The sequence below is a fragment of the Mastigoproctus giganteus genome, chromosome 12 (assembly GCF_048544385.1).
Source record: "Mastigoproctus giganteus isolate SK-2022 chromosome 12, ASM4854438v1, whole genome shotgun sequence".
Lineage (NCBI taxonomy): Eukaryota > Metazoa > Arthropoda > Arachnida > Uropygi > Thelyphonidae > Mastigoproctus > Mastigoproctus giganteus.
The window spans coordinates 93,258,621-94,212,345 of NC_143586.1; the positions used below are offsets into that span (position 1 = coordinate 93,258,621).

The 953,725-nt window shown below is 38.1% G+C and overlaps 2 protein-coding genes across 3 annotated transcripts; both read right to left on the reverse strand.

Moving 5' to 3' along the window:
- Nucleotides 1-286,780: 286,780 nt before the first annotated feature.
- On the reverse strand, nt 286,781-399,860 carry EMC10 (ER membrane protein complex subunit 10). Its single transcript, XM_090386097.1, has 7 exons — nt 399,760-399,860; nt 384,047-384,101; nt 346,951-347,066; nt 341,549-341,641; nt 328,775-328,956; nt 301,199-301,295; nt 286,781-287,015 (listed from the first exon to the last, which is right to left on the reverse strand). The coding sequence occupies exons 1-7, from the start codon at nt 399,847-399,849 to the stop codon at nt 286,935-286,937; spliced, it is 714 nt and encodes a 237-aa protein (XP_090242223.1). The 5' UTR covers nt 399,850-399,860; the 3' UTR covers nt 286,781-286,934.
- A 20,594-nt stretch (nt 399,861-420,454) lies between these two features.
- LOC150077282 (ecdysone-induced protein 78C-like) lies at nt 420,455-916,749 on the reverse strand. 2 transcript variants are annotated; one of them, XM_090386083.1, is made up of 8 exons: nt 915,600-916,749; nt 601,931-602,055; nt 504,053-504,194; nt 475,921-476,132; nt 465,859-466,170; nt 453,748-453,853; nt 432,904-433,179; nt 420,455-420,790 (listed from the first exon to the last, which is right to left on the reverse strand). In XM_090386083.1, exons 1-7 carry the CDS (start codon nt 915,760-915,762, stop codon nt 432,911-432,913), a joined length of 1,329 nt encoding a protein of 442 aa, XP_090242209.1. In that variant the 5' UTR covers nt 915,763-916,749; the 3' UTR covers nt 420,455-420,790; nt 432,904-432,910. The 2 variants fall into 2 exon arrangements, with proteins under 2 accessions (XP_090242209.1, XP_090242208.1); XM_090386082.1 differs by having other exon boundaries at nt 432,877-433,179.
- Between the last annotated feature and the right edge of the window lie 36,976 nt (nt 916,750-953,725).

The following is a 953,725-nucleotide window of genomic DNA, read 5'->3' on the forward strand; positions in this document are numbered from 1 at the left end:
GTGACCACTGTTCCATAAAATGGATAGTAACCAAAGTGATTCCTATGGTTAAGGAAACAAGAGAGAGCTTTAATTTCAAGAAGAGGGGGGGGGGGTTATAGTGGATTGAGCTATTTATTAGGCTCTATTGAACGGGGAGACAACTATAAGCTACTCGATATATCGTCGATCCTACGCCAAACCACGAATCTGCCAAAAGATAGTTTTCTTTGACTTTGGAAAAATCAAGTTTTTATGTTATTTAACTAAATGTTGTTTTATAAGTACCTTCCAAAGATGCTGTTTTTAATCCATATTAGTAATTTAAGATTGCCATTAAGTAGGGGTTTAAAAAGCACTTTCGCGGTTTTGGCGTTATGAAGTTTTGAAAGTTTGTCAGATTCATAAACAATTGAAAAGGTGAAAAAAAAAATTTTTTAACACATTTTGTTTGTCAGAAATGAATAAGTTACTAATAAAACGAGGTCAGAAAAACATATACATATAAATAAATGAAAAATATATTAATAGTACAGGCTTAATTACAATAACATACAAGTTGGTATAAATTAATTTTCAATATCATCTTCATATTCAGATTCTTCACTTAACTCCGGTGCTGGTAATATCCCTTATTTATACTGATGCTTTTAATTTTAAACAGAATTTGTGATACTCCTTTGGTATTGTCAAATCTTGGCACATTTTCATTAAATTTTTAGGCTTTGTTTGAGATATACAAAGTTCCTGATGATAGATTTTTGATAAGGTTATGTTGCATTGCTGGATCTTCCTTTAGGTCTTTTTAAGGTTTACTGTTATAAACTCATCTTTGTAGTTTGTTTTGTAAAACACTGTGACATACCAGTCCTGTCCTTTTTGGAATTCAAGGAATAGTGCCTTTAAGTTGTTTGGAGAGAAAAGTAAAATCGCAAAAGTCATCGCATTGCGTTGCATGATATTTATACAGAATGGTGCAGTTTTTAATCTTGTGCCTCTAATTATTTGAGCCCATCCCTCAGAGACATACACGGATACATACTTGGCTTTTCTCTCAACTTTAGAGTGCATTTGAGTCACACTCCATTTCTGAATGGCCTGGCTCAAAAAAATGTGTCTAACAGTTTTTAAACTGGGGATAATTTTTAAAAAGTACATGCACATTGAAGCCATAAGTGATGAGTCACTATCGTCATCGGAGGATACACAATTTTTATCGTGGTCTGAAACTTCAATCATTCAATAATAATAATAATAATTTATTTATCTCTATTTTATGTTACACTTTTTTTGCGAGATAACAGCAAAAAGGGAGGGAGAACACATAAGCCAATGGCTTTTTAGGGGGCGTTTCCTTAAAAAATGATGAATATATAAATATACAATTGAAAAATGTACAGTTCTGAAATTGTACAGGTAATATTCAACAGGAAAGACATAAATAAATTGGAGTGTTTTGTACATTTCTTTACAGAAGACTTCGAAAAGCATCACTACTTATAATATCATTGTGAACACTTTTACAATTAAATGAGGAGAGAAAAAAAAATGATGAGATACATGCATAGAAATTTACAAAATATTTGCCAACTGCTTCCTTTAACATTTGTCCAGGAGTTGAGTGGAAGGTAATTTGAATCAGACATCCCTGGTGATGTGTTTGATTAGTAGTTTCTTGAATTGATTTAGTGAGGTGACATTTTTGATTTTTGCAGGAAGTTCTGACCTATGGCTTTTCTGAAAAGTGGAATCGTCAAGTTGGCTTCATTTCTTAGATTGTATGATATTTCTTCTTCGTCTGTGGTTATGAAAAAGGATCTGAAGAGGGGGAAGGTCTGCTGTCTTCATAGCATTGTAAACAAGGATCGCCTCGGCTTTCTGCAATAGCTGGTAGATGCTTAGGAGTCTCACTTCCTTGTATCTCGAACTAACCGATGCGTTCCAGGGAGTGGCGCCTCTTTAGCCAGGTGGGAAGGAGCAGCAGTGCGTAGCACACGCTTCTTGATTAGACCGGGGTTCGAGCCTGTCACCACCAAATACGGAGGATGCGGAAAGGTCAGGTGAATGACCACCGCATTTCCCGGAGCAATATGGCCTTAGTTGCTAATGCTCCTAAAAAACCAAACAAACAGCGTTCCAGGGAAGGCCTAAAATTGAACGAACGCATCGATTGAGAATGGAGTTCGCAATATTCATCTTCTAAACCAGATTCCATTTTAAGTGAGGAATACGTTGCAAGAATTTTTCGCGTTCTTGTACTCATTATTCCAAATTTTACTTTTGACCGCAAAAATGAGATGTTACAGAGGACAACTAAACAGTAATACTGATTGGCAAACTGAGAAAAACAAAACCACACATGTAACAGCATTCACGAGCTGGCCAAACCCCCACCCTACTGTATATGCCAAAAATAAGAAAGTGGTACTTTCGCGAATTGCTCTGTCAGTATTTACCATGCCAAACTAACGAAAGTGCCACATTCGTGAATCTGTATGGTGAGAAGTGTTTTTTATTTATTATTATTTTTTTTTTTTCACAGATAAGTGAAAATGCATGCAACATTTTCGACCACTTGGCCTTGAAATACGCATACGCGTCTTTGGCAGGGCGTAGTTGACTTGACCAAGAAACAACCTCAAGAATGCGGTTAGGTAAAAAGTGCCAAATTTGCACATTCGTGGTTTTGGCATGGTGTCGACGATATTTTCGTTATAGGAAGCATTCAATAGATTTATCTAGACGATACCAATGCGGTGTAGACGTTTTTCAAAAGAAAGAGGTGCATGAGATAGTTACAAACTCTTGCGAGCTACTCATTTATATGAGTATTATAAACGTAGTAGTAATAAAATCACTGATGAGGTGAGACGGGAGAAAGCAGAGTACAAAGTTCATCAGCAAAGAGAGCTAAAATGGTAACAATGAGTTCTTTTTGTACGTGAATACAAAAGAGAAAGTGAATCAGATAGGTCCCTAATTTGATTGAACTGGAAAGTCATAAAAAGCCGAGCATAAACTCAGCAGTTGAAAGACTACTCGAATAACGAGGGATCAATGATAAGAAGTTAGCCTGCTGTAAATTAAGTGATATGTCAATCTGGGGAAAGAATATATGAAAAAAAAAAAAAACTACTGAAGCTGAGCGAACGTAAGGCTCAAGAAGTAATGGTATACATCCTGTTATACTAAAAACAGGCTGCATTGGAGTTCATCCGTTTGAGAATGTTGCGGAGATCATAATTACACTCCGCGGGGATCTCCCAGGGACTGGAGAAGCGATACTAATTCCCCACAGTTCACAAAGGGGTTCACAAGACGAGATTCGTTGTAGACCAGTGAAGTTTTACTTCGGTGGTAAATAAAATCATAGAGCATATGAATAAGGATACAACAAAGGACCGTATAAATAGGAATGTGAGTTTTATACGTGAGTCTGTGAAGGGAAAATTTTGACTGACCAATCTAGTTAATTACTATGACGAAGGTAAAACAGTTGGATTCAAGAAACGACTCAGATTATTTACCTTGACTTCAGTAAAGGATTTGATACGGTTCCCCATGAAAGGCTAATATATACGAGGAAAAAATAATTTTGTTTATACTCCGGCACGACCACTAAGTTAGAAGAATTTACATTAATTATTTTGACAATGAATACAAGCGTATTTAGAAATCACGCGGGCTTGAATCATGATCCAATCAAAATGAGTGTGCTGCTGCACCCTCGCGCCTGATCACTGGGCTACGTCGGGCTTCCTCCCATACTGAAGAAAACTGGAATAATGGCAAGATCCTTCGTTGGATATATAGTGGCCAGTGTAACAAGTGGAATCCCTCAGAGATCGGTACTGAGGCCACTCCTGTTTCTTATCTTCCATGACATTGATGAAGGAGTGCAAAGGAAGTTGTCAAAGTTTGCCGATGATTTAAAGGTAGAATGGGCGGTTAACGAAAATAACCAGGCCATTTTACTTCAAAATGACTTAAGATGGTTTTGCACCAAGGGAACAGAAATCCAAGAGTTACATACAAGCTAGGGGAAGTAGCCAAGTGGGCAGGAGCGGGAGTGCAGTAGCACACGCTCTTTGAGTAGACCGGGGTTCAAGCACCTGCCTGCTGAATACGGTCGATCTGCCAATCCGCACTGGACCAGCGTGGTAGATTATGGTCCATTTCCCTCAACATGAATTGTTGAGGAGGCTTCCATCCTGCAGTGGGTTGATAATGGCTGCACTTTACTTTTTTTTTTTCTTTTTTTTAGGGGAAGTGGAGTTAAAATTGGTCCAAGAGGAAAATGATTTACGGGTTACGATTTAGTCAGACATGAAGTTTTCCATGCAGTGTAAACAGACGGTTAGGAAAACACATGTATCCTGTATGATATATGATACCTTCCAAATATCATATGGAAGGTTCGCAAATAGGGAAAAAGGATATTATCATCTCTTTGTATAAAACGATGCGGGAACGACATTTAGAATATTATGTTTATTATTATTATTTTTTTTTTTTTTTTGGCTCACCCGCTTAAAAAAAGGGAAAGAACTCCTAGAAACATAGAAAGGCAACCAAATTGGTAAATTGTGCTCGATGTCCATATGAAGGAAGGTTAAAAAGTGCGGACTGAAAGGGCAGTGCAAAACTAGACATCTTAGGGGAAAGCTGATAGAGGTTTACAAGGTACTAAATGAACAAGGGAGGTATATTTCCACTGGTAGAAAAGAGAACCAGAGAGCACAAATAAAAATTTGGAAAATAATAGGTTGAATCTCCTGAAGTATAACTCAAAACATGCATATCTCTGAATTGAATTTTGAAGATATTAAAAGATTTGATTTTTTTCCTCTCACATTATGAGTTATTTGCAGATAATCCTGACCCATCTTTTCTTTTCTTTTCTTTTTCTTACAGCTAATTCTCAAAAAAAAAACCAGTGGATTTTGTGTCCCTAGGTAGCTGAGATCATAATTTTGTGTTGGTGTTCTCTCTTATGGAATTCCATTCTCATAGCTATTCCCAGTCTTGTATCGTCCGGAATTAAAACAATACCTCTTATGTTAATACAGCAGGCTCCTGATTATCCGGAATGGTTGGAAAAGAAAATTTTCCGGGATAATAATCGAAACCACGGATAATCAGAAAAATGAGAGAAAAACTCGTAGATGTGTCATATTTCTAAATTTATGTGATAAAATTTGACAAAATTTAATATGTAGGTGCATATAATTTTTTAAAGAAAAAAAAACAACGAAGTTCGCTTTTGTTTTACTTCCTGTGGTATTACGTGATACACCATATCACAGGAAGGAAACAGTATATTGGTATTACATATATTTCGAAACATCATCTTGCCAGCGAGATCGGCGTGTCTTTGTTGTTCCATACAGTAGTGTACAAACTCAGATGACAGTTTATCACCTCTTTGTGTTTACCGATGAGCTGAAGTTCATGTTCAACAGAAGGAACAATCATGATGGACGCACACAGACTTAAATTAAAAAAGAAAAAAAAATAGGAGAAGAATGATAATATTAACTATACAGTAGTAAAACCGAAGGATTACTTAAAATATGACCAAAGTAAACTAAGGCAGAAAGACCAAACGTGAAGAATCATTTTCTGAGAAATCCCAGAGTTTTGTCTACAAAACGTAAACAAACTGTTAACGCATTCCATGCATTTCTTTTTGTTATCTAACTTAGACTGACTCATTTTCGCAGCTGTAGAGATTCCGATTAATATCCACGTTATAATTGTGAGGCTATTGCATATGTAATTTCTATTCGCTTTTACTTTAAACTACTAATTTAATCTCTTGATTCTAACATTTGCACCAATTACATCATCGAAACAATTTTCGTTGCAGCGAAACCATCATCCCATTCCATTCTAAGTTTTTCAAACAAATACGCCAACTTAGAAGTAAGAATAAAGTATGCAATAAGAATAAGGTATGGGTAAGAACAAAGAAAGCAATGCTGTGCCTTAGTAGAATAAAATGAGCATTTGGTGTTCCTTAGCTTTAATCGAAATTTATAAATACGATAGTCCATTAATCAACTATTTATCACTGTGTATATTCATATCAGATTCTACTTAATTTTATTAATTCTCAGGAAAGAATAAGCTATGCATAACCAGCAGAATCTTTGCTGGTTCTATTGAACAAAACAGTGAAACTACAACTATTTACTAAATTACGAGGAGGGATCATTAAGTATTTGGAGTTTACTCATATTATATTCTATTTAAACTTGGCGTTGTAATAAAACTACCTAGTACTTGTACAAAGTGATATGTTACAAGTCATTACTTTCCCGTTAGTCACTGATATTGTTCAGATAATTCTCCAAGTACAATGGATGATTATATATACCTTTATAATAGAAGTCTGTGTACGCGTTTAAATAAGTCTTTTTTTTACGCAAGCAAAAAGGTTATATATATAACCATATCAGTTTAGTATATAAATAAAAACAAAATGTCTATCACGGTAGTCCTTCAACTGTCCTAATTGCAAACTATTGGTTTCCAACGAAAGCATGTTTTGTTATTAGTCACCATGGGAACGTTATTGATACTGTAGAGGGGAGGAGCCGGCAGACCAGTGTCGTTTACGTAAGCGGGCCAAACTTGGCATTCACATGAGGAAATCAGGGGAAAAAAATTCTTAGCATCATACAAAGAAGTATTTGTTAAATCTTAAAGTTGCTCAGGCAATATTCCAAATGGTCTCTGGAAAAAAAAAACGGGGTAGAGCAATTTTATCAAAGCACATGGCATTATCAGCGTCAATTTCTCAATGACCACTCTGCTTACTACTACAGTACTACTACTATGGGCACAGTGCCAAGTTCTTTTTCTCCATCCTTTTACTACAACCACGTGTCAAACGTGACCAGTAAGTAGGACATAGATACGATAGTGAGCTGACACGGTTATAACTTTATTACAGTCGTTTTAAAGTCAAATTTACTAACACATCAACAGGATAACAAAAGCATATTTTTGCTTATATTCCTGAATATCATCGTTAACTGAAATTAACAAATTAGTAAATGTAGGCAGTGCTTGCATTTCAGGTGCCTTTACAAATAATAATTCTATATTTATTTATGGCAAAAAAAAAAAAAAAAAAAAAGGAAAAAAAGCAGACGTTTATGCCCAAACCTAGAGCATTATTTTCTGCACACACACGCCATATTGCCCATCCATTCCACCGAACAGAACATGGCAACAAAGACACAATGCTTAAGCTAAATTTATACGGTGTATTGAACGAAATGCGATTCACCTGTTTCGTCTGTTTCACCAAATCTTTATTTATTAGCATCTAATTTAAAATTGTTAAAAGAGGTTAGTCCTATTAAAAGAGGTTAGAAGAGATTGAAGTTGAAGTCTTCTACAATGATTAAAAGAATTATTTTTAAAAAAAAGCAAATATGTATACAAGGCGTGTCTTAAAAGTTTTAGGACTGCATTTATAAGAAAATCGAAATCTCAAGGAAAAAATTTACTACCATTTAATCTTCAATGTACATCCTTTATAACTCGTTGCACCTCTTTGCATGGTCATACAGCTTATGGACTGCTCTATGGAACTGATTTCGCGGCCTCCGTAGCTGTGTGGTCAGGAGCGGGAGTGCAATAGCACATGCTCTTTGGATAGACTGGGGTTTAAGCCCCTGACTACTAAATACTGTAGTCCATTTTCTCTCAACATAATCGTTGTGGAGGTTTGCATCCTGCAGTGGATTGATAATGGCTGCAATTTACTTTTTTTTTAGTAATTTTGCAGAACTTTGGGAAAGAATATAATCAACAGGTGCTAAATCCGAAATATACCGGGGATGTGAAGCACTGTAGCGCCCTTTCGTGCGAAAAACTGCTTGACGATGGTCGCGTTGAGTGAAGATGCACTGTCGTGAAGCAAGAACCACCACCACCACCACCTGACTCGGCCGCGTCTGGCCTAATAGTCAAATTGTTTTCAATAGTTTGTCGATAACTCCTTTTCAAATTCAGATTCATACGCAAAGCACCAGGACAGAATTCATCACCAGTTATGATTTTTTAAAAAAAAAGTTTGGATCATTGGTCTGCCATATCAATCAAATATCGACACGAAGTAACTCGTTCCTCCTTCTGTTTGGCCGTCAACGCCATGTATTGACCAAACAAAAGGAGGAACTTTTCTTTAAATCTTCGACAACAATAGAACGCTCGGTATACTTGCTGATGTGAAGCTGGTCTGCTCTCATTTGGAGGGACAGGGGACGATCTTCCATAACAGATGCCAAACTTTTTCGATGGTCGAGTCAGTACGAGAGATGGGCGACCACACCGCGCATTGTCCTGATTATCTTCTCACCCTTCAAGGAACCTCCCATACCAGCGAAAAATGTTGGATCTTGATAATGATTCATGTCCATAAGCTACACTCAGCATTGCAACTGTTTCAGTTGCACTTTTTCCGGCTTTAAAAAACAAAATTTTATCGCCACTTGTCCTTGAATCCACGACGAGTTACCAGTAGGATGCCATTGTGCGCTCTGATAAAACGTGGCACAGAGCCAGTTCAGACTTGATAGTTATTAATTTCAACAATGGTCAATGTATAGCGCTAGAAGTATCTTTAAAAAAAATCGGTCCTAAAACTTTTCAGACACACCTTGTATATAATCCTATTAATTTTGTCCCTTGGTATGGCTATAGATATGTTTGCGAGTTTTTCTCTAGTCCACGGGTGAGAAAAAATAAGGCTTATGGGCTTGGTAAAGCCTGTGAAGCAACTAAATTCGACCCAAGGCAACGGTCAGCCGGTTTTAATTGAATCACATCAAGGAGAAAATGAAGAGGTATACAGTTCTGCTGGCAAGGATGACCAGGACTGATTGGGGCCTGAAGGGAAGAGCTCTTAAACTCATATAAATAAGGCGGTCTTCCTCCTATAGCATCTTATATGCCATCTCTGTGGTTTCAGCGCTAACAAAATTATCCTCTTTCAGACGCTTTAACAGATCCAGAGGCTATATTTTCTCCGCAGGCCTAGATCCTGCCGAACCACATCTACCTTGAAAGTGCTTACAGGACAACTCCCACTCGACTTAACATAGCTTTCAGTGGTCTACTATATTGAAAAAAACAAAACGACGAAACAGAATTTTTGGGAATCACCACCACCCTCAAACCAAGGCATCCAGGTTGAAAAGAAGCGCCTATGGCCGGAAGTTCCTCAAATTTGGCAAGATAGATGGACCCAAAGTTTAAAAGGCGAAACTACAAGAAAATTCTTCCCTGAAGTTGTAATCTTTTTTGTAATATTTGGGCTGAAATTTTAATCAAATGTTTAAACTGAGTACAGTACACGTATTACCGTTAATAATTTATGATTACTAAATTTAAAATTTGCCTAGTCAACTGTTTTTTTCTCAAAGGGAAAGTTGTTCCCAGTCATTGGTTTAGTCTAAAAACATCATCGGTATGCTTCTGAAACGAATGTAATAAACCATTTTATATAAAAGAAAAAATATATATAATAATAATAAGCAACAGTTGTATGTAATGGTCGCTTTTCGATGGGCGCGTTTAGCTGTGTCCAATAGCCAGCTCTACAAGGGCTGTTATGTGTCACAAATAATATGACACATAACTGCCCTTATGTTATAAAACAAATTACTGTACATTCAAAAAAAAATATTTAAAAAAATTAATTCTACAGTGAAACGTAATAGTTTTATGAAATAGAAGTTAAGAGGAAAAACAAATGCGCAATAAGAATTCAATATCAGGTATTCAAAAAAAGGGATAAATGAAACGGGAATGGATACTTTGCTGCTTAACTTAGTGATTTTGGCCGTTGCATCAGTTTCAGTAACTTCAACAACATCGTATGGCTGCTGCTACTATAATTTCCACAAAAAAAGGCAACAATGTAATTAAAACAACAACGGCAGTTTGAAATACAGTGTAATTTTAATCTTATAACAAAACAGCAATACAGAACTACACATAATTTACAACATTCTGCATTGTTTATACGAGAGACTGTAGACAGCGTACTTTCGAAAGAGAGTCACAGCATGTCCTTTAAATATCGTTCATAAACTCGATGTGGCCCTCCATCACCACAATACAAGCTTGTAATCTGCATGTTAAATTAGAGCGAACACTTTAAAATAACGCTCTTAATTTCAGCGCATGCTTTATATATATTCTCCTTTTTAGATAGTCTGAATTGTAAATGAATGTTTCGTACACTTTTGCTTTAACGAAACCCCAAAAGAAAAAGTATAAAAATCGGAAGAACATGGTGGCCAAGACACATCACCCTCATATGCTATACACAGGCCTTTAAATATGCGCCGTACTGACTGTTGTACTACTATAATTTTGTGTGATGTGACGGCATTGTGCTGGAACCAAAGATGTCGGGTTTCGATGTTTACTGAATTCAAATCCATACTATTTCACCGCAGTCAGCACACCGTCAAGAAATCCGGGCGGACAACTTCATCTCCCCTATGTTACACAATACACTGACAGATGATCTCACGTGATGGCGAGTATTTCTGTAACAGTATGGATTTTGACGGATAGAATCCCAGTAGAGGGAATTGTGCCTGTTGGTGAAGCCATCATAAGTGAAGGTGGCCCTGTCACTGCACAGGATATTGCTGAGGAAACTGGGATTTTCTTCTACCTTAACAAAAAATTACAAAACTCCAAGCGTTTTGTGTCATTACCTTCGCACAAACCTTTCTGTAAAAACAAATGACAGGAACGAAGTTTGTTCCTTAGAAGGATCATCCAAATCTGCGTGCACTTGATCCTATGAGGAAGAAGCTTCCCAAACATTGTTAGTTGGATGTGACAGGAAGAAAGCCATAACAACTTCTTCGTGAACATTTTCAAAATTCTGTACACATTTGTATCCTCTTTTTTTATGAATCATGCTTCCAGTTAGCATAAAGCGGTTCACGGTATGCATAATTGTGGTATGTGATATTTGCATCCTCTGGGGATGCCTCTCAGAAAATAATCTTCCTGTTGCTGTATCATTTCGGCCGCATTCTCAATACAGTAATACCATCTCTCATAAATACTTTTTTGGAAAACAGTGAAAAGAAAACATGCTTTCACACGATTTTAAAAATTGCATGCGAACAAACAACACAAAGTTGTACTTCTAATGAATTTCATTACGATCTTCATTCAGTTTATGTGGCGCAGCCAACACTGAGATGTAAATTTCATGCTTCCGCCGCGCTCCAGTGCATGTTCAGGATTTTGATTACCAACTGAAAGGTCAATTCCATATTTCCAAAAAAAATTCCGTGCTGCAGGGTATTATTTGTCATTCCCACTGGACCGGCGAGAATGTGGCAATTCATGGGACGTTGAAACCGACAACCCCACATTTAAATTAGAAGAAACTAGATTGCCTGTATCATTTAAATTATTACTTGATGTGACATTCTTTCCTAAAAACAATGCAGAATGTTGTAAATTGTTTGTGTGCTGTTTTGTCATAAGATTAAAATTATTTTAATCTACCGCTTCTATTTTAGTTACGTTTCATTTGTGGAAATAATAGCAGCAGCTATACAGTGTTGTTGAACGCTATTTATAACCGATCTATGATAACAGTACTAAAAAATAACAGGAGCGGATATTTCCGTTAAGCACCCAAATATCCATGTATCGTTTTTTTTTTCAAAACAAAGAATTTATTATTGCGCATTTGTGTTTCGCCTCCTCCCTTAAACTTCTGCTCTCTATCCCAGAATTTATTTTTTAAATATTTTTTGAATGATATTTTCTTTTGCCATTATTTGCTAGAGGAGATGCGACATAACTGCAAACATACAACCGTTGTGTTCCTTTGCTTCAAATAAAATCAGTTTACATTCGTTTCAGAAGTACACCCATGACGTTTTTAGACTAATCGAGGACGGAGAACAACTTTCCCATTGAGAAAAAAAGTTTATTAGACAAAATTTAAATTTAAAAATCGTAAAATCTAAACGGCAATACTCAGTCCAATTTAAACATCATATTCAAAAAGTTCAGCCAAAATATCACAAAATAGGTCCAGAAAACAAATAGTCTTAACTTAAAAATAAGCGAGATACACTCCAGTGCGTTTTAATTGAAACAACCTATATATATATATATATATATATATATATATATATATTCAAAAGGGCATGGAAATATTGCAAGTATGGTCTGAAAAACGTTCAATACAAAAGCTAAACATAGCTTTGCAAAACAGTTTCTCAGTTCAAGGAGAAATTAGACAAGCAGTTTTTGACGATGGAAATAATATGAAAGTGTTCTTTCCCCTTCCCAGGTGCACAATGAGTACGCTTCTTTGCATTACTATAACATTTCGATTTCAATACTTAGAGACGAAGAAAAGCCTACAGTTTTCCTATTAATATAATGCAGTTATCAGAGAAAAACTAGTTAATATGTTGTAATAACTATCCCTTATTATCCGTCGAATACGTAAAAAAGAGCAAAAGGGGATAATTCTAATGAAATGGAGCTTCTGTTAACTTTCTATACCTAAATACCTACAAATATTTACAACTAGTAATAAAAACAAAACCCTATTAAAAAGGTTGAACAAAAGTTTATCATGCCCCTTTGGTCAACAAAAATAGTTGTTACCGCTTAATAAAACAGAGAGCCACAGTGTACATGTAGGAAAGTCCAATCCCAGAGGAAAAGTTTATAAGAGGATGAAGGGAGGAAGCATGGTAACATCGGAGTAAGATATCTTTAATGAAAGTCTCTCCCTACTCCTTATTACGGCCAGTTCAGAACCCTAAGCTTGATGGTGCGATACGTTTGTTTTTGTTAGACAGATGAGAGCGAATCCGTCACATATTATGCGCCAGTCAAGCATTTTACTTACTGTCTTCTTCTCGTTATGAAAGAAAACATTTTTTATTCTATATATCCTCTCTAATTAAGTTCCCAACAATAGCATCAACAACCAATTTCTAAAATATTTTTATTTCATTTGATTTACAGTATACTCGACATATTGACGGCAGTTATATTTATTGTTGTTGCAGTATTAAAATACAATACTGTACAATAGTGTATTGTACTGCATTATTATTATTAGTCATGCGTTGTCCTTCCTCTATTTGTTATTTTGTTGTTTCTTTTTATGTTGTTTGTGATGATGAGCAATTAATTGAATAATTTTAAACCTGTTTTATGTACCAAATATTGTTAATAAAGAATGTAAAATCATTTAATAGGTTTATGGCGTAATCAAATTGTTATCTAATAAAGATTGTTATTAACCAATAAAGGCACTTTCTTTTTACTAACTATAAAGAATAACAATTTATTTTGCACTTATACTCTCCGTACTAACTTATGTTCTAAATATACAAACTAAGGCCATATAATAGTTAAAATGGATTAAATCTTTATTAGAAACAAAATTAAACAGGCACTTGATTTGGAAGTATGAAACAATATAAACAGAAAATTTATTTATTGAAACAAGATTTTGCTACCTGATCAAAATTAAGAATGAATCTATTTGTAAAAAAAAAAAAAAAAAAAAAAAAATAGTTCAAGTATGCAGTGCGTTACATTTCAAGCACGTTAGAAAACAGTAATAATGATTTATCACAAAAAAAGGGGGGGGGGGCAAAACGCAACGACTTTTATGCTTCAACGAGAACGTTTCATTTCTGCGCACTTGCCATATTGCCCATTCATTCATTCCTCCAATCAGCGCCCGCACGGCAAAAAAAATTTAATATCCAGTGCTTCAGCTGACAATACACGGTATATGGATAGCCTATGTGATATGTATGAAAACAATAATTGCTGATTTTATCCAATCGGACAGATTTTAATGAAAGTTAAAAATTCGACAAATCGTTTTGAAAGAGCTAAGTACAAAATTTCAAGAAAATCCATCGACTGAGAATCGGGTTATTGCGTACGGATGGGCAGACAAAAAAATAATATTGCAGATCTCTGTTGGCTTGATTTCAATTAAATTCGGAATGGCTCGACAAATCCTTCTAAAAGAGACATGTAAAATTTCATGAAAATCAAAGACCAGGGAGTTGAGTTATTAATGAGGACGGATAAACAAAATAATTTCTGAATTTTTGTTGGTCCGATTTTAATGAAATTTGGAATAGCTCAACAAATCTTTCTAAAAGAGCCAAATATAAAATTTTACAAAAAATCGTCTAATAAGAGTCGAGTTGTTACATGCAGAGAGACATGGTGAAGATGACAGGACTTTACACATATATAAAAAACACGTTACTGATTAAAGAGATTAATACAGTGTCCACAGACCATCTTTAAAAACCTAAAACGTTATTGTATGATTAGGGTATATATGACTGATATATACAAATACAGGAAGAATATCCTGGAAGATTTGCATCGAAGTACCGATCTCCATTGAATCTCGACAAACACGATCAAATCACTTCATCTACCAATCCATCACATGCCATCGCCAGACGCATAAAATTCTCTGAAGTTCAAGACTTTGGATGTCTTTTAATAGACTGTAAACTGAATTTATATTGTAAATTTAATTAATTCTCTGTGTATATGTTTAAATCTAAGTTTTCTTCCTCTTGTAAATATGTATACATATGCTATACCAACTCCAGTTTGTCAAACATTATCTATTGTCCTTTTAATGTATGTATTTTTCACTTATAATTCTATGTACACTCTTCTAGCCAACAAGCTGTACAGAGGGTGAAATCAAGCTTAATAAACTGAATAATAATAAGTATATGATACAAACCTAAAACCACGTCCATGTGATAGAAGGTATCTTCAAGTTTTATCAGCAACCGGAAAACTTGTGCGCTGTAACAGATGGCAGCATTATCTCAAAAACTGTAATCATGGGGTAATTTTTCCTTTGCGCGATGAGATGTTGCAAAGCGTACGAGCCTTTCGTCTTTGAAGGAGCTATAGCCAGGTATCGTGTATCTGGATGTGTTACAGAATTTCCTTATGCCCAACTGTAAGATGACAATGATGGCGACTTGACTTTCCAACAAGATGGAGCTCCGCTATATTACCACAAAGAAGCTTGTGCATACCCGAACACAGTATTATCTGGGAAGTGGACCGACATCGTGGACCCCACAATACTTTGATATGACTCCTTTAAATTTTACTCTCTGGAGATTCATGAAGCACCAAACATAAGTTCCCCCTATGCCAGGAACCATTATGGAACTGAACGCATTTGTGACGTAAACGGCCGTTTTGACATGGGTATATTGTACTAAATATAGGAGGAACTGGATTCTAGAAGGGACATCCGCAGAGTAACTAAAGGTGTCCACATCGAACACCTTTATTGAAACTTGAAGATATCCTATATCACCTTGATGTGGTTTCAACAATACAAAATACAATTTGGGCAAGGTTTATATTAGATATTATGTGGTCCAATCAGAAGTTTGACATCCTGTTTTAAACTTGTCGAGATCTAGTAACTCCATAAAGTGTGCTCAGGACAAAACCTGTTTAAACTGCACAACAATTTACTGTTGAAGGATCTTCATAGCGTAAAAGTGCAAATTTATATGTCAATCGTTATAGAATTATCAAAGTTCTCATTACTTAGATATATGAAACACAAGAACTCCAGAGGAGTTTATAACATGTCTATGAGTGAAATTAAAAGAATAAAAAGCATATTTATAGCCTCTGTAGTGAGTGAGATAATTTCTAGAAGCTCAGAGATGGGAAATACCCTGTTTTTTTTATAACCTACAAAGTCGTAAATTGCTAAAAAATAGAGAGTATATGGTTAATATAAATGTGCATGAAAAATACATATGGTGTATGCAAAAAAAGAAGTTCCGAAGAGGACACACTCAGAACCTATTCTTTTAACATCGTCAATTAATAATATCTTTTATCTATTTCACAAAGCACAATTTAAGATTTATGCAGATGACATGATTCTTTATATTACTGGGAGATATTTACGACATCACAGCAGTTTTAAAGCATAAATTTATCAAATTATAATACTGAATGCATGATAATAATCTGATAATTGGTCAGGAAAAAACAAATTACTTTTTATCACGCCACATCATCGGTCAGCTCACTACACTCCCTAAAACAAATTTCATTCTGAAAATTGTTGCCTTGTTTTTTTTAAAGGGTTTTATCCAGATCAGTGACAGATGATATTACGCCGTATAAACTGCAAATGATGCGTGTTCTGTAGTTGATTTGTCTGTTTGCTAGACGAAACAGTCGAGTTTCCAGACTTAAAAGAAACCATACAACCGTCGCTTGAGACCGACTAACTCAGCCAGGCTCAGAAAAAAGCACATAAAAATTCCTGGCGTTAGTGTGCATAGTGTTGGGGGAAAGGCGCCTCCGGTGGTTTCCAACATCTGCGCCATATGAACTCAGTGGAGACAAACAGTATCACTGTGAAAGCCAGAAAAATTTTTTGTGTTGTAAATGAAGTATTGTGCTGGTTCTGTTGGGTGTCCTGGTTTTTGGCCGCAGGGCCCCTGGTGGGCCTGCAGCAAAAGTGGTGTTTGCCGGCACACACCACTAGGAGGTAGCCAGGCTGCCCATAAGTCTCTGGTTAGTCTCCTCCAGGTCGCTTGAGCTTCCTGGAAAGAGACCAAGTAAAAAAAAATAATAATAAATAAATAAAATAAAATAAAAAGGTATAGGGTACAGGGAGTACGGAGCAATATGGCCTTAGTTGCTAATGCTCCTAAAAACCAAAACAACAACAACAACAACAGGGAGTACAGGAGAGGGTAAAGGAAAGGAGGTATAGACAGAGCGACGGAGGATGTAAGGGAAGGCATTCTCAGCAGGTTGGGTGGGAATTCTACCACCTAAGCGGAAGTGGATAGTAACGGGATTCAAACATGGGCCTTTTCCACCAGGTGTATACTTATATGCACTGTACTACCGCAAGGACCATAACCGCCTTCATACTTCTAAATTTAAGAACTGTATCTGCGAGAACACAGATTTCGTTACACATCAGTGTTACACTGGACTGCATGAACCGCATTGGCCTATTAGACATGAATGGCTTAACTGCTAATGATACTGTTCAGGTTGATGGGAAATAAATATTTTGCATCTACGCTGACCTGCGGAGAATTTTTATGGACGGGAATAAAACAGTACACCAAGATATAACTGGCAGCTAAATGATTTTGTGATAACTGAAAAGAAAGTAGAAGACTCCTATTATCTCAAAACCGTCCATCTGATTAATGATCGCCAATATGGATTCCGTCAGTGACGACATTCTTGATATTTGGCTTATGTTACCCATCTATGGACAAAGTCAATGCAGTTGCTCTTGACATTTCTAAGGCTGTTGATCGTGTTTGGCATAAAGGCCTTTAAACAAACTTCCATCTTATGAACAGCCGACTGTTTTTTGAAATTGAGTGTCCAGTTTTTGTCTGAACGTTCCCTACGAATGATGGTCTTCTAACGTCTCCACTAACGCTGGTGTTAGTGGACACGTTAGAAGACACAGAGATAGTTCTTTATTTCTCCCACTCCTCTCCTCTTGTATATTAATGACCTTTTTCACTGACTGGAAATCCTATCCACAGCTTTGCTAATCATAGCACAGTGCATTCCACCTTCCAGCTTTATAAACCTTGTCCTGTACAAACAGCTTCAATTCCACGAATGTCCATCATCAATTCTGACCTTCAGAATTGGCAATGGATGTTGATGCTGTTGTTGTTTGGTTTTTAGGAGTATTAGCAACTAAGGCCATATTGCTCCGGGGATATGCGGTGGTCATTCCCTGACCTTTCCGCACCCTCCGTATTTGGTGGTCACGGGCTTGAACCCCGGTCTAATCAAGAAGCGTGTGCTACGCACTGCTGCTCCTGCCCACCTGGCTATGGAGGCGCCTTATAGTGATGCTGATCTTCAGGTAATTCTCTAATGGGAAAAAGATAAAACAGTTAATTTCAATCATTATAAAAGTCAATCCTGTCTTATATTTCGCCTGCGCAGGTAGCACAGTGGTATCGTCACCGTCCTCCACACACCGGGTGGAAAATGCCCGGGTTCGAATTCCGTCGATGACGCGAGGAACTTTAATGGGCTTTTTTCACTCCGTGGCTGAGGCGTAGATAGCAAGGTTTTCCCCCAAGAAAGTGGGGTTTTTCGTCCAGCAAACAGACAAATCGACCATAGAACACACGCAATTAACAGACATAAGACATAGCGCGGCAGATGAATTTAATTATTCGGGTGGCCTAAATATAATAGTTTTTTTTTTTTTTTTTTTGTCTTATATTTCGCAAAAATGGAGTCTACTGTTCTGCTTATCTTCCATGACTCTCATATTTCTAGACCAGTTCACATATTTCTATTAGGTATTACTCTGACCTCTAATCTTTCTCTCTATTGACATAAGCTCATCAAAAATATTGCTTCCTCTGCATATAAAAAACTGAGTTTTATCTTTCGCTCTCGACTTTATTTTTCTTTTAAACAACTACTCACTCTACAAATCTGAAATCCGCCTCCACCACGCTGGCTTTCACATCTTGGGTAGTGCCTTCAAAGCTTGTCCGCTCTCTATCTCACAGATATTCTGTTTCTGCAGCATGCATTTTCTATGCCGCCGTAGCCTAGTGGTCAGGCGCGCGGGTGCATAAGTACACGTGTCTTGAGTGACCGGGGTTCAAGCCCGTGACTACTGAATACGGTGCTGTTTCTTGTAATCTGTCTATCTTGTGAACTCCTCTGACCGTTTGGTCGTCCCGGAGTATAAACAGAAAATTTATTTATTTTAAATGCTTCCATCAACACCGTTCTTCTGAATTAGCATCAGCAATTCCTCCTTTCTCTTACAAGCCAGTACAAACACGTGCCGCCGCAATGTCAATATCCATTTACTGTCCAACTGCAAACTCACGGAACCAACTTTTCTACTTCTTCATTTATCCCTTCAACTTCAGCTTTCTGGAACAATCTTCCCCACAAGTATTTTCTAAATATTACAACCTACATAGATTCAAGTATAATCACAACAAGTATCTTCTTTTGTCTTGCCATTCAACCCACGCACAGCACTAAGTACTATAGGTTCTAATACCTTTTGTGTGTTCGGTGTTATTAGAAAAAGAGAAAAAGAGAATTATTCACGCTAAGGGTAAATAAGGCACGGGGCTGATGGGATCTATCCAATTACAAAATAAATAAATAAATAAGCAGGAAAAAAGAGGTAAGAAAACCTTTAGCCATAATAATGAGAGCATCCTTGGTTTCGAGGGAGGTTCCCATGGATTGGGTATGCGCAATTGTCTCCCAAATTCCAAAAAAGGGAGAAGTAACTAATTACGGATCTGTAAGCTCGACTTCTGTTTCAGAGAAAACAATGTAGTTACAGCTTAAAGAAGTAATCCAGGTCCATCTAGACAGAAATGCAGTTAAACGTCAATCATAGCATGGATCTGTGAAAAAGCAATCTTATCTGACCAACTAAATGGATATTATGATGCAGTAAAGAAAGGAAATGGATGTAAAAAATAATTTTGACATCATCCATTTAGATTTCAGAAAAGCTTTTGATACTGCTCCATATCAAAGACTCCTATGAAAATCGGAGCAATGTGGCATTAGGAATAAGCTACTGCTCTGGACTGAGTGGGAGAAGACAGAGGGCGGATATCACTGGCCACTGCTTTTCGTGGACCAATGTTAGTAACGGAGTCTCTTAGGGCTTGGTGCTAGTCTCATTATTGTTTTAAATGTTTATTAAAGATAGCGACGAATGCATATCAGGCTTCATGTCTAAATCTGCGGATGATACACAGGTTGGCAGGGTGGTTAATGACAGTAATCATTAACGATTTCTGTCATTAATTACGGTATGCTGCTGACGAGAACTTAAAAAAAAAATTAGGGAGATGGGCTCAGAAGTAGCAATTGAATTTTAACATTGACAAATGCAAGGTACTGCATATGTGTACCAGTAATCCCAGAATGGCATACCAACAATGTGGTACCACACTTAAGGTAGTGGAGAACGAAAAAGACCTGGAGGTAACTATGTAATCAGACAGTAATTTTACCAGTAGCGATAAGGATGTGATTATTCCGCTACATAAGAGAACGTTTAGGCTACATCGTACAGGTCTGGAAGCTTAATTTCAAGAAGAATATGGATGTGTTGTAAAAGGCGCAGAGAAAAGCAACGAGATTAGTGAGAGGAGCAAAACGCTACTCCTACTAAAAAAAAGACTTCAGTTCTGGAAATTGAGGCGTCTGGAAACTAAGCACCTGCGAGGAGATATGACTGAGGTGTTTAAGGCTGTGAATGGTTTCAATAAGCTAAATGATGATGATGGCAATCTTACCCTTGCTCAAACAACTCACATAAGGGGACATATATTTAAAATGAGGAAGGATGGTTGCAGAAGGTGGAAATTTGCTTTCAGCCAGAGGGTAGGTGGAACCTGGAACCTGGTTTTATGTAAGTGGGTAGTTTGAATAAATTTACGGAGGAATTAGAAAAATTATTAGAAAGTGTTTTTGTTTGTTTATTTATTTTGTGAACTTTACTTTTTCGGCTGATGCGGTACGCTTGCTACCTTGTATCATTTGCCGATACTAATGCTAAATACCTGAGCTTATGGGAAACCACTCTTTTGATTAGGCTAAATATATTAATCACGTAGAAAGCAAACAGATCTTTTCTATACTTACTTTACGACATTCAAAATCAACTGAATATGATCACTAAGAATCTCAAACTATTTTGCTTTTATACACTCTGTTCTAAACTGTGCTGTCAACGTACGGACCCGAATTAAAACAATCCCATAAGTAACTTAAACATTCTGAACAGAATATTTAAGTTACTTATGGGAAAGCAAATCGGAATGACTAATTTGATAAGCCAGGTAATTCAAACTTATGTATCCCTCTCAAAAATTGACATTAAACTTAATCGTTAATAATAATAAAGGTTATTATTATTAAAAGTTAATTAATACGCCCATTCCCATATATACTTTCTTAGATAACAAAGAAGGCCTGTGTTAAACGGTCTAACAAATATGGTATTAGACACATTTTCTACATTTTTAATACTATACTGAGCAAACTGAATTAAAAAAATTAAGAATGCTTATTCTTCTGGCCAGCTCAATTTTTTATTAGGAAAGCATATTATCCAAAATGAATTAAGGAGCTAATTTTAACAAGTTTACTGATCGTTAATAATTTGTTACTCACTTCATATTGTATTATTGTTCTGTTTGGTGTTGTTTTTATCATAATTAAAACTGTACTGCACCGTATTTATTATTATATGATATATTAATATTATTATCGTCTTCATTTTCTTCTTGTCATATTTTCGTATTCTTTATACAAAATTCGGTATTTTTATCCAGCAAAACAGGTAAACCGACCACAAAATTGTGACACCTAATAATTTTAATTCCTTCTGCGAAAAATCAAAACACAAACTGTCGCAAAATCCATTTCTCTTTTATTTCAGTAGACAGATGTGTAATCAATGGAGTGATTCCTTTTTAGCCTACTTTCTTACTTACACACACACTATCTCTCTCTCTCTCTCTCTCTCTCTCTCTCGTTTACTTCGACGAAGAATATTTGCACGAACAGCAACAACTGTAATAAGGAAATCACGAGTTCCTAAAACTTCACTTGCGTGTAGAGGGTCAACGTAATGACTGACGAGGGTCCCGAACCCCTGTCTTTGGTTTAATTTGTCATAGCTGGGTGGTGTACGAAATTAGGGATTTCCGATTGAGTCAGAAACTACCTGGAGGACAAGAGAGTTCGTGAAGTAAGAGGTGGGAAATGTGTTAGGTAGGTAGCGGAGCATTCATTTTGTAACAAAACAACAATGAAATTTGAGAACAAAAAAAAAAAAAAAAAAAAAAGCACTGCCCTCCATTACACTGACATCAGTGACTTTTAATGTTTATCCATTCATTACGTTTTGCTTTTGATTTATTTTCATCAGTTAAGGTGTTTTTGTTATCAATTTATCTTAATTAAACGCCATCATCTCTCTCTCTCGTCACTAGCGACACCACCCGCATATTATTGCTCCAGCACTCTTTTCCCACATGCTTAAAAAGCATAGGGGAGAGTATCGGGAGTAATAATATGGTCAAGTTTAGAGAATGTTGAACTATAGAGTTTTATTAAGTGTTTTACAAAGTTATAATCTCAGTAATTAACTGATAAGACAATAATTATATTTATTTACTTTTCGCTTCTGTTAAGCACAGAAAAAAAATCAATTAATTTAAGGAAAAAATCGAACGCATCTAAAATGTAAAGCACTGCTTACATTACCTAATTTGTTTAGATTTAACTGTTTGTTATGTTATTTGGTTTTTAGGAGCATTAGCAACTAAGGCCATATTGTTCTGCGATGGTCATTCCCTGACCTTTCCGCATTCTCCGTGTTTGGTGGTGACGGGCTCGAACCCCGGTCTAATCAAGAAGCATGTGCTATGCACTGCTGCTCCTTCCCACCTGGCTACGGAGGCGCCTAGATTTAACTCTCATCGAATATCGGTCATAGCTTCTTTACCCAAAGTATTCCGCTCCTTTCTAGCCATCATAGCTTCAAACATCTTGGTACAGTCACACCAAGTCGGTCACCTTTCAGCTTCCCATGAAGTAAGCTACCCTATACCCTATGCGATTCTGTTGCTTCCCGGAAGAGAACTGCACGAAAAATTCTCACACCCAGTTTAAGTAACACGTGACCACGGGTTGTTTATTCCAAATTTCTTTTCTTCTTTTTTCTTCCTCCTTTTTTGGTACGCGGGGCTTTCTTTTCTTACCCCCCTTCTTTTTAGGTGCGTTCGCACATATATATATTAAATAAGTAGTATGGAGGATAATCATTAATACACTGGCATTAATGAACTAAATTTACGGGGTTATGCACTTGCGATGGCAATGGATGCACTACGTCCATAATGTGTTATATATCGTATTCTTGTATACCGTATACTATTTTGTGAAGTGCTTATGCCAAGAGAGATTAAAAGACAGGGTAATCACTAACAGATATTTGACCTTGTCTAGAAATCTGAGTGTCGTCGAAGCAGTCAGATATGAAGTTCTCTGAGCAATGCAGACGGGTTGCCAGAGCAGGTCATGGAGTTTTGTCAATGATATATAGAAATTTTGCTAGCAGAGACAAGGAGGTGATTAGCCCTTTGTATAAGGTTACTGGGCCAGTGAAAATCCTCACCTCACCTTGCACAAAGGTGTTAGCCTGCAAGGGATAAATGTGTGGGTGGGAATCTCTTGCAGGTTATCGGATCGCACTGGAGCAGCAGACTCCTTCTTGCGAGATATAAGACAGGACTGAGTTTTAGAAGGATTGAAATTAACTAAGTTATCTTCGCCCCATCCGATTAGCTAACGTATAATATTGTATTATAAATATTAATACCGTAACTTGCAATCAACTAAATAAATAAATATCCATACGATAATGTGCAGAACTATTTTCTCATACCGGACAATCGTGTTAATAAGTAGTGTGAATTTGTAATGTGAAATGATTAACAAGAGGCAGTAATATTATTGAGTTATAACGCCACACTATATAATAGATGCATACTGAGTTGCCACCAACATGCATTGGTGACGAAAGTATTTTCAGTTTTTAAAGTTACAATATGCTTAAAGTTCTGATTGGTACACGCCCACATAGCTTCTCGAAGAAGCATTCTATGATTGGGGGTCCGTTGATAACGAAACTGTGTGAAAACTGAAAGCTTTTAAATTTATAATATGCTTAAAGTTCTGATTGTTACATACAGTATGCACCCCCCATACTTGTAAGTATGGAAGTATATAAGTCAACTACTCAGTGATAGGATCAGAGTACTGTATAACGACTGAAGCACCCACCTCGAATACAAGACTGGAAGGGGGTGCAAGTCTTAAGTGATTTAATAGTGCAAGTTGGCTTAACTTCATATGACACAATTAACTGAGAAGGAAGGAAACGTATATCTGAATGGGTGCCGAATTCAAAAATACCTCGTCCCAGCCTTGAAAGGAATTCAACAATCAATTATAAATCATGTTAAATATTAATTCCGCTAAGTAGGTGGTTAATGTAAATGCGCACTAAACTGGTGACTGGTAGTCTAAATGCTTTAGACACCACCAAAAGAGTTGTCCAATGAATTGTACGATGATGACACTGCAGAAGTGTCGGATTTTAGGTATTCCAGATTACTGGACGTTTATTTAAAAATAGTTATGAAGTCTAAGTATCCGTAAGTTCTGCTACATCTGTATGCTATTTATTTTTTTAATTCATCTAGTATTATTTTAGGTAAAAAAAAAAAAAAAAAAAATATATATATATATATATATATATATATAGAAAATTATTTTAATGTTATGTGCAAATCTTTAATTTAACTTATGCTAATAATGAAAATACCGTGTACCCTGGGAGCGATGTATGTTGAATAAAGGGGGGAAGAACGGAAAAGAGTAACGTTATAAACAAAGTGCGAATTTTGAAAAATGTAAAATTTGAAAAGAACGAAAATAGAAATAGCAGATTATTGAAAAGAACGACCAAAGTAGAAATAGCATTGCAGTATCTTTCATAATTTCTGTGTCTTCTTCAGAGGTCATCCACCTAAATTATGAAAAAGAACAGCAATACTCTTACTTCTGTTTCTGACATGTTCTGTATGTCAAAAAAAAACACGTGTACGCGGACACGTTGTAAAAAATAATTTAGAATATAAATTTTGAAAAAATAAAATACAAGTTAAGCAAAAATATTATTCCAAAGTATAACATACAGAACATGGATGACCTTACAGAAGTAAGTAACCCGCCAAAAAGAGAAGACAAAGGAAGCGAGTGTCCGATTGACAAGAATGACAAGAATGTCAATAACTTACCGCTACGTGACCGGTCGACAAAAAAGAAAGAGCCGGAGGCTAAACAGTGTATATATGTGAAGAAACGCTAGCGGCACCTAGCGTTAGACGAATTTTGGTGTATGTATATTTTGTAATTTACGTAAGCGGTGGAGCTACGCTAGGTTCAAGTTAAGTACATGATACTCAAACTTTCGGGATAGCAAAGAAATATAATTGCTTACAAAGTAGAGTAGCTAAACTTTGTTAAGGCGAAAAATTATGATTTGGTATAGTAAGAAAAATAGTACTCTGATATTGCTTTCGTTACACTAATCGCTCACAGAGCATAAAATGTAGAATTTAGTAAAGCAAAAAGATGATGAAATTAGGGATATAAAGTTGGGCTAGGGTAGTTCGGGGTTGCAAACCCGTTCCTATAGTTAGGACCCTGAACGACTGTCCGAGAGTAGGTGCACCATGTACTTAAGTCAGTTGTGTTAAAGTGTAAGATATATATAAGTTACAATTAACAAATAAATAGATAAATAAATCAAGATATAATCAAAATTAATTACAAGATAATTACAAGGTAATACACTATGTTAGACCAATCGGTGGGTACAAGTTTTCCAGACCGTAAGACACCAAAGAGGCCTAGTGTATTGTATTTACACTATTTACAAACTTGATGCGTATGGGAGTAATTATTAGTTATAAAGTAATAATGCTGTTTATATTGATATCTATTAAGTTTTTGTGCCTTAATATGTTAAGGGCTTTATTGATATGATGACGCAGGTATTTAATAGGAAAAAGATTTCTGGTCAGTTTACTGTACAATGATCTGATGTTATCAATAACTGTTGTTTTGTCGCTGCATATCGTTGCAATTCTGATGCATTGTGCTAAGATAACGTTAGCATGTACCTGTTTGGAAATATTGGAATTCCATTGTGTATAGTTTACTATGCTAAAGTTGAAAGCTTCACGTTTGTTGTACAAATTGATGGAGGCTATACCATTTTTTATATTGATGTCTAGATCCAAAAATTGGGCTGCTGTGTCAGAATTGTTAGTTCTTTCTAGTACAAGTTCGCTAGGGTATAGATGTGCATAATCCTGGATGAAATTCGGGCAGTTAATTACTATGAGGTCATCTATATATCTAAATAGTATTAGTTCCTGTGGAAATGAGGTTTCTGACCAGTATAGATATAGGTTGGCTATTATGCATGAGGCTGGGCTGCCCATAGGTGTTCCATTGGTTTGGTGATATACTGTATCGCCATCATATATGAAATTATTGGAAATACATAAATTAAGTATGTTGTTCCAGTAATAGGTGTTGCAGGAAATAAAATTCTTATGTTTATCATAGATATCTTTGAGTACCAATTTGAGATTGGTTTGATTGATACTGGTAAATAGGCTATGGAAATCAAAGGTTTGAATATTATTGACTGTATTACTTTGCAAAAATTTTAATACAGGTTGGTTGTTGCCTATGATTTTGCTGTTATGTATCTTATTCATCAGTGGTTGCAGTAGTCGTTCAAGTGTTTTTCCTGATTTGTGTACATAACTATTTTTGCATGAGGTTATGAATCTGAAGCCTATTGGTTTTTTATGAAATTTAGGAATGAAGTAGATGTAAGGTAAGCTGTAATTATTTAAGTTGAGCTTTAGTTTTTTGTTGAAGGCCATTAGTTTTTTTGTAATGATATTACATGTACTGGAAATAGGTTTGTAGGTATTGCTTGAGTTAAGTTCATTAGTTAAAGTATATGTATAAAAATATTTGCAAATGAATGCAAAATTATTGGCTGCTTTATCTACCGGTGTGATTACGAAGTTTTTGTGAAAATCTAGCAGTTTTTGTTTTAATGCAGTCAAGTTATAGTATGTGCCCTGATAATATAAATTTGAACTCTGTAATGCATATTTATGTTTGAATAGGGCGAATGTATGGCTAATCCACATATGGTATGCTTCTATAGGCGTGTTATTTTTGTAGGCTAGATGGAAGCAGTTTCCATCTAGCCTAGATGGAAGCAGTTTCCATCTAGCCTTCCAGATGGAAGCTGCTTCCATCTAGCCTACAAAAATAACACGCCTATAGAAGCATACCATATGTGGATTAGCCATACATTCGCCCTATTCAAACATAAATATGCATTACAGAGTTCAAATTTATATTATCAGGGCACATACTATAACTTGACTGCATTAAAACAAAAACTGCTAGATTTTCACAAAAACTTCGTAATCACACCGGTAGATAAAGCAGCCAATAATTTTGCATTCATTTGCAAATATTTTTATACATATACTTTAACTAATGAACTTAACTCAAGCAATACCTACAAACCTATTTCCAGTACATGTAATATCATTACAAAAAAACTAATGGCCTTCAACAAAAAACTAAAGCTCAACTTAAATAATTACAGCTTACCTTACATCTACTTCATTCCTAAATTTCATAAAAAACCAATAGGCTTCAGATTCATAACCTCATGCAAAAATAGTTATGTACACAAATCAGGAAAAACACTTGAACGACTACTGCAACCACTGATGAATAAGATACATAACAGCAAAATCATAGGCAACAACCAACCTGTATTAAAATTTTTGCAAAGTAATACAGTCAATAATATTCAAACCTTTGATTTCCATAGCCTATTTACCAGTATCAATCAAACCAATCTCAAATTGGTACTCAAAGATATCTATGATAAACATAAGAATTTTATTTCCTGCAACACCTATTACTGGAACAACATACTTAATTTATGTATTTCCAATAATTTCATATATGATGGCGATACAGTATATCACCAAACCAATGGAACACCTATGGGCAGCCCAGCCTCATGCATAATAGCCAACCTATATCTATACTGGTCAGAAACCTCATTTCCACAGGAACTAATACTATTTAGATATATAGATGACCTCATAGTAATTAACTGCCCGAATTTCATCCAGGATTATGCACATCTATACCCTAGCGAACTTGTACTAGAAAGAACTAACAATTCTGACACAGCAGCCCAATTTTTGGATCTAGACATCAATATAAAAAATGGTATAGCCTCCATCAATTTGTACAACAAACGTGAAGCTTTCAACTTTAGCATAGTAAACTATACACAATGGAATTCCAATATTTCCAAACAGGTACATGCTAACGTTATCTTAGCACAATGCATCAGAATTGCAACGATATGCAGCGACAAAACAACAGTTATTGATAACATCAGATCATTGTACAGTAAACTGACCAGAAATCTTTTTCCTATTAAATACCTGCGTCATCATATCAATAAAGCCCTTAACATATTAAGGCACAAAAACTTAATAGATATCAATATAAACAGCATTATTACTTTATAACTAATAATTACTCCCATACGCATCAAGTTTGTAAATAGTGTAAATACAATACACTAGGCCTCTTTGGTGTCTTACGGTCTGGAAAACTTGTACCCACCGATTGGTCTAACATAGTGTATTACCTTGTAATTATCTTGTAATTAATTTTGATTATATCTTGATTTATTTATCTATTTATTTGTTAATTGTAACTTATATATATCTTACACTTTAACACAACTGACTTAAGTACATGGTGCACCTACTCTCGGACAGTCGTTCAGGGTCCTAACTATAGGAACGGGTTTGCAACCCCGAACTACCCTAGCCCAACTTTATATCCCTAATTTCATCATCTTTTTGCTTTACTAAATTCTACATTTTATGCTCTGTGAGCGATTAGTGTAACGAAAGCAATATCAGAGTACTATTTTTCTTACTATACCAAATCATAATTTTTCGCCTTAACAAAGTTTAGCTACTCTACTTTGTAAGCAATTATATTTCTTTGCTATCCCGAAAGTTTGAGTATCATGTACTTAACTTGAACCTAGCGTAGCTCCACCGCTTACGTAAATTACAAAATATACATACACCAAAATTCGTCTAACGCTAGGTGCCGCTAGCGTTTCTTCACATATATACACTGTTTAGCCTCCGGCTCTTTCTTTTTTGTCGACCGGTCACGTAGCGGTAAGTTATTGACATTCTTGTCATTCTTGTCAATCGGACACTCGCTTCCTTTGTCTTCTCTTTTTGGCGGGTTACTTACTTCTGTAAGGTCATCCATGTTCTGTATGTTATACTTTGGAATAATATTTTTGCTTAACTTGTATTTTATTTTTTCAAAATTTATATTCTAAATTATTTTTTACAACGTGTCCGCGTACACGTGTTTTTTTTTGACATACAGAACATGTCAGAAACAGAAGTAAGAGTATTGCTGTTCTTTTTCATAATTTAGGTGGATGACCTCTGAAGAAGACACAGAAATTATGAAAGATACTGCAATGCTATTTCTACTTTGGTCGTTCTTTTCAATAATCTGCTATTTCTATTTTCGTTCTTTTCAAATTTTACATTTTTCAAAATTCGCACTTTGTTTATAACGTTACTCTTTTCCGTTCTTCCCCCCTTTATTCAACATACATCGCTCCCAGGGTACACGGTATTTTCATTATTAGCATAAGTTAAATTAAAGATTTGCACATAACATTAAAATAATTTTCTATATATACATTATGGTTGTAGGGTACCTTTGCTCTTGCAGTGTCCCTGATCCATAATTCATATTATTGATATTCCATTTTATCTCTATTCAAATTCAAATCCATTTTCTTTCTTTACTTAATTTTAATTTTTATTCATAATTATATATATATATATATATAGGGTGTTTCAAAAATGATGATCAATAATTTAAAGGTGAAAAGTATAAACTAAAATAAGCAAAAAAGTCCCAGTGAACATCGGATCGCAAATGAATCGTTCTCGAGATAATGCACATTTTCTGTTAAAATCCGTCACTGACTATGGGAGCACTCTGGGAGGGTAGTTGGTTGGGTTTTTTTTTTTTTTTTGTTTTTTTTAAGGAGCATTAGCAACTAAGGCCATATTGCTCCGCGATATGGGGTTGTCATTCCCTGACCTTTCCGCATCTTCCGTATTTGGTGGTGACGGTCTCGAACCCCGGACTAATTCAAGAAGCGTGTGCTACGCACTGCTGCTCCTTCCCACCTGGCTACGGAGGCGCCTGGGAGGGTAGTCTGTATTGGTGCGACCTTGTACACACTGGATATGGTAGGAGCACAGTAATTGGCGATGTAAAATTCGCCACAATAAAAGTCTAATGGCTCAGTACACGCTCTTGCAGGGCAACCCTCCTTGTCGAAATTCCTGGATTTTGTTCTATTCTTTCTAACAACCCTTTCCTCAACATCAGATGTTATGCTTCTGAACCTACCTGCTCGTATTCCATGTTTGAAGCACCCATGTTCTCGTTGATGTACCCTGATGAATGTGCACCAGTTGGGCTGCCTTCGGCGGAGAAATGCTTCTTGGTACAAACGTGCAGTCTCGGGTGCACTGTCGTTGGCTTTACCATACATGAAGTGCATGTCCGCATACTCTTCGTTGCTGTAACCTCTTTCCATGTTGCCTATACTTTGACAAGTACTAGTATGCCTGCTACGTCTCAGAGCATTGAGAAAGGGGAAATCGAGAGAATGAGCATAACCTAACCAAAACAAACAAGTCAGCGGTGGATCCCAACTAGAATGTTCAATATCTCGAAAACGATTCACTTAAAGACCCAGGCTTTTTTTGCATATTGTAGTCGTGCAGTTCACCTTTAAATTATTGACCATCACTTTTGAAACACCCTGTATATACAGCTGGAAAACCTTGTTATAGCGGCGGTCCATTGATAACGAAACTGTGTGAAAACTGAAAGCTTTTAAACTTATTTAGGTGATTAATATTTATCACAGAAGTTAACTTATTATAAATGATAAATTACCTGATAACTTAGAAGTTATAATAAATTACATAGCCACTTAACAAAAATAGAACACGTCAATCGAACTGCATTATGTCAGCATAATGTGTCATATAGGAACAGCAAGACTGAAAATTCTTTCCAGTTTTCCATCGCTGTTTATTATTAGTGTTAGTAATGGCCGCATGGTGCAAGAAAGCCTTATGGCTTACGCTGCATCAGCCAAAAAAAAAAAAAAAAAAAAAGAAAAAAAACCCGAATAAAACAATGATAAAAAAAACTAATAATTAATAAAAGAAAAGGAAATTAAAATATCATCCTATGCGTTTTCCTTACCCGAAGGAACTATCCAGATGACCTTTGAATTTCCCCAGACTGTCAGCCTCTACCACCCATGTAGCCAACATGGGTGGTAGAGGCTAAAATAAAACTTCCTGCAGTGCAATCTAAACATCTCCACCCGTAACTTGAATTTATGTCCCCTAGTTCTGGCATCATATTTTCAAGAATACCTTGAAAATTTCGTTCTCATTCATTTTACTGATGCCTCTCAGAGCTTTAAACACCCCAATCAAACAAATCTCCTCTAAGGTGTCTAGTTTCCAAACTCTGCAACCCACATATTCGAAGTCTTTCTTCATAAGGACGCCCTTTTGCCGATCTCACCAGCCGAGTTACCCGTCTTTTCACCCTTCCAAGAAGCTCGATGTCTTTCTTTAGGTGCGGTCTCCATACTTGAACACAGTATTCCAAGTGTGGTCTAACAAAAGCCTTATATAATAGGATTATTACGTCCCTATCTCTACTTGCAAAAGTTCGATAGATCATCAATAAGATACCATGGGCCTTCCTTGCAACCTGTTTACCATGCTCAGAGAATTTCATGTCTGACCGTATCGTAACACCCAAGTCCCTTTCCTCCAGTACTGGATTTAGTTGAACTCCACCAAGTGAATAAGTTATTTTGGGATTACTGTTTCCCAGGTGTAACACTTTACACTTTGTTCGATTAAAGCACAGCTGCCATTTTTCTGACCATTCCTGAAGTCTATCTAGGTCTCTCTGAAGAAGCTCAGCTTGACAGTGATCATTAACTACTCTACCAATTTTAACATCATCTGCAAATTTAGACATCACGCCCACTATCCATCCATCAATGTCGTTTATGAAAATTAAAAACAACAGTGATCCTAATACTGATCCTTGGGGAACCCCACTTCTTACATCAATCCAATCTGAGGAATAGCCATTTATCAAAACCCTCTGCCTCCTGCCCTGAAGCCATCTTGATATCCATCTAAGGATTTTTCCAGTGATTCCAACCTGTTCCAGCTTATAAAGCAACAGCGCATGTGGGACTGAGTCAAAAGCTTTGCTGAAATCTAAATAAACAATGTCGAAATTATTCCCTAAATCCAGCTCATGAGTGACCCTTTCAAAATAGCGAACCAGATTTGTTAAACATGATTTTCCCTTTACAAAACCATGCTGAGTATCCTTGAGAATTTCAATTCTATCCAAATGATCCTAAAATCCACCCCTGATCATTGCCTCCATGATTTTCCCTACCACTGAAGTCAGACTGACAGGTCGATAATTTCCCACTTCACTCTTAAAACCACCCTTATGTATGAGGTGATGCTGGCATAATTAGCCTCAATGGTTCAATGCACTCACTTGCCGCCTCCCTTAAGATTATAGGGTATATTCCATCAACTCCAGGAGCCTTACTCGCCTGTAGGCTCGAAAGTTTTTTCATTAAATAATCTTGAGAAATTTCAACATCATGAATTACATATTTTTCAACTTCGCTCCCACAATTTCCCATTGCCACAAAAGGTTTTTCTTCTGTAAATATCGATGGAAAATAACTGTTGAGTTCATCTGCAACGGCAGCTGGTGTATTTAATACTATTCCCTTTCCCTTACTTAAAGGTCTGATCTGGTTTGTCCTCCTCTTCTTAGCATTTATATATGTGAAGAATTCCTTATCCCCCCCTCTTCGCTCTGTTTGCTAGCGATTTCTCATAAATTGCCTTTGCCTGTCGAACCTTTTTCTGTGGCTCTATTAAAGATCATCTTGTAATATTATCAATAAGTTTATTATCAATTATTATCAATAACTCACTAATTTTGCTCATGAATAGCAGCAGACATTCCTATGACCTTATAAGAAACTCCTCCCTCAACAAAAAAAAAAAAATAATAATAATAATTAATTAGAAAAATAAAAATAATAAATAAATAAATAAAGTCTATGTAACATGCTGGCTGACCCGCTCGGATTCCGAATTAGTATCAGATTTTTTTTTTTTTATTAGATCAGCATTAGACTTTTATTGTATTTGCAATTTATCGCAACACAGCGGCAATGTAAAACATGAGATAAGCAACAGATTTCTCTGAATTTTCCTCCGACCCACATCTCAATCAGAACTTAGTTCCAAAAGACAACAACGTTCTGATTGAGATGTGGGTCGGAGGAAAATTCATAGAAATTTCTAATTCATCTAGATATTATTTTAGGTGAAAATAAATAAATAAAATATATTAAAAGTTAAAGTACAGAGACAACAATAACAGTGAAACAACTTCAGTCGTTTCAAATGTATTCTCTCTCTCTCCCTCTCTCTCTCTCTCTCACACACACACACACACACACACACACCTTCCCAAAGCAGCATGCTATGATTGGGCGGTCTGTTGATAACGAAACTGTGTGAAAACTGAAAGCTTTTAAATTTATTTACGTGAATAACATTTATCACAGAAGTTAGTTCTAAAGTGTTTATCAAAGTGTTCTTCCACCAACAATCCACCTCTCAATCAGAACTTCGTTCCAAAAGAGAACGACGTTTTAATTGAGATGTGGGTTGTTGGTGGAGGAACACTTTTCTGCATGACAAATGCAGTTAGATGTTACGTCACTCTAAGTACACGAATAGCATTATTTGCGATAAGAACAGCACGTCAGATAAATTGCCGAGCGAAACAGATCAACGGGACCTCTTCCATAAGGGGAAAAAAAAAAAAGTGAGAAAGTAACAGAACACAATAGCCGAAGCTCCAAATGCGCGCTTTCCGACACTTACGAAACGTAATCCCACACCCTTACTTTTTTCTTTCTTCCACGGACAGCGGAAAACCTGGAGTAACCTGCTGAAGGTCAAGCTCAAGGGCTCGCTTAAACCAATACAGCCCGTTTTACGCGGCAACCACGCCGTCTTAGCTTGACGGCGTAGCCTTGACAGTGAAAGTCCTTGTTCTGCTTCCATCGGCATTGCGTTTTTTCTTACTTGTTTTTTTTTTTCTTCTTTTTTTCTTTCAGGAAGTAGGAAGTGGGAAAGAAAGAGCACGTACACTTTTTTTTAAAGTCTTTGTAGAGTAAATGCCGAGAACGCACAAAAGAACCAATTCTTCCAGTGCCCTTTCCCTTCATTCTCCTTCCTCTGTATCTCCTCAAATTTTTTCCGTCATTTACTGATAAATTCTTTCCACTGAGAATTTCCCCGCATATTTTACAAACTGCACAAATCTCTCTCTCTCACGCACACCTTTTTTTTTTTTAAGCGCATATTATTCACTGATTAAAACTATTGCAATCTGAGGAACACATTTTCGTTAGAAAAACAGCCCTAGAAAATATATCATAGCATTCGCAAGTGTAGGAAAGATAAAAAAATTAATTAATGCTTTCTAAAAAAAATTATTCTTTTCTTTATAATCGGGGACAACCGCATAGCGTCAGAGGAGTTTATACGAGCCTAAAAGAACATTACTTACTTCATGGCATCACATGAAATTTTTTTTTTTTTTTTAACTTGCCTATTTGTATATGACAGACTTTTTGTCTTCATGCAATCATATATTTTGTATATTACTGTATATTTTGTACATCATTGTATATTTAATCCTGTAAAAGTCTCGGGTCGAGCACGCATGTAGTCTTGTTTATTGTACATTGTGTTCCTCGCACCTTAGTCTGTAAATATTCGCACCCTTCTGGCACAGAAGGGTGCGAATAATAGAGCCGTCCCGGGGTGAACCAAGGTTTCTTGGGAAATAAACTGATTTTAATAATAATTGGCACAAACAGCGTCAGTAACTCATACTTTTACATATGTACACGATTTATTTTGGCAAGCATTTGTAAAATAAATCTGTTTCTTCACTTGCTGTACAGCACTTTTAAGAAGTAGCAATAGCCTTTCTCGTTCCTTCCCTATACCAGAAAACTTTGCAGTAAAAGTTTGTTCATAGCAAAAATCCAATTATTTGCATTTTAAGACCGAAACGGTTTAGCTATCATTATTATTATTATGAAAATCTGCTTATTTCCTGTAGGGTAGTGTACTATTCTACCCTACAGGCAGTGGCGGATTTAGCACTTGAGAGGCCCCAGGCGCAATCCAATTTTGAGGCCCCCCCCTCTAAATATTTTCTGTACCACTACAGTGTGCATTCTACGCGCACGTAGAATTTTTTACTGTAGCACGCACTCTAGATTTGGTGTTGCGGTTTTAATCATTTTGGTTGCGCAATTCTTTATACATATTTTATTAATTGGGAATTAAAAAATTAATTCCCAATTATCACTTGCTATAAATGTCACGCCTCGTCAAACAATTCAGTTTTGATAAATACATAAACAATACATAAGATATTACAGATACTTACTTGATAACAAAACAAAAATACTCCTACACTAAAACACCAACCACACCAAACTCGAGTAATTTGTAACAGATTCGTGAGTGAAATGTTAGTTCCGAAAGCTATTAAAAAAGACGATGCTCCGTTACATGTGAGCCAGAGCAGTAGTGATTTCAGAGGCTTTAAAAGACTACTGCGCTTGCTTATTGGTTCCCAATTAGTTGCGAATAGTTTTTAACTGCCTCCGCGAACAAATCTAATATCGTTTCTTGAGCAATATCGTCACAGGGTTCTTCACTCGTGGAATTACCTCCACTAGGAAAAAAGCTGAAAGTATTTAATTTAAGCATTAACGATAATATGTATTCTACTTAAGATTCACTTAGTTCACATAGATATTTCATATAATATGTAGGGATATCGCATAAGAGTTTACTAACTTCTCATCTTAAATTATAGTTTTATTCAGCAACGGTAATAAAGATGAGTGTAAAAATTTAAAATGAAACAATTTTTTTTTGAGACCTGAAATTTGAGGCCCCTCTCGATTTAAGAGGCCCCAGGCGCGCGCCTCATGCGCCTGTGCGGAAACCCGCCACTATTATTACCACTACAGGTAATAAGCTTCCAAAATAGCCATCTAGATAAGAGAGCTTTGGAATGCCGCCATAGCTGAGTGGTCAAACAGGAGGGTATGTTTCAGTTTACCGTGGTTCAAGCTGGCGTGTATTGCTAAATACGGTAACGGTCTTGTATTCTATCTATCTTGTGAAATCCCCTGACCTTATGTGATCATTCCTGAGCATTTGCAATTGTTAGTCCGCTTTAACAATAGCTCTATGATAGGCCTGACGTAGCCCAGTGGTCAGGAGCGAGAGTGCATAGCACGCGTTCCTTGAGTGGACCGGGGTTCAAGTCCGTGACTACTAAATACGATAAATATTTGTATTGACGATTTATTGTAAACTGTACTGACTTGGTTGTCGTGCCGGAGTATAAACAGAAAATTTTAAATGCTTTTCCTGACGATGCAAAAGTTCAGAATGAAGTAAGTTACTAGCTACGGCATCAACCGACATCTTTTTAAGCGGTTTCCAGAAAATTGTTTATTTCTGTTTTTCTCTCTTTCTTCTTATCTACTGAACTGAAAAACCTTTTCTGGTATTTGAATAAGGTTTTCGTTACTCTGCGCCCGAGATCGGCTAACTACAGCCGTGACTGAACAGACCTTTAAGAATGAGTATTAGTATTATAATGAATAAATGATGCAAGGAGGAACTTTTCTGCATCTGCCACAAGGGAAAAAAAAAAAAAAAAAAAAAGGAAAAAAAAAAAATCTCTATCACTCGTACCTTCCCCATCACGGAAAAGTGGATATTTAATTCCACTTTGAACTTAAACTCTCCGCTTCGATCACTGTAGCAGGCAATTCATTCCAATGATCCGTAACACGCTGTCCGAAGGTAAACTTTCATACTATCCGAAATTTGTATTTGTGCCCCTTATTTTTCTTCTATTCTACCACTGAAAATATACGACGCTTTGTCCCACCTAAGACATCTAGTTGTCTTTTAAGTCTACATCTTCTAAGCCGTTCTTCGTATGGATATCGATTAGTATCTCCAACTAATCTGGTGGCCTTTCTTTGAACCCTTTCTAAAAACTCTTAAGTCTTTCTCCAAGTGTAGTTTCCAAATCTGAACACAATATTCTAGATGATGCAATCACACTATCGTGTTATAAACATCCTTTAAGACAGCATTTCGCAACTTTTCTTCAGATATGGACATCTTTTATATTTGAGGTAGAAACCGCAGACCACAAAATATATGCATGTATTTTTTGTGGACCATGATTGGGACTCACGAAATCATATCTCATTACCTGTATAAACAGGCAATTCGTGAAATACGATTATGAACACGACGTCCACGAAATCCCCACGACTGATTCGTGCTGTATCAAACCTTGTTATACATTTTCAGTCGTGAAGCGTCTCGCTAGGTGAGTACACTCAATTTCAATTAGTGCCCAATCCGGTTCCTAAGTTTGTATACGCCTGCGTATAAATGTTAAAATTTGCCCTTTTAAAATTAATGAAAAACAAAACTTACATTCATTTATAATTTCAAAATTACTTGAAACATAGTCAGAAGCGAGAGTACAATAGCACTCTCTTTGAGTGGACGGGGGGGGGGTTCAAGCCCATGATTGCTGAATACGATAGATGTTTGTACTGATGATTTATTGTAAGCTCCACTGACCTCGTGGTCGTGCTGGAGTATAAACAAGATGGAAATAAAAATAAACAAAATATAGCATACAAAAATCATGTACGTAATATCTATTCGAGCCAGTGGGAGAAGAGGGCGGGACAATTACGTCACTATAAATGTGCAAGTAAATAATTAAATTGTTGTCTCTATAACGTTCACCAACCTCGTGCACGTGCTTCACTGTCTAATACATCACCACGTTCGGCATTATTTGACGTTCCATTGTAATGTCAGCTGATGAAGGGACCCGATATAGTTTGTATATTTGTAAATAGTTTAGTATTTTGGAAATATTTTGAATATTGGTATAGATTGTAAATGTTTTAGCCCTGCTCTTTCGGATGTAGCAATATTCCTCATACATTATGGAACTCGAAGCAAAAGGCCTTTTCCTAAGTGACCTATATAAACACAGGTAAATAATTATATAGTGATATTTATTCTACCTTGAGAATGCTTCGTGGTGAGGGTGAGGCAGCCAATGGGAGAAGAGGGATATAGGTCACATGGTACAAGTGGGCGGGGAAATTGCATCACTACAAATGCACAGGCATATAATTAAATAGGTCATTTCCTGATTAGATATCGATCAGTGCGTTTCGACAGGTGTGTCTTTTACGTAGAAAAGATCGGACTTACTCCGTCATACCTCTACATTTTACGTAGGAAAGCGTGCGCGGGGGTTGGCGAGCAAAGCGAGTAGGGGACGAAGTCCCCTAGTAAACATTAAAAATACAAAATATAATGATTACTTGTAAGTATAATTTTTATGTTATTTTTTCGAGTTTTAAGTTATTGAAAATTCTTTAATTATGTTGTCCATATTAATGCTTTCCGAAATATTTCTTTCTGTTGCTAATATTGGAAGATTAGTAAGTCTTCTTGAAGCACTCTATACTTTAAATAATGCTTAATGAATTCTGTAAAAAGCAGCAGAAGAAACTCGTCCACCTTTCTCCGGTAGCAGCAGAAACAGGACGAGTCAAAAACACAATATCTGGTACTGCCTATTATTAATTTATGTTCGCATATTAGTCTTAACAACCTTTTTGTATGATACAGAATGGGTAATCTCTAATGATTTTAATGAATCAACTCTTCAAATAGTTCGTCGCTGTTTATGCAAGTATCGCGTTGCTAAAAGACGAATCTATTAATTTTGTATGCAGATTGCTGAAATGCGTTTAGTCTTCATCATAATAAAATTGCCAAAACGTGATTTAAGCTCTTCATCATTCATACAGTGTGTGAAGAATTTAGCTATAAATGATATAAAATATTTATTTTTGTTAGTCATAAAAGGAAAATATTTTTACTAATTACTGTTGTAACGCGTTTTGCAAATTAAACAATAGAAATTGCTATAAGTTTATTATTAAATTTTTCAGGCTTAAGGGCTGCATGTTACTCTTGCAATTCCCGCTTATTGGGATGTCCCTATAAACATACCTGCTGCTCCCTGGTGGAAAGGTTGCCTGACACACCACACAACACACACTCCAACTTCCAAGTTTTTCTTTACTATACTTTTTCAAGCCCGCTATGTAGAGTTTCTACATCACAGACTTTCAAGGTGGAGATGGGCGATTGCCTAGGGGCCATGCTATTACATGAACTTCCCCCCGGCCGTCATACTGCCGAACGGCTCTCCCGTGATCTTTAAACAACCATACAAAACCAGCTGACATCCCCCGTCTCCTTGGACCTCACCCCTGCACTGGTAAACCTGGAGGTATGGTAGTTTCGCCACTGTCCTAATGCAAACAGTTGTAATTTAAAAAAAGGAACGGTAATAACTGCAAAACGTTAAATGTTAAAGGTTTTGGGCCAGAACAGGTTATAATGAAATTTAAACATTCAAGAAGTTCATACTGCCAAGACAGAAATCATTGATACTGCTGTGGTCAATATATTGCAACACATTTGATAATTTTATTCACAATAAATGCAAAACTTTTAATATTCATTTCTTCATATGAATTTTATCTCATTAAAATAAATGCAAATTTTGTACGAACTGTATTATCTAGCATACCGACATAACCTCATTTCCCTTCTCTCATATTTCGCTGTGGCGAGATAACAGACACACTGCCCATGTATATACGATTAATTTTAGGAAATTCTGTTTCATGAATACGCGAACTACAGCATTAACTCGTGAAACACGATTGTGGTTCACGCCTCGTGTAAACTCGCTTAAATTAGTAACTATTTCAGAACTATTTAAAATACCAACAGGGACAACCAATATATATCATTCTTAGCAAATATGCTGTACTAGTTTATGAAATTAGGTCATATTTGTACAGAAATTTCACTTAATTAATGTTGTTTTTATTAATGAAGTCAATTTACCATAGCCGCCTAAATGAAAGGGGGGAAAATCATTGTGCCTGCTAGCTATCTCTCACAAGCTCGACTGAATTTAAATCAGTCCAAGTTCGTAATGATGATGTTTACCCTGAAACCAATGCCTGCCCAAATCCAGTCTGTGTTCTGCGGGGGCAGAACTTGGGTTCACTTTTGGCCCCAAACTAAGATTTAACTTCCATACTGAGCAGTTGTTAACCAGGATTTCACGGATAGTCTGATTGGCAAAGTAGCATCTGCTTCACGTTCATGGCATTACAACAATTAAAAAATATATCACGACCATCACTATTTCACAATGCTCTGTGCTGCTAAAATTTTGGCATCCGCAACGCCCAACACAATTAAGAGACTTTATTCAGCTGAGATTTGGTTGCTGCTTTTAACACCATTTCCCTTCTCAGCTGCATACCACTGATGAGGCTCAGTCATTTCATACACCACATCTCTCAGAACTCACTGACACCAGATGCTTAATTACTAAAATCAAAAGAAGTGCACCCAGTTGATATAGATGAACAGTGCACTGTTGAGTCAGTTTGGTGTGACATAAGCACTGCGAAAGCAAAAATAAGAGTAGGAGTGTGTTATAGGACTAATGACTCGAATGAGTACAATGAACAATTGTACACAGAAATAGAGTGTGCTAGTAAATCAGAATGTCTTATAATAGGGGATTTTAACTTCACAGATATTGACTGGAACTTGTGGGTTGGTCACTCACACACTAGTAAGACTTTTGTGGATTTATTGGATGATTGTTTTCTACAACAGCATGTTCGAGAGGCAACCAGAGAGAGGGAAATACTCTTGATCTGGTTATCAGCACTGATCGTTCGTGTATTAAGAATTTGCAGATAAAGGAACCACTAGGTGGCAGTGATCACAGTGCACTGATGTGAGATTTACTTAAAGATATAATTACCATCAGGGGTAAAGGAAAGGATTTTTGCTTCCGTAAAGGTGAGTACAGTGGTCTCAGACAGTTTTTAAATTCTGTACAGTGGGATCAACCGACGATGTTACCAACAGTAAATTCTAAGTGGGAAGCATTCAAGGAATTAATAGTGGAAGCTACTAAAAGTTTCATACCTATTAAGAAATACTGTTCAAGTCTTAGGCCTAAATGGTTATCAAATGAACTAATGAGACTCGTGACAGAGAAGAAAAATGCATGGTATGCATATAAATTATCAAGCGACCCAGAAGCCTATGGCAGATATAAGCTAGTCTGTAATCAGGTCACAAAGGAAGTTAAGCAGGCGAAGGCAGATTACGAGAAATCTTTGGCAAAGGATGCTAAGAAAAACAGCAAGGATTTCTTTACTTATATAAAGTCTAAAAGGAAGGGGGTGAATCTGATTGGTCCACTTGATATCGATGGTTCGACTGTTGATGATCCTGCTCAGATAGCAAACAAACTAAATGAGTATTTTGCATCTACATTCACATATGAGGAGTTAAGGTTTGAAAATGGCAGAAGGTTATCAAATTGTAGCAGGGTGCTTAATGATTTTGTAATAACTGAGAGCAAAGTGGAGGAAAAATTGTTGAAGTTAAACATAAGAAAAGCACCTGGGATGGATGGGATCTATCCAGTTATATTAAAGGAGGCGGCAAAGCAACTAAGCAAACCCTTAGCCATAATTATGAGAGCATCCTTGGACTCAGGGGAGGTCCCAACGGACTGGAGATGTGCAAATGTATCCCCAATTCACAAAGGGGGATCTAAGGATGACACGAGTAATTACAGACCAGTTAGTTTAACTTCTGTTCCGAGTAAAATAATGGAGTAACTGGTTAAAGATGCATTGCAGGATCATCTAGACAAGACTGCAGCAATAATTCAGACACAGCATAGGTTTCTTAAGGGAAAGTCTTGTCTGACAAATTTGATAGGATATTATGATGTGGTTACAAAGGAACTGGATGCAAAAAATAATTTTGATATCATATATTTGGATTTCAGGAAAGCTTTTGACACTGTTGCGCATGGAAGACTATTGTACAAAAATGTAGCAGAATGGTATTAATGGTAAGTTGCTACAATGGATAAAAGGATGGTTAAGTAGGAGAAGACAGAGGGTGGTAATCAATGGGTGCTGCTCTTCGTGGACTAATGTTATTAGTGGAGTCCCACAGGGTTCGGTGTTAGGTCCACTGTTGTTTTGTATATTTATCAATGATATTGATGAAGGTATATCAGGCTTAGTGTCGAAGTTTGCAGATGATACAAAGGTTGGCAGGGTTGTTAATGACAGTAATGGCAGTGCGCTACTGCAACAGGATCTAGAAAATTTGGGCAGATGGGCTAAGAAGTGGCAACTGAAGTTTAACCTTGACAAATGCAAAGTACTGCATATGGGTAGAAGTAACCCCAGAGAAACGTGCCAACTGTGTGGTACTACACTTGAGATGGTAGAAAATGAAAAAGAGTTGGGAGTAATTGTGCAGTCAGATATTAAGTTTTCTGGGCAGGTCATGGGGTTTTGTCAATGATATATAGGAATTTTGCTAGCAGGGAAAAGGAGGTGATTGTCCCTCTGTATAAGGCAATGGTCAGGCCACACCTTGAGTACTGCATACAGGTCTGGAGGCCTCATTTTAGGAAGGATGTAGATTTTCTTGAGCGTGCACAGAAAAGGGCAACAAGATTGGTGAGGGGAATGAAGGGATCCTCTTACCAAGAGAGGCGTAAGTTCTGCAAATTGCAGTGGCTGAAGACTAGGCACCTGCGCGGTAATCTGATTGAGGTGTATAAGGCCTTGAATGGGATCCTTCCATTTGTTCAGATTAAGAACCTAAGCAGGCATAAATTCAAATTAAGAAAAGACAGATGTAGAATAGATGTGCGGAAATTTGCCTTTAGCCCGCGGGTGGTTAATTGCTGGAACAAACTTCCATCTGTCGTTGTGGAAGTTGACAGGTTAAATAAATTTAAGGAGGAACTGGACAGGCATTTGGAGGGAATGGTGTAATTTTTTTTTTTTTTTTTTTGGCTGATGCTGCATAAGCTCGTACATTTGCTTTCTTGCATCACATACCACTACTATTACTGCTACTAAAATCATTACTAGCTTGATCTCGTCACCAAATTTCTGGTATATGTGTAACTGGCACATTTCACAGCCATCGTCGATGTTATCCGCAAAACTCCATTCAAATCTCAAATCTGCAACTGACTGAGGTTTCTACCATTGCAAATTCTCCCACTGATGCACTACTTTTTTTTTTTTTATGTCAACACCAAACACGATAGGTATCAAAACCTATAATACTTAGCATTGTGCATGGGTTTTTGAAGGAGGTGGGGGTATGCCGGAAACTTTGCTGCTCTGAAGACAAAACATGGGTTTCACAACTTCAAGCCTTGGATGCTGACTTCTACAAATTTGCTACTGACAAAGTGTACAGGTGCAGGATTCTCCAAAAGGTCTTCCTTGTCTAAACCTCATTGTGGTGAAATGGAATTTCTGAGCCCTGCCAAGCATTTCGGGGTTAATACAGATGGTTTGTGCAACTGCTTGTGTGTGAGTGTTTTTGCAATAATTTTGGATGAACTTCATAAAATTCTAATTAATATTACTTATTAATATTGCAAATACCCTTTTAATTTCAAGGATCTTGATGTAAGGCTCTCACACGACTACGTTTTTTTTTTTTTTTTAAGTTTATTTATTTATAGTGTATTTGCTTTACTAAGTATATAACTAAATAACTTTCTTTTATTATTATTTTTCTTCTAGTAGTCTCATATGCTGTGATGGGTATTAATACTATGCAGTGTAGTTCAAGTCTAATAAAGACTAATTTATATAACTAATTGAATAGATTTCAGAACGCTGGTTGATAAATCCGTTTTGGAGAAACTCTCACTAGGTGGAGCTCCTATCATTACAAAATGTGAAACATACAACATATATTCCAGTTCAACATATGGCTTTTAGATGGATTCGAGTTGTGTGTGTGGGGGAGGGGGTGGAGTTATTTTTGGACTCTTTTTGCGTTTCCTGTAAAATATAGAACTTATGGGGTAGACCCTTCCGGAAGTTAATGTTTGACCTAAATACCCTGTTCATGTCTTCCGGGTACAAGGAAGTTGAGAAAGGACGCGAGGGGTTGGAGGGAGTAGAAGATAAGGAAATTTACCACAGGGTTAGAATTCTGGCAAATAATTCTTCGTGCGGGATAATCTGTGGGAGAAAATATCAGAAGGCTGCTGGAAGAAACGTGTCTGAAGTAATCTTTCAATAACCTTATAAATAATGGCACACTTCCAGACATACACAACACGAAAAACCTTGGAACATGACAAAAAATTAATCGGAAATTTTACTTACAGATCTACATAAAAAGTTCCTTATAGACATCTAATATTAAAAGTAAGCAAGCTTCACACCAAAAAAAAAATGGTGTGAAGTGAACCATTAACGGAAAAATTTTTGGACTCCAAGGATAATGAACGGAAGAGCTCGCGTCATTGAAATAACTTATTTTTATTTACCAAAACAATACATTTCTTTTTTAATATAGTAGAACTTTAAAAATCCGGCGTCCTCGGATACATAACATGTTCTAGATTTTTATTAGATAACTCAATAGTTCTGATTCCTATTACCTCAACAGAACGATTGTCATCAGCATTAAGCCAAAAAGTTAACCCGTAGGATTGGCCCAGTGGGTAACTTACTCACCTAAAGAAATAAAGCCGCGCCTTTGAATAGTGCCTCCGGTATGGATGTTGAAATTGCCCAATATTTTTCGATATGGGTCATAAATAGTACCACACGATTTCAGCAATCAAATCGCCTTAAAAACTAAATACAGGCTATACTATTAAGTAACTTAATATGCTATACTAAACTAAATTTTGCATCTACATTCACACATGAGGAATTCTGTAAGGAAGTGGAGGACAGTTTATTGTTAAACTCTAATAGGGAGCTTACTGATTTTGTAATAACTGAGAGCAAAGTGGAGCATAAATTGATGAAGTTAAACATAAGAAAGGCACCTGAGGTGGATGGGATCTATCCAGTTATACTGAAGGAGGTGGCAAAGGAAGTAAGCAAACATTTAGCCATAATTATGGGAGCAATCTTGGACTCAAGGGAGGTTCCCACGGACTGGAGATGTGCAAATGTATCTCCAATTCACAAAGGGGGATCAAAAGGTGACACGAGTAATTACAGACCTGTTAGTTTAACTTCTGTTCCAGGGAAAATAATGGAGCCATTGGTTAAAGAAGCACTACAGGATCATCTAGATAAGACTGCAGTAATAATTCAGGCACGGCAAGGGTTTGTTAGGGGCAGGTTTGTCTGACCAATTTGATTGGATGCAAAAAATAATTCTGATATCATATACTTGGGTTTCAGGAAACTTTTTGATACTGTTTTAAGACTACTGTACAAACCGGAGCAGTATGGTATTAAGGACAAGTTGCTACAATGGATAAAAGGATGGTTGACTGGGAGAAGACAGAGAGTAGTAATCAATGGGCACTGTTCTTCATGGACTAATGTTATTAGTGGGGTCCTCCAGATCCGGCGTTGGGCCCATTGTTGTTTTGTATATTTATCAATGATATTGATGAAGGTATATCAGGCTTAATATCGAAGTTTGCGGATGATACAAAGGTTGGCAGGGTTATTAATGACAGTATGCTACTGCAACAGGATCTAAAAAAGTTTGACACATGGGCCGAGAAGTGGCAACTGAGGTTTAACATTGACAAATGCAAAGTACTGCATAGGTAGAAGTAACCCCAGAGAAACGTACCGACTGTGTGGTACTACACTCGGGGTGACAGAAAATGAAAAAGACTGAGGTAATTGTGCAATCAGATATGAAGTTTTCTGACAGTGTAGACAGGCTGCCAGAGTAGGTCATGGGGTATTGTCAATGATATACAGGAATTTTGCTAGTAGGGAAAAGGAGGTGATTATCCCTTTCTATAAGGTAATGATCAGGCCACGCCGTCAGTACTGCGTAGCTTAAGTTCAGCGTCTGGAGTTCAGCGTAGGTACCTGCAAGGTGATCTGATTGAGGTGTATAAGGCATTGAATAGGTTGAGCCTTCTCAATGCTTCTGGGATTCTTCCTCTTGCGTAGATTAGGAACCCGAGGGGCATAAATTCAAATTGAGGAAAGACAACTGTAGAATAGATGTGCGGAAATCTGCCTTTAGCTAGCGGCTAGTTGATTGCTGGAGCAAACTTCTATCAGTTGTTGTGGAAGTTGATAGCTTAAATAAATTCACGTAAAACTAGACAAACGTTTAGAGCGAACGGATGTGTGAAATGGGATTTTTTTTTTTTAATGATGCTGTATAAGTTTGCTTTCTTGCATCATATGCTAAATACAGGCTATACTATTAAGTATTATACTTTAAACTGTTCAGTACTGAATGTCTCGCAAAATGAATGATTCTATGTTTGCAAATATATATTACTAATGACAGTGTAAGGAAGTATGTAAAGCAGAATGAAATTGGTGTTTGGAAATTATTAATGATGACACTTTTGGAGAAATATTCAAAGGTTCCGAATTTTTGAAATGGTAGATTATTTCTCTTTTAACCGTTCCGATAAATACATGACATCTGTACATGGTTTAAAGAAAAACACTATTAATAATGTCTTTTTTTTATTAATATAATCTGCTATGTATCCCTACGCATCATCCCCATTTCAGATAATAGAAATTTTGTATTGATTACGCTGATTATATACAGAATAAAAAACATTTGAAATTTTAAATAACACGTATTCTGTCTTCTACATTTTTTTTTTTCTTACATTAATAGCCACAAAATCTTTCTTTTCATATTCACAAGTTTCAGGTGCTATTTTCCCTATTTCGTGAATACCCATGTCAAGTGCAGCTTTAACTTTTTCTGAGACTTAGCGTGCAGGTTATGAGTAAATTCTTGGGGGCTAATATAGTGTATTCATTTATTTTATTTATTTATTTACTTTCTCCAAAGTTTGTAAATCAGTAGTGAAAAACTCTGGCTACTTTATGGGACCATCAGCTAACCCGTCGTTAACCCGAATCTCCGCTGCGACGTGACGTTCCATTGAGTCCATAAGGTGTTAAAGTGACACGAAGAATATTGAGCCATTCATGTGATATAATGGTCCTCAATAACCAGAAGGATGAGACGAGAGGATTTTGCTGACGAATATGTCGTTCCAGTTCATCCCACAGATGCCCAATGGAGTTGAAAACTTGGGATTAAGCTGCTCAGGACTAGCCAAAAGTATCCCTCCATAGTAGGGATAAAAATGCAACATTGTCAGCTGTTAATTATCCGCAACGATGTCCAGATATGCTTTGGAGTTCATGGTGCTATCCAGTGCAAATGCAAAGGATAGACGCTGCACCGTCCATCCTTTGCATTCCTGGCCAGTGGCGGATCCAGGAAGATACGATCAGGACGACTGTCTCAACCATTGCCTGAGTAAATTGGAACAAATACTGAGTTTTATAATATTAAGTTTTAGTTGACGATTCGTGTTCTACGTATGCTATATTATAACTGATTAAAAATTTGAGATAAATTCAAGCTAAATTCGAGCTTAATTTTCAATTACTGTCAATCACATATATCAATTTTGTTATACGGCCTCTGGGCCCCTAAAAACCTGTCTAGATTCACCAGTGTTCCTGGCACCAACACAGATTTATTTGTCAACTGGTGTCTGAGATTACTGTTAGCCACAGTTGCGTCTCTTCACTCATATTTCGATTCGTTTTTCCATTCATTAAAGGCTCGAATGACACTAGTCTTTGACCATTCAACAAATACAGCCGTCCATTCCACTGAGAAGGGTGCACAGACAACCATACCTCTTTAGAAGTCCTTGAGATCCTGTCCTATCCATTCCCCACTGCTGGCGAACTGATTTGATTTGAGTGCTGGTTGGTTAACATGGCTCTGTAGTGCCTTTCTGCACACGTCACACACCATGTCACCTCTTCGATTTACCCATTTTTGCATGGATTGCTGCGTATAGCTCAAAACTCCATGGTTGTAATAAATTGGCCAGATGTATAAGAAAGACTTATTGATACAGGCTTTCCATCTATGCTCAACTAATAAAGAAAAAAAAAAAAAAAGGTTAGCCCATACCTAATGGTTCGTTTGCTGCATTACAATTTTAATTGTTTCCATGAAAACGGCCTATTTCAATTTAATCCTATTACTGAAAGTTAGAAGGATAACTTTAACGTGAGCAGAAGGCGTTCTAAACGTTTAGATAAATGTCTCCACTCGAGTTTTAGCCAGTTATGTAATCTAGGAAGAATCAACTTAAACGGGAGGGGAGGGCAGAGGTACACATGAGGCGTTCACACCACACAAAATGGCCAAATTGTGATACACAAGGCAATAACGTAGAAGATAACTCTCAACGCCCAGTGCTTTACGACCACTTTGCTTAATGGTGGCCTTACAAGAACTACAGCCTTTCCCTCATCTCTTCTATCATGTAATAAGAATCATGCCTTTTGAGGTTATGATGGGCATTATTCCGTACATTACGAGGGTACAGCTTTAAAATGGTTTTGTTGGATGGCGCAATATAGTAAACTTAACCGAACTATTGATAATACTCTGGGAGTCAACCGCTCAGCCAGTGGTACGAGGTGTAATCAAAATTTTTTATTTATTTAAATCAGATTGTACACCTTACCCAGGAAACCGCATACGAAGCCAGGGGGTTTCTTGTTATGTTAAATGTTACAAGGAGAGTAAAATTTAAAAGATTGTCTCAGTTCAATGTTATATGAATGAATTATTAAGAGTACATAAATGTTTCATGAGTGAATATAAATAGATAAATAGTCAAAGAATATATAGTCACATGACTAATACACAAGTCAAAGAATATATAGTCACATGACTAATACACAAGGAGAGTGACATTTGAGGAATAATCTCAGTTATTCCTGAGATTATTCCTAAATATTAATCCCATGTCAGTTAAACGACATAGCATATGACAATGTTACTTAAATGCATACTATGAATATAGAAACAGGGAAATAGTCACACGATTAATTGGTTAGGACTTTCTTTTACCAATGTCGATCTGGTAGTTGTTTGGCAGGATGGTGTACACGCGATGCACAATCTCGGTCTGGTAGTTATTTTCTTTGTAAAATCGGTCACAGTTTATATCCAGAGTGAGGAACATACCTATAATATTGGAAGAGAACATCCGGTCTACAGATTTTATCCTGTTCCTGCGTGGGTGCATTATAGTTTGGCTATGTCGACAGGGTCTGCTAGAAGTTGGGTGGTGAAAGACTATCTCAGCTATGCAGGGATTTCTATCTTTTTGATGATGAGTTTTGAGAGGTTAGATATGTTCATTTTGATCAGTATCAGTTGCCAGGGTACTCAATCTAGGTTTGCTCGAAGGGTACTTCTAGAGGTAGTAAAGTGTTTCCTAGGGAGCTGTTTAGTCACCTCACGATCCAGTATTCCACAGTCGGAAACCTCCTGAGATTGTCAACTGGCGCGGACGTCCATACAGGGGAGGGGGGGGGGAATCAAATTATTATATTACGGTTACCGGTGATTTGTGTCTGTAAATTGCATGTGTTCTCTGGTCGATTTTCCTGTTGTGCTGTACGAAAAACCCGAGTTGCCGTGGGGGGGGGGGGATATCTACGCCTGAGACCGACTAACTTGGCCGCGGAGTGAAAAAAAGCCACTGAAGTTCCTCGCGTCATCGACGGAATTCGAACCCGGTCTTTTCAATCCGGTGTGGGGGAGGACGGTGACGATACCACTGTGCTACTCGCACAGACTCCTATACAGGGGAGGCATATAGGGCGATGGGAGAAATACATCTCACCACATAGCGTGTTACGAGATTAGAACTTCGTATCCCTGTCAGTTCCTGTTTAACACGCCACAGAGCCCTAAGGGTTTTTCTTTCTTGCCTCTGCGAAGTGAGAGGCAAAGGTGAGCTTATCACCCCATATCATACCTAGGTCTTTGTATTGTTGCACTCTCTGAACAGGATGCCCATTGAGGACAACACTGATATCATTCTTCAACCTTTTCATAGTGAATGACATTTGGGCGATCTTGTTCAGGTTCAGGGGAAGTCCAATGTCGTTTAGGTACAAGGCAAAGTCTTCAAGTTGTCTGGAAGCATCCTTTGCAATTAATTGTGGATTTCGATCATCACGGAAGGAATGAATGAACATCTTTAGGTAATCTGCATATAAAAGGAAATTGTCATGTAGCACCAGAAAGGGGGTCAATGGCGGCAGCAAAAAGAAAAGCAGATAGGACTCCAACCTGAGGGAGTCCTCTGTTCAGGGTGCATGTTAAGACTGTTTTGTCTTGCGAAACTTGTGTTTACCTGTTGGTTAGTAGAGCTGCAATTGTATCAAGAAGGGGACTCCTGATTATATGGTAGTCATGCAATATTTTTACGAGAATCATGATCATATGGTAGTCATGCAGTATTTTTACGAGCTCTAAACAGTGGAGATCAAATAGATATCTAATTGACGGAAAGGTCAGGGAATGACCACCGCATATCCCCGGAGCAATATGGCCTTAGTTGCTAAAGCTCCTAAAAACCAAATAACACCAACATCTAATTGATCATCTGCATATAAAAGGAAAACGAGCTCTAAACAGTGGAGATCAATTAGATTAATTGATCTGAGCTGTTTAGAGCTCGTTGTATTCGACCAAAAGTCTCAAGAAGGTTGGTTGTGGTTGATCTCCCCTTAAGTGTTGAATGGAGGTATGCTGGGCGATGCCTAAAGCAGTGGGCGCCAAAGTACTTTAAGAACGCTTTTTCATAATTTTCTAGGGTGTGGCAACTAATTGAGATGGGCCTGTATTCCTTTGCAGTCTTGGGATGTGCCTTTTTAGGTATAGGTTTTGTACAGTACAGCTTCCACATCAGTGGGACATTGGCGGTTTGCAAGATGTTAATAATATGCTTGAAGAAGATAGATTATGTAAAGGCTACAGATCTTGATAATAAAGAGGGGGGGGGAAGCCATCGGGCCCGACATGGTAGTCGATAACCTTGTTTGGAAGACTGTTGATGGCCTGAGTGAGGTCAGCCCTGTTAAGGGTAATGGAAGACAGTTGTACTGTCTTTGTTCCTGGGACATAGCTAGCATTTACATCTGCGCTATCTTTTCCCAGATCTTTGAAGGTGTTGAGAGCCCATTCCGATAGAGTATGTTTACTTATTATTGTCTCCTTATTTGTTCCGAATCTTCTGTTTGAACAGGGCGGTTGTACAGGTTTTGCCTGCGAGCTTGAATCTTAGCTCTCACAAAAGCCGCTCTTGCCTGGTGGTATATCGTCTTATTTTCATCCGAAGGATATTTTCTAAAGACCCTATAGGTCTTCTGCTTTTTTGTGAAGAGGGCTTTTAGTTCAGTTGAGAACCACGGCTTTCTCCAGTGGCAGATGCGGACTTCTGTAGCTGCTCCTATTTCAGCAATTTTTTTAAGGTGCAATGCAATGGAGTTAATAATCTCTGTTGATGGAAAATGTGTGATTGCGTCCCAGTCAACTGATTTCAAATATTGAAGGATATTGGCTTCTTTGATGAACTTGGTGGCAAAAATAATCTTGCGTGTAGATTTAGTAGGGTGCCTTCCCACAGAAGACGAGTATATGTTGGTTGGAAGCTCTATAACAATAGGGGAATAGTCCGAAGAGAATTTTGTTTGGGAGGGAGCGCTCTAACTCCGATTATGTTGTGAAATAACAGGCATGTTCGGAGACTGACTTTGTTTCTTGAAATTAAAGCGTCGTAATGAGTTGTGACTCGTCTAGACACAGTAATGAAAAAATCATCCATTTATCTCCAGTCTGTTTGAATAAAGCGCGGGTTGAATAAAAGGTGTTTTAAATGCTTCGTCGAATTTTAAAATGTGTAAATTTACTGAGCAGCGAATTCGCACCAAATTTTGTTTCAAATTAGGGAAGAGTGAAATAGAAACAGATGACATGTTAAAAACAGCTTTCGGAGAAGATACTATCTGTCGCTCGAAGATTTTTCAGTGGTCTGTCGATGATGATCTCTGGCCATCACTCAACTTCATAAACCAATGATTCAATCGCTCGTGTTCGTTATTTGATTAGAAGTGATCTACAAGATCCAATAAGTTGCTAGTGAAAGTGGCATTTCTTATGGGATTCTCAATAAATTTTAATACAAGGTTAGGAAATTCGACGTGCTTCAGCCAGGTTCGTGCCTCGCATACTGATAATCAAATTAGAGAGCGGCGAGTTCTAGACTGTCAGGATTTCGTCAACATGTTTCTGCTAACTCAAACTTTGTTTCTTCCATCATTGCTGACGACGAATCGTGAGTCTATTGTGCCAATAACTCGGAAAATAAGTCCAGTTCTCTCAATGAAAAGAGTCCTCTCCAAAGATTCTCTCCAATGAAAGAGTCCTTCCTAAAAAAAGCAAGACAGATATTTATTTAAAGTATACCCAGTAAAATAAAATAAAATAAAATATTTCCAGAAGCTTTCGGAACTCGTGTCCCTTTCTCAACTGACAGAATTTTTAAATACATTACAAGCAAACTGTGGCACGTTACTCATTCGTCATTGTTGTAGCACGGACGTGTGCTGCCTTGCGCCAGTGATCATCCATCAATAAAACGGTTGTCTCCAGGATTGGATGTATACGCATGCCTTTCTGGCGATTTAATGCCTTAGGGTTGTTCATTATGTTTAGTGACTCTAGCCATAGGCGGTGGCGAAAGTGTCGCGCGTGGTCCACTATCTCAAAGTCGCGCTTGGGGTCAAGATCGTGGTTGGTAGCCCAAAAATGTTCTGCAAGCGCGGACTGGTCAGTTTCGGCAAGCCGGATTGCTCTGTCGTGTTCCGTGAGGCGATCCTGGAGACGTCTCGATGTCTCACCTACGTAGCAACTGTTACAGGCCCTACAGGTGATACGGTACACTACATTGCTGCGTAAGACAGGTGTGACAGGGGTCTTCACACTGGAGACAAGTGAACGTAGGTTCCTACCTGGTAATTGTACACATTTTATGTTGTAACTTCTCAGGATCTTCGAGATACGTCCTGACACTCCTGGATAATACGGAATGTAGGCGGATGATATGCCGACTTGCTTCGGAGGTCTTGGGTTGGAAGTAAGTTCTTGTGCCTGTAACAAGCATCTGTTTAGTACATGGGATGGATAACCGCATCTGGTTAAGTCCGCCTTCACACGGGAGATCTCGTTACGTCTAATTGTGTCGGTGCTGGAATGGCTCCAGGCCCTGGAGAACAGGGTGCGGGCAGTGCTACTGAGATGGCTTGGAGCGTGGCCGGACCCGTAGTTGGTGAATTGACCGCACCACATGGGTTTGCGGTATACTGAGGTCTCTAGATGTGGGCCTACGCGATGCACTAGCACGTCCAGAAACGGGAGCGAACCGTCCACCTCTGATTCTACGGTAAACTTGATGAAATTGGATAGAGAGTTGAGGTATTCTAGTAGTACCGTTTCAGAACCACGTGGTATTATGGTAAAAATATCGTCGACATATCTACACCACGTTGTAATAGGTGTAGGTGGGTTCTGGTGTATCTGCTTCTCCAGATCTTCCATGGCGATGTTAGCTACTACGGAACTGACAGGGGCACCCATAGCAGTGCCATGTACTTGTTTGTAGAGTGAGTCTTCAAAGGTGAAGATGCTGCTAGAGAGGCATAGGTTGAGGGCGGTACAGATGTCATCAGTGGATAGTGACGTCCTGGATTGGAGGCTTAAGTCGCTCTCAAGGAGCCTTCTGGCGCAGTGCACGGCCTGTTGGACGGGAATCGAGGTGAATAAAGAAACCACGTCAAATGATGCCATGACAGAGTTATCAGGGATTGAAATGTCCTTAATGGTGTTAATGAATTCACTGCTGTTTTTAACGGTGTGAGATGTATTACCTATAAGAGGCGAGAGGAGGCTCGCGATGTGTTTGGACAGTTCATACGTTGGGGCACTGCAGCAAGACACTATAGGTCTGAGAGGAATACCCGGTTTATGGATCTTTGGTAATCCGTAGAATTGTGGTGTGGCCAACTACCACAATTCTACGGATTACCAAAGATCCATAAACCGGGTATTCCTCTCAGACCTATAGTGTCTTGCTGCAGTGCCCCAACGTATGAACTGTCCAAACACATCGCGAGCCTCCTCTCGCCTCTTATAGGTAATACATCTCACACCGTTAAAAACAGCAGTGAATTCATTAACACCATTAAGGACATTTCAATCCCTGATAACTCTGTCATGGCATCATTTGACGTGGTTTCTTTATTCACCTCGATTCCCGTCCAACAGGCCGTGCACTGCGCCAGAAGGCTCCTTGAGAGCGACTTAAGCCTCCAATCCAGGACGTCACTATCCACTGATGACATCTGTACCGCCCTCAACCTATGCCTCTCTAGCAGCATCTTCACCTTTGAAGACTCACTCTACAAACAAGTACATGGCACTGCTATGGGTGCCCCTGTCAGTTCCGTAGTAGCTAACATCGCCATGGAAGATCTGGAGAAGCAGATACACCAGAACCCACCTACACCTATTACAACGTGGTGTAGATATGTCGACGATATTTTTACCATAATACCACGTGGTTCTGAAACGGTACTACTAGAATACCTCAACTCTCTATCCAATTTCATCAAGTTTACCGTAGAATCAGAGGTGGACGGTTCGCTCCCGTTTCTGGACGTGCTAGTGCATCGCGTAGGCCCACATCTAGAGACCTCAGTATACCGCAAACCCATGTGGTGCGGTCAATTCACCAACTACGGGTCCGGCCACGCTCCAAGCCATCTCAGTAGCACTGCCCGCACCCTGTTCTCCAGGGCCTGGAGCCATTCCAGCACCGACACAATTAGACGTAACGAGATCTCCCGTGTGAAGGCGGACTTAACCAGATGCGGTTATCCATCCCATGTACTAAACAGATGCTTGTTACAGGCACAAGAACTTACTTCCAACCCAAGACCTCCGAAGCAAGTCGGCATATCATCCGCCTACATTCCGTATTATCCAGGAGTGTCAGGACGTATCTCGAAGATCCTGAGAAGTTACAACATAAAATGTGTACAATTACCAGGTAGGAACCTACGTTCACTTGTCTCCAGTGTGAAGACCCCTGTCACACCTGTCTTACGCAGCAATGTAGTGTACCGTATCACCTGTAGGGCCTGTAACAGTTGCTACGTAGGTGAGACATCGAGACGTCTCCAGGATCGCCTCACGGAACACGACAGAGCAATCCGGCTTGCCGAAACTGACCAGTCCGCGCTTGCAGAACATTTTTGGGCTACCAACCACGATCTTGACCCCAAGCGCGACTTTGAGATAGTGGACCACGCGCGACACTTTCGCCACCGCCTATGGCTAGAGTCACTAAACATAATGAACAACCCTAAGGCATTAAATCGCCAGAAAGGCATGCGTATACATCCAATCCTGGAGACAACCGTTTTATTGATGGATGATCACTGGCGCAAGGCAGCACACGTCCGTGCTACAACAATGACGAATGAGTAACGTGCCACAGTTTGCTTGTAATGTATTTAAAAATTCTGTCAGTTGAGAAAGGGACACGAGTTCCGAAAGCTTCTGGAAATATTTTATTTTATTTTATTTTACTGGGTATACTTTAAATAAATATCTGTTAAACTATGGACCCCAGTACTCCAGGCCCATTTGTCACTAAAAGCAAGACAATCTCGATGAAATGTGAAGACCACGCTAATATATATATTTTTTTATTTATAAAGCATTGTTTATTATGAATTTGTTCTGTATGATGGTGAAACACTGAATCAAACAGTATAAAACAGGTCAACGACTGCGCGATGTTGTTCACAGAAAACGGCCGGAAAAGTGGGTTTCGGGGAATTCGCTTTTTCATAATATACAACGACCCTGCACTATCAGGAAAAGAGAACATAGCAAAATAAGGCGTTACATGGCCTCTTTCAACTGGGAGGTGCTAACAGAGCGCGAATACTTACAATTATGTTATACCATTAAAGCTATAGTCACAGAAGCCTTGGATTGGTAGCATTAAAATAATACAGGATTCCGAGATGGATGAATAATGAACTAGTCAATTTAATAGAACAAAAAAAAAAAAAAAAAAAAAATGGCATGGAAAAGTTACACAGCGATTAAAAGTATTGAAGCCTACAACTACAAACTGATCTGTAATAGTATTATAGATAGAGTTAGACTGGTAAATGCAGATTATGAGAAATCGCTGGATAAGAGATCATATGTGAATACAAAGAAGAGAAAAACGAACCAGATCGTACTGTTCTGGAACAGCTATGGGGAAAGTCTTAGATAGTCCAGGCGAAGTTGCAAATGAATTGAACAGGTACTTTCTACTGATATTTCCAGAAAGCCCTTCCTAGTGAAGCAAAACTGTGGGAGTGAAGCAGGGAAGTGAAATTAACGATATTGAAATTTCATATAATTTATTAAAAGCACTTTTGAGCCTAAAGATGAGTAGGTCGAATTTCTACGCCTCGTCGAGTTGATGGCATATACCATATATTGAAGGAGGCGACCAAAGAGTGCATTGAACCACTAAGGTTAATTATAAGCGCGTCACTGGACTCAGGAGTGATTCCCTCGATTCGGGAAATGCCAATATATCGCCAATAGAACGAAACCTGACAAACCTCCCTCTGCTGCCAAGTCTTATCGCCTAAGTGCTGCTGTAAGATCCCAATCTTACAACTCCAGAAAAATAATAAGTTTTTCTATTTTGACAACAGACAACATTAGGCAAATTGCTGATGTTTCCACTGTTGTTTGTTTGAGATAGAGCGCGGATCAGCGTTGTCAATGGGAGGCAGTCCGGTCTACGAACGGGACAACTGTAGTGTCAGTTAGAGACCATTTTGTTTACGGTAAATAGAGCGGGAGCTGCACTTGAAGAAAGTGAACAAAGGGACAGTTCTCCCCCCCCCCCAAGAAAGGGTTAGAACTCCAAAGAAGAAAGGCTCGGAATTCTAGAGCAAGCCAAGATTTGATATTATAGCGCTGAATAAACAGACCGACCCCGAAGTGCGCTCTTATAAATTTCAAGCGCGGTCACTTCAAAAAGGCGTAACGAAAAGGGTAAGTGAACAAGACTGTCGGAAGAAGTGTTCCAGAAATTTCTAAGCATCCAAATGTCCCCGCTACGACTAAAGGAGCCCAACCAACCAGAACGGGGGCCGAGACAACGGAAAAAGAATTCGACGAATAAGAAAAAAGATGAAGAAAGAGAAAGTAATGGTGATTGGTCAAGGAAATGGGGAAGAGATATGAACAAAAAGGAAAAAAACAAGAGTGTGGGAGTGAGACTGGTTTTGGAAGGTGTGTGTGTGTGTGGGGAGATTTTGGAGGACGGAGATTTTTGAAAATGGGAGTGAGAATAGGGCCGGCACAGTTCAGTGGGTATTAATAAAAGTAGAGTGAGGGAAAAGATTCAGAAGAAAATTGGCTCGAGTAGCAGGAAAGTCTAAGGAATGGCCAAAAACAGCATCCCAGAAGCAGAGCCTCTGTACTATGGGGAGGACCAACAAACAACACAGTCCAGAGATGTGCGCCTAGTGAACCAGTAAAGGCCAGGCCCAGGTAGACGACCGCTGGAAGGAGACCAGAAGTCAGAAACCCTATCGAGGCAGAAGGAAGAAAGGCAGTGAATTAAGTCTTGGGAAAAAAAAAAAAAATTGATTATGTTAACTAAAAAACGGGGAAATTGATTAGGACTGTTAGACAATGGATAGATTGAACTGAATACTTTATTTTAAAGGAATCGTAGAGGGGGGAAGACAGTAGTAGATAGAGAGTGAGAGAGTGAGTTATCCATCTGTTGTAGAAGCATATGTAAAAGAATGTATTAGATGTTATTGTTATTAACAAATAGTCAGTGCTCAGAGGGAACAACCAGTTTGTTCAAAACCCACTGAAGGCTCCGATGGGGCAGGGAAGGTTGTATGCCAAATTTAATGTTCTCATGTAACAGGAGAGAGAGAGAGAGAGAGAGAGAGAGAGAGAGAGAGAGAGAGAGAGAGAGAGAGAGAGATGGAATATAATGTAATTATATATGTATATGTGTAAATATATGTTAAGTTGTAAGACACTTCAGAAAGGCGAGTCAAAGATAAGTAAAAGGAGAGAGAGAGAGAGAGAGAGATGGAATATAATGTAATTATATATGTATATGTGTAAATATATGTTAAGTTGTAAGACACTTCAGAAAGGCGAGTCAAAGATAAGTAAAAGGAGAGAGAGGGATAAGTTCCCATTATTGTTTGTTGTGAAGCACTTTATTATTAAAAAAAGGGGGTTGATTAAGAAAGGGGATAACAAAATTAATTTTTGTCTTATGTATGTGGAAGAAGGGATAAAAGAACGAGTAATATAACGAGTAGATAAAAGAACGAAAAAAAATCACATACACATATGATGAACATATGTGTATGTGAGGGTAGGGATTGTACGAGAGGTTATCCATAGGTATTGCTGTGAAGAAGTATGAATCGAGTGAAGGTATGTGCTGATTAACTTAGTAGTTTTATTATTTTGCTCATGTGCTTAACAAGATTATAAAGGCATAGAAAAGAAAGAGGTATATGTAAGTTTAGTAAGTAATTTTGTAAAGTAGAAGAAGGCTATGGGTAATTGTATATTTATGATTTATTCAGTCTGTATTTTCTTTATGATTCTAACGGTGAAATAAACTTTGTTATGTTGGTAATATAAATGTCTCATCATTCAGAGAAATACACTCAGCTGTACAGTAAATAACCGGACTTATCCTGGTTGGGGGAAACAGAAAAGAAAATCCCCATTACACCGAATCTTCTGATACTAGGAAAGGAAAATAAAATAAAAAAATTGAGTAGCAGATAGCTTGTGGACCTTGGAAGGAAGTGAGGACCCCTGTTCTGGAATTTAAACACACAGCAACAGCCCATTGAGGTTCCAGAGTAAGCTGGGGGTATTATAAAGCAACATAGAATTAAATAAGATAAAAGTAAGAAAGACCCAGTTCCCACACTGCTAGTGATGGCAAAAATATCAGTACGCCTTATTCTTGGCAGATTTACCATCTACTATCGAGGATGTAGCAGTAGTAGTAGGGTCTTAGAAGCATCAGCGACTAAGGCCATATAGCTCCATGTGTACTGTCTGTAAACTGCGTGTGTTCTGTGGCCGATTTTGTTTGCTGGACGAAAAAACCGATTTTCCGGGAGAAAAACCATACTGAGACCGACTAACTCAGCCACGTTGTGAAAAATGTCCATAAAAATTCCTCCCGTCATCGATGGGACTAGACCTCAGGTCTTTTCCACCCGGTGTGGGGAGAACGGCGAACCTACCAACTGTGTTACCCACGAGGGAACTATCGAGAAGCAGGACTAGAGTCAGAATATAAGATTAATACATGCACAGAGGATGCAATTACGATTACTAACACAACTGAGAGTACCACTAAATACATGATTGCTATCACTGTTACTTTGAGGGTGCTTTCAACAACTTATGGTAGGAAAGCATCCCGAGAAAATTCAGACATATGAATCTCCCTGCAGATTTATACAGGCTGAACAGAAATTACTTCCAGGACAGAATGGTGTCTGTTAGAAACAGGAAGTGTTGTATGAAATACGGTAAGTAGCCTCTCAGGTCAAGGGAATGAAGATCTTTCAGGATGTCAAAACTCCAAGTGGTGTCAAAGGCCTTCACTGTGTCAAGGCATACCATAACGAGATGCTCGTTTCGGATAAATGCATTCCTGATGTTTGTTTCAGCTTTGACCATGAGACCCAGTGATGATGGATTTTTTCTGAAACCAAATTGGTTATCAGAGATTAAATATTTGGAATCAAGATACCAGGTCAGTCGGCGGTGTATCATTTTTTCCAGGGTGTTACTCAAGCAGCTGGTAAGAGAAATAGGTCTGTAGTTGTGAAGGATAGAGTGATCTTTCCCTAGTTTGGGAATTGCCAGTACATAGCAGTGGCATGTGGGGAATGAATGTTCAATGAAAATACGATTGTAGAAAGTCAATCGTAAAGCAACCAGCAAGGATAATGATTTGTTATCTAAGTGTTTAAGCATTACATAATATATTCCGTCAGGACCAATAGCACTGTTCTTTGAGATATATGTGGCTTCTTGAAGTTCAAGCATAGTAAGTGGCCGGTTGTGGCCAGTTGAATGGTAAAGAAGATGTGATTTTGAAGTTCAATCGAGTTTTTTCAGCTGAAGCTTTAATCTTCTGAAATGATGGGTTGTATGCGGTCAAGGCAGACAACTATGAATACAGACCCTACGGCATTTGCAATTTTTGCAGGAGTACACAGCTCCTGTCCATTCCAGTTAAAAATAAATTGGAGAGGATAACCAAAGGAGGAAATTTGCCATTTAGTTGTTTTATTTTTTTTTCCATATTATTCTAGAATCTGTATTTTTATTAATTGAATTTGCAAATCGGACCCAGGAGTCTCTTTTTGCTTTCTTCCTGATGCGGCGAGCCTTTGTCCTGAGTTTCTTATAATTTATAAGATTACTGGTAGCAGGATGTTTCCGGAATATATTTCACATTCGGTTTTTTTTTCTCTCTCTCTCTCTCTCTCTCTCTCTCTCTCTCTCTCTCTCTCTCTCTCTCTCTCTCTCTCTCTCTCTCTCTCTCTTTTGGCCCTCTTACAATCCTCGTGGCTAGAATTGAAATATAGGACACTACATAGCAGATATGTGCGTAGTATATCCAATTCTAAAATACAGATGTGCAGGAAGCTGGTCACAGTAGTGCTGGAAATGAGAACCCGTGGGAATAATATTTCAGTTTTGTACAGGCTGGACAAAAATCTCAAATGGCGAGACCACTTATGCGATTGGAAACAAACCGTGAGGGCGAGAATAAAACTTGGTTAGTGGGAGAAGGACGTTACATGATGGTATTCAGAACACTAATGTAGAACTTGGGTTTCCAGGACTGCCTGAGAAAAGAATTTCAATATAGACAAATAGCAGCTTATGCTACGATTTATTGCTGCTCGTTGAACGTAATTCGGGGGTGCAACTGAAAGAAAGGTAGGGTTATATTTCTGGAGAATTAAGCGACTGGTGCAGGTTGCATAAACTATCTGATTCAAGAGCAAAAACGAAACTATAGTATTCAAAGTTCGTCTGTAAGTTTGTAGGTGGCGAGATACATTGGGATAAGTCAACAACATGAAGACAATTAAGATACTTAGGCAATTTTCATGCAGAACAGACCTTTGTTCTGCATGAAAAAATGCGAACATTTTGGCAAAGACAAAGCACTCAATGTACTCTACGAATGCGTATTTATCCCAATGGTTATATGTGGTGCTTCAATCTGGTTTGGGCGGAGCAAATCTCAAATGTTTCCAAAGAAAGCTGGAGTCAATTCAAAAAGCAATGTTGCTGAGAATGAGTATGGCATATAGAACTGTAGCAACTGTTGCTTTGTAGGTGCTGAACGTCAAAATTCCAACAGACTGCATTTGGTGCGCCAAGGTCTGCTTCATTCGTCCTGGTATACAGAGCTGTGTTTTGAATATACAAGTGGATAACTTTTCTGATCTAATGATGGAAAAAGTTAAGAATCTGCAATGCTCTCTTCAATTTGTGACCTGAACGTTTGGAGGATATGTAATAAAGAATCGGTTAATACATAAGTTATTTCTGGATGTCGGGATATTTCTTTCTCGAAATACTGCTTCACAGAGACACCAAACCTGTAGAATACATTGGCTCACTGGATATGGGTCAATTAACGAAAAGCTGCATACTTTGGGACTAAGTGCATATGGTACAAGTTTCTAGTGACGACCGACTAACTGGTTAAAATAAATTTATTAAAATAAATAAATGATATATACATAAATACTAAAACAGAGATAAAATATAAATAAAATAAAAGCGTTAAAATCCAAAAAAAATTCTAAGTGCAATAAAGTACATACTATGACTAGATTAGAACGTTCGTGGTGATCTTATGGTAATTGAATTACTCACTGGTATACAGAGAAGTTTCAAAAAATGTTATTCTTTTCTGTGTTTGTGGAGCAGTCATGAAACAGAAAAGCATTGTATTGTACTGCAGTGGGAAAAGAGGGAAAATTTTTACCAAGCAGAAGTAACATAAAATACATTCCACTGGCTGAAACAAAAAAGGTTCTTCTTCCATGTATTCATATAGAGCTAGGATTAATGAAGAAATTTGTTAAGGCTCTAGGTAAAGAAGGAACTGGATCTTGTTACTTTATTAAAGTATTTCTCAATTTAACAGATGCAAACAACTGAAAGAAGGAATTTTCACTGGGTCTCAAATAAAGCAATTTCTCAAAGATTATGTATTTGAAAGAAAGTTACAGGATACTGAACTAGCAGCTTGGCGATCGTTCAAAGCAGTTGTGAATGGATTTCTTGGAAGAAAGAAAAAAAGGTAATCGTGAAATTGTGGTGTTAACTTTACTGCAATGTTATAAAGATATTTTTTCACTCCGTGTCTGAGTTAGTCGGTCTCAGGCGTAGATTGAAAGGTTACCCTCCCCCAGAAACTGGGGTTTTTCGTCCAGCAAAACAGACAAATCGACCATAGAACACACGCAATTAATAGACATAAGACACACAGCGTGGCTGATGAATTTCATTATTCGGATAGCCTAAAAATAGTTTTATAAAGATATGGGCTGTTGAAGTCTTTGAAAATTCATTTTCTTCATTCCATCTGAGACTCCCCCACCCTTGAAATTTGGGAAATGTAAGTGAGGAGTAAGGAGAACGCTTATATCAGAAAACATCCAGGATAAAAAAAAGCGGTGCCAAGCTCACCGAGATATTGCCATGATTGATGAGAGTTGACTGCAGGTCTCTTAAGAAAGAAAGCAAAATTAAATAATAAAAAACTAAAACTAAATGGCAAATATTGCCATTTAGTTTTAGTTTTTGTAAATATTGTAAATGGCAAATAAATATTGTAAATGGCAAATATTTCTAGGGAAGCAGAATGTATGTAGTACATTTTATGTTTGATTAAACTCTTTTAAAATGAATAGAACTCATTTTTAAGCTTACATACGTAATACTGTATGATATTTGAAATTGCTCGTTAATATGTTACTAAAATTTCAGTATATATTTCATTGGTCTGGTTTTCGGTTAGCTGATTGTTGTAGAGAGAGAGAGAGAGAGAGAGAGAGAGAGAGAGAGAGAGAAAATCTTTATATAGGGCGCATCAGCAACTTAAGCCATATTGCGCCGTTTATAATATGTCTGTAAATTGCGTGTGTTCTGTGGGAGAATTGCTATTTGCTGGGCGAAAATTCCGAGTTTCCGAGAGAAAAAACAATGCTACCTTTGCCCTGATACTGACTAACTCAGCCACGTTGTTGAAAAGAACCATAAAAATTCCTCGCGTCATTGACGCGATTCGAACTTAAGTCTTTTTTACCCAGTGTGGATTTTTCAATGGAGACGCGAAAAAGACATAATTTTGGTATTTCTGGACTGAGCAGATCAATTACCTTTTGAATCCGCAACGTTTGCTCCGGAAGTACAAAAATTATTTTTTTTGTTGGCCAGTAATATTTATTATTTATTTATTTATTAATACTTTTAATTAATTAATTAATTGATTAATTACCTTATTATTTACTATGCAAATTTATTACTTTTATATACACGTGTAAATTATGCCACTATATTTAAATTACTTATTTAATATTTTATTTATGCATAGCTCACATAAGCCATCTCAAACTAAACAATATTCACAGAGGAACCTTACAGTCTGTACATACTTTGAATAGGCCAATCATCAGATGGTGGACCTCCACAGTTCTGCAAGTATGTTGGACAAACGAAAGTTTAAGCATTTGCTTTTTCAAATATTTTTATTATATGCCAGTTCTAACCTTGTGCAAGCAGTATTAGAACTTTTACAAATATTAAAATAATTTCTGATTATGAATATTAGGTAGACAGTGCTGGAAAACGTGGACTATGCAAAAGGATATGCTTTTATTAATATGTTTTTCACTAAAACCTCGAAAAAGACTATCTGGAGCAAGATCAAAAGAGTTAAAGTAATATTTTTAATATTACGGTTACACTATAAAAGTAGAAGTTTTACTTCTACGTATACTTGAAAAACAGTTTATTTATATAAATGCTATAACGAATACAATAAAAATCAATTCGTCGTTAGAGCTGACCTTCGCAGAAATTTCTACGGAAATTATTTCGCTTACTAAGCAGCCTCTATTTAACTTATCCTAATTACAGTGGTGTGCTATCTGTTAACATTTAAAAAGCGTTCGTTAATTTCTCCGGTTTTCCCAATTAATTTTATATCAAGAAATGCACTTTAAGAACATATAAGCTTCTTGACAAGTACGCATGCAGAGTACTGCATGTGTACTCTTCAGTGCTTAAATGAAGTTTGAACTTATATGAACTATGAATATTTGTTGAAAAAAGGCTAGGTATAAGTCTCTCTCTCGATAATTTTTATCATTCCAACTTAGAGTAATCTGTTCCAAATAACTACCGAGTAAAGTATACTATGGAAACTATGTGAGTAAAGCCTCCATACCACAATTTTATGAACAACTAGCAACACATTCACAAATCAATCATTAAAATTTAATCAAATACATAAGAGACCTACCTCTTGACATGCAAGTCATTTGAAAGCTGCTCCAAAGAAATTTGCAAAATAACAACCGGTTGCAGTTTTAAAATCAGATCCTACTTACAAACAACAAAATGAAAACTTATTTTTTATTCGAAACTCGAGGTCGGGAATTACACGAAAAGAAAAGCCGATTCAAATCCACCCCCCCCCCACCACACACACACACACCAGACAGAAAAACGGCTTTAAATCTGGAACAGCAGCTCCAGTCCTTTTAATTAAACAGCATCACCATAACGATGATCATGGGTGTACTCAATTAGTTTTGAATTAGAACAGATATAATACTAAAATCTAGGAAATCGGTAATTTTTGACCTGCTGCAAATTAAATCGGTAATTTTTGACCTGCACACGCTACAAATTAAATATAAAGAAGCTCTTCTAATACATTTCTCGACACGTGATACAACAAATGTTTATTATTATTTTTTATAAACTTCCGAGACTAATATATCAAAATATCACATGCAGCCCCACTGATGGCAACTGACATTTATACCATGTTCTTTGTTTATTTGTGCACATTCTGATAATTATGTATTCAGCCTCGAGGAAAGGGTTAAAAGTTCGCATCCGGAAGAATGAAAATTATACGTTTACATGGAAAGCGAGAAAGGGATAGCCAACATCTGCTTACTGATTGCGTTACAGTTTTCGTATCTCTCTCTCTCTCTCTCTCTCTCTCTCTCTCTCTCTCTCTAATAACCTCGATTCGGGGGAATCTGCGGTTTTCCTTCTTGCATTCTTTCCACCATCTGCCTCCCCGGTTCCAGAAACCCAATTGTTTACTTCTCAGTTAATTCTGAGAAAACAGGTGACCATCTCCACCTCCCGTTCTTTCTCTACCCTCAAGTTGTGTGCGTGTGTGTTATGGAAAAGCTCTTTATTTTAAAGGTCACATATAATCATCATTCCATGTACGGACAGGATGTGCAACCGGATAGAGGTCAGCTGTTTGTTTTATTTCGTTAGTAGGCAGGAAGAAAGGTTATGAGATGAGATAAACATGAGGAGACCTAAATTCATCAACATTCAACAAAGTTTCTTATTTATGTATATTAAAACACTTTTCTTTTTTCTTTTATCATCAGAATCTCCATAAGGTTTCTTTTTATTTTTTGAAAGTAAAAAAGAAATATATCCTTCCCTTCCCCGCAGTGAGCGATTAGTGAAATTTTCACTTAATCAAAACGCGTTTTTGGTCCACACCTTTATGAAGACAGTCCAATGTCTACTTTGTGACGTACAGTTCATGAATTAGCTCATGAGTTGATGGGCTCCTCGTGACATTAGTTGCATCGAGACAGCTAATGTCATGAGACATCAGTATATCGTGTCTGTAAATTGCGTGTATTCGATAGTTGGCTTGTTTATTCTGCAGAATGAAATACCAGAATTTCTGGGAGAATGCGACGACACAATTTCTTATATTTATTTACAAAGTAATAAATAGCAAGGTAGTAAAGGCACATGATTCAGATATGCTCGTACATAGGATTTCAGGGCAACCAATTGATTTAACGTATTTGGTAGAAGTTTTTAGCATGCCAGCGAAGAGTACTGAAACGCTTGAAGAGGTCCTCTATGTCGGAGTTAAATCTTAGTTTTTGACATAGATGATTCCCATTATTTGCAGGTGGTGACGCACGCTGTCTTTCTGCCTCTTAGGATGGTTTGGACGGCGGAGGGGAACTGGCTCAGAAAGAAGGGCATGGAAGCAGGTTTAGCTGATTCAAATTTAGCTCAGAGAACTATAAGTAGTCAGCTAATGCATGAAGCTTTTCCTTTATGGCAGTAACGATGGCACGTAAGAGTGTTAATGGATTGATGTGGGTTACAAGCTTAAAGCCATCTGCATACACTAGTATGTGCTCCTTTGAGAGGAAAAAATGTATGAAGAAAGAAAATAGCATTTTTTCGGCAGTGGTACTTGAGTTAAAAGTCCTTGCGTCCCGCACAATGTGGATGAAGAACTCGGATCTGTGGAAGGAAATCTGGGTTCTTCATCCCAATACTGTAACCCGACTAATACGATTTACAGGCACGATATACTGATTCCTCCTAGCCATTGTTATCTTGGCGCAAATTCAAACAACTCAAACCCAACCTAAGTTAAATTTGGAAACTCTCAAACTAAACAAGATGTGATCAATATAAATGACCGAGTACGGCTGCAACCTTCCCCCACTTCGTTGGAAAACATGTATTTGAAAGGTACGTCTCTGTTCAAATATTTACCATGCTCATAAAGGGTAATTTATTGTATTTCTACATACAGTAACCTTACAATTTACTAACACCATGCGATACTGGAAAGTAGTTCGTAAAGCAAAAGTTCCTAATCGGGTGCGATTTTCCCTATAGATATAATGGAATAACGAGAGGATATGTTCTAAAAATTAAAACGTTCATTCCCAAAAATGCATGACAAAATTAGAAAAACCATAAGATTTAGGGAAAATATATGTTCTAACAACTTTTTTTAAAAAAATTATAAAATAATACCTTTATTGAAAGAAACAGTACAGGTGCACTGCATTTGAAGAACCATATAGTACTTAATGAGTTAAGGAATAATAGAAGTACAGGGGAAAAATCCCTATAACACAGCAAATAGAATAACAGCCTTTGGAGTTGAGTATAGAGAACAGTTATTTCTGTATAATTTAGACAGGAATAAATAATCGTAGAAGTAATACTTTTCTAGCTCATGTTTACAATGGGCAACTCACAGCCGCTTCTCGGCTCTCGGAATGGACGAGAATGTCGTAAGATTCGTTATACGCAACGGTAAAGTTATTTGTACACTTAACTATTAAAAATAAGATACTGTATTTTATTTTGTATTTTTTTAGATTCGAAAAAAAAAATACAGATACTGTATTTTTTTTTTTCGAACCTTGCGGCTCGAAATCAAATTAAACTTCAAATATGACTAAGCTAGTAAGAAACTTTCGCACCTTATACAGCTGAAATAAAATTATCAAAAACTGCTTATCACTAGATGTACGAAATGGCTTCGGAAACAATAGCAAACCGTTTTCCCGAGCAATACTTTATTAAATTATTCTAAACAGAAATTACTTTTATCTAACAAGTAATATATGGTCAGTAATCTATAATTTCATCAGGTGTGCATGATAGTACATAACACCAAAACTATACTTTTAAAGTGTGTTATATTTAACTTCATGTTCAATATGTGTTAAATAACGTATATAAAAGCTGAAATATTTTATTAGCCATTTTACTTTTAAAATAGGACGTTATATGAAGTCGCGAAAAAGTTAGTAAAATCGAAATATTAGTTCATAAATCCAATGTCTGATGTCAAAAATTTTTGTTCGTAAACCAGACGCTCAGGGTAATGACTTCAACAAACAAAATGTCTCCAATATCTTTTTTTCGTATAAGTATTTGGCTACTTCAAATAATACAATTTAAACAACATTGCCCTTCGGATTTGGGCCAGTGGCACAGATAGATAGATTCTTAAACCCAGACATAGCAACGTGTGGTGTTCTGCCAGGGGCAAAAGTAGATGGCATTGTAGAACAGATATCATCGTTTAAAGGGATGAAAGGTAATATTTTCATTTAATTCTGCCAGAGGAAAAAGTAGATGACGTAGAACAGATATGTTCCGGGCACGAAAAGTAAAATTGTTGTATATGTTAGCACTAATGACATGACGAGTAGGAGATCTGAGGACTTGCTTAACAATACAGAACAATGTTGAGAAAAAGTCGCGAGTTAGGAATGAATTTAAAAATGTCTGCAATTCTACCTAGACACGATAGGAGGTAGTACATGTTGGGAGCCTTTTCGATCAATTCAATGAAGAAACTGCCCAAAGCTCATGGGGTAGAAATTTTCACAGAGTGGTCTGCGCTTGTTAACAGGTGAGCCTGTTTTCATAAGGATGAGATACACTTAAATAGAAGGGGGTGCAAGCGTGTTTGCTAATGCCATCGAGGCAGAGTTAGGTGGGTCAGAAAACTGCTAGCTTGGGGAGATACACAGACTAATAGGTTAACCAGAACCACATACTATTATAACTATCACAGAAAAAAAAAAAAACTGAAGAAAACAGGCATCCATATTGGCACAGGATATATAACTAACCTAAATTAGCAAAAATTTCATTGATTATACTTAACTCACCTCAGCAGACTTACTTTACAAGAGATGAATTTAGACTAATTTAATGAAGATTTCGATAATTTTATGTTATATGATAACGATCATCATTATGCACAAATAAAATTAAATGATAAAATAAATAGTAAAGAGTAAGAAATATACATAAACAGTAAAAAAAAACTGTTCAAAAATTTAAAAAAATAAACAATCAGCAATCTGATTTCCCAGGCTACAAGACCAAGTCACCTTTAAATGTTTTCTCCACACAGAAGTCAGTCGGCGCGGAAAAAGATGGAGTAATAATAATAGTATTCGCCATATAGTGCAAGGAATTCAGAGGCTTTTCTGCACTGGAAAAAAAAAAATAAAAAAATGGATAATAAAATACAAATTATATGCTTCCCTACTCATACAAGTATCTATCCAGTTGACCTTTGAATTAGATCAAACTCTCAGCCTCAACTATCTGTGAGGGAAAACTTGTCCCGGCAATCAACTCGTTGGCTAAAAGAAAACTTCCTACAATCTAATATAAATCTCGACCGCTGTAATTTGAATTCATCGCCTCTAGTTCTAAAAATCTTTATATCAGTGAAAATTCCACCTTCGTTGATTTTACTAATCCCTCTCAGTGTCTTTAAAACCTCAATCAGGTGACCTCTGAAGTGCCTCGTTGCTAAGCTCTGTAGCTCACATAATCGTAGCCTTTCCTCGTACGGTCATCCTTTTGCCGATCTCACCATTCAAGTTACCCGTCTTTGGAACCCTTCAAGAAGCTCAATGTCTCTTTTCAGATAAGGTCTCTATACTTGAACACAGTGTTCTAAATGTAATCTTACAATTGCCTTATATAGTGAGATTATGACCTCCCTATCTCTACAGGATAAAGTTCGATAAATCATCGACAAAACACCATGGGCTTTCCTCGCTGCCTGTTTACACTGTTCAGAAAAATTCATATCATCCCGTCATCGTAACTCCCAGATCCCGTTCTTTCTCTACTGTTCTTAATTCAACTCCACCTAGCGTTTATTTTATTTTGGGGATTCCGCTTCCCCAAATGAAAGACCTTTCATTTTGCTGTATTAAAACTTAGCTGCCACTTTTCTGACCATTCCTGAAGCCTGTTCAGGTCATCTTGCCTGAAGGAGCATTGTTTGGCACCGATCATTAACGACTCTACCAATCTTTGTGCCGTCTACAAACTTTGACTTCACTCCTTTCTCTTCATCGATGTCATTTATGAAAATGAGAAACAACAGTCAGTGGTCAAAGAACCGATCCTTGAGGGACCCCACTCCTGACGTTACACAAAGCTGGAGAATATCCATTAATCACAACCTTCTGCTTTCTGCCTTGCAGCCACTTAGCAGTCCATCTTAGAATGTTACCACTAATCTCAACTTGCACTCTTAGTCATTGCTTCTAAGATAGATTTTTCCTACCACTGAAGTCAGACTAACCAGTCTGTAATTACCAACTTCACTCTTAGAATCGCCTTTATATATTGGCGATCGGCACTTCTCCAACCGCCCCTTCCCCCGAGTCTAAAGCTGCCCTCATAATTAATCTCAATGATTCAATCACTCTCTTGCCGTCTCCCTCAAAACTACCGGGTATATGCCATTAACTCGGGGAGCCTTACTGGCTTTTATGCTCAAAAGTTTTCTTAAAAATAATCATCTGTAACTGCGAAATTACTAATTTCATATGGCTCAGTCTCACTCGCACAGCCTCTTCGAAGCATGAAGGGTCTTTCGTCAGTATGGACCGATGCTAAGTACCTATTCAGTTATAAGCAACCTTAGCTGAGTTATCTTAAGTATTTCCCACACCCAATGCACAACCGTCCGATCTGATTAGCTTTCTTCTTTGTTGTATTCACATACATGGAAAATTCCTTGTCTCCAATCTTTGCCCCCTTGGCCAATGCTTTCCTCATAGTAATCGTAATAGAGGCATGTGATGCAAGAAAACAAGCGTACGAACTTATGTAGCATCATCCAAAATAAATAAATAAATAAATAAATAAAAATAAAAAATTCACAAAATCATTCCCTCTAAAAGTTTGTCCAGTTTCTCCCTGAATTTATTTAAGCTATCAACTTCCACAACGACAGATGGCAGTTAGTTCAAGCAATTAACCACTCGCTGGCTAAAGGCAAATTTTCCCACATCTATTCTACAACTGTCTTTCCTCAATTTGAAATTATGCCCCCTTAGGTTCGTAATCTGAGCAAGTGGGAGAATCCCATCAGAATTCAGCGTACTCAACCCATTCAAGGCCTTATGCACCTCAATCAGATCACCTCGCAGGTGCATAGTCTCCAGCCGCTAAAATTTTCAGAACTTAAGCCTCTCTTGGTAAGAGGATCCCTTCATTCCTCTCACCAATCTTGTTGTCCTTCTCTGTACACATTCAGGCAAATCTACATCATTCCTAAAATGAGGCCTCCAGACCTGTACGCAGTACTCAAGGCGTGACCTGACCATTGCCTTATACAAAGGGAAAATCACCTCCTTTTCCCTGCTAGCAAAAGTCTTGTATATTCCTCTGGTGTTACTTCTACCCATATGCAGTACTTTGCATTTGTCAATTTTAAACTTCAGTTGCCACTTCTTAGCCCATCTGCCCAAATTTTCTAGATCCTGTGGCAGTAGCGCACTGCCATTACTGTCATTAACAACCCTGCCAACCTTTGTACATCTGCAAACTTCGACACTAAGCCTGATATACCTTCATCAATATCATTGATAAATATACAAAACAACAGTGGACCCAACACCGAACCCTGTGGCACTCCACTAATAACATTAGTCCACGAAGAGCAGCACCCATTGATTATCACCCTCTGTCTTCTCCTACTTAACCATCCTTTTATCCATTGTAGCAACTTACCCTTAATACCATTCTGCTCCATTTTTGTACAATAGTCTTCCATGCGCAACAGTGTCAAAAGTTTTCCTGAAATCCAAATATATGATATCAAAATTATTTTTTGCATCCAGTTCCTTTGTAACCACATCATAATATCCTATCAAATTTGTCAGACAAGACTTTCCCTTAAGAAACCCATGCTGTGTCTGAATTATTGCTGCAGTCTTGTCTAGATGATCCTGCAATGCATCTTTAAACAGTGATCCCTTTATTTTAGACAAGGATGCGTAATACGCAGCCTTAGCCTACCTAACCTTATTTGTGGTACTATTACAGATCAACTTGTATCTGTTGTAGGCGTCGGTACTTTTCATCGTTCTGTAACTGTCCAATCTAACTTATTCTGCTCTATTTGACCGGCCAGCTCCGCAGTCATCCACTTCGGTATCCGGTATAAAGTGTACCTGGATTCAAAACGTAAAGGATGTGCCCAAATGTCACTACTTTACACATCTATTCTACAACTGTCTCCATAACTAACCCATTCTTTAGGTAATCCTTTTGAACTGCCTAGAGATAGGCTAGTTATACTAGTGATTTTCCTTGTTATTATCGGTGACATTGGCGGATGAAGCGTTCCCTCTCCCTAGAGCCCAAGGAAATTTGTAATAAATACTAAGTGTTTTATGATATTAAGGGTGTTTTTTTTGTTTTTTTTTTAACAATTTTTGGCAAGAGTCTTCGGCTCTTGGTGTCCCTCTCTTCTGCTGCTGCTGCTGGTTGGTAGCCCTGATCTACCTTACCGTGGTGGTGGTGGTGGACGTGTTTCGTGCTTGCTGATTCCGGGTAGTCAAACAGCCAGTTCATATCTGGCCATTTCTACAGAGTACTGTACCTTAACAGCGAAACGAGGCGGAGATAAACTAACGTTTGAGGTGCCGCCCTACACAGATATAGTGGTGGACAAAAAAACTGCATCACATTAAAAAAAAGTAACATTTGTAATGAAACGGATAAGATATTGTTTGATTACTGTCATTTTGTTTGTCGCAAAGCAAAGGTATTGCGTCAGATAACGCTTCTATTGCATCAGTCATTTCTATAAATACAGCGTTGGAAGGGTATACACGCTCATTACTACCCTGTTTTGCAGAGCTCCATATGTTCAGTAGACACCAAGAACAAAACATGTAGCTGTTGTTCTGTCCCAGGAAGGGCTTTCTTTCTACGCGTGCTATCGCTGATAAAATAGGCTGCCACCAAGTCAACAGAATCCTGGGTGATGAAATTAAAGCGTGAAACAGGTGATGTGAAGAGAAGACCTGGATCAGCCCTTCAGAGAGTGACTACGCCTTCCCAAGATCGATATTTGAAACGGTCTAAATCTGGATCTAATCCTGATCAAAAACTGGACTTTGAGATGGCCTCTGGTGTTCAAAACAAATGCATGAACTATCCAAAGACGGTTTTCGGAATGTGGTCTGCATGCCTATCGGCCGAAGAAGAAACCTTTGTTAACCCAACAAATGAGGAAGAAGCGACTTGCTTGGGCTAAACGCATGTTTCATGGACAAAAGAGCAATGGGACACCGTCATCTTTTCTGACGAATCGAAATTCAACCTACATGGCTCGGATGGGAAGCGATATGTCAGAAGAAAATAGGAGGCATACCATCCTGACTGCATAACACCAACTGTAAAGTTCCCAGATGGTCTGGGGATGCATAACAAGCAAAGGGTTGGGGCGAATTAAGTTTATTAACGGAACGGTGAATGCAGAAACCTACACTGCTATCTTGGAGGAGTGCCTGAAACCCGTTATTAGAGATCACCACACATACGTCCAAAACTGCATTTTTCAACAGGACTCAGTCAGCACCTTGCCGCACAGCAAAATTGGTAAGTTTTATGCTATTTAGATTTAATGATGAGTTTGTTTTCTTGTCTTACAAGGCTTAAAACATACACCAATGTTTTCCCTCGTTTTCCTCTTTTAACGTGCGTGCAGTCATACCTCAGAAATGCTGGCATTAGTGTTGGACTTGGACTAGTCCGGAAACAGTCAGATTTCAACTCTATTGGAAATTTCAACTCTATTGGAAATTCTTCTGAGCAATTTTAGACGACATAATGTCGTCTAAAATTGCTCAGAAGAAGCCAACAAGTAAGATTCAGCTGCATTGTAAGGGTGTGGCACCACGAAATTGGACAACCATATATCCAGAAGTTGATTAACTCTATGCCAGATCGTTACAAGGCTGTAATTGCAGATCGAGGAACAAAAAAACATTGAGGACTTATTTTGCTGATTTACAGTACATATTACTATTACGTTAACTTGTCATTTCAGTTTGCACACGTAAATGCAATAAAATGTATGTTTGGTTGTCATTATGCCATTTGCATGATTTCTCATATTTCCATTAATTAACGCATTTTACCCTTTGGGAAGCTATTTATGGTAATTAGGTATATCAGTATATCAAAATAAATAAACAGCATATTCTAAATACGATAGAGAGTTACGCCACTGAACCAGCTCCAAATCGGGCACGACAGACGTCCAGTTATTAGAGCGTAATGCAGTAACGGGGATAGAAGTAGACCTATTTTCACAGATCAATTAACAACAGCCTAGTTAAACAGCAGTGTAATATTAAGAGAAGATCGAAACTTCGCACATCATTGGTTTATTTTATGTGGAACCATTTATATTGGACCATTATTCATATGAGGAAAGAAAAATTGGAATTAAAAAAAAAAAAAACGAAGTATTTTTTTATTATTTATTTATTTTTTTTCCATCTCAGTCGGTCACAGACAATTAAGCATCCTCTGTTGTAGTTGAATGAGATCATTTAAAATATGGGTCTATATTGATTTCTGATTTTTCTTCGTAGGATAGTCGGTAACATTTCTGAAGATTTTCTATGTTTTAATTAATTCTGCTGCTCCTGTGCATATCTTCATCTTTCCCAGTAAAGACAGTCATCGGCTAAATAAGCTTATGACATGTCCTTGTTTGCTATTAGAAATTTATTAATAACAAGTTGTTAATATAAATTTAGACACGTCCTAGCCTATTAGTCAGGCGCGCGGGTGTATAAGTGCACACGTGCCTTGAGTGACCGGGGTTCAAACCGTGACTGCTAAATACGGTGCAGTTTCTTGTTTCTGTCTGTCTTGTGAACTCGTTTGGTCGTCCAGGAGTATAAACAGACAAGTTATTTATTTATTTAATAGAAAGGGTGAAAAAATACTCACTGCAAGAATGCTAATACTACAGCGGAAGGCTACAACATTAGCATTTCTCCACACTTGCAGTCAAATTTTCACCATGTGATTTGAGTAAATCAACGATATCACCCCCCTCAACATTATGCAAGCCAGACTTTTTAACAAACATTCGCTGGCTATCCCATTCCAAGATAATTTTGAATACAATAAGACCACAGGGTTTTTCCCCCCCAAGTTTGATGTATTAATTTCCTTCATTAGCGTTTTTGGATCTATTTTTAATGGGTATGCCAAGGTTCATGTCTCTCTTTCTCATCTCTAATAAAAAAAAAAATTGTAATTTTTTTATGGCTCCAGACTTTAGAAACGTGTTTATTTAAAAATGATTTTTCTTTTTTTTTATGCAATGAATCCATACCTCTGAGATATACCCTATATACTTACGTACATTACCAAGAAAACAGTTCTGGAAATTATTTTTAATGAGTAAGTCTACCTCTAGTTGATGAGCCGTTCTACCTTTCATGAAACTATTGAAAGGTAGAATAAAAGTTACTTTAAGTGGCAGGGCTTTATTACATACATGATTTTGTCATCACATTTCTGTGACTTCTTGCAAACATGTGTTGCATTGTTATATTTTAGCTACTTAATAAGTCCAGCGATTTTGATACATGAATTAAAAATACCAGAAAGTTAAACGTATACCATGTTTAAATGTAATAATTGCCTCACCACCAAACAATGGCAGTCAAAGAAGAGATGGAAGAATGCACACTTTTATTCCTCATAGGAATAAAAGCATCTTTCAAGATGTATTCAAAACATGCATTGGTAATGAGAACAGTATTTTACCAATTTCACTGTGAGCACCATCCTAAACGTAAACGACTAGAGTGTATGTAAGATCTGTTGTTAGACTATATCTCCTGTACTGGCATGCCTGAAAAGAGGAGAGTGTTTATTTCATATTTTATGTTTATTTCATATTTTCTAGGTTGCTTCCATTTCTACCCCTCCTCTCCAAGCCCCTATGTATCATTTAACTTACATATAACAAATCGCGGAACAACAGACAGTAGTAAAAACAAGGAAAGACGTACCCGACACATCACACAAATGACATATTGCTGTGGGATCTATTTTGTAACCAAACTTTCCAGCACCACCAAACGTTATTTCGAAATAGTAGAGATTGGAAGGAGGGATAAAATTGCAATTTTTGCGTTTTGAACTGCGCATGCCCAGTTTCCATCTGTCTACATTGCTCTCTATTCATAAATTATTCCTGCAAGTGCGCAGTTGTCAGAATGAAAAACGTTCTCTCGTACATTAAGTAGGGAACTATGGCAATCTTTCTTGTGTTTAATTTTATTACACTCAAGTCGGGAGACGGGTGGATGCTGGAGAGGTAGACCAAATGAATGCCAGCCATTAGAGCGATAGTTGAACGCATTTACGAAAGAAGACGGCCAAGAGAAAACTTGGGGTGCCAAAACTCTAAGCGTGCGTACACACACACACGTAGAGCCTCCAGCGTTCTAGCGGCGGCGCTTCGTCGATTTTAACTGGGGTTCCAAAAAGCACGTGGCAGAGTATACCATAGCAACGAAAAGACCTCCCTGAGGGGTAGTGATCTCCGTCAGCGAATGTCGGGGAGGGTGAATTTTCTGCCGATCAATACAACGTGACTTAAAAATAAATTGGCGGACTAATAACGAACAGGCACCGTTGCACGAGCTTGCAGCCCAAGCCAGGAAGGGCAATACCCACTCCGCCAAGAAAACAAGGCCGGCACGCGCGTGGCTCGTGGAGGGGGATGGCAAGGACGAAGGGATTAACGCGCACGTGAGGGTGGTGCCAGCAGGAGGGAGAATGCAGGCCAAAAAAAAACGGGAAAAGAAAAAAAAAAGGCACTTACCATTTACAAAAAATAGGGGGGTTTTCGGAAAAGGGATACCATTAGCGTAACAGGGATGTGTCGCCGCGTCATGTTACGTAGCAGCGCAGCAAAAGCACACAGTGAAAGAGTAGGCAGTACGGTAGTCGGCAACTGTTTGTGTGTGTGATGGAATGCCACCACGCAGCCAAGTTTGTCTTCTTCGAAGCTATGTTCTGATCTGTTTCTTTTTTATTTTTTTTATATTACCGTGATTGTTATTCTGGAAAAAAAAAAACACCAGGTACGACCTTCAGTAATTAACCGCGTATTAAACTACTTCACATAAAAAAAAAAATGCTTCCTTAACCAATTAATTTTATATTAATGTATTATGCTTTCCAAAATAAAGAAAATAAAAAAAATTAAGAGTATGGGAAGACAAACAGAAATAAGAGAGGAGAAATCCTTCTGTTCTCAAGCTAAAATATGGCTTCTACTCTTCAGAAAGAGGCTCTGTGCATTTATCTTTTCACTCACTTTCAGACTTTACAAGTTTACAATATTGTTATTTGCCATATTACAAAAATCTCTAATTGTTGTACCTTTACTTCTACTAAACAATCTGTATTTCATCTTCAACTACACAACACAGTTGACATGGAATAATGATGTGTGATTACAAAGGAGAAGAGAGATCACAATAAATTATTAAGGGAAAGTCATGCAAAATATTTATACTCAGGAGCGTATAATGCTATCCGGAGCCCTCTTTCTTTTGTTACAGCTATGTTATACCATTTAAGAAACTCTTTGGGGCATTGTGTGTCCAGGCCCGAGTGTATCGCATCCAACGCATTCGGGCCTGGATGCAGAATGCCCAAGTGCACAGCCATATTCATAATGTATTGAAAAACGAATATTTTGCAAGTATATCCGATACGCAAAAAAAAAAAAAAAAAAAATTCTGCCGATATAAATTTAGTAAGTAAGTTGAATGCTAACTTCAAAAGCTCAAATTAAAGGCTATTACGAATAGAAAAGGAATGAATCCATTTCTCCATATGGATTCCAACAGAAGAAAAGGGCAGATCCGGCCTTCATATTTTGTGGAGGTAATAAAACAAAGAAAAACAAAAGAGAGAGAGAGACTCGATCTTTGTGATGAGGGGACACAGCAGCACTGTCAAATTGTCTGCTCCACAGGAATCCCACAGGTGGGGGAGGTTCTCTCTGCCACTCTCTTTGTACCTCCTTAGAGCCCTTCATTTCTAATCATGATAACTTTACTACATACGTTCTAAAGGTACCCAGTCTCTTCCGTCAACTACGCAGATGTGTTACAAGAATTCGAAAATTATCTACGTGCTAAGGACTCCCGATAAACAATAAGAAAAATACTTAGCTTACTTTCACCAAGAAGAGAAACATCAAAGAAGTGATCATCGAAGTGGGGAACTCTTCAATTAAAAAAAAGTAATGATTTGGGTCACCTGGACTAAAGATCCGAAGTTCTTTTCCCATTTTAAAGCCACTCCTAACAAAAACGTATGCAACTATATGGGCTATCAAACAACATATCACCAACTTTCATAATCCACATATTTCATCACCTGTACTCTACGTTGCGCAGTCCCAATTCTCTTATATGCTTCAATAATATAGTCTTCTGTACCCTCAACTTATCAATCCAGATTCTTATCACTTGAATACTGGCTCCTAAAATGACTGAACAGGATCCTCGGTCTGCCAATTACGATCTCATAATCTCCCTGCTTACCAGTCTAAATATGCTACCATGAAGCGTGTCATCCTTGTTCAACTACTGTCTGGAAGTAACGATTCACCAGATATCTGGGATATCATTTCCAGACCTCCACCATGTAATAGAAGCTATAGCAACTTATTCCCCATCAGATCGAAATTGCGAAGCATGACTTCATTGGATCACAGGTTTTTCTATTTTATTCAATAGATTATCCTTGACTCTCGGAAGATCAGCAATGTCAAAACCAAAATTTGCCACTGCTACGGCAGTGGCAGATTTTGGATACTTACGCCCCACATCAAGCTATAAGAAATATTCATCAGAAGAAGCCAAACAACGACCTTACTTCAGTTCCACCTAAGTTATCGTTTCAGAAGCAGATTTACATCAGGCGAGAGTTCGTGGGCGCAGGAGTTTCTTATCCCACGCTGGATAAGAGGACCCAGCGCCCATGAGGGGTAGGTTATACCGCAAGCGTTACATATACCAACTATAAACTGCATATTGACGAAGTTTATAGTTTGTAGATTTAACGCTCATGGTAAGAACACAAATGTTAAGGGTTTGACAACCACGTATTGTGAAGATATTGCTCGGGTTTTTTTTTTTTTCCCATGCACTGTACAGTTTGTAGATTTAATGCTTACGGCAAGAGCAAAAATGTTAAAAAGTTTTACAACCACTTACTGTAAAGATATTGCTTTTTTTTAAGGGCGTCAGTATATATATGCATAATCGCCTTTTGTTGTCATGCCCATCTTTCCGTCTGTCTGTTCGTACGTGAGTACGCATGTAACAACTCAATTCCCAGCGGACAGATTTTCATGAAGTTTTATATTTGCTTCATATAGAAAGATTTGTCGAGCCATTCCAACTTTCATTTAAATGAAATGGAAAAAATAAGTCATAAATTAAACGTAGTGTTCATAGAGTACTGTTAGCTTTAGACAGTCCGAGCAGGCTTCGCGTGTACTGTTATGTAAGGTTTTTGAACGTGTGGCGAGTATTAACATATACAGGGTGATTCACTACCAGTGCGACAAACTTGCAGGAGGTGTAGGGGGCACAAAGACGAATCGGAATCACATAGCATTGCAGGGTCCGAAATGCCTTCGTTATGCGGTAGAGGACGTTGAACAGGAGGTCGCGTGAACAGCGATCCCACTGGAAGTCAGCATTTGCGAACCGTTTCTGTTGAAGAAACCAAGTAGCAAAAGTCCTCCGGAGTGGATAATCCGCAGGCTCCAATGATTGGACGCGTTGCAGATGGTATGAACTCATTTGGTTTGTTGACAGTATCCTTCATACAGTGGATTGGGAAATACCCAATCGTTGGTCTATCGCTCGATTGCCTTCTGCAAGACGTAGGACATTCTCCTCATTGTCTGGCGTCCTCATCGTTCGTGAAACAACCAGTCTCACGTAACCTTCTGTGCACACGTGCGAAAATCGTATGATGAGGAGCACGCCTGTGCGGGAAACGTTCCTGGTACAAGCGCAGAGCGGCGCGCCCGTTACAGTCCGCAGCTCCATACGCGAGGTGCATGTCGGCCAGTTCAACGTTTGAATACTCGTCCATCCTACTGCCTCGGGAACCGGTTCGTAAATGCTGACTTCCAGCGGGATCGCTGTTCACGTGACCTCCCGTTCAACGTCCTCTACCGCATGACGAAGGCATTTCGGACCCTGCAATGCTATGTGATTCCGATTCGTCTTTGTGCCCCCTACACCTCCTGCAAGTTCGTCGCACTGGTAGTGAATCACCCTGTATATATACAGTATATAGAGCAAAGACGCGTAAAAAAAGGGGGATATACGGGAGAGAGTAATAAATATTATACAGTTATAATTAAACTAAACGGCTAAATTTAGAGAAAGTAAAACTATAGAGTTTTATTAAGTGTTCTATAAAGCTATAACTTTAGAATTAATTGATATGAGGGATAACAATACACTGCAACCTCGATATAAAGCGGATGTCAGGCGGCAACTAACACCCGCGTTATAAGCTAAACGCATTATAGCCAAAAAAATTATTATTTTTCCCAGTTTATTAAACATAAATACATTTTACTTAGTAAGTAATACTTTATTTGGTGATCTTATTATTGTTAACAGCTACAAAACGGCAATCAAACGTGCCTGAGGGTGCAGCTACAAAGCATTATTACACAGCTTCAAAGCAGAAGCTTGGAGTATACATTTCCAAAGTAAAGAGAAAAGTAAATGTACATAAAGAGAACACAAAACAGTAAATTGAAATCTACAGATAAAAATAAAACTAACTAAATAAAAAAGGGTGGATCAGTGAGATTTAAGAGAACAAGCAGGAGTAAGGTAGAGCACTTCACGCACATTACACAATCAATCATTAGAACTTGCAAGAAGAGTCAATTTTAAGGTTCAGATAACGGATGAGGTTAGCAATTTCAGTTGCCTCTTGAATTGTTCAGGGGTGTCAAATATCTCCAGATTTGCTTTGTTGATTGATCTTGCAATCCTGTTATAGAAGTTGTAGTATCCATAATTTGTTCTGGCATAGGATGGTTTCTTAAAGCTCTTGTCGGTGCGTTGAAATTTATTTGTGAAACGAGATGAGGGAAATTCTGGGTACCATTTAACAGACTGTTAAAAAGGAGTTAAGTTGGCTTTATTTCTTCTTTCTTCCGGCGTTTCAAGTCCAAAGAATACACACCACTCTTGGTAGGATTTCTCATTGTATTCAAGGCCACTTTTAAAGCAAACGTACTGTATTGCTCTTTTTTGAATAATTTCAATTTCTAATTTTTGGTTGTTATTGTTTGTTTGTTATTTAGTTTTTAGGAGCATTAGCAACTAAGACCATATTGCTCCGGGGATATGCGGTGGTCATTCCCTAACCTTTCCGCATCCTCCGTATTTGGTGGTCACGGGCTCGAACCCCGGACCCCAAGAAGCGTGTGCTACGCACTGCTGCTCCTGCCCACCTGGCTACGGAGGCGCCCTAATTTTTGGTAAGCTGCATGTGGGGACCAGACCTGTGAGACATATTCTAGGACTGGCCTAACTAGATTTTGTGGAGAAAGATGAAAAGTGCCAATTGACTGAAGTCTCGATTAATTCTTTTCAGGAAACCTAGTTTTTTGCTAGCTGCCTTCGCAATGTTTGAGACATGGACATCAAAGGAAAATGATTTTTTAATAAAGATACCTAAATTTTTGGCTGTACTAACTTTTTTGATTGCTTTGTTGTTGATACAATAAGAAAAATTAAGTTTGTTTTTCTTGTGTGAATTAGCAAAGCTCATCAGCTCGCACTTATTTTCATTGACTACCATTTGTTCTCCTTCAGCCACTGAATAACTCGTTGAAGAGCTTCGTTTAGGATGATGCAGTCACTGGTATTGCGAATTGCTTATAAATTTTTATCTCGTCTGCAAATATGTTGATTTAGATTTGGTAGTCTCCAAGGGTACTTGGCAGGTCGTTGATGTAGATAAGAAATAAAAGCGGGCCTAAGGATGAACCCTGTGGGACACCAATTTCAGGCTTGAACGGATATGAGATTTTAGCTTTAAATGTTACCGACATTTCTCTACCTTCCAAGTAGTTTGCAATCCAGTTCAGTGCCCGTCCTCTGAGATCATAGCGATGCAGTTTATTGATTAGTCTCTGATGGACTACCTTGTAGAAGGCTTTGCTTAAATCAAGGAAGATGGAGTCGACTTGTTTTCCTTCGTCAAGCGCCTGGGATATATTCGAGATAAACGAAATCATATCTGTGCAGGTGGAACGACCCTTGATAAATTGGTGAGAGTAATCTGACAAATTAAGTTTCATAAAGTTAAATAGCTGCTTCATTACAATGATTCAAATGGATTCAATTCCCTCCAATGGCTAAAACGGCCTGACAGCGATCAACCATGCTTGACGTATGGGTGTCTATAAAATTCTGTGGCAATAAATCCCATTCTTCTATGAATTCCATCTTTTATGAGTATACAGAGTAAACAACATAAAAGTACACTGCTCGACAAAATTAACAGAACACGAAGAAAACGTGGTGCAACTCGTGCAGCTTGCGATGAAGCGGACAAAATTTGGTATGGCGATTTACCATAGAATAACGATGATATTAGGAGACAACGAGAAACTTCCGACAGGTATGAAGAACATTTATAGGGGTTGTATAAGAATTACCATAAAGGTCACATTACAGAAGTCGATACAAGATACTCGAAAATATGGTAACATGATATCAGTACAGCGTATAATCTCTCCAACGGCTAAACCGGCCTGACAGCGATCAATCATGCGTGAGATATGTCTATAAGATTCTGTGGCAATAAATCCCATTCTTCCACCAGTGCAGACCTTAGTCTGCACTGGTGAAAGAATGGGATTTATTGAATGGGACTGGTGGCTCACCAAATGACCAAGGAGTTGGTTGTCGGCATGCAATGAGCCCAAGGGCGTCCCATACATGTTCGATCGGATTTAAGACTGTGATTGTGCTGGTCAAGGCAGTCGTTGGATACCTTCAGTTTCAAGATATTCTTCCACCACTTGAGCTCTATGTGCAGTGACGAACGGTAACTGTTTGTAATTAGCTTTCCATGGATATACTCTTTTATTGCATTTATAGCTGAGGATAATAACTGCTTGTCTATAATTTGCCTCTGACGAGTCCTGTTGTTTACAAACATTACTCTGCAACTGAATATATCGAAGAATATACATTGAAGATTATACAGCCAATTTTTAGCTAATTTCCTCCTCTTGAAAATATAGTACTAGGACGCAGAGGACTGCTAGGGCCGAAATTTTAGAATTTGACCCGGCCCGAACGGAAGGCAGTACTGCCCGATCCATACCCGAACCACAAGGCTACCGTTCCAATCCGATCCTCGGCTGAGTCCAGCCGAAATATGCAGAGCAAGCGCTGTTTCCAAGAACTCTTAACTTGGCTATCGAATGGTGTACCTCTCCATACAAACCGCCAATTTCATTTACATTTTTTTCCCTACATCACAGCTGTATCATGTAATTAATCAAGTTATTTATAACTCCTCCTGATATTTGTTCTTGGAAGTAATAACAGTTCCTACTCTCCCTTTTTTTTTAGGTGCTTTAACAGCCTAACGTACAAAGGAAACAAATATTGACTTATTTCACTTTTGTGCTAAAGGTCTAGCAGACACTAACTACATGACAGCGCTGTTTCAATTTACGGAATTTTGTAGAATTATTTTGCATACCACGAAGGCTCTGCATCAGCTTGTCTGGTGTTTCCGCACTTATAAGGTGTTGTAAGTTGTGTATTAATAACATGTGGCGGTATATCTTCGACCTTATTGTGGAATTAAAAACATTAGATAACATTCTGAACATTGTGCTGCGCCTGTAAATAAATGCAGAAGTGAATGCTGATGATTACGAAAGGATACACTAACCTATATTTCATTTCATTATAGTCCTTAAAAAATAAAGACACCTTAACATTGATTTATGAAACGCCAGCTCGTATGTGAAATGTAAATAAACAAATATTCATCCAATACGAACTGAAGGAAAGCATCTCATCTGGGTAACAACGCAAACACAAATCAATCGAAAGCTACAGTACATACGGGTTAAGGATTAACTTACTAAATTGCATGTGACTGAAGTAGAGTGATGAAAAATCCGGTTCAGTGATGTGAAAACTGTAAGTGTTCACATTCCAACTGGAATATCTGTAATAATTAACCAGTGGTGTTTTTGTCCGGTGTAAGTGGACAAAAACACCACTGGATCGGTACTCTCTAACTGAAAACAATCTTCATGGACATGACACCCACGGTCTTGACACAACTCAACCATGCATGACTCCGTGCTAACCCTCCTGTAGGGTAAGATTTGCTAACCCAGAATTTTTTATATAATTTATTTTTTACTTATTTTATTTTTATCTATTTTTATTTATTTATTATTTATTTATTATTATTTATTTTTTTTTTATTTTATTTATTTATTTATTATTATTTATTTATTTTTTTTTTTACTTGATCTCCGTGCAGGAAGCTCAGGCGGAGACTAGCCAGAGAATTATGGGCAGCCTGGTTACCTCCTAGTAGTGTGTGCAGGAAACGTAGGGTCCCACCAGGGGCCGTGCGGCCAAATGCCAGGACACACAACAGAACCAGCCGACCTGGCTAGCCAGGTGGGTAAAGTGCCTGCCTGGCAACCCAAAGGTCGCGGGTTCGATTCTCGCCTCGGGCTTGGATCAAAGTACTGCAAAAACCTTGGGAGGTGCACTATGGCCACAAAAGCCGATGCGCCAACAACTACCAAACCAAAAAAAAAAAAAAAAAAACAACAGAACCCAACAATTTACTACACAAGCAACACAACACTTTCCTGGCATTTACTGTGTTCTGTATTTCTTCAACAGCGTACACACAACACAGATGTGGGAAACCACAGGTGGCACCTGACCCTAACACTATGCACTCTTGATGAACGGTGGTTTTCAGGTGATGTAAGACTAGACTGATTTACGTCACATCCTTAACCCCGAGTGTTAATAAGTTAACACGAGCTAAGTGTTTCCAGGAATTCCCTTTCGAAAGTGTTTCTTAAAATGGTACTGGCACACAACTGAAGAGTGCATACAATGTTAGCTCCTTGATCTGTTTCAAAAATTAACACAAGCCTGCAACTGAACTCCTTTCTGATATTAGCAGCAGTTTTACGATCTTCTGGAAATTCACAAGTGAACAGTACTTTATTCTACAGCTTCCAGTTATTATCAGTATAGTGTAATGTTAGCGTGATGTAGGATACGTGCTTATAGTCATTTGTCCACATGTTGGTATACGCACTACATTGACATACTTCAATTAATGACTGAATACTGCGGATGAGTGTTTTTCGCAACTTTTAAGCTTCCTTTTATGCACTGCGGGAAATTATAATCTGATCTGGTAACACATCTCTACCAAAAAGATTTCCTACGTTTATTAAAAACTAGGAGTACTCTACAAAGCCGAACCACAATGTCAAAGGGCCTAATTATCTTTGTAACATAGTAAGACAAGTTTTTGTCACTTCGGCCTTTGCTTTCTGTGGTTCTTGTAAAGGTGGGTGTAATTGTTTCTCTGTGCTACTATGCCCAACACAGATTTTACAAGAATGACGACTTAAATGCGAAGCTAAAGTTGTTATTGGTTTTTTTTTTTTGGCATAGTAACTTAAAAAAAAGACGGCATTTTATGTACTGCATGGCACCAATTATCTCTTCAGCAGCTGCATCTTGTATTTCAAAAAAATGATTTCCATTTCGTCAAAATATATCACCACTTTTTAATTTCCCCCTGATTTTATCAAAATTCATTTTGAGGGATGTCCGTTCTTTCACGTATTTGAAAAAAAAAAACTAAAAACTCAAAACCTATTCGCAAATATTGTTGTCGCGCTCAATTGCGCCTACTTGAATGCAAGATGAGAGACAAGTTCTAGAAATCAACGTTGCCAACTCTCGTTACTAATAAGTTGCCAAATGAAATTAAAAGTCTTATGCTTTTCCATAAAAAGTCGCCAAATCGAATTTTATAGCATTAAAAATATACAAAAGTTACCTATACAAAAAGAAATATTTCTTCTTCATCCATATTTCCCTCTGCTTCAACATGAGTCAGAGAACAATCACATTGAACTGCTGCGGATGTAACAGTAGCGGTTATGAACACGTCGCTATTGGTCGAATTCTGTGCAAATCAGCTCCTGGTATTTCATACGAACATTAGTTTGTTCTCAAACTTCTTAAAAGTATTTCTAACCGTTTGTTTTTAACTCACTTTACAAATCCTTTATAATTTGTGACTTGCTGCCATAGTTGGAAATACTGCCAACTATGGCAGTTCATCCCAGTAGTACATATGTGGGCGCTTACTTTTTCAATGAAATGAAGAAGAAAGACTATTACCACGCTAATTTGTTTCTGCTATGATACTCGCATTTCATGGTTAAGGCAGTTCACTGACCTTTTTCATTCTGGGGAAAAAAAAAAAAAAAAAAAAAAGTTCCCATTTCAAGGCTTGTTTTATTTAGCACGCTTGAATAGTCTGCTTATACTAATAGGGAACTTCCCCTTTCTCTGGTACCAATCGGGTATTCCTAGTCTTCTCGGTTTGTCCTCGATTGCAACACAAACAGTGCCAGATAACTTTATGTTCTAAGTTTTCTCTCTCACGAGCTAATACAAATAACGTTTTCTTTGTAATATAAGATGGCTCCAGGAAGCCTGAAATACTTTTAGCATTTCCTAAAATTTTAACCGAAATATTACTCAACCGTGCTCGAACCTTACGTTATCTGCGCGACTCAGTCTGACCCGACCCCGATTATGACTTGTATTACCAGATCTGAACCTTTCCCTCGGCCGAATTTGGACTTAAGCCCGTGTAGACCTCTAGTAGAATGAACAGTATATAAGAGTATATACAGTATTCACTTTTTCCAGTTTCCAATATAAAATTGCTAGTTCACTACGTTTTTTTCATAATTCGTTTTGGGGGGGGGAGACAATGTTACCGCGGTATATCCGAAATTGCGGTATGAAGAACCAGATATATCGAGGTTGCACTGTATTTACGTTTCTCTGATTAACTCTGCAGTTAATCAGAGAAAAAGAACAAAAAATCAATTAATATTAAGAAATAAAATAAAAAGCGCCTGAAATGTATCGCACTGCGTGCATTACCTAACTTGTAACGGAAGTATGTTATCGGATATGCCGACATTACTTAATAAGAAAAAGTTCAATCGATATCACATTTTAAGAGTATAGTTCGTTTGTCCCTGGGAAGCTTTCATCGTCTCTCCTGCTCTGCCCTGCCCCCCACCCGACCATAGAAATCTATTCATATAAATGAAAGTATATTTTACTTATTACTGTAGAACGAAAAGTTCGATCGAGGCCAAAATTTCAAGCCGTGTTCTGTTGGTCTTTGGGAAAATTCCCAGTTACGATTTCGCAGCCCTCATTCCCATCCCCCCTAAAAAAATCGGTATAAATGAAAATATGTTTTCGCATTAATCGACAAGAAAGACGGGACTGCTATCAAATTTTCAACATACTGTATATTCTGTTGGCCCCCGGGATGGTTCTGAGTTCAATTCCGATTTCATAGCATTCCCTTCCTAGTTTTCCCTACAGAAATATTACTATAAATCTGGAACAGGAGCTCTGATCCAATTCAAAATTTCAATGCTTTACTGAGAATACTTTAGGAATCTTTGTAACAAATTTTCATGTCGATGAGTTGACTTATCTTGTTATAAATCATGAATTATTACTATTGCTAACGTGCATGAAATGAAATGCACTGCGTACATTAACTAATTTGTTTAATGATTATCCTTGTCCATAATTGCATTTATTCATATTGTGATGTAACCTACCTCTCCATAGATGGATAGCTGTAAAGGGGTTATTCCTTCGGAAATAAATTACTACTACTACTACTACTACTATTATTATTATTATTATTATTATTATTTAAATTTATTGCAGTATGCTTCACCTCCTTTAACAGCCTACTACTAATAATAATAATAACAAGGCAGTATGCTTCTACCAAAATTTTAGGAGTCCCCTGGTATGCCGACTTTCATTTCACGGAACACTGTTAGATATACTACGTACGATAATAGTCCGTGCTATATGGAATTTAAAAGTGTGGCAATAATCTTAAACAAGAGTGTAATTCTTCAATATCTTATGCTCCGAAGACTGCTTTCTAGTTGGAATAGCACTGAAGGTCTCATACTTCAATGGTTGTTGTTATTTACATTGCGCCTCTAAGGCCATGTTGCACTGTGTTTATTATGTTTGTAGAAGTGCGAGTTCAAGGGCCGGTTTATATTTTGTGCGAGCTGAGAAACCCTGAATAGTTCATGATAAAAATATTCTACTCCCTACGCATCTGAAGAAGGTAACTACCGATTAGGACTTTAGAAATTCATCGGTCCTCAGAAAGCGAATCGAACCCAGCCAACCCAATGGCGTATCATGTTGACTACGCTGCCAAAGAGGATACGCCGACAGAAGGGCAAACGCTTCTTTATACAGTAGGTGAGGATATATTTTTGTTCCGTTTTCGTTTTAAGTTTACACACTTATTTAAGCTGCAGCACTGAATTTGTAAGACATCTGGAAATACCCCGAGCAATGCTGAGGAAGGGGAGGGGAGTGAGAGACACGGAGAAGGAAATATCGTTATGAAAATTTGGCACTATTACAAAGGTCTGACGAATATAACAATTAAAGTGAAAAATATGCTAACATTACTACTGCTGGTTAAGCACTGCACACTCTTTTTAAATGATCTATGGACCAGTACGAGCACAATTATGAAATAAGGACAATAATGAATAAAAAATAATATATAGTAAATATAATCTCATTCTTGTAAATAAAAAAACATTTTTAATCCTCATTAAAAATCTCGCAGCACACCTGGAACCTCATAGACGCACATTCGATTCGCGTTCAGCAGCACACTGGGTGCAGAACTCCGCTTTACAGTAAGTGGCCACTTTGTTAGATATACTACCTAAGATAGTAAGCTTGGATTCTTCGTGATATGCACTCAACCAGATACAGAAAGCATGCCGCAGGGATGCCACCTCGGCTCCACTGCTTCCCGGTGTTGTTGAAAATTGGGTGGTTACGGATCTCTACTCCGAAGGGCTAGTTCCACCTTATCGCACAGTGCGCAACTGGATTGAGATCTGTTACTTGGAAGGCCATTCGAAAAATGGAAGAACCCATTCGCAGATGGGTATACAGCAGCCATGAAGGGATGTGCCTGGTTGGAAAAAATTTCTAGATACCCTGAGGTATATCCAAAGTTTGCTCTACTGACATCAAGGGGCCATATAAGCGCTACAAAAATACACTATTACCACCAACACCACCGGCATGCACTGTTAAACCTGATAGAATGGGTCCATAGACTCATGCAATTTTCGCGCTATTCTGGACCTCTCATCAGCATGAAACAGCAGGAACCGGGATTCGTCGGACCAGACAACGTTTTTCCAGTCCTCCACTGTCTGTTGTTAGTGTTTCTGATCTCACTGTAACCTCACCTTTTTGTTTTTGGCTGACAGAAGAGGAAGATGGTTCGGTCAATGGCTGCAACACCACATCAGTGACAAGGTATGACAAGTTGTGTTCTGAAATGCCTCTTTGTTTGGTTACCACTGTTGTACTGGATTGTTATTTGACTGACTACAGCGTTTATGCACAGGCCTTGTCAGCATCCGTTGGCTTCTTTCAACGAGCTGTTTTCAACCATAGGATGGTTTTTGGTTATTAAACCAATTGAACTAGATGTTATGGTTATTGAACCAATCTCGATACACAGTCGTATGAAAATCCCACCCCAAGCAGGGGTGCCGTTGCATCATCTTCATCTTGCCCATTCTCTCAGTAAATTGGACACATACAGCTTACTTGCATATCTGCCCACCCGCTTTATATCGCTTGGTCCGAACATGTAATCCGGTTACTGAAGGAGCGCTCCATCCCATAAAAAGGGTAGGTGTACTTAATAAAGTGGCCACTTAACGTATTTCGAATATGGAAATGCAACTGCATCCATGATAAAAACATTTAGAATATTTTTATCATGGATACTCAAGTGAAAACATGAAAGGAATCAGATATTAAAAGAATATAAGATCGGAACTACAATAAAAAGAATTATCTGCACACTTTAAAACAATGAAATATCAAAGAATAAATTAGGGAAACAATCAGTTTATTTATTCAACACATTCATTCACATTTATTGTTTGCGCAAATGTCCAAAATAACAAAGTGTAAAGCAGAGTGGAAAATGAACACTTCAGCTTGCGTAGAATAAAATCTTGTCTTTAATTTTTAGAGGCATCACAGATAATTCTCAGATGTTTTGCTTTAGTGGCTGTATTGCTGTCCTTATAACAACGTATACTTTACAACGGTGAGGCCGACCGGGCTAGCCGAGTGGGTAAAGTACCTGCCCGGCAACCCAAAGGTCGCGGGTTCGATTCCCGCCTCGGGCTTGGATCAAAGTACTGCAAAAACCTTGGGAGGTGCAATATGGCCACAGAAGCCGATGCGCCAACAACTACCAAATCAAAAAAAAAAAAAAAAAAAAAAAACAACGGTGAGTGTGTGACGCAGAAGGTGTCATAAGGACAGCAAGTTTCTAATATAAGGGTAGGAACACTTGTACAGTATTTAGAAACTTGAATTCACGGGTGCACCCTTCCGCATTTCTAAACGAATGTGTGCAAGGAATTAAAACAGATACCAACCTTCCAACAATAAAACTTATAACTACTTTAAACTAACCTTTCCACACATCATGACAGTTAGCTCCTGTATACTCCACAACTTCTGGACAGCATATGAGCTATCGTCATTCTTCATTTTCACAGCCATTTGACACACAGAATTTATAACTCCAGCCTTATAAAAGAAATGGTTAAAACAAATTATAAAATTGAAAACATATCACATAATCAATGTACAGAGCACTAACATTCAAATATTTGATAAATTTAAAAAAATCTAAAAAAAAAAAAGGCATTTATCCCGATAACAAAAGACTTGATGTCGTCAACATTTTTTCCACACTTAAACTTTGAAAGGAATCTGCGATGTCAGCTCGTAATGCTCATTCCACAATAAATAAACATTAAAGAAGAGGAAATTCTTTTTAAATAATAAAAGAATTCTCTTAAAAGAAAGTACAGCAATATACAGTACTGTTCCACTAGAAAAAGTACGTTAAGGAAATTTCAATATAAAAGACCACCGTGACATTCAAAGATTCATTATCACAGCCATCTGACACTCAGAATTTACAGGTCCATCTCTAGCCTTGTAAAAAAAGATATGGTAAAGACGAATTAAAAAGCTTACACAGGACGGTCGTGATTTCGAGTGGGTTCATTACTAACACTACAAAAGATGAACACAGACTTAAAACTCAACGGTATAGGGTCCAGAAGGTCTCGTATTACACTGATCTAGGGCTTACGTGGGATGAAGGCATAACTTTCCAACGACACTTCGCCAACGCTAAGGCAAAAACTCTGTCAGCAATGTGAGCGATAAGACAGGAAATTACTGGTGTAAACAATCACAAACTTGCCACTCACTATATACAAATGTCTTGTTCCGATTCCCATGTATGCCTCAAGATGTGGTCCTCTGCTTCTCTCACTAACAAAAAAATTAATGGGTATTGAGTACTGGATTTAAAGTGGTTGAACCGTCTTAATAGCCACCCTTTCCCCACCTCTATAATGTATGCGAACCTTGGTTGCACCCCTTGGAATCAGTTGCTCATGGCAGGGAAGCTACGCAATCTCTGTCAGCTCCTCACCAATCGCATTGAGGCCCCAAATGTCCACAATCTTGTTCTAGGCTGTCCCGCATTCTTTTCAATGACGCGTGGATTCCCCTAAGAAGCTCACTGCAGAATTTAACCATGCTTCGAAGATATTTCTGGCTGACATCCACCAAACATATAACACCCTGAAGACTGACCACAACAAATTCTGTGATGATAAAGCCTACAGGTCTCAGAAGATACATAGCATACACCCTCACATACAGCTGTAGCAGTTTCCTGATTATCCCCTTTAGGATGGATTCTGTTTAATTAACCCTACTTTGCTCCTCTGCTGAGGAGAATTAATTTGTTTTAAATTATTTGTATGTATTATTATGTGTATGTATGATAGTTGTATATATTGCACCCTCCTAGCTGAAGGTTGTTCAGGGGTGAAGCATAAGCAATAAATTGAGTAAATAATACTAATAAACAAGTTTCCATTATCCACAGATTCTTCCCCAGGAAAATACTGTACCTGACGCAGACTTACATTATTACTATTAGCATTAGCTATTTGGTGCAAGGAAGTGCGAGGTTTTTGCTGAACCAGACAAAAATAAACAAATACATATTATAAAATAAAAACAAAGTAAAATGAACTACTCGTTTGATTCCCTTCTCATGTATATACCTATTCAGCTGACCTTTTTAATCTCCCAAAGCTGTCAGCCTCAACTACCCATAAAGGCAACTTATTCCAATAATCAACAACGCGCACGCTAAAACCTCTCATCTCCCATTTTAATTTATGGCCCTAGTTATAAGAGTGAAAATTTCACCCTTTTATTTTGCTTTCATCTCTCAGACTCTTATACATCTCAATCAAATTTCCTCTAAACTATCTAGTTTCTAAGCTCTATAGCAAGCATATTCGAAGTCTTTCGTCGTTTGGCACTCTCACCAGGCGAGTTGCTAGTTTTTGAACCCATTCAAGAAGTTCGATGTCTTTTTTAGGTGCAGTCTCCATACTTGAACACAGTAATCCAAGTGTCTTACGAACTAAAATCTTCAGTGGCGCACCTCTGTTCTAGAGGGGATGTCCCCAGGAAGGAACCATCTCGGCCCTCTCGGTGACTTCTACCTAATTTCCTTATACAGTAGACCTGGCCAGGACATCACTACAACAATTGCCTATATCCAAGAAGTTCTAGAAGCACTCCTAAACAGTAAAATTATATTGGGTGCAGTACGATCAGCAGACACTGCTGATCGTACAGGTATCCAAAATGGAAGACTCTTGGAAGATTTCCTGGCCACAACGCCATTCGTTATACTAAATCGATCTAATAAACTTCCTACCTCCAGTACCCTGTGAGAATCCACCATGGATATAACAATTGCAAAACTTTCTATTTCTAGCAAGCTCTCAGAGTGGCATGTAAATGAAGCATGGACCAAATCGGACCACAGGGTAATCACTTTATAATCTCCACAGATCCATCGACCAAACTCCATCACAGCATCATATCATCAACCGATATGCACTTACCATGACCAATTGGGATTTATTTGATAGTTCACTGCAGTCATCTTCAAAGGAGCTAAACCCAGTTGTCCTCTCTGATATGAGCGTCAACAAACATCAGAAGTTAGTAACAAAAATAATTACTCGTGCCTGTAACCAGTCGATCTGGAGGAAGAATCCTAAGCCAACTTCCGTGCCGTCCCGTGGTGGACCATGAGCTTGAGCGCCTCCTTCGCTCTGTCCACACCAAGAGGAAAGCATTTCAACGCGTTCGCTCGTCGTGGCCTCTCAGTGAAGTCAATGCTCTCCGTGAAGAATACCGTCGTGCTAGGAATGACTATAACTCACTAATAAGACAGCAGAAAAGAGCTTCCTAGGAGTGACTGGTATTCACTACTGGAAACTCCGATCCTTGGGGAGTTGTATAGCGCATCACCATTAACAGGCTCCCCAAGGGCGAGATAACTAATTCTACTATCACTCCCCAAAGTGTTATGACTACGTCCTGGGAAGAATCAATAGATAACATCCTCAATAGCTTATTTATCAGCGATGTGGAGCCCCAAACAGCTCAACAAGGAAATCTACCACTCTAACAGCACTTATTACAATGAAGCAACTGAAGCTCCATTCACGATCGAGGAATTGCAGCAGGTCTTTGCTCACATGAAGAACAAAAAATGCCCTGGACCAGATCTCATTGAACCTGAAATCCTTAAGAAGGCAGCACAAATCAACCCACAGTTCCTCTTGGATCTTTTCAACAAATACTTAAATTCTGGTTACTTCCCAGAAGAATGGAGAACTGCAAATGTTTAACTTATACTTAAGAACCCATCCAAACCACCCGAACAACCAAACTCTTACTGGCCTATTGCTCTTTTATCCACGATAAGCAAGCTTTTCGAAAGATTCCTCCAACCGCGACTCCAAGCACATTATATCAACGCTGGCCTTCAATCTGACTCTCAAATTCGGTTTTCACCCGGGACACTGCACAGAGGACGCTCTCCGCCAATTAGTCACTGCAGCCACAACAACAACAACACATAAATATTACCTGGTAATTGCAATAGATTTCACTGGAGCATTTGATATGCTCTGGCGGCCGAGCATCCTGCAAAGACTGCGGCAAGCACATACTCCACTCAACTTGTAAAAGTGTACTCAAACATACCTGGATAACTAGATCACAATTTCCACTCCATACAGAAGCCTCACATGCTCTGTCAACAGGGGGGGGTGTCCTCGGTTCTGGGTCCATTCCTCTGGAACATTGTTCTAGATAAGCTCCTTGCTCTTGATCTGGGCGCTGTTACCACCCAGGCATTCGCCGACGACCTCACCATATCGGTCGCTAAAGACTCAGGAGCATCCCTTGAAGCCATCGCAAATCATGCCATTCAGATATTGCAGAACTGGGCCGAACTCCATAAGCTACAATATCTCCCCCACAGAAAACACAGTCCACCCTCCTTAAAGGATCCGTTCAGACAAGACCTCCACAGATTAAAATCCAAGGAACTACCATTAAACTGGTCACAAAACTTAAACACTTGGGCATCGTCTTGGACTCCAAGCTCACCTTTCTCATCTCCATACCAAGGTCAGGAAATATACAGCCCTCATTGTTCGGATCAGCCGGTCAGACTGGGGGTTAAACTGCCGCACGCTTAAGTTGCTCTACAAATCCACCTTTCTACCAATCATTACATACGGCTCTGGAGTCTGGTTTCACCGAGCTACACTGATCCGCAACCAGCACAAGCTAGAAATTATCTAGCGACATTTCCTACTATCACCAGGGCCTGCTGCACGGTCAGTTCTTCCGCCCTCCAGGTCCTTGTGGGTGTCCATCCCGCTCGATCTAGAGGTCATCCGTTGAGGACTCTATTACTGGCTGTCCAGGGGTTTACCAACTTCCATTCTTGGGTATACCATCAACACCCTCAATGAGAGCAAGACAGAAAAGAAGCTAATTGCAGCCAAGCTTCTACAGACCTGGCAGGCCAGATGGACAGACACTGACAAGGGTCTACAAAAATATTTATTCCAGACATTTCACTTGTTTACCCCAAAGCTCCACCGTGGTCCTATCCAGGTCTTTACGCAACTTATCTAATAACTGGACAAGGTTCGATCAATCAAAAATTATCTTCCATGGGCATAATAGATAATCTCTATTGATCTTGTGGAGAAATCGAGGACTGGAACCATTTACTGTACCTCTGCCCACTCTATGAGGACCTTCGTAGCATCTTTTACACTAGGATCCAAGACATACCACAGGGACATGAACACTTGCTCATTACAGAAAAACAGTACTATCATGCGTTCACCAAATTTGCCAAAGATCTGTTCTCAAGACGGAAGACCCTGTCGCCTACTCATACTGAGGACCATGATGATGCCAGACCTGAGCCAGCTGAATACCATATGGTTCAAAGGCTGTACACTGCCAAATATATCTGCTAACCCCGATCTTATCGGAGTAGGATTGAGCACCCGGCTCCCTTGCTGTGTGACTTTCTTCCCTTTCCTGGGACTTGTTCCCTTCCCCTTTCTTTTGCCTGGTAGACCTTGCTGCCTTCTCTACAGCCACTACACTTTCTCCCAGTTTTATTCCCTTCTTGCACTATACCCCCGTGCTCTACTATAATTATTATTTTTTAAATTTTATTTTATTTTTTATTTCGTTTATTATTTTATTTTATTTTTTATTTCGTTTATTATTTTTTATTTGTTTTTTTTATTTATCTATTTTTTTATTATTTTATTTTATTTTATTTTTTACATGGTCTGCGCTCAGGAAGCTCAGGCAACCTTGACGGAGACTAGCCAGAGGAAAATGGGCAGCCTGGCTACCTCCTAGTGGTGTGTGCGGGCAACGTGGGGTCCACTAGGGGCCCAGCGGCCAAACGCCAGGACACACAACAGAACCCAACACAAAACTACACAATACCTATCTGGCATTTACAGGAGTACTGTATCTCTTCACAGCGTACATATGGCGCAGATGTGGCAAACCACAGGTGGCACCTGACCCTAACACTATGCATGTCTTACAATTATTTCACACAGCGGGGTTATAAATTCGCTACGAATAAAAAGTATCGCAGGAAAACTAGACATCAGCTCTATTCCTATGCTACAATAAAATCCACAAAACATTCCCATAATTATATCTCTTCTCATAGTAACTTGCCTAGGTTCTACTAAGTTATAAGTTCAACGGTATCCAACTGAGCTATCGCAGCTCAGCTCGGTATCGTTTTCTGTTTTCTCGCGGATTACTCTCGTAAACCGTCTTTATTGTTCTTAAGCAGCCTTGATGTTTCTATCTTTTACTGTAGATATTCTTCTATTATCACTTTTAATCATAACACAAACTGGATATAGTGTTAATAAGAATTTCTCCAAACAACGATAAAACAGCATACTCTGTACAGTTCTGGTTACAGAACCAATATAGTAACCTTAAAATTTCTGATTTCTGTTTTTATAGGCTGTATAAATTATTGTAATCGAGACGAAATCGATAGAAATAAGCATTAACTTTGCGTTTGACAAAGACCAAATTATGGAATTTATACATCAGAATTAACAGATATTGTAGTACCCCACGATAACCACGTCGAGATATTTCTTATTTCAATAGGCTAACCCTAATAATTCCTGATGGTGGGAAGCATCCTCAATATATCCCGATGTTTTAGCCTTCCCCACCAGTAAATCTCAATCATGCGTTTGTTAATTCCCTAGTTATACGCTGCAGTGGAAGGACCTTTGCCTATTGCATATACACTGAGTGGACAGAAATCATGGGATACATACACCGATGAGCCAAAACATTATGACCACCTACCTAATATGATCTTGGTCCTCCACGTGCAGCCAAAACAGCTCGTACCCGGCGAGGCATGGACGCTACAAGATTTCTAAATGTGTCTTGTGGTATCTGGTACCAACACGTAACCAGCAGATTCTTTAACTCCTGTAAGGTCCGTAGTTGAGACGCCGCACATCGAAATCACTGTTCCAACACAAACCACAGATGCTCGATCGATGGGATTGATGTCTGGGGAATTTGGAGGCCAGGGCAATATCTGGAAGTCTTCCTCATGTTCCGCCAACCACTCTCGAACAATCCGGGCGGTGGGGCATGGCGCATTATAATGCTGAAAGACGGCACCGTCAGAGGGGAAGACAGTTGCCATGAAAGGGCGTACCTGGTCAGCAATGATGTTTAGGTGTAAAGTGTATTTAGGGTCAGACGGCACCAGGGGCTTCCCCCATCTCCGCGTACTTTACATTGTGGTGATACAGATCACTATAAAAGCCAAAGATTTAAAAGTGTATGGATCTTGAAGTGTGTGGTGTCGAGAACTGTTGTTTTTCAGGCCTCTGCTGAGGCCCGACGTTGCCCCACTTTCGCCCCGTGGAGGCAGATCAGGTACCTAGTAGTTTAGGATTTACTCTGGCAGGTCCTGCCACCTAATTTCCTGATTTCAGTGGCTAGAACCTAAATAAAAAAAAAAAAAAAAGAAAAAAGTGATCGCGTAACGTAGCGGGGAAGCGCTAGAAGAAAGCCAAAAATGGTGGGCGAAATTGATTTTAGATTGTTGAATTTAGTTTGTGTGGGGCATTCACTTGAGTGCAGGTAGAGTAGGGGAGAGGGACTGGAGGGAGATAGACAGAAATATGGAGCCGATATGGAAGACAACTCCAGTTAGAGTAGGAAAGAGTGCCCAGCCACACCAGAGGGAAAGTGGGGGCGGCGAAGGGGGAAGGCACATCGAAGCCGTCTACTCTCCCCGCCCAGGGAAGGAGAGGAATAGTGGCCGACAAGGGAGCCGGCTCAAATCGCCTGTACAGCACATTGGCAATAGCAGTCGGTTGACAGCCAATAGAAAAATCGTGGTAGGACAGCATCCCAGTCTTGGTTTCCACGATGTTAGGATCATTTTGTGAGAGGAATCCTGTCCAAGATTCATCGTCATGATGATTAGATAGTGTAGAGTCTATTTAGTGTAAAGCGGCACCAGGGGTTTCCTCCATCTCCGCGTTGCTTTCATTGTAGGTGTGCGAATTCACTGGAAAGGCCAGAGATTTAAAAGAGTATGGATATTGTATACATGTACGTATAGTGTTAAATACAGTTGTTCTTCTGGCCATTTAGCCACTGGAGCCCTGCTGAGGCCCAACGCTGCCCGCACTCAGCTGCGTGGAGGCAGACCAGGTATACCAGCATTTTAATTATTTACTCTGGCAGGTCCTGCCACCTAATTTCCTGAGATTTCAGTGGCTAGGACCTAAAAAAAGAAAGAAAAAATTGATCTTTCGTGTGGGGGGGGGGGGTAGAAGAGCTAGGATTTGAAAGGCCGAAATTATTGGCAAACAGTAATTTGGACTTGTAGGGTAATCGCTTGTCTACACATAGAGTAGGGGAGGGAGACTAAAGACTGGGGGAGAAAAGACAGAAATATGGGGTCAGTACGGAAGGTAACCCCAATAAGTGTCAGTGGGGCATGCCCGTACCCCACTACAGGGAAAAAATTGGGGTGGTGATGAAGCAAGGGGACAGTCACCTTCCCCCTGCCTGGGAAAAGTGGAGTGGAAAGCAAGCCAGGAAAGAGTGCCCAGCTCGGGTCGCCAATTGGCCCACTGGCAGCAAATCTGCTGTTCAAGGTGGGGAAAAGATACGGGTCCAACGAGGCAGTCGGAACCAGTGCCCCCATATCAATCATGGGCCATGTGTCCATCCCGATAGGTTGAGGTCAATCACGTTTATGGGTTACGTACCAGACCAGGGTAGAGTGTCTCGTAAATTGTCTTTTGCATCCCGGAGGGGTCTGGTCTGTTGATCCTGTGTCCGTCATCAGGGAGCGTGGTCCAGTACCTTTTCTTCCATCCAGTGAGCCCATCATTTCTGTGGTGTGGGTCCTATTCAAGTAGGTTGGTTGGGTCAGACAATTTGGGTTTCAGTGCTGGTGTATTTGCTCTTAGTCCGGTTGTTGTCGAAGTTTCACGTCTGTTTCAAGGCATACTTCGTTCCTGGTCGCAGAACGGGTTCTTCTTCTGGAAAAGAGTTCCTGTGCGAATCTGGTGAGGTTCTTATATTCTTCGCTTGTGTCCAAGAGATGATGCTCCTGGCCTCGCGGCAGGTAGGTCAATCTTGTTATTAGGTTTCCACGTAGGTCCTTGTAGTTTGTACATTCATGCATAAGGTGGGTCCAGCTTTCCAGTTCGCCACATGAACAGTTGGGATCTTGGAGGAGACCCAGAGATGTCAGTTTCTCGTTGAAGGGGCTGAGACCTGTCAATAAGTAGGTGGCATATACGCCTGGGTGGAACCATACAGGTAGTTTCGGGAAAACCCTGTCTACATCAGGTATGAAGCATCGTTGATGTTTAGGTAGATAAGGTGTATTTAGTGTCAGACGGCACCAGGGGTTCCCACATCTCCGAGTAGTTTTCATTGTGGGTGTACCAGTTTGCTGGAAATGCCAGAGGTTTAAACGTGTATGGAAATTTTGTATGTATAGTGTCATGTACCGTTGTTCATTTGGTCGTTTAGCCACTGGACCCCTGCTGAGGCCCAACTTTGCCCCATCTTCGCCCCTTGGAGGAACCCAGTAGTTTTAGTTTCACTCTGGCAGGTCCTGCCACCTAATTTCTTGAGATTTCAGTGGCCAGGACCTAAAAAAAAAAAAAAAAAAAAACGCGCGTGCTCTTTTATATGCACGTACGTACAGACAGATCCATATACACGCGAAACATATATCCATCATCGTCGGTTTTGATGATCGTTAGGTGAGAAGGATAACACTTGTATAATAAAGGCCAAAAAAATGGGCGAACGGTAATTTTGACATAGTTAAGTTTTTGTGTGGGTGGGGCATTCGCTGGCATAAAGACAGAGTGGGTGGGAGACCCATTCTATCTTTATTAAGGTAGCAATATGGGGATGATAGTGTAGGCAACCCCAGAAGTCAGTGAGGCAGGCCCATGCCTCACCAGGAGAAAGTAGGGGGTGCCGGGGGGACCGTCCCACCGGCTCAGGAGGAGGGGGTGGAAAGACACCAGGCAAGAGAGCCCGGTGCAATCACCAACAAGCGTCTACAGGAAAACTACACAATGACCTTGTTGGTGGTGTCCAATCTGGTGTCATATCCGAGTTGTCAACCTTGGGATTTGGGTTCCATCCATGTTAGTCCTTTACCTTAGTGTGGTTTCTTTCCTAAGCCTTCCAGTTCTCAGGAATGTGTCTTATTCACATAGACCCAGCTGGTGGGGTGTCAAAGTTTGGTAATCATCTCCATTTGTCCTTCATGGGACATGGGTCCCGTCCATGTTAGTCTATTTTGGTATAGTTTGTTTCCTGAGTTTTCTAATTCTTGGGGGTGGGTCATTTCTGGTGTCCCAGTCCAAGCGAGCTGAAGAACAGATGTTCTTTGGTTATAATGGTAGTGGGTTGTGGGCTGCGGCCATTTGGTTTCTCCTCCTCGCAAACAGTGCCTGTGCGTAATCCGAGAAGGCTTGATACTCCTCCTTCGTGTCTAGGAGGTGATGTTCTTGTCCCTGTGGTAAGCAGTGGATTCTGGTGAGTAAAACACCACGTAAGTCTTCATACAGCCTGCAGTTATACATGAGATGCTGCCAGCTTTCCAGCCCCCCACAAGTGCAAGTTGGATCATCCTGGATCCCAAGTAGAGGGTTTGGCATTAATCACTCCGTGTCCAGTTAAGAGGTAAGTTACTTGTAGACCTGGGGAGAATCAGTTGGATGAGGTTGGGTAGTTTTGTTCAATATTGGCTAGCAACTTCTTTGTGATCTCTCCCTTTTGAGAGTTGCTCCACCTTTCCTGCCATGCCTGCTGCAGGTGAGTTTGTATCCTCTTCTTTTCCACATTTCTGTTGCTGGTTAGGTCAATAGCGAACGCCAGAAACGTCTGTGGGGTACCTTTGTCTAGGTAGTACAGTAGAGTGTGTTTAGTGTCAAACGGCACCAGGGGTTCCACCCATCTCCGCGTGCTATATATTGAGGGTGTGAAACAGAACACTGTCAATGCCAGAGGTTTAAAAGTATATGGATTTTGTATTTGTGTAGTGTCGTGTACCGTTGTTCATCTGGTCATTTAGCCGCTGGGCCCCCTAATGGGACCCAACGTTGCCCCACTCCGCCCCGTGGAGGCAGACCAGGTACACTACTTAGTTATTTACTCTGGCAGGTCCTGCCACCTAATTTCCTGAGATTTCAGTGGCAAGGACCTAAAAAAAAAAAAAAAAAAAACGCTATAGATAGGGGTCAGCCAAAACAAAGGGAGTACTAGTTGGGCGATTTGATGTTGTTAAGTTTTGGATGTAAGGCTCAAACAATTTGGAGTTGATTCAGACACTAGTTGTAAGTTAGAGAAGGGGAGGGAGACTGAAGACTAGGGGAAAAAGACAGAGATACGGGGTCCATAGGGAAGATGACCCCAAGTCAGTGGAGCAGGCCCATGCCCCACCAGAGTGAAAAAGAGGAGTGGCGAGGACACCAGGGATGAACTCCTCCTCCCGCCAGGGAGTGGAGGCAAAGGACCACGCAAGGGAGCGTGGCTAGGGAGGCCTAAAGGCAGCAGCTGAGCTGTGCTGGTTGTAGGTTCTGTCACTCCTGGGACGAAGGAAGGAAGGAGTGTTTTTTTTTTTTTTTTTTCCTTCTCCTGAGAGGACTGTCATATCCAGGAAGTTTCTTACTTTGATCTTCAGTGGGTGGTGTTTGGGTGCCTAACCCGTCTAGCAGTGAAGACAGACTGCGCAAACTCTATAAAGGCGGCATAGCGCTGCTCGTCCATTATAATCAGGTGCTCACAATGCCGGGGATTTTCTTGCATTTTAGTGGCAAACCTTAGCCGGAACTCGTCACATTCATGGCAATCATACACCACGTGATCTCACGTTTCTTCAGTCCCACAGTGACACAGCGGATCTTCTTCTATGCCTAGGGATGTTAGCTTCGCTTTAAAGGGCCCGTGCCTGTAAATAGAAATGTAGTAGGGAGGCCTGGTGAGTACCAGGGAGGAAGCTTTGGACTGATGAGGTTCACAGAGGGAATGAACTTTTTGATTATCAATCCTTTGTTGGTGGTGTCCCATGTCTCTTGCCAGGTCCTGTACATAATTTCAGAGATTCTCTTCCTTTCCTGTTTGGGGTTGTTATCAAGGTTAAGAGTGATGCCTGCTGTTTTGGTGGGAATACTCTTCTTCAATCATTGATATAATCCTCTTCTTATTACCTCTAGGTGTAGGGGTATACATCCAGCTAACACCTGTAGAGCTGGGGTGCTTACTGTACGGCACGCCCTTGTTACGGCATAGAACGCTGTATGGAGTCTAGTTTACGGCGATTTCGGTCGAGGGAGGCCCTAGTACACCATACTGAGGTTCCATAGCAAGCTATTGGCACAAATATGGCATTATAGATGAGGGCCAGAGCCCGGCGCTTAAGGCCCCAGTCTGCACGGCTTATACGGATGATCATGGCCGAGTATTTTTTTATTTTCTGTGACATATATTTCAAGTGAGGATGGAAATTTAGCTTCATATCTAAGACGATTCCTAAATACTGTACTTGATTTCTGGGTATAATTTTATGGAGGTGTTGTCAATTTTGATAACCGGTGGTCTTCGTAGTTTGAGCGTTCCCTTGAGCAATATAGATTTGGTTTTCTCTCCCGAGATCTTTAGTCGGTGAATGGCTGTCCAATCCTGGAGCTTAGTTAGTGCACAATTTGCTCTCTCCTCTAAATCAGCTCTTGTGTCACCATGCACCACCAAGTACAGTAGGCCACGTTGTATGATTTCTAAGTCCAGCGGGAGAGTGCCGGATGTGAAAGTACAGTAGGCCACGTTGCATGATTTCTAAGTCCAGCGGGAGAGTGCCGGCGAGCACCTGCAGAGCATGGATGCTCACCGTGCAGCAAGCGCGAGTGATGGTTAGGAGGATGGATCAGCGGATTTGGTCTGTGATACGTGTGTTTACTGCTGTTGTAGTTTTTTGGAATCATGCGCCGGATGCGTTGTGACGATCGGAGTGAAGATAGTTTTGTAGAACGGTTGGAGGACTCGCTTTTTCAAGCCCCATTCTTTACGCATGACCCTGGCAACCATGGCTGCGTAGCGTCTTATTTTTTCACGGAGATATTTCAGATGGCAGGTTTTGATCCAATATCACGCCTAGGTATTTCAGTTGGTTTGAGATTTTTTGATTGTTTCCTGCCCAATTTTTATTTGTGGAGGCCGCCTAAGATCAAGGCGTCTCTTTAGTAGGAGGAGTTTGTTTTTGTGGGGGATATTTTGAGTTGATTTCGGTTTGCCCATTCTAGGAGAGTGGTCAGGGCCCGATTTGCGAGGACCTCTAACATGGCTCTTGAGTTTGCCTGTATTATCAGAATGAGATCGCAAATGCCTGAGATTGTACTTTATGGAGATCGATGTTAAGAAAGGTGTCCAAGACAATATTCCACAGTAGTGGGCCAAGGACCGAACCTTGAGGGCAGCCCCGATGGATATGCCTGGAGAGTGTGCCATAGGGGGCGGTGACTTTGATGGTTCTGTTGCTTAGGTAACTTTGGAGTTATAGAGGTTTACTGGCATGTTGGCTTCGCGCAGCCTCGCCAGAATGCTCGGCCACCAAAGTGAATCAAACGCCCCAGCGAAGATGTTTACATAGGTGGTAGACATCCGAGTGCCAGGCACATGGATGACACTGGACCCAGGATATTCCAGCAGAACATCGCCTAAAACATGACACCGCCACCACCCGCTTGTTTTCGTCCCACGGTGCATCCAGGTGCCATCATTTCCCCAGGTAAACGATGCACACATACCCGACCGTCCACATGGTGCAACAGGAAACGTGATTATTCGGATCAGATGACCTTCTTCTAATCACTCTAGGTCCAGTTTCGATGCTCGTGTGCCCATTGTAGGCGCTGTCGCCGGTGAACTGTCGTTAGCATGCACACTCGGAGCGGCCTGTGGCTACGCAGCCCTATTTTCAGCATGGTTCAATGTACTGTGTGTTATGACATATTACTCCCGTCACCAGCATTCCAATTACCGGCGAATTGCGCCACAGTCACCCTTCTGTTGCCACGTACCATCTGGGAGAGCATTCGCTCACCTCGAGCATCGAAGAGTCATGGTCGTCCTACACCTCACCGGCGGTTGGTGGGTTTTCCCTCCTCGGACCACTTTCGGTAAGTATTAACCATGTCTGATCATGAGCATCCCACCAGCTGTGCTGTTTCGGATATGCTCTGAGTAGAAAGGTCTCAGGCGTAGATAGCAAGGTCCTCCCCCCACCAGAAATGGGTTCTTCGTCCAGTAAACAGGCAAATCAACCAGAGAACACACGCAATTTACAGACAAAATAAACACCTCAAACTGAGCTCCGTTAATCAGTGTTTCTCATCTGAAGAACAAGAGTAACACTAATTAACGGAGCTCAGTATCAGCAGACTTAAGCGAGTTTGACAAAGTTCCAAATTGTAATGGACAGATGACTGGGTCAGAGCATATCCAAAAAAAACAACAAAAAAACCAAATTATGATATATGGGTCCCCTGTAAATGAGCTCCGTTAATTAGTGTTACTCTTGTTCTTCAGATGAGAAACACTGATTAACGGAGCTCAGTATCAGGCGTTTTTTATACAGTGTCCCGACCCGCGCACGAACCGTAGTTCACTTGCAGTTGCTTCGATTTGCATAACGACTCGCTGGTCATAATGTTTTTCGCTCATCAGTGTACCTAGTAATGGGCAGGCCCAACTCTCGCCTGGATAAGGGCAGTCACACGGCGAGGCATTGAGTCCACTAGTTCAAGAAAGCACTCCACAGGTTTTTCCATCCATGCTTGCTGCACCGTTGTCCATAATTCCGTCGCATTCCTGGGTGGTGGATCCAAAGCTCGAACGGACCTTCCACAGGGTTCATGTCCAGTGAACGGGGAGGCCATTCGATGGTGGTAAAATCTGCGAAATGCTCTTCGAACCATGTTCTAGTCACCAGAGCTCTGTGGGGTGGCACATTCTCCTGCTGGAAAAGTCCATGGCCCTGTGGTTGCATGATGACTATGAAGGGAAGCAGATGGTCTGCAAAGATGGAAACGTAACCTGGACCGTTCAGAGATGCGTCTAGACATACCAGAGGTCTCAACGTGTGCTAGATGAACATGCCCCAGACCATCCGAACGTCCACCTGCTTGAACAGTTCCTTGTTGACATGACTGGTGCATAGCTTCGTGCGGTTCCCGCCAGATACGCACCCTCCCGTTCGCTCGAAATACAATAACTGGAAAAGGAACTCATCAGACCAGGAGACCCGTCTCCAATTATCCATGGTGCAGTGCCAATGTTCTTTCGCCCAATTGAGGCGTAGAGTTCTGTGTCGTGGAGTCAGCAATGGAATTCTCCAGTAGGTCGACGGTTCCCATAATCTACTGCAGTTAATGATCGCCTGATGGTCTTGATGGAGACGTTTCTGGCCTCCCTCGTTGAAGTCATCCACTACCTTTCTTCGCCCACAGCACTGTCCACAATGAGATGTTATTCCGGAAATGGCGCATTCCCGATATACTCTTGATACTGTCGAACCGGGATTGTGCAATTTCTGTTCCACCTCCGCGATAGAGTGACCCATGCGTCGGGCACCGACTATCATCCCTCTTTCAAAGTCGGTTAACTCACACGACGTTTATCCATACTGAAATCGAATTACCATCAACATAAATGCAGTATATGTATATACCTGCCAAGCGGTGGGTTCATACACTCGCGAGAGTTGTGGTAGCATCCCGTAGTCCAGGAACCAGGTATCCTATGAATTCTGTCCTTTCAGTGTACTTCGTTGTACGTATAATTTCCGTAATAAAGAGATTTTTTTAAAAAATTTATCTTACTTTTAATGCTCGTCTTCGCTTTTTTTTTTTTTTTTGTTAAGTACCGAATACCACAATGCTCTAGTGACCTAGAGAATAATGCAACTAGTGTGCAAAAAAAAATAGGTTAGCAGAGACGGTGATGCTATAGCTCACCTTATACAGCTGTTTTTCAATGGCGATTTTTTTTTTTTTTTTTTTTTGCTGTTATTTTTAAATGCTTTGGATCTTTATCTCTACCGCAAGGTGCTCGTTTATAGCAAGCGCGTGTACCACCAATCGTCAATATGTGCTGCACCTGCTAGGAACTCACAGAGTCGCGCAGAAGCGGACATACACACATAGAAGTACTGTATATACAAAATCTGCAGGAGACACTGGTGGCGTTCGCAGGAAACGAATAAACACGAAGTCGCCGTCACTCTAATTGTGGCAATAGAGTAATGGTAATTTGTTGTCTGCTGGGGCTATGGAACAGAAAATGTGACTGCTGGAGTGGCGAAAGAATTGACAGGGGGAAAGAGGGGAGAAGAATTATATTAATAAGCCTGCTGAAGCTTTAAATTTCAATCAAGAAAGTTTAGGTTCCCGGAAGGAGAACTAGGCTACACGTTACAGAGAGAGAGAGAGAGAGAGAGAGAGAGAGAGAGAGAGAGAGAGAGAGAAAATTCAACAATAAATGCTAAAAACAACTGCAAAAAAAAAATAAATAAATAATAAAAAATAATAATAATAAATAAACAAAAAATAAATAAGCTCTGGAAACAATGAACTGATATACATAATGTTCTGTGATCATAAAGTTTTTAGTAACAAACATTTAAAGATATAATTGCTTCTTCTGAGTGTTATTATTTTATTTATTTATTTATTATTTTTTGTGTCTATATTTGATAAACAGTGTTATTACTATTTATCAAATATAACCAGACACAAAAATTTCTCAGAACTTTTGAGATTGATCCCAGATGTCAATTTTTAGCAAGTGCATAATACAGATTCAACTCTGTTCCACAAGGTTTTCATTAGTGAGATAATGTCTGGCAAACTAAACAACCTAATAATTTAGCCCTTTGTTGTAGAATTCATTCCGGGATTTTTTTTTTTTTTTAAATATCGAAATGGAACAAAATTCAGGTCAGTATATTTATTTCTAAAACAAACATTTTGCTTTTGCTTTTGCTTTTGCTTTTTAAAGTCTTACTACCGTATTCATGTTACCTGATTCTCGAAATTTAATCGTGATAAAGAAGAAAATGAAGCTAAGAAAATCACTTTTATCCGTTACACTATAAAAATGAATTACTTAAAGGAAATGAAAGCTTGGGAGCAATGAGGAAAGAAGAAAAAAATGTCATTATCTTCCACTCAACTTTAAATTTTCTAATGACTAATATTCTGGTCATACTGACTTTTTTGTTTCCTGCGTTATAAAAAATAAATAAAAAAATAAATGCAAAGTTAAAAAAAAAAAAAACATATGCACGCATTGTTAATAATAAATTTATTTTTGGAAGAAATACAGATGAAGTAAGGAAATGTGAGGAGAGTATTTCTGCGTCCACTGAAGGGAGCAAATCTCCCCAACTTCCTGCTTCGTGTTTCAGATTCTTCTCGACATCAATACACTCGTCTGTTCTTAGGACAGAGTGAGATTGATGAACCCAGCTAATTATCAAAACTCGCTCACTGATAATTAAAAAAGTGCAATTATTTAACTGCAAGTCTTTTTATTATTACCAGGGTGAGCGGGGCATTAAATTTTTGCAATATTACGTCATAAAGCAATTTTGATAATAGTAAATACACACGAAACTCAGTATTCAAATCATAAAGAAAATGTGGTTGTCGATAGTCCTAGTTATGTTTTGTGCGTTTGTTTAGATAAGTCCGCTTAATATTATACACTAGGGTTACCAGACGTCCTCGTTTCCGAGGACATGTCCTAGTTTTTAGGGCGTCCTCGGATGTCCTTGCGGATTTTACACTTGCGTTCTAATTTTTTTGTAATTTAAAAAATCATCTCATCATTTAATCAAATGAATTTTCATCAAATATTCTGTACGTTGCAACTTCTGTCAGTACAACAGAATAAATAAAAACAATGCGCTGGTTGCATTAAATGGACTGTATCATTTGTTTAATTGAAAATCGATGATAGTAGATCATTTGACCAATTTATGAATTTTATGAAAGTGGTCTGAATATTTTAATGAAAGCAAGAGTTCCGAGCTTTTAAAAATTGCTCAGTATGCATTTTCTATTTTTGCCCACGATGGGAATGTAGAGTGTGCATTTTTATTAATTAGAAATCAATGGAGCAACATTAAAAATAAAACTGAAACAAATATAATACTATGAATAGTATTTTGTTGGTTACTTATAATTTGAAAATGGATTGTAAAGCATTTTATAATTACTTACTTTTAATCCAAACTTACTGAAAATGATTATCAGTAACATCAAATATATACAGTATTGTAATTTTTTAGAAATAAATATAATTTTTAAAATGTCCTCGTTTCTCCTTCGTTTTTAAAACTAAAAATGTCCTAGTTTTTGAATTCTAGATCTGGTAACCCTATTTATATACAACGATCCATTTCCTTTTTAAGAACATCCAAGGTATCTGTCAGTTTTATTTTATGCTTTACATTTGAATCGATATTCAATTGTTAAGTAACTATCATGGACCAACTAATATAGGTTTTCTTTTGAATAATGGTCAGATTTTCATAGAGGTGTAGCAAAACTAAATACTTTTAATTCAGAGGGCGAATTTATTCAAACTGTATTTAAAAAACTGAACACTGCTAAATGTCAGCTTTCTTGAGACGTAAGAAAGAAGCCAAAAAACGACAGCGTCATATAATACTTTCCCTCAATAATTAAAAGAATGTTCTGACTTTAAATTCAAGACCTACGAAAATAAATTATTTGTAAGGAAACGATTTAAATTTCTCAGTAATTTATCAGTACCCTATAATCAGAGTATTCACTGTATGCTGACATTTCGGGGAATATTGTTAGAGCACACATAAATCATCTCTGGTAGTGATAGCAGCTGTGCGCACAAAACCCGTTTTTTTTTTTTTTTTATTTATTTATTATTATTATTATCGGTTGTATTATCCTTGTAGAGCTATTGCACGCATTTTTTCACGTGCTATTAAGAATAGAAATTTTATGTAATCTTAATTCATCTACCAGGTTTAATGACAATAATAAAAAAACATTCACAAGGAATGTAGAAGTGTCAAACTTTGTAACCAAGAAAAGTGTTATTACAAATTAAGAAAAAATTAATCGTCTGTGGTTATATTCACATTTAACTTTATAATGATTCGCATCCTTAGCTATGAAAGAGCATTATTACGCCGATGACAATGATAATATACAGAAATGAGAACATAATCTAAATGAAAACCGAAAGTAAATTATTTCTGGAACACTTATAAATAATCCTTTTAATATCATACTGGGGAAGTTTAATGAAAAAGAGATTCAAAGTTTGAAGACACAATTTTGTAGTCTTAAACCCTCACACATACTTTATGCTTTTTTTGTCTCCGTCAGGAAGGGGCCCCGCGGCAGAAAGTAGATGATTTGTTTGTTATTTGGTTTTTAGGAGCATTAGCAACTAAGGCCATATTGTTCCGGGAATATGCGGTGGTCATTCCCGTGACCTTTCCGCATCCTCCGTATTTGGTGGTGACGGGATCGAACCCCGGTCTAATCAAGAAGCGTGTGCTACGCACTGCTGCTCCTTCCCACCTGGCTACGGAAGCGCCTAAAAGTAGATGAACAACACAATCCAACACTACACTTACATAAAGTGACATAATGGTCAGCAACATAAATTATAGCAATATGTCAATAGAATCACCCTTCACCATGGAAGAACTTCAAGCTACACTCTTAAAAACCAAAAACAATAAGTGTCCTGGACCTGACTTAATTGAAAGAGAAACCATTAAAAAGTTAGCAGAAATTTCTCTTGATATTCTACTGAAATTATTTAATCACTGCTTGGCTGACGGTTTATTCCCACAAGTATGGAAACTGGCTATAATTAGATTAATCTTAAAGAATCCGGGAAAAAATCCTACTGAACCTACCTAAATCATACAGACCTATAACTTTATTGCCTGTTCTAGGAAAAATAATGGAACGCCTACTCCTCTATAGACTTCATTTATATTATACTGAAGCCAACCTAAATTCTGAACAGCAATTTGGATATTCAACTGAGGATGCCATGCGCTATATCCTAACAACAGTAAATAATAGTGATCAAAAGTACATGCTGGAAATATCTATTGACTTCGCTGGTGCATTTGACACCCTCTGGTGGCCAAGTATTCTCAGAAGATTCCGCCAGACAAATGTACCACAAAATCTCTATCAAGGTATAAACGTCTGTTACCTATCTTGACGTGTAGCAGTAAGCACACAGTTCCAAGAAATAAAACGCCCAGTTACAAAAGGTTGCCCACAGGGTTCAGTACTAGGTGCATTCTTTTGGACCTCTGTGCTTGATGAATTCCTGACAAAAGATTTAGGCCCTACAGACAGGGTCGCCTTTGCTGACGACCTTGTCTTATTGGTAGGTAACACCAGATGGGTGGTGGAAGAAAAAAATGCAAACGTGGCACTCAAACAGCTGCAGGAATGGGCGCTAACCCACATGCTCAAAATTTCGGCAGAAAAAACTAAATGTATCCAACTAAAAGGAAATCTAAATATAAGACGACCACCAGTGATAAAAATAGGCAATACCTTAATTCACATGGTCCAAGAATTGAAATACTTACTGACTCCAAATTGGCGTTCTATCCACACCTGCCATACTTGGCCAAAAAAGTCCAAAACTATGCAGGAATGATCAGCAAAGCCTATTGGGGTCTCAAGCGCAGAACCCTGGCACTCATTTACAGAGCAGTGTTTTTTACTGTCATCTCCTATGGTGCTGGCGTATGGTTCCATCGCACAGTTAGAAACAGAGCAAAATTAAATATCAATCAAAAAATAATCTTATTAACAATAACTAGAGCATGCTGTACAGTTATTATCCCGACCCTGCAAGTTTTGGCTGGTACCCTACCACTGCACTTTGAAATTGCAAAAAAAAAAAAAAAAAAAAAAAGGGGGCTATATTATAGACTTAACCCCAAACCTTGACAATGACATCAAGGCAGAGAAACGACAAACTGCCACACGACTACATCAGATATTGCAAACTGAATGGGAGCAAGAGACCAAAGGTGCTGCTACCAAAACGTTTTTTCCACAGGTGGCTAATGGTTAGCCCAAAACCACCAAAGTGGTATGCTCCAGGATTTAAACACATTTCTATTGACAGGTCATGGATCCCTTAAAGTTAAATTCCATTGTTTGGACTGGCCGATGATTCCCCCCCCCAACTGTACCTGTGAGGATTGGGTACACGTTCTATATGACTGTGTAATCCATGAAAATCAACGTAGAGAATTAATCACAGAAATTGGACCCCTTCCTAGGGGCGAAGAATACTAATTCATCATGGAGGAGGCCTTTTACAAGGTCTTCACCAAGAATATATATAATATCTTTATTGCAATCAGCGAAAATAAGTAAATTTTACATGTATGCCTGATGCAATGCCCATAACAACAACAATGCTAGGGGTTAAACATAGAAACGAACTAAAACTCTTAACAAAAAAAAAAAGTTGTAAAGACATGAAAACAGATTTTTTTTTTTTTTTACAATATCAACAAACCAATCAAGATAAAATAGTGACAGTCACTCGGTTGAAAATGAGAGCTGCTTTCTGATGATGTGTCTTCTGTAGGCTTTGTCCTCAATGAATTTCTTGTAGTCAGCATCCATATCTTGGACGTTTTGGAGCATCTCCATTGGCAGGAATCTGTCGCCCTTCCTGAGCCTCCACGCCACGGACTGTAAAGAGGGGAAGGTCATTAAGGGTTTCGGGAGGATTCTCTAATTACAAATCTGCCAAAAACTTGGCGTGTTGATTTCACCCGCTATCATTTTAATGGTGACGAGTAAGCAGAGGGTGAAGATCCGTTCTGAGACTTTTCTGTAGTTTAGAAGTTTGGTCATTTCTGAAGAATGTGGGAGGGGTGGAAGCTTCTGCTTGAAGAGCACCCACCGAAGAAGCCAGTACTCATCAGATGAGATGGTTTTTAGCATGGTTTTTGCTGCCGACGCCCAGATTTCAGATCTGTAGGGAATGACTGGCTGAAGAAACCGGTAAATATATTGAATGGTGTACTGAGACTCTGTGACATGAAGGTGTTGTTTGGCAAGCCATCTGGATCGGCAGACCTTGTTGTGAATATCAGCCACATGGTGTTTAAAGCTGAGCTTAGGGTCAAAGATGACCCCGAGATCTCTGTGCTTGGTTACTGGAGGGATGGTTGTGTGTGATTTGAGTGAGAACACCATTTGTGCAGATTTATTTGGGTTAATCTGGAGAGAGAACTGTGCTAAGTACGTAACTAGAGCTTTTAGGCTGTTGTTGATGGTGTCGGAAGCAGTCCCAGGTTCGTCGGTCCCATGTATCCGATAGAGGAGCTTCAAAACATTTTTGAAATTGGCCGAAACTTGCAAAGACAGGCTTTTCAACCAGTCCCTGTACCAAATCAATAGACCAAATATATAACCAGCCCATTTCGCTCCCCATGCTCAGAATATATAACCAGCCCATTTCTCTCCCCATGCTCAGAATATATAACAAGCCCGTTTCCCTCCCCATGCTCCCCATGTTCAGTGATCTATAGACAAAATCTATACATCACTGAACATACACCTGAATTGATTCAGAAATTACTGGACTTTACCAGATTTGAGACTCTACCTCTGGGAACTCTTTGGCTCATTGCCAGATGACTGATGGGAATAGAGGCAGGCTTGTACTGCCCTCATCCTAGCATACGTTCAACCTAAACTGACTGAGTTCCCAAACATGACAACATTCAGGGAAAGGATTTCAAAGAGACTGATATAGACATGCAGCCAGGGTTACCTGTCAGCTAGAAAAGACTACTAAGCTGCAGGTTTCTGAAGTATGCTAGAACGAATGAGGATTGAATGAATGCGAACTGGAAGGAATGTAAAAGTGAGAGTATGAAAGGAAATGCTAGAAAGGGTGAGTGAATGATAATTTATGCCTCTGAGGATGAATGTGTGACAAAGGGCGAGTGCTGAAAGAGTAAAATTAGCGATAACTGTGGAGCCTGAGTGAAATGGGCTGTGTGAATGTAAGGATGAAAAAGCGTGTGCCTGAATGAATGAATGAATGAATGAATGAATGAATGCGAGAAATAGTGTTGAATGTATAAATGTCGACGGCAGAATGTAAAAGTATGACAGGAAATTTGTTTTAAAAAAATTAGTATTAATATAATTGTTATACAGGGTGTCTCAAAAATACACGGCCTAACTTCAAGAATGAGTTCCTCATAGGTAGACAATAAAAATATTTTATATCAACATAGTTCCGGAAATACTTGGTTTCCCAGTTTTGAAGGTCTATCTATGACACTTAACTGTTCACATCACCTTACAGTAATTGTTCAAAATGTCCACCTTCTGCCTGAATACATGCCTCACATCGACGTCTCATGGACTCGCGAAGACAATGCCAAATTCCTGACATGTTTCGTATTGTCTCACAACCTGCCACAATTCGATTACGGAGAGTTTCCACATCAGCTACCGGAGTCGAATACTCACACCGGACTCACACCAATGCTTTAAATGGCCCCACAATAAGAAATCTAGTGGGTTTAAATCAATAGAGCGTGGAGGCCAGGCAGTTGGTCCACCTCTACCTATCCACCGACCATGAAATCTTCGATTCAGGTAATTGCGGGCTGGGTGGCTGAAATGTGCGGGAGCACCATCGCGTATGAAGTGTGTTTGTTGACAAACGATCAGTGGCGTGTCGTCCAAGAAATCAGGCATGTTGTTTTCCAGAAAGTTTCTGTACGCCTGCCCTGTGAGTTTGTTTGGAAGTACATGGTGCCCAAATACCTTATCACCAAAGACACCCGCCCAGATGTTGAGGCTGAACCGCTGTTGGTGATGTGATAGAAGAATTGCATGTGGGTTTTCCTCAGCCCGTACACGCTGATTGTGAAAGTTTTGGATTCCGACTCGTGTGAAATGTGCTTCATCTGTGAATATCACTAAGGCAGGAGGAAAGTGAGGAGTTGTACCACACTACTGCAAGAACCACTCGCAAAACATTACTCGCGCAGGGTAATCTGCTGGTGACAAGGCCTGTACCCGTTGCAGATGGTAAGGATACAGTTGGTGTTTTCGCAACGCTCTCCAAATAGTCGAACAGGCAGTTGCATTGCTATTCTGCGTGTGCTGATTCCAGGAGTGCCATGCACAACATCCAAAATCTCCTCCTCTACTTCAGGAGCCGTAGATCTTGGTCGTTCTCTGTCGGCAGCACATGGTGTAAAGGTCCCATGTTCACAAAGGCGGCGATGGATACCTTCAAACGTTTTCCTGTCTGGACATCTTCGTTCTGGGAATAAGTCACTCCCCCTGTGAATGAGAATGATGGATGAATGGGGGAGAAAAAGTATAAAAAAGTTGTAAAATGTAAAAAATATAAAATGTTGCCTTGAAATGTAGGGGGGAAAAGCTACAAAATATAAAATGTAAAACAAAAAAAAAAAAAAAAAAAAAAAATGGTGTGTAAGTGAATGGTATAAATTGAATGTTCTATTCCAGCCTCTCCATCAGATGGACGGATGGCCATGGGAACATTATGGACCCCAAGGTCATCCATGTTGTTGGCTGTTCCTAGTCGGAATGCTGTCCCAGGTGGGACACAGCCACCAGCACAGCTCAGCTGCTGCCATTAAGCCTTCCTAGCCACGCTACCTTGCGTTGTCCTTTGCCTACACTCCCCGGGCGGGAGAGGCAGGTCACCCCTGGTCCCCTCCCCCTCGCCGCCCCTCTTTCCCCTCTGGTGGGGCATGGGCCTCCTCCACTGATTTGGTGGTCATCTTCTCTATGACCCCTTATCTCAGTCCCCCTCCCCCCTCTGACTTACAACTACTAGCGTTCGAATCATTGTTAAATTGCTTGAGCCCTACACCCAAAACTTAACATTAAATCACATAACTAATACTCCTATTGGCTGACCCCTATCTATAGTGTATTTTCTTTTTTTTTAAGGTCCTAGCCACTGAAATTTCAGGAAATTAATGGCAGGACCTGCCAGAGCAAATAACTATAATACTCGTGTACCTGGTCTGCCTCCACGGGGCGGAGTGTGGACAAAGTTGGGTCTCATTAGGGGCCCAGCGGCCATTAATGGGACCAGAGGAACAACGGTACACGACACTCCACATATACAAAATCCATACACCTTTAAACCTCTGGCATTGACAGCGTTCTGTTTCACACCTACAATGCATACTACGCGGAGATGAGGGGAGGAACCCCTGGTGCCGTTTGATACTAAACACACTCTACACTCACATAAAACAACATATAACTCACACTTCTGGGTTTTACAGAGTTCTACTTTACACAAGAAAAAACGGCGCAGTTGTGGGAAACCACGGGAGGCGCCTCCCACCCAAAACACTATGCGCTACAAAAGAAAGCTGTGGACAGGAAATTGATTTGGACCGGGTTTTTCTTTTTTTTTTTTTTTTTTGACGTGAATACGTCTAAATTTGGTCCGGTATAGTGGGGGAGGGGATCTCTACGAAAGCTCTAGCGACACCAAAAATGGCAAGATTTGTCGCGCTTATATCTCGTAAACTATAAATGATAATCTAATGATTTAAATTTTGTTGGATAGAGGGTTTATGTCCGTATCTAAAATGGTGGGTAGTGGAGGTATGCAGCGGTGGGGGGGGGGGGGTAGCGCTTGCGCGTGAACACTAAAAATTGCGACGCCGTGCGGCGTTTGGATAGGGTGTGTGTTATGGGGGTTTAGGGGCGCATAAGCTGCCAGAGCTATAGTGCGCCTATTCATAGGAAAAAGCTAAAAACAAAGTTCAGATGTAACTCATTTTTATTACCAAGATCTTTTAGAATTTGTGGTACAGTCCAATTTTTTTTCGGAAAGAGAAAAATTCATTTATGTTTGCATCCTCGCCAATAATATGTCGTAGTGTCATTGGTTCTCGTAGATTTTTCAAAGAAAACAGGATAGCTGTTCTGTCATGTAGATAGTGCGGCCATTCAATCAGGATATGTTTCACTGTCAAAAGTTCTGAACAGTGTGGACACTGAGGAGGATCCTCTCCTGTCAGGAGATGGAGGTGAGTCAGATATGTGTGTCCTATTCGTGCCCATGCAAGTACCACTTCTTCTCTTCGCACTGTTTTTTGCGCTAGAGCGCCAAAGTCTTGTTTTAATTGGTATAGTTTATTATTAGTTTGGGTGTGCCATTGCTCTTTCCACTATACGAGACATGCTGTTTGTATGATGTGATTATAGTCAGAGGATGGGACTGGGGCGAAGGTTAAATCAAAGGTTGTTGGATTTTTGGCAGTTTTGTCAGCTAGTTCATTCTCCTTTATCCCCGAATGTGCAGGGATCCAGCACAAGGTCACTGATTGGTGACTTTCTTCAATTTTCAGAAGGAGACTTCTGATTTGATTTAAGACAGAGTGGATCTTGTAAGAAGAGTTTTGCACTGCTGCAATTGAGCTCAGTGAGTCCGTGTATAATACGTATTTTACCGAAGAGTAGTGATTCAGGTTTTCTAAGGATAATTTTATTGCGTAGAGTTCTGCTGAGAAGCTGCTATATTCAAGTTGAAGAGCAGCCAAAATGATTGTAGAAGGAAATACTGCCGCTGCTCCAACGGCTGAATGTGATTTGGAGCCATCAGTAAATATTGGAAAAAAATCAGCATATTTTTGAATATGGCTTGCATGGAGTTGTTTCATATTGATTATGGGCAGGTGATTCTTTCCGCACTTGTGACGATAGGTATCGCAGGTTAGTGCAGAGGGGGAGTCCATGGTGTTTGAAAGTAATTCATTACTTGTTGCCTATTGACAATAGGAACATTCCAACTCTGTGTTAATTCAATAAGACGTAAGCCTGCTGGTTTTACTTTAGTGGGTTTGTTTTTATAGAGATTTTGCAATGGTGGATTAAAGAGGTTAAAAAAACAGCGTTTTTCTGCGGAGGTAAAGAGGGGGCTCATTAACTTCAATGTACAAACTATGAGTAGATGTCCTGAAAGCACCAAGTGCAATCCGTAATGCGCTATGCTGTATAGCAGTGGTCTCAAACTCAAATTGCATGCGGGCCGAATGCACGATCTGAAAGCAGCTGACGGGCCGGAATTTTTTTTAACAAAATGAGAGTGAATATAAGCACCGTATTTACAACAAATACATAACTGAAATGTATTTGCGGGTCGTGTAAAATTGCTTCGGGGGGACGGATGCGGCCCGCGGGTCGCAGTTTGAGACCACTGCTGTATTGGATCCAGCCATCGCAATGTACTCTTACGAGCAGAATCATAAAGTGGAGCACCATAATCCAATCGAGATCTGATCAATGCTCTATATAAGAGCAACGAAGATGTACGGTCTGCTCCCCAAGACAAGGCAGATAAAGCTCTTAATATGTTTAGTTTTTTGAGGCAGGAAGTACGTATAAATTTAATGTGCTCAAGGAAATTCAATTTCCTGTCAAGGATTAATCCCTAGAATCTGATGTTGTTAGTCACTGGAATGGTAAAGTTTGACATCTGAAGTTCAGGATCTGTATGCATTTTCCGTTGATTACAAAAGTGGATTGCAACAGTTTTCTGCTGTGATATACGATAGCCATTTAACTCTGCCCACCTTTGGACTTTATTCAAAGGTATCTGCAGTTGCCGTTCAATGGATCTCATGTTCTGAGAACGGCAAGAAATAGAGAGATCATCGGCGTAAAAGTAGGTCTGAACAGTATTTGGAAGTTCTTTTGTGATGGAATCGATTCTAAGGGCAAAAAGGGTTGCACTCAGTACAGACCCTTGTGGCATTCCTTCCTGTAAAAATGTCATAGAAAGCGAGTTGTGGTATCAACTTGGAACGAACGAGTCTGGAGAAAGTTCCAGATGAATATAGGAAGGCTGCCTCGTAGACCTAGAGCCTGGAGGTCACTGAGAATGCCACGACGCCAGGTAGTATCAAATGCCTTCTCTATGTCTATGGAAACTATAACAAGATGTTCATTTTTTACAAAGGCATTACGGATTGAAGACTCAGCTTTGTTCATGAGATCTAAGGAGGACCTGTCTTTCGAAAGCCATGCTGATTATTACTAATTAGTTGTTGCGTTTCGATGATCCAAACAAGACGATTGTGGATCATTTTTTCAAGTACTTTACCGAGGCAACTGGATAGGGAAATAGGTCTATAACTGTTAGGACTGGTAGGATCTTTACCGGGTTTCAAAAAGGCGAGAACAGTGGCATGATGCCAAGAGCTGGGATATATGTTTTCCATAAATATCCGGTTATAGTAGATCAGCAGAATTTGTAAATTTTTGTCACCAAGGTTTTGTAACATAATGTAAGAAATTCCATCTGGCCCAGCGGCACTATTGCGTGTTGTTTTAATGACATGTAAAAGTTCATGATATTGAAGAGGCTGGTTATACGAAAGGAAAACTGAAGTTCGAAAATTGATGGCTCGTTGTTCACTCTTGGTCTTTATTTTCTGAAAATCAGGAGAATAAGTTGATGCCACAGAAACTTGTGCAAAGGTTTTGCTCAAGGCATTTGCTATGTCCTCAGGAGCAGAGAGTTCTTGCCCATTCCACGAAAGAATTAGTGAAGGGATGATTGGAAATTTCCCAGAAATCTGCCTAATTTTCTTCCATATTAATCTGAAGTTAGTGTTTCTATTTATGGTAGATGCAAACCGAATCCAAGAATTCTTCTTGGATTGCCTCTTAATGAGACGTGCTTTTGCCCTTAATTTCTTGTAGTTGATATGATTAGCTGTGGTTGGGGATTCACGAAATAAATTCCATGCTTTGTTTTTTAACTTCTTTGCTTTTGTGCATTCTTCATTCCACCAATAGTTAAGGTGCCGTCGGGACTGGGGATTCAACAATGGAATTGAACAGTTAGCTGCAGACAGTAGGACTGAAGTGATATAATCTGTGGCTTCATCTATCCACTGTGTTCTTATAAATTTCTCATCCAAAGTGACAGTTGACTGAATTTGATCCAGTTGGCTCGAGAGAACTTCCATTTCTTGCAGGGTTTGGCTAATGGTGGTTGTGCAGTGAGCAAATCACAAATAATTGGAAAATGATCACTTCCCATGGGATCGTCCATAACAGCCCATTCCATGATTGGAAACAGAATTGGGGAGCATATCGAGAGATCGATTGCAGCAGAAGTTTGTCCAGTTAGTAATTGTATGTGAGTAGATGCAGCGGTATTAAGAATGGTAAGGTTTTGTTTATCTATGAAGGTTTCAATAAGTCGGCCATGCCTATCCAATTTAGTGGATCCCCATAAGGGGTGGTGGCCATTGAAATCCCCCAAAAGATAGACAGGGGAAGGTAGCTGTATTAGCAGGTTTTCAAGACCTTGGTAAGAAAAGGTATAACTTGGTGGGAGATAAATTGATACTAATGTTAACTCAATTTGGGTTATCAAACGTACAGCAACAACTTCAATTTCAGTTTTCAAAACAATTTTCTTGGATGGGATCTTTGAGCTGACCAAGATGGCTACACCCCAACGGGGCGGAATTTGAAGTGTTGCGATCATGTCGATAGATAGAATAGTTTTTTATGCTATCAGACATTTGGGAAGTTAGATAGGTTTCCTGTATACAGAAACCAACTGGAGAGTAACGGTTAATTAAGTCTTGAATACCATTAAAGTTGCTACGAAATCCTCTATAATTATTGAAGAATATAAGGCATTATTGGTGTTTAGTAAATGAAGCTGTATCTGACTGTTTTTTTGATGCGACTAGTTTATGGCGTTCAGATTTCGGTTTGTGTTTTTTAAAGAAGAATGGCCGACCGGTGTCCATATCTTCTTCCACATGTATTTCTAAGACTGGGTCTTCCCGTCTGGATGAGTCAATTGTATCCATGAATGTGTCCTGAATATTCATTTTTAAGTTTGAAACTCGATTATTTGGTGCAGCAGTATTCATTGGAGGAGGAGGAGGAGAAGGAGATTTCGCTGGTACTGTAAGAGCAGTGTTGCTTAATCATGATTCTTTTTACTGCAATTACATTTTGCTCCTGAAGTTCTTGACTTATCTCCTCCTCCGAGACATTCAGTAGGTCCCAGCTCCATATAACACCCTTAGATGTATTTAGGATACCATGGGGCGAAACTTTTACTGAAATTCCAGCAAAATTTGTAACTTTCAGTAGATGTTCCGAATGTTTCCGGCTGCTTGTTTCTACTAGTAAGTCTCCTGATTGCAGTCGCTTGACTGTTTTAGGAGATCCTGCAAGACTTTCAAGGTGTTTCTGAATAAGAAACGGAGACAATTTGGTGAGAGGCTGATCTGTAAGAGAGTACATTATGAGAAATGCAGAAAAATCTGTCTGAGGAGTTGGTCTTAAACCTCTTTGGTTGAGACATGTCATATTCATTTTCTGTCTGGCCGAGAGCTTGTCGGCTCTAATGGAGGAAACTTATTGTGTTGCATAATTGCTCCTTTTGGCCCTTGGCAAATTAAGTGTTCTGGCAAGATTTCCGGCCCCGCCACGGGGAGGCAGGAGCAGTGCCTGGTGTGACCAAGCGAAAAGTAGTAGTAGGTGTTAGTAAAAAAATATATAAGAAATAAAGAAAGTTGGCTTTTCTTTCTTGCTCTGTAAAGTAATTTTTTAACAAGAGCTGTTATTAAATAAATAATTTTTTTAGGGACAGGAACGTGAAAGTACTATGAATCACTTTTGGAAAATCGCACTTTAAGCACAGAGAATTCGCTCAGTCACAATCGCTTGGCACCCGGGGCCCGTTTGGGCAGTGTAACTTTGGATTGCGAAGCGATAGGACGTTGAAATTGGTGTCGATTTGTAGAGAATAACAGGATCTACAATATTATTTAGCAATAATAACCGATAAAATAAAATTTGTAAAGTTATAAGCCGATAAGTGTGCTGAGTTGAAGAAAATTTTCATAATGTCCAAAAATTTTCAAAGGAAATATGAACAGAAATGTAAGAAACGTATATCATTGGAAAGAAATTCAAAAGTTCAACGTGAGTTCAACTTGAAGTACATTTCTAGATCGCCCACTACTCTGTGAAACACTTGTATAGCTTTAACCTTTGTAAGAAACATCGAGGTATATACTATGCCATATGTATCTTACTTCTCCTATCAACGGCCTTTAATAAATAAAATTATACTTCACTTATAACCACCAAGACTTTATTCATTTACATCTTACCCTTCCTCTAATAACACAAAGACGGATTCGCGCCTTAAACGATTGCGGTTGTGTCCCCGTACACCCCAATTTTTTTTTTTTTTTTTTTTTTTGTTGATACTATAAGCTTGTTTCCTATATTCATTTTGCTACTACTTATACTGTAGTGGCAAATAAGTCAAATAATATATACCGCATAGTACATAGTGTGAATAGCACTATATAGCATAAGCAAAGGGATCATTTACTGGATGTGGTATTCGTATGCGACACATATGTACTCTATTTTTAAGAAATAGCGTAGTAAATAATTATTTTTTAGGTTACAGAAGAGGTCATCGATGACACATTATGACTTGTCAATTCGAATTAAAACTGTAGAGTTGTATATTAAACCGAGCCCTACTTTTGAAAATTGACAGACATTCAAGAGAAATTTCAACACAGCAATGCTGATGTTTCATGGCAACGCTGATCTCTACATCTTCCTCCAACAGATTTTTTTTTTCTATGACAATATTTAAAAAACAAAGTTCCAAATGAGGATCGTTGAAGCTTTCACTGCCACTTAATAGCACATTAACGATGGAGAAATATGTCCAAAGTAGTCAGTGCAGCGCTAAACGCTCAAACAACTAACGATTGTAACGTAGTGGCCCAGGATAGGGAATGCATCAATTGTAATCGGCGACATTTGAGTATGTCGCCGATTACAGTTTGTGTACAGTTTATTATACTAAAGGTGATGTACATGCCTGTACATCACCTTTAGTATAATAAAATATGCTTTATTTTGTTCAGTCTTTTCTCCTTACAGAATGTTTGGAGATATTTGAAATATCACAACAGCGTTAACAGAATGCTTTCTTCTTGTGTTGAGTAGCAAAAAACAGAAAATAAAATCTACTCAATGAACAATAAATCTTAATTTGTTCTTACTTGCAATACAAATAGTATACAGTCTCTCCTTTAGGAACTGTCAACTCTATGTTAACGCCCGCTAAGTAAATGAACTAGACTTAGATAAGAATTGACAGTATCACATTAGTGTTCTGGCGCCAACCCACTCAAACGGAGAGTATGTGAAATTCCCCAATGTCTTTCTCTCATTGGTTAAAAGCTCATTTTTGCGACCCAAAGGGTGGAAAGACAAGAGATAAGCCCTTCACGGTGATAGTTTCCAAGTGTTATAATGGAATGTCCAACTCGTCAGGGGAAAAAGTTGAGGGGTACAATTTATTCTTTACCCTTTCTATGTACAACAGAATTTTTTAAGTTTTTAAAAGATTCGAATTATAACGAAAGAGCACTGAATATATCGATGTACTGCAGTAGAAATTTTGAGCATATGAACAAATAAATTTTTACTGTACCAAAGGACCTTTTACAGCAGATGACAGGGCCTTTAAAAGATTATAATACAATATACATATCAATTAGTACACATAAAAGACAAGAATTATACACGATAGATAACACCTAAAGTTAATCAGTAATAATAAACTGACAAGACTGATTGGTTATACAAGAAGAAGGATAATGAGACAAAAGCTTACTTGATCAAAAGGAATAGCACAAAAAAAAATGAAAGAAGAGCTGTGAAGAATAATGATGGAATGCTTACAATTGTACGCCGCTCCTCACTGAAATTGCTCCACCTAGAAAGAATGGATAGATTTACCTGAAAATTAGCATGCATAACTCCAACATACATGAACGTAAACGATTACCATGTCAAGTTGATTGGTGCAGTAGAATATTCAATAATGTGTCTGTTACCGCGTTGACTAAGGAATCTGAATACGCTATAAAAACGAGTGTAAAAGAAAGCAGACAAACAAAACGATGATCGAATGACGGTCTAAGAGCATGTAATGATTTAAAACGCGTAAGGCAACATTATGTGTAACCGGAAGACTTTGAAAGGGATCGAATCATTAGGTTGTCTGAAGCTGGATACTCAAGTGGCAAATCGTAATTCCTAAACGGCTGACGCTATTGCCAACAATGAGTACAGAGAGGTACTTGAATAGTCACCACGGCCTTGATGGTGTCCAAAAAACGTCAGAACGAGAGAATCCCTCATTTTCAACGTTGTAACGCCATCCTCCCCTGCTCCTCTGTCGGGGAGCAATCTTCGCGAATAACACAGTGATTATAATCACCGTTCTCCCCACACTGGGCAGAAAGGGCTCTGGTTCTAATTCAGTCAATGATTCAAGGAACTTTTATGGACTCTTTTTTCACTCCATGGCCGATTTAGTCGGTCTCAGATGATAGTTTGGATTTTGGTTTTTTTTATGGCACAAAAACAACTATGGATTATAATGTGCCACGTCACAGGTCTCAGATGGGGACAGCAGGGCAGGTTTCAGGTTTATCGTCCAGCAAAACAGGCAAACCAACCAGAGAGCACAAGAAATTTACAGACATAACCACTTCCAGCTGGTTGGGCTGGATCGTCTTGGCCTCCAGTTGTAGTAGCCATACGTAAGAAGGGCCACTCGTTCCACTGTCGTCCGCGGTCGACTGTCTCCAACTTTTCGAACCGATCCCTGTGCCTAAGTCCTGAATGTGAATGACTTTATCCTGCATCAACTCGATGCAGTATGGTCAATTTTTTTACAACTCATCTTCATCCAGCTATGGAGATGGACCTGTTTAGCTTTGCCATCCAGTGGTGAGTGGTAGTTATGGGAGCGACACCAGATGGCGCCACTCTGTTCCCAAGCTGTCACTTCTACCTTGGGGAGGTAGGTCCAATGAAGTGACTTTCGCGATTTTTTCCAGCGGTAAGTTCGAACCCGGGTCCGTGATATTGATGATCCAGCGTCGTAACCACTGGACTAATTGCGGCCGTTTTATTATTAATAATAATACTGTAATAATAATAATAAGAAACAAATGTTTACAACAGCATATTTTTGTAAATAAAACTCTGCTAGCATTACAGCAATTTTTATCACAAAAGGATGATGGGAAGATAACAATAATAAAACTCAGCAAATAATGTATTCCTCTGGTTTTCTTACCGTATTAAGACAAAGTTTCGGTTGTTTACATAGTTCCGCAATGGTTCATTTATTCTCTAATCTCACAATAGCCTAATTATCTCAAATTTTAAGTCAACCATGATAAATGACCAGGTGATCACCAAGTCTCCCGGGTCTCCTTTCATAATAATAACAACAGGCAAACGCAGAGCACTGCTTAGTAATTTCCTCATAGATATATTGATTAATCTGGCTTCCCATCTGTTGTTTAACCTGATTAGATATCGGCTTGTTTACGCAGTCCAGAATAGAATATTTCTTTCTTTCAATAATATAAACCTCTAAGCGTTATAAAATATGCAAGAAATTTATTTATTGAGGGATTGATAAAAGGATCTGTACATTTATTTATCTATGTGTACAGCCTGACAATAAATAAATCAGACTAACTCCGGAAAAAAAACATTAAAAAAAACTTTGGAAATGGTAACCTACAAAGTATTTTCCTTCTGACTTTATACATATATTGAAACGAAGAGCAGTGCCCATTGATAACCATTCTCTGTCTTCTCCAACTCAACCATCCCTTATCCATAGCAGAAAATTGCCCTTAATGCCATGTTGATCCAGTTGTATGTATGTGTTTGTGTATGTTCCCTGTTTATGGCAGCCCCTAGGCATATGCGTATCTCCACCTAATGTCTCTGTGAGGAAATAATCCCTGTTCAATGGGCCTGACATAGTATTAACACACACTACAATACTGCAGTATGTGTTGTCCACGTCAGACCATTTTGCCACCAGGGAGCAGCTGTCCCTGGACCTCCTGGACAGCCAATTCCCGGCGCACGTTCGACGTCATGTAAAGCCGGGTCTGTTCCAATAGTCTGTGCTATGGCACAAAGTCCCGCATCCACCGGCGGGTGTGCCATACCAGTGGATGCCAGCAAATCCCGCACTCAGGGTGCCCAATTCTTAGTACCAGCAAAAAAAAAAAAAATAATAATAATAATTTTTATATATATATTTATAAATAAAATAATTATTTAAAAATATCTATATAAAAAAAATGGTAATATCAAAAATAACTAAAAAAAAAAAAAAAACCCAAACTATGGGTACGAGAACGAAAAAGAAAAAAAAAAAAAAAAAAAGACTGATATTACTGAATGGCTTGCAGCAATTGTCGTCTTTTTCTAAAGACACTAAGACAAAAATGTTGAAAAACATTAAATCTATCTCTATCTGAGACAAACAAGTGTAATTCATTAACATTACTTATTAAAACTGTTTGAAACAACAAAGATCTTTTTTCAGTATACGGATTACAATCCAATAATACATGTTTCCAATCTTCTTCAATCCCACAAATACAAAAACTATCTTTCGCTATACCCAACTGAAACAGTTTTGCCTTTAATGATCCATGCCCTGTCAGCATAAAAGAAGCCGTCATAGCTAGGAAAAACCAATCAAATTTTTTGTTTAATGACAAATAGCGAACATCTGGCAAAAAGTATTTGGTGACTAGACCAGTCGTACTATCGTTCCACCTACATTGCCATATATTATATAATTCATTTAATATTCTTTTTATCTCAATTTTCATATTAACAGATGTATTAGAAGTTATTCCCATAAAGCTAACTTCCCTACCCTTCTTTAAATGATACACCATCCCTCTATATATCACATGCAAATCGAGGGGTAACACCCCAGCTATCACCTGAAGGGCATTCGTTGAAACCATCCTACATACTTGATTAATTGCTAATAACATCACCCTCTGTATGGAATTTAATTTATTTTTTATTCTAACAATATTTGCCCTCCTATACCAAATACCAGCAGCATATGAAACAATTGGCAGGAAAGCAGCCTTATAATACAATCTAAGAGTTTTTTTATTTAACCCCCATTCTGTTTTGGTTATCCTTATTATAGCAGCACTAAAAATTCTTACTTTATTCGCTAAATTTTCCACATGTTCTGTAAAACTTAACTTATCATTTATATTTATTCCTAAATACTTATGGTTTTAACATCCGCTATTTGTTTATTGTATATACGTGCAGTAGGTGGACGATCATATGGACCCCTTTAAAAACCATCAGCTTAGTTTTTGTTATAGAGATATTCAACTTATGTGATGTAACCCATTGGGTCAGATCCTACAATATTTCTTTAATCCTTGTCTCCAAGACCAGTCTTGAAGACCCCGGAACACAAATTACCAAATCATCTGCGTATGCTATGCAATGACAGTGTTCAAGATTCCGAGAGAGCCACTGATCTAATACAAGATTCCAACACACAGGCCCCAGTACGGAGCCTTGGGGACATCCGCGGTATACCAGTGTGTCGTAGACTAAATGACGTGGCCTTACTGATATTTTCCTATTTGTAAAATAATTTCTTATTACTTTGTATAATTGATATGAACAACTCATCTTTATTAACACATTTAATACACTCTCCCACCACAGTGAGTCAAACGCCCCCTCGAAGTCTATGAACACTGCCATAACATATTTATCAGTAGCAGTATCACAATAATGAACTAAGTCATATATAGCGTATTCAGCAGATTTTCCCTGTTTAAATCCATACTGATTTGTTTAAACTGTACAATTAACTTTTAATAATTCATTTAATCTTATGGCTAAAAGTCTCTCATATATCTTCCCTAGGTTAGCCAATAAAGATATCGGCCGGTATGCTCTTGGCTCAGAAGGATTCTTCCCTGGTTTCAGGGTCATCTTTAAAATTGCGAACTTCCATATTTCTGGAAAAACTGATTCTAAAAAGCATTTGTTAAACATATTTAACAATATTTCAGGATAAATTTCAAACATCTTAACTATTATTGTATTTTCTACTAAATCCCAACCAGGACATTTATTTAACCTAACTTGTTTCATAACTAATTGTAACTCAATCATATTAAATAGCTCAGTTTCAATAGACGCATTATATAAACTGTTTTCCATTCTTACTCTAAGCTGATCAGCAGTGTCTTGCCCGATATCATTACACTTATAAAGGCTGTTCACTATTGCAGCAACTGAAGAAACCCAATCTAATGTAGGTTCATGTAACATATCTTCTACACTGTAAAATATATCTCCTAAGGGAACTTTATTGCGAGACATTTTGTACAATAAACCCCACGGCTCTCCATTTCCTGTTTCTTTTACAAAATTCTGCCATGATTGGGTCTTATGCTGCCTAATTGCTTTACAGTATAATTTCTTTTTATTTTTGTAATTGGTTTTAAACCATTCAACCTCCTGAGCTGGCAACGATCGTCTTCTTTGATAATCTCTTCTTGCAGAATTGACTTATCTACGAAGAGACGCTAATTCCTCAGACCACCAAGGAACTATTTTTTCCCATTTTTTCCCCTCTTACATGAATAAGATGTTACTCTATACAAAGCATTCTGAATATATGAGGAGTATTCCAAAGCATTTAAAACATTCAATTGTGTTCCAGTGTCTCCCTCAAATTCTATACGTAAGGCTTGCCTAAACTTTTCCCAATTTAACGTGGCATTAAGGGCAAATTGCCCTTAATGCCACGTTGATCCAGTTGTATAGCAGTCTTTTATGTGCAACAATCAAAGAATATGATATCAATGATAACAATGATTCATTATCAATAATGAATATGATAACGGCCGCCGACAGTCAGGCCGAAAGAGTACAAAAGTACACGTGTTTTGAGTGCCCATGGTTCAAGCCAGAGTGACTACTAAATACGGTGATGTTTCTTTTATTTTCTCTATATTGTGAACTCAGGCGCATTATGGCCTTGCTCCCCTTGCGCCGTAAAGCCCATAAACCAACATTGTGAACCCCTCTGACCGTGCGATCATTCTGGAGTATAAGCAAATAATTTTTTTTTTTTTTTTATCTCTACCATGCTTAAAAATATGAATGGAACTTTTTCCTAGCAGTCCTTTCGGTGGTGCTCTGAATGTTTGCAACTGATTAAAAACGAAATCTCTTGAAGAAGTTTTTATTTTTGCTAACATTGAAAAGTTCGAATATAGCCAGATCAGTAGAATCCGGTGGGCAGTGTTCCAACGCTTTTGGGGGAGAGGAGAGATAGGCATGTAAGGTTGTGCAGTGTCAGTATACCGAGTCTATAACCGCATGTATACTTCGGTCGTTTGCTCTTTGCTGAACGAAAAACCTGAGTTTCCGGCGATAAAAAGCCATGCAACCCTCGCCTTACACTGCCTAAGCTTTCCAAGTTATGAAAAAAGGCATTAAAATTCCTTGCGTCATTGCGGGACTGAACTCAGGCCCCTTCCACCCGATGTGGGTTGTTGTTATTTGGTTTTTAGGAGTATTAGCAACTAAGGCCATATTGCTCCGGGGATATCCGGTGGTCATTCCCTGACCTTTCCGTATTTGGTGGTCACGGGCTCGAACCCCGGTCTAATCAAAAGGCGTGTGCTATGCACTGCTGCTCCTGCCCACCTGGCTACGGAGGCACCACCCGATGTGGGAGGACGGTGATTATAACCACTATGCTACCCGCGAGTACATGGGGAGGGGAGAATTGCTTTATTCAAAGAGCTGAGTGGGAAAGTGCATAATCATGCTGCAAAGCACCCCAGAATTGTGTGAAGCACAATGGTTATAATTACATCAGCTGGAAAAAAAAAAGGAAGCCTCCAGAACTGTATGCAGTTCTCAAGATGCTGCCTAATATTGCCTTATAATCACTTTCTTATACCTCCTAGCAAAATTCCTGGGTATCACTCACAAAACCCCATGAGGTGTATTGGCGGCCTGTCTGCACTGCTCAGAGAACTATGTCTGATTGCAAAATTATCCAGGTCTTTTTCAATTTCCACTTCGCTGAGTTACCACAGATTTCATATGTTAATATGCGATTACTGCAACTCATATGCAGTACCTTACATTTGTCAATGTGACAATTCAACTGCAATTTCTCAGCCAACCAGCCTAATTCTTTTAGATCTTGTTGCAGTAGCATACCTTCATTACTGTCACTAACCACCATGCCAACTTTTGTATCATCTGCAAACGTAGACTTTAAGTCTGATAAGCCTCCATCAATAATTACCATTAATAAATATAGAAAACAACAATGTGCACAGGACTTAACGCTGGAGGATTCCGTTAATAACATTAGTCCACGAAGAGCAGTGCCCATTGATAACCATTCTCTGTCTTCTCCAACTCAACCATCCCTTATCCATATCAGCAAATTGCCCTTAATGCCACGTTGATCCAGTTGTATAGCAGTCTTTTATGTGCAACAATCAAAGAATATGATATCAAAATTATTTTTTTGTGTCCAGTTCCTTTATTACTGGATCACAGTATCCAATCAGATCTGTAAGACAAGACTGCCTCTTAAAAAATCCATGCTATGCTTGCAGTATAAAAGCATTCCTGTATAGATGGAACTGTGTTTAGTTATCCAGGGTATTTATCTAGGATCTGTAATTATTCATGCCACCTTTAAGAATTGAAGATACATTTGCACATCTCTCGTCCATTTGGACCATTTGGATCACCTCTGAAGGTGAAGGATGCTCTCATAATTATGGCTAAGGGTTTGCTTTCCTCCTTTGCTGCCTCCCTTAATATAATTGGATAGACCACACACCATCCACCCCAGGAGCCTTTTTTTATGTTTAGCTTCAATAATTTAGTATTAGTATTAGTAATGGCCGCGTGCACGAAAGCTTATGGCTTATGCTGCACCAGCGAAAAAGAAAGAAAGAAAAAAAAAAAAAAACAGAATAAAACAATGATAGAAAAAAAAACTAATTATTAATAAAAGAAAAGGAAATTAAACATATCATCCAATGCGTTTTCCTCACCTGAAGGTACTATCCAGATATCCTTTGAATTTCCCCAAACCACCCATGCAGCCAACTTATTCCAGTAATTTATAACTCGCTGGCTAAAATAACATTTCCTGCAGTCCAATCTAAACATCTGTCCCCGTAACTTGAATTTATGTCCTCTAGTTCTAGCATCATTTATAATCTTGAAAATTTCGTCCTCATTCATTTTACTGATGCCTCTCAGAGCCTTAAACACCTCAATCAAATCACCTCTAAGGTGTCTAGTTTCCAAACTCTGCAACCCACATATTCGAAGTCTTTCTTCATAAGGACGCCCTTTTGCCGATCTCACCAGCCGAGTTACCTCTCTTTGCAACCTTTCAAGAAGCTCGATGTCTTTCTTTAGGTGCGGTCTCCATACCTGAACACAGTATTCCAAGTGTGGCCTAACAAAAGCCTTATATAATGGGATTATCACGTCCCTATCTCTACTTGCAAAAGTTCGATAGATCATCGATAGGACACCATGGGCCTTCCTTGCAACCTGTTTACAATGCTCAGAGAATTTCATGTCTGACCGTAACGTAATACCAAAGTCCCTTTCCTCCAGTACTGGCTAAAGATGAACTCCACCAAGTGAATAAGTTATTTTGGGATTACTGTTTCCCAGGTGTAACACTTTACACTTTGTTGGATTAAAACACAGCTGCCATTTTTCTGACCATTCCTGAAGTCTATCTAGGTCTCTCTGAAGAAGCTCAGCTTGACAGTGATCATAGTGACTCTCATTACAAGCTTGTTGAGATGATGATCAAATCATTCCATAAATTCCTGCTTGTTAGGGCGCACCGGAACAACAGCAACTAAGGTCTTTAGACGAACAGATGTTGACCATCTTAAAAAGACAAGACCTTCCGGCCGATTCCAAAGTAATAATGTACCTGCAAACTCTTCAACTTATTTAGGCCTAAAGACGAATGCTGGTATGTATCGTTACCCAGCATTCCCACTGAGGAGTAGATGCAGAAAAACAATCGCCATCAGAAATAGAACTGAAGGAGAGGATCTAAATGGAAATATGCAGCGTTCATTTTGCCTCGCCGCCTGAGCAGTAAATTCAGCTGGATTGGTTTGGGAGTATAAATTTTCAATAAATAGACCTTTTTTTTTTCAAAGAATTTTATTTTGGTAGTAAATGCTGAATTACATCTAAAGTGGCGATTACATCGTTTGCCCACAAATCTTTACAATAATATTGGTTTATAATCTTTGGCATAGAAATGCCCCTACATCTATGAGATGAGTTAAGAAAAATATACAATGAAGGCAAGAGATTCTGGGTGTTGAATTAACACTTTGTTATAAGTCCATTTCTTCTTCTGTTTGCTTAGAAAGACAGCAATACCCGCTGGCAGTGGTCTTGCGAAGCTATCAAAATACTAGCTTTCATTTTTTCCTGGGAATATACATACCCAGTGTGTTCCTGGCTGGTGAGAAAAATTCCTTTTCTAAAACATCATGCGAGCAAGCTGAATCTGTGGGTTCAAATTAACTTTGCAGACAAAAAGACGTTTCTCGTTTGTGTATTTTTGCAGTGGCATCTAGAGATAACAGGCAAAATTCCGGGGAACTGCGAACCATTTTCAGGTGAAGTGACAGGTTGTTAACGATGTATTTAGCTTGGTGGCACAAATCTAGTCTCAGACAACCGAACTGTTCAACAGTTTTTGACTTCGAAAAGAACTTCATCCGTTGATGCATGCCACTATCAGCTCGGGAAAACATCTGTCCCACATCGCAAACATTGTCGTTAACAAACAGTTCTGTACTAAGTTGAGAATTTTTAGCACGGCTGTCAAAATTCAGACGCGTTTCTAAATAGGCTCTACAAGCATACGTATCTGAAGCAAGGTTGACGAGCTTATCTTGAACAAAAAGATCAACGTGGCTAAACAGAGTGGAAGAAATTATTAACAATGTCTACATTCTCTTGCACATATTTACCATTGTAAGCTGTACAGGTGTAAGTTGTACTTTGAGGCGTAAAGAACTTTTTCCTAGGTCTAGATATTCTTCCGACGTTCCCGGAGTGAAAAATTCAATTGGCCTTGTCGTGTCCACAGAAGCAATCGGTAGGATTGTCACATAGGAAGAACGTTCAACACAGATTAGTTGCAGGTTGGGCGATCAGATCCAGTTCAGAAATCACTTCCATTACTGAAAAATATCTTCATAATTCTACCGTTTACCTTCTTTCTGCTTGTACACTTTTGAAAGTTCTGTGCTACAGTGAAATGCCCTACCTGCCAAATGATATGGGGGGGGTGCATTTCGTATCACCGAGTGGGTCACCTGCAGTTTATAAAAGGTTCCGTAAATGCCAATGGATACCTGACTATACTGGAAGGCTAATTGCCGCCAACCATTAGAGACCATTTCAACCTGCCAAGTAACTGCATTTTTCAGGACAACTCTGCTCCTTGTCATCGGGAAAAAAGTGTAAGTAGGCATTTCTATAGTTACTTTAGCTTCATTTCTGCATTAAGGGTTCGACAATAATGTGGTTATATTTGTTACAAGTGAAAAATGGTTGAAAGAACAGTCCATTACAACTCTTAGCTGGCTAGGAAACAGCCCGGCCAGACCTGAATCCTATAGAAAACTGTTGGCATCATGTAGAATCTGCAGTTTCCAGAAAGAAACAAAAGACTCTTCGTAATCTTCAGGAAGCCATAATTGGCGTTTGGAACCACGAACTATCAGTTGATTATCTTCCGAAATTGATCTCGTCAATACCTCGACGGTGTGCTGCTGTCATCAAGGCCAGTTGTTTCGATTTGCATAATGACTCGCTGGTCCTAATGTTTTGGCTCATCGGTGTACACAGAGCAACATGACCTTAGTCGCCGATGCTCCTTAAACCCAACAGCAATCAACTAATCCTTGTTGATACGACATTGAGCGAAAATACCCTGTTTCGAAATCTGCTATGTACGACGTAGAGGAGAGTAAATGAGAATAATGTACGACGTAAAGGAGAGTAAATGTACGACGTAAAGGAGAGTGAATCCCAACAGCCGTGCCGTGTCGGATACGCTCTGACCCAGTCGTCTGGTCATTACAATTTGGCCTTTGTCAAACTCGCTTAAGTTCGCTACCTTTGCGATCTCAAGAACAAGAGTAATACTGGTTAACGGAGCTCAGTATCAGGTATTTTTTATACAGTGTCCCGACTCGCGCACGCGCAGTAGTTCGCCAGCAGTTGCTTCGATATATATGACGACTCGCTGGTCATAATGTTTTGGCTCATCAGTGTATATCTTTTAAGTAAATTCTACATCAGTACAGTGTGATCACTGCCACCCAGTGGAATAGTCAGTAAACGAATTGTCCAGTTGATTCCTTTCCAATGCAAGCTTTGTTATGAGACTTTTTTTTGTGAAGTTCAATACAATATGTGTAGTTTTAAAAATATTTATGCAGTTCAAAATTGTACAGGAGAGTTTTAGTTCTAAAAATTCATTAAGGTGAGTATAATAATAATATTATTATTGGTAGTAGTAGTAATGGCAAATGATGCAAGATAGCAAGCGTGTATATTATAAAAAAAAAAAAAAAAAACAGTTCACCCGCTTGTACAATCAAAGAATTTGTCTAGTTCTCCCTTGAATGTATTCAATCCATCCACTTCCACAACAGATGGAAGCCTGTTCCAACAATCAACCATCTGCCAGTTGAAGGCAAACTTCCGCACATCTATGTTGCAACCATCCTTCCTCATCTTGAATATTTGCCCCCTGATGCATTTAGTCTCAGCAAGTGGAAGAACACCACTAACATTCAGCTTACTCAATACAGTCAAGGCTTTTAATAACTCAAGCAGTTTCTTTTGATAGCAGGGATAAGGAGGTGATTAACGTCCTTATCCCTGCTGTGATTGCAGTATAATTGCATGCCTGGCCAAATGGCCCTCTATTACTGCTTTAACCAGCGATTCCATTTTTACCTGAAACAGGCGTTAAGTTAATAGGTCTTTAATTACTCATGTAGCCTTTGGACGCCCTTTATGAATTGGCGGTATATTCTCACTTCTCCAGTCCATAGAGAGTCTTTGTATAAGACCACGATTAGGCCGCACCTTACCTTGAGTCCAAGTACAGGTCTGGAGGCCCCACTTTTGGAAATATGTAGATCTGCAGAACTGAAGCTTTTCTAGGTAAGAGCACCCTTTTTTTTCCCTTCACCAATCCGGTTGCCCTTCTCTACACCCGTTCCAGCAGATGTACATCCAAAAGTGAGGCCTCCAGATCTGTATTTGGGCTCAAGGTACGGCCTAATCGTGGCCTTGCACAAAGCGATAATCATCTCTTTATCCCTGCTACCAAAGTTTTTGTACATCATTGACCAAACACCGTGAGCTGTCCTGGCAGCATTTCTGCACTCCTTCTTATTGTTATTTTTTGGTTTTTAGGAGCATTAGCAACTAAGGTCATATTGCTCCGGGATATGCGGTGGTCATTCCCTGACTTTTTCCGCATCCTCCGTATTTGGTGGTGACGGGCTCGAACCCTGCTCTCCTTAGAGAATTTAACGTCTGACTGCACAATTACCCCCTGGTATTTTTTCATTCTTCACTATCTGAGTGTAGTACCACACAGTTGATAACTTACTCTGAGGTTACTGCTACCAATGTGCAGTACCTTGCACTTTTCAAAGTTAAACTTCAACTGACATTTCTCGGCACATGAACCCTATTTTCCTAGATCTTTTTGCAGTAGCTCACCCTGATCACTGCCATTAACCACCCTACCAACCTTTGTATCATCTGCAAACTTAGACATTAAGCATGCTATATCGCCATCAATATCATTGATAAATACTGAAATCAACAAAGGACGGAGCACTGAACCGTGGGGAACTTTCCTAATAACATTAGTCCAGAAGAGCAGTGCCCACTGATAACCGCGCTCTGTCTTCTTCCACTTAACCATCCCTTTATCCATAACAGTAACTTGTCCTTAATGCACATTACTCCAGTTTGTACAGCAGTCTTTTATTTGCAACAGTATCAAAATCCCTCCTGAAATCTAAGTATATCATGCCAAAATCATTTTTTGCATTCAGTTCTTTGGTCACAGCATCACAGTAACCTATCAGACTGGTTAAACAAGACCGCCCCTTGTCAAGTCCATGCTGTGATTGCAGTATAATTGCATGCCTGGCTAAATGGCTCTCTATTACTGCTTTAACCAGCGATTCCATTATTTACCTGAAACAGGCGTTAAGTTAATAGGTCTTTAATTACTCATGTAGCCTTTGTACCCCCCCCCCCCTTTATGAATTGGTGGTATATTCTCACTTCTCCAGTCCATAGAGACCGTACCTGAATCCAAGGATGGTTTCATAATTATGGCTAAGGGTTTACTTACTTTTTTTGCTGCCTCCCTTAATATAATTGGATAGATTCCATCCGCCCCAGGTGACTTTTTTTATGTCCATCCTAAACAATTTCTCCTCCACTTCCCTTTCAGTTATCATAGTCATTTAACTCCTTGTTAGAGTTTAATAAACTCCTGCCATCCCCTACCCTAAAGAATTCCTCGTGTGTGAATCTAGATGTAAAATGCCTATTCAATTTGTCCGCGACCTGAGCAGGGTGATCAACAGATAACCCATAAAGATCAAGTGGCTCAATTTTTTTTTTTTTTTTTTGGTCTGGCAGCACCGGGAGTTTCCCCAAACTCATCAAGTGGCCCAATGTAATTCAACTCCTTCCCTCTATTGTTAATATAAGCACAAAAGTCTAAGCTGTTTATCTTGTGACATGATTACAGACTAATTTATAACTACCATATGCTTCTGTATCACCTGATAATTTATATGCATCTCATGCACTTTTCTTCCCTGCCACGTGTCTCGATATTTCATCTGACATCCATTTAGATCTAAGCTTTGAACAATACTGTATTTCTTAGTGTATATGAAACGCCTAGTGGCTTCTTTGATTACTTCATTGAATACTTCCCATTTAGAATTTGCTATTGGTAACATCATCATTTGGTCCAACTGCACAATTTATAAACTGTGTAAGACCTCTGTAGTCACCCTTATGAAAGCGAAAGCCTTTCTCTTTACCCTTGACAGTAGTTAAGTCTTAATTAAATTCCACATTGGTACACTGTGATCACTATCACCCAGCGGGCCTTTTACCTGCAGATTCTTAATGCATGAAGACTCTCTGCTGATAACCAGATCAAGAGTATTGCTCCCTCTTTTTGCCTCTCTAACATGATGCTGTAGAAAAGATTTCCAAGAAATCCACAAAACTCTTGCTAGTGAGTGAGTGACCAACTACACATTCCAGTCAACAGCTGGAAAGTTAAAATCCCCATTATGAGACATTCTGATTTGCTGGCCCACTGTATTTCGCCGCATAGCTGTTTGGTAAACTGATCACCCCCACTTTTAATTATTTAATGCATTTTTATGTTCTTCTTTTACTTCTGAATTCATCTCCTTTATATTATGTAGAATTTAAAACAATATGAATATTGTAGCGCTAATTAAATACATATTAATCCACACACGAAATGTCTAAGGGATAACAGATCGAGTGGAATCCCTGTACTATTTAACACGTATTCAAGGTCACCTTGATGGAATTTTAATATAAACCAATAAGTATCCACTTAACTCTTTAACAACAGAGGGAATTACAATTCAGCAAATGGGGTAATAACAGGATTACAATATAGCAGATCTCGCCGACCCACTAGCAGGCTCAACAACATCCTGGATGTTCAGACCCAGTGAGGGTAGCGGGCACGTGGCTATCATATCTCGTCAACTTCCGACAGGTCGAGTCAGTGACCGATTGCTTCTGGTAACGTTGTAGGGAGTGTTGTGTCACTTCTGTCCGCTTCTACCGATTTCCTGTATTAACCCTCCCCGACAAGCTTTCGTCAGGGGGCACTCTGTTAAGAAGAGGGAGCAATGGGGTGGGGGAGCGTAAGTTTGCACTGACCTGCCGCCTGGAGGAACTTGTTATTGTGTAAGGGTAAAGCAGGTTGTCCATTGAGCGGCCAGCAATTTACGTTATTTCAGGGAAAAAAGGGCTCCTTAAAGAATTGGGTTCGCCACTAGCAATAATGCAGTGAACGATAGCCATTAACAGCTTACAGCAGATTGTTCTATTGTATGGAAAGACGAAAGATACACAACCGAACAACAGAAGCGGTCACATAAGGCAGTAGTACGCGTGTGACGCGCCAGATCCTTTCAGAGGGTATGTTGGCATAATTAATACAGTAAATTTATTTGTGTTATCGATGCGCTTGGGTCAATTCCTCAATCGCAACGGGTTTTATAAACAGATATTACTGAAAAATGTATTTAGGGGAATGAATAAATTTCGTAGAAAATACATTTAACAGGAATTACAATATTTTTCCTGAAAACTCTAATGGGGTATAGCGACAAAAAAAAAAGGTGGAATGCCAATAATATAAGGTAACATGACACTTATTATTTGGCGATCTAATTATCACAAAATAACGATAACAATCCCAAAAATTGAAATTGTTCATTTAACAGATCAGTCATTTCAATATTAATTTTAATATTTATTGCATACAAATAAAAAGTAGTTCCAAACTACACAAGTAGTACACAGTATTTTTATTTAATCGTATTGACAGCACTGTTCGAACGGTCGTTTATTTCTTTTTTACTTAGACATGTACATACACCTAGTGTATGACCCTATCTCCTCAGCATTTCACTACCTCGAAAGGCGAATGACATATGTATTATTAAAAAGCTTGTAACCGGGAACGAGTTTATGACATTAAGCAATATTAACCATTACAACAAAATGTCATAAAAAACAAATATAATAAAGTTTAAATATATATAATCAAGCGTAATTTTATAGGAAGATAGGCATAAAGATACTTATCAGGTGAGACAGCCCAGGAGATAAACAGGGATAGTATGCGTTGCTGCAGAATGGTGCTAAAAGGATGAAATGTGGAGGATCATAGGAAAGATCTTTAGTCCTCTTGAAAACTTAATAGTTAAGGAGGTGGAAAGAATAAGAAATAGAGAGTGGAAAGACATCGAAATCGAAGGGGAAGAAAGAAAGAAAGAACATGTGTAAACTCAGTGGCGGATCCAGTAAAGAGTGACTCCCCCAGAGCCTAAATAAACTAGAACAAATGCTGTGTTGTTTTATTTTTTTATTTATTTATTTTTTTTTTATGTAAACCCCAAACACGAGAGGTATTAGAACCTATAGTACTTAGTACTGTGCTTGGGTTGGAGATTGAGAAGAGGAAAGAAGATATTTGTTGACACTGGACCTGAACTTCTGTAGACTGTAATTTTCAGGAAACACGTATGAAGGAAGGTTGTTCCAGAAAACGGCAGTTGAATGAATAAACGAGGAAGATGAAAAGTTGGTTCTGTGAGTTTGAAGTTGGACAGTAAATGGATATTGGGTGGTGGCTGCACGTGTTCGGACTGTTTTGAAAGAGAGAGCGGGAATTATAGAAGCCAATTCAGAAGAACAGTGCCCATGGAAGTATCTGTAGAAGAGGCATGCAGCAGAAACAGTGCGTCTATGAGACAGCGAGTGGAGAGACTCTGTTAGAGATGAATCATTAATTAACCTAACTGCCCTCTTCTGAATGGAATCAAGAAGCCTGAGAGAGGTTTTGGGGGCACCACCCCAGATGTGGGAACAATATTCCATGGCAGGGCGGATTTGCGATTTATACAGAGTGAGCAGCTGTTTGGGAGAAAAGTAACGCCGAGAGCGAAAGAGAAAACCAAGTTTTTTAGATGCAGAGGAAGCAATATTTGTAATGTGCTTGTGCCAAGAGAGATTAGAAGTCAGGGTAATCCCCAAAAGAGATATATCATTTTGCCTAGAAATCGGAGTGTCACTAAAGATAAGCATAGGAGCAGAAGAATCCTTTTTGCGAGATATAAGACAAGATTGAGTTTTAGAAGGGTTGAAATCAACTAAGTTGTCTTTGCCCCACTGGAGAATTACCTGAAGATCGGCATTTAAGGAATTGGCAGCAGATTTTCGAGAACTTGAAGCTGATTTAGCTGGACAAGGTTTCTCAAAATGGAAAGTGGAATGCAATGTGCTATCATCAGCAAAACTATGGATAGGATTTCTAGTCAATGGAAGAAGGTCATTAATATACAAGAGGAAAAGAGTGGGGAAAGAACTGAACCTTGGGAGACACCGGCATTAGTGGAGAAGTTAGAAGACAGAGAGCCATCTATCATTATCCCTCAGTGAGCGATCAGAGAGCAAACTGGATAACCAATTATTAAAAACAGTTGGCAAACCATAAGATGGAAGCTTGTTTAGAAGACCTTTAGGCCAAACACGATTGAAAGCCTTTGAGATGTCAAGAGCAACTACTTGTATTTCACCGAACCTTTCCATTGAATTTGTCCATAAATGGGTAACATAAGCCTGAATGTCACCAGTGGATCGACACTGACGGAATCCATACTGGCGATCGTTGATCAGACGGAAGGTTTCTAGGTAGTTTAAAAGTTGGCGGTTAATTGATTTCTCCATTATTTTAGAAAAAGTAGAAGTAATTGCAATGGGACGATAATTGGATGGGAGAGATTTGTCACCCTTTTTAGGAACTGGCTGGATATGAGCAAATTTCCAAGCAGAAAGAAAAACACCTTTGGAATAAGAAAGTGAAAAAAGGCGGCAAAGAATAGGAGTAAGTTCAGGAGCACAGGTTTTGAGAACAAGTGGAGAAATACCATCGGGACCTGGAGCTTTCTTAGCATCAAGATTCATCACAATCCTTCTGACATCCTTTTGACGGAAGACCACAGGAGGCATTGAATGTAGCGTGTTGGGAATGGTGTGAGGTGTTTTTTCAGGATCATTAATAAATGAGTTGGAAGAAAAATGGGATGCTAGCAGGTCAGCTTTATCCTTGGCTGAAGTGACAACTGAACCATCTGATTTGGACAGAGGTGGGAGCAGAGATGGGCAAAAGTTGCGGCCAATTGGCAAGAGACCAGAATGCTCGGCTACCATTAGGGCAAGAAGCAAGTTTTATACTCTTAGCCTGTTCGAACTCTAGTTTGGACTGATTAATAACTGCTTTACAATTGTTGCGAGCTCTGGTGTAGGCAGAAAATGAAACTGAAGAATTAGAAACAAGCCAATTACGATATGCAACATTCTTCTCTTGAACCGCCTTAGCACATTTATTGGAAAAACAAGGTTTACATAAAGGACGAGATTTTAAAGTGGAGTGTGGGATAAAGGATTCCATTCCTGCAAGAATAATTTCACTAACACGATCTGAGCAGACGTTGAAATCAGAAGTTTTGAAATAGTAATCCGACCAAGGAAAAGAAGAAAAGAAATCTCACAGGTCATCCCATTTTGCATTCTTGTAATGCCAAACAACGCGAGGTTGGGAATAGCCATGAGGTAAAGGCTCCATTGGAGAAGAGACAATCACCAAGTTGTGATCTGAAGTGCCTAAAGGACCTCTCACTTCGACCGTGTAATTAGAAGGGTTGTTTGTGACAAAAAGATCAAGCGTGTTGGCTGTATGGTTAGAATTGTCCGGTATTCTTGTAGGTAAATGAACTATCTGTGCAAGGTCATTAGTAATTGCAAAAGTCTCAGCATCTCGACCAGCTGGGTCGGTGTGACTAGAAAATGGAAGCCAGCTGGAGTTGTGAACATTAAAATCACCAAGGAAAATTACCTCACTGTTAGGAAAGTTGGACTGGAGAAAGTCAAGTTGCAAAGAGAGGAAGTCAAAGAACTCCAAGTGATTAGTGAAATTGGGAGAATGGTAGAGACAACAGATGAATTTAACGCAATGAGGTAGAGAGATTTTAAGCCAGAGGAGATCAAAGAGAGAAGATTCCAAATTGCCAAGTCTCTAACTGGGAATATCAGAACGGACATATGCACAAGTACCACCTTCGAGGCGAAAGGAATCATACAGCGAATAATTTGGGCATCTGAGATGAGCAGTAGTTGAATCAACCGATAACTGATATTCCGTCAGAAAAAGTACATGGGGTTTGGCAAACTGCAAGTGGAAATGGACATTGTTGAGATTAGAATTGAGACCACGTATATTTGTGAAATGAATTTGGAAGTGTTTGGGAGGTTTAGATCTTTTCGCAGATAAGCTTGCTCTATTAGTTTGACAATTCATAGTGTATTCAATAGTAAGAAAAAGTGGGTGGGACATGCTGTATGAAGTAATGAAATTGTTGGATATGGCGTACACAAGGTAATAATATACCCAGATCCTTGACATAACGTGGCCTCGGCAATGCTCCCCGCATACACACTACTCGGACTCCCTCCAGTCACTATCTGGCAGAGTAGAGGTAGCAAGATTATACACTAGCTGATCCGGAAGCCTCCTAGAGAGTTACCAATAGGTTCGGTCCGGTATTCTAAATAGCGGCCGGCCTGCATACACCGTTTTAGAGCTGTACCCTCGAAATGTAAGGAATATTGGATCTCGCCACGATGTTCATCATAACCTCGAAAGTCGTATCATACTGCATGATGGAGGGATGAGGAAGGGTTGACCGGAACTCAGCTCTAAAGACTAAACATGGGTTCCACCACTTCAAGCCTCCAATAAGCAAAGTGGTGGTATTGCACCGGTTGATGAGAGTTATCTACCACCTAGTACTGCCTGGTAACATAGAGGGGCGGCATTCCTCCATGTGGTGCGGGCCACACCTCGACCCCCGCTTACGTTGGTTCACACCTGGGTGGTCACCCACCATGTACTTGTGCATGGAGGTTATACCCAGGATTACTAACAGTCCCACCATTGTGAAGGTGCAAGCAGAGGATTTGGCTGTCACAGACCGTCCGGACTTCTCAGAAATTGGGTCCAATTGACTTGAGTATCACCCAAATATCAGTTCCATCAGCGTTTTAGACTCCCAGGTAGCAAGTACAGCTTGTCTGGCATATCTGACAGAATGTCTGTGACAGCCTCAAGGACCAAATGATGTTAGTTTAAATTACTGTGAATCACATATATCTTCGTTGTATGGTTTTCCCCCACCAAAAGAGGCGCCTCCGTAGCCAGGTGGGAAGGCGCAGCAGTGCGCAGCACGCGCTTCTTGATTAGACCGGGGTTCGAGCCCGTCACCACCAAATACGGAGGATGCGGAAAGGTCAAGGAATGACCACCGCATATCCCGGAGCAATAGTTGCTAATGCTCCTAAAAAACCAACAAAACAAACAAACCCACCAAAAGAAACCATCTAAACCCCACCCTGGTATATATAACTCGGGTTATCCAGATTTCTTAGTTGTGTCAAAACAGCTGAGCCCTAGTTAGTGTATTTTATATATACACTACCGATCTTATATTGCTAGATCGGTAGTGTATCTATATACATTGCACTTGAATAAATAACGTAACAAAGAAAAGGATGAAGGAAGAACGTACAAAAATATAGTAGTTCTGTAGGGAAAATTAAAATAAGTAAATGAATTAAGAATACGCTGCATGACAGCAGAGCCGAGAAGCAAACACAAAGAAAACCAGTTCCTTTAAAACCGCAACACTTTAAAAACGCTTTAAAACTAAAATTGTCGTTCCAGGAATTGAGGGCAGTTTTTTACATGACTGGCCCAGTAACTTTGGTCAAATTTTAAAACTTTGTTGACTCCGTGCGACGTGTGTCGGGGCAGTAACATATGACAACATTATCAGTTCATGGTACTAATAAAGTGGACAGGCAGTCCAGTATAATTCATGTAATGTGTTATAATGGACAATTTATGAAATTATGTAAAAAATCAGAAAGGATATTAAAAATATTTTTGCATAACCGTATTTCACCCAAGACGGACGAGGAGATGACATATATATAAAAAAACTTCTAGATCAAAACACCTTAAAGCCAGCGGAGCACACAACTTCACTAGAAATGTTCAAGGAACAAGGCAACATACATAATATTTAATTTCAAGATGTCAATACTGTTAAAAATTAATTGCAGCAAAACAAAGTATTCTTAAACAACAACAAAAGTTACTTCTTTCAAATCCCAATTTGACACCGAATTTAATCAATATGAAGGTACACAGTACATATGTCGTCTAAGCTATCGCCTTACTGTATTGAAATATTTATTCGTTAACACTGATCTATCTTGATTTAATAATCTTCATACTATAAAAGCCTTCATACTATAATTACGTTGAACTGAAACAGGTATTCCCTCTAAGTGGAAGATCAGATTTGCTGTGATGACGGTGATTTAAATCCATATTCTCAGTTCAATAATTTCCAGTTTCCCGATTGGATCAAAGTACTAGTATCGCGGTTTAAACAATCAAAATCGCAATAACGAAGGATTCGAAATGAATACAGCAATATGTTTCATACTACTAAAGTCAGTTCTTCTTTCCAAAATCGTTAGGTAATTTATTGAGGCATTCAACACACAAAATCTCTTAAAATAATGGCATGTAAACTCCATTTTGAAAAGGGCTGACAATACATTATTCGGAAATATACTTCTGCGGAGTAGGAAATTATATTTCTACAGAGATGACTCATTCAAAGATTACATTATTTCATAAAGCGAGTTGATTCCATCATTTTTAATGAAAATTTTATTTTCCCTTTGAAGTTCAATGTGGGAGGGAGTGCTTGTGAAAAAGAGTAATTTATCAGAAGACTGTTATGTTATGTGGTACGTTATTAACCTAAAACCACAGCAAATATGGTATCCATATCGTATGTCTTCATTTATATTTAAAACACAACTTGAATTATTCAGCGGCTAATGAACATTCAACATTTTAATTAACAGTTTCGTATAATGTAGTAGTAGAATAATATCTTTTCGTGGGCTTTGGAAGATGTACTGTAAGGACCCATCCTTACAATAATTTAATAAAGTTTTGTTAAATATTGGAAGAATTAATTGTAGTGTAAATAGTTTTCAGCTCAAATATCATGGGTTAGGAAACACTGGAATTTGAAGGTTATTCCAGACACTCCCAGTTAGTTATATCTCGGTTGTAAAGGATTCCTTAAGCGAGTCAGTAAAAGTAATAGACCGAAACAAATCCCACTTAAGACAGGAGCATATACTCTATAGAAAGGGCACTGAGTGCGGGAGTGGCCCTCTTAAAAATTTCACGGTGCGACTCTAGCAGGTATGGGCGACGTAGTAATGGATGTGATTGTGAGGTCACAAAGAAGGCCTGAAACTTTCTTAGTTGACCGGAACTTACGTTATACCTTCTAGAATGATCTCGTAATTTCTAGTCCAATGGAAGTTCGGACATAAAGGATGAAAAAAACACGCCCACGGAAATGAAAGGAGACGAATAAGAATCACGAAGGAAAGGATGTGGAAGTCAACGATTGGCCAGGAAGAAAGCAGAGGGATTTTTGAGAGAACGGAGAGAAGGGTCTGAAAAAAAGATTGATACTGGGCAGATTCGAGGAGTTGAGTTTTGGGGTGATTCGGAAAGAGTAGTGATCTAGTTTGGGTGGTGGATGCAGTCCTGGGGCAGATGGAAGTATTAGCGGGAGAATTGTGATAAGAACTCTAGGTAAGACTAGAGTAGGAAGGAATGTTCACTTGTAGATATTGAAGCAGTATGGAGGGAGAAAGGAGGAACACACTCTGAGAATTCTAGAGGTAAAGTTTAATCAAATGAGCTGTCGAGCGACTGGCCTACTCGGAAAGCACCTCAGTCCACGGAAAAAAAAATGCAGGCTAGGAAAGAATATAGGATCCTGAATTAAATCCAGCTGCGTAGTACCCAGTAGGGAAACATCAGAAAGATTACCGTGATCCCCGGATGGACGACCTTCTGCATTCCAGTCCACGCCTAAGACAGACAGGAACGTAAACCGAGCAAGGAGAAAAGCCCAGAAAATCACGTAAGTGTTAGGAAGTTTTCTGAGAATAAATGAACCTAAATTAGTAAGGGCAGGACTATAGGAGAATGCTATATAGTTATAAGGATGTCTAAGTGATAAATATATATAAGTGTACTGTACTAATGTAATACATAAAGAAAGATAATCAGACTAGAGGGTGGCATAAGAGTAATGTAATTAAGGTGTAAGTAGTATATAATTGGAAGTGAAGTTCTGTATTAATGTTTGATAGAAAGAAATGACCTATTAAGTAATTAAGAATTGTTAGCGATTGGGTAAAGGTTTCCTAACTAGTGTAAAGTTAAAAGTTGAATTTGGAATTATTGTTAATGTTGAGTTAAGGTGAATATATCTGATTGGAGTATGATTTGATTAAACAGGTAGGCTATTAAGGAGTTGTGAAATTAATTGATTGGAAGGGTACGATTTAATTTGGTTGATTAATGTTGACTGTTAACCTGGTTATAAGGAAATGTTTGATTGAATAAATGTACTTTCCTTACAATTTTGGAAAACGAACTCTTAATGAATTTGTTAGCCAGCTCATTGGCTGATAGTAGGTCGTTCATTTATATGGATTGTTTAGGAGTAGAGAGAGAGGAATTGTGTGAGGTGAATACCATGACCTATCGAAGCCTATGTAGAACATGAAGAGACACAATGTTATAATATATAAGATTATGTATTAGAAATGGATAATTGTTGGTGAAATGACTGATTTGATATCACGATTATATACACATTTAAACGTTAGTATGATAACAAGTCTCCAACTAAATATTGTATTCAGTTAAATGTTATTGCAAGTCTTCTTATATATGATATGTCAATAAACAATGTTATATTCTACATTCATGTGTGTGTGTCTATCATTCCGAAACTCAGCCAGTCCAGTGGAAGAATACGTAATATAATATTGTGACCCCCTTTGAGCCTAGGATTTTCAGAGAAGAAAACAAATAACCTCCTTTTACTACCCCCCACAGTACTACGGACAAAATAGATGCCCCTCGGACAGCTCTGCAGTATCTCGTGAGCAACACCTTACCCACAAACAATAGTAGCTAGGGCATGCCTGGTCAACCTAACTTAAAAAAAAAAATTTCCCACTGCTAGATGACACCTGTTCCGTCTAAATCCTTCTCGACGGATAAATGTTATTTCCATTTGTTTCTTTCGTACTCACGATCCTCAATTAAAAATTAACACACTCCCGAAAGAAGAAAATCTTCTGCACAGGCTGCACATCTGACAGTTTCTGCAGCGAGTAATCAAGATATCAATATGCAATCTTGGCTACCTAATGACAGCGATTAAGACAAAGGTAAATATCATTACTTTAAAAAAAAAGTGCCTGTCATGAGCTATCATATACGAAGGAAGACGGTAATTTCTTGCAGAAGCCCGGAAATTAGCTGTATTAGCAATGAAGTTAAAATAAAATTTTCTGGGGGAGGGGCAGGGCCGGTGCTATCATTAGGGCAACTTAGCTGACGCCTAGGGCGAAGACCTCAGAGGGTCGCCCTAGGAGGATATATATACAGTGAAAATGCACTTAATTTTTAATCTTACAGTCACATCTTAATCTTATTTATAAAATGTATTCATTTTTCTAGTGAGCTATGGCTGATAAAAAAACGACCATCTGGAGCTTAGTACTGCAAACGAAAGGCAGAAAAAGCTAAGGAGCAAGCAAAGCAAGAGGGGTTCTTCCTGAAATACCTTTGTACACAGAAAGCAATTGAAGGATAAGAATATGACTATATTCTTATTGAAACTAGCTCCCTCACTGCACTGAGGGAGTTGAATGTGGTGCTCCTACCACAAATCATATAAACTCTAAGACAGAAGTTTCACAAATTGAAGATATTTCTGAAAAACATACAGAGGAAAAAGAGGATGTCAAGAAAAGTGAGAGTATTGCAAAGTCTGCAAAAGAAGATGGTATTGTGCCTGACTTGAATTACAGTGACCCTGCTAATTGGCCTACTACTGCAGTGATAATTTGCGACAGCTTATAATACAACATGGACCACAGCAGGTTGTATCGCATGATTTTCCCAAACACTCAAAAAAAAAAAAAAAAAAAAAAATCCTATACACTACAAGCGACTAGCAAATGGTGAAGAAGTGTGCCGCCAATGGTTGCGACTAGTTCCTTCAGTTTACTTCAGCAGATCTATAAGTATTTCTCTGCATCGACTCATAGCTGGCATATTCTAACTAGCCATGTATCAGACTTAGTCATAATAAGCCATTCAGTGAAACATGATGGGAGAGTCGGATCGGTGCTTTGAAATCAGAGATCTTTGATGACACAAACCTAAAAGATCCTTGATGACACAAACCTAAAAGATCCTTGATGACACAAACCTAAAAGATCTTTGATGACACAAGCCTGGAAATACTTCCCGAATTGAAGCTAAGGCCTTTGCTGAAGCAATTTGTAAGTTCAAGTTTGTGGTAATCCTTGTTACATGGTACAACATTCTTTTTGAAGCTAATCTTACAAGCAAGCTACTATAAAATAAGGAAGCCAATTTAAATTCAGCTACAAGCCAATTGCAAGCGACCAAGAATTACTTTGTGAGCTGCAGGTGTGATGAGGGTTTTCAGCATGCTACTGAGATTTCCAAGGAGTTAGAGATACTACCAAACTTTGAGACAAAACAAGTTAGAAAAAGGAAAAATAAATGTCAGTTTGAGTATGAGGCCCAAGAAGAGGCACCGCAAGATCCAAAGCAGTTATTAAAAGTAGGTTTCTACTATGCTGTCTTAGATATGGCCATACAATCTGTTGAAGAAAGATTCCAACAGCTACAACAGTATAATTTCATATTTGGCTTCCTGTATGATATATACAGTATCAACAAAAAATCTACTGAAGACGTACTTAAGGCTTGCAAGAATTTGTAAAAATCATTGATGCACTATGGAAACAAAGATATTGATGCTGAAGATCTGTGCTGTGAACTTATAGCAATAGCTCGAAGACTTTCAAAGTCTATGCCGCCACAAGGAGTACTGTACTTCTCTTCATACTACAACAAAAACTCCTGGATAATGTGCCTAATGTTTCTGTTGCTCTAAGGATCCTTCTCACACTTCCTGTGTCAGTGGTAAGTGATGAACACAGTTTCTCAAATTTCAAATTATAAAAACTTACATAAGCTCACAGGAGTGTATTTAGGGTTGGACAGAGGGGACATATGAGCCCCCTTAACCAAAAATTTGAAATTAAAGAAAAAGACCGCAGGAGGCTTTCTAAAAAGAAACTCAAAAGCCTGGTCGCCATGCCCCTCCCTTACGATTACACCTGGATACGCCACTGTAAACTCAACAACGTTGCAAAAGAGAGAAGGTGGCTTTGCACCTATATCAATTGAACATTCCCAAGTTTCAGCACTTGACCTGAAGGAGCTGGTGACAAAATTTCAAAGGAAAAGGCACGCAAAGTGAGATTTTGATGTGCCTGAAATTGCAACTTTTAAGAGACAAATTTTAACATCACAAATCAGAAGCTTATTCAAAATGATTTGTATGCTAAAGCATTTTCTTTTGTATTTGAGAAAGATAAACAAAGATTGCTGTATTACTTATTCTTGCAATTGTATATAAAATATTTAAGGGCAAAGGCCTCATGCTACGGGGTAGAATGACTAACGTATAGGTTAGTGAAAAAGCATCATTTTAACGTAGCCATCCACCAAAATAGTTAAATTAATTAATTAAATTGGCATCGTTTTGGTTATATCTTATATTGTGAATGCCTTCATAACGAGTTACCATGGGATTGTACTACCTCGAATAAGTAACACTTCACCAGTGGAAAAGACTACTATTCTACTCTACTAATTCTACACGACATCTGTTTTTGAAAATTGAGGTTGGCAATTTTTTGAGGGGAACAAATAGTTAGCCTTGCCTAGGGCGAAAAATAGCCTGGCACCGGCACTGGGGGGGGGGGGGGGAAGCAACTGTAAAATATTTGGCAATTAGCTGAAACACGTGGTTATGCACACTTCTTTTCGTTTATTTAAACAAAACTGAAATACAGTTGATTCACATCTAACAGGAAAAATAATATAGAATTTTACAAACCACAGAACGACATTTAGAAATAGTGGTACACTTTGTTTTGCTTAAAGTAAATTCAGATGAATTTACAATTCAGAAAGCGTCCAATGTTAGTCCACATATTTAGAAAATATGTGGACTGACATCGAATTTAGAAAATCAATTAATTTTTAGTTTAACTTATTCTTCATAAAACTACACAATTTACTTCTTTCGCACAAAATTTTCACTCGAATGGATAATGATGTACGTGAGCAGTAAACCTTTTTAATGTGAACCAACAGTATTCAGTTGGTTTACATCCTACCACCACCCGAATATAATGATCTTTTGCTCTTCTTCTCCCCTAAGGCCCACAGAACACATGCAAGTTCGCAGCTCACTGTCGCAATATCTCCTATCTTTAAAGAACAAAGTCCCTACATTCACAGTCAAGGTTGGTCAAGGTATGTAACCCCCTTTCCTCGTCTTGTTCGCAGTCCCAAAATTTACGCGCAACAGTGCGCAACCTGGATGTTGCGATTCCTGAAGAAGCATAAAAATATTTTCAAGTGATCATGAGAGATATTTTAGTTTATTTGTATTTATAATTGATTTCTTTAAATATTTAGAAATGTGTATTTTCATGTTAGTGTTAATTTTATTACTTCAGATGTTTCTTATCCTCACCCAGAGACGAAAATAACTAATCTTCAATGTCTTTTTTCTAACGTCAGTTGACAAGCCATTGTAAAACCCCTGACCAATTTCTATAATTTCTACTAGTTGTGAACTGTTTACACCAAAACTCAAGAAAAATAAAATCTACAGGATTACTAAACGTGTATTCTTTTTTACTTTGGTTTCAATATTGGTAATCAGAACAAAACTTGGGCTCCACGTATGTGCTGTATTAACTGCACAACAAATTTGAGGATGTGACTAACTGGGAAAAGTATGCCTTTTGCTGTTCCCAGGATTTGGCGAGAACCTCGAAACCACATTGCTATTTCTGTATGACAAAAATATCAAGGACATCCAGAAAAAAAAAATATATATATATATGCTCTGCTTGCATATAAGCATACGCAGCATTGAATATCTTGACATATCTGCAACAAGACGTGAACTACATAATGAAGGCATGACACCAGATTCCCCAAAATCGGGAATAAATGAAGCAGTGATGAATATAGTGAGGATACTTGATTTTGGTGGACCATCCACTTCGACTGATTTTGTCTACAAACCAGAAAACTATAATGCGTTGCGCTTAATTAAGCAAGAAGAGCCGACCGGGCTAGCCGAGTGGGTAAAGTACCTGCCCGGCAACCCAAAGGTCGCGGGTTCGATTCTCGCCTCGGGCATGGATCAAAGTACTGCAAAAACCTTGGGAGGTGCAATATGGCCACAGAAGCCGATGCGCCAACAACTACCAAATCAAAAAAAAAAAAAAAAAGCAAGAAGAATTGAATGACTTAGTTTGTAATTTAAACTTATCTAAAGAGCAAGAAGAACTCTTTGGTTCTACGTTACAACAGTGAAAGTTACTTGAAGAAGAAACTAAAATCACAGTATATCGAAAAAATCACAAAGTGTTTTCAAAATATTTCGTTGTGGAAGACTGTAGTATGTGTTTCTGTAGGGACGTTAGGGAACTTCTGAAAGAACTGGGCATTGAACACAATCCTAATGAATGGTGTATATTTTTTATGCCTCAAAATTAAGTTTAAAAACAGTTTAACTGCACAAAGGAAATGCATTCTCTTCAGTTCCTCTACTTCATGCTGTTGTCGTGAAAGCGTGTCCAAGATCCTGAGTGCAATAAAGTACCATGACCTTGCTTGGAACGTCTGTGGTGATCTTAAAGTAACTGGATGATTCACTGGCCTTCAGGAAGTTCTCAAAAATATTGTTGTTTTCTATGTTTGTGGACAGTCTAGCTACAGGGAAATATTATATTGGGCAACACTGGGAAAAGATGAAGGATATTTTTTTTATCAGGCAGAAGTAATTATAAAATACGTTCCACTGATTGAACTACAAAAACTTCTTCTTTTACCTTTTCATAGAAAGCTTGGATTAAATAATTTTGTTAAGGTTCTGGATAAAGAAGAAACTGGATTCTGCTACCTAAGGGAAGCGTTCCCGATTTAACAGAAGAAAAACTGAAAAAAAGAATTTTCACTGGAACTCGAATAACAAAACTCTTCAAATATGACTTATTTGAAATAAAGCTATAGGATACTGAATAGCGGTTGCAAATCATGAGCTGCATGAATTTCTTTGAAGAAAGAAAGAAGATAATTACAATCTCTTGTGTCAACTTTACTGCAATATTATTAAGATATAAGGAACCAAATGCCTTTGAAAATTCATTTCCATCACAGTTTTTTATCTCCAATTTTTGGAGATTTAAGTGATGAGCAAGAGGAACACTTTCATCTGGACATGTCCACGTTGGAAAAGCGGTACCAAGGTTGCTGATATAGTATCATCATGGAAAAAGTTTTTAAAAAAAATTAAAATTTTCACATTACTCTTAATCGCAAACAGCCTCATCCATCCATGTACACTGAAAGGACAGAATTCATGGGATACCTGGTTCCTGGGCAACGCGACGCTGTCACCCATCTCGCTAGTGGATGAATCCACCGCTTGTCAGGTATATAGGTAGACTGCATTCACGTAGACGCTAATTTGATGTCAGTATGGATAAACGTCGTGAGTTAATCGACTTTGAAAGAGGGATGGTAGTGGGTCACTCTATCGCGGAGGTGGTACAGAAATTGCACTATCCCCGTTCGACAGTATCAAGTGTATCGGGAATACGATAATTCCGGAATAACATCTCATCGTGGACAGTGCTGTGGGTGGAGAAAGGTGGTGGATGAACGTGGCCGTCGACATCTGTTTCGCATTGTTTTATCCAACCGGAGAGCGACAGTGGCACATATCACCGCCGACTTCAACGAGGTGTCACAAACATCTCTGCCAAGGCCCTCAGGTAATCATTAACTGCAATAGGTTATGGGAGCAGCCGACCCACCAGAGTCCCATTGCTAACGCTACGACACAGGAGTCTACGCCTCAAATGGGTGAAAGAACATCAGCACTGGACCTTGGATGATTGGAGACGGGCCTCCTGGTCCGATGCGTCCCGTTTTCAGTTATTTCGAGCGGACGGGTGGGTGCGTATCTGGCGGAAACCGCACGAAGCTATGCACCTGTCATGTCAACAAGGAACTGTTCAGGCAGGTGGACGGTCGGTAATTGTCTGGGGCGTGTTCAACCAGCACACGTTGAGACCTCTGGTACGTCTAGACGCATCTCTGAACGGTCCAGGTTACGTGTCCATCCTTGCAGATCATCAGCATTCCTTCATGGTCATCGTGCACCCACAGAGCTATGGACTCTTCCAGCAGGACAGTGCGCCTCCTCACAAAGCCGTGGTGACTAGAACGTGGTTCGAACAGCATTCCACAGATTTTACTACCATGTAATGGCCTCCCCGTTCACCAGACATGAACCCTGTAGAATATATTGGGATGCTGTGGAAAGGTCCGTTCGAGCTTTGGATCATCCACCCAGGAATGTGACGGAATTATGGATAGTGATGCAGCAAGTATGGATGGAAAAACCTATGGAACACTTTCCTGAACTAGTGGACTCAATGCCTCGCCGTGTGACTGCCCTTATCCAAGCGAAAGGTGGGCCTACCCGTTACTAGGTAGGTATTCCTATGATTTCTGTCCACTCCGTGTATATTGTTTTTTAAGAGAGAAAATATATAGACAAGAAAAGCTTTTTGAGTGGAACATTTCTAACGAAATAGAACGGACGTAGTACATTATTGATTAAAGTATTTTAAAATGAAGAAGACTCATTTTTAATTAAACCATAAGTATTACTGTATGATATTTGAAACTGGCCGTTCATTAAGTTCGAAGGTACCATACGTAAATATTATCTGATATTTGAAAATGGTCGTTCATTAAGTTACTAAAATTTCAGTATATATTTCAATGAAGACATGATAGAGATATAATTTTGGTATTTTGTAGAATTAGCATATCAATTTCCTTTAGAAAATACGACTTTTACTCCGGAGGTATGATTTATTTATTTTTTTTTTCTTTGGCCACTGCTGCTGCATATTATTGACCACGGTTTATCACTAATCTGTTCTAACATTATAATTCTCTCACACACAGTAGTACTGGAGATATGCGAGGTTGCTATGGAAGTGTCGTCAGTTAAAACATAAACGATTTTCTGTGCAACTGAAATAAATGCTCACAGTCTGCAGGGGCACATAGATAATTGCTGCTGCATGTTATTGATCACGGTTTATCACTAATCTGTTCTTCGTGAGAAGTTTGTAAATAAATAAATAAATAAATAAATGTAATATATATACTTTTGTAGTCACAGTAAGATAAAAAAAATTATCTGAACAATTTCACAGATGCAACCCGTGCGATTTATCTGCAAAACTTTCAATTTAAAAATAAATAAATAAATAAACGACCATACCAAATAGTTAACTAAGCACAAGCCACGGAGATATCAAACCGATACTGTAGTTATCTACAGTTATGGATAACTTGTAAAATAATGAATAGTGGCAACATAAAAACTAGAATATAACTAAACATATATTTCTCATATAACTATTCTTCATAATCATACGTTAAAACCCAAGCATTACTGCGGTAATGGATATTGCATTAGTTAGTCATCAATGTAGCTACATATTACTACTGATTGCAATGAAGATGTATACTCCTTGACGCAAGAAGAAAAATTTACACCAACAGCAATGGTCTTCAACACAGAATGGAGAAACAAAAAATGCACTATTTAAAAGCTATAATACAAAAGCAAAAACGCAAATATCAAAAGTCTTCTATTAAATTATTACCAAATGTTACTGACAGATTCATTTTATTGTGTCTTACTAATGCACAAAACTGGACAAACTTCGACAAGAAATTAGTTATGCAAATGAGTTCATGAGTGGTTAAAAATGTCGTGTCGATAATCCATGAAAAAGTATCATAATAAGGTGTCCGATCTCTGAATAGCAATGCATGCATGACCTCGCCTCCTCATGCTGAGAACGAGTTAATTAGTGCTGGAGATACCAATTCCGTGAATGACTTTCCATTCACTGAATTTTCTGGGAAGAGTCTGGGGATCTGGCTGGCCATTAAATAAGGAAAATACTCTCTCTCTCTCTTTGCAGTTATTGGTTCACCAGGAGAGCCCTGCTCTACTGGTTTGTAGTCTGGGGGATCTGGCTTAAAGGACAATACTCTCTCTTTGCAGTTATTGGTTCATCAGGAGAGCCATGTGTGGACAAGCATTATAGACCATTAAAAGAAAGTCTGGAACAGTTTCTCCTGAAAAATGGCAAACTTCATGATCAATGATGGTGTTTTGATATTTAAAAGCAGTGAGCGCTCCTCGCAGAATCATATGGAAATCTATACAGCTATTGACGGCGACTCCAGCCCACACCATTAAACCACCATCTTAAAAAGTGCCACTTTTCGCGACGACTACGGTTGGAATCTGGATGAAAGTGCGTTGAGAATGCGATTGTACATTGTTTTTACTGATCAGTGAAGAAATTACAGCCCACTACAACTGAGTCTGGTCCTGTCAGCAAGACTTTAAACGGGTCATTTTGTGTATAGGGATCAAGAGAGCACAGAGTGATCGTCACGCATTATCACCCTCTCGCGTAGTCTTCTATAAACGGTATGCATGGGTACCAATCTTCCTGCAGATCCTGAAAGCTCTGAAGCAAGCTGCCATGCTGTAAGGTCAAATAACGATCATCTTGCGAAGACGGTCTCAAACAGGTCTTCAAGACAGTTTTTGGAATAGGTTCCAAAGTCAGCTTGCAAGGCTATGAGTCACATTTAAATAACCACATGGCCATTCAAGCTAGAACGACTACCTGGTTGAAATGCTTTGTCTTGCCTACATTCTTCCTATCGCTCGTCTCTCGAAAGAATCAAAGGTTTGATATCTTTACAGCGATGGCTATCGTGAGATCGACAGTGACACCACGAAATACGGGTATTACAAAAACTGGCTGCTTTTACCTAGTTACCCGATTGTGATAACAGGTTGTGCGCAACTTGTTTTATGGTGTCAGGCAGAGATTATTTTGTTTCATAAATGATCAATATTTCGTTATATTTTAAATTGTATTTAAAAATGTATTCATATTTTTCTGATTTAACCCTACGGTTTCACCTTCTACTTTACATAACACCATTACCTCCACTGATATGAAATTTCATGAACACCTGTTCTTAATAACTTTGTGCAAGCGTTTCAGTTTTTCTCAGAAGTCCAGAACAAGACGTCTCCAGTAATCAAAGAATATGAGCATCACCTTTCCAGCAGATGTTTGGACGATAGTTAAATATAATACACTATGACACGAGTCAGCAACCTTTCAGTGGTAGTGGTGTATTGGGTTCATTCTGGTGCAGGAAACTTGGCTATCAGGTTCATTTTAGTCTAAGGAGTATCTTGGGTCAGTAGTGAATTTTTGAAATCGGGGGTTTAGGTATAAAGAAATAAAGAAACTACCTGTTGTAAATTTTCAAAAGTGGGTACGCACAAGGTGAGCGATGGTTCTTCAATATATTTAGGGAAATTCATTTTAAATGTGCACGTATACTTGCATGTTCACTAATGCTAGGAGAACCGTAAATAATTTTCATGAATTTGAAGTACTGATTAAGTCATCAAATGCAGACAGTGTAGTAAGAGCGGAAACAGTGTCCTCAGACATAAGTGATGATGAATTTGAATATGGGGAGTACAATGTAAACATGAGAGGTACAGAGGTTATGCTCTTAGTTAAGAAGCATATTAAATCTAAGGCGGTGCATGTTGACAATGGTGACGAGTGCAATGCTGAGTCAGTTTGGTGTGATATAAGCACTTGGAAAACAAAATTGAGAGTAGGCGTGTGTTATGAGTAGGCGCATGTGGTCTGATGAATATACCAAACAGGTATGCAGAGAAACACAGAGGGCCAGCAAATCAGAATGTCTCATAATGGGGGATTCTAACTTTCCAGATGTTGACTGAAATTTGTGGGTTGGTTACTCACACACGAGCAAGACTTTTATGGGTTTCTTGGACGATTGTTTTCTACAGAAGCATGTTAGAAACGCAACAATAGGAAGAAATACTCTTGATCTGGCTATCAGAAGTGATTCTTCATACATTAAAAATTTGCAGGTAAAAGATCCACTAGGCGGCAGAAATCACAGCGTACTAATGTAGAATTTAGTTAAAGACGTTAACTACTGTCAAGGATAAACGGAAAGGTTTTTGCTTTGTTAAGACTGACTACAGGCGTCTCACACCATTTTAAATACTGTGCAATGGGACCAACTGATGATGTTACCAACAGCAAATTCTAAATGAGAAGTATTCAGGGAAGTAATCAAAGAAGCTACCAGGTTTTTCATACCAACGAAAAAATACTGTTGAAGGCTTAGACCTAAATGGATGCCACATGAACTATTGCTTTATGGTAGATATAAATTAGTCTGTAGTCAAGTTACAAAGGAGGTTAGACAAGCTAAAGCAGATTATGAACAGTCTCTGCCAAAGGATGCAAAGAAAACAGCAAAGATTTCTATGCTTATATTAAAAGTAGAAGGAAGAGGTTGAATCACATCGTGCCACTTGATATCTGTGGGTTAACCGTTGATAATCCTCCTCAGGTTGCGGGCAACTGAATTGCGGGCAACATTAACAAGGAGCTAAATGACTTTGTAATAACTGAAAGGAAAGTGGAGGAGAAATTGTTGAGGATGGACATAAAAAGGTACCTGGGGTGGATGGAATCTATCCAATTATATTAAAGGAGGCTTTTAAAGCAGTTAAAGAAACCCTTAGCCATAATTATGAGACCATCTTTGGATTCAGGGGAGGTCCCTACGAACTGGAGAAGTGCAAATATATCAACAATTCACAAACAGGAGGGATCAAAATGTGACATGAGTAATTACAGACCTGTTAGTTTAACGTCTGCTGCAAGGAAAATAATGGAATTACTAGTTAAAGAAGTAATGCAGGACCGTTTGGACAGGTCTGCACTCATAGTGTGGACTTCTCAAGGGACGGTTTTGTCTAATCAATCTGATGGGTTACTATGATGCAGTGACCAAGGAACTGGATGCAAAAAATAATTATGACATCATATATTTGGATTTCAGGAGGTCTTCTAATACTGTTGCAAATAGAAGACCGCTCTACAAACTGGGGAAATGTAACATTAAGGACAGGATACTGTTATGGATAAAGGGATAGTGCAGTGGAAGAAGACAGAGAATGGTTATCAATGGGCACTGCTCTTCGTGGGCTAATATATTAGTGGAGTTCCCCAGAGTCCACTGCTGGGGGCCCATTATTGTTTCCAATATTTATAAATGATGTTAATGAAGATATATCAGGATTAATGTCTAAGTTTGCAGATGATACAAAGGTTGGCAGGGCGGTTAACGACAGTCATCAGAATGAGCTACTGGAACAAGATCTAGGAAAACTAGATTGATGGCCAGAGAAATGAGAGATGGCAGTTGAAGTTTAGCATGAATTGCAACGTGCTGCATATGAGTAGCAGTACCCTCAGAGTAACTTATCAACTGTGTGGTACAACACTCAGGGTGGTGGAGAATGAAAAAGAGCTGGCGGTAATCATTCAGTCAGACATGAAACTCTCTGAGCAGTGCAAACATGCTGCCAGGACAGCGCATGGGTGGTTGTCAATAATACACAGAAACTTTGCTAGCAGTGATAAGGAGGTGATTATCCCTTAGTATAATGCCAAGATTAGGCCGCACCGTGAATACTGTATACAGATCTGGAGGCCTCACCTTTGGAAGGATATAGATCTGCTGGAAAGGATGCAGAGAAGGGCAACCGGATGGGTAAAGGGGACAAAAGGGTGCTCTTACCTAGACAGGCTTCAATTCTGCATATTGCAATGTGTTTCGAGACCAGATTCCTTCGGGGAAATCTGATTGAGGTGTTAAACGCCTTGACTGGATTGAATAAGCTGAATGTTAATGGTATTATTCCAATTTCTGAGACTACACATATGAGGGGACACAAATTACGTTGAGGAAGGATGGTTGCAGGATAGATATAAGGAAGTTTGCCTTCAGCCAGCAGGTGGTTGATTGTTTAAATATATTTCCGGCTGTTGTTGTGGAAGTGTTGAATAATTTCAAAGAAGAACTACACAAATTCTTAGAAGGTACGGATGGGTGAATTGTGTAATTTTTTTTTTTTTTTTTTTGGCTGATGCTATATAAGCTTCCTTTCTAGCATCATTTACCATTACTACTACTACAATTAAAATGGGACAAGGCGCGCCTCTTGCTGCCTTTTCCAGCTTTCTTGGCAATGCTTTTTGGAATGACTGAATGAAACTCGAAGACAACTACTCCCTCGTTATAATGAGGAAGGTGGCGATCACCTAATCTCAAACAACACGAGTCATGAAAGTCCTGCTATGATATATCATTTCATTATTTTATTACATGGTATGACAGTGAGCCTACAGGAAAAGTCATCACTCATAAGAACTTCGGCCTAACGTGGAATGAGAGGCTCACATTTCATCAGCATCTCAACGTCAGCAGAGCGGAGACCTATGCAAGCAATGTGGATGCGGCACCAAGAGCTTGCAGAAAGACACGATCCTCAGCTTATTAACCGATATATGCAATGCTGCTTTCATCCCATACCATTATATGCTTCTTTCATCTGGTCCTCAGTTCCCAAAATCCACTTAATCGAATTTCTTCGTTTAGAGTATTGGCTCCTTAAATGGCTAACAGAATGACTAAGAAACAGAACACATTTCTAGATCAGTGCTATACTCGAATCTACGTAGAAGGAATGCCTTCGAAACAACCCACTGAAGCTCAAAATATCCAAATATTAAGCAAAACTTATAACCGGACGTATATGCCCCAGAATCGACGATATTGTCAGCAGGAGAGCAGGAAGTAACCAGGCTGACTTGCGGGTATCTGTTCAAGCTGGGACAGATAACCTAGCTCGTCTAAGCAGTATATTTCCGGGAAATATAATAGAGGTTGTCAACGAACTTTCAACTGACTTAGAAAATTCTGGGAATCAAATCATATACAGGGTGTCTCAGAAATATTGGTACAAACGTTTAGGGGAGATATGTAACATCAAAAGGAATGTGAATCGCATAGAAACCCATAACCGGAAACGTCACCGTAAGTCGGTACACGGCGCTGTTCATCAGTTCGCGAGAGGGAAAATTTCTGGTTTACTCATTCAAGCAGTAGTCGCCACACGAAGAGCATGCATCGATATACGAACTGTGAGCTGGCAGACATGCACCTAGTGTATGGATTAGCAGAGGGCCCGCACGGTGTGCGCCCCCATGCGGCACAACATCGCTTCGCAATAAATGTGTGGGCCGGTATGGTCGGTGACTGCTTAGTCGGCCCACACCTGTTACCATCCCGCATGAACTCCACTAAATATCGGATCTTTCTTTAACAAGTTCTACCATGTTCCAGTAAATGTGAGACGCAACATTTGGTTTCAACATGACGGGGCGCCTGCCCATTATGGAAGGTGTGTTCGTGACCATTTGAACAGGCGTTTTCGGCGTCGATGGATTGGCCGTGGTGGAGCCGTTGCCTGGCCCCCACGCTTACCTGATTTATCGAGCCTTGATTTCTTTCTGTGGGGGGGGGCTCAATCTATCGTATATGAATCGCCTGTGGAGATGGAAATGGATCTCGTGGCGAGACTCGTCTGCACTGCTGCTACTGTCAAAGAAACTCCAGGTGTGTTCGACCGTGTCCGCCAAACCATGCTGCATCGGCGTCACGCAAGCATCGCGTCTCATGGTGGAACCTTCGAGCATCTGTTGTAACATCATGAAATGAATCCATCTCGTACTCCATTGTTAATATTATGTCAAATAAATGTTTGCCACTAATTACTGGTTGTGTCATTTCTGCTTCTTGTGCCTCTGCTACTACTTTCCCGTGACGTTTCCGGTTATGGGTTCCTATGCGATTCACATTCCTTTAGATGTTACCTACCTCCCCTAAACGTTTGTACCAATATTTTTGGGATACCCTGTATATACCATAGTGTTGAGTTGCTTGGTTGTAAATGAATTTTGGCTTCTATAAACTGAGAATGGTAAAGTATATCCTGGGCCTTTCTCTGGGCACAAAAAGAACTCACTATAGCACTACTTGGTGCCAAACCTTTTCTAGAGACTAACATATAGATTTTGATATCTTGCGCTTCTTAAAATGCTACTTTCTTTACCTTAACCAAATAATTTGACAACGACTAATTAGGAAAAAAAAGGCAAAACACTTCAGTTTCTGATACTTGGTAGCTGATTTTTATAGTGTAATATCAAAGCAACTCCTGCAACCAGTTTTTAAACAAATGATTATTTTCTGCAAAAGTCAAATAATGACTCGGAGTCAACCATAAAACAAATAGGATTAAAGAAACTTTAAAATATACCTTTTAAATAAAACAACTAAATAATAAAAATATTATGTTGATAGCAAATTTTGCGCTAGTACTACAAATGCAAGCAATTTTTTTCCGTTTTTCTATTTCCAACATTTCAAGGAATACGTATAAGTTACTAGAGAATTTTATTTTCTAGACAATGTCATTGACTAACTGATATTTTCCAAAATAAACCAAAATGGATAAGAAAATGACAGTTATAGGTATTTAGCATTTAATCTTTTAAAACCACAATAGCTACATCTAACAGCACTGAAATCCCAGGGGCTCACATCTGGTGAGTATGGGCTTGGTACACCCAGGGTCCCGAGCTGGATATCATCATTCTTCTCTTTCTTGGTGATTTCCTTCTACTTCTCTCTCTCTCTCTCTCTCTCTCTCTCTCTCTCTCTCTCTCTCTCTCTCTCTCTCTCTCTCTCTCTCTGGGTCCTAGGATAAATCTTTTTTTTTTTTTTCTTTTTTTTTTTTTTTGGCTGGTGCAGCATAAGCCTCAGGCTTCCTTGCACCATATGGCTAATAATAATAATAATAATAATGAAATTTACAGAAAGGTGTTTTTTTTTTTTAATATAAAGTATTCCGTTAAAAATCTTTGGACTGTCATACTTCTTTTGACAGAGAACAGTAAATTAATTTTTATCTTAATAAAACTAATGCTATGATGACTTTTACTTTCATCGGGGGTGGGAGGGGGATTCCAAAACTGCAAAGCTACAGGGGATTTTTATTCTATAAAAATATACTAATTATATACTAACTATATACCAATGAAATCCATGTTAATATAATTAGATAATTCACTAAAATTTAATGCTTAGGCGGAATTGAGCTGGCGTTCAAGAGCCGCCCTATCTAAAACATAATACACGCCCGTGTCCAAATAATATTTAATGCTTTACTTATATCCAATTTAAGTACTCTTTTTATTTTGTCTTAATTTTGTTTTATTTTGTTTTATTTTGTTCGTTACTGAATGAAGTCCATAAAGATGACTAAAAAAGACTCCACCTGCAAACAGATCACAGTAGCTGACCGTCCTATATAGTCTCCATTCCATAATCCCCCCATCCTTCTTCCATCCTTAACACCATCGTTACCCTCCAACTACCACCCTTCCTACGGTCCTGTTGTTATCTCACACCCGCAGATGAGCGGACTGCTTCTACCTGCCGGGGTGAATGACCGCCTCGGGGCAGGGGAGGAAGCGAACCATGAAAAACACCACGAGTCCATCCGGGGTGGTGGCAGAGAGACTGAAGCAAGTGTTCAGTATATGCTATGGTTGGGTTCTAGTAAGCTTAATAGCTTGCCTTTTCCCCCACCATGTGGTCACTTGACGTCTTGGGAAGTTGCTGCTTTCCATGGGTCATCTTAAAGGAATCAGACACGCTTCTTACGGCAAGTTCACAGGAGTCTATGGTTTCACATAAAAAAATAAAAAAACAAAATAATAAAAGATTGCGGAATTCCTATAAATACGTTTAAAAACGATTAGCCAATGTCATATATATTAAACTAACTTTATTAAACTTATAGTGATCACTGTTATGTGAAACTGCATTTTTTTTTTCAATTATTTATTGCTTGCACTATGTAACAAAATTTCAAAAAGGTTCTGTTGATCGGAATTACATGGAGTTTCTTTATGAATTTCGATACGCTGGTTCCGAATATGGCCTTAGTTTTTGCATAGCATCAATGGTTTTCCCAGAAATGAAAGAAGAGTAAATATGCAATAATACTGTATCGAATTTATTAACAATGTTTAGCTTCTGTACAGAATATAGTATTAATCTTTGCTACAAGTAAACAAACAAAAAAATAATAATAAATAAATAAAATCCCAAATTAAAATTTGGAAACCGACCTAAGGTAAATAAAAAAATATATATAATAATAATAGAATAAAATAAATAAATAAGTAAATAAATAAAAATGTACATTTGAATGACTGTCTTTTGAGATTATCCCGAGCTAAGAACCAGATATCAACACCCATCAAGGCTTCATCTCATCCACCTTCCCCGATAGACTATGTCCTGATGAAATCGCCCAACGTGCTTTTCAATAAAATCGCCCAGATAATCTGAAAAAATCGAGCTGAGAGTACAAATACTGGAGCTTGATTGGCATTATGCATCCCATTTTTCCGCAATTTTCAATTAACTTGTCAACTAGTTTTAATTTTTCCCTCTGTTGTTACCAAGAAAGCCATCACTACAACAAGAATCTACTGACAGGCATTTCGTTCAGCACCAGTCATTTTATCTACCAGTTCTTATGAAGCCTACATCGGCTTAACTTGCGGACCAATAAATAAGACACCTTTCATTTTTGTTTCGGATAATTATGTCAACATAGGATGTATATGCCTGAAGGGTTGTCACCTTAACGATATGTTTTTAAAAAAATGTTTGACCAGTCGAAGGTTGATATGGAGTGGTCGAAGCAAGGCTTTGTTACTTGGAACCGAGGAATTGTTTAATACATTGTGTGCTCCAGGCTGCAACTCAATTCTGGCAGGCCGTTCTCTATTCCTGTAGTGATGATCTACTGCCCTGATGTCCCAGAAGCAGAGAAAATAAAGGAACTTAATGAAACGACCTTGAAAACCCTGAAGAAACGTATTGAATCCTTCACAGACAACTTATTTATACTAGTTATATTATGACATATTTGTACCGGTTATCCTATTTACACTTCATCTGCTCTGAAAAATGCTTAATATTTTTGTGTCTTTAATATGAGCAGACTGCGCATCGATCCTTGTTGCGCAGACTGCGCAACAAGGATCGATGGGTGTACAGTATGTTCCATTTGCGAAGCAACACAGCTTTGAAACTTTTCCTTGAAGTATCTATAAATAAACGCCACTCTTTTGGATTGTGACTAATACCAATTTCTTCATAACGACCAATCAAAACAATAGCACAGGGTTTTCAACAGTGTTAAAATGCATAAGTGCACTTTTTTTTTCTTTTTTTTTTTGTATGTAGAAGTCCTACAGCTGCGGTCCAATAGATTCCAATCTTAACTCTGCACTGGACTTGGTTAGATACAAGTCCCTCATTAAGTAATCAAAGCCTTGCTGATTGGGAAAATGTGGCGCTTTACTTGAACTACGAAACTTAACTACGAAATTATCCTAATTATCCTGTTCCACCAGATTCATCATCCAGTTCTGAAACTCTTCGCTGGACTGAGAAAAGTTTTCGGAACTGGATTGGAAACTAGCAGGGATTCATTGTGTGGCACCGGAGCAATAGAGGACGTATGTTGGTATTCATTACAGGTTTTCGATCTGAGACTTTTGAAACTTCGATATTATCCACCATACAAAAGCAGCAGTCGTTGTGATCATTTGGTGGCTCTCTCCATATTCAAGGTGTAAAAAAAAAAAAAAAACATACACTTGTCACTACTACGAAATCATGCCTCTAATGTTTTGAATGCCGATGGTGATCACGACACTTGTCTTGATCACTATCGGCATTCAAAAATAGGCTTCATATGCACTGTAAAACTTGGTGCCACCAAAGTTATGCTTCACCTGATTGGGGCTTATATAATATCAATAAACATAGCAAAACGAGTTTGGAAATAACTTACACTATCACCTACATCATCGGTAGCCAGAGCAAACTGCTAAAAAAAAAAAAAAACTTATTATATGAATAATGGCTTTTATATTTTACAGTATTGTAGGCACTTATGAATTTCGCAAAAACATTAGAACTTTCAATTTTCGTCAAAATGTTGACAAAAACACACCGTAGGTTTCAGCACAGAAAATACATATTAGAAAGAGTTAAATATAAGCATAGACATATTTCTTACATAGTATTATTAGTAATTTACACTAAGAACAAAAATGTGTTTGTATGTTTATAATATTTAAAAAAAACTGCATATCTAAATAAGAATGGAAGAGGGCCTTCACTCCGCTTATCCTTCAAATGCAAATGTTTTGTTTTGTTTTTTTAATCCAAAGATGTGGGATCTGGGAAAAAAAAGAGAGAGAGAGAGAGAGAGAGAGTTTTCAGAATTATATCTATCAAAATGACAGTTTGGACAGTTGTGGCCTACATAATTAATATCGTAAGCCGAATGCAGTAAGAAGGGAGGCATCTAACCCTACGGCTCCTCAGTTGACCTAACAGTAAGATCAGAAGCGATGGCGCACAAACGGCAGTAACAGCAATTTTCAGTCACTTGTCTTGATCACTATCGGCATTCAAAAATAGGCTTCATATGCACTGTAAAACTTGGTGCTACCAAAGTTATCCTTCGCCTGATTGGGGTGAAGCATAACTTTGGCAGTAACAGCAATTTTCAGACGAATAGAGGATATTGGTTATAATCTAAAAGAAGAGAGCAGCCCTACTTAAATGATAATAATAAAAGCAAAATACAATTAGATGAAACTAAACTACGTTCCGGAACAAACCATACAACGGTTCACTCAGAATTAAGTTTCGGACCGGTGACACTTCAATGTGGAGAATGTATTTATGTATTAATATCTAAATAAATTTTATGTTCATACTCCAGCACCAAAAAGAAGCCACACAGAAGCAGAGAAGTTTACAAAACTGAGAATACAAGAACATTACCCTATTTAGCAGTCACGTAGGCTCTAATTCGGTTAACTAAAACGCATGTACCCCAGCAATGGGTAAGGGGCATCGTAACCACACTCGGTTACGTTACCCATTCTCCAAAACTTAATGTAAACTATTGATAATTGTAACTTCATATCTTAACTAAAAAAAAAATTAAATTTACTTAACTTTACTACAAAAAAAAAAAAACATCAATACATGGTTATTGTTCTTGAGTTAGAAGCATCAGCGACTTAGACCATATTGCTCCATTTAACACGTGGAACGATTAGCAAACTAATATTAACAGTATAAGTATGTCAGTTCATCAGTTGTGCTCTTAAAATACCCAAATAAGATTTTCCAGTTGTTATTCTACATATATAATTAACAGTAAACCTGTTAGCTTGTCCTTCTTTTCAAAATAAATGTAATCTTAACTGCGCCTAGCTACAAGCCCATTCATTAATAACTTTACTATTACTTTTATGATGGAAATATTAACCACATAATATGCTATAAGGAGGGGAATGAATTAACTAAATTTTACGGTATTTGCCTTTGCTAATTATCCCCATGTTGTACATGATTTTATGGCTTGACAAGGAAGATCTAATATATCACGGGGCAAACTGTGTGCATCATCATGGATCACGAACAATGCATGACATAAACAAAGCTGGCAAATACAGATTTAAATATACCAATTTATTAAATAGCAAACCAACCATCATTTTTCCTTTTCACTGAGTTTGAACAAAATTCAATGCTGTTCTTTCATATTCTGAAAATGTAAGGCTTTTAACAAAACTTAAAATTAACAAGTTACTATAATGATTACTAAAAACTGATATAAAACAATGCTTTTGTTTATAGTAATACATATTATTACAAGCAAAGATTTGTAGTAATATCTCTTATTAAATGAATTTTATTTTATTTTGGAATATCGTTCTTCTGTGACTTTACAGAAATGCTGGCATCCATATCCCCAGAAATATAGAGGACTAAGAGGATTCCACAATTTACTTTTTGTTCCGGTATGTACTTAACGCGTAAAATAATATCTATTATCATGCGGGCTAGAGAATTTCATTTTGCAAACGTTATAAGAATACATTTTATTTGTCTATAACATATACCACAAATACTTAAAATACTCAGATTAACACATCTGAAAAGTAAATTCTGTATATAAATCTTTCTAAATATTGTATTTTGCATTTAAGTTATTTGAAGTACATGTATTGTTAACAAAAAGTAATTGCCAAATATTAATATTTATTATTTCTAGGACCTGAGATGGGAATTCACATTTCGATCTCCTTCAGAATTTTGGCCCTAGCTAGGTCCGAAAGATAAAATAGTTTTAGTACTTTTGAGTTAGGAATATTGCCTGATCGGTTTTTAGAACAAATCAAGCAGCTAATAAGTTGAATGTATGCAGGGCTGTAGTTGAAGATATACTCAGGGTATATGCCGTATACTCTCGGGATTTTTTTTAGGTGAATAGCGTATACCTTCTGGTTTTTGAAAAACTTGAAAAAACATATCTCTCTATACATTAAAAATAGTTTTCCTCCTAGTGATATTTATTCGAGCCAATGGGAGAAGAAGCGAGGCAATTACGTCACTACAATGCAATTAATTATTGACAACTGCCTCCATAACACTCACCAACCTCGTGCACGTGCTTCCCTGTCTAACATTTGATGTTCCATTGTAACGTTTTTTTGTATATTAATGAATATTGTATATTTGTAAATAGGTTAGTATTTTGTAAATATTTTAAATATTTGTATAGTTTGTAAATATTTCAGTTAAATATTTTAGTCCTGCTCTTTCGGATGCAATAATATTCCTCATGTATTATGGAACCCGAAGCAAAAGGCCTTTTCCTAAGTGACCTATGTAAACTCAAGTAAATAATTACATAGTGATATTTATTCCACCCTGAGAATGCCGAGCACTACAAATGCACAGGTAAATAATTACATAAGTCATTCCCTGATTAGATATCGATCAGTGCGTATCAACAGGTGTGTCTTTTACGTAGAAAGATTTGTCGTACTCCGTATACCTCTACATTTTATGTAGAAAAACGGGACGGGGTTCGGCGAGCAAAGCAAGCAGGGGGTGAAGCCCCCTAGTACAGTATTATTAAAACATTTAACAATCATTAATAACATTCATAGAGTATACACTTCTGCTAATTTTGCGACAACAGCACTGAACGTATGTTGTAAAATATATACAGATGTCAAAAGTAATAGGAGAACAAAAAAAAAATTAGTACAAACTCAAAGTTGCAGTAGAAGTAACAGTTGCACCATTCTGATAGACTTCCAGCAAGAGCGAACTAGCAAATTGCTTTCAGGGATTTGCGGACTAGCAAATTGCATCTTCATAGGCCGGATCAGCGATAAAGGCGGTAATTAGCTAGGATTCTCTTTTATAGACGGCCGCCGTAGAAGAATGGTCGAACGAGAGAGTACATTAGTACACTCGTTTAAGTTGACCGTGGCTCAAGCAGAGGACCGCTAAATACGGTGATCAGTGGCAAAATCACCATATCGCAGGTCTCCACTGCGGGGGGCCCGAACGGTCAAGAGTGTCAGGACGATTGGTTTGCATGACTGTTAATAAGAACGGGAGGAGCGTTCGTGAATTTCGCGGGGGTGCGATGCGCTGAGAGCAATATTTGTAAAGGGCCAGTTGAATTTACCATCTGAGCGGGGACGACTCGAAGACAAAGTCCATAAAGCAAGATCGCCAGAATAACTCTGAGAAGGAAATATCTACTTATTCTTTGCTACCCTCCATTTGTACAGTGGGCCACACGCGCAAGCCAAGGCTACAGTTCGGGCTTCATGCCTCCTTTCTCTTTGAACTGTCCAAGTTGAGTCAGCTGGGGTTAGTGAACACAGAGAGCCAGTAGTGGAGGGCCAAATATACTATGTGGATTTAAGGATGCAACTAGGAAGAGAGGGAGAACCTACTTCTGTACAAAGAATCTAGGAACATTTAAGATACCAGCTTACTACACCCCCCCCCCCAACAGAAAGAGTAGAGATAATCAATTATTGATCAAAGTATATTCTCCCTAGCACAAAATCCCTTCTAAATTAGGGCACTGCTTTCACTTAAACTATAGCATAAGTCTATTATTTACTGAACCTTTTGGCTGACAGCTTCCTACCCGGCCCCCATACCCCCAGAACACCAAGTTACAATTTCAAAGTGACACTATTTTCAATTGTTTGTAACTGTATGCAATAAACTATTAATCTGAAGTAGCAAATTATTTAAATTTAAATAATTCTAAATCATTTTAAATACAAAAAAAATTTTGTAGCAACATAATTCGTAAAGTGTCTAAAGACCCCTGCTGATCTAAACGTACCAATAAATAAATTTTTCGTTTATACTCCGGCACGAAAACCAAGTCAGTACAGTTTACAATAAACCGTCAATACAAATATTTATCGTATTTAGTAGTCACCGGCTTGAACCCCGGTCCATACAAGGAACGCGTACTATGCACTCTCGCTCCTAACCACTGGGCTACGTCAAGGAATGATCAGAAACATCTAAATATATTTTTAGGACAGTTAGCATATATGCGTAAAGTGCACCATGTCTGTCTGTCCGTCCGGGTTAATAACTCGACTCCTAATGAAGGATTTTCATAAAACTTTGTATTTAAATCTTTTAGAAAGATTTGGTGAACCATCCCACATTTCATTAAAAAATGGACCAATAGAAATCTAACGTTATTTGTTTGTTTGTCTGTCTGTCTGTCTGTCCGTCACCCATTCGCAGTAATAATTCGACTCCCAGTAAATGAATTTTCATGAACTTTTATAGTATTAGTATTAGTAATGGCCGCATGGTGCAAGAAAGCCTATGGCTTATGCTGCACCAGCCAAAAAAAAAAAAAAAACCGAACAAAACAATGATAAAAAAATAATAATAAATAATAATAATTAATAAAAAAAAAGAAATTAAACCTATCATTCTATGCGCTTCCCTTACCAGAAAGTACTATCCAGATGACCTTTGAATTTCCCCAAACTGTCGGCCTCTACCACCCATGAAGGCAACTTATTCCAGTAATTTATAACTCGCTGGCTAAAATAAAACTTCCTGCAGTCCAATCTAAACATTTCCAACCGTAACTTGAATTTATGTCCCCTAGTTCTAGCATCATTTATAATCTTGAAAATTTCGTCCTCATTCATTTTACTGATGCCTCTCAGAGCCTTAAACACCTCAATCAAATCTCCTCTAAGGTGTCCAGTTTCCAAACTCTGCAACCCACATATTAGAAGTCTTTCTTCATAAGGACGCCCTTTTACCGATCTCACCAGGCGAGTTACCCGTCTTTGCACCCTTTCAAGAAGCTCGATGTCTTTCTTTAGGTGCCTAAAGACCACAGTATTCCAAGTGTGGTCTAACATAAGCCTTATATAATGGGATTATCACGTCCCTATCTCTACTTGCAAAAGTTCGATAGATCATCGATAGGACACCATGGGCCTTCCTTGCTACCTGTTTACACTGCTCAGAGAATTTCATGTCTGACCGTATCGTAACACCCAAGTCCCTTTCCTCCAGTACTGGGTTTAGTTGAACTCCACCAAGTGAATAAGTTTTTTTGGGATTACTGTTTCCCAGGTGTAATACCTTACACTTTGTTGGATTAAAGCATAGCTGCCATTTTTCTGACCATTCCTGAAGTCTATCTAGGTCTCTCTGAAGAAGCTCAGCTTGACAGTGATCATTAACTACTCTACCAATTTTAACATCATCTGCAAATTTAGACATCACGCCCTCTATCCCTTCATCAATGTCGTTTATGAAAATTAAAAACAACAGTGGTCCTAATACTGATCCTTGGGGAACCCCACTTCTTACATCAACCCAATCTGAGGAACAGCCATTTATCACAACCCTCTGCCTCCTGCCCTGAAGCCATTCTTCTATCCATCTAAGGATTTTCCCAGTGATTCCAACCTGTTCCAGCTTATAAAGCAACCGCTCATGTGGGACTGAGTCAAAAGTTTTGCTGAAATCTAAATAAACAATGTCGAAATTATTCCCTAAATCCAGCTCGTGAGTGACCCTTCGAAATAGCGAACCAGATTTGTTAAACATGATTTTCCATTTACAAACCGTGCTGAGTATCCTTGAGAATTTCAATTCGATCCAAATGATCCTGAATTCCACCCTTGATCACTGCCTCCATGATTTTCCCTACTACTGAAGTCAGACTGACAGGTCGATAATTTCCAACTTCACTTTTAGAGCCACCCTTATGTATGGGAGATACATTTGCACTTTTCCAATCCAAGGGAATCTTTGGCTCTTTTAGCACAATTTGTCCAGCCAGCCCAAATTTCATTCAAATCAGGCCAATATAAATTCGAAAATTATTATTCCTTTTCAACCTTTTTTTAAAACGGCACCTCTAAGTAATTTATTTTATTTGCCGCACCCCTACTCAATTTTCTGCCTATTAGATCCGATTCTCTCTCTCTCTCTCTTCTATATATATATATATATATATATATATATATATATATATATATATATATATATATATCCGATAATTTAAAATAAATGTGGAGGATGTGCATTTTGCTGCCTCTAATGATAGCTTAATATTTATTTATTTATTTTCTTATTTTATGTTAAACTTTTAAGCCATAAGTTAAATATATATATATATATATTAAAAAATATATATGTTATATGATATTTATTAAAATAATATAATTATAAAAATTACATTTCATAATACAAATTACTGTATATATATATATATATATACAGTATATAATTTTATTCTTTATATAGAGGTACTAAGTAAACATCAATTATAGATCACCACAAAATTAAAAAGATACTGTATACCTTTTTATAATGAAATAAGCGTATAAATTAAAAAATAATAATAAGTTTAAGTAACTTAAACCCAAATTATGGCACCTCTGGAATGTTGTTGAGGCACCCCGGTTGAAAACCACTGGTATAGCTGAAACACTAGATATTATATTATCTGCTGGGCTCTACTTGGAGGAATGAATGCGCAATGCAGCGAATGCGCAGAAATCGGTTCGCGCATAAAATATGTTCTCGTTTATTTATTATATTTTTTCTTTTTTTGTTATAATTCATGAAATTATTACCATTTGCTGATGCGCCGGAAATGTAGCTCATTAACTAACTTGTTGAAATACTTTTTTAAAAATTCTTTTTGTGAATTAATAAACGACATCACACTTTTATTCTTTAAATTTTTTATGTACGCAGTTTTAATCTTATTTTAATATAAAAAAATAAAAATTTTACTTATACTGGAATTACATTTATAACTGTTATGCTGTAGTTTGGTGAGATATAATAATAAGCTGTGGTCGGACAGCCGGAAGTAGTAAAAAGGATGACAGTTTACTAGTGACGTAAGTGCGCACTGATGAAGTCAAACTGCAGCAAGTCGAGAACAGTCCGTATCTAAAGAGGTTTAAAACCACTATAAAAATCGAATTTAATCCTCTCTTTTAGAGGAGGATTGCAACAAAAAATTTAAATTGCGGGAGTGCAAAGTTTTTGTTGTTTAGTTAATGAATAAATCAATACGTCCATCAACTGTGTTGATCTAGTTATCACTGGGCATACATTTATTGTTTAAAAAAAAAAAAAAAAAAAAGCTACTCTTTTAACCAATAAAGATGTCTAGACTCCTTTTAATTTTATTTTGATAGTATCTTGAAGCGAATAGTAATAAAACTAAATAGTACGACGCTAGTAACAATTTCAAATGATAGAATAAATAATTTTTTTCATTTTGTATCTATTATTTTTTTTATTTACATGTATACAAACACTTTTCTTATACAATCATCCGGTTCTGCTGAAAAACTCCTGATTATAAACCATCTCATTATTTTCATACATTGATACAAATCCGTAAATAGTAATAAAACATTCAATGACTATAGAAAAACGTGTAAGCATGTAACTGTTCAGTGTAACGGCGGCACCTGGAACAGAGTTAAACTGCGCCAGTAACCATCGTATTTTTTACAGAATGCTGTAGTTTGGCAAATGTAAATTGGCAGCCAACAGATTTCTCTAGTTACCCAAAGGGGGGTGGGGGGGGAAGGAATAAGTCACTGAAGGCTTCGTGAATTTCACTACCACCAAAGTTAATCCTGAAAGGCAAGTAGGATGCTAGAAGAAAGCATCCATTCATAATGATGCGTCGTTGGAACTCGTCGTGGAAGTTGGCAGTAACTGCCTTCTTCTGTTGAAAACGTCAACAGAAAACTGTTGAAATTGGAGACAACTTTTATCCATCAAAACTTTTACATTGTCAGGTGAAAACTGCGGAACTTTTTCCAGTAGGGAATTTCTAAAGTCAAAATAATAAGGGCAGTGGAAGACAACGTGCGCCCAGTCTTCTGGGTGCTGACAAAGGCAAGTGTCATTATTTTCTAAACCCAACTGAAGAAGTTTCGATTGGATGGAACCGTACCAAGTGATGAGAACAGACGTGTAGATATTAGGAGAGAACCAAGATGAAATTTGCCGATCCGAAGCAACAGTACATTATCGATAAACTTGTATGTGATTATACCCTTGACTGATGTGGTCCAACGATCTTGCCAGAATGTTGATTAAGTTCCGACCAGATTCGACGTCTTCAATAATACCAGAAAATTCCATCGGTATGCGTGCTTGAGAGGATAACAGAACGATCTAAATATAAGACGAAGATCCAACGGCAATGTCCCACCTATTACTTGTAGGGCATCCGTAGAAACTGTCCTGCAGCATACAAACCAGCATTGAGCACTTAAGAGAGTACAGTTTAAGTCGAAACTTTAGTTTTAACACTCGAACCACATAGGAGAACACCATACGCGGCAACTGGAAAAAACACAGCTTTGTAGCAGAGCAAGAGCGTCTTCCTTCAAAGACCCCAGTCAGATTTCGAGATTCTTACTATAGCCATACTAAATTTCTTGACCTTCTCCAGAAGACTGTTGATGTGTAGGGTGAAGTCTAGTCGGTCGTCTAGCACGACACTAAGATATTTCCAAGTTACGGACGTAGGGTATTTGTTTGCCATCAATTTTAATACTAAGAGGGTGGTCCATATAAAACTGATGGTTAAATAACATCATCTTGGTTTTCGCCTGAGATATAGTAGCTTGTTTTGCTGAGTCCAAGTAATCAGGTCCACAGAAGGACTGTAGACGTCCTGGTTTCAAGCTGAGCTCTTGAACATCCAGAAACAATAAGAACCAAATCGTCTGCGTAGGCAATTGGGACAGTAAACTCAAATTGTCTGATAAGCCGTGTATTTAAAACAATGTTCCAAAACAAAGGTTCCAGGACAGATCCTTGAAGGCATCCATGCGAGAAAGATCTACTAAACCGTCTGATTTTTGGATGATACTTGGATAAAATTGTCTCTGAAGTAATTCCGGATGACCTCAAAGCTGCATCGAACACTTAACAGAACGCAGAGCTTCGAATACACTTTCCCACCACAGGGAATCGAACGCACCTTCAAAATCAATGAAGATAGCTATGGTATTTCGAGTCCAAGTTCTTAACATGTTTCTTTAGTTTTAATAAAGCGTCCTCGCAACATTTTCTCTTTATAAATTCGAATTGGTGAGTTGAGAATGATCCCGGATCATGACATAAATCTGTAATTTTACGATAATGCATATGCTCAAATAGCTTGCCGAAGTTTGGAAGAAGGCAAATAAGATGGAAATATTTTGGATGTGCCCAGCTTTTTGACGAGCTTCACCAGACCTGTTTACCACAAACGCGGAAAGACACCATTTAGACATCTGTCAAACAAATTTAACAGAATATTAGGGAACAGTTCACCAAACTTCTTTATTACAACATTTTCGATCAAATCCACTCAAGGACAATTAGATAATCTGAATTTTTTCAGAACTGATTGCAACTCAGATAATGTAAAAAAATCTGTTTCCAGGTTGGTTGAATATTCAGAGTTAATGTTTCGAACAGATGTTGAAAGTGGGTATCAGACGAAGGGTCGTCGACAGGAAACAACCCATCAAGAATACCATTAACAGTGTCAGACCAAGACAAAGTTTCCGAGTTATCACATATCACAGAGGTGTAGACCTCATTTGTAAGGGCGCCTCCGTAGCCAGGTGGGAAGGAGCAGCAGTGCGTAGCATACGCTTCTTGATTAGACCGGGGTTCGAGCCAGTGACCACCAAATACGGAGGATGCGGAAAGGTCAGGGAATGACCACCGCATATCCCGGAGCAATATGGTCTTAGTTGCTAATTCTCCTAAAAACCAAATAACAAACAAACAAACAGCCTCATTTGTAACCAATTTATCTCTAAAGATTTTATATAGAAGAGCCCACGGGTCAGAATTTCCCGTTGTACCAACAAAAGCTTGCCACATTAGAACCTTTTGCTTATTGATTTCTTATTATATTCCGTTTCAGTTCACGATAATCCCTGTTTAGTCTGGTAACAACAGTATCCCGACAGGAGCGATGGCGTTGAAACAGCCTCCTGACACGATGTACTCTTTTTCTCAGGTCAGATAGGTGAGAGTTCCACCAAGGTACAGAAAATGCCCGAATTTTCTTCCTTTTAGTTGATGTAGCAATAGAACGGAGAAGGGCTGACTGTACATAAAAAGGGTACTCGTTGGGATTCATTTGATTCAGAGAGGCAAAGTTGTCCTCGTTGAAGGCTAATCGTAAAGAAGCATGGAAGAATGGCCATTTTATAAATTGATAGAGTATCTACGAAGATCCTGTGGTAGTAGATGAACATTTTGGTTTTTATAGATGATAAAGGAGATCGCTCTATGGTCGCTACACTTGTGATCTTCATGGATCGTCGAATCATGTATTTATTTAACAATTCCTGATATCGATAAAGACAAGTCGATATTCGATTCACCCAAAACAGAAGAAAGTGCTGAGCTGATGTGGTTTGTTTAAGATACATAGGTTATGAGAGAGGATAAAATCCTCCAAGAGCCGTCCACATGGGTTCGTCGTACTGCTTTTCCAAAGAGGGAATCTGGTCTTGGCATCTGCTGTTACGATAATTAGTGCAGAGGATAATTTGTCGAGGGCTGCATCCAGATAATTCAGAGCCAGTTGGATGTCGTCAGAACGAGGACAATACAAGGAAATGATATAAAAAGTATGACTGACAGAGGAGACACATAAACAAGTAGCATTCTGTGAGTAGAGGGAGTTTATAACTATGATATCAAGGTTCGGATTGAAAATGATGATGGCTGTTTTCGAACGGTCCAAATTTTAGAATGCTGCCACTTTTGATGCCGTACAACATAAGGTTCCTGTAAATACATATGGTAAGAATTTTCAGAAACAACTAATCTTATCTCATCCGCTACTGATCGAGATTTCTGAACGTTCAATTGTAGAATGGAGACAGCACTATATGAAATGGCATCACCAGAAATAATTGACCGTATGGAGTCAGAAGGACTACCCACCAAGCGTCAATGATCTTGCTATGTCTAGAGCTGTTTGGTACTCGGGACAGGAGACGTCCGTACAGAGTGGTTTGAGTCTCTATTCCTTCTTTTACAGTTGATGCATTGCGGAGCAATGGTTTTACTCGGACATTCCACAAATATGTGACCACCAAAGGAACAGTGACCGCACGCTACTGTTTTGTGAGAACAGTACTGTGATGCGAGCCTATACCCTAAGCAACGAAAGCACATATTTACGATTGTGAACCTTCTGAACCTATGCGAAGAATATCTTAAATAAATTCTATCACTATCAAATAAGGTTTTCATCATCTTAACCGGGAACCAATTGACCCAGTTAGTATCGTTGCTTCTTGATTTAGTGCTAAACCGAACGTTGGTAGCATTCTTGATCTCATCAACAGTGTTGCCAACTCTTAATAATATTTCCCGCTAGCCGCATACTCAAAATCCGCTATTTTTAGCACTTGACCCGCCAAAATTTTAAAATTTTCATTTGTTTGTACTTTGTAGTGAATAAAAACAAACAAATAAATAGTATATATAAATAGTTATTTATTTTTCTGTTTTTAATATAAAATCAATATCTAAAAATCTAAATTAATTTCGAAATTCAATACCTCCTCATCATATGCTTCTTGTGTACCTATTTTGCGAAGCACTTCTTCAGGTAAAACATAATTTTTACAACACTTTTCAACTCTTTTGAGCCCGTATCGTACTGATAAGATTGCATTAACCGTGCCAACACTCATTCTGTTGCGTGTTTTGTTTTTTACTAGATTTAAGTTGCTGAATATTCTTTCCACATCTGCATTGGATAATGGCAAAATTAAAATACCCAATGCAAATTCGATAATTTCTTTAAATGGATTTTTACTGCTTGCATCTCGATATTTCGAAACTTCTGACCAAAACTTCATTGTATTGTTGATGTTTTCCCATTTAACGAGAGTAATGTTTATATACTGTTGCCTGTTGTTGTTGTGATAAGTTTATTCATTATTAATTCATTTATTTTTCTTTCAAATTGGTAACCTAAATATGGCTTAGGGTCTAAATAATTATTAACGTCCTCTTCTATCCTTTCAATATGTGTATTTGGTAAAAACATTTTATTGGCAATCATCGACAATAGCATGTTTAAATCATGTAGTAATAATGTAGGATCGGCAGTATTTGATTCAAAAGATTTGTTTACTCTTTGTACTTCAGATAAGATAGGTTTTAAAATAAAAGATATGCTAAATTACTTTCATCTTTGAACATTGAATAAAGAAGTTCTGCAGTATAACATTTGTCAGTCAAACGAGTTATTTCAAAATGGGCTTTTAATTCAATATACTGTTCTAAAATTCTTGTTATAGCAACTTCAATGGATAACCACCTTGTTTGACACGAATGAACTATCTTTTTCGGATCTGCACCATCGTTTATGGCACTGTACACTGTATAAATATTTGAATTGATTTTGTCGGCTAGTGTATTTACTAAACGCACGATTTTGCATTGCACGAGGGTTTCTAGGAATACGACTATCGTGCTATACGAGGACTGACTATACTAAGATATTATTAGAAATGTAGTTATTAGAAATAATTATTACTTATTACTCTTATTACTTATTGCTCTGTGGTTATTAGAAACGTTGAAAGAGATGTCGGTAATTCGGATCGCATTTCTTGGAAGCCAAACAAATACGACGAAGAAAAATTATCCAATGCCATTCCTTCGCTGTTTCAAAAAAAGGCGTCATTAGAATTTTTTCCACATTTTTAGATTTGATTCAACAATTTAAAGCTATGACCCAATGATCAGGTCGTTTGACCGCGAGCGTAACTACGTAAAATTGTTGGGGTTCTTCTCAGGGAAATCCAGAATAATATAAAACCGATTCTTCGCTTTATAAAAAAAAAACTATGAAATATGATATCCCTACTATTTCAATTATGAATTATTTTTATTGTTAATTAAATAATTAATTGAACAATTAATTTAATATTTCTTAATATAAATGTTACATTGCCAAAATACATAAAATGCTAAACATTTATACTCTTCCTGCTAAAAAATCCGCTATCCGCTATTTCATACTTTTATCCGCTAAACCTGAAGCAATTCCGCTAAATCTAGCGGGAAAACCGCTAAAATGGCAACACTGCTCATCAAACGTATACCCATAGTCTTGGAAATTCTTGTAAAATAAATCGTTAACAATATCACCTTTAGTGAGTTCTTTGGGGACTTCATAAATTAGTATTGTTCCGAACAGTTCACCTTCGCTGTTCTACTGAAATCCCCTATTTAGTCAATACTTCAGAGCAGGGGTGGGCAACCTTTTTAAATGGCGGGCCAAATAAAACGTCAGTGAGGTACACGCGGGCCAATTTTATTTTAGCTTTCAACGAATTTTAGGATTATTAAAATGGTGTATAATGAAAAAATTGGTTTATTATTTCCCTTTATCAAAATACAGTAGTCATTTGTCTACTTTTCTTGAAAGGCTCGATGTTCCAAATCTACCTTTCTCTGTTTATATGGTGTAGCAATCCTAATAAAAATATATAATCATTAATAGACAAAAAAATTAAATCAAATTATTATAATTTCAAAGATTTTATAAAACCTTAATAATCTTAGATTTTCAATTATACATTGCGATAGATTTCAATAAATACCTTCATAAAAATAAATTGGTAAATCCTCTCCAAATTATTTACTTTTATCCGTCGATTATTCACTGACATTTGCCGTTGAAATGCGCACGATACACATACATTGCAATGCTGCTGCTTACTCGATTCGTGACATATGACACAAATTCAAATGATCCATAGACGTCGCGCAATGAAAATGATAAAAACAATTTAATAACAGCAAATATAATAAAAAATACAATAAACATAATTTCATGATATACCGTATACTCTTCGGCGAGCGTTTATTATATATACAGTATTTTGAAAACGACTGCGGCCGGATTACGAACGTTCGCGGGCCGAAGTTGACCCGCAGGACGGAGGTTGCCCACCGCTGCTTCAGAGAATAGCAACTTATCAAAGTCTTTTTTAGAGGTTGTTTCCACCACAACAACCTCGTTTCAAGGTCTGCGATACAATAAAAACAGTACAGTAAAATCCCATTAATTAATTTTTCGGGTATACCTGAATAATTTGGTTGTATCGAAATTTCATTCTAATGAACATCACTAAATTAATAAATTTTCCGCAATATTCATTAGATAAATTTATTAATAAATAAATTCTTCTACACTTTTCTATTCTATACTTCTACAACTTTCTGCTTTATTTCATTTAAACATAGACTTTAAAATCAGTAATAAATAACGTGATAAAACACGTACTATAAAAGTAGAAATACATGTGCAGGGAGAATCGTTTTGAAAATCCATTTAGAAATATGGCAGTGACGATATAATTTCTTACTTTTATATAATACGCGTCACTTTTTGTTTAATGTTTAACTCTTTTTTTTTTTTTTTTCACGTTAATATGAAAATTCTACTTTGTAAATAATAAGTTTTGTTTATACTCTGGGAAGACCACCCGATGAGATGAGTTCACATGATAGACAAAATACAACAAAAAAAAACTATTCAGCAGTCACACAGTCTTGAATCACGGTCACTCAAAGCAGGTGTAAAGAGAGAGAGAGAGAGATAATCTTTTATTACCCTTCACGGCCATAAAGCCAGGGGCTTTATGGCCGTGACTTATACACCTCGCGTCTGACCACTCAGATACGGCGGCCACATATATCCTGGTTCAATTGTAATAAAGTTGAATTAGATTACTAATTCTAACATTTTATTTTATTATTACTTTTTTTATTTTTATTTATTTTATTAATGCACATTTTCTATTAACAAATCTAACTTGTGATTGCCACATAACTGCATTCCTGTCTAGATGGTTTTGCATTAATTTCTAGACCAATGACTCCATTATTTTCTCGTAAACTACAAAATCATTTTGTGATAAACGTTTTTGTAATTAACCAAAAAAAAAGTCATTTGACATTTTCTTGATTTACTGGAAATGTGCTTATAGCCCAACTAACTTGTAAAGTACTAGAGAGAATTAGGCTTATACATATATTTCGAAAACCTCTTGCATACTTATTTTAATCCTCTTCCCCTCTCACTCACTACCTTTACGATAAATCTGCATCGTTTCCAGCACATGTCTTTGAGTTGTTCCATTAGAGTTCGGAACCATTGCTTATTAAGTAGAATCTGGGTCCGTTAAATCTAGAGATGAATGGATGGCGACTATAGCAAGCGATCACTGTTTACCCGTAACGTGCTCTGAGCAATTCGTTGCTTTTGGCCCCCCCCCCCCGGGGGCAAAACTCCCAGTTCCCAGTGGCTCTTGCTACATCTTCTGTCTCCGGCAGCTGTTACGCTGACTTTTGCGAAACAGTCGCTTTAGGGATGGGGTGGGTTAGGCGGAAAAAATTTCACTGACGCTTAAATTTAAGAATTAAAGTAAATGGCGTGGGATATTTCACAGAAATTTAGTGTCAGGGATTGCTTACAACGCTCTCAGTTTCACCATAAAGCGACTTTTCTTGATCTTGGATTCTTATGCGTTTAAATTTTTGTTTGCCCTTCAGCTCTATAGATAAAAACATTTTTGAGAATCGAAACAAAAAATATACGTAATGTGTATATAAGAATTTCCATACGTTGGTAGCTGTATTTAATCTATAGAATTTATGGATAATAAATTAAAAATTATCATACATTAATAAATATCTGTAAAGAAAATTTGGCGATCGTAGAGGTTTCAACCTTCTGCATATTGCAGGAAGTTTGTAATTTCATAATATTCCTTGTACATTTGTTATAAATAACAGTCATCATGGTATAAACAGAACCGACACGTGCTTTGAGTGACTGGTTCACGCCTGCGTGGCTACTAAATATGGTGCTGTTTCTTGTATTCTATTTACCTTGTGAACTCCTCTGACCGTGTAGTCGTCCCAGACTATAAACAGAAAATTTATTTTATTTTTTATTTATTTAACGATTTGCTTTTCCTAATGGAAATATAATTTTAGAAATCGAAAAAGAATCATAACGGGTCAGTTAAAGATTTCGGTATGGAGAAAATATAAATGATAGAATGCGGAAGGATCAAAGAGAGCAACTTTAGTATTTTCCTCTCTACACTCGCTAAGCATTAAAATTAAAGGCCTTTCTATGTGTGCAAGGCGAAAAATGTAAATAATGTTCATACTTTGTCTTTTTTTATGTATAACTTCCATTGACCCCAGTGATATGATGATGATGTGCAATGTATACATTTTTCTTAGCCTCCAGCAGGTGCAATTGCCTTGATCAACTATAACAATCAACCCATCGACCCTTTACGTGACTCCACCTGAAGCCGAGCCTGTCCGTTTGTTCTGCTTTCTAAGTACGTCATCACACTGATAACAGCGTCCTGTCTCTGCCGGGGGCCTCTCAAGTTCTACTACAACAATTACAGGGCGTCAGCTCTCGTGCCTACCCTATTGAAGGTTACTTGTATTTTCCCCCCGCCCTCCCCCTACGGTTTGGGGTGCAGTCTGACTTGCTTCCTCTTTTTTCCCTATCTTCCCTGATTACTACGTGTAGGGAGGGTTGGTGTCAAGGCTGTCTTCTCTAACGCCTTGTCTCATTTGACTCCTTTGTAATTTTGAGTTCTGATAAAACTGTCTTCAATCGCACGTAAAGTGTGTGTGTGTGTGTGTGTGTGTGTGTGTGTGTGTGTGTGTGTGTGTGTGTGTGTGTGTGTGTGTCAAAATTGCGTTGTGCTTCAATACAATATCATTTTGGAGTCAGAAATAACAAAATCATTTTCAGAGGGGAAATGCTTAACCCATCTAGGAGGAATACCTGCCATGTTCTATTCTGTGTTCACATAGTCTGTCTGACTCTAAATTCATTTCATGAAATCCGCTGGAGTTACTTCACGCACACAGATATCACTTTCTACTTTGCCCACCCACCAGAATTTCTTCGGACAATATTAAAATTATTTAAAGATACGCTTTAGGTATCTAAAACATATAAACTAATGCCATTTTTCAGATTCATTCACTCGTTATTGGTGCTCGTTTGGAGAGGCGTTGGTTCGAATCACGTCAGAGACTAGAGGAACTACAAATAACTAATAATTTCCTGTGAGTTATTCGGTGTTTTTCAGCCCGCAGATGCAAATTGGCCGGGGAACACACTTGCCTTAATAATGACGATAATTGTTATTGGGGAAAATTTGTAGCAGGAGAGTGATTATTGAAAAATGTTTCATGTCAAAAAAGAGTGAAAGAAATCTACGAGTACTACAATATAACAGCTTCACAAACCAATCATTTTAGAGGGGAATTATTTATTAAACTTTTAAAAGAGATAACAAAAATTGTAGTAGTAGGGTCTTAGGCGCATCAGCTACTTAAACCATATTGCGTCGTATGTTTTATGTCTGTAAATTGCACCTGTTCTGTGGTCGATTTGTCTGTTTGTTGGACGAAAAACTAGTTTTCGGGAGGAGATAAAATCCGTGCTACCGTCATCTGATGGGTAAATGCTTGCCTGGCAACCCAAAGGTCGCGGATTCGAATCCCGCCTCGGGCTTGGATCAAAGTAAAAATGCAAAAAGTTTGGGAAGTGCATTATGGCCACAGAAGCCGATGCGCCAACAACTAACAAAAAAAAAAAAAAAAAAGAAAACCATCATCTGAGACCAACTGATTCAGCGACGTTGTGAAAAAGGCCCATAAAAATTCCTCGCGTAATTGACGAGATTCGAACTTAGGTCTTTTCCACTCGGTTTGGGAAGAATTAGGTTTATATCAACTGAGATCACAAAAGGAAAGATATGAACAGATAAACGTACTACTATATTAGATTATCAAAATTGAAACTGTATTAAAAAAACTTCCAATCAGTAAACTGAATATTAATTTCGTGGGCTTTCGACCAACCACTACCAAATAGCATTCGGATACAGTGAATCTACTTTAAGTAGTTTGTATTGATCCATTCGGCGACTCGTTATAAGCCTCATATAGTGTGATTCATCGACACACCGGATCTTTGACCTGTGAGTTTCGCTTAACTATTTGAAAGACGTGTTACTTTCATAATAGGTGTTAAAGTGATTATGCGGTAGATTTTGTAAGGAAAATGTTCTTGATTGCCTTCAGTCATCGAGAATGTGCTGTAAAAAGGTATATGAACCAAATTGCATATTTGGAAAATTGTTGTTTTTATTTACATATTAAAATATCTATCGAAGACGCTTTGATATGTAAATATGAAATTTTTATTATGATATCAACTTTGTTCATCTTAACACAACTGAATTCTGTGGAATGAATTAAAAAAAAGCTTTGCTTTCAATGTACCAAGCATCTGATGAATATCCGTCATGAAAAACGGCTGAAAGAGCTGCATTCTTTATTTTTTTATTATAATGTTTCTTTTATATAGCATTATACCTCACTGATTTGGAGAAAATCATCACTATGGAGCTTGTGATTATCGTTCCTTTAAATATTTTGGCGCATTCTTCTACTTACACCTTAGTTTCCAGTGCAGAAAAAGAAGAAGAAAAAAAATTAATTAGTAACCCAACCAGGTTGGTGCAAGGGCTTACTCTCTCCCCTCTCCCCAAGAAATTCATATACAGTAAAATCCTATTACATCGAATAATGTTTTAACGAAAATATTTCTAGGTCCTGTCTGACTTCCCTTTATTATTAGTGATTTATACATCTCGTTTGAACGAAATATTTAGTTTTGACGAAAAATTCAGTACAACGAATTTTTTCAACGCCCATCTATGCGCGAAATGTACTGTCTTATAACGAAAGAAAAATGTCATCGCGAAATTATGAATGACACTGTGTAGCCTATATTGTAAAACTATTTTATAAAATAATGCAGGTAAATTCAGTATTACATCCTCCGCAGGGCATTTTTAAAATCTGTATCTTCCGGGGCGATATATAATGGTGCAAGTATCGACACTGTTTCGCAAAAAAAAAAAAAAAAAAAAAAAAAATATATATATATATATATATATATATAAAAAGAATTGATAAGTCTGATAGAGTTTGCACAGATGGTATATGGTTATATAGAGGTGAGGGAACTGCAAAATAAAATGATTAATACCAACTGATTAAAAATAAATAAAATGTGGAATAGCTATCATCAGATACGTGTGGGAAAATTTAGTTAAGTCGAAATCAGGGATAGCAAAAATCTGATGTCAGCTAAAGTAAATATAGATACATGGTCAGGTGTATACATACATTACTTATTTATCTTTATCCATCAACTGAAGCTACATGTTTAATACTCATTATTCTATATATATATATATACACACACAGGGTGTTTCAAAAGTGATGGTCAATAATTTAAAGGTGAACTGTATACAGTCTACAATATGCAAAAAAGCCTAGTAAACACGGGTCCTTAAGTGAATCGTTTTCGAGATATTGCACATTTCTAGTTGGGATCCACCACTGACAAGGTGAACTGTACAGAGTTGGGATCATCCACTGACTTGTTTGTTTAGGTTAGGTTATGTTCATTCTTTCCCTTTCCCCTCTCTCGATGCTCTGAGATGTAGCAGGCATACTAGTACTTGTCAAAGGATAATCAACATGGAAAGAGATTACAGCAACGAAGGGTATGCGGACATGCACTTCATGAATGGTAAAGCCAACGGCAGAGCACTCGAGGCTGCACGTTTGTACCAAGAAGCATTTCCCCGCCGAAGACAGCCCAACAGGTGCACATTCATCAGGGTACATCAACACCTGAAACATACCTAAGAACCCCGAATAGCTCAACTAAAGAAAAGGAAGCCATACTCAAAAGGGAAGTGGGTAATCAAACATCAGATCCTCTCTCTTCCGTGCCTAGTGAGACTGTACCGCAGCAACCTAAGGTGCCGATTAATAATAATAATAAACCTGCTCTTGAGGTCTCTAGTCCTCTTGAAGAAATGCTAAGGAATTCATCAAAAAAATCAAACAAAGAAAAACTCCAGATTCCTTATTAAGAAGTGACAGATCCTCTCAGCTCAACAGACCGAACCAGACTACACACCCATTACCAGCTACACAAGGAGAAATAATGCATCAGAACACCAGAAGAACAACTAAAGCGGCCGTCAGAGGTTCAGAACTGAACTACAAAAAAATCCAAACAGCCAAAATCGAGCTATCTGCAGCAAAACACAGCTGCAGTGAACATACAACAGCATTAATTCCGACCAACAACGAACAGTAATGCAACAAATACATCTGATGGTCACAACATGCCGTTTGAAAGTAGCTCCAAGAAGACAGTTGAACCAAGAGAATGGAGGATGAAATCAGCACCTATCAGCAGTAAAGTTACTTCCAAGCAAGACAAGGAGACCTTCTTCACCCAAGCAGCTCAGAATCGTGATGGAGTTATTGGCTCTAACCCTAACACACTGGGTATTAAAACGGTGCAGCGTAGAGGAAGGAGGGCCAGGCCCTCCAGCATTTTTATAAGTCGACTATGCCCGGAAACAAAAGAAGAACAAATTGAAACCCTTGTGAAGCAGCTCAATATACCCGGTACCCCAATAAAGGTCCACACCAGGCATCCATCCTATTCCTCTTTCCGGATTAAGATCAAAAGTCCCAATATAGAAAGATATCTAAACACAGATATCTTGGCCCGCAGGTCTCTTGATAATGCCATCGTTTGGCAATCATAATGAACAACGAGCGGTACAAGCGATCTCGAGACCAGAGACGGGCAGAGTGCCTCTCTCTGTATGGCTAGGCAGCGAACCAGACTATCCCTTCCAACTTACAATCATGCAAATCAATGCACAACACTCTAGATGCGTTGCTGATGAGATCAGGCTCATTGCAACGGAAAATTTATTTGATATTATATGCATTCAGGAACCTTATGTCTCTAAGCACATTTATGGGCAATCTTCCAAAGTTATAGGATATCCCATGACTACAAGAATCATCCAGTCCTCTGCAACAGATTCTAAATCTGCCATCATCATATTCAACAATATGATGATGGCAGGATATCACTGTTATCTCTGGCTTGTGTAATCAAAATTCCACCTGTATTTTAGTCTCTATATCAACTTTCTCGTTCTATTTACTGTCACTATATTGTCCACCATCAGCAGATATTAATTTATCACAAAGATATATAGAACAGGTGTTTGCTATTTTAAATCCCACATATTTAATAATTACAACTGATTCAAACTCAAAACCTTTCTTATGGTTCAGCAGTGTCTTGGACAACAGAGGTAGGATTTTCGAGGAATTTTTATTCACCTACAATTTAAATCTGCACAACTTACCCAACCAACCGCACACCTTCTAAAACGTCCACGGAGAATCAAACATTGATTTAACCATTTCAACGTCCGCCATGTCCTCGAGGATCTCTGATTGGACCATACATACTGACTACACAAACAGTGACCACCGAGCAATCACTTTTAAGGTATCTCTGCTTCCAAATACTACAGGTCCTCCTCCTTCTCCAAAAGACCTTAGAAGATTTTCTATCAAAACCATCAAATAGCCTTTATTTATGTCTTCAATTCACAAGGATTTTAACGTTGACACTCGCCGGTCTTTGAACCAGTTCAATGCCTCAGAATATGCATTCTATGTACAGGCTGCCTTACTTCGTGCTACCGAACGCTCCGCTAAGAAGAAAATTAGCAAGCATACTACAGTTCCATGGGAGACAGCCGAACTTTCCACTCTGCGCAAAAAAGTACACAAAGCACGCAGACTTTCAACGGAAAAGGTCCTGGCCTGAACCAGAAGTCACCAGACTAAAAAATATCTATAAAAGGCCAGCGAAACGAATACGTAAATACAATTGCAAAACAAAAACTTGCCTCCTGGCAACACTTAGTTCACTCCACAGGAAATTCTGATCCCTGTAGTGAACAACGACACAGAAACCACTAACTGGAATGACTCAGTTAACGCCATCCTGGATCGCTTGGCGCCTCCGTAGCCAGGTGGGAAGTAGCAGCAGTTCGTAGCACACGCTTCTTGATTAGACCGGGGTTCGAGCTCGTCACCACCAAATACGGAGGATGCGGAAAGGTCAGGGAATGACCACCGCATATTCCCGGAGCAATATGGCCTTAGTTGCTAATGCTCCTTAAAACCAAACAATAAACAAACAAAACTGGATCGCTTGCTTCCCCTGGACGATCTCACCACAGAAACTCCAGAACAAATATCTATCAGGAATAGGAACTCAACCTACCACTCCTCATGTGAAACGGATCTCTTCACTCTTCCCGAACTAAAGCTGGCCCTAAGCAAAATAAATATCCATAAATGTCCAGGTTTAGATCTTGTAGAAAATGCTGTAATTATCAAATTTGCCGAAATCTTTCCAGAAATACTTCTATGTACAACAAATGTTTTACTGAGGGGATATTTCCTAATCTCTGGAAGGTAGCTTTGATCAAAATTATTCACAAGCCGGACAAAAATAAATCTGATCCCAAAGCATACAGACCCATCTCTCTTTTGGCAAACCTTGGCAAACTATTTGAAAGATTGTTAGCACCCAGAGTAGCAGATTTAATAGAAGGTCAAAACTTAATGTCTCCATCCCAATTTGGCTTCAAGAAGGGAAAATCCTGTGAAGACGCCTTGGTCTCTTTAGTTAACCACATATCAGCTTCGAGGGCTAAATATGAAATGGCCATATTCGTTGACTTCGAGGGAGCTTTCGATTCCCTCTGGTGGGAGAACGCTCTCAATCGTCTTACCAAAGCCAAATGCTCTCAGCAACTGTTTCAAGTTATTAGAAGCTACTTCCAAAATAGACTCATCCAAGTAATCTCGAAACAGCAGTCTCTCTCAAGGACCATCCCCAGGGATCAGCTCTGGGACCCCTCTTCTGGAACATAGTTTTGGACAGCTGGCTCACGCAAAAACCTGACAATATCTCTGCCTTCGCCTACGCCGATGATTTGGTTCTTCTAATTCCAAGTCGATCGCGTCTTCAACTAGAACAATCAGCCAATATAACTCTTTCTGAGCTAAACAAGTGGTCAAGTATACATAAACTGCGAATATCTGCCACAAAAATAAAACTGATGGTTTATAAGGGCAAGTTAGATTACAGAAGACCTCCAAATATAAAGATAGACGGAAAGCAAATCCCTTTTGTTCCTGAATTAAAACATCTTGGCGTAATTTTAGATGACAGGTTAACCTTCTCCTCTCATATTAATCACCTCGCCTCGAAGATTAAGAAGTTCACTGCAGCAATTATCCGAATTTCCAAATTGGACTGGGGACTAAATAGGAAGACTCTCTTACTATATTATACAGCAGTATTCGTACTATAACATATGCTTCGGGAGTCTGGTTTCATAGAGCCGTTAATGTTAAACTCCGTTCCAAGCTCATCTCCAATCAACGGATTATGCTGCTTGCCATGCTCCGGGCCTGCAGGACAGTGTCCTCTGCTCTGCAGGTCCTTGCTGGAGTCTTACCACTAGACCTGCATGTCATCTTCAAAGGACTGTGCTATCGTCTAAAGCACGGAGTTCCCGGGGAGATTCTCGGCATCTCATGCAACTTAACTGCTAACATCAAAGACGAGAAACGGAGAATCTGGAATGAACTTATCAGTGTGTGGCAATCACGATGGGATTCCAGTACTACTGGTCAAGTCACCCGCTCTTTTGTTCCTGCGGTTACCTTCCCTCTCAACAAGAACGTCTGCCAATGGTTTTATCTCCCAGCCTAACAACATCGTATATACTTACTAGGCACGGCTCCATCAACTCCAAACTATTTCAATTTGGCTTGCCTGACACCAATCTCTGCTTGTGTGGTGCTGAGGAAACCATTCTGTATCGCTGCAGCCTGTACAACGATGACAGATCTACACTACAAGCTGCTGTCAGCAACTTCTCTGAAGTAAATGAAGTGGCGCTGACTGAAAATCCTCAATCGTTCTCAGCTCTACAACAATTCTGCTCTGCTGTTTTCACCAAAAGAAAGCAACTCTTCTCAAGTTTATCAACATATCAACAACAAGGAACCAACCCAACACCTGCAATGTCTATCGATATTTCTTAAAACTGATATCGCCTGCCATCTACTTTTTTTTTTTTTTTTTTTTTTTTTTTTAAGCTGGTACCCCAGTTTGGGCAGCTGTGGATACAGGATTAGCTAACACCCATTGGTATAGCACTACTTCCAGTGGGTGCGGTTTTCATTCTTCCTAGGACAGAAAAAGACTGTTGTCTTGTGGTTCCTGTGCCACAATTTATACTTCTGATTAGATGCGTGATGTGATTTGCTGTGTGAACATGTTACATGTTCATTACACTTATAACATTGTAATTAATACGATTATATGTATATATCATTGTATGTATCATTATATATATCATATATATATCATTTTATATATATCTATGTATGTACATAGCGGATTTGCCAGTTTCTGGCTAGGGGCCGCTTGTTGTTTTTGTTAATAAAGAATAAAAAACACACCTTAGAGAACATGGGCTCTTCGCACATGGAGTACGAGCAGGTAGGCCCAGAAGCATAACACCTGATGTTGAGGAAAGGGTGCTAGAAAGAATAGAACAAAATCCAGGAATTTCGACAAGGAGGGTTGCTCTGCAAGAGCGTGTACTGAGTCATAGAAGTGTGTGGCGAATTTTACTTCGCCAATTACTACCATATCCAGCGTGTACAAGGTCTCAACAATACAGACTACCCTCCCAGAGTGAACCCCCAATTTTTAAACATTTTGTTCACTGACGAAGCTGGGTTTACTCGTGATGGTATTTTTAATTTTCATAACTGTCACGTTTGGTCTGACGAAAATCCTAATGCAATTCACAAGTCACGACATCAGCACCGTTTCTCATTGAATGTCTGGGCAGAACTGACAGGAGACCGTCTAATTGGACCACGCTTTCTGCCAAACAGGCTAACAGGAGAGCTGTACCTTCAGTTCCTGCAGAATGTTCTTCCAGACCTTGATGATGATAATGTGCCACTTCAGCAATGCCAGAACATGTGGTTTATGCATCATGGTGCATTGGCACATTTTTCTCGAGTTGTGACTCGGTATCCAACTAGAAGGTATGGTCAACGGTGGACAGGTAGAGGTGGGCCTGTAATGTGGCCTCCAGATCACCAGACTTAAATTCTATGGATTTTTGTATCTGCGGTCACGTACAAAGCTTGGTGTACACTTCTCACATTAACACAGTTGAGGAATTGCAGCGTCGGGTTGAAGGAGCCTTTCAGCAAATCAGAAATGACCCAGGAATGCCTGAGAGGATTCGCAACTTAATGCAGAGAAGACTATAAAGCTGAGTACGGATGCAAGGACAGCATTTTGAACGCCTTTTGTAACATCCTGTAACATTAACATCAGTATATCCTATGGTGTTGAAACCAAAAATTAAAAATGTATTATCTTATGTTTAATAAAACCACCCTTAGCAAAGGATTCATAACTTTTTGCTCAACTAGTGCTCCCATAGTCGGTGACGGATCTTATTAACACGAACTAATAACGTATCTATACAGTCCGTTAGTTATATTAGTTCTTTTGAATTGGGCATATATATATATATATATATATATATATAATGATAGCTTTATATTTATTTATAATTATTTTTTATTTCATTTAATTCTATTCTAACTTTTAAAGCCATTATTCAAATATATAAGCTAAATTAAAATAGGATATTTGCCAGTAGCATGGCAAACCAGTAGAGTGAAAATGAACTTAACAAAAATAAAATAACATAGCAATAACAGAAAAATATATATGGGGGGGGATAAAGAAGAAGAGGGTAGTGTTGAAGCAACGTTCCTAAAATAATTTAGAAAATTAAGCCAATTAAAAGAAATTTAGCGGCGCCCCCCTGAAGGCACCCGCTTCCGAATTTTGTGAAATCTCACTTCCCGGGGGACTGCACTAACAACATTAGTCCAAGAAAAGCAGCCCCATTGATAACTTTTTGTCTTTTCCCACTCAACCATCCTTTTATCCATAATAGTAACTTGCCCATAACGACACACTTCTTCGATTTGTACAGCAGTCTTTCAAGAGGAACAGTGTTAAAAGCTTTTCTGAAATCTAAATATATGATGTCAAAATTATTTTTTCCATCCAATTTCCTTTGTTACTTCATATGAGCATTCAGTTAGATTGTTCAGACAAGATCACCCACTAAACCGACGGTACTCTTAATGCATTATTGTCTGTTTAATAACGCTTAATATAGGGAAATCTACAAGCATAAGGAGTGCTTTAGTGGCAGCCAATAATGCAATTTCTTTCTCGTACATGTTTTTGAAAATATGTGTTTCTTGTTTAACTGTTACTAATGCTACTTTGCACGTGCTATACGTTTTTGTTTTTTTTTTTGTTTTTTTTTTTGTAATGTTTAAAATCTCGGAATGTATCGATAAAACGTAATTTAATTTGCCTCCCTACGTCCAGTAGTTTTAATTGTGAACAAGTTTGTTGTGGAGCGACATTCAGAAAGCAGCGTTAAGTACTTGATAAAATTCTTCCCAAGTTATTACTTTCCATGGAAAACATGTAAGATATATTTTAAGATAAAAAAAAATAAACCACTGCGATAGGAAATAAACATAAAGGTATGAACTTACTCTGTGTAACAATCGTATTGCAAGGTACAATATCAACTATATTTATTTTATTATCCTATTGTTTGATTACAACAAACATTATTTAACATATGATTTAAGGGATCTCACGTAGAAAACTAGTTATGAGAAAGAAGGTACACTGCAGGTACTTGTAGAAGGGGTGGGGCAGTTGGATAAATCTAGAAGAATGAAACTGTTTCCTCCATACATAGCTTCAGGTTGGTTATTATTATAATGGAAGAAGACTGGAAATCAGTACCCATCCACTATGAACACCGATTTCCATAGTGGGCGGATACTGATTGCCAGTATCCAAACACCTACGGATAATACTAACTTCCAGTCATATACAAGGCAAGATTTACTAGTGGCGCGGTTTAACGAGTATTTTCTAATTTTTCTCAGCTCCCGTTATACCTGACTTTAACTATATACAAAAATACTTATTTCAAAAGGTGTTTCAAAAGTATGTATTATATTTGGCTCATCGTGGCCTAGGTTGCTCAGAAGCCACAGAACATCAAATCATTATCAAAAATATGTGCAAAAAAATCTGGAACGTACTCTAAGATCCAAAATAGGAAAAGCGCAATATATACAGGTGACCTACTATGAATGGTGTGGTGATATGGCCTTTTGAATTTTAAAAATGGCTATGGAGTTTTAAATGGTAAAAAAATAATATAATAAAATAATATAAATAAGAATTGGCAGCTGGGTTGTCAGATCGTATACTGATTTTGCTCAGTTACTAGCGATGAAGAAACAATCTTTAAAATAACACCAAGGGTTTCAAAGACTATTAGCAACAGCAATGCACTTCGCCTTGGGAGCAGTGATGTTTATTTGAAGTGTAAGACCGAGGCAACTCGTGGCGACTTTCTTCACAATATGAGATTGAGTGTTTTGTAGAAAACTTTGTTTGCTTTTGGCTACTTGCACAGGTGAGTAACAAACTTGTGTACAATAATGTTTTACAAGTCCTCGTATAAATAAAGCCTTCGCTCTAAATTTACACGAGTTTTGGATTTATCTAATATCGGTTAAATATTTAAATAATATGGACTTTTCACTGAATAAAAGTGGGTTGCACCACTTTAAACTCTACCGAACACGATACCGAACTCTTGGAAAAATCCACGAAAAGCTCATTAGAGATATAATAAACGTAACTGAACAACTAAAAATATTGCTACTACTGTTCATTTTTTCAGTAGGTGATAGGCTAACGAATGCGAGGAACGCATTTCCTTTCATATACTGTCACAGACAGAAATATCCAATTTAGGTCAGAATGACCTCACTCTATCAAATGATTATTTCCTGAAAACTGATTTTTAAATTATTTTTATTTATTTATTTATTTATTATTATAATAATATATATATATATATATATATATATATATTTTTTTTTTTTTTTTGTTTGTTACGTTCATATCATTGGCTCTCACTTTCATGTACAAGTCCTGGCAATAATAACTTCAGGCAAAAGTGGATTCCTCCCAAATTTCAAACCACCAGAAAATGAATAACACTTTTCGTATATCAACGTATTTAGGCCTCAACTTTACACGGGAAAAGGGGTTCCTAAAAAGAGGAGTATATGATGTATTTTTTGTGTTTTGTAAATTAATATTCGTGTTTTATGTCCTGTTGATTTATTATCAAGAACCTGATAGTTAACATTTTCAAAAAATAGAACACGTGAAAAGAAAAATGTCCACCTTTACTAAGAAATATTTTATATATTTGTGTAAAAAATAAAGGAATTATACTCTCCAATAATATAGTAAATTTACAACGCGCTTTCTTAAATATTAAACTAGTATTGGCAGGCAGGAAGTATTCGTCAATAAGGAATTCGTCATGTAATGGAAAGTTTGGAACGACTGCTGTTTGAAGGTTTGAAAAACAATGATCTGGTGGGCTGCCTTTCGTTTCTCTACCTATGTAACTAAAGTTGATCTTAATGATTTTAGAGCAAATACCCTTAGTATATTTTGTAGCTAATGAATCTTCTTGCCACATGACTACCTTATTTCTCTCTCTCTCTCTCTCTCTCTCTCTCTCTCTCTCTCTCTCTCTCTCTCTAAAAGAAACAATCTATTCAGGAGGTGGTCGTGCTGAAGGAAGTTGCAGTAGTTTCCAGGAAACTTGTTGACTTTATTCGCTTAGGCTGCAGGAAGTAGAGGAGTCTGGTAAAAAGGGAAGAAATTTTCTTAACTATAACAAATGCTTACTAACACGTATTTAAATTCACCGACCTACTGAAATTCCCAGTGAATTTCCTATATTTTGAAGGGAAAAATAAAATTAGAGTATCCAAAGCTGAATTTCTAGAGATGTAGTTGCTATATCTGGATTTCTATTTTAACTGAAATTCTTCACCAATCTCTAGGCTTATGTTCACTGGTAAAAGAAGCAAAGGTGGAAATAACTGTAATAGCTGTAGATTAAGCCGCAAGATAGCTTAAACTGTAAGTTCCCAAAACACCGAAAGGAAAGCCGGCATTATGAAGAGATATTACTAATATTAGTTTTCATAATTTTAATGTTTAATTACTGACAAAGAAGAACATGTCTTACATGAATAAAGTCTCTCTCTCTTTTTTCCATCCCTCCCCTCCAGATTTCTAAAGTTTCTACTACGTCAAGGGTGTGCTGCCAATTTATTAACAAGGAGCTTGCTCGAGAAGAATTTCAGCTAGGTGTCATCCTCGGTTAAAATAATCTGTTACATTTTACCGAACTTTTTTTTTTTAACATAGGGTCCGCGCGATTCTCTCCCCCGCTGAATTCCCTCCCTCCAGCAAACCCCTGAATTAAGTGAAAATGAGAAACACCATTTGCCTAACTACCAGCATTTCCTGAAATGAAATGTCGGCTGCTTAGAAATAGTCTGTATTCTTACATTAAGATGAGAGTTTCTTGTATAAAATTTGTTATAAACACGGTTATTATTATTATTATTTATAAATTTATTTAAAATTTTATTTTGTGTAACAATGGCATTAGCGCAAGAACTTCCATATCAAAATAAAATTAAACCTTGTGTTTTATATTACAAGATCAGAAATTGGAATCAAAGTTTCATTATAATTCAATCTGGGGTTTTTTTTTACAAAAGTTGACGTAAAGCATTATAATAATCGCATTATTGCAAGCTATTTGAATAAAAAATTGTAATTGAGAGTTGTAGCTGTTTCACTTTATGAGATTAAAAGTGTAGAAAAAACGAGTCTATAGATAATCAACACGAGTGATCATCTATAACCACTAATTTCAAGAATTGTAAACAAGTAAACTTTAGAAAATTACAAATGGATAAATCAAAATGATAAATAGTTATAAAACACATATTTATAAAAATTGCGAAAATTGGCCTTAGATTCTATATTGGTAGTAAAATTATGCAAATATATATTTTTTAAATTATTTTAAAGGATTGGTATTAGTATTATAAAGGCTAAATGATGTAAGAATGCAGTCTTTTTCTCCATCTGCCAACAAAAAAGAAATATATATATGTATATCATTCATACCTTCCTCAGTCTTCAAAATGTGACTATCCAATTCAGTTTTAAACTACCAAACTAACCTCCTCGACTGCTCTGTCAGGCAATTTATTACGATGAAGTACAAAATACTTCTCAAATTAAACTTCACGAGATCCAGCCCTGCTACTACCCAAAATTATATATTTGTGCCCTTTGGTTCTTGTTTCTCCAACCAGTGTAAACATATCACGCTCGCGTCCCTCCTAAGATGTCTAGTTGCGAAGCTTTGCAGTTCATTTCTTCTAACCAGCTCTTCTTCATGTGTATCTCGATTAGCACTCCTCGCCAATTTGACTGTCCTTTGAACCCTTTCTAGAAGCGCTATGCCTTTCTTTTAGTGTGGCCTACAGCCCTGGCAATAACATCCTCTTCCTGCTCGTGAAGGTCCTAAATATCATAGACAGGACATCATATGCCTTCCTAGCCAACCTGTTTACACTGCATGGAAAATTTCATGTTTGACTGAATAGTAAACCCTAGGCATAATTTGTCCTGAACTACCTTTAACTCCTTTCCTCCAGCATGTAAATAACTACTCCTGGATTTCTGTTCCCTATGTGCAAAACCATACATTTAAAAGCATTCAAGTTCAGCATTAAAGTTTACTTGCATTAACCGCTAGTCAGGTCATTTTGTTTCAAAATGACCTGGCTCTAGCCGTTAATCACTCTTCTACATTTAATTCATTGGCAAATTTTGACAACTTCCCCATCATTCCCTCATCAATGGCCCTCGTGGGTAGCACATTTAGTAGAATCGCCGTCTTCTCCAAACCTGCTGAAAAGCCCTGAGTTCGAGTCCCGTCGATGACGTGAGGAATTTTTATATAGGCCTTTTTTTCCTGGCTGAGTTAGTCGGTCTCAGGAGAGGGTAGCATGGTTCTGTTCTGCCAGAAACTCGGATTTTTCGTCCAATAAACAGAAAATCGACCACAGAACATACGCAATTTACAGACAGTATATTCGGAGCAATACGCCTTAGTTGCCGATGCTCCTAAAACCCTACTACAACAACCCTCATCAATGTCATTATGGAAGATAAGAAACAGAAGTCGGCCCCAACACTGATTTCTGAAGAACCCACTTGTTACAATGGTCCGCCCTGCGGTATGTCCACTGATGACTACTCTGTCTCCTGTGTTTTTGCCAGTCCTTGATCCAACGAAGGAGCTTGCCATTAATCCCATTTTGCACAGTTTGTGAAAGATCACATCTTTCGTATCTCCTCTGTCGTTTCGGAAGATGTTAGCGCTTCTCCAGTCCAGGAGTATAATGATGATCTCATTAAAATCTCCAACGGGATATTAATAACGTCATGACGAGTCACATGTAGCCTTTATCAGTACAATAGGATGTATAACTCCATTTCTCAGGCCTTACCTTCGCTCAGTTTCAGTAGATTTCCCATATCCATGATTTATATATCACTTAATTTAAAGCAATATGATCCTGTCAGACTGCTTTAAATCATGGTTCGAATGGTTTTTCAACAGTAAAGATCCTTGTAAAGTATATATTCAACCAGTCTGCCACTTCTGTGAGTGTGCGTGGATAAACATCAACGAACCAGGCCACGAAGCCTAGACCTCCGGTGTTTTATCAACAATACCACAATATACATCAGTATATTGCGTCTGCCTTAAAATAGTTCATATATTTCACGTCCCACACAAATAAACAGATTTTTGACATAAAAGTTAGCTAATACGTACTTTTATAAATAAATATACTGTATATTTCAATACATTTAATCTCAAAGATCGAAATAAAACTGCCGAAATGAATGGAATAAAATTATGAAATAAAACTGATGGTATGATGAAAAAAAATAAAATAAACATGAAAAAAAAAATTACACGCACCCCATCTTCCAAAAAAATACCAAGTTCGGTAACAGACCTCCGAAATACATAAAAGCTGAACGAGAAATTTGTATAAATGTGTACCGAAATTCATACCACATCGAAACAGTGTGGAAGTCTTATTAACGATTTTCTGTATTTATTTATTTAGCGTATGGCACAATAAACATATCACAATCAGTCAAAAAGGATCACAACTGTACCCGTATGTCTAAATTATCAATATATTCAATTAAGTCTGGTGCAAGTAGAAAAAAAATTTCTTCAGCTCCCTCTGTAGGCCTCCCGAGACACATTCTTGAGTAATATGTTTGATAGTTTGTCTTTCAGCACCGCAATCACACTGGGGAGAAGATATTTTATTCCACTTGTAAAGGAAATCTGCACAATTCCATGATTAGTTCGTATTCGGTTTAGTTTATTCAAGTTTTAAGAGGCAAGTCGAATCAAGCTGGTTTTTCTGTTATACATAGTATATCACTATACTGTGAAGGCAGGAACAAGTTTCATTCATGTGATTATTGGTTAGTCAGATTAAAGTTTTCAGCTGTTCTAACTGGGGGATGCCTGGAGCAAAGCTTGTTTATACTTAAATCAGCAATATCTTCGTGAATAGCCAGTTGCGAATTTTTCAAATATCTTATGGTATTCCCTAACCAGTTCATTGGATATACAAAGTTTTGGTGGAGGAATGTGAGTTAGAACGGGAAGCCATTGCGTTGGCGTGGACTTGATTGTTCCTGAGATTAAGCGCATGGTATTATTCAGTTGTACATCAATTACTTTAACACGTGGGCTATTTAACCAGACAGGGGCACAATATTCAGCTGTCGACTACACAAGTCCAAGAGCGGCGACGAATCGTTGCTATGGAACCCCATGTTGTACCACAGTCTCTGGAGGATGTTATTTCGGTTTTCAATTTTGCGGCGGTTTTTAACAGATACCCTAGTACCTGGGTACTAGGGTATCTGTTATGTTGTAAGAGAAGAGTATCAAAGTACATCCTGAGATCTGAGGTAGCCATTTTATTGTTAAGATGGAAACAAGCAACCTCTGTTTTATTCATGCGAGGTTGGAGTCTCCATTTACGAGAGTAATTTCCCAGAGTAGTTAAATCGTTTTTATTTCTTCTGTTTTTTTTATGTGTATATGTCTTGTAGCTAATACCCAGTAATCAGAAAATCCAAATTTTCTCGACCCTGTCTCAGGCATGTCAGTAGAATACAGACTGAATAAAAGTGGAGTCAGTACAGAACCTTGAGATAGTCAGTTATTAAGTCTCTTTTGCCTAGTTATTGCGCTACCCATAATGACTTTAAATAGTCTATTGCTCAACATGTTATCTATAAGTTGAGCTGTGATCTTGCAGAGTATGACATGGAGTAATTTGTAGATCACTCCCTCTCTCCAAATAGTATCATATGCATCCATGAGGTCGACGAATGCAACAGACGTTTTAAGCATCGTTGGAAACCTGCCTCTATGAAGGCGGTTAGAGAAAGGACCTGATCGGTACAGCTTCGTTGAGGTCTGAAGGCTACTTGCTTAATCATCGTTGGAAACCTGCCTCTATGAAGGCGGTTAGAGAAAGGACCTGATCGGTACAGCTTCGTTGAGGCCTGAAGGCTACTTGCTTAATAGGTACTTACTCTAATATTTTTGGGCCAATTATGCTCAGATGGAGTCGTTCCAGCAGTTTGTAGGCCACACTTAACGGTGCAATTGGTTGGCAGCTTTCCAGCCTATCATTAAGCTTGCCAAGCTTTAAAATAGCAATATTTTTGTTTGTTTGAATAGGCGGGGTAGTTTACCAGTCTGAAGGACGTTAGTAGTAAACTTAGGCAGCCACAGTCGTGCGTTTCTCCCACAGTTAATCAGGAATTCAGGATGTATTCCACCAAACCCTGGAGCTTTACCAGTTTTGACGTCCTTTAGTTCAGTGGTCGTCAGTGGTGAAGAGATGAGAATATTCTGAATCTGATCGGGATGACTTGTGGCTTCAGAATTTTTAATTCTCTCTTAATATGTGTGGTATGTTTCCTGTCTCTCGGGGCTCTGGACATTGAGACTAGTTTCGGGAAACTGAATCAGTTGCACATGCACCGAGGTCTGGCAGGATATCAGTTTTAACAGATGAAAAAGTACTAGACATTTCCAGTGGCATCATGAAATGTCCAAAATAGTCAACTCTTTTGAAGATGGTATTATTTGAAAAGCGTTCGTCTTGCTTCGGATTAGGATTAGTCAGCCTGCTTTTTTACCTCTATGATTAGGATGGCATCTTAGGCTACGGATGTGTGTTCATCTTAAGCACCGGTGCAACTAAAGCGACAGTATATCGTGTCTGTAAACTGCATGCATTTTGTGGTTGATCTGCCTGTTTACTGGACGAAAACCCCGATTTTAAGGGAGAAAAAAATGCACCGCTCCCGCTCACCTCAGACCGACAAACAGCAACATTATGAAAAATAGCCCATAAAAATTCCTCTCGTCATTGACGAGAGGAATTTTTTGCCCAGGTTCAAATCTAAAGATTTGAACCTGGGCAAAAAACTTTAGATTTGAACCCGGGAATTTTCCACTTGGTGTGGGTAGGACGGCGATTATATAAACTATGGTACACACAAGGGTTATGAGTAAACAGGTTTAAAAATATTAGGCATATAGTCAAGGAGTTCGCACGTTTAGGGTTTTAGTCCATATAGATGGAAAGAGTTTATGGGACCTTTAGTTTGGATTTCACTTATATGGATATGGTTTCAGGTATGTTCATGTTTTTTTTTTTTTCATGTATTTTTCATGTTCATATTTTTTTTCATGTATTTTTCATGTTCATGTTTTATTTATTTTCTTTCATTGTTTCTGATATATGTTATTAAAGTTCTCATTAGTTTCATCTTTTTCTGTTGTTTTCTTTATGGTTGTACTTATTTAAATACATCATGGCTTGGTTTACAAATGAATATGGTTCTTTGGTTAATGAGATTATAACAGAAAAGCATTTACTCTCCTTTATGTCGTATGTAGTAGGTCTCGAAACAGGGCATTTTCGCTCAATGTTGTATCAGCAAGGATTGGTTGGTTGTTGTTGGGTTTAAGAAGCATCGGCGACTAAGGCCGTGTTGCTTCGTGTACACCGATGAGCCAAAACATTATGACCAGCGAGTCATTATGCAAATCGAAACAATTGCAGGTGAATTAAGGCGCATGCGCGGGTCGAGACACGGTATAAAAAACACCTGATACTGAGCTCCGTTAATCAGTGTTACTCTTGTTCTTCAGATGCAGCGGACTTAAGAGAGTTTAGAAGAACTCTTTATTATATACAGAAGGCATATTGCTGTATACAAGTCCCTTCACGGCTACAAGTCAGGGGTTTCCATAAAAGAAATTACACAAGATAATAAACAAAAACGGCGAGAAAAAAAGAAAAAAAAAAACAGCATTACGACTCCAGAAAGGTATGAACACTGGAGTGATGGATCCATGGCAGTGATGGATGGGTCCTCGGGAGCAGGTTCTAGTGTCTTCTGACGTGGTCCTGGGAAGGAAGTCGACCGAGTACTTTCTGCCTATATTTCTTATCGACTGCGAATTTGTATAGGTCGCCGTCCAAGGAGTGTATGTCTCGCAGCATTTGCACGGGTGGAAACCGATCAGATAACTTTAACCGGTTTGGAGTGGACTGAAGGATTGGATTAGCCCTAAGGCTTGGGACCGGGATCCTCCATCCGCAGTTAGCCCAGAAATCTGGTACTGAAATAATGCCGACCATCATTTTGATGGCGAAGACGAGTGTTCTCTCGTGAATGATGGCATCAGACGTGTTCCTGCCATCTTTCTCTCGTGAATGATGGCAGGAACACGTCTGATGTTGAGAGCTGCAGCCATCTGGGTGGTCCTTGGTGCAGGGGGAAGCCGAAATTTCACTTCAGTAGCCAGAATTCCCTCGCGAAAATCTGCCTAAGATGATGGGTCGTAGCAGTTGAAATCCAGACTTCGGCGCCATAGAGTATGACCGGATAAACACGTCTTAATATATCTGCACCCAACAGCCTGGACATGGATGTGCATAAGTTGTTGTTTAATCAGCTAAGTGTGGGCAACGTTGGGCCTCAGTAGGGGTCCATCGGCTAAATAGCCAGATGAACAACGGTACACGACACTACATCCAACAATATCCATACACTTTTAAATCTCTGGCCTTTACAGTGTTCTGTAACACGCGACAATGTAGACTACACGGAGATGGGGGTAACCCCTGGTGCCGTTAGACCCTAAACACACTTTACACTTTTCATCCATCGGAGTCGACAGAACTTTATTTGCAAGTGGTCTATGTGCGGTACAAAGCAGAGCTTTTGATCAAAAAGCTTGTAATCGGCAGACGACTGGGTCAGAATATCCGAAACTGCTCGGCTGGTGGGATGCTTGCGGCCAGCCGTGGTTAGTGCCTACCGAAAGTGGTCCGAGGAGGGAAAACCCACGAACCGCAGGCGAGGTGTTGGATGACCACGGCTTATCGATGCTCGAGGTGAGCGAAGGCTCTCCCGTATGGTACGTGACAACAAAAGGGCGACTGTGGCGCAACTCGCCGGTAATTGAAATGCTAGTGACGGGAGTTATGTGTCACAACACACAGTACATAGAACCCTGCTGAAAATGGGGCTGTGTGGCCACAGGCCGCTCCGAGTGTCCATGATAACCACGGTTCACCGGCGACAGCGCCTACAATGGGCACGCGAGCATCGAAACTGGATCTTGAGTGACTGGAAGAAGGTCGTCTGGTCCGATGAATCACGTTTCCTGTTGCACCATGTGGACGGCCGGGTACTTGTGCGTCGTTTACCTGGGGAAGTGATGGTGCCTGGATGCACGGTGGGACGAAAACAAGCCAGTGGCAGCCGTGTCATGCTTTGGACGATGTTCTGCTGGGATACCCTGGGTTCAGTCATCCATGTACCGGGCACTCTGACGTCTACCACCTACCTAAACATCACTGCTGACCAGGTACACCCTTTCATGGCAACTGTCTTCCCCTCTGGCGGTGCCGTCTTTCAGCAGGATAATGCGCCATGCCACGCCGCCCAGATTGTTCGAGACTGGTTCGCGGAACATGAGGAAGACTTCCAGGTATTTCCCTGGCCTCAAAATTCCCAGACATCAATCCCATCAAGCATCTGTGGTTTGTGTTGGAACAGAAACTCCGTTCTGCGGCGTCTCAACCACGGACCTTACAGGAATTAAAGGATCTGCTGGTTATGTGTTCGTTCCAAATACCACAAGACACATTTAGAAATCTTGTACCGTCCATGCCTCGCCGGGTACGAGCTGTTTTGGCTGCTCGTGGTGGACCAAGATTATATTAGGTGGGTGGTCATAATGTTTTGGCTCATCGGTGTATATTGTCTTAAATGGCGTGTGTTCTGAGGTCGATTATCTGATTGCTGGACAAAAAACCCGAGTTTCCGGGTGAAAAAGTCATGTTACCCTCTTCTGAAACCGACTAACTTAGCCAGGTTGTGAAAAAGACCCATAAAAATTCCTCCCGTCATTGACGGGAATCGAACTAAAGTCTTTTTCACCCTGTATGGGTAGGATGATGATCCTACTTACTGTGCTAGCCACGAGGAGCGTACCAGCAAGGAGACTGGGTTGAAGTGTTAAAGGCTTTAAATGGATTGAGTAAACTAAATGCTGAGGGCATCCTTACTCTTTCTCAGACAACGCACTGAAGGAGACAAACTTAAATTGAAAGACGGCTGCAAGATAGATGTGCGAAATTTTGCTTGCAGCAAGAGAGCAATCGATTAATGGAACAAACATCCATATAGCATTGTGGAAGTGGATAGTTTGAATAAATTGAAAGAAGGATTCGAAAAATTGTTATACAATATATATTCGATATATTGTTATACAAATATACAGCTGAGGGCTTTTTTTTTTTGTATTCTTTGAGCGTATTCTTTTGTATATTTCCTTGCATCATTTGCCACAATTAATATTTTACTAACTACTTAGTAGTACTAACTGAGCGAAACCCCTATAATGAAGTAGGGAAGCGGGGAGCACTGAGAAATATCCAATCATTTCGTTTTCGTTCAAGCAATTTGATATGAGATTTATAGGAAAGGGTATCAAGGAAATTCCTAAGACAATGTAAAACATCGATTCTAATACTGAATGAAAGAAGAACAGACACTACGTTCATCTAAAACTTATAAAAAACATTAAATATAAGTATATACGCGGGACCATACTACGGTGGAAGCCTGGATCTGACAGTATCCAGGCTTCCATCTAAAATGGGACAGCAAAATGGATAATGTTAATGAGATGATAATGTTCATGCAGGGGCAAACTGAATACGTCTTAGGGAGCACATTTTATTTTTAACACTGGGTGCTTAAAGGTCACATGATCATTATAACACAAGAATATAACTATTAAAACATCGTGCGCATTGTTACTAACGTTTCGTTAGCAAAAGTGTACACGTGCTTTCATTCGGTATTTTGATTCAATAGTTGTTTGAAAATACATATATATATATAAATTTTATGTTCATATTCTCACCATCTCCAATTCCCAGTGGAAAAGGTCCCTGTTCGAATCCCGTCGATGACAATTTTTATATGCTTTATTCATAACATGGATGAGATATTCAACAGGAAATTTCAGGTTTTTCGTCCAAAAAAACAGACCGAAGATTGTATACAACTTAGACACAATATGCTGACGCCTGTCCGCCTTAGTTGCTTTGGCACTTAACACACACCTAATGTAATCAGTCACAATCAGCGAAGTTTACAAGACAGAGAGTACAATAATATTACTATTTTTTACCCTGACTACTCCGGCTGCTGGTAGTCTCGCAACCGCTGCATTAAACTTCTTGCATTTTATACTGATTTAACTCCAAGCCAAAGTAAGCTGATGAGTTTCTACAATGCTCTTTCTCCTGATGATTTTCTTTGAATTAGAAAACATGAAATGAAAATAAATATCCGTTCGTGTCTACTTCACAAATGACGATCAACAAATCACAGCTTAGATTTGTTCTTGAATAACAGATACTCACCTACATGAATGGGTGTCACAAATTTAGGTTGTATTTAAAAGAAATAACTAAAACTATCTGTAAATAAGCAACTTCAAGCTTCACAGTTAATGTGACCTCTTAAGAATAATCAAAAGACCTGTTAAAAAGTAATCAAAATTATCTATATTGAGAATATCAATATTATCTATAAAGTTTCCCTAAACAATAATATCAATTACTACATCGTCATAAAATTTAACTGAAATCTGTTCAACAGATACAGCAGATCTCCTCACTCTCATTTAAACTCCTTTACACTCTTTGTGCAAAGCTAAATGTGTTTACAACAAATAGTTTAAGTACAAAAAAATCGAAGAATCCTCTAGATGTACAACGAGTAGTGGTAAACCTAACTTATTCTAACGTTTAGCATCATGTCAAAGACTGATTTAGCGTAATGTACAATACGAATTAATTCTAAAAGTAATGTAAGAAGTAATAAAAATTCAACTCATTTCTTTAATCACAGGTGGAACGTGTTGTTAAAATGGCTTCACGGGAAAAAGCATTTCGTGCCATCCAGTATGCAAGGATAAATTTATTAACTAGTGTAAAACGTGTCTTTCGCACATGACAGAAAAGGGATTCACCACAACATCAGTCAATTTATATCTGGTGCACGTTTTTTGGAAGTAAAAACGGTGTCCATGGGCGACACTAAAGATTCCGGGCATAACGCACAAAGGAAATCTTTCGGCGAACTCCGCAAATATCCACTTATTGATACAGCTGTGAGTTGATATGCCTCAAACAGTAGTCTACAATATTTCCAGAAGCCTTTACCTTTAAAAGCTTACAAGTCGCAATTAGTGTAGGCGTTAAAGCCAAATGAAAAACAGAAGCGACACGAGTTTTGCTGCAACGTTCAACAGAAAGTGTTAGAGCAGTGGTTTTTAACCGGGGTGCCGCAAAAACATTCCAAGGGTGCCACGTAATTTGGGTTTTTTTTTTTTTTTTTTTAATTTATATGTTTATTTCATTATAAAACGGTGTAAAGTATATTTTTAATTTTGTGATGATCTATAATTGATGTTTACTTGGTACCTCTATATAAAGAATAAAATTATTATATACTGTATATATATATATAATTTGTATTATGAAATGTAATTTTTATAATTATATTATTGTAATAACTATAATATAACATATATTTTTAATATTTTATATATATATATATATATATATATAAAATCGGATCTAACGGGCAGAAAATTGAGTAGTTGAGTAGGGGTGCCGCAAAATAAAATAAATTACTTAGGGGTGCCGTTATTAAAAAAAGGATGAAAACCACAGTGTTAGAGGATGGCATGGGAATAGGGCTTATTTTCAGTGAAGAAGCCACTTTCAACTGAGCGGAAAGTAAACCACCACAACACTTGGGTGTGAGGCACTTAAATTCTCACCGAGTCATCGAGCATTAACAGGATTCCCCAGAAATAAATGTGTTTAGTGTCCTTTCAATCAGAACATTTTCTGGCCCTTTCCTTTTTATGGAAGACGATCAATGGCTACATTTACTTGGACAAGTTAAATAATTGGCTTATGCAACTTCATGAATACTCGGCTGATTCCAGCTTCTAGCTAAACGTGCCAGAATATCTCAATAAAATGCTAGTTCAGCAATGGACAGAACGTGAAGAAGATGAGAGGTGGTCTCCTGACTACCCCCCGGTATACAGATCTAACTCCATGTGACTTCTTAATGTGAATCTATGAAAAAGATGCCATGTTTGTGGTAGCACTGCCAAAAGACATTCCTGAACTGAAACGTAAGTTCACTACAGCATCAGTTACCACAGACAAACTGACAAATGTCTGGGGAGAAATAATTATCGAATCGATAACTTGAGGGCCTGTTGGGTCCATAGCAACTTTCTGATTCTCAGTCCATCTGTTTATGTACCAACAATAATATATGCCGACTTTCATCAGACCGGGGTTCAAAACCCTGACTTCTAAATGCTGTCGATCTGCCAATCCGCACTGGCACAGTGTGGCAGATTATGGCCAATTTCCCTCAACATGAATTGTTGAGGAGGCTTCCACCCTGCAGTGGACTGTTTGTTTGTTTGTTTGTTATTTGGTTTTTAGGAGCATTAGCAACTAAGGCCATATTGCTCCGGGGATATGCGGTGGTCATTCCCTGACCTTTCCGCATCCTCCGTATTTGGTGGTGACGGGCTCGAACCCCGGTCTAATCAAGAAGCATGTGCTATGCACTGCTGCTCCTTCCCACCTGGCTACGGAGGCGCCTCACAGTGGACTGATAACGGCTGCTACTTACCTCAACTCCATATCTACGGTTTTCGAAACAGTTTATTCCTTTTTAATCACCCTGTACATGAAGTCCTCAGGATAGCACAGTCGCCACGATTGCTGTTTTTCCAAGCCATGGGATCAAATTCTGTTTCGACGGAAAGAACTTTTGTGATTTTTTCATACTGGCCGAGTTATTCAGTTCCTAGCAAAGGTTACATGATGTACTCCCCTATTCCATCCTAAATACTCTGTTTTTTCACATTGCAAATATTAACTTTTAGCCCACATGAAGCACAATTTGAAATGGAATTAGAGGATTTAAAAATCAAGGACATGTGGAGTGCAAGACTAAAGTGCCTTAAAACTGAAATTGAGGATTTGGAGAGGCATAACGTTACACACATACATGATTTGGAGAGGCAAAAGGTTGCCCTTGCAATTCTACACAAATGGACGGCGATAGATGAGTTGAAAAAGCAAGACCAAATTGTGTTCGATGCGTGGAGTAGCTTACCGGACACGTATACAAATTTGAAAATACTTGCGTTTGGACTTCGCTCAGTTTTTGGTTAGACGAATTTCTGTGGGCAAATATTTTCGAACCATGAACTATATTAAAAATAAATCAAGAAACCGTCTATACAATGCGAGTCTCAGCATGTTTAAAGATGAAAATTATGGCATACTCGCCTGATATTGAGAGACTTGCTCAAGAAGTTCAGCAGCAAAAGTTACATTAATTCGTACCTAACTGGATGTTTATTCCGTTTTTTCAGTATTAATAAATATTTCAAAAAATACATATTTTTTAATAAAACACCTTTCCACTCTATTCCATTTCTTAAAAAACTCCCCCCCTCCTCCGAGCTGAGCTGAGGCTCTTGGGATTCTCTCCTTTTTTTTTAATTAGATCAAAAATGGCTCTTCACTCAAAAAAGGTTGCCGACCCCTGACCTAAGTTGTCATGCGCCTAAATCCTACGACAAAAACACTCAAGTATCATTACATGTGTGGCTATAGGCTCTGTGTGGCCTGCGCCCTCATTTACATAAAGTTTGACAGATTTTACTATTACTAAAGATAATATGCAAAAAAAGCTAAAATATGAAGTAATCGAATAAATACGATAATTTATTAGTATATTGGCCGTTCTACTAAGAAGTAATCGAATTCGCAGTACCACACATTTTCCACTAAAATTAGGGAAAGGCACGTTCAATTCCAACTTACAGCTGAATAACTTCTCAAACCTGTAGCTAACATTTGGATGGGCAACTGAGCAATAAAACACAGCACTTAGCATCGCTAGCAGAATGCAGACAGGACAGAAATCAACTGTCAAAAAAGAATTATGATAGTACATCATATACATAAAATTGGTTTCCTTTATACTTTGTGGCACATTTATTCCTTAAGTGAGAATAGTTTTTTTTTTTTTTTTTTGAGAAATTCTTTATTACAAACTGTTTTATAAAAGCATGCAGAAACCTTAATCTTGGCGTATATCTGCTGTTCAGCTCAACAGAGAGAAACGTTCTTTTTCTAAAAATATGTCACTATGATTTGATATCGAATTTCATGGCATTCATTGCAGTGTTCAGAATTAAAATGATTACAAAGCGCCCATCGATTAAACATTAATAACGAAATCGTATCTGTAAGGAAAAGTGTATCCTCACTTTGCAGTGTTTGCAAATATAAATTAGAATATAATATTGTCGTACTATAAAGTTGTAAAATTTCTGTTCGTATAATAACAATTGTAATAAAAGGGCGTTCAAATTCGCTCATTACATTTCGTTACACACGTACATGAATTACACACATTTAAATGGATCATAGCGTACCGTTAGAGGTGGCCCTGGATAGGGGCTAATGTCCCCTTTTTAGGATCAAAATAATGGAGGATTTGTTTACTTCTACATAAGTACACTTAACGATTCCCCGGGAAATCTACTTTCGCACCCCCCCCTCAGAAAATCCTGAAATGCCCCTGCCTTACCGTATAGAGTACTGTTACGATGTTCACCTACCACAATATGTAACAACGATCATTTCGATTAGTTGCAGTTTCAGCAAAAAGAAAACAAAACAGGATGGTTTTGTTCCCGTTCACCGATGCTCATTAAATTTTATCATTGCTTTTAAAAATGCTTTCAAGCACCGTCTTCATCCATCCATCTATCCCTACCCAGCTATAAACAGATTACTTAACTGTCAAGTACCTTTATTCACTACAAAGGGTGGGGGATAAAGAGGGGTGAAGAATACGGGACCAACGACGTGAAAACTGCACGTTAAGGGGGGCCATACCGTTTGTAACCATCAGACGTATCTATTACAGGGCTTGTAATGTTACGAGCGAATGCACTGAGAAACACGGCCTTGGCTGCAATCATTCTGGCAAAGAAGGACGTACCTCAACTTTTTATTATTATTATTATTATTATGATTGAAAGCACAGCCACACAGAAAAGGAAGAGAAAATATTTTTCTGTTTCGACACAGAGCTTCAACAGCGATTGCGAAGGAAGGTGTTGTGTCGTTAGTTATCATTATACTGAAAATTGAAAGAGATAAAAATTTGTTTTTTTTTCTTAATATATACTATATATAAATAATTCGAACTATTAAAAGGACGTTTGAGTTGCTAAATACAAAAATAGTCCTGCTAACAGACAAGGACTCAATTTCTTTTCGCTAAAGATGACACACCTCCACATTACAACAGTGCCTACATGACTGGCATTTCCCAAGCAACTGTCAGTATATATATATAAAAAATAACAAAAAAAAGCAGGATTTAGCCGTACCGGAAATTTGAGGTATGCACGTGCTAGCCAAACAGACTTACCTGGACTTCCGTTGGCGCTCGTGTTCCTCCCAACTGTGGTAGAGGGCAGGCTGAAGCAGTGGTAAGCACTGCTCGATCGCTCCTCGCTCTCCCAGCGACGGAGATGGCGCCAAACGCAGAGTGCATAGACTCAGATGACGTTCTGTACATCGTGTCCCCTTCAATTCGTCAGTCCAACCGCCCATGTTGTCGCAGTGCCCTCTAGAGGAAAACTTGATAAAAGTTTATTCAGTTAATGTATAAAAAACATGAAGACATTCAATAAAAATAAAAATTAGAAGCAGGCAAACAAATGTTATTATAAGTGACATTTATGGTTTTGTTTCTATTAAGGGTTCTATTAGTTATAACAATCCACGTCTCTAATTAAGGTAAAAACACTGTAGTTGTAAAACCAGTACAACATCATAACCCATTTCAGTAATACTGACAGTCCATGAATAAAAAGGATAAATGCAATACATAAATGATTTTGAAAATGCTGCCAAATTACAAAATTCATGGAAATTATGAGTACTACTTACGAATGCCAAGAAATCAAGAGTGCTGCTGATTTCTTGGTTCGGACTACCACTGATTCTTCCTCCCCCTGTTCTCACTCCCCATGGCGTACAAAAACTCAAAAGCTACCGGCATTTGTTATCATTTGTGAACTAAGTTATATTTTGACTGTGTATGTGTGTGTGTGTGTGTGTGTGTTTTTCGGAATGGTCATATAGCAAAGGGGTTTACAGCTTTTCTTCATTTTCGGTTTTTTTTTATTTTTTATTTATTTATTTTACTTTATACTTGAATTTCTGGAAGTCATATGTCGGGAAATAAATACTCAGGCCGACAGTTCTAGAGAACATAAAATGAAAATGTTAGTTTAATGAGTTTGAAGTTTAACGGTGAATGCATATCAATTAGCCAAAATGTTCACACTATTTTTGAGGAAAGGGGTGGAATTTGAGTCCAATTCAGCACAGTGGCTGTGGAAGGATCTACAAAAGGGGAAATCAACAAAAACAGAATGTTGCTGTGATAGGAAGGCGAAGCGAGAGTTGTTGAAATTAATTAACCTGACTGCTTCTTTTTAAAGAGTAGAGTTTTAAAATGGTTTGGTACAAGTATATGCTTCCCCCATGAGAAACAATATTTTATGATTGGGCGAATTTCAGTTTTAATGGTTACCGTAAATACGAAAAATTATTGGAACCTACAGCGCTGTGGCACCATGAATGAGTTGCAGATTGAGAAATCAGAAGAAAGAAATTTAATTCCAATGTTAACATTGGAATTAAATTTCTTTACGTTGTAAATTGAAGAAAGTACATAATGAGGAAAGTTCATGCCAAAGAACAGAACAGAGAGCTAGCTGATGGATGTTTTTAGACTGGTATAGAAGAAAATGTAAAAATGCAGATACAAATTCAGAAGAAAATGTAAAAATGCAGATACAAATTCAGAAGAAAATGTAAAAATGCAGATACAATTCAGAAGAAAAATAAACGTGAAAATATCTGTAAAATAAGTATGCAGCAAAAAACTGAACATCTGTGCGATAAGAAAAGGAGTGCATCTGAGAGAGAGAGAGAGAGAGAGAGAGAGAGAGAGAGAGAGTTTATGATTTTTAGTCAGGAGCTGTTTAGAAGTCATGTTGGCAGTTAATGAATTTCTTTATTACTTTGAAAAGAGCGGAGATAAGCCCATCATGATGACAATCGGATGGTTCCAATTTGACTCCCCTCCCCAATTCTTAAGATTTAACCGGATATAGGAAAATATTCACACAGAAGGAAAAATGCTAGTGTAAAAATGCTACACAAATCAGGAAATAACCTGAGGTTTTTAAGGACAAGTTGAGAAATGTCATCAGGGCCTGAACACTCATTGGCATCACAGCTATTTCAGAATTATCTAATATCTTTCTGTCAAAAAACAAACATAGAAGTTGAATCGCTTGTTCAGTATGGAAGGAAGAGATTTCCTAAGATCATCAAGGGAGACGTTATATGCTAGGAGTTTAGCATATAACTTCTCCATTAGTTTGGCATATAACAAATAAATAAAGAACTATCAGGTTGAAAAAGAGGTGAAGTAAGGATGCGCAGCTGTGCCCAAAGGGTTAGGTAGCAAAAAAATACTACTGTTATTTGAACCAAAATCAGGTTTCCTACCCATAAAACCTAGGAAAAGAGGAATAGAGATCACAAAGTTCTCGTTTCTCACTCTTGTAAAGCCAAAGGAAACAAGCAGACCGACAATAGTCATAGCAGAAAGTTCCTTTAGAAAAGAGACTATCGCCAAGTAGTGATCTTAGATATCTAGAAGTCCAATAATTTTATACTTTGAAGGTTTGTTGGTGCGAAATAGAGCAGGAGTGTTGATTAGGACTGTTTGGTACTGTAGTAGGTAAATGAGCAAGTTATATACGTAATAAAACAGGCCTACGTGCTCTGGATTCATAATGCGAAAATTTATTTCTATTTTGTTACACAGAGCATTAAAAACTACGATGAATGAATTAGCTTTCGGCTGGGTGGCAGCCTTCATCAGATTAAAACACTTTGAATGGCAGTTGGAATAGAGATGCACTGCCAGGATGGTGCGTGAGGCACGTGGTTAATTGTTTGTTGATGTTTGTGGCTGTGACGTATGGTGGTGACGTGGCCAGCGTTTGTCTATGGACAGAATTACTGCTTCTGTGATGGGGTTAAGTTGACAACCACTGTTCCTGTTCAACGAGGTATCCGAGCATTTTATACTTAACGATTCCAACCAGGTGCGCCTTAGGTAATGGTGGGACTTGTCCACAACCACGACATCGCGGTGTGGGTCGATGTCGTGGTGGGTTGTCCAGACATGCTCGGCAATAGCTGAGTGTTCTACATCCGCCAAACGGATCGCCCGTTTATGTTCTGAGAGGCGTTTCTCGAGTCGACGTCCAGTCTCTCCAAAGTAGCAGCTCGTGCAGTCACGGCAAGAGATGCGATAGACCAAACCACTCTGTAGAAGGGTGGGGACAGGTGTTTTTATGTTGGAAAGGAGAGAACGCAGTTTCTTGCCTGGGAGTTGGATGCACTTTATCCCATGCGATCTTAGGATTCTACCGATCTGCTGTGACAGGTTGGGGTAGTATGGGATGAATGCCCTCGTGGATGACTCGTCACTGTTGGCGTTGCTGTTGGTCGTCACGTTGTCGCGTGCTTGTAGATCACACCTGTTAAGGACGTCGATGGGGTAGCCACACCTCGTAAGGTCTACTTTGACTCTGGTGATCTCTTTGCGCCTTTCATCTGCAGAGCTGGAGTGTGTCCAGGCGCGAGTTAGCAAGGTTCGGGCGGTTGAGAGGAGGTGGCCCCGTGCGTGTGCTGACTGGAAGTTGGTAAATTGGCCAGCACACATAGGCTTACGATAAACTGTCGTCTTCAAGCATGTGTCTTCGCGCCGGACAAGTGTATCTAGGTATGGTATAGAGTTGTTCGACTCCAGCTCAATCGTGAATTTTATGAAGGGCGACAGTGAGTTGAGGTGGGTTAGGAGTCGCTGATCTGAGTCTCTAGGGATCACTACGAACACATCGTCTACATAGCGACACCAAAAGGCGATGTGATCCGGTGCGTGTGTAAACGCACGTCCCTCTAACTCCTCCATCACGATGTTTGCTGTGACCGAGCTGACAGGGGAACCCATGGCTGTGCCATGTATCTGCTGGTAGATTGAGCCATTAAACATGATTGCACCCCCTGTTAAGCACAGTCTGAGGGCGGCGGAAATGTCATCAGGCGTCAGCTTAGTTCTGTCGCTAAGGGTTCCATCATTATCCAAGAGTTGTTTTGCGCAAGAGATGGCAAGTTCCACTGGGATGGAGGTAAAGAGTGATACGACATCGAACGATGCCATGACTTGATCTTGCGAGATGGATATAGTGCGGATCCTTTCTATGAACTCAACACTGTTGGAGACGGTGTAGGTGGTCTTGCCAACTAGAGGAGAAAGAAGTCTCGAGACAAATTTAGACAGCTCGTAAGTCGGTGATCCACAGCAGGATACAATAGGTCTTAGTGGTGTGCCTTCTTTGTGCACTTTAGGCAGGCCGTAAAACCGTGGGATCTGACACCCGGAGGCACGGAGGTGATTACGGGTTGACTGTGTGATTTTTCCCTTGCTTCAGCCAAGTGCTGATGAGGATATTCACCTCTGACTCCCATCGTTCCAAAGCCTTGTTGGGGTTGATGGTTAGGGGTTTGTAGACGGTAGTGTCTCGTAAGAGCAGTAAGGCTTTCGCCATGTAATCAGTGTGGTTCATTACAACTGTACGACGGCCTTCGTCCGCCGGTAGAATGACGATTGACGAATCTCGTTTCAGTGCTTTGAGGGTAGAAATCTGTATACGGCTGAGGTTTGAAATTACTGAGGTTGTAATGAACCACACTGATTACATGGCGAAAGCCTTACTGCTCTTACGAGACACTACCGTCTACAAACCCCTAACCATCAACCCCAACAAGGCTTTGGAACGATGGGAGTCAGAGGTGAATATCCTCATCAACACTTGGCTGAAGCAAGGGAAAAATCACACAGTCAACCCGTAATCACCTCCGTGCCTCCGGGTGTCAGATCCCACGGTTTTACGGCCTGCCGAAAGTGCACAAAGAAGGCACACCACTAAGACCTATTGTATCCTGCTGTGGATCACCGACTTACGAGCTGTCTAAATTTGTCTCGAGACTTCTTTCTCCTCTAGTTGGCAAGACCACCTACACCGTCTCCAACAGTGTTGAGTTCATAGAAAGGATCCGCACTATATCCATCTCGCAAGATCAAGTCATGGCATCGTTCGATGTCGTATCACTCTTTACCTCCATCCCAGTGGAACTTGCCATCTCTTGCGCAAAACAACTCTTGGATAATGATGGAACCCTTAGCGACAGAACTAAGCTGACGCCTGATGACATTTCCGCCGCCCTCAGACTGTGCTTAACAGGGGGTGCAATCATGTTTAATGGCTCAATCTACCAGCAGATACATGGCACAGCCATGGGTTCCCCTGTCAGCTTGGTCACAGCAAACATCGTGATGGAGGAGTTAGAGGGACGTGCGTTTACACACGCACCGGATCACATCGCCTTTTGGTGTCGCTATGTAGACGATGTGTTCGTAGTGATCCCTAGAGACTCAGATCAGCGACTCCTAACCCACCTCAACTCACTGTCGCCCTTCATAAAATTCACGATTGAGCTGGAGTCGAACAACTCTATACCATACCTAGATACACTTGTCCGGCGCGAAGACACATGCTTGAAGACGACAGTTTATCGTAAGCCTATGTGTGCTGGCCAATTTACCAACTTCCAGTCAGCACACGCACGGGGCCACCTCCTCTCAACCGCCCGAACCTTGCTAACTCGCGCCTGGACACACTCCAGCTCTGCAGATGAAAGGCGCAAAGAGATCACCAGAGTCAAAGTAGACCTTACGAGGTGTGGCTACCCCATCGACGTCCTTAACAGGTGTGATCTACAAGCACGCGACAACGTGACGACCAACAGCAACGCCAACAGTGACGAGTCATCCACGAGGGCATTCATCCCATACTACCCCAACCTGTCACAGCAGATCGGTAGAATCCTAAGATCGCATGGGATAAAGTGCATCCAACTCCCAGGCAAGAAACTGCGTTCTCTCCTTTCCAACATAAAAACACCTGTCCCCACCCTTCTACAGAGTGGTTTGGTCTATCGCATCTCTTGCCGTGACTGCACGAGCTGCTACTTTGGAGAGACTGGACGTCGACTCGAGAAACGCCTCTCAGAACATAAACGGGCGATCCGTTTGGCGGATGTAGAACACTCAGCTATTGCCGAGCATGTCTGGACAACCCACCACGACATCGACCCACACCGCGATGTCGTGGTTGTGGACAAGTCCCACCATTACCTAAGGCGCACCTGGTTGGAATCGTTAAGTATAAAATGCTCGGATACCTCGTTGAACAGGAACAGTGGTTGTCAACTTAACCCCATCACAGAAGCAGTAATTCTGTCCATAGACAAACGCTGGCCACGTCACCACCATACGTCACAGCCACAAACATCAACAAACAATTAACCACGTGCCTCACGCACCATCCTGGCAGTGCATCTCTATTCCAACTGCCATTCAAAGTGTTTTAATCTGATGAAGGCTGCCACCCAGCCGAAAGCTAATTCATTCATCGTAGTTTTTAATGCTCTGTGTAACAAAATAGAAATAAATTTTCGCAAGTTATGTACGGTCATTAGTAATAACAAGAGCCTCAGAATTTCTAGCAAGCGGGTATGTGAAACTAGAAAAGTGAAGCCAACTGGAGTTCAGAACTTTAAAATTGCCAAGAAAATTTACTTCGCTGTTAGGCAGGTTAGACTAGAGAAAGTCGAGTTTCATAAATTGTTAAAAAAGTTAAAAAGTTAAGTGATTTGTAGAGTTGGGAAAACAACAGAGGCAAAAGATGAATTTTACAGAAACGAGTAAAGAGATTTTAAGCCAGAGGTGATTCAAGATTAGAAAATCTATGACAAGGAACATCCAGCAACAACCTTTAAAGCGAAGGGAATCATAAGGCCAATAATTAAGACAAATTAGATGAACAGTGGTTGAGGCAACCGATAATTGAGATTCTGTCAGAAAAAGTAAGAGGGGTTGGCAGATTGTGGGTGCAAATGGACATCGCTGAGATTGGAACTGACACCAGGTATATTTGTGAAACGAATTAAGGTTTCGGGAGCTTTAGTTATATTCGCAGATGTTTGTTCTATTAGTTTGACTATTCGTGATGCAATGACGTATATGAGGCAAAAGATAGCGGAGGACATGTATTAACTAAACTAAAATTTTTATATATGGCACAAAAAAAAAAAATAAATAAATAATTATTTTACCAGAACCCAGACTTATTTTATTGGGCGAATCTGTACGTTTTGAGGTCTGGAAGAAAAACCCTGTTTCCTCCACCTGAGACCGGCTAACTACATCCTCGATAGTAGCGGACTTAAATATTCATCCCATCACTTACGGGAATTTTATTCTCGCTTCGCCAAATGCGGGACAGACGGCGATGTATCATGCCAAGTGAGACCCCCACGGAGATGGTGCACCCAGCAAAGATATATCCAGCTCCTCTGCCAGCTGTGGACATGTGTATATGTATAGGGCGGCACCTAGAACGTCCGTTCAACTCTGCCTCGTGTCTCTGTGAAGAACAGTATCACTACAAATGGGCCAGATATGTGTGTGACGGAGGTTTGTGTGTATTCTGTGTGTGTTCTGTTGTTATATTCTGGCCACTTGGCTACCCAGAAGCATCAGTCACCTGGAAAGATGATTCTGGGTACTTGTCCACACCACGGGAAGGTGGGCCAGTTCCGGTAGAGCACGTAATGTCTCAAAAGATACTCTGATCCACGTGATGTTGCCAAAAGGTGGGCCAGATTCCTCCGGGAGCCCATTCCAGAGGAAAAGAAAGGGGCGAGAGAGAGGGAAAAAAAATAAATAAAATAAAAAACACAACCCCAAAAAAAAAAAAAAACACACAACCCGGAAAAGAAAAAAAAAAAAAACTCAAGCTGTGTATATCCTCGATATTCATACACACTACTGAGATATCCTCCTGTAACTGGAGGGTCTCAGTAGTGTGTATGCAGGGGGGGGAAGCTGTTGTTTTTGTTTTTTTTGGTTTTTAGGAGCATTAGCAACTAAGGCCATATTGCTCCGGGATATGCAGTGGTCATTCCCTGACCTTTCCGCATCTTCCGTATTTGGTGGTGACGGGCTCGAACCCCGGTCTAATCAAGAAGCATGTGATACGCACTACTGCTCCTTCCCACCTGGCTACAGAGGCACCGGGGGGGGGGAGCACCGCCGAGGCCACGTTGAGGAAACAAGATTATTCGGATGCCTCCTAGTGAACTACCAATAGATTCGGTAAGACGGACTATCTAGCGACCGTTATGCGAAAACCATCTAAAAGTTTCACCCTCAAACTGCAAGGAATACTGGATTTCGCCACGATTCCGTCTTAAATTCAAAAGACATGACCTACACTGCAGGATACAGGAAATGGGGGGTGGTCAAACATAGTTTCCAATAAGCAATCAAGTCTCTAATGGTGGTATTGCACCGGGTGATGTGTCATCCACCACCTAGTACTGCCAAGTGACACATTCACCAATTACGTAGCTATCTTCTAGGGTCGGCTATTCCTTTATGTAATGTGAACGCTATCATCCATCCTGTTGTTTGTTTGTTATTTGGTTTTTAGGAGCATTAGCAACTAAGGCCATATTGCTCCGGGGATATGCGGTGGTCATTCCCTGACCTTTCCGCATCCTCCGTATTTGGTGGTCACGGGCTCGAACCCCGGTCTAATCAAGAAGCGTGTGCTATGCACTGTTGCTCCTGCCCACCTGGGTACGGAGGCGCCACCATCCATCCTTGCATTGGTTTAGACCTGGATAGGCAACTCCAGCATACTATGAGTAAATTTTTTAAACTTTATATATGGAGGAGGGGTGTTAAACGCTAGAGCAACCTACGGCTATGAGGCGTCAAATATTGTCTGTAAACTGTGCGTATTCTGTGTTCAATTTGCCTGTTTGCTGGATGAAAAATCGAGCTTCTCGCAAATGTATGGATTTTAATTGCAACCCTCACCTAAGACCAACTAATTCAACCACTTTGTAAAAAAAATCCCATAAAATTCCTTGCATCATTGACTGGATTCTAACCCAGGACGTTCCAGCCCGTGTGAGGGAGGACAGTCCTGGGTATATCCTCCCCTGCGAGGATCACATGGGGGAATATACCCTAAAATTCTTTGCATCATTGACTGGATTCTAACCCAGGACGTTCCAGCCCGTGTGAGGGAGGACAGTCCTGGGTATATCCTCCCCTGCGAGGATCACATGGGGGAAATATACCCAGACCCTTAAGAGTCCCACTAAAGTAAAGGTGCAAACAGAGAATTTAGTTGTCACAGAACTACTGGACTTTGCACCTTGAAAGAATTTCTACCGTCCTCTCCAATCGAGCATGTAGTTAGCCGATCTCAGGAGAAGACACTACGATTTCCCCATGAGTTATTCCAGGTTTTTCAGCCTCCACCACATGCAAATCGGCCTGTGAACACACAGCTCTACAGACATAGTACACACTTAGGGATTTGGATAACGCCTGGGGACATTATAATAATAATTATTATATTACTAGACTTTGCACAAATTCGATCCACTTGACTTACAAATGCAACATGCTTTATTCTTTTTTCATAAACAGCTTTGGCGCGTTTGTTCGTAAACGACTTTTTGGACAAAGAAGGAGCGAGAGCAGTATAGCCTTCATAGTTGGGGGAGGGGAGGAATAGGGCCGATTCTGTTTTCGTGCTTGGGAAGGGTGGCAGCATTTGACAGGTTTTGACACCAGGGTCTCCTGAATAGGGAAACTTATTTTATAACCATCCTGTATGTGTATATATGTGTGTGTGTTTTGTGATGCTCACTTCGACTGAGGTGGGATCTTTGCAGGCAGCACCAAGCTAGGCACCTTCTTCGTTCTTTGTGGTGTTGAAGGATTATTTTATTATTTCATTTTATTTGTTTTTATTTTATTTTTATTGTCCTTATTTCTGAGGTGGAAGTATGTCGGTAACATTGAGGCTCGCCTCCTCGTGGCATGCACGGGTACTGGCGTTCCACGTGATCACCTTCCTGGTGGCAAAGTGGCCAGAAAAAGGTAAATAACACACACACACACACATGTAGATAGCACTACACACATTTCTAACCTCTTTACAGAGCTATGTTTCATCGCAGTGTAACAAGACGGAAGTTCCTAAACGTTAGTTCAACTACAATTTAATTATTTATTTACTGTTTTAATTATTAACTACTATAACTATTTTAATTATTTTATTACTATTTATGAGCGCATAAATAAATATAAAAGCCATTAACTTCTGGTAACCAAAGCACTTGTGACCGATTGTAAACCAAATATAATAGTAGTAAGCCTTACACAACTTAGTTAATGTGTACAGTGCGTTACATTTTAATCTAAGAGTTATAAGAAAAAAAAACGAGTAAAAAGTTACCATTCAATTAGCGAATGGCAACAAAGATAATTCCAGTGCTTTAGCTACCATGCACGGTACATGGACAGCCAAGCAATATGTATTTAAAAAATAATAATAATAATTTCCAAATTTCTATTCGTCCGATTTTACTTACATTTGGAAAAACTAAACAATTCGTTCTAAAAGAGTCAAATATAAAATTTAATGAAAACTCACCCACTGAGAGGCGAGTGATTATATGCAGGATGACATGCAAAATATAATAATTACTGAATTTATATTGGTCCGATTTAAACGAAATTTGGGATGGCTTGATAAATCATTCTAAAAGAGCCAAATAAAAAAAAAATTCTGTTTATACTCCGGCACGGCAACCAAGTCATTAGAGTTTACAATAAATCGTCAATACAAATATTTACCGTATTTAGTAGTCACGGGCTTGAACCCCGGTCCACTCAAGGAACGCGTGCTATGCACCCTCGCTCCTGACCACTGGGCTACGTCAGGCCTAAATACACACTTTTATGAAAATTCATCCATTAGCAGTCGGACGGATGGACATGACGAAGACAACAAGCGCTGAGCATATAGGCTGAGAGTTTAAAAACTCAGACTCCGTTTTTTAAACGGAATTTAAAATCATCAAAATTTCGATGTGTTGCGAAATTGAAAATTCTGTCACCATATGATTCCGGACTCTCAAAACCACTAAGTCTGATGTGAAAATTACTAAATTGGAAAAGCTGTTCTTTTCTAAGCAGTAGTAAGATAAGAGGAAGATTTTTAGATTAAAGTGAATGCTGACACATAAATAAATAAGAGAGAAATTTTTCGTTAATTTTAGCATAATGGTTTTTTATGTCCCTTTTCTGGAGTATATTTTCTTACAGGAAAAAATCATTTAATTCTTTAAATTTACGGGAATAAAATTATTTTTTATTGCTACATGATGCTAAAAGCATCATGCAGCAGTAAAAAAATGCTAAAAGCATCATGTAGCAGTAAAAAAAATTGCTTTTACACCCTATGTGGGATTAATGCAAAAAAAAAAAATTCGAGAGTAGCTTCATCGGATCTACCTCTCCAAAGTCTAAGTGAAGGCTGAGACAGAGATTGGCGCCCTCTGGTGTCGCTGCTATAACTATTACTCACCACTGGATGTCAAAGCTAAACAGGTGTCCACCTCAATAACTAGTTGAACATGAGAGATAGAAATATTGAACATACTGCATCAAGTGTGGCCCAGGATAAAGTAACTAGAGTTCAAGCCTTAGGTAGAGAAGTCGGTTCGAAAACTCAGAGACAATCTCCCACGGACGAAAGTGGAACAAATGGCGCTGTCTCTCTCTCTAAGGCTACCACAACTGAAGACCGAGACCATCCGGCTCAACAAACAAAGTGCTTCCTGCGCAACTGCGCTAATGACTACCCAAGATGGAAGAAGCCAAAGCATGAAGTGCAGCATCGAAATGAATACGTTCATCATGAGAGTATACTACGAAAAAAAGAATCTAGAAACAGACACGACAATGTACAGGACGAAACTACACACCGAGTGGTTCGAACAGTTACCAAATGTTCTTGTCGCCGAATAGCAGACCAGACACGGACCATCGTCAAGAAGACCCTGATAGAGCCCGCAATCTTGGAAAAAATCAAGCAGGATGTGAACAAAACAACTACAACGAATACGGACACAACGAAACCGTATTTGGAGGAGGAACAGCAAGTACAAGAACTACAATCTGGAGCAGCTGAAGTGGAAACAGACGAGATCGCAATAGGCAGAATAGAAGAAGAGTGAAAGAAAGCACCAGCACAATTAGGAGGAATAGACCACACAAAGACAAACACCATACCAAAGCAGAGAACCAACAGAATCCTGTGCAAATCACAGACCACTGCAATCAGCGAATAATACCAGATAATCTGAACATCAGCGAAGTAACACTAGACACAACCCGCACAACTATTTCGCCGACCGGGCTAGCCGGGTGGGTAAAGTCCCTGCCTGACAACCTATAGGTCGCGGGTTTGAATCCCGCCTCGGGCTTGGATAAAAGTACTGCAAAAACCTTGGGAGGTTCATTATGGCCACAGAAGCTAATGCGCCAACAACTACCACAAAAAAAAAAAAAAAAAAAACTATTTCCTGTGCCGCAGTAGCAGCCACCAAGATGAACAGAAAAGGAAACTAGAGATAAACATAAAACAAACCGAAAAGACAGGGAACCACCATCCAGGGAAAGAAGGCTGCAACAGAAGATAGAAGAGATAAGAGTGAAGATAGGCCAACCAACCCAGTACCAACGGGGTAAAAGAACTAAAAAGATCAGAAAAAAGTGAAGGCCATCGGTCAAGAGAGACAACATCTACAAAAGCCAAACCAAACTAAACTAAACTGAGTGGACAGAAATCATGAGATACCTACCTAGTAACGGGTAGGCCCACCTTTCGCTCGGATAAGGGCAGTCGAACGGGAGGAATTTAATCCACTAGTTCACGAAAAGTTCAATGGTATTTCCATCCATGCTTGCTTGCACCGCTGTCCATAATTCCGTCATATTCCTGGGTGGAGGATCCAAAGCTCGAACGAACCTTTTAACTGTATCCCAAAGATGCTCCATTAGGTCGATGTCCGGTGAACGGGGAGGCCATTCCATGGTGGTAAAATCTGTGGTGTGCTCTTCGAGCCATTTTCTAGTCACCACGGCTCTGTGGGGAGGTGCACTGTGCTGCTGGAAGAGTCCATTGCCCTGTGGGTGCACGATGACCATGAAGGGATGCAGATGGTCTGCAAGGATAGATACGTAACTTGGTCCGTTCAGAGATGCGTCTAGACGTACCAGAGGTCCCAACGTGTGCCAGTTAAACACGCCCCAGGCCGTTACCGACCGTCCACCTGCCTGAACAGTTCCGTGTTGACATGACGGGTGCATAACTTCGTGCAGTTTCCGGCACATACGCATCCTCCCGTCCGCTCGAAATAACTGGAAACGGGACTCATCTGACCAGCAGACCCATCTCCAATCATCTAAGGTACAGTGCCGATGTTTTTTCGCTCAGTTGAAGCGTTGAGTCCAGTGTCGTGGTGTTAGTAATGGGACTCTGGTGAGTCGGCGGCTCCCATAACCTATTGCGGATAATAATCGCCTGACGGTCTTGGTGGAAACATTTCGGGCACCTCCCTCGTTGAAGTCAGCGGTGATTTCTGTCACTATCGCTCTCCGGTTGGCTGAAACAATGCGAGACAGATGTCAACGGTCACATTCATGTACCACTTTGCTCCACCCACAGCGCTGTTCACGATGAGATGTTATTCCAGAAATGGCGTATTCCCGATACACTCCTGATATTCTCGAACCAGGACAGTGCAATTTCTGTACCACCTCCGCGATAGAGTGATCCATGCGTCGGCCAACCACTATCATCCCTCTTTCAAAGTCGGTTAAATCTCGACGTTTATCCATATTGACATCGAATTACCGTCTACGTGAATGCACTGTACCTATACACCCCAAGCGGTGGATTCGTCCAATAGAGAGAGGGATAACAGCGTCGCATTGCCCAGGAACCAGGTATCCCACGAATTCTGTCCTTTCAGTGCATTATACAAATATACCCATGTGTGCATTGTGTCTGTAAAAATTGCATGTGTTCTCTGGTCGATTTGCCTGTTTTGCTGGTGAAAGTACCTTGCTATCTAAGCCTGAGACCGACTAACTCAGTTGGGAGTGAAAAAAGACCATTAAAGTTCCTCGCATCATCGACGCGATTCGAACCCGTGCCTTTTCCATCCGGTGTGAGGGAGGATGGTGACGATACTACTGTGTTACCCGCGCAGAGAGACAACATCTACAGCAAACACGAGACCTATAATCAGAGGGTCGAAGAATACCTGAACACTTTCAAGCAGAAACTCTGGCACTCAGCAGGAGACCACCATTACAGGGCGCGTACCTAGAGGAAAACAGGCGACAGGAGATGTCATGAAAACTAGAGTTTTCTACATGAAAATCGGAAAAGAGGAGAAGGAAGGCAACGGTTCCCCCAACCAAAAGGTACCCGAGTTCTTGGGAAACCTGTGGAGCAGCGAAGTTAGCCATAACGGCCGTATCCCTGGATAGATCTAGAAAGGAAGCAAATCAAGAACATACAAGAGATGACAGAAGGGGAGATTGGGGAGGAAGATGTACAACAGTCGATCAGGAAACCACACAACTGGCTATCCTCAGGAAGGTACAAGAAGTACTACTGGTACAAGAAGTTCAGCTACACACACACACACACACACTACCTGACCTTCAGAAAATCTACCCAAAACAACCGACCTGGTACTTCCCAGGGTACCATTTGACATCTCTAATAACAGGACACGGACCCTACAATGAGAAGCTGCACGGATTCGGACTCACTGAGGACACAAACTGTACGTGCGGGGAGACAGAAAGCTGGAATCACATAGTGCCCACAATATGAAGACCTCAGAGGGGTACTTATAACAAAAATAAGATACCTACCAAAAGGATTGGAATCCCATTTCATAGATACTGAGGATGAATATAGAGCATTATCCCAGTTCGCACAAGACCTCTTCATCAGGAGAAGGACATTAATCACCATCTACAATGACTGACATCAAGTACTACTATTGAGACACCAGCCAGCACAATGTAAAGGCTGCAACTAAAGATGAGTGACACAAGCACAAGGACGGAGCTTGCCCCATGAGTAAAGAAACTTGAAACAATAGCTGCCAATAGCCATATGGCGATCTGAAGAGGGCACTCTAGCCCCCTTCACCTTTAAACCTACTTCCTTGGGGGGAGGGGGGACATTTTCGTCCTTCTCTCCTCTCCACCCTATATCTTCTACTCTGGTGAGACATGGGCATGTCCCACTGAAAACTGGGGCTACCTACTCTATTGGCCCCATATTTCTGTCTTTCTCCCCCCAGCCTTCTGCCTCCCCCCTCTCTATCTATACGCTAGCGAAAGCCCTACCCAAAAACTTAACATATCTAAATTACCTTACGCCCATAACTTGGCCTAGCAAAACTAAGCGATTCTACCCCTACGTCGACGCGTTTCTGTCTTTCTTTTTTTATTTTTTTATTTTTTTATTTATTTATTTTTTTTTTTTTTAAGGTCCTAGCCGCCGAAATCTCAGGAAATTAAGTGGCAGGACCTGCCAGAGTGAAACAGACTACTGGGTTCCTGGTCTGCCTCCACGGGGCGTAATTAGGGCAACGTTGGGCCTCAATAGGGGCCCAGCGGCTAAATGACCAGATGAACAACGGTACAAGGCATCACACATATACAAAGTCCATACACTTTTAAATCTCTGGCTTTTCCAGTCAACTGGTTCACCCACAATGTAAACTACGCGGAGATGGGGGGAACCCCTTGTGCCGTTTGACCCTAAACACACTTACACACACAATCACATAGCAGGACAGTTAACTCAGATAATAATAATAATAATAATTATTATTATCATCAGTTTATTTAACAAGCACTTCTGTACAGAAATTATCTAGGCGGGTGGCTCATATATACATCCAACTAAACTTTTTAGTGTGTAACAAAGGTTAAAATATCAGAAAATACATAAAATAAATAAATATAGAGGAAAAATTACATAATTTCAAATCGTACATTTATAGAAAAATTACAAAATATTATACATACATAGAAAAAGACATTCATTTACACTATGAACTAATTCTGATTGTCATAATTGTAATAATGCATTCTGACACAATTCCACAGTCTCTGACTCAAGGAATCGCCTACCTGAAGGCCAAAGTTAAAGACACTACAAACCCGGCAAAGTACCGACCAATCATCTGTCTCCCAACGATGTACAAGAATCTGACCAACTACATAACTAAGGTATCAGACCACTTGGAGAGCCAGAACATCATGGCTGAACAGCAAAAGGGATATAAGCAGGTGAGCAGAGGATGCTAGGAGCAATTCACCATTGACGATGCAGTTATGGAGCAAGCCTAAAAGAAGAACTGCAACCTGTATACGGCCTGCATCGAATGCCGCAAGGCCTGCATCGAATGCCGCAAGGCCTTCGACTCCATACACCATAGCTGGTTGATAGAAACACTTAAGATCTACAAAGCCAACCCTACACTGACACATTTCCTAGAAACAACCATAGCAAAATGGAGGATCACCATCAAAGACGAGAACATCACGGCCAGACCGATACACATCAGAAGAAGAATCTTCCAGGGAGCCCACTATGTTTCCGTCTAGCACTCGACCCACTGTCCACCATTCTCAATAACAGCAAGTACAGATATATCCTAAAAGAACGGAGGAAGAACCTGTACCCGACACCCTCTCTCATCTGATGTACATGGATGACACCAAATTATCTTCTGGAACCGAGAATCAACTCCAACTAGTAACTGACCGGAGTAATTGAGACATGTCGGCGATGCCACCTGGCCCCAGAAACAATCCATCACATCGCAGCAGGTTGTTGTTATTTGGTTTTTAGGAGCATTAGCAACTAAGGCCATATTGCTCCGGGGATATGCGGTGGTCATTCCCTGACCTTTCCGCATCCTCCATATTTGGTGGCTCACGGGCTCGAACTCCGGTCTAATCAAGAAGCGTGTGCTACCCACTGCTGCTCCTGCCCACCTGGCTACGGAGGCGCTACATCGCAGCAGGATGCAAGTTGATCACCCAGACGGACTATACTCACAGACACAACTTGGTGGTCATGATAACACATCAGAAGCTAGTGTAAAAATACCAGTTGATCAAAGAAAGTTTACAGTATTACAAATATGAGCCTCAGGCCGTACGAGAGACCTCTACTCACTGGGACTATACCGGGACGGTGCCATCATAATGGACAAGTTGATTCTGCATAACAGACCAGACATAACCCTCATCTACAAGAAGGAAATGGCTACCTACCTGATGGACACAGCAGTGCCCAACACCAGCGACCTTCAGAAAACATTCGAAGAAAAAAATCAGGAAGTACTCAGACCTAAGACAGGAAGTCAAAGATATGTGGCATATGGAACAAGTAATGACCATCCCAATCACCGTGTCAACCAGTAACATGGTGCCAAAGAGCCTACATAAGAACCTAGCGCAACTATAGGCCTCCACAAGAGAACACTATCATGGAACTCCAAAAAGCCGCGAACCTGAAAACCTGTAGGATAATAAGAGAGTTCCTCGATCAACAGTAACAATAATAGTAACCAGACACAACCAACCACCCCATGCAGTTAGTACCAGTGCGCATCGCGGGGCGAAAAAAAATCCCGTAAAGTGATAAAAAGTTTGATAATAAATAAACAGAATATTCATACTATTTCTAATCCCACGTAACCATTGAATTCCGCTTTGAAATTAGGCAGGTTTGTCTATAAGCGAACTTGATGAGATCCAATTTTCTGCTATTCCGATATTTTACATTTGTGTATTCTGGTTCTTGTTTCAACTACAAGGTAGAAGACACCTTCCTAATTGATATTAGTCACTTCTTTCAGCCTCTTACGCATCACTCAGATCGCCCTTTAGATGTGTAATTGATAAACTTTGTAGTCCACGTGTTCTAAGCCGTTCTTAATGTGTACATGGTTTTGCACTCATTAAGAACGGCTTAGAAGGTGTGGACTACAAAGTTTGACTGAAAGACTTCCATTTCCCATATTCATAGCAATACATTTAGACTCATTAAGCATTAGTTGCCATTTTTGCGGATCATATAGGCAACAGATCCAAATCTTTGTGAAACAATATGGCATTGCTCGATTGTTGTTAACCACCTTTTCCCACCTACAACAAAGGAGGCTAGGCAAGTTAAGGCATATTACGAAGTTTTTAGCAAAGGATGCAAAGAAAAGCAGCGAAGACTTCGTCACTTATATAAGCATTAGAAGGAAGGGATTGAATGACATTGGTCCACCACATATGAATGGTTTAACTGTTGATGATCCTGCTCAGTTTTCTGACAACCTGAATTTTGGATCTACATTCACACATGAGGAATTTTTTAGGCACGGGGATGCCAGAAGTGATAACTAAGAAGTGGAAGAAAATGGTACTTGGGGTGGATGGGACCTATCCAAATATATATTAAGGAGCCAGCAACAAAGTTATGCCATAATTATGACAGAATCTTTGGATTCGGGAGGGAGGGTCCCTATTGACTGGATATATAAGGTGAACTCCCAATTCACAACGGAAATGAGAGGATCAAAGGGAGAAATGAGTAATTACGGACCTGTTAGCTTGACTTCTGTTCCAGGGAAAATACTGAAATCATTGGCTAAAAAGATAACAGAAATGCAAACAGAAATTCAGCTACACTGCAATTACAGCATGGAAGCATGGAATTGTTAGGGGATGATCTTGTCTGACCAATCTGATGGGCTAATATGCCGCGCAGTAACAAAGGAACGGTATGCAAAAATAATTTCAACATCATATACTTAGATTTCATAAAGGTTTTTGATATTGTTGCATATAAAAGACTGCTAGGGAGAAGATAAAGAGTGGTTATCAAGTGGTGCTGCTGCTGCTGCTGCTCAGTTCTGGGCCCACTGTTATTTTTTATATTTATTAATGATATTGATGAAGGAACATCACATCTTAATGTCTAAGTTCGCAAATGATACGAAAGTTAGCCAAGTGGTCAGGGTAACCATATTTTGAAAATTGGTAAGCGGGACAACTTGAAACGAAATGTGTAGTATAGCATTTTTTCCTTCAAAAATTAAAAGAAAAATATAAAATTACAATTAAAGTACATATTTTTATCAACTATCGTATTTATTTGTTATATGATTGTTGTTAATACATATTTAGTATTAGTAATGGCCACATGGTGCAAGAAGCCTATGGCTTATGCAGCACCAGCCAAAAAAAAAAAAAAATAAATAAATAATAATAACAATAATAAATAATAAAATAAAATAACAAAACATACATAAAATAAAATAATAAGAATAAAAACAAATTAATAATAAGAAGAAAATTTTTAAAAAATAATAATAATAAAAATAAGAGAAAAGGAAATGGATAACCTATGCATTTCCCTCCTCCCTTAGATAATTATCCAGCTGACATTTGAATTTTCCCAAACTCTCAGCCTCTACCACCCATATAGGTAACTTATTCCAGTAATTTATAACTCGCTGGCTAAAAAAAAACTTCCTGCAATCCAGTCTGAACAACTTCCCCGTAACTTGAAATTATGGCCCGTGTTTCTAAAATCATTTCTAACAGTGAAAATTTCGTCCTTATTCATTTTGCTTATGCTTTTCATAGAGCCTTCAATCAAGTCGCTTCTAAGGTGTCTAGTTTCAAGCTCTGCAATCCACATATTCGAAGACTTTCCTCGTATGGACGCCCTTTTGCCGATCTCATCAGGCGAGTTACCCGTCTTTGGACCTTTCAAGAAGAACAATGTCTTTATGTGCGGTCTCCATACTTGAACACAGTATTCCAAGTGTGATCTAACAATAGCTTTATATAATGGGATTATGACGTCTTTATCTCTACTAGCGATTGTTCGATAAATCATCGATAGGACACCATGGGGCCCCTTTCCTCCACTACCGGCTTTAGTTCTACTCCGTCAAGTGTATAAGTTATTTTGGGGTTGCTGTTCCCCAGGTGCAATACCTTACACTTTGCTGGATTAAAGCATAGAAAAATGGCAGCTATACTTTAATCCAACAAAGTGTAAGGTATTACACCTGGGAAACTAATCCCAAAATAACTTATTCACTTGGTGGAGTTTAACTAAACCCAGTACTGGAGGAAAGGGACTTGGGTGTTACGATACGGTCAGACACGAAATTCTCTGAGCATTGTAAACAGGTTGCAAGGAAGGCCCATGGTGTCATATGGATGATCTATCGAACTTTTGCAAGTAGACATAGGGACGTGATAATCCCATTATATAAGGCTTTTGTTAGACACACTTGGAATACTGTGTTCAAGTATGGAGACCGCACCTAAAGAAAGACATCGAGCTTCTTGAAAGGGTGCAAAGCCGGGTAACCCGCCTGGTGAGATCGGCAAAAGGGCGTTCTTACGAAGAAAGACTTCGAATATGTGGGTTGCAGAGTTTGGAAACTAGAAACCTTAGAGATTTGATTGAGATGTTTAAGGCTCTGAGAGGCATCAGTAAAATGAATGAGGATGAAATTTTCAAGATTATAAATGATGCTAGAACTAGGAGACATAAATTCAAGTTACGGGGGAAGATGGTTAGATTGGACTGCAGGAAGTTTTATTTTAGCCAGCAAGTTATAAATTACTGGAATAAGTTGCCTACATAGGTGATAGAGGCTGACAGTTTGGGGAAATTCAAAGGTCATCTGGACAGTACCTTCGGATGAGGGAAACGCATAGGATGATAGGTTTAATTTCCTTTTATTTTATTAATTATTAGTTGTTCTTTTATCATTGTTTTATTCGGTTTTTTTTTTTTTTTTTTTGGCTGGTGCAGCATAAGCCATAGGCTTTCTTGCACCATGCGGCCATTACTAATACTAATATTACTGCAACAAGACCTAAAAAAATTATGCAGATGAGCTGAGAAGTGGCAACTGAAGTTTAATATTGCAAATACAAGATATTGCATATGGGTAGCAGTAATTCAAGATTACATTACTATCTGTGTGGTACCATTCTGAGGGTTGTGGAGAACGAAAAGACCTGGGAGTAATTGTGGAGTCAAATAAGAAATTTTCTTAAAAGTGCTCACAGGCTGCCAGGATAGCTTATGGGGTTTTGCTAATGTTATACAGAAATAAGGAGGTGATTATCATCCTGTATAAGGCAATATTTAGGCCATATCTTCAGTATTGGAAGTACTCAAGATGTGGCCTAAGGAGTACTGTGTGTGTGTGTGTGATTTGGTTTTTAGGAGCATTAGCAACTAAGGCCATATTGCTCCGGGAAATGCGGTGGTCATTCCCTGACCTTTCCGTATCCTCCGTATTTGGTGGTGACGGGCTCGAACCCCGGTCTAATCAAGAAGCGTGTGCTACGCACTGCTGCTCCTTCCCACCTGGCTACGGAGGCGCCCCTAAGGAGTACTGCATACAAGTCTTGAAGCCACGTTTTTGTATGTGAATCTATGAACGGATGCAGAGAAGAGTAATGAGATTGAGGAGGACGAAAGGATTCAGTCCTGCAAATTGAAGCATCTGGATCCTAGGCACTTGTGTGGAGATCTGGTTGAGGTGTTTAAGGCTGTGAATGAATTGAATAAGGTAAATTATGATGGCATACTTCCTCTTCAGGCTACAAATATGAGGGGGGGGGGCATAAATTCAAAATGTGGAAGAACGGGTTACAGGATTTATGTATGGAAATTTACATTCAGCCAGCAAGTAGTTGATTGCTGCAATAAAATTTACATCTGTTTTTGTAGACTATACAAACTATTAGGGGGTTGATAGGCAATATGGGAGCTGTTGTTAATTTTTTTTTTTTTTTTATCTAATGCTGTATAACCTTGCCTTCTTGCATTATTTGCTACTACTAATACTAAATCATGGGCAAACTTTGACAACTTCACTTGTATACCCTCGTCATTATCATTTATGAAAATTAGAAACAGGAGGGGGGCCCAAGTACGAGCCCTGAGGGACTCCACTAACCCCCATTTGTTACATTAGTCCATTCTGAAATGGGCCATTTATGACAAGACACGTTACGATTATGCAAATAACTTACGTTATTTGCATAATCGTAACTAAGATAGTTACGCGCCATACAGTGACAAATTTTGTAACTAATTTTTTTTTTCCAATAAATGGTGCGCACATTCTTTATTGTAACTGTTGTCCAAATTTACCTCTTCAGTACGAGCCTTAGAACTCGTTCCAGAGCCCTCTATATAGGGATACTTTAATTTTACCAACCCTGTACACTGTACTTTAATACAGGGGTGGGAAACCTTTATAAATGGCAGGCCAAATAAAATATCTGTGAGGTACAGAAGAGTTGTTTTTTTTTTTTTTACTTTTCCCCGATTTTTAGGATTATTAAAATGGTGTATAATGAAAAATTGTCATAAAGAGTTTATGTTATACACGTACATATAATTAATTTTATTAATAAGAAAAACGAAATACAAGATAAAATTACAGAAATAAAATTATATAAAATACAAATATAATTCCAGTATCAAAAATTGCAATATTTAATTTTATAATATTTAATGAGAGATTTGATAATGTTCATTTGGCTGAGCTCCAGTGTAGTGTACACCGGCAGGTACTTCGATGAAAGCGAGGAAGATGGCGATGATTTACAGGTGAAGGCACCTCCCTTTTCTGATAATTTTCTGTCGTCGAGGAGGAGGAAGAGAGGGGTGCTTAGCTTAGATAGGGTGGGTATCCCCTCCATCCTGCTGTTTTAAAATCGGAAAATGAGTTCCCATTTTGAAACAGCGGCAAGTGGGGGAAAAAACACCCTAGACATATCAACCTAGGAGAGCAGTGGGCGGAGAAAGCAGTGGCATCTGCCAATCACTGATTTGTTCCTGTCCGTTTGTCGAAATATGGGAGTCACAACTGTCATTCACTGTTTAGCTTCCCTCCATGTTGGAGGGTGTACACGGTTCTGGAATTTTACCTAAGTCAGAAATTCTATTAATTCAAACATATATATAATAATAAACATATTTTAAAAACGACCGCAGGCTGGGGTTGGCCCACCACTGCTTTAATATACACTTGTGTGCAAAAGTTAAGGATAAACACTATTCCTAAAGGTTACAACCACAAAATCAAACGAAACAGCCTGTGGCGATTTGCATAACTGTGACCTTCAGTAGAAAGCTGGTGCACATGCAAAAATTTGAATCGTGATGAGAGGACTCACATAAACAGATAAAAGCAGCAGTTCAGCAGTTATGTGCAAATTACCGAATGGTGAGCACCACTGTTACAGACGTCCGACTGGTTTCATACAGTGTTACAGAAAACGAAATGGCCAGTAGACAACATCTGGATGACTTTACCTGGGGTCGAATAATTGGGAAGCTGGAGGAACGTCGAAGTCAACCTTCAGACGACAGGTACAGCTGTTCGAAGGACCAGTGGTGGTCGTCCACGAAAAACAACGCCCAATGATGACCGCTATATACTCCTACAGGCCAAGAGGGACCGACACCAGACAGCGGGATCCTTTGCAAACCGGATACACAGGACGCAGGATATCGCGGTTTACTGTGGCCAGACAAAGGTGTCGTCGCCTGGTTTGCACGATGACCAGTACGCTGTGTCCCTTTAACACCTGCCCATCGGAGACACCGTTTACAGCGGAGCATCGAACACAAGGACTGGACAGCAGCACAATGGGGCGAGGTACGCTTTACTGATGAGGGCAGATTCAGTCTCAGCAGCGATTCTGGACGTCAGCTAATCTGGCGAGAGGTTGGCACACGGAATCACCCCGAAAACATTACTGAAAGGGATCGATATGGAGGTCGAGGTGTTCTTGTCTGGGGAGGTGTTATTTTGGATGGAGGTACACAACTCCAGATACTGGAAGGCGGTACTATAACCGGTGCACGCTACTGTACTGAGGTAATCCTTCCCCATGTGCGTCTGTTCCGAGGTGCCACTGGCCCCGAGTTCATGTTTATGGATGATAACGCCACACCCCATCGCACTGCAGATATGCTTTTGGAAAGTGAGGACACTGTTCGTATGGATTGGCCTGCCCGTTCCACCCTCTGATCTTAATCCCATGGAACACATATGGGACGCTCTGGGGAAACGACTAGCGGCACATCCACACCCACCAGAAAATGTTCGCCAGCTGAAGATGGCGCTGACAGAGGAATGGACGATGTTACCACAAGAACTTAACAACAACATTGTTCTAAGTATGGACAGGCGGTGCAAAGCCTGCATCGAAATTGGGGGTGGCCATATTTCCTACTGAGGACTACCTTTTCCCTTTATTCCATCTTTGGCAGTGATGCATCTGTATCATGGCAGCCAGTGCTATATTGCCATTTTTGAATAAAGTCTCTCTGTACCGTTTTTTTTTCGTTGTTGTGTCGGTGTTGTTTCGTTCAACATTTCTGTACCTCACGAGGTACCTTTTGTATGCTTTTCCCAATATCCAGGCCACTCCTATGAGAAGCTACAGGTGAAAACCTGACTGGTCCTTAAGTTTTGCACACCAGTGTATTAAAGTTCCTTAAGATTCGTTCCTCTACCTTCACAGTACATTTTTATTGTTATATCTCAATATACTACATTCACATAATTCCTCAATACTTTGGTGTACTTCCACTAAGCTTACAATCCTATTACATACTTATGTCTATTATATGTATACGTATGCATTTATACAGGGTGTTTCAAAAGTGATGGTCAATAATTTAAAGGTGAACTGTACAGACTACAATACGCAAAAAAAGCCTAGTAAATATGGGTCTTTAGGTGAATAGTTTTCGAGATATTGCACATTTCTAGTTGGGATTCACCACTGACAAGGTGAACTGTACAGAGTTGGGATCCACAACTGACTTGTTTGTTTGGGTTAGGTTATGCTCATTCTCTCCCTTACCCCTCTCTCAATGCTCTGAGACATAGCAGGCATACTAGTACTTGTCAAAGGACAGTCAACATGGAAAGAAGTTAGAGCAATGAAAAGTACGCGGACCTGCACTTCATGTATGGTAAAGCCAACCGCAGTGCACTCGAGGCTGCACTTCGTACCAAAAAGCATTTCCCCGCCGAAGGCAGCCCAACAGGTGCACATTCATCAGGCCTTGGAGAACATGGACGCTTCGCACATGAAGTACGAGCAGGTAAGCCCAGAAGCATAACACCTGATGTTGAGGAACGGGTTTTAGAAAGAATAGAACAAAATCCAGGAATTTCGACAAGGAGGGATGCTCTGCAAGAGCGTGTACTGAGTCATAGCAGTGTGGCGAATTTTTACATTGCCAGCGTGTACAAGGTCTCAGCAATACAGACTACCCTCTCAGAGTGAACTTCTGCCAGTGGATGCAACAACAGTGTGTCCTGAACCCCCAACTTTTAAACAACATTTTGTCCACTGACGAAGCTGGGTTTACTCGTGATGGTATTTTTAATTTTCATAACTGTCACCTTTGGTCCGACGAAAATTCTAATGCGAGTCACGACATTGGCAACGTTTCTCGTTGAATGTCGGGACTACTAGGGGACCGTCTAATTGGACCATACTTTATGCCAAACAGACTCACAGGAGAGCTGTACCTTCAGTCAGAGCCGGCCTAAGGCATGAGCGACCTGGGAAATCGCTCAGGGCCCTGCGTTCGCAGAATACACAATAAAAAAAATGGTTAATGAAGTAATTATTATAAATTATACGGTTTTGCACAAAATCAACAAGAAAAGAATTGTTCTTGTTTGATGTGGCAGTCTCTAATTGGTCGATGTTCCGGCCACGTGTAATTGCTAATTGGTGCTCACTGACACGTGACCAATGTCCTGATTGGTCTATATACTTGTCATGCGTCAGCTCAGCTGTGGTGTCTTTTGAATAATATTTTGTCTTAAGCGACTCCTCCAAAGTGGCTTAAGTTTTTGGGCTTGGTTTACTAAATACATGTCTTTCGTTATTCAGAGTGCTTATTTAAATTTCCTCTTGTACCAGTGTGGCTCCTCTTATGAAGGTTGCCTCGTTCCACCTATATTCCATATATAGATGTCATAATTTGGTAAGTTAAAGTGTTATTTTATGTTTATGTTTAATAAATTATTTAATCTGCGAACGACTATACCACGAGTGTGACGATCAAAAACGCATTTGCACGAGATTTAATAATATTATCACATATGTAATATGAAGAAAAGTGTTTTGCATTTACAGTAAAATGGGCAAGCGAGATAATACTATTGCCTATGTTATATGAAAATTGAAAAAATGTTTTTTTACATTTACAGTAAAATGGGAAAGCGAGGTAGAGACCAGAATCGTAAATATCCTAGTGGATCTGAAAAGAGAAAAAAATTGGCAAAGAAACAAGAAGAAGCATCTAAATTGCAAAATGCAATATTGAATTTGTTACTGTATGAAATTTGGAAACTCCGAGCGATGACGAAAAGCTCAGTGTCAAGATGCCAGCGACGCCAATGGTAGCAGTGAATTGTTGAGGAGGCTTCCATCCTGCAGCGGGTTGATAATGGCTACAATTTACCTTTTTTTTTTTTTTTACTAGTGAAGAAGAAATAGGAGATCAAGAAATAAAATAATACACGAGAGAAAAAGAAATAGGAGGTCAAGAAATAAAAGAACACACAGAAGAAGAAACAGGAGATCAAGAAATAAAAGAACACAAGGCAAAAATGAAGCCCATTCCGGTGTTGGTGTCGATGAAAATTTAGCTATTGAAGATCCAGCAACTTGGCCAAAATATACAGGGTGTCTCAAAAATATTGGTACAAACGTTTAGGGGAAGTAGGTAACATCTAAAGGAATGCGAATCGCATAGGAACTCATAACCGGAAACGTCACGGGAAAGTAGTAGCAGAGGCACAAGAAGCAGAAATGACACAAGACAGTAATTAGAGGCAAATATTTATTTGACATAATATTAACAATGGAGTACGAGATTTGATTTTGATTTGATTTGGGTTTTATTGGCGCATCAGCAACTGAGGCTATAATGCGCCAAATACACGTGGAGTACGAGATGGATGCATTTCATGATGTTACAACAGATGCTCGAAGGTTCCACCATGAGACGCGATGCATGCGTGGCACCGACGCAGCATGGATTAGCGGACACGGTCGAACACACCTGGAGTTTCTTTGACAGTAGCAGCAGCGTAGATGAGTCTCGCCACGAGATCCATTTCTGTCTTCACAGGCGATAGATTTGAAAGTCCCCCACAGAAAGAAATTAAGGCTCGATAAATCAGGTAAGCGTGGGGGCCAGGCAACGGGTCCACCACGGCCAATCCATCGACGCCGAAAACGCTTGTTCAAATGGTCACGAACACACCTTCCATAATGGGCAGGCGCCCCGTCATGTTGAAACCAAATGTTGCGTCTCACATTTGCTGGAACATCGTCAAGTAATCCTGGTAGAACTTGTTCAAGAAAGATCCGATATTTAGCGGAGTTCATGTGGGATGGTAACCGGTATGGGCCGACTAAGCAGTCACCGACCATACCTGCCCACACATTTATTGCGAGGCGATGTTGTGCCGGATGGGGGCACACACCGTGCGGGCCCTCTGCTAATCCATACACTAGGTGCATGTCTGCCAGCTCACAGTTCGTATATCGATGCATGCTCTTCGTGCGGCGACTACTGCTTGAATAAGTAAACCAGAAATTTTCCCTCTCGCGAACTGATGAACAGCGCCGTGTACCGACTTACGGTGACGTTTCTGATTATGGGTTCCTATGCGATTCACATCCCTTTAGATGTTACCTATCTCCCCTAAACGTTTGTACCAATATTTTTGAGACACTCTGTATAAGATCCGACCAAATGAGAACATTAATTAAAAAAGGACCAGTTCCAATAAAATCTGATAATTTTCCACAAAATAGCAATGGAAGATGCTTTTCCAAGTACTATTATGCAAAGCAGTTAACAAATTGTAAAATTCAACAACGACGGTGGCTAATATACTCAAGTTCGGACAGCACGTGGTGTTTTGCCTGTAAACTCTTTTCCTATTCATAAATCGCTTTTTGTAGCAAATGATTTAATGAATAAGTTTAATCGAAAGGGAATTAAATTTAATTATGGGAACATTACTAGATGCGAGAAGTGAACTTATAAAAGAAAAGACGGAAGAATTACGTAAAGTATTTGCCAAGATTATTGGAGGAATTATCTACTTGGCAAAGCTCAATTTAGCATTAAGAAGAACAAGTGACAAACTTTTCAACCACAGTAATGGGCATTTCCTTGGCCTTATGGAACTGATTACCAAATTTGAACCAGTTTTAAAAAAAATCACATAATTACTTAGAAAGAAACTGGTTGCAAAAAAAAAATTGCATATTTTTTCCATATAATACAAGATGAATTAATTGAGCCTGGTTCATAAATAAAGCAAATTATTGTAGACATAATAAACTCATTTAATACTATTCTGTTTTACTTGACTGTACTCCAGACGTAAGTCAACAAGAACAGTTATCGGTTGTATTCAGGTTTGCGTATATCAAAAATGCTAAAGTTGAAATTCGTGAAAATTTTGTCACATTTTTAACTGTTAACGATACAACTGGAATGGGTTTATTCGATAGATTGAAGGCATTATTAAAAGAATTATGTATACCAATTGAAAATTTTACCCATTATCGTATCCGAGGACAAGGATACGATAATGGGTCAAACATGAAAGGTATCAATAAAGGAGTTCAGGCGCGGTTTTTGAAGGAAAACCCTAAAGCGATATATACTTTCTGTGCATGTCACAATACATAAACCTTATTTTGGGTGATATTGCCAAATCTTCCGAACTTGGAGTAAAATTTTCAAGACAATACAACGAATATACAGGGTGTTTCAGTTAAACGTTTCAGAACTTCTAAGAGGGGTAGGGTACATCCTGACAACTCGAAATCATATAGCAAGGTGGGGTCGGAAATGCTTTCCTGAAGCGGTGTTGTACACAGAAGCACCATAAAGAAAAGAGACCGTAAGTGAGAAATCGTTTTAATAATACATGAAAAGAAGCAAAAGGTACATGGATTAAAGTAAGTGTTCGAAGTTTCTTCCACGGGCTACAATGCACGCCTCACATCTCCGACGCATGGACATCCGAACATTCTGGAATACTCCAGGCGAATTTCGAATTTCTTCGGCAGCTACTGCGATTCTTGCAACCAGCTCCTCAGCATTGTCAACAGGGGTGTCATAAACTAGCGATTTCATATGACCCCAGAAATAAAAATCAAGACATGATACGTCGGGTGACCGAGCAGGCCAACGCATGAGACCACCACGTCCGATCCACTGTTGACCAAATGTGAAATCCAGGTAGTTACGACATCGCTATAATGGGCAGGGGCTCCATCGTGTTGGAACCACATTGTCTGTTGCGTCGATGCAGAAATCTGTTCATCTCTCAAAAGTTGTGGCAATACTTGCTGCAGAAAGATCAAGTAGATAGGTCCGGTTACACGGTAACAGGTAAGGTCCGATGAGGTGATCTCCCATAATACCGGCCCATACATTGACCGAAAATCGAATCTGTGCTGCACGACTACTTCTGTGTACAATACCGCTTCAGGAAAACATTTCCGACCCCACATTGCTATATAATTTCGAGTTGTCAGGATGTACCCTACCCCTCTTAGAAGTTCTGAAACGTTTAACTGAAACACCCTGTATACTTTATTTTCATCATCGACATCTCGTTGGGATCTACGAGCACCTTGCACAGGGTCCAGCAAATTTTGCGGCCGGCTCTGCCTTCAGTTCCTGCAAACTGTTCTTCCAGACCTCCTTGATGATGATAACGTTCCAATTCAGCAACGCCATAATATGTGGTTTATGCATCATGGTGCCCTGGCACATTTTTCTCGAGTTGTGACTCGGTATCTAACTAGAAGGTAGGGTCAACGGTGGATTGGTAGAGGTGGGCCTGTAATGTGGCCTCCAGATCACCAGACTTAAATCCTATGGATTTTTGTATCTGCGGTCACGTACAAAGCTTGGTGAACCCTTCTGACATTAACACAGTTGAGGAATGGCAGCGTCTGGTTGAAGGAGCCTTTCAGCAAATCAGAAATGACACAGGAATGCGTGAGAGGATTCGCAACTCAATGCAGGGAAGACTACAAAGTTGCGTACGGTTGCAATGATTTTAAAAACCTTTTGTAAAATCCTGTAACATGTAACATCTGTAAAATCCTGTGGTGTTGAAACCGAAAATTAAAAATGTATTATCTTATGTTTAATAAAACCATCCTTAGCAAAGGATTCACAGCTTTTTGCTCAACTAGTGTTCCCATAGTCAATGGCAGATCTTAACAGTAAATATGCATTATCTCGAAAACGGTTCATTTGCAGCCCGATGTTCACTGGGACTTTTTTGCTTATTTTAGTTTGTACTTTTCACCTTTAAATTATTGATCATTTTTGAAACACCCTGTATTTTAATTGTCTCTTTTGGCTGTACCGTATCGTTCTTTTAAATTTAATATTTTGTCTGTTAGCCCCTATAGCCGTTCATTGGCTGTATCAGGGCTTACTCCGTTCGTCATGGATGTGCATTTGACTTTCGAGCGAAAATGGATATTATTACATTCTCTCAGTTTTCCTCTAAACTAGATTTAATATACATACTGAAAGGGCTTTCTTCTTGCATTTGCGCAGGTTTGCTTATACCTAATACCTTTAATTGCCATTACTACATTCCATTCTCACTATCACATTTGGAAATATTCTTATGTTACACTTAGTTTACGTTATATTACACATAAACTAAGTAAAACCGAAGTACAAGAAAAATTAGAAGCTTACAAGATATAGTAATGCGTTTATTTATAAATGGCACGACATTTTTTTTTCCGTCTTTTTACATATACCATGATTTCATTCGTTCCTTTATTCTTTTCCATATATTTCTTTACTCTTTCTATATCTCTTCACCCTTTTACTTATATTCATACAGGAACACATATGTTATGGAGGGATTGATGTAAAATACAGTTTTGAATGGTTTACTAAAATAACTACTCACCCAGGAACCATGGAAGGACTGGCTTGAAATACAGTTGTTAACCGTTTGGTTGAAAACCAAATTTCCAGTGTCGTAGCAAAAGTTTATACTAATCCTATCGTTATTTTATTAACATTCCGACTCGTATCAAAGCGAGCACTTCAGTTAAGCTTACATCAGTCCCATTGCACTCTGCATATTTGAAAATGCGCACGGGCATCACTATCACAAAAATATATATACAGTATACGATAAAATCTGAACACGTATCCTCTTCACAACAAACTCAATACTGACAGACGATAATGAGAATGCAGATTCATAAGACATCGTGTAAAAATGCTCACTGTGTGGAGCTTGTACTTCGATGAAATAAAGAATGTATTTTTTTTTAGTTTATTTAAATAAATTACCCAATATGAATTAAGTTCTATGAATTCAAGAATTTAACTATTTGTAATGAGACAATTTCATGCAATGATACTTAAAATTTAATAATATTATTTTTAAAACTAGCTATTACGATGAATATAAAATGAAAAAAAAAAAAAAAAAGTCTGAGAGTTTCAGTTTATACTGAAATAACCCCAGGGGCTCATATCTGGTGAGTATGGTCTTGGCACACCCAGGGTCCTGAGCTGGATATCATCATTCTTCTCTTTCTTGGTGATTCCCTTCCCTTCCCCCCCCTCTTAGGGTAACTGGCGCCTCCGTAGCCAGGTGGGAAGGAGCAGAAGTGCGTAGCACACGCTTCTTGATTAGACCGGGGTTCGAGCCCGTCACCACCAAATACGGAGGATGCGGAAAGCTCAGGGAATGACCACCGCATATCCCGGAGCAATATGGCCTTAGTTGCTAATGCTTCTAAAAAAACCGAATAACTAACAAACATAACAAACTTAGGGTAACTTGAGAATTTTTTTTTTGGCTGGTGCTGCATAAGCTTCAGGCTTCCTTGCACCATATAGCTAATAATAGTCATTTGAACAGTGTTGGCTTTCTTTTTTTTCATCATACAATTTCCGAAAGGAAAGCATCTTCAAGCTCTGGCGAAATAACATGCTTCTTTCGATGTTATATCAACATCCATTACCTTTTGTTTGATGTTCTCTTTTACCATTATCTCTTCTGTGGTAACATTTTCATCTGGCTCACCCTCTTTTTCTTCAGCTTCTTCACATGCATGCTGTTCCTCTATTTGAAGGAGATCATTGTCACTTAGTTGTTCTGAATGCGAATTCAGTGATTCTCGAACGGTAGCCTTTGAAACCAAGGTCATTACCAATATTTGTTATGTCTTCAATAACTTTTTGAACTGCATCATTGAAGCGAGTAAAATTGTTTGCACAATGGGGTAAAAGATGCTTCCAAACCGCTTTCATATTGCTGGCTGTCACTTCTTCCCATGCTGCATGAATGTTTTCAATGGCCACTCGTATGTTATATTTTTTCCAAAATTCTGGTACAGAAATTGCATTGTCTTCTGTTGTAGCTTAAAGTGCTTGTGCAAATGTTCTATGGAGATAGTAAGCCTGGAAAGTTGCAATCATCCCATTGGTCCATGGGTTGCAATAACGAAGCCGTATTCATCGGTAAAAAAACAACTTTCACATTTTCATTTAAGTCACCAAGTGCAGAAGGATGTCCAGGTGCATTATCTAAAAGCAACAGGGATTTAAAAGTAAGAATATTTTTCTTGCAATATGCTTCAACTGTTGAACAGAAATAAGACATAAACCAGCCCTCAAATACGGCTTTGGTCATCCATGCTTTTTTATTTGAATGCAAAATGACTGGAAGAGTTTGATGGCTGTATCCTTTTAAGGCCCTAGGATTTTGTGTACGGTACACAAGCATAGGCTTCAATTTAAAATCATCTTCAGCATTAGCTCCTACTAAAAAAGATTGACTAAAAGCATTAGTCAATCTTTTAAGACTTTATACCCACGTTGTGCTGCTTCATTTGCAGCCAAATAAGTTTTAGTTGGATATCCATTCCCAAAATAGGCCCGTTTCATCTACATTAAATATTTGCCAATCGTCGTATTCACCATCCTGAATGATTTTTTTGCAATTCTGTAGGAAATTTGGCTGCAGCATCTTCATCAGCACTAGCAGCTTCCCATTATTTTAACATTATGCAGTCCTGCTTGATTTTTGAAATGTTCAAACCACCCTGAACTAGCAACAAACATTTGTCTCCCCTTAATATTTTGTTTCTTTGAGCTTAGTAAAAATGTTAATAGCTTTCTCTGAATATTGTCCTTAGATAATCAAATTCTTTTTTGATTACAATTTTCTATTCAAATTGATAAAAGACTTTCCATTTCAATCATTATTGAAGTTCTGTTTCTGGTATTTTGTAAAACAAAAGAAATTGACGAAACTTTACCTTTCTTTTTATATTCGTCCTTACAGCTCAAAATAGTCTGTACTGTAGACTTGCTGAATCCTTGATCTCTTAAGATTTTTGCATGGTTTGCACCACTTTCATGTTTTTTTTTTAACTTCAAGTTTTTCAGCTAAAGTAATAATTTTTCATTTTTTTTTATTGCAGTCACGTTGTTTTTACGTTTTCACTCTTTCTTTTATCCACAATTAACAGGAGTAGAAAATTAGAATTAACAGTAGATAGACAAAACAGGGAAATCGATTTTACACACTTTGGTGCAAGAAGTCTTCCACTAATTGATTAGTATAATTCAAACTTTAATAAATGTGTCCCCAATTCACAAAGGGTGCCACAGGTAATTACAGACCTGTTAGTCTAATTTCTGTTCCAGGGAAAACAATGGGGTCACTGGTTAAGGAAGCAATGCAGGATCGATCATCTAGACAAGACTGCAGTTATAGTTCAGACACAGCCATGGGTTTGTTAAGGGGAAGTCTTGTCTGACAAATTTGATTGGCTACTATGATGTGGTCACAAAGGAACTGGATGCAAAGAATAATTTTGATATCATATACTTGGATTTTTGAAAAGCTTTTGATACTGTGGCACATGGAAGACTACTGTACAAATTGGAGCAGTATGGCATTAGGGCATATGAATTAGGGAAAGTGGGGGTAACACCATAGGTGCTACCAAATATGCTTGCCAAAAGCCTGAAACTGCCCCTGCATATCAGACCAAAATGGCTAACACATAGGGGCAATACCAAGATTTTCTGAAGGAGACGCTAGCAGTAAATAAACCCACATTATTTTAATCGTACAAGGGGACTATACCTCCTTTAACTCCTACTTGGAACTAGCCCTGCTGACATGTAATTCAGAGAACTGTAATTCTGGTAAAGAAGCATAAAGTGTAAGTGAAGCCTCCTGTTCAAAACTGCCATGCAAAACTGACTCAGATTGCAGTTCAATAAATTCAAGTTGCAATTTTTCTGACATCAATGGTTTTCAAAGATAGTATATCTGTAGTATGGCAACAAGTCAGTAAATCTTATTTTAAAATTCTTGGCCACAGAATAAATTCATTTCTGCAGCATGGCCATGACAGTTTAAAATTTGCTTCTTTTGAGGCAAATCAAGAGGGAAAAAATGACAGGTTAACATTTCCCAACTGTTTTTCCAAAATAGTTTCAGCTTCATTTCAAAAGCTATGAAAGCCCCAAACATACTAAAATCCTGTGCTCATCCTTCTGCCCATCCACTAATGAAAGGCCAACAAGCCTTGAAACAGTGCTGTCTGAGTGGTGGTGCCCACCGAGAATAAGTAACAATAGTCTTCTCTATTAGTGAAGAGTTACTTATTCGAAGTAGTGAAATACACGGTAACGCATTGTGAAGGATGAGCATAATATGAGATACAGATGAAATGATGTCCTTTACACTACTATCGTAGATTTTTTTTAAGGGTTATCTATGGTGAATCTAAACCAATATTATATAGATAAACAAACTCTTAAAATATTATGCCTAGTTGCATTTAGTTTTATCTTAGTATTAAGTTCCATATAAAATTCTGGATTTTGTTTGTCTATTTCTAATTCTATCCATCAAACTTTTTTTCTTCCAGTCTTACTTGGAGTCCTGTCTGTTGTCACATCACCAGTTTTGTCTATGCCAGCTCAAGTTCCTTGACAGTTTCACACAAACTCAAAAAATAATAATAAATACATAAATAAATCTGCCCCTATTGTTGTGCTCTAATCAAATCTGAAGACTAGCTAATTCTTCTATCACTCCAAAAGATTCTGTTATGCCTCGAATGCCAATTAATAACTGAGCAGTATTGCTTGTGTTATCATTCTCATCCAGTGATAAACAAAAGTGATTATTACCTTTCTTACAGCATTCTAACCCCACCTCAGGCTCAACAGGTTCTCTTGTAATAATATACATAGTACAGGGTTATTGGGTTTCCATGACCAATCAGAAGTCAACTTTCCCATTATGATATCATCTCCCTTTCCTGGACATTCTGATTATCAAGAGAAGTACTGATTATGCCCAGGGACTGATAGAAGTTCCAGAACATGATACTGTTAACAAAGGCAATAATCACAGTATAACCTGTTTCAACTGGTTGTTATCTCATAAGGGAAATAACCCACAAATGAAACAACTCTTTTTAAAGTCAGGATTAGGTAAACAAAAGCTTTCATATTCTACTTCTTTTCTTCCGAATTAATAAGTGAGTCATTCATCTTCAACTCATCGTATCATTGTTGCATGTAACAAATGTGCAGTATTAAAAAAAAAATTTTTTTTTCATGACAAGTCTCTTGCACTGTTTTGCAAACATTTTCTTAAGAATTTCCTAATGTAAAAAAATGGTCTGCATTCTTTATCAAACAGGCAACACAATAACTTTCTCAAAATGCAAAGAAATTATTGCTGGATTGTTTTCTGAAAACATTCTATTGTGACTCAAGTCCCTTTTTAACCTGTAACAGGGAACAGAAAAAATTTAAATTCCTTTGTGTGTATGGGAATTGGAAAAATCAGCAAAAATAATTAAAAGTTATTCACTCTTTTTATGCAACCTTTGTTTTCAATATTTTGTGACCACAGCTGTGAAAAATCTATGTTTTATATTAAAAACATATTTTTAATTAATTTTTGAAACTAAAACTCCCTTTAGATCTGTCAGTGAGCGAAGTGCAAACTGTAAAACTGCGCACTTTGACGAACAGGAGGGGATATATAATGAGAGCCTTGTCAATAAATTTGGTCTTAGAGAGATTGTGCAAGGCTAGTGGGGTGGAATTTTTCTCAGTGTGGTCCGTGCTTGTTAACAGGAAAGACTGCTTCTACAGGGATGGGATACCCTTAAATAGAAAGGGTGCGAGAATGTTTGCTGATGCTATGAAGATAGTGAGTGTTAGGTGGGTTAGAAAACTGCTAACTTGGGGTAGGATACACAGACTAATATATACACAATAGCCACAGGCAGAGGTGAAAGTGATTCTTACACTGCTTCTAATGGAACATGCAGCAGCCTGGAAAGCAAGGTGCTGGGGGTTTAAAGGCCTGCTGTGAGTCATCATAAAACAAGTCCTATGTTAGGTTAACTTGTAAGAACAGGTGCATGTATACTTGCATGTACGCCAATGCTAGGAGCCTAGCAAATCAATTTGATGAATATGAAGTGCTGGCATCATCAAATGCAGACATTGTGGGGATATCAGACATGGTGTCAATCAGATATAAGGGATGAAGAATTTCATTTTGGGGAGGAAAACATGTACAGACAGGATAGGAGGGGAAGGGGTTATGCTCTTAGTTAAGAAGCACATAAATCTAAGGCAGTGCAGTGCATCCAGGCAATGTGCATGGCCAGAGAAATTTCGAGTCAGTTTAGTGTGACATAAGCACTGGGAAAGAAATAATGAGATTCCGAGTGTGTTATAGGCCTAATGACCGATGAGTACTGTACAGAGATATAGAATGAGTCAGTAATTCAGAATGTTTTATTATGGGCAATATTAACTTTCCAGATATTGACTGGAACTAGTGGGCTGGTCACTCACAGATTAACAAGACTTTTGTGGATTTATTGGATGACTCTTTTCTACAGCAGCATGTTAGAGAGGCAACAAGGGAGAATAATATTCTTGATATGATTATCAGCATTGATAATTTATGCATTAAAAATCTGCAGATAAAAGAACAGTGTACTGATGTGGAATTTACTACAAGGATGTGATATGATCAATGGCAAAGGGAAGGAGTTTTGCTTTGGTAAAGGTAACTACAGTGGTCTCAGACAGTTTTTAAATTCTATACAGTGGGATAAACTAATGATGTTACCATCAGCAGTCTAAATGGGAAACATTCCAGGAAATAATCGTAGAAGTTACTAGACTTTTCATACCAACTAAGACACACTGTTGAAAGTTTAGGCCTAAATGGATGACAGATGAACTAATGAGACTTGTGGCAGAGAAGAAAAACGCATTAAATGCATATAAATTATCATGCAACACACAAGCATAAGCTTCTGTGTTGCTTGATAATTTTTTATTCAAATCACAAAGGAGGTTCAGCAAGTTAAGGCAGATTATGAGAAATCTTTGGCAAAGGATGCAAAAACAGTAAAGATTCTTTACTTATGTAAACACTAGAAGGAAGTTGATAAATCATGTTAGTCCACTTGATAACAATGGTTCAAATATTGATGATCCTGAACAGGCTGCTGAAAAACTGAATAAGTATTTTGCAGCTACATTCACACATGAGGAATTCTTTAGGGAAGGAGATGCCAGAAGTTCATCAAATTCTAAAAGGGAGTTAAATGATTTTGTAATAACTGAGAGGAAAGTGGAAGAGAAATTGTTGAAATTAAACATAAAAAAGGCAACTGGGATGAATGGGATTAATCCAGTTATATTAAGGGAGGCAGCTAAAGAAATATGCAAAACATTAGCAATAATTTTGAGGGCATCTTTTGATTCAGGGGAGGTCCCACAATCTGGATATGTGCAAATGTATCCTCAATTCATATGGGAGATCAAAGGGTGACACGAGTAATTACAGACCTGTTAGCTACTTCTGTTCCGGGGAAAATAATGGAGTCACTGGTTAAAGAAGTAATGCAGGATCATCTAGACAGGAATGCAGTTATACTTCTGACACAACATGGGTTTTAGAAGGGGGATTTCTTGTCTGACCAATTTGATTAGATACTATGATGCAGTCAGAAAGGAAACAGATGCAAAAAAAATAATTTTGATATCATATACTTTGATTTCAGGAAAGCCTTTGATACTGTTGCACATTAACCCCAGGGGCTCATGTCTGGTGAGTATGGGTTTGGCATACCCAGGATCCTGAGCTGGATATTATCATTCTTCTCTTTCTTGGTGATTCCCTTCTACTTCTGACTCTTGTTCTCTCTCTCTATCAGAATAACAGAAATTTTTTTTTGGCTGGTGCAGCATAAGCCTTAGGCTTTCTTGCACTATATGGTTAATAATAATAAAGCAGAGGAGCAAAGGATGCAAGGAACAATTAACCATAGATGCCGCAGTTATGGAGCAAGCCTACAAGAAGCAACGCAACCTATACACAGCCCACGTCGATTACCGCAAGGCCTTTGACTCCGTACCTCATAGCTGGCTAATAGAGACCCTGAAGATCTACAAGGTCAATCCGATAGTGACAAACTTCCTAGGAGCAACAATGGCAAAATGGAGTACCACCATTAAGGTTGAGAACATCACAACCAGGCCAATCCCCATTAGAAGAGGAATCTTTCAGGGAGATGCTCTGAGCCCACTGTGGTTCTGTCTAGCACTAAACCTGCTATCTACTATGCTTAACAGCAGCAAGTATGGATATAACCTCAAAGAAGGAAGAAAGAACCTGTACACCATCACCCACCTGATGTACATGGATGACATCAAGCTCTATGCGGCAACTGAGAAGCAACTCCAGCAACTACTCCGGATCACCGAAGAATTCAGCAAGGACATCAGGACGGAATTTTTCCCTGGTGCACACTGCACAAGGGAAAAATTTGGCCAAAACTACCAGCTGCTGACTGGTAAAGAGATCAAAGCTATGACAGAAGGAGAGACCTACAAATACCTAGGGATGATGCAGGCTCAGCAGTTAGAGCACAAGGAAATCAAGAAGTGCATGACCGAAAAATATCATCAGAGACTCAGAAGCCTGCTGAAAGCAAAACTGAATGGAGGGAACACAGTTAAAGCCATAAACACATATGCAGCTCCAGTACTAACATACACCTTCGGGATCATAGATTGGACTAACACTGAGCTAGAAGATATCATGCGAAAGACAAGGACAATGATGACCAAGGGCCGCCAACACCACCAGAAGTCAGCAGTGGAGAGACTAATAATAGCTTGGAAAGAGGGAGGAAGGGGCCTGATAGAGCAACAAAAAACAGCGATAGTTAACCTGAAGGATTACTTCAAGAACAACACAGCACCACTCCATCAGGACATAAGGAAGATAGATAAGTGATATACCCCCACTCAACCTAAGCGAGGAACCCCTTCCTGCCCAGATGGTACAAGAAATGAAGTTAGAAAAACGGGCAAAGAAGACACTCCACGGCAGACACTACAATGACCACCATCAAGATCACATCGATAAAACTGCTTCCAATGCATGGCTCACAAGCGGGAAGCTCTTCGCCAAGACTGAAGGATGCTGGCCATCCAAGACCAGATAATCAACACCAGAAACTATAGAAAATACATCGCAAAGGAGCGTAGTATGTCAGATGACACATGTCGATGATGCCACCTGGCCTCAGAAACTATCCAACACATCACTGCGGGGTGCAAAGTGATCACCCAGACTGAGTACACTCATAGACACGACCAGGTAGCGCCAGGATAATACATCAGGGGGGAGATAATACATGCATGGGGGGAGACAAAGACCAATAGATTGACAGTAGCCACTGGCAGAGGTGAAAGAGATTCTTGCACTGCTTCTATTAGAATGAGCAGAAGCCTGGAAAACAAGATGCATGGTATTTCAGAGACTGCTGGGAGCCATTGCGGTACAAGTAAACACATGGGTTGTGTTAGGGTAGCTAAGAATAGAAACAGGTGCAGGTATACTTGCGTGTACACCAATGCTAGGAGTTTAGTAAATAAATTTGATGAATTTGAGGTATTGCTCAAAACATCAAAGGCAGATATTGTTGGGATATCAGAGACGTGGTGTCACACAGATATAAGGGATGCAGAACTGCAATTTGGGGAGTACAACGTCTACAGAAAGGATAGACAGGATAGGAAGGGGGGAGGGGTTATGCTATTAGTTAAGAAACACATAAAAACCAAGGAAGTGAAGCCAGTCGACATCGCCGGACAGTGCAGTGTTGAGTCAGTTTGGTGTGACATAAGCATTGGGAGATCAAAATTGAGAGTAGGAGTGTGCTATAGGCCTAATGACTCTGATGAGTATAATAAGGAACTGTACAGGGAAATAGAGTGGGCCAGTAAATCAGAGAGTCTTATAATGGGAGATTTTAATTTCCCAGATATTGACTGGAATTTGGGGGCTGGTTACTCACACACTAGCAGGGCTTTTGTGGATTTATTGGATGATTGTTTTCTACATCAGCATGTTCGGGAGACAACTAGAGGGAGTAATACTCTTGATTTGATTATCAGCAGTGATTCTTCATGCATTAAGAATCTGCAGATAAACGAACCACTAGGTGGCAGTGATCACAGTGTGCTGAAGTGGGATTTACTCAGAGAGGTAACTACCATTAGGGGTAAAGGGAAGGGTTATTGCTTCCGTAAAGGCGACTACGATGGACTGAGACAGTATTTAAATTCTATACAGTGGGACCAACTGATGATGTTACCAACAGCAAATGCAAAATGGGAAGCATTCAAAGAACTTATCTTGGAAGCTACTAGGCTTTACATACCAACTAAGAAATATTGTTCAAGGTTTAGGCCAAAATGGATGTCAGATGAACTAATGAGGCATATGGCAGAGAAGAAAAATGCATGGGATACTTACAAATTAACACATGACACAGAAGCCTATGATAGATACAAGTTGATATGCAACCAAGTTACAAAGGAGGTTAGGCAGGCAAAGGCAGATTACGAGAAATCCTTGGCAAGGGATGCAAAGAAAAACAGCAAAGAGTTCTTTACTTATGTTAACTCTAGAAGGAAGGGGATGAATCAGATTGGTCCACTTGATATTGATGGGTCAACTGTTGATGATCCTGCTCAGGTAGCTAACAAACTAAATGAATATTTTGCATCGACATTCACACATGAGGAGTTATTCAGCAAGGGGAATGCCAGAGGTGTATTCAACTCTAGCAGTAAGCTACAGAATCTTGAAATAACTGGGAGTAAAGTGGAGGAGAAACTGTTGAAGATAAACACAAGAAAGGCACCCGGGGTGGATAGGATCTATCCGGTTATATTAAAGGAGGCAGCAAAGGAAGTAAGCAAACCCTTAGCCATAATTATGAGAGCTTCCTTGGACTCAGGGGAGGTACCCATAGACTGGAAATGTGCAAATGTGACCCCAATTCACAAAGGAGGATCAAAGGCTGACACAAGTAATTATAGACCTGTGAGCTTAACTTCTGTTCCAGGAAAATTAATGGAGGCACTGGTTAAAGAAGCACTGCAGGATCATTTAGACAAGACTTCAGTTATAGCTCAGACACAGCATGGTTTTGTTAAGGGGAAGTCTTGCCTGACCAACTTGATTGGATATTATGATGCAGTCACAAAAGAACTGGATGCAGGGAATAATTTTGATATTATATACTTGGATCTTAGAAAGGCTTTTGATACTGTTGCACATGGAAGACTGCTACACAAATTGGAGCAGTGTGACATTGGAGGCAAATTGCTGCTATGGATAAAGGGGTGGTTGAGGGGGAGAAGACAGAGAGTGGTAATCAATGGACACTGCTCATCGTGGACTAATGTTATTAGTGGAGTCCCTCAGGGCTCAGTGTTGGGTCCATTATTGTTTTCTGTATTTATAAATGATATTGATGATGGTATATCGGAATTAATGTCCAAGTTTGCAGACGATACAAAGGTTGGCAGGGTTGTCAAGGACACTACTGACACTATGCTGCTGCAACAGGATCTGGAAAGGTTGAGCAGATGGGCTGAGAGGTGGCAAATGAAGTTTAACATTGACAAATGTAAAGTACTACACATGGGAAACAGCAACCCCAGAGCAACGTATCAACTCTGTGGTACTACACTGACAGTGGTAGAGAATGAAAGGGACTTGGGGGTGGTTGTGCAGGCAGATATGAAGTTCTCTGAGCAGTGCAGACGGGCTGCAAGAGTAGCTCATGGAGTATTGTCAATGATATACAGGAATTTTTCCAGCAGGGATAAGGAGGTGATTATTCCATTGTATAAGGCAATGGTCAGGCCACACCTAGAGTACTGTATACAGGTCTGGAGGCCTCATTTCAAGAAGGATGTAGAGCTGCTGGAACGAGTACAGAGAAGGGCAACAAGATTAGTGAATGGAACAAAGGGGTGCTCTTATGAAGAAAGGCTTAAGTTTTGCAAATTACAGTGTCTGGAGACTAGGCACCAGCGAGGTGATCTGATAGAGGTGTATAAAGCCTTGAATGGTTTAAGCATGCTCAATGCTGATGGGATTCTTCTTCTAGCTCAGAAAAATCACCTGAGAGGGCATAAATTCAAATTGAGGAAAGACAGATGTAGGATAGACGTGAGGAAATTTGCCTTTAGCCAGCGGGTGGTTGGTTGGTGGAACAGACTTCCATCCCTTGTGGTGGAGGTTGATAGCCTAAATAAGTTTAAGGCTCAGTTGGACGGGTATTTGGAACGAACAGAGGGGTGAAGTGGAAGTGGGTTTTTTTTTTTTTTTTTTTGGCTGATGCTGCATAAGCTTGCTTTCTTGCATCAAATGCCTCTGCTAATGCTAATCAGAAGCTAGTGAGGAAATATCAGTTGACCAAAGAAAGTGTACCATACTACAAGCATGTACCCCAGGCAGTACTGGGACTACACCATAATAACGGATAAGACCAGACCGTTCATAACCCTTGTGGACAAGATGGAAAAGACTACCTACCAGATTGACATTGCGGTGCCCAATGCTAGCAATGTCCAGAAAACCCATGAGCAAAAAATTAGGAAGTACATGAACCTGAGACATGAGGTCAAGGAGATGTGGCATATGCAAGAAGTCCCGATCATCATGTCAACTACCGGTATGGTACCAAAGACTATACATAGCAGCCTAGCAGCAACAGGTCTCCCAGAGAACATCTACAAGGAACTCCAGAGAGTTGCAATCCCGAACACCTGTAGGATAGTCAGAGATTTCCTCGACCAACAGTAATACCAGACATTACAACCACTCTGTGTACTTGGTAGCAGTACCTATCATGGAGTGGAATCCCCCAATCAGGGAGAAATAATACAAGACCAACAATAATAATAATAAAAAAAGACTGCTGTACAAATCGGAGCAGTGTGGCATCAAGGGCAAGTTACTGTTATGAATAAAGGGATGGCTGAGCAGTAGAAGACAGAATGGTTATCAATGGACACTGCTGTTCATGGACTAATGTTATTAGCAGGGACCTTCAGGGTTAGGTGCTGGGCACATTGTTGTTTTCTATATTTATTAATGATATTGATGAAGGCATATCAGGCTTAATGTCCAAGTTTATAGATGATACAAAGGTTGGCAGGGTGGTTAATGATGGTATGCTACTGGAACAGGCAACTGAGGTTTAACATTGATAAATACAAAGTACTGTAAATATGTAGCAGTAACCCCAGAGTAATGTACCAACTGTGTACATTACACTCAGGGTAGTGGAAAATGAAACTACACTTAGGATAGTAGAAAACAAAAAAGACCTGTGGTAACTATGCATATGAAGTTTTCTGGGAAATGCAGACAGACTGCCAGGACAGCTCATGGGGTTTTGTCAATGCTATACAGGAATATTGCTAAAAGGAATAAGGAGAGGTAGTAGTAGTAGTGGCATGTGATGCAGCATCAGCCAAAAAAAAAAAACAAAAATCACACCATTCCCTCCAAATGCCTGTCCAGTTCCTCCTTAAATTTATTCAACCTATCAACTTCCACAACGACAGATGGAAGTTTGTTCCAGCAATTAACCACCCGCTGGCTAAAGGCAAATTTCCGCACATCTATTCTACATCTGTCTTTTCTTAATTTGAATTTATGCCTCCTTAGGTTTGTAATCTGAACAAGTAGAAGGATCCCATCAGAATTCAGCGTGCTCAACCCATTCAAGGCCTTATATACCTCAATCAGATCACCGCGCAGGTGCTTAGTCTTCAGCCACTGCAATTTGCAGAACTTAAGCCTCTCTTGGTAAGAGGATCCCTTCATTCCCCTCACCAATCATGTTGCTCTTCTCTGTACACGCTCAAGCAAATTGACATCCTTCCTAAAATGAGGCCTCCAGAGCTGTACGCAGTACTCCAGGCGTGGCCTGACCATTGCCTTATACAGAGGGACAATCACCTTCTTTTCACTGCTAGCAAAATTCCTATATATCATTGACAAAACCCCATGACCTGCCCTGGCAGCCTGTCTGCATTGCTCAGAAAACTTCATATCTGACTTCACAATTACTCCCAGGTCTTTTTCATTTTCTACCACCTTAAGTGTAGTACCACACAGTTGGTACTTTTCTCTCGGGTTACTTCTACCCATATGGAGTACTTTGCATTTGTCAAGGTTAAACTTCAGTTGCCACTTCTTAGCCCATCTGCCCAAATTATCTAGATCCTGTTGCAGTAGCACACTGCCATTACTGTCATTAACAACCCTGCCAACCTTTGTATCATCTGTAAACTTCGACACTAAGCCTGATATACCTTCATTTTTTTTTTTTTTTTTTTTTAAGGGGCATTAGCAACTACGGCCATATTGCTCCGGGGATATGCGGTGGTCATTCCCTGACCTTTCCGCATCCTCCGTATTTGGTGGCGACGGGCTTGAACCCTGGTCTAAATCAAGAAGTGTGTGCCACGCACTGCTGCTCCTTCCCACCTGGCTACGGAGGCGCCAGATATACCTTCATCAATATCATTGATAAATATACAAAACAACAGTGGATCCAACACCGAACCCTGTGGGACTCCACTAATAACATTAGTCCACGAAGAGCAGCACCCATTGATTGCCACCCCTCTGTCTTCTCCTACTTAACCATCCTTTTATCCATTGTAGCAACTTACCCTTAATACCATTTTGCTCCAATTTGCATCCAGTTCCTTTGTAACCACATCATAATAACCAATCAAATTTGTCAGACAAGACTTTTTCCTTAACAAACCCATGCTGTGTTTGAATTATTGCTGCAGTCTTGTCTAGATGATCCGACAATGCATCTTTAACCAGTGACTCCATTATTTTACCCGGAACAGAAGTTAAATTAACTGGTCTGTAATCACTCGTGTCACCATTTGATCCCCCTTTGTGAACTGGGGATACATTTGCACATCTCCAGCCCATGGGAACCTCCCTGAGTCCAAGGATGCTCTCACAATTATGGCTAAGGGTTTACATAGTTGCTTTGCCGCCGCCGCCTCTAATATAACTGGATAGATCCCATCCACCCCAGGTGCTTTTCTTATGTTTAACTTCAACAATTTCTCCTCCACTTTGCTCTCAGTTATTACAAATTCATTAAGTACCCTGCTACAATTTGATAACCTTCTGTCATTTTAAAACCTTAATAATTCCTCATGTGTGAATGTAGATGTAAAATACTCATTCAGTTTGTTTGCTATCTGAGCAGGATCATCAACAGTCGAACCATCAATGTCAAGGTGACCAATCAGATTCATCCCCTTCTTTTTAGTTTATATAAGTAAAGAAATCCTGGCTGTTTTTCTCAGCATCTTTTGTCAAGGATTTCTCGTAATCTGCCTTCGCCTTCCCAACCTCCTTTGGGACCTGATTACAGACTAGCTTATATCTACGATAGGCTTCTGAGTCGCTTGATAATTTATATGCATCCCATGCATTTTTCTTCTGTTACGAGTCTCATTAGTTCATTTGATAACCATTTAGGCCTAAACTTTGAACAATATTTTTTAATAGATATGAAACTTTTAATAGCATCCACGATTAATTCCTTGAATGCTTCCCACTTAGAATTTACTGTTGGTAACATCATCAGTTGATCCCACTATACAGAATTTAAAAACTGTCTGAGACCACTGTACTCACCTTTACGAAAGCAAAAACCCTTTCCTTTACCCCTGATGGTAATTAAATCTTGAAGTAAATCCCACATCAGTACACTGTGATCACTGCCACCTAGTGGTTCCTTTATCTCCAAATTCTTAATACACGAATTCTCTCTGGTTGCCTCTCGAACATGCTGCTGCGGAAAACAATCATCCAATAAATCCACAAAAGTCTGACTAGTGTGTGAGTGACCAACCCACAAGTTCCAGTCAATATCTGGGAAGTTAAAAATCCCCCATTATAAGACATTCTGATTTACTAGCCCACTCTATTTTTCTGTACAATTGTTCACTGTACTCATTCGAGTCATTAGGCCTATAACACACTCCTACTCTTATTTTTGCTTTCGCGGTGCTTATGTCACACCAAACTGACTCAACAGTGCACTGTTCATCTACATCAACTGGGTGCACTTCTTTTGATTTTATGTTTTTCTTAATTAACAGCATAACACCTCCTCCCTTCCTATTCTGTCTATCCTTTCTTTACACATTGTACTCTCCAAATTCCAGTTCTGCATTCCTTATATCTGGGTGACACCATGTCTCTGCTATCCCAACAATATCCACCTTTGATGTCTTGACCAACACTTCAAATTCATTTACTATACTTCTAGCATTGGTATACATGCAAGCATACATGCAACTATTCCCCCTAATACACCCCATATACCCACCTATTTCACAATGACTGCCATCCGTCCCTGAAACCCCCAACACCCCTCGCTCCAAGTAGCTACTTATTCTAATAGAAGTTGTGCAAGAATCACCTTCACCTCTGCCTGCGGCTACTGTTAAACTATTAGTCCTTGTATCCCCCCCAAGCTAGCAGTTTTCCAACCCACCTAACACTGCCTCGATAGCATCAGCAAATATTCTTGCACCCTTTCTATTTAAGTGTATCCCATCCCTGTAGAAGCAGTCTCTCCTGTTAACAAGTACAGACCAGGCTGAAAAAATTCTACCCCTTGAGCTTTGCACAATCTTTTCAGGGCCAAATTGATCGACAAGGCTCTCATCATATACTCCCTCCTATCGTGTCTGGGCAGAATTGCAGACACTTTCAAATTCAACCCTAATTCACGGCTTTTGTTCAACAGTGACCTGTACTTGTTAAGTAATTCTGCCGGTCTCCTACTCTTAATATCATTAGTGCCAACGTGTACAACCATATCACCTTTTGTGCCCTTAAAAGATGATATCCGCTCTACAACGTCAACAACCTTTGCCCCTGGTGGACATACCCTGGTCCTATTCCACCTATCCTTTTTACAAAACATGTTCCCCGTTTCCCTGACAATAGAGTCACCAACAACTAGAAGTCACCAATAATGGCAATTATTCCATTGTATAAGGCAATGGTCAGGCCACACCTTGAATACTGCATACAGGTCTGAAGGCCTCGTTTTAGAGGATGTAGAGCTGCTGGAATGAGTACAGAGAAGGGCAACTAGATTGGTGAGGGGAACAAAGGGGTGCTCTTACCACAAAAAACTTCAGTCCTGCAAATTGCAGTCCCTGGAGACTAGGGCATCTGTGAGGTGATCAGACTGACGTGTTTAAGGCTTTGAATGGATTGAGCAAACTCGATGCTGATGAGATTTTTCCTCTTGCTCAGACTATTCACATGAGGGGTATAAATTCAAAATGACGAATTGATGTGCAGAAGTTTGCCTTTAGCAAGTGGGTAGTTGATTGCTGAAATAAACTTTCATCTGTTGTTGTGGAAGTGAACAGCTTAAATAAATTCAAGGAAGAGCTAAACAAATGGGATTTTTTTTTTTTTTTTTTTTTTTGCTGATGCTGTGGAAGCGTGCTTTCTTGTATCATTTGCTACTACTAATACTGATAAGTGTCTAATACTGATGTCTGTCAATAATAGGAGTGCCTTCTGTACAAAATGTGAAGTGTGCATCAACAGTTTCGATTCCAGATGATGTTTTAATGTCATGAAGCCAGAGAGCATTTTCAACTAGAGGAAAGTGCATGGCAGTAGAGCCAGCTTGCTAACAATAACTGTACATGACAGATGCCATTCAACATGAACATATAATTTTCTCTAATTGTGAAATAACTAACTGAGATTTCTGGAATTTCAGTGGAGAAATCAAAGAAAATATTCTGAAAAACAGCTATTAGGAGTATCAGCTCTGAGGATAGAGTACATGAAGCACGATTTCTTGAAATATTGTTTCGGGCCTCATTGATCCTACATATGTGACTCAGAGCACTGAAAGCGTTACTAATTTTCTTTGTGCTTCAAATTAATGCCTAGCAATGTTATATTCTTTAAAGAAAGCAATACTATCACCAAAAATTAAACATAAAAGTGTTCCCATTCCAGAAACAAAAATATTCATTTGTCGAATTCTCTTGAAAATTCTACATTCAGAGTCTGCTCTTTATGCTTTTTTTGATAAAGATGTTATAGATGCAGTGTTTGTTTAATTTAGATCCAGTTTTCTTTAATTACAGGCAACCCAATGTAACCAATATTTGAAAAAAGTATAGTAGAGCTTCAGTTATCTGGAACAATTAATGTCAGAACTCTTCTGGATAGAAAATTTTCCGGATAATCAAAAATTAACCGGAAAATAATGTATTAAGGTAAAAGAAAAAGACTAAATAGCGTGAAAAAAAAATGAATTTATTTAATTTAAAATAATAATAACTTATACATAAAAATTCGTACATTTACATATGTATGTATATTCAGATAGGTATTTTGCTGCAAATTTTGTGTAAGTAACTTTTTAAAATAATGTTCGATCGTTTTTCGTTTCATTTGTTGTGATCTTTTTTTTTCTGCTGCGAAATCTCTCAAGTTCCTTAATAATATCAATTTGATTATATCACATTCTTCCTGGTTTACTGCCCATTTCAGTGCTGTTTCTTTTTGTTGACATTTTACCATAAAAAAACTGAGAAAAATAATAAATCACAAAGTTTCGGGTCGATATTATTCTTATCGAATCTGGAGCTAAACTAGACATAATATGAAATGAAGAGAACAAAATATGTCATGGAAAATTGGGTTCATGGAAGCGAATGACTAAACACTATCACTCATGGTTTCTTTGAAAAACTATTAGTCCTAATCCAACATTTCACCAGATATATGAAATAAAAAAACAGACAGAAATACTCTCATAGCATAATAAACACTTGTCTTAAATACTACCATTAATAAAAAAAAAAAAAGAAGAAAAATCAGCCTTTAAAATTATTCCAGATAACCAACATTCTACTGTACTTGCAACTTACACTTAGAGCACCATATGTCAGAGAGCAGAAATGTAAATTTTCAAAGAATATTTCTCTCACAAGAAGCTGTCTTGTCAGAAAGAAATTCTATCCAAATGAAAACTAAATTCAAACATGTAAACAATGCACATTGGAAAAACCTTGATATCTACATCAGAATGAAACTTTATCACACTTCATGTCATAAAGCTAACATAAACATTTCATTGATGTGGGCTGATTGATTAGCATTAGCATTAGTAGAGGCATATGATGCAAGAAAGCAAGCTTATTCAGCATCAGACAAAAAAAAAAAAAAAAAAAAAACACACCACTCCCATTTCACCCCTCCGTTCGCTCGAAATACCTGTCCAGTTGAGCCTTAAATTTGTTTAGGCTATCAACTTCAACAACAAGTGATGGAAGTCGGTTCCACCAACCAACCACCCGCTGGCCAAAGGCAAATTTCCGCAAATCTATCCGACATCCGTCCTTCCTCAATTTGAATTTATGCCCTCTGAGCTGATTATTCTGAGCAAGATGAAGAATCCCATTGGCATTGAGCATGCTCAAACCATTCAAAGCCTTATACACCTCTATCAGATCACCTCGCCGGTGCCTAGTCTCCAGACTCTGTAATTTGCAAAACGTAAGCATTTCTTCGTAAGAGCAACCCTTTGTTCCATTCACTAATCTTGTTGCCCTTCTCTGTACCCGTTCCAGCAGCTCTACATCCTTCTTGAAATGAGGCCTCCAGACCTGTATACAGTACTCAAGATGTGGCCTAACATTGCCTTATACAAGGGAATAATCACCTCCTTATCCCTGCTAGAAAAATTCCTGTATATCATTGACAAGACAACACGAGCTACTCTTGCAGCTCGTCTGCACTGCTCAGAGAACTTCATATCTGCCTGCACAATTATCCCCAGGTCCTTTTCATTCTCCACCACTGTCAGTGTAGTACCGCAGAGTTGATACGTTGCTCTGGGGTTACTGTTTCCCATATGTAGTACTTTACATTTGTCAATGTTAAACTTCATTTGCCACCTCTCAGCCCATCTGTTCAACCTTTCCAGATCCTGTTGCAGCAGCATAGTGTCAGTGGTGTCGTTAAAAACCCTGCCAACCTTTGTATCATCTGCAAACTTGGACATTAAACTTGATATCCCCTCATCAATATCATTCATAAACACCGAAAACAACAATGGACCCAACACTGAACCCTGAGGAACTCCACTAATAACATTAGTCCACGTTGAGCAGTGTCCATTGATTACCACTCTCTGTCTTCTGCCACTCAACCATTCCCTTATCCATAGCAGCAATTTGCCACACTGCTCCAATTTGTGCAGCAGTCTTCCATGTGCAACAGTATCAAAAGCCTTTCTAAGATCCAAATATATAATATCAAAGTTATTTCCTGCATCCAGTTCTTTTGTGACTACATCATAGTATCCAATCAAATTGGTCAGGCAAGACTTGCCCTTAACAAAACCATGCTGCGTCTGAGCTATAACTGAATTCTTGTCTAGATGATCCTGCAGTGCTTCTTTAACCAGTGCCTCCATTAATTTACCTGGAACAGAAGTTAAACTAACAGGTCTATAATTACTTGTGTCAGCCTTTGATCCTCCTTTGTGAATTGGGGTTACATTTGCACATCTCCAGTCTATGGGTACCTCCCCTGAGTCCAAAGAAGCTCTCATAATTATGGCTAGGGGTTTGCTTACTTCCTTTGCTGAGTCCTTTAATATAACTGGATAGATCCCATCCACCCCAGGTGCCTTTTTTATGTTTATCCTCAACAATCTCTCCTCCACTTTCCTCTCAGTTATTACAAAATCATCCAGCTCACTGCCAATGTTTACTTTACCTACATCATTCTCCTTCCTGAATAACTCCTCATGCATGAATGTAGATGCAAAATACTCGTTTAGATTGTTAGCCACCTGAGCAGGATCCTCAACTGTTGAACCATCAATATCCAGTGGACCAATCTGATTCATCCCTTTCCTTCTTGAGTTTAAATAGGTAAAGAACTCTTTCCTGTTTTTCTTTGCATCCTTTGCCAAGGATTTTTCGTAGTCTGCCTTTGCCTGCCTAATCTCCTTTGTGACTTGGTTACAGACCAACCTATATCTATCATAGGCTTCCATGTCACCCATTAATTTGTATGTATCCCATGCATTTTTCTTCTCTGCCACATGTCTCATTAGTTCATCTGACAACCATTTAGGCCATTTAGGCATTGATACTCGGAAAGCAATTAAAACTTTGAATGAGAGACATCTGAAAAGCAATTACAACTTAAATAGTACCAAAGCTAATTACTGCAATTCTGCTGGAGAAATGACAGGCAAGTTCTCCCCCTCCAAACACTAGGTGGCATGTGTAGAATAATTAACACTGTGTTGATTGTTATGAGCAATCACACTCCTTTAAGGTAACTCAAAAGCTGAGTTACTTCAAAGGAGTGCAACTGCTACCATTATTTTAATAAAACCAAACTGAGGAATCTTTGTCACCTGTTTCATAATGATCTTACCCACCAGCAAAATAAAATTGTTTCATTTGTAGCCCTGGTGTATTTTCCATGACTTGCTGTACCCTTGGAACTGTTTGTGTAGGGTACTTATTTACTGATTTGTTAAAGGGTGAATCATGCAAGGAGGTGCTGAGAGCCATATTGCAGTCTGTATGACAAAAGGTTAAACCCCTCTGGTGCAAGTCCAGACTTGTTTTGCTATGTTTGTGTATATTATATAGGCCCAAAGCAGAAAAAGCATAACATCAAAAAAAAGCAATCACTGGTGATACCAAGTTTAGAAGCACATATGAAGTCTATTTTGGAATGCCTGTGGATGTCGAGACAAGTTGTGGGCACCTTATTTCTACTGTAATTGCAAGTGAACATTACAGGAATGGTTTTGTAGTAGTTGTACATGTATGCCTTTTGCTATTCCTCAAATATGGGGAGAGCCCACAAATTATCTTTATGTATAACTTTATGTTTAACCACTTTTGTAGTGGATATATCAAAGATTAAAAGTTCTGCAGATCAAAAAGCTACAGTGTATCCCAATATACTAGCCTCTGCTGCTCCTCCATATGCCCCAAAATGAAGGGTTGGCAATTCCCAACCCAGCTCCCAGAGACAAGTCTTCAGAATTGAATGATGGATTTGGTGAACAGGATAATTAGGATTAAATCTCAGAAGCCTGTTCAAGTAAAGCAGGCCCGGAAAAACTATGGCCCACGGGCCACATGCAGCCCGTGAGCTTTAATTGTATATTTGAAAAAAGTTTACTTATTTTACGCCTTTTGCGATGCCTTTTTGAAAAATAAATTTGTATATGTAACACATTATAGAATTTGTCGACTTGTAACTCCGGAAGCGAGAAAGAAAACTGCTGATGGATTGATTCAAAATTTATCTAGACAACAAAATGTGTTTACGCGGCTAACTAAGGAAAAAGAAGCCACTACAGAGACAAGTTTTGTTATTTCTCATATTATTATTATTATCCATATGATGCAAGGAAGCCTGAGGCTTATGCTGCACCAGGAAAAAAAAAAAAGTTCCCGAGTAACCCTGTGTGAGAGAGAGAGAGAGAGAGAGAGAGAGAGAGAGTCAAAAGTAGAAGGGAATCACCAAGAAAGAGAAGAATGATGATATCCAGCTCAGGACCCTGGGTGTGCCAAGCCCATACTCACCAGATGTGAGCCCCAATTGAAACAAGCCTTTTTCTGATGGAGACTATATTAAAGAATGTATATCTCGCCGAACCGTAGAAAGTTTATCTCGGCAAACCGTAGTAAGAAGAATTTAATGTATCGATACAAATTTGAATGAGCAATTATTATCAGTATTAGAATCCATAATGGTACTCGATAGCTCTCAACGAAAGTAACGACCAAAAGAATACTGCACAGTTATTAATTTTCATACGTGGATTTTGAAATTATTGAAGAGCTTCTTTCAATGGAATCTCTTAAAGACCAAACAACGGGAGCTGATAAATTTGAAAAATGCTTAACAAGATATAATTTACAATGGAACAAAATGGTAAGCGTAACAACTGACGGAGCACCAAGTTTGACAGATAAAAATGTTGGAGCGTTAAAGAAAATTCAGTATAAAATTTATGAAAATTATCCTGATTATAATTTAATTACAATTCATTGTATTATACATCAACAAGTATTATGTAAAAATGTGTTAAAAGTTGAACATGTCACATCTTGTATTATTAAACTAGTAAATTTAATACGATCGAGGGGCCTGAAACACAGACAATTCGTTCCTTTTTTTTTCAAGATATTGAATCCGAGTACACAGATATTCCTTATCATAGCCAAATTCTATGGCTTAGCTTAGGAAAAGTTCTTCGGCGAGTATGGGATCTTAAAGATGACATCATTCTATTTTTAAAACTGAAAAATATTATGGACTTTCCCGAATTAACTGATAACTGGATTTGTGATTTTGAATTTACCCTGGACACCGTGTTACAAGGGAAAAATTTATACGCCCATGACATGGTAAAAAGTTTGAATGGATTTCAATTAAAACTCCAGTTGTTCCTTCGACATTTATTGATTAACAAGGTAGACCACTTTCCAACCATGAAGTTGCTGAAGATACCAGAAAATAATTTTAAAAATATTGTGAAATTATCAAAGCTTTGAATGATGACTTTTCACGAAGATTTGGCGACTTTTGAAAAATTGAGACAAGTTTGGCAATTTTCAATAGAAAAATTATAGATCTGCAGTATGATACCGATTTAAGGGAATTGGTATCACACTGGAAATCCATCATGAGGAAATCTGTAAATTTTACAATACTCTTAATTTGGACAAATTCGACGAACATAAAGATTTTGCCCGAAAAATGTTGGTTATTTTTGGATCAACCTACATATGTGAACAAACATTTTCCATCATGAATCTAAATAAAAATTCTTTACGATCAAGCATCACCAATGAACATTTACAAGCAGTTTTAAGAATCTCAACTACAAAATTAACACCCAAAATTAAAAAAAATGTTAAAAGATGTAAAACAGTTCCATTCATCTCATTAAATTCTTGGTTGTTAGAGAATAATTTTTTTTATGTTATATTTCTTCTTCATGATAACAAATAATATATATCTAAAAATAGTATTTTACGTGCGGCCCGCCTTCTTTTTGAATTCCTAATGTGGCCCTTCAGCCAAAACGTTTGCCCAGGCCTGAAGTAAAGTGTCACATCTCCTAATCAGCAACTGGATGACTTAGTGAGGGCCTTGGGCTAATCAAATTCAATTCAAAGTCCCCCTAACATCTCATTGAAAAGAGTGGAATATGCTGGATCCCAGCTACAAGACTTTCAGATACAGTAAAAAACTAAACTGCTGCTTATGTACGTTTTTACATTGCTGGAGATCCTTGTGCAATTGTTTTGATTTGATTAATCTTTATGAATAACCTGGTATCAGTCATAATCCAGAAGAGTGGCATAATTTCACAGATAATTCAAGTAGAAGTTTGAAAGTTGTGTTGCGTCTCAATGGGAATATATACCCATTGATTCCTGTTGCACAATCTGTTCATATTAAAGAAGACACAGAAATGTGAAACATGTTAGAGAAAATGACTATGACCAAATTAAATGTTTGTAGGGACTTCAGGATGAAAGGGTTCTTTCTGGTTTACAAGGTTATTTTCACTAAGTTCCCTTTCTTCTTCTGCCTCAGGAATAACAGGGTAGCACAGAACTGAGTGCAGCCCAGTGTATATAATATCATAAACAATCCCTTGGTCCCAAGAAACAATGTATTGCTTCCCTCACTCCATATCAATATTGGTCTAGCAATTTGTTAAAGCACTGGATCCTCCTCAAGGTAATACCTTCAAGAATATACAACCTATATTCCCAATATTTGATGCAAAAGTGAAAGGTGGCACATTTATTGGTCTACAAGTTAAGCAGATGTTAGTTTCACAAGAATTGGAAGTAAAAAACAAGTGATGCTGCACAAAATGCATCATTCATTTCATCTTTAAGTGAATGGCCTCCTTGGTAACATGAGTACAAATTATGAAGAAAAAGTTGACAAGTTGATTGAAAATTACAGAAAAATGGGATGCAGAATAGCAACCTGGCTCCAGTATGTACATTCTCACCTGGATATTTTCTGAACAAATCTGAGTGATGTCAGTGCAGAGCATTGGGAGAGATCCCATTAGAACACTGACCACAAAAGACACAGATGTTCAAATGTAAATTTTTAAGGAAAAAATTTTTTGATTACACCAAGGAGTTACTACTTTTTAATTTGTGAATTTTTTGGCTTGTTGTTCACTTGTAATAAAGATTAATATCTACTCTGTACAGAAATTAAACATTGTTAATATATCTTTTATAGCATTATATCAGAGGCATGTGCTACAAGAAAGCAAGCTTATGAAGCATCAGCCAAAAAAAAAAAAAACCTTTCCATTCATTTGCTCCAAAAATTAGTAGAGCAACTACTCGCTGACTGAAGGCAAATTTCCACACGTCTACTCTACAACTGTCTTTCTTCAATTTGAATTTATGTCCCCTCAGGCAACTAATCTGCACATAGAAAGAATCCCATCATCATTGAGCTTGCTCAATGCTGATGGAATTCATCATAAAAAGAGTTATACAGCTCAATCAGATCACCTCGCAGGTGCCTAGTCTCCAGACACTGCAATTTGCAGACCTTAAGTCTTTCTCTGTAAGAGCAACCCTTTGTTCCATTCACCAATCTCGTTGCCCTTCTTTACTCGTTCCAGCAGTTCTACATCCTTCCTAAAACGAGGCCTCCGCACAGGCCTCGTTTTAGGAAGGATGTAGAAGTTTTACGAGGCCTCTATGCAGTACTCAAGGTGTGGCCTGACCACTGCCTTATACAAAGGGATAATCAACTCCTTATTGCTACCAGAAAAATTCCTGTATATCATTGACAGATTGCATAAGTTGCTCTGGCAGCCTGTCTTCACTGCTCAGAAAACTTCATATCTGACTGCACAATTACCCTCAGGACTTTTTCGTTCTCCATTACCTTGTGTGTACTAATGCACAGTTGGTACGTTACTCTGAGGTTACTGCTACTCACATGCATTACTTTGCATTTGTCAATGTTAAACTTCAGTTGCAACCTCTGAGCCCATCTGTCCAACTTTTCTAGATCCTCTTGCAGTAGCATACTATCATTAACAATCCTGTCAACCTTCATATCATCTGCAAACTTGGACATTATACGTGATATATCCTCATCAATATCATTGAAAAATACAGAAAACAACAATGGGCCCAACACCAAACTCTGGGGGACTCCACTAATAACATTAGCCTTGGATGCTTATATACCATTAAAAAAATACCCCAAGAGGAGGATTCCAAGATGGATGAATAATTAAGTTGCCAGATTACTTGAGCAGAAAAAGATGGCATGGTAAAGTTAGAGAAATAAAAAGTTCTGAAACCTATAACAGCTACAAATTGATCTGTAAGTGCCACAGAAAAGGTTAGGCTGGCAAAGGCAGATTATGAGAAATTGCTGGCAAAAGAAGGGGGGATAATTCTTCACATATATTAATGCAAAAAAGAAAAGGACAAACCAGAATGGACCCTTAGGTAATAGACGTAGGATAGTATTTGGTACCCCAGCTGAAGTTGCAGATGAACTCAACAGTTACTTTGCATTGATATTTACAGAAGGAAAACACTTTGTGTCAATGAGATATATTATACAATGGGAGTGAAGTTGAAAAAAATGTAATTAATGATGATGAAATTTCACGTTTATTTAATGAAAAAACTTTTGAGCTTACAGGCCAGTAAGGCTGCTGGGGTTGATGGCATATATCCTATACTCTAAAGGGAGGAGTAAGTGAGTGCACTGAGCCACTGAGGCTAATTTTGAGAACATCACTGGATTTTGGAGTGATTCTGTTGGATTGGAAAAGTGCCAACGTATCTTTAATACCTAAGGGCGGTTCTAACAGTGAAGTGGGAAATTACTGGCCGGTTAGTCTTGATCAAGGGTGGAATTCAGGTTCATTTAGATAGAAATGGAATTCTGAAGGATACTCAGCATGGTTTTGTAAAGGGAAAATCATGTTTAACTAATCTGGTTAGCTATTTTGGCAGAGTGGCTCAAGTGCCAGACTTAGGGAATAAGTTGGACATTGTTTACTTGGCAATTGTTTATTTCAGCAAAGAATTTGACTCAGTCTCACGCGAGCAGCTACTTTATAAGTTAGAACAGGTTGGAATCACAGGGAAAATCCTTAGATGGATAGCTGGATGACTTCAGGTTGTGATAAATGGTTACTCCACAGATTGGGTTGATGTAAGAAGTGGGGTTTCCCAAGGATCGTTATTAGGACCACTTGTTTTGATTTTCATAAATTACATCAATGAAGGGATAGAGGGCATGATGTCTAAATTTGCAGGTGATGTAAAGATTGGTAGAGTAGCTGATTGCCGCCAAGCAGAGTTTCTTCAGGATGACCTAGATAGACTTCAGAGATGGTCAGAAAAATGGCAGCTATGCTTTAATCCAGAAAAGTGCAAGGTATTGCATTTGGGTAACAGTAACCCAAAATAACTTATACACTTGACGGAGTTGAACTAAAGCCAGTAGGGGAGGAAAGGGACTTGGGTATTACGATGCGGTCAGATGTGAAGTTCTCCAAGCATTATAGACAGGTTGCAAGGAAGGCCCACTGTGTCCTATCGATAATTTATTGAACAATTGCTAGTAGAGATAAGGATGTCATAATCCCATTATATAAAGCTATTGTTAGACCACACTTGGAATACTGTGTTCAAGTATGGAGAATGCACCTAAAGAAAGACATTGTACTTCTTGAAAAGGTCCAAAGACGGGTAACTCACCTGTTGGGATCGGCAAAAGGGTGTCCATATGAGGAAAGACTTTGAATATGGGGGTTGCAGAGCTTGGAAACTAGACACCTTAGAGGAGACTTCATTGAGGTGTTTAAGGCTCTGAGAGGCATAAGTAAAATGAACGAGGACGAAATTTTCACAGTTAAAAATGATTCTAGAACTAGGGGCCATAATTTCAAGTTACGGGGGGGAGATGTTTAGAATGGATTGTAGGAAGTTTTATTTTAGCCAATGAGTTATAAATTACTGGAATAAGTTACATACATGGGATGGTAGAGACTGACAGTTTGCGGAAATTCAAAGGTCTGTTGGATAATTACCTACGGGAGGAGAGAAATGCATAGGTTTTCTATTTCCTTTTCTCTTATAATTTTTTTTAATTTTCTTTTTCTTATTATTATTTTATTTTATTATTTTTTGGCTGGTTCAGCATAAGCCATAGACTTCCTTGCATCATGTGGCTAATAGTAATACTAATAAGTTCATGAAGAGCAGTGTCCATTGATTTACCACTCTCTGTGTTTTCCCACTCAACCATCCTTTTATTCATAGCAACAACTTGCCCTTAATGTCATACTGCTCCAAACTGCACAGCAGTCTTCCGTGTGCAACAGTATCAAAAGTTTTCCTGAAATCCAAATATATGATATCAAAATTATTTTTTGCATCGAGTTCCTTTGTGACCACATCATAGTATCCAATCAAAATGGTCAGACAAGATTTCCCCTTAACAAACCCATGCTGTGTCTGAACTATAACTGCAGTCTTGTCTAGATGATCCTGCAATACTTCTTTAACCAGCGACTCCATTATTTTCCCCGGAACAGAAGTTAAACTAACATGTCTGTAATTGCTCATTTCACCCTTTGATCCCCTTTGTGAATTAGTGATACATTTGCATATCTCCAGTCTGTGGGGACCTCTCCTGAATCCAAGGATGCCCCCATAATTATAGCTAAGGATTTGCTTACTTCCTTCACTGTCTACTTTAATATAACTGGATGGATCCCATCCACCCCAGGTACTTTTCGTATGTTTACCTTCAACAATTGCTCCTCCACTTTGCTCTCAGTTATTACAAAATCATTAGCTCCCTGTTAGAGTTTGATAAACTTCTGGCCTCCACTTCCCTACAGACTTCCTCATGTGTGAATGTAGATGCAAAATACTCATTCAGTTTGTTGCTACCTGAGCAGGATCATCAACAGTCAAACCATTGATATATTATTGCATATAAAATAAAATACATTTGTATTTATACTCCAAGACAACTACATAATATCGAAGTAATTCACAAGTTACAGAGAACAGAAGATTACTGTATTTAGCAATCATATGGGCTTGAATCATGATCGGGTCAAAAGTGCATACAAACATACATTCACATTTGACCACTCTGCTACAGTGGCCAACTGCTCAGTGCATTTATTTTGATTTCAAAATAAATTGAAAACCATTGAAACCTGGGAAAACCATTGACTTATCTGGGTAAGCTGATTCAGAAATGAAAAACACCAATATATAAGCTTGGTCCCTTACATCATTACTACCAATACTAATATCAAGAAACGAAGATAGACCCCTTTTTGGAAATTTGTTAGATAGTGCAATAATAAATAAATAAAAATTAAATAAAATATCTCCCTAGTTTCATAATTTATCTATTTTTTTCCAAATATTTATATAATTTCTATTTAAATATAGATAAAAATTCTCTAACCCTAGAGACTAATGAGGTATAACCTTGGTTGATTCCTCTTTGACACTTATTTGACTAAAGGAAATTTCCTTTAGTCAAATATATAGATAATAACTGGGGACTTTTTCTTTCCGTCTTTCTCCTAAAAAGAGAAAATATATCCTAATTATTAAGAGCTTGTTCAACCCTTTTAAGAACCAAATGTTCAGATGTTTCAAGATGTTCCTCAACAGATGTTTAGGTTAAACATATCCTTTTGAAGTGGCACTACAAATTAGTAATAATTGGGATTATTACTAATCCTTTTTTTCTAGGTATTTAGTGTCCAGAAAAACTTCAACTGCAATAAGAATGCATTTCTTAATACTCAATGAAGAACAAACTTCCCTTAACCACAAGTTGCCTAGAGCAGTGGTCTATAAACCTTTTTGGTTGTGCACGCTTATTTTACTTAAAAGGACCAGCGCACACCCCGGAATAAAAAATTTAATTATAAGTTTAATTTTTTTATTTATAAATCATTTACATGGAAGGCATTATATCTAAAATCACATATATTTTAAAAGATTACAAATAAAAAAATACAAAACAAAATTAAATTGAAGTCCAAGTACAAAATGCATGTACTTGAATATGCATGATCGACGGCATGATCAAATAAAGCCACATAATGAAGTATTAAAAAAAACATTTATAATTTTTATTTTCAATTACGTTTTGAAAAACTAGTTTTCATAATTAATAAATATTGATTTATTGCGGATTATTTCGCGCACCCAACTTTAGAGACCACTTGCCTAGAGAAGCATTATGGTTAAACAAATAACACCAGCAAAATTGTTTATACAAGAATGCAAAATGGGATGACCTGCGAGACTTCTTTTCCTTGGTCTGATTACGGTTTCAAAACTTCTGATGTCAACGTTTGCTCAGATCGTGTCAGTGAAATTATTCTTGCAGGAATGGAATCCTTTATCCCACACTCCACTTTAAAATCTCGTCCTTTATCTAAACCTTGGTTTTCCAATAAATGTGCTAAGGCTGTCCAAGAAAAGAACGTTGCATATCGTAATTGGCTTGTTTCTAATTCTTCAGTTTCATTTTCTGCCTACACCAAAGCATGCAACAATTGTAAAGCAGTTATTAATCAGTCCAAACTAGAGTTTGAACAGGCTAAGAGTAGAAAACTTGCTTCTTGCCCTAATGGTAGCCGAGCATTCTGGTCTCTTGCCAAAGCTATTGGCCGCAACTTTTGCCCATCTCTGCTCCCACCTCTGTCCAAACCAGATGGTTCTGTTGTCACTTCAGCCAAGGATAAAGCTGACCTGCTAGCATCCCATTTTTCTTTGAGCTCGTATTAATGATCTTGGTAAAACACCTCCCACCATTCCTAACATGCTCCATTCAATGCCTCCTGTGGTCTTCCGTCAAAAGGATATCAGAAGGATTTTGATGAATCTTGATGCTAAGAAAGCTCCAGGTCCTGATGGTATTTCTCCATTTGTTCTCAAAACCTGTGCTCCTGAACTTACTCCTATTCTTTGCCGCCTTTTTTCACTTTCTTATTCCAAAGGTGTTTTTCCTTCTGCTTGGAAATTTGCTCATATCCAGCCAGTTCCTAAAAAGGGCGACAAATCCCTCCCATCCAATTATCGTCCCATTGCAATTACTTCTACTCTTTCTAAAGTAATGGAGAAATCAATTAACCGCCAACTCTTAAACTACCTAGAAACCTTCCGTCTGATCAACGATCGCCAGTATGGATTCCGTCAGTGTCGATCCACTGGTGATATTCTGGCTTATGTTACCCATTTATGGACTAATTCAATGGAAAGGTTCGGTGAAACACAAGTAGTTGCTCTTGACATCTCAAAGGCTTTTGATCGTGTTTGGCATAGAGGTCTTCTAAACAAGCTTCCATCTTATGGTTTGCCAACTGTTTTTAGTAATTGGTTATCCAGTTTTCTCTCTGATCGCTCACTGAGGGTGATGGTAGATGGCTCTCTGTCTTCTAACTTCTCCACTAATGCCGGTGTCCCCCAAGGTTCAGTTCTTTCCCCCACTCTTTTCCTCTTGTATATCAATGACCTTCTTCTATTGACTGGAAATCCTATCCATAGTTTTGCCGATGATAGCACATTGCATTCAACTTTCCATTTTGAGAAATCTTGTCCAGCTAAATCATCTTCAAGTTCTCGAAAATCTGCTGCCAATTCCTTAAATGCCGATCTTCAGGTAATTCTCCAGTTGGGCAAAGACAACTTAGTTGATTTCAACCCTTCTAATACTCAATCTTGTCTTATATCTCGCAAAAAGGATTCTTCTGCTCCTATGCTTATCTTTAGTGACACTCCGATTTCTAGGCAAAATGATATATCTCTTTTGGGGATTACCCTGACTTCTAATCTCTCTTGGCACAAGCACATTACAAATATTGCTTCCTCTGCATCTAAAAAACTTGGTTTTCTCTTTCGCTCTCGGCGTTACTTTTCTCCCAAACAGCTGCTCACTCTGTATAAATCGCAAATCCGCCCTGCCATGGAATATTGTTCCCACATCTGGGGTGGTGCCCCCAAAACCTCTCTCAGGCTTCTTGATTCCATTCAGAAGAGGGCAGTTAAGTTAATTAATGATTCATCTCTAACAGAGTCTCTCCACTCGCTGTCTCATAGACGCACTGTTTCTGCTGCATGCCTCTTCTACAGATACTTCCATGGGCACTGTTCTTCTGAATTGGCTTCTATAATTCCTGCTCTCTCTTTCAAAACAGTCCGAACACGTGCCGCCACCAGCCAACATCCATTTACTGTCCAACTTCAAACCCACAGAACCAACTTTTCATCTTCCTCATTTATTCATTCAACTGCCGTTTTCTGGAACAACCTTCCTTCATACATATTTCCTGAAAATTACAATCTACAGAAGTTCAAGTCCAATGTCAACAAATATCTTCTTTCGTCTTCTCAATCTCCAACCCAAGCACGGTACTAAGTACTATAGGTTATAATACCTCTCGTGTTTGGGGTTCTCATAAAAAAAAAAAAAAAAAAACAAATAACACCAGCAAAATTGTTTATAAGGAATCGCTATGAATTCCTGTTTATGGTCATATAGCTTTTGTTAGCTTAAATACTGTATTCAAATTTTATTTCCTTTTTACCATATACAGCAACTCACAGACTGCTTCATCATTAATTACACATTGTCAGAAAATCAAGACCATCCACTATATGATGAAAGAGAGTTTAGAAAGATGTTGTCATGGAAGTTTTAGTAATTTTATCAGACTAGGGTTTCAGTGATGTTATTGGTTTAACAGTAGTGCTTCACTATAGAATTCATGGTTAAGGGAAAATTTTTTTTATCATGAGTACTGAGACTAGCATTACTTATGGAAGTTAAAATTCTGCTATCCACCAAATACTTAGGTCAAAATAAGTCCTCAGTATGCCTTATCCTTATTTAGATTTCATACCGATATTTGGGGGGGGGGAGGTGAAAAGTTTGTGGCCTGAATATGAAAGGGTATTTTTTTTCATTCATTTATTGAGTAAAGCGGTCCCTAGCCAAAAAAATCTGGCAAATCTGCCATGCGTATAAACATAGTATAGTACAGCATACAATTATTTACAATACAAATTTCACATTACAAATCAACTGTACTGTGCAATGATCATCCCCTCAGCTACAGCACAACAACCAGGCAAGCAGGCTACAGCAGAAACCGATGAAGAGACACTTTCACAGTGAGCACAAGCATCACATCCTAGAGATTGATCATTGCCGGTATTCTCCAAAAGGCAAAGAGTTCAACGATCAGCCATCTACCAGCAGCCAGAGAGCTCCACAGAAGTTACACATATTAACCAGCAAAACCAAGCTGGAAGAAGGCTTTATTGCAGGATCAAATCCAAGAAAAACAACTAAGGCTTCTTGCCAACTGCATTGGCAGGAGCAGAAGTGGACACCCACCCATTAAGGAAACAGAGTACCAACATCCTGTCCACCTCTGCAAAGAATTTTCTCTGTTCATCTATAAAAAATAACATACTATTCCATGTAAATAGAAGAGGGTACAGTCCATCAATTCATCCATTATTCAACCTTAACTCTTCCAATTGCAAAAGTATATTCCTTCTAACAAAAACTGAATTTGCAAAATTTTGAAAGGCAATAAAATTCTCCTTTTTTTTTTAATAAGTAATGGATCAATCCCATCCACCAGACGAGTTACATTATCAACAATATTCAGTAAATCCAAATACAAATCAGTATATTCCAAACAATTAAACACATGTTCCCAGATCACCACATGTACAGTTGAATCTTGCTACGATTCCAAGGCTATTCAGTTCAGCAAAAAATGATCCATGACCTGTTAGTATGAAAGGGTACCACTATTACTATTATTTTTAGGCCACTCGAATAATTAAATTCATCTGCCGTACTGTGTCTTATGTCTGTTAATTGCGTGCATTCTATGGTTGATTTGTCTGTTTTGCTGGACGAAAAACCCCAAATTCTGGGGAATAAACCTTGCTATCTACGCCTGAGACCAACTAACTCAGCCAATGAGTGAAAAAAAGCCCATTAAAGTTCCTTGCATCATCAGCAAGATTTGAACCCATGCCTTTTCCACTCGGTGTGGGGAGGATAGTGATGATACCACTGTGCTACCGGCACAGACTAATATGAAAGGATAAAGTGTATTTGGTGGTGTCAAGCGGCACCAGGGATTTCCCCCATCTCCGCATTGCTTGCATTGTGATGGGTGTGCCAGTTTACTGGAAATGCCAGAGATTCAAAAGTGTATGGATATTGTACATGTGTAGTGTCGTGTACCGTTGTTCATCTGGTCATTTAGCCGCTGGACCCCTACTGAGGCCCAACGTTGCCCCACTTTAGCCCCGTGGAGGCAGACCAGGAAACACCAGTTGACTAAGATTTACTCTGGCAGGTCCTGTCACCTAATTTCCTGAGATTTCAGTGGCTAGGACCTTAAAAAAAAAAAAAAAAAAAAAATATATATATATATATATATACATACACAAATATATACATAATACACACAAATATATATATATACATGCCACACACAAATACATATACATATATACACACCGTCTATGCGCTTGCGTGGCAAGGAGGCCGAAAGCAGTGGGCAAAGGTGATTTTAGATTGTGTGGGGCATTGCGTGCGGGTAGAGTGGGGGAGTAGATTGAAGACTGGGGGGGGGAAGGCAGAGACATGGAGCCGATAGAGAAGACAGCTCCAGTTTACAGTGGGGCAAGCCCATGCCCCAAAATGAAAGGATAGTGGTACAATGTTAAAAACTCCCATATTTAATGTAAGGTAAAAAAGGTAGGCTGCAGCCATTATCAATCCACTGCAGGATGGAAGCCACCTGAATGGTTCATGTTGAGGGAAATGGACCATAATCTGCCCTGCTGGTCCAGTGCGGGTTGGCAGATCAACCATATTTAGCAGTCAGGGGCTTGAACCCCAGTCTATTCAAAGAGCATGTGCTGCTGCTGCACTCCTGCTCTGACCACTCGGTTATAGACGCCCTTTATATATACAGATAACCCTCGTATCACACAGTAGCTAGGTTCCTATAAAATCTCATGTATTGCAAAACCATGTTATACGGGACTAAGAACCAGTACAAAAAAGAGGGTTACAGTCCAAAAGCTAATAGAAGTACACCATTTTTAATAACTATCGGAAACTTAATTTTTATTAAAAATAGTAATAACTGAACAAACGCCTTATAAACTGCGATATATATATATGTCAGATAATGTACGTTCATTTAATTTTCTTTCTCTTCATTACTGCTAAGCACAACCAAACGAGAACGTTTTCTCTGTTGTCGAATATCTTTACCTTCTGAACTTTCTTCTTCAGCATCTAGATTTCACATATCTTCTGCTCTCTAAAAAATCAGTAATCTGGTTTGTTTGCTAACTTAGCTAAGCATTTTTGAAGCTCTCTTTTGAATTTTGTGCTCCTTTCAGTAGAAGGATCTGCATCCAAAAAATAAGATTCTAATTGCTTGGCTAAGTTTATGCCTTCCTGTATGCTTTTTAGTGTAAAATTTGGAACTTCAGAATTTTCATCTGCACTATCATCTGAATTGATTTGTTTTACTTCCAATGCCATTTCCACCAAATCCGCTTTGCCAGCCTGTTTTTCTACCAGTAATTCTTGAGCGTCTTCAGTAATCATATCATCAAAACCTTCCCTCCTACCAACTTAGCAAGTTGTACTATCTCACTGATTCCATTTTCTGCCGGTTCGACCATATTTCCTGAATGAACTGACTCTGGCTATACATTTTTCCAAATTTTTCCATTTTTCTCAGTTAATGTTGACAGTTGGTTTTACTTTGAGTGATAAAGCTATGATTCTGATAGTTCACAACTGAAAAATGTTTCTGTGCCTCCATTACTTCAATAGAATTGGAATCATTTTTTTCCAAAATCCATTGTAATGATTTTCAGATGTAATGAGTTTAAAAAGGTAAATTAAAGAAGTTGTATTAGGTGATAGGAATATTACTTCAACGTTTGGATGACTTAAATATTTTGGATGGCCTGGTGCGTTATCCAATAGTAATAAAACTTTGAAATCTAGATTTTTTTTCTTTCCACGAGTTCAGTAGCACAGAACCTAACACGGGGATTTTCCAACAAAATTAAAATACTTTTTTTGCATAACAACTAGCGAGCCAAAAGCGGGGATTCACCATATAGAATGGAAACGTTGAAAAATTATATCCAACTTAATAGCAGGGTTTTCCCTGCATAAAACTCAAAAAATGTTAATTATGTACAGTGTTGTGCAAGGATTTCTGCAATTTATCAATCGTGTTAGAGCGAAACAATGTTGTAGACCATGTTATATGGGGGTTGCCTGTAATGTGTTATACTTAATGTATACACTTCAAATAGTAACTCACCAAGTTTCATGCAGTTTTAATAATGTCTTTTTTAATTACAAATCTTAAAGTCAAGGTTCTGTGAATGTGGAAAGATGGACAAAATCAGTCACTGTACAGTCATCCAATATTAAAAAAAAAAAAGGGTCTAATAGCAAAGGCTATGCGAGAGGATGTGGTTACAATACTGGGGAAGGATGCCCCTTCTTATTTCATGGTTAAGAAGTGTGCAGCAAAATTTAAACGAGAGAATAAGAGAGCTTGGAAGATGATTCATGCTCTGGAATACCTGCAATGTCCATTACTCTAGAACAGCAGTGGGCAACCCATTGGCCAATGGACACAAGTGGCCATTTCATCAAAATGTGTGGTCAACTCTATTTAAGCAAATCGAATTATTATGTTATAAATATTTTCGGAAATTTTTGAACTACTGTGTGAGAACACATCATTGTAATTTAAGCTATTTATATTTAAGCAAATCGAATTTAAGCTATTGCTATTTAAGCAAATCAAATTATTATGTTATAAATATTTTCGGAAATTTTTGAACTACTGTATAAGAACACATCATTGTAGGGATTGTTTATCAGACTTCTTATTCAGTTTTCAAAAAACTTTTATTTTTCATTGGGAGTAGTTTATGTTCAATAGTACTGCCACCCGATGGATTAGAACAAAGCTAAATGTTAACACAGCAGACAATGAACTCCAGCCAAGAGATTTTCAGTAAGTTGTTTATTATAACTTTGATGTTTTCGCTTTTTATTAGGTATTTCATATATTCCATAGCATTACAAGATGATGTCTAAAAATGTACATTTGTAAAGCAAAATTACAGCTTTTCATGAGACAAAATACTTTTGAAAGTTAAGTATTACTAATATCGATGCTATAATTAGCAGCCAATAACACAAAATTGTAAGACAGTGGAGCTTGGATAATTCTAAGTCACTATTTTATTAAGCATGTCAATTTACTTAGCCTAAATCCTGTTCAATAAGAATTTCATCTATGTGATCTCTATTGGAATTAGCAATGCAGTGCTTACATTTTGTTGAAAGCCATTATCTGTTACATTTTTAGAAATGCATTTTTTTTTACTTTCAGGAAAACATAAAAAACGTATCCCCCCCACCCCCATCCCCACACACAAACGAACATTTGACACATCTACATTTTCCCACTCCCTCAAGCACTGAATGGTAATTAACCTAAAAATAACTGTTTATGTCGTAAAGCAGCTTACAAACTATTGTTTACAGTAAAATTAAAAACTAAACGGTTCCCTGAAAATAGGAATTGCACGATTCCTATTTTCTTATCTTTGCTTTTCAGATAAGTGGACAGCATTTGGCAGAATTCCATATTCTTTAGTGATGTCAGACTTCCTCTTGATTACTTTTTATACTTTGTTAATCACAACTTTTTTGGCAAGTGTTAGGTTTGTATACATAGCACAATCAGACATGTTTACCAGTAGTGCATTCAACTGCTGAGAATATCATTATAATGATTACTGAAGCACTGAAGGTGTTAGCGATCATATTTTGATGAATAAACAAAATTCATTTGCTAATTCGTATTTAATGTAAAGAAAAATTCCTAATTAGGCAAATAAGAAGTATGGAGAAGCAAATGCCTCAAGTAAAAACTGCACGACGACTTCAAATTTTGAATTATTCAAGCTCCACTGCATATTATCTTTGTCATCCCTTTTTTCAGACATGGATAAATTTGTGATAAGAACTGCAAAATGGGAGAAGTCTGATAAAAGTGATCCAAAAACTGTCACTGACCAAGCAGGTTCAACAGTGAACAGTTCTTCAAAGAAATAAAAGAGACTGGAAACCTGTTCCATGAAGTTTTCAGGAAGCTTGGAAGTTTGATTATGTGGTAATGGAGATGAAAGAAAAATCGGTATGCTTGCTTTCTTTGCAAGAAAGTGTTTCCAGAGAAATTGTTCTGGGGGAAATTGCTCGAGTGAAATCATCTTTTCTCAAGCAGCAGCATAAGCTCAAATGCTTCTTTTCATCATCTTTACTAGTAACATTTCTAGCTATAATGCTGCATTTATTCTGGCTAAAAAAAAAAAAAATCTTTTGCAGATGCAAAATTGGTGAAAGAAATCATCATCTCATTTATGGAAATTCTGCTACAGGATTATGAACTAAAAATGAAAGCTAGTATCATGCACAAGGTGCAAAACCTTCAAATAAGTCGGAGAACGATTGTTTGTAGGATTTCAGGATTTGGCCATAAATTTGAAAAATCAGTTGCATTGTAGAAAGTGCATATTTGTATTCATTAGCGGTGAAAAAATCAACCGATATCAGTGACATTGTGCAGCTTGTTTTCTAGATTCAATATAAATAAATAAATAAATATTCATTTATTGCAAATACAGCAAGCCCATCACAGCACATGGCTAGGGGCAGATAATAATGCAAAGGAAATGCCAAAAAATAATTGAATATATGTACATAGCAGATTTCATATAGACATTAACAATGACTAGGAATTATAGTTATGAATTAAAAAAGAATTTGCAGAACAGGACATTTGGCTTTCAGTTGCAATTACTAGGTTGGATTATTTTTCATTTTATCAGAGATCTGACTCCTGTAGGACTCAGAGTTAATTAATCTGTTGCAATCAATGTTGTGATGATTTATGAGGTGAAGGGATGCATTCAGGAACATTGTGTCCATTTGTTTGAGCCTGAAGAGGTTGGATTTGAATTGCTGGTTTCTTGAATTTTCCCTGTTGTATGGGCAGCTATTATATTGGCTAAGTTTGGTGAATCACATGCAGAAGTGATTAACTTTGCAAGAAGCATGACTCCAGACTCGTTGATCATCTGTTGCAGAGGCTTTGTTTTTAGGTTTTCATAAAGCTGTTGCCCAGATATTGTATGGGGGAAAACAAAGCTTACTATCGAGCCATCTAAGAACCCAATATTCTAGGGCAAGGAATTTCTTGACGGTTACTTGAGAAGCACCAGATCAGATTTCGGAAGCATAGGACAGAATGGGAAAGATGCATCTTTGAACATGCTTAATGACTGTTTTTCTGTCTTGAATCGCTGCTGTTTCTTGTTTGATTAACCATTTTGCTTTTTGAATTTTTTGAGCAACATATAAAGTGGGCATTAAAGGAGAGATTTTTATCAAAAATAACTCCAAGGTCTTTGTGAACATAAACATTTGGGATTGGGACATCTGCAATTTTTATTTCTATGTGGTTGGGTTGTTTCTGAAGGGAATAAGTAATTTGAGCAGATTTGCTTGCATTTATAGTCAGATTGAGATCTTTCAGATACTTGATGATTTCACAAATCTGTGAATTCGCATCATTGATAACTTTGCGAATACATCACTGGCTTTGGAGATTATAAATAACTTTAAATCATCGGCATATGCCAATAGATTTGGATTTTCTTGTAAAAGTGGTTGTAGAGATGCTGAAAATATAGTACTGGAGAGAACGGCTCCTTGAGGAATGCCTGTTGAGGTTGTGATGAGAATATTGTCAGTACTAGTGGGGAAGAGAAGTCTGCGATTTAGGCTGTATTGAAGATAGGAAATAATCATTGTGTCAACAAGAAAATGATTTTTTAGTATTTCAAAAGTTTTTTTTGAGATCTATGTTGTCGAAAGCACCTTTGATGTCAAAATAAAATACATCGCACTGTGCCTTACGCAATTTGGATGCGTACAATGGTGTCAGCCAGGCTTGTTGGGGAGCGCCCTCTAGGACCAAAATGCATGTTGACAGGTGCATTAGCGAAGATTGCATGTTGAAGATATGGGAGCATGATTTTTTCAATAACTTTAGTAATTATTGACGAAACAGCAACTAGTCGATGGCCGGGATGGTTATTTCTGCAAGCTTTTTTTACGAATCAGTGCAATCCTGAAAGTTTTCCATTGTCTTGGAAGGAATGGCTAGGAAATGCACCTGGAAATGATATGCACTAACAAATCAATGATGTATACGCTGGACAATATAATAATAAAACCAGGGATGCCATCAGGACCTTCACTACTATCAGGGCATAATTGGTTAACTGCACGCTGAACTGTTCACAAGTTGGTTAATTAGCAGAGCTTGACCTGGAGACATATCATGTTGCATGTTGTCTGGTTGTTCATAAGAATTAAATGCTATAAATCTGTTTTGTATACCTTCAGTGAAAATGTCAGAATTGCTTGTTTCCATATTGCATCTTATCCATTCAAAAACTAGATCGTGCTGTAAGGTAGCTGTTGTTTTTGTAGAAAGTGCTCTTTTATTGTGCTTAAGCGTGGACATAATTTTTGTGACTAAATTTTTTTGAGTTGAAACAATGCTCTGCTCTTTTTATATTTTGTGTGTGTTGATGGAGTGCCGTATTTCTTCCACTGTCTGTGGTATTTTTGCTTACTTTTAAAGTATGGTTTCAGGTGGGTATAGGAATATTTTTAAGAGAATCCCATGGGTAGTATTTTAAGAGCTGCAAAAACTTTTCTTTCTGAAGGAATTTAATTGATGATATTCTTTTAGTGATTTCCAGAGGGGAGCGTGGATTCCCACAGCAAATTGTTGCTTGCAGTTCTATACTTTTGTGGTCAGCTTTAAATGTAATGTTGCTGCTAAGTTTTTCCTGCAGTGGAAAATTAGAATATACAAGATTTTTTTTTTTTTTTTTTTTTTTTTGTTAGTTGTTGGCACATCAGCTTCTGTGACCATAATGCACGTCCCAAGGTTTTTTGCATTTTGCTGTGATCCAAGCCTGAGGCGGGATTCGAACCCGCAACCTTTGGGTTGCCAGGCAGGCACATTACCCACCTGGCTAGCCCGGTTGGCAGTATACAAGATCAAGCACTTGATTACCTCTTGTAACAGGGACGTTGATTTTTTTTAGCTCCTAGAACTAAAAATGAGTCAGACAGCAACTTCATTTGTAAATTATATATTTGGGCAGGGGAAGGTTCAAGTCGCCCATTATGATGATGTTAGTTTGAGGCTTAAGAACAGTAGTGATCCAGGTTATTACTTCATTAATGATGTCATCAGTAGGTCCAGGCAGAATATAAATATTATAAATTTGAAGCAGACAATCCCTAACTTGGATTAGTAGGGAAATTTCCTCAAAGTTGAAGGTATTAGGAGTTGTATGTGTTCAAAACTTTAATATTGGATTTTAAAATTATTGCTGTCCCACCACCTCTACGATAAATTCTTGATGTCATGTATGGCGTGTAGCTGAGATTCTTCAGCAGTAGGAAAACATCCTGTAGAGATTCCTGCATCCAAGTTTCAACTGAAGGTACAATGTCATGAGATTCTTCAACCATTAATGAAATAAGCGTACACAGTTTATTTTTTATGCTTCTTACATTTTTAAGAAAAATGCTGAGATGGACATATGTGTTGGAAGGATGTTTGCAAACAGATGTATTAGGTGGCAGGTTAAATGATGGATTAGGATGAGAATCAGGAATATTACTCTCTAGCTATGCAGGGAGTTCAGCAAATTGAGAATTAGTTGATAACTTTTCACTAGAGCTGTTGACCGATCCTCAAATAATTCCATAAAATGGCATGACGAGTACACCATTTGGCTAGATATCAGGATTTAGATATTGTTGTAGGTCACAATTCTTTAGTTCGATTGTAAATGATGAATATGTGGGATGTTTGGTTTTTATTTTGAAAGCTCTACCTGGAATTTCTAGCTCTAATAGTAGCTTGTCCATCTGCTACAAGGTAGTATTTGGGTCTAGTCTGCTAACAAAAATGTTACTACTTCTAAGCTTCGAACTGGTTCTGTTTCTAATTTTAATACAAGACTGCGTATTTCTTGTTCCTATTATGCTTGCATATCTGTTGTTTCTGCAGGGAAACTTAAAACTTGGGGAGTTTGTAGGCAAGCTATTATGGGAAGGCACTTCAGGATAATACTCAGAGCAATCATTTTGACAGTGCACGTACAAACTGTTCGGTTTCTGTTGATTGCTAATAGTGGTGGATATCGGTTGTCTGCCTGTCTCAACACATTGCGAGGAAGCACGATTGTGTTCTCGGAAAGAAAGAGAGCTAGAGCTAGATTTTTGGGATTGCGCAGCTGTTTTTTCTGGAAAAAATTCTTCAGCATCTGGACTGAGGACTGGAACTGCAGAAGCCTCATGAACAGAAGGGTGAGGCATCGGAGGGCTTTCGACCACAACCTTTAGTTCGAGAAGCAAGTGGTAGAATTTACATTGCTGATTTTCTATTCGGAAAAGATGCTGTTTAATATCTTCATTTTCTCTAAATTGCTTCCACAGCATTTGTTCCAGGGAAGCAAATGAGCAATCATTGTTTGGGGCTGTTGAAGGCAGGGGGGATGGATAGGAAGAGTCATCTGTTTGGGCAGAGGCATCTTTAGTTGACTTCCTTGTATGGTCTGAGGGCTTAGCAGACCATAGTATATTGATGGAGGGAGATGAAGGATGGTCAGCATTGCGAAGGAGATCAGCATCTGTTAGGGTATCCTGGCAATTCAGCTGATGCTGACTAGGAGACTGTAAATTTGCCTTCCTTGTTAGCACTTGCATGAAGGGCATCTGAAATTGTTTTTTAAATTACTTGATTTAGAAAAGTTCTTTATTAATGAACACGCATCACAAAAAACCATACTGCAAATTCCCTTGCAGGTAACCCAATTCTGTACTGTTTTTTTTGACATACATTGCATGAAACTGCTTCCTTAGGTGGCATGCTGAAGAGTTGAGAATGGCTTTAAATATCAGCAAACAGAATGTAAGAGATAAGCAGGTGGGCTGTTATTGACACAGCAGGGAATCGAAGAGAAGAGTAGTAAGGCTGAAGAAATAAGACGACAGTTCGGACACGGGAGTGGCTAACTGCAAAATTGCTAGAGAGCTGCAGGACTTTACCAAAGCAGGAACACTGCCAAGGTCACAAACAGCTTTATGTCAAAGTAAGCACTTCAGGTCAAAAGTCAATAACGTTCCTGTTTGTAGCTATGCTAAACAAAGGCTCAGAGCGTAAGCACCCTAATGTTTCAAGAGACCCCACAATACATGAAGAGCTGCTGGCAATTTTTGGTCTGTGAGGCCGTACATCTGGGATCGATTTTCTCAACACTTTTTTTGACAGTAGCAAAAAAATTTATCCTGGATTTGAGCAAGTTGGTTTCAGTTAAAACAGATGGAGCTTCATAAATGACTGGTAAAAAATCAGGATTTGTTTGCATTTCTGTACAAGTACTTTAAAGATCTTAGCAGCAATGTTTCTAGTACCATGCATCTTTCCGCTGCATACTTCACCAAGAAAATCACTGCACATGAATGGTTGGGAATGACACACTGCTTGACTTGATGAAAACAGTAATCGAAATTGTGAATTACTTGCACAGCAACATCGCTCTTGTTCATCGGCAGTTTATGGAAATGCTCAAGGAATTGGATGAATGAAATTTTGATGCCATTGTTTACTATGCAAATGTTCAATGGCTGAGTTGTGGAAAAGTTTTGGAGAGGTTTACTGTCAATGCATCTGCAAATTCACAAGTTTCTTGTGGAAAGAGGGACAGCTAAAAAGTTTTCAGGCATTGAAAGTGAAGGACAGCAATGCAATTTATGCTTTTTGACTGATCTAATGAGTCATCTGAATGGGCTGAACACTAAATTGCAGGGAAAAGGAAAACTCAGTTGCGACAAGCTCAAATCATTCAGGAGTTCAAATCAAAAAACCAATCTGATGCTGATTCAAACACAAAAACAGGATTTTACCCACTTTTCACACCAGTCCAAAATCCATATCTTTGGTCTTTTCCAGATAGCTTTCCACTGGAAAGGTATCTGGAAAAGGCCAAAGATATCAATTTTGAACTGGAAAAGTTTAGCAATATGCAGACTGGCTCAGGAATTTAACCAGTGCTTCACTGATTTCGACAACTTAAACCCAGCATTTCAGTTCTTGAGAGATCCGTTTAGTTTCAGTATTGAAAAGTCATCTGAAGAACTTATGAATTTGATTAGCATGAACAAGCAAGAGTTCAAGAATGACATGCTGTTTTTACACAGCCAAGAGTTGAAACTACAAATTCGCAATGAATCTCTGACTGAAATGTGGCAAAACCTAAAAGACGAGCAATATCCTTCACTGAAAAACATTGTCGACAAATGGTTTTTGATGTTCAGGTCTACATGGCTGTGTGAGTCAATGTTTTCTTTCGTGGCTCAGCTGAAGTCCAAGTACCAATCTCACCTCATTGATATGAATCTAGAAGCAGAACTAAGAATTGTGTTATGTTCAAATTTCGAGCTGCAATTTCTTGACATGGTGAGAAAAAATGAACGCAAAATCTCTCATTAAAATAATTTTATTTGGCAAAAATTTTCTGTTTTCTGTCAAGATAAGGCATTCTGCATATATTTGACTTTAAATGTCATTAGTTCTGAAATAAATTTATTTAGGGAAAATTTTATTAATAGTGTGACCATTCCTATGGTTGACTGACCACGGAAATGGCCAGGAAAAAAAACTGGTTGCCTTTGAAGTACAGCGTGCATGGCATGATCTGGTGAGGGGTGATCGATGAGTACATTGCCAGTGTCTTGAGCATCACATCTGAAACTGTGTGCCACATAATAACAGACATTCTCACTACGAAAAAGGTGTATGCATGACAGGTCCAACTGCAGATCAAAAATGCCCAAGGGTTGTTAAATCAAGAGAAACATTTACATCATTTTCAAGCAGATCCAGCAAATTTCCTTATAAGGTTTGTAACCATGGATGCAACATGAGTTCATCACTTTCAGGCAGACAAAGGAGTAGTTCAAATGGTTACAACACATCACTCCTCCCCTTCCAAAAAAAGCTAAGTTGATTCCTTTACTGGCAAGGTGATGGCATCAGTTTATTTTGGGATGCTTATGGAATGATGCCTTCAGAAAGGCTGTTCAGTCATGGGGGCATATTATGCAGATCTTGTGAGGCATCAGCATGAAAATATCAAAGACAAATGCGGAGGAAACCTCTGCAAAAATCTTGTTCCGCCAGGACAATGAGCATGCTCCCAAATCTTTACTGCTGTGGCTGCACTGTACAAATGCAGCTTTGAAATCTTAGACTGTCCCCACTATTCACTAAATCTAGCATCAACTTTCACTTATTTTCTAATTTGAAAAAATAGCTTGCTGGCATCCATTTTCCAACCGACAGTGATTTCGTTGCTGCATCAGATGCATTCCTGAAATCCCAAGAGAAAATGTTCTTCACAGCTGGAATCAATACATTGCAGCATTGGTGACAAAAGTGTTTGGTGACAAAAGTGTACAGACTGCAAAGCAGACTAAGTTAAAAAGTAACATGTTACTTGACTCAGATAAATCTTTCATAATCAGACCATAAACTTTTAAAATTCCTCTCATAGAGTTGGCTATATTAAATATCTGAAAGTAGAATTTTTTATTGCACAAATTGTACACATGAAAGCACCTGGATCTACTTTCTTTCTATTAAACAATTATAAATTTGCTTCAAATTTTGTTTTAGCATTTTTGGTTTATGAAATAAATCTCATAAAAATAATAAAAAAATTTTAAAAACAACATTGTGAAAAGTAGGGAAGAAGTAATAAGTAAACAGAAATCTATCTATCTCAGTATTATGTAAATGTGTTGTTTTCTTTCAATAATTTTCAAACAGAGATACATTAATCACTTTGTTTTACAAAGAAAAAATCAACAGGTGTGAACTGTTTGAATTATTTAAATATATGAAGACAATATGTGTACTTTTTTGGTTTTACAATAGCTATAAAACTATTGGGGAATTAAAAGTTTAACTTATTTGTATTCTGATAATCACAGTGTATTGCAGAATTAGCATAGAAAACCTTGACTGGGCAAGTCAGTAGCTATTTTCAAACACAGATTGATACTTCGAATAAATACAAAATTTGCTGAATGTGTAGCATAAATATTTCAAAGAAAAAATCTAAATTGAATAATTTGAAAATTTATTTTTAAATTTTAATTAATACTATGAACTACAGAATATAAACTGAATAATGAAATACAAAATTTTTATAAAGGTGAAGAATCTATTTTTTTTCCCATAAATATTAGAAAGATAACTGAAAAGACTTGTATTCTCTCATCGGCCACCTCCTTGGCCTTCTGGTCCTGATGCTCCAGATACTAGAACAAAGATAACCAAAGGCACAAAGTACATCCACTAAAAACGAAAAGAAAAAAAAAACCATTACTATATATAATGTTGTGTTACTATATCAAACTAATTTTAATATTACAATGACATTTTTATTTTTTTAATAACAGGAATGGTATCATTGATATGATTTATAAGCATATATATCAGCTACAGGGGATGCTTTACATTGTGATCACTTCAGAACACAGCCTAACTGATAACAATAATCACTGAAACAAGAATGCAACTGTAGCAATTTTTCTCGATGCAAAAATGTGTACATAAAAAGGTGGACATGGACCGAAAGAAAATATTAAAATCAAGCAAATATGAAATACTTTAATTTGACTGTCCACTATTTCTTGAAGAAAGTCATCAATAAAAATGAAACTGTCGTAGGGTTTCTGGAAATCGACACAATCCATTAAAAACCAATAAAGAATATATTAAAATCAAGAATTAGAACACAGTTAATGTCCTAATGTAAAACAGTCAGGCTGGTAGGAGTACAGATACAGAGTAATGATGTCAATAACCATTTGAACTGTACAAAGGAACAGCTGCAAGACAGATGATGCGTTGGAGTTTGAGAATAAACTGGGATTTTATGTAATCACTTCCATTTCATGTGTAAACTGTAATAAGGCAAAAATGTGATAACAATAAACAATTTTTTCTATGTATTAGTATAAAATTATTCCATTTCACCAATCTGAAGATTTGTGAAATGGAATAATTTTAAAATTTATTTTTAAATCTTAATTAATACTATGAACTATAGTTTTTATTCCACAGTAATGACTAAAGAAATGAATATACACAGAAAATAAATCAATCCTCAGATAAGCTGCCTATTCCCAATATATTTTTAAAGAGCAAATAATTAGGATTGACCTAAAACGTTTTATAAAAACTAGATAACTACACAAGGAGTATTGGATACTAGTAACAGAAATGTCACTAGTGCTCAATACTAAGCCAAAACCCAAACTACACAGCACTTATCTGCTCTGCATATGCTGCATGCAGAGTTAGTTAAAGATGATCATAGTCACTGAATGGTAGCTATGAAGCCTCTGATGATATATTCAGTTGGCTCACATCTGAAAACCATCACACATAAACATATATCACAAACGATTAAAATCTGAAAGAATAGTAAACTTCCTATACAATAAGAAACCCTATTTCTGAATAATAACACTAGAAAAGCTGGCAGTTATGCATGAGAGAGGTAGATATAAATAACTCTTGTATTCCTTAAAAGTGAAAATTAAGGCACGAATAGGATAATACTTAGGCACAAATAGTAGATTTTTGCTTTATTGTAATAGTAAATGATTATCAGGTATTTGTATGTGCCGTTTACTAAAATCATATATTCTACGTTGAACAGGTGACACTGTTCATATGCGAACAATATCATCTGTTTCAAATGGGAAGGCAGCATTGCATAGAACCTTATTAGGTCTCATTTGCGATTTTCAGCTGTCCTGCCCACCATTAGTAGCCCTTCAGGTTATCACACTGTGATATTTTGTGCTGTAACTTCCAACACCGCACACTCATGTTTGATATCATATATTAAACTTTGAGAATGTATTCAAATAAAATTTGTATGCTTTACTGAAGTCAATTTCAATCACAAAAATCTTCCTGCTCTTCTACTGAAGACTGACAAAATAATTTTATTTTTAATGAAAACTCCAAACACAAAAGGTATTAGAACCTATAGTACTTAGTATCGTATGTGTGTCTAGGGTTGAGAAGATGAAAGAAGATACTTGTTGACATTAGATTTGAATTTCTGTAGATTGTAATTTTCAAGAAATAAAAGAACAGTGGTTGTTCCAGAAAACAGAAGTTGAACAGATTCAGATGTCTAGTATCATTATTGCAGGCTCCAGGGTTCCCCCCATTTGCCACTGATTCCTCTGTACTGGGCATAGCCCAAGCCATTACTTCTGGCCAACAACAGAACATGTTCTGCCATTGATTAGGCCCAACAGGCATACAGCAGCCAGGGTGTGCCAGATGACTGGTCTAGTGCCCCCGACCCCCAGCCCTAGCTGCATGGAGGCATGTCAAGTTCTACTATCTATGGCTCTTTACTGGGGTATGGGGGAAGGAGGAGCAAGTAGTAGATTTGGGTGGTTTAGGTGGGGTGGATAAGAGGATAGCAAGTTGGGAATGGGAAAAGAAGGCATTCCCCAGAAAACTAAATGATGAGAGTAGCAACAGATTACAGTGGACAGTGAGTCAATCCCACCCCAGAAAAGGGTCAGCAAGTCCACCTAGTGGCGGGTCCCCGGAGGTGTTCATATCCTATCCTCTAAGGGTTAGCGAGTGGCTCTCTGGTAGGGAGCCTACTAGGCCAAGGCCTGTTTCCCACTCAGCATGACTGAGTCAGATTTGTCCAGGCGTGTAGTTGCCAAGAGGGGGTTGTGCAGGTGGGAGGGTGGCTGGGAATGTGCAGATCATTCAAAATGATGGCTTCTTCAAGGTCAGTGAAGGGGCTGTTCCATAGTTGGGATTTAGTGTTTGCATCTACCGCAGGTTGTTGATTACATTGTCCAGGTAGTGCATGAATGGGTCCATTGGCTGTGTGTGCGGTGGGAACACTGCATGTAGATAGAGACAACGTGGAGCCCTCCAAAGGGACCCTCCATTGAGGCAGCAACGGCGTGAAGGGTGCATAGCCCCATCAATTTGGCGACTGTGATGTCTGGGTCAAAGACTGCAATTGCGGCCCAGCAGCGTGCCACTGCATTGCCTTCCTAGCCAGTGATTGTCACAGCTGACGTCAGAATCCTGCCCTTGGTGGGCAGTCCCTTGACAGCTCTTTTATATGTGTATGGTTCTTGTAGGGGAGTAGAATTTGTATTTTCTTTTCTTACACAATCCTGGAGACCTGAGAACTGTGAGCAATCGTTGGCAGTTTAGTTGCATAACTCAGATTATTACTGCTGTACCAGTTGCTTCTGTTGTCATCGTTTTCCATAAGTGGTTCTGGATTTAAATGACTCTTTGGCTCTCGGGAACTCTGGACAATTGGGGTCTTTAAATAAGCGATTGCAATCCCTCTTACGCAGCTTGCAGCTGGGGCTAGCTCTGTTCGGACAATCCGAGTATACATGTCCCGTGGTAGCACAGCATCCACAGGTGTTGGCTTCTTGTTGGCAGGTTTCTGCTGAGTGACTATACCTAAGAGATTTAAAGCATCTAGATGCCACAGTAAAATCTTTGGTTTTATGTGCCGACTGCTGGAGAAAGATTCTGTGGTTTTGGTTTATGATTCTCTTTCTTATGGGCCCAGTCACTTCAATCACCCAGTTCAGCAGGCCTTTGTTCCTTGACTTGGTCGGAAATGTGAATTTTATGGCATTCTGTGCCTCCTGCAGGGTCATATCAAGATTCCTCAGGTTTTTGTTATGTATCTCATCTATGATGTTGTCCTTGGTCTGGTCTTTAGAGATGTCATAAATTATCATGGTGGGTACCAGTCTTTTGGAGACCCATTCCGCATATGTTTTGACTGGTTTTGGGGAGGGGGAAAGAATTGGGGAGGCAATACACATTGCATCCTAGTCATATGTTCTTTGATGTGTGCAATGAACTCGGTCCTGGAGTTTGTCAAACCTTATACATTCATCAAAGCAGGAAATGGCAGTCCTCACAGAAAGCTGTAAATCTATGAAACATCACTTGAACTATTCAGAGCCTATTGTTATTCTTTTTTTTTTTTTTTGGTGCAAGGGCTACTTAGGCATATTGCACCTATCAATGGTATGAATGATACACACTCGTCAATGATCATATAATTTTATCTGTTTAATAAAGTAGAAAAACTCCAGCAGATTAGCATCATTACCTACAATATAGCTGAGCATCAGGGATTCTCTAAGGTTTGGCAAGGAGTAGTTCCTTATCAGACAGTGATTTACAAAGCACATTCAACAAGAATATGTTTCATTGTAAGGGGACAGTTGCATTGTGTGCATTGCGGAGGATCATTATCTGTGAGGAGATAAAGGCAGGTAAGTTGACTGTGGCTAATTCATACTCTGGCTAAGATTACTTCCCCCCCCTCTGTTTACACAGAAGCTGGAGGTCCATAACTGCGGTAGAGGTTAAATCTGATGGAATTTATTTTGCGTTTGAGCTTGCCATTGAACTGACCATTGTTCCCTACATATTTTTCATATATTATGTTTGTTGTCAGAATATGGAACATAATGTGATAATTCTGTGTTGGATAGATGCTTGGCAGCATAGCCTGCAGATTCATTTCCTGGTATCCCCAGGATAAGCTGGGATCCAGCAGAAGATGACCACTCGCTGGAGTTCCTGAATATGGATCAATTTGGATTTTATGAACTTTATTAAAGGATGTGTATGAGAGGATATATTCTGTAAAGCTATAAGCACACTCTGGGAGAATGTATCTATCATGCTTTTTGGGATGGACAGATGGAGAATACGTTCTAGTACAAGCCTGATAGTGCATACTTCAGCTGTATAACTGCTGCATTCAGGGGGAAGTGATACAGAAAAGGTTTTATGAGGGAAGACGGCTGCAGCACTCACTCCATTATCAGACTTTGACCCATCAGTATATATTTTTGTAAAATGCAGATCATTTTGGGTGTTGGCAATATGGAATTGTATGTTGACATTTGCAAGAGAGTGCTTTCCTCAGTTTAGGAAATAAATTTGACAGGATGGTTTAATCCAGGATTTTGGAGAACTTTGTCAAGATGAATATTCAAAGTTTCTGACAATGCCTGCAATCTGATAGCAGTTGGCTGAACTGCCCTGGGTTTATTTTTATAGTACAATGTGAACTGAGGATCATTAAGTATCGGCCTAATGGGGTGGGTAGGTAGACTGAATTTTAGTTGTATAGTTGAGAAGTAACATCTTTCTCCTGAGGCTTAGAGGAAGTTCAGGGGCATCAATGTAAAGACTTTGAACTGGGAGAGTTCAATAAGAGCCTACAGCAATCCTCAGGGCAGAATTTGAATAGGGGTAAGCCGTGCTAGCACACTCTCCCTAGCAGAATCATACACTGGGGCACCATAATCAAGGCAAGATCTGATTAAGGCTCTATACAAATGAAGTAATGTGTACTGATCTGCACCCCATGATGTTGATGAAATAACTCTGAGTATGTTAATTTTTTTTTTTCTGACAAGACATCCATAGATGATTAACGTATTCCACCAATTTACTATCGGAAATTAGACCAAGGAGATGAATGCTGTTCACAGCGGAAATAGGATGATTTGTTAAGTGTATCTCTGGATGCATCTTCCATTTGTTACAAAAGTGAGCTACTTTAGATTTCTGACAAGACAGTCAATACCCATTCTGTGCCATCCATAGCTGAATATTATTAATTGAAATTTGGAGCTGCCACTCAATGAAGGTGATGTTCTGTGAACTGCAAGAAACAGTCAGATCATCGGTATAGAGGTATGAATTCACAGTGTTGGGAATATTTTTAGCCACATGATTTATTCTTTTTGCGAATAAGGTGGCACTTCGAACAGAGCCCTGTGGAACTCCTTGTATATCGACAAGTCCTCTCCGTTTTGGGAGAGGACTTGTCGATATTTAACTTTTAAAAAGATCCATGCTGAAGGAAGTTCTGTATGAAATATGGTAAGTAGCCATCTCAGGTCAAGGGAATGGAGATCTCTCAGGATACCAAAACACCATGTTGTGTCAAAAGCTTTTTCTATGTTAAGGCATACCATGACAAGATGCTCATTTCTGATGAAAGAATTCCTGACATTTTTTGCTTTGACCATGAGATCCAGGGCTGATCTATTTTTTCTGAAACCAAATTGATTATAAGAAATTAGATTTTTAGAGTCAAGATACCATGTGATTCGACGGTGAAGTATTTTTTCCAGGGTTTTACTTAAGCAATTGGTGAGAGAAATGGGTCTATAGTTTTCAGGAATAGAATGATCATTTCCTGGTTTAGGAATTGCCAGTATATAGGAGTGATGCCAGGAAGTGGGGAAAGAATGTTTAAGGAAGATGCGACTGAAAAAAGGTCAGCAATGAATAGACTGATTTATTATCTAAGTGTTGGAGCATTATGTAATATATTCCGTCAGGGCCAGCAGCACTGTTTTTCGAGGTAGGTATAGCTTCTTTAAGTTCAAGCATCGTAAGTGTTTGATTGTAGGGTAAAGAAGATGTAGATCTGAAGTTCAGATGGGATTTTTCTGTTAATACTTTGATCTTCTGGAATGATGGATCATATGCTGTCGAGGCAGACAACTGTGAAAATACAGTCCCTAGGGCATTCACAATCTCTACACTGGTGTTCAAAGAAAGTGCATCACCCCTTAAAATTTTAATTGTCATCCAAATAACGTAAGTATATGGCAATATTTCTTATGGATTGCATCAGATAAGATCGACACGCATAGGTGATGATGTAATATTGCATCGGCTGTTACTTTCAGCTATATAAGCATGCTCTGCAAGAGTTGCAGTCATTCCTTGCTTGTGTCAGAATGGCAAGTTACGTGCAGTTGACGCCACGAAGAAAGAGTGCTATTGTTGTTGTACGTGAGGAAGGATGTTCTTCATGTCATATTGCTTATAGAGTGTCTTGTAATCAGTCGACAGTGAGTAGATTTCTTTCCAAACTCAAGAATACTGGTTCTTCTTATAGGAAAAAAGGTACCGGACTCAAACGAGTCTCAACACCAAAACGGCCACGTTTTGAAGGACTTATGCCTTAAAAACTGTAAAGCTTCTTCATCTGAGCTGAAAAGAGAATGGGAAGAACATCCAGGTGTGGTAGCAAGTGTAGTAACAGTCAGAATATGCCTCTTCAAAAATGGACTTGTAGCCCATAATCCTAATAAGATGCCCCTCCTCACACAAAAAAGTGAAAAAGGCCTGATTAATTTAGTGTAAGGAGCATGTCAAATGAACCCCCGAACAGTGGAAGTCAGTTATTTTCTTGGATGAGAAGAAATTTAACCTGCATGGCTCTGATGGAAGACAAATGATTTGCCGTAGACATGGTGAAGAATACCATCCAGGCTGTATGGTGTCTACAGTGAAATTCCCTACCGGCCAAATGATATGGAGTGCATTTCATATTGCAGAGTAGGTCACCCGCAGTTTATAAAAGGTTCCGTAAATGCCAATGGATACCTAGCTATACTGGAAGGAAAATTGCTGCCAACCATTAGAGACCATGTTAACCTGCCAAGTAATTGCATCTTTCAGGATGACTCTGCTCCTTGTCATCAGATAAAAAGCATAAGTAGGCACTTCTGTAGTTACTTTATCTTCATTTCTACATTAGAGGTTCAACAGTAATGTGTTTATATTTGTTACAAGTGAAAAAATGCTTGAAGAACTTTCCATTACAACTCTTAGCTGGCCAGGAAACAGCCCGGACCTGAATCCTATAGAAAACTGTTGGCATCATGTGGAATCTGCAGTTGCCAGAACGAAACCAAAGACCTTTTGTGAACTTCAGGAAGCCATAATTCGTGTTTGGAACCATGAATTATCAGTTCAGAAATTGTTTTGCCAATGCCTCGACGGTGTGCTGCTGTCATCAAAGCCAGAGGCAGTTCAACTAAATATTAGTTTGCACCTGGTGAACTTTTCATTTTGTTTTCCATTTAAAATGATAAACTGAAGCAAATTGAGGGCTTCTGATAACGTTTCAGCCAAAATTGTTGTGTGTTTACCAAAACTGTTGTATAAAGGTTGCAAATGCTGATTTCAGAATATTTTGAGAGCACCTGTCAAATATTACTTAGCTTTATCTTAACTATTAATAAATATATTTTATTTATATTCATAGTTGTGATGCTAGTCATTAATGTAACATACCATCGCAAAAAAGGGTTTAGGTTTAGGTTTGGTTTTTAATGGCGCATTGGCAGCTAAGGCCATAATGCGCCAAGTCAAATTTAAAATGCTATTAAACATTTTGGTAGCCAAGGCTACCACGTCAAACAATTAATTATTGTGTTAAAAAGGTATAAAAGTAAAAGCATAAAACTTAGATCTTTGTATAAAAATTAATAAATTGTAAAAAGTTAAAAACGTCAGACATATTGTGTCTGTCACCTATAATCTGACTGAGTGTAAATGGCTCAGTCAAATTATTAAAAGCAGTAAAATACAAGCGTCGTGCTTCTATAAAAACAGGACATTCTATTAAAATATGACGGACGGTTAAAATAACATTACACATCTCGCATATAGGTGGGTCATCCGCCCTCAGCAAGTAGGAATGGGTTAGATGACTATGACCTATGCGGAGCCGAGCAAGAACAACTTCCTCTCTTCGGACCCTGCGTAGACTGGACTGCCATTGCATAATTACAGGCTTGATGTGATGTAATTTATTTGTGGCCTGTCCATGCCAAGAATCTTGCCATTGGGAAAGCAGTTTAGAACGTATTATTTGCCTGTAGTCTGTATAGGGGACTGACAGGCAATGATTATCCAGGGAAATGGCTGATTTGGCAGCGGCATCAGCCGATTCATTTCCCCAGATCCCAATGTGGCTTGGGATCCAGCAAAAGCGAATATTGAATTCTAATTTCTTGAGAGAAAAAAGAATCTGCCGGATCCTGGACAGGATCGGATGAGGGTTAAAACCCACCGATACCAGAGCCTGTAACACGCTCGATGAATCGCAATAAATCATATACCTCTGGTAGTCGCAATTTTTAATGTGATCTAGGGCTGTTTGTATTGCATGCAACTCTGCAGTATAAATGCTAGTTTCTTGTGGGATCTTATAGGATAATGTTTTGTGAGGGAACACAACAGCAGATCCCACATGACATTCTAACTTTGGCCATCTGTATAGATTGGCAGAAAGTCAGAATACTGCTGTCTATGTGATGCAAAGAGTTGCTGGTAGACAGATGGCGGTGTAGTAGCCTTCTCCCAGATCTTAAGGGAGAAGTTGCAAGTTGGAAAATGAGCATACCAGGGTGGAAAGAATTGCCTTGGTGACTGGGCAACGTTGTCTACCGTCAAGTTCAGCTCATTCAGCAGCCCTTGAATGCGAATACCAAAAGGTTTGTTGGCAGTCCGACGGGTGTTGTAGAGATTTTCCCAGCGCGGCTCAAAAACGGATGGCCACTTGGGATGATCGGGCAGGGATTTTAATTTGAAGGCGTACTGTAAGGACAACTGCTTACGTCGAAGAGACAGAGATGGTTCATTTGCTTCAACGTCAAGGCTTTGGACAGGAGATGTGCAAAATGCTCCAGTGGCTGTCCGAATGGCTTGATGGTGGATTGGATCTAACCACCGAAATGCACTATCTCTAGCAGAACCATAAACCTGAGACCCATAGTCGAGTTTGGAACAGACAAGTGCTCGGTAAATACGAAGAAGGGTAGAACGATCTGCGCCCCATGAAGTTGACGAAAGGGCACGAAGGATGTTAAGCCCTTTGACACATCTTGTCCTCAGGTGACGAATATGTTGTAAAAATGTCAGCTTTTTGTCGAAAATAAGTCCAAGGAATTTGTATTCTGCTACAACTGGGATGTTATTTTGCCCAAGCCTTAATTCTGGGTCAGGATGAAGATTACGTTTGCGACAGAAGTGTACACAAACAGTCTTCTGTGATGAAAATCTGAACCCATTAGCCAAAGACCACCATTGTCAGATGGTCAATGGTTTTCTGCAGTTGCCTTTCAATGACCCTCATATTGCATGAATGACAAAATATAGCAAAGTCATCAACATAGAGGGCATTGTTTACAGTGGGTGGGAGTTGTTCTGCGATAGAGTTTATTCTGATTGCGAAAAGCGTGACACTTAGAACGGATCCTTGTGGGACTCCCTCTTCCTGAGAGAAAACTCGAGAGAGGGTGGATCATAAACGGACTTGAAATTGGCGATTCGAAAGAAAGTTTTTAATAAAAAGAGGAAGGTTACCTCTAAGACCAAAGTTATACAGGTCTTTTAAAATCCCAAATCGCCAGGCTGTGTCGTACGCTTTTTCAATATCAAAGAAAACTGCTACCAAATGCTCGGATTTAATAAAAGCATCACGAATGAACGTTTCCAATCGGATTAAATGATCCAGAGTGGATCGATTTCTTCGGAAGCCGCACTGTGTCCTGGAAAGCAGACCATTTGTTTCTAAATACCATACAAGGCGTGCATTAACCATTCTTTCCAGGACTTTGCACAAACAGCTTGTCAGAGCAATAGGACGATAGTTACTTAGATTACTAGGGTCTTTTCCTGGTTTTGGGAAAGCAAGGACGATAGCCCTTTGCCAGGAATCCGGAAATTGTTTGTGAATAAAAATTCTGTTAAACAGAATTAAAAGGTGATCCTTAGATTGTGGTGAGAGGTGTTTTAGCATTTCGTAGTGGATGTCATCGGGCCCCACAGCACTTGCATGCGAGTGCTGCATTTAACTCTTCCTGTAAAAAGGGCTTGTTATACGATTCAAGCCCTTTTGAAGAGACGTTCAGTGGGTTTTTCTCAATTTTCTTTTTCAGGGCCAAAAACTCTGCGGGAAAAGATGTTATTGCAGAGATTTTTGCAAATGTTTCACCTAGACTATTTGCAACTGCAGTTCAATCTGCAATTGGACATCCGTTGTGCTCGAGGATCACTGAAGGGCATGGTGGATATTTTCCCTTCATTTTCCGGATCTTATCCCACACTACTTTTGAGCTAGCAGCCTGAGTTATGGAAGATGTAAAACGAATCCAAGATTTCCTTTGGCTCTGAAGTCATACATAATGTGCTTTTGCACATGCACGTTTGAATGATATTAAATTTTCAGTGGTGGGATATCGGCGGAATATCCCCCAGGCTTTGTTTTGTGCTTTTTTTGCTGCCGTGCATTCTGAATTCCACCAAGGTTTCGGGAATAGTGGGAACCGGCTGGATGATTTTGGGATTGCAATTGCAGCTGCTTGGACAATCGTTTCTGTGACATGAATGACTGCTTCATTAATTGGCTCCTGACTGACTGTACGGATATCAAGGTTTGCCAGATGTTGAAAGGCATTCCAGTCAGCCTGATCAATCTTCCATCGCGGTAAACTAAATGGCAGACACGGTCTTCCACTAGTTAGGGTGGTTATCACGGGGAAGTGATCGCTTCCATATGGATTTTCTTCTACCTCCCAAGTAAGTGAAGGAAGGAGAGAAGGGGAGCAGATAGAAAGATCAATGGCAGAGAATGTACAGGTAGGCATGTGGAAGAAGGTGTTTGTTCCCACATTTAAGAGGGAGAGGTCATTGTCAGTGAGCATATGCTCTATGACTCGTCCCCTTCCATTGATGTGAGCACTACCCCACAGAGTATTATGTCCATTGAAATCCCCAAGAATTAAACAAGGGGTAGGCAACTGCATGATAAGATCATCAAGGTCTTTCTGGGGGATGTCAATCCCAGGTGGCAAATAGACAGAGCAAACAGTTAATAAGAACCCCACTGTAAGGCGAATTGCTAAAGCCTCAATGCTAGTTGTAAGCTGCAAAGGCTGAAATGGGATCTGGTTGCCGATGAGGATTGTGACTCCTCTGTGAGCAGGACCATCCATAATTCTATCCTTACGAATGATGGTAATGTTATGCATGGTGGGGTCATCATTTGCCTTTAAGTAAGTCTCCTGTATTCAAAAGCAAGCTGGTTTGTGCTTTTGCAGGAGAGCCTTGATGTCATCAGTATTTTGCCGGAATCCAAGACAGTTCCACTGTAGGAGTTTAGCCATTATTTTGGCTTGGTGGGTCCATCAGGCGGCTTCCGAGGTGCTGAGGGCTTACCTTTTTCAGTTTTGGCTTTATCCTTCCTGGGGAAGTATGGACGCTGTCCAGTGTCCATTTCCTCCTCAGCAAAGAGCTCCAAAACTGAGTCTTCTTGTACCTCCTTCTGCTCGCCATCCATGTTTTCTAGGTGGTATTTCACCTTTCTTATTCTTTTCTCTTGTTATTTGTGGAGCATTAGGAGGTACCGATATAGTAGTGGCAGCTGATTGGTCCTTCTGTGCAGGTTTTTGGGAGCTTAAAAGATAACGTGCGATGGGAGTAAATGATTCTTTTGGAGGGACGGACATGTCCGTCTGAGTCCCAATCGAACACCTCCCTGCTACCTTCTGGGCGTAGGTAGGTTTTTTGATGTTGAGAGGTTTCACTGCTTTCCTTGCCTCCTGGTACAATATGTTTAGCTCTGCCTTCAGCCGTTGAATTTCTTTTTCTTGTTTCCACCTCTGACACGCTCGTGAATAGGCTGGATGTTCTCCCTCACAGTTAATGCAGGTGGGTTTCGTGGCTGAACATGCTGTTGTTTCATGGTCCTTTGCACCACATTGAGCGCATGCAAGGACTCCACGGCAGGCCATTTGAGAATGTCCATATTTCTGGCATTTAAAACACCGTAAAGGGTTTGGAACATATGGACGCACTGGACAGTTGATGTAGCCAGCTTTAATCTCATCAGGAGGTTTGGGAGAGTTAAAAGTCAGGATAACACTCCTGGTTTTAACAAGTTTCCCATCCCTACACGCACTAATTCTCTTGATGGCTATAACTCCCTGAGGTTTCAGCTCCAAGCAGATTTCCTCCTCGGTTACGTCGAGAAGGTCCCATTCTGAAATGACACCTCTCGATGAATTTAGTGTTCTATGTGGTGTCACTGTTATGGGTACTCCTCCGATTGATGTTGCTCGGAGTAGCTGCTCAGATTGCTGTTATTGTTGTTATTTTGGTTTTAGGAGCATTAGCAACTAAGGCCATATTGCTCCGGGATATGCGGTGGTCATTCCCTGACCTTTCCGCATCCTCCGTATTTGGTGGTGACGGGCTCGAACCCCGGTCTAATCAAGGAGCATGTACTACGCACTGCTGCTCCTTCCCACCTGGCTATGGAGGCGCGCTCAGATTGCCTGTCAGTTTTAGTTTCAATTAGAAGGTCTCCAGAATGGAGCCTCTTAACTGATTTGGGTGACCCTGCTAACCCATCTCAACCTTTCTGTATAAAAAAGGGTGACATTTTACCAATCGGTGTTTCATTGGTAGAATGTAGAATTAGAAATCTTGGAACAGGCCCTGATGATATTTCTGTTCGCTGCCTCTTTGTAGCAATAATGCTATCTGAATCTTTCTCTATGCTTTCAGATAGGGACCGGGTTGGGGCCCCTGAGGAAGTAAGTTTATCAGGATTCATGTAAATTTTAAGTGGTTCAGTGCCCCGGGCTCCCCACCCACCACGGAGCCCAAAGGGACGCCCACTACCCGGTATGCAATAAATGCGCTCGGGAGTGGAATGCCAGGGCTACCCAGACACCATACCCACACCGCTGCCAGCCTGAATCCTGTCCCTCGGACCATGAGGGTAGGGCCGTGACATTGACACGGTTGACCCTCACAGGCGAACCTACTAGCTGATTGATCCTAGCCGGGCCTTCCAGGACCTCCCGTCTTGTCGAAGCAGGGGCCAAAGTGGTGTATTGAAGCTGGGCCCCCTCAACCACCAGGATCCCCCTTTCCGAATTTCCACGGGTCGCAGCGCACGGCAAACACGCCGGATTCCATTGATGTAAGCCTGGAACCTGGGCTGTGGGCGTTGGATCCCAGTGATGCTAGTCTGGAAGTCCAGCAGCGTCACTGGGAGGTCCCCTCACCACGTACAGGTGCCCACGTCGAGGGGCAAAAAAGGGTTAGAAATGTGAAATTCCTAGGCGATGCACTTTCTTTGAACACCAGTGTATATCTTTAGATAATGAAAAACTGCTGTTTCATTATCTAAAAACAAGTTTCTAACTACCTCACTTTCAACAGTTTTGCACAGAGAGAAATCAAAGCTGAAACTAAAACCCCATGAAAAAATTATACATGTGAGTGTGTGCCCATTTTGTACACCAACAATCTTTTCATGGCTATGCATTTCCCAAATAAAAACTATTAAACAATAATGCAAGCCAAAACCGAAGAAAATATCAGGTACTTAACTGAAATTCACACTGATATGATTTTAATAGTAATATTAATACTTAAATATAAAGATGGAGGAAGGAGCGTGCTCACAGTGCACTAGCACACTCACTGATCAATTAAACAGTGAGTGACCCACCACATTGCAGTTCTGGTATAATACTTGTATTTTTAAGCTGACTGGAATTATCTTAATTCTTTCAGTCTAAAGAATATCTATGTGAATAACTTACATATTTTGCAAAAAAGGATCTATTATCTCCTTGCTCTCCTCTGGCCTTTTCAGCCTTTTCTTGTTCCAATCTCTGAATATAGGTCTGAGTATCAGGTCTGTAAATAACCACATTTACCAATTAAAACAAATAACAATATTTGCTTCTATAGAGTGTCTCTGAAATAAATGGACAGCTTAAGGGAGAAAGTTCAGGAGATAAAATGGAATAAAAAAGGTCCTATCAATGTAAGTTAAAAAAGATCCTATCAATGTAGGTTAAAAAAGGCTTACTTTCATGAATTAAAGAAATTGTCAAGAATATCAATATCTACCATTAGTAAAATGTTTGAATAAGTGAATGAATTTGTCACTGACAGAAGATTCAGTGTTTAAAAAGTAAATGCATAAAAAGAGATGTTTTACTTTTGCATCATTCTTGAGTAAGTAAGGTTTAAGATTGATATGATTGGAATGATCTACTCTAAGTGATACACTCATTTCCTCAGTTTTTCTTCTTGTGCAGAAGCAAAACTGAGTGAGCAAAAGTCAGCAATGGCTTTTATATTTAATGAGTATGCAATATGCACCCCGATTATTACCTTCACACTCAGTGAATGTGAAGGTAACCCTCAGATGTTACATAGGAATTACTCAGAAAAATTTCCCAATCACGTTGTTCCTAATTTCAAAACTTTTGGACCAACAACAATGTGAAAGTGGATGATTGGCACCAAGAGGCACTCCATATCATGCATGCACTCTTAAAATGGAAGAAAAGATAATGAGCAGCATAGAAGGAGCAGTCTGAAATAAGCACATAAGGCATCTGTCAGCAAGATTACGGACACCAAGGAATGCTGCACATAGGATAATACACAAAGTTCAGATGCATCCATTCCATTTCTAACCCATTCACAAATTAATTGCTCATGATCCAGCCTCCCGAAATAAGTTCTGTACTTAGCCCTCTACAAAAATGTAACAATGATCACGTGTTTTTGAGCAAAGTTTTACTCACAAATGAGTGTACATTCACTCAAAGTGGCATCTTTAATTACAACAAACAGCCATCACGGTGGGCCACTGAAAATCCTTACATGGTACATCAGCATAGGCAGAGGCATTTTTTTGTGAATGTCTGGGCTGGCATCACTGGTGACAATGTAACTGGTTCATTTTGTTTGCCAGATCACCTCTCAGCTTCAACCTATATAAATTTCTTGGTGAATGCACTGCCAGCACTATTGGAAGATATCACACTGGCAACAAAGAGGACAATGTGCTCTAAACATGATGGCACTCCTGCACATTTCACTGTTGAAGTTTGATAATAATTATAAAGCTTGAAGTTTGATAATAATTAATTATATAATAATTAAAATGGATATGACATGAGAATGACTCTCTGGTTAAATGGCCTGTCTAATCACCAGATATCACACCATTTGACTTTTAAAATGGGATGCAATAAAGCAATTAGTGCACATTAACAACGTTCAACAGTCCAAAGGAATTCTGAAATTACATGGAAGCTGCAGATAACTCTGTCATGCCAAATGTGCTACAACAGGTACCTCAATCACTTCTGGGTGAAGTGAGCTTTGCATAAGAGAAAATGCTGGCCACTTCAAGCATTTTCTGTAAAACTGTTCATTTTAAAAAATAAATTTTTTTCTGATAATTACTGATTGATAACTTATTCATAAAATAATAAAATTTATTAATATTCTTGGTAATTTCTTTAATTGCATTCAACTCATGAAAAAAAAAAAGCCCTTCCACCCTATGGTGATAGGCCCCTTTTCACTCCATTTCATCTCCTGAAACTTCAACCTTGAGATGCCCATCTATTTCAGGAACACCCAATATTATGGAAGGTTTAAAAATATTCAGCTGAACACAGCAATTAGCTACATTAGCATCCAAAAAAATAAATGATTAAATAGAGATAACAAAATACACTCATGTTTTAATAAAAATCAGTTAATAAATCATGATAATTTTCTTTCCCTGAAATGAAAAGGCATGAGGTTTCGTGTTGCTCTTTACAAGTAATTCTCCACTGATAACACATTTTATAATGCTCTTTCTTCCCAGAAAATGAAAAACCAAACTTAATTGAATAATTGTTATATTTATTTCTCTTGATAATTTCTGTGCAAGTTCAAGTACTTTCTTGATCACAGCCATTGAATGTAAGTTTAGAATGTACGACTTTGATTCACAGGTTTTCTTGGGATTAACTTGCATTAAATTTATAATCCTATCACAAAGTCTATGTCTCAGATTTTCATTTCATATTTCAACATCGGTCTTCATAACAATTCTAGCTTTCAACCAAAGATTCGTGACAAACACAAAAACAATTTGTGCACAAAACAGGAGGTCTTATACACCAACAGTAACAAAATTAATGAGTAATAATATAGCTGTAGACTGTGTGGTCACAAAATACGGCAGATTACGAGAAATCTTTGGCAAAGGATGCAAAGAAAAACAGCAAAAATTCCTTTACTTATGCAAATGCTAGAAGGAAGGGGGATGAATCACATTGCTCCACTTCATATCGATGGTTTAATTGTTAATATTCCTGCTCAGCTTGCTGAAAAACTGAATAGGTAATTTGTATCTACATTCACACATGAGGAATTCTTTAGGAAAGGGGATGCCAGAAGTTTATCAAACTATAACAGGGGGCTAAATAATTTTGTGATAACTGAGAGGAGAGTGGAAGAGAAATTGTTGAATCTAAAAGGCACCTGGGGTGGATGGAATCGATCCAGTTATTTAAATGTGGCAGCAAAGAAAGTAAGCAAACCCTTAGCCATAATTAAGAGAGCATCTTTGGATTCAGGGGAGGACCCTCTGGACTGGAGTTGTGCAAATGTATCCCCAATTCACAAAGGAGATCAAAGAGTGACATAAGCTAACAGGGCCTTGTTATTCCTTACCACAGTGATCTTGCTAGACAGTTCCATTGATTATTTACCGGTACAGACATCACTCTCATATTTTCAACATATAATAAACTAGGATCAATTTTAATTCATATAAAGACACACATAAATATCAAATCAGCGACATGAACAATATCGTTTATCTAATTAAATGTCAACAAAATTGTAATGCATGCTACATTCGTAGTACAACCTCTAAATATGGCTCCACAAAAACATCAAACACACGCGCATATTACCACTACAATAGCTTTAGAACAGGACAATCAAATACAGAACTCACGTTACATGTACAAGCCCACAACCACACCCCCTTAGTTGATTCAGCCATCCCTATCATTAAATTAAAATCTAGTTTTAAAATTTTTCAGTACAAAGCCCTTATCATAGAGTGGTTTCGTCATCATTCTAAATTTAATGTATTAAATGCCAAACTACCCTATAACCTCTCACCAGCTTGGAATCATATGCACCTGAGATTACCACATGTATCAAAGAGCATCGTGGGAAAATAAGTCTTTTAAATACAGTCAGTCCTCGTATAACACATGTTTACACTACACGAATTCGATCACACACGATTTATAAATAGGGGAACGATATCGTATATAACACGAACCAAATTCGCCTTTGTGTTTACATGAAATAGCAGTCGGATGCGGAATCACCCCAACTGAACGCAACACAATAGGAATGAAGAGAAGATTCTAAAAATGTATTTATGTTTTTTATATCAGTGAAGGGGAAACACATTTCACCATAATAACGTAAAATTCCAGCTATCGGTATTATCACAAATGCAATTAGATCGAGTTTACTACCAGTTTATAACAGATTCCACTAGCAGGAACGCAACTGGAAATTGTTTTTATTGTTTTATGGTAGTAACCCCCAGAAATGTGCTTTAGTAAAATGTGAGCTAGTGCGGTGTTAATAGAGTTGTCTCTGCCTTTACGGTGTTATTTATTCAGCTGCTACATGCGCACAGCTTTGTTTATATGAATCAAGCGTGCCTCCTCATTTTGTAATTCTGCTTTATTCCCTAAAAATGAGTAAAATACTTAAAAGGTGTGAAAAAGAAGCATCGTGGTGAAGACATTACAGATTCAGAGAGAAAAAGAAAAGCAATATCGATAAACAGAGGCGGACTGGATCAAAAATTCTTACCCGGGAAAATCTGTAGTGGCCTCACACTAGCGTTTATGGCCAAAATCACTGGCCCCCTGCCCACCAGGGTTTCCCTGATAAGGCTTATGGCCAGTCCGCCTCTGTCGATAGAGAAAAAAATATGAAATTCTGAAACACTTTGAGCGAAATGAAAGACCATGTGATATTGCACGTGCTACAGGCCTAAATGAGGCAACGCCGAGAATTACAAAAAATGCAGAGAAAATAACAACTTTCATAGCAGGAACAACTCAAAGTGTAATTAAAATCCATTAGATTAAAACACAAAGAATTGGAAGAGATGGAACGGCTGTCATCTGTTTGGATAGAAAATCAAACGAAAAACAAGTTTGCTTATGATAGAAGCAAAAGCATTAGCAATATTTTATTACGTAATAGTCATAATAAAATACGTACATATTTTATTACTATAATTTATTGTTTTTGGTAATGTTTTGGTTACAAATGTGTGTTCAATCTTGGGTGGTCGGCACCTAACCCTATTTTTCCCATATGGCTGTTGTTTGTATTGCACGAGAGTTTCTAGGAACACAACTATCGTGCTATACGAGGACTGACTGTACACGCATTCACTCCCTTCCACTATCGCCAATAACAATGAAAGCCAATTCGTTATGGCTCTTGGCCTCCTCAGTTTAACTTTCCTAGCTATATCATTTCAACTTTTAATTCATGACAACCAAGGATGAAGACGTGCACGTCTATTTCCTTGAGCATATTTTAAAGTCCGTTTCCAAAATTTAAACGTATCCATATTAATTTTTATCCTATCTCAACACGTCAATTGCAGATTATATAAAAAGGTGAGTACCGCAAATTAAGCTATGCTATTAATTTGAGCTAACAGGGCTGTAATTACTCATGCAGTTATACTTCAGTTAGGTTCGTTTAAGGGTAGATCTTGTCTGATCAATCTGACTGGATACTATGATGCAATAACAATAACAAAGGAACTGGATGCAAAAAATAATTTTATTATCATATACAGTCCATTCTGGTTATTTGGGACACATCGGGACTAGTGCATTTTGCCCCGATTAAGCGGCTGCCCCAATTATCCGAAGTTTCACGTAAATAGTTAAAAATACAATGTAACCCCCTCCTTTACAATTAGGTCACTGTACAATCAAATCACGTTACGACGAACTCATCATAGTAAAGTACCATTCAGTATACGATGTGTAGTAAGCACCGGTCATTGTGATTACTTTTATGAATTGAATTTTAATTCTATTAAACAGCGATTCTAATTAGAGAAAATAGGGGGAATATTATCCACAGGCTATAAAAGTAAAGATATTAGGCAGAAATTTACCCTTTATTACCTTACCAATTAAAAAATTAAATGATACGTGATAATCGGAATAATTAATATGTACTATTATTATTAGCCAAATGGTGGAAGGAAGCCTGAGGCTTATGCTGCACCAGCCAAAAAAAACATTCCGAGTTACCCTGAAAGAGAGAGAGAGAGAGAGAGAGAGAGAGAAGGAAATTACCAAGAAAGAGAAGAATGATGATATCCGGCTAAGGACCCTGGGTGTGCCGAGCCTATACTCACCAGAGTGAGCCCCTGGGGTTCACTGTAATATGTACTAGTAAATTAATAAGAGGAGTTACTAATAATTAATTAATAATTAATAAGAGAGAACTGTAATATGTACATACGAACTAGTTGACATTTCTGTTCACTGACATTTGTGGGTGGGGGTTAAAATTTAAAACATAAAAAGATAAGCAATCAATAACAAAGAACACGGCACACACAAATTGCAAGTAACACGATATGCGCAAGTGAGAACAGTAATAAGTTACAAAGCTTTAAAAATAGGAATGAAGAGATCTGAAAATTAATTTTTTTATATGATTGAAGATTCCATGGAAGTGTAAACACATTTCACCATAATAACCCACAGAATTCCAGCTGTCAGTGTTATCGCAAATTCAGTAAGATCAAGTTTACTGTCCGTTTATGATAGATTTCACTAACATAAAAGCCCAATAAACAGGTGACTGCTAATTGTTTTTATTGTTTCATGGTTGTGACCTCCAGAATTGACTGAACCATGTGGTACCGTCGGAGACAATCGTAAGGTAATCTCCAGTGCTGCGGTCTCTTGCCCTGATTAAATGGCATGCTGTCCCAATTAAGCGAAGTAAACCCTGGAAGGAAGCCTGAGGCTTATGCTGCACCAGCCAAAAAAAACATTCCGAGCTATTTTCTCGAATGGTTTCTGTTTTTTAAGATTTGCTCCAAATAAATGGCTGCCCCGATTAACCATTGGCCCAAATAACCGGAATCCACTGTACTTGGATTTCAGTAAAGCTTTGAATACTGTTGCACATAAAAGACGTCTGTACAAATTGGAGCACTGTGACATTAAGGGCAAGTCACTGGTATGGATAAAGGGATGGTTAAGTGAGGAAAGACAAAAAGTGGTTATCAATGAACACTGCTCCTTGTGGACCAATATTAGTGGAGTCACAGAGGATTCAGTGCTGGGCCCATTGTTGTTTTCTGTATTTATTAATGACATAGATATTAGGACGGTTAATAGAAGTAATGAAGGAATGCCGCTGCAAAAAGATTTAGAAAAATTAAGCAGACATGCTGAGAAATGGCAATTGAAGTCTATCACTGACAAATGCAAGTTACTGCATATGGATAGCAGTAATCCCATGTGGTACTAACAGTCATTTGGTGAAAAAATGAAAAGGGCCTGGGTGGCAACTGTGCAGTCAAATATGACATTCTCCGGACAGTGCAAACATGCCGCCAGGACAGCTCATGGGGTGTTGTCAATGATACACAGGAATTTTCCTAGCAAGGATAAGGAGGTGACTATCCCATTGCATAAGGCAACGATCAGACACATCTTGAGTCCCAAATACAGATCTGGAGGCCTCATTTTAGGATGTAGAGCTGCTTGATTGGGTACAGAGAAGGGTAACAAGACTTGTCAGAGGAACACAGTGGTTCTTACCAAGAAAGCCTTCAGTTTTGCAAATTGCACTGTGCATACTAGACACATACGAAGCAATCTGACTAAGGCGTTTCAAGCTTTGAACGGCTTGAGCAAACTCAATGCTGATTGGATTTTTGCTCTTGCTCAGACTATGCACATGAGAGACATAAATTCAAATTGAGGAAGAATGGTTGCAGAACAGAATTTGTGCAGAAGTTTGCCTTCAGCTAATGGGTAGTTGATTGCTGGAACAAGCTTCCATCCACTGTTGTGGAAGTGGATAGTTTGAATAAAGTCAGGAAGAACTATTGAGTGGACAGAAATCATGGGATACCCACCTGGTAATCTATAGGCACACCTTTCACCTGGATAAGGGCAGTCACACAGCGATGCATCGAGTCCACTAGTTCACAAAAGCATTCCAAACGTATTTCCATCCATGCTTGCTGCATCACTTTCCATAATTCCATCACATTCCTGGGTGGAGGATCCAAAGTTTGAACGGACCTTTCCACATATGGCCTCCATGTCCGTCCATTCCATGGTGGTAAAATCTGCAGAATGTTCTTTGAACCATGTTCTAGTCACCATGCATTGAGGAGGCACATTATCCCGCTGGAGGAGTCCATTGCCCTGTGGGTACACGATGACCATGAAGGGATGCAGATGGTCTGCAAGGATGGAGACATAACCTAGACCGTTCAGAGATGCATCTAATTGTACCAGTGGTCTCAACACGTGCCAGTTGAACATGCCCCAGATCATTACCAACTCTCCACCTGCCCGAACAGTTCCTTGTTGACATGAAGGGTGCATAGCTTCATGCGGTTTCTGCCAGATATGCAACTGGCAGAACAACCCTCCCAACTGCTGAAAATAACTCAGGAGACCCGTCTCCAATCATCAAAGGTCTAGTGCCGATGTTTTTTCGCCCAGTTGAGGTGTAGAGTCCTGTGTTGTGCTGTTAGCAATGGGACTCTGGTGGGTCAGGGGCTCGCATAACCTATTGCAGCTAATGATTGCCTGATGGTCTTGGTGAAGATGCTTCTGGCACTTCCCTCGTTGAAGTCGGCAGTGATTTGTGCCACTGTTACTCTCCAGTTGACTGAAACAATGCGAGACAGACATCAATGGCCATGTTCATCCACCACCTTTCTCCACCCGCAGCGCTGTCCACAATGAGATGTTATTCTTGAAATGGCGTATTCCCGATACACCCTTGATATTGACTGTCAAATGGGGATAGTGCAATTTCTGTACCACTTCCATGATAGAGTGACCCATGCGTCAGGCACCCACTTTCATTCCTCTTTCAAAGTCAGTTAACTCACAACATTTATCCATACTGAGATCGAATTACCGTCTACGTGAATGCAATGATGTAGTGTACTCATATACCTGCCAACCATGGGTTCGTCCACTAGCAAGAGGGGTTACAGCATCCCAAGATTTCTGTTTTAGTGTAGACAATGGTCTACACTATTGTTGGGACTGTTAGTAATCCTGGGTATAATCTCCATGCACAAGTACATGGTGAGTGACCACCCAGGTGTGAACCAACGTAAGCAGGCGTCGAGGTGTGGCGCCCACACCACATGAAGGAACGGCACCCCTCTATGTTACCAGGCAGTACTAGGTGGTAAATGACTCTCATCAACCGGTGCAATACCACCACTTTGCTTATTGACGGCTTCAAGTGATGGAACCCATGTTTAGTCTCTAGAGCTAAGTTCCGGTCAACCATTCCCTATCTCTTCCATCATGCAGTATGTTTTGTTTTTGTTTTTTTCGGTAGTTGTTGCCGCATAGGCTTCTGTGGCCATAATGCACCTCCCAAGGTTTTTGCTGTACTTTGATCCAAGCCCGAGGCGGGATTCGAACCCGCGACCTTTGGGTTGCCAGGCAGGGACTTGACTCACCCGGCTAGCCCGGTCGGCCATGCAGTATGATTAATGACTTTTGAGGTTATGACGAACATCGTGGCGAGATCCAATATTCCTTACATTTCGAGGGTACAGCTCTAAAACGGTGTTCGCAGGCTGGCCACTAGTTAGTACACCGGACCGAACCTATTAGTAACTTTCTAGGAGGCTTCCGGTTCAGCTATTGTATAATCTTGTTACCTCTACTCTGATAGATAGTGACTGGAGGGAGTCCGAGTAGTGTGTATGAGGGGAGCATTGTCGAGGCCATGTTATGTCAGAGATCTGGGTGTATTCTTACCCTATGTAAGCCATATCCAAAAATTTCATTACTTCATACAGCATGTCCCACCCACTTTTTCTTACTATTAAAAAAACCATGAATGTCAAACTAATAGAGCAAGCTTATCTGCGAAAAGATCTAAACTTCCCAAGCATTTCCTAATTCATTTCACAAATTTATGTGGTCTCAATTCTAATCTCAACGATGTCCATTGCCAAACCCCATGTACTTTTTCTGACAGAATCTCAGTTATCGGTTGATTCAACTACTGCTCATCTCAGATGCCCAAATTATTCACTGTATGATTCCTTTCACCTCAAAGGTGGTACACTTGTGCATATGTCCGTTCTGATATTCCCTGTCAGAGACTTGCCAATTTGGAATCTCCTCTCTTTGATCTTCTCTGGCTTAAAATCTCTCAACCTTATTGCGTTAAATTCATCTGTTGTCTCTACCATTCTCCGAATTTCACTAATCACTTGGAGTTCTTTGACTTCCTCTCTTTGCAACTTGACTTTCTCCAGTCCAACTTTCCTAACAGTGAGGTAATTTTAATGTTCACAACTCCAGCTGGCCGAGATGCTGAGGCTTTTGCAATTACTAATAACCTTGCACAGATTGTTCATTTACCTACAAGAATACCGGATAATCCTAATCATACAGCCAATACGCTTGATCTTTTTCTCACAAACAACCCTTCTAAGTACACAGCCGAAGTGAGAGGTCCTTTAGGCACTTCAGATCACAACTTGGTGATTGTCTCTTCTCCAATGGAATCTTTATCTCATGGCTATTCCCAACCTCGCATTGTTTGGCATTATAAGAATGCAAATGGGATGACCTGCGAGAGTTCTTTTCTTCTTTTCCTTGGTCAGATTACTGTTTCAAAATTTCTGATGTCAACGTTTGCTCAGATCGTGTCAGTGAAATTATTCTTTGGGAAATGGAATCCTTTATCCCACACTCCACTTTAAAATCGCGTCCTTTAACTAAACCTTGGTTTTCCAATAAATGTGCTAAGGCTGTTCAAGGGAAGAATGTTGCATATCGTAATTGTCTTGTTTCCAATTCTTCAGTTTCATTTTCTGCCTACACCAAAGCACGCAACAATTGTAAAGCAGTTATTAATCAGTCCAAACTAGAGTTTGAACAGGCTAAGAGTAGAAAACTTGCTTCTTCCCCTAATGGTAGCCGAGCATTCTGGTCTCTTGCCAAAGCTATTGGCCGCAATTTTTGCCCATCTCTGCTCCCACCTCTGTCCAAACCAGATGGTTCTGTTGTCACTTCAGCCAAGGATAAAGCTGACCTGCTAGCATCCCATTTTTCTTCCAACTCATGTATTAATGATCTTGGTAAAACACCTCCCACCATTCCCAACACACTCCATTCAATGCCTCCGTGGCCTTCTGTCAAAAGGATGTCAGAAGGATTTTGACGAATCTTGATGCTAAGAAAGCTCCAGGTCCCGATGGTATTTCTCCACTTGTTCTCAAAACCTGTGCTCCTGAACTTACTCCTATTCTTTCCCGCCTTTTTTCACTTTCTTATTCCAAAGGTGTTTTTTCCTTCTGCTTGGAAATTTGCTCATATCCAGCCAAAAGGGTGACAAATCCCTCCCATCCAATTATCGTCCCATTGCAATTACTTCTACTCTCTCTAAAGTAATGGAGAAATCAATTAACCGCCAACTCTTAAACTACCTAGAAACCTTCCGTCTGATCAACGATCGCCAGTATGGATTCCGTCAGTGTCAATGCACTGGTGATATTCTTGCTAATGTTACCCATTTATGGACTAATTCAATGGAAAGGTTCGGTGAAACACAAGTAGTTGCTCTTGACATCTCAAAGGCTTTCAATCGTTTTTGGCATAAAGGTCTTCTAAACAAGCTTCCATCTTATGATTTGCCAACTGTTTTTAGTAATTGGTTATCCAGTTTTCTCTGTGATCACTCACTGAGGGTGATGGTAGATGGCTCTCTGTCTTCTAATTTCTCCACTAATGCCGGTGTCCCCCAAGGTTCAGTTCTTTCCCTAACTCTTTTCCTCTTGTATATTAATGACCTTCTTCCATTGAATGGAAATCCTATCCATAGTTTTGCCAATGATAGCACATTACATTCCACTTTCCATTTTGAGAAACCTTGTCCTGCTCAATCAGCTTCAATTTCACGAAAATCTGCTACCAATTCCTTAAATGCTGATCTCCAGCGGGGCAAAGACAACTTAGTTGATTTCAACCCTTCTAAAACTCAGTCTTCTCTTATATCTCGTAAAAAGGATTCTTCTGCTCCTATGCTTATCTTTAGTGACATTCCGATTTCTAGGAAAAATGATCTCTCTCTTTTGGGGATTACCCTGACTTCTAATCTCTCTTGGCACAAGCACATTACAAATATTGCTTCTTCCGCATCTAAAAAACTTGGTTTTCTCTTTTGCTCTCGGCATTACTTTTCTTCCAAACAGCTGCTCACTCTGTATAAATCACAAATCCGCCCTGCCATGGAATATTGTTCCCACATCTGGGGTGGTGCCCCCAAAAACCTCTCTCAGGCTTCTTGGTTCCATTCATAAGAGGGCAGTTAGGTTAATTAATGATTCATCTCTAACAGAGTCTCTCCACTCACTCTCTCATAGATGTACTGTTTCTGCTGCATGTCTCTTCTACAGATACATGGGCACTGTTCTTCTGAATTGGCTTCTATAATTCCTGCTCTCTCTTTCAAAACAGTCCAAACACGTGCCACCACCAGCCAATATCCATTTACTGTCCATCTTCAAAGTCATAGAAACAACTTTTCATCTTCCTCGTTTATTCATTCAACTGCCGTTTTCTGGAACAACCTTCCTTCTTACATATTTCCTGAAAATTACAGTCTACAGAAGTTCAAGTCCAATGTCCACAAATATCTTCTTTCGTTTTCTCAACCTCCAACCCAAGCATGGTACTAAGTACTATAGGTTCTAATACCTCTCGTGTTTGGAGTTTACATAAAAAAAAAAAAAAAAGACAAACTATTGGTGAGAATGAATAGTTGAAATGTTTTTTTTTTTTTTTTTTTTTATTAAATGAATTTAGAAAAGTTCATCTGACATTTTTTTTTTTTGGTTGATGCTGTATAAGCTTGCTTTCTTGCATCATTTTCCACTACTGATACTAATAAAAATTACCTTTTTTTTATTTTTTTTTTTTATTTATATAACACAGATAGTGAAACACCAAGTTTCAGTACTGCATCTCTCTGGTTACACCTAGGAAAAGCATCAACCATTTAATCTTTCAGTTTATCTTGAAAACTCAAATCTTTGCATTTCTGTAAAGCTTTAATTGGAAAAAAAAAAAAAAAAAATGTTAAAAACTGAGCATGTCGCCTACACACAACTATCATTGAAAACCAGACATCTGGAAATCAAGTGAAACTCATGAAAATATTTTGCTAAGGAATGCTAATTTTTTCAAAAGTTATTAGCATTAGCAAAGGCACATGATGCAAGAAAGCAAGCTTATATACGATCAGCCAAAAAAAAAAAAAAAAAACCTCCTTATTTCATCCATCCACCCACTCCAAATGTTTGTCAAGTTCTGCCTTGAATCTATTTAAGCTATCAACTTCTGCGAAGACAAATGGAAGTTTGTTCCAGCAATCAACCACCCGCTGGCTAAAGACAAACTTCCGCACATCTATCCTACAACCGTCTTTCCTCAATTTGAATTTATGCCCTCTCAGGCGATTATTCTGAGCAAGAGGAAGAATCTCATCGGCATTGAGCATGCTCAAACCATTCAAGGCTTTATACACCTCAATCAGATCACCTCGCAGATGCCTAGTCTCCAGACACTGTAATTTGCAAAACTTAAGCCTTTCTTCATAAGAGCAACCCTTTGTTCCATTCACTAATCTTGTTGCCCTTCTCTGTACTCGTTCCAAAAGCTCTACATCCTTCTTAAAATGAATCCTCCAGACCTGTAATACAGTACTCAAGGTGTGGTCTGACCATTGCCTTATACAAGGGGATAATCACCTCCTTATCCCTGCTAGAAAAAGTCCTGTATATCATTGACAAGACACCATGAGCTACTCTTGCAGCCCGTCTGCACTGTTCAGAAAACTTCATATCTGCCTGCACAATTACCTCCAGGTCCTTTTCTTTCTCTACCACTGTCAGTGTAGTACCACAGAGTTGATACGTTACTCTGGAATTACTGCTTCCCATATGTAGTACTTTACATTTGTCAATGTTAAACTTCATTTGCCACCTCTCAGCCCATCTGCTCAACTTTTCTTGATCCTGTTGCAGCAGTTTACTGTCATTAGTGTCATTAACAACCCTGCCAACCTTTCTATCGTATACAAACTTGGACATTAAGCCTGATATACGGCCTCCGTAGCCGAGTGGGCAGGAGCGGTAGTGCAGTAGCACACGCTCTTTGAGTAGACCGGGGTTCAAGCCCCTGACTGCTGAATACGGTCGATCTGCCAACCCGCACTGGACCAGCGTGGCAGATTATGGTCCATTTCCCTCAGCACGAATTGTTGAGGAGGCTTTCATCCTGCAGTGGGTTGATAATGGCTGCACTTTACTTTTACTTTTACCATCATCAATATCATTTATAAATACAGAAAACAACAATGAACCAACACTGAACCCTGAGGGACTCCACTAATAACATTAGTCCACGAAGAGCAGTGTCCGCTAATTACCACTCTGTCTTCTCCCACTCAACCATCCCTTTATCCATAGTAGCAATTTGCCTCCAATGCCACACTGCTCCAATTTGTACAGCAGTTTTCCATGTGCAACAGTATCAAAGGCTTCTCTAAGATCCAAATATATGACTACATCATAGTATCCAATCAAATTAGTCAGACAAGACTTCCCCTTAACAAACCCATGCTGTGTCCGAGCTATAACTGAAGTCTTGTCTAGATGATCCTGCAATGCTTCTTTAACCAGTGCCTCCATTAATTATCCTGAAACAGAATTTAACCTAACAGGTCTATTATTACCTGTGTCTCCCTTTGATCCTCCTTTGTGGATTGGGGTCACATTTCCACATCCCCAGTCCATGGGTACCTCCCCTGAGTCCAGGGAAGCTCCCATAATTATGGCTAAGGGTTTGCTTACTTCCTTTGCCGCCTCCATTAATAAAACTGGATAGATTCCATCCAACCCAGGTGCCTTTCTTGTGTATATCTTCAACAATTTCTCCTCCACTTTACTCTCAGTTATTACAAGATTATCTAGCTTACTGCCAGAGTTGAATACACCTCTGGCATTCCCCTTGCTGAATAACTCCTCATGTGTGAATGTCGATGCAAAATATTCATTTAGTTTGTTACTGTTGATGATCCTGCTCAGCCACCTGAGCAGGATCATCAACAGTTGAATCATCGATATCAAGTGGACCAATCTGATTCATCCCCTTCCTTCTAGAATTTACATAAGTAAAGAACTCTTTGCTGTTTTCCTTTGCATCCTTTGCCAAAGACTTCTCGTAATTTGCCTTCGCCTGCCTAGCCTCTTTTGTAACTTGATTACAGACCAGCTTATATCTATCATAGGCTTCTATGTCACATGTTAATTTATATGTATCCCATGCATTTTTCTTCTCTGTCACATGTCTAATTAGTTCATCTGACATCCATTTAGGCCTAAATCTTGAACAATATTTTTTGTTGGTATGAAACACCTAGTAGCTTCCAAGATTAATTCTTTGAATTCTTCCCATTTTGAATTTGCTGTTGGTAGCATCATCAGTTGATTCCACCATACAGAATTTAAATACTGTCTCAGACCACTGAAGTCACCTTTACGAAAGCAAAAACCCTTCCCTTTACCCTTGATGGTAGTCACCTCTTTGAGTAAATCTCACTTCAGCACACTGTGATCACTGCCACCTAGTGGTTCCTTTATCTGCAGATCCTTGATGCATGAAGAATCATTACTGATAATCAGATCAAGGGTATTACACCCTCTAGTTCCTCCCGAACGTGCTGCTATAGAAAACAATCATCCAATAAATCCACAAAAGCCTTGCTAGTGTGTCAGTGACCAACCCACAAATTCCAGTCAATATCGGGAAATTAAAATCCTCCATTATAAGAGACACTAATTTACTGGCCCACTCTATTTCTCTGCACAATTGCTCATTATACTCATCAGATTCATGAGGCCTATAACACACACCTACTCTCATTTTTCCTTTCCCAGTGCTTATGTCACACCAAACAGACTCAACATTGCATTGTCCACCAACATTAATTGGATGCACTTCCTTATATTTTGTATTTCTTAACTAACAGCATAACCCCCTCCTCCCTTCCTGTCCTGTCTATCCTTTCTGTACACATTGCACTCCCAAAATTGCAGTTCTGCACTGCTTATGTCTGTGTGACACCATGTCTCTGATATCCCAACAATATCTGCCTTTGATGTCTTGTCTAGCACTTCAAGCTCATTGAATTTATTAACTATACTCCAAGAATTGGTGTACATGCAAGTATACATGTACCTGTTTCTACTCTTAGTTACCCTAACACAGCCCATGTATTTACTTGTTCCACTATGACACCCAGCAGTCCTGGAATTTCCCATTACCTTGCTTTCCAGGCTCCTGCTCGATTGCATTTCAATAGAAGTAGTGCAAGAATCACTTTTACTTCTGACAGCAGCTACTGTTAATCTATTAGTCCGTGTATCCCCCCCCCAAGCTAGCAGTTTTCCGACCCACTAACTCTGCCTCGATAGCATCAGAAAATATTCTTGCACCCTTTCTATTTAAGTGTATCCCATCCCTGTAGAAGCAGTCTCTCCTGTTAACAAGCACAGGCCAGGCTGAGAAAAATCCTACCCCTTGAGCCTTGCACAATCTCTCCAGGGCCGAATTGATTGATAAGGCTCTCATCATATACTCCCTCCTATCGTGTCTGGGCAGAATTGCAGACACTTTCAAATTCAACCCTAACTCACGGCTTTTTTTCGCATTATCTTGTACTTGTTAAGTAATTCTGCTGGTCTACTCTTAATATCATTAGTGCCAATGTGTACAACAATATCACCCTTTGTGCCCTTAAAGGATGATATCTGCCCTACAACGTCATCAACCTTTGCCCCTGGCAGACATACCCTGGTCCTGTTCCATCTGTCCTTTTTGCACAAATTTAATATGTTCCCCGTTTCCCTGACAATAGAATCACCTACAACAACTAGTTCCTTTGTGACCAGTGCATTCTGCCTTGGAGGTTGCCTTTGTGTTGCGTGATGTTCAAGTGCAAGCTCTGGCATTGATGTGGGCAGCTGAGAGCTTGATGGGCCCCTCAATTTAAATCCTTTCAGGGCATCCACCCTGTCCTTCAAGCTCTCATATAAGCCCATAACAATGCCGAGTTGGCATCTGATTACCTTGCACTCCTTACATCGCGCGCACACACACAAAGACATTCCCTTTGGCAATATCATGTCCCGGTCCTGACTGCTCCACAAACATCAAACAAGCAGTGCATTTCAATAGACTGTGATTCAGAGGACAACCGCCCCCCCCCCTCAGTTCTCCCCTGAGCCACAGCACTTCCACTAGTTTGAGCCTTTTGCTTTGCTGCTCTGGTCTGAGTCATGATTTCTATTTCAAGTTCAATAAAATTTCAATACAAAATATAACCCTAAACCTATATCCCAATGCAGTTATAACACTATATATATGTATTTCGGTATCGAATATTATCTCCGAGTTACCTTGTTTGTTGTTTGGTTTTTAGGAGCATTAGCAACTAAGGCCATATTGCTCCATGATATGAGGTGGTCATTCCCTGACCTTTCCGCATCCTCCGTATTTGGTGGTGACGGGCTCGAACCCCGGTCTAATCAAGAAGCGTGTGCTACGCACTGCTGCTCCTTCCCACCTGGCTACGGAGGCGCCTCCGAGTTACCTTATATGACTTTTTTATCCCCTGTCAACTTAAATGTATTAATTTATGATGTTATGTTTGTAATAACTAGGTCGCTATATTTATTTAGTTAAAAAAGTACAATTCAATTGACAATGAAATTTAATAAGATTAATAAATTTCACTGATTAATTGATACTACTGTACTCGCTATCTAGTTTTCCGTTAAACCTTACGCTAGCACACATGGTATCGTATAACAATGTTGGCAAGTTACGAATGGTTAATTACTTTCCAAATTGTGCTATCTAAATTCAAAATAAACCACAGAGCTTGACTAGGTCTATAAGCTACTTATAGAAAATAATTTAATCTAACAATTAAGTCAATAAAGTGGCTAAGTATAATTAAAAACTTTTGTTTGCGGGAGCTGCAAAATCTGTCCACACGTGGATTTGACACCCTTTTACCGATACTAAGTAATAACCTACAAAATCTCTATCTAAATTCAATTTAAACTAAAGTATTGTTACTAGGTATATGAAGCAACTCTAAAAAATTAATTAATATGCCAATTTAAGTCAATAAAAAAGCAAAAACTTCTCTATTTGCTGGAGCCGTAAAAACTTCGCCTGTTCACATGTACTCTCGCACCCACTCTTCCAAGTTTTTCAAATTACAATGTCTTTGAAGTTTTCACTCAAGGTGCTAAATTATAGCATCAAACCAAGCAAATTATATACAGAGTTGGCTAATTAACAGTTCACTGTAATCTAAATATTGTACATTTGCTTGTGAATTGCTGCAGTTCAAATGACATTTTTAAAACAAATTAATGAAACAATACTTTTGGAATGCTATGAAATGATAGTGGAATAATTTAAATATCTTGCACAGAATAAACCTGAGGATCAAAGAATTATAAATTTGTTTTTCAGGAAGTTCACATTTGTATTGTGTAGGACACTTCTTTCGAGACATTCAATTTTTAAAAAGCTATCAAATACACTTGAGTGAATGTTTCTTTCAATTATGAATCATTAAATCAGTGTGGACCATCTGTAGGAGTGCAGGTAAAGAGTGTCCACATAAATTAAATCAGAATGATTTTAGTCAAATAATATTTTTCTGAAATTATTTTTAAATTCTTCTCTTAAAAGAATAAACCATAGAAATGTATTTTTTGACCAATTACTGTGCATTCCAAAAGAAGTGATTTTATTTGAAATGCATATCAATTTTAGATCCCAGTTGTAAAATGGCATCAATACCCCAATATAGGGAAACATCTGATATGTAATCTGAATGACACCTTGTAGAAGTAATGTAGTGGGGAAGTGTAGGCTGCCTACCTCACCCAAGATTTCAAATTATCCCAAAGAAGATTTTAAGAATAGAAAAAGTGCTTTCTCCTCTAAATGCACAAAGAATATCCAAGTAGCTTTTGTTGGATATTCTTGGTGGATTTGAAGGAGAAAGCACTTCTCCCCCATGCTATGGGGGAGAAGTGCCACACACAACACTACAAACCAAACCAGTGAAGACTTGCAAGAGGTCCAGCCATCCAACTTGACCTACAGATGCCATCAAGAAAGACAGTTCCAACAGCACAGTGAAGTCTGAGCTCTGCCTCAGATCCTGACAGATCCAGGGATGTTGCAAACACTTCCCTACAACCATATTCCCAAGAGTCATCAATCTCAGTGACCACCCATTCTTTCCCCTTGAGCTAGAGGTTTACAGTCTAGGCCTGAGGTTTGCACCTATACCCAAGAAGCGATCATACCTGGAGTTGTTAGCCCACATGCACACAACTTTTAACAAGATTCAGGACAGGAGCTCTGCAAGAGCTCTCAACCTGGAAGTTTTTTAAGCTGTGCAACGAATTCTGTGCAGCAATTGGGGACAAGGTCACCAGACCGGTGCTGTTGCCCACCATCCCAACTGATGTCATGGAATTCATCAATGCCTCAGCTGGTCAGGCATACTTCAGGTTCAAAGACAGCTCCTACCATTCTGACCTCAGCATAGGCAACACAATGTCTTCAATTCTTGAAGAGTGTTCACGGAGCATCTCGATACCAAAGTGATTAACAGGTAACTTATAAATCCTGGTTACCGGTCCACTATGTGGATGATGTTCTTGTAGCTTGGCTGAAAGATTGAACACCTTGATACTTTTAATGAGCATCTCAACCAACAACATCCAAAACTTTCTTTTAAAATCAAAACCAAGAGAGAGGTAACATCCAATTTAGTAAGTGCAACTAGTCGACTTAACTTTACTAGACATCAGTCATACCTTTAAACATCTTTTTTCATTTAATAATGTGTAAAGCTTTCTATAACAATGTTCTATATTTTTAACCATTTTTGACAATTAACTTTATCACATGTAAATGATCTATGTCTTTATTCTTTATGCAATTATGACAATTCTTCTCCTTTCTACCTACAGGGCTAGTAGGTGTGCGTGGTGTGTGCACTGCACACGGGAACCGAGCATGGTAGGGGTGCGCTAGACGTGGCACACATGAAGTATTACATGAAATTGATGCAGAAAAAATAGTAAGAATGTAGGCTTCTGCAAAAACCAGAAAAGTGCAATTTTTGTAAAATTTTGTATTTTGTTAATTTTATCGTACTGTGTTTTTCTTATTGTTAATAATGTATATATATATATATAGAGAGAGAGAGAGAATATTATTAGAAAAAGTAAATCAATCCAATAATAATACCATCAGGGACCTAAGAAAATGCAAAAAAAAAAAAAAAAAAAAAATTTTATTATCGCCTTTTACCGACAATCTAGATGACTTCAACTGGGGCCAACCACCCAGAATGAAGACAAAAAACGACAAGAAGTTCTCTGTTTATGTGATGATCAATATATGCTAAGTAATTTAAATCTAAACCAAATATAAACCAGTATTGGTCAAATATAAATCGAATGATGATAAAAGTTAAGTAAAATTTTTGAAATATTAGAATCAAAGGTAAGAAATATAAGTAAAATATAAATGTAAGCATATATTAATCATCATTGAGATGCTCATTATTATATTATATTATATATATATATATATATATATATATATATTATAAGTTATATGATATTCATTTTCAAGTAACTTAATAAACAAGTTAAGTATATGCATTTGTAGTAAAAATATAATTTGCATGCTCTTCCTTACACACAAATTAAGAGTAGGAGACCAGCGGAATTACTTAACAAGTACAGGTCACTGTTGAAAAAAAGCCGTGAAGTAGGGTTGAATTTGAAAGTGTCTGCAATTCTGCCCAGACACGATAGGAGGGAGTATATGATGAGAGCCTTGTCGATCAATTTGGCCCTGGAAAGATTGTGAAAGGCTCAAGGGGTAGAATTTTTTTCAGCCTGGAATGTACTTGTTAACAGGAGAGATTGCTTCTACAGGGATGGGATACACTTAAATAGAAAGGGTGCAAGAATATTTGCTGATGCTATCGAGGCAGTGTTAGGTGGGTCGGAAAACTGCTAGCTTGGGGGGAGACAAAGACTAATGGATTAACAGTAGCCACTGGCAGAGGTGAAAGAGATTCTTGCACTGCTTCTATTGGAATGAGCAGAAGCCTGAAAAACAAGATGCAGGATATTTCAGAGACTGCTGGAAGTCATTGCGGTACAAGTAAACACATGGGTTGTGTTAGGGTAGCTAAGAATAGAAACAGGTGCATGTATACTTGCGTGTACACCAATGCTAGGAGTTTAGTAAATAAATTTGATGAATTTGAGGTATTGCTCAAAACATCAAAGGCAGATATCGTTGGGATATCAGAGACGTGGTGTCACACAGATACAAGGAATGCAGAACTGGAATTTGGGGAGCACAACGTCTACAGAAAGGATAGACAGGATAGGAAGGGAGGAGGGGTTATGCTATTACTTAAGAAACACATAAAATCCAAGGAAGTGAAGCCAGGTCGACAACGCTGGACAGTGCAGTGTCGAGTCAGTTTGGTGTGACATAAGCATTGGGAGATCAAAAGTGAGAGGAGTGTGCTATAGGCCTAATGACTCTGATGAGTATAATAAGAAAATGTACAGGGAAATAGAATGGGCTTAGAGAGTCTTATAATGGGGGATTTTAATTTCCCAGATATTGACTGGAATTTGTGGGTTGGTCACTCTCACACTAGCAAGGCTTTTGTGGATTTATTGGATGATTGTTTTCTACACCAGCATGTTCGGGAGGCAACTAGAGGAAGTAATACTCTTGATCTGATTATCAGTAGTGATTCTTCATGCATTAGGAATCTGCAGATAAAGGAACCACTGGGTGGCAGTGATCACAGTGTGCTGAAGTGGGATTTACTCAAGGAGGTAACTACCATCAGAGGTAAAGGGAAGGGTTTTTGCTTTCGTAAAGGAGACTATGATGGTCTGAGACAGTATTTAAATTCTATACAGTGGGACCAACTGATGATGTTACCAACAGCAAATTCAAAATGGGAAGCATTCAAGGAACTAATCTTGGAAGCTACCAGGCTTTACATACCAACCAAGAAATATTGTTCAAGGTTCAGGCCTAAATGGTTGTCAGATGAACTAATGAGACATATGGCAGAGAAGAAAAATGCATGGGATACATACAAATTAATGGGTGACATGGAAGCCTATGATAGATATAAGTTGGTCTGTAACCAAGTCACAGTCACAAAGGAGATTAGGCAGGCAAAGGCAGATTATGAGAAATCCTTGGCAAAGGATGCAAAGAAAAACAGAAAAGAGTTCTTTACCTATTTAAACTCAAGAAGGAAAGGGATGAATCAGATTGGTCCACTGGATGTTGATGGTTCAACAGTTGAGGATCCAGCTCAGGTGGCTAACAATCTAAACGAGTATTTTGCATCTACATTCACACATGAGGAGTTATTCAGGAAGGGGAATGTCGTAGGTGAAGTAAACATTGGCAGTGAGCTAGATGATTTTCTAATAACTGAGAGGAAAGTGGAGGAGAAATTGTTGAGGATAAACATAAAAAAGGCACCCGGGGTGGATGGGATCTATCCAGTTATATTAAAGGAGGCAGCAAAGGAAGTAAGCAAACCCCTAGCCATAATTATGAGAGCTTCTTTGGACTCAGGGGAGGTACCCATGGACTGGAGATGTGCAAATGTAACCCCAATTCACAAAGGAGGATCAAAGGCTGACACAAGTAATTATAGACCTGTTAGTTTAACTTCGGTTCCAGGAAAATTAATGGAGGCACTGGTTAAAGAAGCACTGCAGGATCATCTGGACAAGAATTCAGTTATAGCTCAGACACAGCATGGTTTTGTTAAGGGCAGGTCTTGTCTGACCAATTTGATTGGATACTATGATGTAGTCACAAAAGAACTGGATGCAGGGAATAACTTTGATATTATATATTTGGATCTTAGAAAGGCTTTTGATACTGTTGCGCATGGAAGACTGCTGCACAAATTGGAGAAGTGTGGCATTGGAGGCAAATTGCTGCTATGGATAAAGGGATGGTTGAGTGGCAGAAGACAGAGAGTGGTAATCAATGGACACTGCTCAACGTGGACTAATGTTATTAGTGGAGTTCCTCAGGGTTCAGTGTTGTTTTCTGTATTTATAAATGATATTGATGATGGTGTATCAGGCTTAATGTCCAAGTTTGCAGACGATATCAAGGTTGGCAGGGTTGTTAAGGACACTACTGATACTATGCTGCTGCAACAGGATCTGGAAAGGTTGAGCAGATGGGCTGAGAGGTGGCAAATGAAGTTTAACATTGACAAATGTAAAGTACTACATATGGGAAACAGTAACCCCAGATCAACGTATCAACTCTGTGGTACTACGCTGACAGTGGTAGAGAATGAAAAGGACCTGGGGGTAATTGTGCAGGCAGATATGAAGTTCTCTGAGCAGTGCAGACGAGCTGCAAGAGTAGCTCATGGTGTCTTGTCAATGATATACAGGAATTTTTCTAGCAGGGACAGGGATGTGATTATTCCCTTGTATAAGGCATTGGTGAGGCCACACCTTGAGTACTGTATACAGGTCTGGAGGCCTCATTTCAAGAAGGATGTAGAGCTGCTGGAACGAGTACAGAGAAGGGCAACAAGATTAGTGAATGGAACAAAGGGTTGCTCTTACGAAGAAAGGCTTAAGTTTTGCAAATTACAGAGCCTGGAGACTAGGCATCGGCGAGGTGATCTGATAGAGGTGTATAAGGCTTTGAATGGCTTGAGCATGCTCAATGCCGATGGGATTCTTCCTCTTGCTCAGAATAATCACCTGAGAGGGCATAAATTCAAATTGAGGATGGACGGATGTCGGATAGATGTGCGGAAATTTGCCTTTAGCCAGCGGGCAGTTGGTTTGTGGAATAGACTCCCATCGCTTGTTGTTGAAGTTGATAGCCTAAACAAATTTAAGGCTCAGCTGGACAGGTATTTCGAACGAACGGAGGGGTGAAATGGGAGTAGTGGTTGTTTTTTTTTTTTTTTTGGCTGATGCTGAATAAGCTTGCTTTCTTGCATCATATGCCTCTACTAATGCTAATGCTAAAAATATGAAGTGTTAGTATCCAAAATTTTTGTTGGAGAATTGGAGGTTGGGGGGGCACTGATTTTTTTGCACACAGGCACAAAATATCATGGGTTGGTCCTGTCTACCTACGTGGTGGCACTGACATGACATCCAGTCAGCTACCTAAGTATTAAGAATTTGCAGATAAAGGAACCACTAGGTGGCAGTGAACACAGTGTACTGATGTGGGATTTACTTAAAGATTTAATTGCCATCACGGGTAAAGGAAAGGGTTTTTGCTTCCATAAAGGTGAGTACAGTGGGATCAACTGATGATGTTACCAACAGCAAATTCAAAATGGGAAGCATTCAAGGAATTAATCGTGGATGCTACTAAAAGTTTCATACCTATTAAGAAATATTGTTCAAGGTTTAGGCCTAAATGGTTATCAAATGAACTAATGAGACTCGTAACAGAGAAGAAAGATGCATGGGATGCATATAAATTATCAAGTGACTCAGAAGCCTATGGCAGATATAAGCTAGTCTTTAATCAGGTCACAAAGGAGGTTAGGCAGGTGAAGGCAGATTACAAGAAATCCTTGGCAAAAGATGCTAAGAAAAACAGCAAGGATTTCTTTACTTATATAAACTCTAAAAAGAAGGAGATGAATCTGATTGGTCCACTTGACATCAATGGTTCGACTGTTGACAATCCTGCTCAGATAGCAAACAAACTGAATGAGTATTTTGCATCTATATTCACACATGAGGAATTATTAAGGTTTGAAAATGGCAGAAGGTTATCAAATTGTAGCAGGGTGCTTAATGATTTTGTAATAACTGAGAGCAAAGTGGAGGAAAAATTGTTGAAGTTAAACATAAGAAAAGCACCTGGGATGGATGGGATCTATCCAGTTATATTAAAGGAGGCGGCAAAGCAACTAAGCAAACCCTTAGCCATAATTATGAGAGCATCCTTGGACTCAGGGGAGGTCCCCACGGACTGGAGATGTGCAAATGTATCCCCAATTCACAAAGGGGGATCTAAGGATGACACGAGTAATTACAGACCAGTTAGTTTAACTTCTGTTCCGAGTAAAATAATGGAGTAACTGGTTAAAGATGCATTGCAGGATCATCTAGACAAGACTGCAGCAATAATTCAGACACAGCATAGGTTTCTTAAGGGAAAGTCTTGTCTGACAAATTTGATAGGATATTATGATGTGGTTACAAAGGAACTGGATGCAAAAAATAATTTTGATATCATATATTTGGATTTCAGGAAAGCTTTTCACACTGTTGCGCATGGAAGACTATTGTACAAAAATGGAGCAGAATGGTATTAAGGGTAAGTTGCTACAATGGATAAAAGGATGGTTAAGTAGGAGAAGACAGAGGGTGGTAATCAATGGGTGCTGCTCTTCGTGGACTAATGTTATTAGTGGAGTCCCACAGGGTTCGGTGTTAGGTCCACTGTTGTTTTGTATATTTATCAATGATATTGATGAAGGTATATCAGGCTTAGTGTCGAAGTTTGCAGATGATACAAAGGTTGGCAGGGTTGTTAATGACAGTAATGGCAGTGCGCTACTGCAACAGGATCTAGAAAATTTGGGCAGATGGGCTAAGAAGTGGCAACTGAAGTTTAACCTTGACAAATGCAAAGTACTGCATATGGGTAGAAGTAACCCCAGAGAAACGTGCCAACTGTGTGGTACTACACTTGAGATGGTAGAAAATGAAAAAGAGTTGGGAGTAATTGTGCAGTCAGATATTAAAGTTTTCTGGGCAGGTCATGGGGTTTTGTCAATGATATATAGGAATTTTGCTAGCAGGGAAAAGGAGGTGATTGTCCCTCTGTATAAGGCAATGGTCAGGCCACACCTTGAGTACTGCATACAGGTCTGGAGGCCTCATTTTAGGAAGGATGTAGATTTTCTTGAGCGTGTACAGAAAAGGGCAACAAGATTGGTGAGGGGAATGAAGGGATCCTCTTACCAAGAGAGGCTTAAGTTCTGCAAATTGCAGTGGCTGAAGACTAGGCACCTGCGCGGTAATCTGATTGAGGTGTATAAGGCCTTGAATGGGATCCTTCCATTTGTTCAGATTAAGAACCTAAGCAGGCATAAATTCAAATTAAGAAAAGACAGAAAAGACAAAGGTCCACTGTTGTTTTGTATATTTATCAATGATATTGATGAAGGTATATCAGGCTTAGTGTCGAAGTTTGCAGATGATACAAAGGTTGGTAAGGTTCTTAATGACAGCAATGGCAGTGTACTACTGCAACATGATCTAGATAATTTGGGCAGATGGGCTAAGAAGTGGCAACTGAAGTTTAACCTTGACAAATGCAAAGTACTGTATATGGGTAGAAGTAACCCCAGAGAAACGTACCGACTGTGTGGTACTACACTTGAGGTGGTAGAAAATGAAAAAGTCCTGGGAGTAATTGTGCAGGCAGATATGAAGTTTTCTGAGCAATGCAGACAGGCTGCCAGGGCAGGTCATGGGGTTTTGTCGATGATATATAGGAATTTTGCTAGCAGGGAAAAGGAGGTGATTGTCCCTCTGTATAAGGCAATCTTCAGGCCACGCCTTGAGTACTGCGTACAGGTCTGGAGGCCTCATTTTAGGAAAGATGTAGATTTGCTTGAGAGTGTACAGAGAAGGGCAACAAGATTGGTGAGGGGAATGAAGGGATCCTCTTACCAAAAGAGGCTTAAGTTCTGCAAATTGCAGTGGCTGGAAACTAGGCACCTGCGCAGTGATCTGACTGAGGTGTATAAGGCCTGGAATGGGTTGAGCACACTGAATTCTGATGGGATCCTTCCACTTGTTCAGATTACGAACCTAAGGGAACATAAATTCAAATTAAGAAAGGACAGGTGTAGAATAGATGTGCGGAAATTTACCTTTAGCCAGCGGGTGGTTAATTGCTGGAACAAACTTCCATCTGTCGTTGTGGAAGTTGATAGGTTGAATAAATTTAAGGAGGAACTGGACAGGCATTTGGAGGGAATGGTGTGATTTTTTTTTTTTTGGCTGATGCTGCATAAGTTCATACACTTGCTTTCTTGCATCACGTGCCACTACTACTACTACTACTTCCGTTTAACTGTTGCAATCTCGACTGTTATTTAACAAGCAATTTCTATTTTGGAGTGAGGGATAAAAAAAAATACACATGCTGCAGATTTATTCACAACAGTACAATGAATGCTTATCAGTAATATTGCAAGTATAATTGCAATTTCATTTTCTGTTTTCCTCTCACAAATATTCTGTATAATATTTGTAACAAACACTATGCAGAATCACATTACAAAACCAAATAGAAGGTGGTAATTAATAGGCATTCTTCCAAGTGGACTAATGTAGCAAGCAGCAATCTTTATGCTAAGACCTCTGTTGCTTCTGATTTTCCTTAATGATATTGATGAGGGAAACATATACATGGAAAGTTTTCAAAGCTTGTTGATGATTTATAAGTAGGTAGGATGGTTAATGATCAGGACCAGGATATGCCACTATGTGTAACTGATCAAATCCATTCTTTAGAATGACTTAGGTCAGTTACACATAGAATTGAAAGAGAGGACCATCTGCTCCATTTAGAAGCCAAGATAAAAATTAAATACTCAAGATATATAAAATATATTATGTAAACATTACCAAGATTGTATTTATTTCTAAATAATAAATTCACAGAGAACAAAATAGGCATATCAAAAAACTGTATCTTCCATTTTTTTCCCCTTTAAATAATACACTATATTGCAAAACTTCTGGAAGTGAGAGAATTGCATCACAAATCAGAGTACATCACAAATAAAAAAATGAATTAATTAATAAATACACCTACCCAGGACCTGTGGTAACAGGTATGACTATGACAGTTGTGTTAAATGAAGACAACTTAGAATCGGGCACTTGAATTCCATTACACTGGGCTGGATTTGAAGTAATGCCTACTCCAATTAATATCCCATTTTGGTCCATTGACAGAAAAATTGTGTCACTCAGAGCAGATTCATACAAAGAGCACTAAAAAATCAATGATATTATGATTTAACTGTGAACATATAATAATGTCATTTGCAAATACAATGGATTCCGGTTATTTGGGCCACCGGTTAATCGGGGCAGCCATTTATTTGGGGCAAATCTTAAAAAACAGAAACCAATCGAGAAAATAGCCAGGGTTTACTTCGCTTAATTGGGACAGCATGCTGTTTAATCGGGGCAGGAGACTGCAGCACTGGAGATTACCCTACGATTGTCTCCGACGGTACAGTGTGGTTCGGTCGAAATTCTGGAGGTCACAACCATAAAACAATTAGCAGTCAACTGTTTATTGGGCTTTTCTGTTAGTGAAATCTATCATAAACAGACAGTAAACTCGATCTTACTGAATTTGCAATAATACCGACAGCTGAAAATCTGTGAGTTATTATGGTGAAATGTGTTTACACTTCCATGGAATCTTCAATCATATAAAAAAATTAATTTTCAGATATCTTCATTCCTATTTTTAAAGCTTTGTAACTCTTTACTCCGTTCTTCACTTGCACGTACTTCTGGAGGTCACAACCATAAAACAATAAAAACAATTAGCAGTCATCTGTTTATTGGGCTTTTCTATTAGTGAAATTATCATAAACAGACAGTAAACTCGATCTTACTGAATTTGCAATAATACCGACAGCTGGAATTCTGTGAGTTATTATGATGAAATGTGTTTACACTTCCATGGAATCTTCAATCATATAAAAAAATTAATTTTCAGATCTTCTCTTCATTCCTATTTTTAAAGCTTTGTAACTCGTTACTCTGTTCTCACTTGCACGTATCGTGTTACTTGCAATTTGTGTGTGCCATGTTCTTTGTTATTGATTGCTTATCTTGTTACTGTTTTAAATTTTAACCCCCCCCCCAAATGTCAGTGAACAGAAATGTCAACTAGTTCGTATGTACATATTACAGTATGTATTAATTATTCCAATTATCACGTATATTCTTCTGATTTTCGCATATCATTTAATTTTTTAATTGGTAAGGTAATAAAGGGTAAATTTGTGCTTAATATCTTTACTTTTACAGCCCGTGGATAATATTCCTCTAATTTTCTCTAATTAGAATCGTTGTTTAATAGAATTAAAATTCAATTCGTAAAAGTGATCACAATGACCGGCACTTACTACACATTGTATAGTGAACGGTACTTTACTATGATGAGTTCATCATAACGTGATTTGATCGTAGAGTTACCTAATTGTAAAAAGGAGGTACATTGTATTTTTAACTATTTATGTGAAACTTCGGATAATTTGGGCAGCCACTTAATCGAGCCAAAATGCACTAGTCCTGATGTGTTCCAAATAACCGGAATGGACTGTATAATTACTAACATAAAAAAATATATATAAAGAATTATGCAACTCAAGGCAGCTGGAGCAAGAAGAGTTCAGAAGGATAGTATAATACAGTATATGTGTATGATGAATGTTGGCACCTGGAACGTCAGATCAACTCTGCCATGTTTCACTGTGGTGATAGAAGTGAAAACATACCTGTAGGTAAAAAAACAAAAGTAAACATGAAAGAAACCATTTTTTGTTTAGAGTTAGATTTTCTTTAAAAATAGGAGAACCATTTAGAGATAAATAACCTGAAATAGTTAAGCAAGGGAGCCACTCAACTGTTTGCAAAAAAAAAAGAATTATACAGAAAATTATACAACCTTAAACAAAGTTATACAAACTGTTTGCAACAAAAGAAATACAGAAAATTTACAAAATTATACAAATACAAAATATACAGAATTATACAGATACAAAATAATGATACAAATGAAATTATTACATATTCAAAAAAATAAGAAAAGGGAATTAACCAAAGGGAATTTATTAAAGTTAATAAATGTCCAGCAGTCCAATAATTAATGTCCAATCAGTCCAAAGCATGTTCAACACAATAAATTCTACAAAATAATGACATAAATTATGTTATTATCTGTGAGATTTCATAACGTTCAAGTTCTGATTAGAAGGAAATAAACACTGAAGGTAGTAAAGAGCATACTTTACCACAAAATCTAAAGAAAACAAAAGTGTTATTTAAATATAAACTTAGTCATTATTTACAAAATATGAACATATTTAAAATTTATGAACATATTTACAATTTATGAACATATAAATGTGACATTTCATGGTAAAAGAATATGGAGCAAACAGTCGAGATGAACGTTATAGTTTGCACAATTTGTGTTACCAGGCTGATAGCAACAAGTAAGTTGCTATCAGCAACCAGCAACTTACTTGTTACTCCTGACCAGGAGTAACATTTCTTAAAATTAAGAATTTAAGGGAGAAGCTTGGTGAAGTACTGAAAGAATTTAAGAAAGTGAAGTATAGGTATTGGTCGATAAACAGCCTCCATAGCCGAGTGGTCAGAGTGTGAGTGCAGTAGTACCCACTATTTGAGTAGACCGGGGTTCAAGCCCCTGACTGCTGAATACAGTTTTGATCTGCCAATCCGCATTGGACCAACATGGCAGATTATGGTCCATTTCTCTCAACATGAATTGTTGAGGAGACTTCCATCCTGTTGTGGGTTGATAATGGCTGCAGTTTATTTTATTTTTATTTATGGGTCGATAAATATAAGATAGGTTTATAATTTAGACAATAACTGTTGTCTTTTAAGAAAGACAGAGCATGAGAAATTCTAAATGAAAGTAGGAGAGGGAATGAAGACAGATTCCTGACCAGGAGTAACAGGACCAGTGATAGCGGTAACTGTGAATGAAATTCATTGTAAATAGGGCAAAAGAAAAGAACGTGGGTAGAAAGAATCCTCAACAGAACTGCAAAGCCAAAGTGTGGAGTTGGAAAGATGGAAATAGGCAAGTTTAAAATTTATGGAACTGTGTTCTGTTAAAAGAAAGCTAAAAAACATGCTGGGAGATATTCAGAAGGATGAAAAATTTCAGTTATTAATTATGATATATGGTACATTGCAATTTTTAAATTTATATTCTAAAATGTTTATCTTAAGTACAGAAAAGTAAGCTGAGACATTAACAAAAATATCCACATTACCATTACCGTGGGGGAAAAAATCTAATTTTTTCAATCTCTTTTTTTTACCTGAATTTTCTGCTTATCCATCTGACTATTCAGTACAGGTGCAAAGTCTAAAAATCTAAGGACATTGGCACCTGGTGATTTACAGTTTTGGATTTTTCTGATTTTTGGACAATAAATCTAACCAATCATGAAATGTCAACATTCAAGTACAGATAAATACAGATACATATATGTGTTCACCATTGAATATACAAATTCAATAGTGAACACATCAGTAGTGTGGTTCTATACTTTTTAATAATTTGTCAACATTATTAATCTATTTTTATTAATTATATTATTCTTATATTTTTTACTGATTGGAAGGTTGGTCAAAACTGAAAATGAGAAATTTAGCACTATAAAGTTACTGAAGTAATCATCTACAAAATCACTTTAGCAATATTCCATTAAAAAATAAATTAATGAAGGGAGGAATAAACAGAAACAAAGAACCACATGACATAATATCATTACACCATAATATCATAATATTATATCATGACATCATATTGTCTACTTGTGTTCCACAAATGTTTCTTATTTTATATATTTAAAAATGCAGTATTAAGTTCCTTTTAGTCTCGCCACATCAAGTTCAACACCTTTGAAATGCTAGATGCAACTAGGCTACAGTGAAGGCAGCTGTTGTTGTTATGGGGGTTTGATGGCACATGAGTTGCTTTGGCCATAATGTGTGTATTCATTTATTATATACAGAAAGGGGAAATTTTTGTAGTCAGAAAAATCTGACATCAGAAAATATTAAAACTCCAGTTTCTTCAAGAAGTTGAAAAATTCAGAAATATTTGCCTTGTTACCAATGAGATTCTCTTGAGTTATTGGTTTACTAAGATTAACCAATGATAGCAGGGTGGAAGTTCTGTCTTGTAGGGGCAGTCAGTGAGAATGTGTTTAACAGTCAGATTTATGGAACAATTTGGACAGTGTGGTGGATAATCTCCCGTTAACAAATGAAGGTGGGTCAGATGAGTATGGCCTATTCTTACCCCTGAGAGGGTTACTTCTTCTCCTCTTGATGTATGCGGACACTGCAGCTACAAAATTTCAGATCCTGTTTAATCGGAAAGAGTTTATTATTAATCTGGGAGTGCCATAGTGCTGCCCATTGTGACAGGCATGCAGCATTAATGATTAATGCATAGTCTTATGCCTGAACAGGGATATTGGTTAAATCTAAGGTGTTTGGATTTTTTGCAGCTTTATTGGCCAATGAATTGGCCGATAAAGCTGCAAAATACCAGAATGTGCTGGAATCCAACAGGTGTTGGTGTTCTTCAATTGGCAGTAGTAAGTAAGGAGTCTGCTGACGAGGCTACTAGTGACGGTCGTGTTCCAAGCCGCTAAGTGGATTTTTCTTATTTATTGATTTGAAATTATTGTTTTTCTAAAACTTTTGATTTAATTTAGTAGTATAACATTATTTTGTGATTTTTTGATTAATTTGGTGTATTTATTCTTTACTCGGCCTTGTAAAAGTATCGGTAAGGGTTTCCACGTGTTCGTAACTACCGCTACCGTTATTAACTTTCCCGCCATTGTGATACCGTACTAGATATACCATAGGTTATATACCGTACTAGATAGCGTTAGTTGAACTTCGTTAGCAGTTAAATTGTACGTTTAAATAAATACATATAACGACTTAGATTACAAACGTAATATAATTAATAACATAACATAATTAATTAATAAATTAATAGAATCATGACTCAGACCAGAGCAGCAAAGCAAAAGGCTCAAGCTAATGGAAGTGCTGTGGCTCAGAGCAGAACTGAGGGGGGCAGTTGTCCTCTGACTCACAGCCTTATAAAATGCACTGTTTGCTTGATGTTTGCAGAGCAATCGGGTACGGGACATGATGCTGACAAGGGGGATGTCTTTGTGTGTGCGCGATGCAAGGAGTGTATCGATATCAGGCAACAACTCGGCGTTCTTTTGGGCCTATATGAGAGCTTGAAGGACAGGGTGGATGCCCTCGAAGAAACTAAATTGAGGGGCCCATCAAGCTCTCAGCTGCCCACATCAACGCCAGAGCTTGCACTTGGGCATCGCGTGACACAGAGACAACCCCCAAGGCAGAATGCGCTGGTCCCGAAGGAACTAGTAGTTGTTGGTGACTCTATTGTCAGGGAAACGGGGAACATGCTTTGTAAAAAAGATAGGTGGAACAGGACCAGGGTATGTCTGCCAGGGGCAAAGGTTGATGACGTTGTAGAGCGAATATCATCTTTTAAGGGCACAAAAGGTGATATAGTTGTACACGTTGGCACTAATAATATTAAGAGTAGGAGACCGGCAGAATTACTTAACAAGTACAGGTCACTGTTGAACAAAAGCCGAGAATTAGGGTTGAATTTGAAAGTGTCTGCAATTCTGCCCAGACACGATAGGAGGGAGTATATGATGAGAGCCTTGTCGATCAATTCGGCCCTGGAAAGATTGTGCAAGGCTCAAGGGGTAGAATTTTTTTCAGCCTGGACTGTACTTGTTAACAGGAGAGATTGCTTCTACAGGGATGGGATACACTTAAATAGAAAGGGTGCAAGAATATTTGCTGATGCTATCGAGGCAGTGTTAGGTGGGTCGGAAAACTGCTAGCTTGGGGGGAGACAAAGACCAATAGATTGACAGTAGCCACTGGCAGAGGTGAAAGAGATTCTTGCACTGCTTCTATTAGAATGAGCAGAAGCCTGAAAAACAAGATGCATGGTATTTCAGAGACTGCTGGGAGCCATTGTGGTACAAGTAAACACATGGGTTGTGTTAGGGTAGCTAAGAATAGAAACAGGTGCAGGTATACTTGCGTGTACACCAATGCTAGGAGTTTAGTAAATAAATTTGATGAATTTGAGGTATTGCTCAAAACATCGAAGGCAGATATTGTTGGGATATCAGAGACGTGGTGTCACACAGATATAAGGGATGCGGAACTGCAATTTGGGGAGTACGTCTACAGAAAGGATAGACAGGATAGGAAGGGGGGAGGTGTTATGCTATTAGTTAAGAAACACATAAAAACCAAGGAAGTGAAGCCAGTCGACATCGCTGGACAGTGCAGTGTGGAGTCAGTTTGGTGTGACATAAACATTGGGAGATCAAAATTGAGAGTAGGAGTGTGCTATAGGCCTAATGACTCTGATGAGTATAATAAGGAACTGTACAGGGAAATAGAGTGGGCCAGTAAATCAGAGTGTCTTATAATGGGAGATTTTAATTTCCCAGATATTGACTGGAATTTGGGGGCTGGATACTCACACACTAGCAGGGCTTTTGTGGATTTATTGGATGATTGTTTTCTACATCAGCATGTTCGGGAGGCAACTAGAGGGAGTAATACTCTTGATTTGATTATCAGCAGTGATTCTTCATGCATTAAGAATCTGCAGATAAATGAACCACTAGGTGGCAGTGATCACAGTGTGCTGAAGTGGGATTTACTCAAAGAGGTAACTACCATTAGGGGTAAAGGGAAGGGTTATTGCTTCCGTAAAGGCGACTACGATGGACTGAGACAGTATTTAAATTCTATACAGTGGGACCACCTGATGATGTTACCAACAGCAAATTCAAAATGGGAAGCATTCAAAGAACTTATCTTGGAAGCTACTAGGCTTTACATACCAACTAAGAAATATTGTTCTAGGTTTAGGCCAAAATGGATATCAGATGAACTAATGAGGCATATGGCAGAGAAGAAAAATGCATGGGATACTTACAAATTAACACATGACACAGAAGCCTATGATAGATACAAGTTGATATGCAACCAAGTTACAAAGGAGGTTAGGCAGGCGAAGGCAGATTACGAGAAATCCTTGGCAAGGGATGCAAAGAAAAACAGCAAAGAGTTCTTTACTTATGTAAACTCTAGAAGGAAAGGGATGAATCAGATTGGTCCACTTGATATTGATGGGTCAAGTGTTGATGATCCTGCTCGGGTAGCTAACAAACTAAATGAATATTTTGCATCGACATTCACACATGAGGAGTTATTCAGCGAGGGGAATGCCAGAGGTGTATTCAACTCTAGCAGTAAGTTACAGAATCTTGAAATAACTGGGAGTAAAGTGGAGGAGAAACTGTTGAAGATAAACACAAGAAAGGCACCCGGGGTGGATGGGATCTATCCAGTTATATTAAAGGAGGCAGCAAAGGAAGTAAGCAAACCCTTAGCCATAATTATGAGAGCTTCCTTGGACTCAGGGGAGGTACCCATAGACTGGAAATGTGCAAATGTGACCCCAATTCACAAAGGAGGATCAAAGGCTGACACAAGTAATTATAGACCTGTGAGCTTAACTTCTGTTCCAGGAAAATTAATGGAGGCACTGGTTAAAGAAGCACTGCAGGATCATTTAGACAAGACTTCAGTTATAGCTCAGACACAGCATGGTTTTGTTAAGGGGAAGTCTTGCCTGACCAACTTGATTGGATACTATGATGCAGTCACAAAAGAACTGGATGCAGGGAATAACTTTGATATTATATACTTGGATCTTAGAAAGGCTTTTGATACTGTTGCACATGGAAGACTGCTACACAAATTGGAGCAGTGTGACATTGGAGGCAAATTGCTGCTATGGATAAAGGGGTGGTTGAGGGGGAGAAGACAGAGAGTGGTAATCAATGGACACTGCTCATCGTGGACTGATGTTATTAGTGGAGTCCCTCAGGGCTCAGTGTTGGGTCCATTATTGTTTTCTGTATTTATAAATGATATTGATGATGGTATATCGGAATTAATGTCCAAGTTTGCAGACGATACAAAGGTTGGCAGGGTTGTCAAGGACACTACTGACACTATGCTGCTGCAACAAAATCTGGAAAGGTTGAGCAGATGGGCTGAGAGGTGGCAAATGAAGTTTAACATTGACAAATGTAAAGTACTACACATGGGAAACAGCAACCCCAGAGCAACGTATCAACTCTGTGGTACAACACTGACAGTGGTAGAGAATGAAAGGGACTTGGGGGTGATTGTGCAGGCAGATATGAAGTTCTCTGAGCAGTGCAGACGGGCTGCAAGAGTAGCTCATGGAGTATTGTCAATGATACACAGGAATTTTTCCAGCAGGGATAAGGAGGTGATTATTCCATTGTATAATGCGATGGTCAGGCCACACCTAGAGTACTGTATACAGGTCTGGAGGCCTCATTTCAAGAAGGATGTAAAGCTGCTGGAACGAGTACAGAGAAGGGCAACAAGATTAGTGAATGGAACAAAGGGGTGCTCTTACGAAGAAAGGCTTAAGTTTTGCAAATTACAGAGTCTGGAGACTAGGCACCAGCGAGGTGATCTGATAGAGGTGTATAAAGCCTTGAATGGTTTAAGCATGCTCAATGCTGATGGGATTCTTCCTCTAGTTCAGAATAATCACCTGAGAGGGCATAAATTCAAATTGAGGAAAGACAGATGTAGGATAGACGTGCGGAAATTTGCCTTTAGCCAGCGGGTGGTTGGTTGGTGGAACAAACTTCCATCCCTTGTGGTGGAGGTTGATAGCCTAAATAAGTTTAAGGCTCAGCTGGACAGGTATTTTGAACGAACAGCGGGGTGAAGTGGAAGTGGTTTTTTTTTTTTTTTTTTTTTTTGCTGATGCTGCATAAGCTTGCTTTCTTGCATCAAATGCCTCTACTAATGCTAATGCTAATGCTAATGCTAATGCTAATTAATGATTAATGCATAGTCTTATGCCTGAACAGGGATATTGGTTAAATCTAAGGTGTTTGGATTTTTTGCAGCTTTATTGGCCAATGAATTGGCCGATAAAGCTGCAAAATACCAGAATGTGCTGGAATCCAACAGGTGTTGGTGTTCTTCAATTGGCAGTAGTAAGCTTCTAATTTCATCTAGAACAGGGTGAACTTTATCTGAGGAATTGCACAATGCCTTGAACTTTCAACTGTTGAAAAAAGGAGGCGGATGCCTTTGAAAGCTACGGTATATTTTTAGCGCTTTTATCATCTAGTATTTTAATTTCATTGTTTTATTGTAAATAGTATCCTGCAGTTTAATATTATATTTTATACATTGTAATTATTTATTCGATTAAACTTCATTTGTTCTATCTAGTCATTTTAATATTTTAAACAGTACAAAACTATAAATCTTAATACAGTTGGTGTATGATGGCATAATATGAATATTCCCAACCCCAGAGGCCTTTGAAGATTCATTTTTATATATTGGAAATGTATATTTTTCATTGATTTTCTTAAATAAAACTCCCCACCTGATATGCTTTACACACTTTTTATAACATGTTCTTAATTCCTGCATCTGGGTGTTATCTTCACTGTTCAGAGAAATGAAATTAGAGCCACCCTTGTGTCTCCGTAGGGACCTATTCGAAATTAGAAACACCCTTCTGAATTTCAGAGAGAAACTTAATGAAGATGTACACAATATCTGATGCTAGAGTTTCCATTTGCTTGCTTCAAATCAAAGACTGCTCTAGTTTGTGTCTTATCTGACACTACATATGCCTTTAATTTTAAATTCTCACTTTTTTGACACTTAAGGTGCAAGAATAGGCTTGAAGAAGTCAACTAAAATTTTCCTTTTATTTTTTTCATGGAAATCTTCTTTAACAAAAGAATTAATAATACAGATCATAAGTCAAACTAAATTAAAGGAATACTATATTTCAGTGACATCACTATAACAGATATTTTTATTTTCAAATTTAAGTCACTCTGATGGAACTAAAAATACAACCCTTTACACAACAGATAAGGACCTGTCATGTGTTCATTCTGAAAGGCTAAAAGCTCCTATAAAGTAGTCTGGGCTACTTAAGCATTTGGGCAAATACAAATGGACAAAAGTTGCTAATTCAATCTGCTTACAAACAACAATCTAACAGTATGATACTTATAGTGCATACTTATATAAGTATATATATATACAGGGTGATTCACTACCAGTGCGACAAACATGCAGGAGGTATAGGGGACACAAAGACGAATCGGAATCACATAGCATTGCAGGGTCCAAAATGCCTTCATCATGCAGGAGGTCGCGTGAACAAAGAAAAAGAACAGAAACAGCAACTTGTTAGTGTAACAGAAATCATTTTAATGACAAGTTTACATTGGCAAAAAGCCATGCTACAGAAGGTGTTCGAAAGTTCGACCAGAGGCAGTACACAGGCTTCACAGAGCCGCCGCATGGAATCCCTAACGTTCTGGAAGATTCCTGGCGTGTCTCGAATCTCCCCGGCAGCTACAGAGATGCGAGTGACGAGGTCTTCAACTGAATCAATGGGGGTCTCGTACACCAATGTCTTCATTTGACCCCAGCAGAAGAAGTCCAGGCATGATAGGTCCAGCGATCTAGCAGGCCAATGAACCTGAACACCACGACCTATCCAATGCTGTTCAAATGTAACGTTTAGGTGTTGGCGGATGTCATTGGTGTAATGTGGGGGAGCCCCATCATGCTGGAACCACATTGAGCGGTGCAACGACTGAGGAACATGTGCTTCTTCAATAAGTTCGGGCAGGACTTGCTGTAGAAAGATCAAGTAGTATGCCCTACCGTCCAGACGAGGGGGCAGAAGGTACCAATGAGGTGGTCTCCAACAATGCCGGCCCAAACACTGACAGAGAAACAGCGTTGAGTTGCACGTGTTTGCGTACCATGGGGGTTCTCCAAACCCACATATGGGCGTTATGTTGATTGAAGGTTCCCTCTCTTGTGAAACTTGCCTCATCCGTGAACAATACAGACGCAGCAAATGCACTGTCTGCCGCACTCTGTTGAAGAAACCAAGTAGCAAAAGTCCTCCGGAGTGGATAATCCGCAGGCTCAAATGATTGGATGCATTGCAGATGGTATGAACTCATTTGGTTTGTTGACAGTATCCTCCATACAGTGGATTGGGAAATACCCAATCGTTGGCCTATCGCTCGAGTACTCTTACTCAGATTACCTTCTGCAAGACGTAGGACATTCTCCTCATTGTCTGGCGTCCTCGTCGTTCGCTCTCGATTCATGGTACCTCTCGTGAAACAACCAGTCTCACGTAACCTTCTGTGCACACGTGCGAAAATCGTATGACGAGGAGCACACCTGTGCGGGAAACGTTCCTGGTACAAGCGCAGAGCGGTGCGCCCATTACAGTCCGCAACTCCATATGTGAGGTGCGTGTCGGCCAGTTCGACGTTTGAATACTCATCCATCCTACTGCCTCGGGAACTGGTTCACAAATGCTGACTTCCAGCGGGATCGCTGTTCATGCGACCTCTCGTTCAACATCCTCTACCGCATGACGAAGGCATTTCGGACCCTGCAATGCTATGTGATTTCGATTCATCTTTGTGGCCCCTACACCTCCTGCAAGTTTGTCGCACTGGTAGTGAATCATCCTGTATATATATACACTTATACTGCAGTAAATAGCCATTCGGTCTCATTCAATGTAAGATTTAAACTAGGATCTTTGAAAACATAAATTTATATTCCACAAAAAAAAAAGTTATAATAGTATAAAATTTTAACCCAAACAACAGCAACACAAAAAAAAAAAAAAACTTAACTTAGCCTACCCCAAACCCAGAGTTATTGTATACAGGGTGATTCACTACCAGTGCGACAAACTTGCAGGAGGTGCAGGGGGCACAAAGACGAATCGGAATCACATAGCATTGCAGCATCCGAAATGCCTTCGTCATGCTGTAGAGGACGTTGAACGGGAGGTCGTGTGAACAGCAATCCCGCTGGAAGTCGGCATTTGCGAAATGGTTCCCGAGGCAGTAGGATGGACGAGTATTCAAACGTTGAACTGGCCGACATGCACCTCATGTATGGAGCTGCGGACTGTAACAGGCGCGCCGCTCTGAGCTTGTACCAGGAATGTTTCCCGCACAGGCGTGCTCCTCATCATACGATTTTCGCACGTGTGCACAGAAGGTTACGTGAGATTGGTTGTTTCATGAGAGGTACCATGAATCGAGAGCGAACAACGAGGACGCCAGACAATGAGGAGAATGTCCTACGTCTTGCAGAAGGCAATCCGAGTACGAGTACTCGAGCGATAGGCCAACGATTGGGTATTTCACAATCCACTGTATGGAGGATACTGTCAACAAACCAAATGAGTTCATACCATCTGCAACGCGTCCAATCATTGGAGCCTGCAGATTATCCACTCCGGAGGGCTTTTGCTACTTGGTTTCTTCAACAGAAACGGTTCACAAATGCTGACTTCCAGCGGGATCGCTGTTCACGCGACCTCCCGTTCAACGTCCTCTACCGCATGACGAAGGCATTTCGGACCCTGCAATGCTGTGTGATTCCGATTCGTCTTTGTGCCCCCTACACCTCCTTCAAGTTTGTCGCACTGGTAGTGAATCACCCTGTATGTATGCTTCCTTGCTAATGACCATACTGGTTTCAATTTAAAAAAAAAAAAAAAAAAAAACTAATGAAAAACAAATCACATGAATCATATTATGACTTAATGAGATCACATACTCACTGCTCTCATAAATGTAAAAACAGAATTTGTGCCGTTGTCATCTAGTTTTGTGGAGACCTTTATCCTATAGATACCATCTTCTGCAGAAAGTTTCTGAAACAATAAACAGAGATAAATTTAAAATACAGTACAACTTTGATATAATGCAGGTGTCAGGCAACAACTTTAATAGTGCATTATAAGAAAAGTTTGTTAGCCAAAAAAAAATTTTAGAATTTTTTTTTTTTTTTAATACAAATACACTTCACTTAGTAAATAAATGCTTCATTTATTAATGTTTTATGAATATACAGACTAAAACAGACCTATTATATCACCTCATTAATATTATATTATAGTAATATTATATCACCTCATTTAATGTTTTCAAGCACTTCGTTGAATTCTGGTGCTTTTTCCTTACAAAAGTCATTCACATAATCTTTTTGAGTCAGTCATTATGCCGACGGCCTTCTGTTTGTCAACTCTCTTCCTACTGTTCAGAGGCTATGATTTCTTACTTGCTCAGGTAATGTGCAACTGGAGCTTCTGCATCCACCTCAATCTAAGCAGCCAGGTCATTTGCTCCTAGACTGCCACCAAGTGTCTTGTTACAAGCAGCCTTATAGTTAAGGGTTAAAGTTCCATTGTTGACAAGAAGAGCATTTTCATGTATTTTTCACCTGGGACCAAGTTACTAAGTCACAGAAAGAGGCAGTATGATTTTTCTGCTGGGGACAGTCCAGGCTTTTACTGTGCAGAGCTTTTGCTGCTAATTCAAGGTTATTACTAGTGATCTCATCTTTTCCAATACATTTTTTCCAGCAGTTTTCAATTGCTGTTGAACTCTTTCTCCCATGCTAATCCAATATTGTATGCAACATCTTTCAGTGTTAGTTTTCAGAAATTCTGGAACTTGAATTTCCGAGTTCACAAAAGCATCAAGAAGCTCACCATGATGGTAGGCTTTGAAGGCTCGAACAATGCCCTAATCCAGTAGTTTTCAACCGGGGTGCCGTGTAATTTGGATTTAAGTTACTTAAAGTTATTATTAATTTTTTTTTTTTTAAATTTATACATTTATTTCATTATAAAAAGGTGTACGGTATCCATTGTATTGTATCTTTTTAATTTTGTGGTGATCTATAATTAATCTTTATCTAGTACCTCTATATAAAGAATAAAATTATTATATAGGTATATATTAAAAAGTCAAAAACCACTGTGTTAGGTATTTATTTTGGCCTAGGGGTGCTGTGAAAAAATTACTGGGACACTAAGGGTGCTGTGAACTGAGAAAGTTTGGGAACCTCTGCCCTAATCCATGTACTGAATTAGTGCGGTTGAGTTTCTTGGCAGAAGCAAGACACTGATCTTGCCATCTTTTGATTTCAGGATATCAGCCAAAGGATGAGCTGGGCAGTAATCCAACAGTAACAGAGTCTTTTCTTCAAGTTTTTTGGAAAGCAAGTGGCATCTTACTGATGGTACAAACTCACTTTCAAACCATGAAACAAAAATATCACTCATCATCATCCAAGCAATGAAGCCATTTTTATAATGACTTAACGATGTGCTTAAAACACCAAGGTCTTCAACTTTTACTGATGTACAATGGCTTTAGCTTGTAATTTCCAGTCTTGTTTGTGAACAGTAACACAGTAATTTTCCCTTTATTAGTTTTCATGCCTGCTTTTTTGGGTATCTTTTTAATATCCAGTGACATGTTGGGGAGAAATTTATAGTATAGTGCTGTTTTGTCACAGTTGTACAACTATTCATCTGTGAATTCACCATCTTGAATCATATTATGCAGAAATTCAGGAAACACTTCTGCTACTGTAATGTCGCCAAATGCAGATTCGCCTACAAGATTAATCTGGGATATCCTGTGATGAGCCTTCCATCTCCAAAGCTACCCTTCAGAAGTTCAACTGTGTCAACTCCACCAAGTAGCTTATGAAATTTAAGTGCCTGTGCTTTCAAAATTACTCCACTTATTGGTATTCCTTTATTACGCTTCTGTAGCAACCACTTGTATAAGCATAAGTCTACATCACTGTTTACACGGTCTAGTTTCTTCCTTTGGAAGCCTACTTCATCTTCTATGGAGTCTACAAATGAACACAATTTTTCCTTCCTCTTTCATCCAACTGTGGATTGCTCCTTCTGAAATTCCATACTAGTGAAATATACTGAATTTTGTTTCACCATCCTTAATTCTTTTGATAATCTTTAACTTTTCTTCAACTGCATAATTTTTTATTTTGGTGGCCATTACTTCAGTTCTATTTACTGATTTACTAATTTTGCCATGTATTTATTTCTGATGCCCTAGAATTTACTGTGTTTTGAGAAAACGAAATCAAAACCAAACTGTTCTGAGATCCAGCCTATTTATAGTGCCCAAGTGACGTCACATGATCTCTCCATAAATCACTTGTCAATTCATGTATATTTCTGTCTAGTTTAGCCCTTAGCAATTTTTGCTATTCTAAGAATACCTTCTAGTTGAAGAAAGAATGTCACGTGCTGTTGTTTACAAAAATTTACTTTGTAACTAATGTAATGCTCTTGACAAACGGTAGCTGTATTCCCCTCCAGAGGTAGCTGTTTGTAATTAGTGTTCCACTGATATACTCTTTCATTACATCTCTAGCTGAGGGGAGAAACTGAGTGTCTACAGTAATTAGTCTCTGACGAGTCCTGTTGTTTACAAAAATTATTTTGCAACTAAATACATCAAAGCAAATATACTATCAACTTTTGGCTAATTCCTCCTCTTGGAAATGCAGTAGTAGGATGTACAGCAGGTATGAGTGTACAGACTTTTTCCAGTTTCCAATATGAAATTGCTAGTTCTTTGAACATTACTTTTTTTCATAATATGTTTTGGAGGACATGATCATACCCGTGGGATATCAGAAACTGTGGTATGAAGAGGTGCATTATATTGAGGTTGCACGGCACATACAACAGAATAAATTAAAAGCAGTTTTATTTAATAACTCTACCAAAATTAACTGTTAAAGAATACACAAACCCTTTTAAAACACAAGGAGTGATTTATGATAATATGTACAGAATTATAGTTATATTTGTGAAATGTAAAATATGTCAGACATAACAGCTGTTCATTCTATTAGAAGGCGTCCATGACTCTCATAATTTTAACCATTATATTATGAAAAACTTTTGTGATTGCAGCTTTCTCAGGTGGACATTCCAAACAATCAGATCACATATCAAATCGATGGGCAAGAAGTGTCAGTTGCTTTGAATTTTATCAGCATACTATACAACTTTCAGAATTTTGCTGAGATTAAGGTAAACAGATTATATATCTTTTCATTTTCATTTTGAGATTATATATCATACTGGAAATGGTATAAAGTAAATTTTAAGATAAAACTTAATTAGATAGATTTTTCCATTTTGTACATCTTTCCATTTCTTAAAAGAAATGAAAAGATGTAGACTTTGTGTGCAAGATACCAAGGAAACTATTTATTTTATTATTTAGTCCATAGCTAAAAATCTATATGGAAATATCTAGTTTTCCATCATAGCTATGGAAATAAATGATGCTTTTGTATTACATATTCTATTGTTCATTTGGAATAATGCTTATTATTATTATTATTATTATTATGGATGGAAATCATAAGTATACAAAAATATTTCTCAATTTTTTTTCTTTCTTCAATATTTATGCACCTCAACTTGTAATTTCATTATAATGGGAATCCATAACAACAAGTACTTTTTGCTGAATTTTTCACCCCCTCAACATCCACCCTCTCTCCCCTCCCTCCTTCCAGCAAACTTTCACTGTATTTCATAAGTGAAAAGTGTTATAAAAGTTTGCATGATTTCTACGACTGAAGACCTTTTCATGAAATCCTACAGTTCCATGTAATGCAGTCTGAGAAATGCTGGGATAGAGAAGACCAAAATGCTTTACATAGTGAGTGTTTGATTAAATACAGTGTGGCCACTGAAAGACTTGAAGGGTTTTAAAAAGTCATAACTTTTCATTTTCAATCTTTTTTATTTTTTTTTTTTACAGGTTATAGAGGATCCCTTGAAGATTAAAATGGCTACGTATGATGTCCAGCAACGAGTAAAACTCATTGGGTTTTTCTATTCCAGTGAAAGATCAATTATTGAAACTCAGAGAAAATACAGGCAACATTTTAAAGCAAGAGTATCTCCTAGTGATAACATGATTCGGAACCTAATCGCCTAGTTTGAAAGAACTGGATCAGTCGGCGATCTTCCGAGAAGAGGTCCTAAGCACACTGTGCGCACTGACACAGCGGTGGAAGCTGTACGGCAGAGTGTCCTTGAGGATCCATCTGCCTCTACCCATTGTCGCTCTGCTCAAATAGGCATCACCAGGACATCGCTTCAGAAGATTCTGAAACTGTATTTAAAAATGTTCCCATACAAGATCCAAATGGTCCAAGCTTTACTACCCCAAGATACTCAGCAGCACCTGCAGTACGCCATTCGATTTCAACACCTAGCCAGATATAACAACTTTTTGAACAACTTGATATGAGACCCATTTTCATTTAAATGGGTACATCAACAAACAAAACTGCAGATTTTGGGGTACTGAGAATCCCGGGGAATTACATCAGCATCAATTGCATCCCCAAAAATGCACTGTTTGGTGCGGTGTTATGGCTGAAAGAGTTATCGGCCCCTATTTCTTTGAAAATGAGGAAGGTCAGCCAGAAAGAATCAACGGGGCCCTGTACAGGACAATGCTTGAAATTTTTTTACGCCCAGCAGTCGAAGATAATCAGGAGGTATGGTTCCAACAGGATGGAGCTACTGCGCACACTGCCAGGGTGATGATGGACCTCCTGCGAGAAATTTTTGGTGAACGAATAATTTCAAAAAATGCTGAATTTGTTTGGCCTCAGCATTCACCTGATTTGACGGTTCCAGACTTCTTTTTGTGGGGCTACTTGAAAGAACGGTTTTACGTAAATAAACCTCGAACAATTCTAGAACTTAAGGAGAACATTCGAGCCAAAATCCAACGTTTACGACCTGAAACCTTACGTACGGTCATGGAAAATGCTGTGGAAAGAGCCTGTATTTGTGAGCAGGAAAATGGTGGTCATTTGAGGGATGTTGTTTTTCACACATAATACTAAAAAAAAATCCATTAATTATATTTCCAAATAAAATAATAAAAAATTAAAAAAACAGTGTTTGTAAAAGTTATTTTTGTTTTATATCATTCATTCTTTCAGTGGCCACCATGTATAATCGAATCAGAAATATAATGAATATAAGAAAAATTACTAGCTTAGGTATCAATTTTGTAATGGTCCAAACTATCTAAAGTAACTCTTAGCTCATTATGAAATAATTATTAAAAAGTATCCTCAATAAAGTATTTTTACCTTCAGTTTTGATATATCACTTGAACTCATAGGTTTAGTTTGATAAAATGTAGCATCGCCATGCCTAAGTGAATAAACAGAGATCATTCCTCGCTGAACATAATGTGGCACTGACTCTAAAAAAATAAAAGCACCTATTGTCAAAAATAACAAAATGTCTGAAGAGTTTATGAAGACACTTATTAAAAACTTTTGAAACAAAATTTCAAGAACCATGATTTTAAATTCAAAAAAATATTCTTATAATACTTCTATAAATATACAGTTTGTGAATATTTATAGAAGATTATGAAATTTCATAATTGCTTTTCTATTAAGTGTATATTTCTAGTACTTGAAAACAATGTTTTACCAGTAACAGAAAAAGAGAATACAACTGATAATAAATTATGGTACTATATGGCAATTTGAAGTTATAATAAGCTACACATGCAGTTGAACATCTTGTGTTTGAAATTTCAATAATTAAAACTGACCAAAATCCACCCACTGATAAAAGGCCAACAAGCCTTGAAATGGTCATCAGGGGGAGCCTGATATTCACAGTTTCCGAGAATAGGTAACAACAGTCTTCTCTATTGGGGAAGCGTTGCCTATTCGAGGAATTCATGAGTTTTTGAGCGGTGTGAGTCGAAGGAGTTACTGTCCCTTTCATTCTTCTACACCGTTTCTTTTCTTCTTCCACTCCTACTATAACTTTCCCTCTACTTTTTTGCTTTTCTAAGTCTAATAGGGACAAGTGGATAGTAGAGTTATTATCCCACACATATACAAACAAGCCCTGAAATAGCGCCATCTGGGTGGTGCCCACTGAGAATAAGTAACAATAGTCTTCTCTTTTAGTGAAGCGTTGCTTACTCGAGGTAGTGCAATATATGGCAACTCGTGAAGGAAGAGCACAATATGAGATACAGATAAAATGATGCCTTTCAAACTACTAACGTAGTTTTTTGTTTAAGAGTTGTCTATGGTGTGCTTACACCAATATTATATAGATTATTATATAATATTGGTGTATGTGCATGCAATCTGTGGAATAAATCCATTTATTCCTTCTAGGTAAGGGATTGGCATCTTAAAGTGAATCACTGATCAATCTGTTTATCAGTTGCCTTGAAGTAACCTGTAAGTAAATCAGCATTCTGTTGTTATTTTTTATCTTAACCACAAATAACCATTATTCTAATGCTGAAACAAGGAATTCACTTCATTTATGGACAAGCAAACAGAAACAATGACAAAGCTCAATGTCACTAACTGGAAACATTTCTACAATAACAATGATACTTTCAGCCATTAACTGCCATTTTCCCATGATAGGATCCTTTTTCCTGTCACTGTCGACTGGGGAAGTACCAGAATGTCCAAACACCTGTTTTAGAAGAACAGGAGGACTTAAGGAGGATCCTGAAACAAGAATGAGAAATTCAACAGGTCACTGTTGAAAAAAAGCCGTGAATTATGGTTGAATTTGAAAGTGTCTGCAATTCTGCCCTGGAGAGATTGTGCAAGACTCAAGGAGTAGAATTTTTCTCAGTCTGGTCTGTGCTTTTTAACAGGACAGACTGCTTCTACAGGGATGGGATACACTTAAATAGAAAGGGTGCAAGAATATTTGCTGATGCTATCAACGCAATGTTAGGTGGGTTGGAAAACAGAGTTGTCTAAAAAAAGTGGGTTTCAACAACTGCTGATGAGATGAGAAAGTTTTTTGGGCTTCTTATGTGGATGGGACTAGTAAGTTTGGGCAGTATTGCATCTTACTGGTCAACCAAACCTATCTATAAAAATAATTTAGTAACAAAAATTGTCTCGCAACAGATTTGAATTGTTGTTGCACCTCATTCACTTTACAGACAACCGCTATTCCAGGGGACAGGCTCAGTAAGATACAACACCTGATAGATGTTTTGCAGCCGAAATATCAGAAAATATTTTTCCCTGGCAATGATTTTGTCACTGACAAAACTCTTATTCCTTGGAGGGGCAGGCTGATATATTCCGACAGTATATTCTAAATAAAGTGCACAGGTATGGAATCAAGCTGTTCAAGTTATGTTCCACTGAAGGATATACCTGGTCGAGCAAGATCTATTCAGGTAAATCTGAAAATTATATAAAATCTGTAGGTTTAGCTGCAAAGGTCTGCGAAGAGTTATCGCAAGGACTTCTAAATGATGGTCGCACCTTGTACGTAGACAACTTTTATACCAGCTACCATCTGGCGTTATCATTTCTTCATAAAAAAACTCACGTTGTTGGTACATTATGTGGAAATAAAAAATTTATGCCCAAAGAAGTCATGTACTCAAAGCTAAATAAAGGGGAGATGATCGCCAAGAAAGAAAAAAATGGAATTATTGTTCTAAAGTGGCGAAGTGCTCGAGATGTGAGACTACTAACAACAAAGCATGCCACAGAAATGGTTGATGGACCCTCCACCAGCAAAGGAAGACAGACAGAAAGAAGCAAAAAAAAACTCCACTTCCTATTCTAGCTTATAATAAGGGAAAGGCAGGCATTGATCTGTTGGATCAAATGGGTTCACATGCCACAATGCTAAGAAATGGAGTAAAGTGGTATTGGAAATTAGCGATAGAATATATACTCAAAATATCAGTTGTCAATGCGCACATGGTATACAAGATTGCTACGCAAAAACAAATAAAAATAAGAAGCTTTCGGGAAGAGGTAGTTACGGATTTGTTAAAAATTTAGAATGGAAAGAGAAATGTGAAAAGCCAAAATGTGTTAACACTCGTATACTAATGACAAAAATCGATGCAAACAACAATAAAGTTAGAAGGATCTGCATTTTTTGTTACGCAAAATTGAAAAATTCGGAAGGAAGATCAGTTGCTAGCAGAAAGAGGAAAAGAGTTTCGACAATTTTGCCCAGACTGTATTCATCAACCTTTCATGTGTTTGGAGTGTTTTGGACAACACCATAAATCTTCATAATTTTGTAATTAAAAAATTTATAATAATAAAGAATTTTTAAATAATGACCAGTTACTTGCTTATTTTTTCTCATAGTGTCATGTAAATTTTGTCACATGTAACACCGGAGGCCACGCTGTTCAAAAATCATCAGCGCTATACAGCCGACGCAGCTTCCACTGAAACAGTGGGTGTCGACAATATATGCCTGACGCGGCACCTGAAAAATGTAATGGTGTTGGACATATACCACCGACACGGCAGTCAACGTGTTAAAATAGTATTCACTGTTGAAGCAACTATACCTAATTCCGTGCAACAAATGACAAAATTTGTGTTGCTTCATACTTCTTAATTAATCATCTTCATTTCTAAATCAATTTTGTTTCGTTTCCTGGCACTGTCAGCACTTGCAATTTCCGTTAGTCCCTTCTCTTCATCATTGTAATACATAAATAGGAAAGAAGAGAAGTTTCTGAAAATTTGTTTTTTATTAGCATTAGTAGAGGTATATGATGCAAGAAAGCAAGATAATGCAGCATCAGCAAAAAAAACCACTCCCATTTCACACCTCCGTTCGGTTCCAAATACCTATCCAGCTCAGTCTTAAATTTTACACCTCTATCAGATCACCTCGCAGGTGCCTAGGTCCTTCTCTGTACTCATTCCAAGAGCTCTACATCCTTCTTAAAGTGAGGCCTCCAGACTTGTATACAGTACTCAAGGTGTGGCCTGACCATTGCCTTATACAAGGAGATAATCACCTCCTTATTCCTGGTAGAAAAATTCCAGTATATCATTAACAAGACACCATGAGCTACTCTTGCAGACCTTCTGCACTACTCAGAAAACTTCATGTCTGCCTGCACAATTACACCAATGTCCTTTTCATTCTCTACCACTATCAGTGTAGTACCACAGAGTTGATACGTTACTCTGGGGTTACTGCTTCCCTTATGTAGTACTTTACATTTGTCAATGTTAAACTTCATTTGCCACCTCTCAGCCCATCTGCTCAACTTTTCTAGATCCTGTTCCAGCAGCGTACTGTCATTAGTGTCCTTGACAACCCTGCCAACCTTCGTATCGTCTGCAAACTTGGACATTAAGCTTGATATACCATCATCAATATCATTTATAAATACAGAAAACAACAATGGACCCAACAATGAACCCTGAGGGACTCCACTAATAACATTAGTCCATGAAGAGCAGTGTCCATTGCTTACCACTCTCTGTCTTCTCCCACTCAACCATCCCTTTATCCATAGCAGCAATTTGTCTTCAATGCCACACTGCTCCAATTTGTGCAGCAGTCTTCCATATGCAACAGTATCAAAAGCCTTTCATCCAGATCCTTTGTGACCACATCATAGTATCCAATCAAATTGGTAAGGCAAGACTTTCCCTTAACAAAACCATGCTGTGGCCGAGCTATAACTGAAGTCTTGTCTAGATGATCCTGCAGTGCTTCTTTAACCAGTGCCTCAATTAATTTTCCTAGAACAGAAGTTAAACTAACAAGTCTATAATTACTTGTTGCCCTTTGATCCTCCTTTGTGAATTGGGGTCATATTTGCTCATCTCCAGTCCATGGGTACCTCCCCTGAGTCCAAGGAAGCTCTCATAATTATGTCTAAGGGTTTGCTTAATTCCTTTGCTGCCGCCTTTAATATAACTGGATAGATCCCATCTACCCTGTGTGCCTCTTTTGTTTATCTTCAACAATTTCTCCTCCACTTTCCTCAGTTATTACAAAATCATCTAGCTCACTGCCAGAGTCACCTCTGGCATTTCCTTCCCTGAATAACTTTGCATCTATATTCACACTCATGTGTGAATATAGATGCAAAATACTCATTTAGTTTGTTAGCCACCTGAGCAGGATCACTAACAGTTGAACCATCAATATCCAGTGGCCCAATCTGATTCATCCCTTTCCTTCTAGAGTTTACATAGGTAAAGAATTTGTTACTGTTTTTCTTTGCATCCTTTGCCAAAGATTTTTCATAATCTGCCTTTGCCGGCCTAATCTCCTTTGTAACTTAGTTACAGATCAACTTGTATCTATCATAGGCTTCTGTGTCACGTGTTAATTTATATGTATCCCATTATTTTTCTTCTCTGTCATATGTCTCATTAGTTCATCTGACATCCATTTAGGCCTAATCCTTGAACAATATTTTTTAGTTGGTATGTAAAGCCTAGTAGCTTCCAAGATAAGTTCTTTAAATGCTTCCCATTTTGAATTTGCTGTTGGTAACATCATCAGTTGGCACCACTATATAGAATTTAAATACTGTCTCAGACCATCGTAGTCGCCTTTACGAAAGCAATAACCTTTCCCCTTACCCTTGATGGTAGTTACCTCTTTGAGTAAATCCCACTTCAGCATACTGTGATCACTGCCACCTAGTGGTTCCTTTATCTGCAGATTCTTAATGCATGAAGAATCACTACTGATAATCAAATCAAAAATATTACTCCCTCTAGTTGCCTCCAGAACATACTGATGTAGAAAACAATCATCCAATAAATCCACAAAAGCCTTGCTAGTGTGTGTGAGTGACCAACCCACAGATTCCAGTCAATATCTGGGAAATTAAAATCCCCCATTATAAGACTCTCTAAGCCCATTCTATTTCCCTGTACATTTTCTTATTATACTCATCAGAGTCATTAGGCCTATAGCACACTCCTCTCACTTTTGATCTCCCAATGCTTATGTCACACCAAACTGACTCGACACTGCACTGTCCAGCGTTGTCGACCTGGCTTCACTTCCTTGGATTTTATGTGTTTCTTAAGTAATAGCATAACCCCTCCTCCCTTCCTATCCTGTCTATCCTTTCTGTAGACGTTGTACTCCCCAAATTCCAGTTCTGCATTCCTTGTATCTGTGTGGTGCCACGTCTCTGATATCCCAAAAATATCTGCCTTTGATATTTTGAGCAACACCTCAAATTCATCAAATGTATTTACCAAACTTCTAGCATTGGTGTATTCACAAGTATACATGCACCTGTTCCTATTTTTAGCTACCCTAACAATTTTTAGGGTAGTTCCTATTTTTAGCTACCCTAGCAATCACATGGGTTGCCTAACAGCAATCTCTGAAATACCCTGTATCTCGTTTTACAGGTTGCTGCTCATTCCAATAGAAGCAGTGCAAGAATCACATTCACCTCTGCCAGTGGCTGTTGTTGTTGTTTTTGGTTTTTAGGAGCATTAGCAACTAAGGCCATACTGCTCCGGGAATATGCGGTGGTCATTCCCTGACCTTTCCGCATCGTCCGTATTTGGTGGTGACGGGCTCGAAACCCGGTCTAATCAAGAAACGTATGCTACACACTGCTGCTCCTTCCCACCTGGCTACGGAGGTGCCTCTGCCAGTGGCTACTGTTAATCAATTAGTCCTTGTATTCCCCTCAAGCTAGCAGTTTTCCGACCCACCTAACACTGCCTCGATAGCAACAGCAAATATTCTTGCACCCTTTCTATTTAAGTGTATCCCATCCCTGTAGAAGCAGTCTCGCCTGTTAACAAGTACAGATTAGTCTGAAAAAAAAATTCCCCCTTGAGCCTTGCACAATCTTTCCAGGGGCATATTGATCGACAAGGCTCTCATCATATACTCCTTCCTATCGTGTCTGGGCAGAATTGCAGACGCTTTCAAATCAACCCTAATGCAAGGCTTTTTTTCAACAGTGACCTGCACTTGTTAAGTAATTCCACCGGCGTCCTACTCTTAATATCATTAGTGCCAACGTGTACAACAATATCACCTTGTGTGCCCTTAAAAGATGATATCCGCTCTACAACGTCATCACCCTTTGCCCCTTGAAGACAAACCCTGGTCCTGTTCCACCTATCCTTTCTACATACCACGTTCCCCATTTCCCTGACAATAGTCACCTACAACTACTAGTTCCTGTGGGACCAGCGCATTCTGCCTTGGAGGGTTGCCACTGTGTTGCGTGATGATCAAATGCATGGTCTGGCGTTGATGTGGGCAGCTGAGAGCTTGATGGGCCTCCTCAATTTAGATCCTTCGAGGGCATCCACCCTGTCCTTCAAGCTCTCATATAGGCCCATAACAACACTGAGTTGTCATCTGATTTCCTCACACTCCTTACATCGCGCACACACAAAGACATTCTTCTTGGCAATATCATGTCCCGTACCTGAATGCTCCACAAACATCAAGCGAGCAGTGCATTTTAAAAGGAAGATTTATATGGAAGATTTCAGTGAAGGGGAACACATTTCACCATAATACCATAACATAAAAACCCACATAAAATACCATTATCGGTATTATCACAAATGAAATAAGATCGAGTTTACTACCTGTTTATAACAGTTTGCACTAACAGAAAAGCCCAATAAACCAGAAAGTGCAAATTGTTTTTTGGTTGTGACCTCCAGAAATGCGCTTTAGAAAAATATCACAAAGGCATTCAAAATTGATTGTTATAACGGGAACATATGATAACGATGAAAGTGGAGTGCAATTTCCATTATAAATATGACCTTTCAGATTGATAAATAGCTTAGTAATATTTATTACTAAGCTAATTAAAAAAAAAAAAAAAAAAAAAATATATATATATATATATATATATATATATATATATATATATGTTATTGGGTTCACATTGCAATATTTTCATAATACCTCCATTTATCTCTACAGATGCAAAATACGTTTGCATATTTTTTTCAGTTTGCACCAGCCAAAAGTTGAATTTGCGTAAGTAGAGTATTACGTATGTCAGGGAGTTCCTGTATATGTTATCCATATACAGTAGACTGTCGAAATAATGGCAGCGCAAATAACGAAACATTCGAGCTAACGGCACATTGAGACTGGATGTTTACATACAGTGCAAATGTTTTGCAGTGCTGAAAAAAAAGGAAATCGCTAAATCACATGATTACTGTATTTGTTTATGTTTGCTACTTTGAAAGTGAATTCTCTACTGATATCATGGATTATACTGCTGTTTTGCATATGTTTTAAATTAAAAACCCCTCACTACGGCTCCTAAAGTTAATAAAAAGCTCATACAGATAAGAAAAGAAGATCAATATTGAAGCTTAGTGACAAACTTGATATAATCCAAACTTAATCCTCTAAACTATTACATTAGGGTCACCCAGAAAATTAATTCATATACCCATGTGCATCGTGTCTGTAAATTGCATGTGTTCTCTGATCAAGTTGCCCACTTTAGTGCACAAAAAACCCATTTCTGGGGGAAAACCTTGCTATCTACACCTGAGACTGACCAACTCAGCCATGGAGTGAAAAAAAGCCCAAAGAAGTTCTTCGCGTCATCGACGGGATTTGAGCTTGAGCCTTTTCCACCCCGGTGTAGGCAGGACGGTGACGACACTACTGTGCTACACATGCAGACTAAACTTGATGTAATAAAGAAAATAGAACGGGGCATAAGCAGGAGTGTTTAGAATGTTTGCAGGAGTGTTTGATGAGTAAACACAAAGAGTTGTGCTTTCAATTGAACAAAACCATCAAATTCGACAGTTTGAAAACAGCCTGGTAAGTTTTTTCATTTTTTATCTATTGCCATCTTTTTTTTTTTTAGGTACGTTGCTGAACATTTTTTGATATTTTTGGATTAACAAGGAAATCGATTATCTGGGATTTTATTTTTACTGCCTACCCCAGAAAATCGAGAGTCTACTGTATATTAAAAATAAAACTTTCTAGATAACAGAAAAATCAAAATAACGGCACCCTGAATCCCTGAAGATGCCATTATTCTGAAAATCCACTATACTGCATATTGCAGCTGAAGCACTGGATATTATGTTTGTTGCTGTGGTTTGTTCATTGGAGATTTGAATGGACAATGTGGTAGATGCAGAGAAACAAGTTTTTTTCTGTGTTTGTGCATATGAGTCATTGCAAAACAGAATTGTATGCAGAAAGTAATATATCACAAATTATTATTATTATTATTTGATAATGCACCTGAAATGTAATGCACTGTATACATTAACTAATTTGTGATTGATTATCATCAATAGGTCTGCTCAAAGGTGGAAATACATTGTTTCTGACAAAGTTTTTCCTTTTTTGCAACTATGGCTATAATATTATATCTGTTTGTTATATTTGATTCAACTGTACGTGGTAAAAAAAGTTAGTATTCGTAGCAGCAAATGATGCAGGGAAGCTTATATAGCAGGGAAAAAAAACCATCTCATCTGTCCATCCCCTCTAATAATTTGATTAATTTTTGATTAATTCTTCCTGAAATTTGTTCAGGACTACCCATTCCTTTAATGTTAGGTGGAAGTTTGTTCCTGTAATTAATTACTCTAGGAGCGTTGATACAGTGTATCAACGCTCCTAGAGTAAATTGGAAATATTTGCCATTTGTAAGTTGAAAAATTCTTTCTATTGTTGTTTATTTAGTGCAAGTGCATTATCTGAAACGTCTTGTGTTGGCTACTCCTAAGGTTTGCAAACATGAGTCAAAATATATGCAAAAAGTGCAACCTACCGCTGCACGCGCAAGAAGTGGTATGTCATGGCTGCAACAATGGATATCATTATAGATGCTCATTGAAAGAGGCAACCTATAAAGGAATGGCAAAGCATAAGAAACAACAGTGGAGGTGTATCTTGTGCAGGAAAGAAGAGAGGGAAGAAAGAAGTGAAAATTCCTACTCAGTAGAAGAATTTCACGATTCGCTGCATCCACCAAACGAAGAAAACGAAGACTTAAGGGTTAGCACAAAAGCAGGCGAACACCCTTAACATAGAAGACATACTAAGAAAGCTAGCCAGCAAAATTCATTTGCTCGATTTACTAATAGAAATTGTTCCAATAAAGAAGCAAATGGAGGACCTGAAGACAGAAGTGGAAGATATCAAGAAATCGATTTCGTTTGTCTCACAATCATTTGACAAAATACAACAAAGCATAAGCAAACTGCAGGACTCCAACGCTGCAATCACCAAAAGAATTGTGGATTTGGAAGATTCATTCAAGCAAAATGAGGAAGATTCCAACTTACTTACTTAACTTAAGGATTGACTCGATGGAACAGCAGATGTTATCAAATAATGTAGAAATAGTAGGATTAACCGGATTAGCAGGCCAAGATCTAAAGCTTGTTAGCTAGGACTTGCATTGAAGCTACAGCACAATGAAGAAGTTGACACTATTACATACCCAACAATAAGAAATCAAACGACAAGCCTACACTAATTGTGAAATTTTCAAATCATGTGATAAAGGGAAAATGGATGAGAAAGACAAAGGAGATCCGACTGACAGCAAATGATGTATATCAGAACAATAGCAATATTCCAATCTACATAAATTACCACCTAACAACTTATCTCAAGCAATTGTTTTGGGAAACAAAGCAATTAGTATAAACTCACAGTTACAAATTTTTATGGTTGAAACATGGAAGGATCTATGTGAAGAAGAATGAATCTTCAAGAGCCATTAGAATTCTGAGTTCAAAGGATCTGCAGTATAAAAAATAGACTGTTTAATTGTGAATAATTGTAATTTTCTGAAATCTAGACCTAAGGTAATATTAAGACAATCAGGTATGCTTTTTGAGGAATCACAGACTTTCAATTCAAATTTACATTTTTTAAATAATCCTAGTATTCAAGCACTTATAATTGATAAAAATCAGTTCTTTATGGTAGCTCTGAATCTCAGATCATTAAGAAAAAATTAGTTTACCTTCTTACAATATATTAATGCAATGAAAGAATATATTTCATGTATAGTCTTTAACAGAGGTTAACATAAAAAGTGATGAAATTTCAAATTAAAACATACAAGGTTATGACAAGGTCTATATTTTGAGAAATTTGAGAAGGGGTGGAGGAATAATAATATACTATAGAACCTGCTTTAAGGCAATACAGGTCAACCACTTAACTCAGTCTTGTGAAAACTGCTGTGTCAAATTATCGGGAGATAATCCAGAAAACACATTCATGATTTGTGCGTTTTATAGGCCACCATCAGATTCAATAAACAGCTTCCTAATAGAATTAGATAACATAATTTTGCAATGGGATGACACACAGACTGAAAAGACCATACTAGTAGGAGATTTCAATATCAATTTACTAACAGATGAAATGGATAATGTGCTTCTCAGATACTCTGCTATCTTAAACAACTATGGATTTGAACATACCTTATTTGGAATAACTAGGCAACAAAGGATGGAGGGAGATAGAACAGTAAGCTCCTGTTTAGATCACTTTATAACAAACTTCAAGTTAAAGTATGTAATTCATACATACTATTAAATCAACTTTCAGATCACAGAACATGTATACTAATAGTAGATATGTATTCAAAACAACACCCATGTGAAGAAAAAAAATTAACAAATGCTACGAAAAAAAATTATTTATCAACAGGTAAACTGAAACAGAACATAGAAAACTTGTTAATACAAGAGCAAGCATCATACACAACAAATGTAAATGTCTTTTCAAATAAGATAATACAAATGATAAACAATTCGAGATTTAATATTGAGAGAAAAGTAAACCACTCAGCCTGCAACAAACACTAGGAGTAGCAGGATCAAGCCTAAGAAACCTTGGATGACTAATGAAATAGAAGAATTAATGGTACAAAGGGATAAATATTTCAGGCAGTATAGAAATTGTCCATCAAAGACAGAACACTATCACAATTATAAAACACTCAGAAATAAATTGACAGGTATGATAAGAAAACAAAAAAACACTTATTACAATCAACTTTTTATGGATAAGCAGATAACACAAAAGGAAAAATGGAAGATTATAAATAACCTGTTAAGTACAAGGAAGGAAAAAACAAACAATATGAGGCTGCAAATAGGTTTGCCAAAACTGTATTAGATCTCAACAGATATAATTTACATTATTGCCAAGCTTCCTTTACTAAACAAGATAGTTTTCCTCAGATAGTAAACTCATGTGTAGTCTTAACTCCACAATATACTGAGATCCTTAAGATTATAGAACAGTTAAAGAACAAGAAATCTTATGGACCGGACAGTATTACAGTAACCGAAGTAAAGAGAAACAAAGAGCAGTTCTCTGTTCTCCTCTTGGTGGAGCTTATAGCATGGATGTTAGAGTCGGGAAGCTATCCTACAAATTTACTTTCGTTTAAGATAATTCCTATGTATAAAAAAGGACCACCAGATGACTTTTGCAATTACAGACCAATAACAATACAGTTAGTTATTAATAAGATAATAGAAAATTATATATTTTCCCATATAAGAAATACTTACATCAATATGGGCTGTTAAACAACTCTATTTTCATATCAGAAGGGCAAGAGCACACATACATTATTAGAGAACTTAGTAGACTCTTTTAACTTACATTTAAACAACAATAACTTCATAATGATTTTATTTATAGATTTGACCAAAGCATATGACTTAATAGATATCCCAATATTGCAACAGAAATTACAGAAATATGGTATTAGGGGAAGAATCAATCAACTCTTAGCAAGTTATTTAACCAATAGAAAAATAACAGTTGAAGTAGAAAATACAAAGGGAAAATCATACAATGTAAAGAGAGGAGTACTGCAGGGCACTCATGCTGGGCCAATCATGTTCAACATCTTTATAAATGACATATTCGAAGTAATAAAGAACTCCTTTATAAAAATTTATGCAGATGATAGAATCCTATATACAATTGGAAAGAACCTGACAAAAATGGCAAAATATTTACAGCAGAATGTAATACATTTACAAACTTGGTTGCATGATAATAAATTAGCACTCAGCTTTGAAAAGACAAAATTTTTGGTAATTAGACCTCCTCATCAAACCTTGGACATTCATCCCTCTATTAAATTACATAAACATGAATGCCTACATGATCAAAATTTCCAGAATTGCAAATGTCTAACTGTGGAAGAAGTTTCAAATCATTGTTACCTTGGGTTATGGATTGACTACAATCTAAGTTGGGCAATGCATATAACAAATTTGTACAAAAAAATGAGATTTTATGTGTACTTTTTTTTTACTACATTAAGAATAAGTTAAATCTAAAAACAAAAGTTACCTTATATTATGCATTAGTGGACTCTCAACTCAATTATTTAGTAAATGTATGGGCACGAGCAAATATAACAGAAATAAGGGTAATAAACAACTTAATTAACAGGATTTTGAAACTTTTAATGGGGGCAAACTCTTGGAATGACCCGAATAAGAGAAGGCAATTTTTGTTAAAATACAAAATACTGTATCCAATTCAAAAACTGAAGTTAAATTTATTCTTGAAAAATCTTAACACTATTTATGAAGAATCAAATCTGCAATCGAATGGCACACATAATTTAAGGAACCCAAAAGCAATTACTTTGCCTCACCCTAGGGTACTAAATAGATTTGGAGATAGGCACACAATGAATATAATAAACAACTTGATGGCTAGTGTTGATTTCAGGCTCAGGAGAAGTTATCCCATCTCCAAATTAAAATTTCTAATAAGAAAATTCTTGATACTCAATGATACAGTGGATTAAAATTGCTATACAGACAAATTACTATCTCTGTTTACAGTATGGAATGTACTATGAGTAGTGACTTCATTGTCTTTTGGTAGTAAAAGAATTTGTATACAAAACTGTTGTAAATGAAGAATTTCGACTTGTTGTCAAGAAATTCACTTTTCTTAACAAGTTCATTTATTGTAAACATATTCTCCTGATAAATAAATTGTATTGTATTGTATTATTATTATTAGCCATATGGTGCAAGGAAGCCTGAGGCTTATGCTGCACCAGCCAAAAATAAAAACAATTCTGCATTACCCTGAGAGAGAGAGAGAGAGAGAGAGAGAGAGAGAGAGAGAGAGAGAGAGAGAGAGAGAGAGAGAGAGAGAGAGAGAGAGATGTAGAAGGGAATCACCAAGAAAGCAAGAAAGAGAAGAATGATGATATACAGCTCAGGACCCTGGGTTTGACAAGCCCATACTTACCAGATGTGAGCCCCTGGGGTTAATGCTAAGATACCTTCCAGATTTAATTTACTCAATCCATTTAAGATCTAAACATGTCAATTAAGTCTCCTCACAGGTGCATAGTTTCCAAATGCTGCAGTTTGCAGAACTGTAGTCTCTCGTGGTAAGAGGAAAATTGTGTCCTTCAATAATCTTGTTCCTCTTCTCTGCATCCAAACCAGCAGATCTATGTTTTTCCTAAAATGAGGCTTTCAGACCTGTACGCAGTACTTGAGATGTGGCATAACGATTGCCCTAAACAATTGTGTAATCACCTCTATTCCTGCTAGCAAAATTGACAGAGCCTAGTGAGCTGTCCTTTTCTTTCTTCACTAGCTCAAATAAGGTACAACCCAACTAGTATGTTGAGTTGTACCTTATTTGAACATTAAATGCTTCCCACGTGCACTTGCATTTTTCAATGTTAAACCTCAATAGCACTTCTCAGCCCATTTGAAAAATTTTTCTATGACTTTGCTACAGCATCATACCCTGATTTCTACCATTAACCACCTTGCCAACCTTCATACATCACCAAGCTTGGACATTAAACTTGATATGACTTCATCAATATTGTTATTAAATATTGAAAACAATAAAGGGCCCAATACTGAACCCTTACGGATTCTGCTAGTGTTAACCCATGACGAAGTGTCCATTAATAACTACTCTCTGCACTTCTGCCACTCAACCATCCCTCTATACACAACAATAATTTGTCCTTAATGCCACATGCTTCAATTTTTATAGCAGTTTTTCGCAAGGAATAGTATCAAAAGCTTTGCTGAAATCTAAAGATATATAAAAATTACTTTTGGCATCTAGCCCTTTGTTACTATGGCATAGTAGCCAATCAGATTGGTCAGACGAGATATATTCCTTAATGTATCCATGCTGTGATTGCCACAACTATATTCCTATTAAGATGATCCTGCATTACTTCTTTAATCAATGACTCCATTATTTTCCCTGGAACAAAAGTCAAGCTTACAGGCTTATAGTTAGTTACTTCTCTATTTGATCCCTTTTATGAATAAGAAGTCATTTTCACATCTCTAATCCACAGGAAGCTCCTCTGAATAATGGATGTTCTCATAATATGGCAAAGAGGTAAAGGCTTTATCTCTTATCCAACTTCTTTCAGTACAACTTGATGTGTTAGGGTAGCTAAGAATAGAAACAGGTGCAGGTATACTTGCGTGTACACCAATGCTAGGAGTTTAGTAAATAAATTTGATGAATTTGAGGTATTGCTCAAAACATCAAAGGCAGATATTGTTGGGATATCAGAGACGTGGTGTCACACAGATATAAGGGATGCAGAACTGCAATTTGGGGAGTACAACGTCTACAGAAAGGATAGACAGGATAGGAAGGGAGGAGGCATTATGCTATTAGTTAAGAAACACATAAAATCCAAGGAAGTGAAGCCAGTCGACATCGCTGGACAGTGCAGTGTCGAGTCAGTTTGGTGTGATATAAGCATTGGGAGATCAAAATTGAGAGTAGGAGTGTGCTATAGGCCTAATGACTCTGATGAGTATAATAAGAAACTGTACAGGGAAATAGAGTGGGCCAGTAAATCAGAGTCTTATAATGGGGGATTTTAATTTCCCAGATATTGACTGGAATTTGGGGGCTGGTCACTCACACAGTAGCAAGGCTTTTGTGGATTTATTGGATGATTGTTTTCTACATCAGCATTTTCGGGAGGCAACTAGAGGGAGTAATACTCTTGATTTGATTAACAGTAGTGATTCTTCATGCATTAAGAATCGGCAGATAAATGTATTTAAATTCTATACAGTGGAACCAACTGATGATGTTACCAAAAGCAAATTCAAAATGGGAAGCATTCAAAGAACTTATCTTGGAAACTACTAGGCTTTACATACCAACTAAGAAATACTGTTCAAGGTTTAGGTCTAAATGGATGTCAGATGACCTAATGAGACATATGGCAGAGAAGAAAAATGCATGGGATACACACAAATTAACACGTGACACAGAAGCCTATGATAGATACAAGTTGATCTGTAACCAAGTTACAAAGGAGGTTATGCAGGCAAAGGCAGATTATGAGAGACCTTTGGCAAGGGATGCAAAGAAAAACAGCAAAGAGTTCTTTATTTATGTAAATTCTAGAAGGAAGGAAGGGGAATCAGATTGGTCCACTTGATATCAATGGGTGAACTGTTGATGGTCCTGCTCAGGTAGCTAACAAACTAAATGAATATTTTGCATCGACATTCACATATGAGGAGTTATTCAGCGAGGGGAATGACAGAGGTGTATTCAACTCTGGCAGTAAGCTAGAGAATCTTGTAATAACTGAGAGTAAAGTGGAGAAGAAACTGTTGAAGATAAACACAAGAAAGGCACCTGGGGTGGATGGGATCTATCCAGTTATTTTAAAGGAGGCAGCAATGGAAGTAAGCAAACCCTTAGCCATAATTATGAGAGTTTCCTTGGACTCAGGGGAGGTACCCACAGACTGGAGATGTGCAAATGTGACCCCAATTCACAAAGGAGGATCAAAGGCTGACACAAGTAATTATAGACCTGTGAGTTTAACTTCTGTTCCAGGAAAATTAATGGAGGCACTGGTTAAAGAAGCACTGCAGGATCATCTAGGCAAGACTTCAGTTATAGTTCGGACACAGCATGGTTTTGTTAAGGGGAAGTCTTGCCTGACCAATTTGATTGGATACTATGATGCAGTCACAAAAGAACAGGATGCAGGGAATAACTTTGATATTATATACTTGGATCTTAGAAAGGCTTTTGATTCTCTTCCACATGGAAGACTGCTGCACAAATTGGAGCAGTGTGGCATTGGAGGCAAATTGCTGCTATGGATAAAGGGATGGTTAATTGGGAGAAGACAGAGAGTGGTAATCAATGGACACTGCTCATCGTGGACTAATGTTATTAGTGGAGTCTCTCAGGGTCCAGTGTTGGGTCCATTATTGTTTTCAGTATTTATAAATGATATTGATGATGGTATATCAAGCTTAATGTCCAAGTTTGCAGACGATACAAAGGTTGGCAGGGTTGTCAAGGACACTACTGACACTATGCTGCTGCAACAGGATTTGGAAAGGTTGAGCAGATGGGCTGAGAGGTGGCAAATGAAGTTTAACATTGACAAATGTAAAGTACTACATGTGGGAAAGAGCAACGTATCAACTCTGTGGTACTACACTGACAGTGGTAGAGAATGAAAGGGACCGGGGGGTGGTTGTGCAGGCAGATATGAAGTTCTCTGAGCAGTCCAAACGGGCTGCAAGAGTAGCTCATGGTGTATTGTCAATGATATATATGAATTTTTCTAGCAGGGATAAGGTGATTATTCCCTTGTATAAGGCAATGGTCAGGCCACACCTAGGGTACTATATACAGGTCTGGAGCCCTCATTTCAAGAAGGATGTAGAGCTGCTGGAACGAGTACAGAGAAAGGCAACAAGATTAGTGAATGGAACAAAGGGGTGCTCTTATGAAGAAAGGCTTAAGTTTTGCAAATTACAGTGTCTGGAGACTAGGCACCAGCGAGGTGATCTGATAGGTGTATAAAGCCTTGAATGGTTTGAGCATGCTCAATGCTGATAGGATTCTTCCCCTTGCTCAGAATAATCACCTGAGAGGGCATAAATTCAAATTGAGGAAAGACAGATGTAGGATAGGTGTGCGGAAATTTGCCTTTAGCCAGCGGGTGGTTGGTAGGTGGAACAGACTTCCATCCCTTGTGGTGGAAGTTGATAGCCTAAATAAGTTTAAGGCTCAGCTGGACAGGTATTTCGAATGAACAGAGGGGTGAAGTGGTAGTGGTTTTCTTTTTCCTTTTTTTTGGCTGATGCTGCATAAGCTTGCTTTCTTGCATCAAATGCCTCTACTAATGCTAATGCTAAGTCCCATCAAATCCAGGTACCTTTTTTTCATTTAGCCTCGACAATTTCTTTTACACTTATCTCTCAGTTATCACAAAATCATTTAGTTCTGTGTTAGAAATTGATAAATGTCTGGCATTCCCATCCATTAAATATCATCATTAACAGTTATGCCATATGTATCAGTTACATTTTCCACCATATGTTAATGGTGGAAAATGTAATTGATTCATCCCTTTCTTTTTGGTTAACATAAATAAACAAGTCATTGGTACTTTTCTCTGCATTCTTTGCCAGAGACTTCTCATAATCTGCCTCATCGTCACAGGGTATCGGACTCACACGGAAATAGCCAATGGCGATTTATGGGTGAGTCATGATTTAATCCGTTGCGGAACCTGTGGAATGTTTTCCAAGGTCGACCTGGTGACTAATCATAGCTCACCTGGGGATTCTTTTCTTTGCAATCGATGTAAGGAGTGCACCGATCTTAAATTACAATTTGGTGCTTTGATGGAACAATTTGAGTCCCTGAAAAAACGGGTGCTTGCCCTCGAGAATAATGTATCTGGGAGCTCGTCAGGGACTCAAGGACTCAATGTGATGCACACCCGATTCAGGCCTCAAAACAGAAAAACCAAGTGCAAACTACTCTGGTTAAAAAAGGACATTGTTTTATTAGGAGACTCCATTGTCAGGGAAACGGGAAATATTTTTTGTAATAAGGATAGGTGGAGTAGAACCAGTGTATGTCTACCGGGAGCAACTATTAATGATGTCACCAATAGATTGTCAGATTTTAAGGGGAGGTAAAGAGAATATTATTATTCATGTGGGGACTAATGGCATTAAACGTACACGATCTGACGATTTGTTGGAAAAATACAGGACCATGTTGAGGAAATGCTGCGAACTAGGCCACAATGTCTATGTGTCGCAATTCTGCCCAGACACGATAGGAGGGATTATATGTTAAAAGCCTTGTGAATTAACTCAAGACTTGAAGGATTCTGCAAGACTTTAGGGAGAAAATTTCTATCAGCATGGCCCACACTTGTAGGTAGAAGGAATTTGTTTTGTAGAGACGGGATACACTTAAACAAAGGTGGTGCAAAAGTTATTGCCAGTATTATTGAGGATACCTTAAAGGTTCAGGGAAACTGCTAGTTAGGTGGATGTGGGTAATACTGACACGCGTTTATCTGATAATATTGGTCAAAGTAACTCTTGCACATACCTCAAAAGTTCTTATCTGTTACCCCAACTGGACACATTATCTACATGTTCTGAGGGCAGAAATGTTTCAAGTGAGCAGGTAGCTAATGCCAGGGAAGAGAGCCTAAAAAACTTCAAGGGTTGTGTTAGGGTTGTTAAATATACAAGAACAGTAAGTCTTAATTGTTTATATAGTAATGTTATAAGTGTCATCAATAAAATGAGCGAATTCGAACTGCTGGTTAAAACAAGTAACGCGGACATAATAGGGGTTACAGAGATGTGGTGCCACCCAGAATTTGGGGAGGATGAGTTTCAGTATGGCTTGTATAATGTATTTAGGAAGGATAGGGTAGATAGAAGGGGTGGTGGGGTAATGCTTCTTATCAGAAACAGTCTGAGTGCGTTGATAGCTTTCCTGGATTCAGACGTTTCACACTAGGATAGAATCTGTATGGTGTGAGATAGTTGGAAACAAAGGTATAATGCGAGTAGGAGTAATCTACAGACCAGGTGATTGTGAAGATTATGACGAAAGCCTGTACATGCAAATGGAATGTGCAAGTAAGCGTTAATGTCTTATTATGGGCGATTTCAATTTGCCTCTAATTGACTGTAGTAAACGGGAAGGAAACTCGACATGGGGAACAAAATTTTTAAATCAATTAGATGACTGTTATTTGTATCAACATGTCAGGGAAAGTACTAGAGAAAACAATATCCTACACCTCATCATCACCCATGAATCAGATGACATAACAGGGCTGACAGTAGAGGAACCAGTAGCAGAAAGTGATCACGGAGTTCTACGGTGGATGATGATGAGAGGTAGCAGTAGTAAAAGGCAAAGGAATGGGTTTTAATTTCAGAAAAGGAAATTACGATGCCTTAAGGTACTACATGGCCTCTATTAACTGGGTAGATATCGCACAGAGAATGAATACAATTGAACTGTGGTATGCTTTTAAAACATTAATCACAGATGCCTTGAATGCATTACCATTAAAAAAATACTCCACGAGGAGGGTTCCAAGTTGGATGAATAGTGAAGTTGCCACATCACTTGGGGAGAAAAAGGTGGCATGGAAAGGTTACAGAGCAATAAAAAGTACTGAAGCCTATAACAGCTACAAAATTATCTGTAATAGAGCCACAGAAAAGGTTCAACAGGCAAAGGCAGTTTATGAGAAATCACTAGCAAACAGAGCAAAGGGGGGGGGGATACGGAATTCTTCACATATATAAATGCCAAGAAGAGCGGGACAAACCAGATCGGACCTTTACGTAAGGGAAAAGGGATAGTATTAAATACACCAGCTGCCGTTGCAGATGAACTCAACAGTTATTTTGCATTGATATTTACAAATGAAAAACCTTTTGTGGCAATGGGAAATTGTGGGAGCGAAGTTGAAAAATATGTAATTAATGATATTGAAATTTCTCAAGATTATTTAATGAAAAAACTTTCGAGCCTACAGGCCAGTAAGGCTCCTGGAGTTGATGGAATATACTCTATAATCTTAAGGAAGGCGACAAGTGAGTGCATTGAACCATTGAGGCTAAATATGCAAGCATCACTAGCCTCTGGGGAGATTCCCTTGGATTGGAAAAGTGCCAATGTATCTCCCATTCATAAGGGTGGCTCTAAGAGTGAAGTGGGAAATTATTGACCTGTCAGTCTGACTTTAGTGGTAGGGAAAATCATGGAGGCAATGATCAAGGGTGGATTTCAGGATCATTTGGATCGAATTGAAATTCTCAAGGATACTCAGCATGGTTTTGTAAAGGGAAAATCATGTTTAACAAATCTGGTTTTCTATTTTGAAAGGGTCACTCATGAGCTGGATTTAGGGAATAATTTCGACATTGTTTATTTAGATTTCAGCAAAACTTTTGAGTCAGTCCCACATGAGCGGTTGCTTTATAAGCTGGAACAGGTTGGAATCACTGAGAAAATCCTTAGATGGATAGCAGGATGGCTTCAGGGCAGGAGGCAGAAGGTTGTGATAAATGGTATATTCCTCAGATTGGGTTGATGTAAGTGAGGTTCCCCAATGATCAGTATTAGGACCACTGTTGTTTTTAATTTTCATAAACGACATCGATGAAGGGATAGAGGGCGTGATGTCTAAATTTGCAGATGATGTTAAAATTGGTAGATTAGCTAATGATCACTGTCAAGCTAAGCTTCTTCAGAGAGACCTAGATAGACTTCAGGAATGGTCAGAAAAATGGCAGCTATGCTTTAATCCAACAAAGTGTAAGGTATTACACCTGGGAAACAGTAATCCCAAAATAACTTATTCACTTGGTGGAATTCAACTAAACTCAGTACTGGAGAAAAGAGACTTGGGGGTTACAATACAGTCAGACATGAAATTCTCTGAGCATTGTAAACAGGTTGCAAGGAAGGCCCATGGTGTCCTATCGATGATCTATCGAACTTTTGCAAGTAGAGATAGGGACATGATAATCCCATTATATAAGGCTTTTGTTAGACCACACTTGGTTGTTGTTATTTGGTTTTTAGGAGCATTAGCAACTAAGGCCATATTGCTCCGGGAATATGCGGTGGTCATTTCCTGACCTTTCCGCACCCTCCGTATTTAGTGGAGATAGGCTCGAACTACCACACTTGGAATACTGCGTTCAAGTATAGAGACCGCACCTAAAGAAAGACATCGAGCTTCTTGAAAGGGTACAAAGAAGGGTAACTCGCCTGGTGAGATCTGCAAAAGGGCGTCCTTATGAAGAAAGACTTTGAATATGTGGGTTGCAGAATTTGGAAACTAGACACCTTAGAGGAGATTTGATTGAGGTGTTTAAGGCTCTGAGAGGCATCAATAAAATGAATGAAGACGAAATTTTCAAGATTATAAATGATGCTAGAACTAGGGGACATAAATTCAAGTTACAGGGGGAAATGTTTAGATTGGACTGCAGGAAGTTTTATTTTAGCCAGCGAGTTATAAATTACTGGAATAAGTTCCCTACACAGGTGGTAGAGGCTGACAGTTTGGGGAAATTCAAAGGTCAGCTGGATAGTACCTTCAGGTCAGGGAAGTGCATAGGATGATAGGTTTAATTTCCTTTTCTTTTATTAAATTTTTTTTTTCATTGTTTTATTCGTTTTTTTTTTTTTTTTTTGGCTTGTGCAGCATAAGCCATAGGCTTTCTTGCACCATGCGGCCATTACTAATACTAAATACTAATAATCTTGCCTAACCCCCCTTCACGACCTGATTGAAAGCTAGCTTATAATTGTTGTAGGGTTCTGTATCCCTTGATAATTTATACATATTCCATGTATATTTCTTCTCTGTCACAGGTTTCATCAGTTCATCTGACATCCATCTAGGTATAAGCTTTGAACAATCTCTCTTAGTATAAAAAGTCTAGTAGCTTCTACAATTAATTTCTTAACTGCTTTCCACTTAGAATACGCAGTTGGTAACATTATCAGTTTGTCCTGCTGAAAAGAATTTAAAAACTACCTAAGACTATTGTAATCACCTTTAGGAAAGCAAAATCCCACCCCATTTACCCTCACAGTAGTTGTATCTTTAAATCCCACATCAATAAACTGCAGTCACTGCCAACTAGTAGTTCTTTTAATCTGCAAATTCTTAACACAAAGTCACTGCTGATAATCAGATCAAGAGTGCTGCTGTACTTTGTTGCCTCTCTAACATACTAACGAAAGCAGTCTTCTGAAAAATTCAAAGAGGTTCTGCTATTGTGTGAGTGACCAGCCAACAAGTTCTAATCGATAGCTGGAAAGTAAAAATCCCCTATTATAAGGCATTCTAATTTACTCCCACTCTGTTTGTCTGTATAGCTCTTCATATTACCCATCACATTCATCTATGACATACCTCTACCCTCATTTTTCTCTTTCCAATCTCACTCAACATTACACTATTCACCCTGGGTGCACTACCTTACATTCCAGATGCTTCTTAACTAAGAGCATAGCTTTCTTGCCCTCGTGTCCTTCCTGAAAATGTATTCTCCATACCTTATATATTAGTAGCACAATCCTGATATTCTTATTATGTACATATTTCGTGACTTAACCAATACTTCAAATTTCTCAATTTATTTAATATGCTTCTAGCATTAGTGTACAACCAAGTATACGTGTACCTGTTTTTTCTCCTAGTAACCCAACACATCCCATGTGATTGCTTGTTCCATGAGGGGTCATCAGCTGGCCTTGAATTCCCCACACCATGTTTTCCTGGCTGCAGCATATCCCAGTAGTAGCAGTGTATTCCAAGGAAGCAGCACAAGAATTAATTTCAGATCTGTCTATGGCTGCTGCAAAATTATTAGTGTATCTTTAAGATAGCAGTTTTGCAAGCCATCTAACACTGCATTAACAGCATTAGCAAATATTCTTGCACTCCTCCTATTTAAGTGTATACATCCATGCAAAAACAGTCTCTCCCATTAAAAAGCACAGACAAAGCTGAAAAAAAAATTCTACCCCATGACCTTTGCATAGTCTCTCAATGGCCAAACTGATTGACAAGGCTCTCACTGTATACTCCCTCCTGTTGTATCTGTGCAATATTGCAAACACTTTCAAATTTAATCCTAACTTGTGAATTTTTCACAACATTGCTTTATACCTATTAAGTAAACCCTCAGATCTTCTATTCTTAATATCATTAGTGCCAATGTATGCATCAATATCATGTTTTGTGCCCACTAATGCCTTCTCTATAACATCATTATTTCCCCTTGCAGACATATCCTGATCCTATTCCACCTATTTTTTTTTGTACAGTATGTTTTCCTGAGAATAGATTCACCAACAAGAGCTACCATCTGTGGGACCAGTGTTTATGCGTTTGGGATTGCTGGTATGTTGTTTGATGCACGAGTATAAGCTCTGGTGTTGAGGTGGGCAGCTAAGAGCTGATGAGTCCCCTATTTTAATTCCTTCAAGCTCTCATAAACATCAACCAAAAGGCTGAGTTTGTGCTTAATTTCCTCACACACTTGGCAGAAAATGTACAGAAAGACATCCCCTTTGAAGAAACAGCAGATTTTATAGCACTCAAGATGTGGCCTAATCCATGCCTCATACAACAGTATGATCACAAATTGCCCCTGTTGGAATAATTCCTGATATACAGGAATTTTTCTGCTGTACATAGAAGGCTATCTGCACTGCTAAGAGGAATTTATGTCATACTGTATAATTGCTCCTAGGTCTTTTTCCTTCTCCAGTACCATACCAATTGTGGCACCACACAATTAGTATGGTACTCTAGGGACACTCTTTCCATAACTAGTATACCTTGAATTTTTCAATGTTAAACCATCCTTTTTGGGCCACCCTTTGCTTTTAAAGCAGAATGTATTCTACATGGAATAGATTCAAATAAATCTTGACCTGTCTTAAGAATATTGGACCATTCTTGGACCTATTCAAACCATTGTTGATCCTACCCCATATATCACACATCATATGGAAAAGTGACACAACCCAAAAATTGTCAAATTCAAATTAATATAATAGGCGGATGCACAAGCTTGATCTCTACATCCCAGAAAAACAACACATTTATAACTCCAATTTTGAGCCAGTAGAGTGCAGCTGTGTTGCTTTTCTACTAAGCAGGTATCGTCACTGGTAACAGTAGAAGGGTGACACATCAGAGTTGTAACAGACAAGACTGTATTTGTTACGCTGGTAAAATGACACTTTTTTAATTGTGACTGTCTTCTCAGGCAAGGTAAGTTTTTGTATTTTTAATAGTCATAACTCAAGAAGTGCCACTTTTCTCTTTCTAGGGAAAGTAAAAACTCCTCTCATTGATATTTCTTAACCTTACTTTTATGAGTTGTGTCACTTTTCTTGAATGAAGTCAGTCCTCAAGTAAATTTCCCAAAGATTTTATTTTTAATTGTGCCACTTTTCTTGAACAAAGTCAGCCAATGTTTTTTTCACTGTTTTTTTTTTTAGTTCTGTCACTTTTCTTGAATGAAGTCAGCCCGTAAGTAAATTCTCAACAGTTTTATTTTGAATCATACCACTTTTCTTAAACAAAGTCAGCCTATAAAGTAAATCCCCAGTGGTTTATTCTGAGTTAAATATAAACCTTTCTATTATTTTGCTATTTCAGATTTATGATGATTTCAAGAGGAATGCTTATGCTGAAAGTGGCACTGAAGGGAAATGACTGTAAACGTGAGAATCAATCTAGGGAAAAGGAAAAGAAAAGAAAACTTGAGCGAGATAAAAAAGGGAAAAAAAAAAAATGTCAAGGCGAGATGACTAAGAGAAGGAACTGGAACAAATGATCATCAAGATTTGATAACTGAAAAACTGAAGTAAAAGAGTTAGTTGAAGAAAGGTGAATACAGTCAAAGGAAAAAAAAAAGGTGAAGAAGATGAAGGAACCAGAATGTTTGATCAACAAGATTTAATGGCTGGGAAAGAAACTGAAGAAAAAGAGGTGGATAAGGAAAGGTGCATTCAGTCAAATGGAAAAGGAGATAAAAAAAAGAAGGAATCGGAATGAAGAATCAACAAGATTTAATAACAGAAGAAGAAAGTGGGGAAACATTAAGCGGAAGGGAAAAGGAATATTTTAAATAAAATAAATTTTCTGTTTATACTCTGGGACAACCAAGAAAACAACAACAAAAAAAAAAAAGGGGGTAAAATAAAGCATAGTCACTTGTTATGACCTTCAAGCAGTCTTGCCTTATTCTATTACAAATCCAAATTAAACAGCTACAATTTTACGGTTTCAGAACTTAAAAGTGATAAAGTGCAGTGTTTCTTCTGGCACGAGGGTGAAAGTAGCCAGGGGCCACAGAAATAGACACTTGCGTTTACAAATAATTAGAAGATACTGCCAGATCCGTGAACAGTACTGACCTTGAGTTTACCTTCAACTCAGATAACTGAAGTGGACAACAGAAGAATAAAATCACTATTGCCATGTACATGCACGATGTATCCACATTGAGTATTAAGCCCTGTAATTAGGAACTCACAAGTTCCTAATTACAGGACGTAAACAAAATGAAGAGGATAATATTCATTCCGTGATAGAAAAATCCATAAAGAAAGCATTAGGAACTAGTTATTGTCGGAGACTCTATTATCAAGGAAACGAGGAATATATTGGGCAAAAAGGATAAGTGGAACAGGACCAAAATATGTCTGCTAGGGATTGATGATGTTGTAGAGCAGATATCTTTTAAGGGCACAAAAGTTGATATTGTTGTATACGTCAGCACTAATGATATTAAGAGTAGGAGACCAGGGGAATTACTTAACAAGTACAGGTTAATGTTGAAAAAAAAAAAACCCCGTGAGTTGGGGTTGAATTTGAAATGTCTGCAATTCTGCCCAGTCACGATAGGAGGGAGTATATGAAGAAAGCCATGTCGATCAATTCGGCCCTGGAAAGATTGTGCAAAGCTCAAGGGGTAGAATTTTTTTCCAGCCTGGTCTGTGCTTGTTAACAGGAGAGACTGCTTCTACAGGTGGAATACACTTAAATAGAAAGGGTGCAAGAATATTTGCTGATGCTATCGAGGCAGAGTTAGATGGGTCGGAAAACTGCTAGCTTGGGGAGATACATGGATTAATAGATTAACAGTAGTCGCTGGCAGAGGTGAAAGTGATTCTTGCACAACTTCTACTGGAATGAGCAGCAGCCTGAAAAACAAGGTGCGGGGTACTTCAGAGATTGCTGTGTGTCATCGCAGAACAAGTAAATACATTGGCTGTGTTAGATTAGCTAAAAATAGGACCATGTGCATGTATACTTGCATGTACACCAATGCTAGGAGTTTGGTAAATAAATTTGATGAATTTGAGGTGTTTGTCAAAACATCAAAGGCAGATATTGTTGGAATAACAGAGATGGTGTCACACAGATATAAGAAATGCAGAATTGGAATTTGGGGAGTGCAATGTGTACAGGTTTATTAGTTTGTTATTTGGTTTTTAGGAGCATTAGCAACTAAGGTCATATTGCCCCGGGATATGCTGTGGTCATTCCCTGACCTTTCCGCATCCTCCGTATTTGGTGGTGACAGGCTCGAACCCAGTTCTAATCAAGAAGCGTGTGCTACGCACTGCTGCTCCTTCCCACCTGGCTACGGAGGCATCCACAATGTGTACAGGATGGATAGACAGGACAGGGAGGGAGGAGAGGTTATGCTATTAGTTAAGAAACACAAAATCCAAGGAAGTAGTCAGTCAACATGGCTGGACAGTGCCGTGTCGAGTCAGTTTAGTGTGATATAAGCACTGGGAAATCAAAATTGAGAGTAGGAGTGTGTTATAGGCCTAATGACTATGATGAGTATAATAAACTGTACAGGGAAATAGAGTAGGCCAGTAAATCAGATTGTCTTATAATGGGAGAATTTAATATCTCAGATACTGACTGGAACTTGTAGGTTGATCACACACACACCAGCAAGGCTTTTGTGGATTTATTGGATGATTGTTTTATATAGCAGCATGTTCGGGAGGCAACTAAAGGGAGAAATATTCTTGATCTGGTTATCAGTGGTGATTCTTCATGCATTGAAAATCTGCAGATAAAGGAACCACTAGGTGGCAGTAATCACAGTGTGCTGATGTGGGATTTATTCAAAGAGGTAACTACCATCAGGGGTAAAGGGAAGGGTTTTTGCTTTCGTAAAGGTGACTATGGTCATCTGAGGCAGTTTTTAAATTCTATACAGCGGGACCAACTGATGATGTTACAAACAGCAAATTCTAAATGGAAAGCATTCAAAGAATTAATCTTGGAAGCTACTAGACTTTTCATACCAACTAAGAAATATTGTTCAAGGTTTGGGCCTAAATGGATGTCAGATGAACTAATGAGACATGTGGCAGAGAAGAAAAATGAATGGGATATATATAAATTAACAGTTGATAGTGAAGGCTATGCTAGATATAAGCTGGTCTGTAATCAAGTCACAAAGGAAGTTAGGTAGACAGAGGCTGATTACAAGAAATATTTGGCAAAGGATGTAAAGAAAAACAGCAAATAGTTCTTTATTTATGTAAACTGAAGAAGGAAGGGGATGAATCAAATTTGTCCAGTGGATATCGATGGTTCAACTGTGGATGATCCTGCTCAGGTAGCTAAACAAACTGAATGAGTATTTTGCATCTATATTTACACATGAGGAGTAATTGAGGGAGGGAAATGCCAGAGGTGTATCAAACTCTGGCAGTGAGCTAAATGATTTTGTAATAACTCAGAGCAAAGTGGAGGAGAAATTGTTGAAGATAAATATAAGGAAGATACCTGGGATGGATGGGATCTATCCAGTTATATTAAAGGAGGCAGCAAAGGAAGTAAGCAAACCCTTAGCCATAATTATGAGAGCTTCCTTGCTGCAGATGTGTAAATGTAACCCCAATTCATAAAGGAGGATCACCAGGTGACACAAGCAATTACAGACCTGTTAGTTTAACTTCTGTTCTGGGGAAAATAATGGAGACACTAGTTAAAGAAACACTGAAGGATCATCTAGACAAGACTTCAGTTATAGTTCAGATACAGCATGGGTTTGTTAAGGGGAAGTCTTGTCTGACCAATTTTATTAGATACTATGATGTGATCACAAAGGAACTGGATGCAAAAAATAATTTTGATATCATATACTTGGATTTATCCAGTTTTTGTTCCTTGCGTCACTGCATCATCTTTTTAGCATTGCCACTAGTAACAAGTGTCTTGTCAATAGCAGCTATGCCATAAATTTCAACTTTATGAAGTTCTCACTGAACTGTTTGGTTAGAAACTGGATTGCTGAGACTCGAAGCAGTAGTAATGTCAGCTTCGATTTTGTTTTTTCATACTTGTTGAATACAGACATCACTTTCAACACAGTTGCTCTGGATACATTAAACAAATAGGCAGTTTTAAATCACTGATGCCCTTGCTAAATATAGGCCAACAATTTGACCTCTTTGGAATTCAGACAGGTTAGTCATTTTCTTCACATACCTTTTTATATCACCTCTAAATAAAGCTTATATCACATCAGCTTTTATCGTCTTTCCTTTACGCTACTACCTGCAAGAAACAAAAAAAAAAAAAAAAAAAAAAATCATCACTGCATGTTCATAAATACATCTTCAGCCATTATAAAAACTATTTCCATATCAGGTGCTTCCATTATTTTGTCCACCCCTATATCCCTACCCCAAATTTTTTTTTCCAGTGCTTATCTCATGTCAAACTGACTCTGAATTACACTATCCTCCTATGTCTGCCAGGCACACTACCTCATATTCTATGTGCTTCTTTAACCAAGAGCATGAACTCCTCCTTACCTCCTGTCCTCCCTGTAAATGTTGTACTTTCCATATTCAAATTGCACATCCTGTGTGTGTGTGAATGGCACCATGTTTTGATATCCCTATAATGTCCATCTTTTTTTTTGATGACCTAATACTTCAAATTTCTCAAATTTACCTACTATGTTCCCAGCAATAGTGTACAAGCATGTGTATGTGCAGCTATTTTTCAATGCCTCATTTTAGAAAAGATGTGGTTTTGTAAGGCTCATTTTAGGAAGGAAGTAGACTTGATGGAATAGGCAGAGAGAAGAGTGGCAATATTAGACACACAAAAGGCTACCCTTACCAAGAAAGACTTTAGTTCTGCAAATTCTATCATCTAGGCACCTGCAAAGAGAACAGACTGAAGTGTTTAAGGACCTTAAATGGATTAGCTAAATTAAATGTGGATGGCATTTTAAATAAATAAATAAATTTTCTGTTTATACTCCGGCACGACAACCAAGTCAGTAGAGTTTACAATAAATCGTCAATACAAATATTTATCGTATTTAGTAGTCACGGGCTTGAACCCCGGTCCACTCAAAGAACGTGTGCTATGCACTCTCGCTCCTAACCACTGGGCTACGTCAGGCTTAAAATAAATTTTCTGTTTATACTCCGGCACAACAACCAAGTCAGTAGAGTTCACGATAAATCGTCAATACAAATATTTATCATATTTAGTAGTCACAGGCTTGAACTCCCAGTCCACTCAAGAAACACATACTATGCACTCTTGCTCCTGACCCCTGGGCTACGTCTGGCCTAAAAATTTTCTATTTATACTCCGGCACGACAACCAAGTCAGAAGAGTTTACAATAAATCATCAATATAAATACTGCATTTATCGTATTTAGTAGCCACGGGCTTGAACCCCGGTCCACTCCTGACCTCGCTCCTGATCACTTGGCTACTCAGACAAAACATATACAGGGACATAAATTTAAATTACAAAAGGCTGGTTGCAGGATAGATGATGAAAATTACTGATTTTATATAAATGGATGTACATGTATATGTTTTAAGTGAAAATAAAACTCTGAGGTTATGTATGTATGCTTTTTTTATGATTTTTTGCTTTAACAATTTGTTTTCCAATTAACTGACCAACTACTACTCCTGATCACATCAGATAAGAAGGCTTCTACTGTAAAAAGAACGGTTGATTGTTATTGAACTATAATTTGATGGACATGTATGCACAGAAACAAAAACAACTGTCGAATAAATATATAACAGGAAATAAAGTTTCTGAAGCATGTTTTTGCCACATTTTTCTATTTTACCAAGAAATTTGGTATTTTTTTTGTTTTTTTTTTAAGAGCATTAGCAACTAAGGCCATATTGCTCCGGAAATATGGGGTGGTCATTCCCTGACCTTTCTGCATCCTCCGTATTTGGTGGTCATGGGCTCGAACCTCGGTCTAATCAAGAAGCATGTGCTACGCACTGCTGCTCCTACCCACCTGGCTACGGATGCACCACTAAGAAATAAAAGCTCAGGTTCAGTTTATATACAATATACTGTTTTGCAAGTCTTCAATAAATTCTTTAAGTAATGAAAATTAAAATAAAAACAAATTTTAAACAAAAACATGCATGGATAATTTCCAACCAGATAATCTATACCATGATCACAGGGGTAATTGTAATTACAGGAAATATAGCATATAAGGCCTCCACAGCCGAGTGGTTATGAGCGGGAGTGCAGTAGCACACACACACTCTTTGAAGACCGGGATTCAAGCGCTGACTGCTAAATACAGTCGATCTGCCAAACCACACTGGACCAGTGTGGCAGATTATGGTCCACTTCCCTCAACATGGATCGTTGAGGAGGCTTTCATCCTGCTGTGGATTGTAATTGCTGCAGTTTACCTTTTAATTTAAGTAAAATCATGGTTCCTGTGTATTTGCATTTGAAAAGCACAATGCAATTAAAATTAATAAATTAAAAAAAGTAAGTTTTCAAGTAAAACCATAAACGACAAACATTTTCTGTATAATTAATGGGTAAATTTTAAAAGTTAGGATATATAAATTTTGTTGGATTGTTTTGCACACCCTGTACACACTCAAGTTAGAAAATGGAGTCCTCCATGACAGTATAGCAAATTTGTCACTCATTTGAACATGTCTGGGTTCAAACCTTGCCAGTGACTGAAGAAATTCTTAAAAGGTTTCTTTATTTGAAGCTGTAGTTACTTGATCCCAATTAGAAGTATTAGAGGTTTTCTCTGCAAATTAATCTGGGTTTTTCGGCCAAACACAACAAGAAAAACAGCCTGTGAACACACAAAATATGTAATCTGTCTACTTCTACTACTATAAGAACTGGTACATCACTGCAGTCAGTGAACCATAAAAGCTTATAAAACAATCAATATAGAAAGTTGAAAGAGCAGCCTGCTCTTTCACACTGTTGTAACTAGGAAAAAATACAGTGGACCCCTGCTTTACAATATTAATCCACTCCAGAGAATGAAAATGTTGTAATGTGAACCCAATAACATTGTTTTTTGGTAATTCATTCCAAGACCTCAGAAGTTGAAATTTTTGCTATATAACTAAGCAATTTATCTCTTTTCTTTTATACAATGTTGTACGTACATGAATTCAATACAGTAAATTTATGTCAAATAAGCACAACACACAAAAAAAACTTCATCTAAAAGGATGCAAAAACAAAAGATGCAGCCAACATGTTTACAAACACTGCTACTGGCTGAGAGGAAGGACCAAGTGATCTGGTCAAAGACAATCGTAAGCCCACCATAAAGTGAAATAAGTAGGTGCCAGTTAGCATGATCAATGGATATTACAATCAGCCACTTTATAGAATCAAATTAAAAAAAAAAAAAAAAAAAAGAAAAAAAAAAACAATTCAAATGCACTTCACTTTCATCATTATCACATGTTCGGTTATAAGAATCAATTTTGAACTTCTTTGTGATATTTTTCTAAAGCACATTTCTGGAGGTCACTACCATAAAACAATTTGCAGTTTCCAGTTTATTGGGCTTTTCTGTTAGTGCATTCTATTATAAACAATAGATAGTAAACTCAATCTCTTTATTGCATTTGCGATAATACCAATAGCTGGAATTCTGTGGGTTTTTACATCATTATGGTGAAATGTGTTTCCCCTTCCATGAAATCTTCAATCATATAAAAAACATAAATAAATTTTCAGAATCATCTCTTCATTCCTATTTTTTAAGGTTTGTAATCTTGTCACTCCATATTTCACTTGCTGTTTTGTTTGTTATTTGGTTTTTAGGAGCATTAGCAACTAAGGCCATATTGCTCCGGGGATATGCGGTGGTTATTCCCTGACCTTTCCGCATCTTCCATACTTGGTAGTCACAGGCTCGAACCCCAGTCTAATCAAGAAGTGTGTGCTACGCACTGCTGCTCTTGCCCACTTGGCTACGGAGGTGCCGTATTTCACTTGCATGTATCGTGTTGGTTGCAATTTGTGCATGCAGGTTCTTTGTTATTGATTGCTTATCTTTTTTACTGTTTTAAATTTTACAACCAAAAAAAAAAAAAAAAAAGAGTCAGTGACCAAAAATATCAATAAGTTAGTATGTATATACAGGTGACCCCCGCTTAACGCTGATCATTCGTTCCGGAAAAACAGAGCGCTAAGTGAATCTGCGCTAAGCGAGCGCCGCTTTCCCATAAGGTAACATATGTATTTGTGAGCTGCGGTCGGTGCCACAGGATATTTCCTAATCAATAATAAACGTTAATGAAAAGATGCACAAATGTCGGTCAAAATATTTAATATTCAAATATTTGCCCATATAAAATATTCTGCATTACATACGTATAATTATGTGGTAACTACTTGCGTCTCAAAAGTAAACAAAATTCCAATTAAAATAATGAATTTAATTGATTTAATTTAATGGATGAATTTAATCATGAAAAATGTGTGGATTTTGAGTTGAACTTTGGCCCTCTTCCAAATAACCTAAAAGGGGTATTAATTTTAAATGGCCCGCAGCGTTACCACCCAACAATAAAGTCAACCGATCCTTCGCCGCTTTGAAACTTGGCATGTTTTTTGTTCTTTCAATATGAAACTTCTTTTAGGCATTCGTTTCCACAAAAGTCCTGCTTCATCTATGTTAAAAACTTGTTGAGAAGTATAACACATAATACCCCTCTTCAATAATTTTAACAAGTTCTTTTTTGAAAGTTTCGGCTCCTTAATCTGCACTAGCGGCTTCTCCCGGGATTTTAAATCTATTCTACCAGTTTTAAATGGTTCCACATTTTTTTTTAGGCGAGTTTTCTTCAGATCATCGTATTGGCTAATCTCTTTCTCTCTCTCTCTCTCTCTCTCTTTTTTAATATTTAATTTAACTGAATTCTGCATTGGAATATTATCTTCAAAAAAATTAGTCTTTCCATTTCAATCCTAATAGCCGGTCTAGTCCTAGTTGCTTGCAGTGGAACAGCTATCTTTCCCGCTGCTAAAATTAATTCTTTATTTTTTCATAACTGTTCTTACAGTTAAATTTGCGAGTCCTAAATTATGGCACACATCCGCTTGTCGTTGACCGGAATCGATTCGCTTCAAAACGTCTAATTTAATTTTCAAATTCAGTCTTTTTCTTACATTTATAGTCTTCGTACTGCGCCCAAACGTTGTTGCATTTTCATTCCTGTCGGTCATTATTAGCTCTTCGAAAATATAACTGCGTTGGTTGAATTAATTATGATACAATGTTCAAGTAAACTGTCCGTTACGCACGATGTCTAATACTGTACTGAGTGATGACTAGACTTCGGATAAATGCATATAACGCAAATATTACAAGCAATATATTTGATCATTTTTTAAAATGTTGATCTCGGAACTACGTAACAAGTGACTGTACTTAAATTAGCGTGAGAGAAAATTTCACTGAGCGTGGGAAAATTGCTCAAGTCGGCGTGGGAAACGTTTTAATGCTGTTTTGCTATTCATTTTCAAGCTATCGACTCCATCAAATGAAACGATTTCGTTAAATATGTCAAAAATGTAATCTGTAAAAGAGCGTTATAGTGATCTGTGACAGCGTTATAGTCAGATACGGGTTATAATATAAGAACAGCGTTATAGCGAATCAGCGTAAAGCGAACCGCGTTATAACGGGGGCCTGCTGTATTACAGTATTAATTAAGCTATGTCATCATCATCAGCCATTTTCAATCCACTGCAGGATGAAGGCCTCTCCAGCAACTTTCTGCGACCAGTCTAATCTTCTGAAAGCTTCCTCAAGGGTAGCAGTAATAGCTTCGGAGATATTGTGTCTCCTTGTCGAACTCCTTTCTCGATTTTAAATTTCCTACTGTCTTTGCCTAGTCTAATAAAGGAGGTAGCATTCTCATATATTTTCTTCAAAATCATAATATGTGGGGTATCTATGCCTTGTCTTTCCAGTGCCCAAAACATTGCCTTATGCTGTATGGAGTCAAATGCCTTTTCATAATCCACAAATGCCAGGCATAATGGTGTTTTATATTCATTTGCTTTCTCCATTAGCTGTGATATTACGTGAAGGTGATCCATAGTTGAGAATCCTGTCCTAAAGCCAGCTTGCTCTTTCGGTTGATTCTCATCAAGTATTCTTTCTAATCTGTTAGTAATGACCCTTGTGAACAACTTGTAGATGTGGAATAACAAGCCAATTGATCTATAATTTCCAATTTATCTCCTTTCTTATGCAGCAAAACTATGATTGCATTATTCCACTGCTTAGGCGTCACACCTTTTCTAACGCATTTTGTGAAGAGCCTTGCCAGTTTTTGTGTTATGTCTCTTCCTCCCAATTTTAACAACTCTACAGTAACTTCATCTTCTCCCGGGGCTTTCCGATTCTTCATTTTCTTCAATGCATGTTCTACCTCATCAGGAAGAATATCAGGTATGTCGCATGTGTTACTAATTTGAATCCATCTTCCCCACTGCTGGCATCGTTCCCTTGCTCCTTGTATAATTCTCTATAGTAGTCTTCTGCTATTTGAATTATGCCTTCTCTGTTGTTTATAAGTACACCATTGCTGTTCTTCAGTTTCAGTATCATTTGTATTTCTGTATTACTGCTCATGGCTGCTGATTTAAATCCTTTGTTTTCCCTTAATGCTTGTTCTACTTTTCTTGTGTTAAATCTCATGTCCTCTGAGTCTTTCTAATGGCTTTGCATAACTCAGTATACTCAATTTTCTCCTTGTCAGTGTTTATCTTGCTCTCATTTGTAGTCTTCGGTTCATCACGTCAAGTGTTTGACTAATTTTTATTTTTTCTTCTTTGGATTTCTTTTTATCCATAGGTTTCTTGGGCTTTATCACTTTCAGAAAGTTGTAATATTCCTCATCAATATCTTGGTCCTAAGCAGTCTGCAGAAGCTCAAACTTGTTCTTAAGTTCCAGTACATACTGCTTTTTCTCCTCTTCTGTTATCACAAAGACCTTTGTATCATTTACTCGAGTCAGTTTTTTCCTTTTCTTTCCTACATCTATATCAAGTGTACATCTTACCATTCCGTGATCACTTCCAATATTTACCTTATTCAGGATGATAACACCCTTCACAATATATCTTCTGTGAGGATGAAGTCCATTTCATTAGTTGTTAATCCATTTGGACTCTTCCAGGTCCACTTTTTGTTCACCCTTTTCTTGAAAAAAGTGTTCATTACCGACATTCCTCGAGATTCTGCAAATTCCACAAGTCTTTCGCCTCTTTCATTTCTTTCGCCAATTCCAAAATTTCCTATAGTTCCCCTTTCTGCGCTGTTTTGTCTTTTTCCAACCTTAGCATTGAAGTCCCCCATAATAATAGTGTAGTGGGTTTTCTGCTCATCTAGAAGACTCAATTTCGGTGTACATTTCTTCAACCTCTTCATCATCATGGCTCGATGTTGGTGCATAAATCATTATAACCATTAGCTTGTACCTCTTAGAAATCTTGAGTAGTATGAAAGCATAAATTATTTTTATTTTGCTAATCTGTAGAAAATATTCTTCCAATTTTCGCATATCATTTAATTTTGTTAATTAGTAAGCTAATAAATTGTAAATTTGTACTTTATACATTTACTTTTATAGCCTGTTGATAATATTCCTCCTATTTTTGCTTATTAGAATCGCCATTTAATAGATTTAAAATTCAAGTTGCAAACATGATCACAATGACCAGCGCTTACTACATATCGTATAGTGAACGGTATTTTATCCTGGAGAGTCAATCGTAAAGTGATTTGATCATACAGTGAACCAATCATAAAGCGGAGGTCCACGGTAATGTTTTTTATGTGGAATTTGGATTTTTGGAATACACCTGCAGTGTATAAGTTGTGTTATCTCAAGGCAAGTATAATTTTACTATTGTACAAAACTGTATACTACCCATTCTATTCAGAGAAACAGTCTCTTGTGATTGGGAGATGTATCACTTCCATCTTTGCTCCTTTTTTACAACAGCTCAGATCTACTGAATTACTGAAACTTTTAAGAGAACTAATCATTTTCTAGTTTCGCTGACAATATGATGCTAGACACATATTACTGCAGATTCCAATTAAACAGAAACAAAACGGATTATTAATTCTACATAAAATTCATATTCAATCTTTAATACAAAATAAAATAGCTAAATCAATAATTACCAGATTCAACTGAATTGAATACATAAAATGTAAGCTGCCCATCAATATCTTCATTCTAAATGAAATAGAAAAAATATATGTTTCATTCTAAATAAATAAGTCTGGGAAAAAGAGAGGGGAAGTGTCAGACAACACATATCAGTGGGGTCTACAATAAGAGGTAAACCCCACTGATATGTGTTGTTTAACACTTGTTTAGCTGAAAAAGATATCAGTTTACAATTATCAAAATTTTTGAACTATCATATTACATTTTAGTATTAGTACTAGCAAAATAATGCAAGAAAGAAAACTTACTCAACCTAGCATAGAAAAACATTTAACCACTTGCTCATCTCTCAGGAAGTGTAATATTATTAGCATTTAGTTTACTCTACCCTTTTGAAGGCTTAAACACTTCAATTACAGTAAGGAATAAGAACAATAGGTAGTCTAACGTCATTCATTAGGCCAGTGTTCCGCAACCAGTGTGCCACAAAATTTGCTGAAGCTGTATACCTATAAATAATACTATACGTATCATGATTATAAATTGACAACTGAGAACTTTTACCTATTGTAAAAATTAACTGTGCATTATTTACTCCCAATTATAGTTTTTATACATGTTTGTAATGCTACTCATTGTTATATTTCACAATACAGTGTTTTTACCGAAATACAAGGTTGTACATGTGGGACAGTAAATAATTTTTTGTGTGAGTATACAACAGTTGATTTCTAAAGTTATTTGTGTGTTTGCCCTTCCAATATTTCTAGTCTTGTCGCTGTGCTGACTGAAATAAGATGCCACTTGTTAAAGTTAGATCCATACGTGCTGTTACTTAAAAGTGTAAGGATTAGCAAAACATCCCCCATCTTTTATTATTTTATTTGCTTGTTTTAATATTTGTCCCTGTTTGTCTGTGCAACTTCAACTTTATTACATTGTTCATGTGCTGATGCACCCACCCTTTGTTATAAGACTATATTTTAAAGCGATAGATGTGCCCCGTCCTCTGTTCGGAGAGTACTGGTCCCATATCTATTACTTTCAGTTTCCTCACAGCTGTGCTCTGAAATAGTCAGAAAACTGTGATCGCGAGCCATAACATTGTTGATTTTACTATTTTCTTTTTTTAATGATGGACAAGTTCCTCGTAAGGAGTATTCCATCCACAAGTGCAAGTGTTGAAAGTGACGAGCCCCCCAAAAAAGAATCAAATTAGTGTGCAGACAGTATAGTGATAATTATTTCTTTTGGTTTTTTTCTGGTGTGGTGAAAAAAGATGCCCAATTCATCTTGTGTGCGGAGAAAAACTCAGCAATGCTGAGTTTTTCAGAATGGTTCCTGGTAAACTGAAGCAGCATTTCTCAACAAAACATTCTTCTCTGGCATGCAAAGATATCAATTATTTTTGACGGTTGTTGTAACAAAACAAAAAACAGGCAACAATCATGACTTCGTTGGTACATTTTTTGGAAAAAGTACACAAAGCTAGCAATAAAGTAGGCAAACTTATCATAAAGGCTACATACACACAACAGCCAAAACTTTGTTAATGCCAGCTTGTAAAAAGATTATGAAAATAGTCCTGGGCCCAGAATCTGGTAATGAAATTTCAAAAATTCCACTCTCAGCTGACACAATCAGTCAGTGATATGTCCAGTGATATTGAAGACATTATGAAGGAGAAAATCAGTTCACTGATGGAGATGTAATTGCAACAAATTTCTTTTTTTGCAAAGTACTACCTGAGCGAGCCACTGGTGAAGAAATATTTCACGTTACTAATGAATATATGCTGCAAAATAAATTAAATTGGAAGGATTGTGTTAGTGTTTGCACAAACAGAGCCACTTCAGTGACAGGTCGAATGAAAGGCTTTGTAGCCAAAGTGCGCGAAGTGAATCCTCACATACGATGTGACCACTGTCTTATTCACCATGAAGCCATTCGCCATTGTTGCCAAGTCTTTGCCATCTGCTCTGAAAGTTGTGCTGGACAAAGTAGTAAAAGTCATTAACTTCATCAAATCACAGCCCCTCAATTCACAGCTTTTTCCATTTTGTGTCAGGAAGTGGGATCTGAACAAACCACATTCTTGCTGCATACAGAAGTATGGTGGTTGTTACGTGGTAAAGTGTTAATGGGCCTTTTTGAGCTTAAGGAGGTACAGACATTTTTAACAGTTGACGTGCACGAGCATGCAGAGTTATTTGCAGATGATAAATGGGTGACTAAGTTGGCATATTTTTCCGATATTTTCGTTCACTTGAATGAGCTGAACTGAAAAATGCAAGGCAAGAACAAAAATCTTTTTATGAGTATGGATAAGATTCAAGGCTTTCAGAACAAGCTGGATTTGTGGATACAACACATTGCAAATGGATCATTTGAAATGTTCCCAACCATGGCCACTTACTGCTAGCAATAAAGTGGTGATGGACTCCATTAAAGAATATTTAGATAACTTGCAGCAGAAGTTCAAGGGTTATTTTGGAGAGAGCATTGAAGATTTTGACTAGGTTCGTGATCCATTAGTTGTGGATGCAAAATATCTTCAATGAAGATATTTTGCATCCACAACAAATGCACCTGATCACTCAGTTATGGCTAGTTGTTGTCAGTGACTCTACTGTCAGGGAAATGGGGAATATATTGTGCAAAAAGGATAGGTGGAACAGGAGCAGGATATGTCTGCCTGGGGCAAATCAAGAAAACTAACAAAACAAGAGTAACTAACAGATCTGAAGGTAGAACATTGTGATTAAAACAGCATGAAGTGCAGTTGGTCACATTTTGGTTGTCAAAAAGGAAATAATACCCGGCTAGCTCCGAGATGACAATTAATGTGTTATTACTATTTTCAACTATATATGTGTGAACTGGGCTTTTCGACCTCGCCTAAAATTAAAACATCACACAGGGAGAGAATAAGATCCACTGATGAAGAAATTAAGCTTGCATTGTCAACAATTCTGCCACGCGTCATCCGTCAGTGTTCAGCAAAGCAGGCATTGAAGGTATGAGTAGTTTAATACTAATAGAATAATTTGGTTTAATACTAATAGAATTTTTTTTTTTTTGGCTTTGCTTTGCTTTTGTACAGTGATTTAGGGTTCATAAAATGTTAATATATGCATGAGCCAATTTCTGTTGGATTGTTTGAACAATAATAACTAATTCTATTATTCTATAACACTGTCCCCACCACCTTGAGCAGTAGTCGTCAGACATCACAGGTCCATGGATTCATGTTGTTTTCACCAAATGCTGAGCCTACCATCATCATGATGCACCAGGAACTTCAACTCGTCAGACCAAGCAACTGTTTTCCAATCCTCAATAGTCCATTGCTGGTGTTGCTGTGCCCACAGGAGGCATGCTCTCTTGTTCTTCATTGATAACAAAGGTACGTGATGTGGCCGTCGGCTGTTGTAGCCCATTCACGATAAAGTGCGACTAGTGGTCTGTTGCGATATTTTGTTATGTGCACCAAGCTTGTATTCTGACGTAAACAGACGTATTCTGTAAACAAACACTGCCCATCTGTTTGCTTGCAGAATTCTAGCCATCCTCCTCTGACCTCTCTCATCAACGAGCAATTTTCTTCCAGCAGTGCCGCTGAGAGGATGTGTACTGTTCGTTGCACCATTCTCGATACACCCTTGAAACTGTGGTGCATGAAACTGTCGTTTCAGAGATGCTTTGTCCAGCACATCTTGCACCTACTACCATGCCACGTTCAAACTCTGTTATATCACTCTTTTTCCCCCCATTCTTGCTACAGTTTGTACACTTAACTGATACTAGAAAGGTTGTTCCGCTGCATTTATATCCACAACTATGGTCATGCGACCTGCAACCTTGTGGGACAAATCATTTGTGTGCACAGCAGGGGTGTACCTAATAAAGTGGCAACACAGTGTAAGTGTTATTTTTTATATTTTTAATTGTATTGAAATTAGCATTAGCACTAGTAGAGGCATATGATGCAAGAAAGCAAGCTTATGCAGCATCAGCCAAAAAAAAAACCCACTTCCACTTCACCCCTCCGTTAGTTCGAAATACCTGTCCAGCTGAGCCTTAAATTTATTTAGGCTATCAACTTCCACGACAAGGGATGGAAGTCTGTTCCACCAACCAACCACCCGCTGGCTAAAGGCAAATTTCCGCACGTCTATCCTACATCTGTTTTTCCTCAATTTGAATTTATGCCCTCTCAGGTGATTATTCTGAGCAAGAGGAAGAATTCCATCAGCATTGAGCATGCTCAAACCATTCAAGGCTTTATACACCTCTATCAGATCACCTCGCTGGTGCCTAGTCTCCAGACACTGTAATTTGCAAAACTTAAGTCTTTCTTTGAAAGAGTACCCCTTTGTTCCATTCACTAATCTTGTTGCCCTTCTCTGTACTCGTTCCAGCAGCTCTACATCCTTCTTGAAATGAGGCCTCCAGACCTGTATACAGTACTCAAGGTGTTGCCTGACCATTGCCTAATACAAGGGAATAATCACCACCTTATCCCTGCTAGAAAAATTCCTGTATATCAATGACAAGACACCATGAGCTACTCTTGCAGCCCATCTGCACTGCTCAGAAAACTTTATATCTGCCTGCACAATTACCCCCAGGTCCTTTTCATTCTCTACCACTGCCAGTGTAGTACCACAGAGTTGATACGTTGCTCTGGGGTTGTAGTTTCACATATGTAGTACAGTACTTTACATTTGTCAATGTTAAACTTCATTTGCCACCTCTCAGCCCATCTGCTTAACCTTTCCAGATCCTGTTGCAACAGCATAGTGTCGGGCGCCTCTGTAGCCAGGTGGGAAGGAGCAGCAGTGCGTAGCACATGCTTCTTGATTAGACCGGGGTTCGAGCCTGTCACCACCAAATATGGAGGATGCGGAAAGGTCAGGGAATGACCACTGCACATCCCGGAGCAATATGGCCTTAGTTGCTAATGCTCCTAAAAAAAAAAAAAAAAAAACCAAAAAGCATAGTGTCAGTGGTCTCCTTGACAAGCCTGCTAACCTTCGTACGTCTGCAAACTTGGACATTAAGCTTGATATACCATCATCAATATCATTTATAAATACTGAAAACAATAATGGACCCAACACTGAACCCTGAGGGACTCCACTAATAACATTAGTCCACGATGTGCAGTGTCCATTGATTACCACTCTCTGTCTTCTCCCCCTCAACCACCCCTTTATCCATAGCAGCAATTTGCCTCCAATGCCACACTGCTCCAATTTGTGCAGTAGTCTTCCATGTGCAACTGTATCAAAAGCCTTTCTAAGATCCAAGTATATAATATCAAAGTTATTCCCTGCATCCAGTTCTTTTGTGACTGCATCATAGTATCCAATCAAATTGGTCAGGCAAGACTTCCCCTTAACAAAACCATGCTGTGTCCGAGCTATAACTGAAGTCTTGTTTAGATGATCCTGCAGTGCTTCTTTGACCAGTGCCTCCATTAATTTTCCTGGAAGAGAAGCTAAACTCACAGGTCTATAATTACTTGTGTCGGCCTTTGATCCTCCTTTGTGAATTGGGGTCACATTTGCACATCTCCAGTCTGTGGGTACCTCCCCTGAGTCCAAGGAATCTCTCATAATTATGGCTAAGGGTTTGCTTACTTCCTTTGCTGCCTCCTTTTATATAACTGGATAGATCCCATCCACCCCTGGTGCCTTTCTTGTGTTTATCTTCAACAATTTCTCCTCCACTTTACTTTCAGTTACTACAAGATTCTCTAGCTTACTGCGAGAGTTGAATACACCTCTGGCATTCCCCTTGCTGAATAACTCCTCATATGTGAATGTCGATGCAAAATATTCATTTAGTTTGTTAGCTACCTGAGCAGAATCATCAACAGTTGACCCATCGATATCAAGTGGACCAATCTGATTCATCCCCTTCCTTCTAGAGTTTACGTAAGTAAAGAACTCTTTGCTGTTTTTCTTTGCATCCCTTGCCAAAGATTTCTCGTAATCTGCCTTTGCCTGCCTAACCTCCTTTGTAACTTGGTTACAGATCAACTTGTATCTATCATAGGCTTCTGTGTCACGTGTTAATTTATATGTATCCCATGCATTTTTCTTCTCTGTCATATGTCTCATTAGTTCATCTGACATCCATTTAGGCCTAATCCTTGAACAATATTTTTTAATTGGTATGAAAACCTAGTAGTTTCCAAGATAAGTTCTTTAAATGCTTCCCATTTTGAATTTGCTGTTGGTAACATCATCAGTTGGCACCACTGTATAGAATTTAAATACTGTCTCAGACCATCGTAGTCGCCTTTACGAAAGCAATAACCTTTCCCCTTACCCTTGATGGTAGTTACCTCTTTGAGTAAATCCCACTTCAGCATACTGTGATCACTGCCACCTAGTGGTTTCTTTATCTGCAGATTCTTAATGCATGAAGAATCACTACTGATAAAATCAAATCAAAAATATTACTCCCTCTAGTTGCCTCCAGAACATACTGATGTAGAAAGCAATCATCCAATAAATCCACAAAAGCCTTGCTAGTGTGTGTGAGTGACCAACCCACAAATTCCAGTCCATATCTGGGAAATTAAAATCCCCCATTATAAGACTCTCTAATTTACTGACCCATTCTATTTCCCTGTACATTTTCTTATTATACTCATCAGAGTCAATAGGCCTATAGCACACTCCTCTCACTTTTGATCTCCCAATGCTTATGTCACACCAAACTGACTCGACACTGCACTGTCCAGCGTTGTCGACCTGGCTTCACTTCCTTGGATTTTATGTGTTTCTTAAGTAATAGCATAACCCCCTCCTCCCTTCCTATTCTGTCTATCCTTTCTGTAGACGTACTCCCCAAATTCCAGTTCTGCATTCCTTATATCTGTGTGACACCATGGCTCTGATATCCCAACATTATCCGCCTTTGATGCTTTGAGCAATACCTTAAATTCATCAAATTTATTTATCAAACTCCTAGCATTGGCGTACAAGAAAGTATACATGCACCTGTTCCTATTCTTAGCTACCCTAACACAACCCATGTGTTTACTTGTACTGCAATGACTCCCAGCAGTCTCTGAAACATCCTGCATCTTGTTTTCCAGGCTTTTGCTCATTCCAATAGAAACAGTGCAAGAATCACTTTCACCTCTGCCAGTGGCTACTGTTAATCTATTAGTCCTTTAGACTACTTTAGACATCACATTAGACTAATGTGATGAGTCCTCCAGGGTTCAATGCTGAGCCAAGCCAATTGTCTTCAATATGTATTAACAATACTGATGAAGGCATATCAGGCTTAATATCTAAGTTTGCAGGTGATACTAAGGGTGGCAGGATTGTTAATATAGTTAATGACAGTAATCAGGGTATTCTATTGCAACAAAGCTGAGAAAATTATGCAGACTTTCACATATCATATCAGATTATGCTTGATATAATGCAAAAAGTGGAAACTAAAATTTAACACTGACAAAAGTAAGGTACTGAATATGGATAGCAGTAATTCCAGAATAAACATGCCGGCTGTGTGGTACCACACGTAGGGTAGTGGAAAATGATAAAGGCATGTTGGGGGGGGGGATGATTGTGTAATCAATTACCCCCATATTAAAAAACTGATCATGAGGTTTTGTCAATGATATAGAGGAATTTTTTCCAGGAGAGATAAGAAGGTGATTATCCTGTTGTATAAGGTAATGTTTAAGCTAAATCTTGAATATTGTATACAGGACTGGAATCCTCATTTTAGGAAGCATGTGGATTTGTTTGAACAAGTGCTGAGAAAAGCAACAAAATTAGTGAGAACAAAAGGGTGCACTTACCAAGAAAGATCTCAGTTCTACAATACACAAGAGGAGGAGGAAGGGGACATAAATTTAAATTATAAAAGAGTGTTTCCAGGACAGATGTGCAAAAATTTGCTTTCAGCAGGGGAGAAATTGATTGTTTAAACAAACTTCCATCTGGCATTATGGAAATGAGTAGTTTGAATAAATTTATTAAGGAAGGATTAGAGAAATTATTAGATTTTGTAAACATGTGAACAATTTTCTTTTTACCTGATGCTGTATGAATTTGTTTCCTTGCCATCATAATATCACTAGTAATATTAATAATCCATAAAAACTTAATTATAAAAAAAAATATGAAGGCTCCAAATTTGCCATTACATAAATTGCTGCAAATAACATAAAATTTTATGTATAACCAATTTATAGACTTTTTTTTTTTTTTTTTTGGAAAATTTTTTTATGCCTCGTATATTCTTACCACATGTATGCCATATCCAAAAATTTCATTACTTCATACTGCATGTCCCACCCACTTTTTCTTACTATTGAATACACCACGAATTGTCAAACTAATAAAGCAAGCTTATCTGTGAAAAGATCTAAACCTCCCAAGCACTTCCTAATTCATTTCACAAATATACGTGGTCTCAATTCTAATCTCAACGATGTCCATTTCCACTTGCAGTCTGCCAAAACCCATGTACTTTTTCTGACAGAATCTCAGTTATCGGTTGATTCAAGTACTACTCATCTCAGATGCCCAAATTTTTCGCTGTATGATTCCTTTCGCCTTAAAGGTGGTTCTTGTGCATATGTCTGTTCTGATATTCCCTGTCAGAGACTTGGCAATTTGGAATCTCCTCTCTTTGATCTCCTCTGGCTTAAAATCTCTCTACCTCATTGTGTCTAATTCATCTGTTGTCTCTACCGTTCTCCCAACTCCACTAATCACTTGGAGCTCTTTGACTTCCTCTCTTTGCAACTTGACTTTCTCCAGTCCAACTTTCCTAACAGTGAGGTAATTTTCCTTGGTGATTTTAATGTTCACAACTCCAGCTGGCTTCTGTTTTCTAGTCACACCGACCCAGCAGGTCGAGATGCTGAGGCTTTTGCAATTACTAATGATCTAGCACAGATTGTTCATTTACCTACAAGAATACCAGACAATCCTAATCATACAGCCAATACGCTTGATCTTTTTCTCACAAACAACCCTTCTAAGTACACGGTCGAAGTGAGAGGTCCTTTAGGCACTTCAGATCACAACTTGGTGATTGTCTCTTCTCCAATGGAACCTTTATCTCATGGCTATTCCCAACCTCGTGTTGTTTGGCATTACAAGAATGCAAAATGGGATGACCTGCGAGACTTCTTTTCTTCTTTTCCTTGGTCGGATTACTGTTTCAAAACTTCTGAATGTCAACGTTTGCTCAGATCGTGTCAGTGAAGTTATTCTTGCAGGAATGGAATCCTTTATCCCACACTCCACTTTAAAATCTCATCCTTTATCTAAACCTTGGTTTTCCAATAAATGTGCTAAGGCTGTTCAAGAGAAGAATGTTGCATATCGTAATTGTCTTGTTTCTAATTCTTCGGTTTCATTTTCTGCCTACACCAAAGCTCGCAACAATTGTAAAGCAGTTATTAATCAGTCCAAACTAGATTTTGAACAGGCTAAGAGTAGAAAACTTGCTTCTTGCCCTAATGGTAGCCGAGCATTCTGGTCTCTTGCCAAAGCTATTGGCTGCAACTTTTGCCCATCTCTGCTCCTACCTCTGTCCAAATCAGATGGTTCTGTTCTCACTTCAGCCAAGGATAAAGCTGACCTGCTAGCATCCCATTTTTCTTTGAGCTCATGTATTAATGATCTTGGTAAAACACCTCCCACCATTCCCAACACGCTCCATTCAATGCCTACTGTGGTCTTCCGTCAAAAGGATATCAGAAGGATTGTGATGAATCTTGATGCTAAGAAAGCTCCAGGTCCTGATGGTATTTCTCCACTTGTTCTCAAAACCTGTGCTCCTGAACTTACTCCTATTCTTTGCCGCCTTTTTTCACTTTCTTATTCCAAAGGTGTTTTTCCTTCTGCTTGGAAATTTGCTCATATCCAGCCAGTTCCTAAAAAGGGTGACAAATCCCTCCCATCCAATTATCGTCCCATTGCAATTCTACTCTTTCTAAAGTAATGGAGAAATCAATTAACCGCCAACTCTTAAACTACCTTGAAACCTTCCGTCTGATCAACGATCGCCAGTATGGATTCCGTCAGTGTCGATCCACTGGTGATATTCTGGCTTATATTACCCATTTATGGACTAATTCAATGGAAAGGTTTGGTGAAACACAAGTAGTTGCTCTTGACATCTCAAAGGCTTTTTATCGTGTTTGGCATAAAGGTCTTCTAAACAAGCTTCCATCTTATGGTTTGCCAACTGTTTTTAGTAATTGGTTATCCAGTTTTCTCTCTGATCGCTCATTGAGGGTGATGGTAGATGGCTCTCTGTCTTCTAACTTCTCCACTAATGCCGGTGTCCCCCAAGGTTCAGTTCTTTCCCCCACTCTTTTCCTCTTGTATATTAATAACCTTCTTCCATTGACTGGAAATCCTATCCATAGTTTGCCGATGATAGCACATTGCATTCCACTTTCCATTTTGAGAAACCTTGTCCTGCTCAATCAGCTTCAATTTTTCGAAAATTTGCTACCAATTCCTTAAATGCCAATCTTCAGGTAATTCTCAATTGGGGCAAAGACAACTTAGTTGATTTCAACCCTTCTAAAACTCAGTCTTCTCTTATATCTCACAAAAAAGGATTCTTCTGCTCCTATGCTTATCTTTAGTGGCACTCCAATTTCTAGACAAAATGATATATCTCTTTTGGGGATTACCCTGACTTCTAATCTCTCTTGGCACCAGCACATTACAAATACAGGCATACCCCGATTAACGTTACCTCTGATAACGAAGCTTCGATATAACGAAGTCCGCAATTTCAAGCCCCATTTATCTTAAAAAATATATTCCAATTTAAGGCCAATGCCCGACAATCATCCGATTGGTGACTGATGGCGACTCGTTACGTACTCCCGAGTGCTCCTGAGCAGCGGGTGTGTCTGTTATAAAGATTTGCACTTCATTCGCCTAATTTAGTTGTTGTTTACACTTCATAGGGTGTGTTTCAGTGTGGTGCATTGCAATGATCCGTATCTGTCAGTTTTCTTGGTATGCCAGATCGTGATTTTTAACTGTCCTCCATTTCCTTTACATGACTGACGTTGTTTCAGTGTGGCGCATTGCAATAATCGACGTAGGTTCTTTGATAGCATTACATAACATAGATTTTGTAAATTTTAATAGAAATATTTTTGTTTTAGTTAATTAAAATGTCAGAATCAAAGAAAAGAAAAGCAATTTCTTTGGAAACTAAACTAAATATCGTACGAAGTGTTGAAAGCGGCGGAAGAAAATCCGACGTGGCACATTCTTTAGGATTAGCGCAATCAACTTTAACAACCTTTAACATACTAAGTCAATCAGAAAAAATAAAACAGTCTGCTCAGAATTGTACAGATGTTACAGCGGCAAAATAACTCGCTTAAGGAATCCAATTTTAAAAAAAATGGAGAAAATGTTAAGTTTGTGGATAGATGATATGTCACAACGTCATATGCCTTTAAGTCAAATGGTGATTCAAGAAAAAGCATTATTTTTGTTTAATCACCTGAAATCTAAACAAACTGAAGAAATTACGTAAACCTTTGGGGCTTCTCGTGGTTGGTTCAAGAAATTTAAAAAACGGGCCAGGATTCATAGTGTAAAATTAACAGGAGAAGCTGCAAGTGCAGATGTTGAAGCTGCAAATAAGTGTCCAGAAAAACTAAAGGAAATAATTGAACGTGAAAATTTTCCACCAAATTTGGTTTTCAATGTTGACGAAAGCGGTTCGTTCTGGAAACGGCTACCAACAAAAAACTTCATTTCTATTGAAGAAAAATCAGCTGCTTGGTTCAAAGCAGCCAAAGACCGTTTAACGTTACTCTTTGGATCAAATGCCTCTGGCGATTATAAATTAAAATTGTTATTAGTTTACCATTCAGAAAATCCGAGGATTTTAAAAGGTAACATAAAAATGAATTTACCTGTAATATGGAAAGCAAATAGAAAAGCGTGGGTTACCAAGGAGTTATTTACTGATTGGTTTGTTAACCACTTTTGTCCTGAAGTAAAACGGTATTGTCAAAAAAACAACTTTGAAGAAAAAGCTCTTTTGTTGTTAGACAATGCTCTGGGACATCCTACTGATCTTAACACGTTGGACACATGCATTCCTGTCAAAGATGTGTTTCTTCCAGCAAACACAACTTCCCTGATTCAACCACTGGATCAGGGAGTAATAGCATCATTTAAAGCTTATTATCTGCGTCGAACATTAAGCAATATAACTGAACTAGAGGATAAAGAGGAAATGACAGTTAAAACTTTTTGGAAAAACTACACCATTAAAAACGCAATTGAAAACATTGATAGTTCTTGGAAAGAAGTCACTAAGAAATGCTTAAATGGAGTTTGGCGCAAAATATGGCCAGAAGTTGTACTAAAAGAAGAAAATAACATCCAAGAAATTAGAAATGAAGTTATCCAGATGGCTCAATCAATAGGTTTCGAAAATGTCGATGAAGAGGATGTTAGAAATTTATTGAATGCAGAAGATGATGGTTTTTCAGTGGAAGATTTAGAAAACCTTGTTAGGAACGAAGACAAAGATAATGAAGACGAAGTTAAAGAAGTTTCTGCCGAAAAAGTGTTAACAACCAAAGATTTAAAAAGGTGCTTAAATGACATTGAAAACGTTTTAAATTTTTTTAGTGAAAATGATCCTGATTTAGGAAGAAGTGTTATTGTTAAGCGATCAGTGTTAAATGCAATAACTCCATATAGGCAATTGTTAAATGAAAGAGAAAAAAAGCATAAACAATCAACTTGAGACTCATATTTTAAAATGTGATTTCACTTTGTATGTAAGTTGACTGTTTATTTAATAAAACTTTTCTTTGTTCGAAAAAAAAGCTTTTCATTTTCTTTACGTAGGAACGTATTCCTATTCTGGCCATAGTATTTTTACCTCTGAAAACGAAGTTTCGCTTAACGAAGTAATTTCGTGGAACGCATCCTATTCGTTATTCGAGGTATGCCTGTATTGCTTCCTCTGCATCTAAAAAACTTGGTTTTCTCTTTCGCTCTCGGCGTTACTTTTCTTCCAAACAGCTGCTCACTCTGTATAAATCGCAAATCTGCCCTGCCATGGAATACTGTTTCCACATCTGGGGTGGTGCCCCCAAAACCTCTCTCAGGCTTCTTGATTCCATTCAGAAGAGGGCAGTTAGGTTAATTAATGATTCATCTCTAACAGAGTCTCTCCACTCGCTTTCTCACAGACGTACTGTTTCTGCTGCATGCCTCTTCTACAGATACTTCCATGGGCACTGTTCTTCTGAACTGGCGTCTATAATTCCCGCTCTCTCTCTTTCAAAACAGTCCGAACACGTGCCGCCACCAGCCATCATCCATTTACTGTCCAATTTCAAACCCACAGAACCAACTTTTCATCTTCCTCATTTATTCATTCAACTGCCATTTTCTGGAACAACCTTCCTTCATACGTATTTCCTGAAAATTACAATCTACAGAAATTCAAGTCCAATGTCAACAAATATCTTCTTTCGTCTTCTCAACCTCCAACCCAAGCACGGTACTAAGTACTATAGGTTCTAATACCTCTCATGTTTGGGGTTCACATAAAAAAAAAAAAAAAAATCTTTATGATTCGGGTTTTAACAGAAGAAGTCTCATCGATAATTAACCTAACCCCTTGTGCTTATTTCACACACATATCAAACTTAGATTTTTATGTGCATCTTGTTTTTTTAAACTTTTATCTACATTGTCCCTTGATTTTGCATTCCATAAAAGGATTTGCTTAGTGCAGTTCAAACTCACTCTGTAATAATTATTTGGACATTTTAAGAGCAAACGCACAAAACTGAGACAAAGCATCAGATGCATGTTAACTGCTGGCTGTTCATAATGATCCAAGTTATTACTTTTTTTGATAGCTGAAGGAAACAGTTTTTCTATTAAATATTAATCAAAAGCAAGAATTGAAAATAAAGATGTGACATTATAATGAATGTTTACCACGAAAAACAAAAAAAAAAAAAAATCAGTGAAGCATTTAACTCCTTTCAGACCACTTGAAGGGCAGAATCACAAGGATTGAATGAGAACCAATTTGTATGTTTGAAAATACAAAATTTTACAAAAAAAAACCTGTTCTGCTGTTTTCAAGCATGAACATTAGTAATTATTTTAAAGCTGTATATGCATCTATAATATATAATGTACATATAACTAACATAATTACTGTAACTTAAATCTTTTTTATTGTTTCACTTTTATATATAGATAAAATGTATTTGATATTCGTAGTGACAAACAATGCAAGAAAGCAAGATTATACATTATCAGCCAAAAAAAAAAAAAAAAACTTCCCATAGCACCCTCTAAATGTTTGTCTATTTCTTCCTTGAGTTTACTCAAACTACCATATTTATATTGCTGTATATCTATTATACTGTTTCCATGCTAGTTTACCATCCAAATCTACTTTTGATGATAAAAACATTTCAAGGTTTTGAATGAGAACAAATTTGTGTGTTTGAAAATACAAAACCTTGTGGCAAAAAAAAAAAAAATTCAACACATTATCAGCAATTATTTTAAAGCTGTATAAGTATGTACAATATATAATGCATAAATAATAAACACAATTACTGTAATTTAATCAATTTTTTTTTGTTTCTCTTTTACGTGTATACACAAAGTATTTGGTATTACTAGTGGCAAATGATGAAAGAAAGTAGGGTCGTACAGCATATCAGTCAAAAAAATAATAAATAAAATCCCATATCACCTATCCTTCCCCTTGAAAAGTTTGTCTACTTCTTCCTTGAATTTACTCAAACTACCATATTTATATGCATTAGTGAAAGAGAAAGGGTAGTTGCAAAAACACTTAGGCTGAGTGAAACAATGATACTCCACTGGTATAAATATCATTGAAAGTATTAACAAATGATGCAGGAAAGGAAGCTTATACAGCATCATCCAAAAATCAAAAACTTCCCACATCTTCTCGCCATCCCCTCTAATAGTTTGTTTAATTCTTTCCTTGAATTTATTCAAACTATCCACATCTACAACATCAGACGGAAATTTGTTCCAATAATCAACTAACAACTGACTGAGGACAAATTCCCACACATCTATACTGCAATCATCCTTCCTCGATTGAATTTAATGGCCCTTCGTGTGCAATAGTCTCAGCAAGAGAAAAATTCATTTAGCATTGAGCTGTCAGATCTACTGACAGGTGTTTAGTCTCCAGATGCTGAAATTTGCAGGATTAAAGCCTTTCTTGGTATAGGTACTTTTCTTTCCTGTCACTAAACGTGTTGCTCTTCTATGCACCTACTCCAACAGATTCACATCTTTCTGCAAATGAAGCTTTCAGACCTGCATACAGTACTCAAGATATGACCCAACCGCTGCTTAATACAACAGGATAATTAACTCCTTAACCCTAGTGACAAAATTCTGAAATATCATTGAAAAAACTTCCACGGGCTGCCCGGGCAGCCTGTCTGAACTGCTCAGAGAACTTCACATCTGACTGCACAATTACCCATGAATCGTTTTCATTCTCCACTACTCCAAATGTGGTATGACACACTTAGCACCATACTCACAAGGCAGTTGTATTTATAAATGCTTGTTTCTTGTTGTATATATATAAACGAAAGATTTATATATAAACCTGTTTTAAAGTATTCATAATATTGCTTATTCTAGTGACTTACAGATAATGATCCATGAATCACAAGTAAAGAAAACACAGCAACCTTATAATAAACGTAAACGAAAGAACTAACCCGACCCCTAATACCCATATTGAAACGGCAAGAGAAAGCGCCCTCTGCGAAAACTCCATTTACAAAAGATTCTGAAAAATAGCCAATTTTTGTACATTAAAAAAAAAAAAAAAAAATTGCAAAAAGAGATGAATTTTACCTTACGTATACTGTAATATCAAGAAGCATTGGTAGCAGGGCCGGATTTACACATAAGCTAAACAAGCTACAGCTTAGGGCCTCGTATTACAAGGGACCTCGGTCCACCTTAAAAATTCTTTTTTAATATTGTCACAGTGAACCGGTAAGAGCCTCATACATGTTATAGCATGTTGAAATTCGGCTCAGATTGGCAGTACATATGTTCCAGTCTTGTGGGGGGGGGGGGGTAATACAGTACAGTACTAGAAAATAAATTTTATTTACAATACTAACACAAAAGGCGTGGCGATAGAGTTCCAGTACATATGCTGTTGCGGCCATGTTCGATGAGTTTGAAAATAAACGGAAGTGGTATTTTGTAGTTAAAAATAACATACCACTTCCTCAAACAGATGATACTATAGAGATTTCCCAGGAGGCCAACAAGTTGCAAGTAACAACCAGTTTCGTTAATAAGATTAACGTTCGGTGTCACAATTTTCCAATACAGCAACGAACGAACGAGCAAATTTTGCTTTAAACTCGAAAAATCTGCAACAAAAACGTACGAAATGTCAAAAACTGTTTATTGTGGTGAAATATTAAGTTGTATCAGTGTGTCTGAATGGTATAAACAGTTCAAAGACAGACATGAGGATGTTAGTGATGATGATGACCAAAGAAGTGGGAGTTGGTTAACCGCTCAAAATAAGGACAGAGGAGCAAAAGTTCGGGAAATTATGGCAAGAGGTCGTTATTTGACCTACAGAGTGATAGCCGAAGAATTGGATATGAATAACGAAACGATTCATCAAGTTCTGTATGAAGATTTGGGGAAAAGGAAGGTCTGTGCAAAATTTTTGCAGCACAGCCTTACATAAGCAACGAAGAATGTCATCATGTCCTGACTTTTCAAGACAATCCCAATTTATTTGAGTGTATTGTCACTGGAAATAAGTGTTGGGTGTTTCAGTACGAGTCAGAGAGGAAACATTAGAGCATGCAGTAGACTTCAAAATCATCACCAAGGCCCAAAACATTTTATTTACAGAAGTTCAGGTTGGTTGGTTGCTGGATGGTTGGTTGTTTGGAATTTTTTTTGGCTCAAAAGCAACTGTGGACATATTGCGCCTATCCATTAGTATTATGAAAAAATGATGTTGTTTAATTATGACTTACATCTGACTAAAATGTCCTATTAGTTTTAAATAAGTAAATATGCTTTCAATGTTAGAGTTATTGCCTATTATTTGCGATAAAGTCGGGGAATCGAATATTTAATGGCAGATGGAAGGCTGTTTGTCACACATGTGGTACCGTGGACATTCTATAAGGAAATGTTGCACAGTGAGTTGACAAAAGCAGCGGAGACAGTCTGGAGGATTTGCTTTCGTAATTACTGTGTGTGTGTGTGTGTGTGTGTGTGTGTGTGTGTGTGTGTGTGTGTGTGTGTGTGTGTGTGTGACATGAGTATATACAAATTTGTACAATGCGCAACCTTGTTAAAATTATTTCTTGATGCCGAGACTCGAATTCCAGGGCCGCAGTCTGTGTTTAATTTGTAGAAGTTTATTATTTACTTGATTTTGCCAGATTTTTGATCACTGAGTGTTCAGAGTCTGTTTGATGATAAGTCTGTAATCGGAATGTGGAACTTTATACAGCAGTACATTTGTATTTGTGGGATTCTTTGCTGCTTGATCAGCACTTTCATTATCGTCAAGGCCTGCATGACGGGTAATCCAACAGAAATTTACATGCCTGCTATTCTTTTTGAGCTTCATTTGATAAGTTTGCATCTGATGAACGGTAGAATGAGATGGTTTGTGCTTTCGTTGGAACCCATATATTGCACTTATTGAATCTGTGTATATGAGATGTGTCAGAAGAGGAGAGGCTGAGGTTTCAATGTATTTCAAGAGTAATAGTATGGCATATAGCTCAGCGGAATAGTTACGGCATTCGTTTGGGAGTGACTGCGAGATGACAGCGCGTGGAAGAACCACTACAGCACACCCTTGGCTACCTGTTTTAAAGTCGTCTGTATATATTTTAAAACATTCGGAGAAGATTCTGATGAGTAGGCTACATGTATCTGTTTTATGTTGACATTAATCAGAGCGCTGTTTCCTCACTTTTGAATATGAATGTCACAGTTAGGAGTAAAAGCGTGCCACGGTGGATTTATTATGCTATTATCCTCATATATGTTAACAAAGCGTAGGAACCATTTTGAAACTAGTTCTTGAAGTCGTATTCCAATTGGTTTATTTACTGTGGGCTTGTTTCTGTAGAGGTTTTCCCACCATAGATTAAAAAGATATATTGATAAGTAGGTTGATGAGAAAGACTTCGCATTACAATAGCATAGTTTAATAACATTTGTCTCCAAAGGTAGTGTCAAGGCTCATGAGCCCGCATTGTAAGTTCTGTACAGGCGATGTTCTGTATACACCTAGAACAATTATTAAGGGACAGTGGAGTAAATCGAGTAAAGCCATTTGACAACATTTGGCCTAGATCAGCTGTATACAGGAGTCTGCGCGGTAGCACAGTGGTATCGTCCCCGTCCTCCCCACACACCGGGTGGAAAAGGCCTGAGTTCGAATCCCGTCGATGACGCAAGGAACTTTGATGGGCTTTTTTCACTCCGTGGCTGAGTTAGTTGGTCTCAGGCGTAGATAGCAAGGTTTTTCTCCCCAGTCACTGGGGTTTTTTCGTCCAGCAAAATAGGCAAATCAACCATAGAACATACGCAATTTACAGACACAAATACGGGTTAATGTATTTAATTACGGGCAACCCTAAAATAATATTTTTTTTTTGTACACAGGAGTGTCTGCTCGGTAGCACAGTGAAGGCCGCCGTAGCCTAGTGGTCAGGCGCGCGGGTGCATAAGTACACGTGCCTTGAGTGACCGGGGTTCAAGCCCGTGACTGCTGCACCGTCCTCCCCACACCGGTTGGAAAAGGCCCGGGTTCTAATACCGTCGATGACGCGAGGAACTTTAATGGGCTTTTCTCATTTCGTGGCTGAGTTAGTCGGTCTCAGGCGTAGATAGTAAGGTTTTTTCTCCAGAAAACTCTCCAGGTTTCTCCAGGTTTTCGTCCAGCAAACAGACAAATCGACCATAGAACACACGCAATTAACAAACATAAGACGCAGCACAGCAGATGAATTATTCGGGTGGCCTAAATATAATAGTTTGTTTTTTTTAGTACCTAAACTTTAATTATTTTTTAATTTTTTTTGTTATTATTATTTTATTTTATTTTTTCTAAGGTCCTATCCACTGAAATCTCAGGAAACTAGGTGGTACGACCTGCCAGAGTAAATAATATCTAAACTACTGGGTATCTGGTTTGACTCCACGGGACAGAGTGTGGACAATGTTGGATCCCATTAGGGGCTCAGTGGCTAAATGACCAGAGGAACAAGGGTACATGACACTACACATATACAAAATCCATACACTTTTATACCTCTGGCATGGACAGTGTTCTGTTTCACACCCACAATGTATACTATGCGGAGCTGGGGGAAACCCCTGGTGTCTTTTGACACTAAACACTCTCTACCTAAACATCATTGAGCCAAAAAGCACATACTTAAAATATCTACTAAGAAAACAGCCGAGTTAGTCGGTCTCAGGTGTGTGTGTGTGTGTGTGGAAGTAAAGCACTTAAGGAATAACGAAAAAATCATTATGGAAATATTGATTTTTAATGCTGTTCAAAGGTAAATTAGATATAGAGAGGTCTCCAGTAGTTTTTCTAGATGATTTACCAATGGGTGCTCTCATACAAACAATTTGGATATAGTAATTGACAATAACTTGTCATTTAAGCTACATCTAGAACATTTAAGTAAAAAAATTAAATTTTTCCTCAGCTATTATCCGGATAGCTAGAACTGATTGGGGGTTGCGGAATAGGGCTTTGGTATTATATTACAAGGCTGTCTTTCTACCGATTGTAACATATGGTTATAATGTTTGGTATGTTCTAGTTTTAAAGAAAGAACAGGTGACCTTTTACCTCAAGATCACCTGTTCACAATACCTTTGAACTGCTCCATACCGACACCCTTTCCCAAAATGCACTAGGTGTCGCATCCTCAAGTAGCGATGTAACAGAGAGATTAAACTATTGTTCAGAAGCAAGCTTATGTGCATATCCCTCTGTGGTTTGCACATAAGCTTGCATATATAAAAGTAATTTAAACCTGACCCAATCACGGTGTTATTCTTTAAACTCACTCCTCTTCCTTTGATAGGAAAACAGAATATTTCCTACACAACGAAACGCTTTCACCTTTTACCTCAACATCACCTGTTCACAATACCTTTGAACTGCTCAATACCGACACCCTTTCCCAAAATGCACTAGGTCTCGCATCCTCAAATAGCGATGTAATAGAGGGATTAAACTATTGTTCAGAAGTTTTTAATTTTAACCCTTCTGCACCTGCCATATCACTATTCTGCACCTGCCATATCACCATATTCCCTAATTGCGAGGCGCCTCTGTAGCCAGGTGGGAAGGAGCAGCAATGCATAGCACACACTTCTTGATTAGACCGGGTTCGAGCCCGTCACCACCAAATACGGAGGATGCGGAAAGGTCAGGGAATGACCACCGCATATTCACGAAGCAATATGGCCTTAGTTGCTAATGCTCCTATAAAACCAAACAACAAACCAACCCTAATTGCGCTACGAGGCCTACTACCACTAATGGAAATATTTCCATAATAATTTTTTTCGTTATTCCTTTACTTCCACACACACCTGAGACCGACTAACTCGGCTGTTTTCTTAGTAGATATTTTAAGTATGTGCTTTTTGGCTCAATGATGTTTAAGTAGAGAGTGTTTAGTGTCAAAAGACACCAGGGGTTTCCCCCAGCTCCGCATAGTATACATTGTGGGTGTGAAACAGAACACTGTCCATGCCAGAGGTTTAAAAGTGTATGGATTTTGTACATGTGTAGTGTCATGTACCGTTGTTCCTCTGGTCATTTAGCCACTGAGCCCCTAATGGGATCCAACATTGTCCACACTCTGCCCCGTGGAGGCAAACCAGATACCACACACACACTATACTTACTAAGAGAAATACACTGTGCTGCCACTTTATTAGGTACCCCTAACTAGTAGCGTGTTGAACTTCCTTTAGCCTTCAAAACAGCCTGAATTCGTCTAGACATGGATTGAAAAAGATGCTGAATACGTTGTGCAGGACTGGATACCATGCAGACATGAGTGAGTCACGCAGTTCCTTGAGATTCCACGGAGGTGTAGGCTTGCAACGAACAGCTCTTTCCAGCTCATCCCAAAAATGTTCAACAGGATTTAGATACCACTGCAGCAAACAAAAATCATTGTCATGTTCCTCTAACCATTCCATGGTGATTCGGAATTTGTGCACTGGCGCATTGTCCTGCTGGAAGTAACCATCTGACTGAGGATAAATTGTCAACATGAATGGATACACTTGGTCAGCAACAATGTTTAGGTATGATGTGGCATTCAGACGTGAATCTATGGTATCAATGGACCCAACATGTGCCAAGAAAACTTTGCCCACACCATAACACTGCCCCCACCACCTTGCACAGTAGTCGTCAGACACGACGAGTACATGGATTCATGTTTTCGCCAAATTCTGAGCCTTCCATCAGCATGATGCAACAGGAACTTCGGCTCGTCAGACCGAGCAGCTGTTTTCCAATCCTCGTTAGTCCAGTGCTGGTGTTGCTGTGCCCACAGAAAGCGTGCTCTCTTCTTCTTCATTGATAACAAAGGCACGCGTTGTGGCCGTCGGCTGTTGTAGCCATTCGCGACAAAGTGTGCGACTAGTGGTCCGTTGCGATATTTTGTTTTGCGCACCAAGGTTGTATTAGCATTAGCAGAGGCACGTGATGCAACAAAACAAGCTTATGCAGCGTCAGCCAAAAAAAAAAAAAAAAAACCACTTCCATTTCACCTCTCCGTTCGTTCGAAATAGCTGTCCAGCTGAGCCTTAAATTTATTTAGGCATTCAACTTCCATAACAAGGGATAAAAGTCTGTTCCACCAACCAACTACCCGCTGGCTAATGGAAAATTTCCGCACATCTATCTTTCCTCAATTTGAATTTATGCCCTCTTCGTGATTATTCTGAGCAAGAGGAAGAATCCCATCTGCATTGAGCATGCTCAAACTATTCAAGGCTTTATATAAATCTTTCAGATCACCTCGCCGGTGCCTGGTCTCCAGACACTGTAATTTTCAAAACTTAAGCCTTTCTTCGTAAGAGCAACCCTTTGTTCCATTCACTAATCTTGTTACCCTTCTCTGTACTCATTACAACAGCTCTACATCGGCGCCTCCGTAGCCAGGTGGGAAGGAGCAGCAGTGCGTAGCACACGCTTCTTGATTAGACCGGGGTTCGAGCCCGTCACCACCAAATACGGAGGATGCGGAAAGGTCATTCAGGGAATGACCACCGCATATCCCGGAGCAATATGGCCTTAGTTGCTACTGCTCCTAAAAACCAAAACAACAACAACAACAGCTCTACATCCTTCTTGAAATTAGGCCTCCAGACATGTATACAGTACTCAAGGTGTGGCGTGACCATTGCCTTATAAAAGGGAATAATCACCTCCTCATCCCTGCTAGAAAAATTCCTGTATATCATTGACAATACACCATGAGCTACTCTTGCAGCCCATCTGCACTGCTCAGAAAATTTCACGTCTGCCTGCACAATTATCCCCAGGTCCTTTTCATTCTCTTTCTCTACTACTGTCAGTGTAGTGCCACAGAGTTGAAACGTTACTCTGGGGTTACTGTTTCCCTTATGTAGTACTTTACATTTGTCAATTTTGAACTTCATTTGCAATCTCTCAGACCATACGCTCAACCTTTCCAGATCTTGTTGCAGCAGGATACTCTCAGTAGCGTATTTAACAACCATCCCAACCTTTATGTCATCTGCAAATTTGAATATTAAGCTTCATTTACCATCATCAATATCATTTATAAATACAGAAAACAACAATGGACCCAACACTGAACCCTGTGGGACTCCACTAAGAACATTAGTCCACGATAAGCAGTGTCCATTGGTTACCACTCTGTCTTCTCCCCCTCAACCATCCTTTTATCCACAGCAGCAATTTGCCTCCAATGCCACACTGCTCCAATTTGTGCAGCAGTCTTCCATGTGCAACAATATCAAAAGCCTTTCTAAGATCCAAATATATAAAATCAAAGTTATTCCCTGCATCCAGTTCTTTTGTCACTGCATCATAGTATCCAATCAAATTGGTCAGGCAAGACTTTCCCTTAGCAAAACCATGCTGTGTCCGATCTATAACTGAAGTCTTGTCTAGATGAGCCTGCAATGATTCTTTAACCAGTGCCTCCATTAATTTTCTTGGAACCGAAGTTAAACTAACAGGTCTATAATTACTTGTGTCAGCCTTTGATCCTCCTTTGTGAATTGGGGTCACATTTACAAATCTCCAGTCTACGGGTACCTCTCCTGAGTCCAAAGAAGCTCTCATAATTATTGCTAAGGGTTTGCTTACTTCCTTTGCTGCCTCCTTTAATATAATTGGATAGATCCCATCTAACCCGGGTCCCTTTTTTATGTTTATCCTCAACAATTTCTCCTCCACTTTCCTCTGTTATTACAGAATCATGTAGCTCATTGCCAGAGTATAATTCACCTCTGGCAATTCCCTTCCTGAATAACTCCTCATGTGTGAATGTAGATGCAAAATACTGGTTTAGTTTGTTAGCCACCTGAGCAGGATCATCAACAGTTGGACCATCAATGTCCAGTGGACCAATCTGATTCATCCCTTTCCTTCTACAATTTACATAGGTAAAGAACTCTTTTCTGTTTTTTTTTTTTTTTTTTTTTTTTTGCATCCTTTGCCAAGGATTTCTCATAATTTACCTTTGCCTGCGTAATCTCCTTTGTGACTTGGTTAAAGACCAGCTTATATCTCTCATAGTCTTCCCTGTCACCCATTAATTTATGTATCCCATTCATTTTTCTTCTCTGCCACATGTCTCATTAGTTCATCTGACATCCATTTAGGCCTAAACCTTGAACAATATTTCTTAGTTGGTATGAAAAGTCTAGTAGCTTCCAAGATTAATTCTTTGAATGCTTTCCATTTAGAATTTGCTGTTTGTAACATCATCAGTTGGTCCCGCTGTATAGAATTTAAAAACTGCCTCAGATGACCATAGTCACCTTTACGAAAACAAAAACCCTTCCCTTTACCCCTGATGGTAGTTACCTCTTTGAGTAAATCCCACTTCAGCACACAGTGATCACTGCCCTGGTTCCTTTATCTGCAGATTCTTAATGCATGAAGAACCACTACTGATAATCAGTTAAAGAAAATACTCCCTCTAGTGAGGAGCGGATTTAGGCATGGTATTTATGGGCTGCAGCTCAGGGACCCTTTGCGGTCCAAAAAAAAAAAATAAATGAAATAAAAACAATTCAAATTAAAAATTTAAGAAAAAATAAATTATACAAAATTTTTTCATACCTAGATAAAGTAGTTTAAATCGTTGGTTTGCAACACTATTCATGTGCATTACTGGATGAATGTTGAAGTGGATGAGTGTAAAATAAGAGCATGACTGCCTGAGATAGACTAATCAAATGAACTGAACGAATGTCTAGTGTATAAAAGGAACTTTTACCCCATGGTCACATGAATATTATTTTGACCAATTACTTTAATTAGTTATCTTTTCATATAGGCTAGATTAAATGACGTTTGTTGATATATTACATTGCTCATATTGACTGCATACCCCACACCCGATGTAAAAGAAATGGATGAATGAACAAACCAAAAAAAAAAAAAAAAAAAAAAAAATGTAAAAGGTAGAAAAATATAAAAAACTATAAAAAGCAAAATTTTGTGAATGAAAGTTATTATTAATTGCATGTTCTATCTTAGCCTCTTCACCAGACAGACTGATGGCTATGCAGGCCCTTATGGTTATCCAAGCTGACACCATGCTGTACTTTTTCCTAGCTAGCATAGTGTAGGATGCTGACACTCACCATTACGGTAACCCAAAGAAGGGTAACTCGCCTGGTGAGATCGGCAAAAGGGCGTCCTTATGAAGAAAGACTTCGAAAATGTGTTTGTTGCAGAGTTTGGAAACTAGACACCTTAGAGGAGATTTGATTGAGGTGTTTAAGGCTCTGAGAGGCATCAGTAAAATGAATGAGGACAAAATTTTCAAGATTATAAATGATGCTAGAACTAGGGGACATAAATTCAAGTTACGGGGGAAAATGTTTAGATTGGACTGCAGGAAGTTTTATTTTAGCCAGCGAGTTATAAATTACTGGAATAAGTTGCCTTCATGGGTGGTAGAGGCTGACGGTTTGGGGAAATTCAAAGGTCATCTGGATAGTACTTTCGGGTAAGGGAAGCGCATAGGATGGTAGGTTTAATTTCCTTTTTATTTATATATATATATTTTTTTTTAAATTATTATTATTTAGCTAGTTATTTATTTTTTGTTTTTATCATTGTTTTGTTCGGATATTTTTTTTTTGGCTGGTGCAGCATAAGCCATAGGCTTTCTTGCACCATGCGGCCGTTACTAATACTAACCTCTGGGCCTGCAAAAAGAACGCTCCACCATATGGATCTCTTTCCCAATGTTCTTTTATTCCTACCACCTGGAGTGGTTGAGTCTCCTTCTCCAACCCTGGGTGGCTTCTAACCCCTTTAGGTTGGTGTCTCATCCCACCACCCACTTTCAACTCCCACCCCCTGAATCAGATTGGGCATCCTGTACTACAGGGTCCCCTTTCAAATCAGTATTGCCTCAACTACTGTCCCCTGTTCTCTATCCTTTTATCCCACCCTCTTCCCATCTCCTTTCCTATAAAAAATTTTTTTTGGGCTCTCCTTGAATGCCTAAGGTACTCTAGGGTTCGCCCCACCAGAGCTTTCTTCTCTCCTAATGTGTCCTGGCCTGTCTCCCCGGGGCAGTGACAGAAACTAGGGATGTTAGTGGCTCTCCACAGGCCTCCAGGCTAAGTGGCCAGTGGAACAACACAATCCACATTAATACTTCACAAAAAACACACCCTGGCCTTATGAAGGGTATTATATTCTACAAAGAGTAAAAACAGTTCAGGGAGACCCCCAGTGCCACCAGACAAAAAAAAAAAAAAAAAAAAAAAACTACTCTCCCCTGAGACCACCTAACTCAGCCAAGTTGCATAAAATGCCCATAATTCCTTGCATCACTGATAGAATTCGAACTTAAGTTTTCCCCAGCCAGTGTGGAGAAAATTGTGATTATACCAACTGTCCCACCCATGATGCCAATTTTATTTATCGAAGTTTTTATTCTGATTGTGTGGGGGATGATTGGTGATTTTAACCAGTGCTACCTTCACAGGTAGCAGTGGTTAAAATCACCAATCATCCCCCACTAGCTAAAAGAGGTCTAGGTCCAAATCCCATCAATGATGTAGGAGCTTTTATGGGCATTTTTTTTTTTTTTTTTTTCATTCTGTGGCAAAGTTAGTCAATATCAAGAATAGCAACGGCTTTTTTTTTTACCCGAAATTCCGAGTTATTTCATTCAGCAGAACAGGCAAACTGACTATACATAAAAGAATTCACAGAACACATCCAGATAGACGAGGTAATTCTCAGGTCCTATGACAATTTTTATTCTTAAACAACCACAGAATGAAAAAAAAAAAAAAAATGCCCATAAAAGCTCCTCCATCATTGATGGGATTCGGAACTAGATCTCTTTCAGCTAGTGGGGGTACGATTGGTGATTTTATTCTTCCCCCACAGAGTGGAAAATGCGGAGTCTAAATCCAGTCAATGATGACAAAATTTTTTTTCTTTTTACTCCGTGGCAAAGTCCGTCTCGGTTAATGATAAGTTTTTATTCCACTTCTGCAAGAAACCCAGATTGTCTCCCCCCCCCCCCCCCCGACATCAGACAAGAAAATTTCTGAACCTTTATACACATGGGTAGATGAGGTCTGTAAATAATTCAATGTCTGAAATTGAGATATTCACTAAAGTTGAGAACCACTTACCTAAAAGTTTACAATGTCTGGTATGATTTTCTCAAAAGTATTAAAAATAGCAAAATCTTAGATGGCACAATCTGTAGATGGAATTAGATCAAAATTATGTGCTAAAGTTCTACTGTGCATCAAAACAAACTTAATTATAAGCAAATAATTCCTGCCGAACAACTTTAGTGATGAAGCAACTGAAATTATTAACTGGGATAAATCTAAATTTTGATAAATATATTCATGTAGAAGATTAAGAACATACCTTTCTATTGTTGCAGAGAACCTTAACCAAAGTATTGGTAGGTAAATTGATTTAAAATATGCTGATTTAAGGAAATTAAAATAATTATCCATTCACTGAATTCTGTTTCATGAAGAGCTGCTACTGCTGCAGTATCTATGCCAAGAACTTGAACTGTTTACCAATTAAGTGGTTGCAAATGATGCAAGAAAACAAACTTATAAATCAGCAAAAACTACCTACATCAACTGTCCATCCTCTGTAAGAATACTTAAATTATTTAAACTACTCACTTCCACACCAAATTGAAACTGGTTCTAACAATCAACTATTCACTGGCTGAAGGCAAATTTCTGCATATCTATTCAGCAACCATCCATCCTCAATTTATATCCTGTTGTCTGAGGAAGACAACACACACAAACAATTTCATCAGCATTTAGCTTATTCAATGAATTGCTAGCCTTAAAAACTAAGATCTTGCAGATGCTCCAATTTGCAAAACTGAAGTTTTCTTGGTAAGAATACCCTTTTGTTTCTCTTACTAATCTCTTCTATACACTCATTCAAATAGATCCACATTATTCCTAAAGGAGGCTTTGGAACCTGTACACATTTCAAGATGTAGCTTAACCATTACCTTATACCAATTGGCAAAACCCACAAGCTGTACTAAATAAGGAAGTATTACAAAAAGTTGAGTGAATATTATGTTGAGATATATATGCAATGCAGTGAACACAGTTACTTTTATTAGTTAATCAATTAGTAACAAGATAATTGAATTTTCACTGTTGTGAATCACAGAAAAAAAAAATTTAAGGTAACTGAAATGTAACGTGCTAAACACATTATCTTGTCAATAGCTTGCATTTACTGACTCATGTTTGGGTTAACGAACAATTACAAGATGAAAAATGACAAGTACAGAGATTTTATTAAAAATAAATTAATAATTACTTTTGATATTGCACCTTTTTTTGGAATTAATGAACAAAATATTTATGTAATTATTACTTGCATATTAAAGCAAAACTGCTGTAACCATATAGATTGATGGATAAATTTAATCATCCATGTTTCTTCCTATCATTTGCTGAAAGCATAATTGGATCAATTTGCTCATCTCCAGTCGTATAAATCCATTATTTCTCACATCTAATACACTCAACGTTTGACTGGTTATACAATCCAGAGTTTTGTCACAATTTACATTATTCTCACTGCACAACTAATTTCTTCTGACATGATTTTCATAAGCTTTCACCAACAGAGTTTGACTGCAGTTCACAAGATATGTACAAATCTAAATGACTATGTTTGCATAACAGTTCAACAATGTATTGTTTTATTTCAATATTTTCTTGCACTAGAAAGGGCAATTCTTTTTAAAGCACTGGTGAATAAACAGTATTATTACAATACAGCCACAATGCAATCTATTTTTATCCCAGAATCACAGTTTTGCTACTGTCACACAAATACCCTCTTCTTGGAATATTCAGTGTGAGTTGTCTGACCCTCCCCTCCCATATTTCTGCTTTAGCTGCCAAAATATTAATTATAACAAGTACCACTATTATTATAACATAAATATAAAAATTCAGAAGCATACATACAAACTTGAATATCACATTAATATCCTGGCAGAATCAATGCAGTCATCAAATCACAAGTGGTAGTCCAATTAAAATTTCAGTAAATGTTTGTAAAGCCAAAACTTGCATTGCTTTTTGTTTTCATTGTCATACTTATAAGCTATTTTACATGAAAGGAATACAGCTACAGAAAATGCACTACAGTAATTTATACGCCCAGGCTTAGCATCTAAAATAGAATTTCTTCAAAAAGAACAGAAGTAGAACGGATAAATGAATGGAAAAAGTTAATTCTGTGAGACTAGAGTTTGATAGTGAATTAATGTTGACTGGTTGAAGCACATGCTCAGACTGGTTTTGAAGAGAGGTGGAATTACAGATGTCAATTCAAAAGTACAGTACTCAAGTTAAAGGCATGCCTCAATTGTCACAATGTCTTGCATGACAAATTGGAGTTTGTATGAGAGCCCTTATTTTAGACAATCTAGGAGTTTCAGCAATTTTTGGGGAACCAGAACACCCCAGGGACTCACATCGGGTGAGTATGAGCTTGGCACATCCAGGGTCCCGACCTGGATATCATCATTCTTCTTTCTTGGTGATTCCCTTCCATTTCTGATTCTTGTACTCTCATTGGGTAATTCAGAAATTTTTTTTGGCTAGTGCAGCATAAGCCTCAGGCTCCCTTGCACCATATGCTAATAATATATTAAGGTGGATGTGTAATCTGTAGACTCAGCCATTTAGTAGAAAGTAATGCAGAGAGGAAAAAAAATAAAACAACCCAGAATGAATGCTAATACAGTACATTCTAATTACGGTATAGAACAGGGGTTATTAACCTGAGCACCGTTGTGCTTTCTAAAAAATAAATTTTGCTTGCAACCAATCATAAATCTGTACTTGCAAGCACCTTTGCTTAAGCTGAAAAATTTATATATAAATCCTTATATTTAAAAAAGGTGCTATTTCAACTTTGTGATAATCTACAAAAATCCATGTCATTCTTCACTATAAAATCCTTTTTGTTAGCGATCTGAGGAAAATTATTTCATGTTTTTATCTCAAAAACGGTTAAGATTTGACACTTTAACGGTATAATCAATTTTTTATTATTGTTAATTTGACATTTTAGTATGAAAAATATTTAACAAAATACTTTGAGAGTATAATCATTTCTGCCATAGTGTCACTACAAACCGAGGATACAACCTCATGCAATTCCGTTTCCATACAGGCTTGTTGATTCAGTCATGGAAAGGCAACTCTCCAGAATTTGGGAGGTGTTTGAAGAACAAAGCTTTTTAAAGAAAACCTTTTTAATGAAATTTTTACTGAAGATTTCAAGATTACACTTTCATTTATGGTTGACATCTTCAGCCATTTAAATGAGTTAAATTTGAGTCTACAGGGAAAGGATAAATTTGTGGTAGTTTTATGTAAGATTATTACATTTGAGAAGTACTGTATTTCAGAATCAAGTTTTAAGAGGAAATTTGCTTCATTTTTCTACTCAAAAGATGTCTAGAGGAAACTGCTGGGGAGTGCCCAACAGTTGTAATGAATGTAATCAAAGACCTTAATGACCAATTCCCAGAAAGATTGGAATACTTGGTGATTTTGCTATGATGAAAGAGCCCCCCCCCCCCTCAAATGAATTAATGATAAATTACAGAAATTTTGAAATCAATAACTTGGAACAAATTATCAATCAAAACGAAGTAGCAGCTGCAGAGTTAGAACTTGTTGATATGCAGTCTTTAGCTCAGATCTCTTTTCCAACATAACTATTTTAAAATTGTGGGGTTCTTCCAACTGCAAAAAAAAAAAAAAATTTCCTTTATTACAAAGAGAAGCATTCAAAGTACTGTACTTTCTATGATTGGATCAACATACACATGTGAAAATGGTTTTTCATTAATGAACAATATCAAAAACAAAAAAGGACAAGATTGTTGACATCACATTGGAAAGAAAATCTGCAATTATCTCTTCATAATGGAGAAATAAATTTCAAAGGTTTGGAATCATCTCTTCAAAGTCAAGTTTCACACTAATAAGGTAATAAATATTAGCACCCAAAATTTTTAACCGAGAAATATAATTCTTGCATGCATAACACAGCTAAAAGTTACTTAATGCATTTTTAATCTTTAAGCAAAAAAAATTTATATTTTAGCAGGTGGTGCTCACACTTATTGTAAGCTGCAAAATTTTGCTTGCTTAAAGCAAAAGGTTAAGAACCACTGGTATAGAACTTTTAAAAGGTACTGGCCACAAAGAGCACTAAGCAGGACCCCCTTTTTAAAATTTGTTTTTCATCAGTATTTGAACAGATAACATTGGTATTTTAGTCCCCCTCCCCCCAATGTTCATGAAGCAATAGCTTACATTGACTTTGACTTGCTATTGTAAGTCAAAAACCTGCACACTTAAATGTACTATGCTTGCCTTATTTTGCATCAAAACAAATTTTAAAAGGATTTTATTAATTTAAATAAATGTCGTGACCATTAAATGTATTAAAAAAATGCAAAATATTAACAAAATGAAGTTAATGTTATTAATGAAATTTAACACCATGCTGAAGACAAATTATTGTATCAGTAAGGAAAGCAAACAATGGTGAATTAAAAAAGGAAGTGTGTGCAAATGCACCTATGATGAGGAGACAGCTGTAAAGAGTGGCTTTTCTACCTTTGAAGCTTCCAGCTAAATAAGAAATAAGCAAACTACACCATAATTCCTAGATTTTTACTATCATCCATTTCCAAAAACCCAAATTCAAGAGGAAAGAAGGTTATATTATCAATGCTTTTTTTTTTTTTTTTTTAAGTTTTTTTTTTGGGGGGGGGTGGGAAGTTATGAGAGCACTATAGATTTTAAAAAATGCATGACATCACTGGAAGAAAAGAGTACTAAAAGGGGGAGTTGTTTTACTTTAATTGCAGATTACCTAGGCTAAGGCAATTTAATTTATGTCCATTAATTTTTTTTTTAATGGCTTAAGGTCCATACATTAGAAATAATGGGCATCCTCAGAATAACTGAACTACACTGAGTTGTGCATGTGTTGTCTAATTTTATTACACAAATGTACATAAGTGATGCCAAGGTAGGTGAAATTGCAATCCCACTAACAACAGATTAAATAAACTACAAGTATGGAAATAACACAAGCCCTGGAATTTAAGATAACAGAAAATCTTTGTGGGTTTAACTAATGTCAATATTCTTTGCTGAAATGAGGTAATGAGAAGATGTTAATTGGTGTTGCACATTTCCAGAGTTATCTTTTTCTGATTAAAAGGATAACTTTGGAAATGTGAATCCATAGGTTTGATATATTTTTCTTACAATAAGGCCTATGAACAGCTTCAATGAGAGACTTAAAAAAAAAAAATTAAAGATCCTTCATATTCTTGCTTGTTAAATTATTAGCTACAAATTTCAGTTTTCAGGTAGCCTTACTGGCAGATTTATGAACTCCCATTAACTAAATATAAGTGGTCTAATGGCAGATATAGCATATTTATCCAGCATTGAGTCCAACATATTAAATATTGTTCCTGTAAAATTAGGTAAATGATGACATGCAGCACTCTTACTCTCCATCCCAACATATGTTGTTGTTGTTAAATTTGTTGGTGCATCAGCAACTTAGGCTATAATGCACCCATCCCAACATAAAAGATCAAAATAAGTTGTCTATAATCCATGATGACCACACAAGGTCAGAAGAACTAAAGATAGAGAACAAAAGAACACTACCATATTCACAGTCATATGGGTTTGAACCAGTCAACTCAAATGCACAGACTGTCTCCTCTTGCATTGACCACTGTCAGGCTGCACAACTATGTAGTGAGTTGCTGTCAGTCCTGCTGTATGGATGATACGAGTAGGTCCTCCAAGAATTTCAACAGAAATGCAATGCAATGCAACGATTAGTTTAGTTGAATTGTTCATTCAACTAAACTAATTTTTTGGTTGAAAACAGCATTCAAGCAAAACATGGCATAGAGCTGTAATCTTGACTAAGAAAAAGCAGCCCCTCCCATTTCTAAGATATCAAGGCATCTGTGGTATCTCTGGGGCTTAGAAGACCAATAAGATCCTAGAGATCCCCTGACTCTAGTGCTGTCCCTAGGTATGGATGCATTGAGCGGTCGCCCGGAGCCCGGATTGTAGGGGTCCAAATTCCGATGATATTTTCATTTTTTGAAATATATTCTTGGCCTGGTGCCCACATTTTTTGGTACAGATGAAGGCCCATCTGTCCAATATTTTTTTGGAACTTTAGAGAGCGTAGGGAAACTAGAGTTTTTTTCAAATTTTATACTCAATTTATATTCACAAAAAACTATCATAAAACCACTGAACCTTAGCTTTATAACAATTTGATAATTGTAGATTACTTTATATTAACTTTCACACCTCTTACTCTTTTAATCAAGTGCACACTATTGTTTTTGGATGAATTAGTTAAACACATTTGTCCTATTTGTAACTATATAAAATCCAGTTCAATGAAAAATAATCCACCCCCCAACTAATCAGCTATTTCAGCAAAACCATTTCCTCAACAGACAAACGTGTGGTACAAGTTGCTCACCAAATCATTAAAAATATCAGAGTTGCAATTCCATTAGCTCGTTCTCCACTCTGTATTTGCATGAGAGAATTAGCCAACATGTTCCATCCATAAATGCAAACAGTTTGGGCCTGTCCAAATTTGCATGTTTAAAATCACCATGCCTAAAATTCACTACCACTACTCCTGAGATAGCTTTTTTAAATTGCTTGTTGCCTAGACAGTTTGAATGACATTTCAATTTAACTCAGTTAATCAGATGAGGCTTGTTTGCTATTATTTCTAATTCATGGAATCTCAAATCCTAACAATAATAAAAAACCTACAAGTAAATCACATGCTGACACTGATGCCAGATAGGCTATAACTGTGTGTTAATTTTTCTCCCTACCAGTTCTCCACTCAAGTTATCTTTTACTTCTGATTCTGGCAATTTTAAACATGTGCCTTAATCTGTTTGCACCTATATTACTAATCCTATTCTAATCACCTTGCTGACATCAAGTTAGTTTCAGCTATTTTGAGTACAGCTTAATAGAAGTTTGACTGAAATACTTAATGTGGTGACAATAGTATTTATATGCCAATTAAGTTCACACCAGTGTGCATTTTGAATTTCTTTTAGCATGTACTATATAATAATAAATATCCACCCTTAGGAGTCAGATTAAAGATTTTGCATTCATTAAATTGCATTCAAAAATTCAAACTCACAAAAAAAAAAAAAAAAATATATATATATACATACATACTTACTTGGTAAAGTTTAGTATTTCAAACTTAGACTCAGGAGAAAGGGTGTGTGCATGTATGTAAGTATATACATAAAATGAAAAGTAAATGCTCAGAAAACAATATTTTGCATACCACTTTTTATTTACTCAGGTTCAGAATTAGTCCACTACAGGCTAAGTAGTTTCTACAGAAGAAATAAAGCCAGGCCCTTGCCTTTGCGAATATGGCAGTGAACAGTTGAAGGCACTGGCATTTTTGCACTTTAACATAAAGCCTGCTATAAAAACCAAACAAGAGTGCACAGGACTACGGAACCCTTGTCAAAATTGTAGTACAATCCAACACAGGATAGAAAGATGGAACACCGGTGAAACAGATTTCATGTTAAGTTAATGACAACCCAGCCCAACGAAATGTTCTTCCCTAGTGATAATGCTTATGACTGCTGCAGAATTGGAGTATATTATGATTTAATGAGTGACAATACATGTGTATATACTATATATGTAATATATATATGTATATAAAAATAAAACCACTACTGAGATTCCATATCACCCTTCTAACTAGAGATTATGATTTTGTGGCTCATTTGATAATCTATGAGAAGTATTTGAGATAACATGGAATCCTGATAATAGGCTTATGCAAATATCTGTATGTGCATAAGAATTAAGTAGCTACTTTCTTTTGTGTGTACATTATACATGTGTGCATACACACACATACCGACATACATAACATATACACATGCAAACACAAAGTATCAATACACAGACATACAAGAAAATATTTGAAGCTACAAACAATGTACTGAAGTAGACAGTAAAACTTTCGAAAGGCAAACGTCTGCTACAAATAATTTTAAACTCATAGCACCTACTTGCATATAGCCTATTATCATGAAGTTTTTCAACTACAATAAAAGTGAATCATTTGATCCCATCTTGTTTACATTTTATACATTAAATATTACAATTTCTCTAGACATTCACACATGGTGTTGATCACAAATACTGACTCAAATTAGAGTCTTTTTGATTTTAAGACATGAAAATGTTTACAGCAGGTAAAACCTCAAATCATAATCCCTAATGTCATATCAGAATTCAGGTCATTATCAGGTACACAGCACCAGTCCTCTTCTGCCAGATGACACAAACAATTCAAATAACTCATAAATAAGCCAACAGCAAAAGGTGCTGCTCATGAGGGCAGATAAACAATAAACAAAAATTAGCTATTATGGGTGAAAAATCCTTCATTTAATAAACTTAAGTGACTGAATATGGAAGTGGTTAGAAAAGTACACTGGATGAAAAATAATACCAGGAAAGAAAAATAGTTGTGACTACACTAAAAAAACATGTCCCATATTAGAGTAATGGCCACAGTGAGGACTAATCTCAATTTCATCTTATAGTTATCACAGACAGCTTAGACATTTTAATTGTTTTTGATTTTCCTCTTTTTTGTCATAACTTAATGTATCACACACAAACGTTTTCCTTTGCTATTTTCAATTACAGTTCTTAACTATTATGTGTTTTATTTCTTATAATTTTAACTTATGTCATCCAGTGCTTTTTCCATCAATACCATTATAAGTTGCACGTTCCCCATATACAAGTTATATTCAGCATCTAAATGAAGATTTTTCACTCAGTAACAATGCCTTTAATTCCTTAAATAAAACAGCACCAATCACCATTAGACTTTTAATGATATATCTGATGGTTCCTGTGGGATTATTTATGTCACTTTTATTAACAAAAAGTACAAAGTCATGCAAACTTTAAAGTGTTAAAATCACATACAACTTTGATAAGTCAACTAATTTCTGATTTACATGAAAAGGCAGTTCAACAGAAACATCTGTTTTGATCATTGCTCTGTTAGACAAAGGTAACAATCAACACAATTAATACATTGTCTTGAGGAATACACTTAACAGTATATGCAACTATTTAGTTTAACAACAAATAACGAGTATTTCACCTCTTCCGCCTAAACACAAAACCAAAAAGCATTTCTACTACTCTCACTCTCTCTCACTCTCCTCCATGTTCTTCCATAATTCTCCTAATGTAGCAAATGGATGAAACTATGAATAAAATAGTTTACAATGATCTTATGATTTTAATACTTTACAGTTTGCACGATTGTGTGTATGCCTCTCTCTCTCTCTCTCTCTCTCTCTCTCTCTCTCTCTCTCTCTATATATATATATATATATATTTTTTTTTTTAAATCACACAGGTGTTCATTTATAACCACCATGACTTTAGTCAAGATGAACACAGGAGATCATAGATGTCACTGGTGAAGGTCTAATAAATACAAGACAGACCTGGTCCCACAGAGTGAGATCTATGCAAGAAGATAGTGGTACAGTTCTAAAGAACTGCTAAATCGTAGTTCATCCACCAGGACCAATCACAATTACTTTTTCTTCCCCTTTTCTTTCCTCCAAGAGTCCATGAGTTGAACCTGATGCCTCAACCGGTGTTGTTTAATGTCTGGTTAGCAGGTTTGCCACAGACCCTCCCCCCCCTTCAGTTTATTTGTACCACTGTTGTCTGGAAAAAAAGAAAATTTACATAGACATTAGAAGCATGATAAAGTTAAGACAACATTAATATATATTATATGAAATTCCTGTAACAGGAAAAGGGGGGAAATTATCAGTATCAGAATAAATGACAACTTAAGAATGAACTTTTCCAAGATATACAAAATTAAATCCTATGGATTTGTTTATTATCACACATTAAAAATATAAAATCCTTTCCAAGAGTCTGTATTTAAAGGGGGAGGGGATAAAAGACAAACCTGGTTATAGTATCAGAGGGGACTTACAATATTATTGACATTATAACCATGGTTGACTTTTACAAATTACATGGAAATTAGTAAAAATTTCATAAAACTTTATTAATAGATACAAAACTCCAGTTATACTAAATAATGTTTCACTTTCATTAGGCATTATACAAACTGTCTATGAAACAAGCATAAGGTGTGCAATATTTTTTGTATAACATATTCGAATATTTAATACTATATTATCTAATAGAATATAATCTGATTTTTTTTTCTCAAACAAATGTTTTTGAAATTATTCAAATTTCGCAACAATAACTTTTTTTTTTAAAAACAGATCCAAATGTTTAATTGCCCAAAGCACTTCACTAACAGTAAAAAATTAAGTTCTACATCTTCATCTTTCTCACCCATTTGATTCTTCGTTTCATCAGCAGTCATTATCTGTTAAAATTTGACATGTGATCATATCAATCATTACACAAGCACCTAAATTACATTGATTTAAATCAGTCCGATTTGTTTTGCAAATCTATTCTGATAAAAGGCAAGTCTTCCTTGTTAGTATTAGTTTCAACAGGATCAGTCCTAGGAGTTTCTATACTAAATCTGGCATGATGAAAAGCATTATAGGTGATCTTTTATGATACTGTTCTATCTTTGACATTTTCTACTGCTGTTATTGCACAGCTTCTCCTTCAAGACAAGCAATAGTTTTAAACAAAATGAGTTTTGAAATTCTGTACACCCTTGATCCCTGAAATGAAAGTTTTTGTTTTTTTTAAAAAAACTTGCTTTTGTGCACTTTGTCTGGTGCACACTCAGATGTGGCTCTAGGGTTTATAGCACCCCTAGGTAGAAATGTATTTGGCACCACTGAGATACTTTTATAAAATATTATAATGAAAATTTTGAATTTTGGCAGCCCCACAACATTGCTGCCTCCTATGCCCTGCACACACTTTCCCAAAAGAAGTAGAATTTTATTACCCACAATCCTAGTAGAATAAGCCCAGCTCCACATGCCTTGGAGCAAGCATTAGGTAGCAGTTGCCCAGGTGTTGGCTGCTCCCTGGTAGCAAAGAGGCCTGATACAACACACTACACCCACATGCATATTCATCACTAACTTACATTTTAGGCCCTGTTTTCAGATATTCTGTAGTCAACACAGACAATTGGCAGAGATGGATCCAGGTCCTGGAGCCACTACAAACAAGCCATATATATGTGTGTGTGTGTGTGTGTGTGCGCACACATGCTTTTCTTTTTCTGTTGAGTCTGTTTTGTTGCATTCTATAACTTTGTAAGAAAAGCTCCATAATTTGTTGGAGTTTCTTACACTGGATTGAATGATTGTAAATAGAGAGTTTGTTTATGTATAAATGTTAAAAAAATATATATTATTTATATATATATCCCACTGAAGCAGCTCTGACTGAAACAAGGCCAATGTCAGGCAAACATCTTGCACTACATCTAACAAGTAATAGCATTGATTCTTAGATTTTCCATTGACAAACATTTCCTTCTTTTCTGTACCATTCAAATTTGCACAGCCTAAGCTGTAATATGATCTCTTCACAGTTTACACACCTATGGACTTTTTACCCTTGAACTTTAATGTTCTGTCAAGAATTAATTTAAAAAGAGTAGTTTCATCTGCATTAAGTGTGCAATATCCTTCAAGTATATTGTGCCATACTAAATTTAATCGCTCCACAAGAGTGATTTTTTTCATATATCTTGCTTCAATTTAACTTTCCAAAACATATGTTGTGACTCAAATCAATCTATACAACTAGTGGAACAAAGTTCTCAATCCCAAATAATTTGGCAAAATGTTTAGCTTTTATTATTAAAAGCAGACCACTTACTGGGATATTTTCACTCATTTGTTATTTAAACAAGCCTCATCAACATCAGAATACTGGGAGTTTACGTACATACTTCATTTTGTTACAGTTCTTTTCAAAAAATAAATTTTTTGAATTCCAATGTGCACTATTCAGTTCGATAAGTTAAATTCTCAAGCAACAATAAAATTCTTTATCACAAAATTCTTCTTTGATAATTCATCACAATGAAGCATCCTTTCACGTAAGGTTCCAGTATTTGTAGCACACTTGTTTTTCGACACCTCACTGATCAAAATAATCATACTATTTCAGTTCAAAAATAATATCTATATATGAGAATAGTACAAGACAGACTGACTGACTTTTTTTTTTTTTTACAAAACACAAATATCAGAATCAAATTTATTATTCTTTTCCAAGATACTGTCCCTAACTCTGACATTTCCACTATCAATCATGGCAATGTATTAATTCTGGCAGCAAAAGAGATGTAAGCTGACTGCATAGCCATTTCAGGATACTGCACCTGAGTTAGTTGTACCGTGAATTTATGATCCTCAGGTGATCCTACACTGCCCAAACAAGTGATAACCACTGGAGAGAGATAAATCTGTCCTCTGGCATGTAAGCAAAACAGGTCACAATTTCCCAGCCCAATGTTGCTGTCATCATATGCAGTGAAGCAAAATGATTCCCTTTGACAGTTCCACAATTCTTTTCTTGTGAATATGGACATCATTGGGAAGCAAGCTTCTGTAATACTAAACATTAATCAATGCTTGAAGTGGCATAAAAGCCACAAGAAATAACTGTTCTGAATCCTAAAAGACACTTGCCTACTGAAGGCACTAATTTTTTGGATGGTGGGTACTTTGTGGTGTCATTCCATACTGGATCCCATTGTGAAGTGAAGTAGGATACTTATATCTCACCACAAAGTCACTATTTGCTGCAGAATAGCATTTCCTGACATCTAGTTCAGATTTCAGCAGAAACAATGAACCTTCCAGATGACAGGCAGCCAGCTTATCCCCCCCACCCCAAATTAATACTATACAGCAGCCGCCACCACCAGCCACTTACTGTCCAACTTTGACCTGACAGAACCAACTTTATCTTCCTCATTTATTCATTCAACTGCAGTTTTCTGAACAACCTTCATGTGTCAACAAATATCTTCTCTCGTCCTCCAACCCAAGCACGGTACTAAGAACTATAGGTTCTAATACCTCTTGTTTGGGGTTTTCATATTAAAAAAAAAAAAAAAAACCCACAATACAACCAGGCCTTGCAGAAAGAGAGTTTGATTAATAAGATTTTTTTTTTTTTTTTTTTTATGTGATAGTTGAAAAAGATCTGAATTGTGCACTAAGCTTATTGTGTATTGGATGGGCAATAAACAAGCATTTGCCTGCCTCAGTGTGTTGCATGAACCATTGGAAGCAGACATGTTACTTGTTTGTCTCCTGCAGACTTGCATTTAAAAGTTAATTTTAAATACAAAAAAAAAAAAATAATAAATACATTTTTAAATTAGCCAGATGAAAATATTACAGCAAAGGAGATAACGCTAAAAGAACTAGATGAAATCTTTCATATCACAGAGAACCTCAAACAAAAGATTTGAGGTTCTCTGCAATATTTATTTCTCCAGGGCCTAAAGAAGATTGTGGGCTATTGGAAATTGATTGATCAAAAAAAGAAAGCCAAAACTATTCAAACTCTGTTCAAATATTTCCGTAACAAATAATTTCTTCGCTGTGTATTTTATCCAATAAACATTTAATTCTATAATTATTTTCATTATCTTTTATATGGTATACAGTTAAAAAGTTATTTAAAAGGAATTCTTAAAATTATTCCCATTGATTATTACATTCGATTAGAGAGTTTCCATTTTGCAGGATGCACTCACAGGAAGAATTAATCGCAGTCAGACTGTACCATAAACTTGATATTGCGAAATATCAATGTACACACACAGAGTGAACAGAAATCATGGGTTACCTACATAGTAAAGGGTAGGCCCACCTTTTGCCTGGATAAGGGTACTCACACGGCTAGGCATTGAGTCCACTAGTTCACAAAAGCGTTTGACAGGTATTTCCACCCATGCTTGCTGTACCATCGCATTACTGGGTGGAGGATCCAAAGCTCAAACTGAGCTTTCCACAGCATCGCAAAAATGCTCCATAGAGTTCATTGTGTGATAAATGGGGAGGCCATTCCATGGTGGCAAAATCAGCAGAATGCTCTTCGAAACATGTTCTACTCACCACAACTGTGGGGAGGCACACTGTCATGGAAGAGCCCATTGCCCTGTAGGTGCACAATGACCATGAAGGGATGCATATTGTCTGCAAGGATGGACCGTTCAGAGATGAATCTAGACGTACCAGATGTCTCAACATATTCCAGGATTTCAAGGACTGCTGGAGGTTAGCTTAGCATTAGTGTGTGTGGTATGGCTGTTTATTGGTGCATTAGCTGGTATGGCTATAGTAAACCTAAGTAGCATTAGTAGAGTAGAATTCAAAAAGGCAGCCTATAAGCACCAGCGAAAAAAAAAAAAAAAAAAAACCCTTCCCATTTCACCCATCCAATTCATTCCAAATGTTTGTCTAGTTCTGCCTTGAATTTATTTAAGCTATCAACTTCCACAACAACAGAAACGTTTGTTCCAGCAATCAACTACCTGCTGCCTAAAGGCAAATTTCTGCACATCTATTCAACAACTGTCTTTCCTTAATTTCAGTTTATGCTCTCGGGTTTGTAATCTGAGGAAGAGGAAGAATCCTATCAGCATTAAGCCTGCTTAATCCATTCAATGCCTTATACACCTCAATCAGATCACCTCTCAGGTTAGTCTTCTCTGGATGCTTCAATTTGCTGAACTTAAACCTTTCTTCATAAGAGCACCCCCCCCTGTTCCCCTCACTAGTCTTGTTGCCCTTCTTGTAATTGTTGTTGGAACTCTACATCCTTCCTAAAATGAGGCTTCCAGACATGTACGCAGTACTAAAGGTATGGCCTGACCATTGCCTTATACATGAGAATAATCATCACCTTATGCCCACTCCAAAATTCCTGTTTATCATTGACATGAGAATAATCATCACCTTATGCCTACTCCAAAATTCCTGTTTATCATTGACAAAACCCATGACCTACTGTGGCAGCCTGTCTGCACTGCTCAGAAAACTTCATATCTGACTGCACAATTACCCCCAGGCCTCTTTCATTCTTCACTATGCTGAGTGTAACACCACCTATATGCAGTACTTTGTATTTGTCAATGTACAACTTCAGTTGCCACTTCTCAGCCCATCTGCCCAACTTTCCGAGATCCTGTTGCAGCAGCATACTGCCATTACTGTTATTAACAACTTTGACAAACTTTGTCAGCAAACTGTTGGCAAACTTTGACAATAAGCTTGATATACTTTCATCAATATCACTAATAAATATACAAAACAATGGACCCAACACCAAACCCGGGGAAAAACTACTAATAAAAGTAGTCCATAAAAAGCTGTGTCCATTGATTACCACTGTCTTTTCCCACTCAACCATCCTTTTTTTTTTTCCATTGTAGCAACTTGCCCTTAATGCCACTCCAATTTGTATAGTCTTCCATGTGCAACAATATCAAAAGCTCTTCTGAAATCCAAGTATATGATATCAAAATTACTTTTTGCATCCAGCTCCTTTGTGACCATGTCATAGTATCTAATCAAATTGGTCAGACAACACTTCCCCTTAACAAACCCATGCTATGTTTGAATTATTACTGCAGCCTTGTCTCAGATGACACTGCCATGCATCTTTAACCATTGACCCCAATACTTTCCCTGGAACAGAAGTCAAACTAACAGGTCTGCAATTACTCTTGTCACCCTTTGATCCCCTCTGTGAATTGGAGATACATTTGCACATTTACAGTCCATGGGGACTTCCCCGAATCCAAGGATGCTCTCATAACTATGGCTAAGGGTTTGCTTACTTCCTTTGCCATCTCCTTTAATATTACTGGATAGATTCCATCCACCCTAGGTGCCTTTTTATGTTTAACATCAACAATTTCTCCTCCAATTTGCTCTGTTATTACAAATAATTTAACTCCCTGTTAGAGTTTGATACACATCTGGCCCTCTCCTCCTTGAATAGTTCCTCATGTGTGAATATAGTGCAAAATACTCATTTAGTTTGGCAGCTATCTGAGAATTATCACACACAGTCAAACCATTGATATCAAGTGGACCAATCTAATTCATCCCCTTTCTTTTAGAGTTTATGTAAGAAAAGAAATTATTATTATCATCATCATCATTAGCCACATGGTGCAAGGAAGCCTGAGGCTTATTCTGCACCAGCCAAAAAAAAAAAAAAAAAAAAAATTTCTGAATTACCCTGGGTGAGAGAGAGCGAGCAAATCACCAAGAAAAAGAATGATATCCAGCTCAGGACCTGGGTGCGCCAAGCCCATACTCACCAGATGTGAGCCCCTGGGGTTAATCTTTGCTATTTTCCTTAGCATCCTTTGCCAATGATTTCTCATAGTCTGCTTTCAGTTGCCTAACCTCCTTTGTGACTTGATTACAGAATATATAGATATAGCTTATATCTACCATAGGTTTTTGTGTCACCTGACAATTTACTTGCAACTTATGCATTTTTCTTCTCTGCCATGAGTCTCAGTTCATCTGAGATACATTTGAGCCTAAACCTAGAACAGTATTTCTTATTGGGAACAAAAAGCCTAGTAGCTTCCAAGATTACTTCCCATTTAGAATTTGCTGTTGCTAACACCATCAGTTGGTCCCACTATATGGAATTTAAAAAAATCCGAGATCACTGTAGTTGCCTTTAACCAAAGCAAACCCCCCCTACCCCTGATGGTAGTTACATCTAAGTAAATTCCACATCAGTACACTGTGATCACTGCCACCTACTGGTTCTTTTATCTGTAAATTCTTAATGAAAGAATAATCAATGCTGATAATCAGATCAAGAGTGTTAATCCCCCTATTTGCCTCTCTAACATGCTGCTGTAAAAAACAACTGTCCAATAAACGCACAAAAGCCTTGCTAGTGTGCAAGTGACCAACCACAAGTTCCAGTCAATATCTGGGAATTAAATACCCCATTATAAGAGACACTGATTTATTGGCCCATTATTTCCGTGCATAATTGTTCATTGTACTGAGTCATTAAGCCTATAACAAACTCCTACCCTCATTTTTGTTTTCCCAGTGCTTATGTCACACCAAACTGACTGAACACTGCACTGTCCATCTATGGCAACTGGATGCACTTCCTTAGATTGTGTGTTTCTTAACCTAACAGCATAACCCCTCTTCCCTTCCTATCCTGTTTGTCCTTTCTATACACATTGTACTCTCCAAATTCCAATTCAGCATTCCTTATATCTGTGTGACACCATGTATCTTTACAGATATTGACCAGTACTTCAAATTCATCAAATTTATTTACTATACTCCTAGAATTGGTGTAAATTCAAGTATACATGCACCTGTTCTTACACTTAGTTACTCTAACACAGCCCACATATTACTTGTTTCATGATCCCAGCAATTTGCTTTCCAATCTACTGCTCATTTCAATAGCAGCAGTGCAAGAATAATTTCCACCTCTGCCTGCAGCTACTGTTAATCTATTAGTCTTTAAACCCCCCCCCCACAAGCTAGCAGTTTTCCGACCGACCTAACACTGCCTCGATAGCATCAGCAAACATTCTCGCACCCTTTCTATTTAAGGGTATCCCATCCCTGTAGAAGCAGTTTCTCCTGTTAACAAGCACAGAAGTTATCATGGAGCAAGCAAATACATGGGCTGTGTTAGGGTAACTAAGAGTAAGCACAGGTGCATGTATAATTGCATGCACACTAATGCTAGGAGCACAGTAAATAAATATGAAATGCTGGTCAAGACATCAAATGCAGACATTGTTGCGATTTCAGAGACATTGTGTCACTCAGACAAAGATGCAGAATTTGAATACGGAGTATTTCAATGCATACAAAAAGGATAGATAGGGTAGGAAAGGTTATGATAAGGGCTGTTAGATAAGAAGTGCATAAAATCTAAGGCAGTGCATCCAGTTGACAAGGGGGGCCATTATAATATTTAGTCAGTTTGGCGTAACAAGCATTATGAAACCAAAAATTAGAGTAGGAGCATGTTATAGGCTTAACGACTCTGAGTACAACAAACTGTAGAGGGAAATAGGGTGGGCTAGCAAATCAGAATGCCTTATAATGGGAGGTTAACTTTCAAAATATTGACTGGAACTTGAACTGGTCACTCACACATTAACAAGACTTGTGGATTTATGGGATGACTGTTTTCTACAGCAGCATGATAGAGAGGCAACAAAGGAGGTAATATCTGATTATCAGCAGTGATTATTTATGCATGAAGAATCTGCAGATAAAAGAACCAATAGGTGGCTGAGCTCACAGTGTATTGATGTGGGATTTACTTAAAGATGTAACAATCAAAGGTAAAGGAAAGAGTTTTTCAGACAGTTTTTAAATAAAGCGTGGGATCAATTGATGTTACAACCAGTCAACTCTAAATGGGAAGCATTCAAGAAATTAATCATTAAGTCACTAGGCTTTTCATATCAGCTAAGAAATACTGTTCAAGGTTTAGGCCTAAATGGATGCCAAATGAACTAGGACCTGTGAGAGAGAAGAAAAATGCATAGGATGCAAATAAATTGAGGCAACAAAGAAGTCTATGATGCTAGTCTGTAACTAAGTCACATAGGAGGTTAGGTAAGCAAAGGCAGATTATGAGAAATGTTTGGGAAAGGATTCAAAGAAAAACAGCAAAGACTTCTTATCTTATGTAAACTGTAGACAGAAGGTGATAACCAAATTGGTCCACCTGATACTGATGGTTTGGCTGTTGATGAGCCTGCTTAGGTTGCTTACATACTGATTGAGTACATTGTATCTATTGTGGATATTATAACTTCGCAACTGATGGCATGTTGCACTACCAGGGTACCTGCCCACCCACTGATGAGGCCCACTAGCTTTGAAACAATTGTCTGGGTGGTGGTATCATCTGAAAATAAATAACAGTAGTCTTCTCTACTAGAGAAGCATTATTTATTTGAAGTAGTGCAATACCAGCTATCTTGTTGTGAAGGCACCCACAATGAGATACTATTAAAACGATGCCTTTTACACTACATACGTAGTTCAAATTTATGGGTTAACTATGGTGTACCTACACTGATATTATATATCTAAATACACGAGGAATTCATTAGGGAAATGGAGGATCAATGTTTATCAAACTATAACAGGCAACTAAGCGATTCTGTAATAACAGATAATTTGTGACAGTGGGTAGGTCAGAAGTGACTAATCATGTTATTTATGTCTTTGTTTGATTTAAAAACATTTCTAGTTTACTGGCTAGAAGGTTAAGATGGGTTGGCAAGTTGAAGGTTTTAATTGAGAAATTTGTCATTCCTATTGCAGAGAACACTAGAATGACTCCCCTCCATAATAGTGATGCCATTGATCCTGCTGAGTGAGTAGATCAGTTAGTCAAACAAGTACAAAGGAGATGGGCAAGGACAAGCTCAGCCTCCTGTTTATATGTAAACTGCTGTAGAGTTTGGGATTAGAGTTCAATATGTAGTTTGACCTTGTCTTTTAATAATGAACTTTATATTGCTGGAAAATCAGAGATTTAAAAAACACTTGTCACACACTGATTCCCATTTCTTTAAAGATGGTACCTTGCACACATACGAGGGTGGTTCAATAAAGAATCGTCCTGACCTAGCTGTAGAGGATATGTGCTAGCCTGTTGTTTCTTGGCACAGGTTTTAGTCCTCTACATAGCCCCCCACCCTGCAGATTTACACATTTTTCCCCATCGATGGATGAGCCTACAGATAGTTTTTGTAGAAGTGGTGAGGTTGGTCTTTGAACCATGACCCTGTTGCGGAAATGAGTGTCTCATCATCAGGAAAGTGAATACGGCCGAAGAAATGATTTGAAGGAAGGAAACAAGATCGGGTGATTAAGCTGGATGGGGCAGTATTTCATATCCACAAGTGGCCGCTTGTGTTGCTGCAATTTCAGAAGTGTGAACTGGGGCATTGTCTTGAAGCATTCTTACACCTTTGGACAGCATGCCATGCCTACATGTTTTTATTTTCTCCCATAATTGTGAGTAAGTTAGCATAATGGGCACCTGTAATTGTTCTACCTTTTGGCAGGTAATCAGTCATTATTATACCTTCTCATCCCAAAACACTGTCAGCAAGACCTTTCCTGCTGACGCTTGGACCCTTGTCTTCAAAATGGTATCCAACTTTCATCCTGAGTGATTAGACAAGAGAAAGTCTGTTTTTTTGGCACAGGGCTAACAACTCTTGTGATTTCTGTTGTCTATCAGACTTCTGGAAGCCAGTCAATCAGGGAATCCATCTTGCACTCAATTTCTGTAAATGGAGTTGGTCATGGACTGTTTCAACAGAGCCCACACTAAATCTTCACCTCCTGGGGACAATTCACGCAGAGATATCTGGCAATCTTCCATGATTAACGACTCCACTTTTCTAATCGTGCTGTCATCAATGGCTGAATGGGCTCAGATTCTACCAATGTCCAACCACACCTAAACTGTCTATGCCAGTGCTTCACAATGCCACAGGATGGGGCTTTATCCTTATATACAATAGTCATCTCCTCATGGATTTCTTTAGATTTCCCCTTCAAGAACAGATACCAGATCATAGCTCTGGCTTCAACTTTGTCCATTATGCTACTTCGTCACATGTTCAGCTCTGCAAGAGAAAAACAAATTAAGACAGGGCTGAAATTTTACGCCTTTAGCACAGAGATATGTATGATGCTACACACAAAATATGGACTCCACAATATGTGGAAGTAGGTGAGAGCGATTCTTTATTGAACCACCCTCATATCCATTCTGATATTAATTGTCAGAAACTTTGATCTGGATCTCCTCTTTTTAATCTCTTAAAAAAAAAAAAAAAAAAAAAAAAAATTATATATATATCAAAGCTCAAATTTTGAGCTCATTGGCAAAGTGTCAATTTTTTGGCACAAATTGTGAACATGGATGAAACATGATTATTTCAGTATGATCCAGAGACCAAAGAACAGTCAAAGGAGTGAAGGAAGTGGCTTCCCCAATCCAAAGTTCCACACCCAAACATCTGGCAGGATTTTGTTTATTGTCAACCCAGAAAAGGGCAAAATAATAGCTGCTGAGCATTACTCATCGCTTCTGGAGAAATTGCAGGAGGTATTCAAGGCCAAAAGCAGGGAAAAGTTCACCAAGGAGTGCTGTTTTTCAGAACAATTCTCTGGCGTGTGCACATGCACCCATCAAATTAGCTGAACTGGAATTCTGGCTTCTTCACCATCCACCATGTTCACCAGATTTTGCACCCTCAGACCTCTTTCCAAATCTCAAAAAAGCATTTAAAGGGTATCAAATTTGCACCAAATGATGGCATAAAGCAACAGAAGGCCTGGTTTGGAGAGCAGTCTTTCTATTTCAGGTTTACAAATGGTAGAAACATTAAATAGACTATATAATTGGATTATTATTATATATATATATTTTTTTATATATATATTATAAGCTGAAAACTTATCAGCACCCCATTGTACATGCTATTATCTAGTAACATATCAGCATTTCTTTAAATAAGATACTCATAGAAAATATTAAGATTATCAAGAAGAGGATAGTAACTGCTCTCCTGACATCAAAAAATGCACCCAGTCATTTGCAAACTGGGTTTTGCAACCCAGTTTGCAAATAACTGGGAATATATGAATTTTAAAACAAATTTTCAGAATTGTGAATTTTAAATTTTTTTAATTAATGGTACAAACTTTATTATATAAAACTAAATTGGTCAGTTTATGAAAAATTGTTCAAGCATAAGCTATATTTACATTAAAATGTAGTAAGTAGATAGGTACCCAGCTGTCATTGGGCTGCATCTTCTTCACATTTTGGAATGTCAAATACTTCAGCAAATAAGGGTGGAAGTTTTAAGTGTGTCCAGTTAGCTCTGAACCATCGTAAATGGTCCATGTGCTTCCCACCAAGTGAACGTAGTTCAGGCAGTTTCATCATTAAAGTTGCAAAAAGATGAGGGTCACTGGGATGATTCCTGCCAACTTGCAACTTAAGAGCTTCCATCAGTTTTTCTTGCTGCTGTTCTATGGCTTTGTGATCATAAATTCCTGATCGCTCTAAAAAAATGTACAAAATTTCTTCGGTTATTTATCAAACTGCAAATGAAATATTCAACAAGTATTTATGTAGCTTTGGATAATCAATTTTTGACACACAGAACACAAATGACAGCAACTACCTCAATTAGACAGTGCAATTCAAAAGTTTCTGGGGTGTGTGTGTGTGTGTGTGTGTGTGTGTGTGTGTGTGTGTGTGTGTACCAGCTATTCCATAGAATTCCCTTTGGAATAATTCCATCTTAAGAATACGTCAAGCCCAGTAAGTTTACCATTGCTGGGAAGAGCCTAGAACCAGTTTCATTATTGCAGTTTCCTCGGTTTTGTTGCATCTCCAAAATATCATTAAAATTTTAACCTAAAGACAAAATTTAGCATTGGAAATAAAGAAAAATTAATTGGGAGAAAATGTACATTTCCTAATTTTATATGTTATGATGCAGAAATCAGTCCCAGTGTAACACATTATAAACACTTAAACCAAACTGATAAAAGATTTCTACAGTGTCATAGCAAACCCCTAGTGCAAAGTTAGATTGTAGAGCCTGCTATGTTAATTTTATCAGTTTGATATATGAATAAAAGGGGTGATACAATTAAGAAATTATTTTTAATATCCACTAAATTATCTAGTGACATTAAGATTTCCTAATCTGATCAGACCTAAATGAGGCTATAAGTTATGAAAGGGAAACAGTTTACTAAAGGGTAAATTATAATTACAATTATATAATACAGAGTTGTTAGTTTTAAAATACAAGTTTATATTTATTTATTCATTATAACTTCATATTTATTATAATAACAAGCAAATATGTAAAACAACAATTATTTAAGTACAGTTCACAAAATATGCTGGAAGTGCACACCACTCTGCTGAAGGCAAGCATTCCCTGGTTTCATCATATTCTGTGCCAACTCAGAGTTTTGATTTATTCTTGCAATAGCATCTGAGATGTTTGTTTTCAGGTGTCCTATAGTGTGAGACTTACTGTCATAACAAGTCCTTTCAGATGGACATTTCACATAAGTCATGCGAAATCAACCATTCCCAAGAAATTATCGCAATAATTCCATGGTTTTTCACATGGTATGGCAAGTAGCCCCATCTTTCTGACAGTAGAAAACCTCTTATCAACTTCAAGCAAAAAGATAAACTGCATTAAAATGTTTTTATAATTTTCTGATTTCACAGTATCCTCTAACAATCCTACACCACTGGAGTGCACACCAAATGCCAATTTTAACTGAATGCAAAGGGCTTTTGTAATATGCATGGGGATTGTCCAAATTACAATTATTGATCATTCTGACTATTTAACATACCCCCTCAGATGATACCAAGTATCACACACACACACACAAAAAAAAAAAAAAAAAAAAGTTTCTAACATTTGAATGTTGGGAACAAAGGCCATAAACCAATTACAGTAATGGAGCCTAGCAGCTTGATCAGTAGGCCACAATTTGTGCATGGCAGAAGCAATATGCTCTCAAATTCAGCAAATGTGCAGCATTATGTGCACTAGCTAAAGAGCATGCTCTTCTGTTATGAGATAGTTTGTAATGATTTAGAGGTGGACTGCAACAAACTGAACCTCACATCCTTGACCCTGTCTCTTCAAACTTCCTAATAAAATAGGAAATTTGTAGTTCTGTTTAGCACTCTTGCTTCTGGGACCACTTGTTTAAAAGCTTTGTACAATGCATATGATTTCTTACCAAAATAATGCTTCACTATAAAAATTGTTAAGTCAGAACCATCTTTCTTGATTAAAAGTTTCTCTGGTATAATACACCAACAGAGGTCAATTTTTCACATCCTTAAAAGTTAAGTTCATTTACTTAAAGTTACGTCTCACTGGTTAAACTCAATCAGATCCCTCTACCAATGAAATCTTGCAGACAACATACGGAAACTGACAATGAGTTTTTAAATGAACACACTATAGAATACATGATCAAGATCCCATAAATGTCTTTTTTTTATGGGTAACAAAAAAAAGTTCGGAGCACTGTGCAGTACTAATAATATTAACTTTTAATGGATACACTTTTTTTTTACAAATTAAGTGGCAACTTACAATAAGTCATTATAAATGACTAACAAAAGAGGAAAACTATGCATACCTCAGTAATGAAGCCTCACTCACAGGAAACTAATGATAAACATTCAAAATTTGTACCAGTAATTTTGGTACAAGTATTGTATCTTGCGATCAGTAAATTGTAGTTTAGTGAATCGTAGTGGTAATTGTTCTAATTATTCTATGATACACTACACAGAAAGTAGTTCAAATGTTGTTGATGATTAAGCTTAATACCAGCTGGAAGATAAATAAATTCAATACTGTAACTAAAAACACTTTATTTACAATAAAATAAATATATATTTACAATAAAAATAAATAACACTGATAAAATATACTAAAAACCTAGAAATTAAAGCGATAAAATTTGCTGTAGCTTTCGGAGGCAGCAGTCTGCTTCCTCAGCAGCATATGTCTACTGTGCGGCACATCCTTAAATAGCAGATCCACAGCACACGTCAACATGGTTGGAATTTTCCATTTGCGCACCAGGACCGGAAATGGCTCGGGAGCACACTAGCTGAAACAGTTCGCGTCCAAGAAAGACTGTTTCCAAGAGGGGGTGTAAACATACACCCCTATCCCTATTAATAGTATTGCTAACTGCCCCACTGCATAAGCTCTCAAGCCATTTACGGTCCCAGAACCCCTGTGCATGATCTGTGATGACAGCATCCACTGGGGAAATTTGATGTTGTTTCTCCCAGAGATGTTCTGCCACAGCAAACTTCCCATAATTTGGGTTTACATGCTCCCCTAGCCAGTCTTTCAATCGCCACCCCATCTCACCCACATAACACCCCAGAATCCAGGCATTTAATTTTGTACACCACCCCACTGCTGGCTTCTTTGGATATGGGGGCTTTAACTCGAGATATCACTGTGTGCAACCTCCGACCTGGAAGTTGCACACAGCGTATCTGACCCCCCCCCCCCAATTATGCGTGCAATGTGGTCTGAAAGGCCCAGATAGTAGGGAATGTATGCAGTGCTAACAGGGGCGAACTGCTAATTACGGGTGGACTACTCCTAATGGCTCTGTCTAACACCCTCTGGGTGGGTGGGGGGTAGCCGCAGTTCTTGAGGTCTGCTGTGACCCAAACAATTTCATTATCTTTATCCTCTGAGGTGCTGCAGTGGGATCCCACCCTGTCTAGAGCCTTACTTTTTTTTGTTGGCTGGCCTGTGCCGAGGTATAATGGGTATATTGACCCCGGCCCATCGGCTTTCTAAATACCTTGGACTTAAGCCTGCCGCCTTCCCTAATTACCAACACGTCAAGGAATGGCAAGGTTCCCTCTGCTTCCACCTCCGAAGTAAATTTGATAAAAGGGAAGAAACTATTAAGTACCCGATCTTCCCTCCCCCTTTGTATAATGGAGAAGGTGTCATCAACATATCTCCTCCATCTGCACATGGGAAATTCCAAATCCCCAAACATTGACTTCTAGCTCTTCCATAGCTAAATTGGCCACTATGGCACTAATGGGGGAACCCATGCTGTACCATGGACTTGTCTGTACATGACATCTTGGAATACCATATCGGTACTAGATAAGCAAAACTACACTCCTTCACAAATGTCATCAATACTTAGAGGTGACCTGGTACTTAACGATACATCCTTTTCTAAGGCCATTCTAACACACTGTAAGCTAAACTTAATGGGAATACAAGTAAACAGTGACGTAACATCGAAAGAGATCATTATCTCATCTTCCCATATAGTCTATCCTTTTATAAAGTCCACAAATTCCTTATTGTTCTTAATGACAGAGCCAGAAAGTCCTACTACAGGTGCAATTAGCTTGGCTAAGTACTTAGATAAAGCATATGTAGGACTGTTTATAAATGATACAATAGGTCTGAGCAGTATACACCAACATCAGGTCAACAACATCCAGTAGCATGTAATGACCAATAGACTATCCATCCTGACTTTTGCCAACGTTGTAAAAGGCTATTCACTTGTCGTTCCCAACTAACCAACAGATTACGGCGGTTAACTTTATATATAGCGGTATTCTGTAATAATTCTAATGCTTTACTACAATATTATTCAAAGTCAGGATGGATATCTAAGGAGGTCTATTGGTTGTTACATGCTGCTGGATGTTGTTTACCCAGATTCTATGGGCTCCCAAAGATACATAAAGTAGGTATACCGCTCAGATCTATTGTATAATAAACAGTCCTACATATGCTTTATCTAAGTACTTAGCTAAGCTAATTGCACCTACAGTAGGACTTTCCAGCTTTGTCATTAAGAACAGTAAGGAATTTGTGGACTTTATAAAAGGACAGACTATACGGGAAGATGAGATAATGATCTCTTTCGATGTTACATCACTGTTTACTTGTATTCCCATTAAGTTTGGCTTAATGTGTTAGAATGGCCTTAGAAAAGGATGTATCGTTAAGTACCAGGTCACCTCTAAGTATTGATGACATTTGTGAAGGAGTGGAGTTTTTCTTATCTAGTACCATTATGGTATTTCAAGATGTCATGTACAGGCAGGTCCATGGCACAGCCATGGGTTCCCCCATTAGTGCCATAGTGGCCAATTTAGCTATGGAAGAGCTAGAAGTCAATGTTTAGGGATTTGAAATTTCCCATGCGCAGATGGAGGAGATATGTTGATGACACATTCTCCATTATACAAAGAGGAGGGAAGGTCAGGTACTTAATAGTTTCTCCCCTTTTATCAAATTTACTTCGGAGATGGAAGCAGAGGGAACCTTGCCATTCCTTGACGTGTTAGTAATTAGGGAAGGTGGCAGGCTTAAGTCCAAGGTATTTAGAAAGCCGATGTGCCAGGGTCAATATACCCACTATACCTCGGCACAGGCCAGCCAACAAACAAAAAAAAAAAGTGTGGTCAAGGCTCTAATAGACAGGGTGGGGTCCCACTGCAGCACCTCCAAGGATAAAGATAATGAAATTCGGGTCACAGCAGACCTCAAGAAGTGCAGCTAACCCCAGAGGGTGTTAGACAGAGCCATTAGAGGAGTAGAGTCCACCCGTAATGAGCACCGCATACATTCCCTACTATCCAGGCCTTTCAGACCACATTGCACATATAATTCAGGGGTGTCAGATACGCTGTGTGCAACTCCCAGGTCAAAGGTTGCACACAGCGATATCTCGAGTTAATGATCCCATACCCAAAGAAGCCAGCAGTGGGGTGGTGAGGCGGGGCGGGGCGGTGATTGAAAGACCAGCTGGGGGAGCATGTAAATGCAATAAAGTCCGCAAATTATGGGAAGTCTGCTGTGGCAGAACATTTCTGGGAGAAACAACATCAATCCCCAGAGGATGCTGTCATCACAGATCATGCACAGGGGTTCTGGGACCGTAAATGGCTCGAGAGCTTACACATTGGGGCAGCTAGCAATACTATTAATAGGGATAGGGGTATACGTTTACATTCCATCTTGGAAACCGTCATTCTTGGATGTGATGAACTGTTTCAGCTAGCACGTTCCCAAGCCATTTCCGGTCCCGGTGCGCAAATGGAAAATTCTAACCGTGGAACCATGTGAAGTGTGCCGTGGATCTGCCGCACAGTAGACATAAGCTGCTGAGAAAGGAGACTGCTGCCTCCAAAAGCTACAGCAAATTTAATCGCTTTTAATTTCTAGGTTTTTAGTATATTTTATCAGTGTTATTTATTTTTATTGTAAATATATATTTATTTTATTGTAAATAAAGTGTTTTTAGTTACAGTATTGAATTTATTTATCTTCCAGCTGGTGTGAAGCTTAATCATCAACATGAATTGTCCCAGCCTTGTAGGCCTATTTAGAGATAGTTCAAATGTTCTAATCATAGATTGGCTTTTTTTGTTTTGAGCCAAGAAATGAGAAGGGTAATAACATTATTTAAAACAGTTAGCACATACCGCACAAAACTACAAATCATGTAACGTAATCAAAACAGGATGCAACGATTAACTGGTACAATCATTAGTTCACTGCTTTGCCAATTAATCTTTTATCGGCCATTTCCTGCTAAATTTAAGCCAGTTAATTACTGCCAAGAGATTCATCAGATAGCTTTGATATACTGAAATGGATTAAGTAAATGTTTTCTGAGTTTGGCTGCTGTTATAGCAAATTTATTTTTTATTAATACAGAGAATATCATTAAAAATAAATGTAACTTAACAGGTTACAAAAATAAATGTAACTTAACAGGTATTTTAATCAAATTTATCTTTTTAACACAGTACAAAAGGGGGGGGGATCAAAAGTAGTTTTACACAGAGTAACCAATGAATGCTCTTAAATGGTAATGCAAAAGCAGAGTTCCCCCATTTTCAGGACAGCCTATTCCTTGTAGGTTTACACAAATTACACCAGTAATAAATATGCTTTCATTTTCAACTGATGAAGCTGGTGCACTTAAACACTTCAGCCAGTTTACTCAGAAGAGGTTGTTTGTCTCATGTTTTTCCACCATAGAAATGGGCTATCACATTTTCATTCAATTCTTGAGTGCAACACTGAATAATGCTTTTTTTTTAGGATACCTTTTGAATTTACTCTGAGTGACATTTCTTCTGTTCCTTTATTTTGAACACTGTCTTAGGAGAGGACAAACTTGAAAGTCACAGTAAAGCATGGGATATACTGGTCCAGTGCAGGTTGGCAAGATTGACTGTATTTAGCAGTCGTGGGCTTGAACCCCATTCTACTCAAAGAGCATATGCTACTGCACTCCTGCTCCTGACCCCAGATACAGAAGCCTTTATTTTGACCTTCAGAACTGGTTGAAACATCCTGTTAAAATATTAATCCCCTCTTACCTCCATTTTATCTTGCTCCACAGCTTCTAAAACTCATATCACTTTGAAATTATCTTAAATCTAGGATCTATAAAAGTAGATAAACAAAGATTTATTTTTAATATAAATGGAAAAAAAAAAAAAAAAAAAAAAAACTTTTCAAAATTGATGATTTAAGCTACTCAACCGTGGTCAGAATTCTACTGAAATTATAATTTTGGACAGCTTTGGCCAAAAATAAATTGAGTCAAAATTGTAGGATTTCTTCAAATAGACTTAGGAGTTGGACAAATTTTTCTACAAACCCCACTGGTATGAACTTAATGTTGGAATATTGTTATCCACAGCATATGTTGAGAGCTTTTTGCTGTTATGTGTTTCTTTCCAGCATGTAATATATTGAATTCCAACAAGTGAATATATCTTGAATTAATTTATGCTTCGTTAAATTAGCTGCTCCTGTATTTCCATTAATTTGTTAACTACTGAAGCAGAATGACTGAAGTATTTTACAACATTCCTATTGATAGTAACGTCACTCCTTACAGCCTGCATTTCATTTATTGAAAGTTGTAATGTGTGTATGAAACATGATTGTTACTGTAAACCACTATCAGTGACATTAGCTGCCATATTTGCCCCAGAATCTTGCAGTAATAAGACTTCATTTTTTGAGAGCTTATATTCTTCTTGCACATTGTTTAACTCTTCGCTGATCCGTATCTTGTATGAGAGCCCGTGAAAGGTAGAACTCTAAGAACATAGTGTTGTTCAAACTCATCCAAAAGCCAGTAGCCTGTAATACTCAGAAATGGAGAATTATTTGTAGTCTGTCCAAATATCAGTGGTTAAAGAAATGTTGGTGGTTTTTATCAAGGGATGTTTAAAGTTTTGTTTTTGCCTTCTGAAATATATCTGTAATAATTTTATCAGTGAAATATTTTCTACTTGGAATATTGTAATTTTGGCAATTTTTTTTAATAGCCTTTAAAATCCAATGTCAGATGTTATAGAATATGGTTGAAGGTCAACAGCTATCATTTCTCCAATTAAATAATGGATCTCTTTGACCTAAAGGTTATTAATATCCCAAAGCTTCTTTAATACTGCATCTATAGTAGTTTGCACTTTAGCATGAGGTCCAATGGTGCTGCTACTTCCTGAACATTCAGCATAGGTCCTTTTCAACTTACCTGATGCTTTGTTTCTTTTGACAATTCTTCTGGATTTCTCTGTTTATACTCCGGGACAACCAAACGGTCAGGAGTTCACAAGATAGACAGAATACAAGAAGCAGCACAGTATTCAGCAATCACGGGCTTGAACCCCAGTTGCTCAAGGCACGTGTACTTATGCACCCGCGCACCTGACCACTAGGCTACGGAGGCCTTCTTTCCTCTGGATAGAACTTAAGCTGATTCATCCATCATATTTGTGGGTGTCAACATTTTGGCTTTTACCATCCCCCTTGATAAGGCAGTATCACAAATTACATGTGCATTTGGATTGTAATATGCAATTACATATTACAATCCAAAGGGGAAAAAAAGTTTCCTTTGGATTTATCTTAAAATACTTCCAAATAATGCTTGGTACTATAATGTTCACCTTAACAATTACTTAAATCTAATTAAATTTAATCTGAAAAATAACAAGAGGATTACAAACACATGGATTAACAAGGTGTACAAACAAACTGAATACAACACGGGGCAAAGGTAAAGATGTGTGTGTTTTTGGAAAAAGCAGTTGCATTCATTTTTATTATCTTTGTTGTTTTGGTAATCCTTGAGGTTGTCACAGACATTCTCTCAGATATGCCAGACAAACTGTACTTTCTACCTGGGAGTCTAAAACAATGATGGAACTGATATTCAAGTGACATTTAAGTCAAGAGAACCCAATTTCGACGAAGGCCAGACGGTCTCTGAGAGCCAAATCCTCTGATTGCACCTACATGATGGTGAGACTGTTAGTAATCCTGAGTATTAGTGAGAGTGATTACTAACAGTGAGACTGTTAGTAATCCTGAGTAGTAATCACAAGCACACTGTGGGTGACCACCCAGGTGTGAACCAACATAAGTAGGGGTCAAGGTGTGGCACCCATACCACATGGAGGAATGCTGCCCCTCTGTGTTACCAGGCAATACTAGATGGGAGACTACTCATCAACCAGTGCAATACCACCACCTTGCTTATTGGAGGACCCATGTTTAGTCTCCAGAGCTAAGTTTCGGCCAACAATTCCCAAATCTTTTCCATCATGCAGTATGACTGATGACTTTTGAGGTTATGATGAACATCATGGCAAGATCCAATCTTTCTTACATTTCAAGGGTGCAGCTCTAAAACGGTGTTCACAGGCCAGCCACTAGTTAGTACACCAGACCAAACATATTGGTAACTCTTTAGGAGGCTTCTGTATCAGATAAGGTATAATCTCGCTACCTCTACTCTGCCAGATAGTGACTGGAGGGAGTCCGAGCAGTGTATGCAGGGGTGCATTGTCGAGGCCGCGTTATATCAAGGATCTGGGTATATTCTTACCATGTGTACGCCATACCCAAAAATTGTATTACTTTGTACAGCATGTTCCCCACAACTTTTTCTTACTATTGAATACATCATGAATTGTTAAACTAATAGGGTAAGCTTATCTGAAAAAAAGATCTAAACCTCCCAAACACTTCCTAGTTCATTTCACAAATATGAGGTCTCAATTCTAATCTCAACAACATCCATTTGCAGTCGGCCAAACTCCATGTACTTTTTCTAACAGAATCTCAGTTATCAGTTGATTCAACTACTGCTCATCTCAGTTGCCCAAATTATTCGACGTATAATTCCTTTTGCCTCAAAGGTGATACTTGTGCATATGTCCGTTCCGATATTCCCTGTCAGACTTGTAATTTGGAATTTCCTCTTTTCGATCTTCTCTGGCTTAAAATCTCTACCTCAATGTGTCAAATTCATCTGTTGTCTCCACTGTTCTCTCAACTCCACTAATCACTTGGAGCTCTGACTTCCTCTCTTTACAACTTGACTTTCTCCCATCAAACGTTCCTAACAGTGAGGTAATTTTCCTTCGTGATTTTAATGTTCACAACTCCAGCTGGTCGAGATGGAGTCTTTTGCAATTACTAGCGACCTTGCACAAATTGTTCATTTACCTACAATAATACCAGACAATCCTAATCATACAGCCAACACATTTAATATTTTTCTCACAAACAACCCTTCTAAGTACACGGTCAAAGTGAGTGATTCTTTAGGCACCTCAGATGACAACTTGATTGTCTCTTCTCCGATGGAGCCTTTATTTTATGGCTATTCCCAATCTCTTATTGTTTGGCATTACAAGAATGCAAAATGGAATAACCTGCAAGATTTCTTTTCTTTGGCCAGATTACTGTTTCAAAACTTCTGATGTCAATGTTTGCTCAATCATGTCAGTGAAATTATTCTTCTAGGAATGGAACCTTTATTCCACACTCAACTTTAAAATCTCATCCTTCATCTAAACCTCGATTTTCCAATAAATGTGCTAAGGCTTTCAAGAGAAGAACATTGCATATCATAATTGGCTTGTTTCCAATTCTTCACTTTCATTTTCTACCTACACCAAAGCTCACAACTGTAAAGCAGTTATTAATCAGTCCAAACTAGATTTTGAACAGGCTAAGAGTAGAAAACTTTTTTTTTTTTTTTTTGCTTCTTGCCCTAATAGTAGCAGAGCATTCTGGTCTCTTGCCAAAGTTATTGGCTGCAACTTTTGCCCTTCTCTGCTCCCACTTCTGTCAAAACCAGATACTTCTGTTTTCACTTCAGCCAAGGATAAAGCTGACCTGCTAGCATCATTTTTCTTCCAACTCATGTATTTACGATCTTGGCACACTCTATCCAATGCCTCATGCAGTCTTCTGTCAGAAGAATTTTGACTAATCTTGATGCTAGAGCTCTAGGTCTTGATGGTATTTCTCCACTTGTTCTCAAAACCTGTGCTCCACAACTTACTCCTATTCTCTGCCACCTTTTTTCACTTTCTTATTCCAAAGGTGTTTTTCTTCTGCTTGGAAATTTGTTCATATTCAGCCAGTTCCTAAAAAGGATGACAAATCCCCCCCCGCCCCATCCAATTACTTCTAATCTTTCTAAAGTAATGGAGAAATCAATTAATGACAACTCTTAAACTACCTAGAAGCCTTCCGTCTGATCAACGATCACCAGTATGGATTCTGTCAGTGTCAATCCACTGGTGATATTCTGGCTTATGCTACTCATTTATGGACAAATTCAGTGGAAAAGTTTGGTGAAACAAGCAGTTTCTCTTGACATCTCAAAGGCTTTCGATCGTCTTTGGCATAAAGGTCTTCTAAACAAGTTTCCATCTCATGGTTTGCCAACTGTTTTTTGTAATTGGTTATCCAGTTCTCTCTGATCGCTCACTAAGGGTGATGGTAGATGGCTCTGTCTTCTAACTTCTCCACTAACACTGGTGTCCCCCAAGGTTCAGTTCTTTCCCCCACTCTTTTCCTCTTGTATATTAATGATCTTCCATTGACTGGAAATCCTATCCATAGTTTTGATAGCACATTGCATTCCACTTTCCATTTTGAGAAACCTTGCCCTGCACAATCAGCTTCTTGAATATCCGCTACCAATTTCTTAAACGCTGATCTCCAAGTAATTCTCCAGTGGGGCAAAGACAACTTAGTTGATTTCAATCCTTCTAAAACTCAGTCTTGTCTTATATCTCGCTGGTATGCTTAGATAAGCATAGGTGACACTCAGATTTTTAGACAAAATGATCCTTTTGGGGATTACCCTGATTTCTAATCTCTTCGCACAAGCACATTACAAATATTGCTTCCTCTGCATCTAAATAACTTTTCTTTCACTCTCAGCGCTAGTTTTCTTCCAAACAGCTGTCTCATAGATGTACTGTTTCTGCTGCATGCCTTTTCTACAGATACTTCCATGGGCACTGTTCTTCTGAAGTGGCTTCTATAATTCCCACTCTTTCAAAACAGTCCAAACATGTGCCGCCACCAGCCATTTTACTGTTCAACTTCAAACTCACAGAACCAGCTTTTCATCTTCCTCGTTTATTCATTCAACTGCTGTTTTCTGGAAAAACCTTCCTTCATACATATTTCCTGAAAATTAGTTTACAGAAGCCCAAGTCTAATGTCAACAAATATCTTTCATCTTCTCAACCTCCAACCCAAGCACAGTACTAAGTACTACAGGTTGTAATAATTCTCCTGTTTGGTGTTTTCATAAAATAAACCCTTTACTTTAGCGTCGCAAGTCTAACAAAAATAACCATCAATGTATTCTAACACCATTATTAAAACAACATAATATATATATATTTTATTTTATTTATTTTTTTTAAAATAGGAGCATGTTATGTCCATATCATTGGTTGTATGGAGTTCTAAAATTTCATCATCTTGCCCATTCTGTTCATCAATATCCATTCCAGCAGAAACTGATGGCTGCAGTTCGGTTTTGTTGCTAGAGGAACTTGCTCAATTGTTTTTTGCAAAGGGCACTGTTTGAAAGTACAGAGCAAGGAATGTATCCAATTAGCAATAGAGATATTTGAGGGGAATGATAATGAGCAGTACCTATTGATTAAAAATGTTGCACAGCTGTGGCCTATGTCTGCTTTGACTCTGTTTTGATTGTCTTTTTGCCTCTGAGTATGTGACTTTGTTCTCCACTTTATATTTATAGATTTTTTTCCCATAGCTCATGTTTTTGAGAATGCCAAGTGGTTACTCTTACAGTTTGGGCAATGAGGAGTGTTAATGGCACAATCAGATTGGTTGTGTTCCTTTGCCCCACAATTAGGACATTGCCTCACCATAACATGCAGTTTGGGAGTGAATGTATTTTTGGCACTTTAGCAACTGATGGGATTAAGGATGCAAGGTCAGATGCGGCAGTGGAGATAACCTGCTTTGACAGATGTTGGTAGGGTTGGAGAACTAAGTGAGAATTATGCTCTTGTAGGAACAAGACTCCTTGTTCCTACAAGAGAGTTGTTACTTGTCCCTACAAGTAACAACTCTCCTTGCTTGGATGACCTCTTTCTTCATGTAGCTCTTGAACAATTTCCTCTTATAATACAGTTAATAAGTCCCATTCTGTTATTATTTGCTTTGAGGAGTTTAGGGTGGCATGGGGAGTAACTTTTATTGAATGTCCACCAAAGTACGTCAGCTTTAATAGCTTTGCAGCATGTTGGGATTCAGTGGTCTACCAGAATATTATTAGACTTGGGTCAACTGACTGATTTTGTTGAGCCTGCAGCAGACTCAATGCATTTTTACACAAAGAAGAGAGACTGTCTACTCAGAGGCTGGTCTGATAGCGTAAAATGAGAAATGATAACCCCTTTCTTGAGGGGTTGATTCATTGTTCAATTATTTTGTCTGTCATTTTTCCACCAAACAGCAAACACAAGGCAAACAAGTACATTGGAATGTGAATTGACAGACAACTAGGCCAGGCTCAAGTTCAACTACTGTACTTTTGTCTCACAGATGGTACTTCGTGTGTGTGCGCAGTCTCTTTATTTAATAGTCACATAAAGGAGCTGTGAGGCCACAGTTCTGTGTACTGTGTCCACATATGGGAATTACATCTTAAAAACAATTTCTTGAAAATCTTTAAAGACTGGCAATGTGCCTGGAAAATTTGACCAAAAGGCATCATCAGCTATTTTCAATCCACTGCAGGATGAAGGCCTCTCCAGCAACTTTCCAGTTCCTTCTGTTTTGTGCAATGGCCATCCATTTACTACCCACAAACTCATGAATTATCTGTCCAGGTTTTCTTCTAGCCCCTCTTGGGTACCATTCTGTTATTTTCTTAGTCCATCTGTCATGTCTTCGAGCTGTGTGTCCTGCCCAAGACCATTTTAGTTCTTTAGTTTTGATAAGAATATCCTTTGCTTGAACTTGCTGCTTAATCCATGTGTTTCTCTTCTTATCTGATTCCCAATATAATTCATTCCATTCTTTGCTGTGCAGTTCTCAGCTTCTCTTCCATTCTTTTGGCAAGTGCCCAAGTTTCACTTCAATAAGTCATGGTGGGGAGTATACATTGGTTCATTATTTTACATTTCAGACAAATTGGGATATTGCTCCTTAGTATGTGACTATTTTTCCTGAATGCTATCCATCAGAAATTTATTCTCTTAACTTACAGCCATTTATCATTATTACAACTAATGACCTGTCCCAGATAAGTATATGACTCCACCTTTTCAATTACTGCTCCTTCAAGCATTATATTCCTTTCTATGGCATACTTGTTCATCATTACTTTTGTTTTAGCCATATTCATCGCTAGTCCAAAATCCTTACTAACTCTGCATAACTGATTTTCCTCTAATTCTTTGGGGTCGTGACTTATGACCATAATGTCATCTGCAAGTCGTAAATGGTTTAGGTACTATCCATTCACATTGACTCCTTTCTGTGAAAAGTCCAATCTTCTGAAAGCTTCCTCAATGGCAGTAGTAAACAACTTCGGAGACGTGTCTCCTTGAACTGCTTTTTCATGTTTTCTTCAAAATCATAATATGGGGTATATGCCTTGTCTTTCCAGCACCCGAAACATTGCCTTGTGCTGTATGGAGTCAAATGCCTTTTCATAATCCACAAATGCCAGGCGTAATGGTGTTTTATATTCATTTGTTTTCTCCATTAGCTGTGATATTATGTGAAGATGATCCATAATTGGGAATCCTGTCCTAAAGCCAGCTTGCTCTTTCGGTTGATTCTCATCAAGTATTCTTCCTAATCTGTTAGTGATGACCCTTGTGAACAACTTGTAGATGTGGGATAACAAGCTAATTGGTCTATAATTTCCAATTTATCTCCTTTCTTATGCAGCAAAATTATGATTGCATTATTCCACTCCTTAGGCATCACACCTTTTCTAATGCATTTTGTGAAGTGTCTTGCCAGTTTTGTGCCATGTCTCTTCCCCCCAATTTTAACAATTCCACAGTAACTTCATCTTCCCTGATTCTTTGTTTTCTTCAAAACACATGTTCTACCTCAGCAGGAAGGATATCAGGTATGTCGTATGTTACTAATTTGTGATACATCTTCTCCACTGCTGGCATCATTCCCTTGCTCCTTTGTATACTTCTCTATAGCAGTCTTCTGCTATTTGAATTATGCCTTCTCTGCTATTTATAAGTACACCATAGCTATTCTTCAGTTTAAGTATCATTTGTCTTTCTGTATTACTGCTCATGGTTGCTGATTTAAGTCCTTTGTTTTCCCTTAATGCTTGTTCTACTTTTCTTGTGTTAAATCTCATGTCCTCTGAGTCTTTCTAATGGCTTTGCATAACTCAGTATACTCAATTTTCTCCTTGTCAGTGTTTATCTTGCTCTCATTTGTAGCCTTTGGTTCATCACGACAAGTGTTTGACTAATTTTTTCTTCTTTGGATTTTTTATCCATAGGTTTCTTGGGCATTATCACTTTCAGAAAGTTGTAACATTCCTCAATATCTTGATCCTAAGCCATCTGCAGAAACTAAAATTTGTTATTAAGTTCCAGTACATACTGCTTTTTCTCCTCTTCTGTTATCTCAAAGACCTTCGTATTATTTACTCGAGTCAGTTTTTTCCTTTGTTTTCTTACATCTATATCAAGTGTGCATCTTGCCATTCTGTGATCCCTTCCAACATTTACATTGTTGACATCATTCACAATGTCTTCTGTTAGTGAGGATGAAGTCTATTTCACTAGGCAGCCTGCCTTAATAAAGCAGGCTACAGAATTTAGTATAAGTAGTTTGGGGTCAGAGGAAGACAATAAATGAATGACAAATTGATTGCATTAAGTGGTTGAGAAATAAATTCAAAACAAGGAATTACGGACTGGATTGTAGGAACATTTCCATTAGCCATAAAGTTGTTAATCACCAGAATAAGCTGCTTGCCGTGGGTACTTGAGTCCAAGAGTTTTTTTTTTTTTTTTTTTTTTTTTTTGGTGGGAGCCAAAGCTGGTTTTCTTGCACTTATGACCAATACATTCTTCAGAATGTAACTTAGTGTCATCTTAAGTTCTCCTGGTACAGCTTTCCAGAATGATATTTCTACAGTCGTCCTACATTGTCTTCAGCATCTATTATAAACCCTTGTTCTCGGATACCATTCCAATATACCTGGGGTCTATATGCATCTGTTCAATTGCAAATGGACTTCAAAATACAAAACTTCATTCTTGCTAATTAATTTTAGCAGTCAATGGTCCATGTTATTCCTTATAACACACTTTTATAGAAAATTTTATCATCATCCCCCATGCCAAGAACTGGTTAGAGGTTTCAAAACAAGGATTAAGACAATATTACACAGGAGTTTACCGAAGTATTATAAAGAAGGCACTTTATTGACATGCTAGTGAGAAGTATATAGTTTGCTGATAAACAGATTACAAACCCCTAAATCTAGTATACTCTAATTCTAAACTATATATGTAACTGTTTTGGAATTCAACTACATCATTCCATCAAATGGCTATTCATACCATTTAGCAGGTGGAATGTTCTAAGTTAAGACTATCATAGTTTCATCATTTAGCATATCAATAAACTATATACTTTTAATTTGTACATGAGTGAAGAGCCTCCTTTCTAATATGTCATTAAGCTCCCGTTAAGCCTAGCACACTCCAATGCTAAACTACACAAGTGGTAAACCATAAGTTATTTGCATAATAGTCTTTCAGAGAAAGAATTAACATCAAAAGTTAACCACTGCTTAAATACTAAAAGTGTCATTTATTATGCAAGTTAATTATACACCAAGAAAACATTTTACCAAACAGACACTGCAAAGGAACTTGCATTCAAGATTTACACCAATACATGATCTAGAATATGCAGAACAGTTGCATTGCATGGAAAAGTTTGTGTATATGTCAACAACCTGCTGGTTTAATTCCTCAGCTGTTTGTGGGATACCATAGCATAAACTATCTTTTGCCATACTCCACAGAAAAGAATTCAAACAGCAAATCTGAGAAATGGTAGAAATTACAATAGGGTAACTCTTCCAGGATCAGTTCTAATCAAGAAACTGATCCTGTAATAGACATAATGAGACTTATGCACACACTGTCACCCTAAAGCAATACCTCGCTTAGCATGATTTCAAACAGCACAGATTCACAATAAGTTTTCATTTAAGTTGAAAATTTACCGTATATATTAAAATTCATTCAGCCTAGACACATCCTCTACATATGCTATGGTGCCAACTATTGCCTCGCATGCACATGTGCCAATAGCTCCCCTCAGGCAGTCAGCAGCAATGTATTCTTATTGCTAATTCCATTCATTACTGCTGACTGCCTAATGTATTCAGTATTCTTAACTCCATCCTGACAAGACGACGTAATAGCTTTTCAAAGCTATCATTTCAGAATTTATTTTTTACCCCTTTAAATACGAAATGAGTCAAATCAAAAGAGAATTCCTTTAACCCAAAACATCATTCAAGCAAAAGCCTTTATAACACCCCGAAGCAAAAAGGAAAAAAAAAATGAAGAGGAGACTAAAGAAATAGTAGTGGTAGGTTTTTCCACTTTAAAAACCATTTTGGGCTTCATAATGTTCGTATCTCAGGTGCAAGTGCAAACAAAGATGCTGCTGCAAGATTTCCAAGGGAATTGAAAGACATCATTGAAGAAGGTGGCTACAAGGACGAACAAATTTTCAACGTTGACAAAGCTGGACTGTTCTGGGGACAAAAAGCCCTCATGAACTTGAACTGAAAAGGCCCAACCTGGATATAAAGCATCAAAAGATCATTTAACACTGTTGTTAAGTGGAAACTCATCTGGGGATTTTAAATTGAAGCCTCTACTCGTGTTCAGAGCAGAAAACCCACGAGCGCTAAAGGGTTGCGTAAAAAGCACATTGCCCGTAATTTGGCAATCGAATAAGAAAGTATAGATTACAAGAGAATTGTTTACAAATTATTTTTGTCCAATGGTTGAACGTTACTGCAAAGATGAAGGGATGTAGTTCAAAATTTTGTTGCTTTTAAACAATGTACCAGGCCACTCACCTGAAATTTCTGAACTCAATGAAAATGTAAAAAATATGCTTTCTTCCACTTAACAATGTCTTTCAACCCATGGATCAAGGCATAATTGCCAAATTCAAGGAGTATTATCTGCTGCAAACTTTCTCAAGAGACTGAAGCTTCAACAAGAGTGGAATCACCATCATCTTTACAAACATTTTTGAAAAATAACATCAGGAATGCTATTGAAAATACTGTATCTGCATCTTGACTAGAAATCACTATCAACAACATGCACTCTGTTTGGCAGCATATTTTGCCCCATTAGACAAATGATTTCACTGGTTCTGAATTGCAAGTTCGGACAATTGCTGAAGACATTTTGAAGATCAGAAAAGACTTCAGATTTGAAACTTTGGATACTGCCAATGTATGTGACTGCACCGACTCGAACAATTCTGAAGTGGCACCAAAAGAATCTGAGAAAGTCTTTCGGGGGGGGGGGGGGGTTACATGGCCTGCGGGGCAATTATGAATGAACATCCGAATGTTGAACGTAGCATCAAGATACAGCAAATTTTACAAGATGGGATTTGATGCTACAAAGACTTGTACACTGAGAAAAAGAAGACTGACTTCATTATTGAAATACCTAAATAAACAAGCTTTTTTCTAAACTCATGATTTTACCATATCATTAATAAAATTTTTGCAGTATATTTTTTTTTTATTTCAAATCCGTTTATTTGGCTATCAAATGTAAATTGATTATAGATTTATTATAATTTGTTTAGACTTTCTCTGGTATGCATTCAATTAAAACCTATTATGATAATTAGCATGGTTTCACATAACACCGACATTTTCTGTACCAATTATCAGTGCTATGCAGGGTATTGCTGTATTCATTTAAAGATATGCACTTACCAGTACAGATCACAGATTACTCAGTAACTCATAAGTAGTGATGCACACATGGTTCTTAAGGAAATAGGATATGAAACATTCATTTACTAATCACAAACAAGTATTAACTGTATGGGCTTCTAAATGCAAAAGTCTCACCATTATTTCACTTTCACTACACTGAGAAAATCAATTACAGTCTGTCCTCGTATAGCACGATAGTTGCGTTCCTAGAAACCCTCGTGCAATGCAAAATCGTGCAATATAAACAACAGCCCCTATGGGAAAAGTAGGGTTAGGTGCCGACCACCCAAGATTGAACACACATTTGGAACCAAAACATTACCAAACACAATAAATAATCGGGTAATTTTAATCGTTATAAAATATGTAAGTATTTTATAACGATTAAAGTACGTAATAAAAATAATATATTATAATAAAGTATTTTTAGTATTTTTAATACTAAAAAAGTATTTTTTACGGATAAAATACGTATTTTATTCGTAAAAAAGTTATTATATTAAATAAAATAGTCGTAATAAAATACTTACGTATTTTATAATACGTAAGTATAAATTATAATACGTAAGTCGTAATAAAATATTGCTAATGCTTTTGCTTCTATCGTAAGCAAACTTGCTTTTTGTTTGATTTTCTATCCAAAGAGATGACAGCCGTTCCATCTCTTCCAATTCTTTGTGTCTTAATCTAATGGATTTTAATTACACTTTGAGTTGTTCCCGCTATGAAAGTTGTTTTTATTTTCTCTGCATTCTTTGTAATTCTCCGCGTTGCCTCATTTAGGTCTGTAGCACGTGCAATATCACATGGTCTTTCATTTCGCTCAAAGCATTTCACAATTTCATATTTTTTCTCTATCGACAGAAGCAGACTGGCCATAAGCCTTACGGGGAAACCACGGTGGGCCGGAGGCCGGTGTGATTTTGGCCATAAACCGTAGTATGAGGCCACTACAAATTTTCCAGAGTAAGAATTTTTGACCCAGTCCGCCTCTGTTTATCGATATTGCTTCTTTTTTTTTTCTCTCTGAATCTGCAGTGTCTTAGCCAGGACGCTTTCTTTTCACACCTTTTAAGTATTTTACTTATTTTTAGGGAATAAAGCACAATTACAAAACGAGGAGGCACGCTTCATACACATAAACAAAGCTGCGCGCGTGTAGCAACTGAATAAACAGCACCGTAAAGGCAGAGAGAGAGAGATACACTATTAACACCTCACATTTTACTAAAGCACATTTCTGGGGATTACTACCATAAAACAATAAAAACAATTTCCAGTTGTTTCTGCTAGTGGAATCTGTTATAAACTGGTCATAAACTCGATCTAATTACATTTATGATTATACCGATAGCTGGAATTGTTGGTTTTTACGTTATTATGGTGAAATGTGTTTCCCCTTCACTGATATAAAACACATAAATACATTTTCAGAATCTTCTTCGTTCCTATCGTGTTGCGTTCAATTGGGGTGATTCTGCATTCGACTGCCATTTCTTGTAAACACAAAGGCAAATCATGTATAAGCGAATTCGGTTCGTGTTATATAAGATAACGTTCCCCTATTTATAAATCGTGTATGATCGAATTCGTGTAATGCAAACACGTGTTATACGAGGACCGACTGTAATCATATTTAGGCAATGAAAGGGATCAAGACTGATTTGCTACTTACAAAAAAATTAATCTCACCTGATGTAAGAAGAACAACAGCTGAGAAAAGTCCAATTTCAGTGTCATTCAGTTGCAAATTGTTGAAAGTGACAACAAAGTTGAAGAGCAAGGAAATAAATTCATGCTGAAAATAAACAGTTTATTTTTAATAACTTTTCTGAATGTGATAAGAAATCAAAATAGACAACTTTACTAATGTACTTCAGTTTTGTTCATTTCCTTTAAAATTTCAAATTCAGCAAGGAAGTTACTGTCACATATTTATAAACATTGAATGAAAAATCATCCAGTATGAACACATACATACTGGAGTTATGAATATAATGACATGCTGTTGCTAGATATGTATGCCTTCTCAGCATCATTTTGCATTGTATCTAAAATAGATAATTAAAAAAGTAGGGCTTCCATTGGCAAGTTGCTAAAAAAGTGGTATTTCAGCAATTGACCAATGAGAGAGCTTTACTCAATGTTTTTTTTATATCAGGATTCAAAACTGATATTTTAATTTTATAATGGTATAGTATTGTTGTTAATAGTGCATAAACCTAAAAATACATAATTTCATACGCCGCTCTCAAGAACCATTTGCACATTAACATTTTGCTGCATTTTATTTTGTGAGGGTCATCCCTATATGCCTTGGGGCACTGGAACAAGGATGCAGTGCATTTTAGTAAATGGAATTAATCTGAAGAGTCATCATTCCAAATAACACTGGACTCTTGTTTGTAGTGTTATAACATCAAGAGATGCATTTGAACAAGTTTCAGAATCCACATCACTTGAATAGCAAGCATTTTATTTCAGTATCACAATGACATATTATAAAGGGTGATTCAATGTCATCAGCTTCAACATACTGTCCGTCACCGTTCCTTTTCAGTCCTGATAACTCAGGCTGCAAATAGATTATAAACAACCCTTTAAAATAATTTTATAGGAACATACTTTTCCAGTAGACACACATTAAGGATGTTTTGTTTTTCACAAACTAAAGAATCAAAATTCAGCAAGCATAATCTTAAAAAAAAAAAATTTTTTCTTCTTGGAGAAAATACTAAACTAGATAAAATAACTTAACATAAAAAAAGAACTCTTGAAACTGAACCAAGTATACAGCTTTTATAATATGAAATCAACAGGGATTACCATTATTTTTGGTATAGGATGCTTCTTTCTCAACCAACTATCTTAGTCCAACACATTAACAATTATTTGTAAAGGCGATATAAAATTTATAAAAAATGTTAAACATCTTCCCCACTGTCAGAACAATAGTGATCCAAACTCCACAGTCAATATTGAGTGCACAACCCAACTCTGGTCTACAACCACCATACCTCTGTCAGCAAGGAAAACATTACATCAATCAACATTAAAATTAAATGGTTTAAAAAGCTTAGCTGCATATGGAGCAATTATTCTCTTCATTCCTTAAATTGAACTAAAACTTTTCAAAACTACATGTTCACAGGAATAAGAGCAACACACAATTAACCCGAAGCCTTTGTCTTATGTAATGTTTGTTCTTCACGCAAGCATATAAATGACCAATCGTCGGATAATAGGAATGGTCTTTGGATATTGATTGAATTTTTACATAACTTCATCTCTATGGTTTCCGCAATAAGTAATTTTTGGTAGTCATGTTGAATATTTATTTTTATTTCATTAAAGCTGAATGAATGCCGTTCATTTATTGCGCAAAACGAAAGTTCTGATGCATTTGAATGACCCGCCACAACTGAAGCTTAGTGTTTTTTTGCTCAAAACTGTGCCATCCCCGTGGCAGGTCCTACATAAACTGCATTGCAATTTTTATGTGCAATGCTGTATACGAGGTCATGTTGTGATTAGAATGTAGGATTCGACGGCTGATTTCTAAAAATCAGTGTATAATTTATTCATGGGTTTTGTTATAATTTATGTCGGTGCCCCTGCATATTTGGTTAAGTTTATTGTACCAGTACTCGACACATGGAATGGTAATGAAATTTATTTTGGTGTCAGATTTTTGCACAATATACATTATTATTTATTTTATCCCATGCTAAAGCTTTAACTTTATTTATAGAGGTTAAAGGGTAACCCCATTTATGAATTTTCTAGTTAATTTGTTTATTTCTATCGTTGGTGAAATCTGTGTGGAAGAATATTTATAAAAGTGTTAAGAAATTGATTCAACATGACAGATTTTTTATACAAATAGGGATGATAAGTCTGGAAATGTAAAAGCATTTCCTAAATTTAGTTTATGATCTAATCTGTGTATGGTAAAATTAAGGAAATTAATGGAATTCGTTTCTGCTTCAATTCCCAATGTAAATTTTAATCTCAAATGGATAAAGAGCCTGTAGAATATTGTTTATGGTCAAATGATCTGTGATAATTAGGATGTCATCCAGGTATCTTTCATATGTGATCTGTGGATCAAGATGAATCTTCTCTAATTTATCTAAGTATAGCTCAGCAATAAGTCCACTGTCGAGAGGCCAAAAATCTATTTTTTCTTGAAAGAGAAAACTTTTACAGCATTCTCTTAACAGTGCAATTGACACTAAGCAAAATCCTAACCATAATGCAATATGCCCATGGTTCAATCACAGTGTGCCAATATAATTCAGTTCATTTCATGTATCATTCCTTTTACAGTACTCATTTATTGACTGAAGCTGAATCTGCATTGAGGCACAAAAATCAGTTTGTTTGGATGCAAGTTTGTGTTCAGGCAGCAAACGTGTTAATGTAATGCAATTCTATAACCTTGACACCGCTCCAGCTTATAAACAGGTTGCTTTGATACATCCTCTCATTATAACTATTTTTCACATAACTACCCCCATCATAACATTTTATCTGACCCCTCTTCCTTATCCTCTGCAATGCAATATAAAGGCAACTCATTCAGTAAGTATCTATAACACAGGCCTCAATTTTTTTTGACAATCTAGATGAAAAGTTAATAATCAGATGAACAATAAATTAAGTTCTGGAACCACCATTACACTGAAAGCCGTCAAGTCAAAATGTGAAAATACCCACATTTCCCTTGCATGTTAGTGTCAAATTCATATAAACACCAACTTCCCAATGTAGCCACTACGGATAGTCCATTGATAATTAAATTGTGAAATTTATGTAATTAACTTAAATACACATTAAATTAATTAAATGATATTAACTGTTAGTAACATAATGAAGTAACACATCGAAAAAGCATGACTTAGATACAGTATACAGTAAAACTGTATTAGTTCAATGGATAAAATGTCCATTTCAATTTAAACAAGTTCCAATTATCCATACAAGAAAAAATACATATATTAATCACAGAAATTCAGATATTCTTACAATTTTAATATAGATAATAAAATTAAGATCTTAGGATTTAAATGAGAATTTTTACAACTCTCATTTAAAATATTAGGAATCTTTTAGTTTCATTGTGGTAGTGGTAGATGTTTGTAAATAGACTATCAATATAAAAAATAACAATTGTACTTATTTCTTGCATTTAATAATAGCTCACTAAGTTTTTATTTTTACTTTCATTACTAATCACATAGTTTGATGTATACAAGCTGTACATTTTAATGTGCTATTTTGTTTTGTTTATTATGTATAATTGCATATACTTGCTAATAAGAGAATATTTTTCAAATATTTGTGTAATTTGCCTATTATTCACACAAAAAGGTAGCATGCCTCTTTCAGCACTGTTACTTATTCAGTGAACTTAGTACAGATTGCTCTTGCATACACTGACCATACAGCATTTGTGTAAACTGTTGACCAGTTTACACAAATTTTTTCTAGCAGTTCTAAAGTGATTTCACTTTAGAACTGCTAGAAAAATGTGTTTGATTACAAATATCAAATTTTGAATTCCAGTGGGTGAAAAGAGAAAAAATAAATTACATTAACAATTCATTCACTTTAAGAAGCATATAGAAGATATCCCCCACCTCAAAGTACATCCTGTTTCCTTTTCCCGGTTATGAACCCTTACTTTTATTTCAGCTGAAAAGTTTTTTTTTTCTTCTTTATTTTGTGTGTGCATGCACATACACACATTCTGTCCTTAAGACTAATCCATGCTCTAAAAAAAATTTTTTTTTTTAGAACTACAAACATTTCTAAAGAAACCATAATTATATCATGCTTTATACATTTAAGCACATTGTCTTCCTGCAATTTTTTTGAAATCTTCAAAATGGTGGTCTACACTATGTATAAATATAGTGCAAACACATCAGAAATACAGCTATATCTGAATAAATCAGAATATTAGTAAAATGGCATCGTTTTAAGTTATATCTCATATTGTGAATACCTTCACAACGATTTGCCATGATATTGCACTACTTCGAATAAGTAACGCTTCACCTAAGGAGAAGACTAATGTTACTTATTTTCAGATGGATACTGTAACATTAGTCTTCTCCTTAGGTGAAGCGTTAACTTATTCGAAGTAGTGCAATATCATGGCAAATCGTTGTGAAGGTATTCACAATGAGATAATTTAAAACCATGCCATTTTACTAATATTCTGATTTATTCAGATATAGCTTTGTATTTCTGATGTGTTTGCACTATATTTATACATAGTCTAGACTCCTATAGACTGAGGCTTATGCCCTAAACGCTTTAGAATGGTGGTCTACTTGTGGATTTGTGGCAAAATGGAAATACCTTTGATTTAACAGTCAACTTCATTCTTTTAACAATAAATCTGATCAAATTCAAACTGCACACGAGAGAGAGAAGTGACTCCTACCTTAGCACCCATAAATGTGTGGATTATACATTCAAGGTTACCAGTACGAATTTTATTCCGTGAAATGTAACTAGACTTTATAATTTGCAAACAGAGCTTTAGTTCTTTTAAAACATTCAATTTCCAGTAGCATGAAGCAAGATTGTCACCATTGCACATGTTTAATAAGTTTAAACTATTCATAAAAACCAAACAAGCAAATCTTAATAAATGACTAATACTATATGCATATAAAAAGGCAGGATTCACTTTTTCTATAATAAGAATGCAATCAAATTATTACAGTTAAGTTTTCTTGAGTGTGTTATGTTTTAGGCACATTCGATTTTTTCTTAAAGTAAATGATCATTTACTTCTTTTTCTATGATTGACAGAAGTGAAAATAAATGTAGTTTATCTCCTTATCAATTACTAAGATTACAACTTTATAGAACACTTAATAAATTTATAGAACATTATATTTTAATGTTCTATAAATTTAGAAGCCATTCATTACATCTGTACAATATTTATTACCCTCCTCCCATATGACTCCATTTTTAAGTCTGTGTGTGTGTCTTCACAAGTAATAACTTGAGTCTTACATAACACTACATGCAAAGCATGCATAAGAGATTCTCTAAAATTAACAACACTGCATTAAAACTACATTTTATTTGTTAATCTATGAATTTTTTTGACATACAAATTGTATGGAAAAAATAAACAATAATACCCAGATTCTGTCTATCTATCCGATTTTAATGAAATTTGGAATGGCATTACAAATATTTGTAAAGTGTCCAACTATAAAATTTTGTGAAAATCTATCCACTGGGAGTAGAGTTGTTATTTGCAGACAGATGGACCAACATGGATGGGTGAAATGGGAAGGTTTTTTTTTTTTTTAATTGGCTGATGCTGTAAAAGTTTCAGAAGCTTAGAGGGGGAACATTCACTGTGTATGTTATCAGACACCCAGTCTAAAACTGATGGATCTAATATCTTTCTTTTAGAAGATTTAGGAGAAGTCCAGTTAGCCTGCCTCCCTAAAATACACTCATGCCACCTCATTAATAAGCACTATTACATCACTTTGGTGGCAACAAAAGTGTAGAGTGGTTCTCTTCCAGATGCCTGGTCAGCATGAAGAGGAAAAGACCAAACCCTCCAGCAGTTTATCAAATATGACAAAATAAATGGCCCTCAGTGGCTTTCACTCTCCCTCTTACAGATCAGAGTGGAAGCAGAGGGTGCAAAGAATCTCTGGGTACAACTAGGCTGCCATGCACAGAAACTGAACTTGGCTTGTTACAATGCAAGATCACTCATCGGTGAAGATAGAATAACAGAGCTGGAAAAGGAATTTGAAAATGTGAATTAGAATATCAGCTTGGCCGAAACAAGAAGAAATTAATCACTTAGAAGTCTTAGTTTATCAAGTGAAAATATGCTGTATACTAATGGAAACAGTAAAAAGAGTGAAGGTGGAGTTGGCTTACTGGTCCATAAAGATATTAAAAACAACATTTTGGAATTCAAAAGTACATCTTGACATCAAAAGTATGTCAAGACTACTACTCAGGATTTCTAAGAAGGTACAAGCTAAAGGTTATAATGATTTATGCACCAACATCAAGCCATGATGAAGAGGTTGAAGAAATATACACCGAAATTGAGTCTTCTAGATGAGCAGAAAACCCACTACACTATCATTATCGGATACTTCAATGCTAAGGTTGGAAAGAGAGAAAACAGTGCTATAGGAAATTTTGGAATTGGTGAAAGACTTGTACAATTTGCAAAATCTCAAGAATGTCAGTAATGAACACTTTTTTTCAAGTAAGGGTGAACAGAAAGTGGACAAGGAAGAGCCCAAATGGATTAACAACTAATGAAATTGACTATCCTCACTAACAGAAGATATTGTGAACGATGTTACAGTCCTAAACAAGGTAAATGTGGGAAGTGATCACAGAATGGCAAGGGGCACACGATACAGATGTAAGAAAAGAAAGGAAAAAAACTGACCCAAGAAAATAATAAAAAGGCCCAAAAGAGAAAAGCAGTATGTACTGGAACTTAGGAACAAGTTCAAGCTTCTGCAGACCTTTCAGGACCAAAATATGAGGAATATAACTTTCTGAAAGTAATAAAGCCCAAGGAACCTTAAAGTAAAAAAGAGAAAAAATTAGTCAAGAAACACCATGCATTGAAGAAACTACAGAGTTGTTAAAATTAGGAGGAAGAGACATGGCACAGAAACTGGCAAGACTTCAAAATACATTAGGAAAGGCATGATGCCTAAGCAGTGGAATAATTAAATAAAATATAAATGCTCAAGGCATAATATATTATGAGTTTAAAATACACTAAAATATCAGTGCAAAAACATCATAGTGAACTCTTAATGAAAAACTATATAAGCAGCGTAAAGGAATCAATTTAATTGTATCTCATATTGTGACTACCTTCAACAAGTTACTAAGTATTGCACTACCTTGAATAAGTAACGCTTCATTAATAGATTAGACTATTGTTACTTATTCTCAGTGGTACCATTTCAAAGCTTATTGGCCTATCCTGTGGGTAGACAGGTACCCTGGTTTTGCAATCATACCAACCCAGTTGAAGTTATTTCTGCAATATGAGAGATTGCCAAAAAGTGTTGCAAGATAATATTTAAATAAAATATAATGTTCAAGGCATATTTTTAATTTAATTTAATTTAAATATTATCTTGCAACACCTTTTGGCATCTCTCATATTGTGGAAATAACTTCACAACTGGGTTGGCATGATTGCAACACCCATGGGCACCATCACCCAGAGGAATAATATAGGATTTGACCACCCACCAAGGATAGACCAATAAGCCTTGAAACTGCTGTCTGGGTGGTGGTGCTCACTGAGAATAAGTAGCAACAGTTTTCTCTATTAGTGAAGCATTACTTATTTGAGGTAGTCACAATGAGTTACAATTAAATCTATGCTTTTACACTAAGGTAGTTTTTCATTGAGTTCACTATGCTGTATTTACACTGATATTTTATAATGTATTTTAAACTCATAATATATTATGCCTTGAGCATTTATTTTATTTAAGTATTATCTTGCACACCTTTTGGCATCTCATATTGTGGAAATAACTTCAACTGGGTTGGCATGATAACACCAGGGTTCCTACCCACCCACCAAGGATAGGCCAATAAGACTTGAAATGGTGCTGTCTGGGTGGTGGTGCCCAATGAGAATAATTAACAATAGTCTATTAGTGAAGCGTTACTTATTCGAGGTAGTCACAATATGAAATACAATTAAATGTAAGCCTTTACACTACTTATGTAGTTTTCCATTACGAGTTCACTATGCTGTATTTACACTGATATTCTGTAGGAGGGGAATAATGCAATCAATTTTACTCCATAAGAAAGGAGATAAATCAGAAATTGGAAACTATAGACCAATTAGCTTGTCCCACATCTACAAGTTGTTCACAAGGGTTATTACTAACAGATGAGAAAGATTGCTCAATAAGAATCAACTGAGAGAGCAAGCTGGCTTTAGGGTTCTCAACTATGGATCACCTTCACAATCAATCATAGCTAATGGAGAAAGCAAATGAATATAAAACACAATTATGCCTAACATTTGTGGATTATGAAAAGGCATTTGACTCCATACAGCATAAGGCAATGGAAAGACAAGGCACAGACATCCCATACATTATGATTTTGAAGAAAATGAGAATATTTCCTTTAAATTTGTTACTAGACTGTAACAAATTTAAAATTGAGAAAGGAGTTAGACAGGAAGACAATATCTCTTAAGTTGTTTACTGCTACACTGGAAGCTTTCAGAAGATTGGACTGGTCAAAGAAAGGAATTTATGTGAATGGAGGGTACATAAACCATATATGATTTACAGATGACTGTGATCATAAGCCATGTCCCCAAAGAATTTGTGTAAAATCTTAATCAGTTATGCAGTCAGTAAGGATTTCTGACTAAAGATAAATACGGTTAAAACAAAAGCATGCCACAGGAAGGGATATAATCATTGAAAGAGCAGAAATTGAAAAGGTGGATTCATATGCTTATCCGGGACAAGTCATTAGCTGTAATAATGATAAATGGCTGGAAGTTAAGAGAAGAATAAATTTCAGATGGATAGCATTCAGGAAATAGTCACATACCAAGTAGCAATATCCCAATTTGTCTGAAATATAAAAATAATGAAGCAACGTATACTCCCCACCATGACTTATGGAAGTGAAACTTAGGCACTCACCAAATGAATGGAAGAGAAGCTGAAAACTACACAACAAAGAATGGAACAAATTATATTAGGAATCAGACTGTTGGATAAAATAAATACATGGGTTGGGCAGGAAACTCAAGCAAAGAATTTTTTTTTTTTTTTTAGGAGCATTAGAAACTAAGGCCATATTGCTCCAGGGATATGCGGTGGTCATTGCCTGACCTTTCCACATCCTCCGTATTTGGTGGTTCACGGGCTCGAACCCCGGTCTAATCAAGAAGCGTGCTACGCACTGCTGTTCCTGCCCACCTGGCTACGGAGGCACCCAAGTAAAGGGCATTCCTATCAAAACTAAAGAACTGAAATGGACTTGGGCAGGACACATAGCTCGAAGCCATGACAGATGCACTAAACAAATAACAGAATGGTACCTAAGAGGAGCAAAAAGAAAACCTGGAAGACAACAAAGGCAATGGAAAGATGAAATTCAAGAGTTCGTGGGCAGTAAATGGATAGCCATTGCACAAAACGGAAGGAACTGGAAAGTTGGTAGTTGTTATTTGGTTTTTAGGAGCATTAGCAAATAAGGCCATATTGCTCCAGGGATATGTGGTGGTCATTCACTGACCTTTCCACATCCTCCGTATTTGGTGGTGAAAGTTGGACAGGTCTGCATCCTGCAGTGGGCTGAAAACGGCTGATGTATAAGCTTGCTTTCTTGCAACATATGCCTCTATTAATGCTAAGGCAAGAGGCAAATATATGCATATGTGCCAAATGCACCTAAAAAAAACCAACAACAGTTCAGATAGAGGATTAAAAATTTCCTTTTTGAAGCATAATTACAACATATCATACAGTAGTGAATTGGCTATAGCTCCATTCAATTACATTATAATGTTTGGCTGTAATTGTTTTTGGCATTTTTTGAATTATATAAGCTATTCAGAAGTCAAAGGACCCAATTCAGATGTCAAATTTCATTGTAGACATTTCAAATTATCCATACTATAAAATGGATGTAAAATTCTATGGTGTTAGTTGGGGAATAGTATCTACGTTGAAACACTACATTTCAAATAACTTGCAATTGCATTAATGAGAATATACTATAATGCTTATATGAATGAAAAATCCTCAAATATTTATTTTTCCCCCTGATCAATTTAAATAGTATTCATTGCATAAATGCTGAATAAGAAACTAATTAAGAAATGCTATACACTTTATACTATATCTTTAATTTTTGTGCTATCTTAGCAAAAGCTGGATATGATTGGTTGGGCTATTATTCTTTACCACATTCCTTCCATTAACAGGATTCATTCCATAAAATAATGTTGATAGTTTAGTCTGTACAAAGTCTGTCACACCATACCTCTTTCAAAAGTGATAATGCTCACAACATATAGACCTTAACAACTGTTAAACAAAGACCTAGCAGTTCAACCTCACAGCTATTAGCACTAATTTGTAAAATTAAAATCACCATGGCTATATATTTGTTAAGCCCTGGCTGTGACAGGCTGACACTATTAGAGTATGGCAAGCTGCACAAAGCTACTTCAAACTTCACTTGAAAGGGCTCTAAGTTTAAGCTTTTGAAAATTTGACAAGTCTACAAAATTGCAGCCATCATTTCACCCTTTTACAGCAACACATGATCACTTATAAGAAATGATATCACAGTAAAAAATCAGCTATTTTACAAAAGCTTTATGAAGTCAAAAGCATTATCAGAGAAAGCTTCATCATAATAGCCAGAGCTTCATAGGATTAAGAAAGAATCCTTGATGTCCTTAATTTTAAGCATTAATCAAATGGCTGAGGACAATATGGAATTTTCCTTAAAATCCATTCATTTTCACAAATTTAAACCAGTTTCGCAGAACTTACACTAAGAACACCCCCCCCCTTCAATTTACATTGGGGTTAGGTTCCAGTGTGTGTGGGGGGGGACAGGTGCAAATAGAACCCTTTATATAATGGAGTCAATCGGAAATCACAGGGTTAGGTTCCAGCACCAAAAATTTTGCCTACCACATTACGTAGATTGTTTTATTTTATTAGCATTCTTCATAGTTGTAGTAATAGTCGATGGAGGCATATTCGTAACCCCACACACATTACAGGCTTACACCAGATTCTCTGAATATTGCACTAGGATTCAATGAACTTTACCAGATATGGAGTTTCTTTATTCTATTAAATTAAAAATTTAATAACACGAGTGGCAAAAACTGCACACAGATATCACTATTGTTATTTAATTTATTAATAGCACAATTAATAAATTGTTTGCGTAATAAATTTCCAACACATGTAAATAGCCTAAACAACAACCAACTGAATGCTTCACTCCATGGACCTTTACCACTGGCACCCCCAAGTGGCTACTTTGAGGGTGGGAATCTCTTGTCTCTGATACGGATGCACTAATTGCCGATTGGCTCAGATTGTCCTTAAATCACGTGCATGATACATAGCACATGTAAAATGCAGATAAAATCAAAATCATCAGACAATTTAAACTTTCAATTCATAAAAAAAATTGAAAAAAAAAAAAAATAAATAAATAATAAATAAAAATTGCGTTAGTGATTGGCGCAAGTGAGACCAGCACAAAACGAGGGGCTACCTGTATACGCACGCGCACACATTTCATCCTTTAACATTTCAATTTGAAATAGACCTCTGGTTAAAAAACTACTCTAGGATAACATTCCAGTTAAAATGAAATGGCCTTTAACAAGGACATCCAATACTTAAGTAACAGCAACACTACACTGTCAGAGTGCACATAAACAACTGGCAAAACACTCCCACAGGTTAAAGCATTAGATTCAACCCCACTTATATTTTCAGGAATGAAGAACATATATACTATGGAAACATTTCTGAAAAACTAGCTATTTAGAATAATAGCAATATTACATTATCACACAAAAATCAGCCATTTTACATAAAATGTCAGTACGTAAAATCCATCATAACATATTTTAAATATTTTAACATGCTTTTCTTGAAACATTAAAATTAATCCATTTTTACCACTAGCTAAAAGGAATAAACATCATTTGTCTTAGCAATGCAACTTCGTACAACTTACATCAAACATCAGTTCCATTTGCTGACGTGAAATGTAGCTGCCATCACTAAAAGTGAGGGTGTTATCTAGGGTGTTGACCATTCGGGCAATGTGAACCAGCCATATTTCAAAGAATCCTAGTTTGATCAATATTAACTGGTCATCCTGAGTCAGATCTAAGAAGCCAGGAACCCTCTTTGCAAATTCCACAATCCTCTGGATGGAGGGTGTCAGAAGGACGGCAAAATGCTGCCACATGACAATCTTCTGCTGTTCCAAACTATCTGCTGTGGACTGACCATCTCCTGCAGCTGACTGGAAGTCATTCAGGCTCTGAAAATTAATTTTTCATTTCTTAAAAGATGAAGTAAACTTCACTGTAAAATGTGCTTAAATTAAAAAAAATTCCATATTGCATTCTGTTCTAAATATCCCTATCCAGCTAGGGTACAACTGAATTACAGCTTATTTTATTTTTTTTAATGGTCTTAATAAGCATATTAGTACTACATATCACATCAAAATAATAGCAAAATTATTTTGATGAGAAACCCAAGTATGGTAGTATTCAAGTGAATACCACCACATGTGGGTTTTAGTAATTTGCACTAACATTCAGCAATTTTAATACAAAGAAAATTGAATAAAAAGCCAAATTTTTTAAAATATCATAAATAAGTTATCTCACTATGAGTTACAAAAAGAAATGGTACTGTGGGCAATAGTTAATAGATATAAGATAAGAAATAACATAAGCAATAGGAATGATAACATGTCAAGTCATCACTAAGTAATCAGCTCTAATTCTTATCAGAAATGCCTTCATTTCATCAAATGCATCCTCACTACTTTCTTTTCAGCTTCTATGCTGTTATGTAAAGTGGATACAGAGTAGATTTATACCCCAATATGCTTATATCATGGCAAAGGAATTCAGCAGCAATATATCCCCCAAAGAAGCCTTTACCTCTAAGTTACTAGCTAGTATAATGTGAATCATAAAAAGAGTTGGAGTGGGAAAGCTGCAGACCATGAGGCAAGATATTCAGGTACAATTTAGTAGCAAGCAATGCAAAATTTGCCCTCACAGTACCAAGCATCTGAAACAAAATACCATATTGTACATTTAACAAGGATGGCCTACTTAATTTGTGATGCGATCTACTTTTTTCCTTCAAAATGTGCCACGATCTACCATCAAGAATTTCATTGTACAGGTTTAAAAAAGTTAATCAACATATGGATAAGAAATAGAGGGAGAGATAACCTTTAATGCCCTACACGGCCAAAAAGCCAGGGGTTTACATTTTTGCAGCTTTCCGAAACTTCCGGGAAAATAGAACAATTAATTTACAAAAACAGGTAATTTTACAAATGAAAACATATTTTGATACAAAGGAGAGAACTCCTTACGAGAGTTAGGAGTGATTGAGCTGGCTTAACATCGAGATAAGAGCACCATCAGACAGGAACAGATGCAAGGTACACATGTCATTGCTGATTAGTCCTACTAGACAATTTTTTTCCTGTAAGTCCGGTCAACAGCGAATTTGTTCAGGTCGGCGTCAAGTGCCTGGGTTTGCTTGAACATCTGCTGAGGGAGGAACCTGTCCGAGAGATGGAGTCGCGCTGAATGCGAGTAGAGCTCGGGATTGGCCCTAAGGGCAGCAGGTGGAATCCTCCAGCCACAGGTATCCCAGAATGAAGGTGTTGCGATTATGCCTGTTATCATCTTGACTGTTGCTAGGAGGCGTTGGTCGTCGACTAAGGTGGGAAGCCGTGGAATCCCGAGAGAGTTGGCAAGCTGCGTGGTACGAATCAGAGCTGGAAGGTTGTGCTTCCTGTTGGCCCACTTTAGGAGCCAGGATTCTGTGGCAAAGAGTGGTTTTCTTTATTGACGGTGCCACTGACGCCCAAATTTCAGCAGCATAGAGTAAAGATGGAAAGATAATTGTTCTTATGTACCTCACGGTTGTCTTTTTATCTCTGATATGAAGGAGATGCTGTTTTGCTATTCACCGGAGTCTTGAAGCATGTGTGAGGAGCATGGCTATGTGGGCGTTGAATCGAAGATTGGAGTCTAATACAATGCCCAGATCACGATGGCTGGATACAATTGGGATGAGGGTGTTGCCGACCGAAGGCTGGAGAGAAGGAGTTTGCTCCAATGAATACACCATGAATTCGGACTTAGCAGGATTGATCTTGAGCCCGAACTGGCAGAGGTAAGATGTGACTGCAGTGAGAGTGTTGTTAATTTCCATTTTTACCAGATCAAGGTCTTGACCAGGGATGATGGGAGTAAATATCTTTATATCATCTGTATAGCTCAGTACACATCGAGAATGTGCAACCAATGGGAAGATAGATGAGCACAGAAGGCCGGAAAGGACCCCTCCTTGTGGGACTCCTGCGGTGACGGATCTTGTAAGGGTGCGATCTCCTGTATGAAGCTTTATAACTCTGTTTTGCAGAAGAGAGGAGAGAAAGCATAGTACGTTCCCTGTGATCTGGAAGTGGCATTCCAGGAGAGTGAGTAGTTGGTTTACTTGGACAGCATCAAATGTAGCCTCGATGTCTAAGTAAGTAACAGCTAGTTAGTGTCTTTTCTCGAATGCTGACAAGGTAGTATTCGTGGTGGCTAGCAGATTTGTGATCTTTGATCTGTTTGGAAGGGAATAGTGAATTTGGGCTGGATTACTGGGCAAGATCTGCTTGGTGAGGATGGGGAGTAAGGTCTTCTCCAAGAGCTTCAGCAGGCTGGAGGAGTTGGGTCGGAAGTGTTTAGGTTTCGATGCCGACTGAACTTTGGCTAAAGGTTTGATGAGATAGTTTTCCCATTGCTGTGGGAAAATCTGGTTCGAAAGTAACTGGTTGAAGATAATTAAAAGTGGCAGAATAATGTACGGACTTAGGCATTTGAACATGAATTGGGGAACTCCATCATCACCAGTGGTTGACGAGGCAGGTAGAGAATTGACGGCGACGATCAGCTGTATATATTGAACAGTGCCTTCAATTGTTTTAAAATCACCCAAAACTTTCTCAATTTGAGAAACACATTTCTCACTAATAAATTCAAAAACAGGATATTTTTGCATATGATCTTGCATATTTGCAAAATGATCAAATTTTCTTTGAGCTCCTTAGCCATTGCCAAAAATTGATATTTATATGCAGAAATACTACTAATTATGTCACCCACATTTTTCCCTTGTAATTCCAAATTCAGTTCACTTAATTTACTGGTAAAATCTGCCAAAAAAACCAGATCACACAACCACTCCTAATCTTGTAGCTGCTGATAATCATCTCCCCTTTGATCAATATTTTTTTTTAGTTTCATTCAGCAGATCACGAAATCTCTGTAGAATCTTACTCCAGACTCGGCCACCTCAGATCTCTGTGCAAAATCAGATCTGGTTCATTTTCATTGAGTTGCATTTTGAAAAGTCTCCTTTGAAGAGATTGTCCTCTGATGGAATTCACGATTTTGAAAACTATGTCCATAACACTTAGCATTTAACCTTTTGCTGGCTAACTCTTGGTGGTGGATAATACAGTGATAACTCAAAATCTGGGAATTCACCACCCTTTTGGCACAATGCAATGAATCCATTAAGATGTCCCATCACTGCTTTAGCTCCATCTGTTGTTATTGATACAAGCTTAAATAGTGATAATTTAATTTTTTCAATAAAATTTTTGAACGTGTTAAATATATCAAGACCTGCAGTTCTTTCTTTTAACGAAACCATACCAGCAGTTCTTCTCTAGTGGCAAATCATCAAAAAACCATACGAACAAATGAGCTGTATCACTGACGTCTGTAGATTCATCCAGTTGTTAAAAAAAAAAAAAAAGACATACAATTAGCAATATGAGCACAATTGTTCACTCACATTTTTACTCATTTTTCAATGCATCACATCGCAGTATTTAGAGATAATTACAGATCTTGAAAAGCACTTTAAATTTCATTTTTGTTCTTAATTTTCAAAAAGAAAATCTGTTATTTCTAAAAATACACCATTGATGAATTGACCATCAGGAAATGGTTTGCATTTTTTTGAAAGAAGACGACTTTAAATGATGCTACAGTTACTGCTTTAGATTGTAAATTAGGTGTCATGAAGAAATTCTGTGAATAACCTGGATTTAAGTTCTTTTAAATTTATTTTTTTCTAAGTTCACTATTTGACAGAAAATCCGATTGGTATTTACCATGGAGTGCATTTAAGTGCATTTCTAAATTTCCTTTTTTGGGTATAGCCACGGAAGCACAGAAAATCAAACATTTTCTTTTATCAATACAAAAAAGTATTCTAGTTCCCACTCTTGATGAAAATGATAACTTTTTTACTCCGCCAAATTGAGGCAGAAATGCACTACTTGTTTGATGTTCTACCTGGAAAGGGACCTATGGCTAAGTGAGGGGTGTATTTGTGTATGTGCACACAATGTAGAGAGTGCGAGGACATTAGGTGTCAACTGTGTTCTACTGAGTGTTTGAGAGCTTGAAGAAATTAAACTGTGTGCCCATCAAGCTCTCAGCTTCCCACCTCAACACCAAGACTTGCACTGGTCACACAGAAGGTAGTTATTGTTGGTGAATACTGTCAGGGAAATTGCACAAAATGTGTATATTGTGCAAAAACGATATACTGAATAGAACTAGGGTATGTCTGCCAGGGACAAAAGTTGATACACTATAGAGCAGATATCTTTTAAGGGCACAAAAGGTAATATTGTTGTACATGTTAGCACTAATGACATTAAGAGTAGGAGATCTGAGGACCTACTTAAGAAGCACAGGAAAATGCTAAGGAAAAAGTAGCAAGTTAGGGTTAAATTTGAAAGTGTCTGCAATTCTGCCCAGACAAGAGATTGTGCAAGGCTCATTTGTGTAGAATATTACTAAGCATGGTTTGTGCTTGTTAACAGGAGAGATTGCTTCTATAGATGGGATACACTTACATAGAAAAGGCGCAAGAATATTTGATGTTCATTGCAGTACTAGGTGAATCAGAAAACTGTATATTATTTGTTTGTTCATTCAACAAAAGTTGAATGAACAAATGTGGTAAATCTTATAAGCGTGTATCCCTCTCTTATACTGAGTGAATGTATTCAAAGTAACACAGCTGTACCTTGCATTTGTCAATGTTAAACTTTAATTGACGTTTTTCAGCCATCTGCTTAACAGTTCTAGATCTTGTTGTAACAGCATAACTTCATTAACCATCCTCCACATGCAAACTTTGACATTATGCCTGATATACCTTCATCAATATCATTAATAAATATTGAAAACAACAATGGGCCCAGCACTGTATCCTGGAGAATTCCACTAATAACATTAGTTCACAAATAGTGTCCACTGATAACTCATCTAAGTGCAATATTATCAAATTTCCTGAAATCCAAGTCCTTTGTTACTGCATCAGAGTATCCAATCAAATTGTTCAGGCAAGATTTCCCCTCAACAAACTCATGCTGTGACTAAAGTAGAACTGCATTACTTCTCTAATCAGTCAGGCCATTATTTCCCAGGAACACAAGTTAACCTAACAGGTCTGTAATTACTCATGTTGCTCTTTGCTTTCCCTTTGTGAATATGTTTGCCTATCTCCAGTTCACAGAAACCTCCCCTAAATCCAAAGATGCAATCATAATTATGGCTAAGGGTTTGCTTACTTCCTTTGCTTCCTCTAATATAATTGGATACATCCCATCTACCACAGGTGCCCTTGGTGTTAAACTGCAGCAATTTCTCTTCCACTTACTTTCCTCTCCATTATTATAAAATTATCTAGCTCAATTAGAATTTAATAAATTTCTGGCATCTACCTGTTTATCTTTGCATCCTTTGCCAAAGATTCCTCAATTTGTCTTGGCTTGCCTAACCTGCTTTGTGACTTGACTGTAGACTAGTTTATATCCATCATGGGCTTCTATATCACCTGATAATATTAGTTCAGACACATTTAGGTCTAAGCCTTGAATGGTATTTCTTAGTTGGTATGAAAAGCCTTGTAGCTTCTTTGATTATTTCCCTGAATGCTTCCCATTTAGAATTGGCTGATGGTAACAACTTCAAATGGTCCCAATGCAAAGAATTTAAGATATCTGAAACCACCTCAGACATCTTAAATTCTATGCATTGGGACCAAATCTTTTCATAAAGGTGTCTATAGTCATCTTTACAAAAGTAAAATTCCTTCCTTTTACCCTTGATGGTAGTACCACATCAATACACTGCCACCCAGTAGTTCTCTTATCTGCAGATTCTTAATGCATGAATAATCAGATGAAGAATACTACAGTCTCTTGTTTCCTTTCTAACATGCTGTTTTAAAAAAATAGGTCATCCAAAAAAATCAACAAAAGTCTTGTGACCAACAAGTTCCAGTCAATATCTAGAAAGTTAAAATCATCCATTATAACACACCCTGATTTACTGGTCCACTCTAAAGACATTCTCCATGTCTGGATCATGTCCTTGTGTGTGCTAGGTGCAGAGAGTGTGAAGAAATTAGCCCCAACTTAGCGTTCTGATGGGCACTTGAAAGAGGGAAGATGCCCTCAAAGGAATTAAAATGAGGGAATCAAGCTCTCAGCTGCCCAACTCAATGCCAGAGCTTTCTTTTGGCAATCGCAATAATCTCCAAGGCAGAATGCTCTAGTCCCACTGAAGCTAGTTATTGCTGGTCACTATTGTCAGGGAAATATGTTGTGCAAGAAGGATAGATGGAATAGGACCAGGGTGTGTCTACTGGGGGGAAGGGGGGACAAAAGTAGATATCTTTTAAGGGCACACAAGGTGATACTGTTGTACTGGTTGACACTAATGACATTAAGAGTAAGAGATTTAAGGATTTACCAAGTATAGGACACTGTTGGCAAAAAGTCAAGTTAGGAATTATTTGAAAGTGTCTCCATTCTGCCCAGAGTGGCAGACAATGTTGTCTGTGCTTGTTAACAGAAACTGATTTTACAGGGATGGGATACACTTGAATATAATAGGTACAAGAATATTTTCTGATGCTATTACAGCAGTGATGGGTGGTTGCAACCACCTATCGCTGCAAATCAGCGTAAAGTGAACCATGTTATAACGAGGGCCTGCTGTATACTGAGTTATGGAAAGCCATTAGAAAGACTCAGAGAGGACTTAAGATTTAACACAAGAAAAGTAGAACAAGAATTAAGAGAAAACAAATTCAAATCAGCAGCAATGAGCAGTAATACAAAAAGACAAATGATACTGAAAGTGAAGAATAGTGACTGTACATATAAATAGCAGAAATATATCCCCCAATTCATGAAAGGGGATCAAAAGGTGAGATGAGTAATTAGACCTGTTAGCTTAATGTCTCTTCCCAGGAAAATAATAGTCACTAGTTAAAGTAATACAGGACCATTTGGACAGGCATTTTGCAATTATACTGCAATCACAGCACAGATTTGTAAGAGGTAATCTTGCCTAACCATTTTGATAGGTTACTACAATACAGTAAAGAAGGAAATTGATGCAAAAAGTAATTTTGATATCATATACTAAGATTAAGACTTTTGTTACTGTTGCACATAAAAGACTGCCGTACAAAATGGAGCAATGTGGCATTAATGGCAAGTTATTCCTATGGATAAAGGGATGGTTAAGTGGAAGAAGACAGTAATTATCAATGGGCACTGCTCTGTGGACTAATGTTATTAGTAGAGTTCCCCAGGGTTCAGTGCTGGAGCCATTGTTGTTTTCAATATTTGTCAAAGATATGGATGAAGGTATATCAGGTTTAATGTCTAAGTTTGCAGATAATACAAAGATTGGCAGGGTGGTTAATGACAGTCATCAGGGTTGGCTACTGCAACAAGATCTAGGAAAATTGGGTCGATGGGCAGAGAAATGGCAACTGAAGTTTAACAAATACAAGATACTGCATATGGGTAGCAGTAAGCCCAGAACAACTTGTCAACTGTGTGACTTGTAATGTGTCACTCAGGGTAGTGGAGTATGAATAAGCCCCAGGGGTAATTGTGCACTCAGACAAATTCTGAGCAGTGCAGACATGCAGCCAGGACTGCTCATTGGGTTTTTTCAATGATATACAGAAACCTTGCTAACAACATGCTGTTGTAGAAAAGTCACCCAAGAAACCTACAATAGTCTTACTAGTGTGGGAGTGACCAACCCACAAATTCCAGTCAACCTCTGGAAAGTTAACCCCCCCCCCCATTATGAGACATTGATTTGCTGGCCCACTATTTCCATGTATAGTTGTTTGGTATACTCACCACAGTCATTAATCCTACAACATACTCCTCTCAACTTTGTTTTCCCAGTGCTTACATGACACCAAACTGACTCAACATTCCACACTTAATTCAACATCACTTATGTCTGAGTGACACCACATCTGCATTCAATGACTTAATCAGTACTTCAAATTCATTTAAAATGCTACTAGTATCCTCTGTGTGATGCAATCCACTTTGCAAAGGATTTTTTTTTTTTTTTTTTGTGTGTGAAACATCCTTGGGGCACCTGAACTGAGTAAATTTGATCAGTCATAAAAAATGACACTGAAGTGACTGATACTGCAACAAAACAAGTTTTTATAATCAAATACTTGTATTGTTGCAATCATACTACAAGCAGTAGTAACTGCAGGGAGTGTGATGTCATACTATTCAATCAAATGGTTAATTAGGCCATTGGCTTGGATTTTGCTAACCTCTTCCAAGCCAAGGATGTTTTACATAAAACAAAAAAAAAATTTTTTTTTTAAACACTGGTATTCCCAAAACAAATAATCCTTTATCAAGAAAGTATAATCTTCCATTTGCATCATGGTACTGCAAATAATCTTTTATCTGCAGCACTATAGTGCTTTTTGCTTGCTATTGTAATCACATCTGCTTTTATCACACCTATGACATGGAAATCACTAATCATATAAACAAGATTTACTTTGCATACTACTTATAATTTTTTTATTATTTCCATTTCTACATTGTCTAGATATGGCTTAATTTGCATTTCATCACTAAGCAATTCATGGTTTGCCAACTACAGAAAGCAAAAGTGATTTATTTTTGTAAGCATATAACACTGGTCCATTTTACTAATTTATGCTTCATATATCTTTTAGACCAATCTCAAATTACAAGTTTATTAAGCAAGGATGTACCAAAAATTGCAACAAATCTGGGAAAACCAAACCAACAATGTATAAGGAAAGACCTGAAAGCATGGAAATCCAGTCAGAGATATCAGGCAAGAAGTTATACTCACTAGATTGCAGTTAAGTCACACCTAACTAACCCAGATGCATCTACTTAATCCTTCAAAACACCAAAAACTATATTATACAGCTCACAGTTTAGCATATTGGCTGTATCATACACCGAGTCTGACAGGCTACCTTTGGCTTATTTTCCACCATAAGCACCCCCCCTCACAAAACAACTGTTAGCAGATACACTAGACGTAGACAAAATATTTATCTATCTCAAATTAGATTCTATAATGTGTTTTAAATTCTAGTCAAAAAACCTTTCACAAACCATATGTTACTTCTCACTACAGGTTAGGCACATTATGGCCCAGTTGTCTTTGCACCATTAAGTCCAAACAAAAAATAAATCTTTTAGTTACATACTATTAATTTATAGTTATTTGTTGAAAGGACATTACATGTTTTTTTTAAATAACTGATGTGAAGTATGAATAATAATATTAAAATGTGAATTTTGTATGAGTTTTATTATGTACAATAATAAAAAAAGTTCTCTACCCCCACCCAAAACACACCATGCTGTTAGTTTTAATTCTTGCTTGACTAGTGTTGATGACAGGATTCAACATGGAACCCAACAAATAACTGCTAAGCAGTCTTACAATGAGAGTTTTAGATTAAAATATGCTGTAAACATTTGTACATAAATACTTCATAACAATTCACATAGTTTAATTAGTGTTATTCATATTTCACATCAATTATTTATAATTGATTTCACCCACAAAAAGTTAAGATACTAAATTTTAGGATAACTGAAGAGAAAATTTTAAAGATTTACAAATATCGCTGGCTTCCGAACAAGGCCTCTCGTCTTTTCCTCAGTATAGGCACAGTTGGCATGATGAGCTTGTGATATTGTCAGAATTATGTCATACATTGCAAGTTGTTTATTTTCTTGTTCTCGCACTGACTGGTCTGCTTCTGACTGTGTTACTCGTGAATCTTCGTTCCTGTCCCTTGACCTTTTTGGTACCCTACCATAACGAACAGCTAAAAAAAAAGTTAATTAGATAACTCAATAGTAATAAACTTACATGGAATAGATAAATAATAACACAATATATACCATGACTTGAAAATAAATGCTTAAGTTAGTTCACACAAAAAAAAAAAAAAAGTTAGTAAGAACAAAATTGAATATAGCATTCAAATAAAGTAGAACACAACAGGAAGAGAACAGAAACTCTACCATCACCATTTGGACAATCAAATTTCTACTGACTTTTAAAAATCAGAGTTGGATTCATTAATAATTTATTTATAAAGATTCAATCATTATTAGCCATATAGTGCAAAGAAGCTTGAGGCTTATGCTGCACCAGCCAAAAAAAAAAAATCCGACATTACCCCGAGAGTCAGAAATAGAAGGGAATCACCAAGAAAGAGAAAAATGATGATATCCAGCTCAGGACCCTGGGTTTGCCAAACTATTACTCACCAGATGTGAGTACCTAGATGCTTTATAACCTGGATATCAAATTAATTGTGATGTTTTATTCTTAACTTGAATGGCCTCAGCATATTTTTTTTGAAAATCCATTGTTTACATGAAAGACAAATTCAGAGTGGAATGAAAGATGAATTTCAATCTGCAATGATAATTTAAATGATGAAATCTGACAACTATTAGGATCAAGAAATTTAAAAACAGTAGCCCAACCACAAAAGCAGAAAATACAGATCATTCCATTTATGTTGTCAATATCAAATGACACGAGGTTAAGAATCACAATAATACAGAGGCTTCAATGAAAAATATTCTCAAGAAATCATAATCTAAGATACTTAGAGGTCAAATAACATTAACTGTGCACTTTAACAAAGGTTGTTTGTGAAAAAAAGATTGAGTGTTAACATGGTATTCTGATATACACTAAAAAGTCAAAAGGTATTCACACATGAACACAAGTAGTTAAAAGGCATTTAATTAAAAAATGTAATACAATATAGAACCACCTTTGGACTATGACAATCTTAACCCTATTGGCCTATACATTCAGACAATTTCCAGTACACAATTCAGAAATTGCATCCACAATGCCTCCTGCAAAAATAGCTGCCAGATGGTATGCATGAAGGCCATTTTGGTCACAGCTGAATCTGGCTCACCAATTCAGTCCACTGGTGTTTGATAGGACTAAGGTCTGTAACAGCCAGTCCAACTTCCTGTCACTCTTCACAAACCAATTCCATATGACCTTTGCTGTAGTTTGATGTTTTTGTGTCAATATTTACAGCAAATTTCCATGGTGCTGCCACAGTGAAAGTAGCGCATAACTGTCCAAGCAGGTCACGGGCATTATAATTTCAAGCACTGGCACCAACAAAGTCTGAGCCAGTTGAAACAGTCCCATAAATCAGACTGCCTCTACTAAACTTCATGGTTGAGATAACACTCCCAATAGAAAGTATTCTCCAAACAATCAATACCATGAATATCTATCTGAATAAAACACTGTAGCAAGCTTCTTCCTCCAACAACACCTGTCACTGCTCTGGATTCTCTGATCATCAAAGAACAACATACTACTCCCAATATCAATCTACACTGATAACTGATATTGGGCTAACATGCATATGCTCTACAACTGAACTTCTGTACTCAGAGGCAAAGCAAACCCAAAGCTTTGGGCTAACATACTAATGGATACTTCTGTGGCCCCACAGACAACATGCACGAGACATTAACCACTCTTTATGGTTCATCAAACACATTCAGTAATTTGTTAGGCTGTCCAGACCTTTTTTCCTTCCATTGAAATAACACCTACAGTTTCCCATCTTTTAATAATGGATTTTTAGAGGTTCAGATGAGTTAGTTGCATGCACGTAGATACTGATATCATCCAACCACCATCCCAAGTTGCAAATCTAAGTTCCAATCCATGACTCACACTGGCTTTGAATGTGCTGATTCTCTTACACAGATATACCCAACAGATTTATAGTGGTCCGTCTGATGTTGTTTGGTTTTTAGGAGCATTAGCAGCTTAGGCCATATTACTCCGGGATATGCGGTGGTCATTCCCTGACCTTTCCACATCCTCCGTATTTGGTGGTGACGGGCTCGAACCCCGGTCTAACCAAGAAGCGTGTGCTACGCACTGCTGCTCCTTCCCACCTGGCTACGGAGGCGCCATGGTGGTCTGTCTGAGCTGATATGGATGTACACAGGGACTTTTGGCACAGAACACATATCCATGAAGTGGTGTGTGCTGTCTGAATAGTTCCAGTCATTAGTATATAAATGAAACTGAGTCCATACAACTTCAATTCAAGTCAGCTGGAAAACAGCCATGCAAAATAACTTTTATAAAATTTAGCACTGGCATTAGTAGTAGCAATTATTTCAAAAAAAAAGTGTATACAGCGTTGGGCAAAAAAAAAAAAAAAAAAAAACCATCTCACCCATCCATTCCCTCCAACAATGTCTAGTTCTTCCTTGCTACAATTTGCAGAACTGAAGCCTTTGACAAATAGGTAACTACTCCTATAATATAAAATTCGCAACATATACAAACCTCCATAAGTATTGATGGTCACGAAATTGTGCATTTATGCACAAGGAGAAATACACATTAAATATGGTTATGTCTACAAGATGTATGAAAAAAGAAAATTGTATTTATTATAAAACAATTAAATGCTACAATTAGGGAAACTTCTCAGGTATTGATATTACAACTTTCTAAGAAGTTTCCCTAATTGTACCATTTACTTGTTTCATGGTAGGGTTGTTTTTTTTCATGACATATGGATGCGCCTCCGTAGCCAGGAGCAGCAGTGCATAGCACACGCTTCTTGATTAGACCGGTGTTAGAGCCCTTGACCACCAAATACAGAGGATGCAGAAAGGGCCACCACATATCCCCTTAGTTGCTAATGCTCCTAAAAACCAAATAACAAACAACAACGACATATGGGCATTTCTCTCAGTAATTCAATTGGTGTGCTGGGTACACACTAGCACAGCCTGCCCCCTTGACCAGTTCCAGGGGGTCCGTTTTGCAGACCCCCTGGAACTGGTCAAATTATTTGTTCTATGTATAGCAAATTGATGATAAATAAAGTTATCATATATTTATGTAAAAATTAGAATAAAGTTGTTTTAAACAAAACAAAAAAAAATTAATTTTCTTTTCAGAAAACCCAGTGTCCATACATACACACACAGAAATATATAGATTTGTCTATATATAACATATGCTATAGACAGACAAATGTATTCGATCAGTGTATTGAGTCATTATGGTTGCTGGGTATTTCTGCTATAACTAGTAGTGTCCCAGATCCATAATCCGATTCAATAAATTAATCTTTTTCATATGTTCAGTTTTTATCAATACATCCTATTATTTCAATATTCATGTAAAATGTCAATAGTTTGGGAACCACTGCTTTAGAATACGGGTAAAAACTGGCTGATGTAAAGATCAATGAATGTGTTTGAAGAACCATGAAGACAAAACTACAATGTCTGATGTGTAGATGGTATGCAAATAGGGTTGACATGATTGTTTTACTGAGTATAAAACAAGGTGTAACGTCATAGTGTATAAGTGTTAGTCAGGTCATTAAAAGACATATGGTATATATGTATTAGCAGGTCTTGAAATTGAGGTTCACACCCAAAACAGTCCTTAGCTGTATTTATTTCCTGTAGGCTACATATGATGGTGTGGTATAAAAACTCAACATAATGCAACCTTATGATCATACAAGTTTTAAAACAATGCTACAATGTTTCCCAAATAAAAATGATCTAACAATAAATAATGCAGTAAATCTCAGCACACCATTACCACTCGAACCTGTAGAATAGGTATGAAGTAGGCATGATGGCTGTCTTCTACTAAAAATACAGCAATTGTGGGCATTTGCCCCTCCATTTAGAGAAAGATACTTCACTTGTATGAAACAAGCCGAACAATCAATTCTTATCCTACTCACTATTCAAAAGGTCTCCACCTAATAAATGTTGTAGAAAAGAAACTCAGCAACATTGTCACGCATAGTCAAGAAACTGTAAAGAATAATGGCGATTCTTGTGAATACTAAGCCCAAATCATTATTAGTCATCCAAGTGTACGCCCCTACCAAACAGGACAAGGAGACAGAGGTTGACAACATGTATGAAATAGAACAATACATCACAGAGACAGGAGGAAAGAAAGATAGTTCTTTGTTTTGTGGGGGAATGGAACACAAGGGTTGGCACAGAGAGAATACCTAGACAAGTGGAACCTTTTGGACTGGGAATAAAAGGACAGAAATTGATAGACTTGTGGTAAGCATGACCTTATCATAACCAACAGTTACTTTGAACAGAAGCCATCAGCACATCATACTTGGAGAAGCCCAGATGGGAGTTTTAGAAATCAGATAGACCATCTTAGTCTGAAGATGTTTCTTCAATGGAAGAAGAAACACTAAATTCATGCCCCAAGTGCAGACTGTGGGTCAGATCATAACCTGGTCCTAATCAAAACGAACATGCACCTAAAATCAGTGAAACTAGAAATAAGAAGAAACATCAAATGGAATTTACAGAGACTCCAAGAAGCAATAGCAAAACAAAAGTTTAATGAAAATGTGAAAAGTAAATTGCAGACACAACCACAAGAGAAAGAAGCTCTCTCCCCTTGGAACAAGCTGGAAGCCCCTATCACCTCCGCAGCTGAGAAATGCCTCTCCAAAAGAGAAGAAAACAAGAAAAAGCCATGGATATCGCAAGAGGCTATTAATCTTATTGATGAAAGAAGACCTTGAAAAAGAGGTGCAAATGAATGGGAAAGAATGAGGCACAAAACATTATATAAAAGAATAAAACAGCTGTGTAAGAAACTGAAAGAAGATTGGACTAACAAGCAATGTGATGAGATTGAAACCTTACAAAAAGATTGAACAAGATCTGACAAACATCCCTGAGAGTGAAAGAACTGAATGGTAAGTCAAAGCATTTACAGGCATGCAACATCAAGGATAAAGATGGGAATTTGATTGTTGACAATGGCAAGATAAACAGATGGACAGAGTACTTAATGCAGCTCTACAATGATGAAGACCCAGTCAGAGAGACTGAATACCAGATATCATATACTATACTAAAAACACCACCCTGCCATTGAGAAATGAGATAAAGACTCCAACAACAAATGCCCTGGATGTGACACTATCCATGCTGAAATGCTAGAAGCATTGGACAGGGTAAAAATTTAGTGGATACTATCCAAAGGCCTCTGAAGCAGAGTGGTCAAGAGTGGGAGTGCAGTAGCACACACACACACACACACACACACACACACACACACACACACACACACACACACACACACACTCTGAGTAGACCGGGGTTCAAGCCCTTGACTGCGAAATACAGTCAATCTGCCAACCCGCACCGGACCAGTGTGGCAGATTATGGTCTATTTCCCTCAGCATGAATTGTTGAAGAGGCTTCCATCCTGCAGTGAGTTGATAATGGCTGCAGTTCATCCAATATATCTATGAAATAGCAGAATTGCCTGAATCCTTTAAAACATCCATTTGTATCCCAATCCCAAAGAAAATTAATGCCCAAGAATTTGATGATTATAGAACTGAGTTTAATCACACATGCATCAAATTATCATATCCATCATTAACAAAGAAATTGAAAACAATGAGCTTAGCAATCAGTAAAAAGGATTTAGAAGAAAAATGGGAACAATGAATGCCATCCTTGAATAAAGGACTTTTTGACAGAGCACTAGAATGGAATAAAGAAACCTATATCTGCTTTATCGATTTATGAAAGGATTTCAACCAAGGGGAAAACTCTTCAAAATACTAGACAGACTGGACTTAGACAACAATCCGCACAGACTTATTAAGAAGATCCACATCAACCAAAAATTACAAATGATTAACTCAGAGCCCTCACGGGTTAAAATCAAAAGGAACTAGACAGGATGTTTTCTTTATCCAAATCTCTTTAATATTTAAAACAAAATTGGTGAGGAGGAAGGTAGAGAACAAGACTTAGGGATTAATATCAACAGCATTTGGTATAAAAATCTTAGATATACCGATGATACGGTTTTATTGGCTAGCAACAAAAACGACCTAGTTAGCCTATTATGTTTACTAATTGAGGAAGGCAAAGACTACAGCCTTGAACTAAACAGAGAAGACAAAATATCTGAAATTTAAGAAAGTCAGTAAAACTGAACCAGACATTATGATCAACAACATGAAAATAGCAAATACAACAGAATACAAATATTTGGGTACTATTTTACTGACACTAGAAATCAGGAAAGAGAAATAAAAATCCCTTGAGGAGTACTGTGGGAATTGAAACAACTGTTTTGTAGAACATTGGTTTGGCCAGTTTTTACATATGGAAGTGAATCTTGGACCTATAAGAAAGAGTGACAACAGATTGAAGCATTCGAGATGTGGTGCTTCAGAAGAACATTAAGAATTTCATGTAGAGCACATGTCAAACATTCATGTCCAACACAGAATGAGAACACAAAGATCTTTACTAATGGAAATGATTCAAAGAAAAATGAATGATCCTCTTAGCATGGCAGACACATGCTAAGAGGATCAGCTGGACAAAGAATACTGATGAGGAAAGCTTGTGATATAGGGAACTGGAGAAATATTGTGCTGCACCCTCACATCAAGGAAGCCACAAAGAAGAATTGTGTAACATTTCTTAGTTTGGTTTGGTTTGGATTTTAGTGGCGCATTAGCGACTAAGGCTATAATGCGCCACATTTCTTAGTGCTCACTGTTGAAATCAAACTGCACAAGAATAGCTCTTACAACCATAGATGAAAGACTCAATTCATCTGTGCTTTCAATATAGGCACAACTGCAGTAGCATTGACAGTCACCCACCTCTCTGTTACTAGCTATGATCCAGATTATGATACTGGTCCCATCTGTCTTTCTCAACATTAACTCCTTAAAACAACTGAAAGACAATTTCTACAGCACCACTTAAACAGCAAAGCTTGGCTAAGCAAAGAGGACAGTGATTAATGACAGACATACCATTAAAAGTTACCCGTACATCCCTTGAGGTCCCTGTGTAACAACATCCCCTTCCAGTGCTGTTTGGTATTAAAAGTTATTTGTGAACTAAATAAAGCACAGTGGTTTTTTTTTTGGTGTTTTAAAATTCCCATAACTTGGAAGTTTGCAGAGCATTTACTGAAAAACACCCATTCCCTGCAACAATAGCTCTCCTGTAACTGACTCAATTTTCCCAATTTTTGGTACACCATATATATAAAACGATATAAAATGTGACTGCTTTCAGAGTCAGATTTGTATCCTATCTCATAAAACTGAACCACTTTTCACTGCACTTCAAATGGAATTATGTAAAATGCTTCTACATATCCATGTTGTTTATATTTGTTATTTTCTTTTTTTTACTGCAAAACTTGTGAATATCTAAAAGAACTTTAATTTGATACATATTATGCTATACTCTCCTCAAACAAGTTTGAAATTTTTTCACACTAATATAATTTGAGCTAAAAAAAAATTCTTAGCTTTAAAAACAATGTTGGAAAACTGCTAGAATAAGTAAAATTCAATACAAAAATTTAAATTGCTCACAGTAAAAATCTCAAATCCACGTGCTAACAAACTTCTTTACAAAACCCAATAAATTAAATTTTTTAAAAGAAAATGTAAGAGAAATTCCCATATACAATTAATGCACCAAACAAATATTGTTTTTACAGTAAAAAATTACTAACTTTATACTCAGTGATGCAGTTCTAAATCACTGACAAAATTCATGAATAGTAATATGGATCAAGTAGGTTCCCAGTGAACTATCTATATAATAAATCCACCCATTTTTACTAAAGGGAGAGGGGGGAGGACCACACTGATAAAATTACAAAAGAAGGTAGTTCAGGGTTCAAACACAGATTGATGTCTTGGCCATGATGTAGTCTTTTACTCACATACGAAACAACCTAAAAAGCTATCTTTAGATGGCTTATTTTAGAGATTTGGATTTTTGCCAAATATTTAATGTCAAACAAGCACACTATCAATGACAACAGAAAAGAGAAAATCCTATTAAATTAAAAGTCAAGCTATTGAGCAATGTAAAAAAAATGGTTAGTTTGTAGAAAACATGCAGAACAATTTATGGTTTCTAATATCATTACATTCTTTGTACAATTTTTTTTTTAGCTTACATGAAAAAAATTTATCCTTTCTGAAAGTGTTTCCATTGTGTATTCATTAGCATACATTTCCATACACAAACATTGAATTTATCTTTGGCATGTTGCACTTAAGTTCGAAGTGTCACATCAAGTTCAAAGTTCCACTTTCAAGTTCTTCTATAATATTTTTGCCAGAAATTAAAGAAAAAAAAATAGTAAAAAACAATCAAATTGTAATGTTTGCCATCATGATTACACTGCTACTGTTGACTGAAAACATATGGAGTGGACTTTGGCAACTGCAGCAAAAATTACTTTTTTCATTCTATCAATTAGATAGTAAATGTTTTATTTTAATAAAGACTGCAATGATAAAATCAAAAATGAAGACTTCACTTAATACTCTGCTTCCAACCAAAATTGGAAAGATTGCAATAGAATTAATATCTGAAATTTATATCAATCATTATTTTGATGCACTTTTAAAATAATAAAAGTACTGTATAAATATATTAGAAGCATTCTTACAATTTATGTAAGAATTATTATTATTAGCCATATGGTGCAAGGAAGCCTGGGGCTTATGCTGTACCAGCCAAAAATATTAGTGTGAGAGAGAGAGAGAGAGAGAGAGAGAGAGAGAGAGAGAGAGAGAGAGAGAGAGAGAGAGAGAGATGCCAAGAAAGAACAATGATGATATCCAGCTCAGGACCATGGTGCCAAGCTCATACTTACCAGATATGAGCCCCTGGGGGGATAACTGTTTCTACTAATGAATTATTTTCTTTATAACCATGAAGACTATGGGTTTTTATATTAAAAGTGCATTAAAAATAATAAATAAAGCTTATATAGATTTAGTTTTCTATCAGTTTTTAACCATTCCAAAGTGTTCCAATTATTCATCACTAACTGAATAAGGTAGGCCACATTTTCCTAGAAATTATGCGGTAAAATCTCAGCACACCATTACAAATAAAAGTTCAAACTGGTTGAATGTTTAGAAACCAAATGAAAAACTATGGAGCCCAGATTAAAGCAAAAAGTGGGAGGGCATACTAAAAACTCCTTTTTCTACTGTCTAGTCTTATAAATTTTTTTTTTTTTTTCCTTCATTTGACAGTCCCAAGTTCTATGCTAAATGCCTACCTTTTAACATTAGATTCATGCTTTTTATAGAATATCTATATCTTTTTATAGATATAGATATTCTATAAAAAGCATTATAGCTCTATTCATTATAGCATTATATACAAGGCATTATAGCTCTATTCTGCAAAGAAGCTCACATGTCTACCTCACTGTTTTAAGATCTTTTCATTCTTTAGCACAAACATTCTTCATTTAGATGAGTCTTCCATTACCAAAACAGCAATAATTTCAACCTCTTTATTTCAAAAATTTATTGAATACATTGTTTTTCACCAATGCATAGCACAAAAAACAGTATTCTCTTTCAAAATCTCAGAGCCAACTGATTCTTTTCTTTTCCTTTTTTTAAAAGCATGTTTGCAAATTCACAAAGCAACTATTTTCTTCTCTTCATCATGTCCATTATCCACATGAAACAACTACTCTCAGAAAATACATTAATTAAATTTTATTTCTGGCTCTTTTAGGTAGACTTATACAGTCATCCCTAATTTAATAAAAATTGTATTAAAAAACAGGCAACTTTAATTTCATTCATTTTTTTAAAACATAGGTTATCCATATGATATATATAAAAAACAATCACAAGGCATTATACCCATGACAATGTGACTGGAAGAATGAATGGGAAATATAGCAATTAAGCAGAAAATTCAGTTAAACATTGTGCAGGAAAGTTACTTTTTGAAAAGTAGTCTATTCACAATTTAACCTTAGATGAAAAAAAACTGGACTTTGTATATCACATTTTGACATTATATTTACATATTTGATTTTTATAATAAAGATCACCTTAATATCTAAATTTAAGTTTTTTATTAAGTGGCATTAGCAATTCAGACAATGTACCACTGTTATTTACCACATAGTTTAATCTGTGTTGTATACAGAAATTTTGTTAAATTAGCTTAAAAATGTTTTTTTTTTTTTTTTTTTTTTTTTTTTTTTTTTTTTTTAAGAGAAGAGAATTTGTTTAAGAAAGATGATTATGTTACTTTAAGTGAACCTACATTTTCACATTTGCTTTCGAAAAGGAGACTACAGTGGTCAGACAGTTTTTAAATTCTGCACACTGGATCCAACTGAAGATCTTACCAACAGCAAATTCTAAATGGATGCATTCAAGGAATTAACCTTGGAAGCTACAAGGCTTTTCGTACCAACTAAGAAATACTGTTCAAGGTGCCTAAATAGATGTCAGATGAACTATTCAGACATGTAGCAGAGAAGAAAAAAGTGAACGGGATGCATATAAATTATCAGATGACACAAAAGACTATGGTAGATATAAGGTAATCTGTAATCAAGTCACAAAGGAGTATAGGCTAGCAAAGACAAATTACAAGAAATCTTGGGCAAAGGATGCAAAGACATCTTTACTTATACAAAATGTAGTAGGAAGGAAAGGGATGAATCAGATTAGTCCACTTGATATTGATGGTTTGACTGTTCATGATACTGCTCACTTGGCTGAAACTGAATAAGTATTCCACATATACATTCACAAGGGTGGAATTTTAGGGAAATGGGGTTAGAAATTTATCAAACTCTGAAAAGGTAAACTGCAGCCATTATCAATCTACTGCAGCATGGAGGCCCCCTCAACAATTCATGTTGTGGAAAATGGACCATAATCTGCCATGCTGTTCCAATGCAATTGGAAGATAGACTATATTTAGCAGTCAGGGGCTTGAACTGCATCCACCCAAAGTGTGTGCTACTACACTACCACTCCTGACCACTCAGCTATGGAGGCTGCTGAGTGCTAAATGATTTTGTAATAACTAAGAGCAAAGTGGAGGCAAAATTGTTGAAATTAAACATAAGGCACCTAGGATAGTGGGATCTATCCAGTTATATTAAAGGCAGCATAGGATGTAAGTAAATCCTTAAATTCAGAGGAAGTCCCCACGGACCAGAGCTGTGCAAATGTATTCCCAATTCATAAAGGAGGATCAAAGGGTGTCACAAGTAATTACAGACCTGTTAGTTTAACTTCCATTCCAGGAGAAAAGAGTCCCTGGTTAAAGAAGCATTGCAGGATCATCTAGACGAGGCTGCAGTTATATTGGGTTTGTCTGACTAATCTGATTGGATACTACAATGCAGTCACAAAGGAACTGCTGTGCAAACTGGAGCACTATGGCATTGAGGGCAAGTTGCTGCTATGAATAAAGAGATAATTGAGTGGGAGAAGACAGAGGTAAATCAATGGACACTGCTCTTCATGGACTAATGTTACTAGAGCAGTCCCCAGGGTTCTGTATTGGGAACACTGTTTTCTATATTTATCAATGATAGAGATGAAGGTATATCAGGCTTAATGTCCAAGTTTGCAGATGATAAAAATGTAGGCAGGGTTGTTAATGACTGAAATGAAAGTACATTACTGCAACAGGATCTAGAAAAGTTAGGCAGATAGGGTGAGGTGGCAACCGAAGTTTAACATTGTATTTGTCAAAGTACTGCATATGGGCAGCAGTAACCCTAGAGTAACATACCAACTGTGCAGTACTAGTCAGGTAGTGGAGAATGAAAGACCTTGGGGTAATTATCAGTTATATGAAGTTTTAAGCAGTGAGTGCAGACAGACTGCCAGAGCTCATGGGGTCTTATCAATGATATACAGGAATCTTGCTTGCAGGGATAAGGAGGTGATTATTCCAAGGTGTGTGGCCAGGCCACATACCTTCTATATTGTATACAGGTCTGGAAGGCTCATTTTAGAAAGGATGTAGAGCTGCTGGAACAAGTACAGAGATGGGCAACAAGATTGGCAAGAGGAACAAAGCATTGCTCCTAGCAAGAAAGGCTTAAGTTCTTCAAATTGCAGCATCTGGAGAATAGGCACCTGTGTGCAAAGCCTGAAACAGTGTGAGCAAGCTCAATGCTGATGGGATTCTTCCTCTGCTCAGATTAATATTAATTAAAGACAGTCGTAGAATAGATGTGCAGAAATCTGCCTTCAGCCAGTGGGTGGTTGATTGGTGGAACAAACTTCCATCAGTTGTTGTGGAAGAAGAAGCTGATAGCTTAAATAAATTGAAGGAAGAACTGGACAAACTTTTGGAGCAAACAGATGGGTGAAATGAAGTGTTTTGTTTTTTTTTGCTGATTCTGTATAAGCTTGGCTTTCTTGCATCATATGCCTCTGCAATGCTAAAGATACCTATTAAAATAAATTTTTAATCAAGCTTCTTAATCAGGTGAATTATAGACTCCCTGCAGTCACTACTTTAAATTCAGCAAACTAAAAATTTATTTTTTATAAATAAAACAAAAAGTATTCTCACAAATGCAATGAGTCATTGTTAAAAGTGAAGATACAAGTGACAGAAGGTTAAAGGACAGTAATCACTGTGCTCCATACACAATTCCAAAGGAAAGCTGCTGCACTAAAATGCAGCGCCAAAGTGATTTTTCCCAAGGGAAAAATCACCACGTGCATAGCTATACAATACAGTGCACCCCTCTTTACGATGTTAATCCATTCCAGGGGGAAAAAAAAAAAAAAAAAGTGTTCTTGCAGAACATAATCCAACTCTACTGCATTTGCAATATTTTAAAATCTTGTTTGTTAAAAGGGCCTTTGAATTTTGTTGTTAGAACATATCCTAGGTTATTCTTATGGTTATCCTATTAGTCATGCATTTTTGAGAGAACATTTTTAGGAATGTAGCCTCTTGCTGTAACATTATATCATACTCCAATTTATGAACTTTCGCATTACAAACTACTTTTCAGGAATGAACAGTAGTTGTAAACCAGGAGTTTCTGTATTGCACCCATGGGAATCTGTCAGTGCCCAAGCATTAAGTGGTGAGAAAATGTTTGTCACTCAATTTTTTCTTTTCTGACTTTGTAATACAGTTAACGTATTACAAAGTCGTTTGCACTATGGATAACATAATCACACTTTTCGGTATAGTTAGCACAAAATAATGTATGATGACAACACGTACTTAGCTGTAACGATTAGTTGTAATTTGCAGAGAGGAGTCAGGCCAACAGTTTCAATGTGAAATATAAGGCAAAATACATTTCAATGTGAAAAATAAGGCATTTCTGCTTCACGAGTTTCCTTCAAGTATCAACAAAATTGAAAATATGAACATTAATTGCAAAAAATTAATGTTAAACATTCATGAATACTACATTTCAAACCACGTGCATAGCTATACAATACAGTGCACCCTTCTTTACAATGTTAATCCATTCCAGGACACCATCATATTGTGAAAATATCGTATGCAAACCAAGAAAACTTTTGGTAATTCGTTCCATGACCTCTGAAGTTGAAATATTCGCTATATAACTCTAAAAGGTTGTTTTTAGTGTAAATTGTATTAGTTACCAATTCAAATCATTAAAATGCACTACACTTTCATCGCTATCATATGTTCTGTTATAAGAGCCAACTTTGAACGCCTTTGTGATATTTTTCTAAAGCACATTTCTGGAGGTCACAACCACAAAACAAACAATTTGTACTTTCCAGTTTATTGGGCTTTTCTGTTACTGCAAGCAATTACAAACAGGTAGTAAACTCCATGTTACTGCACTTGCAAAAATATCGATAGCTGGAACTGTGGATTTTTATATTATGGTGAAATGTGTTTTCCCCTTACTGAAATCTTCAACCGTATAAAAAACTTGTTTCAGAATCTTCTCTTCATTTTTTTTTAAAGCTTTGTAAACTTGTTACTCCACACAAATATTGTTAGTTGCAATTTGTGTGTTCTGATAAAAAATGCTTATGCATGCTATTAAAATTTATAAAGAAAAGAGAAGATTATCTTGGAAACAAACACCTCTTGAAGCATTTCTGAAGAAGACAACTCTGTGTGCAATAAACCAACAAGCGCCGAACCTATAATGACTAATCAACGAGTATGCATTTAGTCTATGACAAAGAATAAACATTCTTTAACATTTGTAAGTCATAAATAATTTATTATAATTTGCTTGATTTTACAGGCTACATTTTCCTTTCTTTGGATAAATCAATCATTGTTTAAACAAACTAATTTCATTGTTGAGAATGTAACCCCTATTTTTAATATAGGGTCTATGGGCAATAATTCCCACTTTACAAGTGATCGCTTTACGAGCGAGCACTTGGAACAAATTAACTAGTAAATTTGGGAACTACCTGTATATAAATTCAATGCATAATGTAATATGACTATACTACTGTATATATCAACTGAAGTGGTTCTGTAATTGAAGATATTTACATTACATTATGTATTTACATACATTACATTATGTTCACTAAAAAAAAAGGCATGTGCTTTCCACCCCTCTATATCAAATTTATGAATGTACTACAATATTTTTAACTAGCTATGTGCTGTGAAAGATTAAAAATACAATAAATGATTAAACTGTTAACCCATGATTTTTGCTGAATCAAACCAGACAGTTATTTCCTACATAAGATTACCTAAAACTATTGTCGTTTTTATCCTACAAAATGGTACTACGTTTGCTGCAGTGCATCACATGACATGTTTTTCAGTAATGATAGAAGTACATTAATATTTTTATGACACCAACAGCTAATCAGTGGATTAGATGGACACAGCTAAAAATGAATAAGCTAATGCTCAGAAGCAAAAATATCACAAATAAACCAATTCTCTCAAAAAATTGCTTCTGCCGCTCCATACATATAAAACTGGGACTAATGAAACAGTTACACCACATATAAAGAGGGATGTTGTTCTCCAGTATATTTCAAAATTCCCTGAGACAAGCAGCATTAAAATCTACAAATGGCATTTTTGAAGGGGAAGAGAAATTAGAGGGTTTACAAAAAAAAAAAACTTTAGGCAATTATAAATAAGATTTAAAGATTGCCAAGAATATGCAATGAGTGTGAAGGTTCATACATAGTGATTGAAAATAGTACTCAAGGTGTGCCGACCATTGCCTTATACAAGGGGATAATCACCTTATCCCTGAGTAAAAATTCCTATATATCATTAACAAGACACCATGAGCTACCCTTGCAGCCTTCTTTCACTGCTCAGAAAACTTCATATCTCACTACACAATTACCCCCAGGTCCTTTTCACTCACCACCACAGAGCTGATATGTTACTCTGGGGTTACTGCTTCCCATATGTAGCACTTTACATTTCTCAATGTTAAACTTGATTGCCACCTCTAAGCCCATCTGCTCAACTCTTCTAGATCCTGTTGCAGCAGCATACTGTAATTAGTGTCCTTAACAACCCTGTCAACCTTCATTCATCTGCAAACTTGGACATTAAAGCCTGATATACCATCATCAATATCATTTATAAATACAGAAAACAATGGACCCAACACTGAACCTTGAGGGACTCCACTAATAACATTAGTCCATGAAGAGCAGTGTCCACTGATTACCACTGTCTTCTCCCACTCAACCATCCCTTTATCCATAGCAGCAATTTGCCTCCAATGCCACACTGCTCCAATTTGTGCAGCAGTATCAAAAGCCTTTCTAAGATCCAAATAAGCATTAGCAGAGGCATTTGATGCAAGAAAGCAAGCTTATGCAGCATCAGCCAAAAAAAAAAAAGAAAAGAAAACCACTTCCACTTCACCCCTCTGTTCGTTCGAAATACCTGTCCAGCTGAGCCTTAAACTTATTTAGACTATCAACTTCCACGACAAAGGATGGAAGTCTGTTCCACCAACCAACCACCCGCTGGCTAAATGCAAATTTCCGCACGTCTATCCTACATCTGTCTTTCCTCAATTTGAATTTATGCCCTCTCAGGTGATTATTCTGAGCAAGAGGAAGAATCCCAGAATCCCAACAGCATTGAGTATGTTCAAACTATTCAAGGCTTTATACACTTCTATCAGATCACCTCGCTGGTGCCAAGTCTCCAGACACTGTAATTTGCAAAACTTAAGCCTTTCTTTGTAAGAGCACCCCTTTGTTCCATTCACTAATCTTGTTGCCTTTCTCTGTACTCGTTCCAGCAGCTCTACATCCTTCTTGAAATGAGGGCTCCAGACCTGTATATAGTACCCTAGGTGTGGCCTGACCATTGCCTTATACAAGGGAATAATCACCTTATCCCTGCTAGAAAAATTCATATATATCATTGACAATACACCATGAGCTACTCTTGCAGCCCGTCTGCACTGCTCAGAGAACTTCATATCTGCCTGCACATCCCCCCCCCCGGTCCCCTTCATTCTCTACCACTGTCAGTGTTGTACCACAGAGTTGATATGTTGCTCTGGGGTTGCTGTTTCCCATATGTAGTACTTTACATTTGTCAATGTTAAACTTCATTTGCCACCTCTCAGCCCAACCTTTCCAGATCCTATTGCAGCAGCATAGTGTCAGTAGTGTCCTTGACAACCCTGTCAACCTTCGTATCTTCTGCAAACTTGGACATTAAGCTTGATATACCATCATCAGTATCATTTATAAATACAGAAAACAATAATGGACCCAACACTGGACCCAGAGGGACACCATTAATAACATTAGTCCATGATGAGCAGTGTCCATTGATTACCACTGTCTTCTCCCCCTCACCACCCCTTTATCCATAGCAGCAATTTGCCTCCAATGCCACACTGCTCCAATTTGTGTAGCAGTCTTCCATGTGCAGCAGTATCAAAAGCCTTTCTAAGATCCAAGTATATAATATCAAAGTTATTCCCTGCATCCAGTTCTTTTTATGACTGCATCATAGTATCCAATCAAATTGGTCAGGCAAGACTTCCCCTTAACAAAACCATGCTGTGTCCGAGCTATAACTGAAATCTTGTCTAAATGATCCTGCAGTGCTTCTTTAACCAGTGCCTCCATTAATTTTCCTGGAACAGAAGTTAAACTCACAGGTCTATAAATACTTGTGTCAGCCTTTGATCCACCTTTGTGAATTGGGGTCACATTTGCACATCTCCAGTCTGTGGGTACCTGCCCTGAGTCCAAGGAAGCTCTCATAATTATGGCCAAGGGTTGCTTACTTCCTTTGCTGCCTCCTTTAATATAACTGGATAGATCCCCATCCACCCCAGGTGCCTTTCTTGTCTTTATCTTCAACAATTTCTCCTCCACTTTACTCTCAGTTATTACAAGATTCTCTAGCTTACTGCCAGAGTTGAATACACCTCTGGCATTCCCCTCACTGAATAACTCCTCATATGTGAATGTCGATGCAAAATATTCATTTAGTTTGTTAGCTCCCTGAGCAGGACCATCAACAGTTCACCCATTGATATCAATGGGTGAACCTTCATCCCCTTCCTTCTAGAGAGTTTACATAAGTAAAGTACTCTTTGCTGTTTTTCTTTGCATCCTTTGCAAAGATTTCTCATAATCTGCCTTTGCCTGCCAAACCTCCTTTGTGACTTGGTTACAGACCAGCTTATATCTATCATAGGCTTCTGTGTCACGTGTTAGTTTATATGTATCCCAAGCATTTTTCTGCTCTGCCATGTGTCTCATTAGTTCATCTGACATCCATTTAGGCCTAATACTTGAACAATATTTCTTAGTTGGTATGTAAAGCCTAGTAGCTTCCAAGATAAGATCTTTGAATGCTTCCCATTCTGAATTTGCTGTTGGTAACATCATCAGTTGGTCCCACTGTATAGAATTTAAATACTGTCTCAGTCCATCAGTCGCCTTTACAAAAGCAATAACCCTTCCATTTACCCTTAATGGTAGTTACCTCTTTGAGTAAATCCCACTTCAGCACACTGATCACTGCCACCTATTGGTTCATTTATCTGCAGATTCTCAAGAGTATTACTCCCTCTAGTTGCCTCCCAAACATGCTGATATAGAAAACAATCATCCAATAAATCCACAAAAGCCTTGCTAGTTTATGAGTGACCAGCCTTCAAATTCCAGTCCATATCTGGGAGATTTTAATTTCCCATTATAAGACTCTCTGATTTACTGGCCCACTATTTCCCTGTACAGTTTCTTATTATACTCATCAGAGTAATTAGGCCTATAGCACACTCCTACTCTCAATTTTGATCTCCCAATGCTTAGGTCACACCAAACTGACTCGACACTGCACTCTCCAGCAATGTCGACTGGCTTCACTTCCTTGGATTTTATGTGTTTCTTAACTAATAGCATAATGCCACCTCCCTTCCTATCCTGTCTGTAGAGGTTGTACTCCCCAAATTACAGTTCTGCATTCCTTATATCTGTGTGACACCACATCTCTGATATCCCAACAATATCTGCCTTTGATGTTTTGAGCAATACCTCAAATTTATTTACTCAACTCCTAGCATTGGTGTACACTCAAGTATATATGCACCTGTTTCTATTCTTAGCTAACCTAACACAATCCATGTGTTTACTTGTACTGCAATGACTCCCAGCAGTCTCTGAAATATCCTGCATCTTGTTTTTCAGGCTTCTGCTCATTCCAATAGAAGCAGTGCAAGAATCTTTCACTGCCAGTAGCTACTGTTAATCTATTAGTCTGTTCCCCCCCCCAAGCTAGCAGTTTTCCGACCCACCTAACACTGCCTCGATACCATTAGCAAATATTCTTGCACCCTTTCTATTTAAGGGTATCCCATCCTTGTAGAAGCAGTGTCTCCTGCTAACAAGTACAGTCCAGCCTGAAAAAAAAATTCTACCCCTTGAGCCTTGCACAATCTTTCCAGGGCCAAATTGATCGACAAGGCTCTCATCATATACTCCTTCCTATTGTGTCTGGGCAGAATTGCAGAAACTTTCAAATTCAACCCTAATTCACGGCTTTTTTTCAACAGTGACCCGCACTTGTTAAGTAATTCTGCCCGTCTTGTACTCTTGATATCATTAGTTCCAACATGTACAACTATATCACCTTTTGTGCCCTTAAAAGATGATATCCACTCTACAACATCAACCTTTGCCCCTGGCAGACATACCCTGGTCCTGTTCCACCTATCCTTTCACCTAAATATATAATAAAGTTATTCCCTGAATCCAGTTCCTTTGTGACCACATCATAGTATCCAATTAAATTGTTCATACAAGACTTCCCCTTAACAAAACCATGCTGTGTCCAAGCTATAACTGAATTCTTGTCTAGATGATCCTGCAATGCCTCTTTACCCAGTGCCTTCCATTAATTTCCCTGGAAGTTAAACTAACAGGTCTATAATTACTTGTGTCACCCTCTGATTCTCCTTTGCAAACTGGGGTCACATTTGCACATCTCCAGTCCATGGGTACCTCCTCTGAGTCCAAGGAAGCTAAGGGTTTGCTTACTTCTTTAATATAACTGGATAGATCACATCCACCCCAGGTGTCTTTTTTACGTTTATCTTCAACTATTTCTCCCCCACTTTCCTCAGTTATTACAAAATCATCTAGCTCGCTGCCAGAGTTTAATTCACCTCTGGCATTCCCTTCCCTGAATAATTCCTCATGTGTGAATGTAGATGCAAAATACTCATTTAGTTTGTTAGCCAATTGAGCAGGATCATCAACAGTTGAACCATCAATATCCAGTGACCAATCTGATTCATCCCTTTCCTTCTAGAGTTTACATAGGTAAAGAACTCATTGCTGTTTTTCTTTGCATCCTTTGCCAAAGATTTCTCATGATCTGTCTTTGCCTACTGTAACCAAGTCCTTTGTGACTTGGTTACAGACCAGCTTATATCTATCATAGGCTTTCATGTCACCCATTAATTTATACGTATTCCATGCATTTTTCTTCTCTGCCACGTGTCTCATTAGTTCATCTGACATCCATTTAGGCCTAAACCTTGAACAGTTTAGTTGGTATATAAAGCCTAGTAACTTCCAAGATTAATTCTTGGAATGCCTCACATTTTGAATTTGCTGTTGATAACATCGTCAGTTGGTCCCACCATTTTTGCTTCCGTAAGTCACCCTTACGGAAGCAAAAACCCTTCCCTTTACTCCTGATGATAGTTACCTCTTTGAGTAAATCCCACTTCAGCACACTGATCACTGCCACCTAGTGGTTCCTTTATCTGCAGATTCTTAATGCATGAAGCATCGCTACTGATAATCAGATCAAGAGTATTACTCCCTCTAGTTGCCTCCCAAACATGCTGATGCAGAAAACAATCATCCAATAAATCCACAAAAGCCTTGCTAGTTTGTGAGTGACCAGCCCTCAAATTCCAGTCCATATCTGGGAAATTAAAATCCCTCATTATAAGACTGATTTACTGGCCCACTCTATTTCCCTGTACAGTTTCTTATTATACTCATCAGAGTCATTAGGCCTATAGCACACTCCTACTCTCAATTTTGATCTCCCAATGCTTAGGTCACACCAAACTGACTCGACACTGCACTGTCCAGCGATGTCGACTGGCTTCACTTCCTTGGATTTTATGTGTTTCTTAACTAATAGCATAATGCCTCCTCCCTTCCTATCCTGTCTATCCTTTCTGTAGAGGTTGTACACTCTAAATTCCAGTTCTGCATTCCTTATATCTGTGTGACACCACGATCCCAACAATATCTGCCTTTGATGTTTTGACGAACACCTCTAATTCATTTACCAAGCTCCTAGCATTAGTATATGCAAGTATACATGCACCCGTTCCTATTCTTAGCTACCCTAACAACCCATGTGTTTACTTGTACTGCAATGACTCCCAGCAGTCTCTGAAATACCCTGCATCTTGTTTTCCAGACTGCTGCTCATTCCAATAGAAGCAGTGCAAGAATCACTTTCACCTCTACCAATGGCTACTGTTAATCTATTAGCCCATGTATCCCCCCTAAGCTAGCAGTTTTCCGACCCACCTAACACTGCCTCGATAGCATCAGCAAATATTCTTGCACCCTTTCTATTTAAGGGTATCCCATCCCTGTAGAAGCAGTCTATGCTGTTAACAAGCACAGATCAGACTGAAAAAAAAAAAAAAAAAAAAACCTGTACCCATTGAGCCTTGCACAATCTTTCCAGGGCCAAATTGATCGACAAGGCTCTCATCATATACTCCCTCCTATCGTGTCTAGGCAGAATTGCAGACACTTTCAAGTTCAACTCTAATTCACTGCTTTTTTCAACATTGATCTGTACTTGTTAAGTAATTCCGCCAGTCTCCTATTCTTAATATCATTAGTGGCAATATGTACAACGTCATCAACCTTTGCCCCTGGCAGACGTACCCTGACAATAGAGTCAATGACAATTACTAGTTCCTGTGGGACCAGTGCATTCTGCCTTAGGGGGTTGCCACTGTGTTGTGCAAGCTACAGCGTTGACGTGGGCAGCTGAGAGCTTGATGGGACCCTCAATTTAGATCCTTCGAGGGCATCCACCCTCTCCTTCAAGCTCTCATATAGGCCCATAACAACGCCGAGTTTTTGCCCGATTTGCTCACACTCCTCACATCCCACAGACACACTCCGCTTGGCAATATGTCCCGTACCTGATTGCTACACAAGTAATGCATTTTAAAAAGCTGTGATTCAGAGGGCAACTGCCCCCTCAGTTCTCCCCTGAGCCACAGCACTCCCACTAGTTTGAGCCTTTTGCTTTGCTGTTCTGAGTCATGATTTCGATTCAATTTCAATACAAAATGATAACCCTAAACATATTCCAATGCAGTTATAACACAATATATTTTTCAGTATCGAGTATTATCTCTGAGTTTCTATATTATATAACTTCCTTATGAAGTTATGTATTAATGTTTCTTTTAGACTATGTATAAGTATAGTACGAAAGCATCAATAATACATAGCCAAATCTGAATTAACAGAACGTTAGCAAAACGGCATCGTTTTAAGTTATCTCATATTGTGAATACCTTCACGAGTTGCCATGATATTGCACTACTTTGAATAAGTAACTCTTCACCCGAAGAGTAGACTAATGTTACTTATTCTCAGAAGGATACCACCACACAGGCGGCATCATTTTGAAATATGGTATGGGATAAAGTTCTGTTATCCTCATACTATCCCTATCAGACTTAGAAAAGAGATAAAGATGTAGGAAGGTGATAGTAGGAGAAGTATAGGAAAGAAATGCCATAGAAGGAAGAAAAGGAGTTGCTCCTTCAACTCGCAATCAAAGCTCATATTCCTCGAATAGGCAACGCTTCCCCAGTAGAGACTGTTGTTACCTATTCGAGGAAACTCAGTGACCATCAGGCCCCCCCAGACGGCACCATTTGGCCCTTCTTCGGTGGGTGGGTAGATACCTGAGTGATGCAATGATGGCAAAACTATTATGAAGTATAACTCCACAATATGAGAGATGCCTGATGGTGTATGATGTGTTTAGACTAAAGCGTTTAGGGCTAAAGCCTCAAGCTATGGAAAAGTGTAGACTATGTATAAGTATAGTGCGAAAGCATCAATAATACATAGCCAAAACTATCTAGTACGTGGTACATTGCAATTGTCAGGAAGTATGTATGAAGGAAGGTTATTCCAGAAAACCAAAGTTGAATGAATAAATGAGGAAAATTAAAAGTCAGTTCTGTGAGTTTGAAGTTGGACAGTAAAAGGATGCCAACTAGTTGATTCGCATATTTAGACTGCTTTGGAATAGAGCAGGGATTATAGAAGCCAATTCGGAAGAACAGTTCCTGTCAAAGTATCTATAGAAAAGGCATGCAACAGAAACAGAATTTCCACGAGACTGTTAAAGATGAGTTGCACTCTTCTGAATGGAATCTATGAGCCTGAGAGAGGTTTTGTGGGGCACCGCCCCAGATGTGGGAAGATATTCCTTGGTAGGGCAGATTTGCAGTCAATGGAAAAAAGTCATTAATATACAAGAATAAAAGAGTGGAAGAAAGAACTGAACATTAGTGGAGAATTTAGAAGACAAAGGGCCATCTACCATCACCCACATTGAGCAGTCAGAGAGAAAACTGGATATCCATTCACAAAACAGTTGACAAACCATAAGATGGAAGATTTAGAAGACCTTTATGCCAAACACAATCAAAAGCCTTTGAAATGTCAAGAGCAATTGCTTAAGTTTCACCCAACTTTTCTATTGAATTTGTCCATAAATGAATAACATAAGCGAGTATATCAAGAGTGGATCAACGCTGATTGAATCCATACTGACGATCATTGATCAGATGGGAAGTTTCTAGATAGTTTAAGAGTTGGCTGTTAATTGATTTCTTGATTACTTTAGAAAGAGAAAGTCCAATAAGACGATAATTGGATGGAAGGATTTGTCACCCTCCTAAAAAGGAATTGGATATGAGCAAATTTCCAAGCAGAAGGGAAAACACCTGTGGAATAAGAAAGTGAAAAAAGGTGACACAGAACAGAAGTAAGTCCAGGAACACAGGTTGAGACCAAGAGCAGAAATACCACAAGGACCTGGATGTTTCTTAGCATCAAAATTGTTCAAAATCCTTTTGACATCCGTTTGACAGAAGACCACGGGAGACACTGAATGCAGTGTACTAGGCATGGTAGGAGGTAGTTTACCAAGTTCATCAATACACCAACTGTAAAAAAAAGTAGCATGCCAACAGGTCATCTTTGGCTGAAGTGGCAATAGAACTATCCGGTTTTGACAGGTGGTGGGAATTGATGGGCAAGAGTTGTTGCCAACAGCTTTGGCAAGAGACCACAATGCTCAAATGCAAGAAAATCCAAATGGTGGCATTTGAACAAGAAGTTTTGTAGTCTTAGTCTGTTGAAAATCCAGCTTCGACTGATTAGTAACTGCTTTACAATTGTTGCAAGCTTTGGTGTAGGTGGAAAATGAATCTGGAGATTTGGATACAAGCCAATTGCAATATGCAACGTTCTTTTCTTGAAAAGCCTCAGCACATTTATTGGGAAGACAAGGTTAGATAAAGGACAAGATTTTAAGGTGGAATGGGTAAAAAAGTATTTCATTTCTATAAGAATAATTTCACTGATCTGAGCAAACATTAACATCAGAAGAGTTGAAAGAGTAATCCCAGGGGCTTACAACTGGTATGGTCTTGGCACACCCAGGGTGGGTCTCTCCCCCTGTGCAGCATAAGCCTCAGTCTTCCTTGCACCATATGGCTAATAATAACTTAGGGGGAAAAAAAAATCCTGCAGATCATCCCATTTTGCATTCTTGCCAAACAAGAGGTTGAGAATGGCCACAGGATAAAGGTTCCATTGGAGAGGAGACAATCACCAAGTTGTGATCTCAGGTGCCTACAGGATCACTAACCTCAACCGTATACTTATAAGGGTTGTTTGGGAGAAAAGGATCATGCATTGTAAGGACTGTCTGGTATTCTGGTAGGTAAATGAACAATCTGTGCAAGTTCATTAGTAATCACAAAAACCTCAGTATCTTGACCAGCTGGGTCCATATAATTAGAAAACTGAAGCCAGCTGGAGTTGTGAACACTAAAATCACCAAGGAAAATTACCTCACTGTTAGGAAAGTTGGATTAGAAAAAAGTAAAGTTTCAAAGAGAGGAAGTCAAAGGGTTCAAAGTGATTAGTGGAGTTTGGAGAAAAAGAGGCAACAGATGAAATTGACAGAATATGGTAGAGATTAAGCCAGAGAAGATCGATAAGAGGAGATTCCAAAATATTAAGTCTCTGACAAGGAATATCAGAACAGACATATGTACAAGAACCAGCTTTGAAGCAAAAGGAATCTTACAGTGTATAATTCAGACAATTTCTCTTTTCCCTGTTGGATTATTGTTTTAATTTCTGCTATAAGTGTGCTCAGGCTGTTCAAGGTAAGAATGTAGAATATTCCAATTGGCTTGTATCCAAACCTCTAGCTTCATCTTCCTACTAAAGCTCACATCTGTGAAATATCTATCAATTAAAATTAGATTTTCTCAGGATAAGAGTAGAAAACTTCTTGTCCAAATGATTACCCAGCTTCTGCCCATCTACACTCCCAACTCTGTTATGATTTTATTGTATCTTCAGCAAAAGACAGCTAATTTATTAGCACCCTACTTTTCTTCTAACTAATTATCATGTTAAATAACCTTTTGCCATGCTAAACACTTAACTCCATTTAACTGCCTCCCTTGATTTTTTCAAACAAAAGGATGTTAAAAAGTTAGTTTTGACACCAAAAAACTCCAGGTACCATTTGTTCTAAAAACCTGCACTCCTGAGATTGCTCCAATTTTGTGCCACTCTTCTACACTTGTCTATTGGCAATTTTCCTTCTGCATGGAATTTTGCTCATATTAAACAAGTTCCTTAAATAAAAACAACTAAATGTATAAAATTATTGTAAATTAAGTGTAAAAACTTAATGTGCACAAAATTACAATAAAATTCATTTAAAAACTTTCAGTTACTGTTATCTTTTTATAATATCAATAAAGACTAATTTTAGCCAATTTCTTTTCTCTCACATGAAAATTGTTATTTTTGTTTCCATTTTTTGCCACACAGGTGAAAGAAGACTGCTTATACCAATACTATAAAATCCACGAAGAATGAGAAAAAAAGCAAGAAATATGAAGTTGTCACTGCGAACATGTAAGCAATCTAGTATCTATGTGATTAATATACTTTAAAAATGCACTTGCTACTTAAATTATTTTTAGCACATCTTGACACATTTATATGTAATGTGTATAGTTCAATCCTGTGCAGTGACTTGGCTAACCCCCTCCAGCTAATGGCTGAAGGGCGTTTTTCACATGGAAAATGAGCTCTTAATCTGTACATCTATAATTACATGGCACACTACAAAATGTATGCCGGTAAACATCACCTCCAATGACCATATTCACATCCCTGTTGAGTTCTTGAATATAACAAGAACAGTTTGCCTCTGTACACATTAAATGACAGATCAACATGGTTATCTCAATCAATGCTCTGAACAACTACAAAACAAGCAACTGACCAGTGCTTCACTGAACTAATCTTAGGCCAACTGTTATATCTGCACCTTGCACTATGCAAACATTTCCCATCAATCTAGCTTTCACCATAATTAACAGACCAGACACTTTTATATCGTGCTGATATGTTTTCTTTCACAACCAGCTATGCTATAGTGTTTAAATGTGGGGGGGGGGGAGACAACAAGTATTTTTTTTTTTTTTTAAACTCAACACTATTTGCATGCACAATGTCAAGTCAAACTCTTTAACAAATGGACACAGTAAAAGCTGTTATCCAAAAACTTATATAAATCAAAAGCTCTAATACCTAGTACATTCTAGAACAAGTGTCACCAATTACAGCATTTTTCTTTATATTCCATATATAAAAAGTGAAACTCACAGTTCAGATCCCATTTAAGCATATAATTAACAAAGCATCAAGTAAATGTTACAATGGCATTTTTTTTTAAATTTCCCTTCATTATAAAAAATTTATAATTCAAAAGAGAAGAAAAATGTATTCAGTATAATATATGAATGACATAATTGTCACACCAAATTAAGAAAACTTACAAAAAGTGCAAAACTAAAATAATTACAACTGGGAAGTGCCCACTACATAAAAAGTTCACCACTGATTTGATCAATCCAGATGGCTTGTGACAAATGAATAATATTTACATTTTATCTCTGAAGTTCAGCACAAGCAGGAGAAATGGCATTGAAAGAAGCATCAATATTTAGCAAAATTCATGGAGAATGGGTAAATGATTAGTTTCAATGACTGTTACAGTACTGTACAATAATTACAGCCTTATATAAAATTAGATTGATTTACTTCTTTCAATTGTCCTAGATATACTTTGCATTGGTTAAAATATGGTTTATGCTGATACATAATTAGAAGTTTTACTACCATTATCCACTGATGTTCTTCCTAGGTTGATAAGAAGAATGTATGTATGTATGCTAAATAACAAAGCTGCTGCTGTACCTGGAAATTAAATGGCAGAAGTCCATTCAACTTGACCTCTTCAAACCTTACAACTATTTTTCCTGTGGACTTGAGTGAAATGAAGTACTGTTATGACTAACCACAACAAAGCAATTTGAAAGTATAATTCTTGTTTTTTTTTTTTTTTTTTTTTTTTTTTAGGAGCATTAGCAACTAAGGCCATATTGCTCCGGGAATATGGCGGTGGTCAACCTTTCCGCATTCTCCGTATTTGGTGGTGACGGGCTCAAACCCCGGTCTAATCAAGAAGCGTGTGCTACGCACTGTTGCTCCTTCCCACCTGGCTACGGAGGCGCCTATAATTCTTGTTTAGCATTCAATAAGTTATATAGCAATTGACATAAGGAGTCCTTATGTCCTTACTCACCTCATAGTAATCCACTTAGCTAAGCTGATTACTATGAGGTGAGTGCTGAAAATTAAGATAAGCTATATATACGATCTAGTTATATAGCAATGTATTGGTACCAATTCTTGGGGATAGCCTACATACACATAGCACATGAAAATATCAATACAAAAATGTTTTCCGTTTGCTAAGTAAAAGCAATATTAGTAAATCATTAATACACACAAAATGAACAAATTAGTTATTTTCGTATTAGCAACATTACAAAGGACTTGGCTAATATCCCCTACCAAATACAGGCATACCAAGACAAGAAATATTACAAGAAAAAAAAAAGTTACCACATGAGCAAGTTTTTAATACATATACACACACATTTTTTTCTTTTTTCCTTTTAAAAACTTACAGTCTCTGGACATCCCAACAGCTAGGCATTTCTTGAAACGACAGTATTGACAACGATTACGGTTGAGCCTAATTACCAGGCACTTCCCATCTCTTAAACACCGATATTCTATTTGTTTTTGTATACTTCGTCTGAAGAAACCCTGAAATCAAAGTGTTTTATATGAAGTGACAAACTATAGGAGCTACGAACAAACTTAAGTGTACATAGTGTGAACCAATTTAAAATGAATCTTATATATTTTAATTAAAGTATATAAGGCAAATTATGGAAATTTATGACTAATGCATTAAGGGCTTATGCCTCAAGCTGCAAAAGAGACTGTATATCTTAGTGCACTTGCATCATTTATACACAGCCAATTATAGATTAGCAAATTTGCAATAGTGGCATCATTTGTTTATTTAGGAAAATTTGTGGTAATTTAAGATTAATTTCAATCTACAGACTGTCAGCAATGATCCAAATCACCTAGCATCATTGTTCTTTCTGAACTTGTTTTACCTTTTCACCCCCAACATTTACCTTCAACAAATGTTACTACTGCAACCCAGCATGTCAAAATGAAACAAACATTAGGCATTCATAATTTACACTTTTAATATGGATATTAAAAAACTGTCCATCTTAAACACTTCTTAGCACATTTACCATTTAATTTGCAAATATGTGGATTTTTTTTGCCTTCTGAATTTTTTCTCCATTGTTATTACTTTAGAAGAAATTCATAGAAGTAGGCAAGGTTCGTTAAAAACCTTGCCTACTTCTTAAAGCACAACTTTCATAAAAATGAAATAATTCATAATTCAAATTAACTTTGATGATACCAAAATTCAGTAACCTTTATGGATACTAACCTCCATTTTTATGAGATCACCAAGTTTTATGAAGGCAAAAAATCTTGCTTGACCAACACAAGCTTATTGCTATGAAGTTGTAAGAAACAATTTTGAAACAATGTTGTATGTAAGAAATAATATATACTTGAACTTGAGCACACATTTGACACTGTACCACTGCTGTATAACTGGAGTATATTGGGATTCTCAGAAAGTCTAAGACAGATTGAGGACATCCTATTTTAGCTGATGGACAGGAAACAAAGCAGTATTATAATTGGTTACTCTTCAGAATTTGCCAAGGCAAAAAGATCCCCCAAGGTTCAGGTTTTAAGGCTGTCCTAGTCTTTGATTTTCTTAAATGATACTAAGAAGGGAAAGTAGTAGTGCTGAAATTTGATATAACATATAAAAGTAGTTTGGGTGGGAGATCAACAATAAAAATCAGACTAAATTTTTTCAAAATGATTTAGATAGGTTTCATGGATAATTGGAGACATTGACAGTTATATCCAGCCAAATAAAACCTAAGAATAATTTGCGCACACGCACACACACACGAGGGGATAGGGGTTGAGGAGTATCACCAAAGTATTGAAGATTTGAGTGTTATAATATAATCAGACACTGAAACTTCACTGAACAGTAAAATAACCAAACATATCCATTTAACCCTGCAGCCATGGTGCCTGGCCTGACAGATTCCAGCAAAATATATATTGCATGGTAACTGAGTGACAGTAATGGCACCCAAAATGTAGCAAATGCTTACAGGATTCTTTCTCCTCAGACTATGCACAGGAGTGGACAAATTCTAATTGAGGAAGGACGGTTGCAGAATAGGTGTGAAAATTTGCCTTCAGCCAACTGGTAGTTGATTGCTCGAACAAGCTTTCATCTGTTGTTGTAGAGGTAGATAGTTTAAATAAATTCAAGTTAAAGAAGTAGACAATTCAAGGAAGTGTACTACTGAAGGGGATGGATAATTTTTTTTTTTTTTTGCTGCATAAGCTTGCATTCTTGCATCATTTGCCACTACTAATGTTTAAAGAAAACAACAAAAACACACTTCCATTTTTCCAGTTTAAAAGACTGTCAGGCTCTTGAAATTTTAAATACACACACGATTGTTAAAATTAAAAGTATCCCTATGTAGAGGGCTCTGGAGCAAGTTCTAAGCATTTTCTAAGCGAAATTTGGACAACAGGTACAATAAAGAATGCACTCGCCATTTATTGGAAAAAAAAAAAAAGTTACAAAATTTGTCACTGTATCACACGTAACTATCTTAATTACAATTATGCAAATAACTTACGTTATTTGCATAATCGTAAGTTATTGCCACAGTGCCTATACTCAGCTCTACTGTACTATACAAAAGCAAACAGTCTCTTCAAAATCATACAGTAAATGATTGTCTACACTATAGCAGCAATGCCAACAATGTTGCAGGAAAAGGTGTTTTTAGTGAAGCTGTACTATCACAACAGCAACAATGCAGCTGTGGCTATCAGAGAATGCCAGCATCAGAAAAGCATAAGGCATGGACCTATGACTGTTTGTGCTGCCCACAAAATGATTGCAAAATTTGAAGTGACAGGACTTCTGTGTTCAACCAGGTAGAGGTCGAAAACGAGTCGACTCCTCATGTTGAAGATGTGGCTATGGCTGTTGTGGATTTATCAAGTCAATTTGCATGTGGTAGTATAAGTGTGCCAGCTGTTTCTCATGAAGTGGACATGCCGTATTCTACTGTAAGGCTAGTAATGCACCAGGTGTTGTGGTACTATCCTTACAAGACACACATGCTACAGCAGCTAAAGCGCGGTGATGCAGATATTCATTTCACATATGCACTTCAGTTTCTGGCACCACTGACAGTGGATATCACTTGGCCATAGAATATCCTTTGGAGTGATAAAGCCCACTTCTGCTTAAATGGACAAGTGAATATGCACAACTGTCACATTTGGGCAACAGAAAACCCTCAAGTTATCCAAGAAGTCCCGTTGCATTCTCCAAAAATGAATGTGTGGATTTACAGCCACATTTTTTTGAACAGATAACACCAACTGGACCCCGCACCTGTCCCATCACACTGGACAGCGATATTATGAACTGTTGGCAAATTTCGCAATACCAGATCTGCAACAATGTGAGTGCCTTCAGGATACTCATGCAAGATGGTGCACCACTCCACATCCACCATTGTGTCCAAGGGTTTCTAAGGCAACACTTTACAGACGAACAGGGTCATCAGCCATTGTTTCCAGACATCTTGGCCACCCTGATTACCAGACCTCACCCCATGCAACTTCTGGTTGCAAGGTTTTTTGAAGAACCAGGTGTACCAGGAAGGATGTCAAACTCTGGCAAATCTGAAGGACAGCATTAGGCGTAATGTGCTGGTTATTCCAGTTAACATGTTATGTTCTGCTATAGAAAATGCTGTTCTTCAAATGGAAACTGTTGTTGACCAAAATGGAGGCCACATTTAAGTTTTTTTCCCCAATAAATGGCAAGCACATTCTTTATTGAACCTGTTGTCCAACTCTCTCTTTAGTACAATCCTTAGAACTCACTCCACAGCCCTCTACATAGGGATATTTTAATTTTAACAACCCTATATATATATATATATATATATTATTCGCTATCTAATGTACAAGTTAGTGCAATTACATCATTTCAGTTCATAGCCAACTACTTAAATAGTTATAAATTGGGATCATTAAGTATACCTCATGTTGTGAATACCTTCACAATGAGTTACCATGATATTGCACTACCTTAAATAAGTAATACTTCACCACAGGAGAAGACTATTGTTACTTATTCTCAGTGGATACTATCACCCATACGGCACCGTTTCAGAGTTTATTAGCTCTTCATTTATAACTATTTAAGTAGTTGGCTATGTACTGAAATGATGCAGTTGCACTAACTTGTACATTAGTTAAACTCTTTACATAACCCGAGGCTTTAGCCCTAAACTATATCGTCACTATCTAATATTAATCACTATTACTGATGTTCTTCTGTTGACTGGAAATTTTATCGATAGTTTTGCTGATGGTAGCACATTGCATTCCATCTTCCAGTTTGACAAACCGTATCATTATTATTATTAGCTATATGGTGCAAGGAAGCCTGAAGCTTATGCTGCACCAGCCAAAAAAAATTCTGAATTATTCAGAGAGAGAGAGAGAGAGAGAGAGAGAGAGAAGTAGAAGGGAATCATGATGATATCCAGCTCAGGACCCTGGGTGTGCCAAGCCCATACTCACCACAGACGAGCCCCTGGGGTCAATGAACAAATAGCTTCAACTTCTCAAATATCCACTTCCAATTCCTTAAATGGTTGATCTCTAGGTAATTCTCCAGCAGGGCAAAGATAACTTAGTTGATTTCAATCTTTCTAAAAGTCAGTCCTGTCTTATATCTCGTAAAAAGAAATTCTTCTGCTTCTTTTCGATGACACCGATTTCTAGGCAAGATGATATATTTCTACTAGGATTACCATGAATTCTAATATCTCTTGGCATAAGCTCATAAATATTGCTTCCTATGCATCTAAAAAAATTGGGGTTTCTCTTTCACTCTCGTCTCTGCATTACTTTTATACCAAAGAGCTGTTCATTCTGTGTAAATTGCAAATCCATCCTACCATGGAATATTGTTCTCACATCTTCCAGATCCCATTCAAAAGAGGGATTAGGTTAATGACTTGTCTCTAACAGAATCTCTCCATTCCCTGTCTCAGACAGGGTTTCTGCTGCATGACTTTTCTATACTTTCACAGGCACTGCTCTTCTGAGCTTCTATAATTCCCACTGTCTCTCCTAAAGCAGTCCAAACGTGTACACAACCAATCAACATCCTTTTACTGTCCAATTTCAAATTCACCGAACCAACTTTTCTTCTTCCTCATTTATTCATTCTACTTCAGTTTTCTGGAACAACCTTCCTTCATACACATTTCCTGAAAATTACAATCTGCAGATATTTAAGTCTAATGTCAACAAATAATTCTCAACCTTCAACACAATGCATGGTAGTATGTACTACAGGTTCTAATACCTCTCGTGCTAAGGGTTTATTTAAAAAAAAATAAAAAAACATGACATTGAAAGCCACGGCAGTCCTTTGCCATAACACCTGACTCAATTCCAGTCTTGTGCACACTGCTGAGATGAACTGAGGCCATATGTTTGCAAAATGAATTAGGAAATTTTTCAGAGATTTAGATCTTTTCACAGATAAATTGTTTTTCTGTTAAGTTAAGCTATTCTTGATGCACTGATGTAAATGAGATAAGTTGTGGAGGGAGCTTGTTGTATGAACTGAATTTTTGGATATATGAATACATCGGCAAAAATATACCTAGCTCTGATAACGTGTGTATACACTGTCCTTTGCATGTACACTACTCAAACATCCTCCAGTCATGAGCTGGGAGAGTAGGGGCAGCAAAATTATACAGTAGCTGATTCAGATATTTCTTGTAGTCAATAGGTTAGGCTTAGTGGACTGGAGGATGTTTGAATAGTGTAATTCTAAAACTATACCCTTTATATAGGTAAAGAATACTGGATCTCGTCATGTTACCTATTATAACCTCAATATATGGGAAAACTGTATGGTTGAAGAGATGTTGATATGCTAGATCTTTGTCTTAAACACTACTTTATGCTAAGAATCTCCAGGTCCTAATGACATTTATCCATTTGTCTTTAAAACATGTGCTCCAGTGTTAATTTTTTTTTTCTGTTATATTTAATATTATTACAGAAATTACACCTTGAAATCTGCCAGAAATACTGCCCACACCAACTAGTTAAATTTATTTAACTGTTCTCCACTTAATGTGAATTCACCTGGCACTGTTTTTACGGCTCCAATTAAGAGCTGTCAGGTGGGGGTGCTACACTCTAGATACAATCAAACCAGTAATATTTACATATCTCCAGTCTCTGGGGACTGGAAGGATTACAATATCAAAGCTTGGTGAAAACTATTATAATAACAGGAACAAAAGTATGCTCTTATCAAGCAAGGCTTCAATTTCACAGTTGCAGTATGTGTGGGAATTTGCTTTTAGCCAGAGGGTAATTGATTGTTGGAACAAAACTTCCATCTGTTGTCGTGAAGTGAGCAGTTTAAATAAATTTAAGGTAGAATTATACAAAATATTACAGATGTGGAAAGTGTTTTTTTGGCTGATGTTATAAAAAAAAAAAACACTTTACTTCAGTTGCCACTATTAATAGTAATAGCAAAATGATTTCTTTTTAATGAAATGAAAGGTCTTCTTAGTAATAGAAGAGAAGGTAAACACACACACTATATATCCATCCATTCTGCACCCTGTTTACATTTATAGGCTGGTACAAAAAAAAAAAAAGTTGAGCTAATAAAGAAAGGTTAAAATAAGCAGGGAACCACTGCATAAACTGAAGAAAGTGGTCAACATATAAGATAAACAGATAGCCAAGTTAGAGTTGGTCATGTATAAATTAATGATTTTGCTAGTTCTATAAAACTGGTCAACCTTGGCAGATGTCTAATGGATACTCAAATTCACAGGTGTTACTGTATTTCTGCAAAACTGAAATTAGTGTGCAAATTTCTTGAAAAAATAGCATCTGGTATTAAAGTCATTAGATGTTCAGTTACTATTCACGAGGTTTTTTATTATTTTTACTGTTAAAGTATTGTTAGGCAAGAATTTTTCCAATCCCTTTCTCTAAGAGGCTACAGTTTCGCCATATCTGTTATAGACTATACTTCTCAGCAGGTCTCCTAAAATTTATAATCATCCCACAAGATTCTTTTCAGTTTATCACTTCTTTAGTCATCCATTTTAGCTTAAGCCTTGCAAGAAGACTCTTTAAAGTAATTATACAGCAGATTTCCTATTTATCACTTTCTTTTTTCTTGAATTACTAACTATTCCTTCTGAATACAACTCATATTACATCTAAAGCCATCAACATTCCCTTGAAAAAAAAATTAATCTTTCCTTTGTTGTTATTTGTTTTTTTTTTTAGGAGCATTAGCAACTAAGGCCATATTGCTCCGGGATATGCGGTGATCATTCCCTGACCTTTCCGCATCCTCCGTATTTGGTGGCGACGGTCTCAAACCCGGTCTAATCAAGAAGCATGTGCTACGCACTGCTGCTCCTTCCCTGGCTACGGAGGCGCCATCTTTCCTTTAACCAACATAATTTACTTAGTTATATCCTGTATTAGTACAATAAATTTATATTATAACACCAAAGACCACTATAACAAAGACCAAGGTTAGACCAGCAAGTTTGGTTCTAGTACTGTACAATGATTTTGTCATATGAAACACCAGCGTTTCATATGACAAAACTGAGGCAGTGTTAGGTGGGTCGGTGAATCCCCCGACCTTTTAGTCGGAATCCCTCCAAGCTGCTAGCTTGGGGGGATTCACAGACTAAAAGGTTAAAAGTAGCCGCAGGCAGAAGTGAAGGTGATTCTTGCACAACTTGTATTAGAATAAGTAGCGACCTGGAGTGAAGGGTGATGGGGGTTTCATGGACTGATGGCATTCATTGTGAAACATGTGGGTATATGGGATGTGTTAGGGTAACTAATCATAAGGATAGGTACATGTATACCAATGCTAGAAGTATAGTAAATAAACTTGATGAATTTGAAATGTTAGTCAAGACATAAAATGCAGATATTGTTGGGATAGCAGAGGTGTTGTGTCACACAGATATAAGGATGCAGAACTGGAATTTAGGGAGTACAATGTGTACAGAAAGGATAGACAGGATAGGAAGGGAGGAGGTGTTATGCTGTTAATAAAGAAAAATATAAAATCAAAAGAAGTGCATCCAGTTGATATAGATGAACAGTGCACTGTTGAGTCAGTTTGGTGTGACATAAGCACAGCGAAAGCAAAAATTAGAGTAGGAGTGTGTTATAGGCCTAATGACTCGAATGAGTACAATGAACAATTGTACAGAGAAATACAGCAGGCTAGTAAATCAGAATGTCTTATAATGGGGGATTTTAACTTCCCAGATATTGACTGAAACTTGTGGGTTGGTCACTCACACACTAGCAAGACTTTGGTGGATTTATTGGATGATTGTTTTCTGCAGCAGCATGTTCAAGAGGCAACCAGAGAAGGTAATACTCTTGATCTGGTTATCAGCAGTGATCATTTGGGTATTAAGAATTTGCGGATAAAGGAACCACTAGGTGACAGTGATCAGCGTACTGATGAGGAATTTACTTAAAGATATAATTACCATCAGGGGTTAAGGAAAGGGTTTTTGCTTCCGTAAAGGTGAGTACAGTGGTCTCAGACAGTTTTTAAATTCTGTACAGTGGGATCAACTGATGATGTTACCAACAGTAAATTCTAAGTGGGAAGCATTCAAGGAATTAATCGTGGATGCTACTAAAAGTTTCATACCTATTAAGAAATATTGTTCAAGGTTTAGGCCTAAATGGTTATCAAATGAACTAATGAGACTTGTGACTGAGAAGAAAAATGCATGGGATGCATATAAATTATTAAGTAACGCAGACGCTTATGGCAGATATAAGCTAGTCTGTAATCAGGTAACAAAGGACATTAAGCAGGCAAAGGCAGATTATGAGAAATCTTTGGCAAAAGATGCTAAGAAAAACAGTAAGGATTTCTTTACTTATATAAAAACTCTAAAAGGAAGGGGATGAATCTGATTGGTCCACTTGATATCGATGGTTCGACTGTTGATGATCCTGCTCAGACGGCAAACAAACCGAATGAGTATTTTTGCATCTACATTCACACATGAGTTATTAAGGTTTGAAAATGGCAGAAGGTTATCAAATTGTAGCAGGGTGCTTAATGATTTTGTAATAACTGAGAGCAAAGTGGAGGAGAAATTGTTGAAGTTAAACATAAGAAAGGCACCTGGGATGGATGGGATCTATCCGGTTATATTAAAGGAGGCAGCAAAGCAACTAAGCAAACCCTCAGCCATAATTATGAGACCATCCTTGGACTCAGGGGAGGTCCCCACGGACTGGAGATGTGCAAATGTATCCCCAATTCACAAAGGGGATCGAAGGGTGACAAGTAATTACAGACCGAATAAGTTAGTTAGTTTAACTTCTGTTCCAGGTAAAATAATGGAGTCACTGGTTAAAGATGCATTGCAAGATCATCTAGATAAGACTGCGCAATAATTCAGAGAGCATGAGTTTAAGGGAAAGTCTTGTCTGACAAATTTCATAGGATATTATGATGTGGTTACAAAAGAACTGAATGCAAAAAATAAACTTGATATCATATATTTGGATTTCAGGAAAGCTTTTGACACTGTTGCGAATGGAAGACTATTGTACAAATTGGAGCAGAAAGGTATTAAGGGTAAGCTGCTACAATGGATAAAAGGATGGTGAGTGGGAGAAGACAGAGGGTGGTAATTAATGGGTGCTGCTCTTCGGGGACTAATGTTATTAGTGGAGTCCCACAGGGTTTGGTGTTGGGTTCGCTGTTGTTTTGTATATTTATCAATGATATTGATGAAGGTATATCAGACTTAGTGTCGAAGTTTGCAGATGATACAAGGTTGGCAGGGTTGTTAATGACAGTAATGGCAGTGTGCTACTGCAACAGGATCTAGATAATTTGGGCAGATGGGCTAAGAAGTGGCAACTGAAGTTTAACCTTGACAAATGCAAAGTACTGCATATGGGTAGAAGTAACCTCAAACGTACCAACTGTGTGGTACTACACTTAAGGTGGTAGAAAATGAAAAAGACCTGGGAGTAATTGTGCAGTCAAATAAAAAGTTTTCTGAGCAATGCAGATGGGCTGCCAGGGCAGGTCATGGGGTTTTGTCAATGATATATAGGAATTTTGCTAGCAGGGAAAAGGAGGTGATGTCCCTCTGTATAAGGCAATGGTCAGGCCATGCCTTGAGTACTGCATACAGGCCTGGAGACCTCATTTTAGGAAGGATGTAGATTTACTTGAGCATGTACAGAGAAGGGCAACAAGATTGGTGAGAGGAATGATGGGATCCTCTTACCAAGAGAGGCTTAAGTTCTGCAAATTGCAGTGGCTGGAGACTAAGCACCTGCGTGGTGATCTAATTGAGGTGTATAAGGCCTTGAATGGGTTGAGCACGCTGAAATCTGATGGGATCCTTCCACTTGTTCAGATTACGAATGTAAGAGGACATAAATTAAAATTAAGAAAACACAGATATAGAACAGACGTGTAGAAATTTGCCTTTAGCCAGCGGGTGGTTAATTGCTGGAACAAACTTCCATCTGTCGTTGTGGAAGTTGATAGGTTAAATAAATTTGAAGAACTGGACAGGCATTTGGAGGGAATGGTGCGATTTTTTTTTTTTTTTTTTTTTTTTTTTGGCTGATGCTGCATAAGCTCATACACTTGCTTTCTTGCATCACATGTCACTACTACTACTACCACCAACGACTTTTAGTCAATTACCCAAATTTGCTGTTGGCCCCAGCAGAAATAGCCACCAAGGCAAGTCCACCCCTGGTGGGACCCCTTTGGAAATTATTTTAATAACACTATCATTCCTAAAATTAATTAGGAATTTTTCCACCAGTGAAAATGGCTTTTAAACATTTTTTTTTTTATTGATGCCAATGTTGAAAACATTTACTGTATCTAGAGCTGCCGCAAGTGGATAGGTGAGGTAAGCATCGCTTACAGGTTCAAGAAGGTGCTGAAATTTTTCGATATTGTTTTTGATTGGTTAACTCTTATCAGTATTCAGGGTGACAAATTTTATTTTGCTTACTGGCAGCACATAGGAATGCAGTGCTGCTGACTATATCTGTAAGTTTAGTGAATGAACAAATCAAATTAAAAAAAACTAAGGAATGTGCACACATTGATAAGTGGCTAGACATTGTAAAGGGTGGACTGCTTCATGTTAAGTACTATATGAAATAAAGAAATTTTACTTAACAATTATGATGAAGTAAACTGCATCATAAAGATTATATTTGGGTTAATTTCTTCTTAAGACATATATTTAAATATATAAAAAGCAATATAAGCAGGAAAGTTTTAAAGTAGAGCACTACAGATGCTGAAAACTGTATTGGACTTCATAGGATTGACCAAGGATCATAAAAAAAAAAACTAAAAGCAACAGTACAACACAGCATTATGAATAGGCACCTACTGTATACCAATTGTTCTGTTAATGGTTTCTGTATTAAGATTCATAATACCAAATGGAACATCACTAAAAAAAAAACAAGATAAATATTTTGCCTCCCTCCTCTTGTGAAATCCCAGAAGGTTGTTTCAAGAAGTAATCATATAATCAATTCAGAAATATTCTAACAGTTGAGCAACCTAATCAAAGTTCTGTATTAAAAATTAGTCCACCCACATAATGTTGCTTGCACAAAGTAATCAAATTCACACAATTTCCATCTCAAGAAAACATCAGCCAAACCATATGGAATGTTAAAAGAGGCTTATAATGAATCTATGTTTCCGTATAAAACATCTTGCAGGTGGTTCAGAAAGTTTAAAGATGGACATTATTCAATCACAAGAATCAACAGTCCTGGTGCTCCAACCACTGCTGTCACCACAGAAACCATAAACAATCATGAGATTGTTTATGAATCTGTAATCATGAGAGAAGATCATTGTATAACAGAAGGCAAGTGGCAGAGAAATTGAGCAGCAGGAAGTACATATGGTATTCTCCATGACCATTATACATGCACATGACATGTTTGTGCATGATGGGCTCCAAGACTACTCTCACCTAATCAACAGCAAGTTCACATTGAGGTTTGTCAGGAGCTGCAACAGATGGTTACCAAAGATGGTGAGATTATGCACAAGGTGATAATGGTGGATGAGACATAGATTTATCATTTCGACCCAGTGAGTCTACATCATTGCCAACACCAAAAAAAAGCAAACTTTGTGCTTCTGTAGGAATAGTTATGGTCATTTTTTTTTCACATTCAAGGAATGATTTATTAGCAAATTGTTCCTTGTCAACTTTTATGGGACCTTACTACAGAACTGTACTGCACACTTTTCAGGATCACATTAGTTGCAAACGACCACAGCAGCATGCAGGTGGATGAATGTTGCATCACAACAATGTGAAACCTCTCATTCATCATACTGTCAGAATTTAGCCAGCATTAATATCAAATGTGTTCCAGTTAAATTGTAGTATCTAAAAACTAAGTATCTGACTGGTGACCTAACTATAATTACTGCAGTTAATTCTTAACTGTTAACCTGTTTGTATTTGATTCCTCCGTCTAAATACAGAGTGGACACGCTCATAAGCAATGACATTACCAATTAAAACAGACAAAGTGAACAAACAAAGTGGGAACTTTTCTCAGAGTTTTTCTGTGTAATTAGGTTAATGTAATGTAGGTTTTATCAATTCCTGAATACAATACTTTTTTAATTTAAGTAGTTTCCCTTCCTGCACTCAGGGATGAAAGGCAAACTGACAGGTTAAAAGAAATTAGTATGTATGGTATTATGCAGAATGAGGATTATTTTTTGCTAATATATAATTATATACTTATGCTGCTTACTTCTCATGGAAATAAGTAGCACAAGCACTGAAAGAAAAACACTTATCAATTTCTGAACCAAATATTGAATTTTTTTGCAACCGATTATCAAGTGCACAGCTCATGTTTTTCAGCCACAAGTTCCATGGAGGATATCCATATATTTAAATTGAGTCATACCAAGCCATGAGATATCAGCAAAACACCACGTTTGACCAAAAGACATTTAATGATAAGCAGGATGCGAATTAGAAATCTGATACTTATTCATTCTATATCTGCTGGCCTTTTGTTTATTGGCGGCATACAAGCAGATGCTGCATTTTGCTTCCTCCCTTGACATAGTTGGCTATATTTCATTTACTCTAGATTTTTTCCCCCCCACATGTAGCTTCAACATGTAGTTTCTCTTCCACTTTCCTCTTGGTTACTACAAAATCATTTATATCCCTGTTAAAATTTAGACTTCTGGAATATCCATTTTAAAAATTCCAGCATATGACTGCAAATGAAATACCTATTCAGTTTGTGAGAAACATAAGCAGGATCTTCAATAGTCACACCAGTCTAGTGACCAATGTTTCATCCCCTTCTATTGTTTACATACATAAACATGTCTTTGCTGCTTTACTTTGCATTTTTGCCAGGGACATCTTGTAATCTGCCAAGCTTTCCTAACTTCCTTTTTGACTTGATCACAGAATTTATTATCTACTGTAGGCTTCTATCATCTGATGCTTCATATGCATCCCATGTCTTTTTCTTCAAAATTTTATTTATTATTTAGTATTGGTGTTTTGTACAAAACATCAATAATAATAATAATGATAGCAACAAAAATCAATAATAAAAAAAAAAGTAAGATGTGAATTTCTTGGATTTGGGTGTAAATGCACATTTACATCTACCTCTCTACTAGTTCTACCACTGATTTACTTCTCTGATGAAAATATATAGAAAAAATGAAATCAATGCATTCAATAATTTTAAATGGTCACTCAAGCCTTCCCCCACTTCGAACCGGTCTGTTGGTTCCTCTAAGACCACAAGTACAATTCCAAAGCCCTTTCTCTCCCCACACCACAGAAATCATATACATGAATATGTATATATTATATTATACATGAAGGAAAGTATTACTCAAAAAGAATAGTCAACAGCAAATTTTCAGTATGTATTTAATTGGTCCCTGGGGAGGTTTTTGATACAGAGTTGTAGTCCCAATTCACATATTAGAGGAACACTGCAATAAATCTGAAGCAGCAGCTATTTTTTTCAAAATTTCAGGACTTGTGTAATATTCTTAGAGATGTTTTTATTAAATTTCTTTTTAATAGTTTAACCCATATCCCAAATGCATCCAATTCCCCACAAAGCACTGCTACACAAATCCACCCCACCCCAGCCATCTCTGTGGCTACCCATCTGGTGAGGAGTTTTCAGAAATTCTTTTTGAATGCAGAATGGAAGTTTTTAATTAAAAGTATGTTATTTGATAATCAAACATGCCAGAAATATTTACTTTATATTACCACAAATGTATATACATTGTGGGTGCTACCTGCTATTGGTTCCCATGTTTTAGTAAATTCTCACCCACGCTGTTGCTCAGTAATACCTTCAAACCAAATCCTCAGCCAAACCAAAAAAGAGTATCAACCACAAACCCAATGCAATAAAACCAAATTCCATGCTCTTAGCATCTGAATTATCTTTCACTGCAGTGAAAGATAATTTAGATGCTAAGACAAGAGTGTAATCCCACTAGAAACCCAATAAAACATTTTTACCAACTAGCAGTAGGAGCTAGAGTTAATTCCAATTCCCTCTAATCAGCCAAAATTATAGCATTAGTAGAGGCATTTGATGCAAGAAAGCAAGCTTATGTATGCAGCATCAGCCAAAAAAAAAAAAAAAACCCACTTCCACTTCACCCCTCTGTTCGTTCAAAATACCTGTCCAGCTGAGCCTTAAACTTATTTAGGCTATCAACCTCCACGACAAGGGATGGAAGTCGGTTCCACCAACCAACCACCCGCTGGCTAAAGGCAAATTTTTGCACGTCTATCCTACATCTGTCTTTCCTCAATTTGAACTTATGCCCTCTCAGGTGATTATTCTGAGCTAGAGGAAGAATCCCATCAGCATTGAGCATGCTCAAACCATTCAAGGCTTTATACACCTCTATCAGATCACCTCGCTGGTGCCTAGTCTCCAGACACTGTAATTTGCAAAACTTAAGCCTTTCTTCGTAAGAGCACCCCTTTGTTCCATTCACTAATCTTGTTGCCCTTCTCTGTACTCGTTCCAGCAGCTCTACATCCTTCTTGAAATGAGGCCTCCAGACCTGTATACAGTACTCTAGGTGTGGCCTGACCATTGCCTTATACAAGGGAATAATCACCTCCTTATCCCTGCTGGAAAAATTCCTGTATATCATTGACAATACTCCATGAGATACAAGGGAATAATCACCTCCTTATCCCTGCTGGAAAAATTCCTGTATATCATTGACAATACTCCATGAGCTACTCTTGCAGCCCGTCTGCACTGTTCAGAGAACTTCATATCTGCCTGCACAACCACCCCCAAGTCCCTTTCATTCTCTACCACTGTCAGTGTAGTACCACAGAGTTGATACGTTGCTCTGGGGTTGCTGTTTCCCATGTGTAGTACTTTACATTTGTCAATGTTAAACTTCATTTGCCACCTCTCAGCCCATCTGCTCAACCTTTCCAGATCCTGTTGCAGCAGCAGTGTCAGTAGTGTCCTTGACAACCCTGCCAACCTTTGTATCGTCGGCAAACTTGGACATTAAGCTTGATATACCATCATCAATATCATTTATAAATACAGAAAACAATAATGGACCCAACACTGAGCCCTGAGGGACTCCACTAATAACATTAGTCCACGATGAGCAGTGTCCATTGATTACCACCCTGTCTTCTTCCCCTCAACCACCCCTTTATCCATAGCAGCAATTTGCCTCCAATGTCACACTGCTCCAATTTGTGTAGCAGTCTTCCATGTGCAACAGTATCAAAAGCCTTTCTAAGATCCAAGTATATAATATCAAAGCTATTCCCTGCATCCAGTTCTTTTGTGACTGCATCATAGTATCCAATCAAATTGGTCAGGCAAGACTTCCCTTCCCCTTAACAAAACCATGCTGTGTCCGAGCTATAACTGAAGTCTTGTCTAAATGATCCTGCAGTGCTTCTTTAACCAGTGCCTCCATTAATTTTCCTGGAACAGAAGTTAAGCTCACAGGTCTATAATTACTTGTGTCAGCCTTTGATCCTCCTTTGTGAATTGGGGTCACATTTGCACATTTCCAGTCTATGGGTACCTCCCCCGAGTCCAAGGAAGCTCTCATAATTATGGCTAAGGGTTTGCTTACTTCCTTTGCTGCCTCCTTTAATATAACTGGATAGATCCCATTCACCCCGGGTGCCTTTCTTGTGTTTATCTTCAACAATTTCTCCTCCACTTTACTCCCAGTTATTTCAAGATTCTGTAGCTTACTGCCAGAGTTGAATACACCTCTGGCATTCCCCTCGCTGAATAACACCTCATGTGTGAATGTTGATGCAAAATATTCATTCAGTTTGTTAGCTACCTGAGCAGGATCATCAACAGCTTCTTTGAATTTCTTTCGGTTGTATTGCCTATCCATAGAGAGGATTCTCATGCTCTTGAAATCCCAAGAGTCACCACTTTGGAAAGCACGGAGGGATGTGGCAGACATCAGAACTATTCCATATTGTACATTTTTTTTTTTTTTTTGTGCCCTGATTCTGCCTTGTAGATGCCTGTATAATTCTCTTATATATGTAACCCCACACCTACAGTCTATTTTATAGATAGGACCTCTATGATTGTCAAGGTTGTTGGACTATTGTTTTACGATCTGCTTGATGGAGGCTGAACTTTTTCAAAAGGTGAAGATACCAAATTTCTTTGCTTCTTTAGCTATTTTAGTGATGACTAACGGTATGTACAGTATACATATGGAGGTTCTGCTGTCCCTGCTGGGTTGGGGTTGTGTGATAGTCTTTGGAGGTGCCTTTTATGGTTTTGTTGATAACGTGTAAATAAAATTCTTTCTTCGTGGCAAGCCTAGTTACTGTTTGTAGTTCCTGTAGTAGATTATTTTTGTTCCCCCAACAGCACGGTCTGATGATGGGTATCGGTAAGATACCCGGAAACATTACCTTACCAGGCAGTTTAGGCGAATAGCTTAATAAACTATATAATTAATTTCACATGGTATAAGGGTGGTATTAAATATAGTAATAATCTAAATATTCCAAATCTTAAATAGTTTTAAAGCACAGTATAAAATAAGTGTGTGAGATTCAGGAATATCCTACAGTGGCCATTGACTTCAAAAGTGAGTGAAATGAATGGCCTCTTACCAAACTTAACTTGATAAATCCCAAAGCGACCTACCTTTCATCCAAAACTGAGTATAAATAGTTATTTTACATAAATATGGCCAAATGACTAAAGGATGAAGTGTTTGAATTTCTAGTTAATCAAATTTTCTGCACTAAGGTTTGAAGTGTCTGAACCTGCAGCTAGTATTTATTAGCAGTAAATGATGCAAGAAAGTTTATACAGCATTAGCAAAAAACCTTCATAAAACCTTCACCTGTCCAATCACTTTAATAGTTAGTCTAGTTTTCCTTGAATTCATTAACTATCCACTTCCATAACAATGGATAGAAGCTTGGTCCAGCAATCAATCACTTCAGAAGTGGCTGAAAGCAACTTCCACATATCTATTCTGCAACCATCCATTTAAATTTGTCACATATGGAGAGAGAGCAAGAAGGTTGTTTGGTTTTTAGGAGCGTTAGCAACTAAGGCCATATTGCTCCGGGAATATGCGGTGGTCATTCCCTGACCTTTCCACATCCTCCGTATTTTGTGGTCACGGGCTCAGACCAATCACGACCAATCACTGCTGCTCCTGCCCACCTGGCTAGGGAGGCACTAGAGCAGAGCAAGGATGCCATTTGTACTGAGTTTGCCCAATCCAGCTAATGCCTCAATCAGATTGGAGACAAGTGCCTAGTCTCCAATCACTGCAACTTGCAGAACAGAAACCTTCCTCGGTAAGAGCATCCTTTTAATATATCCCTGACCATTCCAGTAGATCTAAATCTACTGGAATTTATGCTGCATAACAAATGTATCCATGGTGCTCTTCTTAATAAGGCCTCTAGACCTGTATGCAATACTCAAGGTACGGTCTAACCATTGCCCTATACAATGGGATAAGTACTGACCAAGTAAAAAAGAGGAGCACCATGGATACATTTATCCAGCCTGCTGATTACCATATTCATTGTAAACTGTTATTAATTTGGTATTTTTAACTTATCCTGGAAGAGAGGGATGGGGTGTAAAAAGGCACACATTTGTTACTTTGTAAAAGGTGCAGCAGTCAATTAGCATGATCTTGTCTGATATTTCAGCAAATACTTTAACAAAGAAAACATGCTTTTAGACAACTATAAGAACTAACTTGTTGGATGTCTTTGCAGTTCCTTGAGGTATCAACTACTGTGATCATAATGAAATGGTCCAATGATGTTTATCATATGCATTTGTACAAAATCTGTTAACTATGCTGTTAAAAATGTTTTGAACATTTCATGTAAGTTTTGGCTGTATTAATAACAATAAAGTACAATTAAATTTGGAGCATTTCTTTCAATCATACAAAAGCTGAACTGCATGCATTAGCAAGTGCACACAACTAAAAGCAAACTAAGTTTGCTATAAAAAGTCATTTTTATTGTGAAGCAAGTCATCATAGATTGCTTCAATTTTGCAATTCACATAAATAGTGCTGCTCCCTGTGGAGCAATTATATAGTTTTATTTATAATACATGCCTTAAGATATTTTATAGATTGCCTTAATGGAAGGTAGGTAACTAGTTTACCAATGAGATCTGACAAACCAGTGAAGAAAATACCCACAGTATGAGGGGTACCCGAAGGTGGCAATAAATCAAATCAAGTAAATTTAGGAGCAAGACATCATAAGCGTTTTGTTTCCAGCTACATACAGAGGCAAAGTTTTTGCCAACTCATAATTAATAATTCTTGAATTACAAAGGCAATAATTAAATTGACTTCTATGGGCTATGACATATGCTTTATTTTTACCTTAGTGGACTTGTATCAGTATAGGGCACAACAATGAATCAACTGCCAAGTTAATTGGCATTCCATAACATTAAAGTAGACCAAACTTGGGAAAGGAGGGAATACAGCAGAAATCTGAAATAGTTTTTCAATTGCAACATGAACAATATGATGATAAAATGTTTATATGAGGTATTGAACAAAATAGCAACTGCAAATAAATTTTATTATATCAATGCCTTAACATAAGTCTACAAATTATATTAATAGAGGCATGGATGCAAGAAAGCAAACATATGAACTTATGTAGCATCAGCCAAAAAAAAAAAAAAAAATTCACACCCATTCCCTCTAAAGGAATGTCCAGTTCCTCCTTGAATTTATTTAAGCTATCAACTTCCACAATGAGATGGAAGTTTGTTTCAGCAATTAACCACCCGCTGGCTAAAAGCGAATTTCCACACATCTATTCTGCAACTGTCTTTCCTCAATTTCAATTTATGCCCCCTTAGGTTCGTAATCCGAGCAAGTGGAAGGATCCATCAGAATTCAGCGTACTCAACCCATTCAAGGCCTTATACACCTCAATCAGATAACCTCACAGGTGCCTAGTCTCCAACCGCTGCAATTTGCAAAACTTAAGCCTCTCTTGGTAAGAGGATCCCTTCATTCCTCTCACCAATCTTGTTGCCCTTCTCTGTACATGCTCAAGCAAATCTACATCTTTCCTAAAATGAGACCTCAAGATCTGTATGCAGTACTCGAGGCGTGGACTGACCATTGCCTTATACAAATGGATAATCACCTTTTCCCTGCTAGCAAAATTCCTGTATATCATTGACAAAACCCCATGATCTGCTCTTACAGCCTGTCTGCATTGCTCAGAAAACTTCATATTTGACTGCATAATTACTCCCAGGCCTTTTTCATTTTCTACCACCCTAAGTGTAGTATCACACAGTTCGTACATTCCACTGGAGTTACTTCTACCCACATGCAGTACTTTGCATTTGTCAATGTTAAATTTCAGTTGCCACTTCTCAGGCCATCAGCCCAAATGTTCTAGATCCTGTTGCAATAGCACAACTGCCATTACTGTCAGTAACAACCCTGCCAACCTTTGTATCATCTGCAAAGTTTGACACTAAAGTATTGATCAAGGTATATCAGGATATACCTTGATCAATATCATTGATAAATATACAAAACAGTGGGCCCAACACCAAACTCTGTGGGACTCCACTAATAACATTAGTCCACGAAGAGCAGCATCCATTGCTTATTACCCTCCGTCTTATCCCACTCACTCAATCACCCTTTTATCCATCGTAGCAACATACCCTTAATACCATTCTGCTCCAATTTATATAGTAGTCTTTCATGCACGACAGTGTCAAAAGCTTTCCTGAAATCCAAGTATATGATATCAAAATTATTTTTTGTATCCAGTTCCTTTGAACCACATCATAGTATAACAAACCCATGCTGTCTGAATTATTTATGCTGAACATCTGGCAAAAGCATCCTTTTAGGGAAACTTAAACAATGCTCACCCATATTTGTCCCCAATCTATGCTCCTATATATATATATATATATATATACTAAATAGATACGTTATAGTGTAAAGTTAATATCTTTAAAGTTTGAAAATCCATATAGCCATAGTCCTGCCATATCTCCAGTATACATGAAAACCAAAATATAAATCATATTAAGTAAATTAATAAAATAATAAAATAATAAGCCCAACACAGGAAAATTATTTTGCAAGGAACTTTGTCGAGGGCTAAACCCTTACAAAATAACCAACCCATGCTAGACTGAGCCATCGGTTTCTGTTATCATCTGCCTGTATACTAACGCCAAAATAATATAATAGTGGAAATGTGGAATAATTTAGTATAACATTAACGTAAGATTTGAGACAAATGTAAGTCTAGAATGCCAAAACAACAAGTGTCGTACCGTAATACATAACAACAATTTATAAATGATACAGGCTGGATGATATTATTCATTTATAAATTGTTGTTATGTATTACGGTACGACACTTGTTGTTTTGGCATTCTAGACTTACATTTGTCTCAAATCTTACGTTAATGTTATACTAAATTATTCCACATTTCCACTATTATATTATTTTGGCGTTAGTATACAGGCAGATGATAACAGAAACCGATGGCTCAGTCTAGCATGGGTTGGTTATTTTGTAAGGGTTTAGCCCTCGACAAAGTTCCTTGCAAAATAATTTTCCTGTGTTGGGCTTATTATTTTATTATTTTATTAATTTACTTAATATGATTTATATTTTGGTTTTCATGTATACTGGAGATATGGCAGGACTATGGCTATATGGATTTTCAAACTTTAAAGATATTAACTTTACACTATAACGTATCTATTTAGTATATACATAACGTCCGATGTAATGTTCGATCGTTTGATGGCATTAATTGGGTGTTCTATATATTACACTTTAACTATAATTTTACATCTTTACAACCTAAACTCAGTAATTTTATGGATGCTATATATATATATATATATATATATTATCCAAAATAACCAATAAACCTTTAGACAAAGCATTCAGAACCACATTCTTTTAAGAAATTCTCAAGAACATTATTTAATAAATTATTTATAATTAAAAAATTTAAGACAAATTTTGGCATAAAACAATGCTTGATGAGGGTCAAAGCACTTTATGGTAATACTATTTCAATGCACAATCTTCCAAATTCAAAAATTTGGCAGAAATCTGCAGAACCGTATAAAATTAAAGCAAAAGTTCTAATGAAGCTGTTTAAAACAATTCACGATTATAAAGTTCATCACGTTGTTATTTGCCTACTACAATAATAACGCTAAAAATTCCTATATAAGTAGCTATATTTCATCAATTTTTAATTTGAGTAGTTAAAAGTCTAAACAAAAATTATGTACATGGTTTAATAATGATAATCCGAAATAAGTTAGTTTAATTTCACTTGATTTAACCACTGATTTAAAAATAAATGAATAAAAATAACAATACAAGCAAATCCTACATACACGAGAATTCCGACATGATAATGTTTTGGATAGCAAGTACAACTTCGAACAACGAACATGGAGAAGCCATGACCAAAATGCATCGCTGACCACTCCACCACCATCAAAATGCACGCAGACAATCAGACCGAGACGTATGTAGTTCAGCCCTTTATCTGTAACGCAGTCTACATTTACATTTTATAGTACGTAATAACAGATATAGTTTATAAAATAATAGCTTCATTTAAAAATACACAATCTGAATTTTTAAAATATTTTAACTTATACACTACAAACTGAAGATCGAGAATGTTTTAGTAGTAACTTTTTTGTGAAATTAATATAATGCACATAATACGAATTCTGGCAAACTGTCACAACCACAAAGAAATACTAAATAATTCCGAAGAGATAATAAAAGAAATATAATGTACATTACCAGAGAAACTCTAAAGTATCCAAAGGGTTGCAAGAAATATTTCTCATCACCTTCGCCTAGCCCTGGCTTCAAAGGCTCAAACACAGAAATCCGGTTTACAAAAGTGATGAAGTGGCAGGTCATTGACTGCTAATCAGTAACAGCCTGCCCTCTACCGGCTGTGTGCCTCTGTCAGTTTACGTAATGAATAAACGCTATCGCTAACACTAAGCATGTTTTTTTTGTTTTTTTTTTCTTAGTGTAGCCAGATAATATTTTCAAAATTATTCATAAAATTTTCCAGTATCATATGCATGAAGCCCTTTTCAAGACTTAGAAAATTGGCGTCGTAACTGTACACAATGTTACACTCAATTACATAGATCTAAAGTACTGGATTGAAATTAAATGTTTTTTTTTTGTTTTTTTTATATATTCACAAGAAAATCTGCTAATTAGAAACGGACATTATTATTGATATAGAATGCAAACAGATAGCAAGAGAACTTAATTACTAATTATTATTGAATATGTTCATCATTTGTTGTGGTTGTTTTATTTCATTTTTGCGAGTAATACTTACTTCTTAAGCCTGGCATCTCTTCTAATATTAAGGATAAAACAAAAGCTAATCATTATAAATTATTTGTTTCTAGCAAAATCAATCAAGTAATTATTATATAAAAAAAGAAGAAAAATCTTACTTCATTTTCATTTAATTAAAATATAAACAAACGGAAAGTATTAAGAATATTTATGACCAAGATATAACCATACCATACACGTTATACACTGAGTGATCACTGAATTATGACCACCTCTATGAAAACTGAATGCTACCCGTTAACCGCATGAGGCACGAGAGTGCGGAGTTAGTCGACCTAAGTAGCAAAGATAAAGTGTCAGTGCTTCAGTAAGTAGTAAAATTCTGAGCCTGAATTTTGGAATGGAGTGGAAGGATTTATGGAAGGGTTTATTAGACTTTGATAAAGAACAGATTGTGGGAGCTCGACGAGCTGGTGCCTCGATTTCTCAAAGAGCAGTACTGGGGGGGGGGGGGGGTTCGAGAGCCGCTGTTGTTAAAGTGTACCAGAACTAGCGTCAAAATAGTCAAACAACGACCCAACGGAAAACTGCAAAGGCCAGCGAAAGGTTGATGGTAGAAGTGAGCACCGGGTCCGACGACTCGTACAGGCGTAGCATGGTTGAAGAGCTGACTGCCCAATACAACATGGGCCAACCCGGAACAATATATGGCATGACCATGCGTCGCACGCTCGCACGTATGGGCTATACCAGCAGACGACCCCTACGGAATCCTCTCCTAACCAAGGTTCATCGGCGTAAAAGACTCACCTGGTGCAAAGAGCATGCAAGTTGGACGTTAGAAGACTGGAAGACGGTGTGCTGGCCGGATGAGTCACGTTATTTACTCCACACCGTGGATGGTCGTGTAGGAATTTGGCGTCAACAACATGAGGCTCTTCATCCATCATGCATGGTATCAAAAGTGCAGGCCCAATCGACTCGTCCAGTACACCGACTTGAAAGACCAATCCGTGATGAAATGCACAACCTGAATCACCTATCCTCGTCGAGTAATTTCTTCGAATATTTCAAGTATCTCAGACTTGAAATACCACTCAGAGAAGCACCTGTCCTCGAATACTCCGCCTTGAAAGAGCACTCGCTGAGGAACCGCCTTGCTGTAATTTAATGATCGACAAATGAAACAGCTGACCTTAGGATATCATGTTGTAGGAACTGGTGACATTTTGAAATTACAATTTCAGTATGATTTACCCATAGGATCAACTCATGAAGCAAGGATCATTTAAGAAAATGCTGTTGGAGCTTTCACGGCATGGTTGAAATTTTTCTTCAATAGGATGTTGCATGGTTCACCTTTTAAGGAAGAAATAATCACGTACTACTGAAGAGTATATTGGTTTTCAGTCTTCATATCTTCCATTATGCAACTCACAAAACGGTTCGCACTTTCAGTACGTTGATTAAGGCCACTTGTATGTCAGAATTTGCAACTGTATCGCCGTATTCTTGGACAACAATATTTGTCGTATTAGGATTACCTAAGAACAACCTCATTCGCTCGTGTGTATTACACCCATGAATCATGTGCGTTTTCTGGTCGGTTTCCTAATTTTGACCAAAAACCTAAATTTCCTGGATAACACGGTCCTCATCTGAGACCGAATAACTCTGCTACGGTGTGAAAAAAGCCGAAAAACATAATCTCGTGTCATTGGTGTTTTGTTTTTTTTCAAACCTAGACATTTTCCACCTGGTGTGGGAAAGGCGGTGATATAACCACTGTCTACGCGCGAAGACCGCATTCTTGGGAATACATTAATTTTGCCATCTACCAGAATTTTGCCACAAGCTTAGCGGTTGCACGGTGGCGCTGCCATTCAACGAATTAAATGATCAACCCGTGATGTAAATTCTTGCTTGCGATATTCATCTCTGACATTGTTTTAGCAATATAGAAAATTCAATTGCATAACATTGAAAAGTGCTGTTATCTGCATATTTTCCTTAGAAATCATGCAATAAAACTTTTTATTATGTTTTCTTGTACGTAGACTAATATGAACCCCAGGGGCTTACATCTGGTTGGTGAGTATGCGTTTAGCACACCCAGAGTCCTGAGCTGGATATCATCATTCTTCTTCTCTTTCTTGGTGATTTCTTTCTACTTCTCTCTCTCTCTCTCTCTCAGGTTAACTCGGAATTTTTTTTAGCTGGCGCAGCATTTTAAAAACTTGTAGTTGGGGCGTAGAGATCTGCTGGCTTGTTTAGAATTTTCTTCGAGGAAGCTAACACCTGATGTATCGGTTTCCCTTGTCTTTGAAAATTGCACGCATTCTGCGGTCCATTTTTCTAGCTATGCGGGATGAAAAACTTTAGCTTCTGGAAGAAATCGCACGCAACTTTCACCACAAAACCGACTAACTTAGTGACGGCGTGAAAGAACGTCAGTGAAACCTCTTCGCAACCCGAAGAAATAATTCTGAACTTTGGCCGGGGAGGTGACAGAAATCGAGCTCATATATTTATTACATATTGGAACGAGGAGCAACGCCGTGCACTACTTTACTCGTAGGTATGGAGCATATAACAATTATTTTGATTCCTTTCCGACTTCTGAAGTTTATCTCCTTATCTTAGCTCTCATCGGGTTCATGTGGTGTGAATTCTGTTTATTTTACTAATATGATTAAAAATGATTTTTCCATTGAGAGGCAAAACTCTAAATTCTAGGCCGCCTGCGGGATTTCGGAGCTATTCCTAAGTGACCTTTAGCAAGCAGCCAGGCCTTATCAACATCGTTTTCCTGGCTCCCCTCTCCACCCTCCACCGTAGTTTACCTGGTGCTGATGGTAGTTTTGTCACTGTATTTAAGATTTTCGCAATATCATACACCGAGTGATCACTGAATTATGACCACCTCTATGAAAACTGAAATCGACCCGTTGACCCCGTGAGGTACACCAGAGTGCAGAGCTAGCATAGATAAGGTGTCAGTGGTTCAGTAGGCAGTAAAATTCCGAGCGTGATGGGTAAAAGGTGGGATTTATCGGACTTTGATAAAAGACAGATTGTGGGTGCTCGACAAGCTGGTGCCTCGATTTCCTAAACGGCTGAACTGTGGGATGGGGGTCTTCGAGAGCCGCTGTTGTCAAAGTGTACCAAGATTGGCGTCAAAATAGTCAAACAACGACCCGACGGAAAAATGCAATGTTAGAGGTAAGCGCCGGGTCCGACGACTAGTACAAGCGAACAGGCGCAGCACCATTGAAGAGTTGCCTACCCAATAGAACATGGACCAACTCGGAACAATATCTGGCATGACCATGCGTCGCAAGCTCTCACGTATGGGTTACACCAGCAGACGATCCCTACGGCATCCTCTCCTAACCAAGTTTCATGGGCGTAAAAGACTCGCCTGGTGCAAAGAGCATGCAAGTTGGACGTTAGAAGACTGGAAAAAGGTGTGCTGGTCGGATGAGTCACGCTATTTACTCCACACCGTGGATGGTCGTGTACGGATTTGGCTCAACAACATGAGGCTCTTCATCCATCATGCATGGTATCAAAAGTGCAGGCCGGGGAGGCGGTTGTATGGTGTGGGGCATGTTTCACTGGCAGGAACTCTGACCCCTGGTGCATGTGGAACAATATATCAGTGGTCGCGGCTATCGTCAACTGCTTGCTGACTGTGTACACGCCGCTATGTTACACTTTTTCCCGAATGGCGATACTGTTCTCCAAGATGACAATGCGCCGAGCCATCGGGCACTTGTTGTAGGAATGGTTTGAGGAACACAGTTCTGACTTCCAGCATATCGATTGGCCTCCGACCTCCTCCGATATCAATCCCATAGAGCACTGTGGGACACTACGGAAAGGCATATCAGGCGTCTGGATACACCAATCACCTCCATACCTGCATTGCTGATCGCATTACACACAGCTTGGTTGTCCATACCTCCCGAACACTTTCGACATCTTGTTGAATTAATGCCACGTTGGATAATTGCTGTTACTGAGGGCAAAAGGAGGACCTACGAAGTATTAAGTAGATGGTCATAATTCAGTGCTCACTGCGTATATTCTGTGGTCGATTTGCCTGCTTGCTGGATGAAAAACTGCATTTCCAGGATGAAAAACCATGCAACTCTCTCCAGAGAACTAACTCGGCCACGATGTGTAAAAATCCCCATAAAATTTGTTGCTTCTGTTACGGGATTCTAACTGAAGCCTTTTTCCACCCGGTTTCCACCCATTGTTTTTCACCCATCGATTATAACCCTCTAGGAGAACATTGATTATAACTATAGCCACTGTGCTACCTGCCAGTACAATAATTAAAATCAATGTCTTTCCACATGAGGTGGAAAAGCCTGAGTTCGAATCCCCTAAAAGAAGCAAACAATTTTATGGACTTTTTTTCATACTATAGCTGAGTTATTCGGTGTCTGGCTCGGAAGACATGATTTTTACCAGGGATTTTGTTCAGCAAACCAAATGAAGAATAAAGGTAATTACAGATAAAATATATTGACTCATCTCATATCTTATTTTTATTTATTTATTTGTTTTTTACGCTTAATACTCTCCCAACATAACCTACGCATATTCGGTCACGGATACACCTATACACAATTTCTTCAAAAAAGCATTATCCAGTTATGAAAATGAAAGCGAAACCGCAAGTTGCCCTCTCATCATGGTTTTTTAATTATTGTGTGGGGTGTGTTCATTCCACAGAAGATAGCTGCGCATTTTAATAGCAATGTGAAGATGAAAAGTGGGTTTCGTCGCCCATAAAAAGCAGAGTAATTATTGTTGCTCATATTTAAATTGGGAGCTATGCCGGTCCAAAATTCAAACTAACTTCTGAATTAGGGTACAATTTTGAGCTATTTTGAAATTATAACGGTTCAGTATCATATAATTATAATTTCAATTTTGTTTTATTGTTTTGAGTCTGATATACTGGGTATTCGTAAACGGCAAGAGAGTGATGCTGAAAATAATTCATTTGCATTTCGACTCATTACCACAACAGTCTCTATGGACATTGAGGTAGAAACTGTCAGCAGAGCATCCAGTCTGGTTAGATTTAATATCAGCGCCTTCAAGCATTGATATCGAATAGCTGATATTTAATGTAAGGTAAAAGGTAATCTTCAGCAATTATCAATCCACTGTAGGATGGAAGCCTCCTCAGCGATTCATGTTGAGAGAAATGAATCACAATCTGCTACGCTGGTCCAGCGCGGGTTGGCAAATCGACCGTATTTAGTAGTCAGGGGCTTTAATCCCAGTCTACTCAAAGAGCGTGTGTACTCCGCCCCTAACCACTCTGCAACGGAGGCCGCATAATATATATTGGTATCTAACTACACATTCCATTGCTTCACCTCCCATTTCTTATACACAGGCTGGTCATTTAATTCGCAGATTTGTAGCGCCATCCTGCGCCCCCTTAAGTGTCTGCGAATAGATTCCAGGAGAGTGTACGTCTAAGAATATGCTGACACAGCTCAAGTTCTGACATGTCTGGTAGTTTCAAAAGGTAGTCTGCGCGGTAGCACAGTGGTATCGTCATCGTCCTTCCCACACCGGGTAGAAAAGGCCCGGATTCGAATCCCGTCGATGACGCGAGGAACTTTAATGGGCTTTTTTCGCTCCGTGGCTGAGTTAATCGGTCTCAGGCATAGATAGCATGGTTTTCTCCACAGAAACTGGAGTTATTCGTCCAGCAAACAGACAAACCGACCATAGAACACAGCAAGGCAGATTAAATTAATTATTCGGGTGGCCTAAATATAATAGTTTGGTTTTTTTTTTTTTTTTTTTTTTAGTTGCAAAAGAGCAGTCTGCGCAGAACGATACTGATCCCATCGAACACATATGGGATGCTCTGGGGAGACGCCTAGCGGCACGTTCATACCCACCAAAAAATGCTCACCAGCTGAAGATGGCGCTGACAGAGGAATGGACGACGTTACCGCAAGAACTTATCAACAACATTGTTCTAAGTATAGACAGGCGGTGAAAAGCCTGCATCGACATTAGGGGTGGCCATATCTCCTACTGAGGACACCTCTTCCCTTTGTTCCATCTTTGGCAGTGATGCATCTGTATCATGGCAGCCAGCGCTATGTTGTCATTTTTGAACAAAGTCCCTCTGTACCGTTTTGTTTCCGTTGTTGTGTCGGTGTTGTTTCCTTCATTTTGTGTTCTGTATTTCCTTTGGTATTTCTGTATTTCCTTTGGTATGTTTTTTCCATATCCAGGCCACTCCTATGAGAAGCTACAGGTGAAAACCTGACAGGTCTTTAAATTTTGCACACCAGTGTAGATTAATAGTAGCTACAAGCAGAGGTGAATGTGATTCTTGCACTGCTTCCATTAGAATGGGCAGCAGCCTGGAAAGCAAGGTGCTGGGGATTTCAAAGACCGCTGGGAGCCATCACGGAACAAGAAAATACATGAGCTCTGTTAGGGTTACGAAGAGTAAGAACAGGCGCATGTATACTTGCATGTACACCAATGCTAGGAGTATAGTAAATAAATTTAATGAATTTGAAGTACTAGTCAAGACATCAAAGGCAAATATTGTTGGGATATCAGAGGCATGTTGTCACAAAGATATAACGAATGCAGAATTGGAATTTGAGGAGAACAATGTGTACAGAAAGGATACATAGGATAGGATAGGAAGAGAGGACAGGTTATGCTGTTAGTTAAGAAACACAAAAAGCTAAGGAAGTGCATTCAGTTGACATCAATGTTGGGTCAGTTTGGTGTGACACAAGCACTGGAAAAATAAAAATGAGAGTAGTTGTGTGTTATAGTCCTAATGACCCTGATGAGTACAATGAACAACTGTACAGAGAAATAGAGTGGGCTAGTAAATCAGAATGTCTTATAATCGGAAATTTTAATTTCCCAGATATCGACTGGAACTTGTGGGTTGGTCACTCACACATTAGCAACACTTTTGTGGATTTATTGGATGACTGTTTTCTACAGCAACATGTTCGAGAGGCAACCAGAGGGCGTAATACTCTTGATCTGATTATCAGCAGGTATTATTCATGCATTAAGAATCTGCAGATAAAGAAACCACTGGGTGGCAATAATCACAGTGTACTGTGGAATTTACTAAAATATGTAACTACCATCAGGGGTAAAGGAAAAGATTTTTACTTTCATAAAGGAGACTAGAGTGGTCTCGACAATTTTTAAATTCTGTACAGTGGGACCAATTGATGATGTTGCCGACAGCAAATTCGAAATGGGAAACATTCAAGGAATTAATCTTGGAAGCTACTAGACTTTTCATACTAACTAAGAAATACTGTTCAAGGTTTAGACCTATGTAGATGTCAGATGAACTAATGAGACCCGTGGCTGAGAATAAAAATGCATGGGATGCATATAAATTATCGGGCGACAGAGAAGCCTATGGTAGATATGGGCAAGTCTGTAATCAAGTCACAAAAGCGGTTAGGCAGATTGCGATAAATCTTTGGCAAAGGATGCAAATAAATAAATAAATAGCAACGACTTCTTTACTTACGTAAACTCTAAAAGGAAGAGTATGAATCAAACTGGTCCACTTGATATTGATGATTCAACTATTGATAATCTTGCTCAGATAGCTGACAAACTGAGTGAGTATTTTGCATCTATATTCATACATGAGGAATTCTTTAAGGACGTGGAGGCCAGAAGCTTATCAAACTCTAACAGGGAGCTAAATGATTTTGTAATAACTGAGCTCAAAGCCAGTACCTGTCGAGCTAGTGTTGCGCCAAGAGTGCCGTGTGTTTACAGATTGAACAGTGATATGTAATTCGTTATTGTGTCAGACGGGGCTTAAATGCATTAGAAACTGTTAAAGAGATGTGATGAAGCGTATGGTAATGAGTGTCATGATAGGGCGTCTATATTACGGTATGACCGAACTTTCTGGCGTGGAGTAGTTTCTCTCACGACAATGCCCGGTCTCATACAGCTAATATTGTGTAGGCAGTGTCATTGCCATAGGTTCTGAAATTCTACCACATCCCCTTTATTCATCGGACTCAGCCCCGAGTGATTTCTTCTTGTTTCCGCGTCTGAAGAAAACTATGAAAGGCAAGCGTTTCGCGTCCGACACAACATTGCTCGCAGAGCCACAGCGGAAGCACTTCGTACTCTTTGGAACTTTGAAATGGCTTGCAAGAAGCATTTAATGCATGAGTACGACAGCGGACGTAAAGTGTGTGAATTTCAGGGGAGAGTATTTCAAGAATGAGAAATCCACAGAAGATTAAGATGATGATAATTAAGATAAGATCTTGCACCAGTCCGCGAATTAAATGATAAACCCTCCTATTAAAGGAGGCGGCAAAGGAAGTAAGCAAACCTTGGACTCAGGGGAGGTTCCCACGGAATGGACATGTGTGAGTGTATCTTCAATTTACAAAGGGGATCAAAGAATGACACGAATAATTACAGACTTGTTTAACTTCTGTTCTGGGGAAAATAATCAAGTCACTGGTGAAAGAAACATTGCACGATCGTCTAGACCAGACTGTAGTTATAGTTCAGACACAGTATGGGTTTATTAAGGGGAAATCTTGTCTGACCAATTTGATTGAATACTACGATATGGTCACAAAAGAAATGGATGCAAAAAATTATTTTTATATTTTATAATTGGATTTCAGGTAAGCATTTTATACTGTTACACATGGAAGACTACTGTACAAAATTGAGAAGTATGGCGTTAAGGGCACGTTTCTGCTAAGGATAAATGATGGTTGATCGGGAGAAGCCAGAGTGGTAATCAATGGACACTGCACTTCGTGGACTAATGTTATTAGTAGAGATCCCCAGGGTTCGGTGTTGGGCCTTTTGTTGTTTTCTATATTTATCAATGATATTGATGAAGGAATATCAGGCTTAATGTCCTAGTTTGCAGATGATACAAAAGTTGGCAGGATTGTTAATGACAGTAATGACAGTATGCTAATGCAACAGGATCTAGAAAAGTTGGGCAGATGGACTGAGAGGTGGAAACTGAGTTAACATTCGCAAATGCAAAGTACTGCCTATGAGTAGCAGTTACCCCAGAATAACGTACCAACTGTGCGGTACTACACTCAGGGTAGTGGAGAATGAAAAAGACCTGGTGTAATTGTGCATTGATATAAAGTTTTCTGAGTAGTGCAGACAGGCTGCCAGAGCAGCTCATGGAGTCTTGCCAATGATATACAGTACAGGAATTTTTCTAGCAGGGAAAAGGAGGTGATTATCCCTTTGTATAAGGCAATGGTCAGGCCATATCTTGAGTACTGCATACAAGTCTGGAGGCCTAATTTTAGGATGGCTGTAGAGCTGCTGGAACGAATACAGAGAAGGGCAACGAGACTGGTGGGGGGGGGGTAGCTCTTACTTACAAAGGATAGCTCTTACCAAGAAAGGCTTAAATTCTGCAAATGGCAGCGTTGGAGAGTAGGCACCTGCGAGTTGATCTGATTGAAGTGTATAAGGTCTTGAATGGTTTGGGAAAGCTCAATGCTGATGGGATTCTTCCTCTTGCTGAAACCACACACACACACACACACGACTCGGCACAAATTCAAAAAGACAATTGTAGAACAGATGTGCAGAAATTTGCCTTTAGCCAGCGGGTAGTTGATTGCTGGAACAAACTTTCACCTGTCATTGTAGAAGCTGATAGCTTAAATATATTCAAGGAAGAACTGGGCAAACTTTTGGTTGGAGCGAATGGAGGGGTGAAATGGAAAGGCATTTTTTTAAAATTTCTTTGGCTGATGTTTTGTAAGCTTGCTTTCTTGCATCATATGCGTCTACTAATTTTCATGCTATTGTTAATATGTGGACAAGTCGGAAAATGTTTTCATCACGGACTTGAGGCACAGAGGGGTGTTGTACCAAATGATAGGGGACACCAACATATTCAGCGAAGAGTTACTGCATTTATTTAAGAGATTAAAGAAATATAGGCAGAGTATTCAAATAAAGTGAAAACCTCATAGTTCATATTTCAACCAAGCCAATTACTGCTTGTGCAACATTTTACATAATTCCACAATCAGTAATGAGAATTTCAGATAGCCAACCTCACAACCAATAATTTCAGATAACCAACAGCACAACCAGTAATTTCAGATAACCGGTTGTGAAGTTGTCTTAATTGCTGCATCTAAGGATTGACCTAAACGATTTCGCATAATTAAAGAGAGTGATGAAAGATAATGAAAGTATCTGGAAACGTACTTTTCTCTAGTGTTCACAGTTTCATTACTCTAATCTCAGTTGTTACTGATTCAGAAGAACAATATTTTGAGGAATGTTTTAGCCGTGTAAATTAAGGTCACACGATAAAACCAAACTATTATGTTTTATTGTATGTAGATTAATATATGTTTCATCAAATTATTTACATATTTTTATGCTAAGCTATTGCTACCATCCTGAAGAAAGGTACGTCTACAAAAAAAATTATATTAGCTACTGTTTCGAACACAGGTCTCCATGAAATTCTTAGACAGGTAATGGGGCAGAAACAAGCAAAAAGACAACTAAGGCATGAGAAAGATTCTATTCTATCTGTTTTAAAAGGTCAGTTTATCCGTTTTGTGGAGTAAAAAGGAACATTTCTGATTTCGTAAGATCGAAAACTTGGAACCCAAACCTCCACCATAGCTCAAATACTGAGCACGGCTTAGTACAAGAGAAACAAATTTCTGCTTAGCATCTATGAGAAGAATGGAAGAGAAGCTGGGAACTACACAGCGAAGAATGGAACGAATTATATTGGGAATCAGACTGTTAGATAAGAAGAGAAACACATGGATTAGGCAGCAAACTCAAGTAAAGGACATTCTTATCAAAACTAAAGAACTAAAATGGTCTTGGGCAGGACACATAGCTCGAAGACATGATGACAGATGGACTAAGAAAATAACAGAATGGTACCCAAGAAGAGCTAGAAGAAAACCTGGAAGACAAAGGCGGAGATGGATGGATGAAATTCATGAGTTTTTGGGCAGTAAATAGATTCCAGTGCTCAAAACAACTGGAAGGAACTGGAAAGTTGCTGTAGAGGCCTTCATCCTGCAGTGGATTGAAAATGGCTGATGATGATGATGATTGCTACCATCCTGAAGAAAGGTACGTCTACAGAGCAAGAAAAACACTGACAGGGAGAAAATTGAGTGTACTGAGTTATGCAAAGCCATTAGAAAGAGACTCAGAGAGGACATAAGAAGATTTAACACAAGAAAAGTAGAACAAGCATTAAGGGAAAACAAAGGATTTAAATTAGCAGCCATGAGCAGTAATACAGAAAGACAAATGATACTGAAACTGAAGAATAGCGATGGTGTACTTATAAACAACAGAGAAGGCATAATTCAAATAGCAGAAGACTACTATAGAGAATTATACAAGGGGCGAGGGAATGATACCAGCAGTGGGGAAGATGGATTGCAAAGTAGCAACGCATACGACATACCCGATATTCTTCTTGATGAGGTAGAACATGCATTGAAGAAAATGAAGAATCGGAAAGCCCCGGGGGAAGATGAAGTTACTGTAGAGTTGTTAAAATTGGGAGGAAGAGACAACACAAAAACTGGCAAGGCTCTTCACAAAGTGCATTAGAAAAGGTGTGACGCCTAAGCAGTGGAATAATGCAGTCATAGTTTTGCTGCATAAGAAAGGAGATAAATCAGAAATTGGAAATTATAGACCAATTAGCTTGTTATCCCACATCTACAAGTTGTTCACAAGGGTCATTACTAACAGATTAGAAAGAATACTTGATGAGAATCAACCAAAAGAGCAAGCTGGCTTTAGGACAGGATTCTCAACTATGGATCACCTTCACGTAATATCACAGCTAATGGAGAAAGCAAATGAATATAAAACACCATTATGCCTGGCATTTGTGGATTATGAAAAGGCAGTTGACTCCATACAGCATAAGGCAATGTTTCGGGCACTGGAAAGACAAGGCATAGATACCCCATATAATATGATTTTGAAGAAAATATATGAGAGTGCTACCTCCTTTATTAGACTAGACAAAGACAGTAGGAAATTTAAAATCGAGAAAGGAGTTCGACAAGGAGACACAATATCTCCAAAGCTGTTTACTGCTGCCCTTGAGGAAGCTTTCAGAAGATTAGACTGGTCGCAGAAAGGAGTCAATGTGAACGGAGAGTACCTAAACCATTTACGATTTGCAGATGACATTGTGGTCATAAGCCACGATCCCAAAGAATTAGAGGAAAATCTTAATCAGTTATGCACAGTTAGTAAGCATTTTGGACTAAAGATGAATATGGCTAAAACAAAAGTAATGATGAATAAGTATGCCACGGAAAGGGAAATAATGATTGAAGGAGCAGTAATTGAAAAGGTGGAGTCATGTACTTATCTGGGACAAGTTATTAGCTGTAATAATAATAAATGGCTGGAAGTCAAGAGAAGAATAAATTTTGGATGGATAGCATTCAGGAAATATAGTCACATACTGAAGAGCAATATCCCAGTTTGTCTGAAACGTAAAATAATGAACCAATGTATACTCCCCACCATGACTTATGGAAGTGAAACTTGGGCACTCACCAAAAGAATGGAAGAGAAGCTGAGAACTACACAGCGAAGAATGGAACGAATTATATTGGGAATCAGACTGTTAGATAAGAAGAGAAACACATGGATTAGGCAGCAAACTCAAGTAAAGGACATTCTTATCAAAACTAAAGAACTAAAATGGTCTTGGGCAGGACACATAGCTCGAAGACATGATGACTGATTTTGATTGATTGATTTGGTAGTTGTTGGCGCATCGGCTTCTGTGGCCATATTGCACCTCCCAAGGTTTTTGCAGTACTTTGATCCAAGCCCGAGGCGGGAATCGAACCCGCGACCTTTGGGTTGCCGAGCAGGTACTTTACCCAGTCGGCTAGCCCGGCCGGCCAACACATGATGACAGATGGACTAAGAAAATAACAGAATGGTACCCAAGAGGAGCTAGAGAAAACCTGGTAGACAAAGGCGGAAATGGATAGATGAAATTCATGAGTTTTTGGGTAGTAAATGGATGGCCAGTGCTCAAAACAGAAGGAACTGGAAAGTTGTTGGAGAGGCCTTCATCCTGCAGTGGATTGAAAATGGCTGATGATGATGATGATGATGATTGCTACCATCTTGAAGAAAGGTACGTCTACAAAAAAAATTATATTAGCTACTGTTTCGAATACAGGTCTCCATGAAATTCTTAGACATGTAATGGGACAGAAACAAGCAAAAAGACAACTAAGGCATGAGAAAGATTCTATTCTATCTGTTTTAAAAGGTCAGTTTAGTCAGTTTATCCGTTTTGTGGAGTAAAAAGGAACATTTCTGATTTCGTAAGATCGAAAACTTGGAACCCAAACCTCCACCACAGCTCAAATACTGAGCAGGGCTTAGTACAAGAGAAACAAATTTCTGCTTAGCATCTATGAGAAGGCCTCACATTAAACAAAACGATAAATCATAAAGTGATTAAAAAAAAAATCTCGGAACAAGTGTTCTAACTGCAAAATATTAGACAAAAGCACAAAATTAAATATATTTTTTGAGAAAAATATATTTAACTTACTGGTTCTAGTATTCGGACGCCATGATTAATTACAAGAATGCTGGAACCTGTAATTGGTAATGACTAACTTAATAGTTTGGAAAACCTTTATTATTTTTTATTTTATTAATTTTTTTTGAAAATGTAACAACCAGATGAGATTAATTTAAAAGAAAAAAAAGTAAATTCATCAGCTTAAATGCTACTCTGGTACGTTTGGCTGAAATAAATCATCAATTTTATATTGTATATTCAGTAGAAGGCATCATATGGAATTGCTTAAAAAATATCAGTAGAAGGCATCATATGGAATTGCTTAAAAAATATCGGTAAGAATAAATATCATGACTTCACATGAATAAACAAGTTAATCTATTTATTTAATTATAAAAAAAGGGTTTGTAACTCCTGTACTTAATACATTCATTTCAACAAACTACTTTAATTGCTTAGTAAGTAACCTTTCTGAATGCTCTGTGGAAATGTGTTATCACGCCAAAACTTTCGCACTAAAATTTTATTCTGATTTATTTCAGCCTGACCTCTTCACAGCATAACTAACTGGTGGGTATACATTAGATATTATTACAAAGTTCTTATGTAGTTCACACAGTTATACTTACGATATTAGTTTTATTTACACCAGTTTTATATATTTTAATGTCATTAATTTTTACAGAACTCTTATTATGCCACAAGAAATTAAAGCAACCTTTAATTCCTTCTGTTTTCAATCACCTTCACGACCGAAAACTGAACAAAAGTATTGCTCAAGTTTCAATCAGTAAAGATCCCAATCTATTTTATCCTGAAATTTCTGACTTCAATATGGAGGTCCAAAGGGATTCAGAAAAGTTAATTAGTTCGGGAAATGTAACAACACCTCCGGTGATTGAAGGAGTTCAATATCCTTTATTTAGAATTCGATAAGGTGGATTAATTTGTTAACTCATGTAGTCACAGTATTTCTTCATAGTAATAGATAATCAATTTAACCTTATAGAGCAATCAGTAAGTCCAACATACGCAATCATACATTTCATCTATCATTTCCCATTAAGACTAAAGCAGAAGAAATGCCTGTTTAAAATAATATTATTCACAGGAACGAACGCAACCAATGTTGTCAAAAGCATATTGGTGACATATTGTTCCAGGAAATAACTGTTTATCTGAATATCTTTTATGATTATATTCTTTCATTATAATCTCTAGCCATCTGTATGTGTTCTCACTAAAATACGAAGAGCTGCATTTGCAAATGGCAAACTGTGATTCTGAATATCTGCAAGTGAGAACCTAATCATTTGCAAGATGTCTTATATACTGTATAATAAGAGAACCTGCCCTAAAAACAGATCAAAATCAGAGAGAATCATTTTGTATATTTTAGTTTTCTGATCAAGAAGGTTAATAACTCTAGTGGACGTATAGCAGAATGCTGTGTGAAGTAACATAATAGAGTCCACAAAATGCTGCCTCTTTGATCATAGTACAAACTATGTGGATACACAATATTGCAGTATAACTATCGCAGTCAAGTGAGCTGATCAGCTTGATCCTGATGACTAATAAATTTCCATTAGAGATTATATTTCCAATAGAAATTTATGATGGGCGCGACCTAGGACGCATACTAATTATCAATCTTGTGTGGATGCCTTGGTTAAATCGAAACAAAGCGATGTGTACTTGATGGATTTCCATTCGTTTCGACTAATAAATAAGCTCTTTCATCTAGTGCAACAATTTTACAAAAAAAAACAACATGTCTAAATCTGTGAGATACAGTTCTAACTGCATCTTTCTGCATATCAATCAAACAGTGAGTAGCTCCATACTCTATTGTACGAAATATCCATAGATCTTTTTCTCGACACGCACAAAATCGCTTTTAGGATAATTTCAGCCTCACTATTTAGTAAACACACTATTCACCACATGTCCACTTCCAAGAGCCACGCAGGTAACACACTAGATATATCTACTGTGCTACTTGCCACCGAGTTCGGATCTCGTCAATGACACGAGGAATTTTTATGGGCTTTCTTCATAACGTGGCTGCTTTAGTCGTTTCCGAAAAATCAGGATTTCCATCCAGCAAAACTGATCGAATAGCACACTGATCCCTTTTGGCTTAGTTATCTTGGCGCTGGACGCGCATGCGCCACACACACACACACACACACACACACACACACACACACACACTCACACACACACACAGCTATATAGCTAACTTCCAAAAGAAGGAAGCTGTTTCGTTTTTTTTTTTTTTTTTTTTTTATAAAAACCCCAAACACGAAAGGTATCAAAACCTATAGTACTTAGTACCGTGCATGGGTTGAAGGAGAAGTATGGGGGGAGGGGGATGCCGGAAACTTTGCTCTAGAGACTAAACATGGGTTTCACCACTTCAAGCCTCCAATAAGCAAAGTGGTGGTATTTCACCGGTTGATGAAAGTCATCTACCACCTGAACTTTTTTTTTTGCTCTTACTTGTGCCAAATTAAGGTTCTGAGGAATGAGGATATTCTGGTCTATTTTCCTGTTTTTCTAATGAAATGCCCGAATTTTAAGAGAAAAATCCATTATGAATCAGCTTGAGACTGTAATCACACTGTGACTGTGTGAAAAAAGACTATTCGTCATGTCTTGAACGAAGGTCTTACCAGAGAAGAATGGCACTGCACTTTTGTTCCAGAAATGAGTCATCATATATACATCATTGGTGTGTCCTGGTTCGAATTGTGTCGATGACGTGAGGAATTTATATGCGTCTGTTTTCCCACTGTGGCTGTAGTAATCGGTATCCGGTAAGAACAGCAAGGGTTTTCTCTCGAATCCCGGATTCTCGTAGTGAACAGACACAATATACGGGCAAAATTTACAGATTTAAGGCAGTGCACATCCAGCCAGCAAGGGTGGATGCACTGCCTTAAATCACACCACACTGACTCCATGTTGAGCCAGTGTGGTGTGGCATATGCACTGAGAAAACAAAATTGAGAGTAGGAGTGTGTTATAGGCCCAATGACTGTGACGAGTATACCAAAGAGCTATACAGAGAAATAGAGTGAGCCAGTAAATCAGAATGTCTTATAATGGGGGATTTTAACTTTCCAGTTATTGACTGGAATTTGTGGATTGGCCACTCATACATACAGTAGCAAAACTTTTGTAGATTTATTGGATGGCTCTTTTCTACAGCAGCGTGTTACAGAGGCAACAAGAGGAAGCAATACTCTTGATCTGGTCATCAACAGTGACACTTCATGCATTAAGAATACGCAGGTAAAGGACCTGCAAATTCTTAATGCATAACTACACTGGTATGCAAAACTTAAGGACCAACACTATTTCTAAACGTTACAACCACAAAATCAAACGAAACAGCCCGTAGCGATTTGCATAACTGCGGGCGTTCAGTAGAAAGCTGCTGCACATGCAAAAATTTTAATCGTGATGAGAGAGCTCACATAAACAGATAAAAGCAGCAGTTCAGCAGTTATGTGCAAATTACCGAATGGTGAGTAACATTGTTACTGACGTTCGACTGGTAACACAGTGTTACAGACAACGAAATGGCCAGTACACAACATCTAGATGACTTTACCCAGGGTTGAATAATTGGGAAGCTCGAGGAAGGTCGAAATGCGAGGAGTGTGGCTGCAGAGGTCGATATCGCCCATAGCATCGTCTCACATGCGTGGTCGGCCTTCAGAACGACAGGTCCAGCTGTTCGAAGAACCAGTCAGTGGTGGTAGTCCACGAAAAACAACGCTGCAAACCAGCTGCACAGGACGCAGGATATCGCGGTTTACTGTGGCCGGACGACTCCACAAAGCCGTCGGGCAAACAGTCCACCTTTGTGGACTGTTTGCCCGACGGCCAGTACCCTGTGTTCTTTTAACACCTGCCCATCGGAGACACCGTTTACAGTGATGCATTGAACACAAGGACTGGACAGTAGCGCAATGGGGTAAGATACTCTTTACTGATGAGAGCAGATTCAGTCTCAGCAGCGATTCTGGATGTCAGCTAATCTGGCTAGAGATTGGCACACAGTATCACCCCGCAAACATCACTGAAAGGGATCAATATGGCGGTGGAGGTGTTCTCGTCTGGGGAGGCGTTATCTTGGATGGACGTACACAACTCCAGATACTGAAGGCGGTACTGTAATCGGTGCACGCTACTGTACTGCGGTAATCCTTCCCCATGTGCGTCTGTTCCGAGGTGTCACTGGCCCCGAGTTCGTGTTTATGGATGATAACGCCACACCCCATCGCACTGCAGCTGTTGATATGTTTTTGGAAAGGTGTAAGGTTTATTTAGTGTCAGACGGCACCAGGGGATTCCCCATCACCGTGTAGTTTTCATTGTGGGTGTACCAGTTTGCTGGAAATGCCAGAGGTTTAAATTGTATGGATATTGTATATGTATAGTGTCATGTACCGTTGTTCATTTGGTCATTTAGCCGCTTGACCCCTGCTGAGGCCCAACGTTGCCCCACCTTCGCCCGGTGGAGGAAGACCAGGAACCCAGTAGTTTTAGTTTCACTTTGGCAGGTCCTGCTACCTAATTTCCTGAGATTTCAGTGGATAGGACCTATAAAAACAAAAAAAAAAAAAAAAAAAAAGCGCGCTCTCTTTTATATGCACATACGTACAGACAGATCCATATATATGCGATACATATATCCATCATCGTCGGTTTTGATGATCATTACGTGAGGAGGATAACGCTTGCATAATAAAGGCCCAAAAAAATGGGCGAATGGTAATTTTGACATAATTAAGTTTTTGTGTGTGGGGCATTCGCTGGCATAAAGATAGAGCGGGTTGGAGACTGAAGGCTGGGGGGGGGTTAAGGTAGAAATATGGGGATGATAGTGTAGGCAACCCCAGAGGTTAGTGAGGCAGGCCTATGCCTCACCAGGAGAAAGTAGGGGGCGCCAGGGGGACCGTCCCACCACCGGCGCAGGGGAAGGGGGTGGAAAGGCACCAGGCAAGGGAGCCCAGTGCGATCGCCAACAGGCGTCTGCAGGAAAACTAAACAATGACCTTGCTGGTGGTGTCCAATCTGGTGTAATGTCCGAGTTGTCATCCGTGGGACCGGGGTCCCGTCCATGTTAGTCCTTTACCTTAGTGTGGTTTATTTCCTAAGCCTTCCAGTTCTCAGGAATGTGTCTTGTTCACATAGACCCAGCTGGAGAGGTGTCTAAGTTTGGTAGTCATCTCCATTTGTCATTCATGGGACATGGGTCCCGTCCATGTTAGTCTACTTTCGTATAGTTTGTTTCCTGAGTTTTCTAATTTTTGGGGGTGGGTCATTTCTGGTGTCCTAGTCCAAGAGAGCTGAAGAACAGATGTTCTTTGGTTATAATGGTAGTGGGTTGTGAGCTGCGGCGATTTGGTTTCTCCTCCTCGCGAACAGTGCCTGTGCATAATTCGAGAAGGCTTGATACTCCTCCATCGTGTCTAGGAGGTGATGTTCTTATCCCTGTGGTAAGTAGTGAATCCTTGTGAATAAAACACCACGTAGGTCTTCATGCTTTTGGAAAGTGAGGACACTGTTCGTATGGATTGGCCTGCCCGTTTCTGTCGATCTAAATCCCATCGAACACATGTGGGACGCTCTGGGGGAGACGCTTAGCGTCACGTCCACACCCACCAGAAAATGTTCACCAACTGAAGACGGCACTGAAAGAGGAATGGACGATGTTACCGCAAAAACTTAACAACAACGTTGTTCTAAGTATGGACAGGCGATGCAAAGCCTGCATCGACATTAGGGGTGGCCATATCTCCTACTGAGGACCACCTCTTCTCCTTGTTCCATCTTTGGCAGTGATGTATCTTTATCATGGCAACCAGTGCTATGTTGCCATTTTTGAATAAAGTACCTCTGCACCCTTTTGTTTCCGTTGTTGTGTCGGTGTTGGGTTGTTTCCTTCATCATTTCTGTACCTCACGAGGTTCCTTCTGTATGCTTTTCCCATATCCAGGCCACTCCTATGAGAAGTTACAGGTGAAAACCTGACTGGTCCTTAAATTTTGCATACCAGTGTATATACGGCAGGTTTTTTGGTTTGGCCAGGAAAATTCATTAACTTAACAGAACAGTCTAAGCTTTCTATTCAACGCTCTTTTCTATTAGCTCTTCTTCCATGTTTTCATAACCGTTTCTATACCTGCTCTGCATATTATAGCAGGTGAAATTCCGCCGGACCTGTTAGTTGTCTACCGAGGCTAATGTTATCACATCAGATTCGCGAAAGAACAGTTACTTCCTTCAATGAATTAATAATTGACGCAGCTGCTGATCCGTGTACAGAAAAAGAAACTCTGTTGGGACCACTTATTAATCATCTGGCAACAGAGAAGATCAGCTGCTGACAATGGAAAGATAACTCTTTTTTTTTCTGTTTTTTTTTTCCTGATACAAATCATAAGTCTAAGTCTAAAACGACCAATCGCTGGTCATCTCCTGGTTTACAAACATTCATTTTACTCGCCGGCAATAGTAGTATCAATGCCACACTAAATTATTTTAATGTGTCTGATACTTCGTTCTACTTTTGTGGTCCTTTAGAAGATTCCGACCATAACTTATATCATTGTGTACTCTATAGCGATCTACGTGAAGAATTATTAACTTTCAGATTTTGGACATGGCAACGAAACTCAGATTGTCTCATCTTCTGAGTACGTTCAGGCATTACAAAGCTACACCAAACAGGCCTTTGACCTTCGCAAGCAGATGTTGTGCAACTAAACAGATCATCATAACTATATCCATTTAACAAAAAAATGGATTCCACAGTTCAGTGAAGTTCCCGAGAGCTGATTATTGGTCATCATCATCATCATCAGTGTTTCAGTCTTGTGACTGGTCAGTTTCTCTGATGAGCTGTCGCCATCTTTGTCTCTCCTGTGCCGTTTTGTTTAGTTCCTCATAGTTTTGAAGTCCTGCTTCATCCAGCAACGTCCTGATGAAGTTCTTTTTTGGTCTACCCCTAGAGTGTTTTCCCCTTCATTGCACCCAGAAGCAATCCACCATGTCGAATCACATGGCCCACCCATTTTAGTCTAGTTAATCTTATTCTACCTAAAATTTTCCTTTGTTCTTGGACACGTCTTAATACTTCCACATTTGACACTTTTTCAGTTCATTTAATTTTTTCCATTTAATTTTGATTATTGGTATCTTAATCTATATTGTACTCTCTTTTTTGGTTCAAGAAGATGCCTGTACCTAACGATCCTGGTACAAATTAGATTACTTTTATCTTTTTATGTGCCCTCTTCCTGTTCTCTCATGTTCTTTTTTGTTTTGTTTTTTTTCTGTTCTTTTTTGTTTGTTTATTTTATTTATTTTTTTTTTTTTTTTGCTAGTTTCGTAGGGGATAAAATTATGGCTGCTCCCATATTGAGAGCAGGATTCTTTGCTACTGGTACCTCTAGTTTTTGCGAACAATCCAGTGGCACATGATAGTTCGCACCCACTGGTATTGCGGTATTGCACTCCCTCCAATGTGGACGGGATTGTCTTGCCTTATGTGGGTAAGGCCACACGTGATAGTAGAGGCCCGCCTCGTCATGCCATTAGCATTTAGCTTACTCAGTCCGCTCAAAGCTTTAAACACCTCCACCAGATCTCCTCGCAGGTGCCTAGTTTTCAGAGGTTGCAATTTGCAGAACTGAAGCCTTTCTTGGCAAGAGTTTTGTTCCCCACACTAATCTAGTTGCCCTTCTCTGCACCAGTTCCATCAAATCCACATCCTTCCTAAAATGAGGTTTCCAGACGTATCCAGTACTCAAGACGTAGCTCAACCATTGCCTTATACAACAGGATGGTCACTTCCTTGTCCCTGTTGGCAAAATTCCAGTATGCCATTGACAGACCCCTATACTAGCAGCCTGCCTGTCTGCACTGCTCAGAGAGATTCATATCTGGCTGCACAATCATCTCAGTTCTTTTTCATTCTCCATTACTCTGAGTGTGGTACCACACATTTAGTATGTTATTCTTGGATTACAAGAATAACATACACACTTAGCATATTATTCTTGACAACCCATACGAAGTACCTTGATTTGTTCTGTAATATGGCATTGTAACTTCACGAAGTTGCTACACTCCTTTTTATAAACTGTCACGAAACTTCTTTTACAAAGAAAAGCAGCAAAGATGGATTTATTAATAAGCATGAAAAGTTTACATTACAAGAATTTCAACTTGCATTAACAATGTTTGACAAAAAAGTTTCAGAACTGAATCGACTGCAGGCATGCCGAAGCACGTAGAACCATAGTGCACTGCGCAGTGGCAGCTGACTTATTTAACTGCTTCCCTCTGCATTTTCATTTGCATATCGTAAGTTATTCACATGCAATTGTGTTAGTTCTGTTGTGTTTAAAGCGCTGTGATGTTTTAAGTAATGTAACTAGAGCGAACATGAAATTTAGTTTCAAATTCTGGAATAAGCACAATTGAAACCTATGTTCGGGAAATTAGTGTATGGTACAGATTCTTGCTTGTATATTTTTCACTGGTTCGCAAGGAATTTAGGATAGTCGTGAAGACCTAGAAGATGACAAAAGTTACTGATGTTCAACCCCAGAAATGGTAAAAAAATTTGCACATTGATTAGGTCTAATCATCGTCAAATGACTCATGGAATGATGAAGAACAAGGCCCACATTAACAGAGAACGAATTCGTTCAATTTTGAGAGATTTGGACAAACGGAAGATCTGCCTAGGTTGGTTCTGCACTATTAGACTGAATGAAAAAGCTGCTCTGATTCTACACATGCGAAAGCTCATTCACACTGTTGTTGATAATGATCCTAATTACTCTATTCAATCATAACAAGTGATCAGTCACGTTGATACGAATATGAATCATAAACAATGAAGCAAAGGGTGGAATCACGATCGATCTCCGAGTCATAAATTTGGCTTTCCAAAAATCAATAACCAAAGTTGACAATGAATCTATTCAGCGAGATAAGATAGCGAATAAGGAGAACTATGTATTATTTTGTTAAAATAATTCAGCAAGGCCTCCATTTCGAGAAAAAGGAAGCTGGTTCCTATTGCACGAGAACGCTGGGCGGACACATTTTTAGTAAATAACTAATAATGCCCAACTTTGCATAGGTTATGTGTGTATTATAACGCCAAAGCATCTAAGGCTATGAGGCGTCAGTAGATTACGTTTGTAAATCGCGCATATTCTGTGGTAGATTTGCCTGTTTGCTGGACGAAAAACCCAACTTTCCAGGAGAAAAAACCATGAAACCCTCCCTGAGACTGGCTAACCCAGCCACATTGAGAAAAAAGGCCATAAAAATTCCTGCATCCAGTACAGTTCCACATAACACAGCAAGGGAAATTAAATTTAAGTAGGATGCTGCATCCCATGCAGCAAATCCATAACAAATCCCATAAAAATTCCTTGCATCACTGATGGAAATTGAACCCAGCCCTTTTCCATCCGGTGTGAGGAGGACGATCAATAGATTGACTGTGCTGCCCACCTGGGTTTTCCAACTTTGCCGACTGATGAGGTTCTTGACAAAGGACCTCATGAGCCCATATCCCAGAGGCAACTGCGAAGAGAATTACATAAAACGGATATGAAAGACGAATATGTGGGCCCTACTCCACATATGAAAAAGGCCTACGTTAAGAGCTGTGCATGAAGAAGGGGGTTAATGTGGAATAAAAGGCATTAAAACTGGATTGTTAATAATTCGAAAGTTGGAATGTGGTCTGACGAATGAATGAAAATTTTCCAATATTCTGATGATACTAGGCACGAGTTCACAGAAGTAATGAGACATTTCAGCCGGAGTGCAAGGTGTTGTACAAGATGGTGGCGTGTCAGTAGAGACGGAGATGTTTCAACCAATGTGAAGTGGGTTCCCTACTTGAAATACCAACAATGGTGAATCAGGATTGCTAGAAAAATATTCTGGATGATCAGGTGGTGCCATTTACTGAGACACTCATGATTTCGATAATCCTATATTCTAAGATGAAAGTGTTTGGCTCACACGGCCTTTCCTGTTTTAAACTAACACGAGGAATACAAAGGAATGATAGAGCATTTAAAGTGGCCGGCCAAATCATCAGATTTAAATCTTGAATTTTAAACGGAAAGTTAAAACTGATGGTAGTTACCTCCAGTGTGTTGAAGTGGGATTTACTCAAGGAGGTAACTACCATCAGAGGTAAAGGGAAGGGTTTTTGTTTTCGTAAAGGCGACTATGATGGTCTGAGACAGTATTTAAATTCTATACAGTGGGACCAACTGATGATGTTACCAACAGCGAACTCAAAATGGGAAGCATTCAAGGAACTAATCTTGGAGGCTACCAGGCTTTACATACCAACTAAGAAATATTGTTCAAGGTTTAGGCCTAAATGGTTGTCAGATGAACTAATGAGGCATGTGGCAGAGAAGAAAAATGCATGGGATACATACAAATTAATGGGTGACATGGAAGCCTATGATAGATATAAGTTGGTCTGTAACCAAGTCACAAAGGAGATTAGGCAGGCAAAGGCAGACTACGAAAAATCCTTGGCAAAGGATGCAAAGAAAAACAGAAAAGAGTTCTTTACATATTTAAACTCAAGAAGGAAAGGGATGAATCAGATTGGTCCACTGGATATTGATGGTTCAACAGTTGAGGATCCTGCTCAGGTGGCTAACAATCTAAACGAGTATTTTGGATCTACATTCACGCATGAGGAGTTATTTAGGAAGGAGAATGATGTAGGTAAAGTAAACATTGGCAGTGAGCTGGATGATTTTGTAATAACTGAGAGGAAAGTGGAGGAGAGATTGTTGAGGATAAACATAAAAAAGGCACCTGGGGTGGATGGGATCTATCCAGTTATATTAAAGGAGGCAGCAAAGGAAGTAAGCAAACCCCTAGCCATAATTATGAGAGCTTCTTTGGACTCAGGGGAGGTACCCATAGACTGGAGATGTGCAAATGTAACCCCAATTCACAAAGGAGGATCAAAGGCTGACACAAGTAATTATAGACCTGTTAGTTTAACTTCTGTTCCAGGTAAGTTAATGGAGGCACTGGTTAAAGAAGCACTGCAGGATCATCTAGACAAGAATTCAGTTATAGCTCAGACGCAGCATGGTTTTGTTAAGGGCAGGTCTTGCCTGACCAATTTGATTGGATACTATGATGTAGTCACAAAAGAACTGGATGCAGGGAATAACTTTGATATTATATATTTGGATCTTAGAAAGGCTTTTGATACTGTTGCACATGGAAGACTGCTGCACAAATTGGAGCAGTGTGGCATTGGAGGCAAATTGCTGCTATGGATAAGGGGATGGTTGAGTGGCAGAAGACAGAGAGTGGTAATCAATGGACACTGCTCAACGTGGACTAATGTTATTAGTGGAGTTCCTCAGGGTTCAGTGTTGGGTCCGTTGTTGTTTTCGGTGTTTATGAATGACATTGATGATGGGATATCAAGTTTAATGTCCAAGTTTGCAGATGATACAAAGGTTGGCAGGGTTGTTAAGGACACTACTGACGCTATGCTGCTGCAACAGGATCTGGAAAGGTTGAACAGATGGGCTGAGAGGTGGCAAATGAAGTTTAACATTGACAAATGTAAAGTACTACATATGGGAAACAGTAACCCCAGAGCAACGTATCAACTCTGCGGTACTACACTGACAGTGGTGGAGAATGAAAAGGACCTGGGGGTAATTGTGCAGGCAGATATGAAGTTCTCTGAGCAGTGCAGACGAGCTGCAAGAGTAGCTCATGGTGTCTTGTCAATGATATACAGGAATGTTTCTAGCAGGGATAAGGAGGTGATTATTCCCTTGTATAAGGCAATGGTTAGGCCATATCTTGAGTACTGTATACAGGTCTGGAGGCCTCATTTCAAGAAGGATGTAGAGCTGCTGGAACGGGTACAGAGAAGGGCAACAAGATTAGTGAATGGAACAAATGGTTGCTCTTACGAAGAAAGGCTTAAGTTTTGCAAATCACAGAGTCTGGAGACTAGGCACCGGCGAGGTGATCTGATAGAGGTGTATAAGGCTTTGAATGGTTTGAGCATGCTCAATGCCAATGGGATTCTTCATCTTACTCAGTATAATCACCTCAGAGGGCATAAATTCAAATTGAGGAAGGACGGATGTCGGATAGATGTGCGGAAATTTGCCTTTGGCCAGCGGGTGGTTGGTTGGTGGAACCGACTTCCATCATTTGTTGTTGAAGTTGATAGCCTAAACAAATTTAAGTCTCAACTGGACAGGTATTTCGAACGAACGGAGGGGTGAAATGGGAGTGGGTTTTTTTTTTTTTTTTTTTTTGGCTGATGCTGAATAAGCTTGCTTTCTTGCATCATATGCCTCTACTAATGCTAATTACGGGCTTAACCGTTTTCAGAATGGTCTAATATTGAGATGCACCATTTAGTTGAATTCCTACCGACAAGAATTCATAAAGTAATCGTGATAAAGGTGGGGTCACACATTATTAAAAAAAAAAATTACACAAGTGACTAATTTTTTGTTAACAAAAACTTGGGTTTCTCATTACTAATTACTGACCTGTTTATGCGAGTCAATAAAACCAAATTGAAGATATAAACTCACTTGTTCTAAATTTCTGCCGGTAGTATATATCATAATCATATGCCCCATGTTAACCAAAATTTTGAAATTAAAGAAAAAGAACGCAGGAAGTGTTCTAAAAAAAAAAAAAAAAACCCTCAAAAGCCTGGTCGCCGTGCCCCCTCCCCTTACGATGATACCCGGATACGCCACTGGCTCAGACTATGCATATGAAGGAGCATAAATTCAAATTTAGGAAGGATGGCTGCAGAATAGATGGGAGGAAGTTTGTCTTCAGCCAACGGGTGGTTGCTTGCTCGATCAAGCTTCTATCTGTTGTTGTGGAAGTGGACATTTTGAATAAATTCAAGCAAGAAGGTGGAATAGGACTAGGGTATGTCTGCCAGGGGCAAAGGTTGATGACGTTGTAGAGCGGATATCATCTTTTAAGGGCACAAAAGGTGATATAGTTGTACACGTTGGCACTAATGATATTAAGAGTAGGAGACCGGCGGAATTACTTAGCAAGTACAGGTCACTGTTGAAAAAAAGCCGTGAATTAGGGTTGAATTTGAAAATGTCTGCAATTCTGCCCAGACACGATAGGAGGGAGTATATGATGAGAACCTTGTCGATCAATTCGGCCCGGGAGGGATTGTGCAAGGCTCAAGGGGTAGAATTTTTTTCAGCCTGGACTGTACTTGTTAACAGGAGAGATTGCTTCTACAGGGATGGGCTACACTTAAATAGAAAGGGTGCAAGAATTTTAGCTGATGCTGTCGAGGCAGTGTTAGGTGGGTCGGAAAACTGCTAGTTGGAGGGGATACAAGGACTAATAGATTAACAGTAGCCACTGGCAGAGGTGGAAGTGATTCTTGCACTGCTTCTATTGAAATGAGCAGAAGCCTGAAAAACAAGATGCAGGATATTTCAGAGACTGCTGGGAGTCATTGCGGTACAAGTAAACACATGGGTTGTGTTAGGGTAGCTAAGAATAGAAACAGGTGCATGTATACCTGCGTGTACACCAATGCTAGGAGTTTGGTAAATACATTTGATGAATTTGAGGTATTGCTCAAAACATCAAAGGCAGATATTGTTGGGATATCAGAGACGTGGTGTCACACAGATATAAGTAATGCGGAACTGGAATTTGGGGAATACAATGTATATAGAAAGGATAGACAGGACAGGAGGGGAGGAGGGGTTATGCTATTAATTAAGAAACACATAAAGTCCAAGGAAGTGAAGCCAGTTGACATCGATGGACAGGGCAGTGTCGAGTCAGTTTGGTGTGACATAAGCATAGGGAAATCAAAATTGAGAGTAGGAGTGTGCTATAGGCCTAATGACTCTGATGAGTATAATAAGATATTGTACAAGGAAATAGAGTGCGCCAGTAAATCAGAGAGTCTTATAATGGGGGATTTTAATTTCCCAGATATTGACTGGAATTTGTGGGTTGGTCACTCGCACACTAGCAAGGCTTTTGTGGATTTATTGGATGATTGTTTTCTACATCAGCATGTTCGTGAGGCAACAAGAGGGAGCAATACTCTTGATCTGATTATCAGTAGTGATTCTTCATGCATTAAGAATCTGCAGGTAAATGAACCACTAGGTGGCAGTGATCACAGTGTGTTGAAGTGGGATTTACTCAAGGAGGTAACTACCATCAGAGGTAAAGGGAAGGGTTTTTGTTTTCGTAAAGGCGACTATGATGGTCTGAGACAGTATTTAAATTCTATACAGTGGGACCAACTGATGATGTTACCAACAGCAAACTTAAAATGGGAGGCATTCAAGGAACTAATCTTGGAGGCTACCAGGCTTTACATACCAACTAAGAAATATTGTTCAAGGTTTAGGCCTAAATGGTTGTCAGATGAACTAATGAGACATGTGGCAGAGAAGAAAAATGCATGGGATACATACAAATTAATGGGTGACATGGAAGCCTATGATAGATATAAGTTGGTCTGTAACCAAGTCACAAAGGAGATTAGGCAGGCAAAGGCAGACTACGAAAAATCCTTGGCAAAGGATGCAAAGAAAAACAGAAAAGAGTTCTTTACATATTTAAACTCAAGAAGGAAAGGGATGAATCAGATTGGTCCACTGGATATTGATGGTTCAACAGTTGAGGATCCTGCTCAGGTGGCTAACAATTTAAACGAGTATTTTGCATCTACATTCACGCATGAGGAGTTATTCAGGAAGGAGAATGATGTAGGTAAAGTAAACATTGGCAGTGAGCTGGATGATTTTGTAATAACTGAGAGGAAAGTGGAGGAGAGATTGTTGAGGATAAACATAAAAAAGGCACCTGGGGTGGATGGGATCTATCCAGTTATATTAAAGGAGGCGGCAAAGGAAGTAAGCAAGCCCCTAGCCATAATTATGAGAGCTTCGTTGGACACAGGGGAGGTACCCATAGACTGGAGATGTGCAAATGTAACCCCAATTCACAAAGGAGGATCAAAGGCTGACACAAGTAATTATAGACCTGTTAGTTTAACTTCTGTTCCAGGTAAATTAATGGAGGCACTGGTTAAAGAAGCACTGCAGGATCATCTAGACAAGAATTCAGTTATAGCTCAGACGCAGCATGGTTTTGTTAAGGGCAGGTCTTGCCTGACCAATTTGATTGGATACTATGATGTAGTCACAAAAGAACTGGATGCAGGGAATAACTTTGATATTATATATTTGGATCTTAGAAAGGCTTTTGATACTGTTGCACATGGAAGACTGCTGCACAAATTGGAGCAGTGTGGCATTGGAGGCAAATTGCTGCTATGGATAAGGGGATGGTTGAGTGGCAGAAGACAGAGAGTGGTAATCAATGGACACTGCTCAACGTGGACTAATGTTATTAGTGGAGTTCCTCAGGGTTCAGTGTTGGGTCCGTTGTTGTTTTCGGTGTTTATGAATGATATTGATGATGGGATATCAAGTTTAATGTCCAAGTTTGCAGATGATACAAAGGTTGGCAGGGTTGTTAAGGACACTACTGACGCTATGCTGCTGCAACAGGATCTGGAAAGGTTGAACAGATGGGCTGAGAGGTGGCAAATGAAGTTTAACATTGACAAATGTAAAGTACTACATATGGGAAACAGTAACCCCAGAGCAACGTATCAACTCTGCGGTACTACACTGACAGTGGTGGAGAATGAAAAGGACCTGGGGATAATTGTGCAGGCAGATATGAAGTTCTCTGAGCAGTGCAGACGAGCTGCAAGAGTAGCTCATGGTGTCTTGTCAATGATATACAGGAATGTTTCTAGCAGGGATAAGGAGGTGATTATTCCCTTGTATAAGGCAATGGTTAGGCCATATCTTGAGTACTGTATACAGGTCTGGAGGCCTCATTTCAAGAAGGATGTAGAGCTGCTGGAACGGGTACAGAGAAGGGCAACAAGATTAGTGAATGGAACAAATGGTTGCTCTTACGAAGAAAGGCTTAAGTTTTGCAAATCACAGAGTCTGGAGACTAGGCACCGGCGAGGTGATCTGATAGAGGTGTATAAGGCTTTGAATGGTTTGAGCATGCTCAATGCCAATGGGATTCTTCATCTTACTCAGTATAATCACCTCAGAGGGCATAAATTCAAATTGAGGAAGGACGGATGTCGGATAGATGTGCGGAAATTTGCCTTTGGCCAGCGGGTGGTTGGTTGGTGGAACCGACTTCCATCATTTGTTGTTGAAGTTGATAGCCTAAACAAATTTAAGTCTCAACTGGACAGGTATTTCGAACGAACGGAGGGGTGAAATGGGAGTGGGTTTTTTTTTTTTTTTTTTTTTGGCTGATGCTGAATAAGCTTGCTTTCTTGCATCATATGCCTCTACTAATGCTAATTACGGGCTTAACCGTTTTCAGAATGGTCTAATATTGAGATGCACCATTTAGTTGAATTCCTACCGACAAGAATTCATAAAGTAATCGTGATAAAGGTGGGGTCACACATTATTAAAAAAAAAAATTACACAAGTGACTAATTTTTTGTTAACAAAAACTTGGGTTTCTCATTACTAATTACTGACCTGTTTATGCGAGTCAATAAAACCAAATTGAAGATGTAAACTCACTTGTTCTAAATTTCTGCCGGTAGTATATATCATAATCATATGCCCCATGTTAACCAAAATTTTGAAATTAAAGAAAAAGAACGCAGGAAGTGTTCTAAAAAAAAAAAAAAAAACCCTCAAAAGCCTGGTCGCCGTGCCCCCTCCCCTTACGATGATACCCGGATACGCCACTGGCTCAGACTATGCATATGAAGGAGCATAAATTCAAATTTAGGAAGGATGGCTGCAGAATAGATGGGAGGAAGTTTGTCTTCAGCCAACGGGTGGTTGCTTGCTCGATCAAGCTTCTATCTGTTGTTGTGGAAGTGGACATTTTGAATAAATTCAAGCAAGAAGGTGGAATAGGACTAGGGTATGTCTGCCAGGGGCAAAGGTTGATGACGTTGTAGAGCGGATATCATCTTTTAAGGGCACAAAAGGTGATATAGTTGTACACGTTGGCACTAATGATATTAAGAGTAGGAGACCGGCGGAATTACTTAGCAAGTACAGGTCACTGTTGAAAAAAAGCCGTGAATTAGGGTTGAATTTGAAAATGTCTGCAATTCTGCCCAGACACGATAGGAGGGAGTATATGATGAGAACCTTGTCGATCAATTCGGCCCGGGAGGGATTGTGCAAGGCTCAAGGGGTAGAATTTTTTTCAGCCTGGACTGTACTTGTTAACAGGAGAGATTGCTTCTACAGGGATGGGCTACACTTAAATAGAAAGGGTGCAAGAATTTTAGCTGATGCTGTCGAGGCAGTGTTAGGTGGGTCGGAAAACTGCTAGTTGGAGGGGATACAAGGACTAATAGATTAACAGTAGCCACTGGCAGAGGTGGAAGTGATTCTTGCACTGCTTCTATTGAAATGAGCAGAAGCCTGAAAAACAAGATGCAGGATATTTCAGAGACTGCTGGGAGTCATTGCGGTACAAGTAAACACATGGGTTGTGTTAGGGTAGCTAAGAATAGAAACAGGTGCATGTATACCTGCGTGTACACCAATGCTAGGAGTTTGGTAAATACATTTGATGAATTTGAGGTATTGCTCAAAACATCAAAGGCAGATATTGTTGGGATATCAGAGACGTGGTGTCACACAGATATAAGTAATGCGGAACTGGAATTTGGGGAATACAATGTATATAGAAAGGATAGACAGGACAGGAGGGGAGGAGGGGTTATGCTATTAATTAAGAAACACATAAAGTCCAAGGAAGTGAAGCCAGTTGACATCGATGGACAGGGCAGTGTCGAGTCAGTTTGGTGTGACATAAGCATAGGGAAATCAAAATTGAGAGTAGGAGTGTGCTATAGGCCTAATGACTCTGATGAGTATAATAAGATATTGTACAAGGAAATAGAGTGCGCCAGTAAATCAGAGAGTCTTATAATGGGGGATTTTAATTTCCCAGATATTGACTGGAATTTGTGGGTTGGTCACTCGCACACTAGCAAGGCTTTTGTGGATTTATTGGATGATTGTTTTCTACATCAGCATGTTCGTGAGGCAACAAGAGGGAGCAATACTCTTGATCTGATTATCAGTAGTGATTCTTCATGCATTAAGAATCTGCAGGTAAATGAACCACTAGGTGGCAGTGATCACAGTGTGTTGAAGTGGGATTTACTCAAGGAGGTAACTACCATCAGAGGTAAAGGGAAGGGTTTTTGTTTTCGTAAAGGCGACTATGATGGTCTGAGACAGTATTTAAATTCTATACAGTGGGACCAACTGATGATGTTACCAACAGCAAACTTAAAATGGGAGGCATTCAAGGAACTAATCTTGGAGGCTACCAGGCTTTACATACCAACTAAGAAATATTGTTCAAGGTTTAGGCCTAAATGGTTGTCAGATGAACTAATGAGACATGTGGCAGAGAAGAAAAATGCATGGGATACATACAAATTAATGGGTGACATGGAAGCCTATGATAGATATAAGTTGGTCTGTAACCAAGTCACAAAGGAGATTAGGCAGGCAAAGGCAGACTACGAAAAATCCTTGGCAAAGGATGCAAAGAAAAACAGAAAAGAGTTCTTTACATATTTAAACTCAAGAAGGAAAGGGATGAATCAGATTGGTCCACTGGATATTGATGGTTCAACAGTTGAGGATCCTGCTCAGGTGGCTAACAATTTAAACGAGTATTTTGCATCTACATTCACGCATGAGGAGTTATTCAGGAAGGAGAATGATGTAGGTAAAGTAAACATTGGCAGTGAGCTGGATGATTTTGTAATAACTGAGAGGAAAGTGGAGGAGAGATTGTTGAGGATAAACATAAAAAAGGCACCTGGGGTGGATGGGATCTATCCAGTTATATTAAAGGAGGCGGCAAAGGAAGTAAGCAAGCCCCTAGCCATAATTATGAGAGCTTCGTTGGACACAGGGGAGGTACCCATAGACTGGAGATGTGCAAATGTAACCCCAATTCACAAAGGAGGATCAAAGGCTGACACAAGTAATTATAGACCTGTTAGTTTAACTTCTGTTCCAGGTAAATTAATGGAGGCACTGGTTAAAGAAGCACTGCAGGATCATCTAGACAAGAATTCAGTTATAGCTCAGACGCAGCATGGTTTTGTTAAGGGCAGGTCTTGCCTGACCAATTTGATTGGATACTATGATGTAGTCACAAAAGAACTGGATGCAGGGAATAACTTTGATATTATATATTTGGATCTTAGAAAGGCTTTTGATACTGTTGCACATGGAAGACTGCTGCACAAATTGGAGCAGTGTGGCATTGGAGGCAAATTGCTGCTATGGATAAGGGGATGGTTGAGTGGCAGAAGACAGAGAGTGGTAATCAATGGACACTGCTCAACGTGGACTAATGTTATTAGTGGAGTTCCTCAGGGTTCAGTGTTGGGTCCGTTGTTGTTTTCGGTGTTTATGAATGATATTGATGATGGGATATCAAGTTTAATGTCCAAGTTTGCAGATGATACAAAGGTTGGCAGGGTTGTTAAGGACACTACTGACGCTATGCTGCTGCAACAGGATCTGGAAAGGTTGAACAGATGGGCTGAGAGGTGGCAAATGAAGTTTAACATTGACAAATGTAAAGTACTACATATGGGAAACAGTAACCCCAGAGCAACGTATCAACTCTGCGGTACTACACTGACAGTGGTGGAGAATGAAAAGGACCTGGGGATAATTGTGCAGGCAGATATGAAGTTCTCTGAGCAGTGCAGACGAGCTGCAAGAGTAGCTCATGGTGTCTTGTCAATGATAAAGAGGAATGTTTCTAGCAGGGATAAGGAGGTGATTATTCCCTTGTATAAGGCAATGGTTAGGCCACATCTTGAGTACTGTATACAGGTCTGGAGGCCTCATTTCAGGAAGGATGTGGAGCTGCTGGAACGGGTACAGAGAAGGGCAACAAGATTAGTGAATGGAACAAGGGGTTGCTCTTACGAAGAAAGGCTTAAGTTTTGCAAATTACAGAGTCTGGAGACTAGGCACCGGAGAGGTGATCTGATAGAGGTGTATAAGGCTTTGAATGGTTTGAGCATACTCAATGCCAATGGGATTCTTCATCTTGCTCAGAATAATCAGCCCAGAGGGCATAAATTCAAATTGAGGAAGGACGGATGTCGGATAGATGTGCGGAAATTTGCCTTTGGCCAGCGGGTGGTTGGTTGGTGGAACCGACTTCCATCACTTGTTGTTGAAGTTGATAGCCTAAACAAATTTAAAGCTCAACTGGACAGGTATTTCGAACGAACGGAGGGGTGAAATGGGAGTGGTGTGTGTGTTTTTTTTTTTTTTTTTGGCTGATGCTGAATAAGCTTGCTTTCTTGCATCATATGCCTCTACTAATGCTAAAAAAATGCTAAGAACTAGACAAACTATTGGAGGGGATGGATAGGTGAAATTGGAATTTTACATAAGCTTGCTTTCTTGCATTATTTGCCACTGTTAATACTAAACTGTATTTAAATTAAGATCGTATTTTACAAGTAAAATCGGAGATCTCTTAATCTTTTGCTTAGAGATAAACAAATTACTTCTGTTAATAATCAAGTAATTCTCTGTCATTTTATTTAAGATTGATTGAATTTATATTAGCGTGTAGTCTGAAAAGTCTATAAAATATCCTTATATCATAAATTAACTTTATTTTAAAAATTGTGAAATTAGAAGAATAATATATAGTAGTTAACATTATTACCGTGGGCGTTCAATAAGTTATCTTCCTTGATTATAATATGCTCGATATATAAAACACTTGTTTTATCATACTCTCATAAATGTTTGCATCTTATTTGAGCAGGATCAACTCAATACAGTGAAGTGTGAAAGAACAGAAGAGATTTAAAGTAGCCATCCCAAAAGGATAACGTGGACGTCATGAAACTGGAGCATCGAACAATCATCAAATTTTTGGCAAAAGGAGGGAACGGACACATGAAAACTGTACTGTTCTATGCTGCACCTTATGAATAACATAAAAGTTTGTTTTAAGCAGCTTAAAAGGAGGCCGAGAATCAATCGGACAATTGATTCTCGAAGGAGGAGCATCGGACATTCATTAAAATTTTGAAAAAAGGAGGGAACTGACACATGAAAGCTGTATACTGCTATGTTGCTCCTTATGAATAATAAATAAAATTTTGTTTTAAGCAGTATAAAAGGGGATCGAGAATCAATAGAAGATGACCTCTGCTGAGGATGACCAACGGAAATGATAACTCCAAAAATATACCAAAAAATCTGAAGACCTAGTTATGCAGAATAGACGCATTAAAGGGTCTATGATTGCCAGAGAATATAATATTTCGACCATCCTCTAGTCTATGAACACTTGGCCATGTCAACGGTCAGTATGCCAAGAATGCTGAAATCTGTGAAGAAAATTTACAAACGCATAGTGCAGATCCACAAGCGTTTCTTTCAGGAATTGTAACTGTTTGTAGATTCATAATTGGAATCCAGAATTCAATGTAAACGCCATGAATCACCACCAACAAAATATTCAAGTTCAAGCACTACCAGGAATATCATGGCCACCATATTTTGGAATATGGAAGGAATTATTTTGATATACTATATGACACAAAAGAAAACGTTTAGCGGGGATGCCTGTGCTGCTGTTATCAGAAATTTAAGAGGCACCATAAACGAACAAAGAAGAGAGAAATAGCCAAGATTTGTCTTGCTTCTTCATGACAATGCTTCAATACACAAGTCCCATAAAGCAATTACTGCTTGAGAGATTGCGAATGCCAGGAGTTCATCCTTCTTACAGTCCAAACCTGGCCTCCAGTGATTATTTCCGCTTCAGAAATCTGAAGGAATATCTGCATGAGCATTGATTTTCAAGTGAAAACGACACGAAAAAAAAAAAAGAGATATAAATGGTTTTTTCAAATACCAGAAGAAAATACTTTTTTTCTTCAAGTACTTCCTTTTTGTCCTCAGAATGCAGGACATATGTATTGAGCTCCAGGAGGTATATATTGAGAAAAAAAAAATTTAAATTAGTCTAGGTTGGAGTTTGTTTGTTTTTTTTAACCGAGATACATAACTTTTTAACTTTTTAATAGTGCCAACGTGTACAACAATAGTTTATATTGAAGGAAGTTTGTAGTAGGCTAGTACCGTGGATGGCTAAAGAGTAGACGGAAGATTCACAAAAAAATCCCGCATCCGCCGGAAGTAGTGCAATTCCGACGGATGTCTACAAAATCCAGTACCCAGGTTGCCTTGGGTACCAGCAAAAAAAACCAAAAAAAAAAAAAAAAAAACCTAGTGGTATAACTCGTTTGTTAAACCAATTTAAGTCAAAGAGAAGAATCTGATCGGCGTAAATCCTTTATGCAAAATAAATGGATAAAAAAAAAATTTATTTTTCTAAATTTCTGCATTCCTTCTTTCTAAGTCACCAAAGTTGCTCTTGTTTCCTAAACCTTTTACTTCGTTAATTTTGTTATTTCGTGATCTCTGTGTGATACACCGAATTATCATAGCCACTAATCGTCTTTCAAGTGACACAAACAGTTGTTATTGTAATAGGGTTTTAGGAGTATCAGCGACTAAGGCCATATTGCTCCGCGTATATTGTCTGTAAATTGCGTGTGTGCTGAGGTTAATTTTCTGTTTGCTGGACGAAAAACCCGAGTTTCGGGGAGTAAAATCCATGCTATCCTTGCCTGAGACCAACTAACTCAGCCAAGCTGTGAAAAAGGCCCATAAAAATTCCTCACGTCATCGACGGGACTCGAACTCAAGTCTTTTCCATCCTGTGTAGGAAGGAGGGCGACCTTACCAACTGTGCTACCCACGAGGGAGTCGCATACAGCAAAATGTCATATACAGCGAACTGTCATGCACCGAATTGTCGCATACAGCGAATTTCCTGTACCGAATTGACGTACACGAATTGTCTTGCAATGGATTGACGTGACCCTACTTTTTTCATCATTTTTATGTACTTAACCTTTTAAATGTAATTGACTTTATTCGTCTATTGTTCTCTTTCTTTTTCAAACGCCATCTTAAGTTTAAAAAAAAAAGTTTTTTTATACTCCGGAACAACTACATAAGTCAAAAGATTTAACAACTAGTAATTTTCGCAGGAATATTATCATTAAAGAGCACACGTATATTAATAACAGATGGACAAATAACACATGTAAATATTTAAATATAAAAATACACAACAATAGTGGCCTGTCAGATCTTGAACCTATCCAAAGTGGCTCACACAATATGCTAATAAATAGCTTTGAGGGTCAAAAGAGATTACAAACTAGAGATTACAAGACTGATTTCTGCTATCACGTGGATTAAAACATACGAAACTGCGTCATTCTGATCTATTAAATATTTCATATTCAAGCAGGCCTGCAGTACGGTCCAGCAAAATCATATAAAAATGCATGGATATGAAGGAAGAAAAGCTTTCATACACTGAATTATCTGAAAATTCTTAGATTATCTCACAAGTTCTCGAATGCACTATGAATAAATAACATCTATAAAATGAGTACGTTCCGATTGATTCATAAGGTGTCATCACCCAGCTGTTTCGATGCGATTAGTGTCCTCAATGTATGGGTAGGCACTTATCACAGAAGATAAGACACTCTGGTGATGCAGTTTAATTTTCAAGGTGAGAGATGCTAAAAGAGATGCAATTTTAAATGTGTACCCATCCACAAACGAAACGTCAATAGCATTGAAAAATGGGGTTGTTCAGTATAATGTTTCGGTATTTACTACCTACGATCGGATTAAAACCTGGAGTATCGACCGACCAGACTTCGTTTCTTGGACTTCAAACTAGGTTTCTTCAACTTTCCAACGTTTTTTTCAAACCAAGTTTCACACTGCTCGCTGTATGGGATAGAGCATTACCTGCTAGAAAAGGGATGGTCAGTTTCCTCAGAATTATCGAATGTGGGAACCACAGAATCAGCGAAGATTTCAGTACACGTTTCGCACTGATGATTTTTAGCACTACAACCATGAGTCGAGTCCACGAGAAGAAGCCCAATACCATGAACCGCGCATCCGATCATCTTTGTTGTAGGCATAATACATCGGAGTAGGCAAGTCCTAAGGCAGAGCAATCTCAACACTGTGTAACACGAATCGTCTTCTAATAATAATAATAATAATAATAATACTTCCAGGAAAACACAGCAGCAATCTACCAAACCATAAGAAAGGCAAACGGCACACAACACTCAACCTCAATAATGAGACCACACTCACGCAGACCAAAGAAGAACCAAAGACAGAAAGATGGGTGAAGACGACACTACTTGGCAGACACTACAATGACCTCAAGAGTACATATGTAAGATGACTTCCAACGCTTGGCTCACGAAAGGAAAGCTCTTCCCCCAAGACCGAAGGATTTGCGCTCGCCATCCAAGATCAAGTAATCAACGCCAGAAACTACAGGAAATAGAGTGCCAAGGACCCGGGAGTAACAGAGGACACATGTTGTCGATTTCACCAGGCCTCAGAAACAATCCAGCACGTTAGCGCAGGATGTAGGGAGATTAGCAGACAGATTACGCTAACAGACACGACCAGGATAATACAGCAGGAGCTACCGCAAAAATACCAGCTGATAACAGAAAGTTTACCGCATTACAAGTACGAGCCTCGGACCGTATTAGCCTGCGAGACCCTTACTCACAGACTGTACTGGAAGCGTGGATGCAGAAACTCCTGTTTCTGCATCCACTGTAAAACATCATTAAACAAGAGGACTTCATGGTTGTGTAGCAATCCGAAAATCTTTATTGAAACTAGAAAATTGAAATAAACAGTATTAGTATTAGCAGTGGCCATATGGTGCAAGGGAACCTGTGGCTTGTGCTGCACCAGCCAAAAAAATAATAATAAAATAAAATTACAAAAAATAAATAAAATACAATAATAATAATATTAATAATAAGAGAAAAGGGAAATAGATAACATATGCATTTCCCTGCTCCTGTAACCCCAGGGGTTTACATCTGGTGAGTATGGGCTTGGCACACCCAGGGTCTTGAGCTGGATATCATCATTCTTCTCTTTCTTGGTGATTCCTTTCTACTTCTGTCTGTCTCTTTCTCACTCTCAGGGTAACCCGGAATTTTTTTTTGGCTGGTGCAGCGTGGGCCTCAGGCTTCCTTGCACCATATGGCTAATAATAATAATAATAATTATCCAGCTGACCTTTGAATTTCCCCAAACTGTCAGCCTCTACCACCCATGTAGGTAACCTATTCCAGTAATTTAAAACTTGCTGGTAAAATAAAATTTCCTGCAATCCAGTCTAAACATCTTCCCCTATAACTTGAAATTATGGCCCAGTCATTTATAACTGTGCAAATTTCATCCTTATTCAATTCATTTTGCTGGATTGAGTTTCAGATGGATTGTAATTAACTAAGTTATGTTTGCCCTGCTAGAGAATTACTTGGAAGTTAGCATTTTTAAGGAATTGGTAGTGGATATTTAAGAAGATGAGGCTGTTTATGTAGGACAAGTTTCTCAAACTGAAAATAATAAATAATGCAAATTATAAGTATTAACAGTGATATATAGTTATGTATATATATCTATTCATGTATGGTGTACAAGGGGGTATCAAAAAGTTCATACCCTGACCTACACCCAGGGTCCTGAGCTGGATGTCGTTGTTCTTCTCTTTCTTGGTGATTCCTTTCTGCCCCTCTCTCTCTCTCTCTCTCTCTCTCTCTCTCTCTCTCTCAGAAAATAATTTTTTTTTGGCTGGTGCAGCATAAGCCTCAGGCTTCCTTGCACATTATGGCTAATAATAATAATAATAATAATAATAATAATACCTACAAGAAGATCCCACACGACAGACCAGACATAACCATTGTCGACAAGACGAAAAAGGCGACCTATCTAATTGAGATAGGTCGTGGGTAGCACAGTTGGTAGGATCGCCGTTCTCCCCACATCGGTTGGAAAATTTCTGAGTTCGAATCCCGTCGAACTCAGGTCTTTTCAGGTCTAACACAACGCGGCTGAGTTAGTCGGTCATATGGCCTTAGTCGCTGATGCTCCTAAAACCCTACTACAATTACGACAACAACAACAACAACTCGACCAATAGTAACAATAATAATAATAATAATAATAATAATAACATACATTGGTAACAGTACCCGTCACTGGGCGGAAAAATCTAACAATCTTACTGGAGATATAAAGTAAAATTAAATAGATACATGCATAATATATAACGTTATAATTTTTAATTTATTATTATAACCAATTGTAACTATTTGTGATTGTAATAATACAATTACAATAATTTTATTATTGTAATTGTATTATTGTATTATTTATAGTTGAGATAATGGCGAACCTTTGGAAACCTTGATGGCTTCAGCATACATTGTCTTGTCTTTCTTTTCTTTTTTTAATTTTTTTTTCGACTACGTTCTGTAACTCCTGATATCCAGCTAATACGTTTTTTTCTCGGATCCGAAACCCATCCTTTTGTTCTCGTTCTTCGGGTCAATAGCCTTGTCGATGGCTACTGAGAAATCAGAGCAGTAAGAATAGTGTGTGGGTGGGGGGATAAAGAGAAGAAAAGAGTATGGGACTTAATATAATCGTAGATTACGTGGGCAGTTTCAATGTTGATGAAGTGATAGCATCTCTGTTTAAATTCGACTTCATCGAACAAGCAAGTAGTAAGATAAAAGGTCATGAAATAAAGTATAAACGTACTATATAGAATACATATATGAAAAATGTTTATGGACCATTATTAAAATTTCGTATCAAATATTTTAAGTGTCTGTTTTTAATTTTTACATTCCGAAATATATACGTGAAAGATCTTCTAATGGAATTGATAAATTAATAAGATTCACATCAAAAACTATGACTGCGAAGTATGTTTATGATTCGCCTTTTATTCTCATTTTATGTTTTTTTTTTGTTTTTACATATTCGTAATGAATTGATGACACTACTTTATCTTCAGTATATATTCCTTACTGCCTTATTGTAGCGAATCAAAGGGTTTATCTTTCAAACTGCTTGAAAAAAAAAAGTTTGCACTTTATGCGATTCAACTGCCTAAATCAAACTGAGTCAGATCTAATCCAACTGGAGAAGATACCACAGACTATCGCAGCTCACTCCTACTCTAGTATCATATTCTTATTTATTGTCCATCAAAACACAGTGAGAGCACCAGAATTGAGCTAAAAACCTGGATTGTTAACTGTATTAGAGAGGATGCCTGAGGTATTATTACAAGTTGCCTGGGGCTGGTAAGGATGCTGAGAGGATCCAACACGAAAGGGATCTAGGAACCCTTAGGCAAGAAGTTAGAACTTTAACGAGAGTTGTAATATTCTCAATCTACTCTTTCATAATTTTCCAAAAGTAGAAGCCAGGGTTCCGCAATGCAAATTCTGCAATGCGAATTAAGCTTTGTATGCGAAGTGGCAATATAAGAAAAAGAAAATGTCAAAGGAAAGAATTTTAACAGAGTACATTTAACCAAGTTTAACAAAAAATAAAAAAACCTATCGTATCAGTGTTAAGAAACTTCATTTGTAAAGATCTACATATGGAACTTCATAAAGCAATCACATTACTAATGTTGACACCGGCAGAAATTGCAAGAAAAGGAGCATCAAAGCTGATTAATATGGAGCAGTTCTCGAAGCCTTTATTCTCCAAAGCGCTAAAGCCACCATTTGGAACAAAACAAAACCAAAGGCATATCGACAGTGGAACAGAACAATGTTCAGGATTTGACGGAATATAAGAAGCAAAGAGCAAAATTTGTTAAACTAAGAAGACAGGTCTTTAAATAATCACATTTACACAAGGCTGTGTAAATCAAGAAGAATTACAGATAGATGAGATCAACAATAAACCAGAACTTAGTAAAACTGTGATTGAAGAAGCCAGCAGAGAGAAAAAATTGAGCAACAAAAAAAGCTACGTACTTTGCAGAAAACGTCAAAACGGAGTTATACTGGAATCCATCAATATAAATAAAGAACAACTCATTAAAATCATAAACGTAGCACCAAACTACAGTACCTGACAATATATCATTATTTATCATAAAAATTTGTACTTCATTCATTATAAATATATTATCTATATATATATTTAAGAAGTGCATAGAAAGGGGCTTCTACCCACCAGAGTGGACGAAAAAATATGCGGTCGCACTCATGCTTGCTTGTTTTTTGGTTTTTAGGAGCATTAGCAACTAAGCATATTGCTCCGGGAATATGCGGTGGTCATTTCTTGACCTTTCGGCATCCTCCGTATTTGGTGGACACGGGCTCGAACCCCGGTATAATCAAGAAGCGTGTGCTATGCACTGCCACTCCTGCCTACGGAGGCGCCGTCGCACTCATGCCAAAAATAAAACACCCCAAAGTAATAAATGATATCAGACCAAAATCAATTTGTAATTCACTGCCAAAAATCTTGGAAAAAGCAATAAAGCTAGCGCTCAAGGCCCACTAGTTTGGACATCGCCCACAACACCTCCACTCAGCGAAAAGGGGGAATTCCACAACTACGAATCTTCTCGCAACATTTAAAATGATTCAGACGGCACTTATTTACAAGCCACATTTGGACATGGTATTTTTGGGTATAAATTGAGTCCACAATTTATAGCGGCGCTTTCGTACCAGGTGGGCAGGAGCGGCAGTGCGTAGCACACGCTTCTTGATTAGAGCGGGGTTCGAGTCCGTGACCACCAAATACGGAGGATGCGGAAAGGTCAGAAGATGACCTCTGCATATTCCACATTAGGAGCAATATGGCCTTAGTTGCTAATGCTCCTAAAAACCAAATAACAACAACAATTTATAGCAATGTTAATACCGACGCCTTTAGGCAAAGTCTTCGGGAATTTTTTCATATTAAAGGATATGCTACTGAAGGCCATGTCAACGAGTTTACCAGTAACCACGTTGACATGGCCTTCAGTAACCTCGTTGACATTCTACTGAAGGCCATGTCAACGAGGTTACTGGTAAATGGTAAGATATAATGGAGTAAAAATTGAAATAGACAAGTTCTGGATGCTTTCGTGAGGAGCTTTCTCTCCGGTCTCCTTTTTGTGGCTGCATTACTTCTGTTAATTGAATATGATAACATTGTCGCATATACAACTACACTTGTGTGCAAAATTTAAGGACCAGTCATGGTTTTCCCCTGTAGCTTCTCATAGGAGTGGCCTGGATATGGGAAAAGCATACTAAAGGAGCCTCGTGAGGTACAGAAATGATGAAGGAAACAACATCGACACAACAACGGAAACAAAACGGTACAGAGGGACTTTATTCAAAAATGGCAACATAGCACTGGCTGCCATGAAACAGATGCATCACTGCCAAAGATGGAACAAAGGGAAGAGGTGTCCTTAGTAGGAGATATGGCTACCCATAATGTCGATGCAGGCTTTGCACCGCTTGTCCATACTTAGAACAATGATGTTGATAGGTTCTTGCGGTAACATCGTCCATTCCTCTGTCAGTGCCATCTTCAGCTGGTCAACATTTTCTGGTGAGTGTGGACGTGCCGCTAGGCGTCTCCCCAGAGCGCCCCATATGTGTTCGATGGAATTTAGATCGAGGGAACGGGCAGGCCAATCCACACGAACAATGTCCTCACTTTCCAAAAGCATATCAACAGCTGCAGTGCGATGGGGTGTGGCGTTGTCATCCATAAACACGAACTCGGGGCCAATGGCACCTCAGAACAGATGCACATAGGGAAGGATTACCTCAGTACAGTAGCGTGCACTCCAGATACTGGAAGGCGGTTACAATACCGCCTTCCAGTATCTGGAGTTGTGTACGTCCATCCAAGATAACGCCTTCCCAGATGTTGATAATTATTCTGCCCCAGTGTCCCTCGTCAGTGTCCCTCTCTCTGATGTTGGAGGGATGATACCGCATTCCTCGTTGTCTCCAGATGAAATAACGTCTAGAATGTTTGTAGGCTAAAACGGGACTAATCAGAGAACAGAACTGTACCCCATTTTTCACAGCTCCACGTCACATGTTGATGGCACCAGTTTCGACGAGCTCCGCGGAAGTTTGCGTTTAATGGGAGACAAACAACTGGCTTCCTTGCATAGTGGCAGCTCCGTAGCCATGTGGGAAGGAGCAGCAGTGCCTAGCACACTCTTCTTGATTAGACCGGGGTTCGAGCCCGCCACCACCAAATACGGAGGATGCGGAAAGGTCAGGGAATGACCACTGCATATTCCCGGAGCAATATGGCTTTAGTTGCTAATGCTCCTAAAAACCAAATAACAAACAAACATCCTTGCATAGAGTCCATTTGAATTGAGTCTTCTTAACATAGCCCAGTTGGAAATGTTTTCACCTGGCCGCAGGAATCTGAAGAGACAATTGATGACAGGTCATCGTGGGGGTCTGTCTTGCTGTTAGAGCTAGATAGCGGTCTGTTCTGGTTGACGTGGCCGTCTGCGACCTTGGCCAGCTCTTCTCGCGCGCGTGTGTGTGTGTGTGTTGAACGGCACATAAGCTGCTGTGGCTATAATGCGCATTGCTCTTCTTGTAATGGTTCCTGTATCATGAAACTGCTTCCATAGTGCTGAGACGACATTGCGTCACACATTAAACCAACGTGCCACCTCCGCCTGCGACTGCTCGGCTTCAAGTCATCCAACGGCCCTCCATCTCAAAGGATCATCTAAACAACCATGACTTGCCATTCCGAGTACTGGAGATGTGGCTATCCCACTGAGCAAAACAAAAAACGGGAATGAAGTGATGTGGTCGCAACCCGCGTCTTTATAGGCATAAACAATTTGCATAATGCGCGACTATGTAAGAAGGTAGATCTATTTCTATTGGATACTCAGAATTTACAAGCCTGGATGCCTATTATATCAAATATTCGCCTTCGGCGATTCTGTTTACAATAAAATATTCATGAGAACATTTTGTTTTGTTAATTTTGTCGAGCAGTGTAGTTTTCCACGTTTTTGAATGTTTGATCTGTCTCCTCCTGAAGTGCCTTCTGATCCCCACATTTATCTGAATAAAAACATCACCACACCAATTAAGAAGCCAACCATCCTCCAAGTAATAATCAATATAGAACTTGTTTATAGGGTTACCTACCATAAGGATCTATGCCTTATTTGGGACTCTAGACTTTCTTTCAACAAGCATATAGAGTAATTAAAAAGAAACTTATACAAAGCCTGATGGGCTATCAAACTAGAAGTGACAGGTCTGACGAAGCCCCAGATAATATTTCTCTACATGGAAAGGTGTCTGTATCCGGTTGCTATGAATGGGCAGTTATATGCTCATCGTCCCCCCCCCCAAAAAAACAGTTTTAAAAGATTTTAGCAACAGAGCACTGGCTACTCAAATGGCTGAACAAAGTGACCCACAAACCGAACACAAGGTCGAGGTCGATGTTGCACATTAACCTCAATCTTAAACCCTTGAAACAGATTGGAAAAAAATCAGGCTTCCAGAGGAAAAAACATAAGAAACAATAAAGAAACTGGAATTGAATTTAAAGGAATGAATGTTCTTCTGAGAATGTTCTTCTGAGAATAACAGAATTTAAAGTATAAGAAACTTTAATGTAGACGGAAAGGTGTAGTCTGTAAGTTTGTCTTCTAACAAGTACTGGAAAATAAAAACTGTAAACATATCAATTTATTATCAAATTATTCTAAAGTAGAAAAATTGTATGAACAGGAAATTGTAAGCATTTATGATCCATCCTCCTAGCCTTTATGGCTATGATGAAGTGATTTTTAATAAACAGACAAAAAAATAAATAAATACTGTAATAACTGTTTTGGAAGAGATGGCATATCCTCAATAATTGAATTTTCCTTCAGAACTCAAATTAAACTCTGAGTGATAGGAGTATTTCATTTTATATTTATTTACAATACCATTTAGAAGAGTCCAGTCATTTAAATCTTTCTTCAGTACTTGAATTATCTCTCGAACCTCAAGACTTAATATTGAAAGATAGGAATATTTCATAATATACTATCTGAACACTTTCACTGAAAAATTGTTTATAAAACTATACAATGCGATAATAAATATGTATATTGAAAGTGATAACAGTATACATTTGGCATTGATAATTCGAGAAGACGCACATCAAAGAGGGCAGTCTATGATTAAGAATGGAATAATTTCAGAATAAAAAGTTATGCCAATTATACAACATTATTAATATACAGTTAGACACTGCTTAATACATCATCATCATGTGCTCTCTGCCATATGGCAAGTCCTCAACAGTTAGAGCTTAACATCCATCCTTCCAATTCCTATCCTTCCTTAATCCACGATACTCACCAGCCGCTATCTAACACTCCAATTCTCCTCTTTCCTCTCGATCTCTTGCCATTATTTTACTTTCATTGGGGTCTCTTAGAAAGCTCTCTTTCTCTCTCCATAAGCAATTCAACTTTCTTTTCCTTATAGAGTTTATCATAGTTAGATTTTCTCCTACCTTCCTCAATACTCCTCATTTCTGACCGTTATTTAACAATTTTTATCCTTTCAAGAGCCTTCTCCACACCTACATCTCAAAGCTTCAATTGTTCTAATACCTATTTTCTGCAGTGTTCATGTCTCAGTCCCATAAATCATAGCACTCCATATACAAAACATTTAACTAATTTCTTTCTTTACTCGACATCCATTCTTCCTATCAAAATCTACTGCCTTTTCTCAAATGTTATCATGCCCATTACAATTAAATTTCTAATTTCCTGGTTATTTCTCCCATCCATCACTCGTTAGCAGACTGCTGAAATATGTGTATTTATCCACTTCTAATATTCTTTCACGACATATGCTAATAGCTATTTCGTTTTAATCTCTTCTCACCAACATCATAACTTTGGTTTTATTAAAATTTATTCTCATTCCATATTCTTCACAAATTTCCTTGGGTCTTCCAACGAAACCTGTAATCTCTCTTCTGTTTAAGATATCAGTGCCATTTGAGCTGTACTACTATACTTTCTTACTTTTTTACTCCATACTTTCGCCAATAAAATATATTTATAATTCTATTATAGGCAATTTTTATGCAGGAAACCACTTGTAAAGAGAAGGTGAGTAGAATTCGATATTCAATTTTGTTCAAATGAGGGGGAAATGTTTTGTGTAATATATAGGGCGTTTATCCCGTTTATTTTTAACTTTAATAATCGTGCATAAGTGAATCGATATTGCTAAGACGTCCAGTTCTATTAGCCAGAAGATTTTGAAATGAAGAATTCAAAAGTTAAAAGTCTGCAAACAGATTCCTATTACAGGAAATGGTCTGGACTCTGGGGATGCAGATCAAACAGATAGTAGCCATTTATTTCCATACAGCTATGTAAATATTCCTTTGAATATTGTTAGAGAATCATTAGACTTGTTAGAGAATCTACAGAGAGAGAGAGAGAGAGAGAGAGAGAGAGAGAAAGAGAGAGAGAGAGAGAGAGAGAGAGATACCATGAAAAAAAAATAAGGTAAATCCTCTTAACCGTCATAAGCAGAGTATGTGGTAAAAGAACTAAAAAATTAACAGAAGAGAATAGGCTATTATGTGATTAATGTTTTAGTGTATTAGAAAATGAATATTAAGTTAGATGGTAACATTTATTAGTTAGCTGGATCTTTTAGAGTGTTTTTAATATAGCAAAAATACATATGTTCATAATTATAAACAAGAATGTACTTCACATTAGGATGATTACAGTGAAAAAGAAAAAAAAAAACAAAGAAAAATATGTGAGAGCCAGAGAATAAAATAGAAAGGTGTAACGAATTAATTGGTAAAGGGTGGAGTTAAAATAAATGCCGAAATAAGTATTAAAGTAAGATAAGTTCAAAATAAATGTTGTAGGTAAAATAACTGGATTATTAAGATTGAATATAGAAGGAAATCAGAGCAGAAGATATTGACTGAATGACAGATTCGTTCTTACGAATGATAATTGTGTATATAGTGAATAACAGGTTATGAATTGTGGGTATTGTCAGGTAGGTATTTGTGAGTTAGGTTTAGGAATAATATATATATAATTTTACGTAGTGGCACAAGAACTTTAAAGATAGAAGAATTAATTGTGCCAGAGAGCTTAATAAGAGAAAATTTCGTATCGGCAGGATTTCTTGTTTAAAAGTTATAGGAATTAGTTGTTGTAAAATTTTTTTAGGCTCATCAGCAACTTAGACCACATTGTGCAGTATACCTAATGCAAGTAGTTCTGTAAACTGCGTGCGTTCTGTGGTATTTGCTGTTTGCTGATACCCGCGTTACCTGGATAAAACACCATGCTACCCTCCCCTGAGACCGACTAACTCAGTCAGTTATTATAGGCTTTTTTCACGTTGTGAAAAAGGCCTATAAGAATTCCTCCGAAATCGGCAGAATTAAAACTCAGGTCTTTTTACAGGTGTGGAGAGGACGGCGATTCTACCAACTTGCGCTACTGCAAGGGTCTTATAGGAATTGGATTTTAAATTGGAGAAATACTATTTGTAATGATAACTATTCATTAAGAATTATAGGTATTATGAAATAGCGATCCATTGATCAAAGAAGCAATTTGTATATTGAATTGTTAAGATAAGAGCAAGATGAGGTGAATTTTGAGAAGACTAATTGTAGTTACCTGTGTTGATTGAAGTTGCATTGCAGTGTTGATTGAATGAAAGAAAAGAAAGAATTTTAAATGAATGATCATTTATTAGTAATGGCTCCCCTTTATGTTTATATATAAACAGCTTTGTTTTGTTATTCTATTTTGTGTCACGCGCAATTGCTCGCTATTAGAATCACATAGCAGTGAGGCTTAGTGCATTGAGGGGAACTGTAAACTGTCGTTTTAATGACAGAAAACAATTGTCAGAGAATGATATTGAGGTAAACGGGTGTATAAAGAGATAAGAATACAAGAGTAAAGGGGTAGAAAAAACTAAAGAAAAGTGATACTAAAGGAAAAGAAGCGGAGGAAGAGATAATACATAAAATAAGTATATAAGGTATAATAAAAGGTAGGTTCTTTTAAAATATAACCGCTCTCCCAAAAGATCTTGAACAAACTGGGCAACTTGTGCATCCGGTGTGCCCCCTTCCCCAAGATTTAATGAACTGAGCCTCTCATTTCATATTTCATTAATAATACTACTAATAAGCTGAATTCTAACCCCTCGAAGCATTAAAATGAATTATAACATTCAAATAAATCAGGAGAAATGTGGTTTCGTTACACCAAGAGAAAAACAAGCCATGAAAGCAAACGCTCCCCAATATTTTGTTATTACTAAAGTTTTGCCTTTAAAGCACCTTAGCATCTATATTGACAATAGGTTTCAGTTCTCCGACATTTGGGATTATCGCCAAAATCAGGAAAATAAAAATAAACAATTTTATCGGATACTTCAACAGGATCGTGACTTTTCAAAAACGTAACGTGAAAAGGATTGTGATTAAGCAGTTTTCTAGATAAACTAAATTAGCCAGATAATTAAAAGTACTCTCAACTGAATAGTGCAGTAAAATTTACTACTTTTATTATCAGGATTAAGATCTCTAAGAATCAGTTATATGAAGAGCAACTCGTATTACAGGTGAATTCAAGTTCCTCCAATATTTTGACAGATTGCTAATATCTGGTCGGCCGAACATTTAAGAAATTGCATAATTTTCAACTTAAAATTTCACTTTTCACTTTGACTCACTACTAGAGGACTTTATAAATGTATCAACTTACCTTATGGAAAAACTAATACAATCTATCGAGCTCTCGGGTACAGAGTTGGAGAGTACTAGAACTCTTTCCTCCCATCTTTCCTACGAGCTCTGTCAACATTGTTCAATTTAAACAAAGCTCTAAAAAATTAAATAGTTGTACTCGCTGATTTTTTAAATTTATTTATGTTATTGGTCTGTCGATTTCCGATTTTGTTTCTGTTGAATTCGATATAGACAATATAGTGTGTATAACCTTGCCTTTAAATAAATATTGTTGTTGTTTTGTATCCTATGGACATCATAACAAATAGAACGCATTGTCTACAAATCACGATACTGACTGGATAAGCAAAATGAAAAAACGTAATCCATCTAATTACATAATAAAGGTTCCGATAGGAATAAACTTGTTGATACCTTAAACGGGAAGCTTAATTGAAAGTCTACTGTATCTCAGGCTCGATATAACATCTTTCGGAATTGGCATTTCTGATCTCTCACCATTAAATCAACCCTAAAAGAACCATTACAGAGCCATTTCCACGAGAGGTTACATCTGTAACCTCTCGTGGAATCCGCAATTGGCCCAAAATTACCTAAATTAATTCTCGCGCCTTCAAAATTGGACGTGAGGGAAGCTAATTGTCAAACATTGGATCTGACATCACATACGATGTCACACCCGATGACGTCATCTTTTCTATCATCGCATTAGCGCATTGAGAATACAGTAGGAGCCGTCTGGTAATTTTAAAATAAATAAAAAAAATAATATATATACAAAGAGTCTCTGTTAGAAAATGGAGACATAGTAACACGGAATACACAAGTTTGCCAGACATGCTCACGCTTTGTTTTGAGTTGTTGAGTCAAGCGCAGACACTGGCGATATTTCTATCTTTACCGATGTTTCTTGGCACTTTTCTTTTGGCATTTTTCCTATAATGTAAGGCGAATGACCACACGGCAATGTCAATAGAAATGATACACTTACTAGAGACTCGTGTTTACAAATATCCGTTCGAAGATTAAAGCAGTATACACACTAACCATTGCGGCAAGGGTTCATCTTATTTTTTAAATATCCGGTATATACCGATTACGGAGTGAATGGAAAAAGATTGAATAAAAAATTACAGGAAATTGAATACGCCTAGTTTCGTGTTTAAATTTTTGTTGTCGGTACTGTTGTATTTGCAGCAAACCCTAAAAATGGAGGCGTGAATGCTCTTATTATCAAGTATCTCCAATTTTCTGTCACATTTGGTGTATGCTTACAGTACATATTATTAAAATTGTTCGCAGACTATTTTCGCCAATAAAATATATTTATAATTCTATTATAGGCAATTTTTATGCAGGAAACCACTTGTAAAGAGAAGGTGAGTAGAATTCGATATTCAATTTTGTTCAAATGAGGGGGAAATGTTTTGTGTAATATACGTATAGGGCATTAATCCCGTTTATTTTTAACTTTAGGCTATATATCATCTGGTGCTTTTTTTTTTATCATATTTGAGTTAAATTTTTGAATTTGTTGTTAAAATTGGACTAATTGTCACTGTTCATATTTTAATATTTTTAAATTGAAATGCTATCTAACTAATAGTATTGCTTTTTCTCAGTGGGAAAGTTTGAATTAGGTTGTAATGTTTTTTAACCTTTCAAATAAAGTCGGTTTAGGTTCGTTTCAGAAGCACAGTTTTAACGAATTTCCCATTGAGAAAACACCAGCTGAATAGGCAAAATTTAAATTTAGAAATCGTAAAATCTGAATAGTAATACTTTAGCCCAATTTTAACATCAAATTCAAAAATTTCAGCCCAAATAGGAAGAGGCCTAGGGAACAGATAGCCTAAACCTAAAAATAAGCGAGATGGACCGAGATGCCTTTTAATTTAAACATCCTATTCATACAGTGTGGCTATAATTAAAGTTCGCCTAACACAGACGCATTTTCAGAGAACAAGCACACAAACTATAAACTTAGAGATGTATAGATACAAGGCTCTAAAAGCCACAAGCAGGAACATGGTCAATCGTATAAAAATGGGAATAAAAGGGGTTGAAAGAGATCCAATATTTGTGAAGCTCAAAGATTATGTGCTCTAGTCATATCTAAACAGATGGACGTGAAGGATGTTGCTAATAGTGATAGGGGGGGATGCCATTGGTGAATGGAGAGAAACCAACAGCGCGCGTACTGTTGCACATTCTACAATATTATCACTATATGATTTGACTATTCTCAGCACTCTTCGCGGTAGCACAGTGGTTATTATCCCGTCCTATCACACCAATTAGAAATTTGAATTCCGTCGATGATGCGAGAAACTCTTATGGGCTTTTTTCACTCAGTGGCTGAGTTAGTAGGTCTCAAGCGAGGACAGAAAAATTTTTTCTCCCAGAAAGTGGGGTTTTTCGTCCAACAAAACAGGGACAAACCAAGTAGAGAACAGAAGAAATTTATGGACATAAAATGCACCTGGGTGGATGAGGTTCTCCTTGAGTAACCCTAACAAGACTTTTTTTTTTTTTTTTTTTTTTCGACCGTGCTCGGCAACTTCTCTGGCGGTCTGGTATTTTGAATTACACTTGCTTGCGCAGCAGTTCGCTTAGCTAATAAAATTCACAACGGATGAACACTGAATGTTTCAGCAGGGCCCTGGTGATTAACTTCTAATGCCAAAATAAATAATACTTCGTTCGTTATCTATAATATTTAATTTAGACAGTGGTCTGCCTAACCTTTTAATTTCAAGTTTATAATTGCATGATAGCGACGAACAGGTATATTTTTATAACAAATTACTAATCTTATTCATTGCAAATAAACACTAGCAAAAGCAAGCGAGGGTACAAACCTCGCCTGTTTTTGTTAGTGTTTATTCGGGAAACGAGAGCCAGTTTTGCTACGACTCAACTTAATCATCCATCGACCGGCAGAAAAGAGCACCACAGCGTCATTATGCGCATGCATGAGTTATTTGCTACTTACAAACGACAAGAGCCAATATAAAAAGAAGCACGTCACTTCGTTCTTGATTTACGAATAAGAGTATATTATACAGCATTTCGACTCTAAATACAAAACAAACACGAAACAAAATAAATATAAATCTGTAACAAATGCAAAAAGTTTTTTTTTTTTTTTTTTTTTTAGTGTTACTGTAGCAGTGTCATGGCTCAATGGCATATTACAGCCGCCACTGGAATGTTTTATGGACAGATAAAGTTTGCTTTCATTTGAGCTTAACGTGTTGATAACCACAGCTGCAGAAATAAGATGCTTAGGCCGCACAGTTCAGGAAGTCCCAACGCGCGCGCCTAAATTGATTGCATGGTGTGGATTCAAGACAGAATTCATCACTAGTGGCCTGTGATATGTTATACAAATGGTTATTGCTACAGTTCCATTTTGACTATGTCATTTTAACTTCACGATCCAGGGACCCTTCGACACGATTACTTTTGAGCAAGATAATGCTCCGGAACATATCGCAACCATCGTTAGGAACATGCTTTCGGATTTATTCGCAAATGAGTGCAAATGCTGGACGTCGATAGTTTGAATAAATTCATGGAGGAACTAGACAACCTACTGGAGGAGATGAATAGGTGAAATGGAAAGTATTGCCTTCTTTTTTTGTTTATGCCGTATAAGCATGCTTTCTTGCATCATTTGTCACTACTACTACTAATACAAATTATTGAGATTATTAACCAGATTTTCCCTACAGAGTAAATTGAATACACTATCCCGAGTTGGTCCTGAAATGAGATACGAGCGTTTGAAACTATTCAGAAATGCTCCATTCTGTGCCCGAGACAACTGCCCAGAAGTGCATCCCCAAACTAATCCCTAGATAATTATAAGAACCTACACCAAATTAAATTTCTTCTTGGCTCTTGCACCCGTTATATCGAAAATACAAAATTCTGTGAGATCGCTATACTGTCGTTTTTCACTGTCCTTGAACTCTCTGTGATTTTTGGCTTTGGGTCTTTCCAAAAAATTAAAAAAAAATGCCTTATTAATAGTGACATTATCCTAAAAGCAATAATCGTATGCCACCCAGATGTTTGACATAAAACTGGAAAGAACAGTTATTCAGTTTGAATAACTGTATTTTTGCCAGTCGCCCGACTCCTTCCTCAATTATGGTAGATCTGCCTCTTGAGCCCATAATTATTATAATTCCAGCATCCGAGTCATAAAATATACACATAATAGCCAAGCCAGGGGAGGGGAATTTTGAGAGTTCAACTCCCGCAAACGTGTGGTTTTCCGAATGTATTAGTGAACAGTAAAAAGCCTTTAGGAATTTTTTATTCCAGGTGGATTTTGAATCTTCTGTTCCAAATCCTGGTTGTGCTAATTGCCCTGTCTCTCTTTTTGCAACATCTATTGGTACCAATGACAAAACCATGCCTCTGGTGCTACACCGCCAAATTCCCCACAGGTGCGGGGAGAGCATTGCTAATTACTAAGAATTCGTTCAATCTGCAGGATTGAACGAATTCTTAGTAATTCGTCCGATCGTATGCAATGGATCGCATAAATTCTAATAACACCGCCTAGTGTAAAAACCTAGCAATTAAAGAGTTGGATACGAATTCTTTATCACTAAAATTGCTTTTAGAGACAAAGTGCATTCTGGTCTTATACTTATGTATTCAAACAAGGCACCCTTAGCAACTTCAGATCTGTCAAGATAGTGTACTTTGACAAGTGACCTCTATAACACGAAATTCTAAGCATTAAAAATATACGTTAAAGGTCGAAATTGAAATTTTCAATGAAAGTAATTGCTAGAGTAATTAAGGCTTAAGTTCTCCCATGAAGTAATTCATTGAATAAAATATTTTGGTCTCAATATATTACCGAAAATTAAAGTAAATTAACAGCGGGTGATTGACTTTAATCGTCAGGTTCGTTACTACCGTCTGAAAACTATTTTTTCAAAGATAACAAACTGACAACCAAAAAGATATCCATAACTAGAATACACACGACACTTGGGCAAAGATAAAATGTCGAGGTAAATGCAGTTAACTGTTGGAAAGAAACGAAAGATAAATATAAATATTCGTAATAGTCGGATTGCAGATGTCTGTAAGTGTTCTAAGACAGATGGCGTGCGTTGACCTGAGCCGTAGGTAGTAGCTCTAGTTCGATAAAGGAAGGATCGACACAGTTCGACGTCCTGTGCCATGAAGTAGACTAGTAATAGGGGAAAGTGTTAATCCCTGAAGGAAGGTTTGCACAAAGCTTTGCTCTATAAATAAAAAATAAATAAATAAAAGCGACGTCGCACGGCAGTAGATAAATCCACGAAAAGAAAATAAGAAAACGTAGCGAATCGCTTGAAAAATAGTTATTCTCTCGAATAAAGACTAGAGACTGTTCTTAGGCACAATTCTTGTTGAAGTGGAACCAGCACTTAAATTTGCTTAATAGACAGAGCTGCGTTAAATTTATTAACTCCAAATCTACGTGTTTTCGTGTAGGCTGTAAACTGATGGATTATACTTTTAGCTTATAGCCAACGGTGGAGAAATAAAATAAAATCAAAATTAAATTCAATATCCGTAGCCCAGTGGTCAGAAGCGAGAGTGCATAGCACGCGTTCCTTGAGTGGGCTGGGGTTCAAGCCCGTGACTACTAAATACGACAAATATTTGTATTGACGATTTATTGTAAACTCTACTGACTCGGTTGTCGTGCCGGAGTATAAACAGAAAACTTATCCAATAAAAATTATGCATTATAAGAACTGAAAATTCAATTTGGGACACGAAAATTAGTCACATTGTTTATCGTAATACTTGTATACAAGTATTATTACAATAATGGGAATTGGAGACTTGAGAACTTATCGCCCTCCCCCCTTAACTACAGAAACAACAGAAATTTGTTCCGAAGTAACTGTGTACGATGCGACATTGCACCGGGTCTGTAAACTGTGAATTCCACCGTGGTTTTGCTGATTTTCTGGATAATAAACGTGAGTTTTCGGAAAGGGGGGAACAGCTTACTCCCCTGGCCAATTAACTCGGTCGTGATGTGAACCCCCTCCCCCATAAAAGCTGCTCCCGACAAGATTTGAAGTTCTCAACGGGAACCATACTGATGGAAAAGGCTTAGGTTCGAATGTAATGAATGGTTTGCCATGTATCACTAGTTCGAATCGAATGATAAACCTGACGGCAGGGAATTCGAAATCGATTTGCAGAAAGGGCTTGTCTGGTGTAATCTGTAATGTGATAAAATGTTGATCACGACACAGAGTAGAAATTATTTTATGCAAAAGAAATTTCACGTCCGGTAATGATATCGGATTTTAAATTTCTGTATTTGATAAAAAAAAAAATTAAAAATAATATAAATATTGGTACGTTCATAATCTTAAACGTGTTATGTCTGTAGAAGAGTGTTCAGGCCGATTTCACATTGTGCGGGCTTAAAAACCGGAAAAACTCGGCTAGCCACAGCCTCGATTGGAAAGGACTTTAGAAATTCTCTAATCATCGATGGTAAATGAACCAAAACCTACCTAAACGAGTGGCAGACGACGATGCTAACCAGCTGCCACGGAGGACGCCGATAACCAAAATCGGAGTCCATTGTGATATAAGTCATAAAAACTAAAAGACAGATGTGGGTTTTTTTTTTTTGTTTTTTTTTTTTGCAACACACTGAAGCAGTCATCTCATTGGGTCACATAAAAAAAAAAAAAATCTCTTTCCTGGTTATTTGCCTTGGTAGCTACGAAAGCAAGAACAGTGACTGTAGCAGCATCTGTTGCACTGTCCTATTTTTGTATATTCAGTTCGAGTATTAGCATATATTTTGATTAGTCTTACATCTGAAAATAGGCTGTTTTCAGATATAGAAGAACTGTTTCGCTTTCCCCTTTGATAGCTATTCGAGACACGAGCTGTGTTTATCTTGTGTTACTTGATATCTGGGAGATATACGCGTCGCTTGTGTAGAGAGGCGTAGATTAAAGTTTCTCAGCAGGATGTTTGCGCTCTATTTCTTGGGAGTCTTACATGGCGTGCGTAACATCTGTATTTCTGGTTTACATAAGCAAAACATATAAACTTTTCACGTGAAGGGGACCCGCTGCACCGGTGAGACTGACAGTTGGTGTTTCAAAAACCTTGAGTATCATTGGTATTGATGACACAGTGGTACTTCATTTTTTTATTACACGTACTGTACATTGATTGCAACTGAAAGCCTTGGAGAATGATCCTCGATGTATTGTACATGGGGTTTGGCCAACCGAATTCACTGTCTTATTAATGAAATTAATTTTGATAATAAGTAAAGATTTAAATACACATGTGGCAGTTATATTTACATAATAGTACTCTTCTATGATAACAAAAAAATCACAATTGAAACGCACTTAAGTAATCTTGACGATAAGCACAGTGATAACTTCCAGTTGTCTCATTTCAAAGCGAGATTATGATCACACTAGTATTAAATGCATATAATTGTGCTGTCAGTAGTCAATATAGGTCACGTCGTTAGAGGACATAGCTTCGATAATGCTTTTGTTTCTGTCTTTCGGCTAAAAGTAATTTTATTCAGCATCGATGGCGCATAAAGAGTCGAAGGATTTATTCCAGCCTGAAATTCAAAGAGATTTGCCACGCACCGATCTCCAGCAACGACTGCTACACTTCGTGCAAATGTGAAGTTTTCTGACGAAGTTCGATGAACTCTAAAATGTCGCACAGAAAAACAACACTCCTTTCCTTTAGAATTTAAAATAACTCTTAATTACAGAAAATAAGTGGCCGTATTTTAAGTTCCTTATTTGGTGGTTATGGCGCTAAAGAGTTCATTCAAGAAGACAAACTACAAGTTATGACTCAAAGGATGGTACCAAACGAAAACCGTTTACCTTGAAGTTTTATTATCTCAATTACCTGAAACTCTTGTCGAGTGAGTTCTGTTTACCGTTTTCAACACAAGAGAAATAAAAAATCGAGGAGTGGAGTGGGGGAAGTAACGTTGCCAAACAAGTTGTCTGTTAACTGTGGATTATGATGTTGAATAATGAAACACGCTAGTCAGTCACCTATAACGTCGGCAATGTTAACGAAGTATCATGATTACACGGTCGACCTACGGAATGTATAAAACACGATAGTAAACTAACATTTCCAGATTAGCTGTCTCGTAGGTGGAAGGTCACGGACTCTGAGCACGTGCTTGTGGAGTTCCGTCTGTTGTGGCACGAAGTGCACGTGAGTAACAGAGATAAAAACTTTTTCCCATAAGTGCGCCCTTTTGTAAATGAATGGTGCTTGAGGTCTGTCAGTTTTGCACATTTGACATCGCGGTATACAAGCTTGGAGTCCAGAAGATTAATACTTGGTATAGGCGTGTGAAATATTTGGAATTCTTAGGAGAGGGTAAGACGGAACTATGGAGAAGTGTGTTTTTCCCTCTCCCAGTTTCTCTGTTTTTGTGCCACTATTGGCTGATATGAGTTAGAAAATTTCGCCATGCCTTCTTTTGAATGCTTCGCGTAATAACACGAAGATGGACAGCCCAAATAGTGGTCGCGGCCCTTGTGTGGGCCGCAAAAGTATTTTCGAGGGATAGCAAAAAATTTTCTGCTAGCACAGTCACAAATAAGATGTCAGCGAAAGGATTATTTAAAAAGAAACTTTCATAACAGCAAGAGCGAAGAAATTAAAAATTTCCTGATCAATATTACCCATACATTTTTAATAATTTTGTATTCTTTCGTTATTTAACTTAATTGACAACTGTTGCAAATAAAATAACAATCCCTTGCTCTTAAATATAACAAGAATGAACTCGGAGGAACTGTGACAAATACATTAATTAATTTTGGGATCGTGACACAGAAAAAAATTGCTTTTTTCTTAAATGAATATTATGCAAATTTTGTCATTATGTTCGAAACAGTAAACCGTTGCAAAACCATATCGATATATACATAAGGTGGAAAATATTTCTGCCAAAATCTGTATCCTTCAATTTTAATCCCGTTCATCTGTTCGCTATGACGTTTTGATCAAAGCTCGTGTATGTGATAATAACCCTTTGATTGGAGCATCCACTTAAACGTTGATATAAAGTGATAACCGAAGTCCAATACACATCGCACTTGTGGAACGTGGAAATATCAGTGACACGAGAAGTACTTTCAGAAAATTGATGCTAATAAAAATCTTATCTAGTCAGGGTCAGTTTATTAGTCAATCTAATAAACCTACAGTTCTAATTTTTATAATACACGTTAAAACATTCTGTATGCATCTCCCTAAACCCTTAATCCATGCACACAGTTTTTATTTTAACGGGAGTGGCACCTGCTATTATATATGAATAAACCTATACTTATATAAATTGAAACTTTGTTTCATTTACAAAAATTCAGGGTTATAAAAAACAAAATTGCAACTGTTAATGCATACGTCATGAAGCAGTAACTCTGCAAACGCTTTTATTTAAAATTATTACGTTTAGGACGAGATGTTAAATTCGAGGGTACAGTAATACCCGCGTTTGAGTTGAACGTGATTCGAGTCGAAAGCGGATTTTTTTTAATTTTTTTATTTAAGAAATATGTACTTCCAAATGCTGCAATTTTGGGAACGATACTGGGGATATGCGACTCAAATACGAGATCATATAAAAATAGTATACACAGTACATTATTAATAAATTTTTTTATTGATGTCTAGCAATAATCTGCCATCATACGGGGTTTCCACTTTCCTTGGTAACTTTTCTACACGGTAGCAATATCGATGAAAACGTTCACTGCGTTCATCACTAAAGCGTCCAAGGTCATCTCGGAAAAAGTCTAAATGGGAATGAAAGTGTATTTTTAGAGATAGTGCAACCGAGATTTCGATAGGTTTGTAATAAATTCTCAATCACTATTTTATAGTTCTTTGCTTTGCTGTTTGCCAAAAAATATTCACAAACATTCTTGAAGAATTTCCAAGCTTCCAGTTACTGAGGAGTCACTTCTTGTGTTGATCACCTAATTTGATCACAAAAATAAAGCTCGTATGCATTCTAGGCGTCATAAGTTTTTAATTTTTAGGCCTAATAATAAATTTAAAAAATCTTTTTTTTATTATTATTATTAGGCCTGACTCTTCTTCATTCCTTAAAAAAACATGGGGGGGGGGGGAAGCCAGTTGAGTACAGTTAAGTTAACTCTCCGACTGATTGGCTTGCCTGAGAGGTTGCTTTATATATCCTCCTGATATGTAGTAGGGTGGGGGTAGAATACAGTTGTCTAGAAACTATCGGAAACTGAGCACTGCAGTAAGGTGTAGAAAACTCCAGTCTCCAGAACTCCTCAGCCGGCAGTCAAACTCATACGTACAATAAAAAACAAAATCTAAGTATTTGAAGATTAAAATATGATATATCTCATGAACTGAGGTGCTAAGGATAAAAAGGGACTACACATTTGAAATCAGCGTTAAAAAATACACCAAGTCCGCTGTATTGAAAAAGTTTCACAGTTTTCCAGCGTAATTGTATAGATGATTCCATCAAAAAAAAAAAATAAATAACAATAATAAATAAATAAAATAAGATTGAAGAAATTTCAGGACCGGAGTAGTTTTCTTTCTTAGTAGATATCACGAAAAAACATACTTTGTAATTCTTGTATCAGTATTTCAGACAGGCGCTCCCGCTCCGTCTTGAAATAATTCTGCACACCTCAAGGTCAGACGGCTCCTTTTTCCTCTTTACACGGCTCTGTCCCTCTCGAAACTTTCAAAGAATCGAATAGTTCTGTAATCGCCCCTGAGCGAAGTCGTTGACACTGACATTTCCCAACTATCTTATCATGGACTACAGCTGTTCACTACAGTGTCAATGACTTTTGCAATGTCTGGTGATTAAATTGCCCAAAGTCATTGTAGTAGTGAAGCTTATGACTTCTTTGTTTTTAACTTACTGCCTGTAAAACATCTTCGTTTAGATTAAAGTGTTTATGCATCATAAGACTTTCTATAACATAATAACACACCATTGAAACCATTTTTTCTAAATTGCCCGAACAACGATTTTCCTCGTGCTATGTTAATCTCTATTGAGAATGACATTGGGGATATGCAATTTGAAAACGAGATCGTCGAAAATAGCATACATAGTAGTTATTAGTAAAATTTTTTATTGATATCCAGCAATAATCTGCCAGCATACCGGGCTTCCTCTTTCAAAGTATTAAATATAATATTAAATTCTAAAGAAATTTTTTTGAAAATATTCCTACAGAATGGACTAAAATATCACTTCATATAAATCGGTGGTGAAAGTACCATACCGGCAGGTTCACAATTGGTGGGGCAGCTGGATGGGTAATATTGCCGATAAAGCCTACAAGGGGCCAAGGGATGGACTAGAATTTGAAGTTGTGCCTCTGATATAAACCCTAAAACTAAAGGTGTACCATTAGTACTACATCTACAGAGCTATTGGATGGGATATATACACTGAGTGACCACTTTATTAGCTATACATACCCTTTAAAAGTCAACATGGACTAGTATTTATATGGCATGCTTTCGACACCCCTTTTGAGTTAATGCAATGACGAATCCAGGCTGTACTGAGCGATAAAGGAGGAGGTAGAAGGCCCTACTCGCTATTAGGTATGTGTACCTAATAAAAGTCACTCAGTATACAGTATTAGGTGTCACTGCGCTTCAAAATGTAACGGGTAACAAAATTTTAGAAACGCATTGAGATTTTACCCAGTGACATTTTAATACAGGAAGGATTTTTCGATAAATGCATAAAAATGCCATACTTTTCAAAGAGTACCTGAGAACGAACCATTGATATTTGCGCAAAGGTAGCTAAGGCCATAAAGCATCAGTATATTTTGTCTCAAAAACCTGTGCGTATTCTATTATCGGGTTGTCTATTATGCGAATAAATAAAAAAAATTCCGTTTATACTCGGTATGGCCATCCCAGTCAGAGAAGTTTATAACTTCATTTTAATTTTTATTGCAGTTGATACCACCATAACAGTTAAAAACGAACCGTACTGTTTGTTGCACCATAAAGTTGATGTTATACTGCAATGTGCATACCTGCACATTGCATCCCCAGGGTATTGCAATGTGCATACCTGCACATTGCAATACCCTGGGGATGAAGTCAAAACCCGAGTTTCCGGAAGAAGAAGAAACAAAGCAACACCCGGTCACGATGTAACAGCCCCATAAAGTTCCTCCAGTACTGACAGAAAGTATTTCTGGACTTTGGCCAGCTACGGGAATCGAACCAGGCTATTTTCAGACGATACAAGAGAGCTGCAACACTCTCCATTGCGTTATTTATCCGCGCGATGATGACATATCGAAATAACCCTTCACGAAAAACGATAAGCAGGTGTGCGTAAGACTTTAAATAAACAACTAGAGCTAAGTAAAAGAAGTCAACTCGAAGGTTGTAATGGTCCGAAGTCCAGAACATGTGGAAAGTGTGCGACAAGCAATCGATTTTAACTTCCGGAAATCCGTTAGCGTTTGTGACAACAAACCAACATAAGCTACAGACTTACTGAACTTTTAGAGATAGGCTCCTCACGTATCATTATAAAATTCAGCTTATCTACCGCGGGATGCCTAGAAATCATGATACAGAAATGTCACGTACAACTCATGAAGTACTTTGCGCTGTAAGGAGATGCAGAAAACAGTTTTCGTCACCGTAGTTCCAACTCGAAGCAAATGAGACATGATTTCAACAGTAGGCCTGCACTTATCACAACAAAAAAAAAAAAAAAAGAAAGAAAAAAAGGTATATATATATATATATATATATACAAGATTTTTTTAAGGAACCGCTTAGCAGGAAACTCATTTAGAGATTTAACTGTTCTACACAGTTCTACACTAGCCCCTTCTATTAAAAATTAATAATAATAATGATTATAATACAATACAATATAATCTTTATTTTTGTATCTTTCAATATATTTGTTAAGACTTGTTAAGGAAATTCTAATTCCTCATCAACAAGTTTAATAATAATACTGTATAATGACATAACACTATAATGACCTCCATCAAGACGGCATGGATAAAATGGCTTCCAACGCATTGCTCACGAGCAGGACGCTCTTCCCCGAGACACAATGATTCACGCTCGACATCCAAGACCAGATAATCAACACCAGGAACTATAGAAAATACATTGCAAAGGAGCCCGGAGTGTCAGATGACACATGTCGACGATGGCCTCAGAAACGATCCAACACATCACCACAGGATGCAAGGTGATCACCTAGACTGAGTACACTCGTAGATATGACCAGGTAGCCAGGATAATACATCAGAAGCTAGAGAGGAAATACCAGTTGATCAAAGAAAGTGTACCATATTACAATTACGAACCCCAAGTAGTACTAGAAATCCCAACTCACAAGCTGTACTGGGACCGCGCCATAATAACGGACAAGACAATCCCGCACAACATACTGGACATAACCTTTGTCGACAAGAACGAAATGACTGCCTATCTGATTAACATAGCGGTGCCCAACGTAGGCAACTTTCAGAAAACCCATGAGGAAAAGATCAGGAAGTACACGAACCTAAGACATGAGATCAAAGAGATGTGGCATATGTAACAAGTAACAATCATCCCGATCATCATGTCAACCACCGATATGGTGCCAAAACCCTACATAACAGCCTAATAGCAATAGATCTCTTGGAGAACACCTACAAATAACTCCAGAAAGTCGCAATCCTGAATACCTGTAGGATAGTCAGAGAGTTCCTCGACCAACAGTAACACCAGACATAACAATCACCCTGTGCACTTGATACCAGTACCCGTCACGGGTTGGAACCCCCATCAGGGAGAAATAATATAATAATAATAATAATAATAATAATAATAATAATGTGGCTATTTAAAAGAAATAGTGTACAATGAATGTTAAAAACAAAAAAAAAAAAAAAAGGAAAGGGATCTGTTTCAACTATATCACTAACCTTCTGATATGTCATTTACTGTGATATGACAAATTTGTGTGATGCTCCAAAACAGTCTCTGGATAACGATGGGTCGAATTAATTGGATTCGAAATAACTGGAAAGTCGCTATACATAAGTGGTTTAAGGACATTTTACCAACGAAGTCCAGTTCACTATCAACAAGACGGTTTTTTATTTCACTGAGAAGCCATCTTCACATGGCGTTCAAGTAATAGGTGAGGTGGGGGAAGGAAGGTTCAATGCAGAGGTGCAGGAGGGAGAAAAGGAGCTAGAGCAAGGGCTTCTTGCTCTACACGAAGACACTGTGTTTACTCCTTGAGATGAGGGAGTCTTTTGACCAGTTTTGCAGGTATGTAAGACAAGTATCCAGATGTAGGCGCACCGCACAAGATAGCGACCAACCTCTTCGTGGTGGGGACGGTAACTCGTAGTGGTGGGCGTGATGGTTAATCCCCACCACGAGGCTATGTTGAACTTTGAGTCTCTGTTTTGTTATTAATTTTATTAACCAACTGACTAAGGTTGATGTTATAATTGCAGATGAGAGTCAACAGCTGCATACGGGCGGAAGTGTAAGGGGCAGCTGATGCATGCTCACCTAAATATAAATGTAAATGTAAACGTCATTCACTGTAATATGACAAATTTGTGTGATGTTCAAAACAGTCTCTGGATAACGTTATAAATAGGTAAGTTTTTTTTTTTTCATTGTAATACATGAACTTTTTATTATAATAGGGATAATGCCAGAATACATAATGGAACTTTGGCTCGTGATTTAGAATAGGGAGAAAGCCCGGATGAAAAAGTAATCTTTTTAAAATTGTGCTAAAAACCATTTTAAAAAAATAGTATAAAAAAGATGTATTTGCCACGTAATATAATTTAATATAATTTTTATTTTAATTATTTAATATAATATAATTGAATATAAGTATTTAATATAATAATTAAGTAATCAAAAAAGTATAAGCTTTTTTGACTATGTTGACTTCATGGATAAATAAATAAATATAATTACATTTATAATAATAATATATTATTTTCATTGATATTTGCACTTATATTAATTTTATTTAATATCAGATTGTGCAATTATTTTATTCGTTTATAATTGGGGAAGTAAGGTGATGTTATTATATCATTCTTCAATCTTCGTTCGAGTACATAATCTAATGGGGAACTTAAGTTATAAAACCATAAAATATTATATGGGTGTAAGACCTATACAGCTCGGTTGCTCGTAATTAACACAATACTTCACACTCTTTCATTTAATTAATGAAATAGTGTTGAGTTGTTGAGCTAACAACTATTAATGAAATAGTTGTTAACTCAATTAAATAATTAAAAATGAATTCGTCTCTCTCTCTCTCTGTCTCTCTAAACATGCAATTACTCCGAAAGATGAGTAGTATTGCCTTGCTACAGAGTCGAAGTGCAGTGTAAACCATTCAGAAGATTTCAATAAAGAGTAAGTTCTGAGTGCCGGCTTCTTTTCAGGGTGTCCATTTTACGTCTTCAAAGTAGAGCTGGGATTTTAACACACCTATTCGCAACACATATTCTTCGTAACGGTACTTGATAGGTGAGAGACAACTAATCTGACCGCGTTGGTATGCAGGAAGATCTGCCAGGCTAAGAAAAAGAGACCTCTTCCTGTTGGGTTCAATGACCTCTGCTGATCCGCACCGGTGGCCATGGATACAAGCGCCACGGCCGTCTCTTGCCCAAGGGAACAAAACAACGATTTTATCGTACCGTTTCTATCCGATACCATTATCTCCTTCGGCAGGTCTTTCTGGGTAATTTAATAGACAAAAACTGGAAAAACAGGAACTGCGATACTCTAAAGGCAATTCGAATTAATTGGAAAGTCCCTATACATAAGTGGTTTAAGGACATTTTACCAACGAAATCCAGTTCACTATCAATAAGACAGTTTTTCTTTCACTGAGAAGTCATCATCACATGACGTTCAAGTAACAGGTGAGGTGGGGAAGGAAGGTTCAATGCACAGGTGCAGGAGGGAAGAAAGGAGACAACTGGCTGCGGCTCATATAGCGATTATATTTAGTTCAGCGTTGAGAGACTGCGTTTCGCACTTGTCTTCCCTCTTTAACATCTGTCTTCTCACATATATCTTTCATAATCCTTTAATGCAATTTATTCTACAACGTGATAATATTTTAGGCGCCTGAATTACATAAGCAATGATTGTTGATTAGAACTACTGTGCTTGGAAACCTAGGAATCAAAATTTTAATTTATCTGAAAAAATAAAAGTAAAACTTTCTCAAACACGGCTTTTTTAGGCATTAAAAAATTATGAGGAGCTCAAATGACCAGATGTTGATAGCCAGAACGAGGACAAAATAAGTTTTAAAACATAAAATCCGGGAGAATTTTAAGAAAGAAGCTGACCATGTATAGGTAACATATACTTTAAAAACGAAAGAAAAGAAAAAATGGTTTCATGTATCGTAAAGAAATTAAATTAATATATAGTTGAGGAATAATTAAGCAATATTAAAATAAAATTATTACACGTTAAATTAATGTTAAACTTGCATAACGTTAAATATAAATTTCAAAATATTTGTAAATGAATTTTAAATTGTTGTTTGTTTGTTTTTTACCACTAAATATACTTTTTTAACTCGATACCGATATGACAGAGCTGAGGTGTGGCCAGTTATAATAATTTTGAAGAATGATACATGAATTTCAGAAAATATTCTTTCAATATTTCCTTTATATGCTGAAATAGCTTATAAAGGAAATATTGAAAGAACATTTTCTGCTTTTATTATGCAATTTTCAGACCATTCAGTTTTTAGTAGTTGCTTATCTGTACTGTACATAACATGGAAGTACGGTTCATTTAATGATGATTCAAAAAATTGTACAATAGAAGGTGCTGTGCAGGATGGCATAGTGGGTGCACACAAAATCTGTACCAAGACTGCTTATTTATCAGTTTAGTACAGGATTTTCACCCCAGGATAGCAATTTTGCTAGAAGTGTGTTCATTCTCGAACAATTTTTCAGTTATGCAATATATCATTTATATAATAATAGATCGAAGAGAAGGAAGGGAAATATATGCCCGGCTATCTTTCTTATTTTCTTAGTATCTGCGCATAAGCGGTTTTTTTTTTTTTTTGAATACTAGAAATACGTATTTAGTAGATTGAGTTTTAGATTGAAAATGATTCTATAAAAAAAAAATAATAATAATAAAAGATAATTTCCGACACCCGGGACTTTTATACGTCCCTAAAATAAACTTTTGATACTCAAGGACTAAACGTTGAAAACCGGGCAGTCTGATCACCCTATGAACAGCAAATAATTTCATGCATTCTTAATTAATGAGAGTTTGGGATCCAGTATAGAAAATTATAATATTCACTTTTAATGAAAATTTAGGAAAAACATGTGCATTAAAATCAGTCGTTGTATATAACAATAGTTTTTTAAATTAATACTTTATTAAAATAAAGTAATTTTAATCTATGATAGCAGTTTCAAAATCTAATCTGAGGATTGAAATATGAAACATTATTTACACAAAAATTATTTTTAAATTTTGATATTTAGAATAATTTTTCATAAATAAATGCCAATAAAGTCGAGGACTTTATTGTATATTTAAAAAATAAGATTGTTTCATTTTATGATCCAACACTATCAATTTACAATGTACCACTTGAATACCAAATTTAAGTTAATTCGCGAGATACAAAATCTAATTTTATATTTTCAGTTTTTCTCAAAATTACAGGTATTCTGCATACTGATTTCAATTTTGCGATGAAGTGTATATAATTTCACGAAATTATATACATAACTGCATTTATTTTTAGCTTTAAAAACAGCCAAAAATAGCTGAAACTTTGAGATTGAAAGTCTACGCTTGAGAAAGATTGAAATTCCCTGTTGTAAGTGATTGATTTCTTTGAGTCAGTTGCCCCTGAATACAACAGACTCGTTTTTTTTCTTTTTCTTTGCATCATGTCACGTAACAAGTTATTCTAAGGTCTTCATAATTTCTTAAGTAAATCTTTCCGATAAAGAGAAGCCTCGAATGTCGGACAATTTAGAACGAAAAAAGCTTTAAAACTTTAAAAGAAAGAAATCCTTCGCTCTTTTTCATACTCTTGCTTTGCTTCAGCCAAAGAGTAACTTGGCTAGCATTCACCTGGGGTGGGAAGGGGGAGATACCTTCCGTTTGAGGCGATGGCAATGACCTTTTGAGCGGCTGTAAATGTAAGGTAGGCGGAACGCTTGTGACGAAAGGTGTGTTTCAGAAAGTTAGTAACTGACTTTCATAGTGTATTACCAGGGCAACTAGTAGAAATGATAATACCAGAGAGTGTCTGAAAGTTAGCGAAGCACTTGAAAATATTATGTCAGTAGGGAAAACTTTTGTTTGTAAAAAAGAATTTTCATTCGGCCAGATTATAGGAAACATTATTTTGAAAGCGATATTATAGATTGGCCTTAGAATTAAAAAATACGATAAATGGTGATGACTATTATACCATATCACCGGATTAATACTCTAGCTCAATGGCCACGATTGAAAAATAAATACTGAAGGATATAAGCAATCAAACGCGTTTAAAATGGACCAATTGCTAATTTTGAGGCATCAATGGTAATGGGTTTCGTTTTTACTTTCTTTTCTTTCCTTTCTTTTTGTATTATTAGTAGTACGTATCCTTACCCTCTACTCCTTGGGTTACATAATTTGGGGGTCGAGGGAACGGGAGGATCACTAAAATGCAGTGGTAGTGAAAAGTTAATAATCTGACTCGGTAATAAATATTCTTACAACAGAAACATAAAACCCGGGCTCTGTATCATTTTGTGTTTTACTGTTGTAACGAATCGACCCTGCTTGCATTTAACTGGGTTATTTGATGCACTGGATGTTTAGTAGTATATTTATGAGCGCTCTCGCGTGTAGCACAGTGGGTTGTTTCACAGTTTCCTCTCAACATCACGTAGAATATGTCTGGGATCCGTTCTTGTCGCCGGTTGAAACGTAAACTGTTTCTCGTGGAGACAGGAAGGACTTTCTCACCTCCTCGTGGCTGAGTTAGTCGGTTTCTGAAGATAGCGGCAACGTTTCTGCCTCTTAAAAACTCGGTTTTTCATCCCACGAAAGAAATAGGAAACTAAGCGCAGAATACACTCTGTTTACAGACATGATATACTGGCGCCTTTTGAATTTAGTGCTTCGCAGTATATAATAGATAACTGAATCCATATTTTTAACAGGCCATTCATTGACGTCATGCCTAATAAACTACCCTCCAGAAAGCATCCAGGCACACGTCGGTTTCACATTGACGTCAATGCCACTCACTTCAACAGCGTGTCAGTCTCTCTTCAGCCGCATGTCACGCTCTACCCTGCTCAGTAGGCTTTCCACCAACGAATGATGGACTGCAGCGGGTATAGGTCGCCATTCCTCCTGCAGAACAGCGACCAGTTGGGCTGCCGACATGGAAAGTGCTAGTTTGGGCTCTTATCCAACGTTCAGGTTCATCCCATAGGTGCTGCATTGGGTTCAACTCGGAACTCTGAACCAGCCATTCCAACTTTTAGGGATTCATAACCATGAACCATTCTTGAACAGCACTAGCGATAAGGTACCCAGAAAGTCAGGTTAGGTGTGTGTTTTTATTATTTTTTTTTTATTTGGTAGTTGTTGGCGCATCGGCTTCTGTGGCCATAATGCACCTCCCAAGGTTTTTGCAGTACTTTGATCCAAGCCCGAGACGGGATTCGAACCCGCGACCTTTAGGTTGCTAGGCAGGCACTTTACCCACCCGGCTAGCCCGGTGTGTGTGTGTATGTGTGTCTAGGAACCTAAAGGTCGCGGGTTCGAATCCCGTCTCGGACTTGGATCAAAACATGCAGACCTCGATTGAGACCGACTAACTCAGCCATTGTAAAAAAAAAGCCCATAAAAATTCCTCCCGTTATTAACGGGATTCGAACTCAAGTATTTTATGCTAGGTGTAGAAGCAGAGTGATTACAATGGCTGTGCTACCCGCTAGAGCTCGGTATGGGGAATTATCCTGTTGATATAAATATGAGTCTGTATTCCTCGCGTCATCTATGGGATTCGAACCCGGGTCTTTTCCGCCCGGTGTGGGGATGAGCATGGAACTGTCCAAACCCACCAAAAGTCCTTAAGTCCTATGAGAAAAAGCACCACACAATAATCCCACCTCCTCCGAACTTCATGATTGGTACAACTCATTCAGGTATCCTGCACACTTACACCTGTCCATCTGATCAGAATAGGCTGTAAAAAAAAACCTGTTATATTAGGACTATCCAAGAACTATCTTGTCTGCCCTTGTGCATATGTCCATAAATTGCGTGTTTTCTCTGGTTGATTTTCCTATTTCACTGACGAAAAACCAGAGTTCCGGGAGGAACCTTGTTCTTCACGCCTGAGACCGACTAATTCAGCCATAGAATGAAAAAAGCCCATAAAAATTCGTGGCGTCATTGAAAAACAACAAAGATTTTAGGGTCACTCAGCTTTCTCCCATATACCCATACTGTATATGTATTACGTCTGTAAATTGCGTGTGTTCTCTGGTCGATTTTCCTGTTTTGCTGACGAAAACCCCCCAGTTTCTGGGGGGGGGGGACTTTGATATCTATGCCTGAGACCAACTAACTCAGCCACGGAGTGAAAGCTCATTAAAGTTCCTCGCGTCATCTACGGTATTCGAACCCGGGTCTTTTCCGCCCGGTGTGGGGAAGACGGTGATTATAACCACTTTGACCGGAATAGGGTATAGCGAGATTCGCCATTCATAGAAGAACTAATTTCTATTGTCGTGAACCAATTACGGCATTCGTTGCACTGTGTAAGGCGAAATCGCTGACTGCAGTTGGTGATATTTGGCTTATGCCCCACTAGTCTCCCATGAAAACGGAGACTGTGGTGTTAAGTAGCGTTAGAACAGACCTCATTACCTATTGACACCTTAAATTTGGTTGATGTTTTGCATAGAAGTACGAGGAAATTGTCGTACCACGCTTCCGAATACCCTGCGGTCACGTGGAGCATGTTCTCATGGTCTTACTGTGTGTTGCTCAATGACAGTGATGCCATCATGCTTCAATTTCATGATAACATCAGCGATGGTCGATTTTGGATGGTGTAGGCTGTCAGCTATTATATGTAGTTACTCTGATAGGTGCAATATGGCCAAAGTATTCCTTGCGCCAGAAAATCTCGAACAATAATAATAACAATAACTGTCAGTTATCACACGAATCGACAAGTTAGCAACGTGACATCCGATAACAGCACTCCTTCGAAATCAGTCCAGCTCGTTTCTACGTGCCACGGTGAACAACTAACTTGTGTGGCACGTACGCCTTCCTTATATACCTGTCTGAGTTAATTGTTTATTGCGAAGGGTCCAATGAACTATGAAAACAGGGATGGTCAAATACTTTTTTTTTTAGAGGACAGTGTATTTCGATTGTGTTATTATTTTGTTGACCATAACAGTTAACGTGGCATCGGGGAACACAGTTCCTGAGTTAAAACTAATCTATTATACATTGCTAAAGCCATTGTTGGTACATGCATGTCCACCATTTTACCATAGATTTTTTCAGTTACAAAAATACATCACATATTACGAGATTCCACAGATTTTGATGAAACGAAGAATTGAAATTATGATATTAAAAGGAATTAGTTAATTTTAATTACGAAAAATAATGTAGGACTGTTCAAAGATATGGGCGTCCATCCATCGTTTGACTTGACCAGGATTCCTTATATTTTCAAAGCTGAAGACGAACAAATTTTTCTGATAAAGATTATTACAAACAGCTTAAATACACCAACATGATTTTTTTTAATCTTTTTTTCTGCCATGTAATGGGAAGTATAAGCCGTTATACTACATCATGCAAGGTCATCTACGTTCATACCTCTTGCGTAAAGCGAAGAAGTACCAATGAGCGGAGTGTACCCGTAATAACAGTAGGTTGTTATTACAACGTGTTGCTCAACTCCAAAGAAGTTCTGCTTATTGTATTGCGCATATTAGTGATGATTCACAGTCATAAGTATTCTAATCGCAAACAAGGTAGCCCTGTGGATACTCCAGTTTATGCAACTCTCTGCAAAATGAATTGCGGTAATGAAAAAGGAAAAACCATTTTCTACTTCACTCTGAGTATCATCTGGCAGTTGGTAGATTAACATTCATAACTATCATTATTTAAAATAAATTAAAGTTCGGGTCTTAATACAGGACAGCCATGCAACAAGAAGAACGTCAACAAGTTCATTAGTGTTCAAAAATATACGCTACTGTTAATAAGGTGTTGGCCCGCAATTAATTACCTTTTTAATTACTTCATTAAAATTCGCGATTTTCCTAACTTTATGGTGTCCTGTTACTCTTGATAGGCAGTGTAAAAATAAACAGTATAAAAGTAAAAATAGTGCAGTATAAAAATAAAGAAAAAAATATTTAATAAAGATTAAATATATTGGAACTACTCTTCAGTTGAAATAGCTGAAAATATTTTTTAACTGTAATTTCCTGACGTTAAAATTCTGCAATCTCCCCTTGTTCTTTTTTTTTTTTTTTTTTTATCACTACTTCTGTAGAAAAAACATTTTGCTTATTCGTTGAATACATAACTATTTAAAGTTACCAATGTAAGGAGAAAGCTTATCATCGACTGTAGCGACATTTGCGAAAGATCACTCAATTAGAAGTTCATAAAAAATTGCGAACAAGAAACCAAAGGAGGCGACAGCGTCCAACGTTAGTACTAATCCACTATTTCATCAACAGGCTTCCATTAATCAAAGTAAATTTGTTCTCCGACTTAAACTTCTATTTCAATTTTGTCGCACATTCTTTAAAGCCTTTTAATACAGTATAATTGTGTTTCCTGCACTTCCTAAATTCTGGGTCTTACAAAAACGTTCTGCTTGCGTCTTTTCTTCAGAGGCACAAATTGAGAAACTATATAAATAATTATTGCTACCTGTACTAGACAGCAGCGGCCGTTAGTGATTTCAACTGGCTGTGGCAAATGAAATATATATTTTAATTTGCCTATATTCTCTGATTTCAACAATTTATTATTGTACAAGATACCTCAAACCGCAATGAATCCAACACTCTGTACCAGAACGAATTCGGCACACTAACTGAGAAAGGGTTCCACAGTGGCGCGTTATCCTATCCAAAAAAGACATTTGTCTAGGGCCCCGCTCAGAGGGGGACCCGAAATCACTGTTTCAAAAACTCATTGCTGTTTTTTACTATTTTTAAGTGAATTTTATCGGAAACTGAACTTTCTGCTTGAAGATTAATTTGAAAATTACGTTTTTTTTTTTAAATGGTTTTACCGATTTTGGTGAAAATTATATATTTAGTTCTTATGTCATATAATTTGTTTGTTTTGTTGTCACAATAAAATGAAATTGAAAATGTTCTTTATTAGTTTTTTCTTTAGATGGAGCCCCCAAAGTCCATTTTGCCTTGGGTTCCCATGAAGGTATACTGCGCCACTGGGTTGCTGACTTGTGATGTAGATAGTACAAATTATTATTGCATTTGCATCTCAGTGGTGATTATAAATATGAAAAATAGTTGAACCTAAAACACTCTAAGTACCGTGGAAAGACAGAGTTGGAAAACAAACGAACTTCACTGATTATTTAAATTATTTAACAGTTACTAATATTGGACTTCAATATCCGTAGCTTGAACCTTTCAGAAGAGGAATAAGAAGGAAGGTCGCATGCAAAAAAAGAAAATAAATAAAAATGAACAGAGGAAGAAAAATATTCGGATATGCTTGAAATTGATTGTGAATGGATAATTTTAAATTTAGAAAAAATTATAGATGGAACTTCAGTAGAAATTTATATTCCCATGGAATATTTGTAGAAAAGCATTCCACAGTAGTGCATACTACTTAACTACTGTACCACTGCCTTAGAGTACAATTGCTAAAGAATCGGGCACACCCGAAAATCTTGCTGGCGTCCAGAATCTGTAATTACGCCTCTATTCCGCAGAAATTGCATGGCGGTGAAATAGATTCATCAAAAACTGTGTTAGGTGAATATAAGTTCGTTTGAAACGAGGCACATAATTGACCTACTTTCACTCTTTTGAACAAAATCTAGGATTTTTAGAAAGCTTCTAGTAGTTACCTAGGAAAAAAAATTACACGGGGAGAGAAAATACTTTCTGATGTGATCGGGGCAACTTTAGTTGTGCTGTGCTTATGCCAGAGAAAGATCAGAAGTTTCGTCTCCGGACGGAGAAATGAAAATGTCCTAGAGATTTGCATATTATCGATGATAAATAAGAGAATAAAAATGGCTTTTTGCAAGTAATCACAGAATTGAGATTTGTTTCCTTGAATATGATTAAATTATCATCTCTTATCGACAGCAGGACATAGGCATTTAAGGAAATGAGAGAAGATCAGGTATTTTAGCTGTTTGTGCAGTGCAAAACTTGTCAAACAAACAAGAAAATGGGGGGGGCGTGGGGCGTTTTCAGCAGTAAAACTGTGAATATGATTTGCAGCCAGTGAAGGAAGGTCAATGGTATTTAGAAAGAAAATATTTAACAGTTACTAATATTGGACAGTTACTAATATCATACAGGCAAAGAAACGCGATCTTTTTGGAGGTCCCACACTGGTTGAAAATGTGGATGAGGAGTATTGTATCATCATGAGCAGAACAGACAGAGAGGAAATTGGCCAGCTTATTGTTAAAGTTCGAGGATTGATCAGATGAATGATCTTCCGCTCATTAAAATCTGATGAAAAATGTAGTACAAGTTCACTTGAAAGATATAGATTAGTAGGGATTAAATACTGTATAAACTAACAGTCTAAAATACTGAAAAGAGAGCAAGATAAGTGCCTTCTCCCAAAGGTAGCCATCTCGCTTGAATATCCACATTTGGGAATCTCTTGACGGGTTTCCGTTTTAGTTCTCTTGCCCTATTCCGAGGGCCTTATTTATGTCTATACACAAATGTGTTCACTGGCCGATTTGCACGTTGTGAGGTTTACAAAAAAAAAAAAAAAAAAAAACTGGAGCAGTCACTAGATAAGAAAACTAGCTTAAATCACGAAGGTGGAATTGTGTCTTATTTGGCTACTGTATGCATATTTTAACTGAAACCTTTATACTATTAATATTTATTTCTTATATATTATACTAAGTATATTTTTTATTTCATTACTAAAACTGAAAATTTTTTATTATATAATAATTTTATTTATAAATAAATGAAATGTAGATATATATAACAATAACAAAACAATAAAACTGCCGAAATCTTAGTTAAGGGTAAAAAAAAAAAAAATAACGTGGTATTTATCCAAGTTTTGAAAGTCGATATATTTCTTAGCTTAATAGATGGCGCTGCTTACTACACGACCAATATGGATTACGGAATGACAACTGGTGTGCGTAGAAGTGATCATGAGAAATCGGAATCGCAGCTAATCAGATTGCATAATAAGCTATGGAAATATAATACAAATTGTATTCAGTAGTTGATGTTCTTCGCAATATAAATCATAAGTGCAACGTGTCCTTACCTTACAACCTTCACAGGACGTTACACCGTAGTGATAACCAGAGGCTTTATCTCCACAGACTTTACAGGGTACGAAAGACTTTGAAGGTGTGTTGCTATTGGAATCTGCGGCAGTGAATTGTTGATCTGCAATAAACAGGATTTTCAGATAAGTCCCAGTGTCGTGCTGTAAATTGAAACAACATTTTTTTCACAACTAACTATACACAGTATAATTATAGAATATTACAACACAGCAAACACTGACGTTATACATAGAAAGAGTACGTTGCATTATAAACGTACCAATTATTTCTAACACTGAATAATTCATTCGCAGCAGCTTCCCAATATGTGGTATGCATGCTCCTATGGATAAACAAATGACTTTACAGGTACTTAAAAAACTACAAAAAAAAAAGGAGAAAAATAAATAAATCAACACAAAATGTTAAAGTTTAAACTAGTCGTTACATATCGCTTTGAACAGAATTTGAACATAAATAAAAAGAGTACTTGCACGGACAATGATTCTCCAAATTCTCTCTTGCTACAGAGGTCAAAACTTTTTGCTCATCTAAAGGCAACCAGAAACCTAAAAAATCTTTTAGACAACTATTTTCTTTGTTGTTCGTAACAAAATTGCTCGATTTTCTATATTAAATTTACCACACTAGTTTGATTTCTGTTTTTAATTACATAGAAAAATTTGTTGCATCGGAAACGCGATTAAATAGATTAACATTAGTGGTGCTTTCAAGCGATAAATATATTCTTAATATACAAGTTGCATCTCATATATTAACTGACATATTTGTATCCGTGCAGTGAATTGGTTTCTATTAAGGAAATTAATTTTCTTTATGAAAACCCTAAGCGTATTAGAATATACAGTACTTAGTACCGTGCATGGATTTAAGGTTGAGATAATTGAAATTTTCAGGAAATGCCTATGAAGGGAGGTTGTTACAGAAAACGGAAGTTCAAGGAATAAATGAGGAAGGAAAAAAGTTGGTTCTGTGAGTTTGAAGTTGAACAGTAAAAGGATGATGACTGACTGCGGCACGTGTTCGGACTGCTTTGGAAGAGAGAGTGGGAATTATAGAAGCCAATTCAGAAGAACAGTGCCCATGGAAGTATCTATAGAAAAGGTATGCAGCAGAAACAGAGCCTCTATGAGACAGGGAATGGAGAGACTTTATTAGAGATGGGTCATTAATTAACCTAACTGTTCTCTTTTGAATGGAGCCTAGAAGTAGGAGGGAGGTTATGGAGGCACCGCCCCAAATGAGGGAAAAATATTACATGGTATGAAGGATTTGATATTTGTACAGAGCGAATAGCTGTTTGGAAGAAAAGTAACGCTGAGAGCAAAAGGAAAAAAAACCCAGATTTTCTTGGCAGACTGTTCAAAATTCTTCTGACATTCTTTTGACTGACGACCACAAGAGGCATTGAATGGAATGTACTGAGAATGGTTGGGGGTGGTTTACCAAGATCATCAATACATGAGTTAGAAGAAAAGTCAGATGCTAGTAGGTTAGCTCTATCTTTAGCTGAGGTGACAATAGAACCAACTGGTTTTGACAGAGGTGGGAATAGAGCTGGGCAAAAGTTGCGGCCAATAGCTTTGGCAAGAGACCAAAATGCTCGACTACCATTTAGACAAGAAGCAAGTTTTCTACTCATAGTGCGATCAAATTTTAGTTTGGACTGATTAATAACTCTATACAATTGTTGTAAATTTGGTTTAGGGTGGAGAACTGGATACAAGGCAGTTGCGATATGCGATATTTTTATCTTGAACAGCCTTAGCAGATTTATTGGAAAACCAAGGTTTAGATGAAGGATGATATTTTAAGGTGGAGTGTGGAATTCAGACTTAGCAGTCTGAATTCGTTTACTGTCAATTGATTGAAAATTCCTAACTTACGTCTTTTATCTATAAACAAATTCTATGAAAAAACTTTGGGAAAACTACAAGCAGTTGCTCATGGCATTTCAAACAGTTACGCACAACGATTTGCAAAGCAAGCTACGTCTTATACATATCATCACTCTTTTGAGATTCAATGCCCAGTTTTATCTCATGCGGGTCAGTGTTGCGGCGATGGATGGTACTTTTTTTTTTTTTTACTTCAAAGTTGTCATCAAATGCTAGAGTATCTCAAGATTCTGTACTTTCACTTCTTTTTGTTTATATCTCAGTGACTCTACCGATAAAGATTTCTCTATTGATTCTAACTATAATATAATCTTTATTTGCTTAAACCTCATACTAGAACTACCTCAAGGAGAAGAAAGTCTTTTTAACAACTATTAATTACCAACAAATTTCAAAGTTTCTATGCATGGAATACCGTTACCTCTGATATCATAACCCTGATATATCTGTACACATGTTTTCATCTCCTTCTGCATATGCATAATATAGTTATGCAAGGCGAAACAAAAAATTTCTTTCAAACCTGTTCGGAACAAGAGTCAAGTTCAAACTCACAGTACTGTACTAACTTTCCTTCTTCATCGTCTTTCATTCCCTCAGTTCCATTTCCTGAAGCAGCCCTCCTTCCCATGTTCTGCATATTATTCATTTCTTTTTTCTGTGTTTCTGAAAATTGCAATTGCTCGTAAAAAGCGTTAATAAACTTTTATCCGATTTTGCAACCCTCACTGACTTGCACTGAAGTATCATGCTTTCAGTTTATTATATTTAGTAAATTGGGCACCCTTTATGATCTATTTATTAATATTAATTTAAAATTTTTAAAATGTATTAAAAAGAGTGGACATTGCAATAATTTTTGCATATATTTCCAGCTTTTTGTTTTTATTTTGTAAAAGGTAAATTATTAAAAAAGGTAAATTAGGTAAATTATTAAAATATTAGAGGGGATGGACAGATGTCCATCCCTACTAATATTTTAAATGAATAATAATTAAATTATTCATTTAAAATATCACTACTTTAAATTTCTACCAGGTCTAAAGAGTTCGTTTTGATTCGGATTTAGGCACTGATACGACCACTCCAACTTCAGTTGAAGCTCTAGAAATTCCAAAAGAAGTTAAAAAAAAAAAATATATATATATATATTGTACTCGTATACATAGCGCTCTAAAAAGGAAATTAATGAACTGTGTGGAACTAGCAAGCATTGCTAATTCCACACATGTAAATTGTTTCCTGCTCTCTTCACTAGATGGCAGGACAATACACTGCTGCTCAGAGATCGTGGCTGCTTCTATGGAAAAGCGCCAAATTCTGGACGTGACAATGAAATACAATTCCTATATAAAATCTACGTGACAGTGAAATAAAATTTCTTTATAAAATATTCAAATTCATATACAGAATTTATTATAAGACGATATAAAATATTTTAAAAATATCATAATAAAATATTAGAAAAGGTTAATTTGTCTTTTAAAAATAATGAAAAAAAGAGAACTTTTATTGCGGTTTTCTTTTTCCTTTTGATTATTTTGTCGGGAAATTGCCGCCAGAGGCGCTTACTATCTGATGACGGATATTAAGTCCTAAAACAGGCTGTAGTAGCAGTGCCTTACCTTTTAAATAAATAGCAGATTAAACTTTCAGCAATGCCCATTTTTAAAAATAGTTCAATACTTAGACAACTTGTGGTAGCGGGAAGTTAATTCTGCATGTTTTATATGTTTTGTCCCGTCTTATATGTTTTAAAACATATAAGCAAGGCTGTAGTGACGCCGTATACCCTCTGAATTTTTTTAGGTGAATAGCGTATACCTTCTGGATATATATATATACCTTCTGCTAATTTTACTACTACAGCACTGCATATAAGAGGAGAAATTTCTTCTACTTCTCATAGTAGAATTGGAAGTAAGAGAATCGAAATTATTAAGAAAATGCCAAAATTCGATAATTAAATCAGTTGCACCTGCATTTATTATCATCCAGGAGGCATTTGTGTTAAAAAAATAGGAAAAAAAACCCCCATTGTTTTCTGGAAATGCTGGTAGTGCAAATGATTTATCGAAAAGCAAAACCAGTACGCAGAGGAACTATGGCAGAGAGAGAGAGAGAGCAACTGTGTCTAGTTTCATCCATACTAAATGAGTTAACTTTTTCTTTTTTTGGGGAGGGGGGGGGTTGTATGATTTGTATTTTTGCATAATCGCTATTCTTCTTTCTCTCCATTACCGAAGCCTGTATCTGTATTAATTAAAGGGTAATGATCCCGAATATTGGTAATGATGCACAAGGATCCAGAATTTACTTGAAACATGCGTCTTAACTTTGCTGATCATATTTCTGGACAGTCAACGAAGAATTCACCGATCTCGCTAATACAAAATTCAGTATTCATTAACTCAGATCACAACGCTTGCTATCGTACTTTGCTTTTCTACTCTAGCAATCTACGTTAAAATTTGCTGTCACTGAGTATTGGATCCAAGGCTGAGCCTAGACGTTTTGTCGCCTTCCGCCAGATATAGCGTCCTTTATACTGTATTACTATTTATAATACTAGTTAAATAGCATCTTTTACAAATGGCGTCCTGAAGCGGTCTCGTCTAATCTCTCTCTCTCTCCTTAGCCCTGCCTGAATTCTGAGCTGGTTGAATAGAATCGTTTATCAAACCCATTTATCAGTATTGGACATCAGCTGTGTCTACTTGTACCTTACTAACGAGCGGTAAAACTATAGCTAACCTAACTGATACATTGGACAAACTCATAATCTAGTTGTGCCAAAATAACATGATGAAAAAGAGCATAAAAAAAAAAAAATAAATAATAAAATAAAATGACAACGCTCACGAATAAGCCGAACAGGATTAAATCCTCAGAAAATATATTTCACCGAATGCGGGTACAGATGAGGAATATCCCGCATATCGACATGGACATAATAAATTGATGAAAACAATTATGGAAAGGCGTTCACGCATGAAACCAACCAAAACTAAGAAATTGCAGGGCAAAGTTAATGTGTATGGATAGAAAGAGTCGTCCTCAAGAGGAGATCGGATAAGGAAGCCAAAGAACTTAAATAAACATTAATCAATTGGATTAATTTAATTCCACTTTATTAATAAAGAAAAAAAAAACAGAACCAGTCGTCACAAGTATAAAATTTTAGTGTGTAACCACGCACGCTTGGTCTCATAATGCTTACCTTCGGGTAGCGTGTTGTAGATCATTGGAAGCCTGCTGCGGTGGTCAAGGAGGAGAGTTTGGTGAAATTCAAAGAGGAATTGGATAGTATTAGGGTCAGGCTCCATCTGTGGTTTCCCACCTTGCGCCATATGTACACTGTGAAGAAATACAGTACTACTGTAAATGCCAGAAAAGTGTTGTGTGTTGTATGTGTCCTGGCATTTGAGAATTTTGGATAGTTACTTTTTGGAAAGGGAAAGTGTGAACGATTGAGATTTTTTTCCTTTTTTTGGGGGGGGGAGTGAGGGGCAGGTGCAGAAAAAAAATCCGCCTCCCGCTTCCTTACCTAATTTAGCCGTTATAATCCTAATACTAATATAGTTGACCTTAGGCCGCCGTAGCCTAGTGGTCAGGCGCGCGGATGCATAAGTACACGTGCCTTAAGTTACCGCGTTCAAGCCCTTAACTGCTGAATACGGTGCTGTTTCTTGTATTCTGTCTATCTTGTTAGCTCTTCTGACCGTTTGGTCATCCCCGAGTATAAACAGAAAATTTATTTATTTTATTTATTGAATTCCCTCCTCCAAACAGTCTCTCCTAAGCGTGATGTAGGCCGTGATGGGAGCGATCTCAGATATCATAATTAATCAAAGTATATTATATAATTTGATAATTATACATTTATTGATGATTATCATTAGTAAACATATATATCCGAGATAAAAAAAAAAACATATAATAAATAAAAAAAATAAATAAACCTATAATAAATCCCAGAACAAAATTTAGTTCTTGTTTTTCAAAATTTAATAATTCTTGTATTAAAACTTATGAAATGATGTAGCCAGCGATCTTTTCATTCATTTTTTCATTATCTCCTTTAAATTTGCAAAATAGAACTTACTCTCTTTTTTTTTTTTTTTTGCAATATGTGGGTGATGGGGAATAAAAATTCAAGTGTCGTCTTATAAAAGGCAACTAACTTCCCTGTTTTTCGACCAACAATACACTCTAATACAATGCCTGTAGCATTTTTAACAGGATTTGGCAAAAGGGCATTAATGGTACTAATTTAAGACGTAAACGGGATCGAACTGGTTTCACAAACTTGCGAACGGCATTTTGTGTGGATCCACCCTATGTTGAAAAGCCTGAAGGCCAATGAGACCCCTCTGTAAAAGAATTCGGCAGAGCAGTAAATTGCTGCAAGTGGTCACTTCCATCACCCCTAACTGTGCCCCACCCCTCTGTACATTGAAAGATCAATAGTTCCACCAAAAACGTGCTTTTGAGCAGGTCAGAGACCTCTACGAGTAGTCGAAGCAGGTGTCATGGTCCAAGTACTTTCAAGGTCTTTCTACTCCAATTTAAGATTTTGGATTTTTAAGAAATGTAATAAGTTATTCAAAAATATATCCTTCTTATTAAAGTAGTGAAATGCATACGAAAATAACATAAACAGAGAAGTAAAACAGGAGATGTTTGAATTTATTTGCATGACGTTTGCTTGCAGCAATTTATACAAAGTTCACCAATAAATTAGACTTCTAATACATAATGAAAATGGAAGATTAAAAAAAAATCATTCTTCGGTATTTATTATAAGTTAATGAGATGAGCAAGTAAATATATAATAAGAAATATATAGTGGAGGTCGAGTACAGATTTGACATCTCAGATGTGAAATCTGAGATGAGATGTCATGTGTATCTATCTTGTAGCCAAGATGGACACACACATTCAAGTTCATTTATGTACATAAAAACCTTTTGAACTATTATTCGTAATTGTGAAAACAGTTACTATAAATATGTATGTGTTCAAAAGTTGTGGACTAGCAAGTGATAATTTCATAAACGGTTCAGTTTTCTGGCCCACGATAGATATTCTGTGCATTGGAGATGAGGGAAGAATATTCTTTCTTCTTGTGTCTCGTTTAACTTCCGAGTAGGTTCTAATCTGATATTCGTATACTTTCTGTACTAGAACCGTTACTGAACAGTTAATTACTTCGGGAAAATACCTTGAATGGGTTGAGCACGCTGAATTCTGATGGGATCCTTCCACTTGTTCAGATTACGAACCTAAGGGGGCATAAATTCAAATTATGAAAAGACAGATGTAGAATAGATGTGCGGAAATTTGCCTTTAGCCAGCGGGTGGTTAATTGCTGGAACAAACTTCCATCTGTCGTTGTGGAAGTTGATAGATTGAATAAATTTAAGGAAGAACTGGACAGGCATTTGGAGGGAATGGTGTGATTTTTTTTTTTTTTTTTTTTTGGCTGATGCTGCATAAGCTCATACACTTGCTTTCTTGCCTCACATGCCAGTACTACTACTACTAATAATACTAATACTGCGCATTTTTGATTTTCGAAAAGATAGTTTTGTATCCATTTCATTAACAGCTTGTCTGTTGTGCTTCTTGTAAGCCAATTTACCAGGAACATTAATTTCTTATGTCACGTGTTCAAGGTGAACCTGGCGGATTTACACCTAGGATTTATTTGTTTTTTAGTATTTTAGCCAATCAGTTGTCCGACGTAATCGTGTGCGATGGTATGATTAATTTGCATTATGTTCTCGGTGTAATGGTGGAACTGATGGGAGTTTTTATTTGGACACCCTGTGTGTGTTTATGTATATAATATATTATATACAAGCTTTCATCTCAGAAATACAAATACAATTGATAATGCGTATGGCTAAGAATACGTGTACATATTATCTGCAGTATAGTAGAATACTGTACTGCAATATACGAGTATAGTAGAATTGTAATTATTCGAATACATTTAATATTAAACTGTAAAAGAAACAAAGCTATCACATGTATATAATAAAATTAAGACTTCATTTACATAATTCATTATGTAAATGAAGTCAAAGAAGAGTAAATTGTATCCATGTCACTCCTGTTTAATACTAACCACACTTGATATGATGCATTAAAACGTAACTAAAAAAAAAAAAAAAGATTACAAATTCACTATTTCATAAATCTTTGTCAGTAAAAATTTATATAATAGTCGATTTGTAGACACTTTATTAGTTTATTTTTTCTGTCAACTTCTTATATATTATATCAGCGCGTTTAATGTTAATACAGTAGTGGCATGGGTAATTTTTTACCCAGCCTGCTTTGCTTTTTTTTTATTTTCACAGATATATCAAATCTAAGGGTTTTTTTGTTTGTTTTTATTTTTATCCTCCTTCTTCCTTTAATTATTATTTTATAGTCCCCCGATTTAACTTTTTATAAACAGGAATTTTCTCCGTATCTTTTGGCATTTTAACAGCAGTGCGCACAAAACTAGAGACAAAATGGTATAGTAATAGTAATTATATAGTATCGGTGTAAATACACCAATAGTTAACCCATAAACTTGAACTACGTATGTAGCGTAGAGGGCATCGCATCGTTTTAATTGTATCTCATAATGTGGTTGCCTTCACAACGAGATAGAAAAAAAAAAAAAAAAACTACTAAAATACAGTAATAGTAATAGAGGCATGCGATGCAAGAAAGCAAGTAGGTTCGTAATTACGTATGAGCTTATGTAGCATCAGCCAAAAAAAAAAAAAAAAAAAAATAAATAAATAAAATAATAATAATATGAGAGCATCCTTATGAAATATGAATAATTATGAAAGTCTCCACGGACTGGAGATGTTCAAATGTATTCTCAATTCACAAAGGGGGATCGAAGGGTGACACGAGTAATTACAGACCAATTAGTATAACTTCTGTAAAATAATGGAGTCAGTGGTTAAAGATGCATTGCAGGATCATCTAGAGAAGACTGAAGCAATAATTCAGACACGGCACGGGTTTGTTAAGGGAAAGTCTTGTCTGACAAATTTGATTGCGCATTAGCTGAAGTTGTTTTCGTAACGATCTATGTTTTCACTTTTTTTACCGATAAGATGAGACGCCTCGCCATTAAATATCCAAATCATAGTATTTTAAAATTTTAATTTCTATGTTTTAATTTTTAAAAGTGTACATTATGCTGAATATATACCACGGAAATCAACAACCAGGCGAAGCGTTTAATGCCCTTCCGATCGCTACTATTGCTGATGGGCCATAGCACAATAACAACTGAATGAGAACGAGTTTACGTGTATTTTGTTACTCTAAATGCTGTTTAGCCAAGGAGATAACATTCGTAAGAAAGTTTTTAATTTTTTAAAACGTATTTATATTGCACTTTCTCAACATCCACTCATACTAGTCGATAATTTGCTTCATTATACCATTATGTATATTTATGATTCTTTCACTATGGCTAGATAAATACTTTCTGGAAAGTTTCTACAAACGTACCTTGCCTGTGTGAAAAACACTCTTATACTGTACTGTTGAACTATACAGTATTTCAAATATGGCAAATTATTAGCTATTATGGTAGCGCCATCTATTGGAAATAATCATACCTATTTTACGTTTATTATACGTAATGAACATTGATAATAAATGCATTCTTTCATTCTTTTGCAAATAAATAAGTAGAATAATCTGTTTTCTTATTTGTATAACGTTTATTCTGCTACACAGTATATTTTTATAGCATTTTTAATCAAAACAAATTTTAATACATTTTAAATATATTTCAAGAACTGTTAATCTCATATTCATTCAAATTTTAAGCATTCTCTTGTTTACCACTTTCTTTATGTTATTCATGTCATAGTTTGAAATGTTTCTAATAATATTATTTTTAAAAGATTTCACGCACAGTTATTACATGTTTCAAGCGTTTTTATAGGATCCATTTAGTACTGTATTTTTGCAGAAAAAGCGAATTGGATTGTAAAATTTAATGGATTCATAGATAAATTTTATCTAAGGTGCCGGTATTTAAATTATTAATTTATTAAATTAAATTATTTAAAAATTATTAATAAATTAAATTGATTAGTTGACCCTAAAATTACGATTAAAAAAAGTAAATTTACATGGAAGTTAGAAAGAAAACTATAGTCAATCACGGACTTTCATAGCGAGAAAATAAAATAAATCAAGTACTTTAAACATATTGTAAATCAGTTATATTTATCAGTAAATAAATATCTTATATTCGTAAAATTTTAATAACAATTTCATCTAAAGAAATTAATCTTTTTACTTCTTTACCGTTTGCGGAATACCACTGGTAAGTTTGTTTATTTGTTTGTTTTTTCCCCGCTAGGGGTATATTTATAAATATTCTGAACCTGGACGAAACATTCATGCACGGGACTATACACAATATTCGAACGCAGTGTTGTGTAGAAGTGGGGGGGGAGGTGGATTCGAAAGCAAAAATATCACATAATGATGTTTGAAAACATTAATTTAAGCGTGGTAATTTTTATTGATATAAAAAAAAGAAATAATCTTGACTGTTGAATGCCATCATGCCATTGCTGTGATCTAAGTCAATGGTATGTGGAAGGAGACCAACTTTGGTATCAGACAGTGGTTCTCAAACTTTTGTCACTGGACTCACACTTGAGTTAAAATGACGCTGTATTCGCGTCCCACCTAAAGAGTAATTTCCACTGGACTTGACAGAATGTTTCCTAACTTGACGGAATTAAATGCCAGGTTACGAATTTGGGACTCGCCGATCTCAGACAACCGTTTACATGAGCCTAATCTCAAAAAAAAAAAAAAAAAACAACAACAACAACAAAAAAAAAAAAAAAAAATCTAATTAATGCCACATATCTTGGGCCGGCAGTTGCCAAGTAGTCCCTGCCAAATTAGAGGCCCCAGGCAGTTGTCTTATTGGTCCAGGAATAAATTTGGCCTTGTTTTGCCCCTGCTTCTCCATAAAACATGCTTACATCCACCTAAAAAAATTTCATGGAGAAGATTTTACGGAGCACAGAAAGAGAGAGAGATTTAAAAATATGATGAAAATTTCAAGAGAATTTACACTGAACAGTCCTCTCTTTAGAATACTATGGCCAGCAGGATAAGAACTGAAAGCATCAAGTACGATTTAATTGATAGAATAAATGTAGGCTGTTGTTTTTGTTTTTGATTTTTCATCAGAATGCCGGGTGAAAGTTTTCAGCAGCAAATTTAAATAAATAAATAAAATAAAATTAAAATAATAAATAAATTAAAAAATATATTATTCACACAACCATCGTCGGAGACCATTAAATTCTATCATGCGTGAAAAAAGTTATTGGAATTAAATTGTATCCTTGACATTTTCAAGAATTTGGCAATTTGACATGTTGCTTCCTTATCTCAGTCAACAGCAGTTCAACGTAGCTTCGAAGTCACTTGTAGCCATGGGCGCCGGCAGCAAGGTGGTGCAAGTGCACCACCTTTGGATTTCGAAGTAATACACAATTTTTAATATTTTCATTAATTTATTGAAACATAAGATATTGCATGTATTCGAAAATTCGAATACATGCAAAATATCCTGCTGGTGCCCATGCTTGTAGCATAATAACTTCATTCTAATCTTTTCTAATTCAGTCTTAACATCGTCTACAAGATCTATAGAATTTCAAGCTTCTAGACGAAATTATTGCACACTAATTGTTGCAGACTGCAGTTATCAAGTTACCTTTCTGTTGCGAACCATCCATAACTTTATTGGTCATTAAATAGTGTTCTAGTGGCTGTTAAGTGATAAAAGGATTCAAAGCATACTATTTAGTCTATTGAATGCCACTGACAATGGATGTCTGGGAGTCCCAGGAGCAACAAATTAGTGTGAACGTAATATGCTTTCTCATGTAAGCCGTAATGCCGAAGAGCGAGGGTTTATTACCATTCAGATTTCATAATGTGAAAAATTAATATACGGTATATCTCCTTTTAGGATATCTGTCTGTGTACAATATGCATATTACGCTTTCTCCCCTAATTTATAATCGTTAATATGAGGCATTGAATTCAGCTGGGTTACAATTATTGATTAATACATAAATGTCTGCTGCATCTGTTTCTGTCATAGTGACAGTGATTATAAGCGGGCCCCTGTTTATGTCAGGAACAGCAACGTGATTCCATTGGAAAATGTTCATATCTCGTCATTATTCCATGGCTAGATTAGAACTGGAGGATATTCGTGTATGTGTATGCATAATTGTTTTGTAATTCTAATGCGATGCTGCATTTCCCAAAATGGAAAATAATTTCTTTGACAATAAAAATATTTCATTTATTTACGATTTCTCCTCGTTCCCTCCCCTAGTCACATTCTCTTGTGAATGGTCTCGGCTGACTTTAAGAAAGAACTTCTGTTTTCTTATTTCGTGTCTTGAAAGAAAGTTCTTCCAATTACTGATTATAAAATCAGTAATTGGAAGGACCTAGTGCTTAAAAGTTTATTTTGAGTGTTATTTCTGTGTAATTCTATTAATTACTTGGGAAAAAAATGTTTAAAAAAAAAACAGAAATGATTTTTCGTTACTACTACACAAATATTGATCATACATTAAATACAGACCTGCAGAAAAATCCATGCCAATGCCTCCTTACGTGACGTTCACAAATTTAATTTTTCTTAATTCCGTTAAAATTATTATGCTGCTTCTTAATTCCTTAATTCCATTAAGGAATTAAGAAGGAATCATCTGCTTTTTTAGTATTATATTACTCAAAAAATAAATAAATTAAAAAACGATATCATAGGAGAATTCAAACTTTAACCTACCGAAAAATTTTGCAATATTACGAAATCTAAAAAAGAAAAAAATATTATTTTGGAGAAGGTGCTTTGAACAAATTTAAAAAATGAATAGGACCCTCACGCACCTGACACTATTCAATAGTTCGGAGACTTTATGAGCACTCCCTCTTCGTCCTCTCACTGGGAGGTTATCTGGCGACATTCATCTTTCAAATATTTTCCTGCAGCTTCTTATTTCTGCATGCCGGGAGGATGGGAGGGTGCCTGAGTGACTTGTCCACTGCAATTAAACTTACGCGTCCAAGGAAAAAAAAAAAGAAAAAAAGAATCAGGTCAATGACTGCTTCAGCTTCCCCCAAAATAAGCCTCCATAGGTATTGGTTTAGACAGGTAACGGCAATCACCACCTCACGGTCAAGAATGCTTTTCTTTCTTTCTAGACACCCCTCGAGAAGATTCAAGGTCTACAGGTCTCTCCCAACTTTTCTTGTCTTTATGACCTTCATTATAGACTGGACAGCTAAGATAACAAAATCCCTGACAAATGCAGCCTGTTCAGTAATCTTCTTTTTAATGTTTAGCAGGAGCGTCATTTGGATTCATCAATTCTTGGTATATGGTTTTCTTGTTGCAACATTCCTCTCTCTCTCTTTTTCTCTGCCCTCTTGACACCTACGTATGCACACCCTTATTTTAAGCTAGACGATTGATAATTTCTAAGTAAACTTTGGTAATCGCAGTACATGGATGATACCTCTCTCTCTCTCTCTCTCTATGCTTTAAAAATGATTATTTTGCTAATATAATTATGACACAATGAAACGTCTTGTGTATTGTGGCTGTAATATCTTTGCATTCTAAAATTTTGTTTTTCTGTTTTGTAGACAAGCACGAATGATAATTGAACAGGAGGATGAACCTAGTAGAAATTCCTCCACTTCTACAGTATTCAAACCCACTTTCCACTTGGGCGCCTCCGTAGCTAGGTGGGCAGGAGCAGCAGTGCGTAGCACACGCTTCTTGATCAGACCGGGGTTCGAGTCCGTGACCACCAAATACGGAGGATGCGGAAAGGTCAGGAAATGACCACCGCATATCCCCGGAGCAATATGGCCTTAGTTGCTAATGCTCCTAAAAACCAAATAACAACAACAACTTTCCACTCGGAAAGCGAAACCCTATCGAGTAAGCCACTATTTTAACTCTATAGAAATCTGCAGAAAGAATTAAATGATCAGCCTGTGTATCTTAATGTGCACAGGGTGATTATTTAATTCACGGAACGGCAACTCCACCATACCACTTAAGTTTCGACGAACTTTTACTTTCGGTAAAAGTCAGGAGAGAGTATGTCCAAGAATACGGTGACACAGCAGCAAATTCTGGCATGTTATCTGTTAACTGCAAAGCGGTCTGAAATAATGTGTTGTTAGTATGAACCATTTTGTGAGCTGCATAACGGAAAGTTCGAAAACTGTGCAACGTTTTGTTATTCGCTATTGTGTTCGACATGGTATGAGTGCTATGGAGACTATAAGAGAAATGTCAGAGGTTTACGGAAACAAATGTTTGAAGAAAGCTGCAATCTTCAATGGCACAGGAGCATTAAAGAAGATTGAAAATATGTGGCCGCCACAAACGCTCTCGAAAACTTATCAAGCAATAGCTTCTGGTAGTGCTTCTACGAGTGGGTTCATCGATGGCGCAAGTGCTTGTACCTCGAAGGAGATTATACCGGCAGATTCCCAGCACCGAGGATTAAAATTAAAGTAGGTCTGTTGCGAAAATTAAATGATAACCCTATGTATTTTAAATTAAATGTTCCGCGGATATAATTCATTGCACACCTACTAGCCCAACAATAACTCAGATATATTAAAACAAAGTAATCTTACACGCTGGTTACGTACTGCTGTATTGATGCGAGACTATATTTGAATGATTCAAGGGGATGCCAGGAAAATATTCCAGGAAAATATTTGAAAGATGAATGTCGCCAGATAACCTCCCAGTGAGAGGAGAAGAGGGAGTGCTCATAAAGAGTCTCCGAACAAATATTCATATTTTAACCCTTACCCACTAGTTAGTTAATTGTTTATGTGTGTATGTTAAACGATAAAGCAACTGAGGCTAAGAAGCGTCGGCGTATTTCGTCTGTAATCGTATATATTCTTTTGTCGATATGTTTTATAGACGAAAAACCGGAGTTTCCGGGAGAAAAAACCACGCAACTCTCGTCTGAAACCGACTAACTCAGACATTGTGAAAGAAGCCCATAAAACTTTAGGTCATTACGAGATTTGAATTTGAGCTCTTCCACCTGGTTTGAAGAGATGGTGGTTATAATCATTGTGGTACTCGCGAGGTCAACCTGAATGCATCGGAATTTTTGCTGCTGGTAGTGTTTTTGCCATTAAAATAACTTAAAAAATAGTACCGGAGCCCGTTAGTAACAAGCAATGTTATTAAATATTTCTCTATAAGTATTTGTGATTTTGCATTTGGTATTTAAATTTATATTTTAACATTACTGCGTAAGGTCGTTTATCTCTCGATAAAATATGAACAAATATTTGAAATGCATTTTAAAGTTAAAGTATAATTTTATAATAAATATCTTCCACGCTAACAGTTTTTGCATTTATAGATAAACGAGAGAAAAAAAAAGAGTGTTCTAGTAATTTTTTTTAATTGTAAAAAAAAGTTTCTTGTCAGAAATATTAAAATATAAATTAAAATCAAGTAGCCTATATTGTATTTTATTTCCTTAGTTACGTAATGTAATATCCAATTTTTATGAGTATCAGAGGGCGCTTTGAAAATAACTTAAGTAATGGTGATATAGTCGTAATGTTGAAGGTTGATGTCGTGCGAAGATATGAGTGATTAGTGTTCATAAAATAGTAATAGCAATTTAAAAGTGTGTTGTGTCTCTCATTAACGACGAGTTAGAAATACTTAAGAATTAAAAGTCATCGATAATAACTTTAATTCAGTTGGTTATCGCAGTTTGACTGAAAAGCTATTGGCTCTAATGGCGCCTATCGTACTGCACCGTAATCTGTGACGTTCGGCTGCTACAGAAATGGTACGTCATTTGTCTACTTTAACTTGATAATGTTCCTTCCTCTGTTATTATATATAGTTTTTGTTCCTTTTTATTAAATCACATTTGCAGTTTATCACATTTTTATGTGTTCCAGTTTAGAAAAATCGTTGAAATATGGAACTTATAATATTTATTTAGTTTTATTTTTTTAATAGTGTGCGTGCGTGTTTTTAAAATGTTATTGGATCGCGAGTTATATTTGACTGACAGCGAGATGCAGTGCGTTTTACTTATTGTTGGGAGTCAGTCCGCTTGGCAAAGAGACATTGCTACCAAAGTCGAATAATAAATAGGTTGCTGCAGTCAAATGCGCCTTTTTCAAACGAATAATTGTATAACACCGTTTATTTTGTAATGAGTATTTTAACTGTGCGTACCAATAACCTTTCTGAGCTCAGTATATTATATTTTGTGTGAAGAAGAGTAGTAATCTTTAATAAAAAAAAATTTAAAAAAAACGCTCACTTTACGAACTAATTTTTAGTTATTAACGGATGAGGTAGGAATGTTAAGAGATAAATGCAGTGAACAGATCAACGAAGAGCGGAATGCTGGAGTTTGTATTTCCCTTGTGTGTATTTTTTAAATTTATTTTGCTTCAAAAGAGAAAAAGATTAAACAAAAAAAAAAAAAAAAAAAACGTGGGAAGGAGGCTTTGCCTGTTAGCTTGCGTGAGTAGAGCTATAAGCAATAGTCCATTAACAAACGTTTAGGGGGATCATTTAAACTTAAAAAGGTTCTTTGGGCGTTTTTTTTTTTTTTTTTTTTTTCTTGAAATGTACGTTACTTCCCTTGCTACTAATTTAAAATACTTATAATAACAATTTTTAGTGCGTGCCGTACACAGACAGAAAGAGAGAGAGAGATGTAACAACAACAAAAATAAAATAAAATAAATAAATAATAATAAACATACTAGGTGAGGTAGAAAGAGAAAAGAATAACATAATACAATCTTCAGTTTTTTTTTTTTTTTGTTCCCTGCATTGTCTGGTGTTTATATATATATATATATATATAGAGAGAGAGAGAGAGAGAGTTTTTAAAATTAAAGAATCCCTATGTAGAGGGCTCTGGAGCGAGTTACTGAAGAGAAATTTGGACAACAGGTACAATAAGGAATGCGCTCGCCATTTATTGGGAAAAAAAATTAGTTACAAAATTTGTCACTGTATGGCGCGTAACTATTTTAGTTACGATTATGTAAATAACTTACGTTATTTGCATAATCGTAAGTTTTTGCCACAGCGCCACTACTCAACTTTACTGTACTTTATAAATGCAAAGCAGTCTCTTCAAAATCATACAGTAGATGTTTGCCTGCACTACAGCAGCAATGCCAACAACGTTGCATGAAAATGCTCTATTTAGTGAAGCTTATAGTGAAGTTATCAGAACAGCAACAATGCAACTGTGACTATCAGAGAATTCCGGCGTCAGAAGCGCATAAGGCCCACGTGGACCCATGACTGTTTGTGCTGTCCCCAAAATGATTGCGAAATTTGAAGCGACAGGACATCTTGGTGTTCAACCGGGTAGAGGTCGAAAATGAGTGGACTCCTCTCGTGTTGAAGATGTGGCTATGGCTGTCGTGGATTTATCCAGTTAATCTCCAATGTGGTAGCTGTTTCTCGTGAAGTCGACATGCCGTATTCCACTGTAAGGCTAGTAATGCGTCAGGTGTTGCGGTACTATCCTTACAAGATGCATATGCTACAGCAGCTAAAGCATGGTGGTGCAGCTATTGGTTTCACATACGCACTTCAGTTTCTGGCACGAATGACAGTGGATATCACTTGTCAATGGAATATCATTTGGAGTGATGAAGCCCACCTCTGCTTAAATGGACAAGTGAATACGCACAACTGTCGCATTTGGGCAACAGAAAACCCTGAAGTTATCCAAGAGGTCCCGTTGCATTCTCCAAAAGTGACAGTGTGGTGTGGTTTTACGGCCACATTCATGATTGGGCCATATTTTTTTGAACAGGTAACACCAAATGGACCCCACACCTGTTCTGTCACTGGACAGCGATATTATGAAATGTTGGCAAATTTCTCAATACCAGAGCTGCAACAACGTGGGTGCCTTCAGGATACCATATTCGTGCAAGATGGTGCGCCACCCCACATCCACCGTTGTGTCCGAAGATTGCTAAGGCAACACTTTACGACGAACGGGTCATCAGCCGTTGTTTCCAGACAACTTGGCTACCCCGATCACCGGACCTCACCCTATGCGACTTCTGGTTGTGGGATTTTTTGAAGAACCAGGTGTATCAGGAAGGATGTCAAACTCTGGCAGAGCTGAAGGACAGCATTAGACGTCATGTGCTGACTATTCCAGTTGACATGTTACGTTCTGCTGTAGAAAATGCTGTTCTTCGAATGGAAACTGTTGTTGACCAAAATGGAGGACACATTGAATAATTGTAGCGCTGTTCAAGTGATTTGTATTGCCACAGCACCATATGGTGACAAATTTTGTAACTTTTTTTTTTTTTCAATAAATGGCGAGCGCATTCTTTATTGTACCTGTTGTCCAAATTTTTCTTCAGTACGAGCCTTAGAACTCGCTCCAGAGCCCTCTACGTAGGGATACTTTAATTTTAACAACCCTGTATATATACGCATATATATACATGTATGTATATGCTTTCGTTTGTTTGATTTCACGAAATTTTTCTCAATGGATCTGATGATAACAGGTTTTAAAGCAAATACAGCTCGGGAGTTTTGGGAATAATAAATAACAGGAAATAAACTTTTATTTTCCCATGGCCCTACAGCTTTGTTACTGCAGCATTTCTCAAAATGTGTTCCTCCAAATACTATTGTTCCGTGAGATGTGAACAAGTGTTCCACGAAAAATTGTAATTAATAATTAAAAAAATAAAATAAATAAATTTTGCTTAATTTGTAGCGTACACCACTTTTGTATCATTATAATATTTAACATAATTTTTTTTCGGTTATTAATATACTTGCATAGACTAATAATCAAACAGACCGCGGAACACTTTAATTTGGCAGGTTTTGCATTAGAAAAATATGCGTAGAGGTAATGACACCTACAAAAAAAGTAGCAATGTGGTGATTTAGTATGCCTATTCATATGCGAGTTAGCCTGGAGTACACATGGTTGAAGGAGAGGAGGAAGCGAACCGATATCACTAAACTGGCTTCCTTGTATAAATTGTTTTTTGATAATTATTAGTATCTGGAAATATTATTATTAAAATATGTGACCATGGATTTGTGGTTGAAAAAAGGAACTTTAAAACGAGAAGCAAGTACTTCTAGTAGTGCAACTGTGGTCGATTGAAAACCAATACACTATTGTCACACTTCAAAGTGAGGATGAACAATCGCAGCCTTTTGTACCCCAAAAATCCGAAGTGAAAAAACAGGAACCAACTAAAAAAAGACCAGAACGAAAGTATAATGACAGTTATTTGAATTTCGGCTTTAAATGTGTTGGAAATAAAGATGCTCCTGATGCAAAGTGCGCCATGTGTAATAAAATATTTGCAACAGTTCTTCGGCTCTCGCTAAACTTGTTTCGTAAGTGTTCTGTGAATATGTTGTGAGATGAAAAGTGTTCCGTGATTAAAAAAAGTTTAGGAAACGCTGGTTTACTGTATGCTCCCCCGAGACTAAAGCAGTGTTCTCGCAGGTAACGGTTAAGAATCCCCATCCTGTCAAAAAAGGCCAGGGTTCGAATTCCGATAATGACTGGAGGGTTTCTTTTAATTTTTTTTCCATACTGTGGCCGAGTAAGTCGGTCTCGGACGAAGGTAGCATGGTCTTTGTCCCCCGAAACACAAGTTTTTCGCCAAGCAAAACTGCGATGAATGGGAAAGTTGTTCTCCGTCATCGATTTAGTCTAAAAACGTGATCGGTGTACTTGTGAAACTAATGCAAACCTATTTTATTTGAAAAAAAAAACAAAAAAAAAAACACAATAATAATAAAACAAACAAACATACATAATGGTTGTATGTAACATTCGCTCTTCAGTACGTGCGTTGAGCTGCCCAAGGGCTGTTGTGTATCATCTTTCCATGCTTGTAACCGTTGTGTTCAATATATTTTTCTTTTCCTCAGTTAAAATCGCTTTACGTTCGTTTCAGAAGTACACTAATGACGTTTTCAGACTAAGCTGAGGACGGGAACAATTTTCTGATAGAGAAAAATGCAGTTGGTTAGGCAAAATTTAATTTCAGAAAGCACCAAATTCAAAAAGTTCAGTCTAAATATAACAACAACAACAAAAAAGGTCCAGGCAACAAGTAGCCTAAAACTAAAAATAATAGCGAGATAGACCTAGTGCCTCTTACTCGAAAAACTGCAAAATATATATATATATGAAACACATAGCTATTAAATATACTTCATTTAGGCTTTATGCTTTTACAGTAATTCTAAATTTTACTGTTCTGAGATTTATTGTACTGTTCTGTTTTCGTGTTATTCCACATTTAAATGGCATCCATTGTTTTACTACGATATACTCGTATATGTTTATGTGTCGTGAATGTAACAGGTAGATGTGAGCGCTGTTTGTGGGTCTGAATACACCCAGTCAAAATGTGTAGTAGCTCCTGCTACACGTTTTGAGTATGTAGAGCCACAAAAATGTGTCTGGAATGTTCTGAAATAGCAAGAAACCTGAGCAAATTGCTCCTCCAATTCATTCACATTGTAACCTCTGTATATCTCAAGGTGTAAACAGTCTCGTGGAACGAGATCTAGAATTCTGACCTGCAGTATCACCGACCTTGGTTTCATGGTAACCTTACAGGTAAAAATTTTAGCATGCACCTCTCCACAGCTATGCTGTCCGTGCTTTCAGTCGGTAAGCTTGTTATTAGGCCAAGTCGTCGTGCTGCAAAGAGCAGCCTGTTCTTAGGTTGCTATTGCCGCTGACTAGCCACCCACTTTTTGGTCGGTAGTTCCAAAGATTTTAAATAAAGATTTCAAATAATATTCATTACGCTGATCCGTAATAGAGCAGTGAATGTGTTATCCTCCCAACCGTTGGTAAAGGTACGACTTGCTCTTACAAGCCGGAAAAATTCTCTTTAAAGAGTTTTTCCTGCTTGGGAATGGAAAAGATTTTTCTACGGGAGCGCCGGTAGTTGAAGGTATAGAATAAGGTAGGTGAAGGTATAGAATTTCCATAATGGTCTTGCTGAAGACAGAATTACTTGGCCTTGGTGGGTTGCGTCCCACCGAAAAGTGCCCCGTGACACCTTAGTGTTTTTTTCTCCACTTGTCACTCGTTTGTAGAAGTATCAAGTCATCGATGGCTCAAATCCCATCGATGACTTGAGGATTTTCTAAAGGTCTATTCATTCGGAACTGTAGTTAGACAACCCCCGTAAGTTATCCTGGATTTTTCAGCCACACAACATGCAAATTAAATTGGCGCGTGAACATACACGTGTTTAGACATGATAAACAACGGAGCAATATGTTCTAAGTCGCTGATGCTCCTAAAAAAATACCCCTAAACTTTCCGAAAACTCAAGGTTTTTTTCATCCCCAAAATACGTAAACTGACCATAGCATACATACAATTTAGAGACATTATATATTGAATTCCCTCTCGGCCTTAGTTGCTTTGCTACTTAATCTACATTAATCTAATCTGACGTGTAATAATCTGGGGTGTAGATACCCACACTCAGATATCTAAGATATGAAACTTGCAGAAAAAAATGTTTTAGGGATATAAATATACACCTTACCATATGCCAAAGGAGATTTTATGAGCCGAACATAAATATTTTAAAATAATCTCTATATTATATATTGTATTTTGCAGGGCCGGATTTAGGCGTGAGCCTTGGGGCCACGCTGTACGAGGGGAAGGGGGGATACCATTTCCATTTTGTGAAGATAAAAATGTATAGTTACATGTTTTGGCATAGGGTATCATCATGCCCGAATCGAGTCCTTTATATTTATATGATGCGTAATTTTTTTTATATGTGTAATTACTGAACTACAGTACTTGGTTTTCATGGTTGCGTATCATGTTTCTATTTCAAAAACTGGAAATCGTATATAGACTTTGTATTTCGGTTACGAATTCGCTATATGCACTGTCGTCTCATCACTTAGTACTGATATTACAGTACATCTATTTTCGATACTTCACATAAATTCGAATCTCACTAACATCGTATTTTATGCGTATAAATTGTCCCTGAGCTAAGTACTGTAAGTCATTTCGATGGTTTTTTTTTTTTAAGTTCAGCCTCATCAATATCGGTTTACAACCTCTTGCGGATTACTTCCATTCATAATTTCTGTTGTTTTAAGCGGCATGTTACTTAGATAACGTGCGGTTTACATCAGCTATTGCTTTAAATTATAGTTTTCCAAGATTGACTCCGTACGAGTTGGAACTCCACTAGGAGGCAACTGCAATAAACACGTAGTAATTACTACTTGCATACCATTCCAAACGGAAATCCCGTGGCTCTGTATAATCAGAAACTCGCTTTTAACGATCATCTTACTAATAGTCGTGTGTGAGTGTGCTGATCGTCTCCTTAACTCATTGAGCTTCACAAATGTCCGTTTGTCAGTGGTAAAATGAGTTCGGTATATCGTTAACTTGTTCGTTCATGCGAATCTTCATTACTCGGCTAAATTAACGAATCTGGAATTAGATAGTTGGTTAGTTATCCTGCATTACAAGAACTGAACGTAACATAAAAACTTAAATAAAAAGCGAGCTGTAATCGTTTGGACAAATTTATATAGCGATTGAACATAAAGAAAAAGAACGAATTAACGAAGATTCTGGAAATGATGTTGACAATGGAGTGAGTCTGTAAATCTTATATTGAATATTTTGAAATGACGGAATCTGTAAAATTTCTGTTTTACCGATTCATTATAAGCTAAAAATTTATTCTTAAAATTTATTATTCGCCATTATGAATAAATAAAAGTTATAATTCCATTTCGCAAACCAGAGCATAATATATTTTGTGAGAGTTCTCTCTGATCTGTAGGTGAATTTTAAATGTTCGTGATTAAATAGAAATATTCGGTATAGAAAGTGTAATGTTAACGCTGGAATAAATTTTTTAGCGAATTAAAATAACAAAGGTCCTGTTAAGAAGGGGACTAGGCTCGTTTCTCAAGTTCGTGTCTGCTCTGACTTTTCATTTCGCAGAAGATCTGCGAAGGGTTATAGTTCCAGTTTTTCTTCATTTATTTCCGCAGGTTTATTTCCGCAGAGCAAATTGACATCCGCTTTGGCATGTACGGAACTGACCTCCGAATATTCCTCGACGTGCCAAGATTGTTGATTGCTGAAAACACAAGCGTAGGCTCGTTTACCACTTTAATCATTCTGTTATATCATTTTATTCGTTTGCGATCTTCACAGAGAAAACAAAATAATCAAATAAAAAAGAGAATTTTTTTTTATGAAACCCTCAAACACGAAATGTATTAGAACCAGTAGTACGTAGTACCGTGCTTGGGTTAAAGGTTCAGAAGATATTTGTTGATATTAGATTTGAATTTCTGTGGATGAAATGTTCAGGAAACACATGTGAACGAAGGTTATGCAGAAAACGGAAGTTGACGGGATAAATGAGGAAAAAGAAAAGTTGGTTCTGTGAGTTTGAAGTTGGACAGTAAATGGATGCAGCACGCGTTTGGACAGGTTTGGGAGAGAGAGAGAGAGAGAGAGAGAGAGAGAGAGAGAGAGAGAGAGAGAGAGAGAGAGAGAGAGAGAGAGAGAGAGAGAGAGTCAAAAGAAACAGTGCCCATGGAATTATCTGTATAAAATTCATACAGCAGAAACAGAATGTCTGCGAGACAGAGAGTGAAGAAACTTTGTAACAGATGGGCCATTAATTAATTAATCTCGCTGCCCTCTTTTGAATAGTCTACAGAGGTTTTGGAATGTTGGAACAATATTCCATGGCGGATTTGAGATTTGTACAGGGTGAGAAGAAAAGTAGGATGCTAGTAAGTTAGCTTTATCTTTAGCTAAAGAGGCAATAGAACCATCAGGTTTTAACAGACGTGTGAGTATAGATGGGCAAAAGTTGTGGCCAATATTAGTTCCTTCAGCCATTTTCGACTCTCAGGTAATGCACGAGAGAATGTCCGTGACAAGCCTCAGCGATCGAATTAGATTAAATAAAGATGGAAGGTTGAGTGTGGATTTTTTTTCTAATTATGACAAGTACTGCCCTCCGAGGTGAAAGGAAAACATCCTATGTGACATGGTAATCTGCAAAAATGGAGGGAAAGGAAATATTGCTACGAAGAGCTTATTCATACCCATATTTTTATTCATAAAAGTAGTTAACGAAATCGCACGATGTATTATTTATACAGATAATATTTTTAGCCGACTTCTTAAAATTCAAAATCAGTCTTATGAGATCGACATGGCTTTGTGTGCCTCTTATTAAGTTTTGTGTTTACAGTTGATCTTATTCCGGTTTAGTGTACTTGCGAGTAGAAATTGGAGTGCCCTAACGAGGGAGTTTTTATTTTAATTCACTATTTGAAACAAAATAGCAGCTACTCAAATTATAAGTACCGCTTCTTTAGAGTACGCTCTGTTTGCAGTCCGTTCCACACAACATTTACAGTATGTGAGCAGGTTCTGGGGTGTTATGACAGCAGTAATTTATTTTGATTTGCAGTCTTGAAACAGGATTGCAGTCGGCTCCGTTATTCACCAGGTTGAAAGAGATGGACAGTAGGATTCATTAGTTCTACATAGTATTTCTTCTACAACGTTTTAACGAAAGTAAATTGTTTATCATACGATCGTCCAGTTCGTCGTGTGCCGTGGAAGGCGATAGCACTTACATTGTGTGATGTGAAGAAATTAAAAAATAATCTTGTTTGGCTTCAAGTATGGTAGCTTGTTATAAGGCAGCCATTTCAATTTTTTATTTTTTATTTTTGGTTGAGCCTTAGTGGTGAGGAAGTAAGCATAAGGCGCGACGCATCTAATTGCGAACGAAGTCGTAAAGTGGTTTGACAGAGACGAAAGTTCTAGCTAATAAAATTACACGCATTACCTACTGTAATATAATTTACAAAACAAATACGTATGTCAAGATGCTGGCAACTTTTAGGTTAATGTAATTTATCGTTAAAAGTTTTGAAAGCTGGCTTCGTATACGTAATTGCATATTTCATTCCGTTTTATAAGTATAGGGTCTAAAATGAACGTCAGTAAAGTACCATGCGAGCACATCCCTTATCACTTGATTTAAAATTGTACCAGAAAATTCTCCAAGAGGGGGAAAAAATCTTGTAAATATTGTATGAAGAAATTGAAAGTGGCTCTATAATACAGTTACTTATTGCAAAGCTTTCATTATAAAAGCCTTTTGGATAACTACAAGGATTTAACTCAGTTTTAAGGATTTTACAATAAAAGCTTTTCGCAATGTGAATAAATTAAATAAATGCGCAGTCACTAAATTTGAATTTTTATTAAAATTTCCCTTCTTTTTTTAATGATCATGAATAATAAAATACGTTTAAACATGACTACGCTTTGAAGAATACAACCGGTAGGTAATATGGGCATACATTTTCAGCAGTAGCTGAAAATGTATGCCCATAGTGGTCGACCCCCCCCCCCAACAATGAATAAAACTAATGATTCCATCTGGGTTAGAGTTGGGTAAGATAAATGATAGAACCTTACACCTTTATAAAATAAAATTATTTCATCGGAAAAAAAAAAAAAAAAAGAAATTTAAAACCTGAGGGGAATTTTAAACAATTTTGCGACTTCCTCTAACTGTGGGTCGCAACTCCCTCGCCCGGGTTGTAACCCACAGTTTGAGAACCTCTTCTGTAGTGATTAGCGTCATCTGCAAAGAATACAAAATGTGCATTGTTATTTTTGGGGCATGCTGTGCGCTCATTGTGTCCACTGCCAGTGCGCTTGCATAATTACATATTACACAATCCTTAACGTAAGTAAAATTATTATTGTTCCATTGTCCTTTGTAATGATTAGTTCGGATAAGTAATAAGACCATTTCTCGCCTAACAAAGAGCATCAGCAATTACGAGTGTGATATCTTTTTTAATTAGGTCATAGGCCTACTGAAAAGCAACCTCAAGTTTTCTGGGCCAAAAACGTAAAAAACAAAAAAAAAACAGAAAAAAAACACTGAATATATGAATGTTTCTTCCTATAAACACATAAATGTTATGCTCATATGCAGTTTTATGAACAAATAGCGTATGCCGTTTGTCCATAAAACTTTTTGGAGCCGTGATCATGATTCAGTGGGGGTTAGAATTGAGTAAGAAATTCTAAAGTCGATAATTGCTGTTTTCGCTCTCTTTGTTTCATTTTTATTTTTATATATTTTCTTATTTCCTCTGTTAGGCGAGCGCTGCCCTTCCTCGACATTTGGAAAAGGGCTGGATTCCAATCCTGGAAACTTGGGGTTCCTTATCCAGCAAAGCAGGCACTTTGACATAGAATACATGCAATTTATAGACATTACACTTATGTTTTTTAACCTCTGTTACTTTGTTGCAGAACAACAAAAGTCTGACAAAAAAAAAAAAAAAAATCGAAATGCTGTTTTTACGGTACCACTTTACAAGCTGTGGTGTTTTTTTATGAAATCAAAACTTTCTTTAGTTCCAAATATCACCGGAAGGAGAAAAATGACGTCAAAGGAGCGTGTAAATATTACATTAAAAGGCATATAGATTATTTTCCATTAATCGCCATGTTATCTTTGCACGACAAAGCTGTACTGATTAAGCTGAAAGACTGTTAACAATAATTCTGAATCTGTAACAGTTGCTTTAAGAAATTTAGTTCGAATTATTTTCCGATTATTCCAGACTAGTTTAGAAGTTGAAAAAACAGCTAATATGGCTCATCCACGAAGTAGGGGACCAACATCTACAGCAGTTAGGTCTGCTATTGAACAGTGCGTTGATGAACTGGCTGCTTCATCTATTGATGGAATGGCCTTTTATATATTAGCGTTAACCCCCCTTTCTTATTTATTTATTATTTATTTATTTTTCACTTAGGCCTTTGCCACTGAAATAAATAAATTTTCTGTTTATACTCCGGGACGACCAAACGGTCAGAGGAGTTCACAAGAGAGATAGAATACAAGAAACAGCGCCGTATTCAGCTTGAAGCCCGTATTCACGGGCTTGAACCCCGGTCACTCAAGGCATGTGTACTTATTCACCCGCGCGCCTGACCACTAGGCTACGGCGGCCTCGAAACCTTTGGAAACTAGGTGACAGGGCCTGCCAGAGAACACAAAAAATCTACTGGTATAACTGAACTGCGTTCTCGGGGCCAAGTGCGGTAACGGTGGGTCCCAACAGGGGCCCAACGGCTAAATGGTCAGAAGAACAACCCCGTATACTTTTTAAATCTCTGGCCTTCACATAGTTCTGTGCTACACAACCAGAGTACACAACGCGGAGATGGGGGGAACCCCTGGTGCCGTCAGACAACTAACACACTTTGCACTTTGTTGGAATTGCTAGTTCTCGCGCAGCTTCATGTCACTTTGGCGTTCAAAGTACGGCTGTGGCGATCACTGCGGAATATGTTAACGGTGTTATAAAATTGAGTCAGTGCAGCAGTTGCCACTAGTGGTTGGGATTGCTGTTCCCCCGCGGAAACTGGATTTTTTTTTTTTTTTTCAGAAAAAAGATTTTCCAGTCCTTCCATTCTTATTCTTACTTACTCTGTATTACTATGCAGAATAAAGGTATTTTAACGTCACAATAACCAATTTTATACATTAAAGTACAATTAATACTAACAAAATGTTAAACCCAAAATGTTAAACACTAAGTGCCGTGAAGGGTTTGTAAAGGTAGGGTACCTGCGTGTACATAGGAACCTTACAATAAAGATTATATTTATTAATTTAAAAAGTAACTTAAAAAACACACGATGCTTCAATATATTTGTTTAATGATGCACCCCCTTTGGTAACAAAATCAGTGGCATTATAAAAAACACGATCCCTTTCTGGAAAATTATTGTTTTTATTTCATTGAAGGGGCAATAACATATTTGCATAATCTTTCTGGTAATGAATGTTTTATTTTAATTATTAATGAATGTTCACGTTCTGAAATTTTACGTTACAAATATTCTTCTAGTGAGATTGCAATTATTAATCTACATTCACACATGAGGAATTCTGTAGGGATGGAAGACAGAATCCTATTAAACCTTAATAGCCATTCGTCAGCTGATGGAGGAGAGGATCCGGTGTGGACAGCGAACCGTCATTGTTTTCATTGACTTTAAGTCTGCTTTCGACTGTGTCCACCGGCCTGCCTTATGGAAACTACTAGAGGTTGAACATGTACCTCGAAAAGTCATCACACTCCTCCAAACTGCATACAACGGTTTAACCAGCCAGGTGCGCATCCAGAACGATTTATCTGAGGAATTTACCATCCAAACTGGAGTCCGCCAAGGGGATGGAGCCTCCCCGTTGCTTTTCAACATCGTGGTCGACGCCATTATGAGGCAAGCATTCAGAAACAGACAGGGCATACAATATGACAAGGATCACTATGTGACTGACCTGATGTTTGCTGATGATAGTGCTATCCTTGCCAGTAACGACGCTGAAGCCACGGACATCCTCTACGACATTGCCCGCATTGCCCGGCCATACGGTTTGAAGATCAATGCTGGTAAGACAAAGGCCCTGACAACAGATGGGTCGCAAGCCACCATCTATCTCGAAGGCGTCCAGATCGAGCAAGTGCAGGACTTTAAATACCTTGGGTCGCTGGTCCAGGAGAAGAAAGTTGCATCCACCATGGAAATCCACAGCAGAATTGGACAGGCGGCCACTGCGTTCGCCTCGCTTAAATGGTGTCTGTGGAAGAGGACCAACATTTCCACAAAGACTAAAATCCGACTCTTCCGGATTTTGATTCTGCCCATTCTTCTTTACGGATCGGAAATATGGATTTATCTCAAGTTAGATTTGAACAAACTTGAGGTATTCCAAATGCGATGCCTGCGGCAGATCTTGGGCATCTCTCTTCGCAACCGCATCACTAATGATACCATCCGCGCCAGATGCCAACAGCAACCAACCATTGCCGACCAAATCCAGAAGCGAAGGCTTAGATGGTTTGGCCACGTATGTAGAATGGGCACGAACAGAATACCATCCAGACTCCTTTGGAGACAACGACCCACCCAATGGAGCATCCAACGGACCGCGCCTAGGAAAACGTGGGCCAAGCAAGTGGAAAATGACTTGAAGAGCCGACGTCTCGACCTTAACCAGGCCAGGACTGACGCCATGGATCGTAAGGTATGGAAGAACATCACAGAGCAAGTCCGAAACCCTGCGGCACCTACAGCAGCATACTGGTTGCGTGGCCAACCGCCTCCCCCAGCTGCCAGCTAAGGACCAAAGAAGAAGAAGAAGAAGAACGGGAGCTTAATGATTTTGTAATAACTGAGAGCAAAGTGGAGGAGAAATTGTTGAAGTTAAACATAAGAAAGGCACCCGGGGTGGATGGGATCTATCCAGTTATATTAAAAAAAGCGGCAAAGGAAGTAAGCAAACCCTTAGCCATAATTATGACAGCATCCTTGGACTCCCACAAAGGGTGATACGAGTAATTATAGAACTGTTAGTTTAACTTCTGTTCCAGGGAAAATAATGGAGTCACTGGTTAAACATGCATTGCAGGATCATCTAGACAAGACTGCAGTAATAATTAAGTCACAGCATGAGTTTGTTAAAGGGAAGTCTTTTGTGATCAATTTGACTGGATACTATGATGTGGTTACAAAGGAACTGAATGCCAAAATAATTTTGATATCATATACGGTACTTGCATCTTGGGAAGCCTTTTGATACTGTTGCACATGAAAGGCTGATGTACAAATTGGAGCAGTGTGGCATTAAGGGAAAGTTGTTGCTATGGGTAAAAGGGTGGTTGAGTTGGAGAAGACAGAGAGTAGTGATCAATGGGTACTGCTCTATGTGGACTAATGTTATTAGTGGTGTCCCCCAGGGTTCGGTGTTGGGCCCATTGTTATTTTGTATATACTGTATATCAGTGATATTGATAAATATCATTGAATATATCAGGCTTAATGGCGAAGTTTGCGAAGGTTGGCAGAGTTAGTAATGACAGTATGCTACTGCAACAGAATCTGGAAAAGTTGGGCAGATGGGCTGAGAAATGGCAACTGAAGTTTAACATTGACAAATGCAAATTACTGCATATGGGTAGAAGAAACCCCAGAGAAACGTACCAGCTGTGTGGCACTACACTCAGGGTGGTAGAGAATGAAAAAGACCTGGGAGTAATTGTGCAGTCAGGTATGAAATTTTCTGAGCAGTGCAGACAGGCTGCCAGAGCAGGTCATGGGGGTCTTGTCAATGATATACAGGAATTTTGCTAATAGGGATAAGGAGGTGATTATCCCCTTGTAGTAATGGTCAGGCCACACCTTGAGTATTGTATACAGGTCTGTAGGCATCATTTTAGGAAGGATGTAGAGTTGCTGGAACGAGTACAGAGAAGGGCAACGCGATTGGTGAGGGGAACAAAGGGTCCTCTTACCAAGAAAGCTTTAAATTCTGCAAATTGCAGCGTCTGGAGACTAGCCTGCGAGGTTATCTGATTAAGGTGTATAAGGCCTTGAATGGTTTGAGCAGGCTGATGGGATTCTTCCTCTTGCTCAGATTACGAATCTGAGGGGCCGTAAATTCAAATTGAGGAAAGACAGTTGTAGAACAGATGTGCGGAAATTTGTCTTTAGCCAGCAGGTAGTTGATTGCTAGAACAAACTTCCATCTATCGTTGTGGAAGTTGCTTAAATAAATGCAAGGAAAAACTGGACAAAATTTTGGAGCGAATGGATGTGTGAAATTTTTTTTTTTTGGCTGATGTTCTATAAGCTTGCTTTCTTGCATTATATGTTTCTACTAATTCTGAAGATCCAAAACATTATCTTCTTGATCCTTTGGTAGAGAATTTCTAAATAACCCTATTATTTTGAATTTTTAACATTATTTTCGTTATATAAATTACTATGCATAAATATTTTATTCATAATGTCTTATACTTTTATGAAGACCCCATATTCATAATCATATTCTGTACCCATCGCAGCTCTTTTCTACGATGGATGCAGTCAGTGGAATTCGTTTAGAACACGAATGTACTACTACTACCCTTGTACGGTCAACTAAACTCGGAGATATATATTTAAAAAATTCTGAATTTCTGAAATGCTACTGTATTTAATTTTTTCCTTTGAAAAGCATCTGTAAACATAGTTTAAATAAAATTATAATGAAACTTTTCTACATATTAAATGGCAGTTATTTTTTGCACCCGTCAATAAACAAATAACTCAGGGAAAAATATATCGCAAAGACATTTCAAGTACCAGTAGTTTTTTTTTTTTTTTTTTTTTGTGATCTGTATTTAAAAAAAAGGTTAAAAATGAGCATTCTCGAGAACGTTTAGTATATTCTCGGGAATTGGGAAGGAGTATTTTCGGTTCCTAACCACTAGTTGCTAAAGCGAGATGCACTTTGCATGCGGGCATCTGTGAACATTGAACAGGACGATAACTTGTTGCTCGACGTATTTTGGATGGCAAGGCCTTTCGCTAAATGTTGTTGTGGGGGTGCACCTACAATTGTTGCATTTGAAAAACAGCCATCTTCATGCTTACGTCGAATTTGCTCTGCAGGACCGAAGATAATGGTGTAGTGTAGTGTGGTTTTGCCGCATCTTTCGTCATTAAGCCATTATTCTTGGAGGAACATTTTTCCTGCTGGTTTGTAAACCAGTGGTCACAAGGACAGTGGTATGACGACCTTTGGCATATATACAGTACTTAATCTTCATGCCGTCATACTTAACCTTCAGAAAGGAATGCAGTCTACACCATAATACAGTATTAATGTACAATTGTGCACACTCCATATTGCGCGCCACTAATACAATTACTCTAAACGATGTCAAACTTTGTATATGGAGCCACCTCAAGTCTTGTGTATACGGAAGTAATTCGTTATCTCTGCCATCGTTGAAAGATGCTTTACGCCAAGGAGTTGCAGCAGTTGGAATGGTTCTTAACAAATTTATAGCAGCAGTTGCTGTTGTAAATGTGTTATGAACCATACATCATTGACGCCACTTTGCACATAAGCGCCTCCCCCCCCCCGGACGCCTCCGTAGCCAGGTGGGAAGGAGCAGCAGTGCGTAGCACACGCTTCTTGATTAGACCGGGGTTCGAGCCCGTCACCACCAAATACGGAGAATGCGGAAAGGTCAGGGAATGACCACCGCATATCCCGGAGCAATATGGCCTTAGTTGCTAATGCTCCTAAAAACCAAATAACAAACAGCCTCCCCCCCCCCCCTTCTTTGATATTTATAATTAAATAGTTTTATTCCATAAAAATTTTTGAACGTAGCGTAGCAATCGCTTGTTGGGGCCTGGATATTTAGTTACTGGGCGCCAAAGGATATTTAGTTACACATATCTGGTGCGGTCCCGAAGAAAGCTGTCTTTTCAACGTGGTCCAGACAAAGTATGGACTACAGATTCGGCAATCTGTAAATCTTATTTAAGGCAGTTTTAAACAAAGCGGGAGTTCTGAATGCGCGAGAAATGGCAAATAGGATGGGAGAGTGAAATCTTAAATTTGACGAAAGTAAATAGAACGGGAGTAGAAATCTTAAATTTGTGTCAAAGTGAATAGGAGTAGTGAAATCTAAATTTGTACCAAAGTAAATTTTAATATGGCCGGAGTCAAATCCTTGAAATATGCGAAATCTGTTCAAAAAAAAAAAAAAAAGTATCCGGACTGATATGATAATAGTGACATTAAACGTACTTCTATGGTGGGCGACTTAGTGTCCTTCTTAGGTGACGTAATTAGCCCAACAATATTTACACCGTTAGAAGCACTTTTGGAAAGCTGATTTCGAAATCACCGAAAGCTGTCTTCGTATTATTCTTATTTGTTTGTATGTCACCAAATCGACTTCCATTTAGAGTTTATTCAGGCTCAGAAACAACAACAACAACAGTCACATAGAGCCATATATCATGAATGCAGAAGTTGCTGGACTTGAACGATTCCGTGTTTGGCTAAAAACCTGTAGAAGTAGCAATAAATGCAACAGGGCATTGTAGTGCTGAAACAACCAGTCTTCGGTGTTTCACTTTTCTGGTCTTTTCTTCAAACCGCTTCACGAAAGCGTCGTAAAACATCAACGTAGAACTCTTTATAATTGAATTGTTTGTCCCTCAGAGTATTCGTGGTGGGCAACATTCTCACAGTCAAAAAATGCTGCCAATATGGCTTTCGTTTTTCTTCCCACTTTCCGAAGTTTTTTGGGTCGTAAACTTGTGTATGTCCCATTGCAAAGTAGAAAAAAAGCAATAAGCAACAAATTTTGTGCGCGAACTGAAAAAAATTCGTTTCTGCCCATCCGCCATATTGTCCATTCATTCTTCCCATCAGCATGTTATAGGCTTCACCTACAACATATGGTATATGGATAGTCTATGCGATATGTACGAAAAAATAAAAGAAATACTGTAATAATTTGCCGGATTTTATTGGTTCAATTTAGTGAAATTTGGAAAAGATGAACGAATCGTTCTAACAGAGTGAAATATAAAATTTAATGAAAATCCACCAACTGAGAGTCTAGTTATTAAATGCGTATGGACGAACCGACAAAGAAATAGTAATTGCCCGATTTTTCTGTTGGTCCAATTTCACTTCAATATGGGATGGCTCGACAAATCTCTGTAGAGCTAACTATAAAATTTTATAAAAAAAAATTGTGTGCCGAGCACGCATAGCGGAAGTTAAGTGAAACTTCTTTAGGCGAACATTTATCACTTGACCGGGGATCCCGTACTGACCGTATGAATGTCGCAGGCGACGAATCTGCATGAATGGGAACCTCGGAGATATGAGATGTTCCGTTACCAAATCTAGTTTCGGCAAGTGCTGTGGCATCGGTTGATATTTAAAACCATTTGACTTCGATAGAGCCGGAATTACTTTGTTCTTGAGAGAGCCACGACAGCTGTTACAGGCCGACATTTAACGTACATCCTCATTTGGAAATGCTGTTTGAAGATGAGCGTGATCTCAGCTGCTACAATCTTTACATCTCTCTCTCTCTTGAACCAAAGCCGATCACACACAGAACAGACTGAACCGAAATCATTATCCAGTGAAGCATCCACGCACAGTTTAAACGGTGCGTGGATGCTTCGGTGTTTCTTAAAATCCTGTTGCTTACGCCCACTACGTGTTGAACAATTTGAAGGCAGTCGGTTTTGGCTCATTCGTTTTTCGTTTACGATTGGGCTTCATCGTTTTCATTTGCAGTATCAACTTCCATGACTCCTTCTTCCAAATTCACTTCTAACACTTCTGGGGAGATGTAAGGCTCTGAAGATGTGAATGGATCTTCTCTGGCTTCTTTGTTCAACTCCATCGCACGCTGCAGTTTCTTCCACTGTCGAATTAGCTTAGATCTCTCCTTTGCACTCAGTGGAGGCGGTTTCGGTGGTCGCATTCACGTATACGTGCTCAATACGCCTTATAGTTAGTATTCACTATTAGTCTTCAGCATGTTGAATTATAAATTTTTTCCGTCGAAATTTTTTTATTAAATATGTTGGAAAATGACGAAAGAAATAGCATTACGCAATCAGTACGGGTACTGATTGGGTCAAGCGTCGCTCGTGCCTCGTACGGAGTGGTATAATGGTGGGGGGGATGAATTATTTCGTGTCGTATTTTCTTGGCGATTTTTATTAATCTACGGACGCATTGCACGTACTCTATACGCCTTACAACGCTCACTACAGTGGACCACCCACACCTTACAATTGGTTCACTGTACGATCAAATCACTTTACGATGCACACTCCATAACAAAATACCGTTCACTGTACGATATGTAGTAAGCACGGGTCATTGTGATCACGTTTACGAATTGAATTTTAATTCTATTTACTGCGATTCTAATAAACGAAAATAGGAGGAATACTGTCCTATAAAAGTAAAGATATAAAGCACAGATTTACACTTTATTACCTTACCAATTTACAAAATTAAATGATACGTGAAAATCGGAAGAATATTTTCCACAGGTTAACAAAAGAAAAAAAAAAAAAAAAAAAAAAGGGAAAACAATTACACCGGGTATTCCCAGGTCATCACCATCCCAATTACTAACCGGGCCTAACGCTACTTAACTTTGATGATCATACGAGAGCCGGGAAATTTAGTCTAGTACGATAGTTGGAATGTCAAAACTCCTGTAATGAGTTTACTTATGGCAACGGTCGTATTTTCGTTGCGCTTTTTTGTCAATCCACGAACGCAAGTTACTCCCATCTGAAAACTGCCTGGAGCGCGCCTAAAGAAGTTTCACTTCTAAAATCCATCCACTAGGAGTCGAGGTGTTACATGCGGCTGGACAGACGGACAGACAAGGCGAATACGATAGGCTCTATGTTTATTACATGCTAACGCGCCTAAAAAGCTTATAAAAATACGTTCTGTCTCGATGTTATTTGAACCCCTGCTTTTACAAATGTAAACATGCAATCCCCAGACGCGATTGTATGTTTAACAGACCGAACAAACTGATTTGTTAAAAAGTGTCACGGGCAATAAAAAGTATATTTTTTGTTCCTAAACAATGAAACATCGTTCACGAAAATTTAAAACTGTATATTTTTTGTTTTATCCCGGCTGCATTTTAGAGAAAAATATATCTTCAAGTCAGGATTCAGTTTAAAGTGTCATTTCTACGAGTTAATGACGTCGAAGTGGCAACCTTAGTCACAGACCACGCCGTTCTAGTTTCTTGAAATTCTGCGAAATTTGAAAGACGGTTATTAATCGGTATTCTCAGAAACATGGATACTCTTACACGAGAGAATAACATGAGGCATAGATATACTTTGTATCCTAACGATAAATGTCTGTATTTGAACTAGTTTCTGATCAAACGTTCATGACAGCCCATAAAGATGGGATTTATTAAACATAAACATGAAAGGAAGGAGGGAAAGGGAGAACAAGTTTGGGTCACTACGGCATCATTCCACTTTCCCTGCAAGATATAATTAGTTACTTTCAGCCTGCCCTTTTTAGTTCCTCACACACCTGGATCAGTTTCCCACAACAGCCCCCGTTTCCAGCTGACACCAACATCCCTGTAGACAAACGCTCTGTCCCCAAAACCTCGTTACCCCAAATGGCGTGATACTTCTACAGCACGAGCGATGAACAACTACTAGCGGGAATGCAAAGTAATGGCGGAAAGTGAAAGTGACACGACTACATGATTTATATAGACGAGGTCGCACGAGACTTGCGCGTAGTTACGATTAAGAGGATATCTAGGGGAGGAGAATTTAAGGGTTTTGTTAACACTTCGAATGAGTGTGGCAATTACAAAATAATAGCGTAACAATTTTTTAATGCAATGACGAATGGTGATTTCATTTTCGGCGATTGTCCTTCGAGAGAGAAAGAGTGTCTTTGATTATGTATGCCTTTGAAGAAAATAGTACGACTTACAGTACAAGAAGTGAACACCCGCTTTATTACGTAAACATTAACACGTGCATAACCATACATGTATTTTGTGCAATTATAAGCTAATTTACTCAATTTATTATTTACGAACCTTACGCAACGTTAAATTACAATGAAAATAAAGCAAAATGAATCGCGATATAAATAATTAACAGTCCTCATGAATTATACTTACCGTAAAGTGTGAACAGGACGCGTCATCAAATCCGAACATGTACTGCAAAAAATCACTTGAGAATTGTATGACAGAAGAATGTTGTAGTGCGTAAATTATAGCTGTAAGCGTATTCCTCAAAACGAAAGGATGAAATTTTTCCTTATGAAAAAACGCAGTTATAATTTATTACTTTCAATTTGTAACTTTAAATTAAATCAGTATAAACCTTAAAATAATAACAGTTCGGTAGAATCATATCAAAATGTAATCGTTATAATGCTGTTAATCCTAATTTAGCTCATGAAAATTCCTTGCTGTTCACCACGACTGATTAAATTGAAGCACCAGAATATTACGAATCTTGTGCTTAACTAATTTACCGCGAATTAAAGGAGTATTTATCACACTTGTTTGAACAATTTTATTAACTTCATGATGGCTACATAATCGGTCGCACTGTAAAAAATAAGCGATTAGGTGTCACTATCTGCAAAGACTTAGTAACCGTAAGATTTTAGAATTCAGCTTGAATAAGCTCTTCGAATGCTTTTAGTCTGGGAAGCTTTGTTCATCAATGCAGAACGAACCTAGAGCAGCTCTTCCGTTTACCCAAATCTTCTATTTAGAATTGCGCGAATTGTTTCCTTTGTTATTGTGAAGTTGTTCTCCTATCATTCAAATAAAATTGCCCATTTCATTGCTTCATAGCTAATCATACCTGAACTTCATTGAATATTTGACAATTTATATTCCAAAGTTGAGACCGCTTCTTTATATAGGAAGAAATGTAGAATTAATAAGTACACAATAGCGAAATACTATAAAAAATGGTACTTGAAAAAAAAATATACGTTTGTTTGGAGTTTTGAGCCTGCGATGATAAATCACAGATCATTCGAAATTGCTCAACCAGGAATGAGTTTATGGTATTAACGTGAATTTAATGAGTTAATTTTTAAAAACGCGAATTAAATAATTGTTGTATTTGCGAAATGACTAACTGGCATTGTAAATAGGGATATTAAAAGCACAACGATAACAGTGGAACCAGCAGTGTAACGGATGTGCGTTTTTTTTTTTTTTTTTTTTTTTGATTTCGGGATACGTGATCAAATCCAAACATCGGCGGGTCTATTTGCCTAACTATTCCTTGATTCGTTTGAAATCGTTTCTCTCTCTCTCTCTCTCTCTCTCTCTCTTTTTGTTTCGAATTTGTATTTGATTTATCAGAATAATTTAGAAAAATAAAGTATTCCATTTATCAGTAATTTCATACAATAGACTTAGACTGACTAGTTCTGCAAAAAAAAAAAAAAAAAAAAACCAGTGCTGCGAATGCCATTTCAAGGATTTTGCAAAGGCTCCGTTTTTTTTTTTTTTTTATTTCATGTATTTTGATAATAAATATGAGACTATTGAGAAGATACCAGCGCGACTGCTGGTAGTGTGACAACTCCTAGCTTACATGTATTATATAAGAGATCCCCAAACCGCTCTTAATTTCTTCCTAAATTTATTTAGTTTGATTTACTTCACTCCGCTACTTATTTTTACAGCATTAGAACATTTCACATGTGTTTAAAACTACAGTTATTATTGTTAATGTTGTTTTGCATAATTTAAAATATGGATAATGATCACGTTTAAATAATAGTTTACAACTTCCGAGCCGACCGGGCTAGCCGAGTGGGTAAAGTACCTGCCCGGCAACCCAAAGGTCGCGGGTTCGATTCTCGCCTCGGGCTTGGATCAAAGTACTGCAAAAACCTTGGGAGGTGCATTATGGCCACAGAAGCCGATGCGCCAACAACTACCAAATCAAAGAAAAAAAAAAACAACTTCCGATTCGTGATGCATTTGATTTTTTCCATGTATTTTTTTACAACATGCTCTAATAAGATTCATTATAGGTAACATGAAGGTTTTGGCAAATTAGAAAGGTTTGTGCATTATTTTACCAAATAACGTAGTAGTGTTTTGTTCGTTGTAGTGCTGGTTTAGTTTAGGAGGGTGGGGGCAGAGAGAGAGAGAGGAGAATTTATTTTAACTCTTATTTGTTTAATATTTTAATTTGATTGTTTATTTTTTAAGAACTGTTTCTCTTGAATCTTTAATTAATGAGGGTGAAAGCTTCTCTTTTTTGGTAAATAATCGAACCACTTATTCGCATTCTGGAAATTTAAGATGCACCATCAGGTATTTATTGGTTAGAGTTTAGTGCAGAATTCACTGCACTAAACTGCAGAATTTAGTGAAGATACGATGCGATTCACTGCAGAATTTAGTTAATCGCATATTTTGATTATGTGAAACATCTGGAGAAGAGTACAAAAACATTACTGCATGTCCAATAAAATAAGTTTCATTTCACTGCCCACAAGGGCGGTGAAATGAATTTCAAATCTGTTATAAGGAACACTATTTGGTAGCTTATTTTTCGATATTTCGATAGATAACTATTTATCTCCGTTTTTCCCCATCCCTTCCCTTCCTTTCACCAGTGAATATCACTACTTGAAAATTAAAAGAAAAGGTTTTTGATAGTATTTCCTCCCCTTTAATTCTTTTCCTGATTTGAGCAATGAAAATCATTTTGAAATGAAGCTTTGGAGGAAGAAGGTTTAATGAATGTATATCAATTAATGTTAAATTTTGTTAAATTTTCCTTTTATTTCTTCCTTTATCTCAAGAGCTGAGAGGAATCAGTGCAACTAAACATTTAATTTCTTTCCTTCACCCACATTTATCTAGGAGGAATGGTAAATGTCTGTGTTTAGATCTAGAATTTTGATTCAATGGATGATTTTTGATCCTCGGGGAGTACTGTAGGATCAGGTAGTGAGCCAACAATTCTTTTTATGAAATTTTTATGAAAATATGTTATGAAACGATATATTTTTTTTTATAGAGAATCGATGAAACTCAAAAATAATTCATTCAGATATTATTCAAAGTATTCATCAGAGCTATTTACAAAACGATATGTCTGTGGGCTGTCAAAGTTTTATGTAGTATTTCCTTAGGAAACATCCGGTACATCGGCTACCTTCTGTAAAAATCAGAAGTAATTTGCTAGTCGTAGTCCAGAGAACATTATGCCCATATTTTCACTACAACTGTAGTTTGCTGACTTTTATTTTATTTTTAAAAAACCATATGAATATTGAAAAATCATGTTATTTATATATTTCTTTTTAAGTGGGACCATTTTTTGTTTAATAAAATAAAGAAATCTCTAATATGGTCTAGAATAAAATAGTTTCATTTATATTGATATTATTTGCTTGGTTATTACATTTGCATTTTATCGTAGGATGTGTTTAAGGCAAGAGCTTCCAAGTTCAGGGCGCTTCCCCAGTCTTTTTGAAGGTTTGAAAATATTCGAATGGTCTCTGCTGTTATGTTGTCGTGTTTTGTTGAACATGAATTATACTTTTGCGTAGCTCTTGGCATAAAATCACAAAAAACTTTTCCTTGACAGTACTTCCCAAATAGGAATCTAAATGAGATAGATCAGGTGAGTGAGTTGACTATGGGTAGTCAGTTCCACTTGAAGTGAGATGCCATTAAAAGTGTTGGATCAGTAAATCCAGGGTCGATTGTTCCATCCTGTTGGAACCAATGGCTTTTAAAACTTGGGTACCTGGGCGATAGAATCTTTTCAAGTTCTTCGATGAATCTGATCACAACAATGTTGCAGTAACGCTAGTCATTCAGAACACGTAACGTTAAGTCCATCTATGGGAGTCATTAAAGTACGAACCAGTGATCCTGTGATCAGAAATGTTATGCAGAACATGTTACAGAAACATGTCACTTCTAGATTACAATGGTGGTAATAATACTTTTTTATTAGTAAGGATCTCAAAAATAACAATAATAAATAAATACGTGTGTGTATACACACACCGGTGTTCAAAGAAAGTGCATCACCCCTTAAAATTGTAATTGTCGTCCAAATAACGTAGTATGTGGCAGTATTTCTTACAGATTGTATTGCATCAGATAACATTGACACGCGTAGGTGATGACGTAATATTGCATCAGCTGTTACTTTCAGTTATATAAGCACGCTCTGCAAGAGTTGCAGTCATTTTCTTGCTTGTGTCAGGATGGCGAGTTACGTGTAGTCGTCCTAAGAAGAAGCCCCTCCTCACACAAAAAATGAAAAAGGTCCGATTAATTTGGTGTAAGGAGCATGTCAAATGGATCCCCAAGCAGTGGAAGTCGGATATTTTCTCGGATGAAAAGAAATTCAACCTGCATGGCTCTGATGGGAGACAAACGATTGCCGTAGACGTGAAGAATATCATCCAGACTGTATCGTGTCTACAGTGAAATTCCCTACCAGCCAAATGATATGGGGGGGGGGGCATTTCGTATCGCGGAATAGGTCACCTGCAGTTTATAAAAGGTTCCGTAAATGCCAATGGATACCTGGCTATATCGGAAGGCAAATTGCTGCCAACTATTACAGACCATTTCATCCTGCCAAGTAACTGCATCTTTCAGGACGATTCTGCTCCTTTTCATCGGGCGAAAAGTGTAAGTAGGTACTTCTGTAGTTACTTTAGCTTCATTTCTGCATTATAGGTTCGACAGTAATGTGTTTACATTTGTTACAGGTGAAAAAATGTTTGGAAGAACGGTCCATTACAACTCTTAGCTGGCCAGGAAACAGCTCGGACCTGAATCCTATAGAGAACTGTTGGCATCGTGTGGAATCTGCAGTTGCCAGAAAGAAACTGTGAACCTTTCAAAACCCTTCAGGAAGTCATAATTCGTGTTTGGAACCACAAACTATCAGTTGATTATCTTCAGAAATTGATCTTGTCAATGCCTCGACGGTGTGCTGCTGTCATCAGGGCCAGAGGCGGTTCAACTAAATATTAGTTTGCACCTGGTGAACTTTTCATTTTGTTTTCCATTTAAAATGATAAACTGAAACAAGTTGTGAGGTCTTCTGATAACATTTAAGCCATAATTGTGCTGTTTACCAAAACTGTTGTATAAAGGTTGCAAATGCTCATTTTGGAATATTTTGAGAGCACCTGTCAAATATTACTTAGCTTTGCCTTAACTATTAATAATTACCTTATGTTTATATTTGTGATGTTAGTCATTAATGTAACATACTATCGCGAAAAAGGGTTAGAAATGTGAAATTCCTAGGTGATGCACTTTCTTTGAACACCAGTGTATATACTGATTTGTAGGCATGTATAACATCACAGCGTTCGAATTGCGCCAGAGTACAGTTCAATTCATAAAGTTCACTTTTTTTCTTTTTTTTTTTTTTTTTTCAAATTAAACTTAAACCGTTCTGATTTTTAAACTTTTAGAAACACTTTTTACAAATGTTAGACTGGTCATTACTGATTCTAATTTTGACAACTTCTTAATGTCAGAGCCAATGAGAACTGTGAAGTTTGACTTAGTTTTGAATGTTTGACTTAGTTTTGAAAAAATATATATTTAATTTTGCTTTAGTTGTCAAATATTGACGTTCCGGCTGCTATATTTTCCTATTCTAGCACTACCTCCTCGTAAATTCAGAGACGTGTACGTTGTATGTGTAATGCTAACGAATATAATTATAATTAGTCTATAAAATTTCCGAAGGTAATTTTGAAATACAGTCCTTTCACGTTGAAATGTTTACTTTTTTCCTTATGTTTTACTATATAGTTTACAAAAATCAAGTCATTAGTCAGTTTTCGTTCGGAAGTCAATTATACCTAACATATTAAAGAAAAAAAATTGTTTCGTTCATCTTTAATTTCACTGATGATTCAGTGTCTTAATTGTGGCTGTGGGTTATAATGTAAGTATTCAGAATATTAATAAAATAATACTAGGTGGCTTCGCCCCTTCTCGCTTTTCTCGCCAACCCCCGCGCACGCTTTTCTACGTATGTAGAGGTATGACGGAGTAAGTCAAATCTTTTCTATGTAAAAGAGATACCTGTTGAAACGCACTGATCGATTTCTAATCAGGAAATGACCCGTGTATTTACCTGTACATTTATAGTGAGGTATTACCCCACCCACTTGTACCACGTGACCCGCATCCCTCTTCTCCCATTGGATATCTTGCCCCCCACCACGCGGCATTCTCAAGGTGGGATAAATATCACTATGTAATTATTTATCTGTGTTTACATAGGTCACTTAGGAAAAAGCCTTTTGCTTTGAGTTCCATAATTCCATGAGGAATATTGTTGCATCCAAAAGAGCAAGACTAAAATATTTACAAACTATACAAATATTTTAAATATTTACGAAATACTAAACTATTTACAAATATACAAACTATATTTGTAAATAGTCTTGTCCCTTCATCGGCTGGCATTACAACTGAACACCAAATGATGCCGAGAGTGGTCATGTATTGGACAGTGAAGCACGTGCACGAGTTTGGTGAACGTCATGGAGAAAGTTGTCTTTCAATGGAAGACAACAATGTAATTATTTACCTGCGTATTTTTAGTGACGTAATTGCCTCGCCCTCTTCTCCCATTGGTTGGTTCGAATAAATATCACTAGGACGTAAACTTTTTAACCTATGGATTAATTTATTAATTTTTTAATTTATTATTTTTTAAAAAATAATAAATTAATTTTTTAATTTATTATTTTTTAAAAAATAATAATAAATTTAAAAAAAGATAAAGATAAAAAATTAGATAATATTAATAACATGTATAAAAAGTTGCTTGATGAATGAAATTGCAGATACGAGTATACCAGAAACTTGATACTCAAGGAAGTCGCTCGAATGCCATGAATGAATCATGGGAATATTGCTAATAATCTCCAGAGAAGCTTCTTGCGAGTATTCTCAAGGTATAGAATACTCGGCTGTTTAAGAAACAAAATCCTCCGTAATAATTTGAGTTATTAGGAATAACGTGTGATTTTTATCCCACATGTTATTCCTAACAACTGAAACTGTTATTAATCTACTCTAACAGTTGCACATGACATTCATCTGGGAACCAATCCTTTGGAAACAGAACTACATCGCTGGGGTTGTTCGTGATCTGTACAGTTTCCTCCGTTTTTTGTGGAGGGTAATGTACTTCGTGAACCACTTGGATTTTTCGAAATTTTACCACCAAAATTTCATGTCAGATCCAAGCACCTTGCATATGCGCCACCTGTGGAGCCAAGTTGTTTTCAGGTTCAGTTTTTTCGCCTTATCGCACTGATTTTCTTTGGAGACTACAAAACTTTGTCAAAGACTATCCCACAGAGACGTTTGTAACACTGTCCTGTCCCTCCCCATCACCCTTTGCACTGAATAAAACGGAATAAAAAAAAATAATAAAAAGCTCGACTCAGTCCATGCGCATGCGCATTGCTAAAACTTTTCCTGTACTTGATTCTGGAACATATTGCGTTTTACTTTCAATATTTTCAGTAAAATATTGGATTTTATTATCGCCATTTCATCCAGGCTAAAAACAATTAAACAATCAGTTTAAATTTTTGAATGAAATAAAGTTTAATTTTAACAACTCAAGGGCGAGTTTCTTTGTATTCTTAATACAGTTATTAGATTAATCGCATCATCCCAAAATGAAAGTAGCGTGCGGTCATATTTAACATATTTAGGTCGCCTCTTCCTAAGGGATTATAAAAAACCCATCGTATTGAGGCCAAATAATTTGTATAAATTTTCTGATTATAAAAATAATATGATACTACATTTGTATTCTTACTTTTAAAACATCAGTACGATAAAAGTGAAGTTACAGTTTTTCATTTTATTAATTTCAACACAAATTGAAATGAAGATTGGGAAATCATAAATTCAACGTTCATAGAAAGAGGAGAATGGAAAATAAATAAAACAAAAACGTTGATCAGCCATCCCTGACGAATAACTGCGCAGGCTGATAAGAATGCCAAGTGAGCGATTGGAACCAACATGAAATAGCAGTTGCATCAATATGAGGAAAATTATTGATGAACAGTTTCGCCCGAAAAGAAAAGAAAAATTGCATGTTCCATATGTGTGTGGAATAATACTCAGAATACTGTCTTTCACTGGTAAGTGATAAATGTAATGTAAATTTGCATGACGGCGAAAGCAATTTGTCTGTTCAAATTGAGTATTTCTAAAATGTATGGTACGTTGAAAGGCGAGTGAGTAAAACAAATTATCTGGAAGTGTGCGAGAATTTTTGAAATTTCACTTATTTTTTTTGCTACTTCGTGCAATTAGCATTAGAAAGATGGCATTTCGAAAAGTAAGCATGGCATTTCGAGAAGCATGCACATTTAAGAATCAGGTTTTTGTAAAAAAATTTTTAGAACTGTAAAAGCCGGTTTAAACTTTTTTTAGGTTTTAGAATCACAGAAGCTATAATATACAAATAAAAATATTTGAGAAATGCACGTATATATTTCAGGGGCTCGTTTAGTTATATATAGTTTAGTACTATACTCAAGAAATGTTCACAAATCTCGAAGTAATGTTCACTTATTGGTATTCGTGAGAAGGAATTTGTGCAATACCATTTTGGGGGTAGGGCGGACAGCTGCATAGGGGAAATGGATTAGCTTATCAACATGAAATTTGGTACACAGGTCACTTAGAATAGAAATAGGACCTATATAAAATATAATGCGAAAGGCAAAGCACTCTAGATTGCAATTCTAGTTTACACTATGCTCGTTCAGATCGAAATAAATAATTTTAGCACTGACGAAAGTACAGAAAGGCTTGCTGAGGTGGTTTTGGAACCCTTGCAGCGATAATGTAAATTAAGCACCATCACATCACCACCTGATGCCTTTAAAGCATCAGGTGGTGATGTGATGGTGCTTAAGATAATGCAGAAAACCCTCTTAATCAGAAATTTGAGCCCGGGCCGTGTAGTTCTTGAAGAGATTGGAACCGTGGCAAACGAAATCATTCTTTATTCCATTTAACTCTATTCTGTCTTTTGTTTGCAGGAGAGACGACATCTTCTCAGCAAGTTAGTTAGTTAGTTAGTTATTTGGTTTTTAGGAGCATTAGCAACTAAGGCCATATTGCTCCGGGGATTGCGGTGGTTATTCCCTGACCTTTCCGCATCCTCCGTATTTAGTGGTCACGGGATCGAACTCTCAGCAAGCTTTGATGTACATTGATAAGTGTCTTAAAATTTCTTTCATTCTCAATGCGGCTTAGTACAGGTAGCCCTCGATTTACTTAGGGGTTAGGTTCCTGGGGGGACTGGCGCAAATGGAATCCTTTATATAATGGAGTCAATCGGAAATCACAGGGTTATGTTCCGGGAAACCAAAAATTTTACCTACTACTTTGCATCGATTGTTTTTTTTTTATTAGCATTCTTCATAGTTGTAGTAATAGTCGATGGAGGCATATTCATAGCCCTACACACATTAGGGCGGCTTTCACCAGATGCCATCCACCGAATATTGCACTAGGATTCAATGAACTTCTTTTACCAGCCATGGCGTCTCTTTATTCTATTAAATTAAAAACTTTATAACACGATTGGCAAAAACTGCACCCGGATATTATTATTATTTTATTTATTAATGGCACAATTAATACAAAATGTTAGCGTAATAAATTTCCAACACGTGTAAGTAGCGTAAACAATTGAATGCTTTCACTATAGCTCTTCGAGTTGCAGAAAGATGAGGTATCAATTCCCAGGGAGTTATACATTCCGAACTTATTTGCCGGGAATTGATGCCTTTCTTTTGCAAGGAAGGGCTCTTGTGCTGCTGCAAAAAACCATGATGAAAGAACTTCCCCGTGTGTGATGCCGACCGAGGTCGTGGTGGTCCTCTCCAATCTGTGATCAAATCTCGCACTCTTGACCACTCAGCTACGTCAGGCCTAAAAATATGCGTACGCAGATGCGCATGCATTTCGTATGCATGCGCATACGAAAATGCATATGCGCACGCGCCGACCGGGCTAGCCGAGTGGGTAAAGTACCTGCCCGGCAACCCAAAGGTCGCGGGTTCGATTCCCGCCTCGGGCTTGGACCAAAGTACTGCAAAAACCTTGGGAGGTGTAATATGGCCACAGAAGCCGATGCGCCAACAACTACCAAATCAAAAAAAAAAAAAAAAAAAAAATATGCGCACGCGCATATGTATGAGCATATGTATAAAAATAAAAAGAAAAATTACTATAGTATACAATAAACTATAGTATACCGTATACTATAGTAATGCCTACTATGTAAATGTATATGCGCATGCGGATACGAAAATTTTTAATAGCATCACAGATGAATTATATTCGTGTGAGCATAAAAATAAATATAAAAAATTCGTATAAAAATAAAACGAAAAATTACTATAGTATTACTGTATACTATGCCCTACTACTGCCCATGTAAATGCATATGCGCATGCGTATATGAAAATATGCATATGCGCACGCACGTACCGCATGGATCGTTACCACCCGCATCCATGAGTGGCTGCTTTGAGGGCGGGAATCTTTCTCGTCTCTGATACGGATACTCTAATAGCTAATTGGTTCAGATTGTCCTAAATCATGTGAACAGGATACATAGCACAGTATGATAGCGATAAATTTTGTCTGATGATTTTAAACTTTCATTTTATAAAAAATTTGCAACAAAAAAAATTACAAACATAAATAAATAAAAATGACGTTGTGGTTAGTGATCGGCACTATTGCGAATCGTCGCAAATCGGACCAGCGCAAAACGAGGGCGCTACCTGTAAATTGAATAGATAATCACAAGTCCTGAAATTTTGAAAAATCGGAACTGCTGTTTCATATTTAGAGCAGTTTTCCTGTAGGGGGAAGGGACTAGAGGGTTGTGGAATCAGAATTGGACCTTTGTTCCCAGGGAACAACATAAAATTTTGTCTGCACAACTTTTCCTTATCGAGTAATTCTCAAATCCGAAACATACTCTTAAAATTTTATTTCAAAAAAAAATAAAAAAAAATTGCCGAATTGCATGATATTGGTACGATTTAATGATATTTGAAGTGGTCTGACAGATTTATCTAAAGGACCCAAGTGTAAAATTCTGTGAATAGGCGTCTACTGGGAGTCAGCATGGTGCCTGACAAAGTTTATACTGGCGTGCTTAACCTTTAGGTATTGTTATGATATTTACATTATTCAAAGCAGCTTGACAATGGGCATCGAAGCCACGCATATTATAACTTCAACAAATGTTGGCGGTGGTCATCCACAAATGTAGCGGATGACCACAGCCAACATTTGCGGTCATCCGCAAATGTAGCGGACGTGAGAGAGAGAGAGAGAGAGAGAGAGGCGATCCACATACTACTGTGGTGGTTTTGCCAATCTCTTAAGCGGAAGAACTTAAGCAAAGGATGCAAACTTTGCTGTCAACCGATCCTAGTACACTCTTAAATATTCTGCCTGCAACTACCCATCGTTGCACTCAACAGCGACATGGACACAGACTTGCTTCAAATGTTGGAATTCTGACCCACTAGATATGACGAAATCTGTGAGCTGGTCTGTCGGGATAATCATTGAATTTCTTCGTACACATGTTAACCGAGCTTCTTCGGTTTATGATGGGAATCAAATATCACATATTTTCCAAACGAAAGATGGTGTGTGGGAGGGGTTGGTTCCACTGCTCTATCAAAGGAGACCTAGTGATTATGGGGAATGTTAAAGGCCAAAGTAACTAAGGTATATGGCTTAGATATATCATTTGTGTAATATCTTTCCGCAATCGGTTTGCCTGGTTTCTGGACCTTCATCCAAGACCGACAGCTCAGCCATGCTGTGGGAAAAAGTCGATAAAAGTTCCTCTTGTAGTGACCGGATTTCAACCCAGGCCTTTTTCATGTTTGCTTGGGCCGGCAGGTTATTAAATAATCATTTATTTTCAAAATAAAATCACAGGAATTAGCACACCCCGGCATAGAAGTTCCGTTGGATTTACAAAGTAAAACTTTGTACTCACTGAATTAAAAGAAAAATCAAGATAATGTCTTTTTTTTTTTTTTTTTTTTTTCTTTTCTTTTTCTAATCTTTTTTTTTTTTTTGTAATCTTATATGAAGAGTCTAAGATACTAAGGATCATAAGCGATGTCTGGTTTGAGTAACACGACAGCTGCATTGATGAAGAAATTGTCGAACTACTTCACTTCATTCAGACGATACTATCAAATAAGTTGGTTTTCAGGTGTTTTGGAGGGATTCTTCAGGAGGAAAATTTCTAAATATTAATAGAATCGTCCTTACCTACTAGCATACGAAGAGAGCACTGAAACAGTGCTCTCTCTTCGTGTGATAGTAGGTAGAGAGAACTGAAACAGTTGATATTTCCACGATGAAGCTTTGGACCTAGCAGCAAAGCAGAACGATTTATGAGCACAATGTTTCTGTTCTTTTGTCCGGTTTTCGTTTGTATAATAGTGGATAGCTTAAAAGAGATGAGATTAGAAAAGTAAATATGTATTCAAAGATGGATAACTAGAAAAGCCTGTAGCCCATTTCATAGTAATTGCTTGTTGTAATTAGTTCACCTTATTCCATAGGAAAGCAAAGGTGAATCACAGTATTGGAAGCTCTGCCTGCTCAGTACACTTCATTTTCCTTCTTGTTTATTAAGGAGGCCAACAGAAGCAAACATCTTTGAATGGCAAAAATGTCCGTTTTGTTTCTTGAGAATAAACGCTGATCTATTCTTGATAAATACTGGTATCTTGAAATACCTGCTTTTCAGATAAAATTGCATCATTTAACAATCCCTGACTAGTTAAAAACAAAAATACACGAGAACTCTGCAATCCATAAAAGCTCTTTGGCATTAAAATTAACAAAACTGTTGTTTTAAAGATTTTTAGTAAAAGAATTTTTTTTTTTTCACCGCGTCTGGGGCTACAACATTCTTAATTGTTTGTATTTGTTTCTCTCCGAATGTTCTTTTTAAACAACAGTTTTAACATACCTAATTTTAAAACGTTTGTCTTAGAAAATTTTGAAGGTGGAATGCAACCGATGTAGTTCATTGTACTGTAGTACTTTAGCAACCTCGTATTTCAAAGCATTTAGAAATCAGACATATTCCACTATGTGAAAAACAAAAATGAATATTGTAATTATGTAAATTGCTGTGATCCCACGAAAGTGTTCAGTTTAAGAGGATGGTTGACCACTACATAGATTCTTTAGTAAGTTTTTCTAAATAGAATACATAAGACGAACGACTGCAAAATGAAAGTTAATGATAATTGTTAGTTTTATACAGTTCCTAAATGAGAGAAGTGACAGTTGTTGAATTGGCTTCTCTCTGTCCCCCCTCCCATCTCTATCTTCTGCTCCCCCCTCTTATTCGCTTCTGTTATCCGAACACACTCCATTACCGTTATGACAACTGTACTCCGCGGGTTGACCTGTAAGCAACTGTACAACCAAAAACCGGTTCTCGAAATAGGGTGTGTCGACAATATTTCCCTCCCCCTCTTTCCTAGTTCCGTCCTAGATTTTCTAGTGATTCCAATAGCAGCGGAATAGGATATATATGTGTGTGAGTGACACACACACAGAAAAAAAACGGCTCATTTCTAAAAACTGATCCACCGCGACTTGGAGCCACTGCTAAGAAGGTAAACTATGAAGAAATGGGGCAACGATAATCTCCTACACAAGGGCACGTGAGACTTAATGTGGTTCACGTGACTCTACAATTAAAACAGCTTGTCATTGAAAACATACGGACTTGGTCTAAGTTTTGTGTCCTTCCCCACCTTGTTATGTCATAAGCTCTCCCTCTCTCTCAAAAAAGAAAAAAAAAAAAAAGAGCTCTGTCGCTGTGACCTGCATTTTTCGTTTTTTCCCTCTTTCTTTGCTATATTTCTTTTCTTTTCTTTTTTTTTTTTTTTTTTGTGTGTAAATCCTCAGTGAAAGGGGAAACCATCTGTCCTAAATGAAAACTGGCTTGTTATAGGTGTTGGTTTTGTGTTTATTTATTTATATCAACCTGTGACTTAAAAAAACTTTTCTGCACACTGTATTAGTGAATGTGTTACGTAAATACGAACGGTGTTAATTAACACCAACATACGTCTATTGTATCATATAAAGACGAAGCTTAGCGACCCCTTTACTCTCAAGTACACATTAAAGGAGGAATTCAAAACTATGTGCAGCTGTTCGAAACTGAGTAAGTGACTGCTCGGCACAAAATAAGGTGCACATGAGGGTATTCCAACTCACTTGATTTCTACTCTTATGTGGTATTTTAATACCTTTCGAACTGTTTCAGATGTTAGGAGTAACGATATTTTGCAGATATATCATAAAGTATAGGCTCTTATGTCATGTTCCTAGTTTTCATAAATATCTTGAAGATTTACTGCTGTTTCATTTTAAATGGAATCCGCATTCTACCAAAATATCGCTCTGCTTTTACAGCGAGAGAATTTTCTTTATATGTATTATTAGTCGGTAATATTACTGGATACCGAACTCTTCATAGACTTAAGACGACCTAATGATGTGGTCCTCACCTTTTATGTATAAATGGGCCGTATTGAATGGTCAAATGTAAATGTGGGGAGGGTCACACCTCGATACGGAAATGCGTGGCGAAGACCGCACCCTGAAACCGAAATGTGAATATGCCCAGCAACTAGCCGAGTGGTTTTCAACCCGGGTACCGCAACAAGATTCCAGGGGTGCCACGTAATTTGGGTTTAAGTTACTTAAACTTATTATTTTTTTAAAATTTATATGTTTATTTCATTATAAAAAGGTGTACAGTATCTTTTTAATTTTGTTGTGATCTATAATTGATGTTTACCTATTCATCATCATCAGCCATTTTCAATCCACTGCAGGATGAAGGCCTCTCCAGCAACTTTCCAGTTCCTTCTGTTTTGAGCCCTGGCCATCCATTTACTACCCACAAACTCATGAATTTGATCTATCCATCTCCGCCTTTGTCTTCCAGGTTTTCTTCTAGCTCCTCTTGGGTACCATTCTGTTATTTTCATAGTCCATCTGTCATCATGTCTTCGAGCTGTGTCCTGCTCAAGACCATTTTAGTTCTTTAGTTTTGATAAGAATGTCCTTTACTTGAGTTTGTTGCCTAATCCATGTGTTCCTCTTCTTATCTAACATCTGATTTCCAGTATAATTCGTTCCATTCTTCACTGTGTAGTTCTCAGCTTCTCTTCCATTCTTTTGGTGAGTGCCCAAGTTTCACTTCCATAAGTCATGGTGGGGAGTATACATTGGCTCATTATTTTACGTTTCAGACAAACTGGAATATTGCTCTTCGGTATGTGACTATATTTCCTGAATGCTATCCATTCAAAATTTATTCTTCTCTTGACTTCCAGTCATTTATCATTATTACAGCTAATAACTTGTAAGTATATGACTCCACCTTTTCAATTACTGCTCCTTCAATCATTATTTCCCTTTCCGTGGCATACTTGTTCATCATTACTTTTGTTTTAGCCATATTCATCTTTAGTCCAAAATCCTTACTAACTGTGCATAACTGATTAAGATTTTCCTCTAATTCTTTGGGATCGTGGCTTATGACCACAATGTCATCTGCAAATCGTAAATGGTTTAGGTACTCTCCGTTCACATTGACTCCTTTCTGCGACCAGTCTAATCTTCTGAAAGCTTCCTCAAGGGCAGCAGTAAACAGCTTCGGAGATATTGTGTCTCCTTGTCGAACTCCTTTCTCGATTTTAAATTTCCTACTGTCTTTGTCTAGTCTAATAAATGAGTTAGCATTCTCATATATTTTCTTCAAAATCATAGTATGTGGGGTATCAATGCCTTGTCTTTCCAGTGCCCGAAACATTGCCTTATGCTGTATGGAGTCAAATGCCTTTTCATAATCCACAAATTCCAGGCATAATAGTGTTTTATATTCATTTGCTTTCTCCATTAGCTGTGATATTACGTGAAGGTGATCCATAGTTGAGAATCCTGTCCTAAAGCCAGCTTGCTCTTTTGGTTGATTCTTATCAAGTATTCTTTCTAATCTGTTAGTAATGACCCTTGTGAACAACTTGTAGATGTGGGATAACAAGCTAATTGGTCTATAATTTTCAATTTCTGATTTATCTCGTTTCTTATGCAGCAAAACTATGGTTGCGTTATTCCACTGCTTAGGCGTCACACCTTTTCTAATGCACTTTGTGAAGAGCCTTGCCAGTTTTTGTGTTATGTCTCTTCCTCCCAATTTTAACAACTCTACAGTAACTTCATCTTCCCCAGAGGCTTTCTGATTCTTCATTTTCTTCAATGCATGTTCTACCTCATCAAGAAGAATATCGGGTATGTCGTATGTGTTGCTAATATGCGATCCATCTTCCCCACTGCTGGCATCATTCCCTCACTCCTTGTATAATTCTCTATAGTAGTCTTCTGCTATTTGAATTATGCCTTCTCTGCTGTTTATAAAAACACCATTGCTATTCTTCAGTTTCAGTATCATTTGTCTTTCTGTATTACTGCTCATGGCTGCTGATTTAAATCCTTTGTTTTCCCTTAATGCTTGTTCTACTTTTCTTGTGTTAAATCTTCTTATGTCCTCTCTGAGTCTCTTTCTAATGGCTTTGCATAACTCAGTATACTCAATTTTCTCCCTGTCAGTGTTTTTCTTGCTCTTCATTTGTCGTCTTTGGTTCATCATGACAAGTGTTTCTTGACTAATTTTTTCTTCTTTGGATTTCTGTTTCCCTATAGGTTTCTTGGGCTTTATCACTTTCAGAAAGTTGTAATATTCCTCGTCGATATCTTGGTCCTGAGAAGTCTGCAGAAGCTGAAACTTGTTCTTAAGTTCCAGTACATACTGCTTTTTCTCCTCTTCTGTTATCTCAAAGACCTTTGTATTATTTACTCGAGTCAGTTTTTTCCTTTCCTACATCTATATCAAGTGTACATCTTACCATTCTGTGATGACTTCCAACATTTACCTTATTCAGGACGGTAACATCCTTGTGGGACCCCCTCGGTGACGGATCTTGTAAAGGTGCGATCTGCTGTATGAAGCTTTATAACTCTGTTTTGCAGAAGAGAGGAGAGAAAGCATAGTATGTTCCCTGTGATCTGGAAGTGGCATTCCAGGAGAGTGAGTAGTTGGTTTACTTGGACGGCGTCAAATGTAGCCTCAATGTCTAAGTAACAGCTAGTTCTTGCCTTTTCTCAAATGCTGAAAAGATAGTATTCGTGGTCGCTAGCAGATTGGTGATCGTTGATCTGTTTGGAAGGGAGTAGTGAATTTGGGCTGGATTACTGGGCAAGATCTGCTTAGTGAGGATGGGGAGTACGTAAGAAAAATGCATGGGATACATATAAATTATCAGGCGACACAGAAGCCTATGACAGATATAAGCTAGTCTTTAATCAAGTCACAAAGGAGATTAGGCAAGCGAAGGCATATGAAAAATAGCAAGGATTTCTTTACTTATATAAACTCTAAAAGGAAGGGGATAAATCAGATTGGTCCACTTGGTATTGATGGTTCGACTGTTGATGATCCTGCTTAGGGAGCAAACTGAATGAGTATTTTGCATCTACATTCACACGTGAGGAGTTATTAAGGAAGGAAAATGCCAGAACTTTATCAAATTGTAACATGGTGCTTAATGATTTTGTAATAACTGAGAGAAGTGGAGGAGAAATTGTTGAAGTTAAACATAAGGAAGGCACCTGGGATCTAGCCAGTTATATTAAAGGAGGCGGCAAAGGAACTAAGCAAACCCTTAGTCATAATTATGAGAGCATCCTTGGACTCAGGGGAAGTCCCCATGGACTGGAGATGTGCAAATGTACCCCCAATTCACAAAGGGGGATCGAAGGGTAACACGAGTAATTACAGACCTGTTAGTTTAACTGCTGTTCCGGGTAAAATGATAGAGTCACTGGTTAAAGATGCATTGCGAGATCATCTAGACAAGACTGCAGCAATAATTCAGACACAGCATGGGTTTGTTAAGGGAAAGTCTTGTCTGACAAATTTACTTGGATAAATTGATGTGGTTACAAAGGAACTGGATGCAAAAAATAATTTTGGTATCATATACTTGGATTTCAGGAAAGCTTTTGACACTGTTCTGCACGGAAAACTACCGTACTGGAGCAGAATAGTATTAAGGGTAAGTTGCTACAGTGGATAAAAGGGTGGTTGAGTGGGAGAAGACAAAGTGGTAATCAGTGGACTAATGTTATTAGTGGAGTCCCACAGGGTTCGGTGTTGGGCCCACTGTTGTTTTGTATATTTATCAATGATATTGATGAAGGTATATCAGACTTAATGTCGAAGTCTGCAGATGATACAAAGGTTGGCAAGGTTGTTAATGACAGTAATGGCAGTGTGCTACTGCAACAAGAGCTAGAAAATTTGGGCAGATGGGCTGAGAAGTGGCAACTGAAGTTTAACATTGACAAACAAAGTACTGCATATGGGTAGAAGTAACTCCAGAGGAATGTACCAACTGTGTGGTACTACACTTAGGGTGGTAGAAAAGGAAAATGGCCTGGGAATAATTGTGCAGTCAAATATAAAGTTTTCTGAGCAATGCAGACAGGCTATAAGAGCAGGTCATGGGGTTTTGTCAATGATATACAGGAATTTTGCTAGCACGAAAAGGTGATTATCCCTTTGTATAAGGCAATGGTCAGTCCATGCCTTGAGTACTGCATACAGGTCTGGAGTCCTCATTTTAGGAAGGATGTAGATTTGCATGAGCGTGTACAGAGAAGGCCAACAAGATTGGTGAGTGGAATGAAGGGATCCTCTTGCCAAGAAAGGCTTGAGTTCTGCAAATTGCGGCGGCTGGAGACTAGGCACCTGCGAGGTGATCTGATTGAGATGTATACGGCCTTGAATGGGTTGAGCACGCTGAATTCTGATGGGATTCTTCCACTTGCTCGGATTACGAACCTAAGGGGCCATAAATTGGAACTGAGGAAAGACAGTTGTAGAACAGATGTGCGGAAATTTGCCTTTAGCCAGTGGATTATTAATTGCTGGAACAAACTTCCATCTGTTGTTGTGGAATTTGATAGCTTAAATAAATTCAATGAGGAACTGGACAAACGTTTAGAGGGAACGGTTGTATGAATTTTTTTTATTTTATTTTATTTTATTTTATTTATTATTATTTTTTTTGGCTGATGCTACATTAGCTCATACGCTTGCTTTCTTGCATCACATGCCTCTATTACTATTATTATTTATTAATGAAATTAAATGGCATACTAGATTAATATTCTTACAAGCGTTGTTGAACAAATATTAATATATTAATTTAAGTACTCTATTACTCTTTTTTATGATACGTAGTTGGTATATTCCAGTAGATTTGCTTACTCCTTGGCCCGAAGATACTAAACAATCAGGTCCTTAGGACGAAACATTTTCTTTATGAAATTAGTAAATGTTAATAGTGAGAGTTTCAGTCTCTCTATGTAAGTTCATTTAAAGGAATCCAGTATATTCTTTTGATAAAGAACAGCTATTACAGAAAAGACTGCAACAACAAATTAGAATGTGTTATAATGGAGAATTTTAACTTTCCAGATTTCTTTATTGCTGCTAAGTACGGTACATGTATCTCATCACGGCGACATGGCCAGGAGTTCATTATTTGAAACTAGTGGATTCGTCATTCACACAGTAGCAGAACTTATTCTGGATGTAATGGATGGCTTTTCTACAGCAGAATGTTAGAGGACCAACAAGAGAAAACAGTACTCCTGATCTGATTATCAGCAGGGATTCTTCTTGTATGAAGGATCTCCAGATAAAGGAAACATTAGGTGGCCGTAATCATAAATATTGCTGTGGGATTTACGCCCACACCAATATTGTGGTCACTGGCACCTAGATCTAATTACAGGGTAAAGGGAAGAGATTTTGCTTTCGTAAAGGCTTTAAAAACTAAGACTACAGTGGTCTTAGTTTTTAAATTCATTTCAGAGGGCAATTGATGATGTTACCAACTGCAGATTATAAATAGGAGGCATTTCAGGGAACTAATCATAGAAGCTACTACTAATAATAATAGAAGCTACTAACAAAGTTTAGACTTAACGGATGTACAATGACCTGATGACACTAGTGGAAGTGAAGAAAAATGCATAGGATGATTATAAACTCATCAGGAATAGGACACAGAAACCTACAATAAGTACGAACTGTGTGCAGTTAAGTCTGTAAGGGGATCAGGCAAGCTAAGGCAGATTATGAGAAGTCTAAGAATGCTAAGAAAAGTGGCAAAGATTTATTTACTCATAGAAGGAAAAGGATGAACTACATTGGCCCACTAGATATGAATAGCATAAATACTGATGATCCTGTTCAGATTGCTGACAGAATGAATAAATATTTTGCATCTACTTTCACGCTCGAAGAAGTTCTCAAGATGTAAATACCAGAAGTATGCCAACTTTAGGTCCCAGTTATAACTGGGACCTAAAAGATTTAGTAATAACAGAGAAGAAAATGGGAGAGAAATTGTTGAAGCTAAAAGTAAATAAGGCAGAGGCTGATCGAATCTATCCATTCATATTAAACGAAGAAGCAAAAGGAGTAAGCAAACCTTTGGTCATAATTTTGAGAGCATTCTTGGATCAAGGGGAGGTCCCCTATAGTTTGGAGATGTGCAAATGGCTTTCCTATTCAAAAAAGGGGATCAAAGGATGAAGTGACTAACTGCAGACCTGTAAGCAAGGCTTCTGTTCCGGGGAAAATAGTGGAGTCAGTGGCTAAAGACGTATTGCAGGATTCTCTTGACAGGAATGTAGTTATATCATAGTATGGATTTGTTAATGGCCAGTCTTGTCTGACCAGTTTATTTAGCTACTATGACGCAGTAAATGGATGCAAAAAAAAAAAAAAAAAAGTTGACATCATATACTTAGATTTCAGTAAAGCTTTTGGCACTGTTTCACTTGAAAGACCGCTGTACAAATTGGAGTAATGTGGCACTGGGCAAGTTACTGTTATTGATGAAGGGATGGTTAGGCTGGAGAAGACAAAGAGTAGTTTAAAATGGGAACTGTACTTCTTAGAATAATGTAATTGGTGGAGTCCCTCAGTGTTCAGTGCTGGGCAATCCGTACTGTTTTCGATGTTTATTAACGATATTGATGAGGCATTTTAAGCTTATTATTCTATATGGTTTGAAAATAGAAAGGTTGGCAGGGTTGTTAATGGCAGGAATCACGGTCTACTACTCCGACACGACCTAGAGAAATTGGACAGATAGACTCTGAAGTGGCAATTGAAGTTTAGCATCGATAAATGCAAGGTTCAATATGGGAAGCAGTAATTTCTGAATAACGTACCAGTTGGGTAGTGCCACACTCAAGGTGGTGAAGAACAAGGGAGATTTAGAGGTAATCGCATAGTCCCACACGAAGTTCTCTGAGTAGTGCAGACAGGCTGCTAGGACAACTCATGAAGTTATCTCAATGATATACAGGAATTTTGCCAGCAATGACACGGATGTTGTTATTCCATTGTGTAAGGCAATGGTTAGCCTCATCTTGAGTATTGCATACAGGTCTGGAAGACTTATTTTAAGAATTATGTTGATTTGTTGGAACGGTGCATAGAAGAACAAGATTAGTCAAGCAGACAAAATGGTACTCGTGCCGTCAAGGACTTCATTTCTGTAAATAGCCCTATTTGATCTTTATAAAATATTTTCCATCTAAATATTTTTAATATCTCATTGATTTTTTTACTGTTTGTTGGTCAGATATGCATTAATACAGTCGCCTAAATAAAGCAAGGCTGCACACACACACACACAAAAAAAGACTCGTTATTTAGTTTTTTGCTATTCGCATCCAAGGCATTCATTTAAAAAAATGGCTTGAAAAAGTAGGTAACTTATGGAATAGTAACTTATATAGATGGATGAACATTGATGTCAGAATTGTGGACGCTTTATGTGGTAAAAAAGTTTAAAAAGTCAATTAATTGTTTCACGTCTGATGATTTGCTCGAGATACTGAATTGCGCAATTTCAGTAAAGTAGGTTGACTTGTCCATTTCACTCATTGTTACGTAACAGACCAGTGCACGTGGTAGATGTAGTGTAGTGGTTTAGTTAGACAACAAGTTTAAGAGCAAGTTCAGAGTCGAAAGCCTTCTTTTCTTTTATTTGTTACAACGTGAAAGGGAAAGTTATTACAAGCACGGAGATCACCAGAAGATGGTCACGTGTTTCTGACAAGCTGGTTAGAAAAATAAATCGACGAAAATAGACAAAAATTTCAGCCACAAAAACAGCAGTAGTCGTTCTTTGAAAGGAAGTATACCTCAGAACCCCTGAATAACGAGCCGTATATGTAGGTCATCTGTCACCTGTGAAACAGAGTCCATCAGTAAATTGAGAATTGGCTACTTGAAAGATGGGACACAGTAAAATGTACTGGCATACAATCAGAAAACTGGAAGTTATGACTTCGAATTTAAAGGAAAAACAATGTGCGTGAAATTTCACTTTAAGTAATTTTGTTGACAGTGGAAAAATTCGCACGGTAGAACTTAAGGGAAATGGATAACTTATCCCTAAATTCATTAAATTTAATTTTTATCCCTTCAAGTTATTATCTTAACAAACACAGGATGAGTCTTCATTTTATATTCCCCCTCCCGGAGAGGGGGAATTAAATCAGTGAGTACATTTTGTTGAGAAATCAGTTGCGTATTCGGCTGATAATTGTTGGGTTAAACTGGAAATCTTCTTTCCAATCAAATTTTAATTACGAAGTCTGTGTAGGATATCAGTTGTTATGTTGAAATGTGGTTAAACAGGATTATGAAATATTGTCAAGTAGGTTAATGATCGTAATACTGAGAAGAGACTGCACTTTGTTTCATTTGTTTTTAGTATACAAAATTGCGCTTTATTTTCCCAGAAAATAAAATTATACGTTTTATCATAACCACTTGTCATTAAGTTTAACTGGCAACTCGTCACGCGTTAGCAGTAAAATATTGACGCTTTGTAGCAATTGACTGAATGAATCAAAATCGATTGTAGACAGGTAATGAAAATTTACCTGAGCATATTTTGTATTCCTTCTAGCGTTGCATATTTATTTGATAGACTAACATGGGCTATATGATATATTATCTATCCGAAAGTTCAAAATAAAAAGATAATAAATTATCAACGTTTGAAAATTTAGCGGTATTCCGTTGTTGTGTGCATCACGATAAGGAAGAGAAGTACTGTAATTCGTATCTTCAAATACTTTCTGATATCTTAACTATTCAGTCCAAAGTTTTGGGTTTCTTTTTCAGAACCCATAGATTCCCCTCCCCTTTCTTTTGCATATTTACATTATTTTAAGCTGAAGATACTCTATGTGAATTGGCCACTTGAAACTTGTTTGGAGAGTTCTGAAATCGAATCCCTTCGGAGACCGGAGGAATTATTAAAGGCCCTTTCAGTTGGAGCTCGAGTAGTCAATCTCAAGCCAGTAGAGTAGGTCTCACGTCCCCCACCATTTATTCGAGATTTTTCAGTCTGTACGATATGTATATCAGTCTGTGAATACACGCGCGCACATACACACACCCACGCATGCTTTCTCTGCTGACAAAATTTTTTTTCCGTTATACCTCTGGAACGAAAGTTGGTTATTCCGAACAAAATTAAATGTCCTGATTATGAAAATATCAATCTTTTACTTCTGTCACGTCTACATCAAAAGATATACGCATTTTTTAAATTCCTCGTTTTTATACAATATCAGCATACATGGTTGTAAGTATTACACACAATATATGTTACTTAGACATGTTTCCCACTTAATGATTTCCTTTTATACTCCAGATTGCTTTCCCGTTTAAGGAACTAACAGTAATCTCTCATCATGGCAGGGTCCCAGCGACCTTGGTATCGTTTTTCCATTGCAGATATGTCCTGGTGGAAGCGCTCTCCTTGTTCATCACTGATATTTGATAAGTTTTCAGGAAAGAAATCCAGATGGGAATGAAGGAAATGCATTTTCAATGACATTCGGCACCCCATGTTCTTGTAGCATTTCAGCAAGTTTGTCACCAGTTGCTCATAGTTCTCTTCTTTTCTCTTTCCGAGGAATTCGTGTACCACAGCCTTGAAAGATCTCCATGCAGCCAGTTCAACATCATTCAGGTTTCTTTGAAATTCTTCCATCTTTTAGGAGCTTTCTTATTTGAAGACCCTATGAAAATTCCTTCCTTCAGTTTTGCATAAGATAAATTTGGAAACATTTTCAGTAAATATGGAAGTCCTCTGCTTCTTTCTTTATCCAGTGCCTTAGTGAAATTCTTAATCAGTCCAAGCTTGATGTGTAAAGGGGGAAGAAAAACCTTTTGTGGATCAACCAATGGAATTTAGCATTGCTTTTGCCGGGAATATATTCATCTCTCTTATCTCAGTATTGTACGACGTAGTGTTTGGCTGTTTCACGACTGTCCCACAAACACAGGAAACAACAGTATTTAGTGAAACCACCTTGCAACCCAACAAGCAGTCCAATCACTTTGAGATCACCAAAACTATTCCAACCATAGTCATTGTAACGTATAGCAGCAAGAGTCTGGGACATACCATCGTAAGTTTCTTTCAGGCCAACAGCATGAACAAGAGGAATTGATGATAAAGTATTTCCATTATGAAGCAATACTGCTTTCAAACTTAGCTTTGACGCATCAATAAACAAACGCCATTCAGAGGTATTGTGATCAATGTTCAGTTTGTCCAACAGCATGAACAAGAGGAATTGATGGTAAAGTATTTCCATTATGAAGCAATACTGCTTTCAAACTTAGCTTTGCCACATCAATGAACAAACGCCATTCAGAGGTATTATGATAAATGTTCAGTTCGTGCATAAGACTGACGACGTCTTTGTAGACACATACGTTGTTTTCCATTGCAAAGTATCTTGAAACTCTTCATTTCGCTTACGGTATACTGTAATGTTTGTACCTTTGGCGAGTAAGTTCCACTGTTGTAGTCTGGATCCGAGTAATTCAGCCTTCTCTTTGGGTAAGCTCAAGTCTCTGATAAAGTTGCTTAATTCTTCTTGTTCAATGTAGAGTGGGGCCTTTTCTTTTTCTGGCTCATAGTCCAAATCATGTGAAGTATGTGGTTCTGCGACATCTGGTAAAACGATTTCTTCTGTACCTTCATCACTGCTTCCAAAACCCCAAGGTTTTGGTGGCATAGGTACTGGCAGTTCTTTACCGTGTGGCACTGGCCTAATTGCTGATGGGATATTTGGATATTTGATGCAGTGCTTGCTCTTTTTGGAAATACCTTTTATTTTTTTCATGCAGAAATAGCAGTCGTCGAAATGATTCTTGGGTTCGCGCCACACCATAGGGACGGCAATAGGTAATGCTCTCAGCTTGCCATATAACCACAGCCTTAAGTTCGTTGTACAAGTAATACAACAGATATGTGGAGCCCAATTTTTTTCTTGGTCACCGATATTGCAGCCGAAGTACAATGAATATGCAACTTTTGTGACATTGTATATTTTCTTCCTCTGAGTTTTTGGGGTTAAGTGTCCACAAACATAGCAGAAGTTGTCTGGGTGATTGACGTAAGTTCTGTGCTTTGTCTTCTCCATTTTAACAATGCATTAACCTAAAAACAGTAAAAGCAATTGGTAAATTTGAACAGAAGGTGAATTCTTGTAGCGTAGTTTATCATACACTATATATTGAACAGTTGAATGGTGAAATAAAATTAATAAAAATACTGACGTCAGGAAAAGTGCATCAAAATCAAAATATGCTATATTGCACGAACAGTAATGATGTACGTGCTTAACTTTTAGCCCAATAAACAAAACCAACCAAAAGTTAATAAGTTTAAAAATTGTATTTCAAACAGTAATGATATATTTGTACATAATCCAGTTATCTATCTATATCTTAAAACTGAGACGTGATAGGAAATTTTTATGATTGGTTTTATATTCTATACATAAAACTTGACTAGAAACAACCATTGATTTGCTGGAGGTGAAAATCATGTAGGCTAGTGTAGTCGATGCGCCAAAAAAAAAAACCCGGAATTATGTCAGTGCCCCTGAATAAATAGGAACTACGTCCACCTTACTATTTAAAAAAGGCCCTCCGTAGTTGAATTACTTTGCTACTTCCTTTTTGTTTGGAAACGTATACCTTCAGATCTTGTCGATGATGCAAAGTTCTTTTAACCTCGTTACAGTGGCGATAGTTCCTCTCAAAAGCTTTACCCATTTACTGTTTTTAATTTCGCACTCGCTGAAGCTCTTCATGTACTGTGTTGATTTTGTTAATCCAAACAATCAAAATTAATCCATATATATATATATATATATATATATATATATATATAAAGTTTCCGAAGATGCCATATTACCTTATAAAGAACTCTATAAAGAGATTAAAGATAACAACTTTCATATATATATATATACTTTCATATACTTTATATTTATATATGAAAGTGCTGAGAAATTGCGTGTTGTACATATATATATATATATATATATATATAGGGTCAAAGTACCGATTGATTTTTGTTTTGCGAATGGTAGTGAGAATTTTTATTATTTTGGGTGAGAGGCATTACCGGTAATTAAGGCCTAACTAAACCTCAGCATTATCACAACTGAAAATTTAATGGAACATAGGCTTAAAAGTAGTGTTCAACAATATACTATTGTTAGCAGCACAGTGCAGATGAAAAACCGCAGAAACGAAATAAAAACTTGTATTCTTCAGATGTTCTGTATATATATATAGAACATCTTCACCATGTTCGTGTGTCCGTGAACACGTAACAGAGGGACTCCCAGTGGACGGATTTCCATGAAATTTTTATTTGGACTCGGTTAAAAATATTTCCCTAGTCAAACCAAATTTCATTAAAATGTCAAATAGAAACCGGCAATTATTATTCATGAATTAAATGTAGTTTGAATGCAGCATTGTTAGCGTTACACTGTGCGTGCATGCTTCGCACGTATCGTTATGCATAAGACTCATGAATGTGATGTCGCTTGTGAAGAGATACTATTATACAGAGAGAAAAGAGACTTTAAAAAAAAAAAGAGAGTAATACGGGAGGAGAGTAATAAATATTGAGGATTGTTGCCATATCCGACTGTTTTGGTCATGTGGCTCGCGCCGTTTGTGGTGTATCATATTTGAGAAAGTGCGTGTTAGCAACCATTTGCATGTTTTGGAGACTAAAGTTCCCGAAGATACCTTATTACTTTATAAAAAACTCTATAAAGAGATTAAAAATAAAGATAAGCAACTTTCAATCACACAATTCTTTAAACTGATTTCTAGCTCCACTGCGTCTACCTCCTCTGCATCTAGCTCTTTCACTGCTGAACTCCATTTATGGGTACACCTTGTCACCGCGTTTCGAGCATGGCCAAATTCGGGACGGATTCACAAAAGAAGTGTGGGTTTTTTTTTAATAAACCTTTCACTGTTGGCGAGTGAAAAAAGTTTAGGTTACGTTAGTTTACGCCATAATTCGGGACGGATTCAAGCAAAAGAAGTCCTCTGGAGGTGTGCCCATAATTTGGAGTATAACCCTTTCATTAATAAATCACCCCTGTCATCTCCCGTAGTGTCAAGTGTCGTACATGATATTTTTTGTTTGGGTTACCGGTAAAGTTAAAGTTAAACACCAGTTTTCCATTTCTATTGTTTAAAAATTGCATTTCTGTATTTTCCAGATCTCTTGGAAACGTGATCCTTCCTTTATTTCAATTCATATTAATCTTCCCTAAGGAACTCTTTCCGTGTAAATAACCCCTTCCTGACCCTACACTAAAACTGACAAAAGAAATATTTGAACAGGTTCAAAGATAAAAGAAAAAAATAAAAATAACCTGTTTCACCAACGAATAAATATATTCAATATTCAAACATTGCGTTGGTTTTCTATCTCACGCGTTTCGATTAAATAATGTCCAAGCAAACTGTCTACTCGACACTGCAGCAACAGGAGGCTCAGAGATTTTATATATATTCAGAATGACTATCGTATAACCCTATCGTAAAAAACCAATTCTCATTAAGAGCTATAGGAGGTCTAGTTAAAAAGTAAGATGTTTTGGTGGCGAAACTGCGCTTTTCCCAATAATGTAACGCCAAATAAGTAAAAGGCACAACAATTGGTTCTGGGAAATTTTGGTTGTGTTTGTAATAAGTGAATGAAGGAGGGTTGCTTCAACAACAAAAGTTAAGGGAAGGAATGAAGAAAGGTTAGTTCGTTATGTCTTGGGTTGAACGTTGAATGGGTGTTAGCTGTTTGCCACACGTGTTCTAACTGGTTTATGAGAAAATTGCAGAATTGCATTTAGACTTTCGAAAGAAAATGCTCCTGGAAATAGTAACTGTTCTTTCTGCATGGATTTTTACATTTGTGTAGAACAAACATGTAGAAAAAACGAGAGGGAGGAAGATTATGGATTAATCATATCGCTTTCTTTTGCACATGTTTAACTTTATTTTGGAATCATTTAATAACAATTTGAACGATAACTTACGAGTAAGTCTTCAGTAAAAGTTCTTGGCACAACTACTTAAAAGTAGGGTGCAGTATGTTCCCAAGGCACATCTTACAAAATAAAAAGATAAAAAAGAACCTTTATCCATTTGTAGCTTGACAAAGGACCACTTTACTAGCAGTAAGATACCCGTTGTCATTTAAAATTCCTCATTTGTAGTGGTTTGGGCACAGCCGCATAACCCACAGCAGGATTGAACGCAGTGCCAGTGAATTTCTCCTATACTGATTTCACCACAAAACAGGCAAAACGACCCGTGTAAACACCCACCCTGTGTAAATTGCATGCATCGAGCATATCACCTAGACAAGTTGTTTCTTCCTACAAGATAGTAATAACGATAGAGTTAAAATCCATTAAATTCCAATAGTGGAAGAAGCAAGGAAGTACGCTTGCAGCTAGCACAGTCGTTACGATCTCTATTCTTCTAAATCTATTAGTAAAGGACTAGGTTCGAATCCCTTCAGGCGGAAGGAATTCTTATGGCCCTTTTTCGCACTGTGGAAAAGGCTACGCTCATGAACGAATTAGGCAGTCTCGAGTTAAATTTTCACAGCCCTTCAGAAAGTGACAGTCTCATTGCGATTGTTCACAGCAACGTTCATCACTCCTAATTTTCTGACCAAAATATTTCCTAGACTGCGTGGGAAATGATGAATTGTAAAACTATGTATTATAGAGTTTCACAGTGTCATTGTGGCTGTTGACCTCATTCCTGACGCTTGAGATTTTTGTCATCTTTATACAGTACATGTCTTCTGTGGAAGATTGAAAAGCAAGATTTATAATTGTTGAGTACCTTTGACTGGGAGGATGACAAGGATCGTTATGCTCTTCCGTGGCAGTGGTCTCTTGTAAGGTTGATATTTCAAGTTGAGCAACGGCTTTTTGGACCAGCTTATATTAATGGGCTTTGAGAGTCTCGTTATGGTTGTTCATAAAAAAACATCATCACCATTAAATTCTGATCAAATTTTCCTGAATTTGATTGCATGGCAATCAGTGCTTTATAGAGAAACAGTCTCATTGCGGCTGTTGTTTCCCTATTGATGCTACTGGCTTTATCATCTTCTACGCCTCTTCTCGTAGAACACAGTAAAGATGTATTTCATTGCTGCGTATCTTGGAGTGGAAGAGACGAATATCAACATGCTTCCTGTGGCAGTAGTCTCATTATGACTACTTGCTACCGGCTATCATTTTAAATGCTTTTGTATATAGTTAAAGTTTTAACTTTTAAATTTCCTTGCAATATCTTAAAGTTAAATTTAAGTAAGGTAACAATTTTTTTTTTGCTGGCTCCCTGGTTTGGGCAACCTGGGAGCGGGATTGCTGGTGCCCACCGGCATTGCACTGTCTCCGGTGGATGCGAGATTTTGTGCGTTTCAGCACTACAGGTGATAGGGAACTCAAACCAGCACATTAGGCTGATACACGAGCGCCAACACTTTTTCGGGCCCGCTCTGCAGAGGTTCTGCACCAACAGAGATGAACAGGGTGGAGATGGGCAAATGCCTAGGAGCCACTAGCGATAAAACACACACACACACACACACACACACACACACACACACACACACACACACACACACACACACACCTTCAGAAAACTCCGTTTTTTTTGTTTTTTTCTCCCCCTTCAACAAAAGCAAATGAATCATAGAATACGCGCTGTTTACAGACTGTTTTTAAGCAGTACACTGACTGCTCATGGCCTTAATCGTCTCAACAAATACTGACAAGCAATAATTATTGATGTTATAACAAAATATTACTAGGATATTGGTAAATGACTATGTATTGTTCGGCTTCTGTGATATAGCAGATTGTCGCTTATTACCTGTTTGGAAAGGGCTCTTTAAGTGGATTCTAATTAGGTTTCAGGGGAAGGTGCAGAGAAAACTACACAACCGGAATGGTTCTCCCCCCCCCCCCTGTCTTGCAGTCAAACAAGCTTGTATTGCATGCGATTTTTAAAGACGATTGTACATCAAATCTCCTGTGGCCTTCGTTACCTTGACACTAGTCCAAACAGTAAATATCTTGATGGACACCTTAAGAAACTAAGGTGTCCTTTAAAAAACTTTTTTTTTTCATCTTTCAAGCATTCATCTACGTAATCTTGGTTAGCCAACCATTAAAAAATATATATATATATTTGCCCCAAGACAAATTTAAGTGGTCATCCATATAGTTTTTTCTCAGCAAGTTTCAGGTTGGGTCCCATTCACTGCCCTTTTTTTTTTTGTTTTTTTTTTTTGTAATAGAATTGTTTCAAGAACTGTTTAGTGTTTTATTTAATTTTTTCATATTAAGAAATGAATGCTAATTATTTCGGACTCGACGTCAGTGTACAGTAACTAGCATGTTAATATTCATTTAACGATTATTTCCCTTCTTCTTTAGGCTTTTCTGATTGCGAAATAGGATACCGATGCTATAGTAGTAGTAGCTTATGACTGATTGCAATTTGTGCACGGCTCCTTACAATGAACTAGCAAAATCAGCCCTTTCAGTTTTACTGGGCTGACCTCTTTTCAGACAGCAGATCTCATATTTGATACGTGTTAGCGGTTTTTTATTTGTTGGCGAAAGTGGATCAGAACGTTGAGATAACGTCGAGGAAAAAAACAGATGGGACAGTTGTAGAGCGAAAGGGGGAGGGGGGAATTGTCTTCTATTGCCTTAATCGAATACCTGAAACTATCAAGGCCACCACATAGGGGACAAAAGAGCAAGTAAACTTTTTCATTGTTTTATTGCTGCAATAGTTAGGCTTAGTAGTAAAATAACAAACACTACCTGACAGTCTCTATTTCCTGCATTCTCATTCCCATTCACATTCCCGTTCCGTGCACTTTCGCAGGTGCACGGGAATGGGAAAGAAGCACCAAATTTATAATACATTACTGCCATACGCACACCAAAATACGTTTATTTTCGCTGTTGAAAACTTGAGTTGCAGTGCAAAGCCACAACTCTTTTTTTTTTAAAGCATTTTTGACTGATGATAGAGTTTTATTTAATTCCTTTACAACTAGTATTTGTCTTAGGTAGAACCGTAAATGTTTTATCTCGGTTTCTCTTTATTAAATCCACAGACATATTTGAAATGATAAGACGTTATTGACGGCGCCTGCGTAGCCAGGTGGGAAGGAGCAGCAGTGCGTAGCACACGCTTCTTGATTAGACCGGGGTTCGAGCCCGTCACCACCAAATACGGAGGATGCGTAAAGATCAAGGGAATGACCACCGCATATTCCCGGAGCAATATGGTCTTAGTTGCTAATGCTCCAAAAAAACAACAACAACATTATTGACCGAGACATAATTGTTAAAGTCCTTCAGTTAGTATCTCACACTGCTACAAGATTTCGGAGATAAGTTTTGTTGAGTGAGGGGAATGGAATCTCTACCCACTACTAGAATGCTCCAGCGAATGATGAAATATGTCGAGACAGTGGGAGAACTCAGGCGGATGAAAGCTTTCCTTTTAGAGGAAGAGATGAGCCCGTCCACACACTTTATGAAATTTAAGTTGCAATCAATTTACCGATGGCTTTATGATCTGATCCCGCTGCTCTTAGGCGCCTCCGTAGCCAGGTGGGAAGGAGCAGCAGTGCGTAGCACAACACTTCTTGATTAGACCGGGGTTCGAGCCCGTCACCACCAAATACGGAGGATGCGGAAAGGTCAGGGAATGACCACCGCATATCCCTGGAGCAATATGGCCTTAGTTGCTAATGCTCCTAAAAACCAAAATAACAACAACAACCGCTGCTCTTAACACTGCACCCTTGAATTGGCAACGAAATCTTAAGGACTTTTTTAATTAAAATTATTGCATTAATGGTATTACAGGCTTTCATTACCTTAACACCTTGGAAACTAGTTTTCTGAGAGTATTATCTGTGCATTAGTTGTGAATATATTTGGCGAAATTACACAATATACCGCTTTAATATGTAGCACTCGTATGTTAATGATTATGAAAAAGTATGCGAAATAGCACAGTTAGTTAAATGGAAGATCCGTGTAATTAAGTGGATTTATTATTCTTTTGGAAAGGTACCAGTGGAATCTCAATGATTACGCGAGTGTCTTATTCGACTCCTTTTCAAGTAGGACTTTGCAGGCAGAGAGACCTAATTGTTTTTTCTCGGAATTTTTTTTTTTTTTATTGCCGAAGCCAACTCCACGTTAATTCTTACGCATGGATTGAGTTGTTTAGAAAATTACTATGAGGCATCTAAGACCACGCGGCACCATTATATTGTGTCTGTAAATTGTTTTTATTCTGTTATCCTGTAACGAGCGTGTGTTGAGTAGTTTATTGTCAGAAACTTGGCTTTTCAACGCGAAAACAGGCAAACAAATCCCATCACAGTTTTGGGACCTGAGGCTTTTGAGTTTCTGAGAGTGTAAACCAGGACGAAAACTCCACCACGAGGCATGAAACAAATGACTGTATATTAGAAGCGTAAAACACCTGCTCAAGAAACAACGAAGTCATTTGCCGAAGTTGGCAGCTCATATTGGGCTGTTGTAGCTATTCTACAGTTGCATCAAAGCTTTTCTAGGACTCGAATACTGGCTCTTGAGATGGCTAAACAGAATTTCAGCTAAGCCTTTTACCATCTCAAGAGCTATACTATACTCCAATTTAGAGGTCATATCCTGGAGACAAATAATCACGTCAAGAAACATAATGACCATCGCTCAGCTTTTAACGGGACGACTGGATGCACCGAAAGCCCGAGAGTGGATAATAATACCCGGCGAAAAACGAAGACGAGTTGCAGATAAGGAATCGCAACTCAAAGTGGCATTTACGCAGTTGAATAGCCTCGGAAGGTTCTTTCCAGCAAACACCATCCAGCTATTCAACAACCTCAATATCAGTCCCGAAAAGCTCTGCAATTGCAAATTCTACAGAAAGGAAGTTCTTAGAAATTCTTACTTACAAATACAGTTTCAGCACCTTTTTCGGCCTGGCACGAGCCACTGGGCTTTAGGAAACCCGCCCGCATCAAGAAATAGGTGTCAGGATTGTCCTATCTACCCCACTCTACTCCTCAGAGAAGAAGACGACTGCTGGAAAATTGAACTTTCAAATTTTTATTTTGCTGTATCGCGGTCATTCCTGTTGTGTTGTTTCATATGCTGTACGCTGTTCGGCTGTAAATATTTGTGTTTATGTAAATATGGTGAAACTCCCACTTGTGTTTAAGCAGAAGGTATGCTTCAATTGTCACGGTATTATGTTCTTACCAGTTTACATAGTTAAGTAGTAAAAGCCTTTGCGAGTAATTAATAACTCAAATATTTTATATTCCAGATAAAATGTACTTATAAATCAAATAACATGTATTTTATAATTGTATTACATTTTGTAACATAGTTGTATATGTATGATCATCCCCCTAGCCAGTGGCTGTAACCGGGTGTTCTCCTAAGAGAAATAAACTGATGATAATAATAATAATAAAATTACCATTGCATTAATGCTTTGTAAAGTGCAGTTCGTTTCTTCTTTAAAGCGTGCCATACCATCGACTTCGGTGATCATCCGATGCCCCACCTGTTGTACTAGGTTTCTCATGTAGAGATGTTTCAGTTATTTCGGTTTTTACCTGTTTTTAGCAGCTATCTTCGAGAGAACAAATGGAAACACCCCATTCTTTCAAAATTCTGTGTCAGTACTGTAAACTTGTTTGGACAGTGAACCAATTCAGCGGTATTCACTAAAGCCTGTTATGGTAGACTGCTGCTTTAATGTGTCAAGAAATTTTTCGAATGTTCGATAAATAAACTGAAGCTACTGAGGGAAAATAATGCGAGTATTGATTTCATTAATAGGAATTAACTTTGAGTGTTTGTGAGGCTGACAAGGACTAGCTGTCTCTCTCCATGGAAAATACCGAAAAGAATTGCTGCACCTGAAAATGCTTGTATGTCTGCACTCACTGTGAATCTGCTTGACTTAAAGGAGAGAATCAAACGCCATGTTCAGAGCATTATGATAGAAAAGTTACGTGTTTGATGAACAACTAGAATAGTGGCAGGACTACTAAGAATTCCTCCAGTCTCCGACGTGTTTGAACCCAGACCTCTCTATATGAAGGATAAGCAGCGAACCGTTGTGCCGTCATGGAAGACGGCAGGACGGATATTAGCTGATGCCACACGCGTTTCAAGTGACTTAATAGAAAGTGGCGGAATTATAGATGCAATTTCGGAAGAATAATGTCCATGGTATTATCCATAGAAGTGTATGCATTAAAAGTTGTAGGATAGTCGGTTATAAGATAATCCGATACCAAACTGGTATATTATATATGTAAAACCATACAATCACGAAAATGTTCTAAGTAATCATGGGGGTAGTTGGACCTGATTCCTTACTTATTCACAGGCTAGCAAAGAGCCAGTGTTTATTATAAACAGTGATTTTTGATGCAGCCAATTATTGTGCTTCTCTTTATTCTTGTCTCGAAAAGCGTTAGCATATCTGTAAGAAAATTGCAGTTTAGATGAATATTAAGCGTTTATCAAACGAAGGGTTGGAATCAGAAGATTTGAAATGTGGTTCCATCGGGAAAAGGAAGCGTAGCCGTCAAAATTATATCATCGACACAATTGTTGATAAGTGTTCCTAATATGTATATATATGTGATGGAAATACAGCGGGAAATTCTGGTCACCGGAACATCGAAATTTTCGGACAGAAAGTTCACGCAAACTTTATAATCACTGGGTACATAGGAATACTTCACAGTGGAGGAAATCAAACGTTGTAATCACCAAATGCATATTACAGGACCTGTAAGAGGTGTTTAGGTGGTTTATTGTTATTATTTTGGCAGCCTTATAAGACATCTAAGACCACGAAATCTTCTCTATTCTTATAAGAGAAATCTCTTCTCTTCTAAGAGAAGATTTTTCTACTTTTTTGTGATTTCTGTTTTGATAATTGTTCATTCTATCCGACGATTAATATTTATATAATAGATATAAATGATAAAATATAGGATAATAGAGGTATAAGATAGACGCTACATAGTTGAGTTGAGGCTTATGATTCGAAAAATGAATTACGCACAGTTAAATAGTGATTATGTAGTTGGTACCGTAGATATTAAACCCTTTCAGCACGTAATGTAACTTATTCTCCTATTATCATCCTACGTATTTTGTGTAATCCAAATCCTACATTCGTAACTCACTATTTTCCGTTCTGCACTGTTAGTTCCTTATTGCAAATCTTAAATTTCTTACGTCGCGCATTAGTTCTGAATAATGAATAAGTTCTGCAAATTGTTTTTCAATACTGCAGGTTGTTCTGGAATTGAGTATGGGCAAGATATCTCAGAGAAAATGTCTGTGGGACTCGATAAGCGTCCCAAATTGCAAATTTATAATAGCCCTAATTCTACCGAGTGCAGAATGTTAAAAAAAGGGACTGGGAAAGGGGGAAGCAGAAAGAATGTACAGGGATTTAATAGTAAAGGGGTGCCCTTCTGATTCAATAGTATTTTATAACTGCGGTGTTCTAATTATGACAGAGGGCGTTAATCTTGCGTCGTTTAGCAAGCTCGCGGGAAACAATAAACCCTTTAAACTGGAGCAAAGCAAAATCCAGAAGAACTGGTTGAACTGGTGGAGGGTTAGAGAACAGGTGAATTTTACTTATACACAGGTGTGTTCTTTCCGTCATTTCTCTATTCGTTATCGATCTCAGTTCCATTAATAATCCAGCGCAGAGAATTACTGGGATCGCATTTAGAGACTGCACCTATTTCTTCAGATCCTAAACTACAAAAAATAAGAAGCACCCCTAGTAATACTGCATTAGATGTATATGAAGTCTTGGTTGTTATTAATGATGTATAAAATATGGACTTTCTTTTGCGAAAATAGTAATTTTAGTAATACTCAGAAATGTTCCTTAAATGTTTGCAGTATTTATTTATTACTTTTTATTCCACTTTCTACAATGAAAGACCGAGTTTATGAGATCACGACTTGTGCGCGTGGTCATTCCCTCCTCTTCTCCCCGATAACTTTTGTATTTAAAATTTGATGCAAATAAAATTTACAGTATATGCGATGGGGAAGGTGTTCTTACGATATTCTGATAAAGGGATATTTCAGTCTGCCATTTTGAAACAAGAATGAAATAAAATTCATTACGATGTTGAGCGAATCAGAAAGTAGCATCAGTTATTATTTATTGATATATATATATAAAAAAATAGTTTAGAATTCTGCCCTGCATAAGTAGATCAGATCACTTTATTAAGTAATAAATATTTCTTAAAACTACTCTGTTTCTTTTTCAACTGTTCTAAGTCTGAAAAAATATGAAAAGCTTTTTACACGATTTCGGTATATTGCTAGTTATTTTTTAAATGAATGGTGCCACTCTGACAGCTGTTTCGTGGAATTGCCTCATCAGAGAGCGGATGTATACTGTTAAACCGTGATCGAAATCTGAACATAGCTCAATCTATGGAACTTGTCGATAATCGAAAATTAGCTATTTACTGTTCTGTTTATTCAGCGTTTATCGACTACGATAAACATTTTGCATACAATCTATCGTGTAATATTTAAACTATTTTAAGCTTGACTATTTTGGGTACCGATAGCTTTGCATGCATACTTAAAAGCTAACAAAACCGGTTGTATGCTACTGCATGCATAAGACTATTCCTCGATTCAAATCTAGACTTATAATAGGATGAGAGAACGCCAGGCAACATCGTAATAGATGTATTCAACGTTAAACATGCGGATAATACGCGGGGGACAAGTTTATTCCGCATTTTACGCTGTATTTTATGCTGTTTCTTTATGATGTGCGTGTTAATATCAAAGGTAATTAAGGATCCAGAAAAATATTTCACCGAAATCTTAAACATGAATTTGTAAAATTAGTATTAGATGCTGTACGCGAAACAAAGATATTTCTTGTTTGTTAACCCAGGAACCATGCAGCAAATAGGTTTCTGGTATCCATAATAACTGTTTATCGCTCGTTATACTGTTTCTTTATCATCACAGTTGTCATTTTATCAGAGTTCGTTTGTGCCACTCTTTACGTGAGGGATGGACTAGTAACGTTCTCCCTTTCAGTCAGGAAGGAAGCACAGTTAGTATTAGTAAAGAAGGGAGGGGAAGTTAAATTCCTGTTGAGTTAGCATTTTTATTTTGAATTAGCACTAAGGCATTCAGGTTTGGAGGCGTCATGTTTTTTTGTCTGTAAATTGCATGAATTCCAAGGTCGGTTTGTTTATTTGTGAGATGGAAAAAATAGAGAAAAATTCGGGAAAAATCTGCACAACGTTATGAGATAGGTTAACGAATTCTAGTGAGTGAAGTCATTATCAAGACGAGTTATGATTAGTTATCATTATCAAGACGAGTTATACGGTTATTCTAGAAAGGAGTGGAATAATTCCTATCGTTGCTGACCACCTTCTCACCTCTCCCAGTTAGGAGGTTTGTATTGTACCGTTCACTTGGTGAGATGAGAACTATTTTCGTTTACAGAGTTTGAATTAGCTGCTGCCATCTTATGTAGAGCAAGCTACTTAACTTTTATTAATTATTTTGCTACGCCTGCTTCGTTCGTTCCGCCTTATGTAATTACTTGGCCTAGTTAAATCGATTGGTAATGAAAATTTCCCTATCAAAGAGTTTGAAAACCTGTTAAGGTGGATTACTGTTGGTAAATTGCAAGATTCTGTACCTTAAGCATATCATAAACAGCGCGAACGCGAATCTTACATTTGCGATTCGTATTTAATTTCAAATTTTAAGTTTAAAAATATTAGTCATTTAAGGTCATTCAAAATTACAGCAGATCTCGTGGTATTCCACTTTTATTATTTAGTACTGTTAAGTTCCATACTTTCCATAATACATTAGAGGAGGAAGGGATGTGTGGTTCTTCGGTGCAAGATCGACTGACTGTCTAGTTATCAGATATGTTGGCTTACTAGCAAACAATTAGATGTCTTTACCATCCAAGTTTCCGCATCCAGTAAGGTAAAAATCATTAATTAATCAAAGACATCTAATTCGAAAGGTTCCTTAAAAGAGTCTTGAGGGGATAATTGAAAGCCGTTCTGTTTTATTTTAGCCGATATCATCAGATTGTCATCGCCATTGTAGGTGCAAATTAAATTTCTGAGAGAGTTCAAAGTTACGTTAGTTTATCCTCGAAGGATACCTGTGGTGACAGCAGATAATGAGTGATCGCGTGCAAAGTATAAAAGGAAGAAACAACAATGAGCGATTTCACCTTTTCAATACGTTTCAGAAACAGCTTTTGTCAATGAACCCCGCCCTCTAGCGGTCAACCGGATTCACTTCCACTTCCGGATGTTCTTGTTAATAAATAGTGGGGTAAAAGGAGTGGGGGAATAAATTTTCTGCTCCTAATGGCTTATAAGTCCATCACTGTTAATTATTGCTCTGGAGAGAGAGAGAGAGAGAGAGAGAGAGGGGGGGTACTTCATAAGACTGTCAAGGTTATCACGTGATCTTGTCGCTGACGGGAAAGTATATTCTCGGTAGATCTCACTTAAGAGTTGAATGACCTTTACGATACCTCCGCGGTTGCTTGTAACGGACATGTTCTGACGTCACCATACCTTAGAGGCCACCACGCGGCACGAGATACCACTAATGATAGCGCAGCATTGTTAGTTGGTGCATTTTCCTGCCTGAATGCCTCGTTCGGGCAGATAGCGCGCGTCAGTTTGTTTCAAAGTCAAGGTTAGAATTGTGGTGATGCTTTCCTGTTGGGGACAGGGAAGTTCTGGTGAGGGGGAAAATTAATTTGGTCTTGCTATACCTAACCTGTTAACTGCGCCTGAATGATTATTTTTTCATTATGATTATTCGACAACTTGTGTTAACTCAGCAAATTATATGAAAAAGCATTTATTAAATAAGGAAACAGTTTATTTAAGTTTTAGAAATGTTCGCAGAGGAAATCTTGATTTTGCTGTAATATCTGTTCTAAGACCTCAAGAAAACTGCATACAATGAATCCCGAATTCGGAAATTTATTAATCAGTTCATATACTTTCAATAAGAATTTACGACCTGAAAACAATGGGCAAAGTTCATATAAATCTGATTCTGAACAGTTACCGAGCTATGGCTGTTCCGACTTAAAAAAAAAAAAAAAAGAAAGAAAAAGGCTATGAAGTTTTCAGTGGTAAAAAATAATAAATAAAAATAATAATAAAAATAATAAATAAATAAATAATAATAAATAAAATAATAAATAAGAAGACACTTACCTAATTACGGTAAACAATCTGGCATATTTCACAGAAAAAAAAAATCAATATTTTATAATCCGGAAGTATTAACAGAGCAATCCGGCATTCCTGTCAACGATCGCATTTTTCTTTAAGAATCCATTCAAAAAGGAGTGACGCTTCTTTCTTTATAAGATGCTTACAGGACTATCTTGTCCTTTAATCAGTTTTTGCGGCCAGCATGATTTATAACATTAAGAATGCAATGATTTTTAATATTCACAACAGAACAAACTTACCTTTGCAACGAGTTGTCTTGGTGTTGCACTGTTTTCAAACAGATGACCTCTATAAAAGGCTAACTGGTCTTTGTTTAAAAGACGAGGCTGCTGTGATAGCCTGTTTCAGGACTGACTAGTACTTCATCAGATAGCAGGTAGTCTCTACTGACAACACGCGGACCAACCAGGTTTAAAGAATTGTTTCATGTTTCGCCTTTATACGAAATCAGTTTTCAAAGTTATAGTTTATAATTTAGCTAAAGCTATCTGTAGAAAGTAGTGCAATACCAGGGCAACTCGTTACGTTGTTCTGTTGTGGGAATTAAGATCACTGCATTATCAGTGCAGTTTAAATCCTGTTTCTCCCAAAAACAAAAGAAAGGATAAATGTTTACAGATGCAAATAATTCAGTTTATGATTAATGTGTATCGAAATGCGCTCCTCTAAAACTTCTCAACCGGAAAATGTTTCAATCTGCACCTCTCAATCCCCGAGGATGCCGGATTTTAAAGAGTTTGCTGTAAACTTTATTCTTTATTTACACTAGACACATGTTTGTTTATTCTTATTTTTTAAAATTATTTTTATAGTTTTTTCCATTAAACTCCGTAGACCTTTTTTTGAAATTCGTTCCGTAGTTGTTCAGATTCAGACACGTGTTTATATGAACTTTTATCTTTATTTTTCAGATCCTGTATCGATCCTGAAATTACGGTCCACATGTTATGAAACATTAGATTAGGCCGACATGAGGAAAGGAAAGTCAAGGATAGGATAAGAGGCATAGGACGCGTGAAAAGGTTTACCAATGTTTATCATGAAATGGCAAACACTAGTGAGATAAACATCAATATTAATGAATGTTATTAATTTTCATTAATATTGTATAGCACAGCATAATACAGTATAGCATGGCAATATATTTATATACTGCTATACTATACTGTAGGTGTAACGGCTAGTACTGTGGCCGAGATAGTCACTCATGGGCAAGGGTTAAATGGTTTTCCCTCGGATTTTCATCCTGCGAAGTAAGCAAGCTAACTATAGAATGTACGCAGTTTACAGACATTATGTAGCTACATTCCATGCTTTTAGGTATGCCTTCGCGTAATTTTTCAAAAAAATCAGATAATATTTTGTAGGATACATGTTATTTATATATACGTATATTAATCAATTATCTATACAAGGACAGAGTAAGAGATCACTAAGAAAACTGGACGAGTTTCATAGAAACATAATTGCCTGTAGTATTTTATACGGTCATGTTCATTTGGGGTTGTCTTTCAGATTGAAATATGCCGCAGCGTTCTTTGCATTGTTTTGTTCATTTGTTTCTGTACAGGTAGTCTTTGCAGTATTCAGTGTGACGTTAGCGGTATGAACAGATGCCATATGCGAGATGGCAACCCGCCATTGATGTTACATAATGTCCATGGCTAAAAAATAAATAGAAAAAACAGGAAAAAGAAAAATTGCAGTGAAAAATACTAATTGTATAGTAACTTCTCAGTGCTTGTTATTAAGTACAAAATGTTTTATCCAGTTTGTATTAAAAATAGCGTAATTATGCTGTCACATCTCTCAAGAACAGCAGGAAGTGCAGTACAAATGATATAAGTTTAATTAATTTATTACAAGATATAATTCTAGTAACAATATGACAAATAATAAAATACAAAATTGATAACAGACATAAATATATTGATTTATAAAGATTGGTGCTAATTATTTACACTCCATACACAGCGATAAACTCATTTCTTATCCAGCGATATGTTCGAGTTCCTTTACCGGAGCCTTGATCACTTGTAGGGCTCATGTAAAGGTGCTGTAATATAATAAATGATTTTGTTGTCTATAGACTATAATTAGTATCAATCTTTATGGTTAACGCCCACGAAGAAAACGACTCGTTCAAAATGCTAATTTAAATTATTAATGCACGATATATACACACACACACACACACACACACACACGCACACACTGTATATATTCTATTTATACCCCGGCATAGTTAAGAGGAGTTTACAGCTAATCATTTTGACAAGATTAACTTCATTAACTGTATTTATCGGTCAAACCGCGGTCAAAAACTTCAAATATAAAACGTTTAGAAAGTTGATAATTAGCTTTCAGTATCCAAATATCATAAAGGGAATACAGTACTCAAGAATTAATGCATCTGACATTTTTTTTAATAAAAAATTTCGGAAAGTACATATACGTTACACACTCTTCTGTGGTATTATTATCTCTCTGGGAGAGGAGGGCGGGGACATTGGATCACTACAAATACTCAGGTAAATAATTACATAGGTCATTTCCTGATTAGATTTCGATCAGTGCGTTATAATGTTAGTATATTAGTATAATAACATTATGCAATACAAAACTGTACAAATATTTACAAAAAACCAAACTATTTACAATCATATCTCTACTATGTCGGGACGATGGATCCCTTCATCAGCTGACATTAATATACAAAAAACGTTACAATGGAACATCAAATGAAGCTGGACGTAGTCATGTATTAGACAGTGAAGCACATGCACGAGGTTGGTGAACGTTAAATGGAAGGAACACAAATGGGTTACTGGGCAGAATCAGACACTTGCTGTTGACAATGTAGAGAGCGTACGTGGGATGCATGCCAACATTGGTCGTATTGAAAGACAACTGTCTCCATAACGTTTGTATATTTGTAAATAGTTTAGTATTTAAGTGACCGATGTAAACGCAAGTAAATAATTACATAGTGATATTTATTCGACCTTGAAAATTCTGCATGGTGGGGGGTGAGTTAGCTAATGGGAGAAGAGGGATGCGGATGACGTGGTACAAGTGGGTGGGGCAATTACGTCGCTACAAATGCGCAGGTAAATAATTACATAGGTCATTTCCTGATTAGATATCGATCAGTGCGTTTCGATATGTGTGTCTTTTACTTAGAAAAGATTTGACTTACTCCGTCATACCTCTACATTTTACGTAGAAAAGCGTGCGCGGTGATTGGCAAGCAGGGGACTATCCCCCCTAGTTATTATTATTATATTTTTAAATAATTAGGTGTATAATTTTTTGTGTGTGAGAATATAATACTAACAAGAGTTAGTTTTGTGTAATTGTAATTAAAGTGCGTTACTTTAGCCGCGCTTGTGGGTGTCGCAAATCATGACTTGTGCACACACAGAGAGAGAGAGAGAGAGAGAGAGAGAGAGAGAGAGAGAGAGAGAGAGAGAGAGAGAGGGAGACGAATTTTGGAAAACACGTCTAAATCAAAGAGCACAAAAAAAATTCAAAATTCCCAAAGTTCCATTTTTAGGCACATTAGCATATCTTCTGCGTAAAGCACCTAATGTTTTCACCATGCCCGACTGCATATCTCACTGAATGGACTCTCATGAATTTTTTATTTGGTTCTTTTAGAACGATTTGGGGAGCCATTCCAAATTTCATTAAAATCGGACCAATAGAAATCTAGCAATTATTATTTCTTTTTCATATATATATATTACAGAAGTTATCCATATACCGTATATTGTTGCCGAAGCATTGGATATTGTTCTTTGCTGTACGCTGATTGGAAGAATGAAATGGGCAATGTGGTGGATGCGCAGAAACGAAATGTTCTCGATTCGTACATAAAAGGCGTTGCTGTTTGCTCGCTTTTTGTTATAAGTTTACTAAATACATAAGTCATGAATTATTACTTTATGCTTATCATATTAATCACATCGGAAACTGAAATACCTGTTTTATATCAACTATTATAAAAATTCAGGAAGAAATAAGTAAACTACATTACGAAAGCGCAGTAGTACACTACAGTTTTTTAATTTATTAAATCACAAGGCGCCTCCGTAGCCAGGTGGGAAGGAGCAGCAGTGCGTAGCACACGCTTCTTGATTAGACCGGGGTTCGACCCCGTCACCACCAAATACAGAGGATGCGGAAAGGTCAGGGAATGACCACCGCATATCCCCGAGCAATATGGCCTTAGTTGCTAATGCTCCTAAAAAAAAACAAAAAAACAACCAAACCAAAATTAAATCACAGTCTTAAATACGTGTTTAAATTCACGAGCTCTTACAAAGGATTGCAAAACGTGGGGTGAATATTACGTTGGGAGGTATATGCAGTGAAATCAAAACATTTGCTTTTATGTATTATTAATCGCTTAGTAATTAATTGGTAACAAGATAATTAGTTATTTGCTTTTCGCTTCCATTATATTACAGAAAAAGAAAAAAAATCAATTAATTTAAGAAAGAAAAATCTAACGCAACTGAAATTAACAGTGTATATTAGCTAACGTATCAATTCTTCTATCCTGTTAGCTGTGGCTGAACTAAGAAGATAACTTCTTCTGCCGACTTCATTTCACAGTAAGTCGCCTTAGAATTTCACTACTTTCAATTGAGCAAAATTTTCCTAAAGGAAAATATAGTATCTGCTATTTATTTAAAAGGTGTCATCGACACTCCTCCTGGACAGTATAATAATGGGTTCACCACCTGTTAATCGCTTAAGAGGTCTGTGTTCAAATTCCGTCGGAGACTAGAGACATTAGTGGCCTCTTCGATCAAGGCTTTAGGTAGTCGATCTTAGGCGGAGGGAATAGGATTTTCTCCGTGAGTTATTCCCGGTTTTTCAGCTCGTATAACATGGAAATGTCCCGAACACACTAACACTCAGTAATACAAGAATAAAAGAGATCATATATGGTACCATATGAATCGGTGCATTGAGACTAAAGTTGACGGTGCTTCAAGGAATTCCACCCCTCATCAAAAAAAAAAAAAAAAAAAGCCAACCGTGTCGTCGCTGTTTCAGTGATACTACCATCATTCAGAGGTAGAGCAAACTTGGAAACAGCTGCGGTGAGATGCGGTGTTCGAAATTGAAATTTTCGCAAAAAATGGAAAACAGCATTTAATCAATCAAAGGAGAAAACCGTTTATGTAAAATCAGCGGCGATAGGAGAGAACTGAGACCATTTAAAAGAGACTTCGGATGGACACAGGCTTATTCAAATACTGTATGATAGAATCAAAGAGACTGCTGCTAAAAATGGTATCCCCAGCAGTCTAAGAATCATCCAGTTGTTCACAGATACTTTTCCATTTAATGTACATAGTTGACCTTATTGTAAATATTAGGAACCTACCTTATATCTACTTATAACGAATATTTATGACGTCATAACCTGTACTTGCCAGATTTTGTGTCCCCTTTCATGTAATTTGCATTATTGTCATTAGAATGGTATTCTTGTGATATCAGCTGTGAAACTGTAACAGTGAAGGTCATTTGTGTTCGTTAATTTTCAAGCTAACTTTGAATGGATACAATTTGTACTTTAGTAGCGAGAATAAAGTTTCCCCGAAAGTAAGAGATTGATTGCCTATTTTAATTTTTGTGCACGATTGGTCTTGTTAGGTACAAAGAGAGAGAGAGAGAGAAAGAGGCCACTGGCAACTCCTACGCATGTTAACCTCCTTCTTGAAATGGTGTCATGAAATACATTTGACCTTAGGGTTCATCGGAAGTTCAGAACATTTTTGCTTAGTCCTTAACTGGAATACCTATTGTGATGAACAAGAAATACTGGGGAATTTTATGATATAAAAAGAGCCAGAGAGAGAGAGAGAGAGAACGAACGAGTTGTTTCCGCTGAAAGAAATATTAAATCTATAAATCTTAGGCTGGCTTTGGGACAAGAGTAGCTTGAAGATAAGCAAAACACTTGCGAATAGAAATAAGTTACAAGTGTACGGCGCGAAGAACAAACCAAGAAATACATAAACAGCCTCGAGGAGCTGAAAATCCCGGGTTGGGGGGATTCACAAATCTTCGACAAAATATTTTCATTCTTCCCCACACACACACACACACATTGCAGTACAGCATTTGCAACAAGGAGTCTGTCTTCGTGCCTTGAGCCTACGCGTCGGAGCAAATGCACGGGGGAAGCGACTCCTCACATAGGAAGATAGGAAGGCGTGTACAGCGACATTCTTGTCTCTCCGAAGCCGTTATCAGCCCAGAGGTCACGTTTCCGAGTAGTCATCACGCACAATTTTACTACCGTCCTGCCGGAGGAATTGCAGTGCCCTTGGCAAAAAAGAACGCTGAACTTGTTAAATGTAGAGAAGACGAAAACTGATGACTGGTCTTCAAGTTACAGGACGACACACACGGACCATGTAGGGTTTCTAAACTCGTACTCCACGCTTTCACATTTAAAAGTTTGTAGCGTGTCACAATGGACATCAAGGGTTTTAACTTGAATATTCGGATATTATTACTAAATTTTGAAAATTACTTATATGATCCAAATGCTGTGAACCAGATGACCATCCAAGCCATAGCATTTTTCCTTCATTCAAACTAATCTAGTAATCATTATCAAACCCGTTCTTGAATATGTTTGTTCGCGGTAACGATTTCGAGTTTTACATCTACGAAGATAAATCATATATCAATCGAAAAACCTCAACCAGGAATTGATTTTATGTTGATAACAGAAATGAGTTGATTTTAAATACAAAATTAAGTAATTGATGCGTTTGCTCAAATGACTAACTGACATTGTAAATCCATTGTCTGTAGACCACTGGAAAAATGATTCATATTATAAAATGAACTTTTAAAACACATTAGTGGGGGCTTAAAAAGGGAAATGAGGTATGTTACAACAAAATGTAAATTAAGCCTTCATGATTAGGAATTCGGGATAAGAACTTATCACGGTAGAGAGAAAAAAATGTCTCTCTGAAACTAAGTTGCTTTTATTTTGGAAATGAGTGAAAAGATTTTCATGTACTGAATTTTCATCTTAAACTGTTTTAAGCTTGATATCTTTTGGATGCGGTGGGGAACAGAATGTGGTGCTACGGTAGTATTTCCCCATCAAAAATAATGGCCACAAAACCACAGGTGCAATGCACAAGGAAAAATCAGTAGTCTTCATAAATAATGTAGGAAACGTCAAAGAGAGAGGGACAAAAATCGCTTTTCTCTCTCTCTCTCTCTCTCTCTCTCTCTGAGACCTGTATTATGACCTTCACCACATCAAGACCAATTTTCGGTAGGAATGTGGTGTCCCTTTTAATCTCGTAGGGTCAGTAACTCTCAGTCATGTGACTCCATAGGATCCGGAGTGGATGATAATAAACCACAGTTCAAGATAAATGGTGAGAATGAAAGAGTGGGTGGGTGAATAATTTTCAGTAACCACTTTAACAATTGGACTGAACTGTAAGAAATCACTGGTCATACCATATTAGGTGACAGATTCGCAACTCCATCACATAACAGAATTTGCTATGATTTATTCACTTTCGTAAAGAATAACTCTCAGTTAAGAGGGATGTTATTCAGCATATGACTGAAGTGTTATTGTTGTTTGACGGAATAAGTAGAATAATGAGCATCAGACGACATGCCATGAACTTTACCACTTCTTTTCAATCGAGCCACTAGTTCCGTGCCATTCATTGGTGCTTCTAAACCAGATACTGGCTGTCACCAATATTACCATGTTCTCTTTTAAAAAAACGACTTCTCCTCCACTGAAGAGACGATTTTAGGTAAAGATTGACTACGTAGTAAGCTGCCAGAGAACTCGAGGGGGAGGATATTGTTTTAGGCCATCATTATAAGGGTCAAGACAAAATATTTGAATTATAACTAGTCGAAAAAATAAACTTGCGAATGTAAAACCATAGCCAGTAAGGAATGGACTTTCAAGTTTTGTTGTAACATCACATACAAACCAGCTGTGTATATTTGATGGTTTCATCTTTATGTGTATAAACAGATTTTGAAGACAGTTTTGTTAAGCGTAATTAATGTACATTAAACATTTAATTCCTGAAGAACTGATTTTCAGATGATATGCTTCAACATATCATCTGAAAATAACATCTCATGAACTTTCTAAAATTCATGCTGTCCCACACTGTAATAAAAATTATTTTCCAGACATCATGGTTGTCAGTATTTTGTTTTGAATAATACTATTGAATTTTCTTGGGCAGTTTTTATTTTGTTTATTTCTATAGTCTGTTTTATTTTCAATTTTTTGACACATTTCATATTCTTTAAGCTGTACCATAAACTTGTTTATTTATTCTTTTATTCCTCCGCCCCCACAACTGTACTGTTTTTTTCATAGTCAGTTTGTTCCTGTTTCATATACAGTACCACCGTACATGACATTCAGAGAGAGCTTTTAAATGAAATATACAAGGTGCTCCCCAGACACAAAATCCAGAGAGTTCTAATCTCTTACAGGTGTTCCGTCAGACTGTTTTTCTCGTGGCCACATCGAAAGGTTCGAAACATTGTAAAGAATGGTTGTGCTTTGTAACTCTTCTCCCTCCACCCATATCCCGTCCACCCATATGCTTATTCTTTGTAACACACTGGGAAAAGTGATGAAACATGACAAACAAGGTATGGGTGAAAGCAGTCAATGTACAGCATCTATCCGAGTAGGATAGATGCTGTGCAGTTTGTAAGGTTGAGGTTTGATATTTGTGTACGTAAGGAAAATTTTATATTAATAAAATTAATGGCATAATATACATTTAAATTTAAAAGCGATTCTTTACCCAAAGTACATTTTTAGGAATATATGCATAATGTGTCTATTGTCTTCACTATGCCGTCCGTCCGCATGTAACCTAACTCAACTCCCAGTGGACTGATTTTTATGAAATTTTACATTTGTGACTGTTAAAAAGATTTGTGAAGCCATTCGAAAGCTGAATAAAATCGGACCGATAGAAATCCGACAATTATTATTTCTTTGTCCATTCATCCACATGTAATAACTCAACTCCTAGTGGATGGATTTCAATAAAATTTTATATTTGGCTTGCTCTTCCAGGCCGATTTGTCTAACCTTCCCAGATTTTATTAAAACAGAAATCCGATAATTGTTATTTATTATTTTTTTTTTTTTGTTACATATCACAAGGCAATCCATATACTGTATATTGTAGCTGAAGCATGCACTAGTTGAAGGAATGAATGGGCAATGTGGCGGATGCGCAGAAACGAAATTTTCTCGATTCGCGCATAAAAGTCGTTGCTTTCTTCCCCCCCCCTCTTTTTTTTGTTATAAATCATGGATTATTACTATTTGCTATGGCGCCTGAAATGTAGCGCACTGGGACTTCAACTAACTTGTTTAATACTACTTTGTAGGTTTGCAAGCATGCTTGCATGCTACATAGTAACAAGGGTAAGTGAGCGAACAAAATAGAAATGGTATTAAATGGATCAAAATGAAACTGGTATTTAATGAATGTACGAGCGAATGGTTATTACTAGCATTCTTGTATGACTCGCGGGGGGGAAGTGTTTATAATTTATTTTATTTGCTAGTTCTTTTATTCGCTTCTGCAATAATATTTAAAATTGCAAACTACACGAGTAATTTGCATTAAACAAACACTGACTACCTGGCATATCTCGTTACCTTTACCATTTTATGAATGAATCAGAAAAAAAAAGTCAGTTTGCAGAGTATTGGAATGCTGGTTCGCCTGCTGTGCCAACACTGAATGTGTGCTATTGGCGTAATGGTACATATCTGCAATGTTCATACAAGTACGCTCTTGTACCGAAACCTTGCTGCATTTGATGGGGAAGTAGTCAAGCAGTGATATAGTCGTCCTGACGACTCACGGATGTTAACTTCCGTTTAGCAGATACGTTCATGGTCACATGATCATTGACCTCATCAACGTACAAGCAGGAGTAACTTTTCTTCCCTTAAACTGTGTTCGCATGCGGTAAAGATTTGTTTCCTTTAACAGCTTCGCATCTTCACGAAATAACCTTTAACCTCTTCGACCATGTCACAGCTAGAAGCTGCTCAAAAACCGGCACCTGGTCAAATATTTCCTTTTATCATTCCCCCCCCCTCCCCACGAAGCAGTATCTCCGAAGGTCGGTCATTAACCCTTGAATATTTCAAGGTGAATGGCTGCAGGCTTCATCTTTCGCTCCCAACCTTGTACGGGATAGTTTAGCCACCCCTAAGAATTCTGAGAGTGGGAAAATCCAGGGAAGCAAGGGAAGGGGGAGGGTGAAAAACAAGGTCTGCTAGGCGCCAGTGAAATAGGATGCAACGAGACAGCACTGTTCATGTTAGCTGCTACCAAACACCGTAGGTTAGAAGACGCTCGAACCTTCTCCCCATATGCTGCACTTGTTCTCCCGCTTTTGCTTTCTTCCCTCCGATTTTACTGAGCACAAGAAGTCAGTGATGCAGAAGAGAGAAAGAAGGGTTGCTCTGCTAAGCTGCTTTGTATTCCTTTATAAAAATTCTGTATGGGAAAAGGTTCCAGTCATGTTCTAAATGCAAGTTAAAAAAGGTTGAGCCAATAATGCATCTGTTGAAGCAAGCAACATGTTAAAATATATAGCAATGATTTGCATTAAATATTACTTTGTGCAAATTACTTTAAATCAAATCATGTTCTTTCTGTAACATTTTTTTATTTGTTTTCTTTTTCATTTTTCAGACTGCCGAAATCTCTCTTGCAAACAGTACCGAGAAAATATTTGAATTACTCGAGCTTAATTTTTCCCCCTTGATATATCCGGATAATATATCCTGTCTCTCTTCTTTTAGCCAATAGCCAGTACTTTTTATAATTAAATACAGACATAAAAAATTGTTTAATTCTGTGCTTTTTAAGAAAATGCAATATGCAATCACAAATTCATGCATTTCTTAGTTTAATCCATTCCAGTCATTTAAAATATCCCAATGTTTAAAAATGCGTAGTAGTTATCTGCATACTATCCATTAAAAATACTCGTGAAACACGTATGTTATTATTATTTTTAAAGGAAATATACCTAATTTAAAAAGGTTATGAATTGCGCATATTTTTATAGAAAATAAAAATGTGTGTTAAAAATCTGATTACAGGGTGTCATAGTAGGACTTTCAGCTTTTCAATTGATTTGTATCGTTTGAATTACAATTCCATTGAAATCATCCATAACAATTCAACTTATCTTTTTATGCCGTATAAATCGGCGCACCACGAAACAAAAAACATCTGAAGTTAAAGCTGCGTAGTGGAGAAACTGGAAGACTTCTGTGCAAAAATCGCAAACAATAATAGATTCTTTTGGAGTCAGCATGAGAAAGCGTTTCTGGTTATTGCCAAACCTGACAGATAGCAGTCTCGGTTTTATTGCTGTTAATCTGCCGACATCGCCCCCACCCTCTTCTGGTGCCTTGCTAAGGAACATATACAGATCCAGACAAAATTATAATTTTGTCTGGATCTGTATAAAATATAAATATATGAACGCATACAAAATATTTCCGCCTACAATTCATAAATTTGTGATACTTGTAAAAGATCTAGTAAAAAAAACGAGATTGTCCGATCAGCTAACTTTATTTCGCTGCGCCAGTCCAGTTCCGAGGAAGAAGAAGAGGCAACCGGAAGCTACCAGTAAGAAATTTAAAAGATAGGTAGAATGGAATTCTAGAAAATTTGCTAGAAAAGCAACGCATGAGAATTTACTCCACAGTTCATTAATAGATCTATTCATTTTAAATTCGCGGCATCTGAAAGAAAATTGCCCAAGCGATTTTTCCTGAAAAGTTTGCGTTTTTTTTATACCTCAGAAACTATAAACATTTACAATTTACCATTTTGCTATTTAAAACTCAGACAATTACAAAAACGTGTCGTGCTTACTTAGCTAAGATTGCGTCGAGAGGGTATGATTAATTTACATTTCAATGAAATTGTAATTATTGCAAATAATATGGCGTATTCTAGTATATTAATTTTTTTCTACATTTTTTATTGTAGTGATGTACTAATAGAGGCCGCCGTAACCTAGTGGTCAGGCGCGCGGGTGCATAAGTATACGTGCCTTGAGTGACCGGAGTTAAAGCCCGTGACTACTGAATACGTTGCTGTTTCTTGTATTCTATCGATCTTGTGAACTCCTTTGGTCGTCCCGGAGTATAAACAGAAAATTTATTTTTTTATTAATAAACTTCCGAAAAAATATTTTAAATTTTTTCTTGGGGGTGGGGGCAGATATTGGCGCTTTAAGGATGTGGTTATAGGTAAACGCACCACTGACAAAAATTTGTATTTAATATTGGTATTAGCCATGTGGAACCTCCAAGATTTTGCTGTGACAGTCAAAAAAAAAAAATAATAAAAATAATAATTAATAAATACATAATAATAAAATAAAATAATAAGTAAAATAAACTATTTGTGACTCCCTCCTCATGTAGGTATCCAGTTGATTCTGGAATTTTCCGAAGCTGTCAGCCTCAACTACCCATGAAGGCATCCTATTCCAGTAATTGACAACTACCTAAAGGAAAACTTCCTCCAATCCAGTCTAAAGCTATCACCCCCCGTAAAAACTCTGGACCCTAGTTTTGGTATCATTTATAACCGTTAAAAGTTCACCTTCCTTCGTTTTACTCTCTCCTGTAAGACTCTGCCAGCACGTTGGCAGAGCCTTATAGACCTCAATCAGTTCCCGTTTCTAAAATACCTAGTTACCAAGCTCGTAGCGGTCTGAGTGCCGTCTCTATACCTTAGCATGGTATTCCAGGTAAATCCCTTCCTTTATCTACTGTTTTCAATAAAATCCCACCAAATTAACTTCCGTTATTTCACAGTTCACACTTTTCACTCTGCTCATGCCTGAAGCTTATCTACGTCGTCCTGAATAAGTGGTGCTTTGTGATGATCATTAACTGTTCTCCCGATTTTGACATCATCTAGCAAATTTTTACATTACGCCCTGTATCCCTTCGTCAGCTTCATTTAAGACGATTCGAAACAACAATGGTCTTGTTACCTATCCTTGGGGAACTCTACTTTTAGCGTTAGCCCAGTCCGAAGACAAAACCATTACCCTCTGCCTACTGCTCTGTAACCAATTTTAAAAACCATTTGAGAACCTTACCTGTGATTCTAACGTATTTTGGCTTATACAGTATTTAGTGCGGGACTGATCAAATGTTTAGCTAAAGTGCAAAAATAAAAAATGACGAAATTATTTTCTACATCCAACTCATGAGGGACTCCGTGAAACTCTATCAAAATAGTTAACCGGGTTGCTTAAACGTGATTTTCTCTTTATACAAAAGCATGCTGTGTTTCTGTCTAAACGAACCTCTACTCTTGATCATTCCCTCATGATTTTCTCTACACTAAAGTCAGACTGACCGGTTTCCCACTTCGCTTTTAGAACTGTCTTTACGTATTGGCAGTACGTTGGCACTTTTCCAGCCCAAAAGAGTCTGTCCCGAGTCCAATGACGCCCTCATAATTAATCGTTAATGTACACGCTCTGTCTCTCGCTCTCCGCTTCCCTCAAAATCGGTTAGGAGCCTAACTCGCTTTAAACTGGAAATTTTGTATTATACTTGCCACACTATATATAAAGTGGACTTTTCATAAAAATATCTGAAAAGATTAATCATCCCGTTTAAGAAGCATACGTTCGTTGTGTCGCATAAGGACTGAAGACTCTTCGCACCTACCTGTGAACAAGGCACTATCCTAGTAGGATCACATTTATGCATTATGTACGAGGTGTGATTAAAAAGTCCATGGCAAGCTAATATTTGAGAAATTATGAAGCTCACCGGCTATTCAGATGGATCTTCTTGGAAGTAGTCTCCTTGATGCTGTTTATCGGTTCCAGTGGTTTCTGCAATTTCTGGAAGCATTTCTGATGAGCTTATTTTGGAATCACTTAGTTCCTTTGAATAATTTCCTCAGTCGTTACAAAAATCACAGGAAGGTAAGTTCGGTGAGTAAACCGGCCGCAGCGTTGGAGTGCTTCGCAAGAAATTGCTGATTGGAAAGCACCTTGTGTGCAGGGGCGTTGTCATGATGCAAACGCCAAATCCTCGAAGCCCACTTTTCTCCGAATAGCATCACGCAATCGCCGTAGAACTGTTTCGTTGTATTGTGGTTCAATGTTTGACCATACTGGGCATATTCATAGTGAACAATGCTTTGAATCAAAATTACGATAAGCATGATATTCACATTTGATCAAGATTGATTTGCTTGGGCCTACAAGGCGTGGGTCAGCAGCAGCAGCACTTTGGCAGTGATCCTGACATGAGAACTCTCCGCTCTCTGTGGGTACGAGGCACAAATGTGACTGAAATGAGTAACATTCCGAAATCACGTGTTACATTGACATGTCTCATAAGAAACACCAATTTCATCGTTAAATTCGTAGATACTTAAACATTGATTATTTTTGGTCAGATCATGAACATGACTGTTGAATCATTGGTTATGGAAGTTGTAGGGTAGTTAGAACATGGATCATCTTCGACAGAGCTTGGTTTGGTAGTTGTTGGCGCATCGGCTTCTGTGGCCATAGTGCACCTCCCAAGGTTTTTGCAGTACTTTGATCCAAGCCCGAGGCGGGAATCGAACCCGCGACCTTTGGGTTGCCAGGCAGGCACTTTACCCACCTGGCTAGCCCGGTCGGCTCTTCGACAGAGCAGCGGCCATCTTTAAGCTTTGCAAACCATTGGAAACCATTCGACCGACACCCAGCATCTTCGCAAGCTATTGTTAGCATTTCGTGGGTTTCTGTTGCACCTTTTCCTAATTTGAAACAAAATTTAATTCCAGTTCGCAGCACAATAAAATCACTCATTTTTAAATGCGACGAAACACCTATTCAACGTGCGCTAATTCAGACTGATAAACAGATCAGTCTGAACTGATGCAGATAAACAGATGATTCATGCATTTCTGTGTCTGGGTGAGTCACCGAACATGTTTCGACAAGTCACAACTTGCTAAGACACCGCAATTCAAGATACAAAATTAATCCGCCCAAATTTCTGGTCACGCCTCGTACATATAGATTGTACATTAAACAGAGAACTGTAACACAGATTATAAATTTTTATGCGTCTAATAAAACGATTGTCCAAGTTTTTGTTATATCTCTGGCTTTATTTCGGTTAATTGGAATTCATATAACCACGCATGTATCGTGACTGTTTTAAGGACAAAATAATAATAAGTATTATGAACCAAAGACATCGGCTTCAAAGTTTTTATGGAATTTAATAAATTTCACAGAAATTTTGACATTTCACTGCTTTGAACACAAAACTAAATGAACTGTCTTATTTGATATTTATAAACGTCTTATAAGTTTAATGGTAAAACTAAATTTACGATTTTTTCCTTAGATAGATTCATAATTTCCAGCATAAAACTACCATTGTTTAAGGCAAGCAGCAAATACCAAATAGCGACAAAGCTTCAGAAAAGCAAATATGAGTTAGTTTAAACGTTGCCGAGATATAATATGTTTTGAAATAAAAGGAATAATCGTTTCCATTTTATCCGTAATGGTACCACTCCAGTTCATCATGCATTTACTCGGTTCTTCGGTGAGTGATTGATAGGTACTATCAATAATGTTAGAGTTGTGCCATTAGGAATACCTGTCTTGTTGCTATGGTAATAGCCAAATAAAATATGAGAGAGTGAATGGATTTTGTTACTCCTGGATACTCGATGCTCGTTTACATAGTGGCGCACGTGACGATCGACGTGGTGGAAGGTTGTCCGGCGGGACTACTCTACAAAACTGGTCTTGTTCCAAAGGAAGGAGGCGCGAGTAGCTCGAGCACCTTATTCGATTAGTTATCTAAGCGGCCTTCGAACAGTTCATTATACGTAGGAGTTGCGTTAAACCTGGCGAGTTTGCAGCACCTCGCTTGCGATGTAGTGATTGTGGAAGGGACAAAGAAGGGTAAATCGGGGGGGGGGGGGGGGGGATAATAAAACTGTTCGATTACTTAGTCACGTGTCTGGACGGAGCATCCTCCACAGCCCCACGTGCACGAGAGTGAAAGTAGGTTGCCCGTTATTAACAGAACCGTTCCCATTGCTGTCCACTTTATATTCGGAATGTGTGACGGCTCGTTACGTAACACATGTCACGCAGAGTTGCTGCAGTTATTAAGGGCACCTGCAGAACAAAAGGAAAAAAGGGGACACACAGAGAAAAGGTTGGAGTGCTGACTCAGTTGTAGCTTTTAACACTACGATCTTCCATGTCTTCAGTGGTTTTTTTGTGCTAACAGAAATATGCCGCTGGTACTACGCATCGTTATAGAGTTGGATGGACTGACAGAAAAGAAAAATATGTAACTTTCTCATGAATGTAAATAAAGTTAACAGCGGCAAATCAATAATTTTGTTTGTATATTTAAAGATAGTTATATTGCTGCTGAAATGACACAGCTGGAATGCAGTGTTTAAATCGACTGGCAAATGCCTTTTGTAAAATGTTTGCCGCGACTTTCGTTTATTAATGTTTTAATGCATATTTTGTTTTTCTGTTCTTAAAAACTTTAAGAAGATCGTGATTACCAGTGCTAAAACAACAAGAAGTTCAGTGTGCTTAATTATACAAATTGCATCAAAACACTTGGAGGATTTAATCCGGTGACCTTAGTGAGATCCTTTTATACGAGGTTGTAAATAGACAAAAGAATAAATGGTACAGAGATAAATTTCAGAAACGGTTTCATTAATTTAAGCAACTAAAATGTGGACATTCAAGTCAGAAACGAATTTTACTGTGATTATTAGAAATTTCTTAATAATTAATAAGATACAAGTATTTGATATTTAATTTAATCGAAGACGAGTGAATACGATTTTTAAATATATCCCTGGTAGTCTCGTGATGAATGAAAGGAAGGTGTGTGGCTAATATGTTTTATGTCTGGGCAAGCCTTGTGGCTCAGCTGAGTATTAGCTGGCACTCGACTTGAAAATGGAATCCAGCTTTTAAAGTTGGCTGACGCTGGCAGCACCTGCGCGGAACTATGGAATAACTAAGGCTGAAACAGCTAAACCTAAAATAGCGAAAACTAAGAATAGGTACTGTGAAAGAACTTAAGCTTAAGAAAGCTAAGATTTATCATAAAGATAAATCTTAAGCTTAAGTCTGGAAATATTATTTAAACAGATGTCAGTGCAAGTGGTTTTTCTATTTGTTTAATTTATTTATTTATTTATAGAAGAGCGAAAGTTTAGCTTCTTTTATATCACAAATAAATTTTCAAAGTAATTTTGAATCATGCGAAAGTTTGAGTAATATACAAACGTGATAGGAAACAAGTCCTTTGTGCGTAGGAATATTGACGTAAATGCAAGGTACTTTTATTTTATTTTTTTCGAAGTATAATGGTTAGTTACATTATATGAAAAAAATGCATATTTTTATTTTAAGAAATAAGCAAATGTTAATGCAATGGCAAAAGAGTAGGATACAATTGTATTTTGGGTCTATCGTTGTTCATTAATACGTTGTTTTATTCTAATTTTCTTTTACTTAGCACTTAAAAATCTCTTCATTTCTTACTACACTGGTGTGTTTTAAAAAAAAAATTGTTTAGTTTAATTTCGAATCTCCTACCCACCATACAAAAGTGTATATTCCTGTTATTAAAAATCAGACTTATTTTATATAATGAAAACTCTAAAAAAATATACATATAATTAATACATTTGTTGTTTTGAATTAGCACCAAGATACCTAACTGTATTCCCGTTTGTCTAAGGATACTACAGGGAGTTAGTTCCTGGTGCTATAGACGGATTAGAACAGCATTTCCAAATGGGTGACAAGTAGCGTAGACACGGTTCTGCTGAAAAGCAGAATTACATTAAAAAAAAAATTCTTAGATGAAATTTCTAATTTTTATTGCCGAGAAAAACTGTCGAGATTGAAGATGGTATATTTATATTTCGCATACTAATAAGTATTAAAATAAAAACCTCGTGTTTTTCCATTACTATAACGAACTGTTCGATAGACTACATCTCTGAAATCATAAAGTGACTGAATATCCGTACACCATCAACCGAAAGCACTTCAAGTAGCGCCAATAGATTAGAACGAATTCTGTGAAAAGTGTTAGATACCAGTGTCCATTATGCTTTGGTGCTGGTTCACACGGTCTACCTGCACCCACTTTCCTCTCCTGCAGCTATCCCCTAATTCAAAACCTGTCGTAAGATGAACTACACCTGTATGTCTTCTGAATGCACTGTCGGTCACAGCTCAGTCCTGAAGTTCTTTGAAAAGTTCCCCCTTTCCAGGTTCCGTAACGCAATAAAGTTAAACTGTCATCCATTAATATAGTATATACAGTACTTACATAACACCTAACCGTAACTCCTTGCCCCTGTCCTTTTAAGTAGTGAAGGGTAGGAAGCAAAAAAAAAAAAAAAAACGAGCAGAGGGTCCGTTAAGGTTCAATGACCTAAGGAGGTACATCGATGGCCAGCACAGGGCAAAATTCGAGAGAGACTGTTCGCTATTTATCATCGATATAAACATTTTGCTTCCTCTGTGATGTACCTGAAGGAATGCTTATTATACATTAAGGGCAGGCTCATGTTTAGCATTAGTGAAACGGAAACAGGTGGAATTATGTTTGTTGTTTTTATCAATCTGCTCTTCGCATCAAGGTTGAAATTCGCTACATAGAATTGCACCCATATTCATCATTGTATGCTGGATGTTTGTTTCATTTAACGATTTCTTAATAAATAGCAAGGTATTGAATACTTATGTGCATATATAAGGTTAGGCAATTTTCCCCTTCATTTTAAGAATACAGTACAGCCGAAAGAAAAGTTTGACAACAGTTGAAGTATCTCTCAAGAGAAAAATAATGTTATTTTTAATCATTCTGATTACTTACTGTGTGATATTTCCTGGAAAATGAACAAAAAAAGTTCCACGAAACCACTACACCCCAAGCTGGAATGTGTTAAACTGTACAGACCACACAAATTCTGTTTGAGCGAACGTGTTATTGATGGTGATGAAAGTCGCGGATGTTGGCTGTCCTATTTAAACTTTCCAAATATCTGTTTCGGCAGAATGAAAAGCTAATGGCACGAAGGAAAAAAAGTAGCTAATAAAAATGAGATAAACGAAAACAAAGTAAAGGCGGTCGGGGTCGGAGATGGTAACTTGACCAAATGATTGCTGTCTTAGAGAAGCCTGTGCCCATTATGTCTGTTTGCTGAGCAGAATCGGAGAGATTTATTATCCATACTAGCGCCACCCCGCACTCAAGAAATTGGGAAAACAGGATAGTATTCACATATTGAGGTCTTGTACTTGTGAAGGGATACAAAAAAGGGTTCACTTAAACCACTACATTGGACTGGACTACACTGCACTGCACTGCATTGATAGTCAGGGAATTTGAAAAAAATGTATACACTGTATATAAATATAATTAAAATATCAGTTACTTCTAAAATGCAAAAAGAAAGTCTTAATTGAAAAACACGGACGAACTGTTTCACAAGAAAATGCGAAACCGTATACCGAACAACTTAATGCACGCCTGTGAAATGTTCTGACCTTTAAGCATATATGTGCTTTGTACATATGAACGTGTATATACCTTGGTGTACTGTCTGCCTCAGAACTATGTATATACTCATATCTATAGCATAGTTTAATGCCACGTTATTAGGTTAATATCATGTTGTCTTTTTGTTATACTGTACATGTTTTTATATTACCCCATAACCTTGTCAAGCCCCTGGTCTCCTGGCTGTGGCGGGCACATATTGGATCTTTACTGTACAATGAAGATTTCTTCTTCTTCTTGCTCCTACGATACGGGAGTATAAATTGTGATGATGTTTCATTCTGGATATTAAGCTTCGATTGCTACTGGAAGGTTTCGAAGAAGAGGTCCATGATCAAGGCTGTCATACCAAGCTTAGGCCTATAGATAAACGAAAGAAGGACAACTCTATCCACAGATAACGGTAAGGAGCTTGTTTGTTTTGTTTGTTTTTTTTTTTTTTTAGGAGCATTAGCAACTAAGGCCATATTGCTCCGGGGATATGCGGTGGTCATTTTCTGACCTTTCCGCATCCTCCGTATTTAGTGGTGACGGGCTCGAACCCCGGTCTAATCAAGAAGCGCGTGCTACGCACTGCGCTCCTTCCCACCTGGCTACGGAGGCGCCTAGGTAAGGAGCAAAAAAGAAAAAAAAAAAAAAACAAAAACTGATTCGAAAACCTTACTACCTTGGATCAATGCAGTACAACGTATACACTCCGTACATAATGGAAATCCACTAGTTCAATGATTTCTTTCAGCTTGATAGAGCATGTTCGAAACAACTGTTGATGAATACTAAAATAAGAAAAAGTGCAATTTCCCAAACACTCAGCTCCATAAAATTTCCAAAGATCTTTTTGAAAACAAAACAGTGATATAATATAAATTCTGCTACATTTTTTTTTCAAAGACTTTCGTACTCTGGATTGGGCTGTTTGGATTAGTCTATATATATTAGGCCGTTAAATTGCGTGCGATCTGAGTGTCTGTTTCCAACGTGATAAACCTGCTTTACTGCATAAGTCTGAAACCGACAGGCTTACTCTCGAATAAAGAATATACAGTACCAGAAAACTTTCATGCGTCCTCGATGCGGTTCGATCATGGAAAATCTTTTTACTGTTTTAATCGTTAGTAGCTAAGGTAGTAAAAAGAGGTTCTTCCACAGTTTTGAAAGTCGAAGTATATTTTCTTTCATGCAATCTAATATTGATTTAACACCACTTCAAATATTGTTGGAATAAGTATGCTGTCTATTAGCTCTGTTTTTTAGACCCATCACAGAATTTCATTCATGCTTTTTTAATATAATCCTGTCTAAAATTTTCGTTCATATGATCTGATGGATTACAGTCTTATCAGCAATACATTGACTACTGCTGGACGTTCCAGAAAAATACCCCTGTAAAATGCAGTATTACGTAGTAGAATTACGTTTAGCAAAAAGGATTAAAGCTCCCTGAATTCATCGCAGCATGTACTGCACAAGGTATCGAAAGCATGCCATAGGGATGCTGGTCCATGTTGATTCAATTGCTTTCCACAGTTGTTGCAAATTATAAAGTTGCGGATCTCTGCTCCGAAGAGCACATTCTACCAACTGATTTCACATATGCTCAACTAGACTGAGATCTATTGATTGGAGAGGCCACTGGAATAGGCCGAATTCACTCTCATGCTCCTAGAACCAATTATGTACAGTTTTGGCCATGTCACAGCGTATTATACTGTTGGAAGAGACAGTTCTCAGATGGACACACTGCAGCCATGGACGGATGCACCTGATCGGAAACAGTTTCTAGCTAACTTGTGATATCCAAATGATGCTCCAGTGGCATCAAGAGGCCCAATATGCCCCACGAAAACAGTCCCCACATGTCGCCGCCACCAAGTTTGCATTGTTGATCTGGCATGATGGGTCCATGAGTTCATGCTGTTTTCTTCATATTCTGGTGCTCCCATCAGCGTGAAAGAGGAATCAGGATTCGTCAGACCAGGCAACATTTCTCCAATCTTCTTTCAGTGTACAATGTTGGTGTTCATGAACTCATTGTAACCGTACCCTCATGTTTTTCTTGTTGTAGGGCAGGTTTTAGGCGCATCAAGAACTTAGGCCGTATTGCGTCGTATATAATATGTCTGTAAATTGTGTTCTGTGGTCGATTTGCTGTTTGCTTGACGGAAAAAAAAAACTATACTACCTACTCTCTAACTTAGACCGACTAACTCAGCCACGTTCCGAAAAAGATCCATAAAAATTCCTCGCGTCACTGACGGGATTCGAACTCGAGTCTTTCCAACCCGGTGTGGGGAGGACAGTGGTTATGCCAACTGTGTTACCCCGAGGGCACCCTCTTGTTTGTTGCTTACCGGTTCGGTAGTCGGCTGCGATAGCCCATCCATGACATACGATGAGTTATGTTCTGAAATGCCTCTTTGGTTTCAGTTGGAATACTGGGTTTTATTTGACTCACTGTAGTGTTTCTGTTACCCTTCCAGAATCACTTTGGCCTCCATTGGCCCCTCGCATCAGCGAGCTGTTTCCGACCACAGATCTGTTGGGTGGATGTTATTTTGTTATTGGACTAATGATATACTAGAGACACAGTTGTATTTAAAAACGCCAGCAGGGTTGCGCTGTCCAGATACTCATACCGGCAAGTTTGGCTCCGACTACCATGCAACAAGTCTTGCACTGACTTGCATATGCACAGCATTACTACGTACGTATCTGCCCCTGTTTTCTATATTTGTATTTATTTTTATGGGACAGCATAGTCGATTTTATATAAAAACTTTTTCACCAAAGAAACAAACGGACAGAAATCTTAAATTTTTTGGTGATACAGTATTAAGCGATACCAGGCGTGATTGAATGATGGGAATATCTTTCTTTTCTGAAGGAGTAACAGTGACAAATATCAGTTGCTACAGGATACGGTAATCAGCTTCAAAGTTCTCAGAAGCAAAGGTATAAAGCAAATTGTATGATCACACCAATCTGCCTGATGAGCAGGAAGATTGGTGTGATCGGTTCTAAGTAGTTTAAGGCGCCAAAGCAATTTTCATACGGAGCACGTTTCCATTGGGATATTTGTAATATAAGCGAGCGTTCCAATCCACGGATTATTACATGCATTCTTATATGGTTATCGCCTCGAGCCGGCCCTGTCGACCAGGCGCAAAGAACTTATCCTTAAATCACTCGGTTCCATTACAGATCATACAACAAGGTTCTGTTGGCGTCATTAACATTGTCATTGGGCAATAGCCGATTGGAAACGGGACATATTGTTAAATTAATCCTATTTTTCATTTTGTATAGATGAGAGAGAGAGAGAGAGAGAGTGAGCGAGTTGCAGCGCTCTCACAAAGGGAGGAACACCACCTTGTTACATTTATTGTGCAAGAAGCGCGTGGCGGAATACTGTTGTTAGAATTGTTCTTAGAAATATTGGGAACTGATTACATGTCATGGAATCAATCCCAACATTTTCGAATCAGTCCTTTGATATGTTTGGAGGGGGACAGATAACCTTGTAACATTTAAACATGTTAGACCTGTCGCTGGCAGTGTTTAATTTCTGCTGTAATCGAGGTAGCTACTTTAAGAATGATAATGTCACCATCCATTACGTGGTTGACGGGTTGACAAACATGAAGGGGACTTCAGCCATCTATCATTGTTTGTGTCTTGACTTGTTGACCGTTTGTAGGATGTTTTCATTAAACGTCGTATATGGGTTCGCAGATCAGTACTGTGTTCTGATACTTGTTTGCACTGAAATTAGGATATTTTTCGATCTACCATCGTTGTTACAAATGTAGATAATTCCTCACTCCTTTCGAGTTTTTATTATTATTTTTTCCAATAAATAAATAAATTATATTGGCCTCGACCCAGCATTCATGTGCTAGGAATCTTAAAATAGAATCTTTACATTGTTAAACTTAACACTTTGTGGTACGGATTCCACGTCTATTAACTTTTTCTTTTACTGTGTAAAAATCATAGCGTATTAAGTTCATTAGGCGTTGATTGAATTGTAGCATTGTAGCATGGCGTATGTTTCCTCAAAACAATCTTTCTATAACTTCTGTCTTCGCAAATCCTCCGAAGATCAATATCCATGTCGTTGACAAATTTGAATGTGTTAGCTGGGAACATGTTACCCAAACAGCCCAGCTGATCAAGGGAAAGACGTTGACGCGATCGTTTTCTGAAAGATCATTGCTTGCAAGTTTCCTGATAGTTTACTATACCTCACCTCTCTTTCTTTTTTTGCATGTGCTTCTTGTTTTTATTTCATAATTTGCAAAAAACGTTTAAAAATGAACTATATTCCTTAACCCGAATCCTTTCTGGTGACCAATCTGAGCTAGTAGAGAAAGTTCAACGTACAGGTTACAGTGTTATCCGCAGAAATGTTTTCTTGGAGACGCCTCTTGATAACAACTAGCGCTACGTACTGTTGCCAAGGTGTGGTGGCTCCCAAAACCGAGGCACACCTCGGCAGAATGCCAGTGGTAGAATTTCCTGCTTCTTATCTTACATAAATTATCCCGATGAATTTCTTCCCTTATTTCTTGCCAAAACATACATCTGCCATCGTCTGTACAAGACGTTTGTTGACCAGAACGTCAGAATAGCGATTACAGTGGGAAAGAAATACGTTGTTACACATCGGGGAAGGGAGGGGATGGGGAAGGTTTAAAAACGAGCTATATTCATTAACCCGGACCTTTTCTAGTGACCAGTATTAGCTAGTAGAGAAAGTTCAATGTACAGTTTGGTGTTATCCGCAGAAATGGGGGAGGGGGGTCTTAACTAACGTAATCATCATTAAAAAGGTAAAGAACTCGGCTAGTCGAAGGTGCTTTCAACTAACAGAGACTAGACGCAGTACCTCTCAACGTCACAACAGATGAACTCACACAACACCTACCTACTTACTGAGTTCTCACTGTCAAAACCAAACATATTACTAAAATAAAACCTTGAATTGTTTACCTTTGCAATCCATTATTATTTTTTTTTATATTATACATATTTTCATAATATAAACCATAAATCAAAGTATAGAAAGTTTTCCTATATTTAATGGTTGTAACCATTAAGCAAATAACGGCTCATATTTTTTTAGCCGATGAAATCTGTTCTGGAATATTGCCATTCAGCTAAACTGTAATCATTCAAATAATTGTCGTCTCCCATAAATAATTACAATAAAGCTTCGATTTAACGGACAGCAGTCTGTACTGGACCCTCCCTGTGACATAACTATCTCGGTATTTGCCAGCGATTAAAATATTTTCGCAATAAAGCAGAGTGCCAGGCAGCCAGGAATTTCAGGACGGCTGCCTTTCATCAGCCTGCTGATCATGTCAAACATCAGTGGAAAGTCATCTAAACTCAAGCGAGAGCTCTTCAGACTCTGAATAAGCTTTAGTCAGAGGTTCCACTGCCACTACACTACACAACAAAAGTTCTGCTCCACACAATAAGTCCGCTAAAATACCGAATTACATTTAATGTTTTTTTTTTTTATTCAACAGAAAATTTTTATTTTCCAGAACAGCACATTTTCACAACATACTGGCAACTTATTTGTATTTCTTTCGAATTGAATGGATAGGCCTTAGCCCCATAGAGTCCTTTAAACCTATGTTCTATTGTAATTAATTTATACAAGCTTCTGCTGATAGAATTTCAATTTTTGTTTGTATTTTCACAAAAGCTCATTATATTTTTATTAAATGGTTTTCTGTACTATCCGCAACAGTCATTAATGTATAAAATAGCTTAAATATGAAATTTAAAATTGAAGTACAGAATATCCTTATATTATTATGCATTTATTTTAAATTACTTGTTATGTTCAATTCGTTCCCTTTTTTATGCATAAAATGTTTGTTTTCAGAAAAGAGTTTTGTTTTTAAGCGCAATAGAGAGAAAAAAAGAAAAGAAAGAATTCAGTATCACTCACTAAACCATCTACTGTTCGATTTGTCATCGTGTATAAATAGTATCCATTTACTGAATATGATTTGTTGAATTTAAAGTTCCCACAATATTTACTATTCATTATAGTAATTCTTCTCCATTCATTACGCCAGATAAAAGATATCTAAAATGTAATTACAAAATATTGTTTATTGTATTATATTTTTGTTATTTTTTATATATATGCTAAAATAAAATCGTTCTCCCTTCGGAAATGTTCTGATGTCTTCACTTGGGAAATATTCTTAAGGTAATAATGTTAAGTAAATAGAGATGTTATGGCTCAGTAAGTATTCCGATTCAGTTTCCGTGTTAATATCAGATGAAAATATCTGCCGATAGAGAGCGCCTCTGCCATTTTTTTTTTCGGGGAGGGAGGGGGGAAACAAAGGCAAATGCCGAAATTTTTATCCAAGTTCTGAGTTAAATTTGGTAGTGTGCTCGTAAATAGTAAACTGATATGAAAAATAGCAGCTCTGAAAACCAGTTAGTTTTACGCTATAAGAAGATACTATCAGGCAAACGAATATCATGCTACAACAATTCTTGGAACACTTTATGGGATGTACCTAATTTTGATGGCATGGTGGATCACTCAGTGATGTCACCTGATGACGTAGCCGGCTGTACCGGTCCGCAATACCTGTACAGTAACCGCCCCCGGCAGTGAAAACACAGAGAGAGAGAGAGAGAGAGAGAGAGAGAGAACGAACCATGAAGGCAGCCAGTCTCAGTCATCGGTCATTGACCCTGAGTTGTCCGTGAACTTGGCCCAGATTTCAGCTTCCCTTCGAAAGTTCAACGCCACCTGAACATACAGGGATGAAACAGAAATTCTTCAGCGTCCTTCGAGGTATGTCTAGCGGTGTATAAAGGAGAATTTGGTATCGGTACTAAATATGGAATCCAATTCGTCGCCACATATAAGAAAAAAGTGATTGCTTACTGACCATCGTTTAAAGTTAACTCGATGGATTCTTGTTTTATGCCATTTTTTCAGCTTTTCTCAAATATATTATAAGAGAACAGTTCATTGACCCTATTTACAGAATTCATACTTGTTGTGATAGAGATACTTTCAAATCCACCATGTTTTTTGTTAATGAAACATAAACAGAAAACAACCAAAAACTTTTTTATACTTCGATGTTAAGCCCAAAGGTGGCTAGAGTTTACAACTTCTTTATAACTGTTTTTTGGCAGCCAGTTTATCAGCACAACAGTTAATAATATGCTGTGCAGTTTTTGTGGCAACGTACGGAGGCAATGTTGTAGTGTGCCAGTCCTTATTTTATGAATCTCACAAAGATTAACTCATATATAGAAAATGAGAAATTTTTTGACTCGATTGAACACCCGGAAGTAAAAAAAGTTTTTGGTTATAAAATGTGAGGAGAAACAAAATTTCACAATGGGCGTTAACAATGAAGCAATTTTATCCCACCAATGTTTTTCCGAGAATATGCAAAATGAATAATGGAAGTTCTATCTGATCATTTACCAACTGCCAAAGAGAGAAAGATTCAGTGCGACAGCGAAGCTTCACAAAAATGCTCTTGCGATTTCTCGTTATGGTTTTATAAATTTCACAATAAGAATTTGCACCTTACCGTATTGAGTTATGATATAAACGTTAATATATTTTATCACAAAAAAAACAAACATTTTTAAATTAAGAACACTGTGCAATGAACATTTTTTTTTTTTTTTTTACTGCAAAATATTCTTTTGTTGTTGGTGTACCCCAGACTTCTGAAAGCTATACTGTATAATTTTACCTATAGAGACACACGAAGTGCAAATTTGTAAGATACTATTACGTGTTACTCAATGTAGTGTTTTTCGTAATCCTTAATAAATAATCAAGTCATGTCATTATCTTTACAAATCCATTATCAGTGCTGAAACTCTAGCTATTATTCGTACTACTCCATCAAGATTGTGAGTTAAGAATATGCATCAAATGTCATTCACCTTAGGGATTCTGTTTCCTTAGTTTATAGGAAAAAATACAAATAATAGTGTAAAATTTAATCCTACGTATAAATTCCAATTTAAACATCAGTAGAGTAGATATATTTCTGTTAAAATTTGTGAAATGTCAGAGTGAGGTATTGAGATGTCATTAACCTCATCGCTTCGTTTCTTAGATATTATTAATCAGTAATATTCACAAAGAGACAGTTTACGATATAAAATGAAATGGAGTTTGGGTTAGTTAAATGTAAATAACGAAATATCTGAGCTGCATAGAAGTATAGAAACAATACTTAGAGGTATTGAGAAATACACCAGATGTCATTAACCCCTAGACGAAACAACTTTCAGTTCTAGGGAATATCTTTTTATTTGATTTTTTAAAGCACCCCAGCTAGAATATTTTAACGTAAAAAACAAATTTGAAATAATTAATTTATTCGATAACTGTTAGAATGTTTAGTTAGTTGAATACGATACTCGAAAGATGAGTAACAGGTGTCATTCACCTCTTTCTCAGTTACATTCTGTTCCGCGCTTCCGTTTTTAATGAAAATAAAGACACGTGCTATTAATTCCCACGTATATATTCTCTAAATACACTTTATACCCATCATCTTCAACTGGTACTGTTTGTATTTTTTCTTTTACCCTTCTTAAAGTTTAACTGAATAATAGGATGAGCGCGTGTCATTCACCTCTTCCGCCACAACCTCCCTGTTAGTGTACGCGTATTATTAAGGCGTCGGTCGCATATTCACTTATTTACGACTTTCGAATGGAATAAAAATCGTTCAAAGATATTACCGGAAAGTAAGCGCAAGATAAAACCGAGCTAATCGCCTTATTCCAACAGCATCGGCAGTGTTTAGCAGCCATTTTCAAGGCCAAAGAAAGTCTTCAAGGTCAATGACCCTTGTTACGACTAACGTCATTTTTAAAGCTTTTAAATATGCGAATTGTACGGGATGAATAAAACTAATGGAAATCGACTGTCTAGTTTCTTTATAAGTGTCTAGGCTTTAATAAAAATCATCCAGTTTGTTAGAGTTGTGTTAGGTATAAGAAGCCGCATGTCATGCACGGCTCGCACTGGCGCGGCCAATGACCTCACTGCTAACCTTGATGGGATGGGAAACTGCAACCTTGGCAGTGAGAATCATGCGTTTTCGTGCAGGTTGAAATAAAACGTTTTTGATTTCGCGAACAGTTTAACTTTTAACCGAACAGTTATGAAATTAAAGCATAATATAGGCTTATTATTATAATCTAAAAATGAATACACAGATGAAGATGATTTAAGGATGAATTTCCTGTATTTGTAGTCGGCATAAGAGAGCCATAAACAAGAGTAAACTACTTACCCGAACTGCTGCCTTTGATCATTGGCCTCCCTAGAGATTTGTGGTGACCCGAGCTTTCGGCTAAAGTGCTTTTATGCTCGTATACTATAGTCACTGCTGCAGAGTTGTTTTGCAAACTCGAGGGATGAATAATAGTTGTAGCGGGACCCAGAGAGGGAGGACTCGCCGTCATTCCACTACTGACCACGGGCGGTGGCGGGGTCGTGCCCGTCGGTCCACCAGAGGATATAGGACTGACCGATGAGATAGACACAGTACCGGGATAAGGGGGTAGAGTAGCATAAATTGGCTCTGCAACTGTCATGGTGGTGTCATAAAAGGGGGATTGTTTTTCCTCGTATCCTTCTTTCTTCACCACAGCTGGTTCGAAGAATGTGATACCAAAGTCAGAGGCACTTTCAAATTCAATTTCACTCATACTAGTTGTATCGACCGTGGTAGTCACGGCGGATGACGTAGGTGGCAAAACAGTGCACGTGTCTGTAAAGACATCCATGGAAGATTGTCGAACTACTTCTTGAAAGACCTAGTTGGAGGAAAACAGAAAGAGTGACAGAAAGAGATAGAGAAAGGAGAGGAAATGGGGAGAGAGAGAGAGAGATAGAGAAAAGCACTTGTGCCGACACTAATGTTCCGGCAGAAGGCACTTGATTTTGCTTGGAGGCACGCAAAAGGAAATGAATTTATCACCGATGGAGCCGTTGATACGGAGGTGTAGGAGTCTGCATCCTCAACATCTTGTTGCTTGGATACACTGTCAGGAGAACATGTGCCAAAGCTTGAACATCTTCAGACCTCCCGAATGTAACGGGCTGCAGCTAACAGGTGGGATGATGCTGTACACAAGGGTGAACGTCCTTACTGTTGGCACGTCGCCACTTCGTCAATGGATTACACCCAGTTTTGGGAAAATCACGAAAAAATAACTTTAGTACTTTGAATTTCTTCTGGCATAAAATGCCCACACGCGCACACACTGCAGGTCCCCCATTCACTAGTAGAGTAAAGAAGCACGGAAGGGAAAAAAAATAAAAATTTCGGCTGATTCCGATATGGGACGATTAGTATACGGGAGGGAACAACTTTCCCTGCCCGTAGCGGCTCGTCGAGTGAGTGAACAGCGGCACGGAGCACTGTTTACCTGGGCGGTCGTTGAACCAACCAGGTACCGAGGAAGAACGTTACGCGCGAGGCCCCGTCCGGCCACGCGGAAGCACTGTGGTTGGACAGGAAGAAAACCTGTTCCCTCACTTGAGCTCGGAGTGGTCCGAATGATCTGCCGTAGGGTTTTCTTATGTCGCGCGCAATGTGCGCGCACAGACAAACAGGCATGCACACACATTCGCACACCCTTCAATAGCATGAAGCCACTTAGCGGTAGCGTTCCGTAAGGAATGTCACGTGTACAGCTTACTGGCCTCTATGACGTCACGGAATGTTTCTTCAAAAGTTTATTGATTTTTTAACTTATTGGCGCTAATCATGGCCGTTTATTATTGATGGAACCGACGGTAACAAATTAATTGTAATTGATGACTTGTTATAACTGATGGGATTGAACCAAGGTTGAATAATGGGAAAATCGGAATTACTGAAATAATTTTTTTTTCATGTCGCATTTCCCAATATTTATTGACGATAATCATGCAAATTACCAGTCGACAGAACGACATATTTCTCTTTTCTGTTTCCCTAAACGATTTCAAAATTCTAAGTGTAGAGAAAAAGAAATCCTTTATTTATTTTTGTCTAAAAACAGCTAAAAATACTTTAACTAATCGCCTTGTAGATGCTAATGGCGAGTTTCAAATGGATGTAGTGTGGCTGGATCGATATGAGAAATAACGCAAAAAATAATCATGGTCACTGATTTTATTTCTTTACTATTTTACAATCATTTCCTTGGATGCCTGCAGGCCTCTAGATTATGCTCCTATAATAGTAAAGAAATGTCAGTAACCGTGATTATTACTTTAAGAATGAAGAAGAATAATAACTTTCTCTGTCAATCATGTACAGGCCTCGAGAAATTTGTCAAGATCTTGGCACGACCTGCAAAAAGTTAGTTGATTAAAAAAAGGGGGGGTGGATGAATGGCGAAAAAAACCCTCTCGTCTTCAAGTCACGCAATAAGGCGAAAATATCCTTTCTAAACACTCGATATCAATGAAACTTATGCATTGATATTGAATGGTCTGTTGATTATTAAACTCTGCGAAAATTAAAAGCTTTTAAATTTTTTTACCTATATGTTAAAGTAATTATAAATGATACATTAATTATACTAGTGTATTGAGGCAACACAAATCGAAATAAACACGAGATCACGCCCACAGTAACGAACATCCTGTATGCGAACGAAGCTTCTAAGATAGACAGTGTAATGCTTTCACGAAAGAATACCTCATGAAAAGATTACCTTCAAATATATATTTTTTTCTGATTAAATAAAATCAGTTACGTAATGCAGGCATTAATTAGGTTACATTTCAGGCATGCGCCGTTTTTATTTCTTAAATTAAATGATTTTTCTCTTTAGCAAATAAGTATCTTGTTACTGTTACGTTAGGCGCCTCCGTAGCCAGGTGGGAAGGAGCAGTAGTGCGTAGCACACGCTTCTTGATTAGACCGGGGTTCGAGCCCGTCACCACCAAATACGGAGGATGCGGAAAGGTCATTCAGGGAATGACCACCGCATATCCCGGAGCAATATGGCCTTAGTTGCTAATACTCCTAAAAACCAAATAACAACAACTGTTACGTTGTCAGTGAATTGTTTTCGCTTCACTGCACATACCTAACGACGTTTTGTAATTTGTAAAAGTTTACTTATTTACCCCTGGATTTTTAATAAAAATTGAAATTCAACACTTGTTTTACAAATCTGTGATATAAGAAACAATTAGGAACACGCAGCTCAGATCGTAATATTCAGTCAACTTTATACCGTATATTCAGTCAACTATATCCTTGGATTTTAATAACAATTCAAAGATAACACCCATTTGACTTTTATGCTGTGATTAATACACAGTAATAATTATTACTATTTACTAATTTTTATTTATTAGTAAATTGATAATAAACTGAGCTCATCAGAAATAATCCACTTGATATGCGCGAACCGAGAATAAGGAATTTTTTTTCTACGCATCCGCCTGAGTATTCGTTCATTCTTCCATTTAGCGCACGGCAACAAACGATATCGAGCTTCAGCTATAATGGACAGACTATGTGATAGATAAGAAAAAGAAAAAAAGTAGTAATTGCCGAATGTCTAATTTTCCGATTTTAATGAAATTTGGAATGGCTTTACATTTTTTTTCTAAAATTGCTAAATATAAAATTTCATGAAAATCCGTCCACTGGGAGTCAAGTTCTTACATATCGTCGATACGAACTTGGTGAAGGTAATTAGGCTCTATACGTATATATGCCACCGCACCTAAAAAAAAAAGGATGGAGTTTGCTGTATCAATGTAAAGTCCTAGTCGGCAGGCCAGATTTCTTAGTCATAATGGCAACCTGGTTTGTCGATCTTGCGTATTTATGTCTTTCTTTGCTGTTTTTTTAGAAGAAACTCAGCGATTGTATTCCATTTAAACCATCCCCGTAGCCTAGTGGTCAGGAGCGCGGGTGCATAAGTACACGTTCCTTGAGTGACCGGGGTTCAAGCCCTTGACTACTGAATACGGTGCTGTTTCTTGTATTCTATCTATCTTGTGAACTCCTCTGACCGTTTGGTCGTACCGGAGTATAAACAGAAAATTTTATTATTTAACAAGTTAGGTTTGCCCTTACCGTGTGATATGGTTTAAGAGATCTGAAGATCCAATATTTCATAAAGCTACAATTATACCAGATAGCTTTTGTTTTAAAATTTATGCTATAGATAATATAAGTATTTTTGCCATTCAAAAGGAAAAAATGTTCCATTCCGATACGACTACAACATGGATTGTTCGAGTTTGAGGTCTCACACAATGTAACCTTCACAATATTTGCTGGAAAGGGTTGAAATTCTGGAAATTCCGCATTAGCCATTCACTCGATATAAATGACTTTATATTTACATAATTGCACAGTTTGAAAATGTGTTACACGGCTGTTCAAGATTACATCTAGCAAATAATCTTGAACAGCCGTGAAACAGTGGTACATGCAGGGATGCAATGCCGAAGCTGCATTTCGGGAATATCAACGTGCTTATAGTGTCCGTTTTTTAAAATAGAGCTGTGAGCAATTTTATTAAAAAAATCTTCTTCTTTGTCCTCGCCTTCTTCCCACCTTCATATGGGGTCGGCATTCCCTTTCTTAATTCGCTTCCTCCATTCCTTTCTAACCAGGGCTTCCTCTCTCCTCCATCCTCTCTCTTTCAAATCTTCTGCCACCTTGTCCTTCCATCTCAGCTTAGGTCTCCCCCTCTTCCTCATCCCTATCACCTCCAGCTTTTCACACCTCTTCCCTACATACTCCTCACTTCTTCGTTCCACGTGACCAAGCCACCTCAACCTAGATTCCTGTATTTTTTTACTCAGAGGTCCCACCTTAACCGTACCTCTAATGTAGTCATTTCTTAACCTGTCCTTCCTTGTCACACCACACATCCATCTTAGCATCCTCATCTCCGCCACTTCCATCTTCTTCTCCTGGGCCCTTGTAATCGCCCATGTCTCAGCACCGTACATCAATGCGGGTCTAACCACGGTTTTATTCACTCTTCCCTTCATTCTACAATTAACTTTCTTGTCACACAGCGCCCCACTCATCTTTCTCCAGTTCAGTCATCCACATTGCACTCTGTGCTGTATTTCTGCACTCAGTCCTCCATCCCTCTCAACGTTCGATCCCAGATACTTAAATTTCGAAACAGATGGTAGCTTTTCCTCCTGCAGTTTTATAGAACTCTCAACTTCTCCATTCAATACCATGTATTCTGTCTTTGTTCTACTTATCATCATGCCTCTCTCTTCCAACGCTTTCCTCCATTCCTCCAATTTCTTCTCTGCCTTTCCTTGGGATGATTCGCACAGTACAATATCATCCGCGAACAGCATACCCCATGGTGCTCTACTCTTCACTTCTCTCACCAACACATCCATTACCAGATCAAACAGATATGGGCTGAGAGCTGATCCCTGGTGCAGTCCAACTTCTACAGAGAACCTCTCAGTCATACCTACACTGCTCTTAACCTGAGTCACCGCTCCCTCTTCACAGGCCTTACGTACTATTCCGATGTACCCTTCTCCCTCATACATCTCCATACCTCTTGTCTGGGCACTCTATCATATGCTTTTTCCAGGTCTATAAACACCATGTGTAACTCTACTTGCATCTCCCTGTATCTTTCCATCACCTGCCTTAAAGCAAAGACCGCATCTGTTGCTCCTCTTTCCGGCATGAAACCAAGCTGTTCCTCTACTATTTCCGTCTCCTGCCTTAACCTTCCTTCCACAATTCTTTCCCAGATCTTCATCGAATGAGACATCATCGGGTATCCTCTCCTGCTGCCACAGTTTTTCCATCAAGTCCCATAGGATATCGATTCCTTCTTCTTCCAGACTACTCCATACCTCTACTGGTATCTGATCAGCACCTACTGCTTTCCCTCTCTTCATTTTTCTGAGTGCGCTTTCCACTTCTTTCCTGCTTATGCCTTCCACTACTCTCACATTCATCTCTCCATCCTCGCATAGTGAGGATGGAGAGATGAATGTGAGATTAAATTTTCCTCATTTAATAGCTTCTTAAAATAGTCTTTCCACCTTTCCTTAACCTTCTCCAGGTCCTGTATAACCACTCCCCTCTCATCTTTTATCTGTTTTATTGATGAGAAGTCCTTCGATGCCTTATCTCTCGCTTTGGCTATTCTCATCAGTTGCCTATCTCCCTCTTTCCTTTCCAGTTCCCCATAGGCCTCGTCCACTGCCCTCGCCTTTGCTATTGCCACAGCCCTTTTTGCCTCCTTATTTGCTATTGTATATGCTTCTTTATCTTCCTGGCTACCTGTTACATCCCATCTTTTCTTCATCTCCTTCTTTTGTTTTATCACTGATTGCACTTCCTCATTCCACCACCAAGCCTCCTTCCCCTCCGAAGTCTCCTTTCCTGATGTTTTCTCCAACAACTCTTCACCAACTTTCCTTAAGAAACAACTATATGTTTTTCACCACTCTTGCACGTCTTTACTTTATTCCTTTTAGCACCTTTTCCCTGAACTCCTTCCTCTTTCAATCTCCACCACTTTATCCTCTTCTCCCTCTGTCCTGAATATTTCCTACTTTCGTCCACTGCAATCTATGTTGTGCAGACACACTTTCTCCGTTTATCACCTTGCTGTTCCCCATTTCCTTTAGATGTCCCCTACGGCACATGATATAGTCAATCTGGCTTGTCCTTTCCCTGCTCCTGTTTGTTATCAGCTGGCTTTCTTTCTTTTCGAAGTAAGTCTTAACTATCGCCAGGTCGAATGCCACTGCGTGTTCTACTATCCTCTCCCCTTCTCTGTTTCTTTCCCCAATACTCCACCTTCCATACACTCTTCCTTCCTCTCTCTTGCCTCTTCCTAAATGACCATTTAGATCGCCCCCAACGATCATCCTCTCATTCTCAGGTATTGCCATGACCACTTTTTTTTTTTTTTTTATGAAAACCCCAAACACGAAAGGTATCAAAATCTATAGTACTTAGTACCGTGCATGGGTTGAAAGAGAACTATGGGGGGGGAGGATGCCGGAAACTTTGCTCTAGAGACTAAACATGGGTTTCACCACTTCAAGCCTCCAATAAGCAAAGTGGTGGTATTGCACCGGTTGATGAGAGTCATCTACCACCTGAAACTTGATCCATTTCCATCCAAAAACTGTCCTTTTCTTCTTCCCCGCATCCTACTTGTGGGGCATACGCACATACTATCGTGGTCAAGTGTCCACCCACCTCCAGCTTGATGCTCATAATCCTATCACTCCTTCTGTTAACCTCACACACTCCATCTTTTAACTCCTTATCAACTACGATACCTACTCCATTTCTTCCTCCCTCATCCGCTCCTCTAAAGAACAACTTATACCCTTCACCGAGCTCTTTTGCTTTATTTCCCCTCCACCTAGTCTCTTGTAGGCATAGGATTTTCACTCTTCTTCTTTGCATCAAATCCACAATCTCTCTGCTCTTTCCATTCATCGTCCCAATGTTCAATGTTCCTATTCTAACACATTTCAACTCCTTCTTCATCTCTAGCTGAACTAACTTCTTTAACCGGACCTGTCCTTTGTTCGGTAGCCCTGACACATCTACTTTCCATCAATCACCTTTTGTTTTGGCATAGTTTTACGACCGGATGCCCCTCCTGACGTCAACCCTCACCATTTATCCGGTCTAGGGATTTAAGCTGCCGATCTGCCAACCCTTACGCATCTATATAGAAGTGGTAGCTCTTATGCAATGGTGATGTCGCAATTTAATAATTTTACGCAATTTATGCCGAATTTCTAATCCCACTGAACAAGCAGGTGGCACTGCTGTAGTTCTTTTATCTCGTGAAAATGGCTGACTCGGTAGAATGACTGTGACCTTGAAAATAACTGTAATAAATAACTCAGCAACACGTGAGTATTTTTACATACAATTTGGTATCCTGAAAACTTCTACCGCAAAGCTATCAGGTAGCACAACTATTCCGCTAATAATTCCCAGTGACTGATTATAGTTCCTTAAAAATTTAATGACCTTGAAATTTCCTGTTTTCCTATATCCAAGAATAGTAATGATAGCCATTTTTAAAAAAGTTCACAGTCGGAAAATGAAACCACTTTAGGTCCCAGATCTTAGCCTATCACTCACCAACACTTATTTTATCTAAAATATAACTTATTTTTGAGCAACACTTCCTAAAACCTTCTTTATTAACTAATTTTAATAGCGCACTAATTTAGCTAGCATACAGTTGGTGCCACCAGCGCCACCAATTTGATTAAAAATAAATAAATAAAAATAAATAAAAAAAAATTGAGGCCACAAGCTGCACATATATACGTGGTTTCTTGGATTGTGAATTCAAATCAAGTATAGGAATCGGTGAATAGATTGTCTGATTTTTTTTTTTTTTTTTTTTTTTTTGAATAGTCAGAGAACCAATTATATGAAGGTTAACAATTTTGTAGATGAAAACAGCCCATGAAAATCTCTACAAGCAGCTAGGGATAAGAGGCCATGGCATTTGTAGTATACACTGTATTGCCAATATCATTCAGCCACCCTGAGATTTTGAAAAAAAAAAAACAAAAAAAACCACACTCGCTATCTACTTGTCAGAAATAGGTATAAAAGCAACTGAGTTCACGCGAGAAGTAAGCATATTAAAGAAATACATCAGATGAGTCAAGACATTGAGCTTGGTGACTTCCAAAGAGCAGTCATTATAGAATTGTCATATATTATCATCCAATCTGTCATATATTATCATCCAATTATCATCCAATTGTCATATTATCATCCAATCTGTTGTGCCATTGCAGAAAATCTAACTGCCGAGATCAACGATGGCTGACGTCATCACCAAATGGAAACTTCGTGGTGGTATTTACACTATGAAAATGTTCGGTATGTCTTAGAAATTGACAAGAAGAGACCGGAAGTCATTCAGAAGAGCGGCACGTAGATACCGTTAGCCCTTATCAAATACTGCCAAATATGAAGTATTTGATGAGGGATTGTTCTTGGTTTGGGCTTGGACCATGGCCATCGTTCCTGGAACAGTGAATATCACGCGGCATACTGACATTATATTATGGCAATGTACCATGTCGCTGTCACTTCACAGCCTGTAGTTTGTAGGTTTGAAGACTTGAGTGTGCAAAAAGTCCATTGGCCTGTTTAGAATTTCAATCTTAACCCCGTTGAATCTATGAGATAAATTGGAAGCTAGGCTGACACTTCACCAATCAATAGCATATTTGACCACCATGTTGAAAGAGGAACGGATACAAATGCTATCTTCTTTTTTTATCAAAAATTGGTTCTAAGTCTACCGGCGAGAATACGCACACTCTTAATTAAGGACAAGGGTTGTGGACCCGACATGTTATTAAAAATTGTATCAATAAAAGGTTCTTTGAAACATGAAGGTGTCAGATTACTTTTGGCAATATAGTATATATGATAATTATCCAAATTTTATACGAGGTGCAATTTAGAGTAAAAAGTTGATGAACTGGGTTTTCCGCGCTTCTAGAAATTGGTTAAATAGTTTATTTTTATTTTTTTATTGGGCGGTCAAATACGAAATATAGGGAAGTAATATTGGCTATACAGTAAATATCAAAGTTGAGAAGGAACCCGTGGTCATAGCTGACATCCATATATTTGATCGGTTTATTGTTGACTTAATACGTTGAGGGAAATTTTGGGAAGTTTAATATTTTGAAAACTGCAGAGTCAGCATTTTGCTTCATTTAGTTCATTTCTGCTTTGGGCAAACTAGGTGGCATCTGCATCTAGACCAAGGTTATACAACTTGGAGCCCGCGAACCAGAAACTACCTTTTCTGCGAATACGTTTTTGCACGAACCCTTGGAGGTAAGAATGTAAATTTCCCCTCTTTTCCTTGCCTAAACTACTAAAATAATGTTCTGTTATTGAAAATAATAAAGTTCAAACTATTTAAAAAAATTCTGCTTATAAATTTGCACAGGTCAATTGAAGTTTATTTAATGAACTTTATTTCTCCTAAGTTTAATATTTTTGTATGAAATTTGCGCTTATTTTCTATGTGACTGACTCAGTTGATTACGTAAAACATAAAATAGTGAAAGATACAGTGATGCCGCCGAAGTCGAATAGTCAAACGCGCGGGTATATAGAGTACACGCGTTTGAGTTGACCCTGGTTCTATCTCTCATGACTGCTAAATACCTAACTGTTCTGATATTCTCTCTATTTTGTTAACTTCCCCGATTCTTAAAAACCGAAAAATTATTTATATGCTTAATTTTACTAAATATTTTAATGTTTTTTTTTTCTTTCTTTCTTGGCCTTCCGACTTAAATATATAAAACGCGCCCGGTCAGCCAAAAGAGGTTGGACAACACTGAATTCTAGACGATGTTTCAGAAGTTGGATGTCACCAGATGTGGTAGATTGGATTAAATTTTCAATAAATTTTCTAGATGCAATGGAAGATTGTTCATGTAATGGAGGAAGAGCAGATATCAAGGGTGAGAACCGTACGGTACTGCAGAGGTGATTGGAATGAAAAGAAGTTTGCTCCTTCCAGTACCGCCACTGATATATTCTATAGGAAAAACATTGTTTGAACTATGTGCAACAAGGCAGTATAATGCTATGGAAATTTAGTTTATAAAGAATATAATGAATCCGATGAAATATATGTAAAACAAAGGAAGTCAGTTAGAATATTCTGGTCAAGGCTGTTCTTGATGCAAGGCAAAAAGAAAACCCGATTGTAATTATTAGAGCATCTGGAGAGGAAGCCACGTTGGGTGGGTCTAATAGAAAAACAGAGGAGAGGCGGGGAGAATATTAGTACGTAAACTCCATCTCTCAGACCACGTCATCATACACAATTGGATTTTGTTTATATATGAGGGGGTTTTGATAAGTTTCTGGCCTGACAAGGAAAAAAATTGAATAGATGAAAATCCTTTTAGTATGTTTTTACCCAATGTCTCATAACATGTTGTGCAAAATTTCATTCATTTCCTGATAGTAGTAATTTCTTTTACAAATCTGAAGTGACCATGGCGACGCAGTGTGAGTTTTTCCAAAGTTGAGAAGAGAACAGTCATCAAGTACCTCTTCTACAAGAAAATGGGAGCGAAAGAAATTTATGACGAATTGAAACAAACAATGGCCAAGGAGTGCCCTTCATACAGCGTAGTGAAATCGTGGGTGGCGGATTTCAGGAGGGGGAGAACAAGCACAGAAGATGAGGAAAGACCAGGAAGACCCAGGTAGACGTAGTGACTGTGGAAATTGTCGATAGTGTCCACGACCTGATCCTTGCAGACAGGAGGACGGGTCTGCAACGTGTAGCAGACATCCTAGGCATCAGTTTGGAGCGGGTGCATTACATCATGCATGAAGAATTGTGTATGAGTAAACTGTCTGTCAAGTGGGTTCCCAAACTCTTGACAGCTCATGACAGGAGGAAAAGAAGGGACTGTGCGAAGGCACTTTTTGACCGTTTTTCAAGTAGTGCAAGCAATGTTATTCAACGAATAGTGACAGTTGATGAAACACCATTGTACGTGTATGATCCTGAGACCAAAAATCAATCCATGCAGTGGTGCCATGATGGATCACCACGACCCAAAAAATTTTGCAGACAGAAATCTGCAGGGAATGTGAGGGGATAATACTCAGCGAATACCTGGAAAAAGGCACCACCTTGAATACTGACCATTATTTGGTCATGTTGGACAAATTGCATGCCGCTTTGAAGGAAAAGAGGTGGGGAAAGTTGTCAGAACGCATTCTTTTCCTCCAAGACAGTATTCCGTGCCACAAGGCCAGAGTTGCAATGGAGAAAATTCATGACTTGCAAATCATTGAACATCCCCCTTATTCTCCAGACCTTGTCCCCTCGGACTATTATCTGTTCCCAAACCTCAAAATGCACCTCAAAGGTACTACATTTAGGGACACAAGAGACGTTTTATTAGCAGTAGAGGGGTGGTTTGCAGACAAAGACTTCTATTATCATGGAATAGAATTGCTGCAGGAACGTTGCGCCAAGTGTATCAACCTGGAAGGGAACTATGTTGAATAAAATGACATTTCATTTGCCACCGACGCCATGTTTTCTTTCTGAGACCGGAAACTTATCAAAACCCCCTCGTATATGTGAAAAACGAATCAGCGAAGAATGGAACGAATCATATTGGGAATCAGACTGTTAGATAAGAAGAGAAACACATGGATTAGGCAGTAAACTCAAGTAAAGGACATTCTTATCAAAATTAAAGAACTAAAATGGTCTTGGGCAGGACACATAGCTCGAAGACATGATGACAGATGGACTAAGAAAATAACAGAATGGTACCCAAGAGGAGCTAGAAGAAAACCTGGAAGACAACAGGTGGAGATGGACAGATGAAATTCATGAGTTTGTGGGTAGTAAATGGATGGCACAAAACAGAAGGAATTGGAAAGTTGCTGGAGAGGCCTTCATCCTGCAGTGGATTGAAAATGGCTGATGATGATGATGATATGTGAAAAAAGTGCCGATAGGTGGTACCGTTATTGAATACCGCAGGCAACGGTGAAGGGGGGGGATCGGATTTGTGTGTGAACATTGAGGGATGTGGGTAAACAGGGCTGATGCTGAATTCGTAATATAGAATCCGCTCAACAGTATTCCAGGTAATGTGTATTCATGATTTTTACATATATTTCCCCCCCCCCTTCTTAAACCAGTGTATTTTTAGCATGGTGGGCTTGGAAAATAATTTAGTTGTACTGAGTTTTTCGGTAGTATTGTTTTGTTCAAATGTGACTTCTGAGGTATGAATAATAAGAAAGTTCATCCAGTACTTGGAAATATTTTGGTTGTAATGGTATTTTGTTGTTCGCAGTCCATTTTGAAAATATTTATTTTTCATTGATATATTGTAGGCAGCCGCTACCGTGCCACTTGTGATATACACCCGTTCACCTTTAACATAAAAGCATGTCATGATTCACAATTCAACAAAAATCTTTTCACATACTCATCCTAGTATTTATATATTACTGCGAATACCTTTATATTGTAATGGAGACTTACATCTGACTAATTTATGATTTTAAAACCTCCGAATTTCAGTCGTTTGAGTATTGAAGTCTATTAATTGAGTGTGTCACTGCTTTATCACGTTGTTGCTCTTGTTTCACCTCGCTATTTTCGACCTACGAGTATTACGAGTATTCGACCTATTGTGAATATGCGTTGTCATGGTAACAGGTCCTGTTTCCATGACAGCGTATCCACATACATTAAGAAAATTTTAACGGCTTGGCGGAAGTAATTCGAGAGGTGGAAAATTGAACGGACTTTTCGAGTGCCGTTAATTCTGATTTAAGTGGTTTCTACCGTATTGATTCAAAATTATTTCCCTTTCTCCGTTTGTGTATTGAACCAATATCTACTTGTTTATACCTTTTCTGCAATGAACACTGCAGGAATAAAATCTTCACCATGAACAGATGACTGCCGTAGCTGACAAAGTAGCTGTATTTTACCTCTAAAGAAACAAATGTTGTTAGCTCTTTTAGTGGAGGCACTTAGTAGTCTGGCGTTTACATGCGTGTTTTTTTCTTAAATTTAAAAAATTCTAGGGAACTATTCCAGAGTGCATATTTTTTTTCAACTTATAAAATATTCATGATTACTTTACTCAATACCCATCAATTGGGAGACTAAATTAAAAAAATATTTGGTTAGAAAAAAGAAAATTTTAATGTCACGTATGATCTCCTCTTGGACTTTAATAGCATCAGTAACTCTCTTTAGAGGTACCCTTTGTATGAGTGGGTATGAGGATACGAGATCTTGCTCCACTCCTGTAAGACTGCGACTAGTTTTCTGCTTAAATTAAGATGTCTCCTGGTCCTTAGTTGATTGTTGTTCCAAGACGCCCTAAAGGTGTTCAGTTCGATTTTGGGATGAAAATGGCAAGTTCATCACATTATTCTCCTGAAAACTATTGTTGTACTGGCCGTGCTTTGTAACACGTAGCGTTGCCACACTAGTACAAATACAGCTCTTCCTTCTCCAAAAATTGGCCATAATACAGGAAAGGTAGAATTGTTCGGAATGCCACAGTAGACAACTGCATTCATGGCTTAATCAATAATAACCGGCGGACCAAATCGAAACCATGTAAACAGGTCGCCCATAAAATCACTCCACCACCATCACCGAATCTATTTGTTGGTGCAGCACATCATTGCCTCCATCTGATGCTTGCACTGCATAGCATGATTTATCACTCCACCTTTTGCCATTGCTGTAACTTCCAATGCTGCCGTTCGCAAGTTAGTGATGTGCATTACTGGGAGACAGAATAAGGTATATAAGCAGCTCTCTGCGGCCATAGTAACCCATTCTGTGAAGTATTTTTCTAATAGTTGTTAGTTTTACACTTAACCCAGTTCTGTCAGCTGTGTCGAGTCAGAAGAGTGCCTTTGCGATTTCCTCAAAATACCCGTTTTAACTTTCGACATTCTCTGTGGTCATTAATGGCAGCCCACCTTAGAGAAACTGAGTTTGGAGCTACAAGTGGCTGCTGTCAAACCTGTAAGTGTTTTCACTACACATAGAGAGCTAAAAGACGTGAATTTCCAGGGAAGAGTTGTAATACTCAGGCCTTTGATAACAAAAACAAATGCACACCGTCGATTGGCATGTTGAAAAGTACTGCGACCCCAAAATTTGTAGATCGGTGGAAATCTGTCCTGTTTCAATATGGAAGCTGCCGGGAGAACGCTTGTTACCTAAGGGTGTTTTCTCAATTGTTGAAGTGGGAGGAAGAGTCGTGGTCTTAGTGGGGAGGGGTATGGGTTGCGCTTGTAGGACTAGAACCATGAATGCTGCGTCCTCTATTGATGTTCTGGACAATTCTGTCTGCTCTACATTATATACACTTTATGATGGAAATGGGTTTTACACCTTTCGTACAAGAATGCTCAGTGTCATACATCAAAGATTGTGAGTTTGAAGAGAATAACGTCTGCACAGAGTGGAAATCTCAGCCCAGTTGAACATATTTGCGATACCTCGCGAAAGAATTAAAAAAAAAAAAAAAAACCGCAGTCCTCGTCTGCCTTTGTGTATAGCACCATGATTATAATCACTGCCCCCACACTGAGGAGAAAAGGCCGGAGTTCGAATCCTGCCAATTATGCAAGGAGTTTTTATGGCCTTTTTTCACAACGTGGCTAAGGTATTCAGTCTCAGACGAGGGTTGCATATTTTCTTCGTCCTGGAAACTCGAATTTTTGTCCAGAAAAACAGAAACCGACCAAAAATCACACGCAATTACAGACATTATACTGATGCCTCCTATTCTTAGATGTTTTGGCACTGGGAATAGATAAAAGTCCTGGCCTGAGATCGACTAATTCGGCTTTGGTGTGAAAAAAATGCCGTGTCATAAAAGTTCGTCCTGTCTTGGCAAGAAGCAATTTTACAACTTTGGCCAGTGATGGGTGTCAAACCCAGACTTTTTCGCGCAGTATGAGAGAGCAGGTGTGCTATCCGTTGCAGTTTCCTGTACGGCCACTGATAAACTCTTGTAAATAGAAGTTAATAGCTATCATCCAGTGGCGTAGCTAAGTTTTTTGGGCCCCTTATTTTTATTAAAATAAATTTTAATTAGGTATAATATAAAAAATGTTGAATCATTTTAATAACATAAATATGTATTTTATTTACGATTTCTTTATAATTTTACAAACATCAAAAACATGAAAATTAATATTACAATATGATACTACTTATTAAATACAATTTTTGACAAATGTAAAAAATTATACTCTATCTAATACATTTATGAAAAGAGTTAAAATGTTACTTTTAGCGCTTTTCCATTTGCGAAATCATTAATAAAATCCATTTTACTGGCATATTTATGCTCAATAGCCAACATTGCACAGTCTAATTTGATCAATAGCATTTCTTTTATAATCTTTTATTATTCGTAATTTACTAAATGATCTTCTTTCGGCAGAGGCAGCTGGCAGGCTAAAAATAACAGAAATAAAGTAAAAATTTCAGAAAAGTCAAATAATACAATTGTCCGATAGACATGTCTGCTGATAAATCTTGTTTAATAAGTGTGATTAAATTACAATATTGAATCGGCAGTTGGGGAGACAGAGTACAGATGAATACTTTTTTATGAGATTTTCATACTCACTTAATATATCAGCATTTGACATATTATTTTTTTCGGTTGTAGTATTGCAAAATAATTTTTTACTAACTTCATACTTTCAAAACTATTTTTAATTAGTATTATAATTTTGTCTAAAACAGTAAAAAGCACTGATTTAAAAAAAACAAAAAAACAAACTAATCTCTATCACCAAAAAAAAATCTGAAACTAATTCATCGTACTGTCTTTTTGTTTCCCGTTGTCGTTTGTCTTCAAATTTGGAATCTACCCCGAACTCCTTGGCAATTTGCTCAGATTCGTATTTAATTTGTTCGTATGAATTTCGAATGTTTTGTAAATTTTTACGACTAGATCCAATACAGAAGTACATTCATCGAGGTCTATATCACGCTTCTGTAGCGTTTTTGAAGCTTATTTAATTTCGCACATCACCTTATTCAAAAATGTACAAATGAAAATAAAATCAAATGTCATCATTTGCTTCATTATTCTACGCGCTTCGTCTCGGTCTGCTTTTTTAGTTGATTTGAGATTCATTTCTGTCAAAGCTTTTATAATATCCGCAAAACGAACTTTCACAGCTGTTATTGACTGTATGTAATCTACCAGACCAGCGAGTAGGGTTTAGTTTTTTTAATGTAACTTCAGATTCCCCAGTAAATTCAGAAAGAAGATCCCATCTTTTTGTACTACTTCCAAAAAAATTATACAAAATTTGAAGAATTTCGAAATATGATGAAACGTTATTACAGCAATTTACGCTATCATTAATAACTAAATTTAAATTGTGACTTGCACAATGAATGCACTCTGCATTTGATTGGATCCTTTTAATGCGTGACTGCACACCATTATAAACCCCCCTCGTGGCATCAGCCCCATCATTTCCCTGACCATAACATTTTTCAATGGGAATTAGTTTGTGTAATATTTTAACTATATTATCCGTCATCATTTCTGCCGAATGATCATTCATGTCATGGAATCCTAAAAACGTTTCACAAATTTCAAAATCTTTGGATTTTTCATTTTCGTCGCGAATTATGTGAACAGTACAATAACACTTAATTGATATTTTTTTGTGAGATCATGAGTAGTATCCAAAATTAGTGAATAGAATGGTGCTGAATTAATTTTGAGTGTTAATTCTTTTGTTAATTTGGTACCTAAAAAATTCTGTTAACTCATTTTGGATAGTGAGGGTTAAATAATTACTGAACCAGATGACTTATTAATAATTTGTTTCATTACGTCATCATAGTAAGAAAGTAAACGGACTTGCGATAAAAAAAATTGCCGTTGTAATCTTCCGAAAATCCTTCCCGATGACCGCGAAAAGCTAAAGAATTTTTAGCCAACGTAAGCGTTATCCGAAATAACCGTTCTAGTACCATTTTCCAAAATGAGGATCTGTATCTTACTTGTTCCTCAAGGTCTTTATCAATCGTTGCGTTCTTTGCCACATTTCATGTATAGCACATGCCTCGATATGATGTTGTGAAACACTGTGAGAGTTTTTATCCTAAAAGATAGATTTTTCCGATCTCGAAGTCTGGAGTAGCATAGCTACAACGAGAAACTGGACCATACGTGGAAGTAGAATTGTAGTACGTGTCACTAAAACTTCTATTTTGTTGTTCAGGATCCCTTGGAAATGGTCCTTTAGGTCTCTGAGGTGACAAACTCATAATGTTTCTTTTTGTTTCAGCGGAAATGTTGATGTCTACGTATTCTCCAAGATCACTTGAGAGAATAAACGGTGCAGTGCGTTCAACACTAATTTCTATTATTGTTGTTGCATATCTATTATTGTTGAATTGTTTTCGTGATGACCCTGCTTTGATTTAATAAATGATCCGCAAATATATTTACACCAGCAGCATTCTTTTCCACATCTTCCGATTCAATACTGGTCTTTTCTTTATCTTCTTCTGGACATAATTCATTACTGTGTTTTGTAAAGAAATGATCTAATTTAGGTAATTTATTGACTGCTTGTTCGTGTGCTTTCTTCATTGTTCTTTTTTGGGCTCCACTCTTTCCCTTTTTTGTTTCCATCCATTTTTAACCAAAAATTTTATTAATTTAATTTTAAAATTTATATTTTAAATACAAATAGCAATGATAAACAAATACATTTTTGTGTTGTCAATTGCTGTTTTAATAATGACTTGAACTTGAACAAACTTGAATTGAAATTAATCAACTAACAACTTTTGACCACCGTATATGGCTAAATGTTCGTATACGGTGGGGCCTGTCCTCCTGTCAAGATGGGGAATCCCGAACACCATACGATATGACGCATACACATACAGTAACCGAACGGGTGTCTGATCACTATACAAAGTTGCATTTGTAAAAGCAAAATAAAGACGGCCGCCGCCTGGGTTTGTTTTGGAGATAAGATATAAGAATTCCTTCCTTATTCTAGATGTATAACATTGTTGAGGAGCTCAGTGAGAAAAATATTTTCATTACATGTTGCGTCTGTCTATAAGCCCTAGCGTAGTAGGGGCGGCTCATGCTTGCATCTGTTTATGGGCCCTGGTGAAGTAGGGCTCCTAATTCACTAGGGCACCTAGTCTTTGCCTACTTTTGCTATACGGTAGCTACGCCCCTGATCCAAATTCAACTACAAGTTTATCCGTGCAAGAATAGTAGATTCGGCACTCCTCACTTGTTTTGAGATCTAGGTTCGAATCCCATCGGAGATTTGACAGAATTCTTAAGGGGTTTTTCAATCAAGGCTGCAATTAACTGATCTCAGCTGGTGGGAGTGAGGTTCCCTGGTGAGTTATTCTGGGTTCTCAGCCTACACAGAACGCAGATCAACGTCTGAACGCACTTATTCAGACATAATGTAGATAAACCATAAAAATTGTCGTATCGTACCATATCAACTGGTATGCTATAACCGAAGTAGTCGATGCTTTAAGGAGCTTCTCACAACGACCAAGTTAGTATTTCGTACTAACCATTTGAAAGATACAATATGGCCCTGGCAGCCTATGTGTCGTAAAACTCCATCACAGCAACAACAACAACTACAATGACCAACCTTAACGAAACGTTAAGGTTGGTCGTTGTGAATGCAAACTGCATAAGTAACGGAAGTCAGAGAGTTTCCCTCAAAACCAGTTAGGAAGACCTTATTTAAAAGTAAAAGACGTGGGCTTCTCTAGATGTGGGGGTACGTTTCAGCCCGATACCTACCTGGGGACTCTATCCACTATTCCACTCCCCTCTGTACGAAATTAGAATGATTCAGACTCTTCTTCTGACCTGAATGCATATCGGAATCTTTCCAATTATTCCTTAAACTAAACGAATTGTATGCAGAGGTTTCAGTTTACTGTTTTTATACTCCGGCGCGACAACCAAGTCAGTAGAGTTTACAATAAATCGTCAATACAAATATTTATCGTATTTAGTAGTAACGGGCTTGAACCCCGGTGCACTCAAGGAACGCGTGCTATGCACCTCGCTCCTGACCACTCGGCGGGGAGGTCAGGAGCGAGAGTGCATAAAACAAACCACGTTTCTTGTGGTTTGTTTTACGGCAACGGTTATTAGTTTCGCTTAAACAATTAATTTTATCCGAAACTCTTTTAATTTAAGAAAACGTAGCTGATTGTCAGCTGCTGTAGAAAAATCAGTTTTGTGATTAAATAATGATATTTAGATTATGCTTTTCTCACCCGTTGTTTTCGCTAAAAGTTTTTGTTGTTGTTTTTGTTTTCGATATCAGTAAATCAGAAACATTGGTTCTGTTATTATATTTTTTTAATCTCTAAAATACTATGAATGGTGGCCTTTAAGGAGCTCCCGGTTCAGTTCAAGCAACTGAATCTTGGTTTATATAACCTGTTTTCTCTCCATTTAGGAGTGTTATTTGAGTTACAATACAACCTGCCCGATGTGATGCACATGCTTTCCTTAACTGGCTTCTTGCGGAATACTACAGATGGAAATAAAAGAAAAATAATAATAATAAAAAAAAAGAAACAGACATTTGAAAAAAAGAAAGAAAAAATTGACCGTGCACTAGTCACGCGGGTCTGTCAAGTTTCCCAAGAATCTTTGCACTTCCGCTGTCAGCCCGAAAACCGACCGCTATCCATACTAATGAACCTGTTTGTAAAGGGTGTGCAAACTGCTCTCGTTCGTTAATAAATCAGGAAAAATGAGAGGCGTTCGAATGCACGAACTAATGACGTCGTTTTATTACATGCGCGCACATACCCACAGACCTTTAAATATACAAGCTCGAGCAAGGAACATCAACTGCTCCTGGCTGACATTATTCTCTCTCTCTCTCTCTCTCTCTCTCTCTCTGTCTTATCTGAGCAGGTGCCCGGTACGAAGTGGAGGAGAAAATATATCGGCGTTTCCTATCACTACAGAGAGCTGTATTCAGGTATATCCAGAGAAGAAAATGCCCATCTTCAAAGAATTAATACGGCTTGTTATCTAAGTTACAGCTTTAGGTTTGCAGCTGTTACTATCTACAAATTGAACTTATCTGTTTCACTATTCAGGTTTTCACTTTTTTTTTTTTTTTTTTAATTCTGTCCCTGATCGGAGACTAAATCGATCTTCTTCAGATATTCAACCTTCAAATTGGACTTTGCCAACTTACAGTAAGGTGTCGAAAAATCAGAGTGATCCATTTACATCACCATTTATTCACCAAAACGAATGAAACTTACGCACATATTAACTCGCTAAGCATAACTTGGGGTTTCCCACTTCGTGAACCAAATGGCTGATGTTTTTCATTTCTAAGGTAAAACTTCCGTTTTATATAGGTAGTTTATTACGTAAATTGCAGTTTGCATCCAGGGCTGGGGCCATGAGCCGCCGATATATCGTATTTGTAATTACGTATGTTTTCTGTTTTACGGGCTAAAATCTGAATTTCAATGAGAGAAAACTAGCACATCTGGCGTGAGACCGAATAACTTGGCTGTTAAGTGTGTAAGAAGTCCATAAAACTTCCTCCCGTCCTGATGGAAAATATGTCTTAACTTTGCCCTCCACGAAAATCGAATTCATTCCTCTTCCACTCAATGTCGGAGACTGCATGGTATTCATTGGACTACCCGAAGGTATAGCTGTTCGCAAAACTGCCTGCGTATACGTTAACTGCGTTTTTACGCTAATTGAATTGTATTTTCAGGGACCATATGGGTCTATAAGCGGCACGTGTTTAATATTTCATCCCATGTTACATTTCATCGTTATTGATAAGGTGTTATAGCTGAAATTTTGTAACTCCTAAAATATTATATTGTAATAATGCGTTTTGGTTTTAATATTTTTTATTGATTCATCTTGTTCCATCACATGCCATTACACCCACTACATGTACACACTTGTGGACAAGTAGTGGGTGTCATGGCATTAATTAAATGTTGAATAGCACTAATTAAATCACGTGAACTGTTGTTATCAAGTCTATTTTGTCATATAAAATAAATAGTTACATTAAGTTAAACTCTCACCCTTACAGGGTTTCAGAAAAAAAATGTATTATTAGAAAAGTCCATAACTTTTGAACAGGCGCATATCTACATTAACCGTTTGCACAGTTACAAATAATATCCAAAAAAAGTTTATGCCCATCAATAAACTTGAACTTGTGTCCCTCTTGTGGGTAAGGATGATGTTAAATCTGTACCCGACGTTCCACCATGCATTGCGTAGCATTTAAGATGAAATCGATGGAAGAGTTTCCTTCAATTATTCTTATCTTTAATGTTGCAAATCAGGAACGGTTGCCCAGAATATCATGTCTTATCCTTAACATGATTCCACTGTCTGTTTATAATAACTGCTGCACTACTTGAACTTTATAAGCAAATGATCGAAGTCTTTTATGAACGACATCGTGTATTGTTATTTCGGAATTTGAAAATTTTCAGTTGTATCGAATTGACTTTCTTGGGCTTCGATGGAACGTATTACGAATGTTGAACGTATGTCTTGTATTACGAATGTATTACGAACGAATGTATTACGAATGTTGAACGTATAATTTTCAACAAAATCCTAAGTCTTGCTATATGATAAACGTAGTCAACATTCGTTGACTACGTTTATCATGTAGCAAGACTTAGGATTTTGTTGAAAATTTCCCTCAATGATAAAAGGGTGGAACACTTGGTGGATCCTTCCGAAACATCCGACGATATCTACGTTGAACGTGAATCTATAAACTTGTAGCAGCAAGCCACAAAATATACTTCGTTTTTCTCGACGAGTATCCAATTTGTTTTCTTGGTGTACTGTGGCGCACCTTCGAACTACATGGAAAATAAACTTTTTGAGTTAATTTAAATGGTGTTATTTTATATCAGATCAAAAGTTATGGTCGTTTGTAATAATAATGTTTTTTCCCCCAGACACCCTGCCTAACTAATTAATAATTGGCGATGTTTCTAGATTGCATATTGAATTCTGCTGTTAGGCCTAATCAGGAAAGATTTGGCCGCTGCTACTAATTGTACAGGGTAGAAAGCTGTCTCGGGCCATGTTTTGTGCCAGTACGTCGCCAATTCTGCCGTAACCGAGTGGTCACTGGTGAGGGTACACACAGTGACCGACAAAAAACTGCATAACTTGTGAATTTTGCACATAATGTGGTTTGCGCTGCATTGTGGGTTGCAGAAATGTTCGAAATGCATTTGTTAGATGGGATATATATCTCTGTGAATGAAATCCAATAAAAAGACTCCACCTGATATAACTAATCGCCATAAATATCTTCCCAAAGGGTAAAATGCGTAATTAATGGAAATATGAGAAATCATGCAAATGGCAATCATGTTAACCAAACATACATTTTATTGCATTTACGAATACAAACTGAAATTACAAGTTAACGTAATAGTATTATGTACTCTAAATCAGCAAAATAAGTCCTCAGTATTTTGTTGTTCGTCCTAGAGCTGCAATTACAGTTTTGCAACGATCTGGCATAGATCGTTGTTGTTGTTACTTGTTGGCTTCTTTTGAGAAATTTTAGACGACATTATGTACCACCAATTTTCAATAGGGTTCAAATCTAGACTATTGCCGGGTCAGCAGCAGAATTCAATATGCAATCTAGAAACAAATTATTAATTAGTTAGGCAGGGTGTCTACACCTTAAGGGAGAAAAACGAGGGAAAACATTGGTGTAAGTATGTTCTAAGCCTTGTGAGACAAGAAGATAAACTCATCATTAAATCTAAATAGCATAAAACTTACCAATTTTTCTGTGCGGCAAGGTGCTGAGCCCTGTTGAAAAATGCAAGTTTATACGCAGTATGTGTGGTGATCCCTAATAACGGGTTTCAGGCACTCTTCCAAGATAGCAGTGTAGGTTTCAGCGTAGAAAGTACGTTAATAAACTTAATTCGCCCCACCCCTTTGCTTGTTATTCATCCCCAGACCATCTGATCGGCGGGGAACTTTACAATCGGGGTTATACAGTCAGGATGGTATGCCTCCGATTTTCGTCTGTCGTATCACTTCCCATCCGAGCCATGCAGGTTGAATTTCGATTCGTCAGAAAAGATGACGGTTTCCCATTGATCTTTTGTCCATGAAACATGCGTTTTAGCCCAAGCAAGTCGCTTCTTCCTCATTTTGTTGGGTCAACAAAGACGTCTTCTTGGGCCGATAGGCATGCAGACCACATTCCGAAAGCCGTCTTTGGATAGTTCGTGCACTTGTTTCAACATCAGAGGCCATCTCAAAGTCCAGTTTTAGATCAGGAACACTAGCATGACGATTATGAAAGCATAGCCGTTTCAAATATCGATCTTGGGAAGGCGTAGTCGCTCTCTTAAGGCCTGATCCAGATCTTCTCTTCACATCACCTGTTTCACGCTTTAATTTCAGCACCGGGATACTTTTGACTGTTGGCAGCCTATTTTATCAGCGATAGCACGCGTAGAAAGTACTTCCTGGGACAGAGCAACAGCTACACTTTTTTTTTTCTTGGTGTCAACCGAACATATGGAGCTATGCTTACACCTCCGCAAAACAGGATACTAATGAGCGTGTATACCCTTCCAACGCCTATTTATAGAAATGGCTGATGCAATACCTTTCAAGTACTGTCTGATCCAATAGAAGCGTTACGCAATACCTTTGCTTTGCGACAAACAAAATGACTGTAATCAAACAATAACTTATAAGTTTCACCAGAAATGTTGCTTTTTGAAGATGATGCAGTTTTTTTGTCCGCCACTGTAAGTTTGTTTGTTTTAGTAAGTTGTTGGCGCATCGGCTTCTGTGGCCATTATGCACCTCCCAAGGTTTTTGCAGTACTGTGATCCAAGCCCGAGGCGGGATTCGAACCCGCGACCTTTGGGTTGCCAGGCAGGCACTTTACCCACCCGGCTAGCCCGGTCGGCCCACTGTAAGTACACGTGCTTTGAGCGACTGGGGTTCAAGCCTGTGATTACTAAATACGGTGCTGTTCCTTGTATTCTTTTGATCTTGATAAAGAGAAAATTTATTTAATTAAGCAGTTATATTATGCGTGAGTTTTATTTAATGTAATATTTTTTACATATCAGAATTATTTTTATAACAACAGTTCACGTGATTAAAAGTGTTATTCACATTTAATTCATTATAAACAACCACATAATGTCCCTTTCTCAACACATTAAGTGTCGAACGTTCAGTATTTTAGTATTCTTTTTATGCCGTCATTTTTAGTACTCTGTTAAGTTTTATTCATTATTTTATAAGCTAATGCTAACAACCGCATTTACTTTTTTCTATGATCTTGTGAGTTTTGCATTATTAAATATCCTCCGACTATTGTACGCTCTCTTGTTATTAAAGAAAAATTTATATGGTAACCAGTCGGATAGAGCGTTTGTTTGATTTGATTTGATTTTGATTTTTATGACTCAAGGGCGAGAGAGCTTTTGTAATTCTGTTTGAAACGAGATATAATAATCCTATAAAGGTGTTTTCCTATAATATAATATAATATAATAGAATATAATATAATATAATATAATTTGAGAGCATGGGAAAGATACTATCGAGAGTATTTTTAAGTTTATGAAAATTAATTATCTGTTAAGGTTTTTAAGAAGCATAACGGTCTGGAAAAATGTATTTATCATTTGAAACGTTTCGCTATTCCACACCTACAAAAAAAGAGACAAACCCGAAGAAAGCGACAGTCTGTTCATTTTGACTGTTCTCCACACGTAACATGAAAGACTGGGAAATGAAGGGAAAAAACAGGGATGAACAGTCTTGACAATATTCAGTTTCTATTTCTTGTGATAGTCAAAGATGGGAAAGGAAAACTCCTCGCCTATCTCAAGACAGCAAAGCTGCACAAAGTAAGGGAAAAGAGTGTGTACGCTCCTACAGGAAATGACAGCATGCAAATAACAGAGATAAATATGAGAGTAAAACTGCTGTTTGTGCAACAGTGTTCTTGCCCATCACTGGTCTCATGGTTGTTCTGAAGGTATTGCGCGAGCAACAAAGTAGACAATTGATGTTTACCAACTTTTCTGAATGCATACACACCGTTAGCCCAACAACAGGAAACCAGACAATCTCAAGTTGAATAATGCATTATAATGGACAGCAGTGTGTTGCCCCTAGTTCCCACAAACCGTATCCTCTCTCTCCTCTCCCCCGTGCACTGACCGCTGTTTTTTTTTCTTCTTTTTTACGATTTAAATGAACAAGCGAAATGTCCAACAGGTCTCTGGGCTTTGTAATGAACCCTCCCCCAAACTTCTGCTTTCCATTTTCCAGACTTATCATCCCATCTCAGATCTCCCCAGAGGAAAGCACCCAGAGAAAGGACAGTAACGCGAGAACCATTACTTCCCTTTCCAAAGTGCTTTTTAGCGGGAGAAGAAAAGAGAAAGAAAGAGAGAAGAAAAGAAGTCCCTCTTTTGAAAATTCATGATAACAGTAAACAGGAAGGTTAAAGTGCATAGGCTCTAGTAGATATTTAAAAGAGAAAATAACAGTAGGCATACCCACGCTTCCACCCCTCCTGAACCGGTGGCCCAGAGCAAAGGAGGGTTGGGCACTCAAGCGAGGAAAGCAAAGCTAGTAAAGGGGAAAATGGCCGTTGGGTAAGGGTGAAAGTTAAGGTCAGTGGGTAGAGCGATGTCACTAAAGGGCTCAATAGATTAATTACTCCGTGTTGTTTCCTATCTCACAGTACAGGTGTCGCAGCTTTACTTGAAGTTAGCTTAAAGATCAAATTCGGTTAGTTCAAATTCGGTTAGTTCAAACATTGCTAATTTAAACTTCATATGATATTTTCTGTTCTCCCGAATATTCTATACAGGATTATTCGAAGATCTCGTCAAAGTTTAGGAGTTTATTCGTTTTTTTTTAATTAAAGTAATTAATGCATTCTGTAAATGACAATTAGAATTTTTTTACATTTACATCAGAGCAATTTTTATAGAGAAATAATTATCAGCCAGTAAGTTTAACTTCTGTGGTATTGAAGTTCATGGAATCTGTGGTTAAGGATGCGATTCAGGACCATCTTGACAAGGATAGTATCTTGGATAGATCCCAGAATGGGTTCGTTAAGGGGAGATCGTGCCTAGCCAGTCTTGTAAATTACTGAGATGTTGTCATTAAACATTTGGATGCAGGTAACAATTCTGACGTTATGCACTGTATACTCTAGTAAAGCTTTTGATACTGTCCCTCATAGAAAGCTACTATATAAACTGGAAGAAGTTGAAGTTACAAGTAAGATCCTATGCTGGATTGCAGGCTGGCTAAAAGATAGGAAATAGAGTGTTGTAAAAATAGTCAGTCTTTAGAGTGGACTAACATAACAAGTGGGTTTCCTCAGGGCTCAGCGTTGAGCCCCCCATCTATACTTTTCATAAATGATATTGATGAGGGTATCTAAGGGAAGTTATGAACATTCGCTGTTGATTTTAAGGTGGGAAGGGTGATTAACAATTCAAGTCAGGTCATGTTGTTTCAAAAATATTGGTTGCATATATGGTCGAAAAACAGCGACTAAAGTTTAATCCATTTGGGGAACAGAAATCCTAGAGTCAGATATAAGCTAGGGGGCAAGACTCTAAAGTGGTTAAAGACAAAAAAAAACAAAAAAAAAAAAAAAAACATTTGGGTATTACTACTAATTAATCTGTTATGAAATTTTCCATTCAGTGTAAGCAAGCGGCGGCTAGGAAGGCATATGGTGTCCTGTCCATGATCTATATGACTTTTGCCACTAGGGAGAAGGACGTCATTATCCCTCCATGCAAGAAGGTGGTAATATCGCATTTCGAATATTAAAAAAAATAAAATTCTAGAATGGGTTCAAAGAAGGCCAAACAGATTAGTGATGAGTGCAAATTGATGCACGTATAACGAATGACTTAGGTACGGACTACGAAGTTTGGCAATTACAACGACTAGGCGCCTCAACGACTAAGGCCATATTGCGCCGTGTATATTGTCTGTTAATTGCTGGCTTCTTAGGTCGATTTTCAGTTAGCCGGAGGAAAACCCCAATTTCCAGGAGAAAAAACCATGCTGCTCTCGGCTGAGACCGACTAACTCAGCCACGTCGCGAAAAAGGTCCATAAAAAAAATTCTTCACGTCATCTACGAGATTCAAACTGAGACTTTTTCCACCCGGTATGGGGAGGACAGCGATTCGAGAAACTGTGCTACCCACGAGGGAATCTAAGGGGAGATCTGATTGAAGTGTATAATGCGCTGAAGGGATTGAGTAAAATGAATGAGGTAGGTCTATTCTCCCTCGTAGGTGTGACTGGAACCGGGGGGAGGGGTCACAAATGTAAAGTCTTTGGCAGAAGATTGGATCTCATGGAGTTCACCTAGAGGCAGCGGACCGTCGAACACTGGAATAGTTGTCTCCCCACGTGTCACCGGAAGTAAATATAGCAAGTTCAAAGCAGAATTCGTTTGTTATCTTTTTGAAAATGGGAACAGTATAAATATTTCGTATTATTGCTGTTTATTTTATGTTTGCCCGATGCGTAAAAAGTCCGCTTTGTTGTATCGTTTGGACTTATTAATACCAGTACTAAATTGCCTCCTTGAGCAGCAGTACACACTTCACAGGCGTCTTCACATAGATTGTCGAACATTCTCGGAGTGTTACGAATTGCATGAAAACCATCCCCGATCCGCTCTTGGAGAAATTATGCATTGAAGAAGCGGGTGGAGTAATCAAGAGCCTTGATGTGTCTGCATAAGAAATCCAGTGTATTTACTTCAGAGGAACGTCTAGGCCATGTAGTTGATCCACATCTTTCCAATCCAGTCGCTCAATAAATTAATATGTTATAAAATAGAATGTGTTAAAGAACCATCATATATGAATCACATTTGATGGTGTGTTTCCAGTGGAACTTAGCATTAGTAGAGGCATATGATGCAAGAAAGCAAGCTTATACAACATCAGCCAAAAAAAAAAAAAAAAAAAAAATCCTTTCCATTTCACCCATCCATTCCCTCCAAATGTTTGTCTAGTTCTACCTTGAATTTATTTAAGCTGTCAACTTCTACAACGACAGATGGAAGTTTCTTCTAGAAATCAACCATCGGCTTGCTAAAGGCAAATTTCCGCACATTTATTATAAAACTGCCTTTCCTCAATTGAAATTTATGTCACCTCAGGTGATTAATCTGGGCAAGATAAAGAGTCCCATCAGCATTGAGCTTGCTCAAACCATTGAAGGCCTTATATGCCTCAATTAGATCACCTCATAGGTGCCTAGTCTCCAGACACTGCAATTTGCAGAACTTAGCCTTTCTTTGTAACAGCAACACTTTGTTCCATTCACCAATCTCGTCGCCCTTCTCTGTACTCGTTCCAGCAGCTCTACATCCTTCCTAAAATAGGCCTCCAGACTTGTATACAGTACTGAAGGTGTGGACTGACCATTGCCTTATACAAGGGGATAATCACTTCCTTATCTCTGCTAGAAAAATTCCTGTATATCATTGACAAGACACCATGAGCTACTCTTGCAGCCCATCTGCACTGCTCAGAAAACTTCATATCTGACTGCACAATTACCCCCAAGTCCTTTTCATTCTCTACCACTCTGCGTGTAGAACCACACAGTTGGTACGTTACTCTGGGGTACTGCTATCCATATGCAGTACTTTACAATTGTCAATGTTAAACTTCATTTGCTACCTCTAAGCCCATCTTCTGAACTTTTCTATATCCTGTTGCAGCAGCTTACTGTCATTAGTGTCATTAACAACCCTGCCAACCTTCGTATCGTCTGAAAACTTGGCCATAAAGCCTGATATACCTTCATCAATATTTTGTTTTCTGTATTAATAAATACAGAAAACAATAATGGACCCAACACTGAACCCTGGGGGACTCCACTAATAACGAAGAGCAGTGTCTATTGATTGCCACTCTCTGGCAATCAATAGACACTTAACCATCCCTTTATCCATAGCGGTAATTTGCCCTTAATGCCACACTGCTCCGATTTGTATAGCAGTCTTCCGTGTGCAACAGTATCAAAAGCCTTCCTAAGCTCCAAGTATATGATATCAGAATATTCTTTGGATCCAGTTCCTTTGTGACAACATCGTAGTATCCAATCAAAGTTGGTCAGACAAGACTTCCCCTTAACAAACCCATGCTGTGTCTGAATTATAACTGAAGTCATGTCTAGGTGATCCTGCTGTGCTTCTTTAACCAGTGCCTCCATTAATTTTCCTGGAACAGAAGTTAAACTCACAGGTCTATAATTATTTGTGTCACTCTTTGACCCTCCTTTGTGAATTGTGATCACATTTGCATATCTCCAATCCATAGTTGCCTCCCCTGATCGCAAGGAAGCTCTTATAATTATGGCTAAGGGTTGTTTACTTCCTTTGGTGCCTCCTTTAATATAACTGGATAGATACCATCCACCCCAGGTGCCTTTCTTATGTTTATTTTCAACAATATCTGCTCCACTTTGCTCTCAGTTATTACAAAATCATTTAACTCACTACCATAGTTTAATACGGTATTAAACTTTGGTATTACCCTCTCTGAATAACTCCTCATGTATAAATATAGATGCAAAATACTTATTCAGTTTGTTAGCTACCTGAGCAGGATCATCAACAGTTGAACCATCATCGATATCAAGTGGACCAATCTGATCCATCCCCTTCCTTCTCGAGTTATCATAAGTAAAGAGCTCTTTGCTGTTTTTCTTTGCATCCTTTGCCAAAGATTTCTCGTAATCTGCCTTTGCCTGCCTAACCTTCTTAGTGACTTGATTACAGACCAGCTTATATCTACCATAGGCTTCTGTGTCACCTGTTAATTTATATGTATCCCATGCATTTTTTTCTTTCCCACATGTCTCTTTAGTTCATTTGACATCTGTTTATTCCTCCGTGAACAATATTTCTTAATTGGTATGAAAAGACTAGGTTAATTCTTTGATTCCAAGATTAATTCTTTGAATCCTTCCCATTTTGAATTTACATGGTAACATCATCAGTTGGTTCCACAGTATAGAATTTAAAAACTCGCTGAGACCACCGTAGTCACCTTTACGAAAGCAAAAACCCTTCCCTTCACCCCTGATGGTAGTTACCTCTTTGAGTAAATCCCACTTCAGCATACTGTGATCACTGCCACCTAGTGGTTCCTTTATCTTTAAATTCTTAATGCATGAAGAATCACTACTGATAATCAGATCAAGATTATTACCCCCTCTGTTTGCCTCCCGAACATGCTGAGGTAGAAAACAATTATCCAATAAATCCACAAAATCCTTGCTAGTTTGTGTGTGACCAATCCACAAATTCCAGTCAATATCTGGGAAATTAAAATCCCCCATTATAAGACACTCTGATTTACTGGCCCACTCTATTTCCCCGTACAGTTTTTTATTATACTCATCAGAGTCATTAGGCTTATAACACACTCCTACTCTCATTTTTGCTTTCCCAGTGTCACACCAAACTGACCCAACACTGCACTGTCCACTGGCTCCACTTCCTTAGATTTTATATTTCTTAACTAGTAGCATAATCCCTCCTCCCTTCCTTTCCTATCTATCCTTTCTACGCATTGTTCTCCCTAAATTCCAATTTTGCATTTTTTATATCTGTGTGACATCATGTCTCTGATGTCCCAACAATATCTGCCTTTGATGTTTTGACCAACACCTCAAATTCATCAAATTTATTTACTAAACTCTTAGCATTGGTGTACACGCAAGTATATATGCACCTGTTCTTTTTCTTAGCTACTCTAACACATCCCATGTATTTACTTGTTCTGCGATGACTCCCAGCAGTCTCTGAAATTCCCCGCACTTTGTTTTCCAGGCTGCTGCTTATTCCAATAGAAGCAGTGTCAAAGAATCAATTTCACCTCTGCCTGCGGCTATTGTTAATCTATTAGTTCGTGTATCCCCCCCCCCCAATCTAGCAGTTGTCCGACCCACCTAACACTGCCTCGATAGCATCAGCAAACATTCTTGAACCCTTTATATTTAAGTGTATCCCATCCCTGTAGAAGCAGTCTCTCTTGTTAACAAGTACAGTCCAGGCTGAGAAAAATTCTACTCCATGGGCTTTGCACAATCTCTCCAGGGCCGAATTGATTGACTAGGCTCTCATCGTATATTCCCTCCTATCTTGTCTGGGCAGAATTGCAGACACTTTCAAAATCAACCCTAACTCGCGGCTTTTTTTCAACAGTGACCTGTACTTGTTAAGTAATTCCGTTCTCCTACGCTTAATATCATTGGTGCCAACGTGTACAACTATATCGCTTTTAGCAGCCTTAAAAGATGATATCTGCTCTACAACAACTTCGTCAACTTTTGGCCCGGGCAGACATACCCTGGCTCTCTTCCCTGGTCACTTCTTTGGGTAGCGCAGATAGTTTCTCCTCCTTCGAGAAATGCCTGTAATTTTGGCCATGAACTTAGGGATGGCAGGAAAACTGACCAGTCAGTTAGTTATCAATGATGTGAGCCCAAACGTTTCAATAAAACTGCTGTTGATGAGCCCAGATCAGGTGATAACAAAGATTTCCTCACGTTATCACACAGTTATTTTTCCAACTACATTGGTTCTTGTGAGTTGGATTCATCCATAAAAAGTAGACACCTGAGAAAAGAAGGTTGAATATACTTCTGCAGAAGCATTTGACAACACGATTTTTGGATGAAAATCATATTGTGAGAGGGCCTGCACCAGGTACGCGGTATATGGGTAAAGTTGCTCACTACGAATGTAGTGAGCAACTTTACCCATATATGTAGTGAATGTACAACAACAAATACTGCTGCCTACAGCCCTCGTGGGTAGCACAGTTGGTAGGATCGCCGTCCTTACTACACCGGGTGGCAAAGACATGAGTTGGATTCCCGTCGATGACGTGAGGAATTTTTAAGGGCCTTTTTTATAACGTGGATGAGTTAGTCGGTCTCAGGCGGGGGTAAAATGGTTTTTTTTCCCGGAAATTCGTTTTTCGTCCAGCAAAACAGGCAAATCGACCAGAGAACACACGCAATTTACAGACACGAATACGGGTTAATGTAATCATTTACGGGTAACCCTAATATAGTAATTTTTTTTATTTCACTTTCCAAAAGCATATCGACAGGTGCAGTGCGATGGGGTGTGGTGTTATCATCCATAAACACGAACTCGGGGCCAATAACACCGCGGAACAGACGCAGGAGAAGGATTACCTCAGTACAGTAGCGTGCACTGGTTACAGTATCGCCTTCCAGTATCTGGAGTTGTGTATGTCCATCCAAGATAACGCCTCCACAGACGAGAACACCTCGACCGCCATATCGATCCCTTTCAGTGATGTTTGCGGGGTGATACCGTGTGCAACCTCTCGCCAGATTAGCTGACGTCCAGAATCGCTGCTGAGACTGAATCTGCTCTCATCAGTAAAGAGTATCTTACCCCATTGCGCTGCTGTCCAGTCGTTGTGTTCAATGTACCACTGTAAATGTTGTCTCCGATGGGCAGGTGTTAAAGGGACACAGCGTACTATCCGTCAGGCAAACAGTCCACCTTTGTAGAGCCTGAGCACAGTAAACTGCTATATCCTGGGTCCTGTGCAGCTGGTTTGCAATGGATCCCGCTGTCTGGTGTCGGTCCTTCTTGGCCTGTAGGAGTATATAGCGGTCATTATTGGGCGTTGTTTTTTGTGGACTACCATCACTGGTCCTTCGAACAGGTGTACCTGTCGTTCTGAAGGCCGATCACTCACGTGAGATGGTGCTATATACGATACAGAACTGTGCAGCCACACTCCTCGACTTCGACCTTCCTCGATTTTCCCAATTATTCGACTCCGGGTAAAGTCATCCAGATGTTGTCTACTGGCCATTTCGTTGTGTGTAGCACTGTATGAAACCAATCGAACGTCTGTACCAATCGTGCTCACCATTCCGTAATTTGCACATAACTGCTGCTTTTATCTGTTTATGTGAGCCCTCTCATCACGATTCAAATTTTTGCATGTGCACCAACTTTCTACTGAACGGCCACAGTTATGCAAATAGGCACAAGCTGTTTCGTTTGATTTTGTGGTTGTAACCTTTAGAAATGTTGGTCCTTTAAGTTTTGTACACCAGTGTAATATTCAATTTTGATAACTATTAGCATTATATCAAAATTCTTACGTTTTCCCTGCGTTCGATTTAGATCATGGGGATATTTTTTGCTGTCACTGATGACCGAGAGCTGAATGCTAGACTTTATGATCTGATCTTATATTCAGCTTAGGCAGAATTGCGGATAGAGGTATTTGTCTCGATCTTCAGTGAGAGCAGCGATTCTCTCCATGATCGAAATCTAACAAACATAAAGGGTACGAATTTTGATTTTATTTCAGCTGCTGTGTTGTGACATACCCATTCGATGTTATAGTATTGGCTCTAGGATACATGAAAGACAGATGTATTTTCCCAAGCTCGATTTTAATTATCCATTGAGGAAACTTATTTCAGTGATTTACAACTCTCCTAACTAAAGGGCAGTTTCCTACAATACAGTCTACAATTCTTCCCCTTAGTTTGAATTAATATCCCTTGGTAGGATCTTATTATGCCTAATCGTGGTATAATAAGATCATACCATGATATTCAATAATAAGATCATACCATGAAAATTTCACCTTCATTCATGTTTACGATTACCTCCCAGATAGAGATTTCCATTCTCTCTCTCTCTTTCTCTCTCTCTCTCTCTCTCTCTCTCTCTCTCTCTCTCTCTCTCTCTCTTACTATTGTGTGACTCCTGGTTTGTCCGCTGATTGCCTTTGGTCGTTACCAGGAAGAAACTTATTGACGTTATATATGGTTATTTTTCTCTCTTCAATGGAATGTCTGTCTTGTCAAATATTGGAAAAACTGGCACTCCAACGCATGTGAAGCACTGTAGTCTGATCGCCCATGATTCCAGTCTCCTCAAGTTGCTACAGAAGGTACCCATTCTCACCAAGCAGATTCTTCCAACTTCATTTCCCCACATCCATTACTCCAAACAGATCTATGGTCACCATTCTCATTTCTACCACTAACATAATCCTTTATACATCAACATTGAAGCAGTAGTCGATGCAGTCAACATGCTGTATTGCTAAAACTCTTAGGAAGCAGCTACAGCATTGGCATTTTTTTTTTTCTCTCTTCTCACTTCTTCGTAATTGGACAATGACGCTCCGTGTTGGAGCATAGTGTACACTATGTACATCGCTCCATTCGGGTCGATCTGGACTCCTATTCATGGCAGTATATTCTCCGCTAGTCAGCAACAGGACGGATCTTAACAGTTATGCCGACGGTATCAAGATTCCCACTCCAGTCACCGCTAACGATGATCCCATACAACAGTCCGAACTGAGTTCTCCTTGATATTGCCGCATATCTCACACTGTTTGGTCTAAAGATCAAGTCGGCGTGCATGCTCTCTCGTTGAGACAGACCCTATTACCATCCAGCCTATTCTTTAAGACACCTGTATGCCTATGGTCTCTAGCCACACTGACTTGGGGGTAATGTTTACACCCTAGATGATTTCCCAAAATTTTTGGAAACATCAGAATCCTTCTCAGCTTTTTGTAACTATGCTAACTCCGTGTTTAGAAGACGAAAGATGCTAAACACAGCTCATCCTGTTTAACTCAAAATTTTGGATTAAAAAAAAAAAAAAAAAAAAAATATTGTTTAGAATTACAATTTCCTCTTTATGTAATTGTGATCTTAATTTTATTATGACTCTCGGAGTTAATAGCCTTGTTAAATCTCAAGTTTTCCTCATTGTGTGTTAAGATACTAGAATTGCAGTTCTAACAAAATCACTGAAGGTTATTAGATTGCTTGTTATTTAGTGTAACTGTTTAAAACTCTTACCAACTATTGTTTAGACAAGTTCTTCTGGGCTTCTCAGAAGTCTCGTCTTCTCACTGTAAATTTTTGGAAAATTTTGTAATTAGATGCTAAGTTAAGTTATTTTCTTGGTGTCTCAGACACAATTAAATTTGTTTCTTGAGTTTTCCTTTCTCTGGCTGGCTGAGGTTGGGCTCCTCTTCCTGTCGGAGAAAACCTAACTTTCCTCTCTGTTCTTAGTTGTTAATTCATCCTACCGTTTTCTGCTCCTTTCTTAAGAGAATATCTCTCTTCTTTCTTTGTCCTACTTCTCCTTCCCATAACTTTCACGGGTTTACCACTGGTTGGAAACCCTCTTTGCGGTTACTAACCCCTGGAGCGCCTCCTCTTGGCAAGCTACAGGAGTCTGGACGCAGGTGGCTTCCCCCCCTGCCTCCAGGCTGCAAAGTCTCCAGGGCCGGCAAACAACACCCATCAGAACCTACACTAAAACATACACACATACATTTACACACACTTGCCGGCTATAAATAAACTACAGAAGATACAGCGGTATATAGGGGAAACCCTGGAGGCCGCAATCATTACACGAATACCTTGTTGTTGTTATGTTGTTATTTGGTTTTTAGGAGCATTAACAACTAAGGTCATATTGCTCCGGGAATATGCGGTGGTCATTCCCTGACCTTTCCACATCCTCCGTATTTGGTGGTGACGGACTCGAACCCCGGTCTAATCAAGAAGCGTGTGATACGCACTGCTGCTCCTTCCCACCTGGCTACTGAGGCGCCTAACGAATACCTTGTACCTTGTACCTTGACTTGGGGGTAGCACTGAAGACCATCCATGGGCAGCCGTTGTTGTGAGAAGTCCAGAAATAACGGTGACTAAAATAGCGCCATTATGCACCTCCATCAGCGCCTGTGCGCAGATTATGACATCTCTCGGGTCCCTATGTCTTCTCTCACTATATTCTCACCCGTGTGAGGCTATTACTATTGCAATCTCCGTCATCTAGGAAGCACTCCATCTCCTCCCAGGTGGGCGGTTGCTGATAGGCATGGATGCTAACTGCCGCTCAGCACTCTGGCACAGCCTAACTCCAGACAGAACACCAACCAGAAATGGTACAAGACTTGAAGATTATATAATTTCGTCTGGTCTGCGGATCCTGAATCGTCCAGGTCACCACTCCACCTTCAGCAGTTCCCTCTAGGAGAGTACAATTGATGTCACTATAGCAACACCTGACATTGAAAGTAAACTGATCAACTGGGCTGTTCAAGAGTCATGGACAACGTCAGACCACAGAGCGATCACCTTCTCTCTCGTTCGTTCTGTGGAACGTGCACCACCAATTCCTAGAGACATAGTGAGATACAACACCAAAAAAGCAGATTGGGGCCGATTCCATGAGGAATTGGTCAAGTTTCTCCCGGAAGACATTCCACTACCTATTACACTCACACCTGAAGAAAGTGTTACCAAGGTAACAACTGCCATCAGGAGTGCCTGTGATGCTCCATTCCGCTTAGAAGACAATACAGGTACGCAGTCCCCTGGTGGAATACAAATTTGCAAGATATGAGAATAAGAGTCCACCTAGCCAGGAAGACATTTCAACGAGCCCGTGTATACCTTCCCCCAAGAGAAGTAGCTGCAGCACGGAAGACTTACTGTGTGATAAGAAATACATACTCCAAAGAAATACGCAGATGTAAGAAGGAGTAATGGCAAACTAGTTTCCACAGTGGGAAATAGCTATCCATGGGGCATTGTATTTCGGATCATTACAAACAGGCTACCCAGAGGTGAAGTTTTGGAAACCACACTCAGGCCGGATGGAATCTCGACATACTCTTGGTCTGATTCTCTCAACAACATACTGGACATACCTACCGAACTGATGACTTGGCACCGACACTTGAGCAACAAGAAATCATTGACAGAAACAGGGCATACATATCAGATACTAGTGAACCGCTCTTCACATCCCTGGAAATGAATTTGGCCCTGGCCAAAACGAAGGAGGGTAAAACCCCAGGCTTGGACCTGCTGGAAGTCGACGTAGTAAAAAAGTTCGCAGAACACTATCCTATAACTCTCTTAAGTTTATTTAATAGATGCCTTGCTGAAGGAACATTTCCTTAATTATGGAAAATTTCAACACTCAAGTAATCCTAAAACACGAAAAAAACCATCTCAAGTACCGACTTCTTACAGACCAATATCCCTACTTTATGTTTTGGCCAATCTCCAAGAACGTCTTTTGCTCTCCCGTCTCACCGACTACTACACAGAGCAACAATTACCATCTCCGCATCAATTTGAATTTAAAAGAGGCTGCAGTACAGAAGATGCTATCCACAGATTAATCTCTCTAGCTACCCAGACAGAATCTAAATACCTCTAGCCATAATGGTGGACTTTGTGGGGGCCTTGGATCGACTATGGTGGCCCAGCATACTTCAAAGACTTCGGCAGGCCAAGACGTCCAGCAGTCTATATAACAGTATAAAGTCCTATCTCAGGAATAGAACAGTGCAGGTAACCAACAAATACCAAACAGTCACCAGGAATATACTGCGAGGCTGTCCTCAGGGCTCTGTTCTAGGGCCATTTCTTTGGTCCATTGTCTTGGACGAGTTCCTGGGGCGAGGTCAAGCCCCCTGGCCTTTGCTGATGATCTCGTACTGGTTGTTCATTCTGGTACAAGAGCCACATTGGAAGTGCAAGCCAACTTTGCACTGGGAAAACTTCAAGACTGGGCTGCCATGCACAAATTAACAATCTCCAGTGAAAACATAAAGTCAATCCTTCTAAAAGGAAAGCTCCAAATCCGACGGCCACCAGTGATGAAAATTAACAACACCCCGATTCATCTCTACACGAAAATCAAGTATCTGGGCCTGTATCTAAACGCCAATTTATCCTTCCATCCCCACTTAAAATACCTGTCAGCTAAAATCCGAAAATACACTGCAATGATAAGGCGGATTAGTAGAGCGGATTGGGAGCCTAAAGAATAAAGCTCTATCATTAATGTATAAGGCAGTATATGTCCCGATTGTGTGCTATGGAGCCCCCATCTGGTGTGAAAAGGCAATCCTGGAAAGGAACAAGCGCAAGCTTGATTCCATTCAAAGATTTATGTTACTATCGGTTACCAGGGCGTGCTGTACTGTCAGCACCCCTGCATTACAAGTCATTGCCTCTCTTAACTCTCTATCTGGAAGTCGTCAAGAGGGGTCTCTTCCAGCGCCTGAAGAAGGGGAATCCCAACGCAGTTGTTAAATCTCAGTTGAACCATGCAAATGACCCTAAGAAGGAAAGAAGAAAAATTGCAGACCACCTACAAAACCTCTGGCAAGAAACATGGGACATAACGCCGAAAGGAGCAATCACCAAAAGGTTTATTCCCTCAATAAGTCGGACTTTCCCAAAGCCTCCTCCGTGGTATTCGCTTGGATTGCAAGTCACCGTCCTGCTTACAGGCCATGGACCGTTCCAGCAAAAACTAACAGCCATGGGAATAGAAAATAACCCATATTGCCACTGTGGTGAAGAGGAGTTCTGGGAACATGTTATGTACGAGTGTCTCACTTACGACAACGCCAAACTTCAATTCCTCACAGAGATTCAAGGTAACCTCCGCAATCAGGAGTCAACTTTACTTCAAGAAGAGGCCACATACCTAGCCTTAACACGCTTCGCCCAGGCTGTTTTCAATTCTAGAAGAGCAAGACTTGCGGAAATCAGGGCAGAACAGAATAACGTGCCACCCCTGCGATCCCCGACTGAGGTAGAATAATGCAAGCACCCTGGGTGCAGGATTCACATAGGAGCACCTGCTCCTGTGATTTTCAACTCCCGTCTCCATCCTCTACTTTAGAGTTGACTGCCTTCCCTATTGGTCCACTCCAACTACTGTTCCCCACATTCTGGCGTCTTCTTCTCTTACTCCCCCATATGCTCTCTTCAGAAAAGAAGAAAAAAAGAAAAAAAAAACTTTTATCTTTTATTTTATTTTATTTTTTTATAGCCTCATTTTTTTTTCTCTTTCTTTCTTTTTTTTTTTTTTTTTTATGGCCTCTGTCAGGAAGCTCAGGCAACCCTGGCAGAAGCAGCCAGAGTATAATGGGCAGCCTGGCTCACCTCCCAGTGGTTGTGGCGGACAACGTAGGGTCCCAGTAGGGCCCCGCGGCCAAGCAGCCAGACAGCAACAGAACAAAGCACAATACTACATTAACCAGACATTACACTTTTTTTTTTGGCTGTGCAGTAGTTCTGCATTTTATCACAGAGTACATATGGCGCAGATGTGGGAAACCACCGGTGGCACCTGAACCTAAATACTATGCCACTATGAGTTGGTGGCAGGCGTCTGCGTGGTAGCACAGTGGTATTGTCACCGTCCTCCCCACACCGGGTGGAAAAGGCCCGGGTTCGAATCCCGTCGATGACGCGAGGAACTTTAATGGGCTTTTTTCACTCCTTGGCTGGTTAGTCGGTCTGAGGCGTAGATAGCAATGTTCCCCCCCTACCCAGAACCTGTTGTTTTTTCGTCCAGCAAAACAGGCAAATCGACCAGAAAACACACGCAATTTACAGGCATAATAAAATAAATAAATAAAAATAAATTTTCTGTTTATACTCCGGGACTACCAATCGGTCAGAGGAGTTCATAAGATAGGCAGAATACAAGAAGATACTGCTGAATATACCCGTATTCAGCAGTATCTCCGGTCACTCAAGGCACGTGTATATATATGCACCCGCGCGCCTGATCACTAGGCTACGGGTATATGTAAGGAATTACGGGTGGCCCTAATATAGTAATTTGAATTTTCGACTTGGGGGCACCTTTGCAGACCTTCCTTGTTCTGCAAGCTGTTTTCCTTTCCCTGGCCTTCGGTGGGCTCCCATCCCAGACCAGGGGCGATTCCTACTTCTCCCTCCTACCTCTTCTTTCCGCTGGAGAATGCCTTTTTCCTCCTCCTTTTGTCTACTTTGACTCCACCATTTGTACTATCTTTCCTCTCTCTCTCTCTCTTTTTTTTTTTTTTTACTTGATCTCCGTCCAGAAAGCTCAGACGACCCTGGCGGAGACTAGCCAGAGTATGATGGGTAGACTGGCTCACCTCGTAGTGGTGGTGGCGGGCCACGTAGGGTCCCACTAGGGGCCCTGCGGCCAAGCAGCCAGAGACACAACAGGAGAACAAAACACAAGACTGCATAAACCAGACACTACACTTTTTCCTGGCTTTTGCAGTAGTTCTGCATTTCAACACAGAGCACATACGGCGTAGATGTGGGAAACCACCGGTAGCGCTACCCTAAATACTATGCCACTATGATTTGGGGGTAGTATTTTCCCCCAAGCTAAAGTTCAGTAGCCATCTTGGGCTTCTCGTCACTCGCTCTGCTCATTCTAAATGGATTGCCAGGCAACACCTACATTGCATTGACAGAATAAGCACAGTCAACTTACATTCAGACGATCGTCTACTTACCTCTTTTATACGCAGCTGAATTTGTGCATCTGCCTTACCACAATAAAGCCCATTCTCACATCAGAATTCTGTCTGCCCAAATAGTCCGTTCACAAGAACAAAACTCCACCCTTCTCCCAGTGTAGAACAACAGCAATAGCTCAAACCGTGCAGACACAAAGGTTTCCATACCCTATATGGAAGCCAGAAGCTTTTGCTGCCAATGTAGGAAGAGGGAAACATAGACTCTCTTATGGACCAAAATTTAATGTATTACCCTTCACATGACTAAAAAACACTGATTATTATCATAATCCCACGGTACTGCTTTATTATCATGATTGTTTTATAGAAAAATTTATTCAATCACGATATTATGATAAATAGCACACAAAGTCGAATTTCTTATAGATAAATTGGTAGCCGAATAGAATTCAGATATGCTCGAGTCCAAATAAAAAGAATACAGTAAATAAATAAACTAAAATAATCCTCACAGTATATGCACGTGAGCTGTTAGACAAAATTAGTAGATACAATATAGTAACAGGACAGTACAATTAACTCCCACGTAGTGTTGCTTTTAATCCTGTAATGTAATCATAGTTCATCCAAATTATCTTTCTTGTATCTATGGTAACCGGAAAATTCCATTTGTAGGTTTTATCGATAGCTACAAGTTATCGGTATTCTGTATAAGCAGTAAGATGAGAGAGAGAGAGAGATATTCTCTTATTTTGGAAAACAAGTTGAAGTTGTAGGGATTTCTCGATCCGTAAATATGCAGCGTGAAAATGATGCTGATCAGTGCCTGTGGCTGTGAGGATACCATGCTAAATCATACTGTTCTGAGCAATACCATGGTCAACGCACATGATATAGCTGCTTATTCCTGGCACTATCTATGATCTGAGCTTCGTTGAGAGCAGAGCCATTTGTTAGACACTTCGCCCGTTGTCTTAGAGAACAGTGCACGGTGACATGGAGTATATCTGTCCGGCAATTTCTGAACTGATGGAATAAAAACGCTGCAATACCTAGCATCTTACTCTTCTTCATGAGTTCCTACGACTTCAACTTGTTCTCCAAATTGAAAGAATCTCTATGGCTGGCGTTTTGAAAACAGACATCTAACACACATCGTAGATCGGTCTTTTGGAGATATCGATAAAAACCCCTCTGTAGCTGGAATTTCGCAGTTATTTATCAGTGGTATGGGAAATACAGTAGTTATATAGGACTGTGATTCTATTACTGTATTACCTAGTTGCCACTAAGTTTTCGTCACCCTCTCATATTAATGGATACCCCATGGAAAATACTCACGGTTTCACAAGCACTTTTTAACGCCCTCCCCCCACATCTTTGCTAGTAAACATGTCCTTTACGTAACTAAAGGTATTCCCTCAGTCGACGGTTTCAAGGTTCGCCAAAGCTGCTTACTGCCTTCACGATTATTGTGAAAATTCTTTGGGGTGAATTGTTCCTTTTTTTCGTAACAATTTGAGTCGTTTTTATATATACTATGTATTTTTTCTATTGTGTTTTCCCCGTATTTCAAACGGCACGGTGCTACTCTTTCACGAGCAGGTGCTGTACTGTATTGCACTCTGAAAGGGGAAGAAACATCAAAAGGTAAAATACAGAGGGGTTAGGTAGAAAAGTATTGAACGAGGTCACAGCTGGGTGCTCAGAAGTCCGAACTTTCTGTTGTCCGTTTGTTTGTTTGTGTCTAGGAGTTTGTGGACTACCCTGAGAGAGAGAGAGAGAGAGAGAGAGAGAGATGTATCAACATCGGGAAGAGACGTGCAAGTCAATAACAGGATGTGAGATACCGACAGTAGGGGACTAACGTTACTATAGAGATTACACTTTTACCATTCTTGTTAGTGTAGATAACGAAAGTGCGGTATGACTGAAGGAAAACTTTCAGTGCAGCGTATTTATTTGTACGGAGCTTCGCACATTTCCTCCCCATTCAGAGGTCCCGTTTAATCGGTCTGTTTGCAGTCAATAGTTTGTGTAGAAGGATTCTGAGCTTTGCAGTGTTTCCGAGAGAGCTAATCAAGACAATGCAGTTCACAGGAAATACATTGGGGGAGGGAAGGAGGTGAAAAAGTGTTTCGCTGTAGGAAAAGACGAAGGAGCCCTTTACAGAGTTTCCTTTCTTCGTTCATGGAATGACCTATTTTTCCCTACCGAAAGAAAACGCTGCAAATGAAAAGTAAACATGGTTTGTGGGAGGAAAGGGCTGAGCTATTAAAGTATTAAATCATAATATTAAGATATTTCTTTGGATAGTCACGCAGTTTCTCTGTTAATGACTCAGCCCGTTACTTTTTTTTTCGTTATAGTTGATTACTAGCTTCGTTCAGCTTGGAAATCTAAACAGCAGTTCAGCTGATGCAATTGGAAAGATGTATTTAAGTGAAATATTCTCAAAGCTAGACATTTTATAAAATTCTTATTAGAAAGTTAGACCTCTTCGACTTTTTTTCCACACATTTTAGAGCTCTTGTAATACTTGTTCTTGAGATTTTTGACACATTTAGTACTCAGCCCACAATGTGCCAATTCTTATGGTACTCCTTATGGTTTGTTGTACTTTGTATCTGTAGAAGAGTGCGTTCAGGGATCCATTTGCACATTGTGCAGGAATAACTCAGGAGAAAAATACGCGTCCTCGCCCTGCGAATCGTTCAACTACAGGCCTGATTGAAGAGGCCTTTAAGAATTTCTTTAGTCCCCGATACATTTCACATCCAGACTACTCTGAACGAGTAACAAGCTTGGAGAGTTAAAACTCGTTTGTCAAATTGGCGAACGAGTGGTAAGTGAAGGATAGCGCCTAATTTCAGGCATCATCCTTCAGAGGAATACTGTTTAAGATGTTGTCTGCAAATAATTGTCTGCAAATGCTAGTTAGGGGGGATGTGGGTAATACTGACACGCGTTTATCTGATAATATTGGTCAATGTAACTCTTGCACATACCTTAAGAGTTCTTATCTATTACCCCAACTGGACGTATTATCTAGATGTTCTGGGGGTAAAGACGTTTCACGTGAGCGGGTAGCTAATATCAGGGAAGAGAGCCTAAAAAAACTTCAAGGGTTGTGTTAGGGTTGTTAAATATACAAGAACAGTAAATCTTAATTGTTTATACAGTAACGTTAGAAGTGTGGTCAATAAAATGAGCGAATTCGAACTGCTGGTTAAAACAAGTAACGCGGACATAATAGGGCTTACAGAGACGTGGTGCCACCCGGAAATTGGGGATGATGAGTTTCAGTACGGCTTGTATAATGTATTTAGGAAGGATAGGGTAGATAGAAGGGGTGGTGGGGTAATGCTTCTTATCAGAAGCAGCCTGAGTGGGACGATAGCTTTGCCGGATTCAGACATTTCGCATGCTAGTATAGAGTCTGTATGGTGTGAGATAGTTGGAAACAAAGGTATAATGCGAGTAGGAGTAATCTACAGACCAGGTGATTGTGAAGATTATGACAAAAGCCTCTACATGCAAATGGAATGGGCAAGTAAGCGTCAATGCCTAATTATGGGTGATTTCAATTTGCCTCTAATTGATTGGAGTAAATGGGAAGGAAACTCGACATGGGGAACAAAATTTTTAAATCAACTAGTTGACTATTTTTTGTATCAGCATGTCAGGGAAAGTAGTAGAGAAAAGAATATCCTAGACCTCATCATCACACATGAATCAGATGACATAACAGGGCTGACAGTAGAGGAACCAGTAGCAGGAAGTGATCACGGAGTTCTACGGTGGAGGATGACGAGAGAGGTAGCAGAAGTAAAAGGCAAAGGAATGGGTTTTAATTTCAGAAAAGGAAATTACGATGCCTTAAGGTACTACATGGCCTCTATTAACTGAGTAGATATCGCGCAGAGAATGAATACAATTGAACTGTGGTACGCTTTTAAAACATTAATCACTGATGCCTTGAATGCGTATATACCATTAAAAAAAATACTCCACGAGAAGGGTTCCAAGTTGGATGAATAGTGAAGTTGCCGCATTACTTGAGCAGAAAAAAGGTGGCATGGAAAGGTTACAGAGCAATAAAAAGTACTGAAGCCTATAACAGCTACAAGGTGATGTGTAATAAAGCCACAGAAAAGGTTCGACAGGCAAAGGCAGTTTATGAGAAATCACTAGCAAACAGAGCAAAGAGGGGAGGGAGGGAATAAAGAATTCTTCACATATATAAATGCCAAGAAGAGCAGGACAAACCAGATCGGACCTTTACGTAAGGGAAAGGGGATAGTAATAAATACACCAGCTGCCGTCGCAGATGAACTCAACAGTTATTTTGCATCGATATTTACAAATGAAAAGCCTTTTGTGGCAATGGGAAATTGTGGGAGCGAAGTTAAAAAATATGTAATTAATGATATTGAAATTTCGCAAGATTATTTAATGAAAAAACTTTCGAGCCTACAGACCAGTAAGGCTCCTGGAGTTGATGGAATATACCCTATAATCTTAAGAGAGGCGGCAAGCGAGTGCATTGAACCATTGAGGCTAATTATGCGAGCATCACTAGACTCTGGGGAGATTCCCTTGGATTGGAAAAGTGCAAATATATCTCCCATACATAAGGGTGGTTCTAAAAGTGAAGTTGGAAATTATCGACCTGTCAGTCTGATTTCAGTAGTAGGGAAAATCATGGAGGCAATGATCAAGGGTGGAATTCAGGATCATTTGGATCAAATTGAAATTCTCAAGGATACTCAGCATGGTTTTGTAAAGGGAAAATCATGTTTAACAAATCTGGTTCGCTATTTCGAAAGGGTCACTCACGAGCTGGATTTAGGGAATAATTTCGACATTGTTTATTTAGATTTCAGCAAAGCTTTTGACTCAGTCCCATATGAGCGGTTGCTTTATAAGCTGGAACAGGTTGGAATCACTGGGAAAATCCTTAGATGGATAGAAGGATGGCTTCAGGGCAGGAGGCAGAGGGTTGTGATAAATGGCTATTCCTCAAATTGGGTTGATGTAAGAAGTGGGGTTCCCCAAGGATCAGTATTAGGACCACTGTTATTTTTAATTTTCATAAACGACATTGATGAAGGGATAGAGGGCGTGATGTCTAAATTTGCAGATGATGTTAAAATTGGTAGAGTAGTTAATGATCACTGTCAAGCTGAGCTTCTTCAGAGAGACCTAGATAGACTTCAGGAATGGTCAGAAAAATGGCAGCTGTGCTTTAATCCAACAAAGTGTAAGGTATTACACCTGGGAAACAGTAATCCCAAAAAAACTTATTCACTTGGTGGAGTTCAACTAAACCCAGTACTGGAGGAAAGGGACTTGGGTGTTACGATACGGTCAGACATGAAATTCTCTGAGCATTGTAAACAGGTTGCAAGGAAGGCCCATGGTGTCCTATCGATGATCTATCGAACTTTTGCAAGTAGAGATAGGGACGTGATAATTCCATTATATAAGGCTTATGTTAGACCACACTTGTAATACTGTGTTCAAGTATGGAGACCGCACCTAAAGAAAGACATCGAGCTTCTTGAAAGGGTGCAAAGAAGGGTAACTCGCCTGGTGAGATCGGCAAAAGGGCGTCCTTATGAAGAAAGACTTCGAATATGTGGGTTGCAGAGTTTGGAAACTAGACACCTTACAGGAGATTTGATTGAGGTGTTTAAGGCTCTGAGAGGCATCAGTAAAATGAATGAGGACGAAATTTTCAAGATTATAAATGATGCTAGAACTAGGGGACATAAATTCAAGTTACGGGGGGAAATGTTTAGATTGGACTGCAAGAAGTTTTATTTTAGCCAGCGAGTTATAAATTACTGGAATAAGTTGTTTTCATGGGTAGTAGAGGCCGACAGTTTGGGGAAATTCAAAGGTCATCTGGATAGTACTTTCGGGTAAGGGAATCGCATAGGATGATAGGTTTAATTTCCTTTTTATTTTATTTTTTTTTTAATTTATTAATTATTATTATTTAGTTATTTATTTTTTTTTTTTTGTTTTTATCATTGTTTTGTTCGGATTTTTTTTTTTTTTTTTTTTTTTTTTTTGGCTGGTGCAGCATAAGCCATAGGCTTTCTTGCACCATGCGGCCGTTACTAATACTAATTCGTAAAAATTCGCACTGAAAACAGTTTTCAGTCTAAAATATGATGAAAAATAAGATGGAAAAGAATGAAAGGAAACTGAGTATTTTGGTGAAGGAAAGTTAGCAGGGGATAGAAATATTTTGAGCATCTTTTGTTACAGGATTATTATAAAGAAAAGTTTCTTGGTTTCAGGCGGTGTCGATAGACGTCCAGTGTGCGAAGTGGCATTGTTCGAGTTTTCGCCATCAGCTGTCTAGTAACACGGTGCACTTTTATCGCGTCTGTAAAACATCCTACACGTGAGCGAACGAACCAACTTCCAATATCTTCAATGCCCTACATACGCGGAAGCAATTGACATATGCACCTCATCTGGAATATTTTTCGCTTTTTCACGAGCCGTGTATTTAAGTCATTTTAATAATCATACGAAGGGTATAGGCCAGTTATGATCGCTGTTGTGAGTGCCAAAACAAAGCAAAATTATTCTTCAGATATAATTTTTAATGAAGACACAGAAAACTTTAGTTTAGACAGAAAATGAAACTGGAGATATGAATATCTCCAAACCAATTGAGACATGCATTATACTGAGAATAGCTTAGAGCATTTATTGGACAAACATTGTTTGAGGATAAAGGACAAGAGTTTATGGAGGAATAACGTATTTCTTATTGACAACAATAATTCCAAAATTTATCTAATAGAAACGATATCTGTAAATATCAAAAGATTTAAATATAATTACGCAGGAGTAGAAATCATGCAACTCATCCCATTTCGTATTCTTGTAATAACAAACGACACTAGGTAGGGAATGACAATGGGACAGTAGCCCCATGCAGAAGAAACGATTACCAAGTTGCGATCTCAGGTACTTATAGGACGACTGATATTAACTCAGTACCTTTTAAAGTGTTGCTGGTGAGTTGAAGATCAAAGGTGTCAGATGTGTGGTTAAGACTGTTCGGTATCCTGGAACGTAAATGAACAAGTTGAGTAAGGGTCGCTGGCTAATTGCACGGATTCGTTCATTATTCACTTGTACGGGCCCAACCATTCAGCTAGATGCATCATACGAGAAAATTGAATCCAGCTGGAGCTGTGGACATCAAAATCATCAACGAAAATTATTTTGCTGTTAGGAAATTTCGATTTGAGCAAATAAAAAAGTTGTGATGAGTGATTAATGGAGTTGGAAGAGTGATGGCACCGAAACAGTTCAACAGAATGCGTTATAGAGATTTTAATCCCAAGGAGATCAGAAAGGGGAAAGTCTGTGACAAGGAATATCAGAGCTCTCATGTGCACAAATAACACTTTTAAGCGGAAGGAATAATTTGAGCAAATGACATGAGTGATGGTTGAGGTAACCGATAATTGAGCTTCTGTCAGAAAAAGTAGGTGGAGGTTTGGCAGATTGCAGGTGTAAATGAACATCATCCAGATTGGAACTGAGATCACACACACACACACACACACACACACCCTTAACAAAATGTGGCTTCTGTAGTGTTTACTGCATATGCGCTACTTAGAGTCTCTTCGCTCGCAGCCGGCACAGCAGAAAGAGCAAGACTCTACAATAACTGATTTGAATGCTTCTTATAGCCGCTATCAATACGTTCGGTCTGGTAACCTACCTAGTTGCTCTTGAAATGTAAGGAATATTGCATCTCGCAATGAAGCTCATCGTAACTTCAAAAGATTTAACTCATTTGCATGATAGAAGAGATGTAGAGATGCCAAAGTTTTGTTGTGAGAGTTCAGATACCCTTTCTTCATTTTAAGTCCCCATTAAGCAAATTGGTGATGAGTTTCGGCTATAAATATCACTATTCGATTAACGCTGACTGAATCCATAATGATGACAGTTAATCACATGAAAAGTTTCAAGAAAGTATGAGTTGGTTGTTGATGGATTTCTCCATTATTCTGGGATTGATTGAGGTAAGTGCAACCGGATGATAACATATAACTTATCACCGGGTGATGAATTATCTGTCACCTAGTGTTGCCTAGTGACACAGAGGGGCGGCCATCCCACCGTACTTCTTTGTTTCACACCTGGGTGGTCATCTCCAGTATAATATTTTAGACAGTGCTCATGGAGCATACTTAGTTATACTAAGAGTCGTATCAATATGAAGATGAAATCAGAGGATTTGGTTGTTGCTGAATTTCGACGCACTTACTTTACTCAAGTGGGACCTGAATATCCGCTCCATCAGTGTTTTAGATTTCCAAGAGTAATTATTCACTGGGTTTTCGTCACTTTTTGAAGACAATGTATGTTATTTAGTAGTTAGAGAAATGATCAAACAAGAAATAGTTATCGGAGATGAGCTTACAAATTTTTGTCAGTCGAAAAGTAATAGAGCTTTAGTTAGTGGTAATAGTGGACATTCTTTTTTTCAGTGTTACGGGTACCAATGGAAGAATCCGGGATCTAGACGCTGCGTCAAGTAAAATTCTTCCTTATTATTAACATCAGGCTTACTTTTTTTTTTTTTTTTGTCTCCTCTCTTACCTCAGTAAGCACAGGAGGAAGAAGGGCTTGCGCCGTAATGTCACATGTATCTTCTGTTATACACGCGGGTGCATAAGAGTCCTTATGCTGCTATCAGGCAAAGGATTGACGTTCATTGTCAACGCAAACTTTTCATTCCATAGTATCTTGAGCTCAATAACAATTCTGTTCTCCTTTGGTTTATTTCATTCTTTTGGAAAGCTGTGTAGGTAGAAACATTGTTAGTGAATCATTTCGTTCATCAGGAATGTTCGTTCAGAAGTGTTCCAGCGTATTGTTAATTGTTCATTAAGATGGGCGCCTCCCGGATAACACGGTAATTGCGATGGTTGTCCTTTCGTAGCGTGTGGAAAAGGCTGGGGGTTCGAATCCCGTCAAGGCGGAACAAAATTTTGTGGTTTTTTTGAACACCGTGGCCGAGAGTACAGTTTCTTCTCTGGAAATTCGGGTTTTCAATCTAGAAAACAAGGCCAACCATAGAATACACGGCGTTGACAGACACGATAACACACTGACGCAGAGACGTCGTGAGCTAAACGTAGGCTTCGGTGTAAAGTGCATGAAGGGGCTCCTCCCCTTGTGTTTGTATATGTGTTTTTGAGTCCCTGTGTGTCCACATTTGGCTGCTAGAATTAAAATGTAAGTCAGTTATAACATATAATAAATCAATAAGATAAAAAAATTAGTAAAACAAAAATATTGTATTATTTTAAAATTTTTTCGATTTATTAAAAATTAATTTAATTAATTAAAAATGTAATATTACTGTATCAGCCGGGCTCCTCGAAGAATTGCAGGCACTGATATCTATCCCTCTCGCCGAGCCACACTGACGGCTCATAGCCTTAGTTGCTTTGGTGCAAAAACAAACAACTTTCATTAAGTTAGGGATCAGAATCAGAAGAAGCTTTTTTGGTACAGGTATTAACGTCAGAACCACCTAAAACTGTCACCTGAAGTGGTGACATGGAAGAAGTGGTAAATTCTATTAGATGAGAGACCGTTTATACTGCTTGCCGAAAAAAAACTGTGAAGACGATGAGGCGTATTTTACATTTCAACATTTTGAAAATGTCAAATAACATTAGCCAATTTATAATTTGAAATTAAGGTGCACTATATGTATTATGAAAATATTCTGTGATCAAATTTTTAATAGCAATTATTGATAAACAAAAGAACTAATTATAAGTAGATCTAAACGCAGTGGTTTTTTTAGTGTACTTGCAAATATTTTGAAAACTAAAGAAATAATTTCAAGGAATTTTGGTAATTTTCTAATAAGTCATAATTGTGTTAATGCTTTGCTTTGTTACGAAAAATACAAAAATTAAAATCATTAGTCTTTCAGATACTATTCACACGAGGTTTTTTTTTTTTTCAATTTCCTGTTACTAAAAAGTATTATTTTTAGGATTGAATTATTCCAGCCCTTATTTCTCTGAAAGCTGCACTTCAAGTGTCAAAGCCTCACATGGCTCGCGAGCTCATATAGAGGAATCTTTTGAACTCCGGTTTTGGTTGTTAGCTATTGGTTATTGAAGTGATGTGGCTTATTAAAAGCCTTTAAAACTGACCTAGCGTCTGTGGATGATCTGATTTGAGGAGAGACAATTTTAGCTTTTAACAACTTCACATAATGTTACGGCTTTGTTTGTAGTTTTATAAGGAGATATTTAAAGTTTGTTGCCAGTCAACTTTATATATAATGAATCCTCAGGTTGATTTTTTGTTTAAATTGTAAGTTTTTTTTCCTTTCTTTCTTTCTTTTCTTTTCGTAAACCCTTTTCTAGATCCTAGAAATCGTGGCTCAGAGTACACTGTACACGAAGGTTGCTTCTGTCCAAGCATAATTGTCGATTATTGAGAATCTCTATCTCAGATCGCTCACAGATGCATAAGGAAGTCCCCAACAGAGCGAAATTTAGGATGGTATTGAGGGTCTGTTCTCCGTGATTGTATTGCACTGATGAGATGAATTGAACTAGGAGGTCTTAATAGAGTGGCATTCAACCAAGCTGCTGACTGGCAAGAATATCTGCTGTAGGTTCTGTTTCGTTCCAATCGATAGTAGTCCCTTCTTCTCCAGTTTAGTTTATTATCCAGTGATATCTTCAAGCGAAATATTTCTGCCCATTTTTTTTTTTTTTTTTTTGTTATTCGGTGGAGGGGAGAAGGGAAATCAGAACTGTAGAATGAAGAATATCCATCCCGCTACCTACGTATAAAAAGATTCTTCTTCCTTTACTGCACCTTACAAAGATGGTTTTGCTTTCGCTGCTGGAACTTCGAATGGCAACGGAACAATAAATCTCTCTCAAGGGACGCAGCTGATCTTTCACCTCTCTTTTCTTACTGCACCTCTGAGAAATATGCCTTGAAAGTATGGTGCATTTAATATTTAACTTTCTTTCATTCTTGATATTTTATCGATTTGAGACAACGGGGAGTGAAGTGAAAGAAATAACATTGGTGAATCTCCAGTGTAAAAGTCTCCTTCATGAACTACTACAATTTTTCTAGTTTTTATGGGTCATTCTCGCCGCTACATGGTGTAATTACCGAGTAACTATGTGGAAGAGATAAAAAAAAGCGAACATCTAAGCAACACTAATAGTAAGATTCACTGCTTCAGACTTTTAGACACTTTGAAGTCTTCAATCAACTGTCCAATCACCTGACGAATTCGCTCTGCCCGGAGTAATCAAACCACTCACTTAACGACCTCTGTAGCATTTTAACTTGTTATTAGGGAGGCGGCTGCACATTTCGAATCCGAGGTAACAACACAGCTGTTTAAGTAAGGACACGACTCCCGAGAACGTAAAGGAAATGAAAAAGAGTGATAGTATACAGAAAGGAAGAGAGCTGATATGAATAATTAAAAAGGAGGCGTCAAAAATATTGGTTAAAGTGGAAAACGGAGAGGCATACAGAATTAAACGAAGGGAGGGAGTTCATTTTCAAATCTAAACTGATGCATTAGCAGTATATCTTGATCCGAGACATATGAGAAAATATATGGAGGGTGTATTTGTGGTAATTCTATGCTATTTGCAGATTACTGGCATATGCAACGAAACACATTTTTCAGCTGCTTGTCAGTTGCAGGTTTGGTTACCACTGCTGGTTTCATCAAAAAAGGTATAGCCGTGGAGAACCCATAATTCAGTACGTTTGTGTATACATGATGGAAAGCTGCCTTATTGCTTATAATGAAGGTCTAAGAATAGACTTGATCACATTTCCAAAATCAACGATTATGTTGCATGATCGCAAAGTCAGTAAGAAGACCTCAGCTGAGGCGGAGATTGCACGCAATTGAGAGAGATGGGTTCGGTAAACAAACTTTGGACTATGACCGTTAAACTGATGTCTGTCACTGAACTCTTAACGCCCGTCTCTGAATTGAAATGGCCGTCAAAGGGAACAATCTCGCGATGACACGTTACTTGCACATTTGAATGCAGTTTTAAAATCTTTCCAAAAGAATAGAAAATTCGTCCATTAAGAATGGGTGAGGGGATCTGGATCATGTTAAAATTTTTACATTAGTTCATTATGTGGAATGGATCGCCTCCTTTTCCATGTTTCTTGTGTAGAGCTAAACGTGTTTATAATCGGTAATTTAAGCAGAAAAAAAAATTAAAGAATCATTTCGCTGTCTAAACATTGGAGGTAAGTCCACTTTATTCCAACATTTATTATAATTAAATAAATTCGACACCAATTAACTATTAAAAGTAATGCAAAAATGCAGAATTCTTAACCTTATTTCATTTGTATAACCTCAGCTTTAGGCGCCATTATCTTTTAATTATACCAGACGCTACCTAAAAGTTTCCGGACTGTAATAAATATATATATATATATATATATATATATATATATATATATATATGTCTTCGCTTACCGTCTATTCAATGGAATTCCCGTTGAAGTAGTATACACATAGTCCAGCGAACCTTCCATCGCTGGGAGCTCTTCTGGAAACCCTCTTGCAGTGCTTCTTTAGATTTTTGTCGCATCGTCAAAATGCTATGAAATCTTTCCCTTTGTGTTTTAGTCTTATAATCAAAAATAAATCGCAGGTAGCTATACAAATATAGTGGCGGCCACATAAACTGCATCACTCTCTTAAAGTTTAACATTACCTTAATAACTGCGTCTGTAGGCAAAATTATGTCATCCCAAGGTAATATTACATCATTTTGTAAAACTAGTATGATATTGCATTATCATTCAGTAATATTAGAGTGGTATTGCGTCATCTTGTTTATTTAATAATCATCCACCCGCTGTCTTCGTCTTCCTGGTCAGCACTTGGAACTCAATTAGTTCCAAGGAAAAACGCGTATTATTGCTCTTGATATGGAGGGCTTTTCTAATCACATACTGCTGCAAAAGTTCGCTGTAACCAGTCTACTGTGACAAGTTTACTTAAAAAGATACGTGAGACTGGAGATGCCAAAAGGAAATCTGGAACCGGACTGAAACGGAAAAGTATTACAGCAGACCACAGAGTTTTTGAAGGGTCTATGTCTCCTTCATGCATGCAACTTCCTCAGATCTAAATCCATGTGGAGGGAACGTACTGTGGTAAATATTGTTGTTTTAGGGTTTTTGGCGCATCAGCAACTTAGGTCAGATTGCGTCGAATATAATGTCTATAAAAATTGCGTGTGTTCTGTAGTCGATTTGTAGCCGAGTTTCCTTGCCGACCGGGCTAGCCAGGTGGGTAAAGTGCCTGCCTGGCAACCCAAAGGTCGCGGGTTCGATTCCCGCCTCGGGCTTGGATCAAAGTACTGCAAAAACCTTGGGAGGTGCACTATGGCCACAGAAGCCGATGCGCCAACAACTACCAAACCAAAAAAAAAAAAAAAAAAAAAAAAGTAGCCGAGTTTCCGGGAGAAAAAAACAATGCTACCTTTCGTCTTATTTATTTACTTTTTTTAAACAGGTACAAAAGAGCAAACAAACATGCCTTAGTGTGTAGCAAGAAAAATAAAGTTACGCAGCTCCAAATCAGACTTGGAATACAAATTTCATCAGGTGAAAAACGGAAAAAATACATAAATGAAGAAAAAAGCAATTTAAAGACTCAGGTAACGGGTGCGGTTAGAGATTTCAGTTGCCTCTTGAAGTGCCCATGGGTATCAAATATCTCCAAGTCTGCTTTGTTAATTGATCTTGCAGCCCTGTTGTAGTAGTTGTAATATCCATAATTTGTTTTTGCATAGGATGGTTTCTTAAATCTCTTTTCGGTGCGTTGAAGTTAATTTCTGAGACGAGGTAAGGGCAATTTATAGTACCATTTACCAGCTGGTTAAATAGTAGTAGATCGGCTTTGTCTTTTCTTTCTTTCAGCGTTTCAAGTACAAAGAACATACACCACTCTTGGTAATATTTCTCATTATATTATAATCCACTTTTGAAACATAAGTATTGCAATACTCTTTTTTTTGGATATTTTCAATTTCTTGTTTTGGTACCAGATCTGGGAGGGATATTCTAGGGCTGGCTTAACGTAACTTTTGTAAAGAAATATGAATAATGCCAATTGATTGAAGTCTCGGTTAATTCTTTTAAGAAATCCTAGTTTTTTGCAAGCTGCCCTCACAATGTTTGAGACATAGACATCAAAGGAAAGTGATTCGTTGATGATAATACCCAAATTTTTGGCAGAACTAACTTTTTGGATCGCCTTGATTCAATAAAAGTTAAAAGTTAAGTTTTTTTTTTTTTTTTTTTTGTGTGTACATTGGCAAAACTCATCTGCTCACACTTATTTTCATTGGCAACTATTCTATTCTCATTCAGCCATTGAATGACTCGTTGCAGAGCTTCGTTAAGAATGGTACAGTAGTTGGTATTGCGAATAGCTTTATAAATTTTTATGTCGTCTGCAAATATGTTAATTTTAATTTGGCTGTCTCCAAGGGTACTTGGCAGGTCGTTGACGTAGATCAGGAATAGCAGCGGGCTGAGGGATGATCCCTGCGGGACACCCATTTCGGGTTTAAAAGGATGTGAGATCTTACCTTTAAAAGTCACCGACATTTCTCCCCCTTCTAAGTAGTTTGCTATCCAAGTCAAGAGCTTTTCTTCTGAGCCCATAACAATCCAGTTTATTAATTAATTTTTGTTGAACTACCTTGTCGAAGGCTTTATTTAAGTCAAGGAAGATGATGTTGATTTGTTCACCTTCGTCAGGCACCTGGGATATATCCGATACAAAAGAGATCATATCAGTGCAGGTGGAACGTCCCTTGATAAATCCGTGACAGAAATCCGACAGATTAAGTTTCATAAAATTAAATAGCTGCTTCATTACAATGGATTCAATTATCTTTGAGAGTGTATTTAATTGATAAACTGTTCTATAGTTGTTGGGTGAGGATGGATCTCCTTTTTTATAAGTAACAAAAGCCTTTTTAAGTTGAGTGGGATAGATTCCACTCTGAAAGAACAATTTTATTAAGTGAAGGAGTGGCTTAACAGTGTAGTTGTACATTTTTTCCATAAAACAGTAGGGATACCATCAGGACCTCGTGTGAGGTCCTTTTTCATACTGTGGATTGTGCTCAACAGTTTTGCTTTGTTTGTTTATTTCAAATACTCTTAATGTATCAATGTAATTGAGGGGGAAAATTTCGTTAACTTCAGGTAAGTGGTCGTCTGAATCTGTTTTGTATATTTCTTCAAAGCTGCTGGCAAGGTAGTCCGCCTCAGAATATCCTTGGGAATATTCACCGTGTTTACAACAGACTAACTCAGCCACGTTGTGAAAAAGGGCTCCATAAAAATTCCTCCCGCCATTGACTGACGGGATTAGAACTCGGGCATTTTCCACCCGGTGTGGGGAGGACGGCGATTATACCAACTGGTATACACATTTGCCATCTGCATTTACCACAGTACCCATGGGGACACCCTGGTAAATGCAAGTGATAGAACTGCCCGACGAAAACTTATGATGACAAGTTTTCGTCGGGCCACGTTGGGCACAATATACTTACGCCTCATAGCGGTAGTTTTTGCGCTTAACACACACACACACACACACACACTTGGCGGAATATTTTTCTTGGGTTTGTTCGCACAACGCCCCAGTCATTTTCGTATTAGCTAGTTTACTCCATAATTTTTAATGTAAACGTGGTTTTGTGTTATCCATTTGTGGATGGTCTCTAGAAAAAAACAAGAAAGGTACTAGGTGCTCAGTGAATCTCCCTTCGTTATGCATATTTTATTTGATCAGGGCCTAACTTGAGGATATGCAAAAGTTTTTTGGGGGCTTCTGTAAAAATGTTTATTATGAAATTACATAACTTTCCCACCAATTCTGATTCAATTTCCAGAACTGACAAAGAAGACAATTTGTTCTGGTCCATAGAATTTCTTAAATAATTTTTAACCCTTTTTAAGGTTGAAGAAGATCTTTCGCCACTAGCATTACTAATAGGTAATGTTATATAAATTCTTAGCAAAGTTTTTTTGGCACGCGCATTTTGACTAGAAGCTATATTACAATTTGAAAGTATATTTTATTTGCAAATTTTATAAGGAACACGAGCACTCATGCTAGTCGTTACGCAACTGGATATCACCGATGATTTTAGCTGTGTCCATTGCCATTTACGAGCCCTCCAGGCCCTAGGCACATGCCTAGTTTGCCTAGGCCTAAGGTAGGCCCTGCATTTGATTGTAAACACCGATATATTTCATACTTTAGTTTTGTTTCTAGTCTTTGCTAACAAAGTATGTATCAAGTTTCTGGAAAGCGGAGATAAGGAATAAATGCTGAAACGCTTTCTTTTTCTTTAAAAAAAATAATAATAAATAAGCTATTGATTCCTGAAAAACGTTAGAAGAACGGTTGGTTTGGATGGTACATGTTTCCATTTTATAAGTATGAAATGGTTTTTTAGCTAACGATCTGCAAACATTTTAACCAGTATCTTAAAGATATCTGCCAATATGAACCAATGTTCGCTTAAGGGAATCAGCGGAAATTTCTAGCATTCCCATTAGTATATGCACTTTCTGAATCGTAAAGAGGTTTTGCAAGACCACAAGAAGGACAAAATTTTTAGAGCTAATTTATTATTTCTCCCCACCTCTTCCTATCAGTCTGCTCTAGGGACAGTTTTATAAAAACGCTTACGAGGGGAGAGTTTGACAAAAATCGGGCGCAAAGCTCTGCAGTCTATTCGCCTGGTTTATGATTGAGGTTGACAACGTCGTTCATATTCCATTAAAGGCAGCTGCATAAATAGTTTTCCAAGATTGGACGTCATTTTAACGTGCGGTAGTTACTTCCCATTCTTATGCGAAGAACATTGGTTTATGATAGCTCTGCGAGATAAGAAGAAACATGCGGTACCTAAGTAACACGGTGCTCTTCTTTTTCCCATAAAAGCAGAGAAATCCTCTGTCGACTGAATGCAACGTGCCCACACCTATCTTTTCATCTTTCATCATTTTTCATTTTTTCATATGAAAAATGCTCTGAACAGCATTTTTTCAGATGAAATGCACAGCACCCATTTTTAGTATATTTTCTAAGGAAAATATATTTAACTTTATATTCTTTTTAAGTTGCGTAACGCTTTGATTTGTAATATCTATAACCGTTTATCTTGCCAGATTCCAATATTCATCCGTTCTGCTTCATATATTACACTGACAGAATATTCCCCCATTTTAATCTTCCATTTGAACACCGTTCCTTATCTTTATATGTAACAGGCATGGAGCTGTTTCTCCACATCTTCCCGTTAACTTGGAATGCACTTTTGCCAACATTGTACTAAGCGTTATAAAACTTAATTCTGTTCAAAATTAATATACAACTCAGCATAAAATCGCTTGCTAAGTTTGTATGTTTAGTTCAATTACTGAGACAGCTAATGCTCCTTTGAGTGATAGTTTAATTTATACTTCTTAGAATCAGTGTTCATTCACATATTTATCTAATATTTACAATATTGCAAATATTACAAAAAAAAAACAAAAAAAAACACAATCTCCCATGCCTCGGTTACCTTTACAAGCAACTCCAGTTCCTCAACATGTTGCCCGACTAAACTTCATATCTAGCCTACGATTCTTTCTTAAATTGTCCTTGTGAGTAGCACATTTGGTAGGATCGCCGTCCTGCCCCCTCACTGTGTGGGAAAAATCTGATTTCGAGTCCCGTCGATGACGTAAGGAATTTTTATGGACCTTTTTCACAATGTGGCTGAGTTAGTCGGTCTTACACGAGGGTAGCATGGTTTTTTCTCCCAGAAACTCGGGTTTTTCGTCCAGCAAACAAAAAATCGACCAAGGAACACACGCAGTTTACAGGTAATATATACACAGAGCAATGTGATCTTATTTGCTGATGCTTTTAAAACCCTACTACAACCAACTTTCTTAAATTTTATGGCTGTGCGATAAAATTCTTATTTCATTCATAGTGAGAATATTCCTCTCTCATTCATTTTGCTTATTGCCCTCAGGGCCTTATACATTTAAGTAAACTCCCTTCTAAGGTGTCTAATTGTTAAATTCTGCAGACCACACCTAAGCCGTCCTTCATGGGTTTAATTTTTAACACACTTCTTTGCACTTTCTCCAGAAGCTATATCTTTCTTTAAATGCGGCCTCCAAACCTAGATACAATGTTCCAAATGAAGTCCCAACGTCGTCTTATAGGAGGGAGTAATAATCTCCTTCTCGATAATTGCGAAATTTCGATAAATCACTGATAGAACACCATGTGCCCTTCTTGCTGCTTGCTTACACTGCATGTTAAACTTTCATGTTTTTTTTATCTTTTTTTTTTTTTTTTTTGAAACTTATCTCCAGGTTTTTCTCGTCCAGTACATCTTTTAATTCCTTTTCTCCGTTCCATGAACGGGGAAGGGCTTCTGCTCTCTAAAGTGTTTTTTAATGTTGCCAAATATAATACATTGCATTTGGTAGCATTAAACTTTAACTGCCATTTTTCATTGTTAACCGTTCTACCAGCCCTCTTTGGCAGCTTCCCCTTTATTCTTTCATCAGTGTCATTTAGCAAGATAAGAAACAAGAGAGGTCCGAGCACTTATCCCCGGGATCCCATTTGCTACTCTTGTCCACTCTGAAGAATATTCATTTATAATCAACCTGTCCTTTAATCAACTCGTAACCCAGTGATGAATCTTCCCTGTTAACCCAAGCTACTATAATTTATTATATAACCTCTCATGAGAAACTGTATCAGAAGCCTTACTCTAATCCAGATACATAATATCAAATTTGTTTCTTGCATCCAAGTGCTTTATAACCTCGTCATAGTAATTTAACAGATTAGTAAGGCAAGTTCTGTTCTTAGAATGGCATCCTAACATTTTTAGGATAACCATTCTTGTTGAGATGGTCTGATATTACGTATTTAATCATAGATTTAACCATGACACTTGAAAAATTGGGGATTATGAAAGTTTACTACTATTATACTGCACATTATCAAAACCATTTTTGATAATGTATATTTTCTTCACAATATTGGCCTCTATTGTTGCATCTACAAAAATAAATCATATATCATTCGAAAAGAATCAACCAGGAATCGAGTTTAACGATAATTTAATGAGTGAATTTTTAAATTCTAAATTAAGTAACTGATGCGTTTACGCAAATGCTTAGCTGACATTTTAGATTAGGATATTATAAGCACGATGTTACCAGTTGAACCATAGTGTAAGGCATAAAAGAGTTTCATACGTGCGCGTATACCTGATCAGAATTCAGCGGTGTAATTACTATAACGCCAGGTCCGCCATTGTGGTGGGGATCTGGAAGGTTGATTTGGATTGGTTGTTAAAGAGCACAACAGGCCCATTCGTGAATATCATGGCGGGGACAGAATCTGTACATGCGCTATTGGATCAAACCCTAACTGTTCCTTGATTCTCTTGAAAGGGAAAAAATTGAGATTAAACGAAAAATATAAAAATAAAAAAAAAACTTGTCACCGGGAATGGAATTTACAGATTAAATGCATTAACTATCAAACACTAAACTGTAACCTTAGTTTTGACCACTATAGTATTCGTAATTTAATTTGCTATATAAATATTTTTGAAAATTTGAATGAAAATTTGACTTTATTGAAAAATATTTGAGAATATCATTTTTTTTTTTTTTTTGTTATGAACTCATGGTTGAATTTAGTTAAAAAATTTTCTCTAAAATCTTTGTCTCGGACAAAGTTGTCAGCATTCTGACGTGACCAAGACCTTTTGAAGTGCTGCAGGGAAATTCTTATGCTCTTACAATATTTCTCAAGATTTTGACGAAAAACCGTCCATTGAAAGAGAAGCTGAAGCTTTGTTTTGAATTGATAAAAAAAATAAAAGTTTGCTATGTAAACGTTTCTTTCGGTACTAGATGGGATTCTTTGTAGATATAAAGAATTCATAAGGTTAGTAAAACATTATACTCAAGCTCAGCAAACGTGTTATAGTGTTAAGAGTCGATTGAAACAGATATTATTAAAGTTCATTTGAATCGAAGGTATTTGTTCGTTGTCGAGTTCCGTTATGCTATTTGTGACTGTTCAGTGAATTAAACAAAAGAAAGGAGCATAGACTTGAGAAATAAACTGCATTCTTGTGCAACCGAAAGAATATCCGAAAACATTGAATGAAAACGCTGAAGTATTATGTGATACGTAGAAAAGGGCAATTGAAGAACATTTCGGGGATATTCAGTGTTTGAATATTTGAATAAAACAGGGTTAGGTCATACATTTTCTAGATAGCGTTACAGTTGTATCTAATTACAGTGCACAAACTGCTCCAGGGAAAGGTCATTTTCTGTCTTTAAGCGAATAAAAAAAATTCTGAGATCAAGTATTTTACTGGATAAGATCGTCTCTGTGTCCTGTCAGTAATGTCTGATTTGGCAACCAATACAGATTTGGAGAACGTTATTTTAAACATTTTCAAAGAAAAACTCCAGTGAAATTATGATCTTAGGTTGAGAAATTTTTGTGCTTTTTTTATTCTGGCAAACTATGTTACTGTCAAATATTTATCGGTACTAATATTCAACTTTTTTTTTTTTTTTTTTAATTTATGAAATATACACGAGCTTTGAATATTAACTTCGTATTTTTCATCCCAGCTAAACAGCTTATAGAAATAGGGGGAAGTAGTAGAAGCTCACCATGGGTTGGCGTAAAAAAAATAAAAAAAACCATGCCCCTGGCCTCTAAAATCATAAATCAGGCTCTGGTTAATGCTGTATATCGCAATCCATTTCATTATTATGGACAAAGTAAAACAGTTGTTACGAATTTCATTCTTGACAAATAAGATTGCTCGTTCTTCTCGGACTCGCTAAACTGTCTTACTTGTGTAAACTTTTACGTCTCATCTTCTGCGAAAGCACAAAAATATCAAAAGAGCGTGCATCAAGGGATAGCTATCATCTTAAATTGAACGTGCGTTGGAAAACTTCCGGCTGCTGTCCAACTGTGGCTTATCTGTTAATCCATTCATTCTAAACGCTAATGCCAATTTCTGCCACATCCATTTTTGGCAAAGCGCCATATGCAGTGGAGCTTTCTTGTTTATTTTTCTTTTAGAAGGCGTCTGTGAGTCTGTTGTTGGCTTCGACAATAGGGAGTCAGCAGCCAGTCGCGTACATAGCACCTGACCAGTGACTCTATTCTTCCACAATGGAAAAACTCTTCCCAGTTCACCTGCTTTGGGGTGGCTGTCAAATACGGTGGCAGCAGTTGGCAGGCCAGACAAGATTACACACCATGTAGCACAGATGGGATTTTCCGTCACTAGTTTATTATTTAACTTCATCCACGGGGCTGAAAATCTCACAGGGCGAAACAACAAGGAAATAAAGAAAGTAGAGAACGTTTTAGGTAGACTAGAAGAAAAGGAAATACAGTGTAAAACACATGTTCTGTTTTGTGGCGTAGACCACAATGTGGCAGTTTATTAACCTCATCCTGTTCTTCCTTCCTCATATGTTTACATATATGTGTGTAATATACAACTGCAGTTTGAAATATCATCCAAGTTACGGCTCGTGGAGACACCTGACGACAAAAATTGGAACCATTACTTATTAGCAGTAGTGGTTATTATTATAATTAATAACTTCTACCATAGAGACACCGCTTCAGTGAATTCCTTTGACTATTCGTGCTTTCTTTTCCTCCCTAATAGCAAAGAACGCTCCGTTTTTTTTTATGAAATAAAGAATTAGGACGAGTCGTTACTTTTCGAAAATCTCGTTATAGGTGCGAAGTGAAGTTTGTCGTAGTATCTCGTTGTACAGAGTAATAAAAAGGAATTAGTTTACAACAGGGCCATGTTCTTGTAAAATTTTCCAAAGTACCTGACGCTATATCGTTTCCAAGGATTTATGAGAAACCATTTCGTGTGCTCCCGAAACTTAAATGTTTCCTCGCGTCTTCGGACGCAGTATACAGCACTAAGATACACATACTTGACAAAAGCGAAATAAAGGAACAGTCCAATGGCTAAGAAACTGGCTGAACAGGCTAAACTGGTCTGCGCAATTAATGCGAAGTTTCTGAAAAGCTTGCCTGCTTTCCATGCCTATTAGGTGTTAACACTTATTCTCTGTCTGTTTAAATACAATATTTATGGCAAACTATATGGGAATTGTCTCGGGTTAGAAACTGGTCATCATATTATAAATATCCTTACTACTTATATTTGAACTACTGTATTTGTCAGAATAAAGCGTTTTAGGCTTTGTGAACTTAGTTTTTAAGCCTTAGGGACGAACTTTACTGTGAAAGAGAAAACTTTAGTTTTTTTTTCTCTTTCGTTTACGGTTTCGTAAACTGAATATAAAACCAAATTATCTTCTGCAACATTGATCTTTTTTATTTCAGCGCGCAGAGTATCTGTTAATAAACTTAAAAATAAGAACTACAGAGGCAATCGTGATCTTTTACAAACTTCAAACAAACGAAAACTACGTATTAGTGCGCCACGCTCTAAGTTAATCTTAATTATATGAAAATATTAACCTAGATTGTACCATTTTCTTTATGCACAGCAAACGCAAAATTTCTTTAGTATTCAGAATGATTCATAAATGGAACTCAGAATTTTATGGAGATATTTTGTTAAAAATACAACGAAACAGTATTTTTTTTATTTAACTTCGGCAGTCGCATGAAAGGTGTTGTTATTAAAATCTTTCATTGCATGTTTCTATCTTTACAAACTTTACAGACTGTGGAGAAGAAAACATTGCAATAGTACCCATCACAGCCGAGTATTCGTGGCCAGAGGTTAACATTTAAGCATCATATAACAAACAAATAATATAAAATTGAATAACAGTAAGATGAATTTAATCATTGCATTTCTGTTTAATATACGAAACATTGCCGACTTTGAAGATCATTTTCACCCTATTCGACGGGGATTTCTTGAATTTTTAATACAAAAACCGTGGCAAAGAATTATCATCTGTATAAATTAAAACATCCTGTTTGGAGTACGATGCTATTCATAGATGCTGTTCTAAGTCACTGCCATCATCTAGGACACATGCTTCAGAGCACCACATGATGGATGTGGCTAAATAGTTCAAGGAACTTAAGGATAAATGCAGAAGCCGGCGTGAATACAGTTTATAAATGACATCCCAGGTCGTATAACTTCAGTGTTGAACTGTTTCAAGTGCTTATGCTAAAATTCGATCGGATTTCGACCTGGGTGGTCGTGGCAGCCACAAGAGGAATCTTTTGTAGCTAAACCAACGGTGGTGTTAGTGTTCGTTCAGCCATGCTTTGACCTTTCGCCCAAAATGACGGAATGCTCCATCGGGATGTAAAATATTGCGGTACAGACGCTTAAAGGAACCTCTTCCAGCGATGGTAGGCACCGTTGCCATCTGAATCTCCAGGTTTCGTTCAGTGATCAAACGCTCAGGAAATTTAGGTGGTTCGATCAAGCAATCTCCCGCAGTGCCACTGAGCTGCATATGGAATCGGGCCTGCCTAACAGGGTGCAGATTCTCGGTTGACAAAAACAAGCAGATTGTATATGGTAATAATCTCTTGGCATGACATTTCAACGACACTGAAGATCCCTAGGTCGGCGATTTGTGATGTGAAAAGCGAATGGAAGTGGATTGGTGCTGTTAAAACCGTCAAGAAACAACCTGGAAAACCACGGAAGCTGACGGAGCGTGACAGGGGAGCCCTACAAAGAGTCATTAGCTCGGAACGCAGGTCGACGTTGTGCAGCACACACAGCCTTCAATGAGACGATTAGGACACAGGCCAGCACTAGTACAGAGCGTAGCACGCTGCATGATAATCACTGTCGTATAGCTGCCCACAAGCCACAAATCTCTTCGATTAATGTGAGACGCCGTCTAACTTGGTGTAAGGCCCCGCCATTTTGAAAACGTAGACCAATGAAAAGCTGTGCTTTAGAGTGACGAGTCACGGTACATAGTCTACCAGTCTGACGGTCTTGCCTGGTGTGGCGGATGTTCGCAGAAAGCTACCTGCCGATCTGTATCTTCCCGACAATGAAGTTTAGCAGAAGCAGCGTGATGGTCTGGAGCTGTTTTTCATGACTTGGCTATGGACAGTTAGTTGTTTCGGAAAAAACCATGAATGCCGAAATCTGTATAAAAGTCTCGGACAATAATACGTTATCTACGTTGTGGCAGCACGTCGGGGTATGTGCATACCTGTAATATCAGGACAACGCTTCATATCATACTGCTCGCGTTCTGATGGACTAGTTTGAGGACATGAGCGTCGAAAAAGTTATACTGGCCAACCCAGAGCACTGGTATCAATCATGTAGAGAGTCAATAGCCATAATTATGAGAGCTTCCTTGCTCAGGGGAGATACCCATGGACTGGAGATGTGCAAATGTGACTCCAATTCACAAAGGAGGATCAAAGGGCGACACAAGTAATTATAGACCTGTTAGTTTAACTTCTGTTCCTGGAAAATTAATGGAGGCACTGGTTAAAGAAGCACTGCAGGATCATCTAGACAAGACTTCAGTTATAGCTCAGACACAGCATGGTTTTGTTAAGGGGAAGTCTTGCCTGAACAATTTGATTAGATAGTATTATGATGCAGTCACAAAAGAACTGGATGCAGGGAATAACTTTGATATTATATACTTGGATCTTAGAAAGGCTTTTGATACTGTTGCACATGGAAGACTGCCGCACAAATTGGAGCAGTGTGACATTGGAGGCAAATTGCTGCTATGGATAAAGGGGTGGTTGAGGGGGAGAAGACAGAGAGTGGTAATCAATGGACACTCATCGTGGACTAATGTTATTAGTGGAGTCCCTCAGGGTTCAGTATTGGGTCCATTATTGTTTTCTGTATTTATAAATATATTGATGATGGTATATCAACCAAGTTTGCAGACGATACGAAGGTTGGTAGGGTTGTCAAGGACACTACTGACACTATGCTACTGCAACAGGATCTGGAAAGGTTGAGCAGATGGGTTGAGAGGTGGCAAATGAAGTTTAACATTGACAAATGTAAAGTACTACATATGGGAAACAGCAACCCCAGAGCAACGTATCAACTCTGTGGTACTACACTGACAGTGGTAGAGAATGAAAGGGACTTGGGGGTGGTTGTGCAGGCAGATATGAAGTTCTCTGAGCAGTGCAGACGGGCTGCAAGAGTAGCTCATGGAGTATTGTCAATGATATACAGGAATTTTTCCAGCAGGGATAAGGAGGTGATTATTCCCTTGTATAAGGCAATGGTCAGGCCACACCTAGAGTACTGTATACAGGTCTGGAGGCCTCATTTCAAGAAGGATGTAGAGCTGCTGGAACGAGTACAGAGAAGGGCAACAAGATTAGTGAATGGAACAAAGGGGTGCTCTTACGAAGAAAGGCTTAAGTTTTGCAAATTACAGTGTCTGGAGACTAGGCACCGGCGAGGTGATCTGATAGAGGTATAAAGCCTTGAATGGTTTGAGCATGCTCAATGCTGATGGGATTCTTCCTCTTGCTCAGAATAATCACCTGAGAGGGCATAAATTCAAATTGAGAAAAGACAGATGTAGGATAGACGTGAGGAAATTTGCCTTTAGCCAGCGGGTGGGTGGTTGGTTGGTGGAATAGACTTCCATCCCTTGTCGTGGAAGTTGATAGCCTAAATAAGTTTAAGGCTCAGCTGGACAGGTGTTTCGAACGAACAGAGGGGTGAAGTGGAAGTGGTTATTTTTTATTTATTTATTTATTTTAATTAATTAATTTATTTATTTATTTTTTGGCTGATGCTGCATAAGCTTGCTTTCTTGCATCAAATGCCTCTACTAATGCTAATGCTATAAAAATCTATAAATTGAATTGAATCGTCGGGTGCGAGTGAGGAGAGACTGCCAAAACACAGAGCTGAACTGGTCGCTGCTTTGAAGGCAGAAAATGTCGGAGGCCATTATATATATATATATATACATATATATACAATATGCTGCCACTTTATTAGGTACTTATTTCTGAAAAACAGAAATGCAGAACTTGTTTTCTGTTATGCAGAAATGTAGAGTAGCGCACTTGACGGCCAATTCGTTAACAAAAATAAGCGGAAATTCTCAAAATGTTCTTTTAAAAACTCGGATTTTAACATAATTTTACTATATTTTTGAGAAAATAAAAAATAAGAAAAACTACAGATTCACTGTCGTAAACCAGGATACTTGGCAGCTATGTTTATTCGTGATGGTTACCGTTTAAGTGTATATGCATGTACACTGCTCGGGGGCCCATCTGACATGCTCCTTACACCAAATTAATTGGGCCTTTTTAATTTTTTGGGCTTCTTCTTAGGACGACGGGCTACAAGGCCGTTTTTGATGAGGCGTCTTCTGACTGTTACTGCACTTGCTACCACTCCTGTACGTTCTTCCCATTCTATTTTCAGCTCAGAAGAAGAAGAAGCTTTACGGTTTATAAGGCATAAGCGCTTCAAAACGCGGTCCTGTTTTGGCGTAGAGATTCGTTTGCGTCCGGTTCCTTTTTTCCTGTCAGAACCAGTATTCTTGAGTTTGGAAAGAAATCTACTCACTGTCGACTGATTACAAGACACTCTATAAGCAATACGACGGGAAGAACATCCTTCCTCACGTAAAGCAACAATAGCACTCTTTCTTCGTGGCGTCAACTGCACTTAACTCGCCATCCTGACACGAGCAAGAAATGACTGGAACTCTTGCAGAGCGTGCTTATATAGCTGATGCAATATTACGTCATAACCTATGCTTATCAATATTATGTGATGCAATCTGTAAGAAATATTGCCATATACTTACGTTATTCGGACGACAATTACAATTTTAAGGGGTGGTGCACTTTCTTTGAACACCAGTGTATATGTGTAAATGCTATTCTGTTTTGTGTCAATCCCAAATTCTCATTATTGATGCACAGTTTTGCCAGATATGCATGTTTGCATAAAAAAAAAAAAAATATAACCTTCAGCTCCTGGATCTTCTGACCATAATGAAAATTACAAAATAGTAGTCAGGTCTACCTGTAGGCCTTGGTGCTTTGAGGAGAGTTGCTCTCTCAAAGATAGACACTTATCAGAAACAATAAGGTAGCGAGTGTATAGAGGGATACTGAAGGAGAAATAAAGAGTGAGAGAATTAAAAAATATATAAAAAATAATATGAAGGTATAATAAAATATCTTTCAAATATATACCCACCACAGCGCATCGCTGACCTAGCGAAATATGGTGAGTGTTAATTGGCAAGTCCTGGCGGTGTCTCCGATTTTTAAATACATAGCTGATTTGCCTGTTTGGTGATGCTATACTGTTTAAAAGATAACTTAGGCGGAACCATGGATGACGATTTTTGTCTTTAAGTTGAACTTAAGACAAAATATTGAAGTAGCTGCTGCATTTCTATCATTATATTGCATAGGATTAGCGCAGACCATTTCTAAGAGGACCGCAAACGTTAAGGTGGTTATGTATTTAAATCGAAATCAGTGTTTGTTTAAGTAGCACTATTTTTATTTATTTATTTTTTGTGGAGAGAGAGAGAGAGAGAGAGAGAGAGAGAAGCCAACGTAATCCAATCGAAGGTGTTAGATTATGTCCGTTAAGCATTGTTTCTCAACTTCGATTACATTTTAAAATGCAGTGTTTTTATATTAAATTTTAAGAGATATTCCATAAAGTACATAGTTTTTGACAAAACTCAAATTATCCGAATTGTTTATTTTAAGGAAATACATTCTCAGATGTCATCGACAAAAAGAGAAGAGAATTTTGTTTCTTTTCATTATACACTTATTTGTCGTTTCAAATTAAGAATAATTGGCTAAATATTGTATCATCACAGTTTGGAAATTGGAGTTGAAACTGTTGCTGAAGATATCAAAGTACTTTATTCTAAAGAAAAAAAAAAAAAAATCCTGTAGAAAATAACATTAATGTTGTAATTATTTAAGAGCATTTAAGTAATTAATTAATTAGTTAATTTCGAAAAATAAATACTACAACTTTGCGTGAGATTTCCAATAGTATCGTTATATAAATATTACAGTTTTATTCCGATTTAATTATTGTATTTCATTATTAATTTCGAGGTTTCTCCTGTGTTTATATTTCCCTTCTGGAGTTATGCGGAATATAAAGCGGTGGCGCCATCTAGTAAAGTCTGTATGAGCAAACGGACAATTAAAAAACTTGTTTCTCCCACATTTTCCTATGTTGCTTCATCACGTTCGAAAAGATGGAAGAAAGAAGTATGGGAATGGAACACGAAACAAAACCACTTGAAAATTTTGAAGTGCAGGTTTACTTTAGAAGTAACTGAAATTCGGATATTCCAAAGAAGCAATAGTTTTTTTGTTAGTTCCACTGAAATTTAATAAACAAACCAATCGTAAATAGTAATCTCATTTTATGGAAGTGTTCATGGAAGGTTCCAGTCTGTGCATGATCCCATCCATTTGGTAAGTGAAACGTATTTTCATTTTATTAAATATTTTTAAACTGCATTTTGTATCATTCTTTTACAGATCAGTTTTAACGACGTAGATGAAAAGTTAAAGAGTGTGTTAGTTGTAATAGCTGGTTTTTGCATCTTCTGAAGGAAGCCTATTACGCAGTGTTCAATTAAATTATTGTTTATTGTAGCACGACAAGTGTGTAGCCTTAATATTTAGTATTGCCTAAAAAAAATAATAATAAATAAATCTGTCCGCTCGATTGGATCATTACTCAGGAAGTGATACTTTATCATTCAAATGTAAACCTTAAATATGTTTAAATAATATATTTAAATACATTATTATAAATATATTTATAATAATAACAATAATATAATTTATATATTTAAATGTACCCAAAGTTTATTTAAAAACTAATATATTATAAGTTTTCGTAAACTAAATAAATAAATTTTCTGTTTATACTCCGGGACGACAAAACGAGTTTACAAGATAGACAGAATACAAGAAACAGCACCGTCTTTAGCGGTCACGGACTTGACCGCTAAAGTCACCAAAGGCACGTGTACTCATGCTGTTTAGGAGCATTAGCAACTAATGCCATATTGCTCAGGGATATGCGGTGGTCTTTCCCTGACCTTTCCGCGGGCTCGAACCCCGGTCTAATCAAGAAGCGTGTGCTACGCACTGCTGCTCCTTCCCACCTGGCTACGGAGGCGTCTGTGTACGTATGCACCCGCACGCCTATGCATTATAGTTTTCATATTCGCCTTAACGCTATAGAGAGGTTGAGGGTTGAGAAAAAAAAAATTAAATATTTATTATGAAGATCGTGATTGAAAGAGTATTATACGAAGAAAAATTGTTTTAGAAATAGAAAAACGGATGGGAGAAGAAAATGAAATGTCAGCTCCATGGTTTCATAACATCAAAAGAACGCTAACTAAATGTAGCACACGTTTTAACTGACTCAAACGGAAATGATAGAATTACAGATACCAATTCAGAAGAATAAAGATGATGTTACAATACTTTAGTAAACATGTGGGAAAAAAATGGAACTTCCAAATATACAAGGACCGGACTGGGCCAGTAAGAAAAGGCTCATTGATTAATCTAATCATTCTCTTTTAAAAGAATCGAAGATTTTTAGTGAATTTAATCGAACTTACCCAGAAAGCGGTATTCAGTAGTAGTAGTTGCAAATGATCTAAGAAAGCAAGCTTATATAACATCAGCCAAAAAAAAAAAAAAAAAAAAAACCCACAGTTCACTCATCCTTACCCTCCAAGAATTTGTCTAGTTCTTTATTGAATTTATTCAACCCATCCACTTCAAAATAACAGATAGAAGCGTATTCCGACAATCAACCACCCACTGGATGAAGGCAAAACTTCGCAAATCTATCCTGCAACCAGCCTTCCTCGACTTAAATTTATTCCTTCACATGTATGTAGTCTCAGCAAGTGAAAGAATGGCATTAATATTCAGCTTACTCAATCCATTCAAGGCTTTAAACACTTCGGATCTCCTCGCAGGTGCCTAGTCTCGAGACGCAGCAATTTACAGAACTGAAAGGGTGCTCTTATCTAGCCTTTCTAGGTAAGAGCACCCTTTTCTTCCTTTCACCAATCTGGTTGCCCTTCTCTGCACCCATTCCTGTGTAGGGTACTCAAGATGCGGTGTAACTATGTCCTTGTGCAAAGGGATAATTACTTTCGTATCCCTGCTATCAAAGTTTCTGTATATCATTGACAAAACCGCATGAGCTGTTCTTTCAGCATGTCTGCATTGCTCACAGAATTGAAACGGTATCCTGTTGAGGGCAAATTTTGTATTTGTTCAGAAGAAAAGTAACGATCGAAGTGAAAGAGAAATCCTAACTCTTTCAAATTTTTGTATATATCTCACATTAATCCGTATGAGAGAGAAATGAACTAAAGTTATAACAGGGATTTTTGATGTGGAAATGTCTGTTAATTGCGTGTGTCCTAAAGTCGGTTTTCCTGTTATAATTTCATACATCTCGCTTATCATATTATATCTATCATACATCTTATTTGTATCTATATTTATATTTCTTCTTAACTCAAAACTAGTCAGCAGGGTGGGAAAACCGTACACCTCTGTGTGACATTCACTAACTCTTTTGTTGAACAAGCCGTAAGTTCATTTGGCCATAAACGGAAATCACATTCCGCGATTTCCAGCTGGTCATAACATAAACTGTTCCGTCATGGAGTGCCTTTTAGATTAGGGAGAAAGATCGGCAGAATAAAAAAGAACTTCTGCGTTGCGAACGAACGACATCCGTAGCATTATTATCTCCAACCAACTAAAACGTAAAACATGAGGTACAAATAAAAATGTGTAGTTAACATAAAAACTGATAAAATTTTTTTGAGACGATAAAATAAGTTAAAAATGAGAATAAAATAAACGGCAGTTTTCGACATCCCAAGATGTCTTTGCCAGGGTGTCTTAAAATTGAAAGCGGTGTTATAACAAATAAATAATAGAATGAATATTAGTTCATTTATTTATTTACTTCATTAATTTATTTGTTATAGCGATATTATATGGCTATAATAAATCAACTTTAAAATCGATATACAGTGGCGGACCAAAAAACTGCATCACCTTATAAAAAGTAACATTTGTAGTGAAACGTATAAGATATTGTTTGATTACAGTCATTTTGTTTGTCGCAAAGCAAAGGTATTGCATCAGATAACGCTTCTATTGCATCAGACAGTAATTGCAAGGTATTGCATCAGCCGTTTCTATAAATACAGCGTTGGAAGGGTATACATGCTCATTAATATCCTGTTTTTCGGAGGTGTAAGCATGGCTCCATATGTTCAGTTGACATCAAGAAAAAAAGTGTAGCTGTTTCTCTGTCCCAGGAAGGGCTTTCTACGCGTGCTATCGCTGATAAAATAGGCTGCCACCAGTCAACAGTATCCCGGGTGCTGAAATTAAAGCGTGAAACCGGTGATGTGAAGAGAAGATCTGGATCAGGCCTTAAGAGAGCGACTACGCCTTTCCAAGATCGATATTTGAAACGGCTATGCTTTCGTAATCGTCATGCTAGCGCTCCTGATCTAAAACTGGACTTTGTGATGGCCTTTGGCCTTGAAACAATTGCACGAACTATCCAAAGACGGCTTTCAGAATGTGGTCTGCATGCCTATCGGCCCAAGAAGAAGAACCCTTTGTTGACCCAACAAATGAGGAAGAAGCTGTGGGGGGTGTTTGTTGGGAGAATATTTTATTTTTATTTTTATTTTTTATTTATTTCTGTAATCATAAATCATATTACCTTCCAGACCCACCTCTTTTAACTTTGTATTCCTTAATTAAATTTCCCCCTTAATTTACCTCCCCTCCACGTTAACACCTGACTTGTATATTGCACAGAAGATCACAGATTCTGGGGGAATAATAGTTCGTGTATGTCTCCTCTGGACTGGCTGAGTATTCAGAATGACTCAATACTACACATGATAAACATATACAAATTTGTTTATTTCACAGTATATACATTAAAGAATTGTATCATACAACATCAATTGGTATAATGTTAATAACTGGCATTATATGTGTGTTAAGATGTAAAATTAATAGCAAATGATATAATATGTCTCTTCGTGTCTTTCTGCCTTTTTTCCTTCTGGTTTAGGTTACATCTCATAACATTATTTTTATTTTCTAACAGTTAAACTTCCCAACTGGAATTACCTCAGTGGGCTTAACACCTCTATGTCCTAGATTATAAATCCCCGCTGTAATCTTTCATTAATTTATCCCTTCCAAAATAATTCAATCATATTATCTTGTAACGTTTCAAGTACATAGAACACCTTTACATCTTAACTTAGAACATACCAGTCTCAAGTACATGTATCTAAATCTTCCTTGCTTTAACTTATCCTTGAGATGAAGTACATACATCTATGAACCCTTTTCTCCCTTTTATACTAATCAATACCAAATCTACTATCAACTAAATAAACATTTTTCTAAAGTCCTTCTCTTCAAATCTACTATCAACTAAATAAACATTTTTCTAAAGTCCTTCTCTTCAAATCTAGTTTAAAATTATTATCTCGTACTTACATATTAACTTAGGGAATCACTCCTTACACTACCTTTTCTCAGTTCAGGGGCGACTCATCATCGACAGCATAGGGCATCATCAGGCTCCAACTGGAATTATTCATCGGCAAAGTACTGCTGTTCATCTACAGGGATTCTCCTACGTTCAGGAACTCGCTCTTCTTTACATACGGCTATTAAATAAGTTGCTCCGGCCTGCTTTTTGGGCGTCTGATCAGTTCGACGAAACTGGGAAGCATAATAGGATTATCAGGACTCTTCTTACTGCTTTATTAAGAAGCCTGGCTATGTAGCTCTTCCTTATCGTTCTATGGTGAGGCTTTTCGATCCTTTTTACTCAGCTCCAGCATAGGTGTTTCCATCTTTCAAGGATTATCTCCTTCCTATTTCAACAACTCTTAAACAGCATCTCCCACAACTCATTACTCTGGCCGCTACTTTCTGGCGATTCTCCCGGCACTTCTCGGGATTTCTTTCCAGCCGCACATCACTCAGGCATCTCCACGGGAACTCTCCAAACTTCCACACTGCCAAAACTCACAACTCTCTCAAAAAAAAAAACCTCCCTCACTCCTTTCTTGCATCTGCCTTTTTTTTCAGCCGCTCATTCTATTTTGATCCAATCGTCGTTCGTTCTCCATCATCTCATTATTCTCATTCGCTCTCTCCCACTTCTTCCGTTTTTTCTTGGCCCTCCCTCTCCTGGGGTAACTTCCTGTTTACGAAATTTTCATCAACTTCGATGAACTACAGGGCGTCTAGAAATTTCTAGATATTTCCTTGTGATCATTCCCGATTCACTTACCGCCATTAGTCCACTCTGTTTCTTCTCTACCGCTCCTTGAAATTAGTAAGTGCTCAAGGAGTCGGTCTGTTTCAAATAGCGGCAGCCATTTCTACATAGTGTATATCGCATCCAGGGTTTTCTTCACCCTCCTAGTTCTTAAAATCTTCCTCTCCACAAGGGGGAGTCGGTTCCCTTGTTCTTTCCTTCCAAAGAGCTGCTCACTTTCTGTTTATGCGACCATGAACTGGCCTTGCGGTGCCCCCTTTGTACTAGTGTTCCAGTGCTCCCATTGTCTTGTGTACCGTCCTGCTACCTCCCGTTGTTACGTTAATCCTCCCCTACTTGACTGTAAGGTACAGAGCGATCGAAATCTGGTTGAAGATCATCCTATGTAAATAATATTATTTACTATTTACATCTTTTTTTTCTTGTTATGTTATAATATTTATAACATAACATTCGCTAGGATAAGTGTAAGAATTTTGTTCTTACATTCCTTCCGCCTCCCTCTAAAATTTATATCCCCATTATAAATTTTTTACAGGTTCCCTGCTTGTGCGTCTACTTCCATGGCCTACTTATTAACAACAACTCTATATTCCCTTTTGATCTGTCTTTAAGCAAGTACATGCCAACACCTTTAATTGCCCTTCTAGATTATCCTAAATACTATAATATACATGTACACTACTTAAGTGTATATTTTGGGCTTCACTAAAACTATTCCCATCCCATGTTCTCATTAAATGCTGCTCCTAGACACATTTGTTGTAGCCTGTTTGTCTCTTTCAACTTGAGGGCCCTTTTCCCATAGGAAGTTTCAGTTATGTGGTTCCATGGCCATTCGATTCTTTTCTGCTCTGTTGATTCATTTACCAAGTTGTCATTCTTTTCACCTCCACTTTCTTCCACTTTATTTAACATTTCGCTATCTTCATGTTTCTCTTTATCTTTCTCCTTTACTTCTAATGTTCCTACGTGTAGTGTTTTGGTTCTATTCCGCCGTCTGGGTCCCTTCTTTCGCCCTTTCACATCAATTTTTTCAGTCTCTTTCCACTTCTTTTCTTTCTTTTCAATTTCCGAGCTTGATCTCTTATCGTTTCTCTCACCTACCGGACTTCCATAATTCATCTCTCTCATTTCTGGCCTATCCTTGCACTCTATTGGACCAAATATGAAGTTTCTTGAGCGCCAAGGATAAAATCGACCTGTCTTGATCTTCCATGACTTTCTGGGATCAGTATTCCCATACTTGACTCCCTGATCCACCATCTGAGTCCAGCAGAATCTGGCTATATGCCCATATCTGCTACACCTATAACACTTCACTTGCCTTGGATGATTCCATTTATGTTCTAGGGTGGCCAAAACTATTGGTTCTTTATTCATAAACTTACTTCTAAGTGTGTGTGGCATCGTCCTTGTGCTGCCTGATTTATTCCCCCCTTTTCCACAGGAATTATTTTTCCAGCGTCTAAGATGCAGAGCATTCATGCTTATATGCTGCCCTTGATTTGTGCCCCTGTCTTGGCAGTGTTTATTTCTGTCCCCGTGATATCTATCCCTGTACCAGCAGTTCTTAGTCCAGTGATTGCTTCGCCCGCATATATAGCATTTCTTTCCATATCTTTCTCGCCTAACTTCTTTGACTTCTCCTATACACCCCCTGCTGTATCCACCTCTTGTGATCTGCCCCGTTTGAGTGTTTTCGCCCCACTGTCTATTATCTTGATCTTGAGCGTTCTTTTTTGTGTTCAATTCTCCTAATAATCTATTTAATTTAACTTCCATCCCAGCTATCTGTCTCTCTAGTCCCTCTAGCTTATTTTCGCCCCCTTTTTCTTTAGTACTGCTTGGTTTTGTCTCTTCTCCCGTTGATACTATATTTATGTCCCTTCTAATTGCCCCCCGACTTTGGAAATCTAATTTTTGCTCCTCTACGGCTAGTTCCAGGGCCTCTGCTAATGAATTTGGTTTTCTCCTCAAAATTTCTTTTTTGTATTTATCCCTGACCCCCATCAAAAACTGCCCCATCAGGATTTTGTCAAAAGCGCTACTTTCTTTTTCCGATACTTCTGTATTTAATTTTACATTTATAAATCTTTTATGATACTCTTCTACTGTTTCCCTACTTGTTTGAGAGTAGTTATTTAATATACCTATTCCTTCTAGAAAAGAGTTTTTCCGGGAAAATAGCTTTCTTAATATCTTTTCAAATTCATCTAGGGTTTCCACCTCCATCGCTTGGGTCTCCTCTAAATATTTAGTCTGGGCCCTGCCCTCCAGCTTGAATTCCGCCATCATGACTATTTCCAGTTCAGACAGGCCTTCCTTTTCTTTAATCAGTTTTAGTCTCCGTAGAAAATAGTCTATGCTTTCTGATGGCTCGCCCCTAAATGTTTTTAAAAACTTACTTAGTTTGAGTGTTCCCCTATTATCGTTCCCTACACTGGAAATAATAGTTTCTACTGATGTCTCCCGTCCATTATTATTTTCCATTTCTCTATCCCTACTGCTGTTCGCTCTCCTTGTAGCCATGACTTATCTTTGGGGGTTTAACTTAACTAACAATCTAATTCCTCTTTAATTCCAAAATTATATATATCTTAATCAATTCACAACTATATGCACATTACCTCAGATTAATCAACCTATTATACTTACTATTCTTTTTTCTGGCTCGCCAGCTGAATTTTTTTCTCAGTTTCAGCAACTGAATTACTTTTTATTCTGTCGTTCTGAACACCAGCCTTCCGTCGTGAGGATATATCCTGGCTTTGCTCGCCAATTGTGGGGGGGTTTGTTGGGAGTTAGATTCTGGGGGGGTAATACTTTTTTCTTTTATTATTTATTATTTCTGTAATCATAAATCATATTACCTTCCAGACCCACCTCTTTTAACTTTGTATTCCTTAATTAAATTTCCCCCTTAATTTACCTCCCCTCCACGTTAACACCTGACTTGTATATTGCACAGAAGATCACAGATTCTGGGGGAATAATAGTTCGTGTATGTCTCCTCTGGACTGGCTGAGTATTCAGAATGACTCAATACTACACATGATAAACATATACAAATTTGTTTATTTCACAGTATATACATTAAAGAATTGTATCATACAACATCAATTGGTATAATGTTAATAACTGGCATTATATGTGTGTTAAGATGTAAAATTAATAGCAAATGATATAATATGTCTCTTCGTGTCTTTCTGCCTTTTTTCCTTCTGGTTTAGGTTACATCTCATAACATTATTTTTATTTTCTAACAGTTAAACTTCCCAACTGGAATTACCTCAGTGGGCTTAACACCTCTATGTCCTAGATTATAAATCCCCGCTGTAATCTTTCATTAATTTATCCCTTCCAAAATAATTCAATCATATTATCTTGTAACGTTTCAAGTACATAGAACACCTTTACATCTTAACTTAGAACATACCAGTCTCAAGTACATGTATCTAAATCTTCCTTGCTTTAACTTATCCTTGAGATGAAGTACATACATCTATGAACCCTTTTCTCCCTTTTATACTAATCAATACCAAATCTACTATCAACTAAATAAACATTTTTCTAAAGTCCTTCTCTTCAAATCTACTATCAACTAAATAAACATTTTTCTAAAGTCCTTCTCTTCAAATCTAGTTTAAAATTATTATCTCGTACTTACATATTAACTTAGGGAATCACTCCTTACACTACCTTTTCTCAGTTCAGGGGCGACTCATCATCGACAGCATAGGGCATCATCAGGCTCCAACTGGAATTATTCATCGGCAAAGTACTGCTGTTCATCTACAGGGATTCTCCTACGTTCAGGAACTCGCTCTTCTTTACATACGGCTATTAAATAAGTTGCTCCGGCCTGCTTTTTGGGCGTCTGATCAGTTCGACGAAACTGGGAAGCATAATAGGATTATCAGGACTCTTCTTACTGCTTTATTAAGAAGCCTGGCTATGTAGCTCTTCCTTATCGTTCTATGGTGAGGCTTTTCGATCCTTTTTACTCAGCTCCAGCATAGGTGTTTCCATCTTTCAAGGATTATCTCCTTCCTATTTCAACAACTCTTAAACAGCATCTCCCACAACTCATTACTCTGGCCGCTACTTTCTGGCGATTCTCCCGGCACTTCTCGGGATTTCTTTCCAGCCGCACATCACTCAGGCATCTCCACGGGAACTCTCCAAACTTCCACACTGCCAAAACTCACAACTCTCTCAAAAAAAAAACCTCCCTCACTCCTTTCTTGCATCTGCCTTTTTTTTCAGCCGCTCATTCTATTTTGATCCAATCGTCGTTCGTTCTCCATCATCTCATTATTCTCATTCGCTCTCTCCCACTTCTTCCGTTTTTTCTTGGCCCTCCCTCTCCTGGGGTAACTTCCTGTTTACGAAATTTTCATCAACTTCGATGAACTACAGGGCGTCTAGAAATTTCTAGATATTTCCTTGTGATCATTCCCGATTCACTTACCGCCATTAGTCCACTCTGTTTCTTCTCTACCGCTCCTTGAAATTAGTAAGTGCTCAAGGAGTCGGTCTGTTTCAAATAGCGGCAGCCATTTCTACATAGTGTATATCGCATCCAGGGTTTTCTTCACCCTCCTAGTTCTTAAAATCTTCCTCTCCACAAGGGGGAGTCGGTTCCCTTGTTCTTTCCTTCCAAAGAGCTGCTCACTTTCTGTTTATGCGACCATGAACTGGCCTTGCGGTGCCCCCTTTGTACTAGTGTTCCAGTGCTCCCATTGTCTTGTGTACCGTCCTGCTACCTCCCGTTGTTACGTTAATCCTCCCCTACTTGACTGTAAGGTACAGAGCGATCGAAATCTGGTTGAAGATCATCCTATGTAAATAATATTATTTACTATTTACATCTTTTTTTTCTTGTTATGTTATAATATTTATAACATAACATTCGCTAGGATAAGTGTAAGAATTTTGTTCTTACAAAGCGACTTGGTTGGGCTAGAACGCATATTTCATGGACAAAAGAGCAATGGGACACCGTCATCTTTTCTGACGAATTGAAATTCAACCTGCATGACTCGGATGGGAAGCGATATGTCAGAAGACGAAAATCGGAGGCATACCATCCTGACTAAATAACACCGACTGTAAAGTTCCCAGATGGTCTGGGGATGCATAACAAGCAAAAGGGAGGGCGAATTAAGTTTATTAACGGAATGGTGAATGTAGAAACCTACACTGCTATCTTGGAGGAGTGCCTGAAACCCTAATAACGGGTTTCAGGCACTCATCACCACACATTCCGCGTAGAAACTTGCATTTTTCAACAGCAACTTGCCACACAGCAAAATTGGTAAGTTTAATGCTATTTAGATTTAATGATGAGTTTTTCTTCTTGTCTCACAAGGTTTAAAACATAAACCAATGTTTTCCCTCGTTTTTCTCCCTTAACTTGCAGTCATACCTCAGATATACTGGTATTACAGTGTTGGATTGGCCCGGCAACAGTCTAGATTTGAACCCTATTGAAAATTGCTGGTACATGAATGTCGTCTAAAATTGCTGAGAAGAAGCCAACAAGTAAGGTTCAGCTGCATTGTAAGGGTGTGGTACCACGAAATTGGGCAACCGTATATCCAGATCGTTACAAGGCTGTAATTGCAGCTCGAGGAGGAACAACAAAATATTGAGGACATATTTTGCTGATTTTCATTACATAATACTATTACATTAACTTGTCATTTCAGTTTGTACGCGTAAATGCAATAAAATAAGGAATTCTTCATATATATATATGCAAAGAAGAGGAGGACAAAATAGATTGGACTCTTATGTAATGGACGTGGGATAGTATTAGATACTCCAGCTAATGTTGCAGATGAACTCAAACAGTTACTTTCCATCTATACTTGTTATGTTTATTATTTGGTTTTTAGGAGCATCAGCAACTAAGGCCATATTGCTCGGAGATATGCGGCGGTCATTCCCTGACCTTTCCGCATTCTCTGTATTTGGTGGTGACGGGCTCGAACCCCGGTCTATCCAAGAAGCGTGTGCTACGCACTGCTGCTCCTTCTCACCTGGCTACGGAGGCGCCCATCTATATTTACAGAAGAAAAACCTTTGTGTTAATGAAAAATTATCGGAGTGAAGTTGAAAAAATGTAATTAATGATGTTAACATTTCGCTTGTTTATTTAATGAAAAACTTTCCAGCCTGCAGGCCAGTAAGACTCCTGGGATTGATGGCATATACCCTATAATCTTAAGGGAGGCGGCAAGTGAGTGCATTGAACTATTGAGGCTAATTATGAGAGAATCACTGGACTGGGAGTAATTCCAGAGAAAAGTGCCAATATATCTCCTGTACATAAGGGCTGTTTTTAGAGTGAAGTGGGAAATTACCGGCCGGTTAGTATAACTTAAATAGTAGGGAAAATCATGGAGGCATAAGCAAAATGAATAAGGACAACATTTTCACGGTTAAAAATGATTCTAGAACAAGGGCCATAATTTCAAGTTACGGGGAGAGATGTTTAGATTGGACTGCAGGAAGTTTTATTTTAGCCAGCGAGTTATAAATTACTGGAATAAGTTACCTACATGGGTGGTAGAGGCTGACAGTTTGGGGAAATGCAAAGGTCAGCTGGATAGTTACCTACGGGAGGAGGGAAACGCATGTCTGTTTCCTTTTCTTTTATTAATAATTTATTTTTTAAAAAAGTTCTTCTTATTATTATTTTATTTTATTTAATTTATTTATTATTTTTTTGTGACTGGTGTAGCATAAGCCATATGCTTCCTTGCACCATGTGGTCATTGCTAATAGTTAATACTAATAGTATTCTGGGATGTCTTTGTCAATCTTAAAATCTAAAATTTCGAAAAATACCGATAATTTGTTCTCATCTTTATTTTCTTCTTACCTTATTTTTTCGCATCAGTGAGTTTTATCAGTTTTTATTTAAATACAAATATACATTTTTATTTTAATCTTTATTTTACTTTTGTTTTACAATTTAGCTGGTTGGACACCAGTAGCGAAACTACAGATTTTGCTTCCTCCCCCACCCTCGCGCGAGATTCACGAACGGGTTTCTCATGCTCTTTAACGACTATCTCCATAACCATCGGTGCAGGGCCCTTAATCCTTCGGGTCCCTGTAGTGTTGGTGCCTGCGGTATGGTAGTTTCTCCATTGTTGGGAATGAGATGAGTATTTTTGCTGTTTCCAATACTTGCAGTAAAATACACATAAATCATGATAAAACTATGTGTCGTAATTTGAATAGTTACTTATTATCCTGGATAAAATGGAAACAAAGTAATCGTATTTAAAAGCTGCAATTAAATAAAATAGTGCCTTCAATGAAGAAGAAAATGGCAGCCTTGGCCCATTTCCTTTTCATAGTTTTAAGAAGTTAAAATCGCTATAAAACTTTTAAACAAGCTGACCAACTGAACGGATGTTCATAAAATAATAAACGGTGAAATATCGAGATTCAGTACCGGAGGAGCGAGTGTGAGTAAAGTCATTGATGCTCTTATTTGTTTGCAAACAAAAAAAAAAAAAAAAAAAAAAATACCAAGGAGAGCATGCAGTAAATCCCATTAGAAAGAGCCAGCTGCAAAGTATGCCAGCTGAAAATCTAAATACTGATCTTGCTGACCCAGGAAAGGTCGTTAAAACTAACCGGTGACCCTCCCAACGTGTAGTAGCACTAAGGCAGTGATCTGCTTATTCGACCACAGTACTTTTCTTTATCATGCTGACTGGAATTTGACTGCGATCAGCCGACGAATAGAAAGTGGTATAGTTTTAATGAATGCAACACGTGCTAGTAATGAGCTTCGAGTTATATCACAATTACGGTAGTTATCGCGTGCGGAAACAGCCAATGATTTGCCAACAGTTGGCTGACATAGCGAAGGATACCCCTTTTCTCCCTCTTCTTGATACGACTGACTTCTGTTACTCATCTGGCACTTCCTGCTTTGCTGGAAATAGACATCGCATTTTAATAACCTTCTCGATACAGTCACGGGAGTTAATTCGTTTATTTGTTTATAACCTATTTGGTGGCGTATAGGCACTGTCGTAGTTTTCATTTGTTTTTGCTAGGACAGGTCACTAGCGTCGAACTTGACTGTCTTCCGGCAATATATTAGCAAGGTCGTTGGTAATGGTAGCTAAATGGATGTTATTTATACGTGAGTTATGAGCTTTTACTTATCAAGCTCAAATATTATGACATTTCTCATCCGTTAATCTCATAATTCGAAAGACACACACACACATGACGGGAGAGTCAGTGGGAGTTGTAATTGCCGATTGTGCATCACAACCCTGTATACACTTCGTAAGTACCAGAGCGATCTGTATTTCGTCTTATCCTGTCACTGACATCGCTTTGTTATTAAAAAAAAAAAAAAAAAAACAAATGTTAAACTGCTAAACGATATAAAATTGTTTTTTAAAATAAACTCTGCTAAAGACTTGTAGCTACTGTGATAAACAATAAAAAATACAACGAAAAACCGTAACGTTACAATAACATTACTCATACATCATTAATGGTCTTGAGCTATTTCTTGGCGATTTGAAGATTTCAACGTCTTCTTTAGACCTGCGTGAATTCTGTAGCAGCACCAACACACTTCCATATTTTCACGATGTTGCCTCAGTTCATTCTGGAAACTTCAGATATTCCATTTGAAAGCAACAGAGAAAGACTGTTACGACATCAAATAGTGAGACTACGAAACGCTTTAAGCTTCGTACTGATCCCGACTGATATGTGGTGCTTCCTGGACATAGATGCTTCTACTTTGCAGGCGGGCTGTCGTACCTGCCGTATATTCCAAGGCATAAGTCGAACTTTGAAGCACTAAAAGTCGTCTAAAATTTTAGCGGCCGACGTACGCCGAGTAAAAAATCCTAAGCTTGAATTAGGCACGTGCTTGGGGTTAGAAAGCTACGAATTAATACCAATATATTTACAATTTATTACAAATACATTTTTGCTCACCCTTTAAAACCAAACAATTTGTTCGTCTTCTTCAATAGACGAAAACAGTTCCCGGAATTCATTCGGAAATAATGTTTTCGGGTTTACTTTTCGACTTCTTAAAAAGTGACCTTGCCACATTGGTAATTTCTTTTAGCAAATGCGCTTCGATATTGAGACATTGTTTTTTTAAAACCAAATAGTACAGTATTAAACTGGAAACAAGGAGTATCTTGGTTAATACATAATTGAAGTTTACCTAATCAAATTATTCCATGTCACCGTCTATTCTGTTTCATTATACACAGATGACTTAGATTATAAGTTTACGTGACAATAGGAATTATCCTCATTATTTGTAATGATGGAAATGCCTGTAGATTTTGGTTTTATCCTCTACACGAGCACTACACGCACTTACCGCTTTCTTTACAACTTTATTGTGCAGTGTAATGAAATGTCATAGTGTAAAATTTTTAAAGAAAGAACAGAAATAATTATATTAAAAAAGACAGTGAATATGATTAAGCACCAATTTTCAAGACAAAAATAGTAGTCGACTTATGCACAAGAATATACTTCTAATTTCTGAGGGATATCCCAATACTTTTTTGAGAGTACAGTGTATATATGATAAATTTAAGATAGTTTTAAACGCTTTTGTATACTAGATTTAGAAGTAGAATCGCATTAAGTCCGCCCAGATCTGTTTTTCAAACAGTAAAACGACAACAAAAAACATTAGGATCCACCTCTACGGGTCTCCCTGTCAACCTTCAGGCATTATTCCGATTTACGGATCACCTGTGATGAACACCCCACGTTCACAACACTTTTAAACACCTAAAAAGAAGCAGCCCTCTGGAGATCCAGACATTCATTTAATCTGCGTTTATCATCTGCGGCTCGGTATGTTCTCTGATGTACTTCCAGTACAGTTCTCTCCGCAGCTGTGGTTGGTCATCTGTATCTGCTATTCAATTCAAATTTCCTTCACAGTGAATAGGAGAACCTCCAGTAGTTAAATAGGACATTCGGAAAGCCGTTTACAATATCAGAAATATCTTTATACTACCTTTAATTAAGCCCTATGAGAGTTATCAGGACCAATCTTTATCAGGACCGCGTCTTTATCCAGGTGAAGTTATTCGCTGCACGGATGGATTCGTCGAACCTCTCCAGAATTAACTCACTTCCTCACAGCTAAACGAGAGCATACGGAACTGAAGTGAGGCTCCTTATTCTCTAGCTTTTACCAACTCAAAATCCATCAAAGGCGTTCCCGGCTTGGAATAGATAAAGAGCGACACGTAATACCGTTCCATATTGAAGCTTCACGCTTCCTATGGACTAAAATATACCTATTTTATGCTTCCGAATTTGAGAAATAAACAATTTTTTGACTCTGTTGAATATTTTATTCGTTAGGTTAATTTTCCTCAACATTTTCACGGATATTGTCTTCCTTTGTTCTAAGATACCTTTAAAATTATATTAATAAAATTATCCTGCACAAATATCCGTGGTGAGATCAAGGATATTCGAAAGGTCTATTCTGTTTCATTATACACAGAACAGTATTCGCTCCATTATTTACTTAGCTTATCTCGTCGTGTCAGACACTCTGTAACAGTAATTTTTCATGCAAGGAGAAAATTACTATTATTTGTTCATGAAAGTAAGATTCCTGAAAAGAGAAATTTTTTTTCCTTTGTTTTCTCGACATCTTGCTTCAACTGATAGTTCCCAGTTAAGTTGCCTTTCTTCTTAATTTATGAAGATAATAAAATGTGTTGTTTTGTTAAGCAACAAATTGTTGAAAATGCTTCTCAGAACTTGCGCTTTGGACTTCAAAAAAAAAAAAAAAAAAAAGTGAAGATTTGTGTTAAGACTTGCAGTTTTAAGTCAATTTACCTTATTACTTTGAGTAAACCCGATTTCCTAGAAAGCGTTTAAGGGCTAGCTCTCTTGAATATACCACATTTATTCTTTTGGTAGTGAATTGAATTCGCACAATGAGTATCTTGGTCTTCTTTAATATTTGTATAAGTATTTCTCATGTTACGTTATCGATAACGAGCCGTATAGCAGCACATTTTGTAGCTGACAGTAAGCGAATTCTGATTGGTACGTCTATAATAGTGGCCCCGTGGTTTTTGTTAGTGTAAGTGTATTTAGGGTCAAGCGGCACCAGGAGTTTCCCCCATCTCCGCGTTGTTGTATGTTACAGTACGCTGTAAATGCCAGAGATTTAAAAGGTCTTCGATCGTTTAGTGTCGTGTACCGTTGTTATTCTGGTCGATTAGCCGCTGTACCCCTGTTAGGGCCCAACGTTGCTCCACTTACGCCCCGTGGAAGCACACCAGGAACTCAGTAGCTTATATATACTCTGGCAGGTCCTGCCACCTAATTTCCTGAGATTTCAGTGGCTGGAACCTGAAAAAAAAGTTCGCTATGTTAGAGGCCGAAAGTTAATGGACGAGGTTCAATTTCTACGGTTAAATTTTGACGTGCAGAGCGTACGCTAGCGTATAGGCAGAGTGGGGGGAGACTGAAGGCTGGGGGAGGAAAGTCAGAAGAATGAGTGCGATAGAGAAGATGCTCCCAGTTACTGACAGTGGGGCAGGCCCATGCCTCACCAGAAGGAAAAGAGGGCGACAAGGGGAAGGGGGAAGGAGTCTGGATCCTCCCCCCCTGCCAGGGAAGGGGAATAAAGGTACCCAGCAAGGGAGCAGGGTACTGATCGCTCGCCAAATAGCAAGGCTGCAGTTGGTCGAATTCGATAAGTTTCCGTTAAGTCCGGTGACATCAGTATCATGGTCTGGCCAAAGGTAGGACAACGTTCTATCCAGACGGTCAGTCTGATCCCTTTCCACAGTTCAGTCCCAGATAATGGTCGCTATGATGGATCTCCGATGACGCATGTGCAGCAGAGCTGCTATCTGAGTCAGAGTCTGTTGTAGGAATCCAATAGTTGGATCAAGTTCGGTAAAGTTTTCCTTTTTTAGGAGTTCAGGGCCCATTCCGAGTTGTAGTCCTGTCAAGGGATTCCGTCTTTCTTGGGAGAGTATCCCATCCAGGTTGTTGATTGGGTTACGTCTTCGAAGAATGCCCCATTCTGGTTCATGGTTATTTTCTGTTAGAGGAACAGTGGCATAGAGAGTGCAACTGGTTCCAGTCCCTTGCTTGTTTATCAGCGCGTATTAGGTTCCTCTTCTTGCAAAGAGGTCCTGGGCGTATTTTGTGAGGATTTTGTTTTTATCGTGTGAGTCCAAGAGGTGATACTCCTGGTCCTGTGGGATGTATGTCAATCTCGTACAGAATAATTCCCCGCAGATCTTCGTACATTGGACACTGATATATAAGATGTGACCAGCTCTCAACATCTCCGCAGGTACAACGTGGGTCATCAAGGAGCCCTAGCATAGTGAGCTTGTCATTGAAGGGCCCATGGCCCGTTAGTAGAAAGGTAGGTAATCACTGGAATAAAAGTGGTCTTGTAATACAACGTGAGGACGCGTTTTTTGATGGCCCAGTCGCGGCGCGTGATCCTTGCAACGATGGCAGAATATTTCCTTATTTTGTTCCTGACTTGTTTAAGGTGGGGCTGGAATGATAGGTTTGTGTCAAAAACGACACCAAGGTATTTCATTTCAGTGGCAAAGTTGATTGTGGTGCCATTTATTTTTATTTGGGGTGGCCTTCTGACATTGAGGGTTCCTTTCAGTAGGATTGATTTGGTTTTTCTCTACTGATATTTGGAGAAAGTTGGCCTCTGCCCACTTCTCTAGGATTTTTAGGGCGTTTTTTGCTTGGTCCTCTAACTGAGCTCTTGAGTCTGCAGTCACTGTAAGGATTAAGTCATCGGCGAACGCCTGTGAGTGCACTTCCCCAGGATTAATGTGCAGGAACTCGTCGAAGACTATGTTCCAGAGAAAGGGGCCTAGGACGAACCCCTGCGGGCATCTTCGGTGTACTGTTCTGGTGATATGGTGTCACTAGTTCTATAGCTCGTTGGGAGAGGTAAGTTTTAATGCTGTTGTATAAGTTGGCTGGGATGTTCGCTTGTCGGAGTCTGCTCAGGACGCTTGACCACCAAATGGAGTCGAACGCCCCGGCAAAGTCCACTGCTATGGCTAGGAAGTATTTTTTCTGACATTCCTCAACAGCAACCAGAAGGTTCCTCATTTCATCCACAGTTGATAGTCCAGGCCTAAAGCCAAACTGATTGGATGATTCCAGGTTGGCAGCAGAGTAGTATTGTTCAATCCGCTTGTGTAGTAGTCGCTCCAGTAGTTTGCTCATGATTGTGAGGAGGGCGATAGACCGGTACGAGTTCGGTAGTTGTGGGTCGTTGCTGGGGTTCTTGAGAATCAGTTTTACAGTCGCCATTTTCCATTTGTTGGGGAAGTATCCCTCTGACAAGCATTGATTATACACCTTTAGTAGTAGGTTTGGAGCCAATTGGACAACTCGCTTAATAATCTCCGGCTCTAGTAGATCTTTGCCTGGACATTTTTTGGACCGGATTTGTGCTGCAGCTTCTTGTAGTTCCTTTAATGTGAATGGTTGCTCCACAGCTTCTGTCTCGTAGTTTTCATTTTGCTTGCATAAGGTTTTTACTGCTTTTCTATGTTTGGGGAAACCACCTCCTTGAAGATGTTGGCCAAAATATTGTTAATGTACTGCTCCCACGTAGTTGTAAGTAGTCCTTGTGGGGTTTTGGTTGTTGTGAGAACTTCCTCCTAGGGGGTTTGTTGGTGGTTACCTTGCATACCATCCCCCCAGGGGTTCTCATTTCCCATTGTTGTCACCAGGCGCTCTTTTTGCTCTTGCGAATTTTATCTCTGTATTGGTTCCTGGCTTCCCTATACCTTTCTAGACCTCAACCTCAATCTCCGTCCAGGTCCTGCATGCCCGCTGGAAATCCTTTCTTCGTTTTGTAACTTCCTTTCGGAGTGTCTGGATCTCCTGATTCCACCAGGACACCGCGCCGTGGGTGGGATTTCTCTTCCTAATTGCCATCTGAGCTACACTGGTAATGAGTTCTCTAATTGCTCTTTGGTGATGATCTGGGTCTGATTCCGTCTCCTGTTCCTGTAGACCACCAGATGTAGCTGATTCCAATTTTTGCGCAGAGGTCTCAGTTCGCTTTAGCAATCGCGAATCGATGTTGCAGTTGTCTGATGATCAGTACTGTTGTTAGCGTTCTTGTAATCTTGTAGGTTCTTGTAGGTGATTACCCGGTGGTCAGAGGTCGTCCACGCGTTTTCCACCTTCCAGCCAGGGCAGTGCGCAGTCATGTTCGTTGTGGCAACGGGAATGTCGATAGTTGCCTCCAAGAGCGTGTTGCAGAACGTCGGGAGGTGGTGCTGTTTGTTTAACACGGTGAATCTTGATCCGGTTAGGAAGTCTTCTAGGAGTTGCCCATTATGGGTCCCCCTCCTGTCCTGAGTCGTGCTATGCCATGGGTGAACGACAGTTGATGTCCGCTCTAACTAGGAGTTTTTTGTTTGGGAGTGCATCAAGCACATGCTGAAGGTAGTTAATCGCATATGTCATTTCCTGGCCTGGTCTGCAGTACAGGGAAACCACAAAGAAGGTGCCAATAGGAGATATTACTTGGGCACAAGCCGCCCAGGGAGTACAGAGTTGAGTCACCGTTAGATAAGTATTTCGGAGGAGTATCGCTGCTCGAGCGGTATCTTCATCTGCTTGTATGAGCTTGTAGGCCAGCTGGTATCCCCCCATGACAATTTTCGCATGTGCATATGGTTCTTGTAGGAGGAGAATGTCGGCTCCCTCCTCATCGGCCTTTACTCGGAGTTGTTCGGCCACCGCTCTTGCCCGCTATGCATTATGTTGAAAGATTTTAATCTCAGTGGTGTTGTACTTTTTAGTTCGTGTCACTGCCATATTCTGTACTTCCTTGGTATATTCCTTTTGCCCTTAGGTATGAGGGGCATTTTGAGTCTCTGATTGAGTGATTGCTTTCCATTCTTGCTGACTTACTGTTTGCACAGATGGGTTGTTTATTTTTATTTGGGCAGTCTTTGTACTCGTGCCCTCTCTCTCAGAGCAGTGGCTGCAGGTTTCTCCCTGTTGTGCGCAGGTATGGGTGGTGTGGCCAAACCTACAACACCTAAAAACACTTAGGCACGACTTAGGCATTCCCTGAATCGATGGCAGGTCCAATCAAAGTAGATTCTCGATTGAGTCTTCTTCAGCACTTTCCAGGCAGCCGGGGCGAATTCCACCACCTAGTTGTAGGCATTTGCTTTCCTAGACATGTTACATATCTAGGCTTAATGACGTTTCGCGGTTCTTGATTTGGTAGAGTTTTTCTGACATTCTTTTGGTACTTCTCCTCCGTCAACTCCTGCGGATTTGTATCCTTGTTCAGTTCGAAGATAATAGCCATTGGCCCTCTTCTCCTGGGTGGCTCAGCAGTTAGGCCTTAGGTCGCGAATTTCGGGTTTTTCTTTATTCCTTGTATTTTCTCTTGTGTTTCAGTTTCAATGGCGTTCCTGCGCTTCGCATTTTTCGTTTGGATTTAATTCTTCTCGTTCTAAAGTCATCTCTTATAGTGTCCATGACCTTATTCTTGATTTCCTCGCTAGCCGCTGCTTCCCCTTCCTTGGATCTAAGAATGATCAGGTTTGGCTGTTTGAAGGGTGTTTTCTTCTTTGCTTGTGCTGGAATTTGTGCAGCAGGTGCATTTACAGGTGTTCTCAGCGCGGCAGAGGAAGAGAGAGCGTTGCGGGCTTTGTTTCTCTCTTTCGCTTCCAAGGAGGCTTCTAATTTAGCCATTGCTTTTTCCCTTGCATGGTGCTCGGCCATTAATATGGCTTTGAGTTTAGACCATATGGACACAATGTCCCGTCTTAACTGACGTGGTGATTCTATTGTTATTATCCTTCATGATGTCTTCTAGTTTGGTGCGTAATACCTGATTTACAATATCCCCTTCTGGAAGTGAAGGATCCAGGGTGAGAACTCCGCCTTTCTGGGTGAAATGTCAGCATCTGTTTGCTTACCAGCCTTTCTGTGAGTCGTTAGGCTCAGTCTGGCTTTTCGTTTCTCGTTCAGATTTGGGGACGACCATCCTCTTATATTTTTTCTTGGGGGCCGGAGTTGACCTCTGGTCCTCTCGGTCTTGTATTATAGTGATGTCGGCATTTTCTGGGGACTTAGGCAAGTTACACTGCTGTTGTGCAGTTTGTGTCTTATCGGTGTGCATTTCACTCAGAGATTATTCGGATGATCGGACATTTTGCTATTTCCCTTTTTAAGTCCATTCAGAATACTACTGTCCAGTGAAAACCGCTGGTCTGTAGGTCAATTTGGTGCTGAACAGTCCGTCGGCGAATATTTGGACTGACCCCCACAGGTTACGTGGGAGGGGAGGGGATCCCAAGTGCAAAATGCCCCTAGAGAGACAAGAAAACTTTCCTCAAAGGTTTTCGAGGTCTGGGAACAAGATGGTGGTATTTACTTTCCAAACAGATGTGCAGGAACAAAGTTGGCTCAACCTCATGGAAAGTCTATGTAGGAGGGGGAGACACCAAAAGCATGAACCGGGTATTGCTGTCAAGTTGGTCTTGTTTAATGGAGGGGATCTCCCTCCTTTAAAGCAGTATAATTAGAATTCCTTTCCGTTACCTGGATCGCTATTTACAGAAGCCCGTAAATTGCTCAATTTTCCCGGAGCATAGCGCGAGTTCCGACCACATGGTGCACAGTACCAAGGTAAAACATATTAAAAATATATAAAAGAGCCATATTATTGTTTCCTAGTTGCTAAGTGACAAATTTAATTGCCATTCAATGTCAAGTCATGTTCTTATATAAGTCATAAGAGTACGATTAAGCAAGTATTTACTCTCGCGACGAGGTAAGAATCAATATGGCGTCGCTATTGTTGTGTCAATGTTCGACATCGCAACGAGAAGAAGGAATACATGATTAGAATAGTACAAAAATGCATTGTCATTATTATGGTAATTTCCTATAACTTAACACTGCAAGGTTTCTAGTCTTTTGACCAGTTGTGCTTTGCACAGGGAGTCCACAGGGGACAAACTATTTCTCGGGACGCTAAAGTCCAAGATTTCGTATGCACATCATATACGTATGGTGACTGTTACATACAAAAATTTTACAGCACTCTTATATTCTTTAAAACAGGTTATTTTTAGCAAAAAGTCACTTCAATGTCCAGTGTCCTAAAGAGTTTCATCTAACATCGTTGGCGGGCGAAAATTCGAGTTCTTTTGCTAGTGTGCGAATTATAACTAGTAGCTTTGCGGCTCTGAAAATCCGTTATTGATACCTTAATCTATGTGAATGATGCAAAAAGTGCTGGAGCTCACCATCCAGAAGAAAAGCTACTGGCACTTTTCATAGTGAGCTAGGTTTCTTGTTCTCCCTTATTTTCCAGGGAATTAATGTTTTATGATTGTTTAAAGAAAATATCAAAAAAAAAATAATAACTATAGATGAATAAAATTTTACGCGCGCCTGTTTTTCAACTTAAAGGAAATAATACGTAAATCAAGTCGTTGATAATGGTAGCTAGATGGATGTTATTTATTCGTGAGTATGAGCTTTTACTTAGTTTATTGTGCACCATTGCCATTAAAATGTGACCACCCACATAATAAAGTGCTGGATCTTCTCCGACGCGTATAATGAGTTTAAGAAATCTGGACACGGATCTCAGGGGATTAAGAAACATCAAAGTTCTAGGATGTTGCAATTCGGTGGAATATGTGGTGGATCGACACAACTTGCAATCCATTCGAGCTCATCTCACAGCGGATGCACTTTTCTGAATGTTATTTGTATTAGTATTTATAATGGTCAAATGATGCAAGAAAGCGGACTTTTTCTGCATTTGCTATTAAAAAGTAAATAAAATAAAAAATTCCATTCGCTCATACTTTTCCCGTTGCCAAACAAGTGATTATCTAATTCCTTTTCGGTCGCTTTTCCAGATAATTTATTCCAGTGATCTACAACATGCTTCCGAAAGTAAGCCTCAATGAGATCCAGTCTTCCTTTATCCTTAAGATTTTATGCTTGTGTCCCCGATTCTTGTCTTGTCTATCAGTGAAAATATTCCTTCCTCCTTCATTTTACTAATCTCCTTCAGGGGATTGCACACCTCAATTAGGCACCCTCCCCTTACAAACGTTGACCTTCTAAAGGGCAACAGAGAAAATTGACGATCCTGGTATTGTCTGTAAAAATGCCATGATTTAAGAAATCTGTTTTACTTCCTCACTGTGGCAACTAATATCAGTTATTTTGCCAACTGCATTAGTTCGAAAAAAATAACTGATAAAAAAAGTCAGTGAACAAAAAAAAAAAAAAAAAAAAAACCGATCCTCTCTCTTTCTCAATATTATTATTACGTAGCGGGACCTTATACAAACTTGCGGATAAAGCATGCAATTTTTAAAATATCCAAATTAATTCATGCGTTTCACGATTTGCATCCTGGAAATTCGGACAGAATAAACAGAGGTTACTGACACAATACAGTAACACCTCATGGCCTTCTTCGCGAAATCAAGACATATACCACATACTATTAAGGTCTATACCGCCCCTCTCTACTGGATACTGATATCTGTCGTTAAAATTAACCAGTGATCCTCCCAACGTGTAGTCGCATTAAGGCAATGATCTGCTTATTCGTCCACAGTACTTATCTTTATCATGCTGACTGGAATTTGACTGGAGAAACCTATATGAGTATCCAGTGGAAGAGACCTTAATAGCGAATATGTAAAAGTTTACAGCCAAGGCAGGTCTTACGACGGTTCTTGTGCTGTAAATGAGTGTATTAAGGGTCTTGGTGTTATTAGAGTGCAGTCTTCCAGGAGAGGTGGCTAATGCAAGTTTCTGGGAGTTGGTTAGATGAAATTTGCCCACCAAAATTTTGCACCATAATCCCATATGTGTTCAATGGGATTTAGGAGAGACCTTTTGGGGTGACACATGGGCGTTCACAGAAAATTTTCCAGGTGTGGGGGGGGGGGGGGGCAAAGCTTGGAGACAAATAATTACATCAATAAATTTTTATTTAATTATTTAATTTTTTTGGGGTTTTTTTTTTTCACCAGTAGAACAAATTTGTTTGCTGTTCAACACGGTTAATATCATTTGATATCCTACTATTATGATAAAATATTTTTTCGCTGTTTTTATTGCTGTTATTATTATAATTATGATTACTAGTAAAAATAATATTAGTCTTTTGGAAATTTTTTAAAACTCACACTTTAACACAGTAGAGAACGCTTTACAATGTTAAAAATATTAATGAGAAAAAAATGGACCCCGAGTCTGACCCAAAAATGGACCCCGAGTTGCCGGGGTTTTCCTATGGTGTAAAAACGGCTCTGCCAGTTCCTCAATTTTTGTCCATAGTTTAGTACTAGATAACTGAAATACTTAAAACAATTAGTATATATACAGGGTGTCTCAAAAGTACACGGCATAACTTCAGGAATCAGTTCCTCATATGCAGACAATAAAAATATTTTATATCAACATAGTTCCGGAAATTCTTGGTTTCCGAGTTTTGAAGGTTTGTCTATGACACTTAACTGTTCACATCACCTTATAGTAATTGTTCAAAATGTCCACCTTCTTCCTGAATACAGGCCTCACATCGACGTCTCATGGACTCGCGAAGACGATGCCAAATTCCTGGCATGTTTCGTACTGTCTCCCAACCTGCCACAATTCGATTGCGGAGAGTTTCCACATCAGCTACCGGAATCGAATACACCAATGACTTTAAATGGCCCCACAAGAGGAAATCTAGTGGGTTTAAATCAGTGAGCGTGGAGGCCAGGCTTTTGGTCCACCTCTATCTATCCACCGACCAGGAAACCTTCGATTCAGGTAATTGCGAGCTAGGTGACTGAAATGTGCGGGAGCGCCATCGTGCATGAAGTGTGCTTGTTGACGAATGAACAGTGGCGTGTCGTCCAAGAAATCAGGCATGTTGTTTTCCAGAAAGTACGGCTGCCCTGTGAGTTTGTTTGGAAGTACATGGGGCCCAAATAGATTATCACCGAAAACACTCGCCCAGATGTTGAGGCTGAACCGCTGTTGGTGATGTGATGGAAGAATTGTATGTGGGTTTTCCTCAGCCCATACATGCTGATTGTGAAAGTTTTGGATTCCGTCTCGTGCGAACTGTGCTTCATCTGTGAATATCACTAAGGCAGGAAAGTGAGGAGTTGTACCACACTGCTGCAAGAACCACTGGCAGAACATTACTCGCGCAGGGTAATCTGCTGGTGACAAGGCCTGTACCCGTTGCAGATGGTAAGGATGCAGTTGATGTTCTCGAAACACTCTCCAAATATTCGAACGTTGAACAGCCAGTTGCATTGCTATTCAGCGTGTGCTGATTCTAGGAGTGGCATGCACAACATCCAAAATCTCCTCCTCTACTTCAGGAGCCGTAGATCTTGGTCATCCTCTGTCGGCAGCACAAGGTGTAAAGGTCCCATGTTCACAAAGGCGGCGATTGATACCTTCAAACGTTTTGCTGTCTGGACATCTTCGTTCTGGGAACCTTTCGTGGTACAAACGACGAGCCTCCAGAGCATTGCCGTCCGCCAAACCGTACATAAAGTGCATATCCGCTTGCTCCTGATTTGAGTACATGGTCGGAATGGAAAACCAGCAGATTTTGTCAGTACCTTGTGATGAAGGAAATCACCTGCGGGAGATAGGACATTCCGGTTAATAACTCGGGAACCAAGCATTTCCGAAACTATGTTGATATAAAATATTTTTATTGTCTACATATTACTGAAGTTATGCCGTGTATTTTTGAGACACCTTGTATATATATTTTTTTATAAACTCAACGTATTTGATAACTGAATGGGAGATAATGTGATTAAAATCTGCAATTGTTTGATAGTGATGCTTTTTATTTGATCGATCTTTCAGACGTTTGAGATCAAGAAATTACGACGGAAATTGATGGAAAATCCCAGTTTTGTGGAAGGAAGAATAGTTGACTACTAATTCATCCAGTGACATCCAGTTTTATAGGATTAATTATAGATTTTATTGGCCACTTGATCAGTAAAGATCAATTGGTCCATTAAGGCCGCCGTAGCCGAGTGGTAGGTACTCGCACTTTGAGCGACCGTGGTTCTAGCCTTCGTGACACGCTAAATACGTGTTGTGTCTTGTATTGTCTCTATCTTGCAAACTCCTCTCACCGTGTGGTTGTCTCGAAGTAAACAGAAAATTTATTTATTTATGACATAAATTTTGACATCACTTGCAGAAAGAAAACTGTTGAAATCCTGATTTTTTACAGGCATTCCAGTAGTTGTCTGGGGAAGTTCATTTATGAAACCAACAGTGCTAGACGAGGGAAGGTAAGTTCTATTTTGTCCATTGTTTTTATAAAGTTTTGTCGCAAAACCTTGGGTTTGTAATTCTATTTCTGTGCGCCAGAATTTAAACCTGTGCTTTTATTGACATCTCTTAGCAGAAAAAGAAAATGATGCTGTCAAGGTCCATATGCAGTTCGTTATAGAATTGTTATATGTATCCTCAGTGAGCCTGCCTAGTCATCTGCAGCTGTAACCAAAGTTTATATGTAAGAATACCGGCATAACCGAAATTGGTTATGACGGTATATGAGCAGGAAGTCAAATGAAAACGAGATTGCGATTATTTTAAATTTAAATTACGCGCTGCCATAAGCGTAAATTTAGAAATTGGTACCAACATTGTTGATCAATAGCACACGTTGACCGTCATGTATGCGAGGGGTGTGATGCGCAGCACAGACACAATGTGGCGGTTACAGACACAATATGACTGGTGCATTCAAGATAGTGTAACACAAAAAATCAAATTATTATATTAGGGTTATGCGTAATTGATTACATAAACCCGTATTTCCGTCTGTAAATTGCGTGTGTTCTCAGATCGATTTGCCTATTTTGCTGGACGAAAAAACCCCAGATTCTGGGTGGGGAAAACATTGCTATCTACGCCTGACATTGACTAACTCAGCCACGGAGTGAAAAAAGCCCATTAAAGTTCATTGCGTCATCGACGGAATTCGAACCCGGGCCTTTTCCACTCGGTGTGGAGGAGGATGGTGACGATACCACTGTGCTACCGCGCAGACAAGATAGCGTAACACAGCGTTATTCATCTTCTTACAGCGAAGGGCTTCAGCAAAAATTCACCACCATATGGAAAAGTTGTACGTCAACTGTTTCATGCCACCAATAGTCAAATCGTTAGCATGATGGAAGAAACTCTGGACGATCACTCTCGTCCAGAGCAAGCTCACACAGTTGTCACAAAAGTGGCTCGGCAGAGTACAGATTGGCGTATGATAATTGATGTTGACAAGAAGCTAGAGATCAGTTATGGGTTTGTCTGTATCATAAACCATGCAGTAATCTTGAGCAATGTAATTGTGCAAGATCTCACAACAAACGAATTCCAGCAAATGCCAAAGTCCATTGCTACCACTACACCTCCCATCGATGGCCCTAAAATTTTAATAATAGTCTTATTATTTAGGGCCTAAATAATAAGATTATCAATAAATTTTCTACGGAAACTGACTTTTATAAATAGAGTTATTGTTAACTTTTCTCATTTCAACAGAATTTTTTAATATTCTACAGGAGACTGGTTTGAAAAGTTCGTAGGATAGCCTATGTAAATTATCATTCAACAGTTGTATCATTGTGTAATGATATCATTATACTTACAACAGTTTGTATACTGGGATTTTTGAAATCCAATGTGAAAATACTAAAATGGAGAAATCTGATGTGCTTATCAGGCACATCAGATACGATGTGCCTGATAAGCACATCGGACAAAGGATACGTCTACGATGGCGAGTCATGTCACTATGCTAGAAACATTAGGAGATAACACTCCAGCATATTCCACTTCGATACTAAGTCCAGGTGCCAAATTGACTTGGAAAGACCGACTATGTCTGCTACCTAAGAAATTCCACTTTTGCAAAGTTGGCAGCAAGGTAGTTGGTCCCATTTTTTGGGATGCATTTCTTCGGAATGTTGTTTACTTCAGCGTGCTGCAACAATCACATGCTACTGCTATGCACACCATTATTCTTGAAACTTAACTTCACGAAGCCATCATGATGAAAGGACGAGAGAAGTTTTCATTTTGATGTTCTCTTTCACCAGAACAACACACCAGTACACAAATTCACATTAGCGACGTCTATCATTGCAGCTGTGGCGTTTGAATCCTCGATCCTTTCCCGCCAGCCCCATATACACTCATAAACCAAAACATGACTACCCGTAAAGCCATCTCCTGTCTGGATTTTACCACCAACCCCTCAAACAGCTCTGGCAGGCTGGGTGGACACACTCTACAAAAGGAGAAGTCACCAGAAAATTCATTCCTAAAATAGCAACGTATACCCGAAATTTCCTACATGGTTCTCCCCTGGCCTATACGTCACCTTTTTGTTAACTGGCCATGGATCTATCAGAGGAAAGCTCACTGCACTCGGGATCACAGAAAACACACAATGCCTCTGTGGTTCTCTCGAAAGTTGGGACCACCTGATGTACGAGTGCGAAATATATGAAGATTTGAGATGCCTCCTCCTGACTAGGATACATTACCTTCCTAAAAACCAAGAACAGTACATCCTAGAAAGAGAAGAAGACTATGTCGCCTTTACGCGCTATGCACAAGACTTATTCTCACGACGGAAGACCCTACCATGGATATAGTCACTATCTGGATCATCATCAAAACCAAGAGAAGACAACCGCCTATATTTTGGTAATCTGTCCAGAGGCCTACCAGTAAATGAGGCTACCCAAGTCTGAGAAGATACAGTATAGGACAACCATAGTTGAATTCCTATTTATATCCCTACTGACTTACGGATCACTGGATAGGACTTTAACTACCAAACTGGAGATCACAATGAAATTGACATCACAACCGGACCTGAATGAGAAGAGTAAGAAGATTGTGCCAAATGGCGATCACGCTTGTGCTCCCTTGCACGGAAACTTTTCTCCCACTGCCATCCTCTATTTTCACCTGATGGATGTATTCCATTGTACCTGGGGATGCCTTCTTCTTCATCCCCATATACTTTTACCTGTTCCCCCCCCCCTTTCTTGCCTCTAAAACCCACACACTCTTTTTTTTTTTTTTCTTACATTGTTCTCTCTCAGGAAGCTTAGGCGACCCTGGCAGAGACTAGCGAGAATAATGGTCAGCCTTTCTACCTCCTAGCGGTGTGTGCGGGCAACTAGGGGCCCAGCGGCTAAATGCCAGGACACCCAACAGAACCCAACACAAAACTACGTATTCAACATAGAACACTTTTCTGCATTTACAGTAGTTATGCATTTCTTCATAGTGTACATATGGCGCAGATGTGAGAAACCACAGGCGGCGCCTGACCCTAATACTATTCACCCCTTTTCGAGTACTCTTCCCACATCATCTATGAGTACATTTCCCACAGCATCGTGCAACATATATAGTGACAGCACGTATATCCTGTCAATACGAAGCTCGTGCAATGGAAAAGGAAAGGATGGAGTTTCAACGGGGAGTGATTTGCGGCGCTTGGAAGGCGGGAGTCAGCATCTCAGCAACCGTAGGCATTTTTGATAGTTCAAGGGCTACAGTGGTGAAGGTGTGGCGGGAATGGTATACTCAACGTGCCAGGACGGGGAGATCATCGTTGGTTGATAGTTGAGGTGAACGGTGGTTGGTACGTGCTGTCAGGGACAACAGGCGGCTCACTATTCCTCAGCTAATGTCAGACTACAACCATGGTGCACAGAGACACGTTTCCGAGCACACCATCCAGCGGACGCCCTTGAGGATAGGCCTACGGGGTATGCGACACCTCCACCAGCAATGATTACGGATGCAATGTTACTGGACGTTGGACGATTGGAAAAGAGTTGCCTAGTCTGATGAATCAAGTTTTCAGCTCCATCATGCTAACAGACAGGTTCGTATTCGAAGGCAAGCAGGTGAACAGCTGCAACTAGACTGCACGGTGGGATGTAAACAGGCCGGCAGCGGTGGTATCAATGTTTGAGGGGTGCTTTCATGAACATCACTGGGTCCCCTCATCCTCATTGAATATACCCTCACTGCCAAAGACTACCTCGGCATTGTTTCGGACTAAGTTTTGCCCTACATGGTGACCATATATTCAGATGGCATTGGGCTTGATCAAAAGACAATACTCCGTGTCACAACGTTCGCATTGTGCAGGAATGGTTCCAACATCACGCCTAAGCATTTCTTGATTTCCATTTGTTGCCAAACTCCTCAACAAATACCCCCCCCCCCCCATGGAACATTTGTGGAATGCACTGGAACAAACCATTCTCCAGTCCACGCAAATGCCTCGCTCCAGTATACCTGAGGATGCTTTCCGTGATCTCGATGCCACACCGGATGCAAGCACTTATCAGGGCGAAAGGCGGCTCAATACGCTATTACGTAGGTCGTCATAATGTTTCGGTTGATGAGCGTATACGTGGCAGCTAGTGATTTCCTCTTTTTACTTATGGATCACCTTCATGGAGAAAGATTTCACTCCGACCACGAGGTAATGTGTGATGAAAAGGTCTTCAGCACTATTGGGAAAAGTGCATTACAGTGTGCTTTTCCTAGTAGTGATTATGTTATACATTAAAATAAAAAATAAATTCAAAAAGCTGTATTTTCTCTTAGTCATTCTGCCAGTAGTTTATTTGAATTCTTTGAACTGCCTTCTTATATGCATTGCTCTACCAAGCGTCATGGAACACTTCTAATCATGAACAAAACTTGTATTTATTCAAAGAAATTAATAGCGTGTTGATCTATCTTTGTCCATAATCATCGTGGAGGACGACTAATTTTTAGTAGAAAGCTGGTGGAATTTCGCTCTACTTTTCTAAAACATTTGGGAAGACGGCCTTTTTTGCATTTAATTTCATCCCAAAGATCTTCAGTTGGGTTGATTTTGCGCTGTGTGCAAGCCACTGCAATACTACGATGTTGTTATTATCTAAAAAATACACATTTACAATCCTTGTTACTTCCAGAAATGAACCACAATGTAGGACGCACATAATTGTCCAATTGAGCAAAGTAGGATGCAATGCAGCATTAATGATTCGATGCATCGGAACTAGTGAACTTAGTCAATACCATGAGTAAAGCCCACAGACCATGATGCCACCTCTTCCTTCCAACTTCATTTGGGACAGCATACTCAGGTAGTAAGCGTTCGCCAGGCACCTTCCATATTCAAACATGCCCATTAGACTGAAAAAAACATGTAGCATGACTAGTCGCTCCACGGAACAAATTTCTATTGATCCATAATCCAGGTTCGATGTGTAAAGTGCATCGACGTGACGTGTGCATATGCTTTTATTATCAGAGGCTTTATGGACTGTGGCTTTTCCATGATAATTCATAGCGTACATTTTTCTACTTGCCATTTCTACCTGTGGCCATTCGCAGCTCAGAGCTGAGCTTTTAATAGGATACTACGACGAAATGAGGTACCTAGCAGTCTGTCTTCCGTGACAGTGTAATGTTTTCATCACTTGTTACTTTTTTGGGGGTGGTCTGGGTTCTAGTTTTCCCCTATGATATATCCCGTCAACAACTGTAGGAATTTCTCAAATCCTCTTCGGTTGAGGTTGTCATTAGCAGATCTCAGGTGAAGAGAGTACGGTATCCCCCCCCTCCCCCGAGTTATTCCTGGTTTTTCAGTCTGCATCACATGCAGATCGGCCCTTGAAAACACTTCTGTCGACACAATACACATATACGGATTTGGACAACGCTGCTGACTTTCGATTTGGATATGTTCAGTTCCTGAGAAATGGCATGCACAGCATTTTTCCCCATGATATTTCTGACGTAGCCAAGTGGTCAGGCGAGAGGGTGCAGAAGCACATGCGCTTTGAATGGTCCTTGGTTCAAGCCCGTGACAGCTAAATACGGTTAATGATCGCATTCATTATAAATAATGTAAACTCTTCTGACTTAGTGGTTGTGCCGGAGTATAAACAAGAACTATAATTCCCTCTGAAACTGTTAGCAATCAGCGGGACGTCTCATGGCTTTTGGTAGGACAGTGTAGAAGTACATATATTCTAGAAACAGAATTAAACCATACGAGACACTTTTCTTTATAACTTTGGGTGTTATAATTACAGATATATTCAGAATACATTATCTGGTCTTTCCATTCTTTCGTCCCATAAATCGTAGAGCCTCAATGAGGTATTGCACACCAATAGTTCAAACACAAAAAGAAAATTGCAATATCTACGGATTGTAAATTACGAAGATAAATTATATAACGTTATCGATCTTAGCAAGCCTTCAACAGCGTAACAAAAATGTTTAGTTCATAATTATTTAGTATGAAATGAATACTGGGCGCACTTAATGTCAGACCCGAATATCTGTGGGTTACTTCTCACGTTCATAAGATATAAATTATGGATGCATTTAAAGTAAAAGAGAATGAGGGGAAAAAATATATGGGATGGAGAATAATAGAGGAAGACTAAGAAGATGGAGAGATGATAAATCCCAAATCCAACAGCAGGATGCTTAATGGGATTTAAAATACAATAGTATTTTAAATGGTTATATCGAATAGATCACGTTACCTTAATAATAATAATAATATTTTTGATATCTCTCATAATATGAGGCTTTTGCCTTAAATTTACTTAAGTTTATTTTTCTTTAATATATAAACGGTATTCTCATTTATCGTTATAACACTAGCGTATTTCGTGTACTTACTGTCGTATGCGGTCATATAATTTCGCTGCACGTTTCTTAACCGGCGCAGAAATTGATGTGATCACGCATTCATATAACGAAAATACTTGACTTGAAAGCATATTAGTTTGATGAAATCGGAATTCTGGCTACTGAAGCGCGCTATTCACAAGAAGAAACTTCCTTCCCAGTGCAAAACAACAGCAGTGGCCCAAGCCCTGCTGATACAAAGATTACCAACGCTTATCAACATACGCAGGCAGGCTCATTACTACAGTAAGCTATTTATCGGCTAAATTTCCACACATTCCGTCTGGGATGTGTTACTAGAGTCCTGTCACCAGCTCTTAGGGCATCCCCTTAGCTATGTTCCCATAAAACTCGACTCCAGCTTTCAGATTGCTTTCTGTCAGCTCGGATGGCAGAAAGCGACCTGAAATGTGGAGAATAAAATGTATCAAAAACGCATCCTGAATCACGTTTTCCTTGAACAAAGTCCTTTTAATCGCTAGTTGCCACCAGTTCTGCTAGTGTCTTCGGTCAGACATTTTTCTTATCTTTCACGATGTTATCATTCGCGGACCTTTGAAAATAAAATATGGCTGACCGACTCGAGGCCATGTAAATTTTATTGCTAAATTAACTGTTCAGTCGAATTTAGTTTGCTCCTAATGTTAAATTATACTATGTAAATATTTTTTATATTTTTCATTTATTTCTAATACATATATTCTTTTTATTTATTTTATATCTAATTTTTCTTTTTCTTTTTTTTACTCGCGATGTGGACTCCTTGACGTTGATATTGGGCTCCACTCTACTAATCATCTATCATTTCTTTTAAATCCCCTGCCCTTTTGGCCTTGAAGGGTCAACTTGCTAAATATTTTTACATATTTTTAGCAATAAATTATTCTAATTCTAATAAATTATTCAAAAAGTTAACGTAGAGTAGTAATTTTTGTATATTATTATTATTTTTGAAAGAGGAGAGAGTTGTGACAAATGAAGTAAGCGGAAGTTCGAAATACTGTTATGTTTATTGAGATCATAAATCACACAAAACCAAGAACAGCCCGTTTTTAAGCGCTTTGAGTTATCCACATCATTATCAGACGTATAGCAGAGAACGATTAATCTTTTAAAGATATACAATATATGAAAAATATATATATATTCAGCACACACGTATAATTTTCTTTTTTTTCCTTTTAAATATGTGTCTTTTGGCCTTTTCCCAACTACTTGAAGAAATTGTTACAGATAATCTGTTATAGTTGTTCTCCTTTTTTTTTTCTTGTATGCGCCACCTATTGAATATATAGAAAACTAGCAATTGGCTGTTTTTCGAATGTGCGTTTGCTAGATCTCAAAAGAAAATTTAAAAAAATATGTATTTTAAGAATATTCTTGCATCCAGATAATACATATATATTAGAATCGGCAAAAGGGAGCTTATGTGGCACCTGCCAAAAAAAAAGAGAGTAATCAATGCAAATGGAGGACAAAAAAAAAGAGAGAATGATAGGGTACCACGCATCATCCTCTCACTCCATTTACCGCGGCATCTTGTAGACCTAACTTGTAGCTCATATTCATTCATTTTATTGGCAAACTCGTAACATAATAAGCAGTTCAAATAAAATTATAAAGAAAAGAACTGTAGTGACTAGAGAAATTTTCAGTGAAACGTATCCATAACTATCAGATCTGTAGTTATTTTAAGATGGGTGGATTTTTCACCACACATCAACACTCATGTAATTTCATGATATAAAGTCCTCTATGAAGGCTTAGTGCTTTCGCTACTTGTCACTTGTTTGAAAAGGTCTGGATTCGAATTCTGTTGGAGAGTGGAAACATTTTAAAGGTCTCTTCAATCCGGTTGTAGTTAGCCGATCTGAGGCGGAGGGAGGGAATGAGGTTTACTTCCCCTGAATTATCGAGAGGTTTTAAGCCAGCACAACATGCAGACCTGTCCCCCTGAACACACTTGTAGAGACATAATACAGAAGCACATATATTCTTAGATGTTATTGCACTATCTAAATACACTGCTCGACAAAATTAGCAGAACAAAATGTTTTTCGTGAATATTTTATTGTGAACAGTGTCGCAAATTCCGAGTATCCAATAAAAATCATCTACTATCTTAATGAGCCGCACATTATGCAAATTATTCATGCCTATAAAAACACTGGTTGCAACAACATTACTTCTTTCCCGTTTTTTTGGGCTTACTCAGGGGATAGCCACATCTCCAGGATGGCAAGTCATCGTCGTTTTTAAAAAAAGAAAAACAAATTATCGAAGGGACTCGAACCCGGACCTTTTCCACTTGGTGTGGGGAGGATGGTGACGATACCACTGTGCTACACGTGCAGACTTCATCGTTCTTTAGATGATTCTTTGAGATGGCGGGCTGTTGGACGACTTGAAGCCGGGCAGGCGGAGGCGGCATGTTGGCTTAATGTGTCACGCAGTGTCTTCTCGGCACTACTGAGGCTGCTCCAGGAGACAGGAACCATTACAAGAAGAGCTGGCCAAGGTCTACCGAAGGCTATGTCAACCAGAACAGAGCGCATCTGTCTAACAGCAAGTCGGAACCCTACGATGTCCTGTCATCAACTGTCTCCTGAGGTTGCTGCGGCCACAGGTGAAAACATTTCCAACCGGACTGTGTCAAGAAGGCTCGATTCAAGTACTGAAGGAAGCCAGATTTGTATTCAGTTAACCCCAAACCACCGCAGAGCTCGTCGAAACTGGTGCCATGAATATGTGACTTGGAGCCCTGACAAATGGGGAAAGTTCTATTCTCTAATGAGTCCCGTTTTAGCCTGCAAACAGATTCTAGACTTATTTCATCTGAAGACAATGATGAATGAAGTACCATCCCTCCGACATCAGAGAAAGGGACACTTACGGTGGAGGCGATGTTCTCTTGTGGGACGGAATAATGATCAATGGCAGCACCACTCCATGTTTTCGATAGGGGTACCGAAACTGCGCAGAGATACTGAGAACAGGTCCTCGAACCTATGTGCGACTTTTTAGGTGTACGGGCGGCCCAGATTTTGTTTTCATGCTCAAGTGGTGGAGGAATATCTTGAAAATGAAGATATGTAACAACTACCGTGGCCAGCACGATCATCAGACTTAAATCTGATCGAACATGTGTGAGATGCTTTTGGGTGGCGCATTGCACCTGACAGCCAGCTCCTCAGTCACTTTGTGAGCTAAGGTCTGCACTGGGAATGGGATTTGTTACCGCAGAATCTTATAGAGACCCTTATATCGAGCATAGTTAGTTCACCGCTGTTAGGCTCGTTTAGCCGTTGGAGGGATCATTCGCCGTACTGATGTTATGTGACCATATTTTCAAGCATCTTTTATCGACTTCTGTAATGTGACCTTTTTGGTAATTCTTATACAGCCCCCTATAAAGTTCCGTCCGAAGTTTCTCGCTGTCTTCTCATTTCATCGTTATTCTATGGTAACCACCATACCAAATTTTGTCCCGCTTCATCGCAAGCTCCACGTTTTCTACGTGTTCTGTTGGTTTTTTCGAACATTGTAATAACAGCGATAACGAACGTAATAGAAAAATTCAAATATTTCCTCGGATATTTCATTAAGGTAAAGTTATTCATTCGATAAGGATGATATTAATAACTTATAATTTATGAGGTATATTGATAAACGCTCTTTCTTTATCTGTATCTGTATTACATAATTCTGTATTATGTACAGAATTTTATTTCTATAATTATAATTTGTATAATCATAATGTAACTAACTACTCTTATGGTTTTTGTATTAATATTAGTATTAGATTGGCTAAGTGATACCAGGAAACAGACTTTTCCGTAAATAAAAATATAATAAAAAAAAAAAAAAACACACACACCATAACCATTTATACTTTTCCTGCTGCGAAAAGTGGCTGTTCAGTTCTGCTTTGAACTTTACCAAACTCTCCGCCTGGATCACTTGGCAGAAATTTATTCCAGTTGTTTATATTGAAGTGCCAGTGATTCCTTACTGATGAGAGTATATTTCCCTCATTCATTTTATTGCTCATCTTTATACACTTCGACTGTCTCCTCCCCCCCCCCTCACCCGCGCCAAGGAGTCTTTCTAATCGATTTTTAGGCTCGTTAGCATATGCACGCAAAGTGCCTATTTTCTTCACCATGTTTGGGCCTTCGTGACAGTTGAGTCGTTTTGCCACTTGTCGCTCGTTTGGAGAGATCTGGATTCGATTCCCTTCTCTCTCTGCATGAATTTTTAAAGAGTTTTTCAATCGAGACTGTTGTTGCTGATCTCAGTTGAAGGGAGTAGAAGATGTTAGGAGATTTTTTTGTTGTTTTCAGCCGAACAACATCCAAATCGCCCCGTGAATACACAGTTGCATAGACGTTAATACACAACTGCGTAATATGGTCGAAGCCGCTGATGCGCCTAAAATCCAACAAGACAAAAAAATATATATATTTATATGCACTAACAACAAAATGTATACGCGTATGGCAGTCTGGGGCATTGCAGTTCCATTTGCTGAATCATTATTATTGTTATCTCTTTCTTCTCCTAATGGGTTAAAAATTATATTTAAATTTAAATATAATTTTATTTAATCCACGGATTAAAAATTTATATAATAAATATAAATAATTATATTTATTATTATTAAATTAGTTTATTTTCAAAAGCGTTTTATTTTCTAACTACGGGCCACCTGTTACGAGAAAGTGTAAAAAATGCTCCGCGCTCTTTGGAGGAACGTCACAGACACCGGAATGTAATTTGTCGACGAAGTCCTTTTAAGTACATAACGTATTAAGAAATATTGACCGTCACAGGAAGAGGGGAGCGGTTATCGCTCTTTATAGCCATTATTGGCTTTCGCAGAAGTTATAAACAATACAGTTAAGTTTCGAGTGAGTTATACACCAAATAAAGCGGAACTTGACCCTTTGTTTTTTTTTTAATCGCCAGTAGATGTCCGTTAAGAAAGACGTAACTGACTGAGCATCTCTTAATCTTCAGCGCTGTTGAAGTTGTTTTTTTTTTTTCTCTTTAATATGCGTTTCCTCTGAATTTCCCGTGTTGGAGCCTATCAACAAGTTGTTTTAGTTACACTACCTCGGAACTCAGTCATATCTTACACAAATCTAATCTGAATCACGATGCAGTTATTTGTGTACGGTAAAGTGTGCTCTTAATAATATCGCATAACGTCCGTTTGAGAATATATGAAATAACCTTGAGAAATATGGGTAATTTAGCCACGAGGGGCTTTTCTGCTCTGTGGCCGGGGGATGATAAAATCTATTGGTTGGTTGCTCCTTCAAGCAGCCACCGATATGAACCATTAGCACAACTACTACACTGTTTACATGCGTGCGTGTTTTTTTTTCATATTCCTCCAGAACTCGGTACATGTGTCTCAAAAAAATGCACGATTCTACTGCACGAGGTTTACTGTCGTCAACGGCCAACTTAATCACTCTCTCGACGCGGCTTTATTACGTAACTCAATACCGCAGGTCAATGACCGCAGCAGCTGTGTGCTGCCCTAGCAACAGAGAACCATTTCCGATGGGGAGTTGGCGATGCTCTGACAAATATTGGAATGGAACGTGTGTGTGTGTGTGTGAGAGAGAGAGAGAGAGAGAGAGAGAGAGAGAGAGAGAGAGAGAGAGAGAGAGAGAGAGAGAGAGATGAGGGTAAGGAGAAAGAATAAATGCTCATGAAACGGGAAGTGTTCTAACAAAACATTAAGGGAGTCAAATGCCAGTCTTTAACATGTGTGTGTTATCGTAGTAGCTGGACGTCACGGCGATCTACGGTCATAGTGAGTGGGAGGAGATGAAGAGAAAGTTTTAGCGTCCGACACTGTATTTTCCAAAAGGACTGCGAAACTTAGTTTGGAGGTTTCTTAATTGTTAGCTGCCGACTGCATTTTTTGATTAAATATAGCAAGGATTAATGAAGTAAAGAATCGTAAAATGTATAATTGATTTAATTAATATATTTACACTACACAGAGAGAGAGAGAAAGAAAGTGCGCATGTACACACACAATTTCTGGAATACTTTTGAGAGATGTTTATTGTTTATATAAATTTCTTCATCTCGCTGCGAGTGATAATTAGGTGTCATTTATTTTCGTCGATGGCCTGCTGCTTGTCCTCATTGTTTTCTGGATGGAATAAATAGATATTATCCCGCGAAGTAGTTGTAGTGTTGACAGAGTTGGTCGTTGATATCCTCAGAAAATTTTCTGTATCCGTCCCAAATATATCTGAAGGGAAGATATTCTAGTATTTTATTTGTTTACTTTTTAATGGCGACTACAAATACGAAAGATTTTGAAACTAGTAATACCTATTGTATAGGTTGACGGCAGGCAAACATTGATGCACTTGCTTGGACTGAGTTTGGACCCAGTATAGACTTACTTCTTGGCATTCCAAGCCTTTGCAACTGCAGTGTTTCTTAGGCGGAAGACTCTTCTGCATCTGGAAGCCTTGGATTGGATAGCACTATGGTGTAGTGCCGAATAATCTAAAGTCCTGTAGAATCGTTCTGAAAGGCTTTACTTTGGTGGAGGCATGAGTCTGCTGTATCCACTGCAACTCCAGCTCCTTGTGCTAGCATTTCTGTTCTTGGGAGTTCCTTGTGCTGCTTGCTTTCCAACAGACTTTGAACAGATGTAGCTCTTTGCGATGAAGTTTGAACCTTGTCTGAAATTTAATTATATGTATATTTATTTTTTATGTAATTTGATTATTCTCAGTTTTTCATGTCTATCTTTTTTGGTCATGGCAGTTTTTCCCTCCCTGTACTTGGGCAAACAGGAGAGAGAGTATATCAAAGTACTATTAAATTATGTGTAACTGACAGCGGGGTTGCCATAGGTTGATTGGGACCGGTTTAATTAATAAATTTAAAAAATAAAATGTTTGGACTGGTTTGAAAAAAAAAAAAAAAAAAACAGGATTAAAGATGCTTGTTCTGTATAACGGCGCCCTTGAAAATATCTGTAAAAAAGACGCGTAGCAGAAATTGAACACGTGGAATAGAGGAATAGTGTCAGAGTGCGACCATTAATTAATCTTACTGTTGTGTTTTGGATAGACCTCAAGAGATTCCCACCCAAATGTGGGAATTATATTTCATAGTAGAGTACATATTTCATCTGTAGTTAGCAGCTGTTTAGCAAGAAAGTAACGCTGAGAGCGAAAACGAAAGCCCACTTTTTTGATGTGGTTTATTTGTAATATGCTTGTGTCAAGAAAGGAAAGCAGCCACGGTTGTCCACAGTTAAAATATGCGCTGTTAAGAGTCTAGAAACCTGATTGTTGTTGAAGATGAACATGAGAGCAGAAAATGTTTTTTCACAAGTAAGTCAGTACTGGGTTTTAGAAGTACGAAAGTTAAATAAGGGTTCTTCTTCTTCTCTACACAGGAAAATTATATCGAGATTACTATTTAATCAACTGATAGTGGATGTTTGTTAAATTGTGATTGTGCAAAGAAGAATTTGTTGAACTGAAAAAGTGGGATGGTGTGTACTGTCAGCAGCAAAACTATGATAGTGATAGGATTTCCATTTAATGGTTACATACTGTTGATACATAGGATTAAAAAAGTGGGCGAAGGGACAGAACGATGGGGACTTCAACAGTGGTTCAGAAGACGGAGAGCCATAGCCATTACATTCATCGAGCAGTCACAGAGGAAAGTAGTTTACCCAATTCGGAAACAAAATCAGAAGGAAGACTATAAAAGGAAACTTTCTAATAAGGCCTGCAAACCAAATCCGATCGAAAGCTTTAGAAATATCGAGAACTGCTACAATTTCTCAACACTATTGTTGAGAAAGAGCAGAGAGCTGGCAACAGCCTACGTTTGGTCTGAGAACTGGTTCCGGCAAGGTTCCCAAAACGTTAGTTTTGTGTATTCACTTTAGGTAATATTCATGTGGTATAAAAGTAGTCATTATAGAAATTTAGATTCCATGGAAAACCGCTGCGTAACATCCTTCTACAATTATAACAGTGGTATAATCACCGCCCTCTCCACGCCAGGTGGAAAAGACCTGAGTTCGAATCCCATCAATGACGCGAGGAATTTTTATAGGCCTTTTTCACAACGAAATAGGCCTTTTTCTCAGGCGAGGGTAGCATGGATTTTTCTCCCGAAACTAGTGTTTTCCGTCCAGCAAAGAGCAAATCGACCACAGAACACACGCAATTTACAGACATATTATATACGGCGCAATAAGGCGTAAGTTGTTGATGCGCCTAAATTCTTACAGCAACAACACAACGCATCTGTTGGAAACCATGGTGTTAGACAAAGGAAGAGAATTTATAGCAGAATGAGGAATAAAGGATTTGATCTTAATACGAATAATTGCAATGAATACTATCTCAACAAATATTAGGATGGAGATTTAAAATAGTAGTTAACTCACTGAAGAGAGAATTGAAAATTACCCGTGTTACCTTCGCATTGTTTTAATGCTTAACGATACGAGGTTGACAATGGCTGTGGGAAAGGAGAGATTCCAGATGAGATACTATCGCACGTTGTGATCTGAGGTACCCAGAGGACAGCTAATATTAACTGATAACTTTGAAGGATTGTTGCTGGGGAAGTTCAAGTGGGTTACGATTGTTTGATATTATAGTATCAAACAATCTTATAGTTAAAGTATAAAAGTTAAATTAACAAGTTAAGTAAGAGTGATAGTGAAAACGTATTCCCCAGCATCTCTATGAACTGGATCCGTACAACTAAAAAACTCGAAGTCAGCTGAAGTTATGAACATTAAAATCACCAAAGAAAATTTCTTCGCTGTTAGGAAATTTAGAAATGGTGACAGTCGAGTTTTAAAGAAAGAAAATCCAATTTGATTGAATTTGTTAAGAGATTTTGAGCCAAAGGTAATAAAAAGGAGGAGATTCCAGATTATGAAGTCTATTTTAAGGAATATTAGAACTGAAAAGTGCACAAGTACGACCTTTAAAGCAGAATGAATCTAAATGAGTGGGTGGCGGTCGAGTAAAAAATAAGTGAGTTTAAGAGATTGTATACAGTAATTGAAAAATTTAAATTATTGAGAATATAGCACGGAGACGACATATAGGGTATTTCAACTGATAGGCGCGTGAGGTCTGTCTTGCTTATTTTTAGTTTTAAGCTATTTGTCAAGCTGCCTTTTAGACTAGCTTTTTTTTTTTTTTCCTTATCTGGACAAAAATTTTTGAATTTGATGTTACCCTTTAGATTTTATGATTTATAAAGTGAAGCTTTGTCTGATCAGCTGAATTTTTCTCGATGGGAAAGTTGTTCTTTGTCGTCGGCTTAGTCTAAAAAGGTCACCAGTGACTTCTGAAACGAACAAAACTGATTTTGTTGTTTTGATTACAAGCACTGTGATTTTAATCTCCTCCTCCTCACACTGTGGAAAATTCGCGGGTTAGAATCCCGTCAATGACACTAATAACTTTTGTGGACTTTTTTCATTGCGTGACTAGTTAGTCGGACTCGCGCTAGGATAGCAAGGTTTCTCGTCCAACAAACCAGGCAAACTGACCAAAGAACACATGTAATTTATGGCCAAAATACACATGCGTGAATGAGGTTGTTCTCGGGTAACCATAATATGATAATTTTAATACTTCTACGAAGCTGTCAGTACTATTTCATCACAGATTATGAATGTAACATATATAGCTACAGTGAACTGTAGCCACAAGAATTCACATAAAATGAGCTTAATGATTATGTGAGAGATCTATGCCTTCCATATTTTACAGAGATCTTGGAATAAGACTCCAGGCTAAAAACGTATTCTCTTCAATAACATAATTTTCTTGGAACAAACACCATGTAGAGTTCATTCCGTATTTTGTCCAGGATATTCACTTGCTTATTGCAGCAGTATTTTGGGATTAATGGCGTCTCAGGATTTCCGGTATATGACCCAGGTGAGTGGAGACTGTTCATAGGTTTCTTGTAAACTAATATGAAAGGCGTTCTCCTTTATAAGGAGAACATTTGTGCTTTTGTTCCAGTCGCATTTAGTTCAGTTAAAGGAGACATATTAAAACCTCTTAATAATACTATTATAATATGGCGAATAATATTAGTATTATTACTGTAAAGTTAGATATGAAGAGCACAATGGGCTACTTTGTGGAGGTTCTGTATATGTTGTTGACTTTAACAAGTTGCACTCATATAGCATGTTTCATATGTGCATTGGAACAGCAGAGCGCGAAGTTACATTGGACAAGGAAGCAGTGCCCTCGCAGAGACCTGCCCTTTTCCTGGTTCAAAAAATGTTCAATGCGACAGTCTGTTGGAAAGTCCTGTTACCTCCATTTCATGTAAAATTAAGGCTAATGAAGCAATTTGTAGAGGCCTTAGACAAGGATAGTAATTGTGTTAAGTAGCTTTGCTAGCAGTTTCCGAGTTTATCTGATGTAGACCTCAAGAAGATATTTTCATGGGGTCTTAGATAAGAAAGTTAACTTCAAACGAGCAATATGAAGGAAGAACAACCACATTAAAAAAAATAATCATGGTTTGGTTTCACAAATGTTCATAGCTTCTTATATTTGAAGTATGAAAATATCGGTGAAAATATGTCAATATATCTCAGAAATGAGGATCAAAGTTATGTTTGAAAACTGATTTCTTGCGCTTCCACAAAGACTTTTTTCAAGAAATCTTGGTTCAGGAAAAGGGCGAGCAATTTTACCAGGATATAAACGTGTTAAAAATATAATAATAAATGTCCTTCTTCTTCTTTTTTTCCTTTATTTTTATTGAGTTATGTCCATTTTATTATAAAAAAGTGGACAAATTATTTAGATGAATTAAATAAAATTTCAAAAAAGGGAAAAAAGCCTTTTGCTTTTTCAGCATGGCCTCAGTTTTTATTTTTCAACTGAATTATTATGAAATTTCTCGAAAAATTCATAATAATTTACAGTAGATTATGCTAGATAATGCTTAAAATAGAGTTTCGGGCGCCTATTTGGGAGAGGTCCTTCATCCGATCTGTAATGCGTTGATTCCAGATGTGAAGAAAGTTTTCTCTTGGGTACCAGGAATGCTTCCACTGCAGTAGTAGTGTCACTGTAAGTGGGAGATGGATGCCAACCAAGTATGTTTTTAAATTAGGAAATAGGTGAAAGTCCGATGGTACTAAATCTGGTGAATATGGGGGATGATCCAAGATTTAAAAGCCGGACTCACGGAGTGCAGTTAAGACAATGACAGGCTTGTGAGCAGGCGCGTTGTCTGAGTTTTTCTTGACTTTTGTCTTAGATATTTTGACTTTTGTCTTAGACACGCAAACGCCTCACAAGTTCTGAGTAATATGCTCCTGTGACTGTTTGGCCTCTCTTGAAGGTAGTCTACTCAACGTTCCATCAGCATCGCAAAAATCCAATGCCATCACCTTCCAGCAGAAGGAATCGTCGGAGGGAGAGTAGGGCTGTGTTTTTACTGTTTGGATGACTCCTTTGTTTCTGGCTGAAAGTGATGGACTCACATCTCATCCATGGTCATAAACGTTGCAAGGTAATTTGCAGGATCTGCTTGAAAACGATGCAGAGTTTCACTTGTCTTAAACTCTTGTGCGTTTTCGATCTGATTTCAACAACTTTGAGACCCATCGTGCTGACACCTTTTTCACAGCGAGAGCCTCTTTTTTATGAGATGTCCAATTCGCTGGCAGTGTACCAAACTGTCACTCATCGATCACACATCACCAGATCGTGCATGCCACACTGTCTACGTCTAGAATGATGGACGTTGCAGTTCTTCCCGACTCTCCCTCCTTCGTTTAAATTCTGTTGTCCACTTCTTAACCATAGAATAGAAGGGGGCCCAGTGTTCTAATCATATTCTCTTGAATTGCCATTGGCGTTAATACCTTTCCCCCTAAATATTGATTGACTGCACTGTGACTGGTTTTGTTCATCTTTCCTCATTCGCACAACTTTGTTGAATTCGAGACCAGGAATTAAAAAAAGACATCATTGAAACTGCATGAAACTTGGTGAGTTACTATTTGAATTGTTATACATTAAGTACAGAAATTTTTAACGCTCTCATATTCAGGCCACGAACTATTCAAACTTCCTCGTATTAATTCCAGTATAAATATCATGAGTTCCCTCAGTATTCAACACTGGCGTTGTCGCTACCAAAATGAATTCGGATCCCTCATTATGATTTTGTTATACTACGGCACAATCACCAGGTCAGAGGATACAATAAATCGTAAATGCAATCCTTAATCGCATTTAGCAGTCACGGGCTTGAACCACGGTCCACTCAAAGAGCTTGTGGTACCGCACTCTCGCTCCTGACCACTCGCTCGGCTACTTCAGGACTCTGCGCTTTCGAAATAAAATATTTTCTCCCGTATTTGAATGTATCTCTTTATGCAAGAAATTGAGTACCTTACCTTCTTCATATGTCTGCAGATCAGTTCGGAATATTATGGTCACATCTAAATTATGTTAATGGTACGATAGATTCTGTATCATTTTTCCTTATTTCAGTTCTCTGTAACTTGCTCCAAATCCATATTTTATTTTACGTTTTCTTTCCGTTATCTAGATTTAACTGTTTGTTTTATGGTCCTTTTATATGTTCGTGCAAACTGATAAACTTCCGCGATAGAGATATTTTAATTACGAGCCTTCTTATGGTCGTATTATAATATCTGCGCTTTAACGATTCCATCATATTCATTGCTGTAACATGTGTGTTTTACTTGAAAGAATGTTGCACTTTAGATGTAGGGTTGATTTTCATGTAAATCAGTTCATTATCCTAGCTTACATCAGAACAAAAGCCTCTTTGCCGCACTGCAAACTGATCTTGTAAATAAATAAATAAATTAGTACGCTCCCGTCGTACAGTTCGAATGCAAGGTCGGCCTGCGAGAAGGGCTTTTTTGCCCTTTTTTTGCTATGGTTATCTAGTGGAGGCGTAAAGTAACTTTGTAATGATTTAAATTCTTTATTTAGTTATATATTTATTTTAATAAATGAATGACTAAATAAAAACAATTAAAACATAGATAATGTGTCTAGCGCCCCCGAAAAATGTATGTACAGTACTGAGATTGGAATACTGTATTTAGTAGTATAGTAGAACATTTGGTAGCAGTATTGCCTTTGCGGTGCAAGGAAGCCTTGCTTTTTTAGTACCAGCCAGAAGTAAAATAAAATAGCAATAATAAATTATTGCTCGGTATATACATAAGAGGTACACACATAGTGGATTATTATTAGAGCTAGGAAGGTATAGCAAGAGATACGTTCATCAAGCGATACAGTATTCTCTTTCTTCTTAGCTTTCTCGACAATGTTCCAGCAATAAGCCGTCCCGGAAGTCAAACTTCTTCAACTTCATATTCTCATGATCTTTAAGTCTTCTTCTACGTCACCCATCCTTCTTTTCCACGGTCTTCTTCTCGCCCTCCTGTCAGTAGGTTTCCATTTCATTATACTCTTAGTTGCTCTGCTGTCATTCATTCTCATAACATGTCCCAACCAGGCAAGTCTCTGGCTCTTCACTAATCTGACGATGTCTGCACCCTGAATAAGATAATCCATTTTTGCACTGAATTGCACACATGCAGCACCCCTATATATTGCACACTCACACCATCCGTAATATGATTGTTACCACTGTGCTACACGCACAGTGGTAACAATCACTTCCCTTCGCAAACCTAGTGGAAAAGACCCGAGTTTGAATCTTGTAAATGACGCGAGGAACTTTTGTCGCCCTTTTTCACTTCGTGAATGCGTTGGTCAGTCTCAGGAGTGAATAGCAAGTGTTTTTATTTTTCATTTTTGGAAACTTGGGTTTTTTTGTACAGGAAAACAGACAAACATACGCAGTTTATGGATGTAATACACATAGATGGATGAGGTTGTTCTCGGATAACCTTGATATGACAATCCATACGTATCTGTTCACGAGCTTTATATCTCATGGTGCAAACATGTAATGCTGTTACTGAAGCAGCGCTTCATGTCATGCCATGAAAAAGGATAGAGGTGCCTAATAAAATGCCCACTCAGTGTATATTCATATGAATACTGAAAATGTCATGCTATAATGAAATTTTCCTATTGTAAGACATTATTCTCCTTATAGTGAAGGTTCAATCTGTTTCTTAGATAGTAACTGCAGTTTGACCGACTCACATTACTCTCCAGTTCCCAGAATATAGAAACTGAAGTTCTGTATAGCCCTAGTTGTAATGCAGTACGTACAGTGATGCGTGGCATACGCCCAAATGTGTGCCCCAAGCCACCTGCTTGAATGCGTGGCCCTTGGCTATAAAAGTTTACACACTTCTTTTAACGAAATAAGATGACCTGCTAGATCTGGCTGAATTTTTGCTTATGGCTAGGCTGTGTTGCTGCTGACTCTCCTTTCTTCCTATCCTCCCCCGCTTTTCGATATATGTTCACAACATTTTTCTGTATATGAACGTGTCTTTTATTGATATAGAGCGCAACATCGTATGGGGGGGGGATGAATCACCCTGTGGGCCGAAGTAAAGTATGGACATTTTGCTTGGTAGTATAAAGTCTGTGCACATGTCACAGCTTGGGGGTTGCATTTTTGAACTTTCCTCTGCTCGCCAAGAATCTCTGAGGCGCTGTTTCCCATGTTGACTTGTTTTCCACTTATTCTCCAGCGCATTTTCATTATCTTAAAAATATTCCCGGACGGGTACTAATTATATGTATTTTTCTGAAGGATTCTTCATCATTTACTCAAGTGGGGTGTGAATAAGTGGCCAGACGATAACTGCTTTGTCAATGCAAAAACAACAATGCTCATTCCTCTTATCTTTGCCGCTGTCTTCTATACGCTTGGCTTACAGAATGAATTTCATTTCCTTGTTTTCATTCTGGATGTTACTACAAAAGAAAATCGCATTTATTCGAGCACACCTCAAGTCAGAACATCTCGCTCTGTTTTCCCCTTCCCTTGAAGGGTCTCACTTGAAGCACGCGACTGAAAATAAAAGTAAATAACGACTTTTATGAATTCTCTCTAAAGCAGTGCAGTAAAAGTAGTTGAGTATAATTCTGCGATCACCTGCCCACTAACATTACTTCAGAGAGCTTTCTTGCAAAAAAAAACAAAAAAAAAACCCAATTTTTATCTCACTCTCTGAATTGAAAATTTCTTGCTTGCCATTTATACTTCTGGACACTCGTAATACTGTGATGAATGGAAGTTAATTTCGTACTAAGCAGTAAAGTGTCACAGGGATCTTTCCTAGGTCCTCTGCTGGGCAGCGTTTATGCGAATGACTTTCCTAATATAGATGTCCTCGCGAATAGCACAGTGGATAATCACCTGCCTTCCACGCCGAGTGGAACCAGCCTGAGTTCGAATTCCGTGAAGGATTCGAGGAAGTTTCATGGGAATTTTCAAAACATGGCTGGGTTAGTTGTTCTCAGGTGAGGGTTGCGTGGTTTTTCCCTCCAGAAACCCAGATTTTTCGGCTATAAAATAGAAAAATCGAAGAATACAAAGAAGTAGACAACATGTACTGACATTTCATAGCCTTAGTTATTTTGGCGCTTAACACACACCTAACAGCCTAATTATTTTATATAAAAAGGGTACTTATATTCAATCGCTACAATATGCAAAGGACTTTAAATTTTAATCAGAGTTGGCTGCATATTGAATTGTATGGACGACTTTAGATAATTGATACCTAAATGTAAAAAGGTGCAAATTAACTAAAATATTTTTCAAGGATCTGCATAAATTATAATTTATGCAGATCCTAGTAAATTATTCTCTAATATTTAATAATAATAGAGAATAAATTATTCTCTAATAAATGAAAATTATTCTCTGATAAATATTCCATCAACGGTCAGAGTATTATCGAATTTCTGAATAATATTTTATAATTGCCAGTAACTTTTTTTGTAAATGTTATATTCGTGTAGTTACTGCCCTCTTGGCTAGCCCAGTGGTTACGATTGCTGTGTAAAATATGTGAGTTTGAATGCGGAATGTTTTTTATTTTAAACACCGTGGTCGAGTTAATTGGTGTTAAACGAGTTAGCACTTTTTTCTTCCGGAAACTGGAGGCTTTTGTCCAGCAAACAGGCAAACCGACAGAAGAATACGCAGTATACCTATAGCTTATAGCTGTATGTTCACTTCAGTGACACAACAATAACATGTGCAGTTTAACTACACTTGGATGGGGAATAAAAATAAGAGGGAAAAAAAGTTTATCGAGCAGAGCCTTTTATGCAGACTTTGTTGTTTTAAAATCCTGTAAACCATTTTAAAAATTATTAATTTCTGTAATGTTCGCAAGATTGGAGTTTCCATCTGTTATTTGGTCACTATGGCAGTCTACTTACATTATTTCTTAAAGCAGATGTTAAAGTAGCTAAACTGTTTAAAATGCTTAAACCGTAATTATCCCTTCTTCTTAACTCGTATTAATGATCTGTACCGGTGGTTCCTAGTTTTACTCTTTTAAGAAACCTTTAAATCCGTTTTAAATAGTTAATAATATGTGAAAATAATATCACTCTTTGGGCGTATTTAATTTATTGGAAGCAAAGGTTCGCTACATATATGTGTTTAAAATAAAATATGAATTCTGATATGATACTGTCGTCAGTTTTTAGTTAGGTACAGAGTAATATTAGAATATAATTCTCGAAACATAAACATTTTTAAGCAGAATCATCTTGCTGAAAATAATAAGACGTCTGAACTTGGTTTTAAAGCGACACAGTGCTTCGAAAAGGAAATAAGAACTTTAATTTCTTTTTTCACAGAGCGGTGGATATTCTTGCTTCACACCGAATCAAAAGCTCATTAGAGAATTGTGTTGATCAGTTTTCAACCATAATCAACTGAAACTCAAATTTTGTTTTTAAATATTTGAATAATTTAGAAATGAAACTAAAGTAATAATTGGCTCTTTCGCAGTTGGGAAAGGAGTAACTAGACAAATGGAGGTTACTTTTCTTACGAAAGACTGCCTTGTAATTTTGAGATTAACACATAAAATACTTATAGAAACTTCTTTATCAAGATATATTATAATACTACATGTTAAACATACCAGGATCTCACACATTTCGTATGAACCTTCGCACGGATCATGTTTCTTTTGACAACAGTTGAAATGAGATTATATAGGTAATTTTATAATGGCTACATTTGTTTAACGTTTATATACCCAGAGTGGCCACATTATTAATACACCTTCTTTTTCATGAAGTTGGGTTCGTACCATGGGACGTGACGCAGGGGAGCAAATATGTGAGGATGCTAAATGTGTGCAATTCATTGCAAGAATAGGCACGACGTAAGATATAAGTGAATTTGAACGTGGCATGGTAGTCGGCTCCATGAAGAATTGTTGTACCCAGAAGTGTGCTGGTGGGACTCGGGACCTCACCCGGGCACCTTGTTAAATTTTTAAGACTTATTCGGGCTGTTAAATTTAACAGACTGTTTTGAACTGGTGATGATCCGTAGCTGAAATTCTTCTCTAGCGAGCCCCTTCTTTACAAATTGCAGCATACATCTGATTTATATAGTTATCGAATTGTGTGCACATTGTGTGTCGGATGTTTTTTCTTAAATACATAATCTCAGCATTTTGATCATTTTATGCGCGTAACTCATTGCCTTTATTATGTTCGACCTACGCTGTATACCTTATACACTATATGTAGCACAGAAATGTGCACACTTCATTTAATGCTGATTCAAAAAATTTAATTCATTAAATTTTTGCTGCTTCTATTCTGCAGGAAAAAATGCCTTTAATACTTTGAAAATTTTAATACTCGATCGATTGCTGGTATAAACTTAACCAGTAAGTTCTTTAAATGCACTAATAGGTTGTTATGTGGGCGGATTAAAAATAAAATTCTCTAAATTTTTCGGTGCTTACTGCGTGGTTTTCAAAGTATGAAAGTATCAAAGTATGACAGTATCAAAAATAGTTTAGTTTTTGTACTCTATAAATATTTTGAGATTTTCAGTTAAATTTAACATTTATTCTCATAAAATACCAAGGTTTTTATAAGTGTAGTGGACTGGAACGAGGATATACAATGTGCAAATGGCCTCTGCAGCCATTTGATATAAAGTAATTCAAGGAGACGCGTAAGACGGACCTAATACTGTTTAAATGTGGGGCAGTTGCCGTTAGTTATTCTAGTCTATACTGCAAATACCCTTGCCTTTCTTACTGTATACTGTTTATTTGTTTTATGCCAGACACGGCTTATTTCACAACACTAGGGTTCCAAAATATTACCTGTTTTCTATTTTAATACGTTTCTATTTTAATACATTGCTTAATAAATTAACTTAATGTAATCTGTAAGAATCATATCCGGATTTTAGTTTTGATCGTATTAATAATTACAATATTCTCTGCATTCTTGAGAAATTGTATTTTATTATTAAGTTTACATTATTGGTTTATTTCATATACACAAGAAATAGGTGGAATTTTAAGTGCTTCAATGGTAAAATAAAGCATTAACTGTTGCTTTTGGTTTGCCGGCGCATCAGCATCTTGGAATCATATTATTTCAATGTATTATCTGTAAAGGAGAGTTCATAGGATGATTTGCGTGTTGTGCGAGATGAATACCCTACTTCCTCCTCCTCCTCCTCCTAAGATCGCCTAAATACAGACCCCATTGAAGAGATCGTTAAAAATCCCTCCACTCTTGACGGGATAAAAATCCAAGCATTTCCAAATGAGTGATAAGTGGTGAAACTCAACAGAAGATATGTCATGAAAATAACTTCAATTAAATTGCAAGCCTTCATAAGTCTAATTGTTAAGGTAGGGGCGTGTACATATTTTCAATAGTGGGCGTCGATTAAAAATCGATATGTGTGAAGACTGTACTTCGCCATTCTTTTTTCTTTTCAAAACGAATGGCGAAGTACAGCCTGTTTCTTCTTCCAGTCACATAGCTCCCTGAGTAGCTGTTGTGGCCACCAACAAATTCCTCCAACTGCATCGATCGTGTGCTATACGAGCAGCATCGCAAATTGTCATGCCAGAAATTCACTGATCTCATCCTTCCACCTAGTTGCAGGTCTTCCTCTGCACCTCTTCCCCTCGGTTTTCCTTCCATTATATTCTTCAACAGAAAGATTTCCCTTCTTACTATATGACCAAAAAACTTGAGTTTTCTTTTGTTGATGCTATGAAGAAGAATTTTAGGCCTGGCAATTTTATTCAATACCCACTCATTTGTTCTTCGATCCAAGTAAGAAATACGCAGTATTCACCTGTAACACCGCATTTCAAATGCCTCAATTTTCTTCCTGTCAACTCTTTTCAGATTCCATCCTTCACATCCATAAGTGGCAATTGGAAAAATTAACGAACCAATGATTCTCAGTTTCGTCTTTAGGGGCAGATCATGATCTCTCCATAATTTTATCAGATTAGCGACAAACGTTTTAGCAATTGCCTGTCGTTTCTTTACGTCGTTTGAGCAGTCACTATTTTTATTTATTCTTGACCCTAAGTAATCAAATTCATTAACTTCTTCGATATCTTGCCCATTAACCTTCACTTTACCGGAACCGAGATTATCACCAATCACCATAATTTTAGTTTTACAAACATTCAGAAACAATCCTTTTTTCTTACTTGCTTCACATACTCTCCTCAGAGTTTCTTTAAGATGATCCTTAGAATTACAAATTAGCACAGTATCATCTGCATAACGAAGGTTGTTTATCTTCAGTCCTCCAATTTTGATGCCAGTCTAAATCTTCCAAAGCTTCACGCATCATATCTTCGGCATAAAGATTAAAAAGGTGAGGTGACCAAATGCAGCCCTGCTTGACACCGTTACCTATTGTGAAAAAGTCCGTGTTTCCCATGTTCGTTCTCACAGTTCCTTCCTGTTCCCGGTACAGAAGCTTAATCAGCTGAATTATGTGGATTGGGAAACCCATAATAGTCATCGTTTCCCATAGTTTCTCATGTTGAACACAATCAAATGTTTTTGCATAATCTATAAAACACAAAACGACTGGAACATTGAATTCTTTGTATTTTCAGTAATCAGTCGTAGGCTTAATAAGATGTGATCTCTGGTTCCTCTACCCCTTCTGAAACCTGCTTGCTCTTCTGGCATTTCTTTAAGCTTTCTTGAGATTCTGTTTAATATTATTTTAAGAAGAACTTGCTAGCGGGAGAAATTAGGCTAATAGTCCTGTAATTTGAGCAGATTTTCAGATCTCCTTTTTTTGGTATGGGGATGAAAATTGATTTCTTCCAATCTGATGGCCACCGTCCCGTTTCCCAAATTTTTACAATAATTTTATGAAAAAACTCGGCTCCCTTCACTCTTGTAGCTTTAACCATTTCCGCTGGAATTTCATCAATTCCAGGTGACTTGTCACACGTTAGTTCTCTGATGGCTTTTTCGACATCCTTCAGTGGAACTGGTTCATGATCACACTATTGAAAAGGGGGTGGCAGATCATTAGTGCTAGCAGGTGCTCAGAAGAGCTGCTAACAGTATTCTTTCCACCTTCCTTTGATTGTGTTTTCCTCTATTAAAATTTTCCCTTTGGAGTCCTTAATTATATTAAGTTTTGGTCGTAACTTTTGTCTTAAGGACTTAATTACATCATACATCTTTTTAGTATTGTTTCGTTTGTTGTGGTATTCGATTTATTTACACTTTCGATTGATATAATCCTGTTTATCCTGGCTTGAACAGCGCTTGATGACTTTACTTATTTCCTGATACTCTTCGTTTTCTTGTACACTCTGGGCTTTTGCAGTTATTCTCTGTCCAATAAGTTAAAAGAGTCTTCTGTAATCCAAGTCTTCCTGATCTTTGACCTTTCTCTAATGTGTCTATTTGCTGAATCCTTAATAATGCTCTTTGTATTTTCGTCATCTAATTCTAATAGAGCTTGAAAACGACTGCCTATTTCAAGCATATAATCGTTTCGAATATTACATCCAGTCGTCTAGGGAAAACCTTATTCATGATCTTTTTCAGCTTCAGCTTGAGAACGATGTGGAGTAGCTGATGATCACTACCACAGTCTGCTCCAGGAAGGGTTTTTGCTGTGATTACACTGGAACGCCACCTTTTCTGCATAAGGATATAATCAGTCTGATTCTTTGTTTTATGATCAGGAGATTTCCATATGTACTTTGTAGAGCCTTCTCAGGTGCTGCTTTCAGCAGCACCTGAGAAGGCTCTACAAGACTGATACAGATGACAACAGAAGGCTGATACAAGACTGTTCAGATGACAAAATTCAATGAAACTTTCACCCCACTCATTTCTTGTGCCAAGAACCAAACCTACTACATTCTGGACTAGAAGAAACTGTTTTGCCTACTTTTGCATTAAAATCACCCATGAGTATCAAAACATCTTTTTTGGGACCAGATCAAGAGCTAACTGGAGATTTTCATAATAAACGTCCATATCTTCGTCTGTGGGTGTTGATGTCGGTGCATATGCAACTAAAACTGTGAGATTTACTGGCTGGCTCTGAAGTCTGACCGTCATCATTCTACTATTAATAGGGTTGTATCCAGGAAGAGACCTTGTGCATTCCTTATTCAAAATGACAGCGACACCATATGTTCTTTTACTTGGTCACTTCCAGAAAAAACAACCAAAAACCCATTTCCAGTTTTGAAATGACCTTGTTCTGTCCACATGACTTCGGTTGCTCCTAAAATGTCAATTTTATACCTATCCATTTCATTGATGACCATATCCATCTTGCCTTCTTTTAAATTGTTTCATTCCATGTGGCCACGTTTACCCTCTTCTTTCTTAAATTTAATTTTGAAGGGCACACCGTGGCATCCGGGATCTGGTTAACAGCAGTTTTTGGAGTTGTTTTTGTTGTGGTCTCTGTGGCATCAGATAATGTAGTGGTATGCCATTGCCTACCACATGGCCGATTTTGAAATATGGATTTTTAGAATTATTTCAAGAGCAGTTTAAAAAACAAAATTTGTTCAATCAACTTTGTTCGTACAAAAGTGTACAGTTATAATCAATGGTAGTTGACCAATTTTGATAAAGTCAGTGCTAATACTCAGGGGCGTATTCAGGGGTGGGCAGATGGGGCATATACCACTCTTTAACCCTAAATTTTTTAGAACGCCTGCGTTCTAAAATACTCAAAAACCTGGTCGCCGTGCCCCCTCCCTCTTACGATGACACTTGGACGTTGTCGCCATGCTCCCCGTTACGATGATACCTGGATACGCCATTGCTAGTACTGATATTTAGCATATTGAACTGTTCACAAGAATCTCAAGTGTGTGTGTGTGTGTGTATGTATATACACGCAGAAATCTCAGGCGGACTGCACTGCGGTGGTTATAACCATGTCAAAATTCAGAACAGCTGGAACAAGTTAGTTAATGTACTCAGTGCGTTACATTTCAGGTGCCTTAGCAAAGAGTAATAATTCATGATTTATAACAAAAAAAAAAAAAAAATCAAGCAGAAAGCAATGACTTTTATGGGCAAATCGAGAATATTTAATTTCTGCGCAGGCGCCATATTGCTTATTCATTCCTCCAGTGAGCGCACGCAGCAAACATAATATCCATCCAGTGCTTCAGTTACACTACACAGTATATGGATACCCTATCTGATATGTATGAAAAAAAAAAATAAATAAAATAATAATAATAATAATAATTGCCGTATTTCTATTGGTTCAATTTTAATAAAAAATTGGGAAGGCTCCACAAATCGTTACAAAGAGTAAAATATAGAATTTTATGAAACTGCATCCACTAGGAACAGTTATTCCTTTCTGACGGATGGATGGACTGACAAACAGACGGACGAAAGGTGAGTACAGTGAGGAGAGTTGGTGCTTTATGCATATGTCCTAACGCACCTAAAAAACTCATAGAGATGAGATTGATTTCCCGCATGCCCTTAGCTCAAAAAAAAAAAAAAAGAATAATACATTAATATTTAAGAGTTCTAAATATAGGATTGCCTTTGATTTTAATATACATAATGAAATTCATAATTTAGATTTAATTATGAATTTAAATCTTTTTGATTTGGAACTGCATAAGTCTGACTTAATGTGAGCAACATATGATTAAACAAATAACCTCTCCATCTGCACAGCAGCTTGCTTTTTATTTAAGCCACAAATACATAGCCCTTCGTATTGAAATAGGGAAGTGTTATTTATGTAAAGTGATTCAGTAGCGAGGCAACTCATTGTGTCGTGGTGATCTATGTTATTACAATAAAAAATGGATATTTACCAAAAACAGTAAACGTTTCTTAATAAATAAAATGCATTTTTGTTTTCTGATACAAACATTTTGTTAACGGCCAGAAATAGGAATGTTGCGTACAGGTTTGTGCAGCTGGCATTCCCACGTAATTGAGATTGCCTACAGAATTAGTCACTGTGCATCAGTCTGCTAGCTGATCTTGGCATGTTTGGCTTCGAAATTGATGTGCGATCTGGTAAAAACATATGTGGTAATCGGACATTAGTACTTTTAAATCTGCCCCTCGAGGCTGCTATCTTTTTTCCTGGCAAAACGTGTGTAAAAGGTCTGGGTCGAATACCATCTGATAGCGGGGACTTTTATGGGCTTTTCACACCGTGGCTATCCAACGAGAGCTGTATGGAAACTTGAAATTTTCATCCATAAACCAATTAAATACGCTCAAACAGGCTTGTCTATAGTCTACTGAACAAATAAACTTTTCCAGTTTTTTTTTTCGTGAAGGCTCTGTAAGTCTTGCGATTTCGATATTCATTTCTGACATCCGTAGTGTGTTATTATGGTAACAAGTAACTGAGTACTAGTGTGTCCACATGCACGTGTCCGTAATATAATGCACGCGACAGTAGCTTTGGAAGCTGCAATTACACGAGGCTCATTATGTTCTCATTCTGACAAATAACACCTGTGCGCAAGCGAAAAGATGAACCTAAGTAACAGTTTCCATGGAGGCAGCACCAATGTTTTCATTATTTCTTGGAGTATAAAGCAGGGATAGCTTTGATGCACGCTATGCAGGCACTACAGTTTTTTTTTTTTTTTTTTATGACCATAACTAATCAAAACCTCCGGAGTTATCGGTTAAGTTAATACTTATTTAAAAAATCCGAATCTCTTCTAGGCATGGTACTGTCCATGGGTGTCTTTCACTTACGTTAATAAACTGATTTTAAAAATAAATAAAAATAAGTTATCATCATTTACACTTTGCCATGTTTGTGTATTCGAACTTCCTTCGTGAAAATGACTTCTGAATTTTTTTTGCAAATGCGTACCACAAACATTCACTTTTGTATAGCATGTCTGCATCATAAATACTGATGAAAATACTTAGTGTTTTATTAACTTTGCTAATGTTTTGCTATATCAAAACATTTACAAAGTTAATATGTTGATATTGCATTTTAGTGTTGAAATAAAGGACATTATTCAGTAGCTTACAGAAATATTAAGGGAAAACGTTTATTCCACGTGATAAATTACGTACCGGAAGAGGAGAAGTTGCAATACCTCTTCAACCCTGGCACAGTCGCGCTAATAACTATAAATGGATACGTTTCTTGATTTACTCTGGAATCCTGTTATCAAGCAAAAGACGAGGAGGGGATGAGTGGACTATGAAACAGTGGAATCACACCCTAGGGAACAACGAGTTGCGTTATAGCCTTCAGATCGGATGGTTGAGTGTGTGGGCGTGGATAATGTCTGGGGAACGTCATCTACTGCGGTGTACTTTGTTCCAGAGAAGTTCACAGTAGGCGGAGTCATGGTGCGTGGCTGCTTCTTGTGCAGACTCTGTCCAATTGCACAAGAAGTGGTTGTAATCCCAAAAACCAAAATACAGAGTCGTACACTGACATCTGGACAATTCCGTGATGCCTGTACTCTGGCAGTTTTACGGAAATGGACCTTCAATGTTTCTACACGATAATGCTCTGTAGGAGACTACAGCAGGGAAATCATAAAAACCTGGTTTGAGCAAAATGGAAGTCAAAACTCTCCGGACTAGCCGGAGTCCAGACTAACCCCAACACCTTTTTGGGTGAATTAGAACTTTGGTTCGGGGCGCGACTATTTTTGAGCTCAACTGGCGCCTGCACTGAAAGAATGAACACCAATTCCTACTGTATGTCTGCCTGCTACAAGGAACTGACTGGTTGAAAGTGTTGTTGCACGACGGATCGATGCTGCCACTGAGATTAAAGGGGGGCGCACTTTATTCATTAATTAAAACTCCCTTTTTTTAACATGATGGCGTCTAAATAATTTTGGTAGGATAGTATGTGCATGATGAAGTGTGTATTATCATGCACATACTACGCACAGTTACGCAGGATTGATAAGAAGGCGTTGCGTTGCAGATTAAGAATGCTGCTACCTGAGTATATGATATCGTTTCCTGTATTTGTGTAATTTAATTAATTTTTAATTTGTTGCAAGGCATATATGAACATTTTTTGTTATATTGTGGATTTTGGGCTTTTTCTCCTAAGTCTCTCTCTCGGCTGGAAAATTATTAAACCTTTGATGACTTGCTGTTTGCTCATATTTTATAAAAACAGCCTTAAAGTTCTGTAATATGTACGCGTTTATTGCTTAATCATTTTGCCTTAACAAGAGATTTAAACGTTTAACACGGCTATTTAACATATTTTACAGAGGGTTATAATTAAACGGAGTCACTTTGATGGTCTGTAGAGGGTAAACGAGTAATCTCACAGAGCTGAAATTTTGAATGGACAATAGACAGATAATGCGTAAAGAAATGACTTAGAATCTTAGTTCCTAATAGTGACATCAGGGAAAAATTACTCTGTACATTGTATAGGAGTGATGCATTAAATTTATTCAGGTTGCAACTGATATCCATATCGGGCATGCCGTGTTATATCCAACTGATGTAAACATTATACAGTACAGTACTTGAATTGTAGAACCATGTTAGGAGCGTTTCCATATAAGTACATATGACCATCTATTGCGTTCACCACATCCGTCCGCCTCCCCCGCATGTAACAATTCGACTTCCAATGGATGGATGGATTTTCGTAAAGTTTTATATTTGGGCCTTTTGAATTTCTTTTTTCCATATAAATTGTATTTGAATTTCTATTTTTCCATATAATTTGAACATGATTTTCTTTTTTCCATACAATTTGTATTGAAAAGGAAATTCAAATTCTTAGATTAAATGTACTTTTAATGTGGTATTGATTTTACATTTAGACAATCCCTGCACGCTTCGCGCGTATTGTTATATTATGCAGTCGCAATTAAACTGTACGGCTAAGTTTAGAGAACGTAAAAACTCGAGTTTTATTAAGTGTTCTATAAATTTAAAATCTTAGTAATTAATTTATAAGGAGATGAGTATATTTATTTTTCACTTCTGTTAATCAGAGAAAGAAAAAAAAAAGAAATTCATTTAATTTTTCTTCATAAACTATTTAAGTTAAGAATAAATCTAATGCGCAAAAAAAGTAACACAGTACTACGTACATTAACTAACTTGTAAATTGTCGTTGGTGACATTTCCTTTGGAATATTCCCAACATGCTTTGTTTATTCACTTTTACGACCTCCAGCATCATGGCTAGCAGTGGTTATAATTGTCGTCCTTCCGGATTGATTCAATTGTTTTTAGCTAATTAAAACTCCCATTGAAAGTTGTAAATGGTGTGATCAATGCTACTTAGAATAAGCCAGTTCATTCCCTAGGTTGGAATCAGCTGCTGCACCAGGTGCAGTCTCTCAGCGTGACATACTTCACCGGACCTTGATACAGTTGCCATGAAAAGTTTAGTTATTTAGCAACCGTTTTGCCACAGCGGACGAATTCGAATTCCTCTGCCATGGCATACAGACATCCGTCTCCTCAGACTTCGGTATTGTGTAGACTGAAACCCAAAATGCATAACCCATTGTGTGACAGAAACTCGCGTCTCAGTCTTTCCTGTCGGCGATATTCGAAGAGGCAGTCAAGGAATTGCAGTTTTTTTTTGATACGTGCCAAAGACAGTTAACAAATTACATAACATTACGTATGGCGAACTGGAACGGCATTCCGAGCTTTGGCTTAACAAAAGCAGGATGCTTCAGTACAAGTCTCAGGTGAATTTATTTTTTCTGCGCTCTTTCTCTTTTCATCTGTTCTTATAACTCTTTTGCGGATATCACTGGAATTTAATTTGCATATTTCTTCCTGTAGCGCCATTTTTCCTGGTTTACTTTACGGAACTTTTTTTGTATAATTTTTTCCCCCACATTATCTGATATTCTCATTCTAAATCTTAGCTCTGTGCGATTAGTCGATTTAAATTTTAGAAATTATTCTGTTCAAAATTTTAAACTGAATAATTTCTAAATTCAGTAAGTTTCTTTAAGTGTCGCCATTAATTTCTATTTCCTTTGGTACGTTAGCCACATTCATCAGTTGTACTAGAAACTGTTACAAGGCATTTAAATCTTAGACATTTATGACATTTAATCTGGTCTCGTGAAAGTGAGTGGTTTGAATGAATTTAAGAAAGGCTTATGCAAATCATTAGAGGGGATGGGGAGATTACGTTATTAGTTTTTTTTTGGGGGGGGGTGATGTTGTATAAGCTTGCTTCTTTCCATAATTTCCACTACTAATACTACTACTAATCATCAATTTCTTATTCATCGTAATTATGCTTACAATTCAAAGATGGGAGATATAATTTTTGGCGTTCTTTGTATTCCAGTTATGTTAAGTTCTTAATTCAATTAAACTTGAAGTGTTACATTCAGTTAAACATACAGGTTATTAGATTTGATTTCTGATATGCTTTCGGAACTACTTACTTTATTCTTATGGTAAATTCAGTTGTCGTATCGTGGGGGGCTTCAAATATATTATAACGGAATTTTTCAAAAATTGTATTTCGAACCATGTAGTTCGTATTATATTTCTCTATGTATGTATATTTATAGAAGTGTAGCACCAAGGAGATACGTGCACACATGGTACAAACCACGTTAACCACGTCATACACTTTCGTCCCAAAAAAAAAAAAAAAAACACTTTGTACCATGTGGCTTTCCCCTCAAACAGTTTTAGAAAAGAAGCACCGCATATTATTCTGAAACGTGACGTTCCACACCTGTATAACAGATAGTAGATACACCACACTGCATGCCAATATACGAGTATAAAGTGATTTTGGTAGGCAAACGTCGATAAATTTACTAGAAATCATCATCGTTGATGTGTACAATTGAAATCTTTCGTGCGAATAAACTGGTCAATGAGAAAGATCTGGAATTTGCAACAGTATTTGGCGTAGAAGAAGACATTCGAGGTTAAGGAAAATCGACGTGGCATGAAACTGCTGGATGAACGGGAAGAGATGTTGCTAAAATTTTGTCATTGTTGCTAAAATAAAGTCATCCCTACATAATTCCGTCTCAGTCATCATCGTGCTGTTCATGACCCTGGATAAAAAATCACATTCCTTGATAAAACCACGGAAAAGCCGTTGGTTGTGTTTAACTTGATTTGATTATTTACGAATGTCATATAAATAATCTAAGCACTTGTCTGGTATCGAAGTGTGTAAGAATGATGTGGAATGGTGTTATTATGCAAATGAGTCACAATTATGCATAAACATTTTATATAGCCATATTTTGTAGACAGAATGATCAATTTGAATAAAAATTAGCATTTTAAACTAAAATAAACAGTTAGATTTTGATGAATTTTCATTATGTTGCAGATTATTTGGTGACCCATTGTGTATGGAGAATAATCAACTAACATCTGAAGAAAGGAATACACTGTAAAATGGTACTGGAAGCATAAAAACTTTAAAGAGCTTCAGTGTGTGTGGAAATATCGATATCGAACAAAGAAGCTAATGCATCTAAAATAATTCCTTTCTTTTGACCAATCCGAAGATCATGGAATTGTTCATAACAGTAATAAGCAGGAGCGGTTACAGGTAGAGGCTAAAGGGACATTAGCGCCTCTATGATCAAAATAATGTGGATTTTTTACTGCTACATGATGATTAAAGCCTAATGTTTTCCCGAAACAATGCGTTAGTCCACCCTTTTGAAAATTCATTCTGGGACCTCGTCTGGTAATAAGGAATTCTGTAAAGAGTGAAAGAAAATCTGTTTCCTAGAACTGTGAGCCAGCCATTATTACGAGAAGCTTTAAACATCAAGTTCAAACCATTCCTACTTCGGCTACTGCATGTAATTCAGGAAGACGATCCTGATCGGCGAGTTCAATTTTACTGTGAGAACAGTAAAGCTGGGTGGTTTTTCCGGATGTAATCATGCAGTCAATTGGAAGCGACGTTCAAATTAAATGGTCATTTGAATGGTGACAACCATGTTTGTTGGGAAAGAGATAATTATCGCTTCCATAGAAAGATGTTAATCTGTAAGAGAATTAGCGTGCTGGTGGTACTCTCCTCTTGTGGGGTAATCGGCCCTTATAAATTCAGTGATACTGCTATTGGGCAGAGTTATCTTGAATTGTTAATGAATGATGCAGTTCTGCCATAAGAAACGTGTTTCAAATGCACTGGTGTATTTTTAACAGGATGGCGTACTTCATATTTTCACTCATGTTCGTGCCTAGATGGATAGTAAATTTCCCAACGAGTGGATGCTTTTTGAATACACCCAGAGGTCTCAGACCTCACTCCCCTATACTTTTTGCATGGTGGTACTTGTGAAAAATAAAGTGTGCACTTATTAACCCGAAACATTTCAGGGTTTGTGGGTGTTGATACAACGGGAAGCAGGCAGAATCGCAGCTGACATAAGCACTACCTTATGTTGGGCTGATGAGAAACGATGCCGTTCACGTAGTTTCCTGGTGGCGGACATTTTGATGTATCTTCTGTAATGCATCCATTTTTATGTATCTAATATATATTTGATACATACCCTTTTGTTTCATGTTCACTTAGTAAACTTTCTGAGATACAGGATACTGAAATGTTTATACGTAATTTTGACTCACTCTGTTTATGAAAGGAGAAATATCTAACCTTTTTATATTTCCTGCAGATTTCCACTAGGCCCCATGCTGATGCTTGGACGTTTTCTCTTTTTTCATTTTTCTTAACGACCTGGCAGTTGAATTATGGGATCTTCCATGTTTTTCCACTTAAATTCTTATATTGGTCTTGAAGAGCACTCTTTAAAGAGTTTCGTTATTACATTCAAAAAGTTCTGCTTTGATCACTATAAAATTATGATATTGGCAGTTAATATATCTCTTCTTAGGATTGTGTACCAAATTTTATATATTTTTAATGTGCTGTTCTTGTATTCTATTACTTTTTTGTAATTTATGTAGATACCGACAGATGTAAAGAAACTCGTCGACGAGAAAATTAATTTTATGCCCGACGAGGAACATAGAGAAATTAAACATATTTGGAGTTGTTTAAAAAACCTCTTTCTTTTTTTTTTTTTCTTTTACCGTGGTTAAACATGATTTTGTCACTTTGGCCTAGCGAGTAAAGGACAGAACATTTCTATGACTATTATGACCTGCTGGTAATAATGTAGGAAATTTTCTGGCTACCAAGATGTGATGTCTGCTGTGAATAATTGGTCATGGAACGAAAACAATTTATTTCCCCAGAGTGGAATCTAAGCGTAAGAGCATCTCTGGACAAATTGCATTTTAGTGTCGGAGGGCTGCGTTAAAAAATAACTAAGTTGGATATTAAATATCGAACATAGTTATTTTTAACGCAGTTTCGTACTCAAAATATGAACTTCTTCATACCTAAATTTGACCAGTTTTGATCAGAAAAGGGGGCATCAACAATTCATTGCTGATTTAGCTACGGACTCAATGTCTTACTCTCAGGCTCACTCGTCGCCACTGCTATTTCCCACGTGCAGTTTGATGTAAAGTTTATTGCGTAGAATTTTAGATCTCATTAGCAACCTTTCAGAAAATATCTTCAATTTCATGGCAGATCGCATTATTTCATGCTGCTACGCCCGGATGACAAAGTTAAGAACTATAATAGCAAAAGAAACGGCAAGTTCTTTCAATTACCGGTATTCAAGGATATATCAGTTACTCAGCAGGAAATCATTCATCTTCGGTTGCCGCCTCCAAAGAAGTACTTTATAATCATAAATATTCAGTTACTGCAGTCATGTACACCACGATCACAAGAACTGTGTTCCGTGATCATCTTATATTGAGGATAGATATTCAATAGCTGTATTGTCTTAAGCTTTCAAATGGTTACTTCTGCAGGAATTGGACATTTTTGGTTATTTAAAAGATTTGGCTATTTTAATTGCTTACCTGTCTATAAATAATAATTTATAATAAATATTTATCGTAGTACACAATGAATTCATGAGGCATGAATAACTGATCCTCTGTTAATGTTACAATAAACTTTAATTTTATTAAAAAATTTAATTCTTCCATATTTGCTTTAGGTGCTGTATACATACACTGTGCTGCCACTTTTATTAGGTACATCTACCCAGTAGCGTGTTGAGTCTCCTTTAGCCTTCAAAACAGCCTGAATTCGTCTAGGCATGGATTGAACAAGATGCTGAAAACGTTGTGCAGGAATGGAGTACCATGCAGACACGAGTGTGTCACGCAGTTCCTTAAGATTCGACGGAGGTGTAGGCCTGCAGCGAACAGCCCTTTTCAGCTCATCCCAAAAATATTCAATAGGATTGAGATCCAGGGACTGGGTGGGCCACTGCAGCAAAGAAAAGTCATTGTCACGTTCCTGGAACCATTCCATAGTGATTGGGGCTTTGTGCACCACCGGCGCATTATCCTGCTGGAAATAACCATCTGACTGAGGAATAACTGTCAACATGAACGGATGCTCTTGGTCAGCAACAATGTTTAGATACGATGTGGCATTCAGACGTGAATCTATGGGTATCAGTGGACCCAACGTGTGCCAAGAAAACATTCCCCACACCATAACACTGCCCCCACCATCTTGCACAGTAGTCGTCAGACATGACGGGTCCACGGATTCATGTTGTTTTCCCCAAATTCTGAGCCTTCCAGCAACATGATGCACCAGGAACTTCGACTCATCAGACCAAACAATTGTTTTCCAATCCTCGATAGTCCAGTGCTGGTGTTACTGTGCCCACAGGAGGCGTGCTCTCTTGTTCTTCATTGATAACAAAGGTACACGATGTGGCCGTCGGCTGTTGTAGCCCATTCGCGACAAAGTGCGACTAGCGGTCCTTTGCGATATTTTGTTCTGCGCACCAAGGTTGTATTCTTACGTGATGTGCTGGACAAAGCATCTCTGAAACGGCAGTTCTCCTGAACTTTTCACGCACCATAGTTTCATGGGTGTATCGAGAATGGTGCAACGAACAGAAAACATCCTCCCAACGGCACTCCTGTGACCGGCGGCATTGTGGCCCGTCTGTTTGCTTGCACAATTCTAGCCATCCTCCTCTCACCTCTCTCATCAACAAGCGATTTTCTTCCACAGGAGTGCCGTTGAGAGGATGTTTTCTGTTCTTTGCACCATTCTCGATACACCCTTAAAACCGTGGTGCGTGAAAAGTTCAGGAGAACTGCCGTTTCAGAGATGCTTTGTTCAGCACATCTTGCACCTACTACCATGCCACGTTCGAAGTCCGTTAGATCACTCCTTTTCCCCATTCTTGCTACGGTTTGTACGCTTAACTGATACTAGAAAGGTTGTTCTGCTGTATTTGTATCCATAACTGTGGTCATGTGACTTGCAACGTTGTGCCCCAGACCATTTGCGTGCACAGCAGGGGTGTACCTAATAAAGTGGCAGCACAGTGTATGCTGTAATCAATTAACGTAATTTACACTAATGCATTTAAGTGGGTTTCGAAAACACAATGGCTGCCTACAACTGAGAAGCCGTTGTCATCGTTGTGCCAACTGGACTTTGGAGTGTTACCAATATAAAGCCTTCAAAATGTACATGTTGGACAATTGTCGATTCATTCAGCTATGCTAAGCGAGAAATTAGAAGTAAATTCTTAATACTGTATTCATCCGATTAGTCTCTTCCATGTGCATGTGTGCTTATTAATTGCACTTCTGTCTAAAAGTTAAGTAAAATCTGAGATAAAATATCAAGAAAAATGTGTACTTTGTTGGATTCTGTGATCTCTTTACAGTAATATTATTATTATGAGATTCAAATTGTGTTGAGTTTGAAAAGAAATATGCCTCTGTTTTCGTAAATCATAATCCTTAGACCATTGAATATTAAAAGCTGAGAGGCTAGTAATGTATAGCTGAAACTTTTAATAGAGGAGTCTGTTTTTTAGCTGTCAGGATGATCACACCCCCTGACAGCTTAAAAAAAAAAACAAAACCCTCTCACAACTGGTTCTCATGCTGTTTACGAAGCTGGTGGTAATAAATTCCACTTTTCTAAAACAGTAGAACTATGGAGGTCGATGTGCCCTAATTCGTATCCTTGAAGCATCTCAACATGCTCAGTCGGATTCAGGTGATTCCTCCCGCGCCGACCGGGCTAGCCGGGTGGGTAAAGTGCCTGTCTGGCAACCCAAAGGTCGCGGGTTCGAATCCCGCCTCGGGCTTGGATCAGAGTAAATGCAAAAACTTTGGGAGCTGCATTATGGCCACAGAAGCCGATGCGCCAACAACTAACAAAAAAAAAAAAAAAAAAAAAAAAAAAGATTTCTCCCGCTCCATCTGAAGAATATTCTCACTTTTATGATAAGGTCTGTTTAAAATATATACAGATTATGCTCATTGTTAAAAGATGAGAACACCAGAGAACAGCTTGACAAAGCATAAATGTATTTAGATATGTCTCATCCTTATCTCCACCTAGTATGCTATCTGTTGGCTTACGGCAGTCAGTTTTTGACAGCCGATAACGCGACATTTTTGCACATCTCATCGTATTTCAAAATGTCGGAATGCACCGGACAACACGCACGCACGCGTGCGTGCGTGTGTGTTTGTTAAATTTTGCTTTAAAATCGGAAAACAGCAAGTGAAACAGTTGATCTTTAAATAGCACATGGGGACTCTGCAATGGGCCATACACAAGTTTTCGAAGTTCTACCGTCAAACGGGCAAGGAATCTGATGAGACTGACTAACTTGGCCACAGTGGGGGGGGGGGGGGACAACACGTGAAAATTCCTCCCGTCTTGACAGGATTCGAATCGAGAGGTTTTGTTCACTCGGTGTGGAAGAACGATAATTGCAACCACTGCTAGCCATGAAGCAATGCACTTGGTGATATTTACCACAGTTTGATAATTAATCAATAAGTTTGTCTCATCGAGTTTGGCACAGCTTTTCTATGACAGAACGGGGTCCAAGAAGAGCCAGTCCCAGTCCTAGAAAGCACACTCCTGACTCCAAATGTTATAAGGTTTCCAAATAGTGGCTTTCATGGAGGCATAATTCTGTTTCATGGAGGCATAATTAAGAGAAATGTCTTTGACACAAACTCGGATGATTCATGGTTATGCATAGGTCAATAAGATGCGATGTGTATGCGCATTCGTCTGTATCAGTTAATCCTATATGCATAGGGTGACCTTGAGTTTCTTGGGGATCTGACTCCCAACTAAATAAGACACCACGAATTAGGTGTATGGTTACTTTACAGTGGATAACTCCTTTTGTTATGAATCCTGGTATTTGGTATTCAAATAAAACGCATTCATATGATTTTATGTATAATAAACACGGTGCATATGATAGCTGTATTTACTGCTCCATGAATGCACAAGTGATACCTTAAATATGCTTACCTAACAGGAGCTGTTACGAATCTTATTCAAGTATATATTATAACGTTGTGAATCTCAAACATATGGTCTGTCAAGGCGTCAAAGACAGACTTCTGCTTCATGAAATAAGCTCTCTCTCTCTCTCTCTCTGAGATCCCCAATTTTTTTATGCGAGTATGTGGTGAAACATTGCCTTTCCTATCAATAACAAAAAGTTCTTTGCGTGTTATTTTGTTGTCATGAAACACGTTTATTAATATGTATAGAACTAGTTTACCGACTATTTCAGCTACGTTATGAACACGAGGTTATTATTTCACGCCTCATCAAGTACTTATATCGAATTGTACAATTTTGGTGTTAACGGTTATACAGTTAGTTAGAAGTTAGAGCGGTTCTCTGGTTCAGGAATTTCACTTTCAATTTTTGCCTTTGTTTCTTTTAAGAATAACTGAAATACGTTCATTTCAGAAAAGTTGTTTAAAACTCCATCGTATGAAAGCAGGCTTTGGTTTTACCAGCACAGTTGCTTGCGTGTATACGACTGAGTTTTAAATGTTGGTTGTTTTGGGTTTTCGGTCCATCAACTACTTTAGTTATAACGCGTCAGTTCATGTGGTATGATGGTTCTTATGGCTTTATCAATATTTTTTTTTTTTTTTCGAATTAAGGACAAGTTTATTTAAATAATTGGTTTCCTCCTTGGAAGAAAACATTGTTCCTTCGCTCCACAAAAACAAATCGGAGATAATAATTTTACAAAAATTTATAGTAGTTGCACATTTAATTATGTATTTACAATGAATTAGTGAATCCAGTTGACTTCACTAATAATATAACGGCTCAGGTTATTCAGCAGAGCCGTGGCCACTTAATTGCCTTGCGCAGATATCGATAGCCGATATGCCAGTGCTTTGAGCCACAAAATAACGAGATTCAATTATGTATATCATTTCATTCTTTCAGAATCCACCAATAAATCAAGATTGTTTGACGGGAATTTGATTTTGCAATGGTACATTTTGTCTAAATCTCCTATCAACCCCTTTTGTCGAGATACAAAAATACACCAAATTTTAGGGGAAGGAAATCATTTATCCCAGGCTTTTTTAATCCGAAGCGGATTTTTCATAGTTGCAACTTCAACTTCCAAGGGAGAGAATGTTCCAGAAAGAGGTACGGGCGATCACAAAGACAATAGTTCGATGACAAGCAAAGATTGTTTAAAATCATGTTTCTTAATTCGATATAAAATATTTTAAATAATTTTTTTAAAAATTTTATAGTACTTTTATTATTTTTGTTCTTGTCTCTCGCTGCACTGTTGCCTTCGATGTATTGTATTTTTCTGATATCTTCGTAATTTAACGTGTAGGCTTATTACAATGTTTCGGTTTTTAATTCTCCATTCATTAATTACGATGCATGATTAAAAAGTGCAGGGATTGACTTTGTACCTTGAAATTACGGCGTCGTAGAGAGTTGAGACTTGTCGCAGTATATTCTGTGACTCATATACACGTAATAACGCATGGATTATCTGTAGTTATTTTGAGTATCTATATTTGAATTTTTAGAAAATTTGAATTTAAATTTATATCTTTATCTGTAGTTAGTTTGAATTAGTGCGCGTTGAATAGGTGTTTTATGAGTTTATTTTAAAATGAGTGACTTTACTGAACGGAAGATTTCCATTAAATTTTGTTTCGAATTAAGGACAAGTGCAAGAGAAATTCGAAAAATATTTAAAAAAAGCTTTAGAAAAAGATGCTATGTATTGTTCAAAGACTTTTCAGTGATTCGCAAAGCGTAAATAGGCCATTGTCCATTGAAGATGATCCTCGCTCTGTCCGCCCTTCAACTTCAAAAACCGGTGATTCGATCGCTGTTTATGATCTGATCAGGAGTGATCGACATTTAGCTGTTTGCGAAGTTGCTAATTAAACTTCTATTTCTTTATGAGACATACCAGTCAATTTTAATACAAGATATGGTAATGCGATGCGCTTCAGCCATGCTTATGGCTTTCATCCTCATTGATATCAGAGCGAGCGACAAGTTCTCGCATGTCAGGATCTTCTTCAGTGTGCTGCTGCACATTGAAGAAGATACTGACATGAGAAGATCCACACTTTGTTTCTTTCATCGTTACTGGTGACGAATCGTGAGCGTGTGGCTCTGTCCAGGAAACAGTGGCCCAGTCCACCCAGTGGAAGAATCTATCTTCTCCGAGGTCCAAAAAAAGCAAGACAATCTCAGTGAAATGTCAATTTGTTGAGGCTGTTTTGCTTATCGTATTTTTTGTCTTACAAGGTTTTGTTCGTTATGAATTTGTTCCATGTGGTCAAACAATGAACCAGGAATACTATGAAATAGTTACATAGTGATTGCGCAATGCTATTCGGAGAAAACGACTGGAAAAATGCGATTCCGACGCTCGATGCTTTCCATTCAAGAATTTAACGCGAAGCTCTCACTGTGGCCTTTCATCCGCCAAACTCACTGGATTTAGACTTCCGGTGGTGTTTTTTTTGTTTTTTTTTTTTACATTTCGTTTCTCAAAAGAAAAGAAAAAAAAATTCTGTAGTCGGTTTGCGACTACGGAATTTTATTCAGAACTCGACATAGGAACTATTAGTAATTCCAAAAGAAATCTCTCAAGAATTCTTCCAGACCTATTCTTGATAGAAGCGTAGGAATAGGTATATACAGTGTCAAGTAGACAATTTCGAAGAAGATCCATCGGATTAGCGGGTAAGTGTTATTAATTCGGAGACTTTTTGATCACAATTTGTACAAATATGTTCTCCTGTGTTACTTGGATAATAAAAAACGAATAAAAGAGATGTGCAATGAAATTTGTAGGCACAGACAAAGCGATGATTTTTCTTGATTCGAATATTGAAGGACTGAACTGCGGAGACAAGGAACTGAAGATAATTGGCAAATTTTGCGCTATTTAATATTGCAATGAAAGTATCTGTGACGGTGTTTTTGGATGCTTTATTTTCTTATACTGTTACTTCAAATCCAACTCTCCCCCCCCAAAAAAAACGCGAAAACTGGATCGCTAAAGGAACATCTAGCAGTGTATGCCCGCTCTAAGCTCAAGACTAAGAACGGGCCACGGCTGAGAGAAGTATACAGAGGTTAGTGGTAGTGATGAAAGCAAGCGACTGAAACAGATTACCAACTGATCAAATGGTTGTAAATTATCTTGAGTTTTAATCAGCTCGTACAATAAATGGAACGCACTTAAAATTAAAATGCTTTTATCACCTATTAATTCGACTGGTTCAGAAACAGTCAAATAAGCTCTTAATTTTCATTCAGTTGCGCTCATTACTTCGTTTTCATGGCGAGTTAGTAGTATATCTCTTATTGTCTAATATCTAGACACACGCACACAACGAGCTTTTTATTTTCTCAATTAGTTCATGTATGGATGATAAGCGCAAAGCAACTAAGGCTATGAGGTGTCAGTATATTGTGTCTGTAAATTGCGCGTGTCACTTGTCGATATGCTTGTTTGCTGGACGAAAACCCGAATTTCCAGGGGTAAAAAGCTATGCAACCCTCGCCTGAGACTAAGAAAATTTGTACAGACATGTTCAAATCGTTACTTTCATTCATCTTTCATCGGTAGAAAAAAAGTCCAAAAAAAAAAAAAAAAAAATCCTTGTCATTTACAGAATTCGAACCGAAGCCTTTTCCAGCCGGTATGGTGAGGACGATGATTATATTCACTGTGCTACCTGGAAGGGTTAATAATTTCATGTATCAGTTCACTGCATATAATTATTCATTTACATCAAGTTGCTTGTCTTTTCCCTTGGACAATTTTGGATATTGAATTTCTGGAACATTCAGAACGACTCGAATCAGGAATCCAGTTAAACTTTTCATTAAACGTGAAGTTAAACTCTTTATTAAAGGTGATTAAACGTTTCTAATTATAAAAAAAATTGTTCGGAAATGTGTATTTTATGATAATACATACAATTAACAGGAATATACTTTTTTTTTTTCAAATGCGGATATGTGTTTAAAAACTGCCGCCTGGAGCACCCTGTTGAGCCTCACGCTGCCTGTGATTTTTATAAATTTGCGCATGTTCTTAACAATATTCATGATATTCTAATTCATAATAATTATATTAATTACTAATAATATTAATGATTCATAATATTCTAATTTAATTAATTAGAATATTATGAATTAATGTCGATTATTATGAATTATTATATATATACTCGTGCACTCACGTTTGTTGTTTTAATAGGTTATAATTTTAAGGTTTAAGATAAAAGTTTATTTTTTTATTTGATATTTTACTAATAGCACTGATTTGTAAATAACCTTCAAATAGCTTGAGTTCAATTATAAGAATTAGTGAGGTTTTGTGAATTAGTGATCTTTTGTTGCAGTGGTAAACAATTCTTGCTTAACCAGGTTATTTTTTAAGTGTTTAAAATTCTTTGTCTGGAATTATTGTTCACATACTGGAAAATTAGCATGCCATCACTTTATTGCGTTTTGCTCATCACTGTATATAGGTCATGTTTGTGCATTCAGAAATAGTGTTGACGTGTGGAAATCCTCAAGCGATCACGTACTTTTGTTATGTGTTTTTTTATGTTTGTTTCTAATAAACCTGTAGTTTCGTTTCATTTTCCTTTTTTATGTTAAGTTTTACAGCGACGATTCCTTGTGCTAACAGTGATCGCTTTCATTTGACCTTGTAAAATCTAAAAAGTCACATTTCTTAGAAATTCCATATCCCAATTTCCTCCTTAGTTAACAGAGGCTTTTCAAAAGTTTCTATGAGACCTAACCGAACAATTTCATGAAATTGCTTTAACAATGAACAATTTCTGGACGTTGAGATGTTGTATGGGTGCATATTTTGTGCATTCTGCTCAGCATTGGAAAGCAAGAAGACAAAGAAAAGGATGTTCTTTTCTTGCTGCTTTTCTTGGCGTGTTCCCTCTTCTTTCCGTAATCCCGCTTTATATAATCGCGCTTTTTTGCTGATGGCTATTGATTTTCCATTATTCGCAGACGATGAGCCTTGCTGAAGGGGCAAGCAAGTATGAAATAAACAGAGAAGTTGGAAGAATGCAATCCATTTATTTTCATTGCTCTCTAAGAGTGGAATTTTTTCACGTTCTCCAAGTTCTTCCATTTCTCATTAAATCTGGAAGAAGATAATTTAAAAATAATAATAAAAATCGTAGTCCCACTGAGCGATAAAAAAAATGAAGCGCACATTGAAGACTCGTGAAGTTGACTTTTATCTAAAAACCACAAAGATCTGATCTGTTACTTTTTAGTAATGTGATGTCGTAAAAACTGAGAACTTTATTTGTCACACGGGCAGGTTTCATTATGGAGAAGAGGAACGCGACAATGCGACTGAATTGTAATCAGCATTCTCCGTTTTATTAAGAGAAATATTTTTACTTGTATATTCCTTTATTTTATTTCTGTAATTTACTTTTTTTTCCATCAATTACCTACCACATTGTCGTATGCAATGACGCACTGCACATTGGCTCACTTATTTTTTTGTCTTCAATTGTTAAAATCCTCTTTTATCCAATCGTCAGTCAAAAAAAAGAATTAAATCTGCAAAAAGCACGTTCCTTTTAAATCTTTTAGCGAGCGAACAAAGTTTTTGATGTAAAATTTTCACTAATATCGAAAGGAAATATTTTATATAAAACATTTCTTGTGGTGTTATGATGTTACTAGCGATTAAACTCGACACCATTTCCCTCGAAATAAACCAAGCCCTACTTTACGCGAAACGGCAAGGGTTTATATTATATTAATTAAGCTTCTTGTGCTCTTTGAAACATATTGTTATTTTATTTTGAGGTGGGCTCAATTGAAAGCCGTCCTCTGTTGTACGAGTACAGTAGCATAATGGTTTCTCACCAGTTGTCACTCATTTGGAGAGGTCTGTATTCAAATTCTGTCACTGACTGGAGGAATTCTTAAAGGTCCCTTCACTCTAGGTTGTAATTAGCCGATGTTAGGCGAAGGGAATATGGTTTACTCCATGAGTTATTATGGATTTTTCAGCTGGTACAATCTGCAAATTGGGCCCGTGGACATAGCAGTTTACATGCAGTTTCACTGAGCGTGAAATTAAAAGTCCAAATCATTGATTTCCGGAATCCCAGTCAGTATTCTATACAGGTAATAGAAACCTGTTCAGGAATACTTATCTGTAATCGGTTGGGCCGATGTACACTTTTTATGAATCGTCTAACAGATTGGTTACTGTTGAACAAAACCAATCGCAGACAGCTTGCTGTACTTCACCATCCGACTGGAATCAGCATTCCTTTGGGTGCTTTATTTGAATCGCTAATAAATAGAAATCTGGAGGAGAGGGGGTGATCTCAGCTGTAAGGAAGATATCATACTATCCATCACACACATTTCGATCTACCTGCTGATGGATATATATGGAATGGAATTGCGCATAATCCGAAAAGCTGCGCTCCCTCCTAACGGATTTTTCTTTGTCTATTTATACAAGATTGCTATATTGTATTTAAAAAAAAGTATTTATAACAACTTCTAAAATTGAATACCTATGGTAGAAACGAATACTATTCGGGGAAAAAAATATATTGCTTGTACTCTCGACAACAAACACGTCGATTTTTCTGCCTTCTTACGCGCTATTAATATAATCACGAACTGCCCTTTTTCCTCACAGAGAAAGCCAGTTTAAGAAATTAATATTAAACATACGTTTTGCAAGATTAGCGTGTTTCGTGCATGGATTCCATTATCGTTCTCTCTCTCTCCTTTTCTTTCAAGCTGCTTGCTCATCGATTGTACCACGGTGAACATAAAGCTATTGTGCGTGATCATTCCACCTTCGCTAATCAGTTTATTAAAGGAACAAAAAGTACAGATAAAATACTTAACGACTTCTTACTGGTTAGTCAGTCTTTCCTCGTCCATTTACTGTATTCCAAAATGACGTTCTGCTATAAAAATGGGCCAAATAAGATATCGATACCAAATAAGATATTCCTTAACTTTTTTCCTACTGCTACATACTTGTATGGATTCTGTTTGCCATAAAAACTTATTTTTCTCCCGCAATTAATATATAAAATCGAGAATTTACTTTATAATTTTTTTACGATATAAAAGTTTTAATATATTTTTTTGCTGTTGTAAAGTATTCTTATTTGTTATTTTACTTTGTGCATAGCTCATTGACATTTATTGCAGTATATAAAATATGAAAATTTTGTCTGAACACTTCTACTTCTAAAATATTAACATTAGCGAGCTTAGATAATTAACTACACATTCAAAATTACATGTTATCTAAAATACTCAATAATACTTAACAACTAATTTTCGTGCTTGCGAAAAACTTATTTTAGGGACAGTAATGCAATATTAAGTGTAGTTTGAACTGATATACCACCATGTTAATGACAGTAATGGCAGTGTGCTACTGCAACAGGATCTAGAAAATTTGAGCAGATGGGCTGAGAAGTGGCAACTGACAAATGCAAAGTGTAATACTACACTTAGGGTGGTAGAGAATGAAAAAGACCTGGGAGTGATTGTGCAGCCAGATAGGTTTTTTTCTGAACAATGCAGACAGGCTGCAAGAGCAGGTCATGAGGTATTGTCAATGATATACAGGAATTTTGCTAGTAGGGAAAAGGAGGACGTTATTATCACTTTGTATAAGGCAATATTCAGGCCACGCCTTGAGTACTGAGTACAGGTCTGGAGGCTTCATTTTAGGAAGGATGTAGATTTGCTTGAGCGTGTAAAGAGAAGGGCAACAAGATTGGTGAAGGTAACAAAGGGGTCCTCTTACCAAGAAAGGCTTCAAGTTCTGCAAATTGCAGCGTCTGAAGACTAGGCACCTGCGAGGTGATCTGATTGAGGTGTATAAGGCCTTGAATGGGTTGAACAGGCTCAATTTTGATGAGATTCTTCCTCTTGCTCAGATTACAAACCTGAGGGGGCATAGATTCAAATTGGGTAAAAGACAGTTGCAGAATAGATGTGCGGAAATTTGCCTTTAGCCAGCTGGTTGTTGATTGATGAAACAGATTTCCATATGTTATTGTGGAAGTTGATAGCTTAAAGAATAAAAAGGAAGAACTGGAGAAACTTTTTAGAGGGAATGGATGTGTGATTTTTTATTTTTTTATTTTTTGGCTGATGCTGCATAAGCTCTTACACTTACTTTCTTGTATCACATGCCTCTATTACTATTTCTTTACATACATTATTTATTGGATTTTCATATGGTTTTCAGTTAACGTTGTGTTTTAGTATTTATTTTACATAATCTGATATGAAATAATTACTACTGTTTGCACAATTTTAAAAAATTTTACAATATAACTTTTAGAGAAGTCGATGAAACTCTGAAATTGATATTTTTTTCATCATAAATTTTTTTTCTATAAATATTTGTAAACTGATGTGCTATTGCGTTTCAGGATGATAAACTGTTATTGTAATAATTAAAAACATCTGTTCACGAAAGAATGCCAATACATACCTACCAACCTTTTCTCATTTCCCGGAAGATTTCAGGAAATTGTGCCTTTTAACGTTTTTACTGAAAGTTTGCTTTTTTTTTTCGTATTTCAGTCAAGTTTGTTGCATTATAAAATCCTTGTATGTGGTTATGTATTTCCCAGTACGGATCTACTGAATACATCATTAATAGCAGAGCATGTGATCTAAATCACGTCTTCAGTAAACACCAGGGGTAACCACTTGGCGGTCAAGGTGCAGACCGCCAACAATTTTTCAAGCGAGAGTGATTTGAACCTAAGTCAGTAATTTTTATTATAAAGTAAACTCTGTACTTACTGCCGCCCAGGGGGCGATATCCTCCCAGGTACCTGCACAGTTTACTCAAAGAATTCCAGAATGCCAGGATCGTTGTGGGAACGTATGTGAACTGTCGATCCCGGGCTTGGTTCAGCCAAACCCCAGGGCATCGCAGTGCTACAAAAAATACTGTTTGCCAGGAACACCTAGAGGAGTTCCTGGCAAACAGTACCTTCACTATACTCAATCAGCCAAATAACCCCACCACCTTTTCCGGCACAATGTGGGAAGCCACAATTGATGTTACACTTGCCTCAAGGTCTCTGGCTAGTCACCTCTCGGGATGGATGGTCAGGGAAAGCTGGACCACATCGGACCACAGGGTCATTACCTTCGCGCTTCGACGCACCATAGACAAGCAACAACCAACCCGACAAATCCCACATAGATACGCCATACAGAAGGCAGACTGGCCACTCTTCCAGACTACCTTAAGAGAAGCAGCACAAACCCTCCAAATAGAGGGGCTGAGCCCGGACCAGCACCAAACCGCCGTGGTGAACCTGATCACTGCCGCTGCAAACCGCTCATTAAAAGGAAAAATCAAACTCCAGGGGCCATCCCCTGGTGGTCCTTGGAACTACAACAGCTCAGACGCGAGGTGAACAGAAGGAGAAGACTATTCCAGAGACGAAGACGTTCCTGGCCAGTAGCAGAAATAGACCAACTCCGTGACCACTATCACGCCGCAAGAAATGAGTACACGGCTCTAATCCGACTCAGGAAACATTGCTCATGGGAGCAACTAGTTTCTGCGACCGGAAACGAGTCCCCCCTGGGGGGTTGTCTACAGAATAACGACAAATAAACTCCCCAGGGGAGAGAAGTCATCCCCGCAACAAAGACGCTGCTAGGGACTTATACCAAGACCTGGTAGGATAATATCAACAACACCTTGGACATGTTACTCCCACTACACCAGAACAGCAACAATGTCAAGACAATGATACCTATACTACCACCAATAAGGAAGAACTGCTGACCATCACCGAACTTCACACTGCTGCAGCAAAACTGCGTAACAAGAAATCACCGGGTATCGACCTACTAGAGCCTGAAATCGTCAAGAAGGCCATCGAGACAATTCCAGAGGTAATACTTACCCTCTTTAATGAGGGATGCTTTCCACAAGCTTGGAGGACTGCCAAATTATGCTTAATCCTGAAAAGTCCAAACAAGCAACAGGACCTTTCGGAGTCATACCGACCGATAGCCCTTCTCTCAGTACTAAGTAAACTCTTTGAACACCTCCTCAAAGATAGAATCGAAACCTGCTACATGGCTGCACGCCTACAATCACAGAATCAATTCGGCTTTAGGAGGGGCTGCTCCACTCTGGATGCCCTGGAAAACATTACCAAAGCTGCTGAAACAACAAACCATAAATATCTACTTGTAATCGCAATAGATTTTACCGGGACATTTGACACCCTGTGGTGGCCAAGTGTCCTCGGCAGACTCCGAAGGCCAGCATCCCAGCCAACCTATACCAATGCGTCAAAACATATTTTGGCAACAGAATGGTTGCCGTAGAAACTTCATATCGTTCCATTTCCAGACAGATCTTCAGAGGCTGCCCACAGGGCTGTCTTGGGTCCGCTCTTCTGGAACATGGTTCTCGACGGTTTCCTAAACCTAGACCTAGGTCATGTGACAACTCAGGCATACGCGGACGACCTGACCCTGGTACTGCGAGACTTATACTAAGGGACTTATACCAAGACCTGATAGGATAATATCAACAACACCTTGGACATGTTACTCCCACTACACCAGAACAGCAACAATGTCAAGACAATGATACCTATACTACCATCAGCGGTTTGGGTGGTGGTTATACAAGATTTATAACCACCACCCAAACCGCTGCCGTTGACACCTTATAGAAGTGGACCGATGAAAACAATCAACAATCTCCGCATATCCTCAACTAAGACAATCTCAGTACTGTTAAAAGGTACCCTGGACATCAGGAGACCACCCCAAATCCGCATCCAAGGCACTACAATTAACCTCACAAAGGAACTAAAACACCTCGGGGTTGTCCTAGACAATAACCTCTCATTAACCCCTCATCTGATCTACATACAGAAAAAGATCAGAAGATACTCTGCTCTGTTCAAGAGGGTCTCCCGCAAGGATTGGGGCCTGCGGAGGAGAACCCTCAAGCTATTGTATAAAACCGTATTCCAACCTGCCATAACGTATGCCGCTGGCGTGTGGTACCGGATCACACGAACCGGACCTAACCCACGAAAAGTGCACACCCGATATGTGGACCTCCCCCGGACGGGGCGCAGCCTCATGAGTGACTTACTCAGTTGAATTCCAACCAGCCAAATGAAACCGCAGAACTTTCTGCGTTTGCCAACCATAATGGCAATCGGTGCGGCGCTCTTGCTGGAACCATCTTTCTTTCCCCCCTCCCTCGGCGGTAGGGGAGGAGGCAGGAAGCTGCCCGTCCTGCCGCCTCCCCTACTCGCCAACCCAGATTTCCTCCTGGTGGGGCATGGGCATGCCAAACTGACTTATAATGGGGTCGTCTCCTCTGTTGATCCCATTTCTTCAGTCTCCTCTCCCTCTCTATCTGCTCGCCAGCGTATACCCCACTGGTAAAAATTTAATAGTTCCAAATTAAGTTCGCCCACATTTCGGTCTTTTAATTTAGCGCAAGCGTAAATTTTTTTATTTATTTATTTATTTTATTTTTTTAAGGTCCTAGCCATTGAAATCTCAGGAAACTAGGTGGCAGGACCTGCCAGAGTAAACTACAACTACTGGGTACCTGGTCTACCTCCACGGGGCGAAGTGTGGGCAACGTCGGGGCTCAGCAGGGGTCTGGCGGCTTAATGGCCAGAAGAACAACGGTACACAACATCACACACCTCAAGATCCATATACTTTTAAATCTCTGGCCTTTACAGTGAAGTGTATCACACCACAATGTAAACTACGCGTAGATGGGGGAAACTTTAATAATAAATACAAAGTAAATAATGCATGTCTTAATTCTCAGAGATCTCACTTTAAAATGAGTTCCCCTGGTATTGCACTACAAAAAAAAAAAAAAAAAACCAGATAGAGCGTTCCTAAAAGTTAATCAGCCATTTGTTTAAAAGACTGCAATGGCAAGACGAACTAGTGTCCCACATCAGATAGCAGGTGGTCTCTAGTGATAAATGACACGTAGACAAAACAGCTAAAGAAGTTATTCGATATGAGCTGCTTTGCGGTATACGAAATCGGAGTTGCAATATAGCTAAATCTATCTGTTCTATCAGAGCGTTTCACTGGAGACTACCTGCTACTTGATGAGGCACCAGTTCATCCTGAAACAGGCGATCATAGCAGTGCTTTGTCTTTTAAATAAATGGCCAATGAACTTTTCGGCGAGACATAAAGACAACTCGTTCCAAAGGCAAGTTTGTTCTCCTGAGAGAAATATAATTATTGCATTGTTTATCGATTCAGTTTAAATCCTTCTGGCCGCAGAAACAGACGAAGGGACAACATAGTCCTGAAAATATTTTAGTTTCTCTCTTTTAGTGTTTTGTTCAATAAACTTTGTAATTTAGCGCGATCTGCTCTTTCAAATTACAGCTATGTGGCTGGTCATATAGAGCTTGGCTATGCTTGTGAACAGTTTAACGTCATGTTAGAAGCTGAAACCAAAGAGAGAAAATGCCTAGTGTCAGTACAGCTGGAAAATGTGTGCTTCATTTAATTTTAATAGATTTAATTACACACAACCAAGAGTATTTTGCTGCCATAATAACTAGCCGTACAAATCGTCAGGTGCATGACGTACTAGCGTAATGGAGGAAAAGGCCTGGTGAGTGACAGTGGAGCTCCTTGGTTCTCTCTCTCTACTATAGTTATAATTGGTGGCTGAAATGAAACTTGGCGACGTTGTTTTTTTTTTTTTTTTTTTTTTTTTTCAGATATAAGTTCAGTTGTTAGTGCTTAATGTTCAATGCAATTTGTTAATCCAAACTGCTCAACTACCATGTATACTTTTCTAAAATCCAGCACTTCTCAATTTCCAAGGGTGCCGATTTTAGAGACTCTACTGTACAGGCGGGCCTCGATTAACGCGATTAATTCGTCCCGCGAGCGCATCGCGCAAAGCGGAAACGCGTTAATCGAATATATTAACCAATAGGAAAAATTATAATTGGTCCTTGACTTTCTGGAATGTCCATAAAGAATTTTAAAAATACCTTTTAAATAACTTTTTAACTATATATAATGTAAAAGATAATGAAAATAATTATGGAATTAAATGTTTATTGCATAAAACAGCGGTTCTTAAACTGTGCGTCGCGGAATATTTTAAATTTTCGAGTGAAACACAGCGATACTCGACATCTGTCGGACACCGCGCGAACTACTAGCTCGAGGTAGTTCACAGTTTCAGCATTTCTTATTAAGTTGTTTGGACCTAACTACTAAACGAAACTGTTAGGTATTTCTTTTGGTCTGGGTGCACCTTGAAAAAATTACTGAGACATTAAAGGCGCCGTGAACCGAGAAACTTTGGGAACCTCTGACATAAAATACACAATGAAGAAATTACTGTTGCGGAAATATTTGAACAGTGTTCACTTTCTCTTTTCATCAATCAATTTCCGATAGCCGACAACAATCTTCTCTGGGCCATGGCGAAATAAATGTCGCGGAGAACATCAAACATTTTGTTTGAGGTTCTATGCGATACGAAAGATTTCATCTAATTCTTTTACCGTTATCTCCTTCGCGGTAACATTTTCATCTGGCTCATTTAAAAATTTGAATTTTTAAATGCAAGTCTGCATTGACTTTATTAGCAGGAGACAAACACGTTTTCTTCCGATGGTTGATGGAACACACCGCAGCAGGCAAACGTTTGTTTATTGACCGTACGACTCGCGGTAAGCTTAACGCGCGATTCAAATCTTTTTCAACTATCGCATTAAAAAAAAAAAAAAAAAAAAGCGTTAACTGGAAATTTGCATCGTGTAAAGTGAAAAGTGGTATCATTTTTCAAATAGCGTTAACTGAATATCGAGTTAATAAAACTCGCGTTATGCGAGGCCTAGCTGTATTTTAGTTTTACATTTTCATAAGTTACCTTAATTGACGTGTGTAATTTAAAAATTCGATCAATGAATTATACTAAATGCACCTTTCTTCACTTTCTGTAATAATAATACAAAAAAAGGGATCTGAATCGCGATGAGTTCACATATTTTCTACGGACGGCGAAGAAAACTAATAGTTGAACTCCTGGTATATGGTGTTCTTTTGGTTTCGTTTTGTCTATTAGACCAGAGGTTCTCAAACTGTGTCGAGTCGTTTTTCATTTCCAATGAAAGGGTTTTATTTTATAAAACAAGGTTCTACTTTATCATCGTTTTATTTGTTTATTTGTTTTTTAAATATAGATAAAAATTTAATTAGTAAAAGTAAGTGGTATGTTTTTTATGCAAATAAAACAATGATGGGAGGGGAGGGGGTTTGGAAATCACATAAATTCATTTTAGGAGTTTGGGAACTAAAGTGTATAGTGTTAATTGTAATTTGTCGCCGGAAGTTTTCCCCCAACTCCGCGTCAGACAATGTGATGAATACAGAACTCTGTAAAGGCCAGATTTATGTAGGTTAGTGTATAGTGTGTTTAGGGTCTAACGGCACCAGGGGTTTCCTCCATAATTGTTCGATTTTCCTGGAAGTTTCGGGAGGCTGTAAACCCCTGACTTTTTGGCCGTGAATGGCAATAAAGATTCTCTCTCTCTCTCTCTCTCTCTCTCTCTCTCTCTCTCTCTCTCTCTCTCTCTCTACGTAGTATACATTGTGGTGTGTAATGTTTTGTACTGTTGTTCATCTGGTCTTTTAGGCGTATGAGACCCACCGTTGCCTACACTGAACCTCGTGGAGGCAGACCAGGTACACCAGTATTTTAGAGATTTACTATTTACTCTGGCAGGTCCTGCCACCTAATTTCCTGATATTTCAGTGGCTAGGACCTAAAAAAAAAAAAAGAAAAAAGAAAAAGGGTGTGGGGGGAAAAACACTAGAAATTGGGTCAGGCCGAAAGGGATATAAGTTATGCGAGGTAGAGTTAATTTTTTTTTTTTTTTTTTTTAGTGGGACTTGTGTAGTTTTGACAAGGGTGAAACGCTAGTTGCAAGATAGCTAGAGATGGAAGGGAGACTGAAGACTGGGGGGCGAAAGACAGAAATATGGGGTCAAAAGTGAAGATAACCCCAAAAGTCGATGGGGCAGGCCCATGCCTCACCAGGTGAAGATTGGGGATGGCAGGGGGGGTACAGAGTAACCATCCCCCTGCCAAGGGAAGGGATGGAAAGTGAACCGAGTGAGGGTACTCGGTTCAGATTGCCTAATGACGTTTCGGCAGCAAACTGCACAATGTCTTTGTCGGGCCTTCATACGCCATTCCTGGGACATGTTGTCCCGTCCGTGTGAGTGGTCAAGTCCAGATAATGACTCCAGTTTAAGCCAGTGGTCAGATCCAGGTTAAGTTAATGATTAAGTGGCCTGACGTAGCCCAGTGGTTAGGAGCGAGAGTGCATAGCACGCGTTTCTTGAGTGGACCGGAGTTCAATCCCGTGACTACTAAATACGATAAATATTTGTATTGACGATTTATTGTAAACTCTACTGACTTGGTTGTCGTGCCGGAGTATAAACAGAAAAAAAATTAATTTATTAGTTGTTCTTCAGATCGTAGCTGTTAGGTTTTTGTTTGGTTGAGGCATCTAAGGATCTTTATTCTGGATGACGAGTGGCTGGTTTGTAGGAAAATTGCTGCTAAGGTTGTGAGTATGTTCTTCTTCTAGTAAAAAGATCCTGCGCAAACTGCGTTAAGGCTTTATAATTGTCCTCGCTCCCCAGGAGATATTTTTCTTGGTTTATTGGCGAGAAACGTATTCTGGTTATTAAGAGGCAGCGGAGGTCTTCGTATAATTGGCAGTGGTGCATGAGGTGCTCCCACGACTCTGGCTGTCCAGTGGCAGAGAGGGGTGTCACTCAAACCAAAACTGGAGAGTTTTGCTCTTATTGCGCCGTGTCCTGTGAGTAGGTAAGGTGTCAGCAGTCCAGGTGAAAACCAGTTTGGGCTTTTGGCAAACACTAGTTGATTATCCGGTATGAATCTTCGGGTGACTTCCCCTTTTGTCGAAGTAGTCCAGCGGGTTTGCCAGTCCTGCTGTAGGTGGATGAGAAGGCGTTTTTTCTCGAGTTTACGATCGTTCGCCGGATCAGTTGTGTAGTCTAGGCAGGTGATTGCTCTGCCTTTGGATAGTTGATAAAGCAACCCACAGCGGAGGATCTCCAGATCCAGGGGGAGAGCGCCCAAGAGGACCTGGAGGGCGTGGGTGCTTACAGTACAGCAGGCTCTCGAGATTGTCATTAGGATTGAACGTTGAATGGTCTCTAGCTTCCTTTTGTTTACTGCTGTTACTGGTTTGTGGAACCAGACTCCTGATGCGTATGTTATTGCTGGTAAGAAGACTGCCTTATAGAAGAGGGCAAGGGTCCTCTTCTTAAGCCCCCAGTCGCGACGAGTGACTCTAGCTATTAGTGGGGAGTATTTTTTGATTTTGCTTCGGAGGTAAGTAAGATGGGGTGTGAATGACAGATTTTTATCCAGCAGAATACCAAGATATTAAGTTCAGTGGAAAACTTAATCGTTGTTTCCTGAATCTTTATCTGGGGAAGCCTTCTGTTATTGAGAGAACCTTTAAGTAGGATAGAACAGGTTTTTGTTGGGGATATATCTTTAAGTGGTTTTGGGTGGCCCAGTCTTGTAGGATATTTATAGCACGATTTGCAGAGATCTCTAGTTGTGCTCTTGAGTCTGCCGCCAGCATCAGGATCGGGTCATACGCGTAGGCCTGTGACCTCATATCACCAAGGTCGAGGTTTAGAAAGCTGTCGAGCACCACGTTCCAGAGCAGTGGGCCAAGTACTGAGCCTTGTGGGCATCCTCTATAGACTGGTCGTGTGACTGAGCAGTACCGAGCACTGACGGTTACTGTTCTGTTTGCGAGATAAGTTTTTATACAATTGTACAAATTAGCTGGTAGTTTTGCTTTCCGGAGTCTGCCGAGGACGCTTGACCACCAGAAGGAGTCAGACGCCCCGGCAAAATCAACTGAAATGACAAGGAAATATTTATGGCTGGTAGTGGTAGCTGCTTTGACGATATTATCTAAGGCGTCCACCGTGGATCATCCCCTTCTAAAGCCGTATTTGTTTTCAGAGTGAAGGCCAGCCTTGGAGTAATGAATTTCTATTGTATTGCTTAGAAGATGTTCTAGGAGTTTACTTAGTATGGATAGAAGAGCGATGGGCCGGTATGACTCCAGAAGGTCTTGTGGTTTTGTCGGATTCTTGAGAATAAGCCTTAATTTTGCAGATCTCCATACTGCTGGGAAATGGCCTGCTTCAAGGCAATGGTTGAAGAGGTTTAAGATCTCATTTGGGATGGTTTCAACAGTCTTTTTTACGATCTTGGGCTCCAGCATATCTTCTCCTGGAGATTTCTTGTTTTTTATTTTTGCTGCAGTGGTGTCCAGTTCTTAATTTATGTAAGTTAGTGAGTGTTCGTGTAGTACATATTAGTGTGCGGTTGTGTTGTTCATCTGGCCTCTTAGTCCAGGGGCTTGTGTTTTTACACATAAACTTCTAGTTTACCATCCAGTGGCACGAGGAGGCAGGCCAAGCAGTAGGGAGTATGGAAGCACTGGCGGAGGGGAACCCTGTGGTAGTCAAAGGAACAGACAAGGAGAGCCCAGTAAAAAAAAAAAAAACTGAAAATGGAAGACAGTAGTGGGAAGACAGGAATTGGGGGGGGGGTTAAGGTTGTAAAGAGAAAGAGAGGAGGCAGTTACGAAGGCGCCCGCCTGCTTGGAAGGGCAAGAGATGGGGGTCCCCCATGTCAGGATTCCCATTCTGGTCCGGGGGTGCAATATAATAGTTGCCACCCCTCCTTCACCCCACCAGGCCAGAGGGAGTGGTAGGAGGGAAAGATCATGGGGAAAGGGATTCCTATATTGGAGAGCACGTTTTAGTGCTCTGTCCCATACTGGCTAGTGTCAGCGTCCCACTCAACGCTGGCTAAGTAGCCACGGTATGGTGTCTGCTGAGATGGGCAGAGGGCCTAGGATCATCTTGTCCAGGGGAGTGGGGGGGGAGAGACATACATTTGCTTCACTCATAATCCACATTCAGTTCGAGAAGTTTGCAAGATTGAAAAGTTTGAGAACCACCATATTAAACAGCCTCCGTGACGCCGTAGTTGGCGAGGTATAGGTACGAATCCTGTTGCCGACTGCAAGAATTTCTGAAATCCTCTTCAATCACAGCAGTAGCCGATCTCAGGTACAGGTACAGATCCGCTAACTATTGCCGAACATTCTGTCTGTCACCTACAGACAAATTGTTAAAAATAATAATGTGCTGCATTATGTCATGGATGGTAGTAGAGGCAGACCTATGACTCATTGGTATTAATGGCTCCCAAGTGTGTGTGTGCTCATAATTTTAAGTGTATTGTATTGTATTTGTGGAAGCGTGTGTTTACAAGCCAAATAGCATGTTATGGGGGGGGGTGAAATATCAGGAATAATTCAGTGGGAACCGTGCTCCCTACTTCTGGGATCGGATGACTATAGCTTCAGTTGGATGAGGACTTTGGAAATCTTGCAGTCGTCGATCTTTATGCCAGTCGGGTGGAAACAGCCTTCCACCTATGCTTTGTGAAACAGCGACGCCCTTTCTCCCAATATCCACGATCGTGCACCTTTTAAAGTCCATTAAATCGAAATATTCATCTGTGGTTACTCCCCACAGATGAATATATGGAGCGGGGGTAATGCTGTTAAAAGGCCACCTAAACTTGACGAGGCCACCTGTTTGTAGGTGTGAAGATATCCTACTGAGTTATGTTACTACAGTCCGGTATATCGAGGGGGGGGGGACGCCTAAGCGAGCGATTGTCATTAGTTGAGCATGCGAAGATCTTATGAAAAAGGTCAAGGTGATTTATGCTTAGCTGTGTAGGGTTGTCCGAGCGGACCGAGGATAAAGGGTAGTGCATTAAATTCTGTCTGCGACTGCATCTTCCAGTCGATAATAACATTTGTAGCTGGAGCCTGGGGCTTCCCTGCTGTCAACACCCTGATACGTAGGCATTTATTCGCAGCTCAGTGATTTGCTCTTCTGGGTGTGTCTGTAAGTGCAGGAATGTGTCTACAGGAGCAGTGAATGTGCTAACTGGCAAAGAGTCCTGTAGACTTGCTTGTTATACGAGCATACTTGATTTATGCTACTCAGTGAGGGATTTCCACTGTGTTGTTGGGTATCCGATCGTGCCCAAGTGGGCGGAAGGGCTGGTGACCTGGATTTCGCCCGTGAACTACAGCCTGGTCGAAGGCCGTAGCTGCAGTTTTTTTGGCTACATGCGTGCTCCCTTCTCACTGGACAATGATTAAAGGCTGGATCAGCTAGGGCTGGTCGAGTCAGACCTTTGAAGTTGCGGTGAGCCATAGACTGTCTTGTGTATGCCGATATAAGAATACGTCTGGATGGGAAACCCCTCCTCCTATATGAGCATACAGTTTATAATCTCTGGCTGTCAAGACAACACTTTGTGTTTCAACAGTTTTATAAAATCTCTGTTTTCCTCTCCGTGGTAGGGAGGGTAACCGCTAGGGGGATAATGATCCTCCCTGCTGTGGGACCAAAGGCCTGCTCTCGCCCATGATTATTCAATTTGAGGACAAGTCAATCAAATGATGCTTGGCAACTGATGCTTGAATTTGAGTTTTATTCAATTGTTTTTTAAGCTGACTAATTCCGTTTAATTTTTGGTTATATTGCTTGAGTGTGGCGTCTAATAAGTCTAAGTATTTTACTTACTTTAGCAATTATGTTTTTAATATCCTGGAGAAGAGCTTCCAGAAGATAAAAAATTAAGTCCAGGTCGTGGATCTCAGTTACTCTAATTCGGTAGTCCCCAACGTGGGTATGATCGCCCTCTTTCAAGAATCTGTAGGGGTATTTTAATCATATTATTTTTACTTTTACGAGTCAGCTACAGTACCCTTAAAAATAAATACTGAAAGAATATGGGATTTTCTCTCCACTACTAGCAAGGACTAGTCAATTTCCTTCAGTCCAAACTGCTTTGATTTAGCCTAAGGCTTTTCTTCTTCTCCGTTCACTATAAAAAAGTTTCTTTTAACACTCCGATATAGCCCCCAGGCGGCTAGAGTTTTCAGCTTCAACGTAGCTGTTATACTAGCTTCACAGTTGACAATGGGTCACCTCATTTTTGACATTTTTTGTACATTAACCAGTTGTACCTACCAGTGATGATATACATAAACCCCGAACCATAACCAGCCCCTTAAAATTTTGGTTTTCCCTCTCAGGCTCTTAACTGTAATTTTATTTGTTAATCACTTATTAACTCTTCTTTCTAGTTCGCATATTCTCAGGTGACGTGTTTCACGTAAATTCGATCGGTAAGTGATAATCACAGTCTGAAAAATGATTTTTCTATTTTGTTGTTGGACTTTTCTTAAAGACATGCATCTGAATTAGACAAATGTAATATCTGTCGTGATCTTCTTCCTACCTCACCCTTCGAGGAAATTTTTTCTCTATAATAATAAAGAAATTTCACTAGACAATACGCGTTTCTTTTAAGGTATTTCGTCTAGAACAGACTGTTCATTCTGTTGATATGTAGATAAAATAATATCCAAATCTGCCCTTGCAGCTAGCATAGAGCTCGATTATTCAGTACCGTGCAGAAAAGGCTTCTCTTCAAATCCAATCTATGCGGCAAGAATTTTTATGATTTTCCTCTCAGGTGTGGACTGGGGGGAAAATCACCGAGTTAGTTGGTTTCGGGGAGAGGGTTGCTTTTTTTTATTTTCTCACGGACTCTGGTTTTTCATCTAGAAGCAGGATCTGGTTTTTCATCCAGAAATCAAATATACCCATTGAATATACCCATTGAATACATACAGACGCAATACACTGACCCTTCGTGCGTTCGTTGTCTTGGGGCATGTTCCAACAAGCATTGAAAGGACTGTGACTCTCCGGTCTCTCAAACATTCTGTTGACTTTATTTCTGACTCGTTAATTGCTTTCCACAATTTACTGTACTTCTGATATTAGGCTCCAGTGAATCCAGTTTACCCTCCTGCCAAATATATCGTCCTCCCTGTTTTAGAAGTATTTTACTTCTAGTCATAGATCTGCCTTTGCGGACATAAATTGCCTTTCTCCTGGGTGAAAAAGGCATGGTTTTGAATCCCGCCAGTGAGTCGAGAAAGCTTTTTTTTTCTTCTCCATTTACAACTTGGCTGAGTTAGTTTATCTCACTTGAGGGTTGCGTGATTTCTTTCTTCCGGAAACTTAGGTTTTTCGTCCAACAGGGAAAATTGACCACATATATACGCAGTTCACTTGTTGTTTGTTTGTTTGTTTGTTTGTTATTTGGTTTTTAGGAGCATTAGCAACTAAGGCCATATTGCTCCGGGAATATGCGGTGGTCATTCCCTGACCTTTCCGCATCCTCCGTATTTGGTGGTGACGGGCTCGAACCCCGGTCTAATCAAGAAGCGTGTGCTACGCACTGCTGCTCCTTCCCACCTGGCTACGGAGGCGCGCAGTTTACTTACACAGTATGACGCCTCATAGCTTTTGTTGCCTCGGCGCTTAACACACACACACACACACACACACACACACACACACACACACACACACACACACACACACACACACACACACACACACACCATAGATCTAACCAGATTTTATGTTTGGAACAAGTTCAGTCTCTTACCATATTGACTGGCTGGGTCCGTTTTTAGTATCATGTATCTACTAAATTAGTTAATAGTAAGATCGATTCTTCATACAGCATTTTCTTTCCTTGTTTCATCCTGAGAGTAGCACAGTAAATAACGTTGCTGTTCGCTTTTTCGGCTTTTTTTTTTTTTTTTCCGCACTGTGGCCGAGTGAACCTTTTCTTGGGAAAGAATTGCAAGGTATTATTTTATTTTATTTTTTTCGAAAGATGAACGCATTTCTAGTTTCGAACCCATGTCACGTCATATTATAACATCTGCTCTTTTAATCTTTCATATATTTCTACTAAATATACTGCGAACTGTACCATTTAAACTAAAATAAACTGTAAGGTGTAAATTTTGGTTTAAATGAAATAATTTACATTTAGGCTTGAATAATGTAGCGTCCTTTTTGCTAGAATCAGACCAAGCGATGTTCTGCCGGCATTCTGTAAATACAAATTTAATATGGTTGTATGAACTATAAGCAAAGGCGTTTCGGGATTAATACTTACAGTGCAGAGGCTGCTATCGTGAATCTTGATAGCTATTGTTCCGAACTAACCTTTTGTCAACAGTATTTCGGGAAAAACAAATAAGTGATGCTGGTTTCGCCTGTTGGCATCTGGCCAAATAGTCTGTCGGTCACTAATAACGTTACGGCATTGTATGATGGTTTCATAAAAGACATAATAGATCCAGCTGATAAAAATGGTTTGCTTTTTCTATATATCGAAAAAACTGCACATTTATATTCCTGAAATCATCGGTTTGCAAAACCTTTATTTTATGCTTAATGAAACAAAATAGACCCAGTGAATAGCAAAAGCCTGGACAAATTAATTAATAACTTCTAGAGTTTTCGTCTGCTAATTAAATGTGCCCTTTTACTGTTTATAGATATACAAAGCGTGATATTCACATTTTTGCATATTTGTTGACAATTTACATTATTATTTTATAGAGATAAATGAATTAGTCTCAACAGATGGATGGCAATTTGGCCGAAATTTTCATAATTGAATGTTATTTCCTGCTTTCAATGCTCACTAATCAGAATTACGAAGTCGTTCCAATTTATAAATAGGGTGCTACTTATCGTACGTTGATGGACGTTGCAGAGAATCGGAATAAATTAATGATGGCTCTCTACACTGGGTGGCCACTGTATTAGGTATACTACCTTATGGCGAGTGGGAACAGCCCTCAGAACAGCCTAGATTCGTCGTGGTATGGGTTCAGAAAGGTGTCGAAAGCATGCCACCGTGGCACTGGTCCTCATTGACCCATCTGCATCTTGTCTTTTTGCAAATTGGATGATTACGAATATCTCCTCGGAAGAACTTGTTTAACTGTATCCCACTTGCGCTCAATGGCTTTGGGGAGGTCACCGCAATTGGCTGAATTCACTCGCATATTTCTGGAACGAGTTCTGTACAATTCTGGCCTTGTAGTATGATGCGTTATCCTCTTGGTATGATGGGTTCTTCCTCTTGGAAGAACCCATTTGTAGATAGATGCACTGCAGCCATAAATGTTTGCGCCTAGTCAGAAACAATTTCCAGATAATCTATGACATCCAAATGTTGCTCCATTACTATCGTGGCGCCCAACGTGCACCACGAAAACAGTCCCCTACACCATTACACTACTGCCACCAGCCTGCATTGTTGATATCTGACAGTGGGCCCATAAACTCATAATGGTTTCACATATTCTGGTCTTCCCGTCAACATGAAACAGCAGGAACCGAAATTTGTCAGACCAGGAAACGCTTTTCCAGTCCTCCAACAATCCATTCTTAGTGTTCTCGAGCTAGTCCACTTTACAGTATTTTTTGGTTTTTTCCCTGACAGGAGTGGAACTCGGGTTCGGTCGTCAGTTACGCTACCCCAGCTGTGACATGGTGCGACGAGTTATGCATCCTGAAATTCCTCTTTGGGTACCATTGCCAGGTTGTAATTTTGTCTAGACTTCCCGTTACTCCGCATAAGCGTTTTAGCCTGCTTTGGCGCCCTCATATCAACGAGCTGTTTCCGACCAAAGAATTGCCGTTGGCTGGATATTACTTGGTTACTGGACCAATCTTGGATACACCTGAGACACAGTGGTATGTTAAAACCCCAACAGGGTTGTAGTTTTCGCGATATTCAGACCGACGCGTCTAACACTGACTACCGCACCACGTTCAAAGTCACTTAAATTTTCACCTTACCCATAATCGCGTTAAATTGCACACACTCGTACAGTATTTGTCCCCTAGTATTTGTCCACCTGCTTTATATTGCATAGCACGAACCCGTGGTGCTGTTACTGAAGGAGCGTTCATTTCATGAAAAGGGTAGATGTATCTAATAAAGTGGCCGCTCAATATAATTGATTACCTTAACAAAAATAAATATTTAAAATATTAAACAGATATTGTGGAGTTAATTTCATAACTGGGTTGTCAGTCGTTATACTACCAGTACCTATCCACCGATGAAGGGTCAAATAGCTCTAAAACGGCCGTCTGGTTGGATGTGTCAACTGAGAATAATAACAGTTGTCTTCTATAATGGGGAAGCGTTACTTATTCGAAGTAGTACAATGACAGGTAACTCGTTGTGAAGGTATTCACAATATGAGATGTAATGAAAGCGATGCCATTTCACCAACTTCGGTGATTTATTACGTAGAGAACTGATGCACTACACTAACCTATATGTGTAGCCTAGATGACTTAAGTTGTGTAAGCTATTGAAAGCAAAACTAAGTTATTTAATATGCCTAAATAGTATTATTATTTTTTTAAAATTTCTTCTTAGAAATAGTAGATAAAAAATATAGAAAAAAAAAAAAAAACTAATGGACACAACGTTAGGAATAGCAGTTATTTGTATACTGTGTATTTAAACTTTTACCTTTTGTGCATAATAAAATAAAATAAAAGATGCATGTTTTTATAGACTTTGTAAATGCGTTCTGGTCAGCGACGGGAATCGAACCCAGACCTTTCCAGATGGGCAGCAAGTCGCGAAGCCACTTATACCCATCTGGAAATATTTGTCACTTAAATCTTTCACGGAGATTTGTACACAGTTTTCAACATTTCTTGGAGGGACAAAAAGAGAGAGAAAAAAAACGACTGTGCAAATCCATCTTGAAATTTAAGCCTTGTTCCGTTCAGTAATTATTACCAGAAGAGTAACAGAACAGTTTGTTAGTGACACTAACCAGAATAACAAATTACTGTTCCTAACTTGAATGCAGCGTGAGTGTAAGCAACCAGTTTGCTTTTACAAGTGAAGGCATACAGTAACTACGAAATTACAGAACAGAATCAAGCACTTAATAAATATTTTTACTATGTGATTGATTTCTTGGTATTGAAAAGGGAATTATGCATATTCATTGAAATAAGTTTTTTTTTCGATACAAGTGCTTGAATATTCTCAATAAAGAACTGTTTCATCAACTTGAGACCATCGAAAACTGTTCTCCGTTTTTTTAGTTACGGAGCTTATGGAATTGTAATGTGGAATGATTAAGATTTGTAGTTTTAGTATTAGATAGTGGCAAATGATTCAAGAAAACAAACCTATACAGCCTCAGCCAAAATAAAGAATTAAATAAAATTAAATAAAAAAGAGCAAACCCTTCCCACTTCACCTATCCATCCCTTCTAACAGTTTGTCTAGTTCTTCCTTGAATTAAGAAATAGAAGCACTTAATGAAGAAAGAGCACAGTGTACACTGCATTCTACTTAATATTTATTACCACCATCGTTTCAAAAAGCAATTACGTTTTCATATCAAAAAGCGACGGAGGATTATGTAATTATTCTTGAAAACGCAAATACTGAAAAATGTATAAGCGTACATGTTGTGTGTTTGTATTCCACGATGGCCCGCTTATAACGAAGTTGTGTATAGCGAATATACAATAAGTTTCAATTTTATCTTGATTTGATTTAAGGCTGAAATATTCTTTAACGCTATCACCTTCAGCAAACCACTAGAAATGGCACCTAATGACTTTAACGAAGAAATTTTGAGGAACTTTGCATTCTAATCCTTTCTCGCTCACTAGAAATTTATACTTTTTTTTTTTTACGAGAAAACATAATTTTTTACAATGTACAGTATTTAGAAGTTAATCAAATTAACAGCCCAACTATAGTCTTTGTAGTCATCGCCAACAGCTTACAGAATACAGATCATAGTTTCCTTAATAATAAATTCGGCAAATTATGCAACGATATTCTCCCTGAAATTGCATCCAACACAACTAACTAAACCTAGAAATTCCATGAATTTTAGTCCCACCAACCTTTATTATATCCCTTTTCAACAAGTTAGTATTAATGAAAATAATTTATTATTAATAATAATACAATAGAGTATTTATTAAAATTTTGGCAGACACATTGTACAAACTATTTTTTAACTTTCAGCACATATATATCAAAACTTGTTAAGGAACTGCAATTTTTTTGTAAGTTATACAGACGAAGAAATGCAAATAGATGCAAAGAAAACCATGGCGTGGGGTAATAATGTGTAGCCTTGTTGAGTATAAAGACTGCATAGTCTGTTAGACTGCAGTACTCTGAAACCAGAATAGGGGAAAACATATGATCTATCAGCCTTTGAAAAAGGTCTTATCATGGATGCATGTTTATAATAAGCCACGATTCGAGAAACGAAAGACATGACTGGTTTCTCAAAAGGATCCATCTCAAAGGTTTTTAATCACTGGTTTTTAAATGTGACAGAAAAACAGTACTTCAAGAGCGAAGCCGTCGTACCGTAAGGCTGACTGTACGGGAAAATAGGACATCCATTTGAAGTCTTGTTTCATAGAAATTGCAGTGGTGTCGAGAACGTCGTGATTGGGCAGTGGAACAATGGAAGAAAGTTATGTGATCAGACGAATCATGATATACAGTACTTTGTTTTGCACTGATGGTGGGCAGAGAGTGTGGCGACAACCTCGCGAAGCAATGACCTTGCTTGCCTTGTTAAGACAACCCAAACATCTGGAGGTGGTATGATGGTTTTGTTGGCAATGTCATACAGGGAGTACTTGAATTTTGTATCAAATATACTCACCCCAACATTTCAATTTTATCCCGAAGATGATGGCCACTTTCTGGAATGACAATGCAACACCGCTTCGTGCTAGAATCGTACAAGAATGGTTCGGAGAACATGACACGACGGATTTCCACCATCTTCCCTGGCCCTATTGAGAATTTGTGGGATATGTTGGACAGAGCTATTCGGCAACGGAGGCCTCTTCCTTCAACTTTGTTGCAGCTATGAGATATTTTGCAGGAAGAATAGTTGCAATTAGACTAAACGTACTAAAACACCCTATAGAATGCATGCCGCGCCGCACACTTTCTGTTATTCGAAACCAAGGCGGCCCGATTCAATGTTGCATAAAGCTCGTATTTTTTGGGCAGTGTGTGTATTAAGCATACTGATTCGACAATTTTATTTTAACTTACTTCCTCCCTAAAACATAAATAAATAATCTGTTTTATTGAAAAACTGTAGATTACAAGGGCACAGCAATTCATAGCCAGGGGTTTTAAATCAAAAGTAAGATTAGTGCTAACAGTAAAGGAAAGTGACATAAAGACGTAAACACCCCCAAATAAGGTGTTCGTTGACAATGAAAATATAATATAGAAAGTATTAGGCCAGATTTAGTTACAACTAACAGGAAAATTATAAAGTGATTAATAGCATCAAGATAGACTTTTTCCGGTGGCCGTTTCACTCGTACGGAGTTTAACAAGCGTTCGGCCGTTTAATATAAAATTACACAGTGATTAAAAAATAAGGTATTATTTAGGATACGGCTACACGGTTCTTCTAAAAATCTGTATTGGCATAGTAAGCGGGGGGAAAAATGTCAGACTATGGTCTACCCGGAATATTAGTTCAACTATCCAAGTTCGTGAATTGCTTGTGTGTTCTCTTGTCAGTTTGCCTGTTTTTCTGGACGGAAAACCCACGTTTCTGGCGGTGAGAACCTTGCTATCTACGCCTGAGACCGACTAACTCAGCCATGGAGTAAAAAACACCCCACAAAGGTTCTCCACGTCATTAACGGGATTCGAACGCATAGTAAAGTGTATTCGTGTCGAACGGCACCAGGGGTTTCCCCCATCTCCGCGTTGCTTTTGTTGTGAATGTAACAGTTCACTGTAAAGGCCAGAGATTTAAAAGTGTATGGATAGTGCATATGTGTAATGTTGTGTATCGTTGTTCATCTGGCCATTTAGCCGCTAGACCGCTGCTGGAGCCCAGCGTTGCCCACACTTGGCCTCGTGGAGGCAGACTAGGTACCCAGTAGTTTGAAATTTTACTCTGGCAGGCCCTGCCACCTAATTTCCTGAGATTTCAGTGGCTAGGACGTTAAAAAAAATAAAAAATAGGGGCGACATAGTTAGAATGTAGTTAGGCCGAAAGCGGTCCCAAGTGTGTTAATTTAGACATTTGAAATTTTTATTGTGAGGGGGCATTCACTTTTCGCTGGCAGTACAGTTAGAGTAGGGGTAGGAGACTGAAGACTGGAGGATGGGAAAGGTAGAAGTATGGGGACGATAGGTAAGGCGACCCCAAGTATCAGTGAGGCAGGCCCATGCCTCTCCAGAAGAGGAAGAAGGACGGAGGGGAGGATACGGCAAGAACCGTCCCCCCCCCGCCGAGATAAAGGGAGAAAATGGGCCGGGCAAGACGCCAGACAGATCGGCAAAGTGGCAGCGGAGCTGTAGTCATCTTCGTGGTTGAAGTGTCCTTTCCAGTGTTTGTTGTCAGGCTTGGCAGGGGATGTCTGCAATTTTTAGTTTAGGACCAGGGATTATCCATTTCAGCGACGTTGGTTATTTTCCTGTTGGGATCCTTGTGTTACTAGTCATATTCTTAATTTGTCACTGTCGAGGTTTGTCTCCTGAAAATATTTGTCGTTTGTCTTGTTCTGTTCAGAGTTTGTCTGCTCCGGTATTTATATCCTTGAAATAGGTCCGGGTTGTTGCACACCCTCGTTTAATTTCTTTTAATTTTTTAGGATGGCTATCTCAAGCCTTCTTCTTGTGAAGAGGGTCTGGACAAAACGGCTGAAGGATTTGTACTCCCCTTCTGTGTGCAATAGGTAGTATTAATGGTTTATTTGATTATATTTTATTCTTGTAATGAGGTGGCATCTGAGGTCCTCATATTTTTCACAATCGTGCATTATGCTTCCAGGTCTCCTCCCCCCCCCCACCGCAGTGGCAGCTGGGGTCGTTTATAATACCCAGTGCACTTAGTTTTGCTTTTATTGGACCATGGCCCGTTAGTAGGAATATCGTGTTCCGCCCTGGGTTGAACCACGAGGGGGGGGCTCTTGGATAGGTTTTATTGAAAAGAGGTATAAATCTTCGGGTCACCTCACCTTTGCATGAGGCAGACCACCTGTTCTTCCACATCTGCACCAGGTGAGCCGCAACCCGCTGTTTTTCAGCTCTGCTGAAAAACAGCGGGTTGCGGATTTCCAGGTTAAAGCCTTCAATGTTCGCTGGTATTCCTTTGGCGTGGAGATAGTTGAGTCCGCAAAGGAGCACCTCGAGGTCTATGGGGAGGATCCGCGCTAATACTTGGAAGTGCATGCGTGCTCACCGTGCTGCAGGCGCGCATGATGGTTGAATATGTTTCTCTTAATTGTGTCTAAGATTCGTCTATTAACGGCCATTTTGGCTTTACAATACCAGACCGGCGACCCATAGGTGATCGCTGGGATGAAGACCGTCTTGTAATAGAGCGAGAGCATTTTTCTGTTTAGTCCCCCAGGCTCTACGCGTTACTCTAGCCACTAGGGCGGTGTACTTTCTTAGTTTTTCCTTTATATGTTGCAGGTGGGATTTGAAGGAGAGGTTTCAGTCCAATATCAGCCCCAGATATTGCATCTGCTTATCTAACTTAACTGTCTTGCCTTCTCCTTTTATCTCAGGGGGGGGGGGTCTCCTTATGTCGAGTACACCCTTCAGGAGAACTGAACATATGTGATATCTGCAGTGAGTGTAGTTTGGTCCATTTTTGAAGTAGGTCAATGGCATGGTTTGCTAGCTCCTCGATTCGCGCTCTCGAATCGGCCGCCACCGTGAGCACCAAATCATCGGCGAAGGTCTGAGAGGAAACATCCCCAAGTTCCATTGAGAGTATGGCTTACATACATAATGGAATTAAAAGAATGAATTTTATCCAACAAGTAACATATAACTTCTGAAGCAACGAAATTTATGACGCTAAGGCACATTTAGTTGGTTCTCAGACGGCTATAAGTAGAAGCCGCTGAGATGGAAGCTATGACAGTGGTGAGTCCAATAAATTAATAATCTCAGTATTAAAAGAGCAGCAAGACACGGAAGTGGTTGCGGTGGTATCTGTATGAATTATTGAAGGTTAACAGCGTAACAAAAATGACTTGTTTTAAGACGGATATCACTATATCCGTCCTAAAACTGAGACAGTAGTAACAGACTGTAGTCTTGGCTGTTTTCGGCATAGTACAGTAATGGTTGTTGGAACAGTAAGAGGTTGCATTATCAGCACTAACTCAGTGATAACGGACAGAAATGAAAAGGGATTTACATTCATAGTACTGGGAACGTTTGTTGCCACAGAAAAATTTCCAACAAAAGAATCTTTGAAATAACTATCCTTTACATGTATTTCTGGAAAATTACACCCTGCAACGTGATAAACTCATTTATAGTCCTACAGCTAAATTCATATTCATAAATTTAGCTGTAGGACTATGAATAGCCCAACCTATTCATAGTCCTACAGATAAATCACCTCCAAATCCTCAATATGGAGCAGTTGTTTGGCAGTCCAGGACATCTGGCAGAATTTTGCTACTGACTTCTCAACGTGGGAATTAAAGCTCAATTTAGGATCGATCCTAACTCAATGTGCATATTTACCACCAGAATACGCGTTCCCTTCAGACAAGCTTGGGCTTTAGTGGGTTGGTGCTTGAGACAATGTATTGTTTGGACTGCAATCAGATCTTGCAGATTTACCAAGATAAGATGCTTATCGTATAGCTTTCGATTGATCCTGTTATTATTGTATGAGGTATATCGCCGGAATTAATCTGAGTATGTAGCTTAATATGTTCTTGTTTATACTTTGGCACGAACACCAGGTCAGAGGAGTGTACAATAAATAACGAATGCAATCAGTTGTATTTAACAGTCGTGCTGACTTGAACCGTGGTCCACTCAAAGAGCGTGTGCTACTGCCCTTTCGCTCCTGATCATTCGCCTATGTTAGTCGCAAATATCATTCTCATAACAGATTATGTTGTCTGTTTCTTGCACAAAAGGAATAATGACTGCTGTAAAAAGTGCACCAGAGAAAACTCCGCCTTTAGGCGATCTCTGCAGTGGTCCTTCTCGAGGTTACGTACTGAATGTTATGTAAGGTTATCAGATGTTTACAACCAAGCACATCTCTTCATGGCTGCAGTCAAGAGCGCCGGATATTTTGCAAGGTGGCGCATGTGGGAATAAATTTTTTGTTCACCAAATTTTCGAATACATGCAATATCTTAATTAAGTCATGTACAGCCGAGCCAACGTTTCGGGATCGTGGGAGAAAATACTGCGCCGAGTGCCAGCGGATTTGAGAGAACGGATTTTTGTAGAATTTGTATTGTTTTAATGTTTCAATAAATTAATGAAAATATAAAAACAAATTGTGTATTACTTCGAAATCCAAAGGTGGTGCACTTGCACCACCTTTGGATTTCGAAGTAACCATGCTGCCGGCGCCCATGGCTGCAGTATATCCATCTACGAATGGATTCTTCTGACAGGATAATGCATCATGTCACAAGGACCATATAATCTCCAGTACTGGTACCATTTACCAGTCTGTGGGATAAAGTGAATGAACTCTTGGGAGTATAGACCCCTAACTTTTTGTTTTCTGAACAAAAAACCCGAGTTTCCGGGAGAAAAAACTATGCTCCCCTCGCCTGAAACAGACTAACTCAGCCACATTGTGAAAAAGACCCATAAAAATTCCTCTCGTTATTGACGGGACTCGAACTCAGGTCATTTCCACCCGGTGTGGAGAGGACGGCGATTCTACCAATGATGCTATACACGAGGGCAAGAGGATGTGCAGACAGAGCTTTCTCCTTGCCATGGAGACCTCTCCGCCATAATCAAAGTAATAGCTGTCGATGTCGACCCATGGTATACATGTATATGTTTGCAATTAGTCTTATCTTATCAGCGCCTCCGTAGCTAAGTGGGCAGGAGCAGCAGTGCGTAGCACACGCTTCTTGATTGGACCTGGGTTCGAACCTATGACCACCAAATACGGAGGATGCGGAAAGGTCAGGTGGAAGTTACCACCGCATATCCCCGGAGTAATATGGCCTTAGTTACTAATGCTCCTAAAAAAAACTTATCGTATTAACATAATGTTTATTTGTCTTTCTTATTATATTAACGCATTGTTCCCATTGTGTATTCTTCTAATAACTGCTATGTGTTACTGAAAGTGTCTCACTCAGATTGTAAACCTCTGGCATTCCGGTGCCGTGAAGGGTTTGTGTGGTTTCTCTTTCCACGGTAAAGGTTATATTTATTTTCACAACATTTTAAACACATAAAATGTTATCTATATGACATTATTTTGAAATGAAAACTTGAGTAGTTAATTTTTCCGAATTATGTGGGGATCCTTTCACTGACTGGATATTTCAGTTTGAATAACGAAAGCATCCTATCAGAAACTGAAATATTTACCATATTGAATATTTCTCTTTATTCTCTGTATACAGTATAATGGTGAAACTGGTTTTCATGTTCTATTAAAATGTTATTGTATATAAAATTACCTTTTAAAAGCCTTTGTGGCTAGCACATTAGTAATAATTTCTGCTTTTCAGCATCGTCAGGAGAAAACTGCATCCGAATGTCTTCAAGACAGGAAGAATTTTTATAGGAATATTTTCACACTGGCTGAGTTAGTGAGTCTCGGCGAGAGTTGCATGGTTTTAAATTCCCGGAAACTCTGGTTTCATCCAGGCAAACAGGCCATAGAATACACACTATTTACAGACACAATGCACTGATGACTCCTAACCCTAGTTACTTCGGTAAAAAAAATTAAACAAACAACAACAGCCAACGTCTTAGAGGACGAATTTTATATTAAATATGTAAAAAAAAATCCGTACTAGTTGTATTTTTGCATTCACGAGAGAGTACAGTGATTAATTGCAGTCTTTGTTATAATACAGATCGATGACCAAATTGAATTATTTCATGGCCCTATCTGTTATTAATTAATATTAATTGTTACTAATTAACATTTAATAATGATCTCTAACGAAAATACTTTTTAGAACCTTAAAATGTACTATTCCAATTTGAATTGTTTAAAAACATTACAAGTTAGAAATGAATTCTTATATCTTGTGAAATTGAACTTTCATATTGAACGCTGGATATTTTATTGATATATATATATATATCTTGAGTTGGCTTTGTAATAGCAACATCCCCTTGTGTAGAAATGGACTGGTCTGCGATGCTGATAAAGGTTCAAAGTCGGAAACGGCTGATATAAGAGTAGTTCGCACGTGTAGCAATCAGTTTTTGAGTGTCTGTGAGGAAGAATGGGTCATCGTCAAGATCTTTCCGACATCGAACGCGGAATAATTATTCGGGGAAAACGTGCAGGTATCTCGACAACAGCCAACATGGTTGAGTGCTCCCTTTCTGTTTTATCACGAGTCTACCGTGAGTGGCTCACTGCGATCGAAAAACCGGCCAAAGGTGACATATAAAACAGCCACTTGTGGTTGACGCCTGTGGGTAGCATAGTGTCTCGTCTCACAACACAGCAGCGACGTAGCACAGTGGCCCAGCTAACCACCGAGTACGATGTAGGAATAGCCAAGACGAATATCCACATGCACTGTGTCCGAGACATAGGCTATGGCATTCAACGACCGTCACGGTAACCATGCTCACTGCGAGACACAAGAAACTGAGCTTTGGTTGGGCACGTCAGCACCAACACTGGACCACCGACATGTGGAAATCTATCGCCTCGTCTGATGAATCCCGTTTCTAACTCTATCATGCTGATGGGCGTATCCGCATTTGGAAAAAGCAACGTCCGGCCATGGTACCTGGATGCACTGTGTTAGTTGTCTGACGGCATCAGAGGTTTCCCCCATATCCGCCACCTGGATGCACTATGGGAGTTCCACAGGCTGGAGGCAGTGGTGCAGTTACGATTTTTTCGTGGCATGCCTGGGTCCTCTGATCATCATTGATTAACGGCTTAATGAGAATGCCTACGTTTCTGTTGTCGTCGAGTACATCCCTTCATGATGACAGTACCCAGACAACTCCGGCAAATATCAACAAGATAATGCACCATGGTACAATGCCGGGAAGTTAACTGGTTTCAGGAACATGACAATGAATTCTCCGCCCTCTTATGGCTATCATACTCGTCCTGTCCCAATCTAATTGAGCATGTTTGGGACCTAGTGGAAAAGGGAATTCAATGCTGCAACCTACATCTGACAGTATACAGGCATTACTGGACACGTTGTGCAACGCATGGTAATACTACCAGAGGACATCCTGCGACACCTTGTGGAATCCATTCCAAGACGTGTACGGGCTGTATTAATGGCAGAAGGTGGCCCACGAGTTATTAGGTAGGTGTTGCTAATGCAGAGCCAACTCTGTGTGTGTGTGTGTGTGTGTGTGTGTGTGTATTTATTTATATATATATATATAATTTTTTTTTTTGCAATATAATATTTTTTGTTGTTCTGTGATGTACTTCTTAATTTCACATGATTACTTTCCCTTTTTCTTGCACCAGTTTTAGATAACGCTAGTTCTGTTTCCTCCTCTAATTTCTGTGAACAGTTTTATGATTAATGATATTGTTTGCTGTCTCGTTTGCCTTATCACTTCTCCTTGTGAGCATAAAAAAATTCTGGAAAGAGCACGAAGGGCAAATCAAATTAGTTCACTTATCTGAAAGCATTCTAACTACTGACAGAAGGTGATAATTATCTGAAGTGTATCAGACCAATAATCCTGATACAGAGATCTACTTGGTTTACTGGTTGAATATACCAGAAATATTCGTGGACTGGACCGAATACATTGTCATATTATTGATCCCTGCAAAGATTGTTTACCTGTACGACACTAAAGTCATTCCTAGAAGTTTGACAATTAATACAAATTTCATCATCAGTTTTTATCTTAGAACATGCGATGACTGAATGTAATTTATTTTGAAAATACCTTATTTTAGGATGCTCATGATATATATGAATGAATCAGAATAAGCACTGTGTTGATAAAAACCTTACAGATTTACAACTCTGTATAGGGTTCCCGATGACATGATCTTTTCTATTACGCTTGTATTAAAAACCAGTTTCTTTCCAGTAGTCATCGTTAATACACAAAAACGAAAGTTGTCGCCTGTTCCCTCTAGAGATATAAACTTTCAGACAATTAAAGAAGTTATTGGCGAAGTTAGGATGAAGTCTCTGAGGACTCTGTGCTCATGTAAGATTGGGATCCACCGACTGTTCGTCCAGAATAATTGGTAAATTGGCGAGAGTTCAGCTGTTAATAGTTTTCTGAACTGATTATCAGAGGTTCTTTTCAGAACAGAATTCATTCACCAATTATTCTTTTGTTGTCTCATCTAAAGAGTTCATCACTGTTAACAGGAATGCATTTAAAAATTCTTTTCTTGCTTCTTTTAAGTTTATAGATAGAGACTGGGAGATTCAGCTATATTATTTAATCTTATATGATTTTACGTTACTGATGCTTTAGAGATCAATATTTAGCTCGGTTCTTGGCCAGTACTCATTGGTCAAAGAGATGTGGTTACTAGCCGCGCACGTATTAGTGCTGAAGTATTTTCGTTCTTTGATGGTGAAATGTTGGACAGAATGGAGCATTGGTATTATTAAAATATTCCCTACATTGTGTGTAAAATTCCAGGATTATTATATCTTAAGAAAAGACAGTGTGGTTAAAAATATATCTTTACCATACATTTCACAGAATAGCAAACGAAGGAATAAATTCTTTATTGTTTTGTTAAAATGGAATAACAGTTAATGGGCGTACACTGAATATTTTTCTGGGAAAGAGGTCATAGTTGCACCTGAAGAGAAGTTAAATTTGGGACTTTGTCTTAAGGTGGAGGTCCAAGTGTTTTAATTTTGTATCGAAGTAGTCGATTTTTGCGCGCTGCAGATTAATTTTTGGTGACTGAGCACTAGGCGTTTATGAGACGAAAGGAAGCAAATCATAACAAAATAATGGATGCAAACTTTGTTGTTACGAAAAAATAAAATGATAATGATAAAAATAATAATAAAATAAAAAAGTGTAATTTAATTTTCATTAAATTTATGTTTGAATTCTGACCAGATTTATATTACATATGAAAGAATTGACGGGGTTTATTATTTCGATATGTGATATTGAAACAAGCCACTCCAATAAAATTATAAGTTCCATCCATTTAGAAACGTTGATTGTATAGTTCGATTCAGACCGAATTTGCAATGCAGATTTGTAATCTGCATTGTAAGAGAATTCCAGGGTGCCTTGACGGGATGAGTTTATTTCGATCTGCCCATTTTAAAACGACATGATCACCATTATTATTCATCTGTTTAAACTATTGTATTTATAGTCTGCTTCTAATATGACTTACAGTACATGCAAGGGGAGTCTGAAGATATTCCAATGGGGTTATTTTATTGTTACTTGCCATCTTCAAACAAGATTGAAACAGCTTCCGTGTTAAAAGAGGGGAAAAGTTGGCTTCATTTGTTATACATAGAATTCCCTGTTTCTTTTTCGTCCTGCGGTTTTCGTAGTGGATACAATTGCTGTCCTTTCAGACCATGAGGACAAGTCCTGGGTTATAGTTTCGTTTAGACGGAAGGAACTTTTATGGGCTTTATTCACGTTGTAACTAGTTAGTCGGTCTCAGAAGAGACCGACTAACTAGTTACAACAGTGCACACACACTGTTCTTCATCCTGAAGAACAGTGTGTGTGCACTGTTCTTCAGGATGAAAAACTCATTCCATCATAAAACAGGAACCAGCTATAGAATACAGCCAGTTTATATACACAATATACTGACTCCTCAGAGTCTTAGTTTCCATAAAAACAACCAACCAACTAACGAATAATTCACATTCCCTTCGGATGATTTCTACAAAACTATATGACTTCAGTTCTCGTTTTTGTGGAATTTTTTGAAATGTGGCTGTGTTAATCACTCTTGGTCAGACGATTTTTCCCCTCCAAAAACTTGGATTTGTTCATCAATAAAACAGGCATACTGACCGTTATATTTATGGCACAATGCATCGACTCCTCATCACTTTAGTTGTTTTTTAATAAAAAAAAAGAATAAAAGAGAAGAACAGACGAAAGCAGCAGATTATTGCCTGCCTCTGACCATATTATGTAAAATTTATTTATGCTGAGAGGAAACGATTCCTGCTTTCATTATGTGATAATTATTTTTAAAAAATCGTATTCTTCATAATGGTGAATAATGAAATGTGAGTTTTATATTTTATTATGCAAACTTAGTTATTTCATAACTAATTACATTTATAACATGAACGCAAAGAATCTGTTATTGCTAAGGTTTGCCTGTTCACAGTTATCTTATTTTCACTCTAATGGTCGCACTCCAGATTTATTTGTTTAAAAAGAAATGCAGCACAGTACATCTAAAATGATACAGCAGCACGTTATGCTTCTTACGGAAATATTTGAAAGTAGTGTCATTATATTCCTCGTATAAGTGTAGACGAAGAATAAATTTGCAGAATACTGTCTGTCGATAATTCTACTGCAGGAAGAATGCGACTTGTAGTCCTTTCAGTAATTGAAGATGATTTGAATATGTAATGTCCTTTAAAAATCCTGTTAAAAGAAATTAGGTGAACTGAGATCTAGCCTTCTCTGTTGTCTTTATTTTTTTGAAAGTAGTTGTTTATAAAACTGATTCAGGTACGTTAAGGAGATAAAAACGTATATTTGGGCCACCCGAGAATTACATCGTCTACCCTTTTACATTATGTCCGTAAATTGCATTTTTCCTCTGGTCGGTTTGCTTGTTTTGCTTGACGAAAAATCCCGTTTCCCGGTGGGGCGTGAGGAACCTTGTTATTTTCGCTTGAGACCGAAGACTCAGCCACGGAGTGCAAAAAGTCCATAAAAGTCCTTACCATCATTGACGCGATTTGAACCCCTGCCTTTTCCAATAGGTGTAGGGAGGCAGCGATTATAACCAATGTGCTACACGCTAAGTCTAATGAGCAGTGGCATTGTCTTGTTGAAACCATGTTTTATGATCATCTGGTTTACAAAAGCGTTTGCGTCGCGATGGCCAAAATATTGCTCACTTTTGATCGTCTCATTACAGAAAAGTAATTTAAAATCTGTTTAGCGAAATTACATACTCACCAGACTTCAACTTTTCGGTAGTGTAGTTTCATAGATCGCACGAGGACGTCTACGACCCATATTCGAGAATTATGAAAACTAAAATATTCATCCAAATGGAACCGTGCATTGTCTGTCTGTCTGTCTTTATTCAATCGTCGAATTCCTCAGCATAAATTTACGTATTCCACTGGTAATACCGAAAACGGATAATGTTGTCTTGCGACTAGGGTGACCAACTCTTGATCAGCCAATTTCGGGATATCGACCTTAAAAAATCGGGACACAACCAAAAAAATTGGGATTTTTTTCATTGGTACATCAGATTACAAAATACCTTGTAATATTAACGTACGTACATATCCCTTCTTGGTTATTATACATATATAGGTATATCTTGACATATTAATTTTTTAAATAGGTAGGTTGAATAAATTAGATACACGTAGGTAGGTAAGTAAAATGTTTATTCATTATTAGGTCAACATCAAACAATCAATAAAACATAGCCTTCTATTATTTTTTAATATAAATAATCATTAGTCTAAAAATAGACTGATAAAATTCTTAAAATAAAATAAAATTTTATTTTAATATTTTATATAAAATTTTATATTTAATTTATATTAAAATTTATTTTATATATTTATATTATTTATTTTACGTTATGTGATAAATCGGGACAAATGACGGCCCCGCCTAGGGTTCTTTTGGGACGCCTCTATAGACAGCCGAAATTCGGGACGGTTGGTCACAATACTTGCGATCGTAACTCAAGTACTGTCTTCACTTTGTAGGAGTATATCTGCAAGATTTTTCGTAGTGCCTTTTGAGCAGAGCCGATACGTGCAGCAGTTTGGGATGAAAGCCTCCTTACTGACTTCTTTTGGTTTTTGATCATCGAAGCATGAATGCCTACTAGTTTCTCTTTCGCAAGCACTTTAGGATCTTCCGTTTTTGTGTGCATATGCGACACTTCTAATTTCTTGAATTTGTCGTCCAGACGTTTGATGATAGACGTGCTGTGAGGAGTACATTGATTTCTCAGTTTCTGTGGTAGCTTCGTAACTCCGATTTCTAATGCAATTTTTCAAAATAAATATTATTTTTTGGATTTGTTCGCTATCGTTGTTTCTAATGTTCTTAAACAAGAAGAAATGAAGAAACGAATAGTATACATTTGTTACTATCGAAGTTCTGCTGGGGCTTTTACTTCGTTTTCAGCTGGAACCACCTCAGAAGCACAGAAGCTTAGTATTTATAGTACAGACATGCATTGGCCATGTTTTATAAGAACCTGGGAACTAATTTGTAAAGGTGATCGCCATGGTTTCGGAAAAATTGGCATCTTCAGTTGGCGAAACGGAAAAAGACGATATTTTTAATGACGACAATAAGTATAATGCTTTCATTTCTATCGTTCTACATGTAATCAAAACTTTTATTATGATTTCTAGTGATTCGTTTCATTTTGTCAATATCGGTCGTTTTTTTTTTTTTTTTTTTTGAGTTTTTAACGTGTAATCCATGATTTAAATAGTTATTTCTTAACTTTATTTAAATCATTAAAGTCTTGCAATTGGGAACTAGCAACACACCAAAAGAACTTATACACTTGGCGGGGTTGAATTAAAAACAGTGGAGGAAGAAAGAGATCTGGGAATTACGATACGGGCAGATATGGAGTTTTCTGAGCAGTACAAACAAGCAGCCAGGAAAGCCCATGGTGTCCTATCGATAATTTATCGAACAATATCCTATAAAGATATGGTCATAATCCCACTGTACAAGGAAATTGTAACACCACATTTGGAATACTGTGTTCAACTATGGAGACCTCATCTGAAAAAAGACATCGAGCTTCTTCAAAGGGTTCAAAGACGGGCAACTCGAATGGTGAAATCTGCAGAAGTACGACCGTATGAGAAAATATTCCGATTATGTCGGCTAAAGAGCTGGGCAACTAGGCACTTCAGAGATTCATAAGGCTCTGAGAGGATTGGTAAAATGAATGAAGGTGGAATTCTCACTGTTATTGAGAATTCTAGAAGTAGGGGGGCATAAATTCAAATTACAAGGGAAGAAGTTTAGACTGGATTGTAGTTTTCTAGCCAGCGAGTTATTATTTATTTTTTTCGTTCAGCGCGGCAAAAGCCTGTGTCTTCCTTGCACTATTTGGTTGGTACTAAGGCAGTATACTAGTACTAATTCCGTCGCATGTATCTATAACAGTTCCCGGATGACTTTACTTTAGGTCTGCGTTTTTTTTTTTTTTTTAATAATACAACATTGATCATTGTACATTACCGGTATTTCCTGCTGCTGTCTGCTGGCCAATACAGAAACTAGATTTACAACTTCGTCTTTTGGCATTTATCTGGGAACTGGAAAATTATGTGCCATATGTTGTACCGATTTAGGTGAAAAGAAGCATACGGAATCTGTGACATGCCGTATTTACTGCATTTTGAAAAATTGCTGAGTAATCACCTTACTCCAATTTTCAATTGCAATATCAGAAAAAAATTGGACGCTGTAACTAATTGCTTATGACAGAATGAGAAAAAGCTGTTCTTATTTTCAGTGTCAAATTGTTAGGATATGAATGGATTTTCAATAGTTATGCCAAAGAAACATTCATTTCAGAAAATAAAATATATTTCTACTGAAAAATGTTTCTGTAGTCGGAAACGGTTTAGAAATTTTGCGTTGCTGGAAGACGATGAAAATATTTTATATTGAGAGAGAGAGAGCGAGCACTGTGATTTACATTTACACTAACCAGCCTTTTTTTCTTGTTATTTTTATTTATTAGCGCTGTAGTATATTGTCTAAATAAAGTACAGTAGAAATAAAGAGGAAAATGCCGATATTTTTGACAAAAAAAAAAAAAAAAAAAAAAAATATATATATATATATATATATATATATATATATATATTTAAATTGTTTTCCTCAGTGAAGCACGGATTCAGCTAAATTAACCTCTGTTCATGGCTATCAGAAGATGTACAAGTGTAGAAATTTTCGTAAATTTATGAGTTGTAAGGAGAATTTTGTGAAGAGAAATCGGAAGTTAGGAGTGCTTTACGTACCTTAGGAAAAAAATTATTATTATGCAAAACAAATACAGTGTTTGTATAATTAATACTACTCATATTCCACGTGAAAATAATAATATAGTTTATTAAGCTAATCGCCTAAATCAACATAGAATTTATTATAGTAATTTTATTATATTTATTATTTTTATTATTAGTATTTATTATTATTTATTATTTTTATTACAGTATTTATTATATTTATTATTTATTATTTTTATTACAGTATTTATTATATTTATTATTTTTTATTTATTATACAGTAATTTAATTATTTATTTAACCTTAAAGGAAAATACCGTGTTTGTTATTAATATTGTATTGTTTGTGGGAATAATAATCTAATTCTATAGTACCTATAAGCTTCGCGTATTTATGAATCCATTTCTATATACCTATATAATAATATATTATATTATAGGTGTATCATATAACATATCTCTTACGCTAAATGGAGCACTATAGGACCTATTTTCCATATACCAAACTGAAAACATCTCGGTTGATTTTTTGATTTGGTAGTTGTTGGCGCATCGGATTCTGTGGCCATATTGCACCTCCCAAGGTTTTTGCAGTACTTTGATCCAAGCCCGAGGCGGAATCGAACCCGCGACCTTTGGGTTGCCGGGCAGGTACTTTACCCACTCGGCTAGCCCGGTCGGCGAAAACATCTCGGTTGTAAATCGGTGTTTGTTTATGAATTAAGAGCCTTGGGCGAGCGCAGTGCTACATTCATATGTTACGTTTTTCATTTGTGTCTGGGTATTTCTCGGGATGCTTGAAAACTCTTGCAGGGCCGGACTTGTTACACAGGTTTTAAGTTCAATATCACTGTTTTAAGTTACCTGTTCAGTGTATTTATTTTGAAATGAATCAATATGTTCTAACCATTTATAATACATATGAAATTGCTATTGATTCAAGTCAATAAAATGGCATTTGCACAGTGAAACTTGGCAAGAAACATCTGGCTCACTATATCATTGTTTACAATGAGTGTGAGTTAATGGAACTGATTATGCAAATCTGTCATCCGATTGCCCCAGCCAGAAGCGTATCGTAAAGTATTATTAAATAATATTTTTAATATACAAATATATTTATTTCAATAACTTTTGTTGAAATAAATTCGTGTTCGTGTGACCACGAATGAAATGTAAAGAGCGGATATTTTGTATGGCTTCTATTGCATTTTACAGCTCAGCTTTCAGAACGCTCCCAATGTTACGTGTTACGTTTAATTATGAATGAATCTTTCGTTTGCAAAAAACAATTTAAATATGATACACGTATTTTGAACTGCATCCACTTTATCAGAACTTCCTGCAAAATAAATTGCTGTAATAATCGAATATTACTTTCGGTGTGCGATTCTCGTTATCTGACGTAAGGCGCAGAGTCGTTTTTCATTCTGTGCCCAATATAATAATTGTTCGCATCGTTCAGATCGTAATTCGTCTTTTGAGCTAGCTCTGTTTTTGCTTTACTCTGTGACAGCTGCCGAGGGTCAATATCATTTCATTTCTTGTGTTAGTTTAACTGAAACCATTCTTCACCTTCCTGCTTCTTGCTTCGGTCGATAAGGAACATTTGGAGCGATAAGCCAATAAAAGTAAAACAACAACAACAAAAAAAAAGTGTTGATTTCTTGCGATTTTGATAGGTTTAAGCGAAGAAACTGGCGTTAGATCCCAACCGTATTTATGTTCAGAAACCTCAGCTACTCTCTTGTAGTTAAATCTGATACAGGAATATAGGTAGGTACGCCTTATATGTGATCTGTTTGTAGCGTGAGAGCTCTACTAATAGATGAAAAAGCATATAGAATATATCTAGCATATGCTAGACTATATGAATTCTATATGCTTTTTCCGAAAAGTCAGGGTGTCTGAAAAGTCTGAAACCAATGGTAAAAATATGTTTTTCTTTACAGGTGAAAAATCTCCTCCCAATCCACCGATAGTTGGGAGGAGAGGACCAATGCAGTGGGCATCACGATCACCTGACCTGAACCAGCTGGACTTTGAATTTTGCGGATTCCTGAAGGCACAGGTGTATGCTGTAAAAGTCTGAGCTCTTCGTCATCCTAGGGAGAGAATTACCAAAGCTTGTGCTGCTGTAGATCCCAAAATATGCTGAAATGAATCCAAACAAACACGGTACATCGCTTGAGAAAATGCGTAGAGAGTCAGGGTGGAGACGTTGAACACATTGTAAATGAGAGTAAGCATATGTAGTGTAAATCCCATTGGTTCCAGACTTTCCGGACACCCTGTAGAACAGCGTTTCCCAAATGGTGTTCCGCGGAATCCTGGGGTTCCGTGAAGTAAAATTAAGGGTTCCGCGAAAAAAAGAAAAAAATTTACACATTAAAAGTTAAAAAATATTGTAGGTACATTTATATCTGGCGAACGAGACAATATTTGGGTTAGGTCGCTTTTACTACACAGCTTGTGTACTAAACTGCCTTTGTAATTGTAATCTAGAACCTGAACATTATATCGACTGTATACTACCGCACCTATCTACCTAAATACAGTACTAGGAAACGACACGCAAACGGTTGTGATTGGTTACGCTCCGCGTTTGGATCCGTATTTCGCATGGTGGGACTTTTTTGTATATTTTTTATACTAATAACAATAAACAAAGAATTTAAAGGTATTTATTTAAATTCACTTATCGGGTTGGGATTGGAGTCTACGCTTTATCGACATAGCGTAGGACAGTAATTATAACCACTTGTACTAGCCTACTTGGGCGGCTATAATAATCTAACCATCGCTCTTATTTCTGGTACAGTGGCTGTGACCATGGATGAATTATTGTTTCGGACGAGAGTTGTATGGTTGGTTTTTCATCCCGGAAGGTAGGTTTTTCATCGAAGGCAGTTGCAGTCTATAATGTGCAGTCCAGAAGTAACCTCAAATTTTTTTCAGGTGCTTGGTTACTCAGAAAACTCTCCTACCAACATACATTACCTGGATATATTGGCTTTACAAGCGGGAACGTTCTCTTGCGTGTGCCTTGTTTTTAGATAAATTCTTTTGGAGGTGTGTTTCTTCGAAACACACCTCCAAAAGAATTTATCTAAAACCATGAATATTCGGTGGAAGAGCAGCAAGCAGTCACTGAATTTCTTTTCGAAAAACGAGAGAAAGCTTGTGATATCGATAGTGAAGAAGTCGCAGTTCTTGGAGATTATTGTATGTAATTTCTAATCGCACGGGTAAGAGGTGGATTCGTGAATTTAAAGATGTCAGACAGGCTGTTCAAGACAAACCGCAGCTTAGTAGACTTTATTGATCACGATCCCCCCTGGAAATGCCACTCGTGTAGTGAAACTGATCATGAAAGGCAGGCGACTGACAATTGAGGACATTTCTGCAAAGATATGCCTTTCCCACAGAATAGCTTTCCGCATTATCCATGAAGAGTTAGGGATGTTCTGTTTTCTTCTTTTGAGGCAATTATACGGTAGTGACTCTTACACCTTCCAGCATGACAACGCTCCGCGTCATATAGCAAAAATTGTGAACTTGGTTTGTTATTTGGTTTTTAGGAGCATTAGCAACCAAGGCCATATTGCTCCGGGGATATGCGGTGGTCATTCCCTGACCTTTCCGCACCCTTCGTATTTGGTGGTGACGGGCTCGAACCCCGGTCTAATCAAGAAGCGTGTGCTACGCACTGCTGCTTCTGCCCACCTGGCTACGGAGGCGCCTCCATTGTTCTCCCTAAATTCCAATTTTGCATTCTTTATATCTGTGTGACACCACGTCTCTGATTTGGTTTGAAAATAACAACATTGAACACTGAAGCAGCTGGCATAGAGCAGTGATTTAAATCCAGCTGAACATATTTTTTATGAATCGGAACGCAGAATTAGGCCAAAGCCAAGATGCCTTTCTTCGAAAGTGGTGCTCGTGAATACTTTGAAGTATTTAGGGGCACCCATCGGCTCCGCACCACAAAATAGTAGAAAATCTTTCACGACGCATTGAAGCAGTCGTTACGGCCAAAGGTGGGCCAGTGCGCCGTTAATTTTTATGAAGAAATACAGGGCTATAGAGGGCTCTGGAGCGAGTTCTAAGGCTCGTACTAAAGAGAAAGTTTGACAATAGTACAATAAAGAATGCGCTCGCCATTTATTGGAAAAAATATAATAATAATTAGTTACAAAATTTGTCACTATATGGCGCTGTGGCAATACAAATCACTTGAACAGCGCTTCTGTTGTTCAATGTGTCCTCCATTTTGATCAACAACAGTTTCCATTCGAAGAACAGCATTTTCTACAGCAGAACGTAACATGTCAACTTGAATAGCCAGCACATGACGTCTAGTGCTGTCCTTCAGATCTGCCAGAGTTTGACATTCTTCCCGATACACCTGGTTCTTCAAAAAAAAATCCCACAACCAGAAGTCGCATGGGGTTGAGGTCCGGTGATCGGGGTGGCCAAGGTGTCTGGAAACAACGGCTGATGACCCGTTCGTCTGTAAAGTGTTGCCTTAGCAATCTTTGGCCACAACGGTGGATGTGTGTGTGGGGGGGGGGCGCTCCAACTTGCATGAATATGGTATCCTGAAGGTACCCATGTTGTTGCAGATCTGGTTTTGCGAAATTTGCTAACATTTCATAATATCACTGTCCAGTGACAGAACAGGTGTGGGGTCCAGTCAGTGTTACCTGTTCAAAAAAATATGGCCCAATCATGAATGTGGCCGTAAATCCACACCACACTGTCACTTTTGGAGAATGCAATGGGACTTCTTGCATAACTCGAGGGTTTTCTGTTGCCCAAATGCGACAGTTGTGCGTATTCATTTGTCCATTTAAGCAGAAGTGGGCTTCATCACTTCAAAGGATATTCCATGGACAAGTGATATCCACTGTCATTCGCGCCAGAAACTGAAGTGCGTATGTGAAACGAATATCTGCATCACCACGCTTTAGTTGCTGCAGCATGTGCATCTTGTAAGGATAGTACTACAACACCTGACGCATTACTAGCCTTACAGTGGAATACGGCATGTCGACTTCACGAGAAACAGCTGGCACACTTGCGCTACCACATGGAGATTGACTGGATAAATCCACGACAGCCATAACCACATCTTCAACACGAGAGGAGTCCACTCGTTTTCGACCTCTACCTGGTTGAACACCAAGATGTCCTGTCTCTTTAAATTTCGCAACCATTTTGCGGACTGCACAAACAGTCATAAGTCCACGTGGACCTTATGCGCTTTTGACGCCGGAATTCTCTGATGGCTATCAGAGAATTCCGGCTGCATTGTTGCTGTTCTGATAGTACAGCTTCACTAATAGCGCTTTTTCTTGCAACGTTGTTGGCATTGCTGCTGTAGTGCAGGCAAACATCTACTGTATGATTTTGAAGAGACTGCGTTGCTTTTATAGAGTACAGTAGAGCTGAGTAGTGGCGCTGTGGTGGTTGTGGCAATAACTTACGATTGTGCAAATAACGTAAGTTATTCACATAATCGTAACTAAGATAGTTATGCGCCATACAGTGACAATTTTTGAACTAATTTTTTTCCCAATAAATGGCGAGCGCATTATTTATTGTACCTGTTGTCCAAATTTCTCTTTAGTACGAGCCTTAGAACTCGCTCCAGAGCCTTCTACATAGGGATACTTTAATTTTAACAACCCTGTACACGTTTTTTTTTTCCATAGCTACAAGTGTCCCGACTTGCAGGTAGCATAGTGGTTATGGTTGCTGTTCTTCCACACAGTTTGGAAAAGGCCTGGGTTCGAATCCCGTCAAGACGAAAAGAACTTTGATAGATTTTCGTACTGGGGCCAATTCATTTGGTCTCGGGGGAAAGTTGCTAATGGTAAACAAGTAATGGTAATTCTAATACTGGTTTGCTGATTGAACGCATCAGGGGTTCGTTTCCCTGATATGAAATCGTTTTGATTGAGTTGGCCGTAGCAGCTCAATCAAACTAACATGGGCTGATTCACAGCACTAATACTATTGCTTTCTGTAGTTTCTAAGTTACTATCACTTTCTTGTTAGTTAAACGTTGAAAAATAAAGAAATTATTGTTATTGAATTCTCAAGATGCATGTTGCCATCAGAGCCTTGAAAGCCAGGATTGTAAATACTGAAAAATCTTCAGCATTCACTGAGCTACTTCGACCAGCATGAAATCATCTGTCCATGAGTAAAGAGCGAATCGGATCAACCACTTTGATATCGAAAAGCGGCGTTACACGTATTTTCCAGGAGAGTCCTATGATGGATTTAGAGAAATGAGCCTGAAATATTCTAGGAGAACGGAATTATTCTTCGAAAATAATCAGAAATGAGAGTATACCAAGAACGTTCCCAAAATGACTCTAGAGATTAAATTATAGTAACGTGATGTTATGGCCCTTTTACACAACATGGCTGAGTTAGTCGGTCTCAGGAGAGGGTAGCATGGTTATTTCTTCCAGAAACTCGGCTTTTTCGTTCAGAAAACAGAAATCAACCTCAGAACAAAGTACAGTAAAGCGTACAGTGTTTTCGTGTCTAATGGCACTAGGAGTTCTCCCATCTCTGCGTTGCTTTAATTGTAGTGTAACAGCTTACTGTAAAGGCCAGAGATTTAAAAGTGTATGGATATTGTATATGTGTAGTGTTGTTCCTCTGGCTATTTAGCTGTTGGCTCCAGTTCGGACCCACCGTTGCCCACACTTTGCGCCTGGGAGGCATACCAGGTACGCAGTAGTTTTACATTTTTACTCTGGCAGGCCCTGCCACCTAGTTTCCTGAGATTTCAGTGGCAGGGCCTTAAAAGGGGGGGGGGGGAAGAAAAACGCTGGAATTTAGGCAAGGCCGAAAGAGGTTTATGTTAAAGCGATTTCATTTTGGACGTTGTTGAATTTTGACGTTGTGTGGGGCGTACGCTGACTGTTTAGGCAGAGCGGGGACGGGGAAGAAGGCGACCTCAAAAAAGTCATGGATATGTGGACATGTGTTTATATGAGTTGGCTCCTAGAACGCCTGTTCAACTCCGCCTCGTATCTCTGTGAAGAACAGAATCACTGTGAAAGGGTCAGAAATGTGTTGGTGTAGATTTAAAAAAAAAGTTATAGTGTTAGGGTCAGGCGCCACCTGTGGTTTCCCACATCTGCGCCATATATACACTGTGAAGAAATACAGTACTGCTATAAATGCCCGAAAAGTGTTGTGTGTTGAATGTGCAGCGTTGTGTTGGGTTCTGTTGTTATGTCCTGGCATTTGGCCGCAGGGCCCCTGGTGGAACCCCACGTTGCCCGCACACACCACTAGGAGGTAGCCAGGCTGCCCATAATTCTCTCGCTAGTCTCCATCAGGGTCGCCTCAGCTTCCTGAGTGGAGACCAAGTTAAAAAAATAAATAAATAAAATAAAATAATAATAAAAAGAGGGAAAAAAAATAATAATAATAAAAAAGCGATTAGATAGAGTGTGAGGTAGTACAGGATGTACGGAAGAAGAGGGGGAATGAAAGTAAGTGTAAGGGGATATAGGCGAAGGCATCCCCAACCAGTCAGTGGACACAGTCCATCAGGTGAAGGAATGGGGTCGAAAGTGACTGTACAAGGGAGCACAGATAGGATCGCCATTTGGCTGGCGCAGTATAACCGTAGTCGTTTTTGCGCCAATAAAATCAAAATCAAAATCGCCATTTGGCGCTTCTGTCAAGTCCGGGTGGTGTCCAATCGAGGGGTTTAAGTAAATCCAATGGTAGCTATCAAACTCCAGTCGTCGGATAGTTGTCCGTTTGATGGTGAAAAAAAAAAGTCAAGTGTAAAGTGTAAAGTGTATTCGTGTCAAACGGCACCAGGGGTTTTCCCCCATCTCCGCGTAGTATACATTGTCGTGTGAAACAGAACACTGTTGAGGCCAGAGATTTAAAAGTGTATGGATTTTGTACGTGTGTACTGTCGTGTACCGTTGTTCATCTGGTCATTTAGCCGCTGGACCCCTACTGAGGCCTAACGTTGCCCACACTTGGCCTCGTGGAGGCAGACCAGGTACACCAGTATTACATTATTTACTCTGGCAGGCCCTGCCACCTAATTTTCTGAGATTTCAATGGCTAGGGCCTATGTAAAAAAAAAAAAAAAAAAAAAAGGGGTAGACACTACAGGTTTAGATAAGGCCGAGATATGTTTTAAATGAAGGTTAGGTTTAATTTTCCACATTGAAGTTTAGCAGCTTGCAGTGGGACATTCACGGTCGGTAAAGGTAGAGTGGGGGAAGACTGAAGATTGGGGGGAACAGGCAGAAGTATGGGAATGTCCCTGTTGATGGTGTTACCGCTAGCCGCCCCGATGCGCAGGCTCTCAAGCCGTTTACGGTCCCAGAACCCATGAGCCCGGACAGTAATGACCGCAGCTTCAGGGGAGATCTAGTGCTGCTTCTTGAAGCCGTCGTTCTTGAACGAGATGATCGGTTTTTATTGGCGCGTTCCCGAGCCATTTCCGCGGTTCCAGTACGCAGGTGGGAAATTCCAACCATATTCCTGTGGAACCATGTGACGAGTCCCGTGGGCCTGCTATTTAAACGATGTTGTCGTACAACAGAAGCGCACTGTTGAGAAAGGAGTCTGTCGTTTTCGAAAGCTACAGTTTTTTTAGTGCTTTTATTACTATTATATTTTAATATTATTTTAGTCATATTTTAATATTATTTTTAACTTCCATTTTAGTCATATTTTACCGTCATTTCGTTTTATTTTAACCGTAATTTATTGAAAAATACATCTGTTTTATTTATTACATGTATTTTAGTTTGCAGTAAAAATTACAATTGTTGGTTGGTGTGAAGCATACTTTTCAACAGGTTAAGTGTTTGACCAGTTCAAGATTTTTGCCATTTTCTCTTCGTGAGACGAAATTGATGAAAGATTGTGCTTACTGTGGTTTATTTTTTTACTAACTTCTTGGGTTTTTTGTTGCATGCTTTTTTATCCCTTTTGTGTGAAATTTCATATAGCTAAATTTACTAAAAAATTGTGAACGGTAACAACTTAAACTAACTGCCCATTTTTAACTGTAAAAATGTGAAATTTTTGTTCAATTTTCGTTCCTTCCTTACTGCAGGAACCTTTCGTAATGACTGCGGCTTTTATTGTGCTAATTGTTAAAGGAGGAAGGACATACGATACGTTTTATAGGAATAAATTCATTTCGACAAACAAGTCTTTGTGAATGCTGAAACCAAATCAATAGAAAGCATTATATTACCTGCCGTTGCCCTTTATCATTGTTCATTATGCGATGCAACGATGGTTAAGAAATTGCTTTGAAAACAGTTAAGCAATTACTTTCTCATTTGAAAGAATGTAGACAAAGCGATTTTGAAGGAAGAACAGCATTATTTATTTGAAATAATAATTCCATAACATGGTTGTTTCTTCTGACAGAAATGTTACAGAAATATAAACTTATAAATGGACTAACGAAATAAATCTAGTTTATTACTTGCCTTCTTCTGCCTATAATAAGCTGGGTTTAAAGTAAGGTTCCTATTGAATAATCTCAGGTTTTTTAAATGTGCATATTGAATAATCACAGCATTTTAGCGTTTAGTTATAAACGATTTTATTTGCATGTGTGCTGTATGTCTTGCAGAGTTCTAGAAAAAAATTTTAAAAATGCACAGCTTGTGCATTTTTAAAAATTCTTCAACAGATAGATGTTCAGAAATACGTTGTTTTTGATAAGATTCTAAAATTCGATCTAAATTTAACAAATCTAGAGGACGCTGTACAAAAACAAATAAAATCATATCAGCATTACCCGAGAACAACCTCATTCATCCACGTGTGTTGTGCTCATAAATTGCGTGTGTTCTTAAGTTGGTTTGCCTGTTTCCTTGGACGAAAAACCCATTTCCGGGGAGGAACGCCTAAGACCGACTAGCTTAGCCACGGAGTGAAAAAAATCTCATAAAAATTCCTCGCATTATTGACAGGATTCGAACCCGGGCCTTTTCCAGCCTGTGTGAGAAGAACGGCGATTATATCAAATGTAGTGCCGCGAGGGCGTTAGGAATGTGACCTTCTTGTAACGTATGTGTTTATTTTGTGTCGTATTAATTAAACCGTTAATTACAGCGTTGCTGATTGCAGTCAGTTTCACATCAAGGTATATTATGTATCCTTTGCTTTGTGATAACGGGGAGTATGCCCGCATATTGGCTGGCGCTACCTCACAAATACGTTGTCCTCGCATTTTTCCTAGTGAGGCCATCAGATTCAATCTCCCTCCCTTTTCCTTTTTTTTTTTTTTTTGGCAGTTTTTGGCATCAGCTGCTAATGTTGGCTCCACCTTAACGTCATCTACACGGACTTTTGTAAAGCCTTTAACTCCTTTATCTCAGTAATATAACAGTTGAAGGGATGTGGCATTCTTTCTCTGCTGAACGATTGGCTACATAGTTGTTTAACTAATAGACAGTATCATAAAGGCACCATTCACGTTACATAACGGAAGGAAGGAAGGGAGGGAGGGAGGTCAGATAAAACGTTAGGATGCGTTGAGCGGTCGCACGAATGTTGTGTAATAGTTGTTTTTTCATAAAAATAAATATTATGATTCGAATCGGTATTTCATTACTTACTAATGGTGGGGAGGTGAATCAAAGTTGTTACGAAGTTTTACTGGGATGATAGGGAGGGAGTTCAAAAAATCGCTTTGCGTGATTTGTAAATGCTATCAGATATACCGAATCAAGGCCATACTGATCAACAGGGCTCCCTCAAAGGTAGTTTCTGAATTGGCGGCCCCTCCCAACGTTTATTTTGATAACTGTCGTCGTTAGTTAGTGCTGATGACATTAACTTTTAATGATATTAAACAGTTTAAACTATCAAATAAACCGCAAAGTGCGGTTTATGTATACTACGATTAGGTTCCTCTTTGTGATATTCAGTTTAAAATTTATAAGTGCAAAACTGATAAAATCGCTAGCCAGAGCGACAACATTTATTACCATGCCTGTTCCATCAACTCTCAGATTTTATCCAAGAAAAATATCATACGCGATCTAAGAATAAGTTCTGCACTGCTGGACAAAATTAATTCCTACATGGTAACACACAGTTACATGTCAACATGTCGTATTGTAAAAGAACGTAGATGATTACACTTAAATAAAGTAATTGAGTGATTACCCAATAAACAGGACCATTGGACTCTGGAATCGGAACTGTTACAAAAATAATGGCGAGATCGGAATAGAATAACTGCATGATTATCCAGTGAACGAGAACTCGCACTCTGGAATCGAAACGAGAGTGGTCACATGGAGGACTATTATCCTCCACATCAGTTTGGACCCAAATTACTTAGACTACTGTCCAGCAGCAATCTTAAATCATACAAAAAATATGAATAGGCTAAGTTATGAAGGTATTGAGCGCTCCCTATTGGTGTAAGTACCAATCATAGGAAACAATCATCATCAAATCCTGTGGAGGACAACGGGTCCAAAATTGTTAGGATCCTTTCGGCTCCTAACAATTTTGTTAGGAGCCTAAAAAAAAAGGGTCCAAAATTGTTAGGATCCTTTCGGCTCCTAACAATTTTGGACCCTTTTTTTTTAATTTTTGGAAAACAGTATTTTTTGAGTTCTCAATAAAATTATTTATTAACATTTAATTATTATGTGTATCTACCTTCACGATTACATTTACAGAGAACGTAAACACACTAAGATGCGCGCCAAATACATTTCAGCCCACCATGAAAATTTACTGTAAGACATTTTTTTCGTTGAGGAGTTGAGTTGTACGATGCCAAAATAACTAGACACGTAACGAAGTGTAAAATTAAATAATAAATAAATTTTCTGTTTATACTCTGGGACGGTCAGAGGAGTTCACAAGATAGAGAGAATACAAGAAACAGCACCATATTCAGCAGTCACGGGTTTGAACCCCGGTCACTCAAGGCACGTGTACTTATGCACCCGTGCGCCTGACCACTAGGCTACGGCGGCCTTAAAAATCAAGCTGTAGGTTGAGGCGATTCACGTGGCGATTAACTATTCACTATCGCATTCTTATAATTTACGGCTGATGTTTTTCACAATAAAATAAACAAATTTTAGATGATAAATGTAACGGGCTTTTAACTTTTTAGTAATATTTATAGGAAAGTAAATAAAAGTGAGAATAATCATTATCTTTTATAATTTAAAATTGCTTATTTTAATTTTCAAAATTTGTAAAAATATTAAAACTCCGGGAGGCGCCTCCTACGATTAAGTGCCTTTTTGCCGTGCACAATCTGCATACCCGCACGCGGCGCCTCTGCCATCATTCATATCACTATTAGGTGTCGTAAATTGCGATTAGTGGTGCAAAAACAGTGTAGCTTCGGTGTTACTGAGTAATCATGATGACGCACTGTGTTAATGACAGAAGGCACTAATTAAAGATGGAGTCAGCGTTCTTTTCTTTTAGCCGAATAAAAAAATCACGTAATAACCTTTTTAAAAACAAATTGAAATTTATACTGATGGACATATTCCGAGCAATATGACAGATAGTTGTCGATCTGCTTCCTTAACTTATCGGGTAAAAGTGTTGGAATCAGATATGATCGCATGCGCTTCCAAACTACACGAACGTGGAAAAGTAAATGTTCTGAGCCTCTTCAAAATAGCAAAAAAGTTGGGGAACTGTATGACAGTCATACGTTTTTAGTTTTTATTCTTCAAACGTTGCAGTAACAGGGTTTAAAGAATAAACATTATAATCTTGTCATGGAATAGCGTCGTGGGAAACGGGTTCATTTTGTCTCACAAGAATTTTGCAAGAAATGAGACAACTTGTCACATATCCACACACACAAACATGTAGTAGTCACCAACGTGCTTGATCAGTCTGTAACAGAAACAAAGAGATACTGTTTGCGCCCCTCGATGGGTTCACTGCATCGCCACATTTTGGTAGCTCCTTTCAGTGTCTGAATACTATTTTTGATTGAAAACCGACCACTCTTCCAGACGTGGTTATTTTATGTAAACAATGAACTATGCAAACCAGTGCTGAAAGGAAATTTTGAAATTTGGACAAAAAATAAATTATGTTTCGGTTAAATATTTAAATCTTGCATTCAGTGCGAACTGAAACAACTTTTGTCAATGTTAATAACATCGACAAAATGGTCATTATTATGACCATTAATTAATTGTTATGACCATAATTAATTAATTAATTATGACCATTAAATAATAAGCTTCTAACGATATTAATATTCGTATGAAATAACGTATTAAGGTTGTCTTTTCCGAAATTTATCTCCTGACTCTGTGGTTAAACATTGTACAGTAGTGTTGGAAAAAAATTAAAAATACATGAAAGAAACTGGGAGAAAAAAAAATCAAAAACTCTGCATTTTCTGAAAAAAAAAGTACCAAGAGCCCTAACATTGGACTTTCATGAGCGTTGTCAGTTGGTTCAAATGGCGTACGTCAGAGGAGAACTTCTTTTTAAAGCGAATCTAGTTTCCATGTTGCCTATGAAGTACGCGAGTCTGAAGTTTTATACGATTCAGTTAAGCTGTACATTTTGACAGAACCATTCAATAGCCATAGCTTCGTATGTAATTAATTACATTGTGGTTTTAATATAGCTTCGTGCAGAATTTTAGCGGGGTCGTCTCGGGAATTATAAGAAAAGGAATGTGCGCGTTGATTGAGTACGGTGTGGAATGATTAATATGTGCTTATTTTAATTGAGAACCCATGAAAATGCGAATAACTTCGAATAAAAGAGTATTGGAGTAATGAAATTTACAAGAAACGTTCTTTATTCTGTGGTGATTACTTAATTTGTCACAAAAAATTGGAAATGATTTCCATCGTGTTCACAGCATAACTGAGCACGACGAAGCACGGTCGATATTAATATGTGACTGTAATTGATATTTCTTATCGCTTATGAACAGTGGCAATTTGAATGATAAGACAGGACTCAATCATGTTCCAACCTATATGCACATGGCTTTTTCGCACTAACTTTCTACATAGCAAATAGTGATGATCGAATAAACACGAGGTACTTTATTTTTATTACCAATTGTTGATTAATTATGATTAATAGTTCATGGCTCGTAAAATGGTAAAAAAAGGATCTAGTCAGTATCAAATTTTGCTGCAAAAGTACTAGAAATGGCTCTTTTAGTCTATCTTTTTATCATATTGCGCATGCAGATTCATTACGTTTACATAGACTTGTTTATACAATAAACAAAAACCTTTCCATTGGAATAAAATTTCTATGATCATGAATCACGAAGCCTTCTCCGAGTGTCTCTGAAGTCGTTGGAATAAGGTGAGTGAGTGACCGTTCACAGTACTTCATTATGCTGCTTGCATACACTCTAAATCATTGTCTTAAAAGTTTGGATCTCTTTAACACAATATTCTACAGTACAGTAAACAGCTCCGCTCCTCTCCTTACATCTACTCACGGGCATTGTAAGATCTTTTTAATGTTATTGTTGTTTTGTCTTTCTAGTACTTCTTGAAAGGTTCCTTGAAATATGTTGTGGATTTTATTTACTTTAGACTGATGTCTCAATGGATGTTTTTCCCCTATTGTAACTCGCTCGTTGTTTCCTTGTACCTGTGAATGGTTTATTTGATTTCCCTTCCCGATTATAAATCATATTATAGAGTGTGGCAGTAATTCTCTCTTGATGTAAGCGCTTTATCATATATGACCATCTGGGAGAAAGTCGTAATGGCTACTCTCAGAGGTTGTACTACAAAATACAGGTTGATCACGTTAAATGAGAACTCAGGAAAATGTGAATAACTTTGAGTGAAAAAGTGCTAAAGACATGAAATATACAAGGAAGATTCTTTTTTCCATGTATGATGCCGCCATCTGTCGATAATCTGGAAATTATGGCTGCGCATGCGCAGTTGCAACCAGTAAATATATATGGCGTTCAGCATAGAGAAGCATGTGTGGTTGTGGTGAAGCATTACCTCAGAACTGAGTCGCTTAAAACTACTCAAAGCGATTTTTGCAGGCAGTTTCGATGTCGCAAGCCATCATCAAAATTTGCGATATGGAAATTTATGAAAACGTTCAGGGAGACTGGGAATGCCGTGAGTCGTGTTCGCACATCAGCTGTTGTGACTGATCATTAAAATTATCGCGAATTGTGTTAGTTTTCAAATTTTTGTGACATATTCAAATTTTTCGAATTAAGTATCATCAGAGAATGGTAAATTTCATGACTGCAATGCTCTTTTACTCGAAGTTATTCGCATTTTCATGGGTTCTGATGAAAATGATCACACAGTACTTCCTAATTAGAAGAGTTTTGGCTGGAAAGTTTTTTTTTTTTTTATTTAATAGAGACTCTAAGTGAAATTTGTGGCTGATTGTTATATTCAATACACGTAGTAAATCACTGTTAAGTAAACAGTTGAGGTAATACAGTACAGAGCAAAACAAAGTATAAAATTAAAATCAAAACTGCAGGGGAAATTAGCAACAGGATAGTAATAGTAAAATTTTCTCAAAATACCTTCTCCATTTTTCGACACATTTTTGTGACTTTTCTCTTTTCTCTTGAGCTTAATATATGAAGTTTAGTCATTCTCTGATGCGTGCGTCAGAGACTATTCATGCACTATTTAAAAACATTTACATAAACTGTCTACATACTGCAGGGAAGATGTCATTAAAAGGCGAGTCACAATGTCATGCATTTTGACAGAATTTTGGAACCTCATATCTTTGAATGAGCAATCCAACTGGATCTTAGAGGAGCAGGAGCTGCATCAACAGATTTTACCACGACCCCATGGAGAAAGTATTTCCTTCTCTACAAGAACATGGAGTTTACAACTAGAATTTTCAGTGCAATATGGCGATTCACTTTATATAAGTAACCATTAAATGCCCTTTTCTTTGCGAGGATCGAATCATCTGCTATCACTCTGATAAGGAAAGCTGTCCACGGTCTGAATGAATATAATCGTTAACTGAACAAGTATTTAGCAATCCCGATGGTGATCACGCGCCATCACAGCGACATTTTTTCAGTCTATCGCTGAGATGGTGAACGCCAGTTCTTTGTTTTGTGATCGCTGTGGTCTGCATCCTGCAAGGATTAGCACGACGTTCGACAGTTATGTTGTTATTAAAAGGAAAGCCGGATTACAATAGACCACCCAGATTAACAATAAATGGTAAACAGATTCCTTTAGTTTCTCAAGTTAAATACCTAGGAGTAATTCTTGATGATAAATTGCAAAATTTACACCGCATTTAGATTATCTGAGTTCTAAGGTTAAAAATTATACCGCTTCCATTATTAGATTAACTAGAAATGATTGGGATTTAGGTAAGAAGGTTATACATTTATATTATAATGCTATTTTTATACCAATAGTTACTTATACTGCCTCTATTTCGTATGCAAGAACCGCTCGGGTAAAATTTAAGCAGAAATTATTGTCTCTGCAAAGAGTTATGTTAGGGGTATGTAAGATGATGTTGACCAATGCATTGGCTGGGGTTGATGCCTTTGGATTTATTTCTTGTATACAGACCATGCTGTTATTATTTACGTAAGGGAGATCAAATAACGTTTTTGGGTATTACTGTAAATCCATCATTAACAATTACAGAAAACGAGCGGGATATATTTTCTAAGTTGGTTAATTTGTGGCAAGAGCGTTGGAACTCAAGTGTAACTGGTAGGACAACATATTCTTTTGTTTCTAGTGTACAGTTTAATTATAAGAATAAATGAAACGAGTGGTTCATACATACTTACAGGACATGGCTCACTGAAAGCGAAATTACATCAGTTAGGATTGAAAGATGAGCCCTGCTGTGTTTGTGGCATGGTAGAGTCATGGGATCATGTGTTATACGATTGTAATTTGTACGATGAGTTCAGATGTGAGCTGATACATTTGGTGGCTAATTTTGGCAGGGGGAATGAGGCAGTGTTGTTGTCTTCAGCTGTTAATTATGATGCATTACAGCATTTTTGTGGAATGGTTTTTAGAAAGAGGAGGTTGTTGTCAATTGGTACTATTACTGAATAGTTGCATTAATAACGTTACTAATATGTTTATATTAATTATGCCTATACGTTTTTTTTTCCCTCTCTCGCTGGCTTCCTGTGGATTCAGGTTGCGGGATGTCACCCCGTATTTGGGAGTTATCTCCTGGGTTGTGTGTATATATATATATATAATTTTTATTATTATTACATATATTTTTTTTATTACTTTTTTTTTCCGAGCTCCTACGATTGGGCATCCTAGGGGCGGGATGCTTGCACCCACTAGTCTTGCACTTCACTAGTGGGTGCGGGAGTTAGGTACATATTGTACCTTCTATGATAGCAGATCCAGGCCTGGCCTTTCGTGCCAGGGCGAGCACCGGGTGATATTTGCCGAATTGTGGCTATCACCTGGTGGCTGAGTGGCCTGTTCACTATAACATACTACACACGCTTACATTAACAGGCCACCATATTTAGATGAGTAATATGCCTACAATTATATTGGCGGAGATGGATATAGATCCGGTTGCTACCCTGTGACAAGAAACATACATACAACGTTCGACAAAAGGTACAGTACAGCACAATGGAGATTCAGTACGGATTTTAAAATACCGACAGCATTATTTTACGCAACGAATCGTATTGGTTGAAGGAGTATGACGAAGAATGGCCTAGCCCAATGTTTTTTTCAACCTATGTTCCGCTAAGTGTTCTACCAAAAATTAGCACTTATCTGCATTTCGATATTTTTAAAATAAAAAGAAAATGTACTGGATATACACTGTCCAGTCAAAACATTATAACCACGTAACAAATAATGGGTATGCTCTTCTCTTGCGGTCAGTAGCGCCGCCACACAGCAAGGCATGGACTCTGTAAGACTTCTGAACGTTTCAGAAGGTATGCTGTACCATATGTAAAGGTAAGAGAAGCGATGAAAGGAGAGATGGAGAAGGAGGGTGTAAAGATAAGAGTTAAAATTGTACTGACAGTGAGATTTACAGATGATGTTATATGACTGGGGTCCGAGAAACGACCCTTTAGAACTGATCAAATTATTCGTTGTATGTATAGCAAATTAATGATTAATAGAGTTATTAGTATATTTATGTAAAAATAAGAATAAAGTTGAGCTGTTTTAAACATAAAACTTTGAAATTTCTTTACACAAAACCCAGTGTTCACACACACACACACACACACACACACACACACACACACACACACACACACACACACAGGCAGCCCGCGAACCCCCTATATATTTATATAGGGGATCCCCCTGTATAAATATTCGCGGACCCCTATAAAAATATATAGGGGTCCGCGAACTTTTTTTCATTTTTTAAGAGGTCCGTAGATCTCAGTAGTTTGGGAACCACTGTTATATGACAACGGAATAAGAATTATAGATTTTGTTGGGAAGACTTAAGGAAAATTGCGAAGAAAACGAGCGATGAAAAGAATACCAGCACAATTTTATTAAGAGCTAGTATTGCGATGGGCAAAATAGCATTTTGTAAGACGAAGCAGATATTTACAGGCAAAATACTGGATATAATGTTAGGGAAACGGTTAGTGGAATGGTTTGTATAGAGTGTGATGCTTTATGACGCTGAGGCATGACACTAAAGGAGAAGGATATTAGAAGCGAAGCTTTAGAGGTATGGAGACTTGAAAGGGCAAAATGGACATATAGGGTTAGCAAAGAAGAGGAATGCAAGAAGTATGATAAAGAATATAAGGAAAAGAAAGAAAAATTTGGACATCTGCTGAGGGTTGGGAGGAGAGTTTGTTGAGGTGTAATTGAAGGGAACGTGATGAGCACGAGATCAAGAGGAAGAAGAATTGGAATGTTGGATAACTGATATAGGCTGATGGCTATCGTGAGCAGAAGGAGTGGGCTAGACTCGGAGAAAGATGGAGATACGATTGAGTTCTGGATATTGTGGATCTGCCATGTGGCTGGGAACTTATAATAATATTAATAACATAATATAATAAGGATAAATGAAAATGAAAAACGGGGAGTATCAGTTAACGAAGAGTATCAGTTGTCAACAAACTGTCGCATTATCTGCACTGTTTTCATTTAGGGACGTTTTACCAACTGTTACCATGTGTTTTTCAGCATGTGATCCTACAAAACTAAAATAATTTTCGTTATCATTTAATATATTCACCACCGACGCTATTTTATACATTTACCAACGACGCTATTTTATACATTTACCACCACTATATTTATTATACATTTATTATATACATTGTATATTCACCGCCGATTATTCATATACATTCCTACCGATTTATATGAAATGATCGATGAATGTGATAAATATAGAGGTTGTTTAAAATTTTCAGGGAACAAATATGGAAATTTATTCTACAGCTATAAATAAGAAAAAAAATAGAAGTTCCTAAAAACATATGTTCAAAAGTTTTTACTTCCGACTATCATAAATATCATAAATTATCATAAATTATAAACCATAAGAATAAACGAAATAAACTTGTAAAAGAAAAACATTCTACAGCTGTTCAAAGTGACCTCCACTTTGTGCAGCGTTCAACGAGACAAATCTACGATTATCTGGCATGTCTTATCATATCATATTATCTTGCGTGGAAATATGCGTATAATAAACCATGGATTTCATGTGGCCACACCAAAGTAATCTAGGGATGTGAGGCCTGGTGATCGTGGCGACCATTGTACAGGGCTGCTCCATCGTTTTTTGAACTCCGTATTTAAAAGGTCAGAAGCATTACGGGAGAAGTGGCCCAGTAGGCTCTCGTGCATAAACCAGATCCTCTGCCAGTTTTCAAGAGGTGTGTTCCAATAGTGGCCATAAATTGTTCCGCATAAAATGTAAGCATTCCGTTCCCGAAAGTCTTTATAATAAAAAATAATTACCAATATTGTTCTCAAGAACATCGCACTAAACATTAAAGGAAAAGGTGTGCTGATAGCAAGTACCGACAACGTTTGTGGGGATTTCTTCGGCATGGCGATGATCGTTTCAAGAGTTGAGAATTTCATTTCTTGTAAAACACGGTTCATCTGTAATAACCAGAGGATGGCTGAGAAACTGAAGATCACGTTTACATTGCGGAATGAGCTATTGACATCAGTTTCTGTCAGTAGCTCAATAGAACTGCGTTTATTCAAATATCTTGTGACAACAATTTTTCTATAGGCGGATTATGCATGCGCTTGCAGATGAAACACGTACGCGAACTGGCAACCTTCCTGTACTTGTGATAGGAAATACCTATACAGTATTTTATAGGAGGTCTTGTACTTGCTCTTCAGCATTCACAGTTCGTCGAAATCTCTCTCTACCAGAATTTACTCGTAATGGTTACAGCTTAACTGTTTCTCTGAGTTCCAGTAGTCGTCTCTCCACATCAGCAAATGTTTTACGATTTGGACGTAAATTTTTCGACGTATCTGCGAAGAGCAGATACGGAATTCTTATGAAGTTAATCATCATCAATAATTCAGTCTTGTGACTGATCAGTTCCTCTGATGAGCTGTTGCCAACTTTGTCTCTTCTTTACCGTTTGTTTTAGTTCCTCAAAATTTCGTCCTACTTCATCCAGCAATGTCCCGATGAAGGTCTTTTGGTCTACCCCTAAGGCGTTTTCCCTCCACAGTCCCCTCCATTGCATTCAGAAGCAAAACACCATGTCGAATCACGTGGCCCACCCATTTGAGTCTAGTTGATCTTATTCTACCTAGAATTTTCCTTTGTTCTTGGACACGTCTTATGCTTCCACATTTGACACTTTTTCAGTCCATTTAATTTTTTCCAAACTGCGCCAGACCACATCTCGAAGGCCTCAAGTCTCGATATACACTGTCGCTGTCCGGTTAAAAAATTATAACCACTTAACAAATAATGGGTATGCTCTTCTCTTGCGGTCAGTAGCGCAGCCACACAGCAAGGCATGGACTCTCTAAAACTTTTGAACGTTTCAGTAGATATGCTGTTCAGGTATATTGAAGTTCAATATAAATTAAAATTATATCAGCTAAATCGGCTAAAGTAAACAGATTTGCAGTGCCTTCCCTACTATCAGTTCACCAAATATCGAATTGTAAACAACGAAGCGGTGGCGGAACCAAGTGTCGAACACGTTGACACTGCTAGTATCTACTCTGTCACACTAGTTTCTCACAACTGAATAATTGGCATGCTTCATGTATAAGTACGATACTATTAATGTCAGTTTTTGTTCATTTTTCGTTCTGTTTAAAGGCCGCTTTACACAGCAGTCATATATTTGATATAAACCTGCACATAAAAATATTTTGCACTTTCACGGTTTTGTAATTTATGATTAATGTTTAATCTTTCGGAAATAAAGACTTTTGAGTCATATGTTTAGTGGAAGTTTTTCCCGAACTTTTATTGTAGAATATGTTCCTACATTCGTTCCACGAAGTTTCGAAACGATTTGAATAGAATCACCGGGGATTACGAAAAATCATAAAAGTCAAATTAGAGTTACTGGTAGAGCACTCCTTGATTTCTTTCTTATTGAGCATCGATACTACAGACTGCCGTGTTTTTTTTTTTTTATTTTTTTTTAGTTTATCAGTAAAAAAATACATAAATAAATTTTCGATTATTCGTTCCTGAAATCGTTACTAAATTGACTTACGACCATTTCATTCACAGTGATCGTAAGTTGGATGTTCGTAACTCGGTGTGTGACCCCGTAGTTTATCATCTATGCTTTTTTCTGTTAGTGTTGTTTCGATACGCCGGTTATAGTTAATATATCATTTATATAATTAGTTTAGTCAATCAATAAAGAAATATAAAGGCTTAATTATCAGCATGTTTAGTTATGAGCGCGTCATATATTATAGTTTAAGGTTGATTGATGTCAGCTGGGAAGCTTTAGGAAGTCGACATTATATGAATTTAACGTTAATAAGAAGAACGTGTTTTCCCTTATTACATGGTTCTAGGTGTAGCTGCTGTTCCAGAAGATTGCCCTTCCCTTTTAGTATGCCATCCAATCCACTTCTTCCCCAGCTGTCAACTGAGTTTTTGACAGTACAAACCATTCAATTAATTTTTATTTTTCTTAGCGCCTAGGTCTTGAACAGATTCGTCGAGTCCTATTTTTTTCGTTAAAAAACAGATTTTGTTTCTTGGTTATAAATATTAGATCCGTAGTCAGATCGAACCCCACTTGGTAAAGTATATACTGGGATTATAAATTCTGTTAAACACAGGAAAATTTTTTTATGAAACCCCCAAGCACGAGAGGTATTAGAGCCTATACTACTTAGTACGTGCCTGAGTTGCAGGTTGAGAAGATGAAAGCAGATAATTGTTTATATTAGACTTGAATTATTGAAGATTGTAATTTTCAGAAAATAAGCATGAAGGGAAACGCAAATTGAAGGAATAAATAGGAAGAAGAAAAGTTGGTTCTGTGAGTTTGAAGTTGGACAGTAAAAGGATGTTGAGGTTTGTAGCACATATTCAGACTGGTTTGAAAGAGAGATCGGGAATTATAAAGCCAATCTAGAAGAACAGTGCCCATGGAAGTATCTCTAGAAAAGGCATGCAACAGAAACATAACGTCTATGGGAGAGAGAGTGTGTGGAGATGGTCTGTTAGAGATGAGTCATTAATTAGTCTAGCTGCCCTCTTTTGAATGGAATCTAGATGCTTGGGAGAGATTTTCGGGGGCACCGCACCAGATGTGAGAACAATATTCCATGGTAGGGCGCTGATTTGCGATTTTTACCGAGGGAGCAATATTTGTAATGTGCTTATGCCAAGAGAGAGAGAGAGAGAGAGAGAGAGAGAGAGATTACAAGTCGGGGTAATCCCCAATATAGATATATGATCTTGCCTATAAATCGGAGTGTCATCGAAGTTCGATAAGCACAGGAGCAGAAAAATCCTTTTTTGCGTGATATAAGACATTTCTGAGTTTTATAAGGATTTAAATGAACTAAAGGTTATCTTTTTCTCATGGGAGAATTAGGTGGAGATCAGCATTTAAGGAATTAGTAGTGGATATTCGAGAAGTTTCAGCTGTTTGTGTAGGGTAAGGTTTCTCAAACTGGAAGGCGGAAAGCAATGTGCTGTCGTCAGCAAAACTATGGATAGAAGAGGAAATATACAAGAGGAAAAGAGTGGGGGAAAGAACTGAAACCTTGGCGATGATTTTTTTTGAACTTGAAATGAGTATGGCTTTTATTTCTCCCTTATTGTATAAAACGTGTTTTTATAACTTTTTAGATTATTTTAGTGCCTTTTCGAAAATATTTGATGGAGACTTATTTGTGTGTTGGCCTATCACCGATGATAGGCCAACAGCTTTGAAACGGTGCCGTCTGGGTGCTAGTATCCACTGAGAATAAATAACAGTAGTCTTCTCTAATAGAGAAGCGTTACTTATTCGAAGTACTGCAATACCTGGTATCTCGTTGTGAAGGTAGCCACAATATGAGATGCAATTAAAAACGATGCCTTCACACTATGTACGTAGTTTAATTTATGGATAAACTTGGGTGTATCTACACCGATATTATATAGTTTGCGAAGAACATACTGAGAATCCAAATATTGCCAGATTAATGTATTTTGTTAAAAATGATAAATTTAATTTATGATTAAATTACATTATTAAGTTATTTTCTTATGTAATTATGGTCATTAAACCGTAGTGTTTTTCCTAGTCACATTGTTTCTCTCCTAGTCACATAATATTGGCCTTACGTAGCCGAGTGGTCAGAAGCGCGAGTGTGGCAGTATACCCTCTTTGAGTGGACCGGGGTTCGAGCCCGTGATTAATAAATACGATTACCAATTTTGATTGATTTATTGTAAACTCTACTGACCTGGTGGTCGTGCTGGAGTAAGGTAAGGTAAGGTAAGATATATTGATGTCATGCGGCACCAGTGGTTTCCCCCATCTCCGCGTTGCTTTCATTGTGGGTGTACCAGTTTGCTGGGAATGCCAGAGATTTAAAAGTGTGTGGGTATTGTACATGTGTAATGTCGTGTACCGTTGTTCATCTGGTCATTTAGCCGCTGGGCCCCTGCTGGAGCCCAACGTTGCCCCACCTTCGCCCCGTGGAGGCAGACCAGGAACCCAGTAGACTTAGTTACTCTGGCAGGTCCTGCCGCTTAGTTTCCTGAGATTTCGGCGGCTAGGACCTTAAAAAAAAAAATCATAATATGTATGTATATGCACATGTATATACTCATTTCACTTGTCTGCATACACCATATGTTGTATGCCTATACACACCGCTGGGGGGTTTGATATTACATAGATGGATAGGCCGAGACTGGGCGAAGATTATTTTGAGTATTGTTAAATTTAGTGTGTGGGGCTTTCGCATTGCATATAGATAGAGTAGGAGGGGAGACAGAAGACTGGGGGGGGGTAAAGATAGAAATATGGGAGCGATAGAGAAGATGCCCCCAGTTGGCCAGTGAGGCATGCCCATGCCTCACCAGAGAGGAAAGGGGGAAGGGGGTTCGGCGAGGGGAGACAAGGAGTCTCTGCCCCGCCGTGGTACGGTTGGAAAGGAATCGAGTCAGGTGCTCGATTCTGGTCCCCAACGAGTCTTGATGGCAGTGAAGCTGCATGGTTCAGGTCCATGTGGCCCTTTCGCAGATTCAGGGTTCAGTCAGTCGCGGAGTTGTAGGCCATGTCCTTTTATTCTCATTGGAGGTATGGAATTTGTTGTGGGAATAGTAGCTTGTCATTTAATTTCCAGTTGTGTTGTTATTTGCTTGTTGGGCCAGTGTGGCTCGGCGTCTGTTAAACAGTTTCTGTGCAAATTCGGTGAATGCCATATATGGTCCTTTATCATCCAGAATGAATTGCTCCTGATCCTTGGGTGAATGTTGTAGTCTTGTCACCAGCTGGCAGCGGATGTCGTCGTATTGGTGGCAGTCATACATTAGGTGCGACCAAGTTTCTGGAACGCCACAAGTGCAATTTGGGTTTTCAATTATTCCCAGAGTTGTTAGTTTGGCGTTTAAGGCACCATGTTCTGTGAGTAGGTACGTCACAAACAGACCAGGTGCGTACCAGGTTGGTAATTTAGGTTGGAATCTATGTATATTTGGAAAGAATTTATTTGTTATCCGACCTTTAATGGAGACATCCCATCGTGCCTGCCACGCCTGCAGAAAGTGGGTCTGGAGTCTTCTTTTTTCCGCAATGCGGTTATTTCCTAGATGTCCGTTGAAGTCAAGGTGTGTACAAGCATTGCCTTTAGCGAGCTCATGGACGATGCCTCTCCTCACCACCTCTAGGTCTAAGGGGAGGGTTCCTGCGATGGTACTTGCAGAGTGTGTGTGCTCACTGTGCTGCAGGCGCGAGTAGCAGTGAGTAGCATGATTCTATGTATGGAATCAAGTATTCTTAGGTTTGCAGCTGTGCTGGCCTTTTTGTACCAGGCACCAGCTGCGTATGTTGCGATTGGTAAGAAGGCTGCTTTATAATAAAACATCATCGTTCTCTGTTTCAATCCCCAGTCTCTTCGGGCAATTCTGTTTATTAAGGCAGTGCAGTTTCTTATTTTTCTTCTTACTAGTTTAGGTGCGGTTTGAAGGATAAGCGGGTATCCAAGATGACGCCCAAGTATTTGAGCTCTGTGCTGAGCCTTATTGTTCTAGTGCCAATTTTAATTTGGGGTGGTCTGTGGATGTTCAGTGTTCCCTTTAAGAGTATGGAGTTGGTCTTCGTCGGTGAGATTTGTAGTAAGTGGTGTGTGGCCCAGTCTTGGAGAATTTGCACAGCGCGGTTTGCCAGTATTTCCAGTTGTGCCTTGGAATTAGCTTCTATTGTTAAGATGAGGTCGTCCGCGAAGGCTTGTGAGCGGACCCCTTCCAGATCCTTGTTTAGAAATTGGTCCATCAGGAGGTTCCACATTGTTGGTCCAAGTACTGACCCCTGTGGGCACCCTCTATATATTTTTCTTTCTATTTCTTTGTAGGGAGCTTTTATCTTGATTGCTCTGTCGGTGAGATAGCTTTTAAGCACAAGAACATTTTTTTACCCCTAGCATTTTTGCTGTTATGGGCATTGCACCAGGCATACATGTAAAATTTACTTATTTTCGCTGATTGCAATAAAGATATTATATTGGTTTTCTATTTTGGTGAAAATTTTGAAACTTATATTAAGTAATCGATTGATGTTGTTATTAAATAATTTGTTAATATACGAACCGTGGGACCTATACAATGTAATTACGTATACGATAAGAAATTTTCAGTATTCTAATTACCTCATATATATATATATATATATATATATATATATATATATATATATATATATATATATATAAAAGAATGTGGCTCAAGTGGGACCTCTAGTTGGCATGTATATTGTCAAAAAAGAGAGTTGGTATGCAGAAGGTCAAGCCTATGTTCTTAGTCTTTGGGTTTCTTAGTACACCCCAAATTCGTGGTCTGCGCTTGTGGGTTATGAGCAGGACCGTGTTAATCTAGAAGCGACCAGGCGCTCTCGGTGTGGCAAAATAAACGCAGACCTTTTAATCTTTGGAAAGAGGGTGACGAAATGAAGGCTCGTTGCATCCGGGTGCTAATTACGAAAGTAACTTTTCAATTACGCTACAGAGTTCCTACTCCAAAGGGTAGTTTCAAGATATTTTGGTTGATAAACGGTGTGTGTTTTGAATGTTGATAGTGGTTCCAAATTCAGAACGATTCTATCAGCACTTTCTTTAGATAGAAGAAAGTTCAGCTAGAATCATTCTGAATGAGGAATCGAGTTAACCTGATGTGTAGTATAATGTCCTTTTCTTTAAAAAAAAAACAAAAAAAAACCCTAATATCATTTTAGAAGAAATTTACGTCTTGGCTTTTCTGTAGCATAACTGAAAGCAGGATCTTTAAAATAAACTTGCCTTAATTGAAAAAAAAATATATTGAAAATGAAAAGCATAGTTAAATCAGTGAACTTACATTTAATTTAAAATAATTCAAAAGATTCACGCAAATATTCCAAAACATTGAAAATAACTACTCGTAATCCGTGCATAGGAAAACCTGAATTGCTCTCATAAGTGTAACCGAAGATATATGTAATTGCGTGGATTCGGCAACTTTAATGAATGATAAACTTATGAATCCATTGAATCGAAACAAAATATTTTTTTCCCTCTACAATTACATTGCAGTATCCACATTGTGTGATGGAGGAGTTTCTTTTCTTCGACTTACATTGCGATATACACATTGTATGATTTGTCTGCTAGTAATTTTTATCTGTTGTAAACATCTGAGATAATTGACCTTGTGTATATATAGGCAAGTGTACTTGAAGTAAAGCTTTTGATAGCAGCGGCTTGTACGGTATAACTCATTTCTGAGGAGTTGGTTGGGGGAAATTCTCATAAAATGGTGAAGACCATATTTAAATATTTGTTGTTGTCACTTTTTTTAAGTTCCCTGGGTAGTAGTTAAATGTTGTGAAGCACAGTGTTCCAAAACCTCTTTAAGCCTCCGGCACACTAATGTTACTAATGCCATTTGAAGGGACATTGGCAATACAGTATCAAAAACGGGAGGAGGGGGATGGAGACTGGAAGTCATCGAACGAACGAAGACACCGATGACGACGATAGCGTATTTTATAAAGGTTAGTTAAATGAATAAAATTCACTTTGGTCGTATTTGATAAAAGTATTTGAATGTGATGGTTATTTGCATATCGTTTTATGTCACGCTTTTGTAGGAAAGCATGATAATACAGATAAGAAGTAGTTAATAATATGCACAAAATAATTTACAGCATTGCTATCCCATTTCTGTTATTAGAAGATATTTAATTCCCCCTTCTCCTTCATTAGAGAATTTCGTTTGCGCATTTGGAACGTCTTGGCAGCGACCTACGAAAACCTTCCTTCAGTAAAGCCTTTTGGTAAGCTTTTGTAACGAATCTTATTAAAATTAATAAGCCTAGTTTGTATTAAATGTATCGGTTCGTTCTTCCTATCCAGGTGCTCAGTGGATAAACCTCTCTCAACAGCGGTAATAGTTTTTATCTGCTGAAACAATACTGTCATATTTCCCATTTTGCAGTGATATGTTCTTTCTTGCATATTATTCAGAATTAAAAATTATATTCAACCGAATTCCTTCTAATAACTCGAATAATTCTCACGCATACTCAATATTTATAGTATGCTTTGTGTGTGTGTGTATGTTTGTTCTTAATACAATCACCGACAGAGGCAACCCATCGTACATTGCTACCTGTCCAACATTATTATTTATAGTTCCTTATTTCGCAGTACGCACACGCAGGCAAATGAAAATAAAACGGCAGCATTACAGCCAGATGATATCTTTAACGGAATACTGCACGAAGATTGCAGGAAAGTGTCCATTAGCGTAACTACAAGAATATTTCTTACTTCTTTCATTATATCCGGAAGTGTTTTGTCACATCGAGCATTTTGGAGGTAACACTAGGTGGCGCCCTGTAAATGCAGCCTTTATATTCAACCTTGTGAGGATGTCAGATCGATATCTCAGGCTGATCTTCCTCTCTCAAGCTACACAAGTTAGGAGCCAATAGTGCAGGAAATGATCGAAAGAAAAAAATGGCCGTTTTGTTTTATTCTGTACATTAGCTCAGCTTAGCATAGCTGCAGTTGTATTCTGCGCTAGTGATATATTTAATCCAAACCTGACATTTTTCGTAATCTTCTCTCTTTGAGCTACTTAAGGAAATATTCATCCATCCATTTCTTACACGCTTTCTATATATACTTTCGTTCGCAGATATTTATGGAAATTTATTTCATCCCCCGCCATTTCTAAAAGGCCAAGGAAGGATATTCTTGAAAAATGACGCAAGTTTTGTGAGGATGCACGTATTTTACATGTGCTTCTGGTTAAACAGTATTACTCAAAAGGCAGATCATCACGCTCTCTCGTGAAACAGCTGTTTCCATTGCATTCACCTAGTCAGTTTTGGTGATAGTAAAATATGACTTGCTTTTTTTTGCGCATGCTTTTTTCTGTCGCCCATTTCACGAAGCGAATTCGTGTTCTTCATGAAATGCAACCCGATATTCGATTTTTTTTTTCTTTCTTTTATTTTTATAACACGAAGTGCTCGTTTTGGGTATATAACGAATCCCCATGTGTGATACGTGAATTAGAGACAACAACCACGGATAAAATATGGCATGAAAGTGATGGACGTCACGGAAAATTGAAATGTGTAAGCTTTGTGACGTAAGATACCGACAATGTTTATCGCGCAGATAAACGCTTAGATATGTGCACTGTATTTCACTTTTTGAACTGAATTCAATTTTGCCTGTTTGGAAAATCGAGTAAATATATTTTTGTTGTTTGTATAGCTAAAATGCCCGTAAAGCTGAGTTATGTTTTTTTTTTAAATTGAAAACTTCGCATAATAAGCAATGTTATACTGCAAACCAGACTTACCCTGCTTCATAGATGTTGTGACGTCACATCTTGTAGCAGCAGGAGAGGTATCCTCACACGTGGAGGTGGTTACCTCGGGGATGGACACTTCATAACTTTCATCTAAAGGGACGCCTGGTGTCACCTGTCGTCTCCTTGATTTGGTGCTGCTGGGGCAGTCCATAGTTGACAGACGTCCATGGATAACTCCGATCCAATGGAAAAGAAAGTGCCTCGAACTAACAGAATTCTTTAAGGGAAAAAGGAAGAACTTCACCAAGCTCCCATTAGGGTTCACACACCATCACGCGCGTCACACTCACATTGTGCCGATCACAATAAACACACTGGTATTTCCAACGGCCTTAGAAGAGTTGTATCCATCACACTTCCTTTGATATGTTATGGTGATTGCGGCATTCAGACATATTCCTACGTAGCAGAGGTAGAGGGGACATAGATCCCCGTATTTTCACTTTGGAGAACAGGGGGAGTGGAGGGGGGGAGACTTAACCCGCGAACACTGCAACAAATTATCACCCTACGAGCTGACGTTTTCTTTCGCAGCTGAGAGCAGAGCGATCAATATATCACCGGGCAGTTTACAAACACGAGAGTGGGAGGTGCTTCTCGACATCCCTCTCTTTATTTTCGAAAGAATTCCTGAAAATAAAAATATATTCCTCCAAAATGCAATCGTCGGCGGGAGGCAGAACGGCTGCAGAATCACACTGACACAGTTAAGCGTCAGTATTGGCCTGGTGAGCAACGAAAGGGTAGTCCCAACTCGATGCGGAAGTCGGAGTTAGGCGAAATTAAACGCACGTTGTAGGTGTCAGATCAACGCGGAAGAAGGGTCGTTGAGCAGCTTCCCCGACTCTCACGTTCCTGCAGCAGCAGCGTGGCCATTGGCATATCTCACTGCCCCCGACAGTTTAGTATGTTCCCCGCATCCCTCATTACAAACATGTTTGTTGTTCTTAGTGCACTCTGCCAACCACTACCGCTACACCAGGCTCTCACTCGCTGGTAAGAGAGAGGATGAGGGGGGAAGGCGAGGGGGAACCATCCGACTCCAGTACACACTACTCGCTACTCCGTTCTCCGTTAGAGCATTCCTATGTAGCGGTACTATCCGCCCGTTGCTGTACTCTGCTCTCCCGCCACTGCGGCGTTGGCCGGACCACGGCAAAGACAAAATGGCGCACCAGCCACGCCCACAACTGCTGCTTCTTTATACCAGATGGCGCTCCAGGCGGTACCATAAATGTACAGCTGATGACTGTTTCTTTCTCTCTCTTGCTCTCTCTCTCTCTCTCTCTTTCTATCCGCCAAGCTTTCTGCAAATGGTGACAACGCTGACTGCATGCTCTCTCTCTCGCACGCGCTCACGCACACACACGGTATCTGTCTTAGTGAGGGTAGTTTACAGTTATATTTATAAGCTTAGTAGAGAGGGAGAGAGGTGAAAAAAAGTAAACTTGAAATAAACTACAGGCGAGCTTTATCTAAGATGCGATAAAAAGAAACCAATGGCAAAATATAGAAGCTTAGCTATCAGCTATTGATTGACAATCCGATATTCTGGCTCTACTGGGTATCAAACACGCACGCAAATATCTTGATGCGAATGTTACGGATACCTCAAAAGTTCATATTCTGGGAAAGTGTTGGCTCTTAAAAGTAGGCTAACGATTATATATTTATACTTTCATATTGACAGATGGTTTTTTTGGATCCCAGGAAGTGTACAGAAAGATTTGAAATCTCTCTCTCTCTCTCTCTCTCTCTCACTCTCATGTATGGGATAATGAAAGTGTTTGTTGATCACTTTATGTAACACAACGCTCGAATCTGCATACTTTTACGAGTACCTCGTTCAGTTTTTTGACTGGAAGTTTCTTGCCCTCCCAAAGGGAAAAGAAAGTTACATAAAGTAGAAGTTTTAATAACTACATAGTACCTCTTCCGTTAGGGAATGGGGGGGAAGGAACACTCAAGTGAATGCAAGGGTTCGCATAAGTGTACAAGCTTCGAAGTGGATTCTTTTCCATATCATTACTGGTGGCTCGAACCGAATATTAGGCCACCCGAATATTTAAATTCATATTCCGTGCTATGTGTCTTATGTCTGTTAATTGCGCGTGTTCTATGTTCCATTTGTCTGGTTTTTTTTTTGGACGAAAAACCTTGGGAGAAAATGTTTCTATCTACGCCTGAGATCGACTAACTCGGTCACGGAGTAAAAAAAGCCCATTAAAGTTTCTCGCGTCATCGACAGGATTCGAACCCGGGTGTTTTCCACGCGGTGTGGGAAGGGAGGTGACGATACCACTGTGCTACCGCGCAGATCCAAGGAAAAGACGAAACGAATTCTCGCAAATCATCCCATTTTGCATTCTTGTAATACCAAACAACACGAGGTTGAGAAAGGTCACGAGGGAAAGGCGCCGTTGAAGAAGACAACATCACCAAGTTGTGATCTGAGGTGCCTAGAGGACCACTCACCTGAGAAAAAGATCAAGCGTGTTGGCTGTGTGGTTAGGATTGTCTGGTATTCTGGTAGGTAAATAAATAATCGGTGCAAGGTCATTAGTAATTGCAAAAGCCAGAGTATGTCGACCGAGTGGGTCACTTTGACTAGAAAATGCAAGCCAGTTGGAGTTGTGAACATTAAAATCACCAAAGAAAATTACCTCACTGTTAGAAAAGTTGGACTGGAGAAAGTCAAGTTGCAAAGAGAAGAAGTCAAAGAGTTCGGAACGGAAGAAAACCCAAGGATGTACAAGAGATGAGAGAGTGCGATATTTGGGAGGAAGAAGTAAAACAGTCGATCAGGAACTCTCACAACTGGCGAAACCCCAGGAATAGATAACCCCCACAACTACTAGTACAAGAAACTCACTTGCACACACAAGCATCTAGCAGAGCAGTTTACCCGAATGATAAGGCACCCAGAGACAGTTCCAAATTTTCTCACTCAAGGACTCACATATCTGAAGGTTAAAGACCAAGATACAAGAAACCCGGAGAAATACAAACCAGTCATCTATCTCCCAACGATGCACAAGATCGTGACCAGCTGCATAACCAAGAAGATATCAGACCACTTGGAGAGCCAGAACATAATGGCCGAACAGCAGAAAGGATGCAAGCGGATGAGCAAAGGATGCAAGGAGCAATTAACCATAGTTTCCGCAGTTATAGAGCAAGCCTACAAGAAGCACCGCAACCTGTACACGGTCTGCATCGATTACCGCAAGGCCTTCGACTCTGTGGATCATAGATGGCTGATAGAAACGCTGAAGGTCTACAAAGTCAATCCGATAGTGGCAAACTTCCTAGAAGCAACCATGGCGAAATGGAGTAGCACCATTAAGGTCGAGAACATCACAACCAGACGGATCCCCACCAGGAGAGGACTCTTTCAGGAAGATGCCCTGAGCCCATTATGGTTCTGTCTAGCACTCAACCCGCTATCCTCTATGCTCAACAGCAGCAAGTATGGATATATTATTATTATTAGCCATATGGTGCAAGGAAGCCTGAGGCTTTTGCTGCACCAGCCAAAATAAAAAAAAAATTCTGAGTTACCCTTAGTGAGTGAGTGAGAGAGAGAGAGTCAGAAGCAGAAGGGAATCACCAAGAAAGAGAAGAATGATGATATCCAGCTCAGGACCCTGGGTGTGCCAAGCCCATACTCACCAGATGTGAGCCCCTGGGATGGCCTCAACGTAGGAAGGAAAAACATGTACACCCTCTCCCACCTGATGTACATGGATGACATCCAGCTCTATCAGAGAAGACATCCAGAGATGACATCCATCTCAACCGAGAAGCAACTTTAGCCACTACTCCGGATCAATGAAGAATTCAGCAATGATATCAGGATGGAATTTGGTCTAGACAAATTCGAGAGCCACGGATTGCATCAGGGAAAATTAGTCTGCCGAAACTATCAGCTGCAGACTGGTAAAGAGATCGAAGCCATGACAGGGGGAGACCTACAAATACCTGAGGATTGTGCAGACTCAGCAGTTAGAACACAAAGAAATCAAGACCTGCCGGACCGAAAAATACCATCAGAGACTCAGAAACCTGCTGAAAGCAAAGCTGAATGGAGGGAACACAGTTAAAGCCATAAACACCCTTGTAGTCCCAGTGATAACATACTCCTTCGGGATCATAGATTGGACTAACACCGAGTTGGAAGATATCATGAGAAAGACAAGGACAATGATGACCAAGAGCCACCAACACCACTCGAAATCAGCCGTGGAGAGACTGACAGTAGCTCAGAAAAAGGAAGGAAGGGACCTGATAGACTTCATCGAGCTACAGAAAACAGCGATAGATAGCTAACCTCAAGGATTACTTCCAGAAAAACGCAGCAGTACTCTACCAGGCCATAAGGAAGATAGACAAGCGGTATACCCCACTAAACCTAAGCGAAGGAATACCCTCCCGTCCAGACAGCACAAACGAAGCTAAAAAGATGGACAAAGGCACTGTATGGCAGACACTACAATGTCCTCCATCAAGATCACATAGATAACGCTTCCAATGGCTCACGAAGACGATCTTCCCCGAGACTGAAGGATTCATGCTCGCCATCGAAGACCAGGTAATTAATCAACACCAGAAACTATAGAAAATACATCGCCAAGGAGTCCGGTATGTCAGATGACACATGTCGACGATGCCACTTGGCCTCAGAAATGATCCAACATATGATGCATCACTGCGGGATGCAAGGTGATCACCCAGACTGAGTACACTCGTATACACGACCAGGTAGCCAGGATAATACCTCAGAATCTAACAAGGAAATACTAGTTGACCAAAGAAAGTGTAAGGTATTACAAGTACGAACCTCAGGCAGTACTAGAGACTCCAACCCACAAACTGTGCTGGGACCGCGCCATAATAACGGACAAGACAGTTTCGCACAACATACCGGACATAACCCTTGTGGACAAGAAAGAAAAGGCTAGCTATCTGATTGACATAGCGGTGCCCAACAATGGCGACCTCCAGAAAACCCATGAGTGAAAAATCAGGAAGTACACGAACCAACGACAGGGTATCAAAGAGATATGGCATATGCAACAAGTAACGACCATTCCGATCATCGTGTCAACCACCGGTATGGTGCCAAAGACCCTATATAACAGCCTAGCTCTCCCAGATATAAGATCTCCCAGTGAACACCTACAAGGAACTTCAGAACACCTGTAGGACAGTCAGGGAATTCCTCGACCAACAGCAACCAGACATAACCACCAGACATAACAACCTCCTTGTGTACTTGGTAGGTACCCGTCACGTGTTGGAACCCCATGATCAGGGAGAAATAATAATAATAATAACAATAATGCATATTATACTATGTTCAGGGAGAATTTTATCGCAAAATTAACAAGTCTGGACCGAGCATAAAATATGCGTTGGACTGTTTCTTGGTGAGCACTAAGTGGACCAAGGCTTAGAGGAGTCATTATAATGTGTTTGTAAACTGTTGTAATAGGGTTTAAGGAGCATCAGCGACTAAGGCCACATTGCTCTGTGTATATTGTCTGTAAATTACATGTGTTCTGAGGCCGATTGTTTGTTTTGCTGGACGAGAAACCCGAGTTTTCGAGTGAAAAAAACCACACTACCCCTGCCTGAGATTGACTAACTCAACCATGTTGTGAAAAAGGCCCATAAAACTTCCTCCCTTCATTGACCGGACTCGAACTCAGTTCTTTTCCATCCGGTGTTGGGGGGGGGGGAAGGCTACCTACTATTATCCATGAGGGCTTTGCAGGATGAAAACTTGCTTTTCCAGGAGGAAAAAAGTCATGCAATCTTTGCCAAGCAAACTCAACCACGGGCACAAAAGCTTATAAAAGTTCCTCTAATCAGAGGAGAATTAAACTTAGGCCTTTTCCACGCAGATCAAAAGAAGAACTGGTGTAGAGACTAGGGTGCAAAAAAGTATGGCCTAGGTTCTGTGTTGGAACTGCAGTCTGCATTTATGCACTTTAACGTGTGAAGTTGTATCACCTGGAGAAACCTATCAGCGCCACAGTTTGATTTCACACTCACCGAACTAACTTTTTCAACTTCAGTAATTTCCTGTACCTGGAATCTTTGGAGCCACATCATTCAACTGTATTTTCAGAAAAACAATCGACAGTAATTCAAGCCCAATGACAACAAATTTCTTTCTGTTTTACAATCATCAGCCTAGAGTAGGTTTCACCAGTTCGCGATTATCATAAAAACTATCGCAGAAAATACGAATAGAATAGAAAAGCAATGTCGTGCTTTCAAATAATAGCTTCCCCACTGGAGTAATCCCACCAAAAATTTATTTGAGAATAACACTAACAGGTCCTCACCTATAACGGAGTCCAGATCATGTTATCTAGTTCATGCGCCCCGAATTGATCTACTTCAAAGCATTTCCTTTTAATGCTTGACATGCTAATACAAAAGCAGAAGATAAAAAAAAGGCATGCAAAAGTAAAACAATGCGTTAAAACTATAAGCACTTAATTCTTAGCGCATCAGCAACTTAACAGATACAACAGTCTTACGAAATGCCACTGACGTGACATAAAATGTTACGTCACGTTCCGTTTGTTGTTAGGCAGTTGTAATTATTCGTATGCCCAAACTGTATATATTATAAATATATTTCCTGTATATCAGCAGTCGATACAGGGTAATCGGACAACATCACGTCACGTTGCTAGGCAACTATTTGCCTTCACCTCACGCAATTAATCAAACCCAAAGATTTTAATATAGTGTAGTACAGATTCATGGCAGTGTGATCTCAGCAACTCAGTACCTAATGCGTGTAAGGCCAGGTGTTGCGTTGTGTTGTTAGATACGGGACACTTTTTGGCTTGCAGAACAACATTCTATTAAAAACAATTAGTACAGTAAATTGATAGTTTTATAGACACGAATGTAATTCTCGGGCAGTAATAGCGAAACACGATATATCCCTGAGTTTCCATAAATCAAACGGTGAGAAAATGGATTAGAAAATCTAGACAAATGGACACGCAGGTTGTGGGTTACTTACATCCTTGGAAAGAGTAGTTAAAATCCTCCTTCAGGAGGAGCTAAGCGATTCTAGACACAGCGCTGAATTGCAACAGCTGCTATCCTTGTCCCATAGGGCAGCATCTTCCGTCTGTTTTCATATCTCAACCATTTTGTTTAGGCTCTTCACAGCAGAATCCTAAACAGACGTATGGCTTTTGCACTTGAGGTGCCGGCATAACTGGAGGAAGACGATCGATGGGTCCATAAAAAGATTTTTGACGGATAAAACACGTTTTATTCTATCAGAGAGGCTAAGTGATATGAAAGCGATATGTGATAGATCAAGAAACTGAAGCGTAGTGGTGCTATGCGTCAAACTGCGTTATATTCATCTTTCAAAATGAAAAATGCAAGTTTTTATGCAGGACGTGGATTTTCCAGGATGTGCGAAACGCATTCTCTCAGAACATTGTGGGGCATGACAATTTACATTACTATCACTGTGGTTTGCACCTCGAACGATCAGCCTTCATTGAATATATTACTCGCCACGCCTAGAGATATTTTCAACGGGTCTTTTACAGGTACCATATATACCAGCGCTTTAAGGCCGAAGATTCCTTGGCGCGAAGATTTATGATTATGGAATTTTTTTGAAATTTTGTGTTCGGCTCCAAATTACCAGCAGAATTAAAAGATGAGATGGTCAAAGAGGCAGCAAACATCAGATGGAGGTATACAGGTCAGCATTTTTAGTAGTCATTCAGTGCTCCGTGATAGTATAGTGGTTTCACCAGTTGTCACACGTTTGGAGAGGTCTCGTTTCGACTATAGCCACAAATTAGAGGAATTTTAGAAATTCTAGTCGTGACGAATTTCAAAATGCATGGGAAGGGCAGTACATATAGAATCTGTGTACAACATAAATATAATACATATATACCCGCCAAGGCCAGGAAGCCAATGACTTGACAAAAGTTAAGCGACAACATAAAAACATGTGTAAAAATAAATGAGAGTATATGTGGCTATAAAAAAATGCGAAAATTTAAAATAAAAATACCGGTCATCATCATCATCATCATCAGCCATTTTCAATCCACTGCAGGATGAAGGCCTCTCCAGCAACTTTCCAGTTCCTTCTGTTTTGAGCACTGGCCATCCATTTACTACTCAAAAACTCATGAATTTCATCTATCCATCTCCGCCTTTGTCTTCCAGGTTTTCTTCTAGCTCCTCTTGGGTACCATTCTGTTATTTTCTTAGTCCATCTGTCATCATGTCTTCGAGCTATGTGTCCTGCCCAAGACCATTTTAGTTCTTTAGTTTTGATAAGAATGTCCTTTACTTGAGTTTGCTGCCTAATCCATGTGTTTCTCTTCTTATCTAACAGTCTGATTCCCAATATAATTCGTTCCATTCTTCGCTGTGTAGTTCTTAGCTTCTCTTCCATTCTTTTGGTGAGTGCCCAAGTTTCACTTCCATAAGTCATGGTGGGGAGTATACATTGATTCATTATTTTACGTTTCAGACAAACTGGGATATTGCTCTTCAGTATGTGACTATATTTCCTGAATGCTATCCATCCAAAATTTATTCTTCTCTTGACTTCCAGCCATTTATCATTATTACAGCTAATAACTTGTCCCAGATAAGTATATGACTCCACCTTTTCAATTACTGCTCCTTCAATCATTATTTCCCTTTCCGTGGCATACTTGTTCATCATTACTTTTGTTTTAGCCATATTCATCTTTAGTCCAAAATCCTTACTAACTGTGCATAACTGATTAAGATTTTCCTCTAATTCTTTGGGATCGTGGCTTATGACCACAATGTCATCTGCAAATCGTAAATGGTTTAGGTACTCTCCGTTCACATTGACTCCTTTCTGCGACCAGTCTAATCTTCTGAAAGTTTCCTCAAGGGCAGCAGTAAACAGCTTCGGAGATATTGTGTCTCCTTGTCGAACTCCTTTCTCGATTTTAAATTTCCTACTGTCTTTGTCTAGTCTAATAAAGGATGTAGCACTCTCATATATTTTCTTCAAAATCATAATATATGGAGTATCTATGCCTTATCTTTCCAGTGCCCGAAACATTGCCTTATGCTGTAATGGAGTCAAATGCCTTTTCATAATCCACAAATGCCAGGCATAATGGTGTTTTATATTCATTTGCTTTCGCCATTAGCTGTGATATTACGTGAAGGTGATCCATAGTTGAGAATCCTGTCCTAAAGCCAGCTTGCTCTTTCGGTTGATTCTCATCAAGTATTCTTTCTAATCTGTTAGTAATGACCCTTGTGAACAACTTGTAGATATGGGATAACAAGCTAATTGGTCTATAATTTCCAATTTCTGATTTATCTCCTTTCTTATGCAGCAAAACTATGATTGCATTATTCCACTGCTTAGGCATCACACCTTTTCTAATGCACTTTGTGAAGAGCCTTGCCAGTTTTTGTGTTATGTCTCTTCCTCCCAATTTTAACAACTCTACAGTAACTTCATCTTCCCCCGGGACTTTCCGATTCTTCATTTTCTTCAATGCATGTTCTACCTCATCGGGAAGAATATCGGGTATGTCGTATGTGTTGCTACTTTGCAATCCATGTTCCCCACTGCTGGTATCATTCCCTCGCTCCTTGTATAATTCTCTATAGTAGTCTTCTGCTATTTGAATTATGCCTTCTCTGCTGTTTATAAGTACACCATCGCTATTCTTCAGTTTCAGTATCATTTGTCTTCCTGTATTACTGCTCATGGCTGCTGATTTAAATCCTTTGTTTTCCCTTAATGCTTGTTCTACTTTTCTTGTGTTAAATCTTCTTATGTCCTCTCTGAGTCTCTTTCTAATGGCTTTGCATAACTCAGTATACTCAATTTTCTCCCTGTCAGTGTTTTTCTTGCTCTTCATTTGTCGTCTTTGGTTCATCATGACAAGTGTTTCTTGACTAATTTTTTCTTCTTTGGATTTCTGTTTCCCTATAGGTTTCTTGAGCTTTATCACTTTCAGAAAGTTGTAATATTCCTCGTCGATATCTTGGTCCTGAGCAGTCTGCAAAAGCTGAAACTTGTTCTTAAGTTCCAGTACATACTGCTTTTTCTCCTCCTCTGTTATTTCAAAGACCTTTGTATTATTTACTCGAGTCAGTTTTTTCCTTTCCTTTCCTACATCTATATCAAGTGTACATCTTACCATTCTGTGATCACTTCCAACATTTACCTTATTCAGGACGGTAACATCATTCACAATATATCTTCTGTTAGTGAGGATGAAGTCGATTTCATTAGTTGTTAATCCATTTGGACTCTTCCATGTCCAGTACATATACATAAATATAGTTCAGAGTATATACAGATTCCGAGATGGCCAGGACACACAGACATCGCATATTAGAGCAAATTTTCAAAAACACATGTAAGCTCTTCGGGTCAGCATATTTTACCTGATCCCACATGTCGCAAATGAGCTGTAGATTGCTGTGAATGCAGTTTTGAATTAGTTAGGCTGCAGGAGAGTTCATCGATGCGCAGGAGAAGTGATGTTCTCAACCTTAGATGGCAGGTGGGGATATCATTTGAAAAGCAGACATCAGGGGCACACAACAGTAGAACCAACTCAATTAAAGAACACTTGCAACTACGATTTGGCGCGAATTGCTGGATTTTGTTGGGTTTGTATTATGGGAAGTACCTGGGAAGAAATTTCTCGCAGATCTGCAGCCTGTTATTCCTTAGCTGTCTGCGCGGTAGCACAGTGGTATCGTCACTGTCCTTCCCACACCTGGTGGAAAAGGCGTGGATTCGAATCCCGTCGACGACGTGAGGAACTTCAATGGGCTTTTTTCACTCCGTGGCTGAGTTAGTCGGTCTCAGGCATAGATAGCAAGGTTCCCCTCCCATAAACTGCGGTTTTTTCGTACAGCAAATCGACCAGAGAACACACGCAATTTACAGACAAAATACATATGTGGGTATGCATTAGAAGTAATGGGTGTCCTAATATAATAGTTTGAGGGTTTTTTTTTGAGGGAGATGTACCACTGATATATATCCCAGAATTCACGGGATTGGATTGCGCTAACAAGAATTTTATGAGTGGTTGAAGTTCTTTTATGCAGATAAGTTGAAGTGGGATTGGAGATTGAGTGGCCATGCTGGTTGTCCTCTGTTGTAGAGGAAGGCGATGTTTTTGGGTTGCACACTTCAGTATCCAGTGTTCATTAGCGAAAACGTTTCAGAATAGAAAGTGCAGCAGAGGCCCATATTTTTGAGGCATACTGAACAGTGAATACACAACGATTTAGAGATATCTTGTTTGGTGTTTGCATCCATTACTTGAAGGAGATGTTGGCGTGGTATCCAGCGGAACCGGCTTGTCTTGGAGAGTACATATTCAGTGTGATTGTTAAACCTAAGCTTTGGGTCGAAAGTAACACCAAGATCTTTGTGGTTTGTCACATTTGTGATTACTGCACTCTCCAGCAAGGATTGTATGAGTGTGAGAGGCTGCTTCAAAGTAAAAATCATAATTCCGGATTTTTCAGGATTGATTAGAACGAAGTGATGGAGATAGGCGAAGACAGCCTTGAGTTTGTTGCTGATGACAGTCGTTAATTACTCACTGTGTTAACTGGTGACGGTATTTCCATTAAGAGCTTAATATCATTGGCATATGTTATTATTACATCAACTATGGTATACACATACGGAATAAGAGAGTGGTAAACAGGAGTTCGGATAAAACGACATATTGCTTCAAACCTTCATGGATAGATTCCATATAAGAGACGTTTCACTCTCGTGGGTAACACAGTTGATAGAATCGTAATCCTCCCCACACCGGGTAAAACGACTTGAGTTCCAGTGTCGTCGTCCATGTGACGAATTTGTATGGGCCTTTTTTTATAACGTGGTTGAGTTAGTCGGTTTCGTGCAGCATGGTTTTTTCTCCTGGAAATTCAGGTTTTTCGTACGGCAAACAGAAATTCAACCACAGAATACACGCAATTTACAGACAGCGTACACGGAGCAATGTCCTTAGTCGCTGATGCTCCTAAAACAAAACTACACTATAACAACAACATAAAAGATGTTCCGAATGAGATGTACTGATCTGTTACGTATCAGTGACTGCAGAAAAGCAAGAACGTCACCTTTTATCTGGAAGAAATTATTTAATAGCTTCAAAAGAGCAGTAATACTTAGGCTATCAAATGCAGCCTCAATATCGGCATAAACAACCGCCATTACCCTCTGGACGACTCAATGCCATTTAGTATTGAAATTTGGAAGGTTGGTACCGGTTGATCTGTTGGAGAGTGAATAATATAGTTGCTTTTGTGGTTGCAGAAGAAGATGGCGTGTTATTTGCAGTAGGACTTTTTCCAGAAGCTTTAATAGCGTGTTCAGGACTCTAGCTAGCCCTTCTCTGGCGGAAGGAGTCGGATTTCCCCATGAGCTATTCTGTTTTTTCTTAGCCCCCCCCCCCCACACTATACAGTGGCGCAATATGATATAGGTCGCTGATTCGCCTAAGAGCCGTCAACAATTAGCAGTCATTAAAACACACTGAGTGGACAGAAATCACGGGATACCTACCTAATAACGGGTAGGCCCATCTTTCGCCCGGATAAGGGCGAAAGATGGCCCAGAAAGGATAAGGCCCAGTAACACGACGAGGCATTTGGGTCCACTGGCTCACGAAAGCGTTCCACTGGTATTTCCATCCATGCTTGCTGCACCGCTGTCCATAATTCCGTCGCATTACTGGATGAAGGCTCCAAAGCTCGAACTGACCTTTCCATAGCATCCCAAAGATGCTCCATAGGGTTCATGTCCAGTGAACTGGGAGGCCATTCCGTGGTGGTAAAATCTGCGGAATGCTCTTCGAACCACGTTCTAGTCACCATGGCTCTGTCGGGAGGCACATTGTCCTGTTGGAAGAGTCCATTGCCCTGTGGGTGCACAATGACCATGACGGGATGTAGATGGTCTGCAAGGCCGGACACGTAACCTGGACCGTTCAGAGATGCGTCTAGACGTACCAGAGGTCCCAACGTGTGCCATTTGAACACGTCCCAGACCATTACCAACCATCCACATGCCTGAACAGTTCCTTGTTTACATGACGGGTGCATAGCTTCGTGCGGTTTCTGCCAGATACGCACTCTCCCGTCCGCTCGAAATAACTGGAAACGGGACTCATCGGTCTCCAATCATCCATGATCCAGTGTCGATGTTCTTTCGCCCAGTTGAGGCGTAGAGTCCTGTGTCATGGTGTTAGCAATGGGACTCTCGTGGGTCTGCGGCTTCCATAAGCTATTGCGGCTAATGATCACCCGGTGGTCTTGATGGAGACGTTTCTGGCACCTACCTCGTTGAAGCCGGCGGTGATTTGTGCCATTGTCGCTCTCCGGTTGGCTGAAACAATGCGAGACAGACGTCGACGGCCACGTTCATGTCCTTTCACCGCCCTGTCCACAATGAGGTGTTATTCCGGAAATGGCGTATTCCTGATACACTCTTGATACTGTTCAACGGGGATAGTGCAATTTCTGTACCATCTCCGTGATAGAGTGGCCCATGCGTCGGGCACCCACTATCATCCCTCTTTCAAAGTCGGTTAACTCACGACGTTTATCCATACCGACATCGAATTATCGTCTACGCGAATGTAGTGATGCAGTGTACCTATATACCTGCCAAGCAGTGGGTTCGTCCACTAGCGAGAGGGTTGACAGCGTCGCTTTGCCCAGGAACCAGATATCCCACGAATTCTGTCCTTTCAGTGTAAGCACTGTGTTACAGACTTTGGAAAATCATGCTGATCACACCTGTATGTGGAAGAAGGGTGTGATGCTACTATTTCACCTGATATCTCGCCATGAAAAGTCGAATTATTACTTTTTAGCATATTAGAAATCAAAATAATGGAAGCACACTCTGAGGAATATTAATTCAGAATTTGAAAGCTGTAGTAGCACTAAAAACCAAAGATACAACCACTGGTGTCTCAATACTTTTTTAAGCATCCTCTATTCATAGTACCAACCTTAGCGGTTAGTGTCGGTGTATTAATCGCCAAAACAACTAAGGTAGTATATTGTATAAGGTAGAAAAAACCATGCAACCCTCGCTTGGCACCGACTACCTCAGCCACGTTGTGAAAAAGTCCATAAAAATTCCTTGAGTCATTGATGGGATTCGAACCCGGAAAATTCGTGGGTTCGGATCTTATCAATGACGCGATCATAGTGGGTAGGAGGACTGTTTGATTGATGCTATGCAGTGATTATAACCACTATATAGCGCCAATCAAAATAAAAGTGCATTTATGCTGAATGAGTAAAAAGATGTATGCCTAATGGGAAATGGGAAAACGTAAAGACAGAAAAAGAAAAACTAAACTGAAAGAGTGTTTCTCTCCTAATGCCTGTGGGAAATATAATGTGGACATGTGATGTATCTTATGTAGGGCGGCTGCTGAACTCTAATTCCATTCCACCACGGTACTCTGAATGATACAGAACTCTATAAAATGGTCAGAAATTAGTGTAGCGTTATCTTTTAGTGTGTGTGTATCGTTGTGTTGTTTCTGGCTACTTTGCTACCAGGAAGCAGCGATCGCCAAGAAGGCTGCCACCCAATACCCGTCCACAACACGAGGAGGTGGGTCACAACTATACATGTATTGTCCAAAATGTACAAAATAATAATAAAATAAAAATAAAGTCGTACCCACAGGCAGCAGTACAAGTAGTGCTACTACTTGTATTAAGGAGCAGCAAAGAAAGGCTCAACCCAGAGATGCCAGCGTCCCGCCTCATCCGAGTGTGGCAGTACATTCATGCACGCTCACAGACACAGAATTACACTGATTCATACAAGGATAGAAAAAAATGTAAAAAATAAAGGATGTGTAAGCTATGGTCGAGAAACAGATGCAGGACTATTTCAAAATGTGTTTTTAAATTGAAAAGATTAGCAAGAAGCTAGGCGTGTTACACGCCATTATTTGTTAAGAATTAATGGGGCCAGCTTTCCAATTCTTTTTTCAATAACACAAGTGATTGAGCTCTTGCTAATATTCTTTCAAGGCGTAACTCGAAATAGAAATAGAATGTGCCCCTGTCAGAATAACCTGAGACCATCCCCAATAAATACAGTTTGTATCAGACAGTAAGATAAGTGTTCTAAATGGGATATATTTAAAATTTGAGTGGTGACTATCTTGCCTCAACAGAGCTGATCGAGAAATAGTCTACCCCTTTCCCTCCGTCATGGTACCATAATATATTCTTCCTTTTGGTTAGAACCGGACTGTAAACACCAAGGTCATGAAGGGGACGCACACACTGTATTATAATGAGTCCACGTTATAGTTTTGGGAAGTAGGCTCAAAAAATCGATAAACAGATAGAGATTACTGCTGTTTGATGGCCTCCAAGATGGAGATAACACATGAAGAAGACTCATAAAAAATAACATGGATGACTGAATATCAATATGGACTATCTTGTAGGCTAAATGAATGTGATACTGATCACGGGCTCACTAATCTTATAAAAAGGAAAGGAGTGTTGTAAATACACAGTTTCACTGAAACCATTCCAAGGGATTTTGAATAAAATGCTCCCTGCATAAAATTCGCAAGGAAGTACAGGAACTGTTCGTGTAATTCATAGCGAATTCAGTCGAAGAGTCAGGAAACAGTATATTTCCAAAACTTCTCCAAATTTGTCGAAGCGTTGGTATTGAGTTGTTTTCATAATTGACATTTCAATAAAAACAACTTAATCTATCACTTGATAGATTAGTGTAGCATTATTAATTCTTTCTCAGATGATGAATAATCACGTAGCACCCCTCTTCCAATTTATTAGTACTCCTTACAGTTCAGTCATTTTGTTGGCCTACCCCCCTGATAATATTTTCGAATAAATTGTACTCCCGTTATATTTTTATTCGAAATTTTGTCCGTCTGACTAATTTACCGGAACACATAACGAATTTACCAAATACAGATATTAAAAATGTATGATAATTTTGCAACAAAGCCGATTTCGTATGCTACCGTATCTCCTGAAAGGATCGTGCGTGTCTCCAAGGGTACGTATACCACCGATTGAATACCATTAATCTAAATGTTTTCAATGTTTCTATTCCCCGTTAATATCAGCGAAAATTATGATATAAACTTATATAAAAATGAATGGTAGTGATTTTCTTTTTCAGTTAGATTGACAAGAAAGTATCAATAATATGGTTTCAGCGCACATGCATAATTTATTTCGTCTTGCACGCCAGAGGTTAACTCTAACATTTTTCTTATTTCATCACGAACTGTGATTCATATCAGTGTAATATCTTTCTTCAGACTTTTCATTTTTCTCAACCGCTTCAAATTTGCATTCAGTGCAGTCAACGTTTCATGACTGTCAAAATAATCTCGCTTTAACTTCAGATTATGTTATAATAAAAGGTGTCTATGATTATTCGGTCCATTAACGTCAGTGAAAATTGGTAAGCAGCCTTTTTCTCGCGATATCACAAAAACCGATCGTTTAGATCCAACATTTTGGTGCTTCACGAAGATCATATTCTGGTTGCTGAAAAAGATTTATTGTCACAATTAAGACTACACAGTATCTCAAATGAAGGGTATTGTTGAAATGCTTCGAATCTCACGAGCATCACAATATGTTGGCTACTCTAACCTTTATCCCTTTTATAGAACAAAAATAAAATTCATTCCGAGAGATATGCATAACTTTAGTCACAAGTTTTCCACATAATGATAAGCGAAGAAAGCAGCAGTCGATAAACATAAGGGAGGTAGAGGGACGGTGTTTTCCATAGTGTTTATCTATAACAGTTTTCACGTGTTGTTCGCTTATCACTACTGATGTTTCAAGTTTTTATATTTAAAAGATCGTGGATACCAGTTTTTGCCCTTTAACCCCAACACTTCCGGTTTTCTTATCTTGCATTGTGTCATTGCACCCACTACAGAACGTGATCAGCACCTTCTTCCCTTATCTAACTTGCTTCCAAGAGAAAGTGTTTTGCACGATTTCTAATATGGTGTGCGATCTTTGTGCCCTCCTCCTTCTCTGTCACCTTCAACACTTCGTTTTATTTGTGTTCGTTTAATGACGTTGCAGGGAAAAGCTGTTTGGAGGACGGGTTAGTGCAAGGTGCACGTTGTTATTTTGCATATCCCAAATGGTCTCCAGAGCATTAATGCATCTCACGTACTTGCTTATTGGTCTCTCTGCCCGTTCTTGTCTTATTACTCAAAAAATAATACGTACTTGCTAAACCAACTCTTGGCGGACAATTGCGGTAGTTAAACTGATAAATCTCTGTCTCTGTCTGTGCTATTCACATGCACGTCCATGTGAAAATTGCGAATATTATCAATGCGGAACATTTATTTATTTATTTAATGAACAGTTTAGTTGGTTCCAACCATTATAGGTTCATGCGCGCATTTATATTTCTTTCTTAGATACTTAAAGCCTAAATGTAAAACGAGGTATTTTTAATTCGTTTATTTTTAATAAACTGGTGTATTAGTATTAGTAGTGAAAAATTATGCAAGGAAACAAGCTTATACAGCGTCACCAAAAAAAAAAAAAAAAAAAACCTACCTACCTCAGCTGATTATCACTTCCAGTAACTTGTGTAATTTTTTGTTAAATTTATTCAAAATACCCACTTCCAGAACAACAGACAGACGTTTGTGTCGACAAGCAGTTATTCTCTCTGGCATGATAAAAGATTTTTTTCGCATATCTGTCTTGCAACCACCTTTTTTTTTTTTTTTTTTTTCCAATCGAAATTGATGTCTCCCTCATATGTGTCATCTGATAACGAGTATGGATACCATCAGCAGTTACTTTACTCAATCCATTTAAAGCGTTAAACACTTCAATCAGGTTATCCTTGCAGATGCCTAGTTCCCAGACACTGCAGTTTGCAGAACTGAAGTCTTTTTTGGTAAGAACTCTTTTGTGCCTCTGACTAACCTTGTTGCTCTTCTCTGTAGCCGTTCCAACAGATCCGCGTCCTTCCCAAAAGGAAGCTCCCAAACTGGCGATTGCCTTATTCTCTTTTGGAAAAATTCCTGTGCATCATTGACAGAACCCCATTTGCAATCAGTGTAGCTTTGCTAAGTGCTACATTTCGAGTTGAAAAATAAAAATAAGAACAAGTTGTGAGACAGACAAGTTGGGTAGTATTACGTACAAGGTATCGTAAAGTAGTAGCCTCAGATCGTAAAAAAAAAGAAAAAAAAAAAAAAGAATTAAAGTTCTGCTAACAGTTTCATTCACAGAGCTCGAATAAGAATGGAATTTCTTACCGTATGTCATTTTATTAATGGTAACCCCAAACAGGAGAGGTATTAGAACCTATCTAATAGTTCGTGTGGATTGAAGGTTGTGAAAATAAATTTTCTGTTTGTACTCCGGCATGACCATACGGTCAGAGAAATTCACAATATAGAGAGAATGCAAGAAACAGCACCATATTTAATAGTTACGTGGGCTTGAACCACTGTCACTCAGAGAATTTACTTATGTACCCTCGTACATAACCACTCGGCCACAGCAGCCTAGAAGATAGTTCAGGAAATATATGGGAAGGGTGGATGTTCTAATGAACAAAAGTGGAAACCGTAAACGAGATGAAGAAAAGTTTTCTCGGTGAGTATGGAGTTTAACAATGAATGGGTGTCACCTGGCATGCCTTTGGATTTGGTCTGGAAGAAAGAAGTGGAATTACAGGTGCCAATAGAAATATCTGTAGAAAGGTTTGCCGCTGAAAATGGAACGTATTTGTGATGAAATAGAATGAATTTGTAAATGCTGAATTACATTGGCCAACAGCTAAAATGTTTCGGTAATAAATTTAGTCAATTTCGATTAATATTAACCTGATAAATACGACTATGACAGTTTAAATGGATTATTAACTCTAGTTTTGATGATACTATACATGTCACTTTCAGCCGTTTTTGCTTTAATTTTTTGGGTAAATCTGGCCTTGAGGTGCACTTAGCACCAATGGCTGCAGTGCAAATACTGCAGCCATTGGTGCTGAATCACAATATTTCCTGTCTAAAAGCATTAGTCAATGTACGCCAGGTATCTGTCCATGCTACGCTTGTTGTTTTCGACTGAGCAGAAACTTAAATTTAGCAATGTGTAAATAAAAAATGTGTAAATAGTGCAGATAACTTTTGTTATTTTTGTGGTGAAATGACATTTGCATCACAGAAATATGCCATTACTCCGATAATGAGAATAATGATATAAAAAAAGTATACAAATGTTATTTTGGCTGCAAGGTTAAGGACCAAGACAAAAGCTGGGTGCTTCATATTTGCTGCTACACTTATGCTTCTAGTCTTCGCAGCTGGTCAAATCGCAAAGATCGCTCAGTGCTTTTCGCTGTGTCTATGATATATATATATATAGGAAGAGAACCGTCTGATCATATAACGGACCGTTATTTTTGCATGGTACCACCTCGTCAGCAGGGGATTTCCAAGAAGAAAAAGTTGACCTAGCTACCGAATATATCATCTTCTATTCGACCGGTACCCCGTGGAGAAGGACTTCCCTTTCGTGAGCCACCAGCTGAATGTTTTAGAATCTGATGAAGAGTCGGGTGATGGCCGAGATTAATCGCCTGAACCCTCCACATCAACAGATCCTGATTTTATTTCCAATTCCTCCTCTGCCAATCCACACAAAATTACGCAAAATGAATTAAATAATCTTATCATATATCTTGATTTACCAAAAATAAGGCAGAACTTCTAAGCTCAAGACCGCAACAGTGGCATCTTCAAGATAATGTTAAAGTGCCTGTATACAGGTGCCACCAAAAGGATTTAACGCAGTTTTTTTTAATAGAAAATAACCTTCTGCCTGCACTGATATCAATGGCCTTGAGGTGGTTTAATGGACTCACTTAATAATAAATATGATCTTTATTCACCGGTACACCAAGTACCACGACTTTACAATGCCCTTCACGGCACCATGCCAAGGGTTAATATTAACCACAACCCTCAAGACTGGAGACCCTTCATGGATTCTTCTAAATTGATCTTAAAAGCAGTGCTACTACGTAATGGCAGCGTACTATCATCAATTCAAATCAAAAAGAATCACACGATAAAATGAATCTTTTTATTGAATTCGTCAACTACATGGAATACCAATGGCAGAATTGCGGTGACTTAAAAGTTACTGCCATCTTGTTAGGAATGCAGTAGGGAAACACAAAATTTTGCTGTTTTCTTTGTGAATGGGACAGTAGGGCACGGTCTTTCATTACACAAGAAAAGACTGGCCTTCAAAGCAAGCAATCACTCGATCCAGAGATAAAAAATGTCCATTTCACTCTACTAGTTGAGCAAAGCAAAATCCTGTTACCTACAAATAAAATTTGGACTTATGAAACAATTTGTTAATGCCATGGATCAAGATGGACCAGTTTTCAAATACCTCAAGAAAAATTTTCCAACGGTTAGTAAGGCCAAAATACAGGAAGGCGTGTTCATTGGCCCAGAGATTCGGGGCCTTCTCAAGGAATAACACTTTGACCAGATTCTCTATGGTGATGAGAAAGTGACCTGGGATGCTTTCAAACTTGTAGCAACAAACTTTCTGCGAAACAACAAAGCAGATAACTATAAACAGCTTGTGAGAAACCTTCTGTCATCATACCATAAATTAGGCTGCAAAATGTCGTTAAAAATACTTTTTTTTTTTTTTTTTTTTTCACTCTCATTTGGATTTTTTCCTGAACAACTGTGACGCATTAAGTGCTGAGCATGACGAGAGATTCCATCCATCAGGACATCTCGGCGATGGAGCATCAATACCACGGCAAATGGAACTCTGCAATGCTAGCTGACTATCGCTGGCCTCTGACAAGAGATGCCCCAGACGTAGGGCATAAACGACAATCGAAAAAAAAAAAAAAAAAAGAAGCGTAAAATGTGAATCAAGTGATTTTGAGTTAATGATTTTTTTCATTAACTAAAAATGTATCAATTCTTGTTATTTTAAACTTTTTTGTAAAGTCTTATAATATAACATGTTTTTCAGTATAAGATATATTAAAACAATACGAAGGATGTTCTTTATTTATCTCGTTTTAGGCCTACTCAGCGTATTTTATAGAATACAAGACATAGCAAGTATTTTTAAAACTTGAGAAAAAATTATTTTTTTAAATGCTGGTTTCTCAACTTCGCACATGCAAAACAATACAGAAAAAAATACTTTCATCAAAGAAACAAAAAATATTGAAAATTTATTGACCAGTGTTATTAATTAACCTGACTATCCTCTTTTTGGATAGAGTCTAGTAGCTTGAGAGAGGTTTTGTTGATACTACTCTGGATGTGAGAACAATATTCCATGGTAAGACGATTTGTTATTTATACTGCGTCAGTAAGTATTTAGAAGAAAAGTAACTCTGAGAGTGAAAGAGGAAGTAATATTTGTGATATGTTTATGCAAAGAGAGTTGGAAGTCGAAGTGATCCCCAAAAAGATATGTGATTTTTTTCTAGACTTGTACACACTAAAGATGAACTTGGTACAGTCGACTCATTTTTGCGAGAAATAAGACTGAGCCTTGGATGGATCGTAGTTCTTCTTCTCACTGGAGAATGAACTGAAGATATCATCTTCAGTTCATTAAGGAAATAGTAGTGGATATTTGAGAAAGTTGCAGCTGTTTTCAGACCCTTGTTCCTGTTGGCCGTGTTCTCTTTTAACCATTACTGAACATTTGTAACGAGGAAAATTACATTTCTCTGGATGGATATTAGTTCTATTAGTTTGAAATAATGAATACACCAGCTGATATTTATCAACCTAGATTATACTAGATGTTTACTACATGTATTTAAATACTGCGCTCTTCCCACTCTAATAAGAGACGTACCGAGGTTCTAAAAATAATTTTTAAATAACTATGAATGAATTTTAGTATACAGTCTTCTACATTTTGCATTCGAATTCAACGATCTTCGTCCGCTACCGCTACTTTGTCTATCTATATATTACCATATTCATCTAAAATATAAAAATTACTTGTTAAATTACTGACAATATTCCAAGGATCCTGATAGAAGACAGAAAAATCACCAGTCCTGATGATTTTTTGTCTCATTCTATTGTCTACACTCACCTGACATTTTATCGGTATCATAATTTTAGATGTAAGAAAGGAAAACAATGAAATGCAATATAGTACTTGCTTATTTTATATTGCTACCATCGCAGCCCGAGACAACGTCATCAACATTATTATTTAGGTGACTTACTGGCACGGCTAATCAACTTCAAGCCTCTGTTTTGGTAGGTGTATTCTTTAAGTAAAATTTTGCTTCAGTGTAGTTTTAAACGGCTTTAAGCACAGTTATATGCTCCAGTGAGCAATTCCTCCTATATCCAGATGTTGTATAGAGTTGTTAATGTGAAATGTTCAGAAGAAAAGTGCATTTGATATTTCATTATAATTCGTTTTTTTTTAAATGTCCTTCGGTTGCAGGATGTGAATTTTCATTCATCTGCCCAGAGGGCTCGAAATGGACGGAAGTGCCGGTTCGCCACTTGCACCGGTAATGTCATGCTTGATTACTAAAAATAGGATATTTTATTAACGAACATGCCGTTTCGTAAAATATTCCATTGCGCCCCCTGTCTGCCCGATACACACTAGTACATCTGCTGACTGTCCATTAAAATAGAACGTAGCTTCATTGCTAACAAAGCTGGAGGTATATTTGTATCACCTGACACGACCCAAAAGGAAAACATCCCCCGTATTCCATGTTTAAAATAGGAAAAGTCGAATCATTCAGTTTGTTGGTTTTAAGCCAATAAATATAAGAATAATATATTTTGCTGTTCTCGTTGTGGGATGGACAAGGGATGGAAAAGCTATTTGGTAATCCATATTTGCCAAAATGAATTATGTGAAAGTAGGATTTATAGAAATATTGTTAAAACCATTCACAGAATTGAATCTGTTACCATCATCTCTGTTCAGTTCCTTCACAAATGTAATTTTCAATCTTAGTTCACTTTGATGTGAAATGTTCAGTTCCTCTACGATTTGCTTACAAATATTCTGGATTTGCTTCTACAGTCCTTTTGACTCTTCATTTTCAAATTTTCCCTCCATGATTTATTTGGAATTTGTCATATATCTTTTACATCTATTTTTATTTATTTCTGTTATTTATTTGTTTCATAACACACATTCATTGTAATGTATTAAAAACAGAATATACAAACACACACCGTAATCAAGGCAGCACTATGCTAGAACAGCTAAATCCGTTACAACCATTTTATCTGAACAAGAATTTCACTCTTATGACAGCATCGCATCTAAAACCATTAATTAAATGAGCTAGCAACGTAGAACACCAGTTCCAAAAGCACGCGTGAATATAAGCCAATGGATCTTCAAGCAAATATTTGAAGATGCACTGTGTGAGTAATGTCGGCTTTTCTGATTATGTGGTACAGGGCGTAAAGACTATTTGTATAAAATTAAAATTACAATTAATTTAGATTATCTGCATAAAATTACAGTTGATTGTAAATCAAATTATACGAGGGTTATTCGATTAAAAAAAACATTTAAGACTTATAGAAAATTTTATTTTTGAAAGATTTAAGATTTAAAATCACCTTTAGCATTTCGACATGCATTAAATTGCTTTGCTAATATTTTCGAAAAGTCTTTCGGCTCTTGTGGAATCGTCAGCTAATTTGGCTTCAGCGAACGAATTGAAACGGCTTCCTTTTAAACTTTTTTGGAGTGTTCGCAAATGCTTAACGTGCCTACTGTTTTCCCTCCACCGCCCGTCTGCTTATAACAACTCGATTCCCAGTGGAAGGATTTCAATTAAATCTTGTATGTAGGTCTTTCAGAAAGATTTGTTGAACTAAAGTTTTGAGTTCCCTGCATATTTGGAATGCAGGGAACTGCTAAATGGAAGAATGTTTCGAATGTTTGATCGTTACTCGAGAAGGATTGTCAGATTTATTCCAAATTTTCAGCTTATGTTCTGTTGGTCTCTGGAAAGGTTTTAGGACACTTCTGGTTCTACAGCTCTCCTAAATCTAACCGTCCATAGAAATTTATATTAGTTTCGGATGTTCGAGCATTACTTGAAAAGTCGAATCGACACCAAATTTTCAACGAATGTTTCGTTGGTCCCTGCGATTCTGCAATTCTCCCACCCCCACAAAAATCTATATAAATGAAAGTATGCTATGGAGGTTTTATGGCCATTTTTCGTTCCATAGTCACATCAGTCCCTATCGGGACTGGTGTGACTATGGAATGGAATACCGTCCCTATATAACACCAGTCCCGATAGGGATTGGTGCTCTATAGGGACTATGAAAATGAAATGACTATGGAACTCTTTTTCATCAACCCTTTTTTTTTGGGGGGGAGGGGAAGAGTTGAGATAAATCTGGGATAGCAGATGTGATCCTTACCAAAAGCTGATGTTCCAATACTTATTTAGATTTTTCTTTCTAGACTGTTGGTATCAAAATGTCATGTCAATAGGTTAACCCATATATCCTGTGCACTCCTCAAAAAAAAAAATAAAATAAATAATAATAATAAAATAAAATAATAACTGCTGCATAATTGCTACTACCTCACGGTTACCCATCACGTTGTGAGATTTGGTAAATACTACTTGAGTACAACAGCACGTTCGATTATCAAACACCGTACCTCAGGTACGGTGTTTGATAATCGAACGTGCCTGGAATTTAACGCAACGCGTACATTACCTAACTTGGTCAACATGAAAGTCACTTAGTGACAAGACATCCTGAGTACAGGCAGTGACTGTACGCAGGATGTTCGAATTCCTCCCTGCACATCATTTGAAGCAATGCTTAAATCAGGTTGGCAACGTGCGTGCAGACGTTGTTATGAAAAATCATTCATTCTGTCAGTTTTCCCAGTCGCTTGCGTTTCATGCCCAGACAATCCGTTCACAGTTTCAGTATGTCGTTCCGAGTTAATGTTCTTCAGGTTCTTTAAAAGTCTAACAACAAAAAAACTTAATTCGAAGAAAACAACTATCATGTTAAAAAAAAGAAGAGTAGAAACGTATTTCTTACCGTTTACTTAAAAACTGAATTACTGCACGCTGACCCATTTTGGACGCACCACCTATTTGAAATGCCATACGAAAAATACAAACACACACATGACAAACAAAAAGAATTGTCTTGTTATGAACTATCCTGTAGACATGTTGGTTTAAGCGTACGCTCGTCCTTTTCACGCTGATAATTAATAGCAAGGTTGGGGAACATTCGACACGTGACAATGGCACACGTTGAACGTTTTTTAATTGAACGACTCTTGTAGAATGCTTAACATAAGGCTGCTAGAATAGCAGGTATCTGAAAGTGAAACTCTCCCTTCTGAACTACATCGGAACAATCTTGCCGATCTATTATTATTTCGGGGTTTTTGGAATACATCGTTGAAAGAATTGTCTTACAACAACATCTGGTCAGAGAGCATTATTGAAAGATAATGGGACTCTTTCCACGCCTAATTAACAAAATTACTTTTGGATGTATTAAAGCCGATATAAGGAAAATAGATAATCGTGAGAATATCCTTTACTAGTAAGGTAAGAATCGTTACTCCACAAAAACATTATAGGCTGGTTTCCTCTGTCACAGAGTTGGAGTTTTAATTCCTCCCATCTTTCTTTTCCTTAACTCGTTTTGTTTCTATTAAATTTCATTAGTTCTGATTTTCTTGGGAATTAGTTTATCTGTCATAATTAGCATTCACTAGTAAGTTTTTCTAAGCAAGTCACCTTAAGTGAAGTGTTTTTCTAAAATAAAAAAAAAACCTTAATCTAAGTACAGTATATCTACAAGATCAGGTTGAAAAAACACCAACTTTCGTAACACGCATTCCACTCGTCAAGAAGTAGTTTACTACAGAAGACATGCAATTTGCAGTCAAATATATCGACTCCTCATAGCTTTAGTTGCTTTGGCGCTTAACACAAACGCTTCGTTTAAATCCTTACTACCTTTTAACTAAGACTTAATTGATTAAAATTATGCAGTTAACATAATGTATCATATTTCTGCTCTTACAGTATTACTAAATTATAGTCATATTCAAGGCTATTGCACCAACCTCAATTTTCTTAATAATATGAAAATTTGAAAACTAATAATGTTGCATATTTTCTGAAGGATATTTTTGTACTGAATTCAAATAAGAAAGAAATTTTAAATTCGGATTAAAACTTTTCAAGTTATTATTAAAAAGTATGAAATGAAACAAACTATAAATATCTTCTCAGATTTCATCACTAATTTGATAGAACAGATTTGGTTCGCTGAACTACAACCGTGGGTAAGACTATAAAACCACTCTATAAAGTCACTCTGACCAAGACAGCTTCCTTGCTGGTTAACCATGGCTTCGTATTTAGTATAAAATCTTTATGTTGTTATCACACTGCTTCGGAAAACCTACTCATCTCAGAAATTTCTTCTTATATAAAAATTTGTAATCACTCAACCGTTGTTTGTAGAGTTGAGAAATACACTGCTGCCAATACTGAAGATCACTTGAGAACAGGTCGTATAAGGAAGTATATAGAATATAATGAATGATTTCTTCTCAGTGTGTCGTTTACAAGCGGGAAGTTAATATCAAATTAATTGAACAGAGGCAGAGAGTAGAATAAAGCAAGTGGAATAAATTACTGTGAGTCTAAGAGGGGTACAAGGCAAGGAAGAAACCATTTTTAACTGAGAAGTAAATAAAATGTAAACTTTCTTGGGCTGAAGAGCAAGTCTGCTTTTCCCTCCACAGCCATTCAGGTCAAGCTGATGTTCGACATTCCCCAATGACAAATTTATGTGTGTGTGAGAGAGAGAGAGAGTTGCACTCTCTCTCTCTCTCTCTCTCTCTCTCTCTCTCTCACGCACACACACACATATTCTTTGGTCGATGTCTGTTTACTGGATGAAATACCCAAGTTTCTGAGAGATAAGACCATGCGATGACCGACCATGTCAGCCACATTGTTAAGGACGGCTAAGTGCCAGGAGGGTGCTAATTAAATAGCAAGGTACGAGACACTACGGGCAGTTGGTTACATATACTGAACACGTAGTCTCGTTCCAAAATATTATATTCACATTTTATATTTAATATTTGCTAAGGGGATCCACCCCCTGCTCGTTTTGCTCTCCATCCCCCGCGCATGCTTTTCTATGTAATATGTAGAGGTATGACGGAGTAAGTCAAATCTTTTCTACTTAAAAGACACACCTATCGAAACGCATTGATCGGTATCTAATCTAATATATAAAAGAAAATAGAAAGTGTAAGAAAGAGTGTCTCAACACTGCCCCCTCTGTTCTCTACCTCTTTTGTCCCACCCTCTTCCTATTTCCGCATTATCTCCTTTCCAATAAAAACTTTTTTCTTTATTTTTTATGGCCTCTACTTGGATGCCTAGGCTACACCAGGGTTCACCCCGCCAGAGCTTTCGTCTCTCCTAATGTGTCCTGGCCCGCCTCCCTCTGGCGGTGACGGAAACTAAGGTTGTTAACTCCACAGCTCCCTCCAGGCTAAGTAGCCAGAGGAACAACGCAACCCACACTAATACTTCATAAAACACACTAACACACACCCTGGCCTTATGCAGAGTATATTGTATTCGACACAGACTAAAAATGTGGAGTTGGGGGGAGACCCCAAGTGCCTCCAGACAAAAAAACAATATGTCACTGTGATCCACATCTAATCAGGAAATGACCTATATAATTATTTACCTGTGGATTTGTAGTGCGCGGCATTTTCAAGGTCGAATAAATATCACTATATAATTATTTACCTGCATTCAATAGGTCACTTAGGAAGAGGCCTTTTGCTTGGGGTTCCCATAATGCATGAGGAATATTGTTGCACTTGAAAGAGCAGGACTAAAATATTTAACTAAAATATTTACAAACTATACAAATATTTAAAATATTTACAAAATTCTAAACTATTTACAAAATACTAAACTATTTACAAATACAGTATACAATATTCATTAATATACAAAAAACGTTACAATGGAACATCAAATGTTAGACAGTACACGAGGTTGGTGAACATAATGGAGGCAGTTGTCAATAATTAATTGCATTTGTAGTGACGTAATTGCCTCGCTCTCTTCTCCCATTGGCTCAAATAAATACTAGGAGGAAAACGTTTTTAATGTTATAGAGAGATTTACACATCAATAATTCTATATATACATTATACAAATCCTATATTTACAAATCAGTAATTCCATATATAAATTACATATTTAAACAACTGTTAGTGAAGGTATATTTTTCCAGTAAATAGCTTACCAAATATTATTTTTCTTAAAGTAGAAAGCTTTGCTTATGATGCATTACACACAATTTCATTTAGTCGCAACTCTTTGGTATGTTGTCACATTACAGCTGATTCATATTTCAGTAAGTCTACAAGAATTCTGGAAGATCTCTTTCCGGTATGTTGCATCCTCACAGAGTTTTTCAGCATCTATGTGCAGAGAGTTATATATTTTTGCTGTATTTGACGGGAAGAATGGGATTCGAACCCAGACCTTTTCCAGACGGTATGGGGTGGGCGATTTTAAATCCACCGTGCTACGCGAGAGGATCACTGAATTTCGTCCCTGCTGCATTATTCCTACAGGTGTTATTCCTACATTATTCCTGCATTATTGCAGGTGTTATGGTTGCATGTCAATAAACAGTTGGAAGCCTACGCCATTTGCTGACTCCAATATTGTGAGCAGAATGCTTCTCAGTGATCCAAGAAGATAATGCCCCATTCTATGGGGGCGTTATCTTAGATCACTGATCACTTCTCCAAAGTGAAAAATTGATATACTGATATGAGAATCGATTGGATTGGTCGCCTGGTTCATCTAATCTGAATCCGATTGACAAACCTATGGAAGAAAATATCAAATTCAAATCAAATTTCAGAAGGAAGCTAATTTTGTATGTCTTAACGTTTGGAACTACATTATCACTAATAAAATGATATTGAAAAACTTCTCCGAAGTATTCCTAATCGGTGCAAGCTGAATATCAAAAATGAACTTTCACCGATTACATGAGAATATGTATAACTGTATTGTGATGTGAATAATTGTATAATATATACTTGTATACAGCACTGTAATACGATATGCATGTACACTCAGAGATCACTGGATTATGACCACCTACCAAATACTGTGCTGGGCCACCATTCTCACGAATAACAGCGGCTATTCGCCTAGGAACTGATTCCACTAGATGTCTGAAGACGTCTGTAGAGATCTGTAGCCACGCTGCCTGCAAGACTTTCCACAGTATCAGAATATATGGCGGTTGCGTGTTCATGCCCCTCACTTTCCGTTCAAAACATACCACAGGAGTTCAGGTGGATTGAAGTTAGGCGAATTTGTAGGCCAATCAAGATGGGTGATATCCTCACTTCGTTCCTCGAACCACACGTGCATAGTTCGGGCCCAATTGGCAAGGAACATAATCGTCATGGAAGATCTCATTTCTGTCTGGGGAAAAAAATGCAACATAGCAAGGTGCTCATGATCGCTAAAGAGGTGGCGGTAGTTGCTTAATATGGGACATGTTTTGCTGGAAAAAACTATGACCCGTGATGCGTATGGACCAACGATTCACTGGTGAGATCTACCGGCATCTCTTTACAAAGATTGTTGGCAGGTGTACTTCCAATGGATCTTCACCTCGCTTACAAAGGTCGCTGCTACAGAATAAAACAGAATCCCCGCTGAAATTCTTGGCATAACCTGTAATTTAGATGCAGACGTCAAACAAGAGAAACTCAGGATATGGGAAAATTTTATAAACACATGGGATACCAGCCGCACTGGACACGTAACAAGAAACTTTATACCAGATGTTACCTTTGCCACTGGAATAACAGCGATAGGTACGGATAAATCGCAAGTAACAGTTTCAGTACAATCCAAGAGCCTAAATCAAGTATCAGAACGAGTTTTCTTACATGGTTGTTACAACCTACTGCCCACAGGTGAACTTCACGAGATCCAGGATTCTGTTCCCTGAGCAGAATCCTGGATCTCATGGGAGGACAGATCTTTCTCATTTATTTTGCTCAACCCCTTCAGTACCTTATACACCTCAATGAAATCTCTCCTTTGATGTCTAGTTGTCAAATTTTGCAGTCCACACCTAAGGCATTCTTCATATCTGCACCAATTTGAATTTCACTAATCTCGTCAGCCTTCATTGAACCCCTCTCCAGAAGTTCACTGATCCCTAAATTCAAAATTATTTCAATTTGGCATGGTCAACTCACATCTTTGTTCATGCGGGTTCGAGGAAACTTGGGCCCACGTGATTTATCATTGCTCCAACTACCAGTGCCGGACCAAGGTATTTTTGCGCCCGGGGCAGAAAGTTTTTCGGCGCCCCCTTTACTAAGGATATGTAAATTTTTTTCATTATTTGTAAAATTTGGTGCCCCTTAAAGAATGGTGCCCGGGAAAGAGCACTGCTAGCCCGTGCCTTAATCTGGCACTGCCAACTACAACGACCAAAGGTCAACAATAAAATCTTATTATAATAATTTTGCTGAAGGAAATGAGGCTATTCTCGTGGAAAATTAAAAATCCTTTCAGGCATTCCAGAGATTTGCACTAGAAGTATTTACAAAAAGAAAACAGATGTTGGTTGGTCCCCCCCCCCCCTTTTCTTCTCCAGTTGTCGGACTGGAAAACACACCTACGCCTTCTACAGCTATCTCTTAAACTTCCAACCAGTACTTTGTCTATGTTAACTGTTCCACAAAGTTCTTGCAAGTGTAGAAACATTTCCATATTTATGCTAAAATGCAGAGTTCGCACTGATTTCGAAATTTATCCTGAACTTCAAACCATGGAAGAAAACTCATACTGATACTTGATTTAGGCTCTTGGATTATACTGAGACTGTTACTTGCGATTTATCCGTACCTATCACTGTTATTAAATTATAAAATAGATCTACTTACCTGACAGGACGTACCTAGAAAAATAGACCTACTTGCTTGACAGGACGAACTAGATGGAATACTTGCTAGATATTTCACTTTTCCCAGAACAACTGATTTCAATGAGGCCTTACTTGGGTTGATTTGCGTAGGATGTACCTGACTGGACTAACTAGATGCACCTACCTGATGATATGGACTTGCTTTCTCTTTCCATGGATCGGAGATTTTATTTTCTGTTTCTCCAAAGCCCCTTAAGACAGAAATTGTGGCCTCAAGAGACGAACTCTTTTACTGGTATCCAGAATTTAGGTCTCTTGTGGTACGGGATTGCTGGCACTTACTAATATTCCCCACCCACATGGTTTCTCCATGTGGGTGGGGAATATTATTTTAAATATTTTTATTCTATTTATTTTTTCTTATATATATATATATATATACATTTTTTATTTTTATTTATTTAATTATTTTTCCTATCCTATTCGTATTTTAATTTATTTTATTTTACATATTTTATTATTATCTCCCCCCCCCCCGCCTTTTCACTCTTGTGCAGGGTCAGAACCTTTCGCTGGTACCTTTGATTGGACCTCAATGGCACGGGAATGCTGGCCATAGGACTTTCACAACTGCCTATGGGTGCCGGATTTTTTTCCCCTCTTCTTTGAATGATTAGTATTAAATTCTTTGAATAAAAGTATTAGTCATATGGTACATGTGACGCTTTTGCTGCACCTCCCAAAAAAACAAATAAAAAAATAATAATAAATAAATAATAAAATAAAATACCCATGTGATTCTCTCCTTATTTCTCCATTTGCATTCACGGCAAAAAATAGAGCTGACTTTTGAATTTCACCATGCTATCGGCCTCAACCACCCATGAAAGCAATTGATTCCAGTAATTAGCAACTCACCAGCTAAAATAACTCTTCCTACAACCCGATCTAAACCTCATTCACCATAATTTGAATTTATGGCCCCTAGTTATGGTTAATTTATAACAGTGAAAACTTCGCCCTCATTAATTTTACTTTCTCCTTCCAGCGCCCAATACAATTCAATCAAGTATATAAGGCACCTAGTTACTAAGTTCTGTAGCACACATATTCAGTCTTTCCTGACACAGATGCCCTTTTGCTGATCTCACCAGGCATATTTCTCCCATTTTTGAACCCTTTTAAAGCCTGATATCCTTTTTGGGTGCGTTCTTCATACTTGGACATCCAGGTACAGTCTTATAAAAACTTTATACAGTGATGTGACCTTCCTATCTCTACCAGAAAATGATCAATAAATGATCAATAGGCCACCATGGACCTTCTTTGCTTGGAGAGCTTCATGTCCAGTACTGTCACTTCCAAATAACCTCTTCCTCTACTGTTTTTAATTCAATTCCATCAACTGCGTAAGTTATTTTGCTATACCCTAAGTATAAAATCTTGCGTTTTGTTGCATTTAAACACTTTTCTGACCATCCCTGAAGTTTATCTAAGTCACCTTGAAGAAGTGCTGCTTGGAACTGATCATTAACTACTCCACTGATCTTGACATCATCTGCAAATTGACATGTCTTCTATCCCTTGGTTGTAGTACTGATCACTGGTAATGAATATGGAAGTGAATCAACTCTTATTTAACAGGCAACCCTGAAAACTATATACCGGTACTTGATACAACATTTCCAGTCTTTTTCATCCCTTACATAGAACCCACTAGTTTTGGTCCTCTAACCAATCATTTGCTGCATGAATAACATCTATTGTCCCAAAGTGGCATTCTTTTTAAATGTATATTTTTATTTTTTCTTTGTGCAGGAAACATAGCAGTTAGCAACCTGAAGGGAGGAGGACGCAATGGAGACAACTTATTTCAATAATTAATAGCTCGCTAGCTAAAAGAAAACTTCTTCAAATTCAGTTTAAACCTCCGCACCCATAATTTCAGTTGTGGCATCTATAATAGTGAAAAATTTACCCTAATTCATTTCAATTTCACCTCTTTACAGCCATATAAACCTCAATGAAATCTTCTCTAAGGTGCCCCTGGTTTCCAAGTTTTAGAGCCCACATATTTAAAATAAAAATAATTTTTCTGTTTATACTCCGGCACGACAACCAAGTCAGTAGAGTTTACAATAAATCGCCAATACAAATATTTATCGTATTTAGTAGTCACGGGCTTGAATCCCGGTCCACTCAAGAAACGCGTGCTATGCACTCTCGCCCCTGACCACTGGGCTACTTCAGATTTAATTTAGTCTTTCCTTACGTGGGCACCCTTTTGCTGATATCCCAGATGGGTTGCCTGTCTTTGAACCCATTCAAAAAGCTGAATATCTCTTTTAGGTGTAGTCTCCATTGTCACATGTGTGGTCTCACAAATGCCGTATAATAAATTAATAAAGTGGTATTATGATATCCTTATCTCTACATGCAGATATTCAATAAATTCCAACAGGACACAACAGGCCCGTCTCTGCCACCTGTCTATACTGCTTGGAGAATTTCACGTAGGACCCCACTGTAACGCCCAAGTCTCTTTCCTTCCTCTATTGTTATTAGGTCAATTCCACTAAATTATTTTGGGGATGCTATTACTCAAGTGTAAGACCACGCATTCTGCTGCATAAAATACAGCTGCCACTTTTCTGACCATATCTGGTCTATCTAAGTCATACTGAAGAAGCAATGCTTGGTGCTGATCATTAGCATTAGCAGAGGCATATGATGCAAGAAAGCAAGCTTTTATAGTCAGCCAAAAACCCCTTCTCATTTCACCCATCCACTCGCTCCAAAGGTTGTCTAGTTCAGTCTTGAATTTATTTAAGCTGTCAACTTCCACAATGACAGATGGAAGCTTGTTCCAGCAATCAACTACCCGCTGGCTAGAGGCAAATTTCCGCACATCTGTTCTACAACTGTCTTTCCTCAATTTGAATCTATGCCCTCTCAGGTTCTTAATCTAAGGAAGGGGAAGAATCCCATCAGCATTGAGCCTGATCAAACCAATCAAGGCCTTATACACCTCAATCAGATCATCTCGCAGGTGCCTAGTCTCCAAACGCTGTAATTTGCAGAACTTAAGCTTTTCTTCGTAAGAGTACCCCTTTGTTCCTCTCACCAATCTTGTTGCCCTTCTCTGTACTCGTTTCAGCAGCTCTACATCTTTCCTAAAATGAGGCCTCCAGACCTGTATACAGTACTCAAGGTGTGGCCTGACCATTTCCTTATACAAGGGGACAATCACCTTATCCATGCTAGCAAAATTCCTGTATATCATTTACAAGACACCATGAGCTACTCTTGCAGCCTGTCTGCACTGCTCAGAAACTTCATATTTGACTGCAAAATTACCCCCAAGTCCTTTCCATTCTCCACTATCCTTCGTTTAGTACCACACAGTTTGTACGTTACTCTTGGTTTACTGCTACCCATATGCAGTACTTTACATTTGTCAAATGTTAAACTTCAATTGCCACCTCTCAGTCCATCTGCTCAACTTTTCTAGATGCTGTTGCAGTAGTGTACTGTCATTAGCGTCATTAACAACCCTATCAACCTTCGTATCGTCTGCAAACTTGGACATTAAGCCTTGAAATACCGTCACCAATATCCCAAACTCGTTTTGGGCATTCAATATGAGTTAGTCGAGGTCCGCCACAGTACGTGCATAGTTGTGGCACACCTCCCCGTGGTGTAGACGAACACTGAGCAGGCTTTCCAGGTGATCGTCTTCCTGGTGACAAAGTGGCCAGAAACAATCAAATATAACAACACGCACACTGCACAAACATAACACTCCACACATTTCTGGCCTTTTGCAGAGTTCTGTATTCAACACAATATACCAAGGCGGTGTTGAACCGACGTTCAGGTGCCGCCGTGCATAAGATACTATACATGTTTACTTGTCTACGTGGACATCTGTAGAATAGTCAGAAAGTTCCTCTACCAACAGAAATACTAGTAACTGGAAACAACCAACCACCACTTGGTACCAGTACTCTTCACGGGGTGTGAAAAATTCCATAAGGGAAAAATTCCACAAGGGAAAAAAGTCATAATAATAAAATATTCATTGGATATATAGCAGAATGATATACTTATTCCGATTCATGTATATATATATATCTATTTTTTTGCTTTGAGGTTTTAATGTAGTTTGTTTGCATTATTGATAATCTGCCTCATTTCATCCACTTTGCTTTAACTGCAGTTAAAGATAGAGAATACAGCTAATTTTATAAGAATTATGTAACTAAGAATTTTATAAGAATTATGTAACTCAGTGCGCTAACTTCTGTTGGACGTCCACAGTGCTCGTCCTCTCCGAGATTCTGACAGCCATCCCAAAATCTTGTAACACGACTGCGTGCGAGCAACTTACGATATGCAGGTCAGCTACAAGGCGCATTGCGTCATGGTTATATGTGCTTTGACTTGCGTGTAGTAGGCTCAGTCCTGGAACTTAATCGTTAAGCTGCATATTTTTCAATTTCATATTTTGTATATCCGTCTGTTACTAAACATAAATATTAATACTAAATACTTAATGCAAACCTTTCTAACATCTAGCTGTCGTGGGATGTGATCTCTGATGGTCTCGATCTGAGAAAAACAAATGAATAAATTTAATGAAATATTATAAATGTTATTTAATCTACCTCGTTTAAACTAAAATAAAAAAAAAAACGTGGTTGCTTATTGACAGGTGTCCAGTGTATGCCATTAGCCGACGGTTTTTTGAAGACCGATGAAATGAAAGATGAATCTGCCCTTCATTTGTCACTTCTATGACTCTGAATTCAGCACCAAAACAACTAATGTGTAAGTACTCGTATAATTTTTTGTAGGACTGATTTACGATTTCTTTGAAACTCTATTTTTTACGCATTACTACTTAAAGCAGACAATTTCAGTTAAACTACATTCTGACTCCCTAACGAAATACACTATAATTAGAAAAGATTTTTCTTTTAAAAAAATGTTTTCCACTTGCACCATCATTAAAAACCAAAATAAATAACTGAAGTCTTGCTGTTGGGAGTGAACATGTATCAGAGTGGAGTAAACAAAGAAAATAATTGAAGGTTCAGTTGTCTGTCATGCATGGAAGAAACAAAAGAAGTTGAGTAAATTCCTTGATCGGTGAAGCCAGAAAACACAGGTATGTGCGAGTTATTGGATTGTCGACTGAAGAAAGTAACAAGTCAGTGACAATCATTAAGGAAAAAAGAAAAACCGACGGTCGTATTGTCTGTCTATTTTGCATTATGCAAACCTGGAAGTAAACTTCAGGTTAATGTAATTTTGTTTACATTTGATTACAGCTACCGTAAATGTATTTATTTTTATAAATCATGAGCGTTTACATTTATTTCGTATGTTATACCAAAACGTATTTAAACATGTAATCTGTTTTAAAAACTGATCACATGTTCGAATTATAACAAATTTAAAATACAATTTCATCATTAAATTCAGAATTAAATTTGAAAATTTGCTTTTGAGACTTGATTTTGTTTTCGAATGAATTATTATCGTTTTTGTTATTATTATTAATCTCTCAGTATTTTAAAATCATTAATTATAATAATTGGTTTTAACATATTGGCAGATGTCATCATTTTTAGTTCAATGTAGCATAGTGATTCAAAGTATGTCATGTGATTTTAAATCATTTGTTTATTGTAAAACACTTTCTTCAGATCATCACATTTAATCATATTAGGGAAGTGCAATCGAACTTTTGAGGTGTATTCGACACCCGAACGGTAGCATTTAAACAGGGCAGTCAATTAGTAATTAAAAATATAAATATTAATAAGAAAAAATTTTGGATTTAAATTAAAAATATATTATAAAAATTCTGTTTCTTCTGAAGTTCAATTAAAAACGACTTTAAAAAATTACTGGCAGAAGACAGCAGAAAGTTAATCACAGGAACTGGCTTTTTTTAGTATCTTCGCAAACGTGTAAAGGTGCTTGTTGTCTTCATGCCCGTCCGTCCGCATGTGACAGCTCGACTCATGGTAGATAGAATTTCATGAAATTTTATATTTGAAGCTTTTTTCGAGTAATCTCAAATTTTATTAAAATTGAATTGATAAGCACTTTTTTCATATGTATCTGGAGTTATTAATATGTGACATATACCGGGTGTTTCGATTAAAAGCATCGGGTCTGCCTCGCTGATATTTAGGTTTAGGCCATTGTCGTCTGGACCTTTTTTTGTTATTTTGTGCTGAAATTTTTGAATTTAATATTAAATTGGACTAAGTATTACCGTTTAGATTTTACGATTTCTAAATTTAAAGGAAAAATAATACGACGAAATAATTTTTTCTTTCATAATAAAAAAAAGGTAAAGTGTAGCCATTATCAACCCACTGCAGGATGGAAGCCTCCTCAACAATTCATGCTGATAATAATAATATTAAATTTAAAAAAATAGTAATACGAGGGTTGTAGCGTGAAGAGATGCAGCACAACAGTACAGCTGGGCAGCTACACGCATTCTGAAGAGCAAACATTCCATACAACTAGCTTCTTTTTTCTTTATTTTATTTTATTTTTTTCAAATAAAATCGGCTTATGTTTTCAGAAGTACACCGATGACGTTTTCAGACTAAACCATTTATGGTTTGATTTGATTTTGATTTTTGTGGCGCAAGAACAGCAAGGTTATAGTGTGCCAGGAAAAGGTTAAAATATAAAAAGGTAAGACTGGTAACTTGTAAAAAGGTTACTTCTTCTAAAGGTGCATATATATATATACAGTCATATCAATAAATAAAATTAGTACAATGATAAAAGCAAATTGTATATTTCATATGAGTGTATATATATTGATCGATTTTAAAAATTTAAAAACTGCTGACACATTGTCGTTATCATTTAAAATCTGACTTGGTGTATATGGCTCAGTCAGATGGGTAAAAGCAGTAAAACGAGCATTTC

Bases quoted from the DNA above. Each gene is read 5' to 3' on its own strand.
- LOC150077282 (XM_090386083.1), bottom strand. From the start codon at position 915,762: ATGGACTGCCCCAGCAGCACCAAATCAAGGAGACGACAGGTGACACCA. The intron at 602,056-915,599 runs GTAAGTCTGGTT...TGTTTATTGCAG, and splicing joins CACAACATCTATGAAGCAGG to ATCAACAATTCACTGCCGCA. The intron at 504,195-601,930 runs GTAAGGACACGT...CTTTGATTTCAG, and splicing joins CGTCCTGTGAAGGTTGTAAG to GGTTTCTTCAGACGAAGTAT.
- EMC10 (XM_090386097.1), bottom strand. From the start codon at position 399,849: ATGGGTATTAGGGGTCGGGTTAGTTCTTTCGTTTACGTTTATTATAAG. The intron at 328,957-341,548 runs GTGAGTATGTGA...TTGATTTTTTAG, and splicing joins TTTTTACATTTATGAGAGCA to TGCTCTTTGTATGAATCTGC. The intron at 301,296-328,774 runs GTAGGTGTATTT...GGTTATTTACAG, and splicing joins CCTGTTACCACAGGTCCTGG to ACCTGATACTCAGACCTATA.